The following is a 1,153,433-nucleotide window of genomic DNA, read 5'->3' as shown; positions in this document are numbered from 1 at the left end:
CCCTGTGCTTCAAATTTCTCAACTGTAAAACAAAGCTAATGTTAATCTTACCTCACAGAGCTATTTGGAAGATTAAATGAATTAGCGTGCTAATGTGATAAGAATAAGATGTAGAGCATAGTACGTGTTCAGTAAATTACATTCACCTTTACAATAAATTACAATCACTTAAAATAACTTTGAAGATGTATTTATTATCACAGACATTTGGGATAAATAAACTGGGCATGAACTGAAGTTGTACAATTGGAAGGGAATGAAAACGTACCTCACCGTTTATTATCTGACTTTGCTAGTGAGAGTGAAAGGAAAACTGGAAGCATTAATAACAGTCTGATTACTTGCTGATTATTCTTAGCCAGTGAAAATTACAATGTCAGAAAGAAATACTGGATAGCACTTTAGGCAGCATCTTGACATTAAGGGGGAAATTTGCCAGTTGAGTATGATTGGGGAGGGTGAGGCTTCCCTGGTGGCTCAGACAGTAGAGTGTCTGCCTATAATGTGGGAGACCGGGGTTCAATCCCTGGGTTGGGAAGATCTCCCGGAGAAGGAAATGGCAACCCACTCCAGGCTAGAATGCTAGCCTGGAAAATCCCATGGATGGAGGTGCCTGGTAGGCTATAGTCCATGGGGTCGCAAAGAGTTGGACACGACTGAATGACTTCACTTTCACTTTCTTTTGACATTAAGTGGGAAATTTGCCAGTTGAGTATGATTGGGGAGGGTGTTTCAAGTACCTGTGTATAACAGAGTCCTGAGAAGTATAATACATTTAGAGTAAGACAAATATATTCCAGAATTCTGCAAAATTGTGTAACCAAGATTGTTCTGAAGGGATCTGTGGTTGAACCACTTCAGGCAGGATTTCTCTGGTGGTACAGTGGATAAGAATCTGCCTGCCAATGCAAGGGACATGGGCTCAATCCCTGGTTCAGGAAGCTTCCACATGCCACAGAGCAACTAAGCCCCTGTGCCACAACCACTGAGCCCTTGCTCTAGAGCCTGCAAGCTACAGCTCCTGAGTCCACTTGCTGCAACTACTGAAGCCCATGCATTCTAGATCCCATGCCAAACCATGGTGGCCAGGCCAGAATACTGGAGTGGGTAGCCTTTCCCTTCTCCAGGGATCTTCCCAACCCAGGGATCGAACCCAGGCCTCCCACATTGCAAGCAGATTCTTTACCAGCTGAGCCACAGGGGAAGCCCTAAACTGTGGTGGAGACAATGAAGACAATGGTGACTTTCTTCAAAAGGTCCCATGAAGGCACTGCTACACTCAGTGCCCCCAGCCCTGCAGCAGGCCACTGCCAACCCAGACCTCCTTTGAGACTCCTGGACACTCCCTTGAGTGTCTGCGTCAGTCTCTTGTGGGGTCACTGCTCCTTTCTCCTGGGTCCTGGTGCACATAACGTTCTATTTGTGTCCTCCAAGTGTCTATTTCTCCAGTCCTGTGTAAGTACGTGAACTGTGAACTTCCAGATGCTCAGTCTGGATTTAGAAAAGACAGAGGAACCAGAGATCAAATTACCAACATTTGCTGGATCATTGAAAAAATAGGAGAGTTCCAGAATAACATCTAAATAAAATCATTGCAGATGATGACTGCAGCCATGAAATTAAAAGATTTACTCCTTGGAAGAAAAGTTGTGACCAACCCAGACAGCATATTAAAAGGCAGAGACATTACTTTGCCAACAAAGGTCTGTCTAGTCAAAGCTATGGTTTTTCCAGTTGTCATGTATGGATGTGAGAGTTGGACTATAAGGAAAGCTAAGTGCTGAAGAAATGATGCTTTTGAACTGCGACATTGGAGAAGACTCTTGAGAGTCCTTGGAGACTGCAAGGAGATCCAACCAGTCCATCCTAAAGGAAATCAGTCCTGAATATACACTGGAAGGGCTGATGCTGAAGCTGAAACTCTAAAACTTTGGCTACCTGATGAGAGGAACTGACTCATTTGAAAAGACCCTGATTCTGGGAAAGACTGAAGGTGGGAAGAGAAGGGGATGACTGAGGATGAGATGGTCGGATGGCATCACTACTCAATGGATATGAGTTTCAATAAACTCCAGGAGTTGCTGATGGACAGGGAGGCCTGGCATGCTGTAGTCCATGGGGTCGCAAAGAGTCGGCACAACTGAACAACTAAATTGAACTGAGCTGAACTGAAGCTATCTGCTACTGTTGACTTTCAAAATAATTACGGATTAAGGTATTATATTATTTTAACAGTTTTTCTTTCCCTATCTTTACAGATTCCTTTTTAAAAACATGATTTCAGATTTCTGTGGACCTAGTGCATAAATCATTAATGATAAATAGAAAGGATCAAGTGACTTTTTATCTTTGACTTCTTTGATGATGACCTGTGTGATGTTTGAACTAATGTAAGGGCACCATTTATTTTGCCTTGTATTTGTAGAATCTAAGCTGGACACCTTATTATCATATTTTCCAAAGAGCACAGGGAGACATCAAAGAGAGAGAAGAGATACTTTTTTTTTTTTATTCTCTTGTAGAAAGAAACCCAGATATTTGTAGAATAGTTTCTTAAGAGTTTAGAAGACCAAAGCTCGGCTCATTCAGTTTGACCCACTTGACAATGAAGTGCGTCCGTAGGTGTCATAAATTCCTGTGTGTTCTTAGAATGTACTTTCTAGCATGGTTTCTTTGCACATTACTGTTTCTGAGAGTAAGTGCTGCCATATCAATGTCCACAGAGCTAAAAGCAGTAGGAACCTCCACTTTTTTTCCCCCACAGAATAAAATCTCTTTCCTATCCCACTTTCACCTTCATTAACAGTCTTTAGGGAAAAACAAACAAACAAGAAATAACAGTACTGTTCAGAATCTTCTAAAATCTAGAATTTGTTGTTGTTCTTATTCAGTTGCCAAGTCACTTCTGACTCTTTGTAACCCCATGGACTGTAGCACTCCAGGCTCCTCTGTCCTTCACTATCTCCCTGAGTTTGCTCAAGTTCATTTCCATTTAGATGCTGTCTAACCATTTCAGCCTCTGTCGCCTGATCTCCTTTTGCTTTCAATCTTTCCCAGCAATAGGGTCTTTTCCAATGAGTCGACTCTTGTATTAGTTGGCCAAAATTTTGAAACTTCAATATCGGCATGAATTCTTCCAGTGAATATTCAGGGTTGATTTCTTTAAGGATTGACTGATTTAATCTCCTTGCAATCCAATAAACTCTCAAGCGTCCTCTCCAGCATCACAATTTGAAAGCATCAATTCTTCAGTGCTCAGCCTTCTTAAGGTCTAAACCTCACATCCATAAATGACTACTGGAAAAACCATAGCTTTGACTAGATGGACCTTTGTTGGCAAAGTGATATCTCTGCTTTTTAACACACTGTTTAGGTTTGTCATAGCTTTCATTCCAAGGAGCAAGCATCTGTAAATTTCATGATTGCAGTTACTGTCTACACTGATTTTGGAGGTTAAAAAGTCTTTTTCGTTCTCCTATATTTATTCCTCTCACCAACCTCCAAATACAGATCTGCTTGCCATAGTGGCTATAATATTATTAAATTTATTTTTCCAAGATAAACTGTGAAATGTACCACAGTTATGGAGACCGGAAGTTATGGCAACAGTTAAAAGTTAAAATGTAATATTGTTTGAACCACATATAAATAATTTTTTTATGCTTTGTCATCATCAATAAGAATCTGAAAGTCCAGAAGACCACTCAATACATAAAGTATAATAAACAAATTCTAGTAAAATTATGGGATATAGTTTGATCTCCTGGTTTTCTGCTATACTTTCCTCTATATACTTTAGTTGGGTAGACTCTAATAAGTGCCTGCCTACTCACAGACAGACAAAATTACACTGACTGCAATGGAGTATGTATAATGGGGCCAAAACTTGAGCAATGAGAGATTACCATCCAGTCATTGTAAAGCAGTTTGGTTGGATTAGCTATCACACAGATAAAAATTATAAAGTTTAGATGAAATGTTATTTTTTTTAACAAACTAATGAAATGTATATTTACCAAATGTACTAAGATACTAGAAGGAAATCAACCTTTAAAGATGGGAATGACACTGGGTGAGACTTGAATATCTTTGGCTTTTTGACTGAGGGTGGGATATTGAAAACTTAATTGTTACTGGCTGAATATGTCGGAAGACAATTTTCTGGACTATCAGATCAGTAAGAAATCATAAATTAGAGTCCTAGAAAGAAGGGAACCTCGAGGAGTGTAAGCTTCAGAATATGTACATAAGCCCTTTCCAAATGTTTCCCTAAACATTAATCTATAAGTACATGGAAGATACTCCAAAGTGTTGGGCAAAGACAGCAGCTGGAAGCTGAGGAAACTAAGCAAAGAATTCAGATGTTTCCTAGAATAAGAGAGAAAGGGATTGGAGTTTAAGTCTAACAAGGTAAGTTGCTATGAAAATAAACAAACAAATAAATAAAATTATCAGAGAAATTTGACTTAATCCAAAGTCTATACAATGTGTTAGTCATAATCTATAAAGATATTTAATCTCTATGTTGTATATGTGAAACTAATATCATATTGTGAGTCAAGCATATTTCAATAAAAATTTAAAAGTAAATAAACTGATAATTTCTGGACATGTTTTGTGTTTTGTTGTTGAGATTCTCTGTTCTGTTATACTTCTCCAAAGAGTGTTGATACTTTTGTTTTATCAGGTTTCATTCAAACTACTAAGTCTGTGTTATATACATTGAATAGCATTTCCAATCTGTTTAGTTCTTTTGGTCTTACTTACAGGTTGCATTGAGACTGCCCAGTGTATGTATGTTTCAGGAATCAGCTTGTCAGTTATGTAGCCTTTATACATAGAATTCGTGTTGATACACAAAATAATTGTGGCTGTCCTCAGTTTTGTTCTTTTGTCCTTCAGACCAGAAAAAATGTGTTTTATATTGGGAATACAGCTGTACTGCCCTGCAAATGTGGTTGCCCTTCAACCTAAGGCTAGAAAATTGAGGAATTTACACAGTGCTAGTCTCTATTACAAGTTTTGTCTCACTGCCAAGATCTGACTGCTCTTACTCATCCTCCAGAGACTCTGCATTTTGCTCAGGGTTTCCAATCATTACTTCAGGAGAGGCTTGTGTTAGTTTCTGCTTCCTCAGCACTGAAAGCAGAACCCTCCCTCCAGGTCCTTGTCTGCTAAGATCTAGAGAGGGAATTCTAACAAAAATTAGACCATTTCTTTTCTTTTTTCTTTTTTGGAATTATTTGATACTCATTCCTTTTCCTTAGCACTTAGAATTTTATCTGTATCTTTTTCATTCTTTTTTAGCATGATGTTTTGATTTTCTTCTTTATCTTCTTTGGCACTGTGAAAAGTTAAAGACACTCAGTTGTGTTTGACTCTGTCAACATGTGGGATTCCATGGATGGACTGTACAGTCCGTGGAATTCTCTAGGCCAGAAAACTGTAGTGGATAGCCTTTCCCTTCTCCAGGGGATCTTTCCAACCCAGGGTTCAAACCCAGGTTTCCTGCATTTCAGGTGGATTCTTTACCATCTGAGCCACAAAGGAAGCTTTGGCACTGTAGGAACTTTCAATCTTAGACCTGTTATCTTTTTAAAAATCTGGGACCTTAGTCTACATTATTTCTACAAATATCTACCACATTTAAAAACAAGTGTTTTTTTTTTTTTCCTGTGATTTTTATTATTTGGACACTTTTGTTTCTATTCTTTGTGCCTACTGAGTTTTATATTTTTCATTTTGCTTCCTCATCTTCTTTCTCAGTGATGTATTTTAAAAATGTAGCTGTTTTTATTTTTTTGCTGTTTGTTTCCTTATCAATAATTACTTTATTTTTTCCTTCTAGCTTTCTTGAGATATATTTGACATACAGCACTAGATGGTTAAATTGAACAGCACAATGATTTGACCTACATGCATCATGAAATGATTACCACAGTACGTTTAGTGAACTTGAATCAACTCATACACACTCAAAACTAAAAAAAAGAAAAGAAAAAACTTTTTCTTTTTCCTTGTGATAAGAACTCGTAGGAAGTACTCTCTTAACAACATTCATACATACAATGTAGTACATTACATATTATGTTGTATGTTGCATTCCTAAAACTTATTTCTTATAACCATTAGTTTACCATTAGGAAGGGCTGATGCTGAAGCTGAGGCTCCAAATCTTTCGGCCCCCAATGAGAAGAGCTGACTCACTGGAAAAGACTCTACTCTGGGAAAGACTGAAGGCAAAAGAGAAAGGGTAGAGGATGAAATGGTGAGATTCCATCACTGAATCAATGGACATGAATCTGAGCAAACTCTAGGAGATAATAAAAGACAGGAGAGCCTGGTGTGCTGCAGTTCATGAGGTTGCAACTGGACATGACTCAGAGACTGAACAACAACTTTTGAGTACCTTTTCTGAATTCCTTCTGTCTCTGCCCACTGCTTCTGATAACTGCAAATCTGTTCTGTTTTTCCATGTATATTTGTTTTTGAATAATTGACCTACAAAACTATGTTAGTTTCTGTTACACAACACAGTGATTCAATATTTCTATATATATCAAACTGGTCCCTATTGTATGTGTAATTACCATCTCATACCATACAGAGATATTACAGAGTTATTGACTGCATTCCCTACCCTGTATATTTCACACCATGACCCATTTACTCTGCAGCTTGAAGTTTTTACCTCTTAATCTCCTTCACCTATTTTGTTATTTTTGTCTGTGTTCAGACATAACTAGAGTGGTCTTGTGTTTGTCTCCATCTGTTACAGTCAGAGAATGGTTATGTCTTATGTTGGAGTTCTCTGACATGATTTAAGTTTGGTATGGCATAGTCATTAGAGCCAGATTACTTTCAAGCTGACAGCAATCAGTGATAGTGGTGGTTTTTTTTTTTCTTTTTCAGAAAAGTTATGACACATAAAAAGTGTCATAAAATAGTAATATAGCTTTATATTTTTTAAAAAAGAAGATATTTGTGAAAGCATCTATTGTAAATGGCAAACGTGTGGAGCTAAAAATATTTGGTGGGTTATTTTTCCCTTTTTCAACAAGTGAAGCAAAGTCCATGCTTATTAAGAACATTGTTATCCAAAGTGGAAAAGTGCTTCTGGCATATGCTTCTTTACTGTGTCCCCTGTCAACAGGGTCCCTCTGAAGTTCACAAAGAGAACATTTCTGTCTTACTTTTCACACAGAATCTGGCCTCATAAAGAATTCTTGATACCTCCTAGCTCCCAGTAAGCAGGAATTAATCAGTTAGGAGCAGCAGAGGGGAACAGAGATTTTATTCCATTAGTAAGGCTTGAGTAATTTTTTTCTAGCTGGTAACTTCAGACCCTGATATGCTGTCAATGGAAATAGCTCTCCAGTATTATTATATTAATTGTGCCTCTCTTTTTCTCTCTGTTCTATTAAAGTAATGAATCAATTGGGTCTCTTCTGGAGGTAATTTGCACTCAACTCAGACAAACAGACATCTGAGAAGGCATTTTTTTTTTAAACAAGGCAAAGGAGAAAAAATTATCAGTAATATTTCTTCTATTCAAAAAATATTGAGGGAAATTCTTCAGGAAGATGAAAATAAATTACATGAAAGAGAATTATAGGAAAAATAAACATTACTGGAAATAAAAACTAAGTGAGGAAATATAAAGAAAAAAAAAGATTATTGGCTGTTTAAACTACAAAAAAGCCATTTATCGCAGAATGTCCATTTTTGTAGTATATATAGAGAGAAAACTTTATAGATAAATAGGAAGATGTAAGTATATAGATATGTAAATTTAAAACTTCCACTCATCAAATGATAACAATAAGCAAAGAAAAACCACAACTGGAAGAGATATTTTCAACACCTATATGTGACAAAAGCCTTGTATCTTTCAAATATGAATACCTCATACAAGACAATAAGAAAAAGACAATCACATAGAATGATAAGGAAAGGCCCTCAGCTGGCACTTCATAAACGTATTCAAATGACCGTGAAGCATATGAAGATGTGCCAAGCATCTCTACTCATCAAGCAAATGCAAGCTACAATCACAAGTCAATGCTATTACTTGTAGATAAATACTTGAATCTCCCAGAATGACTAAAATTAAACATATAACTAATCCAAGTGTTGATAAAGATCAGGAGCAAGTGAGACTTTTATACATTGTAGATGGGAGTGTATAATAGAGCAATCACTTGGGACAACTCTATGTTATTTTATAGTGAAGTTAAACTTACCTGTATCTAGTAATTCCTAGGTAAACATTCAAAAGAAAGACTTCAAACATCTATAAAAGACTTATATTAATGGCTATGAGAACGTTTTCCTAAGTATCCCAAAGTGAAAACAACCAAAATGGTCATTTAAAAAGAAACAGATAAACAACCTGGGCATAGTCACATAAAAGATTATTACACAGAAAGAAAAAAGAAATAGAGACAGTATGTTGCAGACCACAGATGAAGGGAATAATTGATAGTGTAGGAAAGTATGAAAATGGAAAGAAAGAAAACAGAAACTAACAATGAACTTTAAAATTGGCAGTTCTTCTCACAGCAGAATTTTTTTCAAATATGCAGGATGTTAAGATGTATAACAGGGCTTCCCAGGTACCGCTAGTGGTAAAGAACCTGCCTATCAATGTAGCATGCCTGAGACGGGGATTCAGTCCCTAGGTTGAGAGGATCCCCTGGAGGAGGGCATAGCAAACCACTCCAGTAGTCTTGCCTGGAGAATTCCCATGGACAAAAGAGCTTGGCAGGCTACAGTCCATGGAATGGCAAAGACTTAGACTGAGCAAGTAACTGAGCACGCTGTCGTGCTGTGTAACAAGAATGCACACCATATGCACACATATGAGTTAGAATAATTCTTTTTTTCTATCTTATATAAATTAATTTTTCAGGGAAAAAGAGAAGATTTCTTTAGTGGCTATAAAATAATTATTTCAATGTGATCATCTAAACATTAATTAAGAACACTTTAATTCTCTTTCTGATAAGGTTAATAAAATCTTTCCCATATATTTCTTATGATTTATTACTATTATCAGGTCAGTATGCTTTTAGTCCAATGAAAGAAAAAAATGTATGATTTATTCAAAAGTGTTTTTACATATCCACATTATTTATTAAATTGGTAGGTAAACATTTTAAAAAATAAAGATGGTTTGAGATGCTATTTCATAAAATATAGGACAACAGTGAAAGTGGACACCCTTGTCTTGTTCCTGACTTTAGGGGAAATGCTTTCAATTTTTCACCATTGAGGATAATGTTTGCTGTGGGTTTGTCATAGATAGCTTTTATTATGTTGAGGTATGTTCCTTCTATTCCTGCTTTCTGGAGAGTTTTTATCATAAATGGATGTTGAATTTTGTCAAAGGCCTTCTCTGCATCTATTGAGATAATCATATGGTTTTTATTTTTCAATTTGTTAATGTGGTGAATTACATTGATTGATTTGCGGATATTGAAGAATCCTTGCATCCCTGGGATAAAGCCCACTTGGTCATGGTGTATGATCTTTTTAATGTGTTGTTGGATTCTGATTGCTAGAATTTTGTTGAGGATTTTTGCATCTATGTTCATCAGAGATATTGGCCTGTAGTTTTCTTTTTTTGTGACATCTTTGTCAGGTTTTGGTATTAGGGTGATGGTGGCCTCATAGAATGAGTTTGGAAGTTTACCTTCCTCTGCAATTTTCTGGAAGAGTTTGAGTAGGATAGGTGTTAGCTCTTCTCTAAATTTTTGGTAGAATTCAGCTGTGAAGCCATCTGGACCTGGGCTTTTGTTTGCTGGAAGATTTCTGATTACAGTATCAATTTCCGTGCTTGTGATGGGTCTGTTAAGATTTTCTATTTCTTCCTGGTTCAGTTTTGGAAAATTGTACTTTTCTAAGAATTTGTCCATTTCTTCCATGTTGTCCATTTTATTGGCATACAACTGCTGATAGTAGTCTCTTATGATCCTTTGTATTTCTGTGTTGTCTGTTGTGATCTCTCCATTTTCATTTCTAATTTTATTGATTTGATTTTTCTCTCTTTGCTTCTTGATGAGTCTGGCTAATGGTTTGTCAATTTTATTTATCCTTTCAAAGAACCAGCTTTTGGCTTTGTTGATTTTTGCTATGGTCTCTTTTGTTTCTTTTGCATTTATTTCTGCCCTAATTTTTAAGATTTCTTTCCTTCTACTAACTCTGGGGTTCTCCAACTCTTCCTTTTCTAGTTGCTTTAGTTGTAGAGTTAGGTTGTTTATTTGACTTTTTTCTTGCTTCTTGAGGTATGCCTGTATTGCTATGAACTTTCCTCTTAGCACTGCTTTTATAGTGTCCCACAGGTTTTGGGTTGTTGTGTTTTCATTTTCATTAGTTTCTATGCATATTTTGATTTCTTTTTTGATTTCTTCTGTGATTTGTTGGTTATTCAGAAGTGTGTTGTTCAACCTCCATATGTTGGAATTTTTAATATTTTTCTCCTGTAATTGAGATCTAATCTTAATGCATTATGGTCAGAAAAGATGCTTGGAATGATTTCGATTTTTTTTGAATTTATCAAGTTTAGATTTATGGCCCAGGATGTGGTCTATCCTGGAGAAGGTTCCATGAGCACTTGAAAAAAAGGTGAAATTCGTTGTTTTGGGGTGAAATGTCCTATAGATATCAATTAGGTCTAACTGATCTAATGTATCATTTAAAGTTTGCGTTTCTTTGTTAATTTTCTGTTTAGTTGATCTGTCCATAGGTGTGAGTGGGGTATTAAAGTCTCCCACTATTATTGTGTTATTGTTGATTTCCCCTTTCATACTTGTTAGCATTTGTCTTACATATTGCGGTGCTCCTATATTGGGTGCATATATATTTATAATTGTTATATCTTCTTCTTGGATTGTTCCTTTGATCATTATGTAGTGGCCTTCTTTGTCTCTTTTCACAGCCTTTGTTTTAAAGTCTATTCTATCGGATATGAGTATTGCCACTCCTGCTTTCTTTTGGTCTCTATTCGCGTGGTATATCTTTTTCCAGCCCTTCACTTTCAGTCTGTATGTGTCCCTTGTTTTGAGGTGGGTCTCTTGTAAGCAGCATATAGAGGGGTCTTGCTTTTGTATCCATTCGGCCAGTCTTTGTCTTTTGGTTGGGGCGTTCAACCCATTTACGTTTAAGGTAATTATTGATAAGTATGATCCCGTTGCCATTTACTTTATTGTTTTGGGTTCGGGTTTATACACCCTTTTCGTGTTTCCTGTCTAGAGGATATCCTTTAGAATTTGTTGGAGAGCTGGTTTGGTGGTGCTGAATTCTCTCAGCTTTTGCTTGTCTGTAAAGCTTTTGATTTCTCCTTCGTATTTGAATGAGATCCTTGCTGGGTACAGTAATCTGGGCTGTAGGTTATTGTCTTTCATCACTTTAAGTATGTCTTGCCATTCCCTCCTGGCCTGAAGAGTTTCTATTGACAGATCAGCTGTTATCCTTATGGGAATCCCCTTGTGTGTTATTTGTTGTTTTTCCCTTGCTGCTTTTAATATTTGTTCTTTGTGTTTGATCTTTGTTAATTTGATTAATATGTGTCTTGGGGTGTTTCGCCTTGGGTTTATCCTATTTGGGACTCTCTGTGTTTCTTGGACTTGGGTGATTATTTCCTTCCCCATTTTAGGGAAGTTTTCAACTATTATCTCCTCAAGGATTTTCTCATGATCTTTCTTTCTGTCTTCTTCTTCTGGGACTCCTATAATTCGAATGTTGGAGCGTTTCATATTGTCCTGGAGGTCTCTGAGATTGTCCTCGTTTCTTTTAATTCGTTTTTCTTGTTTCCTCTCTGATTCATTTATTTCTACCATTCTATCTTCTATTTCACTAATCCTATCTTCTGCCTCCGTTATTCTACTATTTGTTGCCTCCAGAGTGTTTCTGATCTCATTTATTGTGTTATTCATTATATTTTGACTCTTTTTTATTTCTTCTAGGTCCTTGTTAAACCTTTCTTGCATCTTCTCAATCCTTGTCTCTAGGCTATTTATCTGTGTTTCCATTTTGATTTCAAGATTTTGGATCATTTTCACTATCAATATTCGGAATTCCTTCTCCGGTAGATTCCCTACTTCTTCCTCTTTTGTTTGGTTTGGTGGGCAACTCTCCTGTTCCTTTACCTGCTGAGTATTCCTCTGTCTCTTCATCTTGGTTATATTGCTGCGTTTGGGGTGGCCTTTTTATATTCTGATAATTTGTGGAGCAATCAGAGCAGAAAAAGAAATAAAAGGAATCCAAATTGGAAAAGAAGAAGTAAAACTCTCACTGTTTGCAGATGACATGATCCTCTACATGGAAAACCCTAAAGACTCCACCAGAAAATTACTAGAGCTCATCAATGAATATAGTAAAGTTGCAGGATATAAAATCAACACACAGAAATCCCTTGCATTCCTATACACGAATAATGAGAAAGTAGAAAAAGAAATTAAGGAAACAATTCCATTCACCATTGCAACAAAAAGAATAAAATACTTAGGAATATATCTACCTAAAGAAACTAAAGACCTATATATAGAAAACTATAAAACACTGATGAAAGAAATCAAAGAGGACACTAATAGATGGAGAAATATACCATGTTCATGGATTGGAAGAATCAATATAGTGAAAATGAGTATACTACCCAAAGCAATTTACAAATTCAATGCAATCCCTATCAAGCTACCAGCCACATTTTTCACAGAACTAGAACAAATAATTTCAAGATTTGTATGGAAATACAAAAAACCTCGAATAGCCAAAGCAATCTTGAGAAAGAAGAATGGAACTGGAGGAATCAACTTGCCTGACTTCAGGCTCTACTACAAAGCCACAGTCATCAAGACAGTATGGTACTGGCACAAAGACAGACATATAGATCAATGGAACAAAATAGAAAGCCCAGAGATAAATCCACACACATATGGACACCTTATCTTTGACAAAGGAGGCAAGAATATACAGTGGAGTAAAGACAATCTCTTTAACAAGTGGTGCTGGGAAAACTGGTCAACCACTTGTAAAAGAATGAAACTAGATCACTTTCTAACACCGCACACAAAAATAAACTCAAAATGGATTAAAGATCTAAATGTAAGATCAGAAACTATAAAACTCCTAGAGGAGAACATAGGCAAAACACTCTCAGACATAAATCACAGCAGGATCCTCTATGATCCACCTCCCAGAATGCTGGAAATAAAAGCAAAAATAAACAAATGGGATCTAATTAAAATTAAAAGCTTCTGCACAACAAAGGAAAATATAAGCAAGGTGAAAAGACAGCCTTCTGAATGGGAGAAAATAATAGCTAATGAAGCAACTGACAAACAACTAATCTCAAAAATATACAAGAAACTTATGCAGCTCAACTCCAGAAAAATAAACGACCCTATCAAAAAATGGGCCAAAGAACTAAATAGACATTTCTCCAAAGAAGACACACGGATGGCTAACAAACACATGAAAAGATGCTCAACATCACTCATTATTAGAGAAATGCAAATCAAAACCACAATGAGGTACCACTTCACACCAGTCAGAATGGCTGCGATCCAAAAATCTGCAAGCAATAAATGCTGGAGAGGGTGTGGAGAAAAGGGAACCCTCCTACACTGTTGGTGGGAATGCAAACTAGTACAGCCACTATGGAGAACAGTGTGGAGATTCCTTAAAAAATTGCAAATAGAACTCCCTTATGACCCAGCAATCCCACTTCTGGGCATACACACCGAGGAAACCAGAATTGAAAGAGACACATGTACCCCAATGTTCATCGCAGCACTGTTTATAATAGCCAGGACATGGAAACAACCTAGATGTCCATCAGCAGATGAATGGATAAGAAAGCTGTGGTACATATACACAATGGAGTATTACTCAGCGGTTAAAAAGAATTCATTTGAATCAGTTCTGATGAGATGGATGAAACTGGAGCCGATTATACAGAGTGAAGTAAGCCAGAAAGAAAAACACCAATACAGTATACTAACACATATATATGGAATTTAGGAAGATGGCAATGACGACCCTGTATGCAAGACAGGGAAAGAGACACAGATGTGTATAACAGACTTTTGGACTCAGAGGGAGAGGGAGAGGGTGGGATGATTTGGGAGAATGGCATTCTAACATGTATACTATCATGTAAGAATTGAATTGCCAGTCTATGTCTGACGCAGGATGCAGCTTGCTTGGGGCTGGTGCATGGGGATGACCCAGAAAGATGTTATGGGGAGGGAGGTGGGAGGGGGGTTCATGTTTGGGAATGCATGTAAGAATTAAAGATTTTAAAATGTAAAAAATAAAAAACTAAAAGTAAAAAAAATAAAAAATAAAAATAAAATAAAATAAAATAAAATATAGGACAACAAATTATTCAAAGGCATGGAACTTGTTTTGAATTCTCTTCACAAATACTCTCTCCTGAGGTATGTATTTTTTTCCCTTAAGCAAATTAGCAAACTGGAAAATTTATCAAAACCTATGTTCCTAACAGAAAACCTTTATAGACTTCCAAAGCAAATGTGCTGTCACGTGTGGTCAGAGAGAGTATTTAAATATACTGAAGTGTACTCGACTCACCTCAATGGTCTGCACGATTTTTATGGCTTTTATTTTTATGGTCCTAAATGAAACATAATTTGTCTAAAAGTAAGATTCAGCTTTAACCTTTGACTTTCATTAAGAATAAAGATTTACTATGCTTTTCTGTTCCTTATTCAAAGTGAAAAACTAAGTATTGTATTTCTAAAGCTTATTTTCTAACCATTTTCTAAGAGTATTTTTTCAGTAAGGTTTCAGCTTGATGGAATTCTATCTAGGTTAATAGTTTCACAATGCCAATACTTTTGAAATGATCTACATATACTTTAAAGCTCTGAATATTTGAACATGTAGTCTCACAGAAACTGTAACCATCCTGTTTCAACATGAAGTGAGCACAATTTTGACATTACAGTATATTTTTATTAAGCATTTCATTAAAACTAGTTGTTCAAGAGGAACAATTGATTTTGAGCACAAGCAATTTATCAGAATTTGGTGGAAGTAATTTGCACCAGTGAATAAACAGATTAATGCAAGCCGTTAACTTATAATTTTTAGAGGCAAAATCATGACTCTCATTTGCATAAAAAATGATTTTAGTTTATTCATTAATAAATGAGTGCTATTAAGATGTTGAACCAGTCTAGTCCACCTTAAAAGTTAGGCACATAGAGACAATTTTAAAAACAGGATAAGAATGCTATTAGATACAAAAATGGTTTAATGTCTCATAGTGTTATGAAGTACAATCTCTGTGGTTATTTGTTCCACTGGCAGAAACTAATTGTATCTTCAACAGACAAAAAGTGGAAAATAAATCTCTGCCCCTACAGAGCTGTAAATTGCCCAGTCAATACAAAGTCAAACAGAGCACTGAGCTGAAAGAAAACCTTTCACCAGAATTGCTTGGTACCATTCACCAACTGAGCTATTAGGAAGTATTATAAACTTCCTTAAATATGCAAATTTCATGGCAATTTCTACTGAAAAGCTTAATTTTCTTATGGTTGTTGTTGTTCAGTCATTCAGTTGTGTCCAACTCTTTGCGACCCCATGGACTGGAGCACTCCAGGCTTCCCTGTCCTTCACCATCTCCTGGAGCTTGCTCAAACCCATGTCCATTGAGTCTGTGATGTCATCCAACCATCTCATCCTCTGTTGTCCCCTTCTCCTCCTGCCTTCAATCTTCCCCAGCATCAGGGTCTTTTCTAATCAGTCAGCTCTTCGCATCAGGTGGCCAAAGTATTGGAGCTTCAGTTTCAGCAACAGTCCTTCCAAGCCAGCTTTTTCACTCTCCTCTTTCACCTTCATCATGATGCTCCTTAGTTCCTCTTCACTTTCTGCTATAAGGTCACAACTGACTTATATAATTGCTTTATCAGAAAAAAAAAAAAAACCCTTGGAGAAAAGTAGATGATTACTCTGTGATCACTGGACAAAGGGTTCTGAAATTCAGTGCTTAAAGCATTGGAAACATTAACTATTCATCTGTCCCAAACAAAAGGGATGAGATTGTGTCTCAGCTTTTTTTTCAAAGGCTTCTGGTTAATATTTCTAGCTTGACCTGCTAAGCTAGTTCTTAGGCTAATTGCCTTCTCACTTAAGCATCTTATCTCAGAAAATGTGTGGATAACTGTCACTAGTGAAAGGAAGCAGGAAGAAGTAAGCAAACACGTCTCAAATTAAATAAAAAGGGGCAGGGTAAGGAGAATCTGAGTGTTTAAAATGATGGCTAAAAAAATGTTATTCAAACAGAATTACTTTACCTGGATATTTCTGGAGGCAAATAAGCCTGAAGGGGAGATACAGGTGGTAACTGGCGAGACTGTATAGTCAAGGGCAGAGATCTTAACAATTTCTGTTAGGATTCCCTCATTGCTATGGTACAGTGACTACTGTACATTCCCTCTTCTCCCCATCCATTCTCTCTTTATTGTAGCTATGATGGTTTTCTACACTATTACACATGGGGAGATTAAACTTCCCATGGAGAGGACTGTTTGTCACCCTGGATTCTTATAATTAGAGCTCACGTACTATTGGATTGGTTCCATATGTACACATAGCTACTTAGGAATTCAGTGGGGTAGATTTTGACAGATACTGTTAACTGGCTTTCAATATTTCCTCCTTTTCTTAACTGGTGAGAGTTCATACCCACAAGTTCAGTCACCCAGCAAGATACAGAATTCCGTTTCCCTTTGGAGCTAATTGAGCCTAGGTGACTACAGGTCCACAGACAGAATCTGAGAAAAAGTGAAGTGTATTTCTTTTATGGTCATCTCCTTAAAAATTCAAACTCTTTCCTTGAACTTCCTCATTCTGTCCCCGCAAACTCACTCAGTCATGGAAAAGACTGCTGTTGTCGCTCAGCCACGTCCGACTCTTTGCGACCCCATGGGCTGTATAGCCCTCCAGACTCCTCTGTCCATGGGATTTCTCAGGCAAGAATACTGGAGTGAGTTGCCATTTCCTTCTCCAGGGGATCTTCCTGACCCAGGGATTGAACACATATCTCCTGCATTGCAGGCAGTTTCTTTACCTGCCGAGCTATCAGGGAGCATGGCAAAGATTAGAGCGATCTTAAGGTAATGAGCTCAGGTTGGCAAAGCTAATCTCCAACTGTGTGTGTGTGTGTGTGTGTGTGTGCACGCGCGCACGCATGCACATGTGCACTCAGTCGTGTTCAATTCTTTGTGTAGCCTGCCAGGCTCCTCTGTCTGTGGGATTCTCCAGTCAAGAATACTGGAGTGGGTTGCCATTTCCTCCTCCAGCAGATCTTCCTGAACCAGGGATTGAACCCATGTCTCTTGCATCTCCTGCTTTGGCGGGTGTGTTCTTTAGCAGCTGAGCCATCAGGGAAGCCCAACACTCTATTTTGGACATGAGATAAATCAAATTCCATTATGCTTTTGGATTTATTTGTTAGAAAAATTTAAGATCTTCCTTAGAAAATATAGATGTCATCTCACACTCATTCAATCGGGAAAACAAAACATCTGTTAGGATAAAGTGTTGATGAAAATAAAGGCAAAGAATACAGACAAGCATAGTAATTCTGGGGAGCAATCTGGCAAAATCTAGTAAAGCTGGCAATTCCCATTCTTATATTACCCAGAAATTCCACTCATTGCATCCACACTTCAAACTTCTTTTCACACTTGTACACAAGAAGACATGTACAAAAATGTTTAATACTTCCTTGACTGTGATAGCTAAACACAAAAAGAAGCAAGAGTGTTTGAAAGAGGTAAATCATCTGTGATAGAAAGTTTGTAATAGTGATTTCAATGAAAAGAATTTTGAGGGAAATTTTCAGGTAAGAAAAAAACAAACAAACAAAGCTTACTTAGTTTCTAGGAGAAAATAGATGGTGATCAGAGGGCAAATATATACCAGGAACCCAGACATGAAACTGGGTAAATATGCAGCCATCCTAAGAAGGGATTAGTAAAGGATGATTCTTTACTTTCTGGAATGATAACACAACCGTTAACAATGACTGCTTTGACTCAGCTGTGAATCTCAAAAATATACACTTGAACTTTATAGTTTGACAAACTATTCATATACTTGATTTATGCAAATCTTAACACAAATCCATAGTATATATAATTAGATTTTTATTGCTGCTGTAATAAATGAACATACATTTAACTGCTTAAAGCAATGTAAACTTATTATCTTACAGTTCTAGAAGTCAGGAGTCCAAAATGAGTTTTTAGCTCAGTTCATTTTAGTCGCTCAGTCATTTCTGACTATTTGCAACCCCATGGACTGCAGCACACCAGGCCGTCCTGTCCATTGCCAACTCCCAGAGTTCACTAAAACTCATGTCCATTGAGACGGTGATGTCATCCAACCATCTCATCCTCTATCTGTCCCCTTCTCCTCCGCCTTCCATCTTTCCCTGTTAAAATGGGTCAGTTCTTCACATCAGGAAGCCAAAGTATTGGAGTTTCAGCTTCAGCATCGGTCCTTCCAATGAATATTCAGGACTGATTTCCTTTAGGATGGGCTGGTTGGATCTCCTTGCAGTCCAAGGGATTCTCAAGAGTCTTTTCCAACACCACAATATAAAAGCATCAATTCTTGGCCTCTCAGCTTTCTTTAGAGTCCAATTGTCACATCTATACACTACTACTGGAAAAACCATAGCTTTGACTAGACAGACCTTTGTTGACAAAACAACGTCTCTGTTTTTTAATATGCTGTCTAGTTTGGTCAGAGATTTTCTTCCAAGGAGCAAGCATCTTTCGATTTCATGGCTGCATTCACCATCTGCAGTGATTTTGGAGCCACCAAAAATAAAGTCTCTCAATGTTTCCATTGTTTCCCTATTTGCTATGAAGTGATGGGACCACATGCCATGATCTTAGTTTTCTGAATGTTGAGTTTTAAGTCAACTTTTTCACTTTTCTTTTTCACTTTCATCAAGAGGGTTTTTAGTTCTTCTTCACTTTCTGCCATTAGGGTTGTGTCATCTGCATATCTGAAGTTATTGATATTTCCCCCAGCAATCTTGATTCCAACTTGTGCATCATCCAATCCAGCGCTTCTCATGATGTACTCTGCATATAAGTTAAATAAGCAGGGTGACAATAGACACCCTTGACGTACTCCTTTCCCTATTTGGAACCAGTCTGTTGTTTCATGTCCAGTTCAAATTGTTGCTTCCTGACATGCATACAGATTTCTCAAGAGGCAGGCCAGGTGGTCTGGTAATCCCGTCTCCTTCAGAATTTTCCGGAGTTTGTTGTGGTCCACACAGTCAAAGGCTTTGGCATAGTCAGTAAAGCAGAAATAGATGTTTTTCTGGAACTCTCTTGCTTTTTCGATGATCCAGTGGATATTGGCAATTTGATCTCTGGTTCTTCTGCCTTTTCTAAATCCAAATTGTACATCTGGAAGTTCATGGTTCATGTACTGTTGAAGCCTGGCTTGGAGAATTTTGAGCATTACTTTACTTTACTAGTGTGTGAGATGAGTGCAGTAGTGGGGTAGTTTGAGCATTCTTTGGCATTGTCTTTCTTTGGGATTGGAATGAAAACTGACCTTTTTCAGTCTGTGGCCACTGCTGAGTTTTCCAAATTTGCTGGCATATTGAGTGTAGCACTTTCACAGCATCATCTTTTAGGATTTGAAATAGCTCAGCTCTAATTCCATCGCATCCACTAACTTTTTTGTAGTGATGCTTTCTAAGGCCCACTTGACTTCACATTCCAGGATTTTGGCTCTGGGTTGGTGATCACATCATTATGATTAGCTGGATCATGAAGATCTTCTTCTTCTTCTTTTTAAATTTCTTCTGTGTATTCTTGCCACCTCTTCTTAATACCGTCTGCTTTTGTTAGGTCCGTACCATTTCTGTCATTTTTGCCCATCTTTGCATGAAATGTTCCCTTGGTATCTCTAATTTTCTTGAAGAGATCTCTAGCCTTTCCCATTCTATTGCTTTCCTCTATTTTTTTGCATTGATCACTGAGGAATCTCTCCTTGCTAGTGTTAGGAACTCTGCATTCAAATGGATGTATCTTTCTTTTTCTCCTTGGCCTTTTGCTTCTCTTCTATTCAAAGCTATTTTAAGGTCTCCTCAGACAACCATTTTGCATTTTTGCATTTCTTTTTCTTGGGGATGGTCTTGATTCCTGTCTCCTGTATAAAGTCACAAACCTCCATCCATAGTTCTTCAAGCACTCTGTCTATCAGATGTAATCCTTTGAGTCTGTTTGTCACTTCTACTGTATAATCATAAGGGATTTGATTTAGGTCATACCTGAATGGTCTCGTGGTTTCCCTACTTTTTTCAATTTAAGTCTGAATTTGGCAATAAGGAGTTCATGATCTGAGCCACAGTCAGCTCCCGGTCTTGTTTTTGCTGACTGTATAGAACTTCTCTATCTTTGGCTGCAAAGAATATAATCAATCTGATTTCTGTATTGGCCATCTGGTGATGTCCATGTGTAGAGTCTTCTCTTGTGTTGTTGGAAGAGGGTATTTGCTATGACCAATGTTCTCTTGGCAAAACCCTGTTATCCTTTGCCCTGCTTCATTCTGTACTCTAATGCCAAATTTGCCTGTTACTCCGGGTATTTCTTGGCTTCCTACTTTTGCATTCCAGTCTCCTATAATGACAAGGACATCTTTTGGGTTGTTAGTTCTAGAAGGTCTTGTATATCTTCATAGAACCATACAATTTCAGCTTCTTCAGCATTACTGGTTGGGGCATAGACTTGGATTACTGTGATATTGAATGATTTGCCTTGGAAACGAACAGAGATCATTCTCTTGTTTTTGAGATTGCATCCAAGTCTGGACTCTTTCGTTCATTATGATGGTTGCTCTATTTCTTCTAAGGGATTCTTGCCCACAGTAGTAGATATAATGGTCATCTGAGTGAGTTTTATGGTGCTATAATCCCGGTGTCAACAGAGCATCTTCCTTCTCTACCTCCAGAAGAGAATATGCTCTTTATCTAGTTTTCTTCTAGAGGCTGCTACCATTCCTTGATTCCTAGGCACATTACTTAAACCACATTATCTTCTCCCTACACTGTATTCAAATCTTCTGTCTCTAAGAACCTCTGTGATAACATTTTTGGGCCCATTAGAATAATCTAAGATAATCTCCCCATATCAAGATCTTTGATTTAGTCTTTTTTACAAAATCCCCCCCCTTTTTTTTTTTTACCATATAAGGTAACATTCAAATTCAAACCATCCAAGCTGGGAACTAGGCTGTGGACACTTGGGGATGGTAAGTCAGATTACCACAGTATGTATAGTTTATGTTTACATAAGAGTAGGACAGAACTGAGCGACTGAACTGACTGAACTGACACAGATGATGAAAGTAGAAAAATATGCATGGGACTGATACTCATCAACTTTGGAATGGTAAAATCTGGGAAAGGAGGTAAAAAGATAGATGGAAATTTATCATCTTTTGAAACACATTGACTTTGATAGCAACAATGTCAGTGTAAATTAAACAAAATGTTTGCATCTTCCCAATCATGGTACATTATACACATGTATCTAGGTATTATTTTTGTACTTTGTTGTATATTTGAAATTTTTTAATATAAATTTATTTAATTGGAGGTAAATTACTTTACAATATTGTATTGGTTCTGCCATACATCAACATGAATCCACCACAGGTATACACGCTTTCCCCATCCTGAACCCCCCTCCCTCCTCCCTCCCCATACCATTCCTCTGGGTCGTCTCAGTGCACCAGCCCCAAGTATCCTGTATCCTGCATTGAACCTGGACTGGCGACTCAATGCTATTCTCCCAAGTCATCCCATCCTCGCCCTCTCCCACAGAGTCCAAAAGACTGTTCTATACATCTGTGTCTCTTTTGCTGTCTTGCTTACAGGGTTATCATTACCATCTTTCTAAATTCCATATGTATGCATTAGTATACTATATTGGTGTTTTTCTTTCTGGCTTACTTCACTCTGTATGATAGGCTCCAGTTTCATCCACCTCATTAGAACTGATTCAAATGTGTTCTTTTTGATGGCTAAGTAATACTCCATTGTGTATATGTACCACAGCTTTCTTATCCATTCATCTGCTGATGGATATCTAGGTTGCTTCCATGTCCTGACTATTACAAACAGTGCTGTGATGAACATTGGGGTACACGTGTCTCTTTCAATTCTGGTTTCCTCCGTGGGTATGCCCAGCAATTATAGTGATCTAAGCAGCTATTATGTGGAATGTCCCTCAATACGGGTTGGTCTCATAATGTTTTCCCAGCATTAAATTCAGGTTATAAATTTTTGACACAAATAGCACTGAAATGGTGTTGGCCTCACCTCAGTGCATCATACCAGGAGACATAAGCATAGGAATGTCTTGTTATTGTTAATATCAAGTTTGATCACCTGGTTAAAGTGTGCCTGCCAAGCTTCTCCACCATAAAATGATCTTCTCTGTAATTTATATAAGTATCTGTGAGAAATACTTTGAAACTATGCACATGCCCTGTTTCTTATCATACTGCTGCTGCTGCTGCTAAGTCGTGTCAGTCGTGTCTGACTCTGTGCGACCCCATAGACGGCAGCCCACCAGGCTCTGCCATCCCTGGGATTCTCCAGGCAGGAACACTGGAGTGGGTTGCCATTTCCTTCTCCAATGCATGAAAGTGAAAAGTAAAAGTGAAGTCGCTCAGTCGTGTCTGACTCTTCGCGACCCCATGGACTGAAGACTACCAGGTTCCTCCATCCATGGGATTTTCCAGACAAAAGTACTGGAGTGGGTTGCCATTGCCTTCTCCATACTTTCTCACTAATTTTAGCATCGTTGATGATTACTGACCTGAAATAATTATTACTGTAGATTTTTCCAAGCATTGATTTTCTAGTTTTATCATTTTTCTGTATTTGTTATTTGGAGTTATACTATTAAGCAGAGCACTACCCAAAACTTACAACAGAATGGGGTCATATATGTTTATTTTATTCTATGGACATCAGATACAATAGCTGCTATTATTTTGCAAGTGTGTCAAGGTCATGAAACACACAGGAAAACCAAGTTGTCTCAAGTTGAGTCAACCAAGTTGAGGTAGACTAAGGAGACATGGCAGCTTAAATATGTATGATTCTGTAGTAAATTCTAATAACAACCAAAAAGAGACACAGGTAAAGCAATTGCCAAAAACTGAATAATTTTTATCAATGTTAATTTCCAGTTTTGATAATTTTACTGTATCATTGAAAGTTAATATTTACTGAAGTTGGGTGATATTTGTATTCTATCTTTTATTTAACCACTTTTGCAAATTTTTTATCAAGATTATTTTAAAATAGAAAGTTAAAAATGTAAACTAATTATTTTTTTAATGTAAAGTAAAATGTAAACTTTGTGTCACTAAAACACAGACTCTTTTCATCATGCTGCATAACTTCACATATCCTTAAAAATGAAATTAAGGAATGTTAAAAGGCAGAGGAGCCAGAGATCAAATAGCCAACATCCACTGGATCATCGAAAAAGCAAGAGAATTCCAGAAAAACATATATTTCTGCTTTATTGACTATGCCAAAGCCTTTGACTGTGTGGATCACAATAAACTGTGGAAAATTCTTCAAGAGATGGGAATACCAGACCACCTGACCTGCCTCTTGAGAAATCTGTATGCAGGTCAGGATACAACAGTTAGGACTGGATATGGAACAGCAGACTGGTTCCAAATACGAAAAGGAGTACGTCAAGGCTGTCTATTGTCACCCTGCTTATTTAACTTATATGCAGAGTACATCATGAGAAACACTGGACTGGAAGAAACACAAGCTGGAATCAAGATTGCCGGAGAACTATCAAAAACTTCAGATATGCAGATGACACCATCCTTATGGCAGAAAGTGAAGAGGAACTAAAAGGCCTCTTGATGAAAGTGAAAGAGGAGAGTGAAAAAGTTGGCTTAAAGCTCAACATTCAGAAAACGAAGATCATGGCATCCGGTCCCATCACTTCATGGGAAATGGATGAGGAAACAGTGGAAACAGTGTCAGACTTTATTTTGGGGGGCTCCAAAATCACTGCAGATGGTGACTGCAGCCATGAAATTAAAAGACTCTTACTCCTTGGAAGAAAAGTTATGACCAACCTAGATAGCATATTCAAAAGCAGAGACATTACTTTGCCAACAAAGGTCTGTCTAGTCAAGGCTATAGTTTTTCCAGTGGTCATGTATGGATGTGAGAGTTGGACTGTGAAGAAAGCTGAGCGCCAAAGAATTGATGCTTTTGAACTGTGGTGCTGGATAAGACTCTTGAGAGTCCCTTGGACTGCAAGGGGATCCAACCAGTCCATTCTGAAAGAGATCAATCCTGGGATTTCTTTGGAAGGAATGATGCTAAAGCTGAAACTCCAGTACTTTGGCCACCTCATGCGAAGAGTTGACTCATTGGAAAAGACTCTGATGCTGCGAGGGATTGGGGGCAGGAGAAGAAGGGGACGACAGAGGATGAGATGGCTGGATGGCATCACGGACTCAATGGACCTGAGTCTGAGTGAACTCCTGGAGTTGGTGATGGATAAGGAGGCCTGGCGTGCTGCGATTCATGGGGTTGCAAAGAGTCGGACACAACTGAACGGCTGAACTGAACTTGCTAACCTAACATAGTGGGTACTTATGATGAACATCCTAGGAAATGCTTGTCTCATTTCCCCTTGTGAGGTGCTCTTATGTTGTTCTGTTCTCAAATAGCTGTTTGACCTGATCCTCTTTCTTAGTCTCTCTACTCCTCATTTACAAAATTAAGACAACTGTGCTTACTTCTTGAAGTCATCATAAATATCAAAAGAAATCACTCATTTGAAGTGGTTAACACCATTTCTGGAACATAATATAGCTAGAGTTGCCAGATTTAACGAAAAAAACTAAAGGTCACCCAGTTAAATTTGAATTCAGATGAGCAATATATATTTTTTAATATGCACATGTCCCAAAGTATAGGACACATTCATCCTCATACTAAAGAAATATATCTTATGCTTCATTGGGTAGCTCAAAATAAAATAGTATAACTGGCAACTATTTTTGTTAGTAAATATTCGACAACCCAAGGTTTGATTAAAATACATCACAAGTGGCAGGTCAAAGAAATTTGAAAAACATTAAGAATTTGAAATGGGAAAAAGGTAGTCCTGGACTAGTAAAGCAATATTTTCATAGAAGCTGTGGATAAGATCTCTACCCGGCAAAGTCCCTTCTTTCTATAAAGAGAAAAACAAAAAGGCAACAAAGTTATGTAAAGCAAGAAACAAAAAATAAAAAAAGAAGTCCTGGGTCTATGGAGCAGAACTAGAGGTACTGAAAAATTGGGATTTTTGTTCTGCTTCATTTTCCATGACATGTAGCACTGTACTGTTCAATCACCTAAAGACTTTCACTAGAAGTCATCTTGACTGTAGCAATTAATCAACCATCATGGTTGTCCTAGTACCTTAACTAGGAAGAACATGAAATTTTTATTATTTCTTTCTGGGCACACACACACACAAAATGTCTAAAGAAACATTATTTTTGTATCCAATTTCTTTTTGCCAGAAACCATGCTTAGCAACAACTATAAAATAGATATTATTGTTTTCATCATTCTAAGAATGAGCAAACATGTTTATATCTTTGCTATTTCATCACAATCATAAAGCTGGTAAATGACAGGCCTAATATTTGAAGCCACTTCTGCTTTTTAAAATCATCATCTTAACCATTTATCAAAACTCATTGAATAGTACATTTTAAAAGCAACAATTTTACTGTATTCAATTATATCTTAATAAATCTGAAATTTTAAAAAATGTTTATGGAAAGTAAGGTTATATCGGGAATGAAAATGTGAGTCATTTTTGTTCTTTTTCTTTCTGTATTAAAAGCACACTAATAAATGTTGCTTAAAATGCCAAAAAAATAAATAAATAAAAACTAAATGCTGCAGGAAGCAATATAGTATTGAGATGATGAGGTAAAACTTGGCATTATACATGCTTCATTCAGAGACTTGGCTCGGCCCCTACATAGCTGTGTGACTTTGAGAAGAGTTACCTAAGCTCCCTAAGAGTCCATTTTTTTCATCTGCGAAATGGCCTACCAATATTTACTTTGGTTTCTTTGAGATTTAATGAAATCATATATATTTGAAAAATTAATCGGTCAGTCAAAGAAATATATGGAAACTTTTTCAAGTCAAATTTGAGGATTATAACCAGAAAAAGCATCTCAGAGATTTCTGAGAACTGTGCTACCTATTAGGAGTCAAAACACAGTTATGTAAGTGTCTTGGGACAGAAAGCTGTATGTTAGATAACATGATTGACAGCCTATGCAATCCAGATAGAAGTATCATGCGGCCCCTTATAAGATTAAGGATTGTTATCTTTTCAAGAATTGTCTGACTGATGCTAGGAGAATATCGCTCTTTATGGTTGAGTAGGTATTTCTGCCAATGGAGGAGAATTGGTTAACGCATAATGCACATATACTGGGTTGCCCAAAAAGTTTGTTTGGTCATAACATCGTACGGGAAAACCTGAACCAATTTTTTGGCCAACCCAAAACCATGCACAGTAGGGCATAGACAGGAGGCCAAAGGGCAGAGAAATTTTTTTATGTTTAAATATTTATTTTCTTGCCATAAAATATTATTTTATCTGACATATTAATATTTAATTGATCTAATGAAATCATCATGTGGATATAGTCTACCACAGTGTCATAGCAGGCTCTCAAAAATGGCATTAATATTAGATTTAAAGAGTTTCTTCTCCTCCATTTGTCAAAGATGAATTGCAAGGGCATAGAGGGAAAAATGATTATTTAAGTATTCAACAAACTGAAAGTATGAAAAGGAAAGGAAAAGGTATTGAGACATTGCATTACTGGAGGAAAGTGCCACCAGAGAGACAGAGGCCAATGACACTGGCAAATCAAGTAGGCAATGCATAAACAGCCAAGACAGGGTCTATACGTCCATTAAGTCTCCCAAAAGATAGGAAGGTTAAAAGTGGTGTCCTCTGAGTTCATGCCTTTTCCTTTGCAAAGACTTGTGGCATTGCCCTTTGGAGAAATTAATTTATTTGGGAAACATTTAGTCAGTGACTCATAGAAGCGAGGTACCAGAAGTGTGTGTCCTGAATCTGTCAGAAATAATCTCTATATATTTGGGTCATTGAAAAGTGGAGCTGGGAATAGTCATTAAGATATTGTACCGCATTCATATCCAAATATACATATTAACTTAGATTCTCCCCCTCCTCCAAGATGACCCTGAGTGGAAATGGCTACTTGGGAAGTAAAGCAAAGATCAGAAAAGAAAGAAAAGGAAGAATGTCAGCCAAAGGGGATAGGATAGTGCCAGATTCCTGTGAGAGCAATCTGAGCTCTGTCCTTGTAGAAACTGGAAGCCAGTGTTACACCTCAGAGTGAGAAACTAGAGTACTTCAGTATATACCTACTCCTGCAGAGGGATGCTGGGCTGGGAGGTGGAGCCAATGAACCAGTATTTCGGTCCCACTGTGGACACACAAAACACTGGTAGGAGGGACAGAGAAAATCCCTCAGGAAAAAGGAAGCAAGTGTTGGCAGATTCAAGGTAAGCTTGCACTGAAACAGTAAGAGGAAGGGAATCTAGGTCAGCTAAAGACTTGAAAAGAGTTCAGTTCAGTTCAGTTCAGTCGCTCAGTTGTGTCTGACTCTTTGTGACCCCACGGACTGCGCAGCACACCAGGCCTCTCTGTCCATCACCGACTCCTGGGGTTTACTCAAATTCATGCCCATTGTGTCGGTGATGCCATCCAACTATCTCATCCTCTGTCATCCCCTTCTCCTCCCTCATTCAATCTTTCGCAGCATCAGGGTCTTTTCAAATGAGTCAGCTCTTTGCATCAGGTGGTCAAAGTATTGGAGTTTCAGCCTCAGCATCAGTCTTTCCAATGAACATCCAGGACTGATCTCCTTTCGGATGGACTGGTTGGATATCCTTGCAGTCCAAGGGACTCTCAAGAGTCTTCTCCAACACCACAGTTCAAAGGCATCAATTCTTCAGCTCTCAGCTTTCTTTCTTTATAGTCCAACTCTCACATCCATACATGACTACTGGAAAAACCATAGCTTTGACTAGATGGACCTTGTTGAGAAAGTAATGTTTCTGCTTTTTAATATGCTGTCTAGGTTGTTCATAACTTTCCTTCCAAGGAGCAAGAGTCTTTTAATTTCATGGCTGTGGTCACCATCTGCAGTGATTTTGGAGCCCCCCAAAATAAAGTCATCACTGTTTCCACTGTGAAAATACTTAGACATTACTTTGATAAAAGGTAGATTAAGCAAACATAAGTAGGGTCTCTTATTTTATTTTTTTCCTCCAGTCTTCTCAGATCTGTTAGTTGTTGTCGTTCAGTCACGTGACCCCATGGACCTCTGATCTGTTAGTATGTGAATATTAATATACATTGCAGGTTTAAGATAGGGGTACATTAGAAGTGTCTCCCAAATTGTTTAACAAAGACTCTTTATTTCCAAAATGTCTTATGAAATCAGAGTTTCATAGAAATACTGTAGAGCTTTAAGATGTAATTCAATTGCCTGTATTTTACAAATGAGGAAAATTAGTTGTAGGTATACACACACACACACACACACACACACACAATGTATTTAGAAAGCTTCAGCATCAGTCCTTCTAATGAATATTCAGGACTGACTTTCTTTAGGATTGACTAGTTTGATCTTGCAGTCCAAGGGACTCGCAACAGTCTTCTCCAACACCACAGTTCAAAAGCATCAGTTCTTCAGTACTCAGCTTTCTTTATGGTCCAGCTCTCACAACCATACACGACTACTGGAAAAACCATAGCTTTGAATAAATGGACCTTTGTTGGCAAAAATAATGTCTCTGCTTGTTAATATGCTCTCTAGGTTTGTCAGAGCTGTTCTTCCAAGGAGCAAGCATCTTTCACTTTCACGGCTGCAGTCACAATCTGCAGTGATTTTGAAGCCCCCCCTCAAAAAAAAGTCTGTCACGGTTTCCATAGTTGAGAATAAGCACAGATAATTTCAGTCTCCATTGAAAGGTAATTTTCATAAACAATATATACAATATTAACACATCAGAAACAAAATCAGAGCACTTAATGTCTTCTAAACTCCAATTTTCTGATTGTTAAAATGATAAAAATGTCACTTAACACATGTGTCTCTCAGAGTTAATATAAGAAATGAATAATAAGAAAGTATGCGAAAATCCTGATGCACGATTGATTAAATATCACTGCCTTCATTTGTCTTCTGCCACTTACTGATCTGCTATATATTATTTAAATTCTCTGACTTTTTGTAGGGAATCATAAACTATAATTTATTCAACAGTAAAAACAAAATTTCTATCTGAATTTACTGATACAGGTTTTCCTTTTTTAAAACATAACCATGCACTATTGAACCTCAAAAATACTTCACCTGTAAAAGAATGTATATTAAAATGAATATAGGATTTTCTATTACACATTTAGCACTTAACCATTCTTTTTTTTAATTTATGTACTTATTTGTACCACGTAAATTTTTTATTTAGTTTAATTGGAGGCTAATTCCTTTACAATATTGTGGTGGTTTTGACATACATGGACATGAATCAACCATGGGTGTATTTGTGTTCCACCATTCTGAACCCCCTCCCACCTCCTTCCCCACCCCATCCTCTGGGTTATCCCAGAGCACCAGCTTTGAGTGCCCTGCTTCATGCATCGAACTTGTACGGGTCAATGGAAAGGAATAAGGATAATTATTTTCTGTGGTTGATCTATAAGCCCAGGGTTTTCATTTCACCCAGCAGGATTTCCTCACATATTGATATCAGTACAGACAGTTCCAGCAGGAGTGACAATAACTAATAAAAAATGAAGCTGATGGAATAGATGGCATTAATGATATCAGCAAATTTTTTTCCTTAAATCACCAGCTGACTGATCATTGCAAAGTAGCTGACACATTTATGATATTTTTCAAATTCAAGTGTTTTTTTTAACCCAAAGACATACAAAGTTAATATTTGATAATTATTTTTTAAAAGTTGAATGATTCATCTGAATTATTTTCCCATTAAAATCAATTCAAAGAAAAAATATTTGAAAATTATTCTATTCCAAGAGATAAGATCCTTGTGAGATAAAAAGAAATTTGTAAGATAGTCACTGCTCTATAAAAGTTCAATATCTAGTGGAAAAAATAAGATAACCTTATAAGATTACATTGATTTAATCAAAATATATCTTGGTATATACCAAAAGTGAGGTGTAAAGCTCATTATGCAGGCACTTGGCACTGTGTTGTTACTGATAAAGTAGAATTTATCATATTCAATACTCATTTCCTGAAACAATATGTAATAAATATTTGTAAATTTAGATATAGGGATGAATAGAAATTGATGAATATATTTCATCTTTCTATATCGAATAGAGGCTTTTCCAAGTAGGATATGTAGTCTCTTCATTTGTTCTATAATTTGGTCCCTCAATAACAGTGGTAATGGTAATAGTGAACATTCTCTGTATTCATATCTCAGTGAACAGCATCAGTGTGTAGCCTGTCTATGGTACCCAAACAAGAAATAGGGGACTTGTCAATAGCATCTCCTTATACAGCCAATGCAGAGAAGACAATGGCAACCCACTCCAGTACTCTTGTCTGGAAAATCCCATGGACAGAGGAGCCCGGTAGTCCATAGGGTCGCTAAGAGTCTGACACGACTGAGCAAATTCACTTTCACTTTTCACTTGCATGCATTAGAGAAGGAAATGGCAACCCATTCCAGTGTTTTTGCCTGGAGAATCTCAAGGACGGGGGAGCCTGGTGGGCTGCCACCTATGGGGTCACACAGAGTTGGACACGACTGAAGTGACTTAGTCAATGAATTACCAAGTCCTATTGATTTTACACCCTGGGATTTCTTTGGAAGGAATGATGCTAAAGCTGAAGCTCCAGTACTTTGGCCACCTCATGCGAAGAGTTGACTCATTGGAAAAGACTCTGATGCTGGGAGGGATTGGGGGCAGGAGGAGAAGGGGACAACCGAGGATGAGATGGCTGGATGGCATCATGGACTCGATGAACATGAGTCTGAGTGAACTCCAGCAGATGGTGATGGACAGGGAGGCCTGGCGTGCTGCGATTCGTGGGGTCACAAAGAGTCGGACATGACTGAGTGACTCAACTGAACTGAACTGAACTGAACATCTCTCAAATTTGTTTTATCCTCACCATCTTCACTTACATGGCCCAAATTTAGAGTATTCATTGTCTATGACTTAAACTATTCTGATTCTTTCTAGCCTCTCTGTCCCTGTATATGCTGTGTGCTAAGTGGCTTTAGGTGTGTTTGACTCTGTGTGACCCTAGGGACTCTAGCCCACCAGGCTCCTCTGTCCATGTGATTCTCCTGCCAAGAATACTTGAGTGGGTTGCCATTACTTTCTCCAGGGGATCTTCCCAACCCAGGGATCAAATCCACACCTCTTATATCTCCTGCATTGGCAGGCAGGTTCTTTACCACTAGAGCACCTGGGAAGTCCATTCTCTTCCCCTAAGGTATACCATATTTCAAAGAAAAGTCTGACTATATTGTGTCATAGTTAATCCTGCTTCAGTTGTCCCTCATCATCTTTTGGAAAAAGATAAATTCTCTACAAGGGCTTCTGTGATTTAAGCCCTATTTCTATAACTAACTACTCCTCTTTCCTCCAGGAACAAAAAAAATGTATTGTGATTCCTAAAAGACACCATGATATTTCCAGTTCTGGGATTTATTAAATCTTTTGCCTCTGTTTATAATTTTGTTTCTCTTTTATATCATCTAAGTAATCTCTACTCATTCTATAATATGAAATCCAGTTATCTTCTCCATTAATATGTTCTAGAGAATCCCAATCCCAAGGATGTGTTTAGTGAGATACTTGTGTACTAGTAAATCTATCTGAACTAGTACTAGTACTGTACTAGTACCACTATCCTAACACTAAGTGTGGTGGTTAAGACCGGGGCCAAGAAGGTAAATGTACAGGGATTCAGATTCCTTCACCTCCACCTTGGAAAAATTCCTTAACTTTTTGAAAAACTCTTTCTCATCTGTGAAATGAAGTTGAAAATGATAACTTATTCATTAGGTTGTTGTGAACATTGTATGACATTATGCAAATAATGTTTTTGGCAAAAGACCGAATGTACAGGGGAGACTTAATAAATTTGACCTATTGTACCAGCCCTTACCACAATGATGTGAAATTATGTCTTACTGCTTTCTTTATTAGACTGTAAAGATTTTGAGTGTAGTGACCCTGAGTTATTAATCTGTGTATCTCCAGAGGTGGGCCCAGTGCTTGATATACTTGATATGCTTGCTTAAACCGAAGCAAGCATATGGACCTAGCTTTGCCATTGATAAACACTATTAGGAATTATGTCATATTAAAAAAAAAAAACATTCACTCATTATTTACGCAGATAATGCATCAATTTTGGAGATGAGGAAATTGAAGCATGGAGGACTTCTTAAGGTAATTTTCCAAAGCCAAGAACTCAGCTCAGTGCTCTGTGATGACCAAGATAGATGGGATAGGAGTGAGAGTGGGAAGGAGGCTCAAGAGGGAAGGTATGTATGAGTACTTATCGCTGATTCATCTCCTTGTATAGCAGAAACGACTGCAACATTGTAGAGCAATTATAGTAGTAGTAGTTTAGTTGCTAAGTCGTGTCTGACTCCTGTGACCCAATGGACTGTAGCCTGCCAGGCTCCTCTGTCCATGGGGATTTTCAGGCCAGAATACGGAGTGGGTTGCCATTTCCTTCTCCAGGGAATCTTCCCAACCTAGGAATCAAAGCTGGGTCTCCTGCATTACAGGCAGATTCTTTACCGACTGAGCTATGAGGAAAGCTCCCCCCTCCAAAAAAAGAGTAATTATACTCCAATTTAAAAAAATGAAAAATAGGACTTCCCTGGTGATCCAGTGGTTAAGAATCCTCCTGCCAATGCAGGAGACATGGGTTTGATCTCTGGTCTGGGAAGATCCCACAAGCCACAGAGCAACTGAACCCATGTACCGCAACTACTGTACTGAAGCCTGAGCACTCCAGAGTTTGTGCTTTGCAACAAGAGAAGTCCCTGCAATGAAAATCCTGTGCATCACAATCAGAGTAGCCCCTACTCGCCACAACTAGAGAAAAGCTCATCCTACAACGAAAATCCAGCACATCCAAAAAATAAAATTTTAAAAAGAACTATAAGGGGTTAACTGGCCCTGGCACTAGATTTTCTGAGAGTAAAGCCTTTGTTATATCTACTCTAGTGCAGCCCATTCTTAGCAAGGAAACATGGTTTCTTCTGACAGATCTTCTCATTAACAAGTGTCAGACACGGTGTTTAAGCTTGTCATCATTTGCACTTAATTGGTCAAGGAATTCAGATTCTGCACCAAGTAAAAGCCATAGGAGTGACTGTTGCAAATGTAAGGGGTTTAGCAAATAATCCTATATTGATGCTTGAGCATGCCTTATTTCCTGGAAATTGCAGTGGACAACTTGATTGGACTGTAATGAAAATATTTTTATAAAATACCTGTCCTAATAAGAGAAAGATTATTCATGAGGAAAAAAATAAAATCACAGTGACTTTTAACTGTCCTAAAAATACCCAGAGCTTGATCACAAGTAGACTATAATACATGCAAGTGATTAAGGCAGCTGCCACTAAGTCATTTTCTCCCTAATATTTGAATACGTTAGCTGAGGAGGGAGAGTGGATTTTGCTTCAACTGCCACTAGCATACAATATTTGCCTTGATCTTCTCTTAACAGTTTTGCTGTGGCTACAGCTTTATTCTGATCCCTCAAACCACTTTCTTTCCATCTGCTATCTAGACTTTGTCCATTCTCCGCAGAGAGGAGAATATCCTTTCTCTATCTCACAGGTTTCTTCAAACACAGGCATCATAGGCTGTGCAATATATTAAAGCATATACATATATAAATGTATTAATACAGCAATTTCTGACCTACAAAAAATAGAAGATTCATATTTTTCAGTTAAATATATGTGCTCTTGCTTAACATCTACTATCCATATCTCACTTTGATATTCCTAAAATCTGAAAATACTTGGCTTAGAAAGTCATTAAGTAATCACTCAAAAAGCCCTATAATATGATATATACAAGTGTTAGTCGCTCAGTTGCGTCCAACTCTTTGCAACCCCACCAGGCTCCTCTGTCCATGGGAATCTCTAGGCGAGAATACTGGAGTGGGTTGTCATTTCCTTCTCCAGGATGATATATACAAAAACATACGTATGTATCTGTGTACATGTGTGTGTGCTTAATGTGTATGCTTATACATACATACTTACCGGGTCTTCACTTTGTAGTTGATATACATTTTCTCGCTCTATCTCCACAACAATATGAGCAAGGTATCATTATCATCTCATTTTATAAATAATAAAACTATATATAAAGGAGTAACTAGCAGAGAATTATGAAGGAAATTGGTAGTAGACCCAGTGTTGCTGTCTAGATTATCTGAGTCCAATATCTGGGCTATTAATCAACAGTGATTTATCTGTTGAACTGTGTGGGGAATCACAATCACACTGCATCCACTAAGTACAAGTTTCCATCATGGAATTTTAGCTTAAGTAGTATTTACATATTACAATAGGCATTTAAGCAACTGAAGAAATAAATAAAAAAATGACCCCAAATTTCACACATCCAGAGACAATGACTACTAACAACTTTGGGTACTTCTTTTAAATAGTGTTTCTGTCTGCCTGAATGCATGTCTGGAGGACATATACCGATATACTATGTAAAGATCTATATACATATATTTGCTGCTGCTTCTGCTGCTGCTGCTGCTGCTGCTGCTAAGTTGCTTCAGTCGTGTCCAACTCTGTGCGACCCCATAGATGGCAGCCCATCAGGCTCTCCAAGTCCCTCTCCAGGCAAGAACACTGGAGTGGGTTGCCATTTCTTCCTCCAATGCATGAAAGTGAAAAGTGAAAGTGAAGCCACTCAGTTGTGTCCAACTCTTAGCGCCCCATGGACTGCAGCCTACCAGGCTCCTCCATCCATGGGATTTTCTAGGCAAGAGTACTGGAGTGGGTTGCCATTGCCTTTTCTGACATATATTTGAGTCACTCGATTTTGTATCATTCTTTCTGTCTGCCCTCAAGGCTATTGATAACCAGTTTTCTGATATCCAGTAGATTTCTCTTTCTCTTGGAATATCACTACCAGCAGTGAAACCTGTGGGTTTAGTTCCAGCAAGCAAGCCCTCATGCCCTCCACATTCACTTTTAACATACCTCTTAACTTTGCATTTGTTTTAACTTCAAAATCAGCCCACATGCTGATAAAAGGGCCCTTGGACTTAGCTAATTAGGTTATTCCCAAAGACAAATAGTATTTGTAAGAGGGATATCAAATCAGTATTTATTAATCAGACAATTCACTGCAAAGCATGCTGACATTCTACAACCAAACCAATTAAGACCAGAAAGTTAGGTGGACTTCTAAAACTAAGCAAAGGCTACATTCTTCTTTCCATGAACTTGTGAAGTTCATGAAAATAACAAACAAACAAAAAGTCCTTAATGCAAGAACTTGGTAATTTTGTAAGTGTTTCTATTTTAATACCTATTTTTGAGATTATTACCACTGAACAAGAAGTATAACAGGATGTTCTTCATTGTGAGATACACTAAATTCTGAGTCACTTGGCTTAAACAGAAGATTTACCATCTTACAAAAGTGGCTCCAGGGTTAATTAAATCAATGGCCTAACAGTGTCATTAAGGATCCAGATTTTTTTTTTTTTTCCATTTTTCTTCTCTGACATTGCCGGTGTGTCAGTTTAATTCAGCCCGTGGTTACAAGATGACTGGCAAAGTTCCAGGCACTGAAGGAAGTCTGTCATTACAAAAAGAAGGCCTTTTCTACTGTCACAGTTGATGGTCTTCTCATTATAAAAAGCAGGCCTTTTCTACCTCCATGGGTGATGGTTTTATGTGTCAGTTTGGCTATGGCAGCATTAAAGTAGGTGTTGTTGTGAAGGCATTGTACAAAAATGATTATCATCTATAATCAGTTAGCTATATAATGGAGATGGTTCTAGATAATCTGAGTGGGTTCTTGCAGTCAAAAGGCCTTAAGGATGGACCTCAGGATTCTCTGCCAAAGAATAAATTCTACTGCAGCATCAAGTCCTGCCTCTTAAATTCCATCCCGCTCTTCTTGACAGTCTCCCCACAATATACATGTGTATAGAAGTACACATGCCCACAAACATCATAGAAGCAATTGGAAACCAGAAGCAAGTAAAAATCTTACAGGCAGCCAGAGAAAAAAGAAAAAATTACATGTAAGAGTATCAAATACGTGTATTACAGCAGATTATTCATTACTGTACAAGAGTTCTGATTGCTAGTGTATGTCTGAGCTTGCATTTAACATAGTGACGGATTGCTGTTTATATGAAGGTAGCCCAGTCCATGCTAAAGAGGAAGAGAATTTGGATTTAATTTTTGAAGACAAAGTTCACAGAACAATGCTCTCAGAACTGAATTTTACCTGTGTAAATTATACCTCAATAAATCTGCTTTAATGGCATATTTTAAGAATGCACTAACAATTGTGTTTCTCATTCCTTCAACTGACTACCTTCATATAACCAACAATCCTTCACTATGCTAAGTGAAAACTGCATGGGATGCAGGTTTAGGGCATAAGAATTTTAAAGACACATTCATGCATTTTCTTCCATCTTAAAGCCAGTGTTTTACATAAAGACATTTTATCTTGATATACGTGTCTCAGAGACGCTGGAGCGCTGCTAAAATTTAAATAATGCATTATAACTTTTCTTAATATGCTTAAGAATGAAAAGACTACAAATGCAACCATATTGGAAGTTTTTCATCAAACTATGAATATATATAATAGCTTAAGCATGCATGTTCTCTAAAGAAGTGTCTCCCAACCATTTTAACCCCAAATTTTCAACTCATGAAAATTTCCCCGAGTTGTGCATTTTATAATTTGTGTTTGAGAACAATGGTACCTTTTTAAGTTTCTCAAATATAAAATGATATTCTATATCACCTGAGTTTTCAAATGCATATACTCCTCTATCCTACCTTCTCCCAGAATTTCTGTCACCTCCTTTCCTCTTTTCCCCTCCCTCTCCTCTTTAAGAGCCTCTGTTTTAACCATCTACCCTGTCCATGGTTCCTCTCCCACTTGTCAGGATCAGGATTTAGTCTTCCGTCAAATTACACCTCTACACCTGCTCCACCTTGTGAGGAATCTTTTTGGAGATTTTGATAATATAAATAGAGGACAAATTTTTATAATTTTCCTGTCTCTGACTGGCAGTCTTTGAAACAGTTATTTTAGTTATCAAATGTGAAGTAAATAATAGGAATAAACCCCCAACAAGACTCATACATTCAAACCCCACTCTGTAGTCTGTTCTTTCTCAAAGGAAATTAGAATCAAGCCTGCTGAGGCCTGTCCATTCTAATCATATCCTGGTAAACCTTGATGCCATGTATTTTCAGGAAGCTGTATTAGAAAAAAAAAATAGCAAGTGAAACTCAATTGCTGTGTCTGCCTTTGCAGAAAGCAGGTTTGACAGAGCTTAATTTTGCAAGCCCTGTCTTGTACAAATAAGCATTATCAGCTGAGTAGACTGAATAATGCTCTCTCCAAAATATCCAGGCCCACCAAAACCTGTGAGTATGCCACCTATATGGTTTGTCTGCAAAGCAGGAGACCTGGTTCGATCCCTGGGTTAGGAAGATCCCCTGGAGAAGGAAATGGCAGTGCACTCCAGTATTCTTGCCTAGACAATTCCATGGACAGAGGAGATGGTGGGCTATAGTCCATGGGGTCGCAAAGAGTCAGACATGACTGAGGGACTTTCACTACATTTTTTTTCATGTGAGTAAACTTTTTAAAAATCTACTATACGCCAAATAGCTAATTGAGGATGATCTTGTATTATAACTGTCTTCTTGCTACTAAATTAATCTTTATTATTTCAAACATACCTAGCATGTTTCTTCAAGGAGTTATGTTCTCCACTTAAGGCTTATATTAGTTATCTATTCCAGTATAACAGATTATCAAAAAACTCAGTGATTTATAACGATAAACTCACAAAACCTCTCATATTTTGTGGATCAGAAATTTGAGAGTGGCCTTGGTGGGTGGCTCTTGTGAGGGTCTCCCATCGTTTTGCAGTCAAGATGTTGGCCAGGGTTGAGTCATCTGAAAGATTAAGTAAGCCTAGGGAATATACCTCAAGATGGCACTTAGGGCTGCAGGCAGGAGCCCCAAGTCTCCATCAGAGGGCCTCAGGGAACTTTGATTCATCCTCAGGATATGGCAACTGGCTTCTTTCAGAGTAAGTGATCCAAGAGAAGGAAACCAAGAATTAGCTTCAGTGCATTTTATGATCTAGTTTCAGATGTTTCATACCATCTCATCCATTTTATTTGATTCAATATAAGCCAATTACAAAGTCCAATCCACACTCAAAAGGAAGGGAATCTGGGTAAAATTTTTGAAGAAAGCATCAGAGAATTTTGGGACTTATTTAAATAATGATTTTGCTTTGGCATTCCCCACTGTTGAAATGCTCTCTTTTGACTTCTGCTGGGCTAAACTTCTTAATGTTCAAGTCTTTGTACAAATCTACTTTGTCAGTCAAACCCACTATGACTATTGCAAATACCACTGGTACTCTGCCCAGAGGTCCTCATATTCCTTTTACTATTTCCCTATTCTCTGAGCCTAGCTTTCTTTCTAAAACCTGCATCTGAAATGCTCTGGAGAATTGTCCTTATGTTACTGAAGCTGCTTCAATTCAGTTCAGTTCAGTCGCCTAGTCATGTCCGACTCTTTGTGACCCCATGAATCGCAGCACGCCAGGCCTCCCTGTCCATCACCAACTCCTGGAGTTCACTCAGACTCGCATTCATCAAGTCAGTGATGCCATCCAGCCATCTCATCCTTGGTTGTCCCCTTTTTCTCCTGCCCCCAGTCCCTCCCAGCATTAAAGTCTTTTCCAATGAGTCAACACTTTGTATGAGGTGGCCAAAGTACTGGAGTTTCAGCTTCAGCATCATGCCTTCCAAAGAAATCCCAGGGTTGATCTCCTTTAGGATGGACTGGTTAGATCGCCTTGCAGTCCAAGAGACTCTCAAGAGTCTTCTTCAACACCACAGTTCAAAAGCATCAATTCTTCGGCACTCAGCCTTCTTCACAGTCCAACTCTCACATCCATACATGACTACTGGAAAAACCACAGCCTTGACTAGATGGACCTTAGTCAGCAATGTAATGTCTCTGCTTTTGAATATGCTATCTAGGTTGCTCATAACCTTTCTTCCAAGGAGTAAGTGTCTTTTAATTTCACGGTTGCAGTCACCATCTGCAGTGATTTTGGAGCCCCCCAAATATAAAGTCTGACAGTTTCCACTGTTTCCCCATCTATTTCCCATGAAGTGATGGGACTGGATGCCATGATCTTCGTTTTCTGAATGTTGAGCTTTAAGCCAGCTTTTTCATTCTCCTCTTTCACTTTCATCTAGAGGCTTTTGAGTTCCTCTTCACTTTCGGCCATGAGGGTGGTGTCATCTGCATATCTGAGGTTATTGATATTTCTCCTGGCAATCTGGATTCCATCTTGTACTTCTTCCAGCCCAGTGTTTCTCATGAGGTACTCTGCATATAAGTTAAATAAGCAAGGTGACAACATACAGCCTTGACGTACTCCTTTTCGTATTTGGAACCAGTCTGTTGTTCCATGTCCAGTTCTAACGGTTGCTTCCTGGCCTGCATACAGATTTCTCAAGAGGCAGGTCAGGTGGTGTGGTATTCCCATCTCTTTCAGAATTTTCTATAGTTTATTGTGATCAACACAGTCAAAGGCTTTGGCGTAGTCAATAAAGCAGAAATAGATGTTTTTCTGGAACTCTCTTGTTTTTTCTATGATCCAACGGATGTTGGCAACTTGATCTCCGGTTCCTCTGCCTTTTCTAAAACCAGCTTGAACATCAGGAAGTTCACAGTTCACGTATTGCTGAAGCCTGGCTTGGAGAATTTTGAGCATTACTTTACTAGCGTGTGAGATGAGTGCAATTATGCTGTCGTTTGAGCATTCTTTGGCATTGCCTTTCTTGGGGATTGGAAAGAAAACTGACCTTTTCCAGTCCTGTAGCCACTGCTGAGTTTTCCAAATTTGTTGGCATATTAAGTGCAGGACCTAACAGAAGCAGAAGATGTTAAGAAGAGGTGGCAAGAATACACAGAGAACTGTACAAAAAAGATCTTCACGACCTGGATAATCATGATGATGTCATCACTCACCTAGAGCCAGACATCCTGGAATGGGAAGTCAAGTGGGCCTTAGCATCACTAGGAACAAAGCTAGTGGAGGTGATGGAATTCCAGTAGAGCTATTTCAAATCCTGAAAGATGATGCTGTGAAGATGCTGCACTCAATATGCCAACAAATTTGGAAAACTCAGCAGTGGCCACAGGACTGGAAAAGGTCAGTTTAGCCTTTTGCAAAAACTGCAGTTTCTAGGAATTTCTGTTCCACCTTCTTTCCTCCAGAGTAACATTTAGCCAATGACTGACTGACTGGAGGTATAATAATGCAGTCCTCTTATCACTTGTTAAGGTAAAAACTGATTCTGTTGTTGTTGTTGTTTGGTTTAGTTACTAAGTCATGTCTGACTCTTTGTGACCTCCAGGCTCCTCTGTCCATGGGATTTCCCAGAAGAACTTGCATTTCCTTCTCCAGGGGGTCTTCCTGACCATAGATAGAATCCATGTCTCCTGCATGGCAGATGGATTCTTTACCGCTGAATCACCAGGGAAGCCCAGAAACTGATATACACTCCAGGCAACTCTACAGTATGAGACTGAGGCCAATTATTTGCTTGAAAATGAAACTTTGTTTGTTTTCTTCCTTATTATTATCCTGTTACCCCCAGTTAACCATTTTCTCTTGAAAATATTGTCAATAAATGATTTGCACACTAACCTGGGTCTGCTGCAAAATGCCTTCCACCTACACATACATCTCTGAAATCCCTTAATTTCTTAATTAATCACTTCTACTGTACAACACAATGTACCTACTCATTTATTAATTACTGCATGTCTCCCACAATTAATAAGTTCCACTAGGCAGAATCATTATCTGATTTGTTTTCTATAACACCAGGTAGGTTTTGTTCTTTTCATTATTTCGAGAATGTTAAACATTTCTCTATTAGGGTGATGCTTATTGGCTGAGTAAAAATGCACAGCATATCAACCATCTTGGGCGTTTCACAAACCCAATCATAGTCTAAAACACAGCTGGTCCTGGATGATGCCTAAGCTTTGAAAATTTTTTTCAATTTTAAAACAAATGGGATACTTTGGAGAAATTAATGCGGCCAAGCATCAGTCCTTGTCAGTGGTGCAGATGGAATGGGAATCAATGGTGCAGAGTTAAAAACTGATGGTCAAGTCTCTCCCAGACTCACACTGATGACTGAAATTGTGAACTTATAGCCCATGTTATTCTTCTTAACAGAGTAAATTAAAAAATGACAATGTTATAATGAACTCTCAGGTGAACTTTTTTTCAGTTAAGAAACATCTATTTTGAATTTGAAAATGTTTTAACTGTCTTACTAAAGCATGTAATAAACTATTCTTTGAAACCTGTTGGGCAGAATAAAAATTTAAAGCCATTATTAGCAAAAGATGGTGCTGACTGGAAAATAAACAGAAATAATAACAGCTATTGATTTTTTGTATCTTTCATAATACAGTTTTATAACAATGCAATAAAATCACTCAATTTATATATCCATATCCTATCAAGATGATGTTTCTTTATACGTGAACTTTCATAGTATTTAATTTACATTTTCTGTCTAATGTGCTTATCCAAATGTGGCAAAACTAGAAATGGTAGATGCTGGTAATAAAATGACAGTTCAATAAAAGTCAAAATGGATTAAAGAGCTAAACGTAAGACCAGAAACTATAAAACTCCTAGAGGAGAGCATAAGCAAAACACTCTCCGAAATACATCACAGCAGGATCCTCTATGACCTACCTCCCAGAATACTGGAAATAAAAGCAAAAATAAACAAATGGGACCTAATTAAAATTAAAAGCTTCGGCACAACAAAGGAAACTGTAAGCAAGGTGTAAAGACAGCCTTCAGAATGGGAGAAAATAATAGCAAATGAAGTAACTGACAAACAACTAATCTCAAAAATATACAAGCAACTCCTGCAGCTCAATCCCAGCAAAATAACAACCCAATCAAAAAATGGGCCAAAGAACTAAATGGACATTTCTCCAAAGAAGACATACAGATGGCTAACAAACACATGAAAAGATGCTCAACATCACTCATTATCAGAGAAATGCAAATCAAAACCACAATGGGGTACCATTTCATGCCAGTCAGAATGGCTGCGATCCAAAAGTTTACAAGCAATAAAGCTGGAGAGGGTGTAGAGAAAAGGGAACTGTCTTGCACTGTTGGTGGGAATGCAAACTAGTACAGCCACTATGGAGAACAGAGTGGAGATTCCTTAAAAAACTGAAAACGAACTGCCTTTCCCTGGTGGTGCAGAGGGTAAAGCATCTGCCTGCAATGTGGGAGACCTTGGTTCGATCCCTGGGTCAGGAAGCTTCCCTGGAGAAGGAAATGGCAACCCACTCCAGTATTCTTACCTGGAGAATCCCATGGACGGAGGAGCTTGGTGGGCTAGAGTCCACGGGTCGCAAAGAGTCGGATACAACTGAGCCACTTCACTTTCACTTTTCACTTTCTTTCAGTTCAGCTCAGTTCGTCGCTCAGTCTTGTCCTTCTTTTTGCGACCCCATGAATCGCAGCACGCTAGGCCTCCCTGTCCATCACCAACTCCCGGAGTTCACTCAAACTCATGTCCATCAAGTCAGTGATGCCATCCAACCATCTCATCCTCTGGCATCCCATTCTCCTCCTGCCCCCAATGTCTCCCAACATCAGAGTCTTTTCCAATGAGTCAACTCTTCGCATCAGGTGGCCAAAGTACTGGAGTTTCAGCTTTAACATCATTCCTTCCAAAGAAATCCCAGGGCTGATCTCCTTCAGAATGGACTGGTTGGATCTCCTTGCAGTCCAAGGGACTCTCAAGAGTCTTCTCCAACACCACAGTTCAAAAGCATCAATTCTTTGGCTCTCAGCTTTCTCCACAGTCCAACTCTCACATCCATACATGACCACAGGATAAACCATAGCCTTGACTAGACAGACTTTTGTTGGCAAATCAATGTCTGTGCTTTTGAATATGCCATCTATGTTGGTCATAACTTTCCTTTCAAGGAGTAAGTGTCTTTTAATTTCATGGCTGCATTCACCATCTGCAGTGATTTTGGAGCCCCCCAAAATAAAGTCTGTCACTGTTTCCAATGTTTCCCCATCTATTTCCCATGAAGTGATGGGACCGGATGCCATGATCTTCATGTTCTGAATGTTGAGCTTTAAGCCAACTTTTTCACTCTCCTCTTTCACTTTCATCAAGAGGCTTTTTAGTTCCTCTTCACTTTCTGCCATAATGGTGGTGTCATCTGCATATCTGAGGTTATTGATATTTTTCCCGGCAATCTTGATTCCAGCTTGTGCTTCTTCCAGCCCAGCATTTCTCATGATGTACTCTGCATAGAAGTTAAATAAACAGGGTGACAGTATGCAGCCTTGATGTGCTCCTTTTCCTATTTGCAACCATTCTGTTGTTCTATGTCCAGTTCTAACGGTTGCTTCCTGACCTGCATACAGATTTCTCAAGAGGCAGGTCAGGTGGTCTGGTATTTCCATCTCTTTCAGAATTTTCCAGTTTATTGTGATCCACACAGTCAAAGGCTTTGGCATAGTCAACAAAGCAGAAATAGATGTTTTTCTGGAACTTTCTTTCTTTTTTGATGATCCAATGGATGTTGCCAATTTGACCTCTGGTTCCTCTGCCTTTTCTAAAACCAGCATGAACATCTGGAAGTTCACGGTTCACATATTGCTGAAGCCTGACTTGGAGAATTTTGAGCATTATTTTACTAGCCTGTGAGATGAGTGCAATTGTGCGGTAGTTTGAGCATTCTTCCAGTCCTGTGGCCACTGCTGAGTTTTCCAAATTAGCTGGCATATTGAGGGCGGCACTTTCACAGCATCATCTTTCAGGATTTGAAATAGTTCTACTGGAATTCCATCACCTCCACTAGCTTTGCTCATAGTGATTCTTTCTAAGGCCCACTTGACTTCACATCCCAGGATGTCTGGTTCTAGGTGAGTGATAACACCATCGTGATTTTCTTGTCCTTGAAGCTCTTTTTTGTAAAGTTCTGTGTATTCTTGCCACCTCTGCTTAATATCTTCTGCTTCTGTTAGGTCTATACCATTCCTGTCCTTTATCAAGCCCATCTTTGCATGAAATGTTCCCTTGGTGTCTCTAATTTTCTTGAAGAGATCTCTAGTCTTTCCCATTCTGTTGTTTTCTTCTATTTCTTTGCATTGATCGCTGAAGAAGGCTTTCTTGTCTCTTCTTGCTATTCTTTGGAACTCTGCATTCAGATGTTTGTACCTTTCCTTTTCTCCTTTGCTTTTTGCTTCTCTTCTTTTCACAGCTATTTATAAGGCCTCCTCAGACAGCCATTTTGCTTTTTTTCATTTCTTTTCCATGGGGATGATCTTGATCCCTGTCTCCTGTAGAATATCACGAACCTCTGTCCAAGAACTTCCTTATGACCCAGCAATCCCACTGCTGGGCATACACACCGAGGAAACCAGAATCAAAAGAGACACGTGTACCCCAATGTTCATTACAGCACTGTTTATAATAGCCAGGACATGGAAGCAACCTAGATGTCCATCAGCAGATGAATGGATAAGAAAGCTGTGGTACATATACACAATGGAATACTACTCAGCTATTAAAAAGAATACATTTGAATCAGTTCTGATGAGATGGATGAAACTGGAGCCTATTATACAGAGTGAATTAACCAGAAAGAAAAACACCAATACAGTATACTAATGCATCTATATGGAACATAGAAAGATGGTAACAATAACCTTGTATGTGAGACAGCAAAAGAGACACAGATGTATAGAACAGTCTTTTGGACTCTGTGGGAGAGGGAGGAGGTGGGAAGATTTGGGAGAAAGGCACTGAAACATGTATAATATCATATATGGAACGAATCGCCAGTGCAGGTTGCAGAGCATGACACTGGATGCTCGGGGCTGGTGCACTGAGACAACCCAGAGGGATGGTACCGGGAGGAAGGAGGGAGAGGGCTTCAGGATGGGGAACATGTGTATACCTGTGGCAGATTCATGTTGACATATGGCAAAACCAATACAATATTGTAAAGTAATTAACCTCCAATTAAAATAAATTAATTAATAATAATAATAAAATAAAAGTCTCGACAATTGCTTTTGATTGGCTAGAGTTGTACATTCCATTTCCATTTTCTCACCTCTCATATGAATTTATTAATTTTTGTCTTTTGATCAATAAACAGTATGGCTGTGGGGAAAAAAAAAAGCTGATCATAAATATCAAGGGACAGAGAAGGTTCTCTACCACCTCCACCCTAAATATCCTACTCCAGAGTATAGAAATTTGAATCCAGGAGTTTGAGTAGTGTGTGTGTGTGTGTCTGTGTGTGTGTCTGTGTGTGTGTCAGTGTGGTGTGTGTGTTTGCCTATATGTGACTATGTAAGTGAATACTGTATACTTGCATTCCTTGTCAAAAATGTTCAGAATTGTTCTTTTCTCATTTCCAAGTTTGGGGGTATTTATTTCTTACTTTTGAAAGATGGCTGTCAGTTTCACCCACAGTCTTCTTTGGCATATACAATCCTATATCAGAGAACCATAATGTGACGATTATCTGTTTCACCATGTTTTTGTGACCTAACTAATGAAATCTCTCTTATCTCAATCCCCTACCTGTGTGCAGCAGTAGATATTTTATCTTTGACCTTCCTTTTCTTTTCCCCTTCCCCTAAGGCTGTCCACAATGACGGAATATACTTTGAAGGAATCTAAATACGAAGAAATATAATATATAGCTTATTATTCTTATTTTTACTCTTCCATTGTAATCATAAACAATTACTAAGTTCTGTGTGTTGATTTTATCTATCATTTAACAAGATATAATTAGTTTCTCATTCACTACGCTAGTATCAGGGAGATCTACAAGTAAAACATTTAAAGCATCCACCTTAGTCCAGTTGCACTCTCCTCATGTTTTTAATGGATGATTTTACTGATTTATTTATTTAATAATTTATTAAATGTCTACTATATGTCAGGCATTTTTCTTGAATCTGAAGGTACAGTAGGGAAAAAAAATAGATGACAGTCTTTATCTTTGTGTAGTTGCAACTTACTGGGCTTCAAAGGCTATCAGTTCAGTTCAGTTCAGTCCAGTCATTCAGTTGTGTCCGACTCTTTGTGACCCCATGAATCACAGCATGCCAGGCCTCCCTGTCTATCACCAACTCCTGGAGTTCACTCAGACTCACGTCCATCAAGTCAGTGATGCCATCGAACCATCTCATCCTCTGTTGTCCCCTTCTCCTCCTGCCTCCAATCCCTCCCAGCATCAGAGTCTTTTCCAATGAGTCAACTCTTCACATGAGGTGGCCAAAGTACTGGAGTTTCAGCTTTAGCATCATTCCTTCCAAAGAAATCCTAGGGCTGATCTCCTTCAGAATGGACTGGTTGGATCTCCTTGCAGTCCCTTGCAGTCTCCAAGGGACTCTCAGAAGTCTTCTCCAACACCACAGTTCAAAAGCATCAATTCTTCGGTGCTCAGCCTTCTTCACAGTCCAACTCTCACATCCATACATGACCACAGGAAAAACCATAGCCTTGACTAGATGGACCTTAGTCGGCAAAGTAATGTCTCTGCTTTTGAATATGCTATACCTACAGCTTTACCAAGGATGTCATTCACATAGACCTGAATATGTATATTATGTTACGCGGCAGCTTAAATAAGTAAATATACACTAAACAAAATTAACACCAAAAAATATAGTGAGTTAGTCAGCATATCTTCTTGACTACTTCCATGGACACTTCCCTGTTTTGTTTACTAGGAATAATTTGAAAAATCAGAAAAAAAAAGAAAAGATTTCAAATTTCACGGTGCTTATGAATTTTACTGAGAAGAGACAGACATTAAAAAAGTTAAAATAAATTGTAGTCATTGCTAAAAGGTGATGTGTCCTATTTAAAAAAAAAAAAAAACATAGGAAATAGAGTAAGAGGGTCTTAGAAAATTTGTACTCCTAACAAGAGACCCACTTTGAAGCAGCAATATATAGGGTTGTCAGGGTAGATATTACTCGAAGAATATGAAGGTTTTTGCTAGATGCCAAGAAATAAAAATAAAGTTTTCCAAGAAAGGGGAGCAGCTAGATCAAAATTGGTAAGATGCTCAGAAGGGAAATGGAGAACTCAGTAATGTAAAGTATTACAGTCTTACAAGGATTTTGATTTACACAATCAGACCAAAACTCAGGTTTTTGAGAAAAAGAGTCTGATGTATGTCTTATAATCATCACTCTGGCTACTCTTTTGTAACAACAGAAGTGAAGAAACCAGAGAAGGGTTACAGTATAATCCAAGTGAGAGCTGAAGGTGGCTTGAACTGGTGGTAACTTTGGATATGTTACTAAGTGGTGAATTTATATTTGCTTATTTATATTAATTGGGCTTCCCTGATGATTCAGCAGTAAAAAGAATCTCCCTACAATGTAGGGGATGAAGGTTTGATCCCTGGTTTGGGAAAATTACCCAGAGAAGGAAATGGTAACCCACTACAGTATTCTTGCCTGGGAAACCCAGTGGATAGAGGAGCCTTGCAGGCTAAAGTCCATGGGGTTGCAAAAGAGTCAGACACAAATTGGAGACTAAAAACAACTTACATTTATTATTTGCTTATTTTCAGTTCAGTTCAGTTCCTCAGTCATGCCTGACTCTTTGCGACCCCAAGGATTGCAGCATGCCAGGCCTCTCTGTCCATCACCAGCTCCCAGATCTTACTTAGATTCATGTCCACCGAGTTAGTGATGCTATCCAACCATCTCATCCTCTGTCATCCCCTTCTCCTCCTGCCTTCAATTTTTCCCAGCATCAGGGTCTTTTAAAATGAGTAAGTTCTTTGCATCAGGTGGCCAAAGTATTGGAGTTTCAGCTTCAGCATCAGCCCTTCCAGTGAATATTCAGGACTGATTTCCTTTAGCATGAAGTTGTTAGATCTCCTTGCAGTTCAAAGGACTCTCAAGAGTCTTCTCCAACACCACATTCAAAAGCATCAATTCTTCGGTGCTCAGCTTTTTTGATAGTCCAACTCTCACATCCATACATGACCACTGGAAAAACCATAGCCTTGACTACTTTAGCTGGCAAAGTAATGTCTCTGCTTTTTAATATGCTGTCTAGGTTGGTCAAAGATTTCTTCCAAGTTGCAAGCATCTTTTAATTTCATTGCTACAATCACCATCTGCAGTAATATTGGAGCCACCAAAAATAAAGTCTGTCACTGTTTCCATTGTTAAAAGGTGATGTGTCCTATTTAAAAAAAAAATAGGAAATAGAATAAGAGGGTCTGAGAAAATTTGTACTCCTAACAATAGACCCATTTTGAGGCAGCAATATATAGGGTTGTCAGGGTAGATATTACTTGAAGAATATGAAGGTTTTTGCTAGATGTCAAGAAATAAAAATGAAGTGATGGGACAACATGCCATGACATTAGTTTTCTGAATGTTGAGTTTTAAGTCAACTTTTTCACTCTCTTCTTTCACTTTCATTAAGAGGCTCTTTAGTTCTTTACTTTCTGCCATAAGGGTGGTGCCATCTGCATATCTGAGGTTATTGACAGTTCTCCTGGCAATCTGGATTCCAGCTTGTGCTTCATACAGCCCAACATTTCTCTTGATGTACTCTGTATATTAGTTATATAAGCAGGGTGACAATATACAGCCTTGATGTATTCCTTTCCCAATTTGGAACCCGTCTGTTGTTCTATGTCCAGTTCTAACTGTTGTCTCTTGACCTGAATACAGTTTTCTCAGGAGGCAGGTAAGGTGGTCTGGTGTTCCCATCTCTTTCAGAATTTTCCACAGTTTATTGTGATCCACACAGTCAATAAAGCAGAAATAGATGTTTTTCTGGAACTTGCTTGCTTTTCTGATGATCCAACGGATGTTGGCAATTTTATCTCTGATTCCTCTGCTTTTTTTAAATCCAGCTTGAACATCTGGAAGTTCACGATTCACATACTGTTGAAGCCTGGCTTGGAGAATTTTGAGCATTGCTTTGCTAGCATGTGAAATGAGTGCAGTTTAAGCATTCTTTATTTATTTTACTTATATTTTTTTCATTTATATTTTAAATAATGAACTGGTAGAATTTTCTGAAAGACTGGACCTGGGGTAAACAAGCAAATTAACTTTAAGTTTTTTGACCCAAGTAGTTGAGTGAATATAAAGTTGCCAGCAACTGAGAAGGAAAGCGGGTTTGGGGGTAAAATCAGCAGTTCAGTTTGGACTATACGAGTTGACATGTCTGTTTAGACATCTACATGGAAAAGTAAAGTAGGTAGACATGGGTATACAATTATAACATTGACAAGAGTTTTGGGCTGGAGATATGTATTTTGAAGCAAGTTAAAAGGTGATAACTGCAATAGTAACTCATGAATCACAACAGCTTAAAATCTGATGGGAGATGTCCTCACTGATAGGATCGCATTTGTACAACAGTCGGATGTAAAGGGGAAGACCATTTTGGGTCATAGAGAAAGTACAAAATCCCTGGCTGATGGAACTGGGGGTGGTTTGTGCCCACTGTGTTGAAGAATAATGTAGACAGCAGTGGCCACAGGAGAGGGAGCAGAAGGAGGAGGAGAAGGAGAGGCCATCGAGGAGCCTGGAGTCAGAACATGCAGTGTCTTCCACACCTTTCCTGTAAATAAGTGAGGGGTGTAATGAGTATTCTGATCAGAGAAGTGACATGGTGTGACAAGTTTATAAGGAATATTCTAATGGCTCAAGTTGAAAAATTTTTCAGGGACTGCAAAGTTGAAAGCAAGAAGAACGTTATTTTAAAAATCCAATAAAATATATTGGTGGTTTGGACAAGAGAGTAGCAGCAAAGGTGCAATCTTTATTTGCACTTTTGGAGAAGCAGATTTTGAGTTTAAGTATTTCAGGACAAGAAGAAAGAAGATACAGGAAGGAGATTGGAATAGACGGGAGAATGGGAGTCAGTATGAGAATGCAGCATATAAGTCACCTGTGCTTGCAAGCGCCTAGTGCTCAGCATCTCCGAAAAAAGTGTAGGACATGTTAATACTTCAGTTATTCCAGCCAAGAGGTGTGGGAAAGATTTCCATCAAATTCTTGTCAAGCAGTGGTTGAGGGCTGCTTGAAGGGACATTTCTGGCTTGCCTTCTTCTGGTTGAAAATGCTCCTGTAGCAAGTCCAAAGCCCTCAGGTAGAGATTCATATAAGTCTAAGTTGACTTTAGCATGTAGAGGTGGGTGCTAAGAGGATAAGGGCCTGTGAAAGGAGCTGCTTCAGGTAGTGAGAAGTGTTTTTATTCTGGATCTATTTTGATGTGAAAGACTGAACACAAAACACAGGAGTATGATATAAGCACACACACACAGACACGCACACACATATATATAATGAAATATATGTGTTTCTGTAGAAGATATTTTAAGCTTCCTTACATTTCAAAAATATTTACTGAGCATCTATATGGTGCCATGAAGAGCAGGGATCCTGGGAATTGTTTTAAAATTTTGCCTGCCATATACACAAATGTGCAAAGTCAATTTTGATAGCCACTTACCTACCCTACTTACGTATAATTAGCTCCTTCTCCTCATTCCCTAGTTGATGTAACATTCTAATGACCAGTTATTCTCATTTAACTCCTCTTTCTTTACCACTTCCCATGCTTCTTATCAGTCCCTATGCTGAATTTTGTGCTTGACTGTGAGCTGAGACCTAGTGACTCAAGGGAATGCTTTCAACCTTTGTCTTCCCTGGTGGCTTAGCAGTAAAGAATCTGCCTTCCAATGCAGGAAACATGAGTTCCATCCCTGGGTCGGGAAGATTCCCTGGAGAAGGAAATGGTAACCCACTTGCATGGGAAATCCCATGGACAGAAGGGCCTGGTGGGCTGCAGTCCGTTTGGTCACAAACAGCCAGACGTGACTTAGTGACTAAACAACAACAATCTAAACTTTAATCAAGACCATCTTAGTATTTTCCTGCTACAATAATTTTTAACTTGATCTTTCTGGCTCCAGTCTCTCACTCCAATCTCTGATGTAAACTGGCATCAGAATATTAGTGGTCTATATCTAAAATACAATCATATCATACATTATAAAATATAACCATATAAATCCTTATTGTTTGGCTGTTTTGGTTATAAATGAAAGAATCTCAGTTAATACTAGCTTGAGTATTTTATTTTTTATTTTTTAACTTGCCTTACAAACACATTTTCAGGGGCATTTCTGACTTTAGATTAGGCTCTCATTTTAGTTTCTCTTGTTTAATCATCACAGTAACATTCCTGAAATATATTTTTAGTGGACCAACACAGGCCATATCCATTCATGAACTAAAGACAGCTGTTAGGGGAAGGAACACACTGTCTAGACAGTAGGCCTATGTTATATTCTCATTCCTAGTTGAAGTCATCTCTAGCAAAACAATTTTGACTGAATACAAGGGGGAATTAGGTCTTTAAAATAAATTGTAATTCTTTTATTTTAAAAAAAGGAGGAATAAGGAATCAGACACTGGGAAAACAAATCCATGTTGGTCTTAAAAATTATTATGCATCCCCATATCCATATTCCTTATTTTGACATATAAATCTTTTTATGACATTGTCCCTTTCTATTTCATTAGCTTTTCCATGATACTTCTTTTAGTTAGTTTTATGTTCCAAAAACATCAAATTATCACCAAATCATCATAGTATCATCAAATCACCAAATTATCATCAATTTATTCTCTAAATGTATCTATCGGCTTTCCCATCTCAAAGCCTCTGTTCATGTTAGTTTATCTGGAATGTCTCTCTGCTATTCCCTCCAAGGAAACTTCTACTCTTTCTGGGGAAAATCTCTCATTCAACAAAAGCAGTTTTACTGTAAAACTGTCCTTTTCCATCAAATAGAGTAATTGTTACCTATTCTCTGTTCCCAGCTACATGTTGTAAAATCCCCTATATTGTGTATTTGGTAATTTTCTATTTAGCATTCTGTTTCTTTCATTATAGGACTTCCCTAGTGCCTCAGATGGTAAAGTGTCTAACTTACAATGTGGGAGACCTGGGTTCAATCCCTGGGTTGGGAAGATCCCCTGGAGAAGGAAATGGCAACCTACTCCAGTACTCTTGCCTGGAAAAGCCCATGAACAGAGGAGCCTGGTAGGCTACAGTCCACAGGGTCGCAAAGAGTCAGACACAACTGAGCAACTTCACTTCTTTCACTATAGATTGAACTTGAACTAAAAAGGGTTGCTATATTCAACCATGTATGTCTAGTGACCAATATGATATCTATGTCTATTCGACATTAATAAATTTGATAAATTTGCTGAGTTAATAACATTAAGAAAAGGATGCAACATTCAGACTTCATCTTGCTAGCTAAAATAATGGGATACTCATTCAGATGCTTTATAAAATAGATTAAATATTTTGGGGAGGAAAACATAGAAACTGCTGTAGTGGTCTCTTGCCAAAAATAATTTTTATTCTTAAATAACTATGCTTTTATTTATTAGTTTCAAATGATTAAATATATTTTTCTGTTTTTGTAACAGGGTTTCCAATGGTGATGATGAGGGCTTATCTTTAAATAATTTCACAATGTAAAATTCTTAAATTCTTAAAAATTCTTAAAATTCATAAATTTCTTTAAAGGCCTTCAAATGCAATTTGAAGATATATACTTTTTTTTTTTTTAATTCAGCCAGGTATTTAATTATGATCTACTTTCTCAATGATCTCAAAAGTTGTTAAGGAAATAAGCAAAGACTAACACATACCACAGGTTTTATGCATAAAGAGCTCAGGGCTTGGTCAGAATATAAAATGGTCTGTCTTAGATTTGTTTCTGCCTGAAGGTGGCTGGGTGAAAGTGGAGAAGTGCAGATGAAGCAATAGAATTTGGGAATAGGATGTGGGCAGTGGACAGTGAGAAGAGGGTCATCCACGTTACTGTAAGTCTACAGAAGGTGGCTGTTCATCTTATGCTAGAGTTTAGAATGTCAAAGTTGATGAGATAATGGAGATTATCTGTCCCATTATCTTAAATCAGCTCACAGCACAGAGACATTGTCAAAGCCTCTTGTAACACAGCAAATGAGTGCTAAAACTGACATGAGGCCTCTGATGTCCAGACTAGTTCACAAATTTATTCCTAACATATTCACAGAACTTCCTAGAAGACTTTTTAGTGACATACAATTCACTGAATTGAGATTAATAAAATGGAAATAGATAGATATCATTTGAAGTGTTACATCCAGAAAATATTTCCTTCTAATACTCACTGGGTGGGTTGTTCTTAACCTTGTCTTTGAGGTTTCCAGGTAGCTGGCAATAGATTTACAGACTCGCCTTCAAATGAGCTGGAAAAACCCGGAGAATATGGGTAGAGCTAAGGTTTAAGCAAGGTTTATACTACTCCTGCCTGTGCCCACTTGGTATTTTGCATACAGAATAGAAATAACAGGTTTCGACAAAGCAATGACACCAATTTTCTATTAATGACATGCTTCCTCAGTTCCTTCCCTAGAATGATACATATACATATATGCACACACATTAAAAAATGTGTGAACTAAATCTGGATAAAAATAAAAGGCTGTGTGCTTCCTCGCTCAGTCATGTCCAATTCTTTGTGACCCCATGGACTGTAGCCTTCCAGGCTCTTCAGTTCATGGGGATTCTCCAGGCAAGAATACTAGAGTGGGTTGCCATGCCCTCCTCTGGGGGATCTTTCCAACCCAGGGATGGAACCCAGGTCTCCCACATCATGGGTGGATATCTTACCCTCTGAGACACCAGGGAAGTCCAAGAATACTGGAGTGGGTAGCCCATCCCTTGCTCCAGGGGATCTTCCTTACCCAGGAATGGAACCAGGGTCTCTTGCATTGCAGGTGAATTCTTTATCAGCTGGGCTACCAGGGCAGAGTGATGCAATAAATAGAGAACCAGCAATGTATGAGTTTGTTAACTTGGCTAAATCTTTGGACCTCAGTTTCCCCACTTGTGTGCAAGAATTCTTGACTAGATGACTAACTTAGCCCTCATTCTCCTGGAGGGCAGGTTCTGTGAGGCAGCACACACTTGCACCTATGCTCTGCCCAGGCCTACCTATTACTTGGTCTCGCTAGTCTCTTTGATCACCGATGCTGGTGTGATCTTTATTTCAAGCACATCTTTCACTTACTCCTGAGATATATCTCTTTTCTTTGACTCTTCACACTTTCTTCTGATTTGTGCAACACTGAGGGAAAAAAAAATCAACTAGTAGAAATGAATCTCTAAGTTTTCTCATATTTAAGATGTGATGAATCATGTAGCCATACCTCTTCTTTTAGAGTTTAATTGTTGAATAATAAACAGATGAATTTCTGATCACTAGCCACTTATTTATTATGATATGAGCTGATTCATAAAAATATTTGAATCTCTGGCCATAGTTATAAGTGCTGTTGTGCAATCATGAGATTGAAAGTCCCTGTCTTCAAGGTGTTTTATGATCAAACTCTTATCTCATTTGAGGAACAAGACACTGCTCAGTATAAACCTAGCTGTATCTCATAAATATCATAGGTTTATAGCAATAGTAAATCCAAGGAAGTAAAGTTCCAGAAGTCTCACTTAAAACAGAACTTTTCCAGAGCCCTAGAGAAGGCCTGAAAAATGTGTTCATGTGGCCCTAATGGCTTTTAGAGCTTTACTGTTGAGGAATAATTGACAGACAATGAATTGGGAACAAAGTGTGAACATTTATAAATGCAATGAAATAATCTCTATCTTAAAGAAAATTAACTTATCCATCAGCAGAAAAACTGTTCTAATGATCCTTTCTACCTCCTCCTTCTGGCCCTTCCTAACCTCTTCCCAGGCAACCATTTGGCTGTTTTCTTCCTCTAGATTAGTTTACACTTGCTGAGTTCTTTACCCTGCTGGCTCAGTGTTGAAGAGTCTGCCTGCCAATGAAGGAGATGTGATTCTATCTCTGGGTGGGGGAGATCCCCTGGAGAAGAAAATGGCAACCCATTCCAATATTCTTGCCTGAGAAATCCCATAGCCAGAGGACCCTGGTGGGCTACAACTTAGCAACTTAGTAAGAGTTCTGTATAAGTGAAATCATGTGGCATTATGCATTTATTTATGTATTTTTATTATGATAAACATACAACTTGAGAAGTACTGTATCAAAAAAAATTTAGTGCATAATACTGTAGTGTTGACTATATACACAAAGTTGTATGTCAGATCTCTAGAACTTATTCATTTTGCATAACCTGATAAATTGGAATATCTCTTAAACATCAGCTATTTATTTCCCTCTCCCCATTCTTAAGTTGGTGTTATTGTGACATCATTCACAGTAGCAATATTTATAGCCAGAATGTCTATTTACAATTGAATAGATGAAACTAAATATGGTATACACATGCCATGGAATATTATTCAGTCTTAGAGGAACATCCTGCCATATATGGAAACATGAATGAGCCTGAAGAACTATAGCTAACTGAAATGTCAGTCATAGCTGGACAAAAACTGCACGATTCCACTTCTGTGAGATATCTAATATGTACACTCTACACAAGTGAAATAATGCTGTATGATTTATTATAAAGCTGTCTTTTATTCTTTATTCTGACTTCTTTTAGCATAATTATATTGGGATCCATCTGTTACATCCAGAAATACTGTCTTTCTTCTTGTTGCTTAGTATTCCATTTTATGGTCTTTCCAAGTGGCACTAGTGATAAAGAACCTGCCTATCATTGCAGGAGACTTAAGAGACATGGGTTCGTTCCCTGTATCAGGAAGATCCCTTGGAGGAGGACATGGCAACTCACTCCACTATTCTTGCCTGGAGAATCCCATGGACAGAGGAGTCATGCGGGCTATGGTACATAGGGTTGCAAACAGTCAGACAGGACTGAAGTGACTAAGCACACACCCACATTACATTTTATGCATTCACCAAAACTTATTTATCCATTGTCCTATTGACAGACATTTTGCAGGTTTACAGTTTTCATACTAGTTATCTACTATTATTTCATTTATTTTGATAAAATACCCAGAAGTCAAATGGTTTGGTCTCAACTGTTTTAAATGAGAGAGTTTTGTAAAATTCAACCAGAATATCAGAATACCTGTACTAAAAGTCTTCCATGTTTAGAAACAGATAAAAACATTTTCCCTTAATGCAATATGAATAAGAGCAATGACTCTGTTTTGATTATGATAAACTGTCACAGTATGATCTAAATTAAGTTCAGTCGCTCAGTCGTGTCCGACTCTCTGCGACCCCATGAACTGCAGCAAACCAGGCCTCCCTGTCCATCAGCAACTCCTGGAGTTCATTCAAACTCATATCCATTGAGTCAGTGATGGCATCCAGCCATCTCATCCTCTGTTGACCCCTTCTCTTCCTGCCCCCAATCACTCTCAACATCAGGGTCTTTTCCAATGAGAAAACTCTTCACATGAGGAGGCCAAAGTATTGCAGTTTCAGCTTTAGCATCAGTCCTTCCAAAGAATACCCAGGAATGATTTCCTTTAGGATGGACCGGTTGGATCTCCTTACAGTCCAAGGGCCTCTCAAGAGTCTTCAGCATCACCACAGTTCAAAAGCATCAATTCTTCGGCAATAAGCTTTCTTCAAGGTCCAACTCTCAAATCCATACATGAGTACTGGAAAAACCATAGCCTTGACTAGACGGACCATTGTTGGCAAAGTAATGTCTCTTTTTTAAAAAATAATATCTAGCTTGGTCATAACTTTTCTTCCAAGAGGTAAGAGTCTTTTATTCTCATGGTTGCAATCACCATCTGCAGTGATCTTGGAGCCCAAAAAATAAATTCTGACACTGTTTTCACTGCTTCCCCATCTATTTGCCATGAAGTGGAGAGACCAGATTCCATGATCTTACTTTACTGAATGTTGAGCTTTAAGCCAACTTTTTCACTCTTCTCTTTCACTTTCAACAAGAGGCTTTTTAGTTCCTCTTCGCTTTCTGCCATAAAAGTGGTGTCCTCTGCAAATCTGACGTTATGATATTTCTCCTGGCAATCTTGATTCCAGCTTGTGCTTGCTTCTTCCAGCCCAGTGTTTCTCATGATGTACTCTGCATATAAGTTAAATATTAGCAGTGACAATATACAGCTTTGACATACTCCTTTTCCTATTTGGAACCAGTCTCTTGTTCCATGTCCAGTTCTAACTGTTGCTTCCTGACCTGCCTATAGGTTTCTCAAGAGGCAGGTCAGGTGTTCTGGTATTCCCATCTCTTTCAGAATTTTCCACAGTTTACTGTGATCCACACAGTCAAAGGCATTGACATAGTCAATAAAGCAGAAATAAATGTTTCTCTTGCTTTTTTGATGATCCAGTGGATGTTGGCAGTTTGATCTCTGATTCCTCTGTTTTTGCTAAAACCAGCTTGAACAATTGGAAGTTCATAGTTCACGTATTGCTGAAGCCTGACTTGGAGAATTTTGAGCATTTTTTACTAGCATGTGAGATGAGTACAATTGTGCAGTAGTTTGAGCATTGTTTGGCATTGCCTTTCTTTGGGATTGGAATGAAAACTGAACTTTTCCAGCCCTTGGCCAATGCTGAGTTTTCGAAAGTTGCTGGCATATTGAGTGCAGCACTTTCACAGCATCATCTTTCAGGATTTGAAATAGCTCAACTGGAATTCCATCACCTCCACTAGCTTTGCTTGTAGTGATTCTTTCTAAGGCCCACTTGACTTCACATTCCAGGATGTCTGGTTCTAGGTAGTGATAACATCATCATGATTTTCTTGTTCGTGAAGCTCTTTTTTTGTACAGTTCTGTGTATTCTTGCCACCTCTGCTTAATATCTTCTGCTTCTGTTAGGTCCATACCATTTCTGTCCTTTAGCAAGCCCATCTTTGTGTGAAATGTTCCCTTGATATCTCTAATTTTTTGAAGAGATCTCTAGTCTTTCCCATTCTGTTGTTTTCCTCTATTTCTTTGCATTGACTGCTGAGGAACGCTTTCTTATCTCTCCTTGCTATTTGAAAATGTAAGTTTTTAATAAAATCAGTTTATCATTTTTTATTCTGTATAGATCATGCATTCATGTCTTATCTAAGAATGTTTCCCCATCTAACTCAACATCTATTTTTTAATGAATCTTTCTATTTAAGGATTAAAATTAGATAAATATTTTATTTTGAGATAACATTTTTATATATGTTGCAAGATTTGAATGCATTATTTTTCACTTGAATGACCAATTATTGAAAAGAATATACTTTCTGGACTAAATTGCCTTTGCATTTTTTGTGTAGTATCTATTAATTATATTCTTGTGTCTCTATTTGTGGACCTAGCTCTCCACTGAATTATTTTTTATTTTTTAAAGACAACTTCATATTCTCGATTATTTTGCATTAATAATAACCGTGCAGTCTTCCCTTTTGTCCTTCTCTTCAAAATACGTGTAAGTATCCTAGTTCTTTTATATTTTCTATCCATTTTAGAGTAAGTTTGACACGTTTTAAATCTGTGTTTTCATTGAACCCATAGATCAATTTTATAAATATGGACACCTTAATAATATTGATTTTACAATCGGTGCATAATTCATTTCTGATTTCAGACTTGAGTCTAAACGTTGACTTTTATTGGGTCTCATACCTGCTAGACATTGGACTGGAGTTGTACCATTGACTTTACTGTGTCCCCAGCTCGAAGACTCACCACACAGAAGCTGAGACCTGCTAACCTCTATAATTGTGTGAGCAAATTTCTTATAACAAATACTTGAATAAACACACACATTCTGTTGTTCTATTTCACTGGAAAACACTGCCTAATACAGTAATCTCTTGCAGTTTTTTTTTTAATTAAAGAATGCTTACATTCCATATAAGTTGTCAGACTGACTTGCATACAACTTATTTTAGAATATTTCAAAGTTTTGTTCAGACTTAGTTCAGACTATTTCTTTACTATCTGTTTATGTCTGTATAATTTTGTTTGCACCTCTCTCATTTCTGTTATCAGTATTCTGTTTCTCCTCTCAGTTGATTAATTCTATACAGAACTCACAGGATTATTACTTGGAAATATAAGGGTGTTATCTTTTCAAAATAGTGTTTTCATTTTCTTTGGATATATAATCAGAGGTGCAATTCATGGATTAGATGGTCATCCTGTTTTTAGCCTTTTTTTTTTTTTTTTAAGAAATTCCACACTGTTTTTCATAGTGGCTCCATCAATTTACATTTCCACCAACAGCTTCCTAGGGTTCCTTTTTCTCCACATTCTTTCCAACATTTGTTATTTGTAGTCTTTTAGCCATTCTTACAGATATGAGGTAATATCACAATGTTGCTCTGATTTGCATTTCTCTGATGATTAGAGTGTAGAGCAACTTCTCATTTCTTGTTGGCTGTCTGTACCTCTTTGGAAAAATGCCTATTTAGTTCTTCTGCCCATAGTTTAATCATTTCTTTTTTTTGTATTGAGTTTTATGAGCTGTTTATATATTTTGGATCTTAACCCCTTATCAGTCACATCATTTACAAATATTTTTTCCTGTTTAGTAGGTTGTCTTTTTTCTTGAGAGTGGTTTACTTTGTAGTGCAAAAACTTTTAAAGTTTAATCAGGACCCTTTTATGTATTTTTGGTTCTGTTTCCTTTATCTGAGGAGATGAATTTTTAAGATATTGCTACAACTTAGGTCAAAGAGTATTCTGCCCATATTTTCTTGCAGGAGATTTATGGTTTTCACTTACATTTTTTTTAATCCATTTTGGGTTTATTTTTTATTACGGTGTGAGAAAATGTTCTAACTTCATTTTTTTTACATGTATCTGTCTACTTTTCCCAGCACCACTTATTTTAAGAGACTGGCTAAAAAAGACAGGAGGTTTTTAACTATAGAAACACGTTGTAGAAATTTTTATTCTCACCAGGAACTTATGACATTGCTCCTGCTGCTAATTTTCTAGGAAAAAAAGTGCTTTCTACAAAAGTGTACCTAAAATTTAAAATCTTCAGTGAATTCCTCCAGATTCTTTTTAAAGTTATTTCTCTTTCTTCTAGTACCTCGTAAGATCTTATAATGGCATCAAAGCACAACACACTGATTAGAATTATAAATATTTGCATGCTTTTATATTCTTCATTGAGGTCTTTTTTTTTTTTTAAGAACAAGGTTTCTTACTCTGTTTAACTCTGTATTCAGAGCCCTGAGACTACCGAATGCACTCAATAAATTTATTTTTTCAATTGAATTTCTAGAAAGATGACCACCTGTAAAACTTAAGATGGCCATTTCTCAATGGCCATTTCTCAAGGGGCAACTGAAAACAGATTAAAATGGGTTAAAGAATGAGGGAGTGTGAGCAAGTGAAAGTAGAAATTTCTACCCACACATTTTACAGCATATGGAGCTGTAATTTTGAAGTGAAAAATTTCCATGACCACTGCTGCGATAATTGGCATTAGTGCTGTATATTCTTGACATTTTAAATGAAAATTACACCTTGGTTCATACTCCCATTATTGTATTGAAAAGTTCAGATACCACCTGACTTAGTGCTCTTAGTCTGAAGAAATGCATTCAGTTCATATGCTTGAAATAGTTTGTTCAATTTTCCTACACTTCACCTTAAATTTTTCATCACTCTTGCCTTTTCGAGTAGTCTTTTAGAGTCTGAGAGAGGCCCCTAAAATTTTAGGCATTCTGTAGCATATACAGGGAATGACTTAGGTGGAGTTAGTTTGTTACTTTATCACTGTCACTAGCAGCTCCTGTAATCTAGAAGGAATTGTGTTACCTACCTATCAAAACCAGACGTACATAATCCATACATACGTTTCAAACTGGTAAGTTGTGTGTAGGATAGCTTAACTTAAAATATAAGCAATTTGGAAATATATATATATATTATATATATATATATGTATATATGTATATATATATATATATATATGGGAAGGTCCATCAGTTCAGTTCAGACGCTCAGTCGTGTCTGACTGTTTGCAACTCCATGGACTGCAGCACGCCAGGCTTCCCTGTCCATCACCAACTCCCGGAGCTTGCTCAAACTGATGTCCATTGAGTTGGTGGTGCCATCCAACCATCTCATCATCTGTCGTCCCCTTCTCCCACCTTCAATCTTTCCTAGCATCAAGATCTTTTCCAATGAGTCAATTCTTTGCATCAGGTGGCCAAAGTATTGAAGCTTCAGCTTTAGCATCAGTCCTTCCAATGAATACTCAGGATTGATCTCTTTTAGGATGGCCTGGTTTGATCTCCTTGCAGTCCAAGGGACTCTCAAGAATCTTCTCCAACACCACAGTTCAAATCCATCAATTCTTCAGTGCTCAGCTTTCTTTGTAGTCCAACTCTCATATCCATACATGACTACTGGAAAAATCATAGCTTTGACTAGACGGACCTTTGTTGGCAAAGTAATGTCTCTGCTTTTCAATATGCTATGTAGGTTCTTCAAACTTTTCTTCCAAGGATCGAGCGTCTTTTAATTTTATGGCTGTAGTTACCATCTACAGTGATTTTGGAGGCAAAAAAAAAAAAAGTCTCTCACTGTTTCCACTGTTTCCTCATCTATTTGCCATGAAGTGATGGGACTAGATGCCATGATCTTAGTTTTCTTAGTGTTGAGTTTTAAGCCAACTTTTTCACTCTGCTCTTTCACTTTCATCAAGAGGCTGTTTAGCTCCTCTTCACTTTCTGCCATAAGGGTGGTGTCATCTGCATATCTGAGGTTATTGATAGTTCTCCTAGCGATCTTGATTCCAGCTTGTGCTTCTTCCAGCCCAGCGTTTCTCATGATGTACTCTGCATATAAGTTAAATAAGCAGAGTGACAATGTATAGCCTTGACCTACTCCTTTTCCTATTTGGAACCAGTCTGTCATTCCATGTCCAGTTCTAACTGTCACCTCTTGGCCTGCATACAGATTTCTCAGGAGGCAGGTAAGGTGGTATGGTATTGCGATCTCTTTCAGAATTTTCCAGTTTATTGTGATCCACAGAGTCAAAGGCTTTAGCATAGTCAATAAAGCAGAATTAGATGTTTTTCTGTAACTCTTGCTTTTTGATGATCCAGGGGTTGTTGTGAATTTGATCTCTGGTAGCTCTGGCTTTTTAAAATCCAGCTTGAACATCTGGAAATGTACGGTTCATGTACTGTCGAAGCCTGGCTTGGATAATTTTGAACATTACTTTGCTAGCATGTGAGATGAGTGCAATTGTGAAGTAGTTTGAACATTCTTTGGCATTGCCTTTATTAGGTATTGGAATGAAAACTGACGTTTTCCAGTCCCATAGCCACTGCTGAGTTTTCCAAATTTGCTGACATATTGAGTGCCACACTTTCACAGCATCATCTTTTAGCATTTGAAATAGCTCAACTGGAATTCCATCACCTCCACTAGCTTTGTTCATAGCGATACTTGCTAAGGCCCACTTGACTTCGCATTCTAGGATTCTGCCTCTAGGTGAATAATCACACCATCATGATTATGTGGGTCATGAAGATCTTTTTTGTATAGTTCTTTTTTATATTCTTGCCACCTCTTCTTCCAGTCCAGCATTTCTCATTATATACTCTGTATATAAGTTAAATAAGCGGAGTGACAATATACAGCCTTGATGTACTCCTTTTCCTATTTGGAACCAGTCTATTGTTCCATGTCCAGTTCTAACTGTTGCTTCCTGGCCTGCATACAGATTCTTAATATATTCTGCTTCTGTTAGGACCTTGCCATTTCTCTCCTTTATTGAGCCCATCTTTGCATGAAATTTTCCCTTGGTATCTCTAATTTTCTTGAAGAGATCTCTAGTGTTCCCCATTCTATTGTTTTCCTCTATTTTTGCACAGATCACTGAGGAAGGCTTTCTTATCTCTCCTTGCTATTCTTTGGAACTCTGGATTCAGATGTTTACGTCTTTCCTTTTCTCCTTTGCTTTTGGCATCTCTTTTTCTTCACAGCTATTTGTAAGGCCTGTCTCCTCAGAAAACTATTTGTCCTTTTTGCATTTCTTTTTCTTGGGGATAGTCTTGATTACTGCCCCTGTACAATGTCACAAACTTCCATCCATAGTTCTTCAGGTACTCTGTCTAGCAGATCTAATCCCTTGAATCTGTTTGTCACTTATACTGTATAATTGTAAGGGATTTCATTTAGGTCATACCTGAATGGTCTCGTGGATTTCCCTACTTTCTTCTATTTAAGTCTAAATTTGGCAAAAAGGTGTTCATGATCTGAACCACAGTCAGCTCTTGGCCTTGTTTTTACTGAATATATAGAAGGTCCATAGAGAGTCTTTAAAAATGTATATACATAATTAATACACTTTTATATCTAAATATATGGTGGATTATATATAAAAATTTATCCTTTTTAAAGACAAGATATTTTGTAAGATATTTTAAGTTAAAATATAAGCAATTTGGAAATATACATGTATTTATGGGAAGGTCCATAGATAGTTCTTCAAATATATACATATTTGAAATATATATACATATATAATATATATTAATATATAAATATATGGTGGATTATATATACAGTCCATGAGGTCGCAGAGTCGGACATGACTGAGCAAATTAGCACAGCACAGACAGTAACTTTGTCATATTTGCCATTTAGACCCTTTTTCTGAAACAGCAAGAACAAGTAAGTGTTCTATTGGGCAGGATTTTCAGAGCTTTGAGATTTCTCAGAGTAACTGGATAAAGAGGTTCTTGCTTCATTTATATTAATTTTCTTGTGAAATATACTTCTGAACTTAACTATCCATATGAGTAATGTCATTTTGGTTCAAAGTAGTCTTGGAATTTTCCTTTTATTTGTTTTGGAGTTGAATTTAAATCTTGCTCATTGGAGTTTTCCGGGTTGTGTTATATATTTATTAGTTGTAGTGGGGAGACTTTATTTTAGGATTATGCAGTACATTATTCAAAGTTGCCCTACAGAGTCTCTGGTTTGTGATTAAAATAGAAAATACATTAGAAATAAAGTATGTAATGAAGTAAAGGGGAAAAAAATCTTTACTGGGCATACAGTACATTGCATTTAAAATATACCAAATGTTCTAAAAAAGAAATGCATGCATGACCTTCAAAGTGTACTACTTGAATATAGTCAATATTTATTTAGTTTTTTAAAATGAAATCTTGATTTAAGTATCAACCCAAATGATCACTAGCTATCATCTGAAAAAGAAATGCATGCATGACCTTCAAAGTGAATTACTTGAAATAGTCAATATTTATGTAGTTTTTAAAAAATGAAGCCTTGATTTAAATATCAAACCAAGTGATCATTAACCATAATTCAAATATATGTGATTTTAAATATTTAGAGTTTGTAGCTCTAAATGTTACATTTAAAAAATATTTTTTCCATTCCCACAGTACACCAAACACTTAAACAAGAAGGAATTTGAAAATGTTCTATACGTTTGTCAGCATGATATACTTTGGCAAATGCCAACCACTTACATATAGTAAACAAACAGTACCAATCTAGTGGAAATAAAATAATGTACAGTGTGGCTTAAGCCATGTAATTTGGACTCTTTAAAATAAAATATCTGACCCCATTAACTTTGCCCTCTTGTGTTATTTCAGGGATTATATTACAAACACAGTAAAACTGATTTTTAGATAGAACTAAATTTACTAATCTGTTTAGTAAAATTATCTAGGAACTAAGATAACTAAGATAGGAGGTAGGAAGTTTATCGAAGTTGGTCTAACAGAAATCCTTTAGGAGCAGAGCATTTTCCTTGGGTACTGATAGAAAAGGAAGTGAGACTGCAGAAGACAATTCAATGTGAGGGAGTTTTTCCTTTGCTGACATAGAAAGAGCACAGAGTAAAAACCAGGAACAGTCACTAGTGGGTGAAAACAGTCCCCGGTCAGCACTCAGCAAGAAAATGGAACTGAATTCTGCCAACAACCTGAATGAGCTTACAAGTACATTCTTCCCCAGAGCCTCAAGATAAATACCAAACCCAGCCGACTGATCCCCTAAGCAGAGAACCAGCCAAGTTTGCCTGGAATTCTGAGCTATGGAAGTGTGAAACAGCATATGAGTGTTGTATTAAACCACAAGTTTGTGGTAATTTGTTACACAGCAATAGAAACCTAATACAATCATGTCTCTACACACTATAAAAGTTGTTTTCATGGGAATTTCCTCAGAGTGCTTTACCAGATGCTGAATAGAAACCAGAAGTACTCTTCAAACTCAGCTTATGTTTTTCTCAAGGTCTTAAGTTTCTCTTTCATGACTCCTACAGGAACACAGGCACATCTGAAATGTAGGGTAGAGTCTGACACCCAAGCACAAAGTGCATGAAGGGAGCAATGTGAGAAATGGCTATTTAAAAGTCAGTCTGCCTTGCTTGATTACAATTGCAGTATTAGAAGTTGTTATCTCCAAATCATAAAGTTTCAATCCATAGTCAGGGAAATAAGATCACCCATGCTGGGGAGCAACTACGCCCACGAACCAGAACTTCTGAGCCCATGTGCTCCGGAGCCTGTAAGCCACAACTATTGAAGCCCACATGCTCTGGAGCCGGCGTTCCAGAACTAAAGAGTCCATGCACTGCAATGAGAGGTTCCATGTGACACGACTAAGACTCGGTGCAGCTAAATACATACACTTAAAAAAAAATGGATAAACTGTGTTATACTTGGCTTTGTGCCATCTGAACCAGATTCAATAAGACATTATAAACAATCACACGCCTATGAAAAGAAGGGGAGCTTAAAAGGGTCTAGGGTAAAAATTGTGGAATGATTCAGAAAAGCAAGAATCAGAGTGACCAGGAAAAAGAGAAATATGACTCAACTGGTGGGATTATATTTTGAGATAAATCAGTTGTCAGTTTCCAGGATTTTATTCATTTTCATACTGTTGGGATCATCCATGTTTATTGAAATTGGCTTAAATACCCAACCGTACGTGGTAGGAAATTGGAACGTTTTCCTAACAATTCGCAACTTTGGGTGTTCATCTTTTTCTAATTTTCTGCTTCTGATGAGCTTTTGAGCCAGCACCTATGCTTTGCCTCTGTGTCTCCTATTATTTTCCAGTTCAAGCGTCTGAGCTGAACTCACCTTTTTTTAAACATTACTATCATTAGGTCTGTGTAGAACAATAATACTTCAATAGTTTGGGGCAAATAAAGAGGATCCATACTAACACGTGATATAATCAGTTAAAAATTAGCCAATCAGCCATCTTAAATTTTAAGATTCTCAGCATTTTCTCCCAAAGATGCTTTGCCTATAGCTGTGTACTTCACCTCCTCTAGTATTTGCTTGACTTTTTCCTCTTTTCTAATTTAAATTCTTATCAACTTCTTATGTAAAGTGTGTTAACCATTGTGCTGCCTCACTTCTGGATTATCAGACTACATACACTTTAACTCATAGACAACATACTCAAAAAGGATTCCATTCCTATGAAGTATCAAAACAGGCAAAACTAGCCAGAGTGATGGACCTCAGAATAGAGGTTGTCAGAACTGACCAGGGGCTCTGGTAACTTTCTGGAATGATGGAGATGTTCTGTGAATTAATAAGAGTGTGGGCTACATGGGTACCTGCACTTATCAAAACTCATCATGTTGCATACTTAAGATTTATACATTTCACAGTGTGTAAGATCCTTCCACAGTAATGTATGTAAAAGGTAAACTAAAAAAAAAAAAAAGAAAGAAAGAAAAGAAAGAAAGAGAAAAAAAAGGAACTATGCTGAAACATAAAACAAAGCATTTACTGAGGAATTTTGGAAACACTTTAGGATCAGAGTGAAATTTGAGTTGGGCACATAACGAAAGGGAAGATTAAGACAGATATTCATGGGAGGGGGAATAGTAAAACTAAAATATAGATAATATGATGTAGAAAGACTTCTTAGTAAAGAGGAATTTTGTATCAGTATCTAGAGACATAAATAAAAAGGAACATTGTACCAAGGCTATTGCAAGTTAAACTGAGAAATTTAGAATATCTCAATAGCTGAAAACAGTTGAAGGTTAAAGACATTCAGGCTTTATCTGAGAACCTATTTGCATAAAGGGGCTTCTCTGGTGCTCAGAGCGTAAAGAGTCTGCCTGCAATGCGGGAGACCCAGGTTCGATCCCTGGGTGGGGAAGCTCCTCTGGAGAAGGAAATGGCAGCCCACTCCAGTACTCTTGCCTGAAGAATCCCATGGACGGAGGAGCCTGTTAGGCTACAGTCTACCAGATCGCAAAGAGTTGGACACAACTGAGCGACTTCACTTTGACTTTCTTTATTTGCATAAAGTAGGATATCAAGTTAATTACTAACAAGATTAATTCAAGAAATGGAACATTTTTTAAGAGAGGGGAGCAAACACAACTCATGCCAATAATAAAAGACAGTGCTTACATGTGTATGTGTGTGCACATACTGAGTAGCAGTAATAGCGAATCCTCACACAAGTACAGAATGCAGCACTTTTATTTATTAAATGATTTGCATACCATCCTATGAAGTAAATATTATTGTTTCTATTTCACAAGGGAGAAGATGGTAGCACAGAGAGCTTATACATCTTGCCAGGTTCTCACGTCTATGATGTAGTTGTAGTAGCCTCTGAACTCAAGTAGCAGAATCACAGACTTTTCTTCCTAAATCCACCACTCCATGATGGAGCACAGAACAATCTCTACTTAAAATATTCTCGGGACAAATTTTGCTGATTTAGTAATTTGTTTCGGGGCTTTGTTGTAGCCAATTGATGAGAGCAAGGACACTCAGTTCAGTTCAGTCTCTCAGTCATGTCCGACTCTTTGCGACCCCATGAATCACAGCACGCCAGGCCTCCATGTCCATCACCAACTCCTGGAATTCACTCAGACTCACGTCCATCGAGTCTGTGATGCCATCCATCCACCCCATCCTCTGTCGTCCCCTTCTCCTACTGCCCTCAATCCTTCCCAGCATCAGAGTCTTTTTCAATGAGTCAACTCTTCACATGAGGTGGCCAAAGTACTGGAGTTTCAGCTTTAGCATCATTCCTTCCAAAGAAATCCCAGGGCTGATCTCCTTCAGAATGGACTGGTTAGATCTCCTTGCAGTCCAAAGGACTCTCAAGAGTCTTCTCCAACACCACAGTTCAAAAGCATCAGGCAGAGGAACCAGAGATCAAATTGCCAACATCCACTGTATCATCAAAAAAGCAAGAGAGTTCCAGAAAAACATCTATTTCTGCTTTATTGATTACACCAAAGCCTTTGACTATATGGATCACAATAAACTGTGGAAAATTCTTCAACAGATGGGAATACCATACCACCTGACCAGCCTCTTGAGGAACCTATATGCAGGTCAGGAAGCAACAGTTAGAACTGGACATGGAACAACAGACTTGTTCCAAATAGGAAAAGGAGTATGTCAAGGCTGTATATTGTCACCCTGCTTATTTAACTTCTATGCAGAGGACATCATGAGAAATGCTGGGCTTGCAGAAGCACAAGCTGGAACTAAGATTGCCAGGAGACTTATCAATAACCTCAGATATGCAGATGACACCACCATTATGGCAGAGAGTGAAGAGGAACTAAAAAGCCTCTTGATGAAAGTGAAAGAGGGAGCGAAAAAGTTGGCTTAAAGCTCAACATTCAGAAAACGAAGATCATGGCATATGGTCCCATCACTTGATGGGAAACAGATGGGTAAACCCTGGAAACAGTATCAGACTTTATTTTTGGGGGCTCCAAAATCACTGCAGATAGTGATTGCAGCCATGAAATTAAAAGATGCTTGCTCGTTGGAAGAAAAGTTATGACCAACCTAGATAGCATATTGAAAAGCAGAGACATTACTTTGCCAACAAAATTCCATCGAGTCAAGGCTATGGTTTTTCCAGTGGTCATGTATGGATGTGAGAGGTGGACTGTGAAGAAAGGATACTCAAGATGTATTCTGTTCTGCAAACTTGGAAACTAGAGTGTTCTGTAAATAGAGCTTTTATCACTGCCGGAAAAGTGGTTCACAGGGGAGACCTGGGAAACAATTCGCTAGTGAGTAACTTATTACCTTTCTAAATGTTCAAAAGAAAAGGTGGAAATGAATACACTGGAGACAGTTTTTCCCTTGTTGGTGATTTGCTCACCTCTCTCAATTCTAATAAAATCAATGAAATTGAAAGAACTCAGTAAACAGTATATCTGGATGTCCCTGAAAGGAGCTTAAGCCCATATTGTGTTAGCTTTTTGTTTTGGACAGTTTTAGAGGAAGGTTGGGCTTCCCAGATGGCTCAATGACAAAGAATCTGCCTGCTAATGAAGGAGATGTAGGTTCAATCTCTAGGTCAGGAATATCCCCTGGAGGAGGAAGTGGCAACCCACTCTAGTATTCTTGCCTGAAAAATCCCATGGACAGAGGAGTCTGATGGGCTACAGTCCATGGGGTCACAAAGAGTTGGACACAACTAAGCACAGCTGGAAAGAAGAAGGTTGCCTTGCTATTGAGTTTGGTAAAAGAGATACCTGTTAGAGGGTGAATATATATATTTTTTAATTTGCTGCTTTAGAGATCTCAAGGTTGCTGTCTTGTAAACCGTAGATAAGACAGCTTTAGCTTCTGCTTTTAACCAACTGAGTTGACAGTTCTGGTAAAGCCAAAAATTCAAAACTCATGTCAAGCAAATTAGCAACTTAGCCTTGTTTACGTCACTTAGGCAATTGCAACATATATATCATTATTACATATTCATGACAATAGACATACATAATTCTAAATGAACCTGAGTATCTGTGAAGTCCTCCTTTATCATTTTATTATTTCATAGAATACAGCAAATTTAATGTTGAAATCTAGAATTCCTTTAAACGAGACTCGATTATTTTAAAAGAGGAAAACTTGGCATAAACTTGCAAGAACTTAACAAGGTAGTTAAAAAGAAGAAAATGATACCCATTTTCAATTGCTTCTCTTGAATGTTCATTAAGGAAAATGTCAGTTAAGTGGATTGCTGTGATAGTAGGTGTCATGCAAATAAAAGATGAACGGAAATAATTTAGCAGAATTAACCGAAAAGAGATCAAGCATAAAAGAAATCCTCTCAAATATTTGTTTTACATAGTTTTGTGAGCTGTTGAACTTTTGAATAGCTTTAATGAATCCTGTAGGGTTTTGCACTCTCTCATGTTATGGCTGGGCATAAAAGTGTCAGTCTTTTTCTAAAAGTTAATGACTCAGAATTCTTTTCAGATTTCTCTGGATATCAAACAGTTTTTTCTAAGTGCTAGGTTTTGTTGAATTGTCTCCTTTGCAACCTCTTTTGAGTGAGAACAGGCAATTAACAAGTATCATGTAACCTTAAACTTTGGAAGCACCAAATATAAGGTAGCAAAGGTGGAGGATTATGCTGTTTTACATGCCATGTGGTCGAATTAAGCCAGGAGACACTCCGATTTTGCTTCCTCATCAAAAATGCACTTGTGCCATGCTTCCCTCTCACGATTATTTCATATTTCAAGTAAGCATTCAATATCTGACAGGTTTAATTGTAGGTATTGAGGTAATACCTCATGGAAAATAAGAAATAAAATTATCTGCTTTCTTGAGCATATATTCTAAGGGGAAAGAAATTAATATATAAAAAGTCATAAAGACAAAGGATACAAAATATAACTTTACCATACATGGTGATCAAGGAACAAGTCTCTAAGAAAACAATTTATGCACTAAGCATTAACTATGATTAGAGACAAAAAAATCTTTGAATATTGCAAATATATTTATAGACAAAAATACAATTACCCTATTATTTATCTGAGAAATAGTGAAAGAAAAAGAAGATTCACTTAGGATTCAATCTTAAGCTCACTCAACTAGAATAGACTGAGAAGACACTAAGTAAGAGCTCACACCTAGACCCTGGAAAATTTTAAAGCCAACCCAAAAGTTGGCTCAAGGTCTTGTTGGAATAATGTTGTTATCTATCTTCCAGAACATCTCAGAGAGGTTGCAAACTAAGACAGACTCTTTCTACCATACCAGCAAGATCAGCTACTTTAACTGATCAGTTACTGATGGCTGGTGGCGCAGGCCTGGGAGCAGTTTATGTAGTAGGGACTATACGCACATACACTCTAGCAGACATGTCTGCCTTGGGTGTTAAGGAGAGGAGTGAAGCCTGCCTACCTTTACTTCTCCTCACTGCTTTATAAAATCTGATCAACGCCTATGGTATCTCCCAAGCAGAAAAATTTTGAGCTTCATAGCTCATTTCCACATTTGAAATGTATTCAATGTGAAAAAGAAATCTCTATCACACATCAGCATCCTGATTTTTTTTTCCCTCTAAAGCCCTCTATTCCTGCTGTACACCTTATAAACTCAGCAAAGCTTCTTCTATGACAGCAACAGATAATGGCAACATCTTGGTGGGATTCATCAGTATCTTTCCATTGCTCATGGTCAAGCGGCTTTGTTGATGGATCTATTGTAATTGTCTACTTTCCTTCCTCATCACTGGGCTGGGCTCCCTGACAAACGAACGTCTGTCCATCTGTATTCCCAGCCGCCAGCATAACACCATAGACACTTAGTAAATATTTGATGAATAGACAAATAAAAGAGGAACCATCATAACAGTTATCCTACTGAATGTAAGATGGTAGTGGTGGGAACAGGAGGTGCTTTTAGTCCTTGATCTAAACATAACTGCAGGTGCTACAAGAAGATCAGTCCAAGAATCTGATTTGTCAGACAAGCCCAAGCAAGAGAACCATTTTTTTTTTTAATCTTCTCATCTTCAGACAGGCTGAAGATAGCTGGCAAATATAAATGCAGGATGGATATCCCATAGGCATCACAGTTGTGCTGTGTTTCAAACCAGTATCCAGCCATCAGCAGGCCACCTTGTCCAACCTTGTCCATTTCAGGAACACCTGCAGGGCTCCTTAAAAAGTCTATCCAGACTTTTGTTTCCATATGCCCAAAGAAGCGTCTTAATGAGGACAATTTGGCCCAGATACAAAGTATAATGTGGTCTCCTCTGAATTTAAAATACTTTCCCCTTTAATGCCAATTAAGAGACATAATACATAAAGTAAAATAAAGTAAAAATAAATAAATAAATGAAGAGATATAATACATTTGTTCCTGTTCTCACAAAATATGAAGTTAGTGTTGCACTTTCATTTTAAAAACTCCTTTTTTAGTATTTTAGCTACCATGTTTTCATTTTGGCATGTGAATTACCATTTTAAATGAATAATTCTAGAATAACCCAATTTTTTTTGTAATATGAATCTTATATCACCTATTTTATGAGTTTAACTTTTTATTGTTATTCATAAGCTAAATTATTATCACTACATTCTTCGCTCCTGCTTTACAGTGGAGAGTCTTATTTTGCTGGTTACTTATATGTTCCCACGTGTGTGTTTGCATGCTCAGTCACTCTGGTGTCTGACTCTTTGTGGCCCTATGGACTATAGCCCACCAGGCTGCTCTGCCCATGGAATTTTCCAGGCAAGAATACTTAGAATATCTACTAAAGCCCACACTTTCAATGCCACTGCCATGGGGTCCTGTTGAGAACAGAGCTGTCTCTTCATGGGTTTTGTCAAACTTTTTTCTACCTCCAGTGTCAATATCAGTGTCAGTGCTTTATAAGAGATGGTCTTTCTCCTTGATTTCTTTAGTTCTTGTATTTTGGCCCCTGATCTCTTCCTAGAATACATAATTAATAACAGAAATATCTACTTTTTCAGAGAAACCTATTAATCACCTACTATATTTAATGACCCCAAGAGAGATCAATTTCTTTCACAAAAAATAAGCCAACAGCAGTATCTTCTAGAATTTCCATATATATATATATATATATATATATATATATATATATATATATATATATATATTCTGTTGATGTTGTTTAGTCCCTAAGTCATGTCTGATTCTTTTGTGACCCCCATGGACTGTAGCCATCCAGGCTCCTCTGTCCATGGTATTTCCTAGGCAAGAATATTGGAGTAGGTTGCTTATTCCTTCTCCAGGGAATCTTCCTGACCCAGGGATCAAACTTGGCTCTCCTGCATTGGTATTGGCAGGAGGATTTTTCACCACTGAGCCACCTGGGAAGCCCTATATATATTTAGTGTATAGGATATAAAGAAAATATGAGTGGTTTAATGCTGTTTGAGATTGGTGAGGCCAGTTTCTTTTTTGTATGTGATTTCCCGGTCTTTTGTATGTGTCTTCATATGATCGCTGCATTATTCTCTCTGCTCTGCATCTCTTAAGAGTTTCCTGACACCTTGTAGGATTCCATCTCATGCTTGTGGATTCCATCCTGCCCATGGTCTTTCCCATATCACAGCCGTCATCAATTCCTAGTGATGTTCAATCTCCGGCATCAGACAAAAGCCCTACATAGATGGCTTAGCTGAGCTCCCACTATCTCTTAGTGCTCATTGCTTATAACTGAACCTACTTATAAGGTTTCCCGTATTCTGCTCTGCGCTATTTATTTAGTAGATGCTCTGTACAGCTGCCTTGACAACTGCACATTCTAAACACTGGGTCATGAAGAACAAAAGTTGCTAATCTTTTCGACAAAATGTAGCCTTGATCGATTAATTGATCATAATGAACCCTCATCTCTGTGAACATTCCTGACCATCTCCAGATCATTAATTATCATATGCTGTTCTTTGGAATAAATGTATACTAATTGTCGTTACTAAAGAGAATAACATTGTGAATTCTTTTGTATCCGGGACATATGACAAATTCCATTTCTAACATTTTGTCAGCTTTGTAACACTGGCTGATCTAGAAAGAACTACTCTCATGACCTTTCTGATTATTGAACTGGATGGATTACCATGAAAGCAAAATTACACAGCCATAAATCTAATCATGAAAACACTTTGCCAGAATGAATAGGTGTTCCATCAAGTAATTTCCAAGCCTCCCTAATGTGGTAAAAAACAAACAAACAAAAAAAAAAACAGTGCTAAAATCTCATTAACATGGTCAAAAGACTCTTAGCTGCTGCCCATAACTAAAGCAGCAGTTAGCTCACACTTCTTTACTTAAATTTCTTCACATTTACTATGAAAATAATGGTCAAAAGTTTGCTTCCTTACATTAAGTGGGTCATTTGCATGAATGTCCTTGGTCTAGGGAGGCACAGAGCCTTGGGATTGCTAGCGGCAGAAAAGCTTGGTAATGGCAAAAGTGTCAAACATCTTGACAGCTACGACCTGAGGAATTGACTGTGAATGTTCATATTTTCAGGTCTAATGCACCGTACTCTTCAGTTCAATTACCTAAATGCACATTAAGGGTTAGCAATTTTCCTGGATTGTAATTTTATATTGACAGATCTTAGTTCTTGTCTCAGCTCAGCAACTTGACATCTCTGAAATGTAGTGGGTTATTTCATCTCTTCAAGCTCCAATTTTCTTCTCTTTAAAAGAAACTTAACAACTTGAATATCTTCTACTTTTATTTATCATGGAAATCTATAATGATAATAGACTTTAAAAGGATTTTGTAGACATTTAAAGTTATGAGAGATTTTATCATTCTTAAAAGTGTTCTACAGAGGTTCTGAGAGATACAAATGGAAAAACAGGAGAAGAATGTAAGGATCAAAATGGTTGTTTCTGTAAGTTACCTGGAAAACTTAATAAGACTCAGGAACAAACTTTATAATAAAATAAAACTTTTTAATAAAATAAACTTAACGATAAATAAAGTGACAGGCTTTATTTTCTTGAGTTCCAAAAGCACTGCAGATGGTGACTGCAGCCATGAAATTAAAAGATGCTTGCTCCTTGGAAGAAAAGCTATGACAAACTTAGACAGCATGTTAAAAAGCAGAGACATTACTTTACCCACAAAGGTCCATCTAGTGAAAGCTATGGTTTCTCCAGTAGTCATTCATGTATGGATGTGAGAGTTGGACCATAAACAAGACTGAGTGCCAAAGAATTGATGCTTTTTGAACCGTAGTGTTGGAGAAGACTCTTAAGAGTCCCCTGGACTGCAAGGAAATGAAATCAGTCAATCCTAAAGGAAATTAATGCTGAAAATTCATTGCAAGGACTGATGCTAAAACTGAAACTCCAATATTTTGGCCACCTGATGTGAAGAGCTGACTCATTAGAAAAAACCCTGATGATGGGAAAGATTGAAAGCAGGAGGAGAAGCAGATGATAGAGGACAAGATGGTTGGATGGCATCATCAATTCAATGGACATGAGTTTGAGCCAACTCTAGAAGATACTGAAGGACAGGAAAGCCTGGCATGCTTCAGTCCATGGAGTCCAAAACAGCTGGACATGACTGAGTTACTGAACAACAACAGGAACAAAATTGACATCTTCCATTGAATTGAAATTATCTACATACACATACACAGAGGAGGGTCAAGACTCTGCTGCAAGCAAGTCCAATCAGGCTTACTCTATGGATCACTGGAAAATTATTTCAGGCTAGAAAACAAGAAGGTATCAAAAAATAGACCCAAAAGTAAATTATAATACATTTGTGTCATGACCATTTTTTCTCCAGATTTCACAATCAACTATATATGAGTGATATTAAAAAGCAGAGACATTACTTAGCCAACAAAGGTCTGTCTAGTCAAGGCTATGGTTTTTCCTGTGGTCATGTATGGATGTGAGAGTTGGACTGTGAAGAAGGCTGAGCGCCAAAGAATTGATGCTTTTGAACTGTGGTGTTGGAGAAGACTCTTGAGAGTCCCTTGGACTGCAAGGAGATCCAACCAGTCCATTCTGAAGGAGATCAGTCCTGGGTGTTCATTGGAAGGACTGAGGCTAAAGCTGAAACTCCAATACTTTGGCCACCTCATGTGAAGAGTTGACTCACTGGAAAAGACCCTGATGCTGGGAGGGATTGGGGGCAGGAGGAGAAGGGGATGACAGAGGATGAGATGGCTGAATGGCATCACTGACTTGTTGCATATGAGTTTGAGTAAACCCTGGGAGTTGGTGATGGACATGGAGGCCTGGCGTGCTGTGATTCATGGGGTCTCAAAGAGTCGGACACAACTGAGCAACTGAACTGAACTGAACTGAAATATGAGTGGAAAACAAGAGGTCAAGATACAAGTTTTCTTCTCACCATTTCCAAAATGATGGAATTTTCTATTTTTTTTTTAAACCAAGTTACAAATGCAAGGAGAAAGAATAAAATGTCCTAAGTCCTGGTTAAGACTGCAGGACTTTTTTAAAAAATTAAATATAGCTGACATACTTCATATACTTTCGATGCTAACCCCCATTGGATATATTATTTGCAAATATCTGTCCCCATTCTGTAGGTTGTCTTTCTGTTTTGTTGTTCTTAACTGTGCAAACATTTTTAGTTCGATGTAGTCCCATTTGTTTACTTGTATTTTTGTTTCCCTTGCTTGAGAAGACAGATTCAAAAAGATATTGCTAAGATCAATCTGTGTTTTCAATATCTATTTTATCTGATAAAAGTATTGCTGTTCCAGAGTTCTTCCAGTTTCCTTTTTCATGGGGTTTATTTTTCCATCCCTTCGCTTTTAAACTGTCTATCTTTGGATCTAATGTGAGTCTCTTACAGGCAGCATAGATGGATCTTGTTTTTAACTGTTCAGCCAAACTACATCTTTTGATTGGAATGTTTAATTCCTTTACATTTAAAGTATTTACTGCCTGTTTGCTAACTGTTCTCTGGTTGCTTTTGTAGTTCTTATTTTTGTCCTTTTTCTTCTTTGGTTTCTTCCCTTGTGATTTGATGAATATCTTTAGTTTTATGTTTGAATGTTTTTCTCATTTTGGGGTGTGTATCTGTCATAATTTTCTGTTTCATGGCTATCATAAGGTTCATATATGTAATTAATATACTATATGTATATATTGTTGATAATATCTTAAATTTGAATGTGTTCCAACAACCTTGCATTTTTATATCCCCAATAATGTCTTATATTTTAGACATCATACTTTACATTCTTTTGTTTTTGTATCCCCAGTTTATTGTAGACATAGGTGATTTTATACTTTTATATTTTAACCTTGTGCTAGCTTTATTTGTGGTTGATCCACCACATTTATTTGTGTTTGCTTTTACCAGTGAGATTTTCTCTTTTAAAAAATTTTATTTGTAGCTGTGACCTTTTCTTTTGGCTTAGAGAAGTCCCTACAACATTTTTTATAAGATTGACTTAGTGGTAATAAACCCCTTTGTAAGACTTTGATTGGGCATCCCAGGTGGTAAAGAATCTGCCTGCCAATGCCTGCTCCAGTATTCATGCCTGGAATATTTCAGGAACAGAGTCTGGTGGGTTACAGTCAATGGGGCCACAAAGAGTTGAACACAACTGAGCAATTGAGCATGCATACAAGAATTTGATGATTTTAATAACACAAGAAGTGATAGGCTATGTCAGTGAAAAGATAAAGATAACTAGCTGTTTCATTTTATAGAAGTCAATTTATTTTCTTTGAGAAACTATAAATTTGAGTGAAATTACAAATACAAAATCTAAAGTGGGTAATTTAAAATTTGTGCCCATAATTCTTTCTCTCTAGGAATCAAGTTTGTTCAATCAGTAATTAAGAGTCTGAAAATTATTTTAATCTTAGACTCAAAAGTAACGCCAATAAAAACGAATACAAAAAAAATAAAGAAAAGAAATAAAAAAACAATGAATAGAAGGAAAGAAAGAAGCTGGGATGGCAAGTTCCCTCCAGTCTAATGGTTAGGACTCTGCACTTTCATTGCCAAGGGCCAGGGTTAGATCCCTGGTAGGAGAACTAAAATCCCACAAGCTGTGTGTGGTATACCTAATAAAATAAGAATTAAAAAGAAAAAGAAAGAAGGAATAAGGAGGGAAGGAGAAAGAAAGAAGAATGAAAGAAGTCAGTTCATCTGGAGAACCAATAGGCATTTTTAAAATGTAAGCATCTCAGAGGTTAAGAGAAGCAAAAGTTGAAAAAAAAAAAAAAGGTAATGAGATAATTACTGTTTGAGATGAAGCCAAAAAATGGTAGCTAATTCAACTGTCACTACCATTTCTGGGAGTCAAAGTGATTAAATGGAAGAAAACAGTTGAGAGTTTAAAAATCAAATGGAGTTCTTTTCCCTTGTGGTAAACAAGAACCAGGAGGATATTGAGAGTTTGCCTCCTAAATTTATAACTAAGGAGTTAACAGGAGCAACTGCGGAGTCTGGAACAGCAATGTTTTGTTATTACATAAAACTTTGACAAATTTGAAAGGAAAGATTAGATAAAATATATCAAGCTTTATTAGATGACATTCAAGTGATGATTATTTCTGCTGCTGAGAATAAGGCAATTCATGATATCATCCCCAATGTATATATTGAATCAAGTCTCTAAGTGAAACTCAGAAAAGATAAGCCGCAAGGAAGAAAGTCTAGGAGAGGAATAAGAATAAATGGAGATGCTTCCTGAGTGGAGTTATACTGCTTTATTATTTTTTTTTAGGAGGTAGAAGGGAGCCAAAATTTTTGAACACATGAACTCTCTACTTCATTTTTCTTGCTTTAGAAGCTATGCATAAATCTAAATATACAGAAGCACATAATCAAAACAAGTAGCTTGGCCTTAAAGCAGGCAAATAAATAAAACGTAAAATGAAGACACACTGGCTGATCCAATCAGCAGTGATAACATTATGTAAAGGAGAAAAGCAAAAGAGCCAGCACAAGAAGGAGGCTAAAATGTTACAAACTGAAGAAAGCTGTCTGAATAAAATGGAGGAGGATAGAGAAAAGTGGGAAATGAGGGATATATGCCATAACTTCAGAAAAATATATAGACCAAAGCAACTGTTCTTGATGACCCAACGTGTTACTGAATGGAAATATATTGGTGTTCTTGAAAACATAAAACTTCAAAATGCTGAAGAAGCTTAAATGTAAAAAAATACTACAGCTTATTATATTATAAAAGCAAATATAGGGACAACAAACAGGGATTTGTAGCCCACACAATTTCCAAGTATATGACGATGACAGTCAAAGGCCAATTCATAGGCCATATGGAAATACCTATCTTATAATAATATATAAAAATAATAATAAAGTTTAATCATATATATAAACACAGAGATTGTAGGCAAGGAATGTGGTGAATGTACAGCTAAGATATGAACTTTAAAAGTTTTCTATTTCAAATATATATTAATTAATGGGATGGAATTTTTAGAGCCTTCATCAAATTCAGAATTAAAATGGATTGCCAGACACACAAGGCTCAAATATGTAAAATAGTACTTCTAATCCTGTAGTAATTTATATGTTCAGATAAATCAATTCTAATATAGCATCCCTAAAAACACAACATATAATAGAAAATCTTGCTCTTAAAATGCATGCTTGTGCTGATCCTTTATGAAAGGCAAACAATCCAAGGGCTCAAGTTGTCATAACTGGATCGAGCTTTTGGTTTTGAGGCATCTGCTGATCCTAAAGCTTGACTCTTTGGTAAAGACATGAGCACAGTAGGTGATGGGCACCTACTGTGAGTGTGTCACTAAACTCAAGACAGTCAAGATGCAGGTGGGATAGCCTGTGCAAACTAATGGAAAGATACACAATCTTAGGCCAATAGAATGGTGGGCAGGTCAAAGGCAATGATAAAAATTGGAAAATTTCAATATAGTGCCACCCTTAGGGGGTAAAACGGAGGAGAGGAAGGAGTTAAAGAAGAAAGAGGAAACAAGAGAGGGAGAATAAGAATGATGCATGAAGACTTCTAAACTAAGTCTTCTTACTCATGTGGGTTTTGGTCTATAATTCATGCATTTTCATTATCCCTTTCCCCGAAAATAAGCAGAAAACTTAGGGGGATTTCAATAAAATACAGTATGTGTGTATGGGTTCTAGCAAAGAGAAACCCAAGTAAGACTGTAGGTGTTGCAAGAGGGGAACAGACGGCAGACACACTGAAACCATAATCACAGAAAACTAGCCAAACTGATCACATGGACCACACCCTAGTTTAACTCAATGAAACTAACCCATGCCATGTGGGGCCACCCAAGACAAATGGGGCATGGTGGAGAGGGCTGAAAGAATGTGGTCCACTGGAGAAGGGAATGGCAAGCCACTTCAGTATTCTTGCCTTGAGAACCCCATGAACAGTAAGAAAAGGCAAAATGATAGGATACTGAAGGAGGAATTCCCCAGGTTGGTGAGTGCCCAATACACTACTGGAGATCAGTGGAAAAATAACTCCAGAAAGAATGAAGGGATGGAGCCAAAGCAAAAACAATACCCAGCTGTGGATGTGACCAGTGATAGAAGCAAGGTCCGATGCTGTAAAAGCAATATTACATAGGAACCTGCAATGTCAGGTCCATGAATCAAGGCAAATTGGAAGTGGTCAAACAAGAGATGGCAAGAGTGAACATCAACATTCTAGGAATCAGCAAACTAAAATGGACTGGAATGGGTGAATTTAACTCAGATGACCATTAAACCTACTACTGTGGGCAGGAATCCCTTAGAAGAAATGGAGTAGCCATCATGATCAACAAAAGAGTCAGAAATGCAGTATTTGGATACAGTCTCAAAAATGACAGAATGATCTCTGTTCATTTCCAAGGCAAACCATTCAATAACATGGTAATCCAAGACTATGCCCCAACCAGTAACACTGAAGAAGCTGAAGTTGAACAGATCTATGAAGACCTACAAGACCTTTTAGAACTAACACCCAAAAAGATTTCCTTTTCATTATAGGGGATTGGAATGCAAAAGTAGGAAGTCAAGAAACACCTGGAGTAAGAGACAAATTTGGCCTTGGAGTATGGAATGAAGCAGGGCAAAGGCTAATAGAGTTTTGCCAACAGAATGCATTGGTCATAGCAAACACCCTCGTCCAACAACACAAGAGAAGACTCTACACATGGACATCACCAGATGGTCAACACCAAAATCACATTGATTATATTCTTTGCAGCCAAAATGGAGAAGCTCTATACAGTCAGCTAAAACAAGACCAGGAGCAGACTGTGGCTCAGATCATAAACTCCTTATTGCCAAATTCAGACTTAAATTGAAGAAAGTAGGGAAAACCACTAGACCATTCAGGTATGACCTAACTCAAATCCCTTATGATTATAGAGTGGAAGTGAGAAATAGATTTAAGGGACTGGATCTGATAGACAGAGTGCCTGATGAACTATGGAGGGAGGTTCGTGACATTGTACAGGAGGCAGGGATCAAGACCGTCCCCATGGAAAAGAAATGCAAAAAAGCAAAATGGCTTTCTGGGGAAGCCGTACAAATAGCTGTGAAAAGAAGAGAAGCGAAAAGCAAAGGAGAAAAGGAAAGATATAAGCACCTGAATGCAGAGTTGCAAAGAATACCAAGGAGAGATAAGAGAGCCTTCCTCAGCGATTAATGCAAAGAAATAGAAGAAAACAACAGAATTGGAAAGACTAGAGATCTCTTCAAGAAAATTAGAGATACCAAGGGAATATTTCATGCAAAGATGGGCTCAATAAAGGACAGAAATGGTATGGACCTAACAAAAGCAGAAGATATTAAGAAAAGGTAGCTAGAATACACAGGAGAACTGTACAAAAAAGATCTCCATGACCCAGATAATAACAACCATGTGATCACTCACCTAGAGCCACACATCCTGGAATGTGAAGTCAAGTGGGCCTCAGAATGCATCACTACAAACAAAGCTAGTGGAGGTGATGGAATTTCACTTGAGCTATTTCAAATCCTGAAAGATAATGCTGTGCTGCTGCACTCAATATGCCAGCAAACTTGGAAAACTCAGCAGTGGCCACAGGACTGGAAAAGGTCAGTTTTCATTCCAATCCCAAAGAAAGGTAATGCCAAAGAATGCTCAAACTACTGCATAATAGCTCTCATCTCACACGCCAGTAAAAAATGCTCAAAATTCCCCAAGCCAGGCTTCAGCAATAAGTGAACTGTGAACTTCAAAATGTTCAAGCTGGTTTTAGAAAAGGCAGAGGAACCAGAGATCAAATTGCCAACATCTGCTGGATCATCAAAAAAGCAAGAGAGTTACAGAAAAACATCTATTTCTGCTTTATTGACTATGCCAAAGCCTTTGACTGTGTGGATCACAATAAACTGTGGAAAATTCTGAAAGAGATGGGAATACCAGACCACCTGACCTGCCTCTTGGGAAATTGTATACAGGTCAGGAAGCAACAGTTAGAACTGAACATGGAACAACAGACTGGTTCCAAATAGGAAAAGGAGTACGTCAAGGCTGTATATTGTTGCCCTGCTTATTTAACTTATATGCAGAGTACATCATGAGAAATGCTGGGCTGGAAGAAACACAAGCTGGAATCAAGATTGCCGGGAGAAATATCAATAACCTCAGATATGCAGATGGCACCACCCTTATGGCAGAAAGTGAAGAGGAACTAAAGACCCTCTTGTGAAAGTGAATGTGGAGAGTGAAAAAGTTGGCTTAAAGCTCAACATTCAGAAAACGAAGATCATGGCACCTGGTCCCATCACTTCATGGGAAATAGATGGAGAAACAGTGGAAACACTGTCAGAGTTTATTTTGGGGGGCTCCAAAATCACTGCAGATGGTGACTGCAGCCATGAAATTAAAAGACGCTTACTCCTTGGAAAGAAAGTTATGACCAACCTAGACAGCATATTCAAAAGCAGAGACATTACTTTGCCAACAAAGGTCTGTCTATTCAATGCTATGGCTTTTCCAGTGGTCATGTATGGATGTGAGAGTTGGATTGTGAAGAAAGCTGAGTGCCAATGAATTGATGCTTTTGAACTATGGCGCTGGAGAAGATTCTTGAGAGTCCCTTGGACTTCAAGGAGATCCAACCAGTCCATTCTAAAGGAGATCAGTCCTAGGTGTTCTTTGGAAGAAATGATGCTAAAGCTGAAACTCCAATACTTTGGCCACCTCATGCAAAAAGTGATTCATTGGAAAAGACTCTGATGCTGGGAGGGATTGGGGGCAGGAGGAGAAGGGGACGACAGAGGATGAGATGCCTGATGGCATCACCATGCCATCGCTGGACATGAGTTTGAGGGAACTCCGGGAGTTTGTGATGGACAGGGAGGCCTGGCATGCTGTCATTCATGGGATCGCAAAGAGTCAGACACTACTGAGCGACTGATCTGAACTGAAGTATGTTTTAAATGCTATTCTATGAGAAAGGAGTGCTATGGGTAATAGAGTGTTTACACAGTAATTAAATGTCTCTGGTTGACTTTTTTCCCAATGTGGTTTAATATCAGAAGTTGGAATTCCAAAAAGTTAGAATTCTAGAAAGTTATCAAAGACCTCTTGTCTGATATCTTCGCTAGACTGATCCAAGTCATTTTATCAGTTTTCTTAATGATTTTTCTGAATGCCTTTTGGTACTGGATACACTAAGCCTTTAAATAGTAACTGACTATCAAAAACAATAATGGGAATCTGGATATAGTATATCTTAGGTTTGAGAAATATAATTTTCCTGCAATGACTATTGCAGGAGTTAGCAATTCATTCCTCAACCTCCCTGCAATTTTTTTTTAAATGAAGATATGTCTTATTTTGACACTTTGGCTCATTTAAAAACAGAGTAACTTTGTGCTCAGTTGCTTAGCCTTGTCAGACTCTTGGCCACCCCATGAACTGTGGTCCACCAGGCTCCTCTGTCCTGGGATTTTCCAGGCAAGAATAATGGAGTGGGTTGTCATTTCCTTCACCAGGGGAGAATTACTTTAATGAACAATACAATTTCTGGACTAGAGAATATCACTGATGCTGAAGCTGAAACTCCAGTACTTTGGTCGTCTGATGTGAAGAACTGACTCAGGTAAAAGACCCTGATGCTGGGAAAAATTGAAAACTGGAGAAGAAGGGGACAACAGAGGAAGACATGTTTGGATGGCATCACTGACTTGATGGACATGAGTTGAGCAAGCTCCAGGAGTTTGTGATAGACAGGGAAGCTTGGCGTGCTACAGTCCATGGGGTGGCAAAGAGTCAGATACAACTGAGCAACTGAACTGAACTGAACTGAAAGACTATCACACGTGAAAGAGAACAGTTTAAAACATGTTAGGAAAGCACTGGGCTTTTTATTTTTTCTCTGTTGGTTGTAATTATCATGTGCTTTCTCTCTCTTGTCCTATTGATATTGTATATTACATTAACTGATTTTGGATGTCAAACGTACCTTGAAATCTTAGAATAAGCTTCACTTGATTATAGTCAGAAAGATTTAATACTGCTGGCTTTGAAAAGCAGAAAGATTATTAGTCTAGAAATGTAGGTGTCCTCTAGAAGGTAGAAGAGGCAAGTGAGTTGATTGTTTTCTTGAACATACAATTAAAGGAACTTCGCCCTACTGGCATCTTGACTTTATCCAGTAAGAAGCATGTCAGAAACACAAGCAGTGGATAATAGGCCACTAAATTAGTGGTAATTTGTTACTGTGATAATAAAAAACTAAAACACTATTCTTAACTGAAGCATTTTCAGGCAATGTCAGTGACACAAAATTATAATATCTGTAATAAGGGGAAATAAAATAATAAAAACATTGTGCCTAAATGTACCTTTTTTCATGGCATTTCAGGCAAGTTCTCATTGGAAAGTTTATTATGATAGCCTTAAAAAGTATGACAGTGAACACAATACCATATATACTTTCTCATTTTCTATGTGTTCTCACTTGGCATTAAGCTTCTATTCTTAGTATAAATGAGAATAAAATTTAAGTATATCCTCAGCAATTTATAGAGCACCACAACATAGACATTTTAAACATGATTCAGTAAGGCCCTGATTAAGCATTTCTGTCACTTTTTTTTAGTTTGTTACGTGACAATATTATTAAAAATGTTTGGAAAAACAATGTCAGATTTAAGGAATACATATCACCTTGTATATTTTCAGCTAATGTATTGTTATAAGAAAATTTTATGGGGTATGGGTATATAATAATAGTGTGCTCACATTTAAACCGTCATTGAGCTCTTATTATGTGCCAGACCTTGAGAATACAAAGGTAACTAAGATAAGGCCCTAGCCATTAAATAAATCAGTCTGTTCTAGAAGGTGAGAGAAAAATAGATGAAGTGCAATCAATTATGATAGTGTGTTTATAGCACAGACACACACCAAAAACTGGAAATAATAAAGGAGTAGTGAAGGCAACAAGATGAAAAAAGATAGGGACTGAAACAGGAAAAGTAGTCAAGTTATAAGACAAAGTTATGAATGACCTCATAACCTGAGTCTCTGAGGCTTGGAGTTTACCCTGTAAGGCATGTTTCCCAAGGGTTAATAATTTATGTGCTATTTTACAGAATATGTATTATTTTCACAAATTGTCTAAGTAAGGCCTTTATTCTATGATCTCTCTGTAGAATATACATAATGAATCACTTCTGTTTTATTCTTAGAAAAGAATATATTCATGGGCTGATATATAACACCCATATAATATCTCACAGACATAAACACATACATGATTAAACATTGAGTGGGATTCATGTTCAGTGAATTTTTACATGATTTCACATGTATAAATCATAACATGGATATTGTTATTACTCTGCTTCTTTTTTGCCATTTCCAAGATTTTCAAATACATTTTAATAGCATGGTAATACACATATTGGAGAAGGAAATGGCAACCCACTCCAGTATTCCTGCCTGGAAAATCCCGTGCATAAAGAAGTCCTGAGGTACAGCCCATGGGGTTGCAAAAGAGTCAGACACGACTGAGTGACTGAACACAAACACAGTACATATATTTTTGCAGTCTCTCTAAAGATATTTTATAAGTAAAGCTGGAAATATATATATATATATATACACTGAAGCCACAGTTCTTTTTCTCCCCACTGACTGCATTGCTTTGTACACCATCTGATGAAATAGTGATGAATCTACAGAGGCTGAGAGTCAGGTAACTCAAACACTGGATGGTGTAACAAAGATGGCAGGCAAAGGCTGTCCTGACATCACTGGAGGAAAGAGATAGAGCCACATAGACATGGAAGACTAGTAATCTGCCCAGATGTAAGAGGAAGCCAAACAAGTGTCCAAGTGTAAGGAACAGGCATACTCACAGTCAGGAGGAATGTTTCTTGGAAGTGAATCAGGATTTTATAACACACAAATTCCTTCATTTCAGACCTTGAGAATGTCTGGAAAATTTCTCAGTGGAATTGATTGCAAAGGAAAGGAGCCTAGCCTTTGATGATCATAGAAAGAATTTTCCACTGACCAGGTGAAAGTGGCCAATTGACTTAAAAATACCAGGGGACTGTGGGAACAAAGAAAAGCGTGAGTGGTAAGGGAGGAAACCAGAGGCAGAAGTGAAAGTGATGTCCGTGAAGAAGTGGTGGAAAGGAACTCCCAGGAGGTTGAGAGATAACGGCAAGACAAGATTTAACAAAATGGCATAAGTTCAGCATCCCCAAAAAGAGAGGATATCTGGGAAAAGGGAAATTAAGAATAAATAAGTTAAAGCTTGGGCAAATTTATCAATAGATCTCACAGTAGAAAGCCCTGTACCTGGTTAAACCTTATGGTTACGATCTGGATAAAAATCCTTGATATTCTACCTACAAGTTGTGGGTTGTAGTTCATTATTGAATCTCTCAAAATCTCATGTGCTAAACTTTTTCTTTTAAGCTGTAATAACAGAGATCTCAAATATATCTGTGCAGAGTCAATGGGTTATTATTATACATTAAAACACTTGCAGAATATCTGTGACATAGCAAATATTTGATAAATGTTAAGGACGATCAAAGCTGACATTGCTAGAACAATGGTCATAATGACAGCGGGGAAGGTGTAAACTCTCAGAATAAAAATTACACTTAATACATAATGTTTTCTTGATCTCAGGTATTATTCTCAATTCTTTATGATTACTAATTCTTTTAATTTATACAATACCTCTGTAGTAGTTGCAGTTGTCTATTTTATGGATGACAAAACTAAGGTACAGAAGAGTCTGAGTAGCTGAAATTGGATCTGTTAAGTGACGGAGGTCGATTTCACATTCAGGTGGCCTGTGGCTTGTTGACATTGTTCATACAATGTCCATGGTGGTGAACAGCCCTCATAGAATACATATTGAGTGGAAACTTTAAACATTTGGTGATTTATTACTGAATTTATAAACCGCAAGATTTCGTATTATTTATTACTTGAAGAAACTTGAATAAAAACTTTCCAAAAGGTTGAATTACTTTAGAAAGGTGAGCAAAGTTTTCAAAAACCAAACAATTAAAGAATTTACAGAATTCAACAGGTTATTCACTACAAATCTCCCCACAATACCTACAGGATCCAGCCAGTTATCTGATACTCATTAAGTGATTTATTTTGCTAAAACACAGAAATTAACTTTATATTAAATTAAACCAAATGAAAATTAAATGGAAGTTGAGTCTTAAAAATTATTGTATAAGGAAACCAAATGAGAAAAGTTAATTTTATCAAGAATTTCATATTTATATATGTATTTTCATACTTTATTCTCAAAAGAAAGAGTATAACAGCAAATCTATAGCAGAGCTAATTTTAGCTTCAGATTCTTCCCAAAGGAAAATAAATGAATTGAGTCTCCAGAGAACATTTTCTCTCACTTTATATGAAGTGAATTTCAAGTCTTGGGGGTGAAAAAATGTATGGAAATCATGGGAAAGACTTCAATTCAAACATATAGCGAGAAATCTAAAATTGCTACTTTTCCACATATCATTATTCTGAAAGTAATGCTGTTCCGTTGTTCAAGTTGCTCAGTCGTAGCCAACTCTGCGAACCCACGGATGGCAGCACACCATGCTTCCCTGTCCTTCACTATCTTCGTGAGTTTGTCCAAATTCATATCCACTGAGTTGATGATGCCATCCAACCAACTCATCCTCTGTTGCCCTCTTCTCCTCTTGCCCTCAGTCTTTACCAGCATCAAGATCTTTTCCAATAAGTTGGCTCTTCATATCAGGTGGCCAAAGTATTGGAGCTTCAGCTTCAGCATCAGTTCTTCCAATGAATATTCAGGATTGATTTCCTATAGGAATGACTGGTTTGATCTCCTTGAAGTCCAAGGGACTCTCAAGAGTCTTCTTCAGCACCACAATTCAAAAGCATCAATTCTTCGGCGCTCAGTTTTTTTCACGGTCCAATTTTCACATCTGTACATGACCAGTAGAAAAACTGCCTACGACCTTTGTTACCAGAGTGATGATGTCTCAGCTTTTTAATATGCTGTCTAGGTTTCTCCTGGACTTCCCTAGTGGCTCAGATGGTACAAAATCTAACTGCAATTCAGGAGACTCAGATTCAATCCCTGAGTCAGGAAGATCCTCTGGAGAAGGGGATAGCAACCTACTCTAGTATTCTTGCCTAGAGAATTCCATGGACAGAGGAGCTTGGTGGTCTGCAGTGCATGGGGTCACAGAGGTGGACACGACTAAGCACCTAACACTTTCACTAGGTTGTCATAGCTTTTCTTCCAAAGAGCAAGCATTTTTATAATTTCATGACTGTAGTCACTGTCTACAGTGATTTTGGAGCAGAAGAAAATAAACTCTGTCACTGTTTCTACTTTTTACCCATCTATTTGCCATGGAGTGATGGGACAAGTTGCCATGATCTTAGTTTTCAGAATGTCGAGTTTTAAGCCAGCTTTTTCACTCTCCTCTTTAACTTTCATTAAGAGGCCCATTGGATCCTCTTCTCTCTCTGCCATTAGAGTGGCATCATCCATATTAATCTGAGGTTGTTGATATTTCTCCCAGCACTCTTGATTCCAGCTTGGGATTCATCCAGCCTAGCATTTTGCATTTTGTACTCTGCATATCAGTTAAATAAGCAAAATGACAATATATAGCCCTGACATACTTCTTTCCCAATTTTGAACCAGTCTGTTGTTCCATGTCCTGTTCTAACTGTTGCTTCTTGTCCTGCACACAGGTTTCTCAGGAGGCAAGTAAGGAAGTATGGTATTCCCATTTCTTTAAGAATTTTCCACTGTTTATTGTGATCCACACAGTCAAAGGTTTTAGCGGAGTCAATGGAGAATAAGTAGATGTTTTTCTGGAATTCTCTTGCTTTTTCTATGATCCAAAGGATGATCCAATTTGATCTCTGATTCCTCTGCCTTTTCTAAATCTAGTTTGTATATCTGGAAGTTCTTGGTTCATGTACTGCTAAAGCCTATCTTGAAGGATTCTGAGCATTCCTTGCTAGCATGTGAAATGAGTGCAATCATTGAACATTCTTTGGCATTGCCCTTCTTTAGGGTTGGAATGAAAACTGACTTTTTCCAGAACTGCTAATTTTCCAAAGTTGCTGGCATATTCAGTCCAGCACTTTAACAGCATCATCTTTTAGGATTTGAAATAGCTCAGCTGGAATTCCATTACCTTCACTAGCTTTGTTCATAGTAATGCTTCCTAAGGCCCACTTGACTTCACACTGTGAGATGTCTGGCTCTAGGTGAGTGACCACACCATCATAGTTATCTGGGTTATTAAGACATTTTTATATAGTTCTTCTGTGTATTCTTGCCACCTTTTCCTAATTTCTTCTGCTTCTGTTAGGTCCTTGCCATTTCTGTCCTTTATTGTGCTCATCTTTGTAAAAACTGTTCCCTTGGCATTTCCAATTTTCTTGAATTGATCTCTTGCCTTTTCCAGTCTATTGTTTTCCTCTATTTCTGTGCCCTGTTCACTTAAGAAAGCTTTCTTTTCTCTCCTTGCTATTCTTTTGAACTTTGCATTTCCCTTTCTCCTTTGCCTTTCACTTCTGTTTTCTCAGCAATCTGTAGGGCCTCCTCAGACAACCATTTTGCCTTCTTGCATTTCTTTTTCTTTGAGAGGGTTTTGCTCCCCACCTCTTGTACAATGTTAGGAACCTCCATCTACAGCTCTTTATACCCTCTGCCAGATCTATGCTCTTGAATCTATTTGCCACTTTCACTTTCGGGATTTGATTTAGATGGCATCTGAACGGTATAGTGTTTTTTCCTACTTTCTTTCATTTAAGCCTGAATTTTGCAATAAGGAGCTCATGATCTAAGCCATAGTCAGCTCTAGGTCTTGTCTTTTGCTGGCTCTATAGTTTCTCCATCTTTGGCTACAAAGAATACAGTCAACCTGATTTTGGTGTTAACCAGCTGATAATGTCCATGTGTGGAGTTGTTTATAGTGTTGCTGGAAGAGGGTGTTTGCTATGACCAGTGTATTCTCTTGGCAAAACTCTGTTAGCCTTTGTCCTGCTTCATTTTGTGCTACAAGGCCAAACTTGCCATTACTCCAGGTATCTAACTTCCTACTTTTGCATTCCAATCCCTTATGATGAAAATAATTTTTTTATGTTAGTTCTAGAAGTTCTTGTAAGTCTTCATAGAACCTCTCAACTTCAGCTTCTTCAGCATTAGTGGTTGGGGCATAGACTTGGATTACTGTGATACTGAATGGATTGCCTTGGAAATGAACCAAGATCATTCTGTCATCTTTGAGAAGGCACCCAAGTTCTGCATTTCAGACACTTTTGTTGACTATGAGGGAGACTTCATTTCTTCTAAGGGATTCTTGCCCACAGTAGTAGATAAAATGGTCATCTGAGTTAAAATCTGCCGTTCTGGTCCATTTTAGTTCCTTGATTTCTAGAATGTTGATGCTCACTCTTGCCATCTCCTGCTTGACCACAGTCAGTTTACCTTGATTAGTAGACCTAACAACATTCTAGGCTTTTCCAGTATACTAAATGAAAATTCGCTTTGCATAACAATATGTGATATGAGTTTAGAAAATAAGTATAGCATCTGTAAAGGTGTGTGTGTGTGTGTGTGTGTGTGTGTGTGTGTGTATAGAATATTTATTACATTGTTAATATGGGTTCCTTTGGGGAAGGAAGCTACAAATGCAAACAGCACACTTTTGTGTTGTTCCAACTATTTATAATGGAAAACGTATCATTTTATAGTAAATACATCATTTTGAAAGAAAATATTGCTACATGGTGTCACAGTGATAACTTAGAGATTTACTTGTACACTTATTTAATATAAATCAAAGAAGCTCTATAGGTCTTAGGAATGTTGTGTGAATCCCAGGCATGTTTTCAGCTGGTAAAATTCTCTGCCTTTTTGGACAGCAATGCTCAGATCTAGGTTCATCTCTGTTTGACTTCAGAGGTAAGATTTATAGTGAAGATGACAATTCTTTAGATCGATCATTATCATTTTGCTTTGGGGGAAAATAATATGCCTAAAAATTATGATATAATCTATAGAACATATTTAAATGAAGGTAATAACATTTTTAAAACTACATTTTTATAATGATTTAACTTTATCAATTTATTAGATCTCAGTGACATAAGAAATATAGGATCTGTCACAAAAATCGCCTTTATGTTGGTATGTTCATTTCTTAGCTTCAGGCCACAAAACAACTTGGAATAATGAAACTTTCTTTGAGATTCATTACCAGTTGTGCTACCCTTTCAATCCTAGTTTCCCCCTACAGAGCAACAATTTCATAAGACACATTTAGCAAATGCAGTCATCACTGGCATGGCTCTTGACTGTACCAAACAAGGGAACTGTGAGCTGACTTATTCTGAGCTTCTGTGATTCTAACTCTCTAGATCTTCCTGACACAACCAACAAAAAATGAGGATTTTGGTGGGGTGACATTCAGTTCCTGCTCATGTTCTTTGTATATTTATGTTGAGCAAAAATATCCTTTGGGAAAAATAATATTTAGAAGTATTATTTTAAAAAAATATAAGTCAGTTTCATTGCTTAGTAGGTTTGAGTTCTGGTTTCTTTATATCTGGGCTTTTGCAATAAGAGGAACATTGAGGTGTCCTTGGGGTCTAGAGAGACTTACACAGATGTTTACATCACTTCTAATAAACATTATTTTGCTAAATTCTGAAGGATAATACATTTCAGGATGATAGAACCCAACTGTTACCAAAAAAATTACCACAATGAAGTTAAAAGTGAGCTTTAATTATGTTTATGTAGGTCTATTTATTTAGTTCTATCTTTCTTCATATTAAAAAATACATGATTAGTCAATAAAAAATATACAGGATAAATAGTTATGTAAAGAAATAGAAATGAATGTTATTTTCTGAGAATAAACAGAGATTACTTTGTACAAATTTATGAGTTGGCTACATTTGACACCCTTAAATCTGCCATTATGCTACCTTTCCAGATGATTTATTTACATATTTAAAAAATATTTTTGTGGTTATATTTTAGTCAAGCATGGTAGAAAGAATAAAATATTCTCTTATATATGTGAAGTTTATAAACCAAAGAGAAAGCCAAACTTTTTAAACAGTCACATTTGAATTATAAGATTAGAAACATGACTGTTTTAAAATGTTACGATACATAGCATTCTAGGTTATGGTAGGGAAATTTGATTTCTTCAAGGAGATTGAGGAAGGTAATGGGAGGAATGTGCTATTTGGGCTGAAATGTAAAGGTATTAATTGCTAGTGATTGAAGAAGAGAAAAAAGAACATGTCTGGTAGACAATCTGAATGTGCAAATGTCCTGTAGGTATAATGGGCAAGCACCTGTAAATGTAGTCAAGGCAGTTCATGAAAAAACCTGGAGTGGGTCAGCTGAAACGCTGATGCAGAATTACTCTCCCGCCATTGACTGAGACTGAGGAGTTGGTACTGTAAAGAAGCTACTGGACAGTATATCAGTTCAGTCTTTGAGCTTCCTGGACATTTTTTAACCTTGACAGTTTCAGTAATCTTTATGTTAACTGTCTTAATAGCACTCACAGCAAAATCTGCTTTATGTCACAAATAGAAAAAGGTAACCCAAGGAAGGAAAATGTAAATGATACCGATGATGTATGAACTTTTTAAGAATCGAATAAACAATGGAGCATCACCAGATTTCCAAAAAGTTGAGGCCATCGTTTTCTTCTTCTTCCCTTCATCTTTCTCCCGCCCTTCATCTGTCTTCCTTCTTTCTTTCTCTAGAATAATAGTAATGATTAACTTTCTCCCCCAGCTCTGTAAGCTTACAAGTAACACAAGAAAGAAGACAATCCCACAAAGCTGCAAATCCAGCCCTGGTGAGATTCCAGGATGATCATTTCCATGAGAAAGTGGGATGCTTCCACTGGTGGTGACCTCAGATGTCACCAATTATGTTGCCTTCATAAACATCTTTAAGATACTGAAGCCCAAGTTGTCACCAGGCCAAGTTTCACTGAGAGCTGGATGTTGGATTTGTGTTTCTCCAGATTTAACTTCATTCTGAGCATCAGCAGGGGCAAAGGTGACCCAGAGTGGTAACTCCCTCAGAGGGCTGCCTCTGTTTCAGACAGTTGTATCCTTAGCCTGACACACGGTTGCGCTCAACAGGCATTTGTGTTATTTATTTTATTTTTTTGGCTGCACTGTGCTGGCATGCAGGATCTTAGTTCCTGGGCTAGGGATCAAACCAGCATCTCCTGCAGTGGATGCACGGATTCTTAACCACTGGACGGACGGTTGAGGGAAGTCTCTCAAAAAGCATTTGTAGGAGTTAATATAACAATGAACAATGGAGCACTCCAACAAATAATGGCAGAGATGCATGCCTGCTAAGTCACTTCAGTTGTGTCCGACTCTTGCTACCCTATGGACTATAGTCCTCCATACTCCTCTGTCCATGGGATTCTCCAGGTAAGAATACTGGAGTGCATTGCAATGCCCTCCTTCAGGGGATTTTCTCAAGTCAGGGATCAAACTTGAGTCTGTCTCCTGCATTGGCAGGCAAGTTCTTTACAACTAGCACCACTTGGTGAGGGCCAGAAAGAGCTTAATATTGACATAAAATTTCAAATGTAATTAGTAAGAGATAAAAAACTATAACACTAATTCTTAAATCTCATATTATCTTAAAAATGAAACATGAGTTCAAAAAAAAAATATGAATCTGGAAAAAAAACACTGGATGATCAGAAAGTTATGGAATAAGCATAGAACCAAAGCAAATAAAAATTAGTATTAATGCAAATTCACTTTTTAAGACTTCTCTCTAAATATTTTTGGTTCACTACAATTCTTAATATATCATTATAAAAAGTTATCACTTATAGTTCTTATAATCATACCTATAATTATATTTGGTTCATGGAAGTGTGACATCCACAAAATAGAATATCAATTATAATAGATCTTTTATTTGTTATAAGTTTTCAGAAAATTAATTCAATTAATTTTCATGATTAGTTCTAAAAATTGAATTCTGAAAGTTAGAACTCAGTGCCTAATGACTGATTTAATGGACATCGTAAAACAATGCTTTAACCAAAATAAAACCATGTGAAAATGAAGCAGTTACATTTAATATTTACATGTAATATTTTTTAAGTAAATAGGTCATAATTTTAGTGAGTATATAAAAGTCATAGAAAAGAGAGGGGAGAAATTAGATCACCAAGCTTTGATTCTCTTTTTAATGCAGGATAAGAGAGAACTGACATTCAAAGGGAAGATCATGACACTCAAAGGGAAAGGGATAGGCGATTTGTCCTTACCACTGTGAGCTTGTTTTGGTTCTGGTGGCGCCTCTGTGTACTGGCTATGACCAGTACGTATGTAAAACTCTATGACCAGTGGACAAAGGATGACACATATTTGCCTAGAAAGGACTGTGCTTGATTGATGGTAAACCTTTTCTAATGCTGCCCCTGCCCTCCTTTAATTATTTGAAATACTGCTTGAGTACCTGAAAAAACACAAACTGGAAAAGACAGAATTTGTATATTGTAAATAGCTCACTCCACCTGAGGTCATCTATAAGACCTATTTCTGCCTACAAGAGGCTCCTTTCTCAGTATTGCATGTCAGCACATAGTAGGCACTCAGTCAATAATAATTTTTGAATGAAAGAATTTTACCCTTTTTCTTTTCCAATTATATTTTGTTGAGGGTTAAAAGGATTTCTCCATTTTAGATCTTACACTGACAGCAAGGAACTGATCATTTGGGATTTTGTGCAACTAGCAGTTGTGAATGTGTTTAACACAGAAACACTGAGTAGTTCTTAAACGAGTTAATAAACATGTTCACGAATGTCCATTAATTGAATCTACCTTTTTTTAATATAAATGTATTTTAATTGGAGGTTAATTACTTTACAATATTGTATTGGTTAAGAAAAACATCAATACAGTATACTAACGCATATATATGGAATTTAGAAAGATGGTAATGATAACCCTGTATGCGAGACAGCAAAAGAGACACAGATGTATAGAACAGTCTTTTGAATCTACCTTTTTTACCTTATATTCTATTAACTACATTTGTTATAGAAAAATTACATTAATTGATATTAAAGCCTTAAGATTTTCCTTAAAATCTCATATTGTTATGGTTTAAAATATTGCATTTTGACTAATTATTCATACAGTTAAATTCAGTTGCATTAGATGGAGGTAGGTGACCATAGGGATCATATAGCATTAGTTGAATAGGGCACTAATTCCTTTTATTATTCATTCTGCAGTGTTATAAATGAAAGATTTTTGGACACGAGATTCTCCCTGCCCATTTTTTTATAAAGTATCTTGAAAGATGTAAAATCCATGTGCTTATAATCAGTCAATATCACTAACAAATAGACTTGAATATATCAAAGAAAAAACTGCAACAAAAAAGGGAACTACATTAAAATCCACAGAAAATTAATTTGTTTTTGCTTTTTACTTAAGTATATGAGATGGCAATATCAACATTGCTAGTGTATAAACAAACCTGGATAATTTTTACAAGTGTAAGCTACTTTAATAAGTTTTTGATTAAAGATAAAGGTATCTGAAAAATAAAGCCAGATAAATAAAAGGTATTGAATAAGTAATTCCAATTCAGGTAATCAACTGTAATTTTTTTTAAATTTCATCACACATATTTGCTAAGCACATATTTTGTACCAGGGCACTGTATTAAGCACTTATTATTAAGTGCTTAATTATTATTATTACTTATTATTATTATTACTTATTATTATTATTACTTATTATTATTATTACTTACTTATTATTATTAAGCACTTATTAAGCACAAATTGGATTAAAGAATGTAAAACTAATACTTGGTCTGAAGGCATATACATCATGAATACACACACGTATTTTTACACAGTAAGCATGATAAAGTTTATAAAAGAGGCACCTCATTGTTGTATGAGTTAGGGATGATTGCTTGAATAATCAGAGGATGTGGTATGGAAAAGGAAGCATTTGGAAAGATTGCTTTTACTACTCGATTGCGATTATCCTTCTTTGTATTATTAAAGGACAATTCTTAAAGATATTAGGAAATAAAAGTACATAGTGTCACTGATCCTTAGATAAATAATCAGTTTATATTTCACTCAAGCCTGTCACTGGAAGCTAGAATTATCATCTTGCAGTCTCATCATCCTTTTAGAGAAAAAAAGGGAACAAAACGGCATCTAGTATCTTTCTTCTCAAATTATAAAGACAGAGAAATGTGCTGGTAATAGGCAAATCTATAGGCAAGATGCAATGCATCTTCCTGGAATACTTTATCTCTTATTTGTGAAGAATCAAGCATTACTTTTGGATTAAAATGGATATACACATAATGAAATAAAATATAAAATATATTTTAAGACAAAAATGTCAAGTCTATGTGACAATCATAGTAGTTATTGCCTCAGAACCATGATGGTTAGTTACGTGCTCTCCACACTTAGAATTGCTGCCATGCTTACTCCTGCAGAGTTGATTTCAAACTCTTTCTTATAGAAATGAGAATGAGAAGGTCCCCAAAGTCCACATGGCTCTTCCACTTTGACTTCAGTCATTAATCCAGAATCAGGTTTATATTGAGTTTTTGACTATAGATGACTATTTCTTCCACCACCCATAAATGCTCCCCCTTAACCACATTCTAATTTCTTTGTTCAGTAATTTTTGTGCTTTAAGTAGCTAAGGGCATTTTTCTCCTTCTCATTTCCATTCTTAGTCCCTATGTCCTTTCTTCGTCTTCACATTTTAATATATTTCATATTTGAGTTATTTTATAGCTTTACATATGTTTCTTCAGACTGATCCTAATTATAAGAATTTAAAGAAAAACAGAACTCTCTTCTACTCTTGTCTCATACACAAACACATAGCATCCTACGTGAGGACAAACAGGGACCTCATCAAAAAACTGTTCCTGCTTTTTTTTTTTTTAACTTTATTTAATTTATTCTTCTTTAGAATGTAAAGCAATTTTTACTTAACAGGGTAAGGCTGGTACTACCTCTTGCTCTTTTGTACCTTTGCCATCAGCATAGGGGGACCATGAGAATAGATCCCACTGTGCTGGGAAGACAGTGAGACATGGACAGAGCAGAGCTGGTGGTCCCAGCTGAGCTCAGCCCATATCAGTCAAGTCCAGCTGAGCTCCACTTGTGTGATGGACTAGTATTTATAATATTCTGCTCATATTTTGTGATTGATCATTATGTGTCATTATTAGGGCCAGTTTATATCTCTGAGGTTCATATTCCTCTATCTTTAAAATTGTCTAATGGTCTGGCTTTAAGCAAAATCTTCAGATTTATCCTCAATGATTACATTTAACAAACTTAGGTTAAAATCCATTTCCGTTGCATTCTTCTCTTCTAGGCCATTTGCGTTCTTATCGCTTTTTTCCCCTTAGATATTGCATAAAGCATTCATAATTGAGGGCTGCCACATGTGGTTTTCTGGCATTTCTCAGAGCTGGGTAGTTCTCTATATTTTACATAACAGTTAATTAATCATTCAACATATGGTCATAAGAAAACTTATGAAAAATTCTGATATTCTATAGCAAGAATTGGTAAACAAAGGCCATGGACCAAATGCAAGACTGCTTATTTTCAATACATAGATTTATTGAAATGCAGTTACAGTCATTTTTTATGTGTGTTCTCTAACTGCTTTTGTACTATAACAGCAGATTTCAATAGTTACAACAAACATATATGGCCTGCAAAACCTAAAATATTTATTAGCTTTTACCTCATGAAAGAAATCTGCTGAATCCTAGTCCATAGCATAATTCTAGTTATGTATTCAACACAATATTATTAAATTCATTTTTAAATGTAAAACCTTATGTAGGACACCTTTATAATAAGAAGAAAGGGCAAAGTGTATAGTTCCATAAGCTCACTGTCTAATGAGTTAAACACTGAGTTACATGTTTTCATACGTATAATTTCTTAAATCCCTGAAAGACATCTCTTTGGTTGGTGCTACTATAAAAGAAGCTTAGTAGTGTTAAGTCACTTATCCACAAGCTTTTAGATAGTAACTGATAGTACCATAATGTTTATAATTTCAAATCTATTGCTTTTTCCATTGTGTCATGATACTTACTGCTTGGGTCAAATATTTTAGTACCAGAATGAGGTGAAATAGGGATCTTTACGATTGTTGGTTACTTCATTCCTGAGGAATAGTTAACATATTTGTTAATCCTCACACTCCCCATTGTTTTCTCATTCTTCATTTATACATTTTTAAAAAATTGATTAAAAATGGTATTTACATATACATTATTAAATATAGCAAGAACTCTTTAAGACACAGAGAACTTAATAGTACATAATATAGACATGATCTCTGAGGTAGTTTTCAATAATCGTGGCAATTTTTCACCTTTTCCTACAACCCACCCTTGCCATATGATTTTGTTGTCCTTCTCAGCGGAACACCAGAATATATTTTCCTGCCTCTCAAATCTGGGCACAGCTATGTAAGAAAGATCCAGAATACAGTCACCATTGATGTTCCCTACTTCTGATAGGCTCTTTATTGTGTTTCTTAGACTCATTGGTACCAGACATTTTTCACATTCGTACTTCTTTGTTTAATAGCAAATTTTTCTTTTTATGTTTAACATGATTTTTTTTTTAACTCTGAGCCTTGTTTCTTTTAATCATCCTGCAGTCAGAGATGATGTCTTAAAGATGCTTGTATTCTTGTGTGTAGCTGACATAATTATGGCTCTCAGAGAATACAGGTTAAAGTTAATTTCCAGCTATGGAGAAATGTTGATATCAATGGCTAAATATTCAACCACTTTGCTTGATGAGTTTTTATTGCTAGATCAGCACCTATGATTTATACCTATCTTTCAGTGTATGACTTATCCTTTACAGAAAAAGGACATGACTGAATGTAGGTAATAAGCATGAATTTTTAAAAACGGGAAAAGTATAGGAAATGTTTGATATATGTATGGCAAACTCTGTGACTTGACACAGAAAATAAAATAATAAATACAATAATAAAATAAATAAGAAAAGAGTTGCACACATATCATATATGAAACAAATTTTTAAAAGCTGTAAAAAGGTTAAAATATTTAGCTTTAAATATTTCTGGAAGATAATTCTTAAAATATAATGTTACCATAATAAAGGGATTAACCTCATGTTGGGTCATTTGATACACAAACAGGGCACATATTTTGGAGCCAGAAAACCCTTGGTTCATATCTTTCTTCCATTATTCTATGGCAATCTGTCCATAAAACAGGGGCATTGATCCTGATCTGGGAAGATATGGAGAGAAGTAAATGAGATATACTGGATGCGAAGTGCTGGCACATGGCAACAACAGAAAAAAAGTTAATCGCTGTCTTCAAATGTATTTCATAATTCAGGAGAGATATCAATATCACAAAGTCATCATTAAAAGCGTTGGTGAAAAAGGAGTGGGGGAGATGGGCAATGAGAAGTTGGTTCTGGTTTATAAAATGCTAGTTACCAGTGTTTTTGAATTTTAGAAAAACAAACTAGAGTGAAGCCTAATGTAAAATTGGTTAAATTTTACATGTCTTTCTACCTGCTCTTACGAAGGTTGGTGTTGTAGTGTATTGCACTTGACAGAGGGCTGAATTTCTAAATGGGAACTAGTTACATTAAAACTACTTTGTTTTTGTCAGAATGACTGGAATTAACTTTATTTTTTTATATAGTTTTGTAAGTTCTTGGCACATACAAGTAATATTAGAATCACAAGGCTTGAAGTTAAGGGGAACATTTATATTCCAGGCAAGAACACCAGAGTGGGTTGCCATTTCCTTCTCCAGTGCATGAAAGTGAAAAGTGAAAGTGAAGTCACTCAGTCGTGTCTAACTCTTGGCGACCCCATGGACTGCAGCCCACCAGGCTCCTCCATCCATGGAATTTTCCAAGCAAGAGTACTGGAGTGGGGCTCCATTGCCTTCTCCAATATTTTATTGTCTGTTGAGGAGTATATGTTCTTATAGGGCACCAAAGTCATCTTGTAAGTTCTGAAGAATTCTTCAGGAGCTGCAATTTCCAGAACTACTTAGAATCATACTACTTAGAGTAGGGTTTTGATTAATACCTTAATAGCTATAGAAATTTTGGCAAGCCACTTGACCAATTTGTATTTCAATTTGATGATAATCTTTAACAGAGTAAAGTATAATAGGAGATTCAATCTCACAAAATTGTTGTAAGGTTGAAGTGCAGCACTATTTATTGTACTTAGAATAATACTTGGCACAGAGTGAGTGATTAATAATTTGTCAAATGTTGTCTCTTCCCTTGAAAAACAAAATGGATAGAATAGCAAATCCCTAATGTGAACTAAAATTTTCAAAGAAATTCTATTTATTTCCTCACCTTTCACTTTCATAAAACATTTTACACTTTCTGTGCTTTAAACTGCAAATTAGTTGTTTATTTAAATATTTCATATAAATTCAAATTTTCCATTCTATGAATATTTTATGAAATTTTTATACAAATTTCATTCATTGTTTCTAATTTCATTCATTCACCTTATGGTGCTAACAATATACATAACTACAATGCCAAAATTATTACAGTATATGTACATAATACATTTTGTTTCAAATATCCTTGAGAGATGGTGGATTCTGTTTGAGTTTAATAATTATATTGCTTACACATGTTTTTCTTTACAGACAAATTTTCTTAAAGCATTTTTAAGTAGATGAAGGGGAAAAAGTGAAAAATATTGGTCACATTTAAAAGATATTTTTGATTTTCATCTTTCCACCTGCATTTATACTAATGTCAAGAAAGGAGAAGAAAAAGAGTAAGAAAATGAGTAGAGAGGAAGGAAAGGCTCCCCAGGGACTTATTCAGCCTTGGTGAAACGTGTAGGTCTCTCACCCGAGAAAGTCTGGACAAATTTGAACAGATTTGGGCAGCTGGAAGAAAAAAGGCAATTCCAAAGTTGATGAGTTCCATCTTGTTTTCACATATTGGCTCTATTTTTGTTATTATTTATTTATTTGTCTTTTGCTGCTATTCTGCTGGGTATAACTGTGCCATATGTATTCCCTTGAATTCAGCTATTGAAGCCACCATCCAACACAGTGTCTCTCCTGCCTATCAGCCCACAGACCCTTCTTAACCATCTTTTTTTTCTCTGATTTCTTTGCATGATCTAGTACTATCACACTTCTTCTGGTCAATATCTAAGCCCTCATTTACTGCTTAACATTTTTAGCTACTTCCTTTTACTGCCGTTTATAGAGAAATTCAAGCATATTTGTATAACATATTACTAATAGAAATCTTTTACTATACAGTGCTGTAGATATCCATTTCTGCTTTCAAACCCACTAGAGTGGCTCAGATGAATAACAATCTTCGTGCAGTACAGGAGACCCAGGTTTCATCTCTGGTTCGGGAAGATCCCTGGAGGAGGCAATGGCAGCCCACTCCAGTATCTTGCCTGGAGAATACCATGGACAGAGGAGCCTAGTGGGCTAGAGTCTATGGGGTCACAAAGAGTCAGACATGACTGAGTGACTAACACTTTCCACTTTCAAACAAAACTTCCACTCTGTTCCAACACTGGAGATGAAATTGTTGCAATGTCAAATTATTAGTTTGCTGAGGATGTCTCCTATAGTATGAAGATTGCCCTTAAAGGCCTTTCCAGGAAATGTTGATATGTTAGAATTTGGCCTTCATGCTTTCTGTTTTAAAATGCACAGGTTGAAGCTAGTAAGACTCGCATTAAATGTCTGAACGTGTTTGTTTGATACATGCCATGGCAAATATACTTTTATTCTGATATTTATATATGAAGCAGTCTGGAAAGGTAGAAAAAGGCAAACACATAAAACCTTATATATAAAACTGTACAGATGATAAACTTTTCCTCCAATTTATATAGCATTGAAATTAGAATCCAGTCTTAGAATTAACTAATCAAAATGTATTTGTATTTTCATAATTAAATTCTGGATATTAGAAAAACATTTTCACCAATTATAGAAATATTTGTAAAAACATCTTAATTTTATTATGTAAAATTGAGTCCATGGAATTTATTAGCCTGAGATCTTACAGTTTCTTGGCTTATGTCTTTCATTTTTGTACTATATGATTTATTTTTATTTGTCTTATTTTGTTTTCCTGGTTGTGAATGTGTAGAGGAGAAAGTGTATTTGTTTCAGTGTTCAGTTCAGTTCAGTTCAGTTCAGTTCAGTCACTCAGTCATATCTGACTCTTTGAGACCCCATGAATTGCAGCATGCCAGGCTTCCCTGTCCATCACCAACCCTCAGAGTTCCCTCAAACTCACGTCCAGCGATGGCATGGTGATGCCATCCAGCCATCTCATCCTCTGTCACCCCCTTCTCCTCCTGCCCCCAATCTCTCCCAGCATCAGAGTCTTTTCCAATGAGTCAACTCTTCACATGAGGTGGCCAAAGTATTAGAGTTTCAGCTTTAGCATCATTCCTTCCAAAGAAATCCCAGGGCTGGTCTCCTTTAGGATGGACTGGTTGGATCTCCTTGCAGTCCAAGGGACTCTCAAGAGTCTTCTCCAACACCACAGTTCAAAAGCATCAGTTGTTAAATGATGGTAATTAAAATTATGTTGGGAGACGTTTCATAGATTGGCTCCCTGTTGGATGGTGTGGGGTGGAGTCAAAGCTGCTTCAAATATAAAGTGTTACATTTCCATATTTGTTAATCAGAAGCTTTATGTTTGTTTACTTGTTTTTTCCCTGATAGAATAGTAAATCTTTGTAATTCTAGGTATTAATCATCTGTCAATTGTGAGTGTGGGTAAATAACTCAAACTCTAAAATATTGGGTTGAAGTGCACAGTTTTTGAGAATCATAAGAAAAAAAATAAAATGCTGATACACAGGTCAAGATGGAAATGCAACACCTTCTGTTGCATTTTTGGATATCAGAATGTTAGTAAAAGGTGAAAATTCAAAGAGGAGGATCAGCTAACAGTTTTTATGTAATTTTTATAAAGAGTGTTTATTTGGGAAGTTTTATCTAAACTAGCGTGCATTTATTGCCATACTTCTACTATAAAGTAGTAACATTGGTGGCTTAGACAGTAAAGAGTCCACCTGTCAGTGCAGGAGATCTGTGTTGGATCCCTGGGTCGGGAAGATCCCCTGGAAATGGGAATGGCACCCCATTCCAGTATTCTTGCTTGGAGAATCCCATGGACAGAGGAAGGAGCCTCTGTCCTCTGTCCTCTGGTGGGTTATAGTCCATAGGGTGACAAAAAGTCAGATACGACTGAATGACCAACATTTTCATTTTCATCATGAGATTATGAGCCTTATCTTCTTTTAAATTTCCTTACTATTCTAAGGGATCAGAGGTATGGACAAGGTAAGTCCTAAAATTTAAATTCTATCAACTCATCAAAACTTATTCAATATTTCTGGCCTTTCCCATGGAACCTATATACTCAATTTCATTGATTCAAAACCACTAGTGAGAGTTCCTAGGGTCTCACATTAATGCTCAGGCAAAATTTAAATGAAATTTTATCTTATGTTCCTTTCTCATGATAAAATCTTAAAACAGAATAGTATTTTATCCCTCCTCCATCTTTTTCCTTTCAATGAATTCTTTTATTTCACAGAAATAAAACTGTACAAAAAGTAAGATGATAGGTGGTATTATATTATCCTGAATTGAAATGACCTCCTTATCCAGTCTGATATCTTTTGACTACTTCCTTATCCATGAGCTTCTCATATATACATGCTTATGTCAAAGAGAAAAACGATTATTACAGGTTTTACATTTTGGAATTAATATTTATATATGATAGCTTCAATCTAAGTTTACTCTCTGATCTGGGATATATATTACACACAGAATATCTATTCTGTACAAAGACAAATCTATCATAGCTGAATTTAAAAACATAAAAGTAAAATAAGAAAATAAAAAGCGAATTTAAATATTCTTTAGACATATGGCCCACTAGCAGCTATCCATATATAAACTTAGTTTTACAAAGTAGAAAAAAAAAAAAAAAACTAGATATAATTGTGAAACACCAAGACATTATAGGGCTTCCCTGGTGGCTCAGACGGTAAAGCATCTGCCCGCAATGCGGGAGACCCGGGTTCGATTCCTGGGCCAGGAAGATGCCCTGGAGAAGGAAATGGCAATCCACTCCAGCACTCTTGCCTGGAAAATCCCATGGACGGAGGAGCTTGATAGGCTACAGTCCATGGGGTCGCAAAGAGTCGGACACCACTGAGCGACTTCACTTTTCACTTTTCAAGACACTATAAACTAAATAACTGATATGGAGATTTTATTTGAATAATTTCTTTTCCAACCCCAAGGTTTATTATAATGATGAAAATATAATGGTTAAAAAATAAACCTAATGATCTATTGCATCACAGACTTCATGTTCTTTACTATTTAATATATCAGGAAAAGTTAAAATACAAAAATAAACTCAAAATACTTTAAAGACCTAAATGTAAGACATGAAACCATATAACTCCTAGAAGGGAACATAGGTAAAACATTCTCTGACAAGTATCATAGCAATATTTTCTTAGACCAATCTTCCAAAGCAAAATATATAAATACTACATCTAAAAAATAAACAACTTAATCAAAAAATAATCAGAAGACCTAAATAGAAGACGTTTATTTCAAAGAAGACATATGGATGGCCAACAGACACATGAAAATGATCAATATTGTTAATTATTAGAGAAAGCCAATCAAAACCTCAATGAGGTATCACCTCATAAAAGTCAGAAGGGCCATTATCAAAACATCTCAAAACCATAAATCCTGAGGAGGATGTGGAAAAAAGAAACCTTTCTAAACTGTTGGTGGAAATGTAAATTGGTGTAGCCATTATTGAAAGCAGTGTGGAGGTTCTTTATAAAACTAAAAATAGAGCTATAATATGATATAGTAATTCTCACTCCTGGGTATATGGCTAGAAAAGATGAAAACTCTTATTTTGAAATGATACTCACACCACAAATAGCTAAGACCTGGAAACAACTCAAGTGACCCAAATGCTCATCAATAGACAATTAGCTTAAGATAGAGTATAAATATATATGCAATGGACTATTAAGTCAGTCATTTCAGTCACTCAGCCAACTCTTTGCAACCCCATGGACTGTAGCACACCAGGTTTCCCCGTCCATCACCAACTCCCAGAGCTTACTCAGACTCATCAAGTCGGTGAAGCCATCCAACCATCTCATCCTCTGTCATCTCCTTCTCCTCCAGCCTTCAATCTTTCCCAGCATCAGGATCTTTTCGAATGGGTCAGTTCTTCACATCAGGTGGCCAAAGTATTTCAGTTTCAGCTTCAGCATCAGTCCTTTCAATGAATATTCAGGATTGATATCCTTTAGGATTGACTGCTTTGATCTCCTTGCAGTCCAAGGGACTCTCAAGAGTCATCTCCAATATTGAAATTCAAAAGCATCAATTCTTCAGTGCTCAGCTTTCTTATGGTCCAACTCTCACATCCATACGTGACTACCAGAAAAACCATAGCTTTGACTAGATGGACCTTTGTCAGCAAAGTAATGTCTCTGCTTTTTAATATGCTATCTAGGTTGGTCATAGCTTTTCTTCCAAGGAGCAAGCATCTTTTAATTTCATGGCTCCAGTCACCATCTGCAGTGATTTTGGAGCCAAAAAAGTAAACTTTCTCACTGTTTCCATTGTTTCCCCATCTATTTGTCATGAAGTGATGGGACCAGATGCCATGATCTTCATTTTTTGAATGTTGAATTTTAAACCAACTTTTTCACTCTCCTCTTTCACTTTCATCAAGAGGCTTAGTTCCTCTTCACTTTCTGCCATAAGGGTGGTGTCATCTGTGTATCTGAGGTTATTGATATTTCTCCCAGCAATCTTGATTCCAGCTGTGCTTCATCTACCCCAGCGTTTCTCATGATGTACTCTGCAGATAAGTTAAATAAGCAGGGTGACAACATAGAGCCTTGACATACTGCTTTCCCAATTTGGAACCAGTCTGTTGTTCCATGTCTGGTTCTAACTATTGCTTCTTGCCCTGCATACAGATTTTTCAGGAGGCAGGTAAAGTGGTATAGTATTCCCATCTCTTTAAGAATTTTCCAGTTTGTTGTGATCCACGCATCAAAGACTTTGGTGTAGTCAATAAAGCAGAAGTAGATATTTTTATGGAATTCTCTTGCTTTCATGGGCTACAGTCCATAGGGTCACAAAGAGTTGGATACGACTGAGTGGCTGAGCCATGTGTTGCCACACACACATGCATACACACGTATATATATATAATTATCCCTTAGCTGTACACTTAGCTGTACCAAGACTCCCCTGGTGGCTCAGATGGTAAAGCGTCTGCCTACAATGTGGAAGACCCAGGTTCAATTCCTGGGCTGGGAAGATCTCTAGGAGACAGAAATAGAAATCCATTCCAGTATTCTTGCCTGGAAAATCCCATGGATGGAGGAGCCTGGTAGGCTAGTCCATGGGGTTGCAAAGAGTCAGACATGACTGAGCAACTTCACTTTCACTTTAGCTGTACATTTGAAACTGACACAACATTGTAAATTATACTTCAATTAAAAAATAAAAGTTTTAATCATCAGATTAGTAATCTTAGCTGTTACCTAGAACTAATTGTATCAATAATCCAAAGACTAGAGAAAATGTCAAAACATAGGAAAAGTAGATAAAATCATGGAACCATTGTGAGACCAATGTTGCTCTTCAGGTCTTTTTTCTACATTCAGATGCATTCTGATTCAGACAGGACATCACTAAGCATTCAGGTGAGGCGCTATTTACCTCACTTTTCATTTATGTTATATCTCTTACACACCCCTTCAATTCCATAGCTCGTACAAGCTTTCTTGGAGTTTTATAAATCCACAAATTCCTGATTAATTTACAATAGCAACTTAGACCAAGTTCATCTTCATGGAAGAATTCTTTAGATAAAATCTCCCTAGTCTGTAGGTTTGACAAGCAAACTCTCATTAGCATTTTTAAAAGCGACTAGATCATTCCTTCTTCTCTTTTAGCAAAATAGAGATACTAGGTTTCAGAACTGATAATATCTATTTCTTTTCTGCTATCAGTCTCCCAAATGAATAATAATACTTGCAGACAGAAGCACACCAAAGTCATTGGCCAAATTATGAAGATCCCTTACTTATTTGTTAGTACATTTGTTACTAAAACTAAAATTATTATTTTTAATAGAAATTTATTTATTTTAATTGGAGGCTAATTACTTTACAATATTGTATTGGTTTTGCCATACATCAACATGAATCCACCACAGGTATACGCGTTTTCCCCATCCTGAACCTCCCTCTCTCCTCCTTCCCCACACCATTCCTCTTGGTCGTCTCAGTGCACCAGCCCCCAAGCATCCAGTATCATGCATTAAACCTGGACTGGTGGTTCATTTCATATATGATATTATACATGTTTCAATGCCATTCTCCCAAATCATGCCCCTCCCTCCCTCTCCCACAGAGTCCAAAAGACTGTTCTATACGTCTGTGTCTCTTTTGACTGTAATCAGAAAGCTTCCAGCAAATAAAATTATTTTAAAAAACTTCATCAGAATAGCGTAAACATCATAGTAGAATGATATTTTATATAGATGTATATCAAATTAGTATAATATAACTTTAAGTTTTCCCTTGTATGTTAGAGAGTTCTCAGGCTCCCCTTTCTGTAATATCAGGAAGACATTCTGAAACATATTTGATTTTAGAAAATTTGAAAATTAAAATGTATATTTCCTATGCGTGTTTCTTCAACTGGGTGGTTGTTTTGTTTTTGTTTTCTTTTTTAATTGAGATAGATTTGAAGTTCTAACTATTGTAAAGAGTGCATACAAATAAATATATTTATATATTGCAGAGATTTTATATTAAAATATCTCAGTTATGAGGTAAAAACATCACTATATTTGCTTTTGATTTCTATTTGCTATTGCAAAGTGACATGTCTAAAGTTCACTAGCATTTTCTTCTCCTTAGATCACACCTGTATCATACATGTTATGTTTATGCCATGAGGGGAAAGAATAAGATGTATCTAAGACCAAAGAAAGCTGGAGATAGCTTAATAACTGAAAACTTATGAACATTAGTCTTTGTATCTTGCTAGGAAATTCTAAAATCTCTGCTAGGAAAAACTAATATGAACACTAAACATTTGACCAGAAACACTCTAACTTTATTACTGTGGTGTCAAATCTCCTATTTACATGCTGACTCAGATTCAATATTAAAAATAGAAGCTTCATCATTCTCTATTCTTTGAGTTAATTAAATATCTTGATTTCCGAAGAAGACAAGCATTCCTGAGACAAGTGTGACTGGCTTTTTAACTGGGCAGTAACAAGTACTTGCTATGTACTAAACAGCTTGCTAAAGGTTCAATAAATTCTGCTTATGAAGTTACATCAGTTATCACTCATATTGGGAGACAGATATTATCAACACTGTTTCATAGATATTAAGGCTCATATCTTTCATATTTTAAGAGCACTAAAATCAGGGTTGATCTCACAAGCAATGATATTTGGCTATCAATGTTGGCCCTGGGTCAGGTATAATGTGGTTGTTGATTCCAAAGCAGTAAAAGAAACATCAAGAAAGCAATTTCAAAACTTGTATATTTAGAGCACATCCTAGTAGTAATAAATTGTGAAGCACTGTTTTAATTTTAAGGAGCCTAAGGATTGTGGAAGGGGAAATGGTGAATTAAATATGTTTATAAACATTTTAAAATTGAAATAAAATATTTTTCTAGGTTTACTTACTTTTGAAGTCAATTTAAGAGCTTAGTACCACTAAGTTTTAAATATTTTATACATTATCTCAAGAGATGTTATATTACCAGTGCTACTTATGGCACAAAGGATATGCAAAAACAAGAAAATTAACCACTCTGAGTTGAAAGTTGAGTTGGAAACACTCGACTGAGTGTGGAAAAACAGAACATTTAATCAATATATTGCTTACATTTTTCTTTTTGTGGCTCTATGAGTGTTTTAGCAATAGCACTTCTTATAAGGATTAAAAGAGCTCTTCTGATAAATATAAAATAAAAATTACTACAAATAAATTTTAGTTGTTTTTTTTTTTCCTTAGAGGTACAGCAAATGATAGAGTATCTTATAATCTTAGGTGTTTCTGAATAGATAAAATAATGTGCTCCCATTTTATTGATGAGGGAGTTAGAGCTTGTATGCTAAGCCACTAGCACCATATTCCATTTCAAGCAGAGCTAAGATCTGAGTGCAAATAGAAAATAGTTCATATAAACAAACTGAAAACTCAACTATGGATCTACAAATTAACATAATTAAACCAACCTGGCATGAATATTTAGTTAGCATATCAGACAAATTATCTGAGACAGCTGAGGTTTGCTCCTGGGGCAAGAATTCTATGATTCAGTTACACTGCAGCTGGAGGATAAAGGGCAGACAAAAAGTTTGAACTAAAAATTCTTGCTCTGTCCTTTGATCTTTGACATTAAACTCAATTGAGGTCTTGTGAAAAAAGTATGAAACTCTCCAAATCTTCATCTGCCATATGTTTCCTCTACTTCATTCTTTCCTGTCTTATTAAAAATGTATATCCTATATCCTATTCTAAGTGAAAATTTTATTGCATTTGACTGGATTTGATTTTAAAGTATAAAATGTCTTATTTAAGAAATTTTCAAATCAAAATATCTTCTAAGCATGCTATTCACTTTCACTGGCTCTTCACATTTTCTAGTCCCCATACCAAGAGTCTTTTTCCTCTGATTCTTTCCTTTCAATATAAGCCTCACGTCTTACTTACTCTGTGCTCACCTTGATATGCTCACCTTTCCTTTCTGTTTATATTGTACTAATGTAATGACAACACAAGTGCATATATTTAAGCGTTCCTTCCCCCGTGTTAACTAGTGAGTTCTACGTGCAACACTATGTGTCCAGCATATTGTTAAGTCCTTCAGAAGTCATCAGTGAATATTAAATGCAAAGGAAAATGCTGAAGGGGAAATTGTCCTATAAATTTGCTCTCCATTATTTTGTATAGTTGAATAAATCATCTAATACTAACAATAATATGAATCTTAAAACAAATTGAAAAAAAAAACAAATTGAGTAAAAAAATCTTTGATGAAATACTAAGAAAAATGGTCTTATCTGACACAAAGCAGAAATTCAGGGATTTGGCAGGGAGATGAGGACATGCATTTGTCCACCGAAGAAATTTCTGGTCAAAAGTGGGAAGATTTTTCATTTATTTGAAGATATTAAGCCAAGACTGCAATTCAGTCCCCTTGGTTAACTCATCTTAGGAGAGGTTCCTGCGGGTCTATAATTCACTTTAGATTCCTACTGTAACATGATTAAAAATACATTAGAGAACAGAGAATGATAAAAATGCCTCTTTTAATTTTCTTGGGCTCCAAAATCACTGCAGATGGTGACTACAGCCATGAAACTAAAAGACGCTTGCTCCTTGGAAGAAAAGCTATGATCAACCTAGACAGCATGTTAAAAAGCAGAGACATTACTTTGCCAACAAAGGTCTGTCTAGTCAAACCTATGTTGTTGTTCTTTCAAATTAATTAATTTATTTTAATTGGAGGCTAATACAATATTGTAGTGGTTTTTGCCATACATTGACATGAATCAATCATGGGTGCTATGGATTTTCCAGTAGTCATGTGTGGATGTGAGCATTAGACTATAAAGAAAGCTGAGCATCGAAGAATTGATATTTTTGAACGTGGTGTTGGAGAAGACTCTTGAGAGTCTCTTGGGCTGCAAGGAGATCCAACCAGTCAATCCTAAGGGAAATCAGTCCTGAATATTCTTTGGAAGGACCAATGCTGAAGCTGAAACTCCAATACTTTGGCCACTTGATGCAAAAAATTGACTCATTGGAAAAGACCCTGATGCTGGGAAAGATTGAAGGTGGGAGGAGAAGGGGACAACAGAGACTGAGATGGTTGGATGGCATCACCAACTCAATGGACATTAGTTTGAGTAAGCTCTGGGAGTTGGTGATGGACAGGGAAGCCTGGTGTGCTTCGGTCTGTGGGGTCACAAAGAGTCGGCATGACTGAGCGACTGAACTGAACTGAACTGAACTGAATTATTTATTAGAGAAACTGAGAGATTTCCTTCAGGAGCAAAGTGATGGAAATATACATTTGGCTTACTACAGACCTTCAAAAGGCTATTTGGTATTGAATTCCATACATTCTCTTGCTCTTTGTCAACAGTACATAAGAAACAGTGGCATGTTCCACAAAATCTCGGAGATTAAGAAAATAGAGTTGACCTCTGAAATTTAAGCTAATTAAACCTGCAGACAATAGTGTGAGATAGAAAATTTACTAACCCTGCTAGAACCACTATCTAGATTATTAAATTGAAAGAAACATGTTCTCGAAAGAAGGAAGTGACAAACTTAGAAAATTAAGTTTAGATTATCCCCCATACCTGAATTTTCTCTATTTCTTTACTCACCACAAATGCGTAGTTTTTCTATTTTGGCTTCCCAAAACTTCAGTGGAATAAAAGTCGGTATGTATGAGTATGGATGGATCCTAGAATCCCCCTAGATCCTTATCTCATTCCAATGCAAAAGTAAAGATTTACCTGAGACTCAGTAAATCCATCAGGTTAAAGTCTAATTGTGAGGACTGCTTGAATTGACCTTTCTTGGTGGAAATATCCCCTCTGACACACCACTGCTGTATCTGCTTTACCAACATCTGTCGTACCTTTGATGTTTATCCTAAAAATTTATGTGACTATATCCTGTATATTTCATTCTTTTTCTTCCAAGGCACAAAAATTAGGAACGATCTTCATACAGTCTTTAAGATAGTCTCATCCTCCTAGAATCCAAGTAGTATTGCAATGCAAGTAGTATTATAAGAGGGCCAAAATTCAGCTATGACCACGTCTCCAAAGTTATGAATATATTTTTCCACGTTCCCCCCACCAACCGAGAGCTTCCTTCCCTGGCTTGCTCTTTCAGCCACTTCAGTCGTGTGTGACTCTTTTTGACCATATGGACTGTAGCCCACCAGGCTCCTCTGTCCATGGGATTCTCCAGGCAAGAATACTGGAGTGGGTTGCCATGCCCTCCTCCAGGGGATCTTCCTGACTGGGGATCAAACTCATGTCTCTTTATGTCTCCTGCATTGACAGGCAGGTTTTTTGGTTTTGGTTTTGGTTTTGTTTTGTAAATTTATTTATTTTAATTGGAGGCTAATTACTTTACAATATTGTAGTGTTTTCTGCCATACATTCACATGAATCAGCCATGGGTGTACATGTGTCCCCCCATTCTGAACCACCTCCCACCTCCCTCCCCATCCCATCCCTCAGGGTCATCCCAGTGCACCAGCCCTGAGCACCCTGTTTCATGCATTGAACCTGGACTGGCAATCTGTTTCACATATGGTAATATACATGTTTCAATGCTATTCTCTCAAATCATCCCACCCTCACCTTCTCCCACAGAGTCCAAAAGTCTGTTCTTTACATCTGTGTCTCTTTTGCTGTCTCACATATAGGGTCATCATTACCATCTTTCTAAATTCCATATATATGCATTAATATACTGTATTGGTATTTCTCTTTCTAGGTACCTTCACTCTGTATAATAGCTTCCAGTTTCATCCACCTCATTAGAACTGATTCAAATGCATTCTTTTTAATAGCTGAGTAATACTCCATTGTGTATATGTACCACAGCTTTCTTATCCATTCATCTGCTGATGGACATCTAGGTTGCTTCCATGGCCAGGCTATTATAAACAGTGCTGCGATGAACATTGCGGTACACGTCTCTTTCAATTCTGGTTTCCCTGGTATGTATGCCTGGCAGCGGGATTGCTGGGTCGTATGGCAGTTCTATTTCCAGTTTTTTAAGGAATCCCTACACTGTTCTCCATAGTGGCTATACTATTCTGCATTTCCACCAACAGTGTAAGAGGGTTCCCTTTTCTTTGCACCCTCTCCAGCACTTATTGTTTGTAGACTTTATGATAGCAGCCATTCTGAACAGTGTGAGATGGTACCCCATTGTGGTTTTGATTTGCATTTCTCTGATAATGAGTAATGTTGAACATCTTTTAATGTGTTTGTTAGCCATCTGTATGTCTTCTTTGAAGAAATGTCTGTTTAGTTCTTTGGCCCATTTATAGCAGGGCCCTCTATGACCCACCTCCCAAAGTAATGGAACTAAAACCAAAAATAAACAAATGGGACCTAATTAAACATAAAGGCTTTTGCACAATGAAGGAAACTATAAGTAAGGTGAAAAGACAGCCTTCAGAATGGGAGAAAATAATAGCAAATGAAGCAACTGAAAAAGAATTAATCTCAAAAATATACAAGCAGCTCATGCAGCTCAATTCCAGAAAAATAAACAACCCAATTAAAAAAAAATGGGCCAAAGAACTAGACAGACAGTTTCTTTATGACTAGCACCACCTGAAGTTTACACGTTACAAATCGTCATATCATTCAAGAAGTTCACTTATCAGACTCATAGAATCAAAAGTTAAAAGAAACCATACAGCAGTTCTAATTTAACTTTCCATCTGAATATTTAATCACGCAGAATATCTTCAAGTTGAAATTGAGGTTTGACTATGTTGAAAAGCTAATTACTGAGTCACCTTTTTAAGCAAGCTCTGAATGTAAAAATTTATACCTCTATAGAGCTTCCAATACCTGCTACTAGGTCATGATTTCGGTTACACAGAGGATTAGATCTCTTTCTGCAAATATACTTCCCCAGGTTTAACTTTGCCTGCTTTTCATTTCGCTCCTTACATTTTGATATATTTCCAGCTTAAGAGGCTTCCATTGAATACATTTCATGCTATCTACCCCTTGGAAGGAAAGTTATGACCAACCTAGATAGCATATTAAAAAGCAGAGACATTACTTTGCCAAAAAGGTCCACCTAGTCAAGGCTATGGTTTTTCCAGTAGTCATGTATGGATGTGAGAATTGGACTGTGAAGAAAGCTGAGCACTGAAGAATTGATGCTTTTGAACTGTGGTGTTGAAGACTCATGCGAGTCACTTGGACTGCAAGGAGATCCAACCAGTCCATCTTAAAGGAGGTCAGTCCTGAGTGTTAATTGGAAGGACTGATGCTGAGGCTGAAGCTCCAATATTTTGGCCACCTCATGTGAAGAGCTGACTCATTAGAAAAGACCCTGATGCTGGGAGGGATTGGGGGCAGGAGGAGAAGGGGCCGACAGAGGATGAGATGGCTGGATGGCATCACCGACTCGATGCACATGAGTTTGAGTGAACTCTGGGAGTTGGTGATGGACAGGGAGGCCTGGTGTGCTGTGGTTCATGGGGTTGCAAAGAGTCGGACATGACTGAGGGACTGAACTGACCTGAACTGATCATGAATTATCTAACTGGCTTCCGTTGAATAAATTTCATGTTATCTATCAGTAGTTCTCTCTAAAGATTGTGATACTGGGATAACTGGTGGGATGATGCATTTACTACCAGCTTGAAATTCCTAAATATTTTCACTTCCTAATATAAAGTATGTGAGACCTATCTCTTGCATCTGTAGTTAGATCGAATGAGAGATCTTGTCTTTTCTCATTAACTTTGTTTAACCATAATGTGATGATAGAAATGGCATTTCTGGACCACTTTTCTGAAAATTACCAATTCTGTCAATTCTGTTTTGTTCAATTATCTATAATCTCAAGAAGCCATAAAAATGTAAACTACTGAGAAAATACTAATTAATGAGTGTCTTAAAGCTATGGAGACCAGAGAGGATGAGATGGCTGGATGGCATAACTGACTCGATGGACGTGAGTCTGAGTGAACTCCGGGAGATGGTGATGGACAGGGAGGCCTGGCGTGCTGCGATTCATGAGGTCGCAAAGAGCCGGACACAACTTAGCGACTGAACTAACTGAAAGCTAACTGACTTGCTTTCTTTGTGCCCTCTGGGCTAGATAATTCCAATACCCAATTTTGGAAACACTTCCTGAAACAACTTAGTCTAGCAACAGGCTCTGCTTCACAATGGTAATGCTAACTAGATCCTACAGATCCTTTTCCATGTTCTTGTCTTCTAAGTAGAGATTTAATTATCTCTGTAGGTGAAATTCAGATTTGAGTTCATTAGTCAGTTCAGTTCAGTTCAGTTCAGTCACTGAGTCGTTTCCGACTCTTTGTGACCCCAAGAATTGCAGCACGCCAGGCCTCCCTGTCCATCACAAACTCCCGGAGTTCACTCAAACTCACATTCATCGAATCAGTGATGCCATCCAGCCATCTCATCTTCTGTCTTCCTCTTCTCCTCCTGCCCCCAATGCCTTCCAGCATCAGAGTCTTTTCTAATTGGTCAACTCTTCACATGAGGTGGCCGAAGTACTGGAGGTTCAGCTTTAGCATCATTCCTTCCAAAGAACACCCAGGACTGAGCTCCTTCAGAATGGACTGGTTGGATTTCCTTGCAGTCCAGGGGACTTGCATGAGTCTTCTCCAACACCACAGTTCAAAAGCATCAATTCTTCAGCACTCAGCCTTCTTCGAGTCTAATTCTCACATCCATACATGACTACTGGAAAAACCATAGCCTCGACTAGGTGGACCTTTTTGGCAAAGTGATGTCTCTGCTTTTGAAATGTTATCTAGGTTGGTCATAACTTTCCTTCCAAGGAGTAAGCAAGGAGAATTTTAATTTCATGGCTGCAATCACCATCTGCAGTGATTTTGGAGCCCCCCAAAATAAAGTCTGACACTGCTTCCACTGTTTGTCCATCTATTTCCCATGAAGTGATGGGACCGAATGCCATGATCTTCGTTTTCTGAATGTTGAGTTTTAAACCAACTTTTTCACTCTCCTCTTTCACTTTCATCAGGAGGCTTTTCAGTTCCTCTTCATTTTCTGCCATAATGGTGGTGTCATCTGCCTATCTGAGGTTTTTGACATTTCTCCTGGCAATCTTGATTCCAGCTTGTGCTTCTTCCAGCCTAGTGTTTCTCATGATGAACTCTGCACATAAGTTAAATAAGCAGGGTGACAATATACAGCCTTGACTAACTCCTTTTCCTATTTGGAACCAGTCTGTTGTTCCATGTTCAGTTCTAACTGTTGCTTCCTGACCTGCATACAGTTTCTCAGAAGGCAGATCAGATAATCTGGTATTCCCATCCCTTCAGAATTTTCCACAGTTTATTGTGATCCACACAGTCAAAGTCTTTGGCATAGCTGATAAAGCAGAAATAGATGTTTTTATGGAACTCTCTTGCTTTTTCGATGATCCAGCAGATGTTGGCAATTTGATCTCTGGTTCCTCTGCCTTTTTTAAACCAAGCTTGAACATCTGGAAGTTCACAGTTCACATATTGCTAAAGCCTGGCTTGGAGAATTTTCAGCATTACTTTATAAGCATGTGAGATGAGTGCAATTGTATGGCAGTTTGAACATTCTTTGGTATTGTCTTTCTATGGGATTGGAATGAAAACTGACCTTTTCCAGTCCTGTGGCCACTGCTGAGTTTTACAAATTTCCTGACATATCTAGTGCAGCCCTCTCACAGCATCATCTTTCAGGATTTGAAATAGCTCAACTGGAATTCCATCACCTCCACTAGCTTTGTTCTTAGTGATGCTTTCTAAGGCCCACTTGACTTCACATTCCAGGATGTCTGGCTCTAGGTGAGTGATTAAACCATCATGATTATCTTGGTCATGAAGATCTTTTTTGTACAGTTCTTTTGTGTATTCTTGCCACCTCTTCTCAATATCTTCTGCTTCTGATAGATCCATACCATTTCTGTCCTTTATCGAGCCCATCTTTGCATGAAATGTTCCCTTGGTATCTCTAATTTTCTTGAAGAGATCTCTAGTCTTTCCCATTCTGTTCTTTTCCTCTATTTCTTTGCATTGATCCCTGAGGAAGACTTTCTTATCTCTCCTTGCTATTCTTTGGAACTCTGCATTCAGATATTTATATTTTTTCTTTTCTCCTTTACTTTTCACTTCTCTTCTTTTCACAGCTATTTGTAAGGCCTCCCTAGACAGCCATTTTGCTTTTTTGTATTTCTTTTTCTTGGGGATGGCCTTGATCCCTGCCTCCTCTGCAATGTCAATAACCTCTATCCATAGTTCATCAGGCACCCTGTCTATCAGGTCTAGTCCCTTAAATCTATTTGTCACTTCCACTGTATAATCATAAGGGATTTGATTTAGGTCATACCTGAATGGTCTAGTGGTTTTCCCTACTTTCTTCAATTTAAGTCTGAATTTGGAAATAAGGAATTCATGATCTGAGCCACAGTCAGCTCTGGTCTTGTTTTTGTTGACTGTATAGAGCTTTTCCATCTTTGGATGGAAGTAATATAATCAATCTGATTTCAGTGTTGACCATCTGGTGATGTCCATGTGTAGAGTCTTCTCTTGTGTTGTTGGAAGAGGGTGTTTGCTATGACCAAAGCATTTTCTTGGCAAAACTCTATTAATCTTTGCCCTGCTTCATTCCACTTTCCAAGGTCAAATTTGTCTGTTACTCCAGGTGTTTCTTGACTTCCTACTCTTGCATTTCAGTCCCCTATGATGAAAAGGACATCTTTTGGGGGTGTTAGTTCTAAAAGGTCTTGTAGGTTTCCTAAAACCTTTGAACTTCAGCTTAATCAGCGTTACTGGTTGGGGCATAGACTTGGATTACTGTGATATTGAACTTTTGGCCCTGGAAACAAACAGAGATCATTCTGTCGTTTTTGAGTTGCATCCAAGTACTGCATTTCAGACTCTTTTGTTGACCATGATGGCTACTCTATTTCTTCTAAAGGATTCCTGCCCACAGTAGTAGATATAATGGTCATCTGAGTTAAATTCACCCATTCCAGTCCATTTTCATTCGGTGATTCCTAGAATGTTGACGTTTACTCTTGCCATCTCCTGTTTGACCATTTCCAATTTGCCTCGATTCATGGAGCTAATATTCCAGGTTTCTACGCAATATTGCTCTTTACAGCATTGGAGAGGCCTGCAATTAATTTGGGGTTATTCTAAGATCTAATCTAAGCATGAGAGTGCCAGGCTGCTGTGGCACAGGAGCGGCTGAGAGGAGCTACCCAACATCCGAGATCAGGGTGGCAGCTGGGAGGAGCAACCCCAAGCACAAGGAGCAGCAGCTGCACAAGCGCAGGAGGGCCGAGAGGAGCTACTCCACGTTCAAGTTCAGGAGGGGCATCCCAAAGAGATACCCCTCGTGCAAGGTAAGGAGCAGCGGCTGTGTTTTGCTGGAGCAGCCATGAAGAAATACCCCACGTCCAAGTTAAGAGAAACTCAAGTAAGATGGTAGGTGTTGCAAGATGGCATTAGAGGGCAGACACACTGAAACCATAATCACAGAAAACTAGCCAATCTGATCACATGCACCACAGCCTTGTTTAACTCAATGAAACTAAGCCATGCCCGTGGGGCCACCCGAGATGGGAGGGTCATGGTGGTGAGGTCTGACAGAATGTGGTCCACTGGAGAAGGGAATGGCAAACCACTTCAGTATTCTTGCCTTGAGAACCCCATGAACAGTATGAAAAGGTAAAACAATAGGATACTGAAATAGTCGGTAGGTGCCCAATATGCTACTGGAGATCAGTGGAGAAATAACTCCAGAAAGAATGAAGGGATGGAGCCAAAGCAAAAACAAAACAAAACAAAACAAAAAACCCATTGTGGATGTGACTGGTGATAGAAGTTAGGTCTGATGCTGTAAGGAACAATGTTGCATAGGAACTTGGAATGTCAGGTCCATGAATTAAGGCAAATTGGAAGTGGTCAAACAGGAGATGGCAAGAGTGAACATCGACATTTTAGGAATCAGTGAACTAAAATGGACTGGAATGGGTGAATTTAACTCAGATGACCATTATATCTACTACTGTGGGCAGGAATCCCTTAGAAGAAATAGAGTAGCCATCATAGTCAACAAAAGAGTCTGAAATGCAGTACTTGGATGCAGTCTCAAAAACGACAAAATGATCTCTGTTCGTTTTCAAGGCAAACCATTCAATATCATGATAATCCAAGTCTATGCCTTGACCATGAATGCTAAAGAAGCTGAAGTTGAACTGTTCTATGAAGACCTACAAGACCTTTTAGAACTAACACACAAAAAAGATGTCCTTTTTATCATAGGGGACTGGAATGCAAAAGTAGGAAGTTAAGAAACACCTGGATTAACAGGCAAATTTGGCCTTGGAATGTGGAATGAATCAGGGGAAAGACTAATAGAGTTTTGCCAAGAGAACACACTGGTCATAGCAAACACCCTCTTCCAACAACACAAGAGAAGACTCTACACATGGACATCACCAGATGGTCAACACCGAAATCAGATTGATTATATTATTTCCATCCAAAGATGAAGAAGCTCCACACAGTCGGCAAAAACAAAACCAGGAGCTGACTGGCTCAGATCATGAACTCCTTATTTCCAAATTCAGACTTAAATTGAAGAAAGTAGGGAAAACCACTAGACCATTCAGGTATGACCTAAATCAAATCCCTTATGATTATACAGTGGAAGTGACAAATAGATTTAAGGGTCTAGACCTGATAGACAGAGTGCCTGATGAACTATGGATGGACGTTCTTGACACTGCAGAGGAGGCAGGGATCAAGGCCATCCCCATGGAAAAGAAATGCAAAAAAGCAAAATGGCTGTCTGGGGAGGCCTTACAAATAGCTGTGAAAAGAAGAGAAGTGAAAAGTAAAGGAGAAAAGAAAAAATATAAATATCTGAATGCAGAGTTCCAAAGAATAGCAAGGAGAGATAAGAAAGTCTTCCTCAGGGATCAATGCAAAGAAATAGAGGAAAAGAACAGAATGGGAAAGACTAGAGATCTCTTCAAGAAAATTAGAGATACCAAGGGAACATTTCATGCAAAGATGTGCTTGATAAAGGATTGAAATGGCATGGACCTAACAGAAGCAGAAGATATTGAGAAGAGGTGGCAAGAATACACAGAAGAACTGTACAAAAAAGAGCTTGACCCAGATAATCACGATGGTGTGGTCACTCACCTAGAGCCAGATCCTGGAATGTGAAGTCAAGTGGGCCTTAGAAAGCATCACTAAGAACAAAGCTAGTGGAGGTGATAGAATTCCAGTTGAGCTATTTCAAATCCTGAAAGATGATGCTGTGAAAGTGCTGCACTCAATATGCCAACAAATTTGGAAAACTCAGCACTGGCCACAGGACTTGAAAAGATTAGTTTTCATTCCAATCCCAAAGAAAGGTAATCCCAAAGAATGTTCAAACTACCATACAATTGCACTCATCTCACATGTTAGTAAGGTAATGGTCAAAATTCTCCAAGCCAGGCTTTAGCAATATGTGAACCATGAACTTCCAGATGTTCAAGCTGGTTTTATAAAGACAGAGGAACCAGAGATCAAATTGCCAACATCCGCTGGATCATTGAAAAAGCAAGAGAGATCCAGATAACATCTATTTCTGCTTTATTAACTTTGCCAAAGTCTTTGACTGAGTGGATCACAATAAACTGTGGAGAATTCTGAAAGAGATGGGTGTACCAGACCACCTAACCTGCCTCTTGAGAAATTGTATGCAGGTCAGGAAGCAACAGTTAGAACTGGACGTGGAACAACAGACTGGTTCCAAATAGGAAAAAGAATACGTCAAGGCTTCATATTGTCACCCTGCTTATTAAACTTATATACAGAGTACATCATGAGAAACACTGGCTGGAAGAAGCACAAACTGGAATCAGTAACCTCAGATATGCAGATGACACCACCCTTATGGCAGAAAGTGAAGAGAAACTGAAAAGCCTCTTGATGAAAGTGAAAGCGGAGAGTTAAACAGTTGGCTTAAAACTCAACATTCAGAAAACGAAGATCATGGCATCTGGTCTCATCACTTTAAGGTAAATAGATGGGGAAACAGTGGAAATAGTGTCAGACTTTATTTTTTTGTGCTCCAAAATCCCTGTGGATATTGATTGCAGCCATGAAGTTAAAAGATGCTTACCCCTTGGAAGGAAAGTTATGACCAACCTAGAAAGCATATTAAAAGCAGAGACATTACTTTGCCAGCAAAGGTCCATCTAGTCAAGGCTATGGTTTTTCCAGTAGTCATGTATGGATGTGAGAATTGGACTGTGAAGAAAGCTGAGTGCTGAAGAATCGATGCTTTTTAACTGCAGTGTTGGAGAAGACACTTGAGAGTCCCTTGGACTGCAAGGATGTCCAACAAGTCCATTCTAAAGGAAATCAGTCCCGGGTGTTCATTGGAAGGACTGATGCCAAAGCTGAAACTCCAATACTTTGTCTACCTCATGCTAAGAGTTGATTCACTGCAAAGGACCCCAATGCTGGGAGGGATTGGGGGCAGGAGGAGAAGGGGACGACTGAGGATGAGATGGCTGGATGGCATCATCAACTCGATGGACATGAGTTTGAGTAAACTCTGGGAGTTGGTGATGGACAGGGAGGCCTGGCGTGCTGCAATTCATGTGGTCGCAAAGAGTCAGACACGACTGAGGCACTGAACTGAAGTAAAGTGAATCTAAGTCAGTGGCATAAACCCTCTTGGAGGTTGCCATTACCCCTACCATAGAAGACATAGACCCCAGGGCTGGGTTGCCTCATGTCAAACAACTAACAGAGAGGAAGAGCAGCCCCACCCATCAGCAGATAATCAGATTAAAATTTTACTGAGCAAGGCCCTGCCCACCAGTGTGGTTTAGTCACTAAATCATGGTGAGCTCTTTGTGATCTCATGGACTGCAGCCTGCCAGGCTCCTCTGTCCATGGAATTCTCCAGGCAAGAATACTGGAGTGGGTTACCATTTCCTTCTCCAGGGGATCTTCCTGACCCAGGGACTGAACCTGCATCTCCTGCATTTCAGGCAGTCTCTTGTATTGCAGGCAGATTCTCTATGAACTGAGCCCAGAAAGAAAGTGAAAGTGAAATCGCTCAGTCATGTCCAACTCTTTGCGACCTCATGGACTGTAGCCTACCAGGCTCCTCCATCCATGGGATTCTCCAGGCAAGATTACTGGTTCGGGTTGCCATTTCCTTCTCCAGGGGATCTTCTTGACCCAGGGATCAAACCTGGGTCTCCCGAATTCCAGGCAGATGCTTTATCCTCTGAGCCCATAGAGAAGCCCTATTCTAAAACAGTTAAGGACAATTAGAGTTCCATACAAACTTCATAATCAGATGGATGCTCTTATATGTAAATTTCATGACTTCATTCTGGTTCTTGTTGAAATACTGTGTATATGAAATAAAGAGAGACTGTGCGGCAGAAAGATTAAGTGCTCAGATTCTAGAGGCAAACTGCTGAGATTTCAAAACCCAGTTGTGTCAATTATTAATCCCTGGACCTTGAAGAATTTACTAACCTCTCTGTGCCTTGGTTTTCTTATCTTTGAAATCAATTAGAAACTGTCCTGGTCCAGGCATGGGCTAGAAAAGAATTTCCAGATATGAGATAGAATGAGAGGGAAAATAAAGTTTTAGAGTGGGAGACTGTTAGAACAGCAGGCCAGCTCAAGGGAGAACTGACTTTGAATAGGGGTCCTTAGTCCACTTTTATACCCAGGGTACAAGGAGTGCAACAGGGGTTTTACAGGTCGTTTGCTGATTGGATGAGGCACATATACTGGGTGTGGGAAGAGTAGGGCAAATACCTTCTCCCTATGGGGTAAGAGAGGAGACAGGTTATACTGTTCCATTAATAGTTACAACATGGGGGAGGGAAGGACAATAGGGTCTGGTTTTACTGTTCTTGTATTCCAAGACCCTCCTTGGTTTTATCTGCTCTTTCATCCTTGGGTCAACATAGAAACCTCCTTGTATCTTAGTTTTCTCTTCCACAGTGTATAATATAGATCAGTGTTCATGTTGTAAGTTAGTGATAGGTTTGTTGGGGGAAAAAAATGAATACATATCCAAAAAAACTTAAAAATTGCTTGTCACATGATGTAAATATATACTTTTTTCCCTTTTAATCCCTGCTGCTCTATATCAGTATTTATGTCTTATCTACCTTCTTGCACTTTATCTATTTTTGTCATCACATGTACAGATAGACTAAAAACAATTTGTTAAGATATTGAAAAGAAATAAAGATGTCACTCATGATTCACTCAATAGAATTTTACAATGTATTTGAGAATCAGAAAACATACATAAAATATTGTATATGCAGATATGTGGCTTAAAAAAAAGAAAAATGTCTCTGTGACTCAGTCTAAAATAATTTTGATATTTACCATAAAAACAACAAGATGTGAAAGTGAAAGTCACTCAGTCATGTCTGACTCTTTGCACCCCATGAACTATACAGTCCATGGGATACTCTAGGCCAGAATTCTGGAGTGGGTAGCCTTTCTCTTCTCCAGGGGATCTTCCCAACCCAGGGATCCAACCCAGGTCTCTGGCATTGCAAGCAGATTCTTTACCAACTAAGTCACAATGGAAGCCCAATAAGGTATACATACATAAGGTATATGTACATATATATTTATTCCAGAACCAAGATAGTTGTTCCTATAATATAATCATACTGGAAAGGAAGCATAGGCTTAATGATACAGAAACTGAGGCCTTAACAATTAAAGCAAAAGTTGCAGAAGACAACATCAGACAAGAGAAGACTTCATGCCATGGGGAAGAGAAGCCAGACACACTTGGAACTCATTTTCAGGGAAAAAAAGAGCAGGAGGATTTAGGTCCTGTGCTTGCTAATTGGCCTTAACCAAATGTAAATTAAGCTTTTTTATATGTTCACGGACTTCCCTGGTGGCTCAGATGGTAAAGCATCTGCCTACAATGTGGGAGACCTGGGTTCAATCCCTGGGTTGTGAAGATCTCCTGGAGAAAGAAATGGCAACCCACTCCAATATTCTTGCCTGGAAAATCCCATGGATGGAGGAGCCTGGTAGGCTACAGTCCATGGGGTGGCAGAGTCGGTCACGACTGAGCAACTTCACTCATATACTCATGGCAGGTGGTAGTGTTACAACTTAGAGCAAGGCATACAACAAAGTTAGGCTCCTACCCCTCCACAGAGACTGGGAAACAGGGAACTGTCTTCCTTGATAGTTATACTTCAAAAGAACGGCTCCCAGGTCTTTGAGATAGTCTTGGGTCGTGAAATGACAAAAGACTTTTACAAAAGCCTTATATCTCTAAGGGGCAACAAACGCATTTATAGCGAAAGGTTTTCTAAAGTAAATGCTCTTAGTAAAAGGGAATTTAGGGCCCAGAGACAGGAGGAAGACTGCCTGAAATTTAGCCAAGCTGAGGGGAATATTAAGGTTTTCTTTGTAAACATTTAATTTGTAAGTCTGATTATTATTTCTTTTTTAAAGAATAACAACAAAAGCCTCAGGATTTTCTTGGGCAAATTACTTCATGTTTCCTAACCTCAGCACTCTCACCTTGAACTAGAGATTGTAATACCTGATTTTAACACATTTGTATTAATCATGTGATGTTAATGAAATGATATAGGTAAAACATTTCATTTAACTCCTTGGAAGATTATTTTCCACTCAATACTATAGTTATATTAAATATTTTTTTAAAAATTACTGTCATTGTTTTTATTATACAATACAATTTTATTTGCTTTATATAATGGCCTACCACTCTGAAACATTTAGTCTATGGATATTTTAAGATAAAATGAAAAGACAAACAACCAAATGCTTGATGTTAAAGCAACACAGCTATTAATCACTGACACAGTTGATGCTGCATTATGAAAAATCTTTTGACCAGCTTCCGTAATATTAATCTCTGTTTTGACCATGACGATAAATATCTGATGTAATGAACATAATTTTCACTTTTAAATATGTGTTTTCATTCTAATGAATATGTAATCTTATGTTTTCATACACATTTGCTATTCTTTCCTTATTATAATTTTGGCACTGTGAAACATGGTATATCAAATCCTATAATTGTTAAGGCAAATTAGAAGTTTCTATATCACCATCTGCTGTTTGCAAGGTTCATAGTTCCAAAGTTAATAATCTAATTCATTAAACAAAAAACAATCCACATAAATGTGGTGTTAAATTAATGGTTCCAGTCTTATGAGGTAACTAGGGGGGTAAAATATGTCCTCTTTTTAAAAAACAGTGTTAGTTTTTGCTGTATATGACCTATTTTAAAAGGAGCCAGATGATGAGTGGGATAAATAATTGGAATTTAAAGGTATAAAATGTATTTAAACATTGAATTGGGTCAATGCATGGCCTCCCCTCCCAAATATATATATGCTAAATATACATGAAAAATTCATCAGAAGGAATAAAGTAGAAAATATAATAAAGGACTGGCCGAATCATATAGTTCTGACTGTTTCTGAAACTTTGAGCTCTAAAAAATAATAAAAATTTATTATTATTACACTTAATTGGAAATCTTTTTATCTCTGAACATACTTTTTAAGCTTATGTTTACAGATCTATTAGCAATATACTTTCTTAGTATGTCAAATATGATTCAATTATTCCTATATGAAATTAGTCATTGATGACTGCTCATATTTTAGTCAGGAATTCAGAGGTTCATATTTGCCAGCTATCAGTCTATTCCAGGGCTTGATCGATGGTTCAGGTGGTAAAGAATCTATCTGCAATGCAGGAGATGCAAGACATGCGGATTCGCTCCCTATGTCAGAAAGATCCCCCTGGAGAAGGAAATGGAAACCCACTCCTGTATTCTTGCTTGGAAAATCCCATGGACAGAGGAGCCTGGCAGGCTACAGTCCCTGGGGTCACAAAGAGTCAGATACCACTGAACATACATGTACAGTCTATTTCAGCATATATTTTCTAAGTAGTTCCCAAGTATTCAAGAAGTAGACTTTAAAAATTATTCCAGGGAACCCACAGGTAATTCCTGAGCCCTTATTCTTTTCAGAATAGTTTACTAGTTGATTTAAGAGGATTTATAAAAGAACATGGTATACTAAGCTGTAGATAGAATAATGGCCTTCCAATTATGTCTGTGTCTTAATCCTATAACCGTGTGAATATGATACGTTAAATAGAAAAGGGAAATTTTCACATGGAATTAAGGGTCTTGAGTTGAAGAGATTATTTCCAATTATCTGGATGAAGACAATATAATAATAAGTTTCCCTATAAGAGGGAGTCCAGGAGGTTCAGAATCAGCGAATGACATGCAACAGTGGAAGCAGAGATCAGAGTAACGTAGGACCAAGAGCCAAGCAGGGAATAAAGTTGACCTCTAGGAGCTGGAAAAGTAAAGGAAGCACATTTCCATTTAGAACTTCCAGAAGGAACAGAGCCTTGTTGACAACTTGATTTTTAGCCCAGTGATACTTCTGATGTAGCAAATTGTATGATACTAAATTTTTCTTAAGTCACTAAATTTTTGACAATTTGCTGCAGAAACAGTAGGAAAATAATACATGCTGCATCCAATCCCTAGGCCTATGAACTAATCACAGACAAAAATTACAATATATATATGTATATATGAAACAAATTTTAAGGAGTAAAAGAAAAGAGTTATCTAGAGATCATCAAGGTCTTTTGTGATATACTGCTTGAATGAGATAGATTTTAAGTCAGAATTTAAACATTAAAATTTAATTTCTAAATAGACCAAGTCTTCATCTCATCACATTTCACTAATCCTGCTACTTTCCATGCCACTTCATCCCCCACTAGCCGGCTGGCATCCCAGATTGTACCTCTGGAGTACTTGTGGACTTTCTCATGTTGCAAATGTTCTCAGCACTCCTGTTGGATGTCTTCTGTCCAAAATGCCACTTGAATCCTGAGTTACGTTGTTATCATGGCTGCCTGCAGGACGACCCTGATACCACTGGTCAGGAGGTTAGCTCTCAGAGCTGCTGCTGCTGCTGCTGTTTAGTCACTAAGTCATATCTGACTCTTTGCTACCCCATGGACTATAGCCTGTCAGGCTCCTCTGTCCATGGGGTTTTCCAGGCAAGAATAGTAGAGTGGGTTGCCATTTCCTTCTCCAGAGGATCTTACCAACCCAGGAATCAAACACCCATCTCCTGCTTTGCAGACAGATTTTTTTACCACTGAGACACCTGGGAAACCCAGGTCCCAGACAACCTAAGCTAAAACAAACAACTGAGTAGCAAAAGGGATGCTGCCTTCTACTGAGACCTCATAGTGCCAGAGTCATGAAATTTTTCCATTAAGATACTACAAACTCCTCCTCTTTCTTAATTCCTGAATAAGGAAAGAGAGTTCTAGTAAGTAAAACCAGTTTTCAGTTGGACCACTGTCAGTGGTCAAAAACTAAGTGAAAATATCTCATTCAACCTCTGGCTTCTATACCTATCTGTACATGATTATGTTAGGAGTTACTGGAGCCAGAAAGAAAGTAACTATCTAACACAGATACTATCTTTCTCAGACCATCCAAATCTAGGTCCAAATTTAGCCCTAGAAAGCAATAAAGTCTCCATCTATTCTTGAACCAATATTTTCTGTATAGATTAAATTACTGGGTCCTCCATTTCCTTGCAGAAAATCAACATTTCTGAGAAGGAAAAAGTACTGAATATAAAACAAAAAATATCATGCTTTAAGGCAACAGGAGACTTTTGAGACAATAAGAATTTAAGGATAGAAGAGTACAGAGAAAAGGCAACTTGGGAGATGGAAAAATGCCATTCCAAATGCTCAAGATTTGTCTCGTTCTTAGGAAAGGGAGAAATGATGAAAATACTTCAGAAGAAGGATTGCAGCTAAGAAGTATAGAAGCTAGCAGAGTTTTTGGCTATCTCACAGGGCTGAAAACTGGAAATAGACCTGCCTTATGACCCATCAATCCCACTACTGGGCATACACACCAAGGAAACCAGAATTGAAAGAGACACGTGTACCCCAATGTTCATTGCAGCACTGTTTATAATAGCTAGGACATGGAAGCAACCTAGATGCCCATCAGCAGATGAATGGATAAGAAAGTTGTGGTACATATACACAATGGAGTATTACTCAGCCATTAAAAAGAATGCATTTGAATCAGTTCTAATGAGGTGGATGAAACTGGAGCCTATTATACAGAGTGAAGTAAGCCAGAAAGAAAAACACCAATACAGTGTACTAATGTATATATATGGCATTTAGAAAGATGGTAACGATAACCCTGTATGCGAGACAGCAAAAGAGACACAGATGTATAGAACAGTCTTTGGGACTCTGTCGGGGGTGGGGGGGATGATTTGGGAGAATGGCATTGAAACATGTATAATATCATATAAGAAATGAATCACCAGTCTAGGTTCGATGCAGGATACAGGATGCTTGGGGCTGGTTCACTGGGATGACCCAGAGGGATGGTATGGGGAGAGAGGTGGGAGGGGGGGTTCAGGATGGGGAACACGTGTATACCTATGGCAGATTCATGTTGATGTATGGCAAAACCAATACAATATTGTAAACTAATTAGCCTCCAATTAAAATAAATAAATTTAAATTTAAAAATAAATAGTTAAAAATAAAATTTAAAAACTAGACTTTGAAGCTATGAAGATAGGCAAGAGGTAGGGAGTCGAAATTTCCAACAGAAGAGAAGGGCAGATAAATAAGCCAAACCCCACAGTTTCTGTCCCTGAGGCATCTGCTAAAGTCTTAATTTGAACCAGGAAAGAGGTCAAGACATTAGGCAAAAAAAAAACCCTAAAAACAAGTAGTAGGTTTTAATATTGCAGAGAAAAGAAAGTGAGATGGAAAGCTCACCAAGAAAGAGAGTTCTCATAAGTAAAACCAGTTTTCAGTTGGAGAGAGCAATTAAAAGATGGTCACTGACCTTACAAACTGTGACCAACTACAGCTTTTTTTTTTTTTTTCCCCCCATATTGGATTAAAGTGACTGGACCTTACTCAAGCCACCTGCCAGAGAAGAGTAAGGAACACATTATCCTATAGAACTCTGAATTTTTATAAACAATTTTCACTTTTCAAATATGTACTTGAAACATAACAACCACAACAAATTAAACAAATTGAACCAAGAGAGAGGAAATAAAAAAGACACTACACAGATGAGCCAGTTATTTCAATTTTCATAAATGAACATTAAAGTATCTATGGTTTAATGTTCCATGAAAATATACTGCACAGTTGAGAACTTTCAAAAAAATAGAAGTTATCTTATAAAATAATAACCAGATCCACAGTAATAAACCTGCTAAAGTTAAAATTCTAAACAGAAAATTTCAAAGCAGTGAAACAAAAAAGACACAATGTAAGGTTGATAAGCGACTGATCAAAAGACATGCAATGGAAAACAGAAGGCATCTTTCAAGTTATAAAAGAACAAACCTCCAACATAAAATCTTAGAACCTTCAAAAAGAATCTTTAATAGTGAAAAGAATATTGATCTCTTTATGTACTTTGAAATGTATCAGAATAAATAGAGTGGATTAACTATAGGACAGGGCTTAAGTGAATGGAGAGATAATGCAATAAACCAAATATAGTAAAATATTAATGGTCATATCTAGGTGATAGCTAGACTTGTTTTCATCATGAAAATCTGTCAACATTGCTCTCTGTTTGAATTTTTATAGTAAAATGATGAGAAAAAAAACGAAAGCATAAAAATTCTCTTAATAGATTAAAACATTTGAGTATAAAGAAGCATCCAATATAAAAAGGTGTTCAGTAACTAGGAAAATACTATTTAGAATTCCAGTGAGATATTACTGTAGTTCCTGAAGAATGGCTAAAATTAAACGGACCCCCAAAACAGAAATTTGATAATATCAAGTGTTGACAGGAATGTTCACCAATAGAAACACTCTCCTACTCCTAGTGGGAGTTTAAGCTGATAAAACCAGTGGGAATATTTACTAAATTCAAAGTTATACCTACTTCACATATGGTGCTGGTGGTAATACTAAGATGAGGAAGGAGAGATTAAAACAAACATTTCCAAAATTAAATAAAAACTACAAATCCGAATACATTTAAATTTGTAAGTACTGGCATCTAAACTCATATAATTCTAACTTATTTTTTAAAACACTGAAAAATATATTTTAAAACTATACAAATAAATTTTATTGCATCTCTGTAGCTCAGGGATGACTCAGTAATTGGGATAAACACTCCAGAATCAAAAACAGTATTGATACTGGGCTTGATAGTTATGCAGCTTACAACTGGCAGCTGATGAACACAGTGTAAAACAAATCAAATCGGAAAAGCAAAACACAAACAGAAACCTGAGAGCAAGCTGACAATTTGAAGCAAGTAACAGCATTTTGGCTTTTCTATAGTGCTGAGTGGGTGGAAGACACATCTGTGCTTTTCTCCACTGAATCTCTCTTACCTCGCATAATGCTTGGCACAAACTAGACTTAAATATTATATATGACAAAATTGTTCCATTATCTTTGTAACTGTTCAATTCATATTTTCATTAAAAGAAAAGGTAAAACTGCCATTTAAGCTTTAAAGGATTTTAAGCTTAGCATTTTTTTTTTAATGATTTTGAGAGACAATATATGCCTTGAGGCTCTTAATTTCTAGTCTTTGGTCTTGAGCATAATAAAATTTCTAGGAAATAATCAAGGAAAAAAAACTTACACATGCAAATTTGTCTTTCAGAATTTTAAGGACTTCTGTATAAATTCCATTTGTGATCTACTGAAACTTCAAACTATCTCAGCAAGTTGCATGTAGATGACAGCAGGATTTTTTGGGAAAATGTCTAATGGGAACTTAGAAGTCTGGTGGTCCAGAAGTTACTATGTCACTCTCTGTCCTCATATTCTAGCTAATAATCATATTCTATCTTCAGATGTGACATTTAAAATATAAATGTCTTGACCACAGCAGTCCTAGGTAATCTCAGGACTTTCTGTCATAAACCTAGAGTTTTCAAATAAACTTAGAAACTCCTCAAATTTCACGGCAGGGAATAAGGAGCTGGACGTTCAATAATATGAGCTTTTAACCATACTTCAAGTGGAGAAGCTCTATTTATCTTATTAATTTTTTTTCAGTTGTATGTATTGATTCTTTATGTACTACTTCATTTAAATAAGATTTTCAGCAACTAAAAGAAGACTACAATATGAACTGGAGGTTGCCAAAAAAGTTTAAAGAGACAAATAACAAAATCAGCTTTGGATTTTAAGATGACTCTAGTGACCAGTGAAGAATAAAAGGAGATTCCATGAGTAAGGGGCTTCTCAGTGGCACAGTAGTAAAGAATCCGCTTGCAATGCAGGAGGCGCAAGAGACTTCAGTTCCATCCCTAGGTCTGGAAGATCCCCTGGAGGAAGAAATGGAAACTTGCTCCAGTATTCTTGCCTGGAAAACTCGATGGACAGAGGAGCCTGGTGAACTACAGTCCATGGGGCTGCAAAGAGTCAGACATGACTGACAGAGAGTGAGTGAGCATCCATGAGTAACAGAGAGACCAAATGTTACATTATGGTGATCCAGACGACACAGGAGAAAGGAGAAATGGTAATGCAATTCAAAAAAATTTTGCAAGGAAATTATTATATATTATTGACAAGGAAATAAAATCTACCTTGGCCATATCACTTTATCTTTGCTTACATTAATGTAACATAATCAAATGAATGATATGTCCTTCTATTTACAGTTACTACTCACACTCAAGGGAGAGGACTATAGAAGGCCAAGGGTCATTGAAGGTAGTCTTCAAATTCTGCATGCTCCATTTAACTACTTCTAATTTTTAAGATCTACATTATCTTTCCCATCACACTATTATTTTATGCTAACAAATCATATCACTGGCATCTAAGAGATTTAGGGTCTATGCTACTATACAATTACTGTCCTTTATCATGCCCATCTTTGCATGAAATGTTTCCTTGGTATCTCTAATTTTCTTGAAGAGATCTCTAGTTTCCCAGGCCTCCCACATTGCAGGTGGATTCTTTACCATCTGAGCCACCAGGGTAGCACATAGACAAGGGTAAGTGAACTCAAATGTATTTTGAGATTGGCAACAAACTCAATTTAGCTAGAGGGCATGAGGCGACAGTTGATGGTGCATTAAAGTTAGGAAGACAACAGAAAATCATTAATTTTTATATGTCCCAATGGATATTATTCTATGAGGAAGAGGGATATTTTGTAACCAGTCAAACTTCCCATTTAGAAATCTGGCTTTGTCATCAGTGTGCACAATAGATTTGAAATAAAAAGAATAATGGGAGGAAGACTAATCAGGAAGTTATTAAAATTGTACAGAAAAGAGATGGTGATGGACACTGCCATGACAGTTTGGTAGCAATGAAGAGTTATAAATGGTTAGATTTGAGAACCATTTCATTATAGCTTCTCTCCAATGTAGTCAACTTAATATTAGCTGTGATACAGTGTGTATATATATATATATATACACACACACACACACATATATGTATATACAAATGTATATATGTGTATATTATAAAATATGCATATAATATATATTATAAAATGAAATGTATAGATATATCTTCATTAAAAAGTATAAACCAAGCAAAATTAACAGCACCATAAGCCTAATTCAAAGCTGCGATGATAATCTCATGACAAGAAATGTGTCCTTAGAAAAGGGCAATGACGACCCTGTATGCAAGACAGGAAAAAAGACACAGATGTATATAACGGACTTTTGGACTCAGAGGGAGAGGGAGAGGGTGGGATGATTTGGGAAAATGGGAATTCTAACATGTATACTATCATGTAAGAATTGAATCGCCAGTCCATGTCTGACGTAGGGTGCAGCATGCTTGGGGCTGGTGCATGGGGATGACCCAGAGAGATGTTGTGGGGAGGGAGGTGGGAGGGGGGGTCATGTTTGGGAACGCATGTAAGAATTAAAGATTTTAAAATTTAAAAAAAAAATAAAATAAAATAAACCCACACACAAAAAATATAGACATAATCTTGGACTTATCTTCTATGAAAAAAAAAAAAAAAAACTAAAGAAAGACAATGTTTTATAATAGAACTTTTAATTTCATTGAGTTAGAAACCAATAGAGTCATAAGGTTTTCTAGTTAATTGATCTTGTCATTAAATGTGTGTGTATCCTGGCTAAGTATGAATTGATACTATTGTTATCCAAAGAACTATGCAGATTAAAAATCCGAAAGCCATTTGAAAACTACTTCTTTATACAAAATTTATTTAGTTTGCATGTGTGGTAATTTATCTGTAAATATACATATAATTACATACATATAATCTGTAAATATACATATATACATATAATTGGACTTCCCTGGTCGCTCAGACGGTAAAGCGTATGCCTACAATGTGGGAAACCTGGGGTTGATACCTGAGTCGGAAAGGTCCCCTGGAGAAGGAAATGGCAACCCACTCTAGTACTCTTGCCTGGAAAATCCCATGGACAGAGGAGCCTGGTAAACTACAGTCCATGGCCTTTCAACGACTTGGACACGACTGAACCAGTTCACTTTCACTTTCATACGTATAATTCTAGGACCCGATTTATCCCGATTTATTTAGAAGAAAAATAAATTCTGAATTGTCTATGGATGCTGAAAATATCTGAGAACTTATAAATTAAGCAGCATATATGCATAGCATATGGAAATATTACATATTACATTGATTAATGTAAAGATTTGGCATTAAATTGTTTTTATATCACTAAAGCTAGTCATTTTAAATGGCTGTATTTAATGTAATATTTTATGTTAGTGACAAAGTGATGCTATTCATATTATTTGGTAGCTTTATTTCAACTTAAATATAGGAAAGACAATTTCATTTTAGTCCTGTCATGTATGGATGTGACAGTTGGATCATAAAGAAAGTTGAACACTGAAGAATTGATGCTTTTGAACTGTGATATTGGAGAAAACTCTAACAGTACCTTGGACTGCAAGGAGATCCAACAAGTCCATCTTAAAGGATATCAGTTCTGGAATATTCATTGGAAGGACTGATGGTGAAGCTGAAACTCCAATACTTTGGCCACCTGATGTGAAGAACTCACTCATTGGAAAAGACTCTGATGCTGGGAAAGATCGAAGGGGACGACAGAGCATGAGATGGTTGCATGGCATCACCGACTTGATGGACATGAGTTTGAACAAGCTTTGGGAGTTGGTGATGGACACTGAAGTCTGGGGTGCTACAGTTCATGGAGTTGCAAAGAGTTGGACACGTCTAAGTGACTGAACTGAACTGATGATTATTTATTAGGAAAGAAACTTATCTTAGTTCTTGTTATAGGATAATTTGAAAGATTGATGCAAAAATACTTAATATTTATCTACATTTCCATTTTTATATTTGCCACTCTATTCACACCTACTCTAATTCACAGAATATTTTCTTTCTGTCATTCTCTGATCTGACTAAAGGATGTCTATGCTTTTCTTGATATTTTAATCATGTATTTTTTTTGTCTCCAGTGCCCTCCCCATAACCGTATTTCAAGTGGAGCAACAGAGGACACCTAGAATTTCATACATATGTAAAACTTTCCTACAAGTGTTCACTCAGAACTGAAAGTTGCGTCTGTGTTCTCACACTGACTTGATTTAACCGTGATTGGATGTTTTATCTGTAGCAGAGGTGCACAAGTTCCCTGAAGTGAGAGATCATGTCAGTGCATTTGCATGTAATTTTCACTGTCAGTATTACAACTGTATGCACACGCAAAGTGTTCCTTGAATCAGATATTGCTCCTAAACTACAGTACATTTCAAATACTAGATATACTGTAGCATATCTCTTAAGACATTTTGCTTACACATGGAATGTTTAGTTGTCTACTGGAGTTACTTTTCATTTTTCTACCATACATTTCCTGCTATAGCTGTGAAAAGTAAAGTGTTAGTTACTCAGTCATGTCCAGTTCTTTGTGACACCATGGACTATAGTCCCTGCAGAATCCTCTGTCCATGGAATTCTCCAGGCAAGTAGACTGGAGTGGGTAGCTATTCCCTTATCCAGATCTTCCCAACAGAGGGATCACATTCTGGTCTCCTGCATCTCAAGCAGATTCTTTGCCATCTGAGCCACCAGGGAAGCCCCTTACTATAGCTGGCCCTCAGTATTTGCAGTTTTACATCTGTGGATTCAACCATCAAGAGACTGAAACTATTGGGGTGGGGTGTCATTCCAGAAAGTTTCCCAAAAACAAAGCTTGAATTTGCTGTGCACCAGTAGCTATGTACATAGCACTTACGCTATCCTTACAACTATTTACATGGCTTTTACATTATACAAGATAATATAAGGCATCTCAAGATGATTTAGAGTATGTGGGAGGATATGTGTAGTTTATATGCAAATACTACACCATTTTATATAAGGAACTTGAGCATCTGCAGATTTTTATATCCTCAACGGACCTGGAATCAATCCAGCAGCTGTGTATCTTGCCAATTTGTGTCCAAAAATGTTAAAATGTTGCCTTTTTGGTGGTGAATTAAACTGTAGGGATGTTGGATAGTTACTGAGGCAACAGAAGTGAGGGAAACTAAAAAAGAGGGATTAATTCCATTGGAAGGTTGAGAGAGCTGAATCTCCCAGCAGAACTGAACTGATACGGTCCCCGTGGCCAAGTGTTTCCCCTCTTCTAGTTTAGAAACTTAAGGTTCTTTCTGATCAGAAGACCATACTGACTCTAAAAGGATGAGTACAGCACTCCACTCTAACTGAATCACCCTATGCTGATGGGCTTCCCTGATGGATCAGGTAGTAAAGAATCTGACTACAATGCAGGAGACCTGGGTTCAATCCCTGAGTTGGAAAGATCCCCTGGAGGAGGACATGGCAACCCACTCCAGTATTCTTGCCTGGAGAATCCTGTGAACAGAGGAGCCTGGTGTGCTACAGTCCATGAGGTTGCAAAGAGTCGGACATGACTGAGTGACTAACATGCACAACATGCTGATGTAGTCAGCAGATTTCGTGGCTCCTTTCTAGACTATTATCCTTGCACCAGAAGATGAAACAATAGAATTTTCACCATCCAAAACATATTGTGAAAATAAAGATCTTCTCATCAACTGCTACAAGCTGCTTTCAGTTGCTCTTGTGTTGGCAATCTGTCTCCAAGATGACAAGATTTAAAACTTATATTTCACAGGAATTTGAATGCTATTACTTCCAAAATCAATAGCAATTCAAATTTGTACAGCTGGGTTGGAATTCTCTGATTCAGAGTATCTAGAGTGTTGTGAAGAGAGGCAAGACAATATTGTATCCCTGAGAAAATGATGAAGATAATGATAAGAGTATGTAAAACAGATTAGGCAATTGTATTTTCTTTCTCTGAAAATCTGTTCTTCCTCCTGTCTTAACAAGATATATTAAAAAAAATCTCTCCTTATTGCTCATTTCCAAGTATCATTTTGTAATTAAATTTTGCATATGTTTCTCATGTTTTTATGTGAGGCTTTTTGAAATGACATTAGTTCAGAAGGTTTGGTCATTTTGTGGGAATTCATTGATCTGTATCTTTATGATTGTGTGTGTGTGTGTGTGTGTGTGTGTGTGTGTACTTATGGAATAATTTGGGCTTCCCTGGTAGCTCAGTTGGTAAAGATTCTGCCTAAATGCAAAAGGTCCTGGTTTGATTCCTGGGTGGGGAAGATCCCCTGGAGAAGAGAACAGCTACCCACTTCAGTATTCTTCCCTGGAGAATACCATGGACAGAGAAACTTGGAAGTCCATTCAGTCCATGGATTCACAAAGAGTCTTACATGACTGAGTGACTAAGCACAGCACAAGACAGCACATGGAGTGATGTAACAAGAATTTTTCAAAGTGATAATATAATTTTATATATCAATACATTTATGTATAGACATAGACATATAGATAGATCATTTATACTGACAAGGGTTATATATTATCTACAATAAATAAAAAATTGTGGAATAAGTATAAAATATGGTAAAGTTGCAGGATATAAAATCAACACACAGAAATCCCTTGCATTCCTATACACTAATAATGAGAAAATAGAAAGAGAAATTAAGGAAACAATTCCATTCACCATTGCAACAAAAAGAATAAAATACTTAGGAGTATATCTACCTAAAGAAACTAAAGACCTATATATCAAAAACTATAAAACACTGGTGAAAGAAATCAAAAAGGACACTAATAGATGGAGAAATATACCATGTTCATGGATCAGAAGAATCAATGTAGTGAAAATGAGTATACTACCCAAAGCAATCTACAAATTCAATGCAATCCCTATCAAGCTACCTACGGTATTTTTCACAGAGCTAGAACAAATAATTTCACAATTTGTATGGAAATACAAAAAACCTCGAATAGCCAAAGCAATCTTGAGAAAGAGGAATGGAAATGGAGGAATCAACTTGCCTGACTTCAGGCTCTACTACAACGCCACAGTCATCAAGACAGTATGGTACTGGCACAAATACAGAAATATAGATCAGTGGAACAAAATAGAAAGCCCAGAGATAAACCCACATACCTATGGACACCTTATCTTTGACAAAGGAGGCAGGAATATACAATGGATTAAAGACAATCTCTTTAACAAGTGGTGCTGGGAAAACTGGTCAACCACTTGTAAAAGAATGAAACTAGAACACTTTCTAACACCATACACAAGAATAAACTCAAAATGGATTAAAGATCTAAATGTAAGACAAGAAACCATGAAACTCCTAGAGGAGAATATAGGCAAAACACTCTCTGACATAAATTACAGCAAGATCTTGTATGACCCACCTCCCAGAATACTGGAAATAAAAGCAAAAATAAACAAATGGGACCTAATTAAAATTAAAAGCTTCTGCATAACAAAGGAAACTATAAGTAAGGTGAAAAGACAACCTTCAGAATGGGAGAAAATAATAGCAAACGAAGCAACTGACAAACAACTAATCTCAAAAATATACAAGCAACACCTGCAGCTCAATTCCAGGAAAATAAATGACCCAATCGAAAAATGGGCCAAATAACTAAATAGACATTTCTCCAAAGAAGACATACAGATGGCTAACAAACACATGAAAAGATGCTCAACATCACTCATTATCAGAGAAATGCAATCAAAACCACAATGAGGTACCATTTCACACCAGTCAGAATGACTGCAATCCAAAAGTCTACAAGCAATAAATGCTCGAGAGGGTGTGGAGAAAAGGGAACCCTATTACACTGTTGGTGGGAATGCAATGCAACCTAGTACAGCCACTATGGAGAACGTGTGGAGATTCCTTTAAAAACTGGAAATAGAACTGCCTTATAACCCAGCAATCCCGCTGCTGGGCATACACACCAAGGAAACCAGAATGGAAACAGTCACATGTACCCCAGTGTTCATCACAGCACTGTTTATAATAGCCAGGTCATGGAAGCAACCTAGATGCCCATCAGCAGACGAATAGATAGGAAAGCTGCGGTACATATACACAGTGGAGTATTACTAAGCCATTAAAAAGAATACATTTGAATCAGTTCTAATGAGGTAGATGAAACTGGAGCCTATTATACAGAGTGAAGTAAGCCAGAAAGAAAAACACCAATACAGTATACTAATGCATATGTATGGAATTTAGAAAGATGGTAAAGAGAACCCTGTATGTGAGATAGCAGAAGAGACACAGATGTATAGAACAGTCTTTTGGACTCTGTGGGAGAGGGAGAGGGTGGGATGATTTGGGAGAATGGCATTGAAACATGTATAATATCATATAAGAAACTAATCGTCAGTCCAGGTTCAATGCAGGATACAGGATGCTTTGGGCTGGTGCACTGGGATGACCCAGAGGGATGGTACGGGGAGGGAGGAGGGAGGGGGGTTCAGGATGGGGAACACGTGTACACCCGTGGCAGATTCATGTTGATGTATGGCAAAACCAATACAATATTGTAAAGTAATTAGCTTCCAATTAAAATAAGTAAATTTAAATTAAAAAAAAGAAAATTATGTTATATATATTCGCCTATATATGCATTTATTTTCAAGAAAACAAAGGAATTTTTAACAGTTACATTTTGGAGCGGAATTGAGAGAATTCAGGTAGAGGATGTTTCTTGGTGTTTAATATACACTTACAATTAGTGTAATTACTGATGTGGTTTTATTTTATCTTCCTACTATTGATTCCCATTTGTGTGAATTGGCCTATGTTATATTTTCTCTCTTACCTTTTAAGTTAATCATATGTGTGCATTATATGATGGTACATTTATATTATATATGTTTCTTATGTATGGTACATATGTTTTCAAAACTTCTATTAAGTTGTTATAAATTCTTTTACTTTTCTTTAAGTGATTATTTAAAGGGCTATAACATCAGCCATTATCTTATTACAGTCTAATAAAAATACTATTTAATCTTTTTCACTTTTGCTAGAACCTTAAGATTGTTAAATTATATCTACTTTCTTTTTTTTTGCATTTATTTATTTTTTTTAATTTATTTTTTTAATTTTAAAATCTTTAATTCTTACATGCGTTCCCAAACATGACCCCCCCTCCCACCTCCCTCCCCACAACATCTCTCTGGGTCATCCCCATGCACCAGCCCCAAGCATGCTGCACCCTACGTCAGACATGGACTGGCGATTCAAGTCTTACATGATAGTATACAACTCCCTTATTGTCTTTAGATCAATATGGAGTAAAACTAATCAGAGCGATATAAATATATTTTGTGTTTGTTAAATTATTACTAATTTATAGTTGTCCACTTATTTTCCTTTTTCAGTTTTCTTCATTTTTTCTCCTATGTATCCATGTTTCCATTGGTATATCTTGAAAATCTTCTGAATAAAATCCTTCCTTTATGTGTAAACTTCTTTTACATTTCCTGTTTCTCTTTTTTGTAAACATTCATTTTTCAGCTTTGTTTTTATATAATTTTTTCCTGAGTGTAGAGTTCTAGATTAGCTTTTATCTATTTTTAGTACATTAAATATGTCAGATAATCATCTTCCAGATTCCACTGTTTCTACTCAGATGTCAGTGTCAATAAATATTTCTTTACTCAGTAATTTTTCTTCCTTCCCTGTGTACTTTCAAGGTTTTCAATATGTGTTAGTTTTCAGCAGTTTTTCTATGATGTGTAGAAATAGTGTGTGTAGATGTGTTTGTATGTTGATATTGCTTTGAGTTTGCCAAGTGTTTTGAATTTCTGTATCATATCTTTGATCAGTTTTAGAAAACTTCTTAGCCATCATATTTTCAAATATGGCTTATTCGTTACTCTCACTCTCTTTCAAAAAATCTTGAAATGCATATATGCTTTTACATTTGACTGTGTCCCACATGTTTCTTACACTATTTATTCAATTGACTCTTATGTTGTACTCTGAGTATTTACTTCTGAACTTCAATATTAATTTCATTTGGGCTGCTTTTATTGTCCATTTTTGTTATTATTAGTCATATTTTATTATCTCTTTGTATATCTATTAACTTCTAGAAAGAGTCAGTCTGCATCAAGTTTATCCCTGTTTTTTCTGCATGGTGCTTTCAGGTCTAGGACTTCTTTTCACTCAGTCCTGTTAACTATGTGTTTAAGACATTCTTGGGAACCCAAGTTTAGCCCATGAGCTTTCTAGCCAATGACATTTTAAATGTTATAAGTATCTATAAGGAAGACTATATTTAAGATTGAGGGAGGACCTCTTCCCACCATGTATCTATTTTCCCCTAAAAATTGGGAGCCTGCAAAAATTCAAGCGAACTTTCTTATTTTTAAGCTTTTGATTTCATTTTCCAGTCTTGCATGCAACACCACAAATCAAAATTAGCTTTGAATTTGAGGCCACTGAAGGATTTATATGTCATTCTAGCCCCAAGTTTCTGCAAAATGAACTGCTAGATTAACTTTCTGACTGTGAAATGTATCTATGTAGGACAAGCTTGATCCTCAATCACATGCAGAACCAGCAAATGTCCTAAGGAAAACAAAGCAGCCAGCCAGCCTCAACTCATCTCAAGGCAGTTTTCTTTTCTCTGAATTGTAGCTCATCTAGATCCTATTGCCTCCAAACTCCTCTGATACCTTTAAAAACGTGGTTTTGTAATTCATCTGGATTTACTCGTTGCTGTAAGAGGAGCATTATGCTTCCACAACTACTGAATCTTACCTGGAAATGATCCTGTTGAATCTTCGGGCTGATTTGTAGATAGAAATCACATAGCTCATTGGTATCTCTGAAATATAGTCTAGATAAGAATTGATTTTCTTCTGGCAGGCAAGCTAGGATAGGATTGTAGTACCTAATCCTTTCAGGAATCAGGTGCTTCTAATTTATTTTCAGCTGGTTTATCTCCATTTTAGTATTATTTCTTGGTTATAGTATTTTAGATTCCAGGAGAAACTCCTGGGTGTTTACTAGAGCCTCTGTAACACAGCAAGAACTCACCTAATTTTTATTCCACCTGTCTTACTGTATGATGAAAGCAGACTTTGAACCCTCGGATGGTCAGCCTCAGATTTCTGCTTAGCTTCCTATCTCAGGGAACCACTCCCCCTGCCTTAAATTGGAAAAATACTTCAATAGGAAAAGTATTTCCAAATGTCTGACTCATTTTGCTTAGATTCCTTATTCTCTGGGAATTATAATACAATGTCTTTGCTGTTTTATGCCCTCAAACATATTTTGTTCTAATTTTTTTTTTTTCCCCAGCTTGGCTAGTTGTTCTCAGTGTATGAATTGATCCAACACAAATTATTGTGCTGCTTCCAAATTGATTATCATGTATTTCGATTATATTTCTACTTTCAACCACACAGGTCATTATAAAATCAATGCGTATTTTTTACCTTGTTGTTGTTCAGTAAAAAAGTTATTTTTACCTTATTCTACATGTTTATATTTTCTCTTCTATGCCTATTTCTTCTTTGCATCTATGTTTTATTTTTCCTTAAAAAACCTCTAAAATTTCTTTTAGCATAATCATACTGTTAACTAATTCTGTGCAAATGAAAGAGGATACACATACAATTCTCTGCAATTATTCACTACAACCTATGGGGAAAAGAAAAAAATAAATGACTGCTGCTAAATTTAACCTAAAAGAAACTTATATTTTTAAATAGAACAAAATACTAATTCTTTTTGTTCATATATGATGTCTAACATTTAAAATGATTAATCTATAAAATTATTACATTTTTGGGTAATGAAAATAAATCTATAATTCATTTGATTAAAGAGATTTCTAGGGATCTTTGAAACATGATTATGTGATTCTTTTGTCTCAAAGAGGAAAACAAAATATTTAAAGAATATAAAACTAAAAATATTGAAAACAAACAAACAAACAAACTTTAAATTAGAAGCATGGTGCATTTGTATATACACACATACATACATAATTTTTTGGAGAAGGAAATGGTAACCCACTCCAGTGTTCTCACATGGGAAATCTCATGGATGGAGGAGGCTGGAGGGCTATAGTTCACACAGTTTGGAAAAAGTCACACACAACTAAAGTGATTCAGCATGCACACACGCCTATATTATTTTTAAAATCCATTTTGGAAGCCCAGCTTCATTATTCATGAGAGATAAATCACTTCAAAGTATGATCCACAAGGAGGAGTTCTGATTCTTTTCATTAACTTTCTTTTTCCTCTCCCCCAATCTCAGTCCTCACACATTTTACAAATCTCTGGTTTTAGTCTTTAAATTGAAATATCATAAGCCACTTAAAATTCTCCTCAATTCACATTAAAGTCAGTCGTCATCTCTGGGCAGCAGAAATATTAAGATAGAAAAAGAAATGGAATTTGTGTTTACTATATGCTTGTTTAAATAACTGAATCAATAAAACAAATGAATAATATTTATATAGCATATAAAAATAAATTAAGTTGTCAAAGCCCTCTTTAATAATTTTCTGGGAACTTTCATGATTTCTATAAGTAGAATTGATTGGCACTCATGCTTTAACAAAACAAGTGGATCAGATCCATATCCTTGAAACTGCATGCATGGATTGCTCTCTAAATCAAGCATGTTTTTATATTAACATCAGCTAAATTTGTCTGAAATTTCAAGTTTTTGCTGTTGACATTATAAGAAAAGCTTAGAAACCAGAAAACACATGGGAAGAAAAAATGGATTCTAAACGACCAAGTACTATGGACATATGCTGCTGCTGCTGCTAAGTCGCTTCAGTCATGTCCGACTCTGTGCAATCCCATAGACAGCAGCCCACCAGGCTCCGCCGTCCCTGGGATTCTCCAGGCAAAAACACTGGAGTGGGTTGCCCTTTCCTTCTGCAAGGCATGAAAGTGAAAAGTGAAAGTGAAGTCGCTTAGTCGTGTCCGACCCAGCGACCCCATGGACTGCAGCCTTCCAGGCTCCTCTGTCCATGGGATTTTCCAAGCAAGAGCACTGGAGTGGGGTGCCATTGCCTCCTCCACTGTGGACATATAATTATCATTAATTAGTGTATGGCTGAGTCCACAGGGCTTGCAGGTGTTTTATTTCCATGACCAGTCAATTCTAGCACCATCTTTTAAATCAATTAGTAAAGAATGAATAGTTTTTTACAATATTTGATATGTCAATGACAAAAGAATAGGTAACTCAAAAAATACAAAACATACAACAAAATATTGTTTAAAAGTGATGTGAGTATATCTCTGGTAAAGACTTAACCCTGGCAGATACAGCATGCTGCTCTTACTCCTCAAAAATGGTGCAAAACTTTAATGGCATGGGGCTGAACTGGAGGGTTGCCATTTTTACTAGAATCCCACTCTAGAGTGTCAATAGAGTGTCAGTCTATCTTTACTGGTATATACATACATACATTTATAAGTTCATCTCTATTACTTAATGACTTGGGGGTAATATGCTAAGGACATAGTTTAATCAATAATAGCTTCACAATTCTTCCGTTTAATTATTTTTATTTTAAAATCTACACTGTCAGACATTAGTATTTTTATATCTGCTTTCTTTTTGTCTAAATTTGCCACTGCAGTAGACATAAGAAATGCAGGTTCCCTCCTGGGTCAGGAAGATCCCCTGAAGAAGGGCATGGCAATCCACTCCAGTATTCTTGCCTGAGGAATTCCATCGAAAGAGGAGCCTGGTGGACCACAGTTCTTGGGGCTGCAAAGAGTTGGACATGACTGAAGTGACTTCACACACACACACACGTATTTGTCTTGTACATTTTCTCCAGCCTTAATATTATTTTTAGTGAAATATTTTATAAAAATGTATCACTCTTGAACATTGTATCTTCCATCTCACTGGTATTTAGCTGTCACAAAATTGTTCTTATATCTTCTCTATTTCTTTGGGTATCCTAAACTCTAGATCACTCAGCCCTGATTTATTCATGAATGTGAATATAATGGATTCTACTGGGAAGTGAATGCATTGAGCCTTCTCAGTGCATTGATTGATTTATTTTCCTTTGTAGTTCTCTTTACTATCATTTCAAATGTTATGAGTGAGGATAACCCATTATTCTGAAATGAGTGGCTCAACCTTTTTGTTTTAGTACTTTATTTCTGGCAAAACTCTCATAAAATGCATATTTTGAATGAATAATTATAGGTAGATTTATCCCATTTTACTTTATGTCACGGTCTGGATGAAGCTTAAGCTGAAATAAAGATTACTGGGAGAAATATTAATAACCTCAGATATGCAGATGCCCTCAAGAGGCTCTTTAGTTCCTCTTTGCAGGAAAAGCAAAGAGGAACTAAAGAGCCTCCTGATGAAGATGAACATACATATTATATGTATGCTCACTTGGGAGCATATATATAATAATAATAAATATATATATTATTTTCACATATACATATTTCTGTTTATTATTCTTATTTCAGAATATAGTTTTAAAATATTTCCTCTTAATGTTTTCATATTCTTATAGGTGACACTGTTCAAGCCATCTGTGAGTGTAAAAAATGATATGAGTATTTTTACCATTTCCTACTTATATGTGTAAAATTCTTCTGTCAAAATTTAAATTGAGATCATGAATGATGAATGATTAGCATTATCCTTTTATCCACCCTTTTTTCTTTCTTTTTTTTTTTTTTTCACCATAGCAGTCTGATGCTGTATGAGGAAGATTGTTGGAATTCTTAACATTTCAGTTGGAAAATTCAATTTCTGAGGTGTTTGTTTCCTCTCTCTCTTGTTTTCTTTGTTTAATTATAACAGTAACCTGAGGTCATCCAGCTCTGTTGAGTTCAAGAAGTAACATGAATTAATTGGGGTCTACCCATTCTAAAGTGTTCCACAGGTTCATAATAAACCAGACATACTGGAGAGCAATTAAAGACTCATAATCCACATAACAGTTTTTATACTTGTCAGGCCAAGCGCATTTCTTTCATCAAAGGTTTTCATGACACTCTGTGATAAAATCAAGAGGTGAGCTCTCAGCTCACCTATCAGCTTCCCCAGCCCTTCAATACTTGCCACTCTTACTTAGGGAATTTCTTCTACATTAGAATAATATTATAACTATAGTGAAATAAGATATAAAATGATAATGAATAATCATGTAATTTACCTTCTTACACAGAAAGTTTAGGCTCTGAAAGGTGTTTCTTTGAAGCAGAAGAAAGTGTTCTACATATAGCAGTTTACATCAACTACGTAAAGTACTGATGTCTCTATCCTTTCTTCCCAAAATAGAAAGATAGGGTTTTCCAAATAGGTCTCCACTTACTAGCCATTATTCTAAATAAAAAGAAACAAGTACGTTAACTTCTGGTATCCTCCAGCTGGACTGTATCTGCTGTTGTTGTTCAGTCACAGTCATGTACAACTCTTTGTGACCCCATGGACTGCAGCACACACCACGCTTCCCTGTCCTTCACCGTCTCCCAGAGCATCACCGACTCCCATTGAGTCGGTGATGCCATCCAACCATCTCATCCTCTGTCGTCCCTTTCTCCTCTGGCCTTCAATCTTTCCCAGCATCAGGGTCTTTTCTAATTGGCTAGAGTATCGGAGTTTCAGCTGCAATATCAGTCTTTCCAATGAACACTCAGGACTGATCTCTTTTAGGATGGACTAGTTTGATCTCCTTGCAGTCCAAGGGACTCTCAAGAGTCTTCTCCAACACCGCAGTTCAGAAGCATTAATTCTTCAGTGTTCAGCCTTCTTTATGGTCCAACTCTCACATCCATACATGACTACTGGAAAAACCATAGCTTTGACTAGACAGATCTTTGTTGACAAAGTAATGTCTCTGCTTTTTAATATGCTGTCTAGGTTTTTCATAGCTTTTCTTCCAAGGAGGATGTGTCTTTTAATTTCATGGCTGCAGTTACCATCTGCAGTGATTTTGGAGCCCAAGAAAATAAAGTCTGTCACTGTTTCCATTGTTTCCCCATCTATTTGCCATGAAGTGTTGGGACAGAATGCCATGATCTTACTTTTCTGTAAGGCATTTCTACAAGTCAAAAGATATGATGGGATTGAAGGTGAAGTGAAAGGTTAGTAGCTCAGTCGTGTCCGACTCTTTGTGACCCCATGGATTGTAGACTACCACGGTCCTCCTTCCATGGGATTTTCCAGGCAAGAGTACTGGAGTGGGTTGCCATTTCCTTCTCCAGAAGATCTTCCTGACCCAGGGACAGAACCTGGGTCTCAGGTTCTGTAGGCAGACACTTTACCTTCTGAGCCACCAGGGAAGTCTTCTCCCCTGAAATTAATGTCTTCCTGAAACCTCAGAATGTGATCTTATTTGGAAATGGGTCTTTGTGAATGTAATTAAGTCAAGAATCCATATGAAACCAACTTCTGCACAACAAAGGAAAATATAAGCAAGGTGAAAAGACAGCCTTCTGAATGGGAGAAAATAATAGCAAATGAAGCAACTGACAAACAACTAATCTCAAAAATATACAACCAACTTATGCAGCTCAACTCCAGAAAAATAAACGACCCAATCAAAAAATGGGCCAAAGAACTAAATAGACATTTCTCCAAAGAAGACATACAGATGGCTAACAAACACATGAAAAGATGCTCAACATCACTCATTATTAGAGAAATGCAAATCAAAACCACAATGAGGTACCACTTCACACCAGTCAGAATGGCTGCAATCCAAAAATCTGCAAGCAATAAATGCTGGAGAGGGTGTGGAGAAAAGGGAACCCTCCTACACTGTTGGTGGGAATGCAAACTAGTACAGCCACTATGGAGAACAGTGTGGAGATTCCTTAAAAAATTGCAAATAGAACTACCTTATGACCCAGCAATCCCACTGCTGGGCATACACACCAAGGAAACCAGAATTGAAAGAGACACATGTACCCCAATGTTCATCGCAGCACTGTTTATAATAGCAGCACTGTTTATAATAGCCAGGACATGGAAACAACCTAGATGTCCATCAGCAGATGAATGGATAAGAAAGCTGTGGTACATATACACAATGGAGTATTACTCAGCCGTTAAAAAGAATTCATTTGAATCACTTCTGATGAGATGGATGAAACTGGAGCCGATTATACAGAGTGAAGTAAGCCAGAAAGAAAAACACCAATACAGTATACTAACACATATATATGGAATTTAGGAAGATGGCAATGACGACCCTGTATGCAAGACAGGGAAAGAGACACAGAAGTGTATAACGGACTTTTGGACTCAGAGGGAGAGGGAGAGGGTGAGATGATTTGGGAGAATGACATTCTAACATGTATACTATCATGTAAGAATTGAATCACCAGTCTATATCTGACGCAGGATGCAGCATGCTTGGGGCTGGTGCATGGGGATGACCCAGAGAGATGTTGTGGGGAGGGAGGTGGGAGGGGGGTTCATGTTTGGGAACGCATGTAAGAATTAAAGATATTAAAATTTAAAAAAAAAATAAAGTTTCCCCTAAAGCCAATGAGAATGTTCTTATAAGAGACAGAAAAGGACACATGGAGAAACAGGGGAGAAAGCCATGTGAATCCCCATATGATGACTAAAGCAAAGATTGAGTCAAAGACCAGGAACGCCTTGAACCATCATCAGCTGAAAAAGGAAAGACAAGATTCCCTCTAGAGCCTTCTAAGCGAGTATAATTCTACTGACATCTTGAGTTTGAACTTCAAACTTCCAGAACTAAGAATAAATGTCTGTTGTTTTGGGCTTCCCCGGTGACACTAGTGGTCACCTGACTGCCAATGCAGGAGACATAAGAAATGCGGGTTCGATCCCTCCAGGAAGATCTCCTGGAAGACGGCATGGCAACCCACTCCAGTATTCTTGCCTGGAGAATTCCATAGACAGAGGAGCCTGGTGGGCTGCAGTCCATAGAGCCACACAGTGTCAGACATGACTGAAGCCACTTATCACACACACACACACACACACACACACACGTACATCTGTTGTTTTAAAACAAGTGTGTGATAACTTGTTACAGCAGCCCTAGAAAACTAATATAAGGCCCTGATCTAAAACTTGCTATTTTGGTCATTTCTGTAATTTTCTTTTTTTTTTTTTTATTTTTTTATTTTTTAAATTTTAAAATCTTTAATTCTTACATGCATTCCCAAACATGAACCCCCCTCCTACCTCCCTCCCCACAACATCTTTCTGGGTCATCCCCATGCACCAGCCCCAAGCATGCTGCATCCTGCGTCAGACATAGACTGGCGATTCAATTCACATGATAGTATACATGTTAGAATGTCATTCTCCCAAATCATCCCACCCTCTCCCTCTCCCTCTGAGTCCAAAAGTCCGTTATACACATCTGTGTCTCTTTCCCTGTCTTGCATACAGGGTCGTCATTGCCATCTTCCTAAATTCCATATATATGTGTTAGTATACTGTATTGGTGTTTTTCTTTCTGGCTTACTTCACTCTGTATAATCGGCTCCAGTTTCATCCATCTCATCAGAAGTGATTCAAATGAATTCTTTTTAATGGCTGAGTAATACTCCATTGTGTATATGTACCACAGCTTTCTTATCCATTCATCTGCTGATGGACATCTAGGTTGTTTCCATGTCCTGGCTATTATAAACTGAGTAGAGCTTGTAAGTTTGTTTTTCTACAGATCTTTCTCAAAGACTCTTTTAATTTTTAAGCGTAATTAACTTAAGGTCCTGTTTCCAAGCCTTATACTCAATTTTAAAAAACCCTTAGTTTAACTTTTTGAAACAAAGAGATAAATTTTGTTTGGTTATGTGGGTGGGGTTTGATAGATGTATGCTATGTAAGTTAGTGACTCTAAACTTTTGCCTGTAAGTGCAAACACACTTCTATCAATAAACATACTCATAATTTTGTGTCATAATTTTTCGACTACATTTAGAAGTCTTAAGACAGAGAGAAGATAGTAAGATGGCTATTACATAATTAAATAAAATACAATAGCCATTCTGATGTTCCAGTAAAGTGAAAGTGAAAGTGAAGTCGCTCAGTTGTGTCCGACTCTTTGCCACCCCATGGACTGTAGCCCACCAGGCTCCTCCATCCATGGGATTCTCGGCAAGAATACTGGAGTGGGTTGCCATTTCCTTCTCCAGGGGATCTTCTTGACCCAGGGATCAAATCCAGGTCTACCCTCATTGCAGGCAGACGCTTTAACCTCTGAGCCACTAGGGAAGCCTGATGTTCCACTAGGAGGACTTTATTTTCCCTTATTTGTTAATCATTTTTCTATAATGAAATCCAGTTCCCTTCTGATCAAACTACCCTTGGAATATAATGTTAAGTTTTGAATTCAAATTTTAAAGAGACAAAAGAAGAAGGATTTCTTAAAAGAGGACCCAATAACATAGAAGGACTCAAAATCATTTTACCTGATGGAAGAAATGGGATATATTTACCTGCATACATGCAAACTTTGTAAAGCAACTTAGCCTCCTTCGATTTGGTCTTCAGATAAAAGGAGATGATTAGAAAGCAAGTTATTCAGAAGCAAACAGTCATCAACATAAAGTTAATAAAAAAGGATTTTCTAATGGCCAAAATTTCCTGAAAATGGAAAGCACTAGAAATTGCACTGTGAAATCTGTTAAAGATTTACAGTTTTCTAACTGTGAATGCCTTGAATTCCACTCTGTGTCTTAAAACAAGGCAAATGTGCATATGGTAACAGGTTGTAGATGTGATTGACTATAACCTCAGGGAATAAAGGAACATAAAGAAGAGAAAATGCAATGCATATAGAGCTTGGATGATAGAAAACCTTGCATGAAAGGTTAAGGGTTTCTGATATTTCTCTAAACAGTAAGGCTGGGATGTGATACTACAATTACTTCTCCAAATTTCTACATGATCACACAAGCAAAATACATTATAATAGAATGAATGTGATGATTAAACCAAAGATAGTGTGAAACAAACCAACTTTCTTACATTTAGGTTTTTTTCCAAATATTTGATTTTAACAGATACTTTCATTCTCCAAAAATTTGCTATAGAATATTCTCTCAAGAACTGAAAAAAAAAATGGAGGGGAAGTTAAGAAATATATCAGTGTTAAAAAATAGAGACATGGGAGGGGAATAATAAAAAGGCAAACTAAAAAATTTAGAAAAGCAATCAAACACAGTAAGAAAAATGTCTACAGGAACTCAGAAGAATCTCATTTTCTGATTCACATATTCCATTGCTAATCCTTTGAAGCATCAAGGGGTGAGAATTTTTATTTCTCAGGGAAATTATTAATTTTCCTAGAAGTCTACAGATAATCATATGAGCACAGAGTAGTAGTAATACAATACTGCACAGGGCTGAATATGATGGCTTAGTGAGTTTACTAGTGGATGGTACTTTTAATTCATAACTTAATGATAAAATTGGCTCATATGGCATAGCCTAATTACTGGAAGAATAAAAGGAGTTTAGACAAAATTTTCTATGCATTTTGAAGCTGACTTTAGCTGGGTTGTATGATTAGTTTTGCCTGGAGGGTAGAGAATTGTTAAACATTCTGGCAGTACCAGGGATCATTTGGCTTTCTCTATAAAATGCTGTTCAATTTCAGCCTCAGCTGGTGAAAACTAAGGATGCAATTTATTGTGTTTTTTAAATATTACTTGACACTTTTCTTTTTTTTTTTCCCCTAAGTCAACCATGAAGTTTTACACAAAATGGGAGAACACAATGATCTCCCCTTATGGTGACTTTTTGGTATTTTAACAAAGGCTGGTTGAGCACCAGGGGGGCACATTAAAGACAGGACATTCCTGGTAGATTTGCAAATGTATGAGAAAACAGACAATGTTCATGCCTTTAATACTTAAGAATAATTTATAAAATTATAAAGTTAAATTATAATTATAATTTAATTATTTTATATTTTAATTATTAAATTAAATATAAATTAAAATTATAAAATTAAAATTGTATTAACTCTCTAAACACTTTATTTATTCATTCAGCATTACTGTGTGACAAGAACTGTGTTACTTAGGTGCTAGAAATGAACCACATGGACTAACCTCAAAGAACTTACAGTTGACAAAAAATGCCTGTAGACATATAAATCAAAATAAGAAGGTGGTATAGTAATTTTCTGGTGGCTCAGATGGTAAAGCATCTGCCTACAACATGGGAGACACGGGTTCAATCTCTGCGTTGGGAAAATCTCTTGGAGAAGGAAATGGTAACCCACTCCACTCCAGGCAAGAAAATCCCGTGGACAGAGGTGCCTAGTAGATTACAGTCCATGGGGTTGCAAAGAATCTGACAAGACTGAGCAACTTTACCTTACTTTATAGTAATTTTACAAAAGGAATGCCATATACAGTAAGTTCTGGGATCATAGGATTCAATGAAGAAATGATATTTGAACTAAATTTTGATGAATTTCTGAGGAAAGATAAAGAAATAAAGGGAAGGATATTCCAAAAGAGGGAAAACATGCATGAAGGCACACAGGCAAGTATACTCAGACCAGCTGAGTAATAAATTAGGAAAGTTAGAATGGCTGGAAAGTAGGATCTACAGTAATAGAAAATACCATCTCAACTAGAAGCCTGGATTAGGTCATGGAATTATGTTACTAAGTCTTTCTTATTAACTGTAGTGACCAAAAGGAATTCATGAGTCAACTCAAGATTTGCTTTCCTAGAGAAGACTAAGAGCTCTCTAGCCTGTTACATTCCTCATGTCCACTTCTGATTTCTTCTCTCTTAGATGCTATTTGGCTCTTTTGCAATCAAGATTGCTCCTTCTGTTCACATAATTCAACCTTATTTCCTCATAGAGCATCTGAGATCCTTGAGCATAGGGATATTTTGTTTCCTAACTTCTAAATACTCATTATAGCACTTGCCACAAAATCTTGAGTAACTCATCCCTAATGATGGGATTTGAACATCTTATTTGCTCACTTCAGTATTTAAAACCTAAGCGTGCACTAACATGTGCTAGGTAAACAGAATATACTTTTCTCATTACATTTTGAAGTGTACTTTTTATCTTTGAATACTTTCTGAAAAGTGATACACATCACTGCTTGCTTACCTTGGAATCCCATATGTCATAAGAGAAAGTCATATAATAAATATTTATTGAGAAACATAATGCTATAAATTATTTAACATAGTATTGGGACATAGACATCCATTAAATAAATGTTACCTAAGATTATGCTTATTAGCAGTGATGGTGGTAGACAGAGTAGCAGGAGGAATGGCAACATAGGAGGTGGTAATTCAAGGACATTTGAATAGATCAATAGATAGTCAACATAAAGTCAGCAGAATTTGGATCATATTATCACAAGTATCAAATTACTATATTTTAGGAAATTTTAACTGTTAATAAATGTTTTTAAACATTTTCACAAATGTTCCATTAGAAATAATACCAGAAATAATTCCATTTTGACTTGTATTTAAACTAATTTTATCAAATACTTAGTTTTATGCAAAACACACACACAACATTTTTTGTATGGCACTCTTTTTTGGATCATCATGGTAAATGAATAGTATGTCCAGAATCTTGTAGTCACAAAATAAAACTATTTTTTCACAGAGCCAAAAATAAAAATTTACACTGACATTTTTATTCAGCAACACAGTATGGTGCAGTTTTATGTTTCCTCTTTTTCCTGTCAATGTATGATTTATTTCAAATTATACATATATCTCCTCATTAATAATCCTTAAAGTCTGCATAGAATGTACATTTTTATTCCCCCACACAGAGAAAAGTTTTAGTGTTAAACAGAAAATCTATAGGAATTTTCTGAATGAACTCAGTACTGAATTTTAAATATGCATATATTGCACAAGGAAAATTACAGCTGAAAGTGGAATATTTTTGTAGTTTACAACAAAAAAGCTAAATGGTTTAAACCTGCATCTCAAAGAAGCAATCCACTGGTCATCATTATATAAAACAAGATAGAAATCTATGTTGAACACTTTTTAAAAAGTAGTTAAAAGCTAATTACAGAGAATTAAATCAAATCATGTCTTTTTTTTAAAGTCCATTTTAGTAGCTGAGGTAATTTTCAGGAATTACTAAATTTTAAAAACCTATGGGAATAAGCAAGATCAGGATAAAATCAGGGAAGAAAGTAATTTCACACTGCATCAGTTCAGTTCAGTTCAGTTGCTCAATCGTGTCCGACTCTTTGCCACCCCATGAGTCGCAGCACGCCAGGCCTCCCTGTCCATCACCATCTCCCGGAGTTCACTCAGACTCATGTCCGTCGAGTCAGTGATGCCATCCAGCCATCTCATCCTCTGTCGTTCCCTTCTTCTCCTGCCCCCAATCCCTCCCAGCATCAAAGTCTTTTCCAATGAATCAACTCTTTGCATGAGGTGGCCAAAGTACTGGAGTTTCAGCTTTAGCATCAGTCCTTCCAAAGAAATCCCAGGGTTGATCTCCTTCAGAATGGACTGGTTGGATCTCCTTGCAGTCCAAGGGACTCTCAAGAGTCTTCTCCAACACCACAGTTCAAAAGCATCAATTCTTCAGCGGTCAGCCTTCTTCACAGTCCAACTCTCACATCCATACATACAACTCCTATAAAGCCAAGTCCCATCTGCAATTACAATGCCAAGTTCCCTTATCAAATGTGATTTTCCCTTAAATGTTCTGAGGAAATGTTGTAAAAAGTCACAAAAGCAGAGAATTTGTAACTAGATTCCCTAGTAATAATAATAACAACCCTAATAAAATGTTTTGATGCAATTCTTCAGGCAAACACTTGTGTCTGTGTGTTTGACAAATGTGTGAAATTTAGATGTCTGCCATTAATGTGCCCCCTGGTGCTCAACCAGCCTTTGTTAAAATACCAAAAAGTCACCATAGGGGGAGAGCATTGTGTTCTCCTTAGGGAGACCTTTATGATAAACTATCTTCAGTCTCAAAACTCCTTTTGTATTAATACCTACCTTTGCAAACTTATGTGGGTTTATCTGGTACATCTTTGTAGTACTTTTGTGCGTGTATATTAAGTCACTTCAGTAGTGTCCCACTCTGTGCAACCCTATGGACTGTATTCCACCAGGCTCCTCTGTCCATGGGATTCTCCAGGCAAGAATACTGGAGTGGGGTGCTGTTCCCTTCTCCAGGGGACCTTCCCAACCCAGGAATCGAACCCACTTCTCTTATGTCTCCCGGATTGGCAGGCAGGTTCTTTACCACTAGCATCACCTGGGAAGCCTATACTCTAGACTAAATACTATGGTCAATTATTTGAATTAAGTAAAAATAGAATAAAGATCATGTTCTCCAGAAGCCCATAATTTTATAGATTAGTACATGGTTGTCAAATTGTTCATGACCTCTAGACTGAAAAGTATAAATGGCTTCTATCCAGGGTCTAGGCCAATTACAGAGCCAGTAGCTGGGGAGTTGTATAAAAACTGTCATTGTATGTAACTGCAATTATACATTTCATGATATTTTTAACATCAATTTTTATTTTTTATTTTATTTATTTATTTTTTTACTTTACTGTATTGGTTTTGTCATACATTGACATGAATCCATTCGCAACCCTGAACCCCCCTCCCACCATCCTCCCAAAATCATCTCTCTGGGTCATCCCAGTGCACCAGCCCCAAGCATCCTGTATCCTGTATCGAACCTAGACTAGCACTTCGTTTTTTACATGATAGTATACATGTTTCAATGCCATTCTCCCAAATCATCCCACCCTCTCCCAGTTCTAATGAGGTGGATGAAACTGGAGCCAATTATACAGAGTGAAGTAAGCCAGAAAGAAAAACACCAATACAGTATACTAACACATATATATGAAATTTAGAAAGATGGTAATGATAACCCTGTAGGCAAAACAGCAAAAGAGACACAGATGTAAACAACATTGATTTTTAATTGAAGCATCAACTTGATTTGAATTCTGTTGGGAAGCACAGTGAAATTATTTTTCCTGAACACCTTGGTACTCAGTCAGTCTACAAAGGAAGCAGAAAGGATAAAGCTGATGTTTCCCTCCCCGCCCCCCCCCCCCGGAGACATCTGCTTACACATTAGAGGTTCTTAAATACTACTTTCTTCTATCTTTCTCTATTATAGATTATCTTCAGGGCATGTTAATTAAAGGAATGAAGGTTCATTACATTATCTCCAAATCTACACCATTCTTGTTTATTCTGATGAGAGCAATATGGAGAGAAGAGGTCTTGGGTTCATTGCACAGGGTTGCTTATATTCTGTACCATGGGGTTTTTCCCTCACAAATATTTACCCAAAATTGTGGTATTCACGTTAAATTCCTTTCAAAAAATTTTCTATTATGGAGAAGTTGGGGTTTCCAAGTTCACCTAATAGTGGGGACAATTGTCATACTATAAAGGCACTTTCAAACATAAAGATTTCTTTTACTGAATATATTAATGTATTTTTAGATAAACATTGACTTGCATACAAATTAAACTTTCTGATTCTAGTCTTCAGAGTGTTATGAAGACCACAAATATTCAATATCATTCCTTTAAAATTGCAGCTTTAAAAAAAAAAAAAAAAACTTAAGCATCCTGTTAGATTTTTTAAAGAAAATAGATTTTTTCTTCATATCATTTTGTTAGCTGTAATATAGATATCTATATTAGTGAATTTTCAAATTATTCACTTAGTTATAAATATAACTTATTTTTTTGCTTATACTCTCCATCCATACAACAGCTGACACAGCAGGTACATTTATGCTTTCAAATTATTATTGCTTATATACTAATGCTCATTCCAGTGCATCTCAGAAAGGTCCTGTTTTCCTTATTCCTTTCAAATCTTTTAAATCCTTAAAATCTCTGCAAAGAACATTCTCTTAATGAATACATCTGTTTGCCATTAAGGGCACAAAATGCATCACTAATAGCTGACACTGGTACTATTTACTTCAAACTGCCAAGGGGTCTGAAGATCCATGAACTGTAAAGGAAGAAAGAGGGATGATGCTGACAAAACCACTAGGGGCCCCTAGTAGAGCTCTAGAAGGTCAAGTGTTGAGCTGTGGAGCTCTCTGCGTACTGATTCCATTTTAGGAACTAAAATAGTACTTCACTTTCTATACAGGGTCCTCATTTTTATGCAAATGAATTTGTACCATCTGCTTTGTTTACTCATAGACATATAAGAGGCTTTACTCTCTCACTCAGTAAACAGAGGGATAACAGAATGATGCTCAGTCAATTAGGCTGGTCAATAATAACCTCAAGTGTGCATTTAAATACTTTATGACACACACACACAGTTCAATCTGAATCATGTCATTATTGGATATATGAGAGATACTAATAAATGTTTTTTTGGGGGTCTCATTAGACTGTAATTTTCTGCTCAATGGCTCGAATGGCTGAAAAAAAATATAAAATCAATATGCTTGGATAAGTGATGAAAGTAGACACTTGTGGCTTGGTGTTCCCAAGAAACATCATTCTGTGCCCAAAGAACTAGAAGAGGGAATAGGAATTGTGATGATTTTGGACAGCCAGGAACACCCTGGCATCATACACATACAAGGAGGCTGGTTCCTGGGAAGAATATTAAAAGGGCCTCCATTAGGCAGCAGAGTGAGGAGAGAGGGGCAATCATTGCCAAGGTAAGCAGTGATTTCAAAAGGACCAAAAGGTAAGGGTAATCTATTGAATGAGAACGAAACACATACTGTCAAGAGCATGTAGGCAGAGAAAATGGCATGATTAGCAAAAAATAACAAGGTAACAAGTAGAAAAGACAATGATATTGGTCGCAAGACTGCCTGTTTGAAGACAAAAATTTAAATTCCTGAGCAGTTGAATTGAGAATCGTGAGATCTACATGAAGTCCTTATAGTTACTGACTGAGCAGAAACTGTCAGTACATGGGGACAGCTGAAATGAAGAAGCTATGTTGCTTTCTCATGTAAATTAAATTTCTGATCATCCATTTATTCAATATACATTGTTTGAAAGCCTATGAATATGCCATTGAGATTTCAAAGTTTTATATCAGCTATGATCATCATGATAAATGCAACTTTGCTCTGTAGAGCCCTACCTCCTCATCTTCAATGTTGAACTTCTAACTATCTTTTCCTACCTTACAGCTGCAATGAGAGTGCAACCATCAAACCACAGGTTGAGATGAAGTTAAAGGTTCCACTATCATCATCTGAAATCCCCTTTCTCACTATGAGAAAATAATTCAGCATTAAATTACAGTATTAGAAGTAATCTCCCCCTTTTTTTAATTTTTTTTAACTTTACAATACTGTATTGGTTTTGCCATACATCAACATGAATCTGCCATGGGTGTACCCGTGTTCTCAATCCTGAACCCCACTCCCACCTCCCTCCCCATACCATCTCTCTGGGTCATCCCAGTACACCAGCCCCAAGCATCCTAACTATATGATTTTCAATGATACAAATAGGTCTGGAGTAGGAAATATGCTTAATGCACAAATAGATGACCAGTGACTAAATGGTACACATTTTCAGTGGGCTGAAGCAACTGCAATATACCTTTTAAAAATACTGTGAAATGAGAATGCAGTTTCACTTGCATCGTTCTAACAAGCCTAAGATTTTTTTTTTTTTTACACCAAATGCAGCTATTTGTTAAAAAAAAAAAAAAACCTAGTGGGAGATATGACAGGGTTACTATATGGTAAATTTAGATTTGTGAAGCTTTTCCTAATATGTGTACACAAAACAAAAATGGGCCTAGTGACTTGGCTCACTAAAATTCTCATGAACCATATTAACCAAAGTGTAAAGGAAAGAGATCAATTACATTTTCCTCAAGTGAGGATAAAATTAAATTAAAATGAGATAAAGCAATAATCATTTTCAAAGGGACTAAATGAGTAAATAGTTACGTTTTAGTTAGGAAACAAAAATACTCTTGGGCATTTCCACAGGGAAAAAAATATAATGTATGAAATTGGCTCTCCAGGTGATGAGGATTTTACCCTGGTCTCCTGCATTGCGGTCAGAATCTTTATCAATGGAGCTACACGGGAAGCCCCTTATTTTTTTACGACACAGAGACAACTGGCTAAGGATGAGGATGGTTGAGAAAATAAACAACAGTTGACAAGCACAAGTAGCTCCTAACCATGTTCTGTGTGCCACACCATAGTGCACTAGGAAAGAAGGGGCTCAAAGAAACTTTGAGATGCTTTCTAATGCTGAGTTCCTATGATTCAATAAATAAATCTTCCTAAAATAATAATAGCATTTTTCTCAAGATGTATTATGGTATCTTGGTTAACAAAAGATGTGTACCCTGAGTGTATAACATGTAAAACTGACATAATGTAAGAATAAATACGTGCCAGAAAACATAAAAAAACTATTTGCTCACTAGACTTTTTCAGACAACTACATTCTGCAATTTTCTGTCCTTTCACAAACTTGCTAATATATTTTACAAGGTTATACAGATACACGTTATATAATTTTAAGAAATTACATTTTAAAACTTGAAGATTTTTGTCATTTTTTTGAGTAGAGCTATTTGTTTAGCAATCTGATGACAGAAGATAAGCTTTGTCAGAGACGACTGGATCAGTATACTGGGGCTTCACTACAGGACACTAAATTTATCGCAGATTTGACAGGGCTTAGAATCCAATAGTCTTCTCTAAGTATTATTCTCCAAAGAGAAATAAGAGATTGCAATAAATCTCTACAAGCTTAGATTGTTATTCTCAGTCTCTACTCTTTTAGAAGAAGTTTTTTAAAACCTATACAAGTATAGAGTTTCTAGGAGTGTTTGATCTGTTAAATTCTCTGGGGGATAGAAAGAAGAAACCCATCTTGCAAGTGCAGCCCATTTGTGATTTTTCTTCCTCATTAACACAACATTACAGCCACTCTAGATATCTATCATCACATTTCCTAGTTTGTGTAAGTTACTGAATGAAAATGCAGTCATTGACCTGGTAGAAACACAATTAATTCATTCAGTAAACAACATGGAATTTTAATGGAAAATAAAATTGAACTATCTAAAGTCCAAGGCAGCAAGGAAATTGAAAATTTGTCTCCAGAATATGAGCTTTTCCTCATATACCATAACATTTTATGTTTTATTTGGCTTTTTCTCTAGCTACTTTAATGATAGTATGGGAAAAATTGCATTTTGTCTTGGCATATAAATTCTGCCATATCAACACCAAATGCATATGTATACATATATAATAAGATTCAAAGAATATATAGTATAGTATCCCTCTTATGTGAATTTTCTCCCTTAACTTATTAAGAGTTCTAAAGCTATGATTATGCTTCCCCCTAAGCGTTGCTTCTGAAAACTTCTTCCTATTTCTTTGCTTATGATGTACTCAGTTCTATAAATCATTCCAGGACTTTTGTATTTAATTTACAGTATATGTTTCTTTTTCTCCAGCTTATGTGTCCTTTAACATGTGGAAATATACGTGCTTATATTGACTACTCACTTTTGGCCACGAAGAACTATTCTTTTAAAAGATCTCTGCTTACATGACTCATTAGAAAAGAAGTTTTAAACAGAATACGAAAAGATTATTTGCAAAAAGAATACATTTATATGCTAAAACCACATTTGCACTTGGTCAAAAAAACTGTTATTTTAATAAGCAAACATGAAACCCTGTGATTCAGAAAAGTGGTTGGTGTGCTTAATTCATTTTCCAAATGTCTGTTTTGATGAATTATGGATGTGCATACTCACACATACACTACAGGGAAAAAAAATCTATTACTAGCATCTTTGTACAAAAGACATACGCACACATTCACCACCAACAGACAAGCTCAGAAAAGTAAAACAGCCATAGGAGTCTATTCTGCCAGAGCGGAAAAAAACAGTGTAAAGGTCACAGTTTTTAGATGGGGGTCTGGTGGGCTGCCATCTATGGGATCGCAGAGAGTCGGACTTGACTGAAGCAACTTAGCAGCAGTAGCAGCAGCAGGGAGAAGAATATTTTGTCTTGAAACATTTACAAGTTTGACCTTTCAGTGAAATATTTTCCACATAACCACACCATTGAAAGCTCAAAATGTAATTTTAACCATTTTCTAATTGTGAGTTAATCTTTAATTTATAGTGTACTATCATATAAACAGTTACTTTTTAAAGGTCTACAGTCCCATTTAATGTACTGAGAAAACTCTCCTTCCTGAATTTTTCAGCACTTATTTGCACAAACTGTTAATAAAATATTGTGGAAAGCAGTTAAACTAACAGGGAACATCAGCAACAACTTTTTGTTTTTCAGTTTATATATGATGCCAGATGTCCCATAATCAGTTCAGTTCAGTCACTCAGTCATGTTGGACTCTTTGCAACCCCATGGACTGCAGCACGCCAGGCCTTCCTGTCCATTGCCAACTCCCGGAGCCTGCTCAAACTCATGTCCGTTGAATCCGTGATGCTATCAAACCATCTCATCCTCTGTCATCCTCTTCTCCACCGGCCTTCAATCTTTCCCAGCATCATGGTCTTTGTCAATGAGTCAGCTCTTTCCATGAGGTGACCAAAGTATTGGAGCTTCAGCTTCAGCATCAGTCCTTCCAAAGAATATTCAGGACTGATTTCCTTTAGAATGGACTGGTGAATCTCCTTGCAGTTCAAGAGACTCTCAAGAGTCTTCTCCAACACCACAGTTCAAAAGCATCAATTCTTCAGTGCTCAGCTCTCTTTATAGTCCAACTCTCACATCCATACATGACTACTGGAAAAACCATAACTTTGATTAGATGGACCTTTGTTGGCAAAGTAATGTCTCTGCTTTTTAATATGCTATCTAGGTTGGTCATAGCTTTTCTTTCAAGGAGTAAGCATCTTTTAGCTTCATGGCTGCAGTCACCACCTACAGCGATTTTTGGAGCCCAAGAAAATAAATATGTCACAGTTTTCATCGTTTCCCTATATATTTGCCATGAAGTGACGGGACCAAATACCATAATCTTCGTTTTTTGAATGTTGAGTTTTAAGCCATCTTTTTCACTCTCCTCTTTCACTTTCATCAAGAGGCTTTTTAGTTCCTCTTTGTTTTTCTGCTATAAGTGTGGCGTAATGCATTGGTTTATCTCTGTGTGTGTCCAGTCGTGTCTGACGGTCTATGGTCCCATGGACTCTAGCCCACCAGGCTCCTCTGACCATGGAATTTTCCAGGCAAGAATACTAGTGTGGGTTGCCATCTCCTTCTCCTGGGGATTTTCCCAACTCTGGGATCGAATGGTTCTTTTTGTCTCCTGCATTGGCAGGTGAATTCTTTACTGCTAAGGCCACCTGGGAAGATATAATGGGCTTACCTCTGTATCTTGTCAATACCTCTGAGTCCACAGCAAGCTAACTTTTAGTACTAGACCAAGAATAAAACCAGCAACAAAAATAGAATTAGATATTTTTATTAAAACACTGCCACTTTTCTTGGGAACATTATTTTAAGTTCTAGACTAAATTGCAATGACCAGTAGAAGAAATTTGTTTCTTCTGCTATTTGGCAAAGGAGAAAAAAGCAGAATGGAACTTGATCCTAACCTAGAAGTTGATTGATTTGCTTATTTGCTTTTTACCTGTATGACATGTTGACAATTGCCTTTTACTGACAGCTGAGAAAAGGTTAAACTTTTAACATTTGACACAGAAGCCATTTACTCAAATATTAGCATTTGGCCACACTTCCAAATAAGGTCTTAGATAACTGTATTAACTTTTCAAAAACAACTTCTTGGCTCTACCCTTTTGCTATCTTTTGTAGCTCAACACAATTCCTCTTCCCTTCTAGAGCTATGTGCCATGTGCAATGTAGGAACTAAAAATGTTTCAATGTCCTTAGTTTTATTTCATTTAGTTTTTTGTAAGGCATTTGTGTCTATGACTTTACAAACAGTGTGAGGGAGAATTGGCGCTTCTTTGCATTTCTTCACCCACTCCCAGCCCCTGCCCTACCCTCCTCTAGGGCAGGGAACCTGGATATTTTCTCAAATAACAATACATCAATAAATATAAATGAACCATGAAGTACTGTCAATAGACAAACAAAAATGCATGTAGTTAAAGTGCATATTTATCTTTTCCAATCTCATCTCCCAGTTTTAGTTTTCATGAATTCTATCTTATAAGTAAATTGAATTTCTTAGCATTATTTCATGAGTTCTGTCCTTTCTCCCTTTCACTCTTTTCTTTTCCTTGTCTATATGAAAAAAATCCAGGCTGGGGATGCTCCTTTCCTTGGCTTCCCTGGTCATGCATACACATGACTGGTTTCCATGACCTCTTACCCTCATTGGCTTGAATTGGCATGTCTTCTATGCTCTGTGCCATTGCACCTTGTAATGGAAAATTTTTCCTATATATGTTTTTCTCTCCTTTAGAGACTCTAATCTCCTAAGGGCCTGGTCAACATATTTTTATTCTTTGACTGCTTTGAACTTTAGTTCTCTGTAAGAGAAAGAACTCTGTTAATGATAATTTGAGCTACTTCATGCTTGTTGTTTCATTGCTAAGTTGTGTCTGACTCTTCTGAGATCATGGAATGTAGCCTGCCAGGTTCCTATGTCCATGAGATTTCTCAGGCAAGAATACTGGAGTGGGTTGCCATTTCCTTCTCCAGGGTAATCTTCTTGACCCAGGGATCAAACCTGTGTCTCCTGCATCTCGTGCTTAGCCGATGGGTTCTTTGCTACTGAGCTACCTGTGAAGCTGTCTTTACTATGAGAAAAAGTAAATTGATAAAAGGAAATAAAATAAAAATTATAACATGAAGATGGATAAATATAAAAATCCATATAATTCTCTTTGGAATCAATATGATTTTAAAAATGTGAAATGTCATTGAGCATCCTCAGATTATGCAGCAAATTAAAAAAATCACATTTCTGCAGTGGAGTAAACTCTAAAGCATAGAGTTTAAGTATCTGCTTTGTCATCAAGATGCCTGAGTTCAAACTCTGGCTTGGGGGCATAGTATGTCTATGAACTTTTGGTGAGTTTTTAAAGTCTATGGTCTGTGGAGGGTTCTGTAAAATGGGGATCATAATATTACCTTACAACATAAGGTTTTTGAGGGGATTATAATGAAAAAAATAGTGTCTAGCAAATAGAAAATACCCAATAAGTTTTAACTTTTAGAATGTTTATTGGATTTTAACCTCCCCCAAAAAAATTCATGTAATAAAATTACCTTTCATGAGTAAATATGTGTAAAGTTTGTTCCACTAGTGTGAGAGTATTGCAATTTTTTTAAAAGTGCATGTTTTTCTTATCCACACTACTACCTGGAGTTGCACCTACCCTGAAGAGACACTTATCATGTCTTCCCACATTTCATTTCTTAGAATAAGTCACACGGTCATGCCTAACCTCAAAGAGGCAGACAGTACGATTTTATTACATGCATGAAGGGTAAGACCAGAAATACTAGGGAATAGTACTTTTGACTATCATATCATGAAAAATATCAAAGCACTGAAGTATTTTCCAATTCACTATTTTATCATAGAGACAGACATTCTTTACATCCTCTCATTCATGAAGAGAAACCATTTACTGAATAAAAATAACTCAAATCCAAAGGTAATCTTTGCTCAACTATCTGAATATTAAAAAAAAAAAAGGTGTTCATCATTAACCAGGGCAATTTACTTTTGCACATGTAGCCAAAGTCAGTTTATTTTCCATAGCTCCCAGATTCCTTGGCATACAATGCAGTAGGCCTCTTTGTATGGGACTTTTGTATGTGGATATATGTCAGATTTTAGTTGTGAAAAAGGAGAGACAAAAGAAGAGCAAGGTCTTATGCTGCCATGATGCTCCCATCACTCTGAGTAAGCTGGAGTGACATTTTATAAGAAGGGGCATAAACAGGAGTTTGGGCTAAAAAAATACTGGATTGGCCAAAAACTTCATTTAGGTTTTTCCTTAAACTGGGACAGAAAAACCTAAACAAACTGGCCAATCCAATACAACGACATCATTTCTAAAACTTCCTTTCATATTTTATTTTGATGAAGAGTCTAAGCATATATAGTTTAAAATAATTTTCATGAAATGATTATTCATGTTATCCTCACATTTTTCATTTTATATATCAGAATATCCCTTCATTTTTTTTCAAATTATTACTTTGCTTTTACCTCCATATCTCCTAAGTTACATACACACACATACAGAGACAACTTTCAAACTTATTTCACTTTAGGCATTATTATTTCAACTAGAGAAAGATGAGGATTGATCTCTCTTTCTATCTTGAATCAGTAAGCCTACATATACAAAGTGAGGTACATAAAACTGAAGTACACACAAGCATCACAAACATAAAATTCCCATCATCCCATTTTACCAATAAACTTATACCATGATTTAGATTAGTTTGAAATTTAATGTTTGTATCATTGGCAACACATGTAACAATCTCCTTTCCTTCATCGCATTTTACTTCTTAAATTAAAAAATGATCTTTAAAATGTTTCCTTATATCCTGTAGAATGAACAGTAACCAAACTCCAAATTTTCAATTTTTTATATATTCTCTCAGGATATTAAGACATATCACATGCACTATCAATTTTATCTTTTTGAGAATTCTCCCCGAGAACTTCTGACCTGATCAAATGTAAGCTGGTTGCTGTAGCAGGTGGTTCTCAGATGTGATCTTTTGATTTCTGTCAGTGGCATCCTGGAATTCCTTTTTATTCTTTCCTGAATTGTGCACCATTTATTTATCCAGAGGCTCCTTTATTTATGGCTTCCATGGATAGTATTCTCCAATATCTTCCTAAGGAAAGCATTTAAATGACATTTTTTTAGAGCATTTAGCTGTGAAGATGCTATTTATTGTTCTGCTTTTTTTTATTTTTTTATTTTATTTTATTTTTTTATTTTTTTTTAGTTTTTTTTTTTTTTAATTTTAAAATCTTTAATTCTTACATGCATTCCCAAACATGAACCCCCCTCCCACCTCCCTCCCCATAATGGTTTGGCTGAATATAAAATTCTAGGTTTGAAGCAACTTTCTTTCAGAATTTTGAAAGTACGGCTTCAAACTCTTTTACCTTGTAATATTGCTGTTGAGAAGTCCAAAGCTATTCTAATGTGTCTTTTGAGGTTTAACTTTGTTTTCAAATGCTTATTTTGGTTTTGTTACTAATTCATTGTTTTTGGTTTGGTGGGCAACTCTCCTGTTCCTTTACCTGCTGAGTATTCCTCTGTCTCTTCATCTTGGTTATATTGCTGCGTTTGGGGTGGCCTCTTTATATTCTGGTAATTTGTGGAGTTCTCTTTATTATGGACCTTCCTCACTTTGGGTGGGGTTCTATCAGTGGCTTGTCAAGGTTTCCTGGTTAGGGAGGCTTGTGTTGGAGTTTTGGTGGGTGGAGCTGGGTTTCTTCTCTCTGGAGTGCAGTGGAGTGACCCGTAATGGGTTATGAGACATCAAAGGTTTTGGGATAATTTTGAGCTGCCTGTATATTGAAGCTCAGGGGAGTGTTCCTGTGTTGCTGGAGAATTTGCGTGGTGTGTCTTGTTTTGGAACTTGTTGGCCCTTGGGTGGAGCTTGGTTTCGGTGTAGGTATGAAGGCATTTGATGAGCTCCTATTGCTTAATGTTCCCTGAATTCAAGAGATCTCTAATGTTTTCAGGCTTTGGATTTAAGCCTCCTGCTTCTGGTTTTCAGTTTTATTTTTACAGTAGCCGCTAGACTTCTCCATCTATACAGCACTGATGATAAAACATCTAGGTTAAAGATGAAAAGTTTCTCCACATTGAGGGACACTCAGAGGGGTTCACTGTTTAGTCACCTGGCCACAGCTAAGAAGCTGACCCCAACACCCATCTGGTTACCATCACTCAGGAAATCTGTCATCAACATGCAGGGTTATAACAGTCCCAAAAAAGGCAGTTTGAAGTTCCTTCTCCAAAACATAAGTCCTCCTGGGCCCAAATCACTCCAACAATGAAGACACTGGTGTGAGAATAGCTAGAAGTCCCCAGCCGCCTCTTCAGCTGCTGGCTCTCATTCTCCATACCTCATTCAGTTTCTTCAGAAGCCGTGGCCTCCTCCCTCTTCCCCCGCATTAATTCATTGTTTTTTCTGGACATATGGGTTCTATCAGACTATAAATTCTATGAGTTTGCAATTAAAGAATTATTTCACTAATGATTTGCATATGTCCTCTTTTCCTAGAACACCTATCACTGGAATATTAGTCCTCTTGAAATGAATTTCTAATCATCTAAATTATGTTCTACAATCTTATATATCTTTCTCCTCCAATATTTTGTTTCTGTTATCTAGTTTTTCATTCCCTTTGACCTTTTGGACTTAAATCATTTCAAAAATAATTTGAAATACTGTATAGTGGGAATCCAGAAGGAACTACAGGTAGATATACTGTTTCAATCCTTTGTCTTTACACAGAACTTGCCAACAAAGATTTCAAAACGTTGAGCATTATAGTAAATACCTATTTTCTTTTGATAAAACTCACTTTTTAAGCCCCTGTTTACTTTTTATTGTTATGGTAAGAATACAACCTATCTACTCTCTTTGGATGTTTAAGTATACAAAACAGTATCATTATTTGTAGGCACAGTGTTGCACAGCAGACCTATAGAATGTTTCATCTTGTGTAACTGAAACACTATACACATTGAATAGAAACTTCCCATTCCTTTTCCCCTGTTCCTGGTAACTGTCATTCTATTCTGTGATTTCTATAAGACTGACTATTTGAGATACTTCATAGAAGCAAAATCATGCAGTATTTGTCCTTATGTGATTGGGTTATTTTTTGAATGGTTTTAGTTTTTATAATGAAGTCTAAGTCCTTGGCAATGTCTACAATTATTCACATCTGTTTATAGCATGTAAAAGTCTTTTAAGTGTTTGAGAATAGCTAAGAGGTCCACTGAAAGTTATACCTTTTAGACGACCTAATCTTAACATCATTTCTGTTGACTATTTATTACATGTTATCACTCTCAGGGCCTTCAGTCTCTTTTAGACAATTTTCTGACTGGCAGCATTTCACTCACTATTTGCTGGCAGGGATGAAAATCAATATCTTATATACAGTCTGACATACGTCATATGAAAAACACATTAAAATACTGAACTACTTTTGTAACAAATTTTTTTTAATCACATAGATCTCCATTGTCTAAATGTTAGTTGCTTGGATCCTGATTTTTATGCAATATATTTTTTGCAGTTTTGTAATGTCTAATACTTCTTTCATGTGGTCATTACTCAAATTATTTTTAGCCCTAAACAATATCAGATGGGTATGGTAATTCAAAAATTGGATAAGCATGCTTTCAAAATCCAACATAAATATGAATAAAGCAGTGGACCAATAATAGTGCTAGTTCTTAAAATGAGTGTATAATTATATGCTTTGAAAAATGAGACCTCCTTTCTCTTATTCAACTGAAAAACTGTAATGACAGCCTTGCCTCGAGCAAGGCAGTGTATGTGGCAAGAGAGCCCCAACCTGGGATAGATGAGCCCGAGGTGCAGCTGTGAGAAACAGAACCACTCCTGGGGCCTCAAGGCCCATTTGAGCCAATGCTACAGGCTGACCTTTAATCTGAGCTGCAACGTCACAAGTAGTGACAGGTACTTTAGATCAAGAAACGTCACTAAGCAATAAACTTCTCATGTGCTTACGTGAGTGGAATGGACATTAAACCTATGGAGGCCAAAATAGCTCACAAATATCCTGTCATACTTCATCAGAATTGTGTAGTGGTGGAGACTTCTCTTAGCATGGAGACAGAACAGCAGAACAGAAATCAGGGATGATGTGTCATTCAAAATTCTAGAACAATGTATACCAACACTGTGTTGAAGAAATGAGACTAGATTTCTGCATATGACCATTGTTATCAAGTGAAGAGAGGGATATACCATGGGAAACGTAAAGTCTGGGAAGTGAGATGACTGGAAGCTTCTATATGGGATGAAAGCCAAGAGGAAGAGACACGAAGGTACCAGGTGAAGAAGGATAAGAAACAAGAGTAGCCAGAGCCATCTATCTCTTAGAAACAGCTCTGTGTACCTGATACTCTTACAGTGTCCCTGCTGCACTCTCAGATGCACCACAGTCCAACCTGCAGCTCTCAGGGTCCAGTATTTATCAGTAATTATTGCCAAATCACAACAGTCATAACAACCACACAGCCCTCTTATTAAGAAATAATATACTCTTGATAGTAATACTTCTGTATATAAATCAAAAAAGAAATAATATTTAAAACCAAGTTCTGAAAAAAAATTTAAACGTTCAAAATAGCGGGTTTTTGATAATTGGTTAGTTTCTTTTGGCTATATCAAGATATACTGGCAGCAAATAGAAGGTAAAAACTATTAAGTGTAAGAGAAGGCTAGTGGATTTCTCATATATAGTGGCAAATATAGCCATTATTTCATAGTAACTATAAATGGAAAGTAATCTTTAAAAATGTTTAAAAATAAATAAAGACCATTGGGAAAAAAGAGATTGTGCACACTATTGTTCATGGTTACATATGAAGATTTTCCAACAAAACAAGAACACTCATTTATTTACAACACATACAAACTAAGTTGTTTGTTTTTTTTTTTTTCCGTTGTTGCATTTAGAAAATAAGTATTCAACACATAAGGGCTTATGATACTATAGACTAAAAATTAATAGTTCAATATAAGAATGTGGGTGAGATAAAAGATCTATATTACATGTATGAGTGAGTTGTCTATTATTATAAGTAAATTATTTTATTGTGAAAGGAAGGTTTCTAATTTACTGGAGCAAGGTCACATTTAGGGTGACCCTAGAAAGCCAATGGAGTATGAAAGTTCTCCCAAAGAGCACATGTTTGGGCATCATAAGGAGAAATGACCCAAGAAAAGTGTGTTCAGAGACTTATGAGAAGTGGAAAACAGTTTAGCAAATTGGTCATGTCATTTAGACTCTCCACTGTTTGACTGCATTACAGCTTGGCACAGTGAATTGCCAAATGGAGCAGCCATGGTGTCAGAGATGAAGGCTACTCATAAACCCAACTACATGAGCCCAATTCCAGTTTGATGGAATCTCTTTCACCAATGAGAGTTTAGCTATGGCAACAGCTGAATGTCTGTCTAGTCAACAATACACATCAATGCTGAGCCACCAATGAAGAACCATTCCCTGGAAGATTGTGTTGTGTGTGAGTGCGTGTGTGTGTGCACGAGCATGCATGCATGGGTACACACTCAGCTGTGTCCAACTCTTTTGAGAACCCATGGACTAGCCCTCCAGCCTCCTCTGTCTGTGGAATTTTTCAGGCAAGAATACTGGAAGAGGTTGCTGTTTCCTACCCTAAACTTAGAAGATTGCTGCTGCTAAGGTGCTTCAGTCATGTCCGATTCTGTGCGACCCCAGAGACGGCAGCCCACCAGGCTCCCCCATCCCTGGGATTCTCCAGGCAAGAACACTGGAGTGGGTTGCCATTTCCTTCTCCAGTGCATGACAGTGACAAGTGAAAGTGAAGTTGCTCAGTTGTGTCCGACTTCTAGCGACCCCATGGACTGCAGCCTACCAGGCTCCTCTGTCCATGGGATTTGCTACCAGCTACTTATTGTCAAATAATCTCATCAGACTCTTTCCATCCTATAAAGGTGTTTCATTAATCCTGACTAGAGCTAACATATACTACAGGAATTAGCTTGCCTTTCATGTCTTGAGGATGTCACCCAAAACCTCCCTCTATGAACTCTCATAGTATCTGATTCACCAACGTGAAATCCCACATAACATCATTTCAAAACAAAGGAGCCTTTATAGCAAAGAAGGTGTGATCAAAGTCATGAATTCACTGGTCCTTTCACATACTGATTCAACTAGTAGGTGCTAGCCTGTTAGAGAAGTGAGATAGCCTCATAAAGATACAGCTGAAACATCAGCTTGACAATGACACCATCAAGAATAAGGAAGCAATCTTGATTGTGTTTATAGACTATAAGCAAACAGCCATTAGATGATAGTTTGGACTCAATAGGTAGAGTTCATAGGTGAAAGGACCAAGGAGTGGAAGTGGTAGTGGCACGGCTTACCATCACTTCCAGTGAGTCAGGAATTTGTATGTTTTTCGCTTGGCCAGAAAATTCTGATTCCCATGAAAGAAAACTTTTACTAGATGAAGAGTAAGATTTCCCTTAAAGTTAAGAATATTGCCTCATCACTAACTTTGAGTCAGTAGACGAGCAGGTAAGAAAAAGAAAGTCACCACTAATATCAAAGAAGTTATCACACCTGCCAAGGGTAATTAGCCTTGATAATCAAGAAAAGATAGGACTACTGTCAAAAAATGGGATTGGAGGAAACATGTCAATGTAATCCACCAAGGCATCTTTTTTCACTCCCATGTCTAACTTAACTGTAAATTGACAAGTATAGCAACGTGATATAAGTGTATGGTGATCAAGGTCTCCCACACTTCAGAGATAAGAAACTGGGTCACTCCATCAGGCAAGCCCCTTAGACAAGAAGTGCTAGCCAAGAATTGTGGCAGAGAGGAGTTGAGAATGATTAAGTTAGGAAGGAGAAGATAATAGAGCCTTATTATCTATTATCTAGAAAGTGAAAGTGAAGTCGCTCAGTTGTGTCCGACTCTTAGCAACCCCATGGACTGCAGCCTGCCAGGCTCCTCCGTCCACGGGATTTTCCAGGCAAGAGTACTGGAGTGGGTTGCCATTGAAGATAACAGATAATAGGAAGTAATTAAGAGCAGGATCTTGAGTTCTACTACTAACCTAACATTTGTAAATTTTTTAGAGAACAGTGATAAATCAGCATTTAGTACTATAATGGATACAATTAACTTAATGGGAGATTCAAGTTCAAAGAGTGCACTGTGATAAATACAGTTAGTATTTCCACCTATGTCTCTGGTCTCTGTTGTGTACCATCCCCCAGTTAGCATGAATCTTGGTTCCCATCAGTTCATAACTGCCCTTTACTTTGTAGAATTGCTTTCCATTGACAGTAGACATGTCTAGACAGAGGTATCCCATTGCTGCCCAGTCTTCACCACCATACTCAATTGTTAGGTAGGTAAAACAGAGAAAAGGAGTCCAAAATGGTGGTGGCTATGAGACAAGGAAGGAAAAAGCCCCAAAAATGGAACAAAAGAAGGTCCGAGGACCTGAGTGGGGACCTCAGGTAAAACAAACAACACTCCTGGCTGGCCCAATTTACGTAGGACAGGCCCAGGGAGAGATAAGCATATAAATAGAGGAGCCAAAGCTAGATCTCTCTCTCTCTCTCTCCCTCCCCCCACCCCCACGTGCTGGGGCGCTCTTCTCCTCGTGTCTTTGGATCGACGGGCCCTCGCACCTCGAAGATGGATTTTCCTGCTATCTTCTAAATAAAAAAGAGCTGTAACACTGAGCTGTAACACTGATTTGTCTAAGAAGCTATAACATGGTCCATTGGAGACCTGAGAGCTATAACACGGTCTATCCAAGACCTGAGAGCTGTGACACGCTGAGGGGGCTATAATGTCCGTCACTCCAAATCTTTGTTGTGACGAGACAAAGAACCGAGGAACATACACTCAAGTGACACAATGAAGCAGACTGTTCACTGATGATGATCAACTGATACATTACATTGCTCTCCAGCCTTTAGAGAAAGACTACTCTGACATGTGATTTAAGTTTCAGACTCTCCTGTGGATGAGGCCAAGGAAGGCCTGACTATCTCAGATGACATTCTAGATTAGCTTTTCACCTTGCCTATTCTGTTTCTCTCACTTTCCAGTAGGTTTTCCTGGAAAGTACTCTTTAAATAAATCAAATATGTCTGCATATTTGTTTCAATCACTGCTTCTTGAAAACACAACCTGAAACTACCTATGACCAAGCAATACCATTTCTTGAATACATTCAACCAAAAAAATGGATACATTTAACATCATATAACATGTACAGAAGTGTTCATAATAATTTCACTCATAATATCCCCAAACTAGAAATAAACCAAGTGTCTATCAATAGTTAGTGGAGATTATATATATATATATATATATATATATATATTCTTCTGTTTTCATTATATTAACTTATATTTGAATACAGTATATGGCAGGTTGTATTTTCCAAAGGAGGCTGCAAAATACCTGCTGTTCCATGGACATGCTGTGTAGCACAGGGAATGCTGCTCATTATTGTGTAACAACCTAGATGAAAGGGGACCTTGAAGGGGGAGGATCAGTGCATATGTATGGTTAAGCTGCTTTGCTGTGCACCTGAAACTAACAGCATTGTTTGTCAACTAAACTCCAGTATAAAATAAACAGTTGAAAACAAACAGACAAACCTCTGGTTCCACTTGTTAGTCACTCAACTGTGTCAGACTCTTTGCGACCTCATGGACTGTAGCCCATCAGGCTCCTCTGTCCATGGAATTTCCCAGGCAAGCATACTGGAGTGGGTAGACATTCTCTTCTCCAGGGCATCTTGGACTGATCCAGGGATTGAACCTGGGCCTCTTGCATTACAGGTGGATTGCTTACTGTCTGAGCCACAAGGGAAGCCCTCTCCCAGTGCATTTGACCTTCTTGAAATGTGACCTTACCACTCCTCTCATGTAGTGTTTTTTTTTTTTCTATATTTATTTACCTTAAACTTATTTGCTGTTTTTCTTGTTGCTACTGTCTTTAGAAGTAAGATTAAGGAGGAACTGATGCATGTGACTTCTGAGGCTAGATCATAAAGATGCCAAGATTTCACTTTAATTTATCTGGACACTCACTCTTGGAACTAAACCATACTGCTGTATAAAATCTCAAATAGACTACACAGGGAGATGACATAAATGTTCCAGCCAATTTCCCAGTGGGAGTCCTAGCTCACAAGCAGCATCAAATGCTAGACATGTGTGAAGAAGCTTCCAATGGCTCCAGTCCCAGCCATTGAATCATCCCTGGCTTTCAGATAATCCCAACTGAGACCCTAGACCCCTGAGGAGTAGAAATAAACTGTCCTTACCATGACAAGTCCATGTTCCTGTCCCACAGAGACTGAGAATAATAAAATTATTGCTTTATGCAACTGAATTTTTTTTCTACACAGCACTAATAAATAGAACAGTAGTATAATTATATGGTAGTGAAGATCTACAGTGAAAAAAAGTAGCATGGAGTGGTCTTACTTTGAGTGAAAAATACATAGAATGCTAAGTGAAAAAAATACAGATTATGCACACTGTGAGATCCCATTGCAAATATTAAGAACAGGTAAAAGTAATCTATGCTATTATAACTCAGAGTAGTAGTTACCTTCAGGGAAAGAGGGAAAGTAAGGTGGTGGTGTGAGCGGCTTGAGGGACTGCTGCTAGAATGATAAAATTCTGCTTCCTGACTGAAGCAGTGATTACACAGGTGTGTTCACTGTGAGACAGTGTATCAAGCTGTTCAATAAATACTCTTTTTTAAATTTCTGCATGAATTATACAGATTAAAATAAATTTTATCTTAGTGAATGTAGAAAGTAAACTTTAATTTTTGATATTTTAGATTTTCAGAGAAGGCAATGGCACCCCAATCCAGTACTCTTGCCGGGAAAAACCCATGGACGGAGGAGCCTGGTGGGCCGCAGTCCATGGGGTCGATAGGAGGCAGATACGACTGAGTGACTTCACGTTCACGTTTCACTTTCATGCATTGGAGAAGGAAATGGCAACCCACTCCAGTGTTCTTGCCTGGAGAATCCCAGGGATGGGGGAGCCTAGTAGGCTGCCGTCTCTGGGGTCGCACAGACTCGGACACGACTGAAGCAAATTAGTAGCAACAGCAGCAGTGTGTTATACCATTTGCTCGGGGAATTTGAATTTCTCATATTACTTTTTCCAAAATAAGTAAATGACAAGTACACTTTTGTCTGATAATAAAGTGATACATTTCTTTCATAAGTAGAAGCACCAAGCTATTATTTGTAAATGTATCTTTAATATTTATCATTTTCAAAAGTTTCAGCACTCTAGAGCTAAACTATAAAACAGTTGTATAAAATATATTATTTAAAATATATGTATCATGTTTATGCATTTAAGTCATGAATTAATTTTTAATTATTTTAGATAATTAACTTTTCTATCAAAAAATAAGTGGTGATTAGCAGCTCTGTGGGAGGTCCAAGAGCAAAAGAGTAAAACTATAGAATATATATATATATATATCTCACTGCAGATGGTGACTGAAGCCATGAAATTAAAAGACATTTACTCCTTGGAAGAAAAGTTATGACCAACCTAGATAGCATATTCAAAAGCAGAGACATTACTTTGCCAACAAAGGTCCATCTAGTCAAGGCTATGGTTTTTTCCGGTAGTCATGTATGGATGTGAGAGTTGGACTGTGAAGAAAGCTGAGCGCCAAAGAATTGATGCTTTTGAACTGTGGTGTTGGAGAAGACTCTTGAGAGTCCCTTGGACTGCAAGGAGATCCAACCAGTCCATTCTGAAGGAGATCAGCCCTGGGATTTCTTTGGAAGGACTGATGCTAAAGCTGAAACTCCAGTACTTTGGCCACCTCATGCTAAGGGTTGACTCATTGGAAAAGACTCTGATGCTGGGAGGGATTGGAGGCAGGAGGAGAAGGGGACGACAGAGGATGAGATGGCTGGATGGTATCACTGACTCGATGAACGTGAGTCTGAGTGAACTCTGGGAGCTGGTGATGGACAGGGAGGCCTGGCGTGCTGTGATTCATGGGGTCACAAAGAGTGGGACATGACTGAGCAACTGAACTGAGCTGAACTGATAGCTTATATCAAGAAAAAATGATCAATGAATCATTTCTTTTATCTGCAAAATCCATGACAGTTTTCCGTTGAATGTAAAAGGAAATGCTAAGTAAGAAAAATTATGTGCGGTTTTCCATGTCCTAGAAATAATTATCTCTAATATTATGTGTTCTTTCCATTTGACAAGAATAGTCTCAGGCCAATATTCATGCCCCTCTTTGAAAGAAAGAGCTCTTCCAAGTAATTATTTCAGTACTATTCCTGTTTATGGCTATCTCCCAATTTTAATTAAAGCAGTTCATTTTTTATCAGATCAACTGGGTGTGATTTTGAATAGCCAGATTCAACAAAGCTTAGGATCATGGTGCACCAAAATGAATAAATAATGGACTTAGAATCTGTTGAACTGAAATTCCAGAACTTTTTTCAAATTAAGACTACTAAAGGCAGAAGTTATACCCTTCTGAAAACAGATAAATTTCAAGATAAATTATTTCCCACATGTAACACAGTTGGTTAAATAGAAATGCATTGTTTTATTCAAATAAACAGAGCATGTTTGTTATAAAATCCAATGTTCAACCTTATTTTATAAAATGTTCTTAGATGACAATGTAAAAATATTCATGAGGCAGATCAAAGAATTATTTAATGGAAATTATGCCAGTCTATCGCAAGCATAGATTGAAAGTGAAAGTGTTAGTTGCTCAGTTGTACCTGACTCTTTGCTACCATGTGGACTGTAGCCTGCCAGGCTCCTCTGTCCATGGAATTTTCCAGGTGAAAATACTGAAGTGGGTTGCCATCCCATACTCCAAGAGATATTCCTGACCAGGGATTGAAACCAGGTCATCTCTATTGCAAGCAGATTCTTCATCGTCTGGGCCACCAAGGAAGCCCAAATACAGATTCCTGAACATTAAAAATTACCAATCTTATTATAAAATAAATTTCTGGATCTTGAAGCTCACCAGTGAATGATATGGAGTGAAGTTAAATCTCCTAGAATGCTGATTCATAGTCATGTATTTCATTAGAATTAATCTGTCCTTTGCCACAATTGTGCTGTGCTTAGTCGCTCAGGCGTGTCTGACTCTTTGCAACACCATGGACTGCAGCCCCCTGGCTCCTCTGTCTATGGGGATTCTACAGGCAAGAATACTGGAATGGGTTGCCATGCCCTCCTCCAAGGGATCTTCCTAACCCAGGGGTTGGACTCAGGTTTCCTGCATCACAGGCGGATTCTTTACTGACTGAGCCACCAGAGGAGCCCTTCCAACCACAATTATGGGTGTAATATTAGACATTTCAGGGCCCATGGAAGCATTTCAGTCTTGTATTGAATATTTTTAGGCTTCCCAGGTGGCGCTAGTGGTAAAGAATCTGCCTGACAATACAGGAGACATGAGACATGGGTTTGCTCCTTAGGTCTGGAAGATCCCCTGGAGGAGGGCATGGCAACCCACTCCAGTATTCTTGCCTGGAGAATCCCAAGGACAGGAGAGCCTGGCAGGCTACAGTCCATGGGATTACAAACACATGTAAGAATTAAAGATTTTAAAATTAAAAAAATAAAAAACTTAAAAAAATAAAATAAAAGCAAAAAAAAAAAAAACCACAAAGAATAGGACATGACTGAAGCAATTTAGCACACTTGCACACACTATTTCCTCTTGTTCTTAGACAAGCTGAGGATCTACTTCTTAGAGATTTTGAGATCCATACACACAAAAGAAGTTATGTTGATTTCATGTTTAAGATGGAGAAGGCAATGGCACCCCGCTCCAGTACTCTTGCCTGGAAAATCCCATGGACGGAGGAGCCTGGAAGGCTGCAGTCCATGGGGTCGCTGGGTCGGACATGACTGAGCGACTTCACTTTCACTTTTCACTTTCATGTACTGGAGGAGGAAATAGCAACCCACTCCAGTGTTCTTGCCTGGACAATCCCAGCGACAGGGGAGCCTGGTGGGCTGCCGTCTATGGGGTCGCAGAGTCGGACACGACTGAAGCGACAGCAGCAGCAGCAGCAGCATGTTTAAGAAATTTTCTTAAAAATCAGACTTGAGAGCCAGTTTGATGGGAAAACTATAATTTGGACTCAATCATCCTGGGTTTGAGTATTAATTATGATTTGCCATCTGAGTTCATTTAGTCTGAGTTGTAATCCCTTCCTCTGTAAAATGTAATATATGCTCTTTGTTCCAAAAGTTTGCTTTTATTATAAAATAATTCACTGAGTTTAAATTAAATGCTTAAGTATTAGATGAAAAAGAACTTTTCAAAAGCCCATCGTCTGCTTAGTGCACACCACATTTCCAAATATGGAAGAGATTTCTGAACATTAAAATGCAATTCTAACCCTGCAGATTATCATTTTAATATTGAGAAATAAAATTGTATTCAATTTCCAAAATTAAAAGTTTGTACTATTTTATTCACTTTCTTCTATATTTTCACAGAGATGTTAAAATAAATCTCACAGATGTATTTCTTCAGTGTCCCAAATCCTCTCAAAAGCTGTTGAAGAACCGAAGTATTAACAATTAGGTTACATTATCTTGTTTGAAAAACTCCGTTATCTCATTTCTCCATTGTAGAATCAGATATTGAGCTAGAAAAAAAAGTCAATAGTTATTAATTCCAACCATCCCTTCTTTTAAAACGTTAAAATATCTGCAGAAATCTAAAACAATAACGACTATTCTTTGGACAAAAACATTCATAGTTTTCCTATTCTTCTTACAGTAAATATAGACCATGTATTTACTATAATTACACTTTCTCCCTTATATTGAAAAATAACAAAGATCAATGATAGCCTTCAAAATGACAAAGAAGCTCAAAGGTTTTCTAATTTCAAAAACTAAACTTTCCTAATCGAAGACTAAGTCATCTATTATAAAATAGAGACAAATTGTGTTTCTATGCTTGTGCGTCTATTGCTTTTGTGAATTTGTTTCTTTAGATTCGGGGAGTTATTATTGGAGAGATATTAAGGTTCTATGGAGTAGATAAGGTCAAGCTGCAATATGTTTTTAAATATTTTTTAAACATTTTTTTAGCCTTTCTGAATTGGCTTTAAGGAGATGGAATAAAGACAAACAACCCATGTACCCCACTTTTAATACCATTGAGAAGGACAACATATATACAAATACTAAAGAATGTCCTGGAATTCCATTTTAGAATAGTCACATTGTGACATAGGAAAGAGAACATTTAAATCTAGCTCAAACTTTAAGGTTGATATAGAAAATCCTCTTAGATCTGAAAAAGGAAAAAAAAAAAAAGGAACTGGAGGAATGTTTTACAAGTATTACATCTTTATATTCTAAACTCTGAAATTGGAGAAAAATGCTTGCATTACTAGATTTTCCAACAGAAAAAGTAAAACATACGCTTGTCATTGAATTGTGAGCACAAAACAAATTTTTTGAAATAATGTGCTAATTGGTATGTATGCATGTGAACATACTAATCTAGGCATTAAAAGAAATTCAAAGCTTTGCTCTATGACATTAACTTTTAAATAATACATAATTGTTTCATTTTCAATAGCATAGAGTTGGACACTATATTTTTACATGGTGTGAGCTTCTAAAAATCTTCATTCTACATCAGCCATCAACTTTCTAATGTTCAGCTCAAAACCCACTTATTTTTGCCCTGTTTCATGGTGCTGCACCTGGATTCGAAATATTTCTGTTTTGATAACTGTCATTAGTACTGAGCTCCTGAAGAGTCTTTGCAAGAAAAAGGAATTTCTTTACTGGTCTGGAGCTTTTCTTATAGCTTCTTGACTAGTAGTGTATGAGAGATCCTATAAGACCCCAGAAAGTTGTACCTGCAGCAAAGAAGGCACCTTCACAGTGAGATTTGCATGCATCTCAGAGAATTTCCCTACTGTCCACTAGCCCTCAGATGCAACCTCTCCAATGAGGTAAATACATATATAGACGTGGTACAGGGTAAACCTCTTTCCTAATCTGTTTTTTCCTTAGATTCTCTCATATAGTTCTAAATGTAGTGGCTCTCCCTATATCTGCCATTCCAGGGCATTCTTCAGAGGTCTCTTTACCTCCCTTCCAAATGAATCCCCTCTTAATGGCTATTTATGTGAATATCTCCTTGCTCAAATTACTGGTGTGATTTGTCTTCTGACTGCACCCTAATATTACATGTTTCTGCAATCTTTTCTTTTTTTCCAAAGATTCTTGCTTCCATATTTCATGAAATTGTTAAAAATCAAAGGCATAGCAATCAGATTACTTGAGTTTGTATTCTGATTCTTATATTTAATTTTGTTGGTGATGTTTTGGGAAAATTATTCTACCTCCCTGAGCCTCTAATTTCTCATCTGCAAGATGGAAGTGATAAAATAATACCTACTTTGTAGCATTGCTGTGAGGACTAAATAAATTAATTCACCCAAGGTAAATAGAATTGTGCCAGGTAAATAGGAAATTATGTCAGTCATCATTATTACTGTTAATACTTTAATTTCCTCTTCATGGAGATATAGTCACAGAAAAATATAATATATATGTTCTTTCATAAATTTAATATATTATAAAAATCAAAATGGAGAACCTAACTTAAATATTCATCTTTTATAGGAAGTCTTTCCCAACCATCTTCTCATCTCCTCAAAGATTTTATACATGACTATGTGCCTGCAATTATCACACTGCTGTCAATAGCTTCTTTAGAAGTAGATCTCGAAACTAAAATGACACTCAGATGCTATATCACACTCATGCCTCACACATGGTAAATGTTTAAGGAAGGAGAGCAAAAGGTAAAGAATGAATGTAATGTTTCTTTCTCATTCCCCTCAATTCTCAAGACACAAAACTGATGTGAAATATAAAATTGACCCATATTCTCCAATCAGGAAACAATTATATTTTCTGTGACACGGAAGGGAGAGAGAGAAGTAAAAACCTAATAGGTTCAGGCATAGAAAGAGATTAAGCAGAGGCCTGATTTGTGCTTAACAGTGAAGGATCTATGGGCTCTACTACTGCAGGCTGACTGGAGTTAGCGGCACCCTCAATCCCAAATCACGTCTCTTTCCTTTTCCTTAATTAGACTACTGTTAATGACCTAATGTTTCCGGTGGACTGTGAAATTAAAACAATGTGCTTTCTACTGTGATTGCTAAACATTTCCACTGGACATAAAATGGGTTTCACCCTCAATGGGATTTTCTGTTTTCTATTTATAAACGAATCAAAAAGACAGCCTCAAAGAGGCACAGGTGTCTGGTGGGTGAATAAATAAACACTCCCAGCATGTGGAGCAATTAAATAATCTTAAGCAAAATGGGATCAGAGGCAGATGCACACACCACAGGAACAACACCTGACAGACAAAGGGGAAAATTCCAAATGAATCTCCCACAGAGGAGCTTAGCTCAGCGGGCAAGGCAACCGTGGGTCTGTCCCTTTGGCAATGAAGAGCGCTTTGGACACTGCATGCACTTGGGAGCTCTTCAGGAAGTTCTGAGTGAAGAAAGATGGAGTTTAACATTGTTAGGCTAACTGTAGCCAAAAACACAGGTTGTCCCAGCAAAACAAGAACACTCAATATTCTTTAAATAAGCACCAAGCTTTCCTCCCTCTATGTCCTATTTCCTCTACCTGGATTTTTTTTTTTCCTTCCTTATAACAAACATATTTTGGTGTTCAAATATTATCCAGTCTAAAAATCTTTAAAGGTCATTCACTTCATCTAGCACTACCAATCACTCTAGCCATAAGTGCATTAAAATACCACCCCAACTTTAAAAATACTGTTTCTAACCTAAGTGGGCTTTTCTGGTGAACATTTATTGAAGTTTGTTTAAAGACAGAGATAGAGCATCTTTACAAATTATAGGCAGAATATAATGAGCAGAAGAGACCAAAATGGCAGCAGTTTGGGAGGGGGGCAATTAATATCATCTTTTGGTGATAAGACTTTACATGAAGAAGCTGATTTCAATCTTGAAGAATGATATGGATTACAAGAAGAAGAAATGATAACAGGATGTCCCATATAAGAGTAGACCCACTAAGAAATGCAGCAATAAGGGAAATCATACTGAATTGGGGAGTTAGAAATAGAACCTTTTTGATTCTTGTATGTGGTAGATGTCTGTAAGTGGAATAAGTTAAAGCTAAACAAGGAGATTAAGTCAAGACAGGAGAAAGAATTGCATATTAAGCATATGCTTTTGGACTTAGTCTATTAGATATCACAGGACAGATAAAGGATTTTAAGATTTGAAGAGATTAATTTGATTCTATGTGCTATACTGTGCAGAGCCAATTCAGTCATGTCTGACCCCTTGTGACCCTACGGACTGTAGCCTGCCAGGCTCCTCTGTCCATAGAATGGGTTGCCTTGCCCTCCTCAGGGGATCTTTCTGACCCAGGGATTGAACTCACATCTCACATCTCCTGTATTAGCAGGCAGATTTTTTGCTACTAGAACCACCTGGGAAGCCCCAGTCTGATTCTGTAATTACCTTTGCTGCTGCTGCGTCGCTTCAGTCGTGTCCGACCCTGTGCAACCCCATAGACGGCAGCCCACCAGGCTCCCCCGTCCGTGGGATTCTCCAGGCAAGAACACCGGAGTGGGTTGCCATTACCTTTAAGATTGGGAAAAATGAGTTTTACACTTTAGTGAACAAAATACGCAGGGAGATATTTTAAGATTAAAAGGACTGGTAAAAAGAGAAATTGTCATATTTATAGTTTAATTAAAAAAATGAACTGCATTGTCAAACTAGAAAAGATGTTTAAAATAGCTTATGAAAAGCAACCACTGTACATGTGGAAAAAGTGGAACTGCACAGATTTAAAACAAACTTGAATGTAAGGAAATTTACAATGACTGCTTTGACAATTGTAGAAGACTTGAAGAAAAGCAGCCGGGTCATTCAGAGGTGAATTGATCTGATGCGGGAAAATAATAAAAAGATAGAAATCCATATGAACATAACTATTAAAAATGCAAAAGTTACATGGAAAAGCAGTCTTTGTAATCCTGTTGTCATTATCTTATGGAACTTTAAACTCTCTAAGGTAGGGCATTATTCAGACCTTAGAAATGGAGAAGACACTGCAGCCAAAGGAGAGAAATTTATCACATCAGAATTTAATCACATGTGTTAATAGCATGTATGATTATTTAATTCTGATCCCTTCGAAACAGCTCAGCGGGAATTTCATTACCTCCACTAGCTTTGCTCATAGTGATGCTTCCTAAGGCCCGCTTGACTTTGTATTCCAGGATGTCTGGCTCTAGGTTAGTGATCACACCATCATGGTTATCTGGGTCATAAAGATCTTTTCTGTATAGTTCTTCTGTGTATTTCTGTAAAGTTCTATAACATAATGAATTCCAGAGGAATTCCAATTGAGCTACTTCAAATCCCAAAAGATGATGCTGTTAAATTGCTGCACTCAGTATACCAGCAAATTTGGAAAACTCAGCAGTGGGCACAGGACTGGAAAAGATCAGTTTTCATTGCAGTCCCAAAGAAAGGCAATGCCAAAGAATGCTCAAACTACTGCACAATTGCACTCATCTCACACACTAGTAAAGTAATGCTCAAAATTCTCCTAAGCCAGGCTGCAAAAGTACATGAACTTTGAACCTCCAGATGTTGAAGCTGAATTTAGAAAAGGCAGAGGAACCAGAGATCAAATTGCCAATATCCATTGGACCATCAGAAAAGCAAGAAAGTTCCAGAAAAACATCTACTTCTGCTTTATTGACTATGCCAAAGTCTTTGACTGTGTGGATCACAACAAACTGTGGAAAATTCTTCAAAACATGGGAATACCAGACCACCTTACCTGCCTCCTGAGAAATCTGTATGCAGGTCAAGATGCAACGATTAGAACGGGGCATGGACCAAAAGATTGGTTCCAAAGTGGGAAAGGAGTACATCAAGGCTATATATTTTCACCGTGATTATTTGACTTATATACAGACTACAACATGTGAAATGCTGGGCTGGATGAAGCACAAGCTGGAATCAAGAGTGCCAGGAGAAATATCAATAACCTCAGATATGCAGATGACACCACCCTTATAGCAGAAAGTGAAGAAGAACTAAAGAGCCTCTTGATGAAAGTGAGAGTGAAAAGGCTGGCTTAAAGCTCAACATTCAGCAAACTAAGATCATGGTATCCGGTCCCATTCATTCATGGCAAATAGATGGGGAACCAATGGAAACAGTGACAGACTTTATTTTGGGGGGCTCCAAAATCACTGAAGATGGTGATTGCAGCCATGAGCCATAAAATTAAAAGACTCTTACTCCTTAGAAGAAAAGCTATGACCAAGCTAGACAGAATATTAAAAAGCAGAGACATTACTTTGCCAACAAAGGTCCATCTAGGCAAAGCTATGGTTTTCCCAGTAGTCATGTATGGATGTGGGAGTTGGACTAGAAAGAAAGCTGAGCTCTGTAGAACTGATGCTTTTAAACTGTGGTGCTGGAGCTGACTCATGAGAGTCCCTTGGACTGCAAGGAGATCAAACCAGTCAATCCTAAAGGAAATCAGTCCTGAATATTCATTGGAAGCATTGATGTTGAACCTGAAACTCCAATACTTTGGCCACCTGATGGGAAGAACTGACTCATTTGAAAAGATCCTGATGCTGGGAAAGATTGAGGGCAGGAGAAGGGGACAACAGAGGATGAGACGGTTGGATGGCATCACTGATTTGATAGACATGAGTTTGAGCAAGCTCCAGGAGTTGGTGGTGGGCAGGGAAGCCTGGCATGCTGCGGTTCATGGGGTCGCAAAGAGTTGGACATGACTGAGCAATGGAATTTTATTGAGTGATTGGGCTTCCCAGGTGGCACTAGTAACAAAGAACATGTCTGCCAATGCAGGAGACATAAGAAACAAAGTTCAATCCCTGGGTGGAGAAGATCCCCTGGAAGAGGAAACGACAACCCATTCCAGTATTCTTGCTTAGAGGATCCCATGGACAGAGGATCTGGCGGGCTACAGTCCATTGGGTCATAAAAAGTAGAACATGACTGAAGTGGCTTAGCATGCACTCACTGATTACTTACTACTGGAAAAAGATAAGTAGGGTATATTCTCTAACTTAGAGTATATCGCTGTTGTAGTTAACAAAAACACAAAGGTATATTTTGTGGTATGTGAAAACATATGGTGAAAGTTTCATATTTGAGTGACTATTGTCCTGATTTTTGAAACAGACTGCAAAACCATTGCTTTACTCTGGTTGGACCTGCCATTGGTTTGGGAATGGACTTTAAAGGTCCTGTGTTTCCTTCCCCTCAGAGCAGTGTGTCTTAAGACTGTGGTAAAAGGGAGACAGAGAGCCCTTGCTTTCTCTAACAAGGTTCAGGGTGCTCAGAAAGGTTCTTTTTTGGCTGGTGACTCCTTATAGATTTTGCTGTTTCTTTCTGACTCAAACTTATTAAGGGAATCCCTTCCATTAGTTTTCAAAGTAATTATTCTTCAGTTTATAACTTAGTCATTTTCTCCATGGATTAGTTTTTCTCTCTTGATTTTACTAGAAGTTAAGCTCCAGGAACTTCCTAAGGGCAGGGATTTTTGTCTGCTTTGTCTTAAGCTGTATTGTCAGTGTCTGGATCTGTGTCTGGTATACATAGTAGGTGCTTAATAAAAATACGTTCAGTGAATTTCTTAAAAAAAAAAAAATGGGACCAGAAGAGGCTTCCTGGAGAGAACGGTTTATATACTCAGTTTCAGAAACAAGTGGGAGCTTATGGAGTAGAGGGGGTTTTAAAAGACATCCCAGGCTGAGAACAGCATGGAAAAGTGCACAGACCTTGGAAGTTGCACAGGGTGTGGCACCACAACTAGTTTGCTATTTGATACCACCATCTAAACTGCACAGTGGGTTTCCCAGGTGGGTCAGCAGGAATCTGCCTGCCAATACAGGAGAGGCAAGAAAGGTGAGTGGGTTTGAACCCTGGGTTGGCAAGATGCCCTGGAATAGGAAATGACAACCCGCTTCAGTACTCTTGCATGGGAAACTCCATGGGCAGAGGAGCCTGACAGGCTACAGTTCATGGGGCTGTAAAGAATCGGATATGACCGAGCGACTGAGCACACAACACAAAGCACACAGCAACCCAGCGGTTAAGAAAGGAAAATTCTAGAATGAGAAAGACCTGGATTTGCATCTCTGCTCTGCTCTTTATATTTGAATCAAACATCACAGATGTGCTATCTAGGAAGTGGCCACTGAGAGCCCCGCCCTCAGACTTTGTTTTCTATGAAGAACCTTAAAGCAAAATTATATCTCTGGTAGACAATTTGTTCTCTGCAAAGGGGCCTGTTAACCAGGAAAGTTTTGTAGAAACTGTATTTGAAAGAGAGGCAAAAGAATGAGAAAGAAATTAGTGTGTATAAAAGATTAAAAACATGGATACAGTATTCAGTGACAATCTACTTGAGACAAATATTCCTTTAAGTATTCCCATTGACAGAGTCATCAGCTAATAATAAAGCACCTAATTATTTATTACTAAATAATGTATTTGATATGTTATTTTAAAATATTAATACATTTGAGTTATTCTATCAAGAAGACCTTCAACTCCTTTTGGCAGTGAAAAGATTTTAATTATTATGCAAATGGATACAACATCTGTATTATTGATACAACTGTAATTCCTATATAACTGTAATGCAGATATATCAATATTTTATGATGTCTCTTGATTTTCATCTAAAATTATATTTCTTAGATTTGTTATCATATTTATTAGGTTTAGATAGTTATTTGCTTTTGGATATTAAGAGTATTTATACAAATTGGGGGTGTTTTCTTTAAACATTTATTTTCCTTCATTAATCTGAATGTAAAGTCAGAGAAGAGGAGAAATTAATAAAGAAATCAGACCAGAAGAGGAAAGTAATAAAATATTTACTGAAAGTATAATTTAAAAGAATTACTGCATTACTTTAGCTAATATTTGTGATGATGACACAAGTTTGGATGGGATCTTACCCATTTGTTAATATATTTTTTTCTTTTAGTTGAATCTGTCAGGTAAGACAATAGCTATTACTATTCCATATGTTATATTTTCATTACCGTTTCAAACCCTGCTAACATTTATTATTTTTCTTTCCTCACAGACATCAAATTAATTATTCAAGACAGATAATTAGATAATTTTCTCAGAAGAGAAAAACAAACCATGAAACACAGAGAAAATGAAGGCTTTATAAAGGTTACACTGCTTAGTAAAAATCTGACTAGCAAGCACCAGAAAGTCAACTTTATAACTCTCAGGTCCCTGACCTTTCTACTGCAAAGAAAAAGACAATGATGCTGCAATCCCACCCCTCAACCCCAACCCATTGCTTTCTTTCCTCCCTTACTTAAGTTTCTTTCTTTCCTGGTCATTTAAGGTTTGTGAATAACAAAGAGTCTGGTGAATAACTCCTTAAGTTTATCTGTTTTTTTAATATCATATGCTTAATCATATTCTTCATAATATGTATATAAGTTAAAGCAGTTGTTGCTTTCTGACAATGGAACCAATTTTTTTTTTTTTTGGAACCGATTTTTAAGTGAAATGTGTAAAAATGATTACACTTTAAGTAGTGAAGAGAGACATACCTTATGCAGTCCACTGTATATAAAATATCCCTGGCTACAAGTTTTAGCCCCCAGACAGGTATAACATCAATTCAGAGACATGGTTCAAAGTGTGATTCTGAGACTACAGCTCAGTGCAACCTGAAACTCAAAAGACCTCTTGGTAATGAGATTATTTTTCATTGTTAATGGAGAAGGCCCTCTTCATGTTTAGAGGCATGTACACTGAAGGAGGGGTATATCGGCAAATATCTACAGGTTAATGTCAAGGTTTAAAGCTCAACATTCAGAAAACGAAGATCATGGCATCCAGTCCCATCACTTCATGGGAAATAGATGGAGAAACAGTGGAAACAGTGTCAGACTTTATTTTGGGGGGCTCCAAAATCACTGCAGATGGTGACTGCAGCCATGAAATTAAAAGACACTTACTCCTTGGAAGAAAAGTTATGAGCAACCTAGATAGCATGTTCAAAAGCAGAGACATTACTTTGCCGACTAAGGTCCGTCTAGTCAAGGCTATGGTTTTTCCTGTGGTCATGTATGGATGTGAGAGTTGGACTGTGAAGAAGGCAGAGCGCCGAAGAATTGATGCTTTAGAACTGTGGTGTTGAAGACTCTTGAGAGTCCCTTGGACTGCAAGGAGATCCAACCAGTCCATTCTGAAGGAGATCAGCCCTGGGATTGCTTTGGAAGGAATGATGCTAAAGCTGAAGCTCCAGTACTTTGGCCACCTCATGTGAAGAGTTGACTCATTTGAAAAGACTCTGATGCTTTGGGATTAGGAGCAGGAGGAGAAGGGGACGACAGATGATGAGATGGCTAGATGGCATCACTGACTCAATGAACATGGGTTTGGGTGGACTCGGGGGTTGGTGATGGACAGGGAGGCCTGGCATGCTGTGATTCATGGGGTCACAAAGAGTCGGACACGACTGAACGACTGAACTGAACTAAACTGAATGTCAAGGTTAGCCAGGATCATTCAATTCAACTCAGAGATTAGATATTACTTTTTAGGAAGCATATAGATAGTTTAAGTGAGCTATACTTTGGGTTAAGATATCTATTATGTGATGATACATAAACCATCTTCTTGAAAAACTGTCATAGTTTGGTCCTGGATATACACCAAATTCTTTAGCGTTGGTTTCAAAAGCATTCAAAATAGCTTCTTCACTAGCTTCCTTTTTAATCAATCTCTTCCGATTCTTCCAATACATTCTCCACACTTTTGCTAAATACTAGGCTGCATAGTGTTTTCTTGTCAAATGGTGATCAAAGGGTTGGATTCAGAAGTCAGGGAAGAGGAATCTAAGCACAAGTGTTATTTCAAGCAAATTCTTAGCCTCAGCTTCACCATACTGGGGACCTCCGGAGGGAAGTTTTGCTCAGATTTAGCCCCAGCTGGGGATGCTTGAACTAAGCTTTATTACCTTTGCACTAGAGCATCTCCAGATTAGTGAAAACTTGGGCACTTTCAGATCTCTGTTTGTGAAAATGTCACTAGGGCAGCTGAAGAGCTGTTGCTCAAGGACTGCCACAGGCCTGGTCCACTGTAGCCCACCACTTGGGTCTCTCTGATTCACTCCATCTTACACTGAGGAATCGTTCTCTGAGAATAGCCACAAGCCTGGTCCACTACAGTCCACCATTTGCATCTCTTTGATCCACTCCCATCTCACATTAAGTTCACTGTGTTCAGTCAGGGCTTCTTTGAGATGATGACCACTCACAGTTCCTGGGGGGGATTTTACAATAGGTCATTTTTAGAATCATGAGCTATGCCTGCCTACTACAGTTTATCCTGGAATTGCAACTGAGAGTCATTATGTCCCTCCTCTACCAACTGTTATTGATTCCATTCATCCGACTCTGGCTCTTCTGCTAGCCAAGACATTTCCTGATGAGAAACGTTTCAACTCCTGAGTATACTCCCAAATAAAATTTGTAAAGTGGCTATGTATTGAAAAATGTTCATATCAGCACCACTCAATTTCAAAAAAGAAGGCAGAAAAATGAAAATATGAAAAAATAAGGGAAAAGAAAGAGGGAAAGTAACAAAAATTACTGTGAAAATATCCCTAGACATTTTCATTAAAATGAACGTGATATGTTTATTCAATAGAATAGTTTAGACCAGTAAAAAAGAGTTGCAACATGCAATAACATGAATAAATTTAATAGTATAATGATAAGTGAGAAAAATGTATTATATAACTACCTTTTTATAAAGTACAAAAGCAAGCAAAAATGTACTATTCATGCACATAAATGTATACGTATGTAGAAAGTCGAGAAGAGTTTTTTCATTCTTGGGGAGGAAGAAAATTAGTATAAGAAAGGCCTACACATATATAAGTGTAAGGGGTTGAATGGCTAGTTCAGTAATGTTCATAAAACAAATAAATGTGGGCCAAAGATTATCATTAATCCATCTGAACACTTGAGTTCCAATTAAAAATGAACTTTTCAAGTTGACAGATTTGAATGTGAATCTAAGATTGAGAACCACCACACTAAATGATCTGTATTGTCACTCCCTGTTTCTTCATTAATAAGCTGAGGCAAAAATTAAAGGGCAGATATTTCATTTATTAAAGTACTGGGATATGATCTTTCCTCTTTAATCTTTGCCTCAGCTTATTAAAAAAAATTGAGATAACAGTTTTGAATCATTTAAAAAACAGGATTTAACTATTTTATTCAGGTGTATGATAATAAACATGAAATGAAACTTACCGAAGTTAAATTTGTTCTCATGCTATCCATTCAAATGCTAAATAAAAGGCTTCTTCAATAAGAGAGATGAAACATCTATGAGTAGAATGATTTTAACAGTCCTGAAACACAGAAGATGCTCTACAAAGTCACTTAACTCAAGTCGTTCCATTACATTACTGATGGAGAGTGTGAAGAACTATATCATTTCAGTTAAAAAAAAAAAAAGGAGTGCCACAGAAAGTTCTTAACCAACTTTAAGTTTCATTTTAATGCTCTAATTTCATGGTAAATTGTTTATTCACATGGACACTCTGACCACTATAATGCAAAGAAGAGCAACAGTATAATAATGAGCTGGCATGAAGATAAACGATTCCAATTAGTTTCCTCATTAGTTTTAACTAAGATTATTTCTTTAATCATGACTGATTTATCTCCATTTCACTTCTCCCGTGCTTCAGGAAGTTGCCTGCTAGACTAAAGCCAGGTAAAGAGAGTTAATTTAAACTCTAGGCAGCAGCCTTCTATTTTCCCTTGGGTTGATATGTGACTGGCACTCAAAACAAAAGGATCCATCTGCGCCTTTGCTGTTATTCCTATAGGAAGATGATCGATAATATTAAAGGGCAAAATTCACAAAATATAACAATGAGTGTGTAATACATATACATATTTCATATGAAAAGAACAGCTAAACATTTTTTAACAAATGTCTAGAGATTTCTGGGCAAATGTTGGATTGAATTTATATTTCTGACTTAGTCTTGCTCTCAGTTTCACATTTGCCATAAAACCCCAGTGAGTGCTGATTGAGAATGGGGACATTCACCAAAAGCCTTCGATTCTTTCTAGGTAATTGGGGTTGCCACGCTGGGAACAAATATAAAACTGTATTCTTCACATTTACAGAAAGTTACAGGCTGGCAGAACAAGGAAGACTTTGCCTTTCTTTTCAGTCTCATGTGACAACTAACATTTTGTGCTTTCTTGATGAAGACATAGCCTACAGAAGCCTGTTAAGGCCCTACCAAGAAAGTCTGTGTGTCCACGCCCAAGGTTTGCTCCAGCAAGGAATTGTGCAGGTCCTCTGCCTCATACTTCCCCTGAGGGTTATGTGGTATGGCATTGGTGTGATGAAGCTCTCGCAAACTTGAAGAGTTAAATGTTGGAAAAGAGACAGGTGCTTTCACCCAGAAATCTGAGTTCACAGATGCTCTCTTTCCATGCCCAAGTGGAAGGAAAATGGTTTGTTCATCTGATTATTACCTAACTATTTATTCAAAAGCCTTCAGAATAGAAACTTCTGTGTCATGCACCACTTGTTTTTGGTTAGAACTCAAGATACTTGAGAACCTAAATCAATTTCTTCAGGAGTTGAAGAAATACTAGAACCTAGCAGGTAAAATAGAACTAGAGTGACAACAAAAATTCACTTAGAGCCTGACAATGTAAAACCAAGATGACTGTATAGACAGAAAGGTCCTCTTGTAAAAAGAACTGATGAAAGTGTCACATCTAGAATCAGACATTCCTGTAAGGAATTATGGTTCCTATTAGCAAAAAGCACTAGAGAAGAAAATTGTGGGGTTAGAGATGCTCATTCTACTAGAATGACTTGCTTCCAGGCCATTTTACTGGAAAGGAGCTTGAAGAAATGTATATTTTAGTGTTGAGTCCAAATTGATATTTCTAATTCTGTTTAGGTACTATAGTTTTCACCTCAATTTCTTTGGTTATATTGACAGTTATGTTCTTCTTGGCAGTAGAAATTAGCCATTCTGAAAACCAAAACCTAAGTTTTACTTCTTTTGCTCTGCTATATGAAGAAAATAATTTCAAAATAATGATGCTTATGAGAATATTAAACACTTTGTATGGCTGTGTGTTAGGAGAAGGCAATGGCACCCCACTCCCGTACTCTTGCCTGGAAAATCCCATGGACAGAGGAGCCTGGTAGGCTGCAGTCCATGGGGTCACGAAGAGTCGGACACGACTGAGCGACTTCACTTTTCACTTTCATGCATTGGAGAAGGAAATGGCAACCGACTCCAGTGTTCTTGCCTGGAGAATCCCAGGGACGGGGAGCCTGGTGGGCTGCCGTCTATGGGGTCGCACAAAGTTGGACATGACTTAAGCAACTTAGCAGCAGCAGGAGCAGCAGCATGGCTGTGTGTTATTGTGATTATTTGCACCTTACATAATGTTGATGTAGTAGAAAATAAAATCTGTCATGTTCTTAGCAATTAAATTAAATTAGAAAAGAAAGGAAGGACAAACCAAAGGTCAAAAGGGAAAAAGAAAGGCATAGTCCTGCCTTGAAGTAATGTTCTTTCTAATGAGAAAGATTGATCTGTACACAAAGTATTCTACAAGGCAGAATGCAATAAAGGGGAATGCATCAGTATGAACACAGACTATAGAAGGACTGAATCAAAAACAAGTTATTGGGTCCTGGCTTTTGAGAAAGCTTTCACAGCATAGGAAGCTTTGTTCTCCTGCTTAGTTGCTCAGTCATGTCCGACTATTTGTGACCCCATAGACTGTGGCCCACCAGGCTCCTCTGTCCCTGGAACTTTTTCAGGCAAGAATAGGAGTGGATTACCATTTTATCTTCCGAGCGATCTTCCCAACCCAGGGACAAAACCCACATCTCCTGAGGCTCCTGCATTGTAGGCGGATTCTTCAACGCTGAGCCATGGGGGAAACGTAGGGGGATTAGCGCTGCAGAATGAGCGGCACTGCAAAGAGCAAGAATAACGGAGGAGCCATTCTAAACCAAGAAGATTAACTTTACTATCAACCTAAGCCAAACTAAATACTATAATTAGAAAACTAAATATAATGGGACAGTATATTACTTTTATCTTGGTATTAAGCATGAATTACAGTTGTTCTATGCTAGCCTCACCTTCACTTAATTGGATATCCAGACAGTGATTGTATTTAATTCTAATACCTGATGAGAGATCATATTTTGCATATCGAATTCTGGGAAACAATTTATGCCATTTTCTCTATTTGTTTAGTTTCCATCACTCTATTGCTAGCTCTCTAATTGTTATCTCTTACTTCATTAAAATAATTATGTTTAAGATTGCAGAAATTGTTATATTTCTTAGAAACAACATTTTCACTTAAGAGAAGTTAAATCATACTTCAAAAGCACAAAACTGTAGATAAGATTCTGGAAAGGGTATACAAGTTAGTGTGTTCATAATATATTTCAAAAGTGTGAAGCTAAAATTTATATATAATAAAAATAAAGTAATTATTTTTTAAGGCACAGATATTAAGGATTCACAATGTACTGTATAACTTACAGAACTCAGTGATATGAAGAAAACAAACGTGTGCAATACATTTCTTCTTCCATGAAACATAAGACATATATAAAAATGACAAATCAGAATAGAAAACACTTCATTATCTCCAAGTATAATGCAGATTTTCTTAGATCATTTTAATCTTTGACAAATATACATTCCTCATAAAATTTAAAATATGAATTTTATGTATAATGACAGTATTTCAATCATTTCTCTAAACTTAAAACTAAAGCAACAACTATCTTTTTTTTATTAATTCTAAACCACACTTCCATGAATAGGCTTTTTAGACCTACTCTATGAGAAATGATATAATTCAAACAGAATATTGTGTTTTATAACAGATGAATGCTCTAATGTAACACATTTAGTGACTCACATGAAAAATCAGATTCCTGCTGATTTTTGAGGAGCACAGTTAGATGATCAACTTTCTAGTCTTGGCGAACTTTTAGGAAGATGATTTGGTCCTGGAAGCTCATGGCTTAAATCCCTACTTGTAACTTTAACAACATTATTAGCTGTTGTTTGTAATCTGTTTATTTTATAAGATTTTTGTATTACACAATATATAACCAGGCCCCCTTCCAAATTAATCATAGCTAAAGTTCTTGAGGAAATAGATCACATTCATAATATAGAATAATTGTAATTGTGTGATTCTAGATATGAGAAGAGGCAACAAGGGAAATTACTCCTGGATCCTATTAGGTTAGAAGACAGAGGATCCAGAGAATCTTTTATTCCCACCAATGAGGCTAACCCTGAAATTAACACCTGAAGTGACATATCAATGAAGAACATTCATTTGCCTGATCTGGGATGAGTCTCCCAGTGCCATGGGACAAAAGAAACAATAGTCATGAAATGTCTCGAAATACAGTCAAATTTCTGACCAGGGCAAGGAACTGCGAAATGAAATGTCTCATGGACAGAGGAGAGTGGCAGACCACCGTCCATAGGGTTATAAAAAGGCAGACACGACTGAAAAGACTTACCATGCATGCATATAGTTAACTGATTTTTGACAAGGATGTCATGATTGACAGGAAAGAGGAATGTTTTAAACAAATGATACTTAGACAATTGGACATAAATGTACCAAAATAAATGACTTGATCCCTATCTTGTACCAAATAAAAAATTAATACAGAATGGATGATAGATCTAAATATGAGTTAAAACCAATACTTCTGGAAATAAACAGAAAAAAAAAAGCATAAGATCTTGTTAGGCAAAGATTTTTTTAAGACATGACACAAAAAGTCAATGTAAAAGGAAAAAAAAAAGATAAACTACCCTTCATCAAAATGTATAACTTTTGTTATTTGAAAGTCACTGTTAAGAAAGAGAGAGAAAGCCACAATGTGGGAGAAAATATTTCCAAATCATACACAATACACAATGTGAAACAAACTCTCACTTCCCTTCTCCACTTCTGTCCTTCCAGGCCCTACACTCACTCTTTTGTATTACTCTCTAGAACAGAAAGATACAATGGGATTGGAACATCATTCAGAGAACCTGGTCAATGAGAAAAACAGAACTAATTTAAACTTTATTAAATAAAATTCACTAAACTATAACCTGCAAGATCCTTTAAATTGACCCATGCCTACTTCAAAAGTCACGTCTCTCACTGTCTATAGAGCTATGTGCTAGAAATTGCCATTAGCAAAATGATTTTAACAGCAGTTTTAGCTCTAGATGCAAAATCCATCTACATGCCAGTTTACTGAGTGTTTAAATCCTCAAAAGGGTTAGGTAAAACACTGCCATTTGTGAACCTTCAATCTCATTTAATACTCGTTGGTCCTTCTAATACCAGAAACATGCAATCAAACATGGTCAATTTTAATCATCTCCCTGAAAATACATTTGTTTGTCTGAAATGATAAATGGTTTGGGATATGCCATCTCTGTCAAGACAGGTAACAAATCAAAGAGCTATAAAAATGCAAAGAAAGGATGCATCCAAAACAAATGGGCTATTCACATGTATAAGTGAAAGTATAATCATCTTCTCATAGAAGGGAAAGGAGTAAGCACCTACTATGTGTCAACCATTTTGCTAGTTAATTTGCAAACATTATCTCATCCACAAAAGCTCATTGAAGTAAATAATAAAATCTTCATTTTAGTTAAGCATGTGGACATATAGATTTCAGAGTATTAAAAAAAAAAACGACATTATGGGGATAATCTTGGTTTTGAACCCAAATATATCCAAAGACTCCTTTATTTCTGATAAAAATTATTTTTTTTAAGAGAGAACTGTGAATTATCTGAAACATTCAATTCTGAGAAAGAAAATGAAACAATTGGAGACAGCATTAAGAATTTACTATAGACCTTACCTCATCTTGAAAATGTAATTTGTTAATCAATATATTGATTATTCATATTTTAGTGACCTTTATAACTTTTTCATGCTATTTTAGTAAAAAATGTATAGCTTTATTATCAAAGAAAATAAAAATTATTCTATTTGAATTGTACATTTAAATCATAGTGAAACAAGGTCTTAAAATTGTATAATAATTCATCTTAATGGGAAAATTTTACAGAAACTTCATGTATAAAATGCCATTTATTTTCTATAGAAGAGTTTAAATGACATATATTCTGAATTATTTTTCTCTAGAAGACGATAGAGGATGAGATGGCAGGATGGCATCACCATCTAAATGGACGTGAATCTGAGTGAACTCTGCAAGTTGGCAATGGACAGGGAGGCCTGGTGTGCTGCAATACATGGGGTCACAAAGAGTCGGACACAACTGAGTGACTGAACTGAACTGAGAAGACAAGTAAATATACACAATTGATTTGTGTCAGAGCATCATTAAGATAACGTTAGATTTGAGACATACATATAAGGAAGCAAAGGAAAATTAATTTTGCATTAGCTAACTAAACTACACTAGGACAAACATAGCACACTCTTCAAAATATCACTACTGAAAAAAAAAATGTTAGGCAATTCTGAAATCAGATTGATTCTGTTTTTTGCAACCAAAGATGGAGAAGCTCTATACAGTCAGTGAAAACAAGACAAGGAGCTGACTGTGGCTCAGACCATGAACTCTTTATTGCCAAATTCAGACTTAAATTGAAGAAAGTAGGGAAAACCACCAGACCATTCAGGTATGACCTAAATCATTTCCTTTATGATTAAGCAGTGAAAGTGACAAATAGATTCAAGGGATTAGATCTGATAAACAGAGTGCCTGGAGAACTATGGACAGAGGTTACTGACATTGTACAGGAGGCAGTGATCAAGCCCATCCCCAAGGGAAAAAAGTTCAAAAAGACCAAATGGTTGTCTGATGAGGTCCTACAAATAGCTGAGAAAAGAAGAGAAGCTAAAGCCAAAGGAGAGAAGGAAAGATATACCTGAATATATATATATATATATATATATGTATATATATATATATAAAGATATATCTGAATATATCTGAAATATATATCTGAAATATATAAAGATATATCTGAATGCAGTGTTCCAAAGAATAGCAAGGAGAGATAAGAAAGCTGTCCTCGGTGATCAATGCAAAGAAATAGAGGAAAACAATAGAATGGGAAAGACCAGAGAACTCGTCAAGAAAATTAGAGATACCAAGGGAACATTTCATGCAAAGATGAGCACAATAAAGGATAGAAATGGGATGGACCTAACAGAAGCAGAAAATATTAAGAAGATGTTCCAAGAATACACAGAAAAACTGCAAAAAAAGATCTACATGACCCAGATAACCACGATGGTGTGATCACTCACCTAGAGCCAGACATCCTAAAATGAGAAGTCAAGAGGGCCTTAGAAAGCATCACTACAAACAAAGCTAATGGAGGTGTTGGAATTCCAGTTGAGATATTTCAAATCCTAAAAGATGATGCTGTGGAAGTGCTGCACTCAATAGGCCAGCAAATTTGGAAAACTCAGCAGTGGCCACAGGACTGGAAAAGGTCAGTTTTCATTCCAATCCCAAAGAAAGCCAATGCCAAAGAAGGCACAAACCATTGCACAGTTGCACTCATCTCATACGCTAGCAAAGTAATGTTCAAAATCCTCCTAGCTAGGCTTCACCAGTACATGAACCATGAACTTCTAGATGTTCAAGCTGTATATAGAAAAGTCAGAGGAACCAGTAATCAAACTGCCAACATCCATTGGATCATCAAAAAAGCAAGAGAATTCCAGAAAAGCATCTACTTCTGCTTTATTATGTCAAAACCTTTCACTGTGTGGATCACAACAAACTGGAAAATTCAAGAGATAGGAATACCAGACCGTCTTACCTGCCTCCTGAGAAATATGTATGCAAGTCAAGAAGCAACACTTAGAACCAGACATGGAACTGGTTCCAAATTGGGAAAGGAGTACATAAAGGCTGTATATTGTCACCCTGCTTATTTAATTTCTATGCAGAGTGCATCAAGCAAAATGCAGGCTGGATGAAGGACAAGCTGGAATCAAGATTGCCGGGAGAAATATCAATAACTTCAGATACGCAGATGATACCACCCTTATGGCACAAAGTGAAGAGGAACTGAAGAGACTCTTGATGAAAGTGAAAGAAGAGAGTGGAAAAAATTGGCTTAAAACTCAACATTCAACAAAGTAAGGTCATGGCATTTGGTCCCATCACTTCATGGCAAATAGATGGGGAAACAATGGAAACACTGACAGACTTTATTTTGGTGGGCTCCAAAATCACTGCAGATAGTGACTCCAGCCATGAATTTAAAAGACACTTGCTCCTTGGAAGAAACTATGACCAACCTAGACAGCATATTAAAAAGCAAAGACATTACTTTTCCAACAAATGTCCATCTAGTCAAAGCTATGGTTTTTCCAGTAGTCATGTAGGGATGTGAGAGTTAGAGTATAAAAAAAGCTGAATGCTAAAGAATTTATGCTTTTGAACTGTGGTGTTGGAGAAGACTGTTGAGAGTCCCTTGGACTTCAAGGAGATCCAACCAGTCAATCCTAATGGAAATCAGTCCTGAATATTCATTGGAACAACTGATGCTGAACCTGAAACTTTAATACTTTGGCCACCTTATGGGAAGAACTGACTCACTGGAAAAGATCCTGATCCGGAGAAAGACTGAAAGCAGGAGGAGAAGAGGCTGACAAATGATGATATAGCTGGATATTATCACTGACTTGATGGACATGAGTTTGAGCAAGCTTTGGGAGTTGGTGATGGACAGTGATGCCTGGCGTGCTGCAGTCCATGAGGTCGCAAAGAGTCGTGACACAACTGAGCCACTGAACTGAACTGATATTAAAAAAAAAAAAAGTTTCCCAATTTTTAACTAAAAGCTTTTAAAATCAATGGACATTAAAAAGTTTATAAATAGCATGAAAAATAAATTATCCAGAAACTCTATCACAGTTAAAGATTACTCTCATTTTTGAATGTGTCCTCTAGCTGTTTTTGAAACTCAGCTCTACATAGGAACTACATTAGAGAAGAAAGAAAGCTAAAGTCATTAATGAGTAGGCCACTTCAAAACATTAGCAAATTCTTAAATAGCACAGGGGTACAGGGACTACATTTGTCAGTTGGCTAGAAGCTTTTCTCACCTCTACTGCTCCAGGCAAAAACAAGTTTTGCTACATTTAGAATAAGTGAAAGTGAAAGTTGCTCAGTGGTGTCCAACTCTTTGCAACCCCATGGAATTCTCCAAGCCAGAATACTGGAATGGGTAGCCTTTTCCTTCTCCAGGGGATCTTCCCAACCCAGGGATTGCACCCAGGTTTCCTGCATTGCAGGCATATTCTTTACCAGCTAGGCCACCAGAGAAGCACATATAGAAGGGAAGCTGAGCCACCAGGGAAACACATATAATCTGCTTCATTGTTAATAGTTGAAATAATACATACTATTCAAATGTTTGTATTTTAATAACACTACCTAGAAGTCATTATGAAATTTATCTAGCTTTAATTTAGCTCTAGAAATTATATGACATTTACATGGGTTGAATATTAATATACAGAAGCTAGAAAACTATCATGATGAACAATAGAAGTGTAAATAATGAGTCAATAGCTATGCTAGTTGTTTCTCCTTCTTGCAGTCAAGAGTTTCTTTATATTTTACCTTTCATATATAGAAGCAATGACTTTATCAATCATTTAGAAATACAACTGGCATATTTCTTCCTACTTACTGTTTTATTTCCCACCTTAAAAAAACTATACATATAAAAAACAGGAAGTTTCAACATAAAAAATAGTTTAACATCATCTGTTACATTTATTCCCACTTTATAGGCTTATATTTTTAAGGCCAACTCTCATGATGCAGTCAATGTCAGTGAAGAGTTAAACAGTTGCCAGTATAGAGCGTACTAATGAAATACTTTTGACAAATGAATGAATCAATTCCAATATCAGATACTGCTGCAAGGATTTCAGATGAAAATACTTAGGATTTCACAGAGATTTGTATGACAGTAAAAATGCTTAGAGTCTCAGTCATGTCCGACTCTTTGCAACCCCATGGACTTTAGTCTACCAGGCTCCTCTGACCATTGGGTTTCCCAGGCCAGAATACTGGAGCAGGTAGCCATTCCTTTCTCCAGGGGATTTCTCAACCCAGGGATTGACCCAGGTCTCCCACATTGCAGGCAGACTCTTTACTGTCTGAGCCACCAAGCAGTGCATTTATTGGCTCCTCTCATAACTCAAACCTGGAGAAGAATTACAACCTTAAACAGGAAAGATTATGGTTGCCAGGTCCATTATATTTTTTAAATGACAGAAGAAAATTCTTTTAGAAATACTTCTTTTAGAAAGAGTAGTTTTAGGTTCATAATAAAATTGAGGAGGAGGCACAGAGACTCATATATCCTTACCCTATATATGCATAAGTGAATGTGAAAATGTTAGTCGCTTAGTCATGTCTGACTCTTTGTAACCCCATTCACTGTAGCCTCTGTCCTTGGAATTCTCCAGGCAAGAATACTGGCATGGGTAACCATTCCCTTCTCCAATGAATCTTCCCAACCCAGGGATAGAACCTAGGTTTCCCATATTGCAGGCAGATTCATTACTGTAGGAGTCACCCAGGGAAGCTCCACCCATTATCCACAGTCCCCACCAGAGTAGCACCTTTGTGACAATTGATGAGCCCACATTGACACATCATAATCACCCACAATCCATAGTTTACGGTAGGGTTATTCTTGGTGTTTACATTCTATGGGTTTGCACAACTGTATAATGACATACTCTCCATTATAATATTATACTGATTCTTTTCACTGTCCTAAAAATTCTCTATTCCTCTTCCCCATTCCTTCCCAATTCCAGGAAACCACCAATGTTTTCACTGTCACCATAGTTTTTCATGGCTTCTCCGGGATGTCATAAAGGAATCATATACTGTGTAGCCTTTTCAGATTGGCATTTTAAATAATGCATATAATGGAAACGGAAGACCGGCTAGTATGTCTCAGTTCACTAGAGTCAAAAATGAAATGTAGCGCCTAAGTCTCCATAATGCATAAATCTGTACATCATCTCACAAGAAGTTAAGAAAATTGTAAGAACATCGTGTTGGAGAGATACGTGTAGGATGTTCAGAAGAGAATTACTTTCTCGTTCTGATTCAAGTATACTAAATAGAATCATATCTAGTGAATCAGCTGTATTCACCTTAGCTGAATGAAAATTATATACTTGAAAGAACTGAGTATATGCTTCCAGGCAGAAGATCATCTGAAAAAAAATGTCAAGTAAAAAGCATTAGCAAGCACACATTTTACACCGATACATACTGGAAATTCTGTTTTCTACACATCTGCCCAGTGCAACTGCTGTTTAGCCATAATCTTACTACAACCCATGTCTCTTTATTCCTCACTTAACACGCTCCAGCTGTACTGACCATTGTCCAGTGCTCTGCAGTACTCTCATTCTTTCTCCTATAATCAGCAAAATGAGAAGAGAGCCAGTGTTCTTTAACTACTTTCAATCAAGGATGCAAATTCAGTTGAGAAGAGATTGGCAAGAATGCATACAGACAGAAGTGGTATAATCAAGTGGGACCCATCCTTAACCACACGTCAAGTTCTCTCTAGCAGGCACACAGGATTAAATGTATTCTGTTGAATTTACAAGTTACTTCACATGATTCTGGTAGCTATTTTTTGCATTTTTATGGAAATATTTCCTTTGCTATGATCTAAACCTAATCACCATAAGTGAACTTACCCTGCAACTTCTATGGTTTGAAGAAATCCCCTGCATCCTGCAATTCCAAAGTAACTATCAGAAGGGAGAAAAGAGGATTGGTCTAAACTGTTTCTCTCCTTGGGTCCCAGAATGTTTGTTAAAATGCCCTTTGATGGGACAAGGGGAAAACACAAGGCCAGTGAAAAAGTTAAATACATGGTTCATACATAAGCCTAAATTAATCAACAAGAGACAGCGGTCTTTCTGGCCAGAGTTAAATTCTCTTTCACAGAAATAGAATATTATCCTATTTCACAGAATAGGATTTCTATAAACGATTTGATCCTTCAGTCTTCATTTCTCTCATTTTTTTGCTGCTCAAGTATCTCCTCCATTGCTTACAATCTACTTATCCCTGTTCTTAGCAAGCATTTTAGTAAATGGTCTCGGGCAACTGAGCAGTTCCTCCACTGAGGGTACAGATCCTTTCTCCCACAGGCCAGGAGTAGAAAAACTGGAAAGATTTGCTTTGAAATGGAAATGAGGAAGGGAGAAGATGAAGGAAAGAAAATAACTGAAGGCAGTGCTTTCCAATTTTTTTCCCTTCAAGTACTGCTAGCAGCAGGTTGAAGTGGAGATGTACCCTTCTATGAGTCTGGGGGCAGCCTGAAGTAATCCATCTCAAACTCAAATTTTCTTCAGATTCTCAAGAATTTGCATTTTGTTATATAATATAGATGCTCTTTTAAAAGTAATGCTTTAAATGTGTTAATTGTAAACATATTACCACCAATACCCTCCAATATAACACTGCTGCTGCTGCTGCTAAGTCGCTTCAGTCGTGTCCGACTGTATGTGACCCCATAGATGGCAGCCCACCAGCCTCCCCCGTCCCTGGGATTCTCCATGCAACACTGGAGTGGGTTGCCATTTCCTTTTCCAATGCATGAAAGTGAAAAGTGAAAGTGAAGTCGTGTCCAGCTCTTAGTGACCCCATGGACTGCAGCCTACCAGGCTCCTCTGTCCATGGGGTTTTCCAGGCAAGAGTACTGGAGTGGGGTGCCATTGGCTTCTCTGCCAATATAACACTAGATCAAAACAAAGTATCAGGAAGGTATGCTAGGTTTACTCTGAGATTTCTCTTGCCTTTTAGCACCCAGTAGAACACCTTAACTATTTATCAAAGAGGCAACCTTAGACCTCAGAATTAACCTACAAATAAAGAAGACTTAAACATATTCATGATATTGAAATATTCTAAAGTGCAAGCATATTTTTAAATAGAAATAATACAAGTATAAGTTGCCATAAATTTGCACAGAATAGGATATCCACACCATATTCATATGATTAAGATACATTTTATTTTCTTTATATTTTCATGTATGGTTTAAAGAGTAGATTCAATTTTATCTACCTTCCTTAAGGCTTTCTAAAGGCTTTCTGGTTATTCTAAATTTTCTGATTTTATATTTATCATACTATTTCTCTTAGTTTGCTGCTGTTTTAATGAACTTGTTAAATGGAGCATTTATCTCATTTACTTTCATTTCCATAAATACAGTTATTTTAATACTATAAGTTTTCTTTGGATTTGACCCAGCCTCATCCCATGATTCTGATATATTTTGATTTAATTATCAATATTCTCAAGAAATTTTGAAATTTAAATTTGTAGAGTTTCTTTGACCTAATACTTGCTAGTGGGCTACTATTTTTAAATTATGTTTAAACTGCTAGGACCTTCTAAATTTTGTTATTTAATTTTAATTTTATACTTCAAGTGCAGAGGATGATGTTTGTGTTACTTTTATTCTTTGTAATTATTTGGGTTTAGCGTGTTGTCTGAAATGTAGTCAATTTTCATTCATAGCCCAAGTTCATTTAGAAGTTGTATCCTCTATCATCGAAGCTTAGGGTTTGATCTGTTTAAGTTCTTATGTACTTGTATTGTCTTTGATTATGAGATGGTTGGATAGCATCACCAATTCAAAGGACACGAACTTGGGCAAACTCGGAGACAGTGAGGGACAGGGAAGCCTGGCGTGCTACAGTCTATGGGGTCGAAAAGAGTCAGACACAACTAAGCGACTGGACAACAATACGAGGTATATTACAGTTGATTATGATCAGCATATGTCCTCCTTATATCTCTCTTCTCAATAAATTATGCCATATATACCTTGCTGCGCATACTTCAAAAACCCGAGTCACCTGTAAAGCATCTCTTTTCCTGACCCATCTCTACATACAGCACACTGTTAGATAGATTGCCAGATACATCTCAAATCCACATATATTGTTTCCACATTTACTACTCTAATTCATACAACTATCATATTTTGTCTGCAACACGCATCTCCCAACTGATACTAATGACTGCTCTCATCTGCTCAAAACTGACAATGAGATCGGGCATCGTCTGCTTAAAAATAATGTGTTAGCCTGTTGTGCTTAATACAATACTAAAGTTCCTTCACAGATGGTACTAGGACCTGCCTATTCACCATCCTCATCCTGAAGCAATTTCTGCTTCACTCAGCACACAGCAGTGCATCCTGGCCTTCTTCCAGTTTCTCCAATGTGTAAAGAACTTTTCAAATAATGGAGCTTTGCATGCACTGTCCCTTTATCTGAAATATCCCACCCATCATTCCTTTCCTGGTTTATGCCTCAGTTTAAGAGTCACTTGGGCAAAGATTATCTTTCTTGTTACATCCCCAATCATAAGCAAATTCCTGAAAGTTCTATTATCACAATTATCAGAATTTGTAATTACACTTTGCTTTTATGGGCTTTGCTGGTGGCTCAGACAGTAAAGAATCCGCCTGCAATGCAGGAGACCTGGGTTTGTTTCCTGGATCAGAAAGATCCCCTGGAGAAGGGAATGGTTACCCACTCCAGTATTCTTGCCTGGAGAATTCCAGACAAAGGAGCCTGGCAGGTTCATGGGATCACAGAGTCGGATAAGACTAACGCTTTAATTTTTATGATTATAATTATTCATCTGATGTCTTATTCTCTGCTAGATTGTAATTTACATGAAGGTAGGAACACCATGCGACTGTTATTTTACCACATTGTGGCTAACATTGGGTTTATAAACACTGTGTTAGGGTTTACCAGAGAAACAGAGCATACGGATATATATGATTCTGTATTCTAATGACTCACATGAATATGGAGGCTAAGAAGTCCCATGATCTTCTGTCTGTAAGATGGAGCCATGAGAGAGCCAATGATGTAGTTAGAAGGCCTGAAAACCAGATTGCTAATGGTATAGATTCCAATCCAAGTCTGAAGGTCTCAGAACCAGAGCACCCAGGGCATGAGGAAACTGATATCCCAGCTTCAGCAGTCAGAGTGCAAAATCTACTTTCCTCTGCCTCTCTTATTTTATTTAGGCCTTCAGTGAATTGGATGGTGCTCAACTGCACTGGGGAAAGCCATCAACTTTACAGATGAACCAATTCCAATACTAATCTCTTCAGGAAACATTCTCATGGTCATCTCCAGAAATAATGTTTAGCCAGCTATCTGTGCATCTCTGGGACTCATCAACTGACACATGAAATTAACCATTCAGTTCAGTTGATCAATCATGTCCAACTCTTTGAGACCCCATGAACTGCTCCACGCCAGGCTTCCCTCTCCATCACCAACTCCTAGAGTCCACCCAAACCCATGTCCATTGTGCAGTGATGCCATCCAACCATCTCATCCTCTGTCCTCCCCTTCTCCTACTGCCCTCAATCTTTCCGAGCATCAGAGTCTTTTCAAATAAGTCAGCTTTTTGCATCAGGTGGCCAAAATATTGGAGTTTCAGCCTCAGCATCAGTCCTTCGAATGAACACCCAGGACTGATCTCCTTTAGGATGGACTGGTTGGATCTCCTTGAAGTCCAAGGGACTCACAAGAGTCTTCTCCAACACCACAGATCAAAAGCGTCAATTCTTCTGCACTCAGCTTTCTTTATAGTCCAACTCTCACATCCATACATGACTACTGGAAAAACCATAGCCTTGATTACATGGACCATTGTTGGCATAGTAATGTCTCTGCTTTTGAATATACTGTCTAGGTTGGTCATAACTTTCCTTCCAAGGAGTAAGTGTCTTTTAATTTCATGGCTACAATCACCATTGCAGTGATTTTGGAGTTGAGAAAAATAGTCAGCCACAGTTTTCATTGTTTCTCCATCTATTTGCCATGAAGTGATGGGACCAGATGCCATGATCTTACTTTTCTGAATGTTGAGCTTTAAGCCAACTTTTTCACTCTCTTCTTTCACTTTCATCAAGAGGCTCTTTAGTTCTTCTCCACTTTCTGCCATAAAGGTGGTGTCATCTGCATATCTGAGGTTATTGATACTTCTCCCAGCAATCTTGATTCTGGCTTGTTCTTCTTCCAGCCCAGCATTTCTCATGATGTACTCTGCATAGAAGTTAAATAAGCAGGGTGACAATATACAGCCTTGACGTACTCCTTTTCCTATTTGGAACCAGTCTGTTGTTCATGTCCAGTTCTGACTGTTGCTTCCTGGCCTGCATTCAGGTTTTTCAAGAGGCAGGTCAGGTGGTCTGGTATTCTCATCTCTTTCAGAATTTTCCACAGTTTATTGTGATCCAGACAGTCAAAGGCTTTGGCACAGTCAATAAAACAGAAATAGATATTTTTCTGGAACTCTCTTGCTTTTTCAACGATCCAGCGGATGTTGGTAATTTGATCTCTGGTTCCTCTGACTTTTCTAAATCCAGCTTGAATATCTAGATGTTCACGGTTCTCATATTGCTAAAGCCTGGCTTGGAGAATTATGAGCATTACTTTACTAGCATGTGAGATGAGTGCAATTGTGTGGTAGTTTGAGCATTCTTTGGCATTACCTTTCTTTGGGATTGGAATGAAAACTGACCTTTTTCAGTCCTGTGGCCACTGTTGAGTTTTCCAAATTTGCTGACATATCGAGTGCAGCACTTTCACAATATCATCTTTTAGAATTTGAAATAGTTCAACTGGAGTTCCATTGTCTCCTCTAGCTTTGTTCATAGTGATGCTTCCTAAGGCCCACCTGACTTCACATTTCAGGATGTCCGGCTCTAGGTGAGTGTGAGCGATCACACCTTCATGATTATCTGGTTATTTATAATTAACCATTATAAATGGTTACTCAATAATTAATTTGGAATAAACATACACAAATATTTCCAAATATAAATATATGAAATATAATGCTTTCACCCTTCTAATTAGAAGTGCATAGCCACAAATAAAGAGATTTAGAAATGGGCTTTATTTTATTTGTAGGCTGAATTATATCACAAATTAAAGTCAAATCTACAGTTTTTCTGCCTCACGATTTAATATATAATTAATTGTACTAAAATTTGACTATGCTAGTTGAATGGGAGAAAATAATAGCAAATGAAGCAACTGACAAACAACTAATCTCAAAAATATACAAGCAACTTATGCAGCTCAACTCCAGAAAAATAAACGACCCAATCAAAAAATGGGCCAAAGAACTAAATAGACATTTCTCCAAAGAAGACATACGGATGGCTAACAAACACATGAAAAGATGCTCAACATCACTCATTATTAGAGAAATGCAAATCAAAACCACAATGAGGTACCACTTCACACCAGTCAGAATGGCTGCAATCCAAAAATCTGCAAACAATAAATGCTGGAGAGGGTGTGGAGAAAAGGGAACCCTCCTACACTGTTGGTGGGAATGCAAACTAGTACAGCCACTATGGAGAACAGTGTGGAGATTCCTTAAAAAATTGCAAATAGAACTACCTTATGACCCAGCAATCCCACTGCTGGGCATACACACCGAGGAAACCAGAATTGAAAGAGACACATGTACCCCAATGTTCATCGCAGCACTGTTTATAATAGCCAGGACATGGAAACAACCTAGATGTCCATCAGCAGATGAATGGATAAGAAAGCTGTGGTACATATACACAATGGAGTATTACTCAGCCGTTAAAAAGAATTCATTTGAATCAGTTCTGATGAGATGGATGAAACTGGAGCCAATTATAGAGAGTGAAGTAAGCCAGAAAGAAAAACACCAATACAGTATACTAACACATATATATGGAATTTAGGAAGATGGCAATGACGACCCTGTATGCAAGACAGGAAAAAAGACACAGATGTGTATAACGGACTTTTGGACTCAGAGGGAGAGGGAGAGGGTGGGATGATTTGGGAGAATGGGAATTCTAACATGTATACTATCATGTAAGAATTGAATCGCCAGTCTATGTCTGACGCAGGATGCAGCCTGCTTGGGGCTGGTGCATGGGGATGACCCAGAGAGATGTTGTGGGGAGGAAGGTGGGAGGGGGGGTCATGTTTGGGAACGCATGTAAGAATTAAAGATTTTAAAATTAAAAAAAATAAATGAATTAAAAAAAAATTTGACTATGCTAGTGATGATTCTTAGTCCTGCTTATTCATCTGTATGGATTCTTTCCCTACATTATGACTCAGATGAGTCTGCTTAGTTTTGTTATGTTTGATATAGCTATGTGAGAAAAATATTTATGCATAAAGATTCGAGTTGTGGCCTGTTGCACATATCTAAACCAGCACTTGTCAATTAGACTCGAATTAAAAGTGATAAATAATTGCAGTGAAAATGTTCAAAGATATGATGCTAGTGAAAATGTGTATATAGGTATTCCATGGCTCAACACAATAAAATAAACATTAATGAGGAGAAGTGAACATTGTAAAATCACTTAAAATTTCTGAAAGATCTACTAAAATATTTTTCACTAATTTTCTTTAATTAAATATCTGTGGAAGCTGATTCCCAGATCAATCACATAGTTTTAAGCTTCAAACAAGATTTCACCTTGAATATTCAAAGTCCTATAAGTAGGTGATTGATAACACTAGGTTTAAGTCTGCCATGAAAATCACATACCCAGTATCTAAATGAGAAGAAACCATTTCAGAGAAAATAAGACAAAAATATGTCTCTTTTAATTAATTTTCTTCTTATATAGATTTGTATTTGAGTATCTTTCAGACTTATCTTTTAAACTTTTAGTCACTATAATAAGGTTAACTAGGTTAGGTGACCTGCCTGTTGAAATGCAATATTGAATCGTGGGTTAGTATTTGTTGTTATATGAAGATGGGAAAATAGAAAAGAAAAAGGTCATTGGAAGCTATTAATATTACATAATCTCATAATACTATTAAAAGGCCATTAATTTTTGGTCTATCTAAAGTTTTTCCAACTTTGCTTTATTCAAAACCCCACTTCATAATTTTATCAATCTTTTCTATCATTTTTCTATTGTTTATTTTATTTATTTCTGCTCTGATTTTTTTATTTTCTTCACTACTAAATATGAGCTTATTTTGTTCTTTGTTTTCTAGTTCTTTGAGGTATAAAATTAGATCATTTATTTATGATCTTTCTTTTGGTATTTATAACAATAAACTTCCCTATTAGAACTGTCTTTTCTGCTTCTAATTAAAGTAGAAATTAAAACAGGACATATTACAACTGATACCGCAAGAATGGGAAGGATTGTTGAGAATTTAAGTCATGAAAGTATAATGAATTGAATCAAATGTTTTTTTCTGTATCCACTGAAATAATCATTATTTTAATCCTTCATTTTGTTAATGTGATTTATCACATTTATTGATTTGTATATGTTGTACCATCCTTGTATCCCAGGGATGAATCCTATTTGTTCTTGGTATATGAGCCTTTGAGTGTGCAATTGAATTTGATTTTTTGACAAATTTTGACTATATTTTTCAACAATTGTCATCAGAGATGGTGATGTGTCATTTTCATTCCTTTTAGTATCCTTATCTAGCTTTGAAGTCAGAGTAATGTTGACTTCATAAAATAAATTGGGAGTATTTCCTCTTTTTTAATTTTTTGAAAGATCTTGAGTAAGACTGGAGTTAATTCTTCTTTAAATACTTGGTAGAATTCACCAGTAAAACTATCCTGTTTTTCTTATTTGGGAGTTTTTTTTTAATAACTCATCCAATTCGCTTATTAGTAATTAGTCTATTCATATTTTATATTTCTTCATGAGTCACTGTTGTTAAGTTGTATGTTTCTATGAATTTCTATCCATACTGAATATGAATGCATGCATCTTAGTTTAAAGAGAAATGAATCTCAGGAGCAGGATATATATATACACATATATATGTACATTATATATATATACTACATATATATATATACACTACTATGCTTAGTCTCTCAGTCATGTCCAACTACTGTGTGTATATATATACATATATGTACATATATATATACACATATATATACACATATATACATATATATACACATATATATGTACATATATATACACTACATATATACACACACACTACTGTGTGTATATATATACACACATATATGTACATATATACAGATATATACAGATATATACATATATATACACATATATACATATATACACATATATATGTACATATATATACACTACATGTATATATATACACACACCACTGTGTGTATATATACACATATATATGTACATATATATATATACACTACATATATATATATATATATATATATATATATATACACACACTACTGTGCTTAGTCTCTCAGTCATGTCCAACTCTTTGCAACCCCATGCACTGTAGCCCACCAGGCTCCTTTGTCAATAGGATCCTCCAGGAAAGAATACTGGAGTAGGTTGCCATGCCCTCCTCCAGGAAGTCTTCCCAACCCAGGGATCAAACCCAGGTCTCTGGCACTGCAGGCAGATTCTTTACCTTTTGAGCCACCAGTGAAGATTACTAGAAATGTAATATAAGCTTTAATAATATGATAGCCATATAGTTTATGGAAAAAATAGAGAGTATCAAGCAGTATTGGCATGAACAATAGCAAGCTTGTGAGATAGGAACTCTAGTTAGATAGAGTTCACAGGTATAATGTCAAATACTATAAAGATATAGACTCAGCTCAGGGGTTTTCTTTGACATATTCCTATCTTGACGCCTCCAATCATCCCTTAACAGCCAGTATAAAGGAATGGTTCTCCTTCGGAGTTCCAACGGCACTGACACTTCTATTACAGTATTTCAAATAATTTATTGAACAAAGTTTTCTCATGTTGTCCTTCAATTCACTTGTCAGCCCTGAGAAAAAAGTCAGCTGACACACAGGAAGCCAATCCAGAGCTCCTGATATGAGTTATCTCCACAAAGACCTAGATTTCCTATGTGCAGTCTACCTGTTATATAAATATTACTGGTCCCTAAAGACTCTGATGCTGGGAGGGGTTGGGGGCAGGAGGAGAAGGGGACAACAGAGGATGAGATGGCTGGATGACATCAGTGACTCAATGGACGTGAGTCTGAGTGAACTCCGGGAGTTGGTGATGGACAGGGAGGCCTGGCGCACTGCGATTCATGGGGTCGCAAAGAGTCTGACACGACTGAGCGACTAAACTGAACTGAACTAAGTGTAGTCAGGTTCCAATTACTTTGTTCTAACAGATTCACATATGAATCAGAAAACATAATACAACCAAAAATGAGTGGAAAGAAGGGAAGAATGAAAGAGAGATAGAAAAGAAGGAAGAAAGAAAGAAGGAAAAGAGTAGGGAGGGACAGAGAAAGTAGGAAGGGAACATGCAAAAGTCGAGAAAGCAAGATAGGAATAAAACAGGACTCTAGGAAAAGCAGTATACAGCAGAAAAACTTAGATCTACAGAGAAAATCATGAATAAAATTATAAAATAAATAAAAACAAGTACCATGTATGAAAAATAGAAATTTATCATGCAATATTAACCACAGAACATAATCATATTCTATAAATTTTATTGCTCAAACACATCACAAACTTTCAACATAGACTGGGAATGCAAATGGGAATGATAACAGAGAAGAGAATGGTTATACCCCCAAAGTATTTGCACATCTATAGTATGATAACTAAAATCTTGCAAATAGAATTTGAATGTGTTCAACCAGGGAGGATTTAATTTAATTTTGAATTAGGCAGAATATATTTATGTAGGCATCCTAGCAGGACAATCTACATTGAACATTCTAGCTTTGATAGACAGCTGCAGTTTTATTAGAGGAACAGTTACAAACCTAGTTCTAATTCTGTACAGAATTAGATACTATAGGACAGAAATCTGTTCCTATAATGGAGAAGCTATTTAAAGGACCTGCAAGAGAAAAGTGTTTCAGGACCACTAATTTTTCCCCTAAAAATGACTAAAAGAAAGATAAGAAAAAAGCAGAAGACTTTTCTTATATTCTGATTTGAAGGAGAAGTTGATGTTCCAAAATCTTAATAGTTCTCTACTGCTTTATTATACTGCATGTAGGGGGTCCCTGGTGGCTCAGATAGTAGAAGACCCAGGTTCTATCCCTGGATTGGTAAGATCCCCTAGAGAAGGGAATGGCAACCCACTCCAGAACTCTTGCCTGGAGAATTCCATGGACAGAGGACATGTGGTCTCCCTCAAAGAGTTGTATATAACTGAGAAATTGATGCTCTCGCTTTTTTCACTGGTAAGACTATCTGCAACTAAAATAGGCTCCTCATTTGCATTTGGGCTGGAATAAGCTCAGAACTGCCAAGCAGAAGTGGCTACAACTTCCTCCCATAAACAAAGCGGAAATGATGCTCATCATAGAAAAATAATCAGATTCCTGACACTGGTTTAACCCACAGAAAACTCAGGATTGTTTGTTAAATAAGTTGTTCCAAAAGATGAATGAATAGACCAACAAGAAAAATATATGACTAACATAACAGATACACAATTTAAGCCACCGCATTAGAAAGCTTGGTCCCTCAGGTATCTGTCATAGCCAGAACCCCTGACAGAGGTGAGGTGTTTGTGTCCATAAGAGGAGGTACTGCATGTCATCTATGTATAGGGTGAATCTTTCTTCCAGGCTTCAATAAAGGAAACTGCAAGCTAAGAATCTTTGCTCTGTAGAAAGACTCAAATCTATACCTATAGAGAATTATCATGTATTGGGTCTAAGTCTGTATTTAACCCAAAGAACATAGAAACTAGTACAGACAACTGGTCAGTGAGGGAAGTTATACTAGGATGACTGATAAAGTCCTCAATTAAGTCCACTTCACAATAGTCCTCTTTGGAACCAAAAACCATTTATATTTATGTTCCCATTTACTGAATAAATACTACCTAAATTAGGTTTTATTAAATTTTATTTGAAGTAAAATATAGAGGAGTGTACATATTAAAGTACATAGTTTGATGAATTTTAACAACCAAGACATCATAAAAAAAAACAATGTGATAGCAAACTTCAGGAATTCCCTTTGAGCCTCCTTCTAATTATTTCTTCTTTCCTTTAACAACCACTTTCCTCACCTAAAACAGCATCAGTTACCTTTGCCTGCTTTTGTAGCTTTTGAAAATGGAATCATAAAACATGTACTCATTGGGGATTGCTTCTTTCACTGAATAATGTTTGTGAGGCTCATCCATCTTGATAACATATTGTAAATGACCCACTCTCATTCTCATTTCAGTACATATCTCCCATGTATGAATATGCCACTTATGCATTACACAATAGGTGGGCATTAAGCAGCTTCCAGATTGGTACTATTAAGAGTAGTGCAGCAAATGAACATATTTGTGCTTTTCTTCTGACGACATTTCTAGGAGTAGAATTGCTGGATCATATGGTACAATAAATGTGTTCCATTTTAGGAGACATTGTCCAACTGTTTACACATTGGTTATATTATCCTAATGTAAACTTCCATTGGTCATGTCTAAACATATGACTGTCCCATATTATATACTATTATGTTCCATAGTAGGACTTTTCATTCTAGTTGTTCTTGTACTGTATATCAGTTTTATTTGAATTTGTACTTTTCTGGTGATTAATGAAATTGAGGGCCTTTCATACACTTATTGTTAATTTGACATCTCTTTTGCAAAATGCCTTTTCAAATTCATTAATATGCGTGTGACCTCAGTCATGTCTGACTCTTCTGTGAACCTGTAGAGTTTGGACTGTAGACCCAGGTTCTTCTGTCCATGGAATTTTCCAAACAGGAATTCTGGAGTGAGTTGCCATTCTCCTCCTCCAGGGGATCTTCCCAACTCAGTAACCAAACTCATGTCTCCTGCATCTCCTGCACTGGCAAGAGGATTCTTTACCGTTAGTGCCATCTGGGAAGCCTCATTTGCCGATTCTTTACCAATTGTAAAATTCAGTTCAGTCGCTCAGTCTTGTCCACTCTTTGTGACCCCATGAACCTCAGCACACCAGGCCTCCCTGTCTATCACCAACTCCCAGAGTTCACTCAGACTCATGTCCATTGAGTCAGTGATGCCATCCAGCCATCTCATCCTCTGTCCTCCCCTTCTCCTGCCCACAATCCCTCCCAGCATCCAAGTCTTTTCCAATGAGTCAACTCTTCACATGAGGTGGCCAAAGTACTGGAGTTTCAGCTTGAGCATCATTCCTTCCAAAGAAATCCCAGGGCTGATCTCCTTCAGAATGGACTGGTGGATCTCCTTGCAGTCCAAGGGACTCTCAAGAGTCTTCTCCAATACCACAGTTCAAAAGCATCAATTCTTCAGCACTCAGCCTTCTTCACAGTCCAACTTTCACACCCATACATGACCACTGAAAAAACCATAGCCTTGACTAGACAGACCTTTGTTGGCAAAGTAATGTCTCTGCTTTTCAATATACTATCTAGGTTGGTCATAACTTTCCTTCCAAGGAGTAAGCGTCTTTTAATTTCATGGCTGCAACCACCATCTGCAGTGATTTGGGAGCCCCAAAAACTAAAGTCTGACACTGTTTCCACTGTTTCCCCATCTATTTGCCATAAAGTGATGGGACCAGATGCCATGATCTTACTTTTCTGAATGTTGAGCTTTAAGCCAACTGTTTCACTTTCATCAAGAGGCTTTTTAGCTCCTCTTCACTTTCTGCCATAAGGGTGGTGTCATCTGCATATCTGAGGTTATTAATATGTCTCCCAGCAATCTTGATTCCAGCTTGTACTTCTTCCAGCCCAGCATTTCTCATGATGTACTCTGCATAGAAGTTAAATAAGCAGGGTGACAATATATAGCCTTGACATACTCCTTTTCCTATTTGGAACCAGTCTGTTGTTCCATGTCCAGTTCTAACTGTTGCTTCCTGACCTGCATATAGGTTTCTCAAGAGGCAGGTCAGGTGGTCTGGTATTCCCATCTCTTTCAGAATTTTCCACAGTTTATTGTGATCCACACAGTCAAAGGCTTTGGCATTGTCAATAAAGCAGAAATAGATGTTTTCTGGAACTCTCTTGCTTTTTCCATGATCCAGCGGATGTTGGCAATATGATCTCCAGTTCCTCTACCTTTTCTAAAACCAGCTTGAACATCTGGAAGTTCACGGTTCATGTATTGCTGTAGCCTGGCTTGGAGAATTTTGAGCATTACTTTACTAGCATGTGAGATGAGTGCAATTGTGCCGTTTGAGCATTCTTCGGCATTGCCTTTCTTTGGGATTGGAATGAAAACTGACCCTTTCCAGTCCTGTGGCCACTGCTGAGTTTTCCAAATTTGCTAGCATATTGCGTGCAGCACTTTCACAGCGTCATCTTCCGGGATTTGAAATAGCTCAACTGGAATGCCGTCACCTCCACTACCTTTGTTCGTAGTGATGCTTTCTAAGGCCCATTTGATTTCAAATTCCAGGATGTCTGTCTGTCTCTAGGTGAGTGATCACACCATCGTGATTATCTGGGTCGTGAAGATCTTTTTTTGTACAGTTCTTCTGTGTATTCTTGCCACCTCTTCTTAATATCTTCTGCTTCTGTTAGGTCCATCCCATTTCTGTCCTTTATTGTGCTCATCTTTCCAAGAAATATTCCCTTGGTATCTCTAATTTTCTTGAGGAGATCTCTAGTCTTTCCTAGTCTGTTTTTTTCCTCTATTTCTTTGCATTGATCACTGAAGAAGGCTTTCTTATCTCTCTTTGCTATTCTTTGGAACTCTGCATTCTGATGCTTATATCTTTCCTTTTCTCCTTTGCTTTTCACTTCTCTTCTTTTCACAGCTATTTGTAAGGCCTCCCCAGACAGCCATTTTGCTTTTTTTCATTTCTTTTCCATGGGGATGGTCTTGATCCCTGTCTCCTGTACAATATCACGAACCTCATTCCATAGTTCATCAGGCACTCTATCTATCAGATCTAGTCCCTTAAATCTATTTCTAACTTCCACTGTATAATCATAAGGAATCTGATTTAGGTCATACTTGAATGTTCTAGTTTTTTTTCCTGCTGCTGCTGCTAAGTCGCTTCAGTCATGTCCAACTCTGTGTGACCCCATAGATGGCAGCCCACCAGGCTCCCCCGTCCCTGGGATTCTCCAGGCAAGAACACTGGAGTGGGTTGCCATTTCCTTCTCCAATGCATGAAAGTGAAAAGTGAAAGTGAAGTCACTCAGTCATGCCTGACTCTAGCGACACCATAGACTGCAGCCTACCAGGCTCCTCAGTCCATTGTCCCAATCCCTGTCCCTGGGATTTTCCAGGCAAAAGTACCGGAGTGGGGTGCCATTGCCTTTTCCAGTGGTTTTTCCTACTTTCTTCAATTTCAGTCTGAATTTGGAAATAAGGAGTTCATGATCTGAGGCACATTCAGCTCCTGGTCTTGTTTTTGCTGACTGTATACAGCTTCTCCATCTTTGGCTGCAAAGAAAACAATCACTGTGATTTCAGTGTTGACCATCTGGTGATATCCATGTGTAGAGTCTTCTCTTGTGGTGTTTGCTATGACCAGTGCGTTCTCTTGGCAAAACTCTATTAGCATTTGCCCTGCTTCATTCTGTATTCCAAAACCAAATTTGCCTGTTACCCCAGGTGTTTCTTGGCTTCCTACTTTTGCATTGCAGTCCCCTATAATGAAAAGGACATCTTTTTTGGGTGTTAGTTCTAAAAGGTCTTGTAGGTCTTCATAGAACCATTCAACTTCAGCTTCTTCAGTGTTGCTGGTTGGGGCATAGCCTTGGATTACTGTGATATTGAATGGTTTGCCACGGAAACGAAGATCATTCTGTTGTTTTTGAGATTGCATCCGACTACTGCATTTCAGACTCTTTTGTTGACCATGATGGCTACTCCATTTCTTCTAAGGGATTCCTGCCCACAGTAGCAGATATAATGGTCATCTGAGTTAAATTCACCCATTGCAGTCCATTTTAGTTCGCTGATTCCTAGAATGTCGACATTCACTCTTCCCATCTCCTATTTCGTTCCAACTCTTTGAGACCTCATGGAATGCAGCACACCAGGCTTTCCTGTCCATCACCAACTGCCAGAGCTTGGTCAAACTCATATTCATCAGGTTGGTGATGCCATCCAACCATCTCATCCTCTGTAACGCCCTTCTCCTTTGCCTCAATCTTTCCCAGCATCAGGGTCTTCTCTAAGGAATCAGTTATTTGCATCAAGTGGCCAATGTATTGGAGCATCAGCTTTAGCATCAGTCCTTCCAAAGAATTACATATTTTGTTTTTTATACATCTTGTGCATACACACAAGATCATCTTCTATTACAACAGAAGGAGGGTATACAGTTATATTATTATTACAATAATCAGAAAGATAGGGTAACCCAGTATTTGGATGTTGGTCAGCTTCTTTATCCACTGAGTTCTTGGCTCACTCAAACAACTAGTGAAAAAAGCAGCCAATTGACAGGGATTAGAATTCGAACATGTCTCAACAACATGGACTCTCTCTCACCAAGACTGATTCTATACTGTAACTGATTCACAGCTAATTTGGTCCCCCCAAATGACCAATATATAAATATGTGTGACATTATGCAAAATACTGTATCCCTACATTGTGTGTGTGTATGTGTGAGCCACTCCATCACAGAAGGCTTGTTGCTATCTGGGGCTCTGTCTAGGAAACAACAGTGGATTCCTTCTTTAGACCTCACCAATAACTTTTTCATCATCTCTTCTCCACTCTCTCTCTCTTCCTTTTGTTATCAAAAGGAATCTTTTAAGGGAATGGAACATTGGCAATAGAGGAAGACTTACCATCAGCTCATATGTTTCTCTAAAACCTATTGCCTAGAGTTTTCAAAGACCTCAGAAGCTTAAAACCAAAAGAGATGATTATATTTCCTTTCTGACAAATTTTATTAATTATTTGAAGCAGTGGTTATGGGATTGACAAATTCATGACTGGATGAAAGATATAAATATCAGGGGAAAAATATTAGTTTAAATACCTATAAATGTATTCTGCCTAAGACATACAGTTTTTTAAAAACTTTTACCTGAGTAAACTTGAACACTTTTAAAAATCTCGTTGAGCTTAACTTACCTCATCTTGGATGGAGAGCGACCAGGCCCATGATAGCAATGTCTTAGAATTGGTGTGATTATTAAGTGGCATGCCTATAAGTAGCAGCTATCTCCTTTTTAAATATTATCCAACACATTTTCACTATGCCTAAGCCATGTACTTTTATTCAAATTATTTATAAAGACAGTGAAGAAGAGAGAAACTCTGTGAACTTTCCCTACAGTGATTCTCAAACTCTTAGTGCTCCCATCAGTGTACTTAGAGCATTGGCATGTCAACAGTAATTTCAGAAAACATCTTAACAATAACTTGAGCTCTTAAAGACCTTCAAAAGTGGGGCTGCCATCTACCACACCTTAGGAACTAACTAAATTGACAGCATTCCTAAGGAGAAAGAGCCAGGTTAATGTTCTCTGCCAGGAATCTTTGCCCCTGCATTTCAAAACTCAGTGGAGGCCACAGCTGTGACAGCCTTGTGGGGACCGCTAAGGCTTCCTAATGTTGCAAGAGCCCCTGCTGTCCTGCCATGTCACATGCCAGAAATAAAAGCTTTCCCTTGTGCACTTTCTCAGCAAAGCTCTGTGGCCTTTGAATTTCAGATGTAAGAAGAGACAAGTGCAACAATGCGTGTACAGTCGCTTGAGGACCAAAACTGTTCCTGAAATCTTAAGAGCTCACAACTGTAAAATCTGAGTACAAAGGGGCCTCAAAATTTCAAGTTTCTTTTGTTATGCATTATTGCTGAAGTATATAAATAATTTTAATGCTGCCTTGGGTATGTGTGTGTTTTCACAAGAGTGCAAGTGTACGGTTGAATCTCAAGGATGTTTTGTGTTTATGTACCTGCTATGACTACTGAACATTCAGAATGGAGAATTACACAACTTTGAGGATGGGGAAACCTTTCAAGATTATCTATTCGAGCTCCATATTTAAAAGTGTGACTAGACAACAGTGATGCAAAATGTTATCAACAAAGCAAGCACTCAAAGTTAGCATAAATACATTCTGCTTAAAAGTGAGTGAAGTTCCTCAGTCGTGTCCGACTCTTTGTGACCCCATGGACTGTAGCCTACCAGGCTCCTCCGTCCATGGGGTTTTCCAGGCAAGAATACTGGAGTGGGTTGCCATTTCCTTCTCCAGGGGATCTTCCTGACCCAGGCATTGAACCTGGGTCTCCCGCATTGTATGCAGATGCTTTACCAACTGAGCCACCAGGGAAGTCCTTTCTAGACAGAATATCAGTAGTTGTGGTGTCTCAGATGGTAAAGAATCCACCTGCAATGTGAGAGACCTGGGTTCAATCCTTGGGTTGGGAAGATCCCCTGGAGGAGGGCATAGCAACCCACTCCAGTATTCTTGCCTGGAGAATTCCCATGGACAGAGGAGCCTGGAGGGCTACAGTCCATGGGGTTGCAAAGAAGTGGACACGACTGAGTAACTAAGTACACAGCACAGGGGCGTTCTATTCCTTCCGCCTCCTGCTTGTTCTCATTCACTACAACATTATCTCTATATACATGTACATACACACACACACAAAATAAAGTGCATGTCCCATATATGCCTTATAGTTTTACTTCTGAAGTTTTATTTTTTTAATGTTTTTGTCTCTGAATGGAATAATCTCCTTTCTTTAAATCATTCATTTACAATAATTAATAACTTTCAATGAACCATATATTGGAGCAACCCTTCAAGATATTTTGAAGAATAAATCATATCCAAAGTGGTATTTTGTTCTGTTAGAAGAAAAGCCATCTCTTCTCTGAAATTCATATGGCATTTGTCTTTCTTTCTCTGACTTATTTAGTATTAGGCTTTAAAGTAATATATTCACTTAGTACCAGGCTTCCCTGGTAGCTCAGATGGTAAAGAATCCACCTGCAATGCAGGAGATCTGTGTTGGATTCCTGGGTTGGGAAGATCCCCTGGAGAAGAGAAAGGCTACCCACTCCAGTATTCTAGCCTGGAGAATTCCATGGACTGCATAGTCCATGGGGTTGCAAAGAGTCGGACACAACTGAGCGACTTTCACTTACTTCTCTCTGACTTACTTCACTTAGTATTATAATCTCCGGGTTTATCAGTGTTACTACAAATGGCATTATTTCACCCTTTTTAATGGCTGAGTAATCCTCCATTATACATATGTACCATATCTTCTTTATCTATTCATCTATTGATAGATATTTAGGTTGCTTCCATAAACATTGTAAACAGTGCTGCAATGAACACGGGATGCATGCATCATCTAGAATCATGCTTTTGTTTGTTTGCTTGCTTTCCAGATATTTACTCAGGAATGGGATTGCAAGATCATATGGTAGCTCTATTTTTAGTTAGTTAAGGAGGCTTCACACTCTTCTCCATAGTGGCTATACCAATTTACATTCCCATCAACAGTGAAGGAGCATTCCCTTTTTCCACACTCTCTCTAGGATCTGTTTGTAGGTTATTTGACAATGGCCATTTTGACTGGTATTAGGTGATATTTGACTGTAGGTTTGATTTGCCTTTCTTTAATAATTAGCAATGCTTAGCATCTTTTCATGTGCCTGTTGGCCCTCTGTATGTCTTCTTTGAAGAAATATCTATTTAGGTTTTCTGTCCATTTTTTTTTTATTAGGGCTAGAACAGTGGGGGCCAATGGGGAGTGATTACTACTTGCCAAGGGGTTTCTTTCACACATGGTGAAAGAATCTAGAATTAGATTCTGATAAAGTTGCACAACTCTGTGAATATATTAAAATTGTACACTTAAAATGGATGAACTGTGTGGTTTATAAATTATCTCAAGATTTTATTTTAAGATTGCTAAGTGCTAATGAGAAACATAAAGTGAGGAAAAGGTTTGGCAATAACAGGAAGGTGGGAGGGGGAACAGTTACAGATAGGATGGGGAGCCCTCCCTGAGGTGACATTTTTAAGACTTGAAAAGACACGAGAGTGGGCCAGGCTACCATCTGCAGGAGAAATATTTCAGGCAGAGAGAAGAGCAAATGCAAGACCTCAAGGCAAGCCATGTGTCTGGTGTGTTTGGGGACCAGCCTGCCTGCTGATGGCCGGGGCTGTACTCTCACCCTGGTGGTTGTTTGGCCTGAGGGTGTCCTAGCACTGGAGCCTACAAGTGGTTGGGCAGGGCTGGGTCTTTGGGGTGTGGGGAGGGAATGACGGCTTCCAGGATGGCTCACACAAATGAGTACTTGCCAGAGCTGCTGCTGCCCATGCCTCTGTCCCAGTCATGAGACAGATCCAGCCCTGCCCCTGCGTGAGTCCCTCCAACACTAACAGGTAGGTCTGGCACTGTCTCTTATGAGGTCACTGCTTTTTTCCCCCTGGGTCCTCATGTGCACAGGACCTTATAGGAGCTCTTCGAGAATGAATTTTTTGTTTCCTCCACTCCAGTGGAATCCTTGCCACGAAATCCCCTATATTTCAAAGCCAGATTACCTGGGGGCTTCTTCTCTTGTAGTCAGAACCCCAGACTGGGAAGCTCGACATGGGATTCAGGACTTTCACTCCTGTGAGAAAACTTCTGTGGTATAATTATTTTCCATTTGTGGACCACTCACCCAGTAGGTATGGGATTAGATTTTATTCTGATTGTGTCCTTCCTCCCACCTTGCAAGGCATCTTCTTTGTCTTTGGACTTAGGGTATCCTTTTTCAGTAGGTTCCTATGGTTTATTTTGTCAGTCAGCATTTAGTTGTGACTTTGAAATTTTTGCAAGAAAGGGTGAGCTTATGCCCTTCTACTCCACTGTCTTGCCACCAAATCTTCATTAGAATATTTCTTATCTCCCCATTACAAACAGGCAAGTGCATAAAGAATTTTGCTTTACGTTCAAAGCCCTCTGCTATCTGATCCCACCCTAAATACCCCCTGGATATAAGAAAAGCTTATATTGCAATGAAAAGTCATGTAGTTCCAAATTGTGGGGCAATAATGCTCAAAATTCTCCAAGCCAGGCTTCAGCAATATGTGAACTGTGAGATTTCAGATGTTCAAGCTGGTTTTAGAAAAGGCAGAGGAACCAGAGATCACATTGCCTACATCCGCTGGATCATTGAAAAAGGAAGTGAGTTCCGGAAAAATATCTATTTCTGCTTTATTGACTATACCAAAGCCTTTGACTGTGTGGATCACAATAAACTGTGGAAAATTCTGAAAGAGATGGGAATACCAGACCACCTGACCTGCCTCTTGAGAAACCTATATGCAGGTCAGGAAGCAACAGTTAGAACTGGACATGGAACAACAGACTGGTTCCAAATAGGGAAAGGAGTACATCAAGGCTGTATATTGTCACCCTGCTTATCTAATTTATATGCAGAGTACATCATGAGAAACGCCAGGCTGGAAGAAGCACAAGCTGGAATCAAGATTGCCAGGAGAAATATAATTAATTCAGATATGCAGATGACACCACCCTTATGGCAGAAAATGAAGAGGCACTAAAGAGCCTCTTGATGAAAGTGAAAGAGGAGAGCAAAAAAGTTGGCTTAAAGCTCAATATTCAGAAAAGTAGGATCATGGCATCCGGTCCCATCACTTCATGGGAAATAGATGGGGAAACAGTGGAAACAGTGTCAGACTTTGTTTTTGGGCTCCAAAATCACTGCAGATGGTGACTACAGCCATGAAATTAAAAATGCTTACTCCTTAGAAGAACAGTTTTGACCAACCTAGATAGCATATTCAAAAGCAGAGACATTACTTTGCCAACAAAGGCCCATCTTGTCAAGGCTATGGTTTTTCCAGTGGTCATGTATGGATGTGAGAGTTGGACTGGGAAGAAAGCTGAGCACCAAAGAATTGATGCTTTTGAACTGTGGTGCTGGATAAGACTCTTGAGAGTCCCTTGGACTGCAAGGAGATCCAACCAGTCCATTCTGAAGGTGATCAACTCTGGGATTTCTTTGGAAGGAATGATGCTAAAGCTGAAACTCCAGTACTTTGGCCACCTCATGTGAAGAGTTGACTCTTTGGAAAAGACTTGGATGCTGGGAGTGATTAGGGGCAGGAAGAGAAGGGGACGACAGAGGATGAGATGGCTGGATGGCATCACTGACTCTACGGACGTGAGTCTGAGTGAACTCTGGGAGTTGGTGATGAACAGGAAGGCCTGGCATGCTGCGATTCATGGGGTCGCAAAGAGTTGGACATGACTGAATGACTGAACTGAACTGAACTGAAGCATCACCCAGGAGGTAATCACCTTCCTTGTGGACTTTGTCCTGTTTCTTCCAAATTTTCAGAATTTTTGAATATGCTAACACGTGTCTTTCTGTAATTTAATTATGGGAATACAACTAGTTAGAGGAAAAGTAGTGTTCTGATGATTTCATGCAGCTAAAATAGAACGCGATATGTAGGGCTTGTGGTTGAAATGGTCAGAACATATGGATTTAAGATCAAAGTTAATGTCCTGTGATTTTGAGTTTAGTCATTATCCATAGCAAAGTTTTTGAAGTTTTCTTTCCTTTTTTCTTCAGATTGTGGAGTAATAATAATATAGGATATAAAAGATTAGAAAATGTGGTATTAATGAGGGTTGTTTCTTTTATTTTTATAGTACTATCAAAGGAAATGAAGATAGACATGCTTCTTATAAAGTTGAAGCAACTGGAAAATGACCAAAGTTTATAAGTAATTTTGTTGGTGACAGGAATATTTCATTTTCTTTTTATGTTTTACTTTTATGATCAGAAATACCAATCATGTAATCTCCAGCTGCTTTTTACCACAGAGAATTTAACAATTATAATAAAAAGCAGCAAACACAATTGTTTCTTTTCAAACACCATTAAATTATCCAATGTAGAATTTTTCTAAAAATATACTAAGTAAAAAGTGAAAGTTGCTCAGTGCTGTCCAACTCTTTGAGACCCCATGGACTATACAGTCTGTGTAATTCTCCAGGCCAGAATACTGGAGTGGGTAGCCTTTCCCTTCTCCATGGGATCTTCCCAACCCAGGGATTGAACTCAGGTCTCCTGCACTGCAGGCAGATTCTTTACCAGTTGAGCCACGAGGGAAGCCCAAAATATACCATAGCTTAGCCAAAAAAATGATTAGTTCCTGCCCCTATTAAAAGTACTTATATTTTTTTAATAAATTTCTATAAAATGCATTTACACAAAGATTTTAGAATATTCTATGGCACTGTTCATGCCAACCAAAACTGTATGTGATTGTTGCTACTTTATTTAAGTAAATCTCTGAATATTTAATACCATTAAATATAACATTACTGATTAAAAGAGATGCTTATGATCTTGAGGAGATAAGACCCTTGGAAAATGGTAATAAACTGTGGAATTGTTAGTACTGAGAAATGTGATTGAATTCATTTTTTTCATTTAAATGCCATTCTTCCCTTTTTTCCAAACATGTATTCACTTAAAGCAGTTATTAATTCCAGGTCCTATGCAAACTTCAATGTGCTCATATCATTTAATTATCTCAACATTCATAATGTGTAGGTATTATTTTTATTCCCAGCTTGTGACTAAAGATTTTGAAAAACAAATATACAAAATCATTTTCCCTTGGTCTCATAATTAAAACAAAGAAAGAAAGAGAGAGAGAACATTCTTTATTGCTAGATTACTTTGCTTTCTAATTTAAGCCTCAATGTTCTTCAGTCATCCATCCATTTCCTACATTCACCATGAAGCATTTCTTGATCATACCAAGCCAGTACTTTAAAAATACCTGCTTAGGAAATGGATGCCATTACCCATTCCTAAAATTTTTCACATATGGAGGTCTTATAGGCTGAGTATAAAATAAGCACTTAGTGTATTTGAACATAACAGGATTCTGAAACAGTGTGATGTTTCATAATCAGTAAAAAATCTAGTTATTTAAACTCAACATTATTTAAAATTCAAAACTCAAATCCAAATGCATGATCTGACCCAATTTAGATTTTATGTGGATAAACTAACAGATAAACCAAGAGTCTATTCAGGTCTATCATTAAGTGAAAATCCAAATGAAATTTACTACCTCTGTTGTTACATTGAATAGAATCCTTCATAACTGACTTTCCTTACAAATCAATATTCTCCATATCCTCTGAATCAGGTACCGATCAATAGCTAGCTACCCTTTACATGTCTAAAATACTAATGCAATTTTCTCACCAGGAGTCAACTGAATAAACACCAATTGTCCTAATTCTCAAACTATTTCTCTTACCATCTTTCACTGCTGATAACATCACTACGTATATCCTGACTATAAAGACTCAATCCTTTAATTAATTTAAAATATATTAATTTAAAATATTCCTGTATTTAATTAAAACAAAAAATATATAAATCACAGGTGTATGATTTTGAATGTTTATCATGTATCACAATAAATATTTTTAAAATGATCAAGTTTATATCTATTTTTGTGATAATACTGAAATAATGTTTAATGCATTCAACAGAGCTTTCAAGTTTCAGAAGTGGATAATATGAGGACAATATTTGGCATTTTGTGAATTTGTGTGAATTATGTAATGTGAATTATGTGAATTTTGTAATATTTAACTGAATTTTTTCTAATTAGAACCAATCCCCCAAGTCCAAAAAATAATGCTATAAATTTTTATTAAAATAGAATATCAAACATAAAATGCATATTGAAACATAATAAACGTATATCAAAATATAATGAATGTTTTCAAAAAGTAGCATAATAGAAAGCTAAATGGAAAAGAACTCAGAGTTTATCCCTACAATACCACTGATTTGCTGAACAAATTAGTAGAGGAGCCTCAGTAAACCTGTCTGCTACAGATATTATATAGGCAGAATTATTTCAGTACTCACTCTCAACTCTATGTTTTTACAAAGAGCTACTCACCTCAAAAAAAAAATGTGAGAGTTCTAAGATTTTTGCATATTACTGATAATGAACTTTACCATTCTGCAAAAGAGTGTAACGGCTTTCTCTTTATTTCATAATGTTAATGATCAGAATTCTGCTGACGAATAACCTCAGTTTCTCTCAGTATATGTATGTGTACTGAAATAACATCAGGACAAATAGTTTTTAAAAAGCAGGTTATCAAGACAATGTTACAGATGTTTTATTGTACTAAATTTATTTGCAGGGTGAATGTTCTACTCATCTGTAATATAATAATATGGTGGTAATTAAGCTTGGACTTTTCTGTTTAGTTGGATATTGTTCTATTCATTCATTTCTCATATTTGTCACATCTGAACTCTTAGTTTAAGATCATATTTAACAGCATTCTAACTACTGCACTTAGTACTAGTGATAGTGTTAATTGCTCAGGCATGTCCAACCCTCTTGTGACACCATGGGCTGTAGATTGCCAGGCTCCTCTGACCATGAGATTCTCCAGGCAGGAATACTGGAGTGAGTAGCCATTTTCCTCTGCAGGGGAGCTTCTCGACACAAGATTCAAGCTCGGGTCTCCTGAACTGGAGGCAGATTCTTTACTGTCTGAGCCACCAGAGAAGCCCCTATTCTAATAAGTACTTTAGTATCTCAGTAGAAGCTGAAGTATATAATGTTAATTTGTTTGTCTCCGTATAGTTAAGCTTTTCTATAATTAGTTTATTTTCTATAAACTAAGTTTCTATAGAATCTATATATATTTTCACATTTGTGTAACTTTCTCTTGCATTCACTAAACTTAATCAGCAAATAAGAAAACAATTCAGTTAAAAATTTCAGCAATTTTGTCTTGTATAGTTATTTTAATTTAATAAAAGTCACATCAACATTTAAATATAAATCATAAATAAAATGCTAATAATAAACATTGCAAAGTAAGTGGCATTGCAAGTGGAGTGGCAAAACTGCCTTCTTTTAAAAGTTGAAAAGAAACATAAACTTTGTAATACTGAAAAATCTTATTCTCACCTTTCTATCGGAGTATGTAAAAAAATTAAAAGTGGAGGTGACTATTAAACAATATCACCTATCTGCTTTCTGTTTTAAAAGGTAAATCATTTATTTGCATGAGATAAAACTTCCTTTACTTGAATTGATATCTCACAAAATTGAAAATGGTTTGATCATTTTAGTGACAAAACTAACATCAAGACAGGGAAAGAGACACAGATGTGTATAACGGACTTTTGGACTCAGAGGGAGAGGGAGAGGGTGGGATGATTTGGGAGAATGACATTCTAACGTGTATACTATCATGTGAATTGAATCACCAGTCTATGTCTGACGCAGGATGCAGCATGCTTGGGGCTGGTGCATGGGGATGACCCAGAAAGATGTTATGGGGAGGGAGGTGGGAGGGGGGTTCATGTTTGGGAATGCAAGTAAGAATTAAAGATTTTAAAATTTAAAAAATAAAAAAGAAAAAAAAAAGAAAAAAAAAAAAGAAAAAATTTTCAAATTTAGCTCAGCATCACACTTTTGTAGTTTTAAATAACCATGGTATTTTATTTTAAATAAAAGATTTCTGGAATTACAGCTATCTGGGAGTCTATGAAAAGAGGTTCTAAGACTGAGAAATGAAAACATTTCAAATTGTGTGTGTGTGTGTTTTGTTTTTTTTTTTTTTCTGGAGTCTTCAAAGACTTACCAGAGCATTAGAGCTCAATAAGTGATTACAGTTTTGTAAGTATTCAGAGTTTATGAGACCTCTGTGGATCTCACTGTTCTCAAGACTTTTGTTTCCTACATCCTGAAACTACTCACAGGATGCTTCCTGGTGCACACTGAACTACTAGGTCGGTGTCCTTTCAAGTTTTGAAGAAAACAAACAAACAACGCTAAGACACTATTATTCACAGATACATTCTTAGGGACTATGATTGTTATGAGTGGAGTAACAGTGTTAAAAAACAATAATTCAAAGGATGGCAATCTTGAATCTTAAAACTCCTGATAACAATAGATTCTATATTTTTAAAATGCTTTCCACTTACATTTTTATTTGCTCAATTCAATAAATAAGGCATTTGAGTACATAAAAAGCAATTTTTGTTTTGCTTTTCTTCTTATATCTTAAATTGCATAGGACATCCATTTTATTTTCACTGAAATGAGCTAATTTTCAACATCATTTAATAAAACCACACTTTCTTTTGTAGAACTCAAATATCCAGAATATTTTTTGTTTTCCAAATCTAACTGAAGACGTAAATAGTCTTAATGATGTTGGTAAGTAAGACCTATCACTGAAAATATCTATGGCTCATTGAAATTTATTCAAAAGCTTAATAGCATGTCCTACTAGCAACAGTGATTAAACAATGACATTATATTTAACTTTTCTTAATATTTTCCCTTTTATGCTCATAAAAGCAGATAACACTGTTACATAGTGTTATAGCAAATGTGTGTGTTTTTATTGATTTATTTATTTTTAAGTTTCACAAATAATCTATTTTTGAAAATTCAATTCAATTCAGATCAGTTGTTCATTCATGTCTGACACTTGGGGACCGCATGGACACAATAGGCCTCCCTGTCCAATATCAATTTCTGGAGCTTGCTTAAACTCATATCCATCAAGTTCATGATGCCATCCAACCATCTCATCCTCTGTCATCCCCTTCTCCTGCCTTCAGTCTTTCCCAGCATCAGGGTCTTTTCAAATGAGTCAGTTCTTTGTATCAGATGGTAAAGTATTGGAGTTTCAGCTTCAGAATCAGTCCTTCCAATGAATATTTCAGACTGATTTTTTTTAGGATGGAGTGGTTGGATGAGCTTGCAGTCCCAGGGACTCTCAAGAGTCTTCTCCAATACCAAGGGGCAAAAGCATCAATTCTTTGGTGCTCAGCTTTCTATATGGTCCAACTCTCACATACATACAAGACTATTGAAAAAAAAAAAACATAGCTTTGATTAGGTGGTCCTTTGTTGGCAACGTAATGTTTCTGCTTTTTAATATGCTGTCTAGGTTGGTCATAGCTTTACTTCCAAGCAGCAAGTGTCTTCTAATTTCATGGCTGCAATCACCATCTGCAGTGATTTTAGGGCCCAAGAAAGTAAAGTTTGTCACTGTTTCCATTGTTTCCCCATCCATTTGCCATGAAGTGATGGGACCAGATGCCATGATCTTAGTTTTTTGAAGGTTGAGTTATAAGCCACTCTCCTCTTTCACTTTCATCAAGAGGCTTTTCAGTTCCTCTTTGCTTTCTGCCATAGGGTGGTATTATCTGTATATCTGAGGTTATTGATATTTCTCCTGGAAATTTTGATTCCAGCTTGTGCTTCATCTGGCCCAGCACTTCACATGAAATACTCTGCATATAAGTTAAATAAGCAGGGTGACAATATACAGACTTGACGTACTCCTTTGCCTATTTGGAACCAGTCTGTTGTTCCATGTTCAGTTCTAACTGTTGCTTCTTGACCTGCATAAAGATGTCTCAGGAGGCAGGTAAGGTGGTCTACTATTCCCATCTCTTTGAGAATTTTCCACTCTTTTTTTGTGATCCACACAGTCAAAGGCTTTATCATAGTCAATAAAGCTGAAATAATGTTTTTTTCTGGAACTCTCCTGCTTTATGATGATCCAGTGGATGTTGACAACTTGATCTCTGGTTCCCCTGCTTTTTGTAAATTCAGTTTTGACATCTGAAGTTCTTGATTCATGCACTGTTGAAGCCTGGCTTGGAGAATTTTGAGCATTGCTTTGCTATCATGTGAAAGAAAGTGAAAGTGAAGTCGCTCAGTCGGGTCCTACTCTCTGTGACCCCATAGACTGTAGCCTACCATGCTCCGCCGTCCATGGCATTTTCCAGGCAAGAGTACTGGAATGGGTTGCCATTTCCTTCTCCAGAGGATCTTCATAACCCAGGGATCAAACCTGGGTCTCCTGCATTGTGGGCAGATGCTTTACCGTCTAAGCCACCAGGGAAGTATGCTAGCATGTGATATGAGTGGAATTTAGTGGTAATTTAAAAATTCTCTGGCTTTGCCTTTTTTTGGGATTGGAATGAAAACTGACCTTTCCCAGTCCTGTGGCCACTGCTGAGTTTTCCAATTTTGCTGGCATATTGAGTGCAGCAGTTTAACAGCAACATCTTTTTGGACTTAAAATAGCTCAGCTGGAATTCCATCCCTCCACTAATTTTGTTCCTAGTGATGATTCCTAAGGCCCACTTGACTTCACATTCCAGGATGTCTGGCTCTAGGTGAGTGATCACACCATCACGGTTATCTGGGTCATTCTGTGTATTTTTGCCACCTTTTCTTTATATTTTCTGCTTCTGTTAGGTCCATACCATTTCTGTCCTTTATTGTGCCAATCTTTGCATGAAATGTTCCCTTGGTATCTCTAATTTTCTTGAAGAGATCTCTAGTCTTTCCCATTATATTATTTGCCTCTATTTCGTTGCACTGATCACTGAGGAGTGTTTTCTTGTATCTCCTTGCTATTCTTTGGAACTCTGTATTCAGATGGGTATATCTTTCCTTGTTTCCTTTGGCTTTAGCTTCTCTTCTTTTCTCACCTATTTGTAACGTCTCCTAAGACAACCATGTGGCCTTTTTGCATTTCTTTTTCTTGGGGATGGTCTTGATCACTGCCTCCTTTACAATGTCACCAACCTCCATCCATAGTTCTTCATGTCTTCTATCAGATTTAATCCCTTGAATCTATTTGTCACTTCTAGTTTATAATCATAAGGGATTTTATTTACATCATACCTGAATGGTATGAAATTCCATACCAGGTTTGAAATTTTTCACTCAGGTGGAGGTTATGCAAATATTCCCAAGAGGATGAATTTTAATGTGTTCTTTTTCTTGAAACATTTCTGAATGGAATTAGTCACTGAGAAATGGACACACTAAGCAATCTCAGAACCTCTTATCCCACAATTAAATCCATCATCTAATCTAGAAAACAATAAGAACATTTTTAAAAGTACCTTTTAGTAAAAACTATCCATATATTTATTTTCTCTCCCTCGGTAAATGAATGTTTACAATCTATTGCAAAAAATTACTTTGAAAATATTACCTATAATAATTTATTATAAAGTATAACATGGGCCAGTTTTTATAAGAAACATTTTCAGCTCAGTTCAGTTCAGTCACTCAGTCGTGTCTGACTCTTTGCAACCCCAGGAATCGCAGCACACCAGGCCTCCCTGTCCATCACCAACTCCCGGAGTTCACTCAAACTCATGTCCATTGAGTTGGTGATGCCATCCAGCCATCTCATCCTCTGTCGTCCCCTTCTCCTCTTGCCTCCAATCCCTCCCAGCATCAGTGTTTTCCAATGAGTCAACTCTTCGCATCAGGTGGCCAAAGTATTGGAGTTTCAGCTTTAGCATCAGTCCTTCTAATGAACACCCAGGACTGATCTCCTTCAGAATGGACTGGTTGGAATTCCTTTCAGTCCAAGGAACTCTCAAGAGTCTTCTCCAACACCACAGTTCAAAAGCATCAATTCCTCGGCACTCAGCTTTCTTCACAGTCCAACTCTCACATCCATACATGCCCACTGGAAAAACCATAGTCTGGACTAGTCAGACCTTTTTTGGCAAAGTAATATCTCTGCTTTTCAATATACTATCTAGGTTGGTCATAAATTTCCTTCCAAGGAGTAAACGTCTTTTAATTTCATGGCTGCAGTCACCATCTACAGTGATTTTGGAGCCCCCCAAAATAAAGTCTGACACTGTTTCCAATGTTTCCCCATCTATTTCCCATGAAGTGATGGGACCAGATGCCATGATCTTCGTTTTCTGAATGTTGAGCTTTAAGCCAACTTTTTAACTCTCGGCTTTCATTTTCATCAAGAGGCTTTTTAGTTCCTCTTCACTTTCTGCCATAAGGGTGGTGTCATCTGCATATCTGAGGTTATTGATATTTCTCCTGGCAATTTTGATTCCAGCTTATGCTTCTTCCAGCCATGCATTTCCATGATGTACTCTGCATATAAGTTAAATAAGCAGGATGACAATATACAGCCTTGACATAGTCCTTTTCCTATTTGGAACCAGTCTGTTGTTCCATGTCTAATTCTAACTGTTGCTTCCTGACCTGCATATATTAAATATTATTAAAACTTCAGAAAAAATAATCTCATGTTTTTTTCAGTTTTATATATATTTGGAAAACATATGAGTCTTTGGTATTAAAATAAACAAACACAAAACTCACCTTACTTTCCAACATCCAAAGTGTATATACTGGATTTTATGAGATCAAAGGAAAGGAAAAGAAAAAAAAATGTGATGACCAAATATAATATATGCCACAATTACATTCAAAGTCAAATGGTAATAGAAAGCCACTTTTGAGAACTATTTTGGCCATGTAAACTTACTGCTCAATATAAATCTCATAAAGCTGATATATTCTTTGAGGACAGCCAAAAAGCTGCATCACCTTGCCAACAAAGGTCCATCTAGTCAAAGTTATGGTTTTTTCAGTAGTCACATATGGACGTGAGAGTTGGACCATAAAGAATGCTGAGCAGAGAGTCCCTTGGACTGCAAGGAGATCAAACTAGTCAATCCTAAAGGAAATCAGCCCTGAAAATTCATTGGCATGACTGATGTTGAAGCTGAAAACACCAGTACTTTGGCCACATGATGCAAATAACTCACTCACTGGAAAAGACTCTGATGCTGGGCAAGATTGAAGGCAGGAGGAGAAGGGGATGACAGAGGATGAAATGGTTGGATGGCATCATTGACAGAGACAGTTTGAGTAAGCTCTGGGAGTTGGTGATGAACAGGGAAGTCTGGCATGCTATAGTCCATGGGGCCACAAAGAGTCGGACATGACTGAGAGGCTGAACTGAATTGAACTGAAAAAGCTACATGGCAGGCACTATGAAAGTCATTCTATAATTGTATCATGTTCATTATCTTTATTTTAATACACACAGAACCTCTAAAGGATGAATGCTACAGTTGCATTATTATATTGATGAGGATTCTATGATATGAAAGATTAAATTAATTATTCCAACATAACACAGTTAAATAGTAAAACTCTTGTCAGTGTATCTCCAAAATTTTTATTCATCATCAGCTTATATGATCTGCTAAAGTGACTTACATGAAGAAGATCCTTCATGGTCTATGTACATAATCATGTGCTTCAAAATACTGTTAATGCTTATCTCTGGCAATGTTCAAAAACATCCTTGAATAGCACCCACTGTCTAGCTACAAATACACACTTCCAAGGGTAGAATTTAGGGGTCACAATTTAATCCATAACAGGTGCCAGTTAGGGAATTTCTAGCCCTGGGGAGAGGGATATTTAAAGGGCATGACAAATGGCTTTTTGCACCAGAGGGAGTGGCATCTCTTTAGTGCAGCATAAAATGGCACAACATATGGAACTCTCTTAAGCCAAATCTGGGGAAACATATACTATTACCTTCTTGGGATTTTAGCTTACTCTTTAAACTATAAAATAAATCTCCATGAGGAATTGGAAAATTTTCATTTTTTGATACTCACCCTTATCTAGACAATTGGGAAAAATCTATAAGATGATATCAGAACTAGGAATAGAGCCCTTGTATCCAAACTTTTAGAATCTCTCAGTCAAATCATGTAGCTAATTCTGGCAATGCTATTTAAGAAAAGTAACTTGAGTTCAAGAACATTTAAATTTGACAAACTCAATCCAAGAGAACACGAAGCAACTAACATTGCCTTCGGATACTGGAAACTACTCTGTGGAAGAAAATTGAGAGTCGTCTTGTATTGTCTAGAGGGTAGAACGAAGATCATTTGGTGGGAGTCACTAGGAAACTATTTTTTAAAGTCTGTTTTAACAATTATAGTATTCATTACGTTAATGCTTTGCATTATAAGAATGAGAGCAACATGTTTGCAGAGGAACAAACAAGTTGAACAGCAACTTAGAGAAAAAAATAAAGCACACAGGGAGAAATCAAACACTGGCTAGATATTTGAACTATATGAACTTCAAAGTTTCTTCAAACTCTGAAAGCTAATATTCTGTAATAAAGAAGATTATTGTAGTTTAATTCAGTATGAATGAAAGACGCTGAAATACAGACTTATTTGGATACTAAAGAGAAAATGAGATGATATTATTCAATAATGTTTCAGCTCATAATTGAGAATACAAAGCCACTCAACTAGTAGGCAAAGCTACTACTGTGCCCACATTCAAAATTATCTCTTGAATCCTAATGAAATATTAAAATAATATTATTTTAATTGTCCCTCCTTAAGCATGGAGAGTAAAACTTATAGCATACACATTTAGAGTTCAGATACTGAGTATTTTATTTTATTTTATTTTATAACAGCAGAAGTATATTTATTTAGCAAAGATTTTAAAATAAGATACCAAGTATTTTAACATCTTTCAAGAATCCAATATATCTGTTAATAGTCAACAAGTTCTAAATATATTTTGAATTATTAAACTTGCTTCTATAACTAAAACAAAAGTTTATTAAAAATAATTCAAGCTGAAATTTTATGACCAAGTTGCAGAATGAAAAAAGACAATCTAATAAAGTACTACTCTTCTCCCCTAAGCCACTCAAACCTACATACCTGTAATAAGAGAAAGAGGAAGAGACCAGGAGCTACCAGGAGTTGGAGAGATGAGAGAGCCAGAGTTGGTTCTACCAGGACACCACCCAAGCCTATATCTCAGACTGCCCCTGAATAGAGTCTTTGAAGATATTAGTGCCCTTGAATCATTGTCCTTGAGGAGTCGTTACCCCTGAATCCATTCTGACTTGCAGTATCTGAGAACAAAGTCCTTCCTAACAAGTTATCCTTTAAGCCAAGGACAGGAAAAGGGAGAGATGGGTTAAGTTAATGTTACTTTCTTCTTTTTTCATGTTCCCAAATATATTATACCTTTATTTTTCCTTTTAGGTAACTGACAAAAAGTATCTCATCAAGATATGAGGTGTATTAGGGAACATTGAAATAGGTGAAGTTCAATTTACTCAAGTTCTTATTGAATCTGTTCTAAAATACAACTTAACTTTCTATGTTTTTCATTAAAGAACAAACATAAGTTCTGTGATAACCATTACCAAGTCTATTCCATTAACATTTTAAAACATCATTTTTGTTGATCTTTAAGTAAGAACCAGGAACAAACTGCTCCCCCAAATAGACTATCTTATAAGTGTTTATAACACTTAAAAGTAACATCAGCTTATACACTATCAGATATTCAATATTCTCACAAAGTTGCAAAATAATATATACTGATGCTTAAATTCTTATATGTGGATATTTGGAAACAATTATTAGAAGTTCAACATGTATTTCTTTATGTAAATTACATTTTCCCACAGTATCAATATTTTTATATTAAGAAAATGCATATGGCTGTCATTTCTAAATAATAAAAATATTGTCTTGGGCGGGGGGAAAGCCTCCAATTTTCCCAATAAAAGAAGTATATATATATATATGTATATATTCATTTATACACATGCAACTTCCAAATCTCATGCTGAATTATTGTTTTGAAACTAGCTGAACCACATGAGTATAAGCCAGGCTTTGTAGTTTCTTAACCTTTTTAAAATTTTTGACTCATTATGCAAAATAAGGTCTCTCTTATGCCTGTTATTAGAAACTAAATAATTTTAAGATACGTGTGTAATTCACAGAGGAAAATATGAAGAATAAAAAAGGTACAAAGAATTACTGAGTAGATGCCTGATAGATTAAAACATCCAAAATATGGATAATATATCCTAGTGTGAAAATATATGAATAGGCATATAGCTATATGAATATAAGTATGATGTAATCAAACTAATAAATTTTACTTGAAGTGCATGGGAAATTGCTCTAAAAGAACAATGAACATTTCAGTAAATGTTCAATAAATCAGAGTTGCTTAAAAGCAGAATAAGAAAATAACCATTGTTTTCCATGGGAATTTATTGGGAGAGAACTTCTGCTTGATGTGAAGTAGGAGACAGAACAAAACACAAAAGTAATAGATTTTGTACATTAGAAAGCTTAAATAGCCTGAATTATAAACACTCTAAATGAAGATGTTCCTCAAAGCAATGCATTTTACAGTTCAAAATCCATTTCAAGATGTTTAATAAGATTTCATTTAATTTGCGCTCTTTTGAAACTGTTCACCAGGCAAAAAAGAAAATCTGTCACCTTTTGTTTGGCCAGCTTCAAATCTTATTGTTTCCTACTGATAAAAAATAAAATTTACATGGCCTAGTTTATTTCATATGTTTATTTTAACTATTCTATTACTATTAGGACATGAAGGAATTGAAATATTTTATTTATAAAAAAGAACAAGGTCAAATGGATGAGTTGTTATTTAGAGTTCACTACTGAGATCAAAAGTATATTTCAATCTACCAAGGATAAAATGTGTATTTCAATCTACCAAGAAATTATGATGTCATATTGTCCTACAAAATTCGGCACTAGTATATTTTAATTATTTTCAGTGACTCTATTATAGAAAAACTCAACACATAGGTGAGTAAATTACAGAGAATATAATTTTACTGCAGTTTAAAAGTCTGTGTTGTTATGAAAGACAGTAAATTCAAGATGACTTCTTGTTTCAGTACCTTAACTTATCATAATAGTAATTTTTTAAATTATTATAGTCAGACTAATAATGGTATTGAAAACATAATTTATAGAATACTTTCACACACGTCCTTATCAATTGATCCTCACAACAACCTTCTGGGCAAGAAAGGAAAAGCATTACTTCTACCATTTTATAGATGACAAAACTAAAGCACAAGAATCTGTTAAGCTGGTCACAGTCAATTCACCTAAATAAGTAATATTTGTTCACTATATCAGGCTTCCCTTGTGGCTCAGCTGGCAAAGAATCCGCCTGCAATGCAAGAGACCTGGGTTTGATCCCTGGGTTGGGAAGATCCCCTAGAGAAGGGAAAGGCTACACACTCCAGTATTCTGGCCTAAAGAATTCCATGGACTATATAGTCTAGGACTGCAAAGAGTCAGGCACTACTGACTTTCACTTACATTTTCATTCATAATATCACATGGCCCTAGAGTCATGGCCTGGGACTTACAATTATTGTAGTTAATCACACATTCAATTATAAGCAAAATCATAATGTGACTAAATATACCAAGGAAATATTTGCAAGTAATTATATCTATCTCAAGCAAGAGAAACATGGGTTAAATTTGTATCTTTTTCTTGAGTTGATGGTATTTTAGCTGATAAAAGTATATAGGACTGAGTCACTTTCTTGTCACGATTCATGCTCCTCTTCTAAAGATATCTACAGTTAACTTATAGAGTATACTTCTTGAATTAATATTATTCCCTACAATTCTTCTGCTTCAAGATTTAAAATGCTGTTTCCACTACAAGTAACATCAGGCCTATAAATTATTATTATTATTCAGTCTTACAGCCTAAGTGCAAATCTTTATCTGCTCATTGTTTTTATTTCTGCTTTTTACACTGCTTCCTAATTCCTTCATTTATATCTGTTTTTGTGCTGTCTTCTTTAGTTTTCAGTTCTCTTTGCACTGCTCTGCTATTTAATGTTTCCTAAGTTTTATCAGTCCCTGTTATGTATTTTATATTCTTTCATCTAATTTTTTCAACAATATTTCATCTTCATTCTCGATGTCATCCTGTCTTCCTGAATTCCTCTTGGCTGTGATTCAATATCTTTTCTCTTCCAAGTCACGTGACTCAAAAGACATTAGTGCATCTTTTCTCACTTTGTGTCAGTCATCAGCCCAATGTAATTTTGCTTTCTCTTCTGGTATTTTATGTCACTAATGACTTCCCAATTACCAAATCACATAGACAGTTTTTGGACTTTGTCTTTCTGCCACTCTCAGCTAAATTTAAATAAATTTAGGTAGATGTATCTAGTGACATACTATGAAAGCATTAAAAAGAATGAACTAATTTTCTGTTTTGGTATGAAAAGGCAGTCTTACCTGTGGAAATAGAATCTCTGGTGTACTTTTCAGCTATGTTGTAAACTACTACTTAAGCTGAAATGTTTAAAATGAACCATGTACAATTTCCTTCCCTATAGACATTTTGTTATGGGACTATTGTCCAGTATTTATAAGATCATGACAATAATAAAGCAAAATCTACTCTTCCTGGAAATAACACATTGGACTTCTTTCACAGTTACTGCCTTAGATGGCCACTGAGGTCAACTTGACTTTAATGTACTGTACTGTAATTAACTCAGGCAAAAATACTGAGTGACAGTGAGTAGGAAGTGTTACCCAGCCAAATCCCAAGGCTATAAATTATACAAGAAAGCTAAATCTTGCCTTGAGCAACAGTCTTTGGTAGAACGCATACTGTTCAACATCCAGAAATGAAAAAATTGTAATTCTGTTAATTATGAGTGTTTAAAGTTCAAAACTTTTATTAGCTTATTTTTCAAGCAACTATGTGAAGACTAGTAGGTTGGATTATTCCTGGTTTTGGACGTGTATCTAAGATATAGTTGAAAATAACAGTTTCCACCATGTCTTCTAGCTTTAAAATGCTCTGAGTATGATTATTTCTACTCAAGTTTCAGTGGCAAAGGAAGAGGCAGATTGAGACTAGGTACCTGCGAAGAAATTAAAAAAAAAAAAAAGCATTGCAGTAATAAAATCTGTTATTTCTTACATGACTAAATGTGTTAAGTTAAAGAAACAGTGCCTTTATTACCATGTAGCTACCATTATGCCTAGTTCAGTGAGCAGCTTTTCAAAAACCATTTGCTGGTTGCCTCTGAGTCCCCTGCTGATCTTGCCATTTGATTCTCCATCTCTCTAGGCCCAGAACACAATCAAGTAAACACATACTAGAGAGTAGAAAACCATATAGTCTACTAAGGGTATTTACATTTATACTGTTTAGTTTTAAAAGCATTCTAGAGGCATTATAAAAATACCAAAAATCAAAAGGAAAAAACAATTGGCACTTCCCCGCAAATCAACTTTTTATATCTTTGCTCCATTTCCATTTTTTATATATGCATCAACAAATTTGCATACCCATAATCATAGGCTGTATATAATTTTTATTCTTCATGGAATATATCTTAACCTGAAATATTTGAAGGTGTGTTATGTACTGCAACCTTAAACATTTAAAGAGAAATTAGGTAAGTGCACTTTATTGAGGAAATTAAAAATTAAATTGATAGATTATTTTGAAATGTAAATAAATAAACAAATGTTGAGGGGAGTTGCAAATAGTGGTTTTAAAGTTTAAATCAGTTCAGTTCAGTTCAGTCACCCAGTCGTGTCTGACTCTTTGTGACCCCATGAACTGCAGCACACCAGGCCTCCCTGTCCATCACCAACTCCCAGAGTTTACTCAAATTCATGTCCACTGATTCAGTGATGCCATAACCATCTCATTCTCTGTCATCCCCTTCTCCTCCTGCCTTCAATCTTTCCCAGAATCAGGGTCTTTTCAAATAAGTCAGTTCTTCACATCAGGTGGCCAAAGTATTGGAGTTTCAGCTTCAGCATCAGTTGTTCCAATGAATATTCAGGACTGATCTCCTTTAGGATGGACTGGTTGGATCTCCTTACAGTCCACGGGACTCTCAAGAGTCTTCTCCAACACCACAATTCAAAAGCATTAATTCTTTGGTGATCAGCTTTCTTTATAGTCCAACTCTCACATCCATACATGACCACTGGAAAAACCATAGCCTTGGCTAGACGGACCTTTGTTGACAAAGTAATGACTCTGCTTTTTAATATGCTGTCTAGGTTGGTCCAAACTTTACTTCCAAGGAGTAAGCATATTTTTATTTCATGGCTGCAGTCACCATCAGCAGTGATTTTGGAGCCCAGAAAATAAAGTCTGCTACTGTTTCTACTTTTTCTCCATCTATTTGCCATGAAGTGATGGGACTTTCTTTTCTGAATGTAGAGCTTTAAGCCAACTTTTTCACTCTCCTCTTTCACTTTTATCAAGAGGCTCTTTAGTTCTACTTCACTTTCTGCCATAAGGGTGGTGCCATCTGCATATCTCTGTTTCTATAACACTATAATACCAAACATGTATATATATAATGTCAAAAACAATGAAATACTTAGGAATAAGCTTAATCAAAGAGGTGAAAGATCTCTACACTGATAATTACAAGACAGCAGTAAAAATAATTGGGAGAGACAGGAATAAATGGAACGATATCCCATGCTCACAAATTGGAAGAATCGATATTGTTAAAATGTTCACATAACCCAAAGCTACCTATAGATGCAACACAAACTCTACCAAAAGGCCAATGATGACTTCTTACAGAAGTAGAAAAAAAAAATCCTAAAATGTTTACTACTACTACTAAGCCGCTTTAGTCATGTTCGACTCTGTGCGACCCCAGAAACAGCAGCCCACCAGGCTCCCCCGTCCCTGGGATTCTCCAGGCAAGAATACTGGAGTGGGTTGTCATTTCCTTCTCCAATGCATGAAAGTGAAAAGTCAAAGTGAAGTCGCTCAGTCATGTCCAACTCCTAGCGACCCCATGGACTGCAGCCTACCAGGCTCCTCTGTTTATGGGATTTTCCAGGCAAGAGTACTAGAGTGGGGTGCCATTGCCTTCTGTTTATGGGACCACAAAAACCCCAAATAACTGAAGAAATCCTAAGAAAGAATGAAGAGGCAAACATCACCTTCCCTGATTTGGTACTGAAAACATACGGATTTTCTTTTCTTATTTCTTTATTCTCTTCAAGAGAAGGAGACATGGGAGTGCCTGTTGAAAGTTTGAAGAGTCAAGATGTGTGAAATAAATGTCTAAGTGAGTAGGAGAATGAATTCACCAGCTTATGTAAGTAGAATATGTGGCATCTATTGAAGGCTCGTATGGTTATAAATTTAAATTGAGACCAGTTTTTAGCTTGCTTATTTTTCTGTATTGATGGGGAAAGAGTGAAGAAATAGCAGTACTGAACTCAGATTGGAGGTATGTTAGATGGATTCTCAGACAGAAATAGAGGCAACAGAGTTAAGACAGTGACAATTAACTTATTGAAGATAAAGCAGGGAAAGAGTAGAAAAAGAATGCAAGATAGATGATAGGCAGTGGAAAGACTAACAGATAGGATATGCCAGTGAGGCAAATGTTATTTGAAGCTGGGGTATTAAAATGAGTGAAATGGAAAAAGAGTAGGCAGTCAATGGAAAGGGTGTTGCTTTAAGAAGTTTGGAAGATGTGAAATTACTAGAATGAAGAAGACAAGGCCATGGTGATGTTAGGAAGCGGATTGAGGGTTGCAGGAGATAGCCTAAAGATGTAAGAAACTAGAGAACTGGAGGTGGGGAGAGAGGAGAGACAGAGAGAATATTGTTGGGAAAGGAAGGAGGATATCAACAATTTTAGGAACAAGATATGATAGAGGCAATATGAGGATGGCGGAGCCTGGTGGGGGTCACACAGAGTTGGACACAACTGAAGCGACTTAGCAGCAGCAGCAGCAACCTGATGTAATTAGCTTCATATGAGGATGACAGGGAGGAGAGAGTAACAGCCATATGCAAATATAAGATTTAGCTGGCATATTCTCCGAAATGTAAAGTTGTACTAGTATATGAGGCAGTGTCCCCAGATGACATCCAGTTTTCTATTAGGGTGAGAACGGAGAAATTCAGACAAGACATTAGGAAAGAAGCAACTTTGCTGAAGCCATATTATGAATTCTAGGGGTCATAAATAAAAAGTTGGGGTAATCAGGAAGATACCATCAGAAAGAGTTTACAGAGATGAATGAAGTGTAAACTATGAGTACTGGATATTCTGTGATTACTGTGGTTAGCCTTGTACATCACCATGGCCTTATCTTCTTCATTCTAGTAATTGCGCATCTTCCAAACTTCTTAAAGCATCGCCGTTTCCATTGATTGCCTACTCTTTTTTTTTTTATACTCAAATTTTATTTTATTTTATTTTTTTTAATCTTTATTTTATTTTATTTTTTTTTAAATTTTAAAATCTTTAATTCTTACATGCATTCCCAAACATGAACCCCCCTCCCACCTCCCTCCCCATAACATCTTTCTGGGTCATCCCCATGCACCAGCCCCAAGCATGCTGCATCCTGCGTCAGACATAGACTGGCGATTCAATTCACATGATAGTATACATGTTAGAATGTCATTCTCCCAAATCATCCCACCCTCTCCCTCTCCCTCTGATTGCCTACTCTTTCCATTTCACTCATTTTAATACCCCAACTTCAAATAAAATTTGCCTCACTGGCATATCCTATCTGTTAGTATTTCCACGGCCTATCATCTATCTTGTATTCTTTTCCTACTTTTTTCTTATACCTGTTATACTTATATCAGGTATAAGACAGGGTGGATTCATCCTGAAAGTCTCTAAAAAGAGGTCAATGATCCATTTTAATTATAACCTCCTTCCTGGAACTGGTCTCTTAGGTTGTGATAGTCATTTGCATAGTATGAGTAGAAAGAAAGGGAAATCCTGCCAAAATTTGCAGTGCTGTATGGGTTCCCTTTTTAAACCTGCCAACTACAATGTCAGTGCCAACCAATTACACTATTTCTCAAAGGTGGGAAGTTATAATATAGTTGCTAAATTTACAATTTTGTGTATATTTTGAGATAGTTAATGAGAGAGTTTGAAATGGTCTTCTGTTAAACAACAGGATTCCTTTTAAGTATATTTTTATGTAAGTGTTTTTAAATAATACAATGAAATACTTAAATGATAAACATTTCATGTATTTGTCTGTCCTATAATTCAGTCTCTTGTTTCTTGGTGAGGAAAAATGTAAAATAGTTTCTTTTCTATTTTCATTTATTCTTTTTCTTCCTCATCATTGGAATCAGGTATAGATAAAACCACATGTTATCTAAAACTAAAAACCTAAAAACACTTACAACATTGTATATCAGCTCAGTTCAGTTCAGTCGCTGGGTCGTGTCCGACTCTTTGTGACCCCATGAACTGTAGCATGCCAGGCCTCCCTGTCCATCACCTGGAGTTCACTCAAACTCACGTCCATCGAGTCAGGGATGCCATCCAGCCATCTCATCCTCTGTCATCCCTTTCTCCTCCTGCCCCCAATCCCTCATTGTATACAGTAAAACTTAAAAGATCTATACACAACATAGCATGTATACATTAGATCAGATGTTCTGAAAATGTAGTCCATGGAGCCCCCTTATCAGAACCAACTAGGGTGTATACTTAACATTTAGATGTTTTTAACCATTAAAGTACTTCCTGAATCATATTCTCAATGAATGGGATTCTAAAAGACTATCTATCTCTCTATATTTCTATATGTTTATAAAATGGTATATGTATAGATAGATACTCACACATATACACCAAGCAGGCATATACATACCCACTAAAATATGATAACCATTCCAGTTTCAGGGACAGTAGGGTATGGAAGATGAAGAGACCACACATTTATATTGACAATTATCAGGGACTACTGCTTTGACTTGGAGAAGGCAATGGCACCCCACTCCAGCACTCTTGTCTGGAAAATCCCATGGACTGAGGAGCCTGGTGGGCCGCAGTCCATGGGGTCAATAAGAGTCTGACACAACTGAGTGACTTCACTTTCACTTTCACTTTCATGCATTAGAGAAGGAAATGGCAACCCACTCCAGTGTTCTTGCCTGGAGAATCCCAGGGACGGGGGAGCCTCATGGGCTGCCGTCTATGGGGTCGCACGGAATCGGACACGACTGAAGTGACTTAGCAGCAGCATTGCTTTGACTAGGATTCTAGATAACAGAGACTTTTTTCATTTTTACTATATTATCTGTTAAGTAATATTTTAAACTGAGTTCCCATCAAGAAGAACTCCCTAGACTCAAAGACCAAAACAACAACAACAACAACAAAAATTGAGTACAAATGGCTTATTTTAAAAATGAAGAAAATTCTATTTTGGGTGGTGATTTTGTACCATGGCAACTGTGGTTCTCACCATACCTTCCATGCATGGTCCCAGGTTAAAGTCGGCTGCAAGATGAAAGTGCACAAGACTGGGAGGCAAGAGCGAAGGAGCAGCTACAATGCTTAGGAGGCCAGCAGAGAATGCCAGGCACTTGTGTGGCTCCACCAAGCTTCAGTGATCTATTGGGTCACTTTGGCAGTGAGTGCCAGCAGCTAGGTTTGCACCTCCTGCGATCCCACGATATCTCTTCTCCAGCCTTTCAGAATGAGGACACATTTTGAATGTATACAGTTGTGTGGTAAATAGCTCCAGCTTTTTCTGTGAATCATCTGTGCCAATAAGGTCAGAGACAATGTGAGACAAACATGGGTTCCAGTCAGTATGCACGCATTCCTCTCTGCCTCTCTTTCCCTCTCGTCACATCAGACTTCTTTTCCTGACTTCCAGGCCTTGCTGACATGGCACAACTTCAGGTCCCCAAGTAAAGCAGAAGCATTAACCTTCCTTATCTTGTTTTCCCAGCTCTCACAACTTTGTAAATTCCAATTGCTATAACAGATTCTTTCTTTGATTTCACTCATAGTGATTCTACCTTTTTAACCAAACCATATTTTAGAGACAGGGAAGGAAAGAAAACCGGTCAAGAGGGAATGATCAAACATGTTGCTACTCTAGTCGATGAGATCTCAACCCTACTGGAGACTCTTGGAGTCAATATAAAACACGTCTTAGAGTTATTCCACTCTAGCAGACAAAGAGCTCCTGAAATGTTTAGCCACCTACTCTGTCAATCACAGGTTCACAGCAGCTTTCAAGGAATAATTCCCAGAACTTCTAATCGATTACATCTACAAGCAAGCAGCCTCAGGTGGCTAGATAAGCCCTCCAGCAAAGAGATACTACTGCTGGAAGATGGAGATTGGATGACCTGAGCAGGATAGTGGTGGCCAAAAAGTGGTGTGGGTCACTAAAACAATAATTTATGAGAACTTTATGAAAACTAATATTTTTATCCTCACAAAAACTCAACAAGGTATTCAGTATTGTTTGAAAGGAAAAGGAAAAGCGTTAATCCCTTAGTTGTGTCCAACTCTCTGCAGCCCCATGAACTGTAGCCCACCAGGCTCCTCTATCCACAGAATTCTCCAGGCAAGAATACTGGATTAGGTTGCCATTCCCTTCTCCAGGTGATCTTTCCAAACCACGGAAGAAACCCGGATCTCCTATACTGCAGGCAGATTCTTTACTGTCTGAGCCACCAGAGAAGTCCCTCAGTATGATTTATATTTGCCTCATACATGAACAAAAGAGAGGTTTGGACTGCTTAGACAAATTTTTCAAAAGTCACAGAGGTGATAAGGGAAGGAGTTAGAATGTAAACCCAGACGTAAATGATTCCAAAGTGTGTATTATTAACCACTATGATTGCTGCCAAATCTAATTTCTAATATAAAATTTTAGCAAGTTTGTCAAATGCATTGCTAATATTTAAAAATATAATTGTATCTTTATACTAGCAGAAAATAATAGCAAGATGAAGATGAAATTAATTTCTTTTTTAAAGTGCTGAAAAACACAATGTACTTAAGAGTAAATTATCAAAAATAATATGAACCCTTTGGACTGAAAACTACAGCATACTAAGAGAAATGAAAGATCTAAATAAAGATAGTAATGTTGTTTACATGACAATTCTTCACAAATAGATCAATAGATTCAATTTAATCCAAATCAAGTTTCAGTACGATGCTATGTAGAAACTAACAGAGTGATTTTAAAACTTATGTGGAAATACAAATATTTTAGAAGAACCAAAACAATTGAAAAAGCTACACAACTTGGAACTTGCACCTAATTTTAAGGCTTACTAAAGAGATACACAAATTAAGACAGTGTGGATGTGGCATCAGTATAGACTTATAAGTCTATGGAATAATAATGGTTGTGATTCAGTCTCTAAATTGTGTCCGACTCTTTGTGACCCCTGGATTATAGGCCACCAGGCTCCTCTGTCCATGTAATTCTCCAAGCAAGAATACTGGCATGGGTTTTCATTTCCTTCTCCAGGGATCTTTCCTACACAGTGATCAAACCCGGGTCTCTGGCATTGCAGGTTGATTCTCTACCAATTGAGCCACTAGGGAAACTCTATGGAAGAATAGAGATTCCAAAAATAGACTTACATACACACTGTCAAATAATTTCCAACAAACAAACCAAGGCAACATAATGCAGTAAAGAAAGGCTTTTTCAAATATGGTGCTGAAACAACTACATATCCATATTTTTTTAAAAAATAACCATCAATTCTTCTCACATATTATCTGAAAAACATATTCAAAATTATAGTTCTAAGTATAAAAATTAAAACTGTAAAACCTCTAGAGAAAAAAGATAAAATCTCTGTGACTTTGGCAAAAGTAAAGATATTTTAGATGGGAGAAACAGAAAGCATGAATTAAATAGAATAAGTTTAATCATTTTTTAATCAAATAAATTACTCTTTCAAAATCACCATGGGGAAATAAGACAATAGAGTCTAGGAACACATATTCACAAATCACTTATTTGATGTGTCTTCCATAGGAATATCTATATCCTTGTACAACTTTTGCCACTCAATGACAGAAACAACAGCCAAATGTAAAAGGTGCAATATATGTAAACACTTTTCAATTGAAAATACATGAATAAAACTCTTGGCACATAAAAAAAGTTATACCAAGTTAGTAATAATTAGGGAAGTGCAAATCAAAACTCCTGACTGAAAATATCATCTCTTTATCAAAATATGAAGCAATGGAATAATCATATAGTTGGTGGAAATTTAAAATGATATCACTAGTTTCTTAAATATTAACGATATATCTATTCTAAGTTTGGTAAGAAAAATGAGAATATATGCATAAACAAAGGTGTGTTTTCATATTCTTTGAAGTTTTATTTCCATTTTTGAAGTTATTTCCAGCTAACATGGAAATAAATCAAGTATCTAACAAGAGGTGAATGAATGAAATCACCTTGATGTATTTATGCAATTTAATACTAGTCAGCAATAAAGTTACAAGGTACCCATACAAACTGAAACATAGATGAACCTTAAAATTATGACGCAGTATGGAAAAAGTCAGATCCAAACAAATAGGACACTGTACGATTCCACTTATAAACAAAAACTTTAAAAGCAAAAACTAATACATGGTGATAAAATAATGACCAGTGCTTGCCTGGGGCTGAGGATGGATTAAGAGCTGACCACAAAGTGTAATGAGGACTCTTTTGTGGATGATGAAGGTGTTTTGCATATTGATTGTGACTGTAGTTCCACAGGTACACACACTGTCAAAGCTCATATTGTAAAGTAACTAGCCTCCAATTAAAATAAATACATTTAAATTAAAAAAATAATAATAATGTGCATTGTAAATAGATGCAGTTTGTTATACAAAATTTATATCAGAATCAAGTTGATAAAAAACTACTTATTCAATACTCAGTCAATGATACTCTTATTTTTAAGTCACCCAAATTAGTCTTCAAATAGCCAAGGTCTTTTGGGAATGCCTATTTTAAATGGTAACAATACAGCATTACCTGGGATCAGCCAGGTCTAACCTATTTAGAATCACGCTGAGTTATTTGGATTTTTTGTTGCTGTTGTTTTTGAGCTGTTATTGTTCAGCCACTCAGTTGTGTCTGACTCTTTGCGACCCCGTGGTTGTGGGAATTTTTAAATATATTTTGGATAGTAAATTCTTATCAGATATATGGTTTGCAAAATATTTTCTCTCATTTTGTAAGTTGTCTTCTGACTCTTTTTTTTTTTTTTAATTTTTATTTATTTTTATTTTTTAAATTTTAAAATCTTTAATTCTTACATGCATTCCCAAACATGAACCCCCCCTCCCACCTCCCTCCCCACAACATCTTTCTGGGTCAACCCCATGCACCAGCCCCAAGCATGCTGCATCCTGCGTCAGACATAGACTGGCGATTCAATTCACATGATAGTATACATGTTAGAATGTCATTCTCCCAAATCATCCCACCCTCTCCCTCTCCCTCTGAGTCCAAAAGTCCGTTATACACATCTGTGTCTCTTTCCCTGTCTTGCATACAGGGTCGTCATTGCCATCTTCCTAAATTCCATATATATGTGTTAGTATACTGTATTGGTGTTTTTCTTTCTGGCTTACTTCACTCTGTATAATCGGCTCCAGTTTCATCCATCTCATCAGAAGTGATTCAAATGAATTCTTTTTAACGGCTGAGTAATACTCCATTGTGTATATGTACCACAGCTTTCTTATCCATTCATCTGCTGATGGACATCTAGGTTGTTTCCATGTCCTGGCTATTATAAACAGTGCTGCGATGAACATTGGGGTACATGTGTCTCTTTCAATTCTGGTTTCCTCGGTGTGTATGCCCAGAAGTGGGATTGCTGGGTCATAAGGTAGTTCTATTTGCAATTTTTTAAGGAATCTCCACACTGTTCTCCATAGTGGCTGTACTAGTTTGCATTCCCACCAACAGTGTAGGAGGGTTCCCTTTTCTCCACACCCTCTCCAGCATTTATTGCTTGCAGATTTTTGGGTTGCAGCCATTCTGACTGGTGTGAAGTGGTACCTCATTGTGGTTTTGATTTGCATTTCTCTAATAATGAGTGATGTTGAGCATCTTTTCATGTGTTTGTTAGCCATCCGTATGTCTTCTTTGGAGAAATGTCTATTTAGTTCTTTGGCCCATTTTTTGATTGGGTCGTTTATTTTTCTGGAGTTGAGCTGCATAAGTTGCTTGTATATTTTTGAGATTAGTTGTTTGTCAGTTGCTTCATTTGCTATTATTTTCTCCCATTCAGAAGGCTGTCTTTTCACCTTGCTTATATTTTCCTTTGTTGTGCAGAAGCTTTTAATTTTAATTAGATCCCATTTGTTTATTTTTGCTTTTATTTCCAGCATTCTGGGAGGTGGATCATAGAGGATCCTGCTGTGATTTCACCAAGACAGTATGGTACTGGCACAAAGACAGACATATAGATCAATGGAACAAAATAGAAAGCCCAGAGATAAATCCACACACATATGGACACCTTATCTTTGACAAAGGAGGCAAGAATATACAATGGAGTAAAGACAATCTCTTTAACAAGTGGTGCTGGGAAAACTGGTCAACCACTTGTAAAAGAATGAAACTAGATCACTTTCTAACACCGCACACAAAAATAAACTCAAAATGGATTAAAGATCTAAATGTAAGATCAGAAACTATAAAACTCCTAGAGGAGAACATAGGCAAAACACTCTCAGACATAAATCTTCTGACTCTTTTAATTTTTTTTTTTTTCTGTACAGAAGCTTTCTAGATTGATACAATTTCATCTGTCTATCTTTGTTTCTGTTGTTTGTGCTTTTGGTTTTGTGTTCAAAAAATCACTGACAAGACTGATGTCATGAAGTTTTCCCTGTTTTCTTCTAGGAGTTTTACAGGTTTGGGTGTCATATTTAAGTCTTTAATCAATTTTAGGTTGATTTTGTGTATGACATGAGTTGATTTCATTCCCTTACATGTTGATAACAAGTTTTTCCAACACTCTTAGTTGAAAAGACTATTTTCCCTCCATGTGCATTCTTGGAACGCTTAACAAAGTTCAACAGACCACATGTGTGGAGGTATTTCTGTGTCCTCTATTCTGTTCCACAGAGTATGTCTGGTTTTATACTAATTCTATATTATTTTTATTATCACAGCTTTGTAACATATTCTGAACCAGGAAGTATGATGCTGTGAAACCACAAAAAGGTATCACCTCACTACTGTTCTTGTTCAGTTGCTAAGCCATGCCCAACTCTGCGACCACATGGATTGCAGCGTGCCAGGCTTCCCTGCCCTTCACTATCTCCTGGAGTTTGCTCAAACTCAAGTTCATTGAGTTGGTGATGTCATCCAACTGTCTCATCCTCTGTTGCTCTCTTCTCCTCTCTTCTCCTCCCACCCTCAATCTTTCCCAGCATCAGGGTCTTTTCCAATGACTTAGGTCTTCACATCAGGTGGCCAAAGTACTGGAGCTTCAGTTTCAGTATCATTCCTTCCAATGAACATTCAGGATTGATTTCCTTAGGATTGAACTGGTGTGATCTCCTTGCGGTCCAAGGGCCTCTCAAGAGTCTTCTTCAACACTGCAGTTTGACAGTATTAATTCTTCACCACTAAGCCTTATTCATAGTCCAATTATCACATACATACATGACTACTGGAAGAACCATAGCTTTGCCCATACAGACCTTTGTTGGCAAAATAACATCTCTGCTTTTAAATACACTGTCTAGGTTTGTCATAGCTTTTCTTCCAAGGAGCAAATGTCTTTTAATTTCATGGTAGCAGTCAACACCCACAATTACTTTGGAGCACAAGAAAATAAAATCTATCACGTTTCCAATTTTTCCCCATCTATTTCTCATGAAGTGATAGGACCAGTTGCCATGATCTTAGTTTTTTGAATGTTGAGTTTTAAGCCAGCTTTTTCACTCTCCTCATTCACCCTCGTCAAGAGGCTCTTTAGTTCCTCTTTGCTTTCTGCCAGTAGAGTGTTATCATCTGCATATCTGAAGCTGCTGATCTTTCTCCTGGCAATCTTGATTCCAGCTTGTGAATTTTCAAGCTCAGCATTTTTCACTATGTACTCTGCATATAAGTTAAATAAGCAGGGTGATGATATATTTGACATACTCCTTTCTGAATTTGGAACCAGTCCATTGTTCTGTTGCTTCTTGTCCTGCATACAGGTTCCTTAGGAGACAGATTAGATGGTCGGATATTTCTATCTCTTTGAAACAGTTTGCTGTGATCTACACAGTCAAAGACGTTAGTGTAGTTAATGAAGCAGAAGCAGATGTCTTTTCTAGAACTCCCTTGCTTTTTCTATGATCCAACAGATGTTGGCAATTTGATCTCTGGTTCCTCTGCCTTTTCAAAATTCAGCTTATATATCTGCAAGTTCTCGTTCATGTACTGCTTAAGCCTAGCTTGAAGGATTTTGAACATTACCTTGCTAGCACATGAAATGAGCACAATTGTACAGTAGTTTGAGCATTCTTTGGCATTACCTTTCTTTGGGATTGGAATTCAAACTGTTAGAATAATTATTATTTAAAAGAAAAGACAAGTGTTGGTGAAGAAATTGAGATTCTCTGTATACTGTTCATGGAAATGTAAAATTTTTCATGCTAAATGAGACATACTAAGAATTCAGTGGAAGTGAGAAATAGATTTAAGGACCTAGATCTGATAGATAGAGTGCCTGATGAACTATGGACAGAGGTTTGTGACATTGCAGAGGAGACAGGGATCAACACCATCCCCATAGAAAAGAAATGCAAAAAAGCAAAATGGCTGTTTGGGGAGGCCTTATAAATAGCTGTAAAAAGAAGAGAAGTGAAAAGCAAAGGAGAAAAGGAAAGATATAGGCATCTGAATGCAGACTTCCAAAGAATAGCAAGAAGAGATAAGAAAGCCTTCTTCAGCGATCAATGCAGAGAAATAGAGGAAAAGAACAGAATGGGAAAGACTAGAGATCTCTTCAAGAAAATTAGAGATACCAAGGAAACATTTCATGCAAAGGTGCTCGATAAAGGACAGAAATGGTATGGACCTAACAGAAGCAGAAGATATTAAGAAGAGGTGGCAAGAATACACGGAAGAACTGTACAGAAAAGATCTTCACCACCCAGATAATCACGATGGTGTGGTCACTCATTTAGAGCCAGACATCCTGGAATGTGAAGTCAAGTGGGCCTTAGAAAGCATCACTACGAACAAAGCTAGTGGAGGTGATGGAATTCTAGTTGAGCTATTTCAAATCCTGAAAGATGATGCTGTGAAAGTGCTGCACTCAATATGCCAGCCAATTTGGAAAACTCAGCAGTGGCCACAGGACTGGAAAAGGTCAGTTTTCATTCCAATCCCAAAGAAAGGCAATGCCAAAGAATGCTCAAACGGCACAATTGCACTCATCTCACATGCTAGTAAAGTAATGCTCAAAATTCTCCAAGCCAGGCTTCAACAATATGTGAACTGTGAACTTCCTGATGTTCAAGCTGGTTTTAGAAAAGGCAGAGGAAACAGAGATCAAATTGCCAACATCCGCTGGGTCATGGAAAAAGCAAGAGAGTTCCAGAAAAATAGCTCTTTCTGCTTTATTGACTATGCCAAAGCCTTTGACTGTGTGGATCACAATCAACTGTGGAAAATTCTGAGAGAGATGAGAATACCAGACCACCTGACCTGCCTCTTAAGAAATCTGTATGCAGGTCAGGAAGCAGCAGTTAGAACTGGACGTGGAACAACAGACTGGTTCCAAATAGGAAAAGGAGTACGTCAAGACTGTATATTGTCACCCTGCTTATTTAACTTATATGCTGTGTACATCATGAGAAACGCTGGACTGGAAGAAGCACAAGCTGGAATCAAGATTGCTGGGAGAAATATCAATAACCTCAGATATGCAGATGACACCACCCTTATGGCAGAAAGTGAAGAGGAACTAAAGAGCCTCTTGATGAAAGTGAAAGAGGAGAGTGAAAAAGTTGACTTAAAGCTCAACATTCAGAAAACGAAGATCATGGCATCCGGTCCCATCACTCCATGGGAAATACATGGAGAAACAGGGGAAACAGCGTCAGACTTTATTTTTGGGGGCTCCAAAATCACTGCAAATGGTGATTGCAGCCATGAAATTAAAAGACACTTACTCCTTGGAAGAAAAGTTATGACCAACCTAGATAGCATATTCAAAAGCAGAGACATTACTTTGCCAACTAAGATCTGTCTAGTCAAGGCTATGGTTTTTCCTGTAGTCATGTATGGGTGTGAGAGTTGGACTGTGAAGAAGGCTGAGTGCCGAAGAATTGACGCTTTTGAACTGTGATGTTGGAGAAGACTCTTGAGAGTCCCTTGGACTGCAAGGAGATCCAACCAGTCCATTCTGAAGGAGATCAACCCTGGGATTTCTTTGGAAGGAATGATGCTAAAGCTGAAGCTCCAGTACTTTGGCCACCTCATGCGAAGAGTTGATTCATTGGAAAAGACTCTGATGTTGGGAGGGATTGGGGGCAGGCGGAGAAGGGGACGACAGAGGATGAGATGGCTGGATGGCATCACTGACTCAGTGGATGTGAGTCTGAGTTAACTCCGGGAGTTGGTGATGGATAGGGAGGCCTGGCGTGCTGCGATTCATGGCGTCGTAAAGAGTTGGACAGAGCTGAGTGATTGAACTGAACTGAACTGAAGAATTCAGTGATTATTAATAAATCAATGAAGTAGTTTAAAAGAAGAAATGTTCAGCAATTATGGAAAATAGTGTGAAGTTTTGGAAAAAATTAAAAAAAGAAGTACCATCAATCTCACTTCAATCTAAAATAACTGAAATCCAGAGATAGCTGCACTGATTACAGAATTATTCAGAGTAACCAAGATTTGGAAACAAACAATAGGTGTCCATTGATGGATGAGTAGATAAAGAAAATGTGGTATATACCTACATGGAATATTATTCAGCCTTAAAATGAGAAAATCTTGTTTATGTGACAACACAGATGAACCTGGAAGACATTATGCTAAGTGAAAGAAATCAGGCACAGAAGGAAAAATACTATATGAATTAGTGTGTATAGAGTAAGTGAAGAAGTAAAACTCATAGAAGCAGAGAATGGAAAGACGGTTTCTAGGTTCTAGAGTTAGGGGAAAACGGGCATTGATGTGCAACTGGTATAAAGTTTCAGTTACGCAAAATGAATAAATTTGAGAGTTCTATATAAAACAATATCGTGTTGCTATTGTTTAATTGCTAAGTTGTGTTCAAGTCGTTTGCTATCTCATGGACTGCAGCCCACAAGGCTCCTCTGTCCATGGGATTTCCCAGGCAAGAATACTGGAGTGGGTTGTCATTTCCTCCTCCAGAGGATCTTCCCCACTGAGGGAATGAGACTGCATCTCCTGCATGGGCAGGAGTTCTTTACCTCTGAGCCACCAGGGAAGTCCAAACAATATTGGACTGTACGCTTAAAATTTTGTAAATAAGTTAGAGCTCATGTTAAATGTCCTTGCTATAAAATCAACCAATCAATCTCTTAAATGACAGTTTAAAATATTATGCTGCATGTTGATAGTAAAAAGAATAATATCCAAGTCTAATTATTTACTGTATCACAAAAAAAGACAAAGGAAACAAACACCTGCCTAAATAACAGCCTGACATCAGAAAAGGGGGGCATTACATAGCGTTGCACCAAAACAACACAATTACATTTGCTGCACTGTTAATTGATACCTATGTCATTATAATTATTCATACCAGGGTTACCGAAGTTAATAAATGCTTATTAATTGCCAAAGGCAATTTTTCACGTTCTGCCTGGCAGTAACTTGCAGCTGTGGCAGAATTTTGCAGCTTTAAAAGATCTGCTGTTAAGAGCTGCTAAGCATGTCATTTCACTCATAATTGATTTTCTCCCCTTCATTTTCACAACCTTCCAGGTAGAAGAAACACTGGCTAACAAATTCACAGCACCATAGGTAGAGATCTTTTCATACTATCAGTCGTGGTGCTGACATCCTATTGGGCTCCACCTAAATAATTGTGTGTACAAAGTCTTATGTATCTATGTAAATGAATGCAACTTTTCCCAAAGCACGACAATTACTGAATTTTAGGTTCTACTTAAATAGCACTGATTACTTTCTAAACTGTTCAGTATATTTAAAGCAATAATTTCTGAATGTTCTCTTAGCTTTTTGGAAGGATTTAAATAGAGAATTATGGATTTTAACACAGTGCTTCATCTTTTAACTTTGTATTGCTGCTCTGTTATGTCACATCACAGCTATAGATAGTAGTAAAGAACAAAAATAGTTATGAAAGATTATAGGTTTTTATCTACATATATACATAAAATTTACATTCAACTGTTAAATATTTACTTTGTACATGGTATGGAGTTCATTTAAAAGAGAGTTAAGACAGTTTCTTCTCCAAGATGTTCTTATAATCTATTATGGCTTGTTAGTTCATTCAGGTTATTTGATGAACAGAAATCAGGACATAATTATATGTGCAAGAGATTTATTGGGGGCTTTGGGGAAATAAAGAAGAGAATACATGAAAAGGCATCTAGAATGTTCAAACCAGCATATAATTCTGACACTTTGAAGAAGTAGGGGAATGAAAAAGATTCAGTTAGGAAGTGTCTCAGACTTCAGCTCAGTTGTGAGAAAGTTTGATTAGGTAAGTAGAGAGTCTACATGTCAGAGCTGCCTGTCAGATGAATCCTGTATCTTATAGGAATGCTCCAGAATAGGCTTTCTACCACATGTGTGCATGCTAAGTCACTTCAGTTATGTCCAACTCTTTGCAACCCTATGAACTGTAGCCCACCAGACTCCTCTGTCCATGGGATTCTCTAGGCAAGAATACTGGAGTGGGTTGCCATGCCCTCCTCCAGGGGATCTTCTCAACCCAGGGATGGAACTCACTTCTCTTACCTCTCCTGCATTGGCAGGTGGATTCTTTACTACCTGAGCCACCTATGAAGCCCATGTCTACCACAGTAAGTCCTGGCACAAATGCCATCCTAAATTTTCATGAAATCTGTTGGAACTACCAGCCAACAACACACCTCACAGTAGACCTAAACAGTGCATTTTCGTGACCACGTGTCACTACTTGCAGAGCATAGATCCTCTTCATCATGCAGTCAGCAAACTGTCTCTATATATAATCCCTACTGGGTTATTCTTCTAAGGGGAAAACTTAGACAAGGGAGGGTAAAGGGAAATTGCACAAATGTAGTTTCCATCACAACAGCTGGTTTGGGGAACAGCCAGTACTCATCCTTTCCAGTTGATGGATTCTAAATCAGAAAATTGTCAAAGGATCATACCTTGGACTGGGGCCACTACCCTTTAAGTCTTCTGCCTCATCATTCTTCTCATTTTCTGTTTGTAGGCTGTATTAGTCATCAGTCTCCATAGAAACAGACCAATAGGAGATGCTAGATAGATTTTAAAAAGTTTATTATAGAAATTGATTCCTGTGGTTCTGGAGGTGATACATCTCTTGATCTCGTGATTGCTAAAATGGGCAAATTTAATTCAGATGACCATTATATGTACTACTGTGGGCAAGAATTCCTTAGAAGAAATGGAGTGACCCTCAGAGTCAACAAAGGAATCCAAAATGCAGTACCTGGATGCAGTCTTAAAAATCACAGAATGATCTGTTCGTTTCTAAGACAAACCATTCAATATCACAGTAATCCAAGTCTATGCCCCAACCAGTAATGCTCAAGAAGCTGAAGTTGAGCAATTCTCTGAAGACCTATAAGACTTCCTAGAACTAACATCCCAAAAGAGATGTCCTTTTCATCATAGGAGACTGGAATGCAAAAGTAGGAAGTCAAGACAAAAACAGGCAAATTTGGCGTTGGAGTACTGAATGAAGCAGGGCAAAGGCTAATAGAGTTTTGCCAAGAGAATGCACTGGTCATAGCAAACACCCTCTTCCAACAACACAAGAGAAGACTCTACACATGGACATCCCTAGATAGTCAATACTGAAATCAGACTGATTATATTCTTTGAAGCCAAAGATTCAGAAGCTCTATACAGTCAGCAAAAGCAAGACTGAGAGCTGACTGGCTCAGATCATGAACTCCTTATTGCCAAATTCAGACTTAAATTGAAGAAAATAGGGAAAATCGCTAGACCATTCAGGTATGATCTAAATCAAATCCCTTATGATTACATAATGGAAGGGACAAATAGATTCAAGGGATTAGGTCTGATAGAGTTCCTGATGGAGGTTTCTGGCATGATACAGGAGGCAGTGATCAAGACCATCCCCAAGGAAAAGAAATGCAAAAAGGCAAAATGGTTTCCTGAGGAGGCCTTACAAATAGCTATGAAAATAAGAGAAGCTAAAGCCAAAGGAAAAAATGAAAGATATACCCATCTGAATGCAGAGTTCCAAAGAATAGCACGGGAAGATAAGAAAGCCTTCTTCAGTGATCAGTGCAAAGCAATAGACAAAAACAATAGAACAGCAAAGACTAGAGATCTCTTCAGGAAAATCAGAGATACCACGGGAACATTTCATGCAAAGATGGGCACAATAAGGACAGAAATGGTATGGACCATTATGTTATGGACCATAACAGAAGCAGAAGATATTGAGAAGAGGTAGCAACAATACATGGAAGAACAATACAAAAAAGACCTTCATGATGCATATAACCACAATGGTGTGATCATTCACCTAGAGCCAGACATCCTGGAATGTGAAGTCAAGGGGGCCTTAGGAAGCATCACTACAAACAAAGCTAGTGGAGGTGGTAGAATCCCAGATGAGTTATTTCAAATCCTAAGAGATAATGTTGTTGAAGAGCTGCACTCAATATGCCAGCGAATTTGGAAAACTCAGCAGTGGCCACAGGACTGGAAAAGGTCAGTTTTCATTCCTATCCCAAAGAAAGGCATAGCCAAAGAAAGTTCAAACTACCACACAATTGCACTCATCTTACATGCTAGCAAAGAAATGCTCAAAATTCTCCAAGCTACGCTTCAAATGTATATGAACTGTGAACTTCAAGATGTTTAAGCTGGATTTAGAAAAGGCAGAGGAACCAGAGATCAAATTGCTGACATCCTTTGGATAATCAAAAAGCAACAGAATACCTGAAAAAAAAATCTATTTCTGCATTATTGATTACACCAAAGCCTTTGACTGTGTAGATCACAACAAAATGTGGAAAATTCTTCAAGATATGGGAATACCAGACCACCTTACCTGCCTGCTGAGAAATCTGTATGCAGGTCAAGAAGCAACAGATAGACCTGGACATGGAACAACAGACTGGTTCCAAATGGGAAAGGAGCGCATCAAGGCAGTATATTGTCACCCTGCTTATTTAACTTATATACAGAGTACATCATACGAAATGCCAAGCTAGATGAAGTACGAGCTGGAATCAAGATTTCTGGAAGAAAAATCAATAACCTCAGAAAAGCAGATGACACCACCCTTATGTCAGAAAGTGACAAGAAAATATAGAGCCTCTTGATGAAAGTGAAAGAGGAGAGTGAAAAAGTTGGCTTAAAACTCAACATTCAGAAAACGAAGATCATGGCATCCAGTCCCCTCACTTCATGGCAAATAGATGGGTAAACAATGGAAACAGTGACAGACTTTATTTTGGGGGGCTCCAAAATCACTGCAGATGGTGACTGCAGCCATGAAATTAAAAGATACTTGCTCCTTGGAAGAAAAGCTATGACCAACCTAGACAGCACATTAAAAAGCAGAGACATTACTTTCCTGACAATGGTCTGTCTAGCCAAAGCTATGGTTTTCCAGTAGTCATGTACAGATGTGAGATTTGGACTATAAAGAAAGCTGAGCTCTGAAGAATTGATGCTTTTGAACTGTGGTGTTGGAGAAAACTGGAGAGTCCCTTGGACTGCAAGGAGGTCAAACCAGTCAATCCTAAAGAGAATCAGTCCTGAATATTCATTGGAAGGACTGATGCTGAAGCTGAAACTCCAATACTTTGACCACCAGAAGCAAAGAACTGACTCACTGGAAAAGACCTTGATGCTGGGAAAGATTGAAGGCAGGAGGAGAAAGGGATGACTGTGAATGAGATGGTTAGATGACATCACCGACACGATGGACATGAGTTTGAGCAAGCTCAGTGGTTTGGTGTTGAAAAAGGTAGCCTGGCATGCTGCAGTCCATGGTGTTGCAAAGAATGGGACATAACTGAATAACTTAATTGAACTGACCTGAGGAAAAGATGGATGTCTCAGCTCAAGCAGTAAGAGAGCAAATGTATCCTTCCTCTATATTTGTGTTCTATTCAAGCCCTCAGCAGATTGGATAATGCCCACCTACAATGAGGTGGGTCATCCTCTTTCCTCATCAACTCAAATCTAATCTATTCTGAAAACAATCAGAAATGTAGTTTTACCAACTATCTGGGAATCCCTTAGCCCAGCAATTTGATGCACAAATTAAACAATCACACAGATGTTAAGTAGGACCTTCGTTGGCTGCTCATCTATTTTGCCTCCAGGGAGAACATGCTCTATTAATCATTTCCACAATTCCCTGTAGATCAAGCTCCATTAGCTTGCTTTTTAATATTGCTAATGATTGAGGTCTTCAGACTTCTGGATGTTAGGTGACCTCAATTACATGGGGTCCCATAATTTTATCAGATATTCATGAGCCCAACTGTGTGCCATCTCTCCTATTATAAGCAGTTGTCTACACCAGAGAGTTATTACTGAACTTTTTGTGAAGCTGAGTTCCCTCTCAGCAGAGTGTTCCCAGTAGCCTTGGTGAAGGCTGTGTCCTCTGGGTGCTTCCAAGGAACATAATACTCTGGTGGGTTTTTTTGTTTCACAGAGTATACTCATTCTGGCATTTCCACTTTATTCTCTTTATTTTTAGAGTGTCTGCCAAGGCAATTTAGACATTACTTCTTTCATTATTTTCCAGATTTCCAGGCTTCTAAGAGTCACTCAAGGAGTGATTTGCTCTTTGCTTTAGTTTTCAGGACCACCTTGTTAGTTAGTGATGTCGAAGTCCACATTGTATTTACAGTTGTGGAAACCTAGGCTTTGAGAGACAAGCAACTAGCTTCCCAGCATGCAGTTGATTTGAAGTTGTTAGTAAAATGCAGACCTATCTAGCTCCAAAATCCATATAAAAAATAATAAATAAATAAATGAAAGAACAATTTGACTCTATTTTGTGTCTTTTTGCTAAATCCTATATCTTGCACAAGATATATGTCTTATATATATGCACTTATATATATATATGTGTGTGTGTGTGTGTGTAATAAATCCTATATATATATACATGCACAAAAGTCAATGGATTTCTGTCCATTCTGATCAACTTGGTCATATACCCTTAACATCACATCTTTAGAGTATTCTTACATCCTTAGAGTATTTTTTTGGCTCTGTCCAAACATGCACATTAATTGCTTCAGTTTCTATACTGTATAATGTGTTTCTTCCCTCATTAGGCTCAGCACGTTCCTGTTGAGATTCAACTCAAGTTATCAGTCTAGTCACAGGATAGAAGATCCAAGTAGCTTCCAAGGAGACACCTGCTGCTCGGCAGTGGCAAGGCTTCTGCAGCCCCTTCCAGCAGAGGAGTACGAGCTTGCACTAGGGAAGTGTGGCTATCCTCTTTGAATGCTGAGATTGGAAGACCTGCTGAGCCATTCTTCAAGGATCCCACCTAGATACCCCCATTCACATTTCAGGGTCCCAGTTTTGCTAATTAGGATCCTGGACTTAAAAGCTCTACCTTGCTTGGGCATTTTTATGTCTCTAAAGCTCTGGAACTCTGTCAGTTTAGCTTCTGTTCAGCTGTTCTGGCTTTTCCAGTTCAGGTGATAAAGATGTCTTTAAGCTATCAAAGAATCTCTCTGATCTACAGTTAAGCCCTAACTACTCCTTAACGACCTCAGTCTCTGATTAAAACCACTTAGCAGTAATCAGCCAACTACTGGCTTTGTATGCATCATTTCCCCTTATATATTTTCAATCCTTGAATTATCAAATGTGCCAGGAGTGATTCCCCAGGTCACCAGCAGTGATTGTTGGGTTGTCACCCTGTGCTTTACTGAATGACTCAGGACGGTGCCTTCTGCGAGGTGGTGAGGGAGCCAGACTCCAAACCTATTCTTGTCGCCTGCTTCCTGCTGCTATTTCTGGTGCCATTTGTTTTACTTTCAGTTTAGTTCAGTCGCTCAGTCGTGTCTGACTCTTCGCGACCCCATGAGTCACAGCACGGCCAGGCCTCCCTGTCCATCACCAACTCCAGGAGTTCACCCACACTCATGTGCATCGAGTCGGCGATGCCATCCAACCATCTCATCCTCTGTTGTCCCCTTCTCCTGCCCTCAATCTTTCCCAGCATCAGGGTCATTTCCAATGAGTCAATTCTTCGCATCAAGTGGCCATAGTATTGGAGCTTCAGCTTCAGCATTAGTCCTTCCAATGAAGATTCATGACTGATCTCCTTTAGGATTGGCTGGTTGGATATCCTTGCAGTCCAAGGGACTCTCAAGAGTCTTCTCCAACACCACAGTTCAAAAGCATCAATTCTTCGGTGCTCAGCTTTCTTCACAGTCCAACTCTCACATCCATACATGACCACTGGAAAAACCATAGCCTTGACTAGACAGAACTTTGTTGGCAAAGCAATGTCTCTGCTTTTTAATATGCTATCTAGGTTGGTCATAACTTTCCTTCCAAGGAGTAAGCGTCTTTTAATTTCATGGCTGCAATCACCATCTGCAGTGATTTTGGAGCCCAAAGAAATAAAGTCTGACACTGTTTCCAATTACTATTTAGTTGCCTCTTATTATTTGATTTAAAATGTATTATTTTTTCTGATTATAAATATAATATATAGAATAAAATTAAGTCATCATAATGCCACAACTGAGAGTTCATCACAGTTAATATTTTGATAATTTATTCTAGTGTTTTATTTAAATATTACCTAATTTTTACTTAATAGAATTTAATTGACTCCAGAGCAACTTTCACTATACTTTAAAAATATGGTGCAAGAGGAGAGGTAAAAGAGGGTTCCAAACATTGTGAATATAATTCAGTATCTATTATTGCTTTACCCTAAATAACCGGTATGGTTCCTCCCTTTTAATAAAGAGATAAATTCTTGTGTTTTCTCTATTCATATTTATTACACAGTCTTGGAAACAGAAGCAATGCCCAAATCATAGCATCTTTTTTCTAAATCTTACTCTTGATTTTTCAAATTTCATTAACTTTATCATAAATTCTTTATTCATTTTCAAAAGGTTTGAATACATACTTTAATGGATCTCAGTTTGGATCATATGTTTGTCCAGGGCTCTTCCTAGAACAGACCTGTGATAGTATGTGGTGGGGCAGAACAGAGACTCAAGAAGTACTCATAATACTTAAAAATATTTATTTTATTACATAGTCTACAGATTATTAAAAGCTTCTGTTTTCAGGATTATTTTCAACTTAGAGGACTCAGTCACAAAAGTACACACTTTCAGCTGTCAAAGACTTAGAAGCACTGATTTATCTCTGCCTCTATATGGATTAGATCTGCATGTTAATATTTAGTGAGTCTTGAAATCTGCCATTAAAGCAATATCATTTAAATTGAGGACTTCAAGAGGCTCTTGGCTTTTTGTGGTTAGTCCATTGAGAGGAAACATAATTAACATAACTGTGGAACATAATTTCCTAAAGTACTATTACAAGGATACAAGGCATTTGAGCTTATGAAGCCACATATGTTTGCATCAGAAGGCTCATCATCTAATCCAATAAATGCAAAAAAGAAAATGGATGTTTTAGAAGTTTTTTTCAAAACTAAAAATTTGAACATAAGAGAATCTTGAAATTTAGAATTAAAAGGGATCTTGGAAATATTCTAGTATTTGATAGCAAATGAGTTTCTCAGGTAACAAATCTACTTTGCTGTTAGATGTCACATGAATTTTATCTTGACAGTTTTAGCTGATACTGGTTTCAGTGACAGAAAAACTGGACAGTCATTCCTTGCTATCATGAGGGATGCCAAAACTGACAGGTACTGAAGTCCTCTCTGTACAATTGTATTGGGAAGTCAACCTTCCATATCCATGGGTTCTGGCCCATATTTATCCATTATCTACAACTGTACAGTGAAAGTCATTTTAATGCAGTTTTGAATCATGCTACTCCAAACCTAAGTTATTACGCTGACCTACCACTTGTAAAAAAAAATAGATTAGCTATGCTGGTTCATTAATTTATTATTCAGAGACCTCAAATAAAATTCATATAAATGGTTTCCAGGATCCGAAGGTGGGTGTACTGTCAAATTTGTGTTTCCATAGATTACAGCATTTGCTTAATTTCTTTTAGACAGCTAAGTAGCAGGTGGGCATCTCTTGGCTCTGACATGTTTCATATTCTCCATGGTTTATTAAATGCCAACATATTTTATCAAAAACTGCATTTCCCCTTTCATTCAATACCATGGAGACAATATTTTTGGCCTAAAAATCAAACCCTTAAATCTAGCTTAGTGCTCCCTAGTCATATATCTTCAGACTTTTTTCCCCTTGGCCATGTACTTTCTCTACTTACACAGAATGAAAATCAATTTCCCTTAAAAAGATAAAAATAACATTGGAACTTAATAATACTTATTTTTCTGTTATCTGTAAAAATTCTTGAGCTCAAACAATAAATTTTTTTTTCATGGTCTAAGCAATTATTTAATGTTACTGGACATTGTGAGCTTTAATTCTAAAGTTATATAATACTCTAATTATTATTGGATTTTTAAGTGTATTGATAAGAGACAATACTTCCCTGTGTCATCTTTTCATGGAATTAAGTTCAAGTCACATATTGAGTTATAAGACATGCTGCTTTTTCCCAATAAGAATTGCCATGACTTTTATTTGGGTATATTCCCTCATAGCTCAGTGGGTAAAGAATCAGCCTCCAGTGCTGGAGACCAGGGTTCAATCCCTGGGTTGGGAAGATTCCCTGGAAATGGAAATGGCAACCCACTCCAGTATCCTTGCCTGGAGAATTCCGTGGGCAGAGGAGTCTGGTGGGCTGCAGTCCATGGGGTCGCAAAGAGTCAGGCAGGACTGAGCAACTAACACTTAAGACTTAAGAGTAACACAAAGAACCCTCCTATACCCTTTATCCAGATGCATTAATTGATCCATTGCTCTATTATTTCAGCTCTGTTTGCTCTGGATCAGTTCATATTAAATTGCAGATATTGTGAATCTTATACATAAAGATTTTACTGTTTACTTCTACAGCTATATTATAATAATCAAAGCAAGATATTAACATTGATATTTCTATTATCTCATCTATACGACACATTTGCAATGATTAATTTTAAGTATCAAGCTGACTGGTCATGGAGTGCCTAGATCAAACCTCACTGCTGGGTGCATTTATGAGGGTGTTTCTGGATGAGATTAGTATTGTAATCAGTGACGTCAGTAAAGCAGATTATCCTCATCTGTGTGGATATGCATCATTTGATCTCTTGAGGGCCTGAACAGAACAAACAGTGGACAAGGGGCAAATCACTCCTTTTATACTTGTATGACTGCTTGATACAGAATGTCTCATCTCATTTCCTCTGGCCCTCAGACTGGGATTAACATTATTGGCTGCTCTTATTCTCAGGATACATCTATACAATTGACACTTGAATAGCAGTTTGAACTGTGTAGGACTACTTATACTCAAATTACTTTTCAATAAATACTACAGTAGTACTACATTATTTGTGGTTGGTTGAACGTGTGGATGCACAACTGTGGATATACAGCAGGGAGTATAAAATTATACTCAAGATTTTCAACATTTTTCAAGGATATATTAAAATACATATTTTTTTTCAAGTTATATTTCAATTTTTATCAGTTGCTCCAATAAGATTCTGCATGGCTCCTTTTCTTTCCCAATCCACAATCCAGTTTAGGCTCATATGCTAAATTTAGTTATGGTTGTTTAGCATCCTTTAATAATAGTATGTTTGATTTCTTTATCTTACTATTTTTCATGACCTTGTTATATTTGCAAATCAGTTATTTGACAGATCATCAGTTATTTGGTAGATTGTCCTCAATTTAAGGTTGTCTTTTGTTTGTTATAAAAAGATGACTCTGATGCAATTTTAGCAAAAACAGCAGAAGCGATACTAACTCTTAGTATATCGCATTAGAAAACACAGGATATTGCTTCAACCCATTGTTGGTGACATCAACTTGAATCATTTGGTTAAGAGGTGCCCACAAGATTGCTCCACTCTGAAGTTATTATTCTTTCTTCCTAATTAGTGAGTTAATTATAGGGACAATTTGAGCTAGGGTAAAGAAATATCTAGTTCCTCGTCAAGCTTTCACTCATAATTTTAACAGTCATTTATGATTCCTGTCTGAAGCAATTATTTCTATGATGGTTGCCAAATTGATATTTTCTAGTATTATTAATTTGTATTATATTGCAACTAACAGCTCTTTCTTTCTTTCTAGCATTGTAAACACAATGTGGTTCCCAGAGAAGGGAATGGCAAACCACTTCAGTATTCCTGCCTTAAGGACTCCATGAACAGTAAGAAAAGGCAGAAAGATAGGACACTGAAAGGGGAATTCCCCAGGTCGGTAGGTGCCCAATATGCTACTGGAGATCAGTGGAGAAATACCTCCAGAAAGAATGAAGGGATGGAGCCAAAGCAAAAACAATACCCAGTTGTGGATGTGACTGGTGATAGAAGCAAGGTCCGATGCTGTAGAGAGCAATTTTGCATAGGAACCTGAAATGTCAGGTCCATGAATCAAGGCATATTGGAAGTGGTCAAACAGGAGATGGCAAGAGTGAACGTCGACATTCTAGGAATCAACGAACTAAAATGGACTGGAATGGGTGAATTTAACTCAGATGACCATTATATCTACTACTGTGGGCAGGAATCCCTGAGAAGAAATGGAGTAGCCAACATGGTCAACAAAAGAGTGCAAAAGGCAGTACTTGGATGCAATCCCAAAATGACAGAATGATCTCTGTTCGTTTCCAAGGCAAAACATACAATATCACGGTGATCCAAGCCTATACCCCAACTAGTAACATTGAAGAAGCTGAAGTTGAATGGTTCTATAAAGACCTACAAAAACTTTTAGAACTAACACCCAAAAAAGATGTCCTGTTCATTATAGGGGACTGCAATGCAAAAGTAGGAAGTCAAGAAACACCAGGAGTAGCAGGCAAATTTAGCCTTGGAGTACAGAATGAAGCAGGGCAAAGGCTAACAGGGTTTTGCCAAGAGAACACACTAGTCATAACAAACATCCTCTTCCAACAACACAAGCGAAGACTCTACACACGGACATCACCAGATGGTAAACACCAGAATTAGATTGATTATATTCTTTGCAGCCAAAGATGGAGAAGCTCTATACAGTCAGCAAAAATAAGACCGGGAGCTGACTGTGGCTCAGATCATGAACTCCTTATTACCAAATTCAGACTTAAATTGAAGAAAGTAGGGAAAACTACTAGGCCATTCAGGTATGACCTAAATCAAATCCCTTATGATTATACAGTGGAAGTGAGAAATAGATTTAAGGACCTAGATCTGATAGATAGAGTGCCTGATGAACTATGGACAGAGGTTTGTGACATTGTACAGGAGACAGGGATCAAGACCATCCCCATGGAAAAGAAATGCAAAAAAGCAAAATGGCTGCCTGGGGAGGCCTTACAAGTAGCTGTGAAAAGAAGAGAAGAGAAAAGCAAAGGAGAAAAGGAAAGATATAGGCATCTGAATGCAGACTTCCAAAGAATAGCAAGGAGAGATAAGAAAGCCTTCCTCAGTGATCAATGCAAGGAAATAGAGGAAAAGAACAGAAAGGGAAAGACTAGAGATCTCTTCAATAAAATTAGAGATACCAAGGGAACATTTCTTGCAAAGATGGGCTCGATAAAGGACATAAATGGTATGGACCTAACAGAAGCAGAAGATATTAAGAAGAGGTGGCAAGAATACACAGAACTGTACAAAAAAAGATCTTCACAAGCCAGATAATCCCAATTGATGTGATCACTCACCTAGAGCCAGATATCTTGGAATGTGAAGTCAAGTGGGCCTTAGAAAGCATTACTACGAACAAAGCTAATGGAGGTGATGGAATTCCAGTAGAGCTATTTCAAATCCTGAAAGATGATGCTGTTAAAGTGCTGCACTCAATGGTGGCTCAGACAGTAAAGCATCTGTCTACAATGCGGGAGACCCGGGTTCGATCCCTGGGTTGGGAAGATCCCCTGGAGAAGGAAATGGCAATCCACTCTAGGACTATTGCCTGGAAAATCCCATGGACAGAGGAGCCTGGTAGGCTACAGTCCATGGGGTCGCAAAGAGTCGGACATGACTGAGCAACATCACTTCACTTCACTCAATATGCCAGCGAATTTGGAAAACTCAGCAGTGGCCACAGGGCTAGAAAAGGTCAGTTTTCATTCCAATCCCAAAGAAAGGCAATGCGAAACAATGCTCAAACTACTGCACAATCACACTCATCCCACACGCTAGTAAAGTAATGCTCAAAATCCTCCAAGCCAGGCTACAGCACTATATGAACCATGAAGTTCCAGATGTTCAAGCTGGATTTAGAAAATGCAGAGGAACCAGAGATCAAATTGCCAACATCAGCTGGATCATGGAAAAAGCAAGAGAGTTCCAGAAAAACATCTATGTCTGCTTTATTGACTATACCAACACCTTTGACTGTGCAGATCACAGTAAACTGTGGAAAATTCTTCAAGAGATGGGAATACCAGACCAGCTGACATTCCTCTTGAGAAACCTATATGCAGATCAGGAAGCAACAGTTAGAACTGGACATGGAACAACAGCTGGTTCCAAATAGAAAAAGGAGTATGTCAAGGCTGTATATTGTCATCCTGCTTATTTAACTTATATGCAGAGTACATCATGAGAAATGCTGGGCTGGAAGAAGCACAAGCTGGAATATAGATTGCCAGGAGAAATATCAATAACCTCAGATATGTGGATGACACAGCCCTTATGGCAGAAAGTGAAGAGGAACTAAAAAGCCTCTTGATGAAAGTGAAAGAAGAGAGTGAAAAAGTTGGCTTAAAGCTTAACATTCAGAAAATGCAGATCATGGCATCTGGTCCCATCATGTCATGGGAAATAGATGGACAAACAGTGGAAACAGTGTCAGACTTTATTTTTGGGGGCTCCAAAATCACTACAGATGGTGATGCAGCCATGAAATTAAAAGACACTTACTCCTTGGAAGAAAAGTTATGACCAACCTAGATAGCATATTCAAAAGCAGAGATATTACTTTGCCACCAAAGATCCGTCTAGTCAAGGCTATGGTTTTTCCAGTAGTCATGTATGGATGTGAGAGTTGGACTGTGAAGAAAGCTGCGTACCGAAGAATTGATGCTTTTGAACTGTGGTGTTGGAGAAGACTCTTGAGAGTCCCTTGGACTTCAAGGAGATCCAGCCAGTCTATCCTAAAGGAGATCAGTCCTGAGTGTTCATTGGAAGGACTGATGCTGAAGCTGAGACTCCAATACTTTGGCCACCTCATGTGAAGGGTTGATTCATTGGAAAAGACCCTGATGCTGGGAGGGATTGAGGGCAGGAGGAGAAGGAGACATCAGAGGATGAGATGGCTGGATGGCATTACCTACTCGATGGACGTGAGTTTGAGTAAACTCCAGGAGTTGGTGATGGACAGGGAGGTTTGTAGTGCTGTGATTTATGGGGTCTCAAAGAGTGGGGCACAACTGAGCAACTGAACTGAACTGAACTGAAACACACGTGTTTACTTTTTATTCATTGGGGTTATCTTAAATTAATTTTGATGGTCAAATTATCCCAGATTCGGCCAGTGAGAATCCTGTGTCTTTATGTCTATGCATGTAATTTTTTGAGCACTGTTTTAATTTCTAACACAACAAGTTATTCCAAGCTCATTTGTACTTCCCCTGTTCCAGCCTTGGAACCAACCAGTTTTTTCAAAGGATCTCTGATTCTTTAGGATGATAATTAGAAATCAATATCTGGCCTCCTAAGTATTTTTTACCTGCATTAAATTAATTCAGAATTATTTTATAAGAATAATTTTACAGAATAATTTACAGCTAAGTTAATTGAAAAATATAAAGGTAATTTTCCAAAGTCATGAAAATAGTAAATGGCATATAAAATATGTGAATATTTAACTCCTGTATTCGGTGGTTACCCTTTTAAATAATATCTGTTTCTAATGTATTTTGCAGTAAAGTTTAACCATTTATTCAAATGGGTTTTATTACACACAATGTACTCTTAAAAGGACTAGAGATATAGCAATGGATAAACTGGATAAAATTATCTGTGTTCATGGAACTTATTTTCCAATGAGAGAAGCAATCAATAAGAAAGAAAAACGGTTAGTAATGTAGTATATCAGATGGTGAAAATTTCTAAGAGGAAAAAATAAGCAAGAGGATAAAGGATGCTAGATTGAAAGTCAAACATATCAGATGATGCTATAATTTTAAATAAATTGATCTAGGAAAGTGTCACCAAGAAGGTTCTATTTGCATAGACCTTTAGCTGGTAAGGGGGATATCATGTGGATATCATGTGGATATTTTGGTCTAGAGCATTTCTGCCAGAGAAAGAGTATGTGCTAGGTATGACATAGGAGCATGCTTCATATGTTGAGAAACATTGTGACCGGAGTGATATGGGAAAGAAAGAGCATGGTAAAACATCAGGCTGGAAATATCCTTGTGCTTCTCTCAAGAAAAAGAATAAATAAACTTTTATACATATAACAAAGCAAAACTATAAATTAAAATTTGAATGAACTCTGCTCAGTATTCTGTAATAATCTAAATTAGAAAATAAATTTGAAAAAGAATATATACATGTATACTGTGAAGGTCACTCAGTCATGTCTGACTCCTTGTGGACCCATGGACTATACAGTCTATGGAACTCTCCAGGCCAGAATACTGGAGTGGGTAGCCTTTCTCATCTTCAGGGGATCTTCTCAACCCAGGGATCGAACCCCAGGTCTCCCAAATTTCAGGCGGATTCTTTACCAGCTGAGCCACAAGAGAAGCCCAGATAAATGTATATGTATAACTGAATCACCTTGCCGTACACCTGAAACTAATGCAATACTCGTAATCAGCCATACTCCAATATTAATAAAAGTAAACAAACAAAAAAGCAAATGAGTACAGCTTGCACAGTTTACAAAATACTAAAAATAAAATTTTAGAAACCAAAATAAAACGAGATGCATACATAGTAAGGATATGAAAGTATCAAAGAACATGCACAGGCCCTTGTGCATGGTGGTTATTCAGTTTGCATTTTGGCCATGAAGTTCTTAAGAGAATAAAAGGAGCACAAGTAGTTAATATTAGCATCTGAGTAGATCAGAAGTTAGCATTCAAACATAAGGGAAATAAAATTATTTATTTGATAAAATGAGCATAGATATTTTTAGCAAATGTTATATGAATAATTTACCTTCATTAAAAAATCTTACAGTATGCAATAGAATTAAGGGAAAATAAGATTAAAATTTTACCACGTTAATGTCATCTTATATACTCTTATTCCTTCTATGTGTGTGTGTGTATATGTCTGTGGGTGTCTCCTAATGTGTTCAACAAACTGTCCTGAGTAAATTTTCATAGTAAAAATATTTATTATTATTTATTTTACTAAGATTCATATATATCTTTAATAGCTAGTAGTAAAGATCTTATGAGATATGAAAAGTTAAGTTCTGCACCTTTAGACCATTTGGAAGAGGTAGTGCGTCTTTAGGGTGCCTTGTAAGAAGATATGAGTACAAATGGATGCTAAACTTCTATAAACAGGACATATTTGAGGCTGGAAGTGAGATGGAGGCCAGAGAGAGGAAAAGACACTGACGGTATTGTAGGAGGCTAGATCCTTGGTTTGAAAGACGGCTTCTTCGAAACCCCTGTTTCCTGGTACTCTATCACACAAATCAAAAGGTTCTGTTAATACACAGCTCTAAACAATTTGAGACATACATGCCATAAAACACATAAATTGTCCTAAAACTCATGAAAATCTAAAATAATATATAAATTTGGAGGATACTTATTTTGCTTAAGGAACAATAAGTAAAAGGTACCAAGTTCAAGGTCTAGGCTGCAAGTTTAAATTTTGCAAGAATGTGAACATAGATGACTAAGAATATAAGCCCAAACTATACAGTAGTTTTAATGGTAGATGCTTCCTCACAACTTTTTTATCCTGGTGAGTTTTTGTTGTTTTTTTTTTTTTTAATCTTTGGGCTAGGAGGCTGAGTGGGCTGTTGTTGCTCAGTTATGTCCAACTGTTTGAGACCCTATGGACAGTATCCTGCCAGTCTCCTTTGCCCATTGGATTTCCCAGGCAAGAATACTGGAGTGGGTTGCCATTTCCTCCTCAAGAGGATTTTCCTGACCCAGGGATCAAACCCATGTCTCCTGCATTAGTAGGAGACTACCTATGCACTGCCCTACCTGGGAAGCCCGATTTTAATCTTTACTAAATTCATTTATTCAACATACATTAATTAATTACCACAGTTCTAGACCCTGGGGGTATAATATCAAAACAAAGAATGCTTTTTTGTTCACAGTGTTTACAATATGGTGTGTTTTTGCAAGTGTAATTCAGGAATAGAGGGTACAAGAAGGTGGAGTAATACAATAAACAATACATGAAAAATAATAAGACAAATAAAATATAAATAATTAGCAGGTGCAAAGTGATATCTCATTATGTTGGGTTTTTATTTCTGTGGGTATTTCCAGTGTGCATCTTCTGCTTTTAACTATAATTGAATAAAGACTATTCTTTCTTATCTCATTGTCAGTTCTGAAGATGCACTCAGGAAGACTATTACATGATCTATCATTTTATCAAGTCAGCAATTCAAATCTAAGTCAGATTTGAATTCTTTTCAAAAGAAATAAAGCACAGCTCTGTTTCACTAGAAATCATCTCCTCTTGGAATTGTCTCATACACTGAGACTTTTGTAATATATTAAGATTTTGTTCAAGAATCAAGGGTACATTTATATTTCTGATATTACTGGGCTGTGCTCAGTCGCTTCAGTCATATCTGACTCTTTGTGACCTATGGACTGTAGGCTGCCAGGCTCCTCTGTCCATGGGTATTTCCAGGCAAGAATACCAGAGTGGGTTGCTGTGCCTTCCTCCAGGGGATCTTCCCAACCCAGGAATCAAACCCATATCTCCAGCATCTACTCCATTACAGGCAGGTCCTTTACCCACTGAGCCACCTGGGAAAGCCCATTTCCGATATTACCTGAAAGCATTTTTCCCCTTAGTGCAATTATTTTTTCCTGATGTCTTCAATGATATGTCCAATTTTTTGCCTATTAAACATGACATTTTTTATATAAGCTTACTTTTCATTAAATTATCTGGATTTTATGGTTGAGATGCTTTATCAAGTATAGTTAAGTCATGAATATTATCCAAAATTAAATTTTATCCCAGAAGCCTACTCTTCCTATATTAGGGAACTGATGAAGCTAATAAAATAATTAAAAGCTTATTTATTATGGCTTCATCTATGCTTATTTGCCCCTTTCTCCTCATCATTGACTATACTCCATCTAAACTTAAATTGCTATGCTGAAGAATTTTTAATGGGGTCTGTCTGTAAAAGTTCAACTCCTAGTTTTTTCATATCTCATTTGCTTAATAAAGCTGTTTTGTATGCCAAATTAAAAATTCAGATTAAAAAGCAAACAAAAACAAAACAAATCCTAGATGTCATATTAGCGACAGATAAGAAAGTTGATTAACTAATAATTATTAAATGTTCAGTATGGTCGAGATATTGTTAAACATTACAGGACCCATCCCTTGCAGTCCTTGTGTGCTTTTACTATTTATTGTCTGTAGTAAGCTTGTTTAGTTCAGTTCACTTCTCTCAGTCATGTCTGACTCTTAGCAACCCCATGGACTGCAGCAAGCCAGGCCTCCCTGTCCACCACCAACTCCCAGGGTTTATTCATACTCATGCCCATTGAGTTGGTGATGCCGTCCAACCATCTCATCCTTTGTCATCCCCTTCTCCTCCTGCCTTCAATCTTTCCCAGCATCAGGGTCTTTTCAAATGAGTCAGCTCTTCGCTTGAGGTGGCCAAAGTATTGGAGTTTCAGCTTCAGCATCAGTCCTTCCAATGAATATTCAGAACTGATCTCCTTTAAGATGTACTAGTTGGATCCCCTTTTAGTCCAAGGGACTCTCAAGAGTCTTCTCCAACACCATAGTTCAAAAGCATCAATTCTTCAGTGCTCAGCTTTTTTCATAGTCCAACTCTCACATGCATATATGACCACTGGAGAAACCATAGCCTTGACTAGACAGACTTTTGTTGGCAAAGTAATGTCTCTGCTTTTTAATATGCTGTCTAGTTTGGTTATAACTTTTTTTCCAAGGAGTAAGCGTCTTTTAATTTCATGGCTGCAGTCACCATCTGCAGTGATTTTGGAGCCCAAAAAAGGAAAGTCTGCCACCGTTTCCACTGTTTCTCCATCTATTTGCCATGAAGTGATGGGACTGATGCCATGATCTTTGTTTTCTGAATATTGAGCTTTAATAAGCTTGGGGGTGACAGCAATTACTATAAAATATTTTATAGGATTGAATCTTCTAATTCATGATTTGCCACGCTCCTGCTATGCTCTCTTTAGTTGGAGCTATATATTTCTTTTTTGGAAATAAATGCATTTTCAAACTTAGTGGTTTTTTATGGAAATTCTTATTTATACAGAACTGAATTACCAGATTCTTAATAAGGGAAATATCTGTGTCATGCCCATGCTACTGGTATGTCAAGGGTTGGTAGTATATCATCATAGTCACTTAAAGACTCAGGTATATGGAAGCCCATGTGTGCTTCCAAAACCACCTCAATATAGGAAAAGTATAAAACAAATCACCTTCTGACTCACAAAGTTTTCTTCCTAGAAGGGACATTTATCAATTGTATCAACATTTTATCAGCTACTGCAGGTAACCTGGTCATGCCTGATTTTAAAAGGGGATGATGAGAGACATTGCTATCATGTCTCCAAACAGAGATAGCTGGAAATGTTTGGTGAACTTCCCTAATATCACATGCATAAGGCTTATTTTATAAATATCTGTTGTCTCATGTGTTGCACAATTTCAAAAAAACACATTTAAAATGACACAATCTTTCAAAATGGTTCAAGATCTTACATTCAAATGGATTTTGTAAAACATCTTATGGTAAATGAAAGAAAAACATCACATTAAAAATTCAGCTGACAAACTGAAATCTAATACTTTTCATTTTTATGTTAAACAGTGTAATTTATCTGCATGGATTAGTTTCTAATTCATATTTGATTTTACAATCTCTTCTGTGTATCAATGAGTTATCTTCCCTTAAATTATTATATACTACAAAAAATTTAATTCTAACATATCAAACACACAAAATTTAAAAATAACTGATCCTCCAAAATTTATAATCAACATAACAGTACTTTTTTCCCAACGTACTTTCTTCCAGACTTTCAAGAAACAGAATATTTATTTTTAAAAGATAGAATATTATCAAAGATTCAACTTGTATTTGCTTTATTTTCTTATTTGTACTATATTAATATTTGTTAGCATTATGCTTAACTGATTCTTCATATGGAGACACAATAACTTATTTAATCAATGTTTAAATGTTGCTTACAAAAATTTATTAAGTAAGTAGCACTAAAATAATTACAAAATAGGATATGCTTTTGGACTTTTCTTTTATTCCGAGGGATAGAATCACACATAATTCAAAGATGACCACAAATCAATGATTATGATTTACCTAATTCTATGCATCTATAATCCATAAAACATTACTTGACAGATGAATAAATAACTTAAATCTTCCCATCTAAATGAGTAGGATATAATACCTCTATTTTTATTTCTCTTGTAATCTATCCCCAGAAATTGCATCTCTTATTTCAATATGTTTGTTTTTATTAGATTCAGGACATTTTAATAAAATTTTAGAAACACTTTAATATCTATAAAAATAGATAAATGACAAAATTATGTCTCTTTTTTTGGACAGGTAATAGGATTCTGATAGCCTTAACATGACCATTCAACATTCTTAAAAACACTTGAATTAGTAAAACGTTTTCAAGAATTGAAAAAATTGCAATTTTTTTTAGTTTATCTATTCATCAGTTATTCATTTAATAAACATTTTTGAGCACTTAATATGTGTCAGACTCTATATGAATCATTGTAGACAAAAAGTAAATTATACAAAGTTCATATTGTGGAGAGGAAGTAATAAGAGGAAAAAGTTCACAATTTCCAGTCAGTAGTGTGGGTGTGGAAAAGCACTGAATTCTGAAAAACAGTTTCCAGCTATGTAGCTATAGTAGCCACTAACCACACATGCTATATAAATGCAAATTCATGTAAATTAAACTTAAGTAAAATTTAAAATGCAATGATTCAGTAACACTAAACACCATTCAAGCACTCAGTAAACACATGTGGCTAGGGTCTATTATATTGGCAGTGAAGACTGCAGAACATTTCCAGGAATCATGTATGGATGTGAGAACTGGGCTATGAAGAAAACTGAGTGACAAAAACTCATGCTTTTGAACTGTGGTGTTGGAGAAGACTCTTGAGAGTCCCTTGGACTGCAAGGAGATCAAACCAGTCCATTCTAAAGAAAATGAGTCCTGAATATCCATTGGAAGGACTGATGCTGAAGCTGAAGTTCCAGTACTTTGGTCACCTGATGTGAAGAACTGACTCATTGGAAAAGACCCTGATGCTGGGAAAGGTTGAAGGCAGGAGGCTAAGGGGGCAAGGGAGGATGAGACGGTTGGATGGCATCACAGACTCAAAGGACATGAGTTTGAGCAAGCTCCGGAAGTTAGTGATGGACAGGGAACCCTGGTGTGCTGCAATCCAAGGGGTCGCAACGAGTCAGACACAACTGAGCAACTGAACTGAACAGAATGGAAACATTTCTATTCTATGTATGGTCTAAAATATAAGTCATGTTGGAATGAGGCTAGGTTGATACTTACTCCCGTATCTGCTTTCCTTAACTTTTGATGGAAAGAGAGGGACTTTGCAAACTTGAGTAAACACAATTCTTTTTATTTCCTTTATTTTTTCTTTTGATATTCTTAATTTATCTAATTTTTAACAATGTATTGGATAAAGCTAAATAAATTGGTAATTTTAAATTGCATTATTCTGTCACTAGATGTGAAGATTTCCACTCCTTTTGGAAACAAATTTGATTTAGGTAATCTCTAGAATGTAAATGTGTACTAAGTCACTTCAGTGATGTTCGACTCTTTGAGACCGCATGGACCCTGCAAGGCTCCTCTATCCACGGGATTCTCCAGGCAGGTATACTGGAATGAGTTGCCATGCCTCACCCTCAACCAGGTGATCTTCCTGACCCAGGAATCGAGCCCACATCTCTTATGTTACTTGCACTGGTAGGTGGGTTCTTCACCATTAGTGCCACCTGGAAAGATCAGTCTCTAGAGTGGACTTTAGATATTTCAGATGTGGAATGCAAAACAACCTTCCAGGCATGGCTTTGTGGGAAATCAGGAAAATCAGTATTATTTTCAGTAAAGTAAATCTATCTGTCCTCTTGCACTGGAGCGCCTTTTTCTCAGACTGCTCAGTTCAGTTCAGTCACTCAGTCGTGTCCAACTCTCTTCCCTGTCCATCACCCGACTCCCACAACTTGCTCAAACTCATGTCCATTGAGTTGATGATGGCTTCCAACCATCTCATCCTCTGTTGTCCCCTTCTCCTGCCCTCAATATTTCCCAGAATCAGGGTCTTTTCCAATGAATATTCAGGACTGATCTCCTTTAGGATTGGCTGGTTGGATATCCTCGCAGTCCAAGGGACTCTCAAGAGTCTTCTCCAACACCATAGTTCAAAAGTATCAGTTCTTCTGTGCTCAGCTTTCTTTACAGTCCAACTCTCACATCCATACATGACTACTGGAAAAAACCATAGCTTTGACTAGATGGACCTTTGTTGGCAAAGTATTGTCTCTGCTTTTTAATATGCTGTCTAGGTTGGTCACAGTTTTTCTTCCAAGGAGCAAGCAAGCAAGCAGAGACTCCTCAGGTTCGTGTTATTCAGGCACACATCAGGCCTAAACAAGCATTTATTCATCAGAACACAGTGAGGAAGCTTAGGAGTGTTAGTTCAATGGAAACAAGACCCTGGTATGAATAGATATTTGGTCCTTTAAAGGCAAGCTGCTTTGAAGGCTTCCAATAATCAAGGCAAAGAAGGTCAACTTAAGGTTTTTATTCTAAATCCATCTTGGATTTGATCTGTAAAATTATCATTCCAGTGTTAATATTATGCCACAACATAGTAGTTGATATGTTCCAATGTGTAGCAATGGGAGATGAATATTGAAATGACAAAAAGAAAAAAAAATATGTAAAAAGAAAGGTGTTGGAAAGAGTTGAAGAGGAAAGAGATCAAATTTGTTGGTGTGAACACAATATGGACTACTGAAGCTCTATTATTCTGTGGTTCAACCACATGGACAATATATCATCTCAATGATGATAGAAATTTGGGATGTACAGTGTCTAGGGCTTAACTGTCAAAATTGTCAGTGGGTGGAAATGGGTGACAGTAGCTTTCTTGATGACTTAAAGAAGGACTGATTCCACCACACTAAAATTAACAATTAAGAACTTCTGAAGAGTTTTGGTTGTTATGGGTTGTTTATCTTAGGCAAGTGGAAAAGTACTCCAGTAGTCATGTACAGATGTGAGAGCTGGACCATAAAGAAGGCTGAGTGGTGCCAGAGAAAACTCTTGAGAGTCCCTTGGACTACCGGCAGATCAATCCAGTCAATCTTAAAGGAAATCAGCCCTAAATATCCATTGAAAAGACTGATGCTGAAGTTCCAATATTTTGGCCACCTGATGCAAAGAGCCAACTCACTGGAAAAGACCCTGATGCCAGGAAAGATTGAAGGCAACAGGAGAAGGGGGAAATAGAGGAAAAGATGGTTAGATAGCATCACTGGCTCACTGGACATAAATCTAAGCAAACTCCAGGAGACAGTGTAGGACAGAGAAGCCTGGTATGCTGCAGGCCATGCAGTAGCAGAGAGTTGGACAATACTTAGCAACTGAGCAACAACACAAAAATTACTGTCTTAAAATTAGTGATAAGGAGCCTGAAATTTGCAGATAATGTCTCTAGACTTCTACAACTCTGGGATATGAGAGAGAAAAGTGTTCTCATTTTAAAATAAAAAGTCTGTCTTAAGAGAAAAGTGCCCCTCTCAAGGAGAAAAGTTCCCCTCTCCCTAGACGATGCAGTTGTAGTTGAGGATTGAGGCAAGCAGGTAGAGATTACATATGATTAGAGGAGGGAATGTAGACAGGATTACTGCAAATGTAAAAGTGCTGAGAACCATTGAGGGAGAGTTGAGAGCTGTTCAGTTCAGTTCAGTTCAGTAGCTCAGTCATGTCTGAATCTTTGCGACCCCACGGACTGTAGCACACCAGGCTTCCCTGTCCATCACCAACTCCTGGAGCTTACTCAGACTCATGTCCGTTGAGTCAGTGATGCCATCCAACCATCTCACTCTGTCGTCCCCTTCTCCCACCTTCGATCATTCCCAGCATCAGGGTCTTTGCAAATGAGTCAGTTCTTCACATCAGGTGGCCAAAGTATTGGAGCTTCAGCTTCAGCATCAGTCCTTCCAATGAATACTCAGAATTGATTTCCTTTAGGATGGACTGGTTTGATCTCCTTGCTGTCCAAGGGATTCTGAAGAGTATTACCCAATACCACAGTTCAAAAGTATCAATTCTTCGGTGCTCAGCTTTTATAGTCCAACTCTCACATCCATAAATGACTATATAATGAAAAAAAAACAAAGCTTTGATTAGACAGACCTTTATTGGCAAAGTAATGCCTCTGCTCTTTAATATGCTGTCTAGGTTGCTCAAAACTTTTCTTCCAAGCATCAAGCGTCTTTAATTTCATGGTTACAGTCATCATCTGTAGTGACTGTGGAGCCAAAAAAAAAAAAAAAGTCTGTCATTGTTTCCATTGTTTCCTCATCCATTTGCCATGAGGTAATGGGATAGGATGACATGATCTCAGTTTTCTGAATGTTGAGTTTTTAAACCAACTTTTTCACTCTCCTCTTTCACTTTCATCAAGGGGCTCTTTAGTTCTTCTTCATTTTCTGCCATAAGGGCGGTGTCATCTGTATATCTGAGGTTATTGATATTTCTCCCGGCAATTTTGATTCCAGCCTGTACTTCATTCAGTCCTGAGATCTGTTAGAAACTCTAAAAGTCAAAGACAGGACCAGAGAGCAATAGACATAAGGAAGATGACTTTGGCCAAAAGGAACTGTATTTGCCAAGTGACAAGGATGGTAGAATGAGACATGGGTGGGGAAGGATTGAATCTTCTAAAGCTTCATTACATCCAGGGAGAAGGTGGAACATGGAGAAATCAGTAGAAAGAAATCTTTGTTCAGCATTCAAAATGACTGTTACTGAGTTGTTTGAGCATATGCTAAAACAACAACATCAGCAACAATCACTTTTTATAAATTGCTAGTGGGCCAAAGTCTTTGGGTTCTTAAATTTTCAGCTTTTTAAAATAGTAACCATCTATGTATCTAGGTGACTCAAAATTTTCCATAGTGGATGATCAAATTTTACCCTTGAGGTTAGGGGACTCAACTCAATCAACAGTTTTGGGGACCCTGTTAGTTTTGGACAAACACTTTAGAAAGCTGATGTGCCATGAGTAATTTAATAAAATTTTAATGAATGCCTTCTGTCAAAATTATTCTTTTAGTTGTTGATGTAGAAGATAAAACCTCTTTAAGCATGGAGCTAACAGTCCAGCGATAAAACAATTAATACAAGAAACAGCAAATTAAAATTAATTATTTTATTTAATTATATTCATTGCAAGTGTCCCACAAAGATTTATGAAATCCAATTAAAATGTACTGTAGGACAAGCTGGCCTAATCAGAGAGAGGGCAGTGAGTGTCTGGGGCGAGTAGGGAGAGAAGAGAGGGAGGTTTTTTTATAAAAATATACAATTTCAGCTGAGAACTGAAAGGAAACTGGTGTGAATCATCAGAACGGAAGGAAACAAAGTATATTTAAGGCAAAGAAAATTGCATGTCAAGGCCTTCAGGTGAGGAAAAAACAACAACAACAACAACACTTGGCTTATTTGAATAACCTGAAAAAAGGAAAGTGTGCCTGGAACATTGTAAACTAGAGAAAGTGTGACACTAATGTAACCAGTTTCTAAGGCAATGCTTTTCATCTTCCCTTGTGTGCAAATGGACACTCTCTGGAGCAGTGGTCATATTATTTCCTTGCAAACTAGGTACCTCTGTCTTCTCTAGCCCAGTGTACTCAGCCCATCTCAAATTTGTTTTCTGTGTCCCTCATTTTGAAGTGTTCACATCGAGAGGCTCATATTTTCACTCACCTCATTGTCCTAACTACATCTGGTTTCCCACTCACAACTGTCCCAGAGGGTTTCCATCATGTCTTACATTTTAATGTATTACATTCAGCATCTGGTGCACACACCTGGCACCAAACAGTAGGTTTTTAACTAATGCTGGCTGAATTTGTGAGTTGCCACTAGTAACAGGTCTTAGGCATATGCAATATGCCTTTGATTATTTTCTCAACATATATGTATGAGCACCATCTCTGTGTTGAGCATTAAGTATTTTTTTTACATTATCATTGATTTTTAATTTCAAATATCCAGAAGGGATTCTTTTTAATGTTTATTTTATATTGGCATATAGTTGATTTACAGTGTTGTATTAGTTTCAGGTATATTGCAAAGTGATTCAATTATACATATGCATATATTGACTATCCCATATAAGGGCTTCCCTTGTGGCTCAGAGTAAAGAATCCACCTGCAGTACAGGAGAATAGGGTTCAATCTCTGGGTTGGGAAGATCCTCTAGAGAAGAGAATGGCAACCCCCTCCAGTATTCTTGCCTGGAGAACCCCATGGACAGAGGATCCTGGTGGGCTGGTCTAGCCCATTGGGTTGCAAAGGGTTGGACACGACTGGCTGACTAACACACACTCACCTTCCCATATAGGTTTTTACAGAGTATTGAGTAGAGTTTCTTTTGCTATACAGTAGCTCCTTGTTGAGCCACCAATATACAATGGAATAATTTTCAGTCATAAAAATTAATGAATTATTGCCATTTTTGATAATTTGGTTAGACTTACAGTATCATTTAACTTATAAGTGGAATATATAAAACAAAAGACAAATGAACACATATAACAAAGCAGAATAGACTCATAGATACAGAGAGCAAATAGGTGGTGGCCAGAGGGGAAAGGGGTGGGCAATGAGTGAAATAGATGAGGAAGATTAGGAGGTACAAACTTCCAGTTACAAAAAAAATGAGTAACGGGAATGAACTATATCCAGTTAAATTGCTGTATCTTTGCACAGTGACGTATGTTAACTAGACATAGCATGGTGATTGTTTTGAAATGTATAGAAACCACTATGTTGTATACCTGGAAAGAATATAGTGTTGTCAATCAATTATATTTCAATTAAACAACATATGTAGACACTTGGAGAAAATGCATCAAAATGCTAATGATGGTTATCTCTGGGGGTAGAAATTACGAATTGTTAATTTTTACTTTATGCTTTTCTGTTTTTTTAGTTGTCTGCAATGCATACATATTGCTTATAAAATTAGAAAAAAGCAACAAATGTCATTAAAAAGGAAGATAAATAAGTAAAGATTTAAAGAAAAAGAAGGAAATGATGATTTGCAGTAGTTACTGAGTACCATGACTTTGCATATTGCTTCCTTCTCAACAGCTCGTAATGTCATGAGACAGCATAACACTAATTGGAATGCAGAGTGCAGAAACGAGAGAGGAAGAGGTCATTGAGTTGCTTCCTCTTTAGTGAAAGATCTCAAGTGTCACCCCCCAGATGTCACAGTGGCTGAAGTTTGGGATTCAAGATTGGCCTTCGGGGATGTCCTTTATGATCAGAGAGTTAACTACAATAACTAAAATAACAGGTTTTCTGCCCACTCAAGAACTCAAGAGGACTATGAGAAGCAGGCTTTTGTCATATTTCTGTAACAGGAAATAATTTTATCTCAGAAAAGTTGAGGTGAAAAGTTATTGCTCCTATGTTCACAGAATCACTTTACCTTCAGAAATTCCAAAGCAAATGTTTGAATCCTTATATATGTTGGAAATCTTACAGTTTGTCACTGCATGTCAAATGCCTCAGACCTAATGTTTAATACGCTAAAAACAGTGAATGGTTCTGCTTTTCCTGGGTCCATACATGGACACAATTGATCAGGGTCATTACATTAGTTCACTAAGGCAAATATTTCCATAGTATGCTTACTCCTCCCTCCATTAAGCCTAGTTCCTCAGAACTCTTTACGAGTTAACAGATACATTTTTAACTTGACATTGATCTTGAACCAGGCACTACTGAACTTGCATGTAAATGTGGCATGAAAAAAGTGTGCGTATATATATATGTGTGTGTGTGTGTGTGTGTGTGTGTGTGTGTGTGTGTGTGTGTGTAGTTAAGAATTAAAATCATATAATGATATTCAAATGTCAGTGAAGCTTCATCTCTTTCATGGCTGGTTTTACTCAGGTTACTTTAAGGGTGTTTACCTAGGTTGATATTTGGCTAACAATTTGGTTATTTCCTTTGTTCTTTTGAGATTTAGCTCCTGGTTTTCATCATGCCAGGCCCTGGCAACTACTTCTTATCTACTTATTCATTCATTCATGAAATAAATATTGTGTTTCCTGTGTTACTGGTACTTGATACACCAGCGGAGAAACAGGAATCCTTATCCTCAAGAGCCTCACTATGTTGATTTTTATTTTGTTTAAAATCTTTGGGATATATTATTTCATTTCATGTCCTATTCAAAATTAGGCTTTTCTCCTATATTATTTCTGTTTTTTCCTCTGATTCCTTCTGATGGTCAGTAGTATCTAGAATTTACTGACCTGGATACTTAGACACCCCTTTTTCATCTCTATTTGCGCATCACAAAATCTATTGCTTTATAAGGTCCTCTGAATAATTGTGCACAAAACAAAACAATGTCTAAAAAAGAAAAAAGCATATACAAAAACCAAAACCTTGGGTACACATTTTCAAATTTGTTTTTGAAATGCTTTTAGAAAAGCCTCCATTAAATCTTACACTTCTTTTGGCATGCTGTAGCATTTCTATGGAGAAGGCAATGGCACCCCACTCCAGCACTCTTGCCTGGAAAATCCCATGGACAGAGGAGCCTGGTAGCTGCAGTCCATGGGGTCGCTAAGTCGGACACAATTGAGTGACTTCACTTTCACTTTTCACTTTGATGCGTTGGAGAAGGAAATGGCAACCCACTTCATTGTTCTTGCCTGGAGAATCCCAGGGACGGGGGAGCCTAGTGGGCTGCCATCTATGGGGTTGCACAGAGTTGGACACGACTGAAGTGACTTAGCAGCAGCAGCATTTCTATTTGCTACAATGATGTCAAGATCCCATAATGATCCCTCTTCAGTAAAAAATGCAAAATGCTGCATGTTCTCAGAAACATTATTCCATTTGATCCCAAATTAAAGAGATAAAGAATCTTTATGAAAATTATTGTCACTTTCATAAAATGACATAAATTGTCATTATATGTCATTCCTAGAGTACAGTTAGCGGGCAGTGGGATAATAAAGAACCAATTTACATGAAGAAATGGAGATATAAAAGGACACATAACTACTGAAAGTTTAAAAAAGGAATAACAAAAATTATACTTCTAATTTTAATTGTTCAAGTAACTGTTGTTTTGAATGAAGAACTAAAATGAAAACTATTTTTAATATTAGACTTATGGCTTGTTTTTATTAAAAACTATTTATGAGTTATTACATTTAAACATCACATACTAAATATTTTCCTTTGTGAACCTAATATTTTTTGTGTGCAGTGAAGCCAGCAGACTTCCAAAGTCTGCAACACACAGATAAATTAAACAAGCAGAGAGCACATTTTGTGACTGTTATTACCGATGAAGAACAATTTAGAAAGTTGCTAGAAAGTTGTGTGTGTGTGTGTGTGTGCCAAGTCACTTCAGTTGTGACCAACTCTTTGTGACCCCACGGACTGAAGCCCACCAGGTTCCTCTGTCCTTGGGGATTATCCAGGCAATAATACTGGAGTGGGTTGCCATGGCCTCCTCCAGGGGATCTTCCAGAACCAGGGATCCAATCAGCATCTCTTCGATCTCCTACATTGGCAGGCAGGTTCTTTACCATGAGTGCCACCTGGGTTAAGTTTCTGTAAATTGATGGGGAATGATATTTCACTGTTTTCAGTCAAGGATGAATTTTTTTCCCTCTTGGATGAAGAAGGCTGTATGTGAAACCCAAAGTATCAAAATTATTAAATAATGGAGAAGAGAATGAAGTAGTGGTCAGAAAGAAACAGAATGAATTTCCTGGTGGAGGATGCACTGATTTAAAAAGGAAGACAAAGTTTGTTAAGTAATGTAAAGAAATCAAAATGAGGTTAAGCCTAGCAATCAAGGGTAGAACCGAAAGAATTATAACAGAAGACTGACTCTTAAGCTTCACACTCTTCTGTACAATGCCTGAGAGCATTTAGTGGATTGTCTCAACCCGATGAGAAGGAAAGTTTTATTACCATTTTAACAATACTTTATAACATATAGATTTAAAATATATCATACCCATGTACACATACCCAAACACATACATGCATGATGCTAATTTATTATTCAATTAGTATGTCAATTAGCGTATAAGTAAAGTGGTCTAGGTATTATAGACACATAGATTCATTTTGGAGGTAGTGAAATACACCAATGCAATATTCTCAAATTGTACAAAACCTGGTGGATGAAGGTGACAATCTATTTATTATTGTTTATTATTATGTATTAGAAAATGTATTATCCAGACTAAAACCTAAATGCCAGTTTGTCACTGCAAATTGAATATTACCAAGCACCATATTTAGCACACTATATGATTATCAATTGGTCCTACTTAAGCTAACTCATTAGGAATTCATCTCAACTATCAAGCTACATTTAACAAATTTGAGATTATGTGAAACTCAGGCAAACTTTAAAACTTCAGGGTATTTTCTAATTGTATAAGGCATGTGATTTTAGTGAAATTATTTGAATTATTCTGAGACAATATTCTCTTCTTTGTAATAACTGCCTGCCTCACAAGATTTTCCTAGGTGTAACTATGTTCAGTTCAGTTCAGTTCATTCACTCAGTTGTGTCTGACTCTTTGCGACCCCATGAACCACAGTACGCCAGGCCTCCCTGTCCATCACCAACTCCCAGAGTCCACTCAAACCCATGTCCATTGAGGCGCCATCCAACCATCCATTGATGCCATCCAACCATCTCATCCTCTGTCGTCCCCTTCCTCTCCTGCCCTCAATCTTTCCCAGCATCAGGGTCTTTTCAAATGAGTCAGCTCTTCACATCAGGTGGCCAAAGTATTGGTGTTTCAGCATCAGTCCTTCCAATGTTAGTTTTTATGAAAATATCTTGTCAACATTAAAACGGAATAAACATTAAAATTTTGGTAACAATTAACATATTTCAAAGATATTTTGTGTCACATTCATGTTTAACGTGATACATATTTTACCATTCAAAACAAATATTTCTTTCTTAAACTCTCATCAACTGTGGTAGGAAGCAGTCCAATGAGAATATTTGTATACTGTACTTAAAATCTCCAAACAATATTTAAAATATCTTATTTGTAAAGATTCACTTTTTTTCCTTGTAAATTATTTCTCATTTATGTAAAGTTATACATAATAAAAAGTTTCCAAACTGAGTATGATATAGCTTTCAGGTGAGCCACAAATGGGTTGGTAGGCCATGAAATATCAATGTTTATAAATTTTTACAGTAATAAAAATTCAAAATTATTTTAACAACCATTCAAAATGTTACAACAATTGTTAATAACACTCGTTTGGCTTGTTCTGTAAAATGATGGCATTTAATCATCTTTTCCTTCTCTGGGCATAAAAGATTTAATACACAGCCACACCAGTTAGATTTTTCTTTTCTGGGATCACACAGCACCCAAACTTGACACTATTCTTCAAACACTATAAAGTGTGATTGTCATTTTAGATATGGTAGAAAGAAAATTTCTATATTTTTCTCGCAGGTGTAAAAGATTTAGTGCTTATTTTTATCTAAGTAATTCTACATTTGTCACAATACATTTGTAAACAGTTTCCATATGACATATCTTTCTCAATAGCACTAGTAGTAGTATTTGTTGTCACACGCTTCTATACAAACTATAACTGATTATGGTGACTTATCTTTTGTATTTGATGTTAACAATGAAATTCTTTTTCATGATGGATTTATGTTATGAATTACTACCTGTTTTCCAAAATACCAAACAGTGCTTATTTGTAAAAATACTAATCAAAAATTTTTCAACTTAATCATTTATAAAAGGGGAACTTTGTATCTTCAGAAAATTACTTCTTCAAAGTGTTTATGTTTACATGAGTATACAACTTATACTTTTGTTACTTAGTCGCTAAGGTATGTCTGACTCTTTTGCCACCCCATGGACTGTATCCCACCAAGTTCCTTCGTCCATGGGATTCTCCAGGCAAGAATACTGGAGTGGATTGCCATTTCCTTCTCCAGGGGATCTTCCTGACCCAGGGATTGAACCTGTGTCTCCTACATTAGCAGTGGATTCTTTACCACTGAGTCACCAAAGAAGCCCATAATCTATATTATTTAAAAATAATTATAGAATTAAATGAAAATTAATATAAAATGTTTCCTATACTGCACACCAGAATAAAGGGTATTATATGTGAGGGCTACCTCAGATTTAATACATATTCTTCAGTATGTTTCACTTTCATTGTCTAAGGGTTTTATCTGTCCGAAAAAGTTAAATAATGCAATAGTGCCAACCAGACCACCAATACTTGATGGGGAAAAAAAAAAGTTGAACTCATTTCAGCTCATTTTTTTTTTTAATTCAGATTAAGAAAAACTATGCCTCAATGAGATCATTTACTGCATTTTCAGATCAAGATCAAAAAGCTGTTTGGAAAATACTGCAATCAACAGTTAAATTCAAAATGTCTCACATAGATGCAAAATTGCTTATTTTCCCAGCTGATTTGCAATTTTCAATGCTATGTTTCACACCAATTCATCAAAGAAATAAAACATTTACTATTGAAAGAAACTCTTATAACATGAAATGACAACATGCCAGATGACATAAAGACAATGCAAACCCAGAAGATTATTAGATTTAAAAAAATATTTATTGCATATAGGACAAATTTGCAGATGCTAGTCCCTATGCACAATTTATAGTACTAGATGGAATATTTGATGAAAAAATATTTGAAAGAAATGTATTTGTACAGTAGAAATATGTAAAAAAAAAACTTCAAACAATTATTGAATACTTAAAAAAAAGATATTCTGGAAACTAGCATTAGTATTTGCAATGATGGTGCTCCTACAATGAGAGAAGGGAGACATGTTTATCTCTGCAATAAGAAAACACTGAGATGCAAATAAAACATGGCTTTAGTCACAGAAAAGCTGGAATGTTAGGTCCATGAATCAAAGTAAATTCAGTTCAGTTCAGTTCAGTTCAGTCACTCAGTCATGTCCGACTCTTTGCAACCCCATGAATCGCAGCATGCCAGGCCTCCCTGTACATCTCCCAGAGTTCACTCAAACTCACATCCATCGAGTCGGTGATGCCATCCAGCCATCTCATTCTCTGTCGTCCCATCTTCCTCCTGCCCCCAATCCCTCCCAGCATCAGAGCCTTTTCCAGTGAGTATTGAATGTGGTCAAACAGGAGATGGCAAGAGTGAACCATGACACTTTAGAAATCAGAAAACTAAAACGGACAGGCATGGGCAAACTTAATTCATATGAACATTATATCTACTACTGTGGACAAGAATCCCTTAGAACAAATGGAGTAGCCCTCATAGTCAATAAGAGTCTGAAGTGCAGTACTTGAGTGCAATCTCAAAAACAACAGAATGATCCCTGTTCATTTCTAAGGCAAACCATACAATATCACAGTAATCCAAGTATATGTGCCAACCAGTAATGCTGAAGAAGCTGAAGTTGAATGGTTCTAAGACCCACAAGACCTCGCATAACTAACACCCCAAAAAGATGTTGTTTTCATCATAGGGGACTGGAATTCAAAAGTAGAAAGTCAAGAGAGAATTGAGTAAGAGGCAAGTCTGACCTTGGAGTACAGAATAAAGCAGGACAAAGGCTAACAGAATTTTGCCAAAAGAATGCACTGGCCATAGCAAACACCCTCTTCCAACAACACAACAGACAACTCTACACATGGACCAGATGGTGAATACCAAAATCAGATTGATTATATTATTTGCAGCCGAAGATGGAGAAGCTCTATACAGTTAGTAAAAGCAAGACCAGGCACTGACTGTGGCTTGGATCATGAGCTCCTTATTGCAAAATTCAGAATTAAATTGAAGAAAATAGGGAAAACCACTAGGCCATTCAGGTATGACCTAAATCGAATCCCTTGTGATTATACAGTAGAAGTGACAAATAGATTCAAGGGATTAGATCTGGTAGCCAGAGTGGCTGAAGAACTATGGATGGAGTCTCCTAACACTGTACAGAATGCAGTGACAAAAACTATCCCAAAGAAAAAGAAATCAAAGAAGGCAAAATGGTTGTCTGTGGAGGCCTTACAAATAGCTGAGAAAAGAAGAAAAGTTAAAGGCAAAGGAGAAAGGGAAAGATAAACCCAACTGAATGCAGAGATCCAGAGAAGAGCAAGGAAAGATAAGAAAGTGTTCTTAAGTGAACAATGCAAAGAAATAGAAGGAAAAAAAAAACAGAAAGGGAAAGATATTTTCAAGAAAATTGGAAAAACCAAGGGAATATTTCATGCAAAGATGGGTAAAATAAAGGACAGAAATTGTATGGATCTAACAGAACTTGGAGAGATTAAGAAGAGGTGGCAAGAATATACAGAAGAACTGTAAAAAAAATGGTCTTTATTTCCCAAATAATCATAATGGTGTGGTGACTCACCTACAGCCAGACATCATAGAGTGTGAAATTCCCTGGTGGCTCAGAGGTTAAAGCATCTGCCTCCAATGCGGGAGACCTGCATTCGATCCCTGGGTCAGGAAGATCCCCTGGAGAAGGAAATGCAACCCACTCCAGTATCCTTGCCTGGAGAATCCCATGGACGGGGAAGCCTAGTAGGTTACAGTCCACGGGGTCGCAAAGAGTCGGGCACGACTGAGCAACTTCACCTTACCTTACCTGAGGAAATTTGACTACAAACAACGCTAGTGGAGGTGATAGAACTCCAACTGAGCTATTTCAAATCCTAGATGATGATGCTATTAAAGCGCTGTATGCAATATGCCAGCAGATTTGGAAAACTCAGCAGGGGCCACAGGGTTGGAAATGTTCAGTTTTCATTTCAATCCCAAAGAAGGACAATGCCAAAGAATGTCCAAACTAACATACTCTTGTGCTCACTTCATATACTAGCAAAATAATGCTCAAAATCCTCCAAGCTAGGCTTCAACAGTATGTGAACTGAGAACTTCCAGATGGGCAAGCTGGATTTAGAAATGGAAGAGGAACCAGTGGTCAAATTGCCCAGCATCTGTTGGATCATGGATAAAACAAGGGAATTTCAGAAAAACACGAAATTCTGCTTTATTGACTACACTAAAGTCTTTGACTGTGCGGCTCACAACAAACTGTGGAAAATTCTTCAAGAATGGGAGATACCAGACTACCTTTCCTGCCTCCTGAGAAAACCATATGCAGGTCAAGAAGCAACAGTTAGAACCAGACATGCAACAACTGATTGGTTCAAAATTGGGAAGAGTATGAGAAGAGTATGGAAGAAGAGTATGTATTGTCATCCTGCTTATTTAGCTTATATGCAGAGTATTGCTGCTGCTGCTGCTGCTGCTAAGTTACTTCAGTCATGTCCGACTCTGTGCGACTCCATAGATGGCAGCCCACTAAGCTCCTCTGTCCCTGGGATTCTCCAGGCAAGAATACTGGAGGGGGTTGCCATTTCCTTCTCCAATGCATAAAAGTGAAAAGTGAAAGTGAAGTTGCTCAGTCGTGCCCAACCCTTAGCGACTCCATGGACTGCAGCCTACCAGGCTCCTCCGTCCATGGGATTTTCCAGGCAAGAGTACTGGAGTGGGGTGCCATTGCCTTCTCTGGACTATTGATGAGATATATTTTATTTCAGTTTTTCATTACAAACAAGACTGACAATAACGAAATAGTAACAGAAACCTTTTTGTAATTCACTTAATAATTATAACGGTTAGGATAATTCCAAGGTTTCGGATGACTTGGATCTGTTTTTAGCAGCTATAGTTAGATTTTTTAATATTTAAATGTGCATGGCAGTTAAGAGGCAGGGAAAAGTTTAATATACTGGAGCTGTGCCTAGATTCTAATGATTCACTTCACAGCATTTGGTCTTATTTTCTTCATGGTTTTTTTAGTAATTTTTGCACTGTTTCAGTAGCTTATTTTTTTGTATTTATAATGCCTTTCATTTAGTGAATAAATCAAATATATCTTTTCAATGACTGAATTAATAAAGTAGAGGAGTTAGATGATCATTAGAATCACTTTCAACACAAATACATTCTAATACTAAATATTCCTTCACATAGCAAAGTAATTCAGTTTATTGTTCTATACTAGGGAAATAATATTATATATATGTATATATATATATACACACATATATATATGTATATATATATATACACACACACATACATATCACACTATAAAAGAAAAGTTTTAAAGATACACATCTCCTCACTAGAAACATTTAAAATAAATTAAACATACTGAAAATGAAAACTCTATAAAGCCTTGTATTTTAGAAGAGACTTCTCTAAAGAATATGGTTCATCTCAATATATTATCAACAAATACAAAAAGAAAAAAAACACCAGATTCCAGATATCATCTTAAAAATTCCCATAATATTCTACAGAATTTCTGATTCACTTTCCTTGGGAGGAATTTTTTTTTTTAACGAAAATTCAGTAAAACTCTGGAGAAAATCTGGATTGCTTTACAAAATTAAAATTTTCAAATTTAGTTCTAGGTGAGTACAAATGATAGCTCTATTTTTAAACGAAATACCTATTTTAATTAATTTTTAAAAATATTTCGCATGTAGTTTTGACTTTTAAAATAAATATAAGAAAATGCTGCAAATTAGCTAATTTCTTAACTAAATTTATGAAAAATCTATAGGTGGCTTACAATATTAGTTGGCCCTTGTGCAACACAGGTTTGAGCTGCATTTTTTGTGTTGTGCTGTGTGCTCAGTTGTGTCTGACTCTTTGTGACCCCATGAACTGTAGCTCACCAGGCTCCTCCATCCATGGGATTTTCCCGGCAAGAAGACTGGAATGTGTTGCCATTTTCTCCTCCAGGGGAATCTTCCCAACCCAGAAATCAAACCCTTGTCTCCTGTGTCTCCTGCAAGTGGATTCGTTTACCACTGAGACTCCTGGGAAGTCCCTAGAGGTGCATGTTCAGTTCAGTTCAGTCAATCAGTCGTGCCCGACTCTTTGCGACCCCATGAACCGCAGCATGCCAGGCCTCCCTGTCCATCACCAACTCCCGGAGTCCACCCAAACCCATGTCCATCGAGTTGGTGATGCCATCCAACCATCTCATCCTCTGTCGTCCCCTTCTCCTCCTGCCCTCAATCTTTCCCAGCATTAGGGTTTTTTCAAATGAGTCAGCTCTTCGCATCAGGTGGCCAAAGTATTCGAGTTTCAGCTTCAACATCAGTCCTTCCAATGACACAGGACTGATCTCCTTTAGGATGTACTGGTTGGATCTCCTTGCAGTCCAAGGGACTCTCAAGAGTCTTCTCCAACACCACAGTTCAAAAGCATCAATTCTTTGGTGCTCAACTTTCTTTATAGTCCAACTCTCACATCCATACATGACTACTGGAAAAACCACAGCCTTGACTAGATGGACCTTTGTTGTCAAAGTAACATCTCTGCTTTTTAATATGCTGTCTAGGTTGGTCATAACTTTCCTTCCAAAGAGTAAGCATCTTTTAATTTCATGGCTACAATCACCATTGCAGTGATTTTGGAGCCCAGAAAAATTAAGTCAGCTACTGTTTCCCCATCTATTTGCCATAAAGTGATGGGATCAGATGCCATGATCTTCGTTTCCTGAATGTTGAGCTTTAAGCCAACTTTTTCACTCTCCTCTTTCACTTTCATCAAGAAGTTCTTTAGTTCTTCTTCACTTTCTGCCATAAGGGTGGTGTCATCTGCATATCTGAGGTTATTGGTATTTTTCCCCCAAAATGTGGGTTTTTGGTTTTTGTTTTCTTTTTTCAGTTGAATCCTAATATGCTAAACCAAGAAGAGGGTGCCATCTGTACAGTCTCCTGCAGTCTCTCTACTACTGCAGTGATGATCTGTGCACCTAACCCAGGCTTCTGTGCACATCAAACTGTACTTTCCCATTTTTTTCTTGTGGGGAAAGGGCTCTTCATTCTGATTTATTTGATGCTTTCTTCCTTGAGTACTGTCTTTCTTTTTTTTTTCTATCTAGAAATGGCAAGATGTTTTAGGGCAGAATGCTTGACATGTTCATGATAGAATTAAATGTGACTTCTTTTTTTTAAGAAAGAAAAAAAAATAATATAATTTTAAAAACCCTCTAGGTAATTACAACAGATTTTGGAATGTCAGTAGGGAGATCACTAGATAGTAAATTCAGCTAAAAAGGTTTGCTTTGTTCAGAAACAGAAGTGAAAGAAGAAACAATTTTTAAAAGATATTTGTTAAAATAAAAGGTTAATCACCCATAAGAGGAAAACAGAAGTAGAATTATAAATTTGAAAACAAATAAACAACTGTAACTGAACTAGAAATTAAACAAAAAGAGGAAGAAAAGACAAGCAGGGAATTATAATTAAGATAGGACTAATAAGTACATGTTTGTTCATAAGAAATACCTTGTTTAAAATGTCAAGGACACATAACACAGAGACCTGAGGCATCCTTAACAGGTCCCTTTACGTTTTCCTTCCATTTAATGTATCATCAAGCTTGGAATATTCAATACACCTAAACACATGTATTTCTTTCTGTATCTATTTCTATAACTCTGCTCTAAATCTGCACTGCTGAAATAGCCTTATCTAACTAGCTTCTATCAAAGGTGACCAGGTGTTTATGGGTGCAGTTTCCCATGCAGATTCTTTTTCAAACTATATCACTGAAACTCTATAATATGTTTAAATATGAAACTAGATTTGAACACTGAAGTATAAAATGCTGAATCATCTTGCTTATACTTTAAAACCTAGAGAACTTAACAAATGCAAAGAACAATCTTATGATCAAAACAAGTCCTGTCAATGGTTGACATCTGTTTGCATCATTCAGCTTGCACAGAGGTGGGGTCTTTTTCTGGAAACTGCAATTAAGACACATAGGAGAAAAAAACGAACAGTAAAAACAAGAGTATAGAACCATTGATTTCTGAAAAAAAAAATTCTTTAATGTCTTATTATATAACACATCCTTTTCCCATTAAGTGTTCTATACCTTTCTTAATATTTAGTAGAAACATTAACTTTTAGTGCTTAGGAGAGGCACTTTTAATTCTTAGCATAAACTCTTCCCTGGTAACAGGTATTGGCAACAATGGCAGTCCTAAACCTCCAAGTGTAACTAAATCTTTCCTCTAACCTAGCTTTATTTCTCTACAATATGAAATCTAAAACTTACATTAAGAAGGCTGTTGTTTTTTCTTGTTGTTGTTGTTCAGTTGCTATGTCATGTCCAAGTCTTTGTGATGGATATTTCCATCCCTTTGCTCCTGAAGGAAATCCCTCAATCTCTCCAATAAACATTTCAGTTCAGTTCAGTGCAGTTCAGTTACTCAGTCATGTCCGACTCCTTGCAACCCCATGGACTGAAGCACACCAGGCTTTCCTGTCCATCACCAACTCCCAGAGCTTACTTAATTCATGTCCATTGAGTCAGTGATGCCATCCAACCACCTCATCCTCTGCCACCCCCTTCTCCTTTTGCATTCAATCTTTCCCAGCATCAGGGTGTTTTTCCAGTGAGTTGACTCTTCGCATCAGGTGGCAAAAGTATTGGAACTTTAGTTTTTTATTTTTTTACCAATATGGTTTTATTGTGTGTATATAAAAACACTTGCAAGCATGCTTGATGGTAACTTCTCCTCTGCTGATTTGGATTCATGTCAAACTTATCAAAGAGCTCTTTGAAATGACAAATTGAACCATGGGAGCTGCCTGCATACAGTGAGTGAAAATAAAATAGTTCTCATGTGGCAAAACATGCTCCATAGTAGTTTCAGGTATACTCTAATACTGCATTTAAAGAAATCAAGATTCCTACATTTATCATTCATCCTTTGCAGAGGGTTTACTTAGGAAAGCAATGGACAACAAGGTTGTGAAGAAAGGCTGGTGTCACATGAGTAGATCATTTCAAACTCATTCCATCTGCTGGGGTTATACAGATGGAATCACTAACTAAATTTCCTCTGCCAACAGATTTAGTTTCTTGGATTTTTCTTTTTTTAAGGCAATTTAGACCTTTTTCCTAATTATCTAATTAATTTTGTATTTTCCCCATGGAAAATTTTCCTCTTAAGTCACCATATTACCTTTCCATTATAAGCAAATTGAAATGGGTTCAGGGGCTACTCAGTGAATACCTACCTATAAGAATGATAAAGAAGTATGTTAAAGGATAAAAATGAGTGTGAGGAAATTTGTTTTAATGTATGCATTACAGAAATGGAAAAAAAAAACAACTACATTTGCTATCTGCTCAAATTCTTCTGGGTAAAGTCTTGAAAATATTTATATCATTTCTGGTCTTTTACTACAATTATCATGAATGCTTATTCATCAGTTCCTTGGGTTCAAGGTTTAAAAAATATAATGAACAGCATTGTACCAACAGAGCAGACCACATTTAACAAACTACTATGTATTTCTAAGCCAATTAAACCTCCCTCTTGTGTTAAGAAAATAACAGAATATAGGGAATGCACAGTAGAAAAAAACTGAACTCTTGTATTCCTCAGAGAAATTATCTCTTATTTGAAAGTCTTTAAGTAGAGATTTGACTTCTAATCAGGTACAAAAAAATTATGACTTCTGTGAACCAATTCAAGTGGAAATATTTCAGTCTTTCTCTTGTAACTTTTTAACAATCAATACTTATCTACTAGACATAGTCATAAAATTGAATCCTCTAATACTATAACAGACATAAACTTCTAATTATTCATTTTGTGCCATTTCTTTAGGATTGAAGATCTTAACAAGAATGACTTGAGTCGAAAATAATCGTAACCACAGTGTTGTTTAAAAATAATAAAAATTAAGTAAATATTAAAAAAAAAACAGAAAGTACAGCCAGAAGAATTTACAAATACATGTTATTCTTTCAGGTTGTATTTTTAAAGATCGTAATAGAACTGATTTAATATTTAAAATTTGTCAGTTTTTTTAAAGAATAAAACCTGAAAATAAAACATCGATACACTGGGTTTTTCTATTTCATTAATTCTTTTTAAGTACCTTATGTACTCAATTGAAATCTCTCTTTTTAAAGACCTAAAGAAAGAAGAGTTGGAAGCAGTCTTTGCCTTAGATTCTTCCAAGACAAGTCTCTCAGGTAAAAAGCCCAGCAACCTTGCTGTTACAGGTGAGGTTGCCTAGCAACTCTCATCCACCACCTGAATCTGCCTAAATGCATCAGTTCCAAGAGCCACTAGCCTGTGGATCAGTTACTAAGACAGAAAATGAAGACAAAGATGAAGACATTAGAGAAGTACCCCATAGAGTAGAAGTGTGTTCAGATACTGAAAGGCAAAACTCCTGTAAAATATCTCTCCTTAAATCTTTTTCTTTCAGAAACATCTATGCACAAAGACCTTGAAAGAGAAAACATTGTCATTACAAAACTCGTATTTCTGGACTAAAAACAAGAACCTGTGATCTTTTTATACTGCATCTTGGCAACATCTGAAGAGACAAAGGAAATTTTGTTTTTGTTTGTTTCTTTTAAAATCTAGCTTTTGTTTATTATAGATGCTTTGAGAAAAGTGATTTCTGGAATCATTAATGTACAGTTTTAACTAATATTTATATCTCTGAGGAGAAACTATTTAGTTTGTGGGTTACACAGTCACTTGATCTCTTTCCTTCGTAAAGATTTTAAATTATCCATTAACGCTACTAACCAGTAAAGATGGCAGATTAGGGGAAATTCAGTTCAGTCGCTCAGTTGTGTCCGACTCTTTGCGATCCTATGGACTGCAGCATGCCAGGCTTTCCCATCCACCACCAACACCTGGAGCTTGCTCAAACTCATGTCCATCACATCAGTGATGCCATCCAACCGTCTCATCCCTGTCATCCCCTTCTCCTCCTGTCCTCAATCTTTCCAAGCATCAGGATCTTTCCCAATGAGTCAGTTCTTCACATCAAGTGGCCAAAATATTGGAGCTTCAGCTTCAGCATCAGTCCTTCCAATGAATATTCAGGTCTGATTTCCTTTAGGATTGGCTGGTTTGATCTCCCTGCAGTCCAAGGGACTCTCAAAAGTCTTCTCCAACACCACAGCTCAAAAGCATCAGTTCTTTGGTGCTCAGTTTTCTTTATAGTCCAACTCTCACATCCACACATTACTACTGGAGAAACCGTAGATTTGACTAGAAGGACCTTTGTGGGCAAAGTAATGTCTCTGCTTTTTAATATGCTAACTAGGTTGGTAGTAACTTTTCTTCCAAGGAGCAAGTGTCTTTTTTATTTCATGGCTGCAGTCACCATTTGCAGTGATTCTGGAGCCCAAGAAAATAAAATCGGTCACTGTTTCCATTAGGGAAATTTCTATAAGGAAAATTAAGTGAAGTGAAAACCAGTCACAGAGCAAATCCAAACACAGACTTCATCTATAAAATGTAAAGTTTAGAAGAGATGCTCTCTAGGTTCTTCCCAGCCATCTTTCACTGTTTCAGCTACTATAATGTCTCATTTCACCTTCTTTAATAGTATTTGCTGCTTATGCTACTAACTCTCAAACTAAAAGATAGTCTCCACTTAGAGATAATAAATAAATAAATGCTGTAAAGCACCTGTATCCTAACTGCTGGCAGTTTCTGCTATCCTCAAGCTTCCTCGGCTTACAGATGCATCATTTCTGTCTTCACTTTTATCTGTACATGACTTTTAAATTTGTGTCTCTGGGTTTCAAATATCATTCTCTCTCTTATGAGGACTCCAGTCAATAGATTTAGAGCCATAAATCAAGGATGATCTCATCTCAAGATCCTTAAGTTAACTGCATCTGCAGAGACCCTATTTTCAAATAAGGTCACATTCACAGATACAAGGGGTTAAGACATGGACATACATGCTTGGGATTAGACAATTCGACTTACTAAAATACAATTTTCTTAATTTTTTAGAAGTACAAAAAAAACTATCAGATTATAAATTTCATATTGATAACTTAGTATATTAAATAATCTTGCCTTGCTTTAACATGTGTGTGTGTATTTATATATATGTATATATATAAAAGCATCAGGTCCTGTTAAACAGATAATACATATTTCTACTATGACTTCAATATAATAAAACAGGGAATGCTGTTTATAATCATCATGTCTTACGAAATGATATCTCATACTTAAAAATCTTTAAGAGAGCAGTCCTGAATACTTCTTCTGATAAGGGGAATTGTTATAATAATCTAAAGCTGACTTTTTCCTATGATGAAACAGTTTGTTTTGAGGCATATGAAATTCTCCATTGTGAATTAATAAAAACATATCTGTATTGTTATCACTACTTCTATGGTTGATGGAATGAGGAAAGTGAGGTTGGATAAATCTAAATCTTTTTAAATACATAGTTCATTTCATTTGCTTTATAAGTTCATTATCATTACCCCTATTTTTGAGGAAACTCTGGAATATAGAAATTGGCTAAAAAATTTCAAAAACGGTGATGTGAATGCTAAGGAACAAGACATTTTATTTTTATCTTTTAAATTGGGTGTTGCTATAATATTGGCTATTCATTTAAACTGCTGTAAAGCCATTACCAATAGTGATACATCTTGGTATGAATGTGATCATAAATGTGAACATAATGCTGAAGTTTCCTATTACTGAGTACATTAAAAATATCTAGATTATTTTATGAAAGTGAAATTTCAGAGTGAAATACATTTTTTACAGTTAAATTTAGAAATTAACAAACTTTATCTATGGACCTTGTTAGGGATCTGCTGGTCTACTTTTGCGGCTCCTAAGGGTCATTTCATGGTTTAACTGGGGATCAAAAATTACTTCAGCTATCCTTAGCAAAATACAAAATAAGGATACTGCATATTTTTATACACATTTGATTGTTCTTTGGAAGGAAAAAAATGCATTGTGTCTAGTTACATTAATTAGTAGCTCATTTCAAGTTGTCAAACAAAAATATAGAACCAAAGAATGAAATCTTAAGATATAGCACTTACTCGCATTTATTTAAATGTTACATGCATGCACTTTACACATCGTAACTTATGAAATCTTTAGAACGACTTACAAGGTAAGTGCTGAAAGCAAATTCATCTCAAGTTTATATATGAGGAAGTGAAGACACTGGGAATATTTATATTTTCCCCAAGATCAAACAGCAAGTGACAAATCCAGGCTATACACTCAGGTAACGCAAGTCCACAGTTAGTGCTCTTGCCATTAACAAACATACTAAACTGCTTCATTGCATGACCACTAAAAAGCTGAGCACAGAGTCATCCAGATGAGGATTATATTGCCAACCACCCCTTGTATCTTTCTTGTGGCCACAAGAATGACTTCTGGTCAATACGACGTAAGCGGAAGTTTTAATTTTGCCCTTCTTTTGCTGTTCTGCCTAGAATGTGGAAGACACTGTCCTGGATTGCAAGAATGGAAGCCAACCCCAAGAATGATAGAGAAGAGCCTACATGTGGCCTCAGGTTACATACCCTAGATATTTACAAAAGAGATAAATAAATTTCTGTGTTAGCAGACCTTGTTGTTGTTTATTTGCTAAGATGTGTCTGACTGCCCTGTTAATTTTGTCATTGTTTCTGCAGTCTAAATTAATTTTGTCTGACACAGGTAGCTACATTATCACTTATGGCAAATGAGAAAGCCTGTATTCAGAGAGTTGCACTGACTGAGGTCATTCTGCTGATAGATAACGCATCTGTCTCTAATTCCTGAGATAATAACACATATGGGCCTCTATATGTTTCCATTCTACACCATAAAGAACAAAGAGGTAAAGAATAAAGAAAAGCATGTTTCTGATGGATGTGACAATTTTATATAGCTAACATTTTCTTTTTCTTGAATTACCTAGTAAATATATTACTTATTTGGTTTATTGTACTATAACATTATTTAGAAAAGCAAATATTTTATATGCATTATTTTTTATATCTATTTCACAATGGGAATGAATTATAGTCCTCCAACTTAATGTAAAGCCATATTTTATATTGGTGAACATATTTAGTACTATTTCACCTAAACACGATGTTTCAGACTTATAACGATGAATTCACTCTTAAATATGTTCTACCCATTACTCAAACTTTCAAATAAATTAGTGCTTTATAAATTGCATTTCCAATGTACTGCTTTAAACATTAATAATCATTTACATGATAATATAATTCAAAATCTTTTTAGCAATCTCTATGAAATTCCTTCTATTCATTACTGCTGTCAAAACTGCTATAGAATATTATATTCTGCTCATCTGTTCATATTCTTATAGGCATCTTATAATAGTTCTGCTGCAGAAGAACTGGAGCTGCATTCTTTGGTGCTTTTAAAAACCAGGCCAAGTCGTCTTTGTACCTGAAGTATCTTTTGCCACTTATCACTAAGTCACCATTACTATATGACTCAAAAGGAAAAGAAATTAAAACAAAAATGCTCCTCTAGAGAGCTTCTTTGCTGTTGATACCATTGATTAAAAGCAAATACTGATTAAGAGCATAAAGTGAAAGTCACTTAATCATGTCTGACTCTTTGCAACCCCATGGACTATATACAGTCCATGGAATTCTCCAGGCTAGAATACTGGAGTGGGTAGCCTTTTCCTTCTCCAAGGGATCTTCCCAACCCAGGGATCAAACCCAGGTCTCCCGCATTGCAGACAGATTCTTTACCAGCTGGGCCATAAGGGAAGCCCAAAAATATTGGAGTGGGTAGCCTATCCCTTCTCCAATGGATCTTCCCGATCTAGGAATCGAACTGGGGTCTCCTGCATTGCAGGTGGATTCTGTATGAGGGAAGCCCAAGAGCATAAAGTACACTTAAATTGTTCTAGGTTTAAGACCAACATTTCTAGCTCTGTGGCCTTGGGCAAAGTCATAAGGTACTCTAAGCCTTATTTTCTTTACTTGAAAAAAATTGATTACAGAATAATTTATTGTATAGGATTGCAATGTGTGGATTAAATGAGAAAAGGCATTTGAAGTTCTTAGCCCACTGTCTAACATTTAGTAAGCTTCTGGAAGGAGTGTCGCCAAAGAATCTAAAAACAGAGGACCAGGAAGCAGACAAATGAGAATAGGAAGAAGTAAAAGGAAAGTCTTTAGAACATGCAAAATGGAAGATCCAAGCTCACAATCTCTGTAATTGAACCACCCATCCAGCTGTGGGTTATATCAGACCACTTTGGGAGAGCAGTCTTCAAAATGAGACTAGGATTTGACTAACTGATTCTGTCAAAGTATTTCTGTTTACATTGCTAAGGGAGAGCTTGGAAGGCTGAATAACACACATATAGAAAGCTAAGAGAATCAGAGGTGAGCATGACAATCATATCTTGCTTTTGGGTAGAAATGAAGAAGGGAAGAGAGAAGAATGACTTCTCAGATGCAAAGGTCAACAGAAGTATCTGGGGAGGGCTTCGGAGTGAGCTTGCCTAAGGGAAACAATATAAAATGCACCCAGAACTTTCTCTCTTAGCAGGATAACTAATAAGTTAAACTTTGATATGAATTTTTTAAAAAGAGAATGTCTGACCACAAAGCCCGCTAGGTTGCCTTAACCTCAGGTACCAGGGAGGATGATAAAGAAACCTGCTTTGCTACATAAATAATTAAAGTACAATATGATAACTGCTGAAATAACATGTTTAAATCACATACATAAAAATTCCACCAAAGTTATTAAAACTAGAGATAGAGAAACTTTCAAGGTATAGATGCTTGGAGTTTGGGTCTTGGTACAGAAAAGGGGACAGGCATCTAGGCAAGTAAATAGCATGTGTAAAGACTAAGAGGAGAGAATCACAAGCAAGTGTAAATAGAAGGAAGGTGTTTTGGGGGAAGAGAAGGAAGCAACCCACTGGGAATGGGAATAATATGGTATAGTCATTTCTGATTTTAAAAGACTTGGTACCAGAATACTGTAATGACCTTGGCCTAAAAAAATGTGAGAAATGAAAATGTTTTAAAGCTAAGAAAAGTTATCTCCTAAACAGGTGATTTAGAAAGGCATTAACCTTGTAGAAAGTATTTAAATTGCACTGGGGTATAAAGTATCATGAGTAGTAAAACCAACATAAATTAAAAACAAAAACGTGTGCTTTTGTTCCTAGGCTTATCAGAGCAAATTACTACAACTTACTGGCTAAAGACAAAGGGAATTTATTTTCTCATGGTGTTGTAAATTAGATGTCTGAAATCAAGGTGCCCATGGGGCCATGTTCCCTATGAAGGCTCTAAGGAAGAATCCTTCCCTACATCTTCCAACTTCTGCTAGCACACAGCAATCCTTGGCATTCTTTGGCATTACTCTCTTCTCTGCCTGGGCTTTCTTGATGGCTCAGATGGAAAAGAATCTACCTGCAATGCAGAAGACCCGGGTTCAATCCCTGGATCTGGAAGATCCCCTGGAGAAGGGAAGGGCAACCCACTCTAGTATTTTTGCCTGGGAAATCAAATGGACAGAGAAGCCTGGTGGGCTACAGTCCATGGGTTTGCAAAGAGTCGGACATGACTGAGCAACCAACACATTCTCTGCTTAGATCTTCATGCGTCCTTTCTCCCTGTGTCTAGATCTGTGTATTGGCTCCTCTTATAAGAACATTAGTCACATGGAAATTAAGACTCACCCTAATACATTATGACTTCCTCTTAATTTGATTACATCTGCAAAGTCCCTATTTCCAAGTTGGGTCACATTCTGAGGTTCCAGGTGGACACAAATTTGGGGAATCCACCTTCTGTTCCTCTCAAAATTCATATCTATCCCACATGCAAAATGCATTCTCTCCATCTCAGCATCTCCAAAGGTCTAAACTCATACCAGCTCCAACTCTAATTCCAAAATCTTATCTAAATATCAATTCAAAATATTCCAAATCTCATTATCCAAATTATCTAAGTCAGGTATGCTTATCAAATTTCATCTGCATTTCACAAGAGAACTATTATTGCTAATTGTCATTGTAATTATACAACTTAAATGGTGAGAAGATTAGCACTGGTTACCCTGGTATCTCAGGGCTTCCCTTCTAGCTCAGCCAGTGAAGAATCCACCTGCAATGCAGGAGACCTGGGTTCAATCCTGGGTTGGGAAGACCCCCTGGAGAAGGAAATGGCAACTCACTCCAGGATACTTACCTGGAGAATTCCATGGACAGAGGACCCTGGCAGGCTACAGTCCATGGGGTCACAAGAGTTGGACATAGCTCAGCAACTAAACAACTACCACCCTGGTAGTTCAATGAAAGAGAATCTGCCTGCAATGCAGGAGACACAGGTTCAATCCCTGAGTTGAGAAGAGCCCATGGAAGACGGCATGGCACCCACTCCAGTATTCTTGCCTGGAGAGTCCCAGGGACAGAGGAGCCTGGCAGACCACAGCCCAATGGGGTTAAAAAGAGTGAGACATGACTGACACTACTGAGCAAGCACACATGAAAGAAGATTAATGAAACATGTTGCAAGAAAATACAGTTTTAGTGAGTGCAAGGAGATCCAACCAGTCCATCCTAAAGGAAATCAGTCCTGAATATTCAATGGAAGGACTGATGCCGAAGCTGAAACTCCAATACTTTGGCCTTCTGATGTGAAGAACTAACTCATTTGAAAAGACCCTGATGCTGGGAAAAATTGAAGGTGGGAGGAGAAGGGGAGGACAGAGGATGAGATGTTTGGATGGCATCACCAATTCAATGCACGTGAGTTTGCATAAACTCCACAAGTTGGCAATGGACGTGGAGGCCTGGCGTGCTGCAGTCTATGGAGTCTCAAAGAGTTGGACATGACTGAGTGACTGAACTGAGTGATCTATATGTTTAGTGGAAATAAAAAGATTAGACATCAAAAGGCATCTACTGTATGATTCGATTTAAATGAAGCTCAGAATCAGCAGCACTTATTCCTGATGACAGAAGTCAGAATAATAACATGGAAGGGGCAAGAGACATAAGGGAAACTTCAGGAGTGAAGGAATTGTTCTATATCTTGAGTTAGTTAAGGGTTATAGAGGCACACACATATATATAAATATATCAAGCTATACACTTAAGATTTATGCATTTTAATTAAAAATAAGTAAAATAAAATAAAAAAGATGTTTCATTTTTCCCATGTGAACACTCTCTGGAATGCTTTAAACAGACTTAATAAATCAGAGGTGCTTAACAATTTGTTAAGTAAGCATAGAAAATGCAAGTAAAAAAGACTCAGAGAAATTCATAACAATCTAGAACAAAATTCTCCTTCGCATTTCTTCACACAGACTTTATTTCCCTCAGAGAATACATGATGTGTACAGTTTAAGATAACACCAGAGCACAATTCATTACAATCAAATTTAAACCAAGGACCATTTATTGGTAGTTAAATATTCATTTATATTTTAAATGTATTTTAATTTAGTCATATATATGACTTTAGAAAAAGATTTTAATCTTATCTGAATTTTTATAAATATACAAACTTTCTGCAGTGTGTGCGTGTGTGCTAAGTCGCTTCAGTCATGTTTGACTCTTTGTGACCCTATGGACTGTAGCCCACCAGGCTCCTCTGTCCATGGGATTCTCCAGGCAAGAATACTGGAATGGGTTGCCATGCCTTCCTCCAGGGGTACTTCCTGACCCAGGGATCAAACCTGCGTCCCTTTCATCTCCTGCATTGGCAAGCAGGTTCTTTACTACTAGTGCCACCTGTGAACCCATGTGACTTAAAAAAAACATTTTGTTTTTCTAGTTACCTGGATTTTTATAACCCACAAACTTTCTACAATAATAGCATCAAAATGAAAGGAGCTTCAGTCTTCATACTAGCACTATATTTCTCATCCATTATACAAATGAGAACAACAACAACAAATCTGTAGAAGTTTAATAGAATTTGCAGTTAAATAATAGGGTGTAAATCTGACATCAGAGTCTAAACTTTTCTGGGGTTTTGTTTTGTTTTAGCAGCCTCATTGAAGTATAACTGATAGACAAATGTGTGTGTTAGTTGCTTAGTCATGTCCGACTCCTTGCCATCCCATGGACTGTAGCTGGACAGTCTCCTATGTTTATGGAATTCTCCAGGCAAGAATACTGGAGTGGGCTGCCATTCCTTTCTGCAGGAAATCTTCCTGACCCAGGGATTGAACCCATGTCTCCCACATTGCAGGCTAATATTTTACACGTTGAGCCACCAAGAGGCCATGTACGCAAAAGTTTAAACTTTGATATTAAACAAGACTGAATAAAAAGCTGGGCCTTGATATAATTTTAAAGTTCTCTCAATTAGGTTATGCAAAGGCAAAAACATTTAAACCATTTATACATCAATTTATAAAAGCTAGTGTTTTTAATAGAGTGCAATGTACTGGATATGAGCAAACAAGGAAGTCTTTCATGTTTCCTATTCTAGAATATTTGGGAAGCTGCCTACTGCATCTAGTTCAGCAAAAATATTGATGTTTCACTTGGTGAGCAAGCTATTGTACCAAATCAAAAATGGAAAATACATTCTGTATCCTAACAATTTATTTTTCAAAAATTGTCTTAACATAAACATTATTTTTAAAGGTTTTATATACATCATAATTCCCCTGTTATACTCTGGGTTATTCCCCTGTTTCCAGATGCATACTTTTCTAGTCCACAGAAAACACAAAACTGACTTCTTTAAAGTATTTATTCTTTAATATACAAATAACTGTATATATTTAATGTGTACCATGATATGTTTGGGCATATACAAACACCATCATTAGTGGAGCCTAAGCTATTAACTTTATGTTTTATCATTTTTTGAAACTGAATTGCTAACTAAATCATTCAGATGAAGGATGTTGAAAATTTGACCTAGGAAATTAAGATTAATTCATAGATCAAATTTGTAGGTCACATTCAACTTATATACCAAAACAAAGAAGGAAAACTAAACATTTCATAAACTACAATAGACTCCCTTATCCAGATAGCTTTGCTTTCCTCAGTTTTAGTTACTATAGTCAACTGCAGTCTTTAAATCAATGAAAAATACCAGAAATAAATAACTGACACATTTTAATTTCAGCACCATTTGAGTAGTGTGATAGAATCTCAAGTCATTCTACTCTTTCCTGCCCAGGACACCATTCATCTCTGTCTAAGACATCCTTACACAGTGACTTAGTAGCCTTTTTGTTTATCAAATCCATTGGATCAGCTGTCAAAGTATTGCAATGCTTGTGTTCAAGTAACCTTTATTTTACTTCATATTGCCGCAAAGTCTAAAAGCAGTGCTACTGGCATTCAGATGAGCCAAAGCCTTAAAATGCTTCCTTTAAGTGAAAAAGGTGAGAGTTCCTGAACTAATAAGGAAAATGAAAAATTGTATGCTGAAAATTGCTAAAATCTATTGTAAGAACAAGTCTTCTATCTGTTACATTGTAAAGAAGGAAAAAGAAATCCATGTAATCCAAAAATTACAGCCACAGTGGATGGTGAATGCTTAATCAAGATGGAAAAGGTGTGACATTTGTACAATAAGATATTTTGAGAGAAAGGGAAACAGACCATATTCACCTAACTTTTCTTAGAATATGTTGTTATAACAGTTCTATTTTTATTACTAGCTATTACTGGTAACTGGTTCCAAACAGGAAAAGGAGTACGTCAAGGCTGTATATTGTCACCCTGCTTATCTAAATTATATGCAGAGTACATCATGAGAAACACTAGACTGGAAGAAACACAAGCTGGAATCAAGATTGCTGGGAGAAATATCAATAACCTCAGATATGCAGATGACACCACCCTTATGGCAGAAAGAGAAGAGGAACTAAAAAGCCTCTTGATGAAAATGAAAGAGGAGAGTGAAAAAGTTGGCTTAAAACTCAACATTCAGAACATGAAGATCACGGCATCCGGTCCCATCACGCCATGGGTAATAGATGGGGAAACAGTGGAAACAGTGTCAGACTTTATTTTTGGGGGCTCCAAAATCACTGCAGATGGTGACTGCAGCCAGGAAATTAAAAGAAACTTACTCCTTGGAAGAAAAGTTATGACCAACCTAGATAGCATATTCAAAAGCAGAGACATTACTTTGCCGACTAAGTTCCGTCTAGTCAGTTCAGTTCAGTTCAGTCGCTCAGTCATGTCCGACTCTTTGTGATCCCATGAATTGCAGCATGCCAGGCCTCCCTGTCCATCACCAACTCCCAGAGTTCACTCAGAGTTGCGTGCATCAAATCAGTGATGCCATCCAGCCATCTCATCCTCGGTCGTCCCCTTTTCCTCCTGCCCCCAATCCCGCCCAGCATCAAAGTCTTTTCCAATGAGTCAACTCTTCACATGAGGTGGCCAAAGTACTGGAGTTTCAGCTTTACCATCATTCCTTCCAAAGAAATCCCAGGGCTGATCTCCTTCAGAATGGACTGGTTGGATCTCCTTGCAGTCCAAGCAACTCTCAAGAGTCTTCTCCAACACCACAGTTCAAAAGCATAAATTCTTCGGCACTCAGCCTTCTTCACAGTCCAACTCTCACATCCATACATGACTACTGGAAAAACCATAGCCTTGACTAGATGGACCTTAGTCAGCAAAGTAATGTCTTTGCTTTTGAATATGCTGTCTAGGTTGCTCATAACTTTTCTTCCAAGGAGTAAGTGTCTTTTAATTTCATGGCTGCAATCACCATCTGCAGTGATTTTGGAGCCCTAAAAACTAAAGTCTGACAATGTTTCCACTGTTTCCCCATCTATTTCTCATGGAGTGATGGGACCGTATGTCATGATCTTCATTTTCTGAATGTTGAACTTAAGCTAACTTTTTCACTCTCCTCTTTCACTTTCATCAAGAGGCTTTTTAGTTCCTCTTCACTTTCTGCCATAAGGGTGATGTCATCTGCATATCTGAGGTTATTGATATTTCTCCTGGCAATCTTGATTTGAGCTTGTGTTTCTTCCAGTCCAGCATTTCTCATGATGTACTCTGCACAGAAGTTAAATAAGCAGGGTGACAATATACAGCCTTGACGTACTCCTTTTCCTATTTGGAATCAGTCTGTTGTTCCATGTTCAGTTCTAACTGTTGCTTTCTGGCCTGCATACAGATTTCTCAAGAGGCAGGTTAGGTGCTCTGGTATTCCCATCTCTTTCAGTATTTTCCACAGTTGATTGTGATCCACATAGTCAAAGGCTTTGGCATAGTCAATAAAGCAGAAATAGATGTTTTTCTGGAACTCTCTTGCTTTTTCCATGATCCAGCGGATATTGGCAATTTGATCTCTGGTTCCTCTGCCTTTTCTAAAACCAGCTTGAACATCAGGAAGTTCTAGTCAAGGCTATGGTTTTTCCTGTGGTCATGTATGGATGGGAGAGTTGGACTATGAAGAAGGCTGAGCGCCGAAGAATTGATGCTTTTGAACTGTGGTGTTGGAGAAGACTCTTGAGAGTCCCTTGGACCGCAAGGAGATCCAAACAGTCCATTCTGAAGGAGATCAGCCCTGGGATTTCTTTGGAAGGAATGATGCTAAAGCTGAAACTCTCGTTCTTTGGCCACCTCATGGGAAGAGTTGACTCACTGGAAAAGATTCTGATGCTGGAAGGGATTGGGGGCAGGAGGAGAAGGGGACGACAGAGGATGAGATGGCCGGATGGCATCATGACTCGATGGACATGAGTTTGAATAAGCTCCGGGAGTTGGTGATGGACAGGGGGGCCTGGCATGCTGCCATTCATGGGGTCGCAAAGAGTCGGACACGACTGAGCAACTGAACTGAACTGATTATTGGTAACCTGTTACTGTACCTAAATTATAAATAGCATTTTATCATAGGGAAAACAGAGAATTCAGTACTATCTGAGGCTTCAGCCATTCACTGGGCGTCTTGGAAGGTATCCCCTGTTGATAAGAGGGAACAGCCTGCCTGGTGGATCAGACAAGAAAGGATCTGCCCACAACATGGTAGACTGGGGTTCAATTCTTGGGTAAGGAAGATCCCCTGGAGAGGGGAATGGCAATCACTTCAGTATTCTTGCCTGGAGAATTCATCGACAGAGGAGCCTAGTGGGTTATGGTCCATGGGTTCTTCAAAGAGTTGGCCACACCATCTAACACTTTGACTTTACCTATGTGTTTAATGTAGTTAAATCTAGCTTTCAAAAAAGCACTGTTTGTTAAATCAGTTATTCAGTCATCAGTTCAGTTGCTCAGTCATGTCTGACTCTTTGAGACCCCCATGGACTGCACCATGCCAGGCTTCCCTGTTTATCACCAAATCCTGGAGCTCATTCAAACTCATGTCCATCGAGTCATGATGCCATCCAACCATCTCACCCTCTGTTGTCCCTTTCTCTTCCTACTTTCAATCATTCCCAGCATCAGGGTCTTTTCAAATGAATCAGTTTTTGCATCAGGTGGCCAAAGTGTCAGAGTTTCATTTCATCATCAGTCCTTCCAATGAATATTCAGGACTGATTTCATTTAGGATGGACTGGTTGGATCTCCCCCTTGCAGTCCAAGGGACTCTCAAGAGTCTTCTCCAACACCACAGTTCAAAAGCATCAATTCTTCAGTGCTCAGCTTTCTTTACAGTCCAAATCTCATATCCATACACAACCACTGGAAAAACCATAGCTTTGCCTAGACGGGCCTTTGTAGGCAAAGTAATGTCTCTGCTTTTTAATATGCTGTCTAGGTTGGTCATAGCTTTTCCTCCAAGGAATAAGCACCTTTTAATTTCATGGCTGCAGTCACCATCTGCAGTGATTTTGGAGCCCAAAAAAATAAACTCTGTCACTATTTCCATTGTTTCCCCATTTATATGCCATGAAGTGATGAGACCAGATGCCATGATCTTCATTTTCTGAATGTGAGCTCTAAGCCAACTTTTTCACTCTCCTCTTTCATCAAAAGTCTCTTTAGTTCTTTGCTTTCTGCCATAAGGGTGGTGTCATCTGCATATCTGAGGTTATTGATATTTTTCCTGGCAGTCTTGATTCCAGCTTGTGCTTCATCCAGCCTGGCATTTCTCATGATGTACCCTGCATATAATATAAATAAGCAGGGTGACAATATGCAGCCTTGAGGTATTCCTTTCCTTAATTCCCAATTTTCAGTAATAGTTTTGCGTAAAAATACTCATTTTAACTAAAAAATATGCAAACACAAATCTGCAAAACAAACAAACAGAAAAAGGAAATGGTTTTACAAATTGATGAAAGAAATTATAATTTAGAAAATGCCTGTGTACCAGTGTAGATATTTTTTTAGTTTTATTTTTTAGAGCATAAAAAATTTCCAGAAGACAATGAATCAATAATGCCCTCCTTGACCACAAAGAATGAAAGCAAGATGTTAAATTGAAAAAAATCTGTTTAGTTCTTTGGCCCATTTTTTGATTGGGTCGTTTATTTTTCTGGAGTTGAGCTGCATAAGTTGCTTGTATATTTTTGAGATTAGTTGTTTGTCAGTTGCTTCATTTGCTATTATTTTCTCCCATTCAGAAGGCTGTCTTTTCACCTTGCTTATATTTTCCTTTGTTGTGCAGAAGCTTTTAATTTTAATTAGATCCCATTTGTTTATTTTTGCTTTTATTTCCAGAATTCTGGGAGGTGGATCATAGAGGATCCTGCTGTGATTTATGTCTGAGAGTGTTTTGCCTATGTTCTCCTCTAGGAGTTTTATAGTTTCTGATCTTACATTTAGATCTTTAATCCATTTTGAGTTTATTTTTGTGTGCGGTGTTAGAAAGTGATCTAGTTTCATTCTTTTACAAGTGGTTGACCAGTTTTCCCAGCACCACTTGTTAAAGAGATTGTCTTTACTCCATTGTATATTCTTGCCTCCTTTGTCAAAGATAAGGTGTCCATATGTGTGTGGATTTATCTCTGGGCTTTCTATTTTGTTCCATTGATCTATATGTCTGTCTTTGTGCCAGTACCATACTGTCTTGATGACTGTGGCTTTGTAGTAGAGCCTGAAGTCAGGCAAGTTGATTCCTCCAGTTCCATTCTTCTTTCTCAAGATTGCTTTGGCTATTCGAGGTTTAAAAAATGGGCCAAAGAACTAAATAGACATTTCTCCAAAGAAGACATACGGATGGCTAACAAACACATGAAAAGATGCTCAACATCACTCATTATTAGAGAAATGCAAATCAAAACCACAATGAGGTACCACTTCACACCAGTCAGAATGGCTGCGATCCAAAAATCTGCAAGCAATAAATGCTGGAGAGGGTGTGGAGAAAAGGGAACCCTCCTACACTGTTGGTGGGAATGCAAACTAGTACAGCCACTATGGAGAACAGTGTGGAGATTCCTTAAAAAATTGCAAATAGAACTACCTTATGACCCAGCAATCCCACTGCTGGGCATACACACCGAGGAAACCAGAATGGAAAGAGACACATGTACCCCAATGTTCATCGCAGCACTGTTTATAATAGCCAGGACATGGAAACAACCTAGATGTCCATCAGCAGATGAATGGATAAGAAAGCTGTGGTACATATACACAATGGAGTATTACTCAGCCGTTAAAAAGAATTCATTTGAATCAGTTCTGTTGAGATGGATGAAACTGGAGCCGATTATACAGAGTGAAGTAAGCCAGAAAGAAAAACACCAATACAGTATACTAACACATATATATGGAATTTAGGAAGATGGCAATGACGACCCTGTATGCAAGACAGGGAAAGAGACACAGATGTGTATAACGGACTTTTGGACTCAGAGGGAGAGGGAGAGGGTGGGATGATTTGGGAGAATGACATTCTAACATGTATACTATCATGTGAATTGAATCGCCAGTCTATGTCTGACGCAGGATGCAGCATGCTTGGGGCTGGTGCATGGGGATGACCCAGAAAGATGTTATGGGGAGGGAGGTGGGAGGGGGGTTCATGTTTGAGAATGCATGTAAGAATTAAAGATTTTAAAATTTAAAAAAAAAAAAAAAGAAAAAATTCTGTTTGAAATTGTGATAAAAATATTTTTCTCTTTAAGAATATCATCAGGCAGCATTTGTGAAAGTGAGAACACATTATATGATTTTTCCCATCCCCTCTCACAGCATACTTATTTTAAAATATCAGGGATATTTTCCCTCTGAATAGATTCTGTGAGACTTCTAAATATCACTTCTTATAATATTTGCAAAGTGAAAAGGTAAAAGATAAAACAATCCAAGTCCTCATAGGATGTCAGTAAGTACTTTAGGACTTTCAAAAAGATGTATTCCCTTGTAGAATATCACATAATCATGGCTGGCAGCCTGTTTATTGTGAATGCAATAACTTGAGTAATCTAACAATCAAGGATTCAGGATAATAAGTTTTGAAAGGGTCATATAGAAAAAAGGTTTAATGTCATTTAGTTAAAAGTCTGAAACAAGGATACACTTCTGTTTTCATCATTTCAGAGCTTATTTATTCCCAAGGAGTTCTTTTCTAACTTGATTTATTCTCTTTATCTTGTATAAGATTCTGTAGCAACATGAGTTATGTCAGATGATAGTTTCAGTTCTCTTTGTTCTTCAGTTGGATTCAAAATTAAATAGATGTAGTTAAATATTGCCTTTGTCAACTCCTGTTTGAATTCCGTCATCATCTAAGAATCAATCCCCCAAGTACAAAACACTTGGTAATCCCCTCAATGTGAGGGTTATGATCCACTTAGTATTGATAACTCTAACAAAAATAGAAAAGGTCAATAAAACTAGTTCTCAAGCTTCAACATGCATCAAAGTACCTAAAGAGCTTGGCTGTTAATTCTGTTTTTTCCAACCCACCATCTATATCTCCTGTTTTGTTTTTTGTTTTTAATCATTTCTGGTATCACTTGGAGCAGTTAGGGTCCTCTGAGAAGCCAATGCTAAGATGAAATTCAAGGTACAGAAGAGGAATTGGAGGAGATGTCTGATAAATACAAAAGGGAAGGAGTCAGAAAAGTGGGTAAATCCTTCCGGCCAAGAGATGTAAGCTTTACTTTGAGAAAGAGTTAGAAAGAAGGAACATATGATATAAAGAGTGCCAGACTAAGCACAGTTCTAAGAATGCTTTGGCATGACTGATGCTGTGGACCAAAGTCACCTGTTAAAGGAGCTCCTAAAGGAGGAAATGCAGCTCCTTCAGTATACCTACTCTACTCCGTCACTGGCCAGGAGCTGCTTTGTGCAAAAATGGGGGGCTGATTAATCATGTTCCATGCAGGAGGAGAGCTGAGTGAGACATTTCCATGGCAAACATAGCTTGTTAAAACACAAATTTCTGGGCTCTACCCTTAACAGTTTCTGACTTAGGAAGTTTGGGGGTGGGTCAGAGAATTTCCATTTCCAACAAGTTGCATATGCTACCGATCTAGCAACTAAATGCTAGTCTATATATAAAATAGCATTTGTTGGTTCATTTCCCTCTTTGATATTCAAGTGGGAGATAACATATGTGCTAAAATTAACTCTTGATACACAGAGTTTTTGCAGAACTTTATTTAGTAATATACTGAATAGTTCAGTGAGTGTTAGTTTGAAAAACTGAATAAACGCTGCAATATGAAACTGTTTTAAAAGCAATTTGCTAGTACAAGAGAAAACCCCTGGGATTCCTTTATTGCTTTGTCTTATTACCTCAGCTGAGAAAATCTAACTTTTCTTTGTTTTAATAGTGAACAGCCTGTATATTAAAACAATACATCGAAGATAATATATACTGGGGCCAAGGTTATGGAGTGAGAGTATGGTTGGGAAAAGGGGATTTACTTATAATGCAAATTTACTAAAGATGCAGGCACAAATTTCAATGTATCAAGAGCAGGTGATTAAAAAAATAAAAAACTTACTCAACAATTCACTTCCAATAGGAATACACAAATTCCTCCTGAGGTTTCTCTTATGTAAAATCATTGTTTGGACAAGAATTATGGGGGATAATTTGCATAATAAGAACTAGATAATAATAATTTGCAGAACTAGATAATAATTTGCATAATCAGAACTAGTTCTAGATAATTATATCTAGAACTTTGGTAATAGGCAAAATTACTTTTCTTGGTAAATGAGAGGCAAGAAAAAATGAGATCTAGGAACCTGGGCAAGAATGAGAAGTGGAAATGAAACTCACTAAAACCTATGACTTCTGAGGCAACAATGGTAGTCACTGATAGTCAAAAGATGATCAGATTTGTCTTATTGTTGAAAACAAAGAGAATATTAGAGGAAGAGTAAAATCCATTCCCTGTAGAATGAGGCAATCAAATACTAGGCCAATTAGAGAGATGAATACAGCAATGAAATCACTGATCTGAAAACTAGAGTGGGAGAAAAGGGTCCAATGTCCTAAGAATGTGCATTCAATGCTATTAATAAACAAATGAGACAGTAAATAGTGTCACTAATAGCAGAGACAGAAACTTAGCTTATAGACATACACAGGGCTCTTAAAATTTGACTTTACTAGAAGCAAGTACATAAGCAAACACTGAATAAATCCTACAGATAATAATGGTCATAAAACTAGAAGAGAATATAGAAAGAAAAGAACAAGGCAGATACAAATTGTACTCAAAGAAGAGATGAAGCATCCACCAAAAATTACTGCTTTAGTTACACAGTTTAAGAAAACTCAGCAGTGTGTGTGTGTGTGTGTGTGTGTGAATAAGGTTTCAAAAGTGTCTCCAAAATAAATTGCATATATCCTACAAGTCATAACATATAAGATTGGATAATATATGGTACATAATGGAGATTAAACTTTTCATGTGGAACATAAGCACAGCCAGTCTATGTCTTGGTTTTTTCACAAAGTTAAAGTGAACAAAAAGGGATGTTTGCTTATGGCTTTTCCTGTTCAAGTTTGCATTTAAGCTCATTCATTAACAACAGCAAAAAAAGGAAAAATGATACTTCATATATAGAGAGACATGTAATAAATTCAACTGAACTCCTATATCAAAGTTTCTGTAGACTAAAATTTAAGAAAGTAAATGAAAAATAATTGAGCATTGCTTGTAGAAGTTAATTTTACTGTGATTCAATATAGATGTATAGTTTACATACTTTCCTTAAGCCTAACTAATAATACAGTTCTAAGATCTGATGCTGTAAAGAGCAATATTGCATAGGAACCTGGAATGTCAGGTCCATGCTGTCTAGTCAAGGCTATGGTTTTTCCTGTGGTCATGTATGGATGGGAGAGTTGGACTGTGAAGAAGGCTGAGTGCTGAAGAATTGATGCTTTTGAACTGTGGTGTTGGAGAAGACTCTTGAGAGTCCCTTGGACTGCAAGGAGATCCAACCAGTCCATTCTGAAGGAGATCAGCCCTGGGATTTCTTTGGAAGGAATGATGCTAAAGCTGAAGCTCCAGTACTTTGGCCACCTCATGTGAAGAGTTGACTCATTGGAAAAGACTCTGATGCTGGGAAGGATTGGGGGCAGGAGGAGAAGGGGACAACAGAGGATGAGATGGCTGGATGGCATCACAGACTCGATGGACGTGAGTCTGAGTGAACTCCAGGAGTTGGTGATGGACAGGGAGGCCTGGCGTGCTGCGATTCATGGGGTCGCAAAGAGTTGGACACGACTGAGCGACTGAACTGAAATTAATTTTTAGTTATTTCTCTACAGGAATTGGTGAAAATATTAATTATAGCACCAGAGAGATGAGTTCTCATCACTTTCTTATAATCCTGGCTCCACTGTTAATATGAATGTTAACCCTTCATATATGGATGTTTATTGCTAAATGTTGAAAAAATTAAGTGTTATACTATTGGGCTCTATATTTAGCCTTCAAATATAGAACGTGTGTGAACTCAATTTCTAAAGAGATTTTGCCTTAAATCAACAATAGAGGAAAAATACCTGAGGGCATCTATTTGAGAATGTGCTTACACTGTGACATTAAGAGAAAGCATTACATTTTCTTAATATGTTTTCATCCTTCCTAAAAAGTAACTTCATCTTCTGTGCCCTGGTTCCTGCCCATATTCCTCTTCTTTTGTTCCATGGTGGTAACTAGAAGAATAGGGTAGGGAAAGATGGTGTAGTTTATACTTGACTAATTTTTGTAGCAGGAATAAACCAAATTGCCTGTTAACTCTAAATTATTTCCAAACAGGCAGTCATAGACACTATGGAACACAAGTATATATTTTTTGGGTTATTACTATTTCAAGCTTATTTTCCTTTAAGTACTGCTACAGATTGAATGTTTGTAAATATCCCTTGCACCTTAAATTCTTATTTGAAAGGTAACTCTCATTGCAGTGGTATTTGGAGATAAGACCTTTGAGAGATGATAAGATAATGAGGATGGCATACTTATGAATAGGTCTTTTGCTCTTATAAAAGATCTTTATGCCATATGAGGTCACAGTGAGAAGATAGTCATAGATGAATCAGGAAGTGGGGTTCACCAAATCTGCTGGTACCTTGATCTTGGACTTCCCAGCCACAAGAAGTGTGAAAAATGCATTCCTGTTGATTATAAGCCATCCAGTCTATGGTCTTTGTGAAACAGGCTAAGCAATGGCACCCCACTCCAGTACTCTTGCCTGGAAAATCCTATGGACAGAGGAGCCTGGTAGGCTGCAGTCCATGGGGTCACAAAGAGTCGGACACAACTGAGAGACTTCACTTTCACTCTTCACTTTCATGCATTGGAGAAGGAAATGGCAACCCACTCCAGTGTTCTTGCCTGGAGAATCCCAAGGATGAGGGAGCCTGGTGGACTGCCGTCTCTGGGGTCGCACAGAATCGGACACGACTGAAGTGACTTAGCAGCAGCAGCAAGACATGTACATTGAGACCACAATAAAGTACAGAGAGTAGGAAGCACTTTCAGTATTATAATAATGTTTCCTTTTTAAGATTTTACTTTATAACATTTTTAGGTTTATACTGTAAACAATTAAGTAGAGTCAGGAGACCAGGAAAGGTAGCTCTCATTCGTTGTAAAAGTAGCAGAGCCCAACAGGAAGAACAAACACTCCCCTTCCTTCCTGGAAGGACTCAGCCAATAAAAAACCAGACTCTGTTTATTCCCAGCTTCCTTTTCTTCCCTATTAAAGCCCTCTCCTCCTCTTGCTGTACAGCGGTATGGCTCACCATGGTTCTAGACCCTGAACCGTAATTATTTGCTGAACCCAAATAGACCTGTCTTTGCAGGAGAAATATCTGGCAGTTTATTCGTTTTAGGTCAACAATGCATGAGTTCTTCAGAAATTACCACATCTGAAAGAATGAGAGCATTGGAGGAACTTAAACTGTGTTTTCAGCACAGACTTCAAGAGAAATTATAATGAGCATTAATTAATTGACACAAATGAAACTACTAAACTTTCTGGCACGTGAAAATATTTAAGATGACATTTAAAAAATATACTGAGGATCTAGACTTTTCATTGAATTTTATGCATTTTTGAAGTCATTAGAATACTGTGAGCAAATAATTATCATAAAGATCCACTGAAGCAATATAATAAAGTCAATGAACATACTGACTTGTACACCAACCGGCATTTTGGGAATATCATCTCACATTTATAAAATAAAATGAGTATGATATAGGACAATATATGATGAAATGTTGACACAAATTAAGCTGAATATGAATTTAAGAAATTAATATGAATAATATTTTGTTAACAATAATACCATTGCCTTTTCATACCACTTTATTTCAAAGATGCATCTCATGTATTAAGACAGCTATATTTTACATAGTAAAGACATCTGATAGGGACATAATTTATGAGTGTTTTTATCAAAAAGTAGTGTACAACATCCACACAAACTTACAAAATCAAGTAAATTAAAAGCCTTTATTTGAATATGATATGCAAACACACTTAAATCTTACCTCAACACGTGAACCGTGAACTGCCTGATGTTCAAGCTGGTTTTAAAAAAGGCAGAGGAACCAGAGATCAAATTGCCAACATCCGCTGGATCATCGAAAAAGCAAGAGAGTTCCAGAAAAACATCTATTTCTGCTTTATTGACTATGCCAAAGCCTTTGACTGTGTGGATCACAATAAAATGTGGAAAATCCTGAAAGAGATGGGAATACCAGACCACCTGACCTGCCTCTTGAGAAATCTGTATGCAGGTTAGGAAGCAACCGTTAGGACTGGACATGGAACAACAGACTGGTTCCAAATAGGAAAAGGAATACATCAAGGCTGTATATTGTCACCCTGCTTATTTAACTTCTATGCAGAGTACATCATGAGAAACGCAAGCTGGAATCAAGATTGCCGGGAGAAATATCAATAACCTCAGATATGCAGATAACATCACCCTTATGGCAGAAAGCGAAGAGGAACTAAAAAGCCTCTTGATGAAAGTGAAAGAGGAGGGTGAAAAAGTTGGCTTAAAACCCAACATTCAGAAAACGAAGATCATGGTATCCGGTCCCATCACTCCATGGGAAATACATGGAGAAACAGTGGAAACAGTGTCAGACTTTATTTTGAGGAGCTCCAGAATCACTGCAGATGGTGACTGCAGCCATGAAATTAAAAGATGCTTACTCCTTGGAAGAAAAGTTATGACCAACCTAGATAGCATATTCAAAAGCAAAGACATTACTTTGCCGACTAAGGTTCGTCTAGTCAAGGCTATGGTTTTTCCAGTGGTCATGTATGGATGTGAGAGTTGGACTGTGAAGAAGGCTGAGTGCCGAAGAATTTATGCTTTTGAACTGTGGTGTTGGAGAAGACTCTTGAGAGTCGCTTGGACTGCAAGGAGATCCAACCAGTCCACTCTGAAGGAGATCAGCCCTGGGATTTCTTTGGAAGGAATGATGCTAAAGCTGAAACTCCAGTACTTTGGCCACCTCATGCGAAGAGTTGACTCATTGGAAAAGACTCTGATGCTGGGAGGGGTTGGGGGCAGGAGGAGAAGGGAACGACAGAGGATGAGATGACTGGATGGCATCACAGACTCAATGGATGTGAGTGTGATTGAACTCCGGGAGTTGGTGATGGACAGGGAGGCTTGGTTTGCTGGGATTCATGGGGTCGCAAAGAGTCGGACATGACTGAGCGACTGAACTGAACTGAAATGAACATATTTGAATATGATTTGAAAAAGAAACAAATTGGACAAATTCATAATTTTCTAGTTTAATTATTTTTCAGTTTTATTGAGGTTTAGTTGACAAATTAAATTGTGCTATATTCAAAGTGTGCAGTGTGATGATTCAATATATGTGAACACTGTGAAAGAAGTCTCACAACTGAGTTAATAAACATATCCATCACCACCATCATCACCTCACATAATTACTGGTTTTTTTTTGGGGGGGGGGTGTATGTTTAGGATGCACTCTGTTTAATTGCTTCCCTGGTGGCTCAGAGGTTAAAGCGTCTGCCTCCAACGCAGGAGACCTGGGTTCAATCCCTGGGTTGGAAAGATCCCCTGGAGAAGGTAATGGCAACCCACACCAGTATTGTTGCCTGGAGAATCCCACGGATGGAGTAGCCTGGTAGGCTAAAGAAGAGTCGGACACGACTGAGCGACAATAGAGTATTATCTATTATAGTCACCATGCTATACCTTAGAACCTCAGAAAAATTTATATATTTATTGAAAAGACTACCCTTTTTCCATTGGATATTCTTGAAAGTTAATTAGCCACATTTGTGTTGGCATTGGAGAAGGCAATGGCACCCCACTCCAGTACTCTTGCCTGGCAAATCCCATAGACGAAGGAGCCTGGTGGGCTGCAGTCCATGGGGTTGTTAGGAGTCAGACACGACTGAGAGACTTCACTTTCACTTTTCACTTTCATGCATTGGAGAAGGAAATGGCAACCCACTCCAGTGTTCTTGCCTGGAGAATCTCACGGACGGGGGACCCTGGTGGCCTTCTGTCTCTGGGGTTGCACAGAGTTGGACACAACTGAAGCAACTTAGCAGCTTAGCAGTGTTGGCATAATCAGTCTATTTTAAAACAACCTTTTAATTATTTGAACTCTTCCCTGTAATGCACCGTTTTATTGCCCATACACATAAAATTTGAGATTTACAACACTGTATTATGCATGTCTCATTCAGTGAGTGACATAATGAACTGCATTTGAACCTCATAATGTGTAATCATTTTTATACTACCACACAGCAAAGTTAGTGTACATACATACACACATATATTAAACATTTACTTTTAATTATTTGTTGCATTTGTATTTCCCTTCACAATTTATAGATACTCCTAGAAATTAATTCATATGTTTCTAATTCATCATTTTCACTAGCTACATAATATTGTATAAGTTGGACAGATGGTTATTTAGTCAATTATTTTCTTTTGGTGCATCTACACATTTTTTACCTGTCTTCCTGCACTGTGGACTTTCAAACATAAATTTGATCACGTATATCTGCACTCCATCCCTGAGCCAAAAAAACTTACAGGACACAGAACCCTATCTATTTCACCTTCACCTACCTCTTTGCCCTACAGATTCCCATATATTCTTGTACATCTGGAATTACACGTATATACCACACAGACACACAGACATATGCCCCCTTCATTTCTCATCAGAAATTAGCTCATTTGTCATTTCTTTAGGAATCCTTCCTTTGATTTTTTTCTAAGCAGGTTTCTTTTTACCACAGTGAAGTGCTCCAGGGCACAATGCATTAGTTTGCTGCATTTCTTCTTTTTATATTACATTAATTTGTGATTTTTGTAATTGTCAACTTTTGGTTAAAAAATAATATCCATGTGTACAGAGATATTTTTTTCTGATTTTTAGTTTTATATTCTTCATCTCTTTAAATCTCTAACAAAGCGTTTATCATAAAAACATTTCAGCTCAGTAGCTCAGTTGTGTACATCTCTTGGAGACCCCCACAGACTGCAGCACGCCAGGCTTCCCTGTCCATCACCAACTCCAGGAGCTTACTCAAATTCATGGCCATTGAGTCGGTGATGCTATCCAACCATCTCATCCTCTGTCATCCGCTTCTCCTCCCGCCTTCAATCTTTCCCAGCATCAGGGTCTTTTACAATGAGTCAGTTCTTCTCATCAGGTGGCCAAAGTATTGGAGTTTCAGCTTCAGCATCAGTCCTTCCAATGAATATTCAGGACTGATTTCCTTTAGGATGGACTGGCTGGATCTCTTTGCAGTCCAAGAGACTTTCAATAGTCTTTTCCACAGTTCAAAAGCATGAATTCTTCGGCACTCAGCTTTCTTTATAATCCAACTCTTGCATCCATACATGACCACTGGAAAAACCATAGCTTTGACTAGATCAACCTTTGTCAGCAAACTAATGTGATGTCTCTGCTTTTTAATATGCTGTCTAGTTTGGTCATAGCTTTTCTTCCAAGGAGCAAGCGTCTTTTAATTTCATGGCTGCACTCACCATCTTCAGTGATTTTGGAGCCCAAATAAATAAATTATTTCACTATTTCCATTGTTTCCCCATCTATTTACCATGAAGTGATGGGGCTGCATGCTATGATCTTTGTTTTCTGAATGTTGAGTTTTAAACCAACTTTTAAGCCAGTGATATTTAATGTATTTAATTAATAAATAAAATAGGCATAGTGAATATATAAAAGGAAAATTCTAAATGATAATGTCATAATTTAATGCATAATTAATATTTGAAGAAAAATTGGAAGAGACAGAACAAATATGAGTAGTTTTCAATATCCTAAATATTTGAAATTTCTAAATATAAACTGAATTTTGAAGTATCTTAATAATAAGCAAAAGGAGACCCATAGGATAAAGTATGTTAGTTCTTTACACTAATTAGTATGAAATTTCTTACACAGAACTTTGATCTAAAAAGAATGTTCCTACCTAAGGCTTAACATAAGCAATAATTTTCCAAACATTGAATTTTTCTCATCCCTCCTTTGAATTTATATCTCTTAGGAAAAATGAGAATAATCATAATTGCAAACAATCATGTAGGCTTACTGTGTGTTAGTTGCTCAGTCATGTCCAACTCTTTGTGACCCCATGGACACTAGCCCACCAGGCTTCTCTGTCCACAGAATTTTCCAGGCAAGAATACTGCAGTGGATTGCCGTTCTGTTCTCCAAGGCTTACTACACACTTGGTAATTTTCTAAGCGTTTTATATACATTATATCACAAGCTCCTTATGTGGCTTAACTCACAACAAGTCAGTGATTTTGATGTTAGTGAACATGATCTTAAGGCACATAGGAATTAAGTAGCCTAGAACTAGCAAAGGGAAGAAGGCAAAATGTTTAACCTTTCATTTAATGAAATAAAAATAATCAATAATAATAAGTAGCTAACAAAGAAAAAATCAAAGAGGATCTTCACTTGGTTTGAGTTTTGTTTCTAATCTCCTCTCTACATATTTATTTTTCTATTAAGCAATTCAATACATTTTCAATTGTCTATTGTTGAGTAACAGACCTATAAAAACTTAATGGTTTAAGTACCAGTATAATTCTGTGGAATAAATGTGTTTAGCTGAGTGGTTCTGTTCCACATGACATCAGAAGAGGTTATTGATTCAGATGCATTCAGCTGATGCATGGGCTAGTTTGAAAGATCTAAGAAGGTTTGAGTACAATGCTCTTCCACTGGGCATCTCATGGTGAAATTGGCTTCCTTGCAGCATAAGATCTCAGGGTAGGTGAACATTCTATGTGGCAGCTGGTTTCAGAAGACAGAAAGAGAAAGCTGCCAGTACTAGTAAAGGTTGAGCTTGGACTAGAAGGTCACTTTTACAAATTCTGTTAGATAAAACATATCGCAAGACCAGCTGAATTTCAAGGGAAGGGAGAACAGATGATGCCACTTGAAGAGAAGGTCAGTAACTAGTTGTTGGGAGGGAAGGAATTACTGGTGACTAACATCAGGGACTGTAACACAGACTCATATCCGTGTTTTATTACTCTTTTTTCAAATATTTATTTTTCTAGTCTGCTGTGGCAGTACTGGAAATAGAATGTGAAAAAAAAAGTAAAAGGAAATAATAGAAGTATAAGGAAGGCAATATAAGCCAAATATTAGTATCTTAGTTTGGAATTTGAACTAGCTCTGAAGTCTCCTGATTTTTCTTTAGGTATACCCAAGGGCAAGAGAGACCTAACAGCTAGAGCAAAGGACCAGGGGGAAGAAAGAGGAATGAGGTTTTGGAGGACTTCTTATAAGTCAAAAAGGCTCAAACAACAACAACAACAAAAAACCACTTGATGAGTGCATTTAGGGTAAGATTAGAAAGAAAAATAAGAGACAAAAAGTGAAGGACTTTAAATGACAATCTGAGGCTCAAACTTCTTGCCCAGGGTCAACCTTGGGGTCACGCACTCTTTTAAACTCAGCAGAGACAATATAAACAGGGGAGAATTAAGAAGTTATTTTGACTCTCTCAGAGATGTCCAACTCCTGTCAAATGCTTCATCTGTTTTTGAACACATAGTTTCCTGGTCTTGAAATTCAATGACAAATTCTTTGAACTAGCATGATCTTGATTCCACCAAATGAATTATTTCAATGTAAAATGTCTTAGAAAAGTGTTATTCTTAGAAAAAAACAATTAAATGTTCCTCCTTAGAATTACAAAGTAAAAGAGAACCATGAAAAATACATCTGACTGAAGCCTAATTTCTACTTCATGAGCTTAGCCAGGCACATGCACAGAGTCCATCTATGCCTGAACAATGGCAGCAATACAATATCACTAAAAGCCATGTGTCTGTTGTCAGGCTCTTGGTGACTGTAACACCAAAACTGCATTTTCCAACCTCACAAATAAAAATTCCCTTTCAATTGTTTAACAAAGGTAGAGGAAATGTAGAGACACAGTTCTGCATGTGTACTTTCTCCCCACAAATTCACCAATCAAGACAGACACTTCTGGGAGAAGGAAAGTAATAAGGAGACGAAGACAGAAGCCAGGAATGTTATATTAATTGATGACAAGATCCATGGGAGAAAACATGAGAATAAATTAAAACTCCTTAGCAAATTCAAGTGAAAGAAAAATGTTAAAAATTGTTTTAAAAACATAAGCTATGTCTATAAGATTTCTCATCTTTAGGACTACTGATACTTCGGACCAGATAACCATATTGGCCACCTTCATTTCCTTTTGGTTGGCAGAGGATGAGATAGTTGGATGGCATCACCAACTCAATGGATATGAATTTGAACAAAGTCCAGGAGATGGTGAAGGACAGAGAAGCCGAGCATGCTGCAGTCCATGGGGTAACAAAGAGTCAGACATGACAGCGAATGAACAGCAACTACAGCAACCATATTTGCTGAGGAAACCCTGGTATGGCAAGATGTTTAGCAGCATCACTGACTTCTAACCACTACATAAAATAGCTACTCCTAGGCATAGCAAATCACAAATGTTTCTAGATATTGTCAGATATCCCTTGGAGGCAAAATAGACCTTGGTGGGAAAACTTATAGATCTAAATGATGAAATATTGTAAAGGCATCACAGTGATATTTAGGAAAACTTTCTAATAATATGAGGAAATAGTCAACATACCAAAGAGAAAAAGTAAGATATATTCAGTCAATCTCTAACATAATTTTGGCTTTATTTTCTTCACAGTATTCATCACTGATTACTGATATTTCATCAGCAGGATGTTATGTACATGAGACCAAATTACCATCTGTCTTGATCACAGCTATATCCCCAGAACATAGGAAATATGTTATACACATTATATCTTTGATTTCCTAAATCAGTATATATGTATGATTTTATGTATATGTTAATTTTGGTTAACATTTCAACTGACTTGAATAAATTAAGTAGATATTAGAACAGATCTATAAATTATATATGTAATATGTATAATTTATATCACTTTATTGAGATATGATTGACACAAAGGTTGTGCATATTTAATATGTACAACTTGATGAGTTTCAAGATAACTATGCATTCATTAAACCATAATCACAATCTATGCCATAAACATATTTATCACCTCTAAAACTTTCTTCTAACTCTATTTATTATTAAGAATGATTTATTGCTCTACATCAAACAGAAACAAAGAGAGAAAATAAGAGGGAGGAAAAATTCCAGGAATGAAGTCTCAGAATAATGGAAGAACATTTTCTAAAGAAGAGCCACAAATCTATCACTGGTCCATCAACGGCTGAGCATGATGAAGGACAAAATCTTCAGATCCAAGGCAATCACACACACACACACCCTGAAAGTTTTAAGATGAGAGAAAAAACAAAAAAGTTATATTAAAAGAATAAGAACCTGACTTATCCAATTTTTTATCAAAAGTATCACATAATAGACAACAACAAAAGCAACAAAACACTAAACACTATCTTTTATGTTTTAAGAGATGATGACTTGAACCTAGATCTTGATAACCACAAATACTAGCAGCTAGTATCAATACTTATACAATTTCATAATGTGCTAGGCATTTTTCTAAGAGCTCTACATGTACTATCTGATTTAGATACCATAATATTTCCTGTCTTAGATGAAGACTTGAGTACAGAGGGGATAAGTAACTTTCCCAAGGTCACCAAGTGGCAGGGCTAGGATTTGAATACCAGCCTCTGGTGTCATAGCTTTTACTGCTAACCACTTTATCTATTCTACTCCATGATATCCATTTGGAGTGGGACAGCAATTAAAAAAAAAAAAAAACTGGATGCTGATTCAAGGACTCAAAACATCTTTTTTGGAAGAAAGAAACCATAGTTCAGTAAGTAATATCATCACAAATCAAAAAGAATCCAACAATGAGAAAAAAATGTTAGGAAAAAATATTCTAACAAGGGAATGAGTTCATAAACATCACAGTAACAGCTGTGGAACTTGCCTGGATATCAAATGGGGCCATATTTGTGCTGGAGGCTAGAATGTTCCCAGAAGAGTGGTTTGAAAACAAAAGTAGGTACTGTGACTATTAGCTTGATTAAGAGGATAAATTATCTCAGATATATGACACAGATATTTGTTATTTTTAATAGTAGGAGAAGAAAATAAAAAGAAGCTTTCAGAAAAATAAACTCAAACAAAATGATGATCTATGTAAGAATATCTGGATTCAATTACTAAATAAACTAAAATTTACTATGAATCTTAATGATTGATGAAGTTTAAGAAACAATGATTAATTCTTTTGAGTGGTTCAGGTTAGCAATATAGATTAATATTTCTTTCAAAAGATTCCAATAGCAGTACATAGTTCTGCATGCATTAGAATTATATGCTATTCATTGCCTTATTCCAATCTGTAGATTTAACTTGTAGACAAATCATAACTGATTTAATTATAGCTATAAGTTAATGTGTATGATATAAAGATAAACACTGCAAAAGCAATGCTATAACTGATAGCAATTAGGAAATAGAAGGGGGAGATGAGGTAGAGGAAATTGTAGGGAAACTAATATTGTCAAATTACATGAAATGAAATGTATATGTACATGTATTATATATTTTACAGGAGACAGGGATCAAGACCATCCCCATGGGAAAGATGCATAAAAGCAAAATGGCTGTCTGGGGAGGCCATACAAATAGCTGTGAAAAGAAGAGAGGCGAAAAGCAAAGGAGAAAAGGAAAGATATAAGCATCTGAATGCAGGGTTCCAAAGAATAGCAAGAAGAGATAAGAAAGCCTTCTTCAGCTATCAATGCAAAGAAATAGAGGAAAGAACAATTTGTTTCTACTATAGTACATAAAATATATACAAGGTCATTTCTACTATGGTACATATAGTACATATATTCATATATATATAAATAAAATAGTGTGTGAAGAGACATTTAATTTTGATTGAAAAAAAGATTTTCTCTTCAAGTTATAAATATAACCAACAAGCAAATTAATATTGAAATTAAAAACTGATAAATGAGTGGGAGGGTTCATGGCTATAAGTGGGCTAATTTTTCATTTTTTATCAGAGTACATTTATAGACACTGATTGATTTTGAGATATCAAAAATAAGACTATAATCATATGAGAATTATATTATTAGAATTATTAGTCATAAGAAGAAAGTTAAAAATAAAGGAAATGATTTAAAATGTCTGGCTTAAGGACCTGGTGATGAAGTCTTTGTGAGAACGTAGAAGAGGAAAGTTTAGTAGTTATGTTTTTCTATTTTGCATAAAATATATTATGCATGTATACAATTATGGCTCAAATATTTTTAGCTCAAATCCTAATTTATTTACACTTTCAGGTAAAAATTTTTCCACCCAAAATGGCAAGAATGTAGTATTGAATAAGTCTTTGGGATAATCTACAGCACCCGTTCTCATATTATGACAACAGCTAGCTAGCCATAAAGCATAGACAATCATGTAATACCTAAGAAGCCTATATTAATCAATACATGCAACATGATTAAAATCTTATGCAGCAACATTTCTTTTTTTCAAAGCTATTCTGTATAATACAATCCATTGATTAAACAACATTCATATGTATAATAATTTAATCTTTTCCAGAAGATAGAAAATTATCATTAATATTTGGAATTCATGTTTAGGTACTCATTGTAAATAGCTGATAGTATTTGGCTCAAATACTTTAAAATATTCTTATTTCTGAAGTACTACATATTTATCACAAATCACTTTCACTAAATGTATTAACCTTCTTTTAATTCTCAAGTAATTTTTTTAACAAATAATGTTATTGTATAACTACATATTGAAAAGGCTGCTTATGTTTTTCCAGGTTGCCGCAGCCCAAAGATCATATATACACAACTCTGAATTTTCAAGTTGAAGAGCTGATTATATTTGGCTCATTTGATTTTGAAGAAATTATATTTTATATGTAGCCCATTTGCTTTTGATGTGTTAAATTTTGAGTTATTTTAAATATACACATTGCATTTCTACCTATTATTTCTTAAAATGTAATGGCAGCCAGTTTAATAAGCATTTCTATTCATAGAGAACAGGCCTTGAATTTTAGTCATCTATAAGGACACTATACCTAAAGACTTAATGTTATTTTGGGAGTCTGAAAGGCATACACTGAATAAGGAACACTTAAGACTTCACAGGTGTTCAGTGCAAATGCTGATAACTAGATGCCATTTTGGAATGCCTGGTGATTTGCCTCCTACTTTGCTGAGCTAAAATTAAGCAAAAAAGAAAAATAGTTCCTATTGGTCATTGGTTAGCAAAATAACATAAATCGATTATTTCAGTGGCACATGCTCAGTCGGGTCCGACTCTTTGCGACCCCACGGACTGTAGCCCACCAGGCTCCTCTGTCCATGGGATTTTCCAGGCAAGAGTACTGGAGTGGATTGCCATTTCCTTCTCCAGGGGATCTTCTCGACCCAGGGATTGAACCTAGGTCTCCTGCATTGTAGACAGAAGCTTTACCATCTGAGCCACCAGGGAAGTCCATCTAAACTTAGGAATTGTCAAAAACCTTTTTAAAATATCTGAAAAGATTTTCAACTGCTGAGAAATTACATCTGGGACTTAAAGAAGCCAGTATAATCGAAATACTGTATATCCATATCTTGGTGACAAACTGAAAACTAAATTTTCCTTCCAAAGAATTGCTCAAGAATGTTAACCCATCAAATCAGCAAATTTTTTTCTAGCATGGATTTTCACTGAATAATTCCATGCTTGATTCTATCACTACTTTTTTCTCCTGTTTCTCTATTAATAATAGTATAACAGATTTATGGGAAACCCATAGCAAGCAGGTAAGGACACAGGAGAAGTGGCACAAAGCAAATTCAATTTATTTTGATTATTCTATTGTGCATTTTATTTTGGGTATAAAGTTCATATATCTAATCGTGGTTTCATAACTATGTTTCCTTAACAAGTTTTAGAAGTTCTGTGTTGACATCTGAGAGCAACTTATAGCTGAGGGCCTGATAGTATTAATAGTTATCAGAGCTGTCTGCTCCTTGAGCATTTCTGATGATTTGTTATACTGACTTTATATCTAACTTTCAAAATTTACTAATATGTGATTCTGTGAGTCATGTCACTTTTACCTATGATGGGGAAATAAAACAATCATGTAGATAAAAAGATTTCTCAGTATCAATACAAAAAAGAGAGAAAATATAGACTATTATTGAATACGCATTAACAGATCTGTCAATGCTGGACTGATGTGGAAGCTGAAACTCCAATACTTTGGCCACCTGATGCGAAGAGCTGACTCATTGGAAAAGACCCTGATGCTGGGAAAGATTGAGGGCAGGAGGAGAAGCGGACAACAGAGGATGAGGTGATTGGATGGCATCACCAACTCAATGGACATGGGTTTGGGTAGACTCTGGCAGTTGGTGATGGACAGGGAGGCCTGGTGTGCTGTATTTCATGAGGTCGCAAAGAGTCGGACACGACTGAGCGATTGAATTGATACTGAAGGCAGCATGAAAGTGATTATGAAGTTAGAGTAAAATCTCACATACTTTATATAACAAAACAGAAGAAAGAACAATAGTATCTTTCCCCTTCCTATTAGACAAAGGATTGTATCTTGTGATGGTCTATCTGTACATTTATTGAGAGATCCCTGAGCTAATTCTGAAGATATATTCTTACATATCTTGAAGTGATTTGGCCTAAAACTTGGCAACATCTCTATACTGTGAAAACTGTTGATAGCCTTAATCCTTAGATTTATCTGTATTCCAAAGATTGACATATGGGCTCAGATTCACTGTGACTCCTAGGAAACCCTTAAGAAAGGAAGAAGGAGAAAGGGCCTCCCTTCCCTCTAAAAATGAAGAATGTCACTTTTATTTATTCTTATATCTAGCTTTTACTATATGGACCTTTGTCGGCAAAATGTTGTCTCTGCTTTTTAATACACTATCTAGGTTTGTCACAGTTTTTCTTCCAAGGAGAGGTTTTTCTTTGTTTTTTTTTGTTTTTTTTTTTTCTTTTTTTTTATTTTTAGTTTTTTATTTTTTAAATTTTAAAATCTTTAATTCTTACATGCATTCCCAAACATGAACCCCCCTCCCACCTCCCTCCCCATAACATCTTTCTGGGTCATCCCCATGCACCAGCCCCAAGCATGCTGCATCCTGCGTCAGACATAGACTGGCGATTCAATTCACATGATAGTATACATGTTAGAATGTCATTCTCCCAAATCATCCCACCCTCTCCCTCTCCCTCTGAGTCCAAAAGTCCGTTATACACATCTGTGTCTCTTTCCCTGTCTTGCATACAGGGTCGTCATTGCCATCTTCCTAAATTCCATATATTTGTGTTAGTATACTGTATTGGTGTTTTTCTTTCTGGCTTACTTCACTCTGTATAATCGGCTCCAGTTTCATCCATCTCATCAGAACTGATTCTGCAGTCATCATCTGCAGTGATTTTCAAGCCCAAGAAAATAAAGTCTACCACTGTTTCCATTGTCTTCCTATCTATGTGCCATGAGGGATGGGACCAGATGTGATGACCTTAGTTTTTTAAAATAAATTTAAGTCAGCTTTTTCACTCTCCTCTTTCATCTTCATCAAAAGGCTTTTTACTTCCTCTTTGCTTTCTGCCATAAGGGTGGTATCATCTGCATATCTGAGATTATTGATATATTTCTCCCAGCAATCTTGATTCCAGTTTGTGCTTCACCCAGCCTGGAATTTCACATGATGGACTCTGAATATAAGTTAAATAGGAGTCTTGACAATATACAGTCTTGACATACTCCTTTCCCAATTCTGAACTAGCCCACTGTTCCATGTCCAATTCTAACAGTTGCTTCTTGACCTGGATACAGGTTTCTCAGGAGGTAGGTAAGGTGGTCTGGTATTCCCATCTCTTGTAGAATTTTCCACAGTTCATTCTAGTGGCAGCTGATAACCCCTAATCCAAGGGAAATCCAGTTCTAGTGGCAGCTGATACCTCTAATCCAAGGGAAATCCCATTTTAGTGGCATCTGATACCGCTAATCCAGGGGAAATCCAGTTCTGTATCATCTGCAAATTCATTTCAGTATTCCTGATTGATAAGTATGTCTGTTATTTAGATTTTATATAGAATTATTTCTTACATTTTGCCAGCTGTCTTACTGAATTAATGAGTTAAATAAAATCCTTAACACAGATTTATTTTATATCTGCCTGAATTAGTTTTTTTTTTTTTAATTATGTTTCTGCCAAAGCCTTTGACTGTGTGAATCACAATAAACTGTGGAAAATTCTGAAAGAGATGGGAATACCAGACCACCTAACCTGCCTCTTGAGAAATCTGTATGCAGGCCAGGAAGCAACAGTTAGAACTGGACATGGACCAACAGACTGGTTCCAAATAGGAAAAGGAGTACATCAAGGCTGTATATTGTCACCCTGCTTATTTAACTTCTATGCAGAGTACATCATGAGAAACGCTGGACTGGAAGAAGCACAAGCTGGAATCAAGATTGCCGGGAGAAATATCAATAACCTCAGATATGCAGATGACACCACCCTTATGGCAGAAAGCGAAGAGGAACTAAAGAACCTCTTGATGAAAGTAAAAGAGGAGAGTGAAAAAGTTGGGTTAAAGCTCAACATTCAGAACATGAAGATCATGGCATCCGGTCCTATCACTCCATGGGAAATACATGGAGAAACAGTGAAAACAGTGTCAAACTTTATTTTGGGGGGCTCCAAAATCACTGCAGATGGTGACTGCAGCCATGGAATTAAAAGACGCTTACTCCTTGGAAGAAAAGTTATGACCAACCTAGATAGCATATTCAAAAGCAGAGACATTACTTTGCTGACTAAGGTCCATCTAGTCAAGGCTATGGTTTTTCCTGTGGTCATGTATGGATGTGAGAGTTGGACTGTGAAGAAGGCTGAGAGCTGAAAAATTGATGCTTTTGAAGTGTGGTGTTGGAGAAGACTCTTGAGAGTCCCTTGGACTGCAAGGAGATCCAACCAGTCCATTCTGAAAGAGATCAACCCTGGGATTTCTTTGGAAGGAATGATACTGAAACTTAAACTTCAGTACTTTGGCCACCTCATGCGAAGAGTTGACTCATTGGAAAAGACTGATGCTGGGAGGGATTGGGGGCAAGAGGAGAAGGGGAGGACAGAGGATGAGATGGCTGGATGGCATCACTGACTCGATGGATGCGACTCTGGGTGAACTCTGGGAGCTGGTGATGGACAGGGAGGCCTGGCGTGCTGTGATTCATGGGGTCGCAAAGAGTCGGACACGACTGAGCGACTGAACTGAATTGAACTGAACTGAACAATATTATCTTTTTAAGTTGTCATTGTTATTCAGTTGCTCTTTGAGACCCCAGGGACTGCAGTAAGCCAGGCTTCCCTGTCCTTCACCATCTCCTGGAGTTTGCTTAAACTCATGTCCATGGAGTTGGTGATACCATCCAATCATCTCACCCTGTGTCACCCTCTTCTCCTCCTGCCCTCAATCTTTCCCAGCATCTGGTTGTTTTCCAATGAGTTGGTTCTTTTCACATCAGGTGGCCAAAGTATTGGAGCTTCTGTTTCAGCATCAGTCCTTCCAACGATTTACTTAATTTTTTGAGTTTTTTTCTTATTGTTTTGGCTAAACACTCAAGAAAAATAAATTCTGTTTTTAAACTGGACATGATTATTTTAAAAGTATATTTCTCCATAATATTTTTCAAAAATGATCAGATTTGTATTCCAAGGTCAGAAAATCATTCAGAAGAAATTTTATTCTTAAATTAACAGAATACAAAAGTGTTGGTTATTGACAGCAATAAGGATATAATATAAATTATTAAGTTGCCCAATATTTCTGTTGGAGAAAAAAATAGGTCCAAGACAAAATCAACAATGAATGTTTAGTCCTAAAGTGTTCCAAGGGAATTCATGTCCTATTGCTTTTACTTTAAAAGGGTTTCACTGGCATTATAGAGGAGAGCAACTTATAAAGTGTAAAAAAGAGAAAGGCTGAGACAATCTCTGCTTGACAAGCAGTTCTATTAAGTGGGTCTGTTAAAATTGAGGAGATATTTTACTTGGTCTTAGAGTACATTGTAAGTCCTGAGGTCCTTTCAGGGGTTCAAGAGAGCAGTTGGGAACACTTTAATAGAAGAAGGCATGTTTATAATTAAGGACTGAGGGTTTTCTTGAATGGCCGTATACTAAAACAAGTGGGGGTCTATGTGAAGTTTTCAGTGGTGAAACTGTCCAGACTGGCTGCAAGGGATAATACCATGGAAACAGATTTCTCTATGTCTGTAGGGTTTTCTCCTTTTTTCAAAAGCCACATTTCCTTCTGATAATGCAATTAATTGTTAAATACACTACCTTTGTTGTTGCTTTGCTTTATACATTACTGTTTACATTTTAATAAATTTATATCCTGTGTCTTCCCAAACAGATATGCTCCTAAAGTGCAAATATAGAGTCTTCAACATTTTATATTATCAAGAGTAGATACTGAAAACTCAGCTGCTAATGAAGTTGTAAAGTCCCTTCAGAGTGTGCCTGTGTGTGGAGCTCAACCCATTAAATATTTAAAAAATCAATACACATTATTTTTTTCCTTTATTATGTTGCTTTTGTATTATTTATTTCAAATGTAACCTTTAGTCCACCCATATTGGTGCTATTTAAAGCAAACAATTTCATTTGTTTAGTTGTAAGTAGGGATTAATTAATGTACAAAGTAAGATTTTATATTAATTCCTAGGTCTGATATAACCAGTCTTCCAATAACGCCTGGTACTCTCTGCACAAATACCTTTAGCTCTATAACAGACCTTCAAAACCCCTGAAGATTCTGATATAAAAGCTAACATCAGAAGACAAAACTGTATGCATAATAACTAGTGATTAAATGCCCAAGTTTAGGATACCACTGTGTGAGTGTGTTTATCATAGGAGGATACAATAGAGAAAAATGATCCATTAAATTAAAGTGGCTACAAATTTGGAAAAATTCTGTACACGCAGAAATGAAAATAAACCTGTCAGAAATAATACATGGACCAAAGATCTGCATGAAAACACAATCACGCATTTTTAAAGTATACACCTCAAAGTGCACAGGTTCAAGGGGAGAGAGAGCAACAGAGGTTGTATGATGTGAATGCCTATTGCCTCTTCATAACCACGAACTGTGGTTCTTCACCTGGAAACATGCATCCGATTATTGTTTGCCTCAGAAAAGCCATAAACATCAGGAGAAGGAAATGATTCAAAGAAATGTGGCCTGTTCACTCTAAGGGCTAAACCGGAAATAACAATGAACTGTGAGTATTGATTTAATGTCTACTCATCATTAAACAGGATGCCCGTGGACTTGTAATTATTGGTTTAGAAGGGCAGCAGTGATATACACAAATCTCTCATACTGGAAACTTAAGTTTTTGCATTAACATTTGTCTCAGGGACCACAGTATCTGTACATCATCAATATTAAAAGTTATACTCAGAGATTGTCCACATGTGCACTCTAAAAAAAGACTACACTATGTTCAGAGCAGTCAAGAAATATTTTTAAAAAGATAGCACAAAAGAAGAGGAAGATATTGGCTTTATTATGGCAACATGGAAAAGACTGATATTCTGAGAGGTTATATGGGTTAGTTACTTTCTAGAAAACATATCTTCGACAAAACACTATGACTAGCAATGGATCATTCTAATTCATAAAATTCTAATGCATTTTAGTCTAGTTAACAGAGCAGGTAAACAGAATAATGGTCTGTATGTGTTGAATAGTATGGATTATGCTTAATAAAGAATCATCATTATCCTCAAAACTTAAGGTAAAAGTGATGAACTTCTATATTTTTAAAATCTTATCTTATACAATATGGCCCAGACAGTAAAAGAATCTTCCTGCAATTTGGGAGACCTAGGTTCAATATTTGGGTTGGGAAGATCCCCTGGAGGAGGGCATGGCAACCCACTCAAGTATTCTTGCCTGGAGAATCCCCATGGACAGAGGAGCCTGGCAGGCTACAGTCCATGGGTTCAAAAAGAGTTGGACATGACTGACCAACTAAGCACAGCACAGCACACAATAATATTGATTATTTCCATGAAGAAAGAAAGAGAAAAAATATTGCTAATTAGTTGATACCTACAGTGTGGCAAGTGCTGTGAAAATACATCCTTGTTTGTATTTTTATTTAATACTCATTGCAATCTTTACAGTGCATAGTCAACTCACATTTTTACATGTAGTTGAAAACTAAATGTATTTTATGCAAATTAGTAAGTAAAGTAGCTATAATTCATATTTATACTTCTAAAGTTCATGGATAGTGCCATGGGATTGTGTCACAGTTGAAAACAATCATTTGTAACTATTTGCTATTCAAATACTACCCTATTAAACATTTCTTCATACCACAACACAGCTAACTCAACAGAGGACAGTGGCTACAAATTAATCATATTTAATTCTACCAGATATTGCACGGTGTGCTTGTCCATAACAAATCCCTATTTTTAAATGAATTCTAGAGAAGAGATAATTGTTGCAAAAGTGCAAATGAAACTCTGTGTTTAATGCCAAAAAGAGAAAGAAATTGTGTCAGTTCTATCCCTTTTGATTTTCTCCCTTATACTGTTGAGTTTGGAAATCTCTACATTCAGGAGGATTCTACATTTTCTAGAACCTTTTTTAGGCAGCATTCCAAGACACAGTGCACCAATTATAAGCCAACTTGACAAGCAGAAGCTTGATGTTTCCTGTAGCAATGGCAGGCACCTTTGACTTTCTCAGACCCGAGATGTAACACCAGGTTCTGGGTTTTCATTATAAATCTCATTTTTTTTTCATTGTTTCAGCTGTGAACCTTGTGAACAGTTTCCTGATCTACGGCAGAAACAACTTTCAGCTTCTATTGCCAGGTCTATGAGCTAGGAGTGAGATTCCTTGATCACTTTTCCAGCCCTTTCAGTTCTTTTTTAAGCAGCTCATTCCCTGGGTATGATCTTTCAATGCCTAAGCATTCTGAAGATGTTTCCATTTATGTGACTGAACTCTGGCTAATAGAGGAAACAAGAAAAATGAAAATGCAATGGTTTTCCCTGGATAGATTCCACTTAGAGACATCACTATGCATTCACATATAGGAAGAAACTTCTAGAGCTAGAAACACGTAATGATATTTTTATTTTTTTAGTGGGACTCATCAACTGAGAAATGTTCCCTTTCTGCATCCTGGGGTAGGTCTCAATCTTTCTCCCCACTAGGCAGAATTATATATATTTAACACCACCCACACTGATTTCCTATCAGTGACACAAAGCCTAACAGTGCTTTCTAGAGTCTCCATCAATTCTTCAGCAGATCTTTCTTTTAAGAGGTGGGCAATGGACCATGCTGTTAACTACAAGATTTCTGATTGTCCTGATCAGGTAATTCCCATATTTTAAGACTTATTTAAATAATTCATTAGCTCCTCTTATTATTACTATTATTACTATTTTTATTACTATTACAATTATTAATTCAAGGGATTGGGTATTATTAATCTCTTACTAACAGGGGTTGCTGTAGCTAAGTTTCAAAGATCTTTTACTAAACAAAATATTTTAGTTATAAAAGTAAATTTAAAGTGCCATTTTCTCTCGTTAGGGTAATGTTTGATATTCTGATTTAATATTGTAGAACTCTGTACCCTATTCTCATTTTATTGGGGAGGAAGGTGATTGGGAACAGGTCTGGAATTAGAAAAAAAATGCAGACATCTAACAATGTATATACTTCAGAGGGAAAAGGCACTTTGCTACTAAAATAGCTGATGAAAGTTGTTCTCTGGAACTGAATAAGCTCTGACAGTTAATGGAAATAATTTACTAGTGAAATGATGAGGGAAATGAATTATTTCATGGATATAGGAAGTTGGAAATATTGGTGTCATAGAGGTGAACATTTAAAATTACTCTATCTTCATACTAGAAAATAGCAATTTAAAATGTTAAAAAATATCATTTCTGTACAGCTTAAAAATATCATGCTCAATTCCCAATACAGGTCATATGGGGGTGGGGAAAGAGCATAATCAACTAGAATCCCCTTTATATATTCAAGTATCCAGACAACTAGAGCTCAGTTAGTCGTTGTTGTTCAGTTGCTAAGTTGTGTCTGACTCTTTGCAGCCCAAATGAACTCACCAGCACATGCTCAAACTCATGTCCATTGAGACAGCGATGCCGTCCAACCATCTCATTTTCCTTTGCCCCTTCTTCTCCTGCCCTCAATCTTTCCAAGCATCAGGGTCTTTTCCAATGAGTCAGTTCTTTGCATCAGGTGGCCAAAGTATTGGAGCTTCAGCTTCAGCATTAATCCTCCCAATGAATATTCAGGATTGATTTCCTTTAGATTTGACTAGGTTGATCTTGCAATCCAAGCAACTCTTGTGAGTCTTCTTCAGCACCACAATTCAAAAGCATCAATTCTTCAGGGCTCAGCCTTCTTTATGGTTCAGTTCTCACATCTATACACGACTACTGGAAAGACACAGCTTTGACTATATGGACCTTTGTCGGCAAAGTGCTGCCTCTGCTTTTTAATATGCTGTGTAGGTTTGCCATAGCTTTTTTTCCAGGGAGCAGGTGTCTAATTTTGAGACTGCAGTCACCATCCACAGTGATTTTGGAGCTCAAGAAAATAAAGTCTGGCACTATTTCCATTTTTCCCTCATCTATTTGCCATGTAGTTATGGGACCAGATACCATGACCTTAGTTTCCTTAATGTTGAGTTTTAAGCCAGGTTTTTTCACTCTTCTCTTTCACCCTCATCAAGAGGTTTTTAGCTTCTCTTTGCTTTCTGCCATCAGGGCAGTGCCATTTGCATATCTGAAGTTGCTTGTATTTCTCTTGGCAATCTTGATTTCAGCATGTGAGTCATCCAGCCTAGCATTTCACATGTCTCTGCACCATTCTTCCAGGTCCAATTCTAACTGATGCTTCTTGTCCTTCATACAAGCATCTCAGGAGACAAGGTAGTCAGTATTACCATCTTTTTAAGAATTTTCTAGTTTATTGTGATCCACACAAAGGCTTTAGCATAGTCTATGGAGCAGTAGTAGATGTCTCTCTCTCTTTTTTTTTTTTTGAATTCCCTTGTTTTTTCTAGGATCCAATGGTGTTGGCAATTTGGTCTCTGTACCCTCTATCTTTTCTAAATCCAGCTTGTACATCTGCGAGTTTTTGATTCATGTATTGTTGAAGCCTAGCTTGAAGGATTTTGAGCATGACCTTGCTAGAATGTGGGCTTCCCTTATGGCTCAGCTGGCAAAGAATCCTCCCACAATGCGGGAGACCTGGGTTCAATCCCTGGGTTGGGAAGATCCCCTGAAGAAGGGAAAGGCTACCCACTCTAGTATTCTGGCCCAGAGAATTCCATGGAATGTATAGTCTCCTGGGTCTCAAAGAGTCGGACATGACTGAAGCACTTTTACTTCACTTGCTAGCATGTGTAATGAGTGCAATTGTGCAGTACTCTGAACGTTCTTTGGCATTGCCTTTCTTTGGGATCGGAACTAAAACTGACCTTTTCCAGTCTTCTGGAATATTGAATGAGGCACTTTATTAGCATCATCTTTTAGAATTTGAAATAGCTTAGCTGGAATTCCATCAACTGCACGAGCTTTGTTCATAGTAAGGCTTCCTAAGGACCCACTTGACTTCACACTCCAGGATGTTTGTTTGACTCTAGATGAGTGATCACACCATTGTGGTTATCTGGGTCATTAAGACCTTTTGCCTGTGAGTGTCTGAGGATGTCCTGTGGAGGCCTGGATTGGCAGTGGCCTGTTGTGGAGACAGGGATGCTGGAAGCACCAGTCCTGGAAGGCAAGTGTTGGCATAAGTCTTTTCTGGATGTCGCCAGTAGCACTACCTGCAGACTCCAGGACTGAGTCACCTCAGGCCAAACAACTAGCAAGGAAAGAGTATAGCCCACCCACCAGCAGACAGTTGGACTAAAGATTTACTGAGCATATCTCTGCTCACCAGAGCAAGACAGTCAGTCCCTCCCATCAGGAAGCAAGAACTATAATCCCATAGCCTCTAGAATGAAAAACACAACCACAGAAAGCTAACCGAAATGATCACAGCCTTGTATAACTCAAGGAATTTATGAGCCATGCCATGCCATGCATGGCCACCCAAAACCAACAGGTCATGGAGGACAGTTCTGACAAAATAATGTCTATTGGAGAAGGCAATGGCAAACCACTTCAGTATTCTTGCCTCAAGAACCCCAGGAACACAATGAAAATGCAAAAAAGATATGACCCTGGAAGATGAGCCCCCCAGGTCAGTAAGTGTTCGATATGCTGCTGAGGAAGAGTGAGGGGAGAAACAGGTTCAGAATGAAGAGGCTGAGCCAAAGTGGAAACGATGTCCAGTTGTGGATGTGTGTAGTGGTGAAAGTAAAGTCCGATGCTGTAAAGAACAATATAGCATAGGAACATGGAATGTTACATCCACAAATCAAGATAAATTGGATGTGGTCAAGTGGAGATGACAAGGCTGGACACCAACATTTTAGGAACTAGTGTACTAACATGGATGGGAATGGGTGAGTTTAATTCAGATGATCATTGTATCTACTACTGAGGTACTACATCTATGAACAGAATGGCAATTTGAGTTACTGAGATAGATTCCAATCCTGGAAGCACATCAGAGTTATTAGGTGAACATTTAAAATTAAACACAAGTATCTGAACTCAGATCTAATGAATCTTAACATGTAAGGAACAGGTTGCAAGCATCGGTATTGCTAATAAGCTCCCTGAGCTTATTAGATTCTGATCTATCTGGTCTATAAACAATATTTAAGAAGCATAGGATTCTTTTTTTTTAAAGACACATACACAACAAAAGCCTTTAGTTAGGTAAATAAGCTATAAAGAACAAATCATATTAAAATTGCCTCCCTTCATTACAGAATCCAAACTTGTTAAGACAAACATAAAATTCAGTTTGTCCTTTCTGACCTGGTTCTCTATTATTATTTACCAAAGGGATATGAGTTACAGATCTCAGCGAAAACAAAAACTATATTTTTATTCTTGCAATTAGATTGTCATTCCAACATTCAGGAAAAGAAAAAAGAAAAACATTACTGTGGAACTCCTAGGGACCAGGCATTATCCTCTTGAACTACCTGACATCCTAGAGTTATCACTTTTAAAATTATGATCCTTACTCTTAAATTCCTCCCATATGTATCCCTTTTCTTGGCACTAAGGCTATGAAGGATCAATTGCCCCAAACAATCTATCTGACCTCCAAATTCTCTTTCAATGATATAACATATTTGTGGAGAACAACATACACACAGGCAAGCGTCCTGACTTTCTGAGAACATGTGGCCTGAGACATAATCATTTCACAAAGACACTAGCTGCTCTCAGCCTTGATTTATTATTGAATCTCCTTCACTTTAATGAATCTGTGAAAATCAATTCCAGATTCTTTGCAGTCAAGGGTATTTATGAGAAAAAATTCAGAAGCATACCAAACACAGAGATGCTAAATAGAGTGAAGAGCATTGGAAATGGCTTGGTTTAGCTCCTAGAGGGGGAAAAAAAATGAGGGTGTACATAATGTAACATAAAAGACTGCTGTTTAGTCACTAAGTCTTATCTGATTGCTTTGCCAGTCCATGGACTGTAGCCTGCCAGGCTCCTCTGTCCATGACATTTTTCAGGCAAGAATACCAGAGTGGATTACCATTTCCTCCTTCAGGGAATCTTCCTGAGGCAGGAATTGAACCTGAGTCTCCTGAGTAGGCAGGTTCTTTACCACTGAGCCACCATGGAAGCCCAACATAAAAGATGCTCCTCTGTAAATGTGGTGAGTACTTCTCATTTGACCACATCTGCCTCAACGTGCATCCTACAAAATCTGCATGTAGAAAAAGGATATCTAATATCTGTCACCCTACATAGTTAGGTGAAAGAAAAAACAAAATTCTTGAGATGAGAACTTTTGAAATCTTCTTCCTTAGCAGCTTTCAAATATGCAATATGTTATTATTATGATTAACTACAGTCATCATGCTGTGCATTATATTCTCAGGGCCTATTTATCTTATAACTGAAGTCTATACCTTTTGACCCTTTCCCCACCCCCACCTCTGGCAACCACATGAGCCCATGAGCTTGGTTGTACAGCTGAAACTAATTAAAGTTATATAAATTATATCTCAATAAAAATGAATTTAAAGACAAAGTAAGAATAGTTGCCAATAGTGACTGCAGCCATGAAATCAGAAGATGATTGATTCTTGGCAGGAAAGTGATGACAAACCTAGACAGTGTGTTGAAAAGCAGAGGCATTACTCCACTGACAAAAGTCCTTACAGTCAAGGTTATGGTCTTGGATTTTGGAGCCAAATCACCAGGTTTAAGCTCAGAATTGCCACTTACTGGCTTGGTAATTTTGAACAGGTTTCTTTCATATTGAGTGATTTGTCTTTCTCATCAGTAAAATGTGTTAATAACAGAAAAAATATTTACTTGCACTATGAGGATAACATATGTGAAATATTGTCTGAGTGTCCAAAGCAGAATGAGTGCTTAGGAAAAGTTAATTACTATTAGGAAGAGAGAAGTTGATCTGTTATTCTTTCTCCTGTAATTTAAGCAGACTTTGCATCTTATTCATTGCTGTGCAATCCATTTCATGGATTAGAGATTGACACCTAAATGATGATCTAATATTTATGTATTGACTCATTTAATCAATCTATGATATAAAGATTAACTTTTTGTGGTTTTGTTAAAAAAGCTTTATAAGTGAATTTAGTATTATTTATTGTGCCAAATATGTCAGGCTTTATGCTAAAAGATGAACTTATAATGAGTCCCCATTCTAGAGGACTTAAAAGCTTGAGGAGAAAGAGGACAGATAAATAGAAAATGAAAGTATATGGTAAGGAGTTTTTGTTAGAGGACAGTATAAGCAGTTGTGAGAGCCCAGAAGAGAGGAACTAACTCAGCCTAGGAGAGGGAAGGTTTCACAGAGAAAGAAATTCTGCTTTGGTGTTTAGGGTCAATGAACAGATGTTCAGTTCAGTTCAATCACTCAGTCGTGTCTGACTCTTTGCGACCCCATGAATTGCAGCACGCCAGGCCTCCCTGTCCATCACCATCTCCCGGAGTTCACTCAGACTCACGTCCATCGAGTCTGTGATGCCATCCAGCCATCTCATCCTCTGTCGTCCCCTTCTCCTCCTGCCCCCAATCCCTCCCAGCATCAGAGTCTTTTCCAATGAGTCAACTCTTCGCATGAGGTGGCCAAAGTACTGGAGTTTCAGCTTTAGCATCACTCCTTCCAAAGAAATTCCAGGGCTGATCTCCTTCAGAAAGGACTGGTTGGATCTCCTTGCAGTCCAAGGGACTCTCAAGAGTCTTCTCCAACACCACACTTCAAAAGCATCAATTCTTCGGCACTCAGCCTTCTTCACAGTCCAACTCTCACATCCATACATGACCACTGGAAAAACCATGGCCTTGACTAGATGGACCTTAGTCGGCAAAGTAATGTCTCTGCTTTTGAATATGCTATCTAGGTTGGTCATAACTTTTCTTCCAAGGAGTAAACGTCTTTTAATTTCATGGCTGCAATCACCATCTGCAGTGATTTTGGAGCCCCCCAAAATAAAGTCTGTCACTGTTTCCACTGTTTCCCCACCTATTTCCCATGAAGTGATGGGACTGGTTGCCATGATCTTCATTTTCTCAATGTTGAGCTTTAAGCCAACTTTTTTGCTCTCTTCTTTCATCAAGAGGCTCTTTAGTTCCTCTTCACTTTCTGCCATAAGGGTGGTATCATCTGCATATCTGAGGTTATTGATATTTCTCCTGGCAATCTTGATTTCAGCTTGTGTTTCTTCCAGTCCAGCGTTTCTCATGATGTACTCTGCATAGAAGTTAAATAAGCAGGGTGACAGTATACAGCCTTGACACACTCCTTTTCCTATTTGGAACCAGTCTGTTGTTCCATGTCCAGTTCTAACTGTTGCTTCACTATCATTCAAATATTGCAAGCACAGGAAGAAAAACAATGATCTAAGGCTGTGGGGAGCCTCTATGCTCATGCTGAATGTGGGTGCCTCTGGAACATACAAATGGCGTCTCCAAGCAATGAATGAACACAAATGGCTCTACATTTTGAGGAGCACCTGTAAAGGAGATAAAAAGACAGTAATATGAATTAAAAATTGGACATAATTGTGAATACTTACTAAAAAATATAAGAGAAATAGCACCATATCATTAAGTATAAAGATCTGGCAAATAGCAAATAATTACAAAATCCAGCCCCCCACCAAATAATGTAACCAAAGCATTTACTTAGTTGTCTCACCTCTATACCTCTGTGTGATTTACATTTTTAGTTGTATACTAGTAGCCCACATCTTCTATAACAAAATTCTGAAATGCGATTTTCTATAGAGAGAACCGAAAGATAATTCAGACTTCCAGCTGGTAGTTGATTGAATTGTAATTTTTTATATAATGATTTAGAAAAATTTCTTTCAGCTTCACAACCCCTTATTGAAAACTTGTCTATACTTTTCTCTGTAACTTTTACTCAGGTTATGTTTCTTACTAAAGGAAAAACCTTATGAAAAAATCTAATCTTCTCATCTCACTTGGCATGGTCCCTGTTCAGCTGAGCCAGATCTTTTCTGCTTTCCTTCTCCTTCCTGAGCTTCTAGAGCATCAGGAGATAGGGGTAGAGGCATAAAAGATGGGAATATGGAAAAGTGGCTATGAGGACTGGGCTTTAATGCCTTCTAAACAGAGGGTAGAGCAATGTCTAGGATGAGCCTTTTTCTTGAGTGCAATTATAAGGTCCAGAGAATTGAGAAGATCCAGTAAGACAGGTCTTTTACTCAAGAAGGGGAGAGATTGAGTGGGAAGGGTTATATTGGACATAATGATGGAAGTCTATTAGCCTTACCAATGATACAGGATCAGCATGGAGAAAAAGGGCCACTGCAAGCTGGGGTATGTTCTATGAATTGGCTATTTGTTTTTCTTTCTGTAAAGGGTTAAATAGTAAATATGTTTGACTCTGCGCTCCACATAGTCTTTGTTGCAACTACTCAACTCAGCCAGCAAGAAAACAGTATAGCCAGTATATAAATGAGTAGATAAGGTTGTGTTTCAATAAGATTTCATTTATAAAAATAAGCAGCCAATGGGTTTGGCCCAAGGTCATAATTTGCTAATCTCTACTTTAGCCTATCATTGGAATTTGAAGACTTAACAGGAAGTTTTCACCAAGAATAACACAAAAGTCCTCTAGCTGTCTTTGGAATTAGAAAAGGGAGGGCTACTCCTTGTGTGTAAAACACAATTTTGTGATAAAAAACAGTTTACAAGTTCCTTTTGGAAAATGCAATGGATTAAACTGCTCATACAGTAGCCAAATGGAAATTTACAGAGACAGAAAGTTGTACATTTTAAATGAATGTCACAGACAACAAATGTTACAGAGAAAGATAAAAGATTATTTCATATTGAGTGGTCAGAGAAAACTTCGTGGAGGAGATGAAGCTTTAACAATCTTTTAAATCACAAACAGCATTTTTGTAAATGTAGAAAGGGGGAAAGTATTTTAAATGTGAAAAAAAAAAGAGAAAAGATGTGAAGGTTAGAATCTAGGGGATCAAATACCATTGCTTCAAGGACATTAAAAAAATGGACATTGAATGTAGCCAGTGTTTATGAGGAAATAGTCTTCTAAACTACAGTTATACATGAAATAGAATCTGTTAAACTTTTATCTTCAGGCTAAGTAGAAATACAAGGAGAATGATTCCTCCTCCTTGATAATCTATTTCACAGACACTGTAATTTACAGAAGCAGAAGAAACAAATACAAAGTCAAACTTCCATGTAATAAATCCACCTGGACTATGTTGGCTATGAAAGTTATCACTTTTCTGTAGAGCATGAGATTTGTAGCCTCAATCCCCTAGGACATCCTGCAAAACAGAGACAAGTCAGCACATCCCTTGAGGAATTGCAATGATAATGAAGTAGAAAAATGTAATACACTTTGCCTCCTGGATGCCTAGCTAGATTACAAAATAAAAATCTGGGAGTTGAATTAGCTCCATTATCTGCATTCTCAAGCTGTTCACAAAGAATGGGTTGAATGATATATATTTGCACATTTACTGCAATAGCATTGAAAAAAGGAATGATACTTAGCTATTTGAATAAGTAGTGAATATGTTCTCTCAAAACATAATTTCCAACTAGAAAACAAAAATATTAAGAATAGCTTCTTTGGAAAAGAAATAACAAAGTAAGTGCCAAAATGATCTCTGTTCTACAAACACTCATATTCTATTACATTATCTGCAAGTCTTCACTAGCAAGTCTTATTTGCTTTCCCCATTCATTTTACCTCTATGAATGCTTAAGTAGAAAACGGATCTCAAAGGTAAAGAACCTGTGTGGCCTTATCAGGAGTTTCATGGATATGAGACTTCTCTCTAAGGGCTAAACTTTTAAATATGTAATTGTTCCTTAGCCCAAATTAATCTATGTAAATCAAACTGCAGCTGAATCTCTCTTCCACTCTTCTTACTCTGACTCTCAGAAAGAAGAGAACTAAAAAAAGGAGCACTTCATATTTCTACAAAATAACCCCTTTACCACAGTTTACTTTGCAGCTACAAAAGTAAATTTCAGTATCTAGTATTACATGTAACCTTTCTTGATGGTCACCTTTTATTAAGCATATACCTGCAAAGAGTAATTTTTGTATATTACATTTTCTTCTTATAAAAATTACAATTAAATATTATTTACACTTATTATGTCAGATATTTGGTTACTGTTTTATTGCATTAACTTTTTGATTGACATAACAAGCTTATGAACCAGATATTATAATGTGAACTTTATTAAACTGAAGCACAGAGAGTTTCACCAATTCAAATCTAATCCATTCTGACTCAACAGTCTATGCTCTTAAACACTAAGTTATTACCTATTTCAGTTCAGTTCAGTTTAGTTGCTCATTACCTGTTTAATTGTATATAAAGAAGATGTTTGCTAGAAACACAGCAAATGTTAATTAAATTCAATATTTAAATAGATTTAAAATTTATAATGGAGACTCAGTTCCTTGTAAGAAGTAATTTATTAAAAAAAAAAAAGTTTAGCAAAAGACTTCATCTGCTTCTCTAAAGAAAGCTAGTGTTCACGCAATAAATATTTACAAATTGCCAGCTATATTTACATCGTCCTGTATTAGGGAGCTTTGAATAACATGATTGAGGAAGGAAAGAGACCTGAAGAGCTTAAGAGATCCTATGAATAATCTCAAAGAGGGGCAGGATCTCCCTGAAACTGCATACATGATTTTGAGTGTGTGTATATATATAGCTTAGTATTATTGCTTAGGAAATATATATATATATATATATATATATATATGCTTTTCTAAATTGGGAGTTCATGGCTTTCATCCCATTTACAAAGCATCAGTGATAGTCCTCAATTTAATTACCACTGTCTTCGAAACAATGAAACAAGGGAGTCCACTTTTGACTAGGCCAGTTAGGACTTCCAACCTAAGTGAGAAGATCCCACACATACCCCTGAGAACTTATTTTAATCATCATTCACAGAAGGTGGAAGATTCAAGTTCTGCTGCAGCACCAGAACTCTCACTGTATATATGAGGATTCTAGAACTTCAGTACAGTCACTTGTCTAACTTATTCTACCTTGGTTGTTGTTTAGTCACTAAGTCATGTCTGACTCCTTGTGACCCCATGGACTGTATCATTCCTGGCTTCCCTGTCCATGGAATTTTCTAAGCAATAATACTAGAGTGGGTTGGCACTTCCTTTCCCAGAAGATCTTCCTGACCCAGGGATCGAACCCACATCTCCTGCATTGGCAGGCAGCTTCTTTGCCACTGAGCCACCTTGGAGACATGACTAATTCAGCAACTACATTACCAGGAATGATGGAGTGACAGAAAAACCAGTAGAATAAACAAAGTAAGCGCTGATGACAGTGACATCCTTAGTCTTGTGACAAAGATTGTTTCATGGCTAAAAAAAAAAATCCTAATGTATGCTTAATGTTGATAAAAAATTGGAATTTTAATGTCTTTATATTTTAACTCATTAAATGAATCCCCCAATCATCCCTAAGTTAGCTCAGTTCAGTTCAGTTGCTCAGTCATGTCTGACTCTGTGAACCCATGGACTGCAGCATGTCAGGCTTCCTTATACATCACCAGCTCCCAGAGCTTGCTCAAATTCATGTCCATTGAGTCGGTGATGCCATTCAACCATCTCACCCTCTCTTGTCCTCTTCTCTGCCTGCCTTCAATCTTTCCTAGCATATACACTAGATACCGCAGTTTTAAGACATGACAAAGTTGCTGTTTTTGACATTTTCTTTTTTAAGATATAAATTATTCCATCATTTGTCATCTTTGTCATGTTTATTTAGTGTAGGAGTCATAGCATGGGTAAAAGTTTTCAGAAAAAAACTGCTGAAGTTTCAGTCTACCATACTTAAGGAATGAAAGAGGAGCAACTCGACAATGCTATTTGAAAGCCAGGCTACCTAGATTTCACTTTCAGGTGTATATCTGTCCATCCAGTCAAGCTTTCCTCTTTGCAATTTTTTTTTTTTTTAACCTAAAGGTAAGGTGGAGCTGGTAGTAAAGAATCCATCTGCCAATGCAGGAAATGAAAGACACTCGGGTTCTGTCCTTGGGTTGGGAAAATTCCCTGGAGAAGGAAACGGCAACCTACTCTAGTATTCTTGTCTGGACAGAGAAGCCTGGCAGGATACAGTCCAAGGGGCTGCAAAGAGTTGAACATGACTGAGTGACTGAACATACAAAGTATTCTAGAAGCAGTGGTGGTGTGAAGCTTAGTCTAAAAGTAGGCAAATATCTTTGAGGCAATTTTTTTCCTTCCATAGCTTGGGATGTCTCATTAACAGATTTAAATCCCTAGTTTAATAGAGTTATTTGGCATTATTGAAATATATAGAACATTTCACATGATAGATGTTTGTGAGCACTTAATTTAGTAGGTTGTTAATTCTAATTCTACTTAGTACGTGATACCTCAGTAAACAGAGCCTTTTGAAGAGAAATAACAATATCAAGTATTGCTTTTCCTTGTAAGGAAAATTATTCCCATTTATGTTAAACACTAATTTACAGCTATATGAAAATTAAAAATGTATACAAATCAATCACTCATTAAAAGGCTTCAGTATTTCTTTAGTCAGTAAGAAAATGACCAAGTTATTATAATGAGATACAAGGCCCTAGAACCCATGCTTTGGAAGGTAGTGTTCCAGCTGTCCTCTGGGCACATCATTACACAACAGGTAATCTGTATGGTCAGGGAAATACATTGTATATGAATGACTGTGAAGTGCTTTTTTCTTTTGAGGCATGTGCTGGAAGTCATTGAATCATGGGATCTGAAAGCATGGGCAACAGGCCTTTTACGGTACAGGGTGGACCTAGGTTTGACAAAAGAAGAAAGGTAAACCACAAGGAAAACCTCTCTTCTTACTAGATCATTTTAGTGAAGAAATTCAACAAGTCTGAGATTGCTAAATTAGCCACTGGGTTGTCAGACCACTGTGAAAATATGTATGCTATGTACTTAACAGCTTAATTCATAACTTATGAAATTTAGACATATGGTATATGAGCAATCATGGTTCTCTTTGTGTATGATTTGAAGACACCCTGATCTCTTTTCAATGTTTCACCTTCATTGCAATATGAATTGGAAGTATCATTTATTATACATAGCATTTGGTTTCATATCTTTCTACTTGGACATTTACTTGTGTATATAGTTTCCTTCCTCTATTCTGTGCCCCAAATTCCGCTCTAAAATGTCTAATAAACAAATTCATCTCTTAAGAGACAGATAAAACGTCATCTCTCTGGTAAGTCCTTTACTAATGTCTCTGCTCTGCTCTTGCTATTCCAGTTGATCCTTGAGAAATTCTTTCTCGTTGATCCCACTTATATCTTCACCTATAAAGCTCTATAGGTGTCCTTGGCTCAGACAGTAAAAGAATCTGCCTGCAATGCAGGAGACCCAGGTTCAATCCCTGGGTTGGAAAGATCCCCTGGTGAAGGAAATGGCTACTCACTCCAGTATTCTTGCCTGAAGAAGTCCATGGACAGAGAGGAAGGGCAGGCTACAATCTATTGGGTCACAAAGTGTTGGACATGACTGAACGACTAAAACACATACACACACACACACACACACACACACACACACACACATAGGCTCTATTCCTGTTGCTAGTTGTTAAAGACAGCTATTCCTCTGAGATCTCTGTTAGAACACCCCAGTCTAGCTCTTGTTCTACATTCACAGCTCTGCAAGTATTTCAACTTTATGTACCAAACACAATTCACAGGCATCAGGAATTGTGAGGACACAGAGAATTAAAAACCAGCAACCAGTTCAGAGAATAGTGAAGAGTCAAGGGAAGGATTATTATTAGTCTCTGAACTGAGCCCAATGCCTGATATTCACTTGCTATATATACTTAGTTCATTTACATCTATGCAATGAAATCACTGTATATTCTTCTGTAATCATATATTTCTATAATCTTTATAATAATCCTGGTGATAAATCACAAGGCAAAACCATAAAATGAGGGTTGAGGTGGGAATATATAATACAAATGCAATAGAATAATATTTATTTCATGGCTACTAAATAATGTCTTTGGGAATGGAATGAGAACTGACCTTTTTCAGTCCTGTGGCCACTGCTGAGTTTTCCAAATTTGCTGGCATATTGAGTGAAGCACTTTCACAGTATCATCTTTTAGTATTTGAAATAGCCAAACTGGAATTCTATCACCTCCACTAGCTTTGTTCATAGTTATGCTTCCTATGGTCCACTTGACTTTACATTCCAGGATGTCTGGCTCTAGGTGACTGATCACACCATCGTGATTATCTGGGTCATGAAGATCTTTTTTGTACAGTTCTTCTGTATATTCTTGCCACCTCTTCTTAATATCTTCTGCTTCTGTTAGGTCCATACCATTTCTGTCCATTATTGAGTTCATTTTGCATGAAATGTTCCCTTAGTATCTCTAATTTTCTTGAAGAGATCTCTAGTCTTTCCTAGTCTGTTGTTTTCCTCTATTTCTTTGCATTGATCGCTGAGGAAGGCTTTCTTATCTCTCCTTGCCATTCTTTGGAACTCAGCATTCAAATGGGTATATCTTTCCTTTTCTCCTTTGCTTGTAACTTCTCTTCTTTTCTCAGCTATTTGTAAGGCCTCCTCAGACAGCCATTTTGCTTTTTTGCATTTCTTTTCCAGGGGGATGGTCTTGATCCCTGTCTCTTGTACAATGTCATGAACCTCCGTCCATAGTTCAACAGGCACTCTATCTATCAGATCTAGTCCCTGAAACCTATTTCTCACTTCAACTATATGATCATAAGGGATTTGATTTAAGTCATACCTGAATGGTCACGTAGTTTTCCCCACTATCTTCAATTTCAGCCTGAATTTGGCAATATGGAGTTCATCATCTGAGCCACAGTCAGCTCCCGGTTTTCTTTTTTTTCTTTTCTTTTCTTTTTTTTTTTTGCTGACTGTATAGGGCTTCTCCATTTTGGCTGCAAAGAATATAATCAATCTGATTTCAGTGTTGGCCATCTGGTGATGTCCATGTGTTGAGCCTTCTCTTGTGTTGTTGGAAGAGGGTTTTGCTAGGCAATGCCAAAGAATGCTCAAACTACCGCACAATTGCACTCATCTCAAACTCTAGCAAAGTAATGCTCAAAATTCTCCAAGCCAGGTTTCAGCAATACATGAACCATGAACTTCCAGATGTTCAAGCTTGTTTTAGAAAAGACAGAGGAACCACAGATCAAATTGACAACATCCGCTGGATCATTGAAAAAGCAAGAGAGTTCCAGAAAAAACATCTATTTCTGCTTTATTGACTATGCCAAAGCCTTTGACTGTGTGGATCACAATAAACTGTGGAAAATTCTGAAAGAGATGGGAATACCAGACCACCTGACCTGCCTCTTGAGAAATGTGTATGCAGGTCAGGAAGCAACAGTCAGAACTGGACACAGACCAACAGACTGGTTCCAAATAGGAAAAGGAGTATGTCAAGGCTCTATGTTGTCACCCTGCTTATTTAACTTATATGAAGAGTACATTATGAGAAACGCTGGGCTGGAAGAAGCTCAGGCTGGAATCAAGATTGTCAGCAGAAATATCAATAACCTCAGATACGCAGATGACACCACCCTTATGGCAGAAAGTGAAGAAGAAGTAAAGAGCCTCTTGATGAAAGTGAAACAGGAGAGTGAAAAAGTTGGCTTAAACCTCAACATTCAGAAAACTAAGAAAATGGCATCTGGTCTCATCACTTCATGGCAAATAGATGGGGAAACAGTGGAAACAGTGAGAGAATTTATTTTGGGGGGCTCCAAAACAACTGCAGATGGTGACTATAGCCATGAAATTAAAAGATGCTTACTCCTTGGAAGGAAAGTTTTGACCAATCTAGCTCAGTTCAGTTCAGTTCAGTCACTCAGTCATGTCTGCCTTGTTGCAACTCCATGAACCACAGATTTCCAGGCTTCCCTGTCCATCACCAATGGCCAGAGTCTTCCAAACCCATGTCTGTTGAGTCGGTGATGCCTTCCAACCATCTCATCCTCTGTCATACCCTTCTCCTCCTGCTCTCAGTCTTTCCCAGCATCAGGATCTTTTCAAATGAGCTTTAAGACCAACCTAGACAGCATATTAAAAAGCAGAGACATTACTTTGTCAACAAAGGTCCATCTATTCAAGGCTATGTTTTGTGGGTTTTTTAATTATTATTTTTACTTTATTTTACTTTACAATACAGTATTGGTTTTGCCATACATTGACATGAATCCACCACGGGTGTACATGCATTCCCAAACACGAACCCCCCTCCCACCTCCCTCCCCATAACATCTCTCTGCGTTATTCCCATGCACCAGCCCCAAGCATCCTGTATCCTGCATCGGACATAGACTGGTGATTCGATTCTTACATGATAGTATACATGTTTCAATGCCATTCTCCCAAATCATCCCACCCTCTCCCTCTCCCTCTGAGTCCAAAAGTCCGCTCTACACATTTGTGTCTCTTTTGCTGTCTCGCATACAGGGTCATCATTGCTGCCTTTCTAAATTCCATATATATGTGTTAGTATACTGTATTGGTGTTTTTCTTCCTGGCTTACTTCACTCTGTATAATTGGCTCCAGTTTCATCCACCTCATTAGAACTGATTCAAATGTATTCTTTTTAACAGCTGAGTAATACTCCATTGTGTATATGTACCACAGCTTTCTTATCCATTCATCTGCTGATGGACATCTAGGTTGTTTCCATGTCCTGGCTATTATAAACAGTGCTGCGATGAACAATGGGGTACACGTGTCTCTTTCAATTCTGGTTTCCTCGGTATGTATGTCCAGCAGTGGGATTGCTGGGTCATAAGGTAGTTCTATTTGCAATTTTTAAAGGAATCTCCACACTGTTCTCCATAGTGGCTGTACTAGTTTGCATGCCCACCAACTGTGTAGGAGGGTTCCCTTTTCTCCACACCCACTCTAGCATTTATTGCTTGCAGACTTTTGGACTGCAGACATTCTGGCTGGTGTGAAGTGATACCTCATTGTGGTTTTGACTTGCATTTCTCTAATAATGAGTGATGTTGAGCATCTTTTCACGTGTTTGTTAGCCATTCATATGTCTTCTTTGGAGAAATGTCTATTTAGTTCTTTGGCCCATTTTTTGGTTGGGTCGTTTATTTTTCTGGAATTGAGCTGCATAAGTTGCTTGTATATTTTTGAGATTGTTTGTTAGTTGCTTCATTTGCTATTATTTTCTCCCATTCAGAAGGCTGTCTTTTCACCTTGATTATAGTTTCCTTTGTTGTGCTGAAGCTTTTAATTTTAATTCGATCCCATTTGTTTATTTTTGCTTTTATTTCCAGAATTCTGGGAGGTGGATCATAGAGGATCCTGCTGTGATTTATGTCGGAGAGTGTTTTGCCTATGTTCTACTCTAGGAGTTTTATAGTTTCTGGTCTTACATTTAGATCTTTAATCCATTTTGAGTTTATTTTTGTGTGCGGTGTTAGAAAGTGATCTAGTTTCATTCTTTTACAAGTGGTTGACCAGTTTTCCCAGCACCACTTGTTAAAGAGATTGTCTTCACTCCATTGTATATTCTTGCCTCCTTTGTCAAAGATAAGGTGTCCATATGTGTGTGGACTTATCTCTGGGCCTTCTATTTTGTTCCATTGATCTATATTTCTGTCTTTGTGCCAGTACCATACTGTCTTGATGACTGGCTTTGTAGTAGAGCCTGAAGTCAGGCAAGATGATTCCTCCAGTTCCATTCTTCTTTCTCAAGATTGCTTTGGCTATTTGAGGTTTTTTGTATTTCCATACAAATCTTGAAATTATTTGTTCTAGTTCTGTGAAAAACATCGCTGGTAGCTTGATAGGGGTTGCTTTGAATTTGTAGATTGCTTTGGGTAGTATACTCATTTTCACTATATTGATTCTTCAGATCCATGAACATGGTATATTTCTCCATCTATTAGTGTCCTCTTTGATTTCTTTCATTAGTGTTTTATAGTTTTCTATATATAGGTCTTTAGTTTCTTTAGGTAGATATATTCCTAAGTATTTTATTCTTTTTGTTGCAATGGTGAATGGAATTGTTTCCTTCATTTCTTTTTCTACTTTCTCATTATTAGTGCATAGGAATGCAAGGGATTTCTGTGTGTTGATTTTATGCCGTGCCACTTTACTATATTCATTGATTAGCTCTAGTAATTTTCTGGTGGAGTCTTTAGGGTTTTCTCTGTAGAGGATCATGTCATCTGCAAACAGTGAGAGTTTTACTTCTTCTTTTCCAATTTGGATTCCTTTTGTTTCTTTTTCTGCTCTGATTGCTGTGGCCAAAACCTCCAGAACTATTTGAATAGCAGTGGTGAAAGTGGACACCCTTGTCTTGTTCCTGGCTTTAGGGGAAATGCTTTCAATTTTTCACCATTGAGGATAATGTTTGCTGTGGGTTTGTCATATATAGCTTTTATTATGTTGAGGTATGTTCCTTCTATTCCAGCTTTCTGGAGAGTATTTATCATAAATGGATGGTGAATTTTGTCAAAGGCCTTCTCTGCATCTATTGAGATAATCATATGGCTTTTATTTTTCAATCTGTTAATGTGGTGAATTACACTGATTGATTTGTGGATACTGAAGAACCCTTGCATCCCTAGGATTATGCCCACTTGGTCATGGTATATGATCTTTTTAAAGTGTTGTTGGATTCTGATTGCTAGAATTTTGTTGAGGATTTTTGCATCTATGTTCATCAGTGACATTGGCCTGTAGTTTTCTTTTTTTGTACCATCTTTGTCAGGTTTTGGTATTAGGGTGATGGTGGCCTCATAGAATGAGTTTGGAAGTTTACCTTCCAAATTTTCTGGAAGAGTTTGAGTAGGATAGGTTTAGCTCTTCTCTAAATTTTTGGTAGAATTCAGCTGTGAAGCCGTCTGGACCTGGGCTTTTGTTTGCTGGAAGATTGATTAAAGTTTCAATTTCCATCTTTGTGATGGGTCTGTTAAGATTTTCTTTTTCTTCCTGGTTTAGTTTCGGAAAGTTGTACTTTTCTAAGAATTTGTCCATTTCTTCCACGTTGTCCATTTTATTGGCATATAATTGCTGATAGTAGTCTCTTATGATCCTTTGTATTTCTGTGTTGTCTGTTGTGATCTCTCCATTTTCATTTCTAATTTTATTGATTTGATTTTTCTCTCTTTGTTTCTTGATGAGTCTGGCTAATGGTTTGTCAATTTTATTTATCCTTTCAAAGAACCAGCTTTTGGCTTTGTTGATTTTTGCTATGGTCTCTTTTGTTTCTTTTGCATTTATTTCTGCCCTAATTTTTAAGATTTCTTTCCTTCTACTAACTCTGGGCTTCTCCATTTCTTCCTTTTCTAGTTGCTTTAGTTGTAGAGTTAGGTTATTTATTTGACTTTTTTCTTGTTTCTTGAGGCATGCCTATATTGCTATGAACTTTCCTTTTAGCACTGCTTTTATAGTGTCCCACAGGTTTTGGGTTGTTGTGTTTTCATTTTCATTAGTTTCTATGCACATTTTGATTTCTTTTTTGATTTATTCTGTGATTTGTTGGTTATTCAGAAGCGTGTTGTTCAGCCTTCATATGTTGGAATTTTTAATAGTTTTTCTCCTGTAATTGAGATCTAATCTTAATGCATTATGGTCAGAAAAGATGCTTGGAATGATTTCGATTTTTTTTTAATTTATCAAAGTTAGATTTATGGCCCAGGATGTGATCTATCCTGGAGAAGGTTCTGTGAGCACTTGAGAAAAAGGTGAAATTCATTGTTTTGGGGTGAAATGTCCTATAGATATCAATTAGGTCTAACTGGTCTATTGTTTCATTTAAAGTTTGCCTTTCTTTGTTAATTTTCTGTTTAGTTGATCTGTCCATAGGTGTGAGTGGGGTATTAAAGTGTCCTGCTATTATTGCGTTACTGTTAATTTCCCGTTTCATACTTGTTAGCATTTGTCTTACATATTGCAGTGCTCCTATGTTGTGTGCATATATATTTATAATTGTTATATCTTCTTCTTGGATTAATCCTTTGATCATTATGTAGTGGCCTTCTTTGTCTCTTTTCACAGCCTTTGTTTTAAAGTCTATTTTATCGGATATGAGTATTGCCACTCCTGCTTTCTTTTGGTCTCTATTTGTGTAGAATATCTTTTTCCAGCCCTTCATTTTCAGTCTGTATGTGTCCCATGTTTTGGGGTGGGTCTCTTGTAAGCAGCATATAGAGGGGTCTTGTTTTTGTATCCATTCAGCCAGTCTTTGCCTTCTGGTTGGGGCATTCAACCCATTTACGTTTAAGGTAATTATTGATAAGTATGATCCCATTACCATTTACTTTATTGTTTTGGGTTCGGAATTATACATCCTTTTTGTGTTTCCTGTCTAGAGAATATCCTTTAGCATTTGTTGGAGAGCTGGTTTGGTGGTGCTGAATTCTCTCAGCTTTTTGATTTCTCCTTCATATTTGAATGAGATCCTTGCTGGGTACAGTAATCTGGGCTGTAGGTTATTTTCTTTCATAACTTTAATATGTCTTGCCATTCCCTCCTGGACTGAAGAGTTTCTATTGAAAGATCAGCTGTTATCCTTATGGGATTCCCCTTGTGTGTTATTTGTTGTTTTTCCCTTGCTGCCTTTAATATTTGTTCTTTGTGTTTGATCTTTGTTAATTTGATTAACATGTGTCTTGGGGTGTTTTGCCTTGGGTTCATCCTATTTGGAACTCTCTGGGTTTCTTGGACTTGGGTGATTATTTCTTTCCCCATTTTAGGGAAGTTTTCAACTATTATCTCCTCAAGGATTTTCTCATGGTCTTTCTTTTTGTCTTCTTCTGGGACTCCTATAATTCGAATGTTGGAGTGTTTCATGTTGTCCTGGAGGTCTCTGACATTGTCCTCATTTCTTTTAATTCGTTTTTCTTTTTTCCTCTCTGATTCATTATTTCTACCATTCTATCTTCTATTTCACTAATCCTGTCTTCTGCCTCCGTTATTCTACTTTGTTGCCTCCAGAGTGTTTCTGATCTCATTTATTGTGCTATTCATTATATTTTGACTCTTTTTTATTTATTCTAGGTCCTTGTTAAACCTTTCTTGCATCTTCTCAATCCTTGTCTCCAGGCTATTTATCTGCGATTCCATTTTGATTTCAAGATTTTGGATCATTTTCACTATCAATTTTTGGAATTCTTTCTCAGGTAGATTCCCTATCTCTTCCTCTTTTGTTTGGTTTGGTGGGCATTTCTCCTGTTCCTTTACCTGCTGAGTATTCCTCTGTCTCTTCATCTTGGTTATATTGCTGCGTTTGGGGTGGCCTTTCTATATTCTGGGAATTTGTGGAGTCCTCTTTATATGGAGCTTCCTCACTGTGGGTGGGGTTGTATCAGTGGCTTGTCAAGGTTTCCTGGTTAGGGAGGCTTGTGTTGGAGTTCTGGTGGGTGGAGCTGGGTTTCTTCTCTCTGGAGTGCAATGGAGTGATCAATAATGGGTTATGAGACATCAATGGTTTTGGAGTAACTTTGAGCTGCCTGTATATTGAAGCTCAGGGGTGTGTTCCTGTGTTGCTGGAGAATTTGCATATGTCTTGCTCTGGAACTTGTTGGCCCTTGGGTGGAGCTTGGTTTCAGTGTAGGTATGTATGGAGGCATTTGATGAGCTCCTATTGATTAATGTTCCCTGAATTCAGGGGTTCTCTGATGTTCTCAGGCTTTGGACTTAAGCCTCCTGCTTCTGATTTTCAGTTTTATTTTTACAGTAGCCTCTAGACTTCTCCATCTATACAGCACTGATGATAAAACATCTAGGTTAAAGATGAAAAGTTTCTCCACATTGAGGGACACTCAGAGAGGTTCACTGGGTTACATGGAAAAGAGAAGAGGGAGGGGGTAGTTAGAGGTGACTGGAATGAGATGTGGTTGGATCAAAAGAGGAGAGAGCAAGCTAGCCAGTAATCACTTCCTTAGTCTGGTTCCATAGTCTGGACCGCTCAGAGGTATTCACAGAGTTACACAAGGAAGAGGAGAGGGAGGAAGTAGACAGAGGTGGCCAGGAGGATAAAAGAGGGAAATGAAAAGGAGAGAGACAAATCCAGCCAGTAACAAGTTCCTTAGGTGTTCTCCACCGTCTGGAACACACAGAGATTCACAGAGTTGGATAGAGAAGAGAAGGGGGAGGGAAGAGACAGAGGCCACCTGGTGGAGAAAAAGGAGAGTCCAAAGGAGAGAGTGGTCTAGCCAGTAATCTCGCTCTCAGGTAAAATTGGGAAGTGAAATTTGGGTTTTTAAATGTACAAAATTGACAACAAAAACCAAAAAGCAAAGATTAGAAATCTATAGTAGAGGTTGGATTTTCAAAAATACAATATTAAAGAAAAGAAGAAGAAGGAAAAAAGAAAAAAAAAGAAAACTAAAAAAAAAAAGCTACAAGAATTATTAAAAAACACCACCAACAACCACACAAAGACTATATATGGTGTTTGCTTTAAAAAATAAGAGTTTTTTTTGAAAAGTAATAGTAGGTTATAGAAATAAAAATTAGAAGAGAAATAGATGACTTAACAATTTTAAAAAGTTAGAAAAAAAATAGAAGAAAAAACAACCCCACAACAGCATCAACAAAAAATAAAAAGCAAAAATAAATAAATAAATAAATAAATAAATAAATAAAAAGGAATGATTGTAAAAATAGTAAAGATATATCTGGCCCTTTCTCTGGTGTTGTGGGCAGTGTGGGGTCACTTCCAAGGCGGTTCCCTCTGTTTAACTTCTTCTGTTTGCTGGTCTCTTCAGTGTCTGATTTCCATCCTGACACAGGGGTGGCGGTGGTGGACACTTTTTTTTTTTTTTTAGGCTCACTTGTTCAGTCGCGCTGTGGGGAGGAAGGGATGCTGCAAACAAATAACACTGTCATGTGCACGCAGTGTTTCAGCCCCGCTGGGCCTGTCCCTGCTTGCAGTGCACAAACCGCTCCAGCTCTACCTTGCTCCGCCGGCCCTAGGCTGTGTGCACCTCCCTGGTCTAAGCCACTCAGGTTCGGCTCTCAGGTAGCCCTCAGAGGCACAGATTTGGTTGGGACTGCGTTTTGTGCCCTTCCCAGGTCCGAGTAGCTCAGGTGTTTGGTGAGCGCGGTTGCTGCGACTTGTCGCCTTTCCTGTCTCTGGCTGCTCAGTTTTCTGGGTGTACTGCTGGCACCCCTTGTGAGGCAGATGGTGACTGTTCAGCACCCTCAGAAGTCTTAGCAAAGAAGCCTGCTTGCAGTTTGGTAGGTAACGTCTCTCTGGGGCTGCGATTGCCCCTTTTCAGCCCTTACGGCTCTGGCTGCCTGACCCCAGTGGGGGATGGTCTACTAGCTGGCTATTTCCATTCCATCCTTTGTCCTGTGCTCGGCCCTGGCAGTGTCTTATGTTCAAGCTTTTCACGTGGTAGCTATCCCACAGTCTGGTTTGCTAGCCCAAGTTGGTTCATTCTGATTACATGCGGGGCGTTCCGGCCTGATTCTTACAAAGCACTGCAGCCTGCGCCTCCCGTGCCTCCCTGCCCTGCCCCCACTTTTTAGTGGTGGATGCAGGCATCTGTGCTGCTTTTCCACTGGGGGAGTTACTGTTGGGCTTGTAATCTGTTGGTTTTAATTATTTATTTATTTTTCCTTCCTGTTATGTTGCCCTCTGTGCTTCCAAGGCTCACCACAGACTCGGCAAGGAGAGTGTTTCCTGGTGTTTGGAAACCTCTCTTAAAATTCCCTTCCCGGGACGGGCCTCCCTTCCCGGGACGGAGCTCCCTCCCCACCTCCTTTGTCTCTTTTTTCATATTTTATACTTTTTCCTACCTGTTTTTAAAGACAATGATCTGCTTTTCTGGGTGCCTGATGTCCTCTGCCAGCATTCAGAAGTTGTTTTGTGGAGTTTTCTCAGCATTGAAATGTTCTTTTGAGGAATTTGTGAGGGAGAAAGTGGTCTCCCCTTCCTATTCCTCCGCCATCTTAGGACCGCCGCTCAAGGCTATGGTTTTTCCAGTAATCATGTATGGATGTGACAGTTGGATTATAAAGACAGCTGAACGCTGAAGAATTGATGCTTTTGAACTGTGGTGTTGGACAAGATTCTTGAGAGTCCCTTGGACTGCAAGGAGATCCACCCAGTCCATCCTAAAGGAGATCAGTCCTGGGTGTTCATTAGAACGATTGATGTTGAAGCTGAAACTACAATACTTTGGCCATCTGATGCGAAGAGCTGACTCATTGGAAAAGACCCTGATACTGGGAAAGATTGAGGGCAGGGGAAGAAGGGGATGACAGAGGACGAGATGGTTGAATGGCATCACCGACTCAATGGACATGAGTTTGAGTAATCTGAGAGTTGGTTATGGACAGGGAGGCCTGACATGCTGTGGTTCATGGGGTCACAAAGAGTCGGACACGACTAAGCAACTGAACTGAACTGAAATATTGTCTAAAACTTTATTAATGGAAGAGTGCTGTTTACCTTGGACTCAAAAGCTGTATATTTTCTTTTGAAAACCTGCAAATTTATTACTTCATACTCATCCATTATAGCATAAGCAGGTTTAGATAGATTAAGTAGAGATAAGTTGTTCGTTCAATTATATATAATATTCCTGGAACAAATAGTGTTGCAAATTACAAAAAGTATTTTCCATATAATCAAAGATAACACCTAATACATGAGCTTCTAACTGATATGACAAGGTATGGATTTTTAATCCTCTCTAAATGGTAAAGCTACAGTGCATAAAGTTCTCAAGTGCACAGAAATAAGACAACACAGTTCCAATCAAAGAAATACACTTAGTATACTGCATTATTCTTTTTTCCCCCCTTTTTTCATTTGATCCCAATATAAAAAGTGAAGAAATAGACAATGGTACTTATATAATTATGTTGTAAAATTAGGGAGAGGTAGGTGACCTGAACAAAAGTAAGGTGGCTACACTTCACTAAAAGTGCTGATATAGTCATATATGTTAGGTTATAATAATATGAATATTGAGAACAATCATGAAATCTATGAAAAGCAATATATTCATCAATTACAATAGAATGCTAAAAATATTCAAGTAAATCACAAGAAGGAAAGTAAAAGAATCAGTTCAATGAGAAGTAGAGGGCAAAGTAAAATACATAATAAATTTGACATATCAATAATTATTTGTAAATTATCTAAAAACACCAAGAACAAGTTAGAGATTCATAGACTGGATAAAAAAGATTACCCACCTCTATGCTGTCTGTAGAACCTACTTCAGTAAAGACATAAACATTTGAAAGAACACAAATTTTAAAAAATATATATATAGTTCAAGTAATAATTTAGAAGTCTACAGTAATATTATGTAAGTGGATTTCAAGCATATAAAATTACTAGGGACAAAATGGACATTAGATAATGATGGAATAATTAATATATCAAGAAGATACAGCACTCCTATATATGTATACACCAATTTCAAAATAATAAAACAAAAATGTAAAGATGTGAAAGAAGGAATAGATAAATCTACATTTATTGGTAGATACTTCAAAATCCGCTTCCAATAATTGGTAGGGCAATTAGACAGAAAAGTAACAGTGGTATATATATATATATATATATACACACACATATATAACACCATCAGACAGGATGACATTTATTGAATAATCCAACAAACATCAATGTTCTCTCATTCTTCTTTGCTATGTACCCTCCATGAAATCAGATAATCACCAACTGTTTTATGTCACTACTATCTTCTGTTCTAGAAATTCATATAAAAAAGTCATACAGTATGCTATCTTTTGATCCAGTCTTTCCCTCACCACACTATTTTCATTTAATAAAATGTTTTAGAGATGCAATTATGTCATTGCAAATGGTGATATCTTATTTTTATTGAGGTGTGATATTCCACTGTGTGAACATGCCTCAGTTTGTGTATACACTCATCTAATGATCGAAATGCAGTTTGTTTCCAATGGTAGGTTGTTACAAATAAAGTGGTTGTATGTATTTTATAAAAAATATTTTTGTGAATATATGTCTTTGTTTCTTCTAGGTAAGAACTGCTGGGTATTATGATCAATGTATATTTAATTCTCAAAGAAACAAACTTTTTCCCCAAGAGGCAGTATGATTTTGCACTCCTTTGAATTGATGCTTTTTGAATTGTGGTGCTAGAGAAGATTCTTGAGAGTCCCTTGGACAGCAAGCAGATCAAATCAATTCTAAAGGAAATCAGCCCCGAATATTAATGAGAAGGCCTGATACTGAAGCTGAAGCTCCAATACTTTGGCCACCTGAGGCGAAGAACTGACTCACTGGAAAGACCCTGATGCTGGGAAAGATTGAGGGCAGGAGGGGAAGGGGGCAACACAGGATGAGATGATTGATAATATCACTGACTTAATGGATATGAATTTGAGCAAACTCTGAGAGATAGTGAAGGACAGGGAAGCTTTGCATGCTGCAGTTCATGGGATCACAAATACTTAGACATAACTTAGTAACTAAACAGCAAAAATAACATTAGAAAATTCAGCCCCTCTATGTTCTTGCTAACACTTGGTATTGTCGATCTTTTCAATGTGGTTTGAATTTGCATTTTCCCAATGACTAATTGTTTTATTATTCATTTATGAAATCTTTTTAAAATACATGCTCAAGAGGGACGCGCGGGAGGCGCGGGCTGCAGAGCTTTGTAAGAATCGGGCAGGAACGCCCCACGCGCAACCAGAACGACCTAACCTGGGCTAGCAAATCAGACTGTGGGATAGCTACCACGCGAAAAGCTCGAACATAAGACCCCGCCAGGACCGAGCACAGAACAAAGGACGGAACGGAAAAAGCCGGCTGCAGACCATCCCCCGCCGGGGACAGGCAGCCAGAGCCGTAAGGTCTGGAAAGGGGCAACTGCAGACCCGGAGAGACTTTGCTTACCTAACTGCAAGCAGGCTCCTTTGCTAAGACTTCTGGGGGAGCTGGACAGTCACAATTTGCCTCACGGGGTGCGCCAGCAGTCCGCCCAGAAAGCTGAGCAGCAGCGGCAGAAAAGGTGACAAGCCGCGGCGACCGCGCTCGCCAAACTCGCCAAACTCCTGAGCTACTCGGACCTGGGAAGGGCACAAAGCGCAGTTCCAGCCGAATCTGTGCCTCTGAGGGCTGCCTGAGCGCCGAACCTGAGCGGCTTGGACCGAGGAAGTGCACGCAGCCTAGGGCCGGCCCCAGACGGTTCCCAGCTGAGCATCGTAGAACCGGAGCAGTTTGTGCGCCGCGAGAAAGGACAGGTCAAGCGGAGCAGAGATACTGTGTGCACACGACAGTGCTATTTGTTTGCAGCATCCCCCCTCCCCACAGCGCGACTGAACTAGTGATCCTAAAAAACCAGCAAACAGAAGAAGTTAATCAGAGGGAACCACCTTGGAAGTGATCCCACACGGCCCATAATACCAGAAAGGGCAAGATATATATATATATATATATTTTAATATTTTTAAAAGCACTCCTTTTTTTTTTTTTTTTGGTTTTTTTTTCTAACTTTTTTTTTTAATTGTTGTCTTCTTTTTCTCCTTAAATTTTTATTTCTATAACCTATTATTACTAATTTTTTTTAAAGACCTTTTTTTTTTTGATTGTCTGTTTGTTTTTTAATAATTCTTTTTTTTTCTTTCTTCCTTTTTCCTTCTGCTTCTCTTTAATATTGTATCTTTGAAAATCCAAACTCTACTCTAGATTTTTAATCTTTGCTCTTAGGTGTTTATTGCCAATTTTGTACATTTAAAAACCCAAACTTCACTACCCCAGTTTACCTGAGAGCGAGATTACTGGCTTGACCACTCTCTCCTCCTCTGGACTCTCCTTTTTCTCCACCAGGTGGCCTCTGTCTCTTTCCCCCCCCATCTCTCCTCTATCCAACTCTGTGAATCTCTGTGTGTTCCAGACGGTGGGGAACACCTAAGGAACAGGTTACTGGCAGGATTTGTCTCTCTCCCACTCATTCCTCTCTCTGATCCTCCTGGTCACCTCTGTCCACTTCCTCCCTCTCCTCTTCCCCGTATAACTCTGTAAATACCCCTGAGCGGGCCAAACTATAGAGCGCACATAAGGAAGTGACTACTGGCTAGTTTGCTCTCTTCTCTTTTGATCTCACCGCATCTCATTCCAGTTACCTCTAACTACCTCCTCCATCTTCTCTTCTCCTTATAACCCAGTGAACCTCTCTGAGTGTCCCTCAATGTGGAGAAACTTTTCATCTTTAACCTAGATGTTTTATCATCGGTGCTGTATAGATGGAGAAGTCTAGAGGCTACTGTAAAAATAAAACTGAAAGCCAGAAGCAGGAGGCTTAAATCCAAAGCCTGAAAACATTAGAGAACTCATGAATTCAGGGAACATTAAGCAATAGGAGCCCATCTAATGCCTTCATACCTACACCAAAACCAAGCTCCACCCAAGGGCCAACAAGTTCCAAAACAAGACATACCACGCAAATTCTCCAGCAACACAGAAACAATCCCCTGAGCCTCAATATACAGGCAGCTCAATATTATCCCAAAACCTTTGATGTCTTGTAACCCATTACGGGTTACTCCACTGCACTCGAGAGAGAAGAAACCCAGCTCCACCCGCCAAAACTCCAACACAAGCCTCCCTAACCAGGAAACCTTGACAAGCCACTGATAGAACCCCACCCAAAGTGAGGAAGCTCCAAAATAAAGAGAACTCCACAAATTACCAGAATATAAAAAGGCCACCCCAAACGCAGCAATATAACCAAGATGAAGAGACAGAGGAATACTCAGCAGGTAAAGGAACAGGAGAGCTGCCCACCAAACCAAACAAAAGAGGAAGAAGTAGGGAATCTACCGGAGAAGGAATTCCGAATATTGATAGTGAAAATGATCCAAAATCTTGAAATCAAAATGGAATCACAGATAAATAGGCTAGAGACAAAGATAGAGAAGATGCAAGAAAGGTTTAACAAGGACCTAGAAGAAATAAAAAAGAGTCAAAATATAATGAATAACGCAATAAATGAGATCAGAAACACTCTGGAGGCAACAAATAGTAGAATAACGGAGGCAGAAGATAGGATTAGTGAAATAGAAGATAGAATGGTAGAAATAAATGAATCAGAGAGGAAACAAGAAAAACGAATTAAAAGAAATGAGGACAATCTCAGAGACCTCCAGGACAATATGAAACGCTCCAACATTCGAATTATAGGAGTCCCAGAAGAAGAAGACAGAAAGAAAGATCATGAGAAAATCCTTGAGGAGATAATAGTTGAAAACTTCCCTAAAATGGGGAAGGAAATAATCACTCAAGTCCAAGAAACACAGAGAGTTCCAAATAGGATTAACCCAAGGCGAAACACCCCAAGACACATATTAATCAAATTAACAAAGATCAAACACAAAGAACAAATATTAAAAGCAGCAAGGGAAAAACAACAAATAACACACAAGGGGATTCCCATAAGGATAACAGCTGATCTTTCAATAGAAACTCTTCAGGCCAGGAGAGAATGGCAAGACATACTTAAAGTGATGAAAGACAATAACCTACAGCCCAGATTACTGTACCCAGCAAGGATCTCATTCAAATACGAAGGAGAAATCAAAAGCTTTACAGACAAGCAAAAGCTGAGAGAATTCAGCACCACCAAACCAGCTCTCCAACAAATTCTAAAGGATATTCTCTAGAAAGGAAACACAAAAAGGGTGTATAAACCCGAACCCAAAACAACAAAGTAAATGGTAACGGGATCATACTTATCAATAATCACCTTAAACGTAAATGGGTTGAACGTACCAACCAAAAGACAAAGACTGACCGAATGGATACAAAAACAAGACCCCTCTATTTGCTGCTTACAAGAGACCCACCTCAAAACAAGGGACACATACAGACTGAAAGTGAAGGGCTGGAAAAAGATATACCACGCAAATAGAGACCAAAAGAAAGCAGGAGTGGCAATACTCATATCCGATAAAATAGACTTTAAAACAAAGGCTGTGAAAAGAGACAAAGAAGGCCACTACATAATAATCAAAGGAACAATCCAAGAAGAAGATATAACAATTATAAATATATATGCACCTAATATAGGAGCACCGCAATATGTAAGACAAATGCTAACAAGTATGAAAGGGGAAATCAACAATAACACAATAATAGTGGGAGACTTTAATACCCCACTCACACCTATGGACAGATCAACTAAACAGAAAATTAACAAAGAAACGCAAACTTTAAATGATACATTAGATCAGTTAGATCTAATTGATATCTACAGGACATTTCACCCCAAAACAATGAGTTTCACCTTTTTTTCAAGTGCTCATGGAACCTTCTCCAGGATAGATCACATCCTGGGCCATAAATCTAAACTTGATAAATTCAAAAAAATCGAAATCATTCCAAGCATCTTTTCTGACCATAATGCATTAAGGTTAGATCTCAATTACAGGAGAAAAACTATTAAAAATTCCAACATATGGAGGTTGAACAACACACTTCTGAATAACCAACAAATCACAGAAGAAATCAAAAAAGAAATCAAAATATGCATAGAAACTAATGAAAATGAAAACACAACAACCCAAAACCTGTGGGACACTATAAAAGCAGTGCTAAGAGGAAAGTTCATAGCAATACAGGCATACCTCAAGAAAGAAGAAAAAAGTCAAATAAACAACCTAACTCTACAACTAAAGCAACTAGAAAAGGAAGAGTTGGAGAACCCCAGAGTGAGTAGAAGGAAAGAAATCTTAAAAATTAGGGCAGAAATAAATGCAAAAGAAACAAAAGAGACCATAGCAAAAATCAACAAAGCCAAAAGCTGGTTCTTTGAAAGGATAAATAAAATTGACAAACCATTAGCCAGACTCATCAAGAAGCAAAGAGAGAAAAATCAAATCAATAAAATTAGAAATGAAAATGGAGAGATCACAACAGACAACACAGAAATACAAAGGATCATAAGAGACTACTATCAGCAGTTGTATGCCAATAAAATGGACAACGTGGAAGAAATGGACCAATTCTTAGAAAAGTACAATTTTCCAAAACTGAACCAGGAAGAAATAGAAAACCTTAACAGACCCATCACAAGCACGGAAATTGAAACTGTAATCAGAAATCTTCCAGCAAACAAAAGCCCAGGTCCAGATGGCTTCACAGCTGAATTCTACCAAAAATTTCGAGAAGAGCTAACACCTATCCTCCTCAAACTCTTCCAGAAAATTGCAGAGGAAGGTAAACTTCCAAACTCATTCTATGAGGCCACCATCACCCTAATACCAAAACCTGACAAAGATGTCACAAAAAAAGAAAACTACAGGCCAATATCACTGATGAACATAGATGCAAAAATCCTCAACAAAATTCTAGCAATCAGAATCCAACAACACATTAAAAAGATCATACACCATGACCAAGTGGGCTTTATCCCAGGGATGCAAGGATTCTTCAATATCCGCAAATCAATCAATGTAATTCACCACATTAACAGATTGAAAAATAAAAACCATATGATTATCTCAATAGATGCAGAGAAGGCCTTTGACAAAATTCAACATCCATTTATGATAAAAACTCTCCAGAAAGCAGGAATAGAAGGAACATACCTCAACATAATAAAAGCTATATATGACAAACCCACAGCAAACATTATCCTCAATGGTGAAAAATTGAAAGCATTTCCCTTAAAGTCAGGAACAAGACAAGGGTGTCCACTTTCACCGCTACTATTCAACATAGTTCTGGAAGTTTTGGCCACAGCAATCAGAGCAGAAAAAGAAATAAAAGGAATCCAAATTGGAAAAGAAGAAGTAAAACTATCACTGTTTGCAGATGACATGATCCTCTACATGGAAAACCCTAAAGACTCCACCAGAAAATTACTAGAGATCATCAATGAATATAGTAAAGTTGCAGGATATAAAATCAACACACAGAAATCCCTTGCATTCCTATACACGAATAATGAGAAAGTAGAAAAAGAAATTAAGGAAACAATTCCATTTACCATTGCAACGAAAAGAATAAAATACTTAGGAATATATCTACCTAAAGAAACTAAAGACCTATATATAGAAAACTATAAAACACTGATGAAAGAAATCAAAGAGGACACTAATAGATGGAGAAATATACCATGTTCATGGATCGGAAGAATCAATATAGTGAAAATGAGTATACTACCCAAAGCAATTTACAAATTCAATGCAATCCCTATCAAGCTACCAGCCACATTTTTCACAGAACTAGAACAAATAATTTCAAGATTTGTATGGAAATACAAAAAGCCTCGAATAGCCAAAGCAATCTTGAGAAAGAAGAATGGAACTGGAGGAATCAACTTGCCTGACTTCAGGCTCTACTACAAAGCCACAGTCATCAAGACAGTATGGTACTGGCACAAAGACAGACATATAGATCAATGGAACAAAATAGAAAGCCCAGAGATAAATCCACACACATATGGACACCTTATCTTTGACAAAGGAGGCAAGAATATACAATGGAGTAAAGACAATCTCTTTAACAAGTGGTGCTGGGAAAACTGGTCAACCACTTGTAAAAGAATGAAACTAGATCACTTTCTAACACCGTACACAAAAATAAACTCAAAATGGATTAAAGATCTAAATGTAAGATCAGAAACTATAAAACTCCTAGAGGAGAATATAGGCAAAACACTCTCAGAAATAAATCACAGCAGGATCCTCTATGATCCACCTCCCAGAATTCTGGAAATAAAAGCAAAAATAAACAAATGGGATCTAATTAAAATTAAAAGCTTCTGCACAACAAAGGAAAATATAAGCAAGGTGAAAAGACAGCCTTCGGAATGGGAGAAAATAATAGCAAATGAAGCAACTGACAAACAACTAATCTCAAAAATATACAACCAACTTATGCAGCTCAACTCCAGAAAAATAAATGACCCAATCAAAAAATGGGCCAAAGAACTAAATAGACATTTCTCCAAAGAAGACATACGGATGGCTAACAAACACATGAAAAGATGCTCAACATCACTCATTATTAGAGAAATGCAAATCAAAACCACAATGAGGTACCACTTCACACCAGTCAGAATGGCTGCGATCCAAAAATCTGCAAGCAATAAATGCTGGAGAGGGTGTGGAGAAAAGGGAACCCTCCTACACTGTTGGTGGGAATGCAAACTAGTACAGCCACTATGGAGAACAGTGTGGAGATTCCTTAAAAAATTGCAAATAGAACTCCCTTATGACCCAGCAATCCCACTTCTGGGCATACACACCGAGGAAACCAGAATTGAAAGAGACACATGTACCCCAATGTTCATCGCAGCACTGTTTATAATAGCCAGGACATGGAAACAACCTAGATGTCCATCAGCAGATGAATGGATAAGAAATCTGTGGTACATATACACAATGGAGTATTACTCAGCCGTTAAAAAGAATTCATTTGAATCAGTTCTGATGAGATGGATGAAACTGGAGCCAATTATACAGAGTGAAGTAAGCCAGAAAGAAAAACACCAATACAGTATACTAACACATATATATGGAATTTAGGAAGATGGCAATGACGACCCTGTATGCAAGTCAGGAAAAAAGACACAGATGGGTATAACGGACTTTTGGTCTCAGAGGGAGAGGGAGAGGGTGGGATGATTTGGGAGAATGGGAATTCTAACATGTATACTATCATGTAAGAATTGAATCGCCAGTCCATGTCTGACGTAGGGTGCAGCATGCTTGGGGCTGGTACATGGGGATGACCCAGAGAGATGTTGTGGGGAGGGAGGTGGGAGGGGGGGTCATGTTTGGGAACGCATGTAAGAATTAAAGATTTTAAAATTTAAAAAAAAATAAAAAAAAAAAGAAATATAACCTCTATTTGACAACATTAAAAATTTTAAACTATAAAAAAAAAAAAAATAAAATAAAATAAAATAAAATACATGCTCAAATATTTTTTGTTTTGATTGGTGTATTTATCTTTTCAGGATCACTGAGCTGTAAATTTTCTGTATTCTGGATACAAGGAATTTGTAAGCTACACATAACACAAGTATTTTCTATCAGTGATTTTCTTTTTATTTTTTATAATTGTATTTGAAGATATTTTTTAATGAAATAAGTTCTCAATCATGTTTCTTATATAATTATTATTTTTGTTTGCTAAAAATTATTTCCCTAACTCAAAGTCATAAAATTTTGCCATATATACTCTTAGGAACTTTATAATTTTAATTTTATATTATGCTTCTGATAGATTTGGGATTATATTCTGTGTACAGTGTGAGATAGAGCTCAAGTTTCATTTCTTCCACAAGGACATATATCCAAGAGCTATTTATTATAAAAGACTTTATTTTCTCAATTTAATTACCATGGAATTGTGCAGTAAAAAATTAGTCATGTTCAAAAAACAAAACAAAAAAAAGTTTGACCTTATTGAACTCCTCGAAGGTGATCTCATGGAATGTCCTAGCTGATAAAAGTGGCTTTGTTTACCTGGGAACCTTGGGTTATGCCTGACAGTCTACACCAGCAATGCATTTTACAATGATAACTTTGGACCATGTAGCATCATCTGGACCTCTGGAGGCACTGAAGACTAAGGGCCGTCACAGAGGTGGTCTGTCATACATATTTCACTGGTGCCAGATACAAGTCTAGGACATCATGGATTAAATAAGCTTCTGTATTTGCCAGTACTCCATTCTGGGAGAAAAAACACTGTGTAAATGACTCCACTGAAGGAAAACAATGGGAAGCTTGCACCTAGAACTCTTCTGGGACCCGCCCTATGTATCTTTACCCACTGAGATTTTAATGTGTATATTTCCATTGTAATAAAGCATAACTGTGAGTTTAACAATTTCACTGAGCTCTATGAGTTCTTCTAACAAATTATTAATTCTGAATATAATCTTGGGGACCCGTCAAACTGCAGGTACTTTGCTGAAAATTAACTGACCATGTATGTGATCAATTGAACTCTATTTTCTCATTTTGTATTTGTCTACTTCTAGCTCACAATCTTAATCACTGTTGGTTTATATTGGATTTCAATATAATTAACTCTTAACCTTACATTTTTGCTTTTAGATTTTTTGTTTTGGCTATTTGAATTATTTTTTTTTTTAATTTCTGTATACATTATAGAATCACTCTTTAATTTCCTATTAAAAATCCTGCTGATAATTTGAATAAGATGGTGTAAAATCTAAGACTAATTTGAAAACTACTGACCCCTTAAAAATAATGAACTTTCTAATTCATGAACATGGATATCTGCCATTTACTTCGTCTTCTTTATGTTTTTTAGCACTATATGCTCACCTCTTGACATTTTCTAAATATCTGTCTTTCCATAGCATCTGTTCCCCAGCACAAAAGCTGCCACACCTGCTTTAGAAGTGTAGGGTATCATGTCTCTCTTCTGAGGATGAAAGGGGGCTCAGTCCTCAGGCTAAGGAAGGATCAGAACGATTGACCAGACAAGCTAGACCTCTGTCCAAACCTGAAGTAATTTCTCAGTATCACAGCTATGCCAACTCTCTGGGAATCAGTAAATATTAAATTTTAGTAAAAGGAAAAATAAATGAAGGGAGACAGGGAAAAGAAAAAAGAAAGAGGTTCAATAATAAAATGTTTTCTATGTTGAAAAGTGAAAGTGTTAGTCACTCAGTCATGTCAGACTCTTTGCAACACCACAGATTGCAGCCCACCAAGCTCCTCTGTCCATGGAATTTCCCAGGCAGGAATACTGGAGTGGCTAGCCATTCCTTTCCCCAGGGGATCTTCGTGATTCAGGGATCAACCCCGGTTCTCCTGCATTGCAGTCAGATTCTTTACCGCCTGAGTTACCAGGAAAACCCTTTCTATGTTAGATTACTATAATCTTTTGGAGAACAAAGACTGTGTATTTTATTAGTCTGTGCTCCATACAGTCCCTCTCCCCTCCCCAACACACATTATAAACACTTCATGATGATTAAATAAAATCTGAAGTAAAATCCCTATTTTAGTTGTGACTTTTGTGTTCTCTATTTGTCATATACCAGGTTATTTTAAATATTCAATATTTAAAAGATAAAATGCTATATTCACAGCTTTCATTCATGTAACATTTTAATATGAGTTGGAGCAACTCGTAATTTCAAAGCCATATAGATTAAAAATAGAGGAAGCAGCTTTAATTTTATAATTTTTTAAACAGTATATGGCTTTCCAGATTTTACTTAAATGCTGAAAAAGAGCAAGAATTAACTGTTAAAAACACATCTACCTGAAAAAAAAAAAAACAGTTTATATTGACAGCACTTACAAAAAACTTAAGGGTTCATTGCATATTTTCAACTGATTTTTAAATCAAAACTGAGGTATATTTCAAAAATGTTTTATATTGTCAACTTTTTAAATCTTCATAACACATTTTTTCCCTTTGCTGCAGCAAAAGTTATTTTTTCATCTTTATAATGTCATGTTATTTTTAACAGATAAGGCAATTCTGCTAACTATAAGGAGAAAGCAATGGCAACCCACTCCAGTACTTTGCCTGGAAAATCCCATGGGCGGAGGAGCCTGGTAGGCTGCAGTCCACGGGGTCGCTAAGAGTTGGACATGACTGAGTGACTTCACTTTCACGTATTGGAGAAGGAAATGACAACCCACTCCAATGTTCTTGCCTGGAGAATCCCAAGGATGGGGCAGCCTGGTGGGCTGCTATCTATGGGGTCGCACAGAGTCGGACGCTACTGAAGCGACTTAGCAGCAGCAGCAGCTAACTATAAATTATTAGTCTCCTAACATCTTCAGATTCTGTTCATAATGTATGAAATCTCATTAATTTAAGGCTGGTTTAAAAAAAAAAAACAAAAAACAAAACACCCTCGAAGTCTACCTGAAAGTGAAAGTGACGTCACTCAGTCGTGTCCGACTCTTTGACCCCGTGGACTGTAGCCCACCAAGCTCCTCCATCCATGGGATTCTCCAGGTAGGAATACTGGAGTGGGTTGCCATTGCTTTCTCCTTATAGTTAGCAGAACTGCCATTATCTGTTAAAAATAACCTGACATTATAAAGATGAAGTCTACATATAAAGATGAAGTCTACATAGTAAATGTCAAATAAATATCAAATGTATGGTCTTTGTGTGCTCTTAGCTTGTATATTTGTTAAAAGATTAATAAATGTATAAAAAATTATCAAATACACTAGGAAGAAAACAATCTAGTAGAAATTATTCTCATTACTCCTTTAACTGCCTGTTCTTTTGAATAACAGAATATGGAGGGGCAGATCATAAGATATGGCTTTCTGTGTTTGTTGTTTTTATATGCTTCTGGTAACACAAGTAAAATAGTCGATAAGAGGATCTTTGTGTTACAAGGTGATGTTCAGTGGGAAGCATCTTCACAGAAGGGACACTAAAAACAGGTAGACAATATTATTTGGCCTGTTGAAATCCATGACCCAAAACTGATATAATTGGCACATTTATCTGCATATATTGGCACATTTATGCAGCTATGGAGGTTATGCATAGGTCCAATGCCATGGGTTTCTACTTATGAAGGTAATTTTAGCTCTTGTTACTACTGCCAGCAACAGAACTTAACCCAAGTTCCTAATACAGTGTGATCCTTTGAAAAAATCAACTGCATACTTGCTAAATTCACTTCACCTGACCCGTTCTACTCTTAAAGAGGCTAACATTCATTCTGACAGAGATAGGCACACGATCTAAATATATGTTTGACTTTGATATCAACCAGAACGATCATCTAAGGGCTTAGGGGATGTCTGATCCATCCATATGAGATCACATATCACATTATATGAAACCACAGGAACCACAAAAATTAGCAAAGAATGCACAAAAGTAGGTAGATGATCATGGTATTTACTGCTCATATCATATATTCCAGAACCTAGAGTATGCCAACGTTAAAAACTTCTCTGAATGCCTTTTGGAGGCAAAGCTAAAGAATTAGGTTAGTGTCAATACTTGGCTAGGGTGCTTTGCTATCCCTAAGGATTCAGTGAACAACTTAAATCAACTTGAATTTTATGCAGTGCTGTATTGCCAGTAAATAGAATATACAGTATAGGAACCAAGGGTAGACACAGGAGTGACCCACATACCCTTAACCTCACTGACTTATTTGGGGATTTTTGTTCTTTCTGTTTCTGCAACTCTAGGTTCTATAGATTTCAAGGTCCTATTTCCCAAAAAGGAAATACATTTTTTCCAGGAGAAAAACAAGAGACCCACTGAGTCAAAAGCTATGGCTGTGGCTTCAACACTCTAGGGTTCTTAAGCCAGTGATCCAGCAGGTAAGAAGAGGAATTGTTCCCTTGGCAAGGAGGTACGGACACCGTTATGCACATTAGGCTGGGAAGAATATGTATTGGCGCCCAGTTGATTCATTTGGATGCATTTTGGTATGCCCTAGCTCACTTTTTATGGTAAATGACAAGAGAAGCAAGTATGGCTTAACAAAAAAGAGTCATGGTGATAAGGAGTTTCGGTCTCTAATACATGACTCTGTGACACATAAGCCACAAAACCACCAGAGGTGATAGACTAGCTGAGTATACAGTAGAGGGACATGACTTCACTGTTCTTGTATGTCCAATCCAGCTGCAGTGAAAGGGCGTGCAGTCTCTCTAATCTTGTATCTTCTAAGTTGCTCCCAGGAAAGCAGGCTCACTGGACTCTTGGAGGAGTTGTTTTCACTATGTAAAAAAGTAGATTTAAACTACTCAAAAGTTTACAGGGTTAGATACTAATATCTCCTTCTCATATTTCTTTTCAGAAATGGACAGCTTTAATCTTGGCTGCTGGAAATGCAGCTGAACAAGCTTCAGTTCTGAGTCCACTTGAAGAATCACCTCAAAGGAAATGAGCTGTTCTGTTCAAGAACATATCTCTTGCTGGGAAGAATGCATTCAGCGACTACTGGATGTGGGAATATCAAGTTCTGGGCCCTTTCCTCAACTCAGGATATCTCTTAAGGATTGTCTCAGCTTCAGAGTTCTTTATAAAATAAACTGAGTTATCCAATGAAACAGCATTGTGGCCCAACTTCTCTGTCCAATTCTGCCCCCATTTTCATTCTACCAGCAATGATCCCAAGGGTGTTCCCTAATAAACTTACTGTTCACTAATATGCATATCAAAATCTACTTCTGAAGAAGTCCAAAATAAAACATGACTCATAGATGCAAAGATGCTAGTTTAAGATAAACTAATCAAACTGATAAAATGCTGTTCATTTGATTTGTTTATGTGAGTATATAATGAAATATATAATAAATAAAACTTTTAAAATATGCTTTCTAATTCATATGTGTGCTATTTGAATTATAATCTAAAGGCTTGATTAAACCTAGATTCTAAATCAAATAGACTCTGAAAGACACTCTGTTGTAACTCTAAAGGCTATACATAGGTTCAAACAAAGTATATTTTAAGACTACCTGATTTCTTAACTCATTTAATGTTACAAGAATTTATATGAAAATCTATTTTTAGTAATAAAATGGCATTTAAATGAAAATCTATTTTTAGTAATAAAATGTATCAGATAGTTTATAGCACTGAGGTTTATGATAATCTTTTTATTGAAAACCTGATGGACTTTAATAATAAAAGATAAATAATTAAGACATAACTTCACAAAATGTGATACTGTAAATAAACAGCATTGGAAAAACCCTGTTGATCTAGCTTTGCTACAACCACCCCATTTTACACTAAGGCTAATTAAAATAAAACTTAAATTGCTTTATTCTAGTTAGAGCAAGATCCCTGTAAACATTTACAAAGTAGCAGCCTTTCAAGAGTTTATAAAACTGCATAATATATTCTATTGGTAAAAATAGATGTAAACATCTGCAGTCAAATAAGTTTTGAAATAAGGAAATACTAAACCACATCTTGAAAATCATATTAATATATTAGGCCATTTAAAGAAGAAACCAATAAAATATTCTTAACTGTTACCAGAGATTTGGCCAATTTAATTGGCATTAATTCAGTCATTTGGATCATCCATTTATACTTCTATAAACCATAAAATATGTATCGGAAAATACTGGTTCAAGGATACACTCCTTTTATTCCTATTAAATTACTGTTTGTGAGCTTCTGCTATGTATAAGGAAGACTGGCTACAAAAGGAAAGAGAGACGTAAGTTTTCACCCATCTAGAACTTGATTCAAGGGGAGAAATCAAAAGATAAACAATAAAGTAAAATACATGTAATAGATGTTCAGTTCAGTTGTTCAGTTGTGTTCAACTCTTTAGCCATGTCTGACTCTTTGCAATAGATATTAAATACTTTTTTAAAAAGTAACAACAAATGTATTAACATATATGCAATAAAATAGGGTAAACTAATAGATATTTATTAAATCATGATTCCAACTTTCATATATTTACTTAGTGTAATTGCGTTTCTTTTTTTTTTTCCTAGTGCAGTGGGTCAGGGACCTGCAGCCTCTATTGGACTGAGGTGCAGAGTCTACTCTGAGTCCAGCTTTTATTCCTTTTTTTTTTTCATTTATCTTTTATTTTTTATCTCAGTTTTATTTATTTATTTACTTTACAATATTGTATTGGTTTGCCATACATTGACATGAATCCGCCATGGGTATACATGTGTTCCCCATCCTGAACCCCCTTCCCACCTCCCTCCCCATCCCAACCTTCTGGTTTGTCCCAGTGCACCAGCCCCAAGCGCCCTGGATCATGCATCGAACCTAGACTAGCGATTCGTTTCACATATGATAATTCACATGTTTCAATGCCATTCTCCCATATCATCCTGTCCTCGCCCTCTTCAACCTTTCAGAATTTTTAGTCATTTAATTTTATTTAGACTGACAGTAGCTAAGAGATTTTTGAGGTGTTTTACTTCTTGTGAGCATGAAATAATAGTAGAATATCAGTTTATCTACATGAAAAGATGACAGGAAAAAACCTCAGAAGAATGTACAACATCCATGATCAGTTTCATGAAGACAGAAAAGTCTTTTTTTTTTTTTTTTTTGCTCTCAGAAGTTCAATCTATGATGATGTTCTTTGGCTTTGATTTTGGCATGGGTAAAATATAAATTTTAATTCTCAGTCATTTGTCCTCCTGTTGCAACATATATTTGGCATAACTTCAGAATTGAGTGTTGGCTAAATGTCATCTTTTAGAAACTGCTATGTTTCTGCCTTTTCAATAATGAGAACACTGTAATTCATGCATTTTTTTTATACAGGTTGTAAAAAGCTCAATCAAATTAAAAGCCTGATTCCAAAAATAATATTAACTCTTCTGAATAAAAATTTATATTATCAATTTTTCACTGGTATTATTGCCTAGTTTCATTTTTTTTAAATTATGAGGTATTTTAATCATCACTAAGCACATGCATATAATATTATTTTAATTATGCTTTCTGTCAGCCAAATGTAAATGTTTTTATCTCAGAAAGTAGGAAGCAAACTTTTGTAGATCAGTGATTACCAACAGTAATGTCCACAATGTGTAAGACTTTCCACAAGCATATCTGTAAGCAGTTTTTGGCAGGAAAGAGCTCTCTGCACAAGCCCCCCCTTCATCTTGTCATAAACTTAAGGCGACACTGTGCCCTACTCATCTCTAGCCCTAGCTCATATTTCAAATCTTTCAATCATACAATACCTTGCCTAAGATGTTGGTCCTTTTCATAGATCAAAAAAGTAGAAACAAAGAATAAGTAATTAACAGATGACCAGATCTCTTCTCTAGACTCCCCTTCAGTAATCTCACAAACTGAGTGAACAAGGTACATTTAAAAAAAAATCTCATGAAGTTGACAAGCCTGTATGTAGTAGGGGAGGACAACAGTCAAATTTTTCCTAAAGGAGATTTTAGACTAAGCAAAATTAAAGATAGTGCTTGGCCAAGGCAACTTAAATGATTCAACTATTAATAATTTGGTTCACTGAATTTTAATTATTCCATTAGTAGGCTTTATCAACCAAGGGGACTGGACAGTTGTTTCTTTTGAATATTCATAAGTTTAGCCATTGGGATCTGAGAATCCATGGTTCTGATAGTTTTCCGCTTAGATTTCTGGGCAAGAGCCCCAAAAATCTGTTCAGCTAGAGTAGTCAGTTCATGGGATCTCAGAGTAATCCATGTTAAAGAATATTGTACTTAAGTCATTCTGTAATTCTGCCATAGAGATAGAATTAAATACACAAGCAGTTTTATTTTTCAGGTCCTTAATTTTTTTTCAAAATGGCCTTAATAGTTATGGATATTTTCATCAGCCATCATCTGGATGCACTGTTGAATAACATATCAGTCAATACATTTAGGAAATAGAATGGGAATTTGTGATCTTTAGCCAACTTTTGTGCATCTGTTTGCCTGCTTATGCCTACTCTAAAAAAGTCATCAGAAGGACCTTTTCAATCAACAGTTTCCATTCATTCTCTAGCCATAACCTCTCCTATAAGCAGATGTATTAATTGACATAGGAATGTCAAAAGTGCCCTGAGTGAGTCAGCAATTTTGAATAATTGTGGATGACTTCAGTCTAATGCAACAGACACGTAAGAGGAAAATATGTATGTTTGAAACAAAATGAGGTGGAGAACTCGACACCAGCTGCCCGGTGGCAGAGCCTTGAAAAACAGACACAGCATAACTGAGTCTTCACCAAGATGAAGGAGTCCCTTCCCAGAAAATGTCGGCAACAGAGGATATCCAAATAAAGGCTTGGAACCTCAACCGAAATAGGAGGTTTTGAACCGAGCGCACTTACTTCGTAATCCGAGACTGATGAGGAGACAACAGAGTACAAAGGACTCCTGTAGGTGTTTTACTTGCATTAGAGACAGTGATGAGTCCCTTCAGGTCCCACTTCTGATGCCACATAATGTTGAACAAAAATCAACAGGAGGCTAGAGAGGACAAAGAGATTTATTTGAGGTCTTAGGAATTGCAATCCAGGGAACATAGACCTAAGTAAAACTGAAAGAGCATTTCAGGAAAAAGAGTCAGGGGCTTATAAAGGCCAAAGCTTCGAGGTTGTTAAATCTGTCTTGCAAGAATTATGACTGGCTCTAAAGCAGAAAAGAAACATTTATTCTTAAGACATATCCTGCTGTGAGTTGTACAGAATAAGAGCCCAATAACAGAAGCAGAAGATATTAAGAAGAGGTGGCAAGAATACATAGAAGAACTGTACAAAAAAGATCTTCACGACCAAGATAATCACGATGGTATGATCACTCACCTAGAGCCAGACATCCTGGAATGTGAAGTCAAGTGGGTCTTAGGAAGCATAACTACGAACAAAACTAGTGGAGGTGATGGAATTCCAGTTGAGCTATTTTAAATCCTGGAAGTTGATGCTGTGAAAGTGCTGCACTCAATATGTCAGCCAATTTGGAAAACTCAGCAGTGGCTGCAGGACTGGAAAAGGTCAGTTTTCATTCCAATCCTAAAGAAAGGCATTTAATTTGAATGCCAAAGAATGCTCAAACTACTGCACAATTGCACTCATCTCACACGCTAGCAAAGTAATGCTCAAAATTCTCCAAGCCAGGCTTCAGCAATACGTGAACCGTGAACTTCCAGATATTCAAGCTGGTGTTAGAAAAGGCAGAGGAACCAGAGATCAAGTGCCAACATCCGCTGGATCATCAAAAAAGCAAGAGAGTTCCAGAAAAAAAACATCTATTTCTGCTTTATTGACTATGCCAAAGCCTTTGACTGAGTGGACCACAATAAACTGTGGAAAATTCTGAGAGAGATTGGAATACCACACCACCTGACCTGCCTCTTGAGAAACCTGTATGCAGGTCAGGAAGCAACAGTCAGAACTGGACATGGAACAACAGACTGGTTCCAAAAGAAAAGGAGTACATCAAGGCTGTATATTGTCACCCTGCTCATTTAACTTATATGCAGAGTACATCATGAGAAACGCTGGGCTGGAGGAAGCATAAGCTGGAATCAAGATTGCCAGGAGAAATATCAATAACCTCAGATATGCAGATAATACCACCCTTATGGCAGAAAGTGAAAAAGAACTAAAGAGATTCTTGATGAAAGTGAAAGAAGATAATGAAAAAGTTGGCTTAAAGCTCAACATTCAAAAAACTAAGATCATGGCATCCAGTCCCATCACTTCATGGCGAATCTGATGGGGAAACAGTGGAAACAGTGGCTGACTTTATTTTTCTGGGCTCACTGCAGATGGTGATTGCAGCTATGAAATTAAAAGACACTCCTTGGGAGGAAAGTTATGACCAACCTAGACAGCATATTAAAAAGCAGAGACATTACTTTGTCAACAAAGTTCCCTCCAGTCAAGGCTATGGTTTTTCCAGTGGTCATGTATAGATGTGAGAGTTGGACTATAAAGAAAGCTGAGTGCCGAAGAATTGATGCTTTTGAACTTCGATGTTGGAGAAGACTCTTGAGAGTCCCTTGGACTGCAAGGAGATCCAAGCAGTCCATCCTAGAGGAGATCAGTCCTGGGTGTTCATTGGTAGGACTGATTTTGAAGCTGCAACTCTAATACTTTTGCCCCCTGATGAGAAGAACTGACTCACTGGAAAAGACCCTGATGCTGGGAAAGATTGAGGGCAGGAGGAGAAGGGGACGACAGAGAATGAGATGGTTGGATGGCATCACCGACTTGATGGACATGGGTTTGGGTGGACTCCGGGAGTTGGTGATGGACAGGGAGGCCTGGTGTGCTGCGATTCATGGGGTTGCAAAGATTCGGACATGATTGAGCTACTGAAATGAACTGAACTGAAGGATTTTAAGTTTCTTGACACTGTGCAGGTGTTCTGGATGCCTGTACTAAGACAGTAAGTGGTCACAGTTTAGATTCCACTGGGGCTGAGATGAGTACAAGTCATGCTCCTTCAATGGCTTCCCAGCTCCATTTCTGAGAGTTCTGTTAGCAGTTCCAAATCCATGTTGATTTCCCTTGCATGTAACTTGTACTCAGCTTTTAAAATGTTTTCTATCTTTGCCATTTCTTAGAAGTAATCAGCCTGAAATAATCTATTTGCTAAAGAGACATATTTTAGGGTAACAGATTCTGTTTCATTTCAAGATTAAATATGGAAATCATTTCAAAAAATATTTTTATGTTTATCTTAATTTTATGTATATAAATATATGTATATACACACACATATATATTTAAATTTCAACTAAAGACATAGCTATAAAAAAGAAACAGACACTTTATACTTTTGATCTAGTTGACCTATTTTATCCATATTTCCTGTAGAATGTATTTTTCTCTTAAAAGCAATATTAGTACAATGATCATTCATCAATTTATATGTCCCCAGTGTTGGAGGAAACTGCAAAATAAAAATATTTCTCTGTCATAGATCGAAAGTCTCATAGACAAACACCCTTAGGGGCAATAGTTCCATGGACAGTGCCAATTTATAGTTGACAGGTTCTATGCAAACTTACAACTTTAGATTTTGACTATCCTCTGGCAGACAACTGCTATAATGACCAATTTTGAAGAAATAAACTTTTATGTAAAATAGTTTATAGGCTTGCTAATTAAAAGTTAAACACTTGGACTTAATGGGTATTTTCTAAAGCTGAAAGTCTTACACTTTCATGGGGACAAAACTTGCCATCCCAAAATGTGTCTCTTTGGCTTGAGGATTATTTTAGGCTGATTGATTTGAAGAAACAAAAGGCTTAGGAAGATCTTTCACCTTCTTCTCTTAACTGCCTAAAATAATTTAGATAAAAGGTCTGTTCCAAGAACTATCACCACAGATAACTAGAGTATAATATGAACTATGTGTGGTAGACTGGGGGAAATTGAATAAAGCCTGTTGGATCCTCCATGTTTTATTATTTTTGCATGGCCCGGTAAACACTGGTTTACAAAACATTTGCTCTTTTTAACCTTCCTACAAATTTCCTTTCTTCCTTTTTAATTCCCAAATCCTTATCAATTTCTCCTTCTCTCAGATGGCATATAAATTTCAATTGCCCAACTTGTCTTGGGCCCTATATTCTTAGGACACCCCCACAAGTACATAATTAAATTTTACTTTCTCCTGTTAATCTGTCTCATGTCAATTTAAGTTTTACACCTGCCAGAAGAACTCAGAAGGATAGAGGAAAGTTTTCTCTCCTCTCCCACATACTCAATTCTTCCCCAGAACATCCTTCCATTTGTTATCATATAACTATCTTTTCTATGATTATTAGAATAAAAAATGAAAATGTATTGTAAGTAAGATTAGAATTAGTATTAACTTAAATAGTTTAAAAAAACCAGTTTTGTTTCTTTGGAGTCTTTAGATAGGGTAGAAGACTCTGAAAAGTTAGAGGAATATTTCCCTTTTTTTTGCATGTATCCTTTTTACAGACACTTTCTCTTTCCTGATTGAAATAACATTAGATGAGGCAGGCGAAAAAAAATTATTTTTGATTGTGGTTTTGTTCTTTCCTACTATATAGAGAAAAAGTGGCATCTGTAAGACACGTGTGCACATGCCCAAGATTCTCTACAAGATCCGTTCCCCACTTAAATAGATCACATGTGCAGGACAATTAAGAGAATATTCAAAGCAATTCTATCCAAGTTCATTGGAGCCAGATCAAAACTTAAAGAAAATACAACTGAGCAAAACCAAACACATTTAGCAACTATCATAAGTTAAAAGTCAGAGCACCTATTGGTACATTCAGCATTGGTAATTGTATACACAAGTATCTACTCTGTACCAATGAGTATGTGCTTGTGGATGAAAATACCCTGGTTAATGGAAAGGAAATTGCAGAGAAATAACATCTGTCACTGAAGTTTTAGCTTGTAAATTAACACAGAGCAAGCCTTTTAAAACTTTCTATCTAAATATAGCTTCTATGCCCCAAAAAGTTCCCTACATTAAAATCTAAGTAAAAATAGCCAACCACATGTATTATTGAATACCTATTGTGTATATCTGAGTGTGTATATACATACATACATAGACATACATATACATAAGACTCTCTTAGGGACAACATCATGATATAAGTCTTAAGAAAGCAACATTAGAAAGCTGGTCTTAAGAAAGTAACATTGTTAGAAATATAGAGATCAATTTGTAATTAAAAGTAAATAGTTAAACAGAGGTTTTTGGTAAAAGATCTCTAATGGAAAGGAGGGGATTTAAAGTTAGACAATTTATGTTTCAGTGACAATATATTTGGCAATAACAATGTAAACTTGGACACATTCCTTAACCTCCCTGATTATCAGTTTTCTTATCTATATGAAATAACCAGTGCTACCATGTCCATAAAAGTCTACTGGGTAGGATAATATGTGAGTGAAGAGCTTTGGAATGCATGAGAGACACAAATACTGCCTGATATACCAATATGGATTTTTACTCCATCTCTGCCTAGGAAGACAAGCCATTGTTGAGATGAGGACTCAGACCTTTGCCAAGGTGAGTGGTGAGCTCAGCCATATTGTTGTCTGTCTTCTTCACTTTGCCCAACTACTCACTACTGTGAAAACTACATGAAATCAGTAACCTTTGTTGTATTAATTGATGAGAACCAATAATTTGACACATAGTACGTGACCAATGTTATTTCTTATACGAATGGATGGGAACGTTAGCATGCTCAAGAGGGTTCCTAGTTACCAGAGTCGGCAGATATAAGAAGTAGATACAAAATTATAGAGATTTATTTTTAAACTATAATGTGTTTGTAGGTTTTATTTGTTTTATTTTTTTTTTTTTTCCATTTTTTATTTTTATTTTATTTTTTTTTAAATTTTAAAATCTTTAATTCTTACATGCATTCCCAAACATGAACCCCCCTCCCACCTCCCTCCCCAGAACATCTTTCTGGGTCATCCCCATGCACCAGCCCCAAGCATGCTGCATCCTGCGTCAGACATAGACTGGCGATTCAATTCACATGATAGTATACATGTTAGAATGTCATTCTCCCAAATCATCCCACCCTCTCCCTCTCCCTCTGAGTCCAAAAGTCCGTTATACACATCTGTGTCTCTTTCCCTGTCTTGCATACAGGGTCGTCATATAGTGATTAGATGCTATGTATAAACCCAGGCCCAGTATGACTGTCTACTCAGGGGTCTGCCAAGAAAAGGAATTGAAGCTACTGCTGACATAAGATAAATCTTAAGAGACTGAATAATAAGAGGGAGTTCTCAGAGCAAGTTCTTGAGAAAGTATTGTAACTGTTCTGAGCCTGTTTACTGGTCAAGACCTGAGAAAGCATCCCAGTTATTCTCTATGCAGCCAGACTCAACAGGGATTATTGGATAAACTAAAAACAATAAAGGATGAAAAGTAATGAGAGGACTGAAATTGTTATATGCCATTGTTATAGTATAATTTCTAGAGTATAAAATGCAAACAGTCATAATTCAGAAAAGGCCTAGCATTTGGTTAGTTGGTTCTGATTGAAGTAAAAGACAGAAAGTGGAGTAATAATTAACAAAGGCTTCAGTTCAGTTCAATTCAGTTCAGTCACTCAGTTGTGCTGGACACTTTGCGACTCCAGGAACCGCAGCACGTCAGGACTCCCTGTCCATCACCAACTCCCAGAATTCACCCAAACGATGTCCATCGAGTCAGTGATGCCATCCAACCATCTCATCCTCTGTCATCCCCTTCTCCTCCTGCCCTCAATCTTTCCCAGCATCAGGGTCTTTTCCAATGAATCAGCTCTTCGCATCAGGTGGCCGAAATACTGGAGTTTCAGCTTCAACATCAGTCCACCCAGGACTGATCTCCTCTAGGATGGACTGGTTGGATCTCCTTGCAGTCCGAGGGACTCTCAAGAGTCCTCTCCAACACCACAGTTCAAAAGCATTAATTCTTCGGTACTCAGCTTTTCGTTATAGTCCAACTCTCACATCCATACATGACCACTGGAAAAACCATAGCCTTGACTAGACGGACCTTCGTTGACAAACTAATGTCTCTGCTTTTTAATATGCTGTCTAGGTTGGTCATAACTTTCCTCCCAAGGAGTGCCTTTTAATTTCATGGCTGCAATCACCATTGCAGTGATTTTGGAGCCCAGAAAAATAAAGTCAGCCACTGTTTCCACTGTTTCCCCATCTATTTCCCATGAAGTGATGGGACCGGATGCCATGATCTTAGCTTTCTGAATGTTGAGCTTTAAGCCAACTTTTTCACTCTCTTCTTTGACTTTCATCAAGAACCTCTTTAGTTCTTATTCATTTTCTGCTGTAAAGGTGGTGTCATCTGCATATCTGAGCTTATTGCTTGGATAAAGACAAGAGTCAGGGTATGTTTGATCATTTGTAGGAGACAGAGTTGGAGAAGGCAATGGCAACCCACTCCAGTACTCTTGCCTGGAAAAATCCCATGGATGGAGGAGCCTGGTAGGCTGCAGTCCATGGGGTTGCAAAGAGTCAGACACGATTAAGTGACTTCACTTTCCCTTTTCACTTTCATGCATTGGAGAAAGAAATAGTAACCCACTCCAGTGTTCTTGCCTGGAAAATCCCAGGGACGGGGGAGCCTGGTGGACTGCCATCTATGGGGTCGCACAGAGTCGGACACGACTGAAGTGACTTAGCTGCAGCAGCAGCATCAGGAGACAGAGTTATCATACCAAAAGAGGAATCTGTTCTGATAACTTTCCTTCTATTATTTCCTTTATGTTGCTTACAGGATGTGGAAAAGTCTGCAAGGAAGTTCTGGGCTAAATCCCAGACAAAGATTTGGGAACTGAATGAGGGCTGAAGAAATCATTTGATGGAGGTTAGAACAAGATAGCAGAGGAGTAGGTGGACATGGAATACATCTCTCTCCATAATACATCAGGAATACACCTTCAGACACAGAAGTGCACGCAGAATACCAGCTGAGAGTACACAAGAGTACCTGACAAGTGGAAAAGAATATACAGAATCACACAAAACTTGGTAGGATGAAGGAACCAGGGGGATCAACAGGAGTGTTAAGTAGGACTGGACCTGCCCTCAGTGGTGGGGGAACTTAAGCAGGGGTCCAATCCCCACATAGGAGCAACTGTCTGAGTCAGAGCAGAAACATTTCAGGCTGCGAGTGAAACAGCTGATCTGTGGCAGCCTAAATGGAATGAGAATCAGACAGTCCTTGAGGCAGCCATACATACACCAGACAGGGATGCAGGTTCCCTAGAAGGTGCAGCAGCTTGGGAACTGGAGTTTAGGGATTGTGGAGCAATTCCAGGGTGAGGGCTGCTGTTGACTATGGAGAGACGGGGGGATGTGGAGAGAGGGGATGTGATGGAGAAGATTGTTGGGGGAAATGCCTATGGAGGAAAGCCAGACAGCCATGGAAGCAAGGTGATACTGCTGAGTCACATGTAGGGGGTGGAGTCATCACCATATCCTCTCTCATCTGACAGGCCAGCATCTGCAGCTGAACAACAGAGAGGCTGGCCCATCAAACACCTGACACTGAGCCACAGAGCAGGACCCCACCCAGGGTGCCCTTTGAAGTGACTGAGGCACCGAACTACAGAGTAGGACCATCGCCAAAGAATGAAAAGAACTGAGGATAGTCTCAGAGACCTCTGGGACAACAGCAAACGCACCAACATTCGAATTATAGGGGTCCCAGAGGAAGACGAGAAAAAGAAAGGGTTTGAGAAAAATTTTGACGAGATTATAGTTGAAATTTTCTTTCAGCAGAAACTCTGCAGGCCTATATTGACAGGATATATTTAAAGTACTGAAAGAAAAAATGTACAAGCAAGATTGTTGTACTTAGGAAGAATCTTATTCAAAATTGATGGAGACATAAAAAGCTTTTCAGACAAGCAAAAGTTAAGACAATTCAGCTTTACAACACCAAACCAGCTTAACAACAAATGTTAAAGAGATTTATATAGTCAAGAAATACAAGAGAAGAAAAAAGATCTATAAAATCAACCCCAAACAATTAAGAACATGGCAATAGGAACATATATATCAATAATTACTTTAAATGTAAGTGGATTGAATGATCCAGCCAAAAGACACAGACTGGCTGAATGGATACAAAAACCAGACCCATATATATGCTGTCTACAAGAAACCCACTTCTGACCTAAAGACACATATAGACTGAAAGTGAGAGGATGGAAAAATACATTCCAAACAAATGGGAAGCAAAAGAAAGCTGGAGTAGCAATCCTCATATCAGACAAAATAGACCTTAAAATAAAGAATATTACAAGAGATAAGGAAGGACACTACACAATGATCAAGGGATCAATCCAAGAGGAAGACATAATGATTGTAAATATCTATGCACCCAGCATAGGAGCACCTCAGTACATAAGACAAACAGTAACAGACATAAAAGGAGAAATTGACAGTAACACAATAATAGTAGGAGACTTTAACAACCCAGTCACACCAATAGACAGATCATCAAAACAAAAAATAAGGAAACATAAGTCTTAAATGATACATTCAATGAGATGGATCTCATCGATATCCTCAGGACATTGAATCAAAATGCAGAAGAATACACCTTCCTCTCAAGTGCACATGGAACATTCTACAGGACAGATGACATCTTGGGTCACAAATCAAACCTCAGTAAATCTGAAATCGTATCAAGCATCTTTTCTGACCACAGTGCTATGAGACTAGATATCAATTACAAGGAAAAGAAAACTAAGAAACACAAACACATGGAGATTAAACAACATGTTTCTAAACAACCAACAGGTTACTGAAGAAACCAAAGGGGAAATAAAAAACTTCTAGAAACAAATGTCAATGAAAACACGACAACTCAAAATCTATGGGATGCAGCAAATGAAACTCTAAGAGGGAAATTTATAGCAATATAATCCTACCTCAAGAAACAAGAAAAACACTGAATAGACAACCTAACTTTACACCTAAAACAACTGCAAAAAGAACAACAAAAAAAAATTAGTAGAAGGAAAGAAATCATAAATATCTGAGCAGAAATAAATGAAAGAAACAATAGTAAAGATTAATAAACCTAAAAGCTGGTTCTTTGAGAAGATAAACAAAATTGACAAGCCTTTAACCAGAGTCACTGAGAAAAAAAGACAAGAATAAAATCAACAAAATTAGAAATGAAAAGGAGAGGTTACAACAGACAATGCAGAAACACAAAGGATTATAAGACACTATTATGAGCAACTATATGGCAATAAAATGGATAACCTGGAAGAAATTGATAGATTCTTTAAAAAGTTCAATCTTTCAAGACTGAACCAGGAAGAAACAGAAATTATGAACAACCCAATTACAAGCACTGAAATTGAAGCTGTGATCAAAAATCTCCCAAGAAACAAAAGCCCAGGACCAGGTGGCTTCACAGGAGAGTTCTATCAAACATTTAAAAAGAGCTAATGCCTATCCTTCTAAAACTCTTTCAAAAAATTGCAGAGGAAGGACCACTTCCAAACTCATTCTCTGAGGCCACCATCACCCTGATACCAAAACCAGGCAAACACAACACAAAAAAAGAAGACTAGAGGCCAATATCACTGATGAACATAGATGCAAAAATCCTCAACAAAATTTTAGCAAACAAAATTCAGCAACACATCAAAAAGCTCATACACCGTGATCAAGTTGGGTTTATTCCAGGAATGCAAGGATTCTTCAATACATGCAAATTAATGTGATATAACATATTAACAAATTGAAAGATAAAAATCATATGATAATCTCAATAGATGCAGAAAAAGCCTCTGACAAAATTCAGCACCCATTTATGATTAAAACTCTTCAAAAAATGTCATAGAAAGAACCTACCTCAACATAGTAAAGGCCATATATGATACGCTTACAGAAAACATCATTCTCAATGGTGAAAAACTGAAAGCATTCCCCCTAAGCTCAGGAATAAGACAAGCGTGTCCACTTTCACCACTATTATTCAACATAGTTCTGGAAGTCCTAGCTATGGCAATCAGCGAAGAAAAAGAGATAAAAGAAATCCAGATTAGAAAAGAAGTACAGCTCTCACTGTTAGCAGATTTCATAATACTGTACAAAGAAAACCCTAAAGACAGTGTCAGAAAATTACTAGAGCTAATCAGTGAATTTAGCAAAGTTGCAGGATACAAAATCAGTACAAAGAAATCACTTGCATTTCTATATACTAACAACGAAAAATCAGAAAGAGAAATTAAGGAATCAATAAAAGAAAAGAATTATATATCTAGGAATAAACTCACCTAAGGAGACAAAACAACACAGAAAATTATAAGACGCTAATGAGAGAAATCAAAGACACATAGACAGATGCAGAGATATTCTATGTTCCTGGGTAGGAAGAATTGATATTGTGAAAATGACTATACTATCTACAGATTCAATGTGATGCCTGTCAAATTACCAATGAGTTTTTTCACAGAACTAGAAGAAAAAAATTCACAGTTCATATGGAAACACAAAAGACCCCTAATAGCCAAAGCAGTCTTGAAAAAGAAGAATGGAGCTGGAGGAATCAACCTTCCTGACTTCAGATTATATTACAAAGCTACAGTCATCAAGACATGGTACTGGCACAAAAACAGAAATATAGACCAGTGGAACAAGATAGAAAGTCCAGAAATAATCCATGTACCTATGGGTATCTTATTTTTGACAAAGAAGGCAAGAATATACAATGGGGCAATGACAGCCTCTTCAATAAGTGTTCCTGGGAAAACTGGACAGCTACCTGTAAAGTAATGAAATTAGAACACTTCCTAACACCATACACAAAGATAAACTCAAAACAGATTAAAGACCTAAATGTAAGACCAGAAACTATAAAACTCTTAGAGGAAAACAGGGAGAACACTCGACGACATAAATCAAAGCAAGATCCTCTATGACCCACCTCCTAGAATAACAGAAATAAAAACAAAGTAAACAAGTGGGACCTGATTAAACTGAAAAGCTTTTGCACAGCAAAGGAATCTATAAGCAAGGTGAAAAGACAACTCTCATAATGGGAGAAAAAAAAAAATAGCAACTGAAACAACTGACAAAGGATTAATTTCGAAAACATATAAGTAGCTCATACAACTCAAGGCCAGAAAAACAAACCAAATCAAAAAGTGGGGAAAAGACCTAAACAGACATTTCTCCAAGGAAGACATTCAGATGGCTAACAAACACATGAAAAGATGCTCAACACTGCTCATTATTAGAGAAATGCAAATCAAAACTACAATGAGATATCACCTTACACTGGTCAGAATGGCCCTCATCAAAAAAGTCTACAAACAATAAATGCTGGAGAGGGTCTGGAGAAAAGGGAATGCTCTTGCACTGTTGGTGGGAATGTAAATTGATACAGCCACAATGGAAGACAGTATGGAGAGTCCTTAAAAAAGTAGGAATTAAACCACCATATGACCCAGCAATCCCACTCCTAGGCATATACTCTGAGGAAACCAAAATTGAAAAATCCACATGTATCTCATTATTCATTGCAGCAGTATTTACGGTAGCTAGAACATGGAAGCCACCTAGATGTTCATTGACAGATGAATGGATAAAGAAGTGGTGGTACATATACACAATGGAATATTACTCAGCCATAAAAAGGAATGCATTTGAGTCAGTTCTGATGAGGTATATGAACCCGAACCTATTATACACAGTGAAGGGAGTCAGAAAGTGAAAGATAAATATTGTATTTTAATGCATATACACAGAATCTAGAAAAATGGTACTAAAGAACTTATTTGCAGGTCAACAATGGAGAAATAGACATAGAGAATAGACTTATGGGCATGGTGAGAGGGGAAGAGAAGGTGAGATGTATGGAAAGAGTAACATGGAAATTTACATTACCATATGTAAACTAGATAGCCAATAGGAATTTGCTGTATGCCTCAGGAAACTCAAACAGGGGCTCTGTATCAATCTAGAGGGGTGGGATGAGAGGGAAGTTCAAAAAGGAGGGGCTATATGTATACATATGGCTGATTCATGCTGAGGTTTGATAAAAAAAACAACCAAATTCTGTAAAGCAATTATCCTTCAGTAAAAAAATAAAAAGAAAAAATATAGAGAGCTCAGATTGAGATTAGCACAGAAAGAAGAGAATAGAAAGAAAATGAAATTAATATTATAGCAAAATCTGCAACATTTTCAGTATCTTCCACTTGAATTTGTCATGAAGCCTTTATGGTCTGACACTAAAGTTTATATTTAGATTATGATGTGAAATTTATATTATTAATATCTGGTAAAATTATTAAAATATTCTTGAATAAATAATCTGAGAATTAAAAATAAAACAAAAAAAAAACACATTTGACAAAGCAAGATAATGCTATATGTTGTGGATCTCCTATAGAGATAGTTATAGGTCAATGGTACCTATAACATTGGTACCAGGTACCACCAAGTCAGAAGTGTCAGCAGTAGTATATAATTAGGCATGGCAGCATTAGCACCCAGGGAGCCATTAAGGATCATTGATCAAAGAAGAAAATGATAAAAAACAATGTTTAACAAAGTTTCATTGATGACAGTATCTAGTGGATAGATGATGTAGGAAATAGAGCTTTAGACAAGTAAGGTGTAAAGGTAGAGAGTTTTGCTGTTCTACACGTCACTAATTCAATCACAATGAAAGCAATGGTAAAAAAAAAAAAGAAAGCCATAGTGAAAATAGACAGATTGAAGAAAATATCAATAGTTGTGATATGTGACTGAATACTCTTTTCGTCCAAATCAAAATACAGTAAATTTCCACTAAAGAGGAGGAAAATTAGGAGAGCTAATAACTTATGGGCTTATCATCCTTAAGGTAATAAACTTTATTTTTCTAAATTTATCATATCATTTAATAACTACATCAGGTCTATGAGTTTCATCATTTTCCTGTAACAGATAAAAAGTCAAGCTCAGAGAGTTTGGACTATTAGGTCATTGTCTAATACAAAAAAAAAAAAAAAAAGAGAGAGAGCCAGGATTCAAGTCTTTGTCTGTCTAATGTTAAAGCCCATATTTTTCTCTAATACCTTGTGTGAAAGGTATTTTGTAAAGTACCTTTCAGTATCAAAGACTAATGTAAAGACCTTAGGGGAATTAATAGTCAAGTCTTGAAAAAAATTACTGTCAAGAAAGAACAGGAAAATTTGCATATTTAAAATTATTAATACATAAACTCATGTTTTAAAAAGTGGTAATTAGAATGTGCATACATATAAAATATACATATTAACAAATGGTTGGCTAGAATTAATAATTCACCTTACAGTGGTTGAGTCCTTGTGGCTAGACTAATAATAAAATTGACACAAGACAAATTAACAGGAGTAAATAAACTTTAATTTGTGCATGCTGTGTCTCACAGAAATGGGACCTAAGAAGCAGCCAAAGCAAGCAGCTTTCACAATTGTTAGCCAAAGAAACAATACCTTTGAGAGAAGTGGACAGGGAAAAGAAATTTAGGTTTTGCATACATAAACATAAAGAATTTAAACAGAGTTTGGGCTGGAGATAATAAAAGGTTTTATATAGGCTTCTGGTTCAAATTCCCTATCTGTCAATAAGGATGTCCTCCTACCTCGGTCACACTCAGATATAATGTTTTACAAGCTATGTGAGTATCATTTAGCCCAGTCAAGTTGACACATAAAATTAACCATCACACAGGAGTTACATGAAAATGTCAGAGAATGCATTAACCCACCCACATGAGTACAATTCAAGACTCCTCTCCTAGGAGAGAGTTTAATGGAATTAGTGAACTTCAAAGTAGCTTAATAAATTGATATACTATTTAAATTTTTTGTGTTTCGGGAATAAGAGTCAGCAGAATCTGTCATTTAAACTAAAGCTGGTGGGGGAAACAGTATTTTTAACTTTTCAAAACCACATTCTGTCTTCCGATTCTTGCAAATATGACTAATGTTCACTTTCTATATTGCATATGTTGTATTGTCTCACACCATTTGCCTTTTATATCTAATAAATAATCTTACAAAGAACGCTCATCTTGAATATAGGTCTTACTTATTTTCTTTTAAACTGTCTCCCAAAGGAAAAAAAAAATGCAATAAGGCAAAATGGTCATCTGAGGAGGCCTTACAAATAGCTGAAAAAGAAGAGACTTGAAAGGCAAAGAAAAAAAGGAAAGATATACCCAACTGAATGCAGAGTTCCAAAAAATAGCAAGGAGAGATAAGAAACCTTTTTAAGTGAACAGTGCAAAAAAGTAGAGGAAAACAACAGAGTGGGAAAGAATAGAGATCTCTTCAAGAAAATTAGAGATACGAAGGGAAAATTTCACACATAGATGGGTACAATAAAGGACAGAAACAGCAAGTGCCTAACAGAAGCAGAAGAGATTAAGAACACATAGTAAGAATACACAGAAGAACTATTTTAAAAAAGGTCCTAATGATCTGGATAAACATGAGGTTGTGGTCACTAACCTAGAGCCAGAAATCCTGGAGTGTGAAGTCAAGTGGGCCTTAGGAAGCACAAACAAAATTAGTGGAGGTGACTGAATTCCAGCTGAGCTATTTCAAACCCTAGAAGATGATGCTGTTAAAGTGCTGCAATCAATATGCTAGCAAATATGGAAAACTCAGCGATGGCCACAGGACAAAAACAGGTCAGTTTTCATTCCAATCCCAAAGAAGGGCAATGCTAAAGAATATTCAAATTGCCAGATAATTGTGCTCATTTCATATGCTAGCAAGGTAATGTTCAAAATCCTTCAAGCTAGGCTTCAACAGTACATGAACTGAGAACTTCCAAATGTACAAACTAGATTTAGAAAAGGCAGAGGAACTGGAGGTCAAATTGCCAACATCCACTGGATCCTAGAAAAAACAAGGGGATCCCCCCCAAAAAAAATCTACTTCTGCTTCATTGATCATGATAAAGCCTTTGATTGTGTGGATCACAATGAACTGTGGAAAATTCTTAAAGAGTTGGGAATACTAGACCACCTTACCTGCCTCCTGTGAAACCTGTTTGAGGGTCAAGAAGCAACAGTCAGAACCAGACATGGAATAATGGACTGGTTCAAAATTGGGAAAGGAATATGGCAAGCCTGTATATTGTCACACCATTCATTTAACTTGTGTGCAGAATACATCATGTGAGATGCTGGGATGAAGCATACCTAGAATAAAGACTGCTGGGAGAAATATAAATAACCTGAAATATGCAGAGGATATCATCCTTATGGCAGAAAGCAAAGAGCTATTAAAGAGCCTTTTGATGAAACAGGAGACTGAAAAAGCTGGCTTAAAACTCAACATTCAAAAACCAAAGATCATGGCATCCAGTGCCATCACTCAGTTGAGACAGTGAAAAATTTTATTTTCTTGGGTTCCAAAATCACTGCAGACAGTGACTGCAGCCACAAAATTAAAAGACACTTTCTCCTTGGAAGAAAAGCTATGACCAACCTAGATAGCATATTAAAAAGCAGAGACATTACTTTGCCAACAAAGGTCCATCTAGTCAAAGCTATGGTTTTTTCCACTAGTCATGTATGGATGTGAGAGTTGGACTGTAAAGAAAGCTGAGCACTGAAGAATTGATACTTTTGAACTATGGTGTTGGAGAAGACTCTTGAGAGTCCCTTGGACTGCAAGGAGATCAAACCAGTCAACCCAAAAGGAAATCAGTTCTGAATATTCTTTGGAAGGACTGATGCTGAAGCTGAAGCTCCAATACTTTGGCCATCTGGCATGAAGAGCTGATTCACTGGAAAAGACACTGATGCTGAGAAAGATTGATGGTAGGAGGAGAAGTGGGTGTCAGAGGATAAGATAGTTGAATGGCATCATGACTCAGTGGACATGAGTTTGAGCAAACTTCAGGAGATGGTGAAGGTTAAGGAAGCTTGGCATGCTGCAGTTCATGGGGTTGCAAAGAGCTGGAATGTGACTTAGCAACTGAACATCAAATATTGGGAAAGATTTTTAAAAAGTAAAATACTGCATCATTTATTTAATTTCTTTACATGATTTTAAAATCTATGAGTTTATCATAAATGATCATGTATCCCTTCTTTCAGGACCGATGTTTCATCTGCAGCTAAAGTGGCATTAAAATAAGCTATATGATAAACAACAGTATTAAATAATCTTTGAAGGGTTCTGAAATCAACTCTTAAACCTCCTGGGACATTGGGCCTAGCATTATTGGTTTCCTCTTCCCTGAGTCAATGGATAAGAATAAATTAGTTTTCTAACAAGTCTGAGGAGACTTTTCTAATGGCTGCTTGATCAAAACTTAAAAATGTGTCTGGTTGCCACAGGGTTAGTTCATGCATTAACACATCATTTTAATTAATCAAATGAGAAAATAAAGTTTTGACCTCTCCAATTAAATTTTGGGCCAAGTGAGCTTAAATAACTAACATCTATCCTGTGACCTTTCAAAAAAATTAAAAAATAAATGTCTATGTCAGAACAATTAAATTTTTCTCAGATTTTGATCTTTAATGATAATAAACTATAAGATTCAAAAGTTTGAAAATAAAAGAGTCTACAATTAAATAAATGTCTTGCTTTTGACAATTAACATGCAGCAAAATATTTGACTCTAAGTTGTATAAAGACATAATGGGGTACATATATATCTCTATGTGTGTGTGTGTGTGTATATATATATGTATATATACATATATATATGTATGTATACATATATATATATACCTGTTGTCATTCAGTTGCTAAGTCCTGTCCAACTCTTTGAGACTCCATGTACTACAGTACACCAGCCTCCTCTGTCTTCCACTATCTACTGGAGTTTGCTCAAATTCATGTCCATTGAGTCAGTGATGCTATCTAACCATCTCATCCTATGCTGCCCCCTCCCCTTTTGCATTCAATCTTACCCTGCATATATATATATATATATATATATATATATATATATATATATATACATACATGTATGCACACACATACATATTTATATACACACATATATATATATACAGCATATACTTATACATACATATATACAGCATACACACACACACACACACACACACACACACATATATATATATTTACACACACATATTATATGGAGCTTCCCTGGTGACTCAGAAGGTAGAGAATCCACCTGCAATGTGCGAGACCCAGGTTCGATCTCTGCGATGGGAAGATCCTCTGGAGAAGGGAATGGCAACCCACTCCTCTATTCTTGCCTGGAAAATCCATGGACAGAGGAGCCTGGCAGGCTACAGTCCATGGAATTACAGAGTCAGACACGATTGAGTGACTAAACTTGCACACACACATGTTACAGATAGAGAGATAGATGGATAGATAGATAGATAGAAAGATACAGACATAGATTTATATATAGATATATTTTTAAATCATAGTTTCTTAGTGCTAAAAAGGTAAAATAAAATTCTAGTCCACTCTTATTTTACATGAGCAGTAATCTAAGCCCAGATGACAAAAATATCCAAATCTTGATCTTCCCCTGGGATACCACATCCACTTGCAAATTTTATAGACCCCTTCTTTTATTTTCCTTCCCCACCATTCTTTTTTTATGTTTTTATTTTTATTTTTTAAATTTAAATTTACTTATTTTAATTGGAGGCTAATTACTTTACAATATTGTATTGGCTGTCTTTTCACCTTGCTTATAGTTTCCTTTGTTGTGCAGAAGCTTTTAATTTTAATTAGATCCCATTTGTTTATTTTTGCTTTTATTTCCAGAATTCTGGGAGGTGGATCATAGAGGATCCTGCTGTGATTTATGTCTGAGAGTGTTTTGCCTATGTTCTCCTCTAGGAGTTTTATAGTTTCTGATCTTACATTTAGATCTTTAATCCATTTTGAGTTTATTTTTGTGTGCGGTGTTAGAAAGTGATCTAGTTTCATTCTTTTACAAGTGGTTGACCAGTTTTCCCAGCACCACTTGTTAAACAGATTGTCTTTACTCCATTGTATATTCTTGCCTCCTTTGTCAAAGATAAGGTGTCCATATGTGTGTGGATTTATCTCTGGGCTTTCTATTTTGTTCCATTGATCTATATGTCTGTCTTTGTGCCAGTACCATACTGTCTTGATGACTGTGGCTTTGTAGTAGAGCCTGAAGTCAGGCAAGTTGATTCCTCCAGTTCCATTCTTCTTTCTCAAGATTGCTTTGGCTATTCGAGGTTTTTTGTATTTCCATACAAATCTTGAAATTATTTGTTCTAGTTCTGCGAAAAATGTGGCTGGTAGCTTGATAGGGATTGCATTGAATTTGTAAATTGCTTTGGGTAGTATACTCATTTTCACTATATTGATTCTTCCAATCCATGAACATGGTATATTTCTCCATCTATTAGTGTCCTCTTTGATTTCTTTCATCAGTGTTTTATAGTTTTCTATATACAGGTCTTTAGTTTCTTTAGGTAGATATATTCCTAAGTATTTTATTCTTTTCGTTGCAATGGTGAATGGAATTGTTTCCTTCATTTCTTTTTCTACTTTCTCATTATTCGTGTATAGGAATGCAAGGGATTTCTGTGTGTTGATTTTATATCCTGCCACTTTACTATATTCATTGATTAGCTCTAGTAAATTTCTGGTGGAGTCTTTAGGGTTTTCCATGTAGAGGATCATGTCATCTGCAAACAGTGAGAGTTTTACTTCTTCTTTTCCGATTTGGATTCCTTTTATTTCTTTTTCTGCTCTGATTGCTGTGGCCAAAACTTCCAGAACTATGTTGAATAGTAGCGGTGAAAGTGGACACCCTTGTCTTGTTCCTGACTTTAGGGGAAATGCTTTCAATTTTTCACCATTGAGGATAATGTTTGCTGTGGGTTTGTCATAGATACCTTTAAAAGCTTCTGCACAACAAAGGAAACTATAAGCAAGGTGAAAAGACAGCCTTCTGAATGGGAGAAAATAATAGCAAATGAAGCAACTGACAAACAACTAATCTCAAAAATATACAAGCAACTTATGCAGCTCAATTCCAGAAAAATATACGACCCAATCAAAAAATGGGCCAAAGAACTAAATAGACATTTCTCCAAAGAAGACATACGGATGGCTAACAAACACATGAAAAGATGCTCAACATCACTCATTATTAGAGAAATGCAAATCAAAACCACAATGAGGTACCACTTCACACCAGTCAGAATGGCTGCGATCCAAAAATCTGCAAGCAATAAATGCTGGAGAGGGTGTGGAGAAAAGGGAACCCTCCTACACTGTTGGTGGGAATGCAAACTAGTACAGCCACTATGGAGAACGGTGTGGAGATTCCTTAAAAAATTGCAAATAGAACTACCTTATGACCCAGCAATCCCACTGCTGGGCATACACACCGAGGAAACCAGAATTGAAAGAGACACATGTACCCCAATGTTCATTGCAGCACTGTTTATAATAGCCAGGACATGGAAACAACCTAGATGTCCATCAGCAGATGAATGGATAAGAAATCTGTGGTACATATACACAATGGAGTATTACTCAGCCGTTAAAAAGAATTCATTTGAATCAGTTCTGATGAGATGGATGAAACTGGAGCCGATTATACAGAGTGAAGTAAGCCAGAAAGAAAAACACCAATACAGTATACTAACACATATATATGGAATTTAGGAAGATGGCAATGACGACCCTGTATGCAAGACAGGGAAAGAGACACAGATGTGTATAACGGACTTTTGGACTCAGAGGGAGAGGGAGAGGGTGGGATGATTTGGGAGAATGACATTCTAACATGTATACTATCATGTGAATTGAATCGCCAGTCTATGTCTGACGCAGGATGCAGCATGCTTGGGGCTGGTGCATGGGGATGACCCAGAAAGTTGTTATGGGGAGGGAGGTGGGAGGGGGGTTCATGTTTGGGAATGCATGTAAGAATTAAAGATTTTAAAATTTAAAAAATAAAAAACTAAAATTTTTTAAAAAAAATTGTATTGGTTTTGCCATACATCAACATGCTTAAGGTATCCACTAGCCTGTATAGGCCTTTTAGAAAATTTAAGAGTTAGTCACTGTTGTCTCCCATTCTTTGCGACCCCGTGGACAGTAGCCCACCAGGCTCCTCTGTCCATAGAACTCTCCAGGCAAGAATCCTGGAGTGGGTTGCTATTCCCTTCTCCAGGGGATCTTCCTGACCCAGGGATCAAACTCAGGTCTTCTGCAATGCAAGCAGATTCTTTACCTTCTGAGCCACCAGGGAAGCCCCAGGAAATTTAACAGTGCCTGCTCACTGCCGAGGCATTAGAGAAATTTTCACCAAACCTACTCTTCTAGTGGTTCCAGAGAGAAAGGACATTTTTGTGAAGAAAATGCTCCCTCTGTTTCCTCCCAGTTGATTAAGCTTTTCCCTGAACACAAGGTTAGTCAGCATAGACTAATTAGGATTTCAGATCCCATCCTCACCTCAACCAAAGGTCTCTGCAGGGTGTGCAAGAAGCACAACCATCTAGGGTTACTCTGCCTTTTGTTGTTGCTGTTGTTACACTGCATGTAAGCTGTAAGTTTGTTTTCAAACCCTTTCATATACACAACCCAACTTTCTGCTTGTTTTTCTAACAATGGTAATTTTTCCCTTAGAGTAATTCTTCTCCCTCACACTATTATTTTCTAATTAACCCTTTTTATTTACTACGGTACTTTTCTCATGCTCTTCTCTTTTCCATTTATCAACATTCAATTAATTTTCAAATGGCTGCCTCTACATCATTGCTATAACTTTGTTATTTAATCTTTAGTTTTAGAAAAATATCTACTTATACTTAAGAAAACTATTATGCCAAATATAAATATTACACTAAGAAGCATTTTTAAACAGTATTGTTACTTTAAGGTATCTTGAAATCTCTTATATCTATTTCACTGCAACTAAGACTCAAATTATTTTTTTCTTATTCCTGAGCACACAACCATATTCCATCTACAATCCCCTTAGTAGCAGAGTGTGGCCATGTGACTGAGCTCTAGCCAACAGTTATGAGGAAACTGATCAATTCACTTTCAGCTCTGGCTGGCCAAAACCCCAACTTATACTATTCTTTCCTCATTCACATACGTGACACTGATTAATACTGCAAAACTACAGTCCACTTCAAGTGGTAACATTAGAAATGGAAATCACCCACTAAGAGAAGAAGAACCACTCCATTGTTAGAAAAAATAAATCAACAATATTTAAGCCAGCATATATTTCTAGATAATTTTTTATAGGCATTGACGAATACATGACCATTACTTTAAATTATAAAAGAGAACAAGTATCTTGCCTTGAAAATCAAGCAGAAACTTCGTAAATAAAAATAGATTTGAAATTACATATTCATGAAGTTTTTATTTGGATGAATATTTCTATTTTCTATATAAATATATGTTTATGTGTTTGTGAAAATATACATACTCAATATTATATATATCAATATATATTTTGCATCATATACATGTTTTCTTCATCTACATGTAATTTAATAAAATACCTCAGTAAAAGGAACCAAGAGAGAGAAAAAACAGCATACAAGCATTCAAACACTGAGAAAAGGTGGTTATATTAGATATGGAAGAAAGGAGGGAATGTTTTATCAGATTTTATATTAGATTTGAATTTTTAAGCTATTAAATTCTAACAAATTTTTACAGAAATAATGTAAGTAAATTTAGCAAGTAAGAAATGAGGTGTTTAATGTATTATTAAACTAAAAAAATAATTCATGTTATTATGAAACTCTAAAGGATGAACTTTTCTTAAAGTTGTGGATTGAGTGTCAAAGTTAGTCCTTTGTTGTCAGTCCTTCTGCCAAAGCCTTTGACTGTGCGGATCACAATGGATTTCTCAAAGAGATGGGAATAACAGACCACCTGACTTGCCTCCTGAGAAATCTGTATGCAGGTCAAGAAGCAACAGTTAGAACTGGACATGGAACAACAGACTGGCTCCAAATTGGGAAAGGACTATGTCAAGGCCATATATTGTCATCCTGCTTATTTAACATATATGCAGGGTATATCATGAGAAATGCCAGGCTGGATGAAGCAATAGCTGGACTCAAGGTTGCCAGGAGAAATATCAATAACCTCAGATAAGCAGATGACACCACCCTTATGGCAGAAAGTGAAGAACCAAAGAGCCTCTTAATGAAAGTGAAAGAAGAGAGTGAAAAAGCTGGCTTAAAGCTCAACATTCAGAAAACTAAGATCATGGCATCCAGTCCCATCACTTCATGGCAAATAGATGGGGAAACAATGGAAACAGTGTCAGACTATTTTGGGGGGCTCCAAAATCACTGCAGATGGTGATTGCAGCCATGAAATTAAAAGATGCTTACTCTTTGGGAGGAAAGTTATGAAAGTGAAGTCACTCAGTCATGTCCAACTCTTTGCAACCCGTGGACTGTAGCCCACTTAGCTCCTCCGTCCATGGGATTCTCCAGGCAAGAATACTGGAGTGGGTTGCCATTTCCTTCTCCAGGGGATCTTCCCGACCCAGGGATCGAACTCAGGTCTCCCACATTGCAGGCAGACGCTTTAACCTCTGCACCACCAGGGAAGCCCTTATGACCAATCTAGATAGCATATTAAAAAGCAGAGACATTACTTTGTCAACAAAGGTCCATCTAGTCAAGGCTATGGTTTTTCCAGTGGTCATGTATGGAAGTGAGAGTTGGACTATGAAGAAAGCTGAGCACCAAAGAACTGATGCTTTCAAACTGTGGTGCTGGAAAATACTCTTGAGAGTCCCTTGGACTGCAAAAAGATCCAACCAGTCAATCCTAAAGGAAATCAGTCCTGAATATTCATTGGAAGGACAGATGCTGACACTGAAACTCCAATACTTTGACCACCTGATGCGAAGAGCTGATTCATTCAAAAAGACCCTGATGCTGGGAAAGATTGAAGGTGGGAAGAGAAGGGGACAACAGAGGATGAGATGGTTGGGTGGCATCACCAACTTGATGGACATGAGTTTGAGTAAGCTCTGGGAGTTGGTGATGGACAGGAAAGCCTGGCATGCAGCAGTCTATGGGGTCGCAAACAGTCGGACATGACTGAGTGACTGAACTGAGCTGAACTAGTTATCAGTAACAGATCTTTTGTCTCAATCCATCTTTTCTACATTAGAGACTATTTTATTTACAAGTAAAAAACATATAAGCATTGTATAAGCCTACAAGTATGCTGCCCATTTGCCCTTTAACTTACGACTTTCAAAGATATCTTTATACCTTTTCTAAATTAGAGATGAGAAGGCATGACCTTAAGAAAGCAGTTGGCAGTGAGACTATTAAATTGTGACTATTTAGAAAACACTTTAAGTTAAAAGCATGTTTATATCTGTATAAATGTCTAATAAGACAATATTACTAATAATTCACAGTGTTGAATCATTTGAACTCAACTAGCAACCACTGCACATATAAGTAATTTATTTTCTCAAAAAATAATTTTTAAATGAGGGTATAACATCTCTACCTCTATCACATGAATTATGAATGATATTTTAATCCAGTATTTTCAGTAATATGCTCAAAAAATCAAATGTATCTTGTAAATTATCTTATGGACATTCATTCAAAACAAATGGAAACTACTGAAACTTTTAGGTGACAAATTGCCATCTTCTGTTGTATTACATCAGGAACCATTTCTCATTTTGAATATAAAAAATGACCCAAAGATAAGAAAGTTATAAGTTCTGAAGTTCAAATCTCAGGTAACTTTCAGAAGAGTACAGTGGACATGTACTTTAATATATCATTTTAACAAGATATGCACCTATTTTATGAAAATAAATTGGTTCATTATTTGTCATTTGGGGTAGGATCATAAGGCAGTTCTATTTCCAGTTTTGGAGAAGGCAATGGCACCCCACTCCAGTACTCTTGCCTGGAAAATCCCATGGACGGAGGAGCCTGGTGGGCTGCAGTCCATGAGGTCGCGAAGAGTCAGACATGACTGAGTGACTTCACTTTCACTTTTCACTTTCATGCATTGGAGAAGGAAATGGCAACCCACTCCAGTGTTCTTGCCTGGAGAATCCCAGGGACGGTGGAGCCTGGTTGGCTGCTGTCTATGGGGTTGCACACAGTCGGACACGACTGACGCGACTTAGCAGCAGAAAGGAATCTCCACACTGTTCTCCATAGTGGCTGTGAATCGCCAGTCTGGTTTCGATGCATGATACTGGATACTCGGGGCTGGTGCACTGAGATGACCCAGAGGGATGGTATGAGGAGGGAGGAGGGAGGGGGTTTCAGGATGGGGAACAAGTGTATACTGGTGGCAGATTGATGTTGATGTAGGGCAAAACCAATACAATATTGTAAAGTAAAAAACAAAGAGCAAATAAAATTTTATTTTGTACAGCAAAAAAAAAAAAGAAAGAAAAGAAAAATTGGGACTGATGCTTTCTTACACTCTTTGTAGCTTTCATCAGTTTGGACATAAGTGTTTATGCTCTAAGTCAACAACTTGGTTCCCAATGATAAGGATAACTAACACAGATTTTCCTTTAACTAATATTAATGTTCATAAAGATAACATCAATGAAATACAAGGGAATTAAACATCCCTTGGCTATCAAAGTAGAAACTCATACTAATGCTACAGAACAGTAAATAAATGAACAGTTTATGATGTTTAATTTTACAATATGTATTTTGACACAATATTTTCTTTATTTTTACATTACATATGATATTAGTTATAATTTGGTCCACTTATTAAGAATCAAGCACTTGGCTAAGAATTGCATGCAAATCTTTGCAACCATTAGAAGACGGATGTAAGAAAATACTCAGTTGTAAAGCTTTTTATTTTTTAAAATAAATACTTACAATGTTTATCATATGCTGGGCACTGTAAAGCATTTTATAAATACAAACTCAATCTTCATTACACCCTCCTTGCAGATACCATTATTACTCACATCTTGCAGATGGAAACTGAAGCAAAAAGAGATTAAGTAATTTGCCCAAACTTGTGCAGCAATTACATAGTGGGGTAGAGGAACAAACCTAGTCCTCTGCTTTAAACTAGAGATTAGAAGGCTTAAGACATTTATTCAGCAGTTGTCTACTATGAGTTGGCACTTGCCAAGAGCTCTGCCAGGCACTGAACAATAACAACAAGGGCATCTGCCCTCTGCCTCTGCAGAGACCGAACCCTGTGCTGCTGCACCCGCTGACCCTCAACACGCTCTGAGAGGAACTCAGGTGGAGAGTGAGGCACTCTGGGCTCCGTGGAAATTGGTGGAACAGGTCTTTAGATAGTCACATTTTTCTGGAACTGATTTCATGATCCCCATCCTTACATCTCTTCATATCTAGAAAGTCACTAAATCGCTTCATGGTGACATCATCTTGTGACTAGCAGAAAACCTTTTGTAAAGTAAGCACTTGATTGTACTGAACTCCCCCTTTACCAAAATCTTATTTATTGACCTTCCCCCATTGCCTCTTTGGAGCAGTCTCTCCAAGCTCTCTAAGGTGGTGTCTGCCAGGCTGCAGTCCTCATTGTGCCTCAAATAAAACTTACTTTGCAACTCTCAAGTTATGCATCTTTTCTAGTCGACAGAGTAAATACTAATAATTAATAGTAAGGAGTTTTAATCTGAGATCTACCTGTAAAACTGCCCTTAGAACCAGGTAAGAGAGTCCTCTTCCCTGATTCCTAAACTTCAGGGGGTCCTCTGCTGCCCCTCCTCTGTTCCACCCTTTTCACGGAGAAGGAGGACACAGAGGAGAAATAGACCCTTTCCAGCTCTCTCCAAGCCCCCATTCCAGCACTTGAGCCGGCAATGCCTTGCAGATAATATTCGCAGCTGCTTCCCTCACCTGCTCAGGGCTCTCTCCCAACTCCATCCTCCTGAAGTTGATCACACTTCCAGTGGTGCAACCTCAGGCCAAAAGAATTGCCAAGGTGGCTTTTAAGAGCAGGCTGGGGAGTCTGCAATACTTCATTGGGGTCATTCCTTGCCCAGGTAGAGCAGAGAATAGTCCCAAGTTTCTAGGGACTTGAAACCAGCTCTTTCAGTACCACAGTATTCCTGGTTTCCAAGAATTTTAAACAAAAGCCTGGATATCAGGTAATTAAGAAGGTATAATGGCCAAGGTTGAAGGGAAACAATTTTACTTATTTTCAGCTCTCGTCTTATGCCATACAATTTTGGAGGATTGGTCTTTCCAGAAAAACACATTCCTATTCTTTCTGACAGTCTACTTATTTAAATCTAGTATAAAATGTATGGATGAAAATGGTAGAAAACATAACCTTTATTGCTAACTTGGTAAAGGAAAGAAGTGTTTCCCCTTCTCCCTTCCACCATATTTCATTAATATTTTACTTGACAGATTTATTTTAAAGTCATAATATACTGGGAAGTCCCAAAGCTGAGAATGTAGATGTAAAATCATAATGTAAAGAATGACAAAGTAATCCATAAGTCACTGAGCTGGTGGTGTATCTAAAAGATGGTACCTAAAATGTAGTCAAATTCAGAGTTCCCATCCGTCCATCAGTGACCATCATTTTCTCAAACCCTCCATTGAATGCAAGGAAACAATTGATTTCAAGTTTCTTTGTCATTTTTTAAGTACTGACTATAAATACTTTGCTGTTGAAATACTCCCTGTATATATATATATATATATATATATATATATATTTGTTTCATTATATTTTTAAAAGGAAGCTAAAGCTTATTTTTTCTTATTCTATCCAGCTACCTATTGCTTTCATACACTGCCTCACAGTGAATAAACAGTGTTTCAGTTGTTCAAAAAATGTTTAAGTAGGAAGAGACAAGATGAGGTATGGGATTAGGAAGTACAAACTACCATGTAAAAATAAATAAGTAGCAAGGATATATTGTACAGCACAGGGAACATAGGTACTACTTTGTAGTAACTTTAAATTGGTATAAGCAATATAAAATATTGAATCACCATGTGCTATAGATCTGAAACTAATTTAATACTCAAGTAAACTGCACTTCAAAAAATGCTTCCAATTTTACACCAAACACAACTGCAAAAAAACTCAATATTTGGACATTAATTGGAAGATACGGAATAAAACAACTGTACTGAGACTAGCCAAAAAGAATAAGGAGAAAAAAGACAATCATAAAAGGTCAAAATTTCTTATAAAAGTAGAATTCCAATTCCAAAAGTCATTATTTTGAATTAAAATTTAAAATACTCTATTTTGAAAATTATGCTCTGAAAGTCCTAGCCATGCATGAGTATAAACAATGTACTATACTAAGAGAGCCAACCAGCAGATAGACACTCTATGCTTCAGGAAGAGGAAAAGAACACAGATAAAGTACAGAAACATATTGTATTCCATTAAAAACGTTTTCTGTGTGATTATTTTGAATAACTTCTTTTGCTCAAAGATTATTTTATGAAGGTAAAGTGGAAATATTTATCATATTTATTTAGCTCTCTTAAAAACATCTCCAATTCTATAGAGACCAAACTGGCTTCTGTTTCAGATTTCAACTTTTTTCTGAGCCAAATTCTACTTATTCACCATGCCATTGTTATATAATTCAGTTCAATTGTTTAGGCAGAGACCACTGCACCGCTATGGAATGGCACCTGTCTTCCTAAATCTGTCTTTACAATTCATCCTGACAGGAGATACTTAATTCAAGATATAGTTTCTCCAAGCAACTCTGATTTTTAAACAATAAGAGATAATGAATATGCACTGCCACTTGGCACTGAACACACACACACACACAAAAAGATAATTAGCAAACTAACATGAACAATCTGTAGGGGAAAGGAGAAAAGCAGTCTATCATTTCATGGCTTGCCCATGTAATTCCCAGAATTGGGATGATCAGACAAATTCTATGGATTTTTCAGTTGCATGTCTTGTAAATATTGGCAAAAGACAAAACAGAACCACATATGTGGTCCGCTAGAAAACTGCATTGTTACTCAATGAAATGTTTAGGAAAACAGATGGCTGTAGAATTTTAGTCTGGATTTCAGAAAGCATTCTTATTTATATTGTATTGTGGTGTAAGCTGTGATTACACAATGGTAGAAATGTTTGAAAAGTGAAATATTTCAACAAATGTGCTATTTGTTGGATAAAATGTTTTGACTAACATCCTCCCTCAACCCATCACACACACTGAGTCAAGGAATTTTGGAACTTGAATCTCATCACAGTAATCTCTGTCAGATGTGGTTAAACAGCTAATCAAAGGACCATTTTAGAAAAGTTTATTATGTTATGTGGTTAAAATAGCTTTTCTTCTTTCAGTATGAGCTCTTATACTTTACAGTAGCATAAACACACATTGATGGTAACATTTAAAAGCCCTATGAATATCCTTGGGGAAAAAGAATAGTTAATGGTATCATAATATTTTTTCCATCACTTTTATCAGAAATCATTTCAGGTTTTTAGCTTCTAAAAAGCTTTGAGTTTATGTTGGGATTTTCTAAGTTTGATTCGAATGAGGGAAATTAAATAAGCGAAATTCAGACAGGTTTGAAAGAGCTATTTACTAAAAAGAAAAAAGAAAGAGCTATTTACTAGGAACAGAAATTTTAAAAAAGGGAAGATACAAAGCAGCACATTTCAAGAGTTTACAAATCTTTTGTCTTTGTTGTGGTTGCTTAACATATCCTTGGCATTTGGTTAATTCACTATGAAGACGGTATATTGATGAATATAAGATCTTCATATTGACAACATTCAACAAAAGATATGAAGATAAATATTCTATTATTATTCTAATATTCTAAATATTCGAGTAGAGATTCTGTATGAAGTACAACCGTGCATGAGAAACTATGTTGCTGGATACTGGAGACACAAAAATAAGTAGAACATAATTCCTTCCCTTTGAGGAGCTGACAGTTTACACTTTTGCAATGATCTTATTTTGATAAATAAACAAGAGACACACACTATTTTTATTAAATCATAAGGATTGTGTTATATTAAAAAAAGTCCACATCATATGCTAGAAAGTCCATCCATGGACTGGCCCACTGATTTTAAGAATTTTAAGACTGATTTTAAGAATTTGTATAATCAGTGTTATCATAAGTTAGCAATTATATCATAAAGTTAACAATTTTACCATAAGTTCTCATACTAGTGCACTAGCTACTCTGGGGGTTAGTTTGACACCAATATCAAGACTGCAGAAGTAAACTAGGATCAAAAAGTCTACAAATAACAAATGTTAGGCAGGATGTGGGGAAAAGGGGAAACTAGCACACTGTTGATGGGAATGTAAATTGGTGCAGTCACTGTGGATAACAGCATATAGGCTCCTTAAAAAATCTAAAACTCAAATTGCCATACATCCAGCAATTGCACTTCTGGGTACAGATCCAAAAACAATAAAAACACTAATTCAAAAAGATGCACCCCAAAGTCCACAGAAGCACTATTTACAATAGCCAAGATATGAAAGCAACACAAATGCTCATCAACAGAAAATTAAATTAAGAACTAGCATACATAAACAATGGAATACATCTCAGACATAACACAGAGAGAAATACTGCCATTTGCAGCAAAGTGGCTGGACTTGGAGAATAATATCCTTCATGAATAAGTTAGAGAAAGATAAAAACTATATGATATTCCTTATATGGGGAATCTACAAAATAATACAAATCAATATATATACAAAACAGAAACAGAGTCACAGACAAGAAAACAAAGTTGTGGTTACCAAAGGGGTGAAGGAAGAGAGGAGGGACAAATTAGGGTCATGGGATAGATGGATATAAACTAATATATATGAAATAGATGAGCAACAAAAATATATTGTATAGCACAGGGAATTATATCCATTATCTTATAATGATCTATATTGGGAAATAATCGGCACAGATACAGAATCACTATGCTGTATACCTGAAACTAACACAATATTGTAAAACACTTAAACGATGTGAAAGTCGCTCAGTTGTATCCAACTCTCGGTGAGCCCATGGGCAGTAGCCGTCCAGGCTCCTCTCTCCATGGAATTCTCCAGGCAAGAATACTGGAGTGGGTAGCCAGTCCCTTCTCCAGAGGATCTTCCCAACCCAGAGATTAATCCTGTAATATGGGAAACCCAGGTTCGATCCCTGGGTTGGGAGTATGCAGCCATTTGTATGCAGCCATTTGAACTTCTGTTAATCATATGCTCTGTGAGAATGATTGGAGAAGTGGGTCCTTAACCCATGAGAGATCCTAGCTAAATGCCCAACAGGCAGATCCAAAGGATTTTGTGCCTTGCTTCAGTTCAGTTCAGTTCACTTCAGTCACTCAGTCGTGTCCGACTCTTTGCGACCCCATGAATTGCAGCACGTCAGGCCTCCCTGTCCATCACCATTGCCCGGAGTTGACTCAGACTCATATTCATCGAGTCAGTGATGTCATCCAGCCATCTCATCCTCGGTCGTCCCCTTCTCCTCCTGCCCCCAATCCCTCCCAGCATCAAAGTCTTTTCCAATGAGTCAACTTTTCACATGAGGTGGCCAAAGTACTGGTGTTTCAGCTTTAGCATCACTCCTTCCAAAGAAATTCCAGGGCTGATCTCCTTCAGAAGGAACTGGTTGGATCTCCTTGCAGTCCAAGGGACTCTCAAGAGTCTTCTCCAACACCACAGTTCAAAACCATCAATTCTTCGGTGCTCAGCTTTCTTCACAGTCCAACTCTCACATCCATACATGACTACTGGAAAAACCATAACTTTGACTAGATGGACCTTAGTCAGCAAAGTAATGTCTCTGCTTTTCAATATGCTATCTAGGTTGGTCATAACTTTTCTTCCAGTAAGTGTCTTTTAATTTCATGGCTGCAGTCACCATCTGCAGTAATTTTGGAGCCCCCAAAAATAAAGTCTGACACTGTTTCCACTGTTTCCCCATCTATTTGCCATGAAGTGATGGGACCAGATGCCATAATCTTCGTTTTCTGAAGGTTGAGCTTTAAGCCAACTTTTTCACTCTCCTCTTGCTTAATTCAGTTCAAATCTCATGATGTGGTGAAATTTATGTCTGCTTATTAAAAAACATGTAAAAGCTAAGATTATGATTAAACTTTATATAGATTGGAATATTTGACAGAGAGGCGGGTGAGAGCCTAAAGAAAATTGGAAATTGACAAAGAACATTTCACAATCATAAAGGTCTTGCAAAATACCCATCTTGGGTGTTCTTCAAACTGTTAACTTTGTAGTTCAATCTAGCTCTGTGTAACTATATGTTACACAGAGTATGCTTCATGCTACTAAAATCACTACAAATATGCTGCTGCAGTTTAAAAGACAGGACATGTTAGTTTGAACTGCAATTTATATTGACTTATTTCTATATTTTAATCACTCTGTGAACCAAAATTGTCCCACACTAAGTATTTCAAGTAGGTAAGGCATTTAGAGTATTACTCTAAATACTCAAGTGTTTAGAATGTTAACTCTTAAATTAGGCAGACTTAGCCTTCCCTAATGCTAGCAGTGCAGGTAATCCTAACAAGACTTACTTTACTATCACCAATGTCTTGCCATTTAGGTTCCTCAGAATAGAGACTGACTGAGTTAATGACATTAAAATTTTTTTTTTTAGATTTGTGTCAGTCATCAGTTCTTCGTGATTATCACTATAGTGACTATATTTTAAGCTTAATCATGTGGAACCTTTGAAGCTAAACGAGGGAACAGAAGGTGGCCACCTTATTTTCCTCTGTGCACAGGGACTCAGAGCACAGAAACAGTTCTCCAAATACATCTCTCTAACAGTGTGATTTCTACTCTCTTGATTCATTCACAGTTGTAAAATGGATAAGAGTTCAAGTGTTACAAAACAGGTTTTCCTTAGTTCTCTTTATAAAATATATACAGAGTCAGGCAACACATTCTGTTTTACTTTCATTTTTGCTACTAAAACATTCAAAATGGTGGCAAGAAGAATGCCATTCTAGCATGTTATATAAGTTTGAAATGAAATCCATCTCTGATCTGAATTTCAAAATTTGCTTCAGTCTATGTTTGATGCAGGATGCAGGATGCTTGAAGCCGGTGCACGGGGATGATCCAGAGGGATGATGTGGGATGGGAGGTGGGAGGGGGGTTCATGTTTGGGAGCTCATGTACACCAGTGGCGGATTCATGTCAATGTATGCCAAAACCAATACAGTATTGTAAAGTAAAATAAAGTAAAAATAAAAATTAAAAAAAATTTGCTTCAGTAGTAATCTTATTATACAAGTATTATATATAATTTAAAAACTAGAGAAAGCAAAGCTTTGAACTCATGGTAGACTCAGATTTAGTGACTCCTAAAGAAAAATGAACTAAAGGGTGACATGCAAATAAATGGATTCTTGGCTAATTCAAGCACTGAAAGTGAGCTGACTCCCAGATTACTTAGTAAACAAGACACTCTTTGTAAGCCCTTGATGCTTGTGACATCATGTACATTTTTTTTAAGGCAGCGTTTAAATTGATAAAAAAACTTAATAAAAGATAATAAAACACAAAGCAAAATCTATAAAATACATATTATTATTGTTCCCATAGTGTGTTCAAAATTTATTATAAGCCTATCTCCAATAAAATAAAGTATAAGATGAGTAGATAAGCAGACATATAATTAATCCATATAATTAGGAAAAAACAGAAAGACATAATACAAAGTAACGGCATAGCAAATGGTAGATTATCAACAGAGTAATTCAACATAGTCACTTATAAAGGACCACAGACACAGGAGAAAGTTTTATTTATTTTAAAAGCATAAGTTTCATGCACATGTTGATTGCAACTATGGAAACTGCATGTACATGTGTGGGTCTGTTCACCCTGCCCCATGAACACATCAAAATACGTGAATATGTGGAACAACTCTTGCTGAAAACAACCTGGAGATGGACAGAAAGGCTCCTCTACAACCAAAGTTGTAAAGAAAGATCCACAGGGAGTAAGGTAGAAAGGCAGAAAAGTGATTGGGTCAGGACCCACGCCCTTACCAGGAGACACAGAAGAGGAGGGAGATATCATGGGTGGGGGGATTCTCCCTGGGGAGTGAGGGGTTCCAGCCATATGTTAGGAACCTCAGCTCTATGGTCTGATACCAGGACAATGAGTCCCCTTAGCTGGTTTGAAAACCAGTGGCATTAACAGAAGGGCGGAAGAAACTAAGATTGTCTCTGAAGGATGCAAGCAGGCAAGCACATGCTTGCTGATACCACCCCACCCCTGAAACAGTGAGAAGGAAGTTGATTGAAAAGTAGCTGGGGGGCTCTGAACAGTTTACACACTGACTGCTGTGTGAAGAATAAACTGTAAAGGACTGTGGTAGGCAGAATAATGCCTCGCCACATGCCACCTTATATTGCAAAAAAAAGGACTTTGAAGGTGTGATTGTATTAAGGATCTTGAGAGGAGATTAGACTGGATTATCCAGATGGGTTCAATGTCATCACCAGGGTCCTTAAAAGATGAAGGTAGGGAAGCCAGAGTCAGACACTTATATGAAGATGCTCTGCTGATGGCTTTGAAGATGGAAGAGGGAGTCACAGCCAAGAAAGGCAGGAAAAGGCATCTCCCTAGAAGATGAAAAAGGCAAGAGGACAGATTCTCATCTAGAGTTTCAGGAGGGATTGTGTTTCTGCTGACTGCTTGATTTTACCCAGTGAGACCCATTTTGACATCGCACCTCCAGAAATATAATGACATTTGTACTGGTTTAAGCCACCACATTTGTGGTGATTTGCTGAAGCAGTCAAAGGAAAATAGCAAAGGGATTAAAGATATAACTGGGGAGATAATTTGGGACTGACCCAAAAAAGAATGGTGACTTGAACTAAGATGCTAATAGAAGAGCTGGCACCAAATGACTCCATTATAGATGCTACATAGTGCTTTGAAAGAGAATTGTAATAATTTACAAATAGATTGTATGTCAGGTGCAAGAGAAAGATTAAGAATGAAGCCCAGGCTTTTGGTCTGAGATACTCCAAGGGCGTTGCTGACATTTACTAAGATGGAGAAAACATGGGAAGAGCAAGAGGAAGGCCTCCGAGGCCTCCAAGTGAGTCTGTCAAATATCCCACTGGCTATTCAAGTTGAATTTCTGGAGTAAAGACTGAGTTTGAAAGATAACTTTGTGAGTAACCACTTTTAAATAACATTTAAAGCCAGGCCATCAAGTCAGATCTTCAAATAGAGTGAAGAAGATAGAAAAGAGGTCTAAAACCTGAGCTCTAGGTCATTTCAACTTTTCAGATGGTAAAGCTAACAAGGAAATATCACAGGAAACTACAAAGACTATGAAGTAACAACAATGTAGTGGGAGAAATGAAATAGGTGAATATAATGAGAAACCTGGTGAAGGACAGAACTCAGGGAGAAGAAGTGGGAACTTCATGTAGCAAATGTTGATGAGAACTCAAAAAGGGAACTGAGAAAGGACTTCATTTTAGCAAAAATGCTTAGGCTATTTGGGGCCTTGACAACCGCACTTTCAGTAAAGTGTTAGGGGAATGAATCTGACTTGAGGAATTTGAGTAATTTTACTTCCTAATTTGGAAACCATGGACACATTTACTAACCTCTGGAAATGGCAGTTTCCTCCTCCAACGAGATAATTACTCATATGCTATATAGTTCTTGTAAAGATTAAATGATGTGCTTTTAAAGTGTCCCTTATAATTTCTGCCACATAGAAAAATGTTAGCTATTTTTTCTTTTTCTGTTCCTCTCCTATATTCCAGTGAAATAAATACATTCATATTTATATATTTTATACAATGAATATGAAACAGACAAAATATGTGTGCAATATGAGTAAGATGTAAACATTCTCCATATCTTAAGGCACTGATATGATTACATTATCTTCCATGTCTTGATTCATGGAAAGTCCAGTGACTGCTGAAGAATTTCTGCAAATTTCTACATATTCACATTCTCTGAATGACAACTGGCCTGATATATAACTACTTCTCGATTAATTTAAGGATAGTCTTATTCTCTAGATTAATTTGCTCATCTGCGAATGATATAAACCCCCCCAAAATCATGTCTCAACATAAGAAAAAAAGTTTAATTTAATAATCTTATAAAACAAAGACTAGTGAGTCCCAGCTAGTAAAGAAGCACAGAGATACCACAGGGAAACCAAGGAGCAAACTCAGCTTCTACTTTTTCATTCAGGTAATTTGTTCTCAAGATTTTTACTTTATGGTCACTAAAAGGATGGTGTACTTCCAGAGCCATAGATTACACACAGAAGAGAAAGAAGAGAGCAAAAGATAAGAGAGATATGTCAACTAATTTAATCCTTTTAAAACAGGGTTCTTGTGAGGCCCAATAAGCAACTTTCAATTACATCTCATTGTTTAAACCTAAGCAAACTATCTTTGGTAGATGGGCTTGAAGGATGAGTACTGTTTTTTTTCAGCCTCTGTATTAATAAAGGACAGAAAAGAAGTTGTGAAGGATGAGGCATATCAAATCCAGAGTTTGTGTCTCTGTGATGGAGATGTCAACCCAGATACACACACAAATACCCCTCAGAAACAAGCAAACACACAACACTCAAATTACAAACAGTTACAAATTACAAATTACACTCAGTGACAAACACTGTAACTGAGCAAACACATTACAGATGAGCTGAGAGAGATGAAGTTTTATGATGCAGAAATGCACACTATTTTCAAATTGATTATTAGAAATATTTTATTTTTACAAAAAGGAATTCTTCTGTTTGCCCTAAACTTCAAAGCAAATGATCAGAATGGAAACCAAGAGAGCAGTTTACTTTCATACTACTTCCAGGGAAAAAAATTAATTTATGATGCCAGTAAAAAACATTAAATCAGTTCAGTTCAGTTCAGTTCAGTTCAGTCTCTCAGTCATGTCCAACTCTTTGCGACCCCATGAACTGCAGCACGCCAGGGCTCCCTGTCCATCACCAACTCCCAGAATTCACTTAAACTCACGTCCATCGAGTTGGTGATGCCATCCAGCCATTTCATCCTTTGTCGTCCCCTTCTCCTCCTGCCCCCAATCCCTCCCAGCATCAGGGTCTTTTCCAGTGAGTCAACTCTTCGCATCAGGTTGCCAAGTATTGGAGTAGCTTTAGCATCAGTCCTTCCAATGAACACCGAGGACTGATCTCCTTTAGAATGGACTGGTTGCACCTCCTTGCAGTCTAAGGGACTCTCAAGAGTCTTCTCCAACACCACAGTTCAAAAGCATCAATTTTCAGTGCTCAGCTTTCTTCACAGTCCAACTCTCACATCCATACATGACCACAGGAAAAACCATAGCCTTGACTAGACGGACCTTTGTAGGCAAAGTAATATCTCTGCTTTTCAATATACTATCTAGGTTGGTCACAAATTTCCTTCCAAGGGGTAAGCATCTTTTAATTTCCTGGCTACAATCACCATCTGCAGTGATTCTGGAGCCCCCCAAAATAAAGTCTGACACTGTTTCCCCATCTATTAGCCATGAAGTGATGGGACCAGTTGCCATGATCGTTTTCTGAATGTTGAGCTTTAAGCCAACTTTTTCACTCTCCTCTTTCACTTTCATCAAGAGGCTTTTTAGTTCCTCTTCACTTTCTGCCATAAGGGTGGTATCATCTGCATATCTGAGGTTATTGTTATTTCTCCCAAAAATCTTGATTCCAGCTTGTGCTTCTTGCAGCCCAGCGTTTCTCATGATGTACTCTGCATAGAAGTTAAATAAGCAGGGTGACAATATACAGCCTTGATGTACTCCTTTTCTTATTTGGAACCAGTCTGCTGTTCCATGTCCAGTTCTAACTGTTGCTTCCTGACCTGCATACAGGTTTCTCAAGAGGCAGGTCAGGTGGTCTGGTATTCCCATCTCTTTCAGAATCTTTCACAGTTTGTGATCCACACAGTCAAAGGCTTTGGCATAGTCAATAAAGCAGCAATAGATGTTTTTCTGGAACTCTCTTGCTGTTTTGATGATCCAGCGGATGTTGGCAATTTGATCTCTGGTTCCTCTGCCTTTTCTAAAACCAGCTTGTACATCTGGAAGTTCACATGGACTACAGCCTTGTCTAATTCAATGAAACTAAGCCATGCCGTGTGGGGCCACCCAAGACGGGCGGGTCATGTTGGAGAAGTCTGATAGAATGTGGTCCACTGGAGAAAGGAATGGCAAACCACTTCAGTATTCTTTCCTTGAGAACCCCATGAACAGTATGAAAAGGCAAAATATAGGATACTGAAAGATGTACTCCCCAGGTCAGTAGGTGCCCAATATCCTACTGGAGAATTGGATGGGTGGGTGATAGAAGCAAGGTCTGATGCTGTAAAGAGCAATATTGTATAAGAACCTGGAATGTTAGGTCCATGAAACAAGACAAATTGGAAGTGGTCAAACAGGAGATAGCAAGAGTGAACATTTACATTCTAGGAATCAGCGAACTAAGATGGACTGGAATGGGTGAATTTAACTCAGATGACCATTATATCTACTACTGTGGGCAGGAATCCCTTAGAAGAAATGGAGTAGCCATCATAGTCAACAAAAGAGTTCAAAATGCAGTACTTGGATGCAGTCTCATAAACGACAGAATTATCTCTGTTCATTTCCAAGGCAAACCATTCAATATCACGGTGATCCTAGTCTATGCTCTGACCAGTAATACTGAAGAAGCTGAAGCTGAATGGTTCTATGAAGATCTACAAGACATTCTAGAACTAACACCCCGAAATGATGCCCTTTTCATTATAGGGGACTGGAATGTGAAAGTAGGAAATCAAGAAACACCTGGAGTAACAGGCAAATTTGGCCTTGGAGTACAGAATGAAGCAGGGCAAAGGCTAATAGAGTTCTGCCAAGAGAACGCACTGGTCATAGCAAACACCCTCTTCCAACAACACAAGAGAAGACTCTACACATGGACATCACCAGATGATCAACACTGAAATCAAATTGATTATATTCTTTGCAGCCAAAGATGGAGAAGCTCTATACAGTCAGCAAAAACAAGACCAGGAGCTGACTGTAGCTCAGAGCATGAACTCCTTATTACCAAATTCAGACTTAAATTGAAGAAAGTGGGGAAAACCACTAGACCTTTCAAGTATGACCTAAATCAAATCGCTTATGACTATACAGTGGAAGCGAGAAATAGATTTAAGAAACTATATCTGATAGACAGAGTGCCTGATGAACTATGGACGGAGGTTCATGACATTGTACAGGAGACATGAGTCAAGACTATCCCCAAGAAAAAGAAATGCAAAAAAGCAAAATGGCTGTCTGAGGAGGCCTTACAAATGGCTGTGAAAAGAAGAGAAGTGAAAAGCAACAGAGATTAAGTAGCATTTGTTTCTAAAATCCTGTTTCTCCCTGTTTACTTTTCTTGATAATTCTGGCCCCCACTGATCAGGTCAAATGATTCCTTTCCTGTTTTTTAATCGGATGCAATTGGTTTTAACAAGCAGAGATGTCCCTCTTACCTAAGAGCTGGGAGTCTGGGTTGAGAGACAAAGATGAAAATCTTTTTTCTCTTCAGTACAGTCTCCTTCCACAAACTGCCCAAGACATGTTTTCCAGGATGTCCTTATCCTATGTTACAGCCACCTCAAACAAGCTGCCAGCTGTCACTGACATTTCAAATATAGGTCCAATACCAGACATTTCACTTTTTCACAGTCTGCTTGACAATGTCAAAAACTTCTGTGAAATGAAATGGAAGTGATTGTGAATGATATGACTTCTGACATGGCAGCTCCTTTAACTAAAGCCTTGAATCTCTCGCTCTTTCATACATACATTTTATAAATGTATATATATTTATATATAACTTTGTGATTTTCAAAATTAAGTATATTTTCTTTTTCTAGACCTGGGGATTGTGTATTTAAGTATACCTGGAAGCATATTTAAATTAATCAGGCTAATCCTCTTGAGTGAGATTTAATATAATCTACACAGGTTCATCTTAGATTACTCAAGTTACTATGTTGAAATGGACTGCACGGTCTAGTGTTCTCTGGAGGCCTAGACTGAAGGTTTAATGCTTCTCAGTGAAGAAAGAATGATCAAAGGGTGTCTTTCCCCCCAAACCCCACAGGATATTTTTGTCAGTCTTTGGAGACATTTTTGGTTATCACCACTGGGCAGGTCAGGTGCCAGAGGCATTTACTGAGTGGAGGCCAGGGTGGCTGCTAGACATCTTACAAACTACAGGATAGCCTCCACAACCAAGAACCATCTGCCATAATGTGAATAGTGTGGAGGTTGAGAAACCCTGCTCTAGATGGATATTGTGTTTCTGGTAATTTGATTGGGAATCCCCTCTCATCTGATGCTGGCTTTTGTGGAGTCAAGCATTCTAAAAGCAAATTAGCTTGGCCTTCTGCTTATACAATTAGAAGTGTCCATCCATTTCTACCTTGCTGTCTGCCCTGGGTGCTGATTTATACCAGTGAGATTCAGATTCTCTGTGAGTTTGGCCATTCAGAGCCCCAAGTGAAGACTGAAAAGAGAGACAGGAGTAAGGTTATATATTTTTTTTACTTAACTCCTTCTATAGCACATAATCTGTGTCCTTTCAAAAGTCGCTAATCTTCTCCACATCATTTTTCCCTTTTGGGACCCCTTCTTTCTCCCGTTTTAGAATTAAGTCTCCTAACTTTTCTACTGTCATAAGAAATCAGGATTACCTACCTATTCCGTATATTTTTCCTGCCCTGACACCAAGTTAGTTAGTTCAGTTGCTCAGTCATGTCCAACTCTTTGCAACCCCATGGACTGCAGCATGCCAGTTTTCCCTGTCCATCACCAAGTCCCAGAACTTGCTCAAACTCAATGTCCATCGAGTTGGTGATGCCATCCAACCATCTCATCCTCTGTTGTCCCCTTCTCCTCCTGCCTTCAATCTTTCCCAGCATCAGGGTCTTTTCCAATGAGTTGTTCTTCCCATCAGGTGGCCAGTGTGTTGGTGTTTCAGCATCAGTCCTTCCAATGAATATTCAGGACTGATTTCCTTTAGGATGGACTGGTTGGATCTCCTTGCAGTCCAAGGGACTCTCAAGAGCCTTCTCCAACACCACAGTTCAAAAGCATCAATTCTTCATCTCTCAGCTTTTTTGGGGGGTGGGGGAGTATAGGGTACTTTATTGATGGTACACAACAAGGCAGGGTTCCCTAAGCCCCTCCCCTTCCTCAGGGCCTCGAGGATGGAAACTGTTTGGAGGTCAGGAGATTCTCAGTGTGGTGGAGGATCGAGGTGGTGCAAGGACACCCCAGCAGCTGAGTATTCTCTCTTCCTCTCATGCTCTTGCTGGGGCTGGGGGTCCAGTGACCTTACTCTGTGGAGGCCATCTGGGCCATGAGGTCCACCACCCTGTTGCTGTAGCCTAATTCATTGTCATACCAGGAAATGAGCTTAACAAAGTGGTCATTGAGGGCAATGCCAGCCCCAGTATCAAAGGTAAAGAGTAAGTGTCACTGTTAAAGTCACAGGAGACAACCTGGTTCTCAGTGTAGCCTAGAATGCCATTGAAGGGGCCCTCCAATGCCTGCTTCACCACCTTCTTGATGTCATTATACTTGGCAGGTTTCTCTAGGTGGCAGGTCAGAACCACAATGGACACCTTGGGGGTGGAGATGGAAGGCCATGCAGGGGAGCTTCCTGTTGAACTCAGGGATGACCTTGACCACAGCCTTGGCAGCACCAGTAGAAGCAGGGATGATGTTCTGGGCAGCCCCTCAGCCATCACACCATAGCTTTCCGGAGGGGCCATCCACAGTCTTCTGGGTGACAGTGATGACATGAATGGTGATCATGAGTCCCTCCATGATGCCAAAGTGGTCATGGATGAATTTTGCCAGGGCAGCCTAGCAGTTGGTGGTGCAGGAGGCATTGCTGACAATCTTGAGGGAGTTGTCATACTTCTCGTGGTTCATGCCCATCACAAACATGGGGGCATCAGCAGAAGGCACAGAGAGGATGACCCTCTTGGTGCCACACTTCAAGGGAGCCCCAGACTTCTCCATGGTAGTGAAGACACCAGAGGACTCCACCACATACTCAGCACCAGCATCACCCCACTTGATGATGGTGGGATCTTGCTCCTGGAAGATGGTGATGGCCTTTCCATCAATGATGAGCTTCCTGTTCTCTGCCTTGACTGTGTCGTGGAACTTGCCATGGGTGGAATCATACTGAAACATGTAGACCATGTAGTGAAGGTCAATGAAGGGGGGCATTGATGGTGACGATGTCCACTTTGCCAGAGTTAAAGGCAGCCCTGGTGGCCAGGCACCCAAACCGGCCAAATCTATTTACTCCAACCTTCACCATCTTGTCTCAGGGATGCAGCTGGCACAGCACCAACGATGCGATTGTCTGTTGAATGGGTAGGTGTAGAGAGCCTCAGCTTTCTTTATAGTCCAATTCTCATATCCATACATGACTTTACTGGAAAAACCATAGCCTTGACTAGATGGATCTTTGTTGGCAAAGTAATGTCTCTGCTTTTTACTATGCTGTCAAGCTTGGTCATAGCTTTTCTTCCAAGGAGCAAGTGTTTTTTAATTTCATGGCTGCAGTCACCATCTGCAATAATTTTGGAGCCCCCCAAAATAAAATCTGTCACTGTTTCCATTGTTTCTCAGTCTATTTGCCATGAAGAGATGGGACCCGATGCCATGATCTTCGTCTTTTGAATGTTGAGTTTTCAGCCAATTTTTTCACTCTCCTCTTGCACTTCCATCAAGAGGCTCTTTAGTTTTTCTTTGCTTTCTGCCATAAGGGTGGTGTCTACTTTGTATCTGAGGTTATTGATATTTCTCCTCTCAGTCTTGATTCCACTTTGTGCTTCATCCTGCCACCAAACTTTAGTATAATTATTGTGTAAGTAAAAAGTCTTGAATTATTAACTCAAATGTATCATGTGTTTTCTGCTGCAGACCTAATTCTGTTTGGGGAGCATCTTTCGTGTTTGTCTAGTCTCTTGTGTTTATCTAGTACACAGCTGCCCCTTTATGTCATGGCCACCTGAATGTTCTAACATCACACAAGAAGTAGCACCAAAGAGAAAAAATAAAAATACAAACAGTTCAAGCACAACAGAACACGAACGACAATAGAGGATGAATTATAACTTGTTAAACATAAATCTCAATTATCTTTGTTTTATCAATATGTAAGAATTGACAATTATTCTCAAGTTAGATACTAATAGCAACATGCCCTTGTGGCTAACCTAGTACTATCAGATTGTGCCTTCACTCTACCACATTCTTGCTATGAATCTCCTCCACACCTTCACCTTTCTGCACCTGGTTTGCAGCAGTAGCTTCCTAGTTCATGACCCAATCTCTCAACACCAATCCATTGAGCAAACCATTGCTACTCTAGAATGTCAGTTTGGTCTTCCCTGCTCCTAAGTTTTAGTGTTGTTTTTTTTTTCACATTTTCCTACTGAACACTGCTTGAACTCCTTAATATTTTGCAACCTGACCTCAACTTTCCTTTACAACATCATCTTGCATTCTTTTAGGAGTCTGCTCTACCAAATTTAGAAGTGATACGTTCCCTTCTCACCAATTTGAAAAAAACAGTGTCTGAACATCAAAGTCTAAACATGGTTATCTGTTTTTTGTTCTTTTCAACTGAAAATTGTATTTTTTTTTTTTATAAAAAGGTGGTTGACTTAGCTTGTAACTCAAACAAGCAAGTATGTGTTTTTTCTTGAGGCAACTATCATACTCTTATTTGCAATAGATGTGTTTTATGTATACTTCTAGTTTAACTGCCCCAAATATAAGAAGGAGTTAAGATTTAATGTAATAATTTTACTTCCTCTTCAGAGCAATTTAAGTGAAGAATATCATGGCTATTAATAGACTTTGGTGCCACTATGCTGACTCAAGCTGGAGCACCAACAGTTCACCCATTACTGTTTTTGCATCATCAGGGAAAATATGAGCACAGAAAAAAAGGACAAAAATATCTTAGTATCACTAAGAAAATAGTTTTTGCTGACAAACCTACTAAAAGATTTTTAAAGACCCCCTAGGGCTCCATGGGCCACATTTTTTATAAATGCTGCTGTAAACACTGAATTAAGGTCTTCACGCTGCTTCTGTCTTTTCTCAGGAGCCCCAGCATGTTGCTAATATAAGACAAGAATCATGAGTTGAAGAGAAGAAAGGTGCAATCTTGGAACTTATGTTCTGGTGTTCCATGTTTTCTCAGAGCTTCAGTCATGTGTCTCCAAACCCGAGTGTGCCCCTGGACCCTGACCAAGATGCTGCTTCTCTCTGGAACTTTTACTTCAAGTTTCCAGCTGTGTTTCCTTTAACATCTTTATGTGGCATATCAGAGTTTCCATCATATTGCTTATAGTTATTAGCTTGCAGGTCCTTTGGTAGAAAATGAGCTTCTGAAAAGTAGAAAGCATATTTTATTCATTTCAGCACCCATTGCCTAGGGTTGGTACATGGTAGATGTTTTATAAAAAAGGAATGAAATAGTTTAGGGAAGGTGGATTTTCTGGCTGTGGTTAAATTTTCATTGTAATGACTATTGACTGAAAAAAATAATGATAGGCATCTTTTATAAAGGCTTATTATATTTCAAGCATGGTTCCAAGTGTTTTCTATATATTTCATTTAATCTTTATACATTTTTACACTCTTCAGTTATTATTCTCAGTTCCCCCTATCTGTATTTTGTTGAAAAAGAAATTGAAGGTTAAAAGGACAGCGATGTTTTCCCCTGAACTCACTCCACTAGCAATTATTGGAGTCAGTATTTAATAATATGATATTTATCTGAATGTTAGAGACTTCACATGTAAGATGCAAAGTGTGTTTTGGGGGGCTTTGCTGTGGACCTTATTGGTTTCTTTGATGGCAACATCATTGTGCATATTGATCTGAGAATATCAAGATCAGATAATTTATTTTTTGCCACCCAGGTAGGGCACTGCTAAATATAGTATGTGCACAGATGGTGGAAATTTGGTTTCCATGATGTTTTTATGACTCTGATTTGCTTTTCTGTGACTTTTATTAAAATATATGTGTTTTCTTCTGATCCTATTAGCCCCTTAATGAAAAACAAATCTAAACTTGTTTTATGTAAGCCTGCCTTACTGCATTTAGCTCAGGGACCTTATACCCAAATGATCAATGGTGAAGCTGAGGAAGAGAAAAAACAGTTTGAAAAACAGAATCAGTCCGGATTACTTTGAAATAGGGTCTCAGTGGGCTTCAGCTCTCCAGAGACTATGATGCTTCTATTCTCTAGAGGCATTTACCTCCTGGTAGCAGAGTTCCCCAAACTAAACTTAGAGAGAAAAATAAACCAGGATTCCATATGTCACTGCATGTAATGGAAAACATGCCTTCTTAATGATGGGGTTACCTGAATTCCTAATGCAGGAAGCATTTTCCAGCAGGAAGATATTTATGCAGTCAGATTTTTTATTAGTGGGGTATATTTAGTAATCCTAGATTAAAATAGTTTGGGAATAAATATTTCCTTTAAGGTCAAAGTAAATTAGTTATCTTTTGCTGGACTGCACAGGAAATTTCATTCTAGACTACAGAATTCTTAGGGATGTTTGTATGTTTATCTGTTTTTGCTTTGTTTTTAAGCAGTTTACACCCTCACTACAGTACTGAATTCCATGATAAAGTTCCTTCTCTGTATTCTAACCTTCTAAGATGAACATTCTTCCTACCTTCACTTCATCCTTCTCAGCTCAGGCACTGTCATGGCGATATATTATCAAGACCGTATCTCATTTTTACCATCTCTCACCTGTCAGGATGACCATCTTTAAAAAGTCTACAAATAACAAATTCTGGAGGGGGTATGGAGAAAAGGGAATCTTCCTACACTGTTGGTAGGAATGTAAACTGGTGCAACTACTATAGAGAATGTGAAGGTTCTTAAAAAAATTAAACATAGAGTTGCCTGTGATCCAGAAATTCTAGTCCTGGACATACATTCAGAGGAAACTCTAATTTGAAAAGATATATGCACCGCAATGTTCATAGCAGCACTGTTTACAATAGCCAAGACATGGAAGCAACCTAAATGTTCATCACCACATAAATGGAAAAAAAAGATGTCATATGTGTGTGTGTGTTCTCGTGTACACATGCTTATTTGCTTAGTTGTACTCAACTCTTTGCAATCCTTTAGACTGTAGCCCACCAGACTCCTCTGTCCATAGAACTTCTCAGGCAAGAATCTGGAGTAGGTTGCCATTTCCTTCTCCAAGGAATGCTCCTGACCCAGGTATCGAACTTGCATCTCCTAGATCTCCTGCGCTGCAGGCAGAGTCTTTACCTGCTGAGTCATTGGGGAAGCCTATACACATACATGAAAGGTTTTGTTTGTGCCCTCCAAGAGTCTGTTTCCCAGTCCTGTGTAAGTTCTAGAGGCTGTATGGTGGGGTTCTACAATTGCACTCATCTCACACGCTAGCAAGGGCTTCCCTGGTGGCTCAGAGGGTAAAGCGTCTGCCTGCAATGCAGGAGACCCAGGTTCAATCCCTGGGTTAGGAAGATCCCCTGGAGAAAGAAATGGCAACCCACTCCAGTATTCCTGCCTGGAGAATCCCATGGACAGAGAAGCCTGGTAGGCTACAGTCCACGGGGTCGCAAAGAGTTGGACACGACTGAGCGACTTCCCTTTCCCTTTCCCACGCTAGCAAAGTAATGCTCAAAATTCTCCAAGCCAGGCTGCAAAAGTACGTGAACCGTGAACTTCCAGATAGGCAAGCTGGATTTAGAAAAGGCAGAGGAACCAAAGATTAAATTGCCAACATCTGCTGGATCATCAAAAAAGCAAGAGAGTTACAGAAAGACATCTACCTTTGCTTTATTGACTATGCCACAGCCTTCAACTGTGTGGATCACAATAAACTATGGAAAATCCTTAAAGAGATGGGAATACCAGACCACCTGACCTGCCTCCTGAGATATCCGTATGCAGGTCAAGAAGCAACAGAATTGTTTATGGAACAACAGACTGGTTCCAAATCGGGAAAGGAGTATGTCAAGGCTGTATATTGTCACCCTGCTTATTTACTCTGATATGCACAGTACATCATGAGAAATGCCAGGCTAGATGAAGCACAAGCTGGAATCAAGATTGCCGGGAGAAATATCAAGAACCTCAGATATGCAGATGATACCACTCTTATGGCAGAAAGTGAAGAACTAAAGAGCCTCTTGAAAGTGAAAGAGGAGAATTAAAAAGTTGGCTTAAAACTCAACATTCAGAAAACTAAGATCATGACATCCAGTCCTATCACTTCATGACAAATAGATGGGGAAACAGTGGAAATAGTGACAGACTTTATTTTGGGAGGCTCCAAAAATCACTGCAGTTGATGATTGCAGACATGAAATTAAAAGATACTCGCTCTTTGGAAGAAAAGTTATGACCAACCTAGATAGCATATTAAAAAGCAGCAACATTACTTTGCCAACAAAGGTCCGTCTAGTCAAAGTTATGGTTTTTCCAGTAGTCATGTTTGGATGTGAGAGTTGGGCTATAAAGAAAGTTGAGCACCAAAGAATTGATGCTTTTGAACTGTGGTGTTAGAGAAGACTCTTGAGAGTCCCTTGGACAGCAAGGAAATCCAATCAATTCATCCTAAAAGGAAATCAGCCCTGAATATTCATTGGAAGGACTGATGCTGAAATGGAAACTCCAATACTTTGGCCACCTGATACAAAGAGTTGACTCACACAAAAAGACCCTGATGACTCAATGGACATGAGTTTGAGTTAACTCCAGGAGTTGGTGATGGACAGGGAAGCCTGGTGTGCTGCAGTCCATGGGGTTGCAAGGAGGTGGACATGACTGAGTGACTGAACTGAACTGAACTGATATCCATACACAAAGGCACACACACACACACATATGAGGGTACCACTCAGTCATGAAAATAAATGAGATAATGCCATTTGCAGCAACATAGATGGAACTAGAGATTATCATACTAAGTGAAGTTAAGTCAGGAAGAGAAGGACAGAGACTTCCCTGGTGGCTCAATGGTAAAGAATTTGTCTGCCAATGTTGGACACATGGGTTTGTTCCCTGATCTGGGAAGATCACACATGCCACGGAGCCACTAAGCCCGTGTACCACACCTGTTGAGCCTGTGCTCTGGGACCCAGGAGCCACACCTACTGAAGCCCACGTGCCCTAGAGCCGATGCTTTGTAACAGGAGAAGTCTCCAGTGTAAGAAGACTGCACTCTGCCACTAGAGAGCAGCCCCCACTTCCTGCAACTGGAGAAAAAGCCCATGCAGCAATGCAGACCCAACACAGCCAAACATAAATAAATAAATATTAAAAATGCAATTTTAAAGAAAGACAATAACTTAAAAACCTTAAAGAAAAGACAAAACAAATATAACATTACTTATATAATCTAAAATATGTAATCTAAAATATGAGACAAATGAAGTTATCGATGAAATAGAAGCAGACTCATGGAGCAGACTTGCTGTTCCCAAGGGGGAGGGCAGGGGGAGAGGGATGGATTGGGAGTTTGGGATTAGCAAATGCAAAATATTACACATTGAATGGATAAATATTAAGGTCCTACTTATTACCACAGGGAATTATATTAAATATTCTGTGACAGATCATAATAGAAAAAATATATGAAAATAATGTATATATTAATATATGCATAACTGAATCACTTTCCTTTACAGCAGAAATTAACCCAACATTGTAAATCAACTATACTTCAGTAAAATACATTTTTAAAAAAGACAGTGTATCTCATTTTGTTTTCAAACCATTCAGTAGCTTTTTGACCATGGACAGGAAGACACACAAATTACATCATGATCTATGTAAAGACAGAATTTCACAAAGGGACTTTTCTCTTACAAAGTGTAACATACTTTGATATTCTCTTATATATTCTCCCTACAGGTCCATAAATTGATAATGTGTACATTTACAGGTCATAATCCTCAGTTTGAAAAAGATATTCAATTTTAAAGTAGTGGTTCTCAGAGAGTAGAGAAATTAAAGAAAAACTATGTAATATTAATGAATAAAAGCACATATTTGCTATAAGAAAACCAAGAGATCACTGGTTCTAAATTTTTGTCATGAATGAGGGTCACCTGAAAGGCATATTGATACACTCACAAATTACTGGGCTCCATATCTGGAGATTTGATACAGTAGAGTGGTGAGCAATCTAATAATATGCATTTTAAATAAGTTCTCAGTAATGCTAATGCTGCTGGTTTGGGGTGTACTCTTTGAGAATCTAGCAGTTTTCACACTTTTGAGTCTAAGGGGAAATCATGGATTTCTTCCCACTGTTCACTTTTTTCCACCTGTCCTTAGAATTCTAAGGATGCCCCCTTGTGGCAAGTCAAGGAAAAAGTTAGGGAGACAAGGCATCCAAAATAGCACTGATGAAAACAGTAGAAATAATTCTCAAATATAAGGGAATGACAGAGGAGGAGATGGTTGGATGGCATCAGGACTCAATGAACATGAGTTTCAGGAAACTGTGGGAGATAAAGGACAGGGAAGCCTGGTGTGCTGCAGTCCATGGGGTTGCAGAGTTGGACATGATTGAGACGGAACAACAACAACATCCCCTCCATCTCCTTCAGAAAGGAGAACAATGATTGTTGTAAATAGTAAAGCATGGGACTCAAAAGTCTAGAATTTAGAATCAGATGAACCTGGTTTCATGTTGGGGAAACTACTTAACTTTTCTAATTCAAAGACTTCTCATTTATAAAGTAGCATAATGACAGCATTTCTTTTTCATTTCTTAATATTATTGTGAAAATTAAGTACATTAACATATAAAGACTGGAGTATCCTGATTTACAGTTTAAGCCGTGAATAACTGTCGTCTGGAGAAGGCTCTTGAGAGTCCCTTGGACAGCAAAGAGACCAAAACAGTTAACCCTAAAGGAAATCAACCTTGAATATTCATTGGAAGGACTGATGCTGAAGCTGAGGCGCCAATGCTTTGGCCACCTGATGGGAAGAGCCGACTCACTGGAAAAGACCTTGATGCTGGGGAAAACTGAGGGCTAGAGGAGAAGGAGGTGACAGAAGATGAGACGGTTGGATGGCATCACTGACTCACTGCACATGAGCTTGAGTAAACTGCAGGAGGCAATGAAGGATAGGGAAGCCTGGTGTGCTGCAGTTCATGGGGTCTCAAAGAGTTCGACACAACTTAGCAACTGAACAACAATGAACAACTGTCCTCTAACATTCTCAAGTGTAACACTTGCACCCAACTCATACTCATATCCCCATTGTCAAGACTTTCACCTAACACATTTTTCCCTAGATACATCCAGAAAGAAGCACCAAAGAACCAGTGTGAATTCAGAATTCCAATATATCCATTGCTCCTGCAGGATTCTAAAACCCCTCCTACCATTTGAAGTCTGTTACTTCAGAACAAGCTGTTGTGCTCTACAAATTCCAGCTGCTGTCAAAGCAAAGACTGACTGACATAGCTAATGACAATACATCCCACAAGATTGTCTGCTTATTGCTGCAGACATGTCTCATGTAGGTGGTTAGCCCTGAGTCCAAGGCCCTGGAAGCTGCTCATGCTATCAATACAGGTGTCCACCCCATCTGAGGTCCACAATTAGAACAATCTTCCCCTCAGTGCTGTGCTCAGCTGCAGATGTGCAACAGAGAGATGTGCGCGAGTTGCTGGTACAGAGCTCTTTTCCTTTATTGATATAGAATTGACATACAATATTATGTAAGTTACAGGTATACAAAAACTAATGCATAATTTTTTAAAGATTATATTCCATTTATAGTTATTTAACATACTGGCTGAAATATTAAATATAACCTCTCTTCTACAATATATCCTTGTAACTTATTTTATATATACTAGTTAGCCCTTTAGATGCAATCAATAATTTTCACACAGCACAGTTACATAAACTAAAACTATCCAGCCTTTAAAAATAAAGTTAAGGACTTCCTTGAGGGTCCCGTGGTTAACACTCCATGCTGCCAGTGCAACTGACACAGGTTTGATCCCTGGCCAGGGAAATAAATTCCCATATGCCACAAGGAGAGATGAAAAAATAAAATTGAAAAACTGAAAAAAAAAAAGAAATTAAAAGTCATAAAAAACAAAGCAAAACTACCTGCTTTAGAAACACAGGTCACATTTCTTTGATTAGTAATGATTTGCCCATTTTTTCACCATCTGAAAACAATGAAAGGAAATTAAAATGATCAAGTTCTGCCCTAAAGGAGCTCATTATATACTTGAGGATATAAATACATATTGAATTTCTTTGATCTAAAGATTTTTCTCACATTTGAATATGTCTAAGACCTAGTGACATTTAAATATAGTAATGTTCATTTCTGAAAGTAAAAATCTTTAATAAATCAGTGCCATTTTAATAATCTGTGCCATTTCAGAATCAAAACCAGGAAAATTAGAAACTAGCTATAATACAAGAGGTTGTATAAATGTCTCTCCAGATATTTTTAGGCTATACAGCTAATGGGAGTCAATTTTTAATAATAGAAACCTTGAGAATAGAAAATGTAGACACTGACTTCTATACACACACACACAATGTGCACAAATATCACTACCAATATTATTTATCACCGTCACTATTCATAGTTATTAATATAAATCTTATAGTATTTTAATGTGAAAGGTATCTATTCTTCCTTTCTAGGAACTAACAAACCTCCAAGCAACGTTAATAAGCACAGAAGAGCACTCAAGTATCTATAGTTTTGCCAAGAGAACGCACTGGTCATGATAAACACTCTCTTCCAACAACACAAAAGAAGACTATACACATGGACATCACCAGATGGTTAACATCAAAATCAGATTGATTATATTCTTTGCAGCCGAAGATGGAGAAGCTCTATACAGTCAGCAAAAACAAGACCGGGAGCTGACTGTGGCTCAGATCATAAACTCCTTATTGCCAAATTCAGACTTAAATTGAAGAAAGTAGGGAAAACCAATAGATCATTCAGGTATGACCTGAATCAAATCCCTTATGATTATACAGTGGAAGTAAGAAATAGGTTTAAGGGACTAGATCTGATAGACAGAGTGCCTAATGAACTATGGATGGAGGTTCCTGACATTGCAAAAGAGACAGGGATCAAGGCCATCCCCATGGAAAAGAAGTGCAAAAAAGCAAAATGGCTGTCTGGGGAGGCCTTACAAATATCTGTGAAAAGAAGAGAAGTGAAAAGAAAGGAGAAAAGGAAAGATATAAATATCTGAATGCAGAGTTCCAAAGAATAGCAAGGAGAGATAAGAAAGCCTTCCTAAGGGATCAATGCAAAGAAAACAATAGAATGGGAAAGACTAGAGATCTCTTCAAGAAAATTAGAGATACCAAGGGAACATTTCATGCAAAGATGGGCTCAATAAAGGACAGAAAAGGTATGGATCTAACAGAAGCAGAAGATATTAAGAAGAGGTGGCAAGAATACACAGAACTGTACAAAAAGAGCTTGACTCAGATAATCACGATGGTGTGGTCACTCACCTAGAGCCAGACATCCTGGAATGCGAAGTCAAGTGGGCCTTAGAAAGCATCACTAGGAACAAAGCTAGTGGAGGTGATGGAATTCCAGTTGAGCAATTCAAATCCCGAAAGATGATGCTGTGGAAGTGCTACACTCAATATGCCAGCAAATTTGGAAAACTCAGCAGTGGCCTCAGGACTGGAAAAGGTCAGTTTTCATTCCAATCCCAAAGAAAGGCAATACCAAATATTGCTCAAACTACCACAAAATTGCACTCATCTCACATGCTAGTAAAGTAATGCTCAAAATTCTCCAAGCCAGGCTTCAGCAATACATGAACCGTGAACTTCCAGATGTTCAAGCTGGTTTTAGAAAAGGCAGAGGAACCAGAGATCAAATTGCCAACATCCACTGGATCATCCAAAAAACAAGAGAATTCCAGAAAAACATCTTTTTCTGCTTTATTGACTATGCCAAAGCCTTTGACTGTGTGGATCTCAATAAACTGTGGAAAATTCTGAGAGAGATGGGAATACCAGACCACCTGACCTGCCTCTTGAGAAACCTGTATGCAGGTCAGGAAGCAACAGTTAGAACTGGACATGGAACAGCAGACTGGTTCCAAATAGGAAAAGGAGTACGTCAAGGCTGTATATTGTCACCCTGCTTATTTAACTTCTATGCAGAGTACATCATGAGAAACGCTGGGCTAGAAGAAGCACAAGCTGGAATCAAGATTGCCAGGAGAAATATCAATAACCTCAGATTTGCAGATGACAGCACCCTTATGGCAGAAAGTGAAGATGAACTAAAAAGCCTCTTGATGAAAGTGAAAAAGGAGAGTGAAAAAGTTGGCTTAAAGCTTAACATTCAGAAAACTAAGACATGGCATCCAGTCCTATCACTTCATGGGAAATATATGGGGAAACAGTGGAAACAGTGTCAGACTTTATTTTTTTGGGTTCCAAAATAACTGCAGATGGTCACTGCAGCCAGGAAATTAAAAGATGCTTACCCCTTGGAAGGAAATTTGTGACCAACCTAGATAGTATATTAAAAAGCAGATATATTACTTTGCCAACAAAGGTCTGTCTAGTCAAGGCTATGGTTTTGCCAGTGGTCATGTATGGATGTGAAAGCTGGACTGTGAAGGAAGCTGAGTGCGGAAGAATTGATGCTTTTGAACTGTGGTGTTGGAGAAGACTCTTGGTAGCCCCTTGGACTGTAAGGAGATCCAACCAGTCTATCCTAAAGGAGATCAGTCCTGGGTGTTCATTGGAAGGACTGATGCTGAAGCTGAAACTCCAATACTTTGGACGCCTCCTGTGAAGAGTTTACTCATTGGGAAAGACCCTGATGCTGGGAGGGATTGGGGGCAGGAGGAGAAAGGGACGACAGAGGGTGAAATGGCTGGATGGCATCACTGACTCTATGGACATGAGTTTGGGTGAACTCCAGGAGTGGGTGATGGACAGGGAGGCCTGGAGTGCTGTGATTCATGGGGTCGCAAAGAGTCGGACAGAACTGAGCGACTGAACTGACCTATAAATTGTAATATGAAATAATTCTCAGCAAAGCATCCATAAATGTCAACCTAAAATATTAAAGCTTGTTAATAAAATACAAAACTTGCCCTGCATTATTTTTAAAATCAATGTCTCTTGATACAAATAAATAGATGTGATGTGCAAAGTTTCATACCTGAATTTTGACATTTTAATTGCAGGAGTGAGAATGAAAAAATATCTGTGCATTTAGTTAGACTTTAGATGAAAAAAAAAAAACAAAAAACACAACTTTTCTTAGCAGCTTACATTTGCCTAGGAAATGGTAGTAAAATAATGAACGATACAGTCTAGAAAACATTGTCATTCTTGAGCTAAGGTCGGCATCTGGACCTACTTATAATTAGGCAGCCAAACTAAGTTCTGCAGTCAGACTGAAGCCTTCTGCATAATTTTAAATATCCACTTCCAACTGTATACACAGTTTTAGAAATGCACAACAATACTCTGAAATAGGTGCCCAGAATTTATCTGCACATTTTTGAAATCTGTGATATCAACCAGGAGAAAATGAAAGTTTGTAAGTAAAAAGATTTTTCTTTACAAAGTACCTTTTATTTCTGTCTCATTTAATAATATCACAATCATACTATGTGGTGTTGTAAAAGTTTATGAATGGTGCTCTGTTTCCTATTGGGATATCTCATTTCAACATACATTGCTGTTATTTAGTTGCTAAGTCCTGTCAGACTTCTTTAAGCCCCCACGGACTATAGCCTACCAGGCACCTCTGTTCATGGGATTTTTCACTGGAGTTGCCATTTCCTTCTCCAGAGGATCTTTCCAACCCAGGGATTAACCCATTCCTCTGGTTTCCCTGGTGGCTCAGACAGTAAAGAATCTGCCTGCAATGCAGGAGACCCGGGTTCAGTCCTTGGGTTGGGACGATCCCTTGGAGAAGGGAATGGTTACCCTTCAATATTCTTGGCTGAAGAATTCCATGGAGAGAGGAGCCTGGTGGGCTATAGTTCAAGAGGTTATAAAGAATCGGACAAGACTGAGCGGCTAACACATAAACTTTTTCACTCCGGCACTGGCAGGTAGATTCTTTACTACTGAACCACCTGGGAGGCCCTCATAGCTTTGTTACAGATACTCAGAGCAGAGCAAAAGATATAAATGGTATAAATAAAATGATTTGCTTATCTAAACATATGTACAGGAAAATTTCCATCAATAAAAATTATAAATGCCCAAAGAACACATATTAGAGAACGATTATCCTTTTACAAGTAAACTCACTATATTTATTTAAATATCACATTCCTTGAATTTCCCTAAAATCTGATTTGTAACATTTTGATTTGCATAGAACTTCACAGGAACATACTTCATATGAAGCATGGTATTTCCATGTCCTTTCAAAACAGCAAAGTTCATAAATGCTTTACAGATCTGTAAAGTAAGTTATCTTCTAGTCTGAATATGTTTATGTTACAGAAGCATGTGTCATTTATAGGGATGGAAATTTTACAGTAAGTATCTGTGAGATGAGTGAAATTTGGACCAAGAGATTTACAGACAATGTCCAGCCATGTAAACTGTACACACGCAGCACTCGTGCAATACTGCAGCTGGGGGCCTGATGGAGAGGAACGGAGGAGGCAACCAGGGGGAATAGGATTCTTTGTCTTTTACAGATTTGCAGCACGTCAGAGCATATATGGAATCTCGAGGGTGACATTCTCTGAGGGTTTCTTAATAAGAGATACTACAGAGATATTCAGCACTTCCCTATTGGCTCAGATGGTAAAGAACCTGCCTGCAATGTGGGAGACCTGGGTTCGATCTCTGGGTTGGGAAGATCTGGAGGAGGGCATGGCAACCCACTCCAGTATTCTTGCCTGGAGAATTCCCAGGGACAGAGGAGCCTGGTGGGCCACAGCTCATGAGGTCATAGAGAGTCAGATGCGACTGAGTGACTAAGCACGGTATGGCACCGAGATATTCACAAATAAGAAATGATCTTAGTTGTATACACCATACAAGCTTTGGCCAAAGTTGAAGTAGATGTGAGGGAAGAGTGTGATTTCAGAGCACCCAAGACTTCTAATTATCTTCTGCTTCACTTTTCCAATTTTCAAACTTAGGCCAGAATGGTGAAGTACCAGGAAAATGGACAAAGGGTAAGGAAGAGAGAACAAGCGAGGGGTGAGGGAGAGAGAGAGGGACAACAATGACTGATATTTCAGTACAACAACGTAGACACAAAAAACCCTGCCTTGGGAGTCTCCTACAGAGAAATCAGGGTAGCTTCATGGAGACACCTTTAAATTCTTAATACAGCTATCTTTGAGCTTGTCTTTCTCTGCCTAAAGTCTGGTGAACAATGGAACTTTCACGAGGACAGAGAAGCCGGGCACAACATGTCTGACCCTGGCCTTGCTCCCTTGCTGCCACCTTTTATGTACATCGTCATGATGCTCTGTGAGCTCAGAATTATGGGAGACCCATGAGTTTCGTGATAATCAAAAGTCACTACAAGGTCAGCATGTTATATCTACTACTTGCTTCAAATCCAGAAAGAAAGCAGTGGTGTTTTAAGAACCATGAATAACCAAGTAACCGGGTCATACTCTTTCCTACTCATTTCTTTTTCCTGTACTAGCCAATCAGTGATCTGGAAAAGACGACAGAAAGAAAAAGGAGGGAAAACCGGGCAACCTGTACTTTGTTTTCCTTTCACTCCTTACTTAAGCTGAGAGTATTGGTAGGATTTGTATGCATCAAGAGGATAAATAAGATCTGGGTAAAGTGTGTGCATTTCTGCTACTATGATAAGAGAAAAACACATAGGCCATCAGGAGCTCTGAAACACAAATTGTGCAGTTTCAGTGATTCTGCAAGAGTTCAGTGTTTGTTATTGAAAACTTTTAGAAATAATTTTTAAAACATTTTTTTTAAAAAAGTGAAAGTTGCTCAGTAGTATCTGACTTGCGAGCCCATGGATTATACAGTCGGTGGAATTCTCCAGGCCAGGATACTGGAGTGGGTAGCTGTTCCCTTCTTCAGGGCATCTTCCCAACCCAGGGATCGAACCCAGATCTCCCATACTGCAGGCAGCTTCTTCACCAGCTCCATAGGGGAGCTTAAAAAATAAGGTTCTTATTTAAAGCCCTTAATATTGTAACATTAAAACATTTAAAATTGTAACTAAAGCATTTAAAAATCTAAATAAATATAAAACATTTTCACACAACATTGTACAGTGCAAAAGTTAATAGTAAAGTTTATGTTAATAAAGTTTCTTTTTTTCTTTAGTTAGAATACTATTAACTAATATTGGGTTTCCCAGGTGGTGTTAGTGGTAAAGAACCCTCCGGTCAATGCAGGAGACGTAAGAGACGTGGGTTTGATCTCTGGGTAGAGAAGATCCGGGTAGGAGGGCATGGCAACTCACTCCAGTATTCTTGCTTGGAGAATCCCATGCACAGAGGAGCCTGGTGGGCTACAGTCCACAGTGTCGCAAAGAGACAGACATAATTGAAGCATCTTAGCAAGTACCTATCTAATAATTAAAAACTGCCATGACAGGTAGAGAAAGAGAGTGGATACTGAAGAAAGGAAAACATATCATATTTGAGTACCATTAACAGCATAGTTTTCCTGCCTTGTGAACAAGGAGGCTTACATTTCCATTTTGCACTGACCTCCGCAATGGATGTAGCCAAGCCAGTGTCACAGTTAATTAAAAAAAAAAATCTTAAGGGAAGAGGAGAAGGTATTTTTCTTGTATCAGCAGAGAGAATGGAGTGCTATGTTGTAACCAGAATCACTTACAAGAGAGTCTCTCTTATGACTCGGTTATTGTAAGAAATCTCTGCATACTCTCACACATGGGCTCCCCAGATACGGTCCTCCTATTTGCCACATAACCTCTTCACCTCTCACTGACATTAATTAGCCTAACAGATTTTCCTATCTTACTACAGGAGTACCCTTTGTGAATGTCATCACTGCTTTAGTCCCAGGTCTGAACAGACAGTTTATCCTACAACAGGTTGTTCATTTGACTCAAACCATTACTGTCAGTTTCATGTGAAGTTCTGGCTTGTGTTCTGCTGGAAAGGTGTGAAATCATCCTGAAGACAGGGATATGAGTTCAATACCCACTTGTCTCATCCAGGTTCAGGTTGAGGTCAACCAAATCAGGACACAGATGCATCGCCCATTTGCTGTATACTCTACTTAAACTTTTAAGTAGAGCATATTTTGTTGTAATAATCAAAATCAAAAATCTTAAATATGTATCCTTGACCACAGAAGGCAATCAGAGAAATGAGATGAGTTTTGAAGTCTTCCATGGGTTAGAAGCAAGACTGTACCATTTACTCAACAAGTTAATCACCCTCTGAATATATTTTCTCACTGACAGTGAATCAATTATATTCATATATTATTTTTCTCACAGAAGACAGAAAATTATAACCGAAGCAGACAATCAGTAGTAAAGGGGGAAAAATGATTAGCTGCTTTGTTTGCCATTCATTTGGCAATTGAGACTCTGAATTTCTTTCCCGCATTTAGGAATACTCTTCCTCATGAAACAAAGTCCTCTATCAAAAATATAAAATGCTAGATATTTAATCTCCTGACCTCTCCAGCAGTAAGACTAATTGGCATAATCCTGGGCACTCTAATCACAGGCATTCAGCTCCAACTTGAGTAATATGCTGGTGATGTAAAGTATTGAGGTCCGTCCAGAAGCTCTTCTGCTGAGGCTGGCATGAGTTAAAGCAGACTGCAGAAGCATCAGGGGTGACCTTTCCAAAGGCAGATGGATTAAGCTCCTGTGTCCTTTCCCAGGGGAAACAATGCTAGTGTTTGTGCCAGGGCAGCACGGCACCATAATTTATAATACTGGTCCTCTGCTTTGGTTCCACTTCTCTCCTAAAGATTCTAAGAGCTGTCTGGTAACTTCTGAATACATTTTCTGCTTCTATTAGCTAGACTTGTTTTCTGTTGCTTGAACTAATGACCCGGATTGATGCAGCAGATGATGAATCTATTCATAAATTCCAACAGGGCTTGACAAATGACACAGGGATAAATAATATTTCACTCTAAGTGAGGATTTCTATAACCTAGAATCTTATTGATGACCATACTCTGGAGAAAAACAATGGATATTTATTTCATATTATGTTAGTGAAATAACTATAGAATATGAAATGTGCAAGATCACTTTCAAAAGAATAAGGTAGCTCAAGGGAAAGAGTGTCCTTTGCTTTAAGTGTGTAGTGGATTAAATAAAAATCTTTATACAATATGGCATTCTTATTGGTGAAAGAGGTAATAAAAGTTCCAGGGCCAAGTTCATAGAAGATTCTCAGTAAGTCAAGGCTTTTTAACTTGATTTTATTAAGTGCGGTATAAGGAACTGTCATGCGTATTTTCTTGGCCCCTCACTTGCTGGACAAGAAGGCTGATATTTCTGATGATCTTTAAAAAGATACCAGGGAATTACATATCTAAAGCTCTCTGATGCCTGTGACCCCTCTCTCCTTTACTCAAGAGAATGTATGGAATAAGAGTCACAGAGGAATTAAAAGGGTATTGGGATTTTAGAAACAACAATTCACACATCTCTCTTAATCACAGTAGACTCACTAACTCCTTTGGCGGTAGAAAGAAATCCAATTACTACCAGCCTTGGGCATCCTAGTTTTTTCACTGGATTTATTTAACTTCCTTACTTGACCTTGCTCTGGTATCTATTCCTCTTTCTGGAGATTCTCTGAAACTGTTTGGTTTGTCTCTTATACCAAGACACAGATGTACCTCTTGGACTATATGTAAAACACTGTTTTCCCTTTTTATATAAGTATTGAGATTAAAATGATTTAAAATGACATTTTTTTTCTATTTGGACATAAGAGTTTTTCCTCCTCCTGATCCATCTCTGTCTCCCCTAAGCTGCTTCCAGATATCAATCTACCAGTCCAGGTCTCAACCCCCTCCAAGGAACAAGAAGGGAACTAGATCAATGAAAATTTGTCATCTTCAAGAAACACGATCTTCAACTAAAACAGATCTAACAAAATAAATGCTATGTCACTCAATGAAAGATATGCATTAGGAAATGTTAGCTTTGGTATAGTCACTTAGCAATATCATGAATAACTCAGAGGCATCACAGTTTTTCATGATGTCCAAAGAAGACTGTCAATATCTTTCTTCATGGTCCCAGTATTTCAGCTATATCTCCCACCATTACATTCTTACAGGAGAGCATCCCAAATAGGAAAGGGAGCAGGGATTAAATAGCTTTCCATTTTTACCAAGAAAGGACTTTTTTTTTTTTCTTTAAGAATATCCCTAGAAGATCTCCCTTCATCTCACTGTGCGACTCATCCTCTCTATAAAAGTGAATGGTAAACAGAAGCTTTATTCTGTGAGTAACAAAGAAAGCGTTAAATATCATTTGGATATGGAGTCAACAATGGGTGTGGTACCTTGGATTTTATCAAGGTATAGAGAAGCAACATCTTGCAAAAGTCTCAGCTTTAAAATCCAAAATTCAGGACTCTAATTCAGATTTCAGTAAGCAGGTTATATTTATTGTGACTAAGGCATAAACTACTATTCAGTCATAAAGGTGGAACCCTTTAGTATCTGTGATGAATGTCTTTAGTTCTATTTCCTTTCATTGCATTGAGCATGCTGTCATGAGCATGATATAAGGTAGGTATGACTGCAACTGCAGTGGAGCGGAGACATCCACATGACGGAGATGAATCATATCAGAGCCTTTTTCTGCAGGATTTTGGATCACGGCAAGTGAAGGAGTGAAAACTGCATGTGAAGACAGATGAGTCAAAGGCAGATGTAAACCTTGCTTTGTTTGAGCCACTCTGCCCCAAGAGACTATGGAGATACAATCCACAGTGATAAATGTTAAAGAATAAAAGAGGGATTCAGCTGAAAACTATTCTGACTGCACCATAAAAAGTGCTGCCTACTTGTTGGGATATCTTCTAAAATAAAAGGCCCTAGATCAGACATTTAAAACAAAATTTGCCACAGCACAAAAAGTCCTCAGTCAATATCCATGGTGCATAGTTTGTAATTATCTGTGCTAATAGACTAGGTTGGACCAAAACAATTCCTACACACTAGAATCTTGTCTGTAACCTTTCACTCTTTTGTCATATTATCTGTTGCAGAAAACTATGATGAACTTGACTCATCAAACTTATTCTATCTTTAAGAAGGGAATTTAAAAAACATCAGTGTAAAATGGCCCTGCAATGTCAGTAGCAATCGATTGTAGGGAATATAAGTGTAGCCGTGGTAATAAAACATAAGGAAATCTTTCACTGACATTTTATTTTCATGACTGGATGAAATAGCCAATAATAATATTGATTATTTCTTTTTCACTTCATGCTAAGGATCTTACTTTTTATGTATTAATTTTGATGATTATAAAAACCCTGTCTCAAAAATAATTGAACTAGCTTAATTCACTCAAGCTATGCAACTAGTGAGATATGGAACTGGTCTTAAAACCCTAGGATTATCTTATTTCTAATAGGTTGTTATAGAGAAACCATCATGTCTCATAATACCTGCTTTACTTTGAAACAGTTACAGATAGATGTTTTCTTCTCAGGATTCCAGACATAAGAAAGAAAAAAGGGAGGGACTACAAAGAGTTACCACTACTCTCCTAATTAAAGGTCAAAGAAAAGACTAAGGCTGATAAAATATTGCCTATATAGTAGTTATAGAAGTCATGATCCTCCAGAAAAAAAATAGAATAAATAGGATGTGTGTGTATGGGTGTCTAACAGGAATAGATATAAATACAGATATGGATATAGATAAAGATATAGAGAGATATGAATATATTTTTTAAGGCAGTGTCTCACAGAATTGTAGAGACTGGCAAATTTGAAATCTGCAAGGCAGCCAGGCAGGCTAGAAACTCAAGGAAGAGGTGATGTTGTAACTTGAGTCTAAAGGCAAGTATGTAGGCTGAATTTTTTTTCTCAATGACTTTAATCTTTTCTAACAACTTTCAACTGATTGAATGAGGTTCACATAATGGAAAGTAATCTACTTTACTCGAATGTCTATTGATTTAAGTATCAATTGTATCTAAATGAATATCTTCACCATGATATCTAGATTGGTGTCTTACCCAAAATTGGGTACATCACTGACTCAATGGACATGAGTTTGAGCAAACTCCAGGAGATAGTGAAGCACAGGGAAGCCTGGCATGGTGCAGTCCACAGGGTCACAGTCAGACATGCCTTAGGGACTGAACAACAACAAGGGTACTAGAGCCTATCCAAATTACTCATCAAATCAGGGAAGCGACAGTTGAAAATGCTACATAGAACAGTGAGAAAACTTATACTGGGACAAACTAAATTATCACTTAATGCTTTCATTGGCTACTAATTTTTAGTATACTAATTCTATATACATTATATAGAATTGACATTATTAATCTTTCATAACACTAATTTTTATCATTATATTCAATAATATCACTTTCCTTCAATAAAGTTAATGCACAGAAACATTCAAGCAATACTAATTAAACAAGTATCAAACATCTAATATAAGCCATGTGATGTGCTAAGTCCTGGGGATAAAAGGAGAAAAAGGGACTTTAATTCTGTTCTCAAGAAGCTAAGAGTCTAATGAAGGGAGCAGAGAGACAATAAAAAGCATAATTAGATAATTAGATAAAATAATTAAATCTTCTTTTCACTACTAGTTTCAGTGTCAAAGCCAGGGTTATTACAATTATTAAAGCTGGATTAAGTCACCCTGGTCTGATAGGCTAATAAAGGTGAGCTATATAACTTCAAGAATATGTCTTTTTGTCATGAATAATTTTTCAGCATAAATAGGAATATTAACAAATTTTCAGATCAGTAATAACTTGTTAGAAATGCAGTATATGTACATTAAGGCTAAAAAAGTATAAATTATAGCTTACAGATTTTATAGTTTCAATAAAACTTATTCTACTAATTTTGGATTTAAAGTTCTGAACATCCAAACGCCACATAGGGACTAAATAAAAATGTGCAAAGGACCCTGCTCAGAGGATTAAATTATTGTTTGTTCCCAGAATCAGTGAGAAAGTGGGTATCTTTGACTTAGACCTGAGTTCAAGAGTCTGCTTTGTTACTATCAGCTGTGACCTTAAGGAAAGTTACTTATGCTGCCAAGTCCTAACCTATATTTCCTGGTAAAAAATCAACTGATTGTTGGGAGTTGTTGTAAAGATTAAATATGATCACACGTGTGAAAGTGCCAAGTGGCAACTGAGAGTATAATCTTCTTCAGTTCAGTTCAGTTCAGTCGCTCAGTCGTGTCCGGCTCTTTGCGACCCGATGAACACAGCACACCAGACCTCCCTGTCCATTACCAACTCTTCAGAGTTCACTCAACTCACGTCCATTGAGTCGGTGATGCCATCCAACCATCTCATCCTCTGTCATCCCCTTCTCCTCTTGCCCCTAATCCCTCCCAGCATATTTCCAATGTATCAACTCTGCGCGTGAGGTGGCCAAAGTATTGAAGTTTCAGCTTTAGCATCAGTCCTTCCAATGAACACCCAGGACTGATCTCCTTGCAGTCCAAGGGACTCTCAAGTCTTCTCCAACACCACAGTTCAAAAGCATCAATTATTTGGCGCTCAGCTTTCTTGACAGTCCAACTCTCACATTCATACATGACCACTGGAAAAACCATAACTTTGACTAGACGGACCATTGTAGGCAAAGTAATGTATCTGCTTTTTAATATGCTGTCTAGGTCGGACACGACTGAGCGATTTCACTTTCACTTTTCACTTTCATGCATTGGAGAAGGAAATGACAACCCACTCCAGTGTTCTTGCCTGGAGAATCCCAGGGACGGGGGAGCCTGGGTGAGCTGCCATCTATGGCGTCGCACAGAGTCAGACACAACTGAAGTGACTTAGCAGCAGGTTGGTCATACTTTCCTTCCAAGGAGTAAGCGTCTTTTAATTTCATGGCTACAGTCACTACCTGCAGGATTTTGGAGCCTCCAAAAATAAAGACTGACATTGTTTCCACTGTTTCCCCATCTACTTCCCTTGAAGTGATGGGACCAGATGCCATGATCTTTGTTTTCTGAATGTTGAGCTTTAAGCCAACTTTTTCACTCTCATCTTTCACTTTCATCAAGAGGCTTTTTGGATCCTCTTCCCTTTCTGCCATAAGGATGGTGTCATCTGCATATCTGACGTTACTGATATTTCTCCTGGCAATCTTGATTCCAGCTTATGCTTTTTCCAGCCCAGGGTTTCTCATGATGTACTCTGCATAGAAGTTAATAAGCAGGGTTACAACATACAGCCTTGATGTACTTCTTTTCTATTTGGAACCAGTCTGCTCTTCCATGTCTAGTTCTAACTGTTGCTTCCTGACCTGCATACACGTTTCTCAAGAGGCAGGTCAGGTGGTGTGGTATTCCCATCTCTTTCAGAATTTCCCACAATTTATTGTGGTCCACTCAGTCAAAGGCTTTGGCATAGTCAATAAAGCAGAAATAGATGTTTTTCTGGAACTCTCTTGCTTTCTCAATGATCCAGCGGATGTTGGCAATTTGATCTCTGGTTCCTCTGCCTTTTCTAAAACCAGCTTGAACATCTGGAAGTTCACGGTTCATGTATTGCTAAAGCCTGGCTTGGAGAATTTTGAGCATTACTTTACTAGCATGTGAGATGAGTGCAATTGTGCAGTAGTTTGAGCATTCTTTGGCATTGCCTTTCTTTGGGATTGGAATGAAAACTGACCTTTTCCAGTCCTGTGGCCACTGCTGAGTTTTCCAAATTTGCTGGCATATTGAGTGCAGCACTTTCACAGCATCATCTTTCAGGATTTGAAATAGCTCAACTGGAATTCCATCACCTCCACTAGCTTTGTTCATAGTGATGCTTTCTAAGGCCCACTTGACTTCGCATTCCAGGATGTCTGGCTCTAGGTGAGTGATCACACCATTGTGATTATCTTGGTCATTAAGATCTTTTTTGTACAGTTCTACTGTGTATTCTTGCCACCTCTTCTTAATATCTTCTGTTTCTGTTAGGTCCAGACCATTTCTGTCCTTTATCGAGCTCATCTTTGCATGAAATGTTCCCTTGGTATCTCTAATTGAAGAGATCTCTAGTCTTTCCTCTTCTGTTGTTTTCCTCTGTTTCTTTGCATTGATCACTGAGGAAGGCTTTCTTATCTTTCCTTGCTATTCTTTGGAACTCTGCATTCAGATGCTTATATCTTTCCTTTTCTCCTTTGCTTTTCACTTCTCTTCTTTTCAGAGCTATTTGTAAGGCCTCCCCAGACAGCCATTTTGTGTTTTTGCATTTCTTTTCCACAGGGATGGTCTTGATCCCTGTCTCCTCTACAATGTCAGGAACCTCCGCCCATAGTTCATCTTGCACTGTATCTATCAAATCTAGACCCTTAAATCTAGTTCTCACTTCTACTGTATAATCATAAGGGATTTTATTTAGGTCATACCTGAATGGTCTAGTGGTTTTCCCTACTTTCTTTGATTTAAGTCTGAATTTGGCACTAAGGAGTTCATGATCTTAGCCACAGTCAGCTCCCAGTCCTGTTTTTGCTGACTGTATAGAGCTTTTCCATCTTTGGGTGCAAAGAATATAATCAATCTGATTTTGGTGTTGACCATCTGAGGGCTATTTCCTTATTTGTATTAGATTTGAAACTTTAGATAACACAGGAAAACTGCTCACAGGAGAATACCTCATGAGACTGCCCATTATATTTTGAATCATTTATATCTTTTTCCTTGGTATAAAATTGCTACCATGATGTGAAATAAAAAGGTTTTTCTGCACCTGCATCATTGCTGCTGACAGTCACACAGACACACACACATACTCTCTGTGTGAAACACAGCAAACACTTCTATATTATGAACTTATTATCATTTAGAAACTCCTACAATGATGTCTTTCTCTCACTAAAGAGTGTCTCACGTTACTCAAAAGCAAAGGACACTTGAAATGCACTGGCTTGTACCGGGATAACTCATAGGCTTAGAAGTTGTCAAAAATACCAGACTAACAAGGTGAAGAGGGCAAACAGACATGAATTGTGAGGCTGACCTCTGTTCTTGTAGTTCTCTGACTATTTCATTTCTCCAGCTAATGGACTTAAGAAGACATTTGCCTCAGTATGTTTCATGTCCTCTGAAGCTATTCAGTGACAAATATGCTTTCCATACCTTTGGCATCATTCTGGAGAGCAAATTAAATTTTGATGAATGTTTCTTAGAACACCATCTAAGAATGGAGAGTCAGAGACTAAATATCAAACTTGAGGCTCTTTAGCTTAGATCACAAAACATTAGAGATGAATGATATCTATTAGACCAAGCTTCTCTCTCTTTTCTTTTCCCTCTTTATAATAAACAGTGGTTTATTTCATGGCATTCTGAGTATGTTTATACAAAAAAAATTAAGAAAATTTTTGAACTTTATATCATTCTAGCGTTTAGACTAACAGAGTATTTGAATGTGGACTAGTCACTAATCTTTTCTTTAAATTTTAATTATTTTAATTATTTTAATTGGAGGATAATTTCTTTACAATATTGTGGTGGTTTTTTGACATTAACATGATTCAAGCTTCTCATTTTAAAAATGCTGTGACTGAATTATTCAGAAAATTGTATTATCAGAGAGATGGCTTACTTTCTTTTCCTTAATTTCTAATTATAACATTATAGATTTGCATTAAGGAAAATTATAAAAATAATTGTTCTGTGGAGCAGAAAGTATTAGAAGAATGTAAAACAGTTGTTGTTTTTTTAAAATAAGGAACATTATTGTGTTTTCCTATATAGTCTTCTATCATTACACAGACAAAAGTCTCCTACATTTAGGAATTAAAGTGAAAGAAAGTAAAGTCGCTCAGTTGTGTCTGACTCTTTGTGACCCCATGGACTGTAACCTACCAGGCTCCTCAGTCCATGGAGTTTTCCAGGCAAGAGTACTAGAGTGGATTGCCATTTCCTTCTCCAGGGGATCTTCCTGACACAGGGATTGAACCTGGGTCTCCCACACTACAGGCAGCCGCTTTACTGCCTGAGCCACAAAGGACGCCCCAAGGAATTAAACTTCTTGTTAATCTTATGACACAAAAATGTTAGTAATATTAGTAAACAAGTGTTAAGTCATATTTATATTTTTAAGTCCCAAGGTTGGAAATTTCCTAAGCAAAAGTGTGCATCATTAAATCATCTTCTAATAGATGCAAAAATGCTCTTAAGATACTGTTTTAATTTCATATATTTGCTTGTTAAATTTAATTATTAAATATTTGAATTATATAAAGTAATACAGTGTGTGTGTATATATATATAAAGCAAATTACACATATAACACTTAGCTATGTAAAGTAACAAATGTATAAAATAAGTTACACATAACTGGTGTGCCTAATAGTAATATAAACACTTGTGAGTACACTATAAGTTTTTTCCTGAGGTTTTTACCATTTCGCTGCTGTTGTTTAGAACACACTCTTTTGTTTCTTCATTTTGCTTGACTCTGTCATAATGTCCATCTGGTAAGACAGCCACCTCTTCCAGTCTTAAAGGAGAGGCTTCATGAAGGTGATAAATCATCTCTTTCTACCTTGTTCACAGGTTGTCTCTCATACCTTTGCAATTGTCCAAGCAGCCTATTTAATTTTTAGTGTGGCTCAGTAGTTGAGAGCCTTGTGAAGATCTGCTGGTGTCCCAGAAGGGAAGATTTCAGTCTTAATTCAGGCCAGTGGGAAGCCCGACCCAGGAGGCAGCAGCTTTTAGAGTACATGGATATAGACATTCCTGCCGGACTACCACCTGTACCAGAGATGTAGCATTGTCCCTTAGTGGCAGCTGCAAAAACAGGGCACAAGACGTAAAACTGGGAAGCAGACAAGACCCGCCACCAAGCGGAAAACCAGGCACCAGGCGAAAAACCGGGTGCCGGACATGCGTACAAGCCGCCTTGTGGAGATACACCCTGGAAGCGTGTGAAGATGGCCGCCAGCCCGTCGGGCTGTCCTGCTGAGATCATCCCAGGGGCCCTCAGGTGGCTGTTAAATCAGTCGCCTGCCTTCAGGCCGACACTCCACGGCAGGCGAAGGAGACTCAGGCACACAAAGCCTGGGCTCACTCTGATCTGATGCTTCCACGCTGGGCCCGGGACGGTGAGTCCTCGCGCAGCAGCCTGTCAGAATCTTCTCAGATTGCGACAGGTGTGTGGGTCTTGTGGGCACAAGTTCCAGTGGCTTTCAAAAGCCAATATCTTGGAGGGCCTGTTTCTCAGATGTAGATCTTAAAAGCCGGGTTGCCTGCTGTGCTGTGTTTAAACCCTTCGGTCCTCAGGGAGAAGCTCCGATGTTGTGTCCTGTTCCTACTGTGGGACCGTGGGTGTCCAGTCAGGGGTGGGATTTCTGGTGAGTTCCCGGCCTCTTCCATGTTCTTCCAAGTGGGCCTGCTGTCCGTTGCTCAGTGCAGGGTGTTGCTGAGCCAGTTTTCAAGTGTTCTTTGTTTGTTTTCAGAGAAAGTTGTGGGATATGTAACTGTAGGTTTGGAGTATGTGGGGAAATTAACAAGATGGCGCCAGTCAGGCACTCTGGTCCAGCCCTCTCACCCCATGTTCTGTAAACAATGACTTTGCAGATAATGTAACAGCTGAGATCACTTATACCTGGTGAGGAGGTACTTGCTTGGTCACTGGCTGCTTTGTGTGGTATGCCATAAAAGCTTCACCTGGTAAAGCCCTGAAGGGTTGTGTATGCTTACAGTAATGTCTGGTGCTTCTGCTGCTGCGCCAGCCAGGACAGAATAAACCCATTTGCAGTTCCTAGGGCTCCTGGCATTTTCTTCGAGCCTCTTAGTTTGCTCCTTGCCTGCTGTGGGTTCAGGGAACAGTGGGCACAGTGAGATACAGAGAGACAATTGCCGCTGTGAACAGGATCGGCAATAACAGAGTGTTTTGGGGAGGCGGTGAATTCAGGACTCCCTTACCATCTCTGTTGAACCTAAACTTGTCTAACGTAAGAAATAATATTCTTCTAGGAGGCTCCTCATTAAATCTCTGCTTATTCTGTCTCTCATTCAAGAAGTAGCTGGTTTCTTGAATTTGCTTTTTATTATTTTTTTCTCATTCCTTTGACTATTTTAAACAGGTTTATCACACGTAGATGTTCATAAAAACCGAATATCTTTGAATTTTTCATGTCTTAAAATATTCATAGAAATGCTTCTACAGTGTATATATTTCTCTGTATCTTGCTTTCTTTGTTTAACATTGTCCAATAATCTGCACTGGTAAAGAATCTGCCTGCAATTCAAGAGACCCCAGTTCGATTTGTGTGTCAGGAAGATCCCCTGGAGAAGGGATAAGCTACCCACTCCAGGGATGGCAAAGAGTCAGACACAACTGAGTGACCTTCACTTTCACCAATATTCTTGGGCTTCCCTGGTGGCTCAAACGGTAAAGAATCTGGCTGTAATGAGGGAGACCTGGGTTCCATACCTGGTTTAGGAAGATCCCCTGGAGGAGGGCATGGCAACCTACTTAGTATTCTTGCCTGGAGAATCCTCATGGACCAAGCAGACTGGTGGGCTACATTCCATGGAGTTGCTAAGAGTCGGACACAACTGAGTTGACTAAGCAAGAACAAAAATCTATAAGATACCTCTTAGGTGTGTTACATGACATGCAAATATAAGTTGGCCACAGCCACTCTCAAACTGTATTTGCCATCCAGAAAAAGTAATTTATGAACAATATTTTTTCTACCTGAGCCAAATAAGGTGTATCAAAATATTTAGTTTTTGATTTCCACTTTCTCTGGTCATGATCATTTTTGTAGCCTGAAATTCACAACAATAAATGTTAATTTTGAATCTAAAGATGGCATCTCTTCCTTCTCAGGTCCAACTGTAAAATAGTATCTTTATTTACCTCCCAGGTATTTTGAAGAATAAGTCTGACTATGATTTATCAGCAAGAATAACAATACTAGAGAATTTGAAATTAAAACAAAAGGGCATGAATACCCGTGAAAGGTGCTGGGTCGATGGGAGAATCCAAGTAAAGGATGTTAAAGGTGCTATCCAATTTGAAAATGTTATACTTAGTTTTGTGTAACTTAGATCAGTGATTTTATTTCTTCCAAATTTTAGAATAACTTTATCATATACATATTACACATATCAATATATAGAAGATGAAGACAATATTTAGGACCATTTCTAAACAAATTGAAAGGAGTTTTTTTGTTGTTGTTTTGTTTTTTAAAGGGATAGATAATAGGTAGGAAAAAAATGTGCTGTAGTAGTCACTAAAATCCTCTAGGTTTGCATGACCCCACATTGACTGAATTCCATTGCTATTTATGTTATGTTCTAACAGCCCTTACTCCACAAGAATACATTCACATTCTGATTGCCTTTTATTATTTTTTGTTGGAGTATAATTGCTTTACAGTGTTGTGTTAGTTTCTGCTATACAATGAAGTGAATCAGCTATCTGTATAGTGCCTCTCTTTTGAAACTCCTTTCCTGCCCTGATCCCACCCCTCTAGGTCATCATAGCACTGAGCTGAGCTTCCTATGCTATATAGCAAGTTCTCAGTAGCCATCTACTTACATATGGTAGTAGTCATCCACTTACATATAGGTAATATATAGTGTATGGATGTATATATCAATCCCAATCTTCTATTTTATCCCACCATTCTCTTTCCCCTCTGTGTCCACATATTTGATCTCTATGTCTGTGTCTCTATCCCTACCCTGGAAATAGGTGCATCTGTACCGTTTTCCTTGGGCTTCCCAGGTGGCACTAGTGGTAAGAACTCTTCTCCAAATGCAGGAGACATGAGAGACCTGGGATCGATCCCTTGGTGAGAAAGATCCCCTGGAGAAAGATATGGCAATGCACTCCAGTATTCTTGCCAGGATAGCCCCATGGACAGAGGAGCCTGGCAGGCTACAGCCCTTGGGGTTGCAAAGAGTTGAACATGGCTGATCACATACCATTTTTCTAGGTTCCACACATATGCATTAATATATGATATTTGTTTTTCTCTTTCTGACTTACTCCATACTGTATGATAGACTCTAGGTCCATCCACATCTAAAAATGACCTAAATTTGTTCCTTTTTATGGATGAGTAATATTCCATGGTATGTGTGTAATACATTTTTATCTTTTCATTTGTTATTGGATATTTAGGTTATTTCCATTAGATGCTAGGCACTGTTCTTAGAGCAGGACATAAGAAATAATGAAGAAGACAGAGGGAGTCATTGTTTGCCTTTGTCAAAAACTAAGTAGACACTGCCTTATGTGGATTTCATTGAGACAAGACATTTTTAGAGTTCATAAGAAGTGAAGTTGCTTAGTTGTGTACAACTCTTTGCGATCCCATTGACTGATCCTCTGTCCATGGCATTTTCCAGTCAAGGGTACTGGAGTGGGTTACCATTTCTTTCTCCAGGGGATCTTCCTGACCCAGAGACTGAACCCAGGTCTCCCACATTGCAGGCAGATGCTTTATCCTCTGAGCCACCAGGGAAGCCCTTTTGAGGCTTAGTCTACCTAAAAATAAAAGAGCCTAGTCTAGAGTTAGATCTTAAGCCCTGAAACTTCACCATGGAAGGTAAACTACTAATCTGGTATTCCTTAGAATTATATTATTAAAAACTCATGCTTGATTTATAAGCAAAGAGTGCACTCTCAGGGACAGAGGGACACTTTCTACTGTGGAAGCCTGCTCCTGGAAGAACTTATTCACTCTTGTCCTGAATAATTCAGCACAGACTCGAAAACTGAATACCAACAACTTATTAAAAAAGAGAAATGTTACAATTAACCAGGATGACCTTCCTTTGATGTTCCTAATTATATTAAAACTCTTCACACATCTGGTTTAAATGTAATTTCATTATGATTGCATACTGTGTAGGGCAAGCATATGCAGTTTTGAATCACTGGATGGTACTTTACCTTCCATTTTCCTATCCAGGGTTCCCATAATTTTCTTAGCTTTTCCATTTTATTGGACATTTATATAATCTCAGACATGTGCTCTCTCAACACTGGAGGCCCCCCTCTGTGCTTGAAAACATGATAGACAGCAAAATGAACTGAAGATAAAAAGGAGACACTCTGTATTTAAAGTTTGCCAGTAAGAGGCCAGTGAGTCGTTGGAGGCACTAAAGATATAGGGTTCAATAATAAGGATAATTCTATAACATAAATCCCATTCAACAGAGGCAGGCCAATCCAGAGTTTGGCAGGATGAAATTATTACATCTGTAGTCAATCAGGTCAGTTCAGGGTATGAGACCATGATTAATATGGTAAGTTCCATTTTGAGACCAGCAAGTCTGGTAAGATTCCAGACAGGTAGACAAACTCTGGAAAAGAGGACCACAGTTCTACACACAGACTCCAAATAAAGTTCTCTGAACTACTTCTTCCAGTAATAACACCTTTTTTTTAAGATCTACTGTTTTTAAATACTGACTAATTGTGCTACTGTCATCAACCACTATTGTAAGCATCAACTTAAGATGATGGTACTTTTTTAAGATCCTAAAATATGTCAGTCACCACAAGACTCACATAGCATATTCTGTTTTCTTCTTAATCTGTAGAACTGGTTCACCGAGTTTATATTATAATCTCAACTTTACAGAGAAAGAAACTTGTTTACTTTGTTTAATTGACTTCACATCATTCTGATTTTATCTCAAAATGGTAACAGCTTAGGCTTAAAGAAAATGCATTCTTATATAGACACAAAGGTATTGCCTCATGTGCAAATGTCTAATTTTCTATACAGTTTCCTCCACCACATGCATCAATGTCTGTCATATTATGTTTTTATTCATGGCAATAGGTATTTTATGAAATTATTCTTAAATTGTGGTCTGTTTCTCCCACAAGAATGTTGTGTCCTTGAGGACAGAGAATATGTTGATTTGTTGCTGCATGTCAGAGCCTAGACAGTGCTTGGCACATAGTTGACATTTAGGAAGTACTTGTTGAATGAATGAACAAAAGAATATATTTAATAATCTGGTAAGTGGTCAGGCCAAGATGCAAGCAAATTTAGGTTTCCTTGAGTGGCCAGTGCTTATTTGTCCTTTTATTTTCTTTCTACTACATTTCACATTTTACAGCCTCTTAGGGTTATCAAGCAGAGACATTACTTTGCCAACAAAGGTCCGTCTAGTCAAGGCTATGGTTTTTCCAGTGGTCATGTATGGATGTGAGAGTTGGACTGTGAAGAAGGCTGAGTGCCGAAGAATTGATGCTTTTGAACTGTGGTGTTGGAGAAGACTCTTGAGAGTCCCTTGGACTGCAAGGAGATCCAACCAGTCCATTCTGAAGGAGATCAGCCCTGGGATTTCTTTGGAGGGAATGATGCTGAAGCTGAAACTCCAGTACTTTGGCCACCTCATGCCACCTCATGACTCATTGTAAAAGACTCTGATGCTGGGAAGGATTGGGGGCAGGAGGAGAAGGGGACGACAGAGGGTGAGATAGCTGGATGGCAACACTGACTCGATGGATGTGAGTCTGAGTGAACTCCAGGAGTTGGTGATGGACAGGGAGGCCTGGTGTGCTGCGATTCATGGGGTCGCAAAGAGTTGGATGCGACTGAGCGACTGAACTGAACTGAATTGAACTGATGGTTATCAAGTTATACATATTGTGACATCAAAGACCCCAATAATTAAAGAGTTTTGTCTGTTTGAAACAAACCCAGCCCTCCATGTGTGAGAGGATTGCTACGAGTTTTCACACAGTCATAACATCTGGATTGATTTGATTCTTGAAAGAAAATGTATACCCTCTTTGAGATTTATTAGGGGCTTTCCCGGTGGCTCAGATGGTAAAGAATGTTCTTGCAGTGCATGGGACCTGGGTTTGATCCCTGGGTTGGGAAGATCCCCTGGAGAAGGGAATGTCTACCCACTTCAGTATTCTTGCCTGGAGAATTCCATGGATAGAGGAGCCTGGCAGGCTACAGATCCGCAAAGAATTGGACATGACTGAGCAACTAACAGATTGTAACACAGATTAAATAATGCTAGACTCACAGAGGGTATGTCAGTCTCCCCATCAGCATATCAATCACAATAATTCTTGAGAACTCCAAGATGGGAGCTGAATTCAACTACCAGTAGGTATAACATGGTTTTAGTCAACTATGCCATTAATATCAAGTGAAATGGTTGAGTCATTTTAAATATAAATAACATAAGTGTAGGTGGTATTAAATAATAATCTATATACTGGTGTTTTGAATTTATTACAGCTTACAGAAACTATTTGAAATCAATGCATCCACTTACATGTTCATTCCTTTCATAAATATGTATTGAGCATCTATTATGTACTTTTTACAACACTGAGAAGAAGGTTCAGTTGCAAATGCCAAATGTCAGAGAGAATGCTAATTAATTAATATAACAGATTAATCAAAGTGTCCAAGCAAATATTATTTAACTTTCTGCCTAATCTGGAAATAAAATCACCATCTATAGTCTGTGCTCCATATCCACAGATTCTGCATTTTATCTGCAGTCTGTTGGATGCATGGATCTAGAACTTGGTATATGGAGGGCAGACTGTACTATGTCATTTTACAAAAGCAATTTAAACATCCAGGATTTTGGTATCCATGGAGGTCTGGAACCATTTCCATGTGGATTCTTTGGGCCAACTGTATATTAATGTTATTCTTGCTCTGTGGATTTTGGCAGTTCTGGCTCAGACGGTAAAGCCTCTGTCTACAATGCAGGAGACCCAGGTTCGAGCCCTGGGTTGGGAAGATCCCCTGGAGAAGGAAATGGCAATCCACTCCAGTACTATTGCCTAGAAAACCCCATGGACAGAAGAGCCTGTCAGGCTGCAGTCTGTGGGGTTGCAAAGAGTTGGACACGACTGACTGACTTCACTTCACTTCACAAGAGAAGGTATCATTTGTGTCTGATACACTAATTTTGTCCCATGACAATATCTACAAGACTTACCAAAGTTTCTCCACCTCAGATTTGCTTGCTTATATATTCTTCATTTCTTCACAAAGTAGGACTTAAAACAGATTGCCTATTTTCTAGGCTCAGGCTATGCATTTAAGTCATCACTGCTTGCTCAACTTCAGTAAGATCTTTTGTGTATAGAACAGACCTAGGAATGTGAATAAGAATTGGTAAACCTTGTTGATCTCTGAAGTCTTTCTTATTATCCCATTTCATCTACTCTTGAAAATGTATTCTCTGAAGTCTTCAGTTGTAGCATCTCGCCAATCTAGTTATTTGAGCTTGATCACAAAATCATTTTTACTTCTACCCCCTCCAGTAACCTTCATATTTAAAAAATCTATCATTAAAATGTATCTCAAGTCATGTCCTTTATCAGCCTCCTGAATGCTCAATCATTCTTTCTAGGAATGTCCTGAAGCAAGGGATCCAAGAGTCTTCCTTACCTGGCTCTAACCGAAGTTTTCACTCTCCTCTTTTGGTACTTTCCTATGACTCCTCCTTCCAGACCCCATCCCAGCATTCACACACACACATGCACACACATACATGTGCACACACACACACACTTTGTGCTTCTCTTTGCATTCATTTTCCCATCTCCATAACTCCATGGCTATTTTTCTTTACTTAGGCTCTGTCTGATGAATTCCTGTTCATGCCCTTAGCCTGGTACCCTGATATAGGTGCTGATTCTCATGAGACATTTTCTAAAATAAGAGGCTTTGTGCCAATCTCTGTATTTGCCTATTACAATAGTTGCCACGTTTATTGTAATCATCTTTTCCCTTTCGCCTCTTTTATGACACAGACAATGTGATTTTCTTCATGGTGACACTATAATACTTAGAAGGACTTGTGTATATCTGATAAATATCTCATGATTGAATTAGACTGTAACAGCAAGCTGGTGTAATTCCCTCAAATAGATATTCTCTTCAGGTAATTAAATGTGAAATTCATTTTAATTTTAGTGCTATCACAAAAAACAATGAAGATATGCTATAATTTTCTGCATATGGCTTATTTTCTTTTTATTTCTTATTAGTGTGCCAGGGTGAAAATGAAAGTATTTTAGGGAGTATTTTACTACAGAAATGTCAATTTTGTTAACAAGGATGAAACTTAACCTTCTGATTACCTTGTTACTTACTTAGAAGTTAAGTGCCTAAAGAGTGCTTACTTCCAGGTGCAATATACTATTTTAAAATCTCTGTGATAATCATATAAAGAGAAATTTTAGTTCTGGGAAGGTCAGATGAATCAGATCAATGGATAGAGTTACACTACATGCCATAAGAATTTTATGGGCTTGAATTTGCAATTCCAATATGCAAAGTATTGTAAAATTGTAAATTAACAAAGCACCCTAGATGAAATACCAAAGAAACTAGGAGTGATTTTGAGCTCCAGGAGTATTATTAATTTATGTTCTTTAGTTTATGTGTATATAACTCACTAGAGAGATATAACAGGTTTGACTCCACAGTCCGCATATTTTGTGTGCCAAATGAGGTTTGGACATCGAGTGTAACAACAGCAGTTGCCATTGCCTACTGTTAAATCCACTGCAGGTCTGCGTTCCCTCACATAAAAATGAATCTTGTTAGTCTCCTGATTACAATTGTTCAATGCATCCTAAGACATAAATGAAAACTCCTCAGGTGGTATAGGAGGCTTTTCAAAAACCAGTTCCCGTTCACTAAAATGATATCCTGGCACTCTCTACCTCAGCCATATTCTCCTGCTTGCAGTGCCACACTTAGCTGTGATTGCAGACCTCCATTTGTTTACATGCTATTATACCTGCCTGACCTTCCCTGTCTGCTCAGCAAATCAAATCTCATTCTGAAGTCTACTCCCTGACATCACCTATGCTATTGTATTTATGGAGAAGGGCATGGCAACCCACTCCAGTACTGCTACCTGGAGAATCCCGTGGACAGAGGAGCCTGGTGGGCTACAGTCCATAGAGTCATACACAGTCAGACATGACTGAAGCAACCTAGCATGCACTCATGGATTGTACTTATTTTAAAATTCCATTGTAATAGTAATCATTATCTTTCATTTGAATATTACATTTTTAACAAGCACATACTACATGCTTCCTGCTACCCTAGAAACAAGGGATAGAGTGATGAACAAAAACATTTGTCATCTCTATCTCTGGATGGATATAGATGAGTGTGAAAGTCAATCAGTATGAAAGCAATGATACTACAGATGGTTCTGGATTTTCTATGTTTCAGCTTATAATTTTTTTGACTTAATAGTGGTGCAAAAGTGATACATATTCAGTAGAAACTGAACTTCAAATTTTGAGCTTTCCTCAGGTTAGTAATATATGGTACAGTGTTCTCTGGTGATGGTTAATAGCAATAGGAGCCTCACCTCTCAGTCAGCCACGAAAACAACTGATACATACACATATTCTGTACCCATTCAGCCATTCTGTTTTTCACTTTCAGTACAGTATTCAATAAGTGATATGAGATATTCAATATTTTATTATAAAATAGGCTTGGTGTTAGGTGATCTTTCCCAACTGTAGTTAATGTGATTGCTCTGAGAATGTTTAAGATAGGCTCTGCTAAGCTTTGCTGTTCAGTAGGTTAGATGTATTAAATATATTTTTGACTCACAGCATTCTTAACCTTCAATAGGTTTATCAGGATAGAACATCATTACAAGTTGAAGAAAATCTGTAATACAACAGAGGAGGTTGATATGAGATTATAAAGCAAGGAAACTAAACCAAATGAGAGATTAAAGTCTTCTCTATGGAAATGATGTTTAAGTTGAGACCTGAATTTAAAGTAACTCATATAGAGACTTGAATTAATGAATAAAATACCATTTTCCTCAATATACTATGTATTTCCTGATATTTGTGGAAAAGCTAGTATCTTATAACATATCTATTAAAATTTACCTCAATGAAAAATTGAAAAGTATGTTTTTAAACTTGAAGATTTATGGTCTTATAAAGATAATTCAACTTTACTATGTGTTGGATGTGGGTCCTCTCTAAATTCATATGTTGGTTAAATGACAAAAATGGTCTGTGAACAGACATACTAATATAATGGTTTTCTATACTTTAAATTTATGGTAAACTTAGTTCCAGACTCTAACAAAAGGCCTATTTGAGCATTATAGAATGTTCAGAGGGAAGTAGTGTAAAAATATGTATAAAGATAAACTTTAAGACTGAGATGGAGAAAAAAGACATCTTGAGGAAACCTTGTCTTTGACCTTTCTCTTTGGAGGGAAAGTGTTCAGTCAAGAGGGACAGTATTTTGAATATATAAATATAAATATATACCCAAGGGAAATGGCAAAAAGGAAACTAGAAACTGTAAAATTTTTATTTGATGGCATTTATTTTTCCTATTCCTACTTTTCCAGAATAAAAAGCATTGCCTCAATTAAGGCAACTATTCCATCCAAATATGAATTATTCTAGACTGGTCATAACCATGAAAGAAATATGTCCTGATTTGGTATAACCTGAACACATTTAATAAACTTTCAATTTTTTTTAACATATTTAGTTTTATAAAAATATCTATTTTGCCATCCTGCCAGAGATACAGATCAATCAGTGATTAAATTAATTAAACTACCATTGTGCTTAAATGCAGTCACTCTAAGGCAATTTGAAACTGTAGCAAATAATTGCTTTGAGCAAGGCTGCTTGTGTTTAACACAGAAAGAACTACTTACAACAAGGGTGCATATTAATAATTATAACTCCTTGACTTAATACCTGGACCTTAGCACATATAGGAATTCACTTTTTTTTTTTTTTAATAGAAATGTAGGTGAGAGCATCCTATCCTGGAGGTGGCTGATGGTCCATTGCTAGACTCTAATCCTGCTATAGTGTTCTCAGACTACTTATTGATTAAAGAAAAATAGTGACTCAAGAGTATGTTAAGCCTCCATGAATCTCTATCGAGTTTTTAGTGTAATAGTTTCTTTGGCACTTGAAGCTTAGTTTGACACTTAAAAAAAATTTTTTTTTAATTGTTTTCTTTGCCTTTTTATCTTATAATTCTCTCTTTTTCTCTCAGTTTTTTGGGGATACTTTAATAAGACTATCTAGTATCTGTTGTATAGCCACCACCTTTACTTTGACCTTTTCCCTGAGATACTTCAACTCTGAGGTCTTTATTTCTCGCTGCTTGGTCCTCTACAAGGGGCTCTTAAAAGTCCTCATGGCAGGGTGACTAGCTTCTCCCAGAACAAGCTGTCCAAGAGAAAAAGGCAGAGGTTGCTTTTATTTATATGAACTAGCCTTGGGAGTCACACACATTGTTTCTGCCATTTGCCATTACTGACACAGAGCTACCCTCAATTTAATAGGGGAAGGACCACAAATAATGTGAATTCCAGGGACATGAATAATTGGGGGCCAGCTTAGTAAAAGGGGGGCTTTCATAAGAACTGATTTTTATTCTGGAAGGGTCCTTGACAAGGACACTCCAGACATAGCCGCTCTGACTTGGTGGTTCAGCTTCAGGAACACTGGCTGAGAATGTCTGCATTAGAGTGAACTTCATTACCAAGTGTGGGTAGGACTGTGTGACCTGTGCAGGGTCAAATGCCAGTGTCCCTACGTCAGCAGTGAGGAGAATGCCAGCACTGGGGGATTAGTCATGGTGGCAGAAGAAAATAGTGACTGGAGGTTGCTATGAGGAATCTGGAGTTTGGAGGATGGAGGAAGTGGAGAGAGGATGGGTGACTCCTTACTTTCCACCTAAACAGAAGTTGATTGTTTTGATTCCTTATCCATTTTATAGCCAACACAAAGGAATTCTAAGACTGCACATATTGAAAACCTTTTAATTTATTTTAGACCTGCCATATCAGGCTTCATCAAGGAATCTAGGTTTAATAAAGCAAAAAATATCATGGTAAAGTTCTATATCCTCTTGATTTTTTGCTTTTTATAGTGCAGTGTTACATAGTAAAGCCTTTACTATGCAATACTCACAGAATTCATGCAGTGAATGTTACTTATCTATAAAATAGCAGATTACTTCATCCTTTTCTGCAATGAAACCTACTGAAGTCTTATGCATGACCTAAGGAGCAACTCTGATAATAGAACAAATAAATATATAGAATTTATTAATTTGTTTATTTGCATTTAACCCCAGAAGTATTATCAATATGCATTTTATTATGATGGTAGAAAAGAGTATGTTTGGCCTCATGTTTACTTAACTACATGTACCTTTGGCATTACAGTGGATTCTCCTGAGTAATCCCCCACACCAGAGTCTTTCACTTATTCACATCTGCAATATCCAGTTTGCCACTATGTTGCCATGGAACATAGCCACCAGTTTGGGAGATTAAAATATGTACACCTTGGAAGGGAGGGCATTAGCTTATCTAACATACTGTTATTGTCCAAAATCATTCATTGAGGTAACAGGTTAAAAAAATATTGCAAAATTATTTTAACACAACAAACACTGACACTAAAAGTAGAAAATAAAGCAAATATTACAACTTATTTAGCCTTTAATTTTTTTGAAATGTCAACTTTTAATTTGTGTTGCTAAGAAGAGCTTATAAATAGAAGCCTTAAAAAAGTCCTCCGAGTAACCTTACCAACTAGAAGCAAAGCATAAAAAAATACTAAAGAAAGTTGGCTCATTTATTACTTTTTCCAGAAAATATACTTTTTCAAGTAAGCAAGTGGAAGACATTTGTCCCGTTTTTATTCAAAAGTTTAATTGTTAGAGCTTTACAGGTTTCAGTTGCTCAGGAAAACTCTCACTAGTAAACTACTTTTTGTGTAATTTATTTCTTCAGTCAACAAATGTTCATACATCTATAGAGTCCACAACTCTTCACATTTGATTTTTAATTTTGATTGCTAAATTATCTGTTTCTCAAAGGTTTGGTACAAATTATAATTTGATATTTATGTTTTTGTTTAAGCTCACTAGAAGCAAACTCTCTTAAAATATGAGTTTTATTTTACTTTTAGATTTTACATTCAAACATGTTTTAAGAAATATATTCTTTAGGTGAATGCAGTATTGTCTAGCACAATGAAGGTCTTAACAGTTATTAATATACTCCATGCTATGAAAGTGTCAGAACTCTACTTGAATTTATAGTGTATCTAAGTATGCTGTGTATAGATTGAAAACATGCTTCACTTAGAGTCAAATTATAATATAGGCAGTTTATCATCTCCTCGTCCCTGCCATCTCTAATAAATTTACCTTAGAGTCCTCTGTATGATAAAGTATAAATTAACTCAGCTGCTTAAATGTACATTTGTCAGATATATTTGCATTTTAAAACAAATAAAAAACTGTAGTTAGTGTGCCTTAGTGAGCCAAACAAGTACCTACTCAGTGATGTGTTAGAATGTAAGAGGTAGGAGGCTATATGATTTTGATTGTCAAAGAACATTTACCTAGCCCAAGTTCACAAAGATTTTTCCCATTTTTGGTCATTTTTATAGTTATAGATTTTAGTGCAGAATAAGGATTCGGGTCCATTTTCTTCTAACCTAGGCGTATTCAAATTTTCCAGCGTCCCTGACAGTCCAATTGTTAGGACTCCCCACTTCCACTGCTGGGGGATCCAATTTCAGTCCCAGTTGGGGAACAAAGATACTGCAAGCTGCTTGATGTGTCCAAAAATAAAAATATAAATAAAAGAGAAAACAACTATGGGACAGTATCTTTTAAAAATCATAATAAATAAGTTGATAAATTTATCAAAATTTCTAATTTTTGAAGGACAGTGTTAACAAAAATAAAGGAAATGCAACAGATTGGGAGAAATATTTGCAAATCAAATAACTGACAAAGTATTTGTATGAAAAGAACTCTCAAAACTCAGTTACAGGAAAACAAACTGCTCAATAACATCAAAGCAAAGAAAAAATTTTGATTACTTAGTTCAAAGAAGCTATACAGATAGCAAATAAGCACATGAAAATATACTACATATTTATTAGAAAATGGCAAAGCACAAATGAAAACAAAAGACAAAACTGACAAGACAAATATTGACAAGGATGCATAGATCTGAACTCTCATATGAAAGAAAAATGGTACAGTTCTTCTCGAACACTTTCTTTATACAGTTAAGCACATGCTTACTATGCTTCCAAGAAATTCCATTTTGAGATATTTACCTAATAGAATTAAAAATGTATATTCATATAAAAACATATATATGATGAAATCTAATTTAATGTGTATAGCATTTCTATTTATAATCAACAAAAACTTGAAATAAGCCAAATGCTACTACTTAAAAGGTAGTATCTCAATACAATGGAATATGTTTGAACTATAGCATTCGAAACAAATAGATTACTCATGCATGCAATGACATAGATGGATCTCAAATAAGTTAAATCCAGAATCAAAAGGTTACTGTGTGTGGCCATTTATATGAATTTTTGGAGGAGCAAAATTGTAAGAACAGAAAATAGATCAGTGACTTCCTGCTTAGATGTGGTGATGAGGAATTGACTAAAAAGGGGACGCTTTAGGGAATTTGGGGGGAGGGGTGGTGGAATATTCTGTATTTTGTTTGCTGTGGTTATATAATTGCGTACAATTATCTTAATTCAAAGATCTAGACATTTAAACAGGGAGTTGTACTCTATGAAGAAAAATTGATGGAAAAAATACTACATAGGCACCTCTGGAGATATTGATAACATAGTAGCCTCCACACATTCACTCCATAACTTCTGTCCTATCTGATCCAAAGCAACCCCAGCCTAAAACTTCATGGGTCAAGGGGAATGGCACACTTCAGATAACAGATGCTTATTACAGAATGATTGAGGAATAGAATGAAAAGACGGTATATAAAATGTAGTTCTACATACTAAAATAGTCATGAGAAGCTAAGCGGGGGGGAATGGAACTGAAGTTGTTAAATTACATTGTTGTCTGAACTTACGTACATATCTTACATGTATATATCTTCTAAGGTATCTCAAACCTTACCTTATCAGCTTGTCATGTTTTCTTTTTTTTCATTACATGCTGAGTTACATATGCATCATTGCTTAGATTTGGCATTGGTTCATTTGATTCTTAAAAACCTATTACATGTTTGTTTTTTTTTTAATAATTGAGAGATATTTGCTTTCCAAAATGTTGTGATTTTCTGTCATACATCAACAGGAATCAGCCATAGGTACACCCATGTTCCCTCCCTCCCGAACCTCCCTCCCATCTTCCTCCTCATCCCACCCTTCAGCCTGTCACAGAGGCCCTGTTTGAGTTCCCCGAGTCACACAGCAAATTCCCATTGGCTATCAATTTTATGTATGGTATTGTAAGTTTCCATGTTACATTTTAATTTAAAGATTCAAATTCTACCCTGTTGTCTGACATTCTGAGATTTTTAGGTTCCAGGCTTATGCTGATAGGAATCAGGGGCTCCATTCCAAGCACAAGTCACTTCTGCTTTTATTTGGCTGCTTTTAGCCTCCTTGTGAGGTGGGTTATGGGCTCAGCTGAATACTTCACTTATTCATTTCCATTCAACTCAGCAAAGTTCCTTTATGGATTTTCTTCTAAATGTGAACATGTATATATTTGACCAGTCTTCATTAGTCATTTTGTTATTAGTCCAAATAAATGTCGTCAGCTTTGGGTGGTAATTTTCAGTTTCACAACCGTCTTTAGACAAAAAAACTTTTAATTGTAATAAGTGAGAGCGATTGGCAGAAACTGAGGTCTTGCATGTTTCTGCTTCTTAATCACAGCAGAAAGGACATTTGAGAATTTTGTTAGCACCTACAACAATCTTATTTCAGCAAAGACTGCTGTTCAGCATGTGTTGAACTGCAAAGAGTCAGAAGGAAAAACTGATAACAAGATATACTGTTAAAGTCAATAAAGCTACATCATTTTATCCTTATAAATTAAGAATCTTCTCACTGTCAATTACACAATGATTTTACTTGCTTTTGTGTATAAGAAAAAGCGACTTTCTTTAAAACTGAGTAAATAGCATAATATTAGAATGTGGCTTTGTCCTTAAGTTATATGTAAAAGGAAAACCAATGGAAAATGGCTTAACCAATGGAGGATATTAACCCAAGTGACTTGCAATTTTAGAAGCATGGTAGCCAGCAGCAGCAGTTTGATTGAACACCTTCAACTAGTCTGCTGTACCTTTTCAAGTGTCACCTTGCTCTTGTGTTTCTGTTAATGGCTGACATCAGCTACAGAAACATGATTTTCTGTTTAGGTTGAACAGGATTGCAAGAATCGCATCCTCAAATATCAAATGAAAATACATGGTTTCAACCATGACTGAAAAGCTTATTCCTGAGACAGTCATTGTGGCTATAGATTGACATAAACTAGAGGTATGAGTCCTTAACTGAAGCTAGCACTAGAATTAGTAAGGGAGGTGGGACTTCATCGATTGGAAAGGCCCATAGATTTCCAATCCCTGTAGCCAAGTGTAGGTTTAGTCCCACCAATCATTATGCTAGTTATACTAAAATGAAGAAGGGTAGCTGAGTAGAAAAATTGTTTACCACATCACAAAGGACCTACGTACGTGTTGGGCAAAATGTTTTATTGATTTAATGAATTAATTTATTACAATAATGACCATTGTCATTTTGCCAGTTAGTAACAATATTGACAAAACTCTTCACTATTCAACTTCTATGTCCTCATTTTAGAAATGAGCTTCGTAACTTCCTTATAGAATCGTTATGAAAACTGAAAAAAGATAATATATGTAAAAGCCCTTCATCAATGAAAATATACTATTTTTGAAATAATTTTTAAGAAGTACCCAGGCATTTTTTGTAAAAATCATTTGCAACTTAGCAAAGCTTCAAATTGTGTAAAATTGAAATATTCCCAAATACAAAGAGCTTACTTTTTTAATGACAGAACTTTCAAACTGGAGCATCTGAAAGCCAGTGCAGGAAAATACCAAAACAAAAAAAATCTAAATTAGTTTGGAGAAGAAATTTTCTCTTTAAATTCAAAGTGCAACAAAAATTCAAGAAGTTGTATCTCTGTGGCAAGAACTACACTCTTCTTTTTGTTAGAAATAAATAATTGTGAAAGATGATCAAATGGAGAATTGCTTTAGAAAAACATATTAATAGAAAATTGTGTGAAATGAGTATACTTATTGTTTTAAGTATCTCTTTGCATATTTCTTTGCTTTTTGGAAGTAATTTTTCTTTAGCATCTAAATTCCCAATCTAGACTAAAAATTGGAAAATGTAAAGAAACCAGAAAACAAACAAAATGCCCAACTCCTAAATGGACAAATTTGTCTCAGAGAATAGGCAAATCATCCTAAGTATCCTTTTTTAATTTTTTTAATTTATTTATTATTTTTTAATGTAAATCTTTCTTTTCCCAGTTTTATTGTGATATAATTGACATTTAACAGTGTATAAACTTAACATGTACAAAATAATGATTTGATATATGTATATATTGTGAAATGATTGCCACAGTAAGTTTAGTTAACCTCCATCACCTCACATAGTTACACATTTTGCCCCAATGATGAGAACTTTTAAAAATCTGTCAGCAACTTTCAAATACACAATGCCATATTGCTAGCTGTAGTCATGATGTTGTACATCTCCAGAATAAGCAGGCTAATAAATTGTGTTTATTCTAAAATATCATGATTTATGATTCATATCCACTGCACCTTTATTCCTATTTTTGAAATATAATTCTAAAAGGGAAGATGAGTAAAAATGCATAATTCTTAAAAGTGAAACAGATCGTCAGTCCAGGTTCGATGCATGAGACGATGGGGTGCTCAGGGCTGGTGCACTGGGAGGACCCAGAAGGATGGGATGGGGAGGGCGGTCGGAGGGGGGTTCAGGATGGGGAACACATGTACACCCATGGCTGATTCATGTCAGTTCAGTCGCTCAGTCATGTCCAACTCTTTGCAACCCCATGAATCGCAGCACACCAGGCCTCCCTGTCCATCACCAACACCCGGAGTTCACTCAGACTCACGTCCATCGAGTCAGTGATGCCATCCAACCATCTCATCCTCTGTTGTCCCCTTCTCCTCCTGCCTCCAATCCCTCCCAGCATCAGGGTCTTTTCCAATGAGTCAACTCTTCACATGAGGTGGCCAAAGTACTGGAGTTTCAGCTTTAGCATCATTCCTTCCAAAGAAATCCCAGGGCTGATCTCCTTTAGGATGGACTGGTTGGATCTCCTTGCAGTCCAAGGGACTCTCGAGAATCTTCTCCAACACTGCAGTTCAAAAGCATCAATTCTTCGGTGCTCAGCCTTCTTCACAGTCCAACTCTCACATCCATACATGACCACAGGAAAAACCATAGCCTTGACTAGACGGACCTTAGTCGGCAAAGTAATGTCTCTGCTTTTGAATATGCTATCTAGGTTGGTCATAACTTTTCTTCCAAGGAGTAAGTGTCTTTTAATTTCATGGCTGCAGTCACCATCTGCAGTGATTTTGGAGCCCGCAAAAATAAAATCTGACACTGTTTCCACTGTTTCCCCATCTATTTCCCATGAAGTGATGGGACCGGATGCCATGATCTTTGTTTTCTGAATGTTGAGCTTTAACCCAACTTTTTCACTCTCCTCTTTTACTTTCATCAAGAGGCTTTTTAGTTCCTCTTCACTTTCTGCCATAAGGGTGGTGTCATCTGCATATCTGAGGTTATTGATATTTCCCCCAGCAATCTTGATTCCAGCTTGTGTTTCTTCCAGTCCAGCGTTTCTCATGATGTACTCTGCATAGAAGTTAAATAAGCAGGGTGGACAATATACAGCCTTCAAGTACTCCTTTTCCTATTTGGAACCAGTCTGTTGTTCCATGTCCAGTTCTAACTGTTGCTTCCTGATCTGCATACAGATTTCTCAAGAGGCAGGTCAGGTCTTCTAGTATTCATGATTCATGTCAATGTATGGCAAAACCAGTGTACATGTGTTCCCTATGCTGAACCCCCCCCCACCTCCCTCCCATCCCTACATAGAGCCCTGATGCATAATAAAAGTTCAAAAATATAAAATTGGTTTTCCACACACTAAAGTGCACCAGCCCTGAGCACCCCATCGTCTCATGCATCGAACCTGGACTGACGATCTGTTTCACTTTTAAGAATTATGCATTTTTACTCATCTTCCCTTTTAGAATTACATTTCAAAAATAGGAATAAAGGTGCAGTGGATATGAATCATGATATGAATCATGAATCATGATATTTTAGAATAAACAAACAATTTACTTGCCTGCTTATTCAGGGAGTTTTTCATAGGCAAATACAATCAAATATATTAAATAGAAATAATTAAAAGTATGCTCACTTTGGTTTCTCATAATTTGATTTCTGTCTCTAGAATCATAGCTACACTGATTACCAGTAAAAAATAAACTTGATGAGAACAGGTAGTTCTTAGAACAGTTAGAGAGCTTGATTAACTAGAGGATGGTAGAAGTTTTGTTTTGTTTTCTCTTTGGACAATGAGATAATTGAAGCCACTGAGTATAACAAGAAAAACATGCTTTAACAGGCCAGGAAACACTGATGCAGGGCAAATGTACAGATCATAGTATGGGAAGTCAATATTTTTGCCTTTTAAAAATTCAAAGTGCTTTAAATATCAAGTAAAGGAAGCCATATTTCTTAGAAACATCTGTTAGGCATGATGATTAAATCATAAAGAAAAGGACTGCATTCCCCCCTAATTCACACTAACCATGTGAATTTGGGCAACTTATTGCTTAAGCTATATGCATTTCTGTTTTCTCACCTGAAAATGAAAAGTAATAAGACCCACCCCATAAATTTTCATGCAAATTTCATTGTATAACATGTATAGATAATCTCCTAATGTAGGCCTTGGAGTATCACAGATGCCTACATAGATAGAAAAGTTTTATTATGTTAGATTTTTAAAAACTTAAATAATGATATCATTTTGCTTAAAGTCAGAATTTCATTTTAAATAAAAAGACAAAAGAGAAAGGCCTTGGGATAGCTATATCACAGATTACTTTAGTGTGTGGAAAACCAATTTTATATTTTTGAACTTTTATTATGCATCAGGGCTCTATGTAGTTATGGGATATTTGAGGTGGGGTAAGAAAACAAACCTCTTCCCTCAGGGAACTCACAGTCTAAACTATACACTAGAATTTTTGACTGTACTATTTAGTATAAATAACTTTCACAGCAATTAACCAACCAGTTGATGGATATCTGTGATTTAACCACTTCTGTACTGAAGATTGTTTTATTGACAGAATAATCAATATAGGAGATTCAGTGTGCTCTTCTAAACAGCTATAAAAGCTTTATTCCTTATATTCTTAATGAGGGTTATTTGTTGGTATCTTTGACTGTATTTTCTATTCAAGTGGGAAAAGATGCTACAACACAGAAGATGATTTGTAACTGGTGAATCTTGGCACAATCCTAGTCTCATTTATATTATAATAAATTTTCCATAAGATGTTATAGGAAAATCTAAATGAACGTTTTGGCCAACTCTCTATTAGAGCTAATTTTGCTCTGAAGATTTCTCATGTAGAGATGTAGCTTTTAATGATGTTATTGTAACACCATCTTATGCTAGTGCTGCATTTGAAATTGTTGCCTGTGGTTCAGTAGAGCTACAGTTGCTCCTATTTTATTCCAAATCTATATGATGTTAATTTCCCAGAAGCAAAATATTACAATTTTTTTTAAATGAGGGCATATTTTACAATGAAATAAATCTGGGAAAACTAGATAATAATTGAAGTGTTATATAATACCAGACTGTTTACTGGCTGACATTTTTCCTACTTTTTAGTGCATGTATAAAATATATAATAATTCCCCTACATATCAATATTCTTTCTGTGCCTCAGTTACTCCTTGTAAAATGGGAAAAATATTTACCCATTTCCCTCTTGAAAATTTTATAAAAATCAGATAAGCCTTTGCATTGACTCAATCTCAAATTAAGATTTTCCAGACCAGTGCTGTTTTAAACCCTAATAGCTCTAGAAAAAATATCCTGAAGATTAGGTGGAGAGTGGCCCAGTAAGTCAGAATTTATTTTTTTCTCTTTTGTTTATCATTGGTTCCATCCCAATATAATAAATAAAAGTCACCAATAATTTCTTCCACAAATTTAAAAAGTATTTACAATTGTAATTAGCTATATAAATCTTGGAGTGTATGAATAAATGCTCTCAGTTAATGACCTAATTTTACTTTTGTTCCATATTGATAAGTAATTTTGATAGTGCTGTTTATTAGAATTCATCCTTTCCTGCTTATTTGTAACATAGCTTTTGTATATAAGTTTCCTTTAAGAGATAGGTTTTTTCCCTGGGCTCCCGTTTTAGTTTTATCGCTTAATTTGTCTATCCTTGTGCTTAATTATCATTTCAATTCTTCTAGCTTTATTATAATCCCTAATATCAATAGTTGGGCTTCCCATGTAGTGCAGTGGTAAAGAATCTCCCTGCCGATATAGGAGACACAAGAGACACAGGTTTGATCCCTGGGTCGGGAAAATACCATGGATTAGGAAATGGCAACCCACTCCAGTATTCTTTCCTGGGAAATCCCAGGAACAGAGGAGCCTGGCAGGCTCCAGTCCATGGGGTCACAAAGAGTTGTACATGACTGAACAACTTTAAACATACTAAACACTACCAAACAAACAACAACTAAACACACAAACAATATCAGCAGTTAAGTCCTTTTGGTATTTTCTTTAAAATCAACTTATTGGTGGATGTCTATACTCCTATGAGTGCTCTGACCAAGTAAGAATTTTAATTGGAATTTCATTGAATTCTGGATTAAATTGGGGGAAATTGGCTTTTTGTCACACTGAATCAACATGTATATAAACATTATCTAGTTTTTAGCATTTTGTTTTGTGTCCTCTATTTCCATTTTTTACTTTTTCCCAAGTCTTTTGAACATATTTTTATTGACAAGGATACGTTGGTTTCTTGGACATTAAGTAACAGCATATGGTTCAAAACTTTTGCCTGGGTTTTGCTAGACATTGTATTTTTCACATTATATTTCCACATTTCAGCAAAAAGAGCATATTTGTTTTGAGACTTTGACTAATATTAATATATGCCAGAAATTGTTGACATTTAGATTTTTTATAATGTATTTTAAATAAGTAATATCTATAAATTGAAAAAGAATAATAAAAATTATAAAAGACATAAAATGTTTTCCTCTTACATTGTCTTATAATACCACTATTATTGTTATTCAAGTCTTGTGAGGCCAGCAGGTTAGGAGAATATTGACATTAAAATGATTGCTACTCACAGGTCTTAGAGAAGGCACTGGCACCCCACTCCAGTACTCTTGCCTGGCAAATCCCATGGACGGAGGAGCCTGGTGTGCTGCCGTCCATGGGGTAGCGAAGAGTTGGACACCACTGAGCGACTTCACTTTCACGTTTCACTTTCATGCATTGGAGAAGGAAATGGCAACCCATTCCAGTGTTCTTGCATGGAGAATCCAAGGGGTGGTGGAGCCTGTTGGGCTGCCGTCTATGGGGATGCGCAGAGTCAGACATGACTGAAGTGACTCAGCAGCAGCAGCACAGGTCTCAGAGGGGATGCCATGCCACTCCACACATGGCCACATGGGGTAGCACCAAGGGATGCCAGAAAGCAAAGGAAATGAAGGTTAAAGATTGACAGGAGCCTTTAAAGTGGTTTCCAAAGGAATAGGAGGGGAAGGGCAAATAGATTTAGGAGGGGAGCAAACACTCTTTTCCAACAACCCAAGAGACAACTCTACACATGGGAAAACCACTAGGCCCTTCAAATATGACCTAAATCAAATCATTTATAATTTTACAGTGGAAGTGATGAATAGATTCAAGGGATTAGCCCTGATAGACAGAGTGCCTTAAGAACTATGGACAGAGGTTCATAAGATTGTTTAGGAGGCAGTGACCCAAAGAAAAAGAAATGCAAGAAATCAAAGTGGTTATCTGAGGAGGCTTTGCAAATACTGGAGAGAATAAGAGACGTGAAAGGCAAGGGGGAAAAGGAAAGATACACCCAATTGAATGCAGAGTTTCAGAGAATACCTAGGAGAGATAAGAAGGCTTTCTTAAATGATTGATGCAAAGAAATAGAGGGGAAAATATAATAGAAAAGACTAGAGATCTCTTGAAGAAAACTGGAGATATGAAGGGAAAGTTTCATGCAAGGATGGGCACGATAAAATACAGAAATGGTAAAGACGTAATAGAAGTAGATTAAGATGAGGTGGCAAGAATACACAGGAGAACTATGTAAAGAAAGCCTGAATGACCCAGATAACCACAGTGGTGTGATCACTCATGTAGAGCCAGACATCCTGGAGTGCAAAGTCAAATGGGCCTGAGGAGGCATTACTACAAACAAAGCGAGTGGAGCTAAGAGAATTCTGGCTGAGCTATTTCAAATCCTAAAAGACGATGCTGTTAAGGTGCTGCACTTGATAATGTTAACAAATTTGGACTCAGCATTGGCCACAGGACTAGAAAAGGCAAGTTTTCATTCCAACCAGAAAGAAAGGCAATGCCAAAGAGTGTCAGACTGCCTACAGTTGCACTTATTTCACATGCTACCAAGGTAATGCTCAAAATCCTCCAAGCTAGCCTTCAACATTTCATGAATTGAGAAATTCCGGATGTACAAACTCAATTTAGAAAAGATAGAGGAGTTAGAGATCAAATTGCCAACATTTGTTGGATCATAGAGTTCTCGAAGAAAATCTACATCTGCTTCATTGACTACATAAAACTCTTTAATTGTGTACTTTGGAAAATTCTTAAAGAGATGGGAATACCAGACCACCTTAACTATCTCTTGAGAAACCTGTATGCTGGTCAAGAAGCAGCAGTTAGAACCAGACATGGAACAGGGACTGGTTCAAAATTGGGCAAGAAGTACAACGAGGCTGTGTATTGCCACCCTGCTTATTTACCTTCTATGCAGAGTACATCATGCAAAATGCCAGACTGGATGAAGCACAAGCTGCAATCAAGATTGCTGGGAGAAATATCAACAACCTAAGATATGCAGATAATATGACTCTAATGGTAGAACGTGAAGCGGAACTAAAGAGCCTCTTACTGAGGGTAAAAGAGGAGAGTGAAAAAGCTGGCTTAAAATTCAACTTAAAAATAATCTAAGATCATGGCATCTGGTTCCATCACCTCATGACAGAAAGGGAAAAAGTGGAAGTAGTCACAGATGTTATTATTTGGGGCTCTAAAATCTCTGTGGAAGGTGACTGCAGACACGAAATTAGAAGACCTTTGCTCCTTGGAAGGAAAGATATGAGAAAACTAGATAGCTTATCAAAAGCAGGCATCACTGTGCTGACAAAAGTCGGTATAGTCAAAGCTATGGTTTTTCCAGTAGTCACGTATGGATGTGAGAGTTGGACCATGAAGAAGGCTGAGCGCAAAACGATTGATGCTTTCCAATTATGGTGCTGGGGAAGACTCTTGAGAGTCTCTTGGAGTGCAAGGAGATGAAAGCAATCAATCCTAAAGGAAATCAACCCTGAATATTCATTGGAAGGACTATTGCTGACGCTTCAATACTTTGGCCACCTGATGCAAAGACCTGACTCTTTGGAAAAATTCCTGACACTGGGAAAGATTGAAGGCAAAAGGAGAAAACGGTGGCAGAGGATGAGATGGGTAGACAGCACCACGAGTCAATGGACATGAATTTGAGCAAATTCCAGGAAATTGTGAAGGACGGGGAAGCCTGTTGTGCTGCACTACAGGGGGTTGAAAAGAGTCAGACATGATTTAGCAATGAACAACAGCAAGTTTGAATAATTTTAGGGGTCTCTGGGATGAACTATTTTCCCTGGTTGCCTGGTACTTTGTCCTAAGGTAATTAGAGCAGGAAAACTTTTGCCCGGAGTCTAAGAGTCTGTTAAAGTAGATGGTGATGGTAAGACTTTGGAGTGGTTGGTTTGCAGATGAAAGGAGTACTCTCAGATGAGTCATTTACTATCTCTAGAAATTGGCTAGTCCTAGGAAAGGCAGCCTCTCCAGAATCTTCAGGGCTCCAGTTGTCAAAGGGATAGAAATACAGAAGATAAAAAGACGTGATTAATACTGCATCTCCTTTCTCTAAGAGACAGGTTCTTCCCAAGAAACAGTGTTAATAAATTTATTATCATATATAATTTATGTATTTTCTCATATACATAATTGTGAGTTTGCAAAAATAATTGCATCTTCTACTATAATGCATTTTAACTTTCATTAACTGTACATATAGGAAGTTTATTCTTATCTGTGCTTTCAATTTTTAACTTAACAGATTAGTTTTGGAAAATATCATTAGGTTGATACATTATGATTTATTTGATCGTTCTTTTGAATAAGGACACAGTCTATCTTTTATTCTCACAAATTACACTACAGGAAATATTTTTGTTCATATGTAATTAACATGTATGATTATTTATTGGAAACAATTTAAAAGTGCTAAATTAAAGGGGTATGCATTTAGAATTATGATATATATTGACAGATTTTCTCCATAGAGATCATATCAATTTATACTCTCACCAACATTTGAGAAAGCCTGTTTCCCTCACTCTTAAGGTCACACTAGCAAACTACTTACCAGAGTTTGTCATCTTGAGATAAACTGTATTTTTCTCCAGATAAACTATATTTCCTGTGTCTGTATACCTATATAAGCATATATATATAAGCACATATGGTGGTGGTGGTTTAGTGACTAAGTCATGTCCAACTCTTGACCACACGGACTGTAGCCTGCCAGGGTCCTCTGTCCATGGGATTCTCCAAGCAAGAATACTGGAGTGGATTGCCATTTCCTTCTCCATATAGCATATATATATATATATACACACACACACACACACAATTTTTAATACACATATATATTTTTAAATATTTCATTTTGAGTATTTGTAGTTATAGCAAATATATTTGCCTGTTACACTCCCTTTTTCATATTCTCCCATCATGGTTTTGATATCAGTGCCCTACTGGTTTTATCAAATACTTTTAGGAATCTTCCCTCTTTTTACACTTTTTAAATTATATAATGGTGATTATCTGTTTCTTGAATGTATATTAGAAATTGCTTTAAAATTTCTGTGGCTTGCTTCTTGTCACAACACGTGGCTTTCATGAATCCATGAGAGTTAGGATTTATGACTGTCACCCATGATTTTTACTTTTTTCTATTTAGAAAATTTTCATATGCTTTAGGGCTTCCCTAGGTGGCTCAGAGGGTAAAGAACCCACCTGCAATTCAGAAGACCCAGGTTCAATCCCTGGGTCAGGAAGATCCTCTGGAGAAGGGAATGGCTACCCACTCTAGCATTCTTGCATGGAGAATTCTGTGGACAGAAGAGCCTGGTCGACTGCAGTCATGGGATCACAAAGAATCAGACAGGACAAAGCAACTAACACTTTGACTTTCATGTGATTTAAGTTCAAGACATTTTAATAATACTGTAAGTCAAAGTTTAGAATTCCATGAGTTGTCCTTTTATTTTATTCACAAATGAAAAGAAATGGTTCCCAAATTAGAGAAATACCTTGCCCAAGAATAGATAATAATTTCCTTAATAAGTAAACTCACAATCCCTCATTTGTTCATACACATATACACACTAGCAGTGTTACTAAAGATTTCTTAGTAGCATTAAGTTTAAGCATATTTTCTATGGAGTCTTCTTTCATTTTTTTTTTTATTTTGTTAATTTATTGGTCTCTAGGAGATAGATTCAGAGAAGGCAATGGCAACCTACTCCAGTACTCTTGCCTGGAAACTCGCATGGACGGAGGAGCCTGGTAGGCTGCAGTCATGGGGTCGCGAAAAGTCAGACACGACTGAGCAACTTCACTTTCACTTTTCACTTTCATGCATTGGAGAAGGAAAAGGCAACCCACTCCAGTGTTCTTGCCTGGAGAATCCCAGGGACGGGGGAGCCTGGTAGGCTGCCATCTACGGGGTCGCACAGAGTCGGACACGACTGAAGCGACTTAGCAGCAGCAGCAGCAGCAGAAAATAGATTATGCAACTGAAGTAATCTGATTCTATCAGAAATATTTTGTTGTTGTTTAGTTGCTAAGTCACGAATGACTCTTTTAGAGACCCCATGGACTGTGTAGCCCACCAAGCTCCTCTGTTCAGGGAATTTCTAAGGCAAGACAGGAGTGGTTTGCCATTTCCTTCTCCAAGGGATCTTCTTGACCCAGGAATCTAACTCGTATCTGTTACATTGGCAGGCAGGTTCTTTACCGCTGAGTCACCTGGGAAGCTCATCAGAAATACTTTACAAGATAGCAAAGAACACACCACATCATAAGTAAGCATATTCTCACTGATGCATTAAAATTATTTGTGATCCTGCCGTAGCCATCTTTGCATTCTGACCTTATCTCACTCCACAGAAATTCAAGAGGAGGAACTCCCCCTCCCCATAGGATGTATTAATCACCATCACCTCATTTTGTCTTCAAGACTGAGTTTTCATTTTTTTAAGTGAAGAGATAAAGCATGTCCTACAGATGACTGACCACAGGAATGAGGGCTGTTGCCCTTTATTTTAACACTCCCTTACCTAAGTAAATTGGCCTTCGCTTCATAACATGTCCATTGATATAATAATAGCTTAACCCAACAAAACTGTCACAGAGCTTACAGAATATTTTAACTTGCAAAATATAAACATAGTTTTCCCAGTCACAGAGCTTCATTATTAAAAAAAAAAAAAACCTTTGTGTTTAAAAATGATTAAATAATTTGTACTCTTGATATCCATTAGAAATAGTATGAGTCTATAAGGATGTAAATTATTCCTCTTTGACTTTTTATTCTTTTTACAGATAAAGAAATGAGACTTCTAGAGATTTATAGAGATACCATTTAATGAAAGATTGCGCTTTTTTTTGACCCTCTTGCTGGGCATTCCTCTGAGTTCATCAGACTTACATTATTAATATTGAGTAACAGGGTGTAAAGCAGGGTGCTTAGCTGCAAACATCAGCTGAGAAAAATGTTCCCTTTTCTGGCAGTTCTATCATGAGTATTACCTCTATCATGAGTATTATTACAACAAGAGAAACCAAAAGAATAGTGAGGATACATCAAATATGATTAAACTCTATATTTGAATACCTTCACTTTTCACAACTCATCCTAGAGTATGACACTGTATTTGTGGAAAGTTAATAGGAACAAATTCATATTTAATGTGACATGTCACAGTTTATTTTTGATGCTGAGATTATTTTCTTTAGACAGTGAGAATTCAGTAGGATATAACAAGCAAACGCTGTCCTTACTTTGGAATTTCAGTGGATTAAAGTGTGGTTAAACAGTGAGTTATTTAGGTAAGGAAGCCAGAGATCATTAATGAATGCATTTGTAATACAGGAATTTTAAAAAAATTACACCAGTAACAGTCAAGTGCACTGACTTGGTTTAATTTTTAGGAGTTGAGAATCAAAAGTTCGGCAGCCAAATACTGCCTTTATAAGGACATTTTTCTGCCTACCATTGTTTTAAGGTGCCAAATTTCAAGGGCTGTTTGCAGGCTCCATTTAGGGGAAAGAACTTAATGCCCAAATTGGTTAATTGCATCCATTAATAATCAACAAATATAATACACAAACAAGAAAACTGGAAATGTATCCTCATCACTTTCTCCTTGGACCTCCTACACTAGAAATGACATTATTATTTTAATAAGTGGAAATTAAATAATCTTTGCTGCTTCTCCATTTCTAGCAGCATAATTTTTCTCCTTTTGCAAAATTCATGACAAAGAGGAACTGCTTGGCTCCAGTACCAAAGGATACCACTTCAGTGACTTTTAACAAAGAAAGATTGGCTAGACTAGAATGAGTGGAAACATCTTAAGCTATTCAGACCTAATGAGCCATGAACCGTAATGTGGTGCCACTTTGCTATTAGATGACAAAAATCTCTTTCTCCTTTTTGGTTTCTTTCAAAAGTTGTTCTTTCCTTTTTGATGAATACATGTTTGCAAATTATTTAATAGTTTAAGTGAAAGCAAGTAAAACAATGAAGTGTAATTTCTTACCTAATTGAACTCTTTATATATCATAAAATTGTGAGTTTTTTCAAACTGAAAGATATCTTCATAATTATCCAGCCCAAATACCTTGCTTAACGGAAACTGAGGCTTAGCAATAAAAATGACTTTCCAGATTCAAACAGCTGGAACCTACAATCCTGCTGGTCATATACTGCATTCTTCTATTCCCTGTCCATGTCTGTGTGTGTGCTAAGTCACTTCAGTCCCATCCAGCTCTATGTGAACCCATAGACTGTATGCAGCCCGCCAGGCTCCTCTGTCCTTGGGATTCTCCAGACAAGAATACTAGAGTAGGTTGCCATTTCCTTCTCCAGGGGATCTTCCCGATCTAGGGATTGAACCTGGATCTCTTATATCTCTTGTGCTGGCAGGCAATTTCTTTACCACCAGTGACACCTGGGAAGCCCCTTTCCTGACCATATGTGTGCTTGAATCTTTCTCTCTATAGCTGCGCTATGCAGTTGCATACACATAGAGTCCACCCTATCTCTTTCCCTGTCACTTTATAATGTGTGCCATTTCAAATGTCCTTTTTAATCAAAGCTTTTCTTACCTCTAGTCGAATCCTAGTAGGATATAATTCTCCTTCCTTTACATCCCCATGACTTTTTTTATTTAACTTTCAGGATCTAAGATGCACTTACTTTTAGTATTGTTGTTTCCTTACCTCAGTTCTTTTTCCCATTCTCCTTAGGGTATATGTTGTTTGAAAGAAATTGTATTTACCTTTGATGAGGTAAATATTTCTCTGTTATATTTAACGTAACATTTGACTTTTTAAAGTTAATTTATCTTTTATTGAAGGATAATTGCTTTAAAGAATTTTGCTGTTTTCTGTCAAACCTCAATATGAATCAGCCATAAAACAATAAATAAATACACCTGGGAATTTTGAGGGGGTTTTGTTGCTTGTTTGCTTGCTGCAGCTCTATTTTAAGTCAGGACTGTGACTTCTGACTCTCAAAGCAATGTAGCTCTGTTTCCCTATTATACTGTATAGTAGGAAACACCAGCAGACAAGACAAACAGGATCCATGACTGTTGAAATAGAAGAGAGAAACTAAACTCAATTCCTCCCTTGAAACAAGGGGTAGGAGAAGCACTGGGGAGACCTAGTGGAAAGTGGGGATGTTAGTGAGGATTTTGGTAAAAAATGTGTTTAGGTTATCTGTCTTCCTAAGTAGCTCTTATCTAACTTGGGTTTCCACAGTCCTACAGAAACTGGGAGATAGGAGTTCCTTTTTTTTTTTAAATAATAATATTTCAAAGGATGGCTCCCAGAACCTTGAGAAACACTTTCTTGTGTTTTAAAACTGGCAAGAGGCTGGGAAAAGTTTTACATCGCCAAGGAGAAGAGAAAGAATTTAAAGCTGCAAGTTTTCTAAAGTAAATGCTCCAAAAAAGGGGAAGGCTATGTCAGAAAGTAACCTGTCTAAAGTTTAGTTAAGCTAAAGAAATGGTTGAGCCCAGTGGTCACCATCAAGTGTATTATATTAAGTGTGATAATGTAATCGGTTTTGATGCAAGTAATGGAAAAATCATGTCAAAATGTCTTAGTTATAGTAAAGCCATTTTATACCTTCATAAACAGAAGTTCCAAAACAGTCAGTGTGTATCCCGGATTGGTTAACAGAGCAGCCTAAGGATGTCAGTTAGACTATTGATCTCTAACATTCTGCTCTGGTCTGACCGACATACTGGCTAAGTCCTTCTCATGCTCACAAAATTAGAACAAATTTTTCAGAACTTCTTAAAAGTGGTAACAGAATATTAAAGATAAACAGTCTCTTAATCAATTTCTAGGAAAGATCCCCTTAGGGATTGACTAGAATTTGATCACAATATCCTTCCTAATAGGCACCTAGAAGGATGAATCATATAATCTCTTGATTATCTTACATTATCAAGATTTACTCCTGAATTCCTTGAAAAAGAATGGATTTCAAATAAAAAAGGAAAAAAGTTTTCCTTTTTACAAGAAAGAACACAGAAATGATTATCGGGTAAATAACCAACAATGTGAAGAGAAGATACTAAAGAAAGTTATTAAGAGCTAAGACTCATTTATTGTGAGAATTGGGGAATAGATATTGATCAAAGATTCATAGTTTCACTTATGCAAGATGAATAGGTCCTAGAGATCTAACCCACTATACAATATAGTACATGTAATTAGTAATCCTGCATTAATATACTTAAAAGTGTGCAAAAGGATAAATCTTATGCTAAATATTCTTTTTAAAAAAAGAAAGGAAGAAACTTCTAGAGGTGATGATAAGATTAGGGCATTTAACTTATCAAAATATATACATTAAATACGTGCAGCATTTTTGTGTGTCAATCATAGCTCATAAGTATGTTTTTTTCTATTGAGTTGTCTGCATCTGTTTAATTGATGTAGAATATCATTATATATATTCTGTCAAGCCCTTTGATGATTGTATATACTCCAAAATATCTTCATCCAATCTGTGGCTTGTTCTTTTTATGACATTTATAAAAATGAACTTAATGTTTACATAGTCCAGTATTTTGTGTTTCTATATATTAGTGCTTTTCTTGTATGTTTAAGAAACTTTTGTCTACATCCAAATTTTGAAGATATTCTATATTGTATTTTAAAAATGTTGGTTTGCTTTGTATTACCTACTTTTGATAAATTGGTTTAGATTTATAGTTCCTTTGTTATTGATGTTTGCCTATGGCATTGTATTAGTTATATATGACTTATTAAACAGACTGCCACAAGGACTGCACAAATGTATTATCTTATAGTACCATAGGTTAGAAGTCTAAGTCTGATCTCACTGAAATGCAATATACAGCAGAGCCGCATTCCTTTCTGGAGGCTGCAGGGGAGAGACTCTCATCTTTTCCATCTTCTAAAGTCTAACCTCCTGTATTTGTTCATGACCCCCTTCCATATTCAAAGCCAACAAAGGCAAGTTGAATTCTCCCCATATTACATCACTTTGACCTCTTCTCTCCCTTCCTCCACTTTTTCTTTTTTTAGTTTAATTTTTCTTCATTAAATGTTAATTTTTTTACAGAATTGTGTTGGTTTCTTCCAGACTCTTCCTCCACTTTTAAAGGCCTTTGTGATGACATTAGGTCCATTCAGATACTATGGGGTAATCTATTTTAATGTCAGCTGATTAGTCACCTTAATTTCACCTGCAACCTTAATTCCCTTTTGCTAAATTAGGAAATATATTCACATTTTCTAGAGAAGAAACATGGACATCTTTGGGGGGCCATTTTCTGCCTCTCATAGGTTAAAAAAAATAGAGTTTAAGTTCCATGTTTTTCCCATGTTGGTATTGGATTGACCTGTTAGCACTTATTAAAAATTCACTGCATGGCTGTATGGAAAATTAAGTGTTTGATTCTTTCTCTTAACTTCTTTTCTGTTCCACTTGTCTATACTTGTGTTGAAATCCTGTCATCTTAATTATTTCTCTCTTTTTTAAAGTATTAACTATTTGTATCTGGTGGTTCTATAGCTAAGTTATTTTACTTAAAGGTGGCTTGGCTTATCTTGGTCTTTTGAATGATTAGAAATATTTTAGACTGACATTATCAGTTTCCAAACATTTCTAGGATTTTTATTTGTGTTAAATTAAATTTGGGAAAAAACTGACATCTTTGTAATATTTATATATTTAGATCTTCCTTCCATTTCTTCCATAAAATTTTGTATTTTTCAGTGCAGTCTTCTAAGTTTTTGTGAGATTTATTCATAGCTGTTTGATCCTTTAGCATGTCATTTTAAAATGTATCATTGTTTTTCAAATTTCCTTTTTTGTTTGAGATTGATACATGAAATGCAATAAATTTATCTATATTGACCTTTTATTCAGTTACCTGATTATATTCATCTATCAGTTTGAATAACTTCTCTATGTACAGCCAAAACCTTGCTCTGCTTTTACGTTTACATTAACTTTGTAGGTATTTTAGTCCAGGAAGCATGAGAATCAAGCAAGTGTTATAACTGGACACCCGAGAAGACAACTGATTCTCTAATAATTCCAAGAAAAACTCTGCTGAATAGTCTGACTCTCATCAGCTTCCCTCTGCCCAGGTAGAGCCTGTATTCTCAGCCTCCTGTCAAAGCCCAGAATCAACGAATATTCCCCAGGAAAATCAGCCAGCAGAAGGTCAGCTGACCTCTCTGTTACATGTCCCTTTCCAGAACCTTAGCTCTTAGTATTTTAACTTAGTGTTTCAGTAGCTCTCTGATTCTTTTAAACAGAAGAGTCTTCCATTTTATCTGACCTCCCTGGTATTTTTTTCTGGGCTGATCTCCGTCTGAACTTACAGGCATATTGTGTGTTGGATTTTATCAAATTATTATGTAAATATATTGAAAAGATTACAGAATTTTTCTTCCTAAAACTACAGTCTTGTCCAACTCTTGCAACACCATGGACTGTAGCCTGCTAGGTTCCTCTGTCCATGGGATTCTCCAGGCAAGAATACTGGAGTGGGTTGCCATTTCCTTCTCTAGGGTATCTTCCCAACCCAGGAATTCAACCCGGGTCTACTGCATTGCAGGCAGATTCTTAACTGACAGGGCTGTGAGGGAATGACACTTCTTGGCCTTTTGGCTAAGATCAAGTGTAGTATTATAATAAAATATATTTTATTACCTTTATAAACTTCTGGGAAAGATTGAAGGCAAGAGAAGAAGAGGGTGGTAGAGGATGAGATGGTAGTTAGCATCATTGACTCAAAAGACATGAATTTAAGCAAATTCTGGGAAATAGTGAAAGACGGGAGCCTGACGTGCTGTAGTCCATGGGCTTACAAAGAGTTAGACACCACTTAGTGACTTACCAACAAACCCACTTTGATTATTTTTAATAACATTTATCTTTATTATAATTTTTTACATTTATTGGTTATTTTATTACTTACTTTTAAACTCAGAAGTTTAGTTTGCCAAGTTTTAGCCTTTGCTTAAAAACATAAATATTCATACTTATAAATTTAACTATTAGCACCATTTTAGGCCTACTTCAAAATATTAAAATAGAATATTTTGTCTGCAGTGTTAAATATTTTTAGTATATATTTCAGTATCTATTTCAAATAATTCTTTCCTTTTGATCATAAGTTATTTGGAAGAGTGTTTATAATTTTAAAAACATATGAGTATTTAGGTATAATATTAATAATGATTTCAAATGTAATTAAATCATGGTTGAAAAAACATGACATAAACAATATAAACTCTCTAAGTTTATTGAAAATGGTTACGATCTAATATTGTTGATTGTTAGAAATATCCCTTTTATACTTGAAACAATTTTCTAAATTTGGAATCCAAATTTCTGTATATATCCAGATAAACTTTGCAGATAATTGCTATTTAAATCTTCTATATCCTACTCTTTGTTATTCTTAGCTTTTGACTGATTCTTTCTCTCTAAAATACTTTCATTTTAAAATTTGGTTTGTGAGTTTATGTTCTTTAAATAAGGAAATTATGTAAATTTAAGATGTGTCTTTACACAGGAGGAGGAGACGACAGAGGATGAGATGGTTGGATGGCGTCACCAACTCGTTGGACATGAGTTTGAGCAAGTTCCAAGAGCTGGTGATGGACAGGAAAGCCTGGTGTGCTGCAGTCTATAGGGTTACAAAAAAATTGGACACAGATGAGCAACTGAACTGAACTGAAGGTTTGTCCGGATGATTTGTTTTTTCTCACAGGCTTTAGACTGGTTTTGCCAGAAATTTCTAAACAGGTAACGTAGCCTGAGATTTTCAGTTAAATTCTTCGTGTGAGATTTCACATTCTTTTTCTCTACAGCAAATTACCTTTAAACAACAAATATTGATTATGATTTATCATCATGTGTTAGTTACTCAGTTGTGTCCAACTCTGTGACCCTGTGGACTGTGTAGCCCGCTAGACTCCTCTGTCCTTAGAATTCTTTAGACAAGGATACTGGAATGGGTAGCCATTCCTTTCTCCAGAGGATCTTCCTGACCCAGGGATTGAACCCAGGTTTGCTGTATTGCAGGCAGATTCTTTCTTTACCCTCGGAACCACTAGGGAGACCCAACAAATTACCTTTAAACAACAAATATTTATTATAATGTATCACCAAAACATTTGTACATTTTGAGATACCTGGTCTCTACTGTGGGTCAGGGATTCAAGAGTAACTTAGCTAGATGGTTTTGGCTCAAGGTTTCAAAGCCTTGGTCAAACGTTAGTCATCTGGAAACTTTAGTGGGACTGAAGGATCCTCTTTCAATATTGTTCACTCATACGGTTATTGGCAGAAGGCCTTAAGTCCTTCTTGTTACTAGCAGATGTTTTAGTTGTTTCCACATGAAGCTTTCCTTAAGACTGTTTTAAGTATCCAGAGAACAGGGCAGGGGTTCTCCCATAGTGAATGACTCAAAAGAGAGAACAGAGAGGAAGCTACACTTCCTTTTTAAGACACAGTCTCAAATGTCACAAAGTGTATGTCTGCCATATTCTGCCTCTTATGAATGAGTCAATAAGTCCAATCCACATGCAAGGAGGGAAAATCATTTCCTCTTTCTAAAGGAAAAAGTATACTATAATTTGTGTATTTTAAAACCACCACAGTAATTTTTATAGAATTTGTATGAAATGTAAATTCAATACTGGTGACTAATTAGGGAAAGTTTTGTTTAATATATCTTAGGGAAATAACTTTTTTTTCTTACTCAGCTTCAGGGCTCAGACGATTTATCTGTTTCTCCCTCTTTAGAATTGTATTTTGTTAGTTTGCTCTTTTCATTGAGACTTTCAAGGGTAAAGCTATATAAGGGGATGTTAGTTTCAAATCTCCTTTATATAAGCCCAAGGCAATGACCCCTTATCTCCACATAACCATTAAATGAAGTCATTTGGTCACTAAGATTGCCAATAGCTTAAAGCTCTCCAGTGCACTCTCACTCTGTGGGGTAGCCTCTGATTTCCCTTGCTTTCTTGCAAACACAACCATAAATTTAGAAATACATTTACTATATATCATCTTGAACGCTTAGCATTTTTGTTGTCAGAGGTTTTACAGGATAACCACTCTACTTCTAGAAATGGAAGTCTCTGAGAAGAGATTTATAGTGCAGACATTGACTAAATTTCCATTGAAGCACTAGGTACCACAGATACACAGAAAACATTTGACTACCTTTTGGCCACACTTTTCACTGATCAGTTCCATCTTTTCAAAATTATCTCTCTTCTTCTATTAATTCTCCTACCTTTGATGACTCATTTAATTCTTTGGTAGTTTCATACTTTCTGAAGGTGGCTGAGAATCAAGCCCTTGTTATCCCACTTTGTATCCACAAAGCGTTTCAAGTTATTATTTTTACCAAATCTTGTTCCCTTTTAAGAGAAATTCTTGCTAAAGCTATTAATGTCATATTTATATAAGCTTGAATTTTAGCTAGCTATCAATCTGTCTTTCTAGTTTCTATCTTTCTGGTGATAAAATTTTGATCACCATTCAGCAAAATAATTTTAATTTGTCCGTATTTATTGGTTGTGGTGGTTTAGTCACTCAGTCGTGTCTAACTCTTTGCGACCCCATAAACTGTAGCCCTCTGGGATCCTCTGTCCATGGGATTTCCTAGGCAAGAATACTGGAGTGCATGGCCATTTCCTTCTCCAGGGGATCTTTCCGACCCAGAGATCAAACCCATGTCTTCTGCACTGGCAGGCAGAGTCTGTACTGCTGACCCAAAAGGGAAGTTCTGTTATACTTATTAGATTCTTAATATTCACAAAGCACTAAGTGATGCACTATAGAAGAAAAAAAAATATGAAAAGTAGTCTAGTTCTATTTTCACAGAGCTAAAATCATAAACATTAAAAGAAAACCACTATTGGTGACAAAATACACTGTAATATATAGTCAAAATGAATGCTTTAGGGAATAAGAATGAAAATCAGGATCATTTATATGTGTGTGTGTTTGTGTATGTGTGTATATATATATATATATATATGTATGTATGTATATTAGAGGAGGAAAGGGAAAATTAATAGAGAATTTAGAGACAGACTTTGAATTAGGTCTTGAATGATAAAAGGAAGTTCTTTAGTTGAAACTGAAGCTGGTGGTGGAGAGCAGGATATTGTGAGAAGTGAGGCAAAGGAAAAGACAATGAGGAAGACAGAGGGAGAGTCTCAGGAAGAAGATGAATAACAGCGAGCGCATGGAGACATGTGCGCTTAACGAACATTCAGGTGACAATACATGTTGAACTGTCCAAAATATAGGCTGCACAGTGGCAGGATTGAGCAATGACACAGAATGGTAGAAAAGGTTGAAATCTCATAGGGCTCTGAACAGCATGGTGTGGATTTAGCACTTTATCCCATGGACAGTGGAATATACATAAGGTGGTAAGAGATATGAGAATTTATGTGGTAAAGCCTTGAAATGCTAAAATATTCAGAACCTTTGTTAAATGTATGCATATTAGGGATTGGGCTTCCCAGACCAAAGTCACATTTTGACCAGTTACATTTGCTTCAGAATAAATTTTCCTTGTTTTATTTATTTTTGTCACTTGTTGTTGACTGTTGTTAATACACCTGTACTGCTTTATGGATGCACAAAGTGTTAATATTTAACTTCTTTGAGTCTGTTTCCTCATGTGTCAAAAAAAGAAAAAAAGAGTAGAGAAAGAATAGCAGTTATATCTACTTCATGTGGCTATTGTAAATCTAAGGTGACATAATGTGAAAGAACAAAGTTGGCACTGCATAATTTAAAACCAACCCTTTATTACAAAGTAAACATTTGATGAATGGTTTACTTAAACTGTCATGAATTGGGCCCAAAAATAAATCTTTTTTTTAAAATAGCATGGGTCTCTGTGATTGCTACCACCCCTACCAGGCTTAAGATAGTTTATAACAACATGACTCATTATAGAAGTTATTTTAGGCTGGATCCACATATTTCAGAGAAGAAATGATTCTATCAAATAAAATTGACACTGAGTCATATAAATCAAGATAATTTTAGTAAACACCTGCAGAATCCTTGGCCAAATATAATTTATGAGTCTGTATTCCAATCATGTTTATGTTTTGTGAGCTTGTTTCCCTGGCCTTTGTTCATTAGATCAAGCAAGGACTCTGAGTTTCACTTTATCAGTAAGTTTTTCTCTTTAGAGGATATAAACTAAAAGACCCAGAAAAAAAGACAGTTATGTGTTGAGACACTCACAAAAAAAAAAAAAAAATCTCTCTAGAAAGATGTACCAAAAGAAAAAAAAGAAGCCCAAGTCTGTTTTATCTCCCATCACCCTGAGTACTAGTTGCTAAGTATTTATTTACTTGAACTTCTTAAAATTCAATTCATAGAAATGTTATTTTCTATTAAATAAACTCTTAAAAAATCTGGAAGTTTGATTGCTAAGCTGAGCATATTTGAGATTTCTCTCAGCATGAATTTCTCTCAGTTATGAATCACTTACTAGGTTTCAGGAGTTTTCCAACCTCATGATAAAGTATCTGAAATATGATGCCTTAAACATATATCTCTCTGTGAGATAATGAATTCCTGTGAGCTATAAAATTGAATATGGAAAATATCCTCTGAGTGACTTCTCTGATTATCAGTTTCCCTTGTAATTCTATCCTTCTTAGACACAGCAGGCTAAATTGACTAAGCAAAGAAGTCAATATTCAGTGGATAAGAGATAGTCTTATGACTCTATAGTTTTCCCCATGCCATGTAATACTCATCTTTTAGGGAACCATGAGTTAAAACTCATACTTAAACTTGTAGTTGCTGTAGAGACCACATAGAAGGGAGAAACCAGCTTCTCATTAGGATCATTGTCATCCAAGGAGAACTTGAACTCTGAACCTTACGTCCAACTGGTCTCAGTTTTTCTTTGCCACTTACCGATACTGAAATGTTGAGTAAGATATGTGAATTCTCTGTGACTCAGATTTTTCACCTTCTAATGAAAACAAGGGCAGAACACTTGGCCTTTTTTTTTTTTTTCACAGTTGTATCTTCAGCACCTAGAATAGTATCTGATGCATAAGACTTCAATAATAATGAATGAATAATGGACTATGTTAGGCTTAGTTTTAGGTTCAAATGAAGCAATGTGTATAAGTTATCTTCTATCTGTAAAGTTTTGTCAAGTAAAAGGAAAAACCTACAAATTGTAAGTGCAAAGCACGACCCCCAAAAAATGACACCCGTTATAAATGGGTAACATATCAAAACTGTAGCCTAGATAGCAGTAAATCTGCCTTTAGAATTGTAGAGGTCTTTAGACACAAGGTTTTTAAATCCGATATGCTTCTTCTAAATGTGTTTTCGCTCAATATTGTTTTTGTTCTATCAGACAAAATTCTTCCTAATGTAAGGTAGTTGGCTGCCTAATTCCAGGCTCATATCCTTAAAGATGCATGATCCAAAAGGAGAAAAGCTGTTTTGTTTTCTTTTTCCCTCCCAGCTTCAATTTTTAAAAAATGCTAGGGAACTGTTCTAATTGGGATGGGGAGGCACATTCCTATTATTTTAGGGAGGACAAACGTTCTTTGCAGAAAACAAAATAGCCATTAAAAATCACTTAAAATAATGCTTTACACATGCTAAATGTGTAATGCTTTCTGGATAATATTACTATTGTTTACATTTGGAAATGGGAGTCAGAAAAATCTCAGTTTTAATCCCGTCATTTTAGAAAAGTGACTTCTGGAAATTGATATATCCCTCTGATTATCACATTCTTTAGTATAGATGGCAACAGTAGTTCACTGGGCTTTTTCGTTGATAAAATAAGATAAAATTTGGTTCTAGCATTTACCATGGTGCCCGGCCCATGGTTAATTGTCCATAATCCTGGTTCACTCATCTGTTCTCTCTATACAATTCTAGTGTTTTCACCCCAAGTCTGACATTACCTGTGAGGCCTCAGAAACTCACTAAACCTCTCTCTATCTTAATGTCCCCATCTAGTACTTACCTGTCAAACTTGATGACTAATTCCTTCCAAATAGAATTGTTTGAAGATGAAATGAAAGAGTATAAACGATAATGCTTTGAAAAGTTACATTTAATATTCAGACAAAGGATTATAATAGATGAAAAAAATTTTTCACCATCTCAGTTTTAGAAACCTAATAATAACTCAGATACTGACTAAAAAACACATTGTAATATCATGTAACTTGATACTATCTAGTTATAACTGAGGTAAACAACAGATTTCAATATTATTATATAAATTTTGGATGCTTCATAAATGAGTGGTTATCATGATTAAAGCTATTTGGTGAGAAATAAAAGTGACTAGAAATAAGTTTGAAAAGAGAGAAAATGAAAATATTAGTCTCTCTATTGTATATGACTCCCCCTCCATGAAGAATACTGGAGCCGGTAGCCGTTCCCTGGGATCCTTCCCACCCAGGGATCAAACCTGGGTTTTCTACATTGCAGGCAGATTCTTTACTGTCTGAGCCACCAGGGAAGCCCAGAAATAAGTATACATTAAGTATAATAAGTATACATTAGAGAAAACATACAGATGATACTTCTGCTCTCCTCAAGGAAACCTCTCCTGAAAATGAGGAGTGTTAGCAAGCTTTCAAGTCTAGCCAAGCTCTTCATTTATTTAGAAATCTATTTACATGATAGGTTCTTAACATCTTTCTTTTTTTAAATATTACTCATACATCTTTGAAGAACTTCAGTCTGTACTCATCATACTGAGAAATAATCTCCTGTGGCATGAAAAGAACCTAGCTGTCACAATGGGGAGTCTCTAGAGATGAATTAATTAAATAGTAGTGGGGGGTAGGTGAGAAAACACGATGTTTTGTTTTGTTTTGTTTTGTTTTTGGTCAAAAGGAAGCTTCTTCCAATTATACCCACAGGAACTAATACTTGTAAAGCCTGTAAAATTCTTAAAGTAAAATGATCAAGACCATATGTCGTGATGAAGTGTTATTAAGTGAGACTGTCAGAGAAGCTCTGGGATTTTGAGAATTTTCTGGAAGGCGAATGATCTGTTGAAGGACTCATTTGATGAGCAGTGAGACTTTGAAAAGGAAGTGGTATGTGATACCAGAATTTTATTGCCTAACTTGGTGAATCTGGGGTGAAAAATGAACTATCTACTTTGAATATTCTGAATGACTGATCTGGGGATATATTCTGCCAGTCAGTCATGCATGCCCACTGATCCACTGCCCACATGCCATATGCACCCCTCTTTCTGCGTTTTGTTAGTTGTGTTATTCTACGGGAAATCCATTTCATCTCTACTCCTCCCCCCTTTTTAAGTGACTTATCCTTCAAGACTTTATGCAGTTTTCCCACTTCCTGTGAGTCATCAAAGGACAGAAAGTATCTACAAAAGTCACAAATTCATTCTTTGCATTTCTTTTGCATTTATTTGACAACTTTCTTAGTTCTGTGTGGTTCATGATAGTTTTACTGCTGTTTATCTTTTAAATTAAGGTTTTAATTTTGAGACACTTGTGCATTCACATTCGGTTAAAATAATACAGAGAAATCCTGTGACCATTTATCTAATATTTTCCAAAGGTAACATTCTGTAAAAACTGTAGCATAATATCAAAACTCAAATACTGACATTGATACAGTCATGACTCAGAGATCTATCACCACAAAAATCTCTCATGTTTTCCTGTGTTAGTCATGCCCACTTTCCCCCTACAACTGATCCCCTACTTAACTTCCAGGAACCACTTAACTGTTTTCCATTTCTATAACTTTGTCATTTCAGGAATGTTTTATTAATAGTTTCATATATAATCTTCTGGGATTTGCTTTTTTAACTCAATAATTTTTTTGAGATTCACCCAAGTTGTTGTTTTGCATGGATAATTTGTTTCTTTATATTATTTCATGATATAGGTCTACCATAGTTTGTTTAATCATTCATCCATTGAAGAATATCTGGATTCTTACCAGTTTGGGGCTATTTGAATAAAGTTTCTTTAAACATTTGCATGCAGGTTTTCATAAGGACACAAGTCTTTATTTTATTTATCTGTGATAAATGCCCAGGTGTAGTTTCTGAGTTGTATGTTAGTTGCATATTTAGTTTTTGTTTCCATTTAACAATTGCCAAACTGTTTTTCAAAATGACAATACCATTTGACATTCTTGCCAGCAATGTACAAGTGATCAGTTTCTCTACATCCTGCTAGCATTTGATTTTTGCCAATTTCTAAAAATTTTCATCATTCTAATAGAATGTAGTAATATATTACTACATATATTACTAAATATAATTATGTTTTCATTTGAATTTCTCTAATGACTACTCATGCTGGACATTTTTTCATATGCTTATTTACTGTTTAACTTTGTGGGTGAAATGTCTCTTCCTGTTTTTTTTTTTTTCCATTTCTGATTGTTTTATTTATTTACTTTTTTATTGTAGAGTTTTGAGAGTTCTTTCAATTTTTAGTACTTGTCATTTGTGGTGTACATAGTTTGCAAATATTTTCCTGTGGTCTGTGGCTCATCTTTTCATTATTTTTGCAGGGAATTTTACAGAGAAATAATTATATTATAAATATTAAATAAAGTCCTTCTCATCAATTTGTTTCTTTTATAAATAACATACTATTGATGTAAAGGCTGAGAACTTAGCCTATCACTAAATCCTGAAGATTTCATCCTATATTTTCCCCAAAAGTTTTATAGATTATATTTTTAAGTGGAGAGCATTCTATACCTGCTAGTGGGAATATATCTCCTGGCTTCCTGTTTGATCCTCTCTGACACTGCAGTGGTGAGATGTTTTGGAACCTCCTAGTGAGCGGGTAAGACTAAAAAGAAAGTCTAGGCTGCCTATTCAGTCCTTTCTAGGAAGGGTGGTGGTGAGCCACCTTTTTTTGTGTGTGTGTGTGGTATTCAACTGGATTAGAGAAGTTATTGTCCAAACATTTTCTCTCTTGCTAGACTGACTCTTTCCTGATCTTGGCTAGAAAGAGCATCCTTCTATTAGGCTATTTTTTGCGTGTGACTGTTGGTATTTTTGCATTGCCAGCTTCCTCACCTCCAAGTGTAGGATATTTGAGGCAAAAAAAGTATTCAGTGCACTCTCCAATCTTTGTTACTTGTGTCACAATTTCCCACCCTGTCTTCTCTCCACTTTTTGTGGTCTTCTTATATTGTTTTACATATAACTTCCAGTTTGGGGGGCTTCTCTCGTGGCTCAGATGGTAAAGAATCTCCCTCTAATGCAGGAGACCCAGATTTGATCCCTGGGTCAGGAAGATGCCCTGGAGAAGGAAATGGCAACCCACTCCAGTGTTCTTACCTGGAGAATTCCATGGATAGAGGAGCCTGGTGAGGCTTACCGTCATGGGATCACAAAGAGTTTAACACAACTGAGCAACAAACACTTTCCAGGGTTTTTAGTTGTACTTGGTAGGAGTAATAGAATAAACGTATATCTTTTTCCAGGATCTTTCAATGGTGGTTTAAACTTTATATGTGTGTGTGTCGCTGTGTGTGTGTTCTGTCTCCTAGGTATTCCTTAGGTCTTTGAAATCTGATGTGTTGTTTCATAGCTCCTGAGTTCACTGTTGTGAGGGATGCTCTTGGTTTGATCATTGGTGATCCTCTGTAGTAGCATCTTTGCTTCCAGACCATGAGTAGACATTTGACTCCATTCGGGCCACTGGAAGTCCTGAAAGATTTAAGTAAAACACAAAGGTGTATGGTAGGAAGATGAGTGCAGAGATCGACATGGAGGGATTAAGAAAGACAAGATTGTTTCCATATCTTCACATAAAGAGAACTTTAGAACTGAGGGTAGCTGTATTCTCCCATGGGGTGAAGAGAGTGGTCTCTGGAAAGAAAGAGAAGGAAACCAATGCCCAGGGAAATCAGGGCAAGAGACCCAGAGAGAGCTCACTGCCTAGGGTGCATGATGTCTTTAGATAATTGTTTCAAATCCTTCTCACGGTAAGCACATTTTCTACCTCATTTTTCATGTTCCTTGTTCCATCCTTCTCCTACTATAACTACACTGGGTTTCTTCTACTTGTGATCAAATAATAGTAAATAATTTGAGATCTTATGTAAATTGGATGCACATTTTTTAAACTCTGTGGACGTATATTCCATAGCTTCTCTTACTTTGACTTTGATGTCTTTTCTTTTTATCCTGGTTCTTTCTTAGTTTATGGACAATAGAAAGGTAGCAGCATTACAGGTAGAGGACTAGTAGGAGAATATTTTACTTTCCTTTCTTTACCTTTGTTAGGCTTCCACCCTGAAGACTCCCAAAGTTCATAATACTTACAAAATCCTGTCCACATCTGGAGTGACTAGCACTAACAGTACATTAAAACCCATCCATTACTTGGAAGCAGTGGAAGATTGATGTTCATTGAGTTTGACAATACATATCAAATTGCCCATTTGTTATGAGTGCAGGGACATTATAGTCACTCTAGAGCTATGAAATATTTATATAGAAAAGCCTGACTCATAATTTTAAATAGATGCACCAAGAATGTTTTGAGGACCTTATGACATTTGGAGTTTATCATTATTTACTTTATTTGGAGGAGGGAGGTTAAAGATATTTATTGGAAGCTACAAGAAAGGGTTGCTATTCCTATAAGCATGGTGGTTCATGAATTGCTGGGGGAATTGCTCTTCTTTGCACACAAGATTTGGTTAAATTATCAATAATAAGCTCATAAAGGTCTTGGTAAGATACAGGGTCTTCATTAATGTAAACCTAAGATATTTTCTTAAATAGGAAAATTCATTGCACGGAGATACTTTTAAAGCCTATTTAGAAAATTCTCTCTTTCTCCTACTATTGTTTAAGTGAATCATATATCAGCAACAAAACCTCATTGAATCTTCAATATATTAGTTAACTGTGATTTTGTTTCCTGCTGAAAATCAGTTATATTTTATGGCTTGCTGAATGTTTGAAAAGGAGCTGGGAGAATGTCCTTAAATGAAGATGAGTGTCATTTATAATTTTCCTAATCATGATAACATGACATGGATCCCCTTTACTTTAATCTGATTTAGTTCACAAGATAAAGGACACAGAGGTACAACTAACCAAACAACAATAATTTAGGAAGCAACAACTATGTGCCCAGCATGATAAATGAATCCTTTCTATTCACTTTTCCCCCTAATTCTCACAAACGCCAGTGAAAAAAAAGAGTGCTGGCCATTTCACATTTAATGAGGTTAAGCCATTTATCCAAAGTTGTGGACAGGAAACATCAGAGCCAGGTTCTCAACTCAGGTCCTGCTACAAAACTTGTATTAATCAATTGCTATATTGTCTCTTTATGAGTGCCACATTTTTTTTTTTCTTTCCTCAACCCTTAGATGATTTCCATTCTCCACAAGAAGAGTTTTCCTAGGAGTCAATTCATAGTTCAGATTTCCAGGGTTTCTCTTTAATTCACAGTATCCTAGAATTTCCTAATTTCCTTTTAGAAAAAGAAATGAAAAGATTTATGAATGATAAGAATGTGACTGATTTATCTCATGCATTCAGCAAGGATAAGGAATTGTATTTCCTCAAACATTTCAGCCACTATGCAATTTTAAAAATTGACTCCATATGTCCCTTCTTTATTCAGCCTATAATTTTCATTCATACATTCTGAACTTTAAAAGGTGCATTCTTTATAATCTTTGTATTTTGCATGGTTAAAGTTAGTTGTTTTGCTTGGAATCTCACCACTTTGTTTTAGAGGAAATTTTAAATAAAGACAGTAAGGACTCATTCAATTCAATTGAACACATACCAAATTTGCAAACAGTTATCAATGTTGCCAAGCAAACATCAAGATATAGGGCCTGTTCCTTTAAAGAAAAAAACAAAAAAACTCTCAATAGTTTATTGGAATGACAAACTATAATTTCAATTGTTACCAGTATAAATCTTGTGTTTCAAATGTTCAGATCACATATGATATAGAAAGGTTGAGAGAGACCAAGCAGAAAGTCTCCATAGAGAAGATATTTGAGATGGGACCTGAAAGATGAGTGTGATGTCAGCCATAGTGAGAAGGTCCATAAGAGGAAATGAGATGCTCTTGAAAGAGGGATGACCATGAGGAGAAAGTATAGAAATAGGAAAGGCCACAGAATGAGGCATCAGGTACAGTAAATCCAGAGCAGATTACCAAGGTGACTAATGTTAAGTCATGTTGAATGTCAGACTGAAGCTTGTGTGTGTGTGTGTGTGTGTGTGTGTGTGTGTACACACATACATACACATATATTTATGGGAAACCTTGAGGAAAGTTTGAGTCATTACTTCTTTTTGTTTTGCTTGGAGAAATGGGATAGTCCAACCTGTGAACTTGTATAGGGTAGTTAACCCAGACTGAGGTGATGAAGCATTCTCTAACCCAACCATAAAACATATCACTTGATACCGATTTAAGGGGAATAGAAAATCAGAGGAAAGAGCCAATGCCAGTTGTCTAGGAAGTAGAAAGTAAATGTCTACCTAAAGGTTTGACAAGAAAGGAAAGGGAAAGATCTGCTCTGGAGAGCCTATAGTTAGAGCCTTTGGTCTTGGCAAAGGATTATATGGAAGGGACAGAGAACAGACATGCATTTATGGGCACCCTAACAGGACACTGAAAAGAAAACACATGTGTGAAGCTCCCTTTATTCTTAGGATTGCTCCTAAAATTAAGTATTTATTACAATGAAATACATGATAGTAAAAGAGTTTGGAATCTAATAGGACTCCAGGAGTTGTTATACTGCCAAGTTTCATGAAGGTAGGGTGATTCATGATCCAAGGCTCTACTAGAGGTCAAAATGTCTTGCAGTGCCTGCTGCATCAGGAGTTTCTTGATACTTAATTTAGGACTTTGCATTATCATTGCAGAGGCCCTTTGATACTACATGTCTTGATTTACCTTTTCTTTTTTTTTCTGGTTCCCACCAGTGATTCTCTCTCCAAAACTACATTTTGAATTCTAAAGGAAAGAAATATAATAGTCCTAGTTTTCACTCCTTCATGCCTGCTGTCACTTCTCTCTCACAGACCACCGGCCAGAAAGAACTGTCCGAACCATTTTTGACTGAGAATAGCAAAACCTCAAAAAATGATGATTTAAAGAAAGGAGAGGTTTATTTCCTCTAGGTCAAAGGAATTTGGAAGGAGAGCTGCCTGGAAGATGTGTCAAGGAAGTGGTATCTTTCTTAATGTGGCTCCTATTTCTGTTCCTGTTCAGTCACTCAGTCACGTCTGACTATTTGGGACTCCATGGACTGCAGCACTCCAGGCTTCCCTGTCCTTCACTATCTCCTGGAGTTTGCTCAAACTTGTGTCCATTGATTCAGTGATACCATCCAACCATATCATCCTCTGTTTCCCCCTTCTCCTCCTGCCCTCAATCTTTCCCAGCACCAGGGTATTTCACAGAGAGTCAGCTATTTGCATCAGGTGGCTGAAGTATTGGAGCTGCAGCCTCAACATCAGTCCTTCCAATGAATAATCAGGGTTGATTTCCTTTAGGATTGACTGGTTTGATCTCCTTGCTGTCCAGGGAACTCTCAAGAGTCTTCTCCAACACCACAGTTCAAAAGCATCAGTTCTTCATTGTTCATCACTCTTTATGGTTCAACTCTCACATCTATGCATGACTACTGGAAAAATCAGACCTTTCACTATAGGGACCTTTGTTGGCAAAGTGATGTCTCGGCTTTTTAACATGCTATCTAGGTTTGTCATAGCTTTTCTTTCCAAGGAGCAAGCATATTTTAATTTCATGGCTGCAGCCACCATCTGCAGTGATTTTAAGCCCAAGAAAATAAAGCTTGTCACTGTTTCCATTGCTTCCCCATCTATTTGCCATTAGGTGATGGGACCAGATGCCATGATCTTAGTTTTTTGAATCTTGAGTTTTAAGCCAGGTTTTTCAGTCTCCTCTTTTACCTTCATCCAGAGGCTCTTTAATTCCTTTTCCCTTTATGCCATTAGAGTGATATCATCTACACATCTGACGTTATTGGTATTTCTCCTGGCAATCTTGATTCCAGTTTGAGCTTCATCTAGCCCAGCATTTCATATGATGCACCCTGAATATAAGTTGAATAAGCACCATGACAATGTACACCCTTAACATACTGCTTTCCCAATTTTAAACCAGTTTGTTGTTCCATGTCTGGTTCTAACTGTTGCTGAGGTTACATTAAAACTGACAGTTTGGCCATTATGTTTACATTCTATCCATCATGAGGAAGAAGAAAAGGGAAACCTTTATAACTAGAAGGAATTTCTTGCATTGTTCATTCATCTTGTTCATTCATCTAGGCAGACAGAAAGGTAATTGGTATTGGGAGGCAAATAGTCTCTGGCTTAATATTTTAATTTTTTTTACTGGGATGAATGGACTGCATGTTGGATCTGTTTCTTTTCTTTAACCTTTGCTCCCTGTTGCTTTTGTTCACTAAAAAGATACTGTCTGCCCATAATGACCTACCTCAGGGAACCCCACCTCTCTGCCTAAATATCAAACCAAAGTGCCTTTGTTCAGGACCCTGTCCACCTGTGGATGGCTTCAGGAAGGAAGAAATTAACACATTCCCTCCCCAGGATGAACATTCCAGGAGACACTTCCAAGGTTAATGGGGTTTTTAGTTTACTTCCTCACCTCCCCCCCATCTCTGTTCTATGAAAGAACCTGGCACTGAGATACCAATAAGATGGTTATTGTGAGACATCAGTCTGCTGTCTTTTCATTCTGCCAGCTTTCTAATTAAAGTCATATTCCTTGCCTCAACACCTCGTCTCCAATTCATTGACCTGCAGTGTGGCCAGCAGAGCAAACTTGGACTCAGTACTAAATTGGCTGATGGGTTAAATTCCCACCACTGGTTCAAGCTGCTGTGGTTGAGTCAGACTAGAGTTCAGCCACCTAGAGACCTGCCGATGCTGCTGTCTCACCAAGGGCCTTTCAATTTTCCTTAGACAAAACCATGAGTAAAAGCAGCATTTTGATTGGTCTACCCAGGACAAGGAATTTGGGTAAAGAGCAGGCGTGGAGTATGGTAAGCTTTTAGTAACAGGGAAATTGATGAGATCAATTCCATCCTCATTAAGTTTTTTTCTAATGGTGATGCACAACTGTCCATAACTCTGTTTCTGCAGGCCAAATAAAATTATTACAAACTAGGCTATAATAAATATTATGGTAGTACCTTGGAGTCTTTACAATCATAGTCTAGTTCCCAACGGGGACAGATGGCCTCTTATAGTATGTGTAGGCACAGAATTGCTTTCACGTTCATTCCAGCCATAGGCTTTTCCTGCACTTTTACCTTTGAAATCATGCCTAAGAACAACTCTACACTTACTTGCAAATGGTAAATGGCATTTTGTATGGAGTTTTCAATCTTGTTACTTTCCCTGCACACTTCTGCTTCACAAATAATATGACAGGGGTCAGGACCATGGCTCATCCATGCCCTCAAATGAGCTAAAATGGATAGTGAGTTTCTTGAGTCCAGAGGCAATTTCTTTTATTTTTATTTTTTCCCTTATCAAGGGCTCCTGCCAGAGAGACCAGATAGTCTACACAGCCTGAAGTGAGGAGGTGCCAGTCTGTCTCACATTAAAATGTGGAAACATTATCCCCAGCCAGGATTACATAGGAGGCTGCACCCAGAAAGACACAGAAGCTCTTGGAAGAAACTTGAAGATATCTTGGAAGATTTAACTTTTGATGATTTTTTGTTTGGAGTCTATCTGTTAGGATCCAGATTTTATACTGTTTACATGTTTTACACACATACATGCACACATTGCATATATACTCTCTCTTTGACACACACACACACACGCACACACACATGCGCACGCACACACACACACACACACACACACACACACACACTCTTATCCTAACTGAGTTAATACAAATTCCACCTAGATTCTTATATGCAAAGCTCCACTCTCCCCTTACTGAATTTGCTCTGGCACTGTATTTCTTCTTGGTATTGTTATCTCTGTGTAATCTTAGTAAAACATATTATTCTACTCATTCTGTTGCATGCATTTTCAACTATACATTAAAAACAGAGTCTCATACAAATTCAATTTTTGTCATGGTGGATTTCGTTTTATTTTTTACATGTTTGTTTGTATTTAATTTCTAGACTCTTCATCCTTGTAGCTTTTGTATAAAAAGAAAATAACTTTGGGTTCATTCAAACATGGTGAAGTCTGTTGCACTGCAGTTCATGGGGTCCAAAGAATCAACACGACTAAGTGACTGAACTGAACTGAAACAGGCTGTAATTCAGGTTTGTTCTATAAGATGTATTGTGAGTAGTAACTACTGGGTCAGCTAGACAGAGGAGTGTGTTAACACTTGCAGCTATATCAAAATATCAGTTTTATTTTTTTAATATCAGTTTTATAGTGTACCTATTTACTGTGTTTGGAAGTGAATATTTTATTATATTTAAAGAGTCACCTGAAAAGTGGTATAAATTTTCAAAAGCGCTCATGGAGAAATGCTATAGAGTAAGTCTGTAGTTTATGTGGCTAATCTTAATATATATATATATATAGCTCCATAAACTGAAGAAGCAGAGGTTCCTGTCTCTACTGCATTTCCCTCACCTCTTCAGCATTTCCCAATAAGAGCAGTAAATAATATGGAAGCTTCTGTCTTAGATTTCATTTTCTGGGAACCTGGACAATTGTCTTCCTAGGACAACATGGGTAAAGAAAAAGACATAAATAGAAAGGTGTCCTCTAACGTTTCCCTTATCTGAGGTAACTAGCTATCTTCCAGTCACCATTCATAAAAGCTCAACTGTCCTCTGTGTCTCCGGTGATTTATTAGATTCATTAGCTGTGCTTTTCTCTGTGCCATGAGATTTGAATTTAGGGGAACTATCCAGGAGCCAATACTAATTTAGCCAGAAATTGTTCTTCAGTTGTGTCCAACTCTTTGTGACCCCATAGACTGTAGCTTGCCAGGCTTCCCTGTCCTTCAGTATTTCCCGGAGTTTACTCAAACCCATGTCCATTGAGTAGGTGATGCCTTCCAGCCATCTTATCCTCTGTCGACCCCTTCTCTTCCTGCCTTCAATCTTTCCCAGCATCAGGGTCTTCTCCAATGAGTCAGCTTTTTGCATCAGGTGGCCAAAGTATTGGAGCTTCAGATTCTGCATCAATCCTTCCATTGAATATTCAGGGTTAATTTCCTTTAGGACTGACTGGTTTGATCTCTTTGCATTCCGCAGGACTCAAGAGTCTTCTCCAACACCATTGCTCAAATGCATCAATTCTTCGGCACTCAGCCTTTTTGATTGTCCAGCTCTCACATCCATACATGACTACTGGAAAAACCATAGCTTTGACTATAAGGACCTTTGTCTACAAGGAGAAAGAAGCAGTGATCCCGCAAGAAACTAACCCAGACTTGCCCGTGATTGTCCAGGAGTCTCAGGCAGAGGCATGGGTCTCCAGAGGCATGGGTCCTCAGTGACCTGCTGCAGGATTGGGGTGTGCATTGGACCTTTTGAAGGAGGTAGCTATTATCTTCATTACCTTCACCATAGTTTGGCCACAGGTCAAACAACATGGAGGGAACACTGCCCCACCCATTAATAGAAAGTTGGATTAAAGATTTACTGAGCATGGTATTTTGTCACTCTGCTTATTTAACTTATATGCAGAGTACATCGTGCAAAATGCAAGGCTGGATGAAGCATAAGCTGAAATCAAAACTGCAGGAAGAAATATCAATAATCTCAGATATGCAGATGACACCATGCTTATGGCAGAAAGCAAAGAACTAAAGAGCTTCTTGATGAAAGTGAATGAGAGTGAAAAAGTTGGCTTAAAACTCAACATTCAGAAAACTAAAACCATGGCATACGGTCCCATAACTTCATGGCAGATAGATGGGGAAACAGTGGAAACAGAGACTTTAATTTCTTGCGCTTCAAAATCACTGCAGATGGTGACTGCAGCCATGAAATTCAAAGACACTTGCTCCTTGGAAGAAAAGTTATGACCAACCTAGACAGCATATTAAAAAGCAGAGATATTAGTTTGCCAACAAATGTCTGTCTAGTCTAAGCTATTTTTCCAGTAGTCATGTATGGATATGAGAGTTGGACTATAAAGAAAGATAAGTGCTGAAGAATTGATGCTTTTGAACTGTGGTGTTGGAGAAGACTCTTTAGAATTCCTTGGACTGCAAGGAGATCCAAGCAATCAATCCTAAAGGAAATCAGTCCTGAATATCAATAGAAGGACTGATGCCAAAGCTGAAACTCCATCTGATGTGAAGAACTTACTCATTTGAAAATACCCTGATGCTGGAAAAGATTGAAGGCAGGAGGAGAAGGGGTCGACAGAGGATGAGATGGTTGGATGGCATCACTGACTCGATGGACATTGAGTGTGAGTAAGCTCCTGGAGTTGTTGATGGACAGGGAAGCCTGTGATGCTGCAGTCCATGGGGTCGCAGAGTCGGACACAACTGAGCAACTGAACTGAATTGAGCTTGTCGGCAAAGTAACGCCTCTGCTTTTTAATACATTGTCAAGTTTAGTCATAGCTTTTCTTCCAAGGAGTAAGCGTCTTTTAATTTCATGGCTGCAGTCACCATCTGCAGTGATTTTGGAGCCCAGGAAATAGAAGCTCCTAATTAAATATTATCTCTATTTCATTTTTAACCTTCCTTAAAGTTGCCTCCTTTATTCCACCTTCTAAGAGCCAAATGGATCTGACATGGGCTGAATTTTCATCCATTCTCACTTAGTCATGACTAACAACAACAACAAAAAATCTTCTCTGTGTATTAACACTCTGAACAACCAAGTAAGACTCTATTTGGGTGGTATTCAAAGGATTTAAAGATGGAAAGCATAAGCCTGCCCCTTCTGAAGCCATAGACATACTTAGGAAGCATGTTTAGAGACATGAAAAAAAAGATTAAAAATTATTCATTCAACATTTTTTTTGGCTGCTTCCTATTTGCCAGGCTTTTGAGTGTCTGTAATTCAATAAATACATAACATCAGGACTGCATGTGTATAAAAGTAGTGGTAGCTACAAAATCTCAGGACTAGAAATAAAAAGGCACTGCTTTTTGGTTAAAATCTGCCACTGACCTCAAGCAAATCAGCTGTCCACTCAGGGACCCTCTTGTCTCATCCATAAAATAAGAATGCTGAGCTGGATAAAAACCATAAGTCTTCTCATCTAAAATACAATAATACTATTTCCCTTTTGTGATATTTTATTATTCCTTTGCAAAATGAGAATATTTGTGCTTCAGTGATTGTAAAAATATGTTTTTCAAATATATTGAATGCTATATAAATGCAAAGCAGTTGTGGGCGTGTTTAAATATGTTTAATGCTTTGCTGTTAGCTTTCATAAAGCCACTACAACACTTGAGCATCTGTTATATCTCTTGCTCTATATTTATGTAGTAGGAAGTTTTTTTTTAGAAAAGAACCTGGTTAATAAATATGTGCTTCCTACAACTGGTCCAGAGCATTTGTTCATTTTTCCAGGAAAAAATGATTGAAAAATGAAAGTTAAAACCTACTGCTAAGTTTTGGGTTTTTTTAAGTTCATTTTTGAAAATATTTTTCTTTTCCTTTTCCTGCTGCCATACTTGTGGTGAAATAAGACATTCTTTTCACTTTGCTGCAAGTGACTTTTCTTTCTTTCTTTCTTTCCTTTTTTTTTACTGTCCAGAAGCTTCTTTTAATCTTGCTTCTGAAAAAGTTTACATCTTTCTCCCTCTATATCTATACACTTGGTGTCAAGTGATTAGTGCTCTTGGAGGTTCTGTGCTGACTCTGCAGGGCATAATGAAATGAGCTGAAAATCCATTGAACATTGAATTGTAGCTATTGAAAGTTCTTTTGAAGTGTCTTTAGGTTTTGTGCTAAGAACGTGCTTTTTGCTGTAGCCTCCGCTGCTAGATTATCAGTGGTCAGACAGTTTCTTAACATTTCTGAGTCTCAAAGGTCTTACTAGAAATATTAAAAATCTAACTCTTGTTTTGGAGGATATTAAGGAAAAAGCAGTAAATACCTAGAAGATCACCTAGAATGTTACAGATGATCAATAAATGTAAACCTGTTCTCCATCCCTCAGCATTTTCAATCCTCTTGACATGTTTTTCACTTTTTATTATCACCTGTGATGGAGAAAGCTATGTGCCAAACCCACACTTATCAATTTGTGTATCATCTGTTTATTCCACTAAGTCTCCAGTAACATAGATGTGTCTTGTTCATTGATACAGTTCCAGCTTCTCTGACAGTGTATAGAGCAAAGTAGATTTTAGATGTTTATTTGTTAAAGATGAGATCATCTGTATATTTATTGTGGCTATGACTATTATCAAGATTTATTATAAAAAGTATTGAACAGTTGGAATTTACATGGACTTACACATAAACCAAAAAAATAATGAGGCATAAAAAGGCCCCGTCAGCTCTTCTGTTCTCAGTGTTTCATACTAACTGGTATTATAATTTTAAGCCAGTTTCAGAGATGCTGTGTGGAGAAGAATCAAACTAAATAAAAAAGAAGAGGCAATAGTTTCTAGTTTTTCATTGCTCTTTTTCTGTAATCTTGTTGTTGTTGTTCTACTGATGTATAAAATATTGAATTACTGAATTTTAGAGCTGGCAGGGAGCATGCAACTCTCAAGCCATTATCATTTTCATCAATACTGAACCATTCACGTATTGATTGAACACTTATGTCTAGCGGGAAAAAAAAGCTAGTCAGGAACCCTGTCCTTTATCCACCTTTCCATTCAATTTCTATATCTTGTATTTGGTATTTTAAATAGCTCTTTCACCTGTTTGCATCTCTAAATCCCTCTCATCACTGCCGTATATCACACCACCATGATATTGCGCCTGGCCTATGTAGACAGACTCCATATTTGACTCCTGTAAATAGGTTAAGTGTGCACCAATCTATACTGCACACTGCAATCCTAGTAATTTTCCAGATTTGATCTAATATTTTCCATTTAACATCTTTCAGTGGCTTCCATTAGGATGATAGTAGAGGACCTATGCAGTTGTCTGCAATCTGGCTTTTTACTGTTAAGTCACGCATCTCATCATTCTCCATTATCGTTTCTGATTCTCTGTGATTTAGCCAACCTCATCTTTTTTGATTTCTTCAGCAGAGAACGCTGTCCGTTATTTCTGCTGCATATGGATGTCCTTCCTGAAACAAGCCCCACATCCGTCTCCATCCAGTCAGTTTCCAGATGAACATATCACCTACATGATATCTGTCTTTTCTGAGAGGTTTCAAGTTCCATGCTGTCTCTTATTTTCTCACCTCCTCTGTCTGTTTTTCTCTCCCCTTTTTATTCCTATTTCCCAGATGTTTCCTCAGTACCTGGTACATAGCTTTTAGTATTTTGGTTCATAAATATTTGCAGAATAAGTCATGTTTTCCTAAAGAGAGTTTTATATAATTTTTATAATTACATTGAAATTTATACTTCAATTCCCAGAAACTGAAAAAAAAAACACAAAAATAAAGATGGTATTTAATGAGCAAAAATGACCTCCTAACATTCATTTATAGTAAATGTTAAATAGAAGCATGAAGTGCTGAACTAATTTTAGATGCTGAGATCTAAACTATGCTGACAACTGAAGCAAGCTGTATATGTTTAGAAAACACAAATATGTTTGAGAATAATATTAATATGAATATCAGGTTGGCCAAAAAGTTCATTTGGGTTTTTCATAGCATCTTGTAGAAAAACCCACACAACAAAACCCAACCCAAGACTATACATTTAAGGCATCTTCATAGAACTTCTATCATCCTATACAATCTGTATACAATAGAGGATATTTTGCCTCTCCTCCCACAAATTCATTATTTCAATAAATTTTAATTGAGTAACAAATATTGTTCTACCAGATATTATTCTAGGCAGTGGAGGTAAAAAATCATGATCAAAAGAAAAAAAAAAGATCTTGCTATTATGAATTTAATATATTAATTTAGGAATATAATCAAGAAACTCAAAAACTAAATACATAATAGCTGAGATGTGGATAAATAACAAAGGAAAATAGATCAGAGTAAATGTATCAGAAAAGACCTAGTCAAGTGAAACAAATCACATCAGTTTTGTAAAAAAGTAAATTTAATGTAAAGGATTAATAACTAGGTAGATATTCTTAATTACTGATAGTGATAAGGAGAAAATCTAAAGGGTAGCAAGAGGAGCTACAAAAAGCACCTGCTGTCTCTGGGGCTAAGGAAAAATCAAAACTTTGAGGAAGGACCCCACAAGATTGACATTAACGCCACTGAAGAGGTGGTCTACCTTCGGCTCAAGTGCATTGCCTGCTACCACAGTAAATTGGAACATTTCTGCAGGTCACCCAGGAACTGGAAGAAGAACTCACCACCATGGAAAATGCTGAAAAGACTCTCCTGAACTTAACCCTGCAGAGAAAACAAAAATGTGAATAAAGAAAAAGTAGTCTTTTCTTCCTTTCTTCTGGCCTTCTCATTCCAGTGCTTCCTATTGTGAGGACTCGACAAAAATCCACATGGAAAAAAGAAAAGCAGTACAGTTTTTAGCAATCATTTTCAGTAACAAGAATTGGGTCGGAAAAGGATGGGTGTGGGATTAAGGCATTAAATTAGTAACTAGCCTGAGTCCCTGATAACATGGAATTTCAGCGAAGTTTTGTACGAAGTAAGGAATCCAGCTGTAGGCTTAACTAGAGAAAAAAGATTGCAGGCAGAGAAAAAAAAAAACAGTTTCAAAGAACCAGAAATGGATCACATTTGACAGGTTTAAGGAAGAACTAGGAAGTCAGCATTGCTGGAAGATGAATCCATAAAGAGAACAAGGGAACGGACCATGGACAAGACAGACTCTTGCTTTGAGTGAGGTTTAAATTGATCAGAGGGTTCTGATCAGCAGAATGATGTAATTAACTTTAAAAGAATCATTTTAGCTTCTGTGTTGAGAAAAGACTGTAGGTGTTATAACGAGAATTCAGTTCAGTTCAGATCACTCAGTTTTGTCCAACTCTTTGGAACCCCATGGACTGCAGGATGCCAGGCTTCCCTGTCCATCACCAAATCCTGGAACTTGCTCAAACTTATGTCCATAGAGTCGGTGATGTCATCCAATCATCTCATCCTCTGTTGTCCCCTTCCCCTACTGCCTTCAATCTTTCCCAGCATCAGGGTCTTTTCCAGTAGGTTGGCTCTTTGCATCAGGTGGTCAAAATATAGGAGCTTCAGCTTCAGCATCAGTCCTTCCAATGAATATTCAAGACTGATTTCTTTTAAGATTGACTTATTTGATCTCCTTGCATTTCAACGGACTCTCAAGAGTCTTCTCCAACACCACGGTTCTTTATGGTCCATCTCTCACATCCGTACATGACTACTGGAAAAACCATAGCTTTGACTATATGCACCTTTCTCGGCAAAGTAATCTCTCTGCTTTTTAATATACTGTCTAGATATGTTATAGCTTTTCTTCCAAGGAGCAAGCATCTTGGAATTTCATGGCTGCAATCACCATCTGCAGTGATTTTAGAGACCCAAAAACTAAAGTCTCTCACTGTTTCCACTGTTTCTCCATGCCATGAGGTGATGGGACCAGTTGCCATGATCTTAGATTTTTCACTTTTGAGATTTAAGCCAACTTTTTCACTCTCCTCTTTCAGTTTCATCAAGAGGTTATTTGGTTTCTTTTCACTTTCTTCCAAATGGGTGGTGTCATCTGCATATCTGAGGTTACTGATACTTCTCCCAGCAGTCTTGGTTCAAGCTTGTGCTTCTTCCAGCCCAGCATTTCTCATGATGTACTCTGCATAAATATTAAATAAGCAGGGTGACAGTATACAGCATTGGCATACTCATTTCCCAATTTGGAACCAGTTGGTTGTTTCATGTCCAGTTCTAACTGTTGTTTCTTGACCTGCATACAGGTTTCTCAGGAGGCAGGTAAGGTGATCTGGTATTCCTATATCTTTAAGAATGTCTGTTGTGATCCACACGTAAAAGGCTTTGGCATAGTCAGTGAAGCAGAAGTAGATGTTTTTCTGGAACCCTCTTGCTTTTTCTATAACTCTCTTGCTTTTTCTGATCCAACGGATGTTTGAAATTTGATCTCTGTTTCCTCTGCCTTTTCTGAATCCAGATTGAACATTTGGAAGTTCTTGGTTCACGTCCTGTTGAAGCCTAGCTTGAAGAATGTTGAACATTACTTTGCTAGCATGTGAGATGAGTACAATTGTGCAGTAGTTTGAATCGTCTTTGGCATTGCCTTTCTTTGGGATTTGAATGAAAACTGACCTATTCCAGTCCTGTGCTGACCACTGCTGAGTTTTCCAAATTTGATGTCATATTGAGTGCAACACTTTCACAGCATAATCTTTAAGGATTTGAAACAGCTCAACTGGAATTCCATCACCTCCACTAGCTTTGTTCATAGTGATGCTTCCTAAGGCCCATTTGACATCACACTCCAGGATGTTTGGCTCTAAGTGAGTGATCACACCATCATGGTCATCTGGGTCATGAAGATCTATTTTGTATAGTTCCTCTGTGTATCCTTGCCACCTCGTCTTAATATCTTCTGCCTCTATTAGATCCATTCCATTTCTGTCCTTTATTGAGCCCATCTTTGCATGAAATATTCCCTTGGTATCTCTAATTTTTTGCAGAGATCTCTAGGCTTTCCCCTTCTGTTGTTTTCCTCTATTTCTTTGCTTTGATCACTGAGGAAGGGTTTCTAATCTCTCCTTGCTATTCTTTGGAACTCTTCATTCAGACAGATGTATTTTTTCTTTTCTCCTTTGTCTTTCAGTTCTCTTCTTTTCTCAGCTATTTATAAGGCCTCCTTAGATGACCATTTGCCTTTTTTGCATTTCTTTTTCTTGGGAATCTTTTTGATCACTGCCTCCTGCACAGTGTTAGGAACCTCTGTCCATAGTTCTTCAGGCACTGTGTCAGATCTAATCCCTGGAATCTATTGCTCACTTCCATTGTATAATCATAAGGGATTTGATTTCGGTCATACCTGAATGGTATAGTGTTTTCCCCTACTTTCCTTAATTTAAGTCTGAATTTGGGAATAAGGAGTGCATGAACAGAACTAGGGAATAAAATAAGTGTGAAAAATGAAGACAGCTTGGATTGAAGTGGTTTTAATGAGGTCATCAGAACCTGTTGAACTGAGGATAGAAGGGAATGGTGGCAGAGTTTAGTGGCGAATATGTAAGGGCATACATATGTGAGAGGAAGAGAGAATGATGACAACATTTTTTCTTTTTTCTCTTCCTGCTGAAGGATAGAGATGTGGTAGCACTGTGATGTGGAAGCCAGTAAGAGTTGCAGTTTTGCAGTATGGAAACATCAGAAGTTCAGTTTCAGATATTTTAATTGTGTTATGTTCTTTGACATCCAAATGAGGATGTTAAATAGGTACTAGGATATATTGTGTACAGAGGAGTGGTCCAAGTTAGAGTCTATTTAATGTTATCGGCTCATAGACCTGGAGACATTGTTATCTATGAGGTTAATATCACCTAAGGACCATCTGTAAACTTATTTATATTTTTTAAAGATTAATTTATTTTTATCCGTTTATTTATGACTGTGCTGGGTCTTTTTTTTACTGCACACGGGCTTTCTCTAGCGACGAGTAGGGGCTATTCTCTAGTTATGGTGTGTGGGCTTCTCATTGCAGTGGTTTCTCTTGTTGCAGCATCGGCTATAGTTGCAGGGGCTTCAGTAATTACGTCATGTGGGCTCAATACTTGCGGTTCACGGGCTCTAAAACCATAGACTCGGTAGTGTGGCACACAGGCTTAGCTGCTCCAAGGCATGGGGGATCTTCCTGGACCAGGGATTGAACCCATATCCCCTGCATTGGCAGGCAGATTACCTATCACTGAGCCACCAGAGAAGCCTAAGTGTGTATTTTTAAAAGGAAAAAGTTGGAGAGGAGGGACATGTTAATAATATTTACAGGTTGGGGAAATGAGGAGAAACCAACAAAGAGTCTGAGACAGGTTGGTCAGTGAGGTCAGATGAGAACCAAGAAGCACAGATATTAGAGAAGCCAAGTACAACAGGTGTTAATGAAAAAATAATAATTTTGGTCAAAACATTATTAGAAGAAAGGAAAAAAATAGGAACAGAAAGAGAAGTATAAAGCATTGTATTAACATCATTTTTATGCCCACATTTTAATTTTCTTTAGCTATAATTTGAACTTTCTGTAACAACCAATTAGATGCAGTTCTTTCCTTGTGCTAATGCAAATGGTTCACAGTCAAATTTTAAATGGGATTCTAACATGTATACTATCATGTAAGAATTGAATCGCCAGTCCATGTCTGACGTAGGGTGCAGCATGCTTGGGGCTGGTGCATGGGGATGACCCAGAGAGATGTTGTGGGGAGGGAGGTGGGGGGGGGGTCATGTTTGGGAACGCATGTAAGAATTAAAGATTTTAAAATTAAAAAAATAAAAAAAATTTTAAATGGTTGCGTGATTACTCAGCTAGAGACTGTATATTCCAACATCTTTTGCTTTGTGACTGTGTACACCCCAAAGGATTTAATGTACATGATGACTTTCTGTTTCAAGGTCAGTTTCCTTCTTTCATCTTTCCTGCTGTTTTGGAAGTCATAATAATTGAAGCAACCTTGAAATCCATGTGCTGAGGATAGGTGCGTACCAGCCCTGAGTTATTCACTTCTGTAAATTATGTGAAGGAAAAATAAACCTTTCTTACATTAATCCACTGTATTTGGTGTTCATTTTATTATAGTAGTTTACATGTATCTCATCTAAATAACAATCTGTGCACTTCAAAAGTTTAATCTAAGAGAATAATGAAACATTATTCAAATGACTCCTAAGGGAGATCAGAAATAAAGAGCTTATTGAAAACTATTACCAAGGATCAAATTGAGATCATCCCCTAGCCCCTAGCCCTGGTGAAGACTCATTGATTATTTTAAATATCCCCATCATCAGAGACATCTAATGGATGTCTATATACTGTAACCTTGTGTTCTCTCATATACTAAGGAGAAGTGATTTAATTCAGTGTCATTATACTTCGTGGGGCTTCCTAGGTGGCTCAGAGGTAAAGAATCTGCCTGCAGTACAAGAGATGCAGGAGATGTAGGATCGATCCCCAACTCAGGAAGCTCCCTTGGAGAAAGAAATAGCAACCCACTCCAGTATTCTTGCTCAGAGACTCTCATGGACAGAGGAGCCTGGCAGGCTATAGTGCATGGGATTGCAAAAAGTCAGACAAGACTGAAGCAACTGAGCACACAGCACACACACATACTTTGCTCTTAGAAAAATATTTAGAAATAAACTCCTCAGTACAGTTCAGTTCAGTCGCTCAGTCCTATCTGACTCTTTGCGATCCCATGAATCGCAGCACGCCAGGCCTCCCTGTCCATCACCATCTCCCGGAGTTCACCCAAACTCATGTGCATCGAGTCAGTAATGCCATCCAACCATCTCATCCTCTGTCGTCTCCTTCTCCTCCTGCCCCCAATCCCTCCCAGCATCAGAGTCCTTTCCAATGAGTCAACTCTTCCCATGAGGTGGCCAAAGTACTGGAATTTCAGCTTTAGCATCATTCTTTCCAAAGAAATCCCTAGGTTGATCTCCTTCAGAATGGACTGGTTGGATCTCCTTGCAGTCCAAGGGACTCTCGAGAGTCTTCTCCAACAACACAGTTTAAAAACATAAATTCTTCGGCGCTCAGCCTTCTTCACAGTCCAACTCTCACATCCATATATGACCACAGGAAAAACCATAGCCTTGACTAGACAGACCTTTGTTGGCAAAGTAATGTCTCTGCTTTTAGATATGCTGTCTAGGTTGGTCATAACTTTTCTTCCAAGGAGTAAGCGTCTTTGAATTTCATGACTGCAGTCGCCATCTGCAGCCAAAAAAAATAAAGTCAGCCACTGTTTCCCCATCTATTTCCCATGAAGTGATGGAACCAGATGCCATGATCTTCGTTTTCTGAATGTTGAGCTTTAAGCCAATTTTTTCACTCTCCACTTTCAATTTCATCAAGAGGCTTTTTAGTTCCTCTTCACTTTCTGCCATAAGGGTGGTGTCATCTGCATATCTGAGGTTATTGACATTTCTCCCAGCAATCTTGATTTCAGCTTGTGCTTCTTCCAGCCCAGCGTTTCTCATGATGTACTCTGCACAGAAGTTAAATAAGCAGGGTGACAATATACAGCCTTGACGTACTCCTTTTCCTATTTGGAACCAGTCTGTTGTTCCATGTCCAGTTCTAACTGTTGCTTCCTGACCTGCATACAGGTTTCTCAAGAGGCAGGTCAGGTGATCTGGTATTCCCATCTCTTTCAGAATTTTCCACAGTTTATTGTGATCCACACAGTCAAAGGCTTTGGCATAGTCAATAAAGCAGAAATAGATGTTTTTCTGGAACTCTCTTGCTTTTTTGATGATCCAGCGGATGTTGGCAATTTGATCTCTGGTTCCTGTACCTTTTCTAAAACCAGCTTGAACATCTGGAAGTTCACGGTTCACGTATTACTGATGCAATCTCAAAAATGACAGAATGATCTCTCTTTGTTTCCAAGGCAAACCATTCAATATCACAGTAATCCAAGTCTATGCCCCAACCAGTAACGCTGAAAAATAAACTCCTACTGCCTTCTTAATTTCTTTGCTTTTGATAGTGTATTTCAGTGTTAATATCATTTTAATATACATATATATGTGACTGAGTGATTTACAATAAATCAGGGTAATGCTAAGTCTTAAGACAATGGCTTACTAGTGTTACTTTCTCTAGAAACAAAATTTAGTTTGCTGAAGGAGTTAGGGACTAGATCCTATTTGCATCATCACAGTTTTCAAATACAATTTCCTGTGTGAAATCTAGTTATTTCCTTTGAATGAGATAGCTAACATATATCAGAAAGAGTCCTTTTTTTGCCTATAATGGGAAGATCTAGTTTTATAAGAAACTAAGTGGTATTTTTAAGTTACCTCCAGGTTGAATCCCCCTAAATACATGAAGGTCTTAAATACAGCTCCAGATGTCAGGAAACATGATAGCTCCAGGTGATAGGATAGTGTGTATTCTAAGCCATGACCCTTTTTCAACCACCTGATTGAATTAGTGTATTTGGATTCAGATCATGGGTTCCGCTTTTCAGTATAGCTTTCAAACTCTCTTAGGCAGGTTCTTTCTCAGAGAAACCAATACTGAGTTTCACAATATTGTATTGTGGCACTGTTGCAATATTGTTCACATCTCATCTCTCTTGAAAATATCGTGTTATTTATCCCAAGATGCTGCTTGACCTTTGTTCAGTTTGAGATCCCATTAGATTACAAAATCCCTGGAGAAGGGAATGGCAATCAGTATTCTTGCCTGGAGAATTCCATGGACAGTGGAACCTAGCAAGCTATAGTCCTTGTGGTCACAAAGAGTCAGACACAAATGAGTGACCAACACAAACACTAGGCCACATAAATAAGCTAACCGATCATGAGTGATTCTCATATGGGAGATACTGCTTTAATTTCTTTACTAATTTAATCTTCACAACTCGATAAAGCATATACTATTATTAATGCCATGTTACTTACAAAATAATTAAGAGAAAGCGAAAAGGGCAAGGAATCTAACTCACGGTTAAAGCTAATACCTTTTAGATCTAGGATTTCATAGTTGACATGAGATTCTGGGATTTTTAACTCCAACTTTGTATTTAGATTATAAAATAAACTAGAAACCCTTTGTTATCATTACAGTGTGTCCTTGGGTACTTGTAACTTACACAGGGACTTAGTTAAGATTGCCCTTGGAACTTCTAGAAAAGATTAAGAATTGTGTTCCCTGAATATGAACAAGGGTCTGGGGGATTAACAACACCTTGATTTTAGTTGTTACCATTATGTGTGTTGCCTGAGAAGCCACTTTATGGTTTATTTCCCCAACTTTATAACAGAAGATCATGTATTTTCTTAGTGGGGCATCTTTCATCTAAGAATCTCAAAGGGCTCAACAAATGTTATCTCATTAACGATCTCATCATCTCTTTATCATGCAATCTGTCCCTGAAGTAGGTGGCAAATAATTGAAACTTAGATGTATTGCTTGACTTATCCAAGGTCATAGACCTAACCCATCATAAACAACAAAGAAAAAATGTGTAGGTTAATTTGTATTCAGTGCTTTTGCTGCATAACCATCCAAGGCCTTTAATTACTGTCTTGAAGCAGAGTTGCACACTTACTTGATATGTCCTAAGATAAAAAGTTAGACCTTATGTCAACATCTCTCTCTGTTTAGTACAGTAATAATAGGGAAAATGATGTCTTCTGTTTCTGTGGTAGCTGGTAACAGTTTGGTCACTTTTATTGCATTATATGATATTCCAGACATCTGGGGAGGTCAATTAGGTAAATATACTGATTTCCACTTTTCAAGGGAAAGCATTGAGAAAGAACATGTTGTGAAATACCAGTAAAGCTTCAGTGGATCCTTTGAGGAGCTTTATTGTTTAGAGATCATCCTGCAGAATTTCTTTTTTTCCAAGTTGATCAAGTTTGAGCCTTGGTTTCCAAACATGAACCTGTAATTGGCCAAAATCAACCCATGGAATGGGATACTTTGGGCAGTTCTTGGCGGTAAAGAACAGTTTCCTCCGAAAGAAACAGCTGTGAGCCACTGCAACAGACATTGTCAGAAGACAGGGTGGGTATGTGGGTTTACCTTTTATCACAGTGTTCATTGCAGTCAATAACACTCATGAGGCATGCACCTCTGTCATGAACCTATGTCAGATACCTATGTCAGGTACTGAACTAAGATCTTAAATGCATGATCTCACCCAACTTTTACAACTTTAAGAGGTGATTGGTATTATTGTTCTCATTTTACAGTTGATCAAGTTAAAAATATTCACCTAAGACTATACAAGTGTCACTTTTTACACTTAACCACCATTGTGTTCTACTTACCTATGTCCAGGTTCCTGTTCCTAAGTGTTACACATGTCTTAATTTCCCTTATATCTTCAATTCAAAGTTGATTTGGGGGCAGGTTAAATGAAATTAAGTGAGGCAGCAAATATAAAGAATGTTATATTCTGTCTGAGGCATAGAATGTATTCAACAAATAGTAGTTCATTTATATCTTCATCTGTCTCAGATAAGGAGAAGGAAATGACAACCTATTCCAATATTCTTGCCTAGGATATCCCATGAACAGAGTAGCCTGGCAGGCTACAGTCCATGGGGTCACAAAGAGTTGGACACAATTTAGCAACTGAATGCATGTCTAAGATAAACTGGTTTTAATTATGCCTACTTAGGACACAGCACTTCTCCTCTGAATAATATAATAACAAGATCTTCAAGTTAACATAAATAAAAACAATTATACTCTAGCAAATAAATTATTTAATCTGCATTTTTTGCTACCTAAAACTACCAGATGACCTTTCATACCTGAAATATAATTCAGGGAGAGAGTCTAAGAGCAGAAAGTCATCTCTCCGCCACAACCCTCTCCCTACAGGGCAGCACTGAAATTATTGCAGCCTGTCTGTGCAGTGAACCTTAACTTGATTCGTTAGTCACTCTCTATTGTGCACCAAGGGCTTTCATGTCACCTTGAGAAAGGACATCCCTTTGTCATGATCAGAAGAATCTGAAATCCTCGACTATAAGAAAGACAGAATTTCCTAAATGGAAATAGAAGATGAGGAGAGACCCATAGACTAATTAAGCAACGGGTCTCTAAGTTTTTATATGATACTCAGTACACATTCAAGTCAGGAAAGGAAGAAAACTAACAACAACAAAAGTTTTAATTCTATCTCTGATAGGAAATGCCACTCCTTCCCATTCCTTAACAAAATGCCTAGCATATCTGATACTTGATTAAAAGCAATTATGAAGCAATAGTGGTAATTAGGACAATACACTGATATTCTTTCTTCCATATTGAAATCCCAGATACCTGATCAGCATCCAGTGTGAGCTCAGATGTCATTTACTTCATTGTGTTTCATTTTCCTATCATGTCCTGCTTGTTTTCCTTTGCTGCATAATTTGAGAGTATTGTAAAGACCAAGTTTTATTATCCAATTACATTTCTATGCAATTGCAGCCAAAAAATTGTGCAATCAGTTTCTTTCAAACAGGTACGTTTTCTAGTGAATCCAATTGATTTTTCAGTGAATGGCTGAGGCCTCATCATAAATTCATGTAGTTGTTTACTGGACAACCATATTTCCATAGACATCATGAAAATGGATACAATAAATATAAACTTAAGATGAATTGTCAAATGAAAAGAGATACCTGAACTAAATGCAGACTTAAATATTACATGGGTTTTGCAGTTACTCTCACATTCAGAGGCTGAAGTGCTAAAAGTTGAAGAAAAATGTGCCTGAGATAATTCCAGTGAAGCAATGCCTAAAAGTAATAGAAATCTCAATATTTCTAACCAGAAAGAATGAAAGAAAACACAACTGGAAGTTTAGGAAACAATATAGGGAAGAAGAGGAGAAGGCAATGGCACCCCACTCCAGTACTCCTGCCTGGGAAATCCCATGGGCGGAGGAGCCTGGTAGGCTGCAGTCCATGGGGTCGCGAAGAGTCAAACATGACTGAGGGACTTCACTTTGACTTTTCACTTTCATGCATTGGAGAAGGAAATGGCAACCCACTCCAGTGTTCTTGCCTGGAGAATCCCAGGGACGGGGGAGCCTGGTGGGCTGCCGTCTATGGGGTCGCACAGAGTCGGACACGACTGAAGTAACACAGCAGCAGCAGCAGCAGCAGCATGGGGAAGAAGTCTGGGGAACTGTTAACAGTGAATGTAGTGGATGTCTGCATAAAAAGGTTGTCATAGCCAACTACTAACAGGGGAGGGAAAACAGAAGGGGATTGGCAATGGATACTTTTGAATATCATGTGTGTCTGTGTTAGTCACTCAGTCGTGCCCGACTCTTTGCGACCCCATGGACTGCAATCCACCAGGTTCCTCTGTCCATGAGATTTTCCAGGCAAGGCTACTGGAGTGGGTTACCATTTCCTTCTCCAGGGGATCTTATCATAGAAGCCACAAAAGTCAAGTAAAATGAAAGCTCAAAAGTGGTCTGAAAATACTTAATAGCTTGATGTGGTGTTTGAGGTGAACTGATGTGTTATGGATTTATATTCATGGTGGCTTTATACTTGCAATAGCCTACCCAAAGCCAATATTGTGACCAGAGTACAGAATATGCTGGATAGGTGCATAGTGAGTGAGATGAATACCTACTTCTGAAACCAGGACATTGTGTCAGTCCCATTCAAATCCAACTGAGAAAAGACAGAGGTGTTTTGACAAAGGAGAAGTGATATTTACTTACAAAGGCAGGAGAATCAGCAGCAGAGCAAACAGGAAAAACAGCAAATATCCACTAAGACTGGACATGATCCTAATTATATATATTCATGTGTATAGACAACATGCACTATATACAGTATATATATATGTGTGTGTGTGTGTATGTGCTTTCTATATACTAAGTCCCCCACATAAAAGCATTTAAGCTTCAAACTTTGAAAGATGTGAATGTGTTCACACATCCAACCTCATAAATTAGTTCATGTGTCTGGCATATACATTGTCATGTGCATCAACCTCTACGATTGGTTGTGCTTTTGTATACTTTGCTGTACAATACTGTGTAGAGCTTATGCACGTGTGCATGGGGCTTCCCTGATAGCTCAGTGGGTAAGGAATCCGCCTCTCATACAGGAGACAAAGGAGACATAAGTTTGATCCCTGGGTTGGGAAGATCCCGTGGAGAAGGGAATGCAACCCACTTCTTTTCTTGCCTGAAAAATCCCATGGACAGATGAGCCTGATGGGCTATGGCCCAATGGATCGCAAAGAGTTGGACTTGACTGGGCAACTAAGCATGCACACACATGCTCTATGTAGAGTACAGTAGTACATATTTTTTATTTTAAGGATGTCCAGAAGCAAACAAAGAAGCAGGAGTGACGTAGCTGATACTGCTGAGAAGCACCAAGAGATGATGATGGAAAATGATGATGGAGAGTGAAGCGAGGTGAAAAGATGGTAGATGTTGCTCTTACTTATAACATGATTGAATCAATTGTCGGCCTGATTCTAAAGAACACAGAATATATGAAGTTTGCTGTGCCAGTGTTTTCGACAATAGTATGGAAGACTCGTGGAAGAGTGATAGAGAAGATGGAGAAACTTCTCAGTGTGTGGATGGAGGATTAGTATCAGTGTTGAGTCCCACTCAGCTTAATGCTGATTCAAGAGAAAGCTAAAAGCCTTTATGGAAACTTGAAGAAGATACGTGGCAAAGAATCAGAGGGAATGTCTTTTAATTCCAGCCATAGCTGGCTTCATCGGATCAAGGCTAGAGCCAGTCTTCACAACATAAAATTTAAGTGGTGAGGAAGTGAGCACAGAAAAAGGTGCTGCCTGGGAATTTCCTGAAATGCTTCAAGAAATTACTGATGAAGGCATGTATTTACCCAAGCAGGTTTTTAATGTGGATGAGGCAAGACTGTACTGAAGAAGATGCCAGACTAAACTTAAATCAGTAAAGAGGAAATGTTGATGCCACACTATATGACATTGAAGGATAGGCTAACTCTGTTGTTTGGTGGCAGTGTTTCTGGCAATATGAAGCTGAAGCCTCTCTTAGTATCATTCAGAGAACCCACAAGACCCCGAAAGTGTAGCCAAGGGCTCTAGGTTACACAGGCTACTTTCAGGAATAGCATTTCTACCCCTTTATCTTGGAGGTAGAGAAATATTGCTTGGGGGAAGGACAACTCATTCAACATATTTTACTGTTCAACAGTGCTCTGAGACACACCCTATTTATGGACAACCTTCATCCCAACATCAAAGTAATGCATCTGCCACCAAATATTACATTGCTCATCCAACCTATGGACCAGGGGGTTATATTAAGTGACTTTCAAGAAATGTTATTTATGTCACACTTTTTGACAGGGAGTAAAGGTGAGTCATGAATCAGGAACAACCTTGCAACAGTTTTGGAAAAACTATAGCATCTACAATTCCATGAAAACATTAACTTTGCTTGGTGTGAGGTTACAGCCATCACCATGAATGGGTTTGGGAGAATCTTTGCTCGTAGTTTGTTCACGATTTTCATGGGTTTGACAAGATGGATGAGGAGTCCAAAAAGGTCTTCAGTAACTTAACGGTCCTCAGCAGGAAGCCGGGGCTAGATGTGCAAGAGGACAATTTCATTGAACTTTCTGTACAACATGAAGAGCTTACAAATGAAGACCTGAAGGAAACTGGAGGCCCAGAGAATGGATGAAGAGAGACAAGAACAATTACTGAAAACCTGAAGGGATTCACAATGCAGGGAATGGCAAGGGAGCTTTCTTTATTTGAGAAGGCACTATTAGATTTTGAGGCACAGGACCCAAATATAGAAGGGTACACAAAGACTGCAACCCCAGTGCTACTGTGTCAAGTATTATGAGAAAATAAGAGCTACTACCCAGACATCATTGGATCATTTTTTCAAAAGGGTGGATAGAATTGAATTCATTAAGGAACCAGAACATGTGCCAGGCATGGTTGAAATTGCAGTTTGCCTTCCATCTCCTATTGCCAATAGTCCTTCAGATTTATCACCTCCCGTCTCCTCTTCCTCCTCCAGTCAATAACTTTTTTGACTGTTCACTCAGTTCCAGCCTGTGTATGCCAGCTGTTGTAGTGTATTACTGTGCTTTTCAAGGTACTGTACGATTAAAACAGTTTTCTTTATTCTGTGTGTTTGCTGTTTTTTAATGTATTATTTGTGTGAGAAGTATTATATAGTGTAATACGATATAGCCAGTTGTGTTACTTGGGTGTCTAGACTAACTCTGTTGGACTTAAGAACAAATTAGACTTAACAAATGTGCTCTCTGAATGACACTTGTTCATATGTAAGTGACTTATTGTAGACTTATATACTAATAAGTCTAATATCATATAGTCATACTAATATCATATACACATTTACTTACTTCCTACTCAAAGAAGGTAGTAGAGCAACAAATATTTGGTGGTCATTGTCTTTATATAAGATCACTTTCAGTTCGGTTTTAACATGAAATTTTCAGCTTTGATTTCAGTATCATGTACAGAGGCATGTTCGGTATCTGATTTAGTAAAATGCAAGATTTTGCCAATATGACTGAGAATGATTATTATTCTTGGTGTGACTCTTTGGGATACACACCACAATCACTAGCAAAATGTATGGTTTAATTTTGGGGTTTGAAGAAAAGAAGCAAGAACAACTAAGGAAAATGTATAACTTTTTAGAAACAGGCAAATAAAATATCATGTGTCGATAATTTCTTCAGTACTATTCTAATGCCATAGATTTTTAAAGAGACTGCATTTAAATAAACCAAAGTAGTGCATTTTTATAAAGGGAGAAGCAGACAGTTTTAACCACAGAGAATGGGGGTAACACTGTGTGAACATCTTTACGTGCATGCGTGCTCAGTCGTGTCTGACTCTTTGTGACCCCATGGACTATAGGCTGCCAGGCTCCTCTATCCATGGGATTCCATAGGCAGGAATACTGGAGTGGGTTGCCATTTCCTTCTTCAAGGGATCTTCCCAACCCAGGGATCAAACCCACTTCTCCTGCGTCTCCTGGTTCACAGTCAGATTCCTTACCACTGAGACACCAGGGAATACCACGAACATCTGTAAGGGCAGAGAGAGTTTAAATATGAGAGAGCTCAATAAGTTAAAAAAAAAAAAAGCTTGTATATTGGTTGTTTATAACCAATACTGTACTGTAGCAGACTCTATTATGTGGCACTTAGTATGTTTGAATAGCGTTAATTTAACTAATAAGCATCAAAATATGAGTAAGGATCTTAAGATGTATACTTGGTTTACACAATGCTATATTTTAATCAATAGTGAAGATCAAGAAAAAATTAATCTGTTTATGGAGGAAGTATAAGGAAAGTTATTTATAATTAAAAATTTTAAAAAAATTGGAAATGAGAAAACCTGAGTTCACATTTTCCATGACCATTAGTGACTTTGGGCTATTTACAAGTTTCCCATTTTCCTGTCTCTAAAACAGATAAATTGAGTTTGAATCCAAGTGCTGATTCTTGTTAACTGTATGATTGTGGATAAGCTATATAAATTCCTGAGCTCAGCTTTTATATCTATATACTGGAGATAAGAATGTCTACTCCACAGAATTGTAGTGAGTAGATGAATTCCTATTCTTAAAAAGCACTTTGTAAATATTAATATATTCTGTGGAAGTTAATACTTCTTTTTAAAGAATATATTGTATCCTTGATAAAAGCAACCGAATGAATTTTGAAAGTGTTTTGCAGTTCTAAAATGCTAAAAATTCAATACAATTTAGCAAGTAGTAGGTTAAATTCTGTACCCAAAATAAATTATAATATTAAAAAATGTAAACACGCATCAGGTCATATCTCAGAATTATATGTTGGATAACCTCTTGGATCATAAGAAATTATTTTAAAGTGTAGTGACATAAAACAGAGTCAGTTTTTGTTGGTAAGGAATGTGAAAGCAATTCAAGTGACTAGTTCTGCTAAATTCTGCTTATGGTTTTTCATTAGTTTGCATTTGAGTTTTTAGCCAGGGTGCATCATCTCAAGAGTTAACTAAGATACAGGAAAAACAGAAATGACTTACCATTACTTTCTAATATTTCATTGGCCCCAGATGTATACCAGCACTATGTGGGAGAGAACGAATTACGTTCTTAGAGAAAGAGAAGGAGAGAATCACAGAAACTTCTTGGAGAAGGTTCTAAGCTATGACTTCAAAAGCTTGATTAGAACCATTCAAAAGTGAATTTTGCTTTCTCTTTCAGAAAATGTATATAATTGCTTAGTAATTTCATATTTACATTCACTGAAGCTCCTCTGAAATATTCAGATAATCAATGATTGACTAGCAAAATTGACTAGGACACTATTAATAAAATTGTTGAATGTGTGGATGGATTAATCTATGGTTGAGTGGATGATATCTCTATGAGTGTTTTATTATGTATAAAAATGATTATCAAAATTAAACCTATTTTATAAATATATTTTATTTAAAGTGAAACACACAGGTCTTAAATGTAAAATTATATGATTATGCCACAGAAAGCTGATAAATGTGTTAAATGTTAAAAATTTGATGAGCTTTGGAATATTGAACACCTTTGTAACCAACATCTTAACATTCTTCATTGGTGAAAGTTGTTCTGATTTTTATCACCATAGATTGGTTGCCCCTATTGTTGAACTTCATATGAAATGAATTATTATGAACTTTTAATATACAGTTTCTTTGGTTATAACCATGATTTTTTTTTTGTATAGTTCTGTGTATCTTCATACCTCTTAATATCTTCTGCTTCTATTAGGTCCAAACCATTTCTGTCCTTTATTGTACCCATCATTGCATGAAATGTTCCCTTGGTAACTCTAATTTTCTTGAAGAGATCTCTAGTCTTTTCCAATCTATTATTTTCCCTCTATTTCTTTGCATTGATTGCTGAGGAAGGCTTTCTTATCCCTTATTGCTATTTTTTTGAACTCTGCATTCAAATGAGTATATCTTTCCTTTTCTCCTTTGCCTGTAGCATCTCTTCTTTTCTCAGCTATTTGTAAGGCCTCCTCAGATGACCATTTTGCCTTTTTGCACTTTCTTTGACTGTGTGGGTCACAACAAACTGTGGAAAATTCTTAAAGAGATGGGAATACCAGACCACCTGACCTGCCTTCTGAGAAATCTATATGCAGGTCAAGAAGCAACAGTTGGAACTGGATATGGAACAACAGACTGGTTCCTAATAGGAAAAGGAGTACATCTATATTGTCACCCTGCTTATTTAACTTATATGCAGAGTACATCATAGGAAACACTGGGCTTGATGAAGCACAAGTTGGAATCAAGATTGCTGGGAGAAATGTCAATAACCTCAGATATGCAGATAATACCACCCTTATGGCAGAAAGTGTAGAACTAAAGAGCCTCTTGATGAAAGTGAAAGAAGAGAGTGAAAAATTTGGCTTAAAACTCAGCATTCAGAAAACTAAGATCATGGCATCCATTCCCATCATTTCATGGCAAATAGATGCGGAAATAGTGGAAAGAGTGAGAGAATTTATTTTTCTGGGCTCCAAAATCACTGCAGATGGTGACTGCAGCCATGAAATTAAAAGATGCTTGCTCCTTGGAAGAAAAGCCATGACCAACCTAGACAGCATATTTAAAAGCAGAGACATTCCTTTGCCAACAAAGGTCCGTCTAGTCAAAACTATGGTTTTTTCCATAGTCATGTATGAATGTGAGAGTTGGACCATAAAGAAGGCTAAATGCTGAAGAATTGATGCTTTTGAACTGTGGTGTTGGAAAAGACTCTTTAGAATTCCTTGGACTGCAAGGAGATCAAACCTGTCTGTCCTAAACGAAATCAGTCCTGAATATTCAATGGAAGGACTGATGCTGAAGGTGAAACTCCAGTACTTTGGCCACCTGATGCAAAGAACTGACTCATTGGAAAAGACCCTGATGCTGGGAAAGATTGAAGATGGGAGGAGAGGGAGACAACAGAGGATGAGATGGTTAGATGGCATCACTGCTTGGTGGACATGAGTTTCAGTAAGCTCCAAGAGTTGGTGACAGATAGGGGAGCTTGGTGTGCTGTAGTCCATGGGGTCTCAAAGAGTCAGACACAGCTGAATGACTGAACTGAACTGAACTGAACCGTGATTTATTTATTTTTAAAGTTATATGAATAAAGTTCAAATTTGCACCCATTAGTTTTATGATCTATATCTGAGTTGTTTACAAATCTTAACTATTAATATAACTGCTATACATGTTTTTATACAAGTCATTTTGTGGAAGTATGCTATTGTATCTATTGAGTTACACTACTTTCATTGTATTCCATGACTATTGATATCTTGTAGTTTTCATTTTCATCAGATTTAAAATCTTTTCCAATTTTTCTGTTATTCTTTTCTTTTATTCATTGGTTACTTAAAATATCTGGAAAATTTGACATTGAATTTTTACTTTATTTATATTTTATCACAGTATACGTTCTGAAAGTTTCCGTTTTTTTTTTTTTTTTAATGAATAGAGACTTATGTTGCAGCCCGGCACATTATCTGCCATGGTTAATATTCCATGTGCACTTAGAAAAAATATGTTTTCTGTACTTTGGGTGAAGTGTTCTTCTATAAGTGTCGATTAAGTAAGATTAGTTGATTATGTTCAGCAAATATTGTATATTCTAACTGATGTTTTGTGTATTTGTTTATAGATTATTGGAATAGTTTCTTGAAATGTCTATCTGTATCTTTAGTTATTTTTTCTCCATTGAGTCCCTTCTCTTTTCTTCTATTTAAAAATTTTGTTTGTAAGAACATACACAATTAAAATTATAACATTTTTCTAATGTTTCAACTTTTTATCAGCATGAATTATACCTCTTTATCTCTAGTAATAGGCTATTGTCATGAAATACTTCTATTATGATTTTAATCACTCAAGCTTACCTATGGAAATATTTTTATTTCTTTGTTTCTTTAGTCTTTATATTTAAAAAAATATTGTGGCCAACCTTTAGTTTCATATTTATCTGATCTGATCGTTTTTTATTTTTAACTGATGCTCTTTTCATTTAATTTTAATTGTTAATATAGTTCATGTCTTCTATTTCACTATTTGCTTTCCATTTCTCACATCTAAATTATTGTTCCCCTGTTCTTTCTTGGTTGCCTCCTTTTGAATTAATCTTTCTTTTATATCATCGTTCTGTTTCTATACTTTGGAATACTTACTTACTTGATGTATGTATGTGCACTTTGTTTTCTGGTTACTTTAGTAAACATTATGCATTCATATTTTTTTATATTCTACTTAAAATTAATGTTTCACAACTTCCTATAACAGAACAAAGATCATTCCATTAGTATAATTATTCTACTATCTCTGTCTTTTGTGTCATTGTTGCTTTATGTTAGTTTTACATATTCAAGCCACAGAATATAATGTTACTGGTTTTTATTTTTTCCTTAAAAAATGAGAAACTATAGCCTTTAGTATTCACCTAAATATGTGCTAGTAATTGAACTCCTCATTCTTTCTTATTAATTTGCATTTTCATATTATGTTATTTTTCTTCAGCCTTACCAGAGTGTTTTATTATGTGTGATAGAGCAGCTTTTCTTTTAAGAATTCTTCAAGGTTTGTTCAACTGAAGATGTCTTTTTTTCCCCCTCAATTTTTAAGGCTATACTTACTAGGTTGACACTTTTACATTTTATAGATACTGTTCCACTGTGTTCTCCACCCTATTGTTTCTGTTGAGAATATGTCATGAATATTGAGGTTACTTTGAATATGATGCTACTGTTTAAGATTTTTTCTTTTCATTTCAGCAATTGAGGATGACATATCTAAGTGTCATTCTCTTTGGATTTATCCTGCAAAAGTTTGGCAGAACTTCTTGAAAATGTAAAGGTTTGTTTTTTAAAACACATTTAGCATTTTGGTCATTTTTTAAATATAATTCATGTGCCCTAATCTTTTGCTCTCTGAAACTCCAAATATGTTTATTAGACATCCTGATATGATGTCACAATTCACTAAATACTTTTTCAGACATTTCTTCAATTATTCTCTTTCTCCTTCAGTTTAGGATTATTTCTGTTTATGTGTCTTCAAGTTTACCAATCCTTTAATTTTTAGTATTAAACATTTTTTAAAAAGCTTGTATTTTTATACCATATATTATCAGTTCTAGGATTTTGTTTCTTTTTTATACTCCAAATTTCTCTCTCATTCTTGTCTGTTAATTTCAAAATCTGTGTTGTTTGGGGTTTTGTTTCCATTAGTTACTGTTATTTTTCAATGTGAGTGCATGTTCATGTTTCCTGATGTATCCAGTAATTCAGTTGTATGCTTGGCATTGTGCTGAACACACTGTAGAGATTCCAGATTGTGCCTTCTTCCTTTAACGTATGTTAAATTAACAGATGTTGAATTTTCCTCTCTAAACAGTTAAGTTACTGGTGTAAAGATACAGTACTGTCAGATTTTTATGATTAAACACTATCAGTTTTGTCATTAGTTCTAAGATACATCTTTTATACCAAGGTATGACTCTTACTCCAAAATTCTGGAATTTCAACTGCATGGTGTGTGTGTAAAGTGCTGTTAGGGCTTGCCAGTCTGACTGGATGAGAATTCCAGTATCTCACAATAGTTAAGAACTTGGGTGTCTGCATTCCATACACACTGCAAATGCAAGATAGCAGAACTTGACCTTTCAGATTCTGGTCTGCATTTATAAAGCCCAGTCCTTGGCCAAGGATCCATAGTAAATCCCCATCTAGTATTCCAGAGACTTTAGCAAAGCTGCTTTTTCTCTGATACTATTTCCCACAAAGCCTAAGTACTTTAGCAGATCAAAACTCTGCCTCCTCGGCTCAGTAAAACTATTGTTTCTCTTGTTCCCCACCCTCTTGTGCTATAGTAGTTAAAATGTTCCTCTTGAGAAATCTGGTGTGAGCATGGGCTTACTTTCTATGATCTTGCTTTTCCTATTTCTCAATGCTTGAAATAGTCATTTCATTTTTTTCAAATATTATATTTGTTTATAGTAGGAGGACAAGTCTTATACCAATTATCCCTTCATGCCTGGAAGCAGAATTCTCATTAATTATATTTTGAGTTAAATATAGTGTTGGATGAAAGGATGCTTTGAAAACCATATGTCCAATATTACATAGAGCAAGCATGGAAAAATTATGTCTTAGAAGTCTTGGTTTAATAATGGTTCTATAATGAGAGATTGTCATAGAAGAGAGACTAAATTGGGTCTTAAATTTATATGTTAAGAAATTCAGTGAGATAGCCAAATATGGGTAGCAAAAGAAAATAAGATATGCCACTGATTTTTGAAAGTTAGGTGGGATTTAACTGATACAGTAAATGAATCTGTTCAGCAGGGGAGATCCATTTGTAAATATAGTGCAAAATATGAAAATACTGTTTTTAAAAACAATGTAAAGTTTATACATTAAAGCTTTGCTGTTCTCATTACAAAAGACTTAGACTTAGTTTATGAAAAGATTCATTGAGGGCTCAGTACTCTGGTGAATTCCCATTATAACTGACAAATGCAGAATTATGATTTATTTTCCTGCATTTGGAAAAAAGAAAGCAGAGCAACCATTGTATTATTGTATTTATCTATTTCTCCAAGAAAGAGATACTTATAATAAACCTAGTCCCAGAGTAACTCACATGCATGGTGATATTAGCAAAGAAGAGGACACAGGGTTGTTTCCAGGGCAACAAGTATAAGGTAGATGAGATCCCTGAGTCCCTTTTCGTTCCTGGGGAAGTCCCACTCCAGGGCTCTTGCACAGACTTACCATTGTTGAGAACCAGCAGAAATAACAAGAAAGTGGCAAATTCAGTGGATCAAAGGCATTCTGTGTTCATGACTGGCTCAGAAGAACTCTAGTTCTTTTAGAGTATATAATTTGATCTTTTTTTCTGTCTTATGTTTATTGCTTTTGCTTTATTTTTGTATAAAATAAAGACAGTTGTATTAGCTTTCTACTTCTTGCTTAAAAAAAAAAAAAGATAATCAGCCTTAGTAAGTTTCCTTTGGATAGTTTTCACTAGCAGCAATAAAACACTATGAAAATTGTAAGCATATTTCCAATGAGCCATATAAGACATCTTTTTTAGGAGTTTTCATTGCTGGGTTGATAGCAGTTAAAATTTTTAGGTCTTTAACTTGCTAGGGTGACAGATAAAATTAGTGATTGACTTAGTAAATGAAAATACAATTTTTACAATATCTTCAACTTTTTTAGCACTGAGAAAAGTGAGAGTGCCCCTTTCTTATTTTTATTAGACTTATAGTGTAGTGAGGAAAATAAATATGTAATTACTAAGTAACATTATAAGTTCAATATTATGGCAATCTGTCATACACCATAACACAGTCAAAAGGGAGGCCTTACCAAGTATGTGGTGACAGGTGGATTAAGGACAACATACCAGAAAGAGGTAGTAGCCTTGGTGATTCTCAAATAGTTCAAAGAAGTTGTAGTCGCCCCTCAGTAACTATGGGGAAGTATTGGTTCCAAGATACCCAGGGATACTAAAATCTTGGCATGCTCAAATCCTGTATAATTAATGGCATAGTATTTTCATATAACCTAGGCACATCCCCCAGGATACTTTAAATCATCTCTAGATTAGTTATAATAACTAATACAAGGTAAATGGCATCTAAATAGTTGTAAATATAACATAAATGCTATGTAAATAGTTGCCAGTGCACAGCAAATTGAAATTTTGCTTTTGAAAATTTCTTTTTCAAATACTTCGCATCCACATTTGGTTGAATCTGCAGATTTAGAACGCACAGATATGGAGGGCTGCCCATAGAGGTAAGGTGAGTGAGAGAACATTTCTGGAAGAAGGAATAATGTGAAAAATTGTAAAGTCAAATCAAAGGAAAAATCCTGTTGTTCTGTTAGGAATAAAACATGGAAGTTAAAGAAGGAACAGAGAAGACATATATTGAAAATATTATTAAGAATAAACCCCTAGGATCTTTAAGGCAATAAAAAATATTTACAGCTTTGATATATTATACTGGGGAAATGGATATGAGGGAAATACACCTGAGAGTAAAGAACATACTTCAGAATCAAAAGATGAGGAACCCTAAATAAAGCCCTAGTAACTGTTCTTGCCTGAAGAATCCCAGGGACGGGGGAGCCTGATGGGCTGCCATCTATGGGGTCACACAGAGTAGGATGCGACTGAAGTGACTTAGCAGCAGCAGGAGCGGCAACAAGTTCCCAGGCAGCACAGTGGTAAAGAATCTGCCTGACAGTGCAGGAAGCACAAGAGACAGAGGCAGTTCAGATCCCTGGGTCAGGAAGATCCCCTGGAGGAGGAGGAAATGGCAACCCACTCCAGTATTCTTGCCTAAAAAATTCTGTGGATAGAGGAGTCTGGTGAGCTGCAGTCCACGGGGTCGCAAAAAGTTGAATATGACTGAATACATAGCACAGAGAGTAACATGTTTAACATGCAGCTTGGTGATTGTTGTAAAGGAATACTTAGGAAGTAAAATTTATAGGATTTGTTGATTGACCAAATGTGGAAGAAGTGACTTGGGTGACTGAATTTATGGATATATGAAAGAATAAACTGAAAGATGATCAGACAGAAGAAGAACAGAATTTCACTGCAATTGAGTTTGACTTTGAGGTACCCAAGAGAAATCTATGTAGAGCTCAGTGAAGAAATCTAACTTAGAGATTAACTATATTGGAGACAGTAAAACAAAAACAAACAAACAAACAAAAAACAGTAAGTTCATTATGGAAAGAAAAATGCTGAATTTTAAAAGAGAAAGATTAAGGATGAAACTCTAGGGGGTGTTGGAGTTTAGAATCTAAAAGTAGAAAAGAAAATGCAGAAATGATGAAAATATATTACTCTGAGAGAGAAAAAACAGCAGGATAATTAAATGGAAGGAAATAATAACCTTGACAATGAATGACGCTAAGACAGCTAGATAACCATATGCAAAGAATAAGTTCGATCCCTATATCTTATTGTATATAAAAACTGGCTCCAAATGCATCAAGGCTAGAACAATAAAACTCTTGGAAGAAAAAATAGACATAAATCTTTATGATCTTGAGTGAAGTAAAACCTTCTTGGATACCAAGAGGACAAATAACAGAAGAAAAAAATACACTGATTGGACTTCATGAGAATTGAAAGCTTTTTTGCTGAAAATGATACCATAAATAAAATAGAAAGATAACCCATGGATTGGGAGAAAACATTTTCAAATCATACATATAGTAAAGAAATTGTTATCTAGAATATATGAAGAACTCCCATAGTTCAGAAATAAATCAAAAATGACAAAATTGGCAAAGAATTTAAATAAACATATCTCCAAAAATTGCATATGAGTGACCAATAAGCACATGGAGAGATGCTCAGTATGATTAAGTCGGGTAAACACAAATCAAAACCACAATGAGATACCACTTTATACCCGTAAGAATGGCTGTAATAATATTAAAAATGAATTAATTAAAAATACCAAGTGCTGGCAAGGATTGACATCTTCCTGTATTACTGGTAGGACTGTACAATGATACAGCTATTTTGGAAAGCAGTTTGGCAGTTTCTCAAAAAATTGAACATAGTATTGTTATATGACCCAGGAACTCCTCTTCTAGGTGTATACCCAAGGGAATGGAACACAGATGTTCGCCGTGGACCCTTTATATGATGGTCATAGCATATAGGCAAAACATGAAATTAACCTGAATACCCATCAGTTGATGAATGAATGGATAAATACAATGTGGTGTATCTGTAAAGTAGAGCATTATTCAGCAATAAAATATAATGAAGTACTGATACATGCTGCAGCATAGGTAAACCTTGAAGTGATATTAAGGAAATCAGTTACATAAGACCGCATACAGTATGATTCAGTTTATATGAAATGCCAAGAATTAGGCACATCCATAGTGATGGTATTCTTGCTTGAAGAATTCCATGGACAAAGAGCTGAACATGACTGAGCGACTAACACACACATAGTGACGGTGATTAGAGGTTGCCAAGGATGGGAGAAGAAAGAGGAGGGGTGGCGTGGAGTGACTGCTGGGGGTATAGGGTTTATTTTGGGAGTGGTGAAATGTTCTGGAAATAGATAACAGCAATGCTTTCATAAACTTGTCATTATATTTAAAACTCTGAATTATACGCTCCATTTTTATTTATTTGGCTACACTGAGTCTTAGTTTCAGCATGCAGGATCTTTGATCTTCATTGCAGCATGCAGACTCTTAGCTGTGGCATGTGGTATCTAGCTTGCTGACCAGGGATCAAACCCAGGGGCCCCAGCCTGGGGAGTGTGGAGTCTTAGCCACCAGGCCATTGTGAAAGTTCCTATGAACTTTAAAATGGTGTTTTGGGTGCCAGAATTAATTCACAATAAAACTGTTTAGAAAAATAGCCTTTGTGTCTCCCAATTCCAGCATTTTCCAGATACCAGCCTTTCAGTGTAAACACATGGGCTTTCTTCATGTCTTTTATCCAGACTTGGAATAGTTACTACAAATTGCTGAGTTCACAGTTAATTGGGACTGAACATAGGGGCAAGTGGTTTCCGCTAAATCAATGTCCTATCTGCACCACTCCAGTAGTCTTGCCTGGAAAATCCCATGGACGGAGGAGCCTGGAAGGCTGCAGTCCACGGGGTCGCTGAGGGTTGGACATGACTGAGTGACTTCACTTCACTTTTCACTTTCATGCATTGGAGAAGGAAATGGCAACCCACTCCAGTGTTCTTGCCTGGAGAATCCCAGGGACGGGGGAGCCTGGTGGGCTGCCGTCTATGGGGTCGCACAGAGTCGGACACGACTGAAGCGACTTAGCAGCAGCAGCAGCACTACTACATTTTTAACATTCGTATACCAACTCTCTGAAGCCATAAAATCAATTCTGGATTTGAGTTTTCCTATGACAGTCTGGACAGAATGTCATGGGTGATGGAGAATTATGGTCTTGAAATTCCAGAAGAATAAGTGTCTTCTGCTAGGAGGCAGGCCTATCCTGGAATTTAGAATATAATACTTCAGTCCTCTAAATTTCTGCAATCTCACTTATGTTCACCGTCCAAGATGTGCCTGACTGATGCTTCTATGCTCTCATAAGTTGGATGTCTTTTTTATGCTTTACAGAAAATGCATAAAGGTCAACAAACCTTGAGGCATGTTACTGATTTCCAACACAGTGGCACACCCTAACTATGAGACATTGTCTAAACAAAGTTCATTCTGGTACTTTCTTTTCTTGGTTGACAATCTACAATAATCTGATTGCCTTTTTATGTTGAACATTTAGTGATTTAATTTAGTAATATAAATTAAGGTGGGGAAATCTTATGTAAGTGTATTGAAAAAAGGAAACCTTTTTGTCAAGAAAACAAATGTTTTAGGGTGATGCAGACTGAATTTGAATGCCATCTCCACTGTATTTTACTGAGTAAAGTGAAGTCGCCCAGTCATGTCCAACTCTTTGCGAACCCATGGACTGAGGCCTACCAAGTTCCACCATCCATGGGATTTTCCAGGCAAGAATATTGGAGTGGGTTGCCATTTCCTTCTCCAGGAGATCTTCCTCACCCAGGAATTGAACCCGGGTCTCCCACATGGTAGGCATTGTAGGCAGATGCTTTACCGTCTGAGCCATGAGCAAATTAACCACTTAGTTTACCTCAACTGTAAAAGAAAATAGAAATGACTACTACACTTGATTCCGATAATTAACATATAGTAAATTCAAACTTGATAGGTAAACAAAAATATGATATACAAACATAGGTATTATTCCCCAGTATGCCTATATAATAAGCAGTCATAGGTCTTTATTATAGAGTATACAACTCAAATGATCACTTTCCAAACTGAGCAGCAAATCTATTGTTAGATAATTCTGGCAGGAGTAAACTGAAATGCGTATTTTCCTTTGGAGTCAGAATTCTGTTTTAGGAAAGTGTAATACAATCTTTCTTTGTAAATGACATGCAATTCACAAGCGAGTTGATTTGTATATGCCTAGTTATATCTGTTGTAGATCTTACTATGGCCCAGGAGGGTGGTATCCAGTTTGCAAAAGTTATTACTCATCTGTTTTATTGGCCTGGGGTTTTAAAGCAATATCTGTTCTATATGATTGTTTTAACTTCAATCCCATTAGAAACAAAAACAAAAATAGTTCAGTAAATTAGAAAGTTAATTCTTTAAATTTGTATCCTCTTTAAAATAAAGCTTTATAACAAATGCATTTTTCCTACAAATAGTATCTTCAAAAAATAGACTAAAGGGGATGCTTCATCTGAATTTTATTGTAAATGGCTAGTCCCTGAAAAAAACTGGAATATAGGCTGAACCATCTGGATGGGAATTCCTGGAGAACATCTGACCTTTGCCCTCTAGGATCTTTGGTGCACGTCAGCAGCTAGCTACTGACCATCAACTTTGTGTTAATCACTGAGTTTGTTATGCTGGGTATGATAGTCCAGGCAACAGTAGGATTTGCTTAAGATTTAGAAGAACGCAGTTTTTAAAATTCTGATCTTGATGAGATATTTCCTCATCTCTATAATAGGAATCACTTGTATTTCTCTAGATTGGCTCTTGTAGCAATCAAATGAAATAATGTATACAGTAGTTCTTTATAAACATTTATTTAACAAGGATATCCTGCTGGAATATATATGTGTATATATGTATGTATGTGTGTGTGTGTGTGTGTGTGTGTGTGTGTGTATATAGTGGTAAAGAACCCGCCTGCCATGCCAATGCAGAAGATGTAAGAGAGGTGGGTTTGATCCATGGGTTGGAAAGATCCCCTGGAAGAGGGCATGGAAACCCACTCCAGTATTCTGGACTGGAGAATCCCTGGACAGAGGAGCCTGGCGGGCTACAGTCCATAGGGTCCCAGAGTTGGACAGGACTTGAAGAGACTTAGCAGGCATGCATACTCCCTGCTGGAGTACACATACACACACACAGACAGCATGTTACAAATATCCTAGAACTGAACATCTCAGTAGATGAAGTTGGCCCTATTTTCTAGGTTATTTGCAAAATGTTATTTTGTATTAGAGTTCTGTTATTTCGTTTCCCTTATTAATTTTTTAAAATAAAGCTTACTAAATATCAGATGTTCATTATAGAAAACTTGAAAAATATAGGGGGAAAAAAGGACAGATAAAACCTTCTTTCTTCCAGTACTACCACTCCGGGTTAATTACCGTTAACATTTTGAAGACTTCTTTAGTTATATTTCCTCACCTGAAGACAAGCCACCCTTTAGGTGTGTGCAACTGGGACACCACGAGCTGCAACCCCACTGCCAGCTGGTTGTACAGATAGACAAACTGAAATAATAGGAAAATCAGAAATCTTCAAAACACAGAAGCCACAGACGTCTTAAGTGTCCGGAAACCTCTTCCCAGTCCACGTTTTGCGGACTAAGAAGCTCGCAATAGCGATAGGGGCTCAGGGTGCATTCCTGGACGCTCTTCACTCCTCCTGTCCTTCCATTCGCATCCGACGAGTCATTACGCGTTTGTAATTCGAGTTAACATTTTAAACACTCTCTCCCTCCGGAGCACCGTTTTTCTAAACACGCTTTAACTAGGTGAGGGACACTTGCCTGTGACTCTGAGCCTCTGAGAGTCTTCCCCAGCGCATTCTGGCTCACCTCCTGCCGCGGATGCAGGTTCAGTTACTGGCAGACTAGGTTTCTCCCCTGGCCCCCGCCCGGCACCTCCCCATCCTCTGGAGAAGCGGGAATAAAAGACCAGCTCCCGGGGTCCGGGACGTGCAGCCGGGTGAGCGCAGCCCGTTGCCTGAGCGCGCGGGGCCATCGCCGGCACCCCTCCCGCTCCCCGCGCCGCCTGCGGCGCGAGTGACAGCGCGCCCTCCGGGCTCAGGAGCGGCGGCGCCGAACAATCCGGGGCAGGGCTCGCCTCGCTGGTGACATCACTCCCGAAGATACTCCCCGCTCTCAGCGCCTGCCTTCTCGAGGCGGCCGTCCGTTTGTCGGTTTCCTTCCGTCCGCTGCTGGAGAGGGCTCACTGCCGGCCGGGGACAGAGCCGGGCACCGAGGAGGAGCGACGGGACCTGGAGGAGGAAGCGGGGAAGCGGAGGCAGCGAGGAAAGGAGGACCCCGGCAGGTGACAAGCATGAAATTCAGCCCAGCGCACTACTTGCTGCCTCTCTTGCCGGCGCTGGTCCTCGGCACCAGGTGAGTCCTGGAGCGTGAGTGACCCGAGGCGAGGGGCGCTGCCGGCAGGTCACCGGTGGGGGCCAAGGACAGACACCTCGTCCGTTTGCATCTCCCGCTTAAGTTGGGCGGAGGGCAGCGGGGGAGGTCTCTATGATTCAGACTCTGAAATTCTTCTGGGGGAGTGGAACCCCTTTCTAGTTATCCGAGTCCTTAAAGAAATCCTCGTATTCCTGCCAGTGAGGGGACCGAGTGTTCCTTTCAAAGACGCGTTTCCCTCCAGCCCTAGTAGTAGCCGACAGATAACACGCGGATAGGAGACCACATAAAGAAGGGAATTAGATAGACAAGGAGAGGGTTGTCACCAAGCAGTGTCTCTATACATTGGAGCTGTCTCAATAGCCACAAAGATGACCTCCTCCCCTAAGTGTGTCTGATTTTAAGGCACAGGAAAAAATAACAAATCTTAGGAAATGGATAGCCGTGTACAAAAGTTCCTGGACTTGTGAAATAGACTGTTTTAACATCTTGAGTGGGCTGACTGGTCTTGGCTGTCCTGTGAGCAGGTCTAATTAAAGAGCACACAGGCGATTAAAAGTTAGAAGACACTCTCAGAGTGCTGATGCAAGGACCCTAGTCAGAAACAATTAAGTACTGTATTCCATCACTGGCCATAGATGGGACATTAAGCCCAAGCACAGAGGAGCTATTTTTAGTGAAGGTTTAAAATGCAGTGATTGAAAAGAGTTTTGTGACTCCCCACTGTTGATCAAGTCCCAAAGTTGGTGATGGGTTTGTATTCTTCTTCCACGAGGGCAAAACAAAGGTGGACTGTTTCATTGCCCAGGACTGAGCCTTTATTCTGCATGGCCTGAACATCATATTGGCAGCAGTCTCTCTGCCTTGGCCACTATAAAATAAAATGACCCACACAGGATGAGGATCTTTTCAAATCTATGTGAATGGAAACATTATCTGATTATGTGTCTGGTGGATAATAAAGAGAGGAAATAGGATTATATCTAATTCTGAAATTGAGAAGTATAAAGGAAAGTCATTATCTGTGAAAAATCAGGGCAGCGAAATTCTTGATTCCACTTCTAGTGGACCCACCCTCTATCAGGCTCTTGTAACCCAACTTTCTTTTGAGTGTGAGGACTGTTGTAGCCCCAAGAGTTGAAGAACTTAGTCTTTGCTTGCAAACAAAGCCCAGGTAACTTTCCTAGGCTAAAATGCAATATAAATCAGATTCTTTATTTTCTTTTAGGGTTGCTCATTACTGGAGTTCACAAAATGCAGATGGTTTTAAAATCACTGCCTCCCAATACTATAATAACTTGTTCCAGTTACAGAGCCCATTTTAATGTTTGTGTCTAGCTCTAAACAATTCAGTGCAAATCATGCATAACAATTATTTTTTTAAAGTGTCCTGCCGCTTACTCTGAACTCTTGTGTTACAGTTTAGTAATTACTTGTGGATTCTTCTAGAGAAAGCAAATTCTCCAAGTTTGGGGCACTTGAGTAGGTGCTTGTCAATATTTCAGAAAATTATAAATATTTAAGCAATGGAAATTCTGCCCACAATGATTTTTAAGTACAGTGACTCCTTAGTGTTCCAAAAGTACATTTGCTTTTTAAGGACACTATAATTTAAGTGACTCAGAAAACTCTATAGTCTCTAGCTTCCAAAGTTTTAATGTTGGTTATATAATGCAAAAACAAAGAGTCATTGGCTTATAAAACTTAATTCTTATAAATAAAAATTTTTAAAATAGTGCACATTTTACAGCAAAAACTGAATGAGTTGTCCCTAGCTTACTTTAGATAGGAAATATCTGCAGTGTTTGTGGTATGTGAAAACTGACCAGTCTTCTTTAAATTTTCCCTCTTGCCCATTCAACAAAAAGAACACACTGGGCCTAAAAGACTGAAACTTTTCCTAATGGGTGGTATGTCTTATTATTGTGATTACTCTGTAACAATTAATCTTACTGGATACCCAGATTACTTTGTGAAAATCAGAGAACTTCACAATGAATTTGGAACTATCAATATGTCATTTTGCCAAGAAGAGCTTATATTTCAGTGGACTCTAGCAGGAGCCTATTCTCTTTGTAATAATTAAGAGTTCTTATAGTCATTCAGTTAATGTGTGGGTTAGAACCTGAGCTGAACAGGTTTGCAAGAATAATTGCATTAGTCAAGATGAGCTTATTGTTCTGCTGAGAAAAAAAAAACTGTTGTAGCTGAGCTGTGGCCACCTGTGATAGTGGATTTTCTAGCCAAAGACTTCTGGCTAACTTAATTTCTTAGTCAGTGGTCCTGTATGTGAAGCCAAAGGCATTTCACTTGCTTCAGTTGTATTGAATGCGTTAACAGGGGGTGGCAGTTGCAAGATTTTCCTATATCTTTTGGGTGTTATCACTTGTCTTTTATTATTAAGTTCTTTTCAAAGTGTTAAAGACATAGATCTGAGACTTTTGATGTATATTTGTTTCAAAATCTTTTTTCTGGGTATAGCTCTTTTAAACCTTGCTGTTATCCTTCCAATAGGGCTAAATTCAGTTCTGTTTTAAGGTAAAGGAATGTGTTCACTAAAGCAAATGCTGCAATTAGAGAAGGATGGTTACTATATAATAGTATTCTACCCACAGGGATGAAAACTCTAAAGCAATTCTGCCTTTTAAATATGAATTTTTGAATAGCTTTCTGTTTTTGTTTGTTTCTTATTCCTGTATTTTCTGTAGCAACTTTAGATGCTGAAGCACAAAAAAATTCATCATTTTCACCATAGTGAACAACATCTATGCCCCTCAGTCAGAGCTACTTAATTTGCCCTGGGTGGGTACATACTAAGTCACTTCAGTTGTGTCCAACTCTTTGTGGCCCTATGGAGTGTAGCCCGCTGGGCTCCTCTGTCCATGGGATTCTTCAGGCAAGAATACTGGAGTGGGTTGCCATGCCCTCTTCCAGGGATCAAACTCATGCCTCTTATGTCTCCTGCATTGGCAGACGGGTTCTTAAACACTAACACCCACCCTGGAAGCCCAATTTGTCCTGAAAGAAAGGTAAATGTTCACCTTCAACATTAGCCAAGAACTGTTCTCTGTTTTACAGCTAAACCTCATAGATTTAAAAAGAGCTATTTAATTTTCTAGCATATTGTCTCTCCTGTTTATAAAGTACATATAATTTTTTTAAAGAGTTAATGTTATGAATAATGTAGCTAATGCAGAAAGCCATTTAACCTATGCACAAATAAATGTGATCAAAGAAAGCAAACATATCTTCAGAGTAGATTGACTATACTTTTTAAACAGCCTTATTCTGTTAAAGGCAGCCAGCAATTCACTTCAGAAAGAAGCAGTATAGGTATAGAAAGGAATAGTAGGGTGAAAAAAGTCTTTAGAAGCTCTTGGTGAAAAGGGACCCATGGAGTGCTGGAGAAGGCTCATACTTTAGTCTGCTGAACCTCTTGTTCCTTTCTGCTGTGATTCTGCTCTTAATACCTTTGGTTTTAAATGACTTAATGGGGAGAGAATGTGGCAGGGAGGAGTGAAGGTCTACTGACTTCTGGTGGTTTTCCATCAAGCAAGAACTTTAAGCAGATGGTCGGTTATAGTCCTCCCAACAGGAGTCACCTTAGAGGTGTGTCCTGGGCCCTCTGACCAGCAGTCATACCACGTGTTTATTTTGGAATCTATTTTTGGATGGTACTATATATTGAAGATGCCCCAGGCTCCTATTTCAGTTCAGTTCAGTTCAGTCACTCAGCCGTGTCCAACTCTTTGTGACCCCACGAATTGCAGCACACCAGGCCTCCCTATCCATCACCAACTCCCAGAGTTTACCCAAACTCATGTGCATCACGTTGGTGATGCCATCCAGCCGTCTCATCCTCTGTCGTCCCCTTCTCCTCCTGCCCCCAATCCCTCCCAGCATCAGAGTCATTTCCAATGAGTCAACCCTTCGCGTGAGGTGGCCACAGTACTGGAGTTTCAGATTTAGCATCAGTCCTTCCAAAGAACACGCAGGACTGATCTCCTTTAGAATGGACTGGTTGGATCTCCTTGCAGGCTCCTATTTGCTCAACCCTTAATCTAACTAAGTTGATGGATAGGATAAAGGAAAGATGAGTTATAGTAATAAACCAATAAGCACCAAAATATTTTATTTTTAAACAAAATAAATTTGATATTGGTAGGAGTCTTACTATAACTCCCCTACATTGATCTGTGGAAGTATATTTTTTTTGTACCAAGCCCTGAACACAAGTCTTACCCTCTACACACCTTTATATGACCCAGCATAAATGTCTTGGTAAGAATTGTCCATTCTGTATAACTGCATTAGAGAAATGAATTTTCTAGGCTAAGAAGATATTAACAATTTTTTTTGACTTTTTAAATTCCTTTTGTGCATCTAAATTGCCTGTTTCCAATAGCAGGTTTTTTTTTTTTAATGACTTATTTGGGGACTATCTTTGTGCATTAAATTTTTCTTTACAACCAGTGAAAGAGACTTCTCAAATTGAATTGACGGTACAATTGTCCCAGACCAAACTATGTAATTGAAAGGGAGAACGTGATCTACCCACCAGGAAGCAAAAATTGCTGCAACCACTGGTGGGGCTATATGGATGTAATGAAATTATGCTTTCTCATGTATGTTATAAGAGTGTTTGTGTGTGATTGGGTGCACGGGTGCCTATTTTTGACTGACTTCTAGAAGAAAATCTTTTTTAATAAATAGTGCTAAGTCACTTAAGTAACCTGCTTAAGCAGATAATGTTTAATATTAGACTTTATTCTCTAGAAAACCCCAAAACAATCAATTTGACCTTATCTTCATATCTTAACATACAGAAATCCTTTCATTACCACACATCAAAAGTGCAAGTTAGTTGTTACAAGGCAACAAGGCAATTAAGTAATATATTAGTTACAAATGCCTATACCTAAAATCTAGTTATGTTCAGAAATACTTATAAATAAAGTTCTATAAATATTAACAATATTTTAAACAAAGTTTTAAGTATGAACAGAGGAAAGAGCAACTAATGCCAATTAAGCAGTACTAGAAATAACTTTTGCTGAGGATAATGAAAAAGTATTTTGTAATCAATGTTAATAGCTGTGAAAAGAAGGAAAGCAAAGAGCAAAGGAGAAAACGAAAAATATACCCATTTGAATGCAGAGTTCCAAAGAATAGCAAGGAGAGATAAGAAAGCCTTCCTCAGAAATCATAACAAAGAAATAGAGGAAAACAATAGAATGGGAAAGACTAGAGATCTCTTCAAGAAAATTAGAGATACCAAGGGAACATTTCATGGAAAGATGGGCTCAATAAAAGACAGAAATGGTATGGACCTAACAGAAGCAGAAAATATTAAGAGGTGGCAAAAATACAGGGAAGAATTGTACAAAAAATATCTTCACAACCCAGATAATCACGATGGTGTGATCACTCACCTAGAGCTAGACATCCTGGAATATGAAGTCAAGAGGGCCTTACGAAGCATCACTATGAACAAAGCTAGTGGAGGTGATGGAATTCCAGTTGAGCTATTTCAAATCCTGAAAGATGATGCTGTGAAAGTGCTGCACTCAATATGCCAGCAAATTTGGAAAACTCAGTAGTGGCCATAGGACTGGAAAAGGTCCGTTTTCATTCCAATCCCAAAGAAAAGCAATGCCAAAGAATGCTCCAAATACCAAAAAATTGTACTCATCTCACACGCTAGTAAAGTAATGCTCAAAATTCTCTAAGCCAGGCTTCAGCAATACTTGAACAGTGAACTTCCAGATGTTCAAGCTGGTTTTAGAAAAGGCAGAGGAACCAGAGATCAAATTACCAACATCTGCTGAATCATCAAAAAAGCAAGAGAGTTCCAGAAAAACATCTATTTCTGCTCTATTGACTATCTCAAAGTCTTTGACTGTATGGATCACAATAAATTATGGAAAATTCTGAAAGAGATGGGAATACTAGACCACCTGACCTGCCTCTTGATAAATCTGAATAGCAGGTCAGGATGCAGCAGTTAGAACTGGACATGGAGCAACAGACTGGTTCCAAATAGGAAAAGGAGCACGTCAAGGCTATATATTGTCACCTTGCTTACTTAACTTACATGCAGAGTACATCATGAGAAATGCTGGGCTGGATGAAGCACAGGCCGGAATCAAGACTAGGCGAGAAATGACAATAACCTCAGATATGTAAATGACACCACCCTTATGACAGAAAGTGAAGAGGAACTAAAGAGCTTCTTGATGAAAGTGAAAGAGGACAGTGAAAAAGTTGGCCTAATGCTCAACATTCAGAAAACTAAGATCATGGCATCCAATCTCATCACTTCATGGCCTAAAGAAGGGGAAAGAGTGGAAACAGTGGCTGACTTTTTTTCTGGGCTCCAAAATCACTGTAGATAGTGACTGTAGCCATGAAACTAAAAGATGCTTACTCCTTGGAAAGAAAGTTATGACCAACCTAGACAAAATATTCTAAAGCAGAGACATTACTTTGCCAACAAAGGTCCGTGTAGTTAAGGTTATAGTTTTTCCGATAGTCATGTATGGATGCGAGAGTTGGACTATAAAGAAAGCTGAGCTCAGAAGAATGGATGCATTTGAACTGTGGTGTTGGAGAAGACTCTTGAGAGTCCCTTGGACTGCAAAGAGATCCAACCAGTCCATCCTAAAGGAGATCAGTCCTGGGTGTTCATTGGAAGGACTGATGTTGAAGCTGAAACTCCGATACTTTGGCCACCTGATGCAGAGAGCTGACTCATTTGAAAAGACCCTTATGTTGGGAAAGATTGAAGGCGGGAGGAGAAGGGGTCGGCAGAGGATGAGATAGTTGGGTGGCACCACCAACTCGATGGATGTGAATTTTTGTAAACTTCTGAAGTTGGTGATGTATAGGGAGGCCTGGTGTACTGCAGTTCATGGAGTCGCAAAGAGTTGGACACGACTGAGCGACTGAACTGAACTGAACTGAATAGACTTTAATATTGCTCAACATTTGCTAGTTGTGTGATGTTAGATGAATTGCTTATCCTCTTTGTCCAGTTTCCTCATGTAGAAAATAGGACTACTCATAGAAACTACCTGAGAGGGCTATGGTAAAGACTGAGTACACCTGAAAAAAAGAGTTTACCATATTTCCTGGAACATAAAAGTGCTTAACAGAGATTAGCCCATGCAGCTAGTACTATATGGTTAATATTTTCATGAAATTTTTGTATCTGTGATTGATCTGGACAAAGCAGAATAAATGAAAACTTGGCTGCAAATCAGTTGGAAGACACAAAATTCACTAGAGTGACAGTCATCATGAAAAAGAAAGAAAAATTTGCCAAAAAAGAGGGGAAGCAAGGGAAATAGTGAGGATTACCTGGTAACTCTCCTGGCTCTTTAAAATGTGTTTCGATGGCCATGTACTGTGGACTTTTGTGAACGCCATGAAAAATTGTGACATTTACTTTTACCATGTAGAATATGATTGAGCACAAAAGTACATACTTAGATATTTAACTTATATAGTTACAAGTAAATTAAATTGCATTTAAAGTGCATAAATTTTTAAGTCAAAACTGTGAGCATAAGCATCAATGAATAAAAAAAGGATGTGTTCAAGCTGCATAGGCAAGATTGATATAAAAGTTTCTACAACATTATTTTTTACTTGTTAATCAATTTCATCATGCATCAGCAAGCTCTATAAAGCACAGACATTTAGGAAAATTACAGAAAGAAAATGTAGATTTTTTTCAACCATTGACAACAATTTGAGAACTGCTAATACAGAAAAAGCTTAACTACTAAATGTCTTAAGAAACATCACATAAAAGGGACTTTATACTAAATCAGATTGCAAAACAGCTCTAGAGATCGTGTGCTCTCAACTAGCGTGCATATATTTTATCATAAACTCTTCATAGTTGTACCATGGAATTCTGATCATTAAATGAAAACAGTGTATGTATTTCTGCCATAGATTACTCTGTGTGCATGCATATGTGTCTGTGTGTGTCAGTTGAGTGGATCATAGAACAGGGTATAATTTGGAGCTAAAGGGTAAAGAAAAGGCGTAGATCATGTTAAATCTGCATCAGAAAAGGGCATGTGTTTACTGGGACATTTAGAAATGTCGCTTCATGTTTATAAGATGCAAAAAACAAAATATCAAAAGTAGACCATTTTTTTCAGACACAAGCTAAAGTTCAACCAAATAAACGCTGTGCTCTGAAAATGCTTTCATAAACACTAGGAGACATCGTTATACTATAGGTAGTGATTGCATTGCAATTATGTCTGACTTGTTTGGTGCTGCTTTCAAGTGTTTTAATCTCTTTGAGTGTACTTTAAAGAGTCTGTTATCGGGAAGCATGCTGTGAATGTAAGGTTGTGTTCTCATCCAAAGCCCGTCATAGTAGAGGTGAGAAAACCAAGGTCCAGGATGACTGAGACCAGAGGAAACCAAAACAAGAACCCAGAACTTTCTGCAGGGCTTCTCTCTTCTATCATATGACCACTCTCCACATCATCTCTTCTGTAAGTAAGCCACATTGGTATAATTGCTGCCTACCTTATATCCAGAACTATTCTTGTTATTATAGAGTATAAAGTAATTTAAGTTCTCTGACCACATAGAATCATGATAGAACAACAGGCTACATTCAAAGGGAATTACAGTAATGAGTTGGGCACCATTTGTTCACCTGCATTCAGCTGTTTTTTTGAAGAATGAGTTGGCTTTAAAAAGATCCCAGGTCATTTTCAAAACCGCATTTCAAAACAGCATTACAAAAGAGTTTTCACATTTGTACACAGTTTACCTTATAAGAGATACACCAATAATGGTTCCTCTTGGCTTTTGACTTCTATTGTAAGGTAATACTTTTGGTACCTTTGGAATCTTCTCTTTGAAACTCTTTTCTTTAAGTGTATTTCTTAGGAGATTTGCTTACATATTTCTTTCCTATTAAACCTATACTGCAACTGTGTGGTATTGTTCAATGAGTAGCATACTGAACTATCTTAGTTCCTAAATATGTTCATATCTAGCTTTAATTTATGGTGACATTACATTGTTTGGTTTCCATATCTCTATACTTTCATCATAGCCTATCAACAATTTATAGTGAGTAAAATTTTTTAGGGTGAAATGGTAATGGATTTTATTTTACACATACATATCATTAACTTGCTTCCTTTGGATATATTTCTTAACTATTCTGAGACTTAACTTTCTCATCTATAAAATGGGAAATAATAATGTCCAACATTTAATGACATTAGGATTTAAGAAAGGATATTTATGTTCTATTTCAGTGCATACACATTGCTATATTTTTGGTCCTTCAAGAAATCCTAAAACGTGTTAGCCATTACTGTGTGTAGAAATTAAAATTTAGTGTAGTGTGTTGATTTTTATATTAGATACCTCAAGGGGTCAAAATTTAATATTTATATTAAAAATCAAAATATATCGTTCCTCTAAGTGAATTTCAAAGTTCTTGACTGACACAGCCAAATAATAAACTCATAGTTTATTCCTGATATGATTTTTCTAGGTGTAGGGTCTGGAGGAAATTGAACTCAGTGAAAATACTCCTTAGGAGAACATGGAACAAAAAGCATGCAATGACCTGCGCCTTCTAAAGTAGTCCTTTCAGCTGAGCTAAGGTATCAACAAAGACTAATGCAGATTCTGGGCCAACCTATATCTCATGTCCCTATAGATGATGTGACTTTCTGTGACTTGCTCCTGTTTATCATCAAAAGAGTTTCTAGTTGCACATCCTTCAGACTCTGTTCAACACACAGCTCTGAGCTCCTAAAAACACTTACCCAGTGAGAGTTTGAGGTTAATGAGGTAGAGATTACAGAAAGTGTTTGTGGGATCCTATGTGTTAAATCCAAAGAACATAGAATAATAAACAGACTTTGAGTCAGCCATACTAGCTACATGAGGTTAGAAATGTCAACTAACATCCCCTTGGGCTTCCCTTGTGGCTCAGATGGTAAAGAATCTGCCTGCAGTGCAGGAGACCCTGGGTCGGGAAGATCCCTTGGAGAAGAGCATGGCTACCCCTTCCAGTATTCTTGTCTGGAGAATTCCATGGACAGAGGAACCGGGCAGGCTGCAGTCCATGCAATCACAGAGAGTCGGACACGACTGAATGACTAACACAGCCACATTTTTCTCATCAATGAAGAGGCAATAACATTGCCTTTCTCATAGATTTGTCAAGAGGATCAAATAAACTAATGTACGTAAAAAGTAATGTCTAGCACAGAGAAATACAACTCAATATATTACCAAACTTACATCATTTTATTGAAAGGATCAGAGAGATTTTACCCTAACAGAATGTACTTGCATGTCAGAAAGAGCAGTCTTTAATAAAAACTTTTACTTGGTGTAGGCAAGACAAAAGTTTTGTTGTGCAGTCATTAAGTCATGTCTGACTTTTTGTGAACTCATGGACTGTAGCATGCCAGGTTTCTCTCTACTTCATTATTTTGCAGAGTTTGCTCAAACTCATGTCCATTGTGTCGATGATGTTATCCTACCATCTCAAAAGTGCTAGTGAACAGATTTTGGAACTCAGCCGTGTCCTCCCTTATTATAGATGAAAACAAGCAAACAAACAAATACACCTGAATGGAGAATGCATTTCTCCAGCTCATGTGGGTGATTTGCGGCCAATGTGAAAGTCAATTCTAAATCACCCTAATCAGTGCAGTTAGGAACACTGATTTAAACATGTACAACACCCTCAAGAAAAATAGTATGGAAAATGAGTATGATGATCTAGCTTCTATTCTGAATTTGACTGCTCCAAACTGTGTTGTTAATAATGTTGCTAATCTAGTTAAATGTTAAATATAGTTACTGAAATTATATTACCGTATCACACAAATGCCTTTAAAGAAGGTTCATTTATTTCACACCAGTCAGAATGGCTGTGATCCAAAAGTCTACAAGCAATAAATGCTGGAGAGGATGTGGAGAAAAGGGAACCCTCTTACACTGTTGGTGGGAATGCACACTAGTACAGCCACTATGGAGAACAGTGTGGAGATTCCTTTAAAAATTGCAAATAGAGCTGCCTTATGACCCAGCAATCCCACTGCTGGGCATACACACCAAGGAAACCAGAATTGAAAGAGACACATGTACCCCAATGTTCATCGCAGCACTGTTTATAATAGCCAGGACATGGAAACAACCTAGATGTCCATCAGCAGATGAATGGATAAGAAAGCTGTGGTACATATACACAATGGAGTATTACTCAGCCATTAAAAAGAATGCATTTGAATCAGTTCTAATGAGATGGATGAAACTGGAGCCAGTTATACAGAGTGAAGTAAGCCAGAAAGAAAAATACCAATATAGTATACTGACACATATATACAGAATTTAGAAAGATGGTAATGATGACCCTGTATGTGAGACAGCAAAAGAGACACAGATGTATAGAACTGACTTTTGGACTCTGAGGGAGAGGGAGAGGGTGGGATGATTTGGGAGAATGGCATTGAAACATGTATACTATCATGTAAGAAATGAAGTGCCAGTCTATGTTTGATACAGGATACAGGATGCTTGGGGCTGGTGCATGGGGATGATCCAGAGAGATGATATGGGGTGGGAGGTGGGAGGGGGATTCAGGATTGGGAGCTTGTATACACCCGTGGTGGATTCATGTCAATGTATGGCAAAACCAATACAGTATTGTAAAGTAAAATAAAGTAAAAAAAAAAATTAAAAAAAAGATGGCAGGATCAAAAGATATATCTTAAAGTAGGACAGCGTAAATACAAATAAGCCTTCGGACAAGTTGAAGATTCTCAGTTTTAAAACTAAGCAGTCTCACAGTGGGGTACGGTTAGTCTTGATCTGGTGGAGAAGAGCTGGCACGGCAGAAGGAAATGAGAAACACTAGGGCACTTTGAATGTTGTGTGCATGAGCAGAGATGGTAGGAGTAGAGAAGAAAGTCTGTAATCATGAGCTTTCCTCTTTTTTTTTTTTTTTTGCTTTCTGTCATTTTCTTTTTAACTTTGTCTTTTCTTATGCTAGCAGTCATTCAGTGCAGGTCTTTGCAGTAAATTAAGTCCTTAGACAGGAAAGGTGGGGCTGGGAAGTAGAGGGGGGATCCTTTGAATTATAAAGGAAATAAGGAAATGCATGAAAAATTGAAGTGGCATGTTGGCAAGAAGCAGATATGGTTGAGTAAGCTTTATAACGTTGAGAACATCTTCAGAGGCCACAAAGTGAGATGTGAGCTCATTCTACAAAGAAAAGTTCATATAAAGATGGAGGCAGACTTTTTTTCTGACACTACAATTTAGAAAACTATTGAATCCCTTACCTATGTCTTTATTTCTTTTGGTATTGTATACAACATTTGAATCACAGATTCAGCCAGTAATGTTGAGGACTAATCATTGCCCTGCAATGTGCCAGATGCTTACTCTCTGTCACTCAGCCCTTACATTCTTGTAACACATTATACCTGTCCCTGTTTTATCACTACAGAGGAGGAGTTTGGGGCAACTTAGTCCATATTTTCCTAGATCTTAGCTCATCATTTCTGAGAATCATTTTATGAATGAAACTGTAGCAATACCCATAACGTCTAATCTCTGTATAAATTCACACTGAAGAAAAAAATAACGTAAAACTAAGAATTGCTGAAACTAAACTGCGCTGGCAAGTAGCTGCACGTTTGCGTGACGTGGGACAGGCTACACTGAAAACATTCTTAAAGGAGCCAAAGAAATTCGTTAGTTTTAAACTCGATAAATTGGAACCGTCATTATAAGTACACAATTTGCAAGTTAATTTCAGTACTTCTATGTAGAAAACGTGTGTGTCAGACCAATATTTCTCGAAGTACACTCCTCAGTATACCTAAGTCAGGATCCCTGGGGACACATTAAAAAGTCTACTTCCTTGTTCCTACTGCAGACAGATTAGATTTTCTGAGGAAAGGGCCGAGGAATTTTCATTTGAATGTGGAATTTGGATGCTTTCTATACACAGGAAAGTTTAAAAACCAATATTTGAAACTGTAGCATCTACAGCACTGATATCTTGCACGTTTGCTTAACGTGGACATTGCAGCTGAAGTCAGAAAGATGGAAAGACAGTGCTGCTTTGACAGAAATCACACCTATTTTCACATGGAGGTAAATAAATTTAGTAGATGAGTATCTTGTCACATACCAGGCTGCATTTATCAGTCAAGTTTACATGAAAATAATTCTCTGCCTCCTGTGCTTTTCTACAGAGGATGGAGAAAATCCTCAAATAAACTGAATGATATAAAACTATAAGACATGGATTTATCAAGGGGTAACTGTATTTAGAAAGTACTTGACAGTGAGGTGAAATCTTATAGATAACACTGAAAAGAATGAGAACTTAACATCCTTCTTCACGTTCATCAGTTCATGGTATATGATAAAGAGGCGATGAAAACTAAGATCTGCACTTGAGGCTATATAAATGCCTGTTTTTCTTCTACTTGGGCCAGGAAATTTGAGTTTTTAGACCAAGTAGGAATAACATTTAGCCTGGTAGAAATGAAATTGTTGATCGCCCTCACCTTCACTAGCAGCAGTTGGTTTTGACTGCTGTGGAAAATCAAATTGATTCAATTAATTTTATATATTAAATAGAATATGCAACTGTGTCATCCATACTGTCTCAGTTCTCATCTTCTCTGTAGTATTAGTTCTTCTGGAATAAGAAAGAAATTGAAAGATGATTTGATAATGGTTAAGAGCTAACAGGTAATATCTTAAACTAGGTTAATCCTCACAGAAGATTTACTTGTGAGGTGGTTGCTATTGTTGGTTCCCTTTCATATCTGTGGAAACTAAGGCAACGCAGGGATTAGACTACTAGTCCTCGGCTATAAAGTGGTAAGTGAAAGTGAAAAGTGAAAATGTTAGTCGCTCCCTCCTGTTCCTCTGTGGCTCAGATGGTAAAAAATCTGCCTACAGCACAGGGGACCTGAGTTCCATCCCTGGGTCAGGAAGATCCCCTGAAGAAATAAATGGCAGCCTACTCCAGTATTCTTGCCTGGAGAATTCCATGGACAGAGGAGCCTGGAGGGCTGTAGTCCATGGGGTTCACAATCGGGCACAGCTTAGTGACTAACGCTTCCCACTTCTGTCCGACTCTGCAACCTCATGGACTGTAGCCCGCTAGGCTCCCAGGGGCTGTTGTGCTTAGTCGCTTAGCCCTGTCCGACCCTGTGACCCCCATGGACTGTAGCCTGCCAGGCTTCTCTGTCTATGGGGATTCTTCTGCTTTGCAAGTGGATTCTTTAGCAGCTGAGCTACCAGGGAAGCCCCAGGCTCCCAGGTGAAGTGAAATGAAAGTCGCTCAGTCATGACCGACTCTTTGCAACCCCATGGACTATACAGTCAGTTCATGGAATTCTCCAGGCCAGAATACTGGAGTGGGTAGCCTTTCCCTTCCCCAGGGGATCTTCCCAAACCAGGGATCAAACTCAGGTCTCCCACATGGTGGGTGGATTCTTTACCAGCTGAGCTACAAGGGAAGCCCTAGGCTCCTAGGTAGTGGAGCCTAAAGTCAAACAGCAACTAGCCCTTTAGCCCATCACTGTGCTGTAGCGCCTCCTAGTGTGTTACGTACAACACTGGAATGACCCTAAATCTGCAATAGCTTGTGTTCTGATTTACACATTGAGAACTTATAAATATGTGACTCCTTCTCACGCTTCGTCTAAGCTCACAACTAAATATGATAAAAGATCCTTTCTTTATAGTTCTTACAAAAAATAATGTTCATTTTATTTTGTTTTTATTGTGAAAGAAAAATAATCATGTATTTGTATAATACTGTGTTTATTTGTGGATGTCGTTTTTCAGAGTCACACCAGCGACTTGTAGTGTCCTACTGTTTGGCTCCAGGTGGCTTCCAGGCTTCAACTGTGGAGTTTAGAAACCTATGGTAGGAATCACACTGACCGGCCCTAACCGCAGCTTAGCCCTTTCTCCCTGTGCGATCCTGGGGAAGTTGTCTTACTGCCTGGAGTCATAATTTAATTTTTAAAATTATAATAGTAGTTAAAGGTTATTGTTAGATTTCTATGTATAAGAACTATACATGTCTTTAGGATTACTTTAATTCATGCTCTTTTGTACTTCATAAAAGTACTTTATAGATTAGGACATTGAGGATTAGAGAAGTTAATATATCTAAAATCACAAAATTACCAAGGTAGAGGTGAAATTTGAGCCAGTGATTTAATAGGCATAGCTTCAAAGTCTGGGTCTTATACAGTGAACATTAACACTAAAATCTATGATGTCAGGCATTTGGAAGGTAGTTCAGAAACAAAGGAGCTGGTGAGAATCATATGAGACTAGAGTATGTAATCACATACATGCAATGTGGATTCATGAGCCAAGGTGTCTGGTGCACACGAACGTTTGCAATATCCCCGTGTCGTGAATAGTGCCATTTTTTTTTCTTTTACAGATGTTGAAAACAACAGACTCATTGTTTGAACTGTCTATCGTAAATAATAAAGAGTGCTGCAGTTTTATTGGAACTGCACTTCCACTGATAGGCAGAAGATGGCACTGCGAAGTGTGAAGTATAGTACAGTTATCTCTGTTTTAGATTTAACCCACTTGGACTGACACATCCGAAAACTGATGTCTAAAATAATTCAGCTTCATTTCATGACAAAATAATTACCAAAGAGATATATGTATGTATACTCATGCACATATACTTTATAATATATATCATATATATATGTATGCATGTTATTTAACAGTTTTTTTTTTTTTGCCGGGGGGGGGGGGGGACCTATCCTTGAAAATATACTTTGTAAATCAAACAAAGCTTGATCCCATTCATCACTACAGTGATTCCTACATGTCTTGTCCCTCCTAAGTGGAATTGGACCTGAAATTTTAATAATGTACCCATTTCCCCTATGTGCCCTTACTTAAAAGAATCTTAAAGGACAGACTTGTCGGGAAGAAGACATTACGTAAGGGAGACAAACGTGTCTGACATTTTTATAGTACTTAAATTTGAGTTTTTATACATGCTTATATCTTTTCACATTATCCTGTGTGGCAGTTAGTAATGACTCCTTTTTATAGATGAAGAGACTGTTAGTAATGTCAGGTGGGTGGCCCAGAGCCAGAGTTGAGTTTCACTTTCCCAACACCAACCTTACCTCGGGATCTAGAAAGCTGGAGTGTACAGGAGGGAGAGTGGCTTTGTTTTGATCTGCTTTGGCTCCTGTAGCAGAATAGCATAGATCGGATGACTCAAGCCACAAACATTTCCTCCTCACAGTTCTAGAGGCTGAGAAGCCAAAAATTAATATGCTGACATATTCAGTGTCTAATGAAAGCACTTTTCTTGGTCTGCGGACTGTGGTCTTCTCTTTGTACCCCTCCGTGGTGGATTAGGCAGGAATCACCGTCTTGTGTGTCTGCTTATAAGAGCACAATGGACTCTACCCTCATAAAAGGGTAATCAAGTAATTGATATAATTACTTCCCAAAGGCCCTACCTCTTAATTCCGTCTCTGTGAGGATTAGGGTTTCAACATTGAATTTTGGAGAAAGACAGACATGCATCCGTAACACAGCTATTGAAAGATGAAGCAAATGCCATTAGCCTTGTAGTGTTAAAGGAGGTGGCCTATATGCAATATTTGTATCTTTGGTCATACATGATTTTGGCCCTGTATTAATTGTGTACCTTTTATAAGTCAATGTGAGTACCTATCTTTTTAGTCAGTTAAGATTCAGTTTCTTGGTATGTAACAGAAAATTCCAAGTAATAGTGGCTTAAGCAAAATAGAAGTTCATCTTCCTGTCATCTGGGATATACTTCCAGGAGGAAAAGCAGGGCTGGTTGATTCTCATGGACAGCAAGCAGGCCTGCCTTATAAATTTTCTGGACCTGGCGTATGCTTACCTTCATCAGCTCATACCCCCATCAAAGATATATATAATGTTTTGTGACTGTTGATATAAAGATGACATATTAATACTGTATATATGTAAGCCTAAAAGTTCACTTATTTTTTTTTATTTTAAAAGAATTTTAAAATGTTTATGGGCCCCCAAAAGTGTCATGAAAGCACTGTGCCTAATGAGCCTAATGGACCTGTTGGCCCTGTCAGCGGGACACAGGCTTCTTCCAGCTGTCTGCTCTGTGAGCCTGGCCTTTATGATCCAAGAGCGCTCAGGTCATCCTTTTAAAGAGCAGCATGGGATAGGGACACACCATTCTCCTTTTCCAAATATTTTGCTAGCCGTAGTAGAATAGTAGAATAGTTATGCTTCCCTGGAGTCTCAGATTGCAGGAGACCTGGATTTGATCCCTGGGTCAAGAAGATTCCCCTGGAGAAGGGGATTGCAACCCACTCCAGCAGTCTTGCTTGGAGAATTCCATGGACAGAGGGGCCTGGTGGGCTACAGTCCATGGGGTTGCAAAGAGTTGGACACGAGTAGGCAACCAACACTCACCACCCAGTTAAAAGGTAGGCTGAGACTTTCAGTCGCTTTGCTTCAGTGATATATTCAGGGGTAAATCAGTTTTTTCTTAAGAGGAGACAAATGGAAAATGAATATTGGAAGCTCTGTTATATTCACTTTGTCTTCTTTCCTGTTTGCTTCTCAAATTCTCTACTAGGTAAATGGTTCCCATTACTCTAAAATGTTTTCCTATTTTGAGCACAAAAGAGTAGAAGATGGGTATCTCTCACTAGAAATTAAAATCAAAGAAAAACAGATAATGGTAAATTTTCTCTTTTGGTTTATAGGTAAGGTAAATGCTTACATCACTGGAATTTTGGCTAAGAGATGGGAACCAAACTTGGGAATAATTTGAACTTAAAAATAGAGGTATTTATAATTAATTATTTTATGTGACTCTTAAATATTTACTAACAATAAAGTAATGTCAGTAAATGGTCCAGCCTTAAACTTAGTGCATCTGTTCTGAAGGTGACCACTTTAACGGCAAGGTTCACATGTATTTTATGGCTTCATATTGTGCTTTACATGTAAAAATACTCAAATATGTGCTTGACTCTTTGCCTTGTTGTTTTTCCTTGTGCTTTTTTTTTGTGGATGGAAAGAATGATATAGATGATTTTAAAATTTTAAAGTCAGTGATGCTATCTTTTTTTAGGAAATTGTGCTTTACCTCCAAACCATGTTGTGAACATATTCAACTACCATCCACATTTATTTATGTTGGTATCTTAAGTTATCAGAGGCTACCATTTTTTTCAAAGTCTCCACCTTGTAAGGAACTTTTCCTTAGGGAAAAGAAAAAGAGGGTTGAAAGTAAATTTTTGTACAGTTTTTTGTAATGGCAAGAGGGATATGGCAACAGAGTGATTGAAATAGTGGATCATGGATACTAAGCTGAGTAGGGAAAGAGGTTAAGCCAAGATGGTGTTGGAAGCAAAGGAAGAGGTTATGGGGCTAGATGTTTCCACAGGGTTACTGAACCATGTTATGGTAGGCACAGGCTGAAAAACCAAATTGTGATGTCAGCCAAATATAAGTAGTATTAATATTAAGAACCTTCCTTGAATCATAACATTTCAGATCTCAGTGGGTCTTCTCTGTTGCAGCTCTTACTTTTATGAATGTATAAACTAAGGTTCCCAGATACCAAATGACTTATCAAAAGTGCTACAACCATTTAGTGGTACAGTAAGGACAAAGGGGGATAAAGCTAATGTTTTATTGCCAATATAGCACATTGCACTCATCTCACACGCTAGTAAAGTAATGCTCAAAATTCTCTAAGCCAGGCTTCAGCAATACATGAACCATGAACTTCCAGATGTTCAAGCTGGTTTTAGAAAAGGCAGAGGAACCAGAAATCAAATTGCCAACATCCGCTGGATCATGGAAAAAGCAAGAGAGTTCCAAAAAGAAACATCTATTTCTGCTTTATTGACTATGCCAAAGCCTTTGACTGTGTGGATCACAAAAAAACCTGGAAAATTCTGAAAGAGATGGGAATACCAGATCACCTGGCCTGCCTCTTGAGAATCCTATATGCAGGTGAGGAAGCAACAGTTAGAACTGGACATGGAACAACAGACTGGTTCCAAATAGGAAAAGGAGTATGTCAAGGCTATATATTGTCACCCTGATTATTTAACTTCTCTGCAGAGTACATCATGAGAAACGCTGGGCTGGAAGAAACACAAGCTGGAATCAAGATTGCCAGGAGAAATATCAATAACCTCAGATATGCAGATGACACTACCCTTATGGCAGAAAGTGAAGAGGAACTAAAGAACCTCTTGATGAAAGTGAAAGTAGAGAGTGAAAAAGTTGGCTTAAAGCTTAACATTCAGAAAACAAAGATCATGGCATCTGGTCCCATCACTTCATGGCAAATAGATGGGGAAACAGTGGAAACAGTGTGAGACTGTTTTTTTGGACTCCAAAATCACTGCAGATGATGACTGCAGCCATGAAATTAAAAGACACTTACTCCTTGGAAGGAAGGCTATGACCAAACTAGATAGCATATTAAAAAGCAGAGACATTACTTTGCCAACAAAGGTCCGTCTAGTCAAGGCTATGGTTTTTCCTGTGGTCATGTATGGATGTGAGAGTTGGACTGTGAAGAAAGCTGAGCGCCAAAGAATTGATGCTTTTGAACTGTGGTGTTGGAAAAGACTCTTGAGAGTCCCTTGGACTGCAAGGAGATCCAACCAGTCCATTCTGAAGGAGATCAGTCCTTTGTGTTCTTTGTAAGGAGTGATGCTAAAGCTGAAACTCCAGTACTTTGGCCACGTCATGTGAAGAGTTGACTCATTGGAAAAGACTCCGATGCTGGGAGGGATTGGGGGCAGGAGGAGAAGGGGATGACTGAGGATGAGATGGCTGGATGGCATCACCGACTTGATGGACGTGAGTCTGAGTGAACTCCGGGAGTTGGTGATGGACAGGGAGGCCTGGCGTGCTGTAATTCATGGGGTCGCAGAGTCGGACACGACTGAGCAACTGAACTGAACTGAACTGGAAGCATCTATACAAGAAATGTTGCATAGAAGAGCCAATTATGACTTCACATTGAATCTGTTACTTTAAACTTTGCTTCCTGTTGTTTTTGTTCACTAAAAGGATGCTGGTTATATGTAATGGTCTACCTCGGGAACCCTGCCCCTCTGCCTGAATATTAAACCAAAGGTGCCTTTGTTCAGAATCCTGTCCTCTTGTGAATGCCTAAAGACAGGGAGAAATTAACACACCCTCTCGCCAAGGCTTTCCTGATAGCTCAGTTGGTAAAGAATCTGCCTGCAATGTAGGAGACCCTGGTTCTATTCCTGGGTTGGGAAGATTCTCTGGAGGAGGGATAGGATACCCACTCCAGTATTCTTGGGCTTCCCTGGTGGCTAAGGTGGTAAAGAATCCTCCTGCAATGTGCGAGACCCTGGTTTGATACCTGGGTTGAGAAGATTCCCGGGAGAAAGGAAAGGCTACCAACTCCAGTATTGTGGCCTGGAGAACTCCATGGACGGTATAGTCCATGGGATCATAAAGAGTTGGACACGGCTGAGCGAATTGCACTTTCACTTTCACTGCATTCGCCAAGGCTGTCTTTTCCAGGTTATATTTGTGAGATTAATGGGCTTTTTACCTTGTTTTCTCACCTCCCCCACCCCCCTGCAACCATCTTTGCTCTATAAAAGAAACTGGCATCCAGACACGGACAAAATGGTTATTTTGAGACATTAGTCTGGCATGTTTCAGTCACTTGGCTTTCTGAATAAAGTCATATTCCTTGCCTCAGCACCTCATCTCCTGAATTTATTGGCCTGTCATACAGTGATCAAAGCGAGCTTGGACTCGGTAACAGAAAATCTATACAGAGTCATAAGATAATTAGTCATGATCCTGTAGTAATCATTGGTAACATTTTATTTTTATAATCCATGTAGCAAATAAGAGAAAGAAATGAATGAGATTTGTCCCAGGCCAACAGCTGTGTTTTAAAGTACTTTAAGACGTTTGGAAAACATAAATTTATCAGTAGCTACTTTAAATTATGTTCTGCTTTGACGGTTTAAAGAATCGGAAGTGTAAAGATTATTTTTTTTAATATGCTCAGGACCTGTGTGCCACAAAACAGCATTTCATCTGTGACTTGTCTCTATCCATCATCCCTTACAGCTATAGTAAGTTCCAGGGCCAAGACTTGGACCCTAGACTCTGATTCCAAAGCTTAGATTGTACCATGAAAAATCAGTCAGTGAATCCCATTTGTCCTAAGCAAAGGCTAAATTGTGGTAGAAATGTGTCAATTGTTCTTTCAGGAAATCAACAGCTTTTGTCTACCCATAACCTTTCAAACAATGAACGTACTGAGTATTTATCCCAAAGAAGTGATGAAAGGGTGATAGCCTGGGAAAATAAGAGTTGCTAGACAGAATGCTAAGTGGAGGGCAAAGTGAGAATGGAACCGATTTAGTGTTCTGATGTTTTCAAGTATAGTACATTCTGCATGCATAGTCAGGATTCTCTGTTGTAATAAGAAGTGCATCTGGAAAAAGCAAAACAAACAAACAAACAAAAAATACCTTTGGAAAACAATGTTTTAAAGATGAGTGATGAGCACAGAGACTGTAACCAGATGCCCACAGTGCATCACTGGCATTGAAGCAGAGTTTGTGGAAGAGGAGACTGGATTATTGGGGGGAAAATGCAGTCTGTGACTGTTTTCTGTTTTTTTTTGTTTGTTTGTTTGTTTGTTTTATTTTGCTATAAAAAGAACATACAAGACAAACTGGCAGAAAAAGGGACATAAATAGTTGGTGGTGATGAGTCCCTTATTCCTCATTCATAGTGAAACTGAGAGTACCGTTAACACAAGAAGAATGGATTCAGAGTAAATGAGTTTGCCTCATAGCTGAGTGACCCTAAACAAATAAAACAGTCTCTACATCTCAGGAGAACTGAGAATTGGGTAGCAGAATGTGGAACTGAAGGAGACCAAATCCGAACACAAGAGTGAATTTCCCCACTGCTGGGAATAGAGAGGAGAGAGATGTAGAAGGTGTCACAGAACTAAAGCTGGTTTTCAACAGCTAAATGTGTCCAGGGAAACAAGTTGTTTAAGAAAATAAATCTCAGAAAGAAAACTGCTATGTATAAAGGCACTATAATTAATAATAATTTCAAAGTGATAGCTTCTAAGCAGAATTGTAAAAAGTGAGTGAAAATAGATGGGCCATTTGCCCATCTTCCATGCTAAAATATCTTAAGGTTATATAAATTTGAATGAAAATTGTCACGTAAGTGAGTTTTATGTGACTTGTACTCAAGCAAATTTTACATTAAGAATTTATATGTAAATAATGTATTATAACCAAGGTATTATCACTATCTACAAATGGATTTTATAATTTTCAGATCGAGTCAGATACTTCATTGAAGTCACAAACGATTGAGATGCATCTGCCTTTGAGCAGGCACTGCACACATACACATGCAGACACAGACACTCATACACACGTATGTGCCATGTGCGCTCCATCCTCCACCTTGCATAAAATTGTGTAGTAACTTTATAGTCTTTCCTGTGTTGAGGTGAGAAATCAATTGGCCAGAAAAATTTCATGGTTAATTTCCAACCTCCATAAGAGAAGGAGAAAATTAGAATGTAGGAAGCAAGAAAAATAACATAGAGAGTCTTATGTTCTAGGAAGTTGACAGGGTATCAGTCTGGTCTGATAGCCAGCCTCCCAGCGTGTGAAATATTCATATGAAAAGATAACTTTTGTAATGAATTTAGAGGCTGCAGTAGACCTTTTTGGCGCCTAGTCTAGCTTCACTAGGAGTGGCCCATTTGCCTGTTGCCTTTCATGGTACCAACTGCTTTTGGTGGTACTGACAGCTAATGAATAACCTAAAAAATAACAGAAAAATGGCCTTAGTGAGATTTTCACCTAATTCTATGCTTTATTCATCCTCTCTTTCAATACCTTTTCCCATCCCTAACCTGGCCTAATGGAGTCTATCTCTCTATTTCTATCAATTTTCTCCCCCATTTCACTCCCACCCCCATGCCTAATTAGACTTCCTCTCCCTCCATTGTTCCCAGCCTTGGGTGCCCCTATCCTCAGTCACCACAGTTAGCAACCATGTGGGTCTACCTCTGTGGTGCAATGCATGCTCCAAGCTTCCCTAGGAACCATGAGAAGCTGTGTTCTTCTGGTATCACTTATTTGCTGAACATTTTTGTTCTCACCTTCTTTTGAAAGTACTCACTCATTGAGATACATCAGTTGTCCAAAGGAGGCCTTGTAGGCTTTACTTTTGGGGTAACTGACCTAAGATAGAGACTGATCCACCTGGGTTTAAATCCTAGTCTTCCACATTGCTAGTTATGTGACCTTGACTGAGCTTTTGAAAATTCTTTATGATAATATGTTTCATTTGAATTGGAAAAATAAGCAATCTGGAAATCCTGTGGTGAAGATTAACAGATTAAAAACACCTGGCACTTATATATACTTAATGTATGCTACTTTTCTTACCATTCAATTATGGAGATTAATGCAAAACCTAAAGCTATTTTTGTGAAGTGTGAGTAGTTTTTCTGTGAATATGAAATTCTGCGACCCCCAAATTCTCCATATGACTTCTTTCCAGGGCTTGATAATTTCTTGTTACCATGTATATTATTTTTTCTTGTAATCCTCCCTACAAAATACATGATTTTTTAAATTTATATTTCAGTGTTCTATGTTGAACCATTTAAATGAAATAGTTGAAAAAATCGGTTGCCTGTCAAAGAATTATTGCTACTGTTTAAAGATTCTATATAGTTTTCATGTAAAAATTTTATCCTGTTTATTCAATCTCACTTATTTTTTCTTACATATGTATTGACTCTGAAAATTTCAATGTGAGCACATCAGTTATATCACTTGCATAAGTGTGTGTGTATGTGTGTGTGTGTGTGTACTAGTCACTCAATCATGTCTGACTGTTTGTGACCCCATGGACCCTACATGACCCCATGGTAGCCTACCAGATTCCTCTATCCATGGAATTCTTCAGGCAAGAATAGTGGAGTGCATTGCCCTTCCCTTCTCTAGGGGATCTTCCTGACCTGGGGATCGAGCCCAGATCTCCTGCATTGGAGGCAGATTCTTTACCATCTGAGCTACCAGAAAAACCCTAAGTTTAATTATTTGAGCCAATTTCTATTTTTTTTTTCTTGAAAATCCATTAAAAAGGTTGAATTCATCAGTTGCTATAACGTAGTTAAAAGAATGTTTTATCTTGACTTATTGAAAAATGACTTTATGTTGCTGCTCAAAGTTATTTTCATGTTGCATCTGAAGAAAGAAAAAATCCTTTGGTATTTAATATTTATGGTATACTAGAGGCTCTGTTTAATTACATCAAAATCCTGCCTTTTATCACTGAGAAAGTAATTTCCCTCCCATAAAGAAACCCTTTATCTTTGGGCTTTTTAAATGACATATTCCAGGAATTGTTTTTGAAATGTGGGCTACTTAGCACTTTGTATCCATTAAGGGTCTACTAACTTGGAAAATAAAATGGAAATGAAGGGGAAATGATACTTTGAGATGAAGTGACTAAAAAGTCTTTAATTCATCATACTTTGTTAATGAATAAAATAACAAATACTAACAGAGAAAAATTAAACAGCACTTACATGTTAGATATTATCACATTTAATCTACTTTGCCTAATTAAATTAATATATACAATGTATAAATGAGATATTATGGCTTAGGTAAGGCAAGAGAATTCTGTTAGCTGGTCAGCTAGTCATTGATGAAATCAGAATGGTGGGGTGTCTAAAGCTAAAGCCTGTGTTCTCTGTTACTTTATTCATAACTGTTAAAGCCCTTTGAATATTTTGAAGAAAAATATAAAAGAGCTATTTTTTCCATTATAATATTCTGTACTTACAAGTTGGCCTCACACAGATAAATAGCTGCTTGAAGGTGTATTATCCTTTCCAGAAATCATCATGGAGAAATCTGAATTCACTTGATTTTAGTGTGGGCTTTAAACACCTATCTCTGTCTATGTCTCTTTGTCTCTGTCTTTATTTCTCTTTCTGATCTTCTCCCTCCCTTTCTCTTTCCTGGCTTCCAGCTCTGGCAAGGGAACCACCCATCCTCCACTACTTTAACTGTTTTAATTGAGTGAGAATTTGACTAGGTACATAGACTCTGTTTGTTTAACCTGTACGCTGAACACATCATGAGAAATTCCAGGCTGTATGAGTTACAAGCTGGAATCAAGACAGGTGGAAGAAACAACAACCTCAGATATGCGGATGATACCGCCCTAATGGCAGAAAGCAAAGAGGAACTAAAGAGCCTCTTGATGAGGGTGAAGGAGGAGAGTGAAAGAGCCAGCTTAAGACTAAATATTAAAAAATCTAAGATTATGACATCCTTCCCCATTACTGCATGGAAAATAGGTGGGGAAAAGGTAGAAGTAGTGACAGATTTCCTCTTCTTGTGCTCCAAAATTACTGCGGATGATGACTGCAGCCATGAAATCAGAAGACAGTTGCTTCTTGGCAGGAAATTGATGACAAACCTAGACAGTATGTTGAAAAGCAGAGACACTATATTCTGCTGACACAGGTCTGTATAATCTAGGCTATGGTCTTCCAGCGGTCACATACAGTTGTGAGAGCTGGACTGTAAAGAAGGCAGAGCACCAAATAATTGATGCCTTCAAACTGTGGTGCTGGAGAAGACTCCTGAAAGTCCCTTGGACAACAAGGAGATTGGCCCGGAATATTCACTGAAAGGACTACTGCTGAAGCTGAAGCTCCAGTGTTTTGGTCATCTGATGCGAACAGATGACTCATTGGAAAAGTCCCTGATGCTGGGATAGATTGTGGGCAGAAGGAGAAGAGGACATCAGAGGATGAGCTTGCTGGACAGCATCACGGATGCAGTGAACATGAACTTGGGCAAACGCCGGAAGATGGTGAAGCACAGGGAAACTTGGTGTGTTGCAGTCCATGAGATCACAAAGAGTTGGACATCCCTGAGCAATTGAATAACAGCAACATAGATTCTGATTTAGGAGTTTGGGATAAGTCAGGATATATTCCAGGGAGATTCCAGATTACAGTTTCAGAAGCAAGACATATTTTACCTCAAGAAAGCATGAGACAGTACCTTAGCCTTGGTAAGAGAATTGTGCAGCCTCTTCCTCCTACCTAAAACAGGTCTAAAAGAAATTGCTAAAAATTATTAAAGAACGTGTTTATTGACTGTCTCTAATATAGCCGTGACAGTATTAAGTTGATGATTGAAACATCAGAAGGTGGTAGGGGATCATCATGCAAACTGTTGAAATGTTCTTCTTTTGGTCTTTCCACTTTTTATCTGTAACTGGTTCAAAGCTAGTCAGCAAATGGAGAATGGCTTCATAAACTAGTTTGCTCTCACAGTCATTATCATCATCTTGCTTCATATTTTGCTTATGGTTGTTCTTCAGACGCGTGTGTTTAAGGATTGTTAACATCACCGCTCAAATACTCTAATACTTTATTCTGAATGAGTCTTGAATTTTGGAGAGCCCTACATGTTATTGTATAATTCTGTCTGTCATCTGGGAGAATCTAGCAAATTGGATGTAGGTTTCAGTGAAAAGACAAAGGTTTTAATTAAAGATCCTTGTTTTAAGGTTTTCTAGTTTTCATGTTTTTAAAACATGTTGAGCTTAAGTCTACTAAGAACAACATTGAAGAAAGGAAGCATGATTTCCAGAATCAGGACTGGATTGTGAACATAGTGGAAGTATAGACCTGTTACTGCTCCCTCTAAACTATCTCTGCAAAATGTTGTTAACAAAGAGGTTTTGTATTTTCCTAGGATATAGTTTCAGTGAATCAGGTCTGCACATGTCTGTGCACATACTGGAATGTGTCATTTTCTCATGTCTTGGTTCTCTTTGGATTTCATTTATTTATGCTTTGTTATATGAGAAGTTATACTTCAGGCTTTAATAAATTATTACTACTTCAACATAGTTAATTTATAGTAATGATTAAAAATGAATAAACCAAAACAACTTCATTTTTTAAAAATATTTTGGTCTTTTTAAATCTGTGAATGAACATAATTTTCAGGGAGTTTTTCATTTTAGCCAAGCTTTAGACCTAAAGACACTGCCAGCACAGGCCTGGATTCTAGTTTTGCTTCTCTCTGCTAACTCAATATAACAACAGCAACAAAAACAGCAGCAATAGCAACAACAGCTGTTGGTGTCAGGCAGCTATAAATGCTTTACTTTTAATATCCAGTTTTTTTCTAGTTTCATAGCTTTCTTAGTGTATTATCTAATCTCAGAAGTTTCATAGTTGTGTGACTGTAAAGTAGGACTAAAATGCATAAAATACCTAATATCTAAGATATTTAATTTTGAAGAATTTGAATAGTAGGATTTTAAGGATTTTACTCTCAGCAGGGGAGATCTAGTGGAAAGACAGCTAGATGTCAAGATGCAGTAAAATTACTACCAACAGAATTAAATGAATCACACTTTACAAAAAGTTGCTATCTACTCCAGAACTCATTAGTGCATGACCAAAAGGAATGTTTGAAAATGGAACTGTTATCAATATGAAGGGAAGACAGAATTGAAAAATGATTGAAATGAATATTTGTTTGTATGATCACATTTGAACATCGCTTTGAAGCACTGCCTGTCATAGAAATCAGGTGTGATGTTTTGTTTTCCCATCCAAGGGAATCATATGTGTGTGTGTGTGTGTGTGTGTGTGCGTAATAAAAAAATATATATATATATATAAATAAAATAAAAGAAAGACTGCAATATAGCATTGAGATTGCACAGAAGAATCTTTATATAAATTTAAATTTATAATTCAGTAAATTGCTAAATAATATTTAATGGAACTTTTAACAATGGAAAGGACATTAGAAAATATGGTCTTATCTCACACACATTTTCCTATATTCAGTTATTCTTTTGAAGCCTGTGGGAATGGGGTACAATGAAGCACAGACTAACATAAATTCCACTTATAAGGAACTGAAACCTAGACCCAACTCGATTTAGAAAATCGGAATATTTCAGTCAAGTAGTCAACAGTCATACCATTGAAAGATCAGATACTTATTTTTTTGTGAGCATATACCCAAATAAATAAAATCAGCAAAGAAAAGATAACTCATATTAGTTAAACCTAGAAGAGGTTGAAATATAAAGTTCCAGTGTTGTCATTGAGGAGAAATAAAAATGCAAGAGTGATGGATATGAATGTTTTCCAGTCATTGCCTTACCCTTCAGCAGGGAAATATTCTTAGGTAGCCAATTTATGGTCAAGTCATAATGATAATGATGAAAGTAGCAGTTGTCATCATTTTTGAAAAAAATAATTGTCTTGGATCTTAGCATTGTGCTAAGTGATATAACTCTTCACAATTTTATTCTCTTACGACTTCAAAGCATAAGTTCTTTTTATCATTTTACAGTTGAGGAAACTAAAACTTGGGGAAGTTAAGGATTTACACAAACCTCACAGATGGTCAACGCCACAGGTAGATTTTAGAGACATGTCTGTCTTTCAGCAAACAGATTAAGAATGGGGCTTTTTACGGCAATCCATGTGAGTTTTAATTGGAGGTAGAAAATGAGCAGTCCTGAGAAATGAGTCATCCAAGACACACTGCGACTTAATAGCTCATCTTCCATTTACCTGAAGGACATCCACATAGTGGCTCGTTAGTCACATTACATGTTTCCTTTAGCCAGTGAAAAATATTCCTTTTTAAATCTTTTTCCTAGCTGTTGGACTGAACAATTCCATTTTTTTATCTGACAGTCCTAGGTATATTTAGCCCTTGTGATATTATATTTGGATCACTTTGAAGCAGGCTTACATATATCTCACCCTCTTATTCAGACATTCACATAATGATCTAAAATACTTATTTCATCACATATGGATCTCATTTGTGTAGTCATCAGGGCCTAGCTCTGTCATCTACTGTATAGTTGATTCAGGGCAACTCATCATCAGAAACATAATATCATCTATTAGACTCAAAATTTGAATAAGAGGAATTTGCCTGGGTCACTTTTAGAGGTCTTGTTTAAAATAATAATTTAGATTAAATATGTTTAAGCAATTGTACTTAGAGAAAGAGTTTGACCTGGTCTAATCTGAGAAATTGAAATTTTGTTTTTAAATCTCTCAGAATATTTTTTGTCAACATGGACCTCACCAAATAATGCCTGTAAACATACTCAGTCTTATTGTGAATAGTTTGGGCTGTAGTTTTCTCTTCTTTCAAAAGTGGACAGCTAAAACTTGTTACTATGCCAACAACACATTTACTTGTGCTTGAGTATCAATAGGGATAATGGGTTAATATGCTAAACTTTAGCAAGTAAGAGTTACATTTTACTAACAGTCCTGTGAAGAGATAATCATCTGTCAGAGTGGCAGTACTCTAAATCTTAAGACATGGTAGCAGATCACGTGTGCAAACCCATCTTCAGAACACAACTCTCTCCTAAGACCTCAACAAAATTCTTTTGAGTCTTAATGACAAATGTGACAGAGAAACACATTAAGACAAGGCTTTATAATTGTTGTTTAGTCGCTAAGTCCTATCTGACTCTTTCGTGATCCCTTGGACTGTTGCCCCAAAGGCTCCTCTTTCCCTGCGATTTTTCCAGCAAGAATACTGGAGCTGGTTTCAGTTTCCCTCTCCAGGGGACGTTCCCAACCCAGGGATCTATCCCACATCTCCTGCATCTTCTGCCTTGGCAGGCAGATTCTTTACCACTGAGCCACCAGGGAAGCCCAAGGGTTTATAGAAAGTTTATTTTGAAGTAATCCATATGTGCCTACAAAGTATGAAAACATGGCATCTGTTGTGAAACAAATTTGGAAACCCTTGAGTTAACAGCAGAAAAGAAGCTTCTTTATTCCTAGTGTGGATTTTAAAGCTTCGTGACAACAGCAGTGATTTACTAATTCAAATTTTATAAGTTGCCTTTTTCTAAACACCTGTTTTCTTTTAAGAGCTTAGGGGACACACTAGTGTTCAATTACTAGAAAAGTCTGGTACACAGAAGTAACTGAAAAAATGTTTTTTGTCTCAAGGAAAGTGAATCAGTACTAACTAATTTGCTAGTTAGTACTGTAGGTTCACTGGTGAATTAACTACCCTGCATTTTAAGAACATATAGTCCAAAGGAGATTTTTTGTTGTTGTAAAGATCCCTAATAAATAGTAAAAGATATAAAATCCTCTACAAATATGTACTTAAGTGCTATAGAAGCAGCAAGAGGATAGGGCTTGTTCTACTGTGATAGGAAGAAGAGGTTAATCAAAGGAAGTTCTGTTTTAGACTTAGAAGTTTATTTGTGTCAAACCTAATCTCCAAATTTATTCCACCATCCCCTTCCCCCTCTGTATCCTCTGTATCCATTCTCTGTGTCTGTGTCTCTATTCCTGCCGTGGAACTAGGTTCATCTGTTCCATATTTCTAGATTCTAGGGAGCTTACTTAGCTCAGTGCTCAGTGGTGACCTAGAGGGATGGCATGGTGGGGGAGGGACGTCCAAGCAGAAGGGGATATATCTATACAAATAGCTGATTCGATTCATTGTACAGCAGAAACTTAACACAATAGCTTAAAGCAGTTCAGTTCAGTTCAGTTCAGTCATTCAGTCGTGTCCAACTCTTTGTGACCCCATGAATCGCAGCATGCCAGGCCTCCCTGTCCATCACCGACTCCAGGAGTTCACTCAAACTCATGTCCATTGAGTCAGTAAAAAACTTCTAATCAATGATCATCTTTTTGATCATCACATTGAAACTTCTATTTCTGAAGTTGCATTAAATCATTAGGTATTTCTCCCTAAAGATTAGTATAGTTTTTGGTTCTTAGATTGATGGTGAACTTTATGACAAACACTGTACCAAGTGTTTTCCAGGATTTCAGTCCAATCAAGAGGTTGAAGATTCTGGCTCTGTATACACCTAGAGTCAGCCACAATGTTCAATTCTAGAGTGAAGGACAGCATTGAAAATAGACAGTATGTTTTTAATTCTCTGGATTTGTGTTTCACACTTATATATCTTTGTGAGTGGGCACTGCTATTTGCTGTAACCTTTTAAGAAACTGTTAAGAAACTCTGCAACCTGTTAAGAGACTGCTTACAGCCTTAGACTTATACTTGGAAGACAATAGAAGAATAAAAAGAAGCTAAACTAACAGTCTCTATGGCAGTGTTTTTCAAGGGTTAAAGAAACGCAGCATTTTGAAGTTAAAGAAGGAAAATCTGTGATATACTTTGTATACTTATAGTAACCAGCTTCATGAACGAATTTGTCATTGCCCACCTTACTTTTCAAAAAAAAAAAAGTAATGAGAAAACTCACAGGAGGCCCAACGTTTACTTTAATTAAAAGGAATTATATTTGGAATTACAACTTTAATAACTCTAGTTCCAGCGAAACAGATCAGACAATGAGGGAGCAGCTGCTTTCAATTCAAAACAGATGGTACCTTTCTTTTCCTAGTCAGATTTCCGTTTTGGAAATGATACATCCATTGAATATCAGTAAAGCTATGATTTCAAGACTTCTATGTCATAAAACACTTTTTTGGAGGAATGATGTGAACTGTGTCTTACAATTTATTATGTGTGTTTTCTTTGAACACTGATTTGTAAACATCACCAAATTAAATACTGGAAATGATTTTTTTTTTCAATGGAAAAGAATGTTGAAGAAGGCTATGGTTTTTCCAGTGGTCATGTATGGATGTTAAAGTTAGACTATAAAGAAAACTGAGTGTCGAAGAATTGATGCTTTTGAACTGTGGTGTTGGAGAAGACTCTTGAGAGTCCCTTGGACTGTAAGGAGATCCAACCAGTCCATTCTGAAGGAGATCAGTCCTGGTTGTTCATTGGAGGGACTGATGTTGAAGCTGAAACTCCAATAATTTGGCCACCTGATGCGAAGAGCTGACTCATTTGAAAAGATCCTGAAGCTGGGAAAGATTGAGGGCAGGAGGAGAAGGGGACGACAGAGGATGAGATGTTTGGGTGGCATCACCGACTTGATGGACGTGGGTTTGGGTGGACTCCAGGAGTTGGTTTTGGACAGCGAGGCCTGGCGTGCTGCAGTCCACGGGGTCGCAAAGAGTCTGACACGGCTGAGTGACTGAACTGAACTGAACTGAATGTTTGGCAAAAACTGGCCCATAGTTTTTCTAATAATTACTAATAGCTAATTTAGTATATTATCAGTAAGGAGAACGTTGAAGAGAGTGCTTTGAAAGAAAGCTATAGAACAAACTTGCTCAAGAGGCTTTCACAATAGAGCTTAGACCCCTTGACAAATATACCTTTAAACTCAGAGCTGTCCATAAGGCATGACTGTATCATTTCTTTTTCCCTACACCCACATAATAATTTCAAACTTAAGATTCCCCTCAAATTCCTCTTTACCAACCTATATTTAATGTTTCAGCAATTATCTCATCTCTCTGTATCTGAAAAATAGTCCTAAAAATTATTCTGTAATAAACTTTGCATGGCTTTCTTTCAATTAGCATCTGGCTATACAATGGAAATTCTTCTGGTGTGGATTTTTATTATATTTTTCCTTACAGTTGCTTTTTAATTTAAGAACTCTAAAGCATTTCCTCTAAGATTTAGGTCCCTATGGTTTATGCTTAACATCACATTCTCATCAAATTTGAGGCTTAAAGAAGTAACTCCTTTTTATTCAAAGAAACATAATTTTCAAAATAAAGATATTTTCATTTTTATAACTCTGTAGACAATGTAGAAAATTTGGAAAAGCACAAGTGAAAAAACCTATATTCAATAATATCTTTAACATTTGGTATAAATTCTTCATATGCCAGGGATCATATATAGTAAATTTAATGGTGATTAATGAATAAGTTAATACATATTAGTTTGCTTAAAATATCAAGCTCCATTGTATTTAAAAAGCAAACAGTTAATTTGAAATGTTAGTTTATAAATAAGACTATAACACCACCCATGTTAGTAATGGATTTCATTTTGTCAGGTTATTGTATTTAGATTGCCTGCTTAGCTCTAAATCAAGATCCTGGTAACCAGTATTCACAGACAAATGAACCGTAAGAGATAACAGTATCAATTTAATTGAGGTCCTACCTAATCTCCCTGTCTAGGTAAAGATTCAATGGACTTGGCTTTTATTAGAAACCTGCATCATTACTTTGTAAGACATTAACTCTGACCCCAGTGAAATATCTCTAATCATAGGTCTTAGACGCAGCGGGGTATAAAGCATTTGTGAAAGTGAAAATGTTATTCATATTTTTATACAATGCAAAATAAAACTTTTAATGCATTTTTTTTAAACAAAGTTCGGGTGAAACATGAGGGCAGTGAAAAGGTGAATTGATGTCCACACTCATTTATCTCATGAATGAGTCAGAATTTAATTTACCCTAAACAAAGATGTTGGACAGATGCTGATACAGGATAAAAGTCTAGTTTTCAAATTAATTTTCTTGGTTACTGAAAGTGTTTCAGAAATTGAGCTGCCAATTCCATTATCCTCAGCCAAGTGATAAAGATGCTAAATGCTACATTTTATTACAAAAAACTAATAGTAAATATTTTAAAACTAAAATATAGTTTTATAGCCTGTATGTTGGAATTCAAGTCAAAACCCCTGGTCTCCTGTGCTGGTGACCCAAGGTGATATAAGATGACTAATATAAAAATGCATGGCCTGGTTATAAGCATGATACATCTTCATGTGACTTTAAGCTTTGATGAAGCATCCTGGCAAAATGGCTTTATAGACAAGAACTCTGCTTTAGAAGGATTCCATTCGATGAATTCTGAGACATCTAGTTCAAAAAGTTTCTTTTTTTCTCTCTGATTTAGAGTTCAAATTCTTTAGACACAACTTCAGTTCAGTTCAGTTCGGTCACTCAGTCATGTCTGACTCTTTGTGACCCCATGGACTGCAGCACACCAGGCCTCCCTGTCCATCACCAACTCCCAGAGCTTACTCATACTCATGTCCATTGAGTCGATGATGCCATCCACCCGTCTACATCCTCTGTCATCCCCTTCTCCTCCCGCCTTCAATCTTCCCCATCATCAGGGTCTTTTCAAATGAGTTAGTTCCTCACATCAGGTGGCCAAATTATTGGAGTTTCAGCTTCAGCATCAGTCCTTCCAATGAATATTCAGGACTGAATTCCTTTAGGATGGACTGGTTGGATCTCCTTGCAGTCCAAGGGACTTTCAAGAGTCTTCTCCAACACCATAGTTCAAAAGCATTGATTTAGTTACTAACAATTGAATTGTGGTGCTGGAGAAAAGAGAGTCCGTTGGACAGCAAAGAGATCCAACCAGTCCATCCTAAAGGAAATCAACCCTGGATATCCTTTGAAAGACTAAAGCACTAATACTTTGGCCACCTGATGCAAAGAGCCAGCTCATTGGGAAAGACCATGATTGTGGAAAAGACTGAGGTTAGGAGAAGTAGGCAACAGAGGATGAGATAGTTGGATAGCATCACCAACTAAGTGGACATGAATTTGAGCAAATTCTGGGAGATAGTGAAGGACAGGAAAACCTGGCTTGCTAAAGTCCACGGGGTCACAAACAGTTGGACACAACTTAGTGACTGAGCAACAAAACAATCCACCCTTTTCCTGAAATCCACTGTATACCATAGAAATGCTGTTTCTACTGGGCAAAAGCAATGTTTTATACTTTAGCCTATAAACTCATATTCCTTGGCACACTTGTGTAGGAAGAAACTAATAGTACACTTGCCACATTTAATTAGGAAATATTGTGCATCAGTTTAAAAAATATAAAAATGAATGGGGAATGTTGTTAGGTCAATGAGGAGAATATAAAAGTTTTGGCCTTTAATATCATGTCATTTAAATCAGTTTTATATCCATCTAGAGGATCAAATGGGCTTCTGTTGTGACTCAGACCTGGGTTTGATCCCTGGGCTGAGAAGATCCCCTGGAGAAGGGAAAGGCTATCCACTCCAGTGTTCTGGCCTGGAGAATTCCATGGACTATACAGACCAAGGGGTCACAAAGAATTGGACACAACTGAGCAACTTTCACTTTCTTCTTTCAGAGAATCAAATAGTTATAATTCACCTTTTCTGGTGTTTTTATACCATGATCTTCAAAGTCATTGAATTATAAACATTTGCCTCTGAAGAGTCTAAAGTTTGCAAGGCTTATGAATAAACCCAGAGTCATGAAATACGAATAATGAAAGTGTACTTGAAAAAGACTTTAGGCTTTTCTCTTGTAGTCTAAAAGGGAAATTTGACAAATATGATCAAAGTTTAAAACTTTTGGTTTGCAAAAACCCTGTTAAAACCAACAAAACATAACCTACAGATGAAGAGAAAATATTTGCAGATCACATATCCAATAAGAACTAGTACCTAGACTATATAAATAACTCTCAAAACGCAACAATAATAGGACAGCCTCATGAGAAAATAGCCAATGATGTAAACAGACAGTTCGCCAGTGAGAATATACAGGTAGCAAATAAATACACGAAAGATACTCAACATCATTATTCCTCAAGTAAATTCTAGCTAAAGCAACCATGTGGTATCACATACACTTAACAGAATGAATAACATAAGAGTGTCAACATCGAATGCTGACAAATCTGAGGAGAAACCGTTTCACTTGCGCATTGCAGGTATAAATGTGAAATGCTAAAACCACTCTGGAAAACAGTTGTGCAGTTCCTTAACAAACTGAACATGCAACTATTCAATTGTCATGTAACCCAGGAACTGCACCCTGGGACATACTGAATAGCAATGAAAATTCATTCCCACACAACTGCTCGTGCATATTTGTTCATAGCAGCATCACTTGAGATACTCAAAAGCTGAATCCTCAGTAAGTGATTGGTTAAACAAATTGTGGTATTCCCACACCACAGAATGCAGCAGTATAAAGGAATGTACTGCAAATATACATGCTGCCTTAGATGAGTCTCCAGAAAATTATACTGATTGAAAAAGGTCAATTCCAAAAGTTTGCATACTGGAAAACCATTCATGCAGCATTCTTGAAATGACAATATTTAGAAATAAATTAATAGTTTCCAGCTGTTAGGTATGATATGGAAGTGGCTAGGTAGGTGGGTTAATGGTAACAAGGGATTTTTGTGGTAATAGGAATATTCTCTATATGAATTACATCAGTGTTCTATATCTGATTTTGATGGTGTATTGTACTGTTGCATAATATTACCATTGGAGGAAAATGGAGAAAAAGAACATGAGATCTCTGTTTTTCCCTACACCTGCATGTAAATATATATATATATATTTTCCTCAATATAAAAATTTTGACTTAAAAAAATTAAAAAAAACAAACAACCTTGGTGGGAGAAGGTTACATGGTAGATGTTATATAATTAGTTTTGTTGGTCTAACAAAATGATATATTTTGGTATTGTTTTCCCCTCAGATTTTGTCAACATTATCCCCTCTTCCTGGTTATTTGTCAACTTGTAATAGCAAATGGAGGAATATTCTTCCCTTAATAGGAACTTTAACCTAAGGTTATTTTTTTTTTTAACTTAAGCACATTTATTTTGAAATAAACCTTAATATCACTGCCTATTAATGAAAACAAATTTAACTTACCATTGCAAAAGAGGAAGCTATAAAATGAGTATATAACTATTCCATGTTTTTAAAATTTATCCTCCTATTACTTAAAACCTTCACATGTGAAGTGTGGATACTATATTTTAAGAAACACTGTGTGGGAGTATTAAATAATTTTAAAAATCCTTAATTTCTAGTTATTACAGGTATTTTGTGCACGCTCATTTTGGGGGTGTAGAAAATATTCCATGACTTAGAAGTGATTATAAACATGGATATATATGAAGGTATGTAAAGTACAGCATTTTTATATTAATTTCCCTATCTCTACTAATTTTGAGAATATTGATAACAATGGTTACAGTTATACTGACAGGTACCAGAAGTGTTCAGTCTTATATTAATGAAATTAGGCCTTTCTGGAAGTTTACCGCATTTCTTTTTTCCGAAATACTTATCCTCCTCAAACAATCCTAGAGACTATTAATACAGTGGGATTACCTGATATTTCTAGTTTCATATTAGTTTTGATATTATTATGTCTTTATATAGATGTGACTCTAACCAATAGCAGACTTTTAGGCAGAGGAATCAACTTCTACAAAATATTGTCTCTTATTTCTGGCAGCAAAATTAGTTCATGTAACTGTAAGCACGTAGATAGGATCCACTTGGGGTTCCTTTAATGAGAGGCTGAAAAAATGGGAATTAACTTGATGTTAATGAAACTAGAGAACAAGGTAATAATAGACATGCTAAAAGATACCGCTACTTTTTTTTTTCCTAATTTTCACTCTATGAAAAGATTATTTCTGCTTTGAAAATTCACTGATATGAGTGAGTCACATGCACACATGTATAGGTAATCTTCCTAGGCAACAGATGTGTATTTAAGAAAGGCCTTCTAGGAAATCCTATATATATATTTTGCATCATGTATTCAGTTCAGTTCAGTCACTCAGTCATGTCCGACACTTTGCGACCCCATGAATCACAGCACGCCAGGCCTCCCTGTCCATCACCAACTCCCAGAGTTCACTCAGACTCACGTCCATCGAGTCGGTGATGCCATCCAGCCATCTCATCCTCTGTCGTCCCCTTCTCCTGCCCCCAATCCTTCCTAGCATCAGAGTCTTTTCCAATGAGTCAACTCTTTGCATCATATATTACTTGAGTATAAAGTAAAAATATTGAGTTTAAATATGAAGTGGGTGGAATCAAAGCATGTATGGGGAGATAACTTAGAAACAGTGCTGACCTTATTTTTTTCTTCAGATTTTATATTATGCTATCCATTTCCAGGGGCTCTTTTTTCTTTTTCCCATGATTTTAATGAAACCTCTAAATGAAAATAGCATGCATATTTCCAGATGCCAAAGGGTCAGTTTAATGGCTCCCATACTGGAGTGGCTAGCTAGCTGTTCCCTTCTCCAGGGCATCTTCCCAACTCAGGGATAGAACCCAGGTATCCCACATTGCAGGCAGATTCTTTACCAGCTGAGCCACCAGGGAAGCCCTAGAATACTGAAGTGGGTAGCCTATCCCTTCTCCAGGGGATCTTCCCTACTCAGGAATGTAACCAAAGTATCCTGCAGTGCAGGTGGATTCTTTACCAGCTAAGCTACCAGGGAATCCCTCCAAATGCCAAAGGGTCAATTTAATGTTTCCCTTAAAAGTGTTTCCTTCCTCCCTTCCTCTTGCCCTCACTTTTTTCCTTCCTTCTTTGCCTGTATATCTATCAGCTTTTTTTCTGTAGAGGATGAACATCGATTTAAAGGAGATACCATCATGTTCATGGGTTGATCTGTATTTCTTTGTGGCTCCTAAAGCAATCATTCTACAATGAAGTGCTTAACTTCCTGCAGGACTCCAACCTAATAAATCAATTAGTAGCAATTAATCAGGTGTATAACTCATGACACCCAGAGGAAAAGTGTATATTACTGCTTCTGTTATGGACAATGCATTTCTAACTGAACCTTGATTCATCCAGGTTTCATTCGGGTGTGATTTATTGCTCCCAAAGCTATGGTTTTGGTATAGTTAATGATTAAAGTAGGAGGTCTAACTTTGATTTGAGGATGTAATTTTAATCTTCTTATTCACCTTTATGATAAAATATGAGAAAAGGCAATTTAAGAATTATCAGTTATAACTTTCCACTGCTTATTTTAGTCATCATGATCTTTGATTACAAAACTATATATATATATAATTATATATATATTCATTTGAACTATGTTTCACATGATTTTGTTAAATTAGTGTCTCATGTTTGAAGAATATTCAGCTGAATTATTTTAATACTTGCTAGTGCTTGACAGTTCTTATGATATATTAGAAGCTGATGATTAACCAGAATTTTATTTCTACTGAAGGACTTGTCTTTCTGTTTCAGACCTTACATTGATGCTTTTGGTACATTGGGACAGACGTTTCAGTTCTTCAATGAAATGGACTAATCCATCAAAGTGTCCCCTTTGTCCCTTTGCACCCTGTTACGGTGCAGCAATATTTAGACAGTACTTCAGGAGACCCCACTGTGTGTCTTGGAGGTGGGGTTCTACACTTCTCTAGAGAACCTTAGACAGGGACTGGACTAGTTCACTTAAACATGAGGACAGAAATCCCAAAGTTTTTGCCCTAGCTAAACTCTGTGGGGAATATGATACTGATGCTTTTTTTTTTTTTTAATCTTTATTGGAATAAAAGCAATTTGAGTCCTTGGTAACCTCCAGTCATATATCTCTTATCATATATGGGGTTCTGGGAGCCGAGTTTCTTTTCTTTAATGGAAACGTTAAACAAACAGTATTATTGCCAGTCAAAGAGGATCCAAGCAATATATTCTGAAGATACTCTTTTGTTTTTCCTCAGTATTTTTTATCTTCTCGAAGAGAGATAAATGTGTCTTAGTATAATTTGCTGAAAGGAGCAGATAATAGTTAGGGATTCTCTGAATGTCTCCATAAGAATACAGATATTGACAACTACTAAATAAAATGTTTTTAAGAAGTAATTTTAATTAAGTATGCTGCTGCTGCTGAGTCGCTTCAGTCGTGTTCGACTCTGTGCGACCCCATAGACGGCAGCCCACCAGGCTCCCCCGTCCATGGGATTCTCCAGGCAAGAGTACTGGAGTGGGTTGCCATTTCCTTCTCCGATACATGAAAGTGAAAAGTGAAAGTGAAGTCACTCAGTTGTGTCCGACTCTTAGCGACCCCATGGACTGCAGCCTACCAGGCTCCTCCATCCATGGGGTTTTCCAGGCAAGAGTACTGGAGTGGGGTGTCATTGCCTTCTCCTAATTAAGTATATATTAGTTCAAAAGCAGTTTTATTTATTAAAATTAATAGTTTTTTTTGAGGGACTTCCCAGGTGGTGCTATGGTAGAGAACCCTCCTGGAAATGCAGGAGGCGTAAGAGATGTGGGTTCGATCTCTGGGTCAGGAAGATCACCTGGAAGAGGGCGTGGGAACCCACTCCAGTACTCTTATCTGGAGAATCCCATGGACAAAGGATGACAGGCAGTCCATTGGTTGCAAAAAGTCAGACGTGACTTAAACAGCTAACACGCATGCGTAGTTTTTCCAAACTTTAAGGGTAAAGAGATGTAATCACATTCTCTCTCTGACAGGTAGCTGCATATCTGGATATATATGTATATACTGGAAAAGGCAATGGTAACCCACTCCAGTACTCTTGCCTGGAGGATTCCATGGATGGAGGAGCCTGGTGGGCTATAGTCCATGGGGTCGCTAAGAGTCAGACACGACTGAGTGACTTCACTTTGACTTTTCACTTCCATGCATTGGAGAAGGAAATGGCAACCTACTCCAGTGTTCTTGCCTGGAGAATCCCAGGGACGGGGGAGCCTGGTGGGCTGCCGTCTATGGGGTCACACAGAGTCGGGCACGACTGAAGTGACTTAGCAGCATATATATATATTTACTATTTTAGACTATATATATATATATATATATATATATATATATATATATTTACTATTTCAGACTATACTAGTTTAATTCTTTGCTAGAATGTGAGAAGTGTCCCTTTACTTTGGTTAAATCACAATCTCTCTATCTCTGTCTCCTTTTCATCTCTGTCTCTGTCTGTCTGTCTCTCTCTATGGATCGATGGATAGATAGATTTGTGTGGGGGGGTTCTGTCTCTCTCACACACAATTTGTTATTTGTTAGCATCTTCTGGAAATTTCTTCCTGTTCTTTCAGTGCCTCTATTCTTTATTTCCCACCCTTGCTTCCCACACACAAACACACACAGACCCCACTTAATCCAGCCTTGAGAAAACCAGTCTTTACACTGAGCATAATCTTTTTTTCTTACAAATTGGGTCACTCAACAGTCTGCTTCTGGGTCACTGACTCATTTTCTTTGCAAATGCTTCACTCTTCTATAGAGCTTTAAAAATTTCTCAGAGAAGAGTCTTAAAAATCTTTCAAAGGCAAAGGTCGGAATACAAACAGCACTGAATGGAGTGTGGTTTATAATTGGTAGTGCTGAAGGGTTTGGATTTGTGACCGCAGAATTCTAAGAAGCAGGAAAGTGCAAATTCCCAGGTCCGGACTTCCGTTCCCTGTTAGATGTCTTTGCAGAGGTTTCTCAAAGTGACTGTTATTGAAAATATGGCTCAATCCTCTATTCACAGTAAGTAGGGGCATTTTGCTTTGGTGGAAGAAGTATAAAAGTTTCCTTTCATGGAAATTGATGGCTAATTGAAAATGCAAAAGGAAGTAAATGATTCTTTAGAGTCAAAATCATCTTTCTCAGCATGTTTCCAGGGACACTAGTTTCTGTAGATATTAATAGGCCTTAAATGAGCAAAATAATCCTCTTGAGGGAAACGCTGGGTTTAGGAAAGTTAAACAAGTTTCTTTATTGCAGGAATTTTTATAATCTTTGATATACTAATGCGGGTGAACCTCTAAGGAGTGGATAAATATGCAGAAATGACTAAATTTATTTAGCCACCAAAGAACATCTCATGGAAGCGTAGGTTCTTTGAAACATACTTTTGAAAATGCTGTTATATATGCCAATAGTATAGTGTTTTTTTAATGATGATTAAAACCTGGAGAAGCATTTTTTCTTTTTTCTTTCTTTCTTTTTTTTTTTTTTTGTAGAATGGTAGTGACCTGTCTGAGATCAAGCCAAATTCTTATTAATGCCCAAGAAAATAGTTATTTCATTGGCTTCTACCATCTGTTTCTTTTCTCTGGAGTGACCATAACAAAGCAGCTTGGAGAGTCTGCTTTCTGTAAAGATGAGCTAAAAGGTATTGAAGACAATATCCACCCATTCAAACTCTGGAATCCTGCCAAATAAATTACCTAATATGACTTTTCTAGTCTTACTTCTCTGGCTTCTAAAAAACATTAGTTCTTAATTGCTATCAACATAAAGTCCTGAAAGACACAGGTATTATCTGATGTCACATTGTATTTCCTATATTGATTTCAGTGTTTTATACATAGTAGGTCATTAGTTGGTAGTATGTTGGGTTACATCCAAATTAAACTTCAAAACGTTCTGAACATTCTTCTTAGATTTTGTACATAACTTGGCTTCTGTCTTTTTCAGTAATATCTGTTTCCACCCTCCAGTTCTAATCAGTCAAAACTGTTATTTTCTTCCATCACACTATATTCATTCTCCATATCACAGAACTCATTTTAGTTTCTAATCATCTAGTTGTTGATATAATTTTGTGGGTTTTTTTCCCCCTCTCAGTTCAGTTACTCAGTTGTGTCCAACTCTTTGCAACCACATGGACTGCAGCACACCTGGCTTCCCTGTCCATCACAAACTCCTGGAACTTGCTCAAACTCATGTCCATTGATTCGGTGATGCCATCCAACCATCTCATCCTCTGTCATCCCCTTCTCCTCCTGCCTTCAGTTTTTCCCAGCATCAGGGTTTTTTCCAGTGAGTCAGTTCTTTGCATCAGGTAGCCAAAGTATTGGAGTTTCAGCTTCAGCATCAGTCCTTCCAATGAACACCCAGGACTGATCTCCTTTAGGATGGACTGGTTTGATCTCCTTGCAGTTCAAGAGTCTCATCTAACACCACAGTTCAAAAGCATCAGTCTTTGGTGCTCAGCTTTCTTTATGGTCCAACTCTCATATCCATACATGACTATGGAAAAAAAAAACACCATAGGACATTAAGTTCTATAAAATAGACTATCTCTGTTTTTATCATTATGTCTTTATACACAAGATTTAGCTGAGAAACATGTTTATTGTATTCAGTAATTAGAATGAATGAATAACTGTTCAATAATTAGAGTGAATGAATGAAAATATGAGCGAACGTATAAATGTAGGCATGCTTCATTTTCAAGTGCTCAGTTCACGAGATCAAATTACTGATTCAACCATGTAGCAAAAACTTTTTAAACATTATTTTTCCAAGGGGAAAAAATATGAACACTAATACATTAGTGCTAATCATGATCTTCCTGAAAGTATATGCTATACATTCTGACACCTGAAGAAAATTCTCAAGTATTGGTTTTTAAAAAGCACATTCAGTAGTTAATATTCATCATCAGGAAGAGACACTATTTCTATCAATATAGTGCTCTCTTAAACAATGGTTAATACATGCTTATTCAACATCAGGAATCAATGATTGAATGCTTTTAACTGACAAATTCTAAATTATAGATAAATAAAAATATTGTTTTGCTCGAGATCATTGGTAGTACTGTAGCAGTTCTTTACAAATGGTGACCTTTATCTCTTATCGTAGGGCAAATTAGTATGGTTATTTGAGAAAGTTTACCTGTAATACAAAATTAGGTTTCGAGTTAAATACTGATAATCTGTCAAGTTATATAAGTCCATCTATAAAATACTTTAAACTTTTCAGTTTTATTTTCTTTTTGAAAAGTGATGATATTATTTTGTGTACTTCTAATAGGTTATTATCAGGGAAGGCAATGGCAACCCACTCCAGTACTCTTGCCTGGAAAATCCCATGGATAGAGGAGCCTGGTAGGCTGCAGTCCACGGGGTCGCTAAGAGTCGGGCATGACTGAGTGCAGTCCACGGGGTCGCTAAGAGTCGGGCATGACTGAGTGACTTCACTTTCACTTTTCACTTTCATGCATTGAAGAAGGAAATGGCGACCCACTCCGGTATTCTTGCCTGGAGAATCCCAGGGACAGAGGAGCCTAGTGGGCTGCCATCTATGGGGTCGCACAGAGTCAGACACGACTGAAGTGACTTAGCAGCAATAGGTCATTATAGACTACTAATAAATATCTCCATTTATCTTCAAAATATTCCTGAGTCTCCAAACCATTTTGGGAAGAAAAGTCATTTGAGTTTTTTTTTAATCTTCTTAAAAATAAAAATATATCAAAATTATATTTTTATGTTAGGCTTTGGACTGAAATACCTACAAACATTGGCCATTAACTTACTTTAATTCTTGTTCTTTTTGTTTTCCTTTCGTATTCTGGCTGCAGATTTAAGACTGGTACCTTTCTTTGTTTAGTTCATCAAAAGTATTCTGATTCTAATACTAAGACATCTAAAAATGTAAATGCAATGCACACAGTTATGATGAATTCACTGAGAAGATTTACATTATCATTATCCCTTTGGAGATTCAGAGCCAGTTAAATGAATAACATCAGTACTATCATATTTACCTGCCAGTTTTTCTGCTTGACATCTGTAACAGTTGTTCAGTCTGAAATTTGATTTTTGATTAAACTGTCACTCATGTGCTAGGTATCAGACTACTCATTGAATGCATATATACACAACTTATATACATATATGACATTCAGATATAAATGTACAGTATCTTCTCTAGTAAAATAAATACTTTCTTTTGGTTTCACATTCTTATCTACTTATTGCACCTGTTGTATAACTATCTAGAAAATACTTCTAGAAATAAAGATCTGTATTTGGTTTTTTAAATACTGTACAAAGTACCATAGGGGCTCCAGTGGATGGACATTTGAGTTGTTTATTCTGTTCACGTCACTGAATACCCTTGTGTATATATCAATCCGTACTTTTACTAATACAACTATGGGACACATTTTGGGATGTAATTTGCATTTTTCATTAATTATATTAAATTCTCAGATAAAATTATATAATAAATTTCTGTTTAGAAATAATATCAAAAGAAAATTAGATAAATATATATAATGATAGTCTTAGTTATGTTAAAATTCAACTGGTGTAAAAAATTGGATTCCCTGAAGCAAGATCTTCTACAGTTCTGTCTTCTCCAGGTTACTAATTGTATTTTAAGGAGTTTCATTCAATCCCACATGTGGAAGATTCCATCTGTTTTTTACTTACCTTCTCCAGAATTCCAAAGTGTTTGATCTTTTATATTTTTATAAGGAATAGTTATCTCCTAATCATTCAGATCTCCTTATATTGCTTTGGAATTGACACTTTCATATCTGTTTAATTTTGCCCAAATGATGCTTAGTTGTTTTATTCTTAGTTTTGCTTAGAACCTCCAAGGTCCTAAATCATTTTGCTCGCCTTTCAAACTGTCTTCTGTTTCTCTGATGTACTCTTAAATGGATATTCATGGAATTTAAAATATTCTGGTATCCCAGTATAAAAAAGTATGAACATAAAATTTATTCTTGCAGACTTCCGTTACATTTCCTATTTAACTCTTCCCTTCTTTATTCTCTGTGTCTTTGTCAAGAGCCTCTTTTAATATTTTTAAAAAAATTTAAAGGTTTTTTTAAAGGTTTTAAATTTTTTTAAAGGTTTTGAAGCTTCTACTTATAAGTTCTTTATAGCAATTTCTTTAAGTTATGTGTTTCATTCTTAGTGTGCATATATATGTAACACAGAGTATGATATTACCCCTCTTGCCAAGTATTAGGATTATATGAAATAATTGATGCATAGTATTTAGAGATTCAATCCACTTGCCTGTCTCCTCCCTACACCCCGGTTTTTACTCTCTATCTTTCTGCTACTTTATTTTAAATAATATTTATAAATATTAAAAATACCTTAAAACATGTTTTTAAAAGCACAAAAATATATAAGGAAATACATCACTCCTTTTAAAAATGTGTACCTATTTAGTTAAAGTAAAGGTACTAATGTGTCTTTGAATCCAAATCAACTCTGTGGTGATGAAAAGAAAATTGCTTCACTTCAACATTTTCTGTTTGTTGAACACATGTCTCTAAATCTTTTCAGTGTGTTAATGACAGGCTCATGTTGGATTTTTAAAGTATTTTCATGAAGTTGATTTCTAGAATAGTTTTTTCTATCCCACCTTTTTCTTAAGCATTTTCGAGATGCAGTACAAATTTAAAATATATGTTTCATAAATACTGTAGTAACATTATATATATATTACACTTAAACTACATACACATACACATATTTTGACCTAGCAATAGAACATGATTTTAAAAAGGACGATATAAGTAGTCTTCAGATAGAAGGTAATTGAATATTAAATGTTCTTCAACTTTCTCCATCTAGGAAAGGTAAGAAACCATCTATAAATCTAATTATTGGGGAAAAATCAGTCTTTCAAGAAGATAATTTTTTATGGCAGTAAAAACAGTTATCACATAGGACCTTTCCTAATGATTTTAACAATGTCATCTAATCAATATTTATAATACAGATGCTATTCTTTTGATGACCCTTACCAATGCAAATTAGTGAAAGTCTTACAATTGAATTTATAAGTGTCACTTCATTAAGGTCATTTCGTGAAGTGTCTTTCTAAAACAATCCTGAAATTGTATGTTACTATAGATTTGCCAAGAGAGCACACTGGTCATAGCAAACACCCTCTTCCAACAACACAAGAGAAGACTCTACACATGGACATCACCAGATAGTCAACACTGAAATCAGATTGATTATATTCTTTGCAGCCAAAGATGGAGATGTTCTATACAGTCAGCAAAAACAAGACTGGGAGCTGACTGTGGCTCAGATCATGAACTCCTTATTACCAAATTCAGACTTAACTGAAGAAAGTGGGGAAAACCACTAGACCATTCAGGTATGACCTAAATAAAATCCCTTATGATTATACAGTGGAAGTGAGAAATAGATTTAAGGGACTAGATATGATAGATAGAGTGCCTGATGAACTATGGACAGAGGTTCGTGACATTGTAGAGGAGACAGGGATCAAGACCATCCCCATGGAAAAGAAATGCAAAAAAGCAAAATGGCTGTCTGGGAGGCCTTACAAATAGCTATGAAAAGAAGAGAAGTGAAAAGCAAAGAAGGAAAGGAAAGATATAAGCATTTGAATGCAGAGTTCCAAAAAATAGCAAGGAGAGATAAGAAAGCCTTCTTCAGCGATCAGTGCAAATAAACAAAGGAAAACAACAGAATGGGAAAGACTAGAGATCTCTTCAAGAAAATTAGAGATACAAAGGGAACATTTCATGCAAAGATGGGCTCGATAAAGGACAGAAATGGTCTGGACCTAACAGAAGCAGAAGGTATTAAGAAGAGGTGGCAAGAATACACAGAACTGTACAAAAAAGATCTTCACAATCCAGATAATCATGATGGTGTGATCACTCACCTAGAGCCAGACATCCTGGAATGTGAAGTCAAGTGGGCCTTAGAAAGCATCACTATGAACAAAGCTAGTGGAGGTGATGGAATTCAGTTGGGCTATTTCAAATCCTGAAAGATGATGCTGTGAAAGTGCTGCACTGAATATGCCAGCAAATTTGGAAAACTCAGCAGTGGCCACAGGACTGGAAAAGGTCAGTTTTCATTCCAATCCCAAAGAAAGGCAATGCGAAAGAATGCTCAAACTACCGCACAATTGCTCTCATCTCACATGCTATTAAAGTAATGCTCAAAATTCTCCAAGCCAGGCTTCAGCAATATGTGAACCGTGAACTTCCAGATATTCAAGCTGGTTTTAGAAAAGGCAGAGGAACCAGAGATCAAATTGCCAACATCTGCTGGATCATCAAAAAAGCAAGAGAGTTCCAAAAAACCCATCTATTTCTGCTTTATTGACTATGCCAAAGCCTTTGACTGTGTGGGTCACAATAAACTGTGGAAAATTCTGAAAGAGATGGGAATACCAGACTACCTGACCTGCCTCTTGAGAAACCTGTATGCAGGTCAGGAAGCAACAGTTAGAACTGGACATGGAAAAACAGATTGGTTCCAAATAGGCAAAGGAGTACGTCAAGGCTGTATATTGTCGCCCTGCTTCTTTAACTTCTATGCAGAGTACATCATGAGAAATGCTGGGCTGGAAGAAACACAAGCTGGAATCAAGATTGCCGGGAGAAATGTCACTAACCTCAGATAGGCAGATGACAACACCTTATGGCAGAAAGTGAACGAACTAAAAAGCCTATTGATGAAAGTGAAAGAGGAGAGTGAAAAAGTTGGCTTAAAGTTCAGCATTCAGAAAACGAAGATCATGGCATCTGGTCCCATCACTTCATGGCAAATAGATGGGGAAACAGTGGAAGCAGTGTCAGACTTTATTTTGGGGAGCTCCAAAATCACTGCAGATGGCGACTGCAGCCATGAAATTAAAAGACGCTTACTCCTTGGAAAGAAAGTTAGGACCAACCTAGATAGCATATTATAAAGCAGAGACATTACTTTGCCAATAGAGGTCCGTCTAATCAAGGCTATGGTTTTTCCTGTGGTCATGTATGGATATGAGAGTTGAACTGTGAAGAAGCTGAGCTCCGAAGAATTGATGCCTTTGAACTGTGGTGTTGGAGAAGACTCTTGAGAGTCCCTTGGACTGCAAGGAGAGCCAACCAGCCCATCCTAAAGGAGATCAGTCCTGGGTGTTCATTGGAAGGACTGATGCTGAAGCTGAAACTCCAGTACTTTGGCCACCTTATGTGAAGAGTTGACTCATTATAAAAGACTCTGATGCTGGGAGGGATTGGGGGCAGTAGGAGAAGGGGATGACAGAGGATGAGATGGCTGGATGGCATCACTGACTTGATGGACATGAGTTTGAGTGAACTCAGGGAGTTGGTGATGAACAGAGGGGCCTGGCATATTGTGATTCATGGGGTCTCAAAGAGTCAGACACGACTGAGTGACTGAACTAAACTGATAGTATCTATAAACAGTATAGTACAGTATCTATACTATAGTAATACAGTCTTAGATTTGTGCTTCATCTCAAAAGTATTTAAAAAGAAGATGAGATATAAATTGTATAATGAACTAAGCCCAAGACTTTTGTATTGAAATGCATCTACTCTTATTTATATAAAATATATTCAAATCACAGATTATTTATTTTTAATAGTGCAAGTGGTTACTACTAATAAAGAAACTTTTAAAAAATATCTCACTTTTGAAACAAAATTTATTAGATTTCATCAAGGTATATTCTAAAAGTTAGTTTCATTCTAGTCTATGACATTAAAATGAAAAAACAAAAGAACTTTTATTACAAATGATTAAAAATACTTTTTTAAATACCACTTACCATGATAGTTTAATGCAAACTAGAGTCAACATTTCATATGAAAAGAACAAGCAAAATATGGAGCTTTATCTTTAAATAAAATCTACCTTTTAATTATGAATACTATATTTACTACCTTGCTTTATCTTAAAAATTGTAAATAAACTAACCTGGGTTAGCCAGAAGAAATATAATATTTAGTTACTTGTGTGGCTGTTCTCCATTAGCTTATTTTGTAGTCACTTCTCCAAAAGAAAATGGACTTCTACATTTCCTTCATGCACTCAAAAACTAACCCTCCCCACACACATATACACACCAAAATCATAAACAAGCAATACATAGATGGAGATTTAAAACTGAGATTAAACATATGAACATATGCATAATCACACTTATAAAACCATAAAATTAAGAGCAAAATAAATCTGTATTCAAATCCCACCTGTGTTGTATGATCTTTCATGTCTTGTGATCTCTGATCATTGAATGCAAGCATAATAATGAAAAACCTGTATTTCAAGCAAGGATGAGCATAAAAATACATACAGCCTGAAATTCGAAGATTATCATGAAGTAACTTCACTATCTATGGCATAACTGCTTTCAGATTTCTATTTACATTAAAGAAACACTTATTTAAGTCACCATAGTAAAAGTCTGATAATTGTAATCATAACTCACTTTTAAGAAATAGAGTTAGGTCTGTATTTCAGAGAATAGATGGTATATCAAAGATGAATTAATTGAATTTGATCACATAAACATGCCAAATTATTGTGTCAATGGTGTGCTCTTCCCAATAGTACATTTTGGAAAGAGAGAAAGGTCCCCAGGAAGGCATATAACATGATCAGGTTTGAAAGTAATAGAAAAAGACTGATGAAAGAGAAAATTAAAGATGATATATAACAAAATAACTATACAGCATTCCCATTTCTACCTCCACCCTTCCTTACCATAACACTCATTGTATGTTCCCCTCTCTGCTGCTGCTGCTGCTAAGTCGCTTCAGTCGTGTCCTACTCTGTGCGACCCCATAGACGGCAGCCCACCAGGCTCCCCATCCCTGGGATTCTCCAGGCAAGAACACTGGAGTGGGTTGCCATTTCCTTCTCCAATGCATGAAAGTGAAAAGTGAAAGTGAAGTTGCTCAGTCGTGTCCGACTCTTAGTGACCCCATGGACTGCAGCCTACTAGGCTCCTCCATCAATGGGTTTTCCAGGCAAGAGTACTGGAGTGTGGTGCCATTGCCTTCTCCGGTTCCCCTCTCTAGAAGAGAAAAAGTCAGAGTTGAATGCCAGAACTGTGGGGGATTCTAACATATAGAGCTGACAGAACATATAAGGTAATCTCTGTTGCATTTTAAAAGTCAGGAATTGATGCCCACAACTGATGCTTTAGACAAGATCACCCCTTTAGACACAAAAAATGGGGGAGAAGTATGCCCAGGGGAATTAACATTTGGTTTTCATGTGCCATTTACCAAATTGGTAGTTATGTTATTACTAATGGTAAATATCAATTTGGAGAATATTTCTTTTTGTAAAAATAATGCTAGGTATAGCTATTATGAAAAGTGTGTATACAGAGAGACAGTGGGTATAATCCCTCACCTTCCATAGTCAATGAAACAAAATAATATGGATAAATGCTGGGACAGAGCCCTCGTTTGGGTATTATATATGATTATTCAAAATAGTTTTTGATAATATGCTAGTTTGCTAGTTTGAATTATAATCACTTTCAGCTATAAAAATATGTGATCCATCATTGTTTTGAATGGCTTTGTCACTTAACAATTTAGCTGTCCCTCACAGGTTTGTGGTAAAGATCAATGGAAAAGGCTTTTATTTAGCAGTGAAATTCGAGGAGTTCAGGTTGATTAACTGAGTTAGGGTTGCTTAGTTTCATGGGGTTTCTTTTTTTTGATTAAAAGAGGGCATCTTTATTACCTGTTTGTCCAGGAAGATAGGACATTATAACAGATATTATAAAAGTGGGTACTCATGACTTTTGGAAAAATTGTGTCAAAAAGTATTAAGGGATAGTTGGGCTGATTTTTAAAATGTATATACTTTTGATGATAAGATGATCCTGTAGAGCATTTAAATTTGCATATATGGAAATTGATACTTAGAAAGAATCAGAAAATTTGTTTATTTAAAATATGAGGGATAAATTTATGAAAAGAATATATTGACTTAGTCTAGCTACTTTAACAAGCCAATTGGTATTTATACGGGAGAACCACAGTAGATGATAGGTCCTAAATATCTAAATGCACCTTTGTTTTATTCTCAAATTAGTATGACTGTGTCTCTGTGACCATGTCTGTGGTTGGAGATGTCCTAGATTTTATGCAGTATCCCAGAGCTATTTGGAAGCTTCCAAAAAAAAAAAAAAAGGGGGGGGGGAGACTTTTTAGCATTTCATTTGAAAATGGCCAAGAGCACAAATACAGCCAATGTGAACTGCAGTGTTTCTGGGTAGCAAAATACAAATGTCATTGAAGTAGAAAATTCTGAATGACTGTCATGCAGTGCAAATGAAATAGCACATTTTATTGCCATGAATTTGCTATGGTATTTTGTGTTTCGGTTGTGTATTAAAATTTAACCGTTTTGTCTTTTAAAAGAAAAAGAAAACTTTGAATGAGATGAATTATATGACCCTATCACACATGCTCAGTTGCTCAGTCATGTCTGACTCTTTGCAAACCGATGGACGATAGCCCACCACGCTCCACGGTGCATGAAATTTTTCAGACAAGAATACTGGAGTCAGTTGCCATTTCCTTCTCCAGGGCATCTTCCTGACCCAGGGATTGAACCTGTGTCTGTTGCATCTCCCACACTGGCAGGTGGACCACTTTACCACTGCACCACCTGGGAAGTCCTATGTGATTCTAAATGCTCACAATATTAGCTGAAGAAATCTAAATGGTCATGTCACTGTTTATGGTAGCTTTTGATAAATAGGTTGGAAGATTCTGTTTAATACATATAAACAAAGTTATTGCTATTTAGAATGGAGAAATAAGAGGTCCCCATGCTCTGGGCTAGAAAAATAATATGAGTAAACATAGGAGAAAACCACTCTCTCATTAAACATCTGACTTCTATAAGTATATCCTGTGAGAGAGATTTTTTTAAATAGTCATAAAATTATATGAAAATTTTAAGTTGCTGGGGCTTTGAGAACATTCATGAATCTAATTCCTTGTAGTATAACATAACATGTCAATCATTATAATGACTCAGATGTGCTAACTCTTCTGATATTAATTACTGGATATGACAGTGAACTAGAAATATTTTAAAAAAGAACCTGCCTACATTTATGTATTTAAAACATACATCTAAAGTATGATTTAAATAATAATTTTGAAGTTTCATTTGTCTTATTTTTAAATCTGTATACTGGGATATAATGTACAACATGAATAATATAATCAGCACTGCTATATGTTATTTAACAAAGTTATTAAGAGAGTTCTCATCACAAGAAAAAATTTTGAGTAGTCCAGAAAGTTCATTTGTGGGTTTTTTTTTGTATTTTGTTTTTGTTTTTGCATGTTAAGGGAAACCAGAATGAACTTTTTGGCCAGCAATTTTTTTCTTTTGTACTTATATGAGATGATGGATGTTCACTAAACCTATTGTGGAAATTATTTCTTGAGGTATGCAAGTCAAATTGGTATGCTGTACACCTTAAGCTTATACAGTGCTTTGTGCCAAGTATATCTGAACACAATGGGGAAGAGGAACAAAAAGATACCGGAGTAGTAAAACTCAAACAAGACAACCTACAAATGATACTCTAGTTTAGGTAAGAAATCAATGCTCACGCTGTTTCAGGTTTAACTAACACAGTTGTAAGAGAGGGACTGATTTTTCTAGCTGAATGGGTTGTTAGAGATGCTTAATGGGATGTTACATTCTAACACTCAAAGAGTGTTTGGTTATCTTGCAGTGCAGACCTGAGGCATCAGCCTAGACTTGAGGTGTCTTAGTGGGTCTCAGATGGCAGTGCATATTTACCAATTCTAGAGGCAAGGAATAAAAATCTCTAAATGTTAGCAAATGATATCTTCTTAGTGTGCTAAAACAGAAAGAGAAGTGAAAGTGTTAGTCACTTAGTTGTGACCGACTATTTGCAACCACATGGACTGTATCCCACCAGGCTCCTCTCTCCATGGAATTCTCCAGACAAGAATACCACAGTGGAGTGTCATGCCCTCTCCAGGGAATCTTCCTGACCCAGGAACTGAACTTGGGTCTCCTCCATTGCCGGCAGATTCTTTATTGTCTGAGCCACTAGGAGATTTCCTACTAAACAGATTCCCCCCAAATGTCTGTCCTCACTGGGCCTGCTTCTTCACTGAAGCACAATATACATATAATGATTTTTACTACTTTAAGCCTAAATAGAAACTGTTTTATGTACATTTAAATGAAGCAGTAAGCAAATTGAGGATGGTTATCACTTTATTTTTGAGATTTTGACTGCAATTTTTCATGAGATTATAGATTATTTCAGATTTCAAAATCAGCTTTGTTGTTATCTAAGATTAGAACATTGCCTTAGAATCCTAATTTGCTTTACTTAGGAGAATACCAATTCATGATATTCATATTATATATATTGTGAAAGAGTGTAGTAAATTTATTGACAAGTTCAGCCACTCAGTCATATCCAACTCTTTGAGACCCCATGGAGTGTAGCCCTCCAGTCTCCTCTGCCCATGGGATTATCTTGGCAAGAATATTGACAAGAGGATAGATATTTTTAACCATCTATTTGGAGCCTACAAAATATCATGTTAAATAATTATTTGATTAAAAGAGAAATCATAAACAAACACCAAACCACAACACAAGCGAAAGTCCAACTCAGATGTCTCTACACACAAATAACTCAGTCTTTACAACTATACATGAATTCTACTATACTTTCCAAAAGTAGTTAATTTTTATATTATTTAAGCTCCTATAGAAAATAGAAAAAGGACAAAGGCTAATCAGTTTACATTATGAAGGTAAAGTGGTGGGCAAAACATGACAAAGAGAACTAAAGAAAGAAAAACTGAAGGCCCATTTTTCTTCTACATGTAGATGTAGCATCTTAAATCTGCTTTTACACAAAATAAATAATAAATGTATTGTAATCAAACAGCATTTAACATAGAAAGTCTGAGCTGTTTCAACTTCTAGTTATGAATGTCACATGAAGAAAAATGATACATTTCAATACCTTCTAACAATACAAATTCTTAGCAAATTAGCAAAATAGAGGAACGTTTCCCTAACCTGGTGGAAGTTGGTCAGAACACCATAGATAACAGTACATAAGCCACATAAGCCTGCCTTTATGACTACTGTTTAACATAATTTTAGAAGATATGGTCTTAGCTATAAGTTAATAGTGATATTCATTTTTTTCAGAATTGTAACTACATAATTTTTTAATGTATCTTCACTATAGGATATTTGCCTGAAAAATAATGGTATAGCATAGAGACAGTTATCATATTTCAGTATGAATTAGGTCACATTCTTCTCTATCCTAAACATGGTTTACAAGGCCAAAGATTTTATTCCAACCATACCCTTTGTCACTCCTTTGCATCCTTTCACTTATATAATGTTTGGCCATTTATTACTAATTTTACTTCCCCAAGACTTTCCCCAAATCTTCCAAGATTCTTTCTAGCTTTTTCATTTGCTAATACCTTTTCATCTAGCTAGTGCCTCTCTCTGGCATGTTCTCTGTTTTCATCCAGCCTCTGCACTCTACCTTTCCCTGGCTTATTTTCTCTTATCTAGTCACGTCTTACCTTAGCTACCATTTCAATCAAAAACCTTTCCCTGATGCCACATCTAGAGAACATTGTCTGTGCACTTTTGAAAGTGAGAGTGTTAGTCATTCAGTCATGCCTGACTCTTTGTGACCCCATGGACTGTAGCACACCAGGCTGCTCTGTCCATGGGATTCTCCAGACAAGAATACTGGAGTGGTTAGTCATTCCCTTCTCCATGGGATCTTCCCAACCCAGGGATTGAACCCCTGTCTCTTGCATTAGCAGGTAGGTTCTTTGCTGTCCGAGCCAACAGAGAAGCCCCCTGTGCTCCTTTACTAAGCTGAATTTCCCCACTGGGTTATAATTGTTTACTTATCTTTATTGTCCATCATAATGTAGGTGTACGATAGCAAGAATCATATTTCTTTTGCTTCCAGAACTCTGTCCTATGTTTGGCTAGTAAAATATAAGCAATTATTTTAAAATTAGTGAGTGGATGATAAATGTATGGCGGAAATGTCAGCATCTCAACAACTTGTGAGTTAACAGTATCAGTATATCCTGTTAAACCTAATACTTTAAGGGCTGTATGATTTGGGTTCTGAGCAAGGCCTCTGTGCTCAGTTGTGTCTGACTCTACAACCTCATGGACTGTAGCCAGCCAGGCTCCTCTGTCCATGGAATTGTCCAGGCAAGAATACTGGAGTGGGTTGCCATTTCCTTCTCCAGGGAATCTTCCTGACCCAGGTATCAAACCAACGTGTCTTACATCGCCTGCATTGCCAGGGATAATCTTTACCAGCTGAGCCACCAGAGAAGCCTTCTGAGCAAAGTAACATGTATCTAAATCACTTTCTAGCCTGTGACTAACATTAGAATATACGGACTGGATAGAAATCTCTCTTGCATTGCAGTCAAGTTGAAGCAAATAGAAAGCATAAGTATATGAAAATTTGTTAAGAAGTAGTGTAAATGGAAGGAAAAGAGTTATTTTGCATTAAGTATCAAGCAAAAGCATAAAGAATTCAAATCTTGGGCAAAAAAGAAATGTCAAAATTTAAACTTGGAAAAAAATCAATTGCAACTAGTTTGTTCATTAAACTGAGTAATGAATAATGTCCATATTGATAAGTGAAATTCTAAATAAATGTTTTATTACTAAAATAATTTCTATTGAATACTTAGTTTTTAAACATTTGTGAAAGCAGTTTTTCTCATCATGTTTATAGATGTTATTAAATTATACATGTTTCCTAACATCCTGAAACACAAGCAAGAACACTAGTCTTGCAAGTGAAGAAATAAGTCACATATCTGGATAATGCTTTTTGAAGCAACATGGACATAATGAACAGTAGTCGTCGGAGACAGCAGTGCAACCATGACACCATAATCAATGGAACCCCACTCCAGTACTCTTGCCTGGAAAATCCCATGGACGGGGGAGCCTGGTAGGCTGCAATCAATGGGGTTGCGAACAGTCAGACACAACTGAGTGACTTCACTTTCACTTTTCATTTTCATGCATTGGAGAAGGAAATGGCAACCCACTCCAGTGTTCTTGCCTGGAGAATCCCAGGGATGGAGGAGCCTGGTGGGCTGCCATCTCTGGGGTCACACAGAGTTGGACGCGACTGAAGTGACTTAGCAGTAGCAGCAAATATATCAAGCAAATTCTTGTAGGTTATAATTGACCACAATTAAAATCAAAATGTATGGAACTGTATTATGCTAAAATAACAACATATGATAAGCAGGGCTTCTTTGCAAAATATAATTTAAATATAAATATATTTGGTATAAGCATATAATAAATATATACATATGGCTATAATACAAATACTTTTGTTGTTGTTGTTGTTGTTGTTGTCACTTTATTTTTTTTTAATTTTTATTTTTACTTTATTTTACTTTACAATACTGTATTGGTTTCGACATACATTGACCTGAATCCACCACGGGTGTACAAAGCAAGTAAAAATGCACTTGATGTGGAGAGTTTCTGCTGCTGCTGCTGCTAAGTCACTTGAGTCACGTCTGACTCTGCGACCCTATGGACTATTGCCCGCCAGGCTCCTCTGTCCAAGGGATTCTCCAGACAAGAATACTGGGGTGGGTTGCCATGCCCTCCTCCAGGGGAATCTTCCCCATCCAGGGATCGAATCCACGTCTCTTACGTCTCCTGCATTGACAGGCGGGTTCTTCACCACTGTCACCACCTGGAAGCCCCATGGAAAAATAAGTGGTGGTCAAAAATTAAATACACTACATAACACGATTCATTCTGAGAACAAAAAGACCTGATTGAAAGGAGGAGAAAGTGACAAAGTCAGATTTCCATTATAGAAATCACACTATGAATGTGTAAAGAAAAGATCAGAGACAAAAACTGTCAAGGCACAGCAATAGATCAGACTGTATTCTAGGTGAACTTAAGAATGATCCATGTAATTTTTAAAAATGTAAATGGCTTAACCCTATCCCATTTCACATGTAAAGTAGCTGAGGCTCATTATCTCAGTAGCAGAGCTAGGATTCAAATCCTGATCCTCTTGTCTGTTTCTAAGCTTATATATGGACTCTTGGGAAAAAAAAAAAAGATTACAAATGAACTTATTTACAAAACAGAAACAGACTCACAGTCTTAGAGAATGAATTTACGGTTACCAAGGGGAAAAGGGTTGGGGAGGGATAGTTAGGGAGTTTGGGATGAGATGTACTCATTACTATATTTAAAATAGATAACCAACAAGGACCTACTGTGTAAAACAGGGAACTCTGCTCAATATTCTGTAATAACCTAATGGGATCAGAATTTGAAAAATAATAGATACATGTATATTTATAACTGAATCACCTCAATATACACCTAAAACTAATACAACATCATTAATCAACTGTGCTTCAATATGAAATAAAATTTTGAAAAAGTATTATGCTAAGGGAGCCATTTGACACAGATGAGAGTCCTAAAAAATATGAAAGCTGTGTAAAGTTTGTGTAATAAAGAAACGTAGGGAAAGCTCTCCAGGAAGAGAGAAGAACATGACTGGAAAGTAATATGAGCGGGAGAAAGCTTAAAAATAAAGAGTGAAAATGTTGCTAAGGATTAGGGAAGGAACACTTTATGCTGTCAACTAAAAAACGTAGTCACAACCTGAAAGAGAGCCATTTTATTTGGTGAGAATGTTTAGGATTCTGAGCCCGGGGGGACTGAGACCACATATCGGTTGTTGTTGTTCAGTTGCTCAGTTGTGTCCAACTCTTTGTGACTCCATGGACTGCAGCAGGCCAGGTTTCTCTGTCCTTCACCATCTCACGGAGATTGTTCAAACTCATGTCCATTGAGCCAGTGATGCCATCCAACCATACCGTCCTCTGTCTTCCCCTTCTCTTCCTGCCTTGAATCTTTCCCAGCATCAGGATTTTTCCCAATGAATTGGCTGTTCCCATCAGGTGGCCAACGTATTGGAGCTTCAGCTTCAGCATTAGCCCTTCCAATGAATATTCAGGGTTGATCTCCGTAGCTCTGAGAAAACTATTCCAAGGAGGTGGGGGTGAGGGGAGTCAGGCTATTTACAAGTTTCCTAAACAGGAAGCCAGCAGTCTGAACATCAAAGAACAGATATCAAGTTAAGGAATTTAGCTTCTCTGTATGGTAAGATGCAAGCCTCAGGGCTCACTCAGTTCATTCCTTTCATATATACTTCAGCTGCCGCTGCTGCTGCTAAGTTGCTTAAGTCGTGTCCGACTCTGTGCGACCCCATAGACTATCTGGCTAAATCCTATTTCCTTGTTCACTACAAGGAGTGGCAGATGGCTGCTTCTTACATTACTTAGTCTCCTCAGTAGACATCTTGGTGGGTGATGGCATCATTGGATCGCAGTTTTGGGAGCCCTCATTCACATTTGGAGGCCAGAAATCGCTGATGGCTGTGACATTTATTGTTTATTGATTATGGCAACTATTGTGTGCCTAGCTGCTCAGTCATGTCTGACTTTTTGTGACCCCATGGACTCTAGCCTGCCAGACAACTCTCTCCGTGGGGATTCTCCAGGCAAGAATACTGGAGTGGTTTGCCATGCCCTCCTCCGGGGGATCTTCCAACCCAGGGATCGAACCCAGGTCTCCCGCATTGCAGGGAGATTGTTTATCATCTGAGCCACCAGGAAAGCCCAGATTTGGCAGAAGATATTTTCATTTCACGCTGTGGATTGGTGAAAGTGAAAGAAAGTGAAAGTGAAGTCGTTCAGTCGTGTTCGACTCTTTGCGACCCCAGGGACGGTAGCCCACCAAGCTCCGCCATCCATGGGATTTTCCAGGCAAGAATACTGGAGTGGGCTGCTATTTCCTTCTCCAGCAGACCTTCCCAACCCAGGGATTGAACCCAGGTCTCCTGCATTGCAGACAGACACTTTACCATCTAAGCCACCAGGGAAACTTTTTTTTCTGTGGTTTGTTTTTTTGGTTTTTTTTTTTTTTTTGCTTTTTACTTTGAAAAATGGGATACAGAAGAGTTTAAAACACAAAGATTGACAGAGTGAGTTAGATAAAGAATTAAAAATATGGAAAATAAGCATTTTGTAGGAACGCTTTGAAACACTGATAAACATTGTCACTGTATATTTAAATTGGTAGGGTACGCTTTATAGCATAACATGGAAGGTGGTAAAGAACTCAGAATTGAAACTATAACTGTTGTTTGAGGGGTAGATTCTTGGCTGTAGCTCAGTGACACTTCCTATCTGTATAATAACTTGGAGCCAGAGGGCTATATTATACTCTTTTTATTTCAAAAGTAGGACTTTGATCTCAAAAATGAGTCCTGGCAAGAGATAATAAGAAACACAACTATAGCAGGACTTTGAGACAGCAGTGAGCCTACGAGGGCAAGAATCTGTCAACAGTAACCAATATGGAAAGGCTACAATCGGCGCCTGGGTCATGATATAAGGAATGATAAAAAGATGTGATTATAGCACCTAGGAAGAAGATAAGAATCAAGTAATTAAAACTAAGGTACAGCATTCATGCAGACAATTTGAAAAGATGGCTTGAACATGAGCCCTGCATATGGACTGGAGCTGATTAATCATCTTTTGATAATTGTCTTTGGAAAAAGGAAATGGAATGAAACCACTTCAAAAAACTTTAAACATTCACCCATACAGAGGACAAGGTACATGGATGCATCTGACAGTTTTCTCTTCTTGTTTGAATTGGAGCAAGTCATTGGGAAATCAAGTAATAAGTGAAGAATGGAAATGGATTATCAAAGCATGATTCATAAAATATACTTCACATTAAGGTACATTCAGTTTATTTTTATGGCATAGAAAAAATGGACAGTTCTATGACATTGAAAAAAATTATGGACAACCAGTTCATTAAGGACATATTTATGGAGTACCTACAGTACAAATGTGTTCCTTTAATTTTAGAGGCACTAAACTGAACTTCAACAGACCCTGAGCACATGAATTTCACATGTTAGTACGAAATTCTCAAATTCTTCTGTTTTCAGTGAGGGAAAATTTTCTATGTTGTTGAAAAGACTAAGTAGAAAAAAAAAAGACTAAGTAAAACTCTGTCACATTTCACATGATTTTAGTCACTCATTGCCTCCCTTGGAGAAGGCAAGAGAGAACATGGACATTTTAGGAATCAGTGAACTAAAAGGGGTAGAAATGGGTGAATTTTATGCAGATGAACATTATATCTACTACTGAGGTCAAGAATCCTTTAGAAGAAATGGAGTAGCCCTCATAGTCAACAAAAAGAGTCCGAAATACAGTGAGTACTTGGGTGCAATCTCAAAACTGATAGAATGATCTCAGATTGTTTCCAAGGCAAAACATTCAATCTCATATTAATAAAAGTCTATACCCCAACTAGTAATGATAAAGAAGTTGAAGTTGTATGGTTCTATGAAGACCTACAAGACCTTCTAGAACTAACATGCAAAAAAGATACCTGGAGTAACAGGCAAGTTTGGCCTTGGAGTACAAAATGAAGCAGGGCAAAGGCTAACAGAGTGTTTCAGAGAGAACACACTGGCCATAGCAAACACCATCTTTCAACAACATGAGATGACTGTACACATGGACATCATCAGATGGTCAAAACTGAAATCAGATTGATTATATTCTTTGCACCTGAAGATGGAGAAATTCTATACAGTCAGCAAAAACAAGACCTGGAGTTGACTATGACTCAGATCATGAACTTCTTATTGCACAATTCATACTTAAATTGAAGAAAGTAGGGAAAACCACTAGGCCATTCAAGTATGACCTAAATCAAATCCCTTTTGATTATACAGTGGTAGTGCAAAATAGATTCAAGGGATTAGATCTTATACACAGAGTGCCTGAAGAACTATGAACAGAGGTTGATCACATGTTACAGGAGGCAGTGATCAAAACCATCCCAAGAAAAATAAATGCAAAAAGGCAAAACAGTTGCCTGAGGAGGCCTTACAAATAGCTGAGAAAAGAAGAGAAAAGAAAGGTAAAGAATAAAAGGAAATATATATCCATCTGAATGAAGAATTCCAAAGGATAGCAAGGAGAGATAAAGCCTTCCTCAGTGATCAATGCAAAGAAATAGAGGAAAACAACAGAAGGGGAAAGACTAGGTATTTATTCAAAACAATTAGAGATACTAAGGGCACATTCCATGCAAAGATGGGCACACTAAAGGACAGAAACGGTATGGACAAAACAGAAGCAGAAGATATTAAGAGGTGGCAAGAATACACAGAAGAACTATACAAAAAAGATCTTAATGACCCAGATAACCATGATGCTGTGATCACTCACCTAGAGCCAGACATCCTGGAGTGCAAAGTCAAGAGGGCCTTAGGAAATATTACTGCGACAAAGCTAGTGGAGGTGACGGAATTCCAGCTGAGCTATTTCAGATCCTCAAAGATGATGCTGTGAAAGTGCTGCACTCAGTATGCCAGCAAATTTGAAAAACTCAGCAGTGGCTACAGGACTGGAAAAGGTCAGTTTTCATTCCATTTCCAAAGAAGGACAGTGCCAAAGAATGTTCAAACTACTGCACAGTTGCATTCTTTGCACATAATAGCAAGGTCATGCTCAAAATCCTCCAAGCTAGGCTTTAATAGTATCTGAACAAAGAACTTCCAGATTTACAAGCTGGATTTACAAAAAGCAGAGGAACAAGAGATCAAATTGCCAACATCTGTTAGATCATCGAAAAAGCAAGATAATTCCAGAGAAACATCTAGTTCTGTTTCATTGACTATGCTAGAATGCCTTTGACAGTGTGGATCACAACAAACTGTGGAAAATTCTCAAAGAGATATGAATACCAGACCACCTTACCTGCCTTCTGAGAAACCTGTATACAGCTCAAGAAGCATCAGTTAGAACCAAAATGTAACAACAGACTGGTTCAAATTAGGAAAGCAGTGTGTCAGGACTGCATAGTGTCAACCTTTTTATTTAACTTATATACAGAGTACATCATGTCAAATGCATGGTTGGATGAATCACAAGCTGGCCTCAAGATGGCAGGGAGAAATATCAATAACCTCAGATACACAGATGACACTACCCTTATGACAAAAAGTGAAGACGAACTAACGAGTCTCTAGATGAAGGTAAAAGAGCAGAGTGAAAAAGCTGACTTAAAATTCAACATTCAAAAAGCCAAGATCATGGCATCTGGTCCCATCACTTCATGGCAAACCAATGGAAACACTGAGAGACTTTATTTTCTTGGGCTCCAAAAATCACTGTCATGATTCAGATGGTGACTGAAGCCATTAAAATAAAAGACACTTGCTCCTTAGAAGAAAAGCTATGACCAACTTAGCATATTAAAAAGCAGAGACATTGCTTTGCCAACAAAGGTCTGTATAGTCAAAACTTTGGTATTTCCAATAGTCTTGTATGGATGTGAGATTTGGACCATAAAGAATTCTGGGCACCAAAGATTTGATGCTTTTGAACTGTACTGTTGGAGAAGACTCTTGAGAGTCCCTTGGAAGGCAAGGAGATCAAACCAATCAATTGTAAAGGAAATCAGTTGTGAAAATTCATCGGAAAGGCTGATGCTGAAACTCCTATGCTTTGGCCACCTGATGCGATGAGCTGACTCACTGGAAAACACCCTGATGCTGGGTAAACTAGAAGCAGGAGGAGAAGGGGACGACAGGGGATGAGATGGTTGGATTGCATCACTGACTCAATGGGCATGAGTTTGAGCAAGCTCTGGGAGATGGTGAAGGATAGGGAGGCCTTGGTGTGCTGCAGTGCATGGCAGCACAAAGAGTTAGACAAGGCTGAACAACTGAACAACATTGCCACCCTTATATGGTGCTTCTCTTGTCCCTCAAATTGTCATCACAGTCACAGGTGATAGGCATTTTCCTGTTAGTCATTTGACCTTAACCTCAATTTCCAGAAAGCCAAGTCCTCTTTATTAGCATAGGAAAATGAAGGAAGATAGTTTAATATGGTGTGTGAACAAGAAAAATTTTTTAAAGGTATAATTGTAAAGGCAGGCAGTTCCTGCTCCATGATTTAACTCTTTTATTTTATTTCACATTATTTATGAATTATACATTTATAACTATAATTAGAGTCATTTAGTGAAGCAGAATGATGGTTAAATAGAATATATCTTAGTCTTCAAATTGAACGCCATTTTTTTTCCTTAAAAGAATAATGAAAGTGTTAGCTCTTAAAGTTCAGAGTTCAAATTAAACCCAAGAACAGTTCAGTTAAATTGACTTTAATCCACTGAACTATGCTGTTCACTTGATTCCCTCTCTCAAAGTATTACTTCTAGATTTGAAAGGGTGCAAGGCTTGAGGTGTGAATATATAATTTTTCCTCTCAAAGGCTTATAATCAAATAAGAAGCTTTGAGTTCTAGGTGTGAACTCTTTCAGTGTGCTTTGAAGGCTTTAATATGCAAATGTAAAAGTTCTGAAATTCTGAAAGTTTTTCTCCTTCCTCATTCAACGAGTAAAACCAGTATTATGTGACATCTAGCCACCTGATTTTAGGTTGTTACCACAAAGTGCATCACTAAAAAGGAAGGTTTGATTTTAATAGCACTGAAATTAGGGTTTAGGCTTATAAGAAGAAGACATCAAAGACATCATTTTACAAAATAATGTTATAAAAATGTAACATTCTGTTTGGTCTATTAAAAGAATACTGAATAATGTGGGCAGGTCACACAAATAATTCCTTTTTGAGGTGACATTCTCAGACATATTTTTATGTTGAATATTTCATTCTGATCTTATTTAAGCCTTCAGAAAGAGCAGTGTATATGCATGCCCCAAGCCAAAAATCAGATCAAAATGGGACAGTTATTCATACTGGTCAGTCTCATTTATCTAGAAGCTGCAGCTGGTATAGTACCTAAGGGGCAACCAGAGCTTTGGGCAACCAGAGCTTTGCTTTTAGATAGCATATAGATCAATAATTATATTTGCAACCAACAGAAAGTTTCTAACAATTTTTAAGTGATTATTTGATCTTTTCAGCTAATAATATCTTCTGAGAATGTGTAATCAAGGGACATTTTCTCATTCTGGTTACCAAAGAAAAACTTTGTTAGTTGATTCTTAGGATTTTATAAATCTATTTATTTAAGATAAATTAGGTCTACTGTTCATAAGGGCTTCCCAGATGGCGCAGAGGTAAAGAATCTGCCTGCCAATGCAAGAGACACAGGTTTAATCCCTAGGTTGAAAGATATCCTGTATTCTTGCCTGAAAAATTCCATAGACAGAGAAAGCATGGTAACAAAGAGTTGGACACAACTGAGCACATATGCATTATTGCATAAATAAATGAATTTCTCAATGAACTCTGGAAAAAATTCAGCTAAGACTACCTAATTTAGTGGTCTAAGATCTGAATAGAAGGAAAGCATGGAGAAAATGGTGAAACCATTGGATTCACAGAGTATTATTTTTCTTGTTGTGTGTACTACACTTAAAAGTAGGATAAGAAGAGTTTTTAGGTAACAAAGGCATCCTCTGTCATACAATGGGATCGTCATTAAGATGCAAGACAGATAACTATTGAGGAGACTAAATATAATCATCCTCAGACTTTGTGTACAGACCTGGGTAACAAGAAAGCTTGCTGTATAAGCTTGCCTCAGAGTAGTAGATTCAACAAAAGAAGGTAAGATCTGAAGATGTGAAATGTTTTACAAATGTCCTTGATGCTTTAGTTGCAAAAGAGATTCAATGTAAATCATTCAGATAGTAAAAGTAACTGAGTAAATCCTACTCACCATCCTTGTGCCTGTATATGATACACAAAGGTAAATATTTGCAGGGTAGATAGCAAAACAAATTCTAGTCAAAGAAAATTTATAATGGTCAAGAATAATTAAATATTTGTGAGGATCACATATTCTTGAATAACCTACTAAAACAAATAGAAGGAAAAATATTATCACATATATAGTACTAGATACCTTAACTAAGGGTGCACTTCTAAAGTTTTCACTGGTTACCAAATCACTATTTTTAAAGGACAAAACTAATAATCTAGGTGGAAAAAAGTTTTAATTACAGGAATAAATAATATTACAAATTTGTAAGTGGAGAAAGCAAAATAAAACAAAGTAGTCATTAGTAAAAAAAAACAAAGTGAAATATTTTAACTATGAATGAAGAAATACGAAATTTTAAACTTCTCCAGAATATTAGAACCTGGAAGTGTCATAAATGATAGTTTTTAAGGTTAAACGTTTACTAAGAATGTAATTCCAATCTCAAAGAAAGGCAATGCGAAAGAATGCTCAAACTACCACACAATTTCACTCATCTCACACGCTAGTACAGTAATGCTCAAAATTCTCCAAGCCAGGCTTCAGTGATACGTGAACCATGAACTTCCAGATGTTCAAGCTGCCTTCATCAAAAAAGCAAGAGAGTTCCAAAAAACCCATCTATTTCTGCTTTATTGACTATGCCAAAGCCTTTGACTGTGTGGATCACAATAAACTGTGGAAAATTCTGAAAGAGATGGGCATACCAGACCACCTGACCTGCCTCTTGAGAAACCTATATGCAGGTGAGGAAGCAACAGTTAGAACTGGACATGGAACAACAGACTGGTTCCAAATAGGAAACGAAGTATGTCAAGGCTGTATATTGTCACCCTACTTATTTAACTTCTATGCAGAGTACATCAGGAGAAATGCTGGGCTGGAAGAAGCACAAGCTGGAATCAGATTGCTGGGAGAAATATCAATAACCTCCGATATGCAGATGACACCACCCTTTATGGCAGAAAGTGAAGAAGAACTAAAAAGCCTCTTGATGAAAGTGAAAGTGGAGAGTGAAAAAGTTGGCTTAAAGCTCAACATTCAGGAAACGAAGATCATGGCATCTGGTCCCATCACTTCATGGGAAATAGATGGGGAAACAGTGGAAACAGTGTCAGATTTTATTTTGGGGGTGGCTTCAAAATCACTGCAATGGTTACTGCAGCCATGAAATTAAAAGACGCTTACTCCTTGGAAGGAAAGTTATGACTAACCTAGATAACATATTCAAAAGCAGAGACATTACTTTGCCATCAAAGGTCCGTCTAGTCAAGGCTATGGTTTTTCCAGGAGTCATGCATGGATGTGAGAGTTTGACTGTGAAGAAAGCTGAGTGCCGAAGAATTGATGCTTTTGAACTGTGGTGTTGGAGAAGACTCTCGAGAGTGAGTCCCTTGGACTGCAAGGAGATCCAACCAATCCATTCTAAAGGAAATCAGTCCTGAGTGTTCATTGGAAGGACTGATGCTGAAGCTGAAACTCCAGTACTTTGGCCACCTCATGTGAAGAGTTGACTCATTTAAAAATACCCTGATGCTGGGAGCGATTGGGCGCAGGAGGAGAAGGGGATGACAGAGAATTAGATGGCTGGATGGGAGATGATCTCTGGGAGTTGGTGATGGACAGGGAGGCCTGGTTTGCTGTGATTCATGGGGTCACAAAGAGTTGGACATGGCTGGGCGACTGAACTGAACTGAACTGAGCTGAAGAATAGTTCCTTACCTGGCAAAATTAGTTACTTTAAAGAAAAGGAAAGATAATTCAATTTATTGAGAGATGTAGAATTTATCAATGTAGTACAAAATAATTGCTACATAAATTATGTAAAATGTCCAGTTTCCACAATAGCAATAAAGAAATTGCAAAGCATGGAAATTTAGGGGGAAAAATGTAACCTTACACAGAAAATAGAGCAGAAAATAAAAAATGCCTTTGAATGGACTTACATGTTGATCATAGAACAATTGGTAGAGGAGCTGAATAGACATTTTTCCAAACAAGACGTACAGATGGCCACAAGCACATGAAAAGATGTGTAACATAACTAATTATTAGGGGAATACAAATAAAAACTACAATGAAATATCACCTCATGCCTATTAGTATGCAAAAGTCTAGAAATATCTAGTATTGGAGAGGGTTTGAAAAAATTAGAAACCCTATACCCTATTGGTGGAAATGAAGATTGGTTCAGTAACTATCAAAACAATATGGAGATTCCTCAAAAAAAATAGAAATCTTACTACAGTATGATCAGCTATTTTGTTTCTGGGTATTTATCTGAAAAATTCACAAACATTGATTTGAAAAGATACGTGCACTCCTGTGTTCATAACATTATTTATATTTAGTCAATATGTGGAAACAAATTAAGTGTCCATTAACGGATGAATGGATAAGAAACTGCATATACATATATATATATATATATGTATGTATGTGTGTATATGTACATATATATATATATATATATATATATATATATATGAAAAGGTGAAGGCACACCACTCCAGTAGTCTTGCCTGGAAAATCCCATGGACGGAGGAGCCTGGTGGGCTGCGGTCCATGGGGTCGCGAGGAGTCAGACATGGCTGAGCGACTTCCCCCTTTCACTTTCATGCATTGGAGAGGGGAATGGCAACCCACTCCAGTGTTCTTGCCTGGAGAATTCCAGGGATGGGGGAGCCTGGTGGGCTGCTGTCTATGGGGTCACACAGAGTCAGACACGACTGAAGTGACTTAGCAGTAGCATATATATATATAGGCTACTATTCAGCCATAAAAAAGATCAAAATTGGCAAGCATGGATGGACCTTGAGGGTATTAAGCTAAATGAAGTCAGTCAGATGGACAAATGCCATATAATTATACTCATATTTAGCATAAAAAATGAAAAAAAAAAAAGGCAAAACAAACACACAGAACAAACAGTGGCTACCGAAGGGGGTTGGAAAGAGGACCAAATGGGTAAAAAGAATCAATAGTATGGTGATGGAGGAATACAAAATTTTTGTTGGTAAGTATGCTTGTAGTATGGGCTTCCCTGGTAGCTTAGATGGTAAAGAATCTGCCTGCCATGAAGGAAACCCAGATTCAGTTCCTGGATTGGAAAGGTCCCCTGGAGAAGGGAATGGCAATCTACTCCAGTATTTTTTCCTAGAAAATCCCATGGACAGAGGAGCCTGGTGGTCTACAGTCCATGGAGTCACAAAGAGTCAGGCATGACTGAGTGACTAACACGCACACACATCCTGTAGTATATACCAAAGTTGAGTTATAAAATCATACACAGGAAACATATAACGTTATAAATAATTTTAAAATGTTAAAAAAGAAAGTACTATTTCTTTTAAAATAGATTCTTTTTTTTTTCCTGTTACAAAGGCAAGAAAAAAGCCTTCATATTTAAATAGTTTGTATCTCTTGAATCTAATACTGAAGTTGACTGATTTTTAAAATGGGAAATTTATTGAACACTCATCTTGCATTTCAACAAATTGGGGCATGTCCAGAAAGAGTGAAATGAATTTACTTCAGCAAAGGCTAAAATAGGTAATTCACGTAGGAAAGATTATTGAAATTTGCCATCTATGGGGTTGCACAGGGTTGAACATGACTGAAGCAACTTAGCAGCAGCAAATATGTCTGTTTCTGTCTCTCGTCTATATAGCTCTTGACTTCTGCAGATATATTCCCTTAACAGGTTTCTAAGACAGCCAGTAGGAAAGCTAAAAGTTGGGGCTTCAAACTTACCACTAACTTTTCATATATAATATGTTTTGCCACTAATGTATTTGTTTTTACTTTTTCTTTTATGTGTTAGGAAACTTAAGGTCTGATAAGAAAGAATTTATCTAATTATACACTTAAAGGAAATAGGAAGAATAATATGGAAGGTAAATACGTATCTTCAAATGTTAAAAAACTAACACATGAAAAAATAAAAGTCATTCTATGGATTCCCTCAGGATCATGATAGTATCAGTGAATTCAAGATGAAAGTCTTAGACAAAAAAAAAAAAAAAAAAAAAAAACCACTACTATTCAAAGGAAAAAAAATAAAATTCAACACTTAGTCTTCTTAAAGATCAGATGGGCTGCCATGAGGAGCAGTGATTTTCCCAACTACAAAGATAAAGAATGTGGCATTCCAATCTTGGTGGTATGGAGAACAGATGCTTCTGATCAAAAGTTGCATCAAGTGTCTCTTAAGACATATTTCGGCTCTTAGAGTTTGTGATTTCTTACGTGCAAAAAAGGTGATCTTTATATAGCACTTCTCAGGCAAAGGAATATTTGCTTAAAAAACAAATTTGAAATTGGCCTGTGCTCCTTGTCCAGATAGCCTTTCAGAGCTTTCCTCCAGTGTGTACGTATTATACCTCTCACCGTACCCTAAAAGGCATTTACATACCATAAAAATGTTTCCTTGTTCAGATTTTGTGTTTGTCTTAGCAAATACATTTAACTCAAGTGCTAACTCCAAATTAGAGTTAGTATTTGTCTCCAGATTTGTGTTATAAATAGTTGTCTGTTTAGTTTGGGTTCAACGTTGGGTGTCACATTCCTTAAGCCAGGTATTAGGCATCTGCGGTGTAAATCAGTGAGCAAATTACTAGTTAATTTGCTGTGTAATGAAAGCAACACAGGCGTATGATTTAATAGATTGGAAAAATGTATATAATTGCCTTATGCATGTATTTGTTTTTATTCTTTACTCATAATTTTTGAAATTCAAAAATTATCTCTTTAATTTCTTGAGAAGGGACCCATTACATCTCCTATACTCTTCTAGTGATCTTACTAGGCTTTTGAAAGTTTTATCCATCCACTGAGATAGGAAAAATATGGGGTGTAATTTTTAGACTGTTGCTTAGCCCCAAATGTCTCCCTAAGAATGATGTGCTTCTAATTCCTTTAAACCATCTCTAAGAAACCATTTTCAAGAATATGGTATGAGTATAGAAACAGTTATATAAAATTTCCAGTATCTCTTTTTCATAATGGAGTAGAGCAGCTTTACACTGCTGTGTCAGTGTCTACTGTGCAGCAAGTGAATCAGCTGTGTTGTTGTTGCTGTTCAGTCGCTAAGTCATGTCTGACTCTTTGCAACCCATGGACTGCTGCACACCAGGCTTCTCTGTCCTCCCCTATCTCCCAGAGCTTGTTCAAATTCATGTCCATTGAGTTAGTGATGCTATCTTACCATCCTCTGCCACCCTCTTCTCCTTTGCTTTCAATCTTTCCCAGCATCAAGGTCTTTTCCAGAGTCAGCTCTTCACATCAGGTGGCCAAAGTATTGGAGCTTTATCTTCAGCAACAGTCCTTCCATGAATATTCAGGGTTGATTTCCTTTAGGGTTGAGTAGTTTGACCTCCTTGCTATCCATTGGGACTCTCAGAAGTCTTCTCTAGCACCACAGTTTGAAAGCATCAGTTCTTTGGTGCTCAGCTTTCCTTGTGGTCTAACTCACATCCTTACATGACTACTGGAAAAGCCATAACTTTCATTATATGGACCTTTATCAGCAAAGTAATGGCTCTGCTTTTTAATATGCCATCTAGGTTGGTCATAGCTTTTCTTCTGAGGAGCAAGCGTCTTATAATTTCATGGCTGCAATCACCATCCACTGTGATTTTGGAGCCCAAGAAAATAAAATCTGTTCCCACTTTTGCCATGAAGTGATGGAACCAGATACCATGATCTTAGTTTTTTGAATATTGAGTTTTAAGCCAGCCTTTTCATTCTCCTCTCTCACTCTCATCAAGAGGCTCTTCAGTTCCTCTTCACTTTCTGCTGTTAGAATGCTATCATTTGCATATCTGAGGTTGTTGATATTTCTCTTGGCAGTCTTGACCAGCTTGTCATCCATCCAGGCATTTCACATGATTTACTCTATATATAAGTTAAATAAGCAAAGTGATAATATACAGCCTTGACATATTCCGTTCACAATTTTGAAGCAGTCTCTTGTTGCATATCTGATTTTGTTGCTTCTTGATTCACATACAGGTTTCACGTGAGACAGTTAAGGTGGTACTCCCATCTCTTTTAAGAATTTTTCACAGTTTTTCATGGTCCACACAGTTAAAAGCTTTAGCATAATCAATGATGCATAAGTAGATTTTTTTCTTCTGGAATATCTTTACTTTCTCCATGATCCAACAAATGTTGTCAATTTGATCTCTGGTTGTTCTGCCTTTTCTAACCTTAGCTTGTACGTCTGGAAGTTCTCACTTCACCTATTGCTAAAGTCTAGCTTGACAGATTTCGAGCATAACTTTGCTAGCATGTGAAATGAATGCAATTGTAGGGTAGTTTGAACATTCTTTGGTATTGCACTTCTTTGGACAATCATTATATATACACAAATATACCCTATATTTTGGATTTCCTTCCCGTTTAGGTCACCACAGAGCATTAAATAGAGTTCCCTGTGCTATATAGAAGGTTCTCATTAGTTATCTGTTTAATATATATATCTGTTTTATAAATATACAGTGTTACAAAGCTCCATTCATAGTTCTTCAAGCACTCTATCAGATCTAATCCCTTGAATCTATTTATCACTTCCACTGTATAATCAAAGGGATTTGATTTATGTCATACTGAATGGCCTAGTGGTTTTCCCTACTTTCTCCAATTTAAATCTGAATTTTGCAATAAGGAGTTCATGATCTGAGCCAAAGTCAGCTCCCAGTCTTGTTTATGCTGACTGTATAGAGCTTCTCCATCTTTGGCTGCAAAGAATGTAATCAGTCTAATTTCGGTGTTGACCATCTGGTGATGTCCATGTGTAGAGTCTTCTCTTGTGTTGTTGGAAGAGGGTGTTTGCTATGGCCAGTGTGTTTTCTTGGCAAAACTCTGTTAACTTTTGCCCTGCTTCATTTTGTACCCCAAGGCCAAACTTGCCTCCAGGTGTCTCTTGACTTCCAACTTTTGCATTCCAGTCCCCTGTGATGAAAAGGACATCTTTTGAGGGGTGTTAGTTCTAGAAGGTCTTGTAGGTCTTTGTAAAATCATTCAGCTTCTTTGGCATAGTGCTTGGGGCATAGACTTGGATTACTGTGATACTGTAATATTGAATGGTTTGCCTTGGAAACAAACTGATATCATTCTATCATTTTTGAGATTGCAGGCAAGTACTGCATTTTGGACATTTTGTTAACTATGAGGGGTATTCCATTTCTGATAGAAAGAGATGGTTGTGAGGAAAGGACAGAAATGCTCTAACTTAGCAAAGAATAATCATAAATAATGGCCAGAACAAGCTCAACATTCTCCTTGACTAAACTTTAGACTGCATATGTGCTCCTAACCCTCCTTTTTTTATGGCATTTACAAACTTGCAGCTGTAAATTCTTCCTCTGCCCCTTTAAGCTGTAAAAGTTCACCCAAAGACTTGGGAGCCATCTCTATCAAATATAATCATCAAGAAAGACAGCATCCCTATTTCCCATTGTCTGTGTGAGCATAGGAACCTAACTGTGATAACTGTCCATTGGTCAGTGTAGATGACCTAATCATACTGACCAGACTCCTTCCTAGTACACTCCAGTACTTTACCACCAGTTCACCCCCGTGCTTACAAACTCTCCTAACTTACACTTCAATTGAGCTCCTAGTTCCTTTCAATCACTGTCTTATTGCAGTAGTCTTTAATAAGATATCCCTGGCCTGCTTAACTTTCCCTGTGCAATTTTACAGTAATTTCAGGGTGCTTATCCTGCCCCCTCTTAACTGTACTTTTATCATTGTCCATCATATTTACATCTACATTTCTCTGGTCAATTTTCTTTTTCTATATTTGCATGGCAGATTGCTGTAATTTGGAGTTCATTATTTTGAGTGATGTATTCTCAATGAAGTTGCTTAGTATTTAAAATAATAAGCTCATTTAATTTGACATTATTGTCATATTTCATTGACTTGGTCTTGATTTCCTCATTTATATTATAACATAGATTTTAGATAAAATAAATGTCAAGACTCATGTTTCCTGTGATATATTTTTCCATATACTGGTAATTGCCATATGAGTGTTTCTTTTTTTTCTTTACCAGACACTGTCTTAAGCACTTTAGCTGCATAATCTATTTAAACCCCAAAGTACTCAATGAAGTACCTTCTGTTATCTGCTATGTAGAGGAGAAAATAAGAGAAAAAGATTACATGGTTTGTTAGTATAAAAACCTATAGCCATGATCAGATTTATCTTTCACCATATACAAAACTTCTAATCACCACAGAACCCTACTACATCGTCTTTCGTCCTTTTACCTCCCTCTCTTCCTTGTCAGGGTACCTCTCTTTATTCCCTTTCGGTTTGCTTTCATTAGTTTTTCTCTGTCATCCTTTTATCTTTCCCTGTAATATGCTAAGGACAGAAGATTAAAAATTCAGTTGATCAGGAATCCTACACTCAAGACATTCACAATCTCCTTTCTTATCACATATGACATGCCATAAAAGGATTTTGATACCCACTCAATAATTCTAAATAAACCAGTGAATGAAATAAAGGAAACTTTACTTAACCTAAAGAGTTCAATTTCTCTAGCACATGTTTCTTGTTAAACATATACTAAAAATAGTATAACCTCTCAAGTCAATTTTGACTAGAATTTTTTTTTTTGCAATCTGATGTATTTACTTTATGTTAAAAATGTTTTAGTTATCTATTAAGGGAGATAGGGAATGAATAATCATCAAGATTTCAGGCTTTCATATAGATTTATTAAAAAGAAAACTTACATGGATAGACTATGCCTAATTGTTAATGTCAAAGATTGCTGCTTTAGAAGTAATTGACAAAATGATAATCAGAGAGTACCTAAGTTGCAAATGGGAAATATTCATCCAAATAAACTAAGAATTATAATATTATTTTCTAGTGAATCATAGAGAATTGACTTTTAGAGTATACAGCTAAGAAGATAGTTAGATAAAGTTGAAAAAAGAGGGAACTGGTAAATGTACTTAACAGTAAGTTAAGTTAGTTATTTATAAAGATAAATTGCTTGGTGTATTAGATATCAATATTATAATAAACATGTTAACTTCTATGATTAATAGAAATATAATGAATATGATTAATCTTTAAAATATCATTTATTAAATCTTAAGAAGAAATCAATGACTATTTAAAGAAAACAGTCTATAAACAATAATAAATTATACATCTCTTCACAGAATATTTAAAAGTTCATTCCTCTAACATTTATTTGTTCAATCTGGATAGATTTTATGTAAATTTGCCTCTTAGTATAATTAGCAACTTTGCTATGGTGAATATCTTAATTTACTTCTGTATTTGAAAAAAAAATCAGCTCCTGCCAAAAATGACACCACTCTGTCTTTTAAGAACCTTTTCAAATAAAAATATTATGACACTGTTTGCTTACAATGTATAAATTACTATATTGAGCTTAATATTTTAAATTATGTCTTTTTGAAAACTTGTGGTTTTGACAGAGACATTCTTTTCTGTATTTTGAGATGAATGGAAATTTTCACTCAGAGGAATTTACAAAATTGTAAAATTAGAGCAAATTTGGGGAAAAGAAGCAGCCCTTTAAAGAAAATGCATTATACATTTCTTTCAATATACCAGAGGCATAGCATGCCTTGTAAATTCTGTTTCTTGATTAGATATATTGAAAAAAATAAAAATGCAAATATAATAATATAAGATTAACCCTATCCTATAATTAAGTAATCAAATATCTTAAAATCTACTTTGATCCATCAAATGTAAAATAAAAAATTTAAAAATAAGAAATTATATATATATATACACACACATATACACACTTGCTTTTAAATATGACAAAAATAAATAATAAATGCATATTTTGTGGCTGGAATTATAATAAGCAGTTTACTTAAATGTGTTTTTTTATCCATTTAATTTATCCTTCCTGCAAATTTGATAACTAATTATTGCTCTTATACCTTCTTTATAAGTGAAAAAAATGAAATTCAGAGGTACTGTGATTCATGTTTATGCCTGTCATGATGCAGTTAGTATATAAATTAAAAATCATCCAATTCCAAGGATGAAACTTATAAATGGCGGCTTCAAGTACAGTTTAGTTTGTTCATATCATGAGACGTCTGAAGGAAGGAATTCCAGATATGGGATGGTGGCTCTATGATGGCATTAGGAGTCTAAGACTTCTTTTTTCCAAAAGCTTGGCCATTCTCAGCATGGAGTTTTTTCCTCATAGTGGAATCTGTCATGTAAAATCAATCAAATTTTATATTAGAAGAAAGAAAAGGAGAAAACTTCAAAGAAAAATGCTGTTATTTTACTCCATTTTAAGAATCTTGCTGAGAAATGTTAGGCATTGACATCTTCGACTTACATCTCATTGTTTACAAGCACGTGATGTGGAACAAAATATACGCTTTTGTATTCACGCTTTTGCTGGCTTCTTAGTGGCTCAAGTGGTAAAGAATTCTCCTGTCAATGCTGTAGATGTGGTTTTGATCCCTGGGTTGGGAAGATCCACTGGAGTAGGAAATGGCAATGTGTCCCAGTATTCTTGCTTGGAAAATTCCATGGAACAGAGGAGCCTGATGGGCTACAGTCCATGGGGTGGCAGAGTCGGACGCATGAGTAGGTATGCACATTTGCACTTTGCTACCATCAACAATATCAGGATATAATGAAGAAAAAACCAACACAATGTTTTTTGGGTAACCAAATATTTCATTCCTAATTTTCAAGAAGCAGAATTAGGATTTGAAGCCAGATTTACCTAGTTCCCAAACCAGGGCTCATTTCAGTTCAGTTCAGTCACTCAGTTGTGTCCGACTCTGCGGCCCCATGAACCACAGCACGCCAGACCTCCATATCCATCACCAACACCCGGAGTCCACCCAAACCCATGCCATTGTGTTGGTGATGCCATCCAACCATCTCATGCTCTGTTGTCCCCTTCTCCTCCTGCTCTCAATCTTCCCCAGCATCAGGGTCTTTTCAAATGAGTCAGCTCTCCGCATCAGGTGGCCAAAGTTTGGAGTTTCAGCTTCAACATCAGCCCCTCGAATGAACACCCAGGACTGATCTCCTTTAGGACGGACTGGTTGGATCTCCTTGCAGTCCAAGGGAGTCTCAAGAGTCTTCTTTAACACCACAGTTCAAAAGCATCAATTCAGTGCTCAGCTTTCTTCACAGTCCAACTCTCACATCCATGCATGACTACTGGAAAAACCATAACCTTGACTAGGCAGACCATTGGCAAAGTAATGTCTGCTTTTTAATATGCTATCTGGTTGGTCAGAACTTACCTTCCAAGGAGCAAGCCTCTTTTAATTTCATGGCTGCAGTCACCATTGCAGGGATTTTGGAGCCCAGAAGAATAAAGTCAGCCACTGTTTCCACTGTTTGCCCATCTATTTGCCATGAAGTGGTGGGACTGGATGCCATGATCTTAGTTTTCTGAATGTTGAGCTTTAAGCTGGTTTTTTCACTCTCCTCTTTCACTTTCATCAAGAGCCTCTTTAGTTCTTCTTCACTTTCTGCCATAAGAGTGGTGTCATCTGCATATCTGAGGTTATTGATATTTCTCCTGGCAATCTTGATTCCAGCTTGTGCTTCTTCCAGCCCAGCGTTTCTCATGATGTACTCTGCATAGAAGTTAAATAAGCAGAGTGACAATATACAGCCTTGACGTACTCCTTTTCCTATTTGGAACCAACCTGTTTTTCCATGTCCAGTTCTAACTGTTGCTTCCTCACCTGCATATAGGTTTCTCAAGAGGCAGGTCAGGTGGTCTGGTATTCCCATCTCTTTCAGAATTTTCCACAGTTTATTGTGATCCACACAGTCAAAGGCTTTGGCATAGTCAATACAGCAGAAATAGATGGGTTTTTTGGAACTCTCTTGCTTTTTCGATGATCCAGCAGATGCTGGCAATTTGATCTCTGGTTCCTCTGCCTTTTCTAACACCAGCTTGAACATCTGGAAGTTCATGGTTCACATATTGCTGAAGCCTGGCTTGGAGAATTTTGAGTATTACTTTACTAATGTGTGAAATGAGTGGAATCACAAACCACTAGCCAGTCTCACCACACAGACCACAGCCTTGTCTAACTCAATGAAACCAGGGGTACTGATCTTTATTTTATAGAATATTATTTCATTTCCCTGGCATACATCGATTTTTTTTGTTGTTGCTTGTTTTTATTTATTTATTTATTTTAATTGGGCTTCCCTGGTGGCCTATGTTCGATCCCTGGGTTGGGAAGTTCCCCTGGAGAAGGGAATGGCAACCCGCTCCAGTATTCTAGCCTGGAGAATCCCATGGACAGAGAAGCCTGACAGACTATAGTCCATGGAGTCCCAAAGAGTTGAACATGACTGAGCGACTAATACATATGTGTGTACATTTTTAATCTATTTTTGACTAGATGATAATTGCTTTGCAGTATTGTGTTGGTTTCTGCCGTAAATCAACTGATACGTCAATATAAAGAATAGTACAGTATTATATTATTACTATGTCGAAAGATTCATTATGTGAATTTGGGAAGCATGGCAATTCATTAAATCAGTGGGAATTAGAAGGATCTTGGAAAGCTATATTAATGCATTGGCACATACTACCTATGTGAATATTTTAACTTCTTATTTTACTTTTATATTGTTTTATAACAGGAACCTCTAAGCTTTTTGCAATTCAACAAATTAAACTTTCTTGAATAAATTGCAGTTGAAATATCAAATGATCATTTTGAAACTTTAAGGATGGAAGAAATACACTCTATAGATAGAGCACAACTGCCTTCTGTTGTTAAATGATGTTAAATATGATCATAGCAATTTTGATTGGTTATAGTCTCCATTCTCCTATATTTATACAGCTTGGAATAATACAATAATACAGTTCTCTCTGCTGAATTGTACAGAGTAAATTTATTGCAAATGCTCAATACACTTCCAGTTTTAGCTGTTAATTCTTTGCTTTCCAAACTCATACCCCAAAATCCAGTTACTCAGCTACCAAATAATGATATAAATGAAACAATTGTGTGATTGTACAGATTTTTGTTTTCAAACCTAGAAGTCAAAGTTTAGATGACATATTGATTAGTAAACTGAATCACAGTTAGTGTCATCCTGCAAGTGAGTTAATAAATTCTACAAAATACAAAGATAAGAACATTAAAAAGAAAATCATCTGTCTGGAACATTATAGTGTAGAAAAGATCAATACAAGCAGTTTTATCCCTTTAGAGAAAATATAAAATGTTGTCTTAATAATAAATCCCAAAACTTCTTTATGTTAAAAAATAGGAAGTCCCAGAAATTGCCATATATTTTGTCAGTTCATCCATTACTATTTAAGTACATATTTTATACTAGACAGTAGTCTTGTAACTTGATAGACTCTCTTTATCACAGAAACACCTGCAAAATAAGCTGCAAGGCTTTTTCAGGTAAGAATGTTCATCTGCTCATTATATCAATGTTTATTGAATCAGTTTAGTGACCAGTATGAAATAATACAGAATATATATGGGTAAATTAGCAAATGACATTTATTAAAATTAATTGGTTAAAGCCTAAATTTCCCAGGTTTTTTATGATTGCCGAAAATAGTACTGGATAGCTTAGTTTTATTTTCTGTTTATAAAGTTTTAAGATTTCCCTAATTTTTTAATGTTCAAATACAACCCACATCTGGAATATATTCAAGGTCTTTATAGACACATCTGGAAATTCTTTTGTGGAAGACCAGTTAACTTACTGTGAAGAAACTTTTTATTACATTCTGATTCAGCTTAAGGACAGCATTGTTTAAGTCCATTCTAATTGTTTCAAAAGTTATAGACCAGGCAATTAGGAGTAAAACAGCTGGGTATCTGTTGCCGACCATAATAGAAAGATTCATTTTTATTTTTTCTATTGCCTGTCATATCAAATAAAGAGGCTGAGAGTTTATCTGTGATAAATGCGCTCTCTTTAATGCAATGGGACAGTCCCTTAATTTGAGCACCTAGCATAGTGTCAGCCCAAATCTCTTTTTGCTGATTTAATTAGCAAAAGCTCCTGTTAATCACTTTACAATTAGACTTTTTGAGTCTCATATTGAAAATATATAATCCTTTCACAAAATAGAAAAAAAAAGTAGAATAAGCTCAGTAATAAAAGTAATTTGCATTTTTTAGCAAATGTGTTAAACAGCTGATGAATTATTCAACACTTGGTATTGGTTCTGCAGACTTAATGAGCCTCTCTCATTTGACTTCCACACCAAATTATAAATTTTATCCCATGTTTATGAATTGAAAAGTGTTCATTAGCAAAATGCATTCAGCAATGTACTATATATTGTTATTAGGGAAAATATATGTTTTAAAATTTTTTTCTGGGAATTTTATTCTAGTATTACAAGCAGAATTTCTCCCACTAACAAAAATAATTACTAATTTTACTATTCTCTATCTATCTATATAGATAGATAATGAACACAATAAATTGGAAAGTACTCAGTTTTTATAATTTTTACTTTTTCCTAGATGTTACATGTTGAACAATCACATAGAACTCAATTATAAACCTATTTCCCTAAGCCCTGAGGCCGTTTGAGCTCACCTCAATGTTGAACAGCATGGTTCAAAGTTTTAGTAATCTAGGATTTTATATACTAAGCCTAGCATCATAATATTTCTTCAAAAGGTTAAAAAACATTTCTGTTTTTGGGTGCACCCTCTTTCACTGGCAAAATAATGGTTTAATTATGAAGAAAGTGCCATCGTTAAAAAAAAACAAACAAACATGATCTTGGATTGTGCGTTTTTAAAGCACTACATTTCATTTAAAGTACAATAGGTGCAATTATTGCAGTGCAATAATCTAAAAATAATAGGAATCTCCAAATCTTTGCTGGCTTGTGTTGAGCTGTGTACCTGTCTCTGTCTTAAAATCTTTCACACATTTCTCTCTTGATCCTCACAACAAGCAAGGTTGGGAGATAGATGTTATTATACTGTCCTTATGATGAGGGATTTGAAGCTCAGGCACTTCAGTCACTTTCCCTGAAAATCAGCAGGTCAGTGGTGGAGCAGGCATTCAAAGCCTGTCCACCAATAATTCGTGAGGACTACTGACTGCCCTCCCTAACCTATACTGGACATGCTTCCTCCTGAGTCACAGTCATTATTCTATTTCATATGATTTTATTTTGGGGAGTATAAGCTTTGAGCACTTTCACCATATAATGCTAATAAAATGGTTCATAAAAAAATTAAGCAAATTCTGATGTCTTCTAATGGGAACACTGCCAGTAATTTAACAGATCATCTAATTGCAGCACATTTGTGCATAACAAACTTACGTTGTTTTTCATGAATGTTTTCTAAGTGTGTCTTAGGCAGACAATTTTCAAAGAAATATTTTGGTTTGAGACAATTCCTTAGATATTTTTCCACTAAAAGGAAGATTTTTTAAATGGATGGAAATAGAAAGTTACTAAAACCAGAGGACTTAGAGACATTTGTATCTCGCATCTAATTGTAAAATTTCGATTCAGGATTTTGTGAAATAAGTTATGGTCTTTCCTGGTGGTTCAGTGAGAAAGAACCCCTCTGCCAATGAAGGAGACCTGGGTTTGATCCCTGGTTAGGAAGATTCCCTGGAGAAGGAAATGGCAACCCACTTCAGCGTTCTTGCCTAGAAAATCCTGCAGATGGAGGATCCTAATGGGCTACAGTCTATGAGGTCACAGAGTCAGACATGACTTAGTGAATATATAACAACAAAAATAAGTTATACTAAGCTAAATCTCTTCTTTCACTTTAATTTATTTGACTTTTTACATAAAATAAAAATTAATTAATTATTAAGAATATAGCTCAAGTCCTTGAACATAATAAGAGCTCAATAAGCGTTGGTTTTTTTCCTACCCTCACTTGAAACTTCATAAATTATGTCCAGGGGCACTGAAAGTAATTGATAATAGTACTGTGGTTTTTTATTAAGTTTACAGCTATTATTATTCATCTCATAGGTCTAGAAAAATGTGTACTTGACTCTAGTAATTTTTGTTTGTTTGTTTTTGTCTAGGTTTGTGATTTTTAAAAAGTCTTAGTGTATGTGTGTGCGTGTGTCTGTGTATGTGTGTATATACACATTTGTTTTACCTTGTATGAATTGTTGTAAATGAGACTAATTTTGTCTTCAACCATAAGAGAATAAAAAGGTATATAAAAGTAGGCCAGATACTCCAAATGCAAATACATTTGGAACGAGGGTCTTGAAGAATAGACATCTGATAAGAACAACCACATATAGGCATTTCTCAGATTTGGCTAAGATTGGTGAAGAACAAAAAGAGCGTGAAGGAGGATATCAATATGCTGTCTCATGGATGTTTCTACAGCCAACCCTTAGTTATCCTCTGGCCTTTCATCCTGTCTCCCTGGGAGTTTATCTAGTAATTTATATTTAATAATTCTAAAATTATATATGTACATAATATATAAACATTATTATACTATATATAGTAATAATGTAATATATATTATAGATACTCATTCTAGAATATGTGTATTGTTTCACAGTAAAATTTTCGGCTCATTGCAATTTCTAGATACATACAATAGCTTAGGGCTATTTTAAAGTCAACAGGGTTAAAAACGAGCAAGCAAACGTGATCTATTAGCCATTTACAACATGATCTATTAGCCATTTACCAGAAGCTGGAATACATTATTTCTCATTCTCTGCTCTGCGTACATGCCCTGCTATTTTTGTACAGGGATTGCACTCCAAAGAGCCTGAGTAGCACTTTGGTTAAGAGCCAGAACACTGAGATGGGGCAGATTTGTGTAAGGAAACAGGATATACTACCACTTGTTGCTATGAAATATCTTATTTAATAGATATTTTAGTATTCTAAATCACCAAGAAAAAGTTTATTTGGCACCCTGTGCTCAACACATCCAAACTCTAAACTCTAGATTATATCTCCCTAATAGAGGAAAACCAAGCATTCTTCATGTTTTTCTGGCTGAGACTTGTTTAGGAAGAAAACAAAGCAGGTAATAATTTTATGTTGAGTGACAAGGAAAGGTCAAGATGTGATCTGCTTTTAAATTACTGCTAATTGTATTGTTTTGTTCTTTCATTAATTCAAGAATATGAATACATATTGGTATCTGTAATGAACTAGACTCTCTAAAGACTGTGGTAAAATAAAGTCCACCATCTGGATACCAAACTCTGGACATGTCTGAAGGAAGCAAATGAAACTTGCCAGCTTTTTGAAAATCTATCCCACCCCACACATAAGCCTCATAACCTCTATCTTGAAGGATTAGTTGCCTAATTCTGATATGATATCCAATAAACTTTTAGTATTTGAGACATTAGAAAGTTGTTCTTTATATTTAACTACCGAGTCTTATGCCGAAAACTGACAGCCATGACAACAAGCCGGGTCTGTTCACCAGAGGAGAAAACAGCTGGACATTTTCCGTTCTGTAATTATACATCTGATTTATTGCTTCCTAAGTGGTTAGATATGGATAAATGACTTAATATCTCATGATCAAACAGAGTCCTCAATAATGTTTTGTTGCAGTAATGACTTTTTCACAGTTGTTTTGCTCTCCTAAGAGAAGTTACTTAATTCAAATTATCTTTGTACGTGTTGGTAATTTACATGTGCTCTGGGGTGTGTGTGTGTGTGTGTGTGTGTGTGTGTGTGTGTGCGTGTGTGTGCGCACATGTGTGTGACCTCCTCTGTGACAGGGTCTGTACTGATAGCAGTATCTGCAGCACCTACCTTACTGCCTGCAAATGTTGTTGGGTAATATGTTTCTGCCAGTTTGTGTGATATGCCTCACACACACACACACACACACACACACACACACACACACACACACGTTGCTTAATCATGTCCAACTCTTTGCTACGGCATGGACCCACCAGGCTGCTCTGTCCATGGGATTCTCCAAGCAAGAATACTGGAGTGGGCTGCCATTCCCTTCTCTAGGGGATCTTCCCAACCCAGGGATCAGACCTGGGTCTTCTGCATTGAAGGGAGGTTCTTTACCATCTGAGCCTCCAGGGGGCCCTGATATGTCTTAGGCAAACTGCAAAAGTGGAAATTAGGCACTGATTTGAAAAAGGGCCAGAAGAATCCATTTAGCAATCATTTATTTAAGCCTCTGCTTTTGTTAACAGTACAGTTGTAAGTCTGAAAGTGCATAGGTGATGACAGGTAGTCCTTTCCCTTGTGAAATTCAGTTTATTTTAGTCAGAAGATATGAAAACACACACACTCATTCTACCCAAAATACAAAATCAAACACAACAGCCATGTGGCGTAAAGTTACATGGAATGGGTATGGAGCATGCTACCTATGATTTTATATGGTGTTTAAGGAGCATATGACTTAAATGCCTCTACTGAGTAACTTACCTCCAATGCTTAGGTGAGATTCAAGGCCAGGTCCTTATCAATACTAAATATACTTCTTTCCTTAATTATTGATTCTTTCTAATTAAATCAATTTAGTTCGATTCTAACTAAATCTTTTTGGAATAAGAATGCAACAAAGCACTTTTTTCTTTTGGAAAGGTGCTGCTTTCCTCTTGGAAGAGAGGAACCCCGGGGTTCTGCAGTAGTTTCCTATTGCCTCTGTGGTCATCAGCAGAACTGAAACTGCACATTTATTTAAATTAGGTCAGATTTATTTCTGAAGCATATTATCCAGAATCCTGTTTCTAGTAGGTATCCTTTGAAAATGAATTCTATGGTCAAGTTACTTTTGGAAATACTATACTTTATGTTCCCATCTTGAAAAATCAGTGAATGGGAGCATATTGAACAGTGACAGAATCAAGCATAACTTCATTAACCAAATATTCCCCAAACCTTCTTGATTATGTGCTCTCTTCATTTCCTCTCTCCTATTTATAGCTAGCTTGAACAACACAGGTTCTGAAGATCGTCTTAAGATATCTTAGGCTTCCCTGGTGGCTAGACGGTAAAAAATCTGCCTGCAATGTGGGAGACCTGGGTTCAGTCCCTGGGTTGGGAAGATTCCCTGGAGGAGGGCATGGCAACCCACACCAACATTCTTGCCTGGAGAACCCCCACGGACAGAGGAGCCTGGTGTGGGCTACAGTCCGTGGGGTCGCATGAGGCAGACACAACTTACCGATTAAACCACCATCAAGTTCTCAATCATGTTTCTTATATAATAATTATTTCTGTTTGCTAATAAATGGTTGAACAACTAAGCACAACACAGGCTGAATCTATGTTGATATAGCATAGTTTTGGCAATTAATGTTATTAAATTGTTATTTTAACTAAATACTCTATTGTTGTTGATCAATTGCTCAGTTTTGTCTGACTGTTTGCAACCCCATGGACTGTAGCAAGCCAGGCTTCCCTAAGTACATGGCACACTTAGAAGTTCTCTTTGAGTGACTTAAATGCTGTAAAATTATAGGAACAATTATAAATATGAGTAAGTTTAATGAAAAATAGAGAAAATGTGTAAACAGACTCTTTCAGATTGTTTTCAGTGTTTAATTGATTTGCGGACTGAAAATAGTAAGAAGGCCTGAATATTGACGTTTCTAAAGAAAAAGTTCTGCTCCATACATTTATTTGACTGGACTTGTCCAGCTGCCATCAGTGAGAATTCAGAACTGAGTCTCACTTGTGAATCAATAGGCAGTGTCAGGTCCAAATTGAATTTCATTGCTGTTAGTTTCTTGAGTCATCATTTTATGCCTCACTACATTGCTTAAATAATTGTTTGAACTACAACATTGCTTAAACCATCTGAAAGGGTTTTTCCATCTTAGGGTTTTTTTTCCCACTCATATCTGCACTTCATAAGCTAGTTTTATTTACATAAATTAAAAAAATATTTGTAATTGGAGGATAATTGCTTTACAGTGTTCTGCTGATTTCTTCCGTACAGCAATGTGAATCAGCCACAAGTATACATATGTCCTCTTCTTCTTGAACTTCCCTCCCACCCGCCACCCCAACCCACCCCTCTTCATTGTCACGGAGCACCAGGTCGAGCTCCTGGTGTTATACAGCAACTTCCCACTAGCTAGCTATTTTACACATGGTTACGTATATGTTTCAATGCCAGTCTCTCATTTGTCCCACCTTCTCCTTCCCCCACTGTGTCCACAAGTCTGTTATTTATGTCTGTGTCTCTGTCACACTCCTTTTAAAATAAATGGTATATAATATTTTTACATTGGGACTGTCCACATACTACTTTTTAATATATTCCTTATCTTCTCCTGAAAAAAAAAAGTCTTTGTGAATCTTTGGGAATCTTTTCTAGGCTCTTAAACATAGAAGTGACATGCTGGTAAGGAGTGAACAAAATGATTAATGCAACTCCCTTACTCTCTTTTAAATTGGATTTTTCTTAAAGAGTTGCTCTCAGATTGACCTAGTTTGTTCAAGGTTTCAATTTACTCAGAGGAGATAAAATCATTGGAATATGATTTCAGAATGCTGCTTCTAACATTAAATATTAGATGGTTAATGAAGGTAAAAATTGCCCAATTTATAATTAATCGAGTTCAGTGGAAAAGAAATGAACCAACTGCAGGAAACTTTAAAGTACATTTTCATTTATCCATAATCCTTACCATTCATTCTAAAATTATTTTTCCGAATTTTTGACTGTGCCTACTAATGCAACAAAATTAGCTTTACCATCCCTTTCTTTCTCAAATACCTTTTTGTGGAGAATCAAATAAGTGACTAATGTCCACATAATTACTATCAGAAAGGAGGCAATGTTTTCAAGGTAGAAATGAAAAGTCATCAGAAGCTATGTGTTTAACCATAGTCTATAGAAGCAGTGGACCTAACTAAGCTTTGTCTTCCCAATCGCAAACTCAATAATCTCGTATCGTATTACTCTGTCACTTTAACTCTCTACTCTGGAAGCTATATTATGCTTCTTTTGGTTTTGTTTTTTTAGAGTGTTCCTATTTATGAAATTCACACAGATATATACTCCTAAGATATCTGAGGAGTTTCATTTTATAAACAAATTCTATGAAAAATCTATCTTCTTAGGCATATCAACAAAATCGTCTTAAGATGAACTCAGACACCCCTGTTATGCATCATAACAATTTGTATTATGACTGTTTTTGAAGTTAAATGGGTACAGTTACATACTTTCTTAATTTTTAAAACTTTCATGTTATAATTCAATTATTGTAAATTGAACCTATCTATGTTCTTTGCTTATGCACAAATGCATTTCTTTATGAACCCTATCCTTGAGTATGTACTTAAAATGTTTTTCCTGGGAAAGAGCCAGAGGGCTTTGCAACAGGATGTGGGTAGAGAAAGAGCATTGGTTTGGAATTTACAAGGCAGAATCAGATGATAGTTTTAGCCAAATATGTCATTTCAGACTTTCCTACTTGGTATTATTTTCAACACCCTTTTAGGATAAGAGAAAGAGAGAGATCTAGTTGGAGGCTTTCTTCTTAGACTTTTGAGTCTTAAAAATCCTTGTGGACCTAGAGAATGTCATGCAAGTGAAATAAGTCAGAAACAGAACAACAAGTATCATATATTAATGCATATATGTGGAATCTAGAAAAATGATACAGATGATTTTATTTGCAAAGCAGAAATAGACACACACATTGAGGACAAACATGTACACCAAGAGGGGAAAGGAGGAGGGATGAGATGAGTTGGGAGTTTGAGATTGACATATACATACTATTGATGCTATGTATAAAATAGTTAACTAATGAGAACCTACTTTATAGCTCAGGAAACCCTACCCTGTGCCCTATGGTGACCTAAATAGGCAGGAAATCCAAAAGGAAGGCGCTATATTTGTATGTATGGCTGATTCATTTTGCTGTATAGTAGAAGCTAATACATCATTGTAAAGCTACTATACTTCAATAAAAAATTAAATATAAAAAATATTCTGTGGTCTTTCAATTCCTAGGGTGTGTGCTCAGTCATATCTGACTCTTTGCAACTCTATGAACTGCAGCCCACCAGACTCCTGGATCCATTGGATTCTGCAGGCAAGAATACTGGAATAGGTTGCCATGTCCTCCTCCAAGGGAACTTCCTAACCCAGGGATTGAACCTGTGTCTCCTACATTGCAGGAGGATTTTACAACTGAGCCACTAGGGAAATCAGCATTCTTAGACTATTACTGTCTATAATTTGTGGCACTGGTAGTTAGAGTCACTTTCAATTTTGTGAAACTGTGAAATACAAAAAAGAAGATTATAAGAAAATATTCAGAATGTTATTTGAAACTAAAAACATCTTGTGATTACTAAATACATGTAACTGTTTTCTTGAGTGCATAGTAGGTTCTGAAGATAATAGTGGAGATGGAAATTAATTAATAAATTATTAAAACAGTGTCTCTGTCTTCAAAACAAATGTTGTTGTTTAAGTAAATGTAATATATGTGACCGAAGTAAAAAAAAGCTATGGGATCAGAGGAGAGTAAGCAGGGCATATTGTATCGAAGTATCAGAGAAGGGCGTTTCCCTGCTGGCTCAGTGGTAAAGAATCTGCTTACCAATGCAGAGACACGGGTTCGATCCCTGGGTTCGACCCCTGGGTTGAGAAAATGCCCTGGAAAAGGAAATGGTAATCCGCTAAGTATTCTTGCCTGGGAAATCCCATGAACAGAGAAGCTTTGGCAGGCTATAGTCCATGGTGTTGCAAAAGAATCAGACACACAATTTAGCCACTTAACAAGTCAGAGAAGGTATCCCATGGATGCCAGACATTGTAAGTTCACATGAATTTTCCTTTTAGGAAGGGAAGAGAGGTCATCTAGTACAGGGGTCCAGCCAAATGAGTCCAAGGTGTCATATATGGAGAAATACAGAAAACTTAGTGTGATAGAATAATTTTTAACCTGCTTTCTTTGCTCAGTTTTCATGAATCTATTTATAAATTTGATCTTTATTCCCTACCTTCAATTATAATGTGTGAAAGTGAAAGTCGCTCAGTTGTGTCCAACTCTTTGCTTCTCCATGGAGTGTCCATGGAATTCTCCAGGCCAGAATACTGGAGTGGGTAGCCTTTCCCTTCTCCAGGGGATTTTCCCAACCCAGGAGTTGAACCGGAGTCTCCTGCATTGCAGGCAGATTCTTTACCAACTGAGCTATGAGGGAAGCCCTAATTATAATGTGTGTTTTGTGTCAAATATTTACTTTATACCCCAAAGGAAACAATCCCTTATTAGGTGAATTGGCATCTATCCCTTCATTTTGCTGAGCCACTGTTGACTCTTGGATCATGACGTTTACAGATACCAGAAGGTGAGGCATTAAAGGAATAAATGCCAGTGAATGAGAAATCTTACTGTGAGCAGTGGCAGAGTTTCCCTGAAACTGAGATTGACAAATAATGGATAATCTGTGGTAACTTGTGATTTCATTTGATCACTACTTTGAGGATGTCAAGAGAATGGGAATTTTGTTTTTAATTTTTTTTTAATGATTGAAGGAAATGTGGATAGCAAAAAGAACATTACAAGTTTGAAGGAAGGAACCTGGCTTTGTAATCTGTCCCTCATGACTTTGAAAAAGACACTTAAGCATATTATCCACCTCCAAATCCTTGGTTCAGGCTCCCTTAAAAACAAACAACAAATAAATGGTATTTTAAAAAAATAAATATTATATTTAAAATAGCAACTGTGTTTCCTAACCACCTGGGCCTCAGCTGCGATTGAAGTAGTACACATCCCTGCTTATTTATTGCTGACGTGTTGTATTTCTGGACCAGCTTGGACTTCAGTTATTAATTTGCCATTTGCCCATCTCATTCTTCTTTCCCACTTCAGATAGATAAACTCTATCCACCACAAATCCCAGAGCTAATAATGTTGCAGCAATTGGACATGCCATGTGATGGTCTTCTACAAATGTACTGTAGTCCTAGTGATTTCTAGATACCTAATTCATCACCACTATGGCACCTCTGAATTTTCTCTGCCTCTCTTTAGGATTCTGATGTTTCTCAGATCTTCAGTTGCCTCTTGTGTCCTACCCAAAACTCTTGTGTTCTAGGTTATTTTCCTAGTTACCTGTCCCCTGCTTCAACAGAGCTACTGTGAAAAAACTGAGATGATGTATGTGAAAGTGCTTTAAAGTTCCTTAATCTCTCCTCACTAAAATGAAGAGGATTGAATTAGACATTCTCTAAAGCTCCTGCGGCTCACTGATTCCATTATCTCTGATTTATTAACTTGCTCTTCAAGTGCAATATTCTGACACTGGCCTCCAAATATCTTAGTTTATTGCTGAGGCAGTTTCTAGTATGCATTGTATAAACTGAAAGGAGAATTAAAAACACTGAAAAGAATTCAAGTGTCTCTTTACACTAACCTATTCTCAAACTGGTGCTTGGATTAAGTTTTTTTGTGAAAAGGGCTTCCCATTTTCTTTACATCATATGAAGTACATACGTCATTGTAGGTCAACATTAAAAAATTCAGACCATCACTTGAAATTATATATATGGCAAAGACATTATTTTTGCTCAGTCTAACCTTGACCTGTTACCTCATTTATTTTCAATTTGGCTTATAATTTAATGTTGAACAAGTGCCTTTTCATCTCATCTAATCCCAAACCAAACATTCTCAATTCTAACCCTGGATCAGAGGCATGATATGACAGCAACTATGTTCACCACTAAAGTAATTGGGGTTTGAGGGGAAAAGAAAAAATAGAATGCTTTCCCTTGAAGTTTGATATTCTAGTTAGGGTTTCAGTACTTGGAATATTCTAGTTTGGTTTATGTGCATTTAAAATAATTTTGTTTTCTCCTATGATTCACCAGAATCATAAACCTTATTTTCCTGTATGTATCCTTGGCATTCAACTTTCCACTTTTTACAGTGTGAACTTTTTAGAGAATGTTATGCAGTAGAATCATCTACTCACTTTCAAAATAAATAATCAAAGGTGTGTGACTGTGTGAATAATATGAGACCGACATAACAGAATAGGGGACTCTGTGTAAAATGTGCCTTGTCATCATTAACATGGTGACAGAGCTACTGTGTATACTGCTGCTGCTAAATCGCTTCAGTCGTGTCCGACTCTGTGCGACCCCGTAGACGGCAGCCCACCAGGCTCCCCCATCCCTGGGATTCTCCAGGCAAGAATACAGGAGTGGGTTGCCATTTCCTTCTCCAATGCAGGAAAGTGAAAAGTGAAAGTGAAGTCCCTCAGTCGTGTCCAACTCTTTGCGACCCCGTGGACTGCAGCCCACCAGGCTCCTCCAACCTTGGGATTTTCCAGGCAACAGTACTGGGATGGGATGCCATTGCCTTCTCTGGCTACAGTGTGGACAACCATTTATATTTCCTCACCAGGTGGTAATATTTTATTGTATGCCCTTCTCCAGGGGCTCTTCCAGATCCAGGGATCAAACCTGCAGCAGGTTCTTTACCACTAGTGCCACATGGAAGACTCTTCAATTTTTAAAAGCGCCAATAACTTTTACCCATAATTTTAATTAACTTCATATTACCCTATTATCTTTCCTTGTAATAGAGATAAAATATAAAGATTAGTAATTTATAAAGATTGATCCTCTTCTTTCTTATAAAGTACCAGTTAAAAGATAGCAACCATGTTATTGAAAATTGTTCACTTCAGTTCAGTTCACTCTTTGCGACCCCATGAATCGCAGCATGCCAGGCTCCCCCGTCCATCACCAACTCCCGGAGTTCACTCAGACTCACGTCCACCGAGTCAGTGATGCCATCCAGCCATCTCATCCTCGGTCGTCCCCTTCTCCTCCTGACCCCAATCCCTACCAGCATCAGAGTCTTTTCCAATGAGTCAGCTCTTCACATAAGGTGGCCAAGTACTGGAGTTTTAGCTTTAGCATCATTCCTTCCAAAGAAATCCCAGGGCTGATCTCCTTCAGAATGGACTGGTTGGATCTCCTTGCAGTCCAAGGGACTCCCAAGAGCCTTCTCCAACACCACAGATCAAAAGCATCAATTCTTCAGCGCTCAGCCTTCTTCACAGTCCAACTCTCACATCCATACATGACCACTGGAAAAACCATAGCCTTGACTAGAGGGACCTTTGTTGGCAAAGTAATGTCTCTGCTTTTGAATATGCTATCTAGGTTAGTCATAACTTTTCTTCCAAGGAGTAAGTATCTTTTAAATTTCATGGCTGCAGTCACCATCTGCAGTGATTTTGGAGCCCCCAAAAATAAAGTCTGACACCGTTTCCACTGTTTCCCCATCTATTTCCCATTACCTTAGTGCTAATCCATAGATATCATTTACATAGCTTTCAAAAGGTAGATAATTCAGAATAGGAAATATATTATCTGTATCCACACTTTCTAAAATCATTCTCAAAATACACAATTTTTTTTTAATTTTTTTTTCCATCCATGAATGTCTTGGGTAATACCTTGACTTGTTTTCAGCATATGTTAAACATGGAGAGATTTCTAGTCACATTTCTTTTCTGGCTTCTATACAGATTTGAAATACAAGAAAAATATCATTAGCCACTGTTTTTAAACATGTATAATATGTGTACTAGCAAACAGATTTACAGCATCAGGCTTCCCTGATGGCTCAGTTGGTAAAGAATCCGTCTACAATGCGGGAGACCTGGGTTCAGTCCCTGGGTTTGGAAGATCCCCTGGAGAAGGCTACCCATTCCAGTATTCTGGCCTGGAGAATTCCATGGACTGTATAGTCCATGGGGTCACAAAGAGTTGGACACAACTGAACAACTTTCACTTTCACTTACTTCTTTAAAATAGGAATCACTGCCCCATTTTTGTCTGAGGAAACCAAAACGGAGAAAAGATGACTACTTGACAAACATATCATACCAAGCGAAGGGCAGAAACTTGCTTCATATCCTAGTCACTCCAAGTATTAATACAAAGCCCAGCTCTTTGCATGTCCTCTACTGCTGCCCTTCTGGTTTTAGAATAGTGATCATTCGGATTATCAGTTGACTCATCTACATCCTACCCGTCTCATTTCTGGAGTCCAGATATTTTAGTTATAACTACTGTTCTTCTGCATTCCTTTGGAGAGAGGAATAGGATTAAATAAATGGTGGTAGTGGGGAATCGAGGTAAGAGTGGACCTCAGATCTGACTTTGTCTAAATTCTGACCTTGCCTTTTGATTGGCTTCATGAAGTCAGATAAGATGTGGAATCTCTTAAATCTCGTACAGAGCATGACTGCAGCTTCGCATCAGTTGTGTGATCTTGAACAAGTTATGTAACCTCCCAGAAGTTCTCTTTTACCATCTGAAAAAAAATGTGATTGTAATAGACAACATCTGAATACCATTCTGTGAAGTTGAGTGAAGTCATATTCACAAAGCAGGTTGTACTTTACAAAGGCAGTTGTGTCTCTGGCCTTCAGTAAGATATGAAACAGCAGTGACTTCCTAAAATATTTATTTCTAAGATATTCACTAAGAATATTTGAGCAATTATTTACCTAGGACTTACTATCTTTTGATTAGAAACAAATACCTACCAGTTTTTATTACATATACCAACTTCATCTCCTGCAGATTAACAAAGAGCTATCGGCAAAAACAAACTGTGTAGTTTGACCAAAAATGGAAAAATCCACCAGGGCACATTGTGTATATGCTTGCCATTTAGCTATCAGCACTTTTTTTTTTTTTTTTACCGTTAACCTTTATTTGGAATATTATGAAGATCTTTAGATTCATGCCATGCGTTTCTTGGTGTTTTATTTGATTAGATTTGCTCTTTTCACCAATCTTAGTAATTATAATTTGTGGACTGTTTCATTCTTGATGCAAGATTTTGACTTTCCAACAACTTTCTATTAAAAAGTACTGTTACAGTGTTTTTAAGTGCAATTGTTTATTTAAGAGAAAGAACCAAAGCAACATGAGCAGAAGCATGTGGCATATTAAGAGAAACTGTGCTTCATGATGTTTTTCTAATTTTACATTTTTCTGTTTTCATTGTCTTAGTATGATTGCCAACATTACAAATGATCTGATATATATCTGGAAGACTTTTCCCAGCCTTACTCAGTACCCCTGACACGATTTTCTGAATGTTAAACCGTATCAGGAAAGGCATTTGCAGCATGGACTATGTAATTCAACCAAAGCAGTTGGAGTATTCTTGGGGAGAACCTTTGTCTGGGTAGCACTCTCTGGCTTGGAAAAGAGCATGGTAGAAATGACCTTCTGAATATGCTGCCAGGGAAGGTTTTACCTAGTATGAAGACAGGTAGTAAAATATTCCTTTTAAAAGTCAGAGCTATATAATAACAGGGATAGGCAAAGAGAACTAAAATTACACAGAATGTGGCCAGTCTTTGAATAGAACGCTTTGTAGCTTTAAGAATAGAAGCCATTACAGACATCTATCAGTGATGCACACAAGTCAAACAATACCCCATTCTCTGGTTTCCTGCTGTCTCGAATGGACTTTCACTCTTTTTCCTGTTAAGACTTGAGCAATTATGAATATGAAACTTTGCCTTTAGAAACTTTTTCTTAGCTTCAAAATGTCATGGAAACAGTAATGGAATAAATGGGGAATCCTATTTAGAATGCTTGGCCTGTGCAGAGTTTTAAATGGTAGTTCATGTTTGGTAAGCCTCAGGGGCTGGTGATGATGCTCTCCCAGTAGGACTCAGCTTCTCTCATGGACCCCATCCACCTTGTTGTGGTTTTTCAGTCACAAGTCATTCCGACTCTGCGACCCAATGGACTGCAGCATGCCAGGCTTCCCTGTCCTTCACTGTCTCCCAGATTTAGCTCAAATTCTTGTCCAATGAGTCTGTGATGCTATCTAACAATCTTATCCTTTGCCCACCACCCTTCTCCTTTTGCCTAAAATCTTTCCTGGATCAAAGTCTTTTCCAGTGATTTGGCTCTTCCCATCAGGTGGCCAAAGTATTGGAGCTTAACTTCAGCATCAGTCTTTCCAATGAATCTTCAGGGTTGATTTCCGTTAGGATGAACTCATTTGATCTCCTTGCAGTCCAAGGGACTCTCAAGAGCCTTCTCCAGCACCACATCAAATCCACATCTCCTGTGTGTCCTGCATCGCAGGCTGATTCTCTACCCACTGAGCCATTAGGGAAGACCTGTTCCCATCCACTAATCTATCTATACTCTGCCTGGCTCTCATTTGTGTTCTGGATAAGTACAATCAAGATCTCTCATATGATTCTCAAATTAACCTACAACTTTGTTTAATTATTCCTTTGTTCCTACCACATTGTTACTTTATCACTCCCATCCTTTTTTCTCTCACTGTGCAGTGTCAGCATTGCTTTAATCTTCAGTGTCCCTTCTCCATTTCTGCATGTCCAAGTCTTTATGTGAGTGCTACATCCCTTAAAATGCTTTATACTGATAACTCTGGCCCTTAAACTAAAATCATTTTTTTCTCTTCTCAGTTAACATCAGATCTCCATCTTTCATATAATATTTTATCATTCTCTACATTGTAAATTGCTTGAATTATGAATGTAATTTACAATCACATGTTTTGGCATGTGTACTCTTATTCCTGTTATCTTTCACTAAGTAACAAATTGCCCTAATAATAATTTGTTGTCATTTCTTATGATTTAAGTCTGTCTTAGGTTCAGCTGGGGTTTCGCTGGTGGCTCAGATGGTAAGAATCTACCTGCAATGCAGGAGACACGAGTTTAATCCCCGGGTTGGGAAGATTCCCTGGAGAAGGGAATGACTACCCACTCCAGTATTCTTGCCTGGAGAATTCATGGACCAGAGGAGCCTGGTAGGCTACAGTCCATGGATCGCAGAGTCAGACACAACTGACTGACCAACATTTTCACATTTCACCTTCACTTTGGGTTCAGGTGAGTAGTTCTTCCTTAGAGTCTTCCATGAGGTTGTAGTGAGATGTCAACTGAAGGCTGTCAAGATAGCTCAGTGCAATAGCTACCCGTAGATGCTTGCTTGTTGACTGGGAACTTAGTTGAGCCTACTGTCTGTCCTGCTACTATTAGCTTTTTTTGTAGAGTGACAAGACTGTCCTAGTCTTCCCAGGGCATTCTTTAAAGTCCTACATCCAGGTACCCCTTACAGTTTTTGGCAAAGTGAGATGCTTAGTTACCCACTCAGCCTAGACTTTTTACAACTTTGAGGCTGGATTTCTAAGCTCAGTTATCTAAAGTGTGGGTGTTCCAAGAGTATTCAACAAAAGTTGCAAGGCTTTTTAGCGACTAATTTCAAACTACTTCTAATCTGTAGAAGTGATTATAGATTATCACTTCTACTGAATTTTAGTGGATTTTATTAAGGTCAGCCCCAATTCAAGAGGAAGGGAATTAACCTCCACATTGAAGGAATAGAAAAGTGATGCTGCAGGAGAGAGATTGGAATGGAAGATGTTGCTGTGGCCCTCTTTGGAAGCTATAATTTGTCAAAGTATATATTACCTCAACTTTCAGAGGGCAGGGTTCAGTCCACATTTACGTTGCTCCCATATATCTCTCCCAAAGCCCTTTGCACTTAGCACTTTGAAAATGCCTGAAAATAAAAACAAGGAAAATCTTTACCTCTAAATTTATTATTATTACTTTGATAAAAATACATTCAGTTTTGTTTAGATCTTTCCTAATTTATGTGGTTGAAAGTGACAAATTTGGATCAAGAAAAAGGGGATTCAAAAGAGAAAATGTCGCAGATAATGTCCACGCCAAGCACTGTCAAGAGTCTGTTAACAATTCCAAACCTTGGGCAGTGTTTTGATAGAGCTGTTAGTGTTTGGAAAGACAGTAACTAATAGCACTGTTGAAAACTTATGCATTATTTTATTCATCTACAAGTACTGGAGTGAAAAAAAAATAGACAAACTCCTATATCAGCAAAGTGATTCAGTTATACATATACATATATCCGCCCTTTTCCAGATTCTTTTCCCATATGGATTATTACAGAATATTGAGTAGAGTTCCCTGTGCTATATAGTAGGTTCTTGTTGGTTATGTATCTTCTGCTTTAGCATTTAGATTCAGTTTTGGTCACTAGGAGAGAAAAAAACATATATTCTTCAAGCTATACAGGGCCCCAAACTTTAGTGTCACAGTAAGGTCATTTCTACTTTTCCTATTGTCCTATGAAATGTGATACATCAAATGCAATGTGATGAATCTCAGGCTCAGTTATGAAAAACAACATTATATACTCATCGACAATTACCAATTATATGTTAAACTCTCTTAAGAAATGGATATTTTGTACTATCCATTAGCCTTGATAAGTTAACACAGAAATTTGGCATTGAGTGTTGAGATTGTGAACACTTTGAAAGGTCCATTAAAATACTAGTTGTGGGGATAGGGAATATTGTGCCTCTCAAATTCTTGCAAAGAGACGGTTTAATCTTTGTCAATATATAGGGCCAAATCTATTAGATTCTTTCAAAAGAGGCAGTCAGAGTTTGTGGGCAGTTCTGATGGCTTTTTTTCCTTGGACTGAAGCACAGAAGTTCAGCTCTGATAAATACCATCATAAAGTGCATTTTGCACATCCAGATGCCCTCTAATTGCTTCAAAATGTCAGGTGCTTCAAACAGGAGCAAAAAGCACAGGCAGTGAAGAACTAATTGGTTTGGGAACATGAAGCTTTTCTAGGTCATTGATTTACATTAGGCTCAGGTCAGTAGTAACTCAGATTCATTCTCCTCAGTGGCAAATTACTTTATGGGAAATCAGGCTTGGATGCAGTCCAGTTTCTGCTAGATGGTATATGGACCTCACAACCAAAGTGCAAGTGTTAACGTTGTTGGTATTAATCAAATGTCTTTGAGATATTTGACTTTAATATTAAAATTTTGCATTTTAGGAAACGAGCCCATGCTTCACAAAAGCCAGTTAGGATGGCAAGAGTGTGGCCATTTATAGATAATTGAGAACAGAGTCAAAACATTCTAGACACCTCTGCAGAGAGAATGTGAGACTATAAAGAAGATAATCTCTTTGTTTACTTTAGTGAAGACATGGGCCATGATTCTGATAATGGAATATAGAAGACCTGATATTTATTTGCCTTTCTTTTCAAGCAGCTTAGAGTTAGCATGGGCTTTGCTGGTGGCTCAGTGGTTAAGAATCTGCCTGCAAATAGAAGAGGCAGTTTCAATCCCTGGGTCAAAAAAATCCCCTGGAGAAGGGAATGACAACCCACTCCAGTATTCTTGCCTGGGAAATCTCATGGACACAGAAACCTGGTGGGTTACTGTTCATGGGGTCACAAAGAGTCAGACACAAATAAGCGACTAAACAGCAGCAGCAGCAGCATAGTCAACACGGGACAAAGCTTCCTGTCAGTGCCCTGCTCCTGGAATCATTTTGGCTCCAGAGACATGGAATAAATTTAATAATTTTGTTCTAACATTGAGAAATTTTTAGCAAGGCTGTATATTGTCACCCTGCTTACTTAACTTTTATGCAGAGTACATCATATGAAATGCTGGGCTGGATGAAGCACAAGCTGGAATCAAGATTGCTGGGAGAAATATCAATAAACTTAGGTATGCAGATGAAACCATCATTATGGCAGAAAGCAAAGAACTGAAGAGCCTCTTGATGAAAGTGAAAGAGGAGAGTGAAAAAGTTGGCTTGAAACTCAACATTCAGAAAACTAAGATTTGGCATCCGGTCCCATCACTTCATGCCAAATAGATGGGGAAACAATGGAAACAGTGACAGACTTTATTTTGGGGGGCTCCAAAATCACTACAGATGGTGATTGTAGCCATGAAATTAAAAGACACTTGCTCCTTGGAAGAAAAGCTATGACCAACCTAAACAACATATTAAAAAGCCATTACTTTGCCAGCAAAGGTCCTCCTAGTCAGGGATATGGTTTTTCGAGTGGTCATGTATGGATGTGAGAGTTGGACTGTAAAGAAAGCTGAGCACAGAAGAATCGATGCTTTTGAACTGTGGTGTTGGAGAAGACTCTTGAGAGTCCCTTGGACTGCAAGGGACCAGTTGATCCTAAAGGAAATCAGTCCTGAATATTCATTGGAAGGCCTGATGCTGAAGCTGAAACTTCAATACTTGGCCACCTGATGCGAAGAACTGACTCATTTGAAAAAACCCTAATGCTGGGAAAGATTGAAGGCCGGAGGAGAAGGGGTCGACAGAGGATGAGATGGTTGGATGGCATCACTGACTCGATGGACATGAGTTTGAGCAAGCTCTGTGAGTTGTTGATGGACAGGGAGGCCTGGCCTGCTGCAGTTGATGGGGTGGCAAAGAGTCGTACAAGACTGAGTGACTGCACTGAGCTGAACTGATAGCCTGCATGTTGCTTTTCCTCATGCATCAATCAATATTATGGTGTATTCTAATAACATTTCATATGTTCCCACAAATCACCATATGCAAATCAGATTACGCTCTAAATTCAGATTTCAAATTTTGTGGGCATCTTAAGAGAAGGAAACATTACCTCCACTAGGAGATAAGTAAGATTCATGGAGCATGTTGTATTGAGCTGACCCATGAGAAATTGGTAAGATTTTTAAACCAGTAGTAATATTTCAAGAAAGTATTTCCAGCTTGGGAAGAGTGGCACCATCATCAATGATGATAAAAATAGTGAATATTTTAGGAAGATATGATATTTATTATTGGTAGCGTGGAGTTTATTAACAAGTTTGTTGGTTATTGACTAAAGGAGATTGTTTCCTTATTATAGAGCACCTAAAATGATATAAAAGTATTAGTAAAGTAATCCATAGGCAGTAGCAATTAGCAATAAACTACAATTTTGTCTGTGTTAATAAAAAATGTAAACAAAAATGATCTCTGTTCCTCAGAGATTCAAACTAAAATTTTTGACTCAGAAATCAATAATCAAGTGATCTCCAGAGATGAGAATGGAGACTCAGACCACATGAGGGATAATAACAGAAGTGATCTCTTATTATTTTGACCTGCTATTAACATTCAAGATATCCCTGTTCAAAAAGAATGGAAATCCAAAGAAATTTAGTCTCTGTTTTCAGCTGGAATGTCAAAATATGAGAATTGTCTTATGTCATCATAATAGTTTATAATTGGTGGGAAATGAGACCAATACTTTTAATCTGTTTCAACATTGAAGTGATAATTGCAATAAAAGATTGCCATTGGGAATACTAGTAGGAGATATGTCAGTTCAAAACAATATATGTGCAGACATTAAATGAGGCTTCAACATACATATATTCTGAAGTTTCAGACTTTCAGACCTTATGTTTGGTGCTTCCCATAATATGGTAGGTGCCATTAGTTTTAAAGATCTTTGAGAGTTAATTTTAAGTGTCCAGATGTAATCAGATTAAGACAGAATGGGACATAATAAGCCACTGAAAGAGAGTAATTACTTTTTGTGATGAAAATTATCAAAGCACTAGGCTCTAGATGAATGTTAAGACTGCCCTTTTGTCTCATAGCTGAAAGTTTAATGATAAGTAAAGCAATAATATTGCACTTTTCTTGTAATGTCCTTCTAGTTAAACGCCTAGCATCTTCCACCTTGCCTACCATATATAGGATTACATTATAGATATTTGGAGTAAAACAGAGTGATATTAATTCATTCTTTAGTCAGGTAACAAACATTTATCAAGCACTTGCTTTGTGCCTTGTAGACAGAGAATTGTTAGACCAGATCCCTGGAATGCAGAAAAGAAAACCTTCCAGAAGGAGGCATATGAGAAAATAAGCAAATGAACGCCATAGTAAAATATAAGCCATAGAAACAGTTTTGCACAAGATGCTGTATACTAAGCAAATAAATAAAAACAAGAGCCAAATTTTGCCTAAAACTTTCATCTTTTGAAACTTAAAAAACTGGTATGGAACAGAGAGATGGTATAATAAATGACTTCTTATAGAAGTGCCAGTGTGATTTATATCTAAGTACAATTTGGTATCAGGTGGATGGAAAATGTACTGTCTGAGCAGGTTGGCTGGAAGTAAGGATGAGGAAAAACTAACATGCAAATATGTGTATCTTCCTGTATTCAAAGAAAACAAAAAAAAATATGCTTTCATACTGTCCTTGTTATTAAGCTAATAATTTCTAGAGAAAAATGATATTATTGAGAACAATGATGCCAAGGCAGATAATCATGCCATCTTCAGAGATAGATTCTTGCAGCAGTCTGAAATCTGTCTGGTTTTGTGTCTTAAAGCATATTCTTATGGTACATGAAAATGCTGCAGCTGCTGACAGCACACTGGAATGTCTTTGCCTCCCGAGAAGTAATTTCAAAGATGGGCTTGTTGCCAACACTGCAAGCCTGCTGACTGCAGAAAGTCAGGGCCAATGAAGGGTAGGTGTAATAATTACACTGAATTCTTTGGGTCTGTTCAAAGGGCCAAATGGTGGCTTTTCATTCTCCAAACCATTCAGTACACTTTAGAATCTACTCTCAAGTATATAAATAGATAATGATTGCAAAATTTGTTTGGTTTTATACTAATTGGGCTTCCTAGGTGGCACAACAGTAAAAGTATCTGCCTGCCAATGCAGGAGACAAAAGAGACACGGGTTTGATCATTGGAACAGGAAGATCCCTTAAAGTAGGCAATGGCAACCCACTCAAATATTCTTGCCTGGAAAATTCCATGGACAGAGGAACCTGGTGAGCTATAGTCCACGGGATCACCGAGTGTCAGACACAATTGAGTGCAACACCACCATACTAATTGGATTATCCACTTTGTGCGTAGCTGTCGAATACTGAGCCTCCTTTATATTTAGAAACATTTTCTCCATCAACAAAGCAAAGAGGATATGAAAATAGTCTCCCTTTGACTCTTGAGATGTTTAAACTTAGGGAAAAATTACAAACACATAGATTCCAAAGTAAAATTGCATTTCTGGATTAGAACCAGGGAGATGACCTGCCATGCTATAGATTCTCAGGCACGATGTGTATCGTCACCACACTTCTCAATTTAGGAGTGAATCCCTACCAGACCACTACTTCCAAGAGTTTACTCCCTATTTGTGTAAAATCCTATTAGCTTTGAGCCACTTTAATTGTCCTTCATTTGCTTGCAGTTGTCATCTCCTGAGCTTACTCTCTGCACTTCCAGACCCTGTCTAATAACAGTTCTGCTTTGGACGATTCTGATATTCAAATTCAAACATAGCAAGCATGAGTCATTTGCCTTCATCTCTACAGGCTAAACAACTGCGGAAACTTTGACCTCATTCTCATCTCTTTCTCTTTGTTTTATTTTGTTCTTCCTCAGTTAGCATGTTCTACAGTTTTGCTGTGTTTCTCTTAAAAGGTAGAATCATCTGAGAGTCAATATAGCTGTGATATACTGAGGTATTTGCTAACAATATTCTTAGTATTTTGGTGACACTACCAAATTTAAGTACTGCATTAAGAAACAAAATTTTCTGTCATTTGTGTTGTGTGGATAAAGCTACAGTTTTCCGTCAGTCAGAATCCTTTGCCTTTTGTTTCACACTTAGAGCTTTCCTGATAGCTCAATTGGTAAAGAATCTGCCTGCACTGCAGGAGACCCCGGTTTGATTCCTGGGTTGGGAAGATCTGCTGGAGAAGGGATAGGCTACCCACTCCAGTATTCTTGGGCTCCCCTTTTGGCTCACTTGGTAAAGAATCTTCCTGAAAAGCGAGAGACCTGGGTTCAGTCCCTGGGTTGGGAAGAACCCCTGGAGAAGGGAAAGGCTGCCCACTGCAGTATTCTGGCCTGGAGAATTCCATGGACAGTCCATGGAGAAGCAAAGAGTCGGACACAACTGAGCGACTTTCACTTTCACACATTATAATTGAAGGTAGGGAATAAGGTAGGGAATATGTCATATGAAGGCACAGATACACAGAGGAAAGACTGTTATATGACAACAGAGCAGAGATTGGAGTTAGGTGGCTGCAAACCAAGAAAACAAAGGATTTCTGGCAAACACCAAAAGCAACAAGAGAGAAGAGGGCCCTGCCAACACCTTGATTTTTTAATTTCTAGCTTATAATACTGTGGTACATTGTTATGAAAGTACTAGGAAACTCTGTGTGTGTGTGGGGGGGGTGTGTGTGTGTGGGGGGGGGTGGGGGTGTGTGTGGGTGTGTGTGTGTGTGTGTAGGATTAGAGCTTTAGAGGCTAAGAAAGCCCCCAAAACCTCGGGGCTCAGAGAAATCTGTATTCAAATTCCCAGTTATTTCACTGGGAAGAAGTATTCTTTTCAGCAAGTTTTCTTAATAGCTGTGCTCAAATTTTGCTACAAGAAGATAATGGCCACTTAATGATACTTTTAAAATTAAATGAAGCCATGTGTGTTAAGACTTAATACCTTGACTAGTGCTGTGGAAATGCTCTATAAAAGTAAGCATGAAGACAAAGGATGGGAGGCATGATGTGTGCTAACTGTGCGTTCATTCACATGACCTACTAAAAAAATGTGGTTGACTTTCTGGTCTCAATGAGAAAATTAAGATCCAGAGAGGTGAAATATCTTATATATGGTTATTAGATGTTGTTGACAGGATTTCACTCTGCCAAGAGGGTGACCTTCACCTACTGTTATACCTATGAATATGTTATCTCATATGGCAGAAGTGAAAGTAAAAGTCGCTCAGTCGTGTCAATTCTTTGGGACCCCATTGACTATAGAGTCCATGGAATTCTCCAGGCCAGAACACTGGAGTGGGTAGCCATTCCCTTTTTCAGGAGATCTTCCCAACCCAGTGATAGAACCCAGGTCTCTTGTATTGCAGGCGGGTTCTTTACTAGCTGAGCCACCAGGGAAGCCCACGAATACTGGGTGGGTAGCCTTTCCCAGTGGATCTTCCCAACCCAGGAATCAAACTGGGGTCTCCTGCATTGCAGGTGGGTTCTTTACCAGCTGAGCTACCAGGGACTTCCTGATAGCCCATATGACAAAAGGGACTTCACAAATGCAATTAAGTTTACTAGTAAGCTGACCTGAAAATCCAAATTATTTTGGTTTATTTTGGTTGGGCTCAATATAATCATCTGAGCTTTTAAAAGCAGAGATTCCCCCTGCTGAAGGCAGAAATGAAAATTAGATTTGAAATATTATAATACAACACATCTGACAATCCTAAAGGAAATCAACCCTGAACATTCATTGGAAGGACTGAAGCTGAAGTTCCAGTATTGGCCACCTGATGCAAAGAGCTGACTCATTGGAAAAATACCCTGATGCTGGGAATGATGGAAGGCAGAAGGAGAAAGGGCGACAGAGGATGAGATGGTTGCGTGGCATCACCGACCCAATGGACATGAATGGACAGGGAAGTCTGGCATGCTGCAGTCCATAGAGTCGCAAAGAATCGGACATAACTTAGTGACTGAACAGCAACAGAGACAATAAATCATTGCTAAGTTGAAGATGGCAAAGGCATATATAAGAGAAATAGAGACCTTAATCATACGAATTGAAGAAACTGAATTCTGGGAACAACCAGAATTAGCTTGGAAATAGATTCTTCCTCAGCTACTCCAGAAAGGAACAAAACCCTACTAATACCTTCATTTTTTTTTTCCCTAGGAGACCCTTAGCAGAAATTTCAGCTTTATATGGTATTGAATTTCTGACCAATAGAAGAATGAAATAATAAATGAATATAGTTTTAAACAATTAAACTGGTGATAATTTGCTAAGTAGCAATGAGCCAGTGAATGCATATAGCTCTGAGAAGTTAGAATGAAAATAATAACCCTGTCTCCCTGAATTAAAAAATAAACTGAGGCATCTAAAAGCTTTTAAGTATTTTTTTGAGCAAAAATTGATTGCAGTTGAGTGGCAACAAACCAGAAGTAGTTAATAGCACTGGAACAATAGGAACTAAGAGAAAGATTTATGTAGAAAAAGTACAGAAGCAAAGAAAGGAAAATACCTGTTTGCTATTTGTAGTTATAATTGGTTGTTCTTAAGGTTTTCATGTCATAACTTTAAGACATTTGCAGGCTTAAATTTAACTTTGCTTTCTTAGGCCAGCAGGGCATGGAACACCTCAGTCTGACTACCTCCATGTTTAATAATTTAACAACTACATTAGTTTCTCTATATCAACTTCCTTAATAGCTTAATTTTTAAAAAAAATTTTTATTGATGTATAGTTCATTTACAATTGCTTGTTAGCTTCTGATTTACAGCAAAGTGATTCAGTTGTATATTTTTCCATATTCTTTTTATTATAGTTGATCATGGGATATGGGATATAATTCCCTGTGCTATACCCACAGTATATAGGACCTTGTCCATTCTATATATTATACTTCGGTTCAGTTCAGTCACTCAGTTGTGTCCAACTCTTTGCAATCCCATGAATCGCAACATGCTAGGCCTCCCTGACCATCATCAACTCCCAGAGTTCGCTCTAACTCATGTCCATCGTGTCGGTGATACCAACCTGCCATCTCATCCTCTGTCGTCCCCTTCTCCTCTGCCCCCAATCCCTCCCAGCATCAGAGTCTTTTCCAATGAGTCAACTCTTTGCATGAGGTGGCCAAAGTACTGGAGTTTCAGCTTTGGCATCATTCCGTCGAAAGAACACCCAGGATTGATCTCCTTTACAATGGACTTGTTGGATTTCCTTGCAGTCCAAGGGACTCTCAAGAGTCTTTTCCAACACCACAGTTCAAAAGCATCAATTCTTCGGTGCTCAGCCTTCTTCACAGTCCAACTCTCACATCGATATATGACCACTGGAAAAACCATAGCCTTGACTAGATGGACCTTTGTTGGCAAAGTAATGTTTCTGTTTTTGAATATGCTATCTAGGTTGGTCATAACTTTCCTTCCAAGGAGTAAGCGTCTTTTAATTTCATGGCTGCAATCACCATCTGCAGTGATTTTGGAGCCCCCAAAAATAAAGTCTGACACTGTTTCCACTGTTACCCCATCTATTTCCCGTGAAGTGATGGGACCAAATGCCATGATCTTAGTTTTCTGAATGTTGAGCTTAAAGCCAACTTTTTCACTCTCCTCTTTCACTTTCATCAAGAGGCTGTTTAGTTCCTCTTCTCTTTCTGCCATAAGGGTGGTGTCATCTGCATATCTGAGGTTATTGATATTTCTCCCAGCCATCTTGATTCCAGCTTGTGTTTCTTCCAGTCCAGCATTTCTCCTGATATACTCTGCATATAAGTTAAATAAGCAGGGTGACAATATACAGCCTTGATGTACTCCTTTTCCTATTTGTAACCAGTCTGTTGTTCCATGTCCAGTTCTAACTGTTGCCTCTTGACCTGCATATAGGTTTCTCAAGAGGCAGGTCAGGTGGTCTGGTATTCTCATCTCTCAGAATTATGATCCACACAGTCAAAGGCTTTGGCATAGTCAATAAAGCAGAAATAGATGTTTTTCTGGAACTCTCTTTCTTTTCAATGATCCAGCAGATGTTGGCAATTTGATCTCTGGTTCCTCTGCCTTTTCTAAAACCAGCTTGAACATCTGGAATTTCATGGTTCATGTATTGCTGAAGCCTGGCTTGAAGAATTTTGAGCATTACTTTACTAGCATGTGAGATGAGTGCGATTGTGCAGTAGTTTGAGCATTCCTTAGCAATCCCAAACTCCCAATCTTTCCTTCTCCCACTCCTCCCCAGCCCCCTGCCCTTGGCAACCACAAGTCTGTGAGTCTGTTTCTATTTCATAGATAAGTTTATTTGTGTCATATTTTAGATTATATAAATGTGATACCATGTGATATTTTCCTTCTCTTTCTGACTTACTTCACTTAGTATGATAGAGTAAATCTAATTTTGTTTTGATTTAAACAAACATTTCTAAGAAAGCTGAATACAAGAAGTCATGTTGTACTTTATCAGGTAGTCTATCCAAATTCTTCTGAATTTTTTCCACCCAATAAATTTTATGTTATCATATAAAAAGCATATATTGCTTTTCACTGCATACTAAGAGCAAAAATTAAATGTGCTCCATTATTGCTAGCAATTACCAGTGATTAAAAACCCAATAGCCTGAAATCACTTGAAATCCCTCTGACTTAGCAAGACATGTCCATTCTTGATCGTGACGGCAATGCAAGGGTGTTCAGAATAGAGGCTCACAAATAAATAGAGATACGTAATGTCCCTTCATGAACAGAAGAAGAAATACAGATACTATTTAACACGAGATTTTTTTTTTTTCTAAAAGTGAAAAGTAGACCTACCTTTGCATACATTGACATGCATTGTGAGCATTTTCCTTTTGGAAAATTCATATTTGAAGTTCAAAAAAATTTTGCCTCTCAAATGTTTCACTTCAGATTATGCATGTTGAATTTTGAGAGTAATAACCACAGTGCTGAGTTCCTCCTAACTAGAATCAGTTTGAAAACACCAGCATAAAGTGGAAATATTAGCTTTCTTATTGACAGTACTGAACTAGAAACGTGTCTTCGATGTACAGCCACAACCAGTCTCTCTCACATTTCCTCGAATGCCAAACTTGCCTGCCAATATGAATAACTCCCCTTCAAAGAAATCGTTATTCATTTCTTGGGTGGAGAAGTAGAGTGAGAAGAGGAGAAGGTGGCATCTTCTTGCTTCACAATGAATAGAAATTTCTATTCTGTAGTAGAGCAATTATCAAGGGTGGAGCAATCTATAGGTATTCTTTCATAGCAAGGGCAGAATAGGTGTCATAATGGTTTGAAATTAATCTCCAAATGTCTAAAGGAAAATTATCTGTTTTTGCTTCACTTCTTTATGGTTATGGTACATTTGTTTCCAAATATTCAATAAAAAGATGTATATTTGGTTCTAATGGTGTTAGAGGTAGCTTCATTTAAGAAAGTATAGGGTTTGAGCTTTCAAACGTGAAATCCCAAGACAGATTAGAAAGCAGGCAAGCTTTCAGGAGATGCAGTCTTTGAATCCAGTCTTTGCCTCGGCCCCCAATGTATGATTCCAAAAGTTATTTGTGAGTGACCCAAAAAGTCTCAGCTTGATTCTTAAATTTGAAGGGAAAGACAGTTTCTAGAAGAAGATTTAGCTCATTAGCTTACATGTCAGAGGAATCTTTATCTAAGCCTTCCAGATGTTAATGTTCTTTTGGAATATTTGAATATCATCCAACAGAGAGCCAGAAATATGTCACAGAAACTAAAACATTTTGAATTCAGGAGACACTGTGTGTATCTGGAAATATAGGATGCAAATATTCTTATGGCCATGCTATTCTTCCAAAGAAACACTTTGTAAAATGTGAGAGAAAAGGGAAGCACTTAAATATCTAGAGTATAGATGCATACTGTGTTAACATGTAACCATGCATCTAGTTATGATTTTTTCTGGGTCTATATCAGTTTAATTAATGAAGATGTGATCTTATTAAAAAAATTCTATTCTGTAAGATGTGGATATTTATTGCTTCAGTTATCCAAGGGGTGAACTTATGTTCAGGTCCAGCTCACATGTTTTCTGTAAAACCATTCTGTGAAGCAATAGGGAAGAAAAAACATAGGATTATAGAGTTTATAATCAATCAAAGAACCTAGTTTCATGTTCTGTTCTGATCATTTCTTTTATGTTTGGATATTAGGCATATTGCTGTATCAGGCCTCTAGGCCTGAGTTTTATCTGATGTAAGGTGAGACTTAAAAGGAGATTAATTACAATATGTTTAATCATAAGGATGGGTTTTGAGATTTTTCTGTGTAAATTACAATGAAATAAAGAAACATTAGTTCAGCTTTCCTTCTAGCTTAGTATTATATGAAATCAGGAGTTTTACTATTTTCGTCTACATGCTATATCCCATGATACTTAACATTTTCTGCCATGTCTTAACAGTGTAGTCCTTAATTTTTCTACTGAAGTTGAGGTCCTTGAAGCCATAATTTATTTTATTCATCTTTTATTCTTCATTTCTCACTTTATATGTATCTTACATGTAGTATTTGGATTACTATCTGATAAATTAATTCATTCAAAAGCTAGTTATTACATATATAACATGATCCAGGTTGTGATATGTGCTACAAATACAATGTTAAGCAGTGTAGAAGTGGCACATAGTATTCCTAATCAGGAGTTTTAAACTATAACTATAAACTATAAATAAGAATCAACTGATGTTAACAGTTCAGGCTAACAATGGCATTAAAATACCATTTGGCTTTTTCTTCTAGTATGCATTTTTTGTCTCCTATAGAAATACAGAAACAGCAATTAAGTGATATTCCATGGAGAAAGTGAAAAAAAAAAAGAAAAAAAGTGAAGTTGCTCAGTCGTGTCCAACTCTTTGCGACCCCATGGACACCAGGCTCCTCCGTCCATAGGATTTTCTAGGCACGAGTACTGGAGTGGGTTGCCATTTCCTTCCCAACCCAGGGATCGAACCCAGGTCTCCCACATTGTAGACAGACAATTTCCGTCTGAGCCACCACTTGATCTTAGCCAAAAGGCCAAGAAGCGATGGAGAAAGTGAAGATGATGGAAATGAAGTGGTGGCATAGGGAGTCATCACAGAGGATAACATGGTCTATGACAGTGACCAACTGTGTTTCAGTTTTAGCTCAGCCATGTGCTATTTGACCTTGAGTGAGTGAGTGAAGTCGCTCAGTCGTGTCCAACTCTTTGCGACCCCGTAGACTGTAGCCTACCAGGCTCCTCCATCCATGGGATTTTACAGGCAAGAATACTGGAGTGGGGTGCCATTTCCTTCTCCAGTTTGACCTTGGCCACATATTAAATTTGCAGCCTCTTAGGTTTCCCAAAGTAATGACATTACAATTAATAATTTTACATACTTCTAAGATTATTATTCTTGAGAATGTTCACTTATTTGATTTTTTCCTTTAAGAAGCCCAGACTCTAAACTTTAAGTTTATCTTCTCCAAATGCCCACTATGATTTGGTGGAGACAGTTCTCAGTTTGATTTTAATATGTCTAGTATTTAAGGGCGCTATTTTATAAAATAGTTTTTTAAAATCCAAAGTTATCTTTGGGTTCTACCTTTTTGGGGAGAGTATTAATTGAAATTTCCTCATGATGAAGCTGGAGAGATCTGCCAAAAGAGGACAGGAAATATATATTGTAAATAATGCCAACACCAGCCTGTACATTTAACATTGAAACAGAGCAGAAATGAGGCTTCTCCTCTCTAGGGGCTCCCTACCGAGTTCTGACTAATAATGGACTTTGAAATTATGTCTCATGTAGAGTGCCATCAACATGACAGGACCATGCTGAGTTAGAGGTTTATGATGTAGATATTAATCTGAACCACTTTATAGTAAGAAATCTCTTTCTATAAGCAAATATCATTTCTAATTTATCTCAAGAGATTAAATAAAACAACTAATCATAATTATTTCTAAGAACATTAACTTCATGAGACCAAATTCTTGAAGAGTTATTATTCTGATCATTATAATGCCTTGAATCTGAGCTTTAAAAAATGTTTCTTTTTTTTTTTCAATGAATTTATATAAAACAATGAAGATAGTTTCCTGGTATCCTCTCTTCTTCTGTTTTGAAATATATTTTAAGAATTAGAGAGTGAAAATGGTATAGTTGTTCTATTGAAATGATGTTAGATTTCTCATAGAATTTTAATGACCATATATTTGGCTAATTCCTTGGGGATAGATCAATATATCCATCTATCTATCAATTTATATCTATTTGTCTACCTATCTATTTTTTGTCTCTATTTTAATTTCTAGAGTCATCAACTTACTAGGTACAAAATAACAAATCAAAAGATTGGCAGTATCTGTCTCCTCAAACTGCTCCCTGTCCCCACTGAATTCACAGCATTAATGAACAACTTGTCATAATGTGAATCGTTGTGGTTTAGTCACTAATTCATGTCTGACTCTGCTACTGCATGGACTGCAGCATGCTAGGCTTCCCTGTCCTCCACTATCTACCAGTTTGTTCAAACTCATGTCCATTGAGTCGGTGTTGCCATCCAAACATCTCATCCTCTGCCACCACTTTCTCCTTTTGCTGTCAGTCTTTCCCAGCATCAGGGTCTTTCCCAGTGAATCAGCTCTTTGCATCAGGTGGCCAAGTATTGGAACTTCAGTATCAGGCCTTCCAATGAATATTCAGGGTTGATTTTCTTTAGAATTGACTGGTTTGATCTCCTTGCAGTCCAAGGGACTCTCAAGAGTCTTCTCCAGCACCACAGCTTAAAAGCATCAGTTCTTCAGCACTCAGCCTTCTTTATTTTCCAACTCTCACATCTGTACATGACTACTGGAAAAACCATAGCTTTGACTATACAGATGTTTGAGGCAAAGTGATGTCTCTGGTTTATAATACGCTATGTTTGTCATAACTTTCCTTCCAAGGAACAAATGTCTTTTAATTTCATGGCTGTAGTCTGAGTCCACAGTGATATTGGAGGCCAAGAAAATAAAATCTCACTGTTCCCACTTTTTCCCTATCTATTCGCCATGAAGTGATTGGACTGGGCGCTATGATCTTGTTTTTTTGAATGTTGAGTTTTAAGCTAGCTTTTTTACTCTCCTCTTCACCCTCATCAAGAGGCTCTTTAGTTCCTCTTCAGTTCCACAATATGAAAATAGAGTATCATTAAGCACCGTAGAATTATATTGTGTAAAAGCTGAATGGTTTTTAATAAAACTCAAAATTTCTGTGATAAAGAAATAGTTTAGCAAAATATCTTGGGTCTATCATGTCTCTATCATGTCTCCTTATAAAATCAAAGACAATAACAACAACAACAAAAACCCACAATATCATTTCATTTTAATGAGTGAACTTTTGTGAGTCTATTCAGAAAGACATAAGAGTACGAAGAAGCAATTCAGATTTTTACAAATTATGATATGAATAGATATTCTAAAGAGTAGTTTCAGGAGTTAGGATTGTATATTTATTTAATCAAGGAAAAAGTACCTAAAGTGAGAATGCTCATAAATGTAAACACATACACACACACACACACACCCCCTCATTTGGGGACTGTCCTATATACTTTCATGAAATTTAAACTTAATCAATTAAATACAATACAATTAATACAATTAAATACAATAATAAAACTGAGCACTGTAGACTTAAACCCAAAGAAGTCTTTCAGTAAGATACAGGATTTTTTTCACAAGTAAAAACTTATGAAGTACTAACTTTTTAAAAAGAAAGTGCTAAAACCTTTTTCAGAATTACATTTTTCCTACATATATGTACAGTAGTACAAATACCACTTTGATTCAAGATAGTATTTGCTGGAGTACTGAACAAGTACTCCATAGTCCACTATATCAGCAAGATAGTATTTGCTGCCAGATGAGAAACCTTCCATAGGTGATGGACAAGATTATTTTAGAAACACAGGGTAGAGATGACTTTGGTAATAGTTATTTGAGGATCTGTGTAGACCCACTCCCTAAAGAAGCAACCATAACTGTTGAAAATGATAAAAAAAATTTTATGAACTTCAGGAAATTCTTATAATAGTGTACAGAAGATAACCATTTATTTGTGGATATATACTAAAATTTTGAGAAGAATTAGGAGTTGTGGTATTTGAGCTATGATCTGCTTTGTCTTATCGCTCCATGTGGTAGAAGCACTACTTTGGATGGGGTTCAGCCAAGAACATAGACCTCATCTCATCCCAGATCATAGTCAAGGAAAGTGAAGTCATTCAGTCATGTTCGACTGTTTGTGACCCCATGGAGTGGAGCCTGCCAGGCTCCTCCATCCATGGGATTTTCCAGGCAAGAATACTGGAGTGGGTTGCCATTTCCTTCTCCATCATAGTCAAGGGCTACAAATCTAATCTGGAAGGAAGGCTACTAGCTGCATCCTGCAGAGGCTCTAAGCCACGCAGCAGCATTTGAAAAACAGAAAAGTCCAAGGCTCTTTTCTCTCGCTCAGAGACAGTGGAAGAGACATTCCTATTCCCAGTTTTATGGGAAAGGAAACAGGTTCAAGAGAAGTTAATGAACTGTCTCACATTTATCCAGTAAGTAAGAGAAATAAGATGGTGTCATTTTCCATTTTTCATTTTTATTTTTTTTTAGTTTTTTATTTTTTAAATTTTAAAATCTTTAATTCTTACATGCATTCCCAAACATGAACCCCCCTCCCACCTCCCTCCCCAGAACATCTTTCTGGGTCATCCCCATGCACCAGCCCCAAGCATGCTGCATCCTGCGTCAGACATAGACTGGCGATTCAATTCACATGATAGTATACATGTTAGAATGTCATTCTCCCAAGTCATCCCACCCTCTCCCTCTCCCTCTGAGTCCAAAAGTCCGTTATACACATCTGTGTCTCTTTCCCTGTCTTGCATACAGGGTCGTCATTGCCATCTTCCTAAATTCCATATATATGTGTTAGTATACTGTATTGGTGTTTTTCTTTCTGGCTTACTTCACTCTGTATAATCGGCTCCAGTTTCATCCATCTCATCAGAACTGATTCAAATGAATTCTTTTTAACGGCTGAGTAATACTCCATTGTGTATATGTACCACAGCTTTCTTATCCATTCATCTGCTGATGGACATCTAGGTTGTTTCCATGTCCTGGCTATTATAAACAGTGCTGCGATGAACATTGGGGTACATGTGTCTCTTTCAATTCTGGTTTCCTTGGTGTGTATGCCCAGAAGTGGGATTGCTGGGTCATAAGGTAGTTCTATTTGCAATTTTTTAAGGAATCTCCACACTGTTCTCCATAGTGGCTGTACTAGTTTGCATTCCCACCAACAGTGTAGGAGGGTTCCCTTTTCTCCACACCCTCTCCAGCATTTATTGCTTGCAGATTTTTGGATCGCAGCCATTCTGACTGGTGTGAAGTGGTACCTCATTGTGGTTTTGATTTGCATTTCTCTAATAATGAGTGATGTTGAGCATCTTTTCATGTGTTTGTTAGCCATCCGTATGTCTTCTTTGGAGAAATTTCTGTTTAGTTCTTTGGCCCATTTTTTGATTGGGTCGTTTATTTTTCTGGAGTTGAGCTGCAGAAGTTGCTTGTATATTTTTGAGATTAGTTGTTTGTCAGTTGCTTCATTTGCTATTATTTTCTCCCATTCAGAAGGCTGTCTTTTCACCTTGCTTATATTTTCCTTTGTTGTGCAGAAGCTTTTAATTTTAATTAGATCCCATTTGTTTATTTTTGCTTTTATTTCCAGAATTCTGGGAGGTGGATCATAGAGGATCCTGCTGTGATTTATGTCTGAGAGTGTTTTGCCTATGTTCTCCTCTAGGAGCTTTATAGTTTCTGATCTTACATTTAGATCTTTAATCCATTTTGAGTTTATTTTTGTGTGCGGTGTTAGAAAGTGATCTAGTTTCATTCTTTTACAAGTGGTTGACCAGTTTTCCCAGCACCACTTGTTAAAGAGATTGTCTTTACTCCATTGTATATTCTTGCCTCCTTTGTCAAAGATAAGGTGTCCGTATGTGTGTGGATTTATCTCTGGGCTTTATCAATCAATGTAATTCACCACATTAACAAATTGAAAAATAAAAACCATATGATTATCTCAATAGATGCAGAGAAGGCCTTTGACAAAATTCAACATCCATTTATGATAAAAACTCTCCAGAAAGCAGGAATAGAAGGAACATATCTCAACATAATAAAAGCTATCTATGACAAACCCACAGCAAACATTATCCTCAATGGTGAAAAATTGAAAGCATTTCCCCTAAAGTCAGGAACAAGACAAGGGTGTCCACTTTCACCGCTACTATTCAACATAGTTCTGGAAGTTTTGGCCACAGCAATCAGAGCAGAAAAAGAAATAAAAGGAATCCAAATTGGAAAAGAAGAAGTAAAACTCTCACTGTTTGCAGATGACATGATCCTCTACATGGAAAACCCTAAAGACTCCACCAGAAACTTACTAGAGCTAATCAATGAATATAGTAAAGTTGCAGGATATAAAATCAACACACAGAAATCCCTTGCATTCCTATACACGAATAATGAGAAAGTAGAAAAAGAAATGAAGGAAACAATTCCATTCACCATTGCAACGAAAAGAATAAAATACTTAGGAATATATCTACCTAAAGAAACTAAAGACCTATATATAGAAAACTATAAAACACTGATGAAAGAAATCAAAGAGGACACTAATAGATGGAGAAATATACCATGTTCATGGATTGGAAGAATCAATATAGTGAAAATGAGTATACTACCCAAAGCAATTTACAAATTCAATGCAATCCCTATCAAGCTACCAGCCACATTTTTCACAGAACTAGAACAAATAATTTCAAGATTTGTATGGAAACACAAAAAACCTCGAATAGCCAAAGCAATCTTGAGAAAGAAGAATGGAACTGGAGGAATCAACTTGCCTGACTTCAGGCTCTACTACAAAGCCACAGTCATCAAGACAGTATGGTACTGGCCCATTTTTCATTTTTAAAATCCACAGTCTCTCATCTGTCTTCTGGTTCATTAATGCACTTTTACACCCAGGTGACTATAAGCAAGGGCCAGAGTTCAGCAGCATAATTGTCTATAAATGGTTAAAAGTGTACAATCTTAAATGGTCATTTTTCTTCACCAAATATAGTATCTTGCTTTCTAGATCAGCAGAGTGCAGATCTTTATAAGATATAAAGATGGTATAGGCTTTATTTATTGGAGTATAATTGTTCCATAATATTGTGTTAGTTTCTGCTGTATAATGAGGTGAATCAGTTATATATTTACATATATCTGCCTCTCTTGGACCTCCCTCATCCACCCCATCCCACTCCTCTATAGCATCGTAGAACACTGAGCTGAGCTCCCTGTTTTATATAGCAAGTTCCCCACTAGCTGTCTTTTTTACACATAGTAGTGTGTATATATATATATCAATCCTAATCTCCCAATCTGTCCCACCCATCCCTTCCCCCAATGTGGAATCTATAAACATGGACAGATGAATCTATTTGCAGGACAGGAATAGAGATGCTGACACAGAGAATGGACATAATATAGGTTTTATTAAAATTCATCCCTTCTCCTCTGGGTTCATGTGGGTACCATACTAAAGTATTAGACAAAGTTTTCATTTGACCTGTTCTGTGTTTCTGGCAGATTGTTCTTTTAATCTCTTGGGTGTTGGTCTTCTTGGAATATGGCAGCGAATGTAAAGCTATTTAAGCAAAAAAGTCTATTGCTTGAATGAGTATCCCATGATCTGTTTATAGAGGTATTGGTAAATACACAATAACTAGCAATGTCCTAATCTACTAGAAGAACTGAGCTTTAAGTAAAAATTCAGACAATGGTTTGGGGCATTTGCTTTGTGGTTGTCTGTGTGTGTCTCCATGTGAATGGTTTTAGGAAGTGGGAATAGTTGGTCTCCCTCGTGATTCCATTGATCTTACCAGCCTTAGAAATATAGCTTGGGTTCTATGTTTGTGACTTTCTTCATATGGTACAAAAGGCTCTAATGTGTCCCCTCCTCTGAGGCATCATTTCCTAAGTTCTGACCCTGACCTAGTGAAGAACCAAAAGGAAAGAAAACACTAAAGATTAGGTCAGAGAGAATGTAATACACTATGGCATTTTTAAAAACCTGAAATGTACACTTTCAGAAGCTTCAGAGATCCATACAACTGACTTTTAGAAGATGTAATTTATGGGATGTGGCATCAAGTAGAATTTGAACTCCAGCTCCAGCTCAAACTGGCTAAAGACATGGTTAATTAACTTAACCTTTATTAGCCACCTCTGCAAAGTGCACATTATGACACTTTCCTCCCACTAATACAGAGAGTTTTAAATAAAATCAGGCGTTTGACGCTCAGCAGAAAGCCTGATATCTGGTAGAGGTTATCGATCCTACTTTCCTTCCCTTTCCACTTCATTGACAACCTTGATTAGAGTCATTTTTTATGCTCACATTGATAAATTCCTAAAACCAAGCACTAAAAGATGACATTTTCCCTTCTCATGAAACAGTCTTGCTACTCAGAGCAAATTTCCTACATGGATTCTTCATTACAAGGTCAGAATCGTGCTTCCTGTGTGTCGCGGTAAATGTACCGTGACATCAATGAAGATTGATCCGTCTCAGTTCTCTTCACTGGTATGCTCGGGGCTTTGAGAGTAGATGCTGTGCTTTAGAGAGATCACTAGTTCAGCCATAACTGATAATTCCCACTTTCTTCAAATGACGCCTTGTTTCATATGTCAGTGGACACAAATTATATAACACAAATGTATGTGTGTCTGCTCAATCGTGTTCAACTCATGTGACCCCATGGACTGTAGCTCACCAGCCTGCTCTGTCCACGGGCCTTCCTAGGTGAGAATACTGGAGTGGGTTTCCTTTTCCTTTTCCAGGGATCTTCCTGACCCAGGAGTTGAACCCACATCTCTTGCAACTTCCACATTGGCAGTCAGATTCCTTACCACTAACACCACCTGGGAAGTCCAACATAAATATATTGTGTAACAAAAATGCTTGGGAAGTCATATAATCAACAAGTGTGTAGACCCAGAGTTCCCTTATTTAAGTAATGTGGCTGTTATATGGTGAATCAGAAATTCACTTTCTTACTTTCCAGAAATTTGAATTAAAAAATAATCATGAAAACAAAACCTAAACAATTAATGTCATAAGATTAATGCTATCTTTTAAATCAGGTTGCCCAATATTAGGGCTTTTTAAAAAAAATTATTTATTTTAATTGGAGGCTAATTACTTTACAATATTGTATTTGTTTTGCCATACATCAACATGAATCCGCCACAGGTGTACACATGTTCCCCATCCTGAAACTCCCTCCCACCTTCCTCCCCATACCCTCCCTCTGGGTCATCCCAGTGCACCAGCCCCAAGCATCCTGTATCCTGCATCAAACCTGGACTGGCGATTAGTTTCTTACATGATATTATACATGTTTCAGTGCCATTTTCCCAAATCATCCCACCCTCTCCCTCTTCCACAGAATCCAAGAGACTGTTCTATATCAGGGCTTTTAAAAAAATCTGATGAGTTCAATTTAGTTCTTATAGAGTACAACATTCTATGTTTTAAATTATTCATTTATTTGTTTCTGCTGTAAATATTTAAACCGATATTTTTCCTCATATAAGGACTATGTTATGTACCAGGGTGGTGCAATGGAGAAAAAATGCTGACAAGGGATCTAGGTTTCTGTCCTATCCTTGACCCTACCTAGCCCTGTGATCCTCTAGTCAGTGGCAAAGATTATATTATATATTTACATCTTTGGCCTATTTTCTTGTGTGTAAAATATTGCTATTACCTTTTGGCATCATTTAGTAAAGTTACCTGAAGACCCAAATAAAGTATGATGTTCTTGTCAGAATAGAAAGAGAGATTCACTTACAAATTCCTGGCTTAAAGTCACAGTTATGATTCCTAATTAGTTGAACAAACTTCAAAAACTACAGAATTTCACTGAGACTCATTTCCCTCTTAACAAAAGAGATTGAACTTCATCTCTAATGATTGCTCTGGTTCTGACTCAAATTTAAGATAAACATACAATCATAAACACATACACACACTTACACATACATACTTAAATAGAAAATGTAAAATGTTATCCAAGCATTTAATTGTTTAATTATCAAATATCTGGGGGCTTCCCAGGTGGCACTAGTGGTAAATAATGCATCTGCCAATGTAGGAAACAGAAGAGATCTGGGTTCGAATGCTGGGTTGGGAAGATTCCCTGAGTAGAAATGGCAACCTACTCCAGTATTTTTGCCCGGAGAATTCCATGGACAGAAGTGCCTGGTGGGCTACAGTCCACAGGGCCACAAAGAGTTGGACACAACTGAGCAACTGAGCACAATTGAATGCATATCAAATATGTACTTTGGAATCTGGAAAAGTATGTGTGTATTTTGATGAAGATTAATTTATGATGCATTGTACTTCAGTAATCAGGATTAACATTAACATATGAAATGAGATGTGAGTTTGAAAATAATCTTATTATTTTGTAAAATATGACAAGTCACTGAAGCTCCTTTAATAAGGTTGTTTTCTCCTCTGTAAAATGACCCTATAAACATATCTTGGGGTTACTGGGAGGATTCTGTAGAACCACGCATGTGACAAGTTTAAGAGGTACAAATATTTGATTTTTATCCTGATTTGTTTACTGGTTAGCATGAGTGGATATTCCAGAACTTGCCATCTTTTCATCTCTCAGTTCCCGTAGTTCATCACCAGCTCCTTGAAGAAAGTCCAGAGAGCAGTTCTAGCACAGAGCACTGGGAAGTTAAAGCTGGGTCTAGAGTAAGATGAGCCTGAATAAATATGTCCTCGAGGGTTAAATACACAGTTCAAGAAGGTTGTGAGGGTTGGAAACAAGAATCGAAGGCAAAAAGATTGGAAGACATTGACACTGAAAATATGCAGGATTTTGGAGTAGGTGTAAAAGCAACATGTAGAATTTAATGAGAGGGACTGGGGGCAGGAGGAGAAGGGAACGACCGAGGATGAGATGGCTAGATGGCATCACTGACTCGATGGACATGAGTTTGAGTGAACTCCGGGAGTTGGTGATGGACAGGGAGGCCTGGCGTGCTGCGATTCATGGGGTCACGAAGAGTCAGACACGACTGAGGGACTGAACTGAACTGAACCCTATGACAACCACGCACTGGTAGCTTTGTTTATTACTTGTCAGCCTTAGTACTATTTTAGAACTTCAAAGAAATCTGTTCTCATAAATCTCATAGATAATGCTGTGTTGTAGCATCTACTTTCTGTAGATCCAAATGAGATGAAATTTTAATCGTGTGATGAAGATGGAAAACATGCATTTAGCAAGTAGAGATTGTGGGGAGAATGCAAGATCACGGGGAGTGGTAGCCATTTTTTTTTCGGTACTCAGAGCTGGGTTTTGTGCTATGGTCAGTTCTGGGGAGAGCATCACTTGTGTGTTAAGGGAAGTCTTACCTCCCTCCCATGAAGACAGTAACCACAAAGTCCTCTGTGTATTACATTAAAGAAAAGCAGAGCTACAGAGATTAGTTAAGATGCTGAAACTGTCTGTCACATACCCAGCCTTGTGTCTACATTCTTACGAGGAACATACTCTTTTTTGTAACACTGAGCACTCAGCTTGGCCAGCATGAGTGATGGGACTTTTCTCTGGATAAGGGCCAACAGTGCAAAACTCCTTTCCTTGCTCACTTCCGTTACTGGAAAGCTGACTCGTGGGAATTTTAGATTGAGTCATTACGAGATAGCAAAGTGTGACTTGAGCTGATTGAATGTTGTGTCTCTACCCAAAGAGACATGTTACTGAAGAGGTATTGATTAGCTTCTAGTGCTGGGAAAGATCAGACTCGATTTCTAGTCCTGGTCTATTGCTCTAAGGCCAGTGAAAGGTCATCAAGTATTTGCTATACCAATAGTAACTTAAGGTGTTTAACAGTCCATCTGCAGGCACTTTAGAGAACTTTAGAAGGCTGACTCTATGGCTTTCTGGTGAAGATTTTGAATGCTGATTAATAGAGTTGAAATGATGTATAAAATAGGGAACTAATGAAAATGTAGTAAAGGGCAGGCAGAAACATGTAAGTGTGGGTTGGGGAAGGAGTCCATATGATATAGATACATTCTAATTTGTGTGTGTTTTTTTAATACCTTTTGTTATTAACTCTCTTAAAAAAAACTTGCTGAATATAAGTGCTACAGTATCCCACCTTCATTAAATATTCTGTAACTGTATATTATCACGTATAAAATACAGTCTACCTCTGTAATTATTTACATATGTGTAGCCATGGGCCAATCAATGTGCTAGGTGATTGGGATATAGTGATATTAACAATAATAATGAATATTTAAAGAGTGCCTACTAATGTATTGTCTTACTTAATCCTTATGAAAACACAGTGAGGTAGGCGAACTTGTATCCCCATTTTATATATAAGGATTCGAAGAACCTTGCTTCAAATTGCATAGCTCATAAATGATGGAGCCTGGATTTGGCATCAGTTCTGCCTGAACTAGAATTAAATCATGTATTTCCACTGAATGAAAAAGACAGATCTCTTCGTCTCAAGGGCCCACTGCACAGTGGGAGAGGAAGATGTACCAACAAGTCACTTTCCTGTTTAATCTTCCTCTTGCCTTCCAAGTGCACATTGGAGGAAGTACCAGAGTCCCCACTCTAGCCTCTGTGTTCCTTGTGGTCTGGTCACTGACTCCTTCTGCATCTTTATCTCCTTCCGTCTTTTCTGTACTAGCTCAGTTTCAGTCATACTGATTTTCTCAATTGTCCGTTCTCTCCCCCATCGAGGGTTCAACTCTCTGGTTCAGTCTTTATTATTTAACTAAAGTACTTGACCTGAGGATGGCAGTTTAAGAATGATTTTCTGGATAGGACTTTCTAAAAGCACAGATATAAATTAATTTATACTTCTGTATTTTCTAATGTCACTACCACAATTTGTAATTATATGTTTATTATGATTTTTTTTTTGTTTGTTATATGCTTCCCCAGTAACCTTAAAACTCATCTGGGGAAGGATTATGTATATTTTTTTGATTCCCTCCTGGCTCAGATGGTAAAGAGCCTGCCTTCAGTGCCGAAGGCATGAGTTCTATCCCTGGGTCCTGAAGATCCCCTGGAGAAGGAAATGGCAACGCACTCCAGTATTCTTGCCTGGAAAATCCTGTGGACTGAGGAGTCTGGTGGCTATATACAGTCAATAGGATCACAAAGAGTCGGACACGACTGAGCAACTATGCTTTCACTTTATGTATATTTTTAGTTTGTAGTTCAGTTCAGTTGCTCAGTCCTGTCCAACTCTTTGCAACCCCATGGACTGCAGCAAGCTAGGCCTCCCTGTCCATCACCAACTCCCAGAGTTTACTCAAACTCATGTCCATTCAGTCAGTGATGCCATCCAACCATCTCATCCTCTGTTGTCCCCTTCTCCTCTTCCTTCAATCTTTCCCACATCAGGGTCTTTTCCAATAAGACAGTTCTTTGCATCAGGTGGCTAGAGTACTGGAGTTTCAGCTTCAGCATCATTCATTCCAATGAACATTCAGGACTGATTTCCTTTAGGATTGACTGGTTTGACCTTCTTGCAGTCCATAGGACTCTCAAGAGTCTTCTCCAACACCACAGTTCAAAAGCATCAATTCTTTGATGCTCAGCTTTCTTTATAGTCCAACTCTCTCATCCATACATGACTACTGGAAAAACCATAGCTTTGACTAGACAGACCTTTGTTGGCAAAGTAATGTCTCTGCTTTTTAATATGCTGTCTAAGTTGGTCATAGCTTTTCTTCCAAGGAGCCAAGTGTCTTTTAATTTCATGGCTGTAGTCACCATCTGCAGTGATTTTGGAGCCCAAAAAAATAAAGTCTGACACTGTTTCCGCTCTTTCCCCATCTATTTCCCATGAAGTGATGGAACCAGATGCCATGATCTTAGTTTTCTGAATGTTGAGCTTTAAGCTGGTTTTTTCACTCTCCTCTTTCACTTTCATCAAGAGGCTCGTTAGTTCTTCTTCACTTTCTGCCATAAGGTTGGTGCCATCTACATATCTGAGGTTATTGATATTTCTCCCAGCTGTCTTGATTCCAGCTTGTGCTTCATCCAGCCCAGTGTTTCTCATGATGTACTCTGCATATAAGTTAAATAAGCAGGGTGACAATACTTTATAAGTGTCTAATAAAAATACATTATCTTAATGAGTGTTACCAAATAAATGTTTTAATCTCTTATATTTAAGAATATCAAGTTTAGGAAACACTATCTTTGATGATAATCCAAAATAAAGTGAAATGTCAAATCTCCCTAAAGCATTAAAATCCTAGTCATACTTTGCTGTATGTGATGGAACACATGTTCACATATAGCAAAGATGAATAAGTAAACATTTGTTGAGTGAGTCAATGAATAAATGAATGGATCAATCTATTCAGCCATCTTTGCCCTCCATGGAAACATTTCTTTATGGTGGCTCAAAAAGGACATCCAAGGACATAAGTCCCCTCAGAATGCACTGATTCTAATCATATTGTATGAGTTGGTTCACTTAGAGGCTAAACTTCTCTGTATATCCATAGCTTTGAAGAGCAAAAGATATTAAGTAGCTGAAAAGAACATAATAGAAAGAATAACTTTTGATAACATTATTGGAATTAGCACTAATAACCTTTCTTTTCTACTGTGGATACATTGGTATTATACTTTTGTGATAGGTTTTGTGTCTTTTTTTAATGTATCCCTTGTTTGACATAACTTTTTTGGCTATATAAGCTAAAAAATGTATATCATTTTCTTGTCTGACATTTCTAAATCTTACAAAATTTAAAAATTTGGGTCATTTATTCAAAAATGTTCAATCCTTACTATGTGCCAAAAGTGTATCAACTGCTGAGTATATATTAATGTTAATCTTGACCTTTAAGGAGCTCAACATTTAAAGGAGAAAAGTAATAACCAAAACTAGCACTTAACAGTCTGCTATTCAAAGGAATTTACATAGCTAACCTATTTAATCTTCATAAAATACAGTGAGAAAAATACTGTTTTACCTCCAGTACTTATACAAATGCACAGACATAGAATGTCTGTAAATATTTCATGCTGCTGCTACTGCTGCTAAGTCACGTCAGTCGTGTCTAACTCTGTGCAACCCCATAGATGGCAGCCCATCAGGCTCCTATCCCTGGGATTATCCAGGCAAGAATATTGGAATGGGTTGCCATTTCCTTCTCCAGTGCATGAAAGTGAAAAGTGAAAGTGAAGTCGCTCAGTTGTATCCAACTCTGCAACCCCATGGACTGTAGCCTACCAGGCCCCTCTGTCCATGGGATTTCCCAGGTAAGAGTAGTGGAGTGGGTTGCCATTGCCTTCTTCGAAATATTTCATACACTAAGGGAAATATAAACATTAATTTTGCAGTGTGATGTGCTATCATCTTGTTCAAGCAACATTTGTTGTATTGTAATAAATACTAAGTCAGAGTTTGCCAAGTAGTGACCTATGGTAAAAATGGAGGCTGTTACTGGAAAATAAAAATGACATTTATAAAATTATGGATGTTTTTCTACGTTATGGTTGGTTGTTGCCATCATATGTCTAGATTCTAGTACTCATATGTCATGCTTATGAGTAAATAACCCTTTTAATCCTCACAGCTAGCCAAAATGTGCTTGCCATATTTGTCATTTTATAAATGATAAAGTGAATGCATAGAGCCATGATCGATACTTACTATGTTATGTCTTTCATAGGAGCACAGCATTTCTAGGAAATAGCATATAATTTTGGGTAATTGAAATATTAAAATAATCATAGGAGATAAGGTGTATAAAATTAGCCCTGAGTCAGACCATGTATATGATGCCAAGAAATTTGTCACTGATAAGTTCATGAAGGAGCTTGCTATGACTTTATGTGTTTTCAAAGACCATGTAGTATAAAATGTGACAAGAGAGGACAGTTTGGAAAAAAGTATGAAGTTCCAAGTCAACAAGGATGAAAGTTGAAACAGGGAATCATTTTGAGGATAGAGAAAAATGAATTCAAACCCAGTTAAATTTTGCATGAAATTGACAGATGTGATCATTTGGATGGCAGTGAGTTAGAAGAAAGAGAAATTAATGTTGATTACATAGTTTCACACTTGGACAAATTGGTTAAAGGATAGGGTCATTATCAGAGAGAGAAAATGTGCAGGAGAGAAACAAATTTGATTGAAATTAATTATTTTAAGTTTGAGCAGATTGTATTTAAAATGTCTGTGGTATAAGAACAATAAATTTCTAAAACTGCCGAAAGTTTCTTTAACAAATGAAATCTTTATGACTATGTTAATCAGTTCTCTCTGTTAAGTAAAGGATTATTTTGCTACCATTTATTTCAGTTAAATGTAATCTACTTTCAGTTTCTTTACATTGAAGGTAATCTATCAGTACTAGTGGCAACTTTCAGAATATGGTTTGGTTTAGAGCTCAGCGTTGCTTGCGCACTGCAGCAATTTTATAAATGGTTTCCTTTCAAAGATAACTGATGGCTAGCAACATATCTATAAATAAGTGAATACTTAATTCATATCTTTTCTTCTGCATAGAAACTTTGTCGGGGTCCAGCCCCGGTGGATCCAGGGTGATTTGAAGGGTGGACGGAGTCACGAGGAGAGATTCTTTTAATTAGAAATATAAAATTAGATTAGGAAGAAATAGTGTAGTAGGAAAATGAGTGGAGACAAGAGGCTGATTAACTTGGTTTACATGGAAAACCAATAAAGTTCCAAACAAGGAACTTGCACCGTCTACGCTGGGCCACAGGCGCCCGCTTGAATAGCGGAGGGTGCCCCGCCTTGGGTCTCAGAAGCCCGGGCAAGTAAGTAGACTCCTGAGCCTCCACATTCCAAGGGATCAGCCTGAAAAGGAGAGGGAGGGAGAGGGAGCAAGAGAAAGAATCGACATGGGGGAGGCCAGGCTTGTACAAAAACCTCTCCAACTTTATTATTTAAAAGGTGTTTATATACCCTAAATTTTACATAATGGAAGATACAGAGTCATGCAGGGGCAGCAGTCCTGACCCTTTCTGTATATCTTTTCGTCTACAAAAGGTCTCAGGTGATTTACATTATCTTCTGGCCAAGAGGCTTGTTAACACTTTTTGGCTCTCTTCCTTAATGAATGTTAATCGTGTTTCCCCTGAAGTGTTTTTCTTTAATCTGCATCTCCTTAAAGCACTAAAGTTACATCCGTTTAGAACAAAGGCGCAGTGGGTTATAACAAAGAAGGTAGTTAACTCAAAGATCTAATGTTGCTACTTGTTTTTTCTACATACCAACTATATCAACAAATAAAAGATATGAAAATTTGGCAGCAAGTATTGGCTCAACAATGAAACACTTAATCAGTTTTATTCTAATGATCTTGACACCTGCATTCCTAGGATGTTTTAAGCTTCCTGTGCCTCTCCAGGTTGGGAGACTGTAAACAATTCACAAGCTGTAAAAAGTCCAGGGGAACCTGTTAGGCAAGCTAGAGAGTTATCAGAGGTGGTTTGAACTGAAACATCCCTTTCAAATGCAGAAGACTAAAGCCCTGAGTTAACTTTTTCCAGAGTGTGTCAGAAGAGTGGAAAAGTACAATACAATAAGGCAGGCAGATTCTTATTTTGAGGGTACATGCTCAGGAAATACCGGGGGGAAACCCTGAGGCTTGACTCGCCTTGCCCATCAGGCCTCTGCGCATGAGCTTGTCATGGGTGGGATTCCTCCCGCTGGCTCCCGGCAAAACTTTCCAGTTGGATAAGAATATTCTTCATTATCTAATCCATGTTTCTTTACATAATTGGTTATATATTTAATGTCTTCTGTGCAAACCATTTTTCATGCCCATTCCATGGCATATTCTTTTAAGGCTTATAAACCTGTATCTTGGGCCTATTTCTTTAACTATCTTAAGTGAGGTATATCTCTCCCTTTCTCCTGTAGAAATCTACCAATTTTTAAAATTCTTTCACTTCATTTTTGCTTCTTATGGAGTTAGGGACACCTAATGACATTTGTTGGATTTAGTTTTTAGCAAACAAGCATTTGAAGTATATTTTGAAGAATCCGCAGGCTAGGACCACACTCTGAATGTTATCAGCAGAAGAGATCTCCTGCAGCATCCATCTCTGTCTCTCCAGTTACCTGGAGACCTCTGTTTGTCTTTCTGCACTGTAACTACTCTGCTGTGCTTAGTTTCTTAGTGGTGTCCAACTCATTATGACCCCACGGACTGTAGCCCGCCAGGCTCCTTTGTCCAAGGGGATTCTCCAGGCAGTAACACTGGAGTGGGTTGCCATTTTCTACTCCAGGGGATCTTCTCCACCCAAGGATCGAACCGAGATCTCTTTACCAGCTGAGCTACCAATTCAGTTGCCCTGGTAAATAGTGTCTTTCTGACCTTTGGATTCCAAAAACAAATGTACATGTACAACAAAGGGGTACCAAAGGGGTACCTTCATTATGACGTATAGGAGAAAATTTCATATTTGATCAAGAAAGGACATTAACACACACATACATTTGAACACACACACACACACACACACTTCTCTATAATCTGTTGAATACTACTAAAAGGGTAATTTTAAAATCATAAACATACCCCAAAAATATGACGGTATAAAAACACTGAATATTTTCTCTCTAACTTAATATAGGTAGTTAACTATCTAACTTTATATAGATAGTCAAGTTAAGGAAACTTATCACATTTGCTATTTTCATTATACAAGCTTGGAATGAAGAGAATTTTGACATTAATAGTCCCATTTCACATATTTCTGGAAGAATAAAGACATGTGCATACTGAATTTGAAATGCACATGAGAGAGGATGCAACAAAAGTGGGAGAATTAGCTGAATATGTTACTTAGAAATACAAATCCAAGTAAATGTGAACAATGAGTATTTCTGACTTAAGGACTTGAGAAAGGGAGAGAACAATAAAGTGATTAAAAGTAAAAAACATTGAAGGAAATAAATTACAAAGAGAATGATGGTAAGAGATCACAAGACAATCATTCAAAAGAAGTATCTAATTCTGACTCAGTCACTATTTAACAAATCTTTGCTTTTACATTGTTTTGAGAAACTCACTGTTTTAAGAAACTTCCAGCTCCCCCTCCCTATGTGAAAACTCTAAGTATCTTAAAGATGCAATAAAAGTATTTTCTTAGTAAATGTCCAGGTCATTTCTAATCTCCCAGGCACAGTTAATTGCCTCTTCTGTGTATGTTCTGTTTGCCTCTATGGTGCATGTTGCTATCCTTAAACTCTTTCAACTGTTTCAACTTGTCATAATGATGGGCCTAATAGATCATAATAAATGTTTGTTGAATAAATATGTAAATTATATCTTTCAAATCTAATTTCAAAATAACTAAGTATCTGTCTAAGAAAAACCATGAAATTTTGCTTGATTCCTCTTTCTCTCCCTACCCCACATCCAGTCCATTCAGTCTTCTCTAAGTACTCTCTATTGTAGAAAACATAACTTTAAACAACGGCATCTCTACTATCTCTTCCACCATAATTCAAACCATCATCGTATTTTTTTCTTACTTCTGCAATATATTTTAACTGATGACTTATTTCCATTATGGAAACTAGAGCCCTCCCTAAGTTAGCCCTGGCCAATCTCTCAGATGTCACCTTATGCTTCTTTCCCCTTTATTTACTCTGTTCTAACCACAGTGACCTTTGTGTTCCTCAAATGCATGAAAATTGTTCCTGATTAAGGTTTTCCTGCTGTGTTTTCAATTTCCTGGAAAAACTACCCACCGAACTTCATATAACTCAGTCCTTTGTGTTTTCAGAGGAAAACATTATCTGATGACTCACCTAAAATTAGTGTTTCTTCACTGTCCCTACCCATTACTGTAACACCATCATTCTATTTCACCTTCTTCATTTTTGTACTCATTATCGGTTAAAACCACCTTGTTGATTTGATTACTTCTTTGTAGTTTATATCCCCAATTTCAGTGTAATTTCCTGGCATCACAGACTTTAACTGCTTTGTGCATGGTTCTATTACAAGAATACAGAACAGTACCTAGAATAAAATAATAACTCTCAGTACATGTGTTGATTATGTAACAGAATAGATGAATATTATCTTCAAGTTCTCTTCCAGGTTCTATAGTTAAAGAGATCAGGAAATTTTAATTTTGGAACGACAGTTAATTTTATCACTGCTTTCAAAATATATTTTATCTATATTTAATTAAACTTTATGTGTGTGTATGCACGAGCGCATGTGTGCATGCTTCAGCCATGTCCGACTCCATGTGACCCTATCATCGCTTCTCTGTCCATGGGATTCTCCAAGCAAGAATACTGGAGTGGGTTGCCATGCCCTCCTCCAGGGGATCTTTTTACTTTGAGATAATTGTATATCTGTATACAAAGATATACAGATATACAATTATCTTTATCAAGTTTCTCCAGTGATACCTTCTCACAAAACTGTTATGAAATACCATGATCAGGATGTTGACATAGAGAACATTAAGATACACAACAGTTTCATCATCAAAATGACTCCTTTGCATTACCCTTTTATAGTCATACTTACTTCAGTCCGACACCTCTGCCCTTAGTTCCTGGCAACCTTGTAACCTCTTCTCCATTTATAAACTATCTGTTTGAAGAAAGATATATTAATGAAATACAGCATGTAAACTTTTGAGTTTGTTTTTTTCACTCAGCATAATTCTCCAGAAATCTGTCCAAATTATTGCTTAAATTCATAGCTTATTCGTTTTGTTGCTGGGAATTTGAATATACCACAGTTTGTTTTTGTGTTGTTTTTTTTTTTTTCCCCCATTTGGGGGCTTTTACCAATACAGATGCTATGAACATATGTGAACAGGTTTTTAATGTGAACATAAGTTCCTGTTTCTTTGGGATAAATGCTGAGGAGTGAAATTGCTGGGTCATATGGTAGGAGTATGTTTAGTTTCCCATGGAACTGCCAAACAGTTTTGCAGAGAAAATATTTGCAGTTGTACCATTTTACCTTCGCACCAGCAATTCTTTGCTTTTGTTACAACAACTTTTCAAAATTTTATTTTGGCCATTCTGTTAGGTATGTGCTTATATCTCATTATGCTTTTAATTTGTATATCTTTAATGATGTTAAATGTTTCTATGTTTTTTATTTGCTGCCTGTATATTCTCAGTGGCAAAATGTCTCATTAGTTCATTTGCACATTTTCTATTTTGATTTATGTTTTAAGTTGGAGTTTGTTTTATAAGTTCTATATAGTATAAATTCTACTTCTTGCTGTACACATGGTTTGCAAATATTTTCTTCCAGCTTATATAGCTTATATTTTTCTCTCTTAATGATCTCTTACACAGTGGTAAACTTTGAAGATTTATGAAACAAAACATAATTATTTTCTTGTATGAATAACAATTTTGGCATCAAGTCTTTGTTCAGTCTTAGATCCAAAAGAGTTTTTACTATGTTTTTCCTTATGCTTTTTGTTCTTCTCAATTTTTTTCCTTTTTACATTTTACACTTAAGTCCATGACTCATTGTGACTTATTTTGAATGAAATATAGAATTTAAGATCAAGTTTTATCTTTGTTTTTGTTTTGTTCATAGATGTCCAATTGCTCCAGCACCATTTGTTGGAAAGGCTATCTTTCCACCAGTGAAATCACTTTGCACCTATGTCAAAATCCAACTGGACTTAATTGTTTGGCTGTATTTCTTAGTTCTTTATACTGTTCCACTGATCTATATGTCTGTCCATCCTCCACCAACACCACATGTTCCCAATTTAAGTAGATCTATAATGTCCTCAAACTGGGTAGACTAACTCCTCTCACTTTATTCTTTTCACAAGTGTTTTATCTATTGTACATATTTTAACTTTCCATATACTCATCTTTGGGGCTTCCCAGGTGACTCAGTGGTAAAGAATCCACCTGCCAATGCAGGAGACTCAAGAGACATGGGTTTGATCCTTAGGTTGGGAAGATTCTCTGGAGTAGGAAATGGCAGCCCCCTCTAGTATTCTTGTCTGGAAAATTCCATTGGCAGAGGAGCATGGTGGGCTACAGTCCATGAGGTCACAAAGAGTTGGACATGACTTAGCACATGGCACAGCATGCATATCTATATCTGTGAAATTTTCATACAGTTTTAATTTGGAGAGAATAGCTATCTTTATTGTATTCCGATCCATGAATTAGTTGTCTTTCCATTTTTTTGCATAATCTTTTTATTAGCATTTTAAGCTTGAGCATAAAAGTTCTTACATCATTTGCTAGATTTGATATATTAAGAAATACCTATGTATTTCTTTGCTTCCTATTTGTAAATGGTATTATATTTTCAATTTTAGTGTCAACATTTCACTGCTAGCACATATAAATAAAATTAATTTTTGTATTCTTGTAACATGTCTTAATTCTAGGATTTGGTTTTTTTATTTATTGAGATTTTCTATGTATATAATCATTTAATGAGCACAGTTTTATTTCTTTATTTCTTATCTATTTATATTTTGTTTCTTACCTATTGCACTGGTTTGAACATCCAGCAATATGTTAAAGAAGAATGGTAAGAGTGGATATCTGTGCATCATTTCCAGTCTTAGGAGGGAAAGGATTAAGTTTTCACCATTGCTTGTAAAAACAGTTGTGGGTTTTTTACAGATATTCATTAATAGATAAGGAGATTCTCCTTTATTTCAAGTTCTCTAAGAGCTTTCATATGAACGGGAATTGAATTTTGTCAACAAAAATTTTTGCCTACATTCATATGATTGTGTGATATTTATTCTTTAGTCTGCTAATCTATTGGATTGCATTGAGTAATTTCTCAGCATTTAACCAGTCTTGCATCTGAGGAGTAAATACCACCCTATCCTGGTTTATAATTTCTCTTGCTGCTGCTGCTGCTAAGTCACTTCAGTCGTGTCCGATTCTGTGCAACCCCATGCAGCCCACCAGGCTCCCTCATCCCTGGGATTCTCCAGGCAAGAACACTGGAGTGGGTTGCCATTTCTTTCTCCAGTGCATCAAAGTGAAAAGTGGAAGTGAAGTCGCTCAGTCGTGTTCGACTCTTAGCGACCCCATGAACTGTAGCCTACCAGGCTCCTTCGTCCATGGGATTTTCCAGGCAAGAGTTCTGGAGTGGGGTGTCATTGCCTTCTCCGTATAATTTCTCTTATGTGTTGCCAAATTATATTTTTTTCATATTTTCTTAAAGAACTTTGGTCTATATTTGTGAAAGATACTGATCAGTAATTTTTTGTTTGGGGTGGGTTTTTTTGGTGTTTAGATATTATATTTGTCTCATTTTGATAATCAGGGTAATATTAGCTTCATAAAATAATTTGGGAAGTGTTCCCTTCCCTTTTGTAAGATATAATACAGATTTGGTGTTAATTACTCCTTTAAACACTTAGAATTCTTCAGTGATGACATCTTCTGGGGGTGGCAATTTATTTTTGGAAATTTTAAGTTACAAATTAAAAATGTCTATTGCCTTTAATACTTATAAGACTATTCAGATATGTTACATACAAAGTGAGTTGTGAGTTGTGAACTTTTTAAGTAGTAGATATAGTTTATCCAAATTGTCAAATTGTTTGCAGAGTTACTTGTAGTATTCTATTTTCATATCTGTATGGTTTGTACTGATATTCCTATTTCATTTCTGATAATGGTAATTTGTGTTATTTTCTTTTAAGCAGTCTTACTAGAAGTTTGTCATTTTTTAGATCATTTTAGAGAGCCAGATTTTGATTTCATCAATATTCTGTATTATCTATTGCTGTTAATTTAATTGATATATGCTCTTACATTTATTATTCCCTTCATTCTGCTTGAATTGTGTTTATTTTGAACCTATTTGTTAGATTCTCTTGGTATAACCTTAGATTATTAATTTGACATTTTTCTTCTTTTCTCATGTAAGCATTTAGTGTGAAATTTCCTCTTGTCCTTATGAAATTTCACAGACTTAGGTCTGATATGAAGTAACTTTGATATGCATTAATTCCATTTTCATTCAGATTATTGCATTTTGTAATATCACTGTGCTTTTTCCTCTTGTTATTCACAAGTATGTTGTTTAGTTTCTAAGTGTTTAGAGATTTGCCTGTTATCTTTCTGTGATTTATCTCTAGTCTGATTACCTTGCAATAAGAGAACAAACACATTGTGTATGATTTCTATTATTTCTTTATGATTGAGGCTTACTTCATGGGAAGTGATATGGTTATATATTGGTATAGGGCCCATGGGTACTTGAAAAGAATGTTCTTTCTGCTGTTGTTGGGTAGAGTTATCCATAATTGTTGGCTAGAGCCTATTGATAGATGATGCTGAGTTTTTCTGTATTCCTGCAGATTTTCTGTGTAGTGATTCTACCAGTTGTTGAGACTGAAATGCTAGGTGTCTTGTCATGCTTTCAAAGGTTCCTGAAGCTTTGATAACAGTTTTTAGTCTATTTTTTCTGTATTACTTAGGTCAGTTATGTTATTCTATCTTCATGTTTGCTAATGTATTTCCTTTTCTCTCTTTGCTCTGAATTTAAATTAATGCGTTTATTCATTGCTTTTTTTATTTTGGTTACTGTATTTTTAAATTATAAAACTCTATTTGGTTCTTTGGTATAACATCTTTTTTATCTTTTTTTATTTATTGAAGGAGAATTTTTTTCATTTGCTTTAGGTGTGTTTGTAACTACCTGCCAAAGCATTTTAATCTTGGTTTCTTGAAAAATCACTGTCAGATAATTTTAACATCTCTATCATCTCAATGTTGGTTTGTATTTTCTGTTTTATTCAAATTAAGATTTTCATTATATTTTTCAAACCTGGAGGTTTCTAGATATTGTTATGAAACTCTGAATCATTTATTTATCATCTGTTTTAGCATACTTCCTCTGACACCACCCTGGTAACAAGAAGAATCCCTTGTTATTGCCATGTAGTAGAAGCAATATCAATTCCCCACTAAGCCTCCTTTGAAACCTATAGGAGAAGGGGACTTCTTATTACTGCTGGAGAGGTGTGAGTTTTCACTGTCTATGCAGCCTGCAATGACATCACTTGAAGGGTAGGCTATGTGTGACATTTTCACCTCTGGGCAGCACTGAAACTCTAAACTCTGCTAGGCCACTCTCTGCTAGGGATGGGAGAAGCTGTCTTGTTTGGTGAGTGTTAAGTAAAGGATCCCCACAAGTTTTCATTGATACATTGGGGAAAGGTTGCCATGACTCACTGAGGATGAAAGTCCTCTGACACTACATGTTGCAGGGTTTAGTCTACTTCAGTATAACCTGGCAAGTATGGAAGTCAAGCTATTCACAAGTCTTTCCCTGTCTTGAGTTAAGATGGGACCACAAATTTTTTTTTCTGCTGTACTTGACTGCATTTGGGAGGTCACTGCCTATATTTGTGTGTGTGTGTGTGTGTGTGTGTGTGTGTGTGTGTGTGTGTGTGTGTTGTTAAGCTGTCCCTTTTCACATTTTTTTTGGCTAGAGACTGTAAGCTTTTGTTGAAACTTTTATTTCTTTGTTCCTTTGGAGTTTCTGAGTTATGGCTTTTACAGTTCCAAGTCTGATACAAAAATATACAGAAAATCAAGAAACTCACCAGCGCTTACTTCCGAGTGGCAGCCCCAGGTATGCTAACTAACCTGCTTCCGTCTCTCCATCTTTCAGAGTCTTCCTCTGTTTTTTGTTTATTTTATGTGTGTGTATATATATATATATATATATATATGTTTTGTTTTATATTTATAAATATTGATATTATGTTTGTTTTATATTATATATTTATATTACTTGGATAAATGGGGAAAAGTTCATCTATTCCACATCTCTTTGGAAGCAGAAATGCTTATAATTTTATACTACTGCTTACTGAATAAACTTGTATAATTTAAGCAAAATTTCATTTTACAAAATGAAAATTTTTCCATGAAATATGGCATCTTGTTTCAGCTAGAACATACCATTACATTGTCCACATTGTCCAAATTATCTTGTCTTTGCCTTTCATAGGGTTTCTTACAATTGTCATCATACAGGATTTTGCATAAAGCTTATATATACATATACAGCATCTTCTGTACTGACTGACAGCACCTTGAAGAACAAAACTAGGTTTTGCTTATTCTCAGAGCACCTGGTCCAGTGCCTTACACATGAAAGGCATGTGAATGTTTTTCTGAAAAATGAGTTATTTGTACTTGCTGACATCTTATTAGAATGTATAAGATAGTAGAATTTCTATATTATGTGTTTGGAAAAAAGTAGTATAAAAAGTGTAAGTATTTCCAAAATCATTAGTAATTCTTATAAATAGTATAAGTATTATAGAGCTATATTTACAAAGTAAGCATTGTTTTTATTTCTTATTTAAAAGACTTGACTTGGTTTTTCTCTAATGCCAGATGTGTTGTGTGGAGTCTAGTTTCAGGCTTAATTAAATACACACATTTTAGTTAGATTCTAAAGCAAAAATCTAATTATTTGTAATTCCATAGGAAATAGTCAACTGGAATAAAAGCTTTTAGGATGAGAGTTTGATTCTGTTACCTGTGTATTTTACAAACATCAGGAAATAGTGTTTTCCAGATCTTTACCTTAAAAACTGAAATGAGAATCCTTACCCTTTTCTAATTCAATGCATGAAAGTTCTTTAATTTTAAAATTCTATCTTCGAATAACTCGAGATGCATTTTTTTTGGTACAGTAATATTGATTATCGTTTAGTTTCAACAAGATATTCTATCTCACTGTTCCTCAATTTTCTCCTGTTTAAAATGGAGATAATAGTAGTATTGGTAAAGAAAGTAAAGTGAAAATTAAGTCACTCAGTCATGTCCAACTCTTTGCAACCCCGTGGACTGTAGCCCACCAGCCTTCTCTGTACATGGGATTCTCCAGGCAAGAATACTGGAGTGGGTTGCCATTTCCTTCTCCAGGGCATCTTCCCGACCGAGGGATCCAACCGAGGTCCCCCACATTGCAGCGAGATGCTTTAATCCCTTCCACCTGCAATTCAGGAGACCCCGGTTTGATTCCTGGGTTGGGAAGATCTCTTGGAGAAGGGATAGGCTACCCACTCTCGTATTTTGGGGCTTCTCATGTGGCTCAGCTGGTAACGAATCTGCCTGCAACACGGGAGGGTTTTGATCCCTGGGTTGGAAAGATTCCCTGGTGAAGGGAAAGGACACCCACTCCAGTATTCTGGCCTGGAGAATTCTATCAGACATGACTGAGCGACTTTCACTTTCACTTTTTGCACAATGTCAGGCAGTATTACAATGGAAGGAACTTGCTTGAAAATAATTTATAAATTATTGAATTCTACACTGCCTATCTCTCCATGCAGTTGTATGAATTGAATAAGATGAAAGTGCTTGCAAAATGTCAAAATAACAGTATGTTATATTCTCTGAAAGGCGATCCATTTTAGATTAAGGACATGGTGACAGACATGATGCCAGAATATGGTACGAGGATCTCCAAACTCTTACACAGTTAATTTCATCAAATAGCACACATTGTTTGAACATTTGACCCACTTGTCGATAATTACAAATTAGTTCAGTGGGAAACACACATACACACACACACACATTGTCACACATATACAAACTCACAATAGGACTGGAGATACTATTAATAAATTACTACAAAGTAAGTTAAGACAAAAATCAGTGAAGTCTTGATGTTATTTATCAGAAATTTAACTGAACCACAGCTCTCATTTTCAGTAACTACATACAAGGTGACCACGCTTGCTGTTAAATACTGAAAACTGTCTATACCAGTAGCAACACTGCCTGAATTTGAACTGGAGTCTGACTTTAAAGCCCTCTCCTCATAGTATTAGCACATTGATTCTAATTTCATTTTCTTCTTTTCTCTGTCCATTTCATATTTTCTTTGAACTTTTTTGGTGTTTCAACTATTTTATGATTCCCTTATTCTCACAAAATAGTTACAAATCAAGTTCTGTGGTGTCTGACTTCTCTTCACCTTGTGAAGAGAATTGTGTAGCACAACGTTGTCTACTCTACCCCTTAGGTTGAGTTAATTGTCCTTAAATCTGAAAGAAGTAAAACAAATTCTAATGGTATATCTTGAAATATTTCTTATCTTGTTCTTTCTTTGTATGTCTCTTTGTTAACACTTCTTGAGACTCCCCCCATACTTTAGGAGGGTAGACTCGCCAGCGAGCAAATAGCAAGTGTTCCTTAAGACCCCTCAGTTCTCAGTTTAAATCCTGACTAACTGCTCACCCACACAGTAACCTTGGAAAGTTTATTTTCTCTTTGTTGAGAAGAGCTGAGCCTCAGTTTGCTAAACTGGTAATAAAAATCTAGGAATAATAATAACACCCACTTCCTCGGATTGGGCTAAATGAAGACTAAATGAAGAAATAGGTGTAATTTACTTGACAAGTTTTGTGAGAAATCAGCAATTATTGTCCCCTCCATATTACCCTTTACTTGGCAGAATTGCCTATCTCTACCCTGAAAGATTCTTTTTTCCACTTTATTTATCTTTTTAATTGAAGGATAATTGCTTTACAGATTTTTTTTTTCTGTCAAATATCAAGAAGAATCAGCCATTGTCCTGAAGGATTCTTATGTAAACTTTGTTTCTCATTTTTTATACTATATGTGTGAAATTATTCAGAAATCAGAATTGCAAATGAGAAGAGAAACCATTTTTGCAAAGAGGGTCAGTGATGCAAATAAGCTACCTTCCATCAATTTCAATTCTTTCCAATAGTGGGGGTGGAGGGATTCTGCACAGACACCACCTTGGATTTGTGAAGAATGAGACATAACCAGACATTTGCTGAATCAAAAAACAAACAAAACTATTGCTTTCTTAGTTCAGAATCCTACCCGGCTCTCAGTCTAAGCTATAAACACAAAAACTCAAGGGAAAAATATATAAAAGACTTCAAAAGGAGTTCCATAAATAACTAAGCCTATAGTGGCTTAAATGATGAAATCAGAGTAACTCTAGGAAGAATCTGTTATTGACTACAAAACAGAAAAATTATTCATTTTCTGGATTTTCTTTTTGCCATTTGTTTTGCTATGACAGTTTAATGTAGAAACACAGAAGGGGACTTGGTTTAATGGAAGAAGCACAAAAGAGCTACTTTGCATCTTCCAGTTAAACAATGTATCCCATATGAGAGAGAAAATGTATCTGGTCATCGGTATATGCCTGTCACATGAAACACTGCCTGATGCTTAAAGATGCTCAATAATTAGTTGTTGAATATTGCTTTACATGCATTGGTTTGCTTTGTCTCTCTTAGGAAGATTTGCTCTTGTCACTTAGGAAGAAACTAATCTGCCTAATATTAGCACTTGGCATTTTATGAGTGGTTATAGCTTATATAAGATGTTCATATCCATGGTTTTGTTTCATCTTATAAATACCTTTTAGATATATTTAACTTTAAGTATACTGATAGCCTGAATATTATTGATAATTTAAATAAAGGAAAACTGAGAGCCAGAGAACTAAAATGGATTTGCCAGCCTTACTTAAGTGGTGTAAAGACAATACTGATCTCAGTGCCAGAATCATATATTTTGTTGTCTGTTTGGTATTCATTCATTGATGTTATTCATGTATTCATTAAATAATAGTAATATTCAATCGAGTAACTAGTATGTTCTTGGGATAAAGTTGATAATAATTTTTCCTTGCCTGAAAAACTCATATTTAGGAGGCAGAAAAGATTCTGTATTGTGTGTGTGTGTGTATATATATATATATGTATGTATGTATGTATGTATGTATGTATGATAATGCTGAGAAAAAAATTACATATATTATCTATGTAGAAATTAAAATTTTCTAACTCAGCACCAAAGCCAGGAGGGGAATGATCAAACCCAAAAGCGGCCTTGTCATAAACCAACAATGACGATATAATGGAGTAAAATTCCTAATCAAGGATAGCAAGTTGCAGATATTTTTCATATCCTTTCTTTCAAGATCCTATTGAATTAGAAGATAAGGGAATGAAACGTGTAAAGTCATAATTTCATCAACTGAGCTTTCCAGGAATGGTTTCCCTGAAGGATAGGAGAGAAGAGAGCTCATGGTAATGATATTTTATTAAAATTATGGATCATATGGGCCTAAATAATAGAGATGATAATGCATAGTTGCAATAAAATCATGGACCCTGGAGTAGAAAATGCAGACCTGCTCTCTGATCCTCATTATTTTATGATTACCTGTGTAGTCATGAATGGTTTGCGTCTCTTCTCTGAGCCCCAGATATAATAATGTAAGGCACTTTATACCATGTACAGTATGCAGTTCCTCAAAAACAGTGATGTTTTTGTTATTATTATAGCAGTCTGTATTTAGGAAGTGAAATAGACAAGTAGGTGAATAGATTGTGGTAAAATGATGATAACAAGGAACAGTAAAGAAGAGTAAGATTTATGAAAAGAGAGTGAGAGAAAAGGAGCAGTGAATACTTGTGGTGAACATGGGATGTTGGAGGTTTAGAGTTCGTAAGTGGAACATTTGAGAGAAATAACAAAGTCCAGAGTCATCCCCCATTTGCTGAAATGAAGGGGAAAGTCCTTGGAGAAAAGACTGTGTGTGTGTGTGTGTGTGTGTGTGTGTGTGTGTCTGTGGGTATGTATGTGTATAAGTAGTTATCCACATAGAAATTAAAAGTTTCTAACTAGGGACCAGAGCCCTCAGTTGAAGGTGGAGAAAAACCAAATCCACAAATGCTACTGAAGAAGAGGTATGAGCAAAGAAGAGCTGGGTGGCTTGAGACGTGAAGAATGTATTTGTACAGGACGATGGAGATGCAGTGAGCAGCAAGAATGCCAATGTCTCCAGTCACCTTGCCTTTGGGTATATAGAGAGTGGGAACATGGTAGTTAAAAGCCAGTTTGGAAATTCGAAGGTTGCTACATTATAGCTTTTCAACCTTGAGTCATTTATTCAAGATATTTAAAATCTCAACATCTGTTTTAATGTGTCAACCTCATATGGTTATTATCTTTATAATTCAAGCTGGGTCTATGTAATGCTTTATAAAGGTGTGGCTGCTTGTGACCCCTCAACAAATGGTAGCTACTTCTGCTGTCTTCCCCCACTGAGAATAGCTGAGCATGAGAGTTGTTTCAGCCAAGATAAGGAATATAAGCCATGCCTTGTGCTCAGTCATGTGCAATTCTTTGCATCCCCATGGACCGCAGCCTGCCAGGCCCCTCTGTCCATGGAATTTTCTGGGCAAGAACACTGGAGTGGGTTGCCAAGAGCTTATATTCTCTAAATCATGCCATCCTACCATCCACGAAGAAATCTGGAAACCATCATTGTAGCATGTTCCAATTATCAGAAGGTTTTAATTAACTGACAGACAAGCAGGAGAAAACAAGCTACTTCTCAAATGCAACGTCTTAAGATACATTCCCAAGGGATATTGCATAATGACTTACAGTGACATTTTTCCCCTTTATTCATTCTGTTGCCTTCTCTCCCTGATAGATTTTCATCATTGAGAAGGTGACCTTTCAGCCAGTTTGTGCAGGTGAGGTGGGAGACCACAATCAATGAATCACACGATTTTGTAAATAACACAAGCAGTTTGATGATATCCATTTGACCTTTACTGAACTTTAGCCAAGCATTTTTAAAGAAAAGGATATTGTGTATCAACTCTTGATGAAGGTTGTCAGCATCATCAAAATGCCTATTAAAATCAATAGAGAAAAAATGGCATCAAGTTCCTAAATGCAGATCAACATTAAGTTGATTAATTGACATCTTGAAGTTGAATATCTGCTTTACTTTATCGTGACAAAAAAAAAAATCAAGCTTTGATTCGAAGTCTAGGATAGTGTGTAATAACAGACCACAGGAAATACCATGGTATTTCATGTGTGGTGTGGAATGATATGTTCTGAGTTTCTTTATATTATGGAGCTGCAAACTCCAGCCTGCATGCCAAATTTGGCCTGCTTCTTATTTCTGGATATAAGTTGTACTGAGATACAGCCACATTCATCTGTTTTCATATCATCTCTGGCTAATGCCGTGCTAAATACTTATGTCAGAAATACTTTGCCTTCGCCAAACCAAAAAATATTTGCTATCTGGGCCTTACAGAAAAAAATGTTCATCCCTGCTCTACATAAGGAAGCTTTGAGGGTTTCTAGAGTCTTCTAATATTTACTACTTTATTAAGACAAAACTTTGTTACCTATCCGTATAAGTGATACTTTATTCTCTATTATATAGATATTAAAATAAATTCTTTGTTATACATTTTAAACGTAGCAGAGAGACTTTTATTTTGTCTCAACACTAAAATTTTTCTTTTGTAAGAAAAGCAAACTTCCACTTTTTAGGTTAGATATAGTCTGTCATCATTATTGTTTCTTTTAGGGGAAAATAATTTCCCAGAACATGGGTGAACCAAACAACCCTGAATTAAATAGGCTTTGAAATGGTTTTGGTCTTTCTGTTATTTAACTGACATAAAGCGGACAAGTTAACAAATTAACACTTTGGTTCACTGGAAAGACAGAAGTAAGTCAACCTGTTGAAAACTCTTTTAATAAAGACATGAGCACAAATAGTACAGAGAGATACCTTCATAGTACAGGAAAATATGTAAGATATAATTGCCTGAGAATTAAAAACATAAATCAATGTTTAATATTTCAGAGCAGACATAAGAAAAGACATGTTAAATAGCTACTGGTGGTTGTTGTTTAGTTGCTAAGATGTGTCCAACTCTTTTGTAACCCCATGGATTGTGGTCCCCCAGGCTCCTCTGTCCATGGGATTTACCAGTCAAGAATACTGTAGTGGGTTGCCATTTCCTTCTCCAAAGGATCTTCCTGACCCAGGGATAGAACATGTGTCTCCTGCAGGCGAATTCTTTACCACTAAGCCACGGAAGCCCTTAGCTGGTAGGCCAGGAAAATTTGACCATTGTCAAATAACTGTCAGAAAAAACGTGCTCATAGAAAAGAGGCTTTCCAGCCTTGAAAAGATAACTTCTTGACTCACTTAGTGGACAGTATTCATTCTGGCAGTGTTATGGAGGACAAGGCTCTTCCTTTAATGCTAGTCTGTCTCCTCAGGGTGGCAAAAATATCTCATAGTAGATAGACAATGAGTGTTATGGCTCAAATAGTCATCTCTGAGAGTTAGTATAACTTGACTCTTCCCTGAAGAATAGAACCTCTTTGAAGTAATAGAGAGTCAGGTGATTGAGACTATAGAGGTGAGATCGGAGACTGGGCGTAGATAGCCGTACATGTCGTGCTTCTTTGATGACAGGCAGTAGGTCTTTCTTTGTGAATCTGTGGGACATACTGTAAGGCTCATTCTTCTCTACATCTAATGCAGGAGACTGTCGCCCTTTCCCTCAGTATGTGTGTCCATGTATATTTAACTGACTTGCCGTATTGTTTTATATTCTGAGTAATCACAGTCAAAGCTGGTAAGACAAATTAGACTATGAAATACTTACCACCTGGGGATTTTCAGGCATTGGCACTACATGAGCTGGTGGCAGTTCATCCATGTTGAAGAAATTATAAAGTAAATTATGCTCTGAAATAAGAGGCAGGGATGGTTGGCACACACTTTATATTTTCATGCTTTTAGATTTGGAGCAAAGATGATTTCTTGTAAAATTACCACACAGACACACACACAGACACACACACAGACACAACATACCACACACAGGAAACATGTCTTGTCTATGTTTGTAGCTTATGTTTAGCCTTAAGAAACGTGATGGTATTTGGTTATTTGTACTTTTTTGTCTTGGTCAAAGCGTTGCAGAAACTTTTTCACTAACGTATTATGGATTTCCATGGAAATAAGAATGAGAGTTGGTTTCTTCTCTGTTATTTTGTGGAGACCCACTCACACATTTAAGACTTTTCCTGGAATCATGGTCCTTGAAGTGCTTCTTTTCTTTTCTCAAGTTAGGTGCAATGAGTCCTAATTTATTTATTATAAATAATAATATGTATTATAAGGTTATACTGTGGTATAAGAAATATAATTATTAATTACAAAAAAATATATGAATTATATTAAAATATAATTATGTATAATTTTATGTAATATTTACTGTAAAAGTGTTTTTTTAAGTAATTAACTCATTCTGGTTTGGCCTTGCATGTAGCAGATAAAAATAGAATATGGGTGTGATTGTATATACACACACATACATATATATATATACACTTATAACATAGCAGCATGTTAATTAAAGGTGTTAACAGACAATACTATGATTAATATATAATGCCATTATATATGTACTTATATACATATACATAGCAACATGCTAAATAAAGTTGTTAACAGATTATACTATGATTAATATATAATACCATTATATATTACATTAAACAGAGAAATCAGGTAAATTCTGTAAGGAAGGCAAAATTTTCTGTGACAAATTTATCTTCTCAGCTGAGAATACAAATTAGTTTAAAAAAGAGAGCATTTGAATATAATGTACCAACCACTGGACCTGACCTTCCTAGCACATAATCAACTGCTGTTATTGCTGACATTGGACGTGGTCTGAAATGGGAATGACACAGCTCGGCTTTTGTTGGTCGTTATGGAAGTGAGGCATTTATAGGTATTGGTATTTTATATTACTTTCCAGACTGAGGATATGTCAATACTAAAAGCCTATATATGCATTGAAAATTTAGAATAGCTCATGTAGATATCAAGAGTCTATCATGTAAAACCAAAACAGAATAATTATCTATATATCTATATATAGATATATTATCTACATTATCTATATATTCAGAGTTTGTAATGCACATAGGAAATTTGATACTCCAGTACTCCTGCCTGGAAAATCCCATGGATGGAGGAGACTTACGGTAGGCTGCAGTCTATGGGGTCACGAAGAGTCGGATATGACTGAGCGACTTCACTTTCACTTTTCACTTTCATGCATTGGAGAAGGAAATGGCAACCCACTCCAATGTTCTTGCCTGGAAAATCCCAGGGACGGGGGAGCCTGGTGGGCTGCCATCTACGGGATCGCACAGTCGGACACGACTAAAGCGACTTAGCAGCAGCAGCGCAGCAGCAGCAGTGCTGTAAAATATTTGTGATTTTCTGATCCAATGTGTATTTTTATACCAATAATTTAAAATAAGTCTGGACTATGTATCTTTTGTAAAGAAATTAATGTCATGGAATTTGAATATAAGAGAGATGGTTAATATTCAACTAGCCTTCCCCATACCATTAAAACTACGGTATAGATAGAACACATATGCCCTTTTGATGTATGTCTGCAGGAATCTCATGTAAGAATCACAGAATTATCCTTGTGTATCCCTGTTCTCTACCAATCAGAGCTTGAAAATCCCTGTCTGCTCATCAGGGTGACCCTGATGTCATCTCCAACAAGCAAGTCCATACAACAAAAAAAGTTGTAAAAAAAAAAAAAGTTGTATTCTTGAATCACTTTATGGTACACCTAAAACTAACAAAACATTGTTAATCAAATGTACTCCAATATAAAATAATTTTTTTAAAGATATGCTCCAGTATCTCACAAATCCTAATGTATGTGGAGAAGGTACACAAGTACAGTGCACTGATGTTAATCAAAAAAGGAGACAGACTTTTCAACATGTAAGGAAATGCAAAATGTCACACAGAACATAAACCAAACTGACGAAATACTCAGATACATTTACCTCTCAGACACTGTGGGTGTATTAGGACTCATCTAATCTGATTTGGGAAGAGATGATTTTAAATTCCTTCAACAAGGTGGTATATTTTAAAATAATACAGATTACAACCAGTGGATTTTAAAGGAGTGAAAGATTGCTTGAGCTGTTGTTTGAAATGGAAGACTGGAACCCTAAAGAGTGATAGGGTGCCTATAGGAAATCTAAGCAAACAGCAGTAACACATGTTTTAATATGAATTGCCTTTCTCAGCCCTAATGACTGTCTTGTCTCCTTGACTCTAACCACATGTAAAAATACCATTTGTGTATGTGGCATTTTTGCAAATTTATTTATACTTACCCTGTCCTCACTTTCAAAGTCATTCAGAAGTGGAGAACAAGTAAAAATGTTCTATCCAAAAACAATAAAATAGAGCTTCCACAATGCTTTCAAACATTTAAAAATAAAACTAGATATATAGGTCACCTCAAACCAAACCTAAATATATTAAGATTGACTTTAGGTGTCAATTTATTCTTAGCAAAGGATACACAAATTATAACATTCAAAAATTTTAAAATAGCTCTCTAAAAAGTCAATTTCAGTTAATCACCCCATTAAAAACAAATGGCAGGCCACTCCAGTGTTCTTGCCTGGAAAATCCCAGGGACGGCGGAGCCTGGTGGGCTGCTGTCTTATGGAGTTGCACGGAGTTGGACATGACTGAAGTGACTTAGCAGCAGCAGCATTAAAAACATCAATCAATTAGAATCCAAAAAGTATATCTGAGAGGAAAAATAGTGGGAAAAACTATGTAATTATACATTTTCTAAGTTGTTATATCTTATCATTACAAAGAAGTCCTTACGGATATAAATAAAATTATTTATGTAAGAAAAACAATTCCAATCAAAATATACTTTTAAAATATCTTAATATACCATTGCCAAAGGCTTTTTGTAGAAAAATTTATATTGTAAATTTTGATCTATTTTACATATTTAAGCATCACATGTTTTCTATCTCAAAATGAATTAATAAATCTCTCCAGATGTGCTCACTGGTGTTTATGCAGTTATATTACAACAATATGGATTTTATTTCTTTTATGAAATGAGCCATTAACTTTTGCTGTAAGTTACATAATGGAATAATTATTGTCATTCACTTTAGAACTATCACATTTGACATCTTTCCAGTTTTGAGAAAAAGCATACATATGTATTTCAAATTTTAAATGGTGAAATATTTGTGTCTGTCTAGTAAAAGACAAAATTCTAAACTAGCTTGTTAAATGGCAGGAGTTAAGAACATAGCCTCTGAAGACAGGATACTTAAGTTTAACAAAGAAACCTCAAAACTTACTAGAAGTGTGGTCTTGAGCAAATTACTTAATTCTCTGTGCAAGTTATCTTATATGTAAATAAGTTTTTGAGAATTATACATTAATACTATAAACAAAATCTAACAAAGTAAAGCCAAAAATCAGATTAGGTAACATATAGTAATAATAAGGCAATTTTCAAAATATAGTTCACAGAGTCTGCTCATTTTATTTGTATTATCTGCCTGCTTGGTCCCTGAAGGTAACTGACTTTGAAAGTGAGAAGTGGTAGGGAGTTGTTTTCATAAAATTAAAGATATCATTGATCCTCCCATTTCTTTTGTTTCTCTTTGAACAGCCAAGCAAGGTTGAGTCTATTTTGAGTCTAGCAAAGATGAAGGATAGGCACTAGAGATTAGATGCACACAGTGGTGAATCCGTCTCTCAATAAATCAGTCTCTCCTTTGGCTTATTAGTCACCATATTATCTTTAAAGATAACATAAAGTTATCCTTGTTACTTCAAAAACTATTATCAAAATGAAAGTGAAATAATAATCCCATCAATTTGACTTTATATTTCTGTAAACACAAAACAATGATATCACGTTTACTTTGTTAAAAATTACCACCAAAAACCAAATGCGAATGCCTTTTTCCATCTTGCCATTGCATAGCATGACACTTGCAAAAGAATTATTTTGTGTGTATATTTCATATATAATATATAAGATATCAAACATCTAATTAGAAAATCATGGGTATGTATTTATAAGCCATAACATATAAATAAATTTAAATCTACAGTAAAACATATTTTTTCACCAAACTAGACAGTCAAGTAATGTTATATTTATTTGTTTACGAATTATGCTATTTTTCCCTAAGTTATCAGTTTAAATTAAACTAATGCTAGTTTGTTTAAAGATGTCAGAATATTGGCATTTCTAGCTCAATGTCTTCTATAACGCAGTCGAAAGAAACTAAAAGAAAAAAAGTAGAAGAAAATTTATCTTTTATGAAACTTTGAACTTTGGAGCAAATCAACACAGGATGTTAGGAAGGACATTTGAGGCACACAACAGCATTGATTCGAAGTGGATTTCAATGCTGTGAGGGACCACAGCAATACTTCATTTGAAATATGAGGCCTGGGATGCAGGCAGGCTTTTGAAAGTCTGTCCAAACACTTGGTGATGTTGCAGAATGCTAAGAAAAGTAGGGCTGGGAATAAAATGAACTACAGAGAGACATGCCATCCTTGCCAGAAGTATATCGTTATAAGGCAGGATGCAGGGAACATGCTGGGTGACAGTCTACTCTGGAGCTGCTGATTATGTCAGCTCAAAGAAGTAAATTACTTCTTTTAAATTACTACTCCCAAAATAAATAAATAACCTGGGATAAGTGAGATTTCTCTGGGCGCCAGAAAGCTTTTCTTATATGTCTAATGGGACTGAAGGCTGTAAGAAAACAGTGTATCATCTCCCTGACGGAAGACGTGATATTTTTCCAAAGAAGCATCAACATCTCAAATTGTAGATGCATTCAGCCACAGCTTGCTTCTCTGTTGTGTCATTAATACTTTTCTGGACTGGTAAGAACATCCTCTATTCAAAGCTACTAATAACTTGAAAGAATCATCACGGTATCCCACTGTAGATAGGGCATAGATTTTACTACAACAACATACTTATAGGGGTTGAGAGTGTGTATTCTTCAGAAACACTTGCAAAATTTGAGTCAATAAGGTAGAAAGTTAAAATAATTGGCTAATGACGAGGAAACATCAGTTTTCATTCTAAACCCAAAGAAGGGCAATGCCAAAGAAAGTTCAGTCTACCGTATAGTTGCTCTCATCTCACACGCTAGCAAAGTAAAGTTCAAAACCCTTCAAGCGAGACTTGAATAGTATATGAACCAAGAACTTGCAGATGTACAGGCTGGATTTAGAAAAGGGAGAAGAACCAGGGATAAAATTGCCAGCATCTATTGGATCATAGAGAAAGAGGGGGAATTCCAGAAAAACAACTACTTCTGCTTCATTGACTGCACTTAAGCCTTTGACTGTGTGGATCACAACAAACTGTGGAAAATTCTTAAAGAGATGGGACTACCAGACCATCTTACCTCCTGAGAAACCTGTATGCAGATCAAGAAGCAACACTTAGGACTGGACATGGAACAATGGACTGGTTCCAAGTTGGGAAAGGAGTACGTCAAGGCTGCATATAGTCACCCTGCTTATTTAACTTCTATACAGAGTATATCATGCAAAATGCTGGTCTGGATAAAGCACCGCTGGAATCAAGATTACTGGGAGAAACATCAACAACCTCAGATAAGCAGATGATACCTCTCTAATGGCAGAAAAAACTAAACAGCCTCTTGATGATGGTGAAAGAGGAGAGTGAAAAAGCTGGCTTAAAACTCTGCATTCAAAAAACTTTAGATCATATCACCTGGGCCCATTACTTCATGGCAAATAGAAGGGGAAAAAGTGAAAACAGTGACAGATTTTATTTTGGGAGGCTCCAAAATCACTGCAAGTGGTGACTGCAGCCTTGAAATTAAATACTCCTTGGAAGAAAAGCTATGACAAACCTAAACAGCCTATTAAAAGGCAGCTGCCTCATTGCTGACAAAGGTCTGTATAGTCAAAGTTATGGTTTTTTCCAGTAGTCATGTATGGATGTGAGAGATGGACCATAACGAAGGCTGAGCACCAAAGACTTCATGGTTTCAAATTGTCATACTGGTGAAGACTCTTGAGAGTCCCATAGACAACAAGGAGATCAAACCAGTCAATCCTAAAGGAAATCAGTCCTGAATATTAATTGGAAGGACTGATGCTGAAGCTGAGGCTCCAATACTATGCCCACCTGATGCAAAGAGCTAACTCATTGGAAAAGACCCTGATGCTGGATAAAATAGAAGGCAAAAGGAGAAGGGGATGACAAAGGATAAGGTTGTTGGATGCCATCACTGACTCAATGGACATGAGTTTAAGCACTCTCTGGAGATAGTGAAGGACAGGGAAGCCTGGTGTGCTGTAGTCCATGGAATCCCAAAGAGTCAGACACAACCTAACAATTGAACAACAAAGTGTCAAGTTTTGTTCCCCTGCAGTGGAAAGTTGGGAACCATTAAATGGTTTTATGTGAGAAGATGAAATGCTCATAGTTGAATTTAAACATCATACTTACACAGTGGGGTGATCAAAAGAATTCTGAATGGCTAAAGTCTAGACAAATTATGATGACAGCCTAAATTATTAGAATTGGATATACAGAATGAAAGATGATTAATGTGCAAGATTTCAGAAATATTTCAAAATTAAAAGCAGGAAATGTGATGATTGATTTGTAATAGAGAAATGAAAAGAGCTCTGTATGTATAAGAATTTTGGTAAGGCCAGAACTGGGAACTGGTTATTTCCATTAGACTACAAAACAAAGATACAAGCCCCACATGAATACCAGTAGGGATGTGTTCATTTTTTTGCTAATGCACAATGCAGATTTTGGTAACCCTTAAAACTTCTTCCTACCTCATGCCAATTACACGGGCCCTACTCATTGACCTTGAGAGCCAGTGAATAGTCAATAAAAATGTTGGTCAAATGATCCTGAACAACTCCTAAGCACTTGTTTTGTAGGGCAGGTGGGAGAAGGTAGATTAGTCGTGTTATCCTTATTTCATACTTAGTACACAAATTAGTCACTAATTGTTGGAAAAAGACATCTAAGATGGGACATCTGTACAGAGTTTTTGTTGGAGAGTCTTGCTGAATACCTCCAGTGATAGGAAAGTCTATGTTTCTCACAGTTGCACATTTCACTTTGGGATAATTGTAATTAAAAAAGTATTTTTATTACATTCAATACTGTAATTGTTCTCTGCTTATACAGTTGCTACCAAATCAGTCTGAACTCACAGGGCCACATAAGATGAATTGTTTTTCTTCTTCCACATGGCACTATTCCCAAATATGGAGGCAGTTTTTACATTTGTCCTCTATAGCTAGTCATCTCTTGTATAGGTTTCAGTCACTCCCATCCTAGGACTGAGTATTTAGGCAAAATAATTCCACTTCCTTCTGCTTTCCTCTGAAAATAAAATGTGCAAAACCCTAGATTTACATACTTTGCAGCCAACCCTCCCATTGTCTTCTGTGGATGAAAGAAATTTTTGGCTCTTTCCTGTGTTACTACAATGTCACTTGCTGGCTGTTAAGCCTGCTTATACACGAGCAAGTGCAACTTTCAGATAAGGGCTATAAGAAGAGCGTGAGTGTGAGCCCTGAACAATTTGCTTTTCCTGGGATCTTCAGTATAGCACACTCAGATGCTCTTGGCAGTTGTGCAGCGAAGGGTAAATCTTCATGTTATTCTCCTCCTCTTCATATTGCATCAAGGAGAATGCTGCACATAAATACTCTCCCCTTTCCCAAGTCAGACACCCAAATCACATGGATGCAGCTAGAATGGATGGCTAAAATGGTAACAAGATGACTTGCAGTAAATCGTTTGTTTTTTGCACATTTTTTTTTTACCCTACATGCAGATCACAAAGCAAATGAAAGAAGGGGATAGATAGGCATGAACATTGACACTAGTGTTTGAGTAGCCAGGTCAACAGGTATTAATTACAGAAGACTAAATCAGAATGGAAGATAGGGCTTGACTGTGTCAGTATATAAATTTCTTGATTCTTTTTTTTTTTTAGTTTGGTTTGGGCCCCTATTTTATTTTTTTGTCACTTCAGTAAAATCTTGCTAGAACCAAGTACAAATAAAACATCAAAAGTGAAATACATAATTGCTACTGAAGCTTTAAGATTAAGCAATACAAAACAATTGAAAAAATACAGCATACATATATTTGTCTTGGACTGAAGATTCAGGGGTAGTGACTGTTTATTGGAAATCACTTCATAGACTTGTGATTCTAATCTGTGTTTTGTTATCTTTTCTTTCTTGTGTCTTTTTATTTTTCTAGCTCTAATTAATTTTTTTCTTCTAAATGCCAAGCCTATTTATATATAGTGTTAATTCTGTGTAGCATGCTGACATTGTGTCCAATAATAGTCTGCATTCTCAGCTTACTACCAGACTATTTATGCCTGTCACAAATTTGAGAGGAAAAAGAAAATGTATTTTCAAAGAGAATGGCCATAGACAATGATACAGTTCAGTTCAGTTCAGTCACTCAGTCTTGTCCAAATCTTTGTGACCCCATGGATTGCAGCATGCCAGGCCTCCCTGTCTATCAGCAACTCCCAGAGACTACCCAAACTCATGTCCATTGAGTCGGTAATGCCATCTAACCGTCTTATCATCTTTCATCCCCTTCTCCTCCTGCCCTCAATCTTTCCCAGCATTAGGTCTTTTCAAATGAGTTAGCTCTTCACATCAGGTGTCCAAAGTATTGGAGTTTCAGCCTCAACATCAGTCCTTCCAATGAATATTTGGGACTAATCTCCTTTAGGATGGACTGCTTGGACCTCCTTGCAGTCCAGGGGACTCTCAAGAGTCTTCTCCAACACCATAGTTCAAAGGAATAAATTCTTTGATTCTCAGCTTTCTTCATAGTCCAACTCTCACATCCATACATGACCACATAGCCTTGACTAGATAGACCTTTGTTGGCAAAGTAATGTCTCTGCTTTTTAATATGCTATCTAGATTGGTCATAACTTTCCTTCCAAGGAGTAAGTGTCTTTTAATTTCATGGCTGAAATCACCATCTGCAGTGATTTTGGAACCTAACGAAATAAAAGTCTGACACTGTTTCCACTGTTTCCCCATCTATTTTCCATGAAGTGATGGGACCGGATGCCATGATCTTCATTTTCTGAATGTTGAGCTTTAAGCCAACTTTTTCACTCTCCTCTTTTCGCTTTCATCAAGAGGCTTTTTAGTTCCTCTTCACTTTCTGCCATAAGGGTGGTGTCATCTGCATATCTGAGGTTACTGATATTTCTCCCTGCAGTCTTGATTCCAGCTTGTGCTTCTTCTAGCCCTGCATTTCTCATGACGTACTCTGCATATAAATTAAATAAGCAGGGTGACAATACACAGCCTTGACCTACTCCTTTTCTGATTTGGAATCAGTTTGTTGTTCCATGTCTAGTTCTAACTGTTGCTTCCTGACTTGCATATAGGTTTCTCAAGAGGCAGGTCAGGTGGTCTGGTATTCCCATCTCTTGAAGAATTTTCCACAGTTTATTGTGATCTACACAGTCAAAGGCTTTGGCATAGTCAATTAAGCAGAAATAGATGTTTTTCTGGAATTCTCTTGCTTTTTCCATGATCTGGCAGATGTTGGCAATTTGACCTCTGGTTCCTCTGCCTTTTCTAACACCAGCTTGAACATCTGGAAGTTCATGGTTCACATATCGCTGAAGCCTGGCTTGGAGAATTTTGAGCATTACTTTACTAGCATGTGAGATGAGTGCAATTGTACAGTAGTTTGAGCATTCTTTGGCAATACCTTTCTTCTCATATATTTGATACTTGAAAAAATTACTATAGTGTACCTCAAGTATCTCATTTGTTTAATGGTCCTTTTCTTTTCAAATTAGTTCTTTGCCTAATTATAAGATGCAGAACTGTAGTCACTCACCTTTCTTTAAAATGCAGATTATCAGGGGTTTCTTGGATACCCAGGGCATTGGAATTAGGCTGTAGTGTTGGGGAACCTTTAGCTCAAGAGGAACATTTGTTGCCATCCTTGTGTTCAAATATTTCTGGAAATTTCAGGTTCCAAAGCAAGCAGAAGCATACTGTGTCCAGTTTACCTAATTAGCAGAATACCTGCTAGCTTGGTCTATTAACAGTCTGTCAGCACTTTCCTTAAAGTAGCTTTCACAGAAATTAAAACATATATATTACTTGGCTGTTTCCAATTTCCCTGGTGCTAATATTTGGCATTTTGGTATGCTATTACAGTTGTTTCTTGAGAGAGTATTAAGGAATAGTTATGTAGACAGCTTCAAAAAGTAAATAAGGACATATAACTTGAATATTTAATTGTGTGTGTGTGTATCTTTAGTCATTCTCTTTTTCTCTTTTTTCCACAAAAAATAATGTGTACATAAACTTTCACTAATTTGGTCCATTGAAACTTTAAAATCAAATGACTCATTCATTTTAGGAGGCGGACGCTATACCAAACAATTATTAAAAGCAGGCTCCCTGGTGGAAGACAAACCTGGATTCAAATCCAGTTCATTACACCCCTGTGGCCTGGGACTGGTTACATTCTGAACCTCTGGTTCTTCTGGAAAATGTGAATTGTAATAGCACCATAGTGTTGCTGAGGTAATTGTATCGATCTAGATCTAAGGACTTAGTTTGGCTCCTAAGAGCTGAGTCAATACTGTTTTCTGTGTTCAGGTCTATTGACCTCTGAGCGCAAGCACGGTGTCCATTTTAAAATGTGTGGCTTTGCACATTCGTCGCTCGGTCACATCCAATTCTTTGTGAGCCCATGGATTGTGGCCACCAGGCTGCTCTGTCCATGGAATTTTCTAGGCAATAATACTGGAGTAGGTTGCTATTCCCTTCTCCCGAGGATTTTCCTGACCTAGGGATCAAACCTGGGTCTTTGGCATTGCATGCAAGTTCTTTACTGTCTGAGCCAGTTAATAAAGCATAACTGGAATTATAATATTTGATTTTCAAAACAAGAAAACATCAGACCTTTATAACAATTCATTTTATTGGTGTTTACAATCTATATTAATGTACTTTTTTTTTCAATTATACATGACAGAAAGTCCAACCAACAAGGTCTTAGGTTAAAAATTCTCAGCTAAACAAATCAGGAGATTTATTGTTAATGGTATTTGTGCAGCAGGTCAGTGATACCATCAGAATTTTCCAACTGTATGTTTCACCATATTAGAATTTGAACCTCTGCTCTTCTATTTTGTAATCTCATGCCAGATGACTTCTACAGACATCATCATGTTCATGCTCAAAGAAGAAAAAGTGATTTAATGTGCAGGGTACCAATCACTTCTCTTACTCTTCTCCTATGAAAGGTTTTCATAAGACTTTTGCTGGTGTTTCATTGGCCATATTTGTGTCTGATATTTCTTCCAACGTGCAAGGTAGTTGGGAAAGCAAGTATTTCATAGGGCATTGTGCTCCCAACAGTTTTATTATGGTTATGTTATCAGGAAACAAATGAAGAAATGAGAATCAGATGAACACTTGCGTAGATGCTGTAGTAGTCATGAGAAACAATAGTGTTTTGTTAGACTTCCATACACTCATTTTATACTTTAGCCTTTGTTGTATTAAATTACATATGAATACATGGTACTATTAACTGTTTTCTTACCCAGCGCCTTTGCAGTTTTAATTCAGTTCTGGGAGAAGGGGTTATGTATTCTACAGTTTGGGTTTTTATGAGATGTGTGTGTATGGTTTGTGCTTCTCTTTTGCCTCAGCAAAGGAAAAAAGAAAACAGATGGACCAAAAGCCTCATGAGGAATTGTTTCCCAACTTATTTCTTTCTATACCTTCCCATGCTCATTGTGACTTTCTCTGTTTCATGAATATGCTAAGTTCATTGTCACTCAAGGGCCTTTGCAGCTGTTCCTTCAGTCTGAGATGTTTCCCTGCATCTTCCGATATTATTTAATGCATTTAGCCCCCAGTAAATTCAAACACGGGGCTTCCCAGTTGGCGCTAGTAGTAAAGAACCTGTCTGCCAATGCAAGAGACGTAAGAAACGGGGGTGTTCGATCCCTGGGTGGGAAAGACCCCCTGGTTGAAGGCGCAGCAACCCACTGCAGTATTCTTGCCTGGAGAATCCCACGGACAGAGAAGCCTGGCGAGATTTGGTCCATAGGGTCCCAAAGACTTGAACAGGCCTGAAGTGACTTAGCACGCACACATGCAAATTCAAGCACATTGCTTTACATTTCTACCTTTAATCACTAAGGTTTGTTTTATTTTAAATTGGTAAAATAAATTAACAAATTTATAGGGAGATAAAGTTATGAGGACTTGAAGTGTAGCCACTAATTATATGAGTAAAAAAGAAAATTCCTACTGAATAAAAAATCATGGACAACTAATAGCATTGTTTTTCCAAAGGATAAGTGCCTAACCAATACATCACAATCCCAGGGAAGTTCTGGAAATTATTTTCTCTGATGAAAACATAGATTGCTTTCAACTTGATGAAATAAAGATAAATGTAATTATATACTCTAAACATTTCACTAATTGCAAATCACTCACACGGAGACAAACAAAAATCAGTACCATTTTGGGTATGTGGCTTATGCTATTATCTAAGTTTCTCTAATTAAGTTATTGAGCTCCTTTTATGTTTTATTTTATCTCAAGATACTGTTTTGAGTTTAATTGCTTCAATTATTTTGCCTTTTTTTATTTTAGCCAAAATATCAAACTACACACACACACACACATATATATATATATAAATTTTAATCTCATGCTTTCCCCCTTAAGAACCTTGCTATTCAAGGTGGGTATGTAGTACCGATGGCCCCCACCACCAAGCATTTTAAAGAGACAAGCTGGTTGGAGGAAACAATTCTAACAAACCATCCGTCTTCATTCCATCATTGTTCAATGGACTGCCTTTGAACTGCCTTTCTCCACTTGCTATGCCAACCCTTTTCGCCTTTGAGAATTCATTGTGGGCTATGCCAGCTTCCCTCTGCACAAATGCCATGCCTCACTTATCTTCTCTAGTATGACTTTTATTTCTGTAACCTAATTCTTATCTTAATGCCAGATTCATGTTTACCACTGAAACAGAAATGATCTGCTGTTTAGTTTGCTGAAGAGCATCTTCAATTCAACATTCCCAAAGCTGCTCTTCTCTTGTCTTTACAAGCCTAGACACCTACCCACTTTCTACATTTCTGTCGACTGCACATATATTTACATGTTTATCCTTGTATGGAACCTGCTAGTTGTAACTATTCATCCCTTTATTTCACGTGGTTGCAAATTGTTTCTTGCTAACATCATCCTTCAATATCATCTAATTAGCACTACTAAAAAATTTTTTTCCCTAGATTAAAAATCTAATTTTTCAGCCTCCCCAGTTTATTTGTCTCCCTGATCCTTTCTTTCTCCCCCTCCCCTTCTCCCTCCTTTCCTTCCCTCCATCTCCACCTCTTCCTTCTCCTCCTCCTTCCCTTTGTTGTTCTTCTATCTCTCATATGTGTGTGTGTGTGTGTTAGTCACTCAGTCGTGTCCAGCTCTTTGCAATTTCATGGACTATAGCCCACCAGGCTCCTCTGTCCTTGGAATTCGCTGCAAGAATACTTGAGGTGGTAGCCATTCCCCTCTCCAGGGGATCTTCCTGATCCAGGGATTGAACCTGAGTCTCCTGCATTGCAGGCAGATTCTTTACTGTCTGAGTCATCAGGGAAGCCCATATACATATTTTATGTATATGTGTGTATATATATATATTATACATATATATATAGTAAATTCAGAGCATTAGTTATAAAATAATTCAGCCTACTCTGGTGTGTGTAGCCAGTATCATCCAATAATTTACATGAACAGCCTTTAAACATACTGTGAAACTAAGACAAGAGTTAGATTACATATGTACTGTGCCTAGTTGATCAGTCATGTCCAACTCTTTGTGACCCCATGGACTGTAGCCCGCCAGTCTCCTCCATCCATGGGGATTCTCCAAGCAAGAACACTGGAATGGGTTGCCATGCTCTTCTCCAGGGGATCTTCCCAACCCAGGGATCAAACCCAGATCTCCCACATTGCAGGCGGGTTCATTACTGTCAGAGCCACAGTGATAATTTATATGGGCATATATGCTCAACCTGAGATGGGAGGTGACTTCCAGAAGCTAAAGCATAAGTGGAATTGCAATCCTCTGTGAGTAAATGCACCACGGTGAAGGAGCCAGATAAGAAAGTGTGAGAGTCCACAGTGGGGGCTCTGGGCCAGAATCTAGTAATAATCCTGCGAACAATGTAGATACTAGAAATTGAAACTATAAGGGCACTATGAATAAATTAAAATGACTGCTTTCAAATTGTCCTACCCTGCTAAGTCAGCTGAGCAAGAAATATCCTGCAAGATATGATTATTTGTTAATGGATCCCTCCAAATATTTTCCAACCAACCAGTGAGGAATTAATTTGTGCTCATCATTAGGGTTTCAAATGTGTTTCCCTTCGTGTCACTAATCTCTTATAATATTGATATAACCCAGCATAAAGCCTGAAAAGCTACTTAAAATTTGAGGAAATGTAAAATACTGGAAGAACATGCATAATTAAATATAGGTTTCCCCCACTGTCTGAAGGTACAGCATTTTATGAAAACTTTTGTAAGCTGGAATGGTCTAGAGGGCAGAAGCAATTATAAAGTAACTGCTTGATAAAAGATGCACAAAATAAATTGTAATAAAGTACAGATGCTCAGAGACATAGATTAAAGCTCTGGTGACATGATACTGATATGCTGAGTATAGTTCCTGAGAAGGAGCTTGGCGATGCCACTTATTTATGGGGTATGCCCTGCTTCTATAAGAGCTCCCGGCAAAACAAATACTGAATGTGGTTTACTTGCTTTGTACCTTTACTAAGCCAAAACCCTCTTCAAATTTCTTTTGGTTAATGAAAACAAGTACTAATCTAGGTCTTGTATAAAAGCAAAGTGGCATGAAGCAAAGTTTCAAAAAGCAGAGGACACCTGTCCTTGACATATTCTTCTTTCTTATAAAACTTTCCTTAATAAGGAAAATTGATTTCCATTCTTTCAACCTTCACCAAGGAATAGTGACTGGTGGATGGCCAGACTGAGTCTTTCCAGTGTGATCTGTCCTATAAGCTGTAAAGTGCCTGGCTAAGTAGGTCACATTGCCCCCAGGATCGCAAAGAGTCCATTAAGGGTAGTATGGATCTCAGCTAACTTTTTAAATTCTCTTCAAAAAATAGCTTCTCTTGAAGAGGGTGATCTCTATAAGTGTTGGCTCCATCTGACCTCACTTGGAGCATCTCCTGAGTCTGGTTAAGACTTCTGAATGGATGGGTGTGATTACGATTTTGCCTTAATGGAGCCCATGTGATTATTTAATTTCCAATTTCAAATGGTCTAATGTAAAGGACCCTCAATCTGAATCTTCAGTCATGTTCTCTTTTTCATAAATTTCTCTTCACTGAAGTACTGTTTGTAAGTGTTAGTGATCTTTTTCTCTTCAAGAGAAATTTGAAAGAGAACCCAAGTCTGGGTTCAGAGAGTCACTGTAATATTTTGGCTCCTTTTGGGAGACTATAAAGGTTTTCTTTTTTGCTCTGAGTAACTATAAGTTGTTGGTATTATGTCCAGAGGAGGAATAGTGAGAGAAAAGCCGCTAGGTTTGCAGGAAGCAGGGCATTCAGTCATTTGTTTTGGAACTTTCCACGTTTTACAAACTGTTTACACGTCCAAGTGAAGATGCCAGTAGTCACTTCCCTACAAAAGTTGAATTCTGGGAACAATTCCTATGTGTATTAAGAGCCTTCAGCATAGCTACGGCATTTACAGCCATGAAGTAAGCTGAGGTTTTTATAAAGAGTGAGAGAGAAGTCTTTTAACCGGTATGGGCCATTCCTAATGCCTTCTAACCCCTGAGGTTGGGCACGTGAGAAGGAAATAGAGCAGAGGGTGGAAAATAATGCACATTGAGGCAGGAGGGAAAACAAAAGTGGGTAGATCCTGGAAGAAAGTTTTGAGATGAAAAGAAGATGGTATTGTATACAGGAAATTTGCTAAAAGTAGATCTGAAGTATTTTCATCACACACACTCAGAGCTAACTATGTGAGGTGATGATGTGTTAATCATCTTGGTTGTGGTGTCATTTCACAGTGTATATGTTTCTCAAATCATCATACTATACACTTTAAATATACATAATTCTGTTTGTCAAGTACTCCTTAATAAATCTTGGGAAAATGCATCGTATGCCCCTCGTGGCGGAGGCTTTCCCTGGTGGCTCAGTCAAGTAAAGAATCCACAGTCAATGCAGGAGACCACCTGCAATCCAATACTCAGGTTGGATCCCTGGGTGGGGAAGATCCCCCGGAGAAGGAAATGGCAGCCCACTCCAGTATTCCTGCCTGGGAAATCCCAGGGACAGAGGAGCCTGGTGGGCTACAATCCATGGGGTCGAAAGAGTCGGACACGACTTAGCAACTAAAGCACCATCACCATTTCTAACTATCATTAAAGGAGGCATAAACAAATAAAAACAAACTCCCGTGTAATTTCACTGTATTGAAAGACGAAAACTTGTGAAAAATAAAAGATGCTTATGATTCATTTAAACACGAAGTTGTTTTATTGTGAAGTGGCAATTAAACACAGAAAGGAAGTTTCATTTTGGCCTCCTCCTTTCAATTTCACACTGATATAATTAAGACCTTGAGCTGAGTTGTGCCAACAGGGACTTTTGTTAGGGGTTAAGACAAAATCAGTCTTTTGTTAAGTATAAGCATGTGGGTAGACTTATAATTATGCATGATTTCATTACTTCAAGCACCTTAAAAAACTAACAAGGGACTTTGGAGACAGCTGTCTGTGTATGTTCTGACACAGTGATATCAATATGCAGTGCTTCTATTTGAAAGTGTTTTGCATAACTAGAGGGTCGAGGATTTTGTGGGCTATGTGGGAAATGAACTTCAAGTGATTGCCAGGTGACATTTAACATTCAGGGTCTAGAGAGCATAATCCTTTAAATTGCAGGTACTTAAGAAGCTGTTATAAAAATCAAGAGCATGAAAATTGTTAAAAATATTAGGTTTCTACCCATTGTGCTTTGAGATTCAGGAGAAATGTGTGCAGAGTTAAGAGATAGCATTGCCGAGTCTCTGTGCTGCAAAGGAAACCTCAAGAGGAAGCAAATGTGTGGCCTGAAATGCCAGAGAGAGTGACAGTGCTTGAAATGTAGTGACAAACCGATCTGTCCACTGGGGTTTGCTGTTTCTAAGTGATGTTTTCCCCGGTGACTTGTCCAAAATGCTGTGCTCTGTTTCTTACCAAGCCCTGGGACACACTTAGAAAACTCACCCTTTTTGAGTACTTCCCAGATCTTGCTCACTACTCTGTGAGGATTTTCCCAAACCGTTCTCCTAGTTAAAGATTATCCTAGTTTTACAAATGAGGGTTTGCCCCCTGTGCAAAGTCATTCAGATTTGAGCAAAGTTCTATTGGGCCTGAAAGTCCTTGTTTATTCCTTTAGGAAATGAAGACACATTTAATAACTGACTTGCCATAATTGTTTAAAAGTTTTATTATTCTTTAAATGTAAACAGGTAAAATTTGAAATGAGTAAGATACATCTGTTGATACCTTGGTCCTAACATTGTCCTAACTTTCTAGGAAAGATATGTTGTAACTATTGATAGACTATTAAATAGTATCTAATCAAATACCCCCATTATATTACTTTTCGATTGCTTTGCAGTATGTTATCAGAAACGTAGAGGCTTAACTAGATAAAAAGCTCTCGTGGCCAATTACAGTAAATGAAGAATGAACAAACTGATAATCCATTTAGAGGTAAGGCAGAGGCTGGTTAGTTAGGCCTACATGGGACATTGTCTCGGTTTGCTATTACTCCTATGACAAAATCACCACAAATTTAGTGGCTTAAAACAGTACACATTTACCTACAGTCTGACACATGTGTTACTGGCTAAAATCAAGGTGTTGGCAGGGCTTTGTTCCTTAGTGGAGGCTCTGAGGAAGAATCTGTGTCCAAGTTTGTTCCAGCTCCTGGGCTAATGGAGTTGCATGCTGCTGTAGGACTGGGTTCTTTCCTTGTTGAGTGTTGGTTAATTGTTATGCCAGTTGCTGCCTTCAGTCCTTTGCTTGTGGCTCCTGTGATTGGATTGAGTCCACCTGCCAATCCAAGATACCCCCCCCAATCTTTAATATGTCTAACCATACTAGAACTGTGAAGTCCACATTACTGTGTAATGATCCTCAAGTTCTGGGGTTAGAGTGTGCAGAGCTGGGGGCAAGGCATGGGAAAAGAGCCTGCTGTGTGTTCCACAGACATGATGAATGATAATTGGATTTTTTTTTTCTTAGCGTAATGGTAAACTAATGGAGTTGTCTGATTTGATCTATATTCTTGAAAAGATGGGTTTCCCTGGTGGCTCAGCTGGTAAAGAATCTGCCTGCAATGCAGGAGACCTGGATTCGATTCCTGGGTTGGGAAGATCCCCTGGAGAAGGGAAAGGCTACCCACTCCAGTGTTCTGGCCTCAAGAATCCATGGACTGTACAGTCCATGGGGTCTCAAAAGAGTCAGAAACAACTGAGCTATTTTCACTTCACTTGAAAAGGATAATGATATATGAGAAAAAAAATGAGAATAAAAGAAAAATAAGACTATTTAGAAAGCTCTTGCAATCATCAGAGATAATAGAGATATAATTTTCAGGGATGGTGGAAATGATTAAAATGATTCAATTTTGGACATATTTTGAAGGGAAACCTGACAGGACAAATGAGATTATTAGCAAAGGTGGAAGCAAGGTGAATTCTAAATTTTGGACCTAGCAATTGAGGAAATTGAGGTGTGATTTTAGAACAAGGATTTTTAATCTCTTTTGTTCCATAAATCATTTTGGCAGTGATTGAAGCCAATGGAAATTGGCTCAGAGTCATTCTTTTGAATACATAAAATAAGATGCATGGGATAGAAAAGAACCAATTTATTGAAATATAGTTATCAAAATATGATTAAAATATTTGTGATATTGTAATATATGTGCTTTTCCATTTTCATATTATGCAGTGTGGTAGGTAGGAAGGATCCAGAATGATCCCAAGATTCCTGGCCCCTGATGCCTTCTCCCTGAGCCTGCACAGAACATCTAAATACAATGAATGTCATCCCTGTGAGCAGGTTACATTGAATAGCAAAGGTGAAGAGAAATTTTGTGTAGGTATAATTAGGTCAATAACCAGTTCATTTTGAGAAACCAAAAGGAGGATTAACCAGGGTGGGCTTGACCTAATCAGTAGACTATTTGAAAGATCTAATCTCAGAGATTGAAAGCAGCAGAGTCGTTCTCTCCTGCTGACCTTGGATCACTGTGCATTCTACAACTGCGTGAAAATGAATTCTGGAAACAGCCTTGCAAGCTTGGAACCAAATCCTGCACCTCAGATGAGATTACGAGTCCTGTCCAGTTGCAGTCCTGTGAGATGAATTTAGACCTGAGACCCAGTTAAACTATGCCTGGATACCTGGATACCAGGTGGTTTTAAACCACTAAGTTTGTGGTTTAAAGTATGCAGCAGTAGAAAACAAGTACTCATGAAGGATCTAGTGATGGGTCTGATAATTTCTGTGATTTCAAAGTACTAATGAGCATGAATTGCAGACTACTTAGATTATCTGCCACCACCGAGATGTGATGTGAAGGTGATTTTTTCTGCCATGACAGCATCACAGGAAATGCTACTGTGATTACTTGCTAATATTCATAATGGAAGGAAATACTAAATTTTAGCTATAGGTCAGCAAAAATAAAGGTAAATTTTTTACTCAACCAAGTTCACTGATACTCTCAATTCTTTCTGGATTGCTTGGGGAGGGAGTGTGGACGCAGATGATCCCGGCTTACAGAGTTTCTTTGTCAGTAAGAATGTGTACTGGGTCTTTTTAGAAATCCTTTATACAGACTATCAATACCAAAACAGAAAATGCAGCCACTGTAATCTTCAGTTTCTCAGAAACATTCATTTAAACAAAGTGTCCTTTCAGTTAATGTATTTTATTGCTATTGGATGCTATGAGGGGAACAGTTTGGTAACATTTCTAAACTCTACTCTTTTTAATTAGACTTCTTTCAAAAATCACTTGGGCATCTTATGATAAAAGACATAAAATAATTCTGCTTCAATAAAGACCTGGACTGTAAACTGCTTCCTCTGTTTGAGAGATGAGATCTATCTCTCCCGACACTGAAAATTTCTATCTTCTTATCTCTTAAAGTAATGAAGTGCATTGTCTGCATGGATGCCTGTCACAAACTGCTCAGTAATCTTACTCTGGCAAAGACACTGAAGCCATATCTTTAGAAAGAAGAGATGGTTAACCCTGAGACAATACTGACTTTAGCCAGCAAGTTACATGTATAGCGATGTTTTAAAACACAGAAAGAAATACAGATATATTTGGCATCATTCTTTCACATTTTCTGATACTGAATGCACTAGTGATCTAAAAATGTGTTTCTGCCTTGTTTCTGTGCTCACCGAATCTGCAGGCAATAATGAAATATTAACTCACAGGAGATTTGCAGCTGGAACTCCTTTGCTTCAGTGCTGTGTGATTACTAATTGGGAGATAAATCCAGCGTTGGCATAGGAAGTTGAATAAAACTTCATGAGGATTGTGCCAACTTAGAAACCCATCTGCCTCTGGCACCTTTTTGAAACAATTATCGTTCTTGTTAGACTCTGTGGGTCTGCTCCATGGGCTGCAGGCAGATGCCTGGATCACATGTCACCTTGCACGGCTGGGGCTGCTGAGTCAGCAGGTACTGTGCGTTCCACTCCTGTCTCCTCCTCAGCACAGCTGTAGTTTCCGGGACATTGGAGTCGAGTGCTGTTACAACTACTGAGCTCAGTTTTCCTTTGTGTTGAAAGTCCATCTTGTTATAAATATCCATCAAACTCTATTTCTTGGGCTCATAAGACGTAGGTTTACATTTCCCAAAGATTCATTATTTAGCTATTGCATTTTAAACTAATTCTTTCACAGATATGAAATTTAGGCATCTGTGAACCTAAGTAAAAGACATTTATCAATTCATTATATAGTTTTTTTTTAATTTTCTTTAAGATTGGTTAAGAAAGCGAATAGTAATACTTAAAAGAGAAACATACCTAAACTTAAGCATGTGCCAGAAAAGGAAGATGAGACAGCCTATGCCTAAGGGAAGACCTCAACCCATGGTACCCCCTCCTTTCTTTTTACTCTCCACAGTAACTTTGGCACTTTTCTCACAATCAGCAGATGCAGTTTATAGTAAACCAAACCAGTGCCCACAGACAAGTAATTTAAAAGACTCTAGTAACATCTAATCAATGATCACCAAAAATGTCTAGGAAAAAAGAATAAAAATGATCAGTATATAAGCACCAAACCAAATTAATCAAAAACTAAAACACACACACACACACACACACACACACACACAGAATTAACTAAATGAATACGAGGATTTTAAAATTAGCACAGTTCTTAGATTCAGAAATGTGGGAAGATATCATATCCATAAAACAAAAAAGTTTCCCATTAAAAATCAACATTTGTAGATCATAGGATTTACTTATACAATTCTTTTTCAAAAAGTACCTAAGGAGATATTTTATAAACCTATGCTTGAACATCTAGATTTTAAAATAAATAGGTACTCTTTAAAGGAGCCCACCTTGGTGCTCTGTGATGACCTATATGGGGTAGGGGGAGATTTGGGGGGGAGAGGCTCATGAGAGAGGAAATATGTGTGTGTGTGTGTATATGTGTGTGTGTGTATATATATACTTACAGCTGATTCACATTGTTGTACAGCAGAAACCATCACAACATTGTAAATCAATTATTCTCCAATTAAATAAATAATGAAATAGTGCCATTTAAAAGTGTCTAAGTTGCAGAAAGAATTTAACTAGAATATAGATTTATAAATAGAATATCCAGACTAAAATTTCTACCAGCAATCAGCAAAGGAAAAATGAAATCTCAACATAGCTCTATAAATTTCTAGAGAAATACTGAGACAACTAAGAAAATAAAATATCTGAATAAATAATTTAAAATTTTTTCAATTTTCCGATTATGATAAAAGATCCAAATTTTCTAAGTAGTGATATTAACAGCACACAGAAACACTGCTTGGGTACCTGTAAGCAACCCCCTCAATCCTCTAGTTTTTATTTTATAGGAAAGAATATAAGGAAAAATATCAGAAAATGTAGGAAACTGTCCTCAAAAGTTTGGAAATCAACACTCTTTTAATGTTCTTACTATTATATAGATGATGAAGGACTGCTCCAGCTATAACACACAAAGCAAAACACAACCATCTTTCTATTGAAAACGTTGGAGAAGGAAAGCATGATGGAAGATGCACTGACCTTTACTTGTGATTTTATTTTTCTAGTTTTTACTCCATTATTCACTTACTCTGTGGCTTCCCTGGTGACTCAGATGGTAAAAAATCCACCTGCAGTGCGAGAGACCTGGGTATGATCTCTCCGTTGGAAAGATCCCCTGGAGGAGGGCATGGCAACCCACTCCAGTATTCTTGCCTGGAGAATCCCCATGGACCGAGGAGCCTGGCAGGCTACCGTCTGTGTGTTTGCAGAGTCAGACATGACTGAGTGACTAAGCATGGAACACAGCACGTGGCTTTCTACAAGACACTTAACATTTTCAGCCCGTTTTCTTGCCAGATTTTTTTTGTGAGTACACAATGAGAAAACATAGAGAACCATAGTTTAATATAAGATATATATATATATATGTATATATATAATAACATTAATGTTGTCCATGAGATCTCCTAACTTTTTAGCTGCTTATGCAAAATAGACATTATCTTAGTCAAATCCCTCAAATAATATACTCTTGAACACAGCCATACCTCTCTTCATTGTGCTTCACCTTGCTGCACTTCACAGATATTGCATTTTTTACAAATTGAAGGTCTGTGATAACCTTATGTCAAAATGACACCTTGTGTCATTTTTTCCAACAGCTTTTAGTGACTTCTTGTCTCTGTGTCATTTTTCAGTAGTGCTTTCAATATTTCAAACATTTTCATTATCATTATTTTTATTATGGTGATCTGTAATCAGTGATCTTTGATGTTACTATTATTATTGTTTTGGAGCACCAGGAAATGTGCCTGTAAAGGTTGACAAACTTACTAGAGGCTAAAACTCATTTATCATTTGAAAAATACTTAAGAATTATGCTAAATCAACTCTGCTCTGTAAATAGAATAACAAAGCCTGATGACAACAGACAGATGGACACTTGGAATGCAGTGATGGGTTTGAGAAAGCTGTTGTATTAACATTTGTTTACAGCATGGTTTACTGAATATTTTAAGCCTTCTTTTGAGAAATACTGCTCAGAAAAGAAGTTCTTTCAAAACATCACTGTTCATTGACATTGCAGGTTGATATTCAAGATCTCTGATGGAGATATACAAGGAGGTTAATGTTGTTTTCATGCTTAGTAACAGTCTGATTCATTCTGAAGCTCATGGATCAAGGAGTCATTTCAAATTTCAAGTCTTATTTTTTAAGAGATATATTTCCTAAGGCTATAGATACCATAAATAGTGATTCCTCAAATGGATCTTGGAAAAGTCAATCAAAAACCTTCTGGAATGTATTCACGATTCTAGATGACATTAAGAACATTCCTGATTCAGGGAAAGAGATCAGAATCTCAGCATTCACAGGAGTTTTGAAGACATTGGTTCCAACTGTCATGGATGACTGCAGATGTTTTAGATCTAGCAGGAGAACTGGAATTAGAAGTGGAACCTGAAGATGTGAATGAATTGCTGCAATCTCTTGAAAAAACTTCAAAGGATAAGAAGTTGGTTGTGGGTTATGAAGGACCAGAGCAAGTGGCTTCTTGAGGTGAAATGAAACTTACTTCTCGTGAAGAAGTCGTTAAGATGCTGAAATGATGACAAAGGATTTAGAGTATTACATAGATTTAGTTGATAAAGCAGTGGCAGAGTTTGAGAGGACTGACTCCCATTTTGAAAGGGCCCTACTGTGGATAAAATACTTGCTGTTGTTTAGTCACTCAGTCATGTCCAACTCTTTTGCAACAGCATGGATGGTAACTTGCCGGGCTCTTCTGTCCATGGGACTTCCCAGGCAAGAATACTGGGCTGGGTTGCCATTTCCTTCTCCAGGGGATCTTCCTGACTCAGGGATCAAAACCACATCTCCTTCATTGCAGACAGATTCTTTACCACTGAGCTACTTGGAAGCCCAAACATTATACTCCAATTGAAAAAACAAAAATGCCACCAAACAGCATTCATGCCTCAGAGAAATCGTTCCTGAAAGGAAGAGTCAATCAATGCGCCAGACCCATGATTATCTTACTTTAAGAAATTGCCACAGCCGTAGGAACCTTCAGCGCCACCACCCTTACTGTTCAGAAGTCACCAGGATTGAGGCAAAACCATCTACCAGCAAAAATATTAGTACTCACTGAAGGCTTCCATTATGTTTAGTTATATTTTTAAGCATAAAGTATTTTTAAATTAAGATATGTACTTTTTAAAGATATAATTGATTAATTTAAGATATAATCTATTGCACACTTGATAGATTCCAGTATAGTGTAAATATAACCTTTATATGTACTGGGAAATCAAAAAATTATGTGACTCAATTAATTTTATTATTTGATTTATTGCTGTGGTCTAGAACTGGACCCTCAATATCTCTGAGGTATGCCTGTCTATAAACTTAAACATTCAATATGAATTATGCTATTTTAAAGGAATTAGATTATTTACTCTGTAGAATAGAGGTTAGGATGGGGAGTTTGTATGTTCAAAGAGCTGGTTTTCATTCCTAAGATTTCTGACTTGAGGTCCAGATTTCTAAGAACATTTAACTACCCACAACCCAAGGACCTGGGCAAACAGCAAGTGGTAAATAGGCTTAGTCAAAAATATAGAACATACCCTCTAAGCAGACAGATGTGTCCTTGGAATTCAACGGTGGCCTTAAGAAGGCTGCTATTTGTGTTGGCTGAACAGAATTTGCTTCTTAACAATCCACGTACCTTAAAACTCAAGTCTTCTGACTCTTTTCAGGACAATAAATCCTCAAATGCAAAAACTCAAAGAATGAAGAGGATTCATAGGATGGATACCTTTTTCCCTAAGAGTTTATAAATCAACTTTACAGGATGAGAACTATAAAGCAGCAAAACTGACGACAACTAATATCAGTGTCAGGATAGCAAGCATAGTATTGAGTACTATAGGAGACAAATACATGTGGCCTTTAAAGAGTTCATAGTGCACATCTGATTTACTCACTACAGGAAAACTGCTGTGGTTTTCTCAGCTTTTCAGTCAATAGTTTCAATGCTGGTACTTACATGGAATTTACTGCTTAAAAATAATAGCAACTCAACTCTAATACTTAAGCATAAAAAGAGAATTAGTTGGCATTTCACTGGTGGTCCAGTAATTAAGAATCCACCTGCCAGCACAAGGGACACAAGTTTGATCCCTAGTCTGGGAAGATTCCACATGCCAAGGAGCACCTAAGCCTGTGCACCACAGCTGCTGAGCCCATGCCCCCCAGAGCCTGTGTCCACAGCAAGAGAAGCCACTGCAATGAGAGGCCCCCATGTTGAAACCAGCCCCTAGTGGCTGCAACTAGAGAAAGCCCACACGCAGCAAGAAAACCCAGCACAGTAAAAAACGAATAAGTAGATAAATAATAATGAAGAAAGGGAAAGGGGGATTAATTAGTCTCATTGCGGAGTCCAGAATAAGTCTGCTGGGCTTCAGTCATGGCTGGTTGCAGGAACTCCAAGAATGGCATCAGGATTTGATGGGTGTTATCTTTTCCCTTATAGTTTTGTTCTCAAGTTGTTTGTCTCCATGTGGAGAAAAGTGACATGAAAGGAAATAGATACATATACACAAACTGGCAACACATGCAGAAAGAGAATATCCCTTTTTGAAAAACATTGAGTCGTACTAAAGAAAGATTGTGCTCATGTACCTATCCCTGAATTAATTACTGTAGTCAGACATGTGGAATCCTCCGACTGATCTGCCTTCTGTGTGACAGAAAGTCACACAAGAGTGACTTCTCTAAATAAATAAAGTAACACGGTTTTCCTCAGAAGGAAAATAGACGTGGGGCAGCAAAACCGTAGATGTCAATTATACAGCCGATCCCCTGCTCTCTTATTAGCTCAGCTTCTCTCATGGGATACGAAATGTACAAAAAGTGGAGGCAAGGGTTAAGTATGACTGCACAACTGGAACTTGAGCATACATAGCATTTTCCTGGATAGTTAAATATTAATAATGTCCAGTTTTCCCACCATAGGTTTCAAAATGCTATTCAAAATATGTAGGCAAACGAGTTTTTCATGAAATTATTTTCCCTTTAAGCAAAACGTCTGGGTCAAGTACCTAGTGAAATAGAATCTCATTACCGCGCTGCTGGCAGGCAGCAAGGTGCAGCACTAGAATTTGAAATCAGAACCGAGTTCAACTCTGACTAGGATAGTAGTTTCCTTGTGACCTTGGAAAAAATGTTCTTTTTGACTTCAGCTCTCTTGTTAGTAGAATGAGCGCATTAGGACAAGCGACACTTGTGCCCAGGCTTATCCAGAAACAAAGTAAGCAGTTGGTTTCCTCCACATGTCCAACATTCCTCTCTTCCAAATTATCAATTATTCTTGTGCCCAGATGTTTTCAGTTGTACTCAAGTATACCTTATTACTCGGTACTTTTCATCCTATCCCTGGAATTAAAAAATAGTAATAATTCTGTCTAGACTCTCTAAATGTTTACCTGACTACTATTAATGATTTTCTTTTAGTTATCTGTGCACTTTCATAGAACTAAACTTTGGGGATTACAGTTAATGCTATAATTCTTATAAACAGTTAGAGGAAACAGCCAGTGAATCTTTTCAGTTTTCTTCCCCCATCCCAAAGTTCTGTGTTGTGAAAATGGCCATCCTCGGATATATAAATGTGTTTAGGTTTGTGGGTGGAAGATGGGATGTTTTGGTTTATTTTTAAGTGGGCATATTTTGTAGTAACTGCCAATAGCTACGCCTCATTGGTTTTATTAGTACAGTGTTCATGTTCGGTGTTTGATGAATCATGTTTTGTTAGTGCCAGTAGTAGTGCCAATAGTCACCCAGACTCTTCCTAGACTTTAAACAGGCAGAGTCTTTTACTTAGATCATGAATCTTGAAAAACTCTGTCCCAAAGAAAGGAGAGTAGAAGAAAAATTTCAACTGAAGACCTTACTTACTGATCAGGTCTCCTTTAACTATCCTTGGCTATGCATTTTTTTTTTTACTTTAAATATATAATGGTAGAATATTAAGTATATAGAGACAACAATCAATTGTATGCCCATCTGGCTATAAGCTGATATATTGATAATTTAAAAAGCAAATATATTTCATCATGAGCTGCTCTGTGCATGTTAAGTTGTATATGACTGTTTGAAACCCCATGACTATAGCATGCCAGACTCTTCAGTCCATGGATTTTCCAGACAAGAATAATGAAGCAGGTTGCCATTTTCTTATACAGAGAATCTTCCCGACCCAGGGATCCAGTCCGTGTCTCCATGTCTCCCGCATTGGCAGGAGGATTCTTTACCACTGAGCCATCTGGAAAGCCCTGTTTCATTATAGCAATTATTAATTTTTTATTTAAAAATTTAATTTTTATTTTGTATTAGAGTATAATATTTACAATGTTGTGTTAGTTTCAGGTGTACAGCAAAATGATTGGGTTATAGATGTACATGTATCCATTCTTTTTTCAGATTCTTTTCCCTATAGGTTGTTGTAGAATACTGATTAGATTTCCCTGCATTATCTAGTAGGTCCTTGTTCCAAAAAATAATTGTAGCTAAAAACAATGCTATGAGTTTAAATGAAAAGGACGAAATGTAGTGTAGCTAATTTTTCTTACAGAAGCTTCTTAAGAGACTCTTGCATTTTCATTTTTGTAGTTAAAGATAGTGTTTACATAAACAACATTAGGCTTGGAGTCAAAAACACTGGACTGAGGTTGTAACTCTGGTACTAAGAGCTCTGTGACCTCTTCACTGCTATTAACCTTAAATAAATTTTTAAAATAGTATTTTTTTCTTATGTAAAGATTATTATGCTCTCAATAACCTTTATAGACACTATAAATTAACTCTGTGATACTATCATCCTCATTTTAAGGATGAGCTGAAGCTTCAAATAAGTTAAATATTTAAGATTGGTCATATAAGCAAATGACACCAAGCCTGACTTCAGTGTGTGAGACCTGGATCTAATCACTCATCACATGAAATTCCCACCCTGTCAGTCCAGTATACACCACCTACCAAATTGCTGCCTTGGAATTCTTTCTAGTTTGTTATCATTTGAACACCCGGGCACATACACACACACACACACACGCACACACATTTATTTTAGGCAAGATATTATGTATTTAAATTAAAATAATTACACACTTGTTTTGATTTCTAGAGTTTTAAGTTAATTTCCAAAACCTCCTTCATTAAAAATTATTCAAAACATGCTCCCAACAGGTTTAGATTTTCACTTCATTTATAGGAAGTATTCATTGGGTTTATGTAGTTTAGTTCAGTTCAGTTCAGTCTCTCCGTCATGTCCAACTCTTTGTGACCCCATGGACTGCAGCATGCCAGGCTTCCCTGTCTATCACCAACTCCAGGAGCTTGCTCAAATTCATGTCCATCAAGCTGGTGATGCCATCCAACCGTCTCATTCTCTGTTCTCCCTTTCTCCACCTTCACTCTTTCCCAGCATCAGGATCTTTTGCAATGAGTCAGTTCTTCACATCAGGTGGCCAAAGTATTGGAGTTTCAGCTTCAGCATTAGGTCTTCCAGTAAATATTCAGAACTGATTTCCTTTAGGATGGACTGGTTGGATTTCCTTGCTGTCCAAGGAGTCTTCTCCAACACCACAGTTCAAAAGCATCAATTCTTCAGCACTCAACTTTCTTTATATTCCAGCTCTCACATCCATACATAACTACTGGAAAAACCATAGTTTTGACTATAAGAACCTTTGTTGGCAACGTAATGTCTCCGCTTTTTAATATGCTGTCTAGGTTGGTTATAACTTTTCTTCCAAATAGTAAGTATCTTTTAATTTCATGACTGCAGTCATCATCTGCAGTGATTTTGGAGCCAAAAAAAAAATAAAGTCTGTCACTATTTCCATTGTTTCCCCATCTGTTTGCCATGAAATGTTGGGACTAGATGCCATGTTCTTAGTTTCTGAGTGTTGAGCTTTAAGCCAGCTTTTTCACTCTCCTCTTTCACTTTCATCAAGAGGCTTTTTTATTTCTCTTTGCTTTCTGCCATAGGGTGATGTCATATGTGTTTTGAGGTTATTGATTTTTCTCCCAGTAATCTTGATTCCAGCTTGTGCTTCATCCAGCCCAGAATTTTGCATAATGTACTCTGCATATAATTTAAATAGCAGGGTGACAGTATTGATGTACTCCTTTCCCGATTTGGAACCAGTCTGTTGTTCCATGTCCAGTTCTAACTGTTGCTTCTTGACCTGCATACAGATTTCTCAGGAGGCAGGTCAGATGATCTGGTATTCCCGTCTCTTGAAGAATTTTCCACAGTTTATTGTGATCCGCCCAGTTAAAGGCATTGGCGTAGTCAGTAAAGCAGAAGTAGATGTTTTCCTGGAACTCTCTTGCTTTTTCGATGATCCAACAGATGTTAGCAATTTGATCTCTGGTTCCTCTGCCTGTTCTACATCCAACTTGAACATCTGGAAGTCACGGTTCACATACTGTTGAAGCCTGGCTTGGAGGATTTTGAGCATTACTTTGCTAGCATGTGAGATGAGTACAATTGTGCAGTAGTTTGAACATTTTTTGGCATTGCCTTTCTTTGGGATTCGAATGAAAACTGACCTTTTCCAGTCCTGTGGCTACTGCTGAGTTTCCCACATTTGCTGGCATATTGAGTGCAGCACTTTCACAGCATCATCTTTCAGGATTTGAAATAGCTCAACTGGAATCCCACCACCTCCACCGGCTTTGTTTGTAGTAATGCTTCCTAAAGCCTACTTGACTTTGCATTCTAGGATGTCTGGCACTAGGTGAGTGATCACACCATTGTGATTATCTGGGTCATAAAGACATTTTTTGTATAGGTCTTCTGTGTGTTTTTGCCTCTTCTTCTTAATATCTTCTGCTTCTCTTAGGTCCATAATATTTCTGCCCTTTATTGTGCCCATCTTTGCATGAAATGTTCCCTTGGTATCTGTAATTTTCTTGAAGAGATTTCTATTCTTATTCTATTGTTTTCCTCTGTTTCTTAGCATTGATCATTGAGGAAGGCTTTCTTATCTCTCCTTGCTGTTCTTTGGAAGTCTGCATTCAAATGGGTATATCTTTCCTTTTCTCCTTTGCCTTTTGTTTCTCTTCTTTTCTCAGCTATTTGTAAGGCCTCCTAAGACAACCGTTTTCCTTTTTACATTTCTTTTTCTTGGGGATGGTCTTGATCACTGCCTCCTGTAAAGTGTCACGAATCTCTCTCCTTAGCTCTTCAGGCACTCTGTCAGATCTAATCCCTTGAATCTGTCACTTACACTGTATAATTGTAAGGGATTCAATTTAGGTCATACCTGAATGGTCTAGTGGTATTCCCTACTTTGTTCAAAATAAGTCTGAATTTGGCAATAAGGAGTCCATGATCTGAGCCACAGTCAGCTCCCTGTCTTGTTTTTGCTTTTTGGAGAATAAATATTTATTATTTTATTTTTCTCAAAATGGCTAAGAGTTTGTCACCTAGAACTTCTAAGTGAATAATACAACTTCCCCTACAGATTTTGAGTATGCTTGTTTCTGTCTAGCAATCAAATCATTGCCAATCTGAATTGATTCCTTTTCATAATTAATTTCCATTTCCTACTAAAGACAGTTTCCCTCTTAATTATTTCTTCTCAAAGATGTCCTGGCCATTTTGTAGATATTTGTCATAAAAATTTTTAGAATTATTAAAAATAATTTTTCCAAAATCCAACCCAAATAGTAGTTAATATTGATTCAATTCATATTATCAACTTAATGTAAATGAAATAATATACATTTACCACCATGAATCTTTCATTCCAAGGAAACAGGAATATGTCTTTGAAACTATTCAAGTACATTTTTGTATCTGTGTAGATTTTTAATGGTTTTTTTTTCCTGTAGATCTTATTTCTTTTTTGTTTAACACATTTCTAGGTTTTTATTTAACAATTTTATCTCAGATTTCTCTTCTTGGATTGCTGAAATTCCCCTTTTACAACTCTGTTTATCCCCATAGTTGTCATTTTATAAATAACAGTTCTATTAACATGTCTGTATATGAATATTTAATTTTGAAATCATCAATATTCAGACAGATATAACAAATTTCTAGATACTAAAGCCCTATAGATATTTTTTTCTTTCTTGACCAATGTAATCTTTTGTCTCTCTCACACACACACACACACACACACACACACACACATGAACTTTCAAAGCAAATTTAAGATACTTAGTACTGCCAACAGAAAGACTGTAACATTCCTTCCTGAATGTCATTTTCAATGTGGGGTAACTTTAATGGACACACTGGCCAGATGGTATTTTTTATGCAGGACAATTTAAGAAGACTCCTATTCCCAAAATATCATGCTAAACTTGTTAAAATATGTGTGCTACACCTTCCAGAGCATTAGGCCTTCCTAACAATTGTAAGGTACAAAAGCAATTGATGCAATCAGTAGGCTACATAAGTGAAAGAGGAGTATTTAAATTTAAAAGTCAACAGAATAGTAAGGGGCATTTATTTATTTATCTTTTTTTTTTCTTTTTATTGAGATTAGTAGATTTAAAAAAAAAAAAAACAGCTCACTCTACTTGGCTTTTTTTTCTTTAAGTCCTCAGTCGTGTCCAACTCTCTGCAATCCCACGGGCCTTAGTCCACCAGGCTCCTCTTTATTCATGGGATTCTCTAGGCAGCAATACTGGAGTGGGTACCATTCTCTTCTCCAGGGGATCTTCCTGACTCTGGAAGAATCGAACTGGCAGTCTCCCTTTTGCAGGCGGATTCTTTACCAGCTGAAATACCAGGGAAGCCCTGACTGGCATACCTCAGTTCAGTTCAGTTCAGTCGCTCAGTCGTGTCCGACTCTTTGTGACCCCATGAATCACAGCACGCCAGGCCTCCCTGTCCATCACCATCTCCCGGAGTTCACTCAGACTCACGTCCATCGAGTCCGTGATGCCATCCAGCCATCTCGTCCTCTATTGTCCCCTTCTCCTCCTGCCCCCAATCCCTCACAGCATCAGAGTCTTTTCCAATGAGTCAACTCTTCGCATGAGGTGGCCAAAGTACTGGAGTTTCAGCTTTAGCATCATTCCTTCAAAGAGCACCCAGGACTGATCTCCTTCAGAATGGACTGGTTGGATCTCCTTGCGGTCCAAGGGACTCTCAAGAGTCTTCTCCAACCCCACATTTCAAAAGCATCAATTCTTCGGCACTCAGCTTTCTTCACAATCCAACTCTCACATCCATACATGACTACTGGGAAAACCATAGCCTTGACTAGATGGACCTTTGTTGGCAAAGTAATATCTCTGCTTTTGAATGTGCTATCTAAGTTGGCCATAACTTTCCTTCCAAGGAGTAAGTTAGATAGCATGATTTTAATTTCATGGCTGCAATCACCATCCACAGTGATTTTGGAGCCCCCCAAAAATAAAGTCTGACACTGTTTCCACTGTTTCCTCACCTATTTCCCATGAAGTGATAGGACCAGATGCCATGATCTTAGTTTTCTTAATGTTGAGCTTTAAGCCAACTTTTCACTCTCCTCTTTCACTTTCAAGAGGCTTCTTAGTTCCTCTTCACTTTCTGCCATAAGGGTGGTGTCATCTGCATATCTGAGGTTACTGATATTTCTCCTGGCAATCTTGATTCCAGCCTGTGCTTCTTCCAGCCCAGCGTTTCTCATGATATACTCTGCATATAAGTTAAAGAAGCAGGGCATGCCTAGAGCTTATTAGCAGACTGACAGCAAATATTGTGAAAGGGTTTAAGTAAAATGTATTCTGGAACATAAACATCATTGGCATCACTATCGCCATCTTGATCACCGATATAAGTTTGGGTAAGCTCTGGGAGTTGGTGATAGACAGGGAAGCCTAGCGTGCTGCAGTCCATGGGGTCACAAAGAGTTGGACACAACTGAATGACTGAACTGAACTGATTCTGGAACAGTTGCATTTCTGATTGAGAGACATCTCTCACAATGAGATTTATTAAGCATTGTACTTCTAAAGGGAATAGCAACACACTCCAGTATTCCTGCCTGGAGAATTCCATGGACAGAGGAACTTGGTGGGCTACAGTCCATGAGGTCACAAAGAGTTGGACATGACTGAGTGACTAACACATATAAATGTTAAACCCACTTACACATATATTCTGAATTTTGCAGTGAGTCAAAATTTGAAATTTGGGGCCAGATAATTCTTTATTGTTGGTTTTCATCCAGTGTTTAGCAGATGAGATGTGTAGACCTTCAGTTTGTATCATTTAAAATGTCTCTGGTCACTGACAAATGTCGCAGGAAAGGCAAAATTAATGCTATTTGGTAGCAGCACTGCATTAACTTCGAAGTAAAAGTTTTGAGAATCCATTTTCCTTTTTATTTTTTGAGGTGTTATAGACATGTAAAAATCTGTACCTATTTAATGTATATGTATTGGTGAGTTAGAATGCCTGTGCAAGTGCCAAAAACAATGCATTAGACATAACCATCATCTGTAAATGTTTTTTCCCTATTTTTTGGGGGGGTAATAATAGCATTTACCATTAGGTCTACCATCTTAAATTTTTTAAGTGTATAAGATACTACGGTTAACTATATGAACAATGCTGGATTGTACATCTCTATTACTTACTCATCTTACATAAGTGAAACTTGGTATCCTTTGAAACCAGCCCCTTGTTAAACACATTGTAGTCTATGAATCTGACTAGTTTTGATTCCTTATATAATATGAGATCCTATAATATTTGTTTCTCTGAATTGGCTTTTTTTCACTTTGCGTGATATCCTCCAAGTTCCTTCATGTGATGCTAAATGGAACAATTCATTTTAGAAACAATTCCATGTTATGCATATACAACCTTTCCTTTATCCATTCATCTGTCTATGGACATTTAGGTTATTTCATGTCTTTTCATTCATAAGTATTGTAAAATATTGTAAATATCCTGTAAATATCAATGAACATGAAAGGACAGATACATTTTTAGGATCTTGATTTCATTTCATTTTGGGTATATACTCAGAAGTGTAATTGCCGGATCATATAGTATTTCCATTTTTTGAGGAAACCCCATGCTGTTTTTGGGCTTCCCTCATAGCTCTGTTGTTAAAGAATCCACCTGCAATGCAAGAGACCCCAGTTCGATTCCTGAGTCTGAAAGATCACCTGGAGAAGGGATAGGATACCCACTCCAGTATTCTTGGGCTTCCCTTGTGGCTCAGCTGGTAAAGTATCCCCCTGAATGCGGGAGACCTGGGTTCAGTCCCTGGGTTGGGAAGGTCCCCTTGAGAAGGGCAAGGCTACCCACTCCAGTATTCTGGCATGGAGAATTCCATGAACTGTATTTTCCATGGACTGTATAGTCCATGGGGGTCACAAAGAGTCGGACACAACTGAGCAACTTTCACTTTCATGCTGTTTTCACTAATAGCTGTACCAATTTACATTCCCACCAAAAATGTACAACAGTTCCATTTTCTCCACATGCTTGCCTACATTTGTTATCTCATATCTTGTTGATACTAACTATCCCAACATTTAGTATAAGGTGGCATCTCATTGTGGTTTCTACTTGCATTTCCACGGTGTTGAACACATTTTAATATACCTGATGGGCATGTGTACTTATGTCTTCTTTGAAGAAATATCTATTCAGATATTTTTCCCACTTTAAAATGAGGTGTTTTTTCTGATATTGAGATGTAGGAGTTTCTTACGTGATTTGGATACTAATCTTTTATGAGATATATGATTTGAAAATATTTCCTTCCATTACATAGGCTTTTTCTTCACTTGGCTAATTGTTTTCTTTGTTGTGCAGTAGCTTTTAGTTCGATATAGTCCCATTTGTCTTTTTTTTTTTTTTTTGGCCTGTTCGTCTGGTGTCATTTCCAATAACTATTTTTTCCAATGTCAATTTCAGAATACTTTTCCCTATATTTTCTTTTAGTTTTAACAATTTCGGGGTTCCTTTCCTGCTCTAGTTTCTTTTCTACACATTTACTCCTCAGTCTACCATAGTTTGGTTTCTGTCAATATGTGGGCGCTAAAATTCCTCAATACCATGACCATTAAACTTCCAGTCACTTAATCCTTTGTATATTCTGTCTTTGTTTTAAATTCTGAAATATTTGACATCCCCAGTCCCTTTCCTTTAAGGAAACAACTTTGTATACAGCCACAATTTTAAAATGAATATTAAGGGATGAAAACTGCCATTCATCGTTAACTCAGTATGTATTAAGTACGTGTTAAGTCACTATGCTGAATATTTGTTTTGCCTGATTTGTAATCATCACAGTAATCATTGAGTGTGGCTTATTAGACAGATCTGACACTGTTGAGCATGGTCATCTTGAAATTTAATTTGCTTTCTCTCAATCCCAAGAACCTGTCATGGGACCAGATTCTGATTCTTCTTTTACCTCTTTTTTGCCACGTGCCCGAGAGAATTACCAGTGACCTTTTTCTCTTGCTAGTCACAAATTTCTCTGTTCCCTCTTTTTTCATAATTTATTTTGGAGTAGAATTATTTTACAATGTTGTGTTAGTTTCTATTACACAGCATCAGTTATATGTATACCCCCTCATTTGTTGTATTTTCTTCCCATTTAGGTCACCACGGAGCACTGGGTAGGGTTCCCCAAGCTATAAAGTATGTTTGCATTAGTTATCTGTTTTATACATAGTATCAGTAGTGCATATATGTCAAACCTGATCTCCCAATTCATCCCATTCCTCCTCTTTTTCCCCTTGGTGGCTGTATGTTTGTTTTCTCTGTCTGTGTCTCTATTTCCATTTTGCAAATAAAATCTGTACCATTTTTCTAGATTCAACATGCATGTGGCAATGTACACTATTTGTTTTTCTGTTTTTGACTTACTTCAATCTGTATGAAAAAAAATAAATGGAAGAGGATAGAAATCCTAGAGATAAACCCACATAATTATGGTCACCTAATCTGACGAAGAAGGCAAGGATATACAATGGAATGAAGAAGCCCTCTTCAAAAAGTGATGCTAGGAAAATTGGACAGCTACATATAAAAGAATAAAATTAGAACACTCCCTAATACCTACAGAAAAATAAACTCAAAATGGATTAAAGATCTGAAGGTAAGGCCAGACATATATAAAACTTAGAGGAAAACATAGCCAGAACACTCTGTAACATAAATCACAGCAGGATGTTTTTTCACCCACCTCCCAGACTAGTGAAAATAAAAGCAAAATTTAAGGCATGGACTCTCTTGGATACTTCTATCCCTGTGCTTTGGTTGCAGGATGAAGCAGTTACTTTGCCTGCTCTTTCTCTGGTGCTCTTGCTCAGAGGTGCCCCCAGACCATTTCATTTTGTTGGTTTCACTGGGAATCATTGGGAAGATAACAATAACAGTGCAAAAACAAAACAAACAAAAATACAGTGAAAGAACTCAGTTTTGAGACTTCTAAACACTGTTGGGTGTGCCCGGCAATTTATAAATCCCTCAGATACAATACATAAAAGTCTATTTTATTTCTCCCTGATTGTGATTGAAGAATGGATTTCAGGTAGCAGCTGCCCTGTGGTCTCACAAACTTTTTCTCTAAAGATTCTGTTTCCTTGAGTCTTTCCCATCCACAAGGAGAAGCAATGTGAGCAGAGTCCTTTCTCACAGATGATTTTCATAATAATATTCATTTTTTGTATGTTTCTGTTCCTCATTTCAGTTGTAAAATTCAAAGTAAATGAGAAAAAATTATCAAGACTTTTCTACTTTAACATGTACAAAGTGTCATTTACATCATTTTTATTATTTAATAAATATTTAAATGAGCAAACACATTTGTGCCTAACCCCTGCTACAAATATTTCCCCATCTTCTTAAACAATAAATGGCATTGTCTTGGACATGTCAAAAATAAAAGATAATGATGATCAGAGTTGGATTTCCTGTGTCCATCTTGGCTTCTCCCTCCTTTCCTTTCTTTCCTCTCCTGCTTCCTCCCATATAATTCAACACTTCCTTATGCAAGATCCAAGAGGTTTCCCTTGTACCATTGCCCCACAGATATTGGCTGAGAGGCATTTCAGATATTTTAGTTAGGGTCTTCCGTTTTCCCCATATATCTAGGAAAATACAGGGTTGCGATTTTAACTTAAAAATGTAAACTCAATTTTCACCTACAAATATTGTTTATGTATCATGTGTTATGGCCTGACCCGAATTTTTAGCCAGTTTCTAGGAAGTGAGCCAAGCTTTTGAAACCTGCCTGCCATGATAGAGTCCCATCTTCACATCAGACATGACCTTGATGTTTGTTTTTTATCCTATAATCACTTTTAAGAAAACTAGGCTGTAGTTGAGGGACAAAGTAAATCAATAAACGCCCTAAAATGGGATTGGGTTATCTGAACCATAATTTTATACCATAGATCAGTGCCTAGGTGAAAAATAGACCCTGTTTTCTCCTACAGCCTTGTGAAAAGAAACATGCTTAGCATTTTTTAACTTTGTACTGTGAAGTTATCAAAATATGTTTTCTGTTCAAGAAATAGAAAATAACTCAATTTTTCTGACATTTTTATGGCAGCTTTAGAGACTGTAGATGATTTTGGATTATTATTATAAATCATTAAGTAATCTCCATAAGGTCAAATTTTTGCTTATTTATATAGAATTTTAATATTATGCTTAGAGTGTTATAAATGTTGAATCATTCCTTAGAAAATTAGTTCACTGTAAAGGATCTTCAAAATAGAAACATCATGGTTGAAAATGGAATATTATTCCTTTACCTAATATCTACTATATGAGCTTTTGAATTACTCTGTTAATTATTTTTTAATATGTGATTATTCTTAACTGCTGAAATAGGAAAACTTTTCATTCTTTAAAAGATACTTGTTGACCATTAAAAATTATTATTTTTAATGTATCTATTCCATAAAATTCCTATTGTGTTTTTCATCTTTCTTAAAGCACACAAAACCAAACAATTGCCAATGACAGATTTTTATTCTTTATCTTAACTAGAAGAATTAGAAGACAAGATTATAAATTAGTGAAGTAATATTAGATTATGAAAGAGCTTTCAGATAGTAGTTTTTATAGGCTAAAATTCTTCTTGTGAAGCCCAAATGACTCCAAGATGTAATTTATGAAAAATCACATAATTTTTTATGGATAATCTGTTGAAAATATCCTTCTTAAGTGGGTGTTTTAGAAAATTTCCCCCAAATCCCAAAGCATTAGTTAGAACATACCTCAAACACCTTAAATAAAAGCTGTTTGCACTATCATTAAAACAGCAATTCAAGGAATTGGAATATAATAAATAGGACATTTACTAACTCTAGTTAATAGGTAAAGACAATGAATAAAGCTAGTTGACCTAGTTAAGATTAGGCAAATTTGATTTAATCCAGAAGTAGCACTAAAATTCCTTAGGAATATCTAATTTTCTAATATCCCTTATTAAAAATCTCTTGTAGCTTCTATGAAGCCATAACTCTAAGAGAATTTTTATAAATAACACAATTGAAAAATTTTATCAAGAATACAAGATACAGACAGAGAAAGCATCTTCTTCTATTTTCCTACCTCCAAATATATATTGACTCTGTTCATTTCTGTCTGTTTTCCCTGTCACCATTTCAGTTTACGCCTCCATCCTCAGCTACCCGTCACTGAGTAGGAGACTTCCTTTTGCTTTCACTCCAAACTCCCTCCAATCTTTTCTGCACTTACAAGCCATCAAAATCTTTGAAATCACAAATTACTCTCTAAAATCACTTTTTTTTTTTTTTTTTGCTCTTAGAATAATATAACAATACTATTCCAAGTCTCATAAATCCATGTCTGATCTTGCCCTGGTCTGACCTTGCATTTAACTCACTTGTTCTACCCTCTCCATTCCTCCAGCTGCAGTAAACCCTTTAAAGGTCCTACGATTGCTCTAGGCTCAGAGCCTTCTCACTTGCCCTTCCTTCTATCTGGAATGTCTTTGCTCTTTGCAAAGCAGACATTCTCACATTCTTCAAGACATCTCATGTCACTTTTCGGCAACATCTTTCCTGACCACTGTCTAGGTAGCTCTAATTATTGTCCTTATTGTCCCTTGTGTATTTCCCTGTAAGTTATTTACCACAATTTGTAGATGTGAAGATAAAACATGTGTTAGGGAAAGAAGAAATGTTCTTGTACCCTTCTAGGTTCTTCTGGCTGATCTAAGAATTACAATACAGATTAACAGGGGAACCTCAAAGTTTAATGATGTTGTTCAGTCGCTAAGTTATGTCCAACTCTGTGATCCCATTGACTGCCACACACCAGCCTTCTCTGTCCTATATCATCTCCCAGATTTTGCTCAGATTCATGTCCATTGGGTCATTGATGCTATCTAATAATCTCATTCTCTGCCATCCCCTTTTTCCTTTTGTCTTCAATCTTTGCCAGTTCAAAGTTTAATAACATGCATATATGGAAGAGGTCTAGGAAAACTGAGTTACTAAAATAGCTGAAACCCTTACCTTAGATACCAATTTCAACTAAAAACTAAAGGGAATGTTAGGGATGTGGTTTGGAACTTTGAAAAGGGGAAAGGCACGCAGATGGAAAAGCAAGTTTTAGATGAACAAATGTTTGCTGGGCCATGAAGAGACAAGATGACACAGACTAGATTCTAAACTCGGAGAGTGTCCCCACCATACCCAAAACATATTCACTGCAGACATCTCTGGTGATAGCTTGATCCTTGTATTGACCCTCTGTCTAAAAATTTCAGGCCATTAGGGAAGGCCAAAGTTTTTTCCTGAGTCTTTTGGGCCTTGATTCTTTTTCAGTAGAAATAATCTGCAGGCAAGAGAGACATTTTTGGGTGAAGTTTGTTCTACTACCCATGTATATTTTATACACATACACCTTGATTCACATGTGCATTATCTGTACCTGTTTATCTATCTAGAGAAGCAGGGAAAGAGGAAGGAAGAAACCAGAGGGGTCAGTAGGTAGATTGTTGCTTGTGACTTGTTTGACTGTTGCTAAATCTATAACAGCAAGAACCATACATATTTTATTCACTAAAATATATCCAGTGCCTGGGATAATACATGGCCCATAGTAAGTGTTCAATAAATTTTATGAATGAATAAAAAAATGTGATGTTTGAGATAGTTGAATGAGGATGAGATGGTTGTATGGCATCACTGACTCGATGGACATGAGTTTGAGCAAGCTCAGGGAGTTGGTAGTGGACAGGGAAGCCTGGCGTGCTGCAGTCCATGGGGTCACAAAGAGTCAGACACTACTGAGCGACTGACCTGAACCAAAAAAGAATGAATGAAAGAGTTAATACCTAAATTCAAGCGCCTGCTTCCCTTATGGCTCAGCTGATAAAGAATCGGCCTGCGATTCGGGAGACCTGGGTTCGATATCTGGGTTGGGAAAATCCCCTGGAGAAGGGAAAAGTTACCCAATCCAGTATTCTGGCCTGGAGAATTCCATGGACTAGTCCATGGAGTCACAAAGAGTTGGACACGACTGAGCGACTTTCATTTTCATGCTCAAGCACCTAGATGATTGTTCACTAAGTTTTAAGAATTTCAGTCCAAAACTTTCTACTATGCAATTCTGAACCCCGAGCCAGAGCATAATGTCCACCTCTGACGCACAGCTTTTCCTTATTTTCTCCTTTTCACTCTACTTCAAATATGTTTGTTTTCACTGTCCTAAAATCAAGTATTTATTAAAGACTCTAATTATATGTTATGTTTTATGTCCCCTGTTACTTCTAAGTTACTCAGTATAAGCTCCAAGTCCGTAGACATTATTTCCTTTTAAGAAGAAAACATCTGAAGTATTAAACTTCCATAGTACAGACTGTTAGGTAGATTCTTATCTTAATATATGCTTATTAACTTTGAAGACATCAAGGTTGACTCAAAGGCAGGACTTTCAGTCCCTCTGAGAAGCACAGTACATCTCCCAAAGTTAATTTAAGTTTGACAGATGAGGGGTGAATTTATTTGTGAGAGAGTTCATATCATCATTGAGAAGCATTTATTCCTTCCTGAAAGGTTATTTTCTGCAAAATAAGATATAGTGCTTCATCCAGGCTTCCAGCTTGCTCTATAACCGAACAATCCTTGGCATTTAGACGAAGTGTTATGTCCTCTAGCTAGGAAATGAGTTGTGAGAGGTATTTTTCATTTCTAACTTTTGATCGTAGTAACATTTTCCGTAAGCTTATATGGAGACAGCCACTGCTAAGCAGGTTTATTTTCTCTGGGTGATAAAATAACATATGGGTGGAAAGAATCCAGTTATTGCTTTGGTTGAAAGAACTTCATAATGTCATGGGAAAAGAACGGGTCACATCAGATGAGATGGATGAGACAGATAAGAGAATGTTATCTCAGCTCTGACCTTTATGGTCTAGGCGACCTTTGGCAAGTTATTTAACTTCTATAAATCATGTTTATTTTTATGTTATATCATAACTTCCTCATAAGGTACTAAGTTTTTAATGACACATTAGGAGTTTGACACATGCTAACTTGAAGCAACAATAATAACAATGCAGGCAACACCATTGGACTGAGACGTGGAAACATATTTTGGTATATGCCTGCTTGCATATGTGCTCAGCCACCAAGTCATGTCTGACTCTTTTGTGACCCCATGGACTTAACCTGCCAGGCCCTTCTGTCTATGGGATTTCCCAGGCAGGAATACTAGAGTGGGTTTCCATTTCCTCCTCCAGGGGATCTTCCTGACCCAGGAATCGAACCTATGTCTCCTGTGTCTCTTCCACTGGCAGGTGATTCTTTACCACTGAGCCACCTGGGAAGCCCATTTCAGTACTTATCAACAGTTATGTTATGTTATCCATTAATTATTCATTTCAAAAATTTAACCAGTGGTTTCTAGGTGACAGGCATTGAGCTAGGTACAAATCACTGAGAAAAACCACAGTAGTATCTTTTCTCATAAGTTACACTGCTTTTTCATTGTTTCAATTTTATGGATTTTTGAAAAGATATAAGGTTTTATTTTTTAAAGTTTTGATGAGTTAATATTGAATTTTCCCAGTTGTGTTATTCTCATTCTTTAATTTTTTTTTAAACTGGAATATAGTTGATTAACAATGTTGCATTACTTTCCCTTTCTTTTAAACTTGGTACAACTTTTGGAATTTGCCCTCAACCTTTGGGAGGGTCTCAGGATATGATGATAACCCATAGGTGTTTCTCCAGTGTGCTTATGTGGTGACTTATAATTGCTTTAACCCTTACTTACTAAGATTATAATCACTAGTTTAATTATCTCCTTTACTAGAATATAAAACTTTTGCTCTAGAAATTGTGGCAACCTTACTTACTATTATGTGCATATAATATACACTTACTGTATAATATTGACGGAATAAAAAGATGAATAGATGAGTATTTGCCATGATTACACATGCTATGGGAGGTACATGTGACTACAAATGCTGAAAGTTACCACCTCATTTTGAAACACTGATGTAAATAAGAAAAAGTAATTATGCAAATTTGAGGTTCTACATTCACGACATTTTAAAATTACATCCACTTAAAATTAAAAGTGGTATGTGTTGGAAAGTAAAGTGCAATTAGTCTAACATATTTTCAGTAAATTGTCAGATTATCTAGGAACATTTATGGAGCCAAGATTCTCAAATAAATAATCCTCCAAAGTCAGTGAAGTTCATCCTTTGCACTATCTACGGATGTCAGACGGTGTTCAGTTAAGTTCAGTCGCAGAGTCGTGTCCGACTCTTTGCAACCCCATAAATCGCAGCACGCCAGGCCTCCCTGTGCATCACCAACACCTGGAGTTCAATCAGAATCACGTCCATCAAGTCAGTGATGCCATCCAGCCATCTCATCCTTTGTTGTCCCCTTCTCCTCTTGCCCCTAATCCCTCCCAGCATCAAAGTCTTTTCCAATGAGTCAACTCTCGCATGAGGTGGCCAAAGTACTGGAGTTTCAGCTTTAGCATCATTCCTTCCAAAGAAATCCCAGGGCTGATCTCCTTCAGAATGGACTGGTTGGATCTCCTTTGCAGTCCAAGGGACTCTCAAGAGTCTTCTCCAACACCACAGTTCAAAAGCATCAGTTCTTCCATGCTCAGCCTTCTTCACAGTCCAACTCTCACATCCATACATGACCACTGGAAAAACCATAGCCTTGACTAGACGGACCTTAGTCGACAAAGTAATGTCTCTACTTTTGAATATGCTATCTAGGTTGGTCATAGCTTTTCTTCCAAGGAGTAAGTGTCTTTTAATTTCATGGCTGCAGTCACCATCCACAGTGATTTTGGAGCCCCCAAAAATAAAGTCTGACACTGTTTCCACTGTTTCCCCATCCATTTGCCATGAAGTGATGGGACCAGATGCCATGATCTTAGTTTTCTGAATGTTGAGCTTTAAGTCAATTTTTTCACTCTCCACTTTCACTTTCATCAAGAGGCTTTTTAGTTCCTGCTCAGTTTCTGCCATAAGGGTGGTGTCATCTGCATATCTGAGGTTATTGATATTTCTCCTGGCAGTCTTGATTCCAGCTTGTGTTTCTTCCAGTCCAGCATTTCTCATGATGTACTCTGCATAGAAGTTAAATAAGCAGGGTGACAATATACAGCCTTGACGTACTCCTTTTCCTATTTGGAACCAGTCTGTTGTTCCATGTCCAGTTCTAACTGTTGCTTCCTGACCTGCATACAGGTTTCTCAAGAGGCAGGTCAGGTAGTCTGGTATTCCCATTCTTTCAGAATTTTCCACAGTTTATTGTGATCCACACAGTCAAAGGCTTTGGCATAGTCAATAAAGCAGAAATAGATGTTTTTCTGGAACTCTCTTACTTTTTCCATGATCCAGTGGATGCTGGCAATTTGATCTCTGGTTCCTCTGCCTTTTCTAAAGCCAGCTTGAACATCTGGAATTTGACAGTTCATATATCGAAGCCTGGCTTGGAGAATTTTGAGCATTACTTTAATAGCATGTGAGATGAGTGCAATTGTGTGGTAGTTTGAGCATTCTTTTGCATTGCCTTTCTTTGGCATTGGAATGAAAACTGACCTTTTCCAGCCCTGTGGCCACTGCTGAGTTTTCCAAACTTGCTGGCATATTGAGTGCAGCACTTTCACAGCATCATCTTTCAAGATTTGAAATAGCTCAACTGGAATTCCATCACCTCCACTAGCTTTGTTCGTAGTGATGCTTTCTAAGGCCCACTTGACTTCACATTCCAGGATGTCTGGCTCTAGATGAGTGATCATAACATCGTGATTATCTAGGTCGTGAAGATCTTTTTTGTACAGTTCTTCTGTGTATTCTTGCCACCTCTTCTTAATACCTTCTGCTTCTGTTAGGTCCATACCATTTCTATCCTTGATCGAGCCCATCTTTGCCTGAAATGTTCCCTTGGTATCTCTAATTTTCTTGAAGAGACCTCTAGTGATTCCCATTCTGTTGTTTTCCTCTATTTCTTTACATTGATTGCTGAAGAAGGCTTTCTTATCTCTTCTTGCTATTCTTTGGAAATCTGCATTCAGATGCTTATCTCTTTCCTTTTCTCCTTTGTTTTTCGCTTCTCTTCTTTTCATAGCTATTTGTGGGGCCTCCCCAGACAGCCATTTTGCTTTTTTGCATTTCTTTTCCATGAGGATGGTCTTGATCTCTGTCTCCTGAACAATGTCATGAACCTCATTCCATAGTTCATCAGGCACTCTATCTTTCAGATCTAGGCCCTTAAATCTAGTTCTCACTTCCATTGTATAATCATAAGGGATTTGATTTAAGTCATACCTGAATGGTCTAGTGGTTTTCCCTACTTTCTTCAATTTAAGTCTGAATTTGGAAATAAGGAGTTCATGATCTGAGCCACAGTCAGCTCCTGGTCTTGTTTTTGCTGACTGTATAGAGCTTCTCCATCTTTGGCTGCAAAGAATATAATCAATCTGATTTCGGTGTTGACCATCTGGTGATGTCCATGTGTAGAGTCTTCTCTTGTGTTATTGGAAGAGGGTGTTTGCTATGACCAGTGCAATTCAGCTCCAAAATAATCCTCTAAGTGCTCATCATCTTTAGTCTTTGCTCAAGAACTTTAGGAGCCTGTCAAAAAACTGTAGTGAAATGATGAAGCAGCGCTGATTACAATGTGTTTCTTTGTCTAGCCCACTTGCTTGCTTTCTAATAAGTAAAAATTGGTGTGTAAATATTTCTTACAGAACCAAAAGAAGAAAACTGAAAACGTAGATAAGTCACCTTTAATATATCATCCTTTGATGACTTAAGAACTTGTATGATCTTAAATGAGAGCATATGCTTGATTTTCCATAATTGTTGCTATTCATAGTCATAACATACCTTCCTTAATTTGGATACAAAGATGTAAATATAGACAGAACCATATTGAATTTGTATTTTTGTCCCTGTATAATATATAATGTATTATTCATACTGTCTTATTCATACTGTCTTCACTGTATTCACAGTAACAGAAAATGAATATGGAACATCTTAGAAGGTATCCTATTTTCATTAACCCTTCTTGTCTTTGCTTATTTGAGGTAGATTTCTTAAAATATCCTGTAGATAAGGAAAACTAATGGAAATAGTTTGTGGTAAGACAGAAATTTTTCTTTGTGGCTAAAGAAAAATTACGATTTTTCATTTTATTCAGAGTAACTATTAGCTTAGGGTGATGTTTTCTTATTTCAAAAATGCAATTTATTCTTGGAAAAAATGCCATCAAATCACATCCAATTAGTTCCGTAATATTTGGTAAACTAATGCAAAGAGTGTGCAGTACAAATAAATTGAAATATACTATGAATTCTGGGCAGAGTAAAGTTAAGGTTAAACTATTTCATATTAACGTAAACATTGCACATAATCAGTCTATCAATTCTAGATGTGTTGAAAGTGAAGATAATTGTTAAATGTAGCTCACCTCTATCTAATGATAAAAAGATATAAATGAATCCCAAAACATATTTGAGGCTACAAGTAAACCAGATAGGCTAGATAATTCATCAGGAAGATATATTGAGAACCTAACATCTATCGCATCCCTGCTACCTCCTGCTACACATGAAATTGTAAGTTAAGGACATCATAAATAAAAGTTAGGTGGGCCACAAGAGTGAGGTATCTCTTTGGATTTGGGAGGCTTGGAAGAAATGCTTCTTCTCTCAATTCTTAACTCCCATAATTATTAACTTCCTAAGTAAGTAAAATGCCTTAGACCTTCTCTGTGAAGAAATGTTTGAGAAGATTCTCAAGATCATAGATTTTAAGAAACACAGTCTTTAAGCGCAATTAATGAAGTTGCAGTGTTTGTATTCATCAAATTCAACTCCCTTAGTTTGACACCACATTTGGTGTGTTACAGTCATCCATAGTTTGAGAGATGGTTCTGAGTATGGGAAAGAGTATGGACTTTGGAGTCAGAAAACGTGGGTCCAAAACTACCTTAAACTTTTATTAGTCTTGTAACCTTGGGCAAGTCAACTGCATTTAGAATCTAAGCCTTAAATTCCCTTCCCTGAAAAATATGGACACCAACATGTCTTTTGTATGGATTTTGTGAGTATTATTCAAGACCAGGCGTGTGAAGTTCCTGGCCAGTCATTATGACTGTGTTAAAAGTATGTGGTCACTCATCTCACAACAAAACATTTCCAGTTAAGGATCTCAAAGCACAAGGAGGAAATGTAGTCCAACAATGCTACAGATAGAAAAATAGAGGAAATGAAGATCCTTCTCTCTACCATCTCACTTCCCTGTCTGACTCTGGGACATTTACTTTCACTACACTGACCACTTCTCTCCACTTGTAGGAAACAAAGTGATTAAAGAAGGACCCAGACATCGAAAAGTCTAGGTTATGCCAGAGCTGCACTTAGGAAGCACCTTCAGGGCACTGTTAATCCTGCTCTGTGAAGGAGAGGCCCTGGGGTGATCTTTTAAAAAGATTTAAAAACCTTCTGACATGTTTACCATCTAAGCAAGTCTAGTGCTGCTACAGAGCAGCACAGGGAAGCTGGGAGCAACTTTAGAAAGTGGAAAAATAATGAACCTTGCTCCTCTTTTGCCAGAAGGGCCTTAGCAACTCTATCCCCTCTATTTTGCATGCCTGGAGGGGAGAATATACTGTGGATACCATGCTTCTCCTTTTCTTTAACCTCTCTGGTTTTCTTCCTCCCCACCCAGCCACCCCCCTTTTTTTTCCAATCATTTTCTTCTAATTTTTTTAAAGCTTTGTTTCCTTTTTTTCTTGCTTCCCCACTAACAGTCAAGTGGCATGAATGGATCATCATCTACTATTTTTAAGTCCCAGTGATGTCAAGACTTACAAAGAATGGAAATGTTCGTTGCCCTTGTCAAATTCCTATCAGCAGATCTTTATAGATGGGTTCCAAGGATTATTGCCTCATCTCTCAGTGCTGCCTACCATGGTCTCCTGCTTTTAACTAGGGACATTTGGTTTATCTGCTTCCTTAAACATCTCATAAATTTCTCCTCAATGGCACCCACACCTTGCCTGCTTGCCAGCAGTACCTCTTGTCCTTGTCACTGCCTGCAAGTTAACTCAGCTCACTTCCTTTAATAGGTCTAATATGATTAACCTCAGATCATGTCTTTTCGCTGTCTGGAGGTCTAACCATCTTTGCAAACACAGAAGATTGAAAATAGCACTCACTCTCTCCCTTTAATGTTATCTCCACTCAGCAAGCAGGATCCTATCCTAAGTTCTTGATCCCAGGGGAAAGCCTCACCAGGCAACCCCTTTTTTTTCCTTATTGTGTATGTCAAATCACTAGATAGTAAAAATTCTTAGAAAGAATGCCTCTATAATCCCTCGTGTCTTTTCTTGGGTCAGTTTTTCTCTGTCCTTCCCAAATTCAGTCCTCAAAACTTCTCTCCAGGATGTTTTCAGTAACCTTCTAGCTGGTTTCCTAATCAACATCCTTTTCCCTTTTATTACATTCTCCATCTGATTATCCACCTGACCTTTTTGAAGGTTAGTTTTGTTTACATTGTTTTACTGCTCAAATCTCTTATTTGCTACTAATTGTCTACAAAGGAAAATAGTAAACTAGACCTCTAGATTATCCTTTTCCAGTCCTATTTTATCAAGATCTTACTCCCTTTAGACTTCAGAACTATTTTACATATTGTCCCTGATTTCCCTTGAACTTTCAGGCCTATGTCATGTCTATGTACTGTTCCTTCTATCCTGTAGATTCCCTCCCCAACCAGTTTCCTTAGGCCTAGTCCAGTCTTCCTGGTTGTTACAAATGATGTGTTTGTGCCGGATAGACACTGTGATTCTGATTCACACTGATGGCATATCTGAGTCCTGAGGGAGTTGAAACCACAAAACACAGGAGCAGCAGCCCTCAGCCAGTGACAGGAACTGGAAGGAAAAGTACCCTGATATATGAGTCTGGGTTCTCCAGAGAAACAGAACCAATAGATGTATATATATTATAATAAGTTCAGTACAGTCGTTCAGTTGCACCGACTCTTTTCGACCCCATGGACTGCAGCACGCCAGGGCTCCCTGTCCACCACCAACTCCTGGAGCCTACTTGAACTCATGTCCATCACGACGGGATCTCATCCTCTGTTGTTCCCTTCTCCTCCTGCCTTCAATCGTTCCCAGCATCTGGGTCGTTTCCAATGAGTTGGTTCTTTGAATCAGGTGGCCAAAATATTGGGGTTTCAGCTTCAGCATCAGTCCTTCCAATGAATATTCAGGACTGATTTCGTTTAGGATGGACTGGTTGAATCTCCTTGTCATCCATGCAAAGGGATTTATTATAAGGAATTGACTCACATGATTATGGAGGCTGACAAATACCAAGATCTATAATTAGCCAACAGCAGACCCAGAAAAGCCAGTGGTATAATTCCAATCCAAGTTCAAAAGCCTGAGAACTAGGATTTCTGATGGTGTAAATTTCAGTCAATTTAAATTCGAAAGAAGACTGATTTCTTACTTAGCTCAAAGACAGAGAGATAAAATTCGCTCTTACTCTACCTTTTTGTTCTATTCAGGCCTTCTAGGGGTTGATTAAAGCCCACCCACATTGGGGATGGTAATTTGCTTTTACACAGTCTAGGGACTCAAATGTTCATCTCATCCAAGAAAGAAATTCACATACACACCAGAAAAATATTTTTTGTTCTGTTTTAATTATTTTAATTTAAATTTTTTTTCCAGTTTCATTGAAATATGGTTGACATAATTGAATTTATTTAGGTTCTACAGAATGATAATATATGTATATACCATGAAATGGTTGCCAAAATCTAGTTAGTAATACATACATCATGTCCCACAGTTACCATTTTTTGTGTGTATGATGAGAACACTGAAGATTTACTTTCTTAGCAAACTTTCTGTACATTAGAGAATTATTAATGTAATCACCATGCTATACATTAGATCTCTTTCATCGTATAACAACGTTTGTACACTTGAGCCAGCATCTCCACGTTTCCTGGTAATCACTGTTCTAATCTTTGATTCTATGAGTTTGACGTTATTAGATTCCATTTGCAGGTGAGATCATACATATTTGTCTTTCTGCCCCTGGTTTATTTCACTTAACATAATACCTTCCAAGTTCATCTAAATTTTTTTCCAAGTTGTAGTGTTTTCTTGCACAATTTCTTGCACATTTTATTTATGCATTTATCTGTCAATGGATACTTAGTTCTTTTCCATATTTTGGGTAATTGTGGATATTGTGAATAATGCTGCAGTGAACATGCAGATATCTGTTCAGGGTTCTGATTTGATTTCTTTTGAATAAATACTCAGAAATGGAATTGCTGGATCATATAGTAGTTTTATTTCTAATTTTTTGAGGACACTTCAGACTGTTTTATAATACTTGTTATCTCTTATTTTTTGATGATAGCCATTTTAATAGGTGTGAGGTGATATTATTGTTTTGGTTTGCATTTCCCTGATGATTTGTGTATATATCTTCTTCGAAAAATGTCTTTTCAGGTCCTTGGTACATTTTTTAATTGTGTCATTTGTGTTTCGTGTTGCTATTGAGTTGTAGGAGGCCCTTAATACATTTTGGATATTAAACCTCATCAGATACACGGTTTGCAAATATTTTCTCCCATTCTTTAGATTTCTTTCTCATTTTGCTGATTGTTCCTTTTGATGAACATAAATATTTAAATTTGAGGTAACCACCCACATTTGTCTATTTTTGCTTTTGTTTCCTGTGCTTTTGTGTCAAATCCATTAAATCATTGACAAGACCAATATCAAGGAGCTTTTAGAGAATAATGTTTAATCAAATATCTGGACACCCTGTGCCCCAATCGAGTTGACAAATTAACCATCACACCTGATTTCCTTCCCTTATGGGAAGACAACTATGAGGTATATTCTTTTTTTTTTTTTTTTTTAGTTTTTTATTTTTTACATTTTAAAATCTTTAATTCTTACATGCATTCCCAAACATGAACCCCCCTCCCACCTCCCTCCCCATAACATCTTTCTGGGTCATCCCCATGCACCAGCCCCAAGCATGCTGTATCCTGCGTCAGACATAGACTGGCGATTCAATTCACATGATAGTATACATGTTAGAATGTCATTCTCCCAAATCATCCCACCCTCTCCCTCTCCCTCTGAGTCCAAAAGTCCGTTATACACATCTGTGTCTCTTTCCCTGTCTTGCATACAGGGTCGTCATTGCCATCTTCCTAAATTCCATATATATGTGTTAGTATACTGTATTGGTGTTTTTCTTTCTGGCTTACTTCACTCTGTATAATCGGCTCCAGTTTCATCCATCTCATCAGAACTGATTCAAATGAATTCTTTTTAACCGCTGAGTAATACTCCATTGTGTATATGTACCACAGCTTTCTTATCCATTCATCTGCTGATGGACATCTAGGTTGTTTCCATGTCCTGGCTATTATAAACAGTGCTGCAATGAACATTGGGGTACATGTGTCTCTTTCAATTCTGGTTTCCTCGGTGTGTATGCCCAGCAGTGGGATTGCTGGGTCATAAGGTAGTTCTATTTGCAATTTTTTAAGGAATCTCCACACTGTTCTCCATAGTGGCTGTACTAGTTTGCATTCCCACCAACAGTGTAGGAGGGTTCCCTTTTCTCCACACCCTCTCCAGCATTTATTGCTTGCAGATTTTTGGATCGCAGCCATTCTGACTGGTGTGAAGTGGTACCTCATTGTGGTTTTGATTTGCATTTCTCTAATAATGAGTGATGTTGAGCATCTTTTCATGTGTTTGTTAGCCATCCGTGTGTCTTCTTTGGAGAAATGTCTATTTAGTTCTTTGGCCCATTTTTTGATTGGGTCGTTTATTTTTCTGGAGTTGAGCTGCATAAGTTGCTTGTATATTTTTGAGATTAGTTGTTTGTCAGTTGCTTCATTAGCTATTATTTTCTCCCATTCAGAAGGCTGTCTTTTCACCTTGCTTATATTTTCCTTTGTTGTGCAGAAGCTTTTAATTTTAATTAGATCCCGTTTGTTTATTTTTGCTTTTATTTCCAGCATTCTGGGAGGTGGATCATAGAGGATCCTGCTGTGATTTATGTCTGAGAGTGTTTTGCCTATGTTCTCCTCTAGGAGTTTTATAGTTTCTGATCTTACATTTAGATCTTTAGTCCATTTTGAGTTTATTTTTGTGTGCGGTGTTAGAAAGTGATCTAGTTTCATTCTTTTACAAGTGGTTGACCAGTTTTCCCAGCACCACTTGTTAAAGAGATTGTCTTTACTCCATTGTATATTCTTGCCTCCTTTGTCAAAGATAAGCTGTCCATATGTGTGTGGATTTATCTCTGGGCTTTCTATTTTGTTCCATTGATCTATATGTCTGTCTTTGTGCCAGTACCATACTGTCTTGATGACTGTGGCTTTGTAGTAGAGCCTGAAATCAGGCAAGTTGATTCCTCCAGTTCCATTCTTCTTTCTCAAGATTGCTTTGGCTATTTGAGGTTTTTTGTATTTCCATACAAATCTTGAAATTATTTGTTCTAGTTCTGTGAAAAATGTGGCTGGTAGCTTGATAGGGATTGCATTGAATTTGTAAATTGCTTTGGGTAGTATACTCATTTTTACTATATTGATTCTTCCAATCCATGAACATGGTATATTTCTCCATCTATTAGTGTCCTCTTTGATTTCTTTCATCAGTGTTTTATAGTTTTCTATATATAGGTCTTTAGTTTCTTTAGGTAGATATATTCCTAAGTATTTTATTCTTTTTGTTGCAATGGTGAATGGAATTGTTTCCTTAATTTCTTTTTCTACTTTCTCATTATTCGTGTATAGGAATGCAAGGGATTTCTGTGTGTTGATTTTATATCCTGCAACTTTACTATATTCATTGATGAGCTCTAGTAATTTTCTGGTGGAGTCTTTAGGGTTTTCCATGTAGAGGATCATGTCATCTGCAAACAGTGAGAGTTTTACTTCTTCTTTTCCAATTTGGATTCCTTTTATTTCTTTTTCTGCTCTGATTGCTGTGGCCAAAACTTCCAGAACTATGTTGAATAGTAGCGGTGAAAGTGGACACCCTTGTCTTGTTCCTGACTTTAGGGGAAATGCTTTCAATTTTTCACCATTGAGGATAATGTTTGCTGTGGGTTTGTCATAGATAGCTTTTATTATGTTGAGGTATGTTCCTTCTATTCCTGCTTTCTGGAGAGTTTTTGTCATAAATGGATGTTGAATTTTGTCAAAGGCCTTCTCTGCATCTATTGAGATAATCATATGGTTTTTAAATAACACAATAATAGTGGGAGACTTTAATACCCCACTCACACCTATGGACAGATCAACTAAACAGAAAATTAACAAAGAAACGCAAACTTTAAATGATACATTAGATCAGTTAGACCTAATTGATATCTATAGGACATTTCACCCCAAAACAACGAATTTCACCTTTTTTTCAAGTGCTCATGGAACCTTCTCCAGGATAGACCACATCCTGGGCCATAAATCTAAACTTGATAAATTCAAAAAAATCGAAATCATTCCAAGCATCTTTTCTGACCATAATGCATTAAGATTAGATCTCAATTACAGGAGAAAAACTATTAAAAATTCCAACATATGGAGGTTGAACAACACACTTCTGAATAACCAACAAATCACAGAAGAAATCAAAAAAGAAATCAAAATATGCATAGAAACTAATGAAAATGAAAACACAACAACCCAAAACCTGTGGGACACTATAAAAGCAGTGCTAAGAGGAAAGTTCATAGCAATACAGGCATACCTCAAGAAGCAAGAAAAAAGTCAAATAAACAACCTAACTCTACAACTAAAGCAACTAGAAAAGGAAGAGTTGGAGAACCCCAGAGTTAGTAGAAGGAAAGAAATCTTAAAAATTAGGGCAGAAATAAATGCAAAAGAAACAAAAGAAACCATAGCAAAAATCAACAAAGCCAAAAGCTGGTTCTTTGAAAGGATAAATAAAATTGACAAACCATTAGCCAGACTCATCAAGAAGCAAAGAGAGAAAAATCAAATCAATAAAATTAGAAATGAAAATGGAGAGATCACAACAGACAACACAGAAATACAAAGGATCATAAGAGACTACTATCAGCAGTTGTATGCCAATAAAATGGACAACATGGAAGAAATGGACAAATTCTTAGAAAAGTACAATTTTCCAAAAGTGAACCAGGAAGAAATAGAAAATCTTAACAGACCCATCACAAGCATGGAAATTGATACTGTAATCAGAAATCTTCCAGCAAACAAAAGCCCAGGTCCAGATGGCTTCACAGCTGAATTCTACCAAAAATTTCGAGAAGAGCTAACACCTATCCTACTCAAACTCTTCCAGAAAATTGCAGAGGAAGGTAAACTTCCAAACTCATTCTATGAGGCCACCATCACCCTAATACCAAAACCTGACAAAGATGTCACAAAAAAAGAAAACTACAGGCCAATATCTCTGATGAACATAGATGCAAAAATCCTCAACAAAATTCTAGCAATCAGAATCCAACAACACATTAAAAAGATCATACACCATGACCAAGTGGGCTTTATCCCAGGGATGCAAGGATTCTTCAATATCCGCAAATCAATCAAGGTATATTCTTTATTTCTAAGATCTTTAGCTATTTTGGTCTCTAGTTCCTCAGTGTCCCTTAAGCCAACTCTACTAGTTTCTCTTCTGTATCCATCTCATTTTCCAGCTCCCCAATGCAACTTCATAAAATCACCCAAACTGCACACAGAGTCTAGTTTCAGTGTTAGTGAAAGGCAATAAGTTTCTCTTAAAAGTCATCTCCATGCAGATTTCCTTGGTTCTGCCGGGTGGGAGTGCTTTCTACCACTTTGAACTGTTATGTGACTCCTAGAAAGCCACCACTTACACATGGGTTTTTATTTTGTCTTTCCTGTTATTATTAGATTTCCTGATAAGTAAGAGGTATACAACTTTCACTTTCATATTTCTCACCTTTCTTTGTGACGTATGTGATATATTTAATGAAGTCAATTTCTCTCTCTGTGTGTGTGTATATATGTTTGCCCTACTTACCCAAGTTGTTTTTTTTTCTTTTTTTCCTTTTGTGTGAGAGGGCTATTTGAGGGGAAATATTTTAGGAGATTCAAAATCAAAATGTTCATTTACAAAACGTTTTTTGAGGAGTGACTCTAAGGGTACAGTGGAGAGAAGAGATACACTTGTCAAATATCACTAGAGTCCCTGTACAAGTACAGTTAGGCAATGCCTGCATATTTTCTCATCCTTCAGTTGTAGAGAAATGTCTCAGTGCTTATTTTCTTGAAAGAGGTCACTTGTTAAGTTTTAGACAGGCTAAAATTCATTTGAGATGAATATCATCAATATCATCTTTTTAGTTTCCTTAGAATCTTGATCATTGACTTGTTAAGGCTCCTGTTTCAACTATCCCTTTCAACTTTATGTAGCTCTCTCCTTTAATATCCTCCTGCTATATTTTTTACTTCCCCACACACAAAATTCTGCATGTACCCCTGGAATATTAAATATTTTTTTAGTTGACTGGATTAAGAGACATAGTTAACTTCCTTCTAGTGATGCAGTTATTGTACTGTAGATCAAATATCAGACATCTGCTGCCTCTAGCCTTAATTATTTGGATACTTGGATATTTTTTTAAAAAATCTTGGTTAGCCTTAAATTGACTCAAGCATCCATCTCACAGATGTAGAAAACTCAGCACCACCTTACCCTCACTAATGTTTTTAGGAGTATTAAAGGCTTACATTTATTTTGCTCTGAATTTCTTCTTTTGCTGAATTTGCATTCTCACACTATAGCTCTTCATTTTGCATTATTCAGTTTACTCCCTAAAAACACCACATCAACAAAGGGTTATATGTCCTTGAGGTTTTACTGAGGATTTTAAGTTATTTGAACATCATAGATAGCATCATAATACTGTATACAATGTATATTAAATAATTTCTTTCTATATAATTCCCTAAACTCATTAGATACAAGGAATGCATTATTGGCTGTCTTTTCTCCTACAGTCCTGCCCTTTTTACATTTCTGAAACCCATCCTTGCTTTAACCTATCTTTATCCTAAGCACAACTTTCTTACCTAAGTGTCCATTGAGAAATTTCTTTGGAAGTGGAAAGTGTTTTGCACATGTTTTCCAATGCTCAGATTAATCCTGGTGGGGATGGGGTGGTGGGGGATCATGTCATTCTAGGGACAAAAGTCAGAATCCATAGCTCTTTATGATCTAGCACCTGCCTACTTACCACCTCTCATCTCTTACCTCTTCCCAGTATGCCTCTCGCTGTAATGATAGTAGGTCCCTGCAGGTCCATGCGTTCTTCCCTCTTCCATGCATCTTTGTATGTGCTCTTATCTTTCACCTGTGACAAAGTATTCATTCCCTCCTCTCTCATGCTGTTACTGATATTGACCATGATTCTCCTTCTAGAACACTCTAATTGCCCACCCAGCATAGTCTCTTTTGGACACTTCCCCACTCTGTTCCTACAGCATCCAGATCATGCCTCTTTTTCCTCCTGAGATATCACAGACTAAGGGATTTTTTTTCTGGGCAGAAATTATGGTTTGTTCACTGATATATTATCATCTTTACCACAATGATGGTTTCTGGAATATATGGTGGATAATAATAAATTCTTGTTGAACGAATGAATAAATTTATTGAATAAACTGTTAGTCCAGGCTACCCAATGTCCTTCTTAAATCTACTCCCAAATATTTTTGAAGGGGAATTAAAGTGAATATTAGAGTAATCTGTATTTAGTAGAACTGGAAATGAGTATCATGTTTGATTGACACTCTCATATATTGTTTAATTCACTCCTCCCAAAGTTAAGAAATTATTCTTCTCATCATTGTTGAAGGCCTAGGTAAATCAAACATGTTATTAATTATTGAAATTGGGGAAATTCATCCTAAGCTTTTATTTTCAATATGCAGGAAAGTAGTGAAAGGACATCTTATAAAACATTTGTAGTCATGCTTTCAGCAGAATTTGAAAAAGAAAAAATGTGAACTCTGGAAGACATAATTTTGACTGAATTTCTTATTTTATCATTTGAAACTTTCTGCTGCAACTTCTAATTTTCTCGTTCCTGAATCATATTCTGTTTAACTGCTGTGCCATTTACTGTTTCAAGCAGTTGCTCACGAGACAGTGCCCCAACATAAGCAATTCAAAGATGTCTTTGGCCTACTTTCAGTCCAGTTACCAGAGATAATTGGAGGCACCTTCCATATGTCCTATGAAGAGCCTGCCCCTCAGTGAAACAGTTAGTCATCCCAGCAATTGTGTTTTTCAAAATCACTCTCCCACAATGTTCTTATTTTAACTGTAAGTATTAATACATCTGCCTAAATACATCCGCAGCTGCCTGATGACTGAAAGTCTTCTATGCTATCCACCTAATTAGTCTCCCATCTGTTATTTGTAACAGGATATCTACTTCTTCCAGGAGATTGGCTTTCCACGTGAGTCTAGCTCCGTTGGCAATAGGGACTGTCCAATATTCATGAATATAGTGACTTGCAGAACTCAGCCACTTTTAGGTGAATGCCTTATACTTCTTGTTACCTTAACTGATTCTCAGCCTCCTCACTCTGTAACTGGAGCCCTTCAACATTTTATGCTGAAAAATTGACTCCATTCCTGACTTTCCTTTGCCCTCCCCAGAGTTGCTTATTATTAAACATTAAAATTCAGGTTTGACACTTCCTAGCAATGGCAACCCACTCCAATACTCTTGCCTGGAAAATCCTATGGATGGAGGAGCCTGATAGGCTGCAGTCCATGGGGTCGCGAAGAGTCGGACATGACCGAGTGACTTCACTTTCACTTTTCACTTCCATTCATTGGAGAAGGAAATGGCAACCCACTGCAGTGTTCTTGCCTGGAGAGTCCCAGGGACAGCGGAGCCTGGTGGGCTGCCATTTATGGGGTCGCACAGAGTTGGACACAACTGAAGCGACTTAGCAGCAGCATAACATCAGTTATCACCTGAAATGCCAAGATCAGCTGGGTTGTGCATAATAAATGACTATGGTTAAGATTTCTTGTGTCTGAGGTAAAATTAAGATAAGAAAATAAAAACTACTGTGTTACAGAATTATCTATGAGGTTAGATTGGTTTGGTTTAAAGGATAATGTTAATACAGAGATATCTATTCTTACTGTGGCTTTGGGTTCCTAATATTTGGGAAAAGTGTCCTTGTATAAAATAACATTGGTATAGTTTTAGAGTTCCTTTTAAATGTCCTTGTTTGGCAAATTAAACATTTATCAAACCTATATTGGTCACCAAAACATGTTTTGAGGTCATTTATCAGTCTCTGAATTTCAAAAGTAGAAAAATTAATGTCATAGCCAACAGTCATCCTTGAGAAACAATGTACAAGTTAACATTACATAAAATTTACTATTTGCCAAGTCCTGTCTCAAATACTTTACCTATAGTAACCCATTTAATTCTCACAGTAAACCTGTGAGATAGGTAATTTATTTCGATTGTACAATGAACACATTGAGGCATAGAGAAATTGTATAGTCTCTCCTAGGGCACAGAGCTGTTAAGAAGCAGAAACAGGCTTTAGTCTCGTAGAGTTTGATTGTGGGATGGTATCTTTAACTGCTTGATTAAATTGCTTCAAAAGGCAGGACTTATTTGCATATCTCCCATCCCTACCTGGGGTGATTATGTTTGCTTAATCTTCTCCTTTATCCCACTCTTCCTGAATTTATAGACCCTTCCCTACTCATGGTTAGGCCTAAATTATTCACTTATATGTAAGTCAAAAATCTTCCCTGAAACTCTGTGAAATCTGAATGTCTTTGCTCCAGACCTGGTCTGAGGTATTAAATATATTTGAATTAATTCATTCAGCATTTAACACAGAGAAATCACTAAATAACTGATAGGCATTTCCATCTTTTTTAAAGGGAGGACTTACCCAAACCTCTCTTTTTATGTAGATTTTTATTTTTTAAATGAGATTTAGCTTCTATACCATAAAGCATACATTTATTAAATATAGATTAGCTTTTATACTCAAATAACCACAGCCAAAATCAAAATATGGAACATTTCTAACATCCTAGAAAGTTCCCCAGTGTCCTTTCCCAGTCAACATCCACTCACCCTTTCAAAAGATAACACTACTCTGATTCTGCCTCCAGAGGTTAGTTTTTCCAGTCACGAGCATCATGTAATAGAATCATTTCATATGCACTCTCTTCCATCTGGCTTCTTTAGCTCAATGTAATGTCTGTGAGATTCTAAGTTGCTGGGTGTGGCAATAGTTTTTTTTTTCTCTCTCTCTCTTTTTAAAATTGCTGTATAGCTTTCTGTTGGAGAAGGCAATGGCACCCCACTCCAGTACTCTTGCCTGGAAAATCCCATAGATGGAGGAGCCTGGTAGGCTGCAGTCCATGGGGTTGCTAAGAGTTGGACACGATGGAGCCACTTCACTTTCACTTTTCACTTTTATGCATTGGAGAAGGAAATGGCAACCCACTCCAGTGTTCTTGCCTGGAGAATCCCAGGGACGGCAGAGCCTGGTGGGCTGTCATCTATGGGGTCCCACAGAGTCAGACACGACTGAAGCGACTTAGCAGCAGCAGCAGCATAGCTTTCTATTATATGAATATACAACAATTATTTATCCATTTTCCAGTTAATAGACACTTTGGTTGTTTCTTGATTTTTTTTCTATTATAAATGAAGTTCCTTAATCTAATCACGTATGTGCAGTATTGTGGACATATATATTCCTTCCTTCTGGGTATTCTCTTGAGAGAACAATTGTGGTTATATTGGACAGCTGCATATTTGGCTTCAATCAGTTCAGTTCATTTCAGTCACTTAGTCGTGTCTGACTTTTTGCGACCCCATGAACCACAGCACACCAGGCCTTCCTGTCCATCAACAACTCCCGGAGTTCACTCAAGCTCATGTCCATCGAGTCAGTGATGCCATCCAGCCATCTCATCCTCTGTTGTCCCCTTCTCCTCCTGCCTTCAATCTTTCCCAAAATCAGGGTCTTTTCTAATAAGTCACCTCTTAGCATCAGATGGCCAAAATATTAGAGTTTCAGCTTCAACATCAGTCCTTCACATAAACACCCAGGACTAATTTCCTTTAGGATGGACTGGTTGGATCTCCTTGCAGTCCAAGGGACTCTCAAGAGTCTTCTCCAACACCATAGTTCAAAAGCATCAATTCTTCAGCACTCAGCTTTCTTTATAGTCCAACTCTCACATCCATACATAACTACTGGAAAAACCATAGCCTTGACTAGACAGACCTTAGTTGACAATGTCTCTGCTTTTTAATATGCTGTCTAGGTTGGTCATAACTTTCCTTCCAAGGAGTAAGCGTCTTTTAATTTCATGGCTGCAATCACCATCTGCAGTGATTTTGGAGCACCAAAAAATAAAGTTGGCCACTGTTTCCACTCTTTCCCCATCTATTTCCCATGAAATGATGGGACTGGATGCCATGATCTTAGTTTTGGAATGTCGAGCTTTAAGCAACTTTATCACTCTCCTCTTTCACTTTCATCAAGAGGCTCTGTAGTTCTTCTTCACTTTCTACCATAAGGGTGGTATCATCTGCATATCTGAAATTATTGGTATTTCTCCCAGCCATCTTGATTCCAGCTTGCGCTTCATCCAACCCAGCATCTCTCATGATGTACTCTGCATACAAGTTAAATAAGCAGGGTGACAATATATAGCCTTGACATACTCCTTTTCCTATTTGGAACCAGTCTGTTGGTCCATGTCCAGTTCTAACTGTTGCTTCCTGACCTGCATACAGGTTTCTCAAGAGGCAGGTCAGGCGTGGTCTGGTATTCTCATCTCTTGAAGAATTTTCCACAGTTTATTGTGATCCACACAGTCGAAGGCTTTGACATAGTCAATAAAGCAGAAATAGATGTTTTTCTGGAACTATCTTGCTTTTTCCATGATCTATATGTATTTATAACCCAAATTTCAAAAAATCTTGATATTTGCTCTCTGGAAATGTGTAAGTATTAGTTGCTTAGTAGTGTCTGTTTGTGACCCCATGGACTGTAGCCTGCCAGGCTTCTCTGTCCATGGAATTCTCCAGGCAAGAATACTGGAGTGGGTTGCCATTCCCTTCTCCAAGGGATCTTCCTGACCCAGGGGTCAAACCTCGTCTCCTGCATTGCAGGCAAAGTCTTTACCATCTGAACCACCAGGAAGGCCCATCTAGTCTCTACAACACATTTAATGTCACTTAGAACAATTTCCTCATTGTAAAAGTATCTAGCTAAAACAATTTTACCAAACACACATCATGACTTTTAGCTATATGTTGCCAAAAAATGTTAAAGCTGTATGATTTTTTTTCTTACTCTAATATACAGATGAAGTCAACACAAATTATGCTAATTATCTCTCTTAACTTCTCATTTAGGAGACTATTAAACCACTACTTTCTAATCTATCAGTTCAGTTCAGTTCAGTCGCTCAGTCGTGTCTGACTCTTTGCGACCCCATGAATCGCAGCACGCCAGGCCTCCCTGTCCATCACCATCTCCCAGAGTTCACTCAGATGCATGTCCATCGAGTCTGTGATGCCATCCAGCCATCTCATCCTGGGTCATCCCCTTCTCCTCCTGCCCCCAATCCCTCCCAGCGTCAGGGTCTTTTCCAATGAGTCAGCTCTTCGCATGAGGTGTCCAAAGTACTGGAGCTTCAGCTTTAGCATCATTCCTTCCAAAGAAATCCCAGGAAAATACATTTGGGTTAAAACCATTTGGCATTTCTCCTGCATATAGCTACAAATGGGAATTTATTTAATTTTCACAACAGCTTTTCTACTTGTTTCATTGGCATTAACTCACTTTCTTTTTTTTTTATTTTTATTTTTATTTTTATTTTTTTTAAATTTTAAAATCTTTAATTCTTACATGCATTCCCAAACATGAACCCCCCTCCCACCACCCTCCCCATAACATCTTTCTGGGTCATCCCCATGCACCAGCCCCAAGCATGCTGCATCCTGCGTCAGACATAGACTGGGGATTCAATTCACATGATAGTATACATGTTAGAATGGCATTCTCCCAAATCATCCCACCCTCTCCCTCTCCCTCTGAGTCCAAAAGTCCGTTATACACATCTGTGTCTCTTTCCCTGTCTTGCATACAGGGTCGTCATTGCCATCTTCCTAAATTCCATATATATGTGTTAGTATACTGTATTGGTGTTTTTCTTTCTGGCTTACTTCACTCTGTATAATCGGCTCCAGTTTCATCCATCTCAACAGAACTGATTCAAATGAATTCTTTTTAACGGCTGAGTAATACTCCATTGTGTATATGTACCACAGCTTTCTTATCCATTCATCTGCTGATGGACATCTAGGTTGTTTCCATGTCCTGGCTATTATAAACAGTGCTGCAATGAACATTGGGGTACATGTGTCTCTTTCAATTCTGGTTTCCTCGGTGTGTATGCCCAGCAGTGGGATTGCTGGGTCATAAGGTAGTTCTATTTGCAATTTTTTAAGGAATCTCCACACTGTTCTCCATAGTGGCTGTACTAGTTTGCATTCCCACCAACAGTGTAGGAGGGTTCCCTTTTCTCCACACCCTCTCCAGCATTTATTGCTTGCAGATTTTTGGATCGCAGCCATTCTGACTGGTGTGAAGTGGTACCTCATTGTGGTTTTGATTTGCATTTCTCTAATAATGAGTGATGTTGAGCATCTTTTCATGTGTTTGTTAGCCATCCGTGTGTCTTCTTTGGAGAAATGTCTATTTAGTTCTTTGGCCCATTTTTTGATTGGGTCGTTTATTTTTCTGGAGTTGAGCTGCATAAGTTGCTTGTATATTTTTGAGATTAGTTGTTTGTCAGTTGCTTCATTTGCTATTATTTTCTCCCATTCAGAAGGCTGTCTTTTCACCTTGCTTATATTTTCCTTTGTTGTGCAGAAGCTTTTAATTTTAATTAGATCCCATTTGTTTATTTTTGCTTTTATTTCCAGCATTCTGGGAGGTGGATCATAGAGGATCCTGCTGTGATTTATGTCTGAGAGTGTTTTGCCTATGTTCTCCTCTAGGAGTTTTACAGTTTCTGATCTTACATTTAGATCTTTAATCCATTTTGAGTTTGTGACAGTTACATTTTATGTTTCTCCTGGATTTTACTAAAAGAGGCTTAGTTGTAGAAAGAGGCTTAGTTGTATGTTTTTTACTAAAAGTGAGTAAAAGTGTTTTGCTTTTTTTGTTTGTTTGTATTTTCAGTATGCTAGGTGCCATTGAAATAACTAATCAATTACTGGCTTTCTTCTGTTTAGTATACTGTTTGATTTTTAGAGTTTTATTTTATATTCTAAGTTCATTCATTCTTCTGTATCCCTGCACTCTTTATGCTTGATGAATGTCTTTATTTTAAAAAGAAGAAAAAAAACAAACATCACAGTGTCTCATGGTCTTCTGCATCACTGGATGATTTATTGCACTGTTACATTACTAGAATGACAATATTTTTTTGTGAATTTTACCATAATGGATCATAAAGACAGTTCCCCCACCCCAGGAGTGACTTAGCAATAAATCTTCAACGTTGATAGGATCGAGTGTTTTAAAGATGGAAACCTGAGGATGACCAATATATGATACATGACCTTGAGTTTCTCCTCCACATATATTTTATCTTAAATAAAATAGATGATTATTGATGAGCATGAAAGAAATTAAATTATATGTTGGTTAAAATGAAACAGCATCTTATATTCATGCTTAATAAGGCTTTTTTCAATGGAAACTGTCTTTGCTTTTTATTTAAAAAAACAGCATATTTCACTTATTCCTTTGAAAAAAGGCTTCATTTTGGTATTGTGTATAAGATAGTTGGTCTTCAGTGGAGTCTAAAATTTATCAGAGAAAAGCAAAGACAAAGGGCCAATTCACTGTACTTCTTGTCCTTGAAATGTGTTTAGGGATTATATATGAATATGTTTTAAAACTGAATATTATCAATACAAAATAAGTTATTCAGATACAGAAAATATAATAGTGGCCATAAATATACAAAATTATGTCTACTCTCCCTAGTTACAGGAGAAAGCTGGTATAAAGCAATCAGATTAGAAAAATAAATAAGGTTGATAATAGCCAGAGTATATTTAGAATGAGGTAAAAAGATACATTTTCATACATATTATTGGTAGATATGTATAATGATAAAAAATGTAAAGTGGTCATACAATATGATAGAGAAATTTGACATATTTTTGTTTCTGCTCAAAACCTTGTAATGGTCAGATTTCAATTAAAAGACAAAGGCTTTGTAGTTTTCTAAAAGCCCCATGCTCTTTGGACTCTTGGTCCTTTTCTCGTCCTCATTGCCAGTTGCTCACTGATTGAGCCACCTGGGTCTCCTTGATGTTCCTGCAAAGTGTTAGGTATGATTTCTGCTTAAGGATTTGTTCCTATTTTTCTGTCTAGAATGTTCTTCCCCCATAGGTCTGTTCAGCTAATTTGTTTACTTGCTTTGGCCTTTGCTCAAATCTTCTGGTACTAAAGAGACTCACCTTAGCTGTCCCACTCAGCATTACATGTTCTGTCCATCCTTTACCCCTCCACAATGACAGTCGTTTTCTTTTTCTCCCCAGTGATTTATTCCAAGTGTCTAGGACCTACCTTATTGATTCAACAGAAGCAAAAACAAATACAAAAAGGTATACACACAAAGCATTTCTTTATTGTAGCATTGCTTGGAGAAGGCAATGGCACCCCACTCCAGTATTCTTGCCTGGAGAATCCCATGGACAGAGGAGCCTGGTGGGCTGCGGTCCATGGGGTCACTATGAGTCAGACACGTCTGAGCAACTTCACTTTCGCTTTTCACTTTCATGCATTGGAGAGGAAATGGCAACCCACTCCAGTGTTCTTGCCTGGAGAATCCCAGGGGCGGGGGAGCCTGGTGGGCTTCTGTCTATGGGGTCTCACAGAGTCGGACACAACTAAAGCGACTTAACAGCAGCAGCAGCAGAGATCCCCTAAGTATCCTTTGGTATAAGCCATGGTTATATGCTTTCTAAGGAGTATTGTACAATATTTAAATTAATGTGGGTAATTCATGCATTCACCCGTGAAATGCTATCAGAAATGTATAGTTAAGTGACTAAAGTGGATTTTAGAATCAGTAAGTGAAGAGAAGTCGCTCAGTCGTGTCTGACTCTTTGCGACTCCATGGACTGTAGCCTACCAGGCTCCACTGTCCATGGTATTTTCCAGGCAATAGCGCTGGAGTGGATTGCCATTTCCTTCTCCAGGGGATCTTCCCGACCCAGGGATCGAACCTGGTTCTCCCGCACTGTAGACAGACCCTTTACCGTCTGAGCCACCAGGGAAGTCCTAGAATCAGTAAGACATGATCTGATTGTGTGGAGGGGAGCCTCTGCCTTTAAATTTTATGTGATACATAAGAAAAGCTTTCTAAATATATACTTCAAATTGACAACAGTTATCTTTGGAAAGGAAGTGAGGCAGGGAGGGAAAGTACATATGAAGAAGAATTTATGCATCGCTCAGTTATTTTTAACAGGAATATTATGATGTGTGTGTGTTTTAATGCTAAAATGAAAATAAAATGAGTGGTGTCATGCTCTCAGAGAAAGGTCAAACTCTTTGATGATGAGGTCACATTTGAGTGGAAACTTAAAAAATGCATGCACTCTGGGCTCAACCCCTGGGTTGGGAAGATTCCCTGGAGAAGGGAAAGGCTACTCACTTCAGTATTCTGGCCTGGAGACTGTATAGTCTGTGGGGTCACAAAGAGTCTGACATGACTGAACGACTTTCACTTTCACTTAAAAAGCAAAGCCTGTGAGAGGGAGGAAGAATGGAAGAATAGGGCAATTGAGAAAAGTTTACACTGGGGTATACTCTCAGTGTAGAGGTTCCCGGGGGAAATGGCAGATACACATCTTCATTGAGTGGAAGCTCCTTGTATGACTAAGAATTGCTCAGTTCTGGGAAGAAATGATGGAGGCTCAGTTATAAAAAACTTTGCATGTATACTATCATGTGAATTGAATCGCCAGTCTATGTCTGACGCAGGATGCAGCATGCTTGGGGCTGGTGCATGGGGATGACCCAGAAAGATGTTATGGGGAGGGAGGTGGGAGGGGGGTTCATGTTTGGGAATGCATGTAAGAATTAAAGATTTTAAAATTTAAAAAATAAAAAACTAAAAAAAATAAAAAATAAAAATAAAAATAAAAAAAAAAAACTTTGTGCACCACACTAAGGGTTGGGTGCCTTAGTGTATAAGAATGAGAAGCCATGGCTGGAGTGGCTGAACTATGTGTTGTTAAAACTGGCATTTAAAGAAAATTAGATTGACCCTGTTGGGCAGAACAAGGAAGTAAGAAAAACTCATTTTTCCTAGTCCAACTGGATGTGGTCAGACTGTACCCACAGATCTCCTGACAAGGACGAGGGCTTCTGAGGACAATGAGACACAACCTTTCACTTTAAAGCATTAGACACATATTTCTGCTCATTTCTGACTTTTTTCCCCTTTGTCACTTGTCACACAGAGTTAACATTAAGCATAATGTTAGGAGTTACTGCAATTACTTATGTAAGCAAATTCTGATGCTTTAAAATATTGTATATTTCATTCCTAACAATTTGATTGATTTCTCTTTACTTCATACTAACATTTCATTCATTTCTTCAGTTGTGGAAAAATTAAGCAAAAATTACTGTGTACCTTCCATGAGCCATTAACTCTAGTAGGAGCTTGAAATAAATTGATAAAAAAATAAAGATAACCTAAAAAACTTAAAAAAAAAGCTGTAATGGAATCAAGTAGTAGAGATACAAATATGATAAAAATGAAAAATATATATTTTTAAGGACGTGAAGACCAAAAATTAAGGAAAATATAAATGTAGATGCTAAGAATTTCTATTCTTAAAGAGTTGGGAATACCAGACTACCTGACCTGCCTCTTGAGAAATTTGTATGCAGGTCAGAAAGCAACAGTTAGAACTGGACATGAAACAACAGACTGGTTCCAAATAGGGAAAGGAGTACGTCAAGGCTATATATTACCCTGCTTATTTAACTTACATACAGAGTACCTCATGAGAAACACTGGGCTGGATGAGGCACAAGTTAGAATCAAGATGGCCGGGAGAAATATCAATAACCCCAGATATGCAGATGACACCACCCTTATGGCAGAAAGTGAAGAGGAACTAAAGAGACTCTTGATGGAAGTGAAAGAGGACAGTGAAAGAGTTGGCTTAAAGCTCAACATTCAGAAAACGAAGATTGTGGCATCAGGTCCCATCACTTCATGGCAAATAGATGGGGAAACAGTGGAAATATTTTGGGGGGCTCCAAAATCACTGCAGATGGTGATTGCAGCCATGAAATTAAAAGTCGCTTACTCCTTAGGAGAAAAGTTATGACCAACCTAGACATCATATTTAAAAGCAGAAACATTACTTCGCCAACAAAGGTCTATCTAGTGAAAGCTATGGTTTTTCCAGTAGTCATGTATGGATGTGAGAGTTGGACTATAAAGAAAGCTGAGTGCTGAAGAATTGATGCTTTTGAACTGTGGTGTTGGAGAAGACTGTTGAGAATCTCTTGTACTGCAAGGAGATCCAACCAGTCCATCCTAAAGGAAATCAGTCCTGGATATTCATTGGAAGAACTGATGTTGAATCTGAAACTCCAATACTTTGGCCATCTGATGCAAAGAACTGAGTCATTGGAAAAGGCCCTGTTGCTGGGAAAGATTGAAGGTGGGAGGAGAAGGGGACAACAGAGAATGAGATGGTGGGTTGGCATCACCAACTCAATGGACATGAGTTTGAGTAAACTCCGGGAGTTGGCGATGGACGGGGAGGCCCGGCGTGCTTCAATCCATGGGGTTGCAAAGAGTCGGACATGACAGCGACTGAACTGAACTGCAGAATTTATATAAATAACATTAATGAATTGTATGATGGAAAAATATATGACAGTGGATAGTTTATAAATATGACCCCTTTGATAAGATAGCATATAGATGAAGACATAGATGAAAAGAAGAGTGAGAATTTTGAGCACTGAGGAACCACAGCATACAGTATTGTTGGGGTAGGAGCCAACAACAAGATGGTGGTGGAACTGTCAGTGAGGGAGGAGGGGTGTGTCCGGCACAATCCTCCTCCTTCAGTGTGTACCCTTTTCCACGTTGTTCTATGACCACTTGCTTCATTCACTGGAATCTTTTCTTAAGAATCACCATCTTAGTGATGTTTTCCCAGACCACCTAGTTTCAAATCAACCATACCCGGTACCCTTAATCCCTATAATTTTCTTTCCTACTCTAATTTTCTTGCTAACACTTACCAAAATCTCACATATTATACAATTTACTCACTTGTCTATTAGAACGTATGATTCAAGAAATTAGGAATTTTTTTTTTTGTTTATTTTAAAATCTGCCATAACCCTAGAACTTTAAACAGTGGTGGACATACTGGGCTGTTCAATATTTTGAGGAATTAAATGAAATTAAGTCTAGAATTCAATAGAATTAGTAATTAATGTTTAATAATTTGTGGAATTGAAAATTGAAAGAAAAAATTTACTGAATTAGTGGAAGTTGATGCAAGATTGAATGGGAACTGAGGAAATCAGGCCATATATATCAGCTGTTTGAGGTGATTTTGTCTTTAAAACCAGTGAAGACATAAGCCTTAGTGGTGATTAGAAACTGTCTCCACTGGAAAAGGAAAGAAGATGTATATAAATGAATGCAAGTGTAGAGCTTAGACTTGAAGAAAATGAGGCTGTTTCTCTATGTCTTCAGTGTCTTCAATGAACTATTCAACCCGCTGCCAGAGAAGGGAGAGTAAGATTGGTGGGGAAAAGGAAGAAAGAAATTGAATTTACTAGTAATTCCAGAAGATGAGATTTAAAAGAGTAAAGTGTCAAGATGGCCAAGTGATGTGAATTTTCTAAGTAGATTTTGCCATTTCTGATTTCAAGTATAGGGGACTGGAATGCAAAAGTAGGAAGTCAAGAAACACCTGGAGCAAGGCCCTGTTGCTGGGAGGGATTGGGGGCAGGAGGAGAAGGGGATGACAGAGGATGAGATGGCTGGATGGCATCACTGACTTGATGGCCGTGAGTCTGAGTGAACTCCAGGAGTTGGTGATGGATGGGAGGCCTGGCGTGCTGCGATTCATGGGCTCGCAAAGAGTCAGACACGACTGAGCGACTGACTGAACTGAACTGAACTGATTTCAAGTAAGAAGATCAATTTGGTTATGTCATAATCACTGAATACTTTATTCTGCTTAGGTGAGAAAAGGAGATAATATCTATGTTCAAATAGATAGGTTTTACTGGTTAATTGGAGCACACAGAAAAGGATGATATAATATGTGCATACATGTAAATAATTTACTACATAATTAATAAGTATGTTATTAATAATATATAAGTTTTAATGACAAAACATAAAATCTATGCTGGACAAGCAAGTGAAAACTGAAGGAGCCTGGAATATACTGAAAAAGTATTGCAGTTCAAGAATAATACATCATGATTATACTATTACAAGGTCAGATAATTGAAGCAGTGGAAGTGATAGAATACATAATTTTTCAATAAATATGCTGAAGTTATTTTTTTAAACAAATCCCTTAGCTCCTAACTGTCTATCATCTCTATCAAATTTGTGGGAAGATTTGTCTCACTGATTTCTATATCAGTTCATAAACTTCCAGTACCTGAGATCAACCAGGCAAGGCCACCAACAGTTACTAAGTACATCTTAAAAATCCATGTATCTATTATAAGTAATCTAGTGGACTCAGTAGTGGTTTAATACAGAAGTCAGAAAGAAAGTGACATGGGAATTTGGGGAGGGTTGTTTTTGTTTTGTTTTGGCACAGAGATTTCACATCTGAGTAGCCTGATTTTGCAAAGTTTTATTCAGAACAGTGATTAAAAATAAACAACACTGAAATAGACAGCACAGAGGAGTTTTCAGGCATCATAACGCTCTAGTGAAGACTCCTTCATCATATATTTTAATGTCTGTAACTGTGAAATTAATTTTCCTGGGCTCGGTCATGTAGATATAAGGTATGCTTTAGTAACTTGAGTTGTAGAAAAGAAGAGAATATGATTTTTCAAACTGATTGACCTTTTAGATATAACATACAATCAGAATAAAAAGAAACACTGATCTTAGATAAATATTTTTCTGACCCAGCCACAAAACACACACACATGGCATCCATGCTCACGCATTTTAATGCTGAAGCACATGGGCTCTAGATTGTCAGGATATCCCATGCTTTGGAGTCTTCAGAGGGGAAAGGGAAGATATATGAACCAAACATGATATGGTCATTATAGGAAGAGCTACAAAGGGTTGAACTTATATTTAACTATGCTTTGCTAAACAAAAGTGTAATAATAATCAAGGATACTTTTTTTTTTTCATTAACATTGTGTTATCATCCTCAGGAAGATCTTTGCTGATCGAACTTACTTTTTTTGTTTCTTTGTTTTTAACCAATCCTCTCATGACTGTGAGGAGTATTTACCTCTCTAGAATAAAAATGGCCCTGTGACAGTTTGCCTCTTAGAATCTCAAATTGCTCCTATGAGCACTAGTTGCTGCTAAATCATGGCATGTTCCATAATCCAGACTTTCAGGGTCCATACTAAGGTGTTCATAAAATAAACTAACTAAAGTGGAATAGCTTTTATTGTCCTCAAGATAGTTGGAGAGTCGCAGGACCCTAGCTACTAATTTGGGCATCCCGGAGGAGCCTGGCAGGCTACAGTCCATTGGGTTGCAAAGAGTCAGACATGACTGAAGCAACTTAACAGTCACGCACAGTTACTAATTCAGTTCACCAAGCAATTTCCAGTGTGGTTTCAACTGAAGAGTCATTCTCTTGTTATTCTCTTGAAAAATAGTGCTCAGTGCTGTTTATTCAAAATGGGTCTCTGCTGCCTTCTTCAAGTGGTTCGTTTGTTGTGAATGGAAGGAGGATCTTTGGGGCTTGTCACAAATGTCCTTTAAAGTATTATTGCTATCCCCTGCTTGCCATGAAATCTGAACAAAATCAGTGCATTATTGGTCTATTTTCCCTTTTCTACAAATTAACAACATTTCTATCCTAGATTCTGTAGTTTTTCTCTGTGTTAGAAAGATATTCCAAGTCATTATTTCCACATATATTTTAAATTATTTCCACATATATTCCACATATATTTTAAAAAATTTCTTACACACAGTATGTAAAAGAAAAAACAAAAACAGATTATGAATAAGTACCATGTATTTCAGACAACTACCTTTCTAAAGGGGACACAATTTTGCAGACTTTCAGTTTTTTTAGTTGTATGTACATACAACTAAACTTTTCTCGCTGTACATACATGGCATCTCTATTTTCTCCATTATTTTCCTCCTTAAAATTAAAATATAAAATGAAACCATTCAGCTGATTTCTAATATTAAGAAAATTAAACAGTAAAAAGCTTACCTTTCTAGAGCAAATTTTGTTCTGGTTTAGAGTTTTGTATTTTATATAGTTCTTGCCTCTTTAAAAAAAAATAAATAAAATAAATAAAAACCCATCAAGGAGATGTGGACAGAAACAAAAGAGAAGGAATCATAAAAGAGGACGTGTGACAGGACATTTCAACGTCCCATTTTCTTTTTCTGTAATTTTTTTTCCAACCCTGTTAATCATTTTATGAAAAATAAAACAGATCTGGATGTTAAGACTAACTGATAATATAAATTTTATGGAATCACAAAGCTAGTATTGTATTTAAGATCTTAGACTGGAAGATTTAAAAATCTGGTTTCAATATCTACTGAAATTATATTTTCCTCTGTATATTTATTGAAACATATTGATAATAAAAAAACAGCTGTGCCAGCTGAAAACTATTTATAGTAGCAACTTGGTAGCAACAAGCTAACATGTAAATTACCCAGATGTTAGAACAGAAATTTGTAGAAAGCAGCTGAACAACTGCAGTTACAGCATTGCAAAAGACCTTCATCAGCTGGGATGTTGTCCACGGACACTGCTGCTCACCTTGATTAATAACCATCTCCTACAGCTCCTGGACCATCAAAAAATGACATTTTACATTTTCAAACTTGGCTGTCAATGTAATCTGTGCAAACATAGATTCTTAATCTCTGATGGATATGTGCATAATTTCAAATAAAAGTGGCATATGCAAACTGTGGAAATATGACAAATTGGCCACTGAAGATGCCAGCAGTGTAAAATATGAAATATGTGCTCATAATGCTGAAAAGGAAAAAGTGTCCTGAAGCTGCTGATTGCCTTTTTAGAAAGTACTGTGTCAAAGTTAAACTAACGTTTGTGACCCCCAGGGTGAGACTAGCTCCTAGGACAATGGAAAATGTTCTACTGTGAGCTGTGCAATGACTTATACTTGACACTTCTTCCCCAGATGAGAGAAGGAATAGTCATATTCTCAGGCACAGAAATTGCCGGGAAGTGTATGCCCTGTTTTATAATCTGCTCACATGAAAAAATGATGATGAAGGTGATCATTAACCACTTTTTCTTGTATTTTGACCAGGCAAGACAGGGAATAAAATTGTCATTATAATATTTATTGATATTGGGAGCATATTATTTATTTTATTATAATAAATGTCAGCTATTTGAGAGTTGCCAAGACTTCTGATCTTCTCTTTCATATGTATTTTAAATTTTTTGAGTCTCCATTCCATCTCACAGGAAGATCACCAAGCTATCATGTGGCTTGGATATTAACTAGATTTGGATATGAACTGGACTTATCGTGGTGATCCTGTCCAAGTAGGTACAAATATCGAGTCATTATGGTGAACACCTGAAATTAATATAATATTACTTTCAATTATTATATATGATTATAATTATTTACCAATCTTACTTGTCAATTATATCCCAATGAAAAAAACACCAAATGGAAAATACAGAAGAGCTTATTGGTTGTAAGATGTTGTTAGATGAACAATTAAAATTTTTCAGACTGTTATCATGATTTATGGACTTCCTACATGATTTATGGACTTCCCTATAGCTCAGATGGTAAAGTATCTGCCTGTAATGCAGGAGACCTGGGTTCGATCCCTGAGTCAAGAAGATCCCCTGGAGAAGGAAATGGCAACCCACTCCAGTATTCTTGCTGGAGAATCCCGTGGACAGAGGAGCCTGGTGGACTATAGTTCATGGGGTTACAAAGAGTCAGACATGACTAAGTGATTAACAGACACAGATCATGATTTATATGTATTTTCTAAATTGATTAAATTCTGTTACATATTACCTCTCCAATCTCCACTACATCTCCTATTTCCTTTTTACCTCTCAGTTCAGTTCAGTTCAGTCACTCAGTCGTGTCTGACTCTTTGCGACCCTATGAATCGCAGCACGCCAGGCCTCCCTGTCCGTCACCATCTCCCGGAGTTCACTCAGACGCATGTCCATTGAATCCGTGATGCCATCCAGCCATCTCATCCTGGGTCCTCCCCTTCTCCTCCTGCCCACAATCTCTCCCAGTATCAGAGTCTTTTCCAATGAGTCAACTCTTCACATGAGGTGTCCAAAGTACTGGAGCTTCAGCTTTAGCATCATTCCTTCCAAAGAAATCCCAGGGTTGATCTCCCTTAAAATGGACTGGTTGGATCTCCTTGCAGTCCAAGGGACCCTCAAGAGTCTTCTCCAACACCACAGTTGAAACACATCAATTCTTCGGTGCTCAGCCTTCTTCACAGTCCAACTCTCACATCCATACATGACCACAGGAAAAGCCATAGCCTTGACTAGACGGACCTTAGTCGGCAAAGTAATGTCTCTGCTTTTGAATATGCTATCTAGGTTGGTCATAGCTTTTCTTCCAAGGAGTAAGCGTCTTTTAATTTCATGGCTGCAGTCACCATCTTCAGTGATTTTGGAGCCCCCCAAAAATAAAGTCTAACACTGTTTCCCCATCTATTTGCCATGAAGTGATGGGACCAGATGCCATGATCTTCGTTTTCTGAATGTTGAGCTTTAAGCCAACTTTTTCACTCTCCTCTTTCACTTTCATCAAGAGGCTTTTTAGCTCCTCTTCACTTTCTGCCATAAGGGTGGTGTCATCTGCATATTTGAGGTCATTGATATTTCTCCTGGCAATCTTGATTCCAGCTTGTGTTTCTTCCAGTCCAGTGTTTCTCATGATGTACTCTGCATAGAAATTAAATAAGCAGGGTGACAATATACAGCCTTGACGCACTCCTTTTCCTATTTGGAACCAGTCTGTTGTTCCATGTCCAGTTCTAACTGTTGCTTCCTGACCTGCATACAGATTTCTCAAGAGGCAGGTTAGGTGGTCTGGTATTCCCATTCTTTCAGAATTTTCCACAGTTTATTGTGATCCACACAGTCGAAGGCTTTGACATAGTCAATAAAGCAGCAATAGACGTTTTTCTGGAACTCTCTTGCTTTTTCCATGATCCAGCGGATGTTGGCAATTTGATCTCTGGTTCCTCTGCCTTTTCTAAAACCAGCTTGAACATCAGGGAGTTCATGGTTCTGGAGAATTTTGAGCATTACTTTACTAGCATGTGAGATGAGTGCAATTGTGCAGTAGTTTGAGCATTCTTTGGCATTGCCTTTCTTTGGTTTTGGAATGAAAACTGACCTTTTCCAGTCCTGTGGCCACTGCTGTTTTCCAAACTTGCTGGCATATTGAGTACAGCACTTTCACAGCATCATCTTTCAGGATTTGAAATAGCTCAACTGGAATTCCATCACCTCCACTAGCTTTGTTTGTAGTGATGCTTTCTATGGCCCACTTGGCTTCACATTCCAAGATGTCTGGCTCTAGATTAGTGATCACACCATCGTGATAATCTGGGTCGTGAAGATCTTTTTTGTACAGTTCTTCTGTATATTCTTGCTACCTCTTCTTAATATCTTCTGCTTCTGTTAGGTCCATGCCATTTCTGTCCTTTATCGAGCCCATCTTTGCATGAAATGTTCCCTTAGTATCTTTTATCTCTATTTGTCATATAAAAGAAAAAAATCTGAAGATCTTGGAGATTTCTTCCTATCTTTTATTGTCTGGATCCATCATGTGACATAACTATCTCTGTTGCAATGGAAGCTGAGAAAGCATATGTGTGATATTTGCAACCTCAAATGTAGTCTGACTGTGCCACTAAGAGAAGGGAAAAAGCCTAATATATGGACAGCTAACTATGTCTAGCACATTCTAGAAGGATAAAAGGAGGAGTTTATCTAGCTAGAATTATTCTGTATGTCATTCTAGGAGAAGAGAATAACATATACAGAGACATGTTATTATAAAAGAGTATAGAGTATTCAAGAAATGGAACAAAACATGTTTTGACTAAAATATAGAGTGTAAGGAAGGAAACTGTCAGGGAGATGAAGCTGAAGAGAGAGGAAAAGAGATTTTGCCAGTTGTATCTACATTTTTATCATATGCCTGTTCATATATAGTACCAAATTATGCCTAAAGTTATCAATAAAGAATTCTATTCAATATTTCAAACTTCCTAATAGTCCTTAGGAAAAATCTTTCTAGGTAGCATCCTTCTTTGCTGATATTTTGTTTGTTTCTTTTAGTCGCTCAGTCATGTCCAGTTCTTTGTGACCCCATGGGACCCCATAGTTCATGAGTCTCCTCTGTCCATGGGCTTTCCAAGGCAAGAACACTGGAGTGGGTTGCCATTTCCTTCTCCAGGGAATCTTCCTGACCCAGGGATCGAACCTGTGTCTTCTGTATTGGCAGGTAGTTTTGTTTCTTTGTTTGCTTGTTTTACCACTGAGCCACCTGATGGGTTCTACTAAACACAGCTGATTACTGAGTGAGTGCTGTAAGCTCTCACACAGCCTCCATTGCACCTTCATTCAAATTTCTGCACATTTAGCTTATATTTGTGGTCCTCAAAAGCAGTCAGAAGGGTGGAACTACGAATTATAGGGAGAGTTTAGTTGGGGAGCCTTTCCTGTTCACCAGCAGTGATTATATGGAGAGAAGCTCATGGATTAAATACCTGCACTAGTGTTTGCCTCTCTCAGCTGCTGGTTTATCAGCTCCTTAGAACAGGGCAAGTTTAAGTAAACATGAGCCAGGATTCAGTCCTTTCCAGGAAGTAATATTAGAAATTCACTCCTCTGAGGAGAAGGTTTTCTTTTGCCCCCAAGTTAATTATGGTTATTATTTACTGGGATTAACCCATTTAACATTTTAACAGGCCTTTGCCACTGTCTTCTAGAGTGAAAGTAAGCAGCAGCAGGGTGGAATTTCTGCATCACTGTGAAGTCTTGAAAGGAATAAAGCTAATATAAATGAAAGGTAGTGATTTTATTATTCTTGAGAGGCCTTTGGAGTTTTCCCTCTGCACAATCAGAGATACCCTGCAGGCCTTATAGCTTTTTTTCTTCTTGCTTTAGAGTCTCTCCCTGACTAGATACAACTTACAGAATGGCAGGATCTGAAACCACTTAGTATATGAGGCTTGCAAAATCAATATAATTCCTATCAGTCAGAGACACGAAGCAGAAGATTCATTTCTTGCATCAAACAGAATACAAAGCCATGGATTCCTCTAAGCCTAGTGAAGTTTCTGTATAGATACATGAAGTTAATAAAAACCTAACACATTGATTAGGTATTGGCAGGGCTATTTTTCTCTGTGATTAGTAGGCTCACCTTCAATGCCAATGTTAACAGAAAACCCTTTTGAAAATTTCTACTACTTTTAAAGTAGCCATCCTTTCTGGTATGGATTTTCTTAATCACAAAGGATTTCTCCTGCTTGAATTATCTGTTAAGAATACAACCCAGCCTCTCACTACTATTGAACGTAACGAATGTGTTTAGCATAAATGTATCACATATTATTGCAACTATGCATTTCAGACTAAGAATTCCATTAAAGTAAAAGCAATAACTATGTTTTAGACGTTTCTGATTTTCCAACATAGCTCAAAACTGGTTAAAAAAAAAAAAGACAGCACAGTAATTGTATTCAGTTAGCTCGAATAAAGTAGTCATCCTAATATTTATTGAGAGGAGGCAGGGTCAAATAAAAGAGCTCCATTGTTCTCAAGAACAGGCTAGAGTTCCAGCCATGCCTAAACATCTAGTGATGTGTGCGGATATATATATATGGCTGGTTAGATACTGTAGTTGCTAACTTCTGTCACTGAGGTCATTACCTAAGTTCATTACAGTGGAAGCATCAGTAAAGGGAAAATTTTCCTGTGTGACCGTTTAAACAATCTAGGGTGAAATGGGACCAATATCTTTTTTCCTTCAATAAACTCTCCTGCCCATCACAGAATTCTAAACTCTGCAGAGATGAGTACTTTTTTTTTTCCCCTCAACTTACCATTAGGAAAATATTTTGTAAACTTTTTGCCCCTCTTCCACTTAAGTTACTGCTGATTCCGATAATCACCTTATATCTGGTTTTGACAATCACCTTATATCTGGTTTTGACGTTGAAAAACAAAGTAACTAAAGATCTTAAATGACTTTCTACTTTGAGAGTAGGAGTTCTGTATAAGGAAACTATGGTTTATGAACAAAAGGCTATATTGGTGTCAGAGTGTTCATTTCCTGGTGCCTTGTGAAATCTTTATGTACAATGTTGTCAGTTTGCAAGTGTGTAGAAATTTTTCTAGGAGAGTCTTCATATTTCTGTACCAGTATCAAAGAGGCTGACAAACTAATCCACAAAAGTTTAAGAAACATCCCTTGTAACCTATCACAAAGAAGATCCTTCAAATTCTAAATTAGGATGTAAGGCCAAGTTATCCTTACATTTTCATGAATGTTCCATACAAATAGTATGCTTGTCTCAATTAGCCCAATAGAAATGTAGAAATACATTGCTATTTCTTTGGTGGAACATCTGATGTACTCAGTGTCTTCTTGTATTTAGGACTGTGTTGTCATTGGGGAGGGAGGAGGTGGATTCTTCTAAGAAATCACATCCAGTGTGGCATAATGCTAACATCCTGAGAAACAATACCTTCCATCTCACACTTCTTCAAGGCATGTACTAAACAAATGACAGTTGTGATTATTAGCACTATCAGATTTTCTCTCTCCTTATCTCTCTCCTGTTTTGAGAGATTAAGTGACTACTTTGGGGAAAATATAATTAGATGTCTTCCCAAGCCAGAAAACATCTCCACAAAGATAGCAGAGAAAGAAAACTATTTTTATTATTGAATAAACACTAAACCAGAATGTGATGTGCATCACAAAAAAATACTAAAAGTTTTCAAAGAGAGAAAGAACCCTCATCCTTTTATCAATACACAGCTGAGCAGATACAACCTATTACATTTTCTTAATATGAAAAGTAATTAGTTCTCAACTAAAAGGGCACGGTAGTACTCTTGGTCACACATTGCACATCCTAAAGTCACTTGGTAGTTGGGATATTCATCTGCTTTAGCTAATTGTCTTCATCCAAAAGAAAAATAAACAGTGCATCTCTGTGACAGGAAGTAGTTTTATATCTTGAAAGGAAGTATCTGCTGAAGTCTGACTCCTACTCTGTCCCAGAAACTGGGAGATACAGATGCGATCTTTCTCAGTGGTTCTATTTCAAAGAAATAGTTCCCAGGGCAATTGAGAAGGATATTGTTGGGTTTTAAAGCTGGCTAGCGGATTATTTACCTTTAGTGACTTACATGTATTTCAAAGAGACAGAGAAATAACTTGAGTTTTCTAAAGTAAATGTTCAGAGGGAAGAAGATCTTTATCCTTATTTTCAACAGGGAAGTATAAGTCTCTCATTTTAAATTCCCCTTTGCCCTTATATGACAAAACTGATAGTATTTTCATAAATTTTCCTCAACCTGTGACATTGATTTAATCTATTTATGTCAGATGTGGAAACTGAGACCCGAGTTACAATGATTCTCTTGATGTCTAACTAGCTGGTTAAGTGACAAAATTTGGAACTCAAATTTTTATTTTCAAATTTCATATTTAATGAATATCTATAACATGCATCATGACAGTGACTCTTTTCTACTTTTTATACCTTTTTTTGTGTCTCTTTTATTTTAAATCTGGAAAGTATTGCTCTAGTAAGTATTTCTTTTCTGAGAAGGCTCAGGAGGGAGGGGGTATATATATATATATATATATATATATATATATATATATATATATATATATAATTATGGCTGACTATTATAGCTGTATGGCAGAAACCAAAACAACATTGTAAAGCAGTTTTCCTCTAATAAGGAAAATCAATTTTAAGAAAACATAAAAAATAATACATATCAAAAGATCTATACAGGGCCTGCCCAGCTGTGAGGAACAGTTGTGTGGGAATGGAGATATCAAAGTCACATGTCTTCCTTGGTTTGTTTATTTAGAAAAACTCAGTTTTTGATTTTTGAAATTTCTTAATTAAAACCTTTAACTTGAGTTTGTTATACACATATGTGTATACACATAATTTTTTATAAAGGTAACACAGTCTATTTTTTCTTTTTCCTGTTTTCTTGTCTTTGATCTCCTAAATTCTCCCTATCTGAAACCCTCCTCTGCCTCTGTTAACTCATTCCTTTTCAAATGTCTCACCTTAAACTAATATGTTTTCATGCACGCACACAAAGATACAAACACATATTTGTACATTCGCCAGGCATTATTCATCATGGATAGTGTTATATATAAGTATACAAATGCATTATACTAATCATTCTTTTATTACTCAAAAATATTTCATGGAAGCCCTTCCAAGTCATCCAGCATAGCTTTAACTGGCATATCATTTCATCTTAAAATAACATCGTGTTTTCAAAGAAAACCCATGCTGGACAGCAATTAGGAGAGAAAAACAAATTTTATTCAGCGACTGTTGCATTTGGGGAAAGAAATCTCAGTACAGAACAGCACTCAGTCCTCAATATAGCCTAGACAATAGGGATTTAAGGCTAAGGAGCAGGAAAGGAATAAGTAGAGGGAAAATTACCAAGAAGAAGCATCAGGGGTAAGGGAGAGTTATGGCTAACCTAACTTGACAGGATTCTTGCTGAAATCAGGCCAGCGTTGTCAGATATCACCTGCACACTGGTGGAGGATAAGGAACTTGATTTGATATCAGATGATGAGATACTGAGAGCAGTGGGTTCTGACGAAGCTGATTCAGCAAGATTCTCGCTACAGAATCCATTCTTGTCAGATCTGGGTGAGGCAGATCTGATGAGGATGGATGCTAAACGTGAAGCTTAGCAGAAAAGAGGGCTTGAGAAATCTAACTGAAGTTTGGTCAGTAGTCTTTGCCTGTGTGTGTGTGTGTGTGTGTGTGTGTGTGTATAGTTTATTCAGTTTTCTTATTTCCAGATATTTATCTGTGAATAATGCTGCTTTTTTATTTTTAAATTTTCTTTTAAATTAAATTTTATTTATTTTTTGTGGCTGCAACAGGTTTTCATTGAAACATGCAGGTTCCTTATTGTGGCGCACAGGCTTTCTCTAGTTGTGGAGTGAGGGCTTAGTTGCCCCATGGCATATGGGATCTTAGTTCCCAGACCAGGAACCAAACCTGAAAACCCAAGTCCCCTGCAAAGGAAAGTGGATTCTTAACCACTAGACCACCAGGGGAGGTCCCCAATTAATCCTGCTTTAAATTTATGGGGAGGAGGGAAAGATGGCGGAGGAATAGGACGGGAAGATCACTTTCTCCTTCACAAATTCCTCAAAAGAACATTTCAACGCTGAGCAAACTTCACAAAACAAATTATGTAGGCTGGCAGAGGACATCAGGCAACCAGAAAAGCAGACCTTTGTCTTCAAAAACAGGTAGGATAAAATATAAAAGACGAAAAAGGAGACAAAGGAGGTGGGGAGGGAGCTCCGTCCCGGGAAGGGAAGCCCGTCCTGGGAAGGGAATTTTAAGAAGAGAGGTTTCCAAACACCAGGAAACACTCTCCCTGCCGAGTCTGTGGCGAACCTTGGAAACACAGAGGGCAACATAACAGGAAGGAAAAATAGATAAATAATTAAAACCAACAGATTACAAGCCCAACAGTAACTCCCCCAGCGGAAAAGCAGCACAGACGCCTGCATCCGCCATTGGGAAGTGGGGGCAGGGCAGGGACGCGCGGGAGGCGCGGGCTGCAGAGCTTTGTAAGAATCGGGCAGGAACGCCCCACGCGCAACCAGAACGACCTAACCTGGGCTAGCAAACCAGACTGTGGGATAGCTACCGCACGAAAAGCTCGAACATAAGACCCCGCCAGGACCGAGCACAGAACAAAGGACGGAACGGAAAAAGCCGGCTGCAGACCATCCCCCGCCGGGGACAGGCAGCCAGAGCCGTAAGGTCTGGAAAGGGGCAACTGCAGACCCGGAGAGACTTTGCTTACCTAACTGCAAGCAGGCTCCTTTGCTAAGACTTCTGGGGGAGCTGGACAGTCACAATTTGCCTCACGGGGTGCGCCAGCAGTCCGCCCAGAAAGCTGAGCAGCAGCGGCAGAAAAGGTGACAAGCCGCGGCGACCGCGCTCGCCAAACTCGCCAAACTCCTGAGCTACTCGGACCTGGGAAGGGCACAAAGCGCAGTTCCAGCCGAATCTGTGCCTCTGAGGGCTGCCTGAGCGCCGAACCTGAGCGGCTTGGACCGGGGAAGTGCACGCAGCCTAGGGCCAGCCCCAGACGGTTCCCAGCTGAGCATCGTAGAACCGGAGCGGTTTGTGCGCCGCGAGAAAGGACAGGTCAAGCGGAGCAGAGATACTGTGTGCACACGACAGTGCTATTTGTTTGCAGCATCCCCCCTCCCCACAGCGCGACTGAACTAGTGATCCTAAAAAACCAGCAAACAGAAGAAGTTAATCAGAGGGAACCACCTTGGAAGTGATCCCACACGGCCCATAATACCAGAAAGGGCAAGATATATATATATATATTTTAATATTTTTAAAAGCACTCCTTTTTTTTTTTTTTTGGTTTTTTTTGTAACTTTTTTTTTAATTGTTGTGTTCTTTTTCTCCTTAAATTTTTATTTCTATAACCTATTATTACTAATTTTTTTTAAAGACCTTTTTTTTTTTTTTTTTTAAGGCAAACACCATATATAGTCTTTGGATGGTTGTTGATGGTTTTTTTTTTTTTTTTGATTGTCTGTTTGTTTTTTAATAATTCTTTTTTTTCTTTCTTCCTTTTTCCTTCTGCTTCTCTTTAATATTGTATCTTTGAAAATCCAAACTCTACTCTAGATTTTTAATCTTTGCTCTTAGGTGTTTATTGCCAATTTTGTACATTTAAAAACCCAAACTTCACTACCCCAGTTTACCTGAGAGCGAGATTACTGGCTTGACCACTCTCTCCTCCTCTGGACTCTCCTTTTTCTCCACCAGGTGGCCTCTGTCTCTTTCCCCCCCCCATCTCTCCTCTATCCAACTCTGTGAATCTCTGTGTGTTCCAGACGGTGGGGAACACCTAAGGAACAGGTTACTGGCAGGATTTGTCTCTCTCCCACTCATTCCTCTCTCTGATCCTCCTGGTCACCTCTGTCCACTTCCTCCCTCTCCTCTTCCCCGTATAACTCTGTAAATACCCCTGAGCGGGCCAAACTATAGAGCGCACATAAGGAAGTGACTACTGGCTAGTTTGCTCTCTTCTCTTTTGATCTCACCGCATCTCATTCCAGTTACCTCTAACTACCTCCTCCATCTTCTCTTCTCCTTATAACCCAGTGAACCTCTCTGAGTGTCCCTCAATGTGGAGAAACTTTTCATCTTTAACCTAGATGTTTTATCATCGGTGCTGTATAGATGGAGAAGTCTAGAGGCTACTGTAAAAATAAAACTGAAAGCCAGAAGCAGGAGGCTTAAATCCAAAGCCTGAAAACATTAGAGAACTCATGAATTCAGGGAACATTAAGCAATAGGAGCCCATCTAATGCCTTCATACCTACACCAAAACCAAGCTCCACCCAAGGGCCAACAAGTTCCAAAACAAGACATACCACGCAAATTCTCCAGCAACACAGAAACAATCCCCTGAGCCTCAATATACAGGCAGCTCAATATTATCCCAAAACCTTTGATGTCTTGTAACCCATTACGGGTTACTCCACTGCACTCGAGAGAGAAGAAACCCAGCTCCACCCGCCAAAACTCCAACACAAGCCTCCCTAACCAGGAAACCTTGACAAGCCACTGATAGAACCCCACCCAAAGTGAGGAAGCTCCAAAATAAAGAGAACTCCACAAATTACCAGAATATAAAAAGGCCACCCCAAACGCAGCAATATAACCAAGATGAAGAGACAGAGGAATACTCAGCAGGTAAAGGAACAGGAGAGCTGCCCACCAAACCAAACAAAAGAGGAAGAAGTAGGGAATCTACCGGAGAAGGAATTCCAAATATTGATAGTGAAAATGATCCAAAATCTTGAAATCAAAATGGAATCACAGATAAATAGGCTAGAGACAAAGATTGAGAAGATGCAAGAAAGGTTTAACAAGGACCTAGAAGAAATAAAAAAGAGTCAAAATATAATGAATAACACAATAAATGAGATCAGAAACACTCTGGAGGCAACAAATAGTAGAATAACGGAGGCAGAAGATAGGATTAGTGAAATAGAAGATAGAATGGTAGAAATAAATGAATCAGAGAGGAAACAAGAAAAACGAATTAAAAGAAATGAGGACAATCTCAGAGACCTCCAGGACAATATGAAACGCTCCAACATTCGAATTATAGGAGTCCCAGAAGAAGAAGACAGAAAGAAAGATCATGAGAAAATCCTTGAGGAGATAATAGTTGAAAACTTCCCTAAAATGGGGAAGGAAATAATCACTCAAGTCCAAGAAACACAGAGAGTTCCAAATAGGATTAACCCAAGGCGAAACACCCCAAGACACATATTAATCAAATTAACAAAGATCAAACACAAAGAACAAATATTAAAAGCAGCAAGGGAAAAACAACAAATAACACACAAGGGGATTCCCATAAGGATAACACCTGATCTTTCAATAGAATCTCTTCAGGCCAGGAGAGAATGGCAAGACATACTTAAAGTGATGAAAGACAATAACCTACAGCCCAGATTACTGTACCCAGCAAGGATCTCATTCAAATACGAAGGAGAAATCAAAAGCTTTACAGACAAGCAAAAGCTGAGAGAATTCAGCACCACCAAACCAGCTCTCCAACAAATTCTAAAGGATATTCTCTAGAAAGGAAACACAAAAAGGGTGTATAAACCCGAACCCAAAACAACAAAGTAAATGGTAACGGGATCATACTTATCAATAATCACCTTAAACGTAAATGGGTTGAACGTCCCAACCAAAAGACAAAGACTGACCGAATGGATACAAAAACAAGACCCCTCTATTTGCTGCTTACAAGAGACCCACCTCAAAACAAGGGACACATACAGACTGAAAGTGAAGGGCTGGAAAAAGATATACCACGCAAATAGAGACCAAAAGAAAGCAGGAGTGGCAATACTCATATCCGATAAAATAGACTTTAAAACAAAGGCTGTGAAAAGAGACAAAGAAGGCCACTACATAATAATCAAAGGAACAATCCAAGAAGAAGATATAACAATTATAAATATATATGCACCTAATATAGGAGCACCGCAATATGTAAGACAAATGCTAACAAGTATGAAAGGGGAAATCAACAATAACACAATAATAGTGGGAGACTTTAATACCCCACTCACACCTATGGACAGATCAACTAAACAGAAAATTAACAAAGAAACGCAAACTTTAAATGATACATTAGATCAGTTAGATCTAATTGATATCTACAGGACATTTCACCCCAAAACAATGAATTTCACCTTTTTTTCAAGTGCTCATGGAACCTTCTCCAGGATAGATCACATCCTGGGCCATAAATCTAAACTTGATAAATTCAAAAAAATCGAAATCATTCCAAGCATCTTTTCTGACCATAATGCATTAAGGTTAGATCTCAATTACAGGAGAAAAACTATTAAAAATTCCAACATATGGAGGTTGAACAACACACTTCTGAATAACCAACAAATCACAGAAGAAATCAAAAAAGAAATCAAAATATGCATAGAAACTAATGAAAATGAAAACACAACAACCCAAAACCTGTGGGACACTATAAAAGCAGTGCTAAGAGGAAAGTTCATAGCAATACAGGCATACCTCAAGAAACAAGAAAAAAGTCAAATAAACAACCTAACTCTACAACTAAAGCAACTAGAAAAGGAAGAGTTGGAGAACCCCAGAGTGAGTAGAAGGAAAGAAATCTTAAAAATTAGGGCAGAAATAAATGCAAAAGAAACAAAAGAGACCATAGCAAAAATCAACAAAGCCAAAAGCTGGTTCTTTGAAAGGATAAATAAAATTGACAAACCATTAGCCAGACTCATCAAGAAGCAAAGAGAGAAAAATCAAATCAATAAAATTAGAAATGAAAATGGAGAGATCACAACTGACAACACAGAAATACAAAGGATCATAAGAGACTACTATCAGCAGTTGTATGCCAATAAAATGGACAACGTGGAAGAAATGGACCAATTCTTAGAAAAGTACAATTTTCCAAAACTGAACCAGGAAGAAATAGAAAACCTTAACAGACCCATCACAAGCACGGAAATTGAAACTGTAATCAGAAATCTTCCAGCAAACAAAAGCCCAGGTCCAGACAGCTTCACAGCTGAATTCTACCAAAAATTTCGAGAAGAGCTAACACCTATCCTCCTCAAACTCTTCCAGAAAATTGCAGAGGAAGGTAAACTTCCAAACTCATTCTATGAGGCCACCATCACCCTAATACCAAAACCTGACAAAGATGTCACAAAAAAAGAAAACTACAGGCCAATATCACTGATGAACATAGATGCAAAAATCCTCAACAAAATTCTAGCAATCAGAATCCAACAACACATTAAAAAGATCATACACCATGACCAAGTGGGCTTTATCCCAGGGATGCAAGGATTCTTCAATATCCGCAAATCAATCAATGTAATTCACCACATTAACAAATTGAAAAATAAAAACCATATGATTATCTCAATAGATGCAGAGAAGGCCTTTGACAAAATTCAACATCCATTTATGATAAAAACTCTCCAGAAAGCAGGAATAGAAGGAACATACCTCAACATAATAAAAGCTATATATGACAAACCCACAGCAAACATTATCCTCAATGGTGAAAAATTGAAAGCATTTCCCTTAAAGTCAGGAACAAGACAAGGGTGTCCACTTTCACCGCTACTATTCAACATAGTTCTGGAAGTTTTGGCCACAGCAATCAGAGCAGAAAAAGAAATAAAAGGAATCCAAATTGGAAAAGAAGAAGTAAAACTCTCACTGTTTGCAGATGACATGATCCTCTACATGGAAAACCCTAAAGACTCCACCAGAAAATTACTAGAGATCATCAATGAATATAGTAAAGTTGCAGGATATAAAATCAACACACAGAAATCCCTTGCATTCCTATACACGAATAATGAGAAAGTAGAAAAAGAAATTAAGGAAACAATTCCATTTACCATTGCAACGAAAAGAATAAAATACTTAGGAATATATCTACCTAAAGAAACTAAAGACCTATATATAGAAAACTATAAAACACTGATGAAAGAAATCAAAGAGGACACTAATAGATGGAGAAATATACCATGTTCATGGATCGGAAGAATCAATATAGTGAAAATGAGTATACTACCCAAAGCAATTTACAAATTCAATGCAATCCCTGTCAAGCTACCAGCCACGTTTTTCACAGAACTAGAACAAATAATTTCAAGATTTGTATGGAAATACAAAAAGCCTCGAATAGCCAAAGCAATCTTGAGAAAGAAGAATGGAACGGGAGGAATCAACTTGCCTGACTTCAGGCTCTACTACAAAGCCACAGTCATCAAGACAGTATGGTACTGGCACAAAGACAGACATATAGATCAATGGAACAAAATAGAAAGCCCAGAGATAAATCCACACACATATGGACACCTTATCTTTGACAAAGGAGGCAAGAATATACAATGGAGTAAAGACAATCTCTTTAACAAGTGGTGCTGGGAAAACTGGTCAACCACTTGTAAAAGAATGAAACTAGATCACTTTCTAACACCGTACACAAAAATAAACTCAAAATGGATTAAAGATCTAAATGTAAGATCAGAAACTATAAAACTCCTAGAGGAGAATATAGGCAAAACACTCTCAGAAATAAATCACAGCAGGATCCTCTATGATCCACCTCCCAGAATGCTGGAAATAAAAGCAAAAATAAACAAATGGGATCTAATTAAAATTAAAAGCTTCTGCACAACAAAGGAAAATATAAGCAAGGTGAAAAGACAGCCTTTGGAATGGGAGAAAATAATAGCAAATGAAGCAACTGACAAACAACTAATCTCAAAAATATACAACCAACTTATGCAGCTCAACTCCAGAAAAATAAACGACCCAATCAAAAAATGGGCCAAAGAACTAAATAGACATTTCTCCAAAGAAGACATACGGATGGCTAACAAACACATGAAAAGATGCTCAACATCACTCATTATTAGAGAAATGCAAATCAAAACCACAATGAGGTACCACTTCACACCAGTCAGAATGGCTGCGATCCAAAAATCTGCAAGCAATAAATGCTGGAGAGGGTGTGGAGAAAAGGGAACCCTCCTACACTGTTGGTGGGAATGCAAACTAGTACAGCCACTATGGAGAACAGTGTGGAGATTCCTTAAAAAATTGCAAATAGAACTCCCTTATGACCCAGCAATCCCACTTCTGGGCATACACACCGAGGAAACCAGAATTGAAAGAGACACATGTACCCCAATGTTCATCGCAGCACTGTTTATAATAGCCAGGACATGGAAACAACCTAGATGTCCATCAGCAGATGAATGGATAAGAAAGCTGTGGTACATATACACAATGGAGTATTACTCAGCGGTTAAAAAGAATTCATTTGAATCAGTTCTGATGAGATGGATGAAACTGGAGCCAATTATACAGAGTGAAGTAAGCCAGAAAGAAAAACACCAATACAGTATACTAACACATATATATGGAATTTAGGAAGATGGCAATGACGACCCTGTATGCAAGTCAGGAAAAGGGACACAGATGGGTATAACGGACTTTTGGTCTCAGAGGGAGGGGGAGAGGGTGGGATGATCTGGGAGAATGGGAATTCTAACATGTATACTATCATGTAAGAATTGAATCGCCAGTCCATGTCTGACGTAGGGTGCAGCATGCTTGGGGCTGGTGCATGGGGATGACCCAGAGAGATGTTGTGGGGAGGGAGGTGGGAGGGGGGGTCATGTTTGGGAACGCATGTAAGAATTAAAGATTTTAAAATTAAAAAAAATAAATAAATAAATAAATAAAATAAATTTATGCTCTTAGTTCAGTTCAGTCACTCAGTCATGTCCGATTCTTTTGCGACTCCATGGACTACAGCACTCCAGGCTTCTCTGTCCATCACCAACTCCCGGAGCCTAGTCAAACTCATGTCAATTGCTTCGGTGATGTCATCCAACAATCTCAACCTCTGTTGTCCGCTTCTCTTCTGCCTTCAATCTTTCCCAGCATCAGGGTTATTTCCAATGAGTTGATCCTTCATATCAGGTGGCCAAAGTATTGAGTTTCAGCTTCAGCATCAGTCCTTCCAATGAATATTCAGGACTGATTTCCTTTAGGATGGACTAGTAGGATCTCCTTGCAGTCCAAGGAACTCTCAAGAGTCTTCTCCAATACCACAGTTCAAAAGCATCAATTCTTTGGCACTCGGCTTTCCTTATAGTCCAGTTCTCACATCCATACATGACTACTGGAAACACCATAGCTTTGACTAAATGGACTTTTGTTGGTAAAGTAATGTCTCTGCTTTTTAATATGCTGTCTAGTTTGGTCATAGCTTTTCTTCCAAGGAGCAAGCATCTTTTAATTTCATGGCTGCAATCACCATCTGCAGTGATTTTGGAGCCCCCCAAAATAAAGTTTGTCACTGTTTCCACTGTTTCCCCATCTATTTGCCATGAGTGATGGGACTAGATGCCATGATCTTCGTTTTCTGAATGTTAAGTTTTAAGCCAGCTTTTTCACTCTCCTCTTTCACTTTCATCAAGAGGCTCTTTAGTTCTCTTTGCTTTCTGCCATAAGGGTGGTGTCATCTGTGTATCTGATGTTATTGATGTTTATCCCGGCAATCTTGATTCCAGCTTGTGCTTCATCCAACCTGGAATTTTGCATGATGTCCTCTGCATATAAGTTAAATAAGCAGGGTGACAATATGCAGCTTTGGCATACTCCTTTCCCGATTTGGAACTAGTCTGTTTTTCCATGTCCAGTTCTAACTGTTGCTTCTTGACCTGCATACCAATTTCTCAGGAGGCAGGTTGGGTGGTCTGCTATTCCCATCTCTTGAAAAATTTCGCACAGTTTGTTGTTATCCAAACAGTCAAAGGCCTTGTCATAGTCAATAAAGCCAAAGTAGATGTTTTTCTGGAACTCTCTTGCTTTTTCAATGATCCAGCAGATGTTGGCAATCTGATCTCTAGTTCCTCTGCCTTTTCTAAATCCACCTTGAACATCTGGAAGTTCACGCTTCATTTGAAGCCAGGCTCGGGGAATTTTGAGCATTGCTTTGCTAGCATGTGAAATGAGTACAGTTGTGCAGTCATTTGTACATTCTTTGGCATTGCCTTTTTTGGGGATTCAAATGAAAGCTGACTTTTTCCAGTCCTGCGGCTATTGTTGAGTTTTCCAGATTTGCTGGCATTTTGAGTGCAGCACTTTCACAGCATCATCTTTTAGGATTTGAAATAGCTCAACTGGAATTCCATCACCTCTGCCTTATCCTCTTAAGGGCTAGATAAATAGATCCCCAGGTGTAGGATTAGTAGGAGAAGATTTGAGTATTTTAGTTTCAAGAAATCTTGATAAAAGGCTTGCAGTACTTCCATCTTTGACCGTATTTATATAAGAGCCCCTCCTTTCCTAAAAGATACTTTTCTAGACTTCTCTACATAGGGACCTAGAATGAATTCTGCCACAAATCTCTAGTGGACTTTGGGTTATTCTCTTAGTTTGCATTGGCAGACCTTGAAAGAAAATCACTATGCAAATATCCTTGTGGTCACATTGAATGTTAACAAAGAATAGGAAAAGAATGGCCTCAGATAACACAGATGCCTCTTAGCAAAATAATCCGTGGCCTTTGAGCCTAGATTCAGAGAAATTCTATAGCTGCTTCAATTTTCTGAGGGAAAGCATTGCAAATGTTTCCCAGAATATAATTCCCTGTGGTCGCCAGCTTAATATTCTGGCCAAGCCTAGTTAACGTCACTCTTATTCAGTCTTCTTGCCTGTGAATAAATAAAGTCTACGTTTCAGAATAGCTCTGACAACTGAGGGGAGGATAATTTAAATACTTCTTTTTTTGATATATTTTTGAGTTGGAAATCTGACTATCTATATTCCTAAATAGATCTTCCTTGGTGATTCACAGAGCAGTAAATTTCCTATAGAAAGCGTACAAAACTCACGAGCATGGCATTTAAGAATTTTGATAACTTGAATCTTACCAACTTTTTCTGGTTTTACCCAATAGCCCAATAAGTACCCTGTATGCAATTTAGACTATATTACTCGCTGAGTTACAATTTATATGCACGCAGCACTTCCCCATTTGCACTGTCATCACTTAAAGTGCTCCCTCTGCTTAGGATGTCTTTTCCCTCTACTGCATTTAATAATCCTATGTGTCATTCAACCCCTAAAAAAATTATATTTTCTTCCTTAAAATTTTCCATGATTGATTAACCTGAAGTTGATCTCTCCTAATGCCTTAGTCCCAAGGACTCCTTTGGTCGCTCAGTGGTAAAGAATTCACCTACCGATGTTGGAGACCCAGAATTGATCCCTGGCTAGGGAAGATCCCCAGGAGAAGGAAATGGTAACCCATTTCCTTTTCCAACAATGACTTAAGACTATCACATTTTTCCATATGTTATACTCATTTCCATATGTGCTGTATTTTACCTAATATTGCAAGCCATTGGATTGGGGATAATGTATCGCTAATGCTTATAATTTTTTCCAAAGTTTTCTGCATGTAGAAGGAACCAAGAAATTATTTACTGGGTTCATTTATTATAATGAGACTACATAATACAATATTTTGTTATCAAATATATCTAGAGTTGAAGACTACCTATATAATATACTGTCTATGTGACCTTGGAGAAATTGTTCTGAATCTCTTCTTTCTTGCTTGTATAATGGATATAATATCACCCACATTTCAGAATGATTATGAGAATTAATGATATGTGTGAAATACCTACCACATGTCTGACATGTACATAATAAATATTAGATATTAGTTTTTTAAGAATAAATAACATAAAGAATTTTGGCTGCCAAAACATTAATAAACGCTTCTTTATATATAAGCAGAGATGCTGCAGACAGGTTGAATGGAGGTTTGTATTTTGGCAGTTATTGTTGCTCTTGTTCTTTTTTGGAGGAAAAGAAAATTTTCTTGAGATCTCATAATGCTAATTCAGAATTTTGAATTTTATGAGGTTTAAATCTGGAGGTATTCAAAACACTGACATAGTGGTTTTTTTTTTCATTTAAAACAAAAACTAAAAAATTCAAATGATGTTGAAACATTAAAAGACTACTCTATATGTGTCATTGATTTAATTGTATTTGCATTTGAAATAAACATTTAGGAATGTTTGTTATGGTAGGTCATCAAAGGAACAGAAGGAGTAAGGAAAACTTTCAAATGATGAGAACAAGTCATAAGATACGAGCGTCAGTTTGTAAAGGTCTCCACTGGCCCAATCCAGAGCAATTTAAACATTATGTTAAATAATTGTTGTCGTTTAGTTGCTAAGTCATGTCTGTCTCTTTGCAACCCCATGGACTACAGCATGACAAACTTCCCTGTCCTTCAGTATATCCTGAGCTATGCTCAAACTCATGTCCCTTGAGTTGGTGATCACTTCTCCTGCCCTCAATCTTTCTTTCCCAGCATCAGGGTATTTTCCAATGAGACAGCTGTTTTAATCAGGTGGCCAAAATAGTGGAGCTTCACCTTCAGCATCAGTCCTTCCAAGGAATATTCAGGGTTGATTTCTTTTCGGATTGACTGATTGGATCTCCTTGCTGTCTAAGGAACTCTCAAGAGTCTTCTCCAACACCACAGTTCAAAAGCATCAGTTCTTTGGTGCTCAGCCCACTTTATGGTTCACATAACTCACATCCATACACGACTACTAGAAAAACCATAGCTTTGACTATACGGATCTTTGTCGGCCAAGTGATACCTCTGCTTTTTAATATCGTATCTAGGTTTGTCATAGCTTTTCTTCCAAGGAGCAATCATCTTTTAATTTCGTGGCTGCAGTCACCATCCACAGTGATTTTGGAGCCCAAGAAAATAAAGAAAGTAAAGTCTTTCACTGTTTCCATTTTTTCTGCCTCTGTTTGCCAGGAGGTGATGAAATAAAAGGGAAAGTGGGCTTGGGGGAATAGGGTGAGCAGGTTGTATGATCAGACAGTGTTTCTTCACCATCACCTGATTCTCAGAAGGATTTGATAAGCTAGGGAAAGGTGGTTTGATGTTTCACATTCCAATGCTTGCTTAAGTTTCCAGTACTTTCTTGAATTCAAAATGAGACAACCTTCAAGAGGCCTTTGGGCTGGAGAAAACCTGGCAATAATTTAATCAGGTGAAGTAGCAGGCATTTTGTACAGATTGGTCAGTATGGGCCAATATTTCAGTTTATTAATCATATATGAGACAAAGATAGGGCTTTGGCAGATCTATGTTTGACTTTGTCAAAGGTTAACAAAGGAGTCATCTGTGAGTCTTATCTAAGTCATATGGTAAGGCTTGGTTTTGGCAGTAAGATATTTCCTAAATCATAGAAGTTTGGGGTCAATATCTTAACTACTGATAGTTTTGAGGAGCACAGGCCTCAAGTACAATTTAACATTGTCAGTAGAAAATATTATGCTAGGCAATAGTAGTACAAGACAGTATTCATGTAATCAAAAATTTTAATTTTGTGATGAGACATATATATAAATATACATAAATCATATGTATATAAATTATACATCTAAATTGTACTGTCAATATAAGACTCTGAAGAGAAATGGAGAAAGAGAAGAGACTGGCTTGATGTATATAGAGGTTTTGTGTTGTATTTGTGTTACATTCATTTGTGAAATCCAAAGTGGTAAGTCTAGAGTATGAGGTTTTAGAGTATGAGGTCTTGGTTCTTAGGAGGAATTTAATATATGATTACTAGGAGAATTTATTTTGATTTCAGTTTATTCATACAAATGTAAATAAAGAAAACACATTTAAATGTTTTCAAGAAATTCTCTTTAGTTGTTAATTAGCAAAATATAGGACACATAAGATGATAAAGATGAGCAAAGAAAACCTGAGCAAAGGAAACTGAAGGACTGTGAAGATAGTTTCAAGCCAGAAGACAAGCAACCTTGACATTGACCTTGATATAACCTAGGGAGGCACTGATATTTTGAACTATAAGTTGATCCAAATAAAACTTTATGTTTAGAAAGTCTGATTTGAAAGCAGTGCATTAATTGGTTTGGAGAAGCAAATAAGAAATCAATTAATAAATGCTGTAAATAATTCAGATAATGAAGAATTAAACTAGGACTGCGAGATTGGATAGTTGCAAATAAAAAATGCTCAAATATTTTGAGTCGCTGAAGTAGGATTCAGCTGAGCAACTGATTACCCTTGAGAGGTTAAAAAAAATAATAATTTGTTAAATAATGGCCCCCAAACTTTCATCTTCAGTGAAAATAGACAAGTTCATTGTCAAACAATTTTGGAGCTGATAGAAAAACTAAAAAAAAGAAAAAGAAAAAAAAATCCCTTTCACTACATTGGAAAACCATCAATGCACAAGGTAGCAAGTACTCAAAGGATAAATCTCTGAGAAATAAAGTACAGGAACTTAACTCAGCAATGGGGTTATATACCAGATCATTTGCAAATATGACCATAATCATTTTTCTCCTTATATACATGCTAATTTGCAGTATGACTTTTAAACTTTTCCTATTGAAAGTATATTTCTTTTCCTCTTGAATGTGGACTGAAAGTGTGACTTGCTTTGTGACCAGTACATTATGGCAGATGTAGCATCTTGTAATTTCAAGATTAAACCTGAAAAAAATAGCCTTTACTTCTGTTAATTCTCTTAAAACTCTAACCAATTGAAATATGGGCTGGGCTAGAGGAAGAGTAACATATGGATGGGCCTGTTGTCTTCACTGATGAATGATATCATATCAGTCACAGGGCAGAGCCATTTAGTTGACCAGGAACTCATCAAAGAAACAAGAGTAACTCAGTCAAGAAGAGAACTGCCCAGTGGCATTCAGACAAAATTGCTAACCCCCAGAATCATGAGCTAAATCAATGACAATAAAATGAACAGAGTCCTAAAAATAATGTGTTTTATTATTGTTTACACAGGGACAGTTAGGATATCTGAATAGTTAAAAGTATATTAAAACATTGTCTCTGTAGACACCTCCCCACAACGGATACTGCAAACCAGATGATTTTTACGTGTCATTGTACTAATTTAGGGAAGAAATATTACTAATCGTACACACAAAAAAGTGACTAAAAAAGCCTGTAGTAAATACCATATTTGTGATAATGAAAGGTCTTTCCCTTACAATATAGAATAAGAAGAGGATGTCTATAGTATTTCTACAATCTGGAAAAAGAAAATAATATTTATGTCACCAATTCTATTGAACATTGTAGAATAGGTTCTTGGTTCTGATAGCAAAGTAAGATAAAGAACTTAGTAAAAGACTTAAGAATTGAAAACAAAAAGAGAAACTATCATTTTTTTGCAGATATATGATTATTTGTGTAGAAAATACAAATATATTCTAAAGAATATGTATTTTAAATAGTTATTTTAAAAATTGTAGGGATAATGATCAGTAAAAGATTTCGAAAATACTTTCCATATGATAACAACTGAAAACCAAACAGTACACAAATGGTCTGCAAATCAATAGATAACTGTTATGGGTTGAATTGTGTTCAACCATTATTCATATGTGGAAGTACCTAATCCCTCATATGTAACATCATCTAGAGATGGATATTTACAGAAGATATCAACTTAAAATGAGGTCATTTGAGTGGGCTCTGAATCAGATTGGCTGATGTCCTTCTAAAACGGGAAAATTTGGACATGAAGTCACACACAGAAGACAATGTGAAGAATCCTAAGAGGAAGACAGCTATCCTCAAGCTATGGAGAGATCCCTAGAACAGATCCTCCCCCCTACAGCCCTCATAAGAAGTTGACCAACAACCTGATTTTGGATTTCTAGGGTCTAGAATTGTGAGACCAAGATGTCTGTTTTCTGAGCCACCCATCCTGTGGTACCTTGTTATGGCAACTCCAGAGAATTTATACAATCACTAACCCAAAACATTCCCTGGTGGCTCAGTTGGTAAAGAATCCGCCTGCAATGAAGGAGACCTGGGTTCTAACCCAGGGTTGGGAAGATCCCTTGGAGTAAGGAATGGCTATCCACTTCAGTATTTTGCCCTGAAAGTGTCCCATGGACTGGATAGTTGCAAAGAGTCGTACACAACTGAGTGACTTTCACTTTCACACTTTCAAAAGGCCTAAACAGATAGCTTATAAAGGAAGAAATATAAGTATTCATTAAAGTACTGATTAAAGTAATGAAAATGTTGGGCTGGCCAAAAAGTTCATTCTGGTTTTCCATATAATGTTAGGGAAAAACCTGAATGCACTTTTTTGCCAACCCAATATAATCATATAAGGCTGGAAGTGAAAAAGTGAAAGTTTAGTCACTCAGTCGTGTCTGACTCTTTGAGACCCCATGGATTGTGGACTACCAGGGTCCTCCGTCCATGGGATTTTCCAGGCAGGAGTACTGGAGTAGGTTGCCATTTCCTTCTTCAGCAGATCTTCCCAACCCAGGGATTGAACCTGGGTCTCCCACATTGTAGGCAGACACTTTACCATCTGAGCCAACAGGGAGGAAGTGATTGGAAATCAGATCAGAAAGATGGTATCAATGTTCACTCTTAATATCAACAAATACATAAAGGAAGGGAGGGCAATTTCCACTTCAGGAGAACATGTTGAGAAGACTATCAGAATACACTGATAAGAGAAGTGCAGACTAGCCCAGTTTTGTCGTTGTTGTTTAGTCACTAAGTCATGTCCAACTCTTTGTGACCCCCATGCACTGGAGCCCGGCCAGGCTCCTCAGTCCGTGGGATTTCCCAGGCAAGAATATTGGAGTGGGTTGCCATTTCCTATTCCAGGGGATCTCCCTACCCAGGGATCATTGGCAGGTGGATTCTTAATACCTGAGCTGCTTGGAAGCCAAAGCCTAGTTTACAGGAAGGCAATTTACTAGCACCCATCAAAGTTAACATGTCAACTTTGAAGTGAAATATTTCAACTTATGGGAACATATATTTTAGGAAAAATATGTTTACCCATGTGTATGGACTTCATTACTTTTCAAGAGAGAAAGAAAAATTGAAAATACTTTAAATGTCCAGTGGTAAAATATATTACTGTATGGGAATAACAGATTTTAATATGTGTAGACATGGAAAGAGCTCCAAGACAAGTCAGTTGCAAAACATGACTGCATGAACATTGTATTTTTTGCATTTTGTCTTGGGAAAAACCATGTATTGGAAGATGCACTCATTTGTAGATGTTAGAAAATCTGATAAGATTGTAACAAATGCTTCTGTCAAGGTAATTTACTTCTACAGAGTAACTGGTTTTGTCTTTTATAATGTCTTCAAAAGATTGAATCTGGAGTTGTATTATTAACACTTCTGGCTTTATTTTTCTTATAAATGGTATCCTCATGGTTCTTACTATATTTGCCAGAAAATAAAGGAATTAAAATTGGTTCTCTTTTTCTCATGAAGTTACTTGAAGGCCAAATATGAGAATGGAATTAAACCAGAGTTCAAAAAGACACATGTACCCCAGTGTTAATTGCAGCACTATTTACAATAGCCAGGACATGGAAGCAATCTAAATGCCATTTGGCAGATGAATGGATAAAGAAAATGTGGTACATATATACAGTGGAATGTTAGCCATAACAAGAAATAAAATTGGGTCATTTGAGTGATATGGATTGACCTAGATTCCATCAAACAGAGTGAAGTGATTCAGAAAGAGAAAAACAAATATCATATATTAACGTATATATGTGGAATCTAAGAAAATGGTACACGTAGAACTATTTGGAGAGCAGGAGTGGAATCCCCATGGACAGAGGAGCCTGGCGGTGGGCTGCAATCCTTAGGGTCACAGAGAGTCAGACATGACCGAAGCGACTGGAATGTGAGCACGCATGCAGTGGAGACTCAGACACAGGGAGGGAAGATGAGGGTGGTATGAACTGGGAGATTAGGATTGGCATATATATATTATCCGTGTCAAATGGATGGGCTTCCCCAGTGGCTCAGTGGTAAAGAATCTTCCTGCAGTGCAGGAGATGCAGGAGACTTGGGTTCGATCCCTGGGTTGGGGAGATCCCCAGGAGAAGGGCATGGTAACCCAATCCAGTGTTCTTGCCTGGAGAATCTCCACATACCGAGGAACCTGGCGGTCTGTGGTCCCTAGGGTCACATAGAGTCGAACATGACTGAAGCCATGTAGCACATATGTGTGAAATAGATAGCTAGTGGAAAGCTGCTATATAGCACAGGGGATTGAGCTTCATGCTCTGTGATGACCTAGAGGTCTGGGATGGGGGAGCGGGTAGGAGGGAGGTCCAAGAGGGAGAAGATATATGTGTATACATAGCTGATTACAGACCATTGGAAAGCATTACACTCCAACAAAAAGATGATTAAAAGTAATAATAAAGGAATGCTATTTATAATTTTATTTAATGGCCAATAAATCCAAATACTGAAAACTTATATATGCAACAGTGATGGCAGAAATAGCACACAATGAGATTTGTGATGGGCACAGTAAACTTTTAATTATAACAAAATTCTAGGCAATCAGTATGTTCCTACAGTGCAGTGGCAAAGACATTGGATACTGGAGACTGATACACTTCCTTAATATGTTACTGGAAGTTTTTATTCCTGTGACTCAGTTTCTTCAACTGTAAAATGGAATTAGTACTAGAACTTATTAATATTAATGCTTTTCTCATAGAGTTCTGAAGATTAGAAAAGTGAACATATAGAAGGCCATCTTGCATATAATACATTGTCAATATTTGGAATGTAACACTGTGACTGATTATGGTCACTTAAAATAATTTTGGAGATGTGTCTATTGTCACAAATATTCAGAAAGATAAATCAGGTCATGAAGTAAAGTTGTATAATTAGACGTAGATGACTGTGTGCCTTGCTATTCATTATTTGACTTTGCTAATGAGATTGAAAGGAAACCTGGGACATTAATAGCTGTCTTATTACTGGCTGATTCATCAGTGAAAATCTCAAAGCCGGGGAGAAATATTGAGGTTCTTACAGTGGAGCATTCCAATTTCCTTTGAATAAGAAGAAAGTGAAGAGTGCTAGAAACTTGCGTTTTAAAAAAATGAGAAAAGGCAAAGAAATGTAATAGAAAACTGTTGTAGATGGCATTCATTTGTTAGTCATGACTAAGCTCACTGGTAGACCCATTTCCTTTATAATTCTGCAGAAAGATGGAAAATTCATCAAATTCCTCAGTCATAAAAATTTTATAATTTTAAAAAATGAATTGCCTCCTGTGGGTTCAAAGTTTTATGTAAGTTGCTCCGTGCAGCACATAACAATCTCATGAGGTCATGTAGCACTGCCTTTTACAGACAAAGAGACTAAAGAGAGAATATGGGCCATTTTCCTATAAGTTGAATACAGAACGTGTCAACCCAATTTTCACTAAAAACCTGTTTATACAGTGGACTCTATTTCAGTGAAAGGCTGCATTTAACTGTTGCCTAAACCAGAGGCTTGGCAACATCAATGACTAGCTCCTTCCCACTCTTTCCTTGTAACATACACACAGAATACAAAAATTTTAATTATATATCATAGATTCAATTTTGTATGTTTTGCTGAAATCAATCCAAGCTTCTCTGTCTCTAGTGCTTTGAATCTAAATTAGGCGAACAGTCTTTTCCCTGGATTATTGCAATGGTAACTTCCTCCACTGCCTACTTTGCTCCAGATTTCTCCTTCCTCCAGTGCATTTCCCAGTTTATAGCCAGAGAAGTCTTTCCAAAACATAAAGCCGACAGGTCAGTCCCTGCTTAAAACTCTCCAGTTGCTTCTCCTTGTTTCCAAAACAATGCTCAACCTCCTAACCATGTTAAGAGACTGGCATTCTTTTGCTCATATGCTCCACATCCTCATTTCAGAAGCAGATTTCTTACCCACTATTTCCGCCTCCAAACCTTCTGACATGTATAGAAACCTTTATACACGTATTTTCATTTTTATTAGTATTTATACATGCATTTCCTTTTCCTATAGCTAAATTCTACTTATCTTTCAAAGCTCATTTTAAGTTATTTTTTATTTGAAGGATAATTGTTTTACAGATTTGTTGTTTTCTATCAAACGGCAGCTATAATCAGCCATAGGTGCACCCATGTTCCCTCCCTCCCATCTCCCTCCCCATCCCACCCCTCTAGATTGTTACAGAGCCTCTTTTTGAGTTCCCTGAGTCTTACAGCAACTTCCCATTGGCTATCTATTTTACATATGGTTTTGTAAGTTTGTTACTCTCTCCAGGTAGCTCAGACTGTAAAGTGTCTGCCTACAATGCAGGAGACCTGGGTTTGATCCCTGGGTTGGGAAGATACCCTGGAGAAGGAAATGGCACCCCACTCCAGTACTCTTGCCTGGAAAATCCCATGGATTGAGGAGCTTGGTAGGCTACAGTCCCCGGGGTCGCACAGAGTCGGACACGACTGAGTGACTTCACTTCACTTCTTCCATACATCTCGGACTCTTCCTTCTCTCCTCCCCCTGTGTCCATAGGTCTGTGCTCTATGTCTTTTTCTACATTGCTACCATGCAAATAAATTCATCAGTATCATCTTTCTAGATTTCATATATGTATGTTGCTGCTACTGCTAAGTCGCTTCAGTTGTGTCCGACTCTGTGCGACCCCATAGATGGCAGCCCACCAGGCTCCCCCATCGCTGGGATTCTCCAGGCAAGAACACTGGAGTGGGTTGCCATTTCCTTCTCCACTGCATGAAAGTGAAAAGTGTGTTATATATGTGTGTTAGTATACAATATTTATATTTATCTTTCTGCCTTACTTCACTCTGTATAATGGGCTCTAGGTTCATCGTTAGCATGGACTCAAATGCATTCCTTTTTGTGGCTGAGCATTCTTCCATTGTATAGATGTATCACAGCTTCTTTATCCATTCATCTGTTGATGGACATCTAGATCAAAGTGCGTATATCTTGTATCACTTTTACCAGGAAGCCTTCTTGGGTTCATGACTCTAATCTCTAACCGCCTGTGTGTGCCAGTTAATCATTTTTAACCTTTCCCTATCAGGTGTAGTTCCTAGGCTGCACTGACAACTATTTCCTTGCCTACATTTTTTCCACACACTTACGCACTTGCTGTGACATATACAGATGCACACACAAATACACACCCTACTTGTTCATTCATTCCTTGCGTAAGATCTTAGCATAGTAAATTTTTCTGAGCTCCGTCTTTTATATTGGCAAAATTAGAACTAAGTACCTCCCTTGTTATCTTGCAAAGTCCATATGAGAAAAATAGGAACAAAAATTACATATGTATGTATGTATGATGGATAAGTCTTTCTTTCATGATAATAGTTAACAAGTCTGTTCAAACTTCACTGTAATTACTATAGTGACTGACTTACTTTTAGAGGCATTTTGCTTTGTCCAATACTACTTTAGTAGTAGTAGAGATTTGAAAAGGGGTACCTTTTCAGTGGACTTGATTTCCTACAAACCAAGGGTGAAGAAAAACCCCTCCATTCTGTCCTGGTTCTACCCAAGTGTGCCTCTTAGTGTCAGAATCTATCTAAATCTCTGAGCTACATTGGTTCCAATCAAATGTCTTGCTGTAAAGCTTGAAGGACCTGAGAAAAAAGTGTGATGATGTCATGGAAAATATCTGTATTTAAAAGTGGTATCTGATAAACTATGTTATAGATGCAAAAGATGTGCAGTGTTATTCTGGAAACTGTAGCCTGGCTAGTCATCAATGCAAAATAAACTCTTGGTTTTAAGCTGATTTTTTTCTTAATTTTCCCTTTTTAGATGAACTAATACAAATAAAACATCCTAATAATTAAGGTTTCAATTCATCTAAACTTTGCTTAAAATGCAAGGGTTTGTGATCATGGCCAGAGTGGCTAGAGCCGAGTGAAGAATTTGGGAGGCCCTCATGCCTTTTTTTTCTGTGTTAGACAGGACTATGAAGAGCTAGAAAAGCAGCTGAAACAAGTCTTTAAGGAGCGAAGCACCATCCTCCGTCAGCTGACAAAGACATCAAGAGAACTTGATGGAATTAAAACCAACCTTCAGGTGAGATGAAAACTAATTTTCTCAGCAGCCAAGTATAGGGAATCACCTAGTTTGTCTCAGTGGATTGATGCATGAAGACTTCCACAATTTTTTTTTACCAGTTTTGAATATATTCCTGGGCTTGAATATGGGAGTTATTATTTATTATTATATGAGCTTTGAAAAGAAATGTCATTTGAAATGCAGTCTAAGAATCTGGGGTTTGCAAATTCAGGAATGAGAAGTCTGTGTGCTTGGCAAAGCCATCAGTTTCTCACAGCTTCTCAGATCAACTTGACCCCTGGGTTTTTTATATTACAAAATAATGAAAAGCAATTATGGCCAAGACTTAAATGAATATATAAATGATCTCTAGGAGAGAACTTTAAATTCCACAAAAGATAGTTCTGAAAATTCTTTGATAAACCTCATTACTACAGTGGGTAAATCCTCACAAAGGAAAGTGTCATCTGTGAAAATGTATTAACATTCAGTGAAATCTCAAGTAAAAACCAAACACAATACCTATACTTGAAAAGTTTCTGAAATAGCTGAGAATATATTTTAATATTTTCCTTTAACATTGTAGTTATTGAATATACAGTGTACCCCAAAAGCTTTGCATGTGTTATAGAATTTAATTCTCATAGTATGCCAGTGAGAATAGGCATCATAAATGTGATTTTTCTTGTTATACATGAGGAATCATCCTTGAATGTCACAAAGGAAGCCAGAATTTAAATACAAGCAACCTGACTCAAAGCTGGTCTGTTAGTTATTGCCCAGAAGCACGTTTCTGAACCTTGCATAATCACCATTGTTCTTAGCTTTCTAGTCCTGTGACAGCCACGATGGTGTCTAACCACTGCAGTTGCAGTTTATTGAGTGTGGTCTCTTGTGTTAGGTACTCTTTCTTCATTTTTTAAAATTAATTTTCACATGATAATTTTGCTATGATTGTTATTAGTCTCATTTTGTAGGCAAGAAAACAGTTAGAAAAGGGCTCGGAAACTAAGAGCACGAGGACAGATGGGAGACAGATCTGCGATTTTGAAGCCAACACCCAAGCTCACATTCCAGAAGCTGTATTACGTCTTGAGTACGTGAAGATAGAAAAATCACTTAGACTCCAATAGGACACAGTGACAGATAGTATGATGGTAACAGTGTTGGAATGACAGTTCTATGGTGGAAGTATACACGGAGCATTAGGGATGTACTTATTGGATAAAAATGACTGTGTATTGATTGCCATAGGAAGCTGATGCCAGAACTGTACCTTTTCATTAAGTGGAAATTCAAAAATTTTTCGAGACAACAAAGAATATTTGACACTTGCACCTTCTTAGAGGAATAGAACATCTGGCGCTGAGAATTTTCCAAGCATGTTGTGAAAGAAATGCCATAAGCGGTCAATCTTTACAATATTTCCAGGGTTCTCAGTCTCTCTGGACCTGTAGCCTGTCAAGACATCTAATCACAGTCTAGGAAATTATTTGAAAGAAATGTGTAATTTTGTGTAGAGTAACCTTTTTAAAAGAGTAACAAGTCAATCCCTAAATGTACTTGAAATTCTTAATTTTTCAAAATTTTGTGCCAGTCATTGTACAAGGTGAATTTTTAAATTTTTTCTTGTTAAATCTCCTTAACAATATCGTCACAAAATTATGATAACATTTTTATAATTTTGAAATGAGGAAACAAGATTCAAATAGGTCAAGGAAATTTCCCAAAGGCATACATCTAATAAATGAGTAAATATTGCTAATTGTACATATTTTATTTTCCAGTAGGGCTTCATAAAGATATGATCTTTGTAAGTCTTGTTCATCTCTGTAACCATAACACCTGAATGGCTTAGTAATACTGATCAGTCAATAAACATTGTATTGATTAATTATTAGGTATATCAATCTTTAGTATCCTCAAAGTCATCACAATTATTTTCCAAGATGCGCATCTCATTTCTCTGCCATTGCTGGGGAAATAATAATTTATTAAGTGCTGTCCTGCTCTTTAATTCCATACACTTTGCAGACCCCCATCTGTCTACCTACTCTTTTCACCTTTATATTTCTTTATCTCATACTTTTGTATTTTTTTCAATTTCTTGAAGAAAAGATGGTGACTTTTTAATTTTGGTTTCCTTTACAATGCCAGAGTATAGCAGAGAGCCAAATGAATAAGCATATTTATGCAAAGTTATGTCACATATCTATTATCCCCTTTGAGTTTTCCAATAACTGTCGACTGTTATTGTTCAGTTGTTAAGTTGTGTCTGAGTCTTTAAACCACATGGACTGCAGCTTGCCAGGCCCTCCTATCCTCCACTGTCCTCCGTGGCTTTTCTAAATTTTGTGTGTAATAGTTGTTCAGCCGTGTCCAACTCTCTGCAACTCCATGGACTATAGCCCACCAGGTTCCTCTGTCTATGGAATTCTGCAGACAAGAATGCTTGAGTATGTTGCCATTTCCTTCTCCAGGAGACCTTCCTGACTCAGGGATCAAACCCGGGTCTCCCTTAATTGCAGGCAGATTCTTTACCATTAGAGTTACCCGGGAAGCCCTAAATTTGAAATCCCACAGTTTATCTAAATGTTAGTTCAGTTCGGTTCAGTCTCTCAGTGGTGTCCAATTTTTTGCAACCCTGTGGACTGCAGCACACCAGGCCTTCCTGTCCATCACCAACTCCCGGGGTTTACTCAGACTCATGTCCATTGAGTCAGTGATGCCATCCAACCATCTCATCTTCTGTTGTCCCCTTCTCCTCCCGCCTTCAATCTTTCCCAGCATCAGAGTCTTTTCCAGTGAGTCAGCTCTTCACATCAGGTTGCCAAAGTATTGGAGTTTCAGCTTCAACATCAGTCTTTCCAATGAATATTCAGGACTGTTTTCCTTGAAGATTGACTGGTTTGCTCTCTTTGCAGTCCAAGGGAGTCTCTCCAACACCACAGAGTCTTCTCCAACACCACAGTTCAAAAGCATCAATTCTTTGGCGCTCAGCTTTCTTTATAGTCCAAATCTCACATCCATACATGACCACTGGAAAAACCGTAGCCTTGACTACATGGACCTTTGTTGGCAAAGTAATGTCTCTGCTTCTTAATATGCTGTCTAGGTTGGTCACAACCTTCCTTCCAAGGAGCAAGTGTCTTTTAATTTCATGCCTGCAGTCATCATCTGCAGTGATTTTGGAGCCCAGAAAAATGAAGTCTGTTACTGTTTACTGTTTCCACTGTTTCTCCATCTGTTTGCCATGAAGTGGACCAGGTACCATGATCTTAAGTTTTCTGAATGCTGAGCTTTAAGCCAACTTTTTTAATCTCCTCTTCCACTTTCATCAAGAAGCTCTTTAATTCTTCTTCATTTTCTGCTGGAAGGGTAGTGCCATCTGCATATTTGAGGTTATTGATATTTCTCCTGGCAATCTTGATTCCAGCTTGTGCTTCATCCAGCCCAGCATTTCTCATGATGTACTCTGCATGTAAGTTAAATAAACAGGGTGATGAATACAGCCTTGATGTACTCTTTTCCTGATTTTGAACCAGTCTGTTGTTCCACGTCCTGTTCTAACTATTGCTTCTTGACTTGAATATAGATTTCTCAGGAGGCAGGTCAGGTGGTCTGGTATTCCCATCTCTTGAAGAATTTTCCACAGTTTGTTGTGATTCACACTCAAAGGCTTTGGCATAGACAATAAAGCAGAAGTAGATGTTTTACACAAAAAAGATGTCCTTTTCATTATAGGGGACTGGAATGCAAAAGTAGGCAGTCAAGAAATATCTGGAGTAACAGGCAAATTTGGCCTTGGAATGCAGAATGAAGCAGGTCAAAGACTAATAGACTTTTGCCAATAAAATGCACTGGTCAGAGCAAATTCCCATCTTCCAACAACACAAGAGAAGACTACACATGGACATCACCAGATGGTCAACACTGAAATCAGATTGATTATATTCTTTGCAGCCAAAGATGGAGAAGCTCTATACAGTCAGCAAAAATAAGACCGGGAGCTGACTGTGGCTCAGATCATGAACTCCTTATTGCCAAATTCAGACTTAAATTGAAGAAAGTAGGGAAAACCACTAGACCATACAGGTATGACCTAAATCAAATCCCTTATGATTATACAGTGGAAGTGAGAAATAGATTTAAGGGCCTAAATCTGATAGAGTGCCTAATGAACTATGGAATGAGGTTCATGACATTGTTCAGGAGACAGGGATCAAGACCATCCCCATGGAAAAGAAATGCAAAAAAGCAAAATGGCTGTCTGGGGAGGGCTTACAAATAGCTGTGAAAAGAAGAGAAGTGAAAAGCAAAGGAGAAAAGGAAAGAGATAGGCATCTGAATGCTAGTTCCAAAGAATGGCAAGAAGAGAAAAGAAAGCCTTCTTCAGTGATCAATACAAAGAAATAGAGGAAAAGAACAGAATGGGGAAGACTAGATATCTCTTCAAGAAAATTAGAGATACCAAGGGAACATTTCATGCAAAGTTGGGCTTGATAAAGGACAGAAATGGTATGGACCTAACAGAAGCAGAAGATATTAAGAAGAGGTGGCAAGAATACACAGAAGAACTGTACAAAAAAGATTTTCACGACCCGGATAATCATGATGGTGTGATCACTCACCTAGAGACAGACATCCTGGAATGTGAAGTCAAGTAGGCCTTAGAAAGCATCACTATGAACAAAGCTAGTGGAGGTGATGGAATTCCAGTTGAGCTATTTCAAATCCTGAAAGATGATGCTGTGAAAGTGCTGCACTCAATATGCCAGCAAGTTTGGAAAACTCAGCAGTGGCCACAGGACTGGAAAAGGTCAGTTTTCATTCCAATTCCAAAGAAAGGCAATGCCAAAGAATGCTCAAACTACTGCACAATTGCACTCATCTCACATGCTAGTAAAGTAATGCTCAGAATTCTCCAAGCCAGGCTCCAGCAATACATGAACCGTGAACTTCCTGATGTTCAAGCTGGTTTTCGAAAAGGCAGAGGAACCAGAGATCAAATTGCCAACATCCGCTGGATCATGGAAAAAGCAAGAGAGTTCCAGAAAAACGTCTATTTCTGCTTTATTGACTATGCCAAAGCCTTTGACTGTGTGGATCACAATAAACTGTGGAAAATTCTGAAAGAGATGGGAATACCAGACCACCTGACCTGCCTCTTGAGAAATCTGTATTCAGGTCAGGAAGCAACAGTTAGAACTGGACATGGAACAACAGACTGGTTCCAAATAGGAAAAGGAGTACATCAAGGCTGTATATTGTCACTCTGCTTATTTAACTTATATGCAGAGTACATCATGCGAAGCGCTGGACTGGAAGAAACACAAGCTGGAATCAAGATTGTTGGGAGAAATATCAATAACCTCAGATATGCAGACGACACCACCCTTATGGCAGAAAGTGAAGAAGAACTAAAGAGGCTCCTGATGAAAGTGAAAGAGGAGAGTGAAAAAGTTGGCTTAATGCTTAACATTCAGAAAACGAAGATCATGGCATCCAGTCCCATCACTTCATGGGAAATAGATGGAGAAACAGTGGAAACAGTGTCAGACTTTATTTTTTGGGCTCCAGAATCACTGCAGATGGTGACTGCAGCCATGAAATTAAAAGACACTTACTCCTTGGAATCAAACCTATGACCATTCTAGATAGCATATTCAAAAGCAGAGACATTACTTTGCCGACTAAGGTTTGTCTAGACAAGGCTATGGTTTTTCCAGTAGTCATGTATGGATGTGAGAGTTGGACTGTGAAGGAGGCTGAGCACCGAAGAATTGATGCTTTAGAACTGTGGTGTTGGAGAAGACTCTTGAGAGTCCCTTGGACTGCAAGGAGATCCAACCAGTCCATTCGGAAGGAGATCAGCCCTGGGATTTCTTTGGAAGGAATGATGCTAAAGCTGAAACTCCAGTACTTTGGCCACCTCATGCGAAGAGTTGAATTGTCGAAAAGACTCTGATGATGGGAAGGTTTGGGAGCAGGAGAAGGGGACGACAGAGGATAAGATGGCTGGGTGGCATCACTGACTCGATGGACGTGAATTTCAGTGAACTCCAGGAGTTGGTGATGGACAGGGAGGCCTGGCGTGCTGTGATTCATGGGGTCACAAAGAGTCAGACACGACTGAGCGACTGAACTGAACTGAATTCCATAATTTATCACACAAGGAAGTTGAAAGGCGGATTTTGTGACCTGCCCCAGGTCATATGGACATGATGCACTTTGAAATGTAAATTAGGTGGTTAGTGATTTCCCCTCAACCCTTTTCTATCCTGTTTTCTTTATCAAGCTATTCTTTCCAAGGGCTTCACAGGTGGTGCTAGTGTTAAAGAAACCCACCTGCCAGCACAGGTGATGTAAGAGACGTGGGGTCGATTTCCAATTCGATCCCTGAATTGGAAAGATCTCCTGCAGAATGAAATGGCATCTCACTCTAGCATTCTTGCATGGAGAATTCCATGGACAGAGGAGCCTGGCAGACTGCAGTCCATGGGGTCACAAAGAATTGGACTTTGCTGAAGTGACTTAGCTTGAATACATGTACTCTTTGCCGATAAACACAGCATCTTTTATTGGCTATTACCTAATAATGACCTCAATCATTTTAAGAAAGATTCTTTTGTGAAGTTCACTATACCACATGCCTATCAGAACACTTAACTTACTGTATGAAAATTGTTCCTAGCTTTAGGATGAAAAATTGGTGAAGGCAGACACCATGCCTTTGATGTTAAGTAAATATTAAGTAAACAAAGTATTTGCCATTCTTATTATTGTTAATGTTTTACTTGTCATAGCTGCTCTTCCTACAAACAATATTATTGTCTCTATTTCAGCTTTTAATATCAAGAAGGATCTCTTACCACGTTTAATAGTTTATTGGGTATAAATAAGAAAGTTCTTATGGAAGGCTTAACAAGACAGTTTACCTAATGAGAATAACTCAGTGGAGTTCTCTGTTTTGATTCACAGTCTGTCAATGCTAAATTTGCCAGAGTAAATGAACACTTGAGTGAGGTGGTATTTTTTTCCTTAATACACTATCTATACAGTACCATTACAATTTGAACTGGTCCTAGTTTTTTTTTTATGTGTATCCTAATGCATTGCTTATAAATAATAGATAGACACGACCAAATAGGTACATGCCATTTGACTGCTTTGATTTTGAATGTATTATTATTTAGCTCATTTAGAGAGGTCTTTTATGTTTCCTTTTGTTTGTAGAAACTGTGCCAAAACAAGTTTAACATGCCTGCAGAGAACATGGTAAAACTTCAAATGAAGAATAGATAATATATTTTATATTCCATTATGGAGCTACCCTGGTGGCTCAGGTGGTAAAGAATCCACCTGCAATGCAGGAGATTGGAATTCAATCCCTGGGTCAGGAAGATCCCCTGCACAAGGGAATGGAACCCACTCCAGTATTCTTGCCTAGAGAATCCCATAAACAAAGAGTCTGATGGGCTACAGTCCATGGTGTTGCAAAGAGTCAGACACAACTGAATGACTAAGCAAAAGTACAGACATATTCATTTAAAAAGACACCTAGATATTTGGAGAGTACTTTCTCTTTCACTAAACCTCTAAAGACTGAAACTCAGTTCATTCCCTTTCACTCACTGTGTAGTGGTGTCATAAACTGTGCGTCCTGAGAGCCAAGGGGACCAGCATAGCCTCATTTGTGCATTCTTATTTCAGGGTACACCTTGTGCCATAAACACAACAGTAAAGTCAGCTTCAATCTATCACCTGAATAAGACTTCCTTTTCCCAATTTTCTTATCAGAATTTGAAAAACGATGAGATATCTGCTAAAACTGATGTTCAGAAGCTTCTGGAAATAGGTCAGAAACAAAGGTAAGGCTGCGTTCTTCTATTTTCTCAGTTCTTTTTTTCCATCGCCAAAATTCATTCAGCAAATTCACATGAATTAGTTTATTTTAAATGCATTCATTTCTTTATAACCTTAAATATGTGAGATTTATATTATTTCTTTATAACCTTTTAATATATGAGAATCTTGCTCAAATCACTATATATATATATAGGGTGGCACTTGAGATTCTGTATTTCTAGTATGTTCCCTGGTGATGGGTGATGCTAATAGTGACCATGCCTATATGCAGATCTCAATTCAGCTATTAAGGATCTGGAGTACGTTCCTCTATTATCTTATAAGATGGAGCCATAAGTCTGCCCATCAATATACAGATCCAACAGCTTTGACATAGTGGGCCATTTTTAATAGTATCACAACTTGATCCTGGTGATAATTGGGTTGGTAAGGAATGGGGTAATTTTATTAATAGCATAGTAGAATTAGAACATTTTTATTACTGTTACTTTGTTTATTTTTGAAGGAAGTGAAGTATGAGCTAGATTTATACCTAGTATTAAAAAAAAAAAAACTGTATGACTTGAAATTGCTTATCTAACAAACACACAAAAAAGCCAAGGTATTATAAGGTAAAAAAGAGCTAGCCTTTGTTATTTGTTATACATTTATTAGAGGCTCTACTGGTTTTATATATGTACATACATTTTTTGTTTCAATACCGCAATTATAGAGTAGTTATTATTGTCCCCATTCAATAAATGGGAAATTATTGCTCAAAATGCTTAAGCAAGTTGCTGAGAGTTGTATTAAATTGGAATTTGCTCTGCTGTATCTTACCTATAGTCATACCCTTTCAAGTTAGTTTACCTATTCAAAGGAGAAAGCAGTTTAAGAAGTTGACAGACACTACACTATGTACCCTCTTCTTACCATCTTGTATCTTCTCCACTGTCTCTGCCTCTTGACCCAGAAACCTCATGTCATTGAAGCAATGATGTGTTAAAAATATCAAATCGAGCATCTCATCTTGACTCTTTTCATTATTTCAATGAAATCTTTATTTCTTGAACATGAAATTCTCTCTAGAGTCCAATATTAAAAAGATCTCATGTAAAATATAGGTCTAGCATATTTTCAAAAGTACTTAATTTTAAACTATTTTACTGATTTGAAACAGTCCACCTTTTAAAACACATAAGCATTTGTGGTTCACTGAGTTAGTGGAGAATTATAAACCACATTTTCAATAGGAAAAGCTAATTAAAGCAGACCAAGTGTCATTGAAAGTTATTAGCTTTGCAGACTCTCCCACATTTGGAAAAGATAATAAGCAAAAACATAAAAATAGAAATGACTTCTGCATAATCCATGTGCAACACCAGTGAGGGGATTGCATTGACTGAAGAGGACAGAGTCAGGAAAGATTAGAAAATGAGGCTGTCACGTGTAGACGGGGGCCATTCTTGAAAGTTGGCTGAAAGTGGACTTCAACAGAAGGCTCATTTAAGTAGCTCTGAAAAAGGATGATATAATTTAAAATGCATTATAGGGGGATTATCCTGACAACATCATTCAAGGCAGAAAGAAAGAGACATAGACCAGGTTGAGAAAAGGGGGCCTAGAGAAGAAGACAGAGCGATCTCATCAGTGAGCACCATGGAGGGAAAGCAACAGCATCAGTGTTTCTTATTGCACAAGACACACAGATGAAGAGACAGGCTTATGCATGATATGGAAAAGGAAAAACATATTCCTTTAGTTTGCTGCTATTTTCTTAAGTTATCTAAGGCTGTTTCTACATGACACTCAAAATATCCATGTAAACAAGGAAAAATGTGACTAGTGTTGTGAAGAATTTCAGGTCATCATCTGTATATTTGGCATGGTATATGAATGGCAGATGATGGACCAAGTCTTTAAATGAATGGATTAAATGGAGCAAATATTTTGGAATTATGCTTTTCAAGTTTCATTCAAAATTATAAAATTTGCTTAAAATGTATAACTTACGTAATGCACAAAGTCAGAATGGGAAATTCAAATAAGTCACCTACCAATAGGTGATTTCTCAAAAGTATAATGCTTTTGATACGTATTTTTTTTCTGTTTTGTTAGAGATATATAAAAATTATGATTATCTGAATGTGAAAGAGGCTATGTATCTCATATCCAAAATAAGAGAGATTGATAAATAGTAGAAGAGGAAAACCTTCTCAGACTATAAATAGTATTAACTGATTGCAAATTTAGAAGTATTATCAGAGCTGGAAAGATTAGAATGTATTGCAGATGCCATCTAGGTATATACCCGATTCAGTAATTCTTTGTCCTCTGGGATTACCACCTGGCCCTTCCCTAGAGAAGTGGTCTCTAGACTACTTTTTATCTGACTCTGATATCACTGGATACAGTTAATTAGCTCAAGGTGGCCACCAAAAAAAACAAAAAAGAATTGATTAGAATTTCCCTCTTGGAATTGTGTGCCAAGAAGCAACTAATGAAATCTCTCTGTTTAGCTGTACTCGATTATAAGTAAGTAAATTCAGAGGATATGAGGTGGCCATAAATAACCAGGTAGAGCAGCATGTCTTTCCGCCAAGAGGTACAGAAAAAGGAATATGTGTGGGTGTGCACACATGCACACAGAATTTTACATGAGAGAGAGAAAGTTGCACTGACTTGATTTTTACATTTTCAGAAATATTTAGACAGCCTAGGCAAAATTCATAAAAGGATCCTCAAGTTGATGGAGAGACTTTTAAGCCATACCATGTGAGGTCTCTCCACAAAATAGAGACCCTGAGGGATAGAAGAGCACTCTGAAGTTTGGAGAAGGAAATGGCAACCCACTCCAGTATTCTTGCATAGAGAATCCCATGGACAGAGGAGCCTGGTGGGCTACCATCCATAGGGTCGCACAGAGTCAGACACAACTGAAGCCACTTAGCACTTGAAAATAAAAAGGAATGATATATTTTACGCTCTAGAATGGTTGCTGGATAGAGATTCTGAGAAAGCAGTTTTGGACTCTGTGTACTAATGGATTTCACTATATTGAGTTCTCTGAAAAGGAAAGGAATGCCTGGGATAGCAGCAAGATTTCTTTCTGTGATGTTACCGCAATATGGGCTGGTAACAATTCAAAAAAAAAATACCTTCCTGTAGGGTGAGGCATTTTTATGTTTATAATTGGAAATGGAAGATGTGTGAAAGAGCTGCTTTTTAAAATTCCTTGTAACCATGCAATTCTATGCTAAAATATACTCAGCATCGGAGAAGCCTGTCACAGTTCTTTAGAATTTAAGCTTCAGTTCAGTGCCAAATAGGGACCTAGAGGAGCTCTATCCCGTGCAAATCACACTTGGTGGACTGGGATGGTCCTTGAGCAAGTCAGCAAGAATTTTCTCATTGGGGTAAAACTCACCAAGTTTGGGGGGTTTGGGGCCACCTAAAGCATGAGAGCAGTGAGAATGTGCAGCAATAAGTTTGAAAAACCTAAGAGGAGATGGAGATATTCAAATGTTTCAAAAGGACTGCTTTGCCATTCTGGTGGATAGCTTTCCTTGCCGTGAAAATGTGCAGAATTCTCTGTTTCTCCAGTTTTTGTTAACAACTTTTGCAGTTTACTTTTTTTTTTTCTTACTCCCCATTGTCTATAGATGTCAGTATGTGGGTATTTTTGAATATATGTATATATATTGGATTTTATAAAATTTATATTTTATAATTTAAAACATGGATCACTTTAAAATAAAAATGAGAATTTAAAAATCCAGAAGTAATGAATAATTATTATAAGATTTTAATATAAAAGTTTTTAGTTGGAAATATAGGAGTCCTAGGGCTTCCCTGATAGCTCAGCTGGTAAAAAATATGCCTGCAATGCAGGAGATCGTGGTTCGATTTCTGGGTCAGGAAGATCCCCTAGAGAAGGGATAGGCTACCCACTCCAGTATTTTTGGGCTTCCTTGGTGGCTCAGATGGTAAAGAATCCTCCTACAAAGGCAGAGACCTGGGTTTGATCCCTGGGTTGAGAAGATTCCCTGGAGGGGGATATGACAACCCACTCCAAGATTCTCACCTGGAGAATCCCCATGGACAGAGGAGTCTGGCCTCCTAACAGTCCATGGGGTCACAAAGAGTCAGACACGACTGAGTGACTAAGCACACAGCGCATGATAGTGCTGTTGTATTTTTATTCAATACTTGTTGAATCTTTGGAATAGAACGTGGATCCTTCTGTCCTTCTTTTTCTCTCTGTCTCTCTCCCTCAATAGAGGTATTATAATGACTCTCTAGAATTTGAGCACACATGGTCCAGAACACAGTTCCACCTCCTCTTTATGTATCAGTTTTCCATTTGCAATAAGATACTACAATTTGATGTGAAGTTTATTGAGTGCCTGGTGTACTATAAGCCTACAATATAGGTAGACATTCATATTATATTATGTCACAAGTATTCTTTGTGAAAAATATCAGAAGCAGTCATGGAAATGCAGATTTTAAGTGTCCGTGTGTGGCACTTTTGGGGCTTGCCAGGTTGCGCCTAATGGTAAAGAACCTGCCTGCTAATGCAGGAAACTTAAGAGATGAGGGTTCAATCCTTGGGTCGGGAAGACCCCATGGAGAAGAAAATGGCAAGCCACTCCAGTATTCTCGCCTGGAGAATCCCATGGGCAGAGGAGCCTGGCGGGCTACAGTCCATAGGGTCGCAAAGAGTCAGACACGACTGAAGCGACTTAGCACAGTCAGGATGTGTGATACTTCATTCTAATAAACAGTTTTAGTAAATGAAACCTATTTGAGGCTGTAATGGAAACTGAGATTTAAAATCCACTGTAAACGAAAGCATATTGAAGTTTGACCCTATCACGCATAAATCATCTAAGAACCAAAGTGACTGTAATTATTTTATAACTTGTTCCCATTATGTTTTACTTTGGTAACATACAGATTGATTCCAACAATCGTATAGACTTTCATGGATAGTCCTAAAACTGAAAGAGTGACCTAGGAGTTTCTAGATAAGAAAACTGGAGGCGTCATTAAGTGCTCCTGCTTGAAAGAGCAGCTTGCGGTTGTACAGGATGTGCTAGTCAAAGAATGAACACAGGGGCCTCTAGTGGTACCAGTGCTTATGGCGATAATCTCATGTGTATTAAGTGATTATTTCCCAAGCCTTTTGCATGCCTTATTGTCTTCTAAACCTCCCCTACAAATCTATGAGGCAGTTCTGTCATTGTTCCCATTTTATAGATGGATAAAAATGAGTCTCAGAGTATACTCTTCTATTCCATAGTCTCCCTATTGTGGTTACACACCAAGAAAATATTTTTGTTCCAGAAGTTAACTTTTGGCACTAGCCTGGGAATTTTCGTTTGTACGCTAGGTTTCCATTTGGTCGTTGCTGTTGCTTTGAAGGAGTTTAGTCCTCTAGCCATGCTTAACACACTACCACACTTGACACACACACTTCACTCATATGCTGTTATCTGCTGTCTGGAGTGACCGCTTAGATGATCAAATGAAGGCACAGGAAGATAATAAAATCTGTCATAATTGAGAAAATCCTAAACCTTTGAAGGAAATGCATATTTATGAAAGTATTTAATTTTTAATGTGAGACAGGGTCCGTACGTCCTAGTGAGCTTGAGACACAATGTGTATATGTGTGCAGACATGTGTTTTTTATTATCCCCAATAAATGAGCTTTCACATTAGAAATAAGTCTTTTTTTTTCTCTTTGTTTTTACAAAAAGTCTCAGACCTTACACAAGATGTCTAAAACATAATGCTTTAGAATTAGTCAGTTGGGGTTTCCAAGGGAATGATGATTTTACCCTATCAGCAAGTCAATGATAACTTTTTTTTTTTTTCCTGAACAGCATGTTCACACTCTAGCATGCTGTCACTAAAATTAGCTTTCCAACTCTTAATTATTTTATTGATATGATTTGACACATTATGCAGCTCTCACAGTGGGATTCTTATGAGACACAATAGCAAGGCAATTTCTCTTAAATACAGCTTGCTTTTTGAGCTTCCATGGGAGACAGTACTCTTTACCAGAATCCTGAGACGCTTCCTGTATATTTAACTGTGTCTGTATACATCCTAGTTATGTTTCCTAAGTGTATATGTGCAGTGAAATCTTATTTCATAGTGTACAGAGTTATATTATGTCTCTCTTTTCTTCTCTGTTTTGTCCTAAACAAGAGAACAAATGAAGGCTCTCCAGGAGGCCCTGGAAAGTCAGCTTAAGGAGACAGCTGACAAAGCAGAAAAACAAGCGGCTACTGTAAGTGTTTCTTTTTTGTGTCCTTTGCTTTGGAGCTGAAGAGTTGTTCATTTATTTTTTTCCCCCCAAATCACTATTGAACAAACACACCACTAACAAATAAATACGAAAATACAATAAATAAAACACCATCACCAAGATTATAAAACATGCTTCATCAGCATTCATTCCAAAACTAATATGTATTTGCTTCTTAGGGGTCTACTAATTCCCAACCCTTATTTATGAATGAGAAACTGAGGCCAAGAGTGCTGGTGTCAGGCCCCATATCAGCAGCCCTTGAATTTTGGGATGTGACCTTGAACTAAGTTAAGCTATACAGAGCCCTAAGCCATACCCTACAACCACTGAATAGACGTCTCTCAAGGGTGGGGTTACATCATCTGCGTATTTAATCATCTCCGCAGGTGATCCTGATACACCCCAAGGTTTAAGAATCAATCTTCTCTCCAGATTTTCTCTCTCAAAATGGTGTTCACTTGACCTTCATATTTCAATTTGTATAACTAATATTCCCCATAAGCAGGAGGGAGAGTGGTCTGTATAGTCATGCTGAAAACTAGATTTCTACCTGCTCCCCTGTTATGTACAATTTATGGGGATTGAAGCTTTTGTTTAATTTGAGGACCTGAGTCTTTTTTAAAGTATAGTCTATTAATTAAAATTTTAAGGTATAGTAAGACCAACAGAAGGGCTTCCCCGGTGGCTCAGTAGTAAAGAATCCACCTACAATATAGAAGCCACAGGAGGCACAGGTTCCATCCTTGGGTCAAGAAGATCCCCTGGAAGAGGACATGGCAGTCCACTCCACTATTCTTGCCTGGAGAGTCCCATGGACAGAGGAGCCGGGTGGCCTACAGTCCCTGGGGTTGTGAAGAGGTGGACACGACTAAAGCAACTCAGCATGAGCACACAAGAGCAAAAGATCAGGAAGTGACTACATTTGGAAAGATAGTTATTTCCCACAGTTGCCAAGAAGGGTTACATGCCACATGACCAGGGATCATGCAGGGAAGCCCCAGGTCAGTCCCAGGGCAAACGAAGGTGGGGAAATTGTGGACAAGAGCTTCTGTTGTGGTTTCCATGGGAAGGAAAGGGTTAAACGAGGTAAGCTGGTCTAGGATTGGCCAGTTTGAATGATTTCAGCGGGCTCTGGGACATAGAGCCTGTTTGTCAGGTTGATTACCTGGGACCCCAGCCCCTTTGAGAACTGGCAGAAATGCCTGCCTTTCTTTTGCAAGGCTTCCTTGAATAATCTGAATTAGAGTATAGAATTTTGCCTCTGAAATTTAGCCCTGTCTGTCATCTGGAGTAACTGCTTCCTGGAGACAGTCTTTGTAATAATGACTTGATTTTCCTAGGTGCAGATTTATTTCCTGTTAACAAATTCACTGTTATCTGTCCAGCCCGCCAGTAGAGATGAGCACCTTTATTCTTCTCTGTTACGCCATGGCAGCACTCACTGCTAGCCTAAACCTACAGCGCACCCTCGTGTCTAGCTCTTTGGACATATGTGTGTGCTAAGTCACTTCAGTCATGTCTGACTGCGCAACTCTATGGACTGACTGTAGCCCGCCAGGCTCCTCTGTCCGTGGGATTTCCCAGACAAGAATACTGGAGTGGGTTGCCATGCCCTCCTCCAGCGGATCTTCCCAAGTCAGGGATTGAACCTGCGTCTCTTAATGTCTCCTGCATTGGCAGGCAGATTCTTCTGCCCTGGTGCCACCTGGGAAGCCCTTCTTTGGACACACATGTCACATGAAAGAGCAGACACATTTTTAGCACCACCGTGTCAATTCCTCCCGTCAAAATCTGACCCCGTGTACTGAGTGGCCCTAATTGCAATCCCATTTCTGCCTTGACTTATCATATTTAATCTCAATTTGTGCATAGCCCAGTCATAAATAATGGCATTTAGACCAGAATAGAAGTTTCCACACATACTATTTTCTCAGATTCTCACAATAGAATGGCACACTATTATTTTTTTATATATTTTTTTACTGAAAGGGAATAACTGTTGCTTGTATTTACACAGTTAATATTTGGAGAAGCCAAGGCATGAACCTGTGTTTACTCTAATATGTTACACAAATTGTGTCTAACATCCCAAAAAAAGAAAGCTATAATTTTTGAAGGAGCTCAGCAAAAGCTAGAATAGCCAAGTGTCAGAATAACGGGGACAAGGGATGCATAGTTGGGGAGAAGAAGGTCTCTCTCAGAACCCTTTTAGTGCTTTGCTTAAAATTCAGCATTGAATCTTGAGGGAGGATTTTCCTTTCCCACCCCATAATACTGTACTGAGCCAGACACTCCCTAAATGTATTCATAACTTAACATGTGCTACAGAATAAGAATAGAAAGAAAGAAAAGAAAGGCTCCTCCATCCATAGGATTTTCCAGGCAAGATGGAAATGGCAAATGGAGTGGGTTGACATTTCCTTCTCCAAAGGAACTTTCTGATCCAGGGATCGAACCCAGGTCTCCTGCATTGCAGGCAGACACTTTACCATCTGAGCCACCAGGGAGGCACAGAATAAGAATATTCAAGTTTAAATTCCTAGTGGTTCATCTATACACGCATGCTCAGTCGCTCTAGTCATGCTCAACTCTTTGTGACCCCATACACTGTACCCGCCAGGCTCCTCTGTCCATGGGATTCTCCAGGCAAGAATACTGGAGCAGGTTGCCTTGCCCTCCTCCAGGGGATCTGCCCAACTCAGGGACTGAACTTCTGTCTCCTGCATTGCAGGCAATGTCTTTACCCACTGAGCTACCTGGGAAGTGGTCCGTCTATTGTCTATAAAATTAAGTTCTTTAACCTGCAGGTTTCCTTATTTGAAGAATTTGGGGAATAATTCAAATTAAAATAACATGCATGATTACCTAAAATTGTTATCTGGCATATAGTAGATAACAGAAACTAAATTTAATCCACTCAATAGAAAGAAAACAATTGTAATAAATAAATTTTCCAATTGAAAGAATAATGTAGGCAAAAAATTACTGATAGCAAATGCTTCAATGTATTTTGATAAATGTTTAAATAAATGATTAAACAATTCCCATGTTTGGAAAATATATAAAACATTTCCTAATAACTCTTTAGTTACTAAGAAATAATAAAATATATAAAGCAATAATAATAATGAAGACACATGTGCCAGTGTAATAGCTGAGGTAGATTCAGAGCTTTACATGCATTTTTTTCCAGAAAGACAGAATACTAGCAACAAAAATTCAAGAAGTTATTGAAAAAGCAAAACATCAGTGTAAGAAAGAGAGTATTATAAAAGTTGGTGAAGACAACAATAAAATAGAAAAAAATTATTAAGTTATTTGAAAAGACTGATAAATAGGCTTTGAGAAAGACTAAGAATAAAAAGACTCCAATTTTAAAATGTTTAATTAAAAGAGAGCTAATAGTCATAACAGGAATTTAACAAAATAAGTTATTATGAGCAACAAGTCACTGGTACATTTAAAATGTACATGTAAATTCCTAGATGAATAAATATAAAATGCTAACATTTTTGCAAGAAGAAATGTAATACTTGAATAGCTGAATACATTCAAAATTTTATTATGCTGAAAGACCTCCTTTCCCATGTATTCCAGGGCTGGAAGGTGACTTTTATCAATTTTTGAAGATCAGCTAATTTCAAATATTGACTAATTTGCTTCAGTTGTGTCCAATTCTTCTTGACCCCATGGACTGTAGCCCACAAGGCTTCTCTGTCCCTGTGATTCTCCAGGCAAGAATACTGGAGTGGCTTGCCATTTCCTACTGCAGGGGGTCTTCTTGACCCAGGGATCGAAGTCAGGTCTCATGTCTCCTGCACTGGCAGGCAGGTTCTTTACCACTAGTGCCACCTGAGACCCAATTTCAAATGTAGGCAAATACTTTCTGAAAAATAGAAAAAGTTCGAGAACTTTCGTCCAATTTTATGAACATCATCACTTATGATTCCAAAATCAATTAATGGCTATGTATGTAAATTAATAGCTATTTTTCTACTAATGAATGTACATGTAAAAATTCTATAAGAGCAAATTCAAGATTATATTAACAAAATATATCAAGATCAATGAATGCAAACACCTGTGGAAATAAATAATACTTGTCTTTTGGAGGGAATGTGTTTGTGCTTTGAGTTGAATGACTAATAAGTCCTAAGTCAAAGTACAAAAATAGATGACAGAAAGCTTAACAAATATGGGAATAAGATATATTTAATTAGTAGAACTATGTTTTTTTAAAATGTATATCTGATAGAATCTAAAAAAAGATAGATTTCATACTACTGGGACTCCTCACTTCCAAACTTTGGTAAAGACTCAAAATAATTGTGCTTTTTCTCCTTATTGAGGATTAAATAAGTATATATGTTTAATTGTTGCAAATAATTCAGTGATTATTCTTTCTGCCAGAAAGACTCCAGTTGATGTAGTATAATGTTGGATAGCGAACCTTTGGACTCAGAGGGAGAGGGAGAGGGTGGGATGATTTGGGAGAATGGCATTGAAACATGTATACTATCATGTAAGAATCGAATCACCAGTCTATGTCCGATGCAGGATACAGCATGCTTGGGGCTGGTGCACGGGGATGACCCAGAGGGATGTTGTGGGGAGGGAGGTGGGAGGGGGGTTCATGTTTGGGATCGCATGTACACCCGTGGTGGATTCATGTCAATGTATGGCAAAACCAATACAGTATTGTAAAGTAAAATAAAGTAAAAATAAAAATTTAAAAAAATAAAAAAATAAAAAATAAAAAAAGAAGGGGACAGTGAGAAATTTAAACTGCTCATTCCCAACCAGAGGGAAAACATTTGGATTTGATTCTGTAAATATTGTCATGCTATTTTAGACTTAGGAGCAAATACTCTTATGTGCTGCCCTTGATTACATATCTAATTATGCTGCCTTTCTCCATAAAAGAAGACTGTATATTTTACGCAAAAGATGTTGCAAATACCCATATTAATAAGTCCGACTCTGGGCAACCGTATGGACTACAGCCTGCCAGGCTCCTTTGTCCATGGGATTCTCCAGGCAGGAATACTGGAGTGGGTTGCCATGCCCTCCTCCAGGGGATTTTCCTGACCCAGCAATCAGAACCCTAGGGATAAAACTCGCATCTTTTGTGTCTCCTACATTGGCAGGCATGTTCTTTACCACTAGCACCATCTGAGAATCCCCAGTAAGTCCATAGTAAAACGTTATAAAACTTGAAGGTGATAGTACTTTTAAATCACAAAAATATAAAAGAAGACAAAATTTTGAAAATTAAAATGAAAAAGCATTTTAATGAAAATTAAAAATAAAGCTGTCTTGATCTAATTCCATTTACAAATACTTTTTATGAACATGTGAGCGTCTGTTTTTATCTCTAAGCAGATAATGGAGTAGCAAATCTTGCAAACTTGTTTCCTGTATCAAAAACCTAACAAATAGCAAGAAAGAATGATCTATCAGGTGTAGCTGGAGTAATTAAATCCATTAATGCTCTCTGGATGCATTTCACCACTCTTGTTAATTTTTATGGCTTAACTTGCCCTAAGTGAGACATAATTAGTACAAAGGCAAGAATTAACTTCAAGTTCTGACTCTCATTAAGAATAAGGAATTATGGCCATCTATTCTTTACTCAGTGTAAATAAGTGTTATTTTCTGTCTCTCAGAACTATTTCACTTCTGATTTTCCAGGAATCTTAAAACCTGCTGGGATTTTAGACCAGTGGTTTCAAAATGCTATGACTTTGGAATATTCTGAATGTATTGTAGGTCCTGAATAATTGAACATTGCATTCCCAAGTCTCTGTCCTTTTTTTAGTCTTGACATTGCAGTATATCTTCATTACACTGTTAATTAAAATTAAGTGTTAATTATGGAGAACATATAATAAATAGTATCAAAATGTGAGGATTTGGGGAAAATTATGGCATTACTGATAAGATAATATGGGGTCACTGCCCCCATGGACCCTGATGGCTCAGATGGTAAAGAATCTGCCTGCAATGTGGGAGACCTGGGTTTGATCCATGGGTTGGGAAGATCCCCTGGAGAAGGAAATGGCAACCCACTCCAATATTCTTGCCTGGAAAATCCCACGGACGGAGGAGCCTGGTGGGCTACAGTCCATGAAGTTGCAGAGAGTTGGGCATGGCTAAGCGACTAACACTCTCACTTTCATGGCATCACTGAAACACCAGGTTATTCATACAATCAAGACAGCTTTAAGTAGTTCATAACCAAAACTAAAGACAAACCTGTACATATCAACATTTTCTGGTGCCCATTAAGTACTGAGGTAGAGTATTGTAAGTCCTGATGGTTTGCATTTCTTTTTGTAGTTTAAGTGTCTGACTCATACTCCAGTGAAATTTTTTTAATTAAAAAAAAAAAGATTTGATTGTAGTGGTGGCCACTTCAAAGAAGCAACCACTTCAAAAAGGCCTTTCTCCAATAAACACTTTGCCAACTGCTGACTTGAAGAATCAGCTGTACCTCCTACCTCTGCTCCCCAGTGAGCCATTTTTTTTTTCCAGAGGTTTTGCTTCATTTAAGTTCGTTAACTAACCTTTGGGGCTTCTTGATTTTTGTTTTGCTTAGTGATTTTCTGTTCTGTACTTTAAATTGCCACTCATATTTTAAAGTCATCAATAAAGAGTGAACATTCTGAAACCCTAGGCCCCCACCTTCCAACCCAATAAAAGCAGAATGCCAGGTTCATGGACTCCTTCTCTCTCTCTTTCCTCACAAACTCCCTCCAACTATACCATGCAATTTCCTGAACTCATAAGTCATAAACCCTAATTTTTTTTTCAAACTTTCCTGACAGTTATTGCTAAAGGCATCTTGCAGTGGTAAACAGAACCATAAGAGTTGGTCCAGCCCATAACAGTGGTAACCAGTAAGTTGATACCAGCCCAGAGCAGTAGAAATGGGTATAAAAGCTATTTTGGGGGAGACATATACTACTGCTTTGTACACATATCTAATTTTGAATGTCATCAAGTCCTTCTAGTGATAACTGTTTTATCCATCAAATTGATAATGAGTATAACCCACATTTTCAGGTTGCTGTCAGTATCTTCATGATTCAAACTTAAATTTGAAAATTGTTATGGCCGAAATGATGGACATAGTGGTTCTCAGGCTTCTGCTTCTATTTTATATGTAGTTTGACCATCAAAAATTGTTTGATTTAGATTTTGTTACCATTTGGTTACAGATTTCAACAATATTGCATATGGGCAGAAACCTGTTGGTTTCTTTAGCACAGTATTCATAAGGCTCCATGCTTCAGGTGAGGGGTGTCACTGTGTAATTCCTCTCATACTTGGCCATATGTCAGAAACACCTAGAGAATGTTTTAATAAAAGAGATTCCTAGGCCCAACCCTAGACTCGAGCTCTGTTTAGGAACCATATGTTTAAAAACTAAGCGTTATACAGGTGAAAGAATCATAGTCATAATGTGCATTTCTCAATTAAAATACAGTATCTCATTATATAAGAAAAAAAGTACTTTTATATAATTAGCAGATATATTTATGAATTGGGCAATAAAAGTTTGGTTAATGAAAATTTTAATCCTTTGTTCTTTTTCCATATTTGTTGACATATACTTCAGAAATTGTGAAAATAAACTTATAAAAGCTATAGAAATGAATGTGAAATGAATCTACATAGTATCCTCTTTATTTTCAGATTAATTTTCTGAAGACTGAAATGGAAAGAAAGAGCAAAATGATTCGCGATCTCCAGAATGAGGTAAGACTTATATTTGAGGGAGGTTTATGGAAGTCAAAGAATATGCACAAACACAAATATTGATTTGCCATAAACTTTAGAGTATTGGTCACATTTGATTTTGGCCTTTAGCTGTGTACTGATGGAGAGAAATTATAAGGGTAAGAATTTCAGAGAGGATAATTCCTAATTTAATTGTGATATGTGTGATATGTGATATCACATATGTGATAATGTTATTAGTTCATAATATCCAATTTATTTATCCTTATAATAATATTTTGTTTTGACAATATCAAAAATTATTTTTATTTCATAAATGTTTTTATCTACATAATTCTGTCATAGGAGCTGATGAAGAAAGTTAATTAGAAATGCACTTCATGTTAGGAAAAGCTGATCTAGAATGAAAAAATTATGTGAGATAATTTTAGACTAAAGAGACTTGAACGCAAGCAAATAAGTTGTAACTACTCTCCTTACAGTCTTTAAAATGTAAGGACTGTATAAAATGCTGTGTGCATTTTTTTCTTTTTTGATTTTTTTGTCTATCTTGTTATACAACTACTTAATTTTTTAAAATTTTTTTCACATTTATATTCCACCTCTGTATTCCTTTTTTTCTTGACTGCAATTAGTTATGTAGGACTATTAAACCACTAATTAAACTATTAATTAATCATGCATCTTCTTTGATCAACCCCACTAGGTTAGTTTTAAATCTGAATCAATTGCTTTAGCCATTACTATTCTCCTTTACTCTCTTTCCTTCCTTACTCCCTCCCTCCCTTCCTTCCTTCTTCAATTTTTTTGTGACATTTCAGCAACAGATGAGCTACATTATTCCTAAATAGATACTATTTTTATGTCCAGGTTGAAAAATAGTCTTTATAAATGTTTTGGTATCAAGATTTAGCATTTGTCCTCTGTTTATTATATTAAAATGATTTATCATACATGCAAAAAATGTATCATACATGCAAAAAAATGAGAAAGGAAAACAAGAAAAGTTTTAAGTGGCTTTCTTATGATTCTATTATATTTCCATTTCTTTCTAATGATTTTTTCCTCTAACTCTTCTGAAGAAAATCTAATGAGATGAACTTGATAATGTTTTTCCTGAGGCCTAAATCTTCCTAGATTTAATGTTTATGGTGGAAAATGTCAGCAAAGTAGAGTTACTGAAATACTGGGCATACTAGATAATTTCTTGTTCACTGGGGCTCAGAGAGGGCTAGACTACTCAAGTCTAAAATTTTCCATGGGTCATTTAAGGTAAAAGGAATATTTAAAACAAAATTAAAACCGTTATTAAAATAGGAAAGGAAATACATTTGGGTTTGTACACAGATACCTATACACACACATACAACAATATAAACTTGGTTGTATAATAATGAGAGGATTATGGGCTAATTTATATCTCTGTATATGTATTATCAGTTAACTTTCAATCATAGATAATTTTTTTTAAAATTTAGAACTCAACCAATGAGGAAGCTTTTCATAATAAAAATATAAATTATTCATAACAGGTACAGATGAGGATTAATAAAATATTTTATTTGCTTCCAGGAGATATGTTTTAAGTTTAATATTAATTTTCTAGTGTGTAAATTAGAATAATTCTAAAAGCGGTACAACTCTTCAGAAGTAATGACTGCCAAATGTAAGACTGATAAGTAAATTTGCTGTTTACTTTCATCCTATTGAAAATCTGCAAGATGATAATTGATAACCAGAAAAAGTTTTTGACTTCTCTAACAAAACCTAGTGGTGAACTTATAAACTGAATGCTTTTCGTTTAACTCATTTGTATGAATTCCTTGAAATTTTAGATTTATTGTTTTGACAAATAATCGGTATGTAGAGATTGAACAGAATAATGGATCCATACTCTACACGGTAAAACTATATGGACGTCCACTGCCCAAAAGGTTTTTGTTCAGAAGTAAGAAAATAAAAAGGTAAATTGATTAAACAAAATGTGAAGAAGTGAGGGAGATCATACGCATATAAAGGGATTTGGGGGAGAAGACTGAAGTCTCGTGAATGATGTCTGGCTCTAGGTGAGTGATCACACCATTGTGATTATATGGGCCATTAAGATCTTTTTTTATAGTTCTTTCATATATTCTTGCCACTTCTTCTTAACATCTGCTTCTGTTATGTCCATACCATTTCTGTCCTTTATTGTTGCCATCTTTGCATGAAATGTTACCTTGGTATCTCTAATTCTCTTGGAGAGATCTGTAGTCTTTCCATTCTGTTGTTTTCCTCTATTTCTTTGCACTGATCACTGAGAAAGGCTTTCTTATCTCCCCTTGCTGTTCTTTGGAACTCTTCATTCAAATGGATATATCTTTCCTTTTCTCCTTTGCTTTTCGCTTCTCTTCTTTTCACAGCTATTTGTAAGGCCCCCTCAGATAAGCATTTTGCCTTTTTGCATTTATTTTTCTTGGGGAGGGTCTTGATCCCTGCCTCCTGTACAGTGTCATGAACCTCCATCCATAGTTCTTCAGGCACTCTTATCAGATCTAATCCCTTGAATCTATCTGTCACTTCGACCGTATAATTGTAAGGGATTTGATTTAGGTCATAGCTGAATGGCCTAGTGTGTGTTTTTTTTTTTCTCCCCCTACATTCTTCAATTTCAGTCTGAATTTTGCAATAAGAGTTTATGACCTGAGCCAAAGTCATCCATTTTTACACTTAATCATTTATTTTGCATTTTGTATTTGGGTATTATATAGTTATAACAAATATGAAAAGTTGCACCAAAGCTTAGAATTCTCTTTGATTTGCACATTTAAAACAACTTCCCTCCATTGTCACTTCTAATTTTCTTAATTTTATCTGTGGTTTCTTATAGGATAAAATAAGTCTTTCTAATTAGTAAAGAATCTGTCTGCAATGCAGGAGACCCCAGTTCAATTCCTGGGTCAGGAAGATCTGCTGGAGAAGATACAGGCCACCCAGTCCAGTTACTTGGGGCTTCCTTTGTGGTTCAGCTGGTAAAGAATCCGCCTGTAATGCGGGAGACCTTGGTTTGATCCCGGGGTTGGGGAGATCCACTGGAGAAAGGAAAGGCTACCCATTCCAGGATTCTGGTCTGGAGAATTCCATGGACTATATAGTCCATGGTGTCACAAAGAGTCGGACATGACTGAGCAACTTTCACATAGTGGTCCTAGACATAGGAAAGGCTCAGGGGAGAAATAGGATAATGCATAGTTATTAAAATATGAGGAAAAATTAAGCATTGGGATAAGCATTTCTGATTTGTTTGAAACCCCTTAATGAAATGTGAAAGTTTGATAATATTCAGAATTTTTTAAAGGAATACATAGCTGGAAATATTTGAACTGTGCTGAGTCTGGTTTAACTCTCTGTGGCCCCATGGACTGCAGCCTGCTGTGTTCCTTTCTCCATGGAATTTTCCTGGCAAGAATACTGGAGTAGGTTGCCATTTCCTACTCCAGGGGATCTTCCCAAGCCAGGAATTGAACTTGTGTCTCCTACATCTCTTGCATTTGCAGGTGAATTTTTAACCACTAGTGCCACCTGGGAAGCCCAGTAATACTAGAATTAGATTCATATTAAAACATATATTAATACTATATTAAATTATATTCTGTATTAAATTAGTGAGTTCAGTTCAGTTCAGTTCAGTCTCTCAGTTGTGTCTGACTCTTTGTGACCCCATGAACCGCAGCACACCAGGCCTCCCTGTCCATCGCCAACTCCCGGAGCCCACCAATACCCATGTCCATTGAATCGGTGATGCCGTCCAACCATCTCATCTTCTGTCATCCCCCTCTCCTCCTGCCCTCAATCTTTTCTAACATCAGGGTCTTTTCAAATGAGTCAGCTCTTCGCATGAGGTGGCCAAAGTACTGGAGTTTCAACTTCAACATCAGTCCTTACAGTAAACACCCAGGACTGATGTCCTTTAGAATGGACTGGTTGGATATCCTTGCAGTCCAAGGGACTCTCAAGAGTCTTCTCCAACACCACAGTTTAAAAGCATCAATTCTTCGGCATTCAGCTTTCTTCACAGTCCAACTCTCACATCCATACATGACCACTGGAAAAACCATAGCCTTGACTAGACGGACTTTTGTTGGCAAAGTAATGTCTCTGCTTTTCAATATGCTGTCTAGGTTGGTCGTAACTTTCCTTCCAAGGAGTAAGCCTTTTAATTTCCTGGCTGCAATCACCATCTGCAGTGATTTTGGAGCCCCAAAAAATAAAGTCAGCCACTGTTTCCACTGTTTTCCCATCTATTTGCCATAAAGTGATGGGACCAGATGCCATGATCTTCGTTTGCTGAGTGTTGAGCTTTAAGCCAACTTTTTCACTCTCCTCTTTCATCTTCATCAAGAGGCTCTTTAGTTCCTCTTCACTTTTTGGCATAAGGGTGGTGTCTTCTGCTTATCTGAGGTCATTGATATTTCGCTTACCTCCCCACCCCTGTTGTTTTCTGTGATGGTTAGTTTTAGTATAAATTCTTATGATTGATTGTTTCCATGAAAATTATTCAGGATAGTTCAAAGTAAGGATAAAAATAAGAAATCATGTGTTTTAAAAGTAGTAATAATGAAGTCAGGCACCACAAATTTGAACCTTACTCTGTTCAGTGATAGAAATCAGACGTGTCAAAACTACTCTGTATAGGAGGTTTTCTCTGATTTCCTTTCTTTCTGGTCTTTCAGTTATTTTGCTCCTTTGTTTTTCCCATGACTCATATAGTTTAACCCAACTTTGAAATGTTAACCTGCCCTCTCAGTTCAGTTCAGTTCAGTCACTCAGTTGTGTCCGACTCTTTGCGACCCAATGAATCTCAGCACGCCAGGCCTCCCTGTCCATCACCATCTCCCGGAGTTCACTCAAACTCACGTCCATCGAGTCAGTGATGCCATCCAGCCATCTCATCCTCTGTCGTCCCCTTCTCCTCCTGCCCCCAATCCCTCCCAGCATCAGAGTCTTTTCCAATGAGTCAACTCTTCTCATGAGGTGGCCAAAGTACTGGAGTTTCAGCTTTAGCATCATTTCTTCCAGAGGACACCCAGGACTGCCCTCTCTATCTCCTACTAATAACTGATTTAATCTTCGTTGATGGGTTGATCTATTTCTATTGTTATAAAGCCAGGAGGAAAATCTTTGCTAGAGGTCAAGTCACTGGCCAATCTGTGGATTTTCAAAGAATGCCAAACAACCATTGACACATATGCAGTTACATGAAAAGTAAAACATGGGTTTTTGGGAGCCATGTGTCAGTCACTGTTGTCAGATGTGAAAAAAAAAGCAACCTCTGATAAGAAAATGACTTATTAAGCCATTTAGAGACCTCAGCAATGTGATAGGAGAGGTGTACATTCAGTTTGTAGACTAAGCTTTAGGAACAACTCCACAAACAAACCTCAGAGCTGGCTGTTTCAGGGCAGGGCTACCTCTGCCAAGATTAAGATGCTGCCAGCCAAGGTTACCCTTCCATCACAGGGACTCCAGGATCGTATAACCATAACCCTGTGCATCAGACAATGGATAACATCTAACCCATGTAACTAATTGCTGTATCTACATTTTTCAGGGATCATGTCTAATTAGCAAACATAAACTAAGTTTTGTTTTCCCAAGAGCTGCAATGAACTTTAGAAACAGAGAGGATTTGTTTATCTTATTTCTAACTTGTTTGCTTTAATTTTTCCTTGGGTAAAGGGGATTAACATTACCAAAAACTACTCACATTGTGGAAACAATGTTACAAAATGTGGTTGTGTGTGTATTAATTTTTCTTAAAAAAGAATTAGAGTCTGTGCCAACTAACTTGAATATAAGTTAAGCCATCATTGAAGGGTTTTTAGTAGTTGAGTGATATGCTTCAAGTAATATTTATAGAATATCCGTTTGTGTACATGTGTGTATATTACAATATTTTGTGTGTATATGTAGCCTCTTACCTGTCTTTCATCATCTGATTTTAGCTTTGCTTTTGTATGAATTATTTCCTCAACTAGATGCTGACTCCCCAAAGTTATAATCCTGTTTTCCCTAAAATGTTATAATTCAGATTTTTCAGACACACATAACACAGGGCCAGAACTCTGTTTACATGAGAGTAAAAGAAGACCATTCTTTAGCCTGTCCTTAGCACCAGTGAATTCAATAAACTGAATAAACATTGGCCACTGTGTCCACATTTGGAGATGGAAGCTAGTTTCCCTAATTTGCTATTCTCTTCAATAGGGATGGTTAGAGACCCTGAAAGATGTCAGGGAGTATCTGACCATCCTGGGATTATTAGATAACAGGGGGAAAAAAACATGAAGGTACATACTGTATTTTTCAAAGACAGGATATAGATTCTCAGGGAGAGTCCATGACTGAAACAAAAAATAATAAAGGTCAATAACCTCTGATCTAGAGAAAGCTCTAGTACAGTTTAAGAAGAAAACCCATTTTCGTTCAATTCTTGTGGCTGCAAGTGTCTGTAAAATAAATTATTCTGTCTTCTTGCCTCAATAAGCACACTCAAGTGAAACTGATGGGATATTTCATAATGTGATAGAGCGCTCCAGGGTCCCCAATCTGAGATGGATTCTCATGCTTGCCTACAGATGAATCATTGTGAGTCAAATATGTACTGAGTCCAGGACATGCCTGAGATGTTTTAAATAATTTCATTACAACTTTCTCCCTTTATTAAAGTGATTATTTCTGAGAAATGTTGCCCAACTGGTTATCTTGGTTAATTGTGTATCTCGTGTCTAAAGTTTATTGTAACCCATGTGTACTAAATCCTAGGGCTACTGAAATAAAGTAACATAAGCTGGGTGGCTTAGAATAATAAGAGTGTACTCTGTCACAGTTCAAAGGATAGAAGTCTAAAATGAAAAAAGTGCAACAAGGCCGTGCTCCCTCTGAACGTTCTGGAGAGTAATCGTGCTTCACTGTTTCCTACTTCCTGGTGCCTCCTGGCAATCCTTGACATTCTTCAGCTTGTCAAGAATCTCTCCATTTTCCTGTGCCTTGTCTGTGAATCTCTTTGTTTTTCTCCTCTTCTTTATGGACACCTGTTATTGGATTTGGGACCCACCATAATCCAGTATAATCTGATTTTATCTTAATTACACATACAGAAACACTTTTTATAAATAAGAGCACAACTTGAGGTTCCAGATAGACATGAATTTTAGGGTGATACAATTCAAACAACTCTACCTACCTACCATTTTATATATTTTAGGTAAACAGCTTAGGCATTTTTTTTTGAACAGGAAAGAAGGGAACGTTTTACTAGGTATAAGTATTACTCAATGTTTTAATAGTGAAAGAGAAACAGTTTTATTAGATGCAAATCTGTCTCTGGAAGTACTTTTAATACTGCTTATTTAGATGCATATGTAAGGTTTGTTGGGCTTCCTAGGTGGCACTAGTGGTAAAGAACCCACCTGCCAGTGCAAGAGACATAAGAAACACTGACTTGATCCCTGGATCAGGAAGATCCCCTAGAGGAGGGCATGGCAATCCACTCTAGTATTCTTACCTGGCGAATCCCATGGACAGAGGAGCCATGGATTTTATTTATCTACAATAAAAACAGATTGAAATTAGCATTAGCATTTTACAATAAAATATTGTAAAGGGGCAGATGAAGGCAATAACATTCTTCAGTGTGGTGGCCACTGAAAATGTCATTGAAGGGTGAGTTTCAAAAGAAAAGTGCTTAGAACTTATGGCTATTTATTCATAATCAAGAAAGCAAGCTTAAAAAAGGTGAATACTTCAGAAGTTTACTTGTAGATGAAAAGATTTTTAGATGTTTGTTGCTGTGAAGGAAGTAGTTAATTTTTATGATTGTCAGTTCAGCTCAGTTCAGTCGCTCAGTCGTGTCCGACTCTTTGCGACCCCATGAATCGCAGCACTCCAGGCCTTGAGTCCAATTTCAGTCCAGTTACCTTGCAAAGAATATTTTTTTAATCCTAAAATCAATCCTGTAAGTATATGTTATAAAAAATGGGTTGGAAGCAGCCAAACTAATTGACACAGCCAAGGGTAAAAAAAAAAAACAGAAAAATAAATCTGAAAAGTTCCACTATCAGATAAAATTACAACAAACCTTCTGGTTTACAAGGACACAGAATTTTTACTCAGCATTTCTGAAATAAACCAGGACTGCTTATGAGAGATTACAGTCTACCTAAAATCTCATTTTATTTACTGTTGCAATCAGTTAATTCCACCCAGTTCTAACTTCCTTCTTAAGAACGTTGCCTAGATGCTAACATTGTCCCCAATTTTAGGAATAATTTTCCTTTGAAATTATGTCTTGTGCCCCTGACTGCATCTGGGTCACTGTTTCTGTTCTGTGATAAAGAATATCTATTATTCTCTCATGCTTCAGGTAAGGGGAATGTTTTGTTTATTAATTTTGCATCTTCGGTAAAACATTATTTTATAAGTTTTAAACACCTCAGAATATTGTTGATTTAGTAAATGAAAAAACAAAGTGTGAAAGACATTTGGCATATGCTTAGACATTTAGCTTGTAACAAAAGGAAATTATTATCATCATCATAGTTATTATTCTCATTGGGTTCTGAGATAAAATGGGTTCATCAGTAAACAATACTATGGACAAATATTTGCTTAGGGAATGGTCTTAAACACACAAATACACTAAAATTCCATACTTCATTTAAATAAAAATACCAAGGTAAGACAGGACTCTGTCTCTATAACTTACAGACAGTCTCATTCCATCTCTCATTGCATCTCTCTCCACATGGCAAACAAGAAGTCCAAGAACTGTTTGACTAATATTCTAACAGCTTAGCAAAAATAGCCAAGTGAGACTGCCTTTTTAGATTGCATGAGCAGAAAAAAATCCCAGGAAAGAGTCTAAATTATCCATATGCCTAAATCAGTCACCATGGCCAGGGGAATGAGCACTTTGGCCAAGTCTGAGTCACATTTCTATCCTTTCTTAATGGGATCAACTTGACTCAAAATTTAGATGATTTCCCACAGGAAAGAAAGATTGCTTGCAAAAGAGTAAGGAGCTATTGGACTGATAGAGTAAAATGTGTAAAGAAAACCATCAAACACTTCTATTAGTCCCTGTTAGCCTCACTCATTTTCTAACTAACCCTCAGATCAGAGCATGTAAGTGATACTGTAATCATTTCAAGTCCCAAGTCATGAATGATGTATTTGCATAACCATATCTTTGTTAAGAATGCTCCCTTGTATATAATTACACCTTCATAACAAACATATTAAGGATCTTAGCTTCTGTCATTTTAAGTTTACTAGCCACATTCAAATTCTCAATAAAAATGACACTAGGGAAGCTTTCGTCACATGATATTAAGTAAATGATCTTCTTCTCTTCTTCTGCAAGAAAATGGAAGAACTGCTTTGTTTTCAGTCTTTGGAGGTTCATCATTCTTTCGTATTTGCTTCTCAGTCCCTCCTTTACTCCACTGGACTTCCCTGGTAGCTCAGCTGGCAAAGAATCTGCCTGCAATGCAGAAGACCCAGTCTGTCCCTGGGTTGGAAAGATCCCTTGGAGAAGGAAATGGCTACCCACTTCAGTATTCTTGTCTGGAGAATTCCATGGAGAGAAGAGCCTGAGCGGCTATACAGTCTGTGGGGTTGCAAAGAGTCAGACATGACTGAGCCACTTTTTTTTTCACCCCGTTATCCCTCCTTTTTGCATCAAGGGTCCAAACCAACATCAGCACTGGAAACTACTGCCTAACCATCATAATGTCCTATCTTGAAAAGAGTTCCATCCCCTTAACCTTAAGTAGTCTTTACTCAAGGACACAGACTGCATACGAATGGGGGAGAGTGTTGTAAAGATGCTACAACTAGTTGTTGTTCACTCTCTCAGTCGTGTGCAGCTCTTTGTGACCTCATGCACTCTAGCACACCAGGCTTCTGATGACTTCTAAGTCATCAGACAGTTCATACTGGAGAGAAACCTTACAAATGTGCTGAGTGTGGCAAGGCCTTTGCTCAGAGCTCACACCTCAGGAAACATAAGAAAATTCATACAGGAAAGACATTATTTAAATGTGATATATGTGACAAACTCTTCAGCCAAAATTCAACCCTTTTAAGTCATCAGACAGTTCATACTGGAGAGAAACCTTGTGATGAGTGTGGCAAGGCCTTTACTGACAGCTCATACCTCAGGAGACATAAGAAAATTCATACAGGAAAGAAATTATTTAAATGTAATATACGTGACAAAGTCTTCAGGCGAAATTCAAAGCTTGCTCGTCTTCAGACGGTTCATACTGGAGAGAAACCTTACAAATGTGATGAGTGTGGCAAGGCCTTTCGTCTAAAGTCAACCCTTTTAAGGCATCAGACAGTTCATGCTGGAGAGAAACGTTACAAATGTGATGAGTGTGGTGAGGCCTTTCGTGAAAAATCAACCCTTTTAAGTCATTAGATAGTTCATACTGGTGAGAAATCTTACAAATGTGATGAGTGTGGATAAGTCTTCGGTCAAAAACCACATCTTCAACTTCACTGGAGAATTCATACTGGAGAGAGACCTTTCAGATGTAATGAGTGTGGCAAGTTCTTCAGTCAAAATTCACACCTTACAAAACACTGGAGAATACATGTAGAGAAACATTTCAAATGTTTCCAGTGTGGAAAATCCTTTTCTCAGGTTTCAGCACTCACTAAACATCAGAAAATCCATACATGAGAGCAACTCATGTGAATGTGGTATATGGTAGAAGTTTTCAAAATTCACACCCTACAGTTGCTCAGAGAATTCATCCTACTGAGAAACCATACAAATATCATGAGTGTGGCAACATCTTAGGCTTTATGAGAAAATTCATACTGGATAGAAGCCAGATATATATGTATGTATTAGTCAGGTCTTTAGAACGTGAATTCATTCTAGAAAGATTCCTCACCAATTTCACAAATGTTAAAAAAAAAAAAATAATAACCCTATCCTCACATCTCACCAGTAGTATCAGAGTATTTATCCTGGAGAAAACACACAGCAATGTAACGTGTGTGGCAAGGATCTTACCCAAAAGTCACAAGATAGGAACGTAGGGGAGCCATACTTCCCAGACTCAGTGGTTGTGGCAAATCCTTTACCTTTTTCTCTATATGTATTCTCTGATGACTTTAGTTCAGGTACTCAGCAACTGTAGTAAGTCCATATTTGAAGAGAAGCTATAGAGATCTTTTCGTGTAAAAGAAACCCGAATTCTACCTCAGCAAATATGATTCTTTGGGACAGTAGTCCGCCATCTTTTTGGTTTCCTGGCTTTCTGAATAAAGTCACTATTCCTTTCCCCAAAAAAAAAAAAAAAAAAAGGATGGTCCTTCACCATCTCCCGGTGTTTGCTGAAACTCATGTCCATTTGAGTCAGTGATATCATCCAACCATCTCATCCTCTGCTGCCCCCTTCTCCTCCTGCCCTCTGTCTTTCCCAGCATCAGGGTCTTTTCCAGTGAGTCAGCTCTTCACAGGTGGCCAAAGGCTAAAGCCTCAGCATCAGCATCAGTCCTTCCAATGAATGTTCAGGATTGATTTCCTTTAGGATGGACTGGTTGGATCTCTCTTCAGTCCAAGGGTCTCTCAAGAGTCTTCTCCCAAACCATAGTTCGAAAGCATTAATTCTTCAGCACTCAACCGTCTTTATGGTCCAACTCTCACATACATGCATGACTACTGGAAAAACCATAGCTTTGACTAGATGGACCTTTGTCAGCAAAGTGATGTCTCTGCTTTTTAATATGCTATCTAGGTTGATCATAGCTTTTCTTCCAAGGAGCAAGTGTCTTTTAATTTCATGGCTGCAATCACCATATGCAGTGATTTTGGAGCTCAAGAAAATAAAGTCTGTCACTGTTTCTATTTTTTCCCCATTTATTTGCCATGAAGTGATGGGACTGGATGCCATGATCTTAGTTTTTTGAATTCTGAGTTTTAAGCCAGCTTTTTCACTCCCCTCTTTCACTCTCATCAAGAGGCTCTTTAGTTCCTTTTCACTGTTTGCCTTTAGAGTGATATCATCTGCATATCAGAGGTTGTTGATTTTTCTCCTGGCAGTCTGGATCCTGTATGAGAAAAATTTATGGAGAGAATCCATTTAAGCATGTATAAGAGGATGGAATAAGTACTGCTTTCATGATAGGCAAGGAGAAGAAACAAGTCCAAACAAGTACTTGTTGACTGTTTTATTGCTAGTTTTACATATTTTAACAGTAAAGAATCTCTCACCAAAGAAGGAATAAAAACTGCCACTGTTATTGAGCTGCTACAGCTGACAGGTTACACGTGTATGTGCACATCTTGGTGGCAAGTTCTTTTGCCCAATCCAGCCATGAAGCAGAACATATTCTGAAATGGAAGAAAGAGAAAGGGAAAATGAAATCTTAGAGACTTTTCAAGCTGCTTAGTTTCACAGAGCTAGAAACGTGGGGGAGGAACTAAGCACTCGATTTTTCTTCTCCATTTAAGGTGCTTCTTTCACTTTCCTTGGAGTTCTCCCAGTCCCATGACTATTGACTTTGAAATAAGTGTGAAAATAAACCACCTAAATAACTGTCTCTTTTCATCTTTCTTAATATCACATGCAGGTAAGTTCCCTAGTCTTGCTACAGCCATGAGAAAATAAACCTCTCTTTCATTCTTCATAGAGCTGTTTCTGTTACATTGGATGTTACACCTCTTATGTTTCCATGGATTTTTTTCTTTCTAGATAAAATCATACCTCTGTTGACATGATGAAAAACTACTCCTCTGGGCTTTTAATAAAATTATACTTACCCTTTTTATTCTAAATGAGATGAACAGAATTATAATTCACAATTCAAAGTTATCTGATGTTACTAGATATAATTTTTAAATAAACTAATTTAAAGATAAAACCATCAAAAATCTCAACTATCAATTGAAATCATATTTCCAAATAAGATTATAATATTTTCCAAGTTTGAGGAGTAAGTTTTCATATAAAAGTTACTGTGCTGGTAAGCATTTTGAATTATTTGGACATTAAAATATAGCCTTCTCCTGTGCTGCCATTGGGCTATTAAATGATAGTTTGCTTAGGATAAATTTTAGTTTTTTAACCTGTATATCTCAAACTACTTTTTATAGACAATTTCAAAAGTTCATGCATCCCACACTTTTCTAGATTTAAGTAGAAAAATTGTATTTTCTTTATGTGTGTATCCTACTGACATACTGTCTTCCGGTCACTACCTCTCCTGGTCACCAGCAGAGTTTAAAAGAAAGCAAGTGTGGTAGAAGCAACCATATGTCCACCAACGTCCATTCTCCCAGTCTTTTATTTGGTAATAGAACAAATGGTTTTTAGCTAGAAACATACCCACTGTTCAGGGTATCACATTTTCTAGCCCCTAGCATGATTCACAATTAGTCAGGGCTACATGACTGTATCATAGACAATGGATCTGATCAAAACTCTAGGTCCATGGCTATATGAAAAGCAGAAGACTGTAGTCGTTCTTTTAAATAGTTAATCCTTTCTCACCAAGTAACTGGAGTTGTCTTTATTCATTCAACTAAGTGATGAGTTCTTGATCAGTCCAGAAACTCTTCTCAGGTCAAACATTCTTTACTTTTAGGATCTGTTGTATATCTTATTTGAGAGACCTCGCCAGCTCGTCTCTGTCTTGCCTTCTGCTGGTGCTCGGATAAGGCGCAGCCTTATCTCCATACCTGGATCTTTATCCTGCAGCATCTGTGGACCTCTCTGCTTCATCCCTGCTGTCCTTGCAGAGCTAGGCCAGTGTCTGCTCTATATGCTCTGGTTCTGCTCTACACTTCTCATGTCTTAAAAGTTATCACACTGCATTGAACTTGTCTGTGGTAGAGAGGGGCAAGTTTCTATTTGTTCTCTGTGTATCCCCAGTTTCTAATTTACTTCACAATACATGGCAACTTTTTTAAAAAGATGACTAAAGAATACCTTGCCTATGTCCTCTAGGGATACCTCTTTTTTAGGGCAATTTATTTTTTTCTTTTCAAGATCTACATTCTGTAAGATGGAGAGTAAAACCTAATTTGGTAGGAAAAAGGCTTCCTAAATTACTTACGATCTTTAGAAATCTAAATTTATAAGGATAAATATATAAAATATAAATTTTATAAGCAGTATCATTTGTGCAGTTCCTAGGCCTATCTTGTATTGTAACATTAAAAACGTCCCTAGACACGAAGCTTGAGACTAAAGGTGAATCACTTCACGCTTATTATCTTAAGAATCAATAGACCAGAACATAGCACATCCTTTGTGTTAGCTGATACAGAACTTTTGTTTTCCAGTAATGTCAGAGGCAGGCTTTCCTTAACTGGGTATTCATCTATCTTAAATTAATTCCACTTTTTTTCTTTTTATTTCACTCATCAGTTTAAAATATTTATCACTTTACATCATTAAAATTAAAATTATCTTCCAAACCTTCTTACTTTTTATTAAGAATCTCTGAAAATTCCTTTGAAAAAATGGTGACAATAACAAATTCTAAGGGTATACTGTTATCAGTGTATATACTTAGTAGTGTTGGCTTAGTTAGATTTTTTTGTAAACATCTTCTTCCAGCCTTTGGAAGTTGCTCATTGATTATGTCACAGAAAGGTAAACATATCATCCGTTTCCTTTCAAAAGCAAGCTGAATTCATTGTTGAGCAATAATGAATCAGGATCTCTAATTTGTTTTTATCACACATTGCAGTCTCTTTCTGTAAAAGCCATGCAAACAAACACTGTGGCTTAATGAAATTCATATTCCTTTCAAGAGTGGCCGAGTCCTCCACCTAAAAAGGACCATAATGATTTGATAATTAAGTGAAGTAATAGTCCTTTTTGCACTGTTTGCTCCTGACCATGGAGAGGTAGAATCTTCACAAAAATTTACTTTTGTGTCACATTTATTTTTTAACATGATTTTGATGCATAAAACTGTGTGTCCAGATATTAGAACTCATTTGGGATCAGCTTTTTATGAAACAGTAAACTTGATCGTAATAGGAATTCCACAGCTTTGCCGAAGTGTAGTGAAAGAGTAGGGCCTTTTCCAAATGTCTATAGGTTTCATGCCTCAAACCCATGTCTTTCCTGCAGTCAGACACAATTCAGGTAAATAGAATTCCATTTTGAAGGTCACCTCTGTGAAGTCTTTGCAGACACTTCTGATGTAAATTGATTGACTTACTTATCTGTGCCATCACAGGCTGTTAACTACTTCTCTGTTTGAATTCCATCACATTGCTGGTTAGTTTCTGTTAACCTGACTGTCTTTAACAGTCTTTAACCTGACTGTTAACCTATCTGCTGCATTCTGAGGAACTGCTGAACTGCTACACTCTAAATTCTTCAGGGCAGAAAAGAAGGGAGCAGGGTGCAGAGGAGTTAACAATCTAAGGCTTGAATAAATGAATGAGTAGGTGGATTTATGATTAATGATGTTTTTAAAAGGTGCATCAGTTTTGATTGTAAGTGCAATATGTGAATTGCTAAAGTGTGGACCTTGTTTGGAAATGTTGCAATGAGTAATTTAAAGTGGCTTGTGACCTGTGAAGACATCCCTGTTTACTTGGGAGAATTAATGATATATTGGCAGAAGAGTCTGACATTTTATTAGGACATTTAATGAACTTGACTAGATGATCCTTGTGGTCAGTTCAATCCTAACATGTTATTATAATATGATTAGGATGAAGATGAAAAACTATATAAGAAAAAGAAATCCTTATATGTAATAAAAGTATGGCTAGGATTCTACCTGAGTATATTATATGCGCAAAAAGTGAGGCTTCAGACAGCATCTAGCCTGCCCTTCTCCTTCCCTTTTGGTTTTTTTTTTTCAATTTTATTTTATTTTATTGTGCTGGATCTTTGTTGCTACGCAGGCTTTCTGTCTAGTTGAGGCAAGTTTTTGCCTGGAGAATTCCGTGGACAGAGGAGCCTGGCAGGCTACTGTCTTTGGGGTCACAGGAGTTGGACGCGACTAAGCAAGCCTGCACAAACACACACACACACACACACACACACACACACACACACACACAGGGGCTGCTCTCTAGTTGCCTTGTGTGGGTTTCTCACTGTGCTCCTCTCTTCTCTTGTGGCAGAGCACAGGCTCTAGGTACACAGTCTTCAGTAATTGCTGCTCACAGCCTCAGCAGATGTGGTGCATGGACTTAGTTGCTCCAGGGCCTGTGGGATCTTGCCAGATCAGGGACCGAACCCGAGTCTCCTGCATTGAGAGGGAAACTCTTCACCACTGAGCCACCAGGGAAGCCTGCATTCTCCTTTCACAGATGAAAAGTTGGAGCCTTAAAAATCTATGCTGATGCTTTGTGTGGTTGCATTGTTTCAAGTTGACAGTTCAGTTCAATTCAGTCGCTCAGTCGTGTCCAACTCTTTGCAACCCCGTGAATCGCAGCACGCCAGGCCTCCCTGTCCATCACCAACTCCCGGAGTTCACTCAGACTCACGTCCATTGAGTCAGTGATGCCATCCAGCCATCTCATCCTGGGTCATCCCCTTCTCCTCCTGCCCCCAATCTCTCCCAGCATCAGAGTCTTTTCCAATGAGCCAACTCTTCACACGAGGTGGCCAAAGTCCTCGAGCTTCAGCTTTAGCATCATTCCTTCCAAAGAAATCCCAGGGCTGATTTCCTTCAGAATGTACTGGCTGGATCTCCTTGCAGTCCAAGGGACTCTCAAGAGTCTTCTCCAACACCACAGTTCAAAAGCATCAATTCTTCGGTGCTCAGCTTTCTTCACAGTCCAACTCTCATATCCATACATGACCACTGGAAAAACCATGGCCTTGACTAGACGGACTTTAGTCGGCAAAGTAACGTTTCTGCTTTTCAATATGCTATCTAGGTTGGTCATAACTTTTCTTCCAAGGAGTAAGCTTCTTTTAATTTCATGGCTGCAGTCACCATCTGCAGTGATTTTCGAGCCCCAAAAATAAAGTCTGACATTGTTTCCACTGTTTCCCCATCTATTTCCCATGAAGTGATGGGACCGGATGCCATGATCTTCGTTTTCTGAATGTTGAGCTTTAAGCCAACTTTTTCACTCTCCTCTTTCACTTTCATCAAGAGGCTTTTTAGCTCCTCTTCACTTTCTGCCATAAGGTGGTGTCATCTGCATATCTGAGGTTATTGGTATTTCTCCTGGCAATCTTTATTCCAGCTTGTGTTTCTTCCAGTCCAGCATTTCTCATGATGTACTCTGCATAGAAGTTAAATAAGCAGGGTGACAATATACAGCCTTGACATGCTCCTTTTCCTACTTGGAACCAGTCTGTTGTTCCATGTCCAGTTCTAACTGTTGCTTCCTGACCTGCATACAGATTTCTCAAGTTGACAGTAGTTATTTATAACTCACAGAAACCATAGTATAATATCCTGTTAACATTCTCCAGTGTTTGTGTTGAGTTTCTGTTTATAAGCTTTAAGTTTTAGCTCTTCAGGTAGACTCAAAGGTCATGGCATTGAGCACAACATTGTATTAACTTTTGTTTGCCTGGTGGGAACACATGTCCCCCACTGTGTACTAATTCATGATGGGGGACATTAGTATATAGTGTCCCCCATTATGTACTAATTCACTTAGTACATAATTACAGTTTTATATAAGCTCTCAAAAATCCCTCAGAGTTGCAAAGATATTATAATGTGTGTCTAAAAATGAGAAACCTAAAAATGAGAAGCATATTTTTCATGATTTATATTTTATGATTTCATTAAAAAAGATATATATGTAACATATTACATATATGTAATAAGACCTTTTAAAGGGTAAATGTTATTTCCCAATTACAATTGTATATATGTATGCATGTTTAATATAGGAGCAGAAAACTGAGAAGAAAATAATAAAATTGTGTTCTATTATTTTACCATGGGAAAATCTAGAATATATAAGCATATCTAACAAATACAGTCCCAACCTCTCTGAAGATGGACTGTATTATGTTTTACTTACGAATTAGTATAGACACAAAGTTTCTCATGATACCAAAATGTTTTGGTGAACGTTACATTAATGGTCTCTTATTTATAACACCTGCCTCTTGCCGAAAGAAATTTATCTATCAATCAGCTAGCTAGCTAGCTATTACCTATGTAACTATTGATTTAATAGTTAGAAAGACCATCTCTTTCCTGGAGTGAGTTTAATATTCACCTACATTTTCTTTTAGATATTTTTGTGATAAATCAAATATTCGGCAAAAATACTGCTGTATGAACAAATATAATGATGCCACTTGTACATTTTTTAGTAGGATTTGTACACTTGGGAAATAATGACTGCCACTAAAGCATAAAAGGATTGACAGTTTTTCTTACCTAATTTGGGTCTAGTCAATCAGCACAATTGAGGAACAAGTGGGTTAACTGGATATTCCTGTTAATTCAAGTTACACAAGCTCTGACCTATGCTCCTTGATCCCCTAAATGATTAACAAAAGAACTTATTATTTCAACAGCTATAATTGGACATCCTTCTGAAACTCTGGCCAATTAAGTGCCTATAAAATTATTTTTTACTATTTCATATCTCCCAAAAGCTCAGGCTCAATATTTAAGTATTGGTTGCATGTTTTTTTTTCCAAGACTTAAGATTTGAAGCTAAAAGAAATTGAGACGAATGTGTGTTGGTTGCAAATTCAGCAGTTTGGGGAGATTCATTCTTATTTCCTCCAACTGTAAAATAGAAACAGTTATTATACCTACCTCACAGATACAGAGTGAAAACTTAAATGTATGGAAAGTGCTGAGAACCATCACTGTCTCATAGTCAGCATCCCATTAATGTTTTCTCTAATCACCATAATTATTATGATCATTGTGAATTAATGCTAAAATAGAGACAATTGCATACTGTTGCAAAGGGACTTTTCATTTATATTTATTAAAGTATCAGCATGAGTAGTTGATGGGACTGTGGGGTAAAGTGCTCACTATTTCTAACTTATTTGTTTTTAATCACAGTTTTCATGATTCTGCTTTTAATACCCTCCTCTATTTCCTCTGCAAGGTCCTTCCTTCACATGTATTTTCTTTGCAGTATGTTAAATACAGATGAAAAAGTCAGGTTCATATTTAATAATTGTCCTTATAGCTAATGAAACTAGCTTTTCGATGCAGCATACTTAATTATGGTATACCTGGGGCATCAGCATAATCACTGGTATCAAAAGCCTGTTACTGCTGATTCCTGCCTCTGTGCAAGGCCTGATCTCTGCACGAGCTGGTGGCTGAGATACCACCTGAGTGGAATAACCTGGATTTATTCACTAATTATCCTAACTAGACATTATTTCCACCAATTACAAAGAAACCTCAAAAACAAGATAAGATAATTAGACTGGGCAGTGAGTTCTGAAGGAAAGTCTGGTTTTGTATTCACAAGCTCTTGAAGCACCATGGCTTACAAAAAGTATGAGTAAAAATAAGAGATGAGAAACAGAAATTGAATTTATATATGGAATATCTCTAGCTACATCTCCTATTATATTTTATCTCCATCTCTGTTCTTTATCTTTAGTAATTTGTCTATCCCTTTAACTATAATGTGTCATACATATGTATTTAATCAATAAATATTGTGTACCATATATATATATATATGCATAATATGTTGTGAAACTAAAATCCTAAGCTTTATCTCTTTGACTGTTCTAAATATCATTCTTTAATAAATTATATTATCAAATATAAAAGTGTATTGTAGAGATGGTAATTTTTAATGAGAATTACCCTTTATATGTTCTTTTCATGACTTACTGAGGAAATTGTTGGGAGAACACATTGTCTGTTCCAGTATTTGATACACCTTCTATAAACTTCCCATGTTCACATTTTCTGCTCAGTCTACTCCTTTGAACTGCAGATGTATATGTACAAATGCTTATTTAACATATGTATTTGTATGTTTAAATGACAGGTCACACACAGGAGTTCCAAAACAATGTCTTACTATTTTCCTCAACAGTGGAATTTATTAAAATAAAATAATGTGTAATCATCTTTGATGCTACTCTTTTTCTCACATATGAAATTCTTATTACTATTTTAAAAGAATAATGGAATCTTAAAGGTGCACGCTGCCTTAGTGATCCTATGCTAAATCTATGATTTTGCATTATTGTCAATTTTGGTTAAATAAGCAAATCTTATTCAAAATTCAGATAATATATCCTGTGCTTTTGACTACCACATTTTCAAGAATCTTTTTCATTATAAATTTACATTTAACATCAAAGCTACACCTTTCAGTTGGACACAATGACCTTTTCTATATCTCTAGGGCAGTTTCTATATGATATATACAAAATTTATGGGAATAATTGGTAAATATATGTTAGTAATATTGCATCATGATATGGAAAAAATGCTTAAAATTCAGAGACCAATGCCAAAATCTTTATTATAATCACTTATTGTATTTACTGTTCTAAGTACAAACAGATGCTTTAATTCTTTAAATACTTTGTATTTGTCTTTCAATCTGTACAACTTTTATTTAGGTGTACAACAGTTTTAAAAGTTTTCTTTTCTGAAAATCACTACTACCCTGCTAAATAGTTCTTACATTTTATCATCTGTCATGATAAGCTCAGTAGCGCATTTAAAATATATGTTTGCATTAAGTGTTCAGGTCTGTGTTATAAGGGGTCAAAGAACAACTGATTAAATAGCCATATCTTCCAGGATCTCACGATGTGGTAGAATTAATGTAGCTACTAGCAGACTTTTTTATTGACCATCAAAAAAACTAAACTATTCCCTGTTAAGTAAATAATTTTCTAGTTATTTTCTTTTGTAGGAAAGGAGGGGAAGATGGTATATGAATCAACATTTTAGTCTTTCCAAACTATAGTACTGTTATTTAGAGTCTTGAAATTATGAGAAACATTTTTCCTGTGATCCACATTTCAGACAGTGATAGCAGTAAAGTGAGCAGAATCTTTGATACAGTAAATGTCAGAGACTTTCTCCTAATGCTCAGGTTCTTTATGAGTTTCTCTTTATTCAATCCAAATAAAACGCAATGACTTCTTTCTTTTTTCCTTCTTTCTTTTTTTTTTAATCTTTGAGGTTTCAAAATGGAATCCTTCATTTTAAAATTATCCAGTGATTTCTTCTATGTATGGAAAAGTTCATTTAACTTTTGAAACTTATCTTTCTGACTCTTCTGTTTTCAAGGATATAATACTTTATAAAAGTCTATAATAATCATTTCCCAAATTACAGTTTGTTTGATTTATGAATTTTTTGACTTTACAATGGTGCAAAATCTATAAGCATTCAGTAGAAACATCACTTTTATCTTTGAATTTTGGTGTTTTTCTGAGTTGGTGACATGCAGTACACTTAAAACCAATTCTGTAACCCAAAGAACCATTTTGTCTTTCACTTTCAGTACCCTTGTTGTTGTTGATTCTCTAAGTTGTGTGTGACCCCATAGGCTATAGCCCACCAGGCTTCTCTGTCCATGGAATTCTCCAGGCAAGAATACTGGAGTAGGCTGGCATTTCTTTCTCCAGGGGATCGTCTCAACCCAGGACTCAAACCCACGTCTCCTGCATTGGCAGGCAGATTCTTTACCACTGAGCCACCAGGGAAGCCCCACTTCCAGCACATTAGTCAATAAATTACATGAAATATTCATCAATATATTACAAAATAGGTTTTGTGTTAGATGAATTTGCCCAACACTAATGTAAGTGTTCTGAGCATGTTTGAGGTAGGCTAGGCTAAGCTATGATATTCAATATGTTAGTCACGTTAAATGCATTTTTGTCTGATGATATTTTCAAGTTAAGGTGGGTTTTAAGGACTTCTTTTGTAAGTCGAGGAAAATCTGTATAACAAAGCCACTTCTAGTACCTACTCTATGAGGGTGGATACTGTGTTAGATTTTTTGTATATATTACCTCTCATCTTTATAGCAACCCAGTAGAGCAAATGTTATAAATTCTAACTTACAGGAAAAAAATAATGAAACTGAGTTAACTTAGCATGCTTAGTTTCAATCCCAATAATAAAAAGAGGAGACTGGATTTCAATCAAAGTTTATCTGGCTCTAAAATCCAGATATACCATTAAGCAATAATTTCCTTCAGTCAAGTTCTGGTATTTTCTTATGCCCCACATTTCCTCCTCCTTTCAACAGTATTACTGCTGTTCCTATTCAGCTTACACCCTGATTCTACCTGCGTGAATTCAGTGGCATCCTTGGGATTGGTACCTGCTCCAGTGAAAGATAGAGGTCACCTGGATAGAGAGCTTCTCTTGAAGCAGTTTCCAAGAATGGCAGTTTAAACATTTATTTCCTCCTTTTTTTTTTTTTTTTAACCAAAAGATCTTGGCTTCCTGCATCCGAGAAGGCTGGGTCCACTTTCTGAATTAATAGTCTTCATTGCCTTGATGGTTGAATTCCTGTTAGATCTGAGTTTAAACTTTAGCTGAGCATCTTAACTGTGGGTAAGTCTCTTCTCAGCACTTCACTTTGATGCTCGCTAATGCATTCAGTCTGGTGTTGAAATAAATAACACACTGGACAAAATCAGTTTATTTTTTTTCCTCTGCTATCATTGCTGATTTTGTGATTATTAATATTTCAACTTTTCAGGTTTCAAAGGTTAGCTTTAAAATATGGGACCACTCAGCTTAGTAGATGTGCCACCTTTGAAAGAATTTTCTGATTTATTTCTAAATAATTATGGGTATTCCTGAGAGGCTACATCTACTCTATGGACAGTTCCTTTACATGTAAATATGATATTTTTTTAAATATATTTTTCAAATACTATTTTTTTTTTGCCACACCACACTGTTTGTGAGATATTAGTTTCCAGACCAGGTATTGAACCCAGACCTTTGGCAGTGAGTCTGCAGATCCCTAATCACTGGACCACCAGGGAATTCCCAAATAGGATCCGTTAATGTCATTCCCTGAAACTACCTGTGGATATGCTTTGCTGACTGATAACTGGAATGAAAAGATTTATATGGATCCTCCCTATTTTAAGCTGTAAATGAATTAAAAAAAAAAAAAAACTCCTGGTCAAATCTTGGCAAAGAAAAATTGCATTAGGCAAAGTAAAACAGGCATAGGGAACTTTATTCAAAGCTATTGCAATAGGGGAGAGAGGCCAGAACAACGTCTGAAATCAACTCTGCTGAAATAAATGGCAGGAGGCCCTTTAATCTCTGGGGTGGACTAGCGGAAAAGTACAGTGGTAGGAAGTTAGGGGAGAGGTTGATCAGTGGGTGAATTATTTCTGAGTTTGCAAATGTTTTTCTCTGTGGTTAGGCCACCTGTGTTTGCTAATCACGGCCCGTAGAAACTATGCTACTACCTTCCCACAGTGAGTGGAAGATAGGGCTGGCTTCTTTGATGAGTCCGTTTCAAAGAGATAGCCCTCGTGCTGTTGAGGAAGATATTCCTGAATTGTAAGACTGGCAAGAGGCTCTTAAAATTTTTAGATCTCAAAAAGGCAGAAAAATAATTTATAATTTCAAGCTTACTAAATTAAATGCCCTAAGTAAAGGGGGTCAGAGCACAGAGTTAGGAAGCGTATCTAAAATTTAGGCACGCTAAGGGAATGTGAAGGCTATTCTGGCCAAGCTCATTTCCTGTAATACATTACTCATTAATCATAAGTCAGTTCCTTTATTTTACCCCCAGAATACACATCAAACACCCACTGGGCAATAGCAGCTGTTCTAACATGTTTTTACTAGCTGCACCAAGAGATTTTATCTTTTTCAAACCTAGTCACAGGGGAGTTGTACTTACATGTATCTCCTCTCTGTTTTGTGTTTTGATTACCAGTGAAAGTGAAGTCGCTCAGTCGTGTCCGACTGTTAGCGACCCCATAGACTGCAGCCCACCAGGCTCTTCCATCCATGGGATTCTCCAGGCAAGAGTACTGGAGTGGGGTGCCATTGCCTTCTCCATTAATCATGTATTAATAGAAAACCCCAAAAGTACTCATTCTGATGATGAGTTTGACAAGAAACTAGGATCTGACATCATGTTTGTCCTTTCAAGTAACAGGTAGTAGAGATCATCCTTTTAAAATGTCAAATTTCTGTCTGATCAAAGTAGGTTAAGAATATAACCTAAGAACATGGCCAAGTTAGTCTTGTCATGCTCCTTTAGCAAGTTATGGAGTTTGAGAAGAAAGTATCATTAAACCAAGACCCAGCAGAAGAGAAAAATCAAAGGGCTAGTAAGGTAGGCAAAGGCTTTCTTCAACCCTCTTTGGGTCCCTGTCTGAAAATTAAACTGACAAGGACAGATTAACAGGAGAAAAGCATAGCAATTTATTAAATAGAAGTTTTACCTGACACAGGAGCCTTTTAAAGGAAATGAAAACCCAAAGAAACAGACGTGCATGTTTTCATGAAAGATTTGATGAAGAGTGGCAACCATGTACAAATATGACAGATGGAAAATGTCCCCTGAAGAAAAACACACAGCCTAAATGTTGTGAGTTAAATTTTACTTAGGAATATTACTGAGGACTACAGCCCATGAGACAGCTTCTCAGATACCTCTGAGGAAGTACTCCAAAAAGGTAAAGGAGGAGCCAGGAAATATAGGAGATATTTTTTTGCTATAGAAAAAAAAAAAAGCTACCCCAAAAACATATAGTTAAGCACAAAAGACTACTGAGAATCACGAAGACATCTCAGGTTAATTATCCCAGTACTTTTCTGTGTATGAGAGTATGTGAGGATCAAGTTCATTGTAATTATTCCTGAGATATGCATCTTAACTGTCTAGGGCCAGTATCCAAAGCATGGGGCTTCCCAAGTAGCTTGACGTTTCCCAAGTAGCTCGGTGGTAAAGAATCTGCCTGCAATATGAGAGACCTGGGTTCAATCCCTGGTCAGAAAGATCCTTTGGAGAAGGGAATGGCAATGCATTCCAGTATCCTTGCCTGGAAAATCCCATGGGCAGAGGAGCCTGGTTGGCTGCAGTCCATGGGGTCGCGAAGGGTTGGACACAGCTGAGTGACTAACACACACACACACACACACACACACACACATCCAAAGCACATAATGTTTCCTGTTTTTCTCCAACCCAGATTCCCCTCAAGGGGATTACAGTGACTATCAGCTTAATCGTGGATGGCAGAAAGCATTCTTAGCTTATTAAAAAGGCAGGCAAATTTTCCTGTCCACAGAAGTTTGAGGCAATTATAACCTGTGCATTTTTATGTTAGGTTGGATGAAGTGTGGGCAGACATATAGAAATATGATAGTATAAGGAGTATGATGTTTATAGTGAACTGGGGAAAATTTATCAAGACCTATTTGTTGGGATTCATTTTGGTTTCCCTTTGTCCTTGAAGTAAGAATGCTCCTTTCTCCTGCGTGTAAGGAAGGCACCTCTTCCATGAGGAATTTATGACCTATTTCAAGAGGTTAATTCTAAGACTCTAGGATTTGGGTATATCTTGGTTATGGATAATATCTTTGATTGTCTCTTTGATTATTTGTGTTAGGTTTAGTGGCAGATGTAAGTTCAATAGTATTAAAACTCATCCACAGAGTAGAATTAAAAATTAGTTTATTTACCTCATAGCCCATTTCACTCTCCAAAGTATTATTTTATTGAGAAAGCTCATCATTTTTCCTTTCTTTTCTTTATCATTAATATAGTGATCATTTACAGTGATCATATGGAAACATAGCATTATGCCTGAGTTTAAGTATTTAGTGCTCTCTGTCATCACTTTTGTTATATAAAAATGTGATTTCAGTTCCTCAGAAATACTTTTCTCTTTTCATGTGTTTGTTTTTTGCTCTGATCGTCTTCTTTTGGGAATAATTGGTAGAAGTCCAATGATAAAAAATGTTTATGAACAGAAAGTTCACTAGTTATTCACTACCATATTTGATATCTATAGTGTTAAAAGAGTATCAGAAGTATGAATAAAAGGATAAGGGCAATAGCAATAACCATAAAAAGAACACATCTTACAGAGCACTTTTGTGAGTTTTATTACATATAGTTTTCTTAATATCTATATGAAAGTGATTAAACTGATAATTTATAGGGAGGGATTAGTGCATATCTCGCAACTAAACCAGATCTTCAAACTGAAACCTGAGCTCTTTCCTGAGCTGTGCACGTGTCCCTCAGTGCTCTGTAGTCCCTCTACGCTATTTTTACAATGTTCTCGTGTAATTTGGACCTAGCAAACTCTGACTATTTAGAAAGCTATGAGAAATATAGGGCACTGAATTATGTTGAAACTATATGATTCACTGTCAATCTCTCCTCCCTAACAACCCCAGTGGTATACATTACCTCACCTTGTTGTGTTCATGCCCATGCAATCCTGGGTGGCTGCAGAGAGCCAGCTCTGCAGAAACTGTGACCTTGTTCCACTGTCTGCAAATGGTTATGAACCGAACTTCTTACTGTGCTATCCAGAAAGTTCTCAAGGGATTCCTTTCTTTTCACAGACCATGGCCTTGGCTTTAGACACTGCATAAAATTATATGGAATTTTCTTAAATGTGGCAAAGCTTTGTCCTTTGGAGCACAACTTTGAATTTGGAGCCAGGTAGAATTCATTTGAAGCACAGTGTAGTAGAAAATTTGTTAAACCAGGAGAAGTAATTTTTAGGGCTAAAAGTTGCTCTGGTATTTTCAAGACCTTGAAATGATACATTCAAAGAAATGATACATTCAAAGCAAATGATACATTCAAAGCAGTCCATGTTCCTCCAAAATCACATGAGTTTATATTTTTTAATAACTTGATTAGAATTTTCTATGGTTATCATATTCTACTTTTCTGTGTTTTCTGGCACTCTTCCAATGCATGTGTACATGCTTAAGTCACTTCAGTCACCTCCAACTCTTTGTGACCCTGGGTTCTGTAGCCCACCAGGCTCCTCTGTCCATGGAATTCTCCAAGAATACTGGAGTAGGTTGCAATGCCCTTCTCCTAGAGATCTTCCCAACCCAGGAATCAAACCCTCAGCTCCTACAACTCCTCCATTGCACGTGGATTCTTTACCACTGAGTACACTGGGGGAAGCTATATATATAAACAATGTGCTATAAATATATATGTTTGTATGTGTGTTTTATATATATGTATATATATATATATATATATATATAGCCAATAAGCATAACATTCTTTTACCAGTAACCACAAACAACTTGTAATTGACTTTTCCAATTGATATAAGTTGTTTATAAAAGGTAATAACAACTACAACTATTATTTAGTTTGAAGTAATCATTATGGGTATGCATGTGTATGTGTGAAAGAGCTAGGGATAGAGAATAAACAGCAAAAGTGATAGGAAAAGAGAAGATCCAGAAGGTATAGACAACCCTCACTGGCCCTGATTGCAGTGCCTAAAAAGCATAGGATTGGCTTGTGATCAGGCTACTGGTGAACTGTGGTTAGGTTCAGTTTTGTTATGTCCAAATTTTACTGAAATTTCCTTAGATGGTAAAAATGCAAATTCCTATAATAGTTGTTTAAGTGAAGAATTGCTTCACACTTGACATGATTTAGATAGTACACAGATTATGCTTGCTTCCAGGTATATATCTAGCAAAACTTAATTGAATGGACTATGAGATGCATGTGTGAAGTCGCTCAGTCGTGTCTGACTCTTTGCGACCCCGTGGACTGTAGCCTACCAGGCTTCTCGGTCCATGGGATTCTCCAGGCAAGAATACTGGAGTGGGTTACCATTTCCTTCTCCGGGGGATCTTCCCAACCCAGGGATCGAACCCGGGTCTCCCACACTGGAGGCAGATGATTAACCTCTAAGCCAGACCAATATATGAGATGCATAGATAAATAAAATAAATACTTCTCAAGAAGAGTGCAAGCTATCTACATATCCTTGTTTTAGCGTATACAGTAAGCCATCCAAACACAGTGAGCCTCAATCCTTCTTGAATAACTTGGAGAAAGCATAGTACCATTCATAGAGTAGTTGCAAGAGTTAAATAAATTCATATGTATAAAGTGCTTGAGAAGTAGAAACTTAATAACTATTAGTCCTTATCATTAGTACATTGTAATATAAAATAATCAAAGATTCTGAATTTTTATCTTTGTTTAAAATGACTTTTTTGTGGCCTGTGTCCTGATACTCATTTGTGTATGCTTCCTACTTGCCACAAAAACAAACTGATAAAAGACAGTGTCATTATTCTACAGCTACACTTTGCCCATAACTTTACAACCAACTAGTGTATCTTTTCTTACTTGGGTCTGTCCATTAACATTCTTACATCACTTTGACTAGTATTTTAATAGCTCTGAGCAAGTTTATTATCACTTGAAAGTATTATTTTAGTTTTTATAAAATAGTTTCTCAGTGGGATGCAATGAGTATTAAATATTGTAAGCACAGTGTCTAGTACCTGGTAAAAGTGACACTAAAATTTCTAAATATCCGAGGCCTACGGATCATCATCACATTTGAAGATGAAACTGTGCATGTTTTCTGAACACTGTGTTTGTAAAGCAAGCATTCAGTTTCACGCTTAGATTGTGTGTTTATTATGCAGGGAATGGTGTAGACATGGAGATATTTAGATGACACTATGTTAGTCACTCAGTCGTGTCCGGCTCTTTGCAACCCTGTGGACTGTAACCCACCAGGCTCCTCTGTCCGTGGAATTTTCCAGGCAAGAATATTGGAGTGGGTTGCCATTTCCTTCTGCAGGGGATCTTCCTGAGCCAGGGATTGAACCCTTGTCTCCTGCATTGCAGGCAAATTTGTCTAAGCCACCTGGAGCTCCTGCTGCTAACTGCAACATCAGTTCAGTTCAGTTCAGTCACTCAGTCATGTCCGATTCTTTGCGACCCCATGAACCACAGCACACCAGGCCTCCCTGTCCATCACCAACTCCTAGAGTTCACCCAAACCCATGTCCACTGAGTCAGTGATGCCATCCAACCATCTCATCCTCTGTTGTCCCCTTCTTCTCCTGCCCTCAATCTTTCCCAGCATCAGAATCTTTTCCAATGAGTCAGCTCTTTGCATCAGGTGGCCAAAGTATTAGAGTTTCAGCTTCAACATTGGTCCTTCCAATGAATACCCAGGACTGATCTCCTTTAGGATGGACTGGTTGGATCTCCTTGCAGTCCAAGGGACTCTCCAGAGTCTTTCCCAATACCACAGTTCAAAAGCATCAATTCTTCGGCACTCAGCTTCTGTCTGCAACATAGAAGGAGCTTAATGAATTAAATTCCTTTCCTATGTAGAGAGGTTTTGTACGTTAGTTTAAATCTTCATTTTAAAAATTTCCCTTTTCTTTTTTTTTAATTTTTATTTTTACTTTATTTTACTTTACAATACTGTATTGGTTTTGCCATACATTGACATGAATCTGCTATGGGTGTATATGAGTTCCCAATCCTTTTCTTTATCAAAAAATTTATTGCATCCCACAACTAGAGTCTGATTACTCAATTTACAAGTAGATTTGTTAGGCAGTCACAGGTAGAAAATTTCAAAACCACAGTTTATGATAATGTCAATGAAAATGATAAGGATGACAATCTTTTTTGAATACCTGAAGTTTGATACACACTGCATGAAGTTTTTCTTTTAAGGAAATAATCTCATTGAATCCTAAAAATAATTTTGCAAGGTAAGTAATTATTTCTTCCCATTTTACCATGAAGAGACTAAAGCTCAGGGAGTTTAAAAATTATCCAGGGTCATAAAGCAAATGGCAGAATCCAAAGCTGAAGTCTCTTATTCCTATCGGTGAGTTTGCCAGTCTACAATGAACATGCTTCCCATTTGTTAAAAAGTGATAATTTAAGGGGAAAACATTTTGTCATAAGCATCTTAATTTCATATTACTAAGAGAAAACAACATTTAGGACTCATCCCAGGATATCTGTAAAACAGTGATTTAGCTTAGGAATTCTGTTTATTAGAGAATCATTAAAGATCTCTTAGAAATCTGCTGACGAGACACTAATAAGAGTTATGGGCAAAAGCTAAGTAATGTTTACCAAGTTACGCTTTGTCTATGTTTATTGCTTGAGGACATTTTAAAGCCTTCATTATTAGTGAGAGAAAACAGTGAAGGGCTATATCTGATATACATGAAGGAAAATAGAGTAAAGAGGACATCTGAAAGCCAGACCAGTTTTCCAAACATGATAACCCATAATAATGAAAGGACTTTTGCTTTGATTATATTGTTTTGTGTTGTTAAAACATCTTTTTGTTTGGCTTTGATGCTCTGTGAAATATACAATTGCTTTGTTTTTTGTATGTTTATTTTCTCATTTGAAAAATTGAAGTATATATTACCTTCTTTCTTTGAAGTCTCAGGCATCTTATATTTTATGTTACTTTGATCTGAGGAACTTGCAAGTTTTTACCACAACAGGGGAGGAATCTTTTAAGTTCTCATCTGCCCTGTGGGCAACACCAGATCACAATGCGCAAGGGACATTCAGCCTAGAAACTTCAGTTGGAAAGTGCACACTTGCTTCTGCAGACTGGCCTTCTAAACCGTGGGAGCCTGGGGCTGTCTGCCCTGCATGCTGAGGGTCCACTTCCCCTGCTTCCCATTAGGAGAGGGGACAGGATTTCCTAGAGCAGGGCCCGCAACCCCAGGCCATGGACCTGTATCTGAACCAGGAGGATCAGATAAGAACAGGAAGTGAGTGGCAGGTGAGCAAGTGAAGTTTGATCTGTATCAAGAGCCACTCGCCATTACTCACATCCCCCGTTTGTGGAAAAACTGTCTTCCACTAAATTGGCCCTTGGTTCCAGAAGGGCTGGGGATTGCTATCCTAGAGCTCCGGAAGAATGCACTGAGGACTAGAGTTAGCTGTCTGGCTTCTGGAATGCATTTCTAAGGTGCATTTCCCATTTAAATAACAGTGTAAGTCATTGGCAGGAGTGAGAAAAGCAATTCCACTAGTGTAAAAAGTGTACAGAATTGCTAGGCTTGTTTTGGCTACTTGAGCCTCTTCACTGTATGTTTAACACTGCTTCTAACGGCAAAAGAATTTCTGAGGGACAAGCAATTTACAAGCTAAGTTTGACTACAGCAGTATAAGTTTCACCCACTGGAGAGAAAGCTGTTTCATCACTGCAAGGGCTATGTTTCATTGTCATCTGCTCTTTCTGCTCCTCGTCCTCCACCATTGTCATCTTCTTCATGTGGTTATCATCAGCCTAAAAATAAGTCATCCTGATGGAGCGCTTTCAATATTCTAGGCACTATTTTACAAGCTTTATCTACATGAACTCACTCAATTGTTATAGCATTCCTATGAGAATGTGTTTACTGCAGAGAGAAAACTGAGGGACAGAGAGCAGGAAGAAACTTGTATAAGCTATTCATTCATTCAGGCCATGTGACTTCATATTGTTTCCCTGCAGAGGATTTAGGTGTGAGCTCCCACATCTGGCAGAAGTGGGTTCAAGTATGCTAAATGCTATGCTAAGTTGCTTCAGTCGTGTCTGACTCTGTGAGACCCCATAGATGGCAGCCCACCAGGCTCCCCCAGCCCTGGGATTCTCTAGGCAAGAACACTGGAGTGGATTGCCATTTCCTTCTCCAATGCATGAAAGTGAAAATTGAAAGTTGTATCCGACTCTTCGCGACCCCATGGACTGCAGCCTACCAGTCTCCTCCGTCCATGGGATTTTCCAGGCAGAGTACTGGAGTGGGGTGCCATTGCCTTCTCCGGTTCAAGTATAAGCCCTATCAATTACCCACTTAGTGATTATAGCAAATTTACCTAGCATTTTGAGCCGCAATTTCCTCATCCAAAATGGAATAAGTAATAATAGCTATCTCCTAATGGAGAAACAAAGGGAATTCCAGATAAATATCTACTTCTGCTTCTTTGAATATGCTGAAGCCTTTCACTGTGTGGATCACATCAAACCATGGGAAACTGTTATTAAAGAGATAGGAATACCAGACCACCTTACCTGACTCATGAGAAAACTGTATGCTGGTCAAGAAACATCAGTTAGAATTGGACATGGAACAAAGCACTGGTTCAAAATCGGGAAAGGAGTATGACAAGGCTGTATATTGTCACCCTGCTTATTTAACTTCTATACAGACTACATCATGCAAAATACTAGGCTGGGTGAATCACAAGCTGGAATCAAAATTGCCAGGAGAAATATTAACAGCCTCAGATATGCAGATAATAGCACTCTAATGGCAGAAAGTGAAGAGGATCTAAAGAGCCTCTGGAAGAGGCTGAAGGAAGAAAGTGAAAAAGCTGGCTTGAAACTTCAGTTCAGTTCAGTCGCTTTTTGTGACCCTGTACACTGCAGCACACCAGGCTTCCCTGTCCATCACCAACTGCTGGAGTTTACTCAAACTCACACCCATAGAGTCGGTGATACCATCCAACCATTTTATCCTCTGTTGGCCCCATATCCTCTTACCTTCAATCTTTCCCAGCATCAGGGTCTTTTCCAGTGAGTCAGTTCTTCACATCAGGTGGACAAAGTATTGGAGTTTCAGCTTCAGCATCAGTCCTTCCAATGACTATTCAGCACTGATTTCCTTTAGGATAGACTGGTTGGATCTCCTTTCAGTCCAAGGGACTCTCAAGAGTCTTCTCCAACACCACAGTTCAAAAGCATCAGTTTTCCAGCACTCAGCTTTCTTTGTAGTCCACTCTTATATACATACATGACTACTGGAAAAATCATAGGTTTGACTAGATGGACTTCTGTCAGCAAAGTAATGTTTCTCTCTCCTTTTTAATAGGCTGTCTAGGTTGGTCATAGCTTTCCTTCCAAGGAACAAGTGTCTTTTTAAATTTTTCTGCTGCAGTCACCATCTGTAGTGATTTTGGAGCCCCCCAAAATAAAGTCTCTGTTTCCATTGTTTCCCCGTCCATTTGCCATGAAGTGATGGGACCGGATGCTATGATCTTAGTTTTCTGAATGTTAAGTTTTAAACCGACTTTTTCACTCTCCTCTTGTGAAGATGTTTGAGGCTTAACATTCCAGAAATTAAGATCATGTCAGACGGTCCCATCATTTCAAGGGGAAAAAGTGGTAGCAGTGATGTTTTATTTTCTTGAGCTCTAAAAACACTGTGGATTGTGACTGCAGCCATGAAATTAAAAAATTCTTTTTCCTTGCAAGGAAAGCTATGACAAACTTGTGCTTAGTCGCTAGGTTGTGCCCAGTTCTTTGCAGCCCTGTGGACTGATTCCCCAGGGAAGAATACTTGGGTGGGCTGCCATTTCTTTCTCCAGAGGATCTTCCCAACCTAGGGTTTGAACTCTCGTCTCTCATGTCTGCTGCATTGGCAGGCAGATTCTTTCCACTAGTGCCACCTGGGAACTTCAACAGAGAAATCACTTTGCCAACTTATGTCCATATAGTAAAAGCTATGTTTTTTTCAGTAGCACGTACAGATGTGAGAGTTGGACAATAAAGAAGGCTGAACACCAAAGAACTGATGCTTTCCAACTGTGGTACTAGAGAAGATCACTGAAGGTCTCTTAGACTGCAAGGAGATCAAACCAATCAATCCTAAAGGAAGTGAACCATAAATATTTATTAGAAGAACTGATGCTGAAGCTGATGCTCCAGCTGGCCACCTGATACAAAAAGACTCTGATGCTGGGAAAGAATGAAGGCAAAAGGAGAAGTGGGCAGCAGAGGATGAGATGTTTAGATAGCATCATCAACTCAATGGACATGAATGTAGCAAACTCTGGGGGATAGAGGAGGACAGAGGAGCCTGGCCTGCTGTAGTCCATGGGGTTGCAGTCAGAGAGCACTTAGCAACTGAATAACAAACAAAGTAATGTTGTGGATATTAAGTAAAATATGGAGAAAATCATATGGCTCTTGGTAATGGAAATTACTATTAGGATAAAAATAATTCTTTGTTACTCTTTTTATCAGAAATAATTAACTAACTTTAATGTTCCCTTAAGTTTAGGCACCAAACATATCTTACCAATTGATTGCTATAGTAAATGAGATTTTTAAGAGAAGTCCTTATTCAATTTACCTAATGAACTGGACAATACTTAATATAATTGGGAAAAAAACAAGGCAGCATTCCAGATTGGTATTCTTAATTCCATTTTAGAGCACTCCAATAGCCTTTTCTTTCCTTGGTCTTACTCCCCATACATTGTTCTCCATCCACACTGGCCTTTTTCCTTTCAGAGCTGAAGCAGAGAATATGTCACTTCCCTTCCCCTAGCCATATACACAAGCGAAGCATACACACAAGTGAAGGCCTGCAGCACCTCCTCCTCCCTTATCATCAGTCCTTAACTATGTGTCACCTTAGGTTATGTTGTGATGCCATTTAGCACTAACTCGCCACTTGACCAAGTCATGAGAACCACCTGGATGTGTGACATTATGTTGCTACCAAACATTGCTGAATGGAAGAGATGCTTAACAGCAGTCTAGGCAGGGTATACTACGTTCCCTAGGTAAGCATGTTTGGGGATGTAGTGAATTCAGGGTTACTCTCCATGGTATATTTAAATACCTACCCATGAAGCTCAGCGAAGACTTGGAGAAAGCAGAGCATGTTCGGCCTTCCAGATCATAAGCCCAGTTCAGTTCAGTTCAGTCACTCAGTCATGTTCAACTCTTTGTGACCCCATGGACTGCAGCACACCAGGCCTTCCTGTCCATCACCAACTCCCTGAGTTTACTCAAACTCATGTGCATTGAGTCAGTGATGCTATCCAACCATCTCATCCTCTGTTGTCCCCTTCTCTCACCTTCAATCTTTCCCAGCATCAGGGTCTTTTCAAATGAGTCAGCTCTTTGCATCAGGTGGCCAAAGTATTGGAGTTTCAGCTTCAACATCAGTCCTTCCAATGATCATTCAGGACTGATTTCCTTTAGGATGGACTGGTTGGATCTCCTTGCAGTCCAAGGGACTCTCAAGAGTCTTCTCCAACACCACAGTTCCAAAGCATCAATTCTTCAGTGCTCAGCTTTCCTTATAGTCCAGCAATCACATCCATCCATACTGGAAAAACCATAGCCTTGACTAGATGGACCTTTGTTGGCAAAGTAATGTCTCTGCTTTTTAATATGCTGTCTAGGTTGGTCATAACTTTTCTTCCAGGAACCAAGGAAGGGTCTTTTTATCTCATGGCTGCAGTCACCATTCTGCAGTGATTTTGGAGCCCCCCAAAATAAAATCTGACACTGTTTCCCCATCTATTTGCCATAAAGTGTGGGACCAGATTCCATGATCTTCGTTTACTGAATGTTGAGCTTTCAGTCAGCTTTTTCACTCTCCTTTTTCTTTTTTTTAAATATAAATTTATTTATTTTAATTGGAGGTTAATTACTTTACAATATTGTATTGGTTTTTCACTCTCCTCTTTCAGTTTCATCAAGAGGCTATTTAGTTCTTCACTTTCTGCCATAAGGGTGGTGTTATCTGCATATCTGAGGTTATTGATATTTCTCCCAGCAGTCTTGATTCCAGCTTGTGCTTCTTCCAGCCCAGTGTTTCTCATGATGTAGTCTGCATATAAGTTAAATAAGCAGGGTGGCAACATACAGCCTTGACGTACTCCTTTTCCTATTTGGAACCAGTCTGTTGTTCCATGTCCAGTTCTAACTGTTGCTTCCTGACCTGCATACAGATTTCTCAAGAGGCAGGTCAGGTGGTCTGGTATTCCCATCTCTTTAATAATTTCCACAGTTTGTGGTGATCCACACACTCAAAGGCTTTGGCATATTCGATAATGCAGAAATAGATGTTTTTTCTGAAACTCTCTTGCTTTTTTGATGATCTAGCTGATGTTGGCAATATGATCTCTGGTTCCTCTGCCTTTTCTAAAACCAGCTTGAACATCTGGAAGTTCACAGTTTATGTATTGTTGAGGCCTGGCTTGGAGAATTTTGAGCATTACTTTACTAGTGTGTGAGATGAGTCCAATTGTGTGGTAGTTTGAACATTCTTTGGCATTGCCCTTCTTTGGGATTGGAATGAAAACTGACCTTTTCCAGTCCTGTGGCCACTGCTGAGTTTTCCAAATTTGCTGGCAAATTGAGTGCGGCACTTTCACAACATCATCTTTTAGGATTTGAAATAGCTCAACTGGAATTCCATCACTTCCACTAGCTTTGTTCCTAGTGATGCTTCCTAAGGCCCACTTGACTTCACATTCCAGGATGTCTGGCTCTAGGTGAGTGATCACACCATTGTGATTACATGAGTCATGATCTTTTTTGTGCAGTTCTTCTGTGTATTCTTGCCACCTCTTGTTAATATCTTCTGCTTCTGTCAGGTCCATACCATTTCTGTCCTTGATCGAGCCCATCTTTGCATGAAGTGTTCCCTTGGTATCTCTAATTTTCTTGAAGAGATCTCTAGTCTCTAGTCTTTCCCGTTCTATTGTTTTCCTCTGTTTCTTTGCACTGATCACTGAGGAAGGCTTTCTTATCTCTCCTTGCTATTCTTTTGAACTCTGCATTCAGATGGTTATGTCTTTCCTTTTCTCCTTTGCTTTTGGCTTCTCTTTGTAGCTGTTTGTAAGGCCTCCTCAGACAGCCACTTTGCTTTTTTGCATTTCTTTTTCTTCAGGATGGTCTTGATCACTTCTTCCTGTACAATGTCAGGAATCTCTCTCCATAGTTCACCAGGCACTCTGTCTATCAGATCTCGTCCCTTAAATCTATTTCTCACTTCCACTGTATAATTGTTAGGGATTTGATTTTAGTCATACCTGGTCTAGTGGTTTTTCCTAGTTTCTACAATTAAAGTCTGAATTTGGAAAAAAGGAGTTCATGATCTGAGCCACAGTCAGCTCCTGATCTTGTTTTTGCTGACTGTATAGAGCTTCTCCATCTTTGGCTGAAAAGAATATATAATCAACCTGATTTTGGTGTTGACCATATGGTGATGTCCATGTGTAGAATCTTCCCTTGTGTTGTTGGAAGAGGGTATTTGCTATGACCAGTGTGTTCTCTTGGCAGAACTCTAGTATATGCCCGTTCATCTCTAAACTGCTGTTCCTGCTGAGAGACTGAGGAGCACCTGACAGGACTGGTTCTGTAGAAATTTATTTTAGACAGTTTGAGAAAATCATGCAAGTTTTAATACAAGTTCGGCAACCCACTCCAGTATTCTTGCCTGGAGAATTCCGTGGACTGAAGAGCCTGGCTGGCTAGAGTCCAGAGGGTCGCAGAATTGGACATGACTGAGGGACTCACACACACACACACACAGATGCTCAGGTTGAAAGTTCCTTGATAAGGAGCTTCATAATTGTTCCCCCTGGAATTCTTCCTTAAACCCTGCAAATAGCATCTTTTGCTTTGTTTAGTTGAACCTCTTTTATGGTTGTTATTTTTTGTATCAAGTTGATAACTAAAAGGCACTGTGGATTCTATTTGCATTTACTACCAGATTAACATGATCTGTAGGAAAAATACAGAATAGATTTAACCTTCCAAAATCTCTTTTGATTCAGGTTACATCATGACGTTTTATTCTCTTCCCTTTTTAATTTTACTTGACTCCAAAATGTAAATTTGCTAAAAAGGCTTTAATTTATAAAACAATTGTATCTGAGGTTTTATGTATCACAAGAGACTATTGTTCATATTGAATCAACACACAAACCTTTTACATCAAGGTGGCACTGATAAAAGAATTTCTAGAAAAATTCTCAGAAGGGGTAATTTTTAAAAATTATGGCTGATAATGAAATATTATTTCCCTGCCCTAGAAACAGAGCTGAGTACTACCACAGCCCAATTCTTCAGTACATTTTCAAAGTCTCTTGTGCAGAACATTATAATTATCTGTTATATGTCTTCTGGCTATCATATGTTCACTGATAATAGTAGTTTTCAGGTTTTGGTGATGTATTATATTCTGGGAAAATTGTGTTAAACATTCTTGATGTGTTAATTTAACTGGCTGTTACAATAATATTGTGGGTATCATGCCATTATTATTATAATGATGATAATGATTATATTATTCTTTAATAAATGAAGCTTAGCATATGGTCCAGGGTAACACAGCTAAAGAAAGAGACGCTCTGGGACAACTCCATATTTCTTCCCAAATAATATTGAAATAATGCTACATTGGATATTTATATATATAATACTAGACTATTTTTACCTGAGTCCTGGGATATACACACAATTTTCTTAACTCTGTTATTTTTTCAAATGTCAGAAAGGGTGTGATCTAATGAAAAGAGCTTAGGAAAAATACCCAGTTCTGCCATTTACTAATTGTCCCAAGTTTGGAAAATGATTTAACTTCTGTGAGCCTGTTTGCTCATCTGCAAAATGGGTTTTAGTAATATTTACCCCAAATTGTTTCTGAAAGTGCTAAATTAAATAATGTATACAAGTGTCTAGCAGTGTCTTAATAAGTGTCATTATAGTTGGATGTATAAAAAAGGTTTTCCTACAGGTATTCAAGGTGAATTGGAAGAATTTATGAGGAATGAATATTTCTTAACCATTTGACACTTGAAACCATCAAGAGGTGGGATTAAAAAAAGGGTTGGAAAAAAAATAGTGAGATATGGAAGCACACACAAGGCAGGTGCCAGAGAAGAGACAAAGAAGTAGGGCCAGCATGGCAACGTGAGGAGGCCTCCTCACTACACAAGCTCTTCAGATAAAACCTAAATTTCTAGTCAGTCCCCCAAAGATAGGAAAGTTATAGGAAGCATCTCCTGACTTTATACTCTTTCCTTTGTCAACGTCTCTTGGTTTTATTATCAGAAAAAAATTTGTTTAACAAATAGTTTATATTAAGTGACCCAAAAGATCATGCATGGTGATAAAAGGGACTGGAAGTTTATAGTCTGAAGATGTCAGAAATAATCTCTGAATGTTATTTTAAATCTTTGAAAATTAGAACCAAAGTAGTCTTGGAAATTTTCTAACCCACCATTTTCCAAACTGTGTGTTTTATTTTGTAATTTTCCCTGAAACAGACTCTGAGACAAAAATACAAAACTAAGCATTTAATGTGGGAAGTGGAAGAAACGGTGGCAAGGGGTCAAGAAGTAAAACAAAGAAGGGAGGATAGACAGTTAAGATGCGTGGAGTTTAATCATCCTAGGCAATGGCACCCCACTCCAGTCCTCTTGCCTGGGTGGAGGAGTCTGGTGGGCTGCAGTCCATGGGGTCGGGAAGAGTCGGACACAACTGAGCGACTTCACTTTCAATTTTCACTTTCATGGATTGGAGAAGGAAATGGCAACCCACTCCAGTGTTCTTGCCTGGAGAATCCCAGGGATGGGGGAGCCTGGTGGGCTGCCGTCTATGGGGTCGCACAGGGTCGGACACGACTGAAGCGACTTAGCAGCAGCAGAGGAACTTTTGGTTGATGTTGTAAAACTTCTCTTGGATATTGGCTGAGGCTGGTTCCAGATATTTCAGTTCCATGATTTTCATGTCTTGCAACATAAGTAAGAAAACGGTATTCTGGCAGAAGCCCCATAGCAAAGAAATATAGTTAATAGGATTCAGATGGTTAATAGACTTCCATGGAAACGCCTGGATGAGAAGACTTGGATAGGCTAACATTATGATCTGTAAACATGAGTTACATAGATGTTAGTTTATAAAGAATATTTAATGGTCAAAAACTTTTTGGGAAGAATCTGGGTTGTGCTCCAAGACTTTTCCTATCATCTGTGATTGTGTAGCTTTAGCATAGGAACATTCAGTGATATGATGGAACTGGCTTTTATCAGTTGGTAAGAGCTGATTGTTAAATATTCTTTGAGTCAGTTACTAAACTGTTGATGGCTTGAAACTGGATATTGTGGGAATATTGACACCACAAAAAAATTGGCAAATGTCATAAATCAACCTTCAGCCACACCCAGAACTTGTTTGTCAACACAACACCAAAATTATGCCAGTTTTCTCAAACTATTTAGACCATCAGTTCTTAAATTAATGGAACATTGTGTGGGATCATTGTATTGTGTGGAATTCACTGTCCAAATCCAACTGTTCCTTTTTACAAATGAAGAATATGTTCATAGTGATTTATTCATTAAAATAAAAATTTTCATTGTACATAAAAAAGATGAATCATTGTGGACACAAAGTATGTGGTCAGCAGATATTTGACAATGTCCTATTGACAATGTCCTTACACTTAAAAATTCAATTTAAATTAGCAAGTAGTTTTTATTTCTTTAGATATGTTTTCTGAAATGAGACTGTGGAATATAGAAGAAGTCGCCCCAGACAAACTATTAAACAGGCTTAGTCCTTTCCTCAGAAGGGTCTCTAGTAAGATTAGCTTCTTATACAGTCATCTGTGGAATCAAAAATTAATTTTTTCAAGGCTAGGTGTTGACTTAACAGAAAAAAAAACTATAGAAGTTGAACAGAGATATTTCATTAATAATTTTATTAAACATATTAGAATGTAAAAAGAGTGACTTACATAGTCCAAAAGGAAAAGAGAGGTGATCTGGACACCACACACCTAGTCACTCCTTGGTTATAGCCCTTTTGGGGTAGACGGAGCCTGGTAGTTATAGTGTTTACCGTGAAAAATGGAGCTGAGGTCAGAAGGGAAATAAAAGCATTCTCATTAAATAGAATACAAATCAGTCCTTGTTTTGAAGTGTGACTTTACAGGAAGCTTACATTTTACAGTGTCAGCTTGGCAGAGTAGTTGTGAAACAGAACTTAAGACACTAGCAATAGAAATGAAAGCTAAAATGTCTGTTTTGAAGTTCTTAGCTTATTAAGCACTTTCACAGATATAATCACCACCAATTGTAAATTGAGAAGTTAACTATGGAAAGAGATGATATAGGCACCCATGCCAAGTCCTGAAACCCAACTAGTTCAAGTAATTAAGGTGAGGGGGCGGTTGCACAGTGTAAATTCTAATACTGTTTAGTGCATGCCTCTGTGAAGGTCACTAACATGTTATCTTGTATTTATTAAGCTTCTGAGTAGATTTGCAGTGTACTCAGTTCTAAAGGTTGGCAAATTCCAATACTCACATAACCTTTCCTGTAGATATTATCTGATAAAATAAGGCTTAGAAAATTTAATTCTTCCTCTGCCAATCTGTGGAATGGAAGAAACAAAGTTTCAAACCTAACTTCGAACTCCAAAAGTCTTTGCATACCAGACTAAAAAAAAATCTAATACCTTGATTTAATTAAAGTTTTTATCTAGAATTACTCTATTGTATACATTGTAGGAATAAACCTATCTGTAATGTAAAATTTAACTGTGTTTTCTATATAGATGTCCTCTGCCACTCAACAGGAAGTTGAATATCTACAATATTTAATCCATAATATATTGTCACATGTAACAAATCTTGAGTATTAGCTCTAAAATTAAGAAAGTCCATGTGTGTGTGTTTCAGTTATGGTAACAGATGTAATATGTCATGCTCTATATTTGAGTCCCTATATTTGAAAAACATGCTGAGAAATATCTACACAAAAAGAGATAGCTTAACATAGGATCCTTCTTCCTATTAAAAAAAATAAGCATCTTCACAATCAAAATTTGGAAAAAAATTCATATAAGTTGAAAAATATGAGAGTACAGAACCAGGTCTGTATAGAAATTTCCATCAATAAAATTAAAGAAACAAAATGAACCCTGACATACTGAGTTATAGAAATGACCACTGAAGAAACCGCCTATGGGCTCAAGAACTAAAAGATGACTGTACAAAGTAATTTAGAATTGCTCTGGCTTAAATTAAAGATGAGAAATTGTTCTAATGATGTCCAGTCCTTTTATTTTGGCAACTCGGTAAAATTGGTCCTTTGGAAAGACGAAATACAAATCCTTAATATGTTACCTGGTCATTAGCAAGTTTGCAAATTGAGAAAGGACAGCATGGTTTAGCTGGCAAAACAAGTTTGATATGAAAGAGAGCTATCTGTGTTTCCATGTGAGCGCTGTTATTTATTAAATGTGTTATGTTAAAGTGGTTTCAAATCATTTTTTAACAAAATGTGGAGTAAAACCAAACCAATGTATGAATACACTTAAAAATGTGAATTCTCTTGGAATATTTTACAAATCTCTGGTGCTGCTGCTGCTGCTGCTAAGTCACTTAGTCGTGTCCAACTCTGTGCAACCCCATAGATGGCAGCCCACCAGGCTCCCCCGTCCCTGGGATTCTCCAGGCAAGAACACTGGAGTGGGTTGCTAGTTCCTTCTCCAATACAAATCTCAGACTCATTCAAACATGGAGTCAGAAGGGGATAATCTTAACTTACAGAATTACTAAGGAAGCAAACTCACAGTTGGTTGACATGTCACACAGGTGATCATTGAGTTGATTTTCTTTTCTAACTGTGCACTCTTTAAGCATCTCACCTGAACCCACCACCTTAAATTCCAAGGACACATTTTCTTCCTTCACCATTTTCCATTAATTTGTGAATATTTTAAGTGTTTGGAAGAAATAGACTACATAAGACTAAGACAGTCCATTTTTAACATAGCTAGGAAATGAACGCAGGGAGGAACATGTGAGAATTAACGTTCTTAAAACAAATGTTTTAAATAATGTTTTCTTTACTTTCCTCTGTGAGAAGGGAAAAAAAAGAGACTTTTAAAATTTTCCTCATGTGTGTCTTTGTCTATGTGTATGTGTACACGTGAGTTTGTCACTGTGAAGCAATGGGATTTGCTTAGGTGGTCTCTATATAAAAATGAATTATAATAATACAAGAGTGTAAATAAGAACTTGATTCACTATTTTTAAATATTAAATTTTTCTTTTAATATTTTTGCCATGAGTAAAAGCAGCTATTAAATGCTGCAAAAGCACAGAGGAGTTCACACAACTGCTTTTCCTTACTAAAGTACTGAGTGCCAGGATTCTTTTGGTTTTTGTTTCATTGCTAAGTTGAGTCACTTTTATGACCCCATGAACTTTAGCCCACCTGACCCCTCTGTCCATGGGATTTCCCAAGCAAGAATAAAGGAATGGGTTGCCATTTCCTTCTGCCGGGGGATCTTCCTGGCCCAGGGATTGAACCTGTGTCTCCTGTATTGGCAGGCAGTTTCTTTACTGCTGAGCCACCAGGGAAGGAACTATTTATAACTGCAGAGGTACAGTTAAGTTTACAAGTAGTGGTGCCCTGGGTCATTTTTGACAGTCTTAATTTTTTGTTCATTTGTTTTGCTTATTATGAAGTTACTGGTATCCATTTGGTTTGTAGATTTCAGAATTCATACCTCTGTTTGTAAACCTCAGGAAGTCAAAGGAGAAAAATCAATCATCACACATATATACACATAACACAGATCAATTTTATTTATATGTTTATCTAAATCAGGTTTATCTAAATTTCTCACCCGAGTTGTAGTTGGCATATCTGTAGAGCCATATAAAATTTCCAGTCTTGTAAAATATTTTAAAAAGCACTTTAAAATCCATAATGTTCAACCAAAGAGCTAAAATAGACACCATTGTTCTAAATGTACATGAAGGTATTAACCATTCTTTTCTGGATAGCATTCCATAAAACCTAGTCAACATGCTTTGAAAATTTTTAAGCTATTTCATTTAATCATAAAACTGGTGCTCCTTTATTTTATTCAATAAATATTATTCAATGTCTATCATGTGCCAGAATTAGGAAATACTATTTAACAAAATAGCCAACATACCTGCTCTCATTTTAGTGGATTGAAGAGGAGAGTGAAAAAGTTGGCTTAAATCTCAACATTCGCTTCCGAGATGATATGATGACAAGTCAGAAAAGGCACGTTCTGCTCTCGGTCCTTGTCGGTGCCACGTTCTGTGGCGCTGTGCATGGGTTCCTTTTGCAAAGTGTCCTGTTCATTGATTGATTAGAGGGATTTGTCTGAGAAGGGGCCAGACACAGGATGCTTGAGTAACCTGTTCTTCTCTTCCTTCTGCTCTGTTCTGTTGTGTAGTAGGGGGCAGTGGAACTATAGGTAGGTCTTAACTGTGGCATCTTCTAGGTGTGCTGGGCATCAAGGTAAAGATCATGCTGCCTTGGGACCCAACTGGTAAGATTGGCCCTAAGAAGCCTCTGCCTGATCATGTGAGCATTGTGGAACCCAAAGATGAAATACTGCCCGCCACTCCCATCTCTGAACAGAAGGGTGGGAAGCCAGAGCCGCCTGCCATGCCCTAGCCGGTACCCACAGCATAATAGGTCTCCTTGGCCGCTGGATCTGGAATCTGAATGTTGCTCTGCAAAGACCTTTAATAAAATCTTTTTAAAAGAAAAAAAAAATCTCAACATTCAGAAAACTAAGATCATGGCATCCAGTCCCATCACTTCATCGCAAATAGAAGGGGAAACAGTGGGAACAGTGGCTGACTTTATTTTTCTGGGCTCTAAAATCAATGCAGATGGTGATTGCAGCCATGAAATTAAAAGACATTTACTCCTTGGAAGGAAAGTTATGACCAACCTAGATAGCATATTAAAAAGCAGAGACATCACTTTGTCAACAAAGGTCCATCTGGCCAAGGCTATGGTTTTTCCAGTAGTCATGTATGGATGTGAGAGTTGGACTGTGAAGAAAGCAGAGGGCAGAAGAATTGATGCTTTTGAAATGTGGTGTTGGAGAAGACTCTTGAGAGTCCCTCGGACTGCAAGGAGATCCAACTAGTCCATCCTAAAGGAGATTAATCCTGGGTGTTCATTGGAGGGACTGATGTTGAAGCTGAAACTCCAATACTTTGGCCACCTGATGTGAAGAACTGACTCATTGGAAAAGACCCTGATGCTGGTAAAGATTGAGGGCAGGAGGAGAAGGGAACAACAGAGGATGAGATGGTTGGATGGCATCACTGACTCAATGGACATGGGTTTGGGTGGGCTCTGGGTGTTGGTGATGGACAAGGAGGCCTGGTGTGCTGCGATTCATGGAGTCACAAAGAGTTGGACACGATTGAGTGACTGAACTGAAATGAACTGTGGTAAAAAATTGTAAAATAAAAAGTAGTAAGGGCAAGAATAAAGCAGGGATAAGATTGTGAGAGAGTGGGATTGCAATTAAAAGTGATGACCTTGGAAGGTCTCAAGGAAAATATCTAAGGGAAGTGAAGGGCATACCACGTGAATGTCTGTAGAAAAACAGTAGCCATTACACTCTGCAGGTCAGTGTAGGAGGCCACGGGTTGCCCCAGCACATACTTGGTGGCCCTCAACTGGATGCTATGGGTCCCACAGCTCCTACTGAGTCCCGAACCAGGATCTCCATGGCAGACAATTCCAGCTTCTGATGATCTCATTCATTGTTGAAGTCAGAGACAGTGAGAAATAAACAAGGGTCTCCCTTTGTCCACATGTGTTCCAGTTGTTTTTTGTAGGTCTTGGTTTGTTCTTGAGAGTTCTACTCTTCCTTGCACACCTTCTTTCTCTTCTTGCATTTTCACTGAGTGCCAGCCCTTGGTCTCCTTCGAGAATTATAGGCTCACCATCAGATTCAGAGGTGGTAGCCTTCCAAAGAATTCCTTCCACTCCATGTTTCTAAAGGTTTAATGCCTAAACTCTCATCTGTGTTCCATATCAATAGTACTGGTTTTCCTTCTTTGAATGCTAATTAAGACTCTAATCAACTTTTAGTACATAATAGGCCTTTTAGCTGTAGCATATCCACCACTCGCTTCCTGATTCCTGCTAGAACAGACTTGTTTCCTTCACAGTCTTACCCAACAGTTAATGTCAGCTTAATCCCTCTGTTGTTGATCCAAAAATCATGGAGGCATCTTTGATGTTTCTCTTTTGTATATACCCCATAGTATGTTATTCTGGAAACCTATTTGGTCTACCTTTACAATATATTCAGTATGCAGCCTTTTGTTTTCCCCTGTATGGCACTCCACTGTGGCCCAAGCCATCATCATATCCTTCTAGGATTAGGGAAAATCATTGACAGGGAGTGAGTGTAGATAAAAAAGATCAGCCATCCAAGAGATACTTCAAGCTTTTAAGGTCTGGCAATGCAGCAATTTGCCAAGGAAACTGAGAAAGAAGAGCCAGAACCATAGGAAGAAATTCAAATGAGTATGAGAACCTGAAAAACCACACAAAACCAATCAACAGAGAAAAAGGTGATTCGAGGAAAAGAAAGCTATCTATCATTTGCCATCATATCTATCATTTATTTCTCCCCAGGACTTATGAATTACTTCATTAGGAAAGCGGGCTACAGTGTTTCATCAGAGTTGCTTATCAACCTATACTAATGTATGGCAGACCTGCCCTTATACCTTTATTTAGTGTTAGAAACTTATTGGAAACTTTTGTTGGAATGGATTACAAGATGTTTGATGTAAAAATCAAGTATTATATAGTGAACACTTCTCTCTACATTTCTTGGCTATTTTGCTGATGTTCATTATCACCTTGAACTTATTTATTGAGTCCACAGGTCAGTGGCAAAGCTTGCTAAGAATTAAGAAAAAAAAATGCCTGTCTTGAAAAAAGCCATATTCAGTTTCTCTTCTGCTCCTGAGCTCGTTGTGTTTTGATAAAGACAGACTCCAACAGCTCAAGCCATATGAAATATCAGTTGCCATTTGCCAGTTGCTCTTACACATAATGAGCTGATTCCAGAGAGTGAGCTATTATTTCCAGCTCCCCAGATGAGTCACTTAACCTCTCTTTACCCTTTAAAAATAGGAATACATTTTTCCTTGGCAGATCTCATGAGGCTAAGGTAAATATTGGTGATATAACAGTTGCAAGGTCACTTGAATGTCACACAAGAAAAGGTAAAATTAAATTCTTCCTGTGAATTTTCATGGATTAGAGATGAAGGTAATCTTTTTCAGACTGCTAATAGAACGAATGAATTAATTTTTGCCCAAGCAAAGGAATAAGGGTTGGGGTATGCATTCTCAGAGAAATATCTTCTGAATAGGTGATGCTTTCATTAAGCTCATGCATATCTTAAAGAGGTACATGAAGTTGCTATATACCACAGGGATGGTACTCTGTGGTAACCTAGAGGGATAGGATGTGGGGAGGGAAGGTAAGCTCAAGAGAGAGGTGATATATGTATAATTACGGCTGATTTGAGTTGTTGCATGGCAGAAACCAGCACAACATTATAAAGCTGTTTTCTTCCAATTTAAAAAAAAAAAAAAAGAAAGATTACATGAAATTCTGAATTGCGGTAAACCCAAAGACCTAGATTTAGGAAAACAGCTGTCGTCCTTTTGTTGTGATTTGTCATACAAATTGGGCTTCTCTGATAGCTCAGTTGGTAAAGAATCTGCCTGCAATGCAGAAGACCCCGGTTCACGATTCCTGGGTCAGGAAGATCTGTTGGAGAAGGGATAGGCTACCTACTCCAGGATTCTTGGGCTTCCCTTGTGGCTCAGCTGGTAAAGAATCTGCCTGCAATTCTGGAGACCTGGGTTCAATCCTTGGGTTGGGAAGATCCCCTGGAGAAGGGAAAGGTTTATACCATGCTACCCAGGAAATATGCCTAGGAGTCATTCTAGTCTCTCTCTTCTCCCCTCACCACTTTCAGTCCCTCTCCAAACCTTAGCTACCCTTTCTCCTCTGCATCTTGCTCACCTGTTGCCGCAACGATGCTGTCTTATTTAAGACTGATTAGTCTTTCACTTTGGCTAATGTGTTCATCTCCCATACGATCTCCTGGCCTATAGTCTTACATGTCTTTATTCCATCCTCAATACACATGGCACAGGCAGCCTTCCTTGCCTGGTTCCTATTTCTTTTACCCAGTCCTATGCCTGTCACTCCAGAAACAGAGCTTTTGCTCCAAGCATGCTGAATTACTCAGTGCTATTTCACTTGTCTGACTGTTGAATAGTTGTTAACTGAGACACTTCTTTCTTCAGTACCAAAGTATAGTAGACAGAAGCAAAGGTTTTGGCTTGTATTCAAATCCATCTTCCTACTATGTGACTTGTGGCAGAGTTCTGAACTTTTCTGTGGCTTTACAGTATATCTGTCACCTATAAAGTTGAGATAATAATGGCACCTACCCCAGTGGTTGTCGTGAGGATTACGTGAGACAATCTTTGTAAAGCACTTCAGTGTTCAGCACATAGGAAGCAATTGGTAACGCTATTGTTATTATATTTTGCCAAATTCCAGTTTATACATCATGTGAATCAAAATTTGCTTATTTCTTTTCTGTGAAACATTTCAAACATCTGTATTCCCCTAACTTCAGGAGAATAAATTACTCTCTCTTTCCCCATAATCTACACTGTAGCTAATACTAATGATTGAAATTGTTTGTTTATGTATCTGCCAATTCATTGGATGGTGTAAGCATTTATTTATTCAACCTTGTTTCTTGGTCTGGATCTTCATGTATAAGAGGTAATTCATAGACATAAATTGAAAGAAGGAATGACATGTAAAATCAAGTGATTTCTGTCATAAAAAGCCCAGAGAGAGGAGAGGAATCTCTTCTTTATGTCTGGAGAATATGTATGTAGTCCTCATACATACATACATACATATGTGAAAAAATGGGCTTCTTTCTCATGCATATGGATGTTCCCTTTTCTTGTATTAATTTTTCTGATATTATTTTTCAGATAATTTTTCAAAAACAATTAATGTTTCTGATATCAATTTTCCCTTGAGAACAACTCTTTGCCTTTTAGTTTATCTTTGGAGAAACTCCTCCCCTTCTTTCAACTTAATTCTTCATTAACCCACAGAGCTAAAATGGTTTGTTCAGCTCATAACCCCATGTAGCTTATGGTAACTGCAGCTTAGCATGCTCAAGAAGAAAGACTTAGATTCTAGTATATTGGGAATTTCTCAGTATTATTCAGGAATCAATATGAGAGCAAAATCAATCATTATTTTTAAGCTGCATTTCTTGAACTATATTGATTTCTTAGCTTGAGAGTAGGGGACAGAATCTGTTATTTAAACATGCAGTTTTAAAATGGAAAATGTATTCAAGTCCCTATAATTAGACCCCTCATACAGTTTTTTGCAAATGACATATCAATGGGTCTATAACATTACTTCTGTAATTTAATTACAAAATGCTGTTATCGCAAACTTAAATATAAGAATTTTAAATCAATCACTCATCTATTTTTAATTCATACACTCAGGATTGTTTTTACTATTTCTAAAAATATTTTCTATATTGACTTTGATGCATCTGAAAGCAATTACAAAAATATATCTGAGATGATAACCAAAAGTTTTAATCAAGAGTTTAGCTTTAGGCATTTTGAAGAATAGTAAATTAGATTTCCTAACACATTAAGGCTTGCCTTTAGTGAGGAGTTTGAAAAAGCCATCAGTAATCAGTTTATTTGATTCAGTAATATAACTATATAAATAAGAGTTGAGGATAGAGTGTATCTAGAAGATTCTTGCTTCTTTCTGATCATCATTTAGCAGCTTAAAACAGCAACATTTCTGTTAATAAAGACAGAAGAGTTTGTTTCCACCTACCAAACCTCTCAGCCTCTACTTAGCTCAGTGAACTATCCTCCTAGAGGTTTTACATAGGTCTTCAGTATGCATTTTCAAGTGCATTATGCTCTGTGTATTATTAAAATAGCTTGTCAAAAATGTCCTTTATAAAAACATGGTAGTGTTCTCAGTAGTGTTCTCAGTTTCCATCCCAGATGGAACAATTAGAGCCACAGGATAAAATCCAGATTTACTTAAATTTTTAATAGCTAAGTGCAGTATAATGGATTAAGTGCCAAGTGGGAATGCTGAGGCCTCTACTGAGGGGTGAGATTAGTTGGTGCATCTCTCTCCTCTTCTTTTTTTATTTCTAATAAATACAGCATGACTTCTATGAGCCCAAAACTTCCATTTACAAATAGGGTGACTGGAACATGTAAGCTCTAACATATTTTATTTTTTCAACTTTAACATTTTTTATCCCTCTGTTATTGACATCAATGAGGTAAAAATTAAGTTTCCAGCATGAATGGTGGGATTAATGGAAGTGAGTGTTTTCAATCTGCTTAGAGCTTGATAAAGAAGATTTAAAACATATAGTCATGGTAAATAAGGACAGAGTTCGTAAAATTTAGTGACACTTATTTTTATTTTTTTATGCCAGAAAAGTACTTTGATCTCATTAATAATACCAGCAGGTTTATTAGTGTTAATCTGGGCTGTTAATATGGACTTCTCTGGTGGCTCACAGTAAAGAATCCACCTGCAATGTAGGAGACCTGGGTTTGATCCCTGGGTCAGGAACTTTCCCTGGAGAAAGGAATGGCTATCCACTGCAATATTCTTGCCTAGAGAATCCCATGGACAGAGAATCCTGGGCTACAGTCCATGGGGCCACAGAGATACAACTGAGTGACTAAGTATGCACACAGCATGCTATTAATATATCCCCACAATATATGACAATACAACAAAAATCTTGTCCCAACCAAAGACTGATTAAAAAAAAAATTGATGCTGTGAAATCAAACATTTCGATTCAGAGTTTACTTCATCATTCAGTAATTTGGTAAGCACTGTGTTAAGTTCTTTACAAACATTATCTCCCTTAGTTCTCATGACAACCACAGTAATAAGTACCCTCACTATTTTAACTTTTCAGGGCAAGGGGTAACAAAAGGACATGTAACTGATATAGTTTCTGAGTAAAGTTTGCTTTACTGCCATAGCAGTATCTTTTTTAGCACTTTATAACAATTATATTAATGTTTCAGCTAAAACTAAGAAAGAAAGAACTGATTTTTTAATATCCTAGCATATGCTTTAAGACATAATCTCTGCCCTCAGGGATTACATTTAAAAAAAGAAGTTCTTAGCAAATTACTTGAGTACTCTACAGCACAGTAGTTATGTGCTATGAGGTCAGATCTTTGGATTCAGATTTTATGTTCGGTATATTGGTAAGTAATGATACTCCCCTGATGACCATTTTCATTATCTGACTTATATTTTAATTATACATATTTTGTTGTAAGCAATAAACATTACAGTAATAATAATAAACTTAAAAGATTTATCAAAGTGTACTGAGAGAAATATATTTAAAATTGTAAATCAAATTCTAACTATGCCACTTATACCTTTATAACTAGATATATATATAAGAAGGCATATAATGTCCCTAATGTGCAAATGAGGAACAGCCTGAGAGAGATTAAGTAGAGCAATAAAAATTATAGATGAATACATACAGAGTTGAAATCTGAAATCCAAATTTCAAAAGACCTTTTGGTCTTCAGAGCCCCCATGCTTTTCAATTAAAATACAGAGATGGAGCACACAAGATTTTGAGGAACAAAGTTGATTCTCCAAAATCACTGAGGATGCTGTGAGATTCCGTCTTGCTGGAGAAATCCATGAACTGAGGGATGAATACCTTTTCAAGTCTACAGCACAGCATCCAGGCCTCTGTCCTCAGCGCAAAGAATATGAGACAGTTTTATCCAACCACAGAGTGGAAAGAAAAAAAATCCTTGTTCAAGAAACAGAATTAGCAAATGCATCACAATTTCTTGTACTACTTGTTTTCCTCTTCCAAGTAAAGGCCTGTCATACACTGTGTGATATTTTTATGTTTGGACACATCTCCCAAGTCATTTTTCCAAATGTTTAGATAATATGATTTATTAAGAGGTTTTTCTGGTCCCTCCTGGCAGATTACACATGCTTACTGCATTAGTGCTTTAGAAAAATGTCAGGCATGGGCCGCATTATATTCAAATAAAGATATGAAGGCCGTAGGCTAGAAAATTCCCCGAGGACCTTGAGTGGCAGCAACTTAGCTCCTTAAAACAACTTTCGCTCCATTCCTTTAAATAGATTGTCAAAACAGAGTTAGCTGTCAGTGGCAAAAATTTCAAAAATCTTTGCAGACAGATGACAAGATGCATGTGTCTTGCAGGCAGATGATGATCAGGTTCTTTGTGTCAAGAAGGCAGACAACAAAAGTGACTGCATCTTCAGGAAAATTCAGATAGAACAGTTATTTTTTTGCCTTTGTGAGAGTGATTAAGCTTATTTTACCAAGTTGAAAAATACTAGATACACTTTATTTACATGATGTATGAGCTATGAAGGAAGCCCTTTATTTCTATCCCATAGCCAAAAAATGGGATTTTTGTAATTGGCATAGCACTGGGAGTTCATATGTCACATATATTTCTGGCTTTCATAACCACTATCCGATGCACAATCATTATAGAATTCTTCTCTCAACTAATTTGCATTAAAATATTTTTATATGTAAGAGATAAAACCTGAGACTTTAAGCATTCCGTTTGTTAAAAAATGTGACAGGTTTGCAGAAATTATGTGGAAAATTTAGGAAAAGTTTTACTTTATCATTTATTTGTTTATTCAACAAATATTTACTGTGAGCTGACCACATATCATGATATAAGTTAGGCAAAAAACATTCCTTCTGTTTATCCGTATAGCTTCAGCTTAAACATAACTCTCACAGAAAACCTTCTTTGGCCCCGTACTTGGTCTGACAACTGAAATATATTCTCATAAGCCCTTAATACTCAATCATACATTTTGTTGTTATTGCGACATAATGTCCCTCTTTCCCAGTTGTCCGTAATCTTGCAGCAATCAGGAGCCATAGTGGCTCTGTTAATTACCTTAACTCCAGTGCTCATACAGGAGTTCTGTATTTTTTAAATATGTTAAAAAGGCATGCATGCAAATAATGAAAATGTGGAATAATATTAAATGTCATGCCATTTTGTTTAGAAGTACAATCGACATACAGGGCAGGAGAAACCTGGGTGTCTGAGAACATCAAAAGTCGTGGGAGAGGTAACTCAGATAAGATTTGTTAATTTCTGAGAAGGAAAGGTGAGGTAGATGTAACAGGAAGTGAAAGAAAAGAGTCTGCCAGCACAGCATATTTGGAAAACTACGAGTGGAGCAGAGAGAGTGAGGTGTAGAATACCAGGAAATGATTCCAGATTCCAGGCACGTTATAGGAAGCAGCTTTTGAAGGGCTCTTGATTCCATCTAAGGGATTTCCAGTGTTTTATATATTTAAAGTCTATATATGTGTGTATATATAGTCTTTATATATATATATGTATATGTAAAACGCTGGTTGGAAATCCCTTATAACCTCAAAAAAAGTAAGTGAGAAAATGGTAGGATTCAATTTTTGTGTGAATAAAAAACACTCCTAAGAAATAACTACTTCTGGTCTCAAATATCCAAACACTTTTCACCTGGAATACAGATGAAAAGTATTAGTTTAGTTACTTGTATATCTTTATTGACATCTATGCCCAGAAACTCTTATGCATTTATAATAATGTCTGATGTTTCAAACTTTTCTGATTTTTTTTGTATTTTATCTGGAGTGCTTTGTTAATTGATCATCATGCGTTGCTTTTCACATTTTACAGACCATAACACAATTACAGTATATAGTGTGATTCTCTCTGTTAATCAAATTCATATCACCTGCCTGGAAGCTTCTTTCCTTTCACACAGTCAGGAGAGATATTTTTGTTTTTTTTCTCACAATGACTTCTGAGGGAATAGTTACTTTTTAGTAAGCAACAGTATACATCAGAAAATTAAGTACAGTTGCTTAACACTGAGATGCTTCTACAGTAATAATTTTGTCACAAAGTGGCTCTTTTTGTTCCTCTGAAACAGAATAAATTATCAGCAGAAGACATTAAGTATAAAAATGAGAGTGATAATTCCACCTTAATTTAGGTGTTAAATTAAAATTATTCATACATTTATTGACTGGACAGGAAAGCTTTATGAAGAAGTCATGGCAATTGAGAGTAGGAATGGAACTAATTCACTCATTTGACATTTACTGAGTATTTGATATACACAAGAGAAATACCAGTTTTGTACCCTCAAGGAGCCTTCAGCCTAGTAAGACAGAGAGGAGAAACCTTTGAACTAAAGTGTGGAAATTATAATAAATGAATACACACACAGTAGGAAGAGAATACTTGGCCTGTGGACTTTAGAGAAAATTTCATCAGGGAGGTGGCATCAGCTTTGTCCTGGGCATGCATGTTACAATAACCTACAGGTAATATCCCAATATTACAAGAGTATTGAGTAGAGTTCCTCGTGCTATACAGTAGGACCTTGTTGATTATTTTATATATACTAGTGAGTATATGTTAATCTGAAACTTGTATTTATCCCTCTCCCTGCTTTTCCACCATTTGCTATGTCTGTGTGTATGTTTCTGTTTTGTATTAGGTTCATTTGTATCATTGTTTTAAATTCTTCCTGTTAAGTGATATCATGTGATATTTGTCTTTGACCTACTTCACTTAGGATGATCATTAAATCCATCTACGTTGCTGCAGATGGCATTATTTCCCTCTTCCATGGCTGAGTAGCATATCAGGGTGTGTGTATACCACTTCTTCTTTATCCAGTCCTTTGTCTGTGTACATTTACATTGCTTCCATATCCTGGCTATTGTAAATAGTGCTACAGTGAACATTGAGGTGCATGTATCGTTATGAATTATGATTTTCTTGGGACACATACCCAGGAGTAAGATTGCTACATCATATGGTTGCTCCGCTTTTTGAGTAACCCCCATATGGTTTTACATAGTGGCTGTACCAATTCACATTCCCACCAATGGATTCCCTTTACTCCACACCCTCTCCAGCATTTATTTTTCGTAGATTTTTTAATGATGGCCATTCTAACAGGATTTGAAATAGCTGAACTGGAATTCCATCACCTCCACTAGCTTTGTTCGTAGTTACACTTTCTAAGGCCCACTTGACTTCACATTCCAGGATGTCTGGCTTTAGGTGAGTGATCATACCATCATGATTATCTTGGTTCTGAAGAACTTTTTTGTACAGTTCTTCTGTGTATTCTTGCCACCTCTTGTTAATAGATTCTGCTTCTGTTAGGTCCATACCATTTTTGTCCTTTATCGAGCCCATCTTTGCATGAAATGTTCCCTTGGCATCTCTAATTTTCTTGAAGAGATCTCTAGTTTTTCCCATTCTGTTCTTTACCTCTATTTCCATCCATTGATCACTGAGGAAGGCTTTCTTATCTCTCCTTGGTATTCTTTTGAACTCTGCATTCAGATGCTTATATCTTTCCTTCTCCTTTGCTTTTTGCATCTCTTCTTTTCACAGCTATTTGTAAGGCCTCCCCAAACAGCCATTTTGCTTTTTTGCATTTCTTTTCCATGGGGATGGTCTTGATCCCTGTCTCCTGTACAATGTCACGAACCTCATTCCATAGTTCATCAGGCACTCTATCTATCAGATCTAGTCCCTTAAATCTATTTCTCACTTCCACTGTATAATCATAAGGGATTTGATTTAGGTCATACCTGAATGGTCTAGTGGTTTTCCCTACTTTCTTCAATTTCAGTCTGAATTTGGCAATAAGGAGTTCATAATCTGAGCCACAGTCAGCTCCCAGTCTTGTTTTTGTTGACTGTATAGAGCTTCTCCATCTTTGGCTGCAAAGAATATAATCAATCTGATTTCGGTGTTGACCATCTGGTGATGTCCATGTGTAGAGTCTTCTCTTGTGTTATTGGAAGAGGGTGTTTGCTATGACCAGTGCATTCTCTTGGCAAAACTCTATTAGCTTTTGCCCTGCTTCATTCCATATTCCAAGGCCAAATTTGCCTGTTACTCCAGGTGTTTCTTGACTTCCTACTTTTGCATTCCAGTCCCCTGTAATGAAAAGAACATCTTTTTTGGGTGTTAGTTCTAAAAGGTCTTATAGGTTTTCATAGAACCGTTCAATTTCAGCTTCTTCATTGTTACTGGTTGGGGCATACACTTGGATAACTGTGATACTGAATGGTTGGCCTAGGAAATGAACAGAGATCAGTCTGTCATTTTTGAGATTGCATCCAAGTACTGCATTTTGGACTCTTTTGTTGACTGTGATGGCTACTCCATTTCTTCTAAGGGACTCCTGCCACAGTAGTAAATATAATGGTCATCTGAGTTAAATTCACCCATTCCAGTCCATTTTAGTTTGCTGAGTCCTAGAATGTCAATGTTCACTCTTGCCATCTCCTGTTTGACCCCTTCCAATTTGCCTTGATTCATAGACCTGACATTCCAGGTTCCTATGCAATATTGCTCTTTACAGCAGCAGACCTTGCTTCTATCACCACTCACATCCACAACTGGGTATTGGTTTTGCTTTGACTCCATCCCTTCTTTCTTTCTGGAGTTATTTCTCCACTAATCTCCAGTAGCATATTGGGCACCTACTGACCTGGGGAGTTCCTCTTTCAGTATCCTATCATTTTGCTTTTTCATACTGTTCATGGGGTTCTCAAGGCAAGAATATTGAAGTAGTTTAGCATTCCTTTCTCCAGTGGACTACATTCTGTCAGACCTCTCCACAATGACCAGCAAATTTGAAAAACTCAAACCCACCAGCAAATTTGGAAAACTCAGCAGTGGCCACAGGACTGGCAAAGGTCAGTTTTCATTCCAATCCCAAAGAAAGGCAATGCCAAAGAATGCTAAAACTACCACACAGTTGCAATCATCTCAAATGCTAGTAAAGTAATCCTCAAAATTCTCCAAGCCAGGCTTCAGCAATACGTGAATCGTGAACTTCCAGATGTTCAAGCTGGTTTTAGAAAAGGCAGAGGAACCAAAGATCAAATTGCCAACATCCGCTGGATCATCAAAAAGCAAGAAAGTTCCAGAAAAACATCTATTTCTGCTTTATTGACTATGCCAAAGCCTTTGACTGTGTGGATCACAATAAACTTTGGAAAATTCTTCAAGAGATGGGAACTCCAGACCACCTGACCTGCCTCTTGAGAAACCTGTATGCAGGTCAGGAAGCAACAGTTAGAACTGGACATGGAACAACAGACTGGCTCCAAATAGGAAAAGGAGTACATCAAGGCTGTATATTGTCACCCTGCTTATTTAACTTATATGCAGAGTACATCATGAGAAAGGCTGGGCTGGAAGAAGCACAAGCTGGAATCAAGATTGCCAGTATAAGTATCAATAACCTCAGATATGCAGATGACACCACCCTTATGGTAGAAAGTGAAGAGGAACCAATAAGCCTCTTGGTGAAAGTGTAAGAGGAGAGTGAAAAAGTTGTCTTAAAGCTCAACATTCAGAAAACGAAGATCATGGCATCCGGTCCCATCACTTCTTGGGAAATAGATGGGGAAACAGTGGAAACACTGTCAGATCTTTTTGGGCTCCAAAATCACTGCAGATGGTGACTGCAGCCATGAAATGAAAAGACACTTACTCCTTGGAAGAAAAGCTATGACCAACCTAGATAGTATATTCAAAAGCAGAGACATTACTTTGCCAACAAAGGTCTGTTTAATCAAGGCTATGGTTTTTCCAGTGGTCATGTATGGATGTGAAAGTTGGACTGTGAAGAAAGCTGAGTGCTAAAGAAATGATGCTTTTGAACTGTGCTGTTGGAGAAGACTCTTGAGAGTCCCTTGGACTGCAAGGAGATCCAACCAGTCCATTCCAAATGAGATCAGCCCTGGGTGTTCATTGGAAGGAATGATGCTAAAGTTGGAACTCCAGTACTTTGGCCACCACATGCCAAGAACTGACTCATTGGAAAAGACTCTGATGCTGGGAGGGATTGGGCACAGGAGGAGAAGGGGACGACAGAGGATAAGATGGCTGGATGGCATCACTGACTCAATGGACGTGAGTTTGAGTGAACTCCGGGGGATGTGATGGACAGGGAGGCCTGGCATGCTGCAATTCACCGGGTCGCAAAGAGTTGGACATGACTGAGCGACTGAACTGAACTGATTCTGACAGGTGTAAGGTGCTACCCCCATTGTAATTTTGATTTGCATTCCGCTAATAATTAGCAGTGTTGAGCAGCTTTTCATGGACTTTTTTGGCCTTTTATTGCAGAGCCTGAAATGAAAGCACAGAAAAAAACATGCCTGAGGCTATGGATAAGTGGAAATGTGTGTTAGGCTTAGGAGAGCATAGTGGGTCTTTGTGTGTTAGAAGAAGGGGACAGGATTAAGGAATCTTACATGCTTAATCACTTACTCATGTCCAACTCTTTGTGGCTCTTTGGACTGTAGCCCACCAGGCTCCTCTGTCCATGAGATTTCTTAGGCAAGGATATTGGTGTTGGTTGCCATTTTCTGACTTAGGGATCAAATCCGTGTCTCCAGTATGGCAGGCAGATTCTTTACCCACTGAACTATTGGGGAAGCCCTAGGGTCTTAGGAAAGGAATAAGAGATGAAAATTAAAAGGTAGTTTAGAGCCAGAAGTGATGTAAGGCCACCAGAGTTTAACATAAGGATGTACAGCATTTGGATTTTTTCTGAGGAGGGAAATTTCATACTTGCGTGGGAAGTGAACTAGGCAGAAAGGGAACTAGGGGTAAACTTGACTAAAATGAAAGTTAGGGAGTTGGCAGTGATGAGACTAGTGAGAAAGAAGATCTGAAAATCATTTCCAAGATGACTTTGGTGACTTGTTGAATGAGATAATATTTGAGGGAAATGGAGGCAAGAATGATTCAGAGACAGCTCAAATAATTGGATTGGAGGTGTGTTGTAATCCAAGACCAGAGGACAAATACTAAGATGAGCAAGTTGGAAACGTTTACACAAAACAACCTATGTGTTGTGAAAGGCATAGGATAATAAGATCTTAGAAATTACCTAAAACTCCTTTTCAGATATTATAATTGAATCTGTGACAGAGGAATCTTTTGAAGTTCAAAAATCAGTGTTAATTTCAATGGAAGTTTTGAGCTTGGGGAAAAAAATATGGATAATCAGATTCACATTCTACTTTGTGTCTAATGAATTGATTTGCAAAACAAATAGAACTTGAAATAGATGACGTTGAAATGCATTTCAGGCAGAGTTATAGGAATAATGGTTGACAAAATTTACTGTTTTATATTTCAGGAAGATACTGTCTTAAGACAAAATTTTAGAAAGCAAATATAACATAGTACATAGATTGTTTTGTGTAAATGTTTTCTTCCCTTGTGGAGCAGGGGATTATTTACCAATTGTTTAGCAAGGCTATTGCATTAATTCACATTTTGAGATATGAGGCATACATAAATGTACACATTTCCCATCACTAACAAGTGCCAGAAATACAGTGAATTTTCAATAGCTACTAGTAGAATTAATGTGTGCACACAGAAATGAATGAATTAGTCCAGTTCTCCAGATGCTATCTGCAGACCATTATATCAACAGCATCTTGAATTCTAAATGTGTCAATTGCTCAGTCATGGCGGACTCTTTGGGATCCTATGGACTGTAGTCCACCAAGCTTCTTTGTCCTTGGAATTTTCCAGGCAAGAGAGTTCTAAATACTGGCTCCTTATTAATTCATACTATGCCTTGGCTTCTCTGGTGGCTCAGTGGTAAAGAATCCACCTGCCAATGCAGTAGACACAAGAGACACAGGTTTGATCCCTGGGTCGGGAAAATCCCCTGGGGTAGGAAATGGCCACCTGCTCCAGTATTCTTGCCTGAAAAATTCCATGGACAGAGGAGCCTGTTGGGCTACAGTCCATGGGGTCCCATAGAGTAGGACCTGAATGAGCACGCATGAGCACGTGCTTTCACTAACTATTTTATTAAGTTCATTGCTACTTCAGCTGATATTATGGTTGGAACTTACCTTCTTATCCCACTGTTCTCACACTCTGTTTGATCTTAGATTTTGCTACTAAGCAGGAATTATCTTAGTAAACATGACAATATGATTTTTTTCAGTTGAACCTTCCTGGTTGCAGTTTTCTGTTTGCTACTGGCATCTGGGGGAGGGAAAAAGAAAAAAACCTTTCAGTGCTACCTTAAAACTTTGCAGACTATTCTGTTATACATAGTTAGTTTAAGAAAAAAAAGAAAGGAAAAACCGCTGAGGTGAAAATAGCCTATTTTCTGGTTCCTTGAAATGACGGTAATATGAGATTAGTTTTTACAATGATGGAAACTACAGGTGAGTCACAAAGAAGTGTAGCAGACTGCAGACTTTCCAAATGAATTTCACTGCATGGCACATATTAAAAATAATGACATTATATGACAGCAGTGTCAATAAAGATATTTGAAATCTTGTGATTTAATTTAATACCATAATATAAATGGTGGAGTCATTACCTTCTGTTTACATCTTGGGTTAACTGTGAATTTGTTATGCATTTATTGACAGATTATTTAATATCTCCCAAGAGTTTTTGGTTTGGTTTTGTTGTGTTTCCTTTAAATAATTAGGATAAGGTGTAGCCTTTGTAGAGTTGTTATGAGGATTAAATACAAAAGCAATATGTGGATTGCCTCACATAATATGGAATAGAGCAGATCCTCAGTGGTTATTTTTCTCTTGAAAGATTATTTCCTTTACTTTAAAAGTCTGAAGTCATATTATGATTTTCTTTCTTTCTTTTTTGTTTCTATGATCTAGTCATGTTTAAAACTGGCCTACATTGTCCTTCTGCCCAAATTTGAATAGAGCCTAAGAGGCTTTTGTTGCTATTTTTAGCCTTCTGAACAACACACATGACATACATTTGTATACCATTCTTACTTAGGCATCCTTTCTTATCTATTTCTGTATTTATCCTTTAATGGTATTATGGTATTCTTATCATAAGAGTATGTGTGTGTGTATTAGGTGAAAGACCTCTTTCTGATTTGCTTTATTGAAGTATAACTGATATACAAAGAACTGCACATATATATTAAATATAGTTTCATGAGTTTTAATATATTGAGTTGGCCAAAAAGTTTGTTCATTTTTTTCTGTAGCATCTTATGAAAAGAGTCAAATGAACATTTTGGCCAACCAATACACATACAGTCATGAAACCATCTCCACAATCAAGGTCACAGATAAATTTAACACCTTCCAAATTTTTCATGTGCTCCCTCCTCTTTTTTATGGTAGGAACATTTAACATGAGTGTTACTCTCTTAGTTCATTTCCCTCATAGCTCAGTTAGTAAAGAATCCACCTGCAATGCAGGAGACCCATTTAGTTTCCTGGGTTGGGAAGATCCACTGGAGAAGGGATAGGCTACCCACCCCAGTATTCTTGGGCTCCCCTTGTGGCTCAGTTGGTAAAGAATCCACCTGCAATGCGGGAGACCAGGGTTCGATCCTTGGGTTGGGAAGATCTCCTGGAGATAGGAAAGGCTTTCCACTCCAGTATTATGGCCTGGAGAATTCCATGGAGTGTATAATCCATGGGGTCGCAAAGAGCCGGACATGACTGAGTGACTTTCACTTTCGCTACTCTCTTAAGTTTTAACTGCATTGTAAAACATTGTTGACTATAGAGATTACACTCTACAGGAGATCCACAGGACTAGTTATTCGTGCATAACTGAAACTTAATGTTCACCCACTGAACAACAACTTATTTCTCCCTCCCTTCCCCCAGTGCCTGATAGTTGCTTTTCTAGTATCTGATTCTATGAGTTTGATTATTCAGATTCCTCATATAAGTACAATCACTCCTTGTTGTCCTTCTGTTACTGGCTTATTTCACTTAGCATGATGCTGTCAAGATACATCCATGTTATTACAAATTGCAGAATTACCTTCTTTTCAAATCTGAATAATATTTTGTTGTATTATATAACAATTTTTCCTTCTCCATTCATTTGTCTATGAAATTTGTATTGATTTATAACTTGTGAATAATGCTGAGAAGTACTTGAGAAGGTGGTTATCTGTTTGAGATCACTATTTTAATTATTTTGGCTATATACCTAGAAGTGAGGTTGCTGGATCATGCAATAGGTCTACTTTCAATTTTTTTGTGGAACATCCATACCATTTTTCATAGTGGCTATGTCATTTTATATCCCTGGTGACAGTGTAGAGGAGTTCCAAATTCTTCACATTCTCACCAACAGTTATTATCTTTTTTAATCCTTTTATCTTTTTTATCCTCACTGATGTGAATTATCTCATTGTGGCTTTGTTTTGCATTTCTCAATAATTTCCTTTTCTGATATTGAGTTGTATGAATCTTTATGTATCTTGGTTATTAATCTCTTATCAGATATGGTTTGTAATTTCTTTTTCTATTCCTTACAGTGCTTTTGCATTCTGTTATTTTCTTTGCTGTGTAGCAGCAACAGTAATTAAAACAGTATGCCTGTCTTTACAGGCATAAAGACAGACATATACACCATAAGAATGAAGTAGAGAGCCCAGAATTAAAGCTGCATGCATACAATCAATTGATATTTGACAAGAGAGATAAGAATACACAATGGGGGAAAGAGTATCTTCCACAAATGATGTTGGAGAAACTAGATATCCATAGGCAAAAGAATGAAGGTGGGTCAGTATCTGACACCATACACCAATAAATTCAAAATGGATTAAAGACTTAAGCATAAGATGTGAAACTATAAAACTCCTTGAATAAATCATAGAGGAAAAGCTTCTTGACACTGGTCTTGAAAATTATTTCTTGGAAATCACATCAAAAGTACAGTAAACCAAAGCAAAACAGACAACTGGGACTATGTCAAAGTGAAAGTTGTTTTCTTTTGTTTTGTTTATTTCCTAAGTGGCACTCATACCAGAGACTCTCTTTACCCATTCCCCATTCTTTGTACTGGTCATTATTTTCTTAAGATCCTAAGTCTCAGGAAGTGTTTAATATGCCAGTGCTGCCTTCTCTTTACTAATGACTCTTATTCAATGGATGGTACTTTTTGTTATTATCTCAGCATGTCCACCTCTCTGATTCATTATGACCCAGTGATTATTTTAAATCTAGGAAAGTACTTCTCCATGTTGGTGCTTACTCATTTTTTGAGAAATAAATCTGTAAGCATGATTTTAAAAATAAATCCTATATTTGGGTTTTACAGTAGTTTTTTTTTTTCTTTCTTTCTTTTTTCCATACATCTCACTCGGTCTTCCCCTCACTCCATGTCCATAAAACTATACTCTATGTCTGTTTCTCCACTGCTGCCCTTAGATAAATTCTTCAGTAACATTTTTCTAGATTCTGTATATATGTGTTAGAATACAATATTTATTTTTCTCTTTCTGACTTACTTCACTCTGTATAATAGGTTCTAGGTTCATCCACCTCATTAGAACTGACTCAAATGTGTTCCTTTTTATGGCCAAGTAACACTCAATTGTGTATAAATATCACTACTTCTTTATCCATTCATCTGTCAACCAACACCTAGGTTGCTTCCATGTTCTAGCTATTGTAAATAGTGCTGCAATGAACAGTGGATACATGTGTCTTCTTCAGTTTTGGTTTCCTCGGGGTATATGCCTAGGAGTGGGATTGCTTGGTCATATGGTGGTTTTACTCCTAGTTTTTTAAGGAATCTCCATACTGTCTTGGCAACCCATTCCAGTACTCTTGCCTGGAAAATCCCATGGGTGGAGGAGCCTGGTAGGCTGCAGTCCATGGGGTTGCGAAGAGTCAGACATGACTGACTGGCTTCACTTTCACTTTTTACTTTCATGCATTGGAGAAGGAAATGGCAACCCACTCCAATGTTCTTGCCTGGAAAATCCCAGGGACAGGGGAGCCTGGTGGGCTACTGTCTATGGGGTTGCACAGAGTTGGACATGACTGAAGCAACTTAGCAGCAGCAGCATACTGTCTTGATTAGTGGCTGCATCAATTCACATTCCCACCAACAGTGCAAGAGCATTCATTCCCTTTTCTCAACACCCTCTCCAGCATTTATTGTTTGTAGACATTTTGATGATGGTCATTCTGACTGGTATGAGGTGATTTCTCATTGTAGTTTTGAATTGCATTTTCTTTTTTCTTTTTTTTTTTTTAATTTTAGTTTTTTATTTTTTAAATTTTAAAATCTTTAATTCTTACATGCATTCCCAAACATGAGCCCCCCTCCCACCTCCCTCCCCATAACAACCCTCTGGGTCATCCCCATGCACCAGCCCCAAGCATGCTGCATCCCGCGTCAGACATAGACTGGCGATTCAATTCACAAGATAGTATACATTTTAGAATGTCATTCTCCCAAATCATCCCACCCTCTCCCTCTCCCTCTGAGTCCAAAAGTCCGTTATACACATCTGTGTCTCTTTCCCTGTCTTGCATACAGGGTCGTCATTGCCATCTTCCTAAATTCCATATATATGTGTTAGTATACTGTATTGGTGTTTTTCTTTCTGGCTTACTTCACTCTGTATAATCGGCTCCAGTTTCATCCATCTCATCAGAACTGATTCAAATGAATTCTTTTTAACGGCTGAGTAATACTCCACTGTGTATATGTACCACAGCTTTCTTATCCATTCATCTGCTGATGGACATCTAGGTTGTTTCCATGTCCTGGCTATTATAAACAGTGCTGCAATGAACATTGGGGTACATGTGTCTCTTTCAATTCTGGTTTCTTCGGTGTGTATGCCCAGCAGTGGGATTGCTGGGTCATAAGGTAGTTCTATTTGCAATTTTTTAAGGAATCTCCACACCGTTCTCCATAGTGGCTGTACTAGTTTGCATTCCCACCAACAGTGTAGGAGGGTTCCCTTTTCTCCACACCCTCTCCAGCATTTATTGCTTGCAGATTTTTGGATCGCAGCCATTCTGACTGGTGTGAAGTGGTACCTCATTGTGGTTTTGATTTGCATTTCTCTAATAATGAGTGATGTTGAGCATCTTTTCATGTGTTTGTTAGCCATCCTTATGTCTTCTTTGGAGAAATGTCTATTTAGTTCTTTGGCCCATTTTTTGATTGGGTCGTTTATTTTTCTGGAATTGAGCTGCATAAGTTGTTTGTATATTTTTGAGATTAGTTGTTTGTCAGTTGCTTCATTTGCTATTATTTTCTCCCATTCAGAAGGCTGTCTTTTCACCTTGCTTATAGTTTCCTTTGTTGTGCAGAAGCTTTTAATTTTAATTAGATCCCATTTATACTACCCAAAGCAATTTACAAATTCAATGCAATCCCTATCAAGCTACCAGCCACATTTTTCACAGAACTAGAACAAATAATTTCAAGATTTGTATGGAAATACAAAAAACCTCGAATAGCCAAAGCAATCTTGAGAAAGAAGAATGGAACTGGAGGAATCAACTTGCCTGACTTCAGGCTCTACTACAAAGCCACAGTCATCAAGACAGTATGGTACTGGCACAAAGACAGACATATAGATCAATGGAACAAAATAGAAAGCCCAGAGATAAATCCACACACATATGGACACCTTATCTTTGACAAAGGAGGCAAGAATATACAATGGAGTAAAGACAATCTGTTTAACAAGTGGTGCTGGGAAAACTGGTCAACCACTTGTAAAAGAATGAAACTAGATCACTTTCTAACACCGCACACAAAAAATAAACTCAAAATGGATTAAAGATCTAAATGTAAGATCAGAAACTATAAAACTCCTAGAGGAGAACATAGGCAAAACACTCTCAGACATAAATCACAGCAGGATCCTCTATGATCCACCTCCCAGAATTCTGGAAATAAAAGCATGAATTGCATTTTCTAATAGTGAGCGATGTTGAGCATCTTTTCATGTGTTTGTTAGCCATCTGTATGTCTTCTTTGGAGAAATGTCTGTTTAGGTCTTTTTCCCACTTTTTGATTGGGTTCTTTGTTTTTCTGGTACTGAGTTGTATGAGCTGCTTGTATATTTTGGAAATTAATCCTTTGTCAGTTGTTTCATTTGCTATTATTTTCTCCAGTTCTGAGGGTTGTCTTTTCACCTTGCCTATAGTTTGTTTGCTGTTCAAAAGCTTTTAAGTTTACTCAGGTCCCACTTGTTTAATTTTGTTTTTATTTCTGTTACTCTAGGAGATGGGTCATAGAGGATCTTGCTTTAATTTATGTCATTAAGTATTCTGCGTATGTTTTCCTCTAAGAGTTTTGTAATTTCTGCTCTTACATTTAGGTCTTTAATCCATTTTGAGTTTATCTTTGTGTATGATGTTAAGGAGTGTCCTAACTTCATTCTTTTACATGTAGCTAGCCAGTTTTCCAAGAACCATTTATTGAAGAGGCTTTCTTTGCCCCATTGTATATTCTTGCCTCCTTTGTCAAAAATAAGGTACCCATAGGTACATGGGTTTATTTCTGGGCTTTCTATCTTGTTCCATTGGTCTATATTTCTGTTCTTGTGCCAGTACCATACTGTCTTGATGACTGTAGCTTTAGTATAATCTAACCTGAAGTCAGGAAGGTTGATTCCTCCAGCTACACTCTTCTTTCTTAAGACTGCTTTGGCTATTTGGGGTCTTTTGTGTTTCCGTATGAATTGTGAAAATCTTTGTTCTAGTTCCGTGAAAATGCCATTGGTAACTTGGGATCGCATTGAATCTGTGGATTGCGTTTGGTACTATAGACATTTTCACAATATTGATTCTTCCTACCCAGGAACATGGAATATCTCTGTTTATGTCGACTTTGATTTCTTTCATTAGTGCCTTATACTTTTCTCTGTACAGTTCCTGTTTCTCCTTAGGTAAGTTTATTCCTAGATATTTAATTATTTCTGTTGCAATGATGAATGGTATTGATTCCTTAATTTCTCTTTCTGATTTTTCATTGTTGGCTTATAGGAATGCAAGTGATTTCTGTGTATTGATTTTGTATCCTGAAACTTTGTTAAATTCACTGATTAGTAATTTTCTGATACTATCTTTAGGGTTTTCTATGTACAGTATCATGTCATCTGCAAACAGTGAGAGCTTTACTTCTTCTTTTCCAACCTGGATTTCTTTTATTTCTTTTTATTCTCTGATTGGTGTAGCTAGGACTTCCAGAACTATGTTGAATAAGAGTGGTAAGTGGACACCCTTGTCTTGTTCCTGATCTTAGGGGGAATGCTTTCTGTTTTTCACCATTGAGAATAATGTTTGCTGTAGGCTCATCATATATGCCCTACAACCTGTGTTGTAGGTTCCTTCTATGCCCTTTTTTTGAAGAGTTTTAACCATAAATGCCAAATTCAGACTTAAATTGAAGAAAGTGGGGAAAACCACTAGACCATTCAGGTATGACCTAAATCAAAACCCTTATTACTATACAGTGAGAAATAGATTTAAGGAACTAGATCTGATGACAGAGTGCCAGAAAAACTATGGATGGAGGTTCATGACATTGTACAGGACACAGGAATGAAGACCAGCCCCAAGAAAAATAAATGCAAAAAAGCAAAATGGCTGTCTGAGGAGGCCTTACAAATAGCTGTGAAAAGAAGAGAAGTGAAAAGCAAAGGAGAAATGGAAAGATACAAGCATCTGAATGCAGAGTTCCAAAGAATAGCAAAGAGACATAAGAAAGCCTTCCTCAGCAATCAATACAAAAAAAATAGAGGATAACAATAGAATGGAAAAGACTAGAGATCTGTTCAAGAAAAGTAGAGATACCAAGAGAACGTTTCATGCAAAGATGGGCTCAATAAAGGACAGAAATGGTATAGACCCAACAGAAGCAGAAGATATTAAGAAGAGGTGGCAAGAATACACAGAAGAACTATACAAAAAAGAGCTTCATGACCCAGATAATCATGATGGTGTGATCACTCACACTCACCTAGAGCCAGACATCATGGAATGTGAAGTCAAGTGGGCCTTAGGAAGCATCACAACAAACAAAGCTAGTGGAGGTGATGGAGTTCCAGTGGAGCTATTTCAAATCCTGAAAGATGATTCTCTGAAAGTGCTACACTCAATACGTCAGCAAATTTGGAAAACTCAGCAGTGGCTACAGGACTGGCAAAGGTCAGTTTTCATTCCAATCCCAAAGAAAGGCAATGCCAAAGAATGCTCAAACTACCACACAATTGCACTCATCTCACAATGCTTAAAATTCTCCAACTGTGAACTTCCAGATGTTCATGCTCGATTTAGAAAAGGCAGAGGAACTAGAGATCAAATTGTCAACATCCGTTGGATCTTCAAAAAAGTAAGAGAGTTCCAGAAAAACATCTATTTCTGCTTTATTGACTGTGCTAATGCCTTTAACTCTGTGGATCACAATAAATTGTGGACAATTCTGAAAGAGTTGGGGATAGCAGACCACCTGACCTACCTCTTGAGAAACCTGTATGCAGGTCAGGAAGCAACAGTTAGAACGGGACATGGAACAACAGACTGGTTCCAAATAGCAAAAGGAGTACATCAAGGCTGTATATTGTCACCCTGCTTATTTAACTTATATGCAGAGTACATCATGAGAAATGGTGGGTTGGATGAAGCACAAGCTGGAATGAAGTTTGCCAGGAGAACTATCAATAACCTCATATATGAAGATGATACCACCCTTATGGCAGAAAGTGAAGAAGAACTAAGGAGCCTCTTGATGAAAGTGAAAGAGGAAAGTGAAAAAGTTGGCTTAAAGTTCAGCATTCCAAAAACCAAGATCATGGCATCTGGTCCCATCACTTTATGGCAAATAGATGGGGAAACAGTGGCTGAGTTTATTTTGGGGGGCTACAAAATCACTGCAGATGGTGATTGCAGCCATGAAATTCCCTGGTGGCTCAGATGGTAAAGCGTCTGCCTGCAGTGCAAGAGACCCAGGTTCGATCCCTGGGTTGGGAAGATCCCCTGGAGAAAGAAATGGCAGCCCACTCCAGTACTCTTGCCTGGAAAATTCCATGGACTGAGGAGCCTGATAGGCTGCAGTTCATGGGATCAGAAAGAGTCGGACACAACTGCGTGACTTCAGTTTCAGTTTCTTCAGTTTCATCCTTGGAAGGAAAGTTATGACCAACCTGGACAGCATATTAAAATGCAGAGATATTGCTTTGTCAACAAAGGTCTGTCTATTCAAGGATATAGTTTTTCCAGTAGTCATGTATGGATGTGATAGTTGGACTATAAGGAAAGCTGAGAGCCAAAGAATTGATGCTTTTGAACTGTGGTGCTGGAGACAACACTTGAGAGTCCCTTGGACTGCAAGGAGATCCAACCAGTCTATCCTAAAGGAGATCAGTCCTGGGTGTTCATTGGAAGGACTGATGTTGAAGCTGAAACTCTAATAGTTTAGCCATCCGATGCGAAGAACCAACTCATTCGAAAAGACCCTGATGCTGGGAAAGATTGAGGGCAGGAGAAGGGGACGACAGAGGATGAGATGGTTGAATGGCATAACTGACTCAATGGACATGGGCTTGGTGAACTGTGGGTTTTGGTGATGGACAGGGAGGCCTGGTGTGCTGTGGTTCATGGGGTCACAAAGGGTCCGATACGACTGAGTGACTGAACTGAACTGAACTTAATTATAAATGGGTGCTGAATTTTGTCAACAGCTTTTTATGCCTCTATTGAGATTATCATATGATTTTTATGTTTCAGTTTGTTAATATGGTATATCACATTGATTGATTTGCATATATTGAAGAAGCCTTGTATCCCTGGAATAAACCCAACTTGATCGTGGTGTATGAGCTTTTCAATGTGTGGCTAAATTCTATTTGCTAAACTTTTGTTGAGGATTTTTGCATCTGTATTCATCAGTGATATTGGCCTGTAGTTTTCGTCTGTTGTGTTGTCTTTGTCTGATTTTGGCATCAGGGTGATGGTGGCCTCATAGAATGAGATTGGAAGTGTTCCTCTTTTGCAGTTTTTCGTAAGAGTTTTAGAAGGACAGGCATTAGCTCTTCTGTAAATGTCTGATCAAATTCTCCTGTGAAGCTATCTGGTCCAGGGCTTTTCTTTTGGGGGAGATTTTTGATTACAGCTTCAATTTCAGTATTTGTAATTGGGTAGTTCATAATTTCTATTTCTTCCTGGTTCAGTCTTGGAAGGTTGAAATTTTGTAAGAATCTGTACATTTCTTCCACGTTATCCATTTTATTGCCGTATGCTGCTGCTACTGCTTCTAAGTCGCTTCAGTCATGTCTGACTCTGTGCAACCTGATAGACGGCAGCCCACCAGGCTCCGCAGTCCCTGGGATTCTCCAGGCAAGAACACTGCCGTATACTTGTCCATAATAGTCTCTTATAATCCTTTGTATTTCTGCATTGTCTGTTAAAACTTCTCTTTTATATTTCTAATTTTGGCAATTTGATTCTTCCTTTTTTTTTTTTTTTGAGGAGTCTGGCTAAAGGCTTGTCAATTTTATCTTCTCAGAGAAGCAGCTTTTAGTTTTATTTATCTTTAGTATCATTTCTTTCATTTCTTTTAAATTTATTTCTGCTCAGATCTTTATGATTTCTTTCCTTCTACTGATTTTTGGGGTTTTTTTTGTTCTTTTTCTAGTTGTTTTAGGTGTAAAGTTAGGTTGTCTATTCAATGTTTTTCTTGTTTATTGAGGTAGGATTGTATTGCTATAAACTTCCCTCTTAGAATTGCTTTTGTGCATCCAATAGTTTTTGAGTTGTCGTGTTTTAATTATAATTTGTTTCTAGAAAATTTTGATTTCCCTTTTGATTTCTTCAGTAATCTGTTGGTTATTTAGAAACGTGTTGTTTAATCTCCACGTGTTTGTGTTTTTTACAGTTTTTTTCTTGTAATTTATATCTAGTATCATAGTGTTGTGGTCGGATAAGATGCTTGATATGATTTCAATTTTCTTAAATTTACTGAGGTTTGATTTGTGACCCAATATGTGGTTTATCCTGGAGAATCTTCCATGTGCACTTGAGAAGAAGGTGTATTCTTCTAAATTTGGATGGAATGTCCTGAAGATATCAGTGAGATCCATCTCATCTAATGTATCATGTAAGACTTGTGTTTCCTTATTAATTTTCTGTTTTGATGACATGTCCATTGGTGTGAGTGGGGTGTTAAAGTCTCCTCCTATAATTGTGTTACTGTCAATTTCTCCTTTTATGTCTGTTAGTGTTTGTCTTATGTATTGAGGTGCTCCTATGTTGGGTGCGTAGACGTTTACGAATGTTCTGTTTTCCTCTTGGATTGAGTCCTTGATCATTATGTAGTGTCCTTCCTTATCTCTTGCAATCTTCTTTATTTTAAGGTCTATTTTATCTGACATGACGATTGCTACTTCAGCTTTCTTTTGCTTCACATTTGCATGGAACATATTTTTCCATCCTCTCACATTCAGTCTATATGTGTCTTTAGGTCTGAAGTGGGTTTCTTGTAGACAGCATATATATGGGTCTTTTTTTGTTTTGTTTTGTTTTTTGTATCCATTAAGCCTGTCTGTTGGAGAAGGCAGTGGCAACCCAGTCCATTACTCTTGCCTGGAAAATGCCATGGATGGAGGAACCTGGAAAGCTGCATTCCATGGGGTCACGAAGAGTCAGACAAGACTGAGTGACTTCACTTTCACTTTTCACTTCCACGCATTGGAGAAGGAAATGGCAACCCACTCCAGTGTTCTCGCCTGGAGAATCCCAGGGATGGAGGAGCCTGGTGGGCTGCCATCTATGGGGTCGCACAGCGTTGTACATGACTGAAGTGACTTAGCAGAAGCAGCAGCAGCAGCCTGTTTGTGTCTTTTGGTTGGAACATTTAATCCGTTTACATTTAAAGTGATTATTAATATATATGTTCCTATTACCATGTTCTTAATTGTTTGGGGTTGATTTTGTAGATCTTTTTTCTTGTATTTCTTGACTATATAAGTCCTTTTAACATTTCTTGTAAAGCTGTTTTGGTGGTACTGAATTCTATTAACTTTTGCTTGTCTGAAAAGCTTTTTATTTCTCCATCAATTTTGAATAAGATCCTTGACAGGTGCAGTAATCTTGGTTGTAGATCTTTTCCATTTCATTAATTTAAGTATATCCTGCCATTACCTTCTGGCCTGAAGTTTTGCTGAAAGATCAGCTGTTAAACATATGGGGTTTCCCTTGTATATTACTTGTTGCTTTTCCCTTGCTGCTTTTACTTTTAATATTCTTTCTTTGTGTTTAGTCTTAATTAGTTTGATTAGTATGTGTCTTGGTGTGTTTATCCTTGGGTTTATCCTGTATAGGACTCTTTGCACCTCTTGAACTTGATTGACTATTTCCTTTCCCATGTTGTGGAAATTTTCAACTATAATCTCTTCAAAAATTTTCACATACCCTTTCTTTTTCTCTTTTTCTTCTGGGACCCCTATAGTTTGAATGTTGGTACATTTGATATTGTCCCAGAAACTATCCTCAGTTCTTTTCATCCTTTTTACTTCATTCTGCTCTTCAGATGTTATGTCCACCATTTCATCTTCCAGCTCATTGATTCGTTCTTCTGCTTCAGATACTCTGCTATTGATTCCTTCTAGAGTATTTTTAATTTCAGTAATTGTGTTGTTTGTACATTTATTCTTTAATTCTTTGGGTCTTTGTTAATTGATTCTTGCATTTTCTCCATTCTGTTTTCAAGGTTTTTGATCATCTTTACTATCATTATTCTGAATTCTCTTTCAGGTAGTTTGCCTGTTTCCTCTTCATTTATTTGGACGTCTATGTTTCTAGTTTGTTACTTTATTTGTATGCTATTTTTCTGCCTTTTCATTTTTCCTTTTTAACTTACTATGTTTAAGGTCTCCTTTTCCCAGGCTTCAAGGTTGAATTCTTTCTTCCTTTTGGTTTCTATCCTCCTAATGTTGGTACAGTGATTTGTGTAAGTTTCCTATAGTGTAAGATATTTGTTGAGTTTTTGTTTGTTTGTTTATTTGTTTGATTGTTTTTCCTCTGATGGGCAAGACTCAGTGAGGTGGTAATCCTGTCTGCTGATGATTGGGATTGTATTTTTGTTTAGATGAGGCATCCTACACAGGTTGACACTGGTGGTGGGTGATGCCAGGTCTTGTATTCAAGTGGTTTCCTTTGCATGAGTTCTCACTATTTGATACTCCCTAAGGTTAGTTCTTTGGAAGCCTAAGGTCTTGGAGTCCGTGCTCCCATTCCAAAGGCTCAGGGCTTGATCTCTGTTCAGCACCCTGAGCAGTAGGAGCTGCGGTCCAGTCCCTAGTGGCAGTTTGAGTGCTGAAGTCTTTGCAAGGGTACTGTTGGATGGGCACAGAGGGCACCTGCAGACCTGTCTGCAACCTCAGGCTGAGTAGCAATAATTCTTAGAGCAGTCCATTCAATGGAAAATTCCTCCTGGGTCAAAGCCTATTCAGTAGTTTTAATGATTTTTCATATACCCTAAAATTATTATTTGCCTGTGTGTTAGCTTTAAAAATTTGTTTTATTAAATCCTTTCATTTCACCTTATTTCCTTTAAAGAAAGAAAAGTCAATATTAAATATTCTTTATTTGTTGTACAGATATGGTCACAAATTTTTTATATCTTTTCAATAGACATCAGAAACCATTCTAAAGTTAGTAATACAATAAGGACTAGCCAGGTAATATTTCTGTCCTTCTGGGGCTCTTGTTGAAACAAAACAGTCAAGTAGAGATAAATGCTGTGAAGTTAATAGAGCCAGATTATAGGATATAGGTTAACCAGTGGGACCAGTTGTCATAGTAGGCTTCTGTAACAAACTGAATCCTAAATAATGAAGGGGAGGCAAACAGATGACAGTGTGGGTGGAGCATAGTGTCTCAGGAATAATTTAAAGCAAATTCAAAGGCCCTGAGATAGCATGTCTTGGCTTGTTTTGGAATACCTTTATAATGCAAGAGTAGTTGACAAAAAGATAATGAATTCAGAGTAGTAGGAAAGATTGGCAACAAGTGGGAACACAGAGGACAGAAAAATAAACCTTTTGACTTATACTTAGTGTAATATGAAAGAGTAGAGAATCTTAAGCGGGCATTTATCATAACCAGATTGCATTAATAAAATGATGATGACTATTTGCAAAGTATAGTTTGCTGTGGGATAGCAGCAGAAGCAATCAGTTCAACTTGGTGACCTGTGCAATATTCCAGGTAAGGAGGATAGTAACTTGGGCTGGGATAGCAACAGTGAAGATGAAGAGAACTGGCCATATTCTAGGGAAACAAAAGCGATGATAACCACTGAAGGCACAAGGGAAATGTTTACATATAGATATAAGTGAATGATTTTTTTCCCTAAGTTTTGGGACTGAGCAAATGAGTAATACCATTTACTATGATAGGGAAAACTTGGAGGTACTTTTCTTAGGAAAGACATGGTAATATCTGAGAAAGAGCCCTGGAAAACAACTTGGATGACCTGAGTTATGGCTGTTAGCTTTTCCTTGATGAATACTGTACTAAGAAATGAGACAAAATCATACCAATCTTAGTTTAATCAGGTAAATTCATTTAGATGGTTGTAAAGTTTGCTTCTAATTCTAAAGCCTTCTAATATGATGAAATTAAATAAATTTGTGTTTCAAATGTTCTTAGTATATTTATTTTATATAATTTGATTCTTAGGAATTTTAGAAAATGCTTTCTAGGTATTACAATATATGAGTTATGTGCTTTCAAAAATCTCATTTTGTGTTTATGCACAGTACCATGATATTGAGCAATAAATCACTTTCAATTATTAGTTATAATTTAACAAAATAAATTATATTGTTTTGTATTTGCACACAAAAATTAAAATTTTGCTTACTATTTATTATCCTTTGGTTAGGCACATAAGCACATACATGTTGATTCATGTGCTAAACTACACATACACACACAGAGAATTCAAGGCAGAATTTTGTGTCTATTAATAGAATATTTAGCCTCAGATATTATGTACATTTTCTAACTATTAAATTCTAATATGGATTCTCCTTTTTTAAAAAAAAAGTATAACTGGATATTTCTTTGAAATGTTTTTATTAAATAAATCAAAGTATGAGAGAAGTTTATATTCCCACTACCTCCTCACTTCATTAAAGACAACAACTTAATGGGGTCATTTGTACTGTTATAACATAGTTTCTTTGAGATCACCTACATCACTTTCCCCGAACTGAAAGCCCAATTACTTTGTGCTTCATTTTGTTTCTTTCTCTGTCCTTCCTTTTCATGATCCTTCTTCCTCCTCTTTTCTCACTTTGTCAGTATGAAAAATCTGTCCAACCTGGCCTTCAGTATCTTTGTGCACCCTTCTCCCTTTAAGTGTGTGCTTAGTTGCTCAGTCATGTCCAACTCTTTGTGACCCCCATGGAATGTAGTCTGCCAGGCACCTCTGTCCATGGGAATTCTCCAGGAAAGAATACTAGAGTGAGTTGCCATTTCTACTCAGGTATCTTCCCAACTCAGTGATCAAACCCAGTTCTCCCACATTACAGGAGGATTCTTTACCATCTGAGCCAGGAGGGAAGCCCTCCCCCTTTAAGAGGCTCTAGAATTGACACTGTCCTTGGTACTGAAATCCTAGACATCAAAATGATTTCAATAGAGCATATCTACCATCTGAGGACAAAGGAAATAGTCTTTTATGTTCTCAAAGAATGAATAAGAGATTTACCAAAAAGAAAAAAAAAACTATCATTTTTCTTTGGGTTAAAGTTTCTTTATGTAAACTATGAAAGTAGTTTCCTTAATTATGAATTTAAAAAGTAATATTTCCTTACCTATATATTCCACAGCAGCCCCACACATAGGCCTCCAATTTCTCTCCCTTTTGAGTGGATTCAATATTATAAAGATTCTTACATGCTTGGGAGTATATCCCACTTTTATTATTTGTTAGCTACACTTTATGTGAAGTGCATTTTTGATATTATGATAGCAATTGGCTTAGGAAATAATTTAGGAATGTTTGAACTGTATTATCTCATTCTAGGTTGTGTTACTAGGCTCTCAAGACTGGTGCGCTATAACTATAGTCTTCTAAATGTTGAATGTGGTTGTAGTAGTCATGCCCCTTTGAGACTATGGTGTGTCTCATAGGAACAGGAAAACCAAATTCACTGTCAATAAGTTGAGATGTTATGCTTTTCCTGTGCTGTCAAAAGTCATACAGAAGACTATGATATGTATAGATCCTTCTTCAGAGTAAATTTGCAGTGTACTAGAAAACTCTTAAGAGAGAATTAAACTTGTTTTTATTTTTCCCCATTTTTCAGTCTTCTTACAGCTTTAGTAACACCTTCACATATGACTAGTATCTTGGCAGAAACTTCAATAATAGGACAGTCAGATCAATTTGCCATTGTAATATTCACCATCTTATTCTAAACACCTACCTGGTCATAAACTGAAGGGTCTGTGTTTTCCATGAAGATATTTCTGCAATGGATAGACACAATTCTTAAATGATTTAATACTAAATGATATCTAATGCATTAAATTAAAATATTTTCTTAACAGGTAACCTTGTTTACTTTAGAATTCAAGGTAAAGGAATATAGTATTTCTTAAGGTAGTACAGCAGAAAATGGGAATATCCCAACTCTTAGGCCATCCGGACACCTAATATTGATGCTTACATGAAGAATCCATAATATGAAACTCACTAAGTTAAAAATATCTTGGCATACGGGCATATCAAAATCATATGGAATTATTCTAATAAAAATGACAATGGCATTGATTTTTCAGTTAGAATTAGAAGACTGATTAAAAAATAGCTGATTAGAGTAAAATTAAGCAAAAGAGTAAATTTGACTACTATCTAAAACAAATAAGCCAGAATATTGGATGATTGATCTACAAACCTATATAATATAGCATAGTTTCAAGTCAGGAACCTTAGTTTTGTATTATTTAAATACCAGTGAATATAAATTAGCCAGAAACTAGAGTAATGATGCAAAATGAATCAGAACTCAAAGGTTATAGCTAGAGACACCAGGTAGATTTCTGCTTTCTTGAAGTCCAAGATAATGTAAATATTTTTAACAATTTTAATTGTAGACAAAGTAAAAAGTCAAGGGGAAAACATAATAAACATTACTTTTTGTAGCAATTATCATCAGCAGTGACGAGGGAAAAAGTCTTGCCTTTATGGACTTTGTATTCTGGCCATGGAATCAGATCTTAATTAATAACATAGCATGTCACTCTTAAGAAACAGCATATTCAGAAGTCTTGAGACAAGAAAGAGTATGTCAGACAAAAGGAATTATAGCAACACAGTATGGCTCAAACAGGAAAAGAATGGGGGGCATGGTGCAAGTTGGGACTGAAGAAGTAGGTGGTCACCAGACCATGCAAGGACTTACAGTGGTATAGGCTGTGTCTTTGAGGATAGTATCTGGAGCTCTGCACTTAAAACCAATAGTCCAGTCGTTCTTATCTGTATTAATTTATGTTTGAGGGTGCTGGCCTATAAACAATCCTTAGTAATTGTCTTTGGACACCCAGGCTTTGTGGATAACCCATCAATGTGAGGCACAATCAGAGGAGGATGGAAACGGATACTCACACTTTAGACTACAGGGAATTTCCATAGAGAACTGTACCTTAGATTGTACCAAGTTGAACAACATTTAATGTGTTCTGTAGATCTGAAATGTAACAGGTTTTGGTACCCAGTTTCACAAATTTTAGAATAAAAAAAAAATAAAAATAAAAACAGGAATAAAGGAATGAAAACTGAAAAGAATTAAAGAAGGAAAAAATAGGGTAATGGATAAGTAAGTGAGGTCCTAATGATTATTTTGAAGAAAGTAAAGAGATAACAATCTCAAGTATGAACCTTGATATGAATTTTTTCTCCTGCTTTCCTATCAGGTCACATTTGCTTTCAGTCTCTCACAATGATAAGGCGTTTGAGTGAATATACATAAATAATAACAAATGACTGATTTGTTTTCAATGTTCAAGGCTGTAAGCAGCTTAGAATCTACTTCATATAGCTGAAAGTATATGCCTAACTGCCTTTGTAAAAGCTCACTTTGTTTACTATCCCAAATTCATCATTCAGAGACACTTAGAATAAGAAAAGATACAATTCTGAATTAGTAATTGGGAAGAAATTATTGATATTCCTTATTGATCTCCTCCTCTACAGGCACTTTTCACAACTACCAGCCCTATGGCAGAAAATGCATCTCCTAATATTACTTGTTCTTGCTTAGTGGGTCAGTGTATTTTTATCAGCTTCTGACATGTCATAACTTGATGAATGAAAAAGCAAAATTAAGAAATGTGATATCTCACTGTCAGCCTAACGTTGATTTTCCGTAAGCCAGAGGAGAGGCAGCTGCCCAGAAACCTTCAAGCTGGGATGGAAAAAATTGTGGGTGGGCTAGAAGGTCAAGAGGGCCATAAAGAAAGGTCAGTTTACTTTTAGGTCCTTTTCAGTTTACCATTTACAGTGTTTTTACTTTGGATTTATAAAAATCAGCAAGTAGGAGGGAAGTGAAACTCTGAGATAGCTCTCTCGGTAGGAGGACAGACAGTGAGTGGCCCTGGCTTTCAACTTCAAATCAAAGGGAAAGAACAAGGATGTTGATATATCTTCTTGTATCTTTTTGAAAGAGAGGTCCTGCCATGATGAAACCCTGCTGATTTCCTTCAGGATGAACTAGCTGACTGCTGAGAGAGAAAAGCTCCACTGCCAACTGTTTTATTCCCTGTGAATAGGGAAGCAGAGGGAGGCAGATTATCCTGAATAACCTGCTTCAGAGGGTAAACAAAATGAAATGTAGGAGTAGGAGAAGAGATGGGATTGAAATAAGAAAGATCAGGGTTGGAGGTGGAGGGAGGAGAGAATGCTTAGCAAGACCTTAGCAAAATAGAGATTTGAGAGTGGGTAGGGATCAACAAAAAGGGAAAGAAATGTCACAAAAGATGGAAATAAAGTAAATGGAATGCTCCAGAGCACACACACAAAAGTAAATCCTGAAAACAGGAGGTAGACGAGCACAACTTTCTTTTTATAAACATGGGCCTTTAAATATGAAAGTTTCGTATTTTGAAAGTACTTGATTTGATAGTTACAAAAGGAGAAGTGACGCTGGAATCTTATAATTAATGGGTGTTCCTCATTGTTGTGACAAGGTCCCTCCTGAGTGGGCAGACACTGCAGTGGGTGTAGGTCTGTCAAGAGAAATTCTGATAAATTGTACAAACAAAATGAAAGTATTAGACTACTGTATTGTTAAACTTTCCAGAGAGGAACATGATTATCTGGGATTTTAGTCAGTATGCTTTTCTATTTGATGAAAGGGCTGACTTTGAAAAGATAATTTCCTGCTGTTCTCAGTGAGTAGGATTTGATCAACCCAGGGTTAACAGATGACGCATAATTCCTGTAAGACACATTTGTGGATGGATGAAACTTGTACCTTATTGTGTTTTTCACTGTAGCCTTTTTTCTCATAGGAAATTAGTCCTCTCTTAGGAGATAGAGTAGCAACAATGTATTAAGAAATAAATCTAAAGGCTCAGTAACAATCTGTAGGAAAAAAGATGTGATTTGGTCAAGGATTATTGAAACTACTCAAAACATTCAAATCTATTAATAAATTTTGTGAAGAAAAAAATGAAAAAATATCAAGCCCACATATTTGCTTCTATTGCAAAACTACTTCTATGATATAAACTTTCATGTTACGTTACTCAGTTAAAACACTTTAATCATCCATCCAGTTTTAGCTCAGGGGTCACTTCTCATCAATTTCCTGAGGCCCCCTCTTTCCTCCCTTATGTTTAAGTCTCTATCTTATACCTTCACTGTCCCCGTATTTCTCCTAAATGAAAACTTATCACACTAGATGGTAATTGACCATTTATTTGTCTGCCAGGCTCCTCTGTTCATGGAATTCTCTAGGCAAGAATACTGGAGTGGATAGCCATTCCCTTCTCCAGAGGATCTTCCCAAACCCAGGGATTGAACCTGAGTCTCCAGTATTCTTGCCTGCAGATGGACAGAGGAGTCTGGTGGGCTACAGTCCATAGTGTGGTAAAGAGTCAGGCACGACTGAAGCGACTTAGCACAGCACAGCTCCTGCATTGTAGGTAGATTCTTTACTGTGTGAACTACCAGGGAAGCCCGAATAACAGTCTGACTGAGGGTCAAAGCCAAGTTTTCCTCACTGCTCTGGCTATAGGATTTGGTGCAGTGAATGACTCACAACACACAGAAAATACTTAAGGAATGGCAATAGCTAACATTGTTGGAAAGTACCAGGTATTGTTATGATATTTAAATACATTAAATTATTTAATGTTTAGAGCACTAAAAACTGAGTATGGTGTTTATCCTCATTTTAAAAATAAATAAACTGGATTTTGTGACCTGTTAAAAGCCTTGCTGTAAGAAGCAAAGCTCCAAGTCAGACTCAAGCAATTTATTTCTAGACCTGGTCTCTTAGCCATTGTTTGTACTGTCCCTCAAACAGCGGAAACAGAAAGCTGATTACCTAACACTAACCATGTCATCGGAGAAGGCAATGGCACCCCACTCCAGTACTCTTGCCTGGAAAATCCCATGGGCAGAGGAGCCTGGTAGGCTGCAGTCCATGGGGTCGCGAAGAGTCGGACATGACTGAGCGACTTCACTTTCACTTTTCACTTTCATGCATTGCAGAAGGAAATGGCAACCCACTCCAGTGTTCTTGCCTGGAGGATCCCAGGGATGGGGGAGCCTGGTAGGCTGCCATCTATGAGGTTGCACAGAGTCAGACACGACTGAAGTGACTTAGCAGCAACCATGTCATATTGATGATACTTCATGTATCATCTCTAGTAGGAGAAACTACTTAGGAGCAAAATGAGAACTTATTCAAGTGCCACAATGTTTCTCTTGAGCTCAAAAGGCAGAGCAGTTCTGTAACCTTTGTCTGTAGAGGTTTCCTGTAGAAACCTGTAGTGAGTTCATGTGATCACTTTGGAGTCACTTCTGTAAGCACTGCTCTTGATACTAACTAGCATCTTGAATGTGACTAACATCTCTGAAAAGGAATGTCTGAATAAACTCAGAAGCTTGCTTTAGTAAAATCAGAACACGTTGCTCTTCAGAGAGCTTTGAAAGAGAGGACAGGCAATGTAGTACACATCCTTGGGAAAAAAAGAAAATTTGCAAAAATTGTGAATTATTTTAAATACTCCAGAAACTTGTACATTGCAATTGACTATCTCTTAATATTGGGTATAAAGAGTTTAGGAGAGGAGTCAAGTACAAATTTGATTACTATGAACACTGCAGCATGTCATTTAATAATAAATATATAAATGTACCTCTGTTGTTTCCATCTATTATCTTTTAAACAAACAAAAAAACCCCAAAACAAACAAATTAAAAAATAACCCATTGTAGTGAGAAGAGGAAGTCTTCAAAAATGCTGAAAAGTGCAAAGTAAAACAGTTTCTTCCCCTCCCTTTTTTTTCTGTTTGCTAAAGGAGTGTCTATAATGCATAAATCTGCTGTGTAATAGTGTGTGTACTGTGTGTGTGCTGGCATTTAGGATTCTGGGAAGATAACAAGATAGATGTCCAGGAGAAAGTAGTTCCAGTGAGGATCATGTTGCGATATTTACTGATTCATCTCTAGTGCCTAGATTATTAGCAGTTATGTATTAGATGCAAAATAAATATGTGTAGAATTAATAAATTAATGTATGAGTGAAATATGAATGTGTTCATCTCCTAAGAGCTCCGCTTTAATAGAATTGGGTGCAATATAGCAGAGTACTTGCTATTTATAATAGAAGAAAAGAGAAATCAAATCTGCCTATAGCATAATGGAAACCATCATTGAGAAAATGAGCCTTGAGAAATGAATAGAACAAAATACGAGAGGAGATTTCACACTGGAAAATGTTGATGATATCATTGGACTTGGTGTAGATGTATTAAATGATCTTATCCGCTATGAAAGCCCTGACACTCAACCAAGGGCAAAATGAAATAATAAATAACATCATCTTGCTATGTGTCTTTAAGGTAATGGAACAGACTTCATAAACATTTCAATACAACAGCTTTTATTTTTCCAAGTGGGTATTTTCCATTTCAAAGAAGTTACTTTGGAAATAAAAAATATAATACTATATACCACAACTTAGTTTTCTGTAATATATTGCTAATGATCAATTCTCTTTTCATTTAGAGACAGTGAAACATGGAAAATATGCAAAAATGACAAAGCGTGCAAAGTCATTAGTATCCATAGCAACTGTGGATTGAGAAATGCTTGTTTAAATAAAATTTTATATATAATTATAAAGTGATGAAGTTAGAATATGTTTGCATTTTATAAAGTGCCTTACTATAAATTCTAAAAGAGAAGTTTCAAAGATATTTTCAGAGTAGAAAGAAACACCTATTTAATTGGATGTATGCAATACCATTTGTTTCTGTTTAATATAAATAAAACAGAGCAAGTCCATTTTACTTTAGGACTTTGTGTAATGCTCATGACTTAAAGGACAGAACACTTAACTTGGAGGACAGAGATCTGGATTCTGATTTTATATTTGTGACAAACTCCTTGAGTGATTTTTAAACTAAAAATTACTTCACATTTTTGGGTTTCAGTGACTTTAACTATAAAATGAAACAGTTGAACCAGGGGAACCCTGTGTGATACCCTGTAACTATAGTCTGTGGTCTTCTGGGTACAGCCATTACTAGAAAAAAATGAATTAACGCAACGGCATAAGTAAACATAGAAGGATAAAAAAAAAGATTTGTAAAGGTGCCTTGGAATGATAGTAACGGAACACTTTGTTTTAAACTGCTCTCTCTCTGCCTCGTATCGAATTTGCAAATTAGAGAATTGGGGAGAAAGTGCACTAATTGTAGAACAAGAGAGTATTCTGGAAGATAATATTCACCAAGCCAAAGAAAACTGCTCAAATCAAAACACCACTCATTAATTTTGCTGAACAAAATTGGTTTCCAAAAAGTGATAATTAGTTTGTTGTGAAAAATATTTTGCATTTCCTATTTAAGAGGCCATTCAGTCTTAAGAGTTCTACAAATGCCGATACTCATAATCTGGCTTCCTAGTTAGATATCCCTAAGCAGAGATCCTTTTCTTCTATCACAGAGGTCCTCAAAGTTGGCTATCAATCAAAATCACTTGGGGTTTTTTTGTGTAAACAAACATACAAATCAACTTATTTTTCGGCTCTCCTCTGGACTAACTGAACCAGATTTTGTGGGTGATGGGACTCAGACACCAACACTTTTAAAAACTCCACCTGATATGATTTGGTGGTGCTAGTGGTCAAGACTCCACCTGCCAATGCAGGGGACATAAGAGACGTGGGTTTGATCCTGGGTCAGAAAGATCCCTTGGAGGAGGGTATGGCAACCCACTCCAATATTCTTGCCTGGGAACCCCCGTGAACAGAGGAGCCTGGCGGGCTACAGCCTATGGGGTCACAAAGAGTCAGACATGAGTGAAGCAACTGAGCCCACATGCCTACCTTGATGATATTGTGCAAATAGAAGAACTCACTGAAAGCTCACTGCCCCCCTCATATAGGCATTTAATTTATTCAGAGAAGATTAAATGTAGGCTTAGACTGACCCTGTTGATATCTATTAATTTCACTAATTCTAACATGGAACAACAGACTGGTTCCAAATAGGAAAAGGAGTATGTCAAGGCTGTATATTGTCACCCTGCTTATTTAACTTATTTGCAGAGTACATCATGAGAAACACTGAACTGGAAGAAACACAAGCTGGAATCCAGATTGCCAGGAGAAATATCAATAACCTCAGATATGCAGATGACACCACCCTTATGGCAGAAAGTGAAGAGGAACTAAAAAGCCTCTTGATGAAAGTGAAAGAAGAGAGTGAAAAAGTTGGCTTAAAGCTCAACATCAGAAAACGAAGATCATGGCATCCGGTCCCATCACTTCTTGGGAAATAGATGGGGAAACAGTGGAAACAGTGTCAGACTTCGGTTTTTTGGCTCCAGAATCACTGCAGATGGTGCCTGCAGCCATGAAATTAAAGGACGCTTACTCCTTAGAAGAAAAGTTATGAGCAACCTAGATAGCATATTCAAAAGCAGAGACATTGCTTTGCCAACTAAGGTCCATCTAGTCAAGGTTATGGTTTTTCCTGTGGTCATGTATGGATGTGAGAGTTGGACTGTGAAGAAGGCTGAGCACCAAAGAATTGATGCTTTTGAAGTGTGGTGTTGGAGAAGACTCTTGAGAGTCCCTTGGACTGCAAGGAGATCCAACCAGTCCATTCTGAAGGAGATCAGCCCTGGGATTTCCTTGAAAGGAATGATGCTAAAGCTGAAACTCCAGTACTTCGGCCACCTCATGCGAAGAGTTGACTCATTGGAAAAGACTCTGATGCTGGGAGGGATTAGGGGCAAAAGGGGACAACAGAGGATGAGACGGCTGGATGGCATCACTGACTGGATGGACGTGAGTCTGAGTGAACTCCGGGAGTTGGTGATGGACAGGGAGGCCTGGCATGCTGCGATCCACGGGGTCGCAAAGAGTCGGACACGACTGAGTGACTGAACTGAACTGAACAGTGTGGAGATAGCTATTATGGCCTACCTTCACATTTTCCTTCTGAAGAAACATAGGAAGTTACTATTCCATAAGAAAGGAAAGAAAATTATTTGCATTAATCACATACATTTATTGTTCTCAAAAGTGCCACCACTTTGATTCTTACTAAAGTTTTATGTTTATTAAATGTTGAATTTTTATAGCTACCATACACTTTCATAATCTAATTCAAACCTATCAGTTTGCAGATAACAAAATTAAGGCTTAGCGGGTGAAAATGTTGTTCACTGTAACAGAACCAAAAATCAGCAGAGCTACTTCAATATCCAAGTTTCCAGATGCTCATTTTATGACATATTAAACACTGATGACCCCTGACATTTCATATTCCTACCACAGAAAGGACAGAAATGTTGTAACTGTTAGGAAGCTTGCATAAACAGCCTCAGTGCTTTAAATCCCTTAATATCGAATACACTTCCATATATTTGATACCAATGTAGTGTGTATTTTATTTACATTTATTAATCTACTAACTGAATGTTAACTAATTATAAATCTTACTAATCAGTTCAGTCGCTCAGTCGTGTCCGACTCTTTGCAACCCTTTGAATTGCAGCACACCAGGCCTCCCTGTCCATCGCCAACTCCTGGAGTTCACCCAAACTCATGTGCATCGAGTTGGTGATACCATCCAGCCATCTCATCCTCTGTCATCCCCTTCTCCTCCTGCCCCCAATCCCTCCCAGCTATCAGGGTCTTTTCCAATGAGTCAACTCTTCGCATGAGGTGGCCATAGTATTGGAGTTTCAGCCTCAGCATCAGTCTTTCCAAAGAACACCCAGGACTGGTCTCCTTTAGGGTGGACTGGTTGGATCTCCTTGCAGTCCAAGGGACTTGCAAGAGTCTTCTCCAGCACCATAGTTTAAAAGGATCAATTCTTTGGCACTCAGCATTCTTCACAGTCCAACTCTCATATCCATACATGCCCACTGGAAAAACCATACTGAACTGAACTTATGTCAAACATTTTCATGAATTATCAAGAAACTATTCATAAATTGTCACTTTGATATTCTCAAGAATGATAAAAAGAAATCTTAAGCAAATCATAGTGCCCTCTAAATAAATATGCAGATATCATGAGGCACTCATCATAACACATGGCTTTGCAGTCAGAGTTTGTTCAAATTCTGGCTAATCAGCTTTCAAAGTTAGGACTATGGTAATCGTGGATGAGTTTTGTAGCCTGAATATTCTCATTAGCATATGAAAAGTGATGATGTCAACAAGAATGGCAGAATCTGATTTGAGCACCAGTGAGGATTAGATGAGAAAATGTATTCCAAGATTTTAGAAGCCAAAATGATAGGATACTGAAAGAGGAACTCCCCAGGTCAGTAGGGGCACAATATGCTACTGCAGATCAGTGGAGAAATAACTCCAGAAAGAATGAAGGGATGGAGTCAAAGCAAAACCAATACCCAGTTGTGGATGTGAGTGGTGATAGAAGCAAGGTCCAATGCTGTAAAGAGCAATATTGCATAGGAATCTGGAATGTCAGGTCCATGAGTCAAGGCAAATTGGAAGGGGTCAAACAGGAGATGGCAAGTGTGAATATCGACATTCTAGGACTCAGCGAACTAAAATGGACTGGAATGGGTGAATTTAACTCAGATGACCATTATATCTACTACTGTGGGCAGGAATCCCTTAGAAGAAATGGAGTAGCCATCACAGTCAACAAAAGAGTCCGAAATGCAGTACTTGGATGCAATCTCAAAAACGACAGAATGATCTCTATTCGTTTCCAAGGCAAACCATTCACTACCACGGTAATCCAAGTGTATGCCCCAACCAGTAACGCTGAAGAAGCTGAGGAGGCCTACAAATAGATGTGAAAAGAAGAGAAGCGAAAAACAAAGGAGAAAAGGAAAGATATAAGCATCTGAATGCAGAGTTCCAGAGAATAGCAAAAAGAGATAAGAAAGCCTTCTTCAGGGATCAATGCAAAGAAATAGAGGAAAACAACAGAATGGGACAATTAGAGATCTCTTCAAGAAAATTAGAGATACCAAGGAAACATTTCATGCAAAGATGGGCTCAATAAAGGACAGAAATGGTCTGGACCTAACAGAAGCAGTAGATATTAAGGAGAGGTGGTAGGAATACACAGAAGAACTGTACAAAAAAAGGTCTTCAGGACCAAAATAATCACGATAGTGTGATCACTCACCTAGAGCCAGACATCCTGGAATGTGAAGTCAAGTAGGCCTTAGAAAGCATCACTATGAATAAAGCTAGTGGAGGTGATGGAATTCCAGTGGAGCTATTTCAAATCCTGAAAGATGATGCTGTGAAAGTCCTGCACTCCATATGCCAGCAAATTTGGAAAACTCAGCAGTGGGTACAGGATTGGAAAAGGTCAGTTTTCATTCCAATCCCAAAGAAAGGCAATGCCGAAGACTGCTCAAAGTACCGCACAATTGCTCTTATCTCACACGCTAGTAAAGTAATGCTCAAAATTCTCCAAGCCAGGCTTCAGCAATACATGAACTGTGAACTCCCTGATGTTCAAGCTGGTTTTCGAAAAGGCAGAGGAACCAGAGATCAAATTGCCAAAATCTGCTGGATCATCAAAAAAGCAAGATTTCCAGGAAAACATCTATTTCTGCTTTATTGACTATGCCAAAGCCTTTGACTGTGTGGATCACAATAAACTGTGGAAAATTCTTCAAGAGATGGGAACTCCAGACCACCTGACCTGCCTCTTAAGAAACCTGTATGCAGGTCAGGAAGCAACAGTAGAACTGTACATGGAACAACAGACTGGTTCCAAATAGGAAAAGGAGTACGTCAAGGCTGTGTATTGTCACCCTGCTTCTTTAACTTATATGCAGAGTACATCATGAGAAACGCTGGGCTGGAAGAAGCACAAGCTCTAATCAAGATTGCCGGGAGAAATATCAATAACCTCAGATATGCAGATGACACCACCTTTATGGCAGAAAGTGAAGAGGAACTAAAAAGCCTCGTGATGAAAGTGAAAGTGGAGAGTGAAAAGGTTTGCTTAAAGCTCAACATTCAGAAAATGAAGATCATGGCATCTGGCCCCATCACTTCATGGGAAATAGATGGGGAAACAGTGGAACCATTGTCAGACTTTATTTTTTAGGGCTCCCAAATCTCTGCAAATGGTGAATGCAGCCATGAAATTAAGAGACGCTCACTCCCTGGAAGAAAAGTTATGACCAACCTAGATAGCGTATTGAAAAGCAGAGACATTACTTTGCCAACAAAGGTCTGTCTAGTCAAGACTATGGTTTTTCCAGTGGTCATGTATGGATGTGAGACTTGGACTGTGAAGAAGGCTGAGCTCGGAAGAACTGATGCGTTTGAACTGTGGTGTTGGAGAACTCTTGAGATTCCCTTGGACTGCAAGGAGATCCAACCAGTCCATTCTGAAGGAGATCAGCCCTGGGATTTCTTTGGAAGGAATGATGCTAAAGCTGAAGCTCCAGTACTTTGGCTACCTCATGAAGAGTTGACTCATTGAAAAAGACTCTGATGCTGGGAGGGGTTGGGGGCAGGAGGAGAAGGGGACGACAGAGGATGAGATGGCTGGATGGCATCACTGACTCGATGGACGTGAGTCTGAGTGAAATCCGGGAGTTGGTGATGGACAGGGAGGCCTGGCGTTCTGTGATTCATGGGGTTGCGAAGAGTCGGACACGACTGAGCGACTGAACTGAACTGAACTGAACTGAAGCCCTCATTATGTGGTCACTATTGTTTGTATCATCAAGATCTTATAAAGTTTTTATACCAAGTAGAATTTAAAGGAACATTAAAAAGATTGAAATGTGGTATTTAAAAACACTGATTTCCCAACTAGTGATGCTGAAATTATATCATGCTTGGTAGAGACCAAGGAAGTTGAAGTGGGTTATTGCAAGTAGGAAGCAAAGGGAATGGGAGCCAGAGCCAAGAAAATACAGTCATCACACAGGAGGGGAGAAAGTGCAGTGAGACAGAGCTTGTGTGGAAGGCGGAGGGTTTCCCTGTAGACAGGCAATAGCAATATCAAATGTCTTAGATACAGGGCATCGCTCAGTTAAATATGTAAGTTAAAGAGAGGCAGGTTTCTTACTCTCTGAGAAGGAGGTTACAAAGACTGGGAAGGAGAAAACCTGTGACATAAGATCATTATTGGAGTGTGGCCATGTGCAAGTGCATTTGTATAAAATGTTCATTTGCAAAGATGTCATATACAATGTGGGGCTTTCCAGGTGGTGCTAGTGGTAAAAAACCTGTCTGCCAGTGCAGGAGATATTAAGAGACTCGGGTTTGATCCCTAGGTTGGGAAGATCCCCTGATGCAGGGCATGGCAACTCACTCCAGTATTCTTGCCTGGAAAACCCCATGGACAGTGGAGCCTGGCAGGTTCTGGTCCAGAGGGTAGCAGAGTCGGACATGACTGAAGTGACTTAGCACACTTGCACGTACATATAATGTATATCAGTAAGTATATAAATCCATGTATCCCTAGTTCTGCCATCAGAAGGGTCTGGGATCACCTCAATAGCTATGAGCCCACCTTAGAATCCAGTTCCCAGTTTCAAAATAGTATTTTTCATTATAAAGGAATAAGATTGCTTGAAGGAATATAACTAATTTCAGTGCTGGTGTTAAGGAAAGTACAAGATGAACCTAGAAAACCTCACTGTACCAGAAAATAAGAAATTGCGCAAATAATGCCTGAGGCATAGAAGAGGACACAGAAGCCAGTGTGAAAAGATCAGCTGTCCAGATTTGGGGAAAATCCAGCAGCAAAATCAATAATGATAGTAATGGGTTATAAACCATTAAATAATAGGAAACCATGCAACATCTAGTATAGAAGAAGGAAGGAGGTGGGGAGGAAAGGAGGGGAGAAGGAGGGAAGGGAAAAATCAATAGGCAGTTTGAGAATTAGGATGCTGACACAGCCTAAAAGACTTTTCCTCAAAATATCTATTGATCCCTACTTAGGGGTAGCAGTGAAATCTAGCAGATACGACTAAAATCAAAATTAATATCACCATAAAAGGGCATGTCAGATTTATGTGCCATCTGATAGGATGCAATGAGAAAAATACCATTATCTATGTGATATTTCTCCCCAAATTGCATAGCTTTAATCTTATCACGAGGGCTTCCCTGGTGGCTCAGATGGTAAAGCATCTGCCTGCAATGCGGGAGACCCGGGTTCGATTCCTGGGTCGGGAAGATCCCCTGGAGAAGGAAATGGCAATCCACTCCAGCACTCTTGCCTGGAAAATCCCATGGACGGAGGAGCCTGATAGGCTACAGTCTATGGGGTAGCAAAGAGTCAGACACGGCTGAGCGACTTCACTTCACTTCAATCTTATCACGAGGAAATATCGAACAATCCCAAGATAAGGGACATTTTATGAAATAACTAGTTTGCAATCTTTGAAAATAAAGAGAAATGAAATCTACAAAAAAGGCTGAGGATGATTGAAGGACACCGAAGAAACCTGACAACCAAATGCAAAATGTACTTCTGGATTGGAAGGTTTTACCTTTATTAAGGGTATTACTTGAACAAATGGGAAAAAGGTTGAGTGGAACCTAAGGTTAGGTGGTAGCAATGTATCAGTGCTTTCTTTCTTTCTTTTTTTTTTAAATGATTATGGCATTTGAGGATATCCTTGCTAGTAGATCATGCACACTAAGATTTCTGTGAGTATTATATTGGCAACCAACTCTCAAATGGTTCAAGCAAAGTCAACGTTCCTTTAACTCTACCTGTAATCTGTGTTACCTTCAGAGTCTAAAACTATAAAATTAATAATAGTGAAAATATTGACAGCATCAACATTCACAGAAATACCAACCATTGGTAGCCTTTGGGCTGATCAAGAATGATAGGTAGAAATAAAATCCTGCCATGTCCATTCCATCTAGTTTGCTTCTGTGTCCTACCCTTCTCTCCCTGTTCCCTGCCATTTCTGGCATAGAGTAGATCTCTTTTAATGCACCATATTTATGTTTTTGTACTTTTATTTATAGGCATAAAATACAAAATTTTTAGTTAATTGATTTATTAGACTATATTAAAGAAGAGATTTATGTCTGAATATACAAGAGAGGAGGTTTTTATGTTTGGGACAAGACGTGGTTACTCAGGATGAATAGAGTGTTGGCTAAGGCTTCTGAACAGACAGGATAGAATATGCGCCTTCAAGTTACTATTTATGGATTGTCTGAGAAGCTGTTGAAAGGAAGCCATTATTAACCAAGGCATGTGGAATAAGGACAAAAGTAAGGATGTTATGAGATAATGATGTGCACTGTGGATAAAATGTATCAGGATGGCAACTGCTCTCCATTTTTTAAATGACTTGTGGGGCAACAGTGGTTCAAAGGGGAATCTGGTGCCTAGAAACACACAGGGGCACACACTGATTTACTTTTCAGTGAGTAGATTCAGGCCTTGAGGACAGAAAGATACCATTTTGAACTCCAGATTTGCCAAATTGTTTCAATTTACCACCACCTTGGTGTCTTTATCTGTAAAATGGATACAACATGGATTGTTTTGAAGCTAAATGACTTGGAGATTGGAGTGATATGCTTGGGATTTTGACTCCTATGTGCTCAGTGTGTGGCAATTGCTCATACTGATCCTCATCTTAGTATTGTACTTTTTGCTTATCAGGATGTTTGATCTTCATAACACCCCAGTGAGTAGTAGTCTAATCTCTTCCAGACAAAGAAAGTAGACTGTAGATACAGTTGCATGATAATTCTGTAAAAGAGCAATAACAGTAATAACAGGTAATGTATATTGAGCATGTATGTATCAAGTGCTACCTTAATCACCCTATATACCACAATCCTACTTATTACATGTTATCATTTTTGTCATTTAACGTGTGATCTAAGACTTGGAAGAAAGTTTAAATGATGTTCCCAAGATCACATTGTTCTTATGTAGTAAACCAAGGTAAAACTACATCTACCTGATACCCACAATTCTGGGAGTTAGTGTGGCAAGAAATGGATATATGTTGCCATTACTATTTAGAGCAATATGGCTGATTTGCAGTATTTAGTATTTTATAAAATATTAATATATAGTCTAAGTTATTGTATTCTTACAACCTTGTAAGGGAGATAAGGCTCAGTTTATCCTATCTTCTTTTTAGAGATGAATTGAGATAGATAAGTCCACTTGTCCAAGATTGTGGATTAGCTGAGACACAGTTCAGGTCTTCTGAATCTGAGCATCTGACTCTTTCCATGCACTGTCCCCTCTGCCTGTTAATGTCCTTATTACTAAGACCTTTATTACTTTAGGCTTCCCCAATGGCTCAGCAGTAAAGAATCCGCCTGCAATTGAGGAGACCTTGGTTGTATCCTTGGGTCGGGAACATCCCCTGGAGAAGGAAGTAGTAACCCACTCCAGTATTCTTGCCTGAGAAATCCCATGGACAGAGGAGCCTGGCCCGGTCGCGAAAGAGTCAGACATGGATTAGCGACTGAACAACAACACAGACCTTATTTTGTAGGTCGTGGGAGGAGTAGAATATAGCATTTGGCTGTTGTCTTCAGCAAACAAGCTAACAGCATTTCAGTTCACTTTTGTGGCTGCTAATTTTCAATTTATGTGACCATTCAGCATTTTCTCCAAAGCATTGGATTGGCCAAATTTCTTTTGGGCTTTTCTATAACCTCTTATTGGAGAAGGAAATGGCAACCCACTCCAGTGTTCTTGCCTGGAGAATCCTAAGGACAGTGGAGCCTAGTGGGCTGTTGTCTATGGGGTCGCACAGAGTTGCACTGAAGCAGCTTATCAGCAGCAGCATAACATCTTATGGGAAACCTGAACAAACTTTTTGGCCAACCCAATAGTTTTCTCCCCAAGTTATTAAAGCAAGCAGTTGAAATATGTTTGTTTTCCCCTTTAAATTGCATTCATATAGCATCATGAGATAGTCAGTACATCAAGGATTTTTTTTTAAGGTATTTATAAAAGAAACTATACTCCAGTAAAAATTAATTTTAAAATAATAAATAAAAAGAGTGCTTAGCTACCAAAAATTGGGACCACTAACACTTAATGCATGAAAAAAGATTTGGACTCCCTCCTTGAAAAAACTGTATATATTCAAAAAGGTTTACTACAAATTTTGGAATATTTAGCTTGCACCAGGCCCACACTAGGATTCCCCGTCAGGAACCATTTTCCTTATGCATTCCTACCACCATTGCTGCTACTTAACTGTCAGCTTTTAGGTTCCAGGCACTGTTCTAAACCTTTAAAGATTTTATTTGTTGCTGCTGTTGTTCAGTCGCTAAGTCATTTCCCACTCTTTGTGACCCCATGGACTGTAGCACACCAGGCTTCACTGTTTTTCACTATCTTCACTTTATATCTGATTTTGTCCTATTAATAGTCATATGGATTAGTTACAATTATCATTACAGTTTCACTTATGGGGAAATAAAATTTCATTATCATGAGTATTTATTTTCTCAAGTTATCGTATTTGAATTCCACCTGTAATTGTGTTTCTTTTTTTTTTTTGTATACATTTTCTTTCAAGTAGTTTATTAAAGGGCTGACTCCAACTCTGATAGAAATGATCCTTTAGGATTTCTATTTTATGCATTTCTATATCCCTGGAGAAAAAAAATATCTTCTTTATCACAAACTTGGTTTTTGATCACTAAGTTGGTTTCATTGATGGTGTACTATTTTCTGAAATAAGGCCCATACAAATGGATTAAATGTTTTTATTCTACTTTTTTTTTATCATTTCTTTGTTAAGAATGATCTATTTTTAGGAAAGCTAAACCTTCTAGGCTGCAGACACTGAGATACTATGAAAAATTATGCTAAAGATAATAAAGTTATGAATTATTAATATCCCAAATTGCATGTGCTGCTGAATTTAGTACTATAATACAATACAATATTGATGAGGAAAAAATCCTTAGGCTTTTATCTTTATGGAATCCTTTGTCACAGCTAAATGATCATTGTAAATGTTCTGAATACAGCCTGATGACTTATCTGCTCATAGGAATCTTACTGTTAAAACGCAGTTCCTTTTAAAGAATATGAATTCTTATGAAACTAAGAAAGCATTGAAGACGTTGTACACTGTAGGGTTACTTTTGTATGACAGTCAAATTATGACCATCTCTGTTTTATGATTTTTCACGATCCAGAGAAGGAAATCAAAATTGTAGTGAGTTAGGTAGAATATATTGTCACCCTGCTTATTTAACTTATATGCAGAGTACCTCATGAGAAACGCTGGGCTGGAAGAAGCAAAAGCTGAAATCAAGATTGCTGGGAGAAATATCAATAACCTCAGATATGCAGATGACACCACCCTTATCGTAGAAAGTGAAGAGGAACTAAAAAGCCTCTTGATGAAAGTGAAAGTGGAGAGTGAAAAAGTTGGCTTAAAGCTCAATATTCAGAAAACGAACATCATAGCATCTGGGCCCATCACTTCATAGGAAATAGATGGGGAAACAGTGGAAACAGTGGCTGACTTTATTTTGGGGGGCTCCAAAATCACTGCAGATGGTGATTGCAGCCATGAAATTAAAAGACGCTTATTCCTTGGAAGAAAAGTTATGACCAACCTAGATAGCATACTGAAAAGCAGAGACATTACTTTGCCAACAAAGGTGCATCTAGTCAAGGCTATGGTTTTTCCAGTAGTCATGTATGGCTGTGAGAGTTGGACTGTGAAGAAGGCTGAGTGCTGAAGAATTGATGCCTTTGAACTATGGTGTTGGAGAAGACTCTTGAGAGTCCCTTGGACTGCAAGGAGATCCAACCAGTCCATTCTGAAGGAGATCAACCCTGGGATTTCTTTGGAGGGAATGATGCTGAAGCTGAAACTCCAATACTTTGGCCACCTCATATGAAGAGTTGACTCATTGGAAAATACTCTGATGCTGGGAGGGATTGGGGGCAGGAGAAGAAGGGGATGACAGAGGATGAGATGGCTGGATGGCATCACTGACTCGATGGACGTGAGTCTGAGTGAACTCCGGGAGTTGGTGATGGACAGGGAGACCTGGCGTGCTGCAACTCATGGGGTTGCAAAGAGTCGGACACGACTGAGCGACTGAACTGAACTGAACTGAGGGAGAACATAATGGGAATGAGGCTTAATTCTTTTTCTTGCTGCTGATGACACAGCCTAGTAATCTAACTAGAACATTTATGGACATGACCCTTCTCATAAATCCTCCATTGATTTTTGGCTCAAAGACCATGGTGTCTGGCTCCTGTCATATTTTGCCACAGAGAGAAAAGAAAAATTGTTCCCTGTCCCGTTTTAATAATGCTGATTTGTTGTTGTTGTTCAGTTGCTAAGTCGTATCTGTCTCTTTGTAGCCCCATGGACTGCAGCATGCAAGTCTCCTCTGTCCTTCACTGTCTCCCAGAGTTTGCTCAGATTCATGTCCTATGTTGAGTCAGTGATGCTATCCTACCATCTCATCCTTTGCTGCCTCCTTTTCCTTTTGTCTTCAGTCTTTTCCAGCATCATGGTCTTTTCCAATGAGTCTACTCTGCGCACCAGGTGACCAAAGTATCGGTGCTTCAGTTTCAGTGTCAGTCCTTCCAATGAATATTCAGGGTTGATTTCCCTTAGGATTATCTGGTTGGATCTCCCTGCAATTCAATACACTGATAGCTTCATGAAAATGACCATTATTTCTTAATTTCATGTAACAGCACCTTGTATATGTGGGGAAAGAAAAGGAGTGATTTTTATTTTTTCTCAGATTGTTTTTTTTTTTTTATGAGTATTAACATTTTATTTTATTTATTTTTTTTTTAAATTTTAAAATCTTTAATTCTTACATGCATTCCCAAACATGAACCCCCCTCCCACCTCCCTCCCCATAACATCCTTCTGGGTCATCCCCATGCACCAGCCCCAAGCATGCTGCATCCTGCGTCAGACATAGACTGGCGATTCAATTCACATGATAGTATACATGTTAGAATGGCATTCTCCCAAATCATCCCACCCTCTCCCTCTCCCTCTGAGTCCAAAAGTCCGTTATACACATCTGTGTCTCTTTCCCTGTCTTGCATGACTTAAGCCCAAGTGTGGGAAGCATAGAGTTTGTAAGAAGAAAGGGTTGAAAAGGATAAGAATGAAAGGTACCAACTGGATTTAAAAAAATGTATTAAGCCAACAGTGTACAGATATGGGGCCTGTTGGCTTAATACATTTTTTTAAATCCAGTTGGTACCTTTCATTCTTATCCTTTTCAACCCTTTCTTCTTACAAACTCTATGCTTCCCACACTTGGGCTTAAGTCAGAATAAGGTTTCTTCCAATTCAGGACAAATATCAGCATGCTCTGTAAGAGCAGCCCCCTAGAAAGGGGCACATCTTCCTATAGGAAAGGTTTGAAAGAGACCCAGTGGCTCTCTGATATTATGGTATCTCTTATTCTGCTCTTTATTCAAAATATAAAGCTCTCTAATAAGGGTTGGAGAAAATCATAATGTACAAGATTAGGAAGCAATTTTAACAGTTATCTAAATCTGTAATCCAAGTCCTAAGCATATTGCTTAAATTAGTAATTTTTAGTCCTGTCTGAAAATAGAATTACTCATGAAGCCTTTTAAAATTATATATACTAGTCCTCTCCCTTAAAATCTCTAGGGAATTTCTGGGCTCTACTCCTGAAAAATTTATTTAGAGTATTTGGAGATGGGGTTTAACAATTGTATTAAAAAAAAAATCCACAAATGATTCATATGTATAGTCAAGGTTAAGACCAGAGCATTAATAATTATGCCAGGCCTACAAATGTACTAAATAAATGACAACAGAGAAAACATATTTCTAAAGGCCTGATATTTGGGTCAAGTCTCATTCTATGTCCTTTTAATAAACCTGGTTAATAGCATCAAGAGCCATACATTTGCTAACCAAAATGTCAGTGCAACAGTAACCAAAAGGCTCAACCGTTCTGCAGACTGATAATAAATAGTTACACCAGTTATTCATTGCAAAATGTAGCATTGGGTTTAATATGCCATCATGTGTCCTTAAGTTCTATGAGAATGGTGCAGCATGTGGCACTGTTGGGAAGGGTCTTTTTCCAGGGCAGAGGTTATGGGTACGATGTCAAAGAGAAGTGAAGCAGTAGCAGGTGGGATTCCACATCTGACCATGTGATGAATCATATATTCAGTAGAATTGTTCTGCTCAGTGCATGTAGATTTTTCATAAATTAAAATGCATATTATTTTAGTTGCTTTTCAAATTCGAGAGAGAGAGAAAATCAATTCCCAAGTGTAGATGAACAATTGAAACAAAATTATTAAATGAACCTGAAGTCAAGAGTATCCTAAGGGCAAATGCCACATGCAGGATTAACTGACACATAGATAATCTAGAGCTTGGGCCCAGCAGCTAAACATAAGCCCTTGAATGAAGCTGGGATACTCAAAGGAATTATACCCACAGTCAAAGTTAAGGCTGAGAATAAAAAGAACATCGAAGGAAAACTTTCTGCTTCTGCAGTTTCTGAGTTACAAAAATGTAGTGATGGTGATAATCATAATATCTCCCCTGAGACTTTGAAGCCTTTAAAGTAAGTATTAGCATAGTATGTGCTATGTGCTAAGTCACTTCAGTCATGTCTGACTCTTTGGGACGCTATGGACTGTAGCCCACCAGGTTCCTCTGTCCATGGGATTCTCTAGGCAAGACCTCTGGAGTGGGTTGCCATTTCCTCCTCCAAGGGAGCTTCCTGACCCAGGGATCAAACCTGTATCTCTTAAATCTTTTATATTGGCAGGCAGGTTCTTTACCACTAGAGCTATTAAACACGTTATTACAATGGATGCAAATAGACTAAAATGTTCATTTTATATATCTAGAATAATGTCAACTATATTTTAAAATATTAATATGTGGTATAAGTACTCAACATAGTTCAGTTCAGTCACTCAGTCGTGTCTGACTCTTTGTGACCCCATGGACTGCAGCACTCCAGGCTTCCCTGTCCAACTCCAACTCCTGGAATTTACCCAAACTCATGTACATTGAGTCGGTTATGCCATCCAAGCATTTCGTCTCTGTCATCCCCTTCTCATTCTGCCTTCAATCTTTCCCAGCATCAGGTGGCCAAAGTATTGAAGTTTCAGCTTCACCATCAGTCCTTCCAATGAATATTCAAAACTGATTTCCTTTAGAATTGACTGGTTGGATCTCCTTGCGGTCCAAGGAACTCTCAAGAGTCTTCTCCAACACCACAGTTCAAAAGCATCAGTTCTTCAGCACTCAGCTTTCTTTATAGTTCAACTCTCACAACGTTTAAAATAAAAAAAATATAAATATATCAGGAAACACTAAATAAAATGAGGTTGTTGTAAGTAAATTAATACCAGATAAAATTATATTTGACAGAAATCATTATTAACAGAATCCTTATTTAATATGAAAATATGCATTTCAAGAGTGATGTAATAGTTCCAAACATCTGTGAAGCTAATACTACCTTTATAAGTTATAAAAGCAGAATGGTCGTTAGAGTTTAAGATACTACTCATGAGTCAAGTGGGGCTTCCCAGGTGTCTCAGTGGTAAAGAATCTGTCTGCCAATGCAGGGAGACACAGGGGATACGGGTTTGATCCTTAGGTCAGGAAGATCCCTGGAGAAGGAAATGGCAACCCACTCAAATATCCTTGCTTGGGAAAAGCCCATGGAGAGTGGAGTCTGGCAGGCTACAGTCCATGGGGTTTCAGAGTAGGACCTGGTTGAGTGACACACATGTGTGAATCAAGTGTGTAATAGGTTAATCAGAGAAAAAAAGTCAAGAAACATGTACACTTTAAAAAATACAATTAAAAATACAATATTCTATTGATTTTTACTTATTCAAATTTTACTTAATTAATTCACTTAACTAAGTAAAAATAGAAAATTAATTCAATAAGCAAACATTGACCACTTCACCCAACAATTAGAGAATACACATTGTTTTCAACTATAAGTTAACCTGCCAAGCATTGTATTTACTGTTATGCTACAGTCGAACAAAAATATATATTTTTTGTTTATAAGTAAATACTTTAAAATCACTCATCAGTCAGAGAAGACACAATAGTAAATTTTTAAAAAATATTTAAACTGAAGTATGACTCACAAACTGGAATCAAGACTGCTAGGAGAAATATCAGCAACCTCAGATATGCAGATGATACCACTTTAATGGCAGAAAGTGAAGAGGAACTAAAGAGCCCATTGGTGAAGGTGAAAGAGGAGAGTGAAAAAGCTGGCTTAAAACTCAGCATTCAAAAAACTAGGATCATAGAATCCAGTCCCATCACTTCATAGAAAATAGATGGGGAAAAAGTAGAGACAGTGGCAGATTTTATTTTCTTGGGTTTCAAAAGCACTGTACACATGACTGCACCCACAAAAGTAAGACACTTGTACCTTGGAAGAAAAGCTATGACAAACCTAGACAGTGTATTAAAAAGCAGAGATATCACTTTGCTGACTAACATCCGTATAGTCAAAGATATGTTTTTTATAGTTGTCATGGATAGATATTAAGACTTGGATCATAAAGAAGGCTGAGTGCTGATGAACTGATGCTTTTGAACTATGGTGTTGGAGAAGACTTGAGAGTCCCTTGCACTATAAAGAGATCAAACCAGTCAATTCTAAAGGAAATCAACGCTGAATATTCATTAGAAGGACTGATGCTGAAGCTAAAGCTCTAACACTTTGGCCACCTGATGCAAAGAGCCAACTCATTGGAAAAGACCCTGATGCTGGGAAACATTGAGGGCAAGAGGAGAAAGGGACGACAGGGGATGAGATGGTTGAATGGTATCATTGACTCAATGGACATGAGTTTGAGCAAATTTGGGGGGATAGCGAAAGACAAGGAAGCCTGTCATGCTGTGGTACATGAGTTTGAAAGGAGTCTGACACAACTTAGCAACTGAACAACAGTAATGAAAATACAACGTTAATATTAATATTGGTATAATGTAGCTTGTTAATAGTCTAAGAGAAAGATACATTTAAATTTTTAATTTATATTCCCACCAACAGTGCATGAGGCCTTTTTTCCACATCCTCACCAGCATGTTATTTCTTATCTGATAACAGCCATTCTGACAGATGTGAAGTGATACGTGTTGTGGTTTTGATTTTCACTACCCTAATAATTAGTGATGTTGAGCATATTTTCCTGTGCCTGTTGGCCATTCATATGTCTTCCTTGAAAAATGCCTATTCGGGTGCTCTGCCCATTCTTAATTGGGTTTTGTTTTTATTATATGAGTTACTTATATATTTTGAATACTAACCCTTTACTGGACATAGCAGCATATTCACAACAGTCAGAATGTGGAAACAACTTGTTTCCATTAGCAGAGCAAAGGATAAAGAAGATGTGGTATGTATATACAATGGGGTTTTACTCAGCCAAAAAAAGAAAAAACAAATTTTGCAACAACATGGATGGTCCTGGAGGAGGTTATGCCTAGTGAAATAAGTCAGACACAGAATAGCAAATACTATGTATTTTCACTGATAGGTGGAATCTAAACATGAAACAACGAAAATATAGCAAAATAGAAAACAGACTCCAAGATACAGAGTATAAAACAGGAGTAGGAGAGGGCAAAATAGGTGAAGGGCAAGAGGTAAGAATTACAAACTATTAGATATGAAACGGCAACCCACTCCAGTACTTTTGCCTGGAAAATCCCATGGACGGAGGAGCCTGGTAGGCTGCGGTCCAGTGGGGTCGCTAGGAGTCGGACAGGACTGAGCGGCTTCACTTTCACTTTTCACTTTCATGCATTGGAGAAGGAAATGGCAACCCACTCCAGTGTTCTTGCCTGGAGAATCCCAGGGACGGGGGAGCCTGGAGGGCTGCCGTCTATGGGGTCGCCCAGAGTCGGACACGACTGAAGCGACTTAGCAGCAGCAGCAGCAGCAGCAGCAGATACAAAATAAGTAGATTACAAGGATGTAACGTGCAACACAGAAAATATAGTCGATATGTTATAATAACATTGTGTGGAGTATATTCAATAAAAATTTCAAGTTACTCTGTTGTACACCTGAAACTAATATTGTAAGCCAATTATACTTCAATTTTTATATTAAAAAGATTAGTTAAAATAATAATGATCCAAGTATCCAACTTGACATGTTAGAAAAGAAAAAATAAATAAATCTAAGCAAATAAATAATAGCCAAAAAAGAAGACACTAGTCAAATATAAGGAAAATAAACAATGATAAATTCTAAAATCTAGTAAAATAGATTCTAAAGGTTTGGTCAAGAAGATGATTAAAATAAGTGACCTTATATTAATATGTGAAAAGGAGTATGTAACTACAAATCTCAAAAGATGTTAAAAATACAAAACAAGAAAAAATTGTATGACAATATATTTTAATAGTTACACAAATATGTACAGACATGTATAATTACTTACCAAAACTGACTAAAAGAGAGATAAAGGAAATTGACATAACCACTGAAGAAAATGAGTTGTTAGAATTCCTCCCAAGCAAAAAAAGAAAAAAAAAAAAGGCCCATTTGATTTTAGAAATAAATTTTAACAAAACCTATTAGAACATGTTTCCTTAATCTTGAACAATTATTCAGAAAATAGAGAATGAGTGAATTCTTCTCCACAATTTTAGCATAATATTAATATGAAAAACATGAGTGTTTGAAAAGAAAATTATGTGAGACAGCTTAATTATAATCAAACATTTCTCTATATTGAGTCAAAATCTTGTTTCTCATGCATTTTACTATTGAGTCTGTACAACAGAAGGTAATATCTCAGTCTTTGTAAACCAAATTTTCAATGTAGAAGAATCCTAGCACTGTCCCTTTACAAACTCTTGAAAATGAATTATTTTTCTTTCTGTGTTTTATGGTACAGAACCTTTTAGAATTGTAAATGTAAGACAATGTTAATATACGTGGAGCACTTAGGATGGTACCTGGCACAGTAACATAAGCATTTGATAACTGTGAACTACGATTATTTTATTATCTTGAGCTGCATTCAAGGGTGAACTCGAGTAAAATCCATGAAATAGTTACAGCTTAAAGTCATTTAGCATGCTTCTGAAGGCTTCCCTGGTGGTTCAGATGGTAAAGAAGCTGCCTGCAGTACCAGAGATCCAGGTTCAATTCCCTGGGTCGGGAAGATTCCCTGGAGAAGGGAATGACAACCCACTCCAGTGTTCTTTCCTGGAAAATCCCATGGACAGAGGAGCCTCGTGGGCTACAGTCCATGAGGTTGCAAAGAGTCGGAAACGACTTAGTAAATAAACCACCACATCTTTAGAGAAGCATCTTTTTCCTGTCTTTCTGAAAATGAACTTTGTCATTCTAGCTTCATTCCATCCCCTAAATAGAAAATATAATTGTTTTTCTGCCTTCTTTTTCCTGAAAGATTATATTAACTATATTGAAAGATGCTCTCTTTAAAGATAAAATTATTCTTTTCAGACAGCACAATGGTTTCCAGGGCAACTCAAGTAACTTACTAGGACAAAGTTGTTCTCATTTCTCACTGGGGGAGAAAGTTTCTAAGGAATTGTTATCAAACCTAGAAAAATTGGAATAATAAATAATGTCACATTGCTCTGTGTATCTCCCTGTCTTGACTGTCTCACCAGAAGCATTTGGAAAAACTAAAGAGCTATTGGAAAATGCAAAGAACTTTAATGACCCGTATAAAGTTAGAAAATAAAGCTACATCCTTTCCTTTTGAATGATGAAAAGCCTGTCAACAGTATAATCCTTAGAGATGTTCTTGTGCAAAGCAGGATGAGGTATAGTTTGAGTGAATCTGAGCCTGTACACTGTGAGGGGAGGGAAAAACAAGAACAGCAAGAAACACACAAAAGAAGCAAAACCTTCTAAGATCCTTGTCTGCATGTCCCTTTCAGGGCTTCACTCTTTGGCTTATCTCACCTCCATTAAGCAATGTTCTTGGGAGATAAAACGCACTTATCACTCATTAATCATAATATCTGGATTCAGTCACATTTCTGTGGCTTGTTATATATACTCTGTTGGAGGTTTCATACCTGCCTCCACTGTAGGCCCACTGATTAGCCAGGAACACAGTACAGATGAGCCCCAGTTGTTATGGCCCTGCCCCACGCAGACATTTGCATCTGCTCGCCACTGTCCCACTTCTACCACTTCACTCTTAATGGTTATCTCACTGCTTCCTTATTTCCAGCTAATAGGTTTCATAAGTACATGGTACAGAGTTGATAAAAAAAAATCTATACATGCTCTTATCGTTTAAATAGAACAAAGTTCATAAAGGCCTAAATTAATGTGAAAGAGGGGGAAACTGAGTTAAACAGGATGAATTACTCTTTGCTCCAGATCATCTTCTATGTATACACACATTTACTAAAGAGGTTACCACATCTGACCATGTATACTACATTTCCCTACCCTTTTATTTCCCTTATTCCTCTCACTCAGTACTCTGTTCTCACATGATTTAGCTAACATAGGAGGTGAAAGACATTTTTGAAAGTGAATAAAATGTAGGTTTTAATTATAACATTGGGAGAAAGGGGCACTGGAGGTTAAATAATGTGATTTTTTCCACAGTATTAATTATGGTCTATAAATGATTTTGAAGAAAATAAGTTTAGTATGGATTATAATAGTTTTCCATGTTTTAAGATTTGTGCAGCCACAGGAAGACAGTTGTTAAGTGTACATTTGCATTGGATGTAAATGAATCTTGGAGGACTTCCCACTGTGGGGCATATGGGAAGCTTGTCTTCTGACTTAGTATGATAGCTCATCATTATTCCTTAAATTCAAATTTGGCATTAATCCTACACTGAAAAGAACTACTCCATTCCCTGTGGCTAGATATCACATACAGGCATTATGTCAAAATGAAATGTAGACATATATATGAGCTAAAACTATTTTTTAAAATTAGTAGAAAACACATGAGTAAATATTTGTAACCTTGGTTTAGCTTCTTAGATTTAGCACAAAGAACAAGTTAAAAAAAAAAAAGATAAATTGGACTTCATCAAAATTGAAATGTTTTTCTTCAGAAAACAAAATAGTAAGAAGATAACCTGTACAATGAGATAAACTGTTTCAGATCATACTGATTAAATGACTTGTATCCAGAATAAACAAATAAATTTTCCAACTCAATAATGGAAACTCAATTTGCAGTGAGCAAAGTATAGGCATTCCTTCAAAGAAAATAATCAAATTACTAATAAGGACATTAGAATTTGCATTAAGAAAATGTAAATTAAAACCACATTAAAGAGGAGAATAAAGTCAACATTATGGTGCAATGTTTTCTATCATTATCTCCCAGAAGAATGTGAATTTAAACAATCACGCATGGGGGAGAGAGTCTTAGGTGCTCTAACATATTCTTACCTGAAAACTGGTGTCAGATATTGAGAAGAATTTTAAGAACCTGGAAAGTTCTTACTAAATTGTTAACTACTATTTCTGTTAGTTAATACTTACATTGTTCTCATTTTCAAAGCACCATCATTTAATCTACCTTAAAATATTTATTGAGAAGTTTTAATAATGGTGTATAATAGTATATTGTGATTCAGGTGGTAAAGAATCTGCCTGCAATGCAGAAGACCTGGGTTCAATCCCTGCATTGGAAGATCCCTGGAGAAGGGAACAGCAACCCACTCCAGTATTCTGGTCTGGAGAATTCCATGAACTGTATAGTCCAGGGGGTCACAAAAGAGTCAGATGTGACTGAGTGACTTTCACTGTAATAGTATATAAACACTTGGCCTGCTCAGTCTGCCCATGGCAAATATTAAATACATGATGATTTTTAAAGATCGATCCTAAAGGTTCAGCCATTTTGCTTCTTCTTTGCCTGTCCCTTTTGCTGTCCCTGGTTTGCCCATTCAGCGCAGTCTAGTGGGCATGGCAGGTGTAGCGTGGCTCAACACTCCGTCTCTGTGACTATCCAAAGCCACCTCCACCCTTGCTGCCACTTACTCTCTCGAATTTCCCCCTCATTCATGCTAAATGTCTCTACCATGCATTTCTAGGAGTTTTTTTGGCCCTGTGGAATGATATATTTTAAATTTTGCCTTGTATTATTCTTTGCAAATTGTCATGAACCTCTCTTAGTTCTCCCCTAGCATCCTTATAAGACTATAACTAAAGAGTTCTTCACAATTCCTGGCTCACAGGAAGAACTGAAATTATCTCATGAGGGTAATTCTCTGTATAACCTCCCTATCAGGGAAGGGGATTAGATATATTTCTTGTCGAAACCTACAGTGACTCTTCTGTTAGCCATGACAACCAGCCTAGAACCAGAGGTTCCAAGGGGAAGACTGTTCAAGAGCTTTTTTATAAGCAAAGTGACATCTACCAGATTTAATGATCCATTTAGTAACATGCAAACGACCCCATTTTTCTTTAACCAATCTATCGGAAAGAGGGGATGGAATAGATAATGTTTATCAAACAAACACTGCTGCGTGCGAAGTGCTGTGCTGCATGCTGTGAGGAACAGAGCAAAAGGAATACAGTAACCCACTTAGCGCTGTGCAGTGGGGAAGCTGAATGCATCTGTCAAGATGATGTGTACTGTGAAAAAAAAATGGAGAAACTATTTGGGGGTCTTTAAACCAGGAAAGCCTCATAGAAATGATATTTTTGTTAAGCGTGGTGGACTTCAGAGGATTTCAATCAGTGCAGAAGTGTAGGAAATGGCAGAAATATAACCACAATGCTTGAGAAATACTTTGATTAGAATACTTAATTAGAAAATGAGATTCTGACAACTCCCAGCAGTTTAGTGGGAGATGAGCCTGGAGATAGGTTGAGGTCACGCTGAGGTGGACAGTTGCTGCTAATGGTATTAATTCCAGTCTCTAAACCTGTTTCCCAGGAAAGCATTATAGCCAATAGAAAGAAGCTGAGTAACGTCTCTTGATATTAAAAAAAAAAAAATGTTAAAGTGTTACTAGGTGACCCAGTTAAGAGATAGTGTAAATTATGGACCATACGCTTTCTTTTTTCTTTTAAGAGGATAAATTAATAGTATGTTTCCACCAAAGGAAGGAGGAAGGATTCCTTTTACCAGTCAATATAAATCACTTGCATTCTCTCTTATGATAAAGAAGACTCCAAACAGTGGGAAAACTTAGATTTGAAGTTCCCAGAAATGTATGAGGTGTACTTTTCATTTGTAGTTTGATGGTCTGGATTACTTCTCATCTTTGGTTTTTCCATATTCTTCCTTTTGGAAACATTTTAATGAAGCACTGTGTGTGTGTGTGTGTGTGTGTGTGTGTGTGTGTGTTAGTCATGTCTGACTCTTTGTGACCCTATAGACTGTAGCCCACCAGGCTCCTCTGTCCATGGGATTCTCCAGGCAAGAATACTGGAGTGGGTTGCCATTTCTTTCTCCACCAATGGTGTCAGTCAGTTCAGTTCAGTTCAGTTCAGTTGATCAATCATGTCCGACTCCTTGTGACCCCATGAACCGCAGCACACCAGGCCTCCCTGTCCATCACCAATTCCCTGAGTTCACCCAAACCCATGTCCATCGAGTTGGTGATCAAATCCAACCATCTCATTCTCTGTCATCCCCTTCTCCTCCTGCTGTCAATCTTTCCCAACATCAGGGTCTTTTCAAATGAGTCAGTTCTTCTCATCAGGTGGCCAAAGGTCTGGAGTTTCAGCTTCAGCATTAGTCCTTCCAATGAGCACCCAGGACTGATCTCCTTTGGGATGGACTGATTGGATCTCCTTGCAGTCCAAGGGACTCTCAAGAGTCTTCTCCAACACCAGAGTTCAAAAGCATCAATTTTTTGGCACTCAACCTTCTTTATAGTCCAACTCTCACATCCATAAATGACCACTGGAAAAATCATAACCTTGACTAGACGGACCTTTGTTGGCAAAGTAATGTCTCTGCTTTTGAATATGATGTCTAGGTTGGTCATAACTTTCCTTCCAAAGAGCAAGCGTCTTTTAATTTCATGGCTGCAATCACCATCTGCAGTGATTTTGGAGCCCAGAGAAATAAAGTCAGCCACTGTATCCACTGTTTCCCCATCTACTTGCCATGAAGTGAAGGAACCAGATGCCATGATCTTAGTTTTCTGAATGTTGAGCTTTAAGGCAACTTTTTCACTCTCCTCTTTCACTTTCATCAAGAGGCTCTTTAGTTCAATGGTGTCAAGCAGATGTTAAACATCCTGGCTACCTAATGATGCTTTCTCCTATAGGTAATCAGGAGAATGGAAGAACAACAAAATAGAGGGAATTATAAGAGCCAACAGCTTTCCAAGAACTTGTTCACATAACAAATATTATTGATTTTTCCTTTTTTTTTTTCTTTTGTCCAGCACCTTTTGGACCTTTCCCAAATCATCTTCAGGAATCTATTCCAGAAGATTTTCTACCCTATGACAAAGTCTTCCTTTGGGAGTTTTAAGAGCTGTTCAGATAAGTTGAGCACATGTAGAATTAAAAGCACTCATCCTCACACATACTGGCAAAGCAATTGAGAGGAAAGCATGGATTGCAGAGCGTAAAATGGTATCAGTGCTGGGGAGTAGCAAATTTGTTAGAGTCTTTTAAACAGAAGGGTACTAATTTCATTGATCATTGTGTGAAACTAAAGTTTCTTTCTTTCTTTTTTTTTTAAGGAAACATTCCCACCCTCTCTGTTTTAATCTTATATGATCTGTGCCATCCCTACTTTCCCCCCAAACTAACATGCTGCTAAGTCACGTCAGTCGTGTCCGACTCTGTGCGACTCCATAGACGGCAGCCCACCAGGCTCCCCCATCCCTGGGATTCTCCAGGCAAGAACACTGGAGTGGGTTGCCATTTCCTTCTCCAATGCATGAAAGTGAAAAGCGAAAGTGAAGTCGCTCAGTCATGTCCGACTCTTAGTGACCCCATGGACTGTAGCCTACCATGCTCCTCCGTCTGTGGGATTCTCCAGGCAAGAGTACTGGAGTGGGGTGCCATTGCCTTCTCCAAACTAACATGAAACATTTTAAAGCTCCCTTCTTGCCCATGGAAAAAGATGTATATCATTACAAAAAGCTGTTCTTTTTTCTTATTGTTTCCTCATCAGATTTCACATTTCAGATACTTTCTTAATTCCTGAGTCACTTCTGTCCAGGTTGCAAATTTTTCTAAATTTCCCTCTCATTCTCTCTAAGCCACACCTAGTTTCAACTTCAGTGCTAGCCTGCCCTTGCTAAAAGGGAGGTAAGACAGAAAGAAGTTATGTTATATTTAGATTATGGCTCTGTGTGTGTGTGTGTGTGTGTGTGAGAGAGAGAGAGAGAGAGAGAGAGAGAGGAGGAGAGGTCTACTGTGACATTCAAAGTAAAATGTAAATATTAACCTTTCTGAGAAGCCTTCCCAGTCCCCCAGAAATGGGAATTTCCCTCCCCTGGATTCCACAAAACCTAGCTGATATTGTTGTAGCCACACATTCCGAGAAACAAACTCACTCAGAAGGACAGTGCAGATAGTGGAGTGCAGTTTATTACACTGGCGGGCCCAAGGCAGAGTCTCCTCTTAGCCAAGGACCCCAACTAGTTTTTGTGAAAACTTTATATACCCTAAGTGTACGTGCCCAAACCCACCCCCCCAAATTCTCTGAAACTAGTCTGAACAAAGGAAAAGAAAGTTAACTGTGATCCATATGCCTTAAGCCTAGGTAGTTAACAGTGGACAATTATCAATAAGCTGGTGGTCATACCCCAATAAGCATAATAGAATTTATGATTCTATTCAGTTACACAGATAATCAGGGTATTTTTTTAGGCGATGAAGAGTCTAGGTACGAGCCCTGGGGCTCTTCCATCCTGGGGGTCTGGTTTTCCAGTTCGTATGTCATTTCCATAAATACTGGGCATATAGCTCAAAGTCCTTAGTCCAGCCCAAGATGGAGTCCTGCTTTCAAGATGGAGCCTGTTCTGTTTCCTCCTTCAATATCAATAACTACCATTTACTGAGTCAGTAATATAGCATGTTCAATCTATATCTGTATTTCTCAGTATATTGTGGGTTGAAGTCAGATGGCAGGTCTCATTCATAACCAAGCTCCAAACAAGTATATGGCAGAATTACAGAAAATGCTGTTGGAATTAAGATTACAGTCAGTTTGAGGCACAATCCATATAGTATTTGAAATATGTTATCTCTTCAGGGAAATTCTCTTTACAGATATTTTCAGAATCATTAATAGACATCAGTGATAAGAGGAGGGATCGTATATCTTAAATAAGTAGAATATAATATTGAGAATTTGCTACTTGATTAGAAAAAGAGAGTAAAAAAAATTGTCTCCTCTTAAAGGATATTACCACCATAGATTCTGTGACTTTCATTCTTAGTGAGACAGCTTAGCAAAAACTGGAGATAATAACCCAGATGATGAATGAAATGATAAAACAAGTATAAGCAGGTAAAACCTAATAGAAAAAAGCAGCCTAAATAGAATTATTTAGCAGGTCATGTAAGTATGATCCAATAGATAATGAATCTTGGATGAAAGAGTCCAGGGACCTCCTATAAAGGGAAGGAGAGCTTGTATTTGGTATTATAAAATAGAGCATCATCTTGTGAGTAGAATATTTTATGGTTTTGGTAACTGCCCTTGGTGAGTACAAAGCAACCCTGGAGATTATTATAGTAAACTTTGTCCATTTTTAGCTTCAGCACATTTAATCTATCTCATTATCTTATCTGCATTTTATTCTCACATCTGGAGGAATTTTCCTTTGGTTGTAGTCTTACTACCGCCTCTGTTGCCTTCTGTTTATAGGCACTGAGGGAAGGAAGACCCTTCTGCTATTTGTCTCTTGAACAATCGTATTACTTAAACCTCCTGATCATACATATTCTACCAAAATTTTGAATACTTAGAGGATATTTTGGAGGATCCCTTACAAGTGCATGCTCAGTCACTCAGTCATGTCTGACTCTTTGCAACCCCTCAGACTATAGCCCAGCAGGCTTCTCTGTCCACTGGATTATCCTAAAATGAATAATGGAGTGGGTTGCCATTTCTTCCTCCAAGGGATCTTCCCAAACCAGGGATTGAACCCACATCTCCTGCGGCTCCTGCATTGGCAGGGGGATTCTTTGTCACTGAGCCACCTGAGAAACCCCTCCTTTAAGAGTAGCTGTAGTGGTACCTTGGTGCATATTTTCCAAGCCTCATCCTGCAAACATACTATACCATCAAAATCCTTGAGTCTAGCAGTGCCTATATATACGTCTATGTATATGCATATAAGCACACATACAAACATTTTTTGTAGGGTAGCAGGCATCTATTTCTGTTACTTGCAACCTAGAAAACTCTCTCTCAGAGGTAGAATTTCCTGATTTTTGAGTAAGGATTTGAGTGAAGAAACTTACAATAAATCTCCCACAAGTTTGTTTGTTTTTTAATTTTCTATGTTTTTATGCTGCTGGCTCAAAAAGTCCCAAGAAGTTTGGTCTGTTTTAATCTCTGTCACAGACTACCGAAAGGTTGCTGCTGCAAGCCATGTGTTATGGTGGGATCTGTGACCTCCGGAGGAGAGAATTTCAGTCCAGGGTCAGAAACTTGACTACTTGGAGCTACTTGGAGTTTTTTGTGTAGCAAAGTTTTATTAAAATGCAATGTAGAGATAAGGAAATCTTCTGACATAGACATCAGAAGGGAACAGAAAGAGTGCCCCCTTGCTAGTTTTTAGCAAGGTGTTTCATGTCTGTTAGAAAGCTATGAATCAGATAAGAGAGACACCTCAAGGCTGAGGGAATTTCACCGGCCGCTCTCCCACAATATGCGTTTTTGAGATAGGATGGCACGACGTGTGTCATCCCCATGGCCATAAAATAATTGACAGGAATACTGGTTTGTTGAGTCATTGTCAGCCCAAGTTTTGAGAAAAGAGAAAAGTTAGTCTTAGGTGGAACCATTTTGAAGAAAGACAAATTCCAAAGCAAATAGATAGTTTCATTAACATAGCTTAAGAAAATCATTCCCATGAGAAAAACCGCATTGGTTAGCTCAAGGCAGAACCAGGTGTGGTCCTGTGGTCAACACAGAAGTAAAAGACACCTCTTTAAATTTTGTGTAGCAAAGGAAAAAAAAAAGAGTCAGCCACTTGCCGTTTATTTCCTCCTGCCGCTTGGGGACCTCCGGCCTTCCTGCCTGTTACCACCTCACTATCATTTATACAAAAGTCTTAAGGGGCTTTCTAGTGTATATATTATATTTTATTGAATACAAATCTTTGTGTCATTAAAATCCTTATCCTGATCATTTTCTTGGTAGGAAATCCAATAGTGGTTGTTCTCTGTGTCACAGATTACAATGTAAATGTAAGAGAAACAGTAAGGAAATAACTTGGTCAAGGGATGAATTAATTCAGCTAACCATCTCTTGTGAAAAGTATTTGTTTCTAGGTTTTACATTATTATAAAATATTAGATAATGAACAATTTTTTAATTGATGCTTCCTTTCTTCCTATACTATGGTTTAGGCTCATTCTTTAAAAAAAATGGCAATACTGAGTTACAATGTAATAGGACCCTTAAGACAGTTAAATACATTGTCAAATTATATTCCAAAAGTGCTATGCAAATTATCTGCTTAGCGTTTTTTAAATACTTGTTCACTATACTTTCACTTTTCCTCTATTCCCTAGTGCTTCCTATTCCCTTGATTTTTTAAACAAATATGGTGCATAAAAATGTTGTCTCTCATGAATTTGAATTAGGTTGATTATTAGTGAGGTTTTCAACCACCACAATCTCCTCTGTGGAAATGGTTGATTAATGACCTTAAACCACTAATACAGTGCTCCTTTTTTATCTGGTTATTAGCAGTCTCAAAATTTAGTCATCTCTGTCATCAGTCTGCTACCATCAACCCCAGCCGGCACAAACTTAGTTCCAGAGATCACCCATTCTGCAAGCTGTGCTGTCAACCTGAATGTATATCCGCTGGATACTTCAGTCTTGAATTTAATTGCCTGAAAAGTGTACTTCCCTTGGAAGTACCTCTGGTCTGCCTCTGAAGACTCCCCAGACTCTCTTTAAATCAAATTCCAGGCTGTCCTGCAGTAAAGAGAAATGGTTTTCAAATTTATTTCTCATAGAACTGTTTGTGGTGTTATCACAATTACTATTCTATAGGGCCAGTATTCTATAGAACCCACATTAAGAATTGTTTAACAGCATCCAGAAAAATTAATTCAGAACTTCATGAAGTCAGTGTAAACGTTTCTTTGAAAATGATTGACCCACATTTTGGGTGAGTTTTATGTGTAACGTGTAATTACTTTCAGAAGTCATCCTCCCAAACTGTAATGAATCACAGGTGTTTATACAAATATCGCTTCATTCCTTATCTGCTTTACTAAGGAAGTGATGGAAACCTAGACTCCCTCACGTTAGTTGTATCTGATTCTGGTCTCCTACGGTTCCCCTCCTCTTCCTGCTTCTGCTCCCCTTCCACCTCCTCCCTTTCTTCTCGTCTCAGGTCCCCTCTTCCCACTCTTATACCATCTTCCTCCTTGTTACAATACATGTTGAAGTTGTTCTGATTCCCTTTCATGTGTCCAGACACTGTTTTTCCCCACATCACTCCACTGGGTTACTGATTTCTTACATCTGAGTCATTATTATTGATTGCAGATTTTTCTCAGTATTTACTTAAAATTACTGAAAATCTACCTTATATACCAGTGCTAATCTAATTAGTAGCATTCTGAAGGAGGTTTGTTCCCTCTCATATCCTTTGCCCAAAGTTTGGTACTAATTATGGGTACTTATGTCCATCTGGCGGAGAATGCAATGGCACCCCACTCCAGTACTCTTGCCTGGAGAATCCCACGGATGGAAGAGCCTGGTAGGCTGCAGTCCATGGGGTCGTGAAGAGTCAGACATGACTGAGCGACTCCCCTTTCACTTTTCACTTTCATGCATTGGAGAAGGAAATAGCAACCCACTCCAGTGTTCTTGCCTGGAGAATCCCAGGGACGGGGGAGCCTGGCGGGCTACCGTCTATGGGGTCACACAGAGTCGGACACGACTGAAGCAACTTAGCAGCAGCAGCAGCAGCAGCATGTCCATCTGGAATGATTTCACACTGTATTTGCTTGCTCTATTTTTTTCCGTCTCAGCTGTACTCCTTAATCTAAGCACTTTGTTCCCTGCCCTGGCTGCAGCAGCTCAGTAATGCATCTATTAAACTATTTAAGGATATTAAAACATTTTGGCAGATTAGAAGGCATATTTAAAATGTTAATTACCTATCAATTCTCCAGTACTCCTCTCTTCCTGCTCTGATCCCCCATTTTATACTTATCCAAATGGAGAGTAATTTCAGGATACAGAAGCAATAGAAACACATATGGATTTTTCTAAGTTAACCAGGAAGCTGTATTTGAGGAGAATCTTGCATTCTGTTTTAATTTCTGATTCAGTCTCAATGATATATGACTATATGGCATATGCAAAATGCATTTTTTATATTTACTAAACCCTTGTACTTTCCTTTTTTTCTCATAAGGACATAGCAACAAGGCAGACATAATTGTAGATGGAGAAACAGAGGTTTAGAAATGTCACAGTACAAATAAGTCCATGGTGACAGCTTGTAAAAGGAAGACCCAGGACTAAAACATAAGCCTTGTGAATTCCATGTTTGTTTTTTTTTTCTCTCAAACAGTGGAAAATCTTGGTTTTGACTGTAAGAGCCATATTAGAAGGCTTTTTCCTTTGTTCTAATCAGCCCGTACAGGTGCACACCGCGTGAGCAGATGGAAGTGCAATTAAGACAGATGTGATGACAGCTCATCCGCAGGCTGTCATGCTTTAAAACCCCAGTCCTAGTCGACAAGCACAGGGCACAGCAGGCACAGCACGAGAAGACTCAAACGTGGGCACGAGATCTGTTCAAGCTGCAGGTCTCTCCAAACTCTGAAAGCGAAGTGGCGTTTAGGGATTTTGAAATCCTACATCTATTCATAATTTCTTTAGGTAATGAACATTTTTTACATTGTTGACTATAATTAGAAAAAATAAAGGTCAATGCAGGATCATTGATTATTTGTGCACTATAAGCCCAGTGAGAGATAAGTCAGAATGAGAGAGGCACAAGAGCTTTGGTGTCCGGAGTGTGAGCTGTTATATCTGTGTTATGTGAAGAGCCTCGATGAGTGCTGGGGGCAGGCGTTCAGTAACCCTTCCTTCTTTCCTCAGGAAAACCTTTAAACCTTAGATATTATTTTCAACATTAAAAATTTCTGTAAGTAGGCCTTCTGGTTAGGATAAATTACAGGCACCGAGGGAAGAGGCATCAAGATGAACATCCTCATGGGTCCAAATGGCAGAGTTGAAGCCCAATGGGCATTATGCTTGGGGTTATGCCCTCAACCTTATTCCTTGTGAGATTGTTGTACGCAGGGGCAGAAGAGCAAGTACCTGTGGTCAGATAAAGATTTACATCCACTTCTGTGTTCAGTTCTGTCGCTCAGTTGTGTCTGTTTGTGATCCCATGGACTGTAGCACTCCAGGCTTCCCTGTCCTTCATCAACTCCCAGAGCTTGTTCAAACTCATGTCCATCGAGTCAGTGATGCCATCCAACCATATCTCCTCTATCTTCCTCTTCTCCTCCTGCTTTCAATCTTTCCCAGCATCAGGGTCTTTTTCAATGCGTCAGTTCTTTGCATCAAGTGGCTGGATTACTGGGGCTTCAGCTTCAGCATCAGTTCTTCCAATGAATAGTCAGGACTGATTTCCCTTAGGATGGACTGGTTGGATCTCCTTGCAGTCCAAGGGACTCTCAAGAGTCTTCTCCAATACCATGGTTCAAAAACATCAATTCTTTGGCTCTCAGCTTTATAGTCCAACTCTCACATCCATACATGAACACTGGAAAAACCATAGCTTTGACTAGACGGACATTTGTTGGCAGAGTAATGTCTCTGTTTTTTAATATGCTGTCTAAGTTGGTCATAGCTTTTCTTCCAAGGAGCAAGTGTCTTTTAATTTCATGGCTGCAGTCACCATCTGCAGTGATTTGGGAGCCCAAGAAAATAAAGTCTGTCACTGTTTCCATTGTTTCCCCATCTATTTGCCATGAAGTGATGATACCGGGTGGCATGATCTTCATTTTTAGTTGAGTTTTAAGCCAGCTTTTTCACTCTCCTCTTTCACCTTCATCAAGAGGCTCTTTAGTCCCTCTTCACTTTCTGCCATAAGGGTGGTGTCATCTGCACATCTGAGGTTATTGATATTTCTCCAGGCAATCTTGATTCCAGCCTGTGCTTCATCCAGTCCGGCATTTCACATGATGTACTCTGCATATAAGTAAATAAGCAAGGTGACAATATGCAGCCACTTCTGTGTAGCATTGTGCAAATTTCTTGACTCCTCTGAATGTCACTCTAATTTACTTGTCTGTTGAATAGTAATACTGGATTTTGCTAGCTACCTCTCAGTGTTGTTAAGAAGCTTGTATGAGATAATAACAGTGAAATTTTGACTGTTTTAAGTGATTTCTATATGATTCCCTTTTATAATAGTTGAGCTCTTACACCTGTCAAGAATCAATAAGCATAGAAAGACCAACCTGGAGATTCTACAGAAAGACCATAATAGGAGGTCATAAGAGAGAACCAGAAAGAATTAGAATCTATTTCTTCCTCTCACTATGCAGTGGTTTTAAAGTTTAGTGTGTGTTAGACTCTTCTGAGAGTAATGCTAAAATGTAGGTTCCTGGACCACATTACCAGAGATTCTAATTCACCTAGTCTAGCCAGGAACCAGGATTCTGATTTATTATTAAATGCTTGATGTGGTTCTAAAGGTGACTTGAGGATCCTAATGTGAGAAATATTGACTAAACATTTTATCTATGATGCTTACTCACCAGATGGGTAGTAAGTGGCTTGGGAACAAAATTTATAAATTGATTTTTCCAGACTCATAGAGTGTGAGGCATTAGATGCACCAGGGTTTCAGCTGAAAAGGGTGCTTTTCATGTGTTCTGTTAATTAACTTTAGTGCTAAAGATTTGTTATTTACCACATTACACTTCATATTTTAAGAATTAAGATCCATGTTCTGAATTAAGGTGAGAGATGAGTGATCAAATGTGGCGAAGACTGATGGCTTTTCCCCCAAAGCTCTTCTCTCTGTTCTAACAAGATACTCCACTTTAATCTGAGCAAATTGATGCTCAGAGTAAACATTTCCCAACATCCTTTGCAACTGGCTGAGCCATGTTACCAGTCCCTCATTCTGGCCACTGTTCTATAAGCAAAAGAGATATTGATAGCTTCTAGGTTGTAGCCATAAAGGAAATGAATTTACTCTTCTCTTTCCCCTTCCTTGATGGTAGAATGTAAATACGGAGGTGAAGACATCATGGACCAAACAGTCCAGTCTGTTTGGTTAACACAGCCAAAGAAGTTAACAGAGAAGTTAAGATCTCCAAGGAATAGAATCACATGGCTTTGACTTATGTGTTAGAAAGGCAGAAAAAAGAAACTTGTGTCTTGTGTAAGATTCTGCTATTCTGAGTCCATACCATGCAAAACTAAACCCAGTTTGTTCTAATATATGCATCAAATAAGCACCCAGGATTAGAACAGTGAAATATTATAATGTGAAATGAATAGCCTTACTTATCACACTTGTAAAATGAAGACTCTAGTACCTCCCTTCTAAGGCTATTAGAAGAACCACAAGATGTAAATATGCATGCAAATTGCATGATGAAATGCCTGCAACTTTGTAAATACAGCCTTCTAATGATTTTAATTACTGAGTAATTTATGCCATTATTTATAAGTCATTTACTCTATGATAAAGATACTGTGCTAAGGTTAGTAGAATAACTGAGATATAAAGAAAAACTGACTTCAGCTCTAAACTTTTAAGTGGAACTTGAGTGACCTCCAGGCCAGAAGGCCTTTAGTAGAAAACACTAGCCCAAATGTATCAGACCCTTGGCATCAGACCCTTGATGATTTGCTAGAAAACATAACCACAAGTCAAGCAGGGGCAATGTTGAGTTCCAAGGCCCTTACAAAATACAAAGGTAATGTCTGTGAAAGTGGATACTAGAAAGGTTATTTGGATGACTGATTTACTATTCATGGAGAGTGTACAGTGCGGGGTTTTTGTTGAAGGCTTTTTGAATCATATTCCCGTCCTCATGAAAAATAACCCCGTCACAGTACTACAGCCAAAAAGATTTATGTGTGTGCTTTTACCATATTTGAGAGGGCTGCTTAGCAGCAATGCTAGGGGAACATTTGAAGGTAGCCATGTGTTAGTTAGATAATATGTATTGTTTAAAACCATTCAAGGTGGGGTGGTGAAGGTGAAGGAATGGGAGCAGTCAACTTAAATTACGTGATATGAACTAGAGAGATTTTGCTGTGAGCACAAAGCCAGACAATGGAATGCCCACTAGATTGTTTCTCTATAAATTGGGGGCAAGTTGTTACATTGCTTTCAGCAGTGCTTTTCAAACTTGAGTGAGTAGCAGAATCATCTGAAGTGCTTGTTAAAACAGCCAGACCACACTCTCACAGTTTCTCATTTGGTTAATTCTGGGTAAATTGGGGGCCCAATAAGTATCAGGTGATTCTATTGCTGTTTGCATTCATTGTGACAGTGCTCAGTCATGCCGGACTCTTTATGATCCCCTGACTGTGGCCCACCAGGTTCCTCTGTCCATGGGATTCTCCAGGCAAGAATACTGGAGTGGGTTGCCGTTTCCTACTCCAGAGGACCTTCCGGACCCAGGGGTTGAACCCGTGTCTCTTGTGTCTCCTGCATTGGCAGGCAGATTCTTTACCACTGTGCCACCTGGTAAGTTGCTGCTCGTCCAAAATACAGATTTTGAGGCCCACTGGCTTACAGGAAGTTCTAGTAAAGTTTGGTAGGTAAGCAAACTGTTTCTGTGTTGATATCTTTCAAAGTCCTAGGGTTCCTCTCATTCGCTATCCACATAGAGGTTAGATTATAAAATTCTAGATAGCGAAGACCACATCTTGTTTGTTATTGTAACGGAGGCTTTGTCTAGTGCTGGGCATTTCTTAGCTGCTTGGGTTTTTTGGTTGCTTTTTCTAAGAGGAAGCCTTTCTGCCTTCTTTCTTCTCCTTCATTGTGGCAACACTCCAGACAGCAATACATTCTTTCAGACATGTCTGTGTTGTGGAAAGGGCTTTGTATAACATGGCAATAATTGCTTCACAGGCGAGAATTCCTCCTCTATTATGGACATAGCTGCATTTGGGGGTGGGAGGCAGGGATAAGGTTTTTATGAGCCTGGACCATGGAGACAGGAGATCTTATGGAAGTCAAAACCTGGGTTTGAATCTTGGCTTTGTTTTTTATTTGCCCTGGGAGTTAAGAGAATCACCTAATCTGTGTCCTTACTTCACTGTTCAGTTCAGTCGCTCAGTCGTGTCCAACTCTTCGTGACCCATGGAATGCAGCATGACAGGCTTCCCTGTCCATCACCAGCTCCCAGAGCTTGTTTCAAGCTTGTGTGCATCGAGTTGGTGATGCCATCCAACCATCTCATCCTCTGTTGTCCCCTTCTTCTCCCGCCTTCAATCTTTCCCAGCATCAGGGTCTTTTCCAATGAGTCAGTTCTTTGCATCAGATGGCCAAAGTATTAGAGTTTCAGCTTCAGCATCAGTCCTTCCAATGAATATTCAGGGCTGATTTCCTTTAGGATTGCCTGGCTTGATCTCCTTGCAGTCCAAGGGACTCTCAAAGAGTCTTCTCCAACACCACAGTTCAAAAGCATCAATTCTTCAGTGCCCAGCTTCACTGTTCAACTTCACTGCTACATGGGTTTTATTATTTGGAATATTCATAACATACTTTATGATACATCAAGACTTAAATGGGGTAACACATTTAAAGTTCAATTATATTCATTTCTTTCAGCTGAAGGGTTTTTTGATTTTAACTTAAGGGAAATAAAAATTATTCCTGGTAAAAATATTTAGCAATAGTAAAAAGGAATGACTGAGTACTTGCGGAAAAAAAAAAAAAAGAGGTGACATGATGTCTTAGCAAGAGAGGTTTCTACAATGGAACAGAGATAAAGCTAGATCTGACTATCTCTGTGTCTATAAGGTGGGCAGGATGAGTAAGTGAAGCGGGGTTGTTGGTATGAGTATAAAGACCAAGGAATATAGATACTGTAGGGAAAGAGCAAATTAGCCAATATTGCTGTGGTAAGAGACTCTCTCCCCACAGGTTGTAAACACATGGCTGTGTAACAGCTGAGAGCGTTTGTAAAACCGTGCATGTACAATGTCCTATATAAGCACCACCTGAAGAGCTCTTGTAGGTGAGGCAAGTCGAGTTGCATTGAGTTTCACAGTCATTGTTGCTGCTGTGTCAGCCCTTAAAGAGTAAAGTCTGTCTGCCTTGCTGATGCTAATAATGAATGTCCATAGCACTATAGCTCCTCGCATGTTCTTCCAGCTTCCCTACTCACGTCTTGCCTACCCTGGTTTTAACGAATGGTGAGATACAGCAAGACAGATGCAATTGATTGTAAAATGTTGCTTGCTTAAAATTGGACATTTGTAAAAATACTCAGTTTGCAAAACTATTTTTTATTTCTTTTGTATGCTTGGCTGTTATTCAGTCACTCATTTGTGTCTCTTTGCAACCCATGGACTACAGCATGCCAGGTTTCCCTGCCCTTCACTATCTCTTGGAGTTGGCTCAAAGGGAAAAGATTCTGATGTTGGGAAAATTGAGGGCAGAAAGAGCAGGGGGCAACAGAGGATGAGATGGTTGGATGGCATCATTGACTCAGTGGGCATGTCTGGGTTTGTCATAGCTTTCTTTCCAAGGAGCAAGGGTCTTTTAATTTCATGGCTGCAGTCACCATCTGCAGTGATTTGGGAACCCAAGCAAATAAGTGTCACCATTTCTATTGTTTCCCCATTTATTTGCTTTGAAATGATGGGACTGGATGGCATGATCTTAGTTGTTGGATGTTGAGTTTTAAGACAGCGTTTACACTCTCCTTTTTCACCTTCATCAAGAGGCTCTTTAGTTCCTCTTCATTTTCTGCCATAAGGGTGGTGTCATCTGCATATCTGAGGTTATAGATATTTGTCCCATCAATCTTGATTTCAGCTTGTGCTTCATCGAGCCCAGCATTTCGTATGATGTACTTGGCATATAAGTTAGCTCAGCTCATAAAGAATCCACCTGCAATGCCTGAGACCTGGTTTAGATCCCTGGGTTGGGAACATCCCCTGGAGGAGAGCATGGTAACCCTCTCCAGTATTCTTGCCTGGAGATTCCCCATGGACAGAGGAGTCTGATTGGCTACAGTCTATGGAGTTGCAAAGAGTTGGACACGACCGAGTGACTAAGCACACACACATTTCACTCTCCTCTTTCACCTTCATCAAGAAGCTCTGTAGTTCCTCTTCGCTTTCTGCCATTAGGGTGGTGTTATCTGCATATCTGAGGTTACTGATATTCCTCTCAGCAGTCTTTGATTCCAGCTTGTGATTCATCTAGCCCCGTATTTCACCTAATGTATTCTGCATATAAGTTAAATAAGCAAAGTGACAATATATATCCTGAGAAACTCCTTTCCCAATTTTGAACCAGCCCATTATTTCATGTGCTTATTCAATTTTGATAAGTGACAAAAAGCATATTTATAGTTTAACACATGATCTTAAGTTCTTATTGATTAATCTGCTACTTGAACTTTCAAAGAGATGTCTGGGGTATAAGGCCACGTTATAATTAAGCAAACTTAATACTTATAAAGTTTTAATAAAATTTTAGTAATATCCAGCTACTTAAACAATCATGCTTATACTCCTCAAAGAATATGTATTTCATATGGAAGATCCAATATACTTCGTTTTAAGTGAATATACTGATTATTTCAGCCTATTGCTTTGTAGATTATGAAACCAGATATTGTTTTGTTTTTAATAAAGTTGAACAGATTTATTTTAATAAATTTTATATTTTAGAGTAGTTTCAGTTTCACAGAATTGAGCAAACAGTAGATACTCATATACACCCTATATCTCCATATACCTGACACTTCCTCTACTGTTAACATCCTGTACAAGAGTGGTTCATTTGTTGTAATCAATGAACCCACTTTGGCACACCATTGCCACCCAAAGTTCAAAGCTTATGTTAGGGTTTACTCGTGATGTTGTATATTCTATGAGTCTTGACAAATGTGTAATTATATAATCCATTCCTACAGTCTCATACAGAATAATTTCACTCCCATAATAATAATAATTTCACTGCCTCTTCATCCCTCTCTCTCAGAGCCTTAGCAAATGGTGATCTTTCACTGTCTCCATAATTTTACCTCTTCATAATGTCATATGGTTGGACTGCTGTAGAATGTGTACTTTTCAGGTTGACTCCTTACATTTAGTAATGTTCATTTAAGTTTGCTTTTCATGGCTTGATAGCTCGTTTCTTTTCAGTGCTGAATAATATTTTATTGTCTGGATGTACCACATTTCATTCATTCACCTACTGAAAGACATCTTGGTGGCTTTCAAGTTTTGGAAATGATGAATAAAGCTCATTGTAAAGCATGAGCATCCTTGTGAAGGTTTTATGTGAATCTAAGTTTTAACTCCTTTGCATAAACATCAAGGAATGCAATTGCTGGGATCATATGTAGAGAATATATATATATAGTTTTATAAGAAACTGCAAACTGTCTTCCAGAGTCATTGTGTCATTTTATATTCTCAGCAACAGTGAGTGAGAGTTTCTATTGTTACAACTCTTGACAACATGTGGTGTTGTCAGTGTTTTGAATTGTTGCCATTATAATAGTCAGTGGTATCTAACTGATGTTTTAATTTGAAATTCCCTAATGACATATGATATAGAACATCGGTACATATAATAATGCCTTTGTACCCACCATACATGGGTTAGAGGAGCAGTTATTTAATATTTAAAGAAGAAATAAATGAATGATTAAATGAGTCAAACCAAAACCGAGGTTCTGACTTTAACAGTGAAATTTGAGGTGGAGAGAGGTAGATTTGCCATAAAATCCTTCAGGGTCATCGTGAAAGCAACTTCCTTGTCCACAGCATTCAGAGTGCACTCTGAACACAGATGCAACCTCCAAGAGCAGAATGCTCCTTTACAGGCACTCTCGGTACTGTTGCTAATCATAAGTAGGGGAGCTTTTGCACGACTGTCCCTCTGGAACTGTCCTGTGAACACCCTTCGCATGTTTGATCTAAGCCGCAAGATCATGCGTTCAGAGCCTACTCTCTTTTAGTACTGTAAATATGAAAGAAACTGAAGAGCAGATAGACCCAACCAGACAACCACTAGGCAAGTACTGATGAGCAGAAATAAAAGAAATTAAAGTATGAATAAATAAGACCCCCATCACAAAGTGAATCTGCACACCAAATTCCAAACTACATAAAATCCCTAGTGCTATGAAAGATAGTAAATAAAATTAACAAAGAATTTAGTGTAATTTTGTTTTGTTTTGTTTAATCTGACAAAGGAAAGAAAGTCTTTTGTTTTACTTTCTTTTGCATGAACAGGATGTATTGGTGGCTGTGAATAAGGGTGGGCAAGGGGGTGCAGGCGGTGTCAAAGCTTGCTTGGTGGTTCGTTCTAGCAGGGGAACACAGCTATTCATATACCATTGACCGAAGACCGGCCCTCCTCTGTCTTCGTCTTCCACGGAGCTCACAGCTTCGGGAGTGAGGCATGTGGAGCCGTGAGGAAGGAAGCGGAGGGCCTCACCTTTGTGCACACTGCCTACCGCTACTACCCATTCAGTGGTTTAGTGAGGCCCTCCGGTTGGCCCCGCCCAGGTAGGCCCAAGGCCCTGGCAGAGCACTGGCAAGGCCGAACTGGACTGTCTAGAGGAAGTAAAAGCTGTAACATGGTTTCTGTAGGTGAACTTGGGGAGGACCCACCAACTCGGTTCTGAGCATGCAAGTTTGCCCCCTTTGCGGCCCTGGATGTGTGGGATGGATGGGGTGCCCACGTTTCAGTGTGGCCTTTGTGGAGGCGAGGAGAGCCAGAAGGTGAGGGCTGGCCTGATGGGATGAGGTGGGAACTGTGGCACAGTGGTGCTGTGTTTTATACAGTTGTACCGCTTGTATTTGAATGTGGAAAATATATTCTAACACTTTTTTTTTTTTTTTTTTGCATCCTGTGCCTGAGGAAATGGTCAAATTCATTTTGGTAAAACGCCAAAGAGAGAATTCAGTTATCTCACAAAGTCAAAGAAAAAGGGAGATTTCTTCTCAGTTGCTCTAAGTTGCTCAGATGGGTTCCCAAGATGAGCTGGCTTTATTGGGCTGGGAATTCTCAATAGAATTGTGGAGAGAAGGTGGCAGGTGTTAAGTCTTCAGTGGGCAAATCAGGAAGAGCATATTCTCAGGACTAATTTCAAGCGAATTAGCTGATGTTTTCTAGTGATTTCACAACAAATTTACATTGCCTTGTGACTGCTCTAGGGGCAAAGTTATTTTATAAACCATAATTTATTTTATTGCCTAGAGGAGTTTTATTGGCTGGTAAAAGTATAAGGAAATCAGTCCTGGGTGTTCATTGGAAGGACTGATGCTAAAGCTGAAACTCCAGTACTTTGGCCACCTCATGCGAAGAGTTGACTCATTGGAAAAGACTCTGATGCTGGGAAGGATTGGGGACAGGAGGAGAAGGGAACGACAGAGGATGAGATGGAGGGGTGGCATCACTGACTCGATGGACATGAGTTTGAGTGAACTCTGGGAGCTGGTGATGGACAGGGAGGCCTGGCGTGCTGCAGTTCATTGGGTTGCAAAGAGTCAGACGCAACTGAGCAACTGAACTGAAAAGTGTATGTGTCTAGAACTGAAAGCTCAAAGACTGATTCCGTGTTTATGTACATTCTGGTTATTGCCCACACATTATTCAGTAGAAATCCAGGACTTGTCTTCATTATTTGCTTGTTTATCCCCAAGCAGACAATGAGGAAAAACTATACAACATGATGAAGACAATGGGTTCTGGCAGAGATTAGACCTGGACAAATCCCAGCTCTACCACTTAGTAGCTGCTGAATATGGGTAGGCTAAATAACATCATTCAGCCTCAGGGTTGTCATTTCTAAAATGGAGATGATTTAGAATTTTTTGCCTGTAGGGTTGCTGCAAAGAAATAACATATGTTAAGTAACTTTGTACAATACCAGTTGCAAAATAAGCGTTCAACAAATCCTAGTTTAAACATACACTCTCAATACTCAGGGGATGCCCCCATCCTGCCCCAGTTTTATTGAGTAAAATTATAATCTAATACTGCCTTAAGTTTAAGGTGTATAGCATGTTGACTTGATACATTTATATATTGCAATATAATTACTACCATAGATTAGCTAACAGCTCCTTCAGCTCACCTATTTACCATTTCTTTTTTGAGAATATTTCAGACCAACTCTTTTAGCAACTGTATATGATGCAGTATCATTATATATAAAATCACAGTATTGTACACTGGATCCCCAGAACTTATTCATCTTCTGACTAGAAGTTTTTACTTTTTGACCAGTCTCTCCATTTTCCAACTGTTTAGTTCCCAATAGTCACCATTCAACTCTCTTTTCTTACAAATTCAGTTTTCTTTAGATCTCATGTAGGAGATATTATGCAGTATTTATCTTACTCCATCTGACTTATCTCACTTCATCTGACTTATCTCACTTGTCATAATGCTTTCAAGGTTCATCTGTATTGTTGCAAAAGACAAGATTTCCTTCATTCTCATCAATGGATAACATTCCAAAGTGTATGTATGTGTATATGTGTAAATCACTGTATAACCCATTAGGATATATTATTTACCCATTCATTCATTGGTGGACACTTAGGTTGTTTGTATATCTTGGTTATTGTAAATAATGCTGCAGTAAACGTGGGAGTACAGGTATCTTTTCTATATCCTGCTTTAATTTCCTTTGGATATATCCCAGAAGTGTTGTTGCTGGATCATAAGGTAACTCTATTTTTAATGGTCTTGAGGAAACTTCATACTGTTTTCCATAATGGCTGCACTAATTTACATTCCCACCCTTAGTGCAATAGAATTCTCTTTTCTCTACATCCTCAAAAACACTTGCTATCTCTTATCTTTTTGATTACAGCCATTTTAACAGGTGTGAAATACCTCATTGTAGTTTGCTTTACATTTCCCTAATAACTACTGATGTTGAGCACTTCATGTACCTGTTGGCCATTTATATGTCTTCTTGGGAGAATGTCTGTTCAGTTCCTCACTCATTTTTAATGAGTTTTTTTTTAATTGTTTCTGAGTTGTATGAGTTTAATTCCCCCAACAAGATATTGCCTAAAACGATAGGGACAAATGTTAGATATCTTCAGTTCAGTCGCTCAGTCATGTCCGACTCTGCGACCCCATGAATCGCAGCACGCCAGGCCTCCCTGTCCATCACCAACTCCCGGAGTTCACTCAGACTCACGTCCATCAAGTCAGTGATGCCATCCAGCCATCTCATCCTCTGTTGTCCCCTTCTCCTCCTGCCTTCAGTCTTTCCCAACATCAGGGTCTTTTCTAATAAGTCACCTCTTAGCATCAGATGGCCAAAATATTGGAGTTTCAGCTTCAACATCAGTCCTTCACATAAACACCCAGGACTGATTTCCTTTAGGATGGACTGGTTGTATCTCCTTGCAGTCCAAGGGACCCTCAAGAGTCTTCTCCAACACCACAGTTCAAAAGCATCAATTCTTCTGCGCTCAGCCTTCTTCACAGTCCAACTCTCACATCCATACATGACCACAGGAAAAACCATAGCCTTGACTAGATGGACCTTTGTTGGTAAAGTAATGTCTCTGCTTTTCAATATGACATCTAAGTTGGTCATAACTTTTCTTCGAAGGAGTAAGTGTCTTTTAATTTCATGGCTGCAGTCACCATCTGCAGTGATTTTGGAGCCCCCAAAAATAAAGTCTAACACTGTTTCCACTGTTTCCCCATCTATTTCCCATGAAGTGATGGGATCAGACTCCATGATCTTCATTTTCTGAATGTTGAGCTTTAAGCCAACTTTTTCACTCTCCTTTCACTTTCATCAAGAGGCTGTTTAGTTCCTCTTCACTTTCTGCCATAAGGATGGTGTCATCTACATATCTGAGGTTATTGATATTTCTCCCAGCAATCTTGATTCCAGCTTTTGCTTCTTCCAGCCCAGCATTTCTCATGATGTACTCTGCATATAAGTTAAATAAGCAGGGTGACAATATACAGCCTTGACGTACTCCTTTTCCTATTTGGAACCAGTCTGTTGTTCCATGTCCAGTTCTAACTGTTGCTTCCTGACCGGCATACAGATTTCTCAAGAGGCAGGTCAGGTGGTCTGGTATTCCCATCTCTTTCAAGAATTTTCCACAGTTTATTGTGTCCACACAGTTAAAGGCTTTGGCATAGTCAATAAAGCAGCAATAGATGTTAGATATCTTAATGAATTTGAAATCCAAAATTCTTCCTGCTTTATTTTCCGAAAGAGTAAATCTGATCATGTGGCTTTCATGCTAAACATCCACTGTCATGGCTTCAGGGCCCTGTTTGACTAACCCTAAAGCCCCTCTCCCATCTTATCTTTCAATTCTTGTGAGAATCCTAGGGTCTAATACACACACTCTTCTCTCTCTCCTGCCATTTCTTATTATTTGACTGAATCTTTTGCCCATCTAGGGCTTCCCTGTGGCTCAGACGGTAAAGTGTCTGCCTGCAATGCGGGAGATCCAGGTTCGATCCCTGGGTCAGGAAGATCCCCTAGAGAAGGAAATGGCAACCCACTCCAGTACTCTTGCCTGAAAAACTCCATGGATTGTTGCCTGAGAAGCCTGGTAGGTGACAGACCATGGAGTCGCAAAGAGTGGGACACGACTGAGAGACTTTACTTTTGCACATCTAAAAGCAGCTCAGTGTCATTCCCTGAGTAGGTGCTTCCCTGGAGGCTTGCTACTGTTGTCAGATTCCTCCATGGATGTGACCTTCCGAAGAGAGGGGTTGTTTTACCTCCATTCCTGGTACATAAAAAGTTTCTATAAATGTTGATAAGAGTATTAATGCTTTATTTCATGAACTCATTTCTGGAATGAATGGCATGTCATTTATTTAGCAACACTTTTTAACCCATTAGAATGAGAGTTGTCTGATAAAGGAAGGTGGGTTTAATTGCAGCAGAAGCAGGCTCTATTTCCAAGAGAGTTGTCTATTTTAAAGAAGACCAAATAAGACATATAGAGAAATACTACTGAGAGCAGTGTTTTTCCACAATAAACTTTTATCTCTAGGAGTAATTAGAAGACTCAAGAGCTAGAAATGTATGTCACCTTCTAAAATAACAGCATTTATATATAAAAATTGTGACTTCAAAACTCTAAACCTTCTTAGAGTGTTGTCATAATCTTCAAGAAGAGTAGTTTTTATTTTTTGCAAGACATTGAAATAATAAGAGCTAATATTTACTGAGTGCTTATTATGTGACAGTCACTGTTATGAATGTTTTGTTTATGCCATCTCACTTAATACAAACACTCCTTTGGTTATAACAGTTATCTAGTTTTATGAGAGGAAAAACAGAAGCATCAAACCCACAGAGCATATAAAAAAGTGAGATTTAAATACAGTTGTTTGTAGACAGAACTGAGTTGTTCTGTCCTAACTCGGTCACTGTGCCATATTATATTCATGCTGTTGGCAAAGTGATCTTGTAGGTATGAGGCCAACCAGTTCAGAGAATATCTAATTAATATACTCAGTAAATTGAAATATATTAAAACTGTCTTTTTACTTGTCATCAGAAAACGCCACCAACTCATATCCACTCTTAATTGTCCTGAAGCTGCAAGAAATCTGAGAGATGACCTAGATATTCTTCACCATTTCACATATGTCGACACTGAGTGTCTAGTGACACTGAATATTAAAGCTAGTATGGTGCTAAGCTAAGAATAAAATTCTCATGAAGCACTCATGCATTTTCTAATGAATTAGAGCCAAGGTCAGTATGCCATCCTGTTCAGGAGATAACCTTGTCGAGGAAATCTTTGAGCACTTATACAACTTTTGTTATGCCTTTAACCAATTTAGAGTTCAAGTTGGCGAGGCTGAAGCTTATCTGGGGTCCCTACCATCACTTGGCTGAGAGTGGTTTTACGTGTTTACAGAATGATTCTGCCACTCATGTCTACTATTCTAAATCACTCTGTAAAATTGTAAATCTTAATTAAAGTAGCAATTAGTTTGCATACAGATTAAGTCATAGCATTATATTTAAACAAGGGAATTACTTGAAAAAATAGTGGTGTTAGGTTTTCAAATATCTTTCTTGCTTCTTGCGTTATGTTTTAGTGTAATTGTAAAGAGAATGACTAAGTCTTTTTTTTGACCAAATGTGCTTCAGCTGTCTGAGCTCTGCATTTATATTATATAGAAATGGCTGACTCCCTTTGGCGTTTTTCTCCATTATAGATTTGAAACTATTTTATAGACAATTTTATTTTCATCCATTTTGAGATTCTACTTTTTTCCTTTTGTGTGCTTAGAATAAATAGATCTTATATGTCTCTTATTTTATGCAGTTCCTATGCAGCTGAGCTTTATTAAATGGGAGGACATTTTCTCTTCTTTATTGATCTCTTCACTCCTTATTTTAAAACAAAAATCATCTTTAAATTTTAAAGAGTCATCAATTGTAGAGTGGATTGTGATTTAACAGCATTCTTGGGGTGGAGGGAACCAAAAATAATCAATGAAAAGTGCCAAATATTGTAGACCACATCCTGATTTCAGAAACATTAAACAGTGAAAAATTTGTGCATTCCACAAATTGGTGAAATACATGTTCATGGTTTATACCAGTACAGTAACCCATCCTTCTCCTGAGATGTGCTCAATAAAAGACTCTTAGGGAATTTGTAAAATATTATAACATCTGCAGATACTTTAGAAGCAAAGTATTTGTCACACATTACTCAGAAACTGTTGCTTTTCTTTATATGGGATATAATGTTTTGAGTTCCAACTCTATTTGAAAGAACATGTCCTTTTTTTTCAGGCATTTAAAAAACATTTCAATTGAAATGTGGCTCACAAGCATATAGTGGTTTGTGCAGTTTTAGAAACTTCTAAAAAGGAGATGCTACCTGCCGTGAGACATAGCACTTTCTGGTTTTATTTTGAATACCACTGCAGGTGTTTTTACTTTTGGTTTATACTTAATTGCACATTGAAGACATTAACACATGTTTTCAGCTGCCTGGCAGCAGTGGTATATTTTATTTAAATCCAGAAAATAATGTGATAAGCATATTTACATAATTTATTATGTTTGACAAACCTAAGTGTTCCCAGATTTTGACTTTCACCATGAAAATTCATTGAGAACTTATCAACCTACCATGTAATTAAGTACGCTGATTTACAGCCTCTTTTTCAATTGTCAAAATAATTCTATTCCTGTCTTGTAATTATAGAACCCTCCTCCTACTTAGTTCCTGCCCATTTTCTGAGCCTCATTCCCCAAGTTTTTCTATTCTACATGAAATAAATTCATGCTTTGCTTGATTGAACCATTATTGGTTTCTGTTCTTTGCAAACAAAAATTCAAATTTCATTTGAAACTACTATGTAAAATGGAAATACATAGTAATTTTAGAATTTTTACATTTCCATATAGCAAAATGAATAGAGATGGGCTAGATTTATGTATGTTGTATGTATGTTGACTGCATGTTGGATTTGACCTAGCACATGTGTGTATGCTTAGTCGCTTCAGTCATATCTGACTGTTTGCAACCGTATAGATCATAGCACCCCTCTCCCCACCCCACCCCCCCACATTGGCTCCTCTGTCCATGGGATTCTCCAAGCAAGAATACTGAAGTAGGTTGCCATACCCTCCTCCAGGAGATCTTCTTGACTCAGGGATCAAACCGAGGTCTCTCATGTCTCCTGCTTTGGTAGGTGGGTCCTTTACCACTAGAACCACCAGGGAAGCCCAAGCTACCATGCAAGCTGCCGTGAAAATGTGATGCTTTATGTTTGAGGCAAAATTCAAAACTAGATTAACAGATCTACCTATTATATTTTATGATCAGATTTGAGTTTGAGTTTTATCATATAGATAAGAGGAGATATTAAGTGACATTTTAGGTAGTTTTTCAAGAAACTAGGTTCCCAAGAAGGTTGTTGAGACATTTGTTTTAAGCCACCCCAAATTTGTGCAGTGTCCAATTGGGAGACTTTCCTTTAGTAGGTAGTAAGCACAGTCTGTATTTCATTTAGTGAAGCCAAAATAGATGGATATGTTCTGTGCCCACATCCTGATCCAAGCATGAATATTAGATATAAGCTTGGATGTTTGGATTTGGCGTGGGGGAGGCTACCACTCTGAATCCTAAGATACTGACAAAATTATAGTTATGTAGATAGGGTGGACAAAAGGATTTAAGTACAACATTAAGTGAACAGAGAAGCTGGAGCTATAAGCATATAGCTGAAGAACCCAGGATTATATATACTAACTTTAGATAAGTGTGAAGGGAAATAGAGGGGCCATCAACATCACCAGAATTCAGTATATCTCTCTCCATACTCGTGTTCTTTTTTCTATGTTATATTCAGTCTCAGATGAGTTGTGATGTAGTGATGACCCTCAGTATATTTTCCTAAGTAATTCTTGAACATAAAATTTTATATTTGAGTCTCATCAGCAACTTTTATGTTACTTTACCAAATGTGGATCAAGCCTCTGATTGGCTGAGTTTGAATCTCATCCTTTCCCTTGATAGAGTGGGGAAAGTTAGTATCACACAGCCACATAGAATTAGCACGGAAAAATGTTTCTCACAAGAAAAATCAGGATGTAGTTATTAGAAAAAGGATAGTATAAGCTTGATAGGCAGGGAAAACAGACACCTAAACCTTTTATGATTCTTTTAATCTACTTTTTCTTATACTATACTATACTAATAGTATAGTCTTACGTCCCAGCAAATCATACTCATAGTTGGACCCTAGCATTTGGGACATAATTACATGTTAAGTTGTTATTTTAGGCCTTCTGAAAGCATCATCCAATTTGATAGGGATGAGATCCGTCATTTAGAGGGTAGATAAAATGCTACATGTCTGATTACAAAATTGTAAAGAGTATGTTCTTAATGCCTGAATGATTTGTTGTTGTTCGGTTACTCATTCATGTCCACCTCTTTGAGATCCCATGGACGGCAGCATGCCAGGCTCCTCTGTCTTCCACTGTCTACCAGAGACTGCTCAAACTCATGTCCATTGAGTCATTGCTGCTGCCCCCTTCTCTTTTTGCCTTCCATCTTTCCCAGCATCAGGGTTTCTTCCAATGAGTTGGCTCTTCACATCAGGCGGCCAAAGTATTGCAGCATCAGCATCGGTCCTTCCAGTGAATATTTAGGATTGATTTCCTTTAGGATTGACTAGTTTGATTTCCTTGCTGTCTAAGGGACTCTCGGGATTCTTCTCCAGCACCACAATTCAAAAGCACCAATTCTTTGGTGCTTAGCATTCTTTATGGTTCAACTCTCACATCTGCACATGACTAATAGAAATAGAAAGTCTTAATACTTTCAGAGATTAAAGAGGGGTGATCACCAGCACTGAATGAAAAGGTTAAGTCAGCGAATTTTCTGGGAGTCAGTGTTCCCTCTTCAGTGCTCTGCGCCATCTGTGTTTTTGAAAAATATGTCATTTAAGAAAAATCTCAGTATGGGTCTTGCAAGTCTTACTTTCATCCCCCAATTGGCCCCATTATGGGTGATTAAAATTGATTATCCTCAGTTCTGGATTTATTTCAAAATAGTGAAATAGTCTAGTTCTTAAGCTCTGGAAATGATATTTATCTTAGTGGAAACATATTATTTGCATGGTTGCCCAGAATTATCAACTGCCAGAGCAGACTGTGGATACACATCATAATCATTGCTCATTTGGGGGATGGCCACAGGATATCCATGTGGGACAGTCTTCCTTGTGCTAATATAGTTGCATTGTCCAAGTCTATCACACATGTTTGAAAAGAAATATTCACTGCTGTATCACTTTAGAATTGAACATTGAAAGAAATGTTCATAGAAATGAACAAATGAAATAAAAAAAAATCAAAAGAAAGGAAGGAAGAAAAAAAGGAAAAAAGGGGGTAAAATCTTTCAGTGAAGATGAAAATTTTAAATAGTATGGTAAAATTTTTAAGTAGAAATATATTAGCTTTATTATCCTTTCTAATAAATTTACTCATGTGTGGATATTAACACATAAGGCCTTAGATGTCCTTCACTCAGCTTGTCTCAATTTCATTTGTTTATTTAATATTCCTATTTTTTAGATATTTTAACTTTTTATTTTGAAGTAAATGTTCCCAGTTTTGTTGAAAATTAATTGACACATATCACTGTATAAGTTCAAGGAGTACATCATGATGGTTTACTTTATGTGTATTGTGAAATGATTATCACAGTAGGTTCAGCAAGCATCCATCTTCTCATATAGATATAGTAAAAAGAAAAGAAAGATCAAAGGGAAAACATTTTCCTTGTGATCAGCCCTCTTTGGGTTTTCTCTCAATATTTTTTCTGTATGTCATCCATCAGAGTTAGCTGCAGGTATCATGCTGTGCTTTACGTTCCTACTACATATAATATTTACTCATAATTTCAGATTTCTGCCTCTTGACCATCTTTCTCTAATTCCTCCTCCTTCTCCCCTCCACTTCTGGTAACCATGAGTTTGATCTCTTTTTCTGCAAGTTTGGTTGGTTGGTCTTTAGTTTCTCTATCTGACATACCTCATTTCAGATTTTGCCCATGTTTTCAAAAATGACAAGCATTTCTTCTTTTTAATCACACACACACACACACACACACACACATATATACACACATACACTCACACATATACCACGACTTCTCTGTCTGTCCATCCACCAGTGGGCACTTAGGTTGTTTGCAGGTCCAGAATTATAAATAATTCTGCTGTTAACGTGGGGGTACCGATACTTTTCCAAGTTAGTTTTTTCTTTGGTGGAAGTAGAATCGTTGGATCATAAGGTAGTTCTGTTTTAATGTTTTGAGGATCCTCTGTACTGTTTTTCATAGTGGCTGTAGCAGTTTACAGTCTCACCAGCAGTGCAAAGGTTCCCTTTTCTTTGCATTTGTGCCAGCATTTGTTATCTTTTGTCTTTTGATGATGGCCATTCCAACAAGCATGAAACAATACCTTGTTGTTTCAATCTGCTTTTCCCTAATGACTAGTGATGTTGAGGATAATCTCATATACCTGTTGGCCTTTTGTATATCTTCTTGGAGAAGTGTCTATTTATGTTCTTTGTCCAGTTTTTCAAATTAGGTTATTTGGTTGTTTGCTGTTGTATTGTATGAGTTCTTTACATATTTTGAATATTAACTCCTTATCAGATATATTATTAGCACCTTTTTTTTGCCATTTCATAGGTTTTATTTTTACTTTTTGATGGTTTCTTTTGCTGTACAGAAGTTATTTAGTTTGACGCAGTCCCACTTGTTGCTTGTGCTAAAGCAGGTTAAAAATCTAAAATCTGCTAATGCAGATCTAAAAAGACATTACAAACATTGAGTAGCAAATTAATATAGAATGTTCTCATGTACCTTTCCCCCAAACCTCTAATATAACAACCGATAGTGATACTATAATTATTGAACCAGAAAATTAACAGTGAATTTTACCAATGTTTCTACTAAAGACCTCTAGCCTTAGAATGATGAAAATCTAAGTGAACAACAAATCTCTAGACATACTGAAGATATATACCTTATATTTAAAAACAGAGAAATCAAAAAAGAAAAATACACAATTTAATAAAAAAAATTTAAGATCCCCTGTGTCAAAAATATCATAAAAAGACATGTACAGTAGGAAAACAAGGGTAATTTTTAACCTAGAAACTGAGCAATACTGTGGAGTTAAAATATAAGTATGTGTCTCTTTACTGTAGTTTATGAGCTTTTAGATACAGGAATACTATACATTAAAGACTTTAAAAACCTTAATCTTGTGTTTTGCTGTATGAAGAGTACAGATATTTGCAAAAAAAAGAATCCCATTACTAAATGAATCAAGATAATTCCTCATTTGTATAAAAAAATTCATGGTATTTAAATTCTAAATACGTTTTTTAGAGTTTCAACTTGTACCTGAAGAGGAAAAGTTAGACAAAGGGTTCTTTCCAACTGAGGGAGCTATAACCACTCTCTGCATGACAGGAAAATAAAATAGGAAATGATGTTCATAATCAGGTGGGAATTGTGTGTGAAGAAGTCTTAAATTTGATGTATTCGTTCATTGAGTTACGCACACTGCATACATTTAGTTCGATTTGCTTGTGATGCTCATCAAATTGACTCTCTTTAGAGTAGTTATGTATGAGATATCCTTGCCATTACATTGTTTGCTACTGTAGAGACAGTATAAGGTCTAAATCCTGTAAGTTTTTACCGAGTTTCTGCTCTCTTTATCCTTCCTGTCTAAAAGAAGAATAGATACTCAGTTATGGGACAAAGAAAAACAGCCTGAGTGTCACGAGGGAGATGTAATTGACACTGTGAGGGTTTAGATTCAGATGGCTAACACTGTGCCTCCATTTCTAAAGTAACAAGCCTTGTCTATGAATCTAGGTCAAGTCCAGCAGATAGAGTACTCTTATGAGGCCTGGAAGAAGAAATGGCTTCTGAGCGTCTAAATGCCCTTGAGTGCAATGCACAGGTATCAGAAACATGAGGACTCTAAAACCACAATGTTTAAAGGAAATTCAGGTCCTAGTGCATCCGTGACTGTATTAAACTAGATTCCAAGGTGACACGCATCCAGATGATGGTAGAAATAAATGCTTGCTGTTTAGAGAGTGCTTTCAGAAACTAGTAGCAGTTACAAATTTGAAACTAAAATTATTTTAGAAAACAGCATACATAAATACAATAAACAGATTTAAATGTAAGACCAAAGAAAGGTGATATTTTCTAATGACGGTGTTAATGCCAATACATCAAATCCATCAATTTTTGTTGAATAAAAAAACAATCTTTTATAGTACAGATTCTACTCAATTTATGCAAATCAGCTACATCTCATATCATGAAAGACATCTGTGAACAAAACAGAAGCACTGCTGACATAATTTAAAGAAATTGTTAATATTTTATAACTTCTTAGCAATAAAACTATGTTTCTTTCCTTAGAATAAAAGCTTGAAACACAAACTGTTGTTTGGAAACAAGCTATGTGGCCTGCATGCAGAAGAGGTGAGTATGTTTTCCTTTCTTAAAGCTTCAAGTGAATAGATACAGTATTAGTGCCAGATTTTTTTTTTTAACCCAGACATCTGGTGACTCTGTTCCCTTAAAACATAACTGCAAACATTGGAATAAGAAAATAAAAACACATTTTAAACTTCTAGGTATTTTGGATATTTTAACATTTCATCACCAAATAGAAAAAATGTTAAGCCACTTAAGTGTTGCTTTCCTAAGTGATATTCTGGATTCCTTCCCTGGATTATTAAGAGTTCCTTACTAGCAAACACCTGGAAGTCCATTAAGTTTTCACTTTTGGTGCCCTCTATGTGGTGATAAAGAATCCTCCTGCCAGTGCATGAGAGGCGGGTTCAGTCCCTGGATCTAAAAGATCCCCTGGAGAAGGGAATGACAACCCACTCCATTGTTCCTGTCTGGGGAATGCCATGGACAGAGGAACCTGGCAGCCTACAGTCCATGGGGTCACAAAGAGCTGGACATAACTTAGGACTAAACAACAACATTAACAATGTGATGTCTATACCTGTTGGAGACTAGAGTGGCAAAATGAGGATTCTAGGACTGAACATAAAATGGAAGAAACAAATAAATTAACTGGTTCTATTTGATGGACAAAAAGATTGTCTCATACAATATTGCCCCCTAAGTGGGGGAAAACATCATTCTGTTTAATCCAGGTTTAATTAAAATCTATTTTTTTCTTTTCCTGATCTTCCAAATGAATCTGTAATGTTGTAGAAACATAGCTCACAGTCAGTAATCCTTAGTGACAGTAAAGAGAGAGTAGAAATAGTGCCATAGTAAGTGATACTTCAAGGAGAGGAGATTGCACTTAAGTGGAGCCTCAAAGGAGCATACAAAAAGACTCATTGTGCAAAATAATAATAATAATAATGATGGAAAAGCCTGTGAATGATAAGGCCCAGGCATGTTAGTCTTCAGTGAAAACCAGATACTTGTGAAAGGAAGGGGGGAGGAGACAGGTTTAGGTAGAACAAAAACAGTCTAACACAAGTTTATCCCTTTCCCCGTAGCAGATTAGAAGCAAGGCACAGAGATGGTGAACAGCTTCTACCGTCTCCTAAATATGGAGCTACCTCTTATTCCAAAAGCTATGCCCTGATATTATCACCTTCTAGCAGAAGGAACAGGAAATATTACCTTGTGACTCACAAGCATTGCTCTTTAGGAGTCTATCTAGAAAGTAATGGCACATATGTCCTTGTATCCTATTTGCCAGAACTAGGTCACAAGCCTAGCTAACTTGTAGGAACGTGGAAAAGGCCATTAGGTTGGTGTTCATGTGCTCATGCAGAATTTGGAGTTTTTTAATTAAAAAAGGTGAGAATACTCCTTGGTGGACATGTATAAGTCACTATTGAGAGTCTAGCATGCAATATGATTATCCACTTCTAATGTCTTTATAATAATATTATATATGAAATGAATAGAGCTGTTAAAAACATTGAAATTGAAAGGTTGATGCCCCATAAATGAAAAAAATCAAACTGAATGGCATATAGATATAAACCTATGTATTTTATTTTCTCCATTGTATTTTTCTATTTGGATATCAATAGACTCTCATATTGTTTATATTTGCTAAATTTCTAGGCATATGGCATATCTAGTGTGCAGTTTCTGAATATTACCCTTAAGAGGGTAAGCAAGTAGAGCTGTTTTGAATAAGGACCATCTGAATTGAAGCTATATTCTGTGATAATTTACATGTTCCCAGAGTTCACACAACATCCATGTACATGAAAAAGAGGTGGACCTAGGAGAAGGGGTATGTGGTGTTTAGAAACAAACGGAGGAATGAAGAAACAACAATGATGACCTAGGTCTACCTATAGTTTTTAGCCCCTTAGTTCAAGAAAGACTCATATATTTTCTTCATCTTAGCTTCTTAGAGGACATATTATTTCTGCATCCTTATTTATGAATTCCTAGAGGTTTCATTTTCTTAATTCAACAGATCAATGCAGTTGGCTCCTGAAAGGAATGTCTGTGAAGAATTGTTTCTAATATTTGAACCTTTCAAGGGTGTGCCATTTACAACATTTTCAAGATTCTACTCTAACTAATGATGCTCTCACCATTAGATGATGAGTTAGTAATTATAACACCATCATAACACAGTCCCCCATTTTGCCAACTAAAATACTTTGCATGGTTGGAAACATTCTGAATATAAAAGTAAACTGAATAACAGTTGCAGTTTGATAACTGAAAGACTTATAAGCATTCAGTAAATGCTTAGAAAAGTACAATATTTCAAATATATAAGTGGAATATACTTATTAAAAATGATTTTCATATCAGCACTGTTTACTAGGATATAGTAATTCCATGAGGATCATGTAATTTACTAGGTACTATGGCCAGCTACTTTTATTTTTTGGTTTTTAAATAGGCTTTATTTTTTAGAGACATTTTAGGCAGAAAAGAGCAGAAAGTTCAGAGTTCGCATATACTCCTGCCCCCACACATAACCTCCACCATTATCAACATCCTCCACCAGAATGGTAAATCTTTTATAATCAATGAAACTACACTGATTCATGATTATCATCCATAGTCTCTAGTTTAGTTTAGGGTTCGTTCTTGGTGGTGTACATTCTATAGATTTTGACAAATATATGACATATATCCACCCTTACAGTATCATATAGAGTAGTTTCACTGACTTAATCTGTGGTTTAAGAAGCCCTTCAGGTAATTCTTGTGTACATTAAAATTTGACAACCATTTCATTGCAGAATTTTGAAAGCTAAGTAGAAAAAAAAGTCAAAAAATTAAGACTGTATTAAATCCTTCATCTAAACTGAATGTGTACTTGATTTATCCTATTCTCTTATTTTATTGAGGTATAATTGATTTTTATTAGTTTCAGGTGTATAACATAGGCATTCAGTGTTTTATATTTTATTTAATAATGGCTATATTTGCTTGTGCTATACAATATATCCTTGATAATTAATTTATTTTATACATGATAGCATGTATATCTTAATCCTATATACCTGCCTTGCCCCTCCCCATCACCCCTTCCCTGTTGGTAACCACTAGTTTGTCCTCTATACCTGTGAGTCTGTTTTTTCTTTTTTGGATTTATTTGTTTTAGGTTTTTTTGGTTCCACATATAAGAGGTAACATAGACTGTGTCTTTCTCTGTCTGACTTTCATTGTATATATTTATACCAACATCCTTTTTATCCATTCATCTTTGAAGGACACTTAGGTTGCTTCCATATCTTGGCTATTGAAGCAATGCTTCTATAAACATTTAGGAAGATGTATCTTTTAGAATTAGTGTTCTTAGTCATATGAGTAACTCCCATACTGTTTTCTGTAGTGGTCGCACCAACTTAAAGCACCAGCAACATCTACTTGGGTTCTTTCTTCTCCACATCCTTAACAACATTTGTTATTTGTAGACTTTTTGATGATAACCATTCTGACAGATGTGAGGTGATATCTGTTTATGGTTTTGATTTGCATGTTCTTGATAATTAGCAATGTTAAGCATCGTTTCATGTCTTATAATTTCATGGATGGTTTCTTTTGCTGTGCAAAACTTAAGTTTAATTAGGTCCCATTTGTTTATTTTTGCTTTTGTTTCTTTTCTTTTGGAAGTTAGGGGCTTCCTTCATAGCTCAGTGATAGAGAACCTGCCTGCAATACAATAAGTTCAGTCCCTGAGTCGGGAAGACCCCCTGGAGAAGGAAATGGCAACCCACTCCAGTATTCTTGCCTGGAGAATCCCAAGGACAGAGGAGCCTGGCAGGCTGCCGTCTGTGGGGTGGCACAGAGTCGGACATGACTGAAGTGACTTAGCAGCAGCAGCAGCCAGTATTCTTGCCTGGGAAATCCCTTGGACAGAGGAGCCCGGTGGGCTACAGTCCATGGGGTCATAAAAAAGTCAGACAAGACTTAGTGACTAAACAAAAAAACAACTAAACCTCCCACTTGATATTGTATAATCTCTACCATCAACCCCTCCCCCCAGCCCATGTCAACTAGTAACCTGATTTACATCCCTAGTCTTTTGTCTTTTCTAGGATATCCTATATATGGTGTTATACAAAATAAAGCTTTTTTTGGTGACTACATAGTATAAGACATTAGAAATCCACCCATATTGTTATATATTTCAGACTTTATTTAAAACATGGCTCACTCTTTTTTAGTATTCCATTTCATGGATCTATGATAATTTGTTTACTATTCACCACTTAAGGGACATGTGGGTTATTTCCAGCTTTTGACTCTTATGGATAAAGATACTATAAGCATTTATGTATATATTATCATTTCTCTTGCATGAATACCTACAAAGAATTTGTCTATTTTATAAGAAACTATCAACCAGTTTCCCAGAATGACTATAGCATTTTGCATTCCCACTAACCTATTTTTCAAATATCACTTCATGTAACTGTGATAATCTATTTGCATATATTCTTTTTAATCCTGCTGAAGAATCAGAACCTATAATCTTAGATGTAGAAAGACAAATGATTGAGGTCCTAATGTTAGAATGTTTGAAATTGGGTCTGCTCTGGAAAAATAGGAATGCTTAATCAGCCATCTGTAGCTCACCAGAATGTCTTCCAAACAGTAGACAAACATATCTGCTGGGAGATATGTCTTTCTTACAAACACTTTTTTGTTTGTAATAGTCCTCATAAAAAGCATTATTCTAATAAACACTGTTTATTATCTTAACAAACACTGTTCACCTTAACTTCTTAGCATTCTAGCAACTTCCCTCACCTCCTGAAACATTTGCCTGCTACCTCCCCTTTATATTCAATATATAACCTAAATATAAACTTGACTGTCAAATGAAACTCATGTTTATTTAATCTTTAACAATTTATAAAATAAAAATAAGCAGTAAAACTGAGCAATACATATCTGCAGGTATATGTATAGATATGCCTCAGTTCAGTTCAGTCTCAGTCATGTCTGACTCTTTGTGACCCCATGGATTGCAGCATGCCAAGCTTCCCTATCCATCACCAACTCCCAGAGCTTGCTTAAACTCATGTCCCTTGAGTCAGTGATAATATCCAACCATCTCATCCTCTGGCATCCCCTTTTCTTCCTACCTTAAATCTTTCCCAGCATCTGGGTCTTTTCCAGTGAGTCAGTGCTTCCCATCAGGTGGCCAGAGTATTGGAGCTTCAGCCTCATTATCAGTCCTTCCAATGAATATTCAGGACTGATTTCCTTTAGGACTGACTGGCTTGATCTCCTTGCAGTCCAGGGGAATCTCAAGAGTCTTCTCCAATACCACAGTTGAAAAACATCAATTCTTCAGCACTAAGCTTTCTTTACAGTCCAACTCTCACATCCATACACAACTACTGGAAAAACATTAGCTTTGACTAGATGCACCTTAATCGGCAAAGTAATGTCTCTGCTTTTTAACATACTGTCTAGTTTGTTTATAGCTTTTCCTCCAAGGAGCAAGTGTCTTTTAATTTCATGGCTGCAGTCAACATCTGCAGTGATTTTGGAGCCCCCAAAATGAAGTCTTTCACTGTTTTCCATTGTTTCTGCATCTATTTGCCATGAAGTGATGGAGCCAGATGCTATGATCTTAGTTTTCTGAATGTTGAGTTTTAAGCCAACTTTTTCACTCTGCTCTTTCACTTTCATCAAGAGGCTCTTTACTTCTTCTTCACTTTCTGCCATAAGGGTGGTGTCATCTGCATATTTGAGGTTATTAATATTTCTCCCAGCAATCTTGATTCCAGCTTGTGCTTCATCCAGCCTGGCATTTTGCATGATGTACTCTGCATATAAGTTAAATAAGCAGAGTGACAGTATATAGCCTTGACATGCTCCTTCCCAATTGGAACCAGTTCACTGTTTCATGTCCAGTTCCAACTGTTACTTCTTGACCTTCACACAGATTTCTCAGGAGGTCAGGTGGGCTGGTATTCCCATCTCTTGAAGACTTTTCCACAGTTTGTTGTGATCCACACAGTCAAAGGCTTTGGTGTAGTCAATAGAGCAGAAGTAGATATTTTTCTGGAATTTTCTTGCTTTCTTGATGATCCAACGGATGTTGGCAGTTTGATCTCTGGTTCCTCTGCCTTTTCCAAATCCAGCTTAAACATCTGGAATTTTATGGATCATCTTATGTTGAAGCCTGGCTTGGAGAATTTTGAGCATTGCTTTGATAGTGTGTGAGATGAGTGCAATTGTGTGGTAGTTTGAACAATCTTTCGCATTGCTTTTCTTTGTGATTGGAATGAAAACTGATGTTTTCCAGTCCTGTGGCCACTGCTGAGTTTTCCAAATTTGCAGGTATTATTGAGTGTAGCACTTTTACAGCAGCATCTTTTAGAATTTGAAATAGTTCAACTGAAATTCTGTCACCTTCACTAGCTTTTTTCATAGTGATGCTTCCTAAGGTTCATTTCTTCACATTCCAGGATGTCTGGCACTATGTGGGTGATCATACCATCATGGTTACCTGGGTTATGAAGACCTTTTTTGTATAGTTCTTCTGTGTATTCTTACCACCTCTTCTTAATATCTTCTGCTTCTGTTAGGTCCCTACCATTTCTGTCACTTATTTTGCCCATCTTTGCATGAAGTGTTCCCTTGGTATCTCTAATTTTCATGAAGAGATCTCTAGTCTTTCCCCTTCTATTGTTTTCCTCTATTTCTTTGCACTGATCCCTGAGGAAGGCTTTCTTATCTGTCCTTGCTATTCTTTGGAACTCTGCGTTCAAATAGGTATATCTTTCCTTTTCTCCTTTGCCTTTAGCTTCTCTTCTTTTCTCAACTATTTGTAAGTCCTCCTCAGACAACCATTTTGCCTTTTTGCATTTCTTTTTCTTGGGGATGGTCTTGATCTCTGCCTCTTGTACAATGTCTCCACCTCCATCCATAGTTCTTCAGGTACTCTGTCTATCATATCTAAACCCTTGAATCTATTTCTCAGTTTCACTGTATAATCGTAAGAGATTTTATTTAGGTCATACCTGAGTGGTCTAGTGGTTTTCCCTACTTTCTTCAATTTAAGTCTGAATTTGGCAGTAGGGAGTTTATGATCTGAACCACAGTCAGCTCCTGGTCTTGTTTTTGCTGACTATATAGTGCTTCCATCTTTGACTGCAAAGAATATAATCAATCTGATTTCAGTATTGACCATCTGGTGATGTCCATGCGTAGAGTCTTCTCTTGTGTTTTTGGAAGAAGGTGTTTGCTATGACCAGTGTGTTTTCTTGGCAAAACTGTTTGCCTTTGCCCTGCTTCATTTTGTACTTCAGGCCAAGTTTGCCTGTTACTCCAGGTATCTCTTGACTTCCTACTTTTGCATTCCAGTCCCCTATAATGAAAAGGAGATCTTTTTTGCGTATTAGTTCTAGAAGGTCTTGTAAGTCCTTATAGAACTGTTCGACTTCAGCTTCTTCAGCATTACTGATTGGGGCATAGACTTGTCTTACTGTATTATTGAATGGTTTACCTTGGAAACCAACAGAGATTTCTGTCATTTTTGAGACTGCATCCAAGAACTGAATTTTGGACTCTCTTGTTGACTATGAAAGTTACTCCATTTCTTATAAGGGATTCTTGCCCACAGTAATAGATATAATGGTCACCTGATTTAAATTCTCCTGTTCCTCTCCATTTTAGTTCACTGGTTCCGAAAGTGTTGATGTTCACTCTTGCCATCTCCTGTTTGACCAATTCCAATTTACCTTGATTCATGGACCTAACATTCCAGGTTTCTATGTAATATTGTTCTTAGAGCATCAGACTTTTTACTTCCACCACCAGTCACATCAACATCTCAGTGTTGTTTTTTCTTTGGGTCCGTCTCTTCATTCTTTCTGGAGTTATTTCTCCATTGATCTCCAGTAGCATATTGGGAGTTCATCTTTCAGTGGGTGTGCTTAGGTGATTCATTCTGTGTGTGTGAATTTTGCAGGGGAGGGTTGAAGAGAAGAACAATAAGCCACTTTCTTTAAATATTACCTTTTAAACAGTACAGTTTTTTGAACAGGTTTCGGTTTTTTCTTCCTGCCTAGAATAGCTGGATGTCTGACTCCCAAAGCAGAAATTAAGCTTTTCTCTTTCACTTCTAGACTAATTGAACTCTTTTTTTTTGTTGTTTGTTTGGCTGCAAAGTTCATTCTTGTGCAGTTAAAGGAATTTTAATCTTGACATTTGAAAATGTAAATGAAATTAAGTCTCTAATTCATGTTTTTGTTCTTACAGTCAAAAAAAGTTCAATCCCAGCTGAAGGAACTTCGTTATGGGAAGAAGGATTTATTATTTAAGGTAAGCATCTTTCTCCCTACTTCCTGCAACTGACTGGTTCAATACCTAGACTTACCTATAATACTATTTAGCTTAAATTTAATTTCCAGGTTTTCACAGGAATTAGAGTTATATTTGACTGAATTGAAGGTGCTTTCATTTTATTGCCTACTTAATTAATGGAGATAAATATAGATATGGCTTCCTGGGTACATTCTTAATCAAAGGCAGACTTCATTTCAAGGTGTTTAAAGTCTCTTTGTAAACTTCAATTACTTTAATTCAACATTGAGGAATACTGCCTTTCAGAATGCTTACATTACAGTGAGCATATTTTGAACAATTTTCGAGAGATCAGGTTCACTGGCGACCTATATTCTTGACTTTCAGAGATCCCTGCATTAGTCTTTTTATTATAATCTTCATATTTAATCATGGTTGATTGATTTTCATTATTTATACTTTCCAAGACTGTAGGTAGACATCTATCACACACTATGATTATGGTTAACTGACTAATGCCTCCCAAATATATCTACTTGCTAATCCCTAGAACCCATGAATGTGATATTTTATGGCAAAAGGGACTTTGCAGATGTCCTTAAGTTAAGGATCTTGAGGTAGGAAGATTATCCTAAGTTATCTAGATAAATCCTGAGTATTCTGCACACATTTTTAATAAGAGTAATACAGGATGGCTTAAGTGAAAAAAAAAATTATGTAACCTTTGGAGAAGTTGAAGAAGGAAAGACAATGCAAAAGATTTTTCCACATAGCCTCTGGGATAAACAGCCCTTTCAACACATTGATGTTGCTCCGTAAAATTCCTTTCAAATTTCCAACTTTGCAAATTCTTAAGAGAATTAGTTGTGTTGTTTAAGTCACTGAGATCAAAGTAGTTTGTTATAGCAGCAAGAAGAAACTAATACAGATACTTCCTTTTATCTCCCTTGAGCAGAGAAGCTGAGCCTTTAATTGTGCTTGTGGTACACCTGCATTCCCAAATGCAGTAGAACAATAGAATATTAGGCTTTTAGTACTAGGAATAATACTTTGTTTAATAAGTAAATGTAAATTAATTTATGTGTAATATCTGTTTTTCAAAAATGTTTCCACGACAGTGATCATTTCAATCTACAGGTTTAATTTGAGATAATTCTTCATGTAATTTAGTGTTTGGAAAATTCTTTAGTTTTTCTCATGAAAACAGTAAAAAATAACTTCTCACTTTTCTCTGACACATTTACTTTGGGATTAGAGTCATGCAAAGGTGTTCCTATCATGAGAACCAATATTTATTAAATTCTTATTCCATGCAAGTCATGAATCTGGGAATATTTTACCATTTAGTCATTCATAAACATGCTTCCTGTCATTCCTTTAACCTCTTTTATAACAAAATGTTCTTTAGCACACCAAGGAAAATGTGAATTAATTCTCATGAATGCTCTCTGACTCTCAGCCCTCTGCTCATTGTATATGATAGATAAAAGTAGAAAATCCAAGGTATTAATGTTTTCCTGTGTACCTTCAATCTTTCTTTTTTTTAAATTTAAATTTATTTTAATTGTAGGCTAATTGCTTTACAATATTGTATTGGTTTTGCCATACATCAGCATGAATCTGCCACGGGTGTACACTTGTTCCCCATCCTGAACCCCCCTCCCTCCTCCCTGCCCATACCATCCCTCTGGGTCATCCCAGTGCATCAGCCCCAAGCATCCTGTATCCTGCATTGAACCTGGACTGGCGATTCATTTCTTATATGATATTATACATGTTTCAATGCCATTCTCCCAAATCATCCCACCCTCGCCCTCTCTCATAGAGTCTCAAAAGACTGTTCTATACATCTGTGTCTCTTTTGCTGTCTTGCATACAGGGTTATCGTTACCGTCTTTCTAAATTCCATATGTATGCGTTAGTATACTGTATTGGTGTTTTTCTTTCTGGTTTACTTCACTCTGTATAATCGGCTCCAGTTTCATCTACCTCATTAGAACGGATTCAAATGCATTCTTTTTAATGGGTAAGTAATACTCCATTGTGTACATGTACCACAGCTTTCTTATCCATTCATCTGCTGATGGACATCTAGGTTGCTTCCATGTCCTGGCTATTATAAACAGTGCTGCGATGAACATTGGGGTACACGTGTCTCTTTCAATTCTGGTTTCCTCGATATGTATGCCCAGCGGTGGGATTGCTAGGTCATAAGGCAGGTCTATTTCCAGTTTTTTAAGGAATCTCCACACTGTTCTCCATAGTGGCTGTACTAGGTTGCATTCCCACCAACAGTGTAAGAGGGTTCCCTGTTCTCCACACCCTCTCCAGCATTTATTGCTTGTATACTTTTGGATCACAGCCATTCTGACTGGCGTGAAATGGTACCTCATTGTGGTTTTGATTTGCATTTCTCTGATAATGAGTATGTTGAACATCTTTTCATGTTTGTTAGCCATCCGTATGTCTTCTTTGGAGAAATGTCTATTTAGTTCTTTGGCCCACTTTTTGATTGGGTCATTTATTTTTCTGGAATTGAGCTGCATAAGTTGCTTGTATATTTTTGAGATTAGTTGTTTGTCAGTTGCTTCATTTGCTATTGTTTTCTCCCATTCTGAAGGCTGTCTTTTCACCTTGCTTAATAGTTTCCTTTGTTGTGCAGAAGCTTTTAATTTTAATTAGGTCCCATTTGTTTATTTTTGCTTTTATTTCCAGTATTCTGGGAGGTGGGTCATAGAAGATCCTGCCGTGATTTATGTCGGAGAGTGTTTTGCCTATGTTCTGAGGCTCGCGCTCAGGGTATCTTGACTGTTACATTCAGCTCAGCTTTAGCTTCTTGCAGTCATCAACAACAAATAATTGAAATTGGAAAAACAAAACAAAACAACTGTGTGTGCATGTTCATATTTGCAAAGAAATGTCTAGTTCTTTGATTTGCTTGTCATAATAAGATTAGGAATATAATAAAAGAATTCCAGGCTCCCTAGAGCTGATAAGTTTGGAGTATTAGGCTGGGAGATTTATGTAAAGATAGAAGATCATATGAGGCTTTTAAAATTTGTTGAATATCCATTCTCAAATTGAAGAGTTATAATAGAAAAGTTTGGAGAAAAGAATAAGGAGATCCAATAACTTTCCATGATTTACTTCTTTGTTCTATGACAGCTCTTTGGGCTTCCCTGGTGACTCAGACTGTAAAGAATCTGACTACAATGCAGGGGACCCAGGCTCAATCTGTGGGTCAGAGAGACTCCCTGGAGAAGGGAATGGCTACCCACTCCAGTATTCTTGCCTGGAGAATTCCATGGACAGAGGAGCCTGGCAGTTTACAGTCCATAGGGTTGCAAAGAGTTAGGCATGACTGAGTGACTAACAGCTTCACTTTTTTCAAATATAGATTAGTAATTTATCAACTTTCAGAAATTATCCAAATCAGGATTGGTTGAAAATGTGAGACATTATTTGTAAACCTTATTATTTTATGTCAATTTGAGAAGAACACTTATATATGAAATCAGGTGAATTGTGTATGGATAGACCATGAAGTTGCATAAATTAGAATGTCATCCCCTATTCTCTTCCCAAACAATTTAATCTCTAGATTTTTTTTACATCCAATAGCAGGAGGTCTAGAAGCATGGCAATTTTTTAGCTAAATTAACTTATTTAGTACCTAAACTATGTCAGCAAGGACCCAGAATTGTTTGTCCGTATTTCAGACATTTTCATATCATGATAACTGACTTGTTCTAAACTTTAATTCCTCATTGTACAATGATAGTGTCTAAAGATCTATGTGACTGTGTACAGAGTCAGAGAAAGGGTGTGGGGGAAACGTTTGTCCTTAAGTGTCATAATTTTTATAAAGGAAGTACATTTTTAAGAAGTCTCCCCAAACTTGGGTGTGCATCTGTGTATAAAAGTGAGACTTCAGTGTTTTCAACTTCTACTATGAAAAATTGCTTCTTTTAGAAGTAAAGAAACCTAATTATTAATCGAGAACCACCCAGACAATTTCTGCCGTAATGTACTCATTCACTCATCTTGAGACAGCTTACATTTATATCATCTTATTTGCTTACTTTTATATCAACAGTGTACATTTTAGATATTGTATAAACATGTTAATTGAATTAATGAAAATATACATACATATGTACATGCACATGAATATATAGGCCAGGGCAGTAGATAGTAGGAACATTATAATTTTGTGATCAGAACCTATCTATGCACTTATTCAAATGAGTCCACAAAATATTTTGGGTAATAACTTGCTGAATCTTGAGATAAGTAGTAGAATATTTTATTTCCCTGAAAGTAGTTTCCTGAGCATCTATTCAATTTTGAATAGATTTGATGGTTTTTAGTGAAGATAGTATTTGAAGGAGCAGTGCTTACTACTAAAGCACATGAATTTTAAGAATAATGGAATGTGATGACAGTTGCAAGGTAGGTTGATAAATTCAGTGTCCTTATTAATGTTTGAGGGCTGGCTTTTGATTGAGGAAGGCAGCCAGTAGCAGTAAACATTCTATACTAAGGAAAGAAGTGAGGATTATTTGTCCAGGACTTGAGTACTTTTTATCCTCCTTAATTCAATTTGGAGTTGATATTCTCTGGAATACCCACACTCCATTGTGCTATTCTGTTTTACTTTTACATATATCTATTTTTAAAATTTTGATAGTATTATTTTCTTATTATAGAAAAATTTCAAAACATGTCTAAATGTATAAGGCCAAACAAACAAAAACCCAAAACACTTAAAACCCATTACTTGGAACATACTCAATATTTTGAAATTTTTATTTAAATAAATAAATATTATTTTAAGAAAGAATTTTTTTAAGTAGCCCAAACCAAAGGTGCTGTGTCATTTTTTTTAATATTCAATTTCTATATGTACTATAGGGTTTATAAAATAGTTAACAATTATTTTCTTTTTCACTTTTTCTAACTTAGTATTTGTATACTATATTCTTTTTGTATCGCTATTTAGTTCCTTTTGTATTAGGCATATCTGCTTTGTGATTAATGTATGTACATGTTAATAATCATAATATATAGATTATATATATTCTGCTTTTTTACATAATTTATAAAGGTATCTTTTATTTACAAAATAGAAACAGACTTACAGAACACACTTGAGGTTACCGGGTAGAAGAGGAGGGAGGGAAGAGATAGGGAGTTTGGAATTGACATGCACACACTGCTATATTTCAAATGGATAACCAACAGGGACCTTCTGTTGATTATTAGCACAGGGAACTCTGCTCAATATTAGTTAACAACCTAAATGGGAAAAGAATTTGAAAAACAATAGATACATGTATATGTATAACTGAATCACTTTGATGTATACCTGAAACTAACACAACATTGTTAATCAACTATACTACAACATAAAATGAAAAGTTTTAAAACTGTGTATTATGGCAAAAAATGTGTATTACAATTTTAAGTTATGCTTTGATGGAAAATGTTTTATTTTTAACTTAAGGTATAGTTTTTATTGAACACATATCCAACTATAAAGTAATTCACTAAAGTTATTGAAAAAATTTAATGCATTGATACCTGACACACATTATTTTTGGATTTGGATTTTTAACTTGAATGGAGGATAGCTGACAAAAATAATCACATATATTTAAAGGATACAACATGGTGATTTGATATACATATACAGTGTGGGGTGATTACCAAGATTAAAATAACTAACATCCTTCACCTCATATAGTTAACAGTTTTTCTGGGTGTATAAGAGAGTGATTTAGATCTACTCTCAGCAGTGCTGAATAATGCAATACCCCATTGTTAACCATAGTTCCCTATCCCATCAGTGTATTAAGAAAAAAAAAAATGTGTTTAAGGCTTTTATAGACCTATCCAGAGACCTGGGCATTCTCATTAAGGAAACTAGAATAAATGAAAGAGGCTTCTGGTGGTAAGACAGTAAAGAATCTACCTGCAATGCAAGAGACTCAGGTCTGATCCGTGGGTCAGGAGGATGTCCTGGAGAAGGGAATGACTGCCCACTCTAGTATTCTTGCCTGGAGAATCTCATGGACAGAGGATCCTGGTGGGCTACAGTCCGTGGGTTCACAAAGAGTTGAACACAACTGAAGGACTTAACGCTTAAGTAAATATGTTGGTCTGCTGAGGCTGACATAAAAAGTACCATGGACCCGGTGGCTTAAGAACAGAAATTTATTTTCTCACAGTCTAAAGGCTGGAAAATCTGGGATAAGTCTGACAGGTTTCTGTTAGAAACCTGTGTCCCCACATGAAGGAGAGCTAACAAGCTCTCTGGTGTCTCTCCTTACAAGGACACTAATCCTGCAATATCAAGGTCCCACCCATATGACCTCATTTAACCTTAATGACCTCCTTATAGGTCCAATCTTCAAGTATAGTCACATTGAGGGGTAGGCTTTCAACATGAGTTTAGGGGAGACAGTTCAGTTCATTGCAGTAATTAAGTAATACATACAATAAAGCAATAAAAAACTTGAGAAATTATAAAATGAAAATTACTATTTTAATTTGCCATAAAAATGATTTCTGGGCAATTTAAACATTTACTTTGAAATGTAATCCATTTAATTTCATTTATCAATACTTACTTTTTGTTGTTGTCATTTTGGTCATTTCAAAACAATTTACATTGATGTTTCCTCAGTTCAGTTCAGTCGCTCAGTCATGTCCGACTCTTTGTGACCCCATGAACCGCAGCACGCCAGGCCTCCCTGTCCATCACCAGCTCCCAGAGTTCACCCAAACCCATGTCCATTGAGTTGGTGATGCCATCCACTCATGCCTCAAAATAAGTCTGTGATCACTCAGGGTATGTGATGCTGTCACCTTATCGTGTATCAGAAAAACAAGACCAAGAGAAGGTAAAAGACTTGTCCAAAATAATAGAACTAGTAAGTGGCAGAGTGTTATTCTAATCTAAGTCCTGTGACTCTACTATGTCACATTTTTCACAGTTACATTTCTGCTTTGATTCTTGGGGGGATTTATAGATTATACTTTTCAGAAATACTTTCTACTATACTCAAAGATTAAAAGGGCACATAGAAAACAGACTTGTGGACAAAATGGGGGAAGGAGAGGATGGTACAAATTTAAGAAATTAGCACTGACATATATAAGTATATATATAAACATGTATAAAATAAATAAATAGTGGGAAGTTGCTGTATAACGCAAGGAGCTTAGGCACTCTGTGACAACCTGGAAGGGTGGTATGTGGGGGAGGGGGGCTCAAAAGCAAGGAGATATATATATATAATTATGACTGATTTGCTTTATTGCAAGACAGAAACCAACACAACATTGTAAAGCAATTACCCTCCAAGTAAGAAATATTTTAAATTTTAAAAGCATTAAAAGGGCAAATATGCATAGATGGAAATATAACTTGTCAACATAAAAATAATCTGTCAGAAACTAATATTCAATGCATTTGCTTGAAAATATAAGGATTATTATTATAAAAATAAGATGGTTTCAGTTTAGAATTGGCAATTGCTTGAAACAGCAGATTCTTTTCTAACTCCCTATATTCGTATTATCTACTCTACTAGTTTTTAAAACTACAGTATTGTTTTAAAAGTATATTCTGTGGTTTAAAAAAAAGGAGAAATTTAATTGACCTTGCCCAAATCAACCCAACTTTTCAGACTTGCTCCTCCCCCATGCTTTAAAACATAAAACCAACTAGCCTGACTTATTTTCTTATTGTTCACCAGATAATGGAATATATATGCATGTTTTAAATGTTTTAAATATATGCATGTTTCTTAGCAGAAGTCATATCAAATTTAAGTCTACTAAACTTTAATTTTTCTCCAAAAATGTAGAAAATATTCCAAATACTGAAAGTCACTAAAAGTGCAGGTCTTTAAAAGAAGCCAATGCAGAACTTTATAAAGTGACTCCTTCTGTGATTATAGAACTTCAGTCTAAGTTCCAGACTTCAAGTTCATTCAGTCCTCTAAAATCATTGGTTGAGAATGCATTATCTGTCAGGAACTGAGCAAAGTGAGTTTTTCCCATTGGACCAAGATTCCTTCACACTTCAAAGGGATTTAAAGTCAGTGGATGAATTTCAGGACGATATTGATTCCTCAGAATTTTTTCATAATTCTTATAGAGTTGCATATGGCATTTCTCTTGGAGAGGAGCTTATATAATTTATCAGATTATCAAATGATCTATACATATCCAAAATTTAACCATTTAGGAACCATTGCTTTACATCCTGGCCCTCACCTTCTACCGTGTTAAGCATGTTTAGGCAGTGATAAGCAGAGCCATCTCTGGCTGTTATTGAGAATACTGTGCTTATTCCAAGTTTCTGTGTTTTCTTTCTTACTCTGTTCACTTATTAGAAAACTCAGGTGTATTCTATAACTGCCAGGTTGATGATTCTGTTAGAAACTATTTTCATAAAATGTTTATAACTTTAACATTTTTAAATTTTACCACTTTAATCATGTTTTATCATTAATTCATAATTTGAAAAAAATTTACATAGGAAAATAAAACACGTTAAGTGACTTAAGCCAGGTACTGTAAATACATTTTAAAAAGTGACTCTCTTTGTGTGTCCCCGCCCCATACCCTGGGCCTGCCTATCTTTTCCCTTGCTAATGATTCATGGGGTTCTTTTCCACTGAGCTTAGATCTAGTCTGGGCATCATTCTCATTCCAAGCAACTCCTAAAAGTTAGTCACAGTTGGTATCTATCTGCCATCCCTGAATGAGCTCTAACTATTTTGCATGTAGCCAGTCTCCAGTTTCTAGAAAGAGACTCTGCAATATTTGCTCACTGTTGCCCTACCATTGTAGCAAACGGACAACCATTACGTGTTGCAAAGTCTTTGTACAGAAAAGGTCTAAAGGCTAAGGAATTTAGGGAATAAGGCATAAGTGTGAATCTTTCTGCAAAAATTCAAAGTGAGTACAACGAACTTTAGACCAGCCCTAGAACATTTCTTCTTGGGTCTAAGATATTAGAATGAGCCTTGAACTGCTGACCTTTGCTACCCATTCTTCTTCTATCCATAATTTTGCATATATATCTGGGTTTATCAAACTGTCCTCCCACTGTGAGTGGCCCTCAGTCTTTGCTAGGTTCAGCTGACTTGGCACAGGTCCCTGCTTGGATCATATATAGAACAGTGACACCATCATGAGACCTTTGGGAAAAATCACCTTTTTTGGTGGCATTTGACAGGGGGACTGCTATTTCAGTTCTAGGCACAACAGTCAGCAATTGCTGCACTCCTTTCTTTAGGTCCTAAATGCTTCTATTTTAAGTACATTTAAACTTTTTCTTTCCCAGTGAGAGACATCAGTTTCTTCTGAGTACTCTAAAAGTTCAACATGTGCTTCTGATCAGAAGTTGTCTTAAATTCTGAAATTATAGATTAGCAATTATAACCTTTCATAGAGTCAATTTGAGCATTAGGCATACTGCTCAGGGACATGTGCCATCCCCAGATAGCTTTTCATCTCTAATTAAAATAGAAAGCAATTACAATACTATCTGTGCTAAACATAATTCTTTATTTTGAATATAAAATGAAGAGAACAATGAAGAAAACACACAGCAATTTCATGCATCATACAGTTTTTAAATGCCTTGTTTTCTATATCCTTTATCTTAATGGTGATGCCAACCATAATTTTAGAAAACAAGGGCAGATTTTTGTTCTCTTTTGAGTACTTCATTTGGTAACACATTTAGATGTTCTCCTTTGTCTTGGCAGGAGACATTTAAGAAGCGCATTTGTGAACCTAACTTTTCGTTCCATTCCATTTCATTTCACTGCTGTTACTCAGTTACTAGAATGTTTCTTAAACTACGCATAATAAGAAAGAAGAAAGCAGTTACTCTGAAAGTAATTGAATGGAAAGCTGCTGCAACAGAAGCAATTTAGAATCATTTTAAATAGGAAAATTCTCCGTAAACTTCATAGTTTATAAAAGGAATATGCTGCTTATGAAGGCAAGAGCAGAATCTGTTAGCAGTGCATACTGGGAGTCTTCTTCCGTATCTTCTTCCCTACTATTGTCATTCTAACTTAACAAACCCCATTTGAAAAACACATCAGATTAACTTGTTACATAAATTTTCAGCAATATAGAACCTTCACATTAGAAGGATCCTGTAACACACCAAACTCCAGTTCTTGCCCAGTATTGGCTATTATCCCTAATGTAATGATTCCCTGCAATGGGGGAGACAAGGGTTCGATCCCTGGGTTGGGAAGATCTCCTGGAGGAGGAAATGGCCACCCACTCTAATATTCTTGCCTGGAAAAATTCCATGGACAGAGGAGTCTGGTAGGCTGTAGTCCATGAGGTCACAGAGAGTCAGACACAACTTAGCGCACATACACATCCCTAGAGGCATTGACTCTGGTTGTAAATATTCAGTGATTAAGGTTCACAACATTCCAAAGCAGGCGTTTTCCTTCTTACAGAATTCTGATTATTGAAGAATCCCCTTCTCACACTCAAGTATAGTTTTTTATACACCTGATTCCCACAGAGACGCCAAAATCATTCTAAAAAGTAATGTATTTCCCCCCCACAGTCTCCTCTTGTGGTTTCTTCCTTATTCTTTGTCGCTATTTGCCCTTTCCATTCTTCACGCCCTCACCACTAAGAGGCCTTCAGAAGGAGAATTTAATTATATGATGTAATTGTTTCTCAGTCTGAAAAACATTTGTGGTTTCTTAACCAAGAGTAGGACTCAGTTTACTGCTAGTGATGAAATAACCTGGGAAGGTGAAGTGGGATGCATTATTTGAGTAGGCAACGAAACTCATTTCAATGCTCAGAATCCATGCTACATCATCAGAAGCCAACATTTACAGTCGCTAGCACACATTTTTCAGTTTTCTTCCCAATCACGTAATCTCTTCCTTTTTTCTTTTTGAGGTATACTTGACAAATGACAGTATGTTGGTTTCAGGAGTACAACATAGTGATCTGATATTTGTATATGCCACAAAGTGATCAGCAGAGTAAGTTTAGTATATATCCATCACCATAAATAATTGCAGTTGTGTGTGTGATAAGATCTTTTAAGGAAGATTTATTCTCCTAACAACTTTTAAATATGCAATTCAGTATCACTAACTATAGTCACCATGCTGTGCATTGCAACCCCATAACTTTCATGACTGGGAGTTTGTACCATTTGGCCCCCTTTACCTATTTCATCCACCTCCCATCCACTGCCTCCAGCAACCACCAATAATCTTCTTTTTTGTGAAATCATGATTAGCATATCCTCCCATCCTGCCCCAACCATTGCTACGCCACTCCTCTAGAAGTAGAGTATGAAAATTCCCTGAGGCTGGAAAAATCCATATGGGATATATATGTGTAGAAACTCTATGATTATATAATATTTGGGGTGAAATCTTTTAGCTTATTCAGTGCTTCTTGCAGCAAGTTAGATAAAACTTGGCACAATTAAGAAACACTTACTATGGGGCCTAAGAGTGCTTTGCAGGCTACAAGAGAAAGAGAAAATAGCACAGCTAAGACTAGTTTACAATTTTGACTAATCCATGTGTAAAAAGTCTTACTTATGTCAACCCTAAGCATCATCTTCTGAATATTTATTTTGTGTATTTTTTCTTCCTTAGTGAATGTAGCTTGATGTGACAAAAAGAGTACGTGCTTGCAGTCAGGGGATCTGTGTTCTTTATGATTTCTTTCCTTTGAAAGTGAAAGTCGCTCAGTTGTGTCTGACTCTTGGCAGCCCCATGGAATATACAGTCCATGGAATTCTGCAGGCCAGAATACTGGAGTGGGTAGCCTTTCCTTTTTCCAGGGGATCTTCCCAACTCAGGGATCAAAGCCAAGTCTCCCACATTGCAGGCAGATTCTTTACCAGCTGAGCCACAAGGGAAGCCCAAGAATACTGGAGTGGGTAGCCGATCCCTTTGCCAGGGTATCTTCCCAACCCAGGAATCAAACCGGGGTCTCCTGCACTGCATGCAGATTCTTTACCAACAGAACTATAGGGAAGCATCTTTCTCTTGCCTGGAAATTAAGGTTAATTAGTCACATAACCTTTTTGGGTATTAATCCTGTCAGTAAACTGTGGATAAGATCAATACACACACTTCAAAGTTATTTAATAGGATCAAATGAGATTGTATATGAAATTCTATAAAGTTTCTTGCAACCATTCCATTATCAATGATTGTTTTTGTCTTTTATTTCTAGAAGAAAATATATTTTTTAAGATAATACCAGATCACGTTTTCAGAATCTAAACAGATACTGTTCTTCAGTTCAGTTGCTCAGTTGTTTCTGACTCTTTGCGACCCCATGAATTACAGCACGCCAGGCCTCCCTGTCCAAAACTAATTCCCAGAGTTCACTCAGACTCATGTCCATCGAGTCAGTGATGCCATCCAGCCATCTCATTCTTTGTCATCCCCTTCTCCTCCTGCCCCTAATCCCTCCCAGCATCAGGGTCTTTTCCAATGCGTCAACTCTTCACATGAGGTGGCCAAAGTACTGGAGTTTCAGCTTTAGCATCACTCCTTCCAATGAACACCCAGGACTCATTTCCTTTAGAATGGACTGGTTGGATCTCCTTGCAGTCCGAGGGACTCTCAAAAGTCTTCTCCAACACCACAGTTCAAAAGCATCAATTCTTCGGAGCTCAGCTTTCTTGACAGTCCAACTATCACATCCATATATGACTACTGGAAAAACCATAGCCTTGACTAGATGGACCTTTGTTGGCAAAGTAACGTCTCTGCTTTTGAATATGCTATCTAGGTTGGTCATAACTTTCCTTCCAAGGAGTAAGCGTCTTTTAATTTCATGGCTGCAGTCACCATCTGCAGTGATTTTGGAATCCCCCAAAATAAAATCTGACATTGTTTCCCCATCTATTTCCCGTAAAGTGATGGGACCAGATGCCATGATCTTTGTTTTCTGAATGTTGAGCTTTAAGCCAACTTTTTCACTATCCTCTTTCACTTTATCAAGAGGCTCTTTAGTTCCTCTTCACTTTCTGCCATAAGGGTGTAGTCATCTGCTTATCTGAGGTTATTGATATTTCTACTGGCAATCTTAATTCCAGCTTGTGCTTCTTCCAGCCCGGTGTTTCTCATGATGTACTCTGCATATAAGTTAAATATATGTTCTTAGTCACATTCAAGAATTATGTCATAACTTTTCAACTCAAACCTTCATACTTTGTAGTCTCCAGAATATATAAAGCTTTATGATCTAGAGTTGTTTGGGAAGCCTGGAGAAGAACAGTTAGTTTATTTTCTTCATTTTAGGCAAATGTGTGTGTATACACACACACACATATATACAAAGGCAAAAGGATCTTCAGAACATTCTAGAGAGAACTCATATTTTTAAAGTATTTATATAGCAATGAAGTACTAAAGGAATAAAGCTTTTTAAAAATGAAATTGTTGGGATACATTTTTTTCCTAATAAAGGTTTACATAAGTTTATTTTTAAAAAATGAATGTAGAGACCAAGAACTAGATGCAATTTCTTAATATAATCGCACTTAACCATTGCTTGGAACAAAGATGGGGAAGATGATAGTCTTCTTTCCAGCTGCCTTTAATGTATTGTTTATGGGAATAATAAATGGATGTTGTCTCTAATCTAATCTCATTACTTGTGTAAGAAGCCTTTGCTTTAAATAATTCAGTTTCTTGCTTGGTTTTTATCTTGGACAAATTTGATAAGCTGATATACTGATAATTTATTCATTAAAATCTATAAAATCTTCTAAAATAATAATACTGAATTTAGTCCTCTGGATTTTTCTTTTTGTTTCAAGTTGAGCAGAAACTGTGTTAACTCAGTATTATAACACTCCCCCTTTCTTCATGTGTTGCATTTGCTCTTACTTTAGGTGCATTGTGGATAACTGTGATCTTATATTTAATATTTTCACTTATCTGAGCCCTTCTATTTGCATACTGCTTGGATTTTAATGTTAATCTGTAAGAGTTTGGTAGTACTCAAACACAGTCTTATAGACTGCCTATTCAATTATGGTTATTTTAATAATGATACTCAGCTTTACTGAATGAGGATGGTCTGTTGGTATTTCATAAATTTTAACATAATGTAGGGACCACCCATATGTCTTGTTAAAAGGATTTTCTGAGTCTGTAGGTCTGGGATGGGGCTTGAGATTCTGCATTTCAAGCAGGACCTTAGGCAGTACTGACTGTATTGGTCTATGAGGCCCTAGGGCATTTAATTAATCTGATGTTAAAGGGTTTTACTTTTCTTTTTCTTAATTTAAAAATTCTCTAGACATTGGTGTTAGAGAATGAAGGAGCATTTGAAATGAGATGATCTGAATTCCCTTTCAGACTTTTCAGTTAATTTACGAATGTTTCTTTGGTATATGGACCTTTGAAAGCAGGTATTTGCATGCATTTGTTATTTAACATCTGCCCTCCTCCCCTTGGTTTTCATTGATCATAGCTGACATTTTGTAGCAGACATACATAAAACTGACTGGACTCCCTCAGTAAAGGAGATAGGCTAGTTTATAATTACTCTTAATACATTATGGTAAGTGCTTCCCCCCCACCCCAAGCAAAATTAGTTTATTTGAGAGGGGCAAGGGATACCAGAAGGAGACTAGGGAAGTGAGTCAGGGAAGGAAAGAAGGTCAGTAAAGGGTCCATTATCAAGGTATCCACAACTGAGAGTGAGACAGCTCCATGGGAAAAATATGAAAATGAGATCATATGCTTTAGAATTATCCTGCTTGTGGCATCCTGATTCCCAAGAATCATAGGCTGGGGCCTGTTCCAAGGTGGTGGTAATTCTTCATCACTTCCCACTGGCCCTAAGCATGGCCAGAACGTCTTTTAGTGGTTGGGGATGGGGTGGAGGAAATCCCTCAGTCATAGGTGCAGATATAGGCACTTATCCATAGTCAGGAGCACACTGAAAGATTGGCAAGTATAACAGTGCAGTGACATAATATATTGTCATTAAATATGAAAAATAAGCCATGTGCATATTTATAAACAGAAAAAGTTGTCAAACAGCACAATACTCTCATGCAGTGTCTATAACCATGCAAAAGCAAAAACTAGTTATGTCATTAGAATACATAGAATCTTATCTACCACTCTTGGAAGACAGGGCATGAGAGAGATCAGTAGATCAATTACTACATCAGGACCAGCATCATGGAAGAGTGACATTGGGTTAGATCTTGAGGGCATTGCAGCAAAGTCTATGCTTGATATTTACTCAGTAAATATTTTGAAATGAAGGAAATAGGAAAGGAGGGAAGAGTCAGTAAATGAAGAATGCTATCTTTCTTGAGAAAACAGCATAACATACATTACTATTTAGGAAGTTATTATAGGAACTTGTTGAAATGTATGGTAAATGTGGAAAGAAGCTGAAGAGATTACGAAGACAAAATGATGCCAAATCAAGAGGGGCATTAACGGGCATATTACTAATAATTTTGACCACATTAAAAGATGCTCAGCATTACTAATTATCAGAGAAATGCAGGTCAAAACTACAATAAGGTATCTCCTCACAGTGGTCAGAATGGCCATCATCAAAATCTCTTGTTGTTGCTATTCAGTTGCTAAAGTCATGTCTGACTCTTTGCAACCCCATTGACTTCAAAACCAATGGAATATTACTCAGCCATAAAAAGAACAAAATAACTCCACTTTGCAGCAACATGGATGGATCTAGAGATTGTTATACTGAGTGAAGTAAGTCAGATACAAGAAGACCAATATCACAGGACATCAGTTATATGTGGAATCTTAAAGAAAAGGATGCAAACAAAGTCAGTTACAAAACAGAAGTAGAATCACAGATATAGAAAACAAATTTATGGTTACCAGGGGATAAGGGTGGGAGGGATAAATTGTGAGACTGGAATTGACATATACATACTACTGTATGTAAGATAGACAACTAATAAGAGCCGAGGCTTCCCTTGTGGTCCAGTGATTAGGAATCTGCCTGCCAGATGCAGAGGACCCAGGTTTGATCCCTAGTTCGAGAAGATCCCACATGCTTCAGAGCAACTAAGCCCATACACCACAACCCCTGAAGCCTGCATGCCCTAGAAAAGCCACTTCAAAAAGAAGCTGTGAGCCACAAGGAAGAGAGGCCCCCGCGCACTCCAGCTAGAGAAAGCCTGCACACAGCAATGAAGACCCACCACAACCACATATAAATGAGTAAATAAATCTTTCAAAACAGAAAAGGAGCTTACTGTGTAGCACAGGGAGCTCTACTCACTACTATGTAACGGCCTATATGGGAGAAGGCTCTAGAGGTATGTGTGTACCTGACTCACTCGACTGCACACCTGAAACTAAGACATTGTAAGTCAGATAGACCCAATACTTTTTCTTTTTAAAGAAAATAATACTTTCAAAGTGTCAATAAATGTATGAATAGTTGCTTCTCTTTGTTAGTGGGAAAAATGGTCCATTTCCTGCTGGCTTGTATTTGAATATCAGCTTCCCTCTCGGATCTCTAAGACTCCCTCTCCTCCTCCCGTGGGGCCTGGGGCATGGCTTATCCTTCCAGTCAGTGAGGTATATGCCAGCAGCAGCTTGACACTGAGTAGGTGCTTCTGACCCATCAGCAGGCCTATAGGTTCTGGTTCTGTTTTCTTTCTTCCCTTTTTAAAAACTGGTTAATGACTTAAAAATGTCTTCTGACTTCAAAGTAGATATAGGACAAAATGAGAGGAGAAAGAAGCCTGATGATATAGAAGCATTATTATCAGACAACAAATAAAAAAAATAAATAAAAACCCACATTACAATCTAATATTTTCATATTTCTTTTTAATAAGCAATTTAATGAAAATGGAAACTGTATTGCAACTTAATGGGGTATAAAATTTTTCTCATTTAAAATTATCTACTAGGCTATGAAAAGAGAAGTAGAATAAAATATTCTGGGTATTAAGGAAAAATAGGAGCACTTGGATCTGTCTTACCTATTTTAGGCATTTAGTAAGCCTGTATTTTATTCACAACTGTTCTTACTATCTTCATCTCCAACCCATAGAAGAGGCAGGATTATGCATCAGTTAGTAGCAGAGACTCTGGAATCAGGCCTCTGTGTTTAATACTGTCAGTTTAAGTATGGATTTGAACAAGATAAGTAAACATATATCCTTTTTTTTTTCTCACGTGTAGAATGAGATTAATGATAGCTTCTATATAATACACTTATTTTGAGAATCTAATGATACAATAGCATCTGATACAGATACTAAATGTGCAGTTAGTATTATATATTATTGTTTAAAAAACAGAATCATTCTTTTGATCATAGTATTGATAAGCATGATTTTGTGATTCTAACACTAACTTAGGTGGAATCCAGATTTTCTTGAGTTGAATAACCTTGTTGAGCTGTTTTTGCATCTGTAAAATGGCAAAATCATTACTACTCTATAGAAATGTTGGTTGTATAGATAATGTGTGAATCAGCAGTTGCCTTCATCTTCCCTTCTAGTTTATTTTTTCTAAATATATACAGACAGAAATATACAATTTTTGCCGCCCCCACCTTTTTCATGTTGCCCATAGGCAAGACTGAGAAGATTAAAAGGTAGTGTTTTTTCCTCCATTTGCCAGTTAATTATTACTTTGGTTGTTTCCTGTTTGGCACTATTGTGAATAATGCTGCTATGAACTCTCAAACAGAAATCTTTCGTGCACATATATTTTCATTGTTCATGAGTAAATTCTGAAGTAAGATAGTTAGGTCATATGCTATGTTTAATTTTGTAAGAAACTGCCACTTTTTTTCTAAATTGAATGTATAGTTGCATTCCTGCCAGTAGAGTGTATCAATGTACTCTACTTTGCTGCCAATACTGGTTTGGTCAGTCTTTTAAGCTTTACCTTTTCTAATCATGTATCTTCATCAAGCATAATAATTTATTATTTGCTTCTCTAAGGATAATGATATTGAATAATTTTCATATGCTTATTTTACATTTATATATCTTCTTTGAAATGTCTATTTAAATACTTTGTTCTTTTTATAAAAGTGTTTTATTTGTGTATTGGATTGCTTTCTAATAACTGAATATTAATAGTTATTTATATATTCATCCTAGGTAGAAGTTCTTTATCAGATGTATATTTTACAAATGATCCCTCCCACTTTGTGGCTTGAATTTTCACTTTCCTAGCTGTGACTTTCATAGGGAAAAAAATCTTATTTTTTATTAAATCAGTTATAAATGTTCCTTTGATATTAAAACTGTTTTTGTCTATCTAAGAAATATTGGCTTAATCCAGGGTCATAAAGTGTTGCCTCTTTGGGCAAGGTTTGTGTTTTCTGTTAGACATTTTATATTTTTCAGCCCTTATACTTAGGTCTGTGGTACATTTCATTGGGTTTTGTATGAAGTATGAGTTGGTGAACTGGGAGGACCTTTTCTTCTATATTGATATTCAGTTGTTTCAGTTTCACCATAATTATTTTTAACAAAGCGATGACTGAGCTGAGAACTGACCAATGATGGTATAGAAGCATACTCAGAGTAGTACAGAAACACAGCACTTCATTCATGGGTTTCTACATGGGAAGTCCAGATACAACTCTATTGATTAGGGGTATGTTATGACTCCTTGCTCTTACCCTGCAGTGCACCACTTAGGTACTCTGAAACTAGACTACACAAAAAAGTTTGCCACTGACTACAGTGATTTTAGGCAACTTTTTTTCAACTCTGGGTCTTAGTTTCTTCATCTGTAAAATTGGGAAAGCTCATATCTTTCTTCAATGCCTTATAACGTTACCTCTTCTTACCTGCCTCTTCTTCCTTCATCTTTTCTTCCATTAACATATTGTTTCAATCAAGGAAAATGTCTTTTGCCCAGTTCTCTTCTATACTGCTGTAATGTGGTGCTCTGAGCTCAGTTGTCCCATGCTGGGTTTTACTGTAATTATCAGTGTGTCTGCAACCTTTCTTTCTAGAGCTATAAGCTCCTTTTTTTGTGAAAAGAATTCATCTAATACTGATTTATTCCTGCACTAATTATTTCACTTATATGCTATGGACTAAAAAATAATAATAGTAATAAGGTACAGTTTTTCATTCAAAAATTCCACAAATAATAATAGCAATTACTATTTTAAATGTCAAATACTGATCAATATGCTACTAACATACTTACATGACTATATATGATCTTTCCTTTAAGGCAGTCGTTTCCAAACTTATATGCCCCTTAGAATCATGTGAAAAAAAATTTTTTAAGAAATTCCAAAGCCCCAGGCTTGACTCCATACCAATTAAATAAAATGTCTGGAAATGGGACAAAATATATTTTTACACTTTCCAGTTGCCTTCAATAAATAGGCAAGTTTGGGAACCACTGCTTTAAGGCAAGCCCTTTATTATCAAGCACAGATTTCAGATGAAGTAATTGTGTGTCTCTAAGAGATTAAAGCATTCTGACTCCAGGACCCCATGCAATCAAACATTATGTTTTATGAATTGCCTTTACATTATGCATATATAAGATTATATATTCACATACACATACTTATAAAGCAAGTATATGTCATATATAAAGACAGATTGGAGATATATGACAATTGATATAGAGAGAAGAAAAATTGGAAAACATCATATCACTTTTGGGGATGGTTGTTGATATTGTTGTTGGAGCATTTAAGAAACATTTTGAAAGTAAGTTGACATTTCACCTGAGTTTGGGAAGAGAAGTAGTTATGCAGGTATAAAATTGTTGAAGTTTCTTTGAGGGAAGATGTGGCAGCTTGGCCAAATGGTCTGAGGAATCAGAGACCATAAGAAGTCTGAAATTGACAAACAGTAAAAGGAACTAGCAATAACCTGGAAAAAGCTGAGACATGGAGTCAGAGCAGAAAGGTGTATCTAAGTCAGGTATTGGAGTATCTTGTATTCCAAGTTCAGGGAATATTTACCACTTATTAGCTTTGCTGAATTTAATTAAAGATTAATGCAGATAGAGTCACCATTAATGCACATCATATGCTCATATCTACATTTATGCAATTTGGATTTTGAGCACATTGTAACAGACAGCAGAGAGTACCAATTCTTCTCTTTAAATCTTGCAAAGAAATTCTAAGTTATTTGCAGGCTGGAAACCACATTTCAGCCTTAATTGCCAGATGCCACTGGCAAGAAGCACATTTCCCTGAATAGACTCCTATTTGCCAGTTCCAAAGATTAGCAATATAACTGAATGTCAAAACGCATCCTCCCATGCTCGTCCCTGCTGTTTTCATAATAGGAAAACCTAAAAGGAATGAAGCAGGTGACCTTACTTATCTAATTGTGGAACTCAGAAGCCTACAAGAATAAGCAGAGAGATGTTTCCAACATGACTACACATTTATTTATAACTACACAGAAGAGTAATTATAAAATTTTCCTTCTAAATGTTTTTCTTCATAGTCATATTCTTTGTGTTAGTTCAGACTTTCTTCACCTGTCCAGAGTCGGGGGCAGAGTTCCCTGACTTCAACACTTTACTCCTTCAATGTTTCTTCCACATTGTCAAAAGCCTTGTCGGTTCAAAATTTAAATTTGTCCATATTCCACTTCTGAATCCATCATTATTTGTCTAGCCATTATAGATTAAAATCCAGCCTCCTTAGATGGTTTGCAAGGACCATCACTACCTATTTCTTCAGTTCAGTTCAGTTGCTCAGTCGTGTCCGACTCTTTGTGACCCCATGAGCTGCAGCACACCAGGCCTCCCTGTCCAACACCAACTCCCGGAGCCTACCCAAACTCTTGTCATTTTAATCAGTGATGCCATCCAACCATCTCATCCTCTGTCATCCCCTTCTCCTCCTGCCCTCAATCTTTCCCACCATCAGGGTCTTTTCAAATGAGTCAGCTCTTTGCATCAGGTGGCCAAAGTATTGGAGTTTCACCTTTAGCATCAGTCCTTCCAATGAATATTCAGGACTGATTTCCTTTAGAATGGATTGGTTGTATCTCCTTGCAGTCCACTGGGCTCTCAAGAGTCTTCTCCAACACCGCAGTTCAAAAGCATCCATTCTTCAGCACTCAGCTTTCTTTATAGTCCAACTCTCACATCCATATGTGACTACTGGAAAAAAACATAGCCTGGACTAGACAGACAAAGTAATGTCTCTGTTTTTAAATATGCTATCTAGGTTGGTCACAACTTTCCTTCCAAGGAGTAAGCGTCTTTTAATTTCATGGCTGCAATCACCATCTGCAGTGATTTCAGAGCCCCCCAAAATGAAGTCTCTCACTGTTTCCACTGTTTCTCCATCTACTTGCTATGAAGTGATGGGACCGGATGCCATGATCTTAATTTTCTGAATGTTGAAACTTCAACCAACTTTTTCACTCTTCTCTTTCACTTTCAAGAGGCTCTTTAGGTCTTCTTCACTTTCCGCCGTAAGGGTGGTATCATCTGCATATCTGAGGTTATCGATATTTATCCCAGCAATCTTGATTCCAGCTTGTGCTTCCTCCAGCCCAGCATTTCTCATGATGTATTCTGCATATAAGTTAAATAAGCAGGGTGACAATATACAGCCTTGACGTACCAGTCTGTTGTTCCATGTATAGTTCTAACAGTTCTACAGATGAGAATCTCTGTATTCTGGTTGAATTGTTTTATCCATTCACATTTAGTGTTATTATGTATATGTTTGAATTTAAGTGTGTGACAACTATCTTTTTATATTCTGTGCCTCATGACTATTTTGTTATTGCTGTGCTTATTTTATTGCCTTCTTTTGTATAATGCATTATCTTCTAATGTAATAGTTCAATTCCTTTTTATTAACTATATTTTTAAGCTGTGTTTTTAATGTTTCTTCTAGGGCTTACAATACACATCAAATTATCAGTATCTACTTTGGATTCATATTAACTTATTTCCAGTGAAGGATAGAAAACTTACACCTATATAGCTTCATTTTCTCCACACACATTCTTCTCTATTATTTTTATTCATATTTTAACTATGTATATTTTTTGTCTTTAAAGAATTTAAGAGATGAAAGTAAAGCAATTAAAGAATTTAAAAATGCATTTTATTAGCCTTTTTGAGGCTTCAGCTTCTCTTTAACTATTCCTGTGAATTTAAGTTACCAATGTTATCAATTTATTACTACAGTTCAGCTTTGTTTCTACTTATATGCTATTATTGTCAAATATATTACCTTTCTATTTGTTCCATTACCAACAATGCAATTCATGTATCTTTATATCTATACATATATGTATATCTATATCTATAATCCTCTCTTTTTGGCTTCCCTGGTAGCTCAGGTGGTAAAAATCTGCCTGCCTGAAATGCAAGAGACTCAGGTTCAATCTCTGGGTTGGCAAATCTCCTAGAGAAGGAAATGGAAACTTACTCCAGTATTCTTGCCTGGAGAATTTCACGGATAGAGGAGCTGGCTGGATACTGTTCGTGGGGTCACAAAGAGTTGGACGCAACTGTGCTACGAACACACACACATTAAATATACACATATGTGTGTGTGTGTGTGTATAAAATGCATATATGTTTGTTTCTGTGTGTGTATATTAGCTTTCTCTGCTATTGGAAAGTAGAGCATTTATATGAAACTTTTCCTAAGCTGATTTGGAATAACGTGAAAAAGCAGTTGCCTTAGGACACATCTTGCCAATAGATGCACAAAACAAGTTGAGATAAAACATACACATTCCTTTCAGTTTGGAAAAACAGATACTAATGTAGTATCTTTCATAAAAGTAAAGTGGCATAAAGTGAGATTCTGAAAAGCAATGGAAATCTGTATAGTTTATGAAATTGTTTATAATTAGTTAAAGGAAGAAAAAAAAGATGGAAATATACTTTTTTATAATCACTTAATACCTTTTCGAAACAACAGATTGGTTCTAAGTGGGAAAAGGAGTGCGTCAAGGCTGTATATTGTCACCCTTATTTAACTTATATGCAGAGTACATAATGAGAAACGCTGGACTGGAAGAAACACAAGCTGGAATCAAGATTGCTGGGAGAAATATCAATAACCTCAGATATGCAGATGACACCACCCTTATAGCAGAAAGTGAAGAGGAACTAAAAAGCCTCTTGATGAAAGTGAAAGAGGAGAGCGAAAAAGTTGGCTTAAAGCTCAACATTCAGAAAACGAAGATCATGGCATCTGGTCCCATCACTTCATGGCAAATAGATGGGGAAACAGTAGAAACAGTGTCAGACTTTATTTTTTGGGGCTCCAAAATCACTGCAGATGTTGACTGCAGCCATGAAATTAAAAGACGCTTACTCCTTGGAAGAAAAGTTATGACCAACCTAGATAGCATATTCAAAAGCAGAGACATTACTTTGCCAACAAAGGTCCGTCTAGTCAAGGCTATGGTTTTTCCAGTGGTCATGTTTGGATGAGAGAGTTGGACTGTGAAGAAGGCTGAGCACCGAAGAATTAATGCTTTTGATCTGTGGTGTTGGAGAAGACTCTTGAGAGTCCCTTGGACTGCAAGGAGATCCAACCAGCCCATTCTGAAGGAGATCAACCCTGGGATTTCTTTGGAAGGAGTGATGCTAAAACTGAAACTCTAGTACTTTGGCCACCTCATGCGAAGAGTTGACTCATTGGAAAAGACTCTGATGCTGGGAGGGATTGGGGGCAGGAGGAGAAGGGGACAACAGAGGATGAGATGGCTGCATGGCATCACGGACTTGATGGATGTGAGTCTGAGTGAACTCTGGGAGATGGTGATGGACAGGGAGACCTGGCGTGCTGCAATTCATGGGGTCCCAAAGAGTTGGACACGACTGAGCGACTGAACTGAACTGAACTGAAATACCTTTTCAGTGCTCCTTTTTTTCCCATGTGTATTTGAATCTTTCATCACTTGCTTTAGGTCTAAAAAAACTAACTTGAGGGTTTTAGACCTATTAGCTCAAATAAAGAATTCTTCAAATTCTTTTTTCCTCCTTTATCTAAGAATATTCATATTTCATCTTTCTTTTTGAAAGATAGGTTTACCGTGTACAAGATTCTTGGGTGACTTTTTCTCCTTCGCTCTTTTGGGTACATCATCACACTGTCTTCTGGTCTTCATTGTTTCTTAATATGGTGTTGAGCTCACTCGTGATTTTGTTTCCACTGAGTTATTGTACTTTTGACTCCATAACTTTCATTTTATTCTTTTGAATAATTCCAGTCTCATAATTGCTGTTTTGTATTTGATAAGGCATTTTTATCATATCTTCATTTAATTATTTAAGCATTGTTTCCTTTATTTCTTCTAACATGTTTTATAGTAACTCTTTTGAATTCTTCATCTTGTGCCCACTGTCTGGGCTGCCTCAAAGACAATCCCTATTGCCTTTTTTAAACCTGTGTATCAGATATACATTCTTTTTTATTTGCATGTTGTAAAATTTTATTGTTGAAAATTGGATATTTTAGATAATATATTGTACTGAATCTCATTATTGATTCTCTGCCTCTCCTGAGGCTTGCTCTTATTGTTTGCTTGTTCATTATTTCTTTATTTAGTGATTTCATTAAACTAAACTTATGAAGCCTATTTTTTCTTTCACTGTATAGCCTTGGATGGTCCTGCTCATATTTTCCTTTCAGACTGATTACCCAGGAGCCCCTCCTGGTCTAACATAATGGAACTTGTTGGTTAAAGATGTTCACCCTTTACTGTTGAACCTTCAAAAGGTGTAAATAAGCTGTGTTCGTAGCTCAAGGAATTTACAAGTTTGACTCACTCGTCCAGGAACTAGTACCTTGAAAGTTTCCTTTTTTCTTCATCTGAATAGGTCACAGCCTTTAGCATGGACACAGTCTTCCATTCTTCCATATCATCAGTGTTGATTAGGATTTATTCATTAACCTTGCTTCCGGGGAGTTGTCCTGGGTCAGAGGGGCTTGTAGTTTATTTTTAAATGTTTGGTCAGAAGTTGTACCTAAGCCCTTTGTGCTGTTGAGACTTCTCCCCTTGGCTGATGAATCTGCTTGTGACTGAGGAAAGAGTTCCAATCTATGTTTTTCTCTAATTGATCCTGAGTGGGTGTAGCCCAGTACATGTGTGTATAGTCTTGACACCCAGAATTGTGAGTAATCCCAGGAGGACTCTTTCAGACTGTCTCTTTCCCTGGTTTTCTTTGTGAAACTTCTGGCTGCTCTGTGGTTTCCTTTTTTCTTAGGAGTATCAGGAGGTCACCACTTTCTTTTTAAACCCCTTCCTTGTTTTCTACAATGACCTCAGGCATGAAATTATTTTAGCTCCCTTCTAAAATCAGCACTTTCAGGCATATTGCAGAGCTCATGATCATTAAAGCCTGCTTCTCCCCTTGGGCAGAAACTGTGTACCACCGCACCTGGGCTGAAGGGGAAGACAGCTGCCCATTTCTCCCTGAGTGACATGCTCTACAAGTGGGCATGACTGAGAACAGTTAGCGTTTGGTCTTCTTGGCTTGCTCCTCCCTGGGAAGAACCTCAGCATTGTGAGCTGAGATGGGGATTTGGGGAGGATCAAGCCCCAGCATTCTTCCTTTGTTATACTCAAAATAGAGCTTTTATCACCCAGTCCTACAGGCTGATGAGAAATACTGTTTGCCTGTTCCTGACAGGGTGAAACCATAGTCACAGACTTAGCTTAGGGGAGAGGAAACTCTGAGACTTAACACTTAAGAGTTTCCATCATACAGGCTAGAGACTCTTACAAGAGGGTGATTCAGTTGCCGTAGACCTAGTAATTTTGAACAAGATTTAGTCAGTTTTTAAAATATTCATTTGTTAATTTTCTATAAACCATTATTGACCTTGAATGGCTTAAAAAAATATTTTTCATCTATCAAATGATTATTTCATTGACGATGTCACAGGGCTTGTCACACCACCATTCTGGAAAACTTGGTCAATTCTTACTCATTTTTAAAACTAGTGCTCTGTGGGAGAGGGAGAGGGCGGGATGATAGGGTGGGATGATTTGGGAGAATGGCATTGAAACATGTATAATATCATATAAGAAATGAATTGCCAGTCTAGGTTCAATGCAGGATACAGGATGCTTGGGGCTGGTGCACTGGGATAACCCAGAGGGATGGTATGGGGAGGGAGGTGGGAGGGGGGTTCAGGAGTGGGAACTTATGTACACCCATGGCAGATTCATGTTGATGTATAGCAAAACCAATACAGTATTGTAAAGTTAAAAATATATATATAAAAAAATAAAACTAGTGCTCAGGTGTTGTTTTCTCCTTAAAACCTTTCCTGAATCCCTAGGTTGAGGTATGGGGCCATTCTGTCTTCCTACATTATATTAAAAGTCTTTTCTTTTTTCTAATATTTGTATTCTCAAGTTCTAAGCTCCTCAACTTTTTTTCCTATTCGTCTATCTCACCAACCCCTACTTAGCCTCCAAAATGCAATCAAGTTCCATACTCATTAGCACTCTCTCCTCTTTCTGGGCTCTCAGGTCTGGAAACACTCCTCTATGCTTAATGAGCCATATAAATACATACACATATGTATATTTCAGTGCTTACTAAATTACATCTAAATTATATATTTCTTTCACCTAAGTTAATATCTGTTAACTTTTCAATTACATTTTACTTTGTGTCTCTAGTAACTAGGTAAGCACCAAACACACCATAAATATTGATGAGCTAATCTAACACATGCATTTTGAGAGAAAACCCTGTGCCAAATACTGTCTAAAGTATTGGAGGGACAAAGGTGTACACTAACAAACGCTATACCTTATTGACATGTAGCATATGACCTAGTAGATGAAACAATATTGAGCAGAGTTAAACAAATGGATTTAACCAATAAGAAGGACTGAGACAAACCTGTACCCAGTGTTCAGGGAGTTAACAGTGTTATCTGTTGTCCTTGGAGTTACGATGAGGAAGGGATGACTGAGATGAAATAAAAAAGCAAATGCTATTTGACTAGGGGAAGAGTTCAAAGCAGTGGGTTAGGCATGCCAACTACCCAGAAGTAGAGAGAGCATGGAACCCCAGGATCTGTGAGCTTACTGTGCGTGTAACAGCCAAGGTGAAGGAGGGCAGAGTGAGAGAGATAGTTAGAGCAGTAGGTAGGGAAAAGATGACCCTTGAACAGCGTGCGGATGGGGTGCCGACCCTATGCACTCAAAAATCCACTTATAACTTTACAGTCAACCCTCCTTTATCTGGAGTTCAATATCCACTGACTCAGACAACTGCAGACCCTACAGTACTGTAATACATATTATTGGAAAAAATTCAAGTATAAGTGGACCTATACAGATTCATATCTGTGCTGTTCAAAAGTCAACTGTATTGAGATAATGTGGGGTCTTAGGGTATGTTCAGGATTTTGTCTTTAATTCTAGGTGAGTGGTGAACAAACTATAGCCAATTCTGTGCAATCAAGTTCCAAACTCATTAGCACTCTCTCCTCTTTCTTGGCTCTCAGGTCTGGAGACACTCCTCTATACTTAATGCTATAGGCGACTTAATGCTATAGTGCTATAGGCAATTCTATAACCATTACATATTCTTAAATAGCCTGAATGTTAGAAATGGGTTTTGTGTTTTTACATGATTTTAAAAAATAAAATGCAGAATAATATCTCAGTAGGGTTAAACATTATGTGAAATTTAACTTCAGTGTCCAAAAATCACCTGTATCAGAATACAGATATACTCATTTGTTTATTTACTGTCTATGGCTGCTTTTGCTACCAAGACAGAGTTAAGTAGTTGTGAAGAGACTATATGACCCTCCAAAGTATCTGGCCCTTTACAGAAATAAGTTTGTCAACCCTAGTTCTACAGTAATAGAACATATTGAAATGTTTTAATCAAAATATTCAAAGGGCACAGGGAACTGCCCAATGTTATGTGGCAGCTTGGATGGGAGGGGAATTTGGGAGAGAATGGATACATGTGTCCTTTTGCTGTCCACCTGAAACTATCACAACATTATTAACTGGCTATACTCCAATATGAAATTAAAACTTTATTAAAAAAAAAAACATTTACAGGGCAAATAATCACAGAGACGTGTTTTGTTTTCAGAGAGAGGGCAACTTAGAGAAAGGAAAACCAGTTCAAAGATGTCGGAAGTCCCCAGGACCTTCCCAGGGTTGCATGACTTTACAGGAAGATTCATGAGACTCAGCATCTAGTCATACTCATGACTATGGTTTTATTACAGCCAAAATATACAGAGCAAGATAAGTAAGCAAAGGCTGCTGCTGCTGCTGCTAATTAGCTTCAGTCGTGTCCAACCCTGTGCTACCCATAGATGGCAGCCCACCAGGCTTCCCCGTCCCTGGGATTCTCCAGGCAAGAATACTGGAGTGGGTTGCCATTTCCTTCTCCAATGCGTGAAAGTGAAAAGTGAAAGTGAAATCGCTCAGTGGTGTCCGACTCTTAGTGACCCCATGGACTGCAGCCTACCAGGCTCCTCCGTGCATGGGATTTTCCAGGCAAGAGTACTGGAGTGGGGTGTCATTGCCTTCTCCGAGTAAGCAAAGGGGAAAAGGGCATAAAGGCAAAACCTGAGAGCACAAGACAATAACTTTCAAGAGTTCTCTTTCAGTAAAGTCACATAGACATGCTTCCTTCCTGCCAGTAGGTGTGACAATACAGGTGAAATGTTTTCTGTTGGAAATGCTTGCCTGAATCTGGGAGTCCTAGGTTTTTATTGGGGGCTAGACGCATAGACATGTGCACCTCTGCCTAGTACATACAGTGATTCCAAACTCCCAGAAGGAAAGCAGGTTTTCAGCATAATCCATACTGTTTGCACAAAGAGTATGGCTCACTGAGCAACTCTTAATAGTGAGTAGTGGAAACCTTACCAAAATCCAATCTCCAACCTATTATGCAGATGTTTGTAAGTTTAGCATTTTCAATCTTGCCCATGTAAGTATTTTTCTACACATGAAGTTACTGAAGCAATCCAGATGGAAATGGTAGTAATGTGGACCAAGAAGCTAAAGTGTAAATGAGAGAATGGACAGAGTTGAAAGATACTGAGAAGGTGATTTGTAGATGGCTTAGCCATAACCTGAATGTGGTAGGTGAAGGGTAAGGAGATACTAAGGATTATGCTGGAATCAGGCTTATGAGCAAATGTTGATAAACTGATCTCTTCTACAGTTCCATAGTAATTCCAGTTGAAGAATAAATTGAGAAGATGGAGGAAGTGTCTCATATGATCTATCTGGTCATGTCATCTTTCAAAAAGTGCTGAAATTTTATAGATGTATATAAATCTATATTTAGTTTTAATATGCATATATGTATACATATATATGTTAGTATACAAATATCACTTAAAGGTTTCCCTGAAGATATTACTAAAATGATACTTTTCATCTTTATGGTTTGACCCAATTAAAAATATTACAGCTATCAGCAGAATGGAAATATAAAACATGTTTATTCCAGGATTTAGAAGGTGGGATTGTGGCTACCAAAAGCCATATCTGAAACCTGTATTACTGCCCTCACTCACCCCAGGCCACTTAAGTCACACCTGCATAAGATAAATTGATATGTGAGGCAGATATTAGTCCAGCTACAATGCAAAGCAAATCTTCATATATAAGATCCCAAGAGTGGGGCAGGGATTGACTCTGCAACTGCTTGCAAAAATTGTGCCCTGGGCCCCGCATTTCTTAAAGCAGAACAGTCACAAGATAGAAAGATTTTTAAAAGGCTATAAAAGGACAACCTTCTGAGTATTAAAAAAAAAAAGAGCTCATGAGTTTTTAGAAATTTGAAAGTTCATCACGCATAAAAGCCACACCTCCCCAATTCCCTGAGTGAAAAACAGTGGAGAGAAGATTGAGGAAACTACTTCTTGTGTGTTCTTGACTCTCGGAGAGTAAAGAGGAAACTTCCTTCTGAAACTACACACACATATTTCGTTTATTTTCTATTTGCAGACATAGTGCAAAGCATTTCTAAAATATATCTTTCTCTTCACTAACATCAGTGGTCATACTGGTTTAATTTAAGCAGCTACATTTATGAAACATTTTGAGTAACATTTTGATGTTGAGGTTACCTCAGTCTTGGGAATATAAGGGAATTATACTATTGTTAAGCATAAGTTAGGATGTGCATATCCCAATGGGGCAAGCCAATGGAATCATGGTCCTCAGTGAAAACCACACTCTGGAGACAGTGGTTCTTAATAATAGATTGGAATTGAAATTTGCGCACAGATAATTCAAACCACTGAAGCCCATGCTAAGACACTTAAAATGCTGCCCCAGGTGGTTTGGGTGGGAGAGCAGTTATTTTCATACACAGTCACATTACTCTAAGAATTCATGATTTAAATGTGTATAAAAGATTAGAATCTTTGGAATTAATCTGAATATCCTTTTCAATTCTCTAAGAGAGATTAAGTTCTCTTCTTTTATCTTTAAGATGAGCTTAATGTAGCTCTTCTTTGTATTTCAAATGTCCACCCTGAGCTATTTGGCTCGATTACTGGGTTGAGTAGGTGAATGAATGGATGCGTAATGGATGGTAGATGAGCAGAGAGGTGGATGAAGGCAGAGATGGATAAGTGGATGGAAAATGAGTAGGTAAATGGAGGCGTGAATAGGTAATAGGATAAGGGTGTGCAAGTGAAGGGATAAATGATGAGTGGATGAGTTGACTAGTGACTGAACTGAATGAGCTGAGTGAATGAATGACCCATAGGGGATACCTAAAGAAGAGGAACAGTAAACTTTATAACATCTCTATGCAACGTTTAATTTACCAGATTGCCCAGAAAATATTTTCCACGTTCTGTAAAAATATGTTATTTATAAGAGGTTTATTCATTCATTCTCCAGGTGTGAGTTTCTCAGAATTAGATGGTAATCACTGACACAGGACTACACTGAACCCCCTGGAGGCTGAGTAGATAAAGCTTAGTGATAGCTGCAGGACAGTGAAATACACATTTTGACCCTCATTTTGACAGCTACAATTACAAGTCATGTAACCTCTCTACATGTGAGGATAGACCAATGACATATGAGTACGGCAAAAAAAATGTAAGCAGTTCTTTTATTGTCTATAGAGAAGCAATATAGCTAATGAATTGGGCTACAAAGACCTGTTTTGCTGAAACCAAAGTGACAGCTCTACCAGAAAATTATTCCAAAGGCCACTCAAAGAAATTGTACATCAATTTTTTTGCATTCGTTACCTGATGTAAGCTTTAGAACAACCTATTTTAGAACCATTTTACTAAGAAGGAAATCCCACAGAGGGAATTAGAGTCACTATTTTTGTCAGGTTGTTTGTATTGAAATGCTCTAAATTTTTAAGACTGTGAAATCCTTCACATGAAAATTTGATTAATCAAGACATTGATTTGAAAGGTTCTGTTTTCTTTTTGTGTTATGTATTCTGGTTTCATGAAATGCTTCTCACATGAAAAATCTAGTTTGTATTTCAGCATTTTTGTTCTTGGTCAAGAGTGAAGGAGAAGTTTAATGTGCCATTACAGTTTACTATCATTTGGGATTCAATGAAGCACTGAACAGCATAATAACTTGGGAGAAAGCTGTCCATTATCTTACATAACCTCAGATCAATAGTCTTAATTGCATGAAGGTTTTGGAATCAAGCATCTGAGTTCAGTTCAGGTCAGTCACTCAGCTGTGTCCATTTGCTTTGCAACCCCATGGACTGCAGCATACCAGGCCTCCCTGTCCATCACCAACTCCCAGAGTTTACTCAAACTCATGTCCATTGAGTTGGTGATACCATCCAACCATGTCATCCTCTGTTGTCCCCTTCTCCACTTGCCTTCAATCTTTCCCAGCAACAGGGACTTTTCAAATGAGTCAGCTCTTTGCATCAGGTGGCCAAAGTATTGGAGTTTCAGCTTCAACATCAGTCCTTCCAATGAATATTCAGGACTGATTTCCTTTAGGATGGACTGGTTGGATCTCCTTGTATTCCAAGGAACTCAAGAGTCTTCTCCAACACCACAGTTCAAAAGCATCAATTCTTTGGTGCTCAGCTTTCTTTATAGTCCAACTCTCACATGCATACATGACTACTGGAAAAACCATAGGTTTGACTGATGGACCTTTGTTGGCAAAGTAATGTCTCTGCTTTTGAATATGCTATCTAGGTTGGTCATAACTTTTCTTCCAAGGAGCAAGTGTCTTTTAATTTCATGGCTGTAGTCACCATCTACAGTGATTTTGGAGCTCCTGAAAAATAGTCTGTCACTGTTTCCATTGCTTCTCCATCTATTTGCCATGAAGTGATGGGGGCAGATGCCATGATCTTCGTTTTCTGAATGTTGAGTTTTAAGCCAACTTTTTCACTCTCCTCTCTCACTTTCATCAAGAAGCTCTTTAGTTCCTCTTCACTTTCTGCCATAAGGATGGTGTCATCTGCATATCTGAGGTTATTGATATTTCTCCTGGCAATCTTGATTCCAGCTTGTGCTTCTTCCAGCCCAGCATTTCTCATGATGTACTCTGCATTGAAGTTAAATAAGCAGGGTGACAATATACGGCCTTGACGTACTCCTTTCCCGATCTGAAACCAGTCTGTTGTTCCGTGGCCAGTTCTAACTGTTGTTTCATGCCCTGAGTACAGATTTCTCAAGAAGCAGGTCAGGTGCTCTGGTATTCCCATCTCTTTAAGAATTTTCCACAGTTTGTTGTGATCCACACAGTCAAAGACTTTGGCATAGTCAATAAAGCAGATAAATCTGAGTACCTACCGTCAAATTCTAATAAGGCACATTTGGGCCACAGAGGTAAAGCCTCCTTAAGATTTTCTTGCCTCCTTTGCTGAATTGTTGTAAAAATAATACTTAAAGAGCTTTGCAAATTTAGCCAAATAATATGTAAGTATCAGCACAATTCTTAGCCTGTAGTAAATATTCCATAACTTTTCACTGGTATTATTTTTCCCATTTTGCATATGAAAAAATTGAAGATTTGAGAAAATAAGGGTATTGGTGGTAATCTTAAATAGAAAAGGAAAGATAAGGCACAAGTATTTTATGTGTCAGGACTCTTATTAATAGTAAGTCAGAATTGAAATACCCCACCCAAACCTATACCATTCTCTATTGTAACACATACCCTGTTTCATATGGGAGGTAATTGCTAGTTTATGCATGACATCTCCCATACAGTACCCCTTCTTGGAGGGCACAGTCTGTATGATACACATCTTCATATTCTTTGTAATTTGCATATTGACCAGCACAGGATAGATAACTGATAAATATTTGTGGAACCACATTGAATTTATTTGAATACAAGTCATCATTTTGTTAACAATTTGGCAGTTGTACTGATAACTGAGATTGGGGAGAATTTTAGATCTGCTAATAAGATGACTAAATATTACATAATGCGGTAGTAGCTTAATTTAACGGAGAAGGCAATAACAACTCACTCCAGTACTCTTTTTTTTTTAAAATTTTTATTCACTTTATTTTTTATTATTATTTTTTTTAGTTTATTTTTTTTAATTTTAAAATCTTTAATTCTTACATGCATTCCCAAACATGAACCCCCCTCCCACCTCCCTCCCCATAACAGCTCTGTGGGTCATCCCCATGCACCAGCCCCAAGCATGCTGTATCCTGCGTCAGACATAGACTGGCGAGTACTCTTGCCTGGAAAATCCCATGGACAGAGGAGCCTGGTAGGCTGCAGTCCATGGGGTCACTGAGAGTCAGACATGACTGAGCGACTTCACTTTAACTTTTCACTTTCATGCACTGGAGAAGGAAATGGCAGCCCACTCCAGTGTTCTTGCCTAGAGAACAGGGACGGGGGAGCCTGGTGGGCTGCCGTCTATGGGTTGCACAGGGTTGGACACGACTGAAGCTAATTAGCAGCAGCAGCAGCAGCTTAATTTAAAAATGAAGAAATATCTTTTTAATCATAATATAAATTCTTGTTATCATTATCTTTTTCTTTTGTTGAACACCAACTATATGTCTTGCTCACATTTAAAAGTGTTTCCAATCCGTACAAAGACTGTCTAAGTCATGTTTTAGTGTAAAGATAATGCTTCAATTAGCACATTTTTTTGGAGAGACTAATATTACCAGGCACTTTTCCAGGTGCTTATATGGTTCATCAGTGAACAAAAGCTTCTTACTTGGTATACTTTATGTTCAAGTAGGTGTGACAGGCAATACCCAATAAATGGAAATAGTAATTTATATAGTATATTAGGAGGTTAAGTGGTAAAGGAAAAAGAAAAAGTAGAGAGAAATAGAGGATGAGGAATTTCAAATGGGAAGTTGTCTGCAATGTTAAAAGTCTAAAATTAACTCTTTAAGCAGGTAACACTTGAGCCAAGAATTAAAAGAGGGGAAGAGTTTGAGACAGATAAGAGTGGGCTTTGGAATCATAAAAATCTGAGTTTGAATTTTTTTCTTCTATGTATTATCTGTATAGTTTGCTGGATCTCCACAAACTTTTTTGAACATCTAATAAAACCAGAAAAGAAGACTTATTTGTTCATCTTTTTACCTATTAAATATATGTGTAAATTGTTTAGAACTTGCTTGAATTGCATATACTGAGCACTATTTAATGTGTGTTTAGAAAGTAGAAGGTGCTAAAAAACATGAATCATGTTATATATAGTTGCATGACATATAGAATAGATATATAGATATTGCCATAGGTTGCAAGGCTCTTTGTTTAATTCCAGGGTGCAAAACACACTTCTAAGACTTTAGGTATTCCCTAGAAGTGACGTAGCAGCAGCAGCAGAGTGTAGCTTACCCTGGGTAACTGCCAAATCCTATGTCTTCTGGTTCCACTTTTTTTTTTTTTTTTAAATTTTTAGTTTTTTATTTTTTAAATTTTAAAATCTTTAATTCTTACATGCATTCCCAAACATGAGCCCCCCTCCCTGGTTCCACTTTTAAATTCAAGTGAAAAGAACAAAAGAGATCTGTTGGGAAAGAGGTCTTGGAAATACATTGAAAATCCCTAGTAAAATGCATTAAAATGAGTTTAAAGGGAAAAAGTTACAGATTTTGAAGAGTAGGAAATTTGACAAGCTGGTTTGTAGACATGTCAGTACCTGCTGCTTTCAACAAAATTCACTTAGTGGAATAAACATTTTGAAAGGATGTTTGGAACAAGTATGCAGAGCAGCTGCTGTACTTTGGCAGTGACAAAATTAAACAATTGGCTTCATCCAGCCTTCAAATGGCAAGAAGATTTGCACAAATAGAGGGGACTATGACATTCAGGCAAATTCTCAAAGGGAAAAAAAAAAAATACCTATTCAAAATATTTACCACTGACTTAATCCTGACACCTACAAAATTCTGTGCTGGATTTAATTCACTGTCCCTTCAGTACTCTTGTCAGTAATGTTAATAAAACATCAATTCCTGTGCCTGTTAGAAGGTAGTGCAGCCATTGCCTGACATGGCCAAAATAAGAGATTTACATGATAGACTGAAAAGGCCCCTAGAGGAGCATTCTTTGGACTGTTAAAATGAGAATCAGAAATCCTCAAAATGTTCAACTAAATAGAGAGTTCTTGTAAACACTGAGGCTCTTCAGACACAAATCATTAAAAAAAAATAAGTGCTTGTAAGAAACCTGTTATGTAGTACAGTCAGTTCAGTTCAGTCGCTCAGTCGTGTCCGACTCTTTGCGACCCCATGAATTGCAGCACGCCAGGCCTCCCTGTCCATCACCAACTCCCGGAGTTCACTCAGACTCACATCCATCGAGTCCGTGATGCCATCCAGCCATCTCATCCTCTGTCGTCGCCTTCTCCTCCTGCCCCCAATCCCTCCCAGTATCAGAGTCTTTTCAAATGAGTGAACTCTTCGCATGAGGTGGCCAAAGTACTGGAGTTTCAGCTTTAGCATCATTCCTTCCAAAGAATCCCAGGATTGATCTCCTTCAGAATGGACTGGTTGGATCTCCTTGCAGTCCAAGGGACTCTCAAGAGTCTTCTCCAACACCACAGATCAAAAGCATCAATTCTTCAGCACTCAGCCTTCTTCACAGTCCAACTCTCACATTCATACATGACCACAGGAAAAACCAGAGCCTTGACTAGACGGACCTTAGTTGGCAAAGTAATGTCTCTGCTTTTGAATATGCTATCTAGGTTGGTCACAACTTTTCTTCCAAGCAGCAAGCGTCTTTTAATTTCATGGCTGCAGTCACCATCTGCAGTGATTTTAGAGCCCAAAAAAGTAAAGTCTGACACTGTTTCTACTGTTTCCCCATCTATTTGCCATGAAGTGATGGGACCAGATGCCATGATCTTCGTTTTCTGAATGTTGAGCTTTAAGCCAACTTTTTCACTCTCCTGTTTCACTTTCATCAAGAGGCTTTTTAGCTCCTCTTCACTTTCTGCCATAAGGGTGGTGTCATCTGCATATCTGAGGTTATTGATATTTCTCCCAGCAATCTTGATTCCAGCTTGTGTTTCTTCCAGTCCAGCGTTTCTCATGATGTACTCTGCATATAAGTTAAATAAGCAGGGTGACAATATACAGCTTTGACGTACTCCTTTTCCTATTTGGAACCAGTCTGTTGTTCCATGTCCAGTTCTAACTGTTGCTTCCTGACTTGCATACAGATTTCTCAAGAGGCGGGTCAGGTGGTCTGGTGTTCCCATCTCTTTCAGAATTTCCCACAGTTTATTGTGATCCACACAGTCAAAGGCTTTGGAATAGCCAAGAAAGCAGAAATAGATGTTTTTCTGGAACTCTCTTGCTTTTTCCATGATCCAGTGGATGTTGGCAATTTGATCTCTGGTTCCTCTGCCTTTTTGAAAACCAGCTTGAACATCAGGGAGTTCACGGTTCACGTATTACTGAAGCCTGGCTTGGAGAATTTTGAGCATTACTTTACTAGCATGTGAGATTAGTGCAATTGTGCAGTAGTTTGAGCATTCTTTTGCATTGCCTTTCTTTGGCATTGGAATGAAAACTGACCTTTTCCAGTCCTGTGGCCACTGCAGAGTTTTCCAAATTTGCTGGCATATTGAGTGCACCACTTTCACAGCATCATCTTTCAGGATTTGAAATAGCTCAACTGGAATTCCATCACCTCCACTAGCTTTGTTCGTAGTGATGCTTTCTGAGGCCCACTTGACTTCACATTCCAAGATGTCTGGCTCTAGATTAGTGATCACATCATCATGATTATCTGGGTCGTGAAGATCTTTTTTGTACAGTTCTTCTGTGTATTCTTGCCACCTCTTCTTAATATGTGGTATTCTTAATTGTACTTCTTAATAGTACAGTATGTGGTATCAATGTCAAATTTACTCACTTGCACTTTTGTTCATCCAATATTTATTACATATCTACCAGGTACCCAGCACAATTTTAACAGTAATCTGTTTAGCAAATTGGAAGCAGTTGGCAAAAGGGAAGCAATTCCTTTTGTGAATAAGACAATAACTGGAAAATGACTTTTATCTCCTACATCTTGGCCCTTCTCCTGGAATTGTATACCCCTCTCTCTACCACACACACACACCTGTCATTCAGCAACAAATGACTAAAACTTATTGTAGCAAAATGGCTCTGCATGACCATCTGATGACCTTGCATATTTCCCCAAAAGGCTAATCTGAGCGTAACCCAGGTCTTGGTGGAATGCCCTGTGATCCTCCATGGAACACAGAAGTATACGTTGTCTTGTTAGAAGCTGTTGAAAGACTACTCTTCATTTCCCTCCATACCTCACAGGAGACTGCAAAAGGCATAACATCCTGTATGCCTTCCTAAGGCCAGTGAGGCATAAGACTTTGCATATTAAACCTATCTCCCTCCTTTGGGTAAAGCTGAAAGCTATAAAACTGCTTTCTTGTAGTTCAGAGCTGGATCACAGTGGCAGAGAGAACCTCTGCCTGTGTTGTCTGTCACATGGCAACTGCGGTTTGATGTCATCCACTGATACTTGATGGTGTGGATTGCCAATGCCATGCTGATCTTCCTTATGCTTTGCATATGAATAATAAACTGTCCAAAGTGATTTGGGCTCATGTCTCTTTCCTGGCTGAGTCTGTGGGAGAGTGGCAAACCACCTAGGAGCTGCCACAATGCTGCTGCTTACAGACTGTTTGATAGCTTGATACCTGCCAACCAGAAAGCTCCCAGAACCCTGCTCCAGCACTGAGGGGAGAGTCATATCTACTGGTTCATGTCTGTACCAGAGAAATCATTTTATATTTTGAATATCACAACTAGTGAAAGTAATAGAAAGGAAAATATAATATTTCACACGAGAATATTTTAAAAGATACTACAATTATGCTTAAATGTTCAGAAATGTATCTCTCTGATGAGTAATTAGCACCTCAACCAGAATCTAAGGGATGAGAAGGACTTGATCAGGGGAAATAAGGTAGTGGGGAATGTTCCATGATTCTAGGCACAAAGAACAGGTACATGTGATGACCCTGAGGTGTATAAGAATACACTTCATTCAGTGAACTGTAAAGAAGGCTAATGAGACATCACGTCATCCATTGGGTCAAGCTATCTATTCGTTTCTGACAGCCTAGTAAAATAGGTACAATTCTACTAGTAAAGTTGGAGTTCTTGGGATACCACATAGAAAACCAATATAATTTTGTCTCACTATGTGAAAGACACATTGATAGCTTTAGTGGTGAATGCAGAACTGCTTAAGTACCCTTTTAGACTGTCAGCTTCATAGAATTAGAGGCGTTGCTTGTGTTGTATTCATAACTGATCTTAGAGCTCAGAAAGTAATATACGGTAAATGAAAATGTGAGAAAGGGAAGGAGAGAAGGAATAAAGGTGGGGAGGAAAGGAGGAAGGGTGGGAGGTCCTCTACTTAAAGGCATATAAAGCTTATACAATGTTTGTTGTTGTTCAGTCACTAAGTCACGTCCAACTCTTTGCTACCCCATGGACTGACACACGCCAGGCATCCCTGTCCTTCACTATCTCCTGGAGATTGCTCAAATTCATGTCCATTGAGTCAGTGATACAATCCATCCATCTCATCCTCTGTTGTCCCCTTCTCCTCCTGCCTTCAATCTTTCCCAGCATCAGGGTTTTTTCCAGTGAGTCAGTTCTTCAAATCAAGCAGCCAAAGTATTGGTGCTTTAGCTTCAGCATCAGTAATTCCAATGAATATTCAGGGTTGATTTCCTTTAAGATTGATCGGTTTGATCCCCTTACTGTCTTCTCCAGGATCACAATTCGAAAGCATCAATTCTTTGGCACTCTGCCTTCTTTATGGTCCAACTCTCACATCCTTACATGACTATTGGAAAAGTAGTCTTTTTTCGACTGCCATGACTACTGTGGCTTTCACTGTATGGACTTTTGTTGGTAAAGTGATGTCTCTACTTTTTAATATGCTGTCTAGGTTTGTCATAGCTTTTCTTCCAAGGAGCAAGCTTCTTTTAATTTCATGGCTACAGTCACCATCCACAGTGATTTTGGAGCTCCCCCCACAAAAATAAAATCTGCCACTGTTTCCAATTTTTCCCCATCTGTTTGCCATGAGGTGATGGGACCAGACGCTGTGATTTTCATTTTTTGAATGTTGAGTTTTAAGCCAACTTATTCACTCTCCTTTTCCACCTTCATCAAGATGCTCTTTAATGCTTCACTTTCTGCCACAAGGGTGGTGTTATCTGCATATCTGAGGTTATTAATATTTCTCCAGAAAACCTTGATTCCAGCTTGAGCTTCTTCCAGCCCAGCATTTCTCATGATGTACTCTGCATATAAGTTAAATAAGCAGAGTGACAATATACACTCCTTTGCCAATTTGGAACCAGTCCATTTTCCTTGTCTGGTTCTAGCTGTTGCTTCTTGACCTGCATACAGGTTTCTCAGGAGGCAGGTCAGATGGTCTGGTATTTCCGTCTCCATAAGAATTTTCCACAGTTTTTTGTGATCCACACAGTAAAAGCTTTAGGGTAGTCAGTGAAGCATAAGTAGATGTTTTTCTAGAATTCTCTTGCTTTTAATATGATCTAGCTGATGTTGACAGTTTGATCTTCGGTTCCTCTGCCTTTTCTAAATTCTGTTTGTACATCTGGAATTTCTTGGTTGATGTACAGTTGAAGCCCACCTTGAAGGATTTTGATCATTACCTTGCTAGCATGTGAAATGAGCACAATTGTACTGTGGCTGGTAGTTAGAACATTCTTTGGTATTGCCCTAATTGATTGGGCTTACAGTAAATACTCTGGAAAGATTGGATGCGAGAGGAAAAAGATATAGTGAAGAAATTACATGTACAAAACACATAATACAGAATAAAATGACCTCACTTTAAATGGGTATGATAGTATACTGTTTTTTCACAGCATACCATTATTAAAAGTGGAGACAAATTTTTTAAAAAATAAAATGAATAAATTATAATCTTAAATAATTTATCTGACTATAATATAAATTCCAAATTAATAGTTTACATTTGTGATGTACTTCACACACAGGAAGAATTCCTGTTTGTTGGCTTGTTATTCAATTTAGCTTTTGAATCATTAGTACAAAAGCAGCATACTACAGTATATTTGGCATCAGACACTTTGGTACCAAAACTTCCTTCTAGTCCCTTGTTTATTTTGTTTCCTCTTTTGTGAAATGTGGTTAATACTATTTAACCTCTTAAGGTTGATAAAATTTTTGAGGTAATGCATGGGAATCTATATACGTCTTCCACAATGTAGAAATTATAAAGATATATTTTTCGTTAGATGATAACAAAGAAAGAATAAGAAGAAAACAGACTAATATTAGATAAGAGAATATATGTGAGTACAATAAATACTCATAAATACAGTGAACAAAAAGTATTTTCTCCTTTACTCATGCTCATTTCTCAACTGTTTGAGGTATCCATTAATTTCTATGATTAATCAGCAAAAGCCAACTGTGTAGTTTTGAGGACTATTTCTCATCCAGGATTTTAACAGATGCAAGTATATACTGAGTTGATGATATCTGCCTAAGAAAGGCACAATTCAGATAACCATTATTTCTCAGTCATTCAAATTGATAATTACATAGGATAGTATGATCTGGACCCATCACTCCTAGGAGTTATCATTTCTTTAAAAAGTTAGTATATATAAAGACAGAATAGATTCATAGTAACTTACAAAAGGTTTTACCTTCATGAAGTCAGTAATGAAAAATGACACCCTTCTAGACCATATCTCAAAGCAGTGTATTCAATCCCAGTTTGTATAGATCACAGAAACTCCTCAATGAAGTGTAAGAAAGGAAGCACCTGACATCCATCTTTCATGATGGCAAGCATTTTTATTTTTAGTAATAAATAATAAATTATTTGTTCATACTCTTATTATATATCTCATTTATAGAACTTATATTCTAGTGCTTTATCTGATATATATTTTGCAAATACTTATCAGTTATGACTTGAATTTTTATCCTCTTGTCTGTTTGTACTGAAAAGCAAGATATTTAAATTGTCTAATCATCAATTTTTATTCAGTCATGGAGAAAAAAATTTCCAGATACTTTTCCCCATGTTTTAGAGTTTCTAGGTAGGTAGTTTAGACTTAGGACATGTTAGTTAAGGTCTAAAAAGCTAAATGGAGTTTCAGGAAAGTAGCTTGAAGCTCCCATCATGATTCTCAAGATTAAAGAACAAAAATATATAAAAATATATTGGGGCATTAAAGATGATTTGCCTGTGGCAACTGTCTAATCTATAATGGTAAATACTGAATAGGTGGAAAAATCACTCCTCTCTGCCACCAGTTATTTTTTTCAATTTTTCTTTGATATCAAGTCTATATGCATAATACTAGTTCCATTTTATATTTAAGAAGTTATTTTCTTAGTAATATAAATGGCATAGTGAGTTATCTATGAGATTCATCTGGCATAAAATTGCTTCATTTCATCAACATTATCCTCACACCTGCACTCAAATTTATGAGTAGGCAAAATATAATACATGTGAACTTTGTTGATTCATATCAAAGATTCTTAGGAATATCTTTGCCCAGAAATAAAAGATAAAATTTGATGACTATCAAAAGCAATATGTTCATGGTTCAGTGAATCACAGAAAGGCTGAATGAATTCCAAAGATTTTTGAAATAATATCTGAGTGAAATCTAAAACATGAAATTATAGAATTTGAAAGCAATTTGAGAAAAAAAAATCATAGATTACTGATACTTAGCAAATATCTTTCTACTTACTGAAACCATTAATAAAATAGTACCATAATTTTACATAAAAAATGTTGAATTATACCTACGGATTTGAAAATGTATTGGGAATAGAATTTAAGAAAGGAGCAATGCAAAATGTACATCAGTTCAGTTCAGTCTCTCAGTTGTGTCCGACTCTGCAGCCCTCTGGACTTCTGCATGCTAGGCTTTCCTGTCCGTCACCAACTCCTGGAGCTTGCTCAAGCTCATGTCCATCGAGTTGGTGATGCCATCCAACCATCTCATCTTCTCTCATTCCCTTCTCCTCCTACCTTTAATCCTTCCCAGCATCAGGGTCTTTTCTAATGAGTCAGTTCTTCTCATCAGGTGGCCAAAGTATTGGAGCTTCAGCATCAGTCCTTCCTATTAATATTCGGGGCTGATTTCCTTTAGGGTGGACTGGTTGGATCTCCTTGCTGTCCAAGGGACTCTCAAGAGTCTTCTCCAACACCACAGTTCAAAAGCATCAGTTCTTTGGCGCTCAGCGTTCTTTATGGTCCAACTCTCACCTCCGTACATGACTACTGGAAAAACCATAGCTTTGATTAGACAAGATGCATATAGAATACTAAAAATATGGCTTATATTATGTTGGAGGAGACTCTTGAGAGTCCCTTGGACTGCAAGGAGAACAAGCCAGTCAATCCTAAAGGAAATCAATCCTGAATATTCATTGGAAGGACCAATGCTAAAGCTTGAATACTCTGCCATGATGCAAAGAGCCAGTTCACTGGAAGAAGACCCTGGTGCTGGGAAAGATTGAGGACAAGAGGAGAAGGGGATGACAGAGAATGAGATGGTTGGATGGCATCACAGACACAATGGACATGAGTTTGAGCAAGCGCCAGGAGTTGATGATGGATAGGGGTCGCTAGGAGTTGGACATGACTGAGCGACTTCACTTTCAGTTTTCACTTTCATGCATTGGAAAAGGAAATGGCAACCCACTCCAGTATTCTTGCCTGAAGAACGGGGGAGCCTGGTGGGCTGCCGTCTATGGGGTCACAGAGTTGGACATGACTGAAGCGACTTAGAAGCAGCAGCAGCGGGGAAGCCTGACATGCTGTAGCCCTGAGGGGGTCACAAAGAGTCAGAAGTGACTGAGTGATGAACCACAATATATTGTAAAAGTTAGGAAATATAATCAGATGTTATTTTGCCTACTCTAGTACATTAACTGGGAAGCACCCAAGAAATCATAAATTCCATTATCTTGAAAAGATATTAAAAATAGTCTACTCTAAAATTCTATTTTTACCCAAGGAATTTGAGATCAAACATTAAGTGGCCAAGGTCATGCAGCAACTCTGACTCAGAGGTCAATAATCTGTCTTGGAGTAATTTTTCAGAGAGTTTTAGTGATTAACCAAAATGTTATGGTTAAGTTTTCTAGTGAAGGAAATGAGATTTCATTGTGGTTTTAATTGCTTTACTTGATAATTAATGGTGTTGATCATGTTTCCATAAGCTTATTTGTCATTTGTGCATCAGCTTATTCAGTTCTTTCTGCCCTTATAAAAAAACTGGTTGTTCATACTCTTATTGTTGAGTTTATTTCATTTATATACCTTGCATTCAAGTTCTGTATCTGATATATCTTACAAATACTTCTTATTAATTATGACTTGAATTTTTATTCTCTTAATAGTTAGTGTATATTGAAAAGGAAAATGTTTAAACTGATAGTCTAATCCATCAGTTGTTTTGATGTTTGGACATTTTAGTCTTACCTGAGAAATTTTTGCCTTTCTCAAGGTCATAAAAATTATCTTCCAGAAGTTCTATACTTTTATATTTTACATTTAGGTCTATAATTCATTTCAAATTAGCTCTTGTGAGTGGTGTAAAGAAAAGGTCAAACATAATTTTACACACACATTTACATAATCTTCAATTCCTTTATCACTGTTTGTTGAAATTATTTTTTACACATTGAATTGCATTTTTATCTTTTTCAAAAACAAAATGTCTATGTATGTTTTCAATTGACTATATGCTTGAGAAAATTTCTGGATTCTGTTCTCATTTAAGTATGTGTCTATTCTTTTGCTAATACCACATGGTCTTTATTATTGTAGCTTTAGAGTTAGTCTAGAAATCAAACAGCATAAGTCCTGCCACTCCAGTGTTTTGTTTTTTTTTTCATGTTATATTTTATTTTTTTACTTTACAGTACTGTATTGGTTTTGCCATACACTGACATGAATCCGCCACAGGTGTACATGAGTTCCCAACCCTGAACCCCCCTCCCATCACCCTCCCCATATCATCTCTCTGGGTCATCCCAGTGCACCAGCCCCAAGCATCCTGTATCCTGCATCGAACCTAGACTAGCAATTCATTTCTTACATGATATTATACATGTTTCAATGCCATTCTCCCAAATCATCCCACCCTCTCCCTCTCCCACAGAGTCCAAAAGACTGTTCTTTACATTTGTGTCTCTCTTGCTGTCTCACATACAGGGTTAACATTACCATCTTTCTAAATTCCATATATATGTGTTAGTATACTGTATTGGTATTTTTCTTTCTGGCTTACCTCACTCTGTATAATAGGCTCCAGTTTCACCCTCCTCATTAGAACTGATTCAAGTGTACTCTTTTTAATGGCTGAGTAATACTCCATTGTGTATATGTACCACAGCTTGCTTATCCATTCGTCTGCTGATTTCAGTATAGTTTATAGGGGTGGCTTAATAAATTTACAAAAGAAAAAGAAACCTTATAGGAATGCTAACCTGATATGCATTTTATCTATAAATTAATATGGGCAGCACAGATATCATAAGAATATTGAATATTTCCATTCAACAGGATTTAATGTTTTAGTTCATAGACATATTTTTCCACTAATTTAGAATTTCTGCCATTTCTGTCAGTAACGTTTATAGTTTACAACAAAGATTTTTTACATTTTTCATTTTTTTCAAAGTTTTAAATGATTTTTTTTCCTTTTTTTACACTCTTCTTCCATTATTCCAAAACACGTTATTTTTTTTAATGTTCTTCTATAGATGTCTTGGATCATTCATGTCTCTTCAGACTTTTTTTTCCTCACACCTTTTCAGAATGGATAATTTGTTGATATCACTTCATATTTAGTAGATCTTTCTCATGTCATTTTCATTTGATAAATCTATCCAGTGAATTTTTTCTGGAATTTCCATTTGATTCTTTTTTATAATACAGTTTTTCTGCTAAGATTACCTATCCCTTCATTAATCAACATTACCTTTAATTTTTTGATAGTATTTCCAATGACTAGCCTTACAGTATTTACCTATTGTATCCAACATATGAGCCATCTAGATATTGGCTAACATCATCTTCTCTTTTAACTTTGGGTCATACATTTCATTTATTTGAATACTGGTAAGATCTTATTTTGTGCTGGACATTGTCATTTATGTGTAACAGAGATTCTGTATTTTATCTTCTTCTGAACATAATTAAGTTTTGTCCAATAATACAGTTAAACACTGATATTTAACATGATGTAGAGTTGGCTTTGTATTTTGTTATGCAGATATATGAAAAGTCCATGATAAAACTTAAGTCCTCTCACTTGACTGAGCTAAATCTGCAAAAATTGATTTAGACTTTAAGACAAGCCTAAAGTAGACTTTATAATACAAAAGGACTCAGCAAACTTTTCCTATAAATTCTCATACAGGAAATATTTTCGTCATTGCAAATTTATATGGTCTCTATCACAACTACTCAGTTCCACCATGGTAGCACAAAAACAACTAGACAATACGTAAATAAATGAAGGTGTTTGTGTTCCAATAAAACTTTATTTACTGACACAGGCAGTAGGCCAGATTTGGAATTTGGGCTATAGTTTGCCAGCCATTTCCCTAGTGCAAGGCTGGTAATCTACAGGCTGTCACTGATGCCTGTGGTATTAACAAGGTTTATGAGTGTCTGTGGAATGCTCACATCCTTCTGCAGTGCTCACTCTCTACCATCTCTGGTCTGCTGTCAGCCATGAAACAGTTACTTTGTGGTTAGCCTTGTGTAATATGTTGCTCTGAGTATGTGCAGCCCAACTCTCAGCCAGGGACTTGCAGGAACATTCCTCAACAACCTGACTTTTGGAGGCCCTGTCCTGTTATCCTCGCTTTTCTCTGATGCCCTGCCCCAGATACTCCAGGCATTTAATTTGCCCCAAACTCTGGTATCTGCCTCCAGAGTTCAGTGCAGCTACAGTGATCTGTGTGGACTCAGCCCTTTGCCCTTCAGTCAAGAAACTGTCCTCAGGTAGAAATCCATAGTCATGAGTGTTACCTAGTGAGTTTCCCATATTTCAAGTTTCACAGGCTGGCATAGTTAGCTTGTCATTGTTTGTGGATGGAGGACTAGTTCAAACCCAGCTACTAGTCAAGAAGCAGACATTTTGAATCATTTTATTTTTAAATAACAAAAATATAAATACATAATCATTTAAATTAATAAAAATGAGTGTTATTTACTCACAGTAATTGAAAGTACAAGGTTCATTTACCTTCAGACGTGGTTTGGTTGTGAAGTTTTATAAGTTAACAGAGTTTGTGTGTGTGTGTATGTATATCCTGTTTTGTATTTTTGTACATATACAAATATATATATATATTACTATTTTATATGCTTTGCTTTCTTCTATAGGATGGTTTTAACCTTATGCTGTTCTCTTTTGTTTTATAAATAATGCCTATTAAGCTTAGACTTAAATATCCTCATATTATGCTATCCAGAGAAAGAGAATATACTTTTTATTCCTTCAGAGGCAGAGAGGCAGCTTTCATTACAGAATACACCAGTAAATATCTTCTTGTCTCTGGCCTGACATTAATTAGATGTCTAAACCCACTACAGCTTCCCTGATAGCTCAGTTGGTAAAGAATCTGCCTGCAATGCAGAAGACCTTGGTTTGATTCTTGGGTCAGGACGATCCCCTAGAGAAGGGACAGGCTACCCACTCCAGTATTCTTGGGCTTCCCTTGTGGCTCAACTGGTAAAGAATCTCCTTGCAGTGTGGGAGACCTTGATTCGATATCTGGGTTGGGAAGATCCTCTGGAGAAGGGAAAGGCTACCTATTCCAGTATTCTGGCCTAGAGAATTCCACGAACTGTATAGTTCATGGAGTCGCAGAGTCGGACCTGACTGAGTGACTTTCACTTTCACTTAAACCCACTACACTCATTTGGCTAGGGAGTTGAGATAGAGTATTTGTTTTCCTTAAGAAATTGCCTCCTCATCTCTGGAACTGAATGTTGAGATAATGTCTCCTAAAATGTATGGCTGATGTATGTACACGTACACATAATGGCATAAGATACTTATAAAATTTAATTTTGAGAAAAAAAAATCTGCTCTTTTTTTCCAGTAAAGGTTTTACTGAACCTTTTAATTTTTTACATATTAACATTTACTTTTAATAGTGCTTTAACCAGATGTTATTCTAAGCTATACCTGTGTAATTTGAGATCTAAATTTGGTCCTTTTACATATATTAGTCATTCACTTCCAAGTCTCTCAGAATTACTCCCAAGTATTAATGTTGAAGTGAGCAGGAGTAGCATCAGAGAATGATGACCAAAGATAATCTTGGTACTACAACTTTATACTTTCATGACAGTGAGTAGAAGCAAGTAGAGCTTGTTGACGTCCTACCTCCTTAACTCAGTGGTAAAGTAGAAGGTAGAGATGATGGTGATGATGTTTTGTTCTGTGTTATATCTCTTTAGTACTATCCACAGCTTCTATGTTAGTGCTGCTGAGCAGGGTGCATACACTTCATATATATACTAATAGATGCTTTGACAGAGAAGGCAATGGCACCCCACTCCAGTACTCTTGCCTGGAAAATCCCATGGATGGAGGAGCCTGGTGGCCTGCCGTCTATGGGGTCGCACAGAGTCGGACATGACTGAAGTGCCGTAGCAACAGCAGCAGCAGATGCATTGAATCATACATAAAAAAAGCAATCTTATTATTATCCATTCACCAAAATACCAAATACACCCTACTGAGCATTTGAAAACATCTCTTTTATGAATTTATTGCCCTCATTTTACAGGACTGAAAAAGGTCAGTTTTCATTCCAATCCCAAAGAATGCTCAAACTACTGCACAATTGCACTCATATCACACACTAGTTCAGTTCAGATCAGTCACTCAATTGTGTCCGACTCTTTACGACCCCATGAATCACAGAACACCAGGCCTCCCTGTCCATCACCAACTCCCAGAGTTCACCCAAACCCATGTCCATGGAGTTGGTGATGCCATCCGCCATCTCATCCTCTGTCATCCCCTTCTCCTCCTGCCCTCAATCTTTCCCAGCATCAGAGTCTTTTCCAATGAGTCAGCTCTTCGCATCAGGTGGCCAAAGTATTGGATTTTCAGCTTCAACATCAGTCCTTCCAATGAACACCCAGGACTGATCTCCTTTAGAATGGACTGGATGGATCTCCTTGCAGTCCAAGGGACTCTCAAGAGTCTTCTCCAACACCAGAGTTCAAAAGCATCAATTCTTCGGCACTCAGCTTTCTTTATAGTCCAACTCTCACATCCATATATGACCACTGGAAAAACCATAACCTTGACTAGACGGACCTTTGTTGGCAAAGTAATGTCTCTGCTTTTTAATATGCTGTCTAGGTTGGTCATAACTTTCCTTCCAAGGAGTAAGTGTCTTTTAATTTCATGGCTGCAGTCACCATCTGCTGTGATTTTGGAGCCCAGAAAAATAAAGTCTGACACTGTTTCCACTGTTTCCCCATCTATTTGCCATGAAGTGATGGGACCAGATGCCATGATCTTAGTTTTCTGAATGCTGAGTTTAAAGCCAACTTTTTCACTCTCCACTTTCACTTTCATCAAGAGGCTCTTTAGTTCCTCTTCACTTTCTGCCATAAGAGTGGTGTCATCTGCCTATCTGAGGTTATTGATATTTCTCCCAGCAATCTTAATTCCAGCTTGTGCTTCCTCCAGCCCAGTGTTTATCATTGTGTCCTCTGCATAGAAGTTAAATAAGCAAGGTGACAATATACAGCCTTGACATACTCCTTTCCTGATTTGGAACCAGTCTGTTGTTCCATGTCCAGTTCTAACTGTTGCTTCCTGACCTGCATACAAGTTTCTCAAGAGGCAGGTCAGGCGGTCTGGTGTTCCCATCTCTTTCAGAATTTTCCAGTTTATTGTGATCCACACAGTCAAAGACTTTGGCATAGTCAATAAAGCAGAAATAGATGTTTTTCTGGAAATCTTGCCTTTTTGATGATCCAGCAAATTTTGGCAATTTGATCTCTAGTTCCTCTGCCTTTTCTAAAACCAGCTTGAATATCTGGAAGTTCATGGTTTATGTAGAAAAGTAATGCATGTGAGATGAGTGCAATAGTGAGGTATTATATACATATACAGGGTATAATACACGCTAGTAAAGTAATGCTTAAAATTCTCCAAGCCCAGCTTCAGCAATACACGAACTGTGAACTTCCATATGTTCAGGCTGATTTTAGAAAAGGCAGAGGAACCAGAGATCAAATTGCTAACATCCACTGGATCATCCGTTTGTTATAACTTTGTATTAGAACCTGTTACTTGGAAAAACCTGCCCCATCTGTGGCTCTGGTATGTTTACTGTCTCTGATGTGGGCAATTTTGGAGGAAACAATTTGTTGGGGTTTTTAAAATTAATTATTTAACTGGAGGCTAATTACTTTACAATATTGTAGTGGTTTTTGCCATACATTGACTTGAATCAGCCATGGGTATACATGTGTCCCACATCCTGAACCCCGCCTCCCACCTCCCTCCTCATCCCATCCCTCAGTGTTGTCTGAGTGCACCACTTTTGAGTGCCCCGTTTCATGCATCAAACTTGGACTGTTGATCTGCCGGGAGCCATCGTGAGGAATCCCACCCATGACAAGGTCATGCGGCAAAGGCCTGATGGGCAAGGCGAGTCAGATCTCAGGGTGTCCCCCTCGTATTTCCTGAGCATGTACCCCCAAAACCAAAAATCTGCCGGCCTTTGTACTCTGCTTTTCCACTCTTCTGACACACTCTGGAAAAAGTCAACTCAGGGCTTTAACTTCTGCATTTGAAAGGGATGTTTCAGTTAAACCCCCTCTGATAACTCTCTAGCTTGCCTAACGGGTTCCCCCAGACCTCTTACAGCTTATGAATTCTTGCAGCCCCCCAACCGCGCGAGAGGCACAAAGCTTAAAAACATCTTAAAGATACAGAGCCTTTTCTAAAGAGCCAAAAATCATATTGGTGACTGATTTCACTGTTGACTCAATGATTGCTGCCAGGCCTCCATATTCTTTATCTTTTAGGCACCTGGGAGGATGTTAATCAATGTAAACGGGATATGGAAAAAGATATATAATAGTTTTGATGTTAGCAACACTAGGCTTTTGAGTTAATTACTTTTCTTTTGTTACAAATCACTGTACTCCTTTTACTTGTTATAAATTGCTGTATCTTTGCTAAATACAAAGTGTATTTATATATACAAAGTGTATACACTAAATACAAAGTATAACTTTATTTAGTGTTTTCTGAGAGTGGCACCAGACTTTGAGAAGAACAACGCAAATAAGTCTTCTGGTTGACCAACCCTTATCAGAAAAAAGGATGTAAAATGTTAATTGGCCCTTTGGCCGGAAGATGATGTAAATCACCTACGACCTGTGTATACAACTAGGTATGCAGAGAGAAAAGCCTGGTTTTGATAAGAGTTTGGGCTGCTAACGCTGCATAACTTTGTGTTATCTCTATGTACTGTCAAAAGTATAAAAAGCCTTCTGAACAATAAAGGATGGACCAGTTTCTCGGACTAGTCTCTCGGCCTAGTTTGTTGGGAATCTGGCTCCCCCCGTGTCTGTCTCTCTTTTTCTCACTCTCCCTTCCTCTCCTCTTCTGGCTGAATTCCCATCTGGAGCAGGAAGGCTCACCACATTTACTTACTTGCCCTGGCTTCTAAGACCAGCGCAAAAGGGAGCCTATGGCGGGGCACTCTTTGATATTCAAGTGGGCACCAGTGGCCCAACGTAGATGGTGCAAATCTCTTGTCCTGAGATTTTATTGGTTTTCACTGTAAACCAAGTTATTTAGCATCTTTTCTCTATTAAATTTTCCTACTATACTATTTCTTCTTAATCTCTTTTTTATATTGCCAACGCCGACCCCACTTTGAATTCCTTGGGGCTGGACCCCGGCATTGATCTGTTTCACACATGGTAATATACATGTTTCAATACTATTTTCTCAAATCATCCCACCGTCGCCTTTCCCACAGAGTCCAAAAGTATGCTTTTATTTCTGTGTCTCTTTTGCTATCTTGCATCTAGGGTCATTTTTACCATCTTTCTAAATTCCATATACATATGTTAATATACTGTATTGGTGTTTTTCTTTATGACTTACTTCACTGCGTATAATAGGCTTCAGTTTCATCCACCTCATTAAAACTAATTCAAATGTGTTCTTTTTAATAGCTGAGTAATATTCCCTTGTGTATATGTACTACAGCTTTCTTATCCATTCATCTGCTGATGGATATCTAGGTCCTAGCTATTGTAAACAGTGCTGTGATGAACACTGGGGTACACGTGTCTCTTTCAATTCTGGTTTCCTCAGTGTGTATGCCCAGCAGTGGGATTGCTGGGTCATAAGGCAGTTCTATTTCCAGTTTTTAAAGGAATCTCCACACTGTTCCCCATAGTGGCTATACTAGTTTGCATTCCCACCAACAGTATAAAAGGGTTCCCTTTTCTCCACACCCTCTCAGCATGTATTGTTTGTAGACTTTTGGATTGCAGTCCTTCTGACTGGCATAAGATGGTACCCCATTATGGTTTTGATTTGCATTTCTGTGATAATGAGTGATGTTGAGCATCTTTTCATGTGTTTGTTAGCCATCTCTGTCTTCTTTGAAGAATTGTCTGTTTAGTTCTTTGCCCCATTTTTAAATTGGGTTATTTTTCTGGTATTGATCTGCATGAGCTGCTTGTATAGTTTTGAGATTAATTCTTTGTCAGTTGCTTTGTTTGCTATTATTTTCTCCCATTCTGAAGGCTGTCTTTTCACTTGCTTATAGTTTCCTTCATTGTGCAAAAGCTTTTAAGTTTAATTAGGTCCCATTTGTTTATTTTTTCTTTTATTTCCATTATTCTGGGAGGTGGGTCATAGAGGATCCTGCTGATTTTTTTTTTCCTGCTGTGATTTATGTCAGAGAGTGTTTTGCCTATGATTTCCTCTAGGAATTTTATAGTTTCTGGTCTTAGGTTTAGATCTTTAATCCATTTTGAGTTTATTTTTGTGTATGGTGTTAGAAAGTGTTCTAGTTTCATTCTTTTACAGGTGGTTGACCAGTTTTCCCAGAACCAACTATTAAAGAGATTATCTTTTTTCCATTGTATATCCTTGCTTCCTTTGTCAAAGATAAGGTGTCCATAGGTACATGGATTTATCTCTGGGCTTTCTATTTTGTTCCATTGATCTATGTTTCTGTCTTTGTGCCAGTACCATACTGTCTTGATGACTGTGGCTTTGTAGTATAATCTGAAGTCAGGCAGGTTGATTCCTCCATTTCCATTCTTCTTTCTCAAGATTTCTTTGGCTATTCGAGGTTTTTTTGTATTTCCATACAAATTGTGAAATTATTTGTTCTAGTTCTGTGAAAAATACCATTGGTAGCTTGATAGGGATTGCATTGAATCTATAGATTGCTTTGGGTAGTATACTCATTTTCACTGTATTGATTCTTCTGATCCATGAACATGGTATATTTCTCCATCTATTTGTGTCATCTTTGATTTCTTTCATCAGTGTTTTATAGTTTTCTATATATAGGTCTTTTGTTTCTTTAGGTAAATGTATTCCTAAGTATTTTGTTCTTTTCCTTGCAATGGTGAATGGAATTGTTTCCTTAAGTTCTCTTTCTGTTGTCTCATTGTAGTGTATAGGTCTGCAAGAGATTTCTGTTAATTTTATATCCTGCAACTTTACCATATACATTGATTAGCTCTAATAATGTTCTAGTGGTGTCTTTAGGGTTTTCTATGTAGAGGATCGTGTCATCTGCAAACAGTGAGAGTTTTACTTATTCTATTCCAATCTGGATTTCTTTTATTTCGTTATCTTCTCTGATTGTTGTGGCTTAAACTTCCAAAACTATGTTGACTAGTAGGGGTGAGAGAGGGCACCCTTGTCTTGACTTTATGGGAAATGCTTTCAGCTTTTCACCATTGAGGATAATGTTTGCTGTGGGTTTGTCATATATGACTTTTATTATGTTGAGGTATGTTCCCTCTATGCCTGCTTTCTGGAGAGTTTTTATCATAAGTGGATGTTGAATTTTGTCAAAGGCTTTCTCTGCATCTATTGAGATAATCATATGGTTTTCATCTTTCAATTTGTTAATGTGATGTATCACATTGACTGACTTGTGAATATTGAAGAATCCTTGCATCCCTGGGATAAAGCCCACATAGTCATGATGTATGATCTTTTTTAATATGTTGTTGGATTCTGTTTGCTAGAATTTTGTTGCAGACTTTTGCATCTATGTTCATCAGTGAGATTGCATGTAGTTTTCATTTTATCAATTTGTTTTAAATACCTGGCTGCCAGAAGTCTTGGAGCAAATTTGCAGCACAATCTGGACAAATGGATAGAGCTCCATAGGCCCCATGACTAATGCCTCCTTTTGCTCTCACTACCCATAATCTACCTTCACATCCCATTCACAAGACACATATCTTTTCCATAAACTCTGTGCTTTTGATTTATGTTTAAGATTCTAATTCATTTAGTGTTAAAGTTGTTTCAGGTCCTTTTGAGTTGTAAATACTTTCATACTCCACAAACCTCAGGGAAATTCAACAAAAAAATTAAAAAGAAGGTAACTGGATCTTCTTACCTAGAGGGAAGGAAGTGGGGGAGGATTAATAAAATTTTTGTCCCAGTGAGTTTCCAGAAATATTGAATTATACACATGATGTATGAATAATGCATTAGAACCTTGCAGATGTGTGCATTTGCCAAAATTTTGTAAAATGGTTCATTGACATCTCAGATAAAATGCAACTCCCTAACATCATGTCCTTTCTGTTTCCTTCATTCTGTATGACTATGCATGCCTGTTTCTTAGAAGAGAAAAATATATATGATTTTTGCTATAAATACAGCACTGATTTCATCCTTAATAACCTTACCCAATTTAAGGTAGATCCTTGAGAAAAATAGCTAGGAACAGTTCCAGACGTAAGAGGCTGGATGGCAGAGCCAAACCAGTTTCCAGTATTTTGTGGTCTATACAAACTCGAGTTGTGGAGCATCATAATTTTTAAGTAAATTAAGAATTATTATATGGACTCTAGCCTCTCATGTAAAAAATCTCAAATGAGAAAATATATAAAAATTAACTGTTACAGTTTCGTTTGGTGTTAGCCTTATGAGGAGAACACTGTGACTTCTCAAGCCACTATGAAAAACCCCTTGCTGTTCTCTGCTGTGGCTTACACACTCTTAGCTTAGCAGTTAGAGCCTCATGATTTCACTTTACATGCTTGCTACCTCATATGTATTTTCAACCTCTGTATATAGATGATGTTTCCTTCTTAGTCTGAAAAAAGATTAATCACTTCATAGATACTTATTCAATGGACTGGCTGCAAGTGAAAGCTACTCTAGATTCATGACTACCTCCCCTTAAGTAACCCTACCCATTCCCACCCCCCCCCCCCCATGGGAGTTAAATTGAGAAAATAAATGACTTACAGCAGATAAAATTCACTGTCTGATAAACTCTGCTGCCTTTCATAGGTCTTCTGATGATTTAAAACTCACAGAACTGTTTTTATTTTCTATAGTTTTATAAATATTACCTATGATCTAATCCAGTAGCTGATCTTTTCAAAACTAAGACCAAAGTATGATAATATGAGTAAGTACCTGCAATCCTATGAATACTTTTCTTAATATTTTTCTAACATTTTGTCTCCCAAGATCTCTTGGGCAGATTTTACCAAGTTCAATGAGTTCTTAGGAGAAATACTTGAAATCCTGAGAACTCATGGCAATAAGCTTTTGAAGGCATATATGGTTTTTCTGTTGGAATTCATCCCACCTGTTCTGAAATAGGGTCCCTGAATCACCATGTCACTGTCCACCCTGAATTCATCCTTCAGTGAGAGTGTGGATGACAGATTTGGGCTGAAACCCACGCATGGAGGGGGAGAGATGGATGCAGGAGGACTTATATCTATGTAGACCCCCTCTAGACTGCAGATAATGAATGATAGCATCATGAGGAGGATAGCTGCCCACCAAAAGGGTCCCTAAGAAAGCAAACATCACAAGGTGCTTTGTGGGAGTAAAAAGGAGTTAAAACATAGGGGATTTCTGGGTGGCTGGTGGCCAAGATGGTTGATTGGCACTGAGGCTTGTGCTGACACTCTTGCCGTCATCACACACAAGTTCCAGGGACCTCTCCTAGAGCCTACAGCCACAGTGGGGGTGTGGGATGACCACTGTCCCACTAAGGCCCAGTCACTGCCCCTCCTGTGTCTTCCCTAACTCCTGTCATAGGCCTAGAAACTGGGAATAGATGGAAGGGAAACTCTTCTTCCTTCCTTTGGGACTCAGTCCCAGGGACAGAAGCTAGCTCTGGCAGGGACGATGGTAGCAGGCACGGTCAGAGAGCAAGTCTGGAGTGCTCTGTGGTTGAGGAATGTGGCTGGAACCAGGGCAGCCGTGATTCACAGCCAGCAGGGTGGCCCAAGCCCAGGCCAGGATTGCAAGACTGAGTCTTATAGTCCCACAGCCCTCTTGATGGTGGGGTCAGCTGATCAGAAAGAGGAGGACATGGTCAAAGGGGAGTCCAGTATTCAGAGTGTCTGAGTGTCCACTCACTTGTGGGTGCCTCAAATTGGAAACAACTCTCTTCATCACCTCTCTCTCACTCACTCTCTTACTCAGAATGATTTATTTTTAAATAGTATTAGATGTTAGACATTGACATTGACATTGAAGTCACTCAGTCGTGTCCAACTCTTTGCGACCCCATGGACTGTAGCCTACCAGGCTCCTCCGTCCATGGAATTTTCCAGGCAAGAATACTGAAGTGGGTTGCCATTTCTTTCTCCAGGAGATCTTCCCGACCCAGGGATCGAATCCGGGTCTCCCACATTGTAGGCAGACGCTCTACCGCCTGAGTCACCAGGGAAGTCTCGGATGTTTTGAAGTGCTCATGTATATTTTATGTACATGATTAGGTTACTGTTTAAGGACTACAGGTGCCTACAGGAAAATACTTTTCCAAGAGAATCAAGTGTGGAAAGTAGTACAGATCAGTTTAGGGGATGAAAACTAAGCATGCACCTAAAGAATGTATATAGAGCTTCATAATCAAGACAAATATCCTCACCCTCTCCTCCTGCCTAGGGCTCGCTCTAAGGAAAAAGAAAAAAGGTTAATTAAGGACAGAAGTGCAGGGTGCTGTTTCCCAGACTGTGAGGGAGAGAAACGAAGAGCAACAGACAAATAGGCACTTTGCTGGTTGGCTATACATAGCCTTGCTCCAGGCCCACAGCATGATAGTGCCCAGGATGGAGATTCAGAGTGGGGATGTCCTGGTCACTGCAGAAGTTATAAGCCCCCTCTTCTGATTTCTGGCAAGTGAACTCAACCCCCTTGCCTCACAAGAACATCAGAGCAAGCCTTGTTCCTTCCAGTTTTGAAGGGTTTTCATTGGTTAAAATGTAGGAGATGGGCAAAAGTGAGAGGTAGAAAGAGGCTCTGAGGATGAGGGATTTGGGCCCTTCTGTAGGCCCTTTTTTCCGAGAAGGCAGTGGCACCCCATTCCAGTACTCTTGCCTGGAAAATCCCATGGATGGAGGAGCCTGCGGTCCATAGGGTCGCTAACAGTTGGACATAACTGAGCAACCTCACTTTCACTTTTCACTTTCATGCATCAGAGAAGGAAATGGCAACCCACTCCAGTGTTCTTGCCTGGAGAATCCCAGGGACAGGGGAGCCTGGTGGGCCGCCATCTATGGGGTTGCGCAGAGTTGGACACGACTGAAGTGACTTAGCAGCAGCAGCAGGCCCTTTGTGAGCCCGCAGAACATCTCTTTGTCAATATGTAACTAGTCATCTACAGTAATTAGCAGTTGGAGGAGGCAGGACTTGACAGGTCTTCCAAATCTGAGTCTCTTTTAACAATACAGTTGTGATATTTGCAAAGAAACAGAGTTATGGTAGGATAGAATTGTATTGGTGTAATACTGAAAAAAAAATTTTTTTAAGTAAATACTATTGTATTAGTCTTCTCAGGGCACCTTAACAAACTACCACAGAATGGGTGATGTAACAGAATCTGTTTTCTCATGGTTCTGCGTTTAAGGTGCTGGCAGATTCCATTTCTAGTGAGAGCTCTCTTTGGCTTGCAGATGGCCACTTCCCACTGATTCTTGCCTCTTTGTAAAGATGGACAGAGATCTCTGGTATCTCTTCCTCTTCATATAAGGACACCGATTCTATGGGATTAGGGCCTCACCTTTATGACCTCATTTAACCTCAGTTACCTCCCTAAAGGCTTTATCCGCCTCCCCCCAAATACACTAAGAAGGTTTGTGGGAAGGGATGTAGAGCTTCAACATGAGTTTTAGGGATGGGCAAAATTTAGTCCATAATGACTAGAAACACAACTGATGGTTTTATATCACAAATATTTTCAAAGACTTGAGCTGGAACTTTGCAACCATATGTTTTGATCCAGTGAAGCATTTAGTGCATATTCATCTGGAATAACATTTTCTGCAGCTTAAACAAATGACCACATAATAGGATATATTTAACCTAAATTCTAAATGAATTTCAATAGTTTTCTTTTTTTAAATTGTTTGACAGTGAATGACAGATATTTAAAAGTGGAGAGGGAAGATTATAGAATTTACTAAAAAATATTTACCTCTCTCATTTTACAGGCCCAACAGCTTACTGATCTGGAACAAAAATTAGCTGTAGCGAAAAAAGAACTGGAGAAAGCAGCTCTTGACCGGGTAAGTTGATTACACCATGAGCCATCACGACTTTGGTTGTAGCAGATGAAGCTAGGGTATACTCGTTGTTTCTCTTGTTTTATCAGTGCAGTTCCAGATGCTGTGCTTGCAAGATGGTTATAGATGGTTCTTATTTTTGATGCTCCAATAAATATACTTAGGGTTGAGGCTCTGTGATGATTGCATTGGTTTTATTTTTCACCTTACTGGTACACTTATTCCATAACACAATGAATAGACATACTTTAAAGCATCAACAAAGATGCCATGTCTTAAATTTGCATGGCTGAGTTGTAAAGCAAATTGAAGTAGTCACTGATGATTTTTAATTTGGAAATCTTAAATTTCAGGAGGAAGAGACATCAAAGAATGTAGCTCTCTTAGCACCTCTGTTTATGTAAAAATAATGCAAGAGTGGCTGGCATTCTGTCTTTATAACAGCTTTATTGAAATAAAACTCACATATCATAAATGTCACATTTTTAAAGTTCACAAAGTTGTACTTTCATCAGCATTAATTCCAAAAGGTTTTCTTTGCCTTCTTTTATCTTATTTCATCTACTTCATTTTATTTTTGTCAGTGTCTCATTGTGTTACAATTATATATGCTCAGAAAGAAACCACAATTCCTGTCTGATACCTTTGCCTATCAATGCTCTTCATATGAGACATACATGGAGAATAGGGCATTGGTATATAGAAAGGGAAATAAAAATATAGAGGGAGGAATTAGTCATAAAATTTAGAATTATGGTTCTGCTGGTTTATATTTATGGTATTTGGAAAAATTTCTTAAGGCCTCCTGTCATTTTAAAATCAGCTATATTAAACTATAAGTAAATATTCCATTTTTTCTTTAGTTCACTTGAAGAAAAGGGTAAAATGATTTCTGAAATTATTTCTCTGTTCACTCAGCATCCCTTTATTGAATGGATGTAGTTTTATCTAATTTCTAGAACATATATCTAGCAAATATTAATACAGGGAATTCTGACTGAAAATTAAATCATAGTGTTTCAGACTTGGAAATACAAAAACCCACATTGCTCTCAATCAGATGCATATAAAGTCTATGCTGAAGCAACAGGGCCAATTTTGCAATAATCTGCATTTTAACAACTTTTCAATGCATCCTCTGTCTAAAATCTATTCTTGATTAGATTGGAGTTAGCAATCATTCTAACAGTGGAAAAAGAGACCCTCTCTTTATATCATATGGGGAATTGTTGGTTCATTTATATATAATAAAAATATTTCTAGTCATATAAAGAGAGTATGCAATCTGATCAATATAAAGAAAACAGACATGTCTCATTTTATATTTATCCAAGTACTTAATGTAATAGTTAATAATTTTAGGGAAGCCTGCCTACATTTTTATAGACTAGCTCAAATATAATTCACCTTACCAAGATTTCAGCTTTAGGAGTTTTTTTTTTTTTTTTTTAACTTTAGGAAAGAAGATGTTTATACCAATTATGCTAATTTCTGACCATATCCAACTCATGCTGCATAATATTATTTTTAAAATGGGAACTGATTCCTTATGGAATTGGTAGAATCAGAAAATCAGAGATATGTATAACCAAAAAGTCCAATCAGATCATCTTTTTATATTTCCTTTCTTTGGTATCCCTGGCAAAATCTCTGCAGTATGTTTTACATTCTGAAGACACTGAATTTCCAAGATTCTGAGGCAGGCTGGCCCCCTTCTTAGATTTAACAACTATGACTGTTGGAATGTTCTTCATAACATTAAACCTTTCCCATGATGTGACTTCAAATAACCCATTTAGTCAGTGAGTGACTCACTGGGTTTGAAATGTCTTTTGTGTGACCACCGTGTACCAGGTGCTACGAGAAACAGAAAACACTGCATCCCTCACAATTTTGTTGGGCACCAAAAATTAGGAAATAATTATATGTGGAACCATGAAGTCAGAGAAACATGAAGAGTGAGTACGTATATTTTAAGTGCATGTGTTACAAAAGCTGGTGGCGTCACATGATAATCATGCGCAAGTTATAATTTGTCCTGAGTCACAGAACTTGAAGATAAAACAGTTTTCTCTCCTGTCTTATCGACTCTATGTCTTCCTCCTCCCCATTTCTACCACCACCACTATTTGCTTAGCTCTCACTAAGCCAGACTAGATTTGGGATGACAGACTATATGCTGTAATATTTAAGAAGGTTCTCCAGAGTCAGTCTGTGTTCAGATCATAACCCTTTCACCATATGACCATGTTCAAATCCCTCAAACTCTTTATACTTCACCATAAAATAGAATGATAATAAAATTCAGTGTATTATGATGATGGGAAAATTATATACATCTGTAAAAGTAAAGTCCTGAGAATTCTTGGCACGTGAAAAATACTCAATAAGCATAGTAACTACTATTATTAGTGAATGAGAACCTAGAGAGACTGCTTCTTTGTGATAATTTTTCTCTTTAGCCTTCAGGATCTTGCCACTCCATTTGCTACAGTGAACTATAAAAGCACTGCATATTACCAGAGGTTGATTTCAACAAATCTCATGTAAGATACATATGAGACTCGTAAACTGTCGTCATAGACAGGTAGAAATGCTCGCTCACTTCAAAAATGGATACGAAAATACAGTTTAATGAAATTGCTCTTCACGTCACTTCACCATTTTTTATATAAGACAAGACTTTTAAAAATTGTCTTCGTGTGTCTAGTTCCAAAGAATATTACATCTGGGCCTCAAATAGCCTTAAATACCTAATAAACATTATGAAAACAGTATATTCACACTCTAACATGTTTCTCATCTCATACTTCTCATGAAAGAAGTCTCAGATTACTATCCCAATAAAAGCAATAATAATCTCAAGATCTAAGAATCAATCTTCGTTTTCTAAACAATCAGTTATTTTGTGGCAATATCTTACTTCCCCAATGGCTCAGAATGTAAGGAATTCACCTGCAGTGCAGGAGACACATTGATTCCTGGGTTGGGATGAAGGATAGTTAGCCTCAGCTACTGAAAAGTAAAAGTATCTTTATGGTGTGAAAAGTCTATCTCTCAAATTCTTATATTAGAAGTTTCTTTTGCATCTGATCCTCACAAAATCTGACCCAGGAAAGTATGCATTATTATATCATATTATAGATGACACAGGTAGATGATCTGCACAGACTCCCAGGACAAAATAGTAAAAGAACAAGAACTCTTCTTGCCACAGTGTACCTGGCACATGGCAAGAGCATAATAAATTGTTACTGATTAAACAGGCAGATGAAGATCTAACTTCGTAAGTTAACGTACGTGCTATTCATCCTACGTACAAGGGCCAAAGCATGTAGAACAGAGAAATAAAACTGTTTGTCAAATGACCTTTTAGGATTCAGAGATAATTTCGTGGTGAAATAAAGGTAGGGGAAGGGGAAAGCCTTTGGATTCCCAGTCCTTCATGATTTTTCCAAAGACAACTGCCATTGGTGCACAAAGATCTCTCTGAGGATTTCACATCATGTAAATAAATGAAGACAGACATGAATATTACCTTGTGAACTTTATAAAGGAGATATGAAATGAGGACACTGTTGTCTTTGCCATATGTATCCAGGCATCCCCACAAAAATGCATTTTTCTTGAGAAAACTACTCATATACAGATGTGAAAAAAAATGGCTTCTAAATCTCCTACCATCCTACAAACATATATATAAATAATAATTTCTTACAAGTTTTACAAAGCTATAGCATAAGCACTAGTATTTTAGTGTCCAAAATAATACATTTATATTACATAATATACGGGGTGAAATGAAAAATAGTTTGTTATTTTCTATATAAAACTTATTCTCTAGAGATTTCCTTTATTTATATTTTAACAAATATTTGTTTATTTAGAAACCAGTGATAGTGCAAAAAAAAAAAATTGGCCCAGCTGTATAGTACAAAGAACACTGATTAATATTCTGTAATAACATGAGTGGAAAAAATTGATAATAGATACATGTATATGTATAACTGAATCACTTTGATGTACACCCAAAACTAATACAACATTGTTAATCAACTATGCTCCAATATATAATAAAAATTAAAATACATCAGCCCTCAAAGAAATTACATTGCAGTGTTGTGCAGTCACTCAGTCATGTCCAACTCTTTGTGACCCCATAGACTGTAGCACTCCAGGCTTCCCTATCTCCCGTAATTTCCTCGAATTCATGTTCATTGAGTTGGTATTGGTGTCTATCCATCTCATCCTCTGACTCCCTCTTCTCCTTTGGACTTTGATCTTTCCTAGCATCAGTCTCTTCCAATGAGTTGGCCCTTCAAATCAGATGGCCAAAGTATTGGAGCTGCAGCATCAGTCCTTCCAGTGAATATGCAGGATTTATTTCCTTTAGGATTGACTGGTTTGGTTTCCTCACAGTCTAAGAGACTCTCAAGAGTCTTCTGCACCACAGTTCAAAAGCGTCAATTCTTTGGCATTCAGCCTCCTTTATGGTCTAACTCTCTCATCTGTATGTGACTACTGGAAAAACCAGAGCTTTGACTATACGGACCTTTGTCGGCAAAGTGATGTCTCTGCTTTTTACTATCATCTGTAGGTTTATCATAGCTTTCCTTCCAAGAGCAAGGGTCTTTAAGTTTCATAGCTGCTGTTACCATCCACAGTAAATTTTAAACCCAAGAAAATAAAATGTCATTGCTTCCACTGTTTCCCTTTCTATTTGTCATAAAGTGATGGGACCGGGATGCCATGATCTTAGTTTATTGAATGTTGAGTTGTAAGCCAGCTTTTTCACTCTCCTCTTTCACCCTCATCAAGAGGCTCTTTAGTTCCTTTTCACTTTCTGCCATTAGAGGGGTATTATCTGCATATCTGAGGTTGTTGCTATTTATCTTGGCAATCTTGATTCCAGATTGTGAGTCATCCAGCCCAGGATTTTGCATGATGTACTCTGCATATACGTTAAATAAGCAGGGTGACAATATACAGTCTTGTCCTACTCCTATCTCAGTTTTGAACCAGTCCATTGTTCCATGTCCAGTTCTAACTGTTACTTCTTGACCTGCATACAGGTTTCTCAGGAGGCAGGTAAGATGGTTTGGTATTCCCATCTCTTTTAAGAATTTTCCACAGTTTGCTGTGATCCACAAAATCAAAGGCTTTAGTGTAATCAATGAAGCAGAAGGAGATGTTTTTGTAGAATTCCCTTGCTTTCTCCATGATCCAACCAGTGTTGGCAATTTGATCTCTGGTTCCTCGGCCTCTTTGAAACCCAGCTTGTACATATGGAAATTTTTAGTTCACATACTTCTGAAGCCTAGCTTGACAGATTTTGAGCATTACCTTGCTAGAATATGAAATGAGAGCAGTTGTATGGTATTTTAAACATTCTTTGGCATTGCCCTTCTTTGGGATTAGAATGAAAACTCCCAAGGCCACTGTGGAGTTTTCCAAATTTGCTGATGTATTGAGTAAAGCACATTAATAGCAACATCTTTTTAGGCTTTTAAATAGTTCAGCTGGTATTCCATCATCTCAACTAACTTTGTTTGTAGTAATGCTTCCTAAGGTCCACTTGACTTCGCATTTCAGGATGTCTGGCTCTAGGTGAGTGATCACACCATCATGGGTATCTCAATCATGAATACCTTTTTTGTTCAGTTCTTCTTTGTATTCTTGCCACCTCTTCTTAATCTCTTCTGGTCCTGTTAGGTCCTTGCTGTTTCTGTCCTTCACGCCCATCCTTGCATGAAATGTTCCCTTGATATATCCAGTTTTCTTGAAGGGACCTCTAGTCTTTCCCATTCTATTGTTTTCCTCTGTTTTGTTTTGTTTTTTGCATTGTTCACTTAAGAAGTCCTTCTTATCTCTCCTTGCTATTCTCTGGAACTCTGCATTCAGTTGAATATATCTTTCCCTTTCTCCCTTGCCTTTCATTTTTCTTCTTTCCTCAGCTATTTGTATAGCCTCCTCAGACAACCACTTTGCCTTCTTGTATTACAGCCTCCTTTACAGTGTTATGGATCTCCATGAGCAGTACGAAAAGGCAAAAAGATACAACACTGGAAGATGAGCCCCCAGGTCAAAGGTGTCCAGTATGCTACTGGGGAAGTTGTTGTTGTTCAATCTCACAGTCTTGTCCAACTCTTTGCAACTCCATGAACTGTAGCATGCCAGGCTTCCCTGTCCTTCATCATCTTCCAGAGTTTGTTCAAACTCATGTCCACTCAGTCAGTGATGCCATCCAACCATCTCATCCTCTGTTGCCCCATTCTCCTTCTGCCCTCAATCTTTCCCAGCATCAGGGTCTTTGCCAGTGAGTCAGCTCTTGCATCTGGTAGCCAAAGGATTGGAGCTTCAGCTCCAGCATCAGCCCTTCCAGTGAATTTTCAGGGTTGATTTCCTTTATGATGGACTGGTTTGATTTCCTTGCTGTCCAAGGGACTCTCAGGAGTCTTCTCTAGCACCACAGTTCAAAAGTATCAATTCCTCTGCACTCAGCTTTATTTACGGTCCAACTCTCAGATCTTTACATGATTACTGGAAAAACCATAGTTTTGACTATATGAACCTTTGTCAGCAAAGTGATGTCTCTGCTTTTTAATATGCTGTCTAGGTTGGTCATAGCTTTTCTTCCAAGGAGCAAATGTCTTTTAATTTTGTAGCTGCAGTTACCATCCACAGTGATTTCTGAGCTCAAGAAAATAAAATCTGTCATTGTTTCCACTTTTTCCCACTCTGTTTGCCAGGAAGTGATAGGACTGGATGCCATGATCTTAGTTTTTTGAATGCTGAGTTTTAAACCAGCTTTTTCACTCTCCTCATTCACCGTCATCAAGAAGCTTTTTTGTTCCTCTTTGTTTTTTGCCATGAGAGTGGTATCATCTTCATATCTGAGGTTGTTGATATTTCTCATGGCAATCTTGATTCCAGCTTGTGAATCATCTAGCCCAGCAGTTTGCATGATATACTCTTCATACTGGGGAAAAACAGAGGGCAATTACTGATAACTCTAGAAAGAATGAAGAGGCTGGGCCAAAGCAGAAATGATGTTCAGTTGTGGATGTGTCTAGTGGTAACTAAGTCTGATGCTGTAAAGAACAATATTGTGTAGGAACATGGAATGTTAGGTCCATGAATCAAGATAAACTGCATGAAATAAAGCAGGAAATGGGAAGATTGAACATCGACATTTTAGGAATCAGTGAACTAAAATGGAAGGGAATGAGCAAATTTAATTCAGATGACCATGTTATCTACTACTGTGGGAAAGAGTTCCTTAGAAAAAGTGTAGTAGTCCTCATAGTAAACAGAAGAGTCCAAAATGCAGTACCTGGGTGCAATCTCTAAAACGACCAAATCAGTTCATCTCCAAGGTAAACCATCCAACACCACAGTAATCCATCTATACCCCAACCACTGATGCTGAAGAAGCTGAAGTAACTAGTTCTATGAAAACCTATGAGACCTTCTAGAGCTAACACCTCCCAAAAATGTCCTTTTCATCATAGGGGATTGGAATTCAAATGTAGGAAGTCAAGAGATACCTGGAGTAACAGGCCAAGTTTGGCCTTGGGGTACAAAATCAAGCAAGGCTAAGACTAACAGTTCTGTCAAGAGAACACACTGGTCACAGCAAACACTGTTTGCCAACACAAATAGAAATAGATAAAACAATAAACATATTAACAATAAGATAATTTGCACTGATGACAAGGGCTGCAAAAGACCTTTAATTTAAGAACTATATGATAAAGACTTGAGATAGAAGTGTGCTTTGATAGAGTAATCAGTGATTATGTTTCATAGAAGATAATATGTGAGCTGAAGCATACATTTTAAGTAGAAGTTTCCTATGTAGCTATTTGGAAAGAGAGTTCTGCCGGCTAAGATAACAGCAAGTGTAAAGATTCCTAGATGAGAATGAACTTGAAACGTTTGATGGACTATAAACAAAGGACATTGTGACAAGCAGGATATCCTTAAAGATTTTGCATTTTATTATCATGTGGCAGAGGAAATGGGAAATGTGGTTTGGTGTGGGAAGAAGATCAGGGGCAAAAATAAAGCTGAATCTCAGAGGGGATATGTTGTAAGATCTAGGGCAAAGTATAGTTTGTATGAGTCACATCATATTTCATTAGGTGACATCCTGTTCCAGTGAACTTCAAAGTGAACAGTGGCCTTACTTGCAATTTTAAAACAGACTAAAGCTAGCAATATAAATGAAAATGTAATGACATTGTGTAGAATCATTGTCTTGGCCTTGCTCATGGATGGGTCAAGCCAAACCTGAGTGGTGTCAATTACAGGCTTTATTTAGTTAGAGGGACTAACTGGAAAGATGTGAGCTTTTTTTTTTTTTTTTTTTAATAGAAAGATGAACAAATTAGGGAAGCATTGTTCACAGAAATCTGTGGTCTCTGGCAGGAAAAATCTACAGTGTAATGAAGGAGTGAATCCAGAATCTAATATAGGAGGCCAATTCACAAGCTTGTGATCCAAAAAAAGACAGGAAGTAAAAAACCATGAGATTCAGAATAGGTTGAAACATAAGAGGAAGGATAGCTTACTACAATGGCTAAGAAAGGTGAGGAGTTGGAGGTTACATTTATGTATTGTTGATTCTGCTCTCCGAAGTGACCCCGAAAATGTCAGGAGGGCTGGATGAGCAGATGAGATGATTTCACCCACGTTCAAATATATCGATCGCTCCACTGGGAATTTTGTCTTGCCTAAAGAATATTTACTTAAAATGAAGTATTAGGTTGATGCCATTCATTGTTTACTTTTGGCATCTGCGTTTAGCTGTTGCTCAGGAAGTTGTCTATTATGTCAACATAGGCTGCTGTCTATGGGGTTGCACAGAATCAGACACGACTGAAGTGACTTAGCAGCAGCAGCAGCATACATATATATTTTGTGCCTGTCGTAGATCTAACTTTTATAAATATAAACTGTGTTGAGAGGAGCCATGATATGAATGCAGTGAATCAAATAACTATCAAATAACTTCCTGCATGAATGAGCATTGAAAAATCTGCATTTCAAAGCTATGTTAACTTTGAGTCCTGGCCAAGACCTGCTTGACGTCGTCACATTAGCTCTATTTCCATTATCTAACTGGATTACGAGAAACAGAAAACATTACCAAACTGTTCAGTGGAACCTGGAACATCTCACTCCAGAGAACAGCACCCACACTTATTCTGCAGTAATAGAAGGTTAGGGCCATCCAAGATTATAGCAAAGACTCAATAGGAAGGGTGATCTGAATCATTACTTCATTTCTTTTTATTGAGATAGCTTCTTTTCCTGACAAAAGAGAAATAACATTTTCAACTAAGTATTTATTTTAAAAAAAATTATGTGTCCTTTCTCATGTGTCAGGTATTGTGTTAGGTGCTAGCTCTACAGTTCTGAACAAAAAGACAACATATATATATATATATATATATATATATATATATATATAAATTAAAATTAGTGGTAAATTATATAAAGAAAACAAACATAATCAGCCATAGCAGGTCTCTAGCTACTCAGGCAAGCAAATAAAAGGGACCATTTTGAGTATAAGTTTTTTATTCAACTTTACTCCCCCCTGTCCAGTTAACAAAGCCCCTCCATCCTATTTCTTAACAGACTTTTATTTTGCTCTTATCAGATTTTTATGAAATATGACAGGGCAAGGTTAATGTGAGGGAAATTCATCTATGTCCTGTTTCTTATATATTTCCAGTTGCAGCTCTTACTGTTGTCTTTTTTTTTTAATCTCGTGATATGACCAAAAAGAAAGATTTCTTAAATTGCTATTCTAGCAATATACACTCTCATCTTAAAGATAAATCTTATACCACATATTAGTAGGAAACAGAGAACATTGGGAAAAATCAAAGCCATAGTCACTCTCAAGAAATTGACCCCAGGGGCTGTATAGGAGACAATAAGTAGGACGGGATGCTATCTGTAGATATATTCCTGACATTATATACAAAAGACAGTAGTTTTGTTGGGAGTATACTACTGTGACAGGAGAAGACAACAGACTTTTCTGCTTCATTGATCCATTGATCCACTGGATCCACTGATCCAAACATGGAACTACACAAAAAGGGTTAACGCCAATTGTGCCCGTTTGCTGGATATGACTCCAGCAACTATTCTCTTTTCTTCTTCTCTCTTGCCCCAGAGGCCACATTTCATATCTTGAAGTGGATATTTATATGTTATTGTCTTACTAGGGTCTGTATGCTTGCCCCCAGTTACCCCTGTGTTACCATGAGATTTCCTCAAGGTTGTGTGTCTCTCTTTATTTTGGTACCTGGGGATGTCTCTGTCACTGGGACTCAACTTTACATCATTTTAAAAACTTATAAGCAATTTAAAATATTTTTAGCAGTGGGATCTGGAGGTTGGGTGGCAGTTGGAGATGGTTGTCTCTATATAGTTCAGTCTACCTTGGAATGTAAACCTAAAGAAAAAGTAGTTCTGCAATAAATGCTGGAAAGAGTGTGGAGAGAAAGGAACCCTCCTACACTGTTAGTGGGAATGTAAATTGGTACAAACACTGTGGAGAACAGTATGGAGTTTCCTTAAAAACTAAACACAGAACTACCATATGATCCAGCAGTCCCACTCCTCGGCATATATCCTGAGAAAACCATAACTCAAAAAGATGCATGCACCCTAGTGTTCACTACAGCACTACTTAACAATAGCCAAGACATGGAAGCACCCTAAATGCCCATCGATAAAGGAGTGGATAAAGAAGACGTGGTACATATATACAGCAAAATACTACTAAGCCTAAAAAAAGTGAAATACTGCCATTGGCAGCAACATGGATGGACCTCGCGATTATCATGCTAAGTGAAGGAAACCAGACAGGGGAATACAAATATCATATGATACAACTTGTGGAATATAAAAATGTTACAAATAAACTTATTTTTAAAAATAGAAATAGACTTCACAAGCTTAGAAAATTATGGTTACCTAAGGGGAAGGGTGGAGTAAATTAGCACTTTGAAATGAGCATATACACACTGCTGTTATATGAATGAGATAACTAATAAGGCCCTACTATATAGCACTGAGAATTCTACTCAATATACTGTAATAACCTATATGGGAAAAGAATTTGAAAATGAAGGGGTATATGTATAACTGAATCACTTTGTTGTACAGCTAAAAGTAACACAGCATTGTAAACCAAAATATATTCCAATGTAAAATAAAAATTTAAAGAGAAGAAAACAGTCTAGAACCTGAAATTTTGTTACATTCATAGTAAAACAGAAATAATAATGCCAGTTTCACAGATGTTTGATTATCACTTACAATCATATCTGAATAACTCCTACTACTTAACAGGACCCAAGGAAATAAGAGTTTTAGCATTAATTGAGTAGAGATACAGGCTGATTTGAGAAACAAAAGGAGAAACATCACAAGAGGAGTGATTTGAAAGGTTTATGATAAAAGAAAGATGGCAGATGCTAAAAGGATCCAATTTAGAGTGACTCTAAAGTATATTTCCTTGCCATCAAGGTATCATAATTGAAATCATGTCGATTCAAGGGGAAAAAAAGTAAGCTATGTCTCTGAATTCTAGTGATCAAAATATATCATGAAACACATTAGTTCCTAAAAAACAGACTGAGTGTGCATTACATGGTATGTTATCATGGAATTTATGCTGGGCAATTATGTATTAAAACTAACATGTGTTTGGGGGATGAGTATAGGCTAGGAGGAAAGGGAGAATCTAGTCAGCTGAATGATGACCAGAACCACATGTAAAAACTGTGATCTCTCTTGTTTTCATAGGAGTCACAGCTGAAAGCAATGAAGGAGACTGTACAACTCTGCCTCTCAACTGTTTTCCGTGATCAGCATCCTCCCCATTTGAATCCCTTCAGGTCATATCGAACTCAGATATCAGTCCCAACCATGCTAAGTGACACGAGGACTGCATATGTAAGCACAACAGCCAAGGTACTTTCTTGACTTCGATCTGTATTATCATCAAAGTGAATCCAAGTAAGATAGCAAATTCATTGAAAAATCAGGATGTAAACGGGAGATAGTAACCCAGTTTGTAAAGTTTTCATAGTCACTTGGAGAATGTTGGGAAACAAATTTTCTTTATAAGAGAACAAGGTGTTTCTTAGGCAGAATTATTATCATCACTATTTTACAATATTATAAGAAAATATCTTGAATTATATTCCAGTTTTCACCAGGGGTTTATTATGGAAAATACTTTCTTCTAGGGTATAACCACCATCCTTACAAAAGTGGATACATTTTTCAGAAATTAAGCCTGTAGTTCTCAACACTGTAACTGTACATTAGAATCACTTGGGATTGTTATTAAAAAAAAAAGTCTTAATACTTGGGGCTCACCTCAGACAAATTTTTCCTGGTTTGGCTCCAGTCATCATTAGTTTTTAAGAGCTCCCTAGGGGATTAGGAGGGCTTCCCTGTGGCTCGGCGGTAAAGAATCCACCTGTCAATGCAGGAGACATGGGTTCCATCCCTGGGTTAGGACGATCCCCTGGAGAAGGAAATAGAAAATAGAAACCCACTCCAGTATGCTTGCCTGGAAAATCCCATGGACAGAGGAGCCTGGTGGCCTACAGTCCATGGGGTTTCAAAAGAGTTGGATGCGACTTAGCAACTTAAACAACAAGAATTTAAGCATATCCCTGCCATCACTCTACTTTATACAGGACAAAAGAGGGCATTTCAGTTCTGCTTTTGTTTCAATCATCAGAACCTTCAGTTTGAAAGCTCTACTTTTAAATAAATATTGACAATCTGAAATTGTTATTAAAGAAAGGAGTTTAGTTTCAGGCAGTATACTTGAAGGTGCAATTCTTTTATCACTTGCCTCAGGATCACTTGCTGTTGAAATAAATGCTATAGAGAGGAGTCCAACTTCTAAAGCAAATCCGTGGTGGGCTAGAGGATGGTAGGCAAAAATCCCTGAGGACCACTGTTACAAATACCTACCAATACAGTCATCTGGGGATGTGGCCAATCTGTAGATGAGGGGAATGCTGTTTTCAGGATGCAGAGTCAAAATTAAGTCAAACAAAATAAATCTACTGTTTTGTTTTTCTCCTGTAACAGGTTGATTTCTCAAAAACAGATTAATCTGTGTAACCTTCTTTTTCTGTTAAAATCATTGAAATAAGTCTTTCAATTTTATATTATCTTCTTTGTTTTTATTAGGTAATGAAGGATCTCAAAAAATCTAGGCCAATATTTTTCACCTTTACATCTCTCTGATCCTCCTTTGAAAACAGTGGGGTTTTTTTTTTGTTGTTGTTGTTTGTTTAATTTAACCAAACTCAGGGAAGAAAGTTGCATAATAATATATTTTTACATTTAAAAAAATTCCTGGTAAGTGTATTGAAGCAGATTATTGGTTAAGTGTACAGCTACCTTACACAATCTCTGCCACCTATCAGAAGGCCACATACTCCTTCCACTTCAGGTTAGTTTAAGGGAGAAGCATAGATTCAACCGTATTAAGTCCAGTGACTTGGAGCAAAGCAGCTTTGTGATTTTATGGGCATATGACACTTGTCTCCAACTTAAAGTATATTTATTAGTCTCATTATTAAAACAGGGCTCTTTATGACCCTGAATATATGGAAGAAATTACTGATTGTTACTTTAACTGACTTATTAATAAATAGGTATCCTGTCATTGAAATAAATAATACATATGTATTATTATTTCTCTAGGTTTAACAGGAAAACACAGGAAGCATTTAGATGCATGTAGTTTACAGAATGCTTATTTAAAAAATAATATCTAATTATTTAAGATAAAGTTCAGTAAATCTAAGTTGATATACCATAGAGCATTCTGTTTTACAAATTAGCATTAAAAGCCTCTCTGGCATTTCTCTTTTGCGTATATTATTTATCTTTTCAAATATGGTGGCAGCTGTATTTTATGTACGTGTGTGTGTTTTGTTCAGTTTCAGATGTGTATATATTTCCTTTTCTCCTTTGCCTTTCGCTTCTTAGTCACTCAATCATGTCCAGCTCCTTGTGACCCATTGGAATGTAGCTTGCCAAGCTCCTCAGTCCATGGGCTTCTCCAGGCAGCAATACTGAGTGGGTTGCCATGCCCTCCTCCAGGGGACCTTCCAGACACAGGAACTGAACACACATCTGCTCTATCCCCTGTACTGCAGGCAGATGCTTTACCTGCTGAGTCACTGCGGAAGCCCTATTTGTTTTTCTTGGGACTTGAATCTCTGTGCAGGCACCTCACAGATAATATTTGAAAAATCCTGAATAATAAAATGTGATATATGGTGTATGTAGGAGAAGTAAACTTTGCAGTCATGGAACAATTTTTATCCAAAATGTTAACTTTCAAATGAGGACCTCAAACTACTAAGTCTTTGGAGTTGGTTAATTATAGTCTCGGGGCTTCCCTGGTGGTTCAGTGGTAAAGAATCTGCTTGCAATGTTGGAGATCCAGGTTCGATCCCTGGGTCACAAAGATCCCCTGGAGAAGGAAATGGCAACCCACTCCTGTATTTTGGCCTTGAGAATTTCATGGACAGAGGAACCTGGCAGGCTACAGTTCATGATCACAAAGAGTCGGACACGACTGAGAGATTAACACACAATTATAGCCTCAGTGACATGTGCCCGAGAGGGAGCTGTGAGACCATCATATCACTTAACCTCTTTGTGCCTCAGTTTCCTCAGTGCCTATCTCAGGTCATTGTTGTGACATGAGCATTACAAATCATAAATTTTCTTAATTTCCTTGATACACATGATATCAATTCAGTTCAGTCACTCAGTCATGTCCGACCATTTGCAACCCCATGGACTGCAGCACGTTAGGCTTCCCTGTCCATCACCAACTCCTGGAGCTTACTCAAACTCATGTCCATCAAGTCAATGATGCCATCCAACCATCTCATCCTCTGTCATCCCCTTCTCCTGCTTCAATCTTTCCCAGCATTAGGGTCTTTTCCAATGAGTCAGTTATTCGCATCAGGTGGCCAAAGTATTGGACTTTCAGCTTCAGTATCAGTCCTTCCAGTGAATATTCAGGACCAGTGATTTCAGTTAGGATTGACTGGTTGGATTTCCTTGCAGTCCAAGGGGCTCTCAAGGGTCTCATCCAACACCACAGTTCAAAAGCATCAATTCTTTAGTGCTCAGCTTTTTTATAGTCCAACTATCAAGTCCATACATGACTACTGGAAAAAACATAGCTTTGACTAGTGCAACAAGAGACCGACCCAGACTTGCCTGTGAGTGTCCAGGAGTCTCCAGTGAAGGCGTGGGTCGGCAGTGGCCTGCTGCATGGTCGGGGCACTGAGTGCAGTGATGCGTGCATGGGACATTTTGAAGGAGATCACCATTATCTTCATTACCTCCACTATAGTTTGGCCTCAGGAAAAACAACAGGAAGGGAACTCAGTCCTGGACACCAACAGAAAATTGGATTAAAGATTTACTAAGTTTAACTTATATGCAGAGTACATCATCACCCCACTCCAGTACTCTTGCCTGGAAAATCCCATGCACGAAGAGCCTGGTAGGCTGCAGTTCATGGGGTCGCGAAGTGTCAGACACAACTGAGTGACTTGACTTACACTTTTCACTTTCATGCATTGGAGAAGGAAATGGCAACCCACTCCAGTGTTCTTGCTTGGAGAATCCCAGGGACGGGGGAGCCTGGTTGGCTACTGTCTATGGGGTCACACAGAGTCGGACATGACTGAAGTGACTTAGCAGCAGCAGCAGCAGAGTACATGATGAGAAGCGCTGGGCTGGAAGAAACACAAGCTGGGATCAAGATTTCCGGGAGAAATATCAATAACCTCAGATATGCAGATGACACCACCCTTATGGCAGAAACTGAACAGGAACTAAAAAGCCTCTTGATGAAAGTGAAAGAGAAGAGTGAAAAAGTTGGCTTAAAGCTCAACATTCAGAAAACTAAGATTGTGGCATCTGGTCCCATCACTTCATGGGAAATAGATGGGGAAAGAGTGGAAACAGTGTCAGACTTTATTTTGGGGGGCTCCAAAATCACTGCAGATGGTGATTGCAGCCATGAAATTAAAAGACTCTTACTCCTTGGAAGGAAAGGTATGACCAACCTAGATAGCATATTCAAAAGCAGAGACATTACTTTGCCAACAAAGGTCTGTCTAGTCAAAGCTATGGTTTTTCCTGTGGTCATGTATGGATGTGAGAGTTGGACTGTGAAGAAAGCTGAGAGCCGAAGAATTGCTGCTTTTGAACTGTGGTGTTAGAGAAGACTCTTGAGAGTCCTTTGGACTATAAGGAGATCCAACCAGTCCATTCTAACAGAGATCAGTCCTGGGTGTTCTTTGGAAGGACTGATGCTAAACTGAAACTCCAGTACTTTGGCCACTTCATGCAAAGAGTTGACTCATTGGAAAAGACTCTGATGCTGGGAGGGATTGGGGGCAGGAGGACAAGGGGACGACAGAGGATGCGATGGCTGGATGGCATCACCGACTCGATGGACGTATGTTTGAGTGAATTCCAGGAGTTGGTGATGGACCGGGAGGTCTGGCATGCTGCAGTTCATGGAGTCAGACACAACTGACCGACTGAACTGAAGTATGGCCCTACCCATCAGAACAAGACCCAGTTTTCCCTTAGTCAGTTTCCCCCATTTGCCTTGTCTAACTCAATGAACCTATGAGCCATGCCATGTAAGGCCACCCAAGACAGATGGGTCATGGTGGAGAGTTCTGACAAAACATGGTCCACTGGAGAAGGGAATGGCAAACCACTTCAGTATTCTTGCTTTGAGAACCCGTGCACATTATGAAAAGGTGAAAAGATAGGACATTGAAAGCTGAACTCCCCAGGTTGGTAGGTGCCCAATATGCTACTAGAAATCAGTGGAGAAATAACTCCAAAAACAATGAAGGGACGGAGCAAAAGCAAAAATAGCACCCAGTTGTGAATGTGACTGGTGATGGAAGTAAAGTCCGATGCTGTAAACAGCAATATTGCATAGGAACCTGGAATGTTAGGTCAATAATTCAAGGCTAATTGGAAGTGGTCAAACAGGAAATGGCAGAGTGAACATTGACATTTTAGGAATCAGCAAACTAAAATGGACTGGAATGGTTGAATTTAATTCAGATGACCATTATATCTACTACTGTGGGCAGGAATCCCTTAGAAGAAATGGAGTAGCCATCATAGCCAACAAAAGAGTCTGAAATGCAGTACTTGGGTGCAATCTCAAAAACGACAGAATGTTCGTTTCTGAGGCAAACCATTCACTATCACGGTAATCGAAGTCTATGCCCCAACCAGTAACACTGAAGAAGCTTAAGTTGAATGGTTCTGTGAAGACCCACAAGACCTTCTAGAACCCACACCCAAAAGATATGTCCTTATCATTATAGGGGACTGGAATGCAAAAGTAAGAAGCCAAGAGATATCTGGAGTAACAGGAATATTTGGCCTTGGAGTACAAAATGAAGCAGGGCAAAGGCTAATAGAGTTTTGCCAAGAGAACGCACTGCGCATAGCAAACACCCTCTTCCAAAAACACAAAAGAAGACTCTACACATGGGACGTCACCAGATGGTCAATGCCAAAATCAAATTGATTATATTTTCTGTAGCCAAAGATGGAGAAGCTCTATACAGTCAGCAAAATGAAGACTAGGAGCTGACTGTGGCTCAGATCATGAACTCCTTATTGTCAAATTCAGACTTAAAGTAGGGAAAACCACAAGATCATTCAGGTATGACCTAAATCAAATCCCTTATGATTATACATGTGATATATAGCCGTTATAATCCACATTTTAAAAAAATCTTTGCCTCTTCTTTGAAAAGTGTATTTGAATGGTTTTTCCTGAAATCTGTAAAACAAATCCAAGTAAGCAATTTTTAACCTACATCTGGGAAAAAAGCAAAATCATCCCCAAAATGTCATTTTGTTTTTATTTTTTCCAGAAGATTAGATAAATGCAGACAGGTTTTCATTGCATCATGTATGTGGGTATATATGTGTATACATGAATCCAATAGACATATGCACTTCACATACAAATTATATACTCACTGTGGATTTTAAAAGCTGTAGATTTCATTAATTGAGAAGTACAATATTATGAGAATTTACTGATGAAGATTAAAAAATAATTTACATGTTGGCACTTTTTAAATATTCTGGAGCATGTCTGCTACATAGTCATTTAGACCCACAGCTTAAGTTTCTGCCAAGGAAACAATCAGGTTTTAAAATAGTGAATACTCCAGCGGTCTGCTGGAGATGGCTGATACATACCTATAAAAGCTGGTTACACAAATTTTCAGAGTTTATAGTAGTTATTAAACACTTACTATTAAATATTAATTATATACATTTACAATAATTATACTAAAAGCAAATATCAGTATCAAAACTACTATATCATGCTGATATCTCTAAAGATACTATGTAAATATATTTTTCTAAGACTTCCTAATTTTGAAATTTTGATCAACTAACCCCTTAGATTGTACTCCCATAGATATAAAATGAACACAATAACAGCACATCCTTATCGAATTGTTGTGAAGATTAAGCAAATTAACATAGAGCATTTAGTATATGAAATAGTGTCTCATACTGGAAAATCAGTCAATAAATGTTCAAAATAAGTACTATTAATATATGTGGAAATGAAGACAATACTTGGAGAAGATTTTTGGTAGGATATTAATTTAAACAAAAACTACCTAGTTTCACTGTGCAGAGTTAAGAACACATTCAAATAAGCACAGCTGCGATTTTTTAGCATAAAAGTATGGATGAGGGAGGAGATGGGAACGGCTGTGGCTGCCACGGTGACGCGGGGCCCGGCCATCCTGCAGGTGGCCGGCCTCTAGGGCGGCCTGTGCGCAGTGTGCAGCTGCGCCCTGGGCCTGGGGCTCCTGTCAGCCACACAGTGTTCCTGGTGCGCTGCCCCACAGGCCGGCCTGCCAAGGGCGCCAGTGGCAGCGGGGTCAGAAAGGTGCTCGAGGCCAACCCCTTCTACGACCGCTGCTGCAAAAAGATCCAGCAGTTGTGCAGGTCTGACCCAGCTGCTTTTGAGTCCTGACTAGAGAAGCGCAGTGAGTTTAGCATGCAGCCAGTGGGGCACTCCAAGTAAGGGGACTTTATCACATGTGTGGAACAGAAGACACTGGGGAAACAGCCTGTGAGCCGAGGATTCACTAAGGACAAGTCTCTCAGTTCAATCTTCAACACTGAGATGGTGAAAGACAAAACTGCCGAAGAAATAAAACAGATTTGGCAGCAGTATTTTGCAGCAAAAGATAACAGTCTACACAGTTATTCCTAAAGAAAAGTTTGATTTGATTTGGAACTGGGCTTCGTCCTGTCCAACATTTCTGTGTGGCCTACCAAGAAGGGAAGGTTATGAGTTTTTTGTCTGGCACTGGACAGGTACTGAACTCCACTTCACTGCACTTATAAATATTCAGATCCCAGGGGAAGCTGCGGCCAGTCAGCGGATTTTATATCACGACCCTGCACTTAAGGAAGAAAATGGCACAGTGCTAACGGCAGCAGAGATGGAGTCCACGTTTCTGAATGATGCTGAGGCACAGTGCGTGGCCAGCCAAGCTCAGCTCTTCTATGCCACTGGTCGAGAAGAGACCTACAGGTTAGGGGATATCTTTAGCTTCAGACCCAGTGAGTTCAAATGTCTGTCACCACAGAGTTGGAGCAAAGTGGACTTGGAGCTGAACTGAAATGTTCTCAGAACCAGGATAAGACTTAGGGCTGTCAGGTTGGCTTATAGAATCTTCTACTCAGCCCTGGATGGTCCTGAGCCTACCCACCCCTTGAACTCTCCGAGGCTCAGTATTGATAATAAGCCGTCTCTAAGGAGTTGCCCTCTGTGCTTACTGCAAGAAGTAACATGGATGTGAGCCCTGTTACTTGATATTCAGGAACAAAGATACCCAAACATTCTGATTACTATCTCCCAGTATACTTGAAGCATCCTTTTCAAGTGTTTGAGATCACATCCAGAGACAATCAAGGATCCACAAGATGGTTGACTTGATCTTATGCACTGTAGGAGTGTATCTGTTCTCTGGCCATTTTGACTGCGCAGCTACCAACAGTTAGTTCCTCACCTTTATAAACTGTGACAGGACAGTAAGCTTGAAGACCTGCTGTATTTAGATGTGGTCTTTGCGTACTCTTCCCACTTGGCAGGCCAAAGGCATAACCCAGGTATCCTGTTAGACCCTATGACAACCACATATTGTCATCAGGATTAAGAGTCTATCTAGATGCTCCAGGAATTGCTGTTAGTGTAGCTGGTTTGGAGAAGCCATAGAATTCAGTAATATTAAACGCACAGGTACAGTGCCTGCTGCCTGCATATTTTTAATCCATAGTTTGTGACACCTGATTTTTTGCCCATTGGAAGCTGTGTATTTGGAGGGGCTGAATTGTTGCAGTATAAAGAAATCAACTACTTTGTAAAGAGAGGATCAATCCAGATTTGCTTTTTGTTTTTTAAACAACTCTAAACCATGCTAGTATTATATTAATAGAAAAGGTAGGCAGAAGCAAATGTACCCTATTTTGTGTGGGGAAAATGTAGCAATAAAATAAAATCTGGCTTATAAAAAAAAGTATGGATGAATCTTCACAATACATTTAATGTCAGTGATCACAATAGTAAATGTCATAAAGAAAGAATATCAAAAGACAGCAGAAGTGAGAAGCAATTCAGAAAAGTTGTGTAGATAAAAAAACTGATGAAATTATGTTATGAAAGCTCATTATTTCATTTCCATCCCAGGGAGTCACCATCTTCTATCTTTGTTTTTCTTGCCATGCAATTCAAAGTCAACTTTAGCTGCAGTTGACATTGGTAAAGGTCACAGCTGTGGCATCAACTTAATTGGACAAGGATGATTTGTTAATTTTTTTTCCAGTTTGGTAGAAATGCCAAAGTCATTTTAGGGCAACAGGCAACAGTGGCCCTATTCAGGAGCCTCAAGGTATCCAAGTGAAAACTGCATTCTGCTTGGTGCCTGGAGGTTTAAAGCAAGGTAGATTTGTTTTCCCTGTTTTTTTTTTTTTTTTTTCCTGCCAAAAATCTGTTGCAAAGTAATTTCTAAGAACTCTCAAAGAAGTGCACCTGGAATTACCATAGATCAAAGGGTCTCAAACGAGATTGCATTTTTTTAATCATTGGGAGCTTTGCTCACACCTGATGCCAATATTTTCAATTCTGTTGTACTCCAGTAGAAGCGCAGGGTAGTTCTGGAGATTATTCAAAGCTCCCAGATTATTCATGTTTACAGCCAAGGTTGAGAGTTAAAATCTTTACTGTAGAAATAGGAAAAGATTCTCCAAGGTAGCTCACTTGTAAAGAATCCACTTGCCAATGCAGGAGACATGGGTTCGATCCCTGGAGGAGGAAATGGCAACCTACTCCAGTATTCTTGCCTGGAAAATCTCATGGACAGAGGAGCCTGGCAGGCTACAGTCCTTGGGGTCTCAAAAAATCAGGCATGATTTAAAAGCCAAACAACACAATGCAGAAGTAAGCTTGTCCTTTCCCCCCACTTTCCTGTTTCTGAAAGAGATTTCCCAACTAGCCCAGAGGTTTTCAGTTTTAGAAAGATCTGTTTTTCTACCAGCTCTCTGTCCTTAGCTAACCATTTACTGCTAAGTCACTTCAGTCGTGTCCGACTCTGTGTGACCCCATAGACGGCAGCCCACCAGGCTCCCCCATCCCTGGGATTGTCCAGGCAAGAACACTGGAGTGGGTTGCCATTTCCTTCTCCAATGCATGAAAGTGAAAAGTGAAAGGAAAGTCGCTCAGTCGTGTCCGACTCTTCGCAACCCCATGGACTGCAGCCTACCAGGCTCCTCTGCCCATGGGATTTTCCAGGCAAGAGTACTGGAGTGGGATGCCATCGCCTTCACCAAACAGCTGTTCATGTTCTTTCCATGCTACAAAAATATGTTTTATATCTTTGTATGCCCAGGGTTATTGTGAGAATAAAAATGAAAACATGAGCCTAAAATATTTGCATAAAAGATAACATTACATAAAAGGAATTTTGTTTGGGTTTCATTTTTGGTCTTAGGAGATCATAATTGCTTTTTTAATTACTTCCCAGTAGATGTGGCATATTTGTGGCAAGGAAATTAAGTTTAAATTATATAATGTTTTACGTGTTACTCTATGAATATATATATTACATATACACATACATATTTTAAACTAACACTATAAATTATAAGATATATGTTTAATATCAGTTCAGTTCAGTCGTTCAGTCATGTCCAACTCTTTGCGACCCCATGAACCGCAGCACGCCAGGCCTCCATGTCCATCACCAACTCCTGGAGTCCACCCAAATCCATGTCCATTGAGTCAGTGATGCCATCCAACCATCTCATCCTCTGTCGTCCCCTTCTCCTCCTGCCCTCAATCTTTCCCAGCATCAGGGTCTTTTCTAATGAGTCAGCTCTTCGCATCAGGTGGCCAAAGAATTGTTTAATATGATATAGATAAAAATGGAAACAACAAAGGCCCCTTAATACTTTTTTTTTTTATTACTGGTGTGCATATTTGTACCTTGAAATAGTCTGAAACCAAATTCTCATTTATTCTTCATCCTTGGTACATGTATGCTGTAATAAAATATTACACAGAGAAATTGATTATTTGGATATCTCTATGAACTTATTTTAAAGACATTTTAGCTCCATGAGGATATAATTCATTTAATCCTTCTGAAATTAAAATAGGAACAAGACATTTTTGATAATAATGTTAATATACATAAGTTTAGGAAAGCATACTGATATTCAGAGAAAATGCTACTGAATATCTTTTATATAAAGAATGACCACCAGTTTGCATTTTCCTTTCTTTTCCTTTATAATTGAGACTTCATTGGTTGTACACATTTCTTATGAACTGAAATATTAAAAGGCATGTAGCTATAATTTCTTTTAAACAGTTATTCCAGTGACTTTCCAGCTTGACATTTGGAAGCAAATTTTTGTTACGAGTATATCAAGTACCAATATCTTCAAATTTTGATAAACTATTACATAAGTCTCACTAATTGACAGTTTAATATCATATGCACTACAGATTCAAATTTTAAATCTTTCACAGCACAATAACAAGGTTACTAGGGAAATTAGATCACTGCCACCAAGGATGTTATGGAGAACATGTCATCCTGACAGGAGCCACGATCAAAGAGTGATTTTCTGTAGGAAACCACTATACTAAGAAAACACGAAAACAGAAGTAATGTAAATGTTCAAGGCATAGTCAATGCACAACTGTAACTACAAATTGTCATTTAGTATGCTAAGCATTATAGGATATAAAAGCTACTGCCCTACCTATGGATATTTAACACTCAAGACTATCAAAACCTCCCATATTTAACATGTTGCTCTTTTCTGGTTGTACCAAAACAAAAAACCACCACCAATGGCAACCAGCAATGAGTTAACCTCTTAAAAATGAAGCATTTACACTAAAAAATAAATAAATAAAATAAAATGTGATAAGGTGAGATTGCCTCCTTCTTAAAAATGTTTCTAGAGCTACTAAAAAAAAAAAGGTTGTATTTGCAAAATAATTGATGAAACTATTCACTTGGATTATACTTAGAAGGGAGATGGGAACCAGTGATTAGATGTGGTAAGTACATGTGGGCTTGGTTGCTTTAGTTGTGTCCAAATCTTGGTGACCATATGGACTGTAGCCTGCCAGACTCCTCTTATCCATAGGATTCTCCAGGCAAGAATACTATAGTGGTTTGTCGTGCCCTCTTCCATGGGATCTTCCAGACCCAGGAATCAAACCCAGGTCTCCTGTGTCTCCAGAATTACAGGTGTATTCTTTACCCAGTAAGCTCCCTGGGAAGCCCCATATGATATTAATCAGACTTGGCCTCTTTCTACCTACTTCATCAGATAGTGGACTCTCCTTTTTAGTTTCTCTGTTTTCCACAGCTAAATCTTCTTTGTTATCATGGTTAGTCACTTGAGGCTCTTTATCCTTTTCTTTGCACTTTTTTAAAAAAGTGAAGATCATCCTTTCTGGCCGCCTTTTTTACTTTATTTACACTTTTGTGGTAGAAGGTTAAATGACACCATCATCACTCTCCTCTTGTGATGCTTGATCACAAACCCCTTGACAGATCAGACCTTCCTCTTGGGCATCCTGGCGATGACAGCTCCTGCCGTGTGCCCTGGGCCTGGATGGCAGGCCATTGCCACTCCTTGAACTGCCTGAGTGGCTGGGTTATTATATTACACAGCAGAGGTGGTGGGAGAACCACCAGATGGCCTTGTTCCATTATCTTGTCCTGTATTTTTATTAGAATTTCTTGGATGCTCATCAGATAGTATTGGCTTTCATGGTATCTTCAAAGATAAAGTTATTTTAAATGTGTTGCTTCTCATCACCAGTTGGCTATTCATAAGTAAGAGAGCCCTCAACCTCCCATCCATTAATTATCAATACAAGATATTTTTTTCTTTAAAACTATAAATTCTAATCTAACCTTTGTCTCTTTAGATGCAGTAAAATCTTAATCCTAAAAAAAAAAAAACAACTATAAGAGATATTTCCTTATAACGCTTGCAAAAGAAAAGGACATCTATATGGAATTTAATCAATTTGGTTGTTGTTTGCTCTTTAGCGGCTCAGTTGTATCCAACTCTTTGCAACCCCTTGGACTGTAGCCCACCAGGCTCCTCTGTCCATGGAATTCTCCAGGCAAAAATACTGGAATGGGTTGCCGTTTGTTTCTCCCGAGGATCTTTCTGACTCAGGGACTGAATCCACTGCGTTGGCAAGCAGATTCTTTACTACCGGGCCACCAGAGAAGCCCTTAACCACCTTCCTGGGATCATTTTATTGACAGTATTTCCTTTTTTTCTCGCTGGTGGAATTCGTTCACTTGAATATCTTGTAGTAACTTGGAATCTACTATAAGTTTTTTAACAAGGGAAACCTGATGAGATTCTAGTTTTAAGAAGATAATTCCAGTAGTAACATAGAAAGATGAGGATAAGATAATAGAAACAAAATTATTGGGAGAATAATATTCTTGATAAGAGCAATGAGACAGTAGAGGCAGGAAAGGAACAGGGAATGAATTTGAGAAATGCAAAGGACATAAAATTTTAAGGGAAATGTGAGAAAATGAAGGTGGGAAGACTAGATGATTATGCTAAGGAAATGAGCTGAGAAGAGAGGGGACAAATCTTCGGGGACTTAGTAGGATGGCAGGAGATTATGTACATTTTTAGTAAGATATAGAGTGAAGAATGCAAAACAGGTAATGAAGACAAAGTTTGAAACATGTAATAAGGATTTAAAATTCAGAAGCAGCATTAAGGAATATGAATATAATCACAAGGTGAAGACTTGGACGTGGAGTAAAGACATACCAGCTTCTGAGAGGAGAGATAAGTTGGAAAAGATGAAGGTGTGGATGAATCTTTATGTAGATGGACAGGAGTTCAAAAAGAATAATATACCCCGTGGCCTACAGTTTTCCAATGAAAATTTGATCCTTAGCAGGCTTATACTTCTTCCCAATAATCCTCTTCAGGCATTAGCAAGTTCCATTCAGGTGTGTGCCCTGAATTTGCAGGCTTCTCTTTAACACTGCTGTCCTGGAAACCTGTGTTGGCATCTGTGACTAAACATCAGATACCCAGTGCCAAGAACCATGTGTGCGAGAGCACAGAATTTGGAATTCAACAGACCGATTGTAAATCCTGGATTTAGCCAGTTATTTGTAAAATGTTGGAAACTGAACTAAAGACTGTGGTTATTCTTTTTGTGAAATAGAGCTAGCAGTATAAAACAATGAGCCTAATTAACTAAAAGGCTAAATTCATAGCATAAAGCCTGGCATGTAGTGTATCTAGTGTTTAAGAGCACAGATATTAAAGCCAAATTGTCTGGATGTGAATTTCTGCTCTGCCACTCCTCAGCTGTGTAACAGACACAACTTTTAAACCAGTTCGCTCCTAGTAATATGGGAATAATAGTATCATTTTCTTCAAAAGGTTGTTGTAAGGATAAGCTGTATATTATTATTCTCAAGCTTATTTGGTCTAATAAGATATTATTTTGTGTCCTTCTCTACCAAAGTGTCCATCACACAGTTCTACGTCGAGGTTGGCAATAAGAAAATAATTTCAACGTTCAAAAGAATCCCCACAAAAGAATTTACAAAAGCAATAGGAAACATAAAATCTTGATATTTGCTGAAAGTTATTACACATTTTGCCAGCACTGGCAAAAGACAAGAAAATTATTTATCATTTTGATCCACCCTCAGTGCATCGTGAATTAGATTTAAATGTTTCAAAGAAAATTAGAAGTAATATCCTTGTTTTTCATCACTATATAAAATGCATTGATATTCAGGATTTTAAGAAATCATAGACAGTGTTTTTGAGTTCCCTCGAGTGCTGGGGTTAGACTTTCCTTTGGCATATGTGGCCATCTTTGATCTCTTTGTGAAAGTAACAATATTTATGGAGTGTCTGCAGCTGAGTAACTAGGAAGTTATTCACATCAATTATACTCCAAGAACAAACTTTTCCCTTTCGAAGGCTATTGCATGGATTCCAACTATGGTTCCAGTCGTTCAGTAGTAATAATAATAGTGAGAATTTTAATTTGTATAGTTCTTTATGGCTATTGCTAATGTATTTTATTAGATCATCACAATAAATACAGCATATCCAACTATAACCATTTTACTTAAAAAAGGAACTTCAACTAAAATCCAGGTTTCTTATGCCAAGTGTAGTGCAACACACTGCCCACTCAAAAATGTGTATTACTTAGAATCTTAAAGATATGCTAACAAAAACAATAGATGTTTAGATATGCAGTGCTTCTTATGTTATCACAACACAAAATGTATAGAGCACTCTGGGTGACTGACTTGCTGCTGATGGCTTTACACAAGTTAAAATCAAGAAAAACATTGTGAGTGGTACTGACAGTATTCTGATGTTGTAAGAGAGGAAGACTAAGGCTCATAGAGGCTAGTAACCCATCTTAGGTCTCAAAACTGGGTCATTGACAACTGAGATTTTTTCTGGCTTATTTTTAGTTAACTGAGGCAAAATTAGTGCATAACATTATATTAGTTTCAGGTTTGCTCCTGCTCATGCTCAGTCATGTCCAGCTCTTTTCAACCCCATGGACTGTAGCCCACCAGTCTCCTCTGCCCATGGAATTTTGCAGGCAAGAATACTGGAGTGGGTTGCCATTTCTTACTCCAGGGGATCGTCCTGACCCAGAGATGGAATTCACGTGGCCTGCATTGCAGATTCTTTACCACTGGAGCTACCTGTGAAGCCCTGTCTGTAGTGTATACACTACAAAATGATTAACGCAATAAGTCTAGTTACCATTTTTACCATGCAATTAACTGCCAGTCTTCACATCCCATGCCCTTCCACTGGCAACCACCAATCTGTTTTCTGTATCTGTGTGTTTGTTTTCATTTTTTTTAAAGATTTGTGGACTTCAAATATGAGAGAGATCATATGGTAATTGGTATTTGTCTTTGTCTGGCTTAATTTCACTTAGTGTATTGTCCTCAAGGTCCATCCATGTTGTTTTCAATGGCAAGATTTTATTATTTTGTGTTCAAATAAAATTGCACTGTATTATTGTTGTTCAGTTGCTAAGTCATCTCTGACACTTTGCAACTCTATGGACTGCAGCTAGCCAGGCTTCCCTGTCCTTCACTATTTCCCAGAGTTTGCTCAAATTCATGTCCATTGAGTTGATAATGCTATCTTACCATCTCATCCTCTTCCGCCCTTTTTCCTTTTGCCTTCAATCTTTCCCAGCATCAGGGTCTTTTCCAAGGAGTCAGCTCTTCACATCACGTGGCCAAAATATTGGGGCTTTAGCATCAGTCCTTCCAATGAATATTCAGGGTTGATATTCTTTAGGTTTGACTGGAGTTGGTTTGCAATCCAAGGAACTCTCAGGAGTATTCTCCAGCATCACTATTTGAAAGCATTAATTCTTCAGCACTCAGTCCAAGTTAAGTAGTTACCACATCTTGGTTATTGTAAATAAATAATGCTGTGATGAATTTAGGGGTGTGTATATCTATATATCTCTACAAGTTAGTGTTTTTAAACTTTTTTGGGAATAAGTGCCTCTCTAATAGTTTAGGCTGATATCTTATTATGGTTTTGATTTGCATTTCCCCTATAGTTATGATTAACAGCTTCTCATTTGCCTGTTGACCATCTGTATGTCTTCTTTAGAAAAATGTCTGTTTAGACTCTTTGAACATTTTTTATTGAATTGTTGGGTTTTCTTGCTGTTGAGTTGTTTGAGTTCTTTATATAAAAGTTTATTCAAGTCTTTCTGTAACAGCTTTCAGGAAAAACCCAAACCAACTTTCTGGCCAACCCAGTGATTTTGGATACTGACCCATTATAGGATATATGATAATGATGTACAGCACACTCACAAGTCCTCAATTAGTGTTAGCTTCTCATGGTAGGCAAGAGATTATCAACTGAGCTGATATTTCCATTATATTAAAAACTTAAAATCATTGATGCTTTTGGAAATTTGCCGATAATGCCACTAAATGTCACATCATGGCTGACGGTTTAATTCAGAACAGCAGACTCCTGGAGGCTGGGGGCTGGGGCATATCTTCATTATTAGCGTTCCTCTAATGTTCATCACAATATATTGTACACATGCATGCTCAGTTGTGTCCGACTCTTCCTGACCCCATGGAATGTAGCCCACCAGGCTCCTCTGTCCATGGGAATTTCCAGGCAAGAATACTGGAGTAGGTTGCCATTTCCCCTGCCAAAGGATCTTCACAAACCAGGGAACAAATCTGCGTCTACTGTGTCTCCTACCTTGTAGGCGGACTCTTTACCACTTGAACCATCAGGGTAGCCATGCTCATCACAATATACTGTGACTAACAGCAAATGTTAGATGGATGAACAAACAAATGAATAAATTAATAAATGAGGAATTTTGCAAAAAGAATGATCCCACATTAGCCAAATTACAATGTATCCATGAGCAATCATATCTGTCTCTAAGGCTGTTCATATCCATAAAATAATTCTATCATGGAGAGTAAACATATTCATTTTCATGACAGCAGTGGCTATGAATTTTCAAATTAGACATATGTGCTTTTCACATTTCATCATTAGTCATGAGTACACTGTGAATTTCAGTATCCATGATAGAATAGCTTTACCTTAGTACTTTCTTCTACTTATGTTAATTATCCCACTTGAGGCTACAGTAGCGTCAACGGAAAAGTAAGCAGGAAGTTCTGCCCATTTAGTTTCCAATAGTTTGCAAAATATTCTAATTTTATTTTAAAATAAAACATAAAAGCCATGAATGCCTATGACTGTCCTTTTCATGGATGATGATACAACAGCTGTATTTAAGTTATCTGAGACATACCAAATTTTTTGTTTGTTTGTTTTTTACAAAACAGTTTTATTTTTTTAAATAAAAAATCTTATTGTCTTGACCTTGATTAAAATACAAAATATGGCTAGTGAATTCACTGAATTCCCATGAGCCTTTAATTTTGCCACTGCTCATTCTCTAAGGCTAAATTTACTACCAAGCTGTAATCTGTTCCAGGATCATTCCTGATGCAGTTAAAACGTGTATTGGACAACACTCCATATCACCTGTGGCACCTTGGTATTGAAGGATGTAGATAACAGGGATGTTCGCTGGTTGCTTTTCAAAAGACACAGGAGCAGAATTTCCTGCTCTCTTTCTACAAAATTGACCATTTCTAAAACTGGAATTCATCTTACTTTCACAGATTAGGGATTCAGTTTCCCATAAATACTGGAATTGGGGTTCTTCCATGAATGCCCGCCTGCTTTACTGAGCACTTAAGAAATCACGAGTGATGTTTCCCAGGTCTCTCAATGGGCAAAAAGCAACATCCTCCTACTCCCTACATCTCCTTGAATCTGTGACTGAATAAGATAGTGTAATGATAATGGTGCTTTCACTACCTGCTGCCAGTAATGCTGTTTCACCTGACTGATAGAAATCTGTCCCTGCCAACCTCCAGAGGAGGCAATGGCAACCCACTGTAGTACTCTTGCCTGGAAAATCCCATGGACAGAGGAGCCTGGTAGGCTGCAGTCCATGGGTGGCTAAGAGTCTGACACGACTTAGTGACTTCACTTTCACTTTTTACTTTCATCCATTGGAGAAGGAAATGGCAACCCACTCCAATGTTCTTGCCTGGAGAATCCCAGGGACGGCGGAGCCTGGTGGGCTGCCGTCTATGGGGTCGCACAGAGTCGGACACGACTGAAACGACTTGGCAGCAGTAGCTGCCAACCTCCCCACACAGTTGCCCAACTATGCCTGAAATTGTCACACCCGTTTGGCATTAGAAATACTGGACCCTTGTCTAGACCCACTCTTCACAATTAGGAAGATGTTGCTCTCTCCCTGAATTGTTGGTCCTCACTTCCTCCTCATCATTCCTGCTGATGCTGCTGAACCCCAGCAATGGCCCAGTAGAATCTCAAACTACATTGCATGGCACTGAGACAATCAGAAACATGGCCTTAGTCTCATTAAGCTTTTACTTTGTGGCTCAGTTGGTAAATAATCAGCCTTCAATCCAAGAGACCCAGGTTCGATTCCTGGGTTGGGAAGATCCTGTGGAGAAGGAAATGGCAACCCACTGCAGTATTCTTGCCTGGAGAATCCCTTGGACAGAGGAGCTTGGTGGGCTACAGTCCATGGGGTTGCAAAGACTTGGACATGACTGAGCTATGGACACCTCACTTTCCACAATGTTAAAAACAGACCTCCTCTAGCTTCTCCATATGCTTAATATTTCATTGGCACAAAATAGATAAAATATTTTTTCAACATTAAAATATGTGAAAAAAATTCACTAAGACTGCCTGATTTCCTACTTGTATTTTTTTGTCACTTTTTGCCATTTGCTTGTGCTTTGAGGTACTCATATTTTGAACATATGCATGGTAGCCAAAATGTTGTTATACTTATATGTTCAAAGACATAACATCATCCAACGATAACCATTTGTAATAATATGTTAATTATTTTATTTATGAAATTAATGTATATTTGTCATGACAATGTTAGCAATTAATGTTACTAGTAAATATACTAATAGTAGCTGGTATTTTTATTGAGTTGTGCTATACCCATATGAACTTATTTGATACTCACAATTCTCTTAAAGAAAGACTTATTATCCTCATTAAATTTTTTTTCTTTGGAAATGACTTTAGACTTAGAAAAACATTAAGATAGTACAGAGAGTTCCTATATTTCCTTTACATCCTTTAATGTTAACATCTTATATAGCCATGACATAGTTATCAAAACTAAGAAGTTGGCAATAGTATAATACCATTACCAAACTACAAACCTAACTTGGGTTTCACCAGGTTTTCTAGTTGTTTTTTTCTCTCTCTGTTTCAGGATCCAATTCAGGGACCCTCATTGCATTCTCTCATGTCTCAGTCTCCTCTTGTCTGACAGTGTTTCATTCCTTATATTTCCATGATTTTGACACTTTTGAGGACTAGTGATCAGATATTTTACAGACTGTCTCTCAGTGTGGATCTGTCTGGTGTGTTTTTATGCTTAGATTGTGTCATGGATTTTTGTGGATGATACCACAAAAGCGCAGACAGGACAGATTTCAGGAATATTCTGTAGTGAAGATTATATTCAAATTATATTTTCAAAAATAAGTGGGAATGTATAAGGAAAACGATTTGGAGGAAAGTAGAAGAAATAACCACGGCAGAGAGACAGAGCCAGGAGAGGAACTGTTATGAATACTGGAAGACATGAAAACACTTTCTGTGAACCCACGTGTGTGTGTGTTTCTCATACACTTGTAAGAGGGAACAGAAAGACAACAAATGTAGAGAAACCTATACTCAGAGAGGAGGAGAGGGACCCAGGGGGAGAGAAACTGGGCAACTGAAGAAAGAGGTTAAAGAGCAGGTTTTATAGGCACGTCTGTTTCCAGACCCAGGAATTTTCACTTAACCTGAACATACGAGGGAACCAACAGAGGAAGATCAGCATTCTCTGTTTCAGCTTTGCTTTTATTACAGTTGCCCTGTGAGCATTTTGGAAGATGCAGCATAGGGGTATGTAGGGAATCTGCGAGGAAAAGAGGTGGGGAACAAAGAGGTAACTATACGTGATATGGATGACTTTGAAAGCAGAGCTGAACATCTGAGTTGGAAGGCAGAATTAGGCAGACATTGAGACATCTATGCCTTGCACTCTACTGGATGCTTCGCTGCTTTCACCTTTCCCCAGCTATAACTGCTTTCTTTGGGATCCTTAAAGTTAGTGTCCTCCTTCCTCAGTCCCATGCCTCTTCCTATCCCTTCCCTGGCCTCTTCACCTGGGGAGGCAGGCACTGCTCATCCTTCAGGTCTTGTTTGTAATACCACTTCTTCAGGAAAACTTATCTGACCCTCCAGATGGGTCAGCTCACCCTACCATGTGCTGTTCCCTCAAAGTAATCTAAAATCTTAACTCAAAATCATTATCCAAATTGTATTTAATTAAAGTTTCCTGGAAGTACTTATTTTACATGCAGTCCTTTCATCGGACTGGGTGTTCCATAGGTTTTGTCTGCCATATTCTGGCCACATCATGGTCAAAAGTAGTTTTTGAGTAAATGAGTGACGTACATTTTACAACTTAAAAAGGAAGACAGTGTGTTTAATGGTTGTGGCAAAGATGCTTATTGGTGAAGGGATATAAATACTTTAAATCAGTTGTCCTTAATCATTTGGGATTTTGCAGAATTCTTAATTTTTTACAAGCAGTGGACTGTCTACAGAAAATAATACCTGTAATTTAATACCAATGGACATTAGTTTTAAAAACTTTGTATTAAAGGTTCTTTTTAGAAAGTTATGAAAATGAAGTTAGATTGAGAAGCTGAAGGTTATCTGGGCATTCTGTGTTTCTAAAGAAATACTTCTAGACAGTAAACTTTAGCTTCTTTGTATTTCCAATAAAATGAGATGAAAGGAAATGCATTTAAGATTTTAACAGGAAAGTCTCAGATGAATTAAAGTTTAGTAATTACAAACCATTTAATCTCTGGAGATTAACTGTTGTATTATAAATATGGTTTTTCTAATGTTTTTCATTAGTATAGAGATGCTGTATTTGGAAAGCATTTTATAAGAAATGTAGGTTTAAAAAACTTAAGCTTTTCTCCACACCCTCTCCAGCATTTATTGCTTGTAGACTCTTGGATCGCAGCCATTCTGACTGGTGTGAAATGGTACCTCAACTGTGGTCTTGATTTGCATTTCTCTGCCATTAAAAAGAATACATTTGATTCAGTTCTAATGAGGTGGATGAAACTAGAGCCGATTATACAGAGTGAAGTAAGCCTGAAAGAAAAACACCAATACAGTATACTAACACATATATATGGAATTTAGAAAGATGGTAATGATAACCCTGTATGCGAGATAGCAAAAGAGACACAGATGTAAAGAACAGACTTTTGGACTCTGTGGGAGAGGGAGAGGGTGGGATGATTTGGGAAAATGGCATTGAAACATGTATACTATCATGTAAGAAACGAATTGCTAGTCTAGGTTCGATACAGGATACAGGATACAGGATGCTTGGGGCTGGTGCACTGGGATGACCCAGAGAGATGATATGGGGATGGTGGTGGGAGGGGGGTTCAGGGTTGGGAACTCATGTACACCTGTAGTGGATTCATATCAGTGTATGGCAAAACCAATACAGTATTGTAAAGTAAAAAAATAAAAAATTTTTTAAAAAAAGCTTATTGAGTTAAAATATCAACTTTTCCTAATTAATTTTTAAAGTGGCCATTTATTAGGATTCAGTATGATTAAAAATCGAATATTTGAATGAAGTCTATCATTTACTGGCTTATTGAATTTGGGCAAGTCTCTTAACCTTTGAATTGTAGTTTCTTTATTCTTAAAAGGTAACATAGTTTGTTACAGAGATGTAATGCACATAGCTTTTTCTAAAACATGGCAAGGACTCTATAAATATAGACTGTTATTGTCATGCACCTCCTCAAAAAATAGAAGAAAAAGCAAATAGGACTATTTTCTTACTTCTATAGTTATTTCAACTTTTTAAATCAATGTGTTTACTCCCACCTAAATTAACCCCATTGTTCCAAATTTTAATCAGAACATATCCATGCAACTTCCAACCCATTTTCAAATCATACTCCTTACACATAGGGGCCACACACATCCATGTATTATTTGAGGTCAGTCAGGTTCCTGATTTATTCTAGGATCTGAAAATTATTGGTAGTACCTCAGGGTATAAGCAATGTATTTACTGGTTATTATTCAGAAAATAAATTATTGTTAAATGAATCTTCTGATATAAAGATATGTCACTTTGAAATATTAATAAACATGTATTACTTGTAGAATAATTAGTGATTCATTTAGTAGAGCAGTATTCATATTCAAAAATTCGGAAACACTAATATTTTATTTTTCATGATTATTTTAGAATAATTATCTTAAATAATGTATGCAATTATTTATGTTCCAGTTACTTCATAATTTATTACCAACTTTTTTTTTTAGAAATTAACTTTAGAAATACCCATGAAGACTTTTCCTTCTCAATTTCCATAGGTGTTATTTTTATAGTATATAAAATTGTGTCTGTGTGTACACACAGTTAACTGAATTGTGTGGTAAAGACTGAAGTTACAAACACAAACCCTGTGAGTAACTATGTCTACAGTTATCAAGGTGTTAAATATTATTGTTTATATACCAACTAAGTTCTCTATTACTTAGTGGACAAAGTCTAAACTCCTCAGTCTGGAGGTCAAATCTACCAACTACTTGACATAGCTGATTTCTCCACTATTTTTTATCATTAAAGCATGTTCATATACTAGTTTTCATTCTCACAAACCTCATTTTGTTTTAGAACTCTCTTCTTTTTACCTTTTCGGAGATATGAATCCTCTTTTCCTTATGTCAAATCTGATTCTATAAGAATAGTCCTCAAGTAAAGTCTCTAGCTTCAATTTCTCCATCATATTTCTTAAAATTCTTTTGACTAAAGTAAATCTTGCTCTTATATACAATATTTATAATTTTTAGCATTTTTTAATTTTATAAAAAATCTATTTCAGAAAGAAAGAAAATGGCAAAAGATTTTAAAACAGCATAAAACAATCTCATAATTCCACCAAGTAGGAAACAAGAACTCATACTTTCTCTCAGAAACTTTAGTACATATTCATTTTAATACATTTTCACAGAATAGGATGAATCTGTGTGTAATGTTTTTTGAATCATTTTACATTAACAAAGTGTGAACAATTTTATGTATTTCAACAATTTTATATTTCAACCATTTCAATCTATTGACACTTGTCAATAGATATATTTGATAACTGATATAACATTTAATTATTTTATGTGTTTACCTAAGTTGTGTACATAATAGTAAAACAAATACACATAGGTCCACCAACCAACATAAAAACATGTTTGGAGCATTATCAATATGGCTGATATTAGCTGTGCATTCACGCACAATTCCTACCCTAGACTTTTCCTGTGTATAATTTCTAAGCTGTGTGTGTGTGTGTGCATGTGTGTGTGTGCATGTGTGTGCGTGCTGTACCATATTACCTTATGTTCAGGACAGAGAGGGAGATAAAGCAAGGAGAAAGCATTGTCCTTTCACCTTGTTTAACACTCTGGGCCATATCCTCCAAAAATATTTTTAGTTATCATTACAGACATTTTTTCTGGTCACTCACTTTGTCTCATTTTAGTCCGTGAATTAAAGGTCAAGAAGGAATGATTCTGGGAAGATTGTGATTGAATGATAAGCATGTCACCCCTGCTGATGATTTGCTCTGTCAATAACCTGTAAATATATAAAACCATAAGAGATATTTACTGGAACAAAATTAATGAAGATGTAGAAAAATAAAATGCTGTGTTTGGCAGGTTTACTTTAATTAACACATATGGGTATTTGTATCCTTCACGCAGAGCATAACTTTTACATTCATTATTTTCTTTAATATTATTAAAACAATTATTAATACTTACTTGTTCAAAAAGCAAGCTTTAATGAAGTTAAAGCATAGTTTAGAAAACTAGACCCTAACTAAGGTCAAGAATACTCTACAGATATCCTCTTTCTTTTTACCAGTGTCTCATAATACAAAAACTAGACCCCTGCAGAAAATTATGTGATTAGAGGGTGAAATGGGGGCTTATATAGTATTTAAGTAAGTGGCTGACACATCCTGTCAACCACTATCATACCTAGTAGAGAAGTATTAAGATGGAGTTGAATGAACATAAAATTGGAATCTGATAGGTTGGGTTAAATCACTAGCTCTACCTGTTTTACTTTGGTGACTCGGAGGACGTTAGTCTCTTTACTCAAAAGATGGAGCCTCAAAGGGTTCAGATGTGACCTCATCTGAAGAGTTCCATGATGTTTCTGCTCATCAACTTCCTATAGATTGCCTTGATGTGAGATGTTACAGAGCTGAAAAAGGCATTGTCCTTGCCTTTAAAATGTTCCTAATCTTGTTTATTGGTCAGGACTCCTGGGAATTAAATTAAATCAACAAAAAAGATGATTTCAATCACTCCATTCATATTATGGTCCTCTTTATAAGGGAGATATGTCCTCCTCCATCCAATTCACTCACTACTCCCTAAACCCTACTTCTGGCAAACACCAATCTGTTTTCTGTAATTGTGAGCTTATATTCTTTCTTTTTTTTCAATATTTATTTATTAAAGTGTAGTTGACTTATAGTGTTTAAAGTACACGGCAAGGTACTTGTACATGGCAAGTACAAGTTATACATATAAACATATATTACTTTTGAAATTATTTTCCATTATAGATTATAATATATTGACTATAGTTCCCTGTGCTATAGTAAACCTTTGTGCTTGTTTATGAGCTTATATTTTTTCTTTTTTTAAGTGAGATCATGCAGAATTTGTCTTTCTCTGTCTCCTTATTCCACTCAACATAATAACCTCAAGTTCCATTAACATTACCCCAAATGGTAAATTCTCATTATTTTAATGGTTGAATAATATTCCATAGTCTATATACATATATACCATATATTCTTTATCAGTGTGTCCAAATGATGTACTCTTAGGTTGATGGGGATGCATTTAAGGGATTGCTGTATTATATTTCAGTTCTATTTTTAAATTTGTTAGAAATAACCATATTGTTTTCCATAGTGGCTATACCACTTTACATTCCCCCCAAGAGTGCACAAGTTTCCCTTTTCCTATGTCTTCACCAACACTTGTTATTTCCTATCTTTTTGATAATATCCATCTAACAGATGTGAGGTGCTATTTCATTGTGGTTTTGATTTGCATTTTCCTGATAATTAGTGATTTTGAGCATCTTTTCATGAACCTGTTGGCCACCTGTTTGACTTCTTTGGGAAAAAGCCTGTTCAAATCTTCAGCCCATCTTTTAATTAGATTGTTTTGTTTTGCTTAGTGTATTGTTGAATATGATTTTCTAAGATTTGTTGAGAATTTTTGAACCCATATTCATTAAGAGTTATTTTTCTTGTTTAGTCACTAAGTCAGTGACTCTTTTGTAACCCCATGGACTGTAGCCTGCCAGGCTCCTCCATCCATGGGATTTCTCACACAAGAATGCTGAAACTAGTTGCCATTTCCTTCTCAAGAGATCTTCCCAGCCCAGAAGTTGAACCCATGACTCTTATATTGGCAGACAGATTCTTTACCAATGAGCCAACAGGGAATCCCTCATCAAGAATATTGGCCTATAATTTTATTTTCTCACGGTATCCTTATCTGGTTTTAGTATTAGGGTAATGCTAGACTCATAAAATGAATTTAGAAGTGTTCTCACCTCTTCTATTTCTTGGAAGAAATTGAGAGGAATTTCTTGAAAAGAATTGCTATAAATTAACTATTTTAATTGTTGGATAGAATTCACCAGTGAATCCATCTATTACTGGATGGTAGTACATGGAGAAAATGAAATATTTATCACCACTAAAGAGATATGAGCTACCAAGCCATAGAAAGACACTGAGAGACCTTAAATATATATCACAAAATGAAAAAATCCTATCTGAAGTGGCTGTATACTGTATGATTACAACTATGGATATTTTAGAAAAGGAAAAACTATGGAAAAAATTGAAAGACTAAAGGTTGCCAAGGGTGAGGAGGGTAGGGATGAACAGGAAGAACACAGAGGATTTTTAGAGCAGTGGAAATACTATGTATGATAGCATAATGATGGATATATGTTACTACACATTTGTCCAAACCTATAGAATTTCATCTAATAGTGAATCCTAATATTAATATACACCATGGACATTCAGTGATTATGATGTGTTAATGTCCATTCACCTTTGGTAACATTTGTACCACTCTGGTGAATAATGTTGATAATGGGAGAGTCCATGCATTTGTAAGAACTGGGGCTTTATGGACAGTCCCTATACCTATCAATTTTTTCTGAAGCTAAAACTATCCTTAACAACAAATAACAACAGCAACAAAAATATTGCAGTTTAGGTGTTCTTGACCGAATTTAGTATGGCAGTAGAAAACAGGCCCTCCAAAGTCATATGTAGTGTCTAAGACCCTAATTTATTTATGTGCTAATCCAGAACCAGAATTCACATGTTTTTAAACACCAAAATACACTATAATTCCCCAAAGCCAGTTCCCATTCTTTGTTAATTCATCAGACTCAATAAGGCTTCTTTCTTTTAGAAAGAGCTATTTCACTGGTAGCAAATGCCTACATTAAGGACTGCATGTATTATGTTTAATGCAACTAGTTCTAAAAACAAATATTATGTTTTGGTATTTAAAGTAATTTAACTTTTCATGCTTTATTGCTCACATTGATGAAGGTGATGTATAATTTCCTCCAGTCGTTAAAAGAAATTAATTTATGTAATTTTCCTTCCTGAAGCAAGTTAAAATAACTTTTGTAAACAGATGCAGAAGTTGAAAAACCAGCCAACCCAGTTGTGAAATATATGAGCACAAGGGTAGACTTTGGCAAACTTACGGAGGAGGAAAATTACACTGTCATTCTTCCCACCTGCTCTCTGTGAACTTAATAGTAAATGGAGCCCCTTTTATATCTTGTCCAAGTTAGCCAAGGCCTACAAAAATAGATAGGTAGATAGACAAAAGCTTTTATTCTGCTCATATTTCTTACCTAAACCTCACCACCAATGTCTGGAAGCATTTTCATAAATGTACAATATTTGCATAAGAAAATATAATTAACAAACACTAACATTTTTCAATATGGGCATATTTATATTTTAAGGAAGATATTGAATACCTACTCTTAAATGTAATCTCCATCATTGGTGAACCTGTGTCATTTTTTATAGCTTATCTAGCTGGGTTAGTTTTCCTTCCTGTTGGTTTCAATAGCAAATGGTTTCTATCTCAACCCTTATGTTGTTCTGACAGTTTTATTTTGCTGATTTGACTCTCAGTATCATTCACATCTCTGTGTTTACAAGCAATAAATATTGACCCTTACCAAATTAAGTGAAGGAGATTTTAATGGTAGAACATCAGGAGCTCGTACTATCTGGGAGAAGGCAGAAGTAACAAAGTTGGAGATGGACAGAAACAGAGGCTGCTTCAGAAGACTGGGAATGTGAACTATAAGAAGTGTCTCATTGTAGAAACAACTTGGACAAGTGAACTTACTGAAATTAATATACCTATTTATAGCCTCTTTTTAATATAGTCAGTATTTAGTTCCAAAAATGAAGGTTTTGATGACCCAGTTTAGATCATGTGCATTTCTGTGTAGAAAGTAGCACAAAGAAATTTAGAGTAATATGTAGGGCTTCTTGAGGTATAAAACAGTATTTGATTGGTAGGTGAAGCATTGGAGTCAACATAATTCTTTTTGTAACTTACAGTGAGATGTTAGAAAATATCATATTTACTATTAAGAAAATAAGATGTATACTTATTATTTCCCAGATAGATATGAGGTTAAAATGAAGAGGAAAGATAGGATTCCTGGTTGTTTTTTTTTTTTTTTTAAGAACCAGAATCCTTAAAAGTTTATTATGCAAGAAATAAACATTTGCAGTAGGAAAGTAGTCCTACTGGACAGCACTCACACAAAACTGAATAGAAATTATTTCATTCAATTTCATAGTTAATATTTAAGGTACAGTTAAGGTCTCTGATATATACACATTTTCATTTTATTCCTTTTCCTTGAGTGTGAGGTTGCCATTATAGCATGTTTTACAAAGCATTAGGAACTCTTTGATGAAACTATTTCCCTCCTAATGTTCTCTTTCTCTCCAGCCTCAAGAAGTCACTACTGAAGTCAATGAAACCCCGCAAATTGAGACTACAAAGGAAGAGGTTCTACTCCATACCCCTGACTGCGACTCTCAAATTGTAAGATTAATTTTACCTGTTTTTAACAACATTCAACATGAAAACAAGGATGGGACATAAGCATTTTAAAAATCCTAGTTTTTGCCGCCATGAAACTGTCTATGTACATGTAACATCTGCTATCTAAGGGCTTCCCTGGTAGCTAAGATGGTAAAGAATCTGCCTTCAATGCAGGAGGCCCGGGTTTGATTCCTGGGCTGGGAAGATCCCCCGAAGAAGGGAATGGTTACTCACCCCAGTATTTTTGCCTGTAGAATTCCATGGACAGAGGACCTGGGTGGGCTACAGTCATGGGGTCACAAAGAGTCGGACACATGACTAAGCAGCTAACACTTTTCTTTCACTTCTGCTATCTAAACATTGTACTTTTCATTTAATAATGCAGATGTTCTTTGGATATCATTCATGTGGTTATTCTACTAAGAGGTGTAATCAGACAATTAGGAATATGAAGATGCCCTGGAGAAGGGAATGGTTACCCACTCTAGTATTCTGGCCTGGAGAATTCCGTGGACAGTCCACGGGGTCACAAAGAGTGGGACACGACTGAGTGACTTTCACTTTCATAAACTTGAATTGCCAGAGAGATAAGGTGGTCATTCCCACAGTCATATGGCAGGAAGCTGTTAAAATATTAAAAGCAAACACAACTCCAAACAAAGAATGTGATTCAACAGTATTCTCCCCATAAAGCAAATAAACCTTGAATTATAGAGATATTACAATATAGGAAGGACATTTTCACCCTTCAAATGATAACAGGAAATGAGGAATTTGTACTCTGTGCTTTTACTCTAAAAAGTGTAATGAAATTTTAACTCTGGAACTTTGGCACAATTACGATCTGTCATATCTGGGCTTGAAAAATGGCAAACATCAGTTGTATTTAATATATTCAAAGATAGCCTTTAATCTAGTTGACAAAATGGAAAGTGTCTGCTGAAACTATTCATGATGGAAAAAGAAATCAGGAGATAGCAAAGGAAATAAGGCAGAATAGAAACAAGTTAACCAAGTCAATCTCTCTTTCCTCTGTTGACTGCCAAAGTAAATTTAGAAATACTAATTTCTCAACAATTTGGCTTTCACATCTTTGTATGTTGAAACATGTTCAAAGCCAAAAATTTAGAATATAAGGTTAATGAGAAGTAGAAATTCTGCAGTTTACTTCCAAGGGAAGAAGAAGTCAAGAAGAGTTGGGGAAAGAAGGACAATTTTTGCTATAGTTTGTAGAACAGATAGGTTTTTGACAGTGTGAGGCAATATCAGAGACAAGAAATCATCAGAATATGAGTACAGAGTATCGGACAGAAAATGGTGGGATGTGTGGCTAAGATAATTTGGGACTTAGGTAGGAGGGGCACTGGGTTCTCAAGCTAAGGTGTTTGGTTTGTATTAGGGATATGGACTTCTCAGGTGGCACTAGTGGTAAAGAACTTGCCTGCCAATGCAGGAGATGTAAGTGACACGGATTTGATCCCTGGGTCGGGAAGATCCCCTGGAGGAGGGCATGGCAACCCGCTCCAGTATTCTTGCCTAAAGAATCCACGGACAGAGGAGCTTGAAAGGCTACTGTCCATAGGGTCACAAAGAGTCAGACACAACTGAAGCGACTTAACACGCAGGGATATAGTTAAGATTTTCATATGTTTATGTCCAGTTAAGAGATAAGACCACTGGGTTAATTTTAAGGCCGTTTTTTCTTGATACCGTTTCCTAAAACTACCTAAAAATCATTTTGCAGTATATACATGTATCACCTCATTATGCTGCTAAGTCTGCTAAGTCGCTTCAGTCGTGTTGGACTCTGTGTGACCCCATAGAAGGCAGCCCACCAGGCTCCCCCATCCCCGGGATTCTCCAGGCAAGAACACTGGAGTGCGTTGCCATTTCCTTCTCCAATGCATGAAAGTGAGAAGTGAAAGTGAAGTCGCTCAGTCATGTCCAACTCTTCGCAACCCCATGGACTGCAGCCTACCAGACTCCTCCATCCATGGGATTTTCCAGGCAAGAGTACTGGAGTGAGGTGCCATTGCCTTCTCCATCAAATCATTATGTTGCATATCTAAAACTAATACAATGTTACATGCCAATGATATCTCAATTAAAAAAAAAAAAAAAAACTTTGAAACAAATTAGAATTTTGAAAGCTTCTGGCCTGCACCCTTCAGGGTAATGCTCAGGCTTGATCCTTAAATGTCCTGCTCTGAGCCCTTGGATTAGGAGGGATTCAGTTGCTTTTCTTCCTGCACTTGTACTGGTATACCTGTGCCATGAGCAAATTGTTCATGTATTGAAGTGGCCAAAATATCTGAAAGAACAGAAGAACCAGGACTTGATCAAACTGAAGAAACAAAATATTTCCATTTAAGGCAAACTCTGAAAAGTTTTATGTGTTTTGCAAAGATTCCTCAAAGCAATAGTTTGGTGTACTTTTCTTGTCAAGAGAGAGGTATAAATTCTTTGTTGTTGTTGGTTTGTTCCACTCTATTTTTGTTGCCCTTCCTTGTCACCAGTAGCTCCTCTCCCTTCAGTAAGTGGCATAAGCAGCTACTACCTTGGTAGAGGTCCCAACTGGGTTGCTTCAAAAAGCTTCCTCTACCTGTACCAGCATGAACACTCTCTCTCTAACCTGATCCCAGTTCCCTAGATTTTCGTCTTTGAAGTCTCTACTTCCAAGAACCCACACTTGCCAGTGCAGAGAGTGTTCAATATTTATAGTCTGCAGGCTCAGTTACATATAAAGGCTAAGTGAATAACATAAGGGAGTGAAATAAGCCAGGTGTAAGCAGTAGGAGTGAGGGAGACTATTGTGAATATCTTTTTTTCCAATTCTAGATCAGTAGTTCTTAGCCATATCCTCACTGTAGTATCATATGGAGGATTTTTATAAAATACTGATGACCAGGTAATTCTAATATGCAGGCTGTTTTACTAACAATGTATCTCATATGTACATGATTCTTAAAATCATCTGAGGAGCTTTTAAAAATAAAGATTTTGAAAAATTCAGTAAATTCTAAGTAAAGGGGACTAAAGGTAACTTTTTTTTTTAAACATGGACCTGACAACACTTTCCAATCCAAGTGATTCTGAAAGAGATGGTCTGTGAGCCTTAATTTGAAAAAGATTGGTTTAAATAAGACATAATGCCTTTAGTATGTTGTTTAGTAACAGAGTTTCACATTTGAGAGACAGCAATGCCTAACTGAGGCTCTGTAATGGTAGCCATGAGAGTCTATGATGTCACTTTTGATAGTAGGTAGAGAGGATCCATCCCAGAACCTTCTGCTTATTTTGCAACCAAATCTAAGAGCAGCAGGGCTGTGAAATTGATCAGGAAACTGATGTGCGATTTTTGTCCATAGCTAAGCTTTCCATGAGAGAGCTAGTATACCATCATCTCCCCAAGCTATAGTACTCAGAGTATAATTAATCATAGAAAGCTCTAGAGTTCCTTTCCAGCTTTCCCCAATAGTAAGAGAATAATTTTGATGGCTTTCTCCACTTTACAGGAAAAAGTGAAGGGCTCTTTGGATCTGTGAGAACTACCCTTACTCAGCTTGTCCAAATTCACCCAAAATATTCTGATTTGTGTTAAATATCATGAAATGCATTCCTTCCATTTCAATACAGCAATGTGAAAATAGCTTCAGCTTGATTCTAACAAGCTAGTGATTCAAGCTTCAATTTGAATTGCTTTAACTGAATATCCAAATAAGGTATCAAAACATAATTTCATAAAGGAAAAATGAGAAATTTACCTCCTCTTCTGGTAAAGGGATTGCTGCATTTTCTATTGAAGGAAGGATAGTTTTAACATGTTTGGCAAAAATATAACCTTCTTGTTGTCTTTGTTTGGAGACTGAATATGAGTAAAGAAGTGCATCTCTGTTCCAGGTTGACAAGAGGTGGCCCCGTGAGAGTTAGTTTTATGCATCAAAATGACTGAGCTCAGGGATGACCAAAGAATTGGTAAAATATTAATTCTGGGTATGTCTGACAGGGAATTTCCAGAAGAGATTGGCATTTGAATTAGTAGATGAAGAGATCTTCCCTCATAAACATGGCAGGCAACATCTAATCCCTAGAAGGCCCAAATTGAACAAAAAGATGGAGGAAGCATAATTTCTTCTTTTCCCTTTGAGTTGGGCTATATATCTTCTTCAGCTCCTGTTTGTGGAACCTTCCAACTCAGGGACTTAACACCAGCAGGCCACTCACCCCAGTTCTCAGGCCTTTGGCTTCAGGCTTGAGATTCAGGTTGGGAATTACAACAGCCTTATTCTCAGCCCTTCAGACTTGGACTGAATTTTATGCCACCAGCTTTCCTGATTCACCAGCTTAGAGAGTGCATATCATGGCATGTCTCATCTTCCATAATAGCATGAGCCAATTCCTACTAAAAAAACAAAAAAACCTCTTATACATCTATGTATATATTCTGTTAGTTCTGTTTCCCTGGAGAACCTAATACAGTTATTTTTTCACATTTATGTTTTGTATATTTCATGTGTATTTTGAAGTATTTTCACTGCTTTTTTATAAAAGACTTTAATTAGAAACTAATCAGTGCTACTTAGTTTTCTACAGAGAGAAAATACATGGTAGTTGTTGAGTTAAATTTTAATTTTGGTGGCTTTACTTGACAAAATTAATAGTTGGAAAATTTATTTCCATTTCTTTTCTGTTTAATGTGTTTTTCTGCTCTATGAAATTAAAAAAATCTAGAAACTACCCAATGAGGAAATTTTTTAAAATAATAAAAGGGGAGATAAACTAGGGATCTGAATGAAGCCAATAACAAATGATTAAAAGCATGAAATAAACAGAATATCAGAATGAGAAATTTCCAGAATTGTGTGTTCAAGCAAAGATACAAGAATAAGGATGAAGTCTAATATGAGTCTCTATTTTCATCTTGGTTGACTGGAACAATTATAGTTTTATTCTCAAATAAAATGAGAAATTGTATAATAATATTAAATTAAATTAAAATAAATGATTACTATAGTAGAAATTTTAAGGTAATTTTTGTCCATTTGCTCCTTAACAGGAGAGATTTGTGCTGTCTTAATAACTAGAATGAACAAAAATTAGCACACTGGAGCTAATTGCTTATGAAAAATGATAGTTTTTATTTATTTTTTATTTTTAATATTTTTATTATTTTTTTACTTTACAATATTGTATTGGTTTTGCCATACATCAACATGAATCTGCCACGGGTGTACATGTGTTCCCAATCCTGAATCCCCCTTTTACCTCCCTACCCATACCATCCCTTCCCTCTGGGTCATCCCAGTGCACCAGCCCCAAGCATCCTATATCGAACCTAGACTGGCAGTTCGTTTCATATATGATATTATACGTGTTTCAATGCCATTCTCCCAAATCATCCCACCCTCTCCCTCTCCCACAGAGTCCAAAAGACTGTTCTATACATCTGTGTCTCTTTTGCTATCTTGCATACAGGGTTATCGTTACCATCTTTCTAAATTCCATATATACGTGTTAGTATACTGTATTGGTGTTTTTCTTTCTGGCTTACTTCACTCTGTAAAATCAGCTCCACTTTCATCCACCTCATTAAAAACTTCTTGGTAGCAGGAGAAATCATGATTGTATTCTTTGTTTCTCAAACTGGGTTTGGAGAATATTGCATTTTTTTTTAACTAGTGATAGATTCATTCTATATTATCATAATGTTTACATTCTAGCCAATCTGGGTAATAATTTAGCCCACACACACACATATATACATACATACATTTTCAGTCTGTATTCAGTTCAGTTCAGTTACTCAGTCATGTCTGACTCTTTGCGATCCCCTGGGCCGCAGTGTGCCAGGACTTCCTGTCCATCACCAACTCTCAGAGTCCACCCAAACTCATGTTCATTGAGCCGGTGATGCCATCCAATCATCTCATTTTCTGTCTTCTCCTCCTGCCTTCAATCTTTCCCAGCATCAGGGTCTTTTCAAATGAGTCAGCTCTTCACATCAGGTGGCCAAAATATTGGAGTTTCAGGTTCAACATCAGTCCTTCCAATGAACACCCAGGACTGAGCTCCTTTAGGATGGACTGGTTGGATCTCCTTGCAGTCCGAGGGACTCTCAAGAGTCTTCTCCAACACCACAGTTCAAAAGCATCAATTTTTCGGTGCTCAGTTTTCTTTATAGTCCAACTCTCACATCTGTACATGACTACTGGGAAAATCATAGGCTTGACTAGATGGCCTTTGTTGGCAAAGTAATGTCTCTGCTTTTGAATATGCTGTCTAGGTTGGTCATAAGCATCTTTTAATTTCATGGCTGCAATCACCATTTGCAGTGAGTTTGGAGCCCAAAAAGATAAAGTCTCTCACTGTTTCCCCATCTATTTCCCATGAAGTGATGGGACCGGATGCCATGATCTTAGTTTTCTGAATGTTGAGCTTTAAGCCAACTTTTTCACTCTCCTCTTTCACGTTCATCAACAGGCTCTTTAGTTCTTCTGCACTGTTTGCCATAAGGGTGGTGTCATCTGCATGAATATGACAGTTTTTAAAAACAATTTGCATTCTGTAAAAATCACAGGTTTTAAGTATATATTTCAGTTATGCATTTATTTAATGTACCAAGTTTTGCAACCATTACCACAGGCCAGTTTTAGAACATTTCTATCTTCCTAGTAAGATACCACATGCCCATTTTTACAGTTAATCTCTATAAAGACAACCACTAACCTAGTTTCCACTGGTTATAAGTTTGCCTTTTCCATAGATTTTATAGATTGATCATACAGCATGTGGCATTTTGCATTCCCTTTTTCATGTAGCATAATGACTGAGTTTCATCTATATTATAATATATTTCAGTAGTTTGTTCTTTTTTATTCTAAATAGAATCCATTGTATGATTTTATCACATTTTCCTTATCCATTCACCAGCTGATAACTTTTGGATTTTTTCCCACTTTTTGGCTATTATGAATTAATCATACCATGAACATTTACATAAACATCTTCAAGTGGACATATGTTTTATTTTTCTTGAGTAGATACCCAGAAGTAGAATAGGATACTGTAAATACTTTCTTAACTTTTTAAGAAACAGACAGACATTAACAAAGTGGCTGTACCATTTTACATCTTAATTAGCAATTATGAGAGTTCCATTTTCTCTACATCTTTGTCACCACTTGCTATTGTCTGAATTTTTGCTTAAAAATAAAATTTAAGGAGTCTGAAATCAAATTTCATCCAGGCTTAACTGTTAATTTCCAAATGGTTAAAAATTTGAGCATATTTTTATATACTTATTAGGAATTCACATATTTTCTTTGGTGAATGTCTATTCAGATATTTTCCCCATGTTTATTGGGGTTGTCTGTCTTCTTGGTATTAAGTTGCAAGATTCCTTACATATTCTGGATATATATCCTTTACCAGATATATGATTTGCAAATACTTCTCTTACTCAGGATGTTTCTTGTCTTTACATTTTCTTAATGGTGTCTTTCTAAAAGACAGCAGGTATTTTTAAATACAGCTTTTGGTTTGCAGAGTAATTGAGCAATAGTTCAGAGTTCCATACAGCAACCAACTATCTTTCTGTGATTTGTCATTTAGTTCCATTACAGTCTGATGGCATACTCTACATTTGTTCAAATGCAGTCTGTCTAATGTTCCATGCTACCTTGAGAAGAATCTGTATTTTATTCTTGTTTGATGAAGTACTCCTTAAATATCAGTTAGATCCATTTGATTTGTAGTGCTCTTCACGTCAACTCTATTTTTGGAGATTTCTGCTCACTTGATATGCCCACTATTGATAGAGAGTGTTGAAACTCTCTATCCAGTGGTACTGGTTCACTTCTGTTTCTCCTTGCAGTTCTATTAGCTTTGTCTCAAATATCTTGAAAATATGTTGTTAGATGTATTTTTGTTAAGAATTGTTGTGGGTTTTTTTTTTTTTGTAGAATTGACCCCTCTATTATTATATAGATGTCCCTCTTTATCCCTGATATTTTTCTTGCTCTGAAGCTGGCTTTGTCTGAAATTAATATGGCTACTTCAGCTTTCTTTTGATTAATAATAATATCACTTTAACTATATCCTGACACTCCCTTCTGGCCTGCAGAGTTTCTGCTGAAAATTCAGCTGATAAACTTATGAGGATTCCCGTGTATATTATTTGTAGATTTTCCCTTCTTAATTTTAATATCTTTTCTTTGTATTTCAGTGTTTATCCATGTTGTCACAAATGGCAGAATTCCCATTTTATCTCTGAATAATATTCATATACATATATGTTCCTCTCTATGTAACACTTTGTTTATTCATCTAGAAACTTAGATCGTCTTCATGTCTTGGATACTATAAATAATGCTGCATAACCCTCCCAGATTTCAGACAGTGCTACAAAGGCTGTTGTTTCATCACTAACTTGTGTCTCAGTCTTTTCGACCCCGTGGACTCTGGTGCACCTGGCTCTTTACCTGCATCTCTTCACCAGATTCTTTACCACTGAGCCACCAGGGAAGCCCACCACAAAGGGACAGTAATCAAAACATCAAGCTATTGACATAAAATTTGGATCAACAGAAGAGAATACAGAACCCCAAAGTGTCTGACTCTTTTGAGACCTCATGAACATGGCCCTCCAGGCTCCTCTGACCATGGGATTTCCCAGGCAAGAATACTGGAGTGGGTTGCCATTTCCTTCTCTAGAGGAACTTCCTGACCCAGAGATTGAACTCACATCTCCTGCATTACAGGCAGATTCTTTATCACTGAGCCACTTGGGAAGCCATCTATAGTCAATCAGTCTTCTACAATGAACACAAGATAATACAACGGAGTTAGACAGTCTCTTCAGCAAGCGGTATTGATAAAGCTGGACAGCCAAATGTAAATCAACAAAGTTAGAATACACCCTTCACACCATACACTAAAATAAACACAAAATGGCTCATAGATTTAATTATAAGACATGACACCATAAAATTCTGAGAAAAGAACATAGGCAAAACATTCTCTGACATAAACTGTACCAGTATTTTCCAAGTCAGTCTCCCAAGGAAACAGAAATAAAAACAAAAATTAACAAACAGGACCTAATCAAACTTGCAAACTTTTGTGCAGGAAAGGATACCATAAACAAGTACAACCTACTAACCAGGAGAAATAACTTGCAAATAATGCCACCAACCAGGCTTAGTTTCCAAAATGTATGAACAGTTCATATAATGCAATAACCTAAAAAAAAAAAAAAAAAGCCTAATTGAAAAATAGGCAGAAGACCTAAATACACATTTCTCCAAAGAAGATATACAGATGCCCAATAGGCACGTGAAAAGATACTCAGCATCACTAATTATTACAGAAATGAAAATAAAAATCACAATGAATTACCACCTTCATCAGTCAGAATAGCCATCATTAAAAAACCTAATCTGATTCACTCTTAGGGCAGATGCAGATGTAACTGATGGAAACAGCTATAAAAAGGTGAATATTTCAGTCAAATATTAAAGTGAACTCAATGAAAATTTTCTGAAAACAGAATTAGCATAGAATAGAAGACATGGTATATTATATAATTAAATAATGAGAAACAACCATTCTGTGATGTAGTCAGGAAATGAAGCCTTAGAGTAGAGGAAAAGAGCTATCATGAGAGCATCTCTTTCTGTTCCAAGACTCTAGGATGATCAGCAACCTCACTGAGTGCTGATGAGAGCACATGCAATTTCTTAGTAAATAAATAGCAAAGGTGATTCATTTGGATTTCTATTGGTCATACCTAAGACTAAATAACATACTAAAAAGAACCTGGAAATTACCGCTGTGCTGTTTTCCTAACACGTCACTTATTGGCAAGTGATTTTGTTATTCAGATCCCTTTTCTATAAAATTCAGATCAACTATTTTCAAATAAAACTGCTTGTGGTAAGGCTCCACTCCCACAGATTATTAATCAGTAGATCTAGGGCACAGACCAGGAATGTGTGTTGTCTGAATAAACCCTCCTAGATATTCTTCCATCAGTATTTCCTGTTAAACATTCTTCAGAATCTTTCATGTTTCTTTCTTATAGGCTTATCATGATGATTGTAGTCATGGAGATTAACTATACAGTGTTTGGTTTTATTATGGATGTCCTTATAGGTTCAGTCTGAATTTACTCTGCCGTTTCCATATTCATGGTCTTAATATCTTGTATGGCAAGGTCCTAATCTTGGAATTAGGGCCCATGCATATTCTTAGATATGTTCTACTTCCTGCCCTATCCAACCAGGCAGGGTCACTTAGGAAAATGGCTTCTGGATTTGTTGGCCCTTTTGTTAGTGGATGTAGAGAACCTGAAATGGATCCACAAGAGCTTAACAACATATTGGACTATAAGTTTGGGGGAATGTTTAAGTTCCCTTGAAAGTAGTTTTGCTCAAATGATAATTTTGTAGTCACAGGGAGAAAGCAAAGGATGTACCTGCTTTATCCCATTTTCCTGCAGTTTGCAAATGTGCCTCATATTGTTTAATAGCATATCAAGAATTAAAGATACTGAGCAGTTTATGTTAATTTTCACAAAAGGAATAAGACCTACTACTCAGTGTAAATGTGTTTTATAATGTTTCTGACTCCTCTAGATAGCACACACTTAACTTTTCTTAATGTGCTGAGGAAATGAAAGGCAACAATGGCTTATACTTAGCATTGTAAGTACTCCTTGCTCAGAATCTTGCCGTTGCACCTGCCTGCAAGTCCCTGACCAAAGGGAGTTTATTCAACAGCAAAGCATTGTCTAGGAAAATGAGAGCATAAAGTGTGCAGGAAATAAATCTAGAGCTGCTAGTAGAAACTTATGCCAGCATTTTCATATTAAAACAATTTTGGCAGAGATTTTTAGAGTTCTAGTTTACAATTATATCCAATATTCGTTGTGTGACATTTGATGCCCTGATAAATTGTTGGCAGACACTACATTAACAAAAATTTTCTAGGAGAGTCATGCCCTACTGTAATTGGGCTGAGTGACCATACACAATTGTCATTCTGGGCTACGTTCCATCAGACCATCTGAAGAGGTTGGCTTCATAATAGGCAGTCTTCATTGTACTCCTGTGGTTTTTTTTTTAAGAAGGAACAGGCATGCCTCCAGATTATATGGGAAGGACAGATAGTTACCTAAGGTCTTTAGAATAAATTTCTGCTTTTCACATTAGATAACAGATTTCCATGTTTACCCTCCTATAACATCTTAATTTAAATCATGCAAAATGTAAACTTAAGTATGCTTTCTTACCAGATGTCATATAGAAACCATAAGAATAATGGGTAACTTATAATTTGGTAAATATAAATAGCCTAATAAGCACGTTAATAATTATTATAAGGAAATAGGTCAAACAGTGTGTTTAATACAAAGCTTAATCTTGTTGATAACTCTTTGACCTCTCTTACCTCCCCTGAGACAAAATGGTTTTCTCCTCTGGGTCTCCATAGTGCTTGGTTCTTAAACATGATTTATCCCGTATCATAGTCCCTCTTGCAAGGTGATTATATGTATAAGGTTCTCATTTTGCATTAGATAATAGGCAATTTGAGGACAGATATAAAAGTACTGATATTTCCTTCAGAACCAAACAAAATGCAAATCTTAACAGATGATTTTAAATACTTTTCCAAAATATCTAAAATGATTATGTTAGGGCTTCCCGTTTCCAAATTGTAACTATTTCATGTAATGAATGAATTATGGTTCAGAGAGGGAATGCAACTTGCCTGGAGGAGCCTGGTAACAGAGGACATCAGTGTCAGACCCTGCCTCCCTCCCAGGCCACTGTTCCTCTACTACCTACCATCATCTTCACTCAACATTCCATTTTTAATCTTTGAACTTCTTCCAGTTTCTGCCTTTTTAATATTAAAACAGTACTAAAGTATCATTCTATAATTTAAAAAAATTTCATGCTCAAAAGTCACATGAGAGAAAAATTTAGCCAATGTGTCTTAAAAACTTGATACTTAATTTCATTTTTTTCTTTTATATATTCTGAAAATCATGCTTGTTTTTAGCCCCCAGTTTGTCCCAGATATTAATTAAATATGAAGAATGAATTGGACCTTGTAACTGTCAGATGTTTTTTTTCTAGGTAGAATTTCAGGTTGCCCAGAATGCATTTATATTAAGTATTTTGAGTTCTTTTAATGTATACAGAAAAGTCATCAGAGACAAAACTAATGCCTCTTGTAAAGTAGAACCAAATGCTCAATACCATTAACAAAGTTACTGTAATCAAAAGAATCAGAGATTAAAACCCAGAGAAGACTTTAAGTGAATCTCTGATAAATCATCTCATCTGCTTTAATTCTTAAAGTATTACTGTTTATTTCAGAGGGAGAATGGAGTGTAACTTAAACAAAATGCAAAACAGGCTTTTCTTTTATAGGCGTTCCAGTAATTTTTTTTTACTCTATCATAGTCCTATTTTGGTGTTTGTTAACATTTGTTAAGTAAAGCCCTAGGTATCAGATGGTGCCCCAAGGTTTGAGAAAGACCTCAAGCTCAGGGAAACTGAAATACAGAGGTTTGCTAATCACAGGTCCTGGAGGAACACAAGGCATTCCTCCTTGAGCTACATGGGAGTGTCCAGGTCAAAAGGAAGCAGCAGGACCTGGGGCATATGCCTCTGTTAGGGTTGGTGAGGAGGGCTTGAGGTTCCAGGGTAGGCTGGATTGGCCACTTCAAACTGAAAGGAGCAGTAGCAGAGTTTCAATAAGCTTCACAGAGTTCTTACCTAAGGGTCTCACAAGCAAAGGAGCTGAGAAACAGGAGGAACTGTATTACCAGCAGCACTGCAGAAGTCCCATTAGGACCTTAAACTTCTTTTTGTCTCTGCTGGCTGTTATCTAGGAAAAGCAATGGAGGATGGTGCTGGGGGCTAGTGTCAGCTTCAGGCCCTTGAAGGCCGCTTAACTACACACAATGGATGCCGATGCAACAGTATTATGGAGTAATTTTACTCACGGTGCCCGTTAACAAAGGTCATTCTAAATATACAACTTTATCTCCATATTTTCTAAATGGGATATTTGCACTGAAGCCAAAGACATGAACGTTCCTTAATGAAAACCTTCTGAAGCACCTGAATCCTTAAGTTGGTTAGATTGATCTGCTGATTCTGCCTTGAGGAGGAAAACAAATGAAAATTCAGAAAGGATAAAGGCATTCTCCAAGGTTAAGATTTCTCAAAGAAGATGAGTGGTTGGTTAATATGACATTTTTCCTGCCCTGTTAAATCATGAACAGGAAAGGATCAAGGACAGCCATACATTCTTTGACAATGTCAAGATCATCCAATGACCAGGGTTATTATGTTGACACCACGACTGAAAATTAAAATGACTGAATACCTGTGTTTCTATTCTGATACATATATTTTTCAACAAAATGGAGAAATTTTGACAGAAGGAAAAAAGCTTAGGAAGGGAAAGAAAAGGGTAGGAACTAAGCCTAATTGAGCATCTAATACATGCAAAATACTCCTTTAGAAACCACTGTATAAATTTTATTTCATCAAAACTCCTGTCAGGTAAGGATCATTTTGCCTACCCTACACATAAGGAATCAGAACCTCCTTAAGATAAAGTAACTTTCCCAAGTATACCCACCAAATAAGAGCTAAAGGAATTCTAACCCCGATTGCCTCTTTATTCCATTCACCTAGCTGAGTTGCCTTCATTAAATCATTTCACTTGATGTCAGAAATTTTGAATGTATGCATCATTATCCTCATTTCACAAATGAAGGAAAAGTGAAGTCAAATTGGTATTTCCCATCAATCATTTCACTAACAAGTACTGGCCTGTCATGAAGTTTTCAACAGTATAGAAACAAAGAAAAAAGTAAGGTCGCCCAGTCATGTCTGATTCCTTGCAACTTCATGGACTGTAGCCTACCAGGTTCCTCCGTCCATAGGATTTTCCAGGCAAGAGTACTGGAGTGGGTTGCTATTTCCTTCTCCAAGGGATCTTCCCAGCCCAAGGATCGAACCTGGGTTTCCTGCATTGCAGGCTGACGCTTTACCGTCTGAGCCACCAGGGAAGTCTTTCAACAGTATAGGAATGTAGAAAACTGACATTTAATATCAAATAACAGAATATTAGTGGATTTTCCATGAGCCAATCTCTCTCTCTTTCTCAAAAATAATATTTTTTGATAGTTGATCCTTTATATATATTAGTATTAAAATGTTATTCCTTCTCTGAAATATTGCTGAAACTAGCAGTAGATTTTGCTTGTTGGTTTATTTGTTCTGATGTCAAAATTTGTTATTGGTGTTTAATCCTATTTTTCTGTAAAATATCAAATTAACCTCAAAATATCAGAAACCTCAAAGCTCATTATCAAAGATATTGGAATATTACTCAGCCTTTAAAAATAATAAAGTAATGCCATTTGCAGCAACCTGGATGGGCCTAGAGATTGTCATACTGAGTGGAGTAAGTCAGAGAAGGAAAAAACTCGTATGATATCCCTTATATGTAGAATCTAAAAAGAAATGATACGAAGAACTTAGTTATAAAACAGAAAGAGACTCACAGACTTAGAGAATGAACTTACAGTTGCAGGGGGTGAGGATGGGGGAATTTTTGGGGAAATGAATAGGGAGTTTAGAATAGACTTGTACACACTGCTATATTTAAAATGGATAACCAACAAAGACCTACTGTATAGCTCAGGGAACTCTGCTCAATGTTATGTGACAGCCTGGATAGAAGGGGAGTTTGGGGGAGAATGGATACAGGTATAAGTATGGCTAAGATTATAACACTGTTAATTGGCTACACCTCAATGCAAAAAAAAAGGTTTTCTTTCTTTTTTTTTTTTCCCCTTATAAAGATAGTAGCAGATGGAGATAGGACTCAAATTTGTTTGTGCATGACTCCCAAGCCATTAAAATGAGAATCCTGACCATTGTTCAGGATACTCCAGTATTAGAGTGTGCACCAACATGGTAGGATTATGTATCTTTTTTCACACAGAGGTAAATAATTAAAGGGCTTGTCTCAACTAAATTTGTTATTTCTTTGCCTACTTTTGTGGCCATAATGTAACATTTTGTAATCACTGCAGATGGTGATTACAGCCATGAAATTAAAAGACTCTTACTCCTTGGAAGAAAAGTTATGACCAACCTAGATAGCATATTCAAAAGCTGAGACATTACTTTGCCAACAAAGGTCCATCTAGTCAAGGTTATGGTTTTTCTGGTGGTCATGTATGTATGTGAGAGTTGGACTGTGAAGAAAGCTGAGTGCCGAAAAATTGATGCTTTTGAAGTGTGGCGTTGGAGAAGGTGCTTACGAGTCACTTGGACTGCAAGGAGATCCAACCAGTCCATTCTGAAGGAGATCAGTCCTGGGTGTTCATTGGAAGGACTGATGCTAAAGCTGAAACTCCAATACTTTGGCCACCTCATGCGAAGTGTTAACTCATTGGAAAAGACTCTGATGCTGGGAGGGATTGGGGGCAGGAGCAGAAGGGGACAAAAGAGGATGAGATGGCTGGATGGCATCACTGACTCGATGGACATGAGTTTGGGTGAACTCTGGGAGTTGGTGATGGACAGGGAGGCCTGGTGTGCTGTGATTCATGGGGTCATGAAGAGTCGGACACGACTGAGCTATTGAACTGAACTGAATCTGTGCCCAAAGCACAGAAACAAACTGGTGATTCTGGAGGTGTTGGTGAAGATGTGTATGTGAGAAAGAGTGCATAATTACTTCAATAAAGATATGTTCAAGGCTCATCCCATTTCGTAATTTACAGACCCAGCTAGGTTGCCTGTATAATTAATAGTTAAGCTGAACACTGAAGTAGGTAAATCAGTGCAGACGTTCCTGATCAATCTTCATACATTATTACTTGAGTTTCTAGAAATAGGTACAATATTCATCACGTTAAATTTTACCTAATTGAGAGTATTTTGAAGGTTTGTGCCTTCAGTTCAGTTCAGTCCCTCAGTCATATACGACTCTTTGCGACCCCATGAATCGCATCACGCCAGGACTCCCTGTCCATCACCTACTCCCAGAGTTCACTCAGACTCACGTCCATAGAGTCAGTGATGCCATCCAGCCACCTCATCCTCTGTCGTCCCCTTCTCCTCCTGCCCCCAATCCCTCCCAGCATCAGAATCTTTTCCAATGAGTCAGCTCTTCACAGGAGGTGGCCAAAGTATTGGAGTTTCAGCTTTAGCATCAGTCCTTCCAATGAACACCCAGGACTGATTTCCTTCAGAATGGACTGGTTGGATCTCCTTGCAGTCCAAGGGACTCTCAAGATCTTCTCCAACAGCACAGTTTAAAAGCATCAATTTTTCGGTGCTCAGCTTTCTTCACAGTCCAACTCTCATATCCATGCATGACCACCAGAAAAACCATAGCCTTAACTAGACGGACCTTTGTTGGCAAAGTAATGTCTCTGCTTTTGAATATGCTATCTAGGTTGGTCATAACTTTCCTTTCAAGGGGTAAGCGTCTTTTAATTACATGGCTGCAATCACCATCTGCAGTGATTTGGTAGCCCCCCAAAATAAAGTCTGACACTGTTTCCACTGTTTCCCCATCTATTTCCCATGAAGTGATGGGACCGGATGCCATGATCTTAGTTTTCTGAATGTTGAGCTTTAAGCCAACTTTTTCACTCTCCTCTTTCACTTTCATCAAGAGGCTTTTTAGTTCCTCTTCACTTTCTGCCATAAGGGTGGTGTTATCTGCATATCTGAGGTTATTGGTATTACTCCCGGCAATCTTGATTCCAGCTTGTACTTCTTCCAGCCCAGCATTTCTCAATGTACTTTGCATAGAAGTTAAATAAACAGGGTGACAATATACAACCTTGACATACTCCTTTTCCTATTTGAAACCAGTCTGTTCCATGTCCAGTTCTATCTGTTGCTTCCTGACCTGTATATAGGTTTCTCAAGAGGCAGGTCACGTGGTCTGGTATTCCCATTTCTTCCAGAATTTTCCACAGTTTATTGTGATCCACACAGTCAAAGGCTTTGGCATAGTCAATAAAGCAGAAATAGATGTTTCTCTGGAATTCTCTTGCTTTTTCCATGATCCAGGGGATGTTGGCAATTTGTTTGTTCTCTAGTTTCTCTGCCTTTTCTAAAACCAGCTTGAACATCTGGAATTGTGCCTTCAGAAGTGCTTAAACCTGTTGCTTTTCTGAATAACACTAGGGATTTTATGAATCCCATCTCATGAAGTTTCCGCAATGCCTGGGAGGCACACACACAAAAATATACTTAAAGGTTATGTTCATTGTAAAATGAAAGTATCAAAAAGGTTAGAATTGTCTTCCAACCACATAACATTTTCTTTAATGTTGAAATTTAATAAGTTTTCATTTTCAGATGATCAAAGGCTTGTCTCAAATAGTCAGCTGTGCTTACCATACTCCACCATAAATCCTATGTTATCTTTCTTAAGACAATGACCTCAAGTAATACCTCACACACAAAAAATGATTTGAAGTCAAATGGATTTTGGAAATGGTTATATCTCCTAAGAGATTTATAGTGCATTTATACATTTCAAAGAAGTGGATTTCAAATTTCACTGTTCATTTGAATTTCTGCATTGCTGATTAAAAATGCAAGCCCTATATTCAGAAGACTGAATTATCACCCAGGAGTATTATTTTAACAAGCACCCTGTATGATTATTCGAGAAGATCATTCAAGGCCAAAGATTTAAGAAATTTTGTGTTAAAGACTCTGAGAAGAACTACGTTAAATACCATTGTTTAATGTTCAAGTAAAGTTTTCCTCAAACTTCTATAACTTATATACTCCACTATTCAAAAATATATTTTAGGAAGCCTTACACTCTTCTGGTTATTTTCTGAATTTTGAGCTTGATTTTGTACATTTGTTTTAGTTTTTCCCCCCTCCAAGGCCAAAGGCAAGTATAATAAAAACAAAGGTCAGTTGTATTATTACAATAAAAACAAAATACATTAATATTCCAAGGAAATTTTAGTTTCTGGGTCTAACTCAAACCCATATAACATAAAAAGAAAAAAAATTAGTATAGAAGATTCCTCATGTAGCTGCCTAAAGTTTTTGGACTAAGGCAGTCAAAGTTTTGACTACTCTTCTATACACTGTAGACTTATTTTGAAGAAGGGGCTAAGTATAACCCTGTTGGAGCTGCTATCAAATATAACTAAATCTCATCATTTGACAAACTCAGGCACTTATGAAAATTCAAAAGGACTAAAATATTTTCATAGCCAATGTTCCTTTTATTCATTTATTATTTACTCAGTGACTACATATGACCATTTGCTATCTAATAGGCATCTAGCTGGGATCTAGGGCTGAAAAATATAGGCTGTATCTTCAAGGAACTTACAATATATTGAGGAATCAGACATACATATACATATAAAATCATTTAGTGTCAATGTTTCTAATGCACTGTACCTTTAGTGAAAGTGTGACGAGCCTGTCTAGTGGTGAAAATAATGTGCTAGGAAGGGAGAAACTAGCTGGTCTTCAGGATCGCACAGTGAAGAGGGACTGTTACAGAGGTGTAGAGGGGAGAGCATGCTACACAGACACATGCTGAACATTCACTTAGGAGCCATGTAGAGTAATAATAGGGAGCAGGTAAGAATAACTTTGATTTCTAATCTGAGTTGGAGTAGGTTAAATATCCTACACAATTTCTTTAGTTATCATCCACTCCTAGAATTTATGGAAAGTTAGATTTCAAAGCCAACTTAGGTATCCTCCTTGTCTGACTTCAAAGCAAGTAACTTGTTCAAGGTTAGAGTTACACAGGGGCTGTGAAGTATTAGACTCCCAGTCTCTGTTTTATACATTTTCTACAGGGAAAGGATTATAGAAATATCACTAAAAAGTACACAGTCTTAAACAGTTTTGACATTTACTATAAAATTGTGTTTAAGTTAAATGATGAAAAGAAAAGGAAGAGATAAAGGGAGAATTGAGAGGCAGTGAGGAAAACAGGAGGGGAAAGAGGCTGACTGAGGAGGAAGGAAGAAAGAGAGGGATGGAGAGAAGAGAAATTCAATATTTTAACCCTTGGTTAATATGAAAATGAAAGCCGACTGGAATATGCTGCCAGTGAGTCATTTTCTTTAAGACTAGTAAGTAAGCTAGTAAGTAAGAAGGGATATCCTGGTTAGTGAAATATATGTATGCAGGTCAGGAAGCAACAGTTAGAACTGGACATAGAACAACAGACTGGTTCCAAATAGGAAAAGGAGTATGTCAAGGCTGTATATTGTCACCCTGCTTATTTAACTTCTATGCAGAGTACATCATGAGAAACGCTGGAATGGAAGAAACACAAGCTGGAATCAAGATTGCTGGGAGAAATATCAATAACCTCAGATATGCAGATGACACCACCCTTATGGCAGAAAGTGAAGAGAAACTAAAAAAGTTTCTTGATGAAAGTGAAAGAGGAGAGTGAAAAAGTTGGCTTAAAGCTCAACATTCAGAAAACAAAGATCATGGCATCTGGTCCCATCACTTCATGGGAAATAGATGAGGAAACAGAGGAAACAGTGTCAGACTTTATTTTGGGGGGCTCCAAAATCACTGCAGATGGTGATTGCAGCCATGAAATTAAAAGACGCTTACTCCTTGGAAGAAAAGTTATGACCAACCTAGATAGCATATTCAAAAGCAGAGACGTTACTTTGCCAACTAAGGTCCGTCTAGTCAAGGCTATGGTTTTTCCTCTGGTCATGTATGGATGTGAGAGTTGGACTGTGAAGGAGGCTGAGCACTGAAGAATTGATGCTTTTGAACTGTGGTGTTGCAGAAGACTCTTGAGAGTCCGTTGGACTGCAAGGAGATCCAACCAGTCCATTCTGAAGGAGATCAGCCCTGGGATTTCTTTGGAAGGAATGATGCTAAAGCTGAAACTCCAGTACTTTTGCCACCTCATGCGAAGAGTTGACTCATTGGAAAAGACTCTGATGCTGGGAGGGATTGGGGGCAGGAGGAGAAGGGGACGACAGAGGATGAGATGGCTGGATGACATCACGGACTCAACGGACGTGAGTCTGAGTGAACTCTGGGAGTTGGTGATGGACACGGAGGCCTGGCATGCTGCAATTCATGGGGTCGCAAAGAGTCAGACACGACTGAGCGACTGAACTGAGCTGAACTGAATCTTTTTAAAGGTGTTGAAAATTTTTTGCTAGACAGATTGATGTTGACCAAAACAGACTGATAGACATGTCTTCAGCAATTATGTGTTTACTTGGAATCGGTAGAGAATTACAATTTGGGTGTCTGCAATCATGGTGAGCAAGGTCCAAGTCCCCCAAAGCAAATGAAAAAACTTTTTATGGAGGGGAAAAGAGGGTTGGAAATGCTACAATAAACAGAGTTCTTGGCTTTTCATGGGCTGAATTGTTGCCGGGAAAGAAGAGGAGTCTGTCTTCATCTTGTTGGGCTCTACTATTGTTGTGGCATGTGAGCGCTCCCCTTTTGGTCTCCTGATTCCATTTAACTGTGATTTCAGTTTATTTATTTATTTTTTACCATGATCATAATGTTTACATTGTTTTCTGGCTTGCAATCTTGATGTTCCTGCAGGCATATAGACCATGAACATATTTAAATCTTAGAGTCTAGATACATCAGGGATAATAGAATGTAGTAGTTGTGCAACTCTTTATTTTTTAAAATTTTTTGCAAAGAATTTTTCACTGGAATTGAGCTTTTTTTTTAAAGTAGCTGTCTGTCATAAGCATGACTGAGACCTCCAAATGGACTGTGAATAATTGCCCTCTCCCTGGGATCTCAGTCATGTTGTGATCATTTTGTCCCTCGCTTGACCTTTCAGCTTGTATCAAAGTGAAGGAAATTTACCAATGGGAAGATTTCAAGGAGATTTTCTGTTCCTTTCCTTCATTTAACTTCATTGACCTTCTTTCAATCGCAGGTTTTTCAGGAGAGCACGGCCTGTTCTACGAAGCATGATGAAAATCTTCCAAACAGTGACACTGCAGAATCATCACCTGTCCCACAGGTATTTTGTTTGGTTGGTTGGTTGTTTTGATTGTCAGAAAACACTTTTTTGAAGCTCATGGGTTCTATGATTTTCTCTCTTGCTCTAGCTGAAGCCAGGATGTTGTATTAGCTAATACAACATATATTTTTTACCTATTGCCTCTGGACCTTTCCATGGCCACTGTGCCTGCCACTAAGCTTTGATCTGATTAGCTGAAGTCCTAGAAGAAAAAGGGCAAGGGAGGTGTCTTACCCTTCCCCAGCAAGCAAGGAACAAAACAAACGTAAATGGAAAACAAAAAGTACACTTACATTCCTTAGAGGACAAAGAAGATAAATGAAGACTTGAGAAACAGAAGGTAGAAAGACATATGTATCCCCCACAAAACAAACATAACTCAGGAGCTTAATTCTGAACTCTATCTGTAGTTCTATATTTGGCCAAATATATTGCATCATAGCAATTATTAAGAGTCATTTTACTTCAGTTCTGTTGCTCAGTCGTGTCCAACTCTTTGCAACCCTATGAACTGCAGCACACCAGGCCTCCCTGTCCATCACCAATTCCCAGAGATTACCCAAACTCATGTCCATTGAGTTGGTGATGCCATCCAACCATCTCATCCTCTGTCATCCCCTTCTCCTGCCCTCAATCTTTCCCAGCATCAGGGTCTTTTCATTTTACTTAACACAACATTTTTCAGTTTGGGAGTTAGATTAATCAAGATCAAATAAATTCACTCTTGAATGGTTTGGCCAAAGTTTTCTCAAAAAAGCTTTTGAAAATTTTTTCTATTTGTAAAACATATTTTATGTGCTTTCACAAAGTAACAGTGTTAACATAAATAAGTGTTAACATTTTCTGCCTGGCATTGGTTTTCTGTAAGATGTTTGTTGAGATACTTGAGTTATTGTTTAATTTTTACATTAAACATTTTTGAGTCTAATTATCTTTTCCATATTGTTTGACAGGATGAACCAGTGCCTCCTTGTACTGAATGTGATGAGGAAAAGAAACCAGAAAATCAAATGACTGACACCGAAGGGACAGCAAATAGAGAAAAAAAATTACTGTAAATACCAAGAAACTGTGTTAAAAAATATCCATTTGCTCTTGTATTCATACTCTTTTTAGACCACAAGCTTGATGGAAATACTAAGTTTTTAAAGCATGCAACTTTTTCACAATTTTATGTAACTTTATAGTCTATAAATTTTCCAAAAGATTTCAGGCCAATTATGATCCTTAAGCAATAACCTAATTAAAATGGATATCTGCAGTCACAAGTCGTCACTGTCATTAGTAAGTTGCCCAGTATAAATTGGTCTTTTTTATAAATCAAATGCAAAATACCATTTAATATTTCTGGTTAATTTGGGTAGGCAGTACTTCCCTGATCCAGTTTTTTTTTTTTTTAATCAACTGGAGAATAACTAAACGTTGTAGATCCTTAACATCCTTAGAATATAATTTGAAACTACATTTTAGTCCATGCTGGTTAACTGGAATCACTTTCCTTAAGGTTGGAATCTGTACTGATCCGAATGTATCCTTTGTTTGATGGCATTCATTGCTATTCTCATTATTATTTACAGCCATGTCTAACAATGTCAGGGGTTTAGTTAAGAAAATTCATTAAATATATTTAGTATGATGTAGACAAAATATCAAGAATGAATGTCTAAGTTACTGACACAATTGATTAGATTTTTGGCATTCTATAGACACACCCTTATCGTTGACTGCTGGAATTACTCCAAGTTACAAATCAAGCTCAGTGTGAATTTAGATATGAAATTGGGTAACAGAATGTGGGATGGGAAGAGGGGTCCAGGATACAAACATGCAGGCAGACAGTATTCATCTTAAAATGGAGACTTGAAAGTAAATAGCCTTATAGAACTAATGAACCCCAATTTGTATATTTTGAAAAAAATTATAATTAATGGCTGTGGGAATCTCTGACGTTGGGACTCTACATAGGAATTGTTGTTCAGGTGCTAAGTTGTGTTTGACCCTGCAAACCTACAGACTGCAGCACACTAGGGTTCCCTGTCCTTCACTATCTCCCGGAATTTGTTCAAAATCATAGAGTACCACTGATCAAATAAATCCACTCTTGAATAGTCTGCTTCCTCTCAAGCAAGAGGAATTGATACTGATCAAACTTATAGACTAAAATTAGTGGGTTAAATGATGTGGTTAGGTTGTCTGAACCAAATATATTCACTTCTGGTGGTTGGACTCATTCTGTACAAAACACATAAAACCATTGTTTTTTTAGAATAGATCTGCCAAGCCACAATTAATTTGGAGCACAATATGCTGGCAAGCTACATATATATAAAATCTATAATCAACAGATGAACTTAAATTGTGGGATGTAATGGCCCAACTTTGATCACAATGACATATTCAAAGAAATGTAGTGATCTGGAGAGATGCCAAACTATCATTAACAGTAAAAGTAATACTGTGACATATTAAGATATGTCTAAGTAATACTGTGACATTAAGATACGTCTAAGGTACCTAAGAAAGATAACTAGTTTTATAGATGATTTGTAGAGTCTTGGGGTGAAATGATCAGGACAGAAGAAGTGATCAAGCCTGAAGTTCTTGCCGACTCCTCAGCTCTAAAAATCATTTGATTCGATGAGATGGAATATTGCTAGTTTCCCAAGTCTTATTTCTTGTAATTTTCATACTGTACCGAGAAACTCTTAACCATCTCTAAAGGTTTATGAAAGGGAAGTAGATAATTTAGTTTAATTTAGGTGTACTTTCCTACTTCTCTCCCCATGGCTCCAACTTCAATCCTAGTTCATATGGATCCTATGGAAAGTTAATCACCATTGCACTGTGTATGTCTTGAGGAATCTTTGAAATAATAAAGAGTCACTCTGGTATTTTTCTGAAAATTTTAGAGGGTAACATAATGAAAGAGAATCTGGCTTGATATTAATCAACAGCTTCATCTGTAAATTATTTTTTCTATGGTCTGAATTCCTATTCTAGTCCATTAATATAATCAATTTGTTTCTCTTAATTACTGAAATGATCAAGTGGGCTTTAACTGATTATAATGTACACATACTTCTTTAACAAGAGGTAGCATTATTCATCCTACAGAGTTTACTGTGGTATATTCACTGCATTATTTGTTAAAAAAACAAAACTTTTGTGATAGAAAAATTTCATAAACATTTTTAAATACTTTAGAAATTCCTTTTAACAGTTAATCACAGAATTCTTTTTAGTGTGTACTATTACTTGACTTTATGAATGCATTTTATTTATCTCAATCCATTAATTGGTTTAAAATAGCATCAGAGAGGTTTAAAATGCATTACAAACGTGTGGCTTTTGTACATAAGAGAGGTACCATTTCTTATTTTTTAAAGTAACTTCTATATAAATAGATGTTATTTTTGAGGGGCTAACATTTGTAGCCTAGCTATCTGCATATGGGGAAAAAGAAATCAACTGAATGTAGACTGTAGATAGTACAGTTCTACTAGGTACTGTTTGAAAAATTACATATGCTTTGCCGAATGTAAATTGGTTCCTATTGAGAAACAAACGCATTTTCCAATGGAATAACTTAATATAGGTACTACCACAACTAACTATTATTTCTAGTTATTTTCAAAAACTAAGCAATGCTATATTCTAAGTTGGAAATTAGTTTTGGATTTTGTGTTTCCTTTTATATGCATTAACTGTGTAAACTAGTGCCTAAAATGTGTAAGACCTAAATGAAAGCTGCCTATGTCTATCCTGTGCCAACATTTTCAAGATGAAAAGTGAAAAATTAACTCACCTGGATGTGGTTTTCTGTGTGATCTCAAATCTTTGAATACATTCTGAATGTCCATGACTAATTTTTTTTCATTCTTTAATCCTATATTTAGCATTGAAGTGCTATTTGAGCAGCATTTGTTTCATAAAGTATACTGGTTTAAAAAGCTAAGACTGGGACATTTACTGTTTTAGATGGACAGTGTGGATAGCTGGATTAAAACAGTATTTGTGAACTTTGCTAAAATGGAATCTTTTATTTTTGTAGCTCAGATACTATAATCAGCACTACTTGAAGTAGAGGTTGAACTTACTTGTGACACCAGTGAGTAAGGTTAACTGGTCAGACTGAGAGACTAATGAAAACGGCTACTTAGGGGACATTTTCTTAGTCATGTATACATTCTTAAATTTCCCCAAACTATTTGTTCATCTGGGTTACATTACATAATATTGACAGTCAAGTCGTGAAGAATAAAAGGTAGCGGAAAATGGCCTATTTTTGCTCAATAAAAGTTTGTTTTCAAGACCATTATGTATATATCTACATAAACTAATTGAAAAACACATATTAACTTTTAAAATAGTACTTGCTTATGTGTTTCATGATCTAAGAAATTTTTTGAAATCTCATCCTGGAAATTTCTTCAATCTCTCTTTGCCTCTGTCCAATAAAACCCTTTTTTAGTGTTCCCCCCCACCACCCTTTTTTATAATAGAGTTCCATGTTGGCAGAGATTTTTGTCTATTTGTTTGCAGATGAGTCTCAAGTGCTTAGAACTATTTGCTCCATAAAAGCTGTTCGAATATCTGTTGAATGAATGAATTCAGAACCTGAAGCATCCAGGGAAAAAGGAAATAAGGGAGCATGCTCTAGTATATAACAGGAAATCATGACAACGTCTTTTAGGAAAAGACAATAAATATGTTTTTATTTTGATTTGGGGCTGTTTTTCCTTTGCCTTTTTATCTGAAAGGTTTTTCTTTGGGCCTATAGATGTGACTGACTTTAAGCAGAGTAGATAGGTGCATGCTTCTGTGCTCAGTCACATCCAACCCTTTGTGACCCTGCAGACTGTAGCCCACCAGGCTCCTCTGTACATGGGATTCTCCCAGCAAGAATACTGGGGCAGGTTGCCATTTCTTTCTCCAGGGGATCTTCCTAACACAGGGGTCAAACCTGTCTCTCCTGTGTCTTCTGCATTGCAGGTCAATTCTTTACTGCTGAACCATATCTAAGGGAAAGCTTGTAGATATGGCACTCCAGGATGAATTTTGGAATACAGCTTAATGTAATAGACATCACTCATATGCCATGTATGTTTCTTTAATTGGAACCCAGCTGGGACATTTACCTGAACTAGCACAAGTCACTTGATTTCTTTTAGTATAAGTTACTAAGCGCTTAGGCCTTAAGTAGTACTAAAGTACTAAAGAATGTTCAAACCACCAGACAATTGCATTCATTTCCCATGCTAGTAAGGTTATGGTCAAAATCCTCCACACTAGGCTTTAGCATTAGGTGAACCAAGAACTTCCAGATATTCAAACTGGGTTTAGAAAAGGCAGAGGAACCAGAGATCAAATTGCCAACACGTGCTGAATCATAGAGAAAGCAACAGAATTCCAGAAAAACATTTACCTCTGTTTCATCGACTACACTGAAGCCTGTCACTGTATGGATCATAACAAACTGTGGAAAACTCTTAAATAGATGGGAATACCAGACAATTTTACCTGTCTCCTAAGAAACCTGTATGCAGGTCATAAAGCAACAATTAGAACCCTGTATAGAACAACTGACTGGTTCAGGATTGAAAAAGAAGGTATGACAAGGCTGCTTATTGTCACCCTGTTTATTTAACTTATACACAGATTACATCATACAAAATGCTGGGCTGGATGAGTTACAAGCTGGAATCAAGATTGCTGGGAAAAATATCAACAACCTCAGCTATGCAGATGATACCACTCTAATAGGGGAACTAAAGAGCCTCTTGATCAGGGTGAAGGAGGAGAGTGAAAATATTGGCTTAAAACTCAATATTAAAAAAAAAATCCAGATATTGGCATTCAGTCCATCACTTCATGGCAAATAGAAGGGGAAAAGATGGTAGCCGTGACAGATTTCCTCTTCTTGGGCTCTAAAATCACTGTGAATGAAGCCATGAAATTAGAAGACGATTGCTTCTTGGCAGGAAAGCTATTAAAAACCTAGACAGTGTGTTAAAAAGCAGACACCACTTTGCTGACAAAGGTCCATGCACTCAAGGCTATGATCTTTCCAGTAGTCACGTACGGATGTGAGACCTGGACAATAAAGAAGGCAGAGCACTGAAGAATTGATGTTTTTGAAGTGTGATGCTGGAAAAGACACTTGAGAGTCCCTTGGAAGGCAAGAAGATCAAACCAGTCAATTTTAAAGAAATAAACTTTGCATACTCTTTGGAAGGTCTGATGCTGAAGCTCCAATACTTTGGCCACATGATGCAAACAGCTGATACACTGGAAAAGACCTTGGTACTAGGAAAGACTGAAGGCAGAAGAAGAAGGCAACAGAGGATGAGATGGTTGGATGGCATCATCGATTCATTAGACATGAGCTTGGGCAAACTCTGGAAGATGGTGAGGGACAGAGAAACCAGGTATGCTGTAGTCCATGGGGGTTCACGAATAGTTAGACATGGCCTGGCAACTGAACAACATTTCTAAAGAAGGATAGCTATTTTTTCATACAGTTTATTTACTGGGCTAACATTCTGCATATACTTTTAGTGAATAAAAGGAGTCAAAATCTAAGGTGTTGTGAAAATCACTGAATAACATGATCTCAACGATGCCCTCTCCATTCATTGAGCTAGTCAGTCAGTCATTCATTCACTACATATTCTTTGAGATTCTAAAATGTGCCTACCATCCACTTATTTTGAGGGCCCAATAGTAAAATAGTAAACAAAAGTAGAAATTATTAATATTGCACATAATATATACCAGCCATGGTTTTGATTTTTTATCATTAGTATTCTCAAGATTCTGCACTCAGTATGCCAGCAAATTTCAAAGACTCAGCAGTGGCCACAGGACTGGAAAAGGTCAGTTTTCATTCCAATCCCAAAGAAAGGCAATGCCAATGATTGTTCAAACTACCACACAATTGCACTCATCTCACATGCTAGCAAAGTAGTGCTCAAAATTCTCCAAGTGAGGATTCAACAGTACATGAACCAAGAACTTCCAGATGTTCAAGCTGGATTTAGAAAAGGCAGAGGAATCAGAGATGAAATTGTCAACATCCGCTGGATCATCAAAAAAGCAAGAGAATTTCAGAAAAACATCTACTTCATTGACTATGCCAAAGCCTTTGTATGGATCACAACAAACTGTAGAAAATTCTTTAAGAGATGGGAATACCAGACCACCTGACCTGACTCCTGAGAAATCTGTATGCAGGTCAGGAAGCAACAGTTAAAACAGGACATGGAACAACAGACTGGTTCCAAATCGGGAAAGGAGTATGTCAAGGCTGTATATTTTCAACCTATTTAACTTATATGCAGAGTACATCATGAAAAATGCTGGGCTGGATGAAACACAAGCTGGAATTAAGGTTGCTGGGAGAAATATCAATAATATCAGATATGCAGATAACACCACCCTTATGTCAGAAAGAGAAGAGGAACTGAAGAGCCTCTTGATGAAAGTGAAAAAGAGTGAAAAAAAAAAACTGTCTTGAAAGTCAGCATTCAAAAACTGAGTTCATGGCATCTGGTCCCATCACTTCAGGGCAAATAGATGTGGAAACAATGGAAACACTGAGAAACTTTATTTTCTTGGGCTCCAGAATCACTGCAGATGGTGACTGCAGCCATGAAATTAAAAGACACTTGCTCCTTGGAAGAAAAGCTAGACAGCATATTAAAAAGCAGAGACATTACTTTGCCGACAAAGGTCTGTCTGACTCAAAGCTATGGTTTTTCCGGTAGTCATGTATGGTTGTGGACCATAAAGAAAGCTGGGTGCTGAAGAATTGATGCTTTTGAACTGTGGTGTTGGAGAAGACTCTTGAGAGTCCCTTGGACTGCAAGAAGATCCAACCAGTCCATCCTAATGGAAAGCAGTCCTAAAAATTCATTGGAAGGACTGATGCTGAAGCTCCAACACTCTGGTCACCTAATAAGAGGAACTGACTCATTGGAAAAGACCCTGGTGCTGGGAACTATTGAAGGTAGGAGGAGAAGGGGATGACAGAGGATGAGATGGTTGGATGGCATCACCGACCTGTTGGACACGAATTTGAGCAAGTTCAGGGAAGTGGTAATGGACAGGGAAGCCTGGCATACTACAGTCCGTGGGGTTACAAAGAGTCAGACACGACTGAGTGACTGAACTGATTCTCAGGATTATTTAGAACAGATATTATAGTAATCATTATTTCACAGATGAGGAAACTAATATAAAAAAATGTTAACTGAATTGCCCAAGACTACACAGCTAGTAAGAGGTAGGAGGTAGCTGTGGATCTGACTTGAGTTTCTGGAATCCATGTGCTTAACTATTTCACTACACTGTCTCTCTTGCAAATGCTTTCATGGAGCTTATGCTTTAGAGAAAGAGACAATGTTAATGAAGGAAGGACACAGAAAACTGTATGACTGCTATACAAGGTTCTCCTTACATCTCAAGATGGGGTGGGATGGTGGGTATGAGTGTATCATAGCTGTGTGCAGTTTAAGAAAATGATATTAAACTAATTTTAATGAATATATATTTTTCATGAATGTCTGAAACTTCAAAATTAAATTTTGTAGGATTCTCAGATACTAGCTTCCCTGGTGGCTCAGACAGTAAAGTGTCTGCCTGCAGTGTGGGAGACTCAGGTTCAATCCCTAGGTTGGGAAGATCCCCCGGAGAAGGAAATGGCAACCCACTCCAGTAGTCTTGCCTGGAAAATTCCGTGGACTGGGGAGCCTGGTAGGCTACAGTCCATGGGGTGGCAAAGAGTCGGACACGACTAATCGACTTCACTTTCACTTTCACAGATATTAACTAGCAATATTTGAGAGTGAATGCTTGTATTCAAAACAGCTGTGAATTAGAGCTGTTCAAAAAAAAGAAAGCATCATATGGAAAAATTAGCATTGTTTTCTGTTAATATACGTGAGTCTATTAGGTATAGATGACAATGAAATGTAGGTTTCTTGCAGAAAAAATAGAAATTTTATTTCACTTATATTCTCTGTCAGAAACACCATACATTCAAAATCATGATGATTGAGCAGGATTATCTTGTACCATTACAGCATTTGCATCAGAAATAAAGCAAATGTGCTGTGTATGTGTGTACCCTTCCCTCCTCACTCCTAAGTTCCTTATTTCCTTTGAGAACACTGTTTCACTTAATAGCATGTAGACCCAATGGCATCTTGGGAAGGTCATATAATGTAATATATTTTCCCCCAAAATCAGGCACTTTACTTGAGGCTCCTGGAAGAAGCAGGTGACTACTGCACCTGATTACCAAATGGGCATACTTCCTTGGGCAGTGTGTCTACCAAGGGTGAGAAAAGAGACAGCATCCTGTAGTGGGTCACGTCCTCTTTCTAACTCTGCCTCATCTTTGCCACTTTTTTCATTATGAAGTACCCAGTAAATCAAGAGGCAGATACTAAGCAGAAGGTTCTGGCTCAAGGTTAATGGATGCAACAGAATGGAGCAGAGGATGAACATCTTTGCTAGGCTCCTGTTAAAGTGACAGCATATTCAAGGTGACACGGTGGTTTTTCTCCTGCAAATTTCCATTTGACTGCTTCCAGTATCTTTAATCTTGATCCCAAAACTTAAAGATCATTTGGGCTGGAAATCCCCAAACCTCCTCACCTTTCACTGGAATAACACAGTAAGTATGTAAATCTTAGTGTACACTTGGCAGAGAGTGTACATCTTGAAATGGTCACATTTCCAATAGGAGTAAAACAGGCTGCTAACATTTTGCTTATGAAACCCCCTGAGAATGCCTTCACCAGGTGATTCTAACATAGTGAAAGAGGAGCAGTGCAATGTGGGTAAGAGATAGGGACATTATGGATAAAAGGAACAGGTAATTAAGAGCACATTTTAAATCCATTCATTTACTCTGTGACAAATCCCTCTGAAGTTGATGCATAAATGAGGCATAAATAAAACTGAATGTATTTACTAGACGCATTTCCAGTCATTTGTTACAGGGTGAATATGTAGCTATCAGTATTTAATTGCATATTAGCCCAGGTAATGTTTGGAAGGGTTTGAGATAGAGACAAGCTTTCTCTGAATCAGGAGGACAGAAATCAGGGAAGTATGTTCAAAAAAGTAAATTAGTATCGAATTGGTGAAATGAACACTATGATCATTGGAAAAGAAAACGGCTTTTCACATTTTATACTCCTGGTCATAATTAAAGAGATTAAAATGGTGGAAAAATATGAACCCTTGAAGACATATCCTTATTCATCTCATAATAGAGATAGAGACTAATTTTGGGGATCAAGATTTAGGGCAGATTTTTCTCCTCTGCTATGTTAAGCTCACTTTCTGTTTCTCCTTTCATGATCGTCTTATTTGAGGGTTATGCATTTCAAGTTCAGGACACTGGAATTCACTAATAACGTTTAGATATTTCTATCATCATTACCTGAACCCTAGTAGTTGTTCATGTATTTTTCATACACACGTATGTGCACTGTATGCATTTGTGCACACTCCTGTCGGCACTTGCTTATTGTAGCCATTAATATAGTAGTTTCTCTATATGTTCATGATTTCTGGTACTTGTGAACACTCTTAATTCGTGGATGCATGAATTCAGTTTATGAATACTCTCATATGTTTACATTTCTATACATGTAAATACATACCTTGATGAAAGTGTATATAGTTTAATGACCACCCAGTGCAGTTGCAGTGAATACACTGTGCTGATCTAGGTTGTGCAAATGGACACACCAAATTAGCATATCAGTCATTTGACATGGAAAATTATCCCCATCCCTCAAATACAGATGCTTGCTTCATGTACCTTTTTCTTTCTTTTTTTTTTTATAAAATATTTTAGTTTTTTATTTTTTAAAATTTTAAAATCTTTAATTCTTACATGCATTCCCAAACATGAACCCCCCTCCCACCTCCCTCCCCATAACATCTTCCTGGGTCATCCCCATGCACCAGCCCCAAGCATGCTGCATCCTGCGTCAGACATAGACTGGCGATTCAATTCACATGATAGTATACATGTTAGAATGTCATTCTCCCAAATCATCCCACCCTCTCCCTCTCCCTCTGAGTCCAAAAGTCCGTTATACACATCTGTGTCTCTTTCCCTGTCTTGCATACAGGGTCGTCATTGCCATCTTCCTAAATTCCATATATATGTGTTAGTATACTGTATTGGTGTTTTTCTTTCTGGCTTACTTCACTCTGTATAATCGGCTCCAGTTTCATCCATCTCATCAGAACTGATTCAAATGAATTCTTTTTAACGGCTGAGTAATACTCCATTGTGTATATGTACCACAGCTTTCTTATACATTCATCTGCTGATGGACATCTAGGTTGTTTCCATGTCCTGGCTATTATAAACAGTGCTGCGATGAACATTGGGGTACATGTGTCTCTTTCAATTCTGGTTTCCTCGGTGTGTATGCCCAGAAGTGGGATTGCTGGGTCATAAGGTAGTTCTATTTGCAATTTTTTAAGGAATCTCCACACTGTTCTCCATAGTGGCTGTACTAGTTTGCATTCCCACCAACAGTGTAGGAGGGTTCCCTTTTCTCCACACCCTCTCCAGCATTTATTGCTTGCAGATTTTTGGATGGCAGCCATTCTGACTGGTGTGAAGTGGTACCTCATTGTGGTTTTGATTTGCATTTCTCTAATAATGAGTGATGTTGAGCATCTTTTCATGTGTTTGTTAGCCATCCGTATGTCTTCTTTGGAGAAATGTCTATTGAGTTCTTTGGCCCATTTTTTGATTGGGTCGTTTATTTGTCTGGAGTTGAGCTGCATAAGTTGCTTGTATATTTTTGAGATTAGTTGTTTGTCAGTTGCTTCATTTGCTATTATTTTCTCCCATTCCGAAGGCTGTCTTTTCACCTTGCTTATATTTTCCTTTGTTGTGCAGAAGCTTTTAATTTTAATTAGATCCCATTTGTTTATTTTTGCTTTTATTTCCAGTATTCTGGGAGGTGGATCATAGAGGATCCTGCTGTGATGTATGTCTGAGAGTGTTTTGCCTATGTTCTCCTCTAGGAGTTTTATAGTTTCTGATCTTACATTTAGATCTTTAATCCATTTTGAGTTTATTTTTGTGTGTGGTGTTAGAAAGTGATCTAGTTTCATTCTTTTACAAGTGGTTGACCAGTTTTCCCAGCACCACTTGTTAAAGAGATTGTCTTTACTCCATTGTATATTCTTGCCTCCTTTGTCAAAGATAAGGTGTCCATATGTGTGTGGATTTATCTCTGGGCTTTCTATTTTGTTCCATTGATCTATATGTCTGTCTTTGTGCCAGTACCATACTGTCTTGATGACTGTGGCTTTGTAGTAGAGCCTGAAGTCAGGCAAGTTTATTCCTCCAGTTCCATTCTTCTTTCTCAAGATTGCTTTGGCTATTCGAGGTTTTTTTTTTATGTCTTTTCATTTGTCTACAGTTAGGCCTAGAGTAGGGAATTGGAGTTATTCAATGGATGTTCGAAAAGGAATTTCTTTCGGCATGGTTTCCTATGTATGGAGCCTCTAAAAAATCTACCAACTATCCTTATAGTGACCGAAGTATTTTTTATTTGGGGAAAATGAGGTGAGTAATTACAGTCTTAGTTATACTGCCTGCTCTGACTGTACTAAAGTGAGGGGCACTACACTGTTAGAGAAATAAGACGAGAACATAAGATCAAGGAGAGGGAGGTATTTCAACTACCTCAAATGTTAATAAGAGAATGTTCTTATGACAGGAATTTGGTACAGAAGCTTCCAGGTACAGATTACTTTGAAATCATTACACTTTTAGAAAATCAGTGTCTGTTTATGAGGAAATATTTTGCTTCGGTTTGTCTTGTTCTCACTTTCTTTAAATAAATTGATGAATTCTTCCTTTGTTATCTATGTGTTTAATTTGAAATCTGAGTAAAATTTACTTAAATGTGTGTGTGCAGTTTGCAGAATGAAACACTAATAACTGCCACGGCTAATTGCCTTATACTTAAGATCCAGGGTGCTTTGCACATTCTTTTCCTCAGATAATCTAAAGATAGATTTGTCTGATTAATTCATACTGTGCAGTTTCTAGAAACTCCTACTTCACCAGGTGACCTGACAGGTAACTGTTGTTCTTTTAACATACCATAGATATAAATGTTGCCTGTTCTTCTCTTCAAGATTAATAAATAAGGAAAACCCACTGCTCTCTGAAGGTTGCCCTGTATGCTTTGCTCAGGCCAAGGGTTAGGGCAAGCATGGTGGTGGTGGTAGAATCTTTTATAGGAAATCCTCAGAAGCCTTTCTGAGCTTGGGTCTCAATTTTGTGACTCAAAATATACTACACTTCCAGGTCAAATTTCCAAAAATTACTTCACCATGTGCATGTCTACCACCCTTAAAGAGTGGACACAAAACTACACTAGAAGTGTGACAATATGACGATGAGCAAAGACTTGCAGTCAGGCTTTTCGCATTAAATTCTTTGTTCACCTTCTTAACTGTGTTACCTCAGACAATTGGCTAACCTCTGTGTGTTTCAGTACATTCACCAGTAAATTGGAAATAATAAGTTGGCATACCTCATGATAACAATAGCTATTCCCTTTAACTATTAAATGAGGTCATACAAATAGGACAAACAGTAACCCCTTAATAAGCACTGCCTATATCTATCTTAAAGGTATCCATATACACATGAATATATTCACAAATGCCCAATACAAAATTATTATGCATTTGAAATTGGACACATATATAGTATATTTGTGTGTGTGTGAGAGAGAGAGAGAGACTTAGCAGGAGGAATGATTTGTCTTGTTTAAAAGAAACTCTTGATTTTAGTTATTGGAAGAAAAAGACTGGATTTTTCAAGATAACACTATCTTGCACTCATACTAATATGAGTCAAAATATTATCATCCTTTTAAAAATCCCTGGATAGTGGCACAAAATGTCTCTCCATTTATTTACACAATAACCTCAAACAATTTTTCTCCTATAAACATCTAATTTCTGTCTTGTTGAGAGTCAAAAAATACTAATTAAAGGATTCTGTTTGTTTCCTAAGAATTTAATAAGAATGTAATTATATCCTTTATCCTTCTTGCATAAGTTATTTTCCAGATTGTTTTTATCTTAATAGGTAATTAATAATTTTGGGGGGGGTGGATGAGAAGTTTATTTACCCAATTTGCAACCGTAATGATTTCAGTAAGATGTATGGGAGGCTATAATCCAGGAGATGCTGGACAGTGGTTGTCAAAAATCAGGTGAGCAGTTATATGGATAAACATATTTACATGCTTCAATGATATTTTTATAGAAAAAGAAAAATATATGTGCTCCAGATGGTTCTTTGGCTTTGCCAGTTTGAAACTTACATCAGCCCAGCTGTAGTCTTTCTTGGGCCTTTAAAACACCAATAAAACATTAATCAAAACCAAGCCTCATTTCAAATTTTATGGCAGAAAAGATTTTATACACGTTCATTACTTTTTTGAAATTAGATTTTTATTCTCTTTGGGGAACTAGAAGCATCAAATTTCCTTTCCAATCCTCCCTCATTCCCACTTCAAAGCTTAAAAGCCTAGTGGACTTCTTTATATCCTCCCTTTTTCCTATTTTCCCTTTATTAAAGGAAAGTATGTGAACAGACTACTTCCTGATGTGCCCTCAAATTTCTTCTGAGGGAGTAAATGAGATAAGGTCTCTGTGGACCTAAATGCCCCTTGAAAAGTTTAGAATTCTTATAATGAACACACTCATTAAATAAAAAGTTTTTACACTTTATAATCTATTCACTACATTGTATCTATGCTGATTTGCAAAGCAGAAATAGAGACACAGATGTAGAGAACAAACATATGGTCATCAAGGAGGGCAAAGAGGGGTAGGATAAATTAGGAGATTGAGATGAACACACACACACATACACACAATGTATAAAACAGATACTTCTACGCATAAAATAGATAACTAGTAAGAACCTAGTGCATAGCACTAGGAAAAAACAGAAGCCACAGTCTGTTCACAGGACATACATTAATCTTGAAAAGGCATTCCAATATACACTGGGGTCAGATACATACTGTTTGATTCCATTTATAATTAGAATTGTCAAATTCATACAGTCAAAGTACATTTATAGATACCAGGGGCCAGGGGTTGGGGAATGGGGGGAGGGAATGAAAGTTGGTGTATATATAATGAGGACAGATTTTCAGTTTAGGAAGGTGAAAATTTGGGGAGATAGATGACAGAGTTGCACAGTAAAATGAACGAACTTAGTGCCATGGAACTGTACAATTAAATATGGTTAAAATAGCACATTTTCTCTGATGTGACTTTTACCTCAATAATAGAAAACAACTTAATGTTACAACATGACCTTCCTCTCTTTAAAGCAATCCAAGAGTTTCTAAGATCACTGAGAATTCTATTTTTAAAAACCATAAACTTCATCATGGTCTACTGGACCCCTAAGTGCTGGGCCTCCCCTTCTTGGTCTTCTTTCTGACCACTGCCCCACAGCTCATTCGAGCCCCTTTACACTGGCCTCTTTGCTGTGCCTTGAACCTGCTGAGACGCTCCTGTCCCGTCTTAGTACCTGCTGGTGCCTCCGGCTTTGATATTTTTCCTATGAATATTTATTCCGCTCACGTGGCTCTATTCTCTTTTTAGATTTCACCACATAAGAAGGATTACCCTTGATTCTCCTGCCTAAATGGTGCCCCTATCCCTACCACTCTGCTGCCATCACCATCTATTCCCTCACCTCGTCTTCTCTGCATAAAATGTCTCAATAAATGACATTATCTTACACATGTGTTTGTATATTTGTTTTCTTCCTCTCTACTTCTAAAATGTAATCTCCTGGAAAGCAGGGCTTTCTTTGTTTCCTTCATTGTCATATCTCCAAAGTCTGGAACAATTAGGTGTTATGAAGACAAGTTGAATAATAAATGTAAAATAAATGTAAAATGCACTGTTCTGGATATCTTTAATCCTTTCCTGTCATCAAAATGAAATAAGACTCATCTGAAAGTTGAAAAAAAAAACAAAAACAAAAAATCTCAGTGCAGAGCATGGCTCTATCTCTTGGAGGAAAACTGGCCTACTAGCTTTGGGTAAATTTCTTAAAACAAGAAAAGGGTGTTTAGGCAGTTAGGTTTTATGGAGCTACGAGCACTGACACTTATTCTCTTGCATCCAAATTTCCCTAAAATCTCTGATAGAGCTACTTACTAAAATATGAGCACAGATTAAAAATAATAATAACTGACTCTGGACACAGTAGCCATAGGGCCTTCCCTGGTGGTCCAGTGCTTATGGGTCCACCTTGTAATGCAGGAGACACCAGTTTGACCCCTGGTCCGGGGAGATTCTACATGCCAGAGGGTAACCAAGCCCATGTGCCACAACTGCTGAGCCTGTGAGCCACCAACTACTGAGCCCACGCACCGCAACTACTGAAGCCTGCATGCCCTAAAAGCTCATGCTCCAAAACAAACTGTCTCAGTGAGAAGGCCACGCACCTCAGCTAGCGAGTAGTCCCTGCTCACAGCAACTAGAGAAACATCTGAATGCAGCAATGAAGACTCAGTACAGCCAAAAATAACTAAATAAATAATTTTTAAAATAGTATTGTTTTTCCTAAATGATGAAATAATCTGAAACAAGGATAGGTGAGTCTTAGCATATATATATATATATATATATATATATATATATATTAGTAAATTAATTTATCAGATTATGATGAATGTGATTGAAAACTTTAGTTGATTTGCCCAAGGTACATGAAACCAGAATCAGAGGGAAAGTCACTGTTGTCATGCCTACCCTACTTTTAAAATGCATCCTTCTTGCAATCTTACATTAGTATTACAAAGGATTCCTCAGCCATATTCTAGAAACATTACAGTAGATTTTTTTTTTTTTTCCTGGAGCTGAGGACTCTGTCCTTTTATTTTTATTCAAGATGAACCTATAAAGCTAAAGTTTTTGTAGTATATATGACATGCTACCTATATAATTACTATTCCTTAGGTCCTAGAACTGTCCCAGTTTCATATATGAGATCTACCAAGTTAAACAAACTTCCCTGTTCTAAGGTTTTTCCTTGCAGTACACTTACATGGTCTTCATAGCAGAATATGTGCCCTAACTATCTCCCAAATACTGCAGCTTTCAGCCAGTAATGAAACAATATTGCTAATCTCCCCAGTTCTACTTGTTACACAGAAATAAACAAGCCAGACAAAGTCAAATAATTGGCAAGGCACTGGTTTTGCTAGACCTTCTGACTTGGATATATTAAAACTGAATGTGGTTACTAATGATTGTTCTAGCCACTTACCCAACTGACTGCCATGGAGGATGACTATAATGAGATCTCCACAGCAACAGTCCCTTTCAGAAGCTACTGGTTTCAATATTTTTACTAGTAAGCTATCGTAAATTATTTTGAACTGTGGTTTTATTTTCCCCTACAGGAGGATAACTGGGTTTTGTATTTAGCCACAGAATTTAGGTGCTAGTTCCAAAGAATAGCAAGGAGATGAGAAAGCCTTCCTCACTGATCAAGGCAAAGAAATAGAGAGAAACAATAGAATAGGAAAGACTAGAGATCTCTTCAAGAAAATTAGAGATACCAAAGGAACATTTCATGCCAAGATGGGCTCAATAAAGGACAGAAATAGTATGGACCTGAAAGAAGCAGAAGATATTAACAAGAGGTGGCAAGAATACATAGAAGAACTATACAAAAAAGAGCTTCACAACCCAGATAATCACGATGGTGTGATCATTCACCTAGAACCAGACATCCTGGAATGTGAAGTCAAGTGGGTCTTAGGAATCATCACTACAAACAAAGCTAGTGGAGGTGATGGAATTCCATTTGAGCTATTTCAGATCCTGAAAGGTGATGCTGTAGTGCTGCACTCAATATGCCAGCAAATTTGGAAAACTCAACAGTGGCCACAGGACTGGAAAAGGTCAGTTTTCATTCCAATCCCAAAGAAAGGCAATGCCAAAGAATGCTCAAATTACCGCACAATTGCACTCATCTCACTTGCTAGCAAAGTAATGCTCAAAATTCTCCAAATCAGGCTTCAACAGTACATGAACTATGAACGTCCAAATGTTCAAGCTGGCTTTAGAAAAGGCAGAGCAACCAGAGATCAAATTGTCAACATCCGTTGGATCATCAAAAAAGCAAGAGAGTTCCAGTAAAACATCTGCTTTATAGACTACACCAAAGCTTTTGACTGTGTGGATCACAACAAACTAGAAAATTCTTCAGGAGATGGGAATACCAGACCAACTGACCCGCCTCCTGAGAAATCTGTATGCAGTTCAAGAAGCAACAGTTAGAACTGGACATGGAACAACAGACTAGTTCCAAATTGGGAAAGGAGTACATCAAGGCTGTATATTGTCATCCTGTTTATTTAACTTATATGCAGAGTACATCTTGCAAAATGCCCGGCTGGATGAGGCACAAGCTGGAATTAAGACTGCCAGAAGAAATATCAATAACCTCAGACATGCATATGACACAACCTTTATGGCAGAAAGCAAAGAAGAACTAAAGAGACTCTGGATGAAAGTAAAAGAAGAGAGTGAAAAAGTTGGCTTAAAATTCAATATTCCCAAAATTAAGATCATGACATACAGTCCAATCACTTCATGGCAAATAGAAGGGGAAATAATGGAAACAGTGAGAGACTTTTTTGGGGGGGGCCCTCCAAAATCACTGCAGATGGTGACTGCAGCCATGGAATTAAAAGACACTTGCTCCTTGGAAGAAAAACTATGATCAAATTAGACAGCATATTAAAAAGCAGAGACATTACTTTGCCAACAATGGTCTGTCTAGTCAAGGCTATGGTTTTTCCTGTAGTCGTGTATGGATGTGAGAGTTGGACTATAAAGAAAGCTGGGCACAAAAGAATAGATGCTTTTGAACTGTGGTGTTGGAGAAGACTCTTGAGAGTCCTTTACACTGTAAGGAGATCCAACCAGTCAATCCTAAAGGAAATCAGTCCTGATTATTCATTGGAAGGACTCATGCTGAAGCTGAAACTCTAATACTTTGGCCACCTGATGCAAAGAACTGACTCACTAGAAAAGACCCTGATGCTGGGAAGGATTGAAGGCGGGAGGAGACGGGGGCAACAGAGGATGAGATTGTTGGATCATACCACTGACTTGATGGACATGAATTTGAGTAAGCTCTGGAAGTTGGTGATGGGCAGGGAAGCCTGGTGTGTTGCAATCCATGGGGTCGCAAAGAGTCGAACACGACTGAGCGACTGAACTGACTGGCACCCACAAATATCTTTTAGTGGAGAAATAAAAAATGTAGAAAGCCCTTGGAAAGGCCTCAGTAATTAATAATCTTAAGGGAACAAAAGAAGGCAGGAACAAACAACTGTTAGGAGGCAAGAAAAGTAATACAATCAAAGATGTCATATCAGTTGTAAAGACATCCAGTTCTCTTTCAGTGTTAAAGATTAGCTCAACCACCAGGTCAACTAGAACCTAAGAGATGATGACGTTGGCCTTTTCTGACCCTTGTGACTTTAGTCAACTAAGCCTGGGTCTCTGTCTACCACCCAAGCCCTGTCATGAACATATTGTACCCTTAGCTTAGCTTAAAACTTCCCAAGTTTTGCTATTGGGAGAGTCACTGCTTTTAGAAATGTCTCTGGTGTTCTCTTGACTTACTAAACTAATAAATCCTTCCTTTCCCTGAAAAAAAAAAAAAAACTGTAGGGAGGTTAAGGAGGGAAATGGATTGTAGGAGCCAGAAGTTTGCCTCAGCCCTTGTTAGAGAAGTAGTGTTGAGTAACAAATAGGTCATTAGTGATGATTGTGAAAGGGCTTACAATGTGAATATTTTCAACAAGTTTACAGGTGAGTAGGTCATTATGGAACCTGAATTTGTACCACTTCTTGGATATATTAAAGTGATGGCCTCAGGCCCATCCCTGTCTTCAAAGAAGATTAGAGAAAGTATATCGTCACCCTGCTTATGTAACTTATATGCTGAGTATTTCATGAGAAACGCTGGGCTGGAAGAAGCACAAGCTGGAATCAAGATTGCTGGGAGAAATATCAATAAACTCAGATATGCAGATGACCGCACCCTTATGGCAGAAAGTGAAGAGGAACTAAAAAGCCTCTTGATGAAAGTGAAACAGGAGAGTGAAAAAGTTGGCTTAAAGCTCAACATTCAGAAAACTAAGATTATGGCATCTGGTCCCATCACTTCATTGCAAATAGATGGGGAAACTGTGGAAACAGTGTCAGATTTTATTTTGGGGGGTTCCAAAGTCACTGCAGATGGTGACTGCAGCCATGAAATTAAAAGATGCTTACTCCTTGGAAGGAAAGTTATGACCAACCTAGATAGCATATTCAAAAGCAGAGACATTACTTTGCCAACTAAGGTCCATCTAGTCAAGGCTATGGTTTTTCCAATGGTCATGTATGGATGTGAGAGTTGGACTGTGAAGAAAGCTGAGCGCCAAAGAATTGATGCTTTTGAACTGTGGTGTTGAAGAAGACTCTTGAGAGTCCGTTGGACTGCAAGGAGATCCAACCAGTCCATTCTGAAGGAGATCAGTCCTGGGTGTTCATTGGAAGGACTGATGCTAAAGCTGAAACTCCAGTACTTTGGCCACCTCCTGTGAACGGTTGACTCATTGGAAAAGATTCTGATGCTGGGAGGGAATGGGGGCAGGAGGAGAAGGGGACGACCCAGGATGAGATGGCTGGATGGCATCACCGACTCGATGGACCTGAGTTTGAGTGAGCTCTGGGAGTTAGTGATGGACAGGGAGGCCTGGCGTGCTGCAATTCATGGGATCACAAAGGGTCAGACACGACTGACTGAACTGAATTGAGCTGGCTTTCAATTCAGCTCTTTTGCCTCCCTGAAGAAGCAGCAAGAATTTTAAAATTTATTTTTTTTTAGTGGCCTTTGCATGGAGATCCTCAGCTAAATCTTTAATGAAGAGATGAAACTATAAGAATAAATACAAATTAGAGCCTTGTTTGTAACTTTTTCATTACTTGAAATCTAAACATCTCCCTATAATCCACAGAGACCTACAAGATCTGGCCCGTGGAGATTTCAGATTTGCCCACATCCCCTATAGCTTTCATTGCCTTCTAGCAAGATGACAGGCAATACCCTTACAACACACTTTGCAAAACCCTATTAGTGCTACTAATCATATGTATAAATGATTTATATGTATGTATATATGCATATGTATATATGAAAATATGTAGAAACATTTATATAAATTCTTATAAGGTATCTATAATTCTTTTAACCACTTCATGTTTTAACCCCATCTTCACCACAACCAATGAAATAAGTTATATCCTTTTTTTTTCCATTTTATATCTGAGGATAATGAAGCACAAAGTATTTAAGTAAATCATCCAAAATCACATACCTACTAAGTAGCAGAGTTGGATTTGAACCCAGGCTGTTTGACTTCAGGGTTGATATTCTTAACTACTTTGCCACTCTACAAATAGTCCACAACTTTCCCTTGCTTTGTACACTTGAATGTCTGGCTATCTCACTTTAAGATTCAGTGTAGGAGTTCTTTGAGTTCTGGTTCCTGTCCCATTAATCCTGTCCTCTACCATAAGACTAGTTACATAATATGCAGGGCCAGATGCCGAATGAAAACGTTGAGTCACTGTTGAAAAATCACTGATGATTTTATGACAGTGACATAGAGCATCAAACAAAGTAGAGGGCCCTTCTGAGATGGACCAATCACAGCAAAGTGGTACATCTTTGATACTGGCCCTATTCTCCCATCATCTTCTACTGTATTCATTGTGCTCCTGCTGCTTCTGCCTGTGGCCTCTACATCTGCAGATCTCTTTACTAAAATGTCTCCTTACCTACCGTCTTGAAGACATGTGGAACATCATCAAGTGTCCCAATATAGACATTTGCAGGAAGAAAAGAGAGTGATAAAGGGGAAGAAAAATATTTGAAGAAATAATAGCATAAAATTTGATGAAAAATTGGGCTTCCCTGGTGGCTCAGATGGTAAAGTGTCTGCCTGCAATGCAGGAGACCCAGGTTTGATTCCTGGGTCGGGAAGTTCCCCTGGAGAAGGAAATGGCAATCCACTCCAGCACTCTTGCCTGGAAAATCCCATGGACAGAGGAGCTTGATAGGCTACAGTCCATGGGGTTGCAAAGAGTCGGACATGACTGAGCGACTTCACTATTAAACACCTAAGAAGTTCAATGGACTCTGTTTTGTTTAAATCCAAAGATTTCAGACACAGTATTACATAACCAAACTATGTAAAGCCAAAAATAAAGGAAACTGTTGAAAAGAACTAGAAAGAAGTGACTCAACATTTTCAAGGGATTTCAGTAGCATTAACAACCTATTTTTCATCAAAATTATGGAAGTCGGAAGGCCATGGATGAAATATTCAATGCACTAAGAGAAAAAGCCTGTTAACCAAGAATTTTATATGCAACAAGGTGGGTATAGTAATGGAAAAATCAAAACATTAACATATAAGTAAAATTGAGAGATTTGTTGCTAGCAGAACTGCCCTACAAGAAATGCCACAGGAAATCTTCAGACAGAACTTAAAGGGTAGTAGACAATAAATCGAAACTACATGAAGAAATAAAAATCATCAGCAACAGAAATCACACAGTATACAAAAGTCAGCATAAATATATTTTTTGTTTATTACTCTATTTTATCCTACCTTATTTAAAAGACAGGTGCACAGAGAAGTAATTAGTAATCTGTGTTGATGCACAAGTAATGAATGAAGATGTAATTTTTATGAGAAACATAGCACAAAGGAAGTAGGAAGCAAGGAAATATTACAGAAGCAGTTTTGTGTATACCAATTGAAATTAAAATGGTATCGATCTAATCTAGATTACAATAAAATAGTCAACTGCAGATATAAAATCAACACACAGAAATCCCTTGCATTCCTATGCACTAATAATGAGAAAGTAGAAAAAGAAATTAAGGAAACAATTCCATTCACCATTGCAACGAAAAGAATAAAATACTTAGGAATATATCTACCTAAAGAAACTAAAGACCTATATATAGAAAACTATGAAACACTGATGAAAGAAATCAAAGAAGACACTAATAGATGGAGAAATATACCATGTTCATGGATTGGAAGAATCAATATAGTGAAAATGAGTATACTAGCCAAAGCAATTTACAAATTCAATGCAATCCCTATCAAGCTACCAGCGATATTTTTCACAGAACTAGAACAAATAATTTCAAGATTTGTGTGGAAATACAAAAAACCTCGAATAGCCAAAGCAGTCTTGAGAAAGAAGAATGGAACTGGAGGAATCAACTTGCCTGACTTCAGGCTCTACTACAAAGCCACAGTCATCAAGACAGTATGGTACTGGCACAAAGACAGACATATAGATCAATGGAACAAAATAGAAAGCCCAGAGATAAATCCACACACGTATGGACACCTTATCTTTGACAAAGGAGGCAAGAATATACAATGGAGTAAAGACAATCTCTTTAACAAGTGGTGCTGGGAAAACTGGTCAACCACTTGTAAAAGAATGAAACTAGATCACTTTCTAACACCACACACAAAAATAAACTCAAAATGGATTAAAGATCTAAATGTAAGACCAGAAACTATAAAACTCCTAGAGGAGAACATAGGCAAAACACTCTCTGACATACATCACAGCAGGATCCTCTATGATCCACCTCCCAGAATTCTAGAAATAAAAGCAAAATAAACAAATGGGATCTAATTAAAATTAAAAGCTTCTGCACAACAAAGGAAAATATAAGCAAGGTGAAAAGACAGCCTTCTGAATGGGAGAAAATAATAGCAAATGAAGCAACTGACAGACAACTAATCTCAAAAATATACAAGCAACTTATGCAGCTCAACTCCAGAAAAATAAACGACCCAATCAAAAAATGGGCCAAAGAACTAAATAGACATTTCTCCAAAGAAGACATACGGATGGCTAACAAACACATGAAAAGATGCTCAACATCACTCATTATTAGAGAAATGCAAATCAAAACCACAATGAGGTACCACTTCACACCAGTCAGAATGGCTGCGATCCAAAAATCTGCAAGCAATAAATGCTGGAGAGGGTGTTTAGAAAAAGGAACCCTCCTACACTGTTGGTGGGAATGCAAACTAGTACAACCACTGTGGAAAACAGTGTGGAGATTCCTTAAAAAATTGCAAATAGAACTGCCATATGACCCAGCAATCCCACTGCTGGGCATACACACCGAGGAAACCAGAATTGAAAGAGACACATGCACCCCAATGTTCATCGCAGCACTGTTTATAATAGCCAGGACATGGAAACAACCTAGATGTCCATCAGCAGATGAATGTATAAGAAAGCTGTGGTACATATACACAATGGAGTATTACTCAGCCATTATAAAGAATTCATTTGAATCAGTTCTGATGAGATGGATGAAACTGGAGCCGATTATACAGAGTGAAGTAAGCCAGAAAGAAAAACATCAATACAGTATACTAACACATATATATGGAATTTAGAAAGATGGCAATGATGACCCTGTATGCAAGACAGCAAAAAAGACACAGATGTGTATAGCGGACTTTTGGACTCAGAGGGAGAGGGAGAGGGTGGGATGATTTGGGAGGATGGCATTGAAACATGTATACTATCATGTAAGAATTGAATCACCAGTCTATATCCGATGCAGGATACAGCATGCTTGGGGTTGGTGCCCGGGGATGACCCAGAGGGATGTTGTGCAGAGGGAGGTGGGAGGGGGGGTTCATGTTTGGGATCACATGTACACCCGTGGTGGATTCATGTCAATGTATGGCAAAACCAATACAGTATTGTAAAGTAAAATAAAGTAAAAATTAAAAGTTAAAAAAAAAAATAGTCAACTGCAAATCCCCAGGTACTCCACTAAGAAAAGGAACTGAAAAAAATAGTAAAAGGAATGACACCTGGATTAAAAATGGTACACTAGAAAATATTTAACATAAAAGAAGGTACTAATGGAGGGATGCATGTTTATATGTGTTAGTAGCTCAGTTATGTACGACTTTTGCTGGATTGTAGCACACCAGGCTCCTCTATCCAGGCAAGCATACTGGAGTGGGTTGCCATTCCCTTCCTCAGGGGATCTTCCAGGCCAAGGCATCAAACCCGGATCTCCTGCATTGCAGGTTGATTCTTTACCATCTGAGCTACCAGCAAAGTCCAATGGAGGGTAGAGAAACAAACCAAAAGGCATGAGACATATGGAAAACAACTAGCAAATTTACAAATAAATCCTACTTTGTAACTAATTACCCTAAACATATACGGATTAAACAGTCCAAAGGCAGAGATTAGAAGACTGAATAAAATAAACAATGATCCAACACTATGCTGTTTGTATTAGAGATGCACTTAACAATTGGTTGAAAGCAAACAAATATTTTTTAAGTTAAAAATGCAGAAGGCAGACATGAGAGATCTGGAATTACTATACTAATATCAGACAAAATCAGTTTACAAACAAAATTTAAAAGTAACTACATATAAAGTAGGATATTTTAGAATGGGATGAAAGGATCAGTCATTTAGGAAAAATACAATAATTATAAACATACACCCACCTAACATCAGAACTACATGGGGAAAAATACATGGCACATAAACTGAAAAAAAAAAAAAATGAAGGGAGAGGGTGTTTAAAAAAAATCACTGCTCAAATCAAAACCAAAATGAGATTTCACCTCACACCCATTAGGATAGCTATTATTTAAAAAAACAAAACAAACAAACAAAGAAAACAACAGCTGGGACTAATAAGTTTTGACAAGGAGGGAAATATTTGAACCTTTTTCAATGTTGGTAGAAGTGTATAATGGTAAAGCTGCTATTGGAGACAGTTTGATGGCTCCTCACAAAGTTAAAAATAGAGTTAATATGATTCAGCAGTTTTAATTTTGGCTATGTCTTGAGATATAAAAGTAGAATCTCAAAGGAATATTTGTATACCTATATGTGCAGAGACAATATTAGAGTGGAAGCAACCCAAGTGTCAGCCACAGGGATAAGCATGGTGATATATTGTTGCTGTTTAGTTGTCGAATCATGTCCTACTCTGCAAAGCCATGGACTGCAGCACTCCAGGCCTCCCTGACCCTCACGATCTCCTGAAGTTTGCCCAAGTTCATGTCCACTGCATCGGATATGGGGCACATCAATCATGTGTGATGCCATCCAGCCATCTCATCCTCTGACATCCTCTTCTCCTGCCCTCAGTCTTTCCCAGCATCAGGGACTTTTCCAATGACGGTGGTATACACATGGAGTGAAATATTCAGTCTCGAAAGGGAAGAAATTCTGATGTGTTCCAACATGGATGAACTTTGCAAATACTATGTTAAGTGTTAAAAGTCAGACAGAAGAGGACAGATGTTTACCTACCAGAATTGTTGTGTCTGATGACAGTGTTTATTTGAAGAACTGCCAGACTGTTCTCCAAAGTTGTTACCTCGTTTTGTTTCCTCCAGAAGTGAACACATCTATTTTTCTGATTAGTGCCTTATTTTGAATTAATTGTATAAAGATATTTAGCTTCCATTTGTTTCCACTCTTAGCTTGTTTATTTTGCTGTATTTTTAGCAGTTGTACATTTTTTATGATATCACAGTTTACTTTCAAATAATATCATACCACTTTGTGTATGTTATGAAATTAATTCCATTTGTTCTTTCACCCTTTGAGCTGTATTTATTAGACATTTGAATTCTATATGATATAAACCCTCAAAATACATTTATATTAATTTGTCTTTAGCTGAACTGTATTTCAAGGCATTTTTAAAAAGATGAAGAAATTGTATATTTTTAATGTATTTTACCATCCCTAGTACTCTTCAGTTCTTTCCATATAACAAAGTTTACAACTGTCTCATTTTCTTCAGTCTAAGGTAGTTTCTTTAATATGTCCTCAAAGTGCAAGTCTTCTGGAAACACATTTTCTAGGTAGTTTTTGCTCTGCAAGAGATCTTTCTTTCAGCTTTATTTCTGAATGCTGTTTTCATGGATAAAAATTCAACATTGACATATTTTGTTCTCCTTTTAACAAGTTAAAGGCATTTCATTTTCTTTGCCTTTGCATTGTTTCTGAAAATTAAGTAGTAATTCTTACATTTTTTCCTCTGCAAATGATTTGTCTCTTCTCTGGCTGATTTTATGATTTTCCTTTTATGACTGGACTTTCTCATTTTGAACTTGAACTGCCCTGGTAATTTTTTCTTTGTGCTTACCCTGATTCACATTTATTAAACAGTTTTGGATTTGTGGATTTACAGTTTCCATGACAGTTTAAAAACTATGAGAACATCATTTCTTCAAGTATATTTGCTGCATCTTCCCTCCTTTTCTACTGTAACTCTGTACACATGTATTAGCTGTATTATCTCACAGGTTTTTTGTTTTCAACTCTCAAACTTCAAAATTATTTTTTGGTCTGCAGGGTCCTATCCATTGGTTCCATCCTATGATAAAAAAAAAAGTTTTCTTGTTTTTTTTCCAACACTTCCATTTAATTTTTTATACATTTTATTTCTCCTCTTTGTATGTTCCTTAATTTCTTTATGTTCTTGAGCATCTTTATACTACATGGGTTAAAGTAAATAGAATAGTTGAACATTATAATTAAGACATCACTATTCTGGAGTTTGAATCACCACTTCAACCGGTGAGAGTTTAACATCTCCCGATCTTGTATGAGTTCAAAGAATTGATCATCCCAACAATTGTTATTTTACTGGCCTTGTCTTTGTCTACAAATGCATAACTTATTATTTAGTTGCAAGGGAGGAAAAATACTTTCCCTCTACCCTTATGAATTCTTGACTGGGGCCCTTTTAACAATGTATGGATTAACAGAAGAAAAACTAACGAAAGTTTGTTAACAGTATACCTCAGGCACGCATGAGAGATTCCTTGGGGAAAACAATGAGTGACTCTCAGAGTTGGCTTGGACCTCAGACGTAAATACTATCCCTCAGTTAAAGACAGAAAAAAGAAAGATTTGGGGTAGATCAGTTATAGGAAGGAAGGTAGTCAGAAAAAGCATGGTAAAAAAGAGCCAAGTTTGCTAGACAATAAGTCTGTACCTTCTCCACTGGTAAGGCACTTGTCTCCATGGATTAGCCTTTATCATTCTTGGTAGAAAATAGAGGAGGGACACTTTCCTTTCATGAATTTATATTCTGCTTTTACATAAATAGTAGAGGGCAGGGAGCTTTTCTTGTATCTGCTTATTTTCGAAGACCTTCAGAAAAAAACAATCCTCAAGCCAAAAGGCAAAGTGTTAGTCACTCAGTCTTCTGAACCACCATCTCTTGTTACAGCCTAAACTTAAGGAGATATCCAAGAAGAATTCTGGAACTGTGTCTCCCTGTAGCTTTCTCCTCACAGATATTTTTCCTGAATAATTCCTGGCTCCCTTGAACTCTAATAAAAGCTTTCCTTATTTCATTAAGATTGCCATGTTCAACTTAGTTTTCAACAAACTCCCCTTGAAGCATAAAGTGCCTCCATACAGAAAGAGCTATCACAGAGGTAATATTTGCTCAGTTCGGAGATTTCATCAACTGCCTGTTGGCCAATATAAAAATGGACATTTCATATATTTTGTGTAATTATTTTAACTGCTTATGGTAGGAGTAAATGCCCTGTATTTGTTATTTTTTATAATTGGTTTTTTAAGTGTTGTACATTGGTCATTCTTAATTTATATTTTAAAAGACTCTGAAATCTGTGTCTTTCCTCAGAAAAGGGTTGATTTTGTCATAATGTACAGTTTCTTTACTGGGTGATCACTTCTAACTGTGTATTCTTGGTTTTATTATGTTAGGAAACATTTCTGAAAGCCTAGAATGTTACACAAGTCCCTCTATGTTCAAAGGATTCAATTTTCAAATTATGTTTCGCCTTGGATCTTATTAGGGTTTTGTTTTATTGTCCAATTCCTTAAAATACATTGCTTTATCTTTTTTTTTTTGCTTTATCTTTTATATACAGATTTGTGGGTACCTATAATGAGAGGACTACTCCAAAATCAATTGTTCCGTCATAAATAGAAGGCATAGAATTTTATAGTGGCTTGTTATGCATCATTATTTTAGCAAGAGTCAACTAAATCCAGCACCCTTCCTATACACAATGATACAATGTACTTTACATAGCAGATCACAAATAAAGCTTTTGTGGCAATGACTTTTTGTTATCTTACGATCCCCCATTACATTGCATACTTAAGGAGAGCAGAGATACTGTTTAATTTTCTTCCTTTTATAACTTGAACAATTAGCACAATTCTCGGCACAATAGATGCTTCAAAATATGTTTTGATATCCATTGACAGAATAGAAAGTTTCAAGCAATTTAGGCAGATACCAACACTTGGAATTTTACAAATGCATCTCCTGTAATAGCATAGAACGCTTTAAATATAAGAGTAATAAGAAGGTCAAAGCTGAGAGTTAACCTCACTGCTCTTTATAAATAAAAAGATTTTACTTCTCTCAGCCTTAGGGCTTTTTTCATTTTCATAAATCAAAAGTAGCATACTTAACATTTGCTACCTCTAGCTTTAAACTTCACTTTTATGCCAGTATCTGACCAAAGCCATAAGACTAAATACCCACTGAGGAAGTGTGGATGAGGGCACGCTGAAAATGTTTGAAAAGGATGATTATAAACCATCATTATAACTAGAAGTGTTATTATTTTGTGTGATATGGCAGTGCAAAGTTTCTGATGCCTAACTGAGCAAATTAGTTAACCTCTCTATGGCTATATCTTATCTACAAAACCAAGCAATTAGATAAGTTGACATACACATTTGCTTGTTTGCTTTCAGTTCTATAATGCTGTCACAGTTAAGACAACCTAATTTATTACTGGAGAGAAGTAGTTTGCCCTCTGGCAAAAATCCTTATTGCTTATTAGCAAAGATTTTAAGACTCTACTTTTTGCATTTGGCCCTAACACTTTTTCCTTATAAAGCTTAGCCTCCCTTTAGAGCACAAAGCATTTTCTACTTCAATGTTTTTATATTATTTGTATTACTCTTTAGGAAACCAACTAATTCATCTTAAAAATTTCATTGTGTCAATTTTTATGAAAGAATATGAAGATCTTGTAAAAAAATCTATTTGTCCAGTGACTCTATCATCTACATCTACCCCAGACCATTAATAATTATATATCATCAACAAAATATTTGCATTTAGCAAATGTAACACTTAACAAGAATTGCTAAGAAAATAGAATATTTTCCTAATCAAATATTTATGGAAATGACTCCTCTGAAATAACTTACGCATATCTGATGAATATGTAAGTGGTGGGGTCATTGCAATAATGACTCAATGGACATGAGTTTGAGCAAACTCCAGGAGACAGTTAAGGACAGGGAACTGGTATGCTGCAGTTCACTGGGGTTGCAAAGAGCTGGACACGGCTGAGGGACTCAACAACAACACATTGCAATAAGCAATATTTTGATGGTTTATTAGTCCTTCTTGATTTTCAGTAGCTTTCTTCTAATTCTTTCCTGAGAATAAATAACATTAAACCTGAAAACTCTCTTGAAATCAGAAAGAAGTAATCCGTGTAGGTTAGATGAATTACTTGAGATAAGATTTTTGAGATTACTTTGGCCAGAAAGAAATGGAGAAGACAAAATAGACGATTTCACTCTAGCAAAATGTGTGCTAATGATTCTTTTAGAAACACACAGAAGAATAACTTAATATCAAAATACTGCATTATGTGACAAATTCTAACACTTTTTAAAATATAAGTTTGCTAATTTTTTAAATTTTGTTAAAAATTAGACATTGTGGTATCTTGGTTTTATCTGTCTTTCTACAAATATATGCACATGTGCATGTTTCTTAATGTTTGAATTCATAGCTTAAATTAATAACATATACTATAAATCTGCTCGTATATTATTCATCTCATCTCTAAAAACTAGAAAGACTCTCAACTGGCAAATGGCTTTTCTTTTAAAAGTAATTCAAACATACCAAGTTGCAAAAAACAGTACAAAAGCACTTGTCTGCCATTCACTTAACTTCCCAAATGTTGCATCTTATGTAACCACTGAAAAAGTAGCAAAACCAGAAAATTGACATTCAGTTCAGTTCAGTCACTCAATCGTGTCATTCAGTTCAGTTCAGTCGCTCAATTGCGTCTGACTCTTTGCGACCCCATGAATCGCAGCACGCCAGGCCTCCCTGTCTATCACCAACTCCCGGAGTTCACCCAGACTCACGCCCATCAAGTCAGTGATGCCATCCAGCCATCTCATCCTCGGTCATCCCCTTTTCCTCCTGCCCCCAATCCCTCCCAGCATCAGAGTCTTTTCCAATGAGTCAACTCTTCGCATGAGATGGCTAAAGTATTGGAGTTTCAGCTTTAGCATCATTCCTTCCAAAGAAATCCCAGGGTTGATCTCCTTCAGAATGGTTTGGTTGGATCTCCTTGCAGTCCAAGGGACTCTCAAGAGTCTTCTCCAACACCACAGTTCAAAAGCATCAATTCTTCGGTGCTCAGCCTTCTTCACAATCCAACTCTTACATCCATACATGACCACTGGAAAAACCATAGCCTTGACTAGACAGACCTTAGTCGGCAAAGTAATGTCTCTGCTTTTGAATATACTATCTAGGTTGGTCATAACTTTTCTTCCAAGGAGTAAGCGTCTTTTAATTTCATGGCTGCAATCACCATCTACAGTGATTTTGGAGCCAGAAAAACATAAAGTCTGATACTGTTTCCACTGTTTCTCCATCTATTTCCCATGGAGTGATGGGACTGGATGCCATGATGTTCATTTTCTGAATGTTGAGCTTTAAGCCAACTTTTTCACTCTCCACTTTCACTTTCATCAAGAGGCTTTTTAGTTCCTCTTCACTTTCTGCCATAAGGGTGGTGTCATCTGCATATCTGACATTAATAGAATGCTAATTCATCTACAGATTTAATCAATTTGACCTATTTTTGGACTCCTGCCATTTTTTTTCCTGGTCCAGGGTCCAATCCCGGGTCCCACGTGTTGAGTACAGTTTTCTGCCTATTTAGTCTCTTCTTATCAAGGAGTTTTTCCATCTTCACTGTCTATCATGACTATGACATTTTAAAAAAATACTGGCTTATTATTTCTTTAGTTATTTCTGTTACATATGGCACTTTGACATAATAATGGGACAATGAGGATATCAACAAATTTTTAAACTTTGCACAGGTTCTGGGATACCTATATTAGCAACATTTATACACACACATACACTCTAAGAAGGATTGTCCTCTTGTTTATTTGATAATGCTTTCCACATAATTTACTATACCAAATAAACCCAATCAGTCTAGACATCCCAGGGTCACGCTGGGAAATTTTAGTTTGTTCAAGAACAAAAAGGTTCCATTTAGATTTTGATTTGGAAGAGTCGTCAAACATGTCAAAAAAGTTTAAACATTTGATTAAATAGGATCACTGATCATTATAAAACAATATTTAGTTATCTATTTAATCAAAGTGATAATAAAAAATTTTAAAGGCAAATACTGAAGGTTAAATAGTTGTGAACAAATGTTAGGTCTCTTAATGTTGAGAATGCCCACTTGTCCTAAGATATCAGAAACAGATTATTTTGATAAAATGCAGAGTATTTGTTTTCTAGTGAAATAAACTCAAAAGATAAAAATATTTTACTATCTCTTATTTAGAATATACCAATAAGTCAATAAATCCCTGTAATTTTAACGGAGAAAAAAAAGGAAACTGTAATCTTGCATCAGTATATGATTAACAGTAAAGCTAATTCTTAAAAATAAAATCTTTATAAATAAACCCATCAATCTTAGCAGCTTGATCATGTAAAATAAGATTCTCTCTTTTCAACTTTTTATATCCATTTATATTTTGCTTTTTCACTTCTCCCTTTTTTTCTGAAACAACCTGTAAGTAACCATTAAACGAGGACAAAATTACTTTCATTAGCTTTAACGAAAGGGTAGTTTCTTTTCCTTTATCCTGTAGTTTCTACTGGTTTCACTTACATTTGTCGATTAACATTTTTCATTCTTAGCAGTCTTAAATTTCAGTGAAAACTAGGAAGCATGCAATTGTAAACTACAGGAGGTATTTTTAATAGGCCAAAATATCTTCCGTTCCTCTGTAGTAAAATGTGAAAAGTAGATAAACTTACATTTATATTCAGAAATTAATGTTGCAGTATTTCATCTTGTTTATTTATTTATTTTATTTTATTTTTTTTTTTTTTTTTTTAATTTTAGTTTTTTATTTTTTAAATTTTAAAATCTTTAATTCTTACATGCATTCCCAAACATGAACCCCCCTCCCACCTCCCTCCCCATAACATCTTTCTGGGTCATCCCCATGCACCAGCCCCAAGCATGCTGCATCCTGCGTCAGACATAGACTGGCGATTCAATTCACATGATAGTATACATGTTAGAATGTGATTCTCCCAAATCATCTCACCCTCTCCCTCTCCCTCTGAATCCAAAAGTCCATTATACACATCTGTGTCTCTTTCCCTGTCTTGCATACAGGGTCGTCATTGCCATCTTCCTAAATTCCATATATATGTGTTAGTATACTGTATTGGTGTTTTTCTTTCTGGCTTACTTCACTCTGTATAATCGGCTCCAGTTTCATCCATCTCATCAGAACTGATTCAAATGAATTCTTTTTAACGGCTGAGTAATACTCCATTGTGTATATGTACCACAGCTTTCTTATCCATTCATCTGCTGATGGACATCTAGGTGAAAAGACAGCCTTCTGAATGGGAGAAAATAATAGCAAATGGAGCAACTGACAAACAACTAATCTCAAAAATATACAAGCAACTTATGCAGCTCAACTCCAGAAAAATAAACGACCCAATCAAAAAATGGGCCAAAGAACTAAATAGACATTTCTCCAAAGAAGACATACGGATGGCTAACAAACACATGAAAAGATGCTCAACATCACTCATTATTAGAGAAATGCAAATCAAAACCACAATGAGGTACCACTTCACACCAGTCAGAATGGCTGCGATCCAAAAATCTGCAAGCAATAAATGCTGGAGAGGGTGTGGAGAAAAGGGAACCCTCCTACACTGTTGGTGGGAATGCAAACTAGTACAGCCACTATGGAGAACAGTGTGGAGATTCCTTAAAAAATTGCAAATAGAACTACCTTATGACCCAGCAATCCCACTTCTGGGCATACACACCGAGGAAACCAGAATTGAAAGAGACACATGTACCCCAATGTTCATCGCAGCACTGTTTATAATAGCCAGGACATGGAAACAACCTAGATGTTCATCTTATTTAGAAATGATCTAGATATCCAATGAATAATCATTATTTAACTTAATTTGGTAGAGCTTTAAGGTTTCAAGTCATCAAAAAGATTTTTCAGATGAATTTCAATAGACATAAAACATAATTATGGTTGAAAAGCTCATTTATAAACTGTTATCCCACTTATATCTATTTAATTAACTTGTTCTTAAAAATTATGCTTGAATAACCCATGAAAATTTCATGAGACATTAAACAAAGCAAGTTATCATCTTCAGTTACTTTCCTGTTAACAAATAAGGCAAGTTATCAAAAATATCATAGAAGCAAGGAACCTAAAAGTTAAACATATAGTTCTTCCTTTTTTTTTAACTTCTGCTTTTGGCATGCATTGAGCAATTTATTTTTACTGTGCACTTTGCTTTTAGGTTGGATTCATAGTTTTATAATTTTCCATGTCTCACAGAGGCATCATAAGCTTAGCTTACCTGGGTAGAAAAAATATATATGTCTTCATTACACTTAATGCTAACAAGTTTGGAGACATACCTGTTTTCTTATTATACTGACGATTTTAAAACTAGCTTTATTTATCACAGATTATCTCAGACCATGTGAACTTAAAAAAATGGAGGTTGTTTCTTTATTTCCAACTGTCCTAGAAGTACTTAATTTATATAAGTGCTCATTTATTTTTTAGCCAATTAAATGAAACTCCTCTAATGGGTTTTATGATTAATTTGGTGATACCATCTGCAGATAGGATAACACTACACACCTACAACATACACATAAAGAGACATACGAAACATACAGACAGATACAGACATCCTAAGGTTTTCATTTTTTAAATGCAACTATGAGTCAATAAAACACAGGACTCTGTGATAAAAAGTCTGCCTGCCCGCACCAGAGACACTGATTCAATCACTTGTCCAGGAAGATCTCACATGTCTGAACCAAAGCCCGTGTGCCACAATCGCTAAGCCTGTGCTCAGGAGCCTGGGAGCTGTGACTACTCAGCCCACGTGCTGCAACTGCTGAAGCCTGAAAGCTCAAGAGCCTGTGCTCCGCAACAAGAGAAGGCTCCTCTATGAGAAGCCTGTACACCATAACTAGAGAGTAGCTCCTGCTCACCAGAACTAGAGAAAAGCCTGCAGAGCAGCGAAGACCCAGCACAGCCAAATAATAAATGAATAAGATCATTTTTTTAAACAACATAGTAATACAAACTCACTGATTTAAAAAACACTTTACATTGTTACCTGAATTCTTTTCCTGGTTAAGGGGACAACTTAAAATTAACTGCTTAACATCAGGGCTAATGCTTTTTTATTGACAATTGTAGAGAAGGCTTTGCAAGATTCTTTGCCTCATGGCTCAGTAGCAAAGAATCAGCCTGTAATGCACGAGACTTGCAAGAGACACAGTTTCAATCCTTCGGTCAGGAAGATTCCCTGGAGGAGGAAATGACTACTCATTCCAGAATTCTTGCCTGGAGAATCCTATGGACAGAGGATCCTGGCGGGCTACAGTCCATGAGGTTGCAAAGAGTCAGACATGACTGAGCACAAACATGAGATGGAATCTAGAGAGGCCTTGGGCAACCTTCCAGGCAAGTGACCAAGGTGACACCAAGCAGTTGTCTGAATGTCTCTAAGAAGATAAAATACCCAATCTATTTCCAATTAGCCTTTCTCTTTTTCATCTTCAGGTAGTTGTGTTCAGAGGTTTCTTAAAAATCCTCAATGAAGGGTATGGGACCCACAGTTAAAAGGAAGCTGAGGGACTGAAGCGGAAAAGAGATGACGTGGCAGTGATAGACCCAGCGATGAAGGAGGTAGGAATTTGAAGGGGGGCATATCAAGGGGTTCAAAGGAACTGAATGGAAGATATAAGGTAGCAACGGAGAGAAAGAGGAGAAGCAGCAGGAAGAAGGAAGAGATCTCAGGGTATTCAGTTTGGAGAGATCTTCAGTTTCCCAAAGAAGGTGATGAAGGTCAAAATTATCCTAAGTGAAATCACGCCAACAAAAAAGAGGTAGATAGAACTGTCAGAACATATAGTGAGCAAGGGTTTGAGAAGGGGGTTTTAGTCAACTCAGAATTTCCCATGGGAAGAACAGAATCAAATAAAGAGAATATATATATATATATATATATATATATATATATATATGTATATATACACACACATACACATTTATACACATACATGCATACACCCATACACACATATACATCCTTTCAAAAATCTTGTAATCAGTATTTAGGACAAGCAGTAAATATTCCTGGAAGTACTGAATTCTTTTTCTAAGGTATATTTATTGAGTGAGTCAAAACCAAAGCTAATAACCATTTTATTGATTTATTTGACAATTGATGCAAGAGATTTCTCCAAAGAGGGTACAAAAGAAGCAATCCTCTTAAGATTCACAGTCACATCCAAAGGTAGCATAAAGAAAGACCTAGAAAATCCCCCTGGCAATGATGTATAGTATATTAGACTGTTATTGGGATGCACCCCAAATCTCTGACCATATTCTTGGGGTTCCCAACCTGAAGGTTGACCTCATAAACATAAGAACTGACAAACTGCCTGCCCTGAGAGGCAGAAAGACATGCCAAACTTTCAGGCATGCGCGGGCACACGCACGCACGCACGCACACGTGGGTACACACAGACAAGAAAGCAATAGTTGTCCCTGGAAGGGAAAACATAACCAGTGGGTATCTCAAAGCCACAATCCAAAGAACTATTTTTTTACAATTCTCTTCCTCCTAGTCTAAATTTGAAAGGAAATTACAATATAAAATTGTTACCTTTGACTCTCACTGGGCTCGACAGGCAGAGACCCAAGCAAGTTGATCTTACCTTTCACAGTGTCTGCTAGTTTTCCCAGGATCCCAACTACAGGCTCCAGAGCAAGTGGGCTGTCTCGGCCATTCTTTCGTGGTCACTAGACACTGTAAGGGAGGAAAAAATATCTTTACCCTTTACTCTTAAATAGTGAGACCCCTAGAACAAAAGAACAATTAACAAGAGAAAAGCATATAAATCTATTTGATGTAATTTTTTTTTAATTTGATGTAATTTTTATCTAACACCGAAGCCTTCATGAGCAAATAAAGATCCAAAGACACAGTTAGGCCTGAATGCTTTTGGAAGAGTTTTGCTGAGGAATGGAACATCCTGGAAAGATGTGATAGAACAAAGATTATGCGCTAAGCATAGTCATCTGGGGCCAACTTCCTTCTTGAGGCTTGGTCATCAGACTCCTCTCTCTATCCCTTCATCTTCAGCGATAAGAATGCTCCTTTCCTTCAGGTACAAGAAGGTCACCTTTCCCGTGAAACTTTTATGACTGCATCAGGAGACTATCAGAAAGTTCTTCCTAGTTTTTATGACCTGCCTCTTGGGAAAATTGAAAAGTCCACCCTTCACATACCATTTCCTAAATCCCTTTAGCTTCAAATTTCAATATGCCAAAGAGTCATATTATAACGTGGTGTGCCCTAAACTACATCATAATACCCCTCAACAGGAAATAAAACAATAATCTGTACACAAAAGATTCACTGGCAGTTTTTGGTTAGTGTGATGTTCAGTTAGCTTGTTCTTGCTTTTCATTCAATGCTTTGTTGGTTTCTTACTTAAATAAAGTAGTTGTGCATGCTCAGTCACTCAGTCATGTCTGACTTTTTGTGGCCCCATAGACTGCAGCCCACTGGGTTCCTCTGCCCATGGAATTTTCCAGGCAAGAATACTGGAGTGAGTAGTGCTTCCCTTCTCCAACAGTCACTAGCATCAATTTCAGTTTGCTATCTTAATTATACTTTTGAGGGGCAAAATATAATTAACTAGAAAAGTGCTAATGTCTTCCCATAGTCAATGCCAAAGTTGAAATAAATGTCAAACTGTTGCATGAACTGAGTATAAGCCAAAGAAGACAAAACAAAGACTTGTCTCTGAGAATTAACCCTACAAATGGATCCTTGTTAACTGAGTGATCCATTTGTATTGGAGTGAAGGTAAACATACTCACTCCACAAACACTATTGAAAAGGGTGGGGGGAGAGAGAGAGTGTGTGTGTGTGTGTGTGTGTGTTTTATTGGGAAGATTGTCTGTGCATATATGTGTGTGCATATACGGGGTAGAAGAAAGTCGCTTTCTTCTACAAAGAAAAATGTATCTATACTGAAAAGACTTCATTAGTTTGAAATCTGTTTGGGACACACTGACTAAGAATAACGGAACTATTAATTGCTCCTGTGACAACTTGGGACAACTAGCATAATTTGAACCCTCCAAACTCTTGTTACAAGTCAAACATTACACAAAATCTGTCTTTTGGAGAAATGTATTCCAATTCAGCATTTCAAATACAGAAATGTAGACTGTTCAAGGATTGAACAATGATTGATTGCTCTTTCTTCCATAAGGTCACTAATGGTTATATTGGTCTACAGAGCTGCTTAGATAAAATAATTATTTAAAAAACCCTGTATGTTATGTTGCAATTTACAAGATATGTATATGCATTATATATATATATATAGTATATATATATACATATATATAGTCATCATTTTTGCTTGTCACAGAGCTCCTAAAGCTTTTGGGATTTCCCAGGTGCTATTCTTAGTCAGTCAGCTGTGTCTGACTCTTTGCAATCCCACAGACTGTAGCCCACCAGGCTCTTCTGTCCAGGGGAGAGTCTCCAGGCAAGAATACTAGAGTGGGTTGCCATGCCCTCCTCCAGGGGATCTTCCCAACCCAGGTATCAAACCCCTGTATTTCCTAAGTAGTGAGAGCATTAAAGGTATCTTTTATTGTGGTATCACAATTGTGGCTGGTGGCCCAGACAGTAAAGAATCCACCTATAATGTGGGAGACCTGGGTTCAATCCCTGGGTTGGGAAGATCCCCTGGAGAAGGGAACGCCTACCCAGATCCCTGGAGATTTGGGGAGAGTGACATGCACGGAGAGGGTGTGGAAGCTCTGAGCCCTTTCCCTGTGAAGCAAAGTCAAATTTGTCATCCCAAAATATTTCCCTTTACCGTGAGAATTATTTTGAGGTAAAAGCAAGAAAACCCTGCAAACTCAAGAAAAACTTTACCTGTTTCTTGTATGCGTGCTGTTCTCAGTCATGTCTGACTCTTTGCGACCCCAGAGGCCCATCAGGCTCCTCTGTCTATGGGATTTTCCTAGCAAGAATATTGGAGTGGGTTGCCATTTCCTACTCGAGGGGATCTTCCCGACCATGGACCGAACCTGCCTCTCTTGCATCTTCTGCATTGGCAGGTAACTTCTTTGCCAGCTGTGCTACTCTTTCTTAATTGCCTAAAATAATTTAGGTAGGTGTCTTGGCCCCAGAAGAGAGCAATTACCAGAGGTTTGTTTTTTTTTTTTTTTTAATGTGAATGACTTATTTGTATGTTAGAGCAGACATCTAATTACCAACCATCTGCTCTACTTATTATCCCATGAATTACCCTCTTCCCCTGTGAAGCCCCAGGCCCCTATCTCATTCACGCTCAGGATGGCAGATAAGGCTCAATTGTTTGACTAGTCCTTGAATCTCCTTGTCTTCGCAGCACTCCCTTGTGTGCATAATTAAATTCGTTTTTCTCTGGTTAATCCATCTTATGTTGATTTGGTTATTTGGTCAGCCAAAGAACCTAGAGGTACAGGATTTCCTCCCCAACATGCCATGCCTTGCCCCATGCATCTCTTCCATCTAGTTTTTCCTAAGTTGTATCCTTTCATAATAAATTGATAAATCTAGTAAGGCAAAATATCCTCTGAGTTCTATGAGCTGCTCGAGCAAACTAATCAAAACCAAGGAGGTGACTACTGATTATCCTATCTGTAGTTGGTCAGTCAGAAGCCCAGGTGACAGCTTGAACTTGCAACTAGATTCTGAGGTGTGGAAAGCAGGCAGCTTTGTAGGACTGAGCCCTTAACCTGAAGGGCTTGATTCTATCACCAAGTAGATAATGTCAGAGTTGAACTGAATCGTAGGACACTCCACTTACGTCAGAAAATTGCTTGTAGACTGGTGAATACAAGTGGGAAATTGAGTGACCAGAACCTTTACTGTAGAATTCTCTGTATTTGGATTTTCCAGATTGGTACATAGAAATGATCTGTTCTTAAAAACAACATACAAACAAACAAAAATCTCTTTGTAGTAACAAAGATGATATATGGAAATCTTAGAGATGTTTCGCAAGCGAATTTGCAATTGCACAATTAGCAGAAAGCATTATAAGATAGTCCTTAGCATATGAGATTCCATTTATATATTCTTATCTTTTTTGCTAACTTCTATAATGTGTTCTAAATTCATCACCATTTTCATGCAAGTGGAAAATAATTATGAATAAGCCCTCCAGTGTACAAATCAGTCACAGGTTCTTGATTCTTGAAATGACAACTGAAATGAGATAAGACTAGGCACTTAATGGTATTTTCTTTCAAATGTATCTAATTCAATCCCCCAATTAATATAACGCTGCATTTATATTTCCTTAGAGTTTAAATGTACAATCTATGACTAGCATGGAGGCAGTATAATACAGAGAAAAGAATATTGAATTTGGAGTCAGAAATGGAATTAAGCACTATCTCTGACCCTTAATTCCTTTGGATAAGTTACTTAACCTCCCTGGGTGTTAAGAGTCTTCTTGCATAAAATGACAATACTACATGTGCACAGGGTTATTGCAGCAACTAATGACAGCACATCTGAAAGCATGTTATAAAAAAATTTAATGCTGTGGCACAGTTTAAATAGGTCTTCATTTTTCCAGTATATGCTCTTTACGAAAGCAATAACAGAGATACTTTCTAAGGATCTTGTGCTCGGTGGATGAGAAAGAATTAGCAGGCCTGCCACTGAATGCCTTCATCTGGGGGAATATCAAAAAAGAAAACATAACCTGGTCAATAGCTCTTAAATATGCAAATAGTAGATTTCTTGGTAAAGACACAAATACTATGTAGTACCAGAAGGGTCCATATCCACAGAATATTTTTAGTGAGCTATATCTGGTTCATCTTGGACTGTTTATAGATAAAAAATTTAAAAAATGAAAAAAGACATACTGAAATCTAGGAAATGCATGCTACTTAAATATCAGAGTAAGGTGGCATATTTCATTCCTTCATAACCCAAAGGTTTTAACTGTTTTGAGTGGCATACACACACACATACATTCATGGCGTCTTCTTTTGTTAAAGAAGCATTAGAGAACTTAATTTGTCAAGAAATAAAGCATGAACAGTGTTGATATCCCATTCTTCTCTGCTTCACCTGTGCCTCTTCATTAGTGGGATCTATGAAATTAGAGTAAACATTGCTCTAAGGTCTTTAAATCTTGTAAGTCTGCATTAGCAATTTAATTATTTGTCTCTCTCTCACAGGTTTAAAAATTTGTTTTGACATGATCATTATCCACTCATTTGCTCAAGCTAGAAACCTGGGAATTGTCCTCAATATTACCGATATTATTTTTTTCTACATTCTCACCACACTGTCTAATCAATGATCATGTCCTAGCAATGTTAATTCTGTCATTATACATCTCTGCTATTGCCCAAAGGCTAAGATATCCTCATCTCATTTATAGGTGAAGGGATAGCTGCAAGATGGTAGTTCAGCTGGTAAAGAATCCACCTGCAATTCAGGAGACCTTGGTTCGATTCCTGGATCAGGAAGATCTGCTGCAGAAGGGATAGGCTACCCACTCCAGTCTTCTTGGGCTTCCCTGATAACTCAGCTGGTGAAGAATCTGCCTGCAGTGTAAGAGACCTGGGTTCGATCCCTAGCTAGGGAAGATCCCCTGGAGAAGGGAATATCTGGCCTGGAGAATTCCATGGACTATGTAGTCCATGGGGGTCACAAAGAGTCTGACACTATTGAGCAACGTTCATTTGTCTCACTACCCCTGGTGCCTTCTCCTTCTATCCAGTTTCACCATTCTGCTCAAATCCTCTGTTTCCAACTGTTTCCTTCTAAAGACCAACAGCTTTATCATCTCTTCTGCTTCAGCCCTCCCTAACTTCATTCTCTGTGATCCAGTTTCCCCAATTTCAATATTGCTCCTCAATCTTCTCAAGATGTTCTCATCCTAAGACTTGAACATGGGCTTTCTCTGTCCAGAACATTTTTCTTGACAAAAATATCATTTGTCTTTCTTTAAATTTGGCTTTCTCCTATAAGATTCTTCTGAACTAGAAATTCTGTTGCATAATCTTACCACTTTCTTTCCCTCTTTAGAGACTTGACGGAAAGCTACAAGTAACTGGATGGTGACTTGTGCAACATCTCATTTTTTTCTCACTTTCTTTTGTACTGCAAGCTTCTGTTCGTTGTTATAACACAAGGGCTCAACACAGAAATTAACAAAGAGACAGGCTCAGAAAGGTTCACTAAAGAATGTAACAGCTCAATTCCAAGTGATGAAAGAACAATAGCTACCGTATCTTTCTAGATATTAAAGATATTATTATCCCCTGTTCTTTTCTTGTAGATTGCAGTTTTGATTTTCAAAGTGCTACAGTACAATTCTATTTTCGTGATGAATTAATGAATGTAGTGTTCTTACAAGGTGAACATCAAGGCTCAAATAAAGAGGCAAGTTCTCTGGCTGTTCAGTAAAGGAATTTGTTGAGCATGAAAACTATAAAGTATTTTCCTTTTCCTGAGAAAAAAATATGAAACCCTGAAAGATCACTGACCCTCTTAGGAGTTAAAGAGGAAATACAAAGTTGCAGATGGATGTAAGGCGTCCTATACCATAATTTCACAAGTTGCTAAGGGTGACCCTGTCGTGTAAATCAAGTATATTCTAACTGCACAGTTTTTGAGTCTGTGCACATGTGCTCAGTTATGTCTGATACTTTGCAACCCCATGGAGTGTAGCCCTCCAGGCTTCTCTGTCTATGGAATTTTCCAGGAAAGAATACTGGAGTGGGTTGCCATTTCCTACTTCAGGGCATCTTTCAAACCTAAGGCTCTAAACCGCATCTCTTGAATCTCCTGTATTGGCAAGAGGATTATTTACCACTGTGCCACCTGAGAAGCCCTCTTTGAATCTGTAGGTTGATGCTAATATTTCAGGCCATTATTTATTCAAAGATAAAAGGAAGGTATCTGAAGAAAATGACTATGAATGTAATCAGTTTTTAGCAAAAGAAATAAAAATCTGCTTATTCTCAAAGATGCTCCTGGATTTTAACAAACTTCAAGTTATGGCATGATGACGATTTAGTAGCTAAGTCGTGTCTGACTTTTGCGACTCCATGGACTGTAGCCCACAGGGCTTCTCTGTCCATGGAATTCTCCAGGCAAGAACACTGGAGTGGGTTGCCATTTCCTTCTCCAGGGGATCTTCCCAACCCAGGAATCAAACCTGGGTCTCCTACACTGCAGGCAGATTCTTTTCAGAATGAGCTATGAGGGAAGCCCGAGGTATGGCATAAACATGTGTAAACAAGACAAAGGAGCTATCTCAATTGGACATCCATTTCATTGCCTGGGAAGATTGATGGATTTTGAGTTTGACCTGTGACTTATGTCACTCATGGAAAGATTTCGATAGGTTGATTACCATGTTGAGTTTGCTTAAGTCATCCAGAAAACTTTTGGTTTTATAAATTGATATACTCATATTAATTAAGGGCTTTCCTAGTAACTCGGTGGTAAAGAACCTGCCTGCCAATGCAGGAGACACAGGTTGAATCCCTGGGTTGGGAAGATACCTAGAGAAGGAAATGGCAACCCACTCCAGTATTCTTGCCTGGGACATACCATAGACAGAGGAGCCTTTCAGGCTACTATCCACAGGGTCACAAAAGACACAACTTAGTGACTAAACAACATCAACAACTCATGTTAATTACTCATAACCTTTTTCCTTTTGTTGTAGGTAAGTGCATATATCATTAAATATATAATATTTGAAAGCTTTAATGTATTATAGAAACTATTATAATAGGATTGCACTTATGCTAAATACCTTCAGATACAAATAAGCAGTAAGTAACATATTAGGTGAAAACACATATGTGCATCTGCTAATCACTACATCAATATCCAAATATTATTAGATGGTAATGTCATCTTAAATGTTATATCACCAAAACATTTTATAACATTGGTTTTGAAAATTCCTTTTTAATTATAACCAATACTTCATCTTTCTAAGCAAAACACACTGATAAGTACTTTTTCTTTTTCTGATTACTTGACATGGGCCCTCATGAACTTCAATATATTCTACAACAAATGATAACATTTATAGGAATCGCTGGGCTGCCAAATGAATGAGTCCAGAATTTGCCACAATGGCATAAAAAATATTTTGAGCTGAAGACATCTGATTATCAACAAATGCAGGAAGAAGCTTCCTCTAAAGTTCCCTTATTACCTAAAAACAGATCCTCTCCAAAAAAGAACTCAATTGTCCTAAATTCCCTCCCCTAGAGTTTTATTCCCAGGGAAGATTGCCTCCTACCACAGGACAGGAAAGAAGAAGGCATCATGCCCAGACAGATATGGACATAAATATATCATAGCGCTCATCTGTTTTCCTGAGGACTCATTTATCTTTCCTAAATGTCACTTACTCTCCTTTGAGTAGCCTTTCTTCCCCCTTTCTTTCGATTAAGATGTTATATTTGCTCTCAAATCTCACTGATATTTTGGGTAGTCATTTCTTTCAGTGATGCTCCTGGATATTTAAAATTAAAAATTAATAGATGTGCATGTCTCTCCTCCTGTTAATTTATCTGTTATCAGCTTAACTCACATGCCCCCAGAAACTAAACATAGGAGAATCAAGGAAAAGGTTTTCCTCCCCTGCTGCGGCTGCTGTAAGTCGTTTCAGTCATGTCCGACTCTGTGCGACCCCATAGACGGCAGCCCATCAGGCTCCTTCGTCCATAGGATTTTCCAGGCAAGAGTACTGGAGTGGGTTGCCATTGCCTTCTCCGTTTCCTCCCCTACACCAGTACTATTGGCCATTCTCTACATGGCCCAAACTGCTTGACTTTTAAGACTTTATTCTGCTGATTCCCTAAATATTTCTTTTCTCTTCCTTTCCTCCTTCCTTCCTTCACTTTCTCCCTCCCTCCACTCCTTTCTTCCTTCCTTTTTCCTATTTTTCAGCTCTTTGTCACTGTCACTGCTTTATGTCTCTTTATATTTCTCCCACATTAGGTTTGTTCAGTTGTTCAGGTTTTATTTATTTATTTATTTATTTTTTGTGGTTGTTACTTGTAGGATCTCAGTTCCCAGACCAAGGATTGAAACCCAGCCATGGATGGCAATGAAGGACCAAATTCTAACCACTAGACCACCAGGGAACTCCCAAGGTTCTGTTTCTCAGTTCAGTTCAGTTCAGTTCAGTCTCTCAGTCGTGTCCGACTCTTTGTGACCCCATGAATCGCAGCATGCCAGGCCTCCCTGTCCATCACCAACTCCCGGAGCTCACCCAGACTCATGTCCATCAAGTTGGTGATGCCATTCAGCCATCTCATCCTCGGTCGTCCCCTTCTCCTCCTGCCCCCAATCCCTCCCAGCATCAGAGTCTTTTCCAATGAGTCAACTCTTCGCATGAGGTGGCCAAAGTAGTGGAGTTTCAGCTTTAGCATCAGTCCTTCCAAAGAAATTCCAGGGTTGATCTCCTTCAGGATGGACTGGTTGGATCTCCTTGCAGTCCAAGGGACTCTCAAGAGTCTTCTCCAACACCACAGTTCAAAACCATCAATTCTTCGGCACTCAGCCTTCTTCACAGTCCAACTCTCACATCCATACATGACCAGAGGGAAAACCATAGCCTTGACTAGACGGACCTTAGTCGGCAAAGTAATGTCTCTGCTTTTACCATAGTCAATTTTCACTTCTTGCCATCAACAGTATAACTGCCTGCACTTTAATCTTCCCTGGACTGAGAAAACAATTGGCCCTATATTTTAGACTAATTTCTACAAAAAGGCTAAAAAGGTTTTACCTGAAGCATCTTAATAAATTCTTCTGAAAGTAAAGGGCATGGAATTTAGTGTAGAGCCCTCATAACTCTTCAGAAGACATTATTTTTTTCCTTCTGGATTTGACATCTGTTTCAGGTAATTTATGTAGGTACAAATGTTTTCTAGATAAGGGAGGCAATAAATTAAAGATATATGTGCATTTTTAGATAATTTTGTCATTTTATATAATTATATACACATACATATACATATAACTATAAATATGTGTGTGTGCATCTATATCAATGAGTTTGTAGTGAATTGCACACTTAAATTAATTCATCCGTTTCTTTTGGTATTGCTATTTTGAATCTAATCACATGTTTGAATCTAATTCTTCAGTAATAGTTCATAGCTCATGATAATTCTGTTTTAGAGTTACAAGAACTTTTGTATCAATTTAGTCATAATAATAAAACTGACTATCAATGAAACAAACACTGATATATTTAATTTTATGCTAAAACTAAATTATTTCATTGATAATATGTACCTGAACTTATATAAAGTACTTTTCAGTTAGAATTATTTTTTCAATCTAGTAGTTTCCAAGCATGGCACTAGCTAGTAGGGAACCAAGATTAACTGATAAAGTCTCTGAAGTTCAGGTGTTAATTGGGGATTACGAGTAAGGAAATATACAAAGAGAAATTAACTTTCAAGCATTTATGATAGATCAAATAGGAAAACTGCATTGTTAACCACTTATTTTAACATGTACAAGTAGCAATGGAGTGTACATATAAAGGACTCATAAGAAATGCATGGAACATTTTTGGAACTGTGAATAATCCTATAAAATTCACAATAATCTCTCCCCATGTCTCCGTCTTTGTCCCCGCCCCCTGTTTCTCTTTTTTTTTTTTTTGTAACTATATGGAGGCAGATTGTCTTCGCTTATTTGCATATTTGATTTTATTTTGAGGAATAGCTGTTATTATTATTGTACAGTTCAGTTCAGTCACTCAGTCATATCCGACTCTGCGACCCCATGAATCACAGCACACCATCCCACCAACTCCTGGAGTTCACTTAGACTCACGTCCATCGAGTCAGTGATGCCATCCAGCCATCTAATCCTCGGTCGTCCCCTTTTCCTCCTGCCCCCAATCCCTCCCGGCATCAGAGTCTTTTCCAGTGAGTCAACTCTTCACATGAGGTGGCCAAAGTACTGGAGTTTCAGCCTCAGCATCGTTCCCTCCAAAGAAATCCCAGGGCTGATCTCCTTCAGAATGGACTGGTTGGATCTCCTTGCAGTCCAAGGGACTCTCAAGAGTCTTCTCCAACACCACACTTCAAAAGCATCAATTCTTTGGTGCTCAGCCTTCCCCACAGTCCAACTCACACATCCATACATGACCACTGGAAAAGCCATAGTCTTGACTAGACAGACCTTTGTTGGCAAAGTAATGTCTCTGCTTTTCAATATGCTATCTAGGTTGGTCATAACTTTTCTTCCAAGAAATAAGCGTCTTTTAATTTTAAGGCTGCAGTCACCATCTGCAGTGATTTTGGAGCCCCCCCAAAATATTATGTCTATGTAAAGATTATAGTTCATATAAAGTACATTATGAATAAAAATGACCCTAATTATGTAACAACATGAAGCAAGGGAGTACTCATGGGGATTAGATAGCTTATTCACCACTCAAAATATTCCAACATGTGAAAAAGTTTTATATATATATATATATATATATTTGTATATTTGTATATTTAGTGTATTTAAATATTTGTTAGCCCTCTATATTTTTTACTACAGCTTTTATTTCAGAGAGTTATAATCTGGTGTATACTTTGAGTATTTAATTTAAAAAAGAAAAATCACACCACATGTATCCCAGATATTCCTATTCAAATCCTGCCTATATCACTAACAAGCTATGAGACACCAGGCAATTCATTCAGCCTTACAGATTTCAGTGTCCTCATTTGTGTAAAAAGAGGCTTTGGGTCTACTATCCTCCTATCGCTGCCTGAGCCAAAGTGGCTGTTACATATGTTTCTCTGCAGTAAACTGTTCATCATCACCAGTCCCTGTACTTTAAAACAGTGGAGTTTAGAAAGACATGTGACATCTTTGTGTATTTTCCTTCATATCTGTATTAGCATCTTATTTGACTGTAGATAAAAACAAGAGCTTATGTTGAGACAGCTTGTTGCACTTGTTTATATAGTGCTATCCATTCAAACAGTTTTGAAAAATAGAAAAAAAATGATCATTTATTGAAATCATTGAATTTACCATACATCTGATCTAGCTTTTAATTAAACAAGGTAGATACCTATTTCATCTTGCAAATGAGAAAGCAGTTTTACAAGAGTCATTAGGTTTATGTCATGTGTATTTTAACAAAACAAAAAATATTTTTAAAAGAATTGTTAGATATCTAACTATTTAACTATTTAACATACATATGACTTTAACCCAGATAAGTGTGGAGGGCAAGTCTATATTGGTACCTTAATTGTTCAGTCACTAAGTCATGTCTTGGACTATAAGGCGATCCAACCAGTCAATCCTAAAGGAAGTCAGTCCTGAATTCCTTGGAAGGACTGATGCTGAAGCTGAAACTCCAATACTTTAGCCATCTGATGAGAAGAACCAACTCACTTGAAAAGACCCTGATGAAAGACTGAAGGCAGGAGGAGAAGGGGATGACAGAGGATGAGATGGTTGGATGGCATCACCGACTCAATGGACATGAGCTTGAGTAAGCTCTGGGAGTTGGTGATGGACAGAGAAACCTGGTGTGCTGCAGTCCATGGAATTGTAAAGAGTCAGACATGACTGAGCGACTGAACTGAACTGAAGTCATGTCTGACTCTTTGCAAACCCATGGGCTGTAGCACACCAGGCTTCACTGTCCTTCAGTATTTCCTAGAATTTGCTCAGACTTGTTGATTGAGTTGGTGATGCCATCCAACTATCTCATTCTCTGTAATCCCCTTCTCCTCTTGTCTTCAATCTTTCCCAGCATCAGAGTCTCTTCTAATTAGTCAGCTCTTTGCACCCGGTGGCCAAAGTATTAGAGCTTCAGCTTTAGCATCAGTCCTTCTAATGGACATTCAGGATTGATTTCCTTGAGGATTGACTGGTTTGATCTTCTTGCTGTCCAAGGGACTCTCAAGAGTTTTCTCCAGCACCATAATTCAGAAGCATCAATTCTTCAGCTCAGCCTTGTTTCTGGTCTAACTCTCATATCCGTACATGATTACTAGAAAAACCACAGCTTTGACTACACAGGCCTTTACTTGCAAAGCAATGTCTCTGCCTTTTAATATGCTGTCTAGGTTTGCCATAGCTTTCTTTCTAAGGACCAAGAATTTTTTAATTTCATGGCTGCAGTCACCATCCGCAGTGATTATGGAGCCCAAGATAATTAAAATCTGTCACTGCTTCCACTTTTTCCCCTTCTATTTGCCATGAATTGATAGGGCTGAATGCCATGATCTTAGTTTTTTGAATGTTGAGTTTTAAGCCAGCTTTTTCATTCTCCTCTTTCACCCTTATTAAGAGGCTCTCTAGTTCTTCTTCAATTTACATCATTAGAGTGGTGCCATCTGCATATCTGAGGTATCATAATATTTCTCTATCAAGAAACAGGGTCAATCACATAGCCTTAAATTCTTCTCTTCATCTGATTTGGGGAAGAACTTCCATTCCATCTGTCTCTCCCTTCTGCCTCTAAGTTCTCTATTTTTCATCATTTATTACTCATTCGCCTTACAGGAACCCTTTGTCAGCCTTGTATTATCTAATAGAAAAGGCAAAAGTATTATTGATCTTAACCACTGAAATCATAGTTAAACATGAAATAGCAGAGTGATTAAGCACACACACTATGAAGGTGGAATTTTTGCATTTGCTTCCAGACTCCATACCTTTATTAGATTTGCAATCTTTGCAAGTTAGATGGATTCTCTGCGCCTTCATTTCCTTACTGGTGGAGTGAGAATAATGAAAACTGCATCTAAGTTAAAGGATTGATGGTTGGATGAAATGAGCTAATGAGGAGAAAGTATTGAATGCAGAACATTAGATACTAGTCCTAAACATTCTCTTTACTCCAAAGGAAGTCTATACTTTTGAAGTCTTTACATAATTTAATCTGAGCTTCTTGTACTCAACTTAGAAACAATTTATGTATTTGGGAGATTTATGTGAGTACAAAATTCCGATCCCCAATTTTCTTGTCCTCATACTTCCATGATACCATAACAATACTCCAAACTCTGCTCTCAACATTTTTGATGCCAAATTATAATCAAACCTGTACCTTCATTGAATCACTTTACAGCATATGTCTGATGTTTTTGATGCCTGGGCTGTACTCCAGAATCTTAGTAACCCAGCCTTGATTACTCTGAAAATGCCTGGGCCCTCTCCTCTATCTAAGACAACATTATCATATTGGCTACACTGATGATAACTAGAGCTGGGAACTCTGAAAAACTGGGGCCCAAAAGCTTATATTTGGGTGAGAAGTGGATGGTATGGTCCAGGATATAAGTTACTTCTCAGTACAGACAGCTTGATCTTTCATTCAAAATGTGGGGGATGGAGGTACAACCTGCTGGGTTAATGGAAAATGCATCCTCAAGGTGGTACACACTGCTTATCTTTATTTACTGATTTTCCATTTTGATCAAAATGTTACATTTTGATCAAAATGGATTATCATATTTTCACATAATGAACAGAATAACAGCTTGTGCTTTTACAGATAAGATTGTATATCTTGAGCTATAATCGGTAATATTCTGTATTTCAAGCTCTGTTATACTTGGACATGTACCTTACATGTGTGTAGGCATATGTGTGCTTTCTACAGAATAAGATTTGATTTGTATTGCACTCATCTTTACTAAATAATATAGACTTAGAAAATTTGAGAAGTTGGTGGGACAGATAGATGGTTCAAAAAGGGACAACTGCTTTTTTATGTATTTTGCTGAAAATACAACAATATAAATACACTGACTACTTTGAAACACTAGTTCTGTGTAAAGGAAAATGCATGCATCTATATATTCGTGTTTTAATTATCTATTTCCTTTTGAATGCAAAGTGGGTGCCTTTTGCTTCCTTTGTGATTCTCTCACAAGCTTTGTGGAAGTAATGTATATAGTTAGCACTTATCTGTGATTAATAATTTAGGTTAGGCAAGCAATACCTACAGCTGAAAATAGGGAAGAATTATAGACACTGTAGATACCAATTACAAAAGAAGATATAGCAGTCATAGAAATGAATCAAGTTGCTAATGCATTTAGGATCTGCTTGAGCCTCATTTAAGAACTATAGCACTCCCACTAGATGGAGGGTTGCTGGGCATGCCTCACATTGCACCCTAGGCAATGTGGCTACCTGGGTAAGGAAGTCACATTATAACTTAATAGACCAAGGAAAGCTTTCCACCTTTCCTAAGACCATATAAATCAGAAACTGCTTTTCCATAAAATAGTTATATATAGGGAATGGAATAGCATTGCTCCAAAATCCTAAAGCTCTGTGCTAGGATCACCTCATAGGGACATACAAGAGGCTCTGGTCAGCATTCCTATTCCATATACAGACTTCAAAAATCACCATCTCCAGAGTCTATCATGGCCCATGTAAGCAGAATAGCTTGTCCATTAGCCAAGACCCATTACCAAGACTCTTCCTTCTTTGAGTCCCACTTAGAAGTGTCAGCTTTTTGCGTTTCTTGGGAAATGGGCTAGAATGCCATGTCCAACATGAATGTATAGTCCTCCAAAATTCAAAGAGGCTTACTTAGTATTGTGCTGCCTTTTACCTTAGAAGAGATATATCTATGATATATTAATAAACATACAATTGTATAACTAAACTATATATATATATGCACATAGTTAGAAACATTATGAATGTGAAAGGCAATTGACTCTCTCCATATTTATTTCTTACTGTTAAGTACATGTCTTCTAAAGGTATTTGACTTCCCTGGTGGCTCAGATGGTAAAGCATCTGCCTGCACTAAGGGAGACCCAGGTTCGATCCCTGGGTTGGGAAGATCTCCTGGAGAAGGAAATGGCAACCCACTCCAGTATTCCTACTTGGAGAATCCCAGGGACGGAGGAGCCTGGTAGGCTACAGTCCATGGTGTCGCAAAGAGTCAGACACGACTGAGGCACTTCACTTCACTTCACTTCACTTCAAAGGTATTTAAGTTTGTTTATTTCTGACTCATCAACTAGAGTCTGCATGACATCTTCAATATAATGAATACACATGTCATATGGAATAGAGAAGTGATCAATGTCCCCGTGGTTTATTTTATGATACAATTGACACAGCTCTGGGTAAGAGAATGAAGCTTTGATATTGGCTCTGCTAGCACTATGCAGACTGTCTCTGGTGTCCCTACTAACAGGCAGAGGAAAAAAAAGCATTTACCAGATCAATACTTGACTATCAGGTGCTAGGATGTGTTGATTTGCTCCAGCCAAGAAATTACACTGGAGTAGCAGTTGAAATTGAAGTCACCACTCGATTAAGTTTACAATAACCCACTCTCTTTCTCCTAGATCTATTTGTCTTTGGTGAATAAGCAAGTGGAATTGGAATGTGATTGGAATCACCAAACTGCATAATTCAAATTACTGATGGTGAAATTAATCTCCCAGTCTTTCTAGGATAGTAGCACTTCTTTTGCTTTGCTCTTTTGGTAGTCAGAGACAAACCTAGGAGCTTCCATATGTCTTCTACCATAGGTCAGGTAACCAAAGTGGGATTTCTGCTAATTGCTACGTACATCTGTTCCAAGTATGCACGTTAGAATTGAAAACAATAACCATAGTGTGAGTTTGGGGTCCCTCTACATCCACCATGTGATGGTCCTAAGGTAACTCCATTAATCACATGACTTTCATAACACCCTATACTGGTTGGTGGCACTTTTTTATTTGAGTGTTTAGTGTTAGTTCAAAGTCAACAGTCAATAATCTCATAAAACTCATTATTTGTCCTTCCCCAATATACAACCACCCTGATATATGATGAAGATTCACTGGGGAAAGACCAGAAGGAATATTTAAGAATACCCTTTTGGCAGAACAGCATTTCTTCCTCAAGGGTACCCGTCTTCCCTGTCTTTTTAAAGGGATGACTTTGTAAACTGATTCAAGCTTGGAAACTGTACACCCGTGGCGGATTCATGTTGATGTATGGCAAAACCAATACAGTATTGTAAGTAAAATAAAAAATAAAATAAAATGTCCAAAACTTAAAAAAAAAAAAAAAAAAGCTTGGAAACTGGTACAGGATCCAGAAATCTCTGATCATTTGAAACAAGACTTGTGTTCACCAGACTTTGGACTTTCAAGTAAAACTGTAATAGGCTGACCAATCATGTCAGTTCCAGGGATACTGTGACAAATCTGTCACAGTATTTGACTTCCCTGGTGGCTCATTACAGTAATCATCCACAATTTACCAACATTCCTCTTCCTTGTATATCCTGTATATGTAGCTACCACCTTTTTGGTTCAAGAGGATGATACAAGTTTTAGTCATAGCTTTCACATTTTGGCAAACGGGAATTAAAAAGTCACAAAAAAGGACACACACTTGCTGTATTTGTGTTCTTAAGATTTTGAAATGTAAGTTTTGGGGAGATGCAATTTAGCCCATGATACCTTCCCTTTAAGGATATTTCTGTATAGCACATATTAGTGATATCTGAATTCTACTGACTAAAACAGTCATATGACCATACATATGCAGGCATATGACTAAATGTTGAGATTTCTATCATTAAGTAAAAACATATAAACAGTTATTAGGGCATAAATAGGAATCCTTATCACACTTGATGTGGGAAAAAAAATCACTGCTGAAACAAAACTAAGAGCATGAACACCAATCCACAAAGAGTTTATACCTTTTTTCAAAATTTATTTTTCCTTGGAGGATAATTGCTTAATGATGTTGTGTTGGTTTCTGCCATTCCAGCAACATAAATCAGCCATAAGAGCTTATACCTTACATGTCTATGAGAATTATTTGGTTTCTAGCCAAGAAAAAGGGAAAAGGGAGACTCCAATTACTTGGAAAAAGTAAAGGGCTTCTTTGGAAGGAAATGAGGTAAGGATAGCCTATTAATTAAGGGTTGAAGATCCTGGCATCATAGAGATATGATACTTGAACAGGGTCAGAAATCTAGAAGGACATAACTAATGAGACCATCTTCAAGATGTGACAAGTGCAATGGAGCTGATCCCTCAGTTTCCAAACTAATTTAATCTCTAAAAGTTTAACTTCCTAGGTTAAAGATTGTGTGCACTATGACATATCTAATACTAAATGAAGCAAGGGCTAGAGTCTTTGAGAGAAGCAACAGAGCTGAATGCAACAGGGTTAGGGCAGGGAAGGTGTTTAGAACATAGAAGAAAGTCAATGTGCTGAAGATGATTTTACCAGAGAGAGATGAAACGATTGCTGGAAAGAAAAAAACAAGCAAATAAAACAAACAGAAAAACACTATCCAAAGCTAGAGTTTCCAAAATATAAATTTCTTAAAAACACGGATAATCTAAACACTAAATCCAAATGCATAAAAAGATCATAAGAATTAAAAATGAGAGTTGACAGAAAAAAAGAGTTTAAACTCTGTGCCTGAGAATAGTGAATGAGAATTAACTGTAATAAATGATAATTATATTCAATGCAATTCCAATTAAGTTATTTTACTTACATCAAAAAATGCAAACTGTGTATTAATCAAATATCTAAAATTAAAAATGTCTTATAAAATCATGTATATAACAGTGTAGCCTTGGGGCAAAGAGAGTATTCCAAAGAGACACTAATCTCATAAAAGAAAAATAAATGGATCTGACAGCATAAAAATCGCAAAAGCCTATATAGTCAACAAACCATGTACTCTGATGTCACTGAAATCTTCTGTGACAACTCTGTATAATTTAAGAGGAGAATAAAAAAGTAGCAGAAATGAGTCATATGGAATTGGAATCAGTCTATTTTTTATCTTATAGAAATTTCTAAAACTCCTATTTTTGAAGATTTTCAGTATATCATCAACTTGTATTTGGTACCAATGCCAAATCTAGTAATGTATAACTGTCCTCAAGGGCTGAGTCAAAAGAAGATTTGCTATTAGTCCTGAGCATTATGGATAGTTCCAAGTGAGTCATCCTGCCTCCTGGGTGCTGTGCTGTGCTTAGTCACTCAATGGTGTCCAACTCTTTGTGACCCCGTGGACTATAACCTGCCAGGTTCCTCTTTTCATGGGATTCTCCAGCAAGAATATTAGAGTGGGTTTCCATGCCCTCCTACAGGGGATCTTCCCTACCAAGGGATCAAACCCAGGTCTTCCACATTGCAGGCAGATTCTTTACCGTATCACCCTTTTAATAATAGTCTCCTCAGCCTTCAGAATGGAAGAAAATAATAGCAAATGAAGTAACTGACAAACAACTATCTCAAAAATATACAAACAACTCCTGCAGCTCAATTCCAGAAAAATAAACAACCCAATCAAAAAATGGGCCAAGGAACTAAATAGACATTTCTCCAAAGAAGACATACAGATGGCTAACAAACACATGAAAAGATGTTCAACATCACTCATTATCAGAGAAATGCAAATCAAAACCACAATGAGGTACCATTTCATGCCAGTCAGAATGGCTGCGATCCAAAAGTCTACAAGCAATAAATGCTGGAGAGGGTGTGGAGGAAAGGGAACCTTCTTATACTGTTGGTGGGAATGCAAACTAGTACAGCCCCTATCAAGAATAGTGTGGAAATTCCTTAAAAAACTGGAAATAGAACTGCCTTATGACCCAGCAATCCCACTGCTGGGCATACACACCAAGGAAACCAGAATTGAAAGAGACACATGTACCCTGATGTTCACTGCAGCACTGTCTATAATAGCCAGGACATGAAAGCAACCTGGATGTCCATCAGGAGATGAATGGATAAGAAAGTGGTGGTACATATACACAATGGAGTATTACTCAGACAGTAAAAAGAATACATCTGAATCAGTTCTAATGAGGTGGATGAAACTGGAGCCTATTATACAGAGTAAAGTAAGCCAGAAAGAAAAACACCAATACAGTATACTAATGTATATATATGGAATTTAGAAAGATGGTAATGATAACCCTGTATGCAAGAAAGCAAAAGAGACACAGATGTATAGAACAGTCTTTTGGACTCTGTGGGAGAGGGCGAGGGTGGGATGATTTGGGAGAATGGCATTGAAACATGTATAATATCATATATGAAACAAATTGCCTGTCCAGGTTCGATGCAGGATACAGGATGCTTGGGGCTGGTGCACTGAGACGACCCAGAGGGATGGTACAGAGAGGGAGGAGGGACGGAGGTTCAGGATGGGAACACGTGTATACCTGTGGCAGATTGATGTTGATGTATGGCAAAACCAATACAATATTGTAAAGTAATTAACCTCCAATTAAAATAAATAAATGTATATTTAAAAAAAGATGAGTTCAAAGGTTCATGGTAAAAAAAAAGTCTCCTCTTTAGTTGGTTTTAAGCAGTAGGAATAGAGATTAAGCAGACTATACTATGGATGTTATCTTCGGTCAAGTCAATTAATTACAAGTTAATGCTGAATCTGAAACATTTTCCAGATAACATATTTTTTGCTTTTAAAGTACAGACTCTTTGGAATAAAACTGATTTTTCAGTGTGCTGTTGTTATCTCCGATTCCAGCACAAAGAACTAAAACATAGATTGTGCCTCCCCGGTTAATTCTGGTGATATATGATACTTGGTGTCTGCCTGACTGTTACATTCTGATTTTTAAATTTTTTCATTAAACACTTAAAATGTCTGCTACAGCCACATACACACACATATATAAATGTGTATGAACAGATATGATGATATATATAATATAGACATGTACATGTATATATATATATGCATATAAACAGACCAGAAATTTGGATGGTTATATGTAGGTATATATGTACATTGTAGTACATATCACATACACCTATGTGTACACATAGGTATATTGTAGAAATTTATACATGATATAATATATAAATACATAATTACATACTTTAATTTATAAGTATATTTATACTTTATGGTAGAAAGACTGTCTTGTTTATTTTCCAAAATATCTTTTTCACACGTTTCTGTGAGAAATATTTTCCGAGCCATAAATGCTTAAATTTCTTTCAATTCAGAGTCTGTTTCAGAAAAATCACTGTGTTCTTCTGATTCACAAGCCTGCTCCACAATTGATCTTCCACAATGCTTTTGTGACGGTCTCCTTCTGAAGCAGGCAAAGAATAAATGACACAATGCAACCCTATTTAATTATAAGGATTGGATTTTCATCGATTGACATCTGAACCCAGAGGAAATATGGTTTTATTTTCCACCTACAAAGTGAATCAAGTTTAACTGTCACCCGAATTCTCCCAAGTCAAATAGCCTTTTCATCATTCCAAAAGCAGTAGAATGGTTTCCACTTGCCTAAACACAAAGGCTGAAGCTTAGTTCCTTGCCATGGGCGGAGTTCCTTACTTCAGATTACCATGATTTGTTTGTAATTCAGGGGAAGCGAATTAATGCACTTTATAGTTTTGCTATTAGTTAGTAGACAGTCTGGACACCTCTGTCAGAATGAGAGCCTTTCTTAGATTTAGTTTAGAATATCTCCTTTCAGTTTTCTGGAAAGGATGGTACAGATTTTTTCTTTGAATATAACTGAAATTATTTGCTTGGATAGTATCGTTCACATTCAAAAACTATACTGTTGAAACAATAATATTTTCCCAACTATTGTTTGAAGCCTTAGAATGGAGAAAGGAAGAATAGTCGGTTGTTACGTCTATACTATGACAGGTTTTGCACATTATTTTAAAGTGTTTACTCTTTTATTTCTTGATGTTCTTTATGTGAAGTTAAATAACCAAAATTAATCATGTAGAAGAAAAACAACCACTCACTTCCTTGAGGGAACTGAAAGATTTAATTATGGTCAAACTAAATTGACAGAATCTTGTTTTAAATGAAGGGATTATGCTCTGATAGTCTTGTTTATAAGATTTATATAAGTCATTGCCCATCATAGCCAAGTGGCCAAAGCTTTAATTGGTCTTTATTATATCTGGGCCATGAAAGAGGGGAAAAAATCCCAACTAAAGATTTGGATGTTGGAAATATTTGAGTGTTTTAGCTGTCACATGCAATTTGTCAAAATCCATATAGCCTTTCAGCATTAGAGAATGCAAATATCTCAGTAAAAGGTTTTATTTCCAACAATATTAATGAAGACAATGGAGGACTAACAAAAATTAAAAGAATATCACTAAAAGGGTATAAGAAAAAGACTTAACTTTCTTTTTGTCATGAAGTCAATAGAGAAAGCAGAAATGCACATATGTTAACAAACACTGTATTTGGGATTTCTTCCTCTTCAGACAAGGTAATTCATTTTCCTGAGTGACTTAAAAGAGTTTCTGCTTTGGTGAGGGTGAAGGAGAGAATTCCTAAGAAGAAAGCAGCTTTGTTTACAGCATGCTCAGCAATGTCTGTAAAGTTTCAAGATGAAAAAAGAAATTAGATCACCTATTTCAAGCTACAAAGATGTTCATTTAATTGCTCTACAACTTTGCTACCGGAAGTATGAGCAGTGGACTAGAAGTATGGGTGTTATAGACGCTTGTTTGGAATGGAAAACCAACCTCTACTTTCACATACATTTTCATAATCTTCATTTAAACAAAATTCCCAGGGGATGAATATGCATATTAGTTTGAGAAGCTCTGCCCAACAATATTTCTTCTAAATGTTTATCAAGATCAAATATCTTCAGTTACTAGGTCACTAGTACTTTGCTACTCTACTTCATTATTGGATAACTCTGCTGCTTCTGCTGCTGAGTCACTTCAGTCGTGTCCAACTTTGTGCAACCCCATAGACGGCAGCTCACCAGGCTCCCCCGTCCCTGGGATTCTCCAGGCAAGAACACTGGAGTGGGTTGCCATTTCCTTCTCCAATGCATGAAAAGTGAAAAGTGAAAGTGAAGTTGCTCAGTCGTGTCCGACTCTTCACGACCCCATGGACTGCAGCCTACCGGGCTCCTCCGTCCATGGGATTTTCCAGGCAAGAGTACTGGAGTGGGGTGGATAACTCTGGTGATTATAAAGATCTTCTTTATATTAAAGAATATAAAAAACCTACATCAGTATTACCTATATTCAATTAGCCCAATCTCTTCTAGGGCTAATCAAAATAATCGTTTTGTTTTTTTTTTAAACTCTTTCAGGATAGCCTTTTAGATTTAATAGATCACTTGTTCCGTTTTCTAGTTTTCTCTAATTCCTTTGGTCAGACCTCAAATCACAGAGTGGTTATTTCTTCTTTCATGCCAGACTGCTTGATATGATGACTTGGAACTCAGGAGTGATCCCTCAGTTTGAAACACAGTCCTCCAGTGACCAATGCAGAGTTTAGCAAAAGTGCTGCATCTTACATTTTATACATTCTTTCTCTATGAAAGGAACTAAACATTATGTGCCATTCCTCGGAAAAGTGGTGGGGACAGTACATTAACCATCGACGCATCACATTAACTTGACAGTCTGTAACAGTGCTAGGCATGTCTCCATTTTCTACTGCTTTTTATCTGATATATGTCAAATTAATTCTTTGGATCCCAACAGGGAACTCTAAAAGAGATGAACAGGCATTGCTACACACAATTTACTGCATTCTTATCTGAAGCAATTTTCCTGTAAATTTACCATGTTAGGCTGAGTACATCAGCTCAATTTTGAATTATGATTTTTCCAAGTTATGACTTTGCTATTTCTTTGACTGAAAGCATTTTTAAAATGTGTGAAATCTTCTGCTATTATCACGCATATCTAAGATGTTAAGGTTGTGATTTACTTTCTTATGCTACTGTCTGTATCTCTATCTATCTAATCTATCATCTATGTTTTTTCCTGGCCAGAATAAATATCTTTTACTGAAAAAAATATACTTTTCCTCAACAACCAATTAACTGATTTTTTGTGGAATGAAATCACCATAATGGCATAATGGCCTAAAGGACACTACATGAATTGATTCCATTACCTTTTAATCTTCTCTCCTCTTACTCTTTCTCTCATATCCTCCTTCATTCTCCTACTCAAAAGGTATCCTAAAATAATGTCTTCCCTAACCACCCTGACACATCCCAATTATTTTCTTATGCATTTCTTTTGCATAGTTCTTAACATGACCTAAATACTAAATCTGGCATACTTATTTTTTGTATGCCTCTCCCCCTCACCACATACATGCCCTCACATGCTTGATTGTGTGTTTTGTTCATAATTTTATCCCCAGAATCTACACCAATCCTGTCACTCAGTAAGTACTCAAAATTATACGCTGAATGAATAAACACGTAACGGTTTTTCTTATTCAATCCCGTCTGAGTTGCTTGTTCATTTATAGATTGGGTAAAGACAGCATTTACTTTACAGGATGTGAGAATTTAAAGCAACAATAGAATTCCTAGCCCACAGTAGACTTTGCACTTGATCTCATAATTTAGAGGTCAACTTTTTAACTTCTGATAAAATTCTGGAGATTAATAAATTACAATCTCTTTGTTTCTTTTTAACTGCACCATTGCCAATAGTTATACAAGTTCTTAGAATCATTCTATCTCATGTAAATAATGAGTTTAATTGCTCCCCTCTGCTTGTTTTTGCTGGAAGTTATCTTTTTACTGTTCCTCATGGTTCATAAAACATGATGAACAAGTGATGAGAAGCACTGTCCAGCTCTTAGAAGTAATGGACCTCAGAAGAGGATGCAAACAGGAGTGAAATAACTCCGATAGCACTTCTGCTCATTAGCTTTCTCTGTATACTTAGTGATTTCCTCAGGACACTTTGCATGTCTTGTACTAAGCAAAAAAACTGCTAACTCTATATGTGAAACTAGACCTAGGAAATATGGTTAGAGAAAAAAAAAACAACTTTTCTGAAATGCTTTTTAATCCAAATTGGATATGAGATCTGAGAGTTGGACTGTGAAGAAAGCTGAGAGCCGAAGAATTGATGGTTTGGAACTGGGGTGTTGGAGAAAACTCTTGAGAGTCCCTTGGACTGCAAGGAGATCCAACCTGTCCATCTAAAGGAGATCAGTCCTGGGTGTTCATTGGAAGGAATGATGCTAAAGCTGAAACTCCAATACTTTCCAATACTGCACCTCATGCAAAGAGTTGACTCATTGGAAAAGACCCTGATGCTGGGAAAGATTGAGGGCAGGAGGAAAAGGGGACGAGAGATGGTGAGATGGTTGGATGGCATCACCAATACAATGGACATGGGTTTGGGTTGATTCCGGGAGTTGGTGATAGACAGGGAGGCCTGGTGTTCTGCGGCTCATGGGGCTGCAAAGAGTCAGACATGACTGAACTGAACTGAACCTGTTATAATGTCTCATGTTATCTTAATGATTTTCCAATTGTTTAGTCCTGCTCTGTTTCATAGAGGTGAAATCAATTACATACAGAGAGAATGCTGGCAAGAGTGGAGTTTCTGAGCTGAGAATCAACTAACTAGTTACATGATCTTGAACAAATCCAAAACCTATCTGGATTGTATACACCTCATCTGTAAAAGAAAGTACTGCTGCTGCTGCTGCTAAGTCACTTCAGTCGTGTCTGACTCTGTGTGATCCCATCGATGGCAGCCCACCAGGCTCCGCTGTCCCTGGGATTCTGCAGGCAGGAACACTGAAGTGCATTGCCATTTCCTTCTCCAATGCATGAAAATGATAAGTGAAAATGAAGTTGCTCAGTAGTGCCCAACTCAGCGATCCCATGGACTGTCGCCTACCAGGCTCCTCCGTCCATGGGGTTTTCCAGGCAAGAGTACTGGAGTGGGTTGCCATTGCCTTCTCCGAAAAGAAAGTACTAGAATTCACTAATTTTCAATCATTTCATAAAATACAGATTTTTTTCTTCATCAAAGGACATCTTACTTGGACTTTCGTTGGAACTCTATCACATAAAATGATAAAAGCTAATCTGCTCCAATTAAGAAGGGAGTTGAGGAAGAAAGGAAGAACTTCCTGGAAGATGAGAAGAAATGTACTCTCAGTTAATATATATTTGAGTATTTGTATTCAAATATATACATGTATTCTAGACTCAAGATTAAGCTTTACATTTTTATCAAGAATATTTTTCACTGTATATCATTTAAATTTTGACTATCTTCATTACCTTTTGATAACTCACGTATTTCCTGATGTTTAGAAAGTTGAAATGTGCCATAGAAATTTTTGTAAGCTTTTTAAAATTTTAGTAACAAACCCATGAACTCTACCTCCTTAAAATCTAACAAGTTGCTTTTGAACTGTGGTATTGGAGGAGACTCTTGAGAGTCCCTTGGACTGCAAGGAGATCCAACCAGTCCATTCTAAAGGAGATCAGTCCTGGGTGTTCTTTGGAAAGACTGATGCTAAAGCGGAAACTCCAATACTTTGGACACCTCATGCAAAGAGTTGACTCATTGGAAAAGACTCTGATGCTGGAAGGGATTGGGGGCAGGAGGAGAAGGGGACGACAGAGGATGAGATGACCTGACGGCATCACTGACTCAATGTATGTGAGTTTGAGTGAACTCCAGGAGTTGGTGATGGTCAGGGAGGCCTGGCGTGCTGCAACTTACAGGGTCGCAAAGAGTCGGACACGACTGAATGACTGAACTGAACTGAATTGATGGTACTGTTAAATATATGCATGTGGTTGTACAGCAGATAGAAACTTTTTTATCCTGAATGGCTGAAACTCTTATAATCACTCAACCAAAAATCCACATTCCTGCCCTTTATTCTCCAGCCCCTGCCAACCACCATTCTACTTTATGCTTTTGTTTTACCCCTTTAAGTACCTCATGCAAGTGAAATCGTGTAATATTCAGTCCTCTGGTACTGGCTTATTTTACTTATCATTATGTCCTCAAAGTTCCTCCATATTGTAGCATATGACGGAGAGGGTTTCTTTCTTTTTTAAGGCTGAATAATACTCCATTGTATGTGTATACCATATTCTCTTTATTCACTCAGCCGCCAACGAACACAGTTGTTTCCATCTCTTAACTACTGTGAATAATGCTGCAATGAATATAAGAATAAAATATCATTTCTAGATTATGTTTTTCATTATTTTGGACACTCAAAAGTGAAATTCCATTTTTAAATTTTATAATCTCTATTGCTGCAAATGACATTGTTTCATTTGTTTTAATGGCTGAATAATATTCCATTGTGTATGTGTGTATGGGAGAAGGCAATGGCAGCCCACTCCAGTACTCTTGCCTGGAAAATCCCATGGATGGAGAGCCTGGTGGGCTGCAGTTCATGGGGTCGTGAAGAGTCGGACATGACTGAGCGACTTCACTTTAATCTTTACTCTCATGCATTGGAAAAGGAAATGCCAACCCACTCCAGTGTTCTTGCCTGGAGAATCCCAGGGATGGGGGAGCCTGGTGGGCTGCCATCTATGGGGTCACACAGAGTCGGACCCAACTGAACTGACTTTGCAGCAGCAGCATGTATATATGAATATACACTATGCATTATTATCATACTAGGAGAAGTAAATCAGAGTAAGACAAATGTTGTATGATATCACTTCTATATGGAATCTCAAAAAGGACACAAATGAGTTCATTTACAAAATAGAAATAAGCTCATAGACAAAAAACAATCTTACGGTTATAAAAGTAGAAAGAAAGGAGTGATAAATTAAAGATTGGGGTTAACAGATATACATTACTATATATAATACAGATAAACAACAAGGACCTACTGTACAGCACAGGCAACTATATTCAATATCTTGTAGTAATCTCTAACAGAAAAGAATCTGAAAACAAATATGTATATCTATATCTATCTATCTATCTATCTATCTATCTATATATATATATATATTCTGTGTACCTGAAACTAACACAGCACTGTAAATTAACTATATTTCAATTAAAAAATGTTTTTTGAGGAAGCTGTAAACTGTTTTTCATACCAGCTACATCATTTTACAGTCCCACCAATAGTAACATAAGGGTTCTGATTTCTTCACATTCTTGCCAACATGGGTTAATTCTTGTGTGTTTTAGATAATGGTCATCCTAATAAATGTGAGGCAAAAATTTATTGTATTTTTTATTTGTATTTCCTTTATTATTAGTGATGTTGAATACTTTTTCATGTGTCTCTTGCCCATTTGTATATCTTCTTTGAAGATATGTCTATTCAAGTTCTTTGTCCATTGAAAAAGATCAAGTTGCGTTTTTTTTTCCTAGTTGTATGAGTTGCTCATATATTTTGAATAGTAACTCCTTATCATATGTATGGTTTGCAAATATTTTCCCAATCTACATAGACGTTATCTTTTTACTGTGTTTTATTGCTCATTTGATATGTAGAAATGTGTTGGCTTGATGTACTCCCACTTACCTGTTTTTGCTTTTGTTGTCTGTGCTCTTGGTTTCATAACCAATAAATAAAACCAAGATCACTGTCATGAAGATGCACTCATGTTTTCTGCTCCGAACAGTTTCAGGTCACACATTCAAATTGTTAATCCACTTTGAATTGATTTTGTTGTATAGTGTTATGTAAGAATTTACTTTTATTCTTTTACATATGGATATCCACTTTTCCCAGCTCCATGTTTTGAAGAGACTCTCCTTTCCCTATTTTGTATTCTCAGCATCCTTGTGAAGATTATATGACTGCGTGTGTGGGGTTTTTTTTTCCCTGGGCTTTCTTTCTGTTCCATTGGTCTCAGTCTCTGTGTTTATGCTAGCACAGTGCTCACTTATTTACTGCATCTTTGTAACATATTTTGATTTGAAGTCAGGAGTTGCAGCTGTGAGGCCTCCAGCCTTATTCTGTCAAAAGGCTGTTTTGGTTTTGCTCCTCCATATTAAATTTAGCATTGTTTTTCTATTTTCCCCAAATGCCACTGGGATTTGAGCAGGGGTTGCATTAAATCTGTAGATTGCTTTGGGTAGAATGGCTACTTTAACAATAGTAAGTTTTCTAACCCATGAACATAAAATGTCTTTCTACTTGTGTCTTCCTAACTCTTGAAGCAATTTTTTATAGCTTTTAGTGTACAAGTCTTTTGACTCCTTGAAATTTATTCCTAAGTTATTTTTTTTTGTTTATATCATAAATGAGATTGTTTTCTTAATTTCCTCCCAGATTGTTCTGATCTGGTCTGGATCTGATTCAACTGACTTTTTCTATTAACTGCCACACTACTCATCCTGATGTTATTGAATTAAACCCTCTGTGCATTATTAAATGAAAAACATCTTTAAAAATTCTAAAAGCTCCTAATTGTGCACAACAAATATAGTTCCCTGTCTTTATTATATAACAATGTCAGAGGAGAAAAGAAACTTTTTAAAAAAATTTCTGGTCACTGATGGAAATCTAGTTTCTCTAGGAAATTATTATGTAGTTAAAACCTAAAGAGTTGAAAAACATTTCAGAATGCTTTTTCACAGCTGAGATTTTAATTTATTGATTCATCTCTACCACAAATTCAAATAATCTCTTGTTTAATTACATCTCATGTTTTACTGTAACAAGTCTGAACTTGGTGTATCTCCATAGAAATTACAATATTCTTTATGAAAATTGAGGTAATATACTCGTAGAGCATAGGAGTTTGGATTCAGTACATTTCAGTCATGTATAAACCACTTTCTTTTCACCTTCCATGCACCCAAAGTGAAAATATTCAGACTTGAACAGTTTTTAATTCTGTGGCTATCTATGATAAAAATAATCTGGACTGTGTATCTGCATGTTTGCATTTCATTTTAATGACAGATGAAGCATTAATAGATGAATGTATGTCTATGTCTCTTACTTTCTACTGCCCTGACAGAAATAGTCAGTCTCCTGGCTCTTATTTTTTACTTTTAACTATGCCAAAATTTCTACATTGGTTCTTTCATTTAGCAAAAAGGATCATTAACATTTTGTGAAAAATTAATGACTTTTATTTTATTTTACTTATTTACTTTTTTGCTTGAGCTCTCCTCTGTACTTAATTCTCAACCAAATGCCATTACAAGAATGAGATTTCTAGCATTGTCTTTCAATGACAGCCTTGTGAAGAGAGTAAAGTCTTAACCAGGGAAGTCCCTATTCATTCAATTATTTAGAAAAGTTTTAAAGTAACTTCTTGCTCTAAAGAATGGGAATTATTTGAGAATAACATAAAATTCATAGCACTAGCATTTTCTCTCCCTTGTTTTTGTTCAGCTGCTAAGCAGCAGTTTAGTTTAATGCTTTAAAGAAGTCTTCCTTGAGGACTGAAATGCTTTATGTATGTTCCCAGGTCCTGATCACTTTGAATTTGCCCTTGAAAACCAGAATTCCTCTTGAGGTACTACACAAGCTTTATTTTCACACTTTGATGGATTCTGGAACAGATGATGGATTCCAATAATTTTATTCCAGTAATATCATTGGAAGTGAACATCTCTCTTCCACACTTCAGTTTTGCTTTGAAATTTAATCCTTGCGGACCTTGTATCATCTTCACCCAGAGTCTAATACAGCTGTGCACATAGTAGTTGCTTGGAAAATATGATTTTATTTGACTCATTTGTAACAGCATTTTAGAGAAATTCTTGGTAGATTTTCCTGGATGAAGGATTTATTAGCATATGTCTCATGGATATTGTAACCACCTGTGTCTGTTTGCCTTGGATAAAGGCTATCCTTGTTAGACTACAACACAGAATGAGAACACCCAAGTTTTGTAATAAGAAGACACAGACTCGAATTATTGTTCTATCATAAATCGGTGGTAGATCTTTCAGAAGTCACTTTCCTGAGCTTTTTTCTCTCTTTATTATATGGAGATGCTATTTATCTCAGAGTTACTAAAAAGATGACATAATGTAGAAACAACAACATGTAATGAATTACCTAGGGAGCACACTTAAATCTCACAATAACATGCAATGAATATTGCTTTTATTCCTAATTTAAATCAAGAATACTGAGAGGCTATTTAAATTACCCAAGATCTCACTGTGGTTACTGATAGAGCTGGACTTTGAATCCAGACAGACTGGTTCTAGATTCTGTGCTCTTAAACTCTATGCTATGAAAATTGCCTGACACAGAATTCATGGCCATTAAATATTTGATGTTGTCCTTTCCATTGACTTCATCCATATACTAGACAATAGAGTAATTTTATAATATATATAAAATTTCTTTTCACTGCATCTTAATAATCCATTGTCCCTTTTTGCTGGTTGAATGCTGAAGCTGTTCAGCTTTCTGGCAACAGTATAAATTCCCTTCTTTAGTACATTCCATCTGTACAAAAGCTCCTCCTCCCCGGGTGATGCCAGACTTTTCAGACACCTCTCACTCTCTTGTTTGAGTGCTTTAAAGATGTATACTTTTCATTTAAATCTCTTCTATGGACATTTTTTTCTCTTGACTTTTATTACACGTTCTCCCTGTTTTATTCTTTGACTGTTTACTTTCAGTCTTTCTTGCTGATCCCTCCTCTTCTGCACTGACTCTTTAAATGCTGGAATTTTCCCTTCTGGATTAGACATGTACATCTCTGAACATTTATTCACACTAGAGCAAGAAAGCCTAGGTTTATCTGCATAAAAGCATATACAAACTAGAATTGGGACTACAATATTTAAGGACACAGGGTAGATTTAGGGAATGACTGCTAACTCTATCTCCTTCATGTGTCACAAAGCTTCCTCTTTTCTAATACCTTTTATTCTCAGTCTTGTCTACCCATTCACCTTTCTGTGGTGACTAGATTTAGCAACGGTTCTATCTTGTTGCTTCTGAATATCACTTTTATACTGCTCCCACTGCAAAGGGATCCAATCTTTTAGCTGTCAAGTCAAATTTTCAAGACAGGAAATACTCTTCGTGAGTTATGACACTATAATCTGGTGGCTACCTTCACCTCTGACCTCATTTTGAACCCATGTACTGCCATGTATCTGGAACTATCCATCATGAACTACATCCCTCTTAGATCCACCAAATCATAAGGTTTGTAGCTCAGTAACAAACCGCTGGATAACGGAAATGATATATCTGAAATTAAAAAGCATGAATAGGACCAGAAGGTTCCAGTGAACTATCTGAGCTGGTAGCCCAGGCTACTGTGGGACATATTATTCTTTTATCAGTGCCCTTCATCAACCTATGCCTATAACTTGTAGGGGATCCCCTGTATCCACATGGAGAAAGAAAAAGCCTGAACTTATTTTACAGATAAAGATCTCTCTTTATATGTGTGCAAGCTGAAAAATACATATCTACAAGTAAAATGGCCTTGAAAGACAGCAGTAAGGAAAAATCTTTCCAATGAGCAGTGCATCTGTCTGTCTGCCTTATTTGGGAAGAAACTAGACCCAATTTTAGAGTACATGTCCACTCATGGAAGGCAAATAGCTTGCCTGGCTGCTCAGAGAACTAAGCAGAAGGACTTGAAGATCATGAACAAGGAAGTATAGAAAACTGTCATATGAATAGACACATGGACACGAGCACAAAGTGTAAAGATATTTTTGTCTTATATGTCAATGCCCATCAGAGAGCATCTACCGTGAAAGATGCACTTAGTATCTCTGTGGACACAATCCAGCTGAGTGACTTCAGCCACACTATCAGTGGACAGTCAGGTGACAATGGAAAAACGAGCCAAGTGAACAATGGAAAAGATTGAGGCGGTGCACTGGCCTAACAGCATGGACTGCTTCTACTGTAGCTAATATAGTTACTGATGCTGGTAGCCACAGAGCCAGTGTGGAACCTCTGATATGGAGCTCTTCCTTGGGATGTGACTCAGCAGTCACTTGGTGCCAAGCTGATTACATAGATCCGTATCACCTCTCTTCTAGGAATAGATACAATTACCTATGGGCCTTTTGGGCTTTTAGATGGCACTAATATCTGACAGTCTGTTGTATAACTGTCCCATTAGCAGGAGAATCCAAATAATATTGCTTCAGATCAGGCAAGTATTTTGAAGGAAAGGAGATAATGTGAGAGTACTGATGCTCATGTGAGCCTCTGGTTCTATGACATCATACATTGCATCATCCCAAGTCAGCTGACCTGATAGAAGACTGCAATAGCCTGCTGAAGTCACAGCTGAACCACCATCTCAGAGGCAGTCTTTTTCAGGAGTGTACTGACACTGCACGGACTGACTGAAGACCTCTGTGCCACTGTTTCCCTAATAGAATATATGGATCCCGGAAGCGACAGGTGTAGGAAGTTGTGCCCTATATTCCATAATTCTCAGTGAGACATTTGTGAACATTGTTTCCCATCTCTGGAACCCTGCTTTCCATAATGCTAGACATTCCCATTCTCTAACGGGAGAACAAGTTCTCCAGAGGTAATCATAAGTGTTACTTATAACTAAAATTGTAAGTTATGGCTATCACCTGGGCATTTTATATCAAAGGACTAGCAGGCAAAAATAAGAAATATCTCATAGCAAAGGTAATTGATCATGATACTCAGGAGGCGGCAAGGCTGTAATTTCACAACAGAGGGAAACAGGAATACCCGTGAAACCCAGCTGATGTACTTGGCTGCCTCTTGGTACCTCCACGTTTAATTTTAGCTGTAAATTAAGAGATGCAGGCTGGGAAGGATGTGATAGACAGGGACTTAGATCTCTTAGGGATAAGGAACTGAAAGGATCATGACTGACTGTGAAAATGACAGTAGGGAGTGGAGGACGGAAAGGACGAATGTCAATTGAAGCACTGAGAACAACTCTAGCCATAAGTATAATAGTACTGTCTATAACTTTTCTAATTTTCCTCAGGAAGAGAGGTTCACTAGAATCCAGGAGAATCAGCAGTTCAATGTACAGAGAAAAATGAATCTCAAGGGCACAAGGAGGAGACTGACCATATTCCTCCAAGAAAGTAGTTGCTGTCCAACAGGGGAGGTTGTAGTGAGCAGATCAGGTGTCGGCTCCTCAGGGTCATTCACTTCACTGGACATCATGTATTTCTCAGGGCAACCTGCATGCAGCGATTGAACGAGAGAGAGGCATAAAGCCCCAGCTGTTTTAGTCTGTCTTAAGACGACTCTGACGGAAACGTTCACTGCAGAGGTCCTTTCATGACTGGCAACGCTTGATTGATGTGCATCACAGTTCAACTTCTATTTGACTCTGCTTCCATAACTCTTTACGGAATAAACACCTAATAAGCATCTTATACCCAACTGTCACCTCACTGTTAACTTCTGAGGAACACAAATTACAATAGATCGCTATTTCTTTTAAATTAACTGGACATGCAGCCTTCTGCTAAAATAAACAGAACATAAATGTCTCCCTATATGAGAGGTTGTAAAACTTGGGACTATGGAGGTCTTAGGAGGTCAGGAATTACCAAGGTATTTCTTACAGATGGTACATGCATGGGTTTATATAATAGAATTTGTATGTATTGCTTCTCAGGTGGCTCAGTAGTAAAGAATAAACTGGCTAATGTAGGATTTGCAATAGACATGGGTTCAATTCCTGGTTCAGGAAGATCCCCCAGAATAGGAAATTGCAACCACTCCATGTATTCTTGCCTGGAAAATTTCATGGACAGAGGAACCTGGCTGGTTACAGTTCATGGGGTAGCAAAAAGTTGGACATAACTGAGCACACAAACACCCTGCTACTTCTTTTTCCTCCAGGGAGAGACTGCGCATACATTCATAAGAGAGGATCCATAAATTCTGTCCAATTGCTAAAGCTGTATGCAACTATCAAGTCTGACTCAGTGCCATGTATGCAGAAGGTACAGTTACTTTTTTCATGATCCTGAATATATAACTGCTTCAAATTGACAAGACAATGCTTTAAACAGTGAATACTTGTTCTATATTATGTTCAAATCAATAATATGCTTACTAATACAAATATGGAGTTGAGGAAGAAACAGTCATTGGTTGAGGTACATATCAGAATGAAAAATCAGTAAGCTTCCTTCAGGAATGTCTAGTATAGATGTCTACTATAAGGATATTACACACGTTATTTTTATCCATGGGAATACTTAGTATTTTTTGATAGATCAAGAAAATGCTCTGTTTTGTGAGGTGGCTATGAAACATTTTGGAAGCATTTCTGGGTTATCAAATCAAAATTCAATTTGCTTTCATATGTTTGAGAATACTTGAGGCTAATTTCTTTGTAATTTTACTTACAAGTTACAGAAAAAAATATGCAAATTTTATTCATTATGTTATTGAGGCTCTCCCCAAAACATCCCAGGGTCTGACAGTCACTAATCCCCTGTGGCCTCCTGGACTCAGTAATTAATCAGCTCTGACTGCTCCAGCTGTGGCTGCATTTGAAGCAAGATCCCAACAAAAGATCACATGCACATAATGCATTAATTGTTCTCTATTATTGCTTTTATGATTTAAATAAGCCTATTTAAATTTTTATTTAAAATCATTAAAACTAGGAGATAAATATATATGTGTGTGTATGTATATACATTGATTGGCATTTCTATAAAGATAAGAGCATCTTTGTTTAGTCCACTGTTTTCCTAAAGGAAATAATAGTCACTTTATACCAGCATGAATTAAGCTTTAATCAACATGTAGCTGTTTCAGTGACGTGGCACCATGAAGGCATGCTTTAGAAGAAACAAACAAAGCGAAACTGTACAGGTTGGAGAGAAATATCTTTTAGTTACCCTGACCTTTTTCATGATATTTTTTTTTTATTCTTTCACACCTCTGAAATATTAATCCTGTAAATGAAAAAAAAGTGTGCTTCACTGAGTTTTTAATATGAAATATGATTTTTGAATATGATTATGAAAAGCCATGTTTTGTGTTCAAGGAATTTCTAGATAACTTGTCAAGGACACTGACATAATAAAATACTTAAATATAACCTCGATATAACTGATTTTGATGAAGGGAAATCCAGACCTCCAAAAGTAGGGAAAAATCTTGAGTGAGAGAGGTCCTGGCAGGTGGTTATCTTCTGCCTCTATCAGAGAGAGTCAAGAGAAAACAATTCAGAATGGCCAATCCTAGTACTGATAAAATTATGAATTAGTAGGAAGTTATTCTAGCTAGAGAAACAGTGAGTTGGAAGGGCTCACCTGAGAACCTCCCAGTGTGGGTTTGGATTTCATCACAGGGTATGTCATGTACAAGCTTTCCATGGGGGAGTTAAAATCTCTTTTCAGTAGCAAACTCCTAACTTCTCTGATAGATACTGCTAGTTTACTAATTAGTATTTATGAGTTACCTCTGTGTGTACTGGGCTCTTACCCAACTTTTTGGTGATACTAATTAATTAAAATTAAATTAAATGAATGTAGAAAGTGCTTACTTTGGAGCCAAATATAGCTACATAAATTCTGTGCGAAGCTTTGTTCTAGAAAGCTCAGTTCAGTACAGTTCAGTTCACTCAATCCTGTCTGACTTTGCAACCCCATGGACTGCAGCACGCCAGGCCTCCCTGTCCATCACCAACTCACAGAGTTTACTCAAACTCATGTCTGTCGAGTCGGTGATGCCATCCAATCATCGCGTCTTTTGTTGTCCCCTTCTCCTCCCGCTTTCAATTCTTCTCACCATCAGGGTCTTTTCAAATGAGTCAGTTCTTCACATCAGGTGGCCAAAATATTAGAGTTTCAGCTTCAGTATCAGTCCTTCCAATGAATATTCAGGACTGACTTCCTTTAGGATGGACTGGCTGGATCTCCTTGCAGTTCAAGGGACTCTCAAGAGTCTTCTCCTACACCACAGTTCAAAACTTCAATTCTTTGGCACTCAGCTTTCTTTATAGTCCAGCTTTCACATCCATACATGACTACTGGAAAAACCATTGCCTTGACTAGACAGACCTTTGTTGGTAAAGTAATGTCTCTGCTTCTTAATATGCTGTCTAGGTTGGTCATAACTTTTCTTCCAAGGAGCAAACATCTTTTAATTTCATGGCTGCAGTTACCAACTGCAGTGATTTTGGAGCTCTATTTGCCATGAAAGCATGGGACCAGACGCCATGATCTTAGTTTTCTGAATGTTGAGCTTTAAGTCAACTTTTTCACTGTCCTCTTTCACTTTCATCAAGAGATTCTTTAGTTCTTCACTTTCTGCCATAAGGGTTTTGTCATCTGCATATCTAAGGTTATCTAAATTATCTCATGGAGAAGGAAATGGCAACCCAGTCCAGTACTCTTGCCTGGAAAATCCCATGGACAGAGGAGCCTGGTAGGCTACAGTCCACGGGGTCGCCAAGAGTCGGACAAAACTGAGCGACTTCACTTTCACTTTTCACTTGCATGCACTGGAGAAGGAAATGGCAACCCACTCCAGTATTCTTGCCTGTAGAGTCCCAGGGATGGAGCAGCCTGGTGGGCTGCCATCTATTGGGTCTCACAGAGTCGGTCATGACTGAAGTGACTTAGCAGCAGCAGCAGATTATCTCAGGTTATCTAAAAAGTTAGAGGTCTACAAATGTCAATGTTAAATTTGTTGTTAATAAATGTCATTAAAATTATGAATTCTATAAGTCAATATAACTCATAGTCTCCTAAGTTAAACGTTTCTTTCTCAGTTTTCCGTTTTCTTCATTTCTCATGTATCACACATCATGGGAATAAGGGACTTTTAAAAGCAAATTGGTTAAACTCTTCAACTCTCCAATGAGAAAGAAATATGGAAGGAGGTGGAATGAAATGTGTAATTTTCAGAGAGCATTACATCATGGGGTTGTTTGATTTTGCCTTCTCTGACATTTAGACCCTAGACTCTAGTAACTAAATCCTATATGAAATGTACATATTTAGACTTTTTAATAATACTAGTTTTGACCATCATTAAATTTCAACATAGTGTTTGGCCAGAGGCTATGTGTCCATCTTTCAGGGATATGACAAAAGTTTTTAGCATTCCATGAGGTCATAGATTTTGACATTAAATCTAAATGAGTTCTATGGTCAGAACCAAGAGTGAGAACCTCTAATGCTATATTATCTGAATTACCTGAAATGTCAAGTGATTTTTTTTTTGTTGCTATTGTTATGTACTTATTCTGAATTGATATATGCAAAGACCACATTTTATTTTTTTAAGACAAGGAGATTTTGAGCCTCTGGGCACTGAATCTGTATCTTATATTGTTTACCATCAACTCACTAGTTTGGATTTACTGTCTTTTGTGTGTTCCAACTTTCTAATGATTATTGGTAATTACCAAAACTTGGGGAAGAGCAACCATGGAAAGTATGTTCTCTGGATGTTGATATAGTTGCATCACTAAATATGTTTGGCAGAATTCCCAGAGATGGAGAAGTTTACAAGCAACAATGTACAAGGACTTAAGCATACTGTTTGGGTGTGCATAACTGATCTAAAAAATAAGTAGCATCATCCTCTGGAAGTGGGCGTTTTCCTCTCAGTTTTAGTTGGATTTTTCCACATATGAATTTTATTAATACTTAAATAATTTGATTAAGTTCTTATTCTCTGCCATGCAATAAATATTTATACCCTCACAGTTTATATAATAATAAATTTCAGAGATTAAAAAGGGAAGGGAATTTAGAATTTTTCTAACAATTTTTATTAATTTTCTCAGAAGAATCTATTAGATGTGTGATCTATTATGACTTGACCTGCTTTGCCAGTTCCTTCCCTTCACAAATCACTATCATTTTCCTCCTCTGATTACAGGAAGGTTATGTCTTTAATAATATCTTCTACTTTGATTTATTCTGAGTTAGAAATGTTTAAAAAAATGTAGCTCTTAGTCACTTGGCCAATATTCAACAAAAATGTCAATTCTTACTTGTAATTAATTCCTCACCCTCTGTCACAAAAATGTATTTTTCTTTAATGATCAGAGAAAGTGCATAGGATTCAACTCTTTGAAAAAGGAATAAGTCAGTGAACTCTCTCTGAGGCCACGAGGAAACCAGAGGCCTTGTCTTTCTAAAGATAAATGTGATATAATGTTGGGGAATTGAGTAAAGCAACTTGATCATTTGTTTACAAATGTCAAGTACAAATTCTGCAAGACCTTGAGATATTCTTGGCCAATAAGTTTGTCTTTTTTTGAAACAAAGAACGTTGATAATTTGCAGAGTTAACAAAGATAGGAATACCCATAGTGCTAACCCTCACAAAGCTTGCAGTATAATTATAAATTTTACAACAAAATTAATGATTGACATAAAGTAGTAGGTAATACAAATTAAAAGACAGAAAAAAATAAATGCTTACATGTAAAAGCTATAATTGCTAATACTTGGCCTTCATCTTCATTATTCTAAATAGTGTGAGGTATCCTAACATACATAAATGAATTAAATATAGCTCCTATCCTTAAGTAGAACATAGTATGATTGGTTAAAGCAGGTATAAATCTATAGCTAAAATCATGGCCCTACAAATCATTATAAACACAGCTTGTGACAAATAATTATACATTTGCATATAATTATCGTAATAGCCCTGTAGAATACATACTACTTATTTATTATAAATAGTGGACTACACTGTTGGGAAGCTATACACTTTCCCCTTTCATGCCACCTTCTATGTGATGGAAAACTAGTGTTCTAAGCCAACTTCAGTAACCATATTCCCTTATTTTGCAGCCTCTCTTGAGATATGATTGACTATAACTAAATTCTGGACAATGATATGTAACTGAAAATCTGCCAACAAGAGCAAGAGAAGTCTTGAAAAGTTTTGCTTCTTGCTAAGGGGACAGAGCCATACTATGTTAATGTGTAATCTGTAGATGAAAGCAGACATCCTATGACCATGAAAGAACAAAAATGAGGACAAAATCCAATCACTACGCACGGTAGAGAAGAAACAGTGAAAGAGGTTGCGCTCCTACTGGCAATACAGAGAAGCAACCAACTGCAGCCAACAGGGCAAACAACTGCAGCAAACAATTTCAAAGATTCCTGATGGGAAAAATTCACCTATATGGGTTTAAGCAGCTGTTAGTCAAACACTCTGTACCTTACCAGTGAACATATTTCTAATCAATAAAAATTTATCTTACTGGTAGTATGTGTTTACTGAGACCATGAGACCCTAAGTGAAGGATGTAAGACCTGAACTGACTCGAAAATTCATGCTTATATGTGTGGAACTACAAAAAAATTAAAGTAGACGAACAAAGTGTTACGTTTAGTAAAGCATATCAAGAAAGGATCCCTAGAGATAATATGGTGTGTGAACCATCTTATAGCAAAAGGACAGTGCTCATTTTTAGAATGTTTTCAGTGTAAGATATATAGTAAGTATATAAGATGTGTAGTAAGGCTCAGTATTCACCATCCAACAGATTTTAGAAAAGTTTTTACTAAGATTTGAAAGGATATACTAGAAATGATAGAGATGCATAATTTGTCTAAAAGTTCAATTTGCCAAAAGTAAACTTACTATTCTTAGTGAATATCCAAGCATTTTTAAAAATTTAGATGAAAGTTTGCCTTGCTTTACGATGATACCTGGAGAGTCAGAAGAATGGCATCTTTCACTCTTTTTTATTTTTATTTTTATTTTTTTGGTCAGAAACATACATTATTGTGCAGAAAATTTTTATATATTCTTCACAGGGCAAGCCCTGGTGCTTTGGTTTACTGCTGACTGTGTTCTGTGATGACCATTTAGCTTGCCTGTTCCTGTTATTTCACATTTAAAAACAGATGGGCAAGTATAATACGAAACAAGTAAAATATAATGTTCAAACCATAAAAATATGGACTGCATGGCCTCAGAGGTCATGTTCATCTTGAATCTGTGTGGATCTCTGAATTTTCTTCATGCTTAAATGAGCTCTGCTGATGTAGTTACCGAAGAAAAACATTTATTATTTGAGACATTGTGTCTGAAGTTTGAAGGAGAATACATTTATTTTTTACTCCTTTCCTCTTCCATTAAGACTTTTTGGTTTATTTTTTTGTTTGTTTTCTCACTTTCTTTTTGGGCTTTTATATGGTAGAGTGTGATTTCCAAAATTCTTTTTCTTTTTCTATATTCAAATAATTTAATCTTTATCACCAGTATAACAATACTTTTTAATGTTTATGCATATATTTTCTATACTTTTATTTCCTCAACTAAATTTTGAGTTCCAAAGAAACGTATTCAATAAAACAGATGAATATAAATTTAAAGCATAAAATTAGGAGTTGGGGAATTATGAGTGGTGAGAAGGGAATAAAATTTAGATGTGAAAACCTGTATTTCCAAAAAGTTCTTAAAATGAGCTATGAAAATTGTCCATAGATACTGTTTACTGAGTACTTACTCTGTACCAGGCATTAGATTATACCATCCACTTTACACCTTTCTCTCCCAAACACACATGAGTAGTCTGGATACAAAGAACTGGTTCACTAGTAGTTTCAAGAAGTGCTTGAACACTGAATCTATCACTGTTTATTTGCCTTATATAATCAGTTTATTTCAATTTAATCATGACTTAGGGTCACATATGATCCTCTTAGAGATAGTAAGCTGATAAAAATTTATTGTTCAGTGACATACATTTTATTTTCTTTCTTTTGTTCTATCTACCTACCTACCTACCTTATATGAAAATTTGTACAGTAGGACTCTGAATCTCATTTCAGTAAGGCTAAAAAAGACTGCTTACGTTCACTTCAGTTCAGTTCAGTCACTCAGTCATGTCCGACTTTTTGCGACCCCCACAGACTGCAACACGCCAGGCCTCCCTGTCCATCACCATCTCCCGGAGTTCACCCAAACTCATGGCCATCGAGTCAGTGATGCCATCCAACCATCTCATCTTCTGTCATTCCCTTCTCCTCCTGCCTCCAACCTTTCCCAGCATCAGGGTCTTTTTAAATGAGTCAGCTCTTTGCATCAGGTGGCCAAAGCATTGGAGTTTCATCTTCATCAGTCCATCCAATGAATACTCAGGACTGATTTCCTTCAGGATGGACTGGTTGAACCTCCTTGCAGTCCAAGGGACTCTCAAGAGTCTTCTCCAACACCAAAAGCATCTATTCTTCAGCCCTCAACTTTCTTTACAGTCCAACTCTCACATCCATACATGATTACTGGAAAAACCATAGCCATGACTAGACAGAACTTTGTTGGCAAAGTAATGTCTCTGCTTTTTAATATGCTGTCTAGGTTTGTCATAACTTTCCTTCCAAAGAGTAAGCATCTTTTAATTTCATGGCTGTAATCACCATCTGCAGTGATTTTGGAGCCCCCAAAACATAAAGTCAGCCACTATTTCCACTGTTTCCCCATCTATTCACCATGAAGTGATGGGACCAGATGCCATGATCTTACTTTTCTGAATGTTGAGCTTTAAGCCAACTATTTCAGTCTTTTCTTTCATTTTATCAAGTCTCTTTAGTTCCTCTTCACTTTCTGCCATAAGAGTTGCATCATCTGCATATCTGAAGTTATTGATATTTCTCCCAGCAATCTTGATTCTGTTTTGTGCTTCTTCCAGCCCAGCATTTCTCATGATGCACTCTGCATATAAATTAAATAAACAGGGTGACAATATATAGCCTTTTCCTATTTGGAACCAGTCTGTTGTTCCATGTCCAGTTCTCACTGTTGCTTCCTGACCTGCATACAGATTTCTCAAGAGGTAGGTCAGGTGGTCTGGTAGTCCCATCTCTTGAAGAATTTCCCACAGTTTGTGGTGATCCAAATAGTCAATGTCTTTGGCATAGTCAATAAAACAGAAATAGATGTTTTCCTGGAATTCTCTTGCTTTTTTGATGATCCAGTGGATGCTGGCACTTGATCTCTTATTCTCTGCCTGTTGCTTACATTATTCAGGGTCTTTTGTGTCTCTTTACAAATTTTAAGATTTTTTATGGTTATTCTAGTCCTGTGAAAAATGCAATTGGTAGTTTGATAGGGATTGCTGCACTCAAGTCTGTAGATTGCCTTGGATAGTACAGTCATTTTCACAATATTGCTTCTTTCAAACCAAGAATGTGGTATATCTTTCCATATGTTTATATTGTCTTCAGTTTCTTTTATCAGCATCTCACAGTTTTTGGAGTATAGGTCTTTTGTCTTATGTACCTACAGCAAATTTCAAGTAGACAAGACTGTACAGTGAACTACAGTCACCATGCTATACAGCAGATCCTCAGAACTTACTCATCTTATAATTGAAAGTTTATACCCTTTTACCAAACTCTCCCCTTTTCCCTACTCTCATCCCTGGGAACCACCATTCTACTCTCTATTAGTTGGAGCTTTGGTTTTAGATTCCTCATTTATAAATGGTATCATACAGTATTTATCTGTCTCTCTCTGGCTTATTTTTTTACATTCTTATTTCAGTAATGGTAATACTATTTTCTTTATCAAAGTTTTGAAAACAGTAGCATTATTCTTCCAATATTTTACTTTAAAAGTTTTTCATTATACATCCTTTGCATTTCACCATAGTTTTATAATAAGCTGATAAATTTTTGAATCAAAACTCCACTGAGATTTTAATTAAGACTGCCTTGAACTATGATCTAAGAATTTACAGTTTTAATCAGGGTTGGAAGTTCTTTCAACCAAACAGTAACAACCTAATAAAAACATGTGTCCTGAGAAACCTGTGTGAGAGTCAAGAAGCAACAGCTAGAATCCTGTATGGAACAACTGACTGATTCATAACTGAGAAAGGAGAACGATAAGGCTGCTTATTTTGTACCGTGTTTATTTCACATACATGCAGAGCACATCAGGCGAAATGCCAGGCTGGCTGAGTTACAAGCTGGAATCAAGACTGCCAGGAAAAATATCAATAACCTCAGATATGTGGATGATACCACTGTAATGGCAGAAAGACAAGAGGAACTAAAGAGCCTCGTGATGAGGGTAAAGGAGAAGCATGAAAGAGCCAGCTTAAAACTCAATATTAAAAAGAAAAAAAAAACTAAAATCATGGTATCTAGTCCCACCACTTCATGACAAATAGAACAAAAAAAGTGTAAGTAGGGACAGATTTCCTCCTCTTGGGCTCTAAAATCACTGTAGATGGTGACTGCAGCCATGAAATTAGAAGACAATTGCTTCTTAGCAGCAAAGTTATGACAGATCTAGAAATGTGTTAAAAAGCAAAGACATCACTTTGCCAACAAAGGTCCATATAGTCAATGCTATGGTCTTTGCAGTAGCTACGTATGGATGTGAGAACTGGACAATAAAGAAGGTAGAACACTGAACAATTGATGCTTTCAAACTATGGTGCTAGAGAAGTTTCTTGAGAGTCCCTTGGACAGCGAGGAGATCAAACCAGTCAATCTTAAAGGAAATCAACCCTGAATACTTTCTGGAAGGACTGATGCTGAAGCTCCAATACTTTGGCCACCTGATGTGAAGAACTGACAAATTGGAAAAGACCCTGATGATGGGAAAGATTGAAGGCAAAGGATAAGAGTGTGACAGAAGATGAGACGGTTGGATGGCCTCATCAATTCAATAGACATGAACTTGGGCAAAGTCTGGGAGATGATGAGGGACAAGGAAGCTTGGCGTGCAGCAGTCCATGGGGTTGTGAAGAGTCAGAAATGTTTTAGCAACTGAAAAACAACAACAGCAATATATGTATGTATAAAAAAAAAATCAATCAATTATGTAACTCATTCATTCTTTGATATAATACCATTTGGGGCTATTAAAGAAACATATACATTTGTGTTGAAAGCTATAAACAACAGCAATTTCTCAGGTGTCAGAATAGAATCATTTCCAAAATACCAAACTAAGAGAAAACTGAACACAGATTTAACCAATATTATGAGGTCTGAATTTTTCATCCAATGTAGGAGTAATTCTCAAAAGCTTTATACTGAAGGAAACGGTTATCTCAGATAGCTTGAGAATTTAAGGTTATGGAAACTGGAGACATTAATACTACACTTTTAAAAATTACAGTATATGTATACAAAATGTTTGCACAAACTATTATGAACTCTATGTACAATATCATAGCATAATCTTTTGGAATCAAGAACTATGTCTTCCTAATACAGTTGACTAACTGATTTAGAGAAATTAGTTTCCCAATCTATAAAGCAGTATGTTTAACTTTCCATCTTACTCTAAAATATAAGAACTATTAAATCCACAAAATTATTACCAACTATGGTGTAGGAGGGCACAGAAACATGAATTATTATTATCCTCTTTCTTTATTGAACTTTAAATTTGCTTCCAGGCTGGTCTGTTTTCAGGGAGCCAGTAGAAGATAAGCAGAAACTCTAGAGTTAAGTGTTAAAGCCTTTAGAAGTGATTTAAATTAAATAACAATTGTGATCACATATTCAGCATAGACTAAATGCTCTTAGATAATTAATTCTTGATCAATTAATCTTCAATATAATATTGTAAATTATTCTTTGTTAGCACATTTAACATATGAAAAAAAAATAGCCCTGTGAAAACTTATGATCAAAGAGGATAGTGTTTAGTGTATGATCAAAGAGGATAGTGTTTAGTGTGTAGCCATACAAAGGACTGGAAGTATAATTTCATCCATGAATTGCAGGGAAAACAAGCAAACCAAATCAAAGGAAAATTAAAAGACTAATATTGCCCAAAGTACCATTTGGTATTCTCTGAACTCTGCTAAGCAGAGAGGAACTTCTGCTTCCAGTTCTTTTTACTTATCACACAACAGCATTTTTATTCCTTTAGAACAGCATGAAATGAAGTGACAACACTCTTAAGAGAACTGCCTGCATGCTTTTCTAAAATCTTAAATGAAACACTATTTAGATTTTCAGATGTCCTGGGAATATTTCCAACTGTTTCTCCATATTTCTACCTGCTTCAATCAATACTCCATTAAGCACAATGATTCTGTGCAACTCTCAGCCATGAAATTCTATGAGTAGGTTTCCCATCCTCTTGCATCATTAGACAAGAGTCTCTTTACACAATTTATCAGAAAACTTCACACAAAAAGTTCTCTGGATTACAGTAAATTAAGCCAATATTGCTAGATACTGTCTGATATTAACTTTAATATAATGCAATCCCCACTATCACTATAGATCATCCGGGACTTCTTTTAAATTTAGTCAAACTTATTCAAGGAGAGGCCCTTGGTAGGTTTGAATACATTTTGATATGGTCAGTTTGCCTGGATGGCATCTAGGGAATCAGGTGAAATAATATTAAAAACCAACTAAGGTGGGTCACAATAAACTGTGGAAAATTCTGAAAGAGATGGGAATACCAGACCACCTGACCTGCCTCTTGAGAAACCTGTATGCAGATCAGGAAGCAACAGTTAGAACTGGACATGGAACAACAGACTGGTTCCAAATAGGAAAAGGAGTACATCAAGGCTGTATATTGTCACCCTGCTTATTTAACTTCTATGCAAAGTACATAATGAGAAACACTGGACTGGAAGAAGCACAAAACGGAATCAAGATTGCCGGGAGAAATATCAATAACCTCGGATATGCAGGTGACACCACCCTTATGGCAGAAAGTGAAGAGGAACTAAAAAGCCTCTTGATGAAAGTCAAACAGGAGAGTTAAAAAGTTGGCTTAAAGCTCAACATTCAGAAAAGTAAGATCATGGCATCTGGCCCCATCACTTCATGGTAAATAGATGGGGAAACAGTGGAAACAGTGGCTGACTTTATTTTGGGGGGCTCCAAAATCACTGCAGATGGTGACTGCAACCATGAAATTAAAAGACGCTTACTCCTTGGAAGGAGGGTTATGACCAACCTAGATAGCATATTCCAAAGCAGAGACATTACTTTGCCAACAAAGGTCCATCTAGTCAAGGTTATGGTTTTTCCAGTGGTCATGTATGGATGTGAGAGTTGGACTGTGAAGAAGGCTGAGCGCCGAAGAATTGATGCTTTTGAACTGTGGTGTTGGAAAAGACTCTTGAGAGTCCCTTGGACTGCAAGGAGATCCAACCAGTCCATTCTAAAGGAAATCAGCCCTGGGTGTTCTTTGGAAGGAATGATGCTAAAGCTGAAGCTCCAGTACTTTGACCATCTCATGCGAAGAGTTGACTCATTGGAAAAGACTCTGATGCTGGGAGGGATTGAGGGCAGGAGGAGGAGACGACAGAAGATGAGATGGCTGGATGGCATCACCGATTCGATGGATGTGAGTTTGAGTGAACTCTGGGAGTTGGTGATGGACAGGGAGGCCTGGCGTGCTGTGATTCATGGGGTCACAAAGAGTCGGACATGACTGAGCGACTGAACTGAAGGTTTTAATATTATTAAAAATTAATAATAAGTTTTTATTATTAAGTGAGAAGGTGATGAACTGTTCTTTGTTTTATGAAAAATTATTCATTGGATTTAATGTATTTCATAGAATTGTGGAGACAGAAAATGTTTTTATTTCAAAATAATTATCTCCAACATGTTAAAAGTTACAATTACCTAACAAATAGTATTATCATATGCAATGTTTCTTTATTGAAAATTTAAATTGAATCTTCTTAATAAAGATTTTGCAGAAATTTACAAAAAGACATATACAGCAGAACTTATATAGCAGAAAATAAATAAATTATACAAGCAATATAAGGGAGTGATTATCTGGAAATCTAGGCTCATATAGTTACTACCTTTGGGCATTAACTTTATCTTTTTTCAAATCTAGGTTAAATAAGGAATAAATATATATATATAGGTGTACATATATAAAATATTATTATAAATATTTCATTTTACACATGGATATGTTATTTATATATATTAAACTTTCTCATAATTATTATAACTGGAATTTATATGTTGCTTAATATGGTTTTTAAAAAATTTTTAATTGGTGTATAGTTGCTTTACAATGCTATGTTAGCTTCTGCCGTACAACAATGTGAATTAGCTAGCCCCTCTTTTTAGGATTTCCTTCTCACTTAGGTCACCACATTGAGTAATTTCCCTATTCTATACAGTAGGTTCTCATTATGTTGCTTAATATGTTAATATTTGATCTGAGCACAGTCAGATCATTACCCTCTCATTTTAATTCTCATAACAAATCTGTGAGTTATAAATATTCATGTCCCCTATTTTGTAGGCAAGAAAATATAGCTTTAAAATAGTTCATCAAAAGTCACACAGCTTGCGTATGTCAGAAACAAGTTACAAATTCAAATGTGTCTGATCCCATAATCCGAGTATTATTTTGCCAGAAGGTAAGAGCCTATGGACCCTGATGTTTAATTATATGATGGTTTTTACTAGATCACTGAATTATATTATGGGCTGTAGTTAAAACATTTAAATTGCTATCATTGTCTTTTGGGCAAGAGGGTTTCAGACAGTTATTGGTGTAGATTTCACATATTTAAGTTTGCCTTTATCTAATCTTGGAGTGACACACTTAACACCTATTTCTGCACATGAACATGAAACAAACTGCACAGATCTTTGAACTTCAGTTGCCATATATCTAAAAAGGGGAATTGTGATAACTAACTGCATGTGTTTGGGGAATGTTTCAGGAGACAGTGTATAAATTTCTTAATATAATTACTCATATTATGTTGCATTCAATAAATACTAATTCCCTTTACATTGACTCACAGTGTTATGTGAAAAAAGGAATTCCTGTGGGAACACAGACTCAAGATGTTTAATCACAACGGACTCATTTTTCTTGATCTTATTGATATAGTGTCCGATTTTGTCCATCATTGATTCATACTAAATGAATGGTGTGCTGCATAGTCTTGCATCAATTTTTTATGCTGGAAGGCTACATTTTCTAGGGTCACTTTCCATGCACATTTCCACATTACAGCTGGCCATCAGGAACTAGTGTTGTGGTGGGAAGGTGGAAGGGGAATAATAATCATCACAGTAGGATCCAATCATAAACACTGTTCTAGCTTCTCTACTCCATAGACAATTCTTATTCTCAAATTCTGGAAGAACAGTCAAAAACTTTTTTTCTTTCAAATTTTCTTTTCTGAGAAAGCAGCTAATCATTTGTGGTACCAGATGGCAGTTTTACTGACATTTATAGAGTATCCACTATATCTAGGCTTTTGTCCTATTTCATGGTGCTTGGATTGCAGGGTACAGGAAACTACTTAAAGTAGTTAAAGAAAAAGAGAACTCTATTGGAAGGATACTGAGATACTTTCAAAGCCCAAACAGAGTTGGGATTACTTATTACTAATATCTCAAATTGAAAAGGATTCAGATAATTGCCACTGCTCTTTTCCCTTCCTCTGCATTTATCATTGAGATACTCCTTTCATATAGTTTTTTTTTTTCAAACAGAGAGGCTTTTTCTGTTTCTCTATATTTAAAACACTCAGTTTACATGTCCCCTGTTTGAGCCAAAGGATATTTCTGAATCTATGATTCAAATTTCCTAAAAACTTGGCCATCTGTTCGACTGCCATCCAGTGAAGTTGACAATAGAATAATGGCTGCCAACATACTTCCCTTCAGGGGGAAGCTCTGAGAAAATGAATGTTATTATGTCCTTGGAAATATACCCAGGATGCCTTCCACAGCACTGTGCTGGATGGGTTAAGTATGCTTAAGTTCGTCTAAGTAATACTGTTAATAACCTTGCAGATTAAGCCAGCTAGAAAGCTAAAAGAATAGAAATGCTCAGAGGTAATACATTTCTGTGATTTGAATCCAGTCTGCTATAACTTGTAAACCAAATGAAACTCTTATAAAATTATAGACACATAAAGAATATGTGGAGGCGGATTCTTTTTTTCCTAAATATAAGCTAATTTGAACACTGCACTTGGGTGTTGAATTTTGTCTTTGAGACAGGGACAGAGAAGGGGAGAGAGAGGCAGAGGGAGAGAAAGACAGTACGAAGAGAGAAGAAGAGAGAACAGGAAGTAGAAAGGAAAGGAGGAAGAGGGGAGAAAGAGATCATTTGCAGGTATGAACATTCTAGAAGATGAGCCATTTATCAAATACCTAGAAATGATTCAACACATTCATAAAAACCTATATTCATGCTTTTAAGTTTGGTGATGATGAGCATTTTATGAAAATCAACACAAATTCATTATCAGAGAAGAAAATATTAAAACTTATCAACAAGGAGGAAGAAAAAAAAAAGATCCTGTGTTCTAGAAGAGATTTTGTTCCTTTTTTTCTTATTTGTACATTAGGTTTGATTTAATTGTGTGTGGATAAATGGCATCATGATTCAAGAGTTGTGACACACACGTTCTCTCAAAGTGCGACATTCCTGTGCATTGGGGATCCAGATTAACTATAGAGTATTCGTAAAATGTAGCCCACGTTAGGTTGAAAGGTTGACTTTAGGGAGAAAGCAATTCGCTATTCCATATTTCACCCCTTAGCCCTCAACTCTGATTTACATGTAGCAAGAGATATCATGTGAAGTTTCAGATGTGACTGCGGAAGAAAGCAAGCTGGGGTCAGGTGGGTAGGGAGAGAGAAAACAATTAATCGTTAAGTTAGTTTAAGAATTCCATACCTGCGATAAATGAGGAATTCATAATGATGATATTTGAAATGCATTTACGTATCCTAAAACATGCAGTGAATTTTACTAGTAATGAGTATCTACAAAGGTAAAACAATATTGTTTAATGATTTAAAGCTTTAAGAGTCACTCAGCTGGTCTTGACTTAGACTGTTAAGTTTGGCTTATCTCTAGTTGTAAATGAAGGTAAGATTTGAGAGAGAAAAATAATAATAATCAGCTACGACAGGGTAAATGCCCTCTTAGTAAAACAAGGTAAGAACATGAATTTACTGAAACAGAGTAAAATTTATCCAACAGGAAGATATGATTTTCTTTCATATACTTGATATGCCAGGGAGGGGCTGAGGAAATAATAAATCACTGAGATATGAGCTACTTTGTTTTAGACAAAAACAAACACAGACAGAGTGAAGGACTCTGTATTATTTTTTTCTCCAACTCAACTCTTATCTCCAAAACTCCACCAGCTCCACTAGCATTCTACTCCCACTGGCAGGAAGGGGGTCCAGCACATTTAAGGAAACAAGCATTACCTCTGATAGTGACATATGGGCAAAGATGGTGGCTACAATATTTGCACATGGATATAGAGCATGCCTGTGTGCTCAGTCACTTCAGCCATGTCTGACTCTTCACAACCCCATGGACTGTAGCCCGCCAGCCTCCTCTGCCCATGGGATTCTCCAGGCTAGAATACTGGAATGGTTGCCATTTCCTCCTCCACTGGATCTTCCTGACTCAGGGATCGAACCCCCCTCTCTTATGTCTCCTGAATTGGCAGGCAGGTTCTTGACCACTAACGCCATCTGGGAAGTCCTGGTTATTATTCAGGAAGGGTTGGAGAATCCTGCCATACAAAAGGCATGGGTGGGATTCTAGCATAAGGAAATAATTTAGAGTGACCAATTCATCCTCTATTGCTTAGGATTAAAGCTTTTTCTGGAACTTGGGACCTCTACTGCTAAAACAGGAAAATTCTCTCAGACAAATCAGAATAATTGGTTACCCTAGAAGAGAGAGATGGATAAAGAGTTAAACATGTAAATGGTTCACTTAAGACTGCTAAAAGCCTTCCTGATAGAGCAGTTGGTAAAGAATCAGCCTGCAATGTGGGAGACCTGGGTTCAATTCCTGGGTTTGGGAAGATTCCCTGGAGAAGGAAAAGGCTACCCACTCCAGTATTCTGGCCTGGAGAATCCCATGGACTATATAGTCCAGGATGTCACAGAATCGGACACAACTGAGTGACTTTCACTCACTTTACTCACTCATTCAGAGTCCTTAATGGTTTTGACTTGAGACTTTGCCAAGCTCACTTCATAGCCTTATGAAATAAGGCCTTATATTCAGGCTTCCCAAGTGACTCAGTGATAAAGAATCTACCTGTCATGCAGGAGATGTCAGTTCGATCCCTGGGGCAAGAAAATCCCCTGGAGAAGGAAATGGCAACCCACTCCAGTATTCTTGCCTGGGAAATCCCATGCACAGAGGAACCTGACGGGCCATGGTCCATGGGATCACAAACTGTCTGACACGACTTAGCAACCAAACAGCAACAGCATCTTATATTAAGAGCTAAAAATAGAGATGAGGAGCAGTTACCTTTCCTTCTCCCTCCCAAATTCCAAAACATACATGCATTGTGTACCGTTGTGCTACATTAAAACCAAACCTTTCAAAAGTATCTCATTTTTTTTTTATATTCCCACTATGTATTTGCTTTGGGAAAACATGTATATATGCACATGTGACAATCATACAGCTAAATGTTATAATTTTATGTAACATTACAGAAGTTTCTTCTTAGGCTTTTAATAATTATATATTTAACAGCCATGTAAACAGTAGTGGTATTAATATACCATTTCAGAGTGACTGAGGATTGGTTACATTCAGTTTGTTTTTTAAAAATGATCGATGATTCATTTATAAGCATCTTTTTTTTTTGAAACATTTATTTATTTATTTATTTATTATTTTTTTTTTAAAATTTTAAAATCTTTAATTCTTACGTGCGTTCCCAAACATGAACCCCTCTCCCACCTCCCTCCCCATAACATCTCTCTGGGTCATCCCCACGCACCAGCCCCAAGCATGCTGTATCCTGCGTCAGACATAGACTGGTGGTGATTCGATTCTTACATGATAGTATACCTGTTACAATGCCATTCTCCCAAATCATCCCACCCTCTCCCTCTCCCTCTGAGTCCAAAAGTCCACTATACACATCTGTGTCTTTTTTGCTGTCTTGCATACAGGGTCGTCATTGCCATCTTCCTAAATTCCATATATATGTGTTAGTATACTGTATTGGTGTTTTTCTCTCTGGCTTACTTCACTCTGTATAATCAGCTCCAGTTTCATCCATCTCATCAGAACTGATTCAAATGAATTCTTTTTAACGGCTGAGTAATACTCCATTGTGTATATGGACCACAGCTTTCTTATCCATTCATCTGCTGATGGACATCTAGGTTGTTTCCATGTCCTGGCTATTATAAACAGTGCTGCGATGAACATTGGGGTACATGTGTCTCTTTCAATTCTGGTTTCCTCGGTGTGTATGCCCAGAAGTGGGATTGCTGGGTCATAACGTAGTTCTATTTGCAATTTTTTAAGGAATCTCCACACTGTTCTCCATAGTGGCTGTACTAGTTTGCATTCCCACCAACAGTGTAGGAGGGTTCCCTTTTCTCCACACCCTCTCCAGCATTTATTGCTTGCAGATTTTTGGATCGCAGCCATTCTGACTGGTGTGAAGTGGTATAAGCATCTTTTTGTAGCATAACATACTTTATTTGTTGAGCTGTTACCTCAGAATAAATTTCTGTGGTCAGATCACTATGTATTTATACATGTATATCTTTATAAGTATTGTGACTTTCTACCTTATTTCTTTGAAAAAAGGTATACTAACTTGAATACTAGCAATAGTATATGTTTCAATTTTACTAAAACTTTGTTAGCAATGTGTGTTTTAATTGATTTTCTAATAATTTTGTTCATGTAAAAATAGTAACAGGGCTATTTTAATAAACATTCATTTTCTGATTCTTAAGCGTGAACATTATCCCATGTATATGTTTACTCTTGCTTTTCCTTTTGTGAAAATTGACTCTTTGTATTATTTTAACTTTAAAAAGTTACACTCTGAAATGTGGAAGTTTACATTTAGGCATTTTACGCTTCTGGTAGTCTGAATTGCTTGCAAGGCTAAAAAAAAAAAAAAGTTCATCTGGCATTTCCATTTACAATGCTGTAATATCCATTAGTATGAGTGACACAGCATGTCACCGTGAGTGATATTTGATAGATGACTGGGACAGTTGGAGAACAAAACTCTTTAGATCATGTTTACAGCTTCAATGATACCAGATGCTCTTTTCCTAAAGCTGCCTTATTGACTGAGTCTGAAATGACTAACGGGAAAAATAAAATTAAAGAGAAAAAGTGTGATAAATGAGCATTTGGAAGGCAAAGTCAAGGATATAAACAGGTAACATTCCCCTTGAGACCATGTTTTTTAAAAGACAGACTATAATTCTTCTGAACTATACAATGTAAATAACATGGAAGTTGGTTTTAAAGTATAATTGATTGCACTGTTTACAGGAAGACATAAATCAGACGACAAGCAAAACAACAGTGGGACATATAAAAAGAAACAGAATGTAGGACTGAGGCATGAGAATGATGAAAGATATCCTGAGTTGTTAGGGAAATTATAAACCTTTCCTTTTTACTTTTCAATTATTTTTCTAGATAGTGATGGTTAAAGTGATTAACAGTAGTATGGGAGCTGAAAAACAGCATGCCTGGGTCAGGAGTTCCCACAAAGCCTCGTATGTAGTATAATTTTTATTTGGCCATAATCAATCACCTTTTTTCTCTAGTTTACATTTGAAAGCAATGGATAAATGCTAAAGATAGGTTCTGAAGGAGTCAGAAATTTCTTCACAGTTATATCTTCTATTTTGGCTAATAAAACACACCCCAGTGAAGTCTGACATCTGCATTTGAGACTGACTCACGCTACTTGGGACTCCAGGACCATCTCCATCGGTGCTATTTTTACCATCTATCTCACCTGGATAAGGGTGTTTCTGCTGTCACCAGGCCTGTTACAAAAGCAGCTTTAATGCAGTTTGTATAGTTAGGTAAAACAGTTCTGAATATGATTAAGTGTGCCTGTCCTGGAATTTTTTGCTTGTGATTTTTGGGGCAGGATGGGGAGACTGATATTTTAAGAATTCAGTTGTCCTTCCAGACAATCTAGACTTCAGCCCACCATCATCAGGTAAGAACAAGTTCAAATTCCAAAAATTCCACCATCCTAGCTGGTATGGATCCTTAAAACATTATTTAATTTTTCTGGGTCTCATATCATATAAAATGTATATAAATGCTATGTGACATCTTAGGGAGGATTGAAAATAGCTCTCTTTCAGAAATTTATGAAAAGAAAGAAAGAAATTAAAAAACAAACAAACTAACTAACTTGGCCCCTGGGAGGAAAGTAGCCTTTCAAATGTTGTGCTTTCTTTTCTTCTATTTATATTTTAGCTGGTGCTACTTTAGTAGATCTACATTTAGTTCCCAAGACATCACATTTGCTCTGACCATTTGTCTGTGCTTTTCTGAATAGCAACATACATGTTCAACTGATTTTGACTATGCAAATATAACTACATTTGGATGAATGGTTAATGACCCTAAAGAAGTTTGGAAACATTGGCCATAGCAATAAGACAGTCTGTTGGAAGTCAAACATGGCTAAACAAATGCAGAAACTGACAGAGACACATATATATATATATATATATTTATATGTTTGTACCCTCACATAAATGTACTCAGAAAATGAGTTTGCCACATACATATATAGTACTGTGATCTGATTTCCAATGTGTAACATTGATTTATGAAAAATAGCCCATTCTGCTTTCTAACTGTTCTTTAAAAATACTTTTTACTGGCTATAGAATATAGCATTTTGAATGTATTGCATTCTTGATAATATTTTATTAAAAGATGTTTTGATTTCCCCTAAATTCATGATTAACATTTGGAGGAGATATCTGCCATAACGTATAATGAGTTGCATTTCTGTTGTCTCTTTCAAATACATTTACATAAGGAAAATTATCTATATGGATTATCTCTGTGGCTAGAAATCTGTTAAATTATCAGGACAGACATTCCCAAATTACCTATGATAAACTATATTTTAAATGCAGCAGTCTTATAATAGGTAACAATTTAACTTATATGCAGAGTACATCATGAGAATCGTTGGGCTGGAAGAAGCACAAGCTAGAATCAAGATTGCCGGGAGAAATACCAATAACCTCAGATATGCAGATGACACCACCCTTATGGCAGAAAGTGAAGAGGAACTAAAAGTCTCTTGATGAAAATGAAAGAGGAGAGTGAAAAAGTTGGCTTAAAGCTCAACATTCAGAAAACAAAGATCATGGCATCAGGTCCCATCATTTCATGGGAAATAGATGGGGAAACAGTGGAAACAGTGTCAGACTTTATTTTTGGGGGGCTCCAAAATCACTGCAGATGGTGACTGCAGCCATGAAATTAAAAGATGCTTACTTACTCCTTGGAAGGAGGGTTATGACCAACCTAGATAGCATGTTCAAAAGCAGAGACATTACTTTGCCTACAAAGGTCCGCCTAGTCAAGGCTATGGTTTTTCCAGTGGTCATGTATGGATGTGAGAGTTGGACTGTGAAGAAAGCCGAGCACTGAAGAATTGATGCTTTTGCACTGTGGTGTTGGAGAAGACTCTTGAGAGTCCCTTGGACTGCAAGGAGATCCAACCAGTCCATCCTAAAGGAGATCCGTCCTTGGTGTTCACTGGAAGGACTGATGCTAAAGCTGAATCTCCAATACTTTGATCACCTCATGCAAAGAGCTGACTCATTGGAAAAAACTGATGCTGGGAGGGATTGGGGGTAGGAGGAGAAGGGGACAACAGAAGATGAGACGGCTGGATGACATCACCAACTCGATGGATGTGAGTTTGAGTGAACTTCGGGAGTTGGTGATGGACAGGGAGGCCTGGCGTGCTGCAATTCATGGGGTCACAAAAAGTCAGACGTGACTGAGTGACTGAACTGAACTGAATATTTTGAAACTTTCTAGTTTAATCCCTCATTGGATTTCCATTACTCTTAGACTAAAACGTATACCTTTTTAAAAAAGTGAGATATAATACACATGTTGCATTAGTTTTAGGTGTAAAACACAATGATTTAAATATATGGTGCGAAATTATTACCGCTCTAAGTTCAGGTAACGTCCATCACCACATATGGTTACTAATTTGCTATCTTGTGATGAGTGATGAAATTAAATGACGCTTACTCCTTGGAAGAAAAGTTATGACCAACGTAGATAGTATATTCAAAAGCAGAGACATTACTTTACCGACTAAGGTCCTTCTAGTCAAGGCTATGGTTTTTCCAGTAGTCATGTATGGATGTGAGAGTTGGACTGTGAAAGAAGGCTGAGTGCCGAAGAATTGATGCTTTGGAACTGTGGTGTTGGAGAAGAGTCTTGAGAGTCCCTTGGACTGCAAGGTGATCCAACCAGTCCATTCTGAAGGAGATCAGCCCTGGGATTTCTTTGGAAGGAATGATGCTAAAGCTGAAGCTCCAGTACTTTGGCCACCTCATGTGAAGAGTTGACTCATTGGAAAAGACTCTGATGCTAGGAGGGATTGGGGGCAGGAGGAGAAGGGGACGACAGAGGATGAGATGGCTAGATGGCATCACTGACTCGATAGTTGCAAGTCTGAGTGAACTCGGGAGTTGGTGATGGACAGGGAGGCCTGGCGTGCTGCGATTCATGGGGTCGCAAAGAGTCAGACACGACTGAGCAACTGAACTGAACTGATGAGAACTTTTAAATTATACACCACAGCATTTTATTGTTATCACACTGTTCATAAAATTCACAACCTAATATAATCCAGGGCCCTGTATGATCTGGCCTCTGCTTACCTCTCTACTCTTATCTCAGATAAGCCTCCTACTTTGTTCCCTCTTCTTCAGCTATCCTGGTCTGCTTTAGATTTCTCATCAAAACAAGGCATTTCTTGTCTCAGGTCCACTGTGCCTGCTTTTGTCTAGGTATTAAATTCTTGTCTTGATCTCTTCCTTTAGATCAGAATTTAAATATCACTTCTATAAGAGATTTTCCTACGCCATCATCTCTAACTACTCTCAACTGCTAGAGTGAGTTTTTTTCATAGTT

At 37.3% G+C, this 1,153,433-nt stretch overlaps 1 protein-coding gene, 1 long non-coding RNA gene, 1 other non-coding gene and 3 pseudogenes across 4 annotated transcripts; 4 read left to right on the top strand and 2 right to left on the bottom strand.

The window, feature by feature from the left end:
• Positions 1 to 164,714: 164,714 nt before the first annotated feature.
• LOC138426426 (uncharacterized) lies at positions 164,715 to 235,043 on the bottom strand. Of its 2 annotated transcripts, XR_011251644.1 has the most exons (4): positions 234,879 to 235,009; positions 182,637 to 182,759; positions 178,606 to 178,736; positions 164,715 to 166,130 (listed from the first exon to the last, which is right to left on the bottom strand). It is a non-coding gene; the product is annotated as an uncharacterized lncRNA (long non-coding RNA). The 2 variants fall into 2 exon arrangements; XR_011251643.1 differs by lacking the exon at positions 164,715 to 166,130 and having other exon boundaries at positions 178,530 to 178,736; positions 234,879 to 235,043.
• A 183,640-nt stretch (positions 235,044 to 418,683) lies between these two features.
• Positions 418,684 to 419,683, bottom strand: LOC138426590 (glyceraldehyde-3-phosphate dehydrogenase pseudogene; annotated as a pseudogene).
• Positions 419,684 to 479,281: 59,598 nt separating this feature from the next.
• LOC138427388 (U2 spliceosomal RNA) lies at positions 479,282 to 479,357 on the top strand (annotated as a pseudogene).
• A 50,747-nt stretch (positions 479,358 to 530,104) lies between these two features.
• LUZP2 (leucine zipper protein 2) lies at positions 530,105 to 1,063,132 on the top strand. Its single transcript, XM_069564962.1, has 12 exons — positions 530,105 to 530,726; positions 773,996 to 774,113; positions 781,896 to 781,966; positions 788,166 to 788,247; positions 795,967 to 796,029; positions 930,678 to 930,740; positions 939,000 to 939,062; positions 997,327 to 997,401; positions 1,009,231 to 1,009,398; positions 1,037,929 to 1,038,024; positions 1,059,016 to 1,059,102; positions 1,060,056 to 1,063,132. Exons 1-12 carry the CDS (start codon positions 530,665 to 530,667, stop codon positions 1,060,158 to 1,060,160), a joined length of 1,053 nt encoding a protein of 350 aa, XP_069421063.1. The 5' UTR covers positions 530,105 to 530,664; the 3' UTR covers positions 1,060,161 to 1,063,132.
• Positions 839,795 to 839,938, top strand: LOC138427360 (small nucleolar RNA SNORD15). Its single transcript, XR_011251965.1, has one exon. It is a non-coding gene; the product is annotated as a small nucleolar RNA SNORD15 (small nucleolar RNA).
• LOC138427101 (ATP synthase mitochondrial F1 complex assembly factor 1 pseudogene) lies at positions 1,016,598 to 1,017,220 on the top strand (annotated as a pseudogene).
• Positions 1,063,133 to 1,153,433: the final 90,301 nt, after the last annotated feature.

This window comes from Ovis canadensis, chromosome 21 (genome assembly GCF_042477335.2).
Source record: "Ovis canadensis isolate MfBH-ARS-UI-01 breed Bighorn chromosome 21, ARS-UI_OviCan_v2, whole genome shotgun sequence".
Classification (NCBI taxonomy): Eukaryota; Metazoa; Chordata; class Mammalia; order Artiodactyla; family Bovidae; genus Ovis; species Ovis canadensis.
Note: the sequence above shows the minus strand (reverse complement) of the source record. Positions and strands in the feature narration are given on the sequence as shown.

Bases quoted from the DNA above. Each gene is read 5' to 3' on its own strand.
- LUZP2 (XM_069564962.1), top strand. From the start codon at position 530,665: ATGAAATTCAGCCCAGCGCACTACTTGCTGCCTCTCTTGCCGGCGCTG. The intron at 774,114-781,895 runs GTGAGATGAAAA...TTTTCTTATCAG, and splicing joins GAATTAAAACCAACCTTCAG to AATTTGAAAAACGATGAGAT. The intron at 796,030-930,677 runs GTAAGACTTATA...TTCTTTCCTTAG, and splicing joins TTCGCGATCTCCAGAATGAG to AATAAAAGCTTGAAACACAA.